The sequence below is a fragment of the Vulpes vulpes genome, chromosome 15 (assembly GCF_048418805.1).
Source record: "Vulpes vulpes isolate BD-2025 chromosome 15, VulVul3, whole genome shotgun sequence".
In the NCBI taxonomy this organism is placed as follows: Eukaryota; Metazoa; Chordata; class Mammalia; order Carnivora; family Canidae; genus Vulpes; species Vulpes vulpes.
Window position 1 is genome coordinate 86,924,352 of NC_132794.1, and position 1,116,715 is coordinate 88,041,066.

At 42.2% G+C, this 1,116,715-nt stretch overlaps 11 protein-coding genes, 3 long non-coding RNA genes, 2 other non-coding genes and 5 pseudogenes across 31 annotated transcripts; 8 read left to right on the forward strand and 13 right to left on the reverse strand.

The window, feature by feature from the left end:
• Positions 1-5,387: 5,387 nt before the first annotated feature.
• LOC140595701 (uncharacterized) lies at positions 5,388-25,306 on the reverse strand. Its single transcript, XR_011997520.1, has 3 exons — positions 24,681-25,306; positions 23,464-23,521; positions 5,388-7,015 (listed from the first exon to the last, which is right to left on the reverse strand). It is a non-coding gene; the product is annotated as an uncharacterized lncRNA (long non-coding RNA).
• Positions 25,307-26,227: 921 nt separating this feature from the next.
• Positions 26,228-26,315, reverse strand: LOC112918194 (small nucleolar RNA SNORD88). The gene has a single exon (XR_003234630.1). It is a non-coding gene; the product is annotated as a small nucleolar RNA SNORD88 (small nucleolar RNA).
• Positions 26,316-60,744: 34,429 nt separating this feature from the next.
• Positions 60,745-249,542, forward strand: DNTT (DNA nucleotidylexotransferase). 2 transcript variants are annotated; one of them, XM_072739647.1, is made up of 15 exons: positions 60,745-60,804; positions 63,290-63,375; positions 159,954-159,993; positions 202,886-202,977; positions 221,582-221,944; positions 231,264-231,435; positions 232,192-232,320; positions 233,350-233,520; positions 234,490-234,561; positions 235,801-235,924; positions 238,230-238,362; positions 239,633-239,741; positions 244,470-244,715; positions 247,083-247,163; positions 249,117-249,542. In XM_072739647.1, the coding sequence occupies exons 5-15, from the start codon at positions 221,742-221,744 to the stop codon at positions 249,201-249,203; spliced, it is 1,527 nt and encodes a 508-aa protein (XP_072595748.1). In that variant the 5' UTR covers positions 60,745-60,804; positions 63,290-63,375; positions 159,954-159,993; positions 202,886-202,977; positions 221,582-221,741; the 3' UTR covers positions 249,204-249,542. The 2 variants fall into 2 exon arrangements, with proteins under 2 accessions (XP_072595748.1, XP_072595747.1); XM_072739646.1 differs by lacking the exons at positions 60,745-60,804; positions 63,290-63,375 and adding an exon at positions 159,438-159,870 and having other exon boundaries at positions 247,080-247,163.
• Positions 60,757-87,240, forward strand: ZNF518A (zinc finger protein 518A). Of its 2 annotated transcripts, XM_025991230.2 has the most exons (6): positions 60,757-60,804; positions 63,290-63,375; positions 76,533-76,683; positions 79,757-79,806; positions 80,370-80,491; positions 80,636-87,240. In XM_025991230.2, the coding sequence occupies exon 6, from the start codon at positions 80,758-80,760 to the stop codon at positions 85,231-85,233; it is 4,476 nt and encodes a 1,491-aa protein (XP_025847015.2). In that variant the 5' UTR covers positions 60,757-60,804; positions 63,290-63,375; positions 76,533-76,683; positions 79,757-79,806; positions 80,370-80,491; positions 80,636-80,757; the 3' UTR covers positions 85,234-87,240. The 2 variants fall into 2 exon arrangements, with proteins under 2 accessions (XP_025847015.2, XP_072595746.1); XM_072739645.1 differs by lacking the exon at positions 76,533-76,683 and having other exon boundaries at positions 60,766-60,804.
• Positions 78,634-78,730, forward strand: LOC112918448 (U6 spliceosomal RNA; annotated as a pseudogene).
• Positions 110,494-192,290, reverse strand: BLNK (B cell linker). Of its 2 annotated transcripts, XM_072739649.1 has the most exons (18): positions 191,650-191,941; positions 164,930-164,995; positions 161,052-161,101; positions 158,350-158,433; positions 152,575-152,615; positions 148,166-148,322; positions 146,671-146,837; positions 142,360-142,441; positions 141,119-141,190; positions 128,844-128,910; positions 126,869-126,896; positions 126,049-126,091; positions 123,764-123,848; positions 123,183-123,214; positions 119,287-119,354; positions 118,357-118,440; positions 115,777-115,932; positions 110,494-110,878 (listed from the first exon to the last, which is right to left on the reverse strand). In XM_072739649.1, exons 1-18 carry the CDS (start codon positions 191,694-191,696, stop codon positions 110,759-110,761), a joined length of 1,449 nt encoding a protein of 482 aa, XP_072595750.1. In that variant the 5' UTR covers positions 191,697-191,941; the 3' UTR covers positions 110,494-110,758. The 2 variants fall into 2 exon arrangements, with proteins under 2 accessions (XP_072595750.1, XP_072595751.1); XM_072739650.1 differs by lacking the exon at positions 158,350-158,433 and having other exon boundaries at positions 191,650-192,290.
• Positions 204,765-204,864, reverse strand: LOC112918389 (U6 spliceosomal RNA; annotated as a pseudogene).
• Positions 249,543-250,938: 1,396 nt separating the features above from the next.
• Positions 250,939-263,133, reverse strand: OPALIN (oligodendrocytic myelin paranodal and inner loop protein). Its single transcript, XM_025991255.2, has 6 exons — positions 262,687-263,133; positions 260,201-260,236; positions 256,391-256,426; positions 255,255-255,374; positions 253,631-253,687; positions 250,939-251,474 (listed from the first exon to the last, which is right to left on the reverse strand). Exons 1-6 carry the CDS (start codon positions 262,828-262,830, stop codon positions 251,298-251,300), a joined length of 570 nt encoding a protein of 189 aa, XP_025847040.2. The 5' UTR covers positions 262,831-263,133; the 3' UTR covers positions 250,939-251,297.
• Positions 254,214-254,404, reverse strand: LOC112918216 (U2 spliceosomal RNA). Its single transcript, XR_003234642.2, has one exon. It is a non-coding gene; the product is annotated as a U2 spliceosomal RNA (small nuclear RNA).
• Positions 263,134-266,834: 3,701 nt separating the features above from the next.
• Positions 266,835-388,186, reverse strand: TLL2 (tolloid like 2). The gene is made up of 21 exons (XM_072739652.1): positions 387,777-388,186; positions 363,572-363,682; positions 338,033-338,113; positions 323,212-323,367; positions 320,438-320,555; positions 316,074-316,252; positions 314,981-315,086; positions 308,556-308,680; positions 306,136-306,251; positions 300,822-300,924; positions 292,595-292,711; positions 291,438-291,583; positions 290,765-290,960; positions 282,608-282,733; positions 281,722-281,882; positions 280,931-281,111; positions 279,239-279,364; positions 277,166-277,293; positions 274,023-274,236; positions 271,525-271,775; positions 266,835-269,983 (listed from the first exon to the last, which is right to left on the reverse strand). The coding sequence occupies exons 1-21, from the start codon at positions 387,973-387,975 to the stop codon at positions 269,849-269,851; spliced, it is 3,075 nt and encodes a 1,024-aa protein (XP_072595753.1). The 5' UTR covers positions 387,976-388,186; the 3' UTR covers positions 266,835-269,848.
• A 4,536-nt stretch (positions 388,187-392,722) lies between these two features.
• TM9SF3 (transmembrane 9 superfamily member 3) lies at positions 392,723-460,456 on the reverse strand. Of its 2 annotated transcripts, XM_072739658.1 has the most exons (16): positions 460,217-460,337; positions 454,786-454,888; positions 450,346-450,541; positions 439,940-440,062; positions 436,408-436,568; positions 435,299-435,376; positions 428,796-428,927; positions 427,088-427,254; positions 424,164-424,258; positions 420,400-420,530; positions 409,711-409,850; positions 406,484-406,552; positions 403,639-403,785; positions 402,811-402,894; positions 402,400-402,476; positions 392,723-396,874 (listed from the first exon to the last, which is right to left on the reverse strand). In XM_072739658.1, the coding sequence occupies exons 3-16, from the start codon at positions 450,509-450,511 to the stop codon at positions 396,807-396,809; spliced, it is 1,638 nt and encodes a 545-aa protein (XP_072595759.1). In that variant the 5' UTR covers positions 450,512-450,541; positions 454,786-454,888; positions 460,217-460,337; the 3' UTR covers positions 392,723-396,806. The 2 variants fall into 2 exon arrangements, with proteins under 2 accessions (XP_072595759.1, XP_072595758.1); XM_072739657.1 differs by lacking the exon at positions 454,786-454,888 and having other exon boundaries at positions 460,217-460,456.
• A 1,025-nt stretch (positions 460,457-461,481) lies between these two features.
• On the forward strand, positions 461,482-470,478 carry LOC140595702 (uncharacterized). The gene is made up of 3 exons (XR_011997522.1): positions 461,482-461,569; positions 464,271-464,427; positions 470,211-470,478. It is a non-coding gene; the product is annotated as an uncharacterized lncRNA (long non-coding RNA).
• On the reverse strand, positions 466,347-582,455 carry PIK3AP1 (phosphoinositide-3-kinase adaptor protein 1). 4 transcript variants are annotated; one of them, XM_072739654.1, is made up of 17 exons: positions 582,133-582,455; positions 572,798-573,214; positions 525,973-526,109; positions 522,836-522,980; positions 521,023-521,165; positions 520,784-520,916; positions 518,059-518,255; positions 515,328-515,517; positions 501,031-501,126; positions 498,449-498,646; positions 495,087-495,155; positions 492,851-493,056; positions 488,991-489,063; positions 481,579-481,734; positions 476,927-476,997; positions 475,230-475,348; positions 466,347-468,360 (listed from the first exon to the last, which is right to left on the reverse strand). In XM_072739654.1, the coding sequence occupies exons 1-17, from the start codon at positions 582,143-582,145 to the stop codon at positions 468,303-468,305; spliced, it is 2,421 nt and encodes an 806-aa protein (XP_072595755.1). In that variant the 5' UTR covers positions 582,146-582,455; the 3' UTR covers positions 466,347-468,302. The 4 variants fall into 4 exon arrangements, with proteins under 4 accessions (XP_072595755.1, XP_072595754.1, XP_072595757.1 ...); XM_072739653.1 differs by lacking the exon at positions 582,133-582,455 and adding an exon at positions 574,640-574,769; XM_072739656.1 differs by lacking the exons at positions 572,798-573,214; positions 582,133-582,455 and adding exons at positions 536,044-536,126; positions 540,592-540,657.
• Positions 582,456-679,039: 96,584 nt separating this feature from the next.
• LCOR (ligand dependent nuclear receptor corepressor) lies at positions 679,040-821,862 on the forward strand. Of its 8 annotated transcripts, none has more exons than XM_025991278.2 (8): positions 679,040-679,199; positions 680,243-680,316; positions 751,259-751,324; positions 751,664-751,743; positions 779,199-779,331; positions 784,838-785,125; positions 788,238-788,331; positions 812,495-821,862. In XM_025991278.2, exons 6-8 carry the CDS (start codon positions 784,888-784,890, stop codon positions 816,819-816,821), a joined length of 4,659 nt encoding a protein of 1,552 aa, XP_025847063.2. In that variant the 5' UTR covers positions 679,040-679,199; positions 680,243-680,316; positions 751,259-751,324; positions 751,664-751,743; positions 779,199-779,331; positions 784,838-784,887; the 3' UTR covers positions 816,822-821,862. The 8 variants fall into 8 exon arrangements, with proteins under 8 accessions (XP_025847063.2, XP_025847093.1, XP_072595762.1 ...); XM_025991308.2 differs by lacking the exon at positions 812,495-821,862 and adding an exon at positions 790,844-797,329 and having other exon boundaries at positions 679,048-679,199; XM_072739660.1 differs by lacking the exon at positions 812,495-821,862 and adding an exon at positions 790,844-797,329 and having other exon boundaries at positions 679,056-679,195.
• Positions 709,252-712,909, reverse strand: LOC140595703 (eukaryotic translation initiation factor 4E pseudogene; annotated as a pseudogene).
• On the reverse strand, positions 744,852-747,673 carry LOC112906870 (large ribosomal subunit protein eL30 pseudogene; annotated as a pseudogene).
• On the forward strand, positions 777,251-777,351 carry LOC112918334 (U6 spliceosomal RNA; annotated as a pseudogene).
• A 10,717-nt stretch (positions 821,863-832,579) lies between the features above and the next one.
• Positions 832,580-1,000,053, reverse strand: SLIT1 (slit guidance ligand 1). Of its 2 annotated transcripts, none has more exons than XM_025983279.2 (37): positions 999,987-1,000,053; positions 977,162-977,233; positions 974,806-974,877; positions 969,634-969,705; positions 886,693-886,764; positions 885,527-885,598; positions 884,820-884,891; positions 884,119-884,282; positions 882,626-882,773; positions 882,073-882,144; positions 881,512-881,583; positions 879,074-879,145; positions 878,205-878,348; positions 872,798-872,961; positions 872,061-872,084; positions 871,779-871,923; positions 871,446-871,520; positions 871,132-871,275; positions 868,585-868,728; positions 868,132-868,298; positions 865,519-865,651; positions 862,805-862,873; positions 860,009-860,080; positions 857,356-857,427; positions 856,484-856,555; positions 847,743-847,906; positions 846,092-846,216; positions 845,709-845,806; positions 842,622-842,761; positions 842,374-842,467; positions 839,669-839,806; positions 838,094-838,331; positions 836,495-836,625; positions 835,749-835,903; positions 834,392-834,680; positions 833,850-834,061; positions 832,580-833,065 (listed from the first exon to the last, which is right to left on the reverse strand). In XM_025983279.2, the coding sequence occupies exons 1-37, from the start codon at positions 1,000,019-1,000,021 to the stop codon at positions 832,827-832,829; spliced, it is 4,443 nt and encodes a 1,480-aa protein (XP_025839064.1). In that variant the 5' UTR covers positions 1,000,022-1,000,053; the 3' UTR covers positions 832,580-832,826. The 2 variants fall into 2 exon arrangements, with proteins under 2 accessions (XP_025839064.1, XP_072595764.1); XM_072739663.1 differs by lacking the exon at positions 999,987-1,000,053 and adding an exon at positions 999,477-999,961.
• Positions 833,060-838,144, forward strand: LOC140595704 (uncharacterized). Its single transcript, XR_011997523.1, has 3 exons — positions 833,060-833,307; positions 837,655-837,871; positions 838,012-838,144. It is a non-coding gene; the product is annotated as an uncharacterized lncRNA (long non-coding RNA).
• A 35,118-nt stretch (positions 1,000,054-1,035,171) lies between the features above and the next one.
• On the reverse strand, positions 1,035,172-1,098,663 carry ARHGAP19 (Rho GTPase activating protein 19). The gene is made up of 12 exons (XM_025991331.2): positions 1,098,566-1,098,663; positions 1,072,191-1,072,456; positions 1,070,820-1,070,900; positions 1,068,762-1,068,971; positions 1,066,360-1,066,586; positions 1,063,620-1,063,706; positions 1,053,936-1,054,001; positions 1,052,148-1,052,339; positions 1,047,369-1,047,467; positions 1,043,671-1,043,781; positions 1,042,945-1,043,023; positions 1,035,172-1,039,051 (listed from the first exon to the last, which is right to left on the reverse strand). The coding sequence occupies exons 1-12, from the start codon at positions 1,098,619-1,098,621 to the stop codon at positions 1,039,041-1,039,043; spliced, it is 1,485 nt and encodes a 494-aa protein (XP_025847116.1). The 5' UTR covers positions 1,098,622-1,098,663; the 3' UTR covers positions 1,035,172-1,039,040.
• Positions 1,098,664-1,112,993: 14,330 nt separating this feature from the next.
• Positions 1,112,994-1,115,518, forward strand: LOC112908489 (FRAT regulator of WNT signaling pathway 1). Its single transcript, XM_025984298.2, has one exon. The coding sequence runs from the start codon at positions 1,113,100-1,113,102 to the stop codon at positions 1,113,943-1,113,945; it is 846 nt and encodes a 281-aa protein (XP_025840083.2). The 5' UTR covers positions 1,112,994-1,113,099; the 3' UTR covers positions 1,113,946-1,115,518.
• Positions 1,115,519-1,116,715: the final 1,197 nt, after the last annotated feature.

Below are 1,116,715 nucleotides of genomic sequence, written 5' to 3' on the forward strand. Positions count from 1 at the left end.
TGGATGATCATGGTCTGGTCACTAAGTATGGGTATCATTTGCCACCTACACTTAAAACTCAGCAGATGGAAGTTGCTTTGAAGAGTAAGAGTTGTACTTTGAAGAGTAAAATTTTCACAGGTTTGTATGTGTGCATCAACAATTCTCCCAAAAAGCATTTTTAAAAATAGTTCTCTCTACTGTCGCTTGCTGTGGCACAGTGCCACCATTTAGCAACAGACCTCGAGTGTCCATTAATAGACAATATTCTTGAAGGCTGAATTTAAGAAAACAACAAGCATTCCAAACCAGGGCAGGCAGCTTTACATGGCAGTTCTGAACCCCATGTAACAAGTTTATATTCATCAACTGTCCTCAAGCAGCTCATATTTAGCTTGATAGGACTATCACATTGTATCCAGCCTGGAACTCAAGTTTAAAATTCCTTAGAGGGCAGCCCAGGTGGCTCAGCGGTTTAGTGCTGCCTTCAGCCCAAAGCCTGATCCTGGAGACCTGGGATCGAGTCCCATGTCGGGCTCCCTGAATGGAGCCTACTTCTCCCTCTGCCTGTGTCTGCCTCTCTCTCTCTCTCTCTCTCTCTCTCTCTCTCTCTGTCTCTCATAAATAAATAATAAAATCTTTTAAAAAAATAAAATCCCTTAGATTTGAAAAAAATATATATAGTAGGTCAAAAACATGGAGACCAAGCTCCAGCTTTCCTATGGGAAAGTAAGGGTAGACTGCTATCCTATCCATACCCCACTGCCATTCTTTATTTATTAAAAGACTTTTTAAGACAAAATTGAGAGGAAAGTACAGATTTCCCATGTACCCACTACCCATACGTGCACATTCTCCCCCATTATCAACATCCTGCCCCAGAGTGGTACATTTGTTACAACTGATGAATCTACACTGACCCATAATCACTCAAAGTCCATAGTTTACGTTATGGTTTACTATTGGAGGTGGACATTCTGTGGGCTTAGACAAAAGTATAATGGCGTGTATCTGTGATCACGGTATCATATGTATTTTTACTGCTAAAAATCCTCTGTAATCCTCTCATTCATCCCTCCCCATGCTGTCCCTTTCCCTCACCCCCAACCTCTGGCCACCACTAAACTTTTTATTGTCTCCATAGTTTCTCCTTTTTCAGAATGTCATATAGTTGGGACCAGACAGTACACATAGCCATTTCAGATCGGCTTCTTTCCAATTAGGGGAATGTATAAATTTCCATCATGTCTTTTCATAGCTTGTAAGCTCTTTTTAGTCCTGAATAATATTTCATTGTCTGGGTAGATCACAGTTTGTTTAGCCATTCACCTGCTGAAGGACATCTTTGCGGCTTCCAAGTTTCAATAGTTATGAATAAAACTGCTATTAACATGTATGCAACTTTTACTGTAGACCTAAATTTCAGCTCTTGGGGGTAAGTACCAAAAAAGTGAGATTGCTGGGTTGTATGGTTAGGAGTATGTTTAATTTTGTAAGAAACTGCAAACTGTCTTTCATCATTTGCATTCCCATCAGCAGTGAATGAGAGTTCCTGTTACTCCAAATCCTCATCAGCATTTGGTGGTGTCAAGTGTTTAGGATTTTGGCCATTCTATAGGTGTGTGTAGTATCTTACTGTTTTGATGCGCATTTCTCTGATGATAAATGATGTGGAGCAACTTTTCATATGTTTGTCATCTGTATATCTGAGGAGGTATCTGTTAAGGTCTTTAGCCCAATTTTTAATCAGGTTCTTTTTTTTTTTTTAAGTTTTATTCACTCATTTTAGAGTGTGCATGCAAGTGAAGGGGAGGGGCAGTGAGAGGGAGAATCTCCAGGAGACTCCGTGCTGAGCACAGAGCCCAATGCGGGGCTCAATCTCATGACCCTGAGCTCTTGACCTGAGCCAAAATCAAGTCTCAGATGCCCAACTGACTGACCACCCAGGCGCCCCTCAGGTTATTTTCTTATTGTTTAAGAGTTCTTTGTATATTTTGGGTATTCCTTTTTTTTTTTTTTAAGTAATCTGTATGACCAATGTGAGGCTCAAACTCATGACCCTGAGATTAAGAGTTGCATGCTCTATGAACTAAGCCAGCCAGGAACCCCTCTTTTTATATTTTGGGTAACAATCTGTTTTTAGATGTGTCTTTGCCAGTCTGTGGCTTGTCTCCTCATTCTCCTGACATTGTCTTTCATAGAGCATAAGTTTTTTTTTATCTTAATGAAATCCAGCTGATCATTTGTCATTACTTAGGGAATTACAAATACTGAAAGTGTGGCTGAACAAATACAGAATTGAGGTTATTATACAATCAGGAACAACAATATAAACCTTCCTAATTATCAAAAGAAATACAGAAAACAGGGCACCTGGGTGGCTCAGTGGTTGAGCACCTGCTTTCAGCCCAGGGTGTGATCCTGGAGTCCAGGATCAAGTCCCACATGGGGCTCCCTGCAGGGAGCCTTCTTCTCCCTCTGCCTGTGTCTCTGCCTCTCTCTCTCTCTGTCTCTCATGAATAAATACATAAAATCTAAAAAAGAAAAAAAAAAGCAGGCAGTCTATATAGTGAAATATTTTTAGAAGGTATAAATACAGAAAGTGTAACAATAGGACAGAACTAAGACCAAACATACAAATTAATATTATATAAAAGAGCTAAACTCAATTCTTAAGAGAAAAAGAATTTCAGGCTGAATCACAAGGTAAAACTCAAATCTATGCTATATAACAGACCTACAACAAAAATAAAATGATTCTGAAGGGTTGTAGACAGAATGAGTAAAGAGATTCTAAAAAAAGCCCCTCAGTAACAGACAAGGCTGACTTCAGGCCCAAATGTATTAAAAACAGGGCACTATACAATGCTAAAGGTTATAATTCACAGTAAAGATGAACAATAATAAATATCTATGAATCAAAGAATCTTACAATATTATGTGAAGGCAACAGAGGATGTGAGGAGACAAGAAAAACATGGGTAGTAGGAAACTATAATTCATCTCTTTGGTCCATGGCAGATAAAGATATCGAAGATCTAACATTATGGGTGATCTAACTGACATATATGGAGAGATTCTTAGAAGGGGGATGGTATAGACTTGGTGGACAAGATCACAGAGCACACTCACAGTGTCACCCATGCCAATAGCATGCCAATAGCATGGGTGACAGCCTCCTCAAGTTTTTAACGACTGGAATTGCTTTCTTTGCTGAGCCAGCTAGGTGCCTATGATCACAATGCCTTGACTGGCCTCTTTGCTAGCTGCCAGCTAATCTGCAGCTCAGCCAAAGAAAAGAAAACCCATGGTTTTCAAACTGCAAAAATATTCCCATTTTTGCCTTCATTAGATGAAATTAAACCGCTACTAGTTTCTTTCATGCACAAGAGCATGCTAATAATTACTGTATTTAAGCTTTTTTTGGTAAGATTAAGCTCTAATGTGAACTTTCATAAAATGTGACTATATATTAATCCACAAAGAAGCAATCAATTCCAAAATATAGAATTAATATTGTACAGTCACTGTAGAAAATGTACTTCCATGAAAATGCAATGAAAAAACTATAATAGGAACACAAACAAAAAAGCCAAAACACCAACAAGAACAAGTAAACCGAGCAAAAAAAAAAAGCAGAAATTAGGGATGCCTGGGTGGCTCAGGGGTTGAGAGCATCTGCCTTCGGCTCAGATTGTGATCCAGGGGTCCAGGGATCCAGTCCCGCATTGGGCGCCCCACAGGGAGCCTGCCTCTTCCTCTGCCTATGTCTCTGCCTCTCTCTGTCTCTCAAGAATATATAAATTCTTAAAAATAAAAAAAGAAATTAATTAGAAAAAAAACCTGATACATGTCTGCAGTGCAGCTAAAGAAAACAGTTTAAAAGTCGAAAAGGAGGAGGTAAAATTGCCACTATTTGCAGATATGATTGTACACCTGGTAACTCCAAGATAACCAACTGAAAAACTACTATAGACAGTAAGTGAATTCAGTAAATTGAGTACATAATTAAAATAGCTTTCATATACACAAACAGCCACCAGTTAGATTTAATGAAATATATTCAATTGTAATGGCCACCAAAAGATAAAATGCCTAGCAATAAATAAAAGAAATGTGCAAGATCAATATGAAGAAAATGTTAAATAATTGTGAGTGACACAAAATAATACTTGAACAAGTCACGCCATATTTTTTTTAAGATTTTACTTATTTATTAGAGAGAGAGCAAGTGAGCACACAAGCGGGGTCCAGGATGGGGTGGGACAGGGGTTGAAGGAGAAGCAGACTCCCCAATGAGCAGGGAGCCCAATGTGGGGTTCAGGCTCAATCTCAGGACCTTGGATCATGACATGAGCCAAAGGCAGATGGTTAACTGACTGAGCCATAGTCATGTGGTGCCCCAGTCACGCCATATTTTTAGAGGAAGCATCAACATAAAGATGACAATTCTTATATTAATCTATAAACAATCTCACAAGCCAATTTTTAAAAAATGAACTAAACAAGAATAACTAGGAAAATTCTGAAAAAGGATAATGAGAGGAGATAAGCCCTGACATACTATATTATAAACCTGCAATAAATGTCACTGCACTATTCGCAAATGAGTTGATAGCTAATGAAACAGATATTCCAAAAACAAACATAAACATACATAGAATTCAATATGTGATAAAGGTAGCATGCCAAGTCAGTGGCAAAAAGTATGGATTATTCAATAAATTGAATTTAGTCAACTGGGGTAGCCATCTGGAAAAATAAAATTGATCCCCATCTCAAAAATTTTATTTTTTTAAAGGTTTCATTTATTTATTTGTGAGAGACACACAGAGAGAGGCAGAGACATAGGCAGAGGGAGAAGCCGGCTCCCCGGGGGGAGCCTGATGTGGGACTTGATCCTAAGACCCTGGGATCACAACCTGAGGCAAAGGCAGATGCTCAACCACTGAGCCACCAGGTGCCCCTCAAAAATTTAAATTTTGATCAAAGAGAAATGACGGAAGAATTATTTTATAACCTCAAGGAAGGGATTACCTTTCTAAGTATATATAAGAAATCTAGAAGCAACAAAATTAAACTATATAAATTAAAAATTTTTTCTATGACAAAAATCACCATAATCATAGTTAAAAGATGTAACAACATGGGTCAAGTATTTGCAATTAATCTCTAGGCAAGAGCAAATTTTCTTAACATATAAACATGGAATGATATAAATAGGCAGTTCCCAGAAAAAGAAATACTGATGTCTTTGAAGAAAAGATGCCTAACCTCATTTTTAAGTTTGATAATGGTGTTGGTGAAGTAGTAGGCCTTATCCTACTTTACTTATGGGAGTGTCTGATAAAGCAAATTCTATGAAGGTCAATTTGGCAATAAATATCACAATTACAAATGCAAAAATATTTATTTTTTAAAAAAGATTTTATTTATTTATTTATTCATGAAAGACACACACAGAGAGAGAGGCAGAGACACAGGTGCTAAACCGCTGAGGTACCCAGGCTGCCCAATCAACAATATTTTTCATGAAATTAAAATACATCCAAATTAAAGTATTCCAAATATATGTTAGAAGGGTTTTTAGTATTAAGTTATATGAATACAATATATTTTAACCATTTTCCAATGTTTTGAAAGGATTAAAATATGCTCTAGTAACATGTATTTTATTACTTTCCCATTAATGACCAGGGGATGTTGGTTATGAGACTTAAAAATATATCTCAGAGGAGCCTCGGGGTGGTTCATCTGTTAAGCATCTGACTCTTGGTTTCAGCTCAAGTTATAGTCTTGGGGTCATGAGACAGAGCCCCATGTCTGGCTCTGTGCTCAATGGGGAGTCTGCTCAAGATTCTCTCCCTCTTCTCTCTCTAAAATAAATAAATCCTAAAAAAAAGAAGAAAGAAAGAAAGAGAGAGAGAGAGAGAGAGAAAGAAAGGAAGGAAGGAAGGAAGGAAGGAAGGAAGGAAGGAAGGAAGGAAGGAAGGAAGGAAGAAAGAAAGAAAGAAAGAAAGAAAGAAAGAAAGAAAGAAAAGAAAAGAAAAAAGAAAAGAAAAGAAAAGAAAAGAAAAGAAAAGAAAAGAAAAGAAAAGAAAAGAGAAAAGAAACATATCTCAGAGACCAAAGATCTAAATTGCTCTCCCAGGAGTGTTTTTTAGGACAAATTCTTTTGTATGAAGGCAACTAAGATAAAAATGTAAGAGCAAGAATCAAGTATTTGCATCAACATTCACATGATTTCTGCAGTACCCTTCCCTCTAAAGCCCATCCTCCAGGAATCAAGGAGAGTGTAAATTTTGATCAGAAAGTAACAGCAGGGATCCCTGGGTAGTGCAGTGGTTTAGTGCCTGCCTTTGGCCCAGGGCGCGATCCTGGAGACCCAGGATCGAATCCCACGTCGGGCTCCCGGTGCATGGAGCCTGCTTCTCCCTCTGCCTATGTCTCTGCCTCTCTCTCTCTCTCTCTCTCTCGCTGTGTGTCTATCATAAATAAAAATTAAACAAAAAAAAGTAACAGCAGGTGTTACGAGAGAGGTGTCCCAATGTCCAAATGTTTTCAAGTACAATTAACGTAAAGGTGTATTATTACATTAATTGCATTACATGGATGTATTACAATTAATGTCATATCCATGTATGCTTTTAGAGTTCACAGAGCTTCCTCATAGTTTTAATCTCATTTAAGAGATTTTATTTACTTGAGAGTTTGCATACACACAAGTGGGGTGAGGAGGGAGGACAAACAGACTCCTCGCCGAGTGTGCAACCCAATATGGGGCTCGATCCCATGACACTGAGATCATGACCTGAGCTGAAATCAAGAGTCAGACACCTAAATGACTAAGCCACCCAGGCACCCCTCTCATTTGAGAATTTTTAAGAAATGTAAAGAGGAATATTAGCTTCACGTTATAGAGAATGAAAACCGAAGCCCAAAGATTTTGATTGTTCAAAGTTGCAAGACAGTAAAGGCCAGGTATGTCATCTGTTGTGCTTCTATGAATTTTGACAATCTTCGTATTGGCTGCAGTCTGAAAAGAGAGAAAAATTAAGATGAAATTATTTTCTGTGTGCTGTTCAATTCTTCGTAGCTGTAAAATATTTCATGTTGAAACATTAAGTCATTGAATCTGATTTTTTAATTCAGCATTAGTGGGACATGAAATCAACTCAGTGGATCAGTCAGTAAACTGAATAGAAAAGAATGGAAAAGAATATATGAATGCACTGGCCCAGTAGGAATAAGTATTGTTTTATTAAACATTTCTAACTCTAGGTCACAGTCAAAAAAAGCTTGGCATTAGAGGAATACAAAGATGACTGCCCTGGAAGTCTTCATAGTCAGCTACTACCACTACCCTATCCCAACAAACAGAAAGCAAGAAAGTGGCTCGGCAAATATTTTGCCTTTGTTTTTTGCAGCAGTCCCTCATGGATTTCAGATACCAGGGAAGTGGCTTGTTATAATCTGAGATGATGAGACTATATCCTCCAACTGCACACCTTTCCTTCCTTCTTTCACACAGCCAAAAGAAATACTGTTCCTGTCTTTAAGGAAATATAACCTATACTGGTCCTATTATCAAAGCATCACAAATATGTCATCCTAGAAACCATGTTCTCCAAAAGGTCTTGAGAAATACAAAATGAAACGATTGTTTGGGTATGTGCTACAGTACTAGCAATTAGTCCATTTAGGAAGACTCATGTTTTACAGATACTCTTCCCAGGGAGGTGCTAAGTGAAAGCAGTCTTTGGATTTTAGAGAGGTTCAAAGCCCTACCTTACTCACAAATCACTTTAAGATAGGCCACTGGGTATGTCTAACTGGTTCAAAGACAACTAACTTAATTTGATCATCTCAAAGGCTGTTTGTCAAAGGGTTTAACATAGTTATTGTTGGGTAGTAGCTCTGTGGATGATTTTAATTTTTTCCTTGTAACTTTGTGTTTTTTTTCTACAATAAATATGGATTACTTTTACAATTGGGAAAAATACATCTTATCTTTTTACAGATAACAACAATCTTTTTTTTTTTTTGATAACAACAATCTTCTCAGATCAAGTAGATTGACTTCTTCACCATCCTTCAAAGAGGTTCTAGGTTTTTAAGATTTTATTTATTTATTTATTTATTTATTTATTTATTTATTCATGAGAGACACACACAGAGAGAGAAAGGCAGAGACACAGGCAGAGGGAGAAGCAGGCTCCATGCAGGGAGCCTGACTCATGCAGGTTTCTTTTTATTTATTTATTTAAAGATTTTATCTATTTATTCCTGAGACACACACACACACACACACACACACACGGAGGCAGAGACACAGGCAGAGGGAGAAGCAGGCTCCATGTAGGGAGCCTGATGCAGGACTTGATCCCGGGACTTCAGGATCACTCCCTGAGCTAAACGCAGGTGCCAAACCGCTGAGCCACCCAGGGATTCCCTGCAGGTTTCTTTTTAATAGGATGCCATTCTCAATGCCCAAAGATATTGTATTACTTAGCAGCAAAAAAATAAAAACCAGCAGGCTTTAGAGAATAGTCACTTATTGATTGATTCAAAACCTGCAATACATCAACTTCACAATAAATCAATTTGGGGTGCCTGGGTGGCTCAGATGGTTAAGCATCTGCCTTCAGCTCAAGTCATTATCCCAAGGTCCTCAGGATTGAGTCCCGCATTGGGCTCCCTGCTTAGTGGAGAGTCTGCTTCTCCCTCCTCCCCTCTCTCCCTCCCCCCTGCTCATGCATGTTCTCTCCCTCAAAATCTTTTTAAAAAATCAATTCACTCGATAACTACAGACACTCTAGGTGACCCCAAACACATTAAAACCCAGAGGTCTCTGGCTAACATAACAATAACACCCTCAAATAAAGCCCCTGAGAAGATGGTCATGTTTTTACAGCATAAAGTGAATATATTTTGGAGAATATATTTTCAGCATAAAGTGGCTTTGGAGGTGGGGACTCCAAGAGACAAACATGTGCTCACACTGTTTCCACAAAAGCAAAGCAGTTTTGCCAACTGTTAGAAACATGATAAAATCATAGCACATAAATTATAAACAAAACATGTTTTTCTAAGCCAAATAGAAAGGCTTAACCACCTAAATCCAAATAATATAAGGCCCCCATTTCCACCCTAGTATTTTTTATATGGTATGCCTAAACTTTTGGGATGCCCTCTTCTGTGGGCCTTTGAAGAGGAGTGTGCACTGTGGAAGCCATTCCTGCATGACTCTATGACTTTGGAAGAGTTTCCCGTGTATCTTACTAAGTACTATCTGAATAATAGGCAGTCTGACATCTTGAATAAGATTAGGTCTATCATGAAATCCTCTAGATATGGTCAACCAAGGCTCCCTCCACTCAAATGTTACCACTATTATTTTTTTAAAAAGCTCCTGCTGTAGCAGGAAACAAGCATTTAGGGAGAAAAAACCAAGTAAAATATTTAAAATAATCATACCTACTAATTTTGAATTTTTACCGAATAGCAGGGTACAAAAAGTCCATGCTGACATTTTGTTCACTAATGCATTGCCATCACCAGAAATAGAAGAAACCTCAGAATCTGGTCGAGAACTTTGGGAGAAAATAGAACATCACAGAAGAGATCTGAAATGGTAACACTCTAAGGATTTTGGGGATGACATTTTTGTCAATACCAATAGTTTTCATTGATTGTACTGAGCGTCGCTAGACTTGAAAATCTGTTTTTGTTTTTTTGTTTTTTTCTCATCATAACTTAACAGACATCCTTGCTCCACAGGGCAACTCCCAAACAGGTAGCTGTGACTGAAGGGAGTGTCTAATTTAATTCAGGAGCCGATTCTAGGGCTCAGGGAATATCTGGATAAGGCTGTGGACAAGGAGTGTATGGAACAGGCTGCATGACTTACCCCCAGACCCATTCAGTCTCTGTAACAGAACCCAAAATTTAGCTGGGCACATGGGTCATGTAGCTAAAATGACTTTCCCAGCCTCTCTTTCAGTTAGGCATGGCCACGTGACTAAACAGAAGTGGAAGCACTGTTCAGGACTTCCAGGAAGTCTCCTTTAAAAGAGAGGGGGAGAGGGATCCCTGTGTGGCTCGGTGGTTTGGCGCCTGCCTTTGGCCCAGGGCATAATCCTGGAGACCCCAGGTCAAGTCCCACGTCGGGCTCCCTGCGTGGAGTCTGCTTCTCCCTCTGCCTCTATCTCTGTGTCTCTCATGAATAAATAAAATCTTTAAAAAAATAAAATAAAATAAAATAAATAAAAGAGAGGGGGAGAGAGATGCCCAAGGACACACAACCAGTAAGTGGGTAAGGTGGACTCAAACTCCTCTGCTGTGTGACTTTATCGCATGCTAAGGACATGCTGAAATCTTATGAACCATCCAGAGCAGAGTTTGGAGCTTAGGTCTGCAAGCTAAGAATAATTTTCACCTTTTTAAATGGCTGGAAAACAGTCTAAAGAATGTCTTGTGGCAATTTCAGGGTCTCTAGGTAAAAGGTTCACAGCCACATTCACTCACGTGTTGCCTCTGGCTGCTTTTACAATGACAGAGCTGAATAGTTGTGACAAAACTGCCACGACCTACATAGCCTAAAATATTATCGGGCCCTTCACAAAATTTAGGTGTATTGATCCCTGACCTAGAGAAAGATAGGAGGTATGGCACCAAGAGGGTGAATGGCTGGGTAGGGATAATGCAACTCTGATAGCCATTCTAGAAGTTCAAGTGGGCCAGGAGATGAAGGGTCACACTGCCTAGTAAAATCAGTTGCTCATAAATATTTGTTCACTTGACAAAAGATTAAGTATGGCCAATAAGCATATAAAAAATCCTCAGCACCAGGAGTCATCAAAGAAATGCAAATTAAAATCACAGTGAGCTACTACTACACATCCACTACAATGGCTATAATTGAAATGACTACATATTGGTGAGAATGTGGAGTAACAGGAACTCTAAGATATTGCTGGTGGAAGTATAAAATGACATAATCACTCTGGGAAAATAGTTTGGCAGTTTACTATAAATTTAAGGATCCACTTAACCACATGACCTAGCCATTCCATTCTTAGGTATTTATCCACAACAAATGAAAACATATGTTCAAACAAAAGCTAGTCCCAAACTGGAAACAATCCAAATGCCCATCAATGAATGAATGGAAAGACAAATTGTGGCATATCCACCCAGTGGAATAATACTCAGCAATAAAAAGAGACAACAGGTACATAAACAACATGGATGAACCTCTAAAACATAATGCTGAATGAAAGAAGCCAGACCCAAAGAGGAACACATTGTATACATGGTCCCCACTTTTTGAAAGTTTGTGTTACACTTTGCTTTTAGGAAAGACCTACAGGAGTACCTGTTTTCACTAACCAAAAGAAATCCAGAGAGGATATTTACTTTGATGGAAAAGGTGAAAAACAAAAATAGCATTGTTGTTTTGCAGCAAACCACGATAGGGCAGATCGTACCCCAAGTACTGAGAGCAGCCCCGCCAAGTTCCCTCACTGGGAACTACACTCAGTATCTCAGCATCAAGTTGCCAAAACTTTTTTTTTTAATAATTTATTTTTTATTGGTGTTCAATTTGCCAACATACAGAATAACACCCAGTGCTCATCCCATCAAGTGCCCCCCTCAGTGCCCGCCACCCAGTCACCCCACCCCCTGCCCTCCTCCCCTTCCACCACCCCTAGTTCATTTCCCAGAGTTAGGAGTCTTCCATGTTCTGTCTCCCTTTCTGGTATTTCCCACTTATTTTTTCTCCTTTCCCCTTTATTCCCTTTCACTATTATTTATATTCCCCAAATGAATGAGACCATATGATGTTTGTCCTTCTCCAATTGACTTATTTCACTCAGCAAAATACCCTCCAGTTCCATCCATGTCGAAGCAAAATGGTGGGTATTTGTCGTTTCTAATGGTTGAGTAATATTCCATTGTATACATAAACCACATCTTCTTTATCCATTCATCTTTCGATGGACACCGAGGCTCCTTCCACAGTTTGGCTATTGTGGCCATTGCTGCTAGAAACATCGGGGTGTAGGTGTCCCGGCGTTTCATTGCATCTGTATCTTTGGGGTAAATCCCCAGCAGTGCAATTGCTGGGTCGTAGGGCAGGTCTATTTTTAACTCTTTGAGTTGTGTCTGTGAGCATGTTCTTTATCCTGACTTATTTCATGCATCCTTTAGAAAAACACATCCTTTTTGAGTCTGGGAGCACTCAATCTTCCATATAATTTAATGGTAAATGCTACTTTGCTTTACACCATTTTGGCTTATGAAAGTTTCATAGGAATGCTTTCAGATAGTGGGGGAAATCTGTAACTGTATTTGTTTGAAACTCTAGGAAAGAGGTCTTTCTAGACCTAGATTGGGTTTCCATCCCAAGGGCTGCTTGGGTGGGAGAGGATTTAGTGGGGAAGAGAACATGGAAACCTTTTAGGCTAAGGCTAACGTTCTATATTCTGATTGTGGTGGTGGTTCCACAATGTATTTGTGCATTTTGTTGTAAGTTTTATTTCAAAAAAGGGAGACCACATCTTCAGGACCCAATAACAGCGAGGAGCACTGATGCTGAGTATCACTATGAATCCATGCAGCCAGCTGCAAGAAATCCACATGGAAGAGAAGAGATGAAAAGCTTACTTCCAGACAGAAATTCTTCTGATCCTACAAGGAAGTGGCCTTAAACAAAAAGTCCTCTTTGGGGGATCCCTGGGTGGCTCAGCGGTTTAGCGCCTGCCTTTGACCCAGGGCGCGATCCTGAGTTCCTGGGATCGAGTCCCACGTTGGGCTCCCGGCATGGAGCCTGCTTCTCCCTCTGCCTGTGTCTCTGCCTCTCTCTGTCTATCATGAATAAATAAATAAAATCTTAAAAAAAAAAAAAAAGTCCTCTTTGTAGGCTCCTTGCCATGGGGCATCTTTGAGCCAGGACAGGTCCAACTTTTGTCCTATATCAAGGGTTGCAAAATTCCTAGAAGTGAGGCCTTTAATACTTGGACCTCTAGATTTCCTTAATTGAATAAAAACTATGCATACTCTCTTATTCATTTCCTCTGAAGGTACCAATTAGCAAGTTGCCTACTTGGACTCTTCAACTGGCAAAAGAAACACATTTATTAGCAGCAAAAATGACGTCAGTTGGTTTGATCTAAGTCTCTGCGGGAAACCTGATCCACCAAGGTAACTGGACCTAATCAGTTGGAAGTTCAGAATGTAGTTGTTGGCAATTAAGTCTGCTTCAGTCTGCTAAGTCAAAGTGGTCACCCTTCCTCATAAGAAACATAGTTGCCTAGAGTTGAAAGAGTAACAATCCAGCCAATCTGAGGCATAGGGACAAAGTTCAATCAAGTTAGAATCTGAATTCTCCTTTTAGATAAAATATGGATGATGGGGAGGTTGTGTCTTTGCCACTGGAGTTATGTAGACATGGAGGCAGAATGGTTTTATTTGGGGATGGCCATATAGAGTGGACAGTTCTTAAGGAATAACAGAAAAATTTCTCTGAGGCTCTTTCCACAGGAAGCCTGAAGCAATACTCAGGAGGTGAGGATTGTTTAAGAAGCCAAAGCGATCTGTATTTGCAAACTTTACCAGAGTAGAGACAAAGAAGGCCACTTAATTTTGCCTCTCGATTGAGTCAGAACTTTAAAAACAATTTTTTTTTAAATACCAGTTTTAAATAACCAAGATAAACCCCTAAGACAAATCACAATAGACTATAAGGACTTTAGTCCTAGGATAATGAGACAGGTAAGGAGAACATCTTCAAAGAAAGGTACTTGGGAAAATGGAAACAATAGAGAAATTTATGTTTGATCTAGGTTCTTTGAACCCTTGTGCAAGTTCAGGATAAAGGGTGGGACCCTTATCAGTGATCTGTAGTGGGTGGTAGTAAAGAGAAAAAGGGGCTTAATGTAAGGCCTCTCAGGAGACACACAACTGCAGAAGAGAATAGAATTTATAAAGCTATACATTAAATCTATCCACTCCAGAATTCTGCTGGTGAGGGTTCCAGGTTCTGGAGCAAGTCCTTAAAAGTAGCTAACAAGAAATAAAGAATTAGTTCATGATCAAAAGAGGCTATGAAGACCACTGGCAGTATGCAGTGGGCAGTGCCAGAGCAGGAACCTCAAAAGCAGTGTCAGAGATCATTTCAAAGGAGAAAGTGCAAAGCTTGTAAGAAACCAGATAAATTTGCAGAATGTTGCAAATTATGGAAGAAGCAGTGGTATAGCTCTGGATGTGATGTGATGTTGGAATCATAATTATATACTTTCTCCCACAATGCAACACAAAAGATAGCAGAAAAAGCTGGAAAGTCTATGTTATTGATGACATCACTGTGCCCATGAACAACGGCAACCAACCCTGAAGCCTGCCCTGAAGTTGGAATTGAAACAAAATAAAAATTCAGCTAGTTATACCAACCCATCTGGTGCTGTCATCTATGAATGTCCTATACCAATTAATATGAAGCAACTGTACATCTTACAAACTCAGTGAGATATATAGACATAGTTAGCGTCCCTGTTATTCAAAGCTTGCTGGTTGCCCTCAGTGAGAAATACAACAAACCTTCACTATCACAGAAAATATGCTAGGGAAGATAAACAACCTATTCTTGCAATTTTACCACAGGTATTTTATCTTTTAGAAATCATGTCTAAACTTGCATTTAAATTAAGCACACTAAGTTACAGATGAGTTATAGAAGGTGTGGGGGTAAAAGAACCACTTAAAATATTAACAGAAGAATATTCCATTCGGCCATCCAAACAAGCTAAAAAATCTCAAACTTGGTTATAAAAATTAGTTTTACTCTTGGGGTGCCTGGGTGTCTTACTTGGTTGAGCAACCAACTCTTGATTTTGCCTCAGGTCTGGATCTCAGGGTCATGAGATCGAGTCCAAGTTACTACTATGCTCAGCAAGGAATCTGCTTCCTCCTTCTCCATCTCCCTCAGGACCCCCACCTGCTCTGCTCACACTCTCTCCTGCTCCGAAAGAAGAAAAGAAAAGAAAAGAAAAGAAAAGAAAAGAAAAGAAAAGAAAAGAAAAGAAAGAAAAGAAAAGAAAGAAAAGAAAAGAAAAAAAAGAAAAGAAAGAAAAGAAAAGAGAAAGAGAAAGAGAAAGAAAGAAAGTTTTACTCTTAAAATTTTACTGTAGAAGTACTTTTTAATTTAGAGGTTGAATCTCAAAGGTCCGTGATTTAGTTTTCTCCAATTTGAGGCTTTAGTTGTTCATATTCAGTGTATATAATAAGCTTCAAGGAGGGTCTAACCTGTGTCCCAGTACGATCTTCCATAACTTTTTAAACCAGTTAATTCTTATTTCACTGCCAAAAGGAATAATCAAAATTTGCTTATTAGCAAATTTTATATCCAATCTAATCCAGTGTTCATACTCAAGATCAATTACCAAATACAATCAACTTCTTCCCTTGTTTCCATCCCTACCACCCATCATTGCACACCTTGGTGACCGGTCTTCTCACCTGAACTCTACCCTGCTCTTGGCCTTTCTTCAACTTCAGTCAAGGAGATTCTCTCAAAACTCAAGTCTGACCTCAAGCTTCATCTCCTCACTCTCTACCCTGTAGCCACCCAGCTTTTCTTCTCATACCTCTTTCCTGAATGTTCTCTCCTCTCAGAAGTTCTTGCACATTCTAGCCCTTTTATTTGGGGAACTCTATCCTTCCTTCTTCACCTAGATAATATTTAGTTAGTCTTTAACCTGATCATCATCTTAAGACTTCCCTAACATAGTCAAATTCTCTTGTTATATAGACTCATATAACCTTGTACTTTTTCCTACTACCTGTTAAATTTGCATTTTTTTGTATTTCTGTATGGTTATCTGGTTACTGGTAATGTGTTACACTAAACTATAAGCTTTATGAACAGGTGTTTTATGTTTTTAGTCATCATTACATGCCCAAGAGTTGAGCACAGCAGTGGATGCTCAATATATATGCTGGATGAAAAAAATTTGGGGCAACATTTTATCTCATATACAATAGTCCCAAAAAGAAACTTGAATCTTGCCATTTGTTTGCTTTTTTCCTGGTTGTTTCCAGTGATCAAAGGAACTCAACATGGAATCCATGGCTAAAAGATTCTTACTTTAAAAACATGTAATAAGAGGACAGAGCTGGATCTTCTCAGACCCACACACTTTGGAGGCTACTGGAAAGACTATGGATGGCATAGAAAGATAGTGCCCAGAATGCAAATGTCCTATTACTTGTGACCACAAGATATCAACACCAGGACCATTTCCTTCTCTTGTCCCCAGAAATAGCCTCATCAAGTGAGGAATTACTCAGCCTCCTGCTTGCCCCCTTCTCTGAAGCTGACATCCTATGCATCATTTGAACCCTAGTAGAAGCTAGAATCCTATTCAATCTAATTTCAAAGTAATGATACCAGCTCTATTAATTACTTCACTTTCCCCATTTTAAGGATGAGTTAGAACTCTCCTGAATATTCTTGTGACACCAATCAAGGCATACAGGAGTGGGGGTTGGAGGGTAGGGAAACAGTATCTTGACCACAAATGTTAGGCTGGAGGAACTGGTTTAATGTTAACATCTTAGAGGAAGTATCCAATGGCTACAAAATTTGTCTTTTGGGAAAAACTATTTTTTTCCAAGTTATTTATTTTATTTATTTATTTATTCATTCATTCATTCATTCATTCATTCATTCATTCATGAGAGACACAGAGAAAGAGAGAGAGAGAGAGAGAGGCAGAGAGACATAGGCAGAGGGAGAAGCAGGCTCCATGCAGGGAGCCTGACGTGGGACTTGATTTCAGGTCTCCAGGATCATGCCCTGGGCTGAAGGCAGCGCTAAACGGCTGGGCCACCAGGGTTGCCAAAAAAATTGCTTTCATTTTCATTTTGGGCACCCTTCACCCCCTTTCTTTTTTTAAAAAAATTAAGCAGCTGGTTTTGTATTGTTTTTTAATGTTTTTGTAAAAGCTTCTACTAAGGAAATTGCAAGTTCCAAGGCAAGGTCTCTTAGTCTACAGTGATAAACAAGTATTTAGTGATCATGAAACCCTTGAAAACATATGCTAAATTTTGTGTGTATGTTTGGGAGTGCGTTTTTCTGGAGAAAGACTCCAGGTTTTATGTCAGATTCTGTCGCCAGCACCTAGTACAGTGCCTGGGAGTAAATATATGAGTAAAAGAATGAGAAAAATGAATGAATGAGATGCCCTTAAAGACACTGAGAAGGAATGGTTGGAGAACTAAATTATCTGATACCAGGGAAACAATGGTGTCAGAGAAGCCGAAGAGAAGATTTCAAGAAAAGAGAGTAGTCCAACTGTCACTTGTTGAAGAAAGGTCAAGTCATATAAGGTCTGAAAAGTACACAGGGATATAAAAATAGAGTGGTAGTTAGAGACCTTTATAACTGATAGTTTCAGTTGGGGTAAACTATTACAGTTGGCTGGAAAATAAATAGGAATACAAAGTAAGGAATAATAAATAGAGACAACTCTTTCATAAACCATGTCTGTGAAGAAATAAGAAACAAAATGGAGAATGATTAGTTCCTATTGGAAGGTTTCATTTTTTTTTTTTTTTTTAAGCTAGAGAAGACTTGAAAATACTTAAATACGAAGGAGCCACAGATAGGTAAAGGACAAAGGTACTAAAAAGCAGGGCTGGGAAGGAATCCAGAGCCTTGTATCAGAAGAGAGTTACCTTTTCCATTGTGAAAGGAGGGAAGGACAAAGAATGGATACCAATTAAGTAAGTTTGAAGGTTTGGTGGTACTAATTTGAAAGAGATTCCATCTTATGGTTTCTATTTTCTCTGAGAAAATGAGAGATAAAATAATCTGCTGAGAATGAAGGGGTATAGTGGTTGGTGGACACAGGTGGAAGGTCTTAGGTGAGCAGAAATTTAAATATCTTCTGTGGAGAATGGGAAACAGTGAAGAATTGCCAGGCAGAGTCATGAACATAAATTTGTTGTGCTACTAATGTTTTCTGATGTGTGATTTTTCTCTAGGAAGTTTTTTAAGCAGAAAGGGGTTTTTAGGGAAAATCCCTACTTCACTAGGGGCCACCTTCTCTCTTGAAATTGAGTAACTAAAATTCAGGTTCAGAATTGTGGTGAAGATATTATTTCTGTATTACATACAGAATTTGTGATGAATTTGATAATAAAGAGGTCATGTATTTTAAGTACATAGAAATAAAGATTCACCTTTCAAGTACCTAAGAATGGCAGCAGGTAAGGCTTTTTGTACAGGGAACCAAAATCACTGTCAAAATCAAAGCCCTAAAATAACTACTTAGAGGGCTACACAGGTAGGCCCTTTAACTGGAGCCATCAGCTCTCAAAAGCCTTATCCTGTCACTTAAAGTGATAATGTCTGGGTCATCAAATCCATGACAAAAAGAGGTATATCTAGAGAAAAAAAATCCAGAGGAAAAACTGGTGAGAGTGACTATTCTCAAAACAGAGGACTCTATCCTGTCTACTCCACTGCAGATAAAGCCAAGTTAAGTCTCTCAAGTTTAGTAGTTACCTGGTCATCAAGCAGAGGTGACCTATCATGTCCAGCTCCCAAACTGATGCATATTCTCTGTAATTTTCCTCTCTCCAGCTACAGACACCCAAAAGGAGCTGAGGGCATTAAATACCTTATCACTATTACTTCCCTCTATGCTTCCAGCTTTGGCTTGTAACTTACCGTCAGAGGTAGTTACTGAACCAAAGGCTAAGGTGAGTACTTTTGACACTCTATCTAGCCAAACCCACTCTATCCCTAAAACAGCTCAGCAGTCATGCATGGAAGCACAGAAGACAGCTAGTTTGGAAGGTAGTCTAAGTGGTCATGAAGAGCATGATTTCTAAGGGGCAAACTGCTTGGATTCATATTCTGGAGATACTACTCAGTAGATAGAAACTGTGTTTTAGTTTGTCCCATAGGGCTGATGTGAAGGTTAAAGAAGACAATCCAGGTCAACTTAGAAAAAAGTGCTTGGAATACAATAAACACACAGTATGTATTAGCTACTATTATCATTTCTGATCTATGGTTGAGTTTTCTTGAGTAGGTTTAACAGAAGGATACAAAAGTGCAGTGGCTGAAATCATGGGAAGTGAAAAGAAGAAACTGATAGGGAAGAGTAGCAAAGTCAAGGGCCTGGAGTTCCTGAAGTTGAAGTATAGATGCACTGGAAGTCATTCAGTTAGGAAGCTGGGACAATGGACAAAAAAGAAGAAGAGTTTATTTTAAGCTTTTAAGGGTGAAGTTGACATAAGTGATGACAAGGTCCAGGGAGTGGGTGGTTTTATAGAAAAGGTAAAGGTCATTGAATTTGAGAAGGTCAAGCAATCAAGAGACCAGAGTATCACCTGGGATTTTATGTAACCTGGCTTAAAGGTGGGACTTGGGGAAGGGAGAGAAACTGTAAGTCAGGTACCAAAGCCTTTGGAGAATGCAAGGAAGGAATGAGAATGACACAGATGGACAGAAAGTATCTGAAAGCGATGCGGTCTATGTGAGCATATGCATTAACATCGGTACTGAGGAGCACAGAAGCCAGCTGCTTCTCATGATGCCAACTGAGGCTAGTTGGTGGGAAAAGACCAGAGAGCCGAGAATACTAAATATTTTACATGGCTTAGGGGAGTCCAGTACAGTAAAAAACTGTTCTATCCTATGTTAACACTGCCCCGTTAAGACACAACAGCCACCAAATTATTTAGAGTGCTTCCTCAAAGGAGCCTGGCTGTCCAAGGTATCACAGTTCTAGGAAGCTCCTCTTCCACCTTTTAACATGCTCTCCAGACATCAGGATCACCTGTGTCTCTCTCTACCCGGCACATTCATCACAGTATAGTACAGGTCATCCTTCATAGTACTTACACATTTAAATTGTTGCTCTCATGTAGGTACTTCCAGGGTTGTGGCAAGGTGTAGTGATCTTTTTACGTTTGCCTCTCAACCCTGTGTAGGCATTCATAAATGTCATTTATTGAACAAGAGACCTCTCACAGTCACCAAGTTAAGAGGCAGAGCATAAAAAGAATTTTCTGCCTATGAAAATTGGTCATCAAACCTTTAAGTTCTGACTATAAAGAATGATTTTTCTGGGATGCCTGGCTAGCTCAGCTGGTGGAGCATCTGACTCTTGATCTTGGAGACATGAGTTCAGGCCCTACAGTGAGTATAGAGATTACTTTTAAAAAATGATTTTCTAATAAAGATTAGAAAGAAATGCAATAATTTCTTCACCAACTTGCAGCATAACATTTCTAAATACCTTCTATTAAAAGAAGTCATGGTTGAGATCTCAAAGGGAAAAAAAAATCAGAATTTTAAAACTAAAGCTAAGTAAACTTGTAAAATCCTTTATCTTTATTATACCATACTAAAAACAATAATTAGCAACATTCCATTTGTATTCCTTTTCTAAAAACCTTTGAGAGATTTACTTGCCCTAAAATTTAAATGTGATACTTGTAAATTCACTTTTGTAAGTGAATAATCAGAGAAGGTTTTAAATTTTTGTTTCTGGTTTACTTTCAAGTGTCTCATTGCCTTTCTGATTTCATTATTTTGATTTATATTTATTTTATCCAAATGACAGATTGACAAATCATATATATTGGGCATAAATCCTTGAACACGTGGAGAAAGTATACAAAACAAAATGAATGTATCATAGGATTTTATTCAAGATGAAATCATATGAAGTCATAGCTGGAGGGGAGTGGAGACAGTTGGCAGCCCAGGAAGGGGGAAAAAGGTTTACTGTGATTTATTTTAGGAAACAAAATGAAGAAAAAAAGATGTGACTATAGGAGTTTTAAAGAAACAATTTTTTGAGGTAGTATAGAGCACTACCATTAGGCACTTTAAAAAATTCTTTAGTTATTGAACTCGATGACTGTATTTGTTCCAAATTTAATGATAAATATCACTCCTCCTTCACTTCTCCAAAACTGTAGAGGAATAAGCCTTTAATAAATACACATAAACTTATGTAAAGACCTCATAAAATGAATTATTTCATTTGAACTATAATGTCTTGTGGGCTCTTGGCCTTATTCTCCTTTGAGTTTGGGGATTTGCGAAAGGATACATTTACCCAGCCTGTACAAGAGTGTACATACTAAGAGAAGTGAACATTACTCCCTCATTATTGTAGAGGCTTTGACTTATAAAAGAATAAAAACTATGTTTTTCCATAAAAAGGTGTCCTAAAAAAAGCAAACTGATAGTAGAAATTTATAGAGAAGGTCACTACTAGCTAATGTTCATCCAGTAATAACATGTTGTAATGTAGCGTTTATTTTAGTGGCAGAAATTTTAGTAGCTATGTAAATTTTACTAACTTTATGTATGTTAGTCTTTAAAAGTTGGGTATGTAGGCATATAGGTTTTCCAGAATTATATGAGGAAAACTGTATCTACAGTCATATTTAAGAATTAAAAGGATTTTGAACATCTAGATCTACCCATCATGAATATAAAGTAACTACTTATACCTTTATGTTTAGGTAGACCATTGTGCTGTTTCAGGGTAAGATATTTTTTGTTGATTTTCCCAAATCCTTTTTTTTTTTTTTTAAAGATTTTATTTATTTATTTGATGGAGAGAGAGAGAGAAAAAACACAAGCAAGGGGAGCAGCAGGTGAAGAAGGCTCCCTGTTGAGCAGGGAGCTCGGACGCAGGGCTCAATCCCAGGATCCTGGGATCATGACCTGAACTGAAGGCAGACACTCACCCAAGTGAGCCACCCAGGCACTCCCCCAAATCTTTTTTGGTGATATTTCACATGTTGTTGGCTTTTCTGGCCACAGCAGAACACTTGGCTGAATATCACCAGAGAATAGTCTATACTCTATAATTACTGTGTCCCCTCCCTGGTTCTAACTGAAATAACAGACCTCATCAGAACTACTATAAATATAGTTGGGATAATCTCTTTAGTTACCTTATCTTACACTTAGCTACCCCAAAATTTGAACACTTTTCTGCCCGTTCAGTTTCAAAATATCTTTCAATTATAGTTTATTTTCATCATTCATAACTCAGAAATATTCAATATTATTTGTATATTTGGAAGAATGGTATGTTTAATCACATCCAGAAAATTCATAAAAATTTAATAAAGACATCAAATTATTTTTCCAACTTTCATTAAAATGAAAATCTACATATTAATCAGTGTTCCTATACTTTTGCTGGTTTAAAAAAAGTCTGATGCCTTGTTAAAAAGTTTATGCCAGCATTTCGATTTTTACCATACCCCTTCAAGGAACAAAACGTACCACACACTTGACAACACACAGAAAACATGTTTGGAAACAAAGACTGCTGTTTTATGGCAGTACGCTCCTGAATGCAAAAAATGTTAGTTAAGTATTTTTGCACTATTAATACTATTCTGTTTTATGTCAAATTCAAGTCACTATTTTTTAAGAAGTTGTATTTGTGATATAAAATGAAAATTTGCTTATTTCATTCAGCAAATGTTTACTGAACATTTACTACTGCATTGTTCTGGGTATTGAAAATTCAGGTAAGAAAAAGACAAGAATGGTTCCTACTTTTCCACTACCAAGAAGATAAAATAAGCTTGTTTTATCTTGAATCATTCATATTAAAAAATGTATAAACCAACAATAAAATGTTAGATAGTCACCAATGTCATAGAATTGGGGTTGAAAGGAGCTCAGAGATCATCTACTACGTGTTATCAATTCCAAGCCACATCTTACAATGTGGTCAGACCAGGCTATACTCAAGGAGATTTGTCACTGCCTGCACATGTGCATCAGAACTCAAGGAAGTGTCAGAGGCATGGAAGAAAATATCGGAGACAATGGTGAAGGCACTCTTAAGGATTCTTGATGATTCAACATCAATAAAATGTAATAGTTGGAAGTGTTTATTGCTTATAGGAGAGAAAAATGAAATTCAGAGAGCTTAAATGACTTGCCCTACTTTACAAAGCAGAGTAGGTAGTACTAGAGTCCAGGTTCTAAGTTCCATTCTTTTCTTCTACCTAAGTCTTCAGAAAAATGAAAAGAAAGGTTCTAGAATATAGCTCTAGTTTTGGGACCAGGGACAAGGAACTTAATCCCTCTTTGCCTCAGCTTCTCCATTTGTAAAAAAAAAAAAAAAAAGGGGGTTTAACAGACCTAACTCATAAAACTGTATTAATGAGTATTAAGATAATGTATGTGTAAGTAAGAAAGATAATGTATATATAGGACTTAACACAGTTTGGCATCTAGTAAGCGCTCTGTAAAACCTAACTATTTGAAATCAAACTTTTCATTTGGTGGGAAATTTAAAATGACCAATTACCCTACAAATATTGCTCACTATATGAAGCCTACATCTAGTTATTTGACTAAAATACTGGAAAATAAATAGACTGGCAAAAGTTTGAACTGATTAATACAATAAAAATTTCCACCTTAACAATGCTTTGTCCAGGTCCATATGGTACTATGCCAAGAACCCAGTAGACCTACCTGAAAAAAAAAACATACAAAAAGTAAGAATTGACACACCAACTAGGATTATCAAGTTACATAGAACTCTAATGTACACTCTAATGTGTACAAATGCATTTGTAAATACAATCTGAAACAACATATAAACAAGAAAAAATATTCAAAATGTATAAACAGTTAATTTATTTTTGCTTTCCATAACACAGAATCATAACCATGTATATTAATACTTGTACAAGAACCACAAGTTCTGGAGTTTAAAATGTACCATAAGGAGACATGAATTGGTCAGAAGAGTGAGAGTACTAACTGTTCATGATTATTATATTACTTTATACCTTGTAAAGGCACTTTCTCATCTGTTATCAACTCAGTGCCTTGCATATAGTATATAAATAACTAAAAATAAATCCCAGATGCTTTCCAATGTCATTTTGTTTTCTGCTCAAATAACCGCATGTTTAGAGAAAGGATAAACGTCTACATGTCTTTTTTAAGCCTTTCTGGTCAGCTCTTCTAATTTTGGGAGCTTAAGTGAAAAATTGAAATTACAACACACTGTGTTTTTGTAGAGTCAACTTGCTTTAAGTCCTAGTTTCTATATTTTTGTTATAAAATAACATTCTATATGTATACTTTACATTATGAGTTCATTACATATTTCAGACAAATAAAAATGGTTTCAACTGAGATTCTGGATGCAATAGACAGTTAAGCACTTAAAAAGTAATTTTACCTAGTAGGAAATCAACTCACATTTGTTCCTGTTTCACCTGAAGACAACACCTATAGACCACTCTTCAGAAAGAACTAACTTAATAAGTTTATATTTAGAATTACTCTATTTGCAGAAGCCTCTCGCAAAGTCTTATAAGGTACAATTCTGATGTCTTCGTATTTCATCATGACAATTGCACAGTAACAAAGTGCAACAATTTTCTGAATATTTTACATATTAGCCTATTTTCTCATACCAGTTATTTTAAAAATGCTTTTGTTAAAAAAAAAATCTCACAAGCACTAACATGGTATCCAAATTTAAACCTTACAGAAAACCAACCCAATACTCAACATGTAAAGCTTCCCTATGAATTCTGAAGCTTAAAATTAACATTATTAGTCTGCTTATGTTTGGGATTTAAAAAAAAAAAACAAAAAACAAAAACCAATCGCATACTTCACTATACACATCTTGGATGTTATTCGAGGATCAAAGTCTAATGCTGGGGCAGGGTTAGGGCGGCACAGAAGAGCCCTGTGGCCAATTATGGAGCCCCACGGCAAGGTGCAAGTCGCCAAGAAGGCCGGGAGCCAGACTCCGATGGGGGCCGAGCTCGAGGCCCCTGCACTCGGCGGAGGTGGGGCGCCCCAAACCTCTGCCGCCGCAAATTTCCCACCGCTCCCACCTCGGCGTTAGCCTCGGCCCCTCCCCTTCCTCCCCGGCCAGCGCCCGCACGGCCCGCGCCCACATCGCCCGCGCCAGTCCAGGGCTAAGCGAGGTGACGGAAACCAAAACCCGGAACAAAAGGAAGGCCTACGTAAGAAGTGAGGCCCCACCCGTCACAGAGGAGCGACTCCTCTAGAAAGACTTGGCGGCAAGTTAGCTTCAGGAAGCGCGCAGGCGCAGTTCCTAGGACGTCTGGGGCAGCCTGTCGCCCAGTAATCTCATCTTTTGCCCTTTGACAGGCTTCCTTGAAGCTCCATATCTGGGCACTTTCCGGGTAACTCTTGACTCGGTCTCCATTGCGGTACCTTACTGATGGCAGCCATGATAGTTGCATCCGGGTACTTCGAGGCCTCGTGACCAGAGCCTCCCGGAAGTGACGCGAGCGCGGAGGGATTCGCGTTCGGCTGAGGTGAAGGGGCCCCGGAAGCGGGTTGGGTAGAGAGGCTGGCGGTGGCGCGGCGAGGTGCTGGGGTCTTATTTATCATCCTCCTCCTGTAGCGCGGCTTACGTGTCCTGTGTTGTGCCCAATAGCAGCACTGCCGCGCCGTTTAAATCCTCTTTTCACAACAGGCCCAGGGGCAAGAAATGATGCCGTTTCCATTATGGGGAAATCAAGACCAGGACAGGGCAAGTGGTTTGTCAAAAATAGTAACAGCTCGTGTGGGAGTCTGTCTAAGCCCGATCCCCTCAGTTTGCCTCTGCTTTGGATTTCTTCCGTAATGCATCCATGTAGAACACCCCAACGCCGGGCGCATCCTGGCCGGCCACGTCGCCCATGGAGTAGGCCCAGCCACCGCCATCGTGGTCTTTGCGGTGGATGCAAGGCCGAACCGTGTGCTTCGCTCACCTCCACTGCCAGCGTGTTGGGATTTCGCTTGGTCTCCTACGCCTTGACTCTGCACATAGAGGGTTCTTGCCGCCCTCGGCCGGTTAACCGAGGGAGCCGGCACCCACTGCTGGGTGCTGGCAAACTGACTCCCGTCAGGAACTTGTAAAGTCAGGACTGGCGGCCGGAGGTCTGTCATCATTGGCCAACAGTCTCTGACCATAATAAAGGACTGACGACTATTATCTTGGACTTTCCTCCAAACCAGTTGCTTCTCCTGGTTTCCATTCCTTTAGAATATGACTGAGAACCAGTAATTCAATCTTATGTCAGCATTAACTATAACCAGCCCTCTATCAAGGGTGAATAGCCACTCGGGTCTCTATTTTTTTAAAACACGGAGGCTGTCAGGTAAGGAAATAGCCACACACCCCAGCATCTGCCCAGAACGGGACCTCTCCGACTCCTGGGTGTCAGAGGTCCCAGGGGCACCGTGTCCTCAGGGGAGGTCAGAGCCCAGCAAAACATCATGGGGAAAGTAATATTTTTATAAAAACAAATTATGCATAGAAAAAGCACTAAATAAATACAAAGGAATTAAGAATGATCATATTTGAAGAATAGCTGTTTCTTTTATTTTCTTCTGTCTGCTCTTTATTTTTTAGTTTTTTTTTTTTTTTTTTTTTTTAAGATTTTACTTATTTATTCGTGAGAGAAAGAGAGAGAGGCAGAGACAGGCAGAAGGAGAAGCAGGCTCCATGCAGGGAGCCGGATGTGGGACTCAATTCCGAGGCTCTAGGATCATGCCCTGGGCTGAAGGCGGCGCTAAACCGCTGAGCCACCCGGGCTGCCCCATCTCTCTGCTCTTTATATTCCATATCTGCTACAATTCTTTTTAATATAGGGAAATAAACAAATTGACTAGGGTAGGGGCACCTGGATGGCTGGGTGGTTGAGCGTCTGCCATTGGCTCAGGTCGTGATCCCAGGACCCTGGGATTGAGTCTCTCTGCAGGGAGCCTGCTTCTCCCTCTGCCTGTAACTCTGCTCCCTCTGTCTCTCTCATGAATAAATAAGTAAAATCTTAAATTAAAAAAAAATTGACCACAGTAAACCTTTCTTACTTGCCTGCTATTATAATGAAGACAAAGGCATGTTGTCACATTTTGACAAATAACAGTCTTGAGTACAAATTACAGAGAGGATTTCTTTTGCTTGGAGAAGCATTGTTTTTTGGTCAGAATATCAAAATACAGTTTTGGTATTGATGTCTTTCACACACGTTTATATAAAAACATTTCCATTGGAAGTTTTCTAAAAAAAGAGAAGGATTTGGGACACTTGAAATTCTGGGAACAAGTATAAAAAGCTACTTTTATTCTTCCTTCTTTGGAGTACAGCTTTAAGCAATTTACTAGGTTCAGATAAAAGCAAAATAAAGCCTCCTCAATTATATATCTGTACTTTATAGCATTGCCTTTTGGCGACCTCTCAAGCGGTGGCACTACAAGAAATACAGCAAAAAGAAAGAAGAGAAAAATGAGAAGGGATTAGGGAGGAAGAAAATGTAAAGGAATAAAGGAAAATGCTGATATTGGGGTTGAGGTTGGTTTGAAATTCCAAGGTAGAGTGCAACAGCGCTTTCATCCAAGTCCTGGCACAGGACCAGTTGCCCACTCAAACATATTTGCATATACAATGTTCCCACTCACACATTGAGCACCCACTATGATACCTTACCAAAAATTTCAGCTTTATACTCATACAACTTGACATATATTTTGACAAAACCTGGAGTGGATTGAACAACAAGAAATGAAAAGTAAAATCCTATAGTTTTCCCTCTTACCACATCATTCATCTTATGATTAGTAGCATAAGTGGATATTGAACTGGAAGTGTTGCCTGCTGCATTAGAATACAACTATGAAACACCAAGTGAAGTCCTGACGAGGCATTATTTTCAAAGGAAATATCTTTGTGTGAGTCTGGGCCCTCTAAAAACCAGCTATTAAGATGACATTAAATGTGCAAGAATTTTATTAGAGGAAACACGTGTAGGAGAGAATGGGGAGGGAGTTGGGGAAGGCTGGGAGAGGCATCAGACTGATGGAAGTCAAACGCAGGGAGGGAGGTGGGGGGAGGTTGGTGGAGGAGTCCTAAACTGCTGCAGAGTCTAAGATTTGGCAAGACTGCTGAGAATGCTCAAGCCAAAACTGCCACCAGAAGGGTCCTCCTAGGAAGGAGCTTGCCTTATTATCTGTGCTGCATGCACTCAGACACTGGCTGGAACAGCCCATGGAAAGCTTGGTCCTTGGTGCAAGTGTGGCAGATTTCAGAGTTCAGCATCTGGGCCCTTGGGCAATTTTGATCCCTATATTTGGTAACCACAGTCCAAAAACTGGCTTTTCAATTATTGGAGCTTTTCACCAGTTTCAAAGATTAGAAGAAGATTATAAAAGAGGTGATTTCATGAGGAAGATTTTTGGAGAAAGCCATTGTTACGCTTCCTCACACCTCTTTAGGTCTACTGAGTGGGGCTTCAATGGCACTACTCAGGATGCTTAATGTGTGTCCCTTGGGTTTTGAGAACTACAATAGTGCCTGATTCACATCTGAGAAATCCCAGGGTAGGAGAAGTGGGCCAGTAAGAGGTTGAAGCAGAGGAGTAAAGGAGAATTGCTGTATTGGGATCAGCCCTGACTCCCATAGTTTGTCAGGACAAATGATATTGGTGTTTCTCTTGCACCAGATGTGTACCACATGAGAGAAACAGACAGCTGGCATAGTGCTCTTTTGATCTTGTCCAAGAGGGCTTCTCTGAAAGGGAAATGGGACTCCAACCGAGAGAGTCTAAGTGGTGTGGATTATGGGAAAATTTGGAGCTGTAGAAGGAGCAGTAACTGGAGAAATGGAATGTGTTGCCCATCTATGATGACCAACTTGTCCGAGTTTGCTGGGAGCTCTCCCTGCTCTAGCACAAAAACTAAGTCTCGGGAATCCCTCAATCCCAGGCAACTCAGGATGGTTGGTCATTCTACATGTCACAGGAGTGACATTTCATGGCAAATGGTCAGACTTGGCAACTGCCAAGTCATCCATGAGAATGAGTCAAGTTGAAATATCAAGTCTGGTTCATACCATCCTTTTGGAGTGTGTATAGTATGCTCTGGCTGCTTAACAAAATACCACAGACTGAGTAGTTTGAACTACAAAACTTCATTTTCTTACAAGTCCAAGATCAAGCGTCTAGCCACTTCAATTTCTGATGAGAACTCTTCCTCCCTTCAGGTGGTCATCTTCTTGCTGTATCCTCACATGACCTTTCCTCAGTCCCTGTGTGAGGAGAAAGGAGGGGGTCAGAGGTATCTTTGTTGTTTCTTCTTATAAAGGCACTAATTTTATGGGATCAGGGCCCCACCCTTGTGACCGTATTTAACATTACATTTTCAGAGGCCTTGTCTCCAAATATAGCATTTGGGAGTGAAGGCTTCAACATAGGAATTTTAAGGGGCAAAAACATTCAATATATACCAGTGTAACTCTGGAATACAGAAATACTTTTCTCAGGGTGGGGATCATGAAAATATTAGGTCTATTTCATGCCTCACACCCTTATAGAGAAGATATGCTGTCACGACTCAGCAGCCCTATATCTTTTTATGTACAAAAGTAAACATTATTTTGTATTTAGAGATCATTTGTGACACTTTTAGAGCTCTTCAGACATTATCTTAATCATGTCAAGGTAAAGCTGAGCCCCATCAGAGGCCTGTGGTGGTGGTGGTGGTGGTGGTGGTGTGTGTGTGTGTGTTCCTCTGTAGAGAGGAAGAAATGACAAGCTAATGTTCACATTACTGGACTCATAGAGAAATCCACAATAGACTGTGTACACAGTAATCAGGACTTGGGTGAAACAGGGATTTAATAAACAATGGAACTGTTCTAAATGGTCCTACCTGTATTTATGATACTTGACATTTTTTAAAAAGTCACAAAGGAGGGGGTCTGGGTGTCTCAGTCGGTTGGGCGTCTGCCTTTGGCTCAGGTCATGATCCCAGCGTCTTGAGATCGAGTCCCATGGTTGGGAATCCCTGCTCAGTGGGGGAGTCTTCTCCCTCTCCCTCTGCCCCTTCCTCTGCTTGTGCTCTCTCTTGCTCTCTCTCTCTCTCTCTCACTCACTCTCAAACAAATAAAATCTTAAAATAGTTACAAAGGATTGGCTTATCAAAGAATTGTCTTGCTGTATCTTTCTTACAGATATGAACCCAAGTAATTGCAAGACACTAGATCAAAAGGCCAGTAAAATCAGAATGAAGTGCTATAATCAATTCTTGGCCTTTAGGCTAAGAGCAAATGTAGGAATAAAATGCTGTATAAAAAAACACACATAGGGGTCGCTCAGCGATTGAGTGTCTGCCTTTGGCTGAGGGTGTGATCCTGGGATCCGGGATTGAGTGCCTCATTGGGCTCCCTGCATGGAGCCTGCTTCTCCCTCTGCCTATGTCTCTGCCTCTCTCTGTGTCTCTCATGAATAAATAACTAAAATCTTTAAAACACACACACACACACACACACACACACACACACACACACACACATACGCACACACAATTGGATATTGGATGTCTCTAGTATCTATTTGAATCCCTTTGGGAAGCAGAGTTGGTTTATTATTCCTTGAGTCTTTTATAGTAGGAAATAGGTTTAACTGTGAGCACAGAGTAACAGGAAGCACCAAAATAAAAGTCATTTATTATGTTTTTTTATATGACATAAATTTATTTTTTTTCTTTTAAGAAATCTGGTGATATTAGCTTGAGGTTAGAATAGTGATTCATGGGGTGCAGATTCCAGGCTTCTGCTACCTTGTTGCCCCACTGTGTGTGTGATTTCCATTTTCCAAAGTTATTTCCTGGCCCAAGATGGCTGCTAGAGCTCTAGGCTTCTAGTGAAAAGGAAGGATGGAGATATATAAAGAGTAGTACACTTTTTCCGTTTAAGGACAATTTCTGAAAGTTGTACACAAGCTTCTACAAGAGATGCTGGGATAGGTAATACTTTTTACCTCACTAAAAGTTATGGGATTTTATTACTCTAGAACAGTGATCAGCAAACTATGGCTCATGGGCCAGCCACCTATTTTTATAAATAAAATTTTATTGAAATATAGCTCTGCCAATTTTACCTATTGTTTGTGGATACATGTTTTTTTGTTGTTGTTGTTTAAACACTCTATTAAAATGTTTAAATTTTAATTCCAGGATAGTTAACATACAGTATTGTATTAGTTTCAGGTGTACAATATAGTGATTCAAAAATTCAGTATATTACTTAGTGCTCATCAAAATAAGTGTATTCTTAATCTCTTTCACCTTTCACCCATTCCCCCCACCAACCTTCCTTCTGGTAACCATCAGTTTGTTCTCTATACTTAAGAGTCTGTTCCTTGGTTTGCCTCTTTTTTCCCCCTGTGATCTTTTTTGTTTCTTGAATTTCACATATGAGTGAAATCACATGGTATTTGTCTTTCTCTGACTGATTTAATTTCACTTAGTGATATGCTTTCTAGCTCTGTCCATGTCATTGTAAATGGCAAGATTCCATTCTTTTTTACGGCTAAGTAATATTTCATTGGATATATATATACCACATCTTCTTTATCCATTCATCAATCAATGGACACTTGAGCTGCTTCCACATGTTGGCTCTTGCAAATAATGCTGCTATAAAAATAGGGATGCGTTTATCTTTTTGAATTAGCATTTTTGTATTCTTTGGATAGATACCCAGTAGTGCAATTGCTGGATCATAGGGCAGTTCTATTTTTAACTTTTTGGGGAACCTCTGTACTGCTTTCCACAGTGGCTGCACAAGTTTGCATTCCCACCAACAGTGCATGAGGGTTTCTTCTTCTCCACACCCTCAACAACATTTTGTTTCCTGTGTTGTTGATTTTAGCCATTCTGATAGGTGTGAGGTGATCTCATTGTAGTTTTGATTAGCATTTCCATGATGATGATTGATGTTGAACATCTTTTAATGTGTCTGTCGGCTATCTGTATTTCTTCTTTGGATAAATGTCTGTTCATGTCTTCTGCCCATTCTTTAGTTGGATTATTTGTTTTTTGGGGTGTTGGGTTTTATAAGTTCTTTATATATGTTGTATGGATACATTTTTATTTTTATTTTTTTTTTGGATACATTTTTAAAACGGGTTTATTGATATATAATTCACATACTATAAAATTCAGTCATTTAAAGTACAATTTTTTGGCTTTCAGTGTCTTCACAGAATCATGCATCTAGCACCCAAATCAATTTAGAACATTTTTATTATGAAAAGAAATCCATAGCACTTAGCTGTTGTCCTTGAATTCCCCATTTATGCCCCCCCCAACCAAGACATAGGAAACTAGTAATTACTTTCTGTCTTTCTAGATTTACCTAGTCTAGACTTTTCACATCAATGGAATCATAATATGTGGTCCTTTGTGCCTGGCTTCTTTCACTTCACATAATGTTTTTAAGGTTCATTTTAGTTGTAGCTTGTATTAGTACTTCATTCATTTTTATGGTCAAATAATATTCCATTGTATGGATATGTCCCATGTTGTTTATCCATTCATCAGTTGATTGACATTTGAATTGCTTTGAGAAAGCAATAATTCTTTATTCTCTTAAGACACTGAAATAAAACAAACCAGCAGGTAGTCTATTCTAATACATCAACAGTTTTGAAACATTACCTTATGGATTTTGATGGGACTGACTGATCTGGGCAAAAACATTTTGTAAAAATGTCAATGATCTAAATAAATGTTATTAAGATTTAACCAAGATTTATAAGAAATGATATAGTACTGCAGCTATTGGTAGTCCCTATTGAGAGTTACATAGCTCCCAAATTGTTTGTGGAAAGCTTCTCAACAATGCTAAAGGATGAGCCTACAGAGTACATGAACATAAAGACATGGGTGATCTAGAAGACAGAGTCAGTTACCCTAATGGCGGGGTAAAAGTTCTCACCATGTATGTCTAACACTGGAATCTTGCATCATTTGCATATTCTTAATGTATTTTGTGGAAGCAAGAGAAGTCAGAGCACCAGTTTGAGTTTGACAATCTATCTCTCTTACTACTTCCTCTTTCGCCTAGGACAAACTGCAGGTAAATGCACAGGTTCTATGATGGTTCGAAGACATCTTTCATAAAGCTGAAGGGGGGCAGCTTTCTCTAGTGCTTAGCCACCATCCCCAGCTTGAGACTCAGGCAGCAGAAGCATAGCAGTGAGATGGTGTGAAGCTGACATGTATAGAGAAGGAAGAGACTGTTGGAAAGAGATCTGAAAAATTTTACATCCCTGTTTCTGAGAGTTTCTGAGACCCTATCATTTCTGTCCTTTCAGTAGTTGTGTGTCCAACTATTCCTTTCATTACAAAGGATTTCAAACCTTAATGTTTTTCTAATCTATTTTTTTCAGAGAGTTAATTTGTTTGTTTGAAACCAAAAGAAAGATTTAATGCATGCATGATTATTGCACTAATTAAGTAAAAAGTGGGAGGTTTCTCTTTCTACCTTAGAATTCCCATTATACTGAGTTAATTATTTTGAACAATTTGTTTAATATCTTCCCATATCATTTCTAGGCATTTTATATATATGAAATATCCTCTTATATTTACTTTTATTTACATTTGACTGTTTTACTTAGCAGGGTTGTAGAATTCTTTTCATGGTAAGATATAGAAAATGTACCCCATCTTTTTAATAGGTACATAATATTCTATTGTATGGTATGCTCCAGTTTATTTAACTAACTTCCTATTGATGCATATTCAAAGGATGGTCCCAATTTCGTAAGTATTACAAGACAAAGATAAAATTCTTTCATTTGTTTTGCAAATATTATTGCACCCATTTCACGAGCCGGGCACTTTTCCAGGCAAAGTAATTTCTGCAGTTTCTTTTTGTGTGGAGGAGAACTAAGCAAGAAAACAAATATGTGTGAACTAAATAGTTTCACCCAGTAGTAAGTTCTGTGAAGAAAATAAAACATGGATATTTGCTAAAGAATAGTAAGTGTGGGTGTGGAACTTCTTTAGATGGGGATCCCAGCTGTTTCTACAAGATGACATTTGACCTAAATCCTGAGTGATACAAAGGAACCAGCCCTGAGAGATCAGGGTAGAAAGAATACTAAGAGCAAAGGTCCTATTATGGGAAAAGAAATGAAGCCAGTGTATCAGTTACAGTTCTTAGTTACACTCAGTAAAAACAAACGTAACAGTTTAAAGAGGAAAGGAATTCACAGAAAAATACTGGGCAACTCACACAATCTCTTGGATGCCCAGAGAAGCTATCTTGGGAGACTGACAAGGTAAACTCTCAAAATCCCACCAAAGAACTGGTCTAGAAGGCCTTTGCTTCTGTGACTGCTGATTGGAGACACCATGGCTTGCACTAGTGACAATATTAACCACTGCTGGCTCTGAAACTTAAACTTAAACCTACCTGCCCCCATCCCCCAATCCTTATTTGCAGTACCTGTGTCTAATTTAAAGCCTGTAGAAGTGACTCACTAATGTAGACCTTATAGGTATACCTTTGCATATTTGTATGGATATTTCTCTAACTAAACTCCTAAAAGTGTTGGGTTTGAACAGAAGTGCATCTAATTTTTTTAATAAATTGTATTCCCTGAAATGTGATCGTGATTTACACTCCCACAACACAGTGTATGAGTAGCCAATTTCTTTGAAGCCTCATCAATTCCATATTTGTGTTTTAGAGTAGTTTTGTAAAGCTGGATACACCTGGACTTGACTCTGGCTCCATGTAATTGTGTGTCATCCGGCAAATTAATCCATTCCCTGGGTGTCATTTATCTTGTATATACAGTATGGAAGTGATAGCCATTTTGCTGAGACTGCTAGTTGTCCCCTAATATCCATTCTCTTATTCTATATCCATAAGACCCCAATTTTTAATTAGACCCCTAGCTATCCAGAATCAGTACTAAGCTACTAGCTTCTCTTAGTCATAGTCAGCATCAACTCTGCAGAATGGGTGTGTTGGCTGTTTTTAAGAAAATACCAGAGATAATAGTGAGGTACTTTTTTTTTTTTAAGTGGGTGCCACACCTGGGCAAGTAAAACTCACAACCCTGAGATCAAGACCTGAGCTGTTTTTAAGAAAATACCAGAGATAATAGTGAGGTACTTTTTTTTTAAGTGGGTGCCACACCTGGGCAAGTAAAACTCACAACCCTGAGATCAAGACCTGAGCTGAAATCAAGAGTCATTTAACCAACTGAGCCACCCAGGCACCCCAAGTAGTGAGGCACTTTTTAAAGAAATGCAATGCCACAAGCATTCTTTATGCGACAGAGGATAATACTGTATAGAAAAATTCGGATATTTATGCTTCTGAGTTAAGGGAATTGTGAAAAGTCAGACTCTGAATGTGAAGGAAAAATTTTAATATCTTAAATGATTTATTTTGCTTACATATCCTTTTTAATTTGTGGATAGAAGTGATATATAATTAAGTTTGTGTCTAAATTAATCAAAAAGTTATATTTCAATAAATACACAATAAAATTCTAAGGAATAAGAAAGTATTGTCACAATTTAATTGGAAGTGTTTTTTTGTATCTTAGATTCATTTAAAATATAAACAGTAATGGTATCAAATCGTCATTCTTACCTTCTTCTATAGTAATAGAACTCTCAAATTTAGTAGGGCACAGGACTGCCAAAAATAAAGATTCAGCCTCCCTTGCAATTCGATCATGTGACTTGGTTTTGGCCAATGGGACAATAGCATAAGAGATGTGTGCAGAATTCGAGTCATGCCTTTAAAAGGAAAAGCTGTGCCCTTTCCTTCTCCCTCTCCCATCTTTACTGATTAGAATCAAGATAGAGTGATGAGTCATGTTAGTATATAAACCAAGGGTAGGGGGATCCCTGGGTGGCGCAGCGGTTTGGCGCCTGCCTTTGGCCCAGGGCGTGATCCTGGAGACCCGGAATCGAATCCCACGTCAGGCTCCCGGTGCATGGAGCCTGCTTCTCCCTCTGCCTGTGTCTCTGCCTCTCTCTCTCTCTCTCTGTGACTATCATAATAAAAAAAAAAAAAACCAAGGGTAGCAAACTCAAAATGACTGAGCAATGAGACAGAAGGAGTTTAGTTCCCTGACACTATAAGTTACCATGCCAATCCTTGCTTAAATCTATGTTGTTACATAAGGGAGATATAAGTTCCTATTACTTATAGGCTACTGTATCCTGGGTCTTTATAACAGAAGCTGAACTTATACCCTAATGAATACAATTCACTTCACTGAATTGTGAATATTATTAATTAGATAATGTATAAAAAATACTTAGTAGAGGAATATAGTAAATGTGTGCTACAGTAACTTGCCTTAAAGTCTCAAAACAAGCCATGGCAGGTTTTAAAATTTAATCAAATTTCTGTTTTTCCTTTCTTTGTGCATTTAATAAACACTAACTGAGCATTTACTATGTGCCAACTACTGTGTTTGACCTTGGGTACAGAATGGGCAATAGATATAATAATATAGAATAATAAAATACAATGAAAAGCCAAATGCTTCAGAACAGGTGTTTACTCTCCAGGAGCAGGCTTTGAGATGAAGGAACATGTCTGATGTTATTGGGTAAGAGTGAGGAGCAACATAGGGAACTCAGATACCAAAACTGGCAGCCCATCTTCACCCCATGGCCTTTTGGATAACACAGACAATAACTCTGAGCAACTTGCTTTCATCTCTCCTACTGAGAAGGCTGCACTGAAGATGAGCAGGAAATCATAACTGCAAGGATGAGTTCATTTACATGAGTAAATGCTCAGTTAGTGTTTATTAAGTATCTAGATTATCACTAGATACTTAAGGACTGTAAACTCTAAGAGAAAAACCAAATTGGAAAGCTCACACTCAGTGTAACAACTAATAACTAATAAATAAAATTAATCTTCTCAGAGAAGAGGGTATTTGATACATAAAGCAACAAATGACTTTTCAAAAAATATTTAAAGATTTTTAGAAATGAAAAATACAATTGCTGAAATAAAAGCTCAGTACATGGGCTGAACGGTAGAATAGACATAGCTGAAGATTGGTGTAGTGAGTTGGTCAATTGAGCAGCAAGAGGGAATGATAATAAGGTAAGAATAGCTTACTATATATAAGGCTCACTATTTTCAAAGCATTGTTCCAAGCTATTTACAGATCTAAAACTCATATAATTCTCATAACAAGCCTGTCAGGAATGCACTAGGATTATTCCCATTGTACTGATGAGAAACATATGGCACAGAAAGGATTATAACTCACCCAAGGTCACACATCTAGTAAATAGGAGAGCCAAACTTCGAATCCAGAGTCTGGTTCCAGAATTTTTTAAAAACTAGGCTATACTGGGATGAAGGAATGTTTAAATGAAAAATCAAGACACAAAAAGGATCAATCCAAAAGCATTAACATCCATGAATTCCAGGAGGAGAGAATACAGGGAATAGAGGGGAAGAAATAACAAATAAAAGGAAACCTTAAATTAAAAGCATCCTTCCTAGTACAATAAATGATAGACATTGAACATAGTATGGTGAAACTTGAACAAATTGTAGTGATATTTTATAGGATCAAGAATGAAAAACAACTCTAAGAGAGTAGATCTTAATTATATTTGCAAAAAAAAAAAAAAAGTAACCATTAGGGACATCTGGGTGGCTCAGTGGTTGAGCATCTGCCTTTGGCTTGGGGCGTGATCCCAGTCCCGGGATTGAGTCCCACATCAGGGTCCCTGTGAAGAGTCTGCTTCTCCCTCTGTCTGTGTCTCTGCCTCTCTCTCTCTCTCTGTCTCTCATGAATAAAAAAATAAAATCTTTTAAAAAAGGTAACCATTATTTGAGGTGATAGAAATGTTAAGTAACTTCTTTGTTGCAAACAATTCACAATATATACATATATCAAAACATCATGTTGTACATCTTAACAATATGCGATTTGATTTGTCAATCATACCTCAGTAAAGCTTAGAAAAGAAGAGGCAGTCCAAAAAGTTATCAGAGATAACCTACAAAAGGGATACACATCATTGAAGTCTGATTTTCAGCAGCAATACTGAAATTAAAAAAAAATCTTCAAACTGTTAAGAAAAAGAATTTTGATCCAGAGTTCTATAGTTATCCAAAACATCTTCCAAATTCAGTGGTGAAAAAAAGAATATTTTAAGACATCGCAACGACTCAAAAATTTATCACCCACATATTTTCTCTGAGCAAACTGCCAAAGGAGCACTTCTACAAAGAAAAGGCAGTGAAATACAAGAAAAAAAGGTGGACATAAAATTAGCGAAATTTATTTGTAAGTCAATATTATTAATAAAATGCTTCTTAGTAGCACTCTGGCATCTATACTTTAAATGATATTGATGTCAGATTGTATTTTCCAGAAACGGACATAGGAATTCTTTCAGTTCCACATGCTTTTCCAGAAGCTTGTCACTCTACATCAAGAGGTGTAATTTATTTCCCCTCCCTTTGAAGAGTGGGAAGGTTAGTGACTGCTCTGATCAGAGTGTATGGAAGTAATGCTACGTGACTTCCAAGAGTAGGTTATAAGGATAGAACTTTATCCTAGTTCTCTCTTTTTGGGAAATTTGCTTTGGCAAAACCAGCCACCGTGCAGTGAGGAAGCCCAAACTAGTTTACAAAGAGAGGTTGTATGGAGAAGCCTATGTGGAAATGCACCCTCCAGCCAGCACCACTACCAGACTTCTGAGCGCATTAACCATCAGATGATTCTAGTGTCCAGCCTTTGAGTCTTCCAACCAAGACACAAACATTATAGATCAGAGGCAAGCCATCTGCTTTGTGTCCTGTCTGAATTTCTGAACCACAAAATTCATAAAGATTGCTTTTTTTTTATAACATGTTCTGGGGTGAGTTTTTCACAGTTATGGCAACTGAAACAGATATCAGTGCAGTAGATAGTATATACAGGAAAGGATGTGAGGGAAGTAAAAGCATGATATGTTTTTTGTCATTTTAAGGGAATTAAATAAATATTGATGAACTCTAGATATGATAGAAAAAGGAATAAGTTTAATAAAGTGATAATTAAGGATAGTTATTAAGTGAAAAGATGCAGATTTAATTTTTTAAAATCAGCTTTATTTATAAGAGACATCTGGAAAAAAATGTCATATGAAAGTTTAAATGTGAAGAAATAGTAATAAATATACCAGAGCCTAGCAAAGATAATATCAGACAGAATGGAGTTTAATGTGAAATTATTAACAATAAAAGAAATTATTTCTTAATGATAAAAGTAATAAGCCATCATCAAAATTGTGACCTTTGCTTTGTACAACTTTATAACTCCACATACATGTAGAAAAACTGATGTAATTAAGGGGAAGAATAGTCAAGTTCAAACCATGGATAAAGATTTAACATACTCTGTTTCAGAAACTGATTACTCAACCAGAAAAAAAAGGTTATAAAAATGCTTATCTAAATTTATATGTAAATTTAAATAAATATATGTAATACTTTGAATCCAACATAGAAAATATATTCTTTTCAAGGATGCACAAAATATTTACAAAAATTGTATATTGAGACACAGCACAATCTTCAACAAACACTTTAAAAACTGATAATATGGAATCAATGTTCTCTGACTAACATAAAGTGAAATTAGAAATCAATGCAAAAAAAATAGTTTAAAAATTAATTTGGAAAACAAAACCCTCACTTCTAAACAACTCAGTCCAAATAAGAAATCAAAATGGAAATTATGAAATTTTTGGAAATGAAAGGCAATGAAATCATTACTTACAAATAAATAGTGAGATGCAGCTAGTTAAAGAGAAGCTTAGAGGGAAATTTATAGTCTTTACATATTAGAACACAAGAAATATAAGAAGTAAATATGGTGAACACTTAATCACAAAGCTAAAAATTATATAGAGTAAACCCAGAAGATATAGAAGAAAATAATAAAAATGAAGGTAGAATTTAATTATTTAACAAACAAAATGAGAAAAAAATACTATGAGGAAGTATTTAAAAATAATAAATAGATCAATATAAAAAGGTAGAGAAAGAGAGATGGCAAACCAAGGATCAAATAAAAAAAATAGCTATAATGGAGTTAAAAGTCCTAGAAGAGTAAATTGAATTGGCTATATTCAATAAATTTGTAAAAGCTACATGAAATACATTATTTTCTAGGAAAATATAATAAGCTTTAAAAATCTGGTCAAATAATCATTCAAAAGTCATAATTAGTATTAACATTTCTATACAATAAAGATGCCATTTCTAGATAGGTTTAAAGTAGTTCTAGCAAACTTTCAAGGAACAACTAATCACTATCTTCTATAAACTGTTGAAAACATTACTTTAAAAAAAGGAGGAAACTATTCAATGAGACCATACAAAGTAAATGAAAAGTATTATAGCCAACTTTAACTTTGGAGCATGGACGTAAACAAGCTATATCATACTATGTCACACTATATCAACAAATTGAATCAAACAATGTACTAAAAAAATATATATCCAGACCAAATTTACATCAGACATTCAAAAATGGTTCAACAATGAAAAATTCTATCAATGTAACTCACTGTATTAACAAATCAAATTGAAAATATGACCATTGAAATAGTCAAAGAATGAAGGAAATTGATGATATTCAAAATCTATTCATGATTTTATAAAATAACCCTTTAGCATAGTAGAATAAAGAGGTAACTTTTAATGTTGTAACTGATGTCAATGCAAAACTCCCCAAAACATATTCATGATTATATTTAGAAGTATTTGCATCAAAATTAAGACATGGTATGGATTTGTTGTTGTTGTTGTTGCTATTGTTTTATCACCACTACTACTTATGATTAATGGAGACATTAACCATTTTCAGAATACCTTCACATATATTTAAGATTCTTTTAGGTCTTTCTGGCTTCCTATCTCATTTATTTTTATTGCTGAATAACATTCTACTGCATGAATGTCCTATGGTTTGTTCATCAGCTCCTTCACCTTTTCAAAGACATCTTGTTTGTTTCCAGTCTTGAGCAATTATAAATAAGGCAGCTGTGAATGTTCATGTTTAGACTTTGTGTGAATGTAACTCTTCAGCCCATTTGGGTAAATACCTAGGATGGCAATTCCTGGATCATATTATAAAACTATGTTTAGCTTTGTACAAAACTGCCAAATGGGCTATTTGCATTCCCATCAACAATAAATGAGAGTTCCTGTTGCTTGACATCCTCCCCAGTTTTGCTATTGTCAGTGTTTTGGATTTGAGCCATTCTAATAAGCATGTAGTGGTATCTTATTGTTTTATTTTGCATTTCCAACATATGATGTTGAAAATCTTCTGTTCTTATTTGCCAATTGTATGTCTGCTCTGGTGAGGTATTTGTTCAGATTTTAGTTCATTTTTTTATTTGACTTGTTTTCTTATTCTTCAGCTTTAAGACTTCTTTGTATATTTTAATAAAAGTTTCCTATCAGACTTTTTAAAAATTTTATTTATTTCTTTATCTCATGAATACATGAGAATACACAGAGAGGAGAGAGAGAAGCAGAGACACAGGCAGAGGGAGACGCAGGCTCCATGCAGGGAGCCTGATGTAGGACTCGATCCTGGGTCTCCAGGATCACACCCTGGGCTGAAGGCGGCACTAAACTGCTGAGCCACCGGGGCTGCCCTCCTATCAGACTTTTACAAAAATTTTTTGGCAAATATTTTACAAATATTTTCTTTCAGATTTTGGATGTGTTTTTTTTTTTCATTCTTTTAACAGCGCATTTCACAGAGTAGACTTTTAAAATTTAATGATGTCCAACTTATCAATTTTTTCTTTCATGGATCATGCTTTTGGTGTTGTACCTAAAATGTCATTGCCAAACCCATTGTTACCTAGATTTTCTCCTGGGTCATCTTCTAGAATTTTTATACTTTCAAATTTTATATTTAGATCTACTATCCATTTTGAGTTGTAAGTTGTGAAATGTATAAGCATCTTTGAGACTAAAGAGCTGAACAGAGATTCAGCAGCTGCAGGGTACTAGAGAGACAGGATGGAGTTAGAGACTGTGAAGAATGTGGAGAAACTAAATACAATGAACTTTTAGAAGAAACCACAGGAAAGCCATATTCAAGGAGTAAGGAAATAGAGTAAATCGTCTTTAGCTAAAACCAAGCCTAGACAATTAAGATGATCTACTTGAACTATATCTTGTCTGCTAGAAGAAAACTGGCTCAAGAAAGAGGTAGGATCAAAACGTTTACATTTTTAATACACAATGTCTGGCATCCATTAAAAATTATGAGACATGTTATAAAAGTGTCCACATAACCACAATGCAGATTAAAAACAGATGGTAGAAATATATCCACAGATGATTCATATATTGGAGTTATCAGACAGAGAACTTAAAATAACAGTAATTAATATAGTCAAGAAAATGGTGAAAAATATGGAGAATTTCAAATGACACTTAAAGCTTTTTGAAAAGGTCAATTGATGATCTGGCACTGAAATTATAACTAATACTAAGAAATAAATGGATGGGTTTAATAAGAGATTAAACATCAAAATAGGTTAACTAGGAACGCCTAGGTGGCTCAGTGATTGAGCATCTGCTTTTGCCTCAGGTCATGATCCCAGCGTCTTGGGATCGAGTCCCCATCAGGCTCCCTGCGAGGAGCCTGCTTCTCCCTCTGCCTGTGTCTCTGCCTCTATCTGTGTGTATCTCATGAATAAATAAATAAATATCTTTTTTTAAAAACCTGGTTAACTGGAAGACATGTAAGTAGAAAGTATCCAGGTAAAGGTATAAAGAGAAAAGAATGAAAAATATAGAACAAGGATAAGACTACATAGAACACGGTGAAGGGTTCTAACTTGGGTGTAAATCTCAGAAGAGGAGAGAATAGAATAGTAGCAATATTTCAGAACATATTGGCTAAGATCTTTCCAAAATTGATATAAGGTATTAAATCACAAATTTGAGAAGCTCCAAGAATCTTAGGTACGATAATTACAAAGAATATAATACCTGGGATCATCATAGTCAAAGGCTCCCGCCTTTGAGAATTCAAAAAGAATTCCAAAAGCAAAATTCCAAAAGCAACCTGAGCAAAATAAAATGTTATTTTCAAAGGAGCAGCAAATGATTTCTCAATGGAATCGATGGAAGTCAGCAAGTTGTTGAAAGAAACTATCTATAAAGCTAGAATTCTATAACCAGCAAAAACATCCTTCAAAAGTCAAGCAAAGTAACAAAATTAAACCAAAGTAAAGACATTTCCAACCCTTCCCCACCAAAGCTGAGAGAATGTATTGCAGGCAGACTTTCACCAAAAGAAATACTGAAGGAAGTTTTTAGAGAGAAGAAAAATGACCCACATGGGACAACAGAAATGCAGAAATAGTTCTGAGAAGGATAAATATGTGGCTATCTAAAAGTGAATGTTGACTTTATAAAATGATAATAATAATTCTTTGGGTTTAAAATATATAAGGGGCGCCTGAGTGGCTCAGTTGGTTGAGTGTTGGACTCTTGATCTCAGCTCAGGTCTTGATCTCATGGTTGTGAGTTTGAGCCCTGCATCAGGCTCCGTGCTGGACATGGAGCCTACTTAAAAAAAAAATTCTTTTTAGGGGCAGTCCAGGTGGCTCAGCGGTTTAGCACTGCCTTCAGCCAGGGGTGTGATCCTATAGACCCGGGATCAAGTCCCACATTGGGCTCCCTGCTTGGAGCCTGCTTCTCCCTCTGTCTGTGTCTCTGTCTCTTTCTCTTTCTGTCTCTTGTGAATAAATAAATAAAATCTTAAAAATTTTTTTAAAATTAATGTATACAGAGAAAAAAAAAACTATCACAACAAAAGGACACACTGGGAGAGTAAATGGATTTAAAATGTGTGAAGTGCTTTCGTTTTTTGTACAGAGGTAAAATCACTAATATTGGAGAGATTCTAATCAGTCCAGAGGGCATAATGTAATCTGTGGTAAACACTACATGACTGATTAAAAGCTGTATGATCAGGAAGGTAATAAGAAAAAAAAAATAATAAAAACACTTGAGTCATTTGAAAGAAGAAAAGAATTAGTAAATGAGTTAGTAAACTATGAGGAAAGAATGAGATACAGAGGGTGCCTGGCTGGTTCAGTCGGTGGAGCATGCAACTCTTGATCTTGAGGTTGTATGTTTGAGCCCCATGTTGAGTGTAGTGATTACTTAAAAATAAAATATTTTTAAAAAGGATGAGGTAGAGAGAGGCAAAAGGGTGCAGGTGTCTATAAGAGTATAAGAGACATAGTAAATAAAATGGAAAGGTATTACATATTGTCTAATATAAGTGTAATTGTAGCTGTAATTCCAGGAAGAAGGGCAAGAGAGAATAGAGCAACAATGGTGGGTGGAGAGATCACGGTTGAGATTTTTCCAAGGTGAAAGGTGGTCCCCAGCCTCAGAGCAATCTCCACTGATTTCCACCTTCTCATATTCTCCTCCCATGTGTAGTTTCCTCTCTCGTTGTTGAGGGCTGATCTGTATAACCAATAAGATTATGGAAATGATGGAGTGGGACTTCCAAGCAAGGCCATAAAAGACATGGCTTTCTCCCTTGCTCTCTCAGATCACTTTCTCAGAGAAACTACCATGTTACAAAGACATTCAAGCAGCCCTATGGTGAGACCCATGTGGCAAGGGCCTGTGGTCCACACTGGTACACACTGGTATGGTATGCACTTGGTAGACATAAGTAAGCTACATTGGCAGCAGATCTTTCGGGCCTTGTTAAACTTTCAAATAACTACATTCCTGGCTGACATGTTTTTTTTTTTTTAAGATTTATTTATTTATTTATTTATTTATTTATTTATTTATTAATGAGAGACACAGAGAGAGAGAGAGGCAGAGACACAGGTGAGGGAGAAGCAGGCTCCCTGAGGGGATGCAAGACTCGATATCTTGACTCCAGGATCACACCCTGAGCTGAAGGCAGATGCTCCACTGCTGAGCCACCCAGGTGTCCCCCTGGATGACATCTTATATTTAACGAGACCCTGAGTTAAAACCATTAAGCCAGGGGTGCCTGGGTGGCTCAGTGGTTGAGCGTCTGCTTTTGGCTCAGGGAGTGATCCCAGGGTCCTGGGATTGAGACTCATATCGGGTTCCCCGCAGGGAGCTGCTTCTGTCTCTGCCACTCTTTCTCTGCCTCTCAAGAATAAATAAATAAAATCTTTAAAAAGAAAAAAACCATTAAGCTAGGCCACTTCCAGACTTCTCAACCACACAAGATCACAAATGTTGATTGAATTATGCCACTAAGTTTGGGGTAACTTGCTATACAGAGACAGACAACAAATACAGATTGCTGAAGCCTGGAAGTGTAGTTTTGCTGTAACAAATACATAAAATATGGAGTGGCTTTGGAACTAGGCAGTCAGTGATACCTGGGTTGGGGAAAGCAGAAAGAGGCTTTATGTGTCTGTTACTAGAAGCCTGATGGCCTTCAAGGAGAGAGCAGATGCAGACAAATGAAAGTGAGCTAAAGTCTACTGAATGTTGAAAAAAAGTCGATCCTAGTGTAGAAACAAACTCTAGCAAACAGTTGCTTATAGTAACATGGAAGTTAGAAAACATACCAGATGAGCTGGGTGATCTGGCTATGAAGAAGTTTTAGGCAAAGTATTGAGAGTGCCTTATTTCTTTTTTTTTCTTATAGTAAAGTATAAAAGGAGAGACATAAGCCAGAGATAAACTGTTTTAAAAAGTGGGGGAGGAAAGCCAGAAATCATTGACAAGACTTGTGGTGTGTCCTTTATCAATGGAGTAAACTCAGCATCCATAGCATATCCACAAAATTAGAAAGATATTTGTATTAGCAGAAACACCACTGACTTGGACTTAAAGAATTAGAGACAGTAACAAGGAAGAGGCTTTGGATTCTGAAAGTTCTTTTTTTTTTTTTTTTTTTTTAATTTTTATTTTTTTTTATTTTACGATAGTCACAGAGAGAGAGAGAGAGAGGCAGAGACATAGGCAGAGGGAGAAGCAGGCTCCATGCACCGGGAGCCCGATGTGGGATTCGATCCTGGGTCTCCAGGATCGCGCCCTGGGCCAAAGGCAGGCGCCAAACCGCTGCGCCACCCAGGGATCCCATGGATTCTGAAAGTTCTATAAGCAAAAAGCTAGCTGAGAAAATCATGCAACCAAAAACAGTGGTATGTTTAATAAAAAAGAAAGGATAACAAATAGAAGAACTAGAAGCCCAGATGGGGAGCCATGATATATGGAGAATAATTTCTTTTTTTTTTTTTTTTTTTTTTTTAGGATTTTATTTATTTATGAGAGACAGAGAGAGAGAGAGGGAGAGACACAGGCAGAGGGAGAAGCAGGCTCCATGCAGGGAGCCTGACGTGGGACTTGATCCTGGGTCTCCAGGATCACGCCCTGGGCTGAAGGCGGCGCTAAACTGCTGAGCCACCCAGGCTGTCCTGGAGAATCATTTCTCTGCAGGAGTAGAAATGAGTTCTAATCAGAGAACTTCTAAACTTTGCTCAGTCAGAAGTCAGAATTGCTGTGGACCATGCATTGTGCCCATAAATCCTTTCTGAACAAGAGCATTGATAGCAGTTATCCTCTGCTGTCCAAGTATTCTATGTTTGACATGGAAAGGGCAGATAACTTGTCTCTTTAGCTCACATAAGTTTGGATTAAAAGGAATAGTACTCAAGGGGATCTTATTAAGGACCTATTCTCAAGGAGACTCATACACACTTGGAGTTGATCCATGTATATAATTTTTTACTTTGAACTCATGCTGTAATGGAATAAATCTTTTGGGGGTGAGTATGTTTTACATGAGAGGGAGAGAGGGTACAATGTGGTAGCCAGCCACCAAGATGGCTTCCAGTGATTCTTGTCTCTCAACACACTTGTATAATTCCCTCCTACATTGAATATAGTTGAAGATATAACCAACAGGATTTTGTAGAAATGAGAGAGTGACTTCTGAGACTGTCATGAAACACAACGTGCCTTCTATCTTCTGTTCTCTTGGATCATTTGCTTTAGTAGAAGCCAGCTGCCATTCCAGGAAGGGCACTTAACTAGCCCATGGACAGGTCCGTGTGACATCGCATTGAGATCACCTGCTAATAATTAACATTATTTACTTAACAAACACTTGAGTAAGACACCCTGGGAATAGATCCTTAACCCTAGTCAAGCCTTCAAATGACTGTGGTACTGGCAAGCATCCTGATTGCTACCTCATGTAGACTCTATGCCAGAAGCATCTAGCTAAACTACTCCAGGGTTCTTCATCTATACAAGCTGTATGAGATAATAAATGTGCATTGGTTTTGTCTACTAAGCTTTGGGTAATTTCTTGCATTTATAAATAGCTAATACATGAAAAATTCCCAAAACTGAGGGTTTTTTCCATATTAAAAAAACACAAGCAGGAGAAATATAAGAAAATCATACTAAACACATAAGAATTAAACTACTGAAGTCTAAGACAAAGGGAAAATTTTTTCCAAGCAAAATTATTTTCTTTCAAAGATTTTTAAGACATGTTTTCTTCAATGGAACAAAAATTGGATAGATACTGTGACTTTGCAATAGCAACAATAGTGGCCAGAGATCACATAAAGGTAATTTCAACATAGCTCAGGAGAGTAATGGCCAACCTAGAATTTCATACTAAGCAAAAAAAAAAAAAAAAAAAGTGAAATAAATATATATTCAGAAAAAAGAAACCCTGAAAAAATTTCATCATCAGAAAATCCACTTAACAGACATAATAAAGGGTATTTCTTTTAGGCAGAAAGAAAGGATCCCACATGAAAACTTGAAGTTGTAGGACATTAGAAAGCAAGAAATTTGAATCAATTATAAGACAGTAATGACAATGTATTTTGGGATTTAAAATATAAGGAGAATTGGGGACACCTGTGTGGCTCAGCAGTTGGGTGTCTGCCTTCGGCTCAGGGTGAGATCGCGTGGTCCAGGATTGAGTCCCACATTGGGCTCTCTGTGAGGAGCCTGTTTCTCCCTCTGCCTATGTCTCTGCCTCTTTCTGTGTGTCTCTCATGAATAAATAAAATATTTAAAATATATAAATATAAGGAGAATTAAAATACATGGACAAAAATAGCACATAAGTCAGGAGAGATGGGATTCAATTGAGATAAAGTGTTCTCTATTTATTGTCCAGAAAAAAGATAAAGTACTAATACACAGTAGACATTGATAAGTCAAGGGTGAATAAAATAAGCTATAGGTAAAGCACTTAAATAGTAGTAAAGAATAAATAAATACATGCCAAGCTGATAAAAAATAGGAACAATAATCAATTCAAAAGAAGAAAAATAAAGGAGGAAAGGGAACCCAGAAAAGATAGGACAAACAAAAACAAATACATGGTACATTTAAATTCATAAAGGACTATGAGAATCCACAAGAATTTGTAAGAATAAGAAGGGAAAGGTGGGAAGAATTTCTCATCATATATCAAGACTGATGTAAAGTTATGGTAGGGGCACCTGGATGGATCAGTGGTTGAGCATCTGCCTTTGGCTCAGGTCGTGATCCTGGGGTCCTGGGATCAAGTCCCGTATCAGGCTCCCTGCAGGGAGTATGCTTCTCCCTCTGCCTGTGTCTCTGCCTCTCTCTGTATCTCTCCTGAATAAATAAAATCTTTTTTAAAAAAAAAGTTACGGGGGATCCCTGGGTGGCGCAGCGGTTTGGCGCCTGCCTTTGGCCCAGGGCGCGATCCTGGAGACCCGGGATCGAATCCCACATCGGGCTCCCGGTGCATGGAGCCTGCTTCTCCCTCTGCCTATGTCTCTGCCTCTCTCTCTCTCTCTCTCTCTCTCTCTCGCTGTGTGACTATCATAAATAAATAAAAAAAAATTAAAAAAAAAAGTTACGGTAATGAAGACAGGGTTTAGAGTATCTGAATGGCTCAGCTGGTTAAGCGTCTGACTCTTAATCTCAGCTCAGGTCTTGATCTCAGGGTGATGAGTTCAAGCTCTGTTGGGCTCCACACTGTGGAGCCAACTTAAGAAAAAAAAAAAGACCGTGTTCTATTGATGTAAGTATAGAGAAATAGAATAATTGGCCAGAAAATAGTCTGAAAATAGGCCGCATTCATGAGGACACTTGATTTATGAAAAAAATAGTTCTGTAGAACAGTAATGAAAGGTCTTTTCAATAATGTTAGGCAAATTGGATATCTCAATGGCAAAAGAATGAAGGAACTTCTACTTCTAAATGTGAAAGTAGGCAATAACACATCTAGAAGGTAATATGTGACAAACATTTTCTTTCTTGGGGTGGGAACACAATTCTTTTTTAAAAAATTGAGATATAATTGACATATAATGCTGTGTTAGTTTCATGTGTACAACATAATGATTTGATATATGTATATATTGTAAAATGACTGCCACAATAAGTCTAATTAACACTTATTACTATACATAGTTACAATTTTTTTCTTTTGGTGAAAACCTTTAAGATCTACCCTCAGAAACTTTCAAATATACAATACAGTCACTGTACTCTATTTTATATCCCCACGGTTTATTTGTCTTTTAACTATAAGTTTGTACCCTTTGACCACTTTCACCTATTTCATCTAACTCCCAACACCATCTCTGACAATCACAATACATTGTATGTATCTATGAGTTTGATGGATATTTTTTCTTAATTCTACATGTAAGTGAGATCATACAGTATTTGTCTTTCTCTGTCTAACTTACTTCACTTAGTATAAGGCCCTCAACATTCATCCATGTTGTCACAAATGGCAAGATTCTTTTTAATGGCTGAGTAATATTCCATTGTACATGTATACCACATTTTCTTTATCCATTCATCCATTAGCAGACACTTAGGTTGTTCCTGTGTCTTGGCTATTGTAAATAATGCTTCAGTGAACATGAGGGTGAAGATATCTTTTAGAGTTAATGTTTTCATTTCTTTCAGATAAATACTCAGAAGAGTAATTGCTGGATCATATGGTAGTTCTATATTTCATTTTTTGGGGAAACTCCATAATGTTTTCCACAATGGCGGCAGCAATTTACATTCCCAAAAACAGTGCACAAGTGTTCCCCTTTCTCCACATCCTCATATTATTCTTAAACAACACAATAAAGACCCTAACTCTAAAGAAAATATCAGTAAGTTGGACTACATTAAAATTTAAAAGTTCTATTAATCAAAAGATACCAAAGGAAATCCTACCATTTGTAACAACATGAATGAACCTGAAAGACATTATGCTAAGTGAATTAAATCAGTTACAAAAGGACAAATACTGTGTGGTTTCTCTTACATGAGACTTCTGAAATAGTCAATCATATAGAATTCAACAGTAGAGTGATGATTACCATGGGATGAGGGGAGTTGTTCAATGAATATAAAATTACAGTTTTACAAGTTCCAGAGATCTGCTGTACAATATAGTGCCTATAGCTAACAATATGGTTTTAAAAATTTGTTGATGGGCAGCCTGGGTGGCTCAGTGGTTTAGCGCTTCCCTTCAGCCCAGGGTGTGATCCCGGAGACTCAGGATCTAGTCCCACATCAGGCTCCTTGCATGCAGCCTACTTCTCCCTCTGTCTGTGTCTCTGCCTCTGTCTCTCTCTCTGTCTCTCTCTCTCTCTGTCTCTCATGAATAAATAAAATCTTTTAAAAACATTTTAAAAATAAAAAGATAAAAATAAATAAGTAAAAATTTGTTGGGAGTAGACATTATGTTAAATGTTCTTACAATTAAACAAAACAAACCACTAAAGAATATGAGAAAACCTTTGAAGGTAATGGGTATGTTTACTACTTTGATTGTGGTGATGGCAATATGAGTGTATACAGATGTCCAAATTCACCAAATTGTATTCATTAGTTGTGTGCATTTTTTGTATTCAGTTATACTTCATAAAGCTGTGGGAAAAGGGAGATTGAGAATAATCTATGAAGGACGAGAATATATTTATAACACATTTAATCTACAAAGAATTCATATCCAAAATACTATATCTAAAGAACTCCCATAAATCAGTAAGACCTACAACCATATAAAAAAATGGGCAAAGACTTAGACACCTCACAGAAGAGAATCCAGCTGGCCAATAAATATATATAAAGATGCTCAATATGAGTGAAATCATATGGTATTTGTCTTTCTTTCTCTGACTCAATGGTTTTCTTTTAATAGTTTTTGCTTTATAAATTCTAATCTTATGTTGTTATGTACAAGTTTAGGATTGTGAGACCTTGGTTGGTTGTTTCTTTTACTATTTATATGCAGTCACTTTTACATTTCTATTATAGCTCTGTCTTTAAATTCTATTTTGGGCTCATTTTAAACCTATCTTCCTTTAATATTTTCCTGATGTATCTTTCTATCCCCTTACTTTCAAACTTTCTATATGGTTTTAAGTTTCTCTTGTAAGCAGTACAGAGAAGGAATTTATTTTTGTGATGTATTCTGAAGATCAGTCTTCTGGTATCTTAATCTATTAAAATGATTATTTATATATTTGGACTTATTTTGATTTACCATAGTAATTGCATTTTCTATTTATCAACTTTTACTATTGTGTATCTCTCTTTTTTATGTTGGATTGAAAAAATTTACTGCCTTTTGATTCCTTTCTTGGTTTGAAAACTAGAGCATATATGCATAGTCTTTTAGTAGTAGCCTTCATTTTTAAAGTAGATACATACGTATAAAATTTTCTGACAATGTCTGTAATTACTCAGTATTTCTATTTTCTTTTTTTTAAGTTTAATTTTTTAAAAGATTTTATTTATTTATTCTTGAGAGACAGAGAGAGAGAGAGAGGCAGAGACACAGGCAGAGGGAGGAGCAGGCTCCATGCAGGGAGCCCGACATGGGACTTGATCTCGGGACTCCAGGATCCCACCCTGGGCTGAAGGCAGGTGCTAAACCGCTGAGCAACCTGGACTGCCCAGTATTTCTATTTTCTGAATACAATATGACCTTATTCATTGAACCACCAAACCCAACTCCAAACCCTGTAATTGTATAAATTTTCAGCTTCAACTTTTTCCAAAGAAAATGTTTTTTTGAAGAGTTCATTAATTTCCAGACCTATTTTGTAAGTTTCAGAACTCATTATTTTTGTTACATCTCATACCTTCTCTCTAGATTTACTTACCTTCTGGCTAAAGTTCATTCTTTGAATAGTACTTTTAGGGAGGATATATGGGGAATAAATTAACTTAATCGACATATGATGGCATTTATCTTTATTTTGCCTTATTATAATAGTTTACCTACTTATGAAGCCCTAGGTTGATAGTCAATCTCTCTCTCTCTCTCTCTCTTCTTTTTTTTTTTGATAGTCAATGTCTCTCTTATGGCATCTACCATAGTATTGAAAAATTGGGGGGCGCCTGGGTGACTCAGGTGGTTAAGCCTCTGTCTTCCACTCAAGTCATGATCTCAGGGTCCTGGGATCAAGTCTCACATTGGGCTCCCTGCTCAGTGGGGAGCCTGCTTCTCCCTCTATCCCTCCCCCTCTGTTTGTGCTCTGTCTCTCACTTTCTCTTTCCCAAATAAAATCTTTTTCAAAAAGTTTGTTTTTAGTCTGTCATTCATTTACATTTAATCTGTCTTTTGTAGTTGAAAATTTTAAACAATTTTCTCTGTACTTTTGACATTCTTAAATTTCACTAAGGTGTGCCCAGGTGTGTTTTTATTTATCCTACTAAGTGCTTGTAGTCTATTTTAAAAGGAAGGACTCTTCTATTTCTTCAATTCAAAAAAAAAAAAAGTCAGCTTTTATCTGTTTAAATGCTACTTTTCCACTATTAACACATTTGCATACTTCTGGTTCTTTTCTAATAGGTATGTTGGAGACAATATATCTCCATGTGTGTTAGCTGCTCTTTCATGTATTTTAATGTATTTAACTCCCTTTGCTGCATTTTGGGAAAATTCCTCAGGGCTATCTTCATATTTATTCTCTTTCCTGTTGTAGCCACTGTAGACTTTATCCATGTTGTAACATATTATTTTAATTATTTCAGTGGTTGTTCCAAGATGTTCTCATTGTAATTTTTAAAAAATGTTTATTTATTTGTTTGACACAGTGAGTGTGTGAGCACGAGTGGGGGGAAGGGCAGAGGCAGACTGAGAGAGAATCTCAAGCCAACTGCCCGCTGAGCACGGACCCTGAGGCAGGGCTCCATCCCAGAATCCTTGAGAGTATGACCTGAGCTGAAGTAAGAGACTTAAACAATTGAGCCACCCAAGCTCCCTGCCTGTTCTTTTTAATAACATCATTTCTTTGTTTACCTTTGTGAGACAGTTCATTTCCTTCCAGAGTGAATTTAGGTTCTGATTTTATAAATTGCTGTCAAAGAATTTGATTACTTTATGGAATCTAGAATTTAGTTTAAATCAGTGGGAAGTTTATCTTTTGTTAATCCCCTCTTCTCTCCTCTTTTCCTCTCTCCCTTGTATAGTTATTTTGAAGCTGTCTTTCTGAGCCTATCCCAGCCTATGTGGGTGAACAAGATTTTATATTGCAGTTCATATGTCTTCTACTTCAGAGTATTGAGGCTATCACAGTTCCCCATAGAGCCAATGGATGATTTTATTTTGCTCCTGGGACTTCCTGGATTTTTCTCCTGACTTACATTTCCTATTTCCTAGTTTCTGTGTCTTCCTCTTTCTTGTGAGGAAGCAGTATTTTAGTGAAGCATTACTTTTTTGGTAAAGAGTACAAGAGAGGTAGATTTGGGAGAATTTGCCTTTCTGAAAATGTCTTGATTCCACTCTTATTTTTAATTGATAATAGAACCTTGTTGGAAACATTTTTTTTTAAAAGGTACTTAAAATTTGAAGGTACTACTCCATGGTGGACTAGCTATTTGTGTAATTGTTGAGAAATATGATTTTATTTTTATTCACAGTCTTTTGCATGTGATTTGCTTTTTCTCTTGGAAAGATTTTAGGCTTTTTATATCCTGAATTTTATAGTGATATATCTTTGTATGTCCTTGTGGCAGATATTCAGTGAGTAAATTCAGGATAGAAATTCATGTTCTTCAGTTCTGGGACATTTTCTTGTGCTATTTATTTAATAATTCTCTTTGTTTTCATTTTCTAGAGCTCCTATTACTTGAATGTCAGATTTTAACTTTTTATGTTTTCTATTTTTTAATTCTGAATTTTATTCTATTTTGGGGAGACATTTTTTACTACTTTATTTTCAAAACTGTTTATTGACTATTTCACAGCATCCTTTAAATTTTCAAGATCTCTTTCTTAGCCTCAGGATATCCCCTTTTCACAGTATTTCTGTTCTTCTTTCACAGATGCAATATCTTTTCTTATACATTTGGGGCTATTATAGTTGCTTTTGTTTTGCTTTGCTTTCTTCTGCTTGCTGCACCAACTTTCTTCAGAGTTACTTTCTTGTTTGTTTTTTTACAAAAAAAAAGTCTAATTTTTCAGAGCCTTTTCTTGCATTTTTGGTTATCTTTGCCCCCTGGAAGTTTATATTGAAAAGTGAGGCAATTAATTAAACATTGATTGGATTGGTTATTAACTGATGGCCTTTATTGTGGAGTCCTACAGTTTTGTTGGCAGACTCCTGCATGTCAATCTCTGTTGAGTATTTTTCTTGAATACTTTCATTTCGCCAGAGAGGAAAAAGGCAGTGATTTAATTTCACATGAGAATCTTTTTCAAGGACACCTGGGTGGCTCAGTGGTTGAACATCTGCCTTCAGCTCAAAGCCTGATCCCGGGGTTCTGGGATCGAATTCTGTTCTCACTCTGCCTGTGTCTCTGCCTCTCTCTGTGTCTCTCATGAATAAATAAATAAAATCTTAAAAAAAAAAAAAGAATCTTTTGGATCTTTGCCTTTTGTCTTGAGAGCCAATTTGCATATTCTTGGTTTCTTGGGTTTGAGGAACATTGGCCATCTTGGTAATAGGATTAGTTAAAGTGAAGACCTATGCTCGATGGATACATTTCTTACCCTCAGTTGACTTACATGGTAAACGCAAAATTATCAAGATAATGTTTCCCTTTTCTGTTCTGGTCCAGTTTTCCCTCCAGCTTTCCTCATCTGTTAGGAAATCTATGAAATAAAAAATGGCTGGTGATGGGGTCTCCTGTAGCTTCCCTCACTCCACTTTATGCTGATTTAAAAAAATACTTAACTCTGGAAAATGTAGAAATATAATGCTACAACCACTTTTAAGTAAATAAGTATTGTAAGTATTAAACTTATAGAATTCCACTGTTTTTCTCAGGTGGCAATTTATCCAATCTCAGAGTATAAATCATGATTGGTTTAAATCAGTCACAACTGATTATCCTTTTTTCCTTTGTCATTCCCTTTGCTCTAAAGGAGAATATGTGTCTCAGTCTTGACCAATGAAATATAAGAAGTTTATTGGAAGAGATTCTCCTTCCTGACAAGATAGATTTTTTTTTGCTTCTGTCTTCTAATATTTCTACATTTCTTCGATGATTTATTGTTCTTGCTTTATATACAAACTTCCCTCATATCTTTAAATATAGTTAGCATGTTTATTTTAAAATCTTTTAATTATTCTTTTTCAGATGGTGTATGTTCTTTGGTTTGAAACCTTTCTTTCTGTTAATTTTTCTTCTTACGAGTCTTCAGAATTTGCGTTTCTCTTTCAGGTGAAGTGTATTCAGGTCAGACTGAAAACCCTCAGTTGACTTACATGGTAAACGCCACAGTGCCTTGGTGGCCTTGTGTCCACTAGTGAGTGTCTGTTGGTATGTGAATTAAGGTGAGAGAAAAGGAAGAACTCCAGATCTGAGAAGCCAGGTGCCCAACCCACTCAACCCATTATATCATGAATAGCTATTTTCTTTTTGCTGATTAGCCTTAAGTTCACTGCAATAATTTTTGCTGCTGCCTTTCTTTCTTACTATTTATGAATTGTTTAGTTTCTCTGAGCAAGAGCAAGGCAGGTCAAACATGTCTCAGATTATTTGCCCTTAACAGATAAGATTTCTATCAGTTTTCCTTTATCATTACTGTGATCATGCAACTATCATGCACATTGAGATACTCTTGACTGAAAAAGTAAGAGCTAGGGACAACTGGTATAAATCAGGCCTTTTTGGGGGCAAACTAAGTTGAAGTGTCCCTGTATTCAACATTGATAAACCTCATATCTGAGAACAGTATTTGTATCCTCTAGCACTTAGAAGACATTCCAAAATGTTTATTGAACTCTTGGTCACTCTTGTAATTTATTTTGTGATAGTATCATCTGTCTCCTCCATCTGTCTGAGTCATTTTGAAATCTATTCTCATATCAATCCTAGCTGTGTTTTGTGTACCTTTATATTCATTCACATGCTCTCCTCTGTGTTTTCAGCTTCCACCTGAAACCTTTCTATATATATCTATAAAGTTTTAGAATAGAGCTTTTTCCTTCTTCCTTGCATTTAATATTTTCCTCTTGGACAAATTGTGCCCTTCCTATCACTGTAGTATTACTCTTAATTCCTAGTCTATCCTAGCACTCTAGGATTGCCTCACTGCCTTGAAGTATCCTAATGTCAACAGGAACAAGGCTCATAAAACTAAATGAAATGAGTTGTTGGTTCTTTTCTGTTTCATAATTGTTTGTCATTTACTCCATCAGGCATTCTAGGATATACAATGGAGACCTGTGTATCCCCTTACCTCCCACTGCCCCAACAAATATTAAGAAAATGTGAATGTCAACACTAATATAACTTTAGGAACTCTGAGATACTATATATAACAGTATTAAGGAATATGATTATTTAAAACAAGAAAATCTAGGTTTTTGGTTTTGTTGGAAGGGAGAAGTTAGAAAAATTTGCAGGTGGATGCAACTTATCTACTCTTATAAGTTCTTAAGTGTAATTTATTGATATTAACATGGTCCATTGTCATTGGTCTCACAGAAATTAGAGTTACCCTTTAAAATTTAAAAAAAATTTTTTTAGGATCAAATTAATTTAGGTAGCATTTAATCTCTATCAAATAGCACATGTGCATGTACACACACACACAAAAGTCTTATACTTTTTTATTCTTTTAAAATATCAAATAATGAAATGTATTACACATATGAAAGAGTATACAAAAAAGTATGTATAACATATATATGTAGCAGATTCGTTCTTAAAAGAAATATAATTGACAAGGATTACATTTCCTCTTTTTCTTCTTTTTTAAAAAATGATTTTATTGATTTGAGAGAGATTAGAGAGTGAGCACAAGAAGGGGGAGGGGCAGAAGGAGAAGGAGAAGCAGACTCCCCACCGAGCACTGAGCCTTAAGTGGAGCCTTAAGTAGGGCTCAATCCCAGGACCCCAGGATCATGACCTGAACTGAAGGCAGACACACCTCTCTCTTTTTGTTCTTCTAAGGGCTTGAATTATTTGTGTCACCTGTTCTCTTGCCCTCAGGATACAGGGATTCTTATAAAGAATTTGATGTGACTGGGGAGAGGGAGAGATACCCTAAAATATTTAGGTAAGGCCAATATAGTTCATATAGTTTAATGTTCTTCATAGTTGAATTTGGTGTCCACTGAAAGAACTAAGAGAAAATGACTATATCTTTAATAACAACTTAATAAAAATAGGATATTTAAAGTCTTAATCATCTAGGAAGTTTGAGTTGAGAGGAAACTGGCACAAATACCTGCCCTTAAAAGATCTTTCTCATCTCCCGTTACAGTGTCTGAAATCCCATTTTTGGAATTGCTCTGTTGAATCATGAAATCTTTTAGATATTAAGAATCTCCTTTTATGGGCAACCCGGGTGGCTCAGAGGTTTAGTGTCGCCTTCAGCCCAGGGTGTGATCCTGGAGACCCGGGATCGAGTCCCATGTCAGGCTCCCTGCATGGAGCCTGCTTCTCCCTCTACCTGTGTCTCTGCCTCTCTCTGTGTCTCTTATGAATAAATAAATAAAATCTTAAAAAAAAAAAAGAATCTCCTTTTGAACTAGTCACTCCTTGAGGGCTCACATCTTACTTATTATTAGCAAAGTTTCTGGCACATAGTAGGTGTTCAAGAATGTGTCTGCCAAAAGAATGTTAAATAGCATCCATGCAGAAGACATTGGGAGGGATAGTACTTGAAGTTCTTATTCAACTAACACTTGTTTGAAAGCTTAAAGAGAGTAATCAACCTATGGCATTCTTGACCAAGAAGTGGGACCATTTTAAGCTAGATTACCAGGCTCTTGGTATCTTTATTTTTCCAATTCCAGTTGTACTTGATTATATTATTGGAAGTAGGGAGTCTGGACTTGAGAAATCAGTAAAAAGGAGAGAGCCATCTTTCAGTCTCTTATCAAATTAATATAATTTAATTCTTTAATTATAACAGTTATCATCTCTGTAATATCAAATAATACTTAAGATATACCAAGCTAGCTATCTATGATTAAAAGTATGCTGTTTTTGTAAATATATATATTTATATAAATATATAATAAATATTACAAATATTATATATGTAAGTTTGTTGTAATTTTATTATGATATGGTGTTACCTATGATTCAGAGGTATGAATCCCTAGAGGGTGTAATTCCCACTTCTATATTATTTTTGGGAGAAGATTTCACTGTCTTGAAGTGATCTGCTTCATGATACAATGACCATGAATTATAATATTGAAAAGGAGGGGCGCCTGGGTGGCTCAGCGGTTAAGCACCTGCCTTGGCCTGGGGCGTGATCCTGGGATCCCAGGATGGAGTCCCATATCAGGCTCCCTGCATGGAGCCTGCTTCTCCCTCTGCCTGTGTCTCTGCCTGTGTCTCTCTTTCTGTGCCTCTCATGAATAAATAAGATCTTTAAAAAAAAAAAAAAGGAGAAAGGCTTATAATCAAGATGGAAACTTTATGACTATCAGCATCATCACCACTTCTACCATCTACACTGTGGGTACAGCGGGGTTGATTACTTTCTACAATCTATCAACTGTTAGTTAAATATTGCATGATTCAGTGACGCTCAGAGATTAAGTGCCCTCAGCTAGTAAATAGTAGATTCAGGTGTGCAGATGAATCAATTATTTACAGCATTAAATTAGGTGCCCTATCCCCACTAACTATCCTTCTCAAGTACAAAATATTTTCTTAAGCTATGATTCCACTTTCTCTCCTTTGTATTCTTTCTTTCTCTTTTAAAATCTTCTTTCCCTTTCTCTTTCACTCCCTTCTTCTGTGCTAACCTAATGTTCAAAATCCAAAAAGGGAAGAAAGTGGGTGGAGGTTGTGTGATATGGATGTAGGAATAAAACGGGGAAAAGAGAAATTTGTGAAGGAATAATAGCTTATTTCCTTAAAAAAAAAAAAAAAACCCACACTCCAATTCTGCCATATCATATATGCAGATTTGTAATGTTTTTAGGTGAACATATATGTGTAAGTAAAAATGAAGTTATAATGTGAATACTGTGGAGGAGAGGGATGCAAATCTTAATCTCAAAAACAAAAACCAAAACTCACATCAAAACACAAACATAACGACTGTCCACATTCCCAACTATCATCTTCTTTTTTGCTATTAAAAAACAACAAAACCCCTTTCCTATCCTCTCTTTACTCTATGGCGTGTGCGTGCGTGCGGGTTGCATGTAAAGGAAGACCAGAGAGAGGGGGGGGATGATGCTTGAAGCAAAATAAAATCCATTTTGTAAACATGCTTTTTATTTGATAATGGCCTCTCTTTTGGTATTTACAGGAGATTTCTCCTTGTGTATTTTACACAGGCATAGGAATACAAGATACAGAAGTATATCTAATGTGGACTACGGCTCATTTGCCTTTTCCAGAAGGCACTGTGTAGACCAGTAGACACAGAGATAAGAAAGCTCCCCAAGGACAGTGAGGATTTCTGTGTGCTTTTTATTAAAGGACGCAGAAAATCTTGTGCCTGGCTACCGGTTGACATTTTCAAAAGCATACTCTTAAGACAATAAAAAATGTTTATGGTAAACATTAATTTTTTTTTCCAATTATAAATACCATGCGTATTTCTAAGAAAAGAAACGTAATGAAAACTGGAGACGACAACCGCAGTTCCGTTTTTAATAATTTGATGTACCTCTGCCCCAGTCAGGTGTTCTCACAGTTTTCACCGTACATACATATACATGACATATATGTGTGTATGTATATGTCTAACATACATAAAAAGTGAGATTAATAGGTTGGCTTCCAGAAACCCTCTACAAGAGAGAAGGGGCGCCATGCCGGCCTTCGGACTTCTGAGGCCAGCCCAGTTGTGGGACGTTGCGGAAGGATTCCTTTGGTGCGGATGGAATCCTCTCTTGTTGTAAGGACAGTTTTCGGATCAATGAGTAAATATGTACACGTTTGGAGTTCAGCAGGTCTTCCCGAGGGACTTGGCACAGCCTCCTTCGTTGAGGTGGGCTCCAATGGCTGCTAAAACCTGGGAGTCAAAAGCAACAGGGAGGGGGGGGGGACGCCATTCGCAAAGCCGGAAATGATTAAAATCTCAGGGTTGAGACCATTCCCAGCCAGTGAGGGCTTGCCAAGACCACAGTTCCTGCCTCTGGTGTCTACTCTGAAGAGCATTGAGTAGAGGTCTGTCTACCATAATGCTGGCAGTAGGAGCGCTGCGGCTGCTGAAGAGCGCAGGGGAAGGGTGAGTCAGTGGCGTGGCGGGCATCGGGCAGGCGCGCCAACTTGAGAGGTCAGCGGCGAGTCCAGCTCAGGGGCCTAGTCTCGCCAGGCTGAGGCGCGGACCCTGCCGGCCTCCGTCCTCTTCCGCCCGCCTCAGGTACAGCCCGGCGGATCCCTCCGCCGCAGCGTGCGCTCCCGGTAGCGCGGCGGTCGGCTTTTCGGCAATACCCGGATGGAAGCGTAATGGCCGCCATCAGGGACTCGCAGGCAATGGGCACCACGACAGGTACTCCCTATGTGCGCGGCTGCCCAGAGCTGTTAGGATGCCGGGACTTCTAGACGGCCAGTCAGGGGGCAAGATGCGAGTTTGTGGGGGCGACCGGGTCCCCTGAACCGACTCCGGGATCCGCCTCTGGTGATAGGAAGCGCCTGCTAAATAGTCCCGGCTATTCAGTGCTTCCGCCTAACTTGCCGCAAAGTTTTTCTAGAGAAGTCGGCGCTTTTACTCGGCGGTCCCGCAGGCTGCTAGAGCTAACCTTCCGCCTCTTACGTGGGTTTGCACCACGCTCGGCCTCTTTGGACTCGACATTCCCCCACAGCCTAGGGGCTGGCGCGGGAGCGCGGCCACAGTGTGCCTCCGCGCGCCCGAGGGGAGCCGAGCCCCGGAGGAAGGGGCGGATCGGGCGCGGTGTTTGGGACGGAGCGGGGCGCGCGGCGCTCGAAGCACCCGCGCGGCGCGTTCCGGGGCCGGTGGAGACAGCATGGGTACTGCTGCGACCGCACCCCTCGGGCTGTAGACTCGCATTCCCACGGCAGCCCGACTCGACGGCGTCCCCATTGTGGGTCCAGCCTCTCTGGCCATTGGAGTCTCTTCTTGCAGATACGCTCAGCTCTCTGGCGCGCGCCCCCTCCTCCAGAGTTGGCCAGGGGCGCCCTTCTTGCAGACCCCAACCACACCCAGTGGCAGATGGATTTTTCTTTGTAACTTGGCTTTCTCACTTGTAGGGTCCATTTTGAGTCTGTTCTTAACATGGTGTTCTCATTGTCAAATAGACAGTCTCTTCCTCGGTGGATCTGGTAATGGAAAAGATGATAGGGTGAACGTAAGGTAAAATGTTGTAACTCTTGAAGTAGGCCAACAGAACGGATAGGGTAGCTTTAAGGTGCAGAATCTGAAAGTTGAGGTTCAGTTTTCTTTCTAGGTTTAAATTGGGGGGCGCTTAGTGTTTGTGAGCTGTTTTAGCCAGAAACATTCATTGAGCATGTTTGGATATCAAAAGTCTAAAAAAGCACCGGAAAAAATAAGTCAGTATTTAAGGAATTCATAAGAATGCCGAACTTTGTGTGGTTGTGACAATGGTGAAACAAGACACCAAACTGTACATCAGGGTAGGGATTTTCAGTAACTTGAGTGACTGTGTGTTAGGCCTAGTTTACTGTGGGTTTTTTTTTTTTTTTTTTTTTTTTTTTTTAAGGCAGCAAGCAAGGGATCTGATCTGAGTGTGACTAAAAGTTAGTATTCTCAGGTTGAACAGATAGAAGCCATTTAAATTGGTTCAGTGAAATACCCTGACATTTCTCAAAGTTTTAACTGCAAATCCGTGGAAATGGATTATCTTTTAGCAAAGCTGTGTTTGGTATAATGAAAGACGATTGCGTTGTGTTAACATTTTCAGGGCGTCAGCGTTTCATGAAGGTGTTAAGCATAGTAGACCACGTTGATTTTTGTTAAAGTTCTCGAATAAGATGAGCCCCCGTATTAGAAAATTGTTAGAAAAGGAGAGGTAGGGATAAAATGCAGGTAACTGACTTGTTTTGCACATCCAAATTTTTCCTTATTAGAAAGTAAGGATAAGTAACTATTCAAGAGGTTATATTTGGATTTATGGAAGAGTAAAAGGAAAACAACTACAATGAATACCTACTATGTGCATTGATAATGTATGAGCTTTTAAGTGGTTGAGGGTTTTTTTTTTTTTTTTTATATATTGTTATCACACTTCAAATCCTGTCCTGTTCTTTCATAATTTCATGATAGTATGTGTGGTCCCAAGTTTTTGTATCTTGAAGCATTCCAGAGGATATATTTTAGCGTAAATACACAATTTGACTTTAGAATATACTTTAGCCATCTCCTTTAAGGTACTTAAAGTATTGTTTACTTTTCTGTTTGGAATTGTTCTTATTGAAGCATTGTTTGCTTTAGATCATTTAATCCAATTTTTGGGGGGGAGGAGGATGATAAAAGACTTAAATCTTGCTCAGTTTTCTTCAGGGACTTTACCAAAAGTTTTGTGGTAAAGCACTATAAGCAGAAGAATTGTGATGAAGTTGAAATTTTTATTGATTATCTGATCCCAGGTGTGTAGACTATGAATGTTTCAGTTCTGTATGGGGTATTGGCTTTACATGGTGAGCAATTTTCATGGGATGTTAGAAAGTATAAGAGGTAGTATTGTGGTAGTAGGATGTCTGGGTTGGAATCGGAACTAGATTGTTCTAGGTTTGTGATTTTGGCAAGATCCATTTTTCTGGTCTTGTAATAAAAAAGTGAATTGGATTGAGTCTAAAAGCTTTGAGTTTTGGGATTTTTATAAATTTATGACATGGAGTACAATGATGGGTTATTTGCCTAAGTGAAGAGAGGTTTTCTTTTTCCTGTTAAATTTATACACATAAGTTGAATATGAAGCATATTTAAATCAAGTATAAAAAAACATTTTACTAACAGGTTTTGTAGTCAGTTTTAAAATTTTGGTCTTCATTTCCAGATATCGTCTCTTCTTTTGATCGCTGTTCCTGATTGTGGCTTTGTCTAAGCATTAAATCACGTGCCTTTTGTTCCTTGAAGAAGGAGGTATGGTAAAGATTGAAGTATTATAGCATGTAGTCTATTAAGCAGTAAATTAATATGTTTTGATATGGGACAAAATAAAGTAGAATAGTTATACATACATAAGTTTTCATAAGTTATAGTGTTATTTGTGGCCTAAATAAAATATTTACAGGTTTTCTTGTAATGTGAGCAAAAAAGGTAGTTTTGGTTTCATAACTTATTATTTAATATTTAGCAATTTATTTTTTTCCTTTTTTTTTTTCTTCTTTTTTTAATAATAAATTTATTTTTTATTGGTGTTCAATTTGCCAACATACAGAATAACACCCAGTGCTCATCCCGTCAAGTGAACATTTAGCGATTTAAAGATAATTTTAACTATATTCTTCTAAACATAAAGACAGCATTAAGGACTTCTGGGTAATGAACGATGGAATTACATATGGTGGGGATGTGTTTTGAAGTTGTATATAAATGACCAGAAGAGTGTTTGTGTTTTGCTCTAGAAAGTGCAAAGTAATGCAGCTAAAGAAAAACATACATATTTATATCATGATTAATGGCATCTACATTATGAGTCAGAAAAGGTACTTGAGAATCATTGTGGCATTATGATTGGTTTCCTGAAGACAATCATCTGAGTATCTTAGTGTGAACAAAAAGAGGGAAAAAAAATCTGCCATCAAATCCATGGTATTATAAGGAAAGCTTTGCAAATCCAGTGGAAAATACTATACCCTTGTACAAAAACATGGTTTATCTACCCTTGAAACACAAGTATCTCTTACTATTTGTTTTGGATAGGTACTGGGATACCACAGTATTATATAATTCCTCTCACCGATTACAATGAGTATTCTCATTAATATAACCCTAAATTAGAAATAAGATTATATATAGTACTACTAAAATAGTTTAAGTAGACTATACCGACTTAAATTATTACTTTAGAAATCATAAATGGTTATAATTTTGCCATGAGTTTTACTGGTAGATGGCCTTCTTTTCAGGGCCATTTTACACAAAGGCAGGAATATTTTTATTTTATTAGAAGTTAATGTCTAACAACTACAATGAGTAGAGAGCAACAAGGCTTAGATACTGGGTAATTATTTATGTTCATTTATATGTGTAATTTCTCCCTTTATAACATTTGTTTGCCCTCTTACTGAGTTAGGTTCACATGGGTACTGTGTTGTTTCTGAATAAAGTAAATGCTGAATACTAAGAATGCTCTTTACTGTGTTTGATCCAAAATTCTCAGAAAAAGTAGTATGATGAAGAATGAAAATTTCAAATGTAATGAAGTAGACAAGAGGCTGCTATATGATGACTGACTAAAATGATTTGGATTATTCCATCTTGAAAAATTGTGAGCAAAGTCTGACTAAATTTTAAGATCATGATAGGTATGACTGCATGAAACAGGTATCAGACTATCAGAATGAAGTTGCATGACTTGAAGCTTAGGATAATTAAGTAGATCTCATGTGGGTTTTATTTCAAGAAATGGTAATAGCTGAAAAATATAGGCTTCATGGAAAGTCAGATAATTTCAGTATGTGGTAGAATCATCATCAATTCCTAATTAAAATTGCGTTGTTAAAAGAGCTGATAGAAAAAAATATATATGTATTTGTTGACTTTGAACAATGCAGGGGTTAGGGACACTGACCCCCCACACAATTGAAAATCTGCATCTATTCTTTTGACTCTCCTAAAACTTAACTACCATAAACCTGTTGAGTGGAAGCCTCACTGATAGCATGAATAGTTGATTAACGTATTTTGTATGTTATATGTGTTAGATACTGTATTCTTAAAACTAATGATAATAAAGTAATTTAGGAGAAAATGTTATTAAAATCATAAAGAGGAAAAAATACATTTACAGTACTGTATCAAAAAAAATCAATGTATAAGATGACGTTCATGTTTTTGTTTTTGTTTTTAAAGATTTTATTTATTTATTCATGAGAGAACCGGAGTGGGGGGGTGGGCGGAGAAACAGGCAGAGGGAGAAGCAGGCTCCATGCAGGGAGCCCAATGTGGGACTCAGTCCTGGGACTCCGGGATCATGCCCTGAGCCAAAGGCAAACGCCTAACTGCTAGCCACCCAGGTGTCCCAACCTGCATGTTTCAAAGCTGGGTTGTTCAAGGGTCAGCTGTATGTTAATTTTGTCAACTCAATGTCTCTTCGTTTGGGGAGCCATCTCTCCCCTATTGTGAATGGTTAGTAGGCCAATCATATAGTCTTATAACCCCCGTCTAGTTATCCCTATTGCAACAGTGATTGCCTGTTAATCAAGCAGAGCCCTTTAGAATCCTTTTTTGAAATTGATGTATGAATGCTAGGGATGGATGCTCCCTTTTCTCAAAAGTTATTAATCCGGTAGGGTGTTAGTGACATTCTTTCCCACATGTATGAGAACCTCATCTGTAGAAGGAGAAAGTGAAGCCATATAGAAATGGGAGATCGGTGGAGATAGCATTTCAGTTTCAGTTACAGGGACCATGGTAAGAGGTATCTATTGTTTTCTTTTGATTTTATATGCTACCGTGATGTCCTTCCCAGCCCCATGGGCCAAAAGTTTGTATATAAATTAATTTGAATTAGATTGCCGCAGAAAATGTTCTGGTGGATATTTGGCCCTTATGAATTTAAGATCTGTAACTCCAAGTTGATAAAAACAGTCAGAAATTAATGTTTGATTACTTGCATATTTGTTTTGAGCTATAGACAGTAGGAATGATGGTATAGGTTAATCTTTCATTGAATGTTATTGTTTACTTAACCTCCTTTCTTCAATAACCAGTTAGCTGATCCTCAACTCAAGAGAATGAAACTTAATTTACCAAAAAAGGGCAACAGGCTACATTTGACCCACAGGCTGTTGGCTATGGACCACCTTATCATAGACTTAATGAGGCATTTCATTCCACAGCTTCTCATCTTCCCATTATCCTCCTCTCTAATAACTATAGTTTAATTATCTTTATTATTTTCTAAGTTCACCTCTTCTACTTGTTAACTAGGTCCCACCCCTTCTCACCTAGTGAAAGGCATTGCTGCTGTTATCTCTTTGTTTTTTTCTCCCTCATCATCAATTTTTCCATTTTTGTGTGCAATCACACTGTAATTTCCCCCAGTTTAAGAAAGCAAACAAAACAAGAAAATAACTCTAATTCCTTTCTTGGTCTTTTGTAGTAAAATTCCTTAAAGAAGTTGTCTGTACTACATCTCTGCTTCTCTTCCCATTTCCACCTAAATCCATGCTAGTCAGCCCTTCTGCTGTATAACCCCACTGAAACTGTTCTAATCAGTGTCACTGGTGGTATTGACATTAAGTCCATGGTCAGTTCTCAGTCCTCATCTTGCTTGGCACAGTTGATCAGTCCCTGATCCTGGGAACCTTTTCTTTGCTTTCAGGACACCACTCTCCTAACTTACCTCACTAGACATTCCTTTGATTCTTACTAGCTTGTTTTTTCTCTTCTTTTTACTCTAAATATTGTAGTATCTCAAGGCTTAGGCCTTGGACATTTCTCTTTGTGTACTTACCCCTTGGTGATTTCAGTTTTGTGTACGTAAATACATATACACACACCATACACCAATGACTTCCAGAATTTTACCTTTCACCTAGATCTCTGTATTCTATATTCATCTACACATTCACATGTCAACTAGATATCTCAAATTGTGTATGGCAAAAACTGAACTCATGATGTACTTTCTATACTTACTGTTACCACAGACTCTTTCTATATTAATAAATAGCAAATCATTTCTTCAGTTGCTTAGGTTAGAACTTTTAGAGTTAATCCTTGACATACTCTTTCTCTTCACAGACCAAACCTCGTCTGCCAGCACATCCTTTGGCTCTGTTGTCACAACATAGTCATGGTCTAACCATGCTTCATTGTCTCCACCATTGTTTCACGTCTCCATCATCTCACACCTGGCAGTCATAGTGTAATTATCTCCAGACTTTTAACTCCTTCCCAGGTAGTCTGTTCTTAACATTGCAGCCAAAGTGATCTCTAAAATATAATCCAGTTTATGTTACTTCTCTACTCCAAATGCTGCAGTTGCTTCCCATCTCCTTTAGAGTAAAACCAAAATCCTTTTGGTGTCCCTCAGGCCTTGTTTCAGTTCCATTACTTCTTTGACCTCATCTCCTGCTACTTTCCCTATGGGGTTTGCTGTTGCAGTCATATTGACCTTCTTCTTGCTATTCTCTGAACATGTTAGGCACACTCCACACTCAGGGTGTTAGCACTTAACTATTTGTTTTCTTGGAATGCTTTCTGCCTCCACTTCTTAAGATCTTGGCTCAAATAAGACTTTCAAATGAGGTCTACCTGACTTCACATTTAAAATTGCAACTCTCCTAGTTCTGCCTATTTTTCTCTGCTTTATTTTTCTCCCCAGCACTTGTGACATTGGAGTATATTAAATAATTGACTTACTTTGTTATCTAAATAGCTGCCAGAGTGTTATGTCCATGAAGGGAGGGAATTTTGTCTGTTTTATTCATTGCTGTATTCTCAATGCTTAGAACAAAGACTGGCACAGATTTGGTGCTACCTTCATCCCCAGCACTATGCCAGATGCTGGTGATATAGCAAAAGACAAGACAGATGTGTTCCTTATGTTTATGCAGCTTTTATTCCAGTGGTAGAGACAGAAAATAAATTGGCAAATACATAAAATATGGCTAAAGTGTTAGAGAAAAGACATACAAGGGGTTTAGGTAAAGAATACTTTTTTCTGTTTGAGAAGTGATGCTTTATAGGTTGGGGAAGGCTTTTCTGAGGTGATATTTGAGCTGAGACCTAGAAGATGAGAAAGATCTAGCTATTTGAAGAATAGGAGAAAGAACAGTTCAAGCAGGGAACAGCAGGAGCAAAGGCCTGAGATAAGAAAGGTGTATTTGAGGAACTGAGAAACCATCTATGGTACCTTGCTAGAGTATATTTACAGATGAGAATGGTATGAGGTGAAGTTTAAGAAAGAGGTACAGTACCAGATGTCACTGCTCCTTATAAGCTTTGGTAGAGAATAAATTTTATTTTAAATGCTTTGGGAAGCTACTGCAGATTTTAAAGCAGGGGGCATTGTGGTCTATTTTATATTAAGATCACATTTGCTCCTGTGGAGAATGGATTCAGAGGAAGGCGGTGAGCAAGAGAGAAGCATGAATACCAGTTAGAAAGTTATTTTAACCCAAATTATAGATGACAGTGGACTGAGATGATGACAGTGGATATGGAGAGAAGAATTAAAGATGTATTTTGGAGATAAAATTGACAGGTCTTGCTTATGGATTAGCATGGGAGTAAGGGAAAGAGGATGCAGGATGATTCCTTGATTTCTGGGATGAGTAACTGGATGGATTGTGGTGCTATATTACTAAGGTGAGGAATCCTGGGAAATAGAATTTGTTTCTGTCATAGAAACAGGTGCTTTATAGAGACAGAGAAGAATTGAATAGTTTATATTATTTTGGAAAGCTGGGGGTAAATGGGTTACATGTTGATGCATGTTACCCCAATTAAGCAGCCATAAATCCTTTGATCCCCCCCACACCATGTGTTCCAAAATTTTAAGTAAAATCTGCCTAATCTCCTACATCACTGCCACAGCAGAATGACAAAAGAAGAAAGGCATGAGAAAGGGGCACTTGGGTAGCTCAGCCAGTTAATGCATCTGCCTTTGGTCTAGGTCATGATCCCAGGGTCCTGGGATTGAGCCCTCCATTGGGTTCTGCTCAGTGGGAAGCCTGCTTCTCCCTCTCCCACTCCCCCTGCTTGTGCTCACTCTCTCTCCCTCTCTGTCTCTCTGTGTCAAATAAATTAAAAAAAAATTTTTTTTTTTTTAAAGAAAGGGACAAGATGAAATAATCTTTCTCCTTCCCATACTAAATTCAGTGGTCTTGGTTTCACTTTGGATAGATTACTTCTGATTTTTCTCCCAATTTCTGCACATTGAAAATGTCACTTCTGACCATGTGAAAGAGCATGTGTGTGCGCACACATGTCTTTAAGTCAAATTCCATTGCAGCAAAAAAGTTTACATGATTGGTAGCATTTGCTATAAAGTAATTTAAAATCACAAGAAGTCAGATATTTGGGTTGCAAATAAATGAATCAAGAGTGTGTTAGGACCCTGTGTACCAAATCATTTTGATTTTTTTGAGGGATAAATATAAAATAGAACTTACGTTTAAGAAGATTATGAATTACCCTGGGAGGTAAAACTTAAAAATAAATGATGTAACTATAAAGCCATGTAATGAAGCAGTGAACAATGGCTCTACTTTAAATGGATATTTAGAGAAGGGAGAGATTAGTGTATATTACGGAAGGTTTCATGTCCCTATAGGAGATAGAATTGGAAAGGAAGTTTGACCAGTACTGAATGAAGATAGAAGGGGATGACAAGCCTGGTGAAAGGAAACAAGGTGAACAAAGATAAATAAAGATATATGTGTAGGGGAGCAGAAAACATCTTAGATTTGGGGCGCTGTACATTATATATGCAGTCACTGTGTCATAATAAGAAAGATTAACCTGAACCAAAACTGTTGCTATGTTTTAACTTTTCATTTTGGACTCCCTCATAATTGTATACCAGTGTCACTAGCCTACCTGAGTGTAATTAGTTTGAACCTTTCTAGATCTGTACTTAATTGCATTAGCAAATTTAACTCTTTATTTCTCCTTTCTGTGTTTTAAGTGCTTATGAGACCACGATTTGGAGGGAGCTGCCTTTTATTATATATGTTATATATATATTTTTATTCTATAAATTCTACAAAGTTATTCTTCACTTACTTAAAATGTGATAGGTATTAGCCCTACAGGTAAATTTTTTGAAAACTTAAAACAGCTACAAAAAAAGTAAGCCCAGAATATGTGTTTCAAGTCATGAAAAGATTATTATTTTGAAGGCACTATAGGGTTCTGCTTTTAAAATAAGTTTTAAGTTTTTTTGTACTTTTCTTCTAGATCCCTTTTAGACAGAGCCTTACATTTTTTCCCCAGTAAGTTCTTCTTGCAAGCTTCTTTTGTTTTATTTCTAGTTATATATTCATTTGACTATTTTGTTTTTTTCAAAAAAAATTTTTTTTTTAAATTTTATTTTATTTATTTATGATAGGCACACAGTGAGAGAGAGAGGCAGAGACTCAGGCTGAGGGAGAAGCAGGCTCCATGCACCGGGAGCCTGACGTGGGATTCGATCCCGGGTCTCCAGGATCGCGCCCTGGGCCAAAGGCAGGCGCCAAACCGCTGCGCCACCCAGGGATCCCTCATTTGACTATTTTGAATTCAGTTATCTATGTAGAAAAGAATTCAGTAACTCAAGGAATGAAATAGTATACAAAATAATGACTAATTATACGTTTTTGTATCTGTGTAATGTGACAGGTTAGGTTACAGAGCTACATGCTGTGTTACAAATGAAGCTAAAATCAGAGTTTTTAGTTCTTTGTTTAATGTTAAAGCAACTAGAATGTAATAAAGAGCATATAGATTCTTTTTATGTCATTTCAGTAAAGCTAAAACTATAGAATGCCTTTGCTTTTTTAATCTGTTGTAGAAAGCAAATAAAACTCTATTGGTGCTTTTTTTTTTTTTTTAAAGATTTTATTTATTTTAGAAAGTGAGTGAGAGAGAGAGAGAGAGAGAGAGAATGAGCACACACAAGCAAGGGGAGGGGCAGATGGAGACGCAGACTCCCTACTGAGCAGGGATCCCAATGTTGGGCTCTGCGAGGCTCAATCCCAGGACTATAGGATCATGACCTGAGCTGAAGGCAGCTGCTTAATGGATTGAGCTACCCAGGCAGCCCTAGGAATAGTGCTTTTTGATTTACTCTATTCAGATGTTCCTTATCCTCAACGTTTTACTTTGGGAATCATCTTTTTAAAATTTCTGTATATAATTCCAAACCTATGCTAACATTGCCAGTTCTCTGGTTCCTCACTTTTTATTTGGATTGTCACTTAGTCCCCTAATTTTCTGACTTCTATTTTTATACTCTGCAATATATCTTGCTTTCTAATACCATTCTAATAATATTTCTAAAATACTGCTTTTATAACTTCTCTCTGCTCATGAACTAGCCATGGCTTTTGGTTACCTTTCAATTCAAGTTCAAATCTGTCCTCTGTAGTCTGTTCTCACTTAACCTCTCCATTATACATTTTCCCTGTGATCTAGATTTCACAGTGCCATGGGAGAAAAATGCTTTTCTTCCAGTGTTACTCCTTTTTTCTGGTCTAGATAGCCTTTGCTCCTCTTTTGCAAGTTTAAGTCTACTCCTCTTTAAAAGATCATCACAAAACCTACCTTTCTGTGAATTAAATGCACAGCATTGACCTATCAACTTAAAGTCTTAAGGGTCTTTGGTGACAAGTAATAGAACTAGCTTAAACTAGTTTAAGTCAGGGTAAGCTGAAAAGGAGGAATTATTTTAAGGATATAAGATTTCCTAGAATTCAAGAGCAGGAATAGATACAAGCCTCAGTAAAGACTTGTGGTAGTAACATTGCCCTCTGCTTCATTCACAGTAGTACTCAGGAGAGTTGAGGATTCTCTCCCCGCCTTTTGGGTACATCTATCTTTTGCTCCACCATGCTATCATTTCCTAAGAAAATTAACCTGGTGTCTGTAGTTTGTGAGGTATCTTTCTGTAGATTTGTCTAGCTTATACAAATATACCCTCAAAGTATTTTTGCTCCTGACATGAAAATGAGGTTTTCCCTCCTAATTTAAAAATGTACTGGGGCAGCCCGAGTGGCTCAGCGGTTTAGTGCCCCCTCAGCCCAGGGTGTGGTCCTGGAAACCCGGGATCGAGTCCCACGTCAGGCTCCCTGCATGGAATGGGGCCTGCTTCTCCCTCTGCCTGTGCCTGTCTCTCTCTCTCTCTCTCTCTCTCTCTCTCTCTGTATCTCTCATGAATAAATAACATCTTTTAAAAAAAATGTATTACGTGCCTTCATCTGTAACTTCTCTTTTTAAAAACGAAAAAAAATCCACAATGAAATCTGAGTCAAATTCATACATAAGCCTTTTTATTTATAATATTTTCATGTGGATGGATGTTCTATAATTTACTTAATCATTCTTCTACTCATAGACATTTAAGTGACAGATACATATGTTGTGCATTTATTTCTGTAGGATAGATTGTTAAAAGTGAGGTCTATGGGAATATTCTTAGACGATGTGAAGGCAATTGGTTATTTTCAGGGAAAATATAAATTGCGAAAAGTGACTCAAGCAGTAGAAACCCCTAAGAGCCAAAAAACTGCAGAAGAGCTTGCAAAGATTTGTAAGGCCTAAAATCCAAAGAGGTCTCAGGCATATAGGGTAATTTTGGTGCAGTCATGTAATTTTAAGGAGTAGGCAATTCTCATGTTTACTGAACTCTTCCAGAGGAGGTGAAATGGTAAAAATTACTCCAATTCATTTTATATATTCTCCATAATGCCAATGTAAAAACTATTAAAGATAGCATCAAAAAAGAAAATTCTCAATAAAATTTTGTCAGATGAAAACTAACACTTTATTGAAGAATAATATGCTTAACTGATGTAAAAATAGTTCAGCATTATCCTTGCTGTTCATTTCTTTGTATAATATAAAGCTTTACCCCACTGTCAGAAAACAGAACATTCTTATGAAACCTTTTCTAAGTTGATAACAAAGCAAAGAAGCAGTTACCATTAATTTATGTGGAAAAATTTTGAGTGTTCTCAGACACCCCAAAATAAGTTTATTCTTAGGGTTTTTTGATTTCCTAGGGGCACATCTTGCTGATAGAGGCATAAAATAATTGAGATAAATCACAGATACCCATAGACACTGTCCAAAGCTATGGCCTCTTGATGCTGACATATCTGAATTGTATTTTCTGGGAGAGGAGCTTGGCAATGCTGCTCTCAAGGCTTGGACTGCGTGCTGTCTCTATAACAGCAATGCAAAACAAGGGCTGAACATTGTTTTTACTCTTCAGTTTTTTTTTCTAAAAACAAATCCTCTTTGGGTTTCTTTTAGTTAGCAAAACTAATGTAGGTCTTGTAAGTGAAGTGGTATAGTGTGAACTTTTGAAAAATGAACTTTCATAAAGCAGGGTTACTTGTATAGAAAAAGGATAGTCAAATTTAGATCAGTGTTACACTTTTTACTCTAGTTTTTAAAGTTTTAGTTTTTTTTTAAAATTTTTTTCTTTTAAGGATGTACCAAGATTAGGAGGCATATTAGTTGAATGCCATTTGTTTTCTATATAAAATACATACAGCTTTGTCTTTGTGTAATAACACTGCATGCATAACTGTTACTCTGCTGGTGCCAACTTCCTTTACTTACTTCTTAAGTAACCTCATGGCTCACAAATAAACTGTTAACTAAGCAAAAAAATTACTTCTCAGTATCATGAATTTATATACCATGAGTGACATAGGTAATTTTTTATTCTCTGAGTATTATGTTTGACAATAATCTTATGGCTGTTGTATAGTCTTTTCTCTAGAGGTGTGGTTGGTATCTGTACTGATGTGAATAGTACAATGTTGAATGATACCTATTTTGTTTTGATTTCCTCTTTAGCATTAACCATTCCTCAACTTTGTGCTGGCATCAGTTTTACTATTTTAAGTTTGTTCAGAAAAAACTCAGTTGGTTTACCATAGAATTCACTTGCTTTGTTTGAGAATTTCAAAATTTTCATGGCTTCATGCCATTTTTTGATAAAGTATTGTAACTGAGGTCTAGAGTCAAAGAGGTCATTTTTGTTACATCCAAATGTAAGCTATTTACTGTGCTGTGATAAGGAAGTTTGCCAACGTGAAGGCCGTAATGGTCCAAGGACATTTTAAGAAACATTGACCTTAGGATGACCAGTAATCACTATAAACATTTTTATATGTATATTCTTGACTTTTTACTATGAGTTTGTATGGGTCCATGTGTTTGTTTGCTTACCCATCTATTCTTGATACACCTATCAATATTTGATATTTTTTTCATTGAATGCATCTTGGGTATCTTCCTATTAATAAATGTAGGCTTACAATAAAGGCATACAAAATACAAGTCCACATTTTTATGTTAGAGTCAACAGATAGAAACTTAACTCTGTAAAGTTGCAGTAGTAGTTTGTGAATGCTTACTCTCAGTTTTCATGTATATGTTGTCGTGGACTGGTGACAAATGTTTCATGGACCGTCGGCAGAACATATTTTTAGTACCACTATTTTAGCCTAGGAGCCAGTGTAGAAAGGGGAAAAGGGAGCCTGGTTTGGAGTTTGTGTCTCATCCATATATGGTCATTTAATCCTCTTGCTTTGGATATGGTACCCACTCTCAACTGTGTCTGGTATCCCCTGTTTAAGAGACTCTGTGTACATTCTGCAGAGAATAAACCTGTAGGCATCTGCTGTGGTGGGGAAATTGCAGTAACGTAGCATGTGGAGTGGGGAAGAGAATCCTAGAATCTAACCAGAGCTCAAGCAGATTTCTCCAAATTTCTCTTTGTTTTAGCTTTCTCCTCCCTTCTTTCCATTTCATAGTTAGTTGGTGCTGCCAGTTCCTAAGCCTTTCGAAGATTCAGAGTGTAAAATAGGTTAGTTCTTAGCTTTCCCTGCTGTCTGGGATTACATTTTCTTGGCTCTGCAAGGTCGTTCACTCATTTATCTGCTTTCCAGCATCTAGAAATTTGTTGCTATTGCCATGTCTCCTGTTGCCTGTTGTTAATTTTTCTTTAAAGACCTCTTACATATTTGTTGTGTTGTGTCTTCCTTTCCAGTCTTTTCTGCTTTTTAAAAAGCTGTATTAACAAAATATTTGCTTTTATTTCTATTTCATAGATTTTATTGACAGATTTCTTCTATTATATATTTCCTTTGTTAAATTCTTTTTTTCTGACTGAAATTTGATTTTGCTGACATATTTACTTGAAACTTTATTCCAGAAAGAGTATATATGTAGTGTATTTTCTAAATCTTTGCATATCTAAAATTCTGTTTTTTTCTTCACATATGAATTTTTTTTGTGTTTAGAATTCTTAGGTTAATCCATTTTCCTCAGCACTCTATAAACATTATTCCATTGTCTTCTAGCATTTAGATTTGTAAGTAAAATGTCTGATTAATATGATTTGTAAGTAGAATGTCTGATTAATACTGATTTCTAAAAAAGAAAATACTGATTTCTGATTAAAGTTGGCAGTGCTGATGAAAAATCAAATACCTTATTAGGTAACTCTCCCTCTACCTTTTTTGGTAGCATTTCATTTTTCTTTTTTATTTTTATTTATTTATTTATTTATTTTCATTTTTCTTTTTTAAACACAAAAATTGGGACGCCTGGGTGACTCAGTGGTTGAGCATCTGCCTTCGACTCAGGGCATGATCCTGGAGTCACGGGATCAAGTCCCACATCAGGCTCCTTGCATGGAGCCTGCTTCTCCCTCTGCCTGTGTCTCTATCTTTCTTTCTCTCTGTCATGAATAAATAAATAAATCTTTAAAAAACAAATAAACTCAAAAATTTAACTAGGATAAGTTGTAAACATTGAGTCTTATATTCTCTTCTCACTAATCTTGCCTGGCATTTGAGGAGCCTTTGATTTTGAAAATTCAGGTCTTTAAAAAAAACCCAAAACTCAAATGTTATTTTTTTTCTTCTTTTCAAAATTATTATTTCTCTCCCATCTACTTTGTTCTCTCTTTCATGGCAGTATGTTCTTAGTTCTTACAGAAATTGCCAATTACTACTTGATTTTTTTTACCTCCTAGGCTTGCCTCTTTTTCCGGTAGTAGTAACTTTTACGTAGTCACTATTTTTCATTGCTGGCTGGGGAATGAAGAGGGGTTTCTCTTAGTGTTCAGTTTATTTTCTCTTTGTTGAGCTACTGCAGCTCGTGATGTTTCTGCCTACTAACTTCTGATAGCATTGGTGGTTGAGGTGAATTCTTAAAGAATGAACCAAGATTTTTTTCAATTTTTTAGTTAAAAGGAGGGGAGACGTTAATATTTTTTCCTGACAGCTTACAGATAATTTACTTATGTGGATAAAGGACAGAACTGTTAAACACAAAATAGGCATGGATATAGGACGACTTACCTCTCTTCAGAAAAAATTTCCTCTTTATATCTTTCCCAACAGCTGGTGCTAACAACTCCCAGTTCGACCCCTGGACTCAGCTCAAAACTCTGGATTCATTCTCCTCTGTCCCATACCTCAGCTTGATCTTTTTATCACCCCAAAGGGTACTACATGATCTTCCTCTCAAGTCCTCACTTTTTCGAATCCCAAGGTATGTTCAGGGAGGGAGTGGGCAATTTATGTTCTTTACTTTCTTACTTAGGGCATGGAGATGCTGATTAAATATTAGTTAAATGAATGTTCTCTAGTGAAATTCCTCTTTAAAAGTGGTGCTTGATACTGGCTTACCATCTATTTTCATTCTTCTCTCTCTGGACTGTTTCTTACCTAATACCCCGCAGTATGTGTATGGAATGTTTTTCTGGTTTCTAGTCATTTTGTAGAACTTTATTACATATTTTGGCTTGTGTTTTATTGGGCAGTTGGAAGAAGAGGGAAATCAAATGCGTAAGTTGCCACCTTGATGCAGGCAATTCACCAGGTTACTTGAAAGGGCTAGGCATACTTTTTGCAAATAGTATTCTTTCAAGGCTTGATGAGATGTTAGTCAAGTCTTAGAGGGTAATAATATGTAGAGAGAGGGCACTAGTTTAAATGGGAGATTTAAAATCAGTAATCCTTGTTGGTGGTAAAGATTGAACTGTAGTGAAAAGAGCATTAGCTAGTAGGTTGGAAGATTAAAATTATAGTAAAATTTCTTTCCTTTTTTTAAAGATTTTATTTCTTTATTCATGAGAGACACACGGGGGCGGGGTGGGGGGCAGAGACACAGGCAGAGGGAGAAGCAGGCTCCATGAAGGGAGCCTGACGTGGGACTCAATCCTGGGTCTCCAGGATCACACCCTGGGCTGAAGGCGGCACTAAATCCCTGAGCCACCCAGCTGCCCCTCTCTTTCCTTTTTTTATGTTATCTGAGAAATTCACAACACACAATACATTTTTTGCCCATAGGTGGCAACCCTAAGTATAATTTGCTACCAACCCTAATATAATTTGCTTTCACATACTATAGGTTGAACATAGTTGAAGACAAAATAGATTCTCCAAATTTAAAATTTGAGGGTAAATAACAAACCCTAAACTACCTAAAATACACAAACTTCCCTAATACTGTATTGTACATGACATACATTAAATGTAAAAAATACTGATAGTATTAATTATTTAGGAGTTACCAAACCTAAGTAAAAGCTAAATGGATTTCTTAATAAGATCCCTTTCATTAACATTGGTTTGCCTGTGTTGAAAGGACATACACTTTAATGAGTGTATTTTGTGACATCTGTTTTGGCTGCCATGCATCCTACTTAATTATTTTCTATTCTTGATGTCCTGGAAGGGTGAGGTTGCTGAATGGTCAACTCTCAAACAATATATTAATGTATATGTCCTGCCTCTTCCTTCAGATTGTAAGCTGCAGTAGGGTGGGGAACCATGTTTCTGATTCTTTCCACAGCATGCATCAAAATGCCTCACATTCGTAGTAGGCATTTATTAGTGTTATTTGATTGAGTTGTTTCAAATCCCACTTTTACACTGGTTGTCAGACTCTGGGGTATGTGTTATAAGAAAAATTTTAAATTGTGTAGATATTTTGAAATGGAGTTAATGATATTTAGAAATATTATCAATCTATTTTAGTATCATGCATATATTTTTGGACACGTGTAATATTACTGCAAGAAGCAATTTCCCTTTTGCAATAAAACCCATGATACAGACTCTTATGTGTATAATAAAAAGGCTTGAATATGGATAATCCAGATTGACCACAATATGGTATTCAGCCAAATGGAGAACCATTATAGGTGTGCTTAGAAGTTTCACATGTTTGAACCTCACTCGCAGATTCTGATATGGTGAAATCTCACTCAGTAATTATGATGCTTGTCACTGTTGAGAATGTAGCACCCTGTAGGCAATCTTCTCAGTTGGTGTGGAGTATCCACCAGATGTCATTGAACTTTCTTCTAGACATTTATTAGTTTTTCTTACTTTTGAAGAAAAAGTTTTTACATTTTGCTTTAAATAATACAGTAAAACATTTTAAGTAAAAGTTTTAATATTTTACTGAATTACAAATAGTATGTAAAACCAGTTTGTGCTTTGGCAGCACATATACTGAAGTTGGAACAATACAGAGAAGATGGCCTCTTGCAAAGGATGACATGCAAATATGTGAAGCATTCCATATTTTGTACAGTTCCTGAGCATCCTACTCCCCTTGGCAGATTAACTCCGAGGAAGTGATATGAGTCAGAGCACAATGTGTGGCAGTGAATAATGAAATTGTGATTTTTCACGACTAAAAAAAAAATCAGTAAACTGGTACCCTGCTAATGAATTCATTATCAGTTTAGTGTATATATATATATACACATATTTAAAGACTATTAAAGAATGTGTTTTTTAGATCCAATCAAAATTACTAAAAAAAGTGAACAATATATATAGTCTTTAAATATATACATATTTAAAGACTATTAAAGAATGTGTTTTTTAGATCCAATCAAAATTACTTAAAAAAGTGAACAAAATACAGGCTAAATCTGAAGACCAGAGCCATCTTGTTCAAGAGCATTTAAATGAGAAATATTAAAAGGGTTTCTTAATATGTAAAGTAATTTAGCTTTTAATTATGTTCCCTTAATAAAGGATTTCTGAAACAAAGTTTCTAGTTACTTAGATTCATTGAAAAATTTTTTTCAAGTTTTTATTTAAGTAATCTCTGCCCAGTGTGGGTCTTGAACTCACAACCCTGAGATCAAGATTTTATATATTTAAGATGAGAAAAGTAAGAAAATCTAATTCCCCTAGTATACATTTTGATATCTTACTGAAGCTTTAGTATGCAGATTCCATTCTTAGCAATGTATTATCACATCTTATTACTTTACTATTTTTTATTCTTTTGCAGTTTAACTCCTAATGTGTCATTCCATAGTAATCACATACAGTAATGATAGCTACCATTTATGTAGCACTTTACGGGATACTGTTCATATGTTTTCTCATTTAATCTTTACAACAACCCTGTGATACTCCAATACTTAACAAGTTTTTTTATATCTTTTATGTATATGGTTGATCAACATTCCTATTTTGTGTCAAAATGAACTTTATGAAATTTACTGAATACTTACGAAAATTCAGTGTTTGATTTTAGGTGAGTTAATGTGGGAAAAATTCTGGGAAAGTATTAAATTTTTTTTTTCATTTTATAGATGAAGAAACGAAGACAAAGATTGAGACTTATCTAGAGTAACACAAACCAGTAAGTGTCGGAATTAATGGAGGTAGATAGTAATGAGTGCAATCTCATATGCCAAGAGCTTTTCTTGCTGCCTTCTGCCTGAGTTCTAGGGACAGGAGCCAAAAAGCCCAAATGGTTGGGAACCAAAAAGGTAGTACGTAGGCTTTGATAGTACCCCAGCAAACTGTGCTATTCCTTTTCATTTCTTTTATTCCTTTTCTTTTCTTTCCTTTTCTTTTTAATCAGTTAGTAATGATAACTTGAAAGAGCAGATAATGTCTTCTGTTGTTGTTAGATAAATGAAACTTATTTTAAACATATATATCTCTGAAGCACTAAGGACATAGAAAATCTGGAGAGAAGCCTGTTGAATTTCTCACAAGATAATAGCCATAGGGTCAGCTAAGGAAATGAGGAAGTTAATAAATAGTACATGGGTGTAATTGGTGACATGTGTGTAATTGGAACTTAAATTTTTATGGTTATCATTAAGATTTTTAAAATCCTGTTTAAATATTGTAATATCAATTTAATATAAAAACCTTAGAGCTTAAAGGTGCTTATCCAATTATGGTTTTCTTTAGATGACAAAACAGGTTCAGAGAAGTTGGAGCTTGCCCAGTGTCACAGATCAGAGACGGAAGTAAAACTTGTATTTCCTGACTTCCAGATTAGTGTTATTTCTACTTCAAATTATTACTTCTTGGTAAGCTGTTCTTAAAATACTTAAGTTTTTTTTATATCTTTTATGTATATGTTTGATCAACATGCCTATTTTGTGTCAAAATGAACTTTAAAATATGAAATTTACTGACTACTTATGAAAATTCAATTCTTTGTTTGATTTTAGGTGAGTTAATGTGGGAAAAATTCTGGTATTTTGAAGATGTCTTGGCACAGTATTTTTTCCTGTTTAAGTTGCAAGTAACCAGTTTTTAGAGAAAAAAGAAATTGGGATTTTTTGGTTAAATCATGCCATCTGAACAGAAACAGTTATTTTTTGATGAAAAACAAACTACTTTTAAAAAAGATTATGATGTGAAAAATGAAATAGTGGATTCCTTCAGATCACTACCTAGGCCAAAAATTTCACAAAGTAGTTTTCATTATGAACTAAAAAATGTGAAAATTGATTTGCCGAAGATAAATATTCCAAATGAAGTCGTTCTGAAACATGAAGTTGACAAATACAGAAAATTATTTCAGCGTCAACCACAGACTGCAAGAAAATCTATCAGTGTAAGGACTGTAAGCTGTGTAGAGGAGTGTATGTTGCTCCATAAGTCTGAGAGAGTTGAAGAAGAGGGTTTAAAAATGTCTGCAAAAATACTCAATTTCAACTGTTTAAAATGCCGAGATAGCACTCGATATAGCCCAAATGATTTGCAGAAACACTTTCAAATGTGGCACCGTGGTGAATTACCTTCATATCCTTGTGAAATGTGCAGTTTCTCAGCAAATGACTTCCAGATATTTAAACAACACAGACGGACACATAGAAGCACTTTAGTAAAATGTGACATTTGTAACAATGAGAGTGTATATACTTTATTAGACTTGACAAAGCATTTTGCATCCACACATTGTGTAAATGGTAGTTTTCAATGTGAAAAGTGCAGATTCTCCACCCAGGATGTTGGCACATTTGTTCAGCACATTCATAGACATAATGAGATCCATTATAAATGTGGTAAGTGCCATCATGTATGTTTTACCAAAGGAGAGCTTCAGAAGCACCTTCATGTTCATTCTGGTACATTTCCCTTCACTTGTCAATATTGTAGCTATGGTGCCACTAGGAGAGAGCACTTGGTAAGACATGTTATAACTTTGCACAAAGAACACTTATATGCAAAAGAAAAACTGGAAAAAGACAAATATGAAAAGAGGATGGCAAAGACTTCAGCAGGACTTAAGCTGATACTGAAAAGATACAGAATAGATGCATCAAGGAAGACGTTCTGGAAACGCAAGAAGATCAACAATGGAAGTGACAGAAGTATAGAGAAAAACACTCAAGTGCTTAAAAAAGTGAACAAAACACAGGCTAAATCTGAAGACCAGAGCCATCTTGTTCAAGAGCATTTAAATGAAGGAAAGGATGAAAGACCACACTGTGAGAATAATGATAAACCTGCTGAGTCAGAATCAGAAAAGCCAGCTCTTCTGTCCACTGGGCAATGTAATAGAGCTGAAGAGGGATCAAATTCTACTCTAGGTTTCTTGAAAACTGCTGTACAAGGACCTACAGTGTTAATGGTGAAAAATAATAGAATAACCATTCCTGCTAACTACAGTGCTGATTTTATGGGCTTTAAGATGGTGGATGGAAAACAACATATCGTAATAAAATTGTTACCTACCAATAAACAGAATTTATATTCACCAGGTTCACAGTCAGATGCTGCAAAGGACAGTACTGCCAATTTGCAGCCCCAGACTTTGGACACTACTGGATTTTTAGCAGGAGTAACAGCTGAATTAAGTGACACAGTTTACATGAAAGCAACTACTCCATTTTCATGTTCATCTCCTATACTTTCAGGGAAAGTAACGTCAGAAAAAGAAATGGCTTTGCTATCTCAAATGAGTAATATGCTCCAAACAATGGATGATGAAAAAAATGTGTCATCTTTGTCAGCATCAGAATTGGTTACAGCATCAGTAAATTTGACCACAAAAGTTGAAACAAAGGATAATATTGACCTATGGGGAAGTTATGTTACTCAGAGTCACTCTGAGATATCAGGTACTACCATTAAAAGTCCAGATAAAGTCACCTCTACTACCAAGCAAAATGCATACAACAGTGGAGATATGCATAACTATTGCATTAATTATGCCAACTCTGAATTACCTGTTGAATCTTCCAGCCAAGGATCATTACCCTTTCATAATTACTCAAAAGTAAATAATTCTAATAAACGTCGTAGGTTTTCAGGAACAGGAATGTGTGAAAACCCTCAAAAAGAACCTTCATCAAGCAAGACAGTTGTTCAGCAGCCAATAAGTGAATCAGTTTTATCACTGGTGAGGAAAGAGAGTTCAAATCCAGATAGCATGTTAGCATCTATTAGCCTTTTAAGTACTAAAGATGGAACTTTAAAAATGCAAGCTGAAATCGAAGAACAGTCTGTTTTAGCAAAAGGACAGAACATTGATGGACAGAATTTATACACTAATGAAAATCAAAATTTAGACAGTGTGACTGAAAAATCTAAGTGGGATGGCATTTCTAATGTTGAGTCACCTATGATGCCTAGAATCACATCTGTTTTCTCCCTCCAGAGTCAACAGGCATCAGAATTTTTGCCACCTGAAGTAAACCAGTTACTTCAGGATGGATTAAGAGCAAAATCTGATGTAAAACAAGACTGTAGTATTAGTAACACTCCAGATAAAGGCCTGCTACTTCATTGTGACCAGTCATTTCAGAAACTTGAGGGAGAAGGCAAAATAGTTGAATCTTCAAAAGACTTTAAAGTACAAGGTATCTTCCCAATTCCATCTGGTAGTTTAGGGATTAATGTGCCTACAAATGATCTGAATTTAAAATGTAGTGGAAAAGAAAAACAAAATCTGTCAGTATCACAAGATGTGAGAGATTCAGAAAAGACACCTAGAATTTCAGGTATTGGCACATTACTTAAGACTCAGTCAGATGCAATAATAACACAACAGCTGGTTAAAGATAAATTACGTGCCACTACACAAAATTTAGGTTCTTTATATAGACAGAGTCCACTTCTGAATTCAGAACCAAAAAAGGCTATATTTGTTCAAACTCCAAAAGGCTTTTTTGTACCATTGCACATTACTAACAAACCTGGATTACATATTGTTTCAGGAAGACCACTTCCATTGGTCAGTACACAAGGTGTACCTACTTCTCTTCTTTTAAACAAGAAACCTGGGATGATTTTAACATTTAATAATGGGAAACTTGAAGGTGTTTCTACTGTCAAAACTGAGAGTGCTCAAGCTTGTGGAACTCCAACTAAGGAGCCTTGCAGAACACCTTTTTTGAAAGTAGAACCAAACAGTAATTGTCTGACACCTGCACTTTGTTCCAGCATTGGCAGTTGTTTGAGCATGAAAAGTAGCTCAGAAAATACTTTGTCATTAAAAGGCCCTTACATCATTAAAACATCAGCAAGTTCTTCAGTAAAAGCTGTTCCTACTCCTAATACAGTATCTGAGCATCAGAGCACCAAGTTGAATATCTTGGACTCAGTAAAACAGCAGAATGAGATTTTTCCAAAACCACCTCTTTATACCCTCTTGCCTGATGGCAAACAAGCTGTTTTTTTAAAGTGTGTGATGCCAAATAAGACTGAGCTGCTTAAGCCTAAATTAGTCCAAAATAGTACGTATTATCAAAACATACAGCCAAAGAAACCTGAAGGAACACCACAAAAAATACTGCTGAAAATTTTTAACCCTGTTTTAAATGTGACTGCTGCTAACAATCTGTCTGTAAGTACCTCTGCATCCTCAGTGCAGAAAGACAAGGTACCATCTAATCAAACTATAGGAGAGCAGAGAGAGCCAGAATCTTCTAGAGATGCCTTACCCTTCTTACTAGATGATATGATGCCAGCAAATGAAATTGTGATAACTTCTACTGCAACATGCCCAGAATCTTCTGAGGATCCAATGTGTTTCACTGACCATTCAGACACCAGAGTATTAAGGTGTAAAACAAATTGTACAATTGAGAGAAACTTCAATAGAGAAAAGACTTCGAAAAAAAAATTTTCAAGAATAAAAACTCACGTAAGAAGTAAAGATTCTGAAACTGCCTTTGTATCTAGGAACAGAAACTGTAAACGAAAGTGCAGAGATAGTTACCAGGAACCTCCAAGAAAAAAAGCAACATTACATAGAAAGTGTAAAGAAAAGTCTAAACCTGAAGATGCCCGTGAATCATTTGGATTTAACAGACCGAGGCTTTCAAAAGATTCAGTCAGAACTTTGCGGCTTTTCCCTTTTAGTTCCAAACAGCTTGTGAAATGTCCTAGGAGAAACCAACCAGTTGTAGTTTTGAATCATCCTGATGCAGATGCACCAGAAGTAGTAAGTGTAATGAAAACTATTGCTAAATTTAATGGACGTGTACTTAAGGTTTCATTGTCAAAAAGAACTATCAGTGCTTTACTGAAGCCAGTTTGTGATAACTCTTCAAAAAGAATTTATGATGATTTTTCCAAAAGACATAAAACATTGAAACCTGTTAGTTCTGTGAAAGAAAGATTTGTGCTAAAATTAACACTCAAAAAGACAAGCAAAAACAATTATCAGATTGTGAAAACTACCTCTGAAAATGTTCTGAAAGCTAAATTTAACTGTTGGTTTTGTGGTAGAGTATTTGACAATCAGGATGCTTGGGCTGGTCATGGGCAGAGACATTTAATGGAAGCCACTCGTGATTGGAATATATTAGAATAATTTACTGTAGTTACCAAGGAAAAGAAAAGTAAAATTATCTTAGAAGAAAATAGTGGGTTGAGTTACCTTAAGGCAGACATTTTCTACTTCAATATAGTACCTAAAATTGAGCATCTGAAAGTTGGCTGTATTTCCATGGGAGACTAAAAAAGTTTTATGTGTGATATTTGAAAATGCTATCACTGCACACATAAGTTTTACAAGAAACTAATTGCAGCACAGATGTACCTTGATTTAATTTTTAAAAAATGTGTTCTTGGGAAGTTAGGGCTAAAGAAAATTTTGATAAAACAGTTTTCCCAACTTAGTTATATAGTGACTCTTAGTAGAGGGTAATGGCTGACAGCCCCATTCCCTCTCTTCTTCCACCAGCCTTATGAATCTGATAAGTGTAGCTCCTTTGAAGATGGAGAGCTCTTTCACCATGGAACTGAAGGAGTTTCTCCTCATTTGTGAAGATACACTAAGAGAGCTTGAATAAAGAACTTAATTTTACATCTGCTAAATAAATATAGTTCTTTTGAAGGATATTAGGCTTCTTTGAGAGTACATTTAACTAACTACAGATACACCTCATGATGCTTGAAAAGAGTTTTTGATGAGTAAATATTTTTCTCTTTTATGCTGTGTCCCATATCAGGGATTGGAATACCCTCCCAAGGTGATTTTCTTTTTCTAAATGGCTATGTCAAGCATTGCAGTAGATGGGCAGCTTCAAAAGAAGAATTAAACTCTCTTGGTCCAGTTAAAGAACTTGAACATTTTTCTGAATTTGATGATAATCTCCAGTGATTCTCTTGCACAGAACTATGCTTACTTGATTTAAATTGTTTGTCCCCCATAAACCAAATGGCCAATTTTTATCTTAGTTGCCATCCATTTAAAAAGTGGAACATAGAAGCACTTCCAAGTGAATGGCTTTTCTTGAAAATTAAGAATTACTCTACAGGAACAATATTTTGAAGCAGGATTAGCAAAGCAAATCAGATTTTTGCTGTTTAATTACTGATGCGTGTCTGAACATGTACACATTGGGACAAACCATTTTTGTTAGCACCTTTTCAGTCTCACGACCCAAAGCAGATTATTTACTGATTGTTGGCAGTTGAAATGAAGAAGCATTAATAGTGGACTCAGTGGCAGGACATAAAACTTCAGGACAGATTCCTAGGGGATATACCCAGCAGATAGAGTTTTAAAATGGATATTTTCATGACGACAACAGAATCATCGACTAAAACTTGACCGTGTAAGTTTGGATCAAATTTTGTTGGATTATTGGATAATGGAGTTCTTGTATTACAAATTACTGTATAATTTTTGTTACATTGTTACTACAAGTGTTAAAACATTTTCATTGATTGAAAATTTCAGGGCTTCTTTTCTGTATATAAGAAAGAATTTAAACCTGTACATATTTTTGTACCTTTCAGTTTGTTATGTAAATTTTGCACAGAAAATTTTTTGACATAAAAAGTTTATTTTCCTTCAATTTAGTTCTGTGCATGCACTAATAAACTGGTTGTTTAATTTAAAAGAAATATGTAAGACTTTACCCATGTTATTTTCTTGGGTTTTATTTTACATGTAGAAATCTTTTTTTTTTTGGGTAAATTAATTTTTCAGGGATTGAACACTATTGTTAGCAAGTGCCTAAAAGATGTGAAACAGTTTACATATGTCAACTGTAACAGTAGGTCCCAAATGGGCCCGGTCCCCCAAAAGTTTTATTTTAAAGAAAGCCATACATAGATGCTTCAAGCTATCTTGCTATGCACATTATACATGTACTTTTTTTGTGCAGTTTGTCTACTTTACTAGTGAAGTATTTTTTGTATAAAACCTGTTAAAATTGTGTTTCTTAAATTGAGCCTAAGAATGGAGTTGATTGGAAATATATAGTATATATTAATAATGTATATGGTGTTTAAAGAATGGTAAGCATTGTTAATTTCTGTAATGAACATTTTCTTCAATTAAATTTATCTTAAGTTTGTGTTTACACAATATTTTTTTTTTTTACTGTATTAAAATCAAGTGGGAATTTTATTCTAATGGGAAATATTTATATTTCAAGTAAGGGAACTATGTAAAATAAAGTGTGGGTCCCCCCCATCATAGGTGAAATTTTGAGATTTTGTTTGAGAAGGTTAACATTTACCATAAAATTATAGTAGTTATGCTGATAAGGAAAGTCATAGAGAGGGTTATGCGCTTTAGTACCTTAACAGCAATAAAATTAAAATGCTCTGCTGTTATGGGTAAGTTTATTATAATCCCTTGCCTTCCGTGAATAGAGAAGAGAGAAGCAGCGATCTTGCCAATGTTTGCAGCATTATAAAAATACATTTCAGAATAGCCATGCCAGTAAAAATATATTTAATGTTGTGATATATACTTTTTGCCTTAAAGCTTTAAAAGCCATTTAAAAAGCTTCATGCCACAGGTACTCTAGTTAGTACCTTTTCTGATTTGTTAGGTTATTCTAAAGAAGGCGAACCTGCTTGGAGCCTTAGATTGCCAGAGTGGAAGATCCAGAATCAAAACTGTCCATCCTTTTTATTTTCCTCCTGGCTGAAACTGAACTAGAGATGGTTCTCTAAAATATGAATATCCAGTAGTTTGGGATTGTTAATACATTTCTTGGTTAGAAATGTGTTTCATTATATTTCCCTATTTGTCCGTCTCCATTGAAAATGGGCCTATTTGGCATTCAATTAAAAAAATAGTTGAATTTTTAAAAAGTTTACCTTTCTATCTTACTAAGCACTTAATAGATTGAAATATAATATATATTTTTTAAGTGAAAGATTATGATTTTGTTAAGGGGTCAGGGAAGTTTATTAATAAAGGGTAAGTTAAGATAGTAAATAATTTAGACCTTGTAGGCCATTTATTTAGTCTCTTGTCATAACTACTTTTTTTTTTTTTTTCAAGATTTTGTTTATTTATTCGAGAGAGACAGAGACATAGGCAGACTCCCCATAGGGAGCCTGATGCAGGACTCACAACCTGCGCCAGAGGCAGACACTCCACCACTGTCATAATGCAGAAGCAGCCCTAGACAATATGTAAATCAATGAGTATGCCTATGTTTTAATAAAACTTCATTTAAGGAAATGAGCCATGGGCTGAGTTTGGCCCACCAAAGTTTTTTTTACTACCCCTTGCTTTTAGTTCTCTCAACAATCTGCTCTTAGAATGGAATTTTTTAAATTAAAACCAAGTTTGATACAGTTTTTTTGTGATGTATACCAGCTGTATAAAAGTTACAAAATATAAAAAATATGCATATAAGTTACCAATGTAAATGTATTTAAAAGTGAAGAGAATGTAAGTAATGAAAGTGATTAGTGGGTAAAGTAGATGGGTCATTTGTGTGCAAAGGGTAATGCATCTTACAGAGGAATTAACAGTAAAACAGGTGCTGTGGGAATTTCTGTCCAGGTTAGGTGAGAAATAGATACTAGTTATTTAAGTGATTTGAAATAGCCCTTAAGAAAAGTAATTAGAGTTCTTGGGATGGAGGAGAATGGAGGTGAGGTGAAAACAATATTTACGGATTTTTTTCATTGATTTTTTCCCCCCACTACTGACATCTGCTTATTTAACTTGGAATATGTCCCATTTAATCGGGGTATTGGCACTGTTTATTCCTTATTTTAGCAATTTGTTAGGATTCTTATTTTCAGCAAAGTGCCTTGACTCCATTGAAGATCTTATCCAGTGAAACTTGCTGGAGAAATTTCTAGGACATTATTTGTTGCTAGTTGAGAAGGTAGCATTAGCAGAAAAATTTTCCTATAATGCAGTTGAAATAGGATCAGTTTGGTTGATTTGGGTGTTCATTGGTTTAAATATGTTCTTAATTGGATAATTGAGAAGTAGTCAATATCTTGGAACAGGTATTTTACCTCTTCAAAGTCTTCTTTGAATTTTTTTTTTAAAGTTCTGTCTTTTGAGCTTCTGTTAATAAGTGCCCCAAATTTAAAAATCATCTTTCTTGGGATCCCTGGGTGGTGCAGCGGTTTGGCGCCTGCCTTTGGCCCAGGGCGCGATCCTGGAGATCCGGGATCGAATCCCACGTCGGGCTCCCGGTGCATGGAGCCTGCTTCTCCCTCTGCCTGTGTCTCTGCCTCTCTCTCTCTCTCTCTGTGACTATCATAAATAAATAAGAAAATTAAAAAAAAATAAAAAATCATTTTTCTTTAAAAAGTACATACCATTATTATGATAGTGTAAATGTTTGAGTAAAGAGTGTAGGAAGAATGTTAATATTAAGTACATCAATTTAAAAAAATCATGATTTTAGTCAATGTCTAGAATGTACTTACTAAAAAATAAAAAATACTCATTTCTAGTTAAGTCATTTTTAATATGTTAGAAAAATTCTTCCTTGATGTGAAGGTAATGTTCAGGTTGCAAGTGAAATTGCTTCTTTTGGTTAAGATGCCTGCTCTCATCAATTATTTCCTAAGTTATTGCTAATGTAAAAAGATAGGAAAACAAAATGAAAAACTTGGATAGAGAACAAAATACTATTTGCAAATTATTTGATTGCAATATTTTGAAAATCCAAAGAATTACACCAAAAATTAGCTTTCCTTTTTTTTTCTTTTAAGATTTATTATTTATTTATTCATAAGAGACACAGAGAAAGAGAGAGAGAGGCAGAGACTCAGGCAGAGGGAGAAGCAGGCTCCATGCAGGGAGCCCGATGTGGGACTTGATCCCGGATCTCCAGGATCACTCCCTGGGCTGAAGGTGGCGCTAAACTGCTGAGCCACCCAGGCTGCTCCGAAAATTAGCTTTCCTAAACAATAATAATCAATTGGCAAATTATAAGAGAAGACCCATTTATAGTAAGATCCACAAAATAAAGTTATGTGGCGCTGCCAAAGGAAAAAAACCACAAAACTTAAGTGGGAGATACAGTGTCTCTGGGTATAAGATTAAATACATCCCCATTTGATAGGTTCCATTTTCCACACAGATGTTCCACAGAAAGCTTGTATCAAGTGGGAGGTGGCAGCTGGTTAGTGGTGCCCATTGTACCATTCCCAAATCCTGTAGTGTAAGGAGAATCAGGGCAGGACAGCTACTCTTATTGTACAAGTACCTTTCCAACACAACCGTGTTATAAGAGACCTGCCCTGGTGAGCTTGCATCCAGATGACAGCTTATATCTCTCAAAGCTTTCTGGGGACAGAAAAGCTATTCTGTGTACATTCAGCAGCTGGTGAACATTATTTTTTTAATTATTTTATTTTGAGATTTTTTATTTATTCATGAGAAACACAGAGAGAGGTAGAGACACAGGCAGAGGAAGAAACAGGCTCCATGCAGGGAGCCCGATGCAGGCTTGATCCTGGAACTCTGGGATCACGCCCTGAGCCAAAGGCAGATGCTTAACCGCTGAGCCACCCAGGCATCCCGCTAGTGAGCATTAGAGCAGATTCCATCCTCCCTGATTCCGGGCTATAGAAGATCCATACTGGGAGGTGATAGAAGATTCTCCCCCATGTTGTCCTCTAACCCCTGACACAACTGCTCTGCAGGGAGGATCTGGGAGACATTCAGCAAAGAGCCAGGTTTCCCATACCCTCACTCCTACGCCCTACCAAACATGCTCCATAGTACAAAGGCAAAGAAAGGGGTTCACTTTAGGGGAAGGGTTGAGTGAGCTTGACAGCACACTTCCCATACACTAGGGGCCTAACTTTACCTGGAACAGACTGGAGCAGTTTGTACCCTCCAAAATTGTTGAAAACTATAGGACAATCAGCTACCAATTAAATAGAGGCTAGCAGTTACTGGTAATACCAATAGATACCAGCCAGAAAGCTTAAAGACCGAATCGGGGAGACAGACAAAGACTGGGTAAAACTACAGACATCCCTTGTGATTAATATGTGTGATTCAGGGCTAGAGCCACATGAGAACAACCAGAGTTACAAGTCCCTAACAGAATGTAGGACAAAACTTGTAAACTCCCTAAACGGTGAAAGATGCCACACCCCACATAGTGGTGAAGGGTGTAAATCTCCCTGATTCAGGGGGCTTAAACACAACCTCTTATTAATTAATGGCTGATCATTAATGATGCTGACTCAGAAGCAACCCTTAGGAAGTCATCCTTAAAGATAAAAATGAGAGAGACAACTTGAGCAGGAACATCAGATGTGTCCCTGCACATTGTGAGGGACACAGACTTCACGAATTAGTTCAGCCATGCCACTAAATAAAAAATAAGCTCAGAGTAGACTGGAGAACCACCATGGAGACATCCTACAATATGTTACCTAAAACCTGTTTTCAACACAAAATTAGACATTCAAAGAAACAAAGTGTGACACATGGACAAAAGCAGGCAACAGAAATTTCTTTTGACAGACAGCAGATACAGGATGTGTTATGAAACAATTGTAAATCTGTTCAAACACCTAAAGAAAACCAAGTTTAAAGAATTAAAGTATGCTGACTGACTCATCAAATGTAAAGAAAAACAACTAAATGAAAATTTTGGAGTTGAAAATTTGGAACTTTTGCTAGGGAGGCTCAATAGTACATTTAAGCTGGCAGAAGAATCAGCAAACCTGAAGTTGGATGGAGAGAAATTACAAAATCTGAAGCACAGATGGGAAAAGGAATGGAAAAAAAAAAAAAAAAAAAGCCTTCCTCACACTACATGCACAAGTCAACTCAAAATGGATCATAAACCAAAATATAAGCAAAAACCATAAAACTCATGAAAATATTGTGACCTCTTTAAGTAGTCGTCTTAGATATGACACCAAAATCACCAATGAAAAAAGAAATAGATAATTTAAAATGCATAGTTTTTATTAGATTATGAGTTGACCTATTTCATCTAATTCAATAATTTCAATAATAAAAACTTTGCTCTACATATCTTCATTCCTCTAGCAATGGGAGACAATTAAGACATCTGGGAATGTCTTAATTTTTTTCTTCCTTTTTGAAGGATAATTTTGTTGACTATAGAATTGATTGGCAGTTTTTTCTGTTCAGCACCTTGAGTACATCATCTCACTGCTTCTGGCCTCCATGGTTTCTGTAGAGAAGTCAGCTGTTAATCTTATTGAGGATCCCTTGTATTGATGAGTCCCTTTCTTGCTGTTTCAAGAGCTGTTTCTGATCCCTTGTATTGATGAGTCCCTTTCTTGCTGTTTCAAGAGCAATTGTCTCTTGCTTTTGTTTTTAATAGTTTGATTATAATATGTTTGGGTATACATATCTTTGAGAACTTGGGAGTTCCTGGAGTTTCATGGATTTGTAGGTTAATATTTATCATCAGATTTGGGAAGTTTTTTTCAAATATTCTTTTCGATGCTTTTTTCCCTTTTCTTCTGAGACTCACATTATATATATGCTGTTATACTTGTTGGCTCTATTCTCTTAGGCTCTGTTCATTTTCTTCATTTTTTTCCTGTTCCTCAAACTGTACAATGTCAAGTTGATCTATCTTTAAGTTTATATATGCATCTGCTTGCTCAAATCTGTTGCTGAGGCACTCAAGTGAAATTTTCATTTCAATTATTATACTTTTCAACTCTGTAATTGAAAGTTATAGATTTAAAAGTTCTTTTCATTACTTCTATTTATAGTCTTCATTTGGTTGAAACATCCTTTCATTTCATTCTTTAGACATGGCTTCATTAAAATCTTTGCTTAGAAAATCCGGTGTCTGGGCTTTCTCAGGATGTCTATTGATTGCTTTTCCTCCTGTGTATGAGCCATATTTTCCTCTCTTTGCATGCCTTGTAATTCTTAGTTGAAAACAGAACATTTAAATTATTATAATGTGGCAACACTGAAAATCAGATTCTCCACTCCCTCTTCCATCCTAGGGTTTGTTGTTGCTGCTTGTTGTAGTTGTTGTTTGTCTAGTAACTTTTCTGAACTAATTTTGTAAAGTGTGTATTCTTTGTCATGTGTGGCCACTGAAGTATCTGTTGTTAACTTAATGGCCAGCTAATGATTGGACAGAGATTTCCTTAAACATCCAGAATGAAAAAATCTCCCACTGTTTGCCGTGGATTCTGTGTGTTTTTGTGGTGCACATCCAACACTCAGCCAGGTAGTTTACAATTGTGCCTTAACCTCAGCTTTCTACTTAGGAGAACCTCCAGGTCAGTCAGAGATGACAGCTTGGGGCCTTCTCAGGGCTTTCCTTAGAATACACACAGCACTGACCATGCATGTAGCCTTCTAGATTCCCAGGAATATGTTATAACTTTACAAAGCCCTAATGGACATCATTCATTCCCTAGCCTGTCCTTCCTAGCTTTTGGATCTGTTGCTTCAAATGTTATCTATTACCCCAGGCAACAGTAACCAAAATATTTGCCTGTTAATGTTTTAGCATTGCCCCCAGGTAGCAGCTTTAGCTCCAGGCAAACTTCAGGTGGACAAAAGTCAGTTTCCAAGAAGCTACCAGATTAGTCAAATGATTACAATTCTTTGTGACTTTTACACTAAAACTACAAATCATTGTTGAAAAAGATTAAGAAGACCTAAATGAATGTAAAGACATCCATGTTCATGGATTAGAAGACAACCCACAGAATGGAAGAAATATTTTCAAATAATATATCTAATATGGGAATTGTACCCAAAATATATTAAAATGATTATAACAACAATAAAAAGACAATCCCATTAAGAAATGGTCAAAGAATTTGAGTAGATATTTCCTCAAAGAAGATATATAAGTAGCTAATAACCATATGAGAATATGCTTAATTAACCTCTGTAGTCATTAGGGAAATACAAATCAAAACCACAATGAGATAATACTTCACACCCTTTAAAATGGAAATAATCAAAAACAAAGACAATAACAAGTGCTGTTATGTGGCAAAACTGAAACTCTCATACATTGTTGGTCAGAATGTAAAATGGTGCTTTGGCAAATAGTTGGGCATAACTATTAAACATGGTTATCATATGACATAGCAGTTCCATTTCGAGATCTATACCCCAAAGCAAAAAATATACTCACCTAAAAACTTGTACACAAGTGATTAGAATGTTATTATACATAGTCGTCAAAAAGTGGATGCATCTCAAATGTTCATCAACCAATGAATGAAAAATGTGGTATATCTGTATTATATACTATTTAGAGAAAGAGAAATGGAGTATTGGTACATGCTGTAACATAGATGAACCTTGAAAATATGCTATAAGAAAGAAGCTAGTCACAGAGGACCACATATTGTATGATTGATTCCATTCATATGAAATGTCAAGAATATTAAGTTTATAGAGACATGATAGATTAGAAGTAAACTGTGATGGGGACTGATGGAGAATAGAGAGTGTCTGCTTATGAGTATGGGGTTTCTTTTTGAGGTAAGAATGTTCTAAGCAGATTGTAGTAAAACCCACTGGATCATACAGTTCTAAGTGGGTGAATTTTATAGTATGTGAATCATATCTCAATGATGCCATTAAAATTATCACCTAGTAAAAGTTAGCCATTAGAACAGGGAAATTGGATGCTAAGGAGCACAGAAATGGCAAATGTAGGACTCACTATTATTTTTTAGGAGTAAAAACGAATAAATAGGAAGAAACTAAGTACTTAGAGTAGGGCTCCCCAATCTCTAGTCTGAGATTCAGATCTTGTTAAAGAGATTTTTAAAAGATTTTATTTATTTATTCATGAGAGAGGCAGAGACCTAGGCAGAGGGAGAAGCAGGCGCCTGATGTGGGGCTTAATCCTGGAACTCCGGGATCACATCCTGAGCTGAATGCAGATGCTCAACTGCTGAGCCACCCAAGCATCCCCTTAAGAGATTGTAGCTGCCACAGGTACATTTAGTTGGTTGACAGTAAAGAAATTTGTCAGATGGTACAGACCTTAGTTGGTCTGTAGGAGTAGTCAGTTCAGTAGCTGTGGAACTCATTGGAGGGTGCTGGTTAGTTAGAGCCTCTCAGGTTGTAAACAGCCTGTTGAGTGTTCTAGAAACTCACTGGAAGGCAATGGCAGCCTTAGGCTGGTCCCCAGGTAGTTGCCCCACTGACTGGTAGAGAAACTCTCTGGAGAGTGTGGCCAAGCTGGAGCCCACTAGGTGGCTGAGAGAAATCTGCTCTGAGCACTGGTGAGCTAGAGCCAGTTAGCAGAAATTGGCCTGTAGGCAGCTCAGTGAATGAGCTGGGCCTGCTAGGTAGCTGAAGACTGATTGTCACTGGGCATCCCTAATCCACTCATGGGAAAAACCATACTGGAACCAGGAAGGGACCACCAGTGAACTTAGTGATGCTTACCAGTGCATTTCTGAAGGCCTTGGTGAACACACTGGAACATAAATTTCTGGTGGGTCTTTTTCCCTCACAATACATCCACTCTAGCACGCTTATTTCTCTGAGTCTTAAATTTTTTCCTCCACTGTCTTCCACAGCAATTCAGACATTTCAGCCTCAATTAGTGAAAATCATCACTTTCTCTAGTTTTGCAGGAGCCACCCAGTGAATTTGTACCATTTCCTAGGGATCTTGCCAGGGTGTTAAATTCTGTATCCTGAGAAGTTCCCTTAAGTTAATAAATTATTTTTTATTGGGTCATATTCTGGCTCTTTTGTTCAAGCATTCTCAAAATCTAGTCCTATGATACTCCCTCAGCTCCTGCCAGATACATAGTGCCTAATTCTTTAATCTTTCATAATTTATTCTTTTCTTTTTTCAGCAGGACTAGCACACCCATGGCTGTTATTTAACTTTAGTTACTGGTCTAGCAGCCAAGACAAGATGGGGCATATTCTAAAGGAAATTTCTGTTGTCTTGCAGGGGAGAGGCTTCTGCAGTGTCTTCCTACACAGAGTCATATTTTTTAATGAAATGGACACCTCTGTCCTTTCTGTAGATTTTGAAGGTTTAAAGGAGTCTGGGAAACTAAATAATTGGTGGCATTCACCACCACCAAGTTCACTACCATTCATCACCAGATACACTCATCCCACTTGTCATGGTCTAAGGTTTTCTTGATTGGGACTCTGACGCTAGTATAACAGACCTGTCTTGGGTTAGAATTAAATTATCTTTACAACTCAGCAACTCTTAAATCCTGAGTTTGGTCTTCAGCTTTTTCCTCTCTCATGGTAGGAGATGATTAATTGGGTTGCCACTTTATACCAGAGATGGTCTATGCATCAAATACCTACCCCCAGGATGAGGTCCCCACTACCATCTTGGTGGTTAGCAATCTTGTCCAAAGACCTATCTTAGTACCTACTTTCTTGGACTATTCCTGGTACTAACCTTGTCAGTTGGGTTTCCTGAGGAGAAGAAGATGCTGAGTTTGGAGTGCAAGAGTAGTAATGCCTGGGAAAAATTAAAGGGAAGGGAACAGGATTGAGTAAGAAAAGCTTTGAAACATAGTACAGACCCTGGTGAAGGAAAAGGACTTGTGAGTAGAAGCAGGTTTGGGTATAAAAAGCCTCAGTATGTTGTGCATTGCTGATGAAGTCAGCCAATCCAATGAATGTATTAGGTCAAAGACTTCCCATTAGAGGAGTTCCATGTTGAGCAGAAATGGCCAGGAAGAGCTTGGACTTGGCTCAAAACCCAAGGTAGATTGTAAAGGCCCTGGCAGCTGAAGGCTGTCAGCTAATTGCATTCCTCACAATTAAATGCCAAGTGTTTTCTTGATGGGAAATCCAAGCAGTACACCTCTATGGCTGCCACACTGTGGGGTAATGTCAAGTAGTGTGACATCTGTGTCCCTGGAATCTCAGAGGGGAGAAGGACAGGCAAAATGTTTGAAGGAGTAATGATTGAATTTTTTTCTAAATTTGATGAAAACTATAAATCCCAAGATCTAAGAAGCAGCATGAAGCTCAAGCAGGAAAAGAACAAAGAGCACCATATAAAGACATACCATAATCACATTCTTATAATCACAAGTGATAAAGAGAAAATGCTGAGTGGTCAGAGAAGAAAAAGCACACATTATGTACAAAGAATCAAAGAGAAGAATTACTGCATACTTGTCATCAGAAACAACACAAGCCAGAAAACAGTGGAATGATATCTATAAAATACTGAAGGGAAAAAGTGAATTCTTAAGCAAAATTATTCTTCAAAAATGAAGATAAAGACAATTTCACACAAGAGAAATCTAAGTCCTCACCAGCAAAATTGCACTATCTTAAATATTAAGAGAAATGCTTCAAGTGACAGTAAAATACACTCAGATGCCAGATGGATATTTGATCTATACAAAGGAATTAAGAGCACTGGAAATGATGAGTAAATGAATAAATATTTAAAAACTTTCCCTGCTTTGTTTAGGTTCTTTTAAGGAGAATTCAACATTTAAGGCAAAAAATAACATCATGGTATTTATAACATTTAAAAGTAAAATGTATAACAATAGTGCAAAGGCAGGGAAGGAGGAATGGAGATACACTATTGTATTTGAAAATAAATTGTGATAAGTAAAAGATGTATATTGTAAACCCTAAAACCATTAAAAAGAGATATAGATAGAAACATTAAAAAGAGATATAGCTAATTAAGTCAATAGTGAAGACAGAGTAGATTTTAAAATGTCAAACCCATCAAGACAGGGAAGAGGGGGAGGAAAAACAGGTGAGATTATATAGAAAACAAATAGAGATAGTAGATTTAAACCCAATCATCAGTAACTGCATTAAATGTAAATGGTGCCAACACTCCCATTAAAAGTCAGAAATTGTTAGGATAAAAATACACAGACTTCAGAGCAAAAGATAATACTAGGGATAAAAAGAAAGACAGATAAAAAGAAAGAAAAGAAGATAAAAAGAGATAAAAAGAAAGATAAAGAGATCTATTCATTAGGAAGATAAACAATTCGGAGTTGAGGCAGGATGGTGGAAGAGTGGGGTCCTCATTTCATCTTTCTAAATTTCCCCAAAATTTAGCTAGATAATTTTCAAACCAACCTGAACACCTATGAATTCAACCTGAGATATAAAGAAAGAATGGCAGGCACTCTACAAATAGAAAAGTGACCACTTCTTTCAAGAGAGGCATGGCCTCCAGGAACAAAGACCTCACATGGCAAACTGCTTATACTGAGCCCAGCCACCTGACAGTGCAACTCCACCCAAAAACAGACACCTGAGAATCAGTGGAGCAAGCCTCTCCCCCAGAAGACCCAACAGGAAGAAGAGGGGAATAGCAAGTTTACTGACCAAACAGGACTGAAAAACTCCAGGACTAGGGGAGTATATAGAACTTGAGGGTTTTTTTTTTTTTTTCTTATGATTCATTTACATTTCAGGTTAAAATTTTCCAATAGTCTTTCTTTTTTTCTCTCTTAACTATAATATTTATTAACTCTTCATTTTTAAGTTTTTTCTTTTTTAACTTTCATATTTTATAATTATTATATGTTATAAAAATGTTCTTCATTTTTGGCTTCCTTTCACCATATTGAATTTTATTTTTGTGTATATATGTTTTGTTTTTTTAAAAATAATTTTGGAATTTAGTACCTTCTAATATATAGACCAAAATATACTCAGAAACAAGTGGATCACCATTTTGGTATGCTGTGAGATTATATTCTCTCTCCCCCCACCATTTCACTTTCCTTTTTCCTCTTTTTTCTTTCTTTTGCTTCCTTCCTTCCGTCCTTCCTTCCTTCCTTCCTTCCTTCCCTCCTTCCTCCCTTCCTTCTTTCTTTCCTGTTGTTTTTTCTCTATTTAAGTTTTGCTTTTTTAAAAAAATAATTTTGGAATTTAGTACCTTCTAACATACAGACCAAAATACACTCAGAACCAAATGGATCACCGTGTTGGTTCACTCTGAGATTATATTCTCTGTCCTGCCCCATTCCCCCCCCCTTTTTTTGTTGTTACTGTTTCTCTATATAAGTTTTGCTTTCTTTTATAATTTCAGAATTTAGTGCCTTCTAACATATAGACCAAAATACACTGAGAATGAAGTGGACCACCATTTTGGTCCACTCTGTGAGATTATACTCTCTCTCCCCCACCCATTTCCCACCCCCCCTTTTAATTTGTTTGTCTTTATCTTTTTTCTTTTTTTTTTCTGGTCCCTGACCTCTTCAGAATTGTCTAGTATATATTTTGCTTGGGTCATGGTTGATATTTTTGATTCTACTGAATTGTACAGCCATTCTGCACTGGAAAAAATGACTAGGAGGAAGAATTCACCACAAAAGAAAGAATCAGAGGTAATAATCTCTGCCACGGATCTAATGGATATGGATTTAAGTAAAATGTTGGAGATAAAATTCAGGATTAGAATTATAAAGTTTCTAGTTGGACTTGAAAAAAGCATAAAAGACTCTAGAGAAACTTACTACAGAAATGAGGCTGGAATTAAAAATACTCTGGATGCTCTAACAATTGGACAAATGAGGCAGAAGAAAAAGTGACATAGAAGACAAGTTGAAGGAATGAAAGGAAGCTGAAGAAAAGAGAAAAACAACTAAGCCCAGGAGGAGAGGAGAGGGCTCTGAGAAATAAATGGTAGTTTGAAAAAAAATCCATATTATTGGGATTCCAGAGGGCATGGAGAGAGAGAGAGAGAGGACCAGAAGGTATGTTTGAACAAATAATAGTTGAGAACTTCCTTAATCTGGGGAAGGAAACAGGCATTCATGTCCAAGAGATAGAGAAGATTCCTCCCAAAATCAACAAAAACTGATCAAGACCCTGACATATAATAATGAAGCTTGCAAATTTCAGAGATAAAGAAAAAATCCTAAAAGCAGCTCAAGTCAAGAGATTCCTAACATACAGGGGGAGAAATATAAGATTAATAGCATATCTATCCACAGAGACCTGGCAGGCCAGAAATGGCTGGCATGATATATTCAGGGTACTAAACAAGAAAAACATGCAGCCAAGAATACTTTATGACCAGCAAGGCTGTCATTCAGAATGGAAGGAGAGATAAAGAGTTTTCAGGACAGATAGAAACTGAAAGAATATGTGACCACCAAACCAGTCCTGCAAGAAGTATTAAGGGCATCCTGTAAGTGAAGAGGGAGACCAAAGAAACAGAGACAATCTGCAGAAATAGTGACTGTACAGGTAATACAATGACACTAAATTCATATCTTTCGGTAGTTACTCTGAATGAGAATGGTCTAGTCAAAAGACATAGGGTATCAAACTGGATAAAAAAGCAAGACCTATCTATATGCTGTCTACAAAAGACTCATTTTAGACCTAAGACTGAAAATGAGGGGGTGGAGAACCATTTACCATGCAAATGGACCTCAAAAGAAAGCTGGGGTAGCAATCCTTATATCAGATAAATTTGATTTTAAACCAAAGTCTGTAGTAAGAGATGAAGAGGGACACTCTCATATTTAAAGGGTCTGTCCAACAAGAAGACCTAACAATTATGAATATCTATGCCCCTAATGTGGGAGCAGCCAATTATATCAACCAATTAATAACCAAAATAAATGCATAGATAATAATACATTAATAGTAGGAGATTTCAACATTCCACTCTCGGCAAAGGACAGATCTGCTAAGCAGAAGATCAATAAAGAAATAAGGGCTTTGAATGACACACTGGACCAGATGGACCTCACAGATATGTACAGAAAATTCCATCCTAATGCAACAGAATACACATTCTTCTCAATTGTACATGGAACTTTCTCCAGAATAGACCACATACTGGGTCACAAATCAGGTCTCAACCAATATCAAAAGATTGGGATTATTCCCTGCATATTTTCAGACCACAATGCTTTGAAACTAGCACTCAATCACAAGAAGAAATTTGGAAGGAACTCAAACACTTGGAGGTTAAAGAGCACCCTACTAAAAAATGAATGGGTCAACCAGGAAATTAGAGAAGAATTAAAAAGATTCATGGAAGCTAATGAAAATGAAAGCATGAAAGCACAACTGTTCAAAATCTTTGGGATACAGCAAAGGTGGTCCTAAGAGGGAAGTACATTTCACTACATGCCTCTTTCAAAAAGATTGCAAAAATCTCAAATACATAAGCTAACCTTATCCCTAATGGAACTGGAGAAAGAACAGCAAATAAAGCCTAAGCAAAGCAGGAGAAAAGAAATAATAAAGATTAGAGCAGAACTCAATGAAATAGAAACCAGAAGAATAGTAGAACAGATCAACAAAACTAAGAGCTTTTTTTTTTTTAAAGAATAAAGATAGGTAACCACCTAGACAGACTTATTAAAAAGAAAAAAAGACTCAAATTAGTAAAATCATGAATGAAAAAGGAGAGATCACAACCAACACGAAGGAAATACAAATGATTTTAAGAACGTATTATCAACATTTATATGCCAACAAGTTAGGCAATTTAGAAGAAATGGATGCATTCGTGGAAACCTATAAATTCCTGAAACTGAAACAGAGAGATGGAAAACCCAAACAGACCAATAACCAGCAAAGGAATTGAAGCAATCATCAAAAACCTCCCAAGAAACAAAAGTCCAGGGCCAGATGGCTCCCCAGGGGAATTCTATCAACCATTTAAAGAAGAAATAATATCTATTTTACTGAAGCTGTTTCAAAAGATAGAAATGGAACTAAAACTTCCAAACTCATTCTATGAGGCCAGCATTACTTTGATTCCGAAACCAGACAAAGACCCCATCAAAAAGAATTACAGACCAATATCCCTGATGAAAATGGTTGCCAAAGTACTCACCAAGATACTAGCCAAAAAGATCCAACAGTACGTTACAAGGATTATTCACTATGACCAAGTGGGATTTATCCCTGGGATGTAAAGGTGGTTCAACATATGTAAATCAATCAATGTGATAGATCACATTCCTAAAAGACAAGAACCATATGATCCTCTCAGTTGATGCAGAGAAAGCATTTGACAAAATATAGCATCCTTTCCTGATTAAAACTCTTCAAAGTGTAGGTATAGAGGGAACATACCTCAATATCATAAAAGCCATCTATGAAAAACCTACAGTGAATATCATTCTCATTGGGGAAAAACTGAGAGCTTTTCCCTGAAGGTCAGGAACATGACAGGGATGCTCACTCTCACCACTGTTGTTCAACATAGTACTAGAAGTCCTAGCCTTGGCAATCAGACAACAAAAAGAGATAAAAGGCATTCAAATTGCAAAGAAGTCAAACTCTCACTCATCACAGTTGACATGATAGTATATATGAAGAACCCATGTATATGAAGAACCCAAAAGACTCCACCCCAAAATTGCTAGAACTCACAGCAGTTCAGCAGTGTGGCAGGATACAAAATCAATGCACAGAAATCAGTTACATTTCTATATACTAACAGTAAGACTGAAGAAAGATAAATTATGGAATCGATTCCACTTACAATTGCACCAAAGACCATGAGATACTTAGGAATAAACCTACCGAAGAGGTAAAGGATCTGTACTCTAATAACTACAGAACACTTACAAAAGAAATTAAGGAAGATTAAGGAAGACACAAAGAGATGGGAAAACATTCCATGATCTTGGATTGGAAGAATAAATATTGTGAAAATGTCTATGCTACCCAGGGCCATTTACACCATTCAGAGCAGTCCTTATCAAAATACCAAAGACTTTCTTCACAGAGTTGGAAAAAATAATCCTAAGATTTGTATGGAACCAGAAGAGACCCTGAATAACCAGAGGAATGTTGAAGAAAGAAACCAAAGCTGGGGGCATCACAATGCCTGACTTTAAGCTGTGTTACAAAGCTGTGATCATCAAGACAGTATGGTACTGGCACAAAAACAGACCCATAAATCAATGAAGAATAGAGAACCGGAAATGGGTCCTCAATTGTATGGTCAATTAATCTTTGACAAAGTAGGAAAGAATATCCAATCAGGAAAAAAAAAAAACCAGTGTCTTCAATAAATGGTGTTGGAAAAATTGGATAGTCACATGCAAAAGAATGAAACTGGACCACTTTCTTATACTATACACAGAGATAAACTCAAAATAGATGAGAGATCTAAATGTGAGACAGGAATCCATCAAAATTCTAGAGGAGAACACAGGCAGCAACCTTTTTTTACCTCTGCTGCAGTAACTTCTTGCAAGGTACATCTATAAAGGCAAGGGAAACGAAAGCAATAATGAACTATTGGGACTTCATCAAAATAAAAAGCTTCTGCACAGCAAAGGAAACAGTCAACAAAACTAAAAGGCAACCTACAGAATGAGAGAAGATATTGCAAGTGACATATCAGATAAAGGGCTAATATGAAAGATCTATAAAGAACTTATAGACCACCCAAAAAACAACATACAAGAAATAAAGAATCCAGTCAAGATATGGACAGAAGACATGAACAGACATTTCTCCAAAGAAGGCCTACATATGGCCAACAAACACATGAAAAAAATGCTCCACATCACTTGCCATCAGGGAAATACAAGTCAAAACCACAATAAGATACCACTTTACACCAGTGAGAATGGATAAAATTAACATGACAGGAAACTGCAAATGTCAGCAAGGATATGGAGAAAGGGGAACCCTCTTGCACTGTTCGTGAGAATGCAAGCTGGTGCAGCCATCTGGAAAACAGTGTGAAGGTTCCTCAAGAAGTTAAAAATAGAGCTATCCTATGACTTAGCAATCGGACTACTGGGTATTTACCCCAAAGATACAGATACAGTGAAACACCTGCACCACAGTGTTCATAACAGTAATGTCCACAATAGCCAAACTGTGGAAGGAGCTGAGGTGTCCTTCAACAGATGAATGGATAAAGAAGATGTGAGATATATATGTGTACACACATACACACTGGAATATTACTCAGCCATCAGAAAGGATGAATACCTACCACTTACATTGATGTGGATAGACCTGGAGGGTATTATGCTGAGTGAAATAAGTCAGTCGGAAAAAGACAATTATTATATAGTTTCACTCATATATGGAATATAAGAAGTAATGCAGGGGGCCATAAGTGAAGGGGGGAAAGTGAATGGGTAAACATTAGAGAGGAAGACAAAATGAGAGAATCCTAACTCTGGGAAACAGACAAAGGTCACAGAAGGGGAGCTGGGTAAGGGGATAGAGTAACTGAGTGATGGTCATTAAGAAGGGCACATGATGTGATGAGTACTGAGTGTTATACTATATGTTGGCAAATTGAATTTAAATAAAATTGTAAAAAAGATAAAACAATTCTAAAGATCTCTGCACATAATTCCAAAGCTTTAAAATATATGAAGCAAAACTGACAGAATTACAAAGAGAGATCCACAGGTATAGTTAGCGTTTTCAACGCTCTCTGTAGAGTAAGTAGGCAAAAAAATCAGATCAGTAAGGACATAAAAGATTTGAGCAACACTACCAATCCACTTGAGCTACATGAAATTTTATAACACTCCATACTTCTTTGTAAATATACATGGGACATCCACTAGATCATTCCAATTTTCAATAAATAAATTGAAATAAATTTAAAATAATTGAATTCATACAGACTGTATTTTCTGTCTATAATAGAAATCAACCTCAGAAAAAGATTTGGAAACCTGTCAGATATTAGAAATTAAATAGCACTTTTCTGATCAACCAATGGTTTAAATTAAAAAAAAAAACCCACAAAATTTGAAAATGTTTTGAAGTGAATAAAATTGAGAAAACTATATTAAAATTTGTGGGATGTTCTAAAGCTGTGCTTGGAGGGAAACTTTCAGTTTTAAAAAGTTATATTAGAAAACAATAAAGGTTTAAACTCATTTATGTAAGCTTCCATTTTAAGAAAGCACATAAAGAAGAGCAAATTAAACCCAAAATAAGAAGAAGGAAGAAATAATAAAGGCATCTATGAAAATTAATGAATAGAAAACAGACAACAGAGAAAATTAGTGAAACCAAAATTTGGTTCTTTGGAAAAAATCATAAAAATGATATTTAGCTGGACTGAAGAAAATAAGAAGATAAATATTGCCAACATCAGGACTGAAAGAGGGGATACTATTACAGACCCCACACACCTTAAAAGGATTATATGAGAATATTAGTATCAACTTTATGTAAATTTGACATTCTATTTGAATTAGACAAATTATGTGGAAGATATAAACAAAATACAGAGAAAAAATAGAAAGTCTTAATAGCCTGTATCTGTTAAAGGAATTGAATTCATAGTTTAAAACCTTCACACAAAGAAAACATCAGCCCAGATGAATTTGTTGGTGAATTCTATCAAACATTTTAGGAAGCAATAATATCAGTGCTATACAAATTCTTTCAGAAAGTAGAAAAGAGAACATTTTTCATGTCATTTTATCAGTTCATCAGTCACCTGATACTAAAACTTGAAGACATTATACAAATACTACAGACCAACATCCTTTATGAATGTATGCAAAAATCCTTAACACTGTATTAACAAATCTAATTAGCAATATATAAAATGGATGCTATATCACGACCAAGTAGGGTTTACTCCAGGGAAGTAAAATAATATGTTTACAATACATATATTCATCAAGGGACTTGTATCCAGACTATATAATATATTCTTATAACTTAATAAAAAGACAACCCAATTTTTTAAATGGGTAAAAGATTTGAAGTGACATTTCAAAAAAAGAAGATATGTACATATGAAAATATGTTCAATATCATTAGTCATCAAGAAAACACAAATTAAAGCCACAGTGAAATACTACAACACACCTACTGGAATGATTAAAATTAAAATACTGATAATATAAAAAATAATAATAATAAAATAAATAAAATTAAAAAAATAAAATACTGATAATATTAAGTGCTGATTAGAGTATGGAGCAACAGAACTCTCACATATTGCTGAATGTCACTGTAAAATGGGACATCTACTTTGGAAACATTTTGGCAGTTTCTTACAAAGTTAAATATGTACTTTCCATGTGACGCAGGATTACCACTCTTAGGTATTTACCTAAGAGGAATGAAAACAGATGTTCACATAAAGACTTCCACATAGATGTTCATAGCAACTTCCATCATTTTAAAACCAGAAACAAATTCCATCAATGGGTGAATAGAAAAACAAATGGATGTATATCCATATACTAACATACTACTTAGCAATAAAAAGAAACAACTAATGATACACATAACAATGCAGATGAATCTCAAACGCATTTTGCTGACTTCCAAGTCCTGGAGTGTCCTTTTCTGGATTCTCCTCCATTCCCCTACTTGCTCCCATCATACTAATCTGGAGCCTCAGCACTTCAGGCCTTAGTTAATGCAGTGGCCACTCTGCCTCCAGCCTTTCAATTTTCAACTGCACTTTGACAGAACAGTCTTCATAAATGCTACTTCCTTATATCATCGCGAAAACTAAACAAAAATGTAAAATAGTTAATATTGTGTTAACATTTAATGCAATTCTTCTAATGCCCCAGCTTCCAGAACTCTAAGATTTCTTGCCAGATCAATACAATAAATTTTCCTGTTACTGAGACTATACATAAGTCTTCTAACTTGTTCTGATATTCTATTCAATGAACTGCATTTGAGACTCTTACCTTAGAACTGTATGGTCAAGGATGTAATACAAATCAGCTCTCCGTCCAGACTTTTTTCTCAGTCAGAGGCAGTTCCAGTCTTCCAGTTATCCAGGCTTGAATCAATGGAGTTAGTGTGGACTCATATTTCACCCTATTCCCCATATATGATTAGTTAACATTCCCTATAAGTCCTTAGACATTTCCCTTATATCTCTTTCTTTCTATTAAAAAGATTTTATTTATTTATTTATTTGAGAGAGACAGAGAGAACAAGTGGCAGATCAGCAGGGGGAGAGAGAGGGAGAATCAGGCTCCCTGCAGAGCAAAGAGCTAGATGTGAGGCTGCATCTCAGGAGCCTTAGATCATGATTTGAGCTGAAGGCACACACTTAACTGACTGAGCCATCAGGCACCCCTGTTTCTTTATGGAGCCCTGGTCAGTACCACATCTTACAACAGCCTGCTTGCAATAATCTTCAAATTGTGTCTTTTGCTTCTAGACTTACATGTGAGATATTTGAGACTTCAACTATGGGGATAGCATTTTCAGAGACCTACATTGCCATAAGTATTTGTATATATTATTCTCATAAAAACCCTGCAAGGGAAATAAGAAAAATAAGTGCACTGAGTACTTTGTTCAAGGTGATACAGCTAGTGAAGGACAGAGCCAGCAGGATTAAGACCTAGGCCCAAATGGCCCATTTATAAGTAAAAAGAGATAACAGATAAAATTTAAAAGTTCTACATTTGTCTAGGGTTAAAAAGGGAGGAGACTTGCACTTGAGATAATAGACAAGTGCTTTTAAGTAGGGACTTTTATTCCACGTATTTTCCTTTAAGGGTTATTCTAATTCTCAGCCATTATTTTAAGTGCAGTTACCATCCTGAATAAAAGTTCTGTTTGACATTCTCATAAAGTGATGACTCTGATTTTAAAGATATTTGAGTGGCTATTTGGTTATCTTCAAGGTCTTGAGATTATTTGTGCATTTCATTTGCCTGACATACATACCAACAGACGTACTCAGTAAATGTTGGGTGGTTGAATGAAAGAATTATAAATAACACTTTCAAGTTTTACAATATTTAATGCACTCATTTAAGAACCCCATAAGGTTGGTTGCATTATCATCTCCATTTTACAAATGAGGAAACCAAGACACTCATGGCCAAGTTCATATGATTATTGGCAGACCATGGTTTATAAACAGAGATTGAGGCAACTAACTCATAATCCCTTACACTAAACCACAATAGTATCTTGCTTCTTGGCTCATGGAAGAATTATCTTGGTGGTCATTCAGATTGTTAGTAGAATTAATATATGCATCTTGATGCTTCACATTTTAAGATGTAGGCCAAGGGTTCTTAGCCTTGGATCTTTGGATCTGTGGTCCATGGACAGGTCCTATGGGACCATGTATCTCATGAAATTTGATTAGAGTTTGTATGTGTGCATAAACACATTTTTCCCTCGGGGCAGAGACCTACAGCTCTCATCAGATTCTTAAAGAATTTTGTAATAACCAGAAGATTAGTTATTATATAATAATGGACATGGAGAAATATTTGGGATTTTCCTGAGACAAAATTAAAGTTATTAAATGTTCAAAAATACTTATAGGTCAGTTTATTTGAAGGAATGTCCACAGACTACATTTTATCTCTGCAAAGGATACTTTGGTTAGGGGACTAGAAATTAATATTTATTAGGCACAACTAAATGTCAGGTATTTAACATATCTAAGCTTATCTTAATTCTTGTATCACTACCAGAAAGATATCATTTTACAATTGTATAAAGTGAGGCTTAGAATGGTAAGAACATGGCAGATAATGTACTGTAGGACTAGGGTACCCAGACCTAACTCTGAAGCTGGTACCACCTCACCTTGTGGTTAGACACAGTTGCTAAATGCCAAGGCATTCAATGTAACCAGCCTTGCTGAGAGGCAGCTTTTCGTGGTTTCCTTACAATACTACCTAGAAATAGAGGCTGAGTTATATGGCACCTTCGGGCCATTTTGAAGAACAGGAATTCAGTTTGGCTTTAAGATCATATCCCATTCACATCTCTACATTCTGTTCTTTGGGACTCCCTTTTAGACAAGTCTGTCACAGCTGCAGTGGGATTGGTTTAGCTCCCAGACTGTAGGGTATCTGAACCATTGGTCTGGCTGACTCATTATAGCACACTTTAGGCCTCTGGTGCCCACAGGCCTCCTTTTCCCATTTCCGTTGTCCATTTGAAAAAAGGAACAGTCCTCCTCCTCCTGCAGCTGCAATGGAGTTAGCAACATCCTTGAAACACAAAACAGGAACTGTAGTCAATTGCTTCTTTGAGCTGCTATGCAATGTACTTCTTCTTGACTAGCGACTTTTATTCTACCTGCTAGCTTGCATGAAAATCTCCCTATGCAAAACCATTTGTTTGTCAAGCACTGCAAATCACGGACAGGGCCTTTGAGATCTCTTAAAAGCTTCTCTAGTTTCACAGAGTAGCCTATACCACCTGCACAAGAAAGTTTTAGAGAAGTAGATAGGCCATCCTCTTGTAACAGATAGGGGGAAGAGACTGCTCTCTTGGATAGGGTGTTTCTCCAGCTTTGGGGAGAAGTGGATCCCTTAGCAGAGACTGGCTTATCTCCCATAAATTCTCCCAGCCTCTGCTCCAAGAAATGTACCCTAGCAGTGCTGAGTATCATTTGACTGGATTAATATTATCTCATGGCTATTCTCCTCCACCTAGCTTCACTAGGCTACCTGGGGGGAGGATAGTGGGGATGGATTCAAAGAGGTTGTTATGGGGCCAGGATTATTTTGGTAGCAGAATAAATTAGTGAGAATTTACTCAAATAGAAAATAATTCCACACAGCACTGAGGAAAACTGAAACAGAAACCTCATACTCCATACTACTAATGGATGCTTTGCTTTACAAAAGAGAAACCCAGTTTATCTGAGTTTCCTAGAGCTACCATAACAAAGTATTATAAATTGAATGACCTTAAAAAGAAAACCCAGAAATTCATTGTCTCCCAGTTCTAGTGGCTAAAAGTACAATGATCTTTACAAGTGGGTCTGTGTGTTACTCTGAAATACTGCCTTCAAAATCTTTTCAGATTTTGCTCTTACTCAGTGATCAATTATTAGATTTATCTTAATTAGCTCCTTTACCATTTAAGTACACAGTAAAATAAAAAGCTTTGATATGACAAAGTATATTACATTTCTGGGATGATCTAAGACTTTGTATGTGCCTGCTGATAATGGTATCTCTTTTATTCCTTAGTGTTCATCAATGTCTGCTTTTCTGCTCTTGTTCTGTGGGATGTTTCCCTATTTTTGCCTTCATCCCCCTTTGAATTTTATATCAAGCTTAGGGTCCATTTAATAGACATGCAGATCAAAGAAGTATAATTATTTTTAATAAACAAAGCTAACAACATAATTGTGGACAAGGACTTCTAGAAAGTTCCTATTCACATACATCTCCCATGGCTTAGTTGCAGTTTCCCACTCACAAAACAGACATCCCCCTTAATCTGTACTTATAAATATTGTACATTATCTATATTTTATTTTCTACACATTGCAATTTCAACCAAGACAATTGTCAAGCATTGGCAGTAGACATTACATTAGTGTACCAGTGACCATTGTGGTGGCTCAAATTTTCAGTAGCTTTGTTTTAATCCAAGAGTATTTTTTTCTTATTTTGAAAACAGAGGGTTATTTTCTTACATGACTAAAAAGACTTTACACCTATTTCTTTTAAATAAAGGCATTTATTTGAAGAATATTAGTAGCATGATTACTCAACCTCACCAAATATTCACAGTTCATCAGGTCAGGCAATAGAACAAGTCCATGTGAGCTTCTTATAAAGAAATGGATGACCACTTCAGTAGGTGCCTCCATCTTCTATTACTGGAGGATTCAGAATCCAAAATATGAAGTTTGGGGACTTTTTCTCAAAAGCAGAAATAAAGAAAATGTCTGAAGCGATGATGTTGACCTTTTTCAAAAAAATCTATGAAACTGTAACTGCATATTTCAGTCTTGTTGAATCTTTTGTATTATTCTGACTGTCAATGAGAACCAGAGGGCTATATTGATGATTCTTGATAATTTCAGCAACACTTCCAAAGTACTACAGCAAGAAAACATAAATGAATTAAACGTTGGAATTTAACTTTGAGCTCTGCTCCTCCAATCTGCTCCCACTTTCTCAAGTTAGTCAAAGTTACTAGGTCTCAGCTGACATTCTACCCAAAAAAGTCTAATTTAACAAAGGCTGTAATCCTCAAAGTGGCAGATTCTGGCCTTGCCTGTAGTCGGTAACAGTAAAAACACTGGCAGCCTCAATTAGTGTAACCACTTAGAGAAATTATTTCATTGAATTATGATGTAATATTTTCATGGATTTTTATTTAGTAACAAGTGTAAAACTGTCATACACTGAGTTTCTCTACATTCTCTATAAAATATAGCTTATCTGTTATGTTGCACTAGTCTTAAATGCAAGGACTGATGGAATAAATTAAGTGTTTTAGTGTCAAAAGAGAGTTATTTCCCAGATTACTTCATGCTAGTTTTGTTTTTGTTTTTCATTTTGAATAAAGAAAGCTTTCTTAAATTCTCATATTTCCATTTTTTTCTCTAGCTCCCAGAGCTACTTAATAATTAGTTTAGAGTTAATCAATAAGGAATCCATGCTAAGCTCTTACCATACATACTTATTTTCCTGTGTGCTAACTCCTATAGTCTATGGATTTTAATTTAAGGTTATGACAAATATTTTCCTTAAAATTTATCAAAATTTTAAATGAAAGATAAAATAAATATAATATACAGCAGGAAATGAAATACATTGATTATACAAAAGTATAATTATGAACTTGTAATAAGTTCATAATCATAAATAAATGCATTTAGAGTCATTTTCAAAAAAGCAGTAATTGTTTTGCAACACTGCCAAAAATTTAGCAATTATCACTAACTGATTTTATTGTCTTTTCATTTCTTTTTTTTTTTTTTTAATTTTTTTTTTAATGTATTTATGATAGTCACACAGAGAGAGAGAGAGAGTGGCAGAGACACAGGCAGAGGGAGAAGCAGGCTCCATGCACCGGGAGCCTGATGTGGGATTCGATCCCGGGTCTCCAGGATTGCGCCCTGGGCCAAAGGCAGGCGCCAAACCGCTGCGCCACTCAGGGATCCCTGTCTTTTCATTTCTTATATAAAGACAAACAAAATAAAAAAAATTTAAGCCTTTATTATTTGGATAGCTTCCAAATATCTATATACTGAACAAAATACTCAGAATACTGGTCAACTTTTTCACATAAAATGCCAGTTGTCTTTTAAATAATTGGCTATTTGAATATTAGGTCAAGGAGGAGAGATGAGAGACAGGGGCCTTCAACTATCTTCACTATTTCTTAACTTGCTCTTCAATCATACAGCCCTTTTGCAATTGCCAATGAAATTCTTTTATAATATTCATAAAGACATTCATTTTGTTTGCTTGGCATAGCATGTTGTTAAACTGAATACAGTTGGAAGTTAAATTGATGGACTAAAGAACTAGGAAATGAAATAGCATGGCCTCTTTGAAGTGGATTCCAAGGGAAAAAGTATTTTCTGAACACAGGAAACACAGGAGAGAGTTGCTATACTTACACAAATAGACATCCAGTCCCTGAGTATTTTTGAGTATTTCTTTGTTGGAGTGTTTGGGGCTTGAAATGTTTGAAATAGGGAGTTGAGGTGAGTTGAAATGCGTGAAGTAGGGAGCAGAGTTGAGGTGTATTGAATGTAAAATTGAGCATAACTTAGTTGCAGTTTCCCCTCAGTGCTTTTAAAAAAAAATGGCTACAGTAATTCATTGTATTTGAGATATTCATACATGAACAGAAAAACAACTTGTTTAATAACTCAAAATCTCATGGTCCATAAAATAAAGCAAACATATCAAAGCTACAAAATTACTGAATGCCATATCTACTAATGCCAAAACAACTTCATAAAATAAACAGTCAGTTGGTTTCTTTTTCTACTCATTTACACTCAAACACAAATACAGGCAAACAAACTTTTCACAATATCCACATATCATGTAACCAGAGTTTTCATTTTCCATTCAGATATTCAGTATATGGGAGAAATAACCTTTTAATTATAGATAAGTAAGAGTTTTAATGGACTCTGTCAGCACTTTTAGATACCACTTAATAATATGCTATTTGTTTTGCTATCTATAGGCTGGATGTGGGGGGAGTGAGGTGAAGTTCTGATCTATATTCATCCTGTAGTAGGGATGAAGACTCTTTAGGCCAAGAGGAATCCCTGCTTACCAGAGTTTCCTTAGCAGGACAAGAGTCCAGAGCCGCTCTGGGAGCTCAAAATTTATGATAATTTCAGGACCTCTAAACAGGATAGCTACCTCACCCACCCTTAAGCCTCTTTTAGAAGGACTGGACCCCTGCCTGGGAAGGCTTAGAATGAAGCCATCATCCAAAGTCACTCTGCCCTACTAGGATCACCACCATCTGCTACCACTGATTGCTACTGAAGAGCATTTATTTTTAAAAGGTTTGTCAGATAAAGGTTTCAGTGAGAATGAAGGTTTTTGTGAGTAGGGAAAAGCAGACAGTTCTGTTAAAGTTTAACTGGTATTAAATAATAATGCAATCTATATTTTAAAACCTAAGTTTGGTCTTGATCTATAGTTTGTGTTTTCATATTCAAGAGTTTTGCATTTCCAATTATCTTAGAATTTACTAAAAGCAAAATAAAATGCAAAACTATAAAACTCCTAAAAGAAAAAGGGGGAAAATCTTCATGAGATTGTATTTGGCAATGATTTCTTGGGTATGACACCAAAAGCATAACAAAAACAAAAATAGACAAATAGGACTAAATTAAATTTTAAAACTTCTGTTCTGTTCATCAAAGGTCATAATCAGTAGAATGAAAAGGCAGCCTATGGAATGGGGGAAAATATTTTGCAAATCATATATCCCATAATGGGTTTATATTTAGAATATATAAAGAACTCCAACAACACAAAACCAAAAAATCAAATAACCCAATTTAAAAATGGGCAAAGGACTTGAATAGACATTTCTCCAGCAATGATATACAAATGGCCAACAAACATGAAGAAATGCTCAAAATCACTAATTATCAGAGAAATGCAAATCAAATCAGAGAAATGCAATGAGGTATCACCTCTTACCCATTAGGATAGCTACTATTTAAAAATTCCAGGAAAGAACGGGTGTTGGTGGGCATGTGGCAAAGTTGGAACACTTGTGCACTGTTGGTAGGATTGTAAAATGAGGAAATCATGAAAAACAATACTTCAGTTCCTCAGAAGTTTTAAAATAGAACTACCATATATGATCCAGCAATCCCTCTTCTGGATATATACCCAGAAGAACTGAAAGCAAGGGTCTCAAAGAGATATTTGCACATCCATGTTCATAGAAGCACTATTTACAATAGCCATCAACAATAGCCAGATGTTCATCAACAAATGAATGGATAAACAGAATGTGGTGTATAATACAATGGAATACTTTGAAGCCTCAAAAAGGAAAGAAATTGTCACATGGTGTACAACACATGGATGAGCCTTGAGGACATAATGCTGCATGGAATAAGCCAGTCAAAAAAAGGACAAACATGGTATGATCCCACTTATGTTAGGTATCTAAAGTAGTCAAATTCATAGAAATAGAAAGTAGAATGTAGAAAGTAGAAAAGTGATTGCCAGGGACTGGGGGAGAGTGGAAAAGGGGAGTTGTTTTCAATGAACATAGATAGATATGCAAGATGAAAAGTTCTGGAGATCTGTTTTATAACATTGTAAGTATATTTAACACTACTAAACTATGCACTTAAAATGATTAATATAGTAAATTTTAAGATATTAGAGGTTTTTTACCACATTTTTTAAAAAGCAAAATAAAGAATACACTCATTGATAGAAGGCCTTATCAGTTTGTTTTATAAATGCTAGTCTCCTGTCTGTGATCACTCAGTCACCAAGTAAATTCATTCATTTAATAAGTACTAATCAAGTATCCACTGAAGATAGCTATGCTATGGTTCTGGAAATACAGAGATGAGTAAGACCTAGTGGAAAAGACAAACACTTCAGCAATTATGACACTTTCTAACAATTCAATTCAAACATTTTCTAACAAGTGCTGGGTTTGAAATGAGTATAGGTCTTTTTGAAGTAGTATTAAAAATATTTCTTAACTTAGATTTTTAAAATGCTATCTTCTCTGCTTAGATTGTTCTTTCCACTTTTCTCCTTATCTTTAACTTTCATTCTCCCTACTAAACTTAATCCATCATTCAAGTTCAGAACAAGTTTCACTCCCTTTCTGATCATTTATGATCAGAAATAATCAGATCATTATTCCAGCCCATATATCAGGGCTTTCTTATAAAAACAAGCTGACTAAACAGATGTATGGTAAGCATTGAGTTTGGTCCAGATTAAAGAGGAGTTGTACTTCATATTTGGTTAGTATTCAAGACCTACTGGAATGCTCTTCTCTTGCTACAGGCCCAAAAGCTCATTCTGGTCCTAGGGCTACAGTATAATGTTTCAACACAAGTTTCTGCATCTCCTCTGATCTTTCCCTGGTCATCTGCTTTGGTACTTGAGTTGAGATCCTAGTTCTTGACTTAGGAGCTTTGGACACTGACCTTGATTCTACTGACACTTCAACTTTGATTTCTATGTTTTCCTGAACCAAAATACTGAATCAGACTGAGTGCACTAAATAGCAGGGTAAAGGGACTAAGATGCAGCCTTTACATCATACAAGTCTTTCTTCCTTTCTGATTTCTCATAGGATATGCTGCCTGAACACAGTATTTTATCTTGTACTCTTTTTATGACATGCATGTGAGCTTTGCACCAAATACTCTTGAATCTTTTCTCCTCTTCTCTAGCATCTAATACACTATGATGCCATTGTGCTCAATACATAGTTATAGAGTTAGATTAAAAGAGAAGTTACTGACCTCTTCTCCATTTTTCTTTCTGCCCAAAGCATACTGCTTTGTTGCTTCAATAAATCGCACAGGGATATTATATACTCGCTTATTAAAGAATACAACTAGTGTATATGGCTGTTTGGAATCATGGCCAGAGCTTTTCCGAATAAGAAATGATCCATCCTGTTTATTAAAAGGAAAACATAACTGTGGTGAGTATTACTTATGTTTTCACAGGTTATAAATCATTTTATACCTATATTATATTCAAAAGGTAATTATTGAGCTATGTGATTTTTATTATTGGTTACAATTTGTTTTATTATTTTCCAAAAAAATACTTCAGTAAATATATACTTATAGAAAATCCTGAGTAAAGTCAATGCTAGATTTCTTTTTTAAAGATTTTATTTATTTATTCATGAGAGACACAGAGGAGAAAGGCAGAGACACAGGCAGAGGGAGAGGCAGGCTCCATGCAGGGAGCCCGATGTGGGACTCGACCCTGGGACCCCAGGATCACACCCTGGGCCAAAGGCAGGCACTCAACCACTGAGCCACCCAGGCGTCCCAATGCTAGCTTTTTGATGCATGAAATAAGATGTTATGTTTATACACTTAGAAATGTGTGAAAGGACACATTAAGATTAAATATATAGGGCACTCGAACTAGAAATCATGTCTACAAGTTATGTATGAACAACAAAATATGAAACAAATTCCATTCAAAAGTACTATGAGGAAAAAAGCTGAAATTGGGAACCAAATCATTTTAGCTGATGAAAATTCTCTTCCCTAAAACTTATATTGAAGCAGAAAGGAACTGTAACACAACATACTAATTTAATTCTTTTCTAAAATGTTCAAAGGGTGCCTGGCTTAGTCAGAAATGCATGTGACTCTTGATCTAGAGGTCATGAGTTCGAGCCTCATATTGGGTGTAGAGATTGCTTAAAACGAATAAATGAATTAAAAATCTTTAAAAAAATAAATGTTCTAGAATCATAAATCCAAAAATTATGAACAAAAAATAGACAAAAAGCAAAAAAGAAGAAATGCAACAAGAATTGATCAAACTCAGGAAGGAAATCAAAGAGAAAGGCAAACCTATCTCAGTAATGAAGAAGTTACAAGATGCCCAAGGGACAATATCTTTAAAAAGAGATATGATAAATGACTGAAGGAAGGCATGGAAGCAACCCAGACAATTTTTTAAAATTATTTTTTAAAGATTTTTTATGTATTTATTCATGAGAGAGAGAGAGAGAGAGAGGCAGAGACACAGGCAGAGGGAGAAGCAGGCTCCATGCAGGGAGCCTGACGTGGGACTCGATCCTGGGTCTCCAGGATCAGGTCCTGGGCTGAAGGCGGTGCTAAACCGCTGAGCCACCCAGGCTGCCCGAAAAGGAGATTTTAAAAAAAGGAAATACAATAGGGTCAGAGTGGCTGGAATGAAAGAAAGACAAAAAGGTCCAAAATGCATGTAATTTGAGATCTTGAAGAAAAATAGAATAAAGCAGAACTGCTTTTTAAGACTGGAGTTTAAGAAAATGTATTGGAAATAAGAGAAAACTTAAATCTACATATTAAAAGGAGTTCCATCTATCTGAAAAAATTGACCTGGAAGTCAACTCAGAGACATATTCTGGAAAGCTATTAGACTTTAAAAACAAAAGGTCTGCAGAGCCTTCAGACTAAAATATGATATTATTTATAAGGGCAAGAAAATAACATTAGTTTCAAACTTTTCAAAAGCATCCTATAAAACAAGGCTATCCAGTGGAGCAACACTTTTAAAAACTCAAGACAAGGATATTATAACCAGCCAAGATATCCTCCAGGTTATCAACTTATGAATAGCTTTGAATGTGCAAGAACTCAGGGAATAATAATGTAAATATAGTCCTTCCTGAGAATTTACTACAAGGTGAGCTTGGTGAAACAAAAAGAGATAACTGGTGAAGCCAGCAAAGGGATTGATGGAAAGCATTTAACATATTTAATTACAGAGCTAGGACTAAAGCAAAGGTAACAAAAACCAATATCTAAATATTATATATTCCAATAAAGTAGGGTGCAAGTGAAGAAAAATGGAAGAAAGAAAGAGAAAGCAAGGGAGAAGTGGCACTTTAACTTTGGATTTTCCAAACCGCTCCTAGTGATCCTATATGATTGGGCTTAGACTCTCCAAAAATTTACTTCCAGGTACTTTTTGCCATCTTGACCTCCATCTTTTAACCCATGCATTGATTCAAAATAGCCTGTTACTTTTCACTCTTGAATGGCTCTCATGTAGCGCCAAGCCTTACAGAGGTCTCACCCTGGAGCCTTATTCTCTCCCATTGTTTGGAGAACAGTGGAGCCTATAGATCCTTGCAAAGAAAGGACAAGTAGAAATGAGATGGAAGAACAAAGAGGGAGAAACTTGAAAGAGAGAGAGAGAGAGAGAGAGAGAAAAGGAGGAGGGGATGGCAATTGTTCTCAAATAAATAAAAAAAGATCCCTGAATCCATAATTGTTGCAATTATTTAGTCAACGGATTATTGGGATGACAACTGTGCCTATTGTAGGCCTAGAGCAGAATATGGGACCTAAAAATGGTCAAACCTTGTTTGATCTGTATAAAGCCTCTTCAGCAGACTTCCGATCACAGGCACCAGCGTACCAAGGCTTGCAGTGAATGTCTGCTTCCTGTGAAATGGAGACCATTACTAAGCATGAGATGGTCTTTCAATAATACGGCACCTTCTGTGCACTGAAAACATAGTCCCATTTTGCATTACCAAACTATAGGTAGTTTGCATTACCTAACTATATTTGAACCAACAATTTGAAAATGAGTTATCTGCTTCTTTGATCAATCACAGGATTATATAATTAATTTTTTTTTGGCCTTAGCTGTTCAATGTACTTGAACATTATTATCAATCAATCCTGCAAGATTCCCAAGCCATTTATTCCTTTCTCCTAAAAAGTTATAAGCTCCCTATCACGATATTATTGTTGTTGCTTTGTGGAGTGCTTTCTAATTTCCAAAGTGTTTTTACCAAGTATTCTTACTGGATTCTTTTAACTACTTTGAAGGCAAGAAGGATACATGCTATCATTCTTCTTTTACATTTGAGAAAGCTTAGAGAGACTTGCCCAAGGGCACAGAGAGTTCTTTCTCTTTTTAAAAAACTGCTGCTTTATGGGTTTTAATATCATATTGCCTCCACAGATCTATTCTGCGAAAATTACACAGTTTAAATAGAATATTTGTGAAAGGAAGAACAATAAAAATAGCACACTTCTTTGCTAGTTTTGAAGAAACACAAATTATTGCTTAGGGCATCCAGAATACAAATTGGAATACGTGGAGCAGGGTCTTAATCCCTGAAAACAAAATGCATTCTGTACCTATTAGCAAATGACAACTCTCAAGCTGACTTAAAAGATAGTCTGTCCTCAAGCTTCACCCTAAACTCCTTATAAGAAGACATTAGAAGACATTCCCTTTCCTGCAGTTTAATGGTAATAATAAGAGTTCATTCATACCTGTTCTGACAAATGAGGGTTAGATGAAAATAGGCCATCCACAGTTGGGCTTCCTCCTTCTGGAAATCCTGGAAAGGATTTGAAAAATCAACAGGTCTTCATTGTATCTTGAGCAATTAAGTGTGCCTATACTCTAACACTGTGCTAGATGTTGCGGGGGACACACACACTGAAAAATCACACACACACACCAAAAAATCCTTAATAGCGGTGGTTCTCAAAGCATGGTCTGAGGACATCAGGAATCCCCAGGATTGTTTCAGGGAGGTTGTGAGGTCTTTTCTAAACCCATATCTCTGTGAAGCGCCATTTTCTTAGTAAAGTTCAGCCAGAAAAACACTGCAACAGCTTGAATACAGAAGCAGATGTGAGAATCCAACTGTCTCTGTTATTCTAGGCATTAAAGAGATTCTTAAAATATAAAACGATGCTACTCTTCCCACTAAATTGTTTTTGTTTGGAAGATTTTTCATAAAAACATGTTATTTATGTTAACAGGTAATGTATTTTTGAGTTTAATATTTTTAAATGAAAAATATAAGTTTTAATTAAAATAGATTAATAAATCTACTAATTAAGATTTTATTTTAATTGTCCACTTTTAATTAATACATTAAATACCAATGGAAAGAGACATGTGAACTAAAGTTCTTTGGGTTTGCAATGATTTTAAGAGTGTTAATGTGGTCCTGAGACCAAAACATTTGAGAATTGCTGTCTTATGACATGAAATTCCTCGAGTTTATAATCTAAATATGGGACACACAAAATAGGGAAAATACTTCATTCATTCATTCATTCATTCATCATTCTGTGCCTGCCATGGATCAAAACCTTGGGGATAGATGTATAGATATATCAAACATACAGCAAAATGCCCTGCCCTTAAGTTTTAATGGAGCTTAAGTTTTAATGGAGTGAGTGAGATAGACAATAAAGACATAAGCAAATGTATACACAATATCACAGAGTCATAAGTATATGGAGAAGTACAGGGAAGGGGGTTGGGGACTAGCCTTGGACACGCAGTATGTTTAAATAGGCTAGTCAGGAAGGCTTCATGAAGAGACACTCAGGTAAGATCTGCAGGAAGAGAGGGTAGGGGAGGAAGCATGTGGCTGTCTCAGGAAAGAATGTACCAGGTAGGAGTGATAACAGCACACTAGGGCCTAGCATATTTGAGGGATAGACAGGGAACCACTGTGCCTGGAGTGTGGAAGGAAAAGGAGAGACCAAGGGATGGAAGACAGCAGGTAAGGAAGGGAACAGATGTGTAGGACCTGGTGGAGCTGTTAGCATGACTTCAGCTTTAACAAAGGTGGTATGGGAAACTTTTGGAGGGTTTTGAACAGAGTAGGAATGTGATCTGTCTGTCTTTCAACAAGGTCCCCTGGCTACAGGGTTGGAAATAGATCCAAGAGAGCAAGGGAAGAAGAGAAGACATCAGTTTGGTGTTCTTGCAAGCCTAAGCAGGACATGATGGTGGCCCAGGACAGATGGCATCAGTGGATGGTTGGACATCAATTATATTTTGAAAGAATAGCTGGAAGGTGTGTGAAGAAAGCAAGCAAGCAGTCCTAGAGGGACTCTAAGGTTTTTGTTTGTTTGTTTTTTAATTAGAGCAGAGTAGAGCAACTAGAATTGTCCTTTATTAGGAAGGGAAGTGTGTAGGAGAAACAGGCTTGGGTGAAAGTGTCCTGGATGTTTAAAAGTGAGAGCCACCATTGTAACAGGAGTGGGCAGTGATGGCTTGGTGGGCTCAGCCAGGTGAGCGTGAAGGAAGGGCTCATTTTAAGGTAGGGATGGTACTCCTGGGTGGGAACAGCAAAAGAGAGTGGGTGGTCAGGCTCTCCCAAGGCACACAGGTACAGTATAAGTTGTGGTTGGTGGTTTCTGCAGGTTAAGTAGTTGGGGGTGTTCAAGGCTGATGTTTGCTGAGCCTTGAATTAGTACCAGTCCTGTTCTGTTTTCCACTTCCCAGCTCATTTTGTCCTCATGTTGGCCCATTGTGGGAGGAGCTATTAGACCCCATTTTACAAACAAGGCCTTCCCTGACTGCCCATCCAGAACAGCAGACTTCATTTCCTTCCTTACTCTTTGTGTCCCTACTCCCTGCCATCTTCATTTCTTTATCTTTATAGCACTTTAGCATTTGCCTGAAATTATATGATTTATCTAGTTATTTATATTTTTGTTTATCTCCCCAAGTAGAATAGAAGCTCCATAAGGGCAAGGATTTATTTGTTTTATTCAAAGCTGTATATACCCTGTGTCTAGAACAGTGCCTGGCATGTGACAGATGGTTAATAAGTATTTGTTCATTGAAAGAATGACTTAGGCTGAAAAACAATAAAAAGTATAATAAAGCTTTACATAGTGAAAAATAAGATTTCTATAGCCAAACCATTTGCAGTTGATGTTCAGAATTTAAAAAGATATATACATATATTTAGTTTAAGTTTCATTTATTTTTAAATTTTTAAAAAAGATTTATTTATTTATTTATTTATTTATTTATTTATTTATTTATTTATTTATTTTAGGGGTACCTGGTTGACTCAGTCAGTTAAGTGTCTGCCTTCAGCTCAGATCATGATCTCAGGGTCCTGGGATAGAGTCCTAGAGTAAGGTTCCCTACTCAGTGGGGAGCCCCCTCTCCCTCTGCCCATCTTCCTGTTCCTACTCTATCTTTTTATCTCTCTCTCAAATAAATAAATAAAATCTTACAAAAAATAAAATAAAGATTTATTTATTTAGTTAGTTATTTAGAAGAGCATGAGTCAGGGGAGGGACAGAGAGAGTGGGGGAGAGAGAACCCTCAAGCAAACTCTCCACTGAGCATGGAACCCAGCATAGGACTTAATATCAGGACCCTGAGATCATGACCTGAGCTGAAATCAAGAGCTGGATGCTAAACCAACTGAGCCATTTAGGTGCTCTTCAAGTTTCATTTGTTGAAGATAAATTTAAAAATCTAATTGAAACCTAAAAATATGATTAATGTTTAATATAAGTGCACATAAATTGTTTATTTATAACAATTACTCTCTTTATTTAAATGTACCACATCCTGCTTATTTTGGAATATTTTCCTAATTACCCATGCAAGGTAGGGTTTTGTTTTGTTTTGTTTTGTTTTGTTTTTTTCATTTTTCCTCCATTGAGTAGAAGGCAAATCAAAGTTTGGGCAGTTATGTTCTACAAGACTGACTTCATATATTTTTAGGGTGAGGTACTATTTGCTTTGGGAAAATTATCCAGATTATTTGTCAAATCTTTTTTTTTTAGGTTTTTTTTTTTTTTTTTTTTTTTTTTTTTTTTTTTTTTAGGGAAAGAGAGAGCATGAGCACTGAGGAGGGGGCAGAGGAGAGGGAGAAACAGATGCCCTGCTTAGCCTGATGTGGGGCTTAATCCCAGGACACTGAGATTATGACCTAAGCCAAAGGCAGACATGTAACTGACCCATCCAGTGCCCCCCAAATCTTTTGGGAGTAGCTTTTAGGGATATATTTTATAAGCATCAGAATGTATTTTAGATTTAATTTAAATATATCATTTACTGAAGACCTTCTATATTCAAAGCACTATACCAGGTACTTAATCTCCTTATTTTGAAAAAAGTTGTACTGTTTTTATTTAAAAATTAAGTGTAAAAGATGACCAATATGATCAGTAAAATATTCAATCAATATTAAAAAAAATAGAAAGTAAAAATCACCCCAAATTTATTTACTTTTGAAATAGCTCTATGAAATAAATACTCTTGGCTCCACTTAACAGGAAAGGAAACAAACAAGAGAAGAACTAACATCCTCCAGCTGGAAATGTTGCTCAGAGAGGAATATCCAGCCTTACCCACTATCTGAATATGCTTTATGCGACTTCATTGTACTTACTTGGCAGAGGTATGGGTTTGTGATGGATTTGTCTGAAAGGAAGAATTTTCAGATTCATTAAAGGGCAAAGCACAAGATGAGTAAGTTCAACATTTTACTTGCACTGAAGATACTCTGAGCAGAGCCACAACAAAGGAATTAACACAAAGACCAATAAAACATATCTAAAGATATGGAAAGGCACCAAAGTCTTCAAAGTAAGTGACACTGTCCCCTTCAGTTTTTAAAAAGGAAGAGACTTGACTAAAGTGTTAGATTTTCGTTGAGACCAATACTTAACCCAAATATTAAGTCTTTGTGATTCCCAGCAGTTCTTTTAAAATTTTCACCTGCTCAACACCTTTTAAAATTTAATGAGCACTGGGTATTATATATAACTGATGAATCATTGAACTCTACCTCTGAACTAGTAATACACTATATATTAATTGAATGTAAATAAAATAAAATTAAAATTAAAAAATTTGATTGCAATGCAATGAAATGTCAGATTTTTATACCAAGCACTATAAGCCAGTGTCACTATGTAGTCTAACAATAAAAGTGTTAGGAAACTTATTTTTAAAGGAAAGGTTTCTTACTTCTGGGTAGGAGGAAACATTGATGATTGCATATTTTCTTGTCTGTGACTAGATGTTCGGTGGCGTTCAGCAGGTATAGGTTTTTCTGTATTAAGAAAATTCTCATATTAGGCTAAAATGAAATGTCTATCTCCATGTCCAAACCCAGCAACACCAATTGAGGAGACCAGGATTTGGTTTGATGTCTTCCCATGAACATGTCTTTCACCGGGACACTATCTGTTTATGCATCTGGTGGTCTGGTGATGTGTTTGTACTGTTAGGACCAGGACTCCTCCCCAGAGGCATTACAGGCACATCTTTTTTTTTCACCATTCTGTGGCAATATATGTGGGGACTGAGCCTGTGGGGTGGACCTTTAAGTGTGTGAGTACAGGTGGCAACCTGAAACGAACAAGTTTGAACCACACCGGTATCCCCTACACAAATGTTATAACACCCTGGAGTATCTTCATTAGTCATAAGAGGTGGTATAAGTAATTTTTACTGATAAGAGGTACATATCAGAGTTTGCAAATAATCTACTCTTTTAAAAAAGTTAATTGAACAAATTCAAGGTCATCCTTATAATAATGCTAATCTCACTTGCGTTTCATTTGTTTTTCTGAGTGGAAGACGAAAGGGTGGAGTTATAACCAGTATATAGGGAAATGGGTATAACCTGAAATGTAAGAAATTTATATTGAACGCAGTGAACTTTACTGCTGAACCACTGATAATCTGATTATAAATCACTTTGATGCTTATTCTACCTCAAATTTGGTTTGGAGTTTGTCAAATCTGGATATGTCTATGGGTATGTGTCCCACATGGAAGAAAGGTGAACTCTTGGTCTTCCATTACAGGAACTCAAAAGGAATAAAAGTAGTGCAAACTCAAAGATTCAAATAAATGGTAAGATAGACTTTGGAGTTTCTTGTATTGCAGCAAAATTCAGAAGCCTTGAATCCCTTAAAAATGTTTTAAGTCTGTGGCAAGTTACTTTGAACAGCCGTGTGAGATGTTTTGTTCATGACTTTACAGCTTGGAATTTCAGAAGGCAGAAATAGTAAATACACTTGATTCCTACAGCTGCTGAGCTTTGCCTCTGCATCTTGGAGGCTTCTTTCCTAGGTAAGAAGAGGCTGCTTACACACATTGGGTTTGGGTGATGGTTGCCTCTGTTCTTAAAACAAGTCACAAAACAGATGAAATGCCAAGCTCTTGCACTAGGAGCCCTTTGGCAGTGTGGACACCCAAGCTGCGTGGGGGCATTCACAAGCTCTTTCTCTGCTGGTTTTCAAAGTCCCCTGAAGCCAATGGAATCTGCACAAGGTTGAGCTTATTTCCTGCAGAGGCTTACCCTAAGGCTCCACTATTATTTGAGCTCACTGTTGAACAAGCATGGAAAACTGTAAGGAATGGAAGGACAGCAAGACAAAAGCATCAAAGGACAAGCGGACAAAAGCAAGACACCAGAAAGGCAATGATACCTCTGAAATAACCTGGAGGAGAAAAGATTTGGGAAATAGATGTAAAAAATCCCCAGTGGAGCAATTAAAGCAGACAGGCAAGTTGTAGAACACATTCAGAAAATGTCCACCAACCATCACCAGAGAAACCAGGACATTTTATGTATATGTGCCCATGTTAACTCAGGAAATGGTGAGAACACTCACTCAGCTTTAACATTGGGTAGCTTCAATTGTGAATTAGACGGGTTCAGGACTTTAACTTCCGTATAGTGCTTTAAGTGTTGAGATTATGGATAATTCTTACTTCTTTCTCTTTTTTTTTCTCTGATATTTTTCAAATATGAGTAATTTTTAAATGGGAAAATTTGAATTAAAAGAATATATATTAGATTTTTAGGATATGATAAGATGAAGGAAAACATTTGGAGATGTATTAAAACAGACATATGAATTCAGAAAAAAAATTTTGAAAACAGCATAAGAAGTTTTTCAAATAAGCAGATTTTTAAAAATTTCATTACCTTAACTAAGCTATTAGTTCTAAGAAATGTGAATAGCTCTGAATAAGGCCTCATATCTATGTGAAGTGATAGTACTGTTTCTGGCAAGTCATATGTCTACAAACAGGCAGGTTTGGGGCATATAGACTATAGCCTTGCCCCAAAGACACTGGACTGAAAGCTCAGGTCCTTACTACTCATTGCAAAGTGAGGGCCATTTTGTTATTGCCTTACAAACAGTGAAAGCAATTTAGAAATACACTTATGTACAAATCCTTAATTAAAATAACTGTAAGAGGATATATTCAGCCTTCAGAATAATATAGTTTACCTTCACAAATGCTTGAGGCATTCTGTGTAGAGGCAACTGGAGTCTATTTAAAAAAAAAGGCAAGGATATTCAATACAGTAGAATGTGGAAATACATGTTAAAGAGATATAATTAAAATAAATATTTAGGGAGAACATTTCTTTGATCATAGCTATTCTTTCAATCACAACAATAAAAAAACACAGATTCCAGACCAACCTTTCCAATAAGCGACAATGGACTAGGGACTTCCTGGCTCTGTCAACAGGGTTGATGGATACTGTGGTCCCCAGTAGCTGCTGGCCAGTAGGTCTTGCATAGTGGGAAAGTGTCACCTGGCTTTGGTCTTAGAACTCCACCTCAGTGTTTGCTAAATGACTGTAAATATCAGGTTACAGAGCAGGTACTAGGTCCAGGTGGGCTTCCTCAAATAGTGGGCTGGCCCAGGTTCCCCGAAAATTCTGGCCAGAATCTGAGTTTAGTCAGGCCAATGTGTGCCTGATACACCATTAGCTCCCAGACCAGCAGATGGAAAGCAGACACAGGGGCTCCCTGTGGGGAAGACAGATGTCAGGGGAGGCAGGGAGCCTGGCTTCTACCTTGGATCTGCGCTCACACTCAGTGAAGCCACCCTGGGTCAAGTGAGGATGAGCTCCTCCCACGCAGCATCTTCCCTGGCTAACCAAGAACACTGAATTTCTCTTGGGTAGTCTGGGCAGCAATTTCAGTTGCTAAGATTGCTGCGTTCACCTTATCTGGAAGCATTGTCAATTTTAAATAAGAGAACAAGAATAAGCATTGCAAGAGATATGAAACACATTTAAATGCAAAATTAACTTACTGTCTTCAGTGGAGTAGCTGGTTTTTTCCTGAGGGATAAAAAGATTGGGCTTTGTTAAAACATAACAAAGATAAAGTAGAGCTGACTACTTATCATTTTACTCTCAAATTTAAACTAGAATAATAAACATGATATGAGTGTGTTGAAAGACTGTCCTTGAAGGCCAAGGGGGATGGAAACAGGATTTAGCCGTGATCCTCCTAGCTTCAGATAGGGTCCATGGACAGATGGCAAAGAGTTAATTGGGGATAAATAGGAACGCCAGTTGTCAGGGAGTCAGGAAAACAATTCTCGTTCCAGTTCTGCGGCTGATTACTCTGTGACCTCAGGCCTCTTTCTCTTACCTGTAAGGCTGGTTGGAGCTTTAGTTTCCTCATCTATAAAATGAGGACTAGCATCAGTATTTTCAAGACATGTATGCAGAGCCCTCCCATCCTCCAACAGCACCCTCAGGCTATAGCCCAGGGCCTCAGGTGGAGATAGGCAGTCAGCCTGGCAGGTGAGGCTACCGCAGGCACCTCCCCTGCCAACTGCTGCCCTGCCTCTAGTGACATTTTCTACTTGACATCTGCCTAGGATTTCATCCCGAACAGAGAAATCCAAGACCAACATAAATGTGAAAACCTTTGTGATCTCTGGTCCTGAAGGGGCTTTTTGAGCTAATGTTCTGGTTTATTTTGGTAGAGACTGTAATCTCATACTGTAATCATACTGTAATCTCTTCTGTGTTTATTTTAAAGACACTCTCACCTTTTCTCTCTCTCACTTTGTTTTTGGCTGAGAGCTGGAAGACTGGGGGAAGAACACTAACAATTCTTAAGTGCCTGGCACTGGGTTAAGGCTTTTCATATGTTATTTAAACCTCACAGTGACCTCTAAAAATGGCTCTTATTGTTACATTTTAGAGATTGGGAAACTGTGGCTCAGAGAGTTTAAGTAACTTGCCCAAAATGATAAAGCTGAGCCAAGCGAGAAGTTTTGGTTAAACCCTTGAACTTAAGAATGTCATTGCTTTGGGGTGCCTGGGTGGCTCAGGAGATTAAGCTTCCTGACTCTAGGTCTGACTCTTGGTTTAGGTGGTGATCTCAGAGTGATGAGATTAAGCCCTGTGTTGGGCTCCAAGCTCAGCATGGAGTCTGCTCAAGATTTTCTCTTCCCCTGCCCCTCTATACCCCCCTATCTCCCGCATGTGCTCTCTCTCTCTCTCAAATAAATAAATAAATCTTAAAAAATAAAAAATGTCTTTTTTTAAAATAATGTCTTTAAGTAGAATTAAGTTTATAATCATGCAGGCCAGCTTTGCACATATTTAAGCATACTTTTAAACTAACCTATTGAATCAATATAAAATTATGGGGTCCCTTTGTGATATTAACATATTATATCTCCTAACAGTTTACAAAGCTCTTTTAAATCCAATAAGAAAGAATGACTCTCTTGTATCACCTTTGAAAGGAATCTTGGCAGTGTGGCCTTGATTGAACAACCCAGTGTATGCTGTTGGGTATATATGTGTTTGTTTATAGCTCACTAACTACTTGAAAGAGAAGTGGAGGAATCGAAAGTAAAGATGAAACTTGCTTATGGGTCTCAAAACTATTCAGATGCTGGAGCTTCTGTCTTATGGAACACAAGTCAATTTAACTAAAAATTTAGGAAAGGAAAGACTGTTAGTCTTAATTTCAGCAGGGGACCCCTAGTCCGACTTGAAGCATGCCATAGGGGTAGAGAAGAACAGGGCAGTGGGGTTTCATTTCTACATCTTTTAGGAACACACCTATTGTAATGTGAGGTACACCCATATCTGTGCTTGGGCAGGTATGCTCTTCTGGATGGAAATAGCAGAAAAGCACCCACTTCCCCCCAGGTTTGCAGGCTGGACCCCTTTGTGGATTCCAGGTAGGTCCGCCTACAACAGTGGTGGAGACCATCCACTCACATCTCACAGAGCTGTTCTTGCACAGCAGGTACTCACCCAGCCCTGGGCAGTGGGGATGGTGCAGCAGGAGATGACTTAGCATCCCAGGCTCCACTGTTACGACCTACACAAACATACACACAGGTCAGTCTCCAACTCCTGAATCTGAGGCTGATAGTGACAGTGAGGCTGGCCTTCCTGATAGGCTCAGAAATACTGGCACATTTTTGGGTTTCTTTCAGTTAAGCATGAATAGGTGGTTATATGGATGCTATTGGGGAAAATCTGTAGACAAAGGTGATATATATATATATATATATATATATATATATATATATATAGTCAATTTATAAGCTTGGAACCAGAATGTGAATTAGGGACTCCATCTTTACATTTCTAAACAGCTTTCTCTTTTCTCCCATGGGGCAAGTGCAGAGTCCCCTGATTCTGCAGGTTCAGTGAAAGGCCCACAAGATTCCTACAGGAAAGAGCCAAGAACACACATGTGCATCTATATACACTGCACAGCTGTGCACCTCAGTGGTGCCTAGGGATGGAGAGACACAGACCCACCACTCCTGCTACATGCCTATAGGCATTGCTTTTCATGATCACACTGACATACTATACACATAGTAACCTCACATCCAGAGGCTGTTCATTCACCTCTGAATTTTCAGGGCCTTTGCCCATTGCACTGATAGAAAGATTGAGACCAATGACAAGCTACTGCCCAAATTGCATCTTCCAAAGCCACAGAAGAGACCCAGAGCACCTTGTCCACTGTATCTCATTTCCCCTCTGGCTACCTAAGACAGAAAGCAGACAGACAATCACAAGGGAAGAACCGAGAGGTGGGCAGAGCTTCACCACCAGACAGAGCAGGCCTGGAGGGGGAGAGCCAGATGCTAAGCCTGCTTCTCTCAGTGTCTCTTGCCTGCCTCCTCTCATGCTGATGCTCACCTGCCTGGACACTATGGCTCTTTATTGAATATATTGAACCGAATATATATTTTATTAAGAACCTACTACAGGAGGAGGGGCAAGATGCGGAAGAGTAGGGTCCCCAAGTCACCTGTCCCCACCAAATTACCTAGATAACCTTCAAATCATCCTGAAAATCTACGAATTCAGCCTGAGATTTAAAGAGAGAACAGCTGAAACGCTACAGTGAGAAGAGTTAGTGCTTCTATCAAGGTAGGAAGACGGGGGGAAAAAAGAATTAAAGAAACAAAAGGCCTCCAAGGGGGAGGGGCCCCGCGAGGAGCCGGGCTGAGGCCGGGGCGAGTGTCCCCAGGACAGGAGAGCCCCGACCCGGAGAAGCAGGAGCTGCACCAACCTTCCCGGGCAGAAAGGGGCTCGCAGGGAGTTGGAGCAGGACCCAGGAGGGCGGGGATGCCCTCGGGCTCCCTGGGACACTAACAGACACCTGCGCCCCGGGGAGAGTGCGCCGAGCTCCCTAAGGGCTGCAGCGCGCACGGTGGGACCCGGAGCAGCTCAGAGGGGCTCGGGCGGCGGCTCCGCGGAGGGGGCTGCGGGGCGGGAGTGCGAGTCCAACAGCGCAGGCTCCGGAGCACAGAGCGCCGGGACACAGCCCAGGATCCGTCCTCCCCCGGGACAGGCAGAGGCCGGGAGGGCCCAGGACAGCAAGGCCGCTCCTGCCGCGAGCTGAGCAGATCAGCGGCCCCGCCCCAGAGCCTCCAGGCCCTGCAGACCGAGAGCCCCCGGAGTTACTGCGGGGGCTGACTCCAGGGCTGCAGAGCTGGCCCCGCCACTGCGGTTGTTCCTCCTGGGGCCTCATGGGGTAAACACCCCCCACTGAGCCCTGCACCAGGCAGGGGGCAGAGCAGCTCCCCCAAGTGCTAACACCTGAAAATCAGCACAACAGGCCCCTCCCCCAGAAGACCAGCTGGACGGACCAGTTCCAGGGGAAGTCAAGGGACTTAAAGTATACAGAATCAGAAGATACTCCCGTGGTTTTTGCTTTTCTTTTCTTTTTTCTTCTTTTTGATTTCTCATTGCTTCCCCCACCCTTTTTTTTCACCTTTCTTTCTTTTTCTTTCTCTTTTTCTTCTCTTTTTTCCTTTTTTTCTTCTTTTTCTTTTTTCTTTTTCTCTTTTCTTTCCTTCTCTCTCTCTCTTTTTCTCCTTTTCCCCAAACAACTTGTTTTTGGCCACTCTGCACTGAGCAAAATGACTAGAAGGAAAACCTCACCTCAAAAGAAAGAATCAGAAACAGTCCTCTCGCCCACAGAGTTACAAAATCTGGATTTAAACCAATTAATAACCAAAGTGAAGAAATACTTAGATAATAATACACTTATACTTGGTGACTTCAATCTAGCTCTTTCTACCCTCGATAGGTCTTCTAAGCACAACATCTTCAAAGAAACGAGAGCTTTAAATGATACACTGGACCAGATGGATTTCACAGATATCTACAGAACTTTACATCCAAACTCAACTGAATACACATTCTTCTCAAGTGCACCTGGAACTTTCTCCAGAATAGACCACATACTGGGTCACAAATCGGGTCTGACCCGATACCAAAAGATTGGGATCGTCCCCTGCATATTCTCAGACCATAATGCCTTGAAATTAGAACTAAATCACAACAAGAAGTTTGGAAGGACCTCAAACACGTGGAGGTTAAGGACCATCCTGCTAAAAGATGAAAGGGTCAACCAGGAAATTAAGGAAGAATTTAAAAGATTCATGGAAACTAATGAAAATGAAGATACAACTGTTCAAAATCTTTGGGATGCAGCAAAAGCAGTCCTGAGGGGGAGATACATCGCAATACAAGCATCCATTCAAAAACTGGAAAGAACTCAAATACAAAAGCTAACCTTACACATAAAGGAGCTAGAGAAAAAACAGCAGATGGACCCTACGCCCAGCAGAAGAAGAGAGTTAATTAAAATTCGAGCAGAACTCAACGAAATCGAGACCAGAAGAACTGTGGAACAGATCAACAGAACCAGGAGTTGGTTCTTTGAAAGAATTAATAAGATAGATAAACCATTATCCAACCTTATTAAAAAGAAGAGAGAGAAGACTCAAATTAATAAAATCATGAATGAGAAAGGAGAGGTCACTACCAACACAAAGGAAATACAAACGATTTTAAAAACATACTATGAACAGCTGTACGCCAACAATAAATTAGGCAATCTAGAAGAAATGGACGCATTCCTGGAAAGCCACAAACTACCAAAACTGGAACAGGAAGAAATAGAAAACCTGAACAGGCCAATAACCAGGGAGGAAATTGAAGCAGTCATCAAAAACCTCCCAAGACACAAGAGTCCAGGGCCAGATGGCTTCCCAGGGGAATATCAAACGTTTAAAGAAGAAATCATACCTATTCTGCTAAAGCTGTTTGGAAAGATAGAAAGAGTTGGAGTACTTCCAAATTCGTTCTATGAGGCCAGCGTCACCTTAATTCCAAAACCAGACAAAGACCCCACCAAAAAGGAGAATTACAGACCAATATCCCTGATGAACATGGATGCAAAAATTCTCAACAAGACACTAGCCAATAGGATCCAACAACACATTAAGAAAATTATTCACCATGACCAAGTAGGATTTATCCCCGGGACACAAGGCTGGTTCAACACTCGTAAAACCATCAATGTGATTCATCATATCAGCAAGAGAAAAAACAAGAACCATATGATCCTCTCATTAGATGCAGAGAAAGCATTTGACAAAATACAGCACCCATTCCTGATCAAAACTCTTCAGAGTGTAGGGATAGAGGGAGCTTTCCTCGACATCTTAAGAGCCATCTACGAAAAGCCCACAGCAAATATCATTCTCAATGGGGAAGCACTGGGAGCCTTTCCCCTACAATCAGGAACAAGACAGGGATGTCCACTCTCACCACTGCTACTCAACATAGTACTGGAAGTCCTAGCCTCAGCAATCAGACAACAAAAAGACATTAAAGGCATTCAAATTGGCAAAGAAGAAGTCAAACTCTCCCTCTTCGCCGATGACATGACATTCTACATAGAAAACCCAAAAGCCTCCACCCCAAGGTTTCTAGAACTCATACAGCAATTTGGTAGCGTGGCAGGATACAAAATCAATGCCCAGAAATCAATGGCATTTCTATACACTAACAATGAGACTGAAGAAAGAGAAATTAAGGAGTCAATCCCATTTACAATTGCACCCAAAAGCATAAGATACCTAGGAATAAACCTAACCAAAGAGGTAAAGGATCTATACCCTAAAAACTATAGAACACTTCTGAAAGAAATTGAGGAAGACACAAAGAGATGGAAAAATATTCCATGCTCATGGATTGGCAGAATTGATATTGTGAAAATGTCAATGTTACCCAGGGCAATTTACACATTAAATGAAATCCCTATCAAAATAACATGGACTTTCTTCAGAGAGTTAGAACAAATTATTTTAAGATTTGTGTGGAATCAGAAAAGACCCCGAATAGCCAGGGGAATTTTAAAAAAGAAAACCATATCTGGGGGCATCACAATGCAGATTTCATGTTGTACTACAAAGCTGTGGTCATCAAGACAGTGTGGTACTGGCACAAAAACAGACACATAGGTCAATGGAACAGAATAGAGAACCCAGAAGTGGACCCTGAATTTTATGGGCAACTAATATTCGATAAAGCAGGAAAGACTATCCATTGGAAGAAAGACAGTCTCTTCAATAAATGGTGCTGGGAAAATTGGACATCCACATGCAGAAGAATGAAACTGGACCACTCTCTTTCACCATACACAAAGATAAACTCAAAATGGATGAAAGATCTAAATGTGAGACAAGATTCCATCAAAATCCTAGAGGAGAACACAGGCAACACCCTTTTTGAACTTGGCCACAGTAACTTCTTGCAAGATACATCCACAAAGGCAAAAGAAACAAAAGCAAAAATGAACTATTGGGACTTCATCAAGATAAGAAGCTTTTGCACAGCAAAGGATACAGTCAACAAAACTAAAAGACAACCTACAGAATGGGAGAAGATATTTGCAATGACGTATCCGATAAAGGGCTAGTTTCCAAAATCTATAAAGAATTTCTTAAACTCAACACCAAAGAAACAAACAATCCAATCATGATATGGGCAAAAGACATGAAGAGAAATCTCACAGAGGAAGACATAGACATGGCCAACATGCACATGAGAAAATGCTCTGCATCACTTGCCATCAGGGAAATACAAATCAAAACCACAATGAGATACCACCTCACACCAGTGAGAATGGGGAAAATTAACAAGGCAGGAAACAACAAATGTTGGAGAAGATGGGGAGAAAAGGGAAGCCTCTTACACTGTTGGTGGGAATGTGAACTGGTGCAGCCACTCTGGAAAACTGTGTGGAGGTTTCTCAAAGAGTTAAAAATAGACCTGCCCTACGACCCAGCAATTGCACTGTTGGGGATTTACCCCAGAGATTCAGATGCAATGAAACGCCAGGACACCTGCACCCCGATGTTTCTAGCAGCAATGTCCACAATAGCCAAACTGTGGAAGGAGCCTCGGTGTCCATCGAAAGATGAATGGATAAAGAAGATGTAGTTTATGTATACAATGGAATATTACTCAGCCATTAGAAACGACAAATACCCACCATTTCCTTCAATGTGGATGGAACTGGAGGGTATTATGCTGAGTGAAGTAAGTCAATCGGAGAAGGACAAACAGTGTATGTTCTCATTCATTTGGGGAATATAAATAATAGTGAAAGGGAATATAAGGGAAAGGAGAAGAAATGTGTGGGAAATATCAGAAAGGGAGACAGAACATAAAGACTCCTAACTCTGGGAAATGAACTAGGGGTGGTGGAAGGGGAGGAGGGCGGGGGGTGGGGGTGAATGGGTGATGGGCACTGAGGGGGACACTTGACGGGATGAGCACTGGTTGTTATTCTGTAAGTTCGCAAATTGAACACCAATGAAAAATTAATTTATTAAAAAAAAAAGAACCTACTACATTTCTAAGTCCACAACTCCTATTGGACCTACAGAGGATAATCTGTAAATATAGGTTGGACGTGTCCTCAGGATGCATTATTTTAGTTTGCAAGATAAAGCACATATAGCTGAGCACTGAGGAAATAGTCATTTACTAAGAATTATTGAGAGCCAGGTAGGTGAAGAACACTGTGTTAGGGGTTGTCAAAGAGGTAGAGAAGCAGAACTAGGCCTCTGTCCCCCCAGAACTTATACTGTGAGGACATTCACACACCATGCCACCTCATCTGACAGAACCACCCATCCCAAACACAAGAGCTTCAAGAACTATTACAAATAGAGGTCATAAAACTCATTCTCATGTATTTTACTAGAGAGAGAGGCCTTCAGGCTTTCACTCAGTGCCCATCCACTCCTCTTCTACATATGGTTCTCACACAGGGCTAATTTCCATGAATGCTTATAAATGAAAAGAACAGTCAAGAGTGCATTGTGTTGACTCTCTAGCACTCCATGAGGAAATGGCCGCTCTATGTGACTCTCACTAAGGTGCTACCCGACCTTGATGTGACTTTTGAAAATATTTAGAAAAAGAGACTACATTTGGAATTTTTAATATTTCATGTGACAATAAACTGAAATGTCATCTGGACTATGAATCCAACTGTGTTTCATTGGCTAGGGTACCAAATGGATGCTGTTCTTCAAATTCTTAACACCTGATTAACCCTATTAAAATATCCTTGGCTACTCATAGATTTTGATGGAAGATTTCAGGGAAGGGGAAAAAAAAAACCTTGTCTGAAAAATGAGGAAGTAGAAAGAAGACCTAAGTCAGAATTTCCTCCCAGGGGTTTTCCCTCTTTTTCACTGCCAAGGGCTCCTTTGGCTTGAGTACATTGTTGTCATATTTACTGCCTAGTTTCTCTACTAAGCTTTCCTTCCCTTCATATCTTCAAACAGTCTGCAAACATGTTCCTTCCCCCTTCCTTCCTCATAAATCACTTCTGCAATAAGAGAGGGAGAAGCATGCCGCTTTCCTCTGTGGTGGTAGTATGAGTGCTGGTAGAAAACCGATGGTGTCTCATCAGGAAGACAGGGTTCTAGTTATTTCTTGGCCACCAAACCGGCTAGGTGTCCCTTTACAAACTGACTGGGTGGCCACTGGTGCTCCAGTGTCCCCCTCTGTGAAATGGGGACACAACCAGCTACCTTACCTAACTCAGAGTTATTGTTGTAAGGCAATGGGAGAACTTTGAAATTGTAAAGAATCAGCCAAATAAAAACTAATATTGCTGGAAAGGAACTGAAAGTATATGAGGTTAAAAACATTATGCTAAAGTGAAGAGAGTCAGACGGGGAAGACTTTATACTATAAGACTCCATCTATATGAGATGTCCAGAAAAGGCATATCTATAGCAACAGGAAGCAGATCCGTGGTTACCTGGGGCTGGCAGTGGGAAGAACATTCACCAAAAATAGGCATAAAGGATCTTTTGGAGTTGGGGTGGGCATCGAAATTTTCTAAAACTGGATTGTTGTGATGGTGGAAAAGCTCTGTAGATGTAATGATTTATAAAAATGCCACATTATACATGTAAAATGAGTTGAGTTTTATGATGTGTATGTTATAACTCATTAGGATCTCAGTAAATGTGATTATTGCTATTTTTGTTTTAGCATCTTGTTATCAACCACCACAGTGTCTCTGGGTGCTGGGCACTATGCCGGGTACTTTAAATGTGCCATCTCTAAGCCTCCCATAACATCATGTAGAGCAAACAGAGGCTCAGAGAGGTTAAGTGGCAGGGCTGGGGTTGAACAGCGAGGCTAGCTGAGTTTAAAGCCAGGTGGACATGTTCCTCTCCAACCAATGCCTATTAATATTACTCTGGGCTGCAATTTGGTAGCTCAGATTCACCTGCTCTTTCTACCTTATGTGGGAAAGATTAGTGAAACAGAGCGGTGTTTTTGTGAATGCCCATGGGAAGATGAAAATTGACTTTCTTATTTCATAGGCCAGTCACCTTCTCTGCTGCTCCGGGCCTGAAGTCAGACCCAGGGGCATAGCTGGGGTAGGACAACCTGGTCCCTTCTGTGACCAGGGTTCTTGCTTTCTGGGAAAGCCAAATTCTTGGCTGTGACACTCCAAAGAAGAAACTGGGAATTTGATAAACGGAGATGTGTCCAAAAGTATAATAAAAGAGAAAATCAGCTTTGTTTTCATTGTATTGAGCAAAAAATGATGTTAATATTTGCACAGCTGGTGCTTACCAAAGTTTCTCAACTGGGAAAATGACCTACTCGTAGTTTTTCCTTCTACCGCATCATCCTCTCTTCACTCTTGCATGCGATGGTGGCAAGTTTCCTTACCCATAACAGTCTCAATGCTGGAATAGTAAGCCCTTGGGATTTTACTCTCTTCTAGATGTTCTAGAAACCCTATTATTATTAGTGGGGCTTGTGCACCAGCTGGAGTGTCCCTTACTCTCAGGCCCTGCATGAGCGCTGCCAAGTAAAGAGATCTAATTTAATAGCTTCAGAACAATTTGGCTTATAGGTAAAATTCAACTTGCATATTGGCAGGGAACTGTAAATTCCCAAACTCCCCCCACCCACCCACCCATTTTAGGAAACGAGGAGAGAGAACACTTTTTAAATGCTAGACTTAGCAGGAAGTTCAGAAATGCATGCCCTGTCTACCCACTTCTGACAAAAGCTACAAATAAATTAGGGCCTCCACAACTTTCTTCCAAATCACATTTAGAGATAAATCACTAAAACACTTCAGTCTTTCCGTTTGTTTAAACCAGTGCTTCTCAACTAGGAGTATTTGGTACCCGACCCCTCCGTGGGGAGGGTGGGGTACCTTTGGCAATGTCTGGACACATCTCTGTTTAGCGCTACTGGGGAGGGGATGGTATTGGTACTTAGTGGGCAGAGACAGCCAAGGATGCTGCTAAACATCTCACAGTACACTGGACAGCCAGGACAACAAAGAATTATCTAGCCCCAAATGCCAGCTGTGCAGAGGTCAAGATACCCTCAGTTACATTAAAACTCTATGCGGAAAGGAAGAAACAGCTGTCTCCTGGGATGGGTCCAGGGCACTCCTCCAGACTGGTCATGAATCAAGGCATGTGAAACAAAGGATTCCAAAAACTGGCAAACAGAGCTATCAGTTTAGGAGTGGGATTCATATATGTTTACTCAACTTAACCTGCCCTGCCCCTTCCCCTGCTGCACGACTTAGGCACAGGTGCCATTTCCTTCTTCAGAGGAGGAGACTAAGAAACAGAGATTGATCAGCTTGTTTGAAGTCTGGCACCTAGTGTGTGTCAGAGCCAAGATCATAGTCCTTTGGCCTTGGAGTCTGTGTGGTCCTGAAACAGCGCTTCTCCATGTGGAACATGGAGCAGAAGCAGACTGCCACTGCACCTAATCCTCTGTGTAATCCTTGGCAAGCGCTTTATGAGCCATCAAAGAGCCAAAAGCAACATCCATTAATCAGAGGCCAGTGTTGTGGTGTGCTGCTCTGACAGAAATGCAGATCTGAAGCCTTAGCACTTTCATGATGCCTATCTAGCACTGCCTGAAGTCTTTAAAGGCTAGTGGAAGGTTATGGAAAGACACAGGCAAGTAGTCTGGTTATTCCTTTTGTAAAACCCATCTCTGAAGACTATTTGCATATTCAGAAAATCATTCTAACTAGGTTTGTCCCTCCCAAATTATCTCACTTCCTTCCTCCTCCTGTACTTCTCATGCATATCCAGCAACCATATAACCAGGAAATTATTTTTTTGTTCAGATTTGGTTTCTTCTGATGCCTCTAGTATTAAAATATAGTGATACTAGATTAATGTAAAATTAACGAATAATAAATTCAACGGGTTAATGCCCTGATGATGGCACCATGTAATTCTTCAAATACAGCCAGTACTGGGGGACACATTCACTCTCAACCAAATGACTAAACCACCATTTCAGCACCTATTCTGATTCAGGTCCTGTATAACCCCTGGAAGCACATCTATGAGCAAGACATGGGGCTGAGGGTCTTATAGAAAAGACAGGCAGAGATCTCTGGGGAGATTAGAGATAAAGGGGCAGGGCACTATAGGGGTGAATACCAAAGGGATCTACCTTCTTTGTGAGGTCAGGAAAGGCCTCCTGAACATGTGAGATGTAAGGCAATATCTTTAAGGAGCTTGTAATGTACTTTTTAAAAAGATTTTTTATTTATTTTTTCATAGAGACACACACACAGAGAGAGGCAGAGACACAGGCAGAGGGAGAAGCAGGCTCCATGCAGAGAGCCTGACGTGGGACTTGATCCAGGGTCTCCAGGATCACATCCTGGGTTGCAGGTGGCGCTAAACCGCTGCACCACTGGGGTACTTAAGGAGGTTAGACTGAGACCCAGCGTAATTAGAGAATAGGAATGGGCTGAGTGTAGATGGGATGAGATTTAAAACAAAGGAGAGCTCTCTGTGGGCTGCAGAAACCACAGGTTTCCTAGTGGAGAGACCTCAGGCTGGGCCTTAGGTAAGATTTGGTATCATAAAAGTGAGAACATAAACAAAGGCCAAAAGGTACAGGCTGTTTGGAGTACCGGGTGTGTTTTAGGAAGAAGAGGTCTTTGCAAAGTAAGAAGAACATTTTAAGATGCAGACACCAGAGATGACTAAATTGTCATTGTAAAGGAGGTCCTAGGCCTTCATTTACATTTTAGGGAAAGGTTTTCTGTTCTGGTAATAACCCTTCTTCCAAGTTATCAGGAGTCAGGTGTCACCACTTCATCTGGGACCAAAGTGACCTTGCCATGACATTTTAGTTTGCTGCATTGACATTTGTTCCCAGAAGTTAAGATGAGCTGGATATGGTGGCTCTGATCTCTTCTCCCTACACATAAAGAGCCTGTAGGTTATGAGAGAGAGAATAAATAAGACAAGAATTTGTGAAGATGGTGAACAATTGCTCAAGAAATGAGTCTGTGGTCTATAAAAAAAAATAACCTCCTTTCATTTTCCTTCCAAGAGCACATCCCTAGAAGCAGAGCTCAGTCTCCTAGTATCTGTGTTCAGCCTTCAGTGCTGGGAGGGAAGGGAGTGTGTGTGTGTGTGTGTGTGTGTGTGTGTGTGTGTGTGATAGATATGGGTGGAGTTGTGAAAAAGGGAAGGCTGGAGAGGAAGCTCCTGTGCTTCTGTGCTGGAACAGGGTGGGGTGTGGGTGCCACTCAGCATTACAGGCCTTGGCCTTGGGGCTGCCAATCTGTACAGCAGACAACTAGGAACCACTGGGTGTTCATGGTTTGGGTACAGGTGACATGGCAAAAACTAACTTTGAAATGGAATAAAACTGGCAACATTGGAGGCACTCAGAAATTCATCTTAATGACTGAGGAGAAAGCCTACAGGCAAGGGTAGAGATTGGCTAGAGCACTCTTGAAGATGGGACATAGGACATGTGAAGTGACAATGTAAAGGAAGCCTAGACTACAGTGGTGTCAACTAAAATGGAAGAGCAAACTCAAGAAAAAGACATAGCAGGCTCTGGAAAGAACACAGGTCCTTGGACATGTGGCCTATGGGCTGACAGGCACAGAGGAATAGGCCTGCCCTATGGGTAGGGAGGTGATGAATGCATTGAGCTTGAGGCTGTGAGAATGTCAAGTTGTTCAGAAGAGAAATCAGGTCAAAGTTAGCCACCAGAGAGTTATTGGCTTAGACAAGAGAGGTGAAACCAGAAGAATAGATGAACCCCAAAGACATGAAAGATAATATTCTTTCTTGAGCACCTGCTGTGCCATGTACTGCATTGAAGCTTTCCCATGCACAATTCCAGAATTCTCCTGTCACAGGTCAGGGACTCTTATCTCCATTTGCAGAGGAAAAGATCTGAAGAGTGGAGATCCAAAGGATAGACCCAAAGTGGTATAGCCGGCAACTGGGCGCACTAGGATTCCAATCCAGCTCCATCTCGTCCAAACTCAAGGTCTTAGCTACCACACTTCTGGAAGAAGAGTAGAGGGCTGAGGACCCAACAGTGCAAACACCCTCAGTCAGTGCTGGGGAGGAGGAGAAGCCAGTGAAATGCCCAATGAGGTTGGAGGAAAGCCAGGACTTGTCTAACAGAGGCCTGAAAGCATGGGGCAGGGTCCCTTTGACACAAGTGCCACCAGACAATGCATGAAGATGAGGACAAGGCCTTCTGTCACAATATATTAAGAAATTTGGAAATACAAGTGACTATTTCTTAATATTTGATCTGAGTTGTTTATCTTATTTGGAATAGACTGGAAAACCAAACCCCCAAACAATCACTTCACACACAAAAACCCGAAACACCAAATCATGCATATACTTTACCTGAAGCTGTCCCTGGAGGAGAGGCTGGCTTTGAGGAGTTACTTGGCTTGGTGGATCTATTCACCATGGGAGCTTAAACACACAAATATATATATACATATAACAATCATAGATACAGTCTATTGTGGGAGATTCACACTTAATGGAAAAATGCATTGTGGAAATAGTGGGGCAGATCAGGGAATTTGTAAAGAATGGGCAACCCACCTGTTAAATACATAAGTCATGAAAGAAGCCTGAAGAAATTTCTTCAGAATAAATATACTAATGATAAAAGGGATAATCAAATTATTTTATTATAGGGATTTTGTTAAAATGAACTCTGGCTTGGAATTTCATTTGCCAAACTGGTGGTCTAGGAGATGAGAGAGTTTTGTTTTCTTCATCGAGAGAAGTGTATCAAACCAAGAGTGAAGGGAACAAATTCTCACCTCCCCTGCCACATGCAACACAGACCATTTCTCTGGGATTTTATGGGGTTTGGGGGTGGGGAGCAATTTCTGGTTTCATGGTGATGAGTGGCTCAGGAATTCAAATGGGTCTTGAAGCTGTTGGTGATGTTCAGAGAGGCCAGGAGAGGGTTGCTACAGAAGGGTAGAGTAAAAACTGATTCTGACAACTTGAGAGTTGAGTTTGTTAGATGAGTAGGCATCGTTTCTACAGGATCCTATCCTCCGCAGCGACTAGATCCACAGTGAACATGTTATGCTGCACTCCTGGCCTGAGGGTAGATGGCACTGTCTTTTAAAGAGAATTTGTCTTCACACGTGTTATTCCATGAAGGGCTTACAACCAAAACAGTTCCCATCACCTAGATAGCACTACATTTCAAGAGTCAGGACAAAGAGAGGATTTCGCTTTCTCATTTCTTCTGTCCTCCGTGGACATTGTTCTGGTGCAATACTTTTGAGGCCAACACTGTGGCCTGTGGCTCTGCGAGGATTGAGTTCTATGAGAAATCCATTCTAAGTGAGGACAGTCAGTTAACTAAGAACCTAGATGTTTTCCTAATTTGAGCTGGGAGGATTAAAGCACCAAAGTGGATGGAGGCAGAAGGGTATGACAGAGATGGGTCTCTCGCAGATGCTCTGCTCCACCCAGGGAGGCAGATGCCGCCACCATGGAGGATAGAGGCCTGGGCCCCACGCATTGTGCACCCCTTGCTGCTTGCTACCAGATAATCTCAGACACCCCCCCTCAACCACTAAACATTTCAAGTGCTTAAAACTACAAACTCTTGCCTTTTTCTGCCGGGAGCGAACTGCCTTCTGTGGGGTGAATGTAGTTCTCATCTCCATCCTCCACAGGGACCACATAATCCACCTGGAAGAAGTACAGAGGTGAATGAGGAGGGAGCTGTCCACTCTGGCCAGGTTTATTATCTGGGAAGGAGTTTGTTTTTTTTTTAATACCTTTATTGAGATCTAATTCATATACCATTAAATTCTTCTCCGTGTAGTGTAGAACTTGGTGGGTTTAGTGTATTTGAAGAGTGTGCAAGCATCACCACAATTTAATTTTAGAACACTTTCATTGCCCCCAAAAGGAGCCCTGTCACCTCTCACCTACCACTTCCCCAACCTAGTCAACTACTAATCTACTTTCTATCACTAAGATTTTCCCATTCTTGGCATCACATTAGAAATGGAATCACATAATGTGTAGTGACTTCTTTCATATAGTGTACTAATTTCAAGGTTCAACCATGTCGCATGTTAGTACTTCATTAACTTGTGTGGCCAAATAATATTCTGTTATATAAATATACTGCATATTGTTTATCCATCTGGTGGGGGACATTTGGGTTGTTTTCACTTTGGGGGCTATTATGAATCATGATGCTAAGGACATTCATGTACATGTTTTTGTGTAAATGTGCATTTCTCTTGGGAATATACTGAGTGGTGGAATTGCTGGGTCATATGGTAGCTCTCTGTTTAAGTTTGAGGAACTGCCAAACTGTTTTTCCAAAGTTTTCCATTCCATTTGCACTCTTTTCCATTCCTACCAGCAGTGTAAGAGGGCTCCAGTTTCTCCACGTCCTCACTGACACTTGTTATTGTCTATCTTTGAATATCGCTATCCTGAGACATGCAGTGGTATCTAATTAGTTTTGATTTGCATTTATGATGGTTAATGATGTGGAGCATCTTTTTTTTTTTAAGATTTCATTTAATTTTCATGAGAGATACAAAGGGAGAGGCAGAGACACAGGCAGAGGGAAAAGCAGACTCCCTGCAGGGCGCCCGATGCAGGACTCCATCCCAGGACGTTGGGATCATGATCTGAGCTAAAGGCAGACCCTCAAACACTGAGGTGGTGCCCCCCTTTTTATACCTCCTTTAGATAAAAGCCTCTACGACTTCTTTGCCTATTTTTTAGTTAGGTTATTTGTCTTTTTTTTTTTTTTGTCTTTTTTATTATTAGGTTGGAAGAGTTCTTTAAATGCTCTAAATAGAAGCCTCTTATCAGGTATACAATTTGCAAAAATTTTCTCCCATTCTGTAGGTTATCTTCTTACTTTCTTGGTGGTGTCACCTGCAGCACCAACGTTTGACATTGTGAATCCCACTTTATCTATTTTCTCTATTGTTGCTCGTGCTTTTGGTGCTATATGTAAGACACTCCTGTCTAATGCAAGGTTGTAGAGATTTATGTCCTTGTTGTCTTTTAAGAATGTTATAGTTTTAGCTCTTACATTTACATCTAGGATCTATTTTTGGTGATTTTTTTCTATGGCAGGACATGGGTCCACTCTCACATTTTTGCATGTGGATATATAGTTATCCTGGCACAATTTGTTTAAAAATGATTCTTTCCCCACTGACTGGTCTTGGCAACTTTGTCAATAATCAGTTGACCATAAATTAGGGGAGGAAGTGATTTTATATTGATAGGAAGCCAAGGAGATAATCAGATCCCAAATGTGGTTTTTTGCAACCCATCTTGGTGGGTAGCCCAGATGGATTCTAGAGAAACAAAATCCAAACATTTATTGAGCACTTATTAGCAAGTGCTCATCTGAGTACTTTACATGTGTTATTTCACTCAATCCTTACAACAACCCAATAAGGTAGGTGCTACTGTCAGCTCCACCTCATGAAGAAGAAACTCGAAGAACCCAAGGCATAGAGCAGTTGAGTAGCTTTCTCATGTCCTAATAGTTAAAAAGTAGTAGGGATTCAAGAATCAGTTCAAGGATCCAGTGCCCATACTCTTATCCACTACATTCTAGGACCTTCTCTTTCTCCCCAATTTCTACCCTCTCTTCATTTAATTGCTATTGCTCATCTATTTCTTTATCTCCAAATCTGACTTCTGTGACGTTGGGCAAGTTTTTCAACCCCTTTGCACCTCATCTGTTCCAATTTATTATCTATAAAATGGGGATGATAGTACCCATTTCATGGGGTTCTTGGGAAGGCTTGATGGGACAAATATAAAGCCCTCAGAACACCAGTTGATTTCTAGCACTCACTAAGTGCCAGCTACTCTTGTCCTTATAGCACAAATGCTTCTTCCTCCTACGTTTTGTTCCCTTCAACTCTCCAGTTAGCCTGTACCCCCATACTTTTCCTGTAATTTGTACAGCAGAGCTAAATATTTTTAGTTATTTATGCGTGCTTGACTTCTTCTTTTCCTATCTGATGGTTCAGGCAGATCTTAATGTTGGCCTATTTTTTCTTTTTTAACCTCTTTCTTATCTTGACTGTCCATCTGCCCATTCCAGAACGCAGCCTCCTCCATACTTCTCCTTTTCCCACTGGTTCAGACGTGCCCCAGCCACCTCCACAAGGCTGGTATTAGCAAAACTTTGCGTCTCCCCACAGGGGTCCACTGTCAGCTGTTCACGGAAATGGAGAGCCTTATATAACGTACCACCGTATTCATCCATATTCTGTGTCTGAATTTATATCTTCATATGGATTTGCCAAATGCTGAAAGAATTTACAGTGAGCCCCTAACAGCAGGTCTCTGCATCCTGTCTCCTGCTCAGCTTCTTCCTGCCAGCCTCTTCTCACCCCAAAAAGTCAGCATTGCCTCTCAGACAGACAGACTGAGGGCTGGCAACCCATCCTTTCTCTCTCTGTCAGCTGCCTCTCTGACTTAAATGAGCCCTAGCATAGAAGTCAGAAACTAAACCACTTCCAGAGGCAGGCAGGAGACAGTTATGGGGACGGGTGTGGAGGAAGGATGCGTGCACGCCTTATATGAGGGGTGGGAATTATGACCAGTGGAAACAGGGGTCAGGGATTGCCATGAGGCTCAGCTGCTTTGAGGCCACGACTGGCCCAGTGTTGCCAGGTTTTCAGTTTTCAGGAGAAGCTAGAAAATTGGATTTTGTAAAGAATCTAGAACATGCTTAGAAAGGAATATATGACACATGGAGTGCTTCCACGTATGAGGCACTGTATTTAGTGCTGTATATATGTTCTCTTACTAAATCCTTAAAGCAACCTAAAGAGATTAAAAACTGAGGCTCAGAGAGGTTATCCAGCTTGCCCAATGTCACACAGCTAGTAAGGGTCAAAGCAGCAGTGGGTCTAAACACTGCCTCTATCTTATTTAAAAGTTTCTCTTTTCCAATTCCTGCTGGGCTACAAATCATATTAAGGTGCAAATGTAGGTTGTTGTACAACATGTTTATACATTATAGGTTTTGTCACCTACAGGCATTTAGAAACAAGTTATTTCTTCAAAAGCTGTAGTAAAATTATGTCCAGGCATATTTAAGAGTTGCCTTTATTGTTATTTTGCTTCTGAGGCTGTTCAACTTGTAGGGTTGTCCTAATGGCTAAGTTTGGGGGCTTGCCTTTGTCCTTATTTAAAACGCAAGGACCTCTGGAGCCACAACAGATTTAAGCCTTATCAGTCATTCCCACCACAGTCTGAATGAGTTTATTGGTTCCTTTTCAAACGGAAGCTATTCCATAGGGAGGAAGACTCATAAAACCTGGATGCTGACAGAAGAGAGATAATGAGCTAAACCCAGGATGGAGTCCTGGACAATCTGCAAAGGTGGGTCCCTGGATAGTAGTAGTGTCTGAGGTGCCGGCTCCTCCATAGGTTGGGCAGGGCCTCCCTAGGACAAGCGGTCTCCATCATTTGCCCACATACCTGTGTATCTTATAGGAGAAACGTGGAGAAGCAGAGAGAAAAGAAGATAGAGGAAAGAAAGCAAGGCAGACAGGGCAGAGAAGCAAAGGACAATAACAATAGGGAAATCTCTTATGAAGGAAGAAGATTGGCAGGAAACCAAGGAGAGAGGGGGGAGGCTAGTAAGAAGGGCACAGATCCAGTACTGGTATTACCCATGGAGCATGGGAGTGAAAATCCTTAAAATAAGGCCACATATGCCCTTTTTAGGGAGAAAAAACCCCTATTGGTTTACCAGTGGAAAGTGGGACGGGTGGCAAGTGCTGGCAGGAGAGCGGGGAACACGGAGGAGGAAGGCATGCCAGAGGCCAGACCATCCAGGCCCTTTCCCCCTCCCCCTGCATCCACTTTCCACTTCGCTTCGCAGTGAAGCCTGGGGGACAGATTTATGTTACCTCATCCTCAAGTTCCCTGGGTTTGGGTGGGACTTGAGGTTTCTGAAGAGAAGTCAGAGCCGGCAGAGTGGAGGTCAGCCTGGCTTTTGCTTTTGGCGGAGGCCAGTCAGGCTTACTGGGAAGTGTCATGCTGATGGGCGGAGACTGCCTCTGGCTTGACCGATTGTCTTGAAAGGAACAACAACAAAGTAGAAGATGAAAGGGGCTCTGGATCATTCCCTGGGCCAAAGAATAAAACCACCACCAGCATCTATGTAGTCACAAATGATTAATCAGGGCATCCCTTAAAAGTGTAAAATGGCATTTAGGCAAAAAATGTCAACTCCCTGTTGACTTATGTTATAAAAACCAACAGAATGTCCTCATCAAAAACATCCTCCCAGGGGAGTGATGGAGACCCACCAACTCAGGAGACCCAACCGCCTAGCACTCTGCCAAACACAGTGGATGGATGACCTTGGCAGGGAAGCCTAAGAGGAGTGTGCTCCTCAAAGGTTCACTTTGCTCCATGAACACTTATGGGCAGTGATCCTCAATCTTCCTTACACACAAGAACCACCTGGGGAACGTTAAGAAAATGCCAAGGCTCAGGCCCCACCCCAGACACACTAATTTGAACTTGAGGGGAGGGTCCTGGCATTATAGGTTTCAAAAGTTTTCTAGCTTTTTCTAAGTTGTATTCAGGGTTGCAACTACCCATCTGAGTGAACCTACACGTTTTTCCCCTCAATATTTCCCTCAAATCATGGCGTGCCCCTGAGTTACCCCTCACTGGGGACTGTGTCCTAGGCATGCGTCAGGGAAGGAGCACAGGATCCAAAGCCAAATGGCCTTGAGTTGGGTCCCCTGCTCTGCCTCTCACTGTCTGGGCTCGTTTGGGCTATTTATTATTCAACCTCTCCAGGACTCACATTTCTCATTTTTAAAGTGAGGATCCTAATAGCCATCTTAGAAGGGTTTTTGTAGGGATTAGGAAGAAAGCAGTGGAAACAGTGTGTCTGGCAGAGTGGAGGCCTAACAAACAGGACTAAGACACCAACAGGACCCAGTGGAGGAGTGAGGCAATGGAGTCTGTACAGTGGAATCTAAGCATGGATTCAGACTGATACATCACAGGAAAGTCTTATCATAGGACTTGCCTAGAGTCCTCACCCTGGGAACAGCCCAGGCACTCACACTGTGTCTGCCCGGTGCTTGCTGGGCTTCTTGCAACTGCCCCACCTGCTCTCCCCGTGGTGCCTGCTCCTGCCTCGTTGAAGGGTATAGTTCACTGCATCATGTTTTATCCTTTACCTGTTTTCAACATTCATGATTTAGGAAAGATACCTTTCCTCCTTGGACGGGCAAGCTTTCTGTCTGGGGGTTCCATGGCTTATTGTGAGCAGCTGACTTGTGTGGAGGTGGTGAGAGTGAGAGGCGCCCACCATCTCGCCACCCCAGCTTGCCCCCCTTCCCTTGTGGTAGGCTGAGTGTCCATGGTGTGGGGCTGCCTCACCTACATACTCGCCCCTGGTGAAGGGCAGGGCTGGGTGAATGGTTCTTGTCTCCTGCTCCGCAGGTGGCGGCTCGTAACTGTCGTCCCCAGTCTCCTCAGCAGGTAGCACGTACATCTCTGAGTCCGAGTGCTCATCTGGGTGTTCATAGTCGCTGTCCTGCAAGTGCAGACCCCATGCTCAGTGCCCCATCTATGTTCAGTCATCAGAACAGCTCTGGCTTTACGAGGTGGGAACTGCTCCCCCAGTGTAGGGACCAGAGAGCAAGGCTTGGAAGGGTTGGCTAAGCAAGGTTGGGCAGCCATCAGAAGCAAAGCTGGGGTTGAGGCCAAGCCTTTCTGCCTCCAGAATTTATCACCTGAACCACTATCCTGGGGGAGCATGTGGGCCATTTAACAGGAAGGGTGGCTGAAACTCTGTGTGTCTGCAAAGAAGAACAGTCGGAGATAAAATACATTTTTAAAAAAACAGAAAAGGACCCAATAAAATAGAAATAACCAATAGGTTTCATTTATCATGAATGCTGACAGTCGAGGAAAAAAATTAGTAAGGAGAGGGTAAAGGGCTACACAGAATACACAGATACCTCTGAGGAGATGAGGTTTGTTTGTTTTTCAACGGAGCTGGTAAGCTGTGGGGGCTAAACTTTCTATCTGACCCAGAATCCATTGTCTTCCTTTTTTGTTTTCCTTGTTTTTAATATAAATTTTATTTAAGTCTATATTAAAATGATTGAATATTGGATATTCAATGTATATTGAAAATATATCAACACAGTTCAAAAGGATGTAAATCAAGTCTCTCTCCCTGCCTCTCAGTTCCTCCCCCAGGGCACAGTTCCTAGCTTCTTGTGCATTTTGTTCAGGGATAACTTAGCTAATACTTCACATGTACATATATTCATGTGCAGGAAATATTTGATCCAGGACTTAAGAGGTCCTTGGCCCACACTGCCTGACACACTGTGAGATGCTCACATGATTCGCCAATGAACACGCAGGGCAGGAGCACAGTATGGCAGCAGTGAATGCTGAGTAAGGGAGTGAGGGCTGCTCTTCTCCTCAGTCTGGGGGTGGGGGTCGGGGGGTGGGGTTGGTGAGAGGGGAGGAGTGGAGTGAATAGGAGAGGGACGGAGAAAGGCTGAAGAGAGAGCTTTCCCCAAGCTCCCTTACCAGCAGGTAGGGAGACTCAATAATCTATCCTGACCAGGAATATGAAATTAGGCTAAATAGAATACTGGTAATGGTAATTATTACTGTAACTGACATTTCTATGCACTGCATACCTCAGGTGCCCCTTACCACGATTGTAGGAGAGCTTTTTTTTTTAAGTCCTCAGAGAAAGTGAGGCATGATGAGTTGAGTAATTTAAGTCTGCGATCTGTGTTCTGGAGAAGCCATAGCTGTTCTCAGACCACCTGGGAGGTGGAGTGGAAGCAGGAGGGTGGCTGGGGATAAGAGCCTGGCTTGACAAGGCTCCTCCCACCCAGCCTGAGGCTGTTGGGACCCCCCTCATCCTGGCCTATGCAAGGACATGGTCGCTGTTGTTGCAGCATCCTAGGGAGACGTCGTAACGTGCTGAGAAACGGTTGCTCTAATAACCATCTGGAAAGTGAAAAAAGCAGACACACGGTCCTGGGTGGGAGCTGGTTTGGGTGTCCCACTTTGTCTCAATTGTCGTGGAGCAGGCACCGGGCTTCCTAGACTTGATCACCTGGAGGCTGGGGAGCCATGTGCATCCTGGGGGGCGGGCACAGGGGTCCTACAGCCCCTTGGGCAGACTGAGATGACCAGGCTGGCCGAAGGGGCAGAGAAGGTAGAGGTAGAGCGACTTCACATCAGCTGCTCCTGGCTGACAGCCCAACGCTGACACTGGGCCACCTCCCAGACCATAAGCCCCATGAGGACTATTGGGCTGAGACAGTGTGTCCAGGCCCCAGCATGCAGTGAATGAATGAGCTGAGCTGCACCCCGGGCTCTGAAGGCAACTGAGGAGGAGGACGTGGGTGCTCGGAAGTGCTGAGCTGCCCCTTCATTTGGAAGGTCTTTTCTGTGGGAGGCTACTTTGAGGCCCTTCCTATTTCCAGCATAGTGAAATGATTGCCTTTTAATCAAGAGAATTAGAGGGGAGTCTCTTCAAACTTCTGAAGGAACAGTTTAAAAGAAACCTCCCCTCAAATTATTCTATATTCTGACAAACAAGACTCATTCTTTCATTCATTCAGTTAATACTTGAGCAAGTGGAATATGTTGGACAGTGGGATGGAAACTTTGAAGAAGGGAATGTGTATTCAGGCAAAAGCCTTGTCAAATTATCCATTCATTCATTCGTTCATTCAGTTAATCAGTCAATATTTAGTGAGCACCTATTGTGTGCCAGCCATCGTGCTTGACTCTGAGCACAGTCCCTGCCCTCACAGGACTTATATTTTAGCAGGGGAAAACAATGATAAATAAATAGTGACTAAGAGATAATAAGTAGAAAACCAAACATAAAACAGCTATCACTAGTGGTAGATGCCCTTGAGGGAATGTTCAGGGTCCTGAGTCAGAGCAATGGGGTGCGGGATTCTACATCAGGTGCAGCAAAGTCCTTCCTGAGAAAAAGTGAAGCCAAGCCTGAAGGACAAGAAAGAGCAGAGCAAATGAGGAAGGATGGTGACGCTCTTTGCTTCCCCCTCTCTTGCCTTCTTCCTCTGCCTGCCAGAGGTCCACGAGTCTGAAATCACTGAGCAGGCATGACCCTGGCCTGTCCTACAGCTGGGGGCAGATGTGTGCACCGGGCCGTGGTACACAAGGCCCTGCTGAGGCTGGACAGGTCCGCAGGGGCTGGATCTCATCTGTCTTGGAGGCCCCAGGCCTGGATTTCATTCTCTGTACAATGGGAACCCAATAAGGTCAAAATAATTGTGAGTGAATGTTTACTCAATCCTTATGGCAGCTGGTACCTTAATTTTAGTTATTTGGCTTTGGGACACAAATTATCCCCTCCTCTCCAGGATGATTTTATTTGTGTGTTCTAAGTCCCCACATTGTGCTCTTTTTATTCAGCCAGGGAGCTCCATTTTCTGGACTTCCCTGTGGATGCAGACCAGCTCTCAACTTTGCTTCCGCTGTGTCTGGCAGCGTGCAGCCAGCAGGGGGCGCAACCACAGTGCTTCTGAAGGATCAGTGGCTGCGCAGGCCTGGAAGGAACTCCACACCCAAGTGACCTGCAGAGAGGCCTTCTTATCCCCTCTTTTTTACAGATCATTTCTCTGCAATTGAGAAAGGAGATACTCCTGTCTCATAACACTCTGAATAAACTCCAGCTGGTGTACACAGTGTGGAGCTGGGCTCAGGCTCAGTGGACAGGAGTCCTAGGCTCTAATTCCAACTGGGCCATTGAGTAACAGAGTGGCTGTTGGGCAAGTCCTTTTCACTTTCTTAGCCTTGGTTTCCTTATCTGTAAAATGGGGTGGGCGGCTGTGTGGAGGCCCTCTTGGATCCTGTCCCGATAAAACACACAAAGAGTGCAGCCAGCTAACATTCTGGCTGAGTTTGATATAAATGAGAAATAATGGTTGTGTAAAAGTTTTTAGGATGTATTGTCCCAACAAGACTGCACCCCAGAGAGAAATGACCACTGGGGCCGTGTGGGCTGCACCTTGAAGAGATTGACAGTTATCTCTGACATATCACCCTCCAGTGTCATTGTGGTCACGTCCCTTGCTCGCTCTGTGGTCCCCAGCATCTGCTACTGTCCTCTTGGTTACAGCAAGCATGTTGGAGTTTAAAAGCCTGATTTTGAGATCTGAGGGCCTGGGTTTGAATTTTGAAACTGCAAGTTACTTAAACTTGCTGTGCCTTGGTTTCTTTACCAGTAAAATGAGCAGGGCTGATATTCAAAATGTTTGACATAACCAGCATGGCCCAGGTCCTGACTTGGCCCTAAAGGGTGTCCCAGAGGCCCCCTGATGTGCCAGGCATTCACTCTTTGGTGTGGGTTTGTTTAGGGCTCTTAGATAAGGCCCAGGCAGTGATGGAGTGCTGAGGAATTCTGGGCAGAGGCATTTGTCAACTGATACAGAGATATTCAAAAACATTTCATGTTTGTTTTGGCTGTGCTGGTGAGTACTCTGAATAGCAGCACCAAAGATGAGGATAAGAATGCCTAGACATAGGGCTGTGGGGAAGACTGCATGAGGCAATGTGGATAAGGCACTTAGCCTGGCACATGGTGGCACTAGGTCAAGTTGGCCGTTAGGAGGTTCTCGCTGCCTTGTCTATGGGTGGCCTTTCCAGCCCAGTCATGGCTCTACTGTGGTGTACCCCTGGCCACCAGCATATCGTTCAGAAACAGGCTCTTGCAAAGGCCTCCCACAGACCCTGGTGGAAACCACAACTGTCTCCTCCCAGGAGCAAATACTTACAAAGTCATCTGACCACTGCTCCTCTTCGTCAACAGGGTTCTCTGCAATGGCATGTGGGAAGCAGAAGGCACAAACATGAATCTCAGCTGGCCAGCTCCACCCTGTCCACCAGTACCCCACGCCTGCCTTCTTTGTCCTGGGGCTCCCTGGTTCTGTTCACTTATCTCATCTTCATCCACTTTCAACCCCTCTTTTTCAAAGAAATCAATTCTCAAAGCATACAGGGAAGTCTCACTGAAGAGAAATGGTACATCTGAACCATGTCTGTCTTTGTTAAGAAGACTTTCAAATAACCCAGGGGGCACCTGCAATTCATACCATGTTGCTTCTAAGGATTTCTATGAATCATATGTGGATGGTATAGTAGGAAGAGCACTGGACAGAGAGTCCCATTGACCAAAATTCCCATGCAGGCTCTGCTCCTAACTAGTCGGAAAGTGGACAAGACAGCTAACATCTCTGGGCCTCAGTTTCAAGATCTACAAGATGACGAGATCACTTCTGTGATTCTCTGTAGCTCTAACTTTGACTTTCTTATTAAGAAGCATTTACCCAGTGCTTTGCTACATGCCAAGCAATATTATCAGAGTTTTGCACTCACATAGCTCTCTCAAAAACCTTATGAGGAAACTGAAGCCTAGCAAAAATAAGTCATTTGCCCAAGGTCAGATAGCAAATAGTAGAGCCAGGAATTGAGCCCTGCAGGCTGACTTGTAAGTGCATGCTTTGGACTCCAGTGCCACGCTGCCTCACTGCCTTTGAATGCCAGGGTATAGGCTCCACAGGCAGGATAAAAATGAATATGACAGGTCTCAGGGAGCTTAGGATCTTGAAGAATAAACTAGATCTGAATTATGACAGCCAAAGAGACTATCTGACTCCCTTTCTTCAAAACACATTTAGAGTATGAGAAGCTTAGCATCCATCCCATCACATAAACTGACATTAGAGGTTAAATACAATTCGCTCAGCTATGTGGGCAATCAACCAGGCACAGGGTTGGCTGTGGCACAGCCACATAGCAGAGTGGCTCCAGCGACTGTGCCAGAGAGGCTCTGAGCTCTCCTCCCATCCCACTGATCAGCCCAGTGGATAGTCCCAGACGCCTCTAGAGCCTCAAGAGAAACTTTTCTTGCTATTTCCAGTCCCTGCGATGGCAGACCCTTGAGTCCAGCTCCAGTGGACTTCAAAGAGGCACAAGGAAAGGAATTGCCAAGCAAAAATAGGGGCCTGAAGGAGGTGTTCAGATCAGAGTGGCCAGATTTTAAATAAACTATGGCAGCAACAGTGCCTTCTCTTGGGAAAAACATGATAGGTACTAAGAAGGAGTTTTCTTCTTCTTTGTTTAAAGATTTTTATTTCTTTATTCGTGAGACATACACAGAGAGAGGCAGAGACATAGTCAGAGGGAGAAGCAGGCTCCCTGTGTGGAGCCCAATGTGGAACTTGATCCCAGGATCCTTGGGATCACTGCCTGACCAAAGACAGACGCTCAACCACTGGGCCACCCAGGTGCCCTGAAGGAGCTTTATTCTGTGAGCCAAATAATGGGTCAGACTTTGACATTAACAGAAGATAATTCTTATTAAATTATGATTTGGGCTAGCTTATACCGAATTAGAGTGCACTGCGACCACTGGGGTTTTCCAAGAAACTCAAGAAGACTAGGTAAATGGTAAATGAGTCCTCCTTCCAATATGTCAATACCTGACACAGAGGTGGAATACATTTCTAAAACTTTAAGGTATAATTGGGATACCTTAATTGGGGATAATTGAAGGTCAGCACTTAAGGTGCAAGACGTATTTGTTTCAACATTTAAGTAGGAATCATTATAAATATCTTTATGAAACACACTTCTCTGCCTTGGTGAACTGGTGTTCAGCCTTTTCTCAGAGAGCCAGGGCCCGCTTTATGGTCAGTCACTACTGAAAATACTTGGAGAAGCTATCTATTTTTCTGCTCCCCATTATCTTTCCTCTCCAACACATACTTTGTACTGCTTCTAGTTATTTTCTTAAAATAAAGTTTGGATCATGCTGCTTCTTTCCTCAAGAATCATCAGTGGCTCCCTATGGAGTAAAGTCAAGGCCCTGTGTTGACCTGTCCAAATGCCTCCACGCTCTCACAGTGAAACTGGGCAGCATATTCTTCCCAGCCTGAGCTTTTGATAGTTCTCTGCCCGGGCTATTCCCCCCATCTTCCTTCTTTGCGTGGAAATCCCTGTTATACCTCTGCCACATGGTTTTCCCCAGTCCCTCAGGTTATAACCCATGACTCCTTCCTCTAGGCCCTCGTAGGTGCTGTGGGTACCTTGATGACACATGTGCTTTATTCTGCGCCTGTGCTATGATCATTTGTGTGTCTCTGTGTACTGAAAAACAAGGCCTATTTAATTTATCTTTGTGTCTGAATGACATTTGGCATTTGTAATCCATGCGGTAATAAAAGTATGAACAAACAAATGAGTTGAAAGAATGAAAATTAGAATAATAATAATAGTTTCCATTTATTAAACACATCCTATGTGCTCAGTGCTAGGGTAAGTGTATATTCTCCATTATCCTCAAATAGTGCTTTGTGGTAGGTGCTATCATGTTTCAATTTTATAGTCGCAAAAAACAAGAAACTGGAGCTAAGAGATGTTGCAAAACCTGCCTGAGGCTGCATGGCCCCTGCAGCTGGAATTTCATGTAAAGTGTCTGACCCTCTACTGAGCCTTTGGATAAAATCTACGAGAGGGACACCTGGGTGGCTCAGTGGTTGAGCATCTGCTTTGGCTCAGGGTGCGATCCTGGAGCCCCGGGATTGAGTCCCACATTGGGCTTCCTGCATGGAGCCTGCTTCTCCCTCTGCCTGTGTCTCTGCCTCTCTCTGTGTGTCCCTCATGAATAAATAGACAAAATCTTAAAAAACAAAAAATCTCGGAAAAACAAGGATGGCCCAATCCAGCATTGGGGAGCATTGAGGCAGAAAAGAGAGATAAGCATCACCGTGTGGGAGCGATTGCCTCATGGTACCCCTCCCTCTCCCAGCTACACCCATCTTCTGCTCCTAGGGGCAGCTCACAATATCCTACTCTTTAAGTCACAGCCTGTGGGTCATTTCCCAAACTAAAAAGCATGATGGTCCAAAGTACTAGATCCAGAGTACTGGGTGGTGGTCCAGCATCTCGGGGAGCCTCCTAAAGTGAGTGGCTTGTGGTTTTATAATCAGGCCCCCAGGTTCAAATCCTGGCTCTGCTCTTTACTACCTGCTGGGCAGTGAACCAGGACTTTCGTTGTTTAAAGCTCAATTTCTCGCCTGTGAAACAAGGGTAAGAATAGTACTTGCCTCATGTTTTTTATGAGACTCAAGTAATACAATGCATGTAAAGTGCTTCACAAAGCCTGGCACATGATAAATGCTGTATTAATGTTACTTATTGTTGTTTTGGGTATTGGTATGTCTTAATAAACCCTCAAAACAATATCAATTCTATTTCACTGTAATCGCAACCACACAACTTGGCTACCATAGAGAAATAGACCCAAGGAAGCCTTTAGTGCAGAGGGTGACACTTTCAGGAGGTTAAGTTCAAGTTTAGTATGGATGGGCCAGGTGGTTTAACTTGGGATGTAAGGTTGCACGTCTCTGGGAGGGAGCTGAAAGGCTGGTTGGGCTTCCTTATTAGGGAAAGCCTTTCCCATTGTGTCGTGTACCTGGTTTGGGGTTGATGTTCTATTTACAGTGACACAATCCCATGCCACATAATAGAGGGACTCCTCCTCTTGCCTGGCGCAGGCTTTGTGATTCACATGCCTCCCCAAGCCTGTGGGTACAGCACCTGGCACTATGAGACACGGCACTATGCCATGTCCTCTCCAGGGCTTCGAGCTTCGGCTCTGGGGTTAGGCTGCCTTGATCAAAATCCTGATTTTGCTGCTTGCTAGCAGCATGAACAGGTAAATTGCTTAACCTCTGCACATCTGTTTTCTCACCACTGAAATGGACATGAAAAGTTGTTCCTGTGTCATGGGGTTTTGGGAGAACAAAAAGAAATAGCCAGGGAAAGTGCATATAAGGGTGCCTGACAGGAGTAAGAGTGTAACGGATGCTGCTTGTTGTTATTAATCTACTTTAATGCTCATAATAGCCTGAAGGATAGATCAGCATTCTCATCTCCAAGCAAGAATCTGAGGCTCAGGGAAGTAATAAAACTTTTCTAGGTTCACAATGTTATAGGGCCAAAGCCAGAATTCTGACCCAGGGCTAAAGGATCCCAAAGTCCAAGATCTTCTCACCCAGCCTTGGAGGTAATAGAGCTAGAGTCTAGAAGAACAGTCATGTATCATACTGAGGACAATCCAGGGCAGTGTAAGCTCTCCTGACCAACGTCTCAACAGCTAGAATCATGGCCAGGTGCTGGGAAAGTTCTGTGAAGGGTGTGCTCAGCAAAAGTTGAGGGGCTGTATGAGGTTGTGTTGTGAAGGTGGGATTGACCTGGGCCTTGGAGGACAGGCAGGACTTGAACGAGAGGATGAAGATGAGGGAGAGCATCCTCCTTCTACCGCCTAAGGCTGAGGCCTGAGTGTCATCCACAGAAGCAGGGTTTAGCTGACAGCTAGAAGAAGCATCTGTAAGGCATAGATGTTCCTGGAATGAGCAAGCTGTACTGAAGAGTCAGGGGAGAAAACAAAGCCAGATTTGTTGCCAGCCAAAGGGTTGTTCAAGCCACAGAGGCTACTGTAGGTCCCAATGACAAGCTGGAGGCAGGGAGGCTGATGAGGATGGTGTGTGAGTAATTCAGGCATAAAGACAGAGGCTGAACCACACTGGGGGTCTTGGGAATGGGAAGGGATGGCTGCAAAGATAGTAAAGGACTCTGTGATGAGAGCTTGAGCAAAGGGGTGAAGCCAAGAGTGTGAATTGAGCCTTTCTGTTCTGGGTCATGAGCAGCGCCAGCGACTCCGGGCATTGAGGGGTGCGCTCCAAGCTGTGTGCCTGACATGCATTCAGTTGTGGCCCTGATTCAGCTCTAGAGGCCATACTCTGGGCCACTGGGCTTGCCAGCTTCTCCTCTTATGGAACTGGTGGTGGTATGTGGGGAACCAGTGGGAATACCACAGTGGGATGCAGGAAGGAAAGAAGGAAGGAGCCCGGGCTAGATGTGGTGGTGGAGGCAGTCTCAGGGAAGGAACAGAAAGAAGAACTACAGAAGCTGTGGGGGAGGCAGCCAGGCAACAGTCCCACTGGGTACATCCCAAAAGGAGAAAGGGATGTGACTATGTGGGGAGCGGATCTGAGCTGGCTAGGAATGGTGATTTGCATCTAAATACTTAGCATCTTTTTTTTAAAAGAAGATTTTATTTATTTATTCACGAGTCACACACACACACACACACACACACACACAGAGAGACAGAGAGACAGAGAGACAGAGAGAGAGGCAGAGGGAGAAGCAGGCTCCATGCAGGGAGCCCAATGTGGGACTCAATCCCAGGACTCCAGGATCATGCCATGAGCCAAAGGCAGAGGCTCAACCAGTGAGCCACCCAGGAGTCCTCTAAATACTTAACATCTTTAAAAAGTCCCTTTGCTGCATGTCCCTTCATCCCTTCTCAGAGCCCTGTTAATAGCAGGTGGGTGTGCAGAAATGGAGGAATTAGTCCTGGCTTGGCCATCATCCAGCTGGATGACCATGGGCAGCCACTTGGCCTGTCTGGTTTCCAAGTATCCCTAACACGAGAAGCTAGGGTTGAGTGGTCTTTCAGGACTTCCCAGGCTTTCAAATACCTTCGAGTCCAAGTTTCATTCCTCTAGTCTTAGTTCCATGAGGCAGGGCTGATGGTGAGTGCAGCTCTCCCCGTGTCAGGCTTGCTGGTACCACCAGTCAGAGTGGAGACAGGGAGACAAAAAAATCAAGTGAATGCTGGCTTCAGTAAGGACATCATGGCATGGGAAAAGTGGTGTTATAGCTCACTGCTTTAGTGGACAGAAGGTTGTTAGGAATTCTCTGTGTTTCTGTGGTGGGCATTCACCCAAGAATCTCTCTGAGTACCTTCCTTTGTCCTGAGGTCTCTCCCTCTTTTTTTTTTTTTTTAAAGATTTTATTCATTTATTCATGAGAGACAGAGAGAGAGAGAGAGAGAGAGAGAATGAAGCAGAGACACAGGCAGAGGGAGTAGCAGGCCCCATGCAAAGAGCCTGATGTGGGACTCAATCCCCGGACTCCAGGATTATACCCTGGGCCGAAGGCAGGCACTAAATCCCCGAGCCACCCAGGGATTCCCTCTCCCTCTTTATAACTGCTCTGATCTCCCTGAATGCTGTCAGTGGTGGGAAGAGAATTATTACAACAGCCCCTGGGTATTAGGGGAGAGAGGCCTCATTCAATTCTTACCACTCAGGGGTTTGTGGAACGGCCAGTGGAGCTTCCCTCCACCAACTGTGTGACCTTCAGCAAATAATGACCTGTTGGCTTTCTCAGTTATTATTGGACTCCCCACTAGTCATTAAGTGCTTGAAAGTCAGGGGTTACATTTTGTCCCCCCACTCCCCACATCTAGTAGAGCGAGTATAACACAGAACATAGTTGTGTCATATTTGTCGAATGAGCCAAAGAACATGTGAAACAGCAGGAGCACCTGAAGATATTGATACTAGAGAAGGAACCATTCAAACACCCTAATTTCTTAATTTTATCCTTGAAGGTGCATAGCACAACTCTATTTCTGTTTTCTTGAATGTTTAAAGACTTGTGCTGTGTGGCCATGAAAACAGACTTAGGAGGCCACAAGGAAATGGACCGCATCTCTGTCCTGCCGGAGCTATCTGTCCTTGACAGGACAGATATGCTTGGAAGGTCATTACAGGAAATGTCCAAACAGAAAGTGAGCCTCATTTGTGGTGCATGTGGTGGGGTGGCTGTAAGCACTGGGTTGGATGTTAGTCTGAGGTCCTGACCTCTGAGGTCCTTTTTAACCTGGGATTCCATGATTCTATAATTTTCCTATCAAAACTTGGGCAGATGTAGTCTGCTTTGTTTTGCTTTCTTTTCTTTTTTTAGAACTTGGGAGAGAAGGATGAATTTGTTCTTATTTGTTAACTAAGCAGCTCCTTGACTTTTTCCCCTTGGCTTTTTTTTTTTTAAAGATTTTATTTATTAATTCATGAAAGACCCAGAAAGAAAGAGGCAGAGACACAGGCAGAGGGAGAAGCAGGCTCCCCACAGGGAGCCCCATGTAGGACTCGATCCCAGGACCCCAGGATCACGCCCTGAGCCAGAGGCAGACGCTCAGCCACTGAGCCACCCAGGTGCCCCTCCCCTTGGCCTTTGATCAGGTATATTTTAAAGATCAGGACAGGGTCTATATTTATTTTTATTTTTATTTTTTCAGTGCAAAGGAATCTCCTGGTTAACTGTTGAGACTTGGCAAGGTAAGTCATAAGTATTCTGTAACCTAGGGAGATGGGGAAAGTGGTCCAGCAAGTCAGTCACCAGGCTTGATATGTTGGTTGGCATTTCTTAGTGTGATAAGATTTAATTAGTGCCTAAGAGGAACTCAGCTGTCTGATTTATTGCTATCTTGATCAGTGACAGAAAAAAAGAATAGTAAGCATCCCTTAAAGTTGTGATTTGGTTTTAGCTGTTGCCCTGCAGAGGAAGAGACTTCATTGATGTCTGTAGCCCTGTGGCTTTTTTTAAGGGCTATATAGATCTGTCCATGTCCAGGAAATCTTTAAATTTAAGCCAGCAGAAAGAGATTTTAGACCTATTTTCCCAAGTCTTCTAGAAATGGGAAGTACATCGGATAATTTAGTTTGCTCACCACTGCCATAAACAATACCAATCTGAAGATTAACTACTCTCCCCTGACAAAAATGATCCTAGTTGGTATGAGTAGACGGTAGCAGGGCTAAAGTCAGAGAGGACTGAGTGAACCATGTGCCATCAGTACTTCATCCTCTCCCTTCCCCTCCTCACCACCCTCCCCCATCCCTCAAGTATCCATTTTAACAGTTCTGTATGCAGGAAGCCTTCCCTTGCCCGCTTCCTCCACACCCTCTACCTCATATTAGATTAGACCTTGCTGTATGGACTTGCATCAAACTTTGTGCTTCCCCATCACCCTGAACTCTAATTGCTTTTACATAATATATCTTCTTTTCTTCACTGTAAATACTGAGTGGGGAGACTATAATACTGTCTTGTTTAGCACTGTATCTCTACCTAGAACCTTGTTTGTGCCTGGAACATGGAAGATAATAAATTTTCGATAACCAGATGAGTGGATGGATGGATGGATAGATGGATGGATGATGGATGGGTGGGATACTATGACTCCACTATAGTTAAATACCTGATAGAATTGGACATTCTTAAAATTAAGATGGGGACTCTTGATTTCAAATGAGTAGAACATAGTTCCGTTTTCAAGAAGTAAATATGAACATGAGATTAGTCAAGAGTCCAAGTATTTTAGAAATATTCTTACCTGAGGCATAATCCCTTTGAGGAACACTTGGAGGTGCTTTGACTTTCAGCCTATAGATAACAACCATTAAACAAATGGTGAGTGAGTAGGACAACTATTGTCAAGGCACATAATATAAGCGGATATAGCAATAACAGACAGATAACTAATAGAATAAAGGCTTCTTTTGGACACACCACATTGAAAAACTAAATGTATTATAAATGTAGTGAAGTCATTAATCAGAGGTCTTCTATCTCCCTCATCTCCCCAGTGTGTAACAGGGCTATGACTTGGCAAAGGTGAAGTCAAGTGGTGGAAGGGTTTTGAGAGTTCAGAATCCTAGCAAGCACAGAATTCAGAGGTTCAAGGAAAAGAAATGTTGATTGGTTGATAGGACAGTAAGGGAAGATGAACTCTATTTTAATAAATAACAACAAATGTTTTAAATAACAAGAAAAATATTAGCTATAATGAGCACTTTGGTTTTGGTTGGACTGAGATTATTTTGGCACTATTTAAAAAATGCTAAATAAGTGAGCAGTGAACATCTCCAGGTTAGGGATCGTGATATTTAGCTTATTTAGAAGTTGAATTGTTTCAGGAACTCTCAAAACTACTTTAGCATCTTTATGCATATATAAAATGTTTGAATATTCACAATCCTTCCCTCCTCATTTAAAGAAGAAAATTAAACTTACATTTTAAAAAGGATTTTATTTATTTATTTGCCATAATGAAAGAGAGCACATGCAGAGGGGTAGCAGGCAGAGGGAGAGGGAGAAGCAGGCTTTCCGCAGAGCAGGACTGTGGGATCTTGACCTGAGCCAAAGGTAGATGCTTAACTGACTGAGCCACCCAAGCACCCCTAAAATTACATTTTAAAAATGGATCCCCCCCCCAAAAAAAAAACAAAAAATGGATCCCAATTTTTAGGTTTATCACAAGTTCTAACAACACTTTCCATTCTATTATTTGAAATGGGTAGGTTTTCTAGTAAATTATTGTTCTTCATAATAGTTGCCCATTTTATTTAAGGATACATTGCTTAATTAAATTTAAAGTATATATAAACAAAACCTATATCCAGAAGCCTTTATTTACTGAAACATCATATCCTTTCTTAGAGGCAAGGTATAAGGTAACCATTACATGCAAAACATTTCATTTCTTTTGGGGAAAAAAAAAACACAGTACAGAAATTCATGTCTGATTACAAAAAATAAGCCTGACAAACCAGAGCTGTAATGTTGCAAAAATAACAATATTTATATTTGCATAGAAATTCTGCTTTTTGTTTCACCAAAGGTTCTCAGATTGATTATTTCATTCAATTCTCATAGCAAGCTAGCGTGTGCTGGGGAGATATTATCATTAGACTTATAATGAGTTCCAGAGAGAAAGATTAGCCATAGTGTTATAGGGGGAGAAAAAGCACGAAACAAACAAGGAAAGATGCCGAATCTGTTCTTGGACTGGTAAAATTTTGAAAAACACAAACCAACCACTACCCATTATTGCCATCATTTCATAAGAGAAAAGAAAGAGTATGTTAATACCCCACAATGTATGAAGGTTATCATCTCAGGACATAGGACAGACTCAGGAAGGGTCTGGTGGTCACTGAACACCGACCAGGAATAAAATCTGTGGTTTGGGCTTCACTTAGCAGCTGGCAGCTGCATGCCAACCCCCAACGCTTCAAGGTCCTTATTTTCTCATTTGGCCATGGACCAATGACAATTCTGTCATGGTCGTGTGTTAGGAAACCAGTGTGTTCAACTGTGCTTCCTCCTTTCAAGGTAGCACCTGTTGCCTGGCAACAAGCAAGAGTGCAAGAGCAGGTCACTCAGAACCAAAGGGCCACCGACTCACCTAGGGTAATGACTTTGGCAGCCATATTTTCCAAGCTGAGAGGAAACATGGTGTGTTAAGTGAAAATGTATTTTGGGGGAACAAAGGGCATAATAAAATAGAAACTGTCTGGAAAATGTTGAGCTCTGTGGATGCTGTACGTATGCCTGACCATGGAATAGAGAGACGTTTTACACAGAGGCTTAATATTATTGAGAAAACTGGTGTACTGTAAAACTGCAACAGTGGAATAATTAATCCAGAAGTGCTAATGATTAAACAATGACTAGCAGGGTTCTTCGTTTCAATGAGATTCTTCATGTGTCAGAAATATTTTTTTTAATTTTTATTTATTTATGATAGTCACACACAGAGAGAGAGAGAGAGAGAGAGAGAGAGGCAGAGACACAGGCAGAGGGAGAAGCAGGCTCTATGCACCGAGAGCCCGACCTGGGATTCGATCCCGGGTCTCCAGGATTGTGCCCTGGGCCAAAGGCAGGCACCAAACCGCTGTGCCACCCAGGGATCCCTGTGTCAGAAATATTAAATGAGAATAACACGCCTCTCCCTACCAGAGAACATGAGGACAAATTCTTCTCTAGGAGATGCTCCACAAGTAGAACACCATTTTAACTATTTTATGATGATCACTTTTGCATATTGAGGCTCATTTGCATTTTATAGTCTAAAAACACTGTTAGACATGATTTCTTGCTTTCAAGTTTAACAAAGACCAAATAGAATGAAGGTACTACTTTGTTCTGAAGGCATAGGGAAATGAACTTTTATACACTATGAGTGGTATAAAATTTTTGGAAAGCAATTTGGTAATATCAATAAAAATTTCAAGGGCATAAATTCTTCCAGCTAGAAATTTCATTTAGGAATTAAGCTTTCTGGTATCCTCAAAATCTCTAAGAATTATTTATTGAAATGTTATTTATGACAGTTAAATTGAAAGAAATGGCCACAAAATTTTTATGATCTTATCAAATTGCCCTCCAAGAATATGCCAGTTTAAACTCCTGCATTGCCTTCCCTATAAAAAGTGTCCACCAATACACAGCTGGTTAAATGAATGATAATGCATTTATAGCAGATTGTTCAAAATGGAATATGGCTTATCTTTACATGCCAACAAACAAAGACGTCCCTAATATAGCATTAAGGAAAACCACTACACAAAGTTGGTAGAATGGTTTATGAAGTACGACTCCATTCATGATGAAAATGTGTGTATATGTATACACTATATCACATACATATAGATATATATACCATACTCACTCATGAGACTGTCTATTTCCCTGGAATGGGTTGAGGTGGGGGTATGGAGAAGTGGGAGATTTTGACTTTATGCAATTCTGAACTCTGATCTTTTTTCTTGGCTAATCTCTACTACTTTCATTTGCTGAATAAAAGAACTTAAGCAAAAACTTAATGGGATACTATTTCCTCTTTCCTCTTAACTTAGATCTTGAGTGGCAAATACAGGTACATAGTTTTTATTATCTTTTTTTTAAAAAAAGAAAGCTTCAAAGTTTTTGATGTGTAGGAAGATTTGAAATTCTAGCTGTCTCTCACCAAGTGCCAATTGAAAACATTATTTTAAGGCTATAATTGAAAAAGCAAAAATTGAAATATGGAAAACCGGTATGGCATCCTCAAAATGACAGAGTTGTGTTCTTATAGCTTCTCTTTTGGATTCCTCCAAGTGCGGCCTCGTGGACTTTAACTAAATAGTTATAGAAGCTGATTGTCCTGTTCTATAAACATTTTTGTTGACATTTGCTGACACCTTGAGTGGTACAGCTCACTTTTACTGCAGTGAGAGGGAAAAGCAAAGTGCCCTGAGTATCACCCGTTCATTTGCCATGTTTCCTAAATATGTTATCTTACTACCATGGATTCTAGGCACGACTAAGAAAGGGTTATACTCCTCACTTGGTAACAGAGAACTTTGTTCTCTTTCACTGAGCACAGGCTGGAATGATGTGTTATTTATATAAATGAGTGCTTATATAGTGCTATGGAGTTTAACTTACTTTTTTATTTTGTTCATTATTCCACCTTCATTGTTCTTGATATCATGGACCATCTTTTGAAGTTGCCTACAAGAAACAAAATTAAACATAAAATATCAATAACTAGGTTGACTTTTTTTTATTTTTATTTTTTAAATTTATTTATGATAGTCACACAGAGAGAGAGAGAGAGAGAGAGGCAGAGACACAGGCAGAGGAAGAAGCAGGTTCCATGCACTGGGAGTCCGACATGGGATTTGATCCCAGGTCTCCAGGATGGCGCCCTGGGCCAAAGGCAGGCGCCAAACCGCTGCGCCACCCAGGGATCCCTGACTTTCTTTAAAAAAGTATCTGTCCTTCTTGAATACAAAAAGAGAAAAAAGACCTACAATAAAACCCCCAAACAGTGTGAATCGTATTATATTTAATTAAGTTGACCATCTGCTACTTGCGTAAAGGGAAAGTGTGACTGATTCTGCAAGGAACATAGTCATTGGGCCATGTCCCTGTCCAAGTCCATTGGATGTCTGGGCCAGGCTCAGGCTCTGAAGAGAAATTGTGGTTTCCAGATCTGTCCATTCTGAGGACACATGTGAGGTAAAAGCCCACTGATAAACCTCACTCTTCACCACTGATTGTCCTTGGGGCATTCACATTGCAAGATGGAGCTCCCTTGAAGGACACATGGGCTGAAATCAGGTCCAAGATTCTTTTTGGTGAACTTTACTGGGTAGAATCTGGAAAAACTGTCACCAAAGAATCGTACATACACAGAAGCCATAACGAAAATGATTAATGAATCTGACTGCATACACATTTGGAAATTCTGTAGAACAAAAAGTAGTATGCACAAGATCAAAAGATAAATGATGTGCTGGAAGAAATATTTGCAACACAATAATAACAAGGACTATGTGTTTTTTAAAAAATATTTTATTTATTTATTCATGAGAGACACAGAGGCAGAGGGAGAAGCAGGCTCCCCGCGGGGACTCCATGCGGGACTTGATCCCAGGCCCCGGGGATCATGACCTGAGCTGAAGGCGGATACCCAACCACTGAGCCATCCAGATACCCTAGGGCTACATGTTTTTTGGGGGGGGGGGGTGCTACATGTTTTGATTGACAAATCTTATGACTCAGCAAAAATATTATTAGTAATTCAATAGGAAATGGGAAAAAATGTGAACACATAGCTAACAGAAAAGGACAAGTGGATAACAGACTAATGAAAAGATATTTATCATGGCTCATGTTTAAAGGAATCCAAATTGAAACAACAGTGAAGTATGTTCTGCTTATCAGACTGGCAAAACTTAATGTGATAATAACCTGGGTATATGGGGGTACAAGAATACAGATATTCTTGGGAATGCACATCGTTACAATCAATAACTGTCAAATTTAAAAACCTCTATGCCTCTGACCCAGAAATGTTACTGCTAGGAATTTGCCATTATAAACATGGTTATAAAACTATATACCATTATGTACATACACGCATTTTGTTTAATAACCCTAATCCTTCCTGCTTCCCTCCCTTAAAAAACCTGGAAACAACCTAAATGCCCATGAATCATTAAAAGGGAACTAGTCACATAAACTCTGATAAAGCTGTGCAATACCACAGACCCTTAAAAAAAAAAAAAGGAAAAAAAAAGAGACACACACCTGTATTGCTAACACATAAAAATCCCCAACACATATTGAGTTAAACAAAAATAGTGAAGAAAAAAAGAAAAAAAGGAAGGAAAGTTCAAAATAATGTGTAGCACATATTTTTTGTGTGGGATGAGAAAGGACATGTAGTTCATATGTGTCAGTATGTGTATAGCTTTTTAGAAGGATATGTAAACAATTATTAAAGGATTGTTTTCAAAAGCAAGAGAGTTTTTCATACAAATTAGGAAAAGGTACCCCTTTTTTTCTGGGTGGACATCTCCTCGGTGGCCTGGTGCACAGCTTGGCAAACAGACAAGGAATAGATTTCAGCCTCTCCTTGTCCTCATAGCTGGGCGCCATTGTATCAACTATAGAATGAAGGCTGGAGGCTCTAGTGGGGATGGGGGCTTCCACTTTATAAAAAGGAGACTTTCTCTTTACAATGAAGATTTTTCTATATTATTTGAATGTTCATAGCTTGTGCATATATCATTTCTATTATGTATATAAAATAAATACTTTATATACATATATAGAGAAAAATGTTAACAAGGTTGTTAATGAATATAAGGCCATAGTTTTTTCTTCATAACAATTTTCTGACTTCAAAGAATATATAAATACATTACTTATATTTACATATATACTTTAATATATTGAAAATATTTATATCTTATATATTATTTATATCATGTATTATATATGTACACATATAATGTGCATACATGTACAAAATATACATGCTTACATTTTATGTTTTATATAAATAATGTATACAAATACATTAAAATATACAATATGTATTGTTTACATTTATATATAAACATAAATTATATTTATAAAATTTCACATGGTTTTGTCCTCAACGAGTAAGATGTTTCAATTCACTTTTCAAGCAAGCCTTTCCTTTGTTCTGAGGAAACCATTTGATTGGGCCCTATAGTTAACAAAGTGTAAATCTTGTACACAGCCACCATTCTTGGAGAAGATTGTGATTTCCTATAAACCTGATTGCAGATTTCTCTGGCTCTGGGAGCTAGGCCTTCCATTAGGTAATATGAATAGTGGTGCACAATTAAGCTTGGCAGAGGTCTATAAATCCCTGTTGACTAGGGGAATGAGGCCTATGAATCCCTGTTGAATAGGGGGAATCTGGAGGAATATTCTCTGGCTCTGCATGGATTTAGGACGCATATGTTGCAAAGCTCTTCAGTGTGGGTGGAGCAGTTTAGAGCACGAGAGGAAGCTTGCTAGAGGAGCTGTGCCTGGCCTGGTCTGTTGGCATTCACTGCTAAGTCTTAATTTAAGCCTAATTAACCCATCTCGGCTGATGTTCTGCTGTGGTTGTTTACTGAGGACCATTGGGCACCAAGGCGTGGGGTGAGATTTACTGAGTAGGGATAGACCCTCCTACCCTTTACCATTTGGGGAAAAGGAAGATTCTCAAAGAATGGGAACTTGCACTGGGGATTTTAGGGAGCTCTCTCCCCTCCCAGGTCTAATGACTGTTAGGAGCTAATTCTGAAGAGCACAGACAAACCTAAGGGATAGTCATTGGTGGGCAGGTGGGGAGGGATCTGAGAGTGGCATGTTGACTGAAACCTAAGACTGGGTCTGGGCTCCAGACTTACTGGCACATAGCTACCCATTTGCAACAAGAAAACTACTCTCCATTGCTCCTGAATGTTCAGTGGTATCCTGTAGGTAGTTGCATCTCAGCCTCAGTCTCAGCCAGGCTGCAGGAAGTGTGTGATTCATTGGCTTAGAGGAGCGAAGGACAGAAGGAAAACAGGCTGAAGGGTGGAGTAGAAGGACAAGAGAAACAGGACAATTTTTAGGCTGCATTTTGGGAAATTGTCTACAAAACTGGGGTACCCACTGAGGGATCCATGTTGGGATATGGGGGGAGGTCAGTGCCAAGTGGTAAATGGGATAACAAAGGAAATGAGATCACATTTTATATCTGCAGTTAGGGAGGCTGAGCTCACTGATTCCATTCATATGAAAACTCAGCAAAGCCCTAGCCTTGGCAGCAGAGAGGAAAGATGCATCAGGGAGATGGGGGACTACCTGCCCATCCAAGACAGAGTGTCCCTAGAGCTGGACCTTTGAGTTGCTTCAGAACACCATAGGATTCTAGAGTTTGTTCACATGTATCCTGCGCCAAACCCCCATCTCCTTTTCCGGCAGCACTATAGGGAATCTCTGACACAGAGGAAGGAGGGAAAATCAAACATAAGAGGTCTGGGCATGGAGAAAAGGAGAGATTGAGAGAGAGAGAAGTTAGAATGGTTTGATTGGGAGGCAATTGAATAATTTCCAGTGCAGAAAGGAAGGCAACTCGGGCTGTAAACTGACAGTAATTGAACAGAACGCTTTTAGGCTAAATTAATCCTTAACCAGATTCAAGGACAAAATGAGCCAGAGTAAAGGATGCTCTCTGAAGTTTGTGAAGATGGATGCAGACAGAGTTAAGAGGGAGCTGGGGGCTGATTTGTATAAGCAACTTTGTTGCAGGTTTAGATAAACAGATGTAAACTGTTGCAAAAGAGTGTGATGTCATTTTGTCATTTGCTCAACTTGGTATCTGATGCTTCTTGGCCTGTCTTAATTTCTTTTCATTATAGATTATTAAAGTAATTATAATTATATAATTATAGCACATTGTTGAATTGTTTCATAAACCATACATTTTGTGTGCAAAACTCTTCTTCTCCCTCTGTCTCTAGTTCACACAACTGCCCACAGACTGCTCAGTTACAGACACCGAGCTTCTCTTACCTGGAAAAGCACAGTGTCCCCCAAACCAAGAAGATGTGATGATACTCTCAGCTCATTTTATCAACTATTCACACACTATGTGATGCTCAGCTTTCCTGCTCTCTGGCAACATCTGTTCCACTTGGAGTACTTTTTTTCTCTACTACAACATAAAGCATATGCAAGAGGAATGTACTGCTGGACTGTTCCCAGATTTAAATACCAGCTGTCTCAGTGTGATAAGTCAAGTGTAGGTAAAAATTGGCATAAAACAGCTTCTCTTTGATTAGTCCTTTCAGAGAAATCCTTCCATAGATGGCAGAAGGATAATAGGATCACAATTTAGTTTTTTAAAATTGTGAAGACACAGCCATATTCATGTAACAAAATAAAATGAAGAACAAAATTCATCTAATATATGTTTTAAAAAGATGTTAATATGGCAGTCCCTACCAAAATAACATCAGCATTTTTCACAGAACTAGAACAATTCCAAAATTTGTATGGAATCAGAAAAGACTCCAAATAGCCAAAGTAATGTTGAAAAAGAAAAGAAAAGCAGAAATCATCATAATTCTGTACTTCAAGGTGTATTACAAAGCTGTAATCATCAAGACAGTATATAGTATTGGCACAAAAATAGACACATAGATCAATAGAAGAAAATAGAGAACCCAGAAATAGACCCATAACTATATGGACAACTAATCTTCAATAAAGCAGGAAAGAATATCCAATGGAAAAAAGATAGTTCTTCAAATGGTGTTGAGAAAATTGGACAGCAATATGCAGAATGGAACTGGACCACTTTCTTACACCATACATAAATATAAATTCAAAATGGATGAAAGACCTAAATATGAGACAGGAATCCATCAAAATCTTGGAGGAGAACCCAGCAGCAACCTTTGACCTTGGCCACAGCAACTTCTTTTTAGACATGTCTCCGAAGGAAAGAGAAACAAAAGCAAAAATGAACTAATGGGACTTCATCAAGAAAAAAAGTTCTTGCACAACAAAGGAAACAATCAACAAAATGAAAGGTACCCACAGAATGGGAGAAGATATTTGCAAATGACATATCAGAAAAGGGCTCGTATCTAAAAACCTATAAAGAATTCATCAAACTCAACACCCAAAAAATAAACAATCCGTGCCAGAAATGGGCAGAAATATGAACAGACATTTCTCCAAAGAAGAAATAACAGACATATGAAAAAGTCCTTAATGGCACTCATCATCAGAGAAATACAAATCAAAACCACTATGAGATACCACCTCATAGTGATAAGAATGGCTAAAATTAATAACTCAGGAAACATTAGATATTGGTGAGGATGCAGAGAAAGGGGAACCCTCTCACACTGTTAGTGGGAATGTAAGCTGGTGCAACCACTCTGGAAAACAGTATGGAGGTTCCTCAGAAAGTTGAAAATAGAGCTGCTACCCTATGACTTAGCAATTGCACTACTAGGTAGTGCAAAGGATACAAACATAGTGATTCAAAGGAACACATGCACCCCATTAAATATATAGGGATATTACTCAGTCATCAAAAAGAATAAAATCTTGCCACTTGCAATGACATGGATGGAGCTAAAATGTATTATGCGAAGTGAAGTAAGTCAGAGAAAGATGAATACCACATGATTTCACTCGTATCTGGAATTTAAGAAACAACAAGTGAACATAGGGGAAGGGAAGGAAAAATAAAATAAGATAAAGACAGAGAGGGAGGCAAACCATAAGAGACTTTTAGCTATAGGGAACAAACTGAGAGTTGCTGGAGAGGAGGTGGGGGGGAGGGAATGGGGTAACTGGGTGATGGGCATTAAGGAGGGGGCATGATAGAATGAACACTGGATGTTATATGCAACTTATGAATGACTAAATTTTACCCCTGAAACTAGAACTAACTTGAATTCAAATAAAATCTTGAAAAAAGAAAAAAATAAAAGATGTTAGTACATATTTTTAAAGCAGCATGGCATTTCAGCATTTTCAAATGGTGAGCAGATTATAGAAATAATTATAATTATTACTCATATAAACCAAATCAAATTATACATTCTCTCTTTTGTCATTGATTTAAACATTTTTTAAGCTTTTGAATTAATGTCAACAAATTTAGTTTTTAACAACACCCTGAAGTAGTGTGACCCAGGCTAAGCCTGAATCTCAAAAGATTTAAATCCCACATGTACTGAGTTGGGCAAATCATAGTTTGAAAGTTACCAGCAGTTTTTGTCTTCAAAGTGGCTTCTCACCTTAAACTGCCCCCTGAATCACACAGAGGGCTATTGGAAGGCAGAAGGTGGCCCCGCCCCCAGAGCTTCTGATTGGATGGGTTCCTAGAAGGTTGGATAATTTGTATTTCTAACAATTTCCTGGATGCTGATTGCACTGGTCAGAAGACCACCCTCGGAACACCCCTTTGTGCCGTGGGACTTCCAGTAGTGCTTAAGTTAAGCAAATTGATGCTTGGGGGACAGCTCAAGTCCTCATGACTCCCAGCGCGAAATTTCAGACAATTCATCCTCATTGGGCCATGGGTTTTAGTAGTCGTCCCTCCTTTCTGTGACTCTGCTTTTCTCTGTATGGATTTAGATTACCCACTGCCTGTATATTTTAATTTATTTTAGAGTCGTGTGCTTTCCTCTTGAGGAAAGCCAAAGTGGCAGAATCGTGATGAAGAGGGTGCAGGATGAACATGCCTCTCGCATTTGCAACAATGGAAAAAAGGGACAGGATCTGCTTGGCGTCTAGCCACACGGTCAGGACCATTTGGTGACTTTGGGACTAAAGACATGACCATATCCCTGTCTGTGGGAAACAGGCTATCTTCGCTGCACTCAGCCTGCAGACTCTCATCCAGAATGGGAAGTGAGGAAGATGGGGATGTGGTGGGCGGGACTTGGGCTTTGCTCTGCTTTGCTCTCCTATCTTCCTGGGGCCTCCTGGTTGTTGGTGTTTCCACAGGTTGACTTCTATGAGGATTTCTACAGTGCAGAGGTGAGCTGACACTTGAAATGATCTATGGCTGGGAGCAAAGCAGGGAAGACCTGAAGAGAGATCCAGGACACTGAGCGAAGCCTTGTCTAGTAGCAAATATAAATCATTTTCTGTCTTGTGCTTCCCTTCTGTTAGTCCCCAAATTCCAGCAGAGTCTTACTATGTGTTTATAAGACTATTAGGTTGTGTGGAAATGAGGAAAAGGTCTATGGCCAAAGGTGGAAAGAGCCCAAGAAATCCATTGGAGCCTGGAGGATGCCATCTGCGCCACAGTGTGGGTGGGTAGGGGAGTGTAGGGGTATAGGGAATGGCTCCAAGAAGACCTGCTCATGGATCTGGAGACAAGCAGGAGCCAATATGGAGCAGTGTGGAATGTGTGAGCAGCCCTGGGACTCCCAGAATGCCAGCGGCAGGAAATCTGGTAAAAGTGGGATAGGGGTACTGTATTTTGAATGGCAAAAAGTAATGTAAACGTTTTTCCTTTGGAGTCCCACGTGAGTAGTGGCTGGTCACATAGGTCGTACAGTTTTTAATTTTGTAACTTTATTTCCGATAAAAAATGTAATACATGCTAAGTGAATCAATCCTGAAAGCTTGAAAAGGCTACATACTGAATGATTCCAACTGGAATCTGGAAAAGGCAAAACTATGGATACAGTAGAAAAAGATCACTGGTTGTCATGAGTTCGGGAGGAGGTGAAATATACATTTCACAAAAATAGTAAAACTATTTTTGTATAATGCTATAATGGCCACATGTAACAGTTGCTAATTGTATCAAAATTTGGAAATAATACTTGAAGCATCACTCTTAATTCCAACCTCCACTATTTTTTTAAAAGATTTTATTTATTTGACAGGGAGAGAGTGCACACAAGCAGGGGGAGGAGCAGAGGGAGAGGAGAAGCAGGCTCTCTGCTGAGCAGGGAGCCTGATGTGGGACTGGATCACAAGACCCTGGGATCCCGACCCAAGCCGAAGGCAGACGCTCAACTGACTGAGCCACTCAGATGCACTCCAACCTCCACTATTAAGATTTAATTAAACAGCCTATACACATGTATAGTATGTACAGATTTTACATAATTAAGATCATACTTGACATTTTGTAACATACATTTTCCACTTATATCTCAAACATTTTCAAGTGAGCATGATCCATAGGTTTTGTCTGCTTAGCCAGACAGTGTTTATCTGTATCTTTCCTCCGCCTGCAAACAAAGGGGCTTTTAATTAGCTGAAACTCCAATCTGGACGGATGTAACCAGGAACAGTGAAATGTCAGGACCCCTATACTTGAAGGAAGGGAAAGAAGAGAGCAGACCCGGCCTGAGCAGACGAGGAACAAGAGTTGTTGAGAAGTGCTGGAGGCCTTGTTCCTGGGGTCCTTGATCAGGGGGTTGGGCCTGAGGGGCAGGAGAGAGTCAATCTCAGGTTCTCTACTGTTCCTTCAAACCCAGACCACTCTCTGAAACAGTGTTTTCTAGATTATGGTCTGAAGACTACCTAATGCTAGCAATTGTAAAATGAAGATATCTACCTCGCAGGCTTGCTGTGAAGATAATAGATAATGGATATAAAGTGCCTGCCCACACAGGCACTGTCAGTTCATCATAGCCGCTCTTCTTGCAGAAGACCCTGGAGACTGGTTTAGATTCATAGTAGTGACAAGCGCTAGAGATGGGAATGGGGAACGTTCTCACTTGGGTTGCTCTCCTCCAGGCCAGGAGGTGCTCCAGAATTGGGTTTGGTTCTGGGTGTGTTTATCATTGTTGTTGTTTCATTAGTGTTTTTTGGGGGGAAGGGTGATGGGTGGTGGCAGGGTGGGTTGGCTGAGAACACTCCCCAACCTGGCATAGCTGATTGATACTAATATGTGGGAATCACCTACTAACCACTGTCCTGCATAAAACTGGGGATTTATGTGCCCTGACACGAGTGGCATTTTGATCATTAGCCTACAGTAATACTTTTGCAAAAAGATTAATTATTTTGGGTTCTTAGGGTGCCTTTAGTACTAATGAGTGCTTCCATACAGTCAGCCGTATTCAAGTGTAAGAAGAGAACATTTTAACCAACAGTAAGTTTACTGCAAGTAAAAATGATGTGCTTGCCAAAAAATTAAATTTAAAACAAAAATTCAGATTGCTGGTCCCTCAACTGTCCCAATGGAATAAAAATCCCAGGTGGGGATTTGAACAAGCTTCTTGGGACTGGTGATTCTTATGCACACAGAAGGCTGAGAACCTTTATTAAAAGAAACAAGGTGGGTTTTTCTGTTTCTAGGCCAGGCTTAATCCCAAAGAGCACAAGAGAAGCCCGCCCCCCGCCCCCCATCTCTATTTTCCCACTTGCCTTTATTGCCTGAAATATCTTTAACAGCAAATCTTTACTGCATAATGGGATGCTGAAGGCTTACCCAGATACTTTCTCTCCCCAGGAAACTAACATACTGGCAAATAGGAGTTTTAGCCAATGGTGTGATGTCTGCTCTCAACAGGGGGAAAGAGCAGAAAGAACCAGCTGTGAGTGCTGACCACCCCGCTTTTACCTTCATGACCAGGCTTTTACCTTCACATATGCTCAGATCAATACAAATTTGATACAGAGATACTTTTCCTCTGCCTGCCTGCCTGCTGTTCCCTAACAACCTGGCACCAGAGCAGGAACTCTAGCTCCAGAGGCTAAACACAAACAGCCCAACCTTGTTCAATGGGTGTTTTTGAATTGAAGATAAAGAGATTACGTCAATAGGCAGTCTCTATACATCGTCTTCTTGGAGGAGGAGGTCTTGATTTTGGCTACACATTAGAGTCACTTAGGGTGCTTTTAATAATCCTCATACCCAGACCATTGGCTCTCAGGAGATTTTGATGCATGGCCAAGACTGAGAACCACTGGCAGTGTTACCATTTGTAGATTCCCCAAGAAAGAGCCACTGGCTAAGAGAGCACAAGGAGAGGAATCCATAGATGCTGACTGCCCTTCAGAAAGGAGTCTGCAGGATGAGAGCAGCCCTGGTATGTAGAGGAACAGAACAGATCCAGGAAGGGTGGGTTGGTGGATGCAAGGCTCTATCAGGGACAAAAGAGTGCTGGGAACATAACTGCATCTGGATATTTTGGCCAGATCACCAAAAACTAGCCTAAGAAAATTCATAGTCTACAAAATACCTTTCCAATAATTTTTATTAAATACAGGAGATGACTTAAAAGATGGTATTATCCACAAGAAGTATATTTTTTGAAATTTAGTAGAAAAAATAAAAGGGGATCCCTGGGTGGCGCAGCGGTTTGGCGCCTGCCTTTGGCCCAGGGCGCGATCCTGGAGACCCGGGATCGAATCCCACGTCGGGCTCCCGGTGCATGGAGCCTGCTTCTCCCTCTGCCTGTGTCTCTGCCTCTCTCTCTCTCTCTCACTCTCTCTCATAAATAAATAAATAAATAATAAAAAATTAAAAAAAATAAAAGAAAAAATAAAAGGATCAGAAAACATCTTGCTTTTCTTTTAGCTCCTTAATGCATTCACAGAGGACCATGAAAGGCAGGTTTTAGAGGGGTTTTGCACTTTGATCTTTCCAAGAAAGGTGGAATGCAAAACAGTGTTAATCAGAAAAAAATCTGTGTTTAATCTGGATTTAGGAATGGATTCAAAAGGGTCTCAGACGTAAGAGAATCTTTGCAAACAAAAAGAACAGGTAAATCCTTCCTTCTCCTTCCAAATCTTAACAGCAGCCAGGGGCTGGAGTTTTATCTTTTCAGAATCTGTGGGGCTGGTCCTCTGTGTGTGTTGAGGTCCCTTCTCAGCTCCTGGTTCTAAATCCCAGTTTACACCAGCCACACCCTCCCCAAGAGCCTCTATGCGGTCTCTTGAATAATCCTGACTTTTCCTCTTGGTTCAGAGTTATTTACTCTTACTCTCAGCTCCTGGAACCCCTGCTGATGGCCGGCTCTTTCTTGTGAATTCTCTACATCTACTTGGTTAGGTACTTAAGAAAATCTGTGCTCTCCTTACATCTGGCTAAGATGTTCCTAAGATCATTCTAGGGTAGCAATCTCTCTAACATTTTTCTTAGTATATATATATATACACACACATATATATGTATACATACATATATGTACATATATATACATATGTATATATATACACATATACATATATATGTGTGTGTGTGTGTATATATATATATATGTATATATATATATACAGAAGCAAAGAAGACATCCATTCTCCGAACTACTTTATACGATGAGTGAGTTTTCAAAAACATAATGATCATCGCGGGGTCTACAGATCTCTTATCCGACTTTCTCCTCTTAGGTTTTTAAATAATCTCCTATTACTGACTCTGGATTTTTAAGATGTTACTCATCATTTTTATAGTATATTTTATTTTTGCTGTTAAAATTTCAATACCAGCATTTTATAGAAAGTTGAAGACTTCTGATTAGAAAGAGAATAAGAAGACTACAAAATTTATAATGTGGAACCTTTGGATCCTCAGGCTTGAAACCTCTGGGGGTTTTTTCTTCCCCTTTCTTTCTTCTGACTCTTCCTCTCCCATCACCAGTTCTGTCCTTTCACCTCTAGATGATCTTACCTGTCTCTGTTTCCTTGTGCCCACCCCTGCAGCCTCAGCCACTGTGATCCCATGGGCAATGGTTGATGCCAGTGGCCCCTCCTCTGGCCTCCCTACTTCCATCTCTCCCCTCCCCCAAATGCATTTTCTTACATTGCCCCTTTTCATCATAACACCCCACACATGGTCTCCCTGTTTCTCGCACAATAGAGTACAAACTCATTTGCTTGGCATTCAAAGGCCTTCACGATTCAGACCCAACCAGACATTTTAGACATAATTAACCCACTGTTGTGAATCCACAATTGTTCTCATTCCATTCTTTCTGCCCAAGGCCCCTCTTAAGTGGCTCCTTCCCCCTTCCAGATAATTTCTCGGGCACAGGAAAGAGGTCACATAGGGAAAGAGCACTGGAGTCCAGAGAGGTAGATTCTACTTTCATCTCTGCTGCTTCCTGGCTGTGCCCATCTGAGCAATTCTTGTCATCACTCAGTGCCTCATTTTTTCTTGTAAAATGAGAAGACTAGATTTCATGGACGCACAGGTCTTTTGCAGCTCTAAATTTTAACTTCTATGAATCTTGGATTTCTAGCACTTCAGGCAGCACTACGGACTGGTCATTTATTCTCCAGTGCTAATAGCAGCTTCTGAAGTGTCATCTGGCTCACAGGACACCTTTTGTGTGCTGTATCTTAATTTCCTAAGCACAAAGTAGTTTTGTTTCTTCAGTTTACGAAAGCAATACACGCTGATCTCTAAACATTCATATGACACAGATGTGTAAAAGTGGAAACTACTCTTTGCTGGGCACGGGGTGGGTCAGAGGCCATGAGGACCCTGAGAAGGATGTGGCTGACTTGAGGTTTTAAGATGAAGTGCCCTGGGAGCTGGGTTCTGCTGGGAAAATAGAAATCCACCAAGCAGAAGAGTGAGGAACAGCAGCTGGATGCAGGAACAGCAAGAGTAAGGCTGAGAGATGAAATTGGCTGGGATGTTTGGAGTCTGGTGAGAAGCTGCGAGTAGCAGGATGTGGGGTGTAGAGGGAGGGCGTAGTTAAAGATGAGGCTGGATGGTGGGGACAGGGAGTCAAGGGCCTTATTAGTCTGGCCAAGGAGATGGGTTATAGGCAGCAGGAAGCCCCTGAAAACCCTTCCTCAGAGATGTGGCCTGATTAGGGTGGCAGAATGGAGGAGGGCCTCCGCATGGGGACACTGGCGGTTGGGAGGCCAGTATGACAGCCACCGTCTCCGGCCCCCAGGCCCCCCACAGTAGGGGATGCTGGAGGGACACCATCAAGATGCCCTTTAAGGCCTCAGCTGGGCAAGAGGGGAAAACTAATGGCTGCAAGGTGGACCATCCTCAGGTCTGAGGCAAAATAAATCGGCAATATCGGTCCTGTCTTCATTTTTTTTTTTTCTGTCTTCATTTTTTAAAATGTCACTATTTTTGTTCATCATGAACTATTTTTTCTGGTACTTAATTTCGATTTTTAAAATATTATCTTAAAATACTGTTTATCTTAATTTACTGATGGGGAGGGTCTCCCTTAAAGTTTAATGTCATTTTTTTTATACGAGACCTGTATTTGTCTTCTTCAGTCCACAAATACTTAGTGAACACATACTGAGAAGGGCACATGTGGGACACACAGCTAATGCAGCCGAACATAAATCCTTCCCTCTGGGAATGCAGGAAAGAGGTCCCTTCTGCCTCCTAATCGCATGACAAGAACCGTCTGACTTTTGTGAAACCAGAGGACAGACACAGAGAATGGGGGTGGGGGCTGTTGGGGGGATTCTCTGATTCACACAAAATATCTTCCTTTTGGGTAATTTGTCTCAAAGCTGAAGTCGCTGTTTTTAAGCCGTCAGCTTGAAACAGCATGCTACTTTTTAGTGACTGATCTGCTATTTGCATGCAGCAGAGCCTGTCCTGTCTGGGCTCCCCTCCTCTGCCTTTCCATACCCTCTTCCAAGTCCTGGCCCTTCTTCCTCATGCTCCTCCTTCCTGTAGCATCACTGGCCTATGTTTAGATTTGCAACTCAGCAGCCGAGGGGGCTTCCTCCTCCTAGAAAGTGAGTCATGCTGAAGATGGCCTGGAAGTTTTGACAGCCCCTTCCATGGTGGAAGAAGCCTCCCAAGTCTGAGTTAGTACCTCCACCCCATTTCACAGATGCAGATCCCAAGGCCCGGAGAATTCATGACACTTGTTTCAAACCACACAGCTGGGATCCCTGACTCCTAGGTTTGCCTGTCGTTAACAGTCACAGATATTTGGCAGTGAGAGAGACTGTAGGAATATCCTAGGTCTATCCCCTCTTGTTGTAAGGGAGGAAACAAAGCTATAGAGAAAGGTTGCCAGTGCCCCAGGACTGTATTCAATCTGAAGATTCCCCAGGTCTCTCCATCACACCCATTTCTTTCCCTTTCCATACACGACTGGAGTCTCCTGCCAGAGGCTCAGCTTTTCCATGGCAGAGACTGTCTTCTACCTTCTTGTACCGAAGCCCTGGCTCCACAAGCCCAGAAAGCCATGGCGGTGGTCAAACTGGGATAATCGACAGCAACAACAGCAGAAGCTAACGCTCAGTGAGCGTGTATTGTGTGCCAGGTACTTGGCATGCATGACCTCATTTAACCTTCACAACCCTGTGAGGTAGGTCCTATTATTATCCTCATTTTTTATTGTGATTGAAAAATAACCACATGATATAAAATTTGTCATCTTAATTACTTCTAAATGTCTAGATCTGTAATGTATTCACATATACATTGTAAATTCACATTGTTGTGATTATCTCAGTTTTTACAGATGAGAAAATATTTGTCCAGAGTAGTTAAATAATTTGCCCCAGATCCTCTACTTAGTAAATGACAGCTGGGATTCAAAACCAGGGCTTTTGACCCCAGAGCCCATGCTCCCAACCACCCCTGGATAACCTGTGCTGGCTTGTTTCAGCCCGACCCTTCACCTGGGCAGGTGGTGGGCTTCATCACATGCCTCTTTGGATTCTGTCTCTCTGTCCAAGAAGTTTTTACCGGGGACACATGTGCCCCCATTACTGTCCTGCTGCTGGTCTCCAGAGCTGACCTGTTGCCAGAGGGGAGCATGGTCTCCTAGGGGTCTTTTTCTGTCTTTAGAGAGGGGCAAAGAACAAAGAAGAAGGGACAGATGGTAGGAGAAGGGGAGAGAGTAGTGCAAGCAGATGAGGGGAGGGTGGGAATGTGGTCAGGGACTCTTTGGGGTCTGGGACATGCTGAGGAGCAGAGTGGCTAGACTCCTGGAGAGAGACTGGAGTATCATGTCCCCATGCATCCTTTCTCAGCACCCTTGTCAGACCACTTAGAAGCCCTGGAGTGGAGGAATGTGTGCCCCTTACCTGGGATCATCTCACTGTCATGGTTCTGTGGGACCCAGGAAATCTAACAAAAATTCCCTACCCCTGGACAAGCAGAGCAGGACTAACTCCATTTTGTGCTACACCCGCCATCTCATATAAAACCCCCCACATGACCTGCCTGTTGTTTAAGGCACTCCCTCACCCTACTTTAGCTATTAAGCACACCCTTATCAGAAACTAGCACACATAGGAATGTGGGACCTCTGACCTTTAACCGCCAAGGAATGAAAACCCCTCTTTTGCCCGCCAAACCTGCGCCCCAATTCTAACCAGAATAATAGGCTAGTTCAAATGGTCACTATAAGGTGAATCGTAATTCACCTGCATGTGGACCAACATGACTGTGCGACTTTCTACGTATGTTACAATCTCATTGGCCACTGGCCCCTATAACACTGCTGTGCTTCTTAGTCTCTGGGTCCAAGTCCCTGCTCTGCTGTATGGAGTATACTTGGACCCAAGCTCGAGCTTGTAAATAAACCCTCAGGTACTTGCATCGGCGTCGGCTCCTTGGTGGTTTCTCATATTTGCAATCTTGGGCACAACAGTTCTTAACCACCCATTAACCAGAGAAGGTAACTTGTAAGTTTCTCCAAACACACTATCATTTCTTTCTCTCTTTTTTCCTACCGAGATCTGCAAATATTCTGTGGTCATCTTTGGCATGTCTGAACTGCTGATCTGGATTATAAGTAGACAGAAACTGGGCTGACTTGGCACAAGCAGGAGTAGGGATGATCCTGCTAATACCCTAAGTCCTTTTTTAAAAAAAATCCTGGCATGCTTTACCCTATCAGAGACAGTTAGGCGTGGGACTTGGCATCCTGAGACTGATGAGATGGCCAAGAAAATATGCTAAACTAGTTTTAAAAAGTTTTTAGAAGATTTGCCACTTGGTGTGACAGTAGAATCTGTCACAGCTTTTCCTCCTCTCTGATTTGTGGGGCCTACAGAGATGAAGCCCCTTCCTTCCTCTGGGCACTGCAGCAAACTTGCTGGTCCCTGTGCTCAGCCAGTCATGTGGCAGGGAAGGGCTTGGGTAAAGGGAATCTCTTCCCAAAAATAATACACAAGCAGGTAGCAAAATCCAAAAAAGTTCCCTGTATCCACAGATGACAGACTGTTGGTTTGGAAGAGTCCCCAAAGGTCGTGTTATTTAATCCTATCACCATACTCCACTTTGGAATGCTCTTTGTACTGACACAGTATACACGGCTGAAATTTTGCTATGTTTACAGTCTCTCCTCCACCAGCACAATTACCATGCACTACTGATGATTCCCAAGCAATAAATTTGTAAGACAGTGTGATATGTAATTCTAATCACATTTTGGAAAATGCCAAAAGCATAACCCTATGTGATTCTAGAGAAGGAATGTGTTTTTAAGAATTTGAGCATGTTCCTTTAAGGATTAACCTTGATGGAAAAAAAAATGAGTCTTGCCTATGTCTATGTGGTATAATGTAATATTGTTACCTACTTGTCTGGGTATCCATTTCTTTCTCTTTTTTTTTTCTAAGATTTTATGTATTTATTTGACAGAGAGAAAGAGAGCATAAGCAGGGGGAGTGGGAGAGAGAGAAGCAGCCTCCCCACTGAGCAGGGAGCCTGTTGAAGGCTCCATCCAGCATCCTGGGATCATGAGCTGAAGACAGATGCTTAACTGACTGAGCCACCTAGGCACCCCAGGACATCCATTTCAGTAGCTAACAGTGAAGATATTTTCAGGGAGTAAAGAGTGATTTTGAGGAACAGTATTTTCAATAACCTGTAAAAATTCAACTCAGTTAAGTTCATTTCATTAAGATCTGAGTTAAAAGAGATTTGGGGGAATCTCAGGTATAGGGATCAAAATGGAAAGTAGCAAGGCAATTCTTAAAAACCATCCAAAAATGCTTATTAATAATACTATATTAAAAAACACTTTGAAACAATATCTAATTGGTCAAACAAATATATGATCATGGGTCGCCAAGATATGATATCTTATGGACAGTATGGAAAATAATTTCATTATCAATTTTTTAATTGTGGTAAGATACACATAATGTAAAATTCACAATTTCAACCATTTCAAAGCGTACAAGTCAGCAGCATTCAGGAAATTCATAATGCTGTGTAACCACCAACACTGTCGAGTTGCAGAAGGTTTGCATCACACCAAAAGGAAACCTCATACCCATAAAGTGATTATTAGCAATTTCAAAGCAGATTTTTTTTCCCCATTTCATTTGGAGGTATTTATACAAATTCTTTTTGTTTTAATCGTGTCCAAGAGGTTGTTTTTAGCATTCATCAGGTTTATTAGGCCCACTCATCTGTGACTGACTGGTTTGCAAATGTGCTTGCTTTTAAATGTGGAGATGATAGGAAATGAAAAGACCATCTATTGTAAAAAAAAAAAAAAAAAAAAAAAAAAAGGACTTTGACCCTGAAAAGGCTGTAAAGATAGTATAAAAGGCAAAATAGTCAAATAGTCACATATATATCAAGGTTCCAGTTTTCCAAGAATTTGGTATTACATTTGGCATTCTCTTTTTGAAAGTATACTTCTCATGTTTGTGTTTTATTCTACCATAGTTGTTTTCTCTAGAATAAAATGACTCCTTCCTTGTCGGGGATTGACTGTGGACATTACTATGTTTCACGTGGTTAGGAGATTATCATCTGACCTGTGACCTTTTACACTTTGAACCCAGTAAAGTTAAAAGTTAAAAGTAAACAACAACAAATCAGTTGGGAAGGACCCTTCTTTCCATCTTTGAGCGCCAGTCTCTACTCTCCAGGGATCACTCTTAGCCACAGCTCCCCACCCCCAACTCTCTTTGCTTAGGTATGATCTCCCTCCTCTGACCTTTCCATTCTTATCACCAGTTCTTTCCTGAACAGTGTTGCATTCTCTCAGCTAACAATTGTTGATTGAGCCACCTCTGTGTGGGAGAGAAGAGCCAAGGGATCCACCCTCCAGCTGCAGGAGTGTCAGGGACAGATAATGCCTTAATGCGGCATTATCTATTGCCCTTAGTGAGGTTTAATTTTGAACCAGGACTCTGAGACACTTCCTTATCCCACATGGATGCCTGTCTCATGACACAATTTGGTGGGTAGCCCCAGCCGGGAGGGATTTGGGGGGAAGGAAGCATCCATTGAGCTGTTCCTCTCTAACATACTCACTGTTACAAACACCCTTATTATGTTCTATATTATTTTAACAATATAGGATATTACTTTCCAGAGGGAAAAACTGAGGCAAAGAGGGATTAAGTGACCTTGAGCTAGTAAGTAGAGAGAAGTGTTCAAACCCAGGCCTGCCTGATTTCAAAGATCATCTTCTTTTCAGTACAGCAAAAACACCTTTATGAGCACTTCTGAAATTATACCACACTGGTTCTCTATGCTCTGTCTATGTGTAAGGCAACTCTTTATAATTACAACTCACTCTTAGATTAAATAAACTATTGTGGGAGAATTCTTTGAAAAAATATGTATCTGTACATAAATGCCAGACATGTCTGGGTCAGTACGGAATTCAAGTCTGGACCAGGAAACACGTTAAAGCCTGAAATCCTGATGGGCATGGTTCTGTAGGGCTTCACTGGGGTTTCTCACAGTGAATTAGTTACCTTTTAGGAAAAAAAAAAAAAAAAAAGCCTAGGGAAAATATAGAACACAGACTAAGTTAGACTAAGCTTTATTGGCCAGTAAATGACACAGGATTAAAGAGGGGTTGGGAGAGAGGTGGCTACTCTCCCCATCTCCCCACAGGCAAACAGAGAGATGTGGTTCTAGAGCAGGATCTGCTGGTGTGAGCTTGGATTGTAACTTCTCCTCTCTGGGCCTTAGCTTTCTTGCCTCCAAAATAAAGGAGCTGAAGAGGTGACCTCTCAGGTCCTTGCCAGGAAACCTGTGTGCTCTGGGTAGGAGCTTCTCCATTGGTGTCTGTATCCGTACATAGAGCAGGGGGGAGCAGGCTTAGCTGACGTGGCTCAAGGAGCCTATGGCCAGCACTATAATTTCTGGGGCCCAGGGTAAAACGAAAATGTAGGACCCCTTGTTCAAAATCATTAAGAATTGTAGGGCTGCAAAAGCAGGGCATTAAACCAAGTATGGGTCCTGTGTGGCTTCATGGCCACACGTCTCAGAAGCTCAGGGCTGCCCGCTGCATGTTCCCTCCGTGGTGAGAAGGGATAAAATCTGGAGGGAGCTAGCTTGCTGGAAGACCCCCCAGGCTAATGCGATCCTTTCTCAGGAAAGTGGCCAACAGAGAAGTGTGGTGGTGTGTCAAGGAGAAGCAACATGCCCTTTAAAGCTGTTTTCTTGTCTTGCTTTTGAAGTGAGGGCTGAAACAGCCGTGCTGGACTGGGAAAATGGCCTGTGTGGGGGCCTAGACCACAATGTTCCTAAATGGTTGTAAGCGTATCAAGTTGAAAATCAGCCTGCAGGCGGAGCTGCCCACGGACACCCTTCCAAAAGGGAGGTGAGGCAGGACAGGTAGGAGGATGTGGTCAAGGCAAGAGGACAGGGGCTTGCAGGAGGAGCTTTTAGGGAGCAGCCAGCCCTCAGCTGTAGAACAAAGTACAGGAAGGGAAGGAAAACTAGCCTGTTCATGGATGTGTGTAGAACTGGAGATGAGAACACACGAGCCAATAAGGAGGCTCCCACACGATAGAAGGTATGGACCTGAGGCATGCTCCCTGAGAGAGGGTCTGCGCTGCAGGCCAGGCAGCGTGTGCTTCAGCATCAGAGGCTGGCACAAAACCCACTCCCCTACCAGGTGCTGGGAGCCTTGAGGCCATGGGACCTGGAAGACTGCAAGCCATGGTCACACTTCAGGATTCACCACTCCCTTGATCTGCAGGTGAGACACTGCGGCTAGCACTCTACCCAATCAGAAGGTGAGCCCCATTTCTGGAGCACAGGTGTGCCATTCTCTTAACCTCTAATCATGTGCTGGTGCCTGGGGGCCCAGGAATCCCAGAAAGTGTGTGCAATGAGAAAACTAAATCTGTCCCCAAGGCTTGAACAGTCCTGAGCTTGTAAAGAGGCACAGGATCACTTTAAAGAAGCAGAATGGTCCCAGATCTGTGAGATTTAAGTGGGGCTGACCCATGGAAATCACAAAGCAAGAGACATAATGTGTCTGACAGGGAGACAGTGACCCCTCTGACCAGTATCCTACAGAGAATCCAGTTAAGTGGACACAAAAGGTTTGTTTCCTTGGCAAGGTCTTATCTACAGGGGCAAGAACATTGTTGCCCTTTAGCTTGGAAGCGGGATCTAGTGTCATCCATGAGCCTTGAGGAACTGATATTACACCAGCCTCCCACCATCCTGGACCCCTCACATACATATCTTCCCACCGTTCCCAATAGTGTAAGAGAATCAAGAAACTGCTCTCCTCTGGATAAGATTGACATCAACTTAAAGAGTCGTGGGAGGCTGGATACAGGATTGTTTTATAATAGAGCTGGCATAAACTCTTTTTTAAAAAGTTGCCTCCTTGGGGATCCCTGGGTGGCTCAGCAGTTTAGCACCTGCCTTCAGCCCCGGGCATGATTCTGGAGTCCCAGGATCGAGTCCTATGTTGGGCTCCCTATATGGAGCCTGCTTCTCCCTCTGCCTGTGTCTCTGCCTCTCTCTCTCTCTCTCTCTCTGTCTGTCTGTCTATCATGAATAAATAAATAAAATCTTAAATAAAAATAAAGAATTAAAAAGTTGCCTCCTTAAAACCCAGCCATCAGTTTCACAAAATATACACCAGTGCCATAAGGAGAGAGTAGGCAAGAAAAGGTGAATACTGCAGCAGAAACTATCCCAGGTGATGGCAGAGTTATTCTGATCCTCGCCACACAGACACAGCTGCAGGATCTTCATATGGGACTGAGAAGATGTTAAAGGGTTGACAGACACCCTTCACCCCTTGATCTGTCCTTTATCCTGTAACACTCTACCCATGGACTTTAGGGCAACACATTCTGCTCGAGGACAAGCATGGCATATCTACCTCATCAGAGTTTGGCCATAAATATCAGATCCATAAGCCCTTGGGCTTCTTAATATCTGTCTTATCAGTTAATTTGCTCTTTATCCCAACTCTAAGGATTTCCACTCATAGTTTATACATTCTACTTACAGAGAAAACAGAGACTATTCCAAGATGATCTTACAACTGGAGAGCTTTCCTGCTCTCATTTCTCAACCCAGGAGAGAACAATATGCTCCAACGGTTCATATAGTTTGTGGAATCTAGTTTTGTCTGACACTAACATTTTAAAACAACAACAACAACAACAACAACAACAACTCATTGAAATATAGGCCCAAGCACCTCTAGCCCTTCTCCTTGGCAACTCCTCACCCAAACCATCCCAGATAGAGGAAAATCAGCCCAGTGAGCAGAGGTCCATCAGTTGCAAAGAAATATATATTCTAAACGATAAATATATACCACGACCATAAGAACATACAAATGAAGAAGTGCTTCCAGTTCTGGACAGAATTCATTTACTTGGTCTAAATCAGTTTCTCGACAGCAGCACTAGTGAAATTTTGGGCCAGGTAATCCATTGCTGTGAGTACTGCTCTGTAAACATAGGATGGTTTAGCAGCGCCTCTGGCATCTACATACTTGGTGTCAATAGCACCCCCCTTTCCAGTTGTGACAATCAAATGTCCCTTGGAGGGCAAAAATGCCCCTGGTGGAGAAACACTGATCTAAATGATGCTGCAGCCATGTCTTTGGGGGATGGGGCGGGGGGGCACAGATGGATGCTTCTATAGGGTTACTAAAAAGCCAAAGAAAGTTCTCAGTTTCCCTGCAGCAAGCTGCCATTCAATCTTTCTTATTCATATTCTTTAACAAGCCTAGATTCCTTGATGCCACTGCATGAAGGCAATGGTAAGATCCTCTTTGAAAATGAACCAAACAGTAAATTCTCTACTGAACAGACAAGGTTAGTCATCTGTGGGGGAAAATGAAGATACTCTAAATGTGTGCCTTAAGCATCTGGTACCAGCCCAGTCTCCTCAAATCCAGTGATGTAGAAGGCCTGGCTGGAATGTAACTGTGGTTCAGTTCTTCAAAACCTAATTAAGTGTATCACAGCCCACTGGGAAAGTAGTTGTATGAAAAGAAGGGAGTTGTTCAGCTACAGCACACAGGCAACCTCTGGATCCAGGAGACAGGGTGCCTTGGATGTGTGGAATCTGGTTTAGAGTTTTCCTGACAAAACCTGAGTTTTGTTAGCTGATGATCCTGAAAGCTATAAAAACTAAGCAAATTCTAGTAATGGCTCCAGTGCAGCTTGCCTACAAGAAGAAAGAAGACTTGTCTGGGATTCCATCCGTTTGTGTGACACAGGATGTCCCAGTTGAGCCAATACTCAGCTGACATAATGCAGGTGGGCAGTGTGAAGAGAAATACTTCCTGGGAAATTTATCTCATCTCTACCAGTAGATGCTGTGCCTTCTTTTTTCCCTCCCATATCAGCACTGGTCTCTGCCCAAGCTTATAAAGAACGAGAAGAGAAATGCTCCCAGACACATATATATTCAAAAGTTTCTCTACCCACCATGAGCCCCTGCTCTGTTGCCACTCTAGTTAAAGGGGTTGGATCCATTACCATGAGTAGGAAGAAAGACAGCAAATGGTCACTCATGAAGTGTGGGTTGAAGTATTGGTCATTGTGTTTACTTTTTATTTACTTGTTATACTGACCATGAGGCAAAATATCATTCTGGGCACTTCAGCCCATGTTGTTCTTACTTAGTCACAATAAGCCTGTGAGGAAGGCATCTCTAGTTTTATTTGACAATTGAGGAAACAAGCTTTATAGAAGTTGAGTGACTTCCTCAGGACCCATAGATAATAATTGGCAATTGAAATTCAACCCTTTGGGGCTCCAACTGCATTGTCCTTCTAAATACATCATAGCAACCTTCTAGATGACCTCCTTGGATGCTGTCTGGTTGTATTCTCTGACCCTACTGTTTACGGATAGGCATCTGTCAAAGACAGATGATTCAATCAGGAAATATTTCCTGAGGGCTTTGGGATAAAACCTTTGAAAGCTGCCCAAGAGTGGGGTCAGAGAATGGTCTCCATGCTTAAGGGATCACATAGCATTAGAGCTGAGAGAGACTTTGGAAATTGTCTGTTTCCAAACTCTTCATTTTATAGATAGGGGACACAGGGGAGATGAGGATCTATCCAGGGTGATGTGATAGAAAAGCCGTATGTAGAATATATGGAAGTATCACAAAATAAAGACTACAGGGTGTGGTAGTAAATGGCGGTGCAGAGAGGAATGAATCAGAGTTAGGGTTGATGACAGTACTATTGACAGAAACAGAGTATCAGAGATGGAGCTAGTGGCAGGAAGGTGAAAAGAAGGTGAATTTCTTTCTTTCTTTCTTTTTTTTTTTTAATTTCTACAGCCAAACATTGGGCTCAAACTCATGACCCTGAGTTCAAGAGTTGCATGCTTTACCAAGTGAGCCAGCCAGACACCCCAGTGGATTTGTTTCTGAAGAATCGAACTTGAAAAATCAAGTAACTGGAAATTCCAATTAAGGATTCCAAGACTCGAGAAGAGAAGCCATGTCCCAAAACCTGTGAAATTAGATCTCCAAGTAAGAGTCCTAGCAGTGAGACCCAGACACCCAAGAAGGGCTCTGTGTGTTCAACAATTTTATTAGCCACTTAGGTTAAGGCAGAGGAGGGGTGTTTGTTGTGTCTCCAGTCCTTGCAAAGCTAAATGCCATAGGAGTTACAACCAACAGGTAAAATAACCAAAATAACCGAATAACCAAAATAGATAAAAAGAAGAACTGAAATAAACATAAACTTTATCAAGGATCAATGTAAAGTCCTATGTTTCTATTCAGGATTTCAATTACACACCTATGGAATTAATAAGAAAGAATAATAATGATATTAATATCATTTTTAATCTAATAATTATTATGGGCCAGGATCACTATGTGCCCTTGATGGACACTAATTATCTCTCTACTTTTGTGGCTAAAAATTTAAGCAAATTCTCATCTAAATTTTGATAAACCTAAGAATATAAACACAGCTCTTCACTTATACTGTCACCTGGTGCCAAATAATTGCAGTTAGACAACCGTCTGATTTGGTATTAACGAGTCAGGACAGAGGACACAGACCACAGGGATCAATTACTTCATTTCCCTACTCCTTGCCATCCTATCTAACTACAGAAAATATTTAAGATGGTGCTTCAAGTCCATCGTGTTTACAATTTCTTTTTTTTTTTTTTCATTTTTTTTAAAGTTCCACGTCAGCAGTGCACATTTTACCAAAACAGGCCAATTCTGTAAAGACAACTGAGTGACCAAGTGGAGAAAAAAGTTACTTCTGCCTAAGCAGATGAATGTAGTGTATGATTATCCACAGTAGAGTTTTGGTTTTCTACCCTATAATCTATGGTTGCATATTGCCTATCAACCACTCTGTTATTAAGCTGGTCTTTGTCCCAAAGGATGGGGGGTGGCAGGTGGAGATCATACAGTGATTCAGGTTCTAGTGCTTTCCTTTACTTAAATTCTGATCTGGATTTCCTAAAAGGGGTTCTAAGGCTTGGTATAGCTCTAGGTTATGGAATGTTTAGAAAGGACTTTTTAAAACCCTCTTGCTCATTTGAGAGAAGCACTAATATCCATGCCTTGTTAGTTTCTTTGGCATGTCTTTCTTACCTCTTCTTTCCTTTCCCTTCTCACTGCTGTGCCCCATGTCCAGGCCCCTAACACTAGAAGCCATCATTCCTCAACTACCACCATTACAGAATATCCCTGTCCCCAGCTTCCTCCCCCTGTAGTCCATTCTGTCACCCATTAGTAAGCCTGCTGGCATGGCATCTCTAACCCTGTAAACCATTCTCTAATCCCCGACAGTTAGAGCCTCACTGTCCTCTGTGAGCTGGCCACACTCGACACATTCTCCCTTATGACTACCCTCTGGTACCATATACCCTATTCCATAGTCTCTGTTGGACAGAACACTCTCCTCGTCATCCCACCAATGCACTGAGTCAAGGCCAGCCTCAAGTGTCAGCTTCTCTATTTCCTTCCTCCTGGCTCATTGCTTTTCCTCCAATTCTCACACTACTTTTGCCTTAAGCCACCTCTCAAACCTAGCTCCTGAAGCATCTTCTCCATGAAACCTTTCCTGGCTATCCCAAATCCTTTTCTATACTCATTCAGTCACTTACTACTTTCATTGATTCACCTGCCCCCCTCCCATGAGAGTGTAGCAACTTGAAACCAAGGCAAAGGCTGAGGCACCTTCTTGTCCCCTGTCAGTGCAGGTCATACCGCAGCCCTCACCAACACACCCTTGAAATGTCTGACCACATTGATGGAGCCTACTGGTCCCAGATCAGCAGTTCATTTCAAATCACTATTTACCAAGCACCAACCAGATGTAAGATGCATACTCTCACTGTAAAGGGCCATCCCTCTGCCAATTCCAGGCTAATTTCTCATAAATTTTGTCTCAAAAGCTCTAATTCTCTAGCTCCTTATTATTTGTGGAAACTTACTTGCTACACGTGTCTTATCACCCTCTAAAAACTGAAGTTCAAATGGTAGTTGGAATATAAAACATTCATTGTGTATTTAAAAGCTTCAGTCTCTAAAAACATGATGCTGTTACAATGAGACAAAAAGAATTTCCAAATGAGAATTTGAGACATTGTCTTTTCCATAACTCAGAGGAGTTTTTTGATTCTTGCTCCTTGCGCCACTTCTGTTTTTTTTTTTTTTTTTCCAAGTGGCTTTTTTATAGATAATTGTTATACTGACATAAGAACACTGGAAAAACAGATCTCATGTCCCCAAGCACTTGTGATATACACCCACAAAATAAATAAGAGATAGTACAACTACAATGAATACAAATGATTACAATGATCCTTAACATTAAATATTAAATAGTAATCCACAATGAAATAGTTAAGTGTTTAGCAAAGGTTAAACAAGGGTTAGACAAACCCTTTCTTAGACTAGTTTGTTGTATTCAGACTCGGAAAGCTGAACTTTAGTAGAATCTAAGCCAGAATTCTCCAGAATTTTCTACCTTAATCTTTCAATAGCAAAAGCCAGCAGGAATAAGCCCACTTGTTCCTACATATCTCTTTAAAAACTCAGTCTACTTCCCTATAGCAACTGCCACCCACTGCCTTACAACTAGCAAAGTATTCCAGGATTTCAATATTTCTCAGATGCAGTAGGAGCATTAAAAAAAAGAAGAAGCAGAAGAAGCAGAGGAAGGAGAAGTATTAGATAAGGAAAATCTTACCTCAACTTCTGACTGGCAGGGACAGTTATTTTATTAAGCTTGTCCATTCTTTTTGTTAATTATAAGAGCCACGAATAACCATCAGCAGTAATGTCAGCAGGCCCTGGCCCTCTTAGGGAGAAGCATGGTAAGCCTTTGATCTCAAGGGTCCCAGTCACTTGAGTCTGATTTCCGAGAGTGCAGGCTGCTGGCAAACACCCTACAGTAGGGAGAAGTAAAACTTGCTCGAGCACATAGTCAAGTTTCATGTTTCTACATAATCATGTGATCTGGGTAGCCAGCCGGCTTGGCTGATTACTCCACGTCGTGTAAACTTTAATAGTGAAACCTATTGGACATGCAAATTTCTTTCCAGCTGCTTTCTTTTATAACCAGATTTGTAATCAGGTCAGGACTGGCTTCTGGCTGGTCACTACTTCCTGTTGTCCCAAACACACATAGCCCTGTTTTTAGCAGGTGTCATTCTGTCCCCAGTTGCTTCCTGGGCTCAAGGAAAAGCAGAATAATCAATTCCATCAGGTCTCTTTGGGACTTTCTGCTCATTTGCATAAATTCATGGATAAATTTTTCCACTTAAAGAACCATGATATGAAAACGGCATTTCTGTACCGTCATTTAGAGAGCAGAAGGCAGTTTAAGTCAGGGAGGAGGAAAATGAGAGGGACAGTTCCTTTTATGTCTGGGCACACTTCCCTGCACCCAGCAAGAAATTCCTGCTCACCTTTGTGAAGAAGGTGCATATTTAGCACATTTATTCAGTGACTAATCCTCTCCTGGGTCTGAAGAATATATAAGAAGGACATAGCAGAGGCTCCAAGTTACCTCTCCTGTTACAGACCCCAGGTCTGGCTGAAGATAGAGGGGGAGATGGGAGGAAGAGCCAAAAGGAGAGACCTGAATGAGGTGGGGTAGGAAGAGTGGGGAGGGAGGAGGAGGAGGAAGAGGGGAGGGAGAGGCAGCCTCTCTGGCAGAGTACAAGTGGTAGATGGATTTCTTCCCTTCTGTATCTATTCTTTGTACAAACAGAGGTTCTATATTTCTCTAGGTAAATCTTGATTGTTCACATTCATGTTCTGCCTCTGAATTTCTAGTTCGACCAGATGTTCAGCAGCAGAATCCTCAAAGCTATTAAAGGGTGGGGCCCTTCTGCTTGGCCAAGCCACTGAATTGGCCAGGCCAGCAAGGGAGCAGACACTCTTTCATGAGAAAAATTCAAGCACTTGCCTCTTCCAATTGTTTATTTTCCCCAAACAAGAAACTCAGTTTCCTTGCAGTGTATCCCGAAGGAGTCCTAGAGCCTCACCCATCCTCTCTCCATAGTTCTTAACTGAAAAACAAAAACAAAAACAAAACAAAACTAGTAGATGGGAACAGGGAAAGCTATTACAATGTCACCAAGGATCAAGAAAATCAAGCTTCACTGAGTGGGATGATGATAGCCAGCCTGCTTCTTCTAAATTACTGTAAAGTGCACCCCATCAGCCACTTGACTTTTCTCTCAACTAACAAATCTGTTTAGCACCTGGACTGGCAACTTCTTATTTCCCCAGAGAAAAAAAAAGCAGCGGCAAGAGTTACACTTCTGCTTTTTCTTTTTACAGCCACTTGTCTTTCTTCTTTCTTACTGTATTAGTCTGACATAATAAAAATGAGAGTCTGCTTTTCCAGACTGGACATTTTGCCCCATGTGGTGTGTAGCATGACTACCATAATGTTCCAAGCTGCCACAACTGCTCTGCAGCTGTAACCAGCTTTCCAAGAAGATCAATGCAAGCCTGGAGATCAAGGGTACCAAGTCTTAGCTAATGACTCGTAAAAAGAATGAGGCCACATGGCATGGTTTCCACAACACATGGAGAACAACGTACTGTAATAAACAGTCACAATTTACATGGCACAGTGCACATGAAAATTAATCTCTAGATGAACAGATGACAAATGGACAATCCCAACCTTAGAGAAAATTTGGAACTCTATGCACTGTTGACAAAAATTCAAGTAGGTACAACCACTCTGGAAACACTTTGTTATTACCAAAGTAATTTGGGTCATAGACATGAGAAAGCAGTACGCATATACCATGTACACCAAGGCCATGTGCAAGAATTGTTATGGAAGAACCATTTCTAATAGAAAATTTAAAAACACTGGAAATAATCCAATTGCTCATCAACCAGAGAATGAATACATTAATTGTGGCATATGAATGCAATGGAGTCCTATTCAACAGTGACAATGAGTGAAGTATAGTCACATTAGTATGGATAAATAATAAAAATAATTTATTGCAATAAAGGGAAATTAAAGAAGATCATGTATCATGATTCCTGTTCTATTAAGGCTAAAGACATGTAAAACTAACTAATATATAATTTATGACACACACGCTTATGTGGTCAAACAGATAGAGGGAATGATAGATGTAAAATTCAGGTGAATGGTCATCAAGGAAGGGGGTTGGAGTAAAGGGGAACACAGGGCTTCAAAGACAATGGTGATGTCCTACTTCTCAAGTTGAGTTGCAGGTATATAGATACCTACTGTAGGTATTAAATATTTAACAAAAAATAAATAAAAGAAGATATGTTCTAGAATTATGGGGCAAAGCCAGGACAGCCTGACTGAGTCTCAGCTCTGTGAGATGTTGAGACTTGAGAACAAAAAGATACACTATACTGGAACTCGGGGATGAGACCCAACCAACTCTGGTTTCTCTTGGGTCTTTCCTTGTATCTACTAGTGACGACAAACAACAACATGCTACTGAATGCTTTCCATGTTTCCATATGATGACACCCACTTCACATGTGAAAAAATTGATTTGTAGAGAGGTTAGGTAACTGGCTGAGAGTTCCGCCAATCATTCGTGGAAGAGCTGGGACTCAAACCCAAGTCTGTTTCTGTACTCTAAGCTGAGAATTACAAAGCTTTGCCATCACAACAATGGGCCATATTCAGGAGGGGGCCCTGCTCTGACATAGAGGCACCAACTTATCCCTGACCTTGGGTGAATCACTTAGTCTCCCTGACCTCAACTTCTCATCTTTAGAGAACAAAAAGGAGATTCAAGGAGAGCTCAGGCTCCTGTCCAGGCATCTAGACATTGGCCCGTGTATACAGAAATTGAATTCCACCAGTGGAAACACCCTCACGGTTTCCAGAAGAGAAGCTTGTGATGGTCTTTACTAGATTGCTTCCCAATGAGGGATTAAGTGGTTGTGGCAATTTACAGAGCCTTGGAAGTAGTCCAAGTCTTCACTGGAACTGAAAGTTCAGCCACTCTGCCCTGCCACCCACCTGCTGATGGCTTTTCTCCTGCTAGGGCTGGTTTAGACACACCACCAAAGTCGGCAAGTGGTGATGTTGGTACTATGCGGAATTGTTCTGTGGTTCTTTTGTTTTGTTTTGTCTTTAAGATTTATTTATTTATTTTAGAGGGAGAGTGTGCATATGAGTGAAGGGAGGGGCAGAGGGAGAGAGAATCTCAAGCTGACTTCCGGCTAAGTATGGAGCCCGACACAGGGTCAGATCTTACCACCCTGAGATCATGATCTGAGCCGAAACCAAGAGTTAGATGCTTAACTAACCGAGCCAGCCAGGCGTTCCAGGTCTGTGGCTCTAACCATAACCTACTCCCACGATGGTCAGCCTCACAGCAACTACGAGGGGCTATTGTTATCATTCGCACTCATGATGTGAAGTCTGAGCCTCAGAGAGGTGACATAACTTACCTAAGGCCACCTAGTCATCTTGCTCCCTAAGCCAGGCCCCTTAAGTCTTGAACCATTGAGTCTTACTTCCTCTCTTGTGCTGGCCCTCTTTCTTAGGGTGGAGTGGGGTGGGTGTCTATAGAAACAGTGGTCCTGGCAGCTTCCTGATACTACAGGCCAAAGTAGCTGTTGGTCAGGCCTATGCCTGGTTAACCAGGCAGTACTAGTTAAGGGCCGAGATGGAGGAAGGTTTGAGAGGAAGCTAAGGGAGGAAGCCTGTCACCCAGAGAGCAAGTGGAGAAAAATAGCAGAAGAGGCCAGAAAAGGCAGAGAGAGAGAGAAAAGGAAGTGCAGCAGATGCTGACAGTCTTGTTTTCCTCCTTCGTGGGGATTGGGGTCCAGAAGGAAGAAAGAAGGAAAAAGAGAACAGAAGAGATCTATGACTTGGGCAGATGGACAAAGGTTCTTTGCAGCTCAAGTCTCCACTTTTTGTGAGACAAATCCACTCCCCATTTTACCTATTCAGGAAACTTGATATTCTGTAGGTCAAATTGCTTGGAGTGCAACGTGTTTCTCTAGGCGAATAACCTGGTTGGTAACAGCCTTTATTCTTGTATCAGTCCAAGTCCCTGGTTGGCAAGGACATTACAGTAGTCCCTTGTCAGGATGGACCACTCCTGGCCCACGTGCCATCACATCCTCCCTTGCCTCCAGCCCTCAGAGTCAATCTGCCGACAAGATTCTCCTTTGTAGTATATGCTCTGTCACCCTGCTCTCATGCCAGCCTTGGCCCTCACCTGGGTCACCAATCGCTCAGCCTCCTAATACTCCTGGGTAGCCAGATCAACTCTCATTCTCGTTCCCAGCCCACATTCCCAGCTGATGACTCTTCTTAAGGATTTCAGAGGCTTTTCTTCTAGAACAAGTATGAATGTCATTCATGCCCCTCTATGATTGAGTCTCATCTTAGGATTCATCTTATTCCTTACTCCTTCCCAGCAGGTGAGCATCTCTTTGGGGGTTTTCAAACTCTCTTTTCTCCTCCTCAGTCGCACAGCCCCGCCACCAGCCAGGAATACAATGGGAGGCAGATATGAGGGGCCTGAGGCAATTAGGAGGCCAGGTTATTCCCATCAGTCAGGGCCATGATGAAGCCAGAGAACAGGCAAGGGTGGGGTTGCAGTGTGCTCTGTCCAAGGAATGGGAGCACGGAGATGTGGAGAGCCAAGGTAAGACTCACAGCCTCCAGGGGTTGAGCTCCCAGAGGCTAGAAGTTCTTGGTAGCAGATGCTCTGATTGATTATATATTTCTATCATCTTTTATAGAGTGAAGCTTGACTAATTCCTAGTCTTCCTATCCAAACAGTCCACTTGGATTTAAAGGGCTGCAAAACAAAAGCAGACTTGAGCAAATGAGGAGACATCTTATGTTCTTGGGTAGAATGACTCAATATCATGAAGGTGTCCATTATCTCCAATTAATATATAAATTCAATATGATGCCAAAAGATAAAACCAGATTCAAACCTCAAACCATTTACAAAAACAACTACCAGTATATCAGAGAGCTAAGTGTAAGAATAAAGAAAACACAGTAAAATTTGAAAACCTTCTCTCTGGCTTAAAATTCAGAGGCAATAAAAACATTTAACTAGAGAAATGTCAGAAATTTTTCATGACATAAAAAACATCATAAGCAGCATCAAAAGACAAAGGACAAATTGGGAATAAAATGCTACATTAGGCATCACAGACAAATATAGAGATGTCTAGAGATAATACTAATATTAATACTATGTACAGAAATAATAGAGATATGTATCCCTAATAGATAAAGAGCTCCTAAGAATTGAGATGGAAAAAAGAAAAACCAAGACAAAAGGCAGCCAAAAACCATGACCATGAACAGCAAGAGGTCTTTAAACAGGTGAAAAGATGCTCAATCACACTCCTATTAAAAGAAAAACTATCACCATTTGAAGGAATAGGATTGACAAAAATCCATAAGTCTGATGATAGAGTGCTCTGAGGACACAGGCACCCTTCACTTACAGCACATTACAGTCCGCATGGAGGGGCACTGGCTATACCTAACAAAACTGCATGAATGTACCTTCTGACTCAGCCATCTCACTTTTAGGATCTTACTCTGCAGATACACATGCATGCACACACACACGCAACATCTGCACATAGTTATTACAGTTTTATTTGCAATAGCAGAAGATTGAAAAACCTAAATGGCTATCAGTGGGATCTGGCTGAATAAATTTTGGTCCATCTTTATAGCAGAGTTCAGTGTAGCCATCCAAATCCTGCATTCTAGGATTTGGTAGTAGAATACACAAGGTTTGTACAGTGCCAGCTACTTTTTTTTAACAAGAAGATAGAGGAAGTTTATAGATACACATGTACTGCAAAAATAAACAAAAACATAGGAAGGAAAAACCAGCCATTAATGACAATAGCCACCAACAGGAAACAAAGGGAGCTGGAAACAGAGCAGAAGTGATAAGGATGGATATAGATTCTCTGAATCTTTTTATGGAGTCTCAACTTGTAAACTAGGTTCAACAGAAACAAATGAATGTAAATGGTAATAATATATATACCATAAAAGAGGATGATCTTGACTCTTGAACACAGTCCTCTGTACATCCTCTGTAAAATATACCCTAAGAATGAAAATGGCTGCAAAGAAATCTCAAAATCCTCTCACTACATTTCCTTTTAGTAGTAAAATATGTATTAGGATTTTTGAAGTGATGTCAATCTATGAAAAGACATGGTAGGACCTGAAATGTAACTTAAGCCCATTTGAGAAGGCTACAAACTGTATGATTCCAACTAGATGACATTCTCGAAAAGGCAAAAATGATGGAGAGAATAAAAAGGTAGCAGTTGTCAGTTCTACAGTCTCTTTCATATTGTTGCTCTGCTCCCGGTTGCATGTCCTATCTATGTGCACACAGAGCCCTGACCCCCCGATGCCTAACCAATATTTCCTTTCCTGCTCTCTCTGGGAAGTTTCCTCTGGACAATGGTATCCCCACTGCAGTGCAGGACCAGATTACCCAGACTGCAGAGTGCCTTGAGACTGGGTTACATTTCATGGACTTACATTCGATCATAATTTGTCAGGTCTGGAGTAGGCCTTAGACAGTGAGTTACCAGATTCGGCAAATAAAAACATGATGCCAGAAAAATTCTAGATAAGCAACAGATACTTTTTTAGTAAGAGCATGTCCCCAATACTGCATCATGTCCTCTATTTTCACTAGCAACCCCAAGATGAAGAAATGAAGGCCCAGAGGGTGAACTGATTTGCAAAAGTCCATTTTGGAGAAAGGCCTAAACCAGAAAAAAAAAAAGCAATATAGCAGAAAGAACAAAGATCTCCTTACTCCCAACCAACCGATGTCTGCTTTGCGAACACAACCATGTCTGTGGTCAAGACATGTTGAATCAGAGCAAGGAATCAGATCACTTATGAAGAAATCTGTGTGCTTTTCCAGTTATTTTATTCTATTTATAATTATTTAACCTAATAATTTTGTTCCCAAAGTGAAAGGCTTAAATGGGTCTTCACATCTCCAACCTCAGGTTACCTGAATGGAAGAATTCAAATTCCCTTTTAAGAAATGGCATATCAAGGATCGACAGACCAGAAACATCCAAGCACGCGCGTGCCAGCCTTAGAGTTGCAATGACAAAATACAAAGGATCGCTCTCATCCTCCCAGAGCATGACTTCCTGTCTTATGTGATTTCAACATTTTGCTCCTCTGTAAGTTAGAGGAACTCTCATGTAAAATGTAGCAAATATTTATAGAAAGCCACGTTATATAAAGAAATCTTCATAAATGTTCTAAAACATTACTATCTAAAGAGATCTTTCAAATCAATGAGTAAATGGCTAATCCCCCAATAGAAAAGTGAGCAGAGAGCACAAAGGTTAACTCACAAAAGAAGAGGAACAAATGGCCAATAAGGAAGCTCACAATCTCACAAAGGCAAAGAAACAAATTAAAACAAGTGTTAAGTACCATTTTTTTAACCTATCAAATTGGTTCAGCTTTTAAAAAGTGATCAGCTTCGAGTTTGTCAAAGGCCTTGGTAAATGGGTACTCTTGTTGCTGACAGGGCTACAGATTGAAAGAAACTTCCTGGAAGGCAATTTGGTCATGTGCAGCAGGATTCTTAAAATGTTAATATGCTCAAAAGAACAAAATAAAATTTTAGGAATTTTTCCTGAGTGTAGAGTTATTTATAATAGAGCAGAATTAGGAATTATATAGTCATCTAACATAATGTAGTAACATTATAAATTACGATATATCCATAAAATCAAATGTTCTGCAGCCACTGAAAGCACTATTTTCAAGTAAGTTACAATGCTATGAGAAAATCTTCATAATGTATTGGCAAAAAATAATAAAATAAAATAAAATAAAATAAAATAAAATAAAATAAAATAAAATAAAAGTATGACCTGAAACTGTCTATATAGCATAATTCAGGTTTTATAATTACACACATCCAAGAGAGCAGACTAGCATATTGAGAGTCATTATCTTTGGGTAATCATCACATCCACTTTAAAAACTTCCCTAAACTCTACAATGGATCTTTTGTTCAACCTAAAATTAGGGTAAAGATGGAAAAGATGCTTGTTGAACAGGCAAAATATTAGTACCTTGCATTAGTGTCCTACAGCCAAATTATCACACATTTGTTATCTTTCAAACAACCGAAATTTATTCTCTCAAGTTCTGGAGACCAAAGTCCAAAATCAAGGTGTAAGCAGGAGCAGGCGCCCTACAGACTCTAGGGACATATCCTTCTTTGCTTTTTCCAGCTCCTTGGGGCTCCAGGCATTCTTTGGCTTGTGGTTGCATAACTCAAATCTCTGCCTCTATCTTCACATGGCCTTCTTTCTTCTCTCTGGGTCTGTCTCATCTCTGTATATCTCTTATAAGAACACTTGTCATTGGATTAGGGCCTACCAAGTTAATCCAAGATGATCTCATGTCAAGATCTTTAACTTAATTTCATCTGCAACCGTTTTGGGAAAAGGTTCATGGTTCAAGGGTTAGGGCATAGACACATATATATTTCTGCTACTATTCAACCCACTACATATTGTAAGTCAGTCTCATTTGAATCAGAAATGTGAAGTACATAAATATAAAAAATATTTATATCTCACTTGGGACTATTTCAATTACAAGTAGCAGAAAACCCAACTCAGGCTGAATTAATAAGAAAGGAAACTTTTGGTTTATCCAACTGTCCTGGGCTAAGCAGACTACAGTATTCAAGGCCCAAACATTATGATTAGGACTGGTTGTCACACCCTCTGACCCTCCTGCCTAATTCCTTTCTTCAAGGGAACCAGGTAGCTCTGGTTCAGTGGGTTGTTCGATGGAGCCCATATCAGCTCTTGGAAGACAATTAAATTTTCAGAAATGCTGTGAACCTATTGTTAATATAGCCATTATTTGAAAAATAAATTAAATAAGCCTATAATTAAATCAGTTATATTTAAAACAAAGGTAATAGATATTCAAAACTCATCTCTTTCTGGTTATTTTAATACATGTAGCTAATATCTATGCTCTTGAGATTATTCACACCTATGGTATCTCTCTTGAAGGTGGGAAAATGACATAGCAGTTTGCCACTGTGAATCTCTTCCCAACTCCACTTTTAGTGACGCTGTTAGAGCTTGAAAACAGCCATGGTGAAAATATTTACCCTACAGGAGTTGGCAGACACTGCAAATCAGGGCTGTTTGGGCTTTTGTTTGAAAGCTAATTATTAAACATTCACTAACATACCATCACTCTGGCCACTCCAACCTCAGGTTCAAGTACAATGGGATGGTGACAGCACCCTCAAAAGTGAGAGATCCACTGTGAGTGGATATTTTGGCCACATCTCCAACCCTAGAGCCAACACCAAGGCCAGGGGGAAATTGATGCCTGTCCTTCACCTTGGAGCTATGTCTGAGGTCCACCCATGACCCCTACATGAAAGTCAGGGGCTGTCATTGGAGGAAAGGAGAATGGCTACCCGACAATCCTCAAAATATAGCCACTGTAGTTTGTAAAGTAGTAGCTATGTCCCCTAACCCACCTCAAGGTCTCCTTCTTCCATTCGTCATGGACAAGAGGCAAGTGGTTCTGGACTAGTGAAGCTCTTGGTAAGTGGGGAGAGATGGGTAGGTTCTGATCCAAGGCATCTTCCCAAGATTGGTGGTCTCCAATCTTCCCCTGTGGTGGGATGATGTTCCCACTATATTTCCCTAGTCCCATTTTTTACTGCTCACAGTTTGCTTCCAACATAGACAAAGGAGACATACATTCTTGTATAGGTTCCTGAGATTTTTAAAAATGAATTTGAATTATTTTTTCTTTAAAGGATTCCTAATCAAGTGGGAGAGACATACAGACAAATACTTATAAAGGATGTGAAGTGTGATTTCATAGATATAGATATAGATATAGATATAGATATAGATATAGATATAGATATAGATATAGATCTGCTACAGTGAGAGCTAGTTAGGAAAGTGGGGACAGCTCCCCAGAGAAGAGGACCTGTGGGCTGGAGTTTTCCAAACAAATAGGAAGCTTATGAAGAGGAGCTCAGAGGGACTTTCTCTTCCAAGGGAACAACATGAGCTATGGCATCACAAGGTCACCCAACTTTATTTGCTCTTTTTTCAAAACTCCAGATGCCTAAGAAAAGTTCGCCTCCTCTCTTGCTCTCTTTTCCATTCTGAGCCACAAATAGAATGCACACATGGGAGTCACACCAAAGTGCTGTGTGGCACACCCTTCCAGGGGGATGAAGAGCACCTGGGCTTTCAAGGGGATCTACAAAGAGTCTGGGGCACTGACATGACCCCCAGGCACCTCAGAAGCCTCTGGCTGCCTCCACACCTCTTTAGAAACGAAATCCATCCCTCTTCCAGGGAAGCACTCGAAGGAAACAAGCTTTACTTCTCTAGCTTTTCTCTTTGGCTCAATTATTGTATCTCCATACAGTCGTTTTCTGTTTTCATTGCCACAGCAGACATTTCTGCAACAGTCTTTCGAGCCTGGGGACCAAAGCCCCATTTATAGCTTCATTTCTATGGGGAAAAAGTGCTTTCAAGTTCCAAACAACCAACTTACAAATAAATGATTGAACTCAATGAGCTTCCTGTGATGTTTTGCACACTTCAGTGAAGGCTGGTAAGTGTGTGTGTGTGTGTGTGTGTGTGTGTGTGTGTGTCTTCACATTTCTAAATATGGGCGCCAGGTGCTACATTTTCAGATCAACCAAGTGTGACATTTTTTCCCCTCTTAAAGCAACAGAATCACTTCTTGGGTGAACACATATCTGTTTAAGAGAAAACTTGGTGCAAGGAATGGCTGGGACCAAACATAATAAAGCAATGCTGAGAATTTAGGGAGAGAGGTATGTATTTGCAGAGTGTAAGAAAAGAGGCTAACTCATTTTTTAACTTTATTGTTACAGGTTCAGGCCAAACAGTAAGCCACCTGCAAGCACAGAGAGAGAAGCTCAAAGCCACTGAACAGCTGTTTTACTCTGAGTCCAGAGATTGCCAAGTAGGTCCCTACTCCACTGCAAAGCAAATCCAGACACACTAAAACTTCTAAACCACACAGTGAAGAGAGCACACAGTCTGACTCCCTGAGAAGTCGATAGCATCAGATAATGCACACACATCAGAGGGGGTGACCATGCAAATTGCTTTTTTGCATCTAAAGAAGACTTGGACTCAACACTTGATTCATTTCACTCTCCCACCCTCGCTTCCGTTCTTTGCTACAACCTTGGCCTTCTCTGTTCAGCCTCTTTATTTTTCTCTCACTTCCTCTAAATAGAGGGGATGACATGGTTGGAATTAATGCTCCTGAACCAAAGACATTATTTCAACTATATATATTTTTTCCTTTCCCAACCATTTATTTATTGCTGTTTATTCAAAATTCATATCTTTGTCTGTACATTGGCACGATGAAGTATTTTCCCCCTATAAACACTCCCGTGTAAATTTTGGGATACCTGAATGGTAGGTGTTTTTTTCTTAAATTAACATATACTGTATTATTAGATTCAGGGGTAGAATTTAGTGATTCGTCAGTTGCATATAACACCCAGTGCTCATTCCATCAAGTGCCCTCATTAACGCCCATTATCCAGTTACCCCATCACCCCACCCACCTCTCCTCCAGCAACCCTCAGTTTGTTCCCTACAGTTAAGAGTCTCTTAACTGATTTGTCCCCACCCTGTTTGTCTTATTTGATTCTTCCTTCCCTTCCCCTATGTTCATCTGTTTTGTTTCTTCAATTCCACATATGAGCGAAATCCATATGGTACTTGTCTTTCTCTGACTGACTTATTTCGCTTAGCATAGTACCTTCTAGTTCCAATCACATTGTTGCAAACGGCAAGATTTCATTCTTTTTGATGGCTGAGTAATACTCTATTGTATATATCTCAAATCTTCTTTATCTATTCACCTGCCAATGGACATCTGGGCTCTTTCCATATTTTGGCTATTGTGGACATTGCCACTATAAACATTGGGGTGCATGTGCCTCTTCGAATCACTATGTCTATATCCTTTGAATAAATACTTAGTAGTGCAATTTCTAGGTCATAGAGTAGTTTTATTTTTAACTTTTTGAAGAACCTCCATAGAGTTTTCCAGAGTGGCTGCACCAGTTTGCATTCCCACCAACAGTGTAAGAGGGTTCCCCTTTCTCTAAAAGTAGGCATTAAAAAAAAATATTGATAACTATCTAATTAAATGTTTAAAAAAACTTATCGTTTTGGACAAAGTCCAATATTTCATAGTGTGCAGGACTGAGTATATATTTTGTGGGATCCAGTGCAAAATGAAAATGTGAGGCTCCTTGTTCAAAAATTATTAAGAATTTCAAGGCAGTGGCAGCAGAACACTGAATCATGCATAGGGCTTTTCTGGGGGTGGGGCTCTGGATGACTGCACAGGCCACACACATGCCCATGGAGCTGGCCCTGATGGAGGGTTTTTATTAATGAAAGTGTACACACATAGACATAGGCACAATTCTCTGGGCTATTATAGAATTAACCAGAAATTCATGGTGAAAATTTAATTATGTGACCTCACCAAAAAGTGCAAACATCCTGTGGTGGTTTCCAATATACTTCCTGAGAATTCGCTTATTTATAATGAGTGATACAGAGAAAATATTATAATTTGTTATTGCACCTGGGCCAACTGATGAATGGGATGTTTTGGGTGATCTGTTTTCAAATTTTTAGAACTTAACAAAATACACTTAAAATGTGCTAAACATGGGAGGAATTTTGCATTTGTAGACTTGAAGCATTTGTTTTCTGAAAAATATGGAATACTTCACAAATTTGGGTGTCATCCTTGTGCAGGGGCCTTACTAATCTTTTTATCATTCCAATTTTAGTATACATACTGCCAAAGTGTGCACATGGAAGGAATTTTGAAGTTGCCTTTCCCCTAGGGCTGGAAACATTTGTAATAAGGCATGTGGAAGAGCTCTGCATGCTGGGAACTGTGATTCCTGTTAGCCACCTCATAACTAATCAACAAAAGAGAGGGTAAAGCCAGGTTTACAGCTGAGTGCATTCTGAAGAACAGGTTTCTCTGGTTCCAACAACTTAAATCACAGTCACATTTTTCTTCATTACATGCCCCACACCTGGTACCCAAATGGTAGTTTCATTCCCTCCTGGTCCTTCTGCTGGTTTCATGGACACCACCCTCCAAACCCCTTCCAGGTCCCCATCCAGTGTCCCCACCTTCTCCCTCCTGGGCAGTCTCTCTTCCCCTTGTGATAATGGAGTCATCATCCCATGTCCTTTCTTGCAAACTTTGCAGGAGTTTGCAAGAGTTTGCAAAGTCCTCCACTGCCTGGACTTCTGCTGGCTTCAAACTAGGGAGGGCATTTCTCCCGGGGAATGGGGAAGAGTCATTGCTGGGACTCCAGGCTCACCTGTCTCCGGCAGGATTGGTTGCAGATGATGTAGACTGCATTCTCTGGGGACAAACACAAGCCACCATCATATATTTATACTTTTTACTCAATTGCCTACTCTGGTCTTCAATCTAGTTTCACGTGAGCATGAGGACTGCATTTATGAGTGTCGCTGCTTTAGAGATGAGGAAGTTGGGTATACTAAGAAGACAAGGGACTCTGCCCAATCACTATACTGCCTGCTGCTCAGCCTTTATTCTACACTGCCCACAAAACTTTGCTGCAAATTAAATTATAAAGCAACGAGTTTTAACATTTTCTAGGAAATAATTATATTTATGAGACTGGAAATAAACTCATTCACTCTCCCTCTGGTTTTCCCTCCCTCTACCAAGTCCCTCTCCTCCCCCCATTGCTGATTCACCTCCTTCTCCCTCAAAACCCAATGGATGATCTAATTTCCTACTCTTCCTTCCTCCACTCAGATACTGTCAGAAAACAAACTAATAAGCAAAAATGCAGCAAACCCACAATACTCACCATCAAGAAGAAAGAAGATAACTATCTCCAAATAAGTTGGAAGGATTTCCAGAAAGTTAATAAATGTAAAAATCTAGAATTGTGTTGCCTAAGTCAATCAGCATTGCCATACCAACTTGTAAAACTTCAAATAACTAATGTGCTCACAGACCATTATAATTTATAAAGCTCTTTCACATATATCAATGCACTTGAACTTTACAATACAGTATGACATATATGCTATTATTAGACCCATTTTATGGAGGAGAAAACTGAGGCACACAGCAGTTAAGTGACTAGCCCATGATTACTCAACAGGAGAAGTGAAGTCAGGTTTTTCTGACCTGGGAGTCTGTGTTCTTTCCACTCTCCCACACAGTTGGTTGTTGAACTACATTTTCAGAACAATGCACCTGTATTTCTTCTTTTTCCAAATGACAAGAGGCACAACTCAGAAAGAGCTACAAGCCTCATCTAAAGTTTTGCAGCTTGGACATCCTCCTGCTGCCAAATTTAGAAGTCTCTGACCTTCTTTCAAAACTTAAGTAGGTTTCAAATCAGTGGAGAAAATATGGATTATTTAATAAAAGAATCTAGGACAACTAGGAAGCTACTTGGGGGAAAGAAACTTGGATCCAATACCCCACTCTGTACACAAAAATAAACTCCAGGAAGATTAAAGATGTAACCATGAAAATAAAACCATAAAAAAAAACTAAAGGAGAACATGGATTTTGTTTTCACTTCAGAGTCTAAGAGTGGGAAAGGGCTTTCCAAGTCTGACAGAAGATTTAGAAGTCATAAAAGAGAAGGTCAATATATTGGCTACACACAAAAAAAAAATCTGTATGTTTAAAAAACACCACCATTAACCAAATCAAAAATTGGAGGACAAATATAAGCAAGTATGTGCAACCTATATGCAGGAAAAGGCTAATTTTGAAATAGGTGACTAAATCCCACAAATCAATTAAAAAAAAAAAAACACCCGCAGTGGAAAGTGGGCACAAGATATAAATGGATGGTTTGCAGAAATAGAGCCCTGAAAGAGATGGAAAAGGTACATGAACTCACTCATGTTAAGGGAAATGCAAATAAAAACTCCACTGAGATGGCTGTTTTCACATGACTGATCAGCAAAGATCTCAAAGTCTGATAATATACTAGGTGTTAAGAGGATGAGGAAATGGGTCCATTCCCACCTCTCTGTTGTATAATTTAAGTGTAAACTAGTACCTCTTCCATGGAGAACAATTTGCAGATGGGCAAAATCTATAAAAATTTAACAAAGCACCGGAGCTGGAGGAGGCCCTGCCAGAGCAACCCCTGCCTATGCATTAAACAGACATTCATTTAGTACTGGTGAGTACAAGTAACACTTAACTTTCAGGGTAAACTGGAAGAAATTGTATAATATGTATGTTTTATGTATGAGGTGACTGTGGCTCAGAGAAGTTAAGTTTCTTGCCCAAGGCCACACAGCTGCTAAGTGGCGAAGCCAGGCTCAAAGCCAGAACCCGTCTCTTTTCCCTACAGAACTGCGGCCTCCAGAAGCTTCCTCTGGCCCTTTATGCTGCCATCCACAATCCCAAAAGCTCCGTAATAGGAGGGACCTGTGTACATTGCTGATCCTTAAAATTTGTTGATCCAATGAATGAATGGGGTAATCCTTATGCTGGCCTTTGCCGATGAAGAAGATGCTGCCCTTTCTCTGCACAGAGGGAAAAAAAATGACAATGCAGGAAATGAAGAAGTGAATTTTAGGAAAATACAAACATTCAGTCCATAACAATGGACAAAAAAACCAAAACCAAAAACACTGTTTGCTTGCTACACATACATTGCTACATAGCTCTTTGGTCTCTACTGAGAACTGTGGTTCATATCCCTGGCTACACAGAATAGCTACCTGAATTTTTAAAATATTAGGGACCAGGCTCCATCCCAGGCAAAGGGAGGCTGAGTCTCAGAGGCTGGTGGTGGAGCTAAGCATCCGGGTTTTCACCAAGCACTACAGTCACCTTCCTGTGCTGCTAAGGTTGGGAAACCATGGGAAGAATATTAAACTTTTTTCTTTTTTAAGTAAAGTAATTTATTCACAACCAAATGCTCCAGACTTTCTTCAACAGGTATTTCGCTTTGTACCTAGAGACCTTTTAAGATAGAAAATACTGACACCAAGTGGAGACAACTAGAACTTCCATGCGTAGGGCAACAGCCCTGGAAAATGTAGCTCTGCTGTGTCTGGACAGCTCATTATACAACTGTGGGAGCTCCCAGGCAAACTGGCTTGTTAACAGCACCACTGATAGTTTTGTTTTGTTTTTTAATAATAAAACACTATTTTATTGGGAAAAAAGTGGTACTTCACAGTAGTACCTGCAAACACTCAGCTGTGGCAGTTTTCTCACTACTTTTCAATGTGATTTTGAATTGAGAAAAATAACCTGTTAAAACTTCAGATGAACCAACTGAAGTAGTCATATATTCAAATATGCTAAATATGAACATATTGATCTTTCATAGTGATCTTTCCATAGAGTCAAAATTTACTGCTGCATCATTTTTCTGAGTGTAAACGGCTAAGACCCCAGTTAGAAGGAGAAATACTAAAGGCAACCAAGTGGGGTCCTGCCAGAATGACAGAACCATGTTGAAAGTTCATACATTGAAAGTTTTAGCCCGCAGGACCCCTGAATAGCTGGATCTTTTCTCACTAGGTAAAGACAAGGAAAGATAATATGAAAGGAACCAGAAGTAAGTTCAGCCTGGGTTGAGGGAAAACAATTTCTGAATCTCAAAAGACTGTAATAAAATTCAGTTATTATATGTTTTAAGCTTTACTTTCAAAACTTTGTTGAAACAAATGCAGTTAATCCCTTTTTTACTCCATATGCATTAAGCGCCTGCTATTTACTCAGAATATGTGTAAAGCGTTTTGCTACATTAATGTAAGTTTCTAAGTCTACGGATTAAAGAAATAACATTTTAAGTCTTAAGTTGTGTGTTTAGATATAGGACTGAACAAAATGCCTATTTAGAAAAAACTGATAGGTTTTATTTTGTAGCTTTTGCAAATCAGGATTTGCCTCCAAGAAGCTGGTGTTTCTTCTCTGATGCTAGAATCCCAGACCATACCACGTGCTGCCCACTGCTGGCCTGTTCTAGGATCTCATTTATACTGCCTTACCTTACATGTGTGGATGTGGATGTGTGTGTGTGTGTGTGTGTGTGTGTGTGTGTGTGTGTGTACATTTATAAGCTTATGTAGGATGCAACATCACTTACCTTATGTGTACAGAGAAAATGTGAACTTTGTTATTTTATCTATAGAAGAGCTGATTTTCTTTCTTCTTGCTGGATGGGGGGAAAGAACTAAAGTTTAGACCCATCTGGTCATTTCAGTCCAATCTAAATTGCCCCATTAAGTAACTCTCTTTATGCTTAGATAACTCCAGAAAATGTGCTACTCTCAAGATGGCACCTGGGTATATGGGAGAAGCATGGGGCCATGTGTCCTTGTGGCATTAGGGAGTACTGTCTCCTATAGTTGTGACAAAGTAGAGCTATTACTTAAAGGATGGCAATGCCTTCTCCCAAAGCCCTGCTTGATGCCACGTGGTAAGTGCTGGGTGGAGTAAGTTTGAGTTGTCCAGAATGTAAGGAAAACATACAAATTAAAAGTAGTGATTTCATTTAACAAGTACAAATATCAAAAGGGAGTAAGACAGGAGTCTATGTCCCATATCTTTTTAGCTTTCTATGAAGGAGGACAAAGTAGAGTCGGCAATGGCAGCCATCCACAATCAAATTCTAAACTCTCAGTTGCATCAGCCTTGGCAGTGCAGGAAAGTAACTGTGGCACTTGAGGAAACCACAGATGCTCAGCCCCACTACCACCCTCTGAGATTCAGCCTTCATTTTCCTGGCATGGAGCCTGGTCCCTGTTATTTTAAAAACTCATGTAGTTCAGGGCAGGCACCTGGGTAGCGCAGTAGGTTAAGCATTCGACTCTGGATTTCGGCTCAGGTCATGACCTCAGGGTTGTGAGATCGAGCCCCACACCACGCTCCTCATGGAGTCTACTTAAAGACTCTCTCTCCCTGGGGCACCCAGGTGGCTCAGTGGTTGAGCATCTGGCTTCGGCTCAAGTCATGATCCCAGGGTCCTGGGATTGAGTCAAGCTCCCTGCAGGGAGCCTGCTTCTCCCTCTGCCTATGTCTCTGCTTCTCTCTCTCTGCCTCTCTCTCTATGTCTCTCATGAATAAATAAATAAAATCCTTTAAAAAAAAGGCTCTCTCTCCCTCTGCCCTCCCCCACTAAAAAAAGAGTAAATCTTTAAAAGAAAAACAAAACAAAACAAAACAAAAACCTCAGGTAATTCTACCCTGTAGGCAGGGATGTGAATCAAAGTTCTCAGGAGAGAACAAATATTATGTAGCAACGTTTGCATGTAACAAGTAAATGGTGTTTTTTGGTTTTACTTTTTACCCATTGATGTGGGTCAAATGTTTGTGTCTTCCCCAAATTCACAGGCTAAAGCCCTAATGCCCAATGTAGTCATTTGGAGGTGAGGCTTTCGGGAGACCATTAGATCATGTAGGTGGAGCCCTCATGAAGGAGAGTAGTGCTCTTGTAAGAAGAGACAGTAGAGACCAGCTCTCTGCCATGTGAAGATACAGTGAGGAGGTGGTCATCTGCAAGCCAGGAAGTGGGTTTTCACCAGGAAACATTGTACAGCACCTTGATCTTGGACTTCGTAGCCTCCAGAACTGTGAGAAATTAATTTCTGTTTTTGAAGTTGCCCAATCTATGGTATTTTTATTATAAGCATCGCAAATTGACTAAGACACTCACTACGATCCAGTATCCCGGGAGACTCTAACATCTAGAATTTAGTGAGTTTTCCTTTCAGAGCTGCCAGGCTCTTTTTGGATTTTTCTGGAACACTCCCTGTTCTCTCCCAAAGTCCTCCTCCCGAGTCGTCTGAAGCAAACTCCAGCTGTAGTTCTCTATGCTGGACCCTCTTCTGCCTTACTTTAATAGAGTTCAGACAGACATAGGTTTATTTCCCCTGAGACTAAGTAACCTGCTACCTCAGAAAACTTTTGAAAGAAACCAGGCTCTTTTGCACCACAATAGCATAAAGTTTATACAAGTTAAAGCACTTTGGTTAAATAAAATAGCATCACTTAGCACATAAACCAGAAGCTACATGATAGCCTCCATAATTTTAAAACATTGAATATAAAATTTTCTATTATTTTTAGAAAGTAAGCAATTAAGGCTTAATTGTAAGAAAGTAAGGCATAAGGCTCACAAACCTTTATGAAAAAAAAGATTAACATGTCTAAAGTGAGTGCCTGCTTCCCTTCTCCTAAATTATTCTTTGAGAAACACACATTTAGCATACATTTCTCAAAGTTGTTGCATCCAGAACCGAGTTTCATACCATATTCACCAAACGTGAGATTGTTTCTACTAAGCCTGAGCGGTTGAACTCCTTTTTCCTCCCAGGTGGTGATAAAAGACTTTCACTTCCTGGCAGGGAATAAAAGGGTTTTGGCTGCATCTCCAGCAAAACCAGCTTTAGAGAAATGGTTTTGGCACAGACACTTGCGAGCTTCAGCTCTTCTCTTCTGTGCACCAGGGGTGTGTCCTCCTCAAAAGTCTCACTGGCCTCTCTGGAGGGAAGCAGAAAACTTCTTAAGCCTGTAAATTAGGGATGGTCACCTACATACAAGGACGAGCTCTGGGCCTCGAGGGAATACAGAGGTCAAAGATGGTCTCCCGATTGTCTAGAAGGTTAGACCTTCCTACCTGGGTAGAAAGACAATCATGTCTTGTCTTTAAGAAAGGAAGTTAGAAGACAATAAAATAGGTTAAGTGTCAAAGCTGTGTTCTTAGAACGAGTTTATGGGAAGCTGATCCTGAAATGGGGATTTGTGTGCAGGAAGCCTGTCGGGGATGCCTGTGGGATCAACATCTATTGGGGGTGAAGGAGGTAAACCAAGGAGAGGGAACATGTTCCACAGTGCAGACACAACACAGGCCTCAAGCCAATCTCTAGAAGGCTCTGGAGCTGGGGGGCTTTATAGGGGGTGACTTCAGAGTTGTCACCCTTTGAAACAAGATGGTCTGTCCTTCATAACCCACCCCCCACCCCACCACCAGTTACTGGATGTGGCTGTCCCTGGGGAGGGTTCTGCCCTTAGGCCAGGTGGCTGCCTTTGGCAGTGAGCCATCAGCTCACTCCCTGCAGGGGAGGAAATGTGTGCCTCAGTTCCGACAGTAGCCATGACAGACATCTGCCACCGACCATGGTACTGTTTATAGCAGGAAAGAGCAACAGTCCATTCCTAAGGGACGAGGAGCATCAGAGAATTTGAAGCATATTACTAACATCAGCCTCTGCTGTTCCTTTCACTCTGACCTGAGACCATCTCAAACCCTCAGAGTTACAAATGCTGCTATAGCATAGAATTGCCCCCATAAAATCTGGTACAGAATAAACTGAACTGACTCTTTTCAAACCAGAAAGGCCAAACACATTTCAAATTTGGTGTAATTCTATCTATTTACAGTTTTGGTCATGCTCCTGTTGTTCCCCAACTCACTGTCTCAATGACTACCGGATGTTTTCTTCCCAAAGTTGTTTCTTCATGATTTGCCTCCTGGTTCTGTCTTTACCCCCATTCTCCATCTCCACTGCTAGTAACTTCTTTCAGGCCTTTGCCCAAATGTCACCTCCTCAGTGAGGCCTTCTGATTGTCCTAGTGAAAACTAGGACACCCCAACCGCCCCCCCAATCCTTTTGATTTTTTCTAAAGAACTTGCTACCAACTGGCCTACTCTAGTCCAGTATTGATTGTATTTATTGTCTGTTTCTCTTTAATTAATGTACATTCTGTAGAGCAGGGATGGTCTGACTTACTCACTCTGTTTTCTTATTGAGCAGAAGAATGCCCAGAACAGAGAAACCATACAATAAATATGGTGAATGAATGAATGAATGAATGAATGAATGAGTGGCCCCAGTTTTGGTTTTTGTCAGCTCTCTACTGGCTGCTTGGAATGGTCTCCCAGCTGGAGTCAGGGCTTTGGATCGCCACATGTGGGAGGAGTCCCCTCTCTGATGCTCTACACCACACTGCTAGGCTGACTTGTTCTTGCCACTGTCCTGCTCAGAAGCTCTCCTGGCTTCATGCTGCCAACTCAGGCATTTCAGTGCTCTCCAAGATCTGGCCCATCTCTCCTCACCCTGGAACAGAGGGCTCCCTCCTCCATGAACAGCATTCCTGTCCCTCCCCTCTCTTTCTCAAATTCTGCCAGCAGGAGATCGGAGATGGGAAGAGGGACAGGTTGAATGTCCTCCAGGTGCTCTGAAGAGTGAGCGTGAGGAGACCTGTTGAAGCACTTCATAAAGCTTGACACCTTTACAGAGGACGGTGATTGCTACTCCATCATCATAATGTGATGATATCATGAAACTTCTCAATTAAATTATAGGTGTCTTGAAGGTAGGAAGTATAGAATCAAGCCATGTTCTTCTGTTTACTAGAAATGAAGTGCATCTAATGATTTAGGTCGCGTGGTATGGTGGAGCCAGCCAGTGTCTGCTGACAAAAGTCAAAGCCTAAATGTTCTGGAACTTTGCTAGCCGGTTGTCTAACATTCACATGCTCCCAGGCTATCACATGCTCCCAGTGCTTGTTGCTGGTGTGTCATCCAGAGGGGACAGAGACACTACTGATTATCTCAGAAACACCATCAAGTGACAAGGAGAGAACTAAAAGTATCTCGGGAAGAGATGAAAGAGGAGTTTCGGGAGTGTGGGCTTGTAGTTTTAGGCATTTTGAGTAAGACTCATAAGAGAAACCTGGATGGGCCCATCCAGTGGCCAAAGGCACAGTCATCAGCTCCTGTGGCTCTGTCCTTTAGGCTCTGTCCAGGCTTCCTTTGGCTACCCTAGTTCAGTCTTTGATCACCTCACACCTAGATTATCACCATGTCTCCTCATTTATTCCCTTCCATTCATCCAGTCATTACTGACTGATTAGTCTTCCTAAGGCACCATTTTGTCACATTCCACCTTTGCTCACTCAGCTCCCAGTTCTTTGCAAATAAAATCCCAACCCTCTTTTCAAACTCTCCACTGAGGTAAGTGTCTGTGCTTTCTCCCTTCCACACCTGATACCCCTGCTTTCGCCCACCATTTTGTGCACAGCTGGAGTTTAATAAATATTTTTGAATAAATACTAACACAAATAAGCTGCTGTTCCCATCAATTTCCTTGTTCTTACCATCCTTTCTCACCTTGTGGACAAAGGTGAAACCCTACATTGCAACTGAAATACAGAGTTTTCTGTATGTATTAGCATGAAGGATCTATGGCTACAGGTTGCTTCTGAGTGGCAAGAAGCAAATTTTCTAAGATTTTTGTCATTCAAGAAACTCTGTAAGTTTTTCCAAGGGGGTACATCAAGGCTCCAGAAAACATTTGTTGCCAAAAACCAAGCACAGCTGTTCAGGCAGCAGAGGAAGCTGGTGCTCGGTAAAAAACCAAACCAAAACAAAACCCTGCCGCACATTTGGGGATGGCAGAGTTCCCAGATCTACAGCTTGAAATGAGTAGATGATAGAAGATATTTCATATATAAAAGAAAATAAAACTACCGGATGCAGAAGTTTTCTCTCTCAAACTGACTTCTTCTAAAGCACAAAAACAGAGCAACAGGACTGCTAGGGATAAAAATAATGTTGTTGATGACAAGAGGCCCACTTCTCCACCAAACCAGCATAAACCTGCAACCCTCTCCCTTCTTTCCTGCCCCATATGCTCACACTCATAAAGGTCTCTAAGAATGATGGTAAGGATACCAAGTATTACCCAAAATGGAAGAACAAGTTAACATTAAGCTAAGAAGGGCAGCAGTTGCATAAGAGTGTGACAATGGCAGTCAACGACGACCAGCTATGCTCCTTTGGGGAGGGTGGAGGGGTGGTGGTGGCACAGCCTACCCAAGCCAGGAGCACCCATCATGTCTGCCAGCATCTGAGAGAGGCAGGGTGAAGGCAAAAGTAGAATAGGGACAGGCACCCCAGTGGGCCAGGGGAGTATGTTTATGTTCTCTTATTCCTCACTTCCAGTGCGATGAAGTTGGTGCTGTAATTGTCATTTTACAAATCAGAAGCTGAGAATCCCATGGGTTAAGGGACTTGCCCAACATCATATACTTGGTGAGCGACAGGTGGTTACCAGGCCTTATTCCAGGCCCCCAGGCTTAGTGCATATGTAACCATCAGCACTTGTGTTCAACAAGATGCTACAACTGTTCTAGAGAACAAACAAACAAAAATAAAAGCAAGTTGGGAATACATTGGGCTAAACAAATTTAAAGCCTTCTCAAAAATGTCAATGTTCTAACACAAGTTGTATAAAGTTTGCCAGGATTTCCTAAACTTAATTCACTACAGAATTTTTTGTTTTGCCCGGAACACTTCATGAGACTAGTGTTCCTCAGAACCCATGTTGGGAATTATTGCAGGCATTCCTTTAGTCTCTCTGAGATCCTGAGTCTGTTCTTGAGTGGACTTGATGCCACTCTGAGAAGAGTCTAGGAAAGTCAAAAGGCCAGTGATGAAATACCTCTCAAGTATATGGGAATACAAATGGAGGACAGGGACGGACAGAAGAGGGAACAAGAAGAATGTGCTAGTTATAGTAATAGTGAACACTACAGTACTCTTTGAAGTGTTTCTTTAGTCCTCATAACCATCTGTAAGATAGAAATCATTATAACCCCCATTGCACAGACGAGGGAATTGAGACTTAGAGAGGTTTGGTAACTTGCACAAGGTCACACAGCTCATAAATATCTGGGTGTTGAATTCAGGTAGTCTGGCCCCCTAACAACTGTATTACACTTGTTCATTTTGAAGAGACATTTAGCTGGGAACATGTAGGGTGGAGAAGAGAGGTTGTCCAGAAGATTCATATCATAGTTACCCAAACAGAATAGAAGCTTAATAATAATAATATCAACTTACATTTGATTTCTAGCTTCTTCCACTTTACCTGGTGTCTACTGTACAAGATGCTGTATCAGGTGTTGGGGATTCAGATGTGAATATGACCTACATGAGTTCTTCCCCAACAGGACGTTTGGTCCAGTAGGAGGTACACACAGGGGATTAGAGCATTGCAATACAGAGTGACACATGCTCTTGTAGGCAAGTAGGCACATAAGACCATGTGAGCAGGGACGGCACCTGACTCAAATTTAGGATAGACTTTGACACTTTATAAAGGACTTTCTCCTCTATTTACTCCTTGAAAGGAGGAACAGTTGGTATGGAGGTATTTCAGAAAGAGCAGACCTTCTTGTCCCCAGGACCACACCAAGAGCCTGGAATTCTAGGAAGGTCCTAGAAAGGCCTGATTACTGTATAGTGTGGTCCTTCTCTTGAGCTTCTCCTCTAGGAAGTGCAGGGCCCTGGTCCTCTCTAATCTCTGCCATGGCTTTAGTGTAGATGCAGTAACATCCCATTGACTAGGCATCTCCAGAACCATCAATGAGCCCTTAGCTTGATCCTGGGCATAGCAGGAACAAGAATCCTCCCCCAAAATCCAAATTCCCAGTGCTCCCCTGCAATTCCAAACCCTGTATTTAAGTAGGACCATGTGACTTGCTCTGACCAATGGGCTATGACCAGCAGTCATGTGTATCATTTTTGAGACAAAGCATTTAATTGCTGACACAAGGCTCTCCCCTCTCCACCCCCGCAGTGTCCTCTTCTCTGCCACAGTGATCAAGACAACCTTATGGTCCAGGCGGTACAGGTACAAACATATGAAGCCTCCATCAACCTGAGTCTTGAGTGAAGAAGAAGTCTCTACCAAAAAGTAGCATAAGAGAAAATAAACTTTTGTTGTGTTAAGCCACTGAGATTTGGGGCTGATCAACCCATATAGTGGATGAAGGGTGTGCTCAACCCCTGATGCAAATAGCTCCAGAAGATAATGGTTTGGTAAGAGGAAATTAATTAATTCCTGCCATTAGCAGCAGTGCCAATGAGAATAACAAGAGCAATCGACCTTTGTACAATAGTGATTCATGATTTTTCAGGCACTTTCATGGGCATGATTCAGTTTAGTTCTTGAAGTAACAATGAGACTTTGGTATACTCAGGCCTGTTTTAAGGTGAAGCTAGAGGGTTCTACATCTCCCTTCCTCAAACCATGACAATGGTTTCAGCTCTCATAACTGTCATCCTGGCACAGGCCACATGATACCACTGAAAAACACCCTCAGAGGCAGGAAAAAGGACATAGAAGCCACAGAGTCCCTCTCGAGAATCAGCTCCAATAAGTTATATAAATCAGGCAGGGTTATACAGCCCCTCCCATTCCTCAGTAAAGTCTTGCCAGGCAGTGAGATAGGGCTTTCACACAAAATATAAAAGTATCTCTCAGCCCTGTGCTGTGATTATCAGAAAACATGTTCACCCGCTACTTAGCTTACCCCAGCAACCTCACTATCTTTGAACCATAGTTTTCACTAAAGCCATGGTGTCAACCTAACGTAATTTTTGAAGTCATTTGTTTTTGTGGTGGCAAATATGATTCATGTTTATTACAGCAATTTTTTTTATGATAGTCACACAGAGAGAGAGAGAGAGAGGCAGAGACACAGGCAGAGGGAGAAGCAGGCTCCATGCACCGGGAGCCCGACGTGGGATTCGATCCCGGGTCTCCAGGATCGCGCCCTGGGCCGAAGGCAGGCGCCAAACCGCTGTGCCACCCAGGGATCCCTATTACAGCAAATTTTTAAATACTTCTAGCACAAAGACAAGAAATAGAAATCATGCATAAACTGACAACCAGTGATATCTACTATTATATCAGGCTTCCCATATATTTTTCTAGTCTTCTCTGTCAAAATTGATGCCATACAGTAACTACTATTTTGTACACTGATTTTATAATTATTAGATTGTGACCATTTACCCATGTTTTAAACCTTTTTTTTTAAGGTTTTATTTATTTATTCATGAGAGACACACACAGAGAGAGGCAAAGACACAGGCAGAGGGAGAAGCAGGCTCCATGCAGGGAGCCCAATGTAGGACTCGATCCTGGAACTCCGGGACTATGCCCTGAGCTGAAGGCAGACACCTAGCCACTGAGCCACTCAGGTGTCCCCATTTACCCATGTTTTAAAATATTTTCTCATGATACGATTTTTAGTGGCGGCATAGTGTCCTATTATTCTTTATCTATCACACTGCTCCCCCCACCCCCATTATTAGACATTCATGTTGTTTCAAGTCTTCTCTGCAAGATATTGCAATGAACATCTTAGTGCATTCGTATTTGTCTCTCTTTCCTAAAAAAATAGAAAAGCTTGTTCAGGGGATTTGGATGTCTCAAAGTTTTTTTTGTCAAAGTTCCTTTTAGAAAAAAGTACGCTGCTGAAGTGTAGGTGGGTTCTCATTTCCTATGCCTTGCTTTAATTGGACAGTGTATCAGTCAGGGCCCAGTTAAAGAAAAAGGAAAACACACAAGGTATTTCAACAGAAAGAATTTTCTATCAGAGATTGGTTTATCAGGTATTGGAGGACTGAAAAGCAGAAGAAGACCAAGATAACTCAGAAAGAGTAACTGCAGGAAGCATGGCTCACCCCTAGGGCTGTGGGGACAAAGGGACCCAGCTGGGATTGCTGAGCCTGCACACGTGGAGCAGGCAGTCTCCGTGGAGCTGGAACACAGATCTCTGAGGAAGGGGCACTGCCTGTAGCTCAGAGTCAGACTCAGACCCCTGAAACGGACATGTTCCTGACTGGTGTTGGTATCTCTGAAGGGCATGATGAAGCTACATCGGGTTGTGGGAAAAGAAAAAAAAAATCTGAGTCGCTCAATGGGTTAAGTATAGGCCTGGATTTCAGCTCAGGTCATGATCTCATGGGTTGTGGAATGGAGCCCCGTGTCAGGCTCCCTGCCCAGTGAGGAGTCTGTTTCTCCCTCTCCCACTACACCTCCCCCTGCTCATGTATTCTCTCTCTCTCAAAATAAATAAATAAAATCTTTTTTTAAATGCTGCGGAATGGAACCAGCTGCTGCAGCCAGAGTGAAAAACCATTACTAAGAAGACCCTCAGTATATCAGCAAGCCAACCCAAAGGATCAACACCTTCCCCTCTGTCCAGTTTTGCAGTGCCCCTCTAGTGCCCCCTACTGGTAGAGTCTAGCATGGAGTCAGCTGTCGGGGAGAAATGGCGATTGCACCATCCCAGCCCCAACCTCATAGAGCCCATCACAGAAAGGTAGATTGGGGGCCGAGAGACAACAGCCTGATGATCGGACAACCATCATCACATTTTAAATTTGTGTTGATAATCTTCTCAATACCAGTGACTCAAAGCAGATTAAGTAAGACATTGGTTAACATCTTGGTAACATGTTCCCATCGGTAACATTGGGTAACATTAACATCATCTTTTGATGATTTAGTAGTTTTATGAAACATAAAGATCTGATTTCAGATAAAACTGGCTCTCCTCTAAACGCAAAACACCAAATTACTACCAACTGATATTTATTTGAAGTGTGTCCTCTGTGCCAATCACTCTGCTCAGCAGGTTGTAAGGGTTATCTCAGTCCTCGGTTTACAGAGAGGGAAATCTGAGGCTTTGGGACGAAAGCACCGTGCTTAAGGTCACAGCTCAAAAACGTGGAGTGGGGATTTTTGGCAGCAGCCAGCTGTCAGTGCCAAGCTCTCAGCCGTGTCTCTGTGCTGGTTCCCAACCCCTTTGCCATGTAGGTGACACACCTGTTCTTCCTCTGGCCTTGTCACAGGGATAAGCACAACAACCCCAGACTCTTGCAAGAGTCTTTTGCTTCCCCATACTGTGGGGCATTCAGTAGTTAAGACTGTGTTCTCACGCGGAGCACTCAGTACTTCAGTAACCAAACGCCTGATGGTGAGGTCCAGAATGGGCTCGAGGCACCAGATTTTTGTCTTATCAAACAATCACAGAATACTGGAATTGCATTAAAGATGCTTACCAGATGTTTGAGTCCCTCTGTAACATCTCAGTGAACAACTGTTTGGATTCCATTTGCACACTTCGCATAACCTGTAATATCCCACTGTACCACGCAGTCGCCCTGTATTTTTAGATAGCTCTAGTTAATAAAAAGTTCTTATTTGTAAAGAGTTAAAATCTATTACTCTATAAGTTCCACCTAAAATTTCTGATCTTGCTCTCTTGGACAATACAATTTTGCAAGTGCCTGAAGGCAACTGTCACGTCACTCTTCCCTAGTGTTGTGGTGAGGAGCTCATGTGCCTTTGGAGGTAGCAAGAGTCTCAAATAATATAGCCAATAGGGGAGCAGAACTTTGATTTTTATTAGAGAATACATGCACAGAAGAAGGTTTCTTGTAGTAAGAGTACAGGTTTTTAAAGCAGACAGATCTGAGTTCAAGTCCTAACTCGATCATTTCCTACCTATAACCACTTACTAGCTCTGCGACCTTGCATAAGGTGTTTACCTCAGCAGGGATGCTGGTACCTACCAGATAGTGGCATTATGAGGACTTAATCAGCTAAGGCTTGTAGGTGCTTGCCTTGACCACATAGTAGATGCTCAAGAAATGAGATCTATAAAGTACACTGATGAGAGACACTAGTTTTATTTTGAACATAAGTTGTGAAAATATCTTTTTATGGCAGTAACTCTTATCTAAATATCATCCCATTCCATCTCAAAAGATCAATTTTAGAGTTACATGATAGACTTTTGTCCAGGCAACCTTAGTCCACTAAAAAACTGAGCTATATAACATTTGGAGTCTGGAAACCTGAGTTTAAGACCTGGTTCTGCCTCTTACTCTGTGATCTTGAGTAAATTGCCTGAGCCTTGGTTTCCTCACTTACAAAATGTACCAACATAGCTAAAATGTCCATCATGAACTACTGTGGAAAAATTAGAGATAACAGTTTAGAACAGAGAGCAATATGGGGAGGTCAGAAAACATAGTTTTGAGTGAAAAAGTGATCAGCGAAATGAGAAATGTAACAATGCCATTTATGTAAAATTAAAACAACACACAATGTATAACACCCATGGAAACTATAGAAATCCAATGTATTATAATGATTGGCTGAAAGGAAGAGAATGCAAGCAAGTTGGAATGTTAAAAAGGAATCAGGGCAGCCCGGGTGGCTCCACGGTTTAGCGCTGACTTTGGTCCAGGGTGTGATCCTGGAGACTCGAGATCGAGTCCCATGTCGGGCTCCCTGCATGGCGCCTGCTTCTCTGTCTCTGCCTCTGCATGGCGCCTGCTTCTCTGCCTCTGCTTCTGCGTGTGTCTCTGCCTCTCTCTCTCTGTGTCTCTGATGAGTAAATAAATAAAATCTTTAAAACAAAAAAGGAATCAAAAATAAAGACAAGAGGGGTCTTAATAATGAATGAACGAATGAATGAACGAAAGAATAATGAATGGATAGATAGATGCTAACATGGGAGTAATGATGCTTCCCTACCTTCCTCACCAGGTTATTTTGAGGATCTGGTAAGAATATGCACAGGAAAGCAAAGTTAATTTACTGTTTCCATTATGATTTCCACATTGAACAAATAAGCTGAACAGAGATAAATATTCTCCATTGCTCTTCAGCAGGAAGCTGTCACCATGGCAGAGCCCAGGAAACCTTGCCCTGGTAGGAGAATCTACTAGTAAGATGACATCAGAACTCTTCATGAAGAAGGGCAGGCTCTCCCTCATTTCTGGAGACACCACTTGATGGCACAGATAGAAGCATCAGAAGTCTCTTCCCATGGATCCTTTGCAAATGGCCCACTCAGGCCCTCGGAAGAAGAGGCCCAGGCAAATGGGTGCCCCGATGGTTTCTCCACCTCATAACATCAAGTTTCAGGATTTGGTCCTCTATATTTTGGAGAAGAAAATGGGAACCACCCGCAGAGCCTTCCTCATGGAGCTGGCACGAAGGAAAGGATTCAGGGTTGATAATGAGCTCAGGTAGGACATCACTGATTTCACTTTGTGAATAAGCAGGGCTTTTGTGAACAGCTTCTTTGGAACCCAAGGAACCTATGTTTTCTTCCACATACAGAAGAGGTGATGTTCCCACTGGGAAAGTAGGTTTGAAATCAAAGAACACATTCGAGCCAACTAGTTTGGGGAAATAAAATGAGTGAGTGGTACAATTATATTGAAACTAGTTGGCACCAAAAGATAAGGTTATTTCAGTTGTGGATTGGTGTTTTTTTGTTTTTGTTTTTGCCTCTCACCATTATGAGATGTGGTATCCAGGGATCATAACAGAAACCTAATTGGAAAATTTAATGCTGATAGCACTCAATTTTATTCCTGACTAAATTGAACAAACCCCACTGAGTTCAATCAAAAAATGTCAGCTACTCTGAGACAGAAAGAATGGTTTGATTCCTTGGCAATTAAGCGAAATACCTGGCTGTGCTGAGGTGACCAGTGTCTGTGGTGGGCTAGGAGGAGTGACTGTAGCTGGCTCTCCATCGGCACTCAAAAGTGGCCTTGATAATGCTTTTCCAAAGATTGGTCCCAGTGGGGTTTACAGAGGAATGCTGGTTAGATTCAAGGACAGCTCTGTCCAGGGCTGGTAGACATGCTGCTGAGACTGATACGGTCAGACAAAAGTTTGCCAGACAAAAAGACAACTGAAGCCACCTCTTAGGCCACCCAGACTCATTCACTCACAACCCCACTCATCCCAGCAATTAGACGTGTTGTTTTTCTAACTGTTTGTCTATCAGCTGTTCATTGGTCTCCACTGGCTGGAAGAGAAGACAACACAAAATCCAGAAATAAATGGTATTAAAACCTTGACATAAGTAATTCCAAATGGAATGGCTAGGGGCTTGCAGTGGATAAAGGATAATCAATGCAAGTGGCTGGCATTAATTGTCCAAGAAATAGATTGACCACAACTTTCTCAGGAAAAATTGTGAGAATTATATATGAAAATAAATTTGTATTTGAAAATACTTTTAAATATTTAAATAAATATTTAATACTAAATATTATATATTTAATATGTTAAAATATTAAAAAATAAATTGGATAGGCATTTCCTGTTGAAGAAATGCCAACTTCAAATTGCTAGAGAAACACATGTAAGAAGTCAATAATAAGATATTATAATTTTCAAAATACTCATAATTCATTTGAAGAGTCAATGTCACAGAAACATTTTATTTTCTTTACTAAAATGCCCTATTCAGAAATTCCTGAATCTCCCGTGGTCTCTCTCCCATGTGATTTTTGTGTGTTCTCCTTTATCCCTCTCTGCCTCTTGTTTATGTTTTAACCCCCTATCTCATTTGGGATGTTAGGCCCCAAATCTCCACATCCCTTCCATGGAATTATAGATTTAATCTATCTGTTAAATCTATCTAATCTTATGACTGACATAGTATGTTGGAATTAGGTGAAGAAAAGATGATACAGGTAAGAGGCCAAAACCCAGAAATTTTTAAAAAAGGAAATTAAAAAAGAAGAAATGAAAAGCTTCAGCAAATATGGAACTGCTTTTTGTGATAAAGAAATTTGACAAGGGCAAGGCAGGAAAGCAACAGCCAGAAGGTCAAAGTACCACTTACATAGAAAGCTCGTGGTTGAAACGTCCACACTTGCAGCAAGGACTGACTAGTTACAGCACAGCTACGAATACAGACATGGGGGCTGAGGCAGGTACATGGAGAGACACGGGAGGCAAGTTTCTTCTTTTGGCAACAGAGCCAGAGAGGAAGTTCCGAGCGTCCGATGCCTGCTGCCAAGGACCAAGCCCAGCTGGTCAGGCTCTGGAGGAAACCGGTGCATGGTAAGCAAACTGCTGCTCTGTGTGTGATGGTGGCAAAGCTCCCAGGCTGGCAGCCCAGAAGACACATTAAATACAAATGTGTTCTATAGCACAAAAATAAACCACAGGAAGTAGAAGTCCTAGCTCTCAAACGGAATTTCTGTGCATAGATACGTAGCCTTTAATCGGAAAGGGCAATAGAAATTGTTGTAGGGGGAAATCTCTAGGTAAGAAATTTAGAGACCTCCAATTCTGGCTCTGACCCTTCCCAGCCATGTAGTGTGGGACAAGACATCCTCCCCACTCTCTGACCTTAGTTTCCTGAAAAATAGTTTGTTCTATCTGAGCTAATCACCAAATGTAATGATGGATGTCAATGTGCTCTGGTAAATTAAAAACTGATATAAGGATGTAAAGTGTGATTGTGTTCTTGTTAATAAGCTGGATCCACTGACCATTATAGCAAAACCCAAATGGGACGATTCTGTCTCCATTATATGAACTAGGTCAAATGATAAAAACAAACAGAACAAAGACAGGAAGGAAACCCATCAAAATGTTGCAAGTGGTTATTTTGTGAGGAAGGGGTTAATAGGAAGGGATATGGTTGCTTTTATTCTGTGTTTTCCAAATTTTTTTACAATAAGGTATATATTTTAAATAAAAATAAAGAAAGTTGATTTCTAAAAGAAAAGATACTTCTTAATAGTGAAGACTATACCTTCCCTTTCTGGTATATAAAAACCAAAGGAAGAGGAGCTTAAAATATGTATATATAATTTAAATATATATATTATATTTTATATATTTAAACTATAAACTATATATATAACTATATATATATATTCACACACTCTGGATATAGGCAGCAATCTCCATAGTTTCTACACCTTTGGCTACCATGAGGATTACAGTTGAGGAAAAATCTCTTACTTTACCTGTATCTGAACCCATAGCTTAGAAATGATGTACCTAAATCCATTGAACTATTCTGGAGTTATTTCTTATCCCAGCATATGTGCACTGTATCCTTATATTTGGAATGGGTTTCACTTTCATGTTATATTTATATTATGTTATATGTTATATTTATCGGACATTGACATGCTATTCAATGTCTGATAGAAAGCTGGGTCTTAAAATAAAATTCAGGGGAGACGCCTGGGTGGCTCAGAGGTTGAGCACCTGCCTTCGGCCCAGGGTGTGATCTTGGGGCCCAGGGATAGAGTCCCACATCGGGGTCCCTGCATGGAGCCTGCTTCTCCGTCTGCCTATGTTTCTGCCTCTCTCTGTGTGTCTCTCATGAATAAATAAATGAAATCTTTTTTAAAATAAAATAAAATAGAAATTAGAGGAGATGTCAAGTCATTCGAGGCCTTTTGCACATTCATGAAAAAGATAACGAATTTTATTCCATGGCCAACATTCTAAATTTTAGAGAACTTCGAAATCTTCAAATTATCTGGGACAAGCCAGAGAAGGATGAGAATCTCTAGCACTTGTCATGTTCTTATTTCATCCCTAGTTCTAGTTCTTTGAGCTATTTTAAAACTCTGTCATCAACTTTCCTCCGTGAACACAACAGTGAAGCTCATTATGCCTTGACCTAAACTGCTGATGTCGAAGAAGAAAGAGCTGTGGCTAGAACCAGTCATATCTACTGCTGGAACAGTAGAAACCCACCGGATGATACATTTGTCCTGCTCAGACTCCCTTAATTCTTCCACAAGGGTACCTTTGAAACATACTGTCTGATGAAAGCAAGATGTACCACAACCTTAAATCCTTTCTCCCTGCCCCTTTCTGCATCTAAGACCTATGACCTCCAGAAACCCTGCTAGAGGACAGAACTTCCTCTCCAATACGTGGATGTAATTAATCTATGGCATAGGGCTGGCCCCAGCTTGGCCACTTGGATTTACTTCTAACCTCCTCCAACTACTCATCTCTGGTTCCACAAAGTCAAGGGCATCAGGGGGGCCATCCTGTAGACAACCCACTGAGACTGTTGACATTTTTCTTACACATAGTAGCTTCAGGAAATATGTGCTCAAAGAATGATTCATCTAGTGAATATAAAACCAACCAAAGGAACTTGTGTCTACCAACATTAATTTTTAAAAAGATTTTATTTATTTATTTTGAGAGAGAGAGAGAGAGAGCAAAAGCAGAGGGAGGGAGAAGCAAACTCCCTGCTGAGTGGGGAGCCTGCCGAGGAGCTTGATCCCAGGATCACAGGGTAGGATCACCAGGATCACCACCTGAGGCAAAGGTAGATACTTAACTGCCTGAGCCACCCAGGCACCCCAACTGTTGTAATTAATTTTTTTCTATGATGCACCAGGAATACTTTTGTAATCAGCAAAATAATGAAGACTTTAAATTCAAGAACATGCATTGTAAGCTCTAGTCCCTCTCTGGTCCAAATTAAGTCATGTTTCAGAATCTGTGGACTTTAAGTTACTGTTCATAATCTCATATAAAGTGGGAACAGGGGATCCCTGGGTGGCTCAGCGGTTTAGCACCTGCCTTCTGCCCTGGGCATGATCCTGGAGTTCCAGGATCGAGTCCCAGGATTGAGTCCCAGGATCGAGTCCCACATCGGGCTCCCTGCATGGAGCCTGCTTCTCCCTCTGCCTATGCCTGTGCCTCTCTCTCGCTCTCTCTCTCTCTTCTCTCTGTCTCCCGTGAATAAATAAATAAAATCTTTTAAAAAATAAAATAAAAAAATAAAGTGGGAGCAAAAAAAAAAAATCAAAGCAAGACCCTCTCAGTCTTAAGTATATCAGAGCTGGAAATAGAAACCTATCTACTGGTGCTAGTAAAAGTGAGATAAAACCAAATAAAACTGCTTCGATTTTTTTATTTCAGGGATTCTGAACCAGATCAGTTGCTAAGAGAAATTGGCAGGAGGGTTTTCAAACAGCTCAATTTAACTGTAAATTACTATTTAAAATCATTGTTTACAAGATAAGTCCTACATTAGATGGGAAGAATTGGGAATGACCTCTCTGCAAAAAGAAAACAATTTTAAAGACAAAAATAAAAGCAGGTGACCATCTGGGAAGGCTGAGGAAATCAGATTGGGGGATCAGTCTGTCTCCAGGCAAAGAAGGGTGGTGCTTCTTGCTTCATGAAAAATTTTTCTAAGTACACTATTAGGCAGGACCAACTGGGAAAAGAAAAACAGCTATAGTGAGGATACAAGTATCAGAAAAAAAATAAGAACCAAACTTTGTGAGTTAATTCTATAACTCAGGGCTTTCTGAACATCTGAGTGCCGCATTCATGATTGTTATAATATTTTTTCCACATGCGTTATTATAGACTTAATGTATTTCCTTCAATTGTCTCTAAGATAAATTATTACAGATAATTTAGCCTTGTCCTAAGGAGTAATATAAAACCGTGATACCCATAAAAACCATGGGTCTGATATGCCTAATTTTAAAATGTAGATATAAAATGTAGATATAAAGAAGATATAGATATAAAATAAAATGTAGTCATAAAAATATATGTATTTTTCATGCCCAGTTGTGTACCTGCTAAACTGATCTCATGTACCTACGGAGAATTAAGTACCACATTGCAGACGTGGCTGTCATTGAACGCAACGTCCAGTGTGGGGGAAGTTAAAGAGAGATTTTTCTCTCCAGCAGCATTTCTCAAAGTATAGTTCTTGGGCTGTCGAGTGGTTTTGAAATATGGTCACTCTCAAGGAGAGGCAAGGACTATTGGCCTTGCATCTGGGAGAGCTTGTGACTCTTTCAACCAATAGAGTGACACTGACTTTTGATGCTGGGTCACAGAGGTCCCTGAGACTTCTACTGCTCCCTGGATCTCACACCCTCATGAAGGAAGTTTGAGTCCCTTCTGAGAGAGGTCACGTGAAGTTGCCTAGGTTGATAGATACGTCTGAACCCAGCCCCACTGCCATACTCACCAAAGTGCCAGACATGCCGAGCCCTATGGAGCATCACACCTCCATTTTCACCGTGCCCAACAGCTGCCTGAATTCTTGATCCACAAAATTGTGAGATATAATAAAGTTGTTGCTTTTTTAAGTCATTACATTTTGAGAGAGTTGATTATGCACCAGTGAATAGCTAGAACTGGCTACATCAGAATTACCAAGGGAGCATATTCCTGGGCTCTAGGTAAGATTTACTGGATCTGAATCTCTACTAATTGGGTCCAGGCTTCTTGGGTGTCTCTGGTAGACACTAGAATTTAGTTCCTTTAGAGCTATTGATTAATTAATTCATATAATCATCCCACAAAGATCTATCTATTCCCTGTTGCTATGAACGTGGCCATGTGTTGGGCATCAGGCATAATTATCCCCCAGATGATAAGCAGGCAGATAATAATATGGTTCCTGCCCTCAGGGACACCAAGGAGCAAGCCAAGCACATTTCAGTTGAACACTTGTTGGAGGAGAAGACCTTGCACCTTTTTCCCTGTGAGAAGTTGAGGGACAAATCCTAGTTCAGAATTGTTATAATTGGCTCCAGCCCTCCCAAACCTAGTCCAAGGCATCGTAATTGGCCCTGACTAAGAAACTAGATGTACTTAAAGAACTGAACTCACTGATATTTCTGGAACAGCCATTTCAGCAGCACCTTGGTGTCTTTGGAAGAGGTTTGGGGCTGCTGCCTGGTGCTTCTGTTGCCTTTTAGTATAAGAAGAAAGCCCAAACCTGGGACTGGTGCCAAGACAGATACCACCTCAGCCCCAGCCCCAGGTTTTGATTTTGAAAATGACATTCATGTGTATTTTTCCTCCAAGGTAGAAAGTAGTGATAGTTGGTTCATGACAGAAAATGGGAAAATATAGAAAGAAACTTAAACACCACCTCCCTCCGAGGTCTAACCACAGTTTAGTAGAACGTTAAAGAGATTGCTTGAGTCATGCACAGCTGGCTTTGTCCTGGCTTCACGGAACCTCCACAAGCCTTGGTTTTCTTTTCTGAAATCATATTGCCCACCTCGTAAGACTTGAGAGGACTGAGTAAGAATATGTGTGTGTGTGTGTGTGTGTGTGTGTGTGTGTGTGTGTGTATTTTTTCTAACAGTCTGAAGTATTCTGGAGTCTTCTCTGGTCTTTTCTTTTGAGTATGCCTGTTTGTTATATTGTTTGTGGATCCTTATACAGCAGCCCCATCATGTCCCCAGGCATTCGGGCTATCTCTGTTAGAGGCAGGGCGGTGTCCAGAGACATCCCCCATGAAGAGGTAGTGGTGGTGGAGCAGGGGTGAGAGTGGATGGTGAGAGGCCTGAATTGCAAAGATGAGCCCCAGGGCTCCCCCTCAACACATTTGCCTCTCTGTAAGGTTTAGGTAAAATTTAGATCTCAGAGAGCATGAAGGTCTCCCTGTGGCTTCTGCATCTTGGTGTGTAGCTATAGCAACTGTTCTTTCAGATTTGGGGGGACAGTCTACATGTCTTGCAGTCTTATGGAGGTCCACATGCTATTGGACATAAGATACCAAACACAAATTCTATGTGGCAGCGGCAGGGACAGTGTGGCTAACAGGAAGTGTTACCATATCTCTGTTTCTGCCCTTTGAAGGGAATCAGAGTTTTTTTTATTATGATAATACCCTTCCAGATGTTGTTCCTTCTACAAAAAAGAGCAGCACTCTCCACAGCCATGGAATAAACACAAAGCCACAGAGGGGTAGCTCAGGTTAGCCCAGCACACAGGCTTTGGAATAAAATAGAATGAAGATTGAATCTCTGCTCCACCAACTATTGGCTGGGTGAATTTGTGATGTTTCCAAAGTCTCTTTTCTCATTTTTATAATGATAAGGGTGATAACCCCTATCTCATAGCATTATTTACAGTTAAATGAGAGAATGCATGAAATGTGCCTACCATAGGATCTGGCACATAGTAATATTTCAATATTATTAATATTTCCAATATTGGTGTCCTCAGAGCAGAGAGAAAATTACTCTAGCAGCAAATAGACAAAGAGTTGCCACAACACAGCACTAAGAAATTGTCAGCAGAACACATGGGAGGCAGCAGCTCTCCTTAGCAGCTGCTGCTAAGGGTTCAGAACTGAAAGTGAGCAAATGAACAGAGACATTAATGGTCTGCAAAGGGGGTATGACAAGCCTGATGCAAGAAGCACATTGTCATCCAGACCCAGGTGGCCAGGAGGAGCCCATCAGCTGAACCCAGGCAATGTGAGAAGACAGGGAATGGAGATTGGGCTAGAGCAGAGATTATTCTCTAGACAGTGTTTTCTTAAATTATTTGTGGTGAAGGACCAGTTTTCAAAAAATTCATTACAGATCAATGCTTTTATCAATTAAAATAGGGAGGAGAAAGAAGTCATGGAAAAGACGTAGAAAAGAGGCAAGAATTCTATTTTTCTCTTGGATGCCTAAATATGCATCTTACTACCTCCCAGATTCATAGATTATTTGAACTGAAAAAGCATTAAAAATATTGGTTCCAAGCAGCCCGGGTGCCTCAGTGGCTGGCGCCTGCCTTCGGCCCAGGGCGTGATCCTGGAGTCCTGGGATCGAGTCCCAGGTCGGGCTCCCTGCGTGGAGCCTGCTTCTCCCTATGCCCGTGTCTCTGCCTATCTCTGTGTCTCTCATGAATAAATAAATTAAAATCTTAAAAAAATATATTGGTTCCAATGATATGATGCTGACTGTGAAGACTTATTAAAAAACAGAAATAACATACTTGACCCAGAAAGAGAGGATCAAAAACGATAAATATTTACTAGCTGTGTGAACTTCAGAGTATCACTTAAACTCTGTTGTTCAGTTTCCCTATTTTTGAAGTGTGAATAAAATAACACTTGAGGAGCTTACTTGAGGAGCTTTGGGAGTATTAAATGAGATGATGGATGGAAGGTACCTGGATAGTGCTGAAACAGGTATGGGCTCAGTGGTTATTAGACTCTCCACCTATCCTCCATCACTAGACTGTGCTTTGAAAAACATGTAAAGCAATATTTCCCCAAAGCTGGTCACCATCTATTAATGGGTTGTGAAATCAATGTAATGGAATGTTAGATGCATATCTACATGTATCTCTTTCTATTTTAGGTCATGATACAAAATGTATTTCTAACTGTGGGTCAGAACCAGACAGTTTGTGAAAGGCACTGGACTAAAGCTCTCTACAAATAAAATGAAATGATACACCAAAGCCACATGTAGAGTGCTCAGTGCTACTTTAAGAACAATTTCATCTTCTATCTTCTCTGTACTTTGGTTTTCCAATGACACCACAATCTTGTTAATGTTTTTTTTTTAATTTTTCTTGTGTTTTACATGTAACATAGACCACTGTGGCTATATTAATTAATACAGAATTCACTTCCATGGAGGCATAAGTTCTCTGTGCCTATGGTCAGGTCTGGTATGCATTTTTCTTCATGAGACAGAATGTTCTGAACATCTCAAGGAAAGAGGAGCACTTCTCATTTGAAATTCCCCTCAGCTGGTAACGTTGTCTTGAATTCTGCAGTGATTCCATCACGCACATTGTGGCAGAAAACAACTCTGGTTCAGATGTCCTGGAGTGGCTGCAGGTACAAAATATAAAAGCCAGCTCACAGCTAGAACTCCTTGATATCTCCTGGCTGATAGAATCCATGGGAGCAGGAAAACCAGTGGAGATGACAGGGAAACACCAGCTTGTAAGTGTTATGATTGTGATTTTCTTTTTTTTTTTTTCTTTTTTTGATTGTGATTTTCTTTGCCCTTTACTTGATGATTAGAAACATGGGCTGTAGAATTAACAGACCTGAATTGGGACCCCAGGTTTTCTGCTTACTCCCTGTGTGACCTCAGGCAAGTCACTTAGCTTTTCTGAACTTCCATTTCCTCCTCTACAATATAAGATAGCAATAGGACCTACCTGACAAGATGGTTATGAGAATTAGAGTAACATGTGTAAAGCGCTCACCACAGAGCCTGGTCTATAGCACCTAATAAATGGTAGCTAGTTTTATGAACAAGACTATAGACAAATATTTCAAAATATGGAAGTCTTGATGTTCTGGTAGCCCAAAAAGTGGAAGGTTCCTATTTTTTTTCTTACCGTGATCATTCATAAAGAAAAAATAAAGAAATTTAAACTCTTAATTCCAAGTCCTTCACTATTAATGCTAGAACCATCAGGAAGATTCAGACCATGATCACATAAGTTCATGGAAAAGGAAAATGGTACTTAATTGATCATTCTATTTCATGTTTATTTTTCTTGTTGCAAAAATATTATGTTAACTGTAGCAAATCCTAATATTAGAGACACAACATAAACTTTAACTCTCCTATAATTTTATCCTCTCTCCAGAGACAATTGCCATCAAATGCTGCCATTTTTTCCTTGTAATATCTATTATTATTACTATCAATTGTTATTTAAAATGGATGCTTATGCATTTGTTTAGATGAGAAGAGACTATACAGCTAGCCCCAACCCAGAACTCCAGAAGACTCTGCCAGTTGCTGTAAAAAAGATCTCTCAATATGCATGTCAGAGGAGAACCACTTTAAACAACTATAACAACGTCTTCACGGTAAGGGGTTTTACAATATTACCCAGAGCAAATGAAGGGCTTGCAGCTTCTTTCCATGGGTCTACAAATTCAATTATGAAATTTCCTGAATAATCTAGGAATGTTTTCCTCACACTCACTCACCCTCCTTGCCTGATCTTTGGTTCTTCTTTCTGTCAAGATCTACTTCTGTCATAAAAATGGACAAATACATTTGGAAATATATGTATATTCTTTAGAAATGGTAAATTACTATTTATTGAGAGTTCACACTTTGGGGCACAACAGTTGTCAAAGGCAAGTATTTAGGTAAACCAAATACTGTAATTAGTCCAAAACATAATAAGAGCTAATTATAAAGAAGCAATAATGCATAAACAGCCTTTGCTGGGTAACCAAGTGATTGAGAAACAGCAGATTCTGGATTCTCACCTTTCTGATCTTAACCAGCTTAGGCAAGATAGTTCCTTTCTTTTTTAAAAAAGATTTTATTTATTTATTCATGAGAAACAGAGAGAGATTGAGAGAGAAAGAACGAGAGAGAGGCAGGAGGAGAAGCAGGCTCCATGCAGGGAGCCTACCGAAATGCATATGCACCCTACCTTAAAGTGCCTGCCTTGGGTCTGTGTCGTTATGATCACACTCGTTTCATTCAGCAAGCCTGTTTTACATACAAGCTAGAAATGAAAGTGCCCAGTGATCAAGGCAGAATCCTGGCCACAGCCTGGTAGGGTAAATCTGCAAGCAAAGAGGGCCTGGTAGGGTAAGTCTTGCTGAGTAATGACTAGTACGATGCAGTGAGCATGAGATCAGGCTTTGGTGAAATTGTTCCCGAATACCTAACGGCAGCGAACTCAAAGTTTCCTTACAAAGTGCTCTGTGACCTGTCTTTTCAATTCAACTTCTCTCATAACAAGCAAAGATACAGGAGACCCCAATCCCACCTTCAGGAGGTATTTCAACACTCAAGAGCAAGAGGCGTTTGCAGGTGACTGCTAGCTAAGGGGCTGGGAACAGACCATGTTTTGCTTAACTGGTTTCACTCTTCAGGACGCCTTTGAGGTACTGGCTGAAAACTATGAATTTAGAGAAAATGAAGTCTTCTCTCTGACATTTATGAGAGCAGCTTCTGTACTTAAATCTCTGCCATTCACAATCATCAGTATGAAGGACACAGAAGGAATTCCCTGTCTGGGGGACCAAGTGAAGTGTATCATAGAGGTAAGGGTGAAATGTTGATTTGTCCTACTTCCTAATAGGTATAGAGGAGGGGGGGAAGTAAATGCAGTTGATTTTCCTGTCAACTATGTAGCTGTGGGATAGATAGATGATAGATAGATAGATAGATAGATAGATGATAGAATCCATACCCATTATCACAGAATCCATCAATCCATTATCACAGCTGGGGCTATGTGGGACAATCTAATGGAAACAGAACTCTCCCATATTATTAATCACAGTAAAGGCTCAAGTGACCTAAAAGCTCAACAGCAATGGGGTGGTCTGACTTCAAACACAGACTATGTGAAGGACCTCAGTTCCTCTTAGGGAACGTTGCCCTCCAGAATGGTGGTGGGAGTGACCAGGCAGTGAAACTGATTCTGCATCTCTACCTGTGTGTTCCAAGGAAAAAGTCAGGAATGGGTATTTATTTATGTAATAATGTTTAAGGATTCCCCAGCAAAGTGGACTGTTCATCCAAGAGTAAGTTTCAAGTATAGTTAAGTGCAAAGTAAAGTAGTCAAGGAAAATAATCTCAACTCTATTTAGAGCTAGACGTCGTAAGAGCTTGAACTTGAATTGGTTTTTTCAGTGGTCCCCAAATTAACCTGCTCAGATGAGAAGTCCCTTTGTCTCAGCTGACTCGTATCCATCAAAAAGAAAACTATCACAAATATTTAGACATACTATTGTCAGTGAATATTTTGGTTTGATGTTCTGTGGAGTTAGACCCTGGTCATTCTGTGCCTTTGTCCCTGAGGACTCTAAAGGGGTACTCAGAATAAGCTGGGATTTCTAAGATTATAGGAAATGTTTTGTTTTGTCCAGATTGTCTAGGGAAACAGTCTGCAGGCAACAGGTGTACATTTCCTGAACAATCAAGCTACTTGGTCTGGGAATTTGATAGCTCTAGACTGTGATTGTTTAATGTCACTAGCATAAAATATTTTTTAACTCTCCATGCAGGAAATTATTGAAGATGGAGAAAGTTCTGAAGTTAAAGCTGTGTTAAATGATGAACGGTATCAGTCCTTCAAAGTAAGTAATTTTACATGTTATTTATTGAAAATGGTTTTTCAGTTACTCCTAGTACTTATTCTAAGTGGTCGTATCAGCTCACGCTGCTGTAACAAAATGCCACAAACTGGGTGGATTAAACAACAAATATTTATTTTCTTATAGTTCTGGAGCCTGGAAGCCTGAGACCAGGGTGCCAGTATGGTCAGGTTCTGGTTGGGGCTCTCTTCCTGGCTTGCAAATGGCCACCTTCTCAATGTGCCCTCACATGGCACACAAAGAGAGAGGAAGTCCCGTGGGTCCTCTTCTTGTTAAGGCACTAATCCCATTATGAGGGCCCTACCATCAAGACCTCATCTAAAACTAATTACCTCCCAAAGACCTCATCTCCAAATACCATTGCCGTGGGGTTTAGGGCCTCAACATACGAATGGAGGCAGGCACAGTCAGTCCAAAATAGTGGTCAAGGAAGCAGATACCAAAATAAAAAAGGGTGCATGAGTTCATTACTATGCTATGATGAGGTACAAATTACCTTATTTTCTAGGATCTGTCACACATGGGTGCAAATATCATGGGGACACTAGGACCATGGGGAAAAAACAAGGCTGTTCTTAAAGAGCAAACCTGTGTTGGAAGCTCTCCTCTGCATCCTGCTCTACTTTGAAGCACGGCTTGTTACCTCCCAATGTTCCCCCACCTTGGAGTTGCAGCTGGCAGGGATTCCTGCCCATCCCTTCGGTTCTGGAGTGATACACAGGCCTAAAAAGGGGCTGTGGGCAGGAGCCTAGGTTTGGAGTACGGACAGCCTCGATTTGAGTTTGGGCTCTGCCATGTATCAGCTGAGTGATGGTAGAGAATTCACACAACCTACATGAGCATCCCTCTTAAAATATGCAGAGCATGAGCGCATGTAAGGGACTCTGGGTAGGAGGAGTGCCCAACAGGGAAAGCTGTTGTCACACATGAACAGCACAGGCCGCCAACCATCAGAATCCACAGAAGCCTCTGCAGATGCCAGAGCCCACCTCTTCACTTTCTTTCCATTTTGTAATACCACATGTCAGGAGAGGCCCCTCCTGAAACAAAAAGCTCTGTCAAAAGTTTACCATCACTCCCCAGCCCACTTGTCACATTCAGGAGGAACTGGGTCAGAAATTTCCTTACGCTTTTTCCTAATCCCTTGACCTTAAAAAGTATGACTTCATTGTCATAATGGTCATTTTAGAGACTAAAGGCATGCCTTTCCCTCTGTTTCAGCTCTTTACCTCTGTGTTTGGAGTGGGACTGAAGACATCTGAGAAATGGTTCCGGATGGGTTTCAGAACTTTGAGCAAAATAAAGTCGGACAAAAGCCTGAAATTCACACCAATGCAGAAAGCAGGTAAGTTGTCTCTCCTACAGATCTCTTGCTGTTGGCAGGGGCTGGCCAGGCTGTGGTAGAGCTCTGAGCCCGCTGAACTTCAAGTCTGGTCTGGGCAAGCTGGGTCATTTGTTCTCTTTTTTTATATACTATGGTTAAAAGCACAAGCATTTGGAATCAGACAGACCTGGTTCAAATCCTGACTCCAATACACTGTGGTTGCATGATCTTGAGCAAGCTTGTTTAAGTCGTTGAGCCTAAGCTACCTCATCAATAAAGGACAAGGGAGGGGGAGGGGCAACATTGCTAGTTCATGAGAAATAAATCAGATAATGCAAGCAAAGTCCTTAGCACTGTGCCTGGCATAGGGGAAAGACGCTCTGCATGGTGGCTGCTGTCACTTCTGCACCCAGATGTCACACTGGGTTTTGCTGCTGATCTGGTTCTTACTGAACTGGCTCTAGATGTTTGGTCCTGGCTATCCCTCTTGGGGTGAGAGGCTAAGGAATGCTGGGCAGAAAATGGCCATGAAGATTAAGGAGTAAAAAATATTTGAACAAACCAGAGTCACTGCTGGCACAAATGCAGATCTGCTTTAGAAACAGCAATACACCAGGAAACAGAAGGGAAAGTATGCAAATCTAGACAGAGGGTTGATCTACCTGTTCAGGACCCGCCAGCCTAAGAAGAGAAGACTATGTTGAGGCAGCTGAAGCCTTGCAGGACCTCCCACAGATTGAAGGTGATGGCTTGAGTGCTTCCATTTATGGAGGGCTCTGGTAAACGTTTTTTAACGAAGAAATGCAAATAAAGGGTCAAAAAATTATAAGTGTTTTAAATATTTACTTTTAACTTGCAATAGAAATACAATATAATTGTGATGCGAAAGAGCAGACCACATTCAGCAGTGTTGACTATAGCCATCCCAAGGTACATTACATTCCGGGGACTTACTTATCTTCTAACTGGGAGTTGGTACTTCTTTTGATCACCTTCCTCTAATTCCCCCTCCACCCTCCCTCGCCTCTGATAACCACACACTTTTTTTACTCCTCTGATTTTTCTTCTATGAGTTTTTGTTTTTAGGTTTCACACATAAGTGAGGTCATATGGTATTTGTCTTTCTCTTGACTTATTTCACCTAACATTATGCCCCCAAGGCCCATCCATGTTGCTGCAAATGGCAGGCTTTCCTCATTTTAGTGGATGAATAATATTCATTCATACACACACACACACACACACACCACAACTTCTTAATCCATCTGCTTTTGGACATTTAGGTTGTTCCCATGTCTTGGCTATTGTGAACATGACGGTGCGTGTATCTCTTTGACATAGTGTTTTCATTTCCTTCAGATACATTCCCAGAAGCAGGATTTCTGGATCACATAGTACTTCTCTTTTTAATTTTTGGAGGAGGCTTCCTCCATGAGTCTTTGGGAATAACCGAGTCATTATAACAACTGTATCTGAACTTTCATCCACCACTTTCTAACTCTGAATCTTCCCATCCTAAATCTTCATGCATTATCTTTAAAATATTACAGGGCACAGTTTATTGATCAAGAAGGTGGGCTATTCTTTGAGTGTTCATTACCATTGGTTTTAATATAAAATTTAATTGTAAGTTTCAGATGATTTAATTTTTAAAAATATTTTATTTAAATTCAATTTGCCAAAATAAATAAATAAATAAAAAAATTCAATTTGCCAACATATAGTATAACACCCAGTGCTCATCTCATCATGTACCCTCCTCAGTGCCCATCACCCAGTTACCCCATTCCCCCAACCCACCTCCCCTTCTGCAACCCTTTGTTTCCCAGAGTCTCTCATGGTTGTCTTCCTCTCTAATTTTTCCCCATTCAGTTTCCCTCTTTTTCCTTATAGTCCCTTTCACTACTTCTTATATTCTACATATGAGTGAAATCATATAATAATTGTCTTTCTCTGATTGACTTATTTCACTCAGCATAATACCCTCCAGGTCCATCCATGTCAAGTAAATGGTAGGTATTCATCCAAGAAGCTTGATTCTTCAATAAGAACTCATATTCGAACAGCTTGCTTTCTGGAGGAATAGGAAATAGTCTCTTTCTTAGGCAGGAAATTGTAAGACACTTTCTTACAAGTCAGAAAGTAAAGAGTTATTATTACCATGAAAAATTTACAGCCAAGAGAATAGAGAATACACTTGCCTCTGGGAAAACAGTTTGGTGATACCTGTGTCATGTTTGCTCTATCTGGGCGCAGAATCCCTTCCCACAGAGGGCTAGTCATTTCACGTGTCACTCTCTCCGTTGACCTGTTCAATGGCCCCTAGGTTTCCTCTATTATGAAGACCTCGTCAGTTGTGTGACCAGGGCAGAAGCAGAAGCAGTTGGAGTGCTGGTTAAAGAGGCCGTCAGGGCATTTCTGCCGGATGCCTTCGTCACCATGACAGGAGGATTCCGGAGGTAGATAATGAGAGCTGCGTTTGCCTCTCCTGCTCTAACACCTTCGGTGGCTCCCCATATTCAGAAGTTCAGGCTTCTGGGCATGATGCAAAGGCCTTTGGTGATCTGATACCAGCCTGTCTCTGTGGCCTTGTCTCCTGTTCCTCACCTTTCCACCCCAGCAACCCCAAATGCCTTGCCTTTGCACACATGGAGCTGTTTCACACCTCTGTGACTTGCTCCGTCAGACGCTTCTGCTTGGATTGGCTTTCCTCAAATTGCCACCTGACTGACTTCTCCTCTTTTAAGACCCAATTCAGACACCACCTCCTCCTCCATGCTTAGCCAGGCAGCCCTCTTCAGAGGTACCTGCCAAGCAATTTGTTTGTATGCACAATTTCCCCACAAAGTTTGCAGATGTTAGTGCTCTGTGAGAATCTGGTGCCGGGCACAAAACAGGTACTCAAGAAATATTAGCTAAGTCAATGAAGAGAATGAACAAACTCTTCACAGAGATGTGTGCAGTTGCTGGGTATTGAGGCCTCCTATTCAGAAAGAGATTTCTACCCTCCACTCCTCCAGCTCTCCCTGTGGCCCTCTTACCTGTTAGCCGTTCATTGGCCATCCTGGCAAGCCAAGTTTTTTTTTTTTAAGTATTTTATTTTTTTTTTAAATTTTTATTTATTTATGATAGTCACACAGAGAGAGAGAGGCAGAGACACAGACAGAGGGAGAAGCAGGCTCCATGCACCAGAAGCCTGACGTGGGATTCGATCCCGGATCTCCAGGATCACGCCCTGGGCCAAAGGCAGGCGCCAAACCGCTGCGCCACCCAGGGATCCCCTGGCAAGCCAAGTTTGAAGTGAGGGAACAAGCAGGAGAGGAAAATCAAATCTAAGAAAATACCTCGGTCAATGCCATAATTCTGAGAGCCCTCGCTCATATCATGTGCATATAGTATGTGGTTTGCTTGTCGCTATGCTTGTCTCTGTATGGACAAGTGGGGGTGAGTGTGCACATGTGCATGTGCAAAAGAAATCACTTCCTTTGTTATTTTTTTTACCCATAGTTATATAATCACATATGTACTATGTGTGATTTTTTTCTTTCATAAATTTATTTTGCAAGAGTAGAGTTATACAACCAAGGACATCTAAAAAATATATAATCATGAACATTTTATGCTGCAAACCTTGAGCATAGGGCACAGAAATAAAGGTGACTTTGAAAAATTGAGAGCTAAAAATATAATTCATTTCCATTTTATACTTTTTTTTTTTTTTTTGGTCAGGGGTAAGAAGATTGGGCATGATGTAGATTTTTTAATTACCAGCCCTGGGTCAACAGACGAAGATGAGGAACAACTTTTACCTAAAGTGATAAACTTATGGGAACGGAAGGTAAGAAGGATCAAAAGTAGATGTTTGGACACTCAAGCATTACATTAATACAGTTGAATTTTGCATACTATTTACCTCATAATTGTGTGATGACCATCTGATTGATTCTCAATGATTTGCAACAGCTTATATGATGCCACATGACACACAATGAGACTTATCTGCTTGGAGTCCTAGAGTCCATGATGTGAATATCTATCTTGTTTATACACACTTGTTCTGTTTCCAAAGACATACCACTGAGGGCGGTATGTCTCAGTGTCAGATGTGCAGGAGCACTACATCCCCTAAACAAATGGAGAGCATGCGCCATAAAGACCTGGAAGGTGTGAGAGGGGCAGCCGCAGGCTTAGGGGTGGAGCAGGACCACTGGGACTGAGATAGAATTAGCCAGCAGTCGTTGCTGGTGCCTTGAACTCTGCTGGTCAACAACCACCTTGACTTTGTGCTGAGATGGGAAGAAGGGAACTAGCCAGGACAGGCTGGGCTCAGAACCCTCCACCCACTGAGGAGATCAGACTTACCCTAGGCTACCTATTGCCAGGCAGAGGAAGTGAAGGATGAGCAGCAGCCAGAGCCACCTACAGGGCCCTGACTCGTGCCCCACTCCAGTGAAAGCTCCATTTCCCAAAGAGACTAGTGGGCTCGACTCCAGAGGCCTAAAGCCTGGTGGGCTGAGGAAGCTGAGGCTGGTGTTTTTCTGGCACAACTTCATCCTTCCTGAGTGATCTATATGGCAGAGAGAGAGAAACCTCAGATGAAGTGAAATAAAAGCCAGGAGCACCAGAAGGGAGGACCCAACATTAGAACTAGATCCAAATTCATCTGTGAGGCCATCCCAAGTCCCCTCATCCCTCTCAGGAGAGAGGACACAGGGTGGCCAGGGAACCTGAGAGTGAACCTTATAGGCCAAACCAGGGGAAGGAAGGATGAGGAAGAGTCAGTCCCACCTGCATGGGCCCCTCTGCTCTGCTCAAGCAGGGAAGTTGAAAATTTCTCATGGAGAGACAGCACAATTCATGGACTTCCTGATCAAGGCCCGTGGGACTGCAAGGCCTGGGGTCCCTGTGAAGGAGGGCCTATTTAGTCTGGGTTTTTAGGCACTACACTTCTCATGCCCTGAGACTGTTCTGGACTAAGACCTGGTGATAAAGAGCCTTTCTCCTTTTGTCTTCTCTCAGTTTGAGGCAGTCATACCTCTAACCTCCAAGCAAAGAGATGGGCAGGCACAGGTGGAGGTGTGGGCATTTGGGACATTCAGGGTGTGGGCATTTGGGACATTCAAAGCACAACCCTGCCGTTTACTGGCCTTATCACCTAGGATACTTTGCTTAATCTTTCCTCATCTATGAAACAGAGATAGCAAGGCTCTCTCACTTCATTAATGCGCAGGGGGATTAACTGATAATTATTAGATAAAGCCCTTGACATAGGGCCTGATAATGCCTAACAAACACTGGCTGTAAGCATGATTCACTCATGCATCACTCATGCACAATTATCCCTGAGTTCTGCCGGAGAGCCAGGCCCGCTGCCAGCTGAGGGCCCCAGGAGCAGCAGGTGCAGCTGCTCCTCCTCACTTGGGGACAAACAGGACCTTGAGGAGGAGACACTGAGGGGCAGTCGGGTGTCCCAGCTCTGCCTGCACCCCTGTGGCCTTGCGCCTGCCCCTACCACCTTGGTTGTAAAATCTTCTACTTCACTTCTCAGCCCTGACGTTCTTACCAAGACTTCCGTTTTCCAAATTGCACGATGATATCCCACGCAGGTATGTGCATGCGCATACTCAGCATGCACAGGGTATGTGAGCATCATGAGCAGCCAGTAGGCATCGGTTTGAGCCGCCCATCAGCTGAATCTAAATGTGAGCCTTAGGGTGCCTGGGTGGTTCAGTAGGTTAAGCATCTGCCTATGGCTGGGGTCGTGATCCTGGGGTCCTGGGATGGAGCCCTGTGGCGGCTCCCTGCTCCCTGGGGAGCCTGCTTCTTCCCTTGCTTATGTGCTCTTGCTCTCTCTCCTCAAATAAATAAATAAAATCTCTAAATTTTTTTTTTTTTTTTTTTTTTTAGTAAATGTGAGCCTTATAGAAGACCCCTTAGTCAGTGGGAAAAAAGGGAGGAAAAAGAGCTTGGAGCACTGTTGTGCAGTGGAGGTCCCCAGGCCTACGGCTCCTCCAGCCTGCATTCTCCTAACCCAAAGAGGGGAGGGCTAACTGAGCATGGTGGGGTTCACCCCTGTGGGTAGGACCCTGGTCGGGGCCACTCACTGTTCTACTGGGCTACATCCCTAGTTCCTGGAAGGCTGAGAGAGTGAAAGTATTTACACTCTTTAGAGTAAAGAACATATTCACTCCTGCTGAGAAACAGAGTTGACTTTGAAAAAACAGAAACAGAAGAATAATGGATCCTGGCTATCAAATAGGGGGGGGGGGGGGGGCTGTGTCATTAGCCTGCCAGTGGGCTGCTCAGTCCCCTGGGGAGGGAGGGAGGAACATGGAAGGCATCTCTCCTTGTCAGGAGACCCTTAGTTTCCAGTAGGAAGAAAAAAACATGCTGATAGGAAATGTAGTCACCCTGTGGCTGTGGCTGGGTAGCCAGAGCCAGAAACTTCAAAGGGATTTTCAAAGAAGGAAAGAAGTTACCAAAGAATAAATGGCGAGCAACAAAGAAAGGGTAGAACACAGAGATGCCCCAAGACAGCCCAAGCCAGAGAGCAGGAAGCCACATCAGGGGCTGTGTGTGTGTGTGTGTGTGTGTGTGTGTGTGTTTGATACTTGTGCCCTACTGCAGAACAAGTGCCTGAACATACAGACAGGAGCATTTTCAAGGCACGTATTCTCAAACACCTTGCAAAATTCAGAGCAAACCCTTACCCAGGGTGGCCCCTTGTCTACAAACAGCCAAAGTGACTGTCGTGCAAACACAGCTCATAATTATTAGGAAGCCAGTGTTGTGGATTTTGGGGGGGAGGTGGGTGTTATTCCAAATAGGACTTCAAAGAAAGACTGGGTAATATTTTAATAGCTCACTTTTCAAATGTACATAATTCAAATTTACAAGAAAGGCTGCTATACTCTATTCATTTTCATAAAGTTTCATTAACAAGCAGAATTGTGTTTCCTTGAGCTGGTTATTAGATTGTTTTATGGCAACATTTGCCACTGCCCCCAAAGGGTCTTCCTGACACCAGTGCTTCCCTCCTAGCCCCCTTCAAACAATGTGTTTTTTTTTTGTTTGTTTGTTTTTAAATATTTTTTAATTTTATTTATGATAGTCACACACACAGAGAGAGAGAGAGAGAGAGAGAGAGAGAGGCAGAGACACAGGCAGAGGGAGAAGCAGGCTCCATGTACCGGGAGCCCGACGTGGGATTCGATCCTGGGTCTCCAGGATCGCGCCCTGGGCCAAAGGCAGGCGCCAAACCGCTGCGCCACCAGGGATCCCGAAACAATGTGTTCTTCTTAATACCTTTCCTGAGGAATGTACTGGAGAGCTAGAGTCCTTTTCTGAGGTCAGGAAAAATGTCCCTTCAGAGTTTGGTGGAACTAAAACAATGTCTCTTGGAGGGCTGCAGAAGAAATGCAAAGCATTCCTTATAACAAAATAAATGAAACCAGGGGCACCTGGGTGGTTCAGTTGGTTAAGCATCTGCCTTCCGCTTAGGTCATGATCCTGGTGTCCTGGGATCAAGCCCCATGGCCGGCTCCGGGCTCAGTGGGGAGTCTGCTTGTCCCTCTGCCTCTGCTTGTGCCCACATGCTCTCTCTCTAATAAATAAATAAAATCTTTAAATAAAATAAATAAACAGAACCAATGATGCTTAAAGTGTGGTGCCTGGACCAGTAGCATCAGCATCACCTGGGAACTTGTTAGAGATGCAAATTCTCACTTTCCCTCCACTGAATCACTGGGGGGAGGGGGGTGAAAGGAGAGCCCTACAAACTGTACTGTGACAAACTTTCCAAATGCTTCTGATGATAAAATTGGAGAACATCTGATCTAAGGAATGCATAATAACATAGCTACGATGGAATTATTTTGAGGTTATTTGCCTTTTTAGTTGACACTCAGATTTAGCATTGATTATCACTGCCTCTCCCTGCCCCACATCTGCCCTGTGCTGTGAGAAATTGCCACAGAGCAGACAAATTGGAGGATCTCTGGACACATCTTCTCCCTCTGACTCGGCAACATTAGGTAGGATAACCATCACTAACTTTATCCCACTCTCCAAGGCGAACAGAGTGACAATCTTAAAATGCTACCTAGAAGTAGTGAGTCGTCCTACGCCAAAGTGGGGCTGAGCCTCCAGCCACAACCCTTTGGGCCAAGGAAACTGGGTCATCAGTATAATATAGAGGGACACTCAAAGCAACTGCCTAAAAAGCGGCGGGGCTTTTGTTCATGGTTGGTTTGTACTCAAAGGTGTAGGGCAAGTTCCTGAGCACAGAATTGTAATTCAGAAGTAAGAAGAGGGATTCTCCGGTGGCTTTGCCAGAGGTGGGCTTGGCCTCTCTAACCACTAAATTTCTCTGCAGCAGAGAGAGGATAATGCACCCACCTCCTGTCTTCCTCTCCCAGTGCCAGGTGGGCTCACAAAAGGGAAAAGAATGGCCACACACTGCTCAAACCTGTGAGGCTTCTGTTGAGAGCATTCAGTAAGAGCCAGTATAAAATTGCAGACCCCGTCCACTGGGGACCCTTCCTGATATCTTTCTGTTTGTTTTCAGGGATTACTTTTATACTGTGACCTCGTGGAGTCGACATTTGAAAAGTTAAAGTTGCCTAGCAGGAAGGTGGATGCTTTAGATCATTTTCAAAAATGTTTTCTGATTTTAAAATTGCACCATCAGAGAGTGGATGGTGGCAAGTGCAGCCAGCAGGAGGGGAAGACCTGGAAGGCCATCCGTGTGGACCTGGTCATGTGCCCCTATGAGCGCCGTGCCTTTGCCCTGCTGGGCTGGACTGGCTCGAGGGTAAGTGCTATATGGATTCAAAAGATGGGGGATTCAAAAGATGGGTCTATTGAGGCCCAGGAAAGAGACAATGGCAGCGGAGGGAGGCACTGCACCTGCACGTGGTCAAGTGAGACTGATTAATTTAGAACAGTGTGGGCTTAGGCCGGCAGCAGTTCACCTGGGCACTGGTTAGACATGTAAATCCTCCCCCTCATCCCCACTCCTGATCTCTTGAATCAGAAACTCTGGGGATGGATGGAGCCCAGAAATCTGTATTTGAAAAAAGCCCTGCTCATGTTTCAGATGCAGCTAGAATGCAGCTTGTCTGACAGACCTGAGTCTTTGGGAACGCAGAATCTGTTGAGGAAGGGGAGAGTTCTAAAAAGAAGTCCAATTTTATACAAGGTCAGACCAGTTAGGAATCACTGGCAGAAATGGTTGGCTTTTGTTCATTTTGTTTGAAGACAGGCATGTTTCCAGCACATTCTATAGTCTCTTGTCTCGGAGTTCTTGGAAATTACTGCTATTGGTTCTGCAGGTGCTGATAGGACACTAAGCTTTCTACTCTTCGACTTTAAGTGGTTTAGCCTCTATAAGCTCCAGTTGTGCCATCTCTCTTGTGGGTAACCTCCTAATGTTGCCATTTGGATTAAACAAGAGGCTACATGGGTTTAAATGTGGTACCTGTTCAGTATATGGTAGCTACTTGTGTTATAATCTTTATGCCCTACTTATGCAGCCACTGAATGTGGTGTGTTTTGTCTCCAGGTTGATACCTGTTGGTGGGTGACCAGAATTAGTTCTAGTCTAAAATTCTTTTTTTAAAGATTATTTTTTATTCATGAGAGACGGGGGGGGGGGAGGCAGAGACATAGGCAGAGGGAGAAGCAGGCTCCATGCAGGGAGCCTGATGTGGGACTCAATCCTGGGACTCTAGGATCACCCCCTTGGCCGAAGGCAGATGCCTCAACCACTGAGCCACCGAGGTACCCCTAGTCTAAAATTCTGCAGGTGAGAAACTCAGTTTCACCTTTTTACCCAAAGATTTCAGGGCCTGGGAATTGTCCTCAACATAACATAGTGTGAGCAGCCTTTGCTCTAAATGCTGGAGAGGGGAGCATGAAGACAGTGTCCCAGGGCTGAGAGGAAGCACAGTGCCCAGTAATACCTCCACCTTTTCACAGACCATTAGCTACTTCACTCAGAATCTGCTTCACCCTGATTTGTTCACAACCCTGGCTCCCCCTCTGCCACATTATAAAGGACTTCTGTTTGGAAAATCTGTCTTCTTACACACCAGGTGGTGGTGGGGAAGTGGTCCCAGCCTCAACCAGCTTTCCTAAAAGAGGAGATGGCTCATCGCCACTAGAGGGCGCGATTACCCCATGCTTCCCTCCCTATCTCTCAGGGAAACATCAATGTTTCGAGATCTACGCTTCTCCCAGGAAAATCAACCTGGGTGGCAACTATCCTCAATCTTAGGATTCAGCTTTCACTGAAGCCCCAGAGCCCATCCTTGACCACGGAACAGGATATTCTGGGATAGGCGGCTCAAACCATCAGTTTTACAGAATCTCCTCTGAGACTGTTAGAGCCAGAGGGGACCTTACTCACACATGTCCTTCATCCTCCTGTTCAACCAATCAAGAGTCAGAGAAGCTGGGTGACTTGCCAAAAGATGCACAGCCATATAGGGACAAAATCCAGGCTGGAATTTGGGTCTCCTGACTCCTAATCCTCTCTATAATAGTGATATTAATAATAATAATAATAATACCTACTATTTAGGGCTGATATTGCTAATAATAATAATAATAATACCTATTATTTAGGGCTGCCCGGGTGGCTCAGCGGTTTAGCGCCGCCTTCATCCCCGGGCGTGATCCTGGAGACCCAGGATCGAGTCCCACGCAGGCTCCCTGCATGGAGCCTACTTCTCCCTCTGCCTGTGTCTCTGCCTCTCTCTCTCCTCTATGTGTATTCTCATGAATAAATAAATAAAATCTTTTTTTTAAAAAACCTACTATTTATCCAGCATTTACCTAGGGTCAGGTGTTATCCTGGACACAGTCCTTGCAACATTTATTTATTCACTCAACAAACATTTGCTGTACATCTTCTAGGTGCTGGGCACTGTTAGAGAAGGGAGTATGGTCATTAACAAGCCGGGCTCCTGTTTTCAAGTAGCCTACATTCTAGAGTGCACGAGGAAGCGCAGACCTCTGTCATCACGGACCTTTGCCCTCAGGGAGAAAACTGCTTTGAGAATGTTTAGTGGAGATAAATAAATATTTCATTATAGGGATTTAGATATCTCTAAACACATAATACTGAAGACATTCTAGACTTGATAGTAATTTATTTTAATTATATCTTGTCCAGCAGTTCGAGAGAGACCTCCGGCGTTATGCCTCTCATGAGCGGAAGATGATCCTGGATAACCATGCATTATATGACAAGACCAAGGTAGAGTTGTCTACCAACATGGGCTACTTCAATCCTCATCCCAATGGCGGGCTCCTTGAGCACTTTTCCTGACCTGATTTTAGTGCTCAGGTTCAGTTTCTTTTCCCTAAGTGTCCTGCTCCCACAGATCACAGTTAAGAGCAACTAGAAAGATTCTGATGGGAGCATGATTCCCACCTGGCCCAGAATGTACCTTAAGAGCTTTGGGCTCGATGATGATGAGCTTGCTGGGCCCTCAGAACCAGTACAGCAGTGAACATTAATTGAGTTTGGTCTACATTTGGTATTTTTAGTGAATAATTCCAAAGGAAACCAAGGATTTCCCCAAATCATAAATACCACTCAAGTACCCCTTAAATGTAATGAGCAGTAACATTTTAAGTGACCATGTAAGTCATTAATGAGAGTGTAGTGCAAGAGACAGAGCAAAAGAGATGTCCTGAAATGTAGATGGGCAATCAACTAGGCTCACTCTCCAGCTATATAACTCGGTATGCTAGCCTTACACTGGCCATGATCCAAATTCATGCCTCAGCAAAATGATAAATTACTGTATGAATTATGAAGAGTTAAATATTCATCTGTTAAATCTACAAGTTTACTCTTCCAAGTGGTCAAGGTCTACTGTTCTTACAGTGGTCAAGGACACTAAACTAAGCTCTGAGGGGAATAAGACACAAAATAACTAGAAGTAATGATCTTTATGCTCTAGGAACTTACAGTCTAACTGAGCTGTATTCAATTAGAGCTACCTCAGTTACAAGTCAGAAACCCAAACCAAGATGGCATGGCAAAAAAGGGGTCGTTGGCTTATATACTGCAGCATCTAGGGGTAATACCAACTTCAGGTGTGGCTGTATCCAGCTGCTAATGCAGATTTCCCTCAGTGTTGGTTTCATTCTCAGGCATGGTTTTCCTATGATTCTCATCCTTCAAGCTTGACATAGAAGAACCTCTTTCTTAATAGTTCTGACAAGAGTCCTAGGTGACATTCATTGGCCAGGCCTGGGCCATGTGCCCATCCCTGAACCCTTTACTGTGGCTCTGTTTGGTCTGGCTTGGATCATGTGGTAGCCCTCTTTGAAGATGGAATTAGGCCCACCTGATCCTCATGGACTGAGAGTAGGGAAAGGTGGTTTCCCAAAGAAAAAATCAAGGTGCTGCTGTCAGATGAGAGGGCTGTAGATGTTGGCAGGAAAGCCTCAAGCATGTGAGTGGAGGCAGATTCACATAACACAATTTAGGAATACTTACAAACTAACACATACTAAATAGTTTAACAACTGAGTACATCTTACATGCCCAACGCTGTGGGCATGTAAGGCAAGAAGGGATGAAAAAAGTGATGGTTGGTCTATAAGACATCATAGGGTGGGAGCCTGGGGGAGGTTGGGGTGGGGACAGAGGAAGGCCTGAAGGAGGACCCAACATATACAAGTATCCTATAATTGCTTCTCCTCATTACCTGGAGCAGCAGTGCATAATTCTGGCTGCACATGAGAGTTATCCAGAGCCTTTTTTTTAAAATCCAGAGCCTTTAAATAGATTGGTGGTAGAACCTCTCCTGAGATTCTAATTTCACTGGATTGGGGTGTAGCTCAGGCTTCAATGTTTTTTTAAAAGTTCCTTCAGGTGGTTCTAATGAATGACTGTGGTTACAGATCCACAGGAAAAATACCAAATGCCTGTAGGTAAATATGTAAGGCTGTTGTAATTTTACTTTAATCCATAAAATACCATATTTTTGGGTGGGAAAATGTAAAAATTACAGAAGTCAGTTAAGATAAAAAAAAAAAGAAGTCAGTTAAGACAGCTTTTTATACTCAGAAGCAGGGAATTATGTTTTGGTAATAGTTCATTCCGCCAAGACAATTTACCAGTAAAACTTTCACTATGTCAGCATTGAGATGTTTAAAAATATCTGAATGCACATATTTCTTTCTATACTTTCAGAAAATATTCCTCAAAGCAGAAAGTGAAGAAGAAATTTTTGCACATCTGGGATTGGATTACATTGAACCATGGGAAAGAAATGCCTAGAAAAAATTGTCAACTTTTTTTCAGCTTTTTTTTTAGGTTAAATAAATTATGCTTCATATTATAGGAAAGATGCCTTAGGAAAATATGAGATTCTTTAAGCCTTATTGAAATGCAGATTGCTTTCAGAAATAGTTTTGGAAACATGATAAGACACCACCTGGTAATGGATTATGCTCTAATAGGCCATTTGTATGACTGTTGCTTAGAATTCACAATGCATTTTTCCATAGAATTGATGTTGAAATTGGTGGCTTGTTTCCAGGGAGGCTCATCAAAGCCCACTTTTCCCACAGCGTAGCTGAAATACTGTATATCTGCAATAAAAATAGAAGGAAACAAGATGGTGGAGTCTTCTTTTTCACTCAATACTATAAAATATTCTAAATAAAAGTGTGACAAAATGAAAAAAAAGTGAAGAGTTTAAGATTTATCTTGAGGAGAGAAACAGGTTTAACGAGAAGATCAGAGATTCTAAGGGCATTGTGGGTGCCTTCTGGAGCTTTTGGAGGATGGAGTAACTCCTGATCCACTCTGCTCAGGTCATAGTCAGCTTCTTCTGTGTCCATGGAGCTGTTTCTCTGGGTGTCCCAGCACAAGGCCACACATGGATGTGTTCCCACTGCTTTCACTCAGTAATATAATTTCCTAAACTGGGCGCCTGGGTGGCTCAGTGGTTGAGCATCTGCCTTTGTCTCAGGTCATGATCCTGGGGTGCTGGGATAGAGTACCACACTGAGATCCCCCTAGGGAGCCTGCTTCTCCTTTTATATCTTTGCCTCTCTCTGTCTCTCATGAATAAAGAAACAAATAATCTTAAAAAAAAAAAAAAAAAAGACTTTGCCCCAGCCAAAGGAATATCTCCCCTGTTTTCTATCTCTGAGTCTCTCTCTGGATCTTAGTGGCCCTTTCTCTCTCAGGGAGGTGCTCTCTCTTGGTCTTTTCATCTTATGATACCCAAGGTAAGGGAGGCAGCTTTGAAAGTATGTGTTGGTAGGTGGCAGTAATTGATTGGGTTTGTAGAACCTGTTCTTAGGTATTTGAAGAAGAGGGGACATGTTGCTGAGCAATCAGAGGCCTTGTGTGAGAAAGAAATGCCTCCACAACATATCAAAGCAGAGTTGGTGGATGGATCCTGAGGTGCTATGGTCCCAGGTTCTCCCACTAGGAGACCCTGCTTGTTCAACAACAATGGCCCTCCGTGCATGAAGGAACCAGGACTCCTGGAAGCCTCCTCACAGAAGCAATGGTGAAGGTATGACCTGAGCCAGCTGGTGATGTCCACAGGCTTTCCCCAGATGGCAAGTAAATTGCTACTCAGCCTACCCTTCTGGTCCTGTGTTCATCTACTCAGTCCTCTTGCTCTCTCTTTCTAGAGAGTAGATTGGAGGCCTTTCTCTCTACTCATCAAGAGTATAGCCCTCATTTCTAATAATCTCCTGGAACTACCTTTGCCTTCATGCCACTCTATTTACCCTCAATACACACACACACACAGTCTATTTTAGAATTGCCTTCCTTAAATACTCTCTGATCACAGACACACATGGGAACAATGAATGACCCAGCTCTGTGCTATCCCAGTGCTCAGGGAACACATGACTCCCCATGATTTCTACTCTGAGATGTTCTGAAATAAGAAATTACTTCTCCTCATACATCCCCTTTAAGTTTTGTTTATATCCCAACTTGTACCACGCTGGCTCTGGCCAACCCTTCCCATGGAAACCAGGTATGATGGGGTTTTTGTTTGTTTGTTTTATTTTTTCTGAGAAAAGAGATATGGAAAAAGATAAAAAGACAAGACATGCAGCAATCAAGCCCCTTTCCCCAAATCATAAAGAAAAGCATAGGTCGAGAAGAGGATCGAAGGGCTCCTTCTGGATCTCACTTGGTGCTTCACTGCTTATTAAACAACAAGATCTGAGTGTTGGGATGAATCTTTAGCTCTGTCACCTACAGAGACAAATCAACCCAAAAGTTTTCCAGATCTGCAAATGAAATTTGGATTGGTTAAAAAGCAGCTTAGCATCTCTTCTCGCTCTGAGCGCGAATCCCTGGATTTTAGCTCCAGATCTGCTCCTTGACTGAACTGCATCATTCCAGGCTCAATCTGGGCATAAGCCACCACAATCCCCTCCTTCTCTCCATTTCGATGGTAGGACGGTAAGTGTCATGCATGGGCTCCTCGCTTCCTGCTACAGTCTTCACATATACATGGGCTCCTTCTGCTCCCATCAGATTCTTCTCATGTGTGGGTGATCTCCTAGGATTCTTGAGAAAACAAACAGGTTTTTCAAAAATAGAGCAAAGACTCCTGCTTCTGGCCAAACTGGAACAACAGCAACCAGATTTACCCTCCCACCTAAAACAACCAATAGTCAGAAAGAAAAAAAAAAAAAAAAACATTTAAAACAATAGTTTTTGGGCAGCCCCGGTGGCTCAGTGGTTTAGTGCTGCCTTCAGCCCAGAGCCTGATCCTGGAGACCTAGGATCGAGTCCCATGTCGGGCTCCCTGCATGGAGCCTGCTTCTCCCTCTATGTCTCTCTCTCTCTCTCTCTTTCTGTATCTCTCATGAGGAAATAAATAAAATCTTTTTAAAAAAATAAATAAAAAATAAAACAATAGTTTTCAAGACACTGGACATCAGGCAAGGAAGGATGCAATCCTTGAGAGAAAACAAATGAGGAAAGGCCTACAATTGCCAAGTTTAACACCTTGGCAGATCTTTTCTGCTACTCAGCTCTCTTTTGTTTAAATGTTAGCATGGTATTTCTTTTTCATTCCTTTTATCTTTAATCTATTAGTGTCTCTATATTTAACGTGAGTTTTTGCAGACAGTGTATAGCTGGATCTTGTTTTTATAGGCAAACTGATTTAAAATTTTGATTTTCATATCTCTGCCTTTTAGTTGGGATATTTAGATCACTTATGTGTAGTAAAGTCCTGATATGGTTGGGTTTCAATGTATCATTTTCCTATTTGTTTTCTATTTGTTCTGTCTGTTGCTACTTTTTAAGGGTTTTTTTTTTTTCTACCTTCTTCCACATAGATTTTTAGGAGCATCTTATTGGGTTCCATGGGAAAAAATATATTGGAATTTATACTGGAATTACATTTATCATATAGATTGATTTGAGGGTTTTTGACATCTTTATGCTCTTGAGACTTCCTATCCTGGAGCTTGGTATGTAACTCTCATTATTTAGGTCTTATTTAATATCTTTTACTAAAATTTTATTATTCTCCATAAGGAGATTACAGTTTTTATTAGACTTATTCCTTTGCATTTGACATATTTTTATTACCACTACAAAATGGTATTTTTTAAAATTACTTTTTCTAAGTGATTGTTATTACTTTTTAGAAGTGCACATTACTTTTGTATATTGATTTTATATCTAGGAAACTTCTTAAAATCTCTCAATTCTAATACTTTATCTGTAGATAATTAGCTTTTCTATGTAGATAATCATAACATCTGCAAATAATGAAGTTTTGTTTCTTCTTTCCCAGTCTTGTATTTCCACTTCTTTTTCTTCTCATTCTAGTCTTTACTGAGGTGTAATTGACAAAATTATAAGATGTTTAAAGAGTATGATGTGATTATTTGACATATATATACATTGTGAAAGGACTCCCCCTATAGAGTTAATTTCTACTTCTCTTTCTAATACTACTGCATTGACTAGAACCTAAAGCACAATATTGAATTACATTTAATATCGAATAGTATTGTATTCAATATTGAATATAGCGTTCTTGTTTTGTTTCTGATCTTAAAGAGAATTCACTAATATTTTACCTTTAGGTATGATGTTTGCTATAACTTTTTTTAAAAAGATGTCTTATTTCATGTTTCTACTCTGTTTTTGATTTGCTAAGAGTTCAAATCACAAATGGCCCTTCAATTTTTTTGGACTCTTTTCTCCTAATTGAGATGGTCACACAATTTTTCTCTTTTAATTTTTCAGTGAACTAAATAATGTTAAATGGATTTTCTAATATTAAATCAACCTTGAATTTCTATCCAGCCAATAAAAATATAGTGAGAACTTCCTTTATGCCTGAGCTTCATTGGGTTGCCTCTTTTCCACAGGTGTTCGCACTGTACTTCTCCTATACACAGAAGGCTTAAAAATCCTCAGCTTGCATGTATCAATGATATATAGTTATTTTCAAAAAAAATATTTATTTGAGAGAGACAGAGAGGGGTGAGAAGCAAAGGGGAGGAAGAGAGAGAGAGAGAAAGAAAAAGAGAGAGAGAGAAACTCAAGTAGACTCCTTGCTGAGCTCAGAACCTGATGCAGGGTTCAATCTCACCACCTTGAGATCATGACCTGAGCCAGAATCAAGAATCAGAGGCTTAACTGACTGAGCCACCCAGGGGCCCCCTTGATATACAGTGATTTTAACCCAGAGTTCTTACCTCAGCAATCTTGGGATTGTCAAAGATTTCTGAAATTTCACATGGCCTCTCACTTTCCTAAGTTGGTAAAAATAAATAAGAAAGGAAGAAAAGATGAAAGGTCACAGCATTTGCCCATGCTCATGATTAAAATCAGTGATTCTTAAACCTGCATGCACATCAGAATCACCAGAAAGCATTAAAAACAAACAAAACAAAGTAAGCAAACAGATAATAACTACCCCAAAAAAAAATCCATAAATGAGAAATACCATTGTATGTTACTTCAAAAATAGCCCAGGATTGATAGCAGGGAGAAGTGGGTGGGAGTAGAGATCAAGGAAGATTGGCCACATTTTGATAATTGGATTCATTATACTCTCTAGTATATATTTAAAATTTTCCACGCCACAGCTCTATTTTCCAGAGATACTAACTTAATTCATTTTGGTGATTGATATTTTTTGTAATAAAAATCTAGATGATTTTTAAAGTGCACTGAAGGTTAAGAAACTATGTCTTAAATAACACTACCAACAACCACAATACACCTTAATATGTTTAAAGTTTACAACTTGTCAACACATCTTTTTTTTTTTTTTTTTTTTTGTGCACCGTTCCTGGAGGTACTGCAATACCAGGTCGATGCGCGGAGTGGACGGAGCAAGCTCCTATTCCATCTCCCTGCTCCAAAAATCCATTTAATATATTGTCCTCGGATAGAGGACGTATCAGATATTAAACTGATAAGAACAGATACTACACTTGATCTTAGCCAAAAGGCCGAGAAGCAATCAACACATCTTTATAACCATGATCTCAGTCCATCCTCAGAACTTTGCCTACCTCCTAAAATAGGGAAGGTAGTTTTTATGACTCCTATTTTGGAGTAGAACTAACCAAGGCACAGAAAATGTGAAGTCACTTGCTTAGGATCACATAAATCATAAAGTGGCAGAGCCAGGGGTAAGAGCCTATTGTGTCTATCTCTCGTTGGTGCTTATCAATATGAGAACAATCAGGATCATTCATAAATACAGGATGGAATTAGAGCCCAGTGTCCACACAACACAGTTGTATTACAACCATGGAAATTTCTTGGACAATGTCTGGGTGGCCTTTGAATTCTCAGCATGGTCTCCAGAGCAATCCAGCATTTGAAGGGTTGGGGTTGGCAGATTCCCTTGTGACTGATGTGCGTTCAGATGTAGAGAAAGTGCAAAGATAAACAGAGCCACATACCTGTGGGCGTATCCCTACCATAGACACCTCAGTACCTGTTAGTCTCCTACCTTTCCTGAGATTGTCTCCACTCCCTTTATGAAGCTTAGGCCCTTTTTCCTTGACTTTAGAAAACACACCCACAGATGCGCATTTGCCATGATAATACATGTCCCTCTCCACTGCTACTTTTTGCCACCCCAAATACTATCCTTGTTGCCACAGATTTCCTAAAATGAAGGATGTGTGATAGATTGGCTCTGCTGGCATCTGAGATGAGTCTGAGATGGAAATTGAGGGGCAGGATGTCCACCATCATCTCCCTAGGAAACAGATTCAAATCCTGACACTCTCAGTCCAAGGCCAGTTCACTGAAATACTGATTCCTGCCAATACAGCCAAACCCAAAGAAGCTGCTCATCACCTCGGTGGATTCATTGCTGCTTCTTCTTCGGTGGATCAGCATAAATAGTAAAGCCACCAACAGGGCTGTGGCCACCAGGGACGGGATGCCTGCTGCTAATCCAAGAGAGGGCCCACAGTCCTGGCACACAGAGAAGGGCAGAGTCAGGTTTTCCAAGAATAAAGGAATAATTCAGTCGATTAAAAATAAGACAAAACAAAAACGTACACAACCTCTGAGTGTCATATACAAAATCAAAAGGTTAATAAGATACTGTGGAAAAAAATGTTTGCGGGATCCCTGGGTGGCGCAGCGGTTTGGCGCCTGCCTTTGGCTCAGGGCGTGATCCTGGAGACCCGGGATCGAATCCCACATCGGGCTCCCGGTGCATGGAGCCTGCTTCTCCCTCTGCCTGTGTGTCTGCCTCTCTCTCTCTCTCTCTCTCTCTCTCTCTCTGTGACTATCATAAATAAATTAAAAAAAAATTAAAAAAGAAAAAAATGTTTGCAATTTATATATGACAAATGACTCATGTCATAGGACTTAATCTACATAGTTTAAATCAATGGGAGAAGAGTGATAATCCAGTAGGAAAATGGGCAAATGATATGAACAGGCTCTTCCTAGGAACAGAAATACAGATGTCTCATCAACATAGCAAAAGCTGAGAAATAATTCAAGGCAAAGATTAGATACTATTTTAACCAGTTTGACAAAAAGTAAAAAGTTATATCCCACATCATTTTGATGCGGATCTTTACATTTATTTACACTATATCCATTAAGCAATCAATTTTAAAACTTCCACTTTGTTTTGATCTGAGTGGAAATAGCCACACTTGTCTACACCTAAATTTTCAGATTTGTATATTGTATGGAAATATCAAAGATAATCTGCAGAATCCCTATAACCACCCCAGGATCATGCCCTAAGCCAAAGGTAGATCCTCAACTGTTGAGCCCCCCAGGTGCCCCTCTCCCTCATTTTGAGGGCTAAATTGGTCAGAAGAGTAATTGTTAAGCCAGATTCTGGGCTTGGCAACAGTTCACGTATCGAACTCTAATCCTTAAAACATGAGTAGGAAATGGCTGGAGCATTGTTATTCCCATTTTATAAGTAACCAAACCAAGGTTCCATAATGTAGTGATATACTTACTGCTTCTTTCCCACCTGTAGCAGCTGGGGAGGAAGTCTGTGTGGAAAAAGAACATACATCTTAAAAAGCTCAAATCTACACAGTGCACATTATACAAGAGAGCCCATCAAAGGTTAAGCTATAATGACTAAAGCTCACCCTTTTGCTCAAGTTTCTTTTGAAAACAGATGACAACTGCCAAATAGAACCTTACTCGATTGCTTTCCAGTAAGAAGGAATGAAATCTGGCTATAAAGAGAGAATTCAGAAATTCAAATGATGTCTTTGTTACTCTACCTCTGGATTTACCATAAAACACTTTACAACTCAGAAAGGCTTTCATCTGTCCCTAGTCCCTATACCCTTTCCAGCATCCTTTGGGCCACTTGTCCACGTTGCTAGAAAGAAAACAAATATAAGAATTGGTGGAAGCAAGTTTCTTCAAGGGAGTCTTCCTTGTTTTCAAATACACGATGAAGCAAGTGGCTTCGGGGTTATCTGAAGTTGTGAATATCCATGAATACATGTGTCCAGTCCATATCTCCACTCAAGGGAGAGGGAATCAGATTTCACCCATTTATGAGATATTTCAGGTGAGAGTCTTCCATAGATCACTAAATCTCAAGGGACAAAGTTCTACATTCACCACTAGCCAGTATAAGCTACAGTAGGTGGGGTAAGAGCATGGGTCCCTGGCTCACATTTGCCTGGAACAAAATGGTAATTTCTCAACTCAAGCAAAGGAAGGGACGGCACCACTTCATCTGTAAAATCAGGATGTTAGTACCTACCTCTAGGGTGGTTAGGAGGATCCAGTGAGCATCAGAAGTATACGCTTCTGTTTTTCCCTTAAACTTGGCAAAGTTCTGGTCAGACCTGCTATTTACTTAATCTTCTCAACCTCAGGGAGCACATTGGAGTGCCCAGGGCCTGGGCTTTTACTTGTTGTATCTATCTTACAAAAAATGGAATAGATCTTAGACAACTTATTGGTCTTTTCCTAGGTTCCAGGGGTAACTATAAATCTAACATAAACTTGGGTGTTTGAATTCCAAGCCTAGGTCTCTTTCCCAAAGAACGCCCATCAGAGGAGGGATTTGTACTTAACTGATTACACTGTTGCCTAAATACAGACACACACACACACGCACACACACACACACACACTGCCCCCACCCACTCCAGGGGCACTTCAGGGCTGCCATCTGCCTAAAGTGTGCTATTCCTCAGGGTAGTGGGAAGAGTGGATATTGTTTCAGGTAAGACATTCTTGTCTGTAGAGTTCACTTGGGCTGGGTTTGGCAAGAAAAAAGAAAAGAAAGAAGAGAAAGAAAGGAAAGAAGGAAAGAAGGAAGGAAGAAGAGGAGCTAACTTTAAAGCTGCAGGGTGCCATGGGGAGCCCAAGTCCAGAGGGAATCTGGGTTCTCCAGGGATTGGAGCCATACCTCTTGGGACCTCTCTATCTCTCCTGAGCATCATAACCTTTCATGCGTGCTCTTCTCTGCCCATTTGCCCTTCTTTCTCTCTCCAGATGGATGTTTCTGCCCTGCTAACTGTACCAGCTAACAATTACAGAGAACTTACTAAGTACCAGGCTCTTCAAGTACTTTCCCTGTATTGGCTCATTTGTTCTTCGCAACAGCTAGTGAAGAAAAACAATAATGACCCCCATTTTACAGAGAAGAGAGAAGCACAGAGAAGTGAAGCAACGTGTGTGAGGTCACACAGCCCTAAGTGGTAAGTGCCCTAAGTGGTAGATCCAGGGTCTATGTTCTTAACCAGGTGCTAGCTACATTGCGTTCCAAGACCAAATGTAGCACACCAACCCAGTTTTTGTACTTGATGGTTCAGTATGGCTCAACAGAAACCGATTTACACATGCTCCCCTGTTCCAAACCCCCTGCAGACAGGCTCTGATGGGCCAGGTATTCACCTCTCCCTTATTTCCCGGGGCACTGGCATCTCTGGTCATTCAGGGGCACCAAAAGGAAGGGTTATTTATTTATTTTTCTAAGTTTCATTTATTTATTTTAGAGAGAGAGAGAGCAGGGGGAGGGGCAGAGGGAGAGAGAGAATCCTGAAGCAGCGTCCCCGCTGAGTGTGAAGCCTGACCCAGGGTGCAATCTCAGGACGCTGAGATTACGACCAAAGCTCATATCAAGAGCAGGCTGCTCAGGTGCCCCCAAAACAGAAGGGTTATGCAGTCAAATGTAACTGCCAGATAGGGTACTTGCCCAGGATATAGGACATGCAATGCTAAGACCAGGCAGTCCCAGACAAACTGGAATGGTTGGTTGCCTTACATAGGTTCAAAGGGAAGAAGGGACAGTGCCCAGAGAAATGGGCTATTAATAAAGGAGGCATTACACAAAGTGATGACTAGCATCACGAAGAGTTTCCCTCTCACCCCCACTCACCTCCACAGCCCTGAGCAATGCCTTCTTGTGAGTTACCCTCATAGGATAGGCCAAAAACCAGGATAAGACGAAACTGGGATCTCTACAGACCTACTCAATTAAGCAGGAACCATATGAGAAGGTCTTGATAGGTACAGAGAGGGATAGGGGAATTTGTATGAGGACAACAGTCAGAGGCTGAAGCAGAGAGCAGAGAGAGTAGGACAGGGTGATTCCAAAGGCAGGGCCCTTGCGGGATGGCAGAGTGGGTGCCAAGGGAGTCGAGGGACAGAGATCCAGGGTGGCCAGGAGTGGGTGCCAGAAGGCAGCAATGAGTCCAGGTTGCCCCTTTCCGTGCTCTCCAGGATGATGCCCCCATGTTCCAGTAAAAATGAACACTGGTGTATACATCCTCCAAATCAGGTAAATTCAATTTATTCTCTTTGAACAACAATGTAACTTATCAGAAAAATTTGGCAGAGCCAAACCCACTAAGAAACTGGGCCAGGAAAATGTCTGGCTCAATCATAACACCACTTCTGGGCAGAAAACCCCCCCTGGCTATGTTATCGCTATGCACAGAAGACAGAGAGCAGAAGACAGATCAGCTGTGGACTGGAACTACATGCCGTCAGCAACTACAATCTCCATCTGACTTGTAACTAAACACCATAGTCTAGAGCCATAAACTGTCGACCCAACAACACCCCTTCTAGAACATAAAGAAATCCTCTTAAATGAAGACAAGGATTTAGCTTTTTATTACAAAATTATTCCTAATTGTGGATAATCAATTAAAGAAATAATTCACTTAAAGGAATATCATGTAACATCCCCCAGTTATAGTTGTAAAGGCTGATAGAAAATATTTATCATAAAATCTATATTAAATAATATGTAGAGTAAGAACATAATAGCACAGAGACAACAAATGTCGAAATGTATGCAAAGTCAAACAGGACTAGAAGAAGAGACACCAATGTTTTCTGCTGATCAGAATTTAGGTGTGTTGATCTTTTTTCTCTAGTTTACTTTCAAAATGTTTATTTATAGCTTTTATAATTGAACAAAATTTGTCTCAGCACCTTCCCCCCAACTATTCAGAAGTGCCTTTGAAAATCTGCAATTCGGGGCATCTGGGTGGCTCAGTGGTTGAGGGGCTACCTTCGGCTCAGGTCATGATCCCTGGGTCTTGGGATCGAGCCCCACATTGGGCTCCCTGCTCAACACGAGCCTGCTTCTCCCTCTCCCTCTGCCTGCCGCTCTACCTACTTGTGCTTTCTCTGTCAAATAAACAAATTAAAAAATCTTAAAAAAAGAAAACCAGCAATTCATCCCTCAGCATGAGGCCCACGTGAAGGTGGGTGCTCCTCCTGCCCCTCCTCACCCCTAGGCAAGCATGCACCTGCCTGGAGACTAAGCCTGCAGAACTTACCGTGTTGGCTGGCAGTGTGAAGTTCAGTGAGAAACCCTGGAGGGGAGAAGCAAACATAAGCACTCTGGGAATGATCAGTCAGGCTCCTGACCCCTCTACCGACTGTCATGTACCCACGGGGGTCACAGGGAAATTCACTGATTCCACAGGCTCAGTCAGCCCCCAACCTCTGCTTCCAATCTTGGCCCCCAAAGAGGGAAGGAGCAGAGGAGGCTAGGGTCTTGAGTCCTTCCCCATATTAAGTCAGTCTTGCCTCTTCCCCCCCCAACCCCCACCCCCACCCAGATCCCCAGCCAGGGCCAGATAAAGGGGCCAGCCAGTGATTGCCTGGTGGGGTTCCAACCCATGGGCAGCAAAGACAGTATTAGAAATTCAGCAAAGGGCTGAAAGTTGTTTTTCCCCAGAACTCCTTTTAGGAAGGGAATTGTGGGAGTTAGAAGCTCTGGGTACTTTCTGCTTGAGGTAGGAAGTAAGACCCACGAGGGGCATGCTCCAGCAAGAACACCTGCTCCTAACCCCCTCCCCAGGAGAGAGAGCCTGAGAAGGACAAGGCTTCTGTGGGCGCTGAGTGTAAGGCACAGTTGCCAGGCTGGAGCAGAGCTGCTCGGGACAAGAGAAGAAAAAGTAACCCTCTGCACCCTCCCCTCAATCAGCACCCAGCCTCGCCTCTCCCCCAAATATGGAGGCAATATTGAAAGATCGTGAGCTCCATGGGGCACCAAATTGTTAGCCTGCCCAATCCTCCTGTGGCTCCTTCCTGCTCCCTGTGCTCATCTTCTGTCACTGCAGTTTGGGCTTGCCCATGCCAGTCTTTCCAGGCTGCTCTTTACTGAGACCAAGACCACCTTCTAGGACAATGTTAGAGCAAGAGGACTATCTGGGCCACCTTAGGCCTGTGTCTGCTTGCTCCAGGGACCTAACCACTGCCCATCCTGCTAGTATCAACCAAGCCCACAAATGCTGCAAGGACACTTGGTGGCCACTGTATTGAACACAGCTGCCCAGAGCCTTATCTCATCAGTGAATACTGAGTACTGATGTCAGCAGGCCCAAGACAAAGCTTCCTTTGGGGGGACAGCAGAAGAGGGGGGGCAGCAACAAGTGGGCCATTGCATGTGCTGTTTACCAATATCTGGATGACGAAGATTTTGGCCGATTTCAGAAAGACATTCCTATTTTGTAGAAATATGCTACAGTGCTCTCATGGAGAGAAAAACATCACATCAGTTTGGGTGGGGAGAATCTGCGGCAGTGTCCTTTAGAGAGGCAGCTGCGTGGGGTGGGGCAACACTGGGCTCGCAGTCACCTGATCTGGATTACCAGTCCAGACTCAGTCACTTAGTAACTGTGTGGCCTTGGAAAAGTGACTCTAAGTCTCTGGTCTCCATTTCCTCTCAGCAAATCTATTTTCCTGGGCTTAAAATAGGGATAATGTTAACTCACCCTGCCCATCTCATAGAAGAAGCCCAAAGGGAATAACATCTGTGATCGCCCCCTCCGAACTGTAAAATATTCCAGGTGTGTGGGGGAGTATGTGGTGGGGGAGTCACACCATGTCATGCTCCTCGTGGCTTGGTCAGCTCTGAGCAAGGCATAAGGAAACCACTTGGGAAGTTCTTATTGGATGGAGTTGCATGCATAGATTAGCAACATTCCAAGTACTGGAATTTGTTACAACACACTTATTGCTGGTCTAAGCACCATGCAATATCGACATAACTGTTCTGATGGCACATTAAGATCTCAGCGGCCAAGTGTCCTTTATTACAAACTTGCCATTTGTGAGGGGAGGAGGGAGAGACAGGTAGTTACTCACTGTTAAGGGGACACTGTGTGTCAGACACCGCATGCATAACCTCCCTGTAAAAGGAACATCCCTACATCGCGGGTGTGGGGACTCAGCAAGACAGGTTGCTAGTAAGTGGTCTGGGTCTGGTTAGATCACAGATCTTCCTAACTCCAAAGCCAGAATTCAACTCCTTTTCATAATCTATTTAATAAAGGAACCCCAGAAGCCTCTTTTAACTTAGCAAACTTCATTTGATTGAGTCGCACCCAAATATGTGTCTCAAGTCAGTAAGAAAATTGAAAAGTTCCGATGTAACTTGTGAGTATCTACGTGGCTGATGGCGTAATGGAAGGTGGACTGAGCAAATGAGGATAAAGGTGCATCACACCCACTGCTTCGACTGGGAAGTGAATTTAGCTGAAACATCTACTTTGTACCCTTGTTGTATGTGGAGTTTTAAAAACAAAACTTTAATGTTAAAATAAAAGATGAGATCGGCAAATAGTAGATGAGAATTGTTTTTAATGATTAGTATTTTGCAAATAGGAAAATAATAAAAAAAAACAAGCTCCTTGAAATCATAATACTGAGGGTACAGTCATATTCGTATTAGGAGATGTGAGCTTTAAACGCCTGGGGGTTATTTTTTATAGCGATAACAGAAGGGTAGGGTAAGAAAAGATGCTAGCCTACTCACCATTTCTGACAGCCTCCCAAGAACCTTCACCAAACACCACCCTCGGCGACCTCCTTTCTTGCTGGAGTTGTTGGCTTGTGTCTCAACATTTGTAGGAGCATCCAGCTGGGAGAGCAAGCGTGACAGGGCAAGGGGCGGCTCCATGAGAGCTCTGGCCAAGCCATTTATGGTCAGGGGAGTAGCCAAGTCATCTGCCCATCCTTCAGGGAGATGCTGTCCTGCTTCACAGCCACTATGGATGGCCTGGATCACCCATCCTCTTTGGGGGTTTTTTCTCTCCTTGCTTTCCAGGCTCCTTCCTCAGCTACATCTCCATTTCAGCAAAGAACCCATAGCTGGCTAGAGAACGTAGTGGTTTCTGTGGTGAGCAGCACTTTAGAAACAATGGGATCCACAGGCAGAGGCTGGCCGCACCCTCCCCCTCTGCAAGCTTCCCTGGTGACCACTGTCCCAGCAGCTGTGGGGGTCAGCACACCAACAGCATCAACACAGAGGATGCCTAGTGATGGCTGTTGGAGCCTGCTCTGTGTTTGAGGCAGGGCTGTAGCTGCCCTAGGGAACACATTCCCTGGTCAATGAGCTCCCTAGTGGGGATTTGGCCTCACCCCCCTTTCTGTTCTCACATTTTGAGAGGAGATCCTCCTAGAGTTGGAGGAAGACACGGACATGGATGCTTTATGTTTTTTATGAGGTCTTTGTTAGGAATTTGCCTCTTTGAAACAGTGAGGGAGCTGGAGTCCCATGCCAACAAACAACAGAATTATGACCAATAAATCTGATGACTTATATGAATGCACTCATCATGATTCAACAAATCTCTCTGACACTTTCTATATGTCAGGTGTTTTTCTGGGCATGGTTCTGGGCCTTGGTGATGAAGACAAATGAGACCCCAACTCTTGGGGAGTGTATGTTCCAACGAGGGCCGATAGACCCCAATCAGAATAAGTGAGACCCGCTACGAGAGGAGCAAAAGGAGTGATTGGAGTGACTGGGAAACAGTTGCTTTGAATGTCCCTGAGAGATGACACTTCAGATGTGTGTGAAAGAGAAGAGGTCCCAGGCAGAGGGAACAGCATATGCAAAGCTCCAGGGCTGAAGCAGACACAGACTGGAAGGAGGTCCATGTTCCTGAAGCAACATAAACTGGTGGTCACCAGAGGGGAAGAGGGGGATGGGTGAAACAGGTGAGGGGATTAAGAGGACACTTACTGTGATGACCACTGAGTCATGTACAGAATTGTTGAATGGCTTTATCCTACTCCTCAGACTAATATAATGCCATATGTTAACTGCACTGGAAAATAATTATTAATTTAAAAATGTCTTAACAACAACAAAAGGCAGAGTGAGTTAAAGCAGGAGCAGAGCAGGAGCTAATTGTTGTTGACAAAGATCACCTGGCTTCCCCGTGAAGCCTGGATCACAAGGGAAGGGTGTCAGCCCAGAGCCTGGCTGGCAGGGCAAAGGTGGTGGCTGCCCTGGGATTGGGAACAGTGGAAATGGAGAGTAGTGGATGGGCATGTGACTTACTGTGGAGGTTGAGGCAGTGAGTTTTGGCAGTGGAGTAAAATGTGCACAGGGAAGCTGACTCCTGGGTTTGGGGCTTGCTCACAGAGGGCACGGTGGCACCGTGTGTTTGGGCAGGTGACACTGGAAAAAATGGACTTGGGGCCCAGGGATCCAGGCACTAGGGTACTGTCTTGAGCGAGACCTAATTGGCCTGTGCTTCATGGGGCTTCCAGTTCCCAAAACTCCACAGTGATGCTGATGCCTACACTGATGTCCTAGTGTCTGGACATCACAGACACGGCTAAGTTCAGACAGGCCTGTGTGTAACGCCTTAGCTGCAATCATGGAAGCTGAGTGGTCTTAGGCAAGTAAAATAACGTCTTCTAGCCTCAGTCTCTATCAAATGGGGTTGATCAGGTTTACAGTGACTAGACTAGTGAAATCAGTACAAGTGGTACAACTTGTGCCTCTAACTTTGCTTGGTGGGCACAGACTCATACCTGGACCAGAGAGCTGGACCAAGGGACTCTAGTTCATGGCCCCCGCTCCCTCTGGATAAGGCTGTCTATGATGGGTAAGGCCAGTGAGGTCCTTTTTGACTCTGTTTGCTATACATCCACTGACCACCGCCCCTCCCTCCAACTGACAGGGTATTCCTTTAGGAGAATACTAGTGGTGCACTGGCCAAGTGTCTGGGCCCATTGTGGTTCTCTGGTCACAGGCGTGAAAATGGACTGTGATTAATTTAAGAAGGAGGAGAGAGACTCGATTGGCTTTGTATAGGAGATCTCACGGAAAGAAGAGAGGGCTAGGAAACTAAGTTCTGGGAAGGCAGGACGAGGTTGCTCCTGAGGCTTCAGTGGCAGAGACTCTTCCACATCTTCTCAGGATATCCTCCCTGGGGAAAATCTCAGCCCTTTTGCCCCTTGATCAAGACTTCAATTCCAGGAAGAGGAGCTAATCAGTCTGGCTCGGGTCATGTGCCCCAGGTGACCACGATTGGAACATAGGTGTTCTGCAAATGGAACATGGCACCATCACTCAAAGAAAAGGGAATGGGTGAAATAAGTGGTCCCTCTTCCTCTGGGAATTATCTTCTTAGAAACTATAGAAGGAATGCCCTTTAGTGGGTGAAGAGATGGAGGGCACCAACTCTGAGATTCTCTCATCATTTGTATCTTACCACCATTTAAATTGCCACACTTATGGTTTGCCAGGCAATAACTGGTCAGTTTAAAAACCTGGACCATTCTAAATGATAAATGGCCTTATTCTTGTTTTTGTTTTTTAAATCTCTATCTAAAATGCCAGTAGGGAAATAGTGATGAAGTAAAATGTTAAAACAAACAGAAAGATTCTGGTCATTTCCCTATCTATGAATGTCACGTGTGAGAGCCATTAGTGGGGTCTACCGGATATTTCTAGTTCATCTCATTCTTAGTCTGAAGTTAAGAGCAGCCATACAAGTTCCTTTGGCCAACGACATGGGAGTAGAAGTCATATAGCACTCTCGGGCAGTTGTAAGAGACAGTGTGTGATTTGTCATTCTTTCACTCTGCCATAGAAATCAGCAACGCTCCAGGTAGGAGCTGCTCCTTCATCCTAGTCCTGGTCACAGCTAATGTGGAAGAGCTCGCAGACACCAGAAATAAACATGCAGTATGAACAAGAAATAAGCCTTTCCTATGTAATTTTGCATATGTGGGGGTTGTTTTTTGATGCAGCATAAACCCCTTTACCCTGACTGACCCATCAAGCATTCATACCCTTGTCCCATTGGGGTCCATCCTTTAGGTACTGGTAAAGGCAAAAAGAAAAGTCCTAAAACCTTGACACTCCCCATGCAGCACAACACAGTTGCATAAACCGTTCTGCATTTAGAGCGCTTTGCATTGAGACCGAACTGAGTGCTTAAAACAAAAAACATGATTCCTTACTACCCTTCCCTGAGATAGCCACAAAATTCTAAACATCCTCCAAAGTCTCCCTAACTGTCCTTGATTAGATGGAACCTCGGTCCTCGGGTTAAAAATGACCCTGTATCAAGGAAATAAGTGAGATACTCAATTTGCTATATTTGAAGAGGGCTTATTCAAAGGACTATTTATAACAGTCCTCCTTGGGGGATAACGTAGTGCCCCAGGATTACACCAGCTGAGTGTCATTACCACCCCTAGGCCTGAAGGGGGGAGCAGGAGTGGCTGGCAGTGCCCAGAGAAAGAGGGCCACCTTAGAGGAGCTGTGATCATCAGTTTTAGATGCCAGCTGAGGTCCTCAGCACACAAACAGGTGGAAACGAATACAGAGAGGTGCTGAGGGACAAACGAATGGTGTCCACCACACTAGCACTGTCACCACGGCAACCAGTTCCACAACAAGTATGTGCTCGGATTTCCAGCCTGTTTGGATTCAAGAAAGGGGACAGCTTTGAAGTCATCTTTAGCTTTGCTCCTGACCTTCTGGGTCCCATAGGGAGCTCTGTTCTGGACCAGGTACTCACCAGAGACTAGAAAGCCACTGAGAAGATCCCCCTTTCTGTGTCCTCAAGTCTTGTGGCATTAGCTCATTGGAAATTATCGAAATCATCACCAAGAGGACCACTCTCATCTGAACTAGTAACACAAACCCCGGACACATCCAGAAATCCACATTCTTTAATGAAACAATTCTTTCTAGACAGACATGTTAGCCCCTCTCCACTTTCTCTTGGAAACTAACATTTCATGAAATGTAAAATTACACAAAATAAAAAGTACAATATATTTGTTGATAGCACTCGAAACAGTTTTTCTTTTTTAAAAAGAAACCTTTTAGGCATTGGGGATTATTTTTCAGAAGTTCGGTCTACCAAGGAAACTTGTAAAACAAGGGAGCTGAAGCCAAGGGAACATTTGTTCTCAAACTGAACAACAGCACCACGAATTATTTGAGATTCATCCCAATGGACCATATCGACAGCAAATCCCAGCATGAATTCGCTAGTTAATAGGGATTTACAAACGATTGAAACAGGCGGAGCTAAACAGGTTTAAGTTACTTCCAGACCCTCACCCTGCCCTGGGATTCAGGCTCTAGCTTCTGACAGACCAAATCACATGAGGATGGGACCAGGCCGACGACCCAGACTCCAAATACTTCATCAGGTCATCAAGGTAATTCTGTGAACCTAACTGGTCTTGGAGCTCTGTGACACCTCCAAAGCCCAGCAGCCAGTGAACGGACAGAGCAGGCTAGAGCGAGGTCTCCCCTGGGAGGAGCTTCGGCAGGGGACCTGGGTCTTCCCTCCAAGTGGACCATATCTTCCGAAGCCAGAGCATCGATCCCCCCCTCGAGTGAGCTTCTAGGGGAGCAGTCTGGCCAGACCCAGCTGAATCAGGGCTTGTCTTGCCTGGAGTGCGTCACTCACACCAGGCCTAGATACAGGTTTTCAAAGGCGTCCCATTGTTTCAAGTTGGCCAAGTTGTGTGTTTTTGAGAATAATCATACAAAAGAGATAAAAAAATAAGTACCATTGTTTCATGAGGGTGGCCAGTGTTGAGTCTGTTTCTGACTCTCTCCCGCATTTCCATGGAATTTGTTGATTTTATTCAGGCTTTTTAAAGGTCGAAACTATAGAATTTTCGTCTCATAGCCACCTCATGTATTCTGGTTTCAGTTTCAACATTGACAGATATGATTAAACAAAGTAAAACCTGAGAAAATACAAAAATCTAAGAGATGGGATTCACCTTAGCAGGCCGGGTGAACCACAGACAAGGTGCTCCAGTAGCTGAGTCTAAACGCCCCTGGGGCAGGGACTGGGATGTGTCACAATACGAGAATGCAAGCCAAATCTCCATCCAGGGCCAAGAGAGGACTTGGCAAAGGAGACATGTAAAATGCAGGGCTGGTCCAGGAGGGCCTGCTCAATAAAGCTACGGTCAGTGGGTTGGCATTTGTCACACTGCATTGATTAAGGCTCTGACAGCTGATCCTTTACATACGTACATATATACAGACATATATTATTATTAACAATAATACTTTGAATTCTCTTTTGTTTTAAGGAAAAAAATATTTCCATGCATTTCTTCTACCTTTCTTTGTATTATCCTTTGTTTTATTCCCAGCAATCATTTTAATTAGACATAGTCCTTTGAGGGCATATTCTGATCTTTAAAAAATATAACTTTTAAGCTTTTACAAATGCTTTGTTTAAAATGATGTTGCTTTATCCCAAAGGAATTCTGGTGCTTGGGAGCTATCTTGGGTCTCACGGAAAACACTCTCGTGTGCTGTCCTGTACTCAATACCAACCAAACAGGACTTACAGTTATGTAAACATTATTTAAAAATTATTCCAACATAAATACTCTTTTAAAGCTAACATACCACAGCTTTTAGCTCATAATGCCCATAGATGCCTTAATGAAATGCCATTCAAAACTACCTCACTGTTTAAAGTACACCTGGAGATTCTAAAATTATGTAAACAACATCCTCTACACTTCTCTAGAACAAGTGCCAAGTGTGGTAAATTCTGATTGCAAGTTGGTGATTGAATACTAATTAGCCTGAACGAAGTTACCAACGCACTCTTTGACCTGATTGGTGACAGGAAGTTAGTCACAGGTTGACTTATGCCACAGAGGATGATTCTTACATGACGTATAATTAACCAGTTTTCAACAATGTTCACCCTGTGAGGGACCCGAACTGGTCCTTCATAGGCTGTCTTTGCACATCTTGCAAATGCAGTTTGAATCAGTTGTCAAGAAGTCAAGGTCAACCACAGCAAGTGCCTCTAAACCTGGAGGACAAAATGGTTTCCTAAGCCCATGGAATCCCACGCATAGGTGGAGTCTTCTAAAGTCAGCCAGGAAAGGAGTATGAGGAGGAGCCAGGATGTTTTCTTCTCGGCAAACTGGGGACTCTCATGAGCGAATGTGTTGCTGGAATTCATAGTGGATGTCTCCGCCTCCTAATGCAATGAGGTATGGGGGAAGCCCAACGTGGCAAGGAGAGCCAATGACACAGAGAGAGGGCTTGATGTCTACTAGCCTGGTGATAATGATGATGCTGAGGCTCCAGCTCTCTCTCTGTACACTGCTTCCTGCAAGTCCTTTTTCAGTTCTGACATCCATATTCTCAGGTTTCCTGATTGACATGTCCCTGGCACACAGAAAGCAAAAGTCTCCAGCCACAGCTGTGAGTAACAAATCAGCCATGGCCAAGCTTCTATCCTCACCGCTCAATGTAGACAGAAGACAGCCCAAGTCTCTGGGACACCATCACGTTGCCTGGCACCTACAGAAGTACATCCCGAAATAGAGGAATGACCAACCCAAGGACTGGCCTTTTGCCCCATAGGAGCAAGGGACAAGGAGAATGAGGATGACCAGGCATAGCATTAGTGGTTAAGTGACTTCAAAACTTCAATCTTCTTTAAAAGTCCGTGACTGATAACATTGTAGCCAGAATCAAAGAAACATCTTTCCACCTCCGGGGTGGCCAAACTTCACACCAGATACGAGTTCCTTCAAGACCAGATTTTGAGTTTGTGTTTGAGAAAAATACTCTACACTGGTTTAGGCAGATTCACAAGGTGCTATTGTCATAAACAAACAAACAAACAAACATTCTCAGTTCCAGTCTTTCACCAACATCGATGTTACTTCTTCATGTGCAGGGCATCCTGGAACTTGGTGCTGGTGTATCGGGCGTGAAAGCCTTTCTTGTTGATGGTGTCATCCGTGTGGAATTGAATCATTAGAGAATCTCCTGCAGAGTAGATCTCTTCCAGTGGCTGAGGAAAGGGCAAAAGAAAACCAGGGGGACATTAGGTCATTTGGCTGTGGTTGGAGTTTTAAATACAGAGGATGAGACAAAAGTTACATGAGAACGCAAGCAGGAAGCAGGCCGGCGTGGCCATGAGGTGTCCCTGGCACCAGAGACCGAAGTGCATCAACTCTTTCCTTTTCACACGAAAACATTGCCAGTTCTGCTCCAGAGAGCTCCCCGGCCCTACTTTTTCAGAGACAATTCTAGACACACAGCTCATATAGAATCTATTGGTTATGCAGGTGGACTAGCACTGCTCTGAGCACTTTCAGATCTTACCTCATGCAAGCTTTATAAGGTGGATGCTATCTCCATTTAATACTTAAGGAAACTGACACTCAAATTGACACAATTAGGAAGGTCCTTCTGGCTGTAAAGTCTGTGTCGCCCATTACCTAGCTCCAGGGTCACCCTCGGGATATATCTCCCAGTGGACCAAACACCGAAGCCCATGCTTTCAGCCTATGTCCTGTCCAGGGGCAAAACATGGTGCAGAGCCTCTATGTTTATCACAAAGTTTTTGCCAAGGGGTTAATGAAGGGGAGCCAGGTTCTGAGGCTGCTGTCTTCCAGGGCTCAGGGGGACCTAACCGGGCTTCCCACACACCCCATTGCTCTGGACTTTCCAAGGTTTTCCTCTGCACATGGGCCCCACCGTCCAAAAGATTTTATCAAAGGTGTGGTATTGGTTATGTCACACTTTGTCATCCTTTCTTCTTCGGGAGAGTGAGTAAAGATGATGGGAAATCATTCAGAGACCTATATAAATGCATTTTGAGGTTCTGATCATCACGAGGAGCACTAGTGACTGCAAAATGAGCTTATGTGAATTCATCCAACAGCAAAGAAGCTTGTGCCATCAGTCCCAGAGGCAGAAACAGGAGAGGACAGGGGCCCAGTGGGAGCAATGCCCAGCATGGTGCAGCCAAAGAGTGTGACCAGGAGCCTGGACTGGCTGGTCCACACACTTGCACTGGGTGCCAGCTGTGTGCCAGGTTCTAGGTCAGGTGTTGTGGAAATAGTGAAAAAACAGGCCTGTCCTATCCGGGGTAGGTGACTGACGAGAGAGGAGACAATGAGAAAAAAAGGACAAAAACCTGGAGCATAACTCTGTGTTTACAGTAAGATTTGTAATTTCTGTAAGTAATTGGAGTTGCCTGGGGAGAGAACTGTGAATATATGGGATAGACAAAAGCATGATTTAAAACAATTTTTCAAGCCTCAAACCAAATAAAAATGACCTTGGAGGCGGCGGGCAGGGAGCCCTTTGCAAAAATAGGAAAATCCTCAGGGAAAGCCTCGTACACAGCCCACATCAGTAGGGAGCCCTCCGGATCTGGTCCCAGGCCGCCTCCCCACCTCCTCAGCAGAGCTCCAGCAGCTGGGGACGCCGCCGGCCGCTGCGAACCAGTGGCAGGGGCAGCTGGATGCACACCTGCCCAGGTGTGTCACGCTCTGCAGCTCGCGCTTCGCCCCGCGCCCCCCGCGCCCCCCGCGCCCCCCTCACCCCGGAGCCGCAGAAGCGGCCGAGCCTGGGCGCTGTGCTGTCGTAGCCGTCGTACGCCTCCATGTAGTCGTAGCCGCAGTCCGCCTCCTCCTCCACCTCGAAGATGCGGAATATCAGCTCCACGCCGTAGCCGTCCTCCGCCACGATCACCCAGGCACAGCGGGCCTGGCTCGGGTAGTTGTTGTCTCCAAACTGGGCGTGCGAGTACAGCTCCTTGGTCTGCACCTCGGCCTTCAGCCGGCCCCCGCACTCTGGAGCGGGGAGAGCGCCGCCGTGTCCCGGGGCACGCAGACCCGTGCGCCGCCCCCGCCCCGGCCCCGGCCTCCCGGCCCCCGCCTCCCGGCCCCCGCCTCCCGTCCGCACGCGCTCCTGCCGGCCAGCTTCCGCCGCGAGCCCCGCGCGCCCGCAGGAGAGTCTGGCAGGTTGCATCATCCCATTTTACAGAGGAGTCAACAGAGGCCGGTAGGTCTGAGTTTCAGGGCTTGCCAGCCAAGGTTCTGTGGTCCTGGATTGGGTCACGCGAGGCCTCTGGGGAGTACCTGAGCAGGCTAGGAGGGAAGCTGGCGGGCTGGATCTTTGCCGCTTAATTCCCTGGAAGCGCTGGAAGCACCAGAGACGGGCGCAGCCGCGCGAGCCCTTCGTACTCACTGTAATTTGGGACTGTTGCCAGCAGAGGGCACCAAAAGCCCATCAGAGCTGCGGGTAGACTCGCAAACCTGGAAACCAGGTTACAGACCCACTCGCTCCTACATCTGACAATGCTGACTTTGAGGCTCCTGGGGGTGTCGCAAGTGAGCCGAGCCTCATACTTGGGGCTTGGATACTGGAGCGCTGACTTCTGAGTTTGGGACTAAGACTGTAATTCCGGTTGGCCTGAGTCCCACACTATCTTGTCTAGGCCACTAGAGTCCACAGCCTGTCCTCAATGTGCTCCACGCCCCCCAGGGGCTGAGCTCCCCAGGCTGTGGCTTCTGTGTTGTCCACTAACACTCTCAGGCCCAGCTGGCCCCAGTCCTGCCCACTGCCAGCTTTTTACCCCCATGTGCTCTTGCTTAGAATTTCTTCCAGGTCTGAGCTGTCTTTGGGGAATTTCAAGTCCCTGAGACTTGACGTGGGTGGTAATGAAATGGGTACAGAGCAGGGCAGGATGCTTTCTATTCACCTTGCCAGATCCCCTCTCCATTCTTCCCCACCTGCTTTGGGGCCCCGGGAGGCTGACCTCTAGCTGCACATGCGCAAGACCCCTGGCCCTCTGCCTTCTAGTTTGGGTTCAGCCATGGGAAACACCAGCAGATCCAAGAGGGAGGAGACCGGTTGGGGTAGTTAGTTCCAAGCTCCCTCCCTGCCTGGTCACCACAGGTTGTGTTGGTGGTCGCAGCTCTAATGGTGGGCAGGAGGCCTCTGCCTGCAAGGCTTTGCAGACCAACTCCTTGCTCTGGCATCCAGGCCTGAGGGTAGCACTTGCTGCAGTTCCTAGTCCAGGCCTGCCCCCTATGGTGTCCCCACACCCTGTCTGCCCCTTTGTAAACTGTCACTTTTGAAATTCTCCTCAAATAAAGACTCTATCTGAGTGTACCTTCATTTCCTGCTGGGACCCTGACCAACTCTGTCTGTAGCAACAAGAGGGAGAGTCACTGGTCAATGGCTTGAACCTTCCCTAGGGGAAGCTAGAACTTCTCCAGGAGCTTGAGAGGGTCCTGCAGGCACTAGAGGTGTCTTCTAGGTTTGGGAAGCTAAACCACCTAAGGGTGCTGGATGCCATTCTGTTTTATGTGATTCCTATTTTTTGGCTCTGAACATAAACTGGGCGGGGTAGGGGGGCTGTTAAAGGGATCAGAAAAGCTCACAGGCTCCCATGATCATGATCTCAGACTCCGAGTGGGCCACGGAAAGCCACTGCTTTGCCAAAGGGCCACAACCTAACACCATGATCAGAGAGGCAGAGTTGCTTCCGTGAGTAATATTTTAATGGCTAAAGCGCAGGGCCAATATTCTTACTTATATTCTCCTATTAACAAAGTGGTGTGTTAGTTATAAGCCTATACATTTTCCTCCAAAGGACCAAATAAAGCTATTTACATTTTAAGTGGGGAAAAAGAACAGGTCATAGAAACATTGTCCATTTTCCAAACTGGCCCATAGGGGGCGACAAGGGCTGCTCAACACTCCTCAGCTCCCACACTTTCAGATTTCACGGACCAGCCAGATGACAAATAAGTTTCGGAAAGCGGATGGGAGGGAGGGCGGGCAGGAGGAAAGAAACGTGGCACCCACAAAAGGGGCCACCCACTTTAAATGCTGTCGATTAAAATGTTGACATTAAAAGAAAACAACCATTCCCCCTATGGTTGCTCACGTTTCATTTGTAAAGAGATGTTTGATCGCACACCTCCCACCCCCAGTGTCAGCAGGAAAGGCAGTTCTTTTCCTGCGTCCACCCCCGTCTATCTCTAGCCCACGTGGGCGTCAGCGGGCTGCTGGGCATCCCCAATCCCTACCTGTGCTGTGCACCGCCTGGAAGCCTTTCCTCTGTACAGAGGCATCTGAATAAAACCTGAGAAACAGGCTGCTGCCTGAAGCCACCACGGGGTCTGGTTTCTTGCTGCCACAGAAACGGCCAAGGATGGGGGCCAGGCTGTCGGGCCCGTCGTACAGCTCCAGGTGGTCGTAGGCACATTCTTGGTGCTGCTCGATCTCAAACTCATTAAATGTCTGGAGAGTGAAGAGCAGAAAGTGAGGCAGGGGCTTGGTGCTCAGCCGGGGTGAGGGCCGCCTCTCTGGGGGCTGGGAGAGGATGGGGTGTGTGGGACACTCTCCTTTGGTCCCCAAACAGCCCTCCAAGGTAGTGACATGAGCGACTGCTGCCAAGAGCACTTTTACAGGTTAGTGAGATGGCCGGCTTCCGAGAGCACAGATGCTTGTGGTCATCCTTGCTCCTTCTGTCACATCACAAAGCTCCTTCTCACTTAATGATGACAGCAGCAGTGGCCAAGTACTCACCCTGGGCCAGAAGCTGTTTTGTGCACTTTACCAATATAACCTCATATACTCCTCCCACCTCTGTGCTATGTCTACCACTATAATCTTTACAGATGAGGAAAATGAGGCACAGGGCAGTCAGGTGACTTGACCAAGTTTTGCCCACTGGTAAAGCTGGGCCATGATCAGGATGTCTGGCTGCAGAGCCCCTGCCCTCAACCTCTGCGCTATCCCATGCCATCCCTGAGTACAAATGATAGGATGAGGCTGTGTGAAGCGCATGCTGCTCCTCGTCTACATCCTCATAGTGGCTGACATTTGAAGAGTGTTTTTTCCATGCAGAGTCCTGTGCCAAATGTTCATGGACATTCTCTCACTTAATTCTGATGATGCTGTGAGAGAGGAGCTAGTACTCAGAAGGGGAAACTGAGACTTAGGGAAGTGTCTTGCCCAAGCTGAATCCTCCAAGCTAGAGGAGGCTGGAGCTGGACTTGATCCCCAGCCAACCTGACTCCAGCCCACACTCCTAACCATCATCAGGAGATACTGCCCACCTCCTCCCTGCCCCCTAAAGACTGTACCCCAAAGCTGGCCAGGGGAGCCCCTCAATTCCAGGCCATGTACCCCCAAGTTTCACAATCCCAAATGTAGGGCTTCTTAGGGACAGGGCAGCTGAGTGATAGATGGCCTGCCCACAGTTGCCAGGGAGATGGGACAAGGTGAGAAGGGACAGTGTTAAATGAAAGCTTGGACCAAATGACAGAGCAGGAAGAGAGGACATGACTGGAGAGCGAGGGGAGTCTAAATTCAAAAGAGTGTTCCTGGAGAGACAGGGCAAGGATGGAGGTGGAGAGGGGTCATTGGCAGTGCGGGCTTCCACAGGAATGATAAGCAGTAGAAACGGGCAAAGCTCTTCATACCTTATAGAAGGGGAGCTGGGTTTGGGGGCAGTATAGAGGTAGTGGGCAAGAGCAGGAGAGGAGACACCAGCAGCATTAGGGTGGGTGATGCACCGGGAGGGACACCCATAGGACATCCTGTTGCTGTATTCCCCATACAGTATTTCCAAGAATACAGCTTCTTGGGAAGTATTCAACTCACATTTTTCTGGTAGCAAAAAGATAGAGCATGATCAAGACGTCCACTATGCGCGTCCCAAGGAAGTTTTTTTAACAACTAGCACGCACACATATGAACAGCCTCAAATTTATATGAGATCTGGTCTAACTCTGGCCACTGTGACCAGTTGCTTTAGTTCCTTGGCACTGTAAAGAAGGGGAAAATCTCAGGAAACTACTAAAATCTTGAGGCCCTGGGACAGAAGAGGGGCTTCCAGTTGTGCAGGCTGCGGGTTCCCATCCCCAGGGGCCGCCGTTCCCCCCGCCTCCAGGGCCCCGGACCTTCTCCAGCAGAGGGCAGGGCTGGGGGGTGGGGTGCAGGGAGTGCCTTTCCCTAACACCCTCTAGCTCACCCTCACCCAGATTCAGGGCTGTTCTGACACCCAGGAAAGCCGCCACAGCGTTTCCCACATGGGCAGCCATGCATGTTAGGTGCCCCCTGTGAGCACCCTGTGGCCATGGGCTCTGCCTTCGCCACCCCTCGCTGCCCAGGGCCTGGCACACACACACCAGCACCTGCACTCTGTCCTGGGCACCCATTCACCCACCTGTCCTCATCACTCTCACCCACCAGTAAAAGCCCTGGCAAGTCCCCAGGCCATCGTCTGCTTATCATCATGTTCTCCTTTGTTCTCTTACATTCTCCCTGCATTTTTGGCCTCTACTTCAGAGGAACATCCATATGCTTCCTGGAGAGCTTACAAATCTCCAGAGTTAGAACGACCCATTTCAAAAAACGTCTGTCTGGAGTATACCTTCTCCAGCTGGCAAAGAGGGTTTGTTTTACACTCCAGGATCTGGGAGCCTCTGGGGGCTGAGATACCAGAATTGTACCAGAGACTCAGTTCTCCTCTGAAATAACTGAGCACAGTGTGTACACTTACAATCATATGCCTGGGAGACTTGAACTTTTTAATTAAGAGAGAATTAGCATAAGCAATCTATTGTTAATTTTTAAAAGATGAATAATAAGAGTCCATTTGAGAAGTTTGGGCAAGGAAAAAGATACATATTTTTTCTGATGCATGTATATATACTATTGGATATGCAAAGGAAATTTCTGGTAGGATTTATCAAAAAAGTTCAGAAAGGTCATTTCTGAAGTGGGCATGGAAGATCTAGAAGGTTTGACTTCCACATTCCAGCCCTCTGTACTGGTTGTTTTTTCTTTTTTCTTTTTTTAACCTTGAATATGTATTGTTTTGTCAAAAATTACAACTGGAAACAACTGAATGTCAGCTCTATGGATCTGTGCAGTGAATGCCACCTCTTACCGGGACCACTGTGAACAAATGCCTTTTAGAGAGCTTTTCTCACCACCACCCTGTGACGAGGGCTTTGTGTGTGTCCTCGGAATTCTGCACAGCGGCCCCACGACGGAGGCTTCATTAGCATCCCCATTTTCCAGACAATGAAACTGAGTTCTGGAAATGTTGAATAACTTTCTCAAGGTTCAGAGCTGGGAAGTGGCAAAGCAGAGACTCAAACCCATGTCTGTCTGAAACCAAAGTCCATGTTGTCCATGAACTAGGAAAAGGACTCACGAGTTTCACCCTGTGGCCCGCGGTTGAAGAGATGTTCCAGGTGCACTCCCTCCGACTGGGGTATTTGTCAGGCCAGTTGGGACTCGCCAGGGTCCCCTCTGCACTGCTGATCTTGTGTGCACAGCCGGCTGGCGGAGGAGGGGGGACACATGCAGAGAGAAGTCATTGGCTTGTGGGCAGCACTGGAGGCCCTCTGGGTGAGTCTCTCTCTCTCTCATATTTATTTGTCATATGGTCATTATCAAATTTGGGGCAGTGGGGAGTCTGAGTCAAGTGTCTCCTGGCTAGAGATATGCTGATTTATCTGGTTTTGCTGCCTTCCTGGTGGTGGCTCAGGGGCTCCTCATTCTCCCCATTGCTATTCACATCATGCTTATCATTGGAAAGATGGTAGTTAGTGGTTGAGACCACAGGCACTGGAGTCAAATGGACTTCGGTCCTGCTGCCTGCCATCCGTGGGACTATGGGCACTTATCTAAGCCTTGGTGTCTTTATTTGTAAAAGGGGTGCCAACTTCCTAGGGGGACATGTGGATTAAATGAGATAATACATGTAAAAGGTTTAGCAAGTGCCAATTAAGGTCTTCATCACTATGCCTTTCATCTCTTTCTTTAAGAATTTCAATGCAGTTTCATTTGGAGGCTATAGATGTCGCCCTGGTTATGGTGCTATTCACAAAAGGTTATGGGACTTGCTCAGTGTGAGGCATTTTGGTCGACAGGTAGAATGTGTGCTGGGCACTATGCTAAGCATTTTGAATGCATTCTCTCATCTGATCCTTCTCACTTTCCAAATGAAAAAATAACTAGAGAGGGTGAGTGACTCACTAGTAAGGGGCAGGGCCAGGACTTGAACTCAGGCCTGCCTTTGGTGTAAAAGATTAGGAAACAGAGGGAGCTGAAGGTATACACCGCATCACTCCCATTGCTCATTGCTGCCTCCACTCTGCAGCCACACAGAGGACAAATGCCAATAGGTTGCAGGGCCTCAGCATCTGGGACATTTGTTACCACAGCTCAGCCCCACACCCTGGGGGAGCCCATAGGAAGGCAGCCACTATTCAGCTGGGGTTAGACCTTAGTGGGGTTAAATCCCTCCTGGCCTCCCCCACACCATAGGAAGCAAGGCTTGTTCAGGCCCAGGCCCACCCTACAGGAGTCTGACAAAGACTTCCAAGTTCTTCCAACCTGCTTCCCAACCAACCCACAACCGCCTGTGTCTGTATCAAAGGGCTGGGCTTGGAGGGTGGTCTGCACCCTGCTTCTGAGGCTGTCTTACTCACCCTGTAACATTCCAGGTAGGCCTGATCAGACTCTGCACACCTCAGTCAAATCTGCTAATTTTGCGATGTTTATCCCAGAGAGGGGGCATGGGGTCTTCACACCTTCCCTCCCCCTGACTTCCTCTGCAGGGCCCTATGCTGAGGTCAAGGCCTAGAGCCTGTGTGCTTATCAGAGATGCTCAAGCTCCCTTCACAGGGCAAGGTGAGAACAGAGAAAGGCTCCTTCAGAATGACTGGACATTCAAAGGCACCTGGCCCTGAACTTCCAGTAGTAAATAGAGCAGGGAGCAATCTTTTTCAAATTCTATTTTACTATTAGACCTGCATATGATAATATCATGACACAGATGGTTGATATTTATTGATATGTCAAGTGTTTAATAGATAGATTGTCTGAAATACTTTCTAGGCATGCTTTAATTTACTTCTCATACACCTTTAAGAAGGGGGTATGTTTTGTCCCTTTTAAACAGAAGAAACAGAAGCTCAGAGGGGTTAAGTAACTTGCCCAAGGTCACACAGCTGGTAAGTAGCAGAGTCAGGATTTAAACCTCAGTAGTCTGATTCTGGAGCCTGGGGGTGTAACTGTGTTGCAGTAGTAATTCCAGGAGGATACCTGAGGGCCCCTACAAGCTGCCCAAATGAGGGAGCTGCCCTGTGGAAAACCTTTGGGCAGGAGGGCAGAAGGAGGGAAGGCATACCAGAAGGGCCCCCCCTGGCTGTCACTGTTACACATGTGCACACTCTGGAGGCCAGGTTAGCCTGGCCTCCCAGCCGCAGTCTAGCCTCACCTTCCTTACAGTCGTGCCCATTGTCATGGAGCCGGTACCCGGTTCTGCACCGGCACAGATAGCTGCCAGATGTGTTGACGCACTCATGCTGGCACCTGCCATTGTCCTCGGCGCACTCGTCCTTGTCTGGGGAGATCAACAAGCTGTCATGGGAAATACCACCTACAGAATTCCCTCACACCTCAGAACACCACACAGAAGTAGCCTCCACCAGGAAGCCTCCCTGAGTGCCCTGATTTGGGGGGTCCCCTTCCTAGGGTGGGTGGGGCGGCATCTGTTGGATGGCACCTGGTCCTGAGGTATACAGAATTCCCCATGCTCCTAAAACACTTTAGTAAACATATATGTCCTTTACCCTTGCTTCCTGCCAAAACAAAATAGGCTTATGTTGTCCATAAAAGATAGGCTAATATTAATAATAATAGTAACCATAATAAAAGTAACTGCCGGGGTGCTGGGATGACTCAGTCAGTTGCGTGTGTTCCTTCAGCTGGGGTCATGATCTCAGGGTCCTGGGATAGAGCCCTCCATCGGGTTCCCTCTCAGTGAGGGTCTGCTTTTCCCTCTCCCTTCCCCTCCCCCTGTTCATGCTCTCTCTCTCTCTCAAATAAATAAATAAATAAAATCTTAAAAAAGAAAAGTAACCTCCATGTATTGAATATTTATGTGATAGGCACTTCCCACAGCACTTTCTATATAGCATTTATACCACCTTAAGAGCCAGGTGCCTATGCCCCCATTTTACAGGTAAGGAAACTGAGGCTGAGGACACTAACATGCCCAGGGTTACTCTGTGAGCAAGCAGCTTGTGTGACCCAGAGACCTGGGCTCCTCCTCCCTGACCCCAGGCCACCTCCTGCCTGTGGAGGAGGTAAGTGTGCTGGCCACAGGCCAGACCACCAGGCACCAACCCTGCTCCACCACGCCTAGCCGTTGTGCCTTCGGGCAGACCATGACTTTTGTGCCTCAGGTGCCTCACCTGTAAAGTGGAGCCAGCACTGGTGTACTCATCTTATAGGGTTGTTGGGAGGAGGAAATGAATTAGTACAGGGAAAGCACTTAGAGCAGCATCCCGCCCAGAGGAAGTGTTGGCTTGTATTTGTTATTATGTCTGAACTCAAGTCCTCACTATTGTCACAGTGATTGTGTTAGCTCAAGCCAGTGCAGCACGCACTCCCCCCAAGCCAACTTCTTCCTGTAATAATAGAGGACAGCCTCCCTCCGGGGGCCTGAGGGGTCAGCGGAGTCTCCCCACCCTCGCCACACCCTGTCCTAACACACTTTGTGTTTTAGTTTCCTGAGGACAACAAAGAATCGTTAAAGGATAAAGAGATGAAGCCCATCTGACACTTAAGCGAGGGAACCGTGAGCTAGTGAGAGGCCGGGAAGGATTCTCCCAAAGCCTTTAGAGGGAGCACAGCCCTGCCCTCGCCTTGACTGCAGATTGCCGGCCTCCACGACTGAGAATACATTTCTGTTGTTTCAAAGTGAGGCCACTCACTTTGTGGCCATGTGTTATGGCAGCCCTGCAAAAATATAGCCGCCAATAAAAAAACAAAACAAAACCCAGATCTAGGCATCACCTCCAAGGCAAAGGGAGGGGCAGGGGGCAGAGAGCAGTGGGCAGGTGCCCAGAGAGTCTGCACAGCCATGTCACCCACAGCCCTTGACCTCGCCTGCAAACTCACACACCTGAGAAGAAGTGGGCTCTGAAGCCGCGTTTGGAGACCGTGTTATCTGACTTGAACTCCACACGCATGTTGTTGCTCTGGGAGGTGATGACCTCGGGCATCTCAGAGCCGCAGAACTTGCCGTGCAGCCTGGCATCGGGCGACAGGCCACTGCGCACCTCCACGAAGTCATACTTACAGACCTGCAAGGGAGGGCCATGGGGAGCCACCCGGTACTCCCAGGGCTCCACCCCAGACTCACTGCAGGGCCCCCTGCCTAGCAGCTGCACCCTGCCACAGGGTGGGCCAGACCGGCTCAGCCAGGTCCAGCGGGAGGGCCCTCTTAACTCTTACTGGGATCCCTCTGGTCCACGGTGTCAACGTGAGGCACTCGTGGCTAGCACTCTGGCTGGAGGGCTCTCCCTAGGCCTTGGCTGACTTGGTCACCCCACGACCACGGCCCCATGGAGGGGGCAGGCAATTCATACTATCCTGGCCCCAGCTGTATCTCACCCCCTCCGTTCCCCTCAGCTGAACACTAACCCTCAGACTCCTACCCCAGGGGACATACTTGTCTCAACCACCTGCCACCCCCAAGACCTGCCTTCTCTGCTCTGGGATTTATCAGTGACAAGAGGATCAAAGCATTGTGTCTGCAGAGGGTAGGCAGCTAAAACCTCTACACCAAACACTCCCCAGGTTCTGCCCTGCAAAGATTCCATGACTGTGGGAAGCTGCCTCCTGCCTACTGAGCCCCTCGCTGGTTTGCAGCCCTGAGCCACATCCCAACACAATTAGAGTGCAGAAGCATACATCATTGCCTTCCAGTTCAAACACTTCAAACTGAAGGGAGATCCGGTACTGAGCAGGGGCCACCACCTGCCAGACGCAGTTTTTGTTTGTAGGATACTCCTTCGGCCACCCAGGGCTGGTGATGGTTCCATTCAGCTTGGTAATAAAACCGCCACAGGCCACTGCGCAGGAGAAACAGAAGCAAAATTCATTTGGTTTTAGTTCCAAGCGACTGCGATTTCCCCCCAAGCAGCAATAAGCCTGCTGTTGTTTAATAAAAAAAAAAAAAAAAAAAAGTTTGATAATCTAAACTGATGAACCCAGCATCCTTCTAGTCTGCTTCAACTGAGGATTTGGAGGGAGGATAAGTCTTTACCACTTTTTAAGATGATAACATGCACTTATGCTTACCTGTCACTCGGTGGCATAGTTGGGGACTCCATATGACTTGGATCAAAGGAGACTTAGGAATGTTTACAGCAAGCTATGCACCTTACCTGGCTTACATGAACAAGCAGATTCAGGCAGGTGGGCAAGGAAAATCGAACACCAGCCCAGTAGAAATGGAACGAATGAATGAAATGAGCTATTAGTTGAGTCACATGGAAGTGCTCATACTTTTTCTTTGCTTTTAGTTTTTATCTGAATAATCATTTGAATTTTTCACGGCCACAGAAGAAAATTAACCATGGTTCCAGTTGAGGTGTCTGGGATGAAGTTCTTACAATCTGGGCAGCCCTCTCACATCTGTGACTTGTTGGAGTTGTTTTTCCTTCTAAGAGCCAGGGGCATCATCCACCACAGATCACATCACCTCACAGCCAGCCAACTGCCCCATTTCTTCCCCACTTCTCCTAAGATTGTCCCTTATCCCCTCTTATTCTAGCTTGGCAGGTCCAACACCAACCTTCACATGTCTTCTTATCGGCAGCCAGCTCGTAGCCCGGATCACATGCACACTTATAGCTGCCCAGAGTGTTCACACAGCGCTGCTCACACCCTCCATGATCCGGCCAGGAACACTCATCCACCTCTGTTGGAGAGGAAGGGGACTCCGGCTAAATCACCACATAGCTGCCTGGTCTCTTCCTTATCCCATTCCACATCCCAGGTTCCCCAGCAAATGTCCTCTAAGAACAAGAATGGTTCCTTGGTGACCCCCTCCCAGGGAGGCTCTTGTCCATGTCTCAGACACTGGCAGCAACTATAACCAAGGGGGATGTCTTGAGAACATAAGTGTAACTTGTTAGCCAGGAGCAAGGCTCCTCTGGAGGAGATCAGGCCTGGATGATTTTATTCTTTGAAGGGTTCAGTCAGGGTAAACAGTGTGATTTAAAAAAAAAAAAAAACAAACTCAGTTTCCACACCAATGACTTAATCAGTTTTAATGCCATGGAATTGAGGTTCTCCCCAAATAGGGAACTTCTCAGGGACATTAAGCAAAAGGTAAGAGCAAGGGGACACATTTCTAGATGAAGATGTAAAAGCATTTTCTAGAGATAGAACCACAATTTATGATTTCATAGTTTATAAATAATCTGAAGAGGTGTGCCCAGGAAGATCTTCAAGGTTACAGAAAACACTGAGCTCTTAGGTTAGCCAATACTCCCAGGAGGAACTGCAGGAAGAGGTCACGGTGAGACAGAGTTAGCAGAGGACGTGGATGGGATTCAGCACTGACAAGTGTCTAGTGATATGTTTGGGGCAGTTAAATAACAGTAAGTATGATGCCAGCAGAGCTGTCCCGAGGAAGAACACGGGAGTCACTGGAGAATCTGCCAGAAATGTCAGCCCACGCATCACTGGAGAAAAGAAAAACCCAGGCAATGGGCATCTCCAAGATGATCAGAAATAAAAGGAAAGACTCATCATTTTCTGTTGCCAAGCTCTGGGGCATCAATCCCTGAGAGGGGGCGCTGTGACCTAACCAAGCCAGAGAGCCAAGCGACGGAACAACAAACACTGAGGCATCTTCAAAACCAAGACAAAACCCATAACAGCTCAATCTAGGAGGAAGAAAGGGTGGGGGTGGTATTGGTTCATAACACTATGGGAAGTAGTAATGGAGCAAACACAGAGTTGACCACAAAATCTTTGAAGCCCGCATGACACATAAAACGAGAGAAATCAGGACATCTTACAGTTGGTAATGACATGGAAAGAACCCAGTCCTGCCTTCACACAGCAATCCTTTTAATAACATTTCTTATGGAGGCTTTGCAGACCCTGCTCAAAATCACCCAGAGATGGGACTCTCGCTGCGTTTCAAAAGTATTTCTTCTCCTTTGAAATTTGAATTGTCAAAATTCTGGCCCCTTGCAACTTTCAACCCACTGGTCCTGCGGAACAAGCAAACCCTTCGACTAGGGCCAGCTCCCTCTGCGCGGCCCCTTTTCCACTCAGACAGACCCATTTCCTTTCAGCCTTCCTTGTCTCCAGTGCACAACATACTCATCTATCTGCTTGCTCTTCACTGGGTAAAGAATGGTGTGTGAATAGCCCATCATTTCACATAGTGGGCAATAAACTTAGGTAATTATTAAGAGTGATGTGCTGTTGGGGCTCAGCCAAAACTTAAATAGGTTGGCCTGTAGGGGGAGTGAGTGTAGGAGACATGCTCTAGGCAGGGGGTTGAAGCTGTCCATGGCCTCAAATAAATGTCTTTTTAAAGATTTTATTTATTAAGTATGCTAAAATAGTAACAACCTTGCAATAACTTATTGTTTTACGATAAACAAAGTACTTTATTCAGCATTTGCTAGAAAGTATAAAAGGGGGGTAGTATATCCTTATTAATAATAAGGAGAAATGGAAAGAATCTAGGCTTCTAGAGTGAACCAGACGACCTCAGTTGGATCCATACTGGATCTCTCCCCGACAATTTGGGTCTTTTAGCCTTTCTGAGCCTCCCTCCTGCTTTAAGATGAGAATTGCACCTGCTTTTAGGGTTGTGGAGGTTGGAAATGATGCGTGTGAAGTCCCTAGCATATAGATATCCAGTACACAATAGTTCTCACTACAGACAACTGCAGAGTTGCTTTCAAAATCCCAGTGGGTTTTTGAAAAAAAAAAAAAAAATCCCAGGGGGTAGACAGTCACAATGATGATGGCAGTGAAAAGGATAAGGTTACCTGGGTGTACCTGAATCAGGTGAGAGCTGAGTAGTACAGGTCTGAGGAGGGGAGAGGGACAAGGCTGAAATAGAAAGGACAACAGTCAAAGTTGGACCAGTGAAGGAAGAAGAGAAAGGCAGGTAGGTGGCCCAGCAGAGTCAAGAAACTGGCAGGTAGATGCACGGGGAGGGCAGAAAAGAATGGTGGAAAAAAGCCCATCGAAATAGGCCAAGATAAACATGGGACCAATTGGGAGATGGCAAAGGGGAGACTCTGATGCCAGAGATGACATGGCTATGGGAAGGACACGCATTTGTCCTAGACAAGAAAAGGAAGACCATAGATGAACAAGTCTCCAGGTGCCATCTTAGCCATGTGGTGGGAGAGAGGATGGTAGATTGGATTTGGGCCTAAAGCGAAGGGAATATAGTTCCTCCAGTGACTAGAAGGTAGGATGTTTGTTTGGCTCAGGAAGGTGGGTAAAAGATATAGTTATTTTTCTTAAAAGGATTTTATTTATTTATGAGAGACACAGAGAGACAGAGGCAGAGACACAGGCAGAGGGAGAATCAGGTTCCATTCAGGAAGCCCAATGTAGGACTCGATCCCAGGACCCTGGGGATCATGTCCTGAGCCAAAGGCAGACACTCAACCGCTGAGCCACCCAGGCATCCCACAGATACAGAGTTATATCTGCATTTGCTCCAGCAAGAGCAGTGGGATGCTTGGCCATTTTCAACCTTACTCCAACTTGGATGGATGGTGTGGAACTGTAGCAGAGGCTCTACTCTCAGTGTAGCCTAGGCATCCTTGGAATCACCTCCACACTGTGACGAAGTAGCATCTGCTCCAAGCCCACAGATTCATGCTTGCTCTGGGTTATGGTGGTCAAGGCCAAGCCTCCTAGAAAAATCTGGGAGAGTGTGAGGGGTAGGAGGAAAAGCTGAACGAGGCAGGGCTCTGGTTTGCACAGCGGTAGCTCTGTCTTCTTTGCCTTCTTCAAGTGGTATTAGTAAAAGAAGGAGTCATTCTGTGCTTAGATAACGAGATGGCTCGGGTAAGATGCCAGCAATTGTTTCAGAGAGAGTTAAGGAATGAGAAGTCAGAGCATATCCCTGAGCTTTTGAAGAGGTACCTGAAGGAAGCCAGTCCCCCTCATCAGCACCCCACGGTGGTCCATTGGCACTGGGACAGAGGAGCATAGGGATCAAGGTGGGAATGATATTATGTGAGAAGTGTGGCCCTGCCAACCCTCAAATGCTGCCATCTCCTGAAGTAAGCAGAGATGAGCTCTGCCTGCTGCCAGGCCAGCGGGCTCTGAGAAGGACTGCCATCTGGCACCAGGAGAGGCATGCAGAGGCCAACTGGCACCCTGGTCAGTGACATGTGCCAGCTGGGCTCTGGGCAGAGCCTCCTACCAACTGGCACCAAGGCAAGAGTTTCTTTCGCTTGGTCCAACTCTTCTGCATGGACTTAGTAGTTAATCTTCCGGTTTCTTTCACCGGAGAAGTCCTGACACACGCATTGGGCACTTGTGTGTTCCCAGGACATCCTACAGATGGCTTTTCTGGAAACAGGCTGGGCAGAGGAAGCTGGCTGTGTCCAGTCTCGAGAGCTGCACTGACCAGTGTGGTCGCCATCATCTTGTTTGGCTATCAAACACTTGAAATGTAGCTACTTTGAATTCAGGTGTGCGGTGAATGTAAAAAGACACTGGATTTCCAAGATTTAGTATGAAAAAACCTCCACAAAATATGTCATTAATATTGTGTATCTTTTTTTAATATTGTGTATCTTAATGACAAATTAAAGTGATAGTACTGCATGTGATAGTAAATGATTGTAAAATTGATATATTGGATTAAATAAGATATATTCAAATCATTCCATCTGTTTCTTTTTGGGGAAGGGAATAAGGTGGCTGCTAGACCGTTTAAAATTACATATGTGGCTCACCTTTGTGACTTGCCTCCTATTTCTGTCGGACAGCACTGCTCTAGACTGTGGTCTCGCCTCATTCTTTCTCCTGGGAATCCCGAAAAGTAAGCAGAGAAAGCAGCAGGAAGCCCAACCCACAAATGAGGAACCTGAGCCTCATTTGCTCTTTCATCTATTCATTCCCTGCCCAGTAAATACTTACTGAGCCCAGCGTGGGCCAGGCACGGGGATACAGTGGAGAACAAAGCAGGTATGATCCAGTCCCCAAAAGGAAAATTGACCTGCCTGAGAGCAGACACCTGTGAGGGATGAAGGCAGGACAAAAATCCAAATCTTGGATGCTAAATCCAAGACCCCTTTCCCCATATTTCCATGGTATCAGGAAGGGCAGAAAGGCGACACGTGTCAGAATCAAATCACAAAAACGAATGAAAAATTCAAACCCCCTCTGTTGACTTGCCTGTGACTTCAGGCCTCTCTAGTGGGAAGAATGCACTGGGGACTCTGCAGAATCCAGGGTCTGTTCTGGCTCTGCCACCTCAGAACTTCCGCCTCCTCGTTTATAAAATGGGGGTCATACTAACGCCTACCACGGGCTTGTTCTGAAGATAAAGTGAGATTGCTCACGTGGTTTCTGGCACACTCCGTGGAGTCTTTTCTCTCCCCTCTAAGAGGTCCCCCGAGGTTTCCACCAGTCTTGGTTTCTCTTTTAGGATTCAGGGTCAAGCTCACTGACATAAAGGAGACATCAAGCCGGGCCTGTGCATTAAGTTAGTATAGGTGGGCCCTGGTTAACATCTTCATGGGCATCTAAAGAGATGTCTGCAAGCTGAGAACTGAAATGCCCTTGAAGTGTGAGACTGCGCAATGTGGTCCCCCACCCAGGCTGAGGGCCTCCGAGGTCCACACGTCCACGGCTGGGTCCCTCCCCATTTGCCTGCAGCTCTCTTCCACCACCTTGAGCTCTTGAGGACAATGGCTGTGCTTTCCCCAGTGTCCCCAGCCCCTAGCAATGCACCTGACACATGGCCTGATGACTGCTGAATGGGTGCTAACTGTGGAAGAAGGAGAAGATGGTATCTTCCAAGCAGCAAACACAGATGGTTATGATGGGTACTCAGAGCAAGCCAGCTCAGTGCCTTACAAGCCAGTGTAGTATCGCAGGAGGCACTACTTTCCCCTGCATTGACTGGCATCTCCAGTAGTGCTGCCATAAAAAACTCAGGAGGCCTGACTAGATTTGAATTTAAGATGAACACTTCTGGGGCTCCTGGGTGGCCCAGTCGGTTAAGCGTCTGACATTTGGTTTCGGCTCAGGTCATGATCTCAGGGTCGTGGGATCAAGCCCCATGTTGGGCTCTGCACTCAGTGTGGAGTCTGCTTGAGATTTTCTCTCTCTGCCCCTCCCCCTGCTTGCTCACTCTCTCTCTCTCAAAATAAATAAATAAAAGCTTTAAAACAAGATGAACATTTATCATTTCTTAGCAAGGTATGCAATATTTGGGACATGCTTATACTAAAAGATTATCCTTCATCTTAAATTCAAATTTAACTGGGCATCCTTTTTTTTTTTTTTTTTTTTTTTTTGTAAATCTGGTAACCCTAATCTCCAGCTTTAGCTGGTCCTCTCAAAAACATGCATCACCAATTAGCAGCAGCACCAAGAATGAGGTGTGGGTGGGTCAGTACCAGCGGGTTACCAACTACCCAACACCTAATTTACAGAGCTGAGGGTGGAAGGCAGGGGAGGAGAAGGACAGAATTAGAATAAATCCTCATAATCATTGGTGACATGTGGTAAGCAAAATAAGGCCTCCTGAAGCCGTCCACGTTCTAGTCCCTGGAACCTGTAAATCTGTTACCTTACTTGTCAAAAAGGACTTTTGCAAATGCGATTAAATTAAGGATCTTGAAATAGGAGATTATCCTGGGTTATCTGAGTAGGCCCAATGTAACCACATGGGTCCTTATAACTGAAAGAGGGAGGACAGTCAGGGTCAGAAAAAGAGATGTGGCAGTGGAAGCAGAGGTGTGTGATGCAGCACAAGAAAGACTCCCCTGGCCAGTCCTGGCTTGAAGATAAAGGGGTTCTCGAGCTAAGAAATGCAGAGGTCTCCTCTAGAAGCTGGAAAATGCAAGGAAATCTGGCCTCCAGAATTGTAAGATGACAAATTTGTGTTGTTTTAAGCCACTGTGTTTGTGGTAATTTGTTACTGCAGCCACAAGAAACTGATACATGACAATAGCAAGAAGAAATTTGCACTTCATTTTTTCCAGAAATAAAAATAACCACTTCAAAAGCTCCTTCTCTAGTAAAGACGGTTCATGGGACTAAACATTATACAATGTGCCTTTGGTTACACGCTTTCATCTTCTCCTGACAGCTCTGCAATAGCCTCATATGCCATTTCCAGAAATGGACAATTTGGGGTTCAGAGAGTAACTTGCTTAAGTTACTGTAACCTGCTACTGTAACCTGCTTAAGGCCACCTAGTGAGCATCGCTGCTACTGAGTCACATGCAGTCTGGGCCAGGTGGGGCACAGACTGTGAATTTCCAGGCATTGCAACCACAAGCTGACCTGCATTTGAAATACACTTGCTACTGCCTGCCTTTTTTTGCTTGGGAAAGAATTGATGAAATATTTTCTCCGATTATTCAAAGTATCATGATTCCTGTTCTGCTTCTGTTTGTGCTTCCAGATGCCTCAAGATAAGAGAAGAATAACCATATATATTTGTGTGGCACTTTTCGGCTTATAAAGTGTCTCCACAGCCATCATTTTGGTGGGGCTTCACAACTGGTTAGGTACAATGGGCAGATTTCTTCCCCTTGTTTTGCAGAGAGAAACCGAAGTCTCATGAAGGAAAAGGGCTGCCTGCTCGGGTCATAAGGCTTGAAATGAGTTCTTCTCACACACATGCACTTATGTAGAACCCGGGAGAAAGGGCTAAGAGGGGACAGATGGGGAGAGCAGGAATAAGATAGGGACCGGGATGTCTGTACTGGCACAGCCTGGAGTCCTTGGAGAGGAAGGAAGCAGGGGAAAGCAGCTTCCTTCTTCCTGGATGTGAGTGGTGCCACTGACCAAGAGACCTCAGATGCGGACTGCATAATACCATTCAGTGGCTGCTGGCAGGCTACTGGGTGCCTGACCACAATGTGCTGGGGAATATCCAGGCTTCCCTTTTACAGTGTAGTCTGAGGGGCTTCCAGGGCCCTGGGAACAGAGAAAGAACACCTGCCTCAAGTGCTGAGAAGCCCATTCTGCTGGGGCCAGGAATGCTGCCCTTTCCATGCCATTCTGGGTCTGCTTTCATCTCTGCAACATGGCAGGTCCCTGAGACAACATGGGAGTTGGCTCCCTGAGAACCCTCTCACTCTCCTCTCCACCCCCACCCACTTGAGAGGAGACTGGCAGACTGGGGACTGATGTGTCAGCAGCTGAAGACAGAGGCTGCCTTTCTGGCCCACATCAGGAAGTGCAAGGCTGTGCTGTTGAAAGAGTTTGGCCTTAGGAGTCAGATGGCACTTGGATTCTTGATCTGCACTTAACTATCTGGGTGACCCTCAAGCAACCCTTCTCAACCCTAATCAAATGTGATCTGAACCCAACTTGAAGGGTTATTTTGGGAATTAAAGGACATCATGTCAGCCAAGTACCTTGCAAAGTTCCTGATACCCAGTAGGTGCTCAATTAATGAGAGTGATTACATGAATATTTATTATCAAGGCTCAATTTCCCTGAGGTTTGCTAGGTTGACCTGATAAACTTATTAAATATAGTTTCCAAGTGCAGTGGCAGGACTTTCTGCCATGGAGCAGCTCAGGCCGCACCTGTTCCTGAGTCAGTGGTGAACTCCGTTAGAGGCAGCTCTAAAATGGGTCACTGCCTTCTCCCAACAGGGAGCCTTGTTGGATGCTAAGCTTCCATATGGGTTTTGTGATTCTTAAGCCAGGGGGGCAATACCTCTTCCTGTGACTAAAAATGGAAACAAACTGCTAATTCATACCCTTGAAAAAATTGGCTGCAAAGCCCGCTTTATTGATAGAGCCATCGGACACAAACTTCATCCACATTCTGTTGGAGCTCGATTTCACATCTTCTGGCTTCTCATAGCCACAAAAATGGCCAATCAGGGCACTCTCTTCTGTGGGGCCATCGCGGATTTCCAGGTAGTCGTATGCACAGCTGTCGTGCCTTTCAATCTAAATAAAGAAACAGAGGCAGCATGGAAGATGACGGTTGGTCTGGTATTAAAGGTATTTCTACATAAGAAGGGAACCTACTACATAACACTCTCAAAAATCTAACCAAGAGGCCAAAGGACCCAAGTGTGTCCTGGGCTCTCTAAGCTATCCTCTATTTGAGAAAGCCCAGACTAAGCTGTGCAGACTAAGAAATGACACATAGGGCAGGACGGTTCTACACAACTTCCTGGGATCCCATTCTAGACTTTCACATCCCCTGGGTAGCCGTCAGAAAGGAGGTGGATACCATTTCAAAGCCTGCAAAGATTTGGATGCCAAATGTCTGGGTACAATGCACCGTGAGCTTGAGATGGTCTCTTAGGTTCCTCTTTTCAACCAAAAAAAAAATGGAAGCCCATCTTTATACAGCAGAGATTGTCTAGCAGAAGTTGACATGTACTTCATCCTCAGGAAGAAAAACCGAGCAGTACTTACCTCAAAAGCTTGGAAGGTAAGCCCCACATGAAACCCTTCTGAAACCGTAATCCTCCAAACACATTCCTTGGAAGGTCTGTAGTCATCCGGGTAGTTAGGAGACTGAATTTGACCAGCATCTTTGTTAATGTCTCCCCCACATGTAGCTTTAGAAAGAGAGCCAGGAGAGGAGGAATGAGGTCCCTGGTCAGATCTTAGGAAGGAAATTAGTGGCCACACTTATACCACTAGGTGGCTCCATGTGGCAAGATTTTCATTTCTATCCAACCAAGACTGCCTCTAGAAAGGCACAATTTCATTTGTTTGCAACTCTGGATTTTCTTCATATAAAGAAAATAACCACGGTTCTCCACCTTTGCTGTGCATCATGATCACCTGGGGAATGATTCGAGCTGTAGAAGCAGGGGTCACATCCCTAGAAGTTCTGATGCTAGTGGGTCTGGGGGAGCTCCATGTAGCAATAATGTCTGAGTTCCCCAAGTGATTCTAACGTAGAGGGCTGGTACAGAGGGCTATACACATGCATGTGTGCATACACACACGCGCGCGTTATTTCTTTTATAAAAACAAAATCTTGGCCTCTCCAAAATTACAATTTATCCAATATGTGGAACGAATTTTAGCAGAAATGCCCTGGTGGCAGCTGCCCAGAGCCCAGACCTATTTGTTTACTCAACTCAACCACCATGGTGGCCTCAGAGGCCCTTTCAAGAAATGTAGTTGTAAATACCCTGACATTGTCCAAAGTCTTTTTTTCATAAATGAAACAAACAGAGGCTCAGAGAGGTTAGGTCCTTTGCTCGGGCTCACACAGCTATTCAGAGGCTGCTTTCATGTCCTCAGGGTTCTATACCCCAGACAGTCTCCCCAGCTGCAGTGGAATGGAGATCAGTGTGTGTGGGGGGGGGGGAGGGGTGACAGGTAGACGACACCTGTCCAGAAGTAAGCACAGATGGCCTCTCTGCTTCCAGAGTGGGGAGGAAGGGGACAGGATTGAGGAGGGGACTCCTCAGCCCAGCCCCTGTGGTGGCTGCTCCAACCTTCACAGCTCCAGCAGCTGCCACACCTGCCTGGGTGCAAGGGGGACAGTGGGCGGCATGCGAAGGCCAGAGGCACATCAAGTGCTACCCAGGGGGCTTATCTCGTCGTGAACAAACCTTCGTACACTGCGAAGAAACCCTTGCCCAAGAGGCTGCTGCTGCTCCGGAACTCCACCCAGAGCCGGCTGTCTGTGGACGTGAGGGGCTCCGGGACTTTATCGCCACAAAACCTACCTGGGAAGTGGAAAAGATTGGTCAGGTTGCCAACAGACAGCAAGAAGAAACTCATTAGAGACAGAGTGAGCAGTGTTTCTTCAATGTGGCTCAAGGTGAGCAGTAATCTTAGCTATGGCCATTCAGCCTGTAGCTCAGACAGGAATAAAAGATGGAAGGAGGCAGTCACACAGCCCATGTGTCTCCTCCAGGATGACTTCAAGAGGATTCCAGACTCCAATCAATCAAAGTACCCAGAGTATAGCTCAGGCACAAGTGAGTCTGGTACAGGTGCTGAAGGTGTGGTGAGCAACGATCTGAGGCAGTGACGGATGTTTCTTCCCTCGGTATTTCCTACTACATATATGCCCTTCTTTTAGGGGTGGCATGCCTTGGGGAAGACATTCTGCTTTCCTTGCCTCAGACAAGGGATGTCAGACAACATAGACAAAAAAAAAAAAAAAATCACACCTTCTTGGCTTATGAATTTCACAAGCTTTTGTCACAGTTATAAAGATTTGGAAGAACTCTCAATGAGTAAGAGCACATTTTTCCATTTCCACCCTTGGAGTCTTAGAAAGATTCCTAGGACAGACAAATGAGGGAATGAGGGAGAGAGGATTGGAGAGGGCACCATGGACCATCTAGAAGGGCCCCATAGCCTGTCCCACTTTAAGCTAATGACCTTGATGGAAAAGGATTATGGAGACCCCCAGTGGGTTTAAGGATCTAGTAGAAAGACACAAAAGCAAAAATAAACAATTGGGGCTTTATCAAGATAAAAAGCTTCTGTGCAGCAAAGGAAACAGTCAACAAAATTAAAACAGAACCTATGGAATGGGAGAAGATATTTGCAAATGACATATCAGATAAAAGGTTATTATCCGAAATCTATAAAGAACTTATCAAACTCAACACCCAAAAACAAAAAATTCAGTCAAGAAATGAGCAGAAGACATGAACAGGCATTTCTCCAAAGAAGACATACACATGGCCAACAGACACATGAAAAAAAAAGCTCAACATCACTCATCATCAGGGAAATAGAAATCAAAGCCACAACGAGATACCACCTCACAGTGGTCAGAATGGCTAAAATGAACAATTCAGGAAACAACAGATGTTGATAGGGATGTGGAGAAAGGGGAACTGTCTTACACTGCTGGTGGGAATGCAAACTAGTGCAGCCACTCTGGAAAACAGCGTGGAGGCTCCTTAGAAAGTTTGAAATAGAACTGCCCTACAACCCAGCAATTGTACTACTATTTATCCAAGGGATACAAAAATAGTGCTCTGAAGGGGCACCCACACCCCAGTGTTTATAGTGGCAATGTCCACAATAGCCAAATATGGAAACAGCCCAGATGTCCATCAACTGATGAATAGATACACAATGGAATATTACTCAGCCATAAAAAATAATGAAATTTTATCTTTGCAACAATGTGGATGGAACTGGAGTGTATTATGCTAAGTGAAGTAAGTCAGTCAGAGAAAGACAATACCATGATTTCGAGTACTCATATGCGGAATTTAAGAAACAAAACAGATGAACATAGGGGAAGGGAAGGAAAAATAAAATAAGATTAAAAACAAAGAGGGAGGCAAACCATAAGAGACTCTTAACTATATATAGAGAACAAACTGAGGGTTTCTGGAGGGGAGGTGGGTGGGGGGATGGGCTAACTGGGTGATGGGCATTAAGGAGGGTACATGATGTAACGAGCACTGTTATATGCAACTGATGAATCACTAGATTCTACTCCTGAAACTAATAACACACTATAGATTAACTAAATTACATTTAAATAATTTATTTAAAAATAATAAAAATACGAAAGGATCTGGGACAAGGACAGAACTGTGCCTCCAATCCCGAGGCAGAGCCTGCAGGGGTAATAAGACTCTAGATCCCCATGTCCCACCTGGGGTCAGAATAGGAATATAGAGATGGTTCATCCAGACATTAGTCCAGGAGACAGGCATGTAGAGTTCTTCAGGCAAAGGGGAATGGAGGTGACTTTTCCACAGTCCAGAGGACGTGGGGAGCCATAGGACATCACCCACTGAATGTCTTCTAGGGAGATGTGGACTTTGGCACCAATCTGAATTAGACTAGAATTGAAACAAGAAGGAAGCACAGCAGCCTCTTATGATTCTTCGCTCAGAGGACTGGAAACCAGAATTGAGGTCATCCAGTAATGCCAGCTGGCATGGCAATATGGATGCCTCACTGGCCACCATGCCTTGGCACCAAGTATATCCCTTATCAGCACTCCCATCTCGGGGAGAAGAAAACCCAAATTGACTGAAGTTAACTTCCCACTACCTGATGAGGTGGGATATGAGCTGAGTTGTGCTGAACAGTTCACAACACAGACTAGTGAAGGACTGGAAGACTATTTGGACTGGAAGTCATGGTTCTCTCAAGCACTGATTGTGTGACACACTCAAAAACCCATTTAATATTGGGGACATGGGAAGTGACTGTCAACGAGTTTGGGCTTTCTTTTGGGGTGATGAAGATGCTCTAAAATTAATTATGGTGATGGTTAGTCACACAATTCCATGAGCATACTAAAAATCATTGACTTGTACACCTTAAATGGTGAGTTGTATTATATGTGAATTATATCTTAATATTTTTTTCTTGATATCTTTTCATGTCTATTCAATAGGTATTTAGTGGGCACTCCCTATTGCCAATACCCATGTTGAGCACTGGATCAATCACTTGAAGTTATAATTCTGCTTTGCCCTCTGAGAAATAGGGGAATGAGGTTCAGGGAGGAATAAAGGCCATCATGGACATTTCCTGATGGCCAACTGTGGATACATTCTTTGGGGAGACCTAGGGTAGAAGCTGCTAACCTCCTGCTTCCTTCTGATTCTGGCCACCTGCAGCTTTTTGGATTTGGTGAGCTTAACATTAAGTGAGATGAGCTGAAACTTCTGCCAAGAATTTGGGAAGGAAAAATCCATCAGAAGCCCATAAATTTTCAGTAATGGTTACTCTGGCATGGCCAATTAGTGTCAATTAATTCTTGGAAAACAACACATAAGCATGGGGAAGTATTGCTTACCAGTGAGGAGACAGGGCTGCTGAACAGCAGTTCAACAACATGGGATCACAAAAGGAATTCTTTCTTAGCCAAACCAAGTTTCAAGTCCAAATTTCTCCTTTGAAAACCCCAGCTGTCACAGCCACTGGAGACTGTTTCCAAAAAGGAGAGAGACTTCCCATGCCTGCCCTGCTGTCTAAAAACCCAACAGGATGAGATGAACCACCCACCACTGGGCCACAGGACAACCCGGTCTGCTCACTACCCTAGAGGAGGGAGGAATTAGTGCCTTGGCAAAGCCAGACTTGGTAGGATAAATTACAAATTATTTCTAAAGAACTTCTATCCCCCCAAATCACCTTGAAATTCTTAACAAAAACCCTCTACGCTGTCCCCTGACTGTTTTCTCAACACTCTCTTCTCCACCATAATGGTTCTAACGAAAGCCCTTTGTTATTGAGCATGACACTATCCCAAGCACCTTACGTGGATTATCTAACTGCAACCTGCTACCCCTTGAATTAGGTATTATTATGAATCTAGTTTATGAGAAAACTGAGGATTTGAAGAATTTGAGTTGAGTTACACTTATTTTGAGTTACACTCATGTTGCAAGTGAAACGGGATTTGAACTTTGGCAGCCTGAGATCTTGACCTTCATCATCAACTTTGCCTTCTACTTAGTCACCACTGCCATCAGAAGCAATTTCTCTGTTCAAGGGGCGACTCTGAACACAGTTCACTTTTGGATGAATAGATGTGAAATCTGCTCTCTGGGAATGTACACATCGTTCCCAGTTTGGACACGGACACTTGGAAACAAAGATCAAAGCCTCCAGCCATGCTTGTGGCAATGCCAGGCTTGGCTGTGTGACTCCCGTTATCATTTCTGTTCACTTGGGAGGTGCCCCCACCCCGGGAGCCCCAGTAGTGGGGCCACACGACACTGACTGGCTGGCCTGGCCTCTCTGAACTTCCCTCCCCACTTCGTGGGAAGGGGGGGAGAGGGGCTTTTGTGTGCACTGCCGTGGTACAGAATGCTCAAAGACAGTTCTACATACAAAAGTGCATTGTTAGAGCAAGTCCTCCAGCAGAAATGAGGGAGGAGAATCCAATGAACAGGACAGTACTTAAGATTACTGGTAAATGCTCTCTGTAGCCCCTTCCTCCCCACTTCAGGTGCAGTCTCATGAAGTGAGCCCTGAAACTGAAAAGCCAATTTGATACCTTTTACCAGCTGTGAAACATCCTCATTCTACTTACATTTCTCTTTAATCACGTTGTGAAAAAAGGTGTCCCAAGCAGTCCCCTTCCAAGAAAACTAACAGGCTGGGCAGAAACTGGACCAGAGAAAAGGTGGCAAATTCCTAAACTGAATCGTGTTCCTGGCTTTGGAGGAGGAGTTTAATAAGGATATCAAGAAGAGGAAATGCAGATGAGGACACTACAAGTGGGCTTCATGGGGAGTCATAAAGGGTTCATTCATAAAAAGTTATGCATCCATTATGCCTGGATTTTCACACACTGCCCTGGGAAAATATGCAATGCACAGTTTTTCAGAGCAAGATGCATACTTTCACAATCCGCCCTAATCCGCTCTCCCTCCTGCCAAAGGGGCATTGACCTGCCTCCTCCCAGCAGATTTCATGGCACTGACCCCTCCCAGGGACCAGCTCAGCCCACACAATACACTTGTTCCAAACACAAAAGTGCACTAACAACTGCATTTGGAAACATCAGAGCAGGCCAAATAGTTGGCAAAGGAGGATTCCCGCAAATGAAGAATGATGGTTACAGGCACTGGGCCATGCCTTGGCTGTGGTACACTCAACACACACACACACACACACACACACACACACACACACACACACTGCAAAAGTGTGTAAAATATGAGCCAAAAAAACCCACCCCAAACAAAACCCAACAAAACAAACTCTCACCGACAACAACAAATGGCAAAGGCCCCATCTCATCAATGAAAGCGTAGCCAGAGACATCAGGATAATGCAGTGAGAAAATTCTTGTTTCAAGTTCAAGAACAGGGAATTGCTGGAAATGCCTCTGGCTGTGCCCACTCTCGGGAGCGTGTCTCAGCCCTCTCTGGGGGAACTTCAGTAACAGAGAGCTTCCTTCCCCTGAGCCCTTTGAGTCTACCACATTACTCTGGGGGAGTTTAGGGTTGCCAGATTTTGTAAACAAAAATACAGGAAGGCTAGTTAAATTTGAATTTCAGATAAACAGTGAATCATGCATTTTATCTGACAGTCCTACAGGGATACCCTTCTCAAGATTCAGTAGCACGCCACATGACCCAGGCATTTGAGTTCTGGTCTGATCTCAGCCACTAGCTGCCTGTGTGGATTTACTGAGTTGGTCCACACTCAAGGAGCGTGGTTTCCTGGTGAAGGTGTAGGATAAGTGACTCTAAGATCCCTGCCAGGCTGAGGAGGTCTATGATTCCATGTTGTCATTGAAATTCCTCCCACAGAGCCCTTTCTATTAGTTCAATTATAAAATACTGCCTGAAAGCATTCTTGTAAAAGATGGAGAACAATCCAGAAGTATACAAACCAAACCACCAAGCTGCTTCCATCTGTGCTTCCTTTCTCAGAGGTAACCAGCTTCAATTGTTTGATAAGCACCCCTGATGTGCCCTTTCTATGTATGTGGTGCTGAACAAGCACACATGTACATACATTTACAGGTAAGCGGGATCATTCCCTGACCCAACTCATGGGGATTCTGGTTCAGTAGTCTTCCAGGGATCTATATTCATAGAAATCTTCCCAGCAGATATTGACGTCCAGCCAGGCTAGGAACCTCTGCTACCCAGAATGCAGCTCTCCATCTTCCTGACACACTCAATCATTACTACCTAGAAAGCCATGCCTCCTTCTGGCTGCTAGCATGCACTGTGTCTGCTCACATTAGGCAGGAAGCAGAAATCCAGGGCAGGCAGCCTCCACCTTGCCATCTGGTAACAAAACCCATTTGTCCTACAGCATATACACTCCTGGCCATGCTTGGTTTGTCTACCTAGACTGCAAACCAGCTGACTGATAATGGTGGTAACCTGGTACCCCTGCTCAGAGCCTACCCTGGCTGCTTTCTTGAGCACACGGGGACATTCCTATCTGTTTGTACCTCTAGGAACTTAAATTCATGGTCCTGGGTGGCTCAGTGATTGAGTGTCTGCCTTTGGTTCAGGTCGTGATCCTGGTGTTCTAGGATAGAGTCCCACATTGGGCTCCCTGCAGGGATACTGCTTCTCCCTCTGTCTATGTCTCTGCCTCTCTCTCTGTGTCTCTCATAAGTAAATAAAATCTTAAAAAAAATTAAAAAAAATAAACTCATGGTCCTCTGGACAGAAGGAGCTTATGTGTTATTCCCAGCTATGACCTGGCTGAGACCCTGTGGCCACACAGAGATTTCTATCTGCCAGGCTCCCTTGGGTCCAGCCAGACCCTCTGTCCCTATCTCTTCTGAGCTACCTGGACTCTGACTTGAAGTCAAGCTCCATCTGACCACAGAACTCCCCAGTTTAACTCTCCCGCTTTCCTCCTGTTTCCATTTTTAGCCTGTTGTCCCAACAGCAGCATTTCCAGGCCAGCAATTCACAGCACAACCAGTGTGGCTTTTCTGCCCATGTGAGGACACAGCAGGGACAAAGATCTCACTGAGGGCTTAGACTTGTCAACCCAGAAGCCTACCCTACTACTGCTCTAAAAATGAGGACAACCCACTATCAGCCAAAACCCTTCCATCTGGTTTCTTGTAAATCTGCATCTCTCTCTGGCTGCATCATGGTTGCTATTCCTGACCCAAATGAGTCCCTAGGTCCATTCCCAGGACACCGTGCCATTGGATCTCTATACATTCATCTTTTTGGGTCACCCATGGAAGATGGTTCTTCCGGTGACCAATCCTGAATGAACTGACCTTTTCTCCTTATGCAATCTACCCACTACCTCTCACTAAAAAGTTCAAGCTGTCTTTTCACATGAGCTCATGCACTATGCATCTCCCAGAAAGGGTACACGCTTATTGTAGAAAATTTAGAAAATATAGCTAAACCAGGAAAACTAGAATAAGATTTTTTTAAGAAAGAGCATGGAGGGTGTATGTGGGGGGGAGGAAAGGTACAGAGGGAGGGAAGAAGCCTGGTGCAGATTCCATGCCCAGTGCAGAGCCCAATGCTTGATCTCACGACCCCAAGATCATGACCTAAGCCAAAATAAAGGCACCTAACTGACTGAACCACCCAGGCATCCCTAGAATAAATTAAAAAAAAAATACTCCATCATCCTGAAATAACCACTATGTGTCATTTATTTACTTATTTATGCTGATAATTCTACTTGATATTTGTTACTATAGATCACAAGGTGGTTTCTTCCAGTTGAATCCAACCTATACATGTTTTAAGTAATTTTGTTTTGAATAATTCTGGTCAGGATATTCACTGTTCACTTTGCCACACTCCCTACCACTCCTTCATTTATTATGCCAACCCCATCTTCCTCCTGTATGCCTATTTTCTGAGGGCATCTGAGTTTGCAAAGCCTGCAAAATATACATACAAATGTATGTTTATTAAAATGGAATTCAATTGCTTATTCTATTTTGTAACACCTGTTTGTGTAACAATGTACAGGAACATGTCTCTGTATCAATAAGTTGTCACCTCCAACTTTATTTGTGGTGGCTGGATACTTTTCCACTGGAAAGATGTATCCCAATTTTTTCAGCTAATCTCTACTGTTGAATATTTAAATTGTTTTCCATTTTTCCTGCTCCGGTGAACATCCCCATGGCTAGAACTTTGCACACTTCCTTAATTGGTTCCTTAGGATACATTCCAAGAGGCCAAATTGCTGGGTTGAAGGGCAGTCTCAGTCTAAAAGCTTTTAACATGTGTTGCCAAATGGAGTGTTCAGAGTTTTACAATGACACAGACCCTTGAGAGCTTCCTGTGACTGCTGTTAGGACGGGCCCTTCCACACATTAACAGCGTCACAGAGAAAAGCCCATCACCCCTCTCCCAGGGCTTTCTAAAGTCAACTCACCCAACAGGGGGGCTTTTCTCCAGTAACCATCTCGGACCTCCACATAGTCATACCAGCACAGGCGGCTCTTAAACAAATCCATGGATGTGAAGTTCAGGACGATCTGTAAAGAGTTACTGAAAAGTGAGTTTTGGCAGCAGAGCCTGAGGAGGCTTGAAGATACATCTTGCATGCCCGTGTTCTCACATTACCTTTTAGCATACAGAGTGCTCAGACCACAGTAGGAGCGTCCTTGCAAAGACACGCTCACAGGAAACCTCATGACATTAAATAATAAACCTTAAGCAGGATGGGGAGTAAACAGAGGAGATGGGTCCTCTGGTTCTGTCTGGGGAATAACTTGAGCTTTTGAAGTCACTAGGTGGTTTATAGAAAACAGGATGCATTAAAAAGATGAACCAGGATGCACTGAGACTGGGGATTTAGAAGGAGGTAAGGGGTCAGTGAAGTTCAGAGATACGAGAAGATCTTATAACATCATCAATCATTCCAAGGGACCTGGGGTTAGCTGGAGTGCATCTGAGCACCACCGTGATCAATATCTCCTCGGCCATGACCTCACTCTTCTGAGATGCAGTATATCCAAGAGCCTTCCTATCTTTGGTCTGTTCATTCGTTCAATCACGCATTCATTCTTTCATTTATTCATCTCATCATTGTTAGTTGACCACCTACTATGTGCTCGTCTGTGTTGGCCAATTGAGATAGAAAGATTAGCAAGATAGGGTTCTTGCCTTTAGAGAGCTCAGGGAACATAGAAGCATCAGGTGAGTTGGAACACTCTTAAATAAATGCTGAAAAGGGAGGGATGGACAGAAAGGGAATCCTGAAGCCCCAAGGAAGGAGAAATCAGTGCTGCCCAGAAATACTGATGAAGGCTTCTCAGGCATTTAACCTAAGGGAAATAGGGGCTCAGGGGGGCAGAGGCACAGGGCAAGAAGGTGTTTTGGTGAGAGGGACTCAGGGAAGGAGAGTTCGGGGAACTGTTTTGTCATACCAGTGCAGGTCATGCTGTGTGTCTGGAATGGGGAGGCAGGGGCCTGTAGAGGAGTGAAGGCTGGAGAGCTGGGGGTTCAGCTGCACTAGGTTTCAGTTCTTCTGGACAGCCTGAGGCCATTCAGTGGATGCTCCTTTCCACAAACAGTGGAGCAGGCTGGGTGGCCCTGTGGACTTGGCACACAGCTACTGTTCCCACCAACCTGCTACCCTTCCAGAGCAGAGTTCGGGCATTAGTTCACCCCTATCAAGCCCCACAATGTAAGGTGCCCACGTGGTGTATGCATGCCCACCATGTCCCTGCTCCATTATTTCTCTGTTCTCTTCACTCACCAGGTCCCACTGAAGGCAGCCCTGCCTGGCCACTGCAGCCCTAACCCTGTCTGTGCCTTATCCCATTTGGGGTCCCTGCCCTGTACCAGTTCTTCTCTCTTCCCTGTCCTCTAGCCACTTTCTTTCATATTCAGACAGCCCCAGGTCCCTCTGTCTCTAGGCAAAGGCCCAGGCTGGAAGGCTGCGGGTCAAAGTTTCCGGTACCTTCCCAGCCAAATTGAAAGGACTGTTACTGTTACTCATTCTCCATGGCCCCTCTGCTTTGAACCTCCTCTCTCTGGGTTTCAGCACATCTGTTCTCTCTCTGCTGCTCTCTGGCCTCGACTGACTCCTGTCCTCCCTGCTCCCTGGTGACTGCGAGGGCACCTCAATGCAACTTTTCCCTTCCAGCTTCCTGTGCACAGGTGACCCCAGTTCCCGGGTACAACCCTTTGCTGTCATCTCTACTTCGCCCCTATTATTTATCCTCGATGCTGATAGACTTCCTTCCTGTAAGATGACTGCATCCCCTGCTGCAAGCCAGTCTGGTCACCCCTTCAAGAGCCCTGTCTGCATCGTTCTTGCCAAGAGGATTCCTGAACTCCTCCCTGCCATGCCCTGGCCCCCTCTGCGCACTAAGGCTTCTAGATCAATTTTGCACTTACATCTCATGTTTACCAAACGCCTTCTATGTTCAGAAAACTTCAGTGGTTCCCCATGCCCCCATCTCATAAACTCTCTGCTTACCTTTCAGAGCCTCCAGCATCCATCTGATATGACCTTATTACTTAGCAAGCCCTGAGGTATCCATGCTAATGGAACCTTCCCCAAGCCCAGCTCCAGTGCCCTTTGCTCCTCCCTGAATCCTTCTCTGACTGCCCAAATGGACACGGCCTTTCCCTTCTGGGGGCTCCCCGCCTCCCTTTTATAGTGACTATAAATAATATAGCAGGTATTTTTAGAGTCAGGCAGATCTGGATTTCTCAGCTTTACCACTTACTAGCTCTCAGATCTTACTACCACTTACTTGCCACTTGGATCTTTAGTTCTCTTATCTTCAAAACAACATGCATACTTTTGAGTTATTGAAGGGACTGCATAAGAAACTGTATAGTGAGTGTGTAATGCTAGGTCTGACACATGATAGGCACTCAATAAATGCAGTTTAAAAAAAAAAGGGATCCCTGGGTGGCGCAGCGGTTTGGCGCCTGCCTTTGGCCCAGGGCGCGATCCTGGGGACCTGGGATCGAGTCCCACGTCGGGCTCCCGGTGCATGGAGCCTGCTTCTCCCTCTGCCTGTGTCTCTGCCTCTCTCTCTCTCTCTGTGTGACTATCATAAATAAAAAACAAAAAAATCAAGCCTCGCTGAGTGTAAACTTAGGTGAACCACAAACAGGACCCACTAAGCGCTCTTCATAGGCTGCCTGTCTTAATTAGCATTGAAGTGTCCACCCCTTCATTTGGGTTGATCACACCCGATGTTCAGGTCTCAGGACAAGGAGGACCTTCTTCCACAAAGTCCTCTCTGATCTCCTACAAAATGAAGAGGCAGGACCAGAAAATAATAGGCCAGTTCACCTCCTATATTGTACAGTGTGTGTGTGTGTGTGTGTGTGTGTGTGTGTGTTTCACTCTTCTTTCGAGCCATACCAGTGGTTCTCAACCCTGCCTGTGGATTAGTACCAACTCAAAACTGTAAAAAGTAATACTGGGCAAAGCAAATGCCCCTCCTTCAATGAAATCAGACTCCTTAGAGGTAAGGGGAGGACCTTAACTAAACTCTAAATCTCTTGAAGACAGGGATTTTAAATTAGATTTCTTTTGTATCTCCCACAGTGCTTGCATTCGGGCAAAAGGGCTCAGTAATATTTCCTGGCTGGTTGCAATAGAATTCTTAAGCTTTTCAAATTTTAGAAAGAAAATGTTATTACAACTTCTTTGGTAACACATTCATGATTGAAATGAATGGGATACTTATTCAGCTTAATTATTTTAAATATGTTAGGGAACCATAAAGACCATAGAGGAATAGGTGATAAACAAGAGGTGATCCTTGAATCAATCAAGTTTGCTAATTATAGCAGCTCTGCGGAAGGCTGGGTGAAGCAGAAATTGAAATAATTCCTATACAGGAATTTCAATGATAAATATTCTCTCTGCCCCTCAGCAATAATAATTAAAGCTTGATGAATCTTATGCAGTTCAAACATATCACACAGCCTCTACTATTTAAGGCAATTCAACAACTTGGGGATTTCTAGATCACCTCCTCTTCTGCCTCCTTTTTCTTGCCTCTCTCTCACTCATGCCTCCAGCAGGCACAGGGATAGCAGCACGTGCACCCAAGGAAGACAAGCCTGGAGTCTCTCAGGCTCAAGATGTCAACCACACTGTCATAAATGCTTAGAGTCAGAAGAAGAGTTGCATGTGGGTGTTGTGTGTGAGCACATGTATATGTGAGCATGTGTGTGAATGAATGTTCAAATGTTCATTAGCCTGATGACCTCTTTGTGAAATAATATAGGATGATGGCTAAGCATCCAGGTTCTCACCTGGGTTCAGATCCCAACTTTGCAACAAACTGAGTAGCCTTAAGCAAATGCATTTCCTTATCTGAAAAAATGTGCTAATAGCACCTATCACATGAAGTTCTGAGGACTAAGAGATAATCCACATAATATGCTGAGAATAGTACTCAGGTCATAGAAAACATTTAAATGGACATTTTTAACAGTTATGAATTAGGAATACCTGAAGACTGGCTACAGGCACCCAAAAATCCATCACCTCCATGGCATCCCAGCTGTAGGTTTTTCCTTCGCCACTCATCCATTCACATGCCCATTCAACAAATACTTTTTGTGTGACTATGTGCCATGGCTGTGTTGGGTGCTGGAGACCTAGGGGTGAGTAGTCTCTGTCCTCAATGAGTTTAAGGTCTAAAAGGCAGACAACCAAATAAACCAGCAATCATGATATTCTGAGACAAGCTATGGCAGCTATAACTGTAGAGACTCTGACCCAAGGGATAGAGAGGGCATCTCAAAGACAGAAGCATCTGGAAGAACCCTTGGATTTGTAGGGAAGTGTGAAAAAAAAAAAAAACAAGTTTTAGGAGTGCAGAAGTCCCACATCCCAGTTCTATATTTTACTGTGAATTTGGGCAATTTTTTAAATGTCTAAGCCTCAAATTCTTACCCATATAATGGACATGAAGAAATATATCTTGCAGTAGGGTTGAGAACATACCACACTTGGACCAGGACAAAAGAAGCTATTGCCCTGGCTCAGCTCCAGAGGGAATCTGGAGGGAATCATGGTATCTTCAGACCCAAAGGATTGTGCCTCACTCAGAGTTTGCATAGCTCCTACCTTACTTCAGTTGCCCAGGACCCTGGAGTTCCTGTCCAAATGGCCCTGAGCCCACTTCCAGAGAATGCAGAGGTCTCTGCCCTGAATCCACCCTCCTGAGCATAGAGAGCACATATAATCAGTCCACTTCTACTGGAGAGACAGCCAAGCTATAGCTGTTTGCAAGGTAGGAATGCAGAGTGTTTTGGAGCATGGCTGGAGTATCACCATGGGTGCTCCTGAGATGAAACAGGGGGCTGAAAAGAGGAGGGGCCAGTTGTGGATTGAGGGGAGCTTTCCCTGCATCGCTTCCTTCCAGAGCAATACTCTGAGGTGTCAAGGAATTCTAAATTGGATCCTCACCTCCCAAGGCATTCTGATGGTGTATTTAACAAAGAAGAAGGATAGAGTCTGTTCTGTTTTAAAAACTGTGAGCCTAATTTATAATTCATGTGGACATCTTGCTTATTGGCCTCCATTTGTATGGGTGATGCTGGTTGAAGTCCAGAAATAAATAATGTTAAACAAGCTAGCACCTAGCACATAGTGGGTGCTCAAAGCTAATAGCTGTTTTTACTATTGTTAATAATAATACAATCCCCAACTTGCCCAACTCAAAGAAAACTGTCATTTCCTGAGGTGGTTTCACACCTACCTTTTCCCCCGGAGTGACCGATATCCTCCAGACACAGTGGGAATAAGAAGGGTAGCCGTTTGGGAAACCAGGTGCAGAAAAGTTTCCTGCTGTGTCCTGCAGGGTCTCCCCACATGCTGCAGAAGCAAAACAACGACAATGGTTCCGGTATACACACTCCTCACCTAAGCACCTCCCTGCACCAGTCTGCTTAGCAGATGACACCCCTTGATCAGCCAAAGCCCTCGGAACGCATTGGCAAGAAGCGTGTCAGGTAGACTGACAATTGTTTTCTGGCTAATAAAAGTGAAAATAGGGTCTAGGCACCAAAATGTAATACCCAAGGGTTTCTTCTGAGGCTCTTAAAATGGCCTCGGGTATGGTGAACGAGTTTCCCAGCCTTGCTGGGCCTTAGTTTTCTTGCCTGTAAAATGGGCAGGAGCTGCCTGAAGGGTTAATGAAATGGATCCGCTCAGTGCTTGGCACACAGTGAGTGCTCCACACATAGCACTCATTATAATTATGACTAATAACATTAGTGGCAGAGAGCATATAAAAGTACAAGTAGATGAAGCAATGAGACAAAGAAAATACTTTGAAACTCACTTCATTAGAAACTCAATGGTTTGAAATCTTGCCTCTTCTTTCTCTGCAACCTACCTCTGAATGAGCTACCAAATAAAGTCAAGAAAACACAAAAATGACCAGAGGTGTGGGAAGCTGGAATACTCTACAGTAGGCTATTCTGCCCTTGAATGTTTGAGGGTTGCCTGGTCATAAGTCTAGGGTCCTTACGTATGTGACAAATATTTTCACTAATTTGTCCTTAAAGAAAAAAAAAAAAGTAGCCGTATGAGTAAGCTTGGGAGGTGCAGGTTCCTTACTTCCTGATGCCCAGGGACTCGGACCCCAAAGACAAAGACACTGGTTTGCTGAATGCCCTTCCTCCCAGGGGGGGGCGTCACCCACAAAGTGTGGGAAACAAGCATCCTTACCCATATCTCCCTACATGCAATTCAACCTCCACTCAGCAACTACTCTGCTTTCAGTTACTGCTTGAAATTACTGGAAGCTGCAGTCTCGGAACTGCAGGAAAGGAATAGCTGGAGAGTGGTCCGTCATCAGCCTCAGGAAATCCTGGATGCTAGGGCTTCAATATCATGTTACTGAACAACTGCCAGGCATCATGAGGATTATGCCCGGCAGTCAACACCCCCAAGGGTTCCACGGAAATTATTTTAGAATAATCATCAACATTCTGCAAGAATAGATACATTACTATATGGCTCCATGGTATTTACCAGCTGCCTCCAATCCTTTTGGGAAGAGGCATATACATTATAACTAAATAAATACTGGCATTTCCCTGAGAATGCTATAAGGTTTCTCTTTCAATTCAGCAAGGTTATATGATATGTGTGTCCTGCATTTCAGCCCTAATACGCCCCCACATGACTAATAGCTGGATGGACATACTGCTCAGAGTTTTGTGATGAACCAAACCCCATCTGGTCCTTTGCGTGCCCTGTGATCCCACTAAGAAGGCCCCTATTTTAAATATACTGTCTCATGATCAAACTGTGTGTCTGGTCTGGGGTTTGGAAAACATTACTGGACCTGTGGGCAATGAATTTCCTTCTTCCTTCCCAAACCACTGAATTGCATTCTCTCTCATCAGTGGTAAACTCTGGCTGCTGTAACCAATGCTTTGCTCTGAAGCTCAACAGCTTACAGGGGCCAATGTGAGCTCACTCCCACGGCAGCAGGTTGCAGGGGAGGTGATGCTGAAGCCAAGGGGATGGAAGGCAAAGAGGGCACATTCAAGGGGAAGAGGCTTGTGGGTGGGCAGAGAAGCAGACATCTCCTCAGACCCCAGTGTACTGTCCGGTCTTCAATGGCTGATTTCTAGCCAATGACCAGCATCTTGGATGGCTAGGAAAGCCCCAAGACTATAGAAACAACCTCATTTACACACTGAGGATTGCTGACTCCCACCCTTCTACAAACACTCTCCTTCATTCACCGTCTTTCTGCAAAACCCTTGGGTTTTGTTTTGCCAAACCCACATCTCCTACTCCCATAAGAAGGGGAGGTGCTTTTACAGTTACAAGGTACACACTGCATCAGGCCCCTGTTCACTGTTGTCCCACTATGCCTTCTTCTTCTTCAGAATATCAGGGCTTTGCCAGAAAATTCTGAAGATTCCCACAAATTAAGCTGTGAGCTCCAAGACCTATTCTTCATGTCACTACTGGCAATTACCTCACCATTTGGGCCTCCTACACTGTCTAAAGCCTCCTTAGAGCCGCACGCCAGAAATTTCAGCAGCCTCTCCAGGTTCCCCAACCTGCCTTCCCAGCAAAAGGGAAAGTCTGCAAAGGGTGGCTGAGTCACACTCTGTGGGTGCTCCAGAGGCCCCAGGACTCCCCAGGGTCAGTTACCTGGGCATTTGTACAGCTTCCTGGCTTGAGCTATGTCTCCCTGACTGAGCCGCACACGCTGGCCAATGGTTGGCCTGATGCCATTGTCGTCTCGACGGGGGAGGATGGTGTCTAAGAAAACTCCTCTACAGGAAGAAAAGAGAGAGAGAAAGGAGAAAGAAAAGTCAAGGCCATCTGGTTGGCCGCGCTGGGATTTACAGTCTTCATTTCCTTGCACGTAATCCCATCCATATCCCTAGCCCCTGTCGCTCCGCAGACCCGTGTGACAGAAGAGACTTGCTTTACTTGTCCTGGCATCTGGGCATTCCACTTCATGAGCTGCCTCCTCACTTCCAAGGGGGAAAATGACTCTTGTGAGTTTGCCAATCTGCCCTTACCTGCTGGCCTGGCGGCTCCTTGCTGCTGTGCATGGAGCATTTCCACAAAGCCCCTGACAAGTCCAGGTCCCCGGGCCCGCCACACCGGGCAACTGTGGGAAGCACCATTCAGAGAGACTAAGGTGTACGTGGAGGCCCCTGGAGTTGTGCAATGGGCACTACTGAGCAAGGGTATGCCTTGGAGAGGCTCCAGAGAGGCCTGGGAGGCAGCATAGTGTGAGGCTCTCAAGGGCTGGTGAGTAAGTGCTGGTGGATGGGTTGTCAAATAGTGGGAATCGGGGTTTGGGGGGGCCTTTCTGGCAATGGGGATGATCAGATGGAAAGTGAGAAGACTGCAGAGAACAAAAGGTGGCTGAGAGAGCCCTGGTCTAGAGATTTCTATGAATAGCCTGGTTCTGCCACCTGGGTGAGCTCAGACAAGCCCCTTTTTCTCTCTGAGCCTCAGTTTACTTATCTAACAATAAGAGAGTGGCCTAGACAGGCATTGCAGTCTCTGATCATCACCTGGATCCCCAGGCCTCTAGCTCACTGGCTTCTGGCTTCCTCTCCAGCCACTTCTGACACCTCCACCCCAGTTGGTATCTTAAGCAACACAGAACTTCTGCTAGCCCTAACCATGCCCTTACAGGCCGTCCTCTGCTGAGGCTCCCTCAGCATCTTCTTGTCCACTAGCAAACTCCTGTTCATTCTCCCAAATCCCATCAGATGGTTTCCCCTCTTAAAAGTTTTCTTGAGCCCTTTTTACCCCTCCCATCTTGAGTTATTCATTCCCTTCTCTGGGCTACCTCTGGGCCTTATTTGTCTAGTCTCTTCTTCTCACACTCCATTGTCTTTTTTGAAGAATGAAGGTATTTGTCTTCTCTGCTAAATAGTAAGTTCCTCAAGCAGAGAGATTGAGACCTTCATCTCTATGCCTTCAGACACTGGAGCATAACAGGTCAAGAAATGCTTTTTGAATTAAATTATGCAACCAAGGTAGGGGAGTATCTTCAAAATATCTTGGAAAGTAACGTATACTCAAAGGAAATGTGAAAATGCATGTTACCTGTGTATTAGCTGTACCATCCTTTCTCCTCTTTCTCTCTCTAACTTTTCCTTTCCCCTAAATTCTATAATACCTTGGAAAACATATTATCCTTATTTCTTGCTGGTTACATGTTTTATTATCTTTCTGGTTTTGCATATACTTTTTCCAAATCAGACTTCAAGCTCACTTTTGTTCCAACATAAGCGTGCAGCAGCCTAGATCACCTGCCAATTTCCTTTGAAGCATCTCTATTCTCAAACTTTAGCCACCTGGCCTGACTTCCTCTAATTCCTATTGCCTCATTTCTGGGTCCAGAGGTGGAAACTTTAGTGGAATCCTTGACTTCCCTGCTAACTTTGGCAAGTTTTAAACTACAAGTAATGACTCTCCATAAAATTCTAAATTCAATCACCTACTAAATCTAAAAAGAAACACCTCTGCCCTAACATAAAATGTGTCCATTTGTAATTATTTTGATTCCCCCAAGGAAAGAAATTTTGCTGCACAAAATGTAAAGCTCACCACAATCTCTTAGCAACCCAGGCCTGCTGACCCTGCTGAAGACCACAGCATACAGGTGTCTCTGCCAAGGGCATGCCACGTGGAGAACGTGTGCCCCCACTGAGTGTTCTCAGGACCTTCCTGTGTGCCAGGCCCAGGCCTGGGCACTTCACATGCACCATCTCATTTAGTCCTTGTAACACCCTAGGCCAGTGCCATTCTTATTAGGGTTTCCTCCCCGCAGGCCAGAAAAAGCCTGCAGAGCTTAAGTGACTTTCCCAGAGTACAGAGCTAATAATAGAGTGTCAGCCCTGGAATCTAGGCAGCCCATCTCCCGCATCCTCCTTCCAGGCAGTGTTTTCCACTGCCCAAGAAACAGTTGCCTTTGATGTGTGCTAGATAAATGACAGAGTCAGGAACGTGGGAGACTTCAAAAACTGAAACAGCAGGAACAACATTAGTCCACACTCGGACTGTGTTTTGAGGCTGGAACTCCCTCTCCAACCTGTCCCTGAGCTCCCAGCAAGGCGGTGGGCTCTGGAAGATGTTTATTACAAGAGGCGTCCCTTGCGTGAACTGCTGCAGTGACATCCCTCTTCTGTAGGACAACTTTTAGCCCTGACATTCTGCTAACCTAAGAAAGAGTTTGGCAGATGCTTTAGGGAATAAAGCTGTCAGCTCTGAGCTCTCCAAGCAGAGATGCCCCTGTACCACAGAACTGTCTCCTCAGCTCCTGGACCCTTGCCCAATGGAACCTGCAAAGACATCACTCCCCAACAGCCCAGGTCGAACCAAGGGGGAGGAGGGAAGGACTACAATAAACTAGAAAATGAAGTTGGAAGGAGACAGACCAATTGTAAACACACAGGAAGATTGGGTTTCCCATCAGCAGGAAGAGCATTTGCCTCCAGATGAGCAAATGTTTGTTCTATAGGTCATTTTCTGCTCTTTTACAGACTCAAAGATAATGTGCAGGCTAGCTCCAGGGGATATGTGGCCAGGAGTAATGACATGGAGTTAGGCAGTGCAAAACTTGACAAAAAGTGGGCCAGGAAAGACCATCAGTAAGGATGGCATTGGCAAATGTCCCACTGAACAAAGTAGTTTCCTGAAAATCCATACAGAAAACTGGCAGGAAGGACAATGAAGGCAAATCTACTTGCCACAAAATAGATTTGCCAAAATCGTTCCAAAATCTGGGGCAAGGGCAGGTAAGTAGCCATGGCAAGATTTTAAATGATGAATTGCGCCTCCTACTGTCCATATTCTTGTCCTTGCACCTTGCTCTGGCCAATGGAATGTGGCGCAAGCAATGTCCTGCAAGTTCCAGAGACTGGGTCTTCAGAGTCTTGTAGCCTCTCAGCTTGTCCTGTAAGGACTCTGAGTCCCAATGTAGTGAAGAGTCCAGTCTAGCCCACAGGAGGCTGAGAAGCCCCAGGGAAGAGAACCGAGGGGCCCCAGTGGACAGGTAGCACGACAATCAGACGTGGCACTGGCCATCCCGGACTTCTCAGCCCAGGCATGGTGCCAAATGACTAATGCTGTGGAAATGATCCCAGGCAAAACCAGAAAATAAGCCAGAATGACCTACAGTGTCACACACAAAAAAAACAAGTTTTCGTTGGGAGCCATTAGTTTTGGGGTAGACTGTTGTGTAGCACTAATGACATCATGGTGGCAGAAGAAGTCCACCTCCCTTCAAGGCCTTCAGATGAGCTGCTGTGCTCCTACCTGGCTGCCCATCACACTCATTTGCTGCCCCCTTGCCAATCTCCCTCTGAGGGATTTGGGGTACTCTTGATGAGGAGCTATTGTTTCAGGGAAGCCCATGAACCAAAACTCTAAAACAAAAAGTAAAATCTTGGGGCACCTGGGTGGCTCAGTTAAGTGTCTGACCCTTGAGCTCAGCTCAGGCCTTGATCTTGGGGTTGTGAGTTCAAGTTCCATGCTGGGTTCCACTTAAAAAACAAACAAACAAAAACAAGAAAAGAAATGCTGGTGTCCGAAGACACTGTCTGCACTCCTGCCCTGGCCTCTGTTTTCAGAGCTTTTCAGAGTAGTTGGCACATGGCAGGCACCAGGGAGGCAGTGCAGTTCCTTCAGCCCATTGGAAGTAATGTATCCCCAACACTCCTGCACAGGAGACACCTGTAGATTCTCCTTATAAAGTGACCACCGCATATGTGGGTATGTGGACAGAAATGCAATGAGGATAATGGAAATTTCTTCCCTCACTTAGCCCCCCGCATTGCAGATTTCCCTGTCTCCTCTGATTCATTCATTGATTTATCCATTAAAGAAACATTTATTGGACACCTACTCTGTGCCCTGAGGCACCATGGTAGGTGCTAGAGACTAGAAGAGGATGCCCTCAGAGATCTGAGGCTGGGAGAGGGAGATGTAACAGAAAAATAGGAGTAGATGAATTTATAATAATAATTAACAGATAATTATAAAGCAATATGAAGAGTCATGACAGCTATGGAAATAAGACCCAAGGTACAACTTTCTCACTTGGGGCAACTTGACAGTGGTTCTCTACAAAATCAATATTATGTCTCTACTTTGCAGCCTGCAACCCCGGGGCTGAGATGGTGTGACTACATATTTCCTACACCATTTCCCAAACCCACAAGTCAGCCCAGGCCCCACACCCAAGCATCTGGCTCTGACCTCGGCAGGGTAGGCTCTCATCCTGGCCCCCCTTGTTTCTTGAGACCCCCAGAATAGGTCCTTCAAAGTTCTGTTTCCCACTATGGAAGAAGCCTCGAATGTCCACATGGCAATGAAGGTGACCCTGTCAGTGCCTCACCCATCCGCACCAGATCAAGAAATTACAACAGGAAATGTTCAAGCTGGAAGGGGCTCAGAGAACATCTAGTCCAACCTCTCATCAGGAAACTGATGCCCAGGGAGGTGGAGATTTGACCCAGCACAAAGCTATCCCTGACTACTGTCTATACTTCCCTCAAAAGCACAGTGTGCCAGTGTTAGGACTGGATCCCAGTCTTGGGAATTGACTCTCAATTCAGTGGTCTCTTCATTACATGGTGCCCCTTGTATTCTCTGATAAAGAGCCAGAAGAAGAGTAATGAGAACAGGGTCAGTCAGTCTCATGCCAGTCGTTCAAAGATACTGACTTTGACAAAACTCCACACATTAGAGCTCTAGAGAGATCCCACCTGGGTGCATGCAGGATGGAGATCACAGCTCAGTCATCTGTGCAGCCAGAGGGACAGTACCCCACTCCCCCCGAAACTGAAAATTTGGGATGTTGAGGTCTGGAGATCTCTCCCACAGTTCTGTGACCTCATCAACAGCATGCTTCCAGCAGCCCTACCCAAGAGCCAATGAGCCCTGGGCACACAGATCCCCATTCACTCCCAAGAGCTGTGTGTTTCCTGAAAGAATGGTTTCCTTTGATCTTTATGAACAGAGAGACCCATGAAATGGATTGCTTTCCTCTTTGCTATAACTGCTAAGAAGCACACAGCAGGATTTACTGCCAATCCCACCAAAGCATACATGACTTTATGGCATGTATTCTGAGTAGTCAGTTGGTTCCAAGCTTCAACATAGCTCTCTACCCTTACTCTCCCCTCTCCCATCCTTAAGCTCCCTCATTTGTTTCCTATTTGTCCTGTGTATATACTAGGAACCACTTCAAACCTTTTTTTGAATGATTAAATAGATAAAAAGCCAACAAACTAGTTTTAAGAGGAAACTGAGAGAAAGGAGCCAAGGGAGAAAATATTTACCCTGTGTCTCCTTTAACTCCAGGGTGGAAAGACCTACACAACTGGGACTAGGGGGAGAAAACTTCTTGAAACAAAACATTCATCTGGTCTAGAAGGGCTATATTGGAAATACTTAAAACCCAGTCCAGCATAGCAATAACTCATCAAAACAGGTCCTGACGAGGCCGGCTGTAAATCACCAGTCTGACCAGACTCAGGTGCACCAGCTACCATCGAGCATGACCAGCAGGCAAGGAAACCTGGATCATTGTTCTCACTCCAACCCCAGCTACCTGTGTGCCCTCGAGCTGGCTACAGCCTCATTTTCTTCACCTCGAAAATAAACCCATGATTTATAAGCCTCCCAGCCCTCATATGGTCTAGCTTCCAATAAACCATACCTCTTCAAGAGAACTGGTAAGTGCCACTAGGCTCACATCAAGGACGTGCTTTAGAAGACTCCCCCACCCACTGGAAATTTTACACAGAGCCCCTAAGTTATTATCCTGGCCAACCTCTCGATAATTTCCCCTTTCCAGTTTGTTGCTTGTGACATTAGGGTGTGATGGAACACCGGCTTCACAATGGGATTCAATCTCATTAGCGGGAGCCTGATTAGATTATATTTCACTGCAGCCCAGAGGCCACTGTTATTTCAAGGACAGACAGGCCAACTGTGCGAGGAGCGTGCAGAGACCCACTCTCCGCAGACCTCCAGGAATCTGACCCAAGCCTGCGGCAGGCACAGTGACACACACATGAGGCAGAAGCATAGATTCCAACCTGGAGAAAGTGTTCCGGGCGTAGTGCATGATGCTGTCGAAGTCGTAGATCTCTCCCAGAGAGCTCACTTCCCCAGCTTCCATTTTTAAGAAATTATACTCCTGACCTGTGACACAACACTCTGTTAAGGCCTTTGAATACCAAGGCAGGTACCTGAAAGGAGGCAGAGGGGGAGAAGGAGGGGCCCATAGCAACTTGAGAGCTTGGTCAGCCCAATCAAATAACAGGGCATTGTGGGCATTCTCATTGTTTCCAGCAGACTGGAAATTCGAAACTTCCAACAGCCCTACATTCTCCCAACCCCACCATTTGACCCTTCCCCAAGTGCCACTCGAAACTCTTGTACTAAGTTTGTAGACAGGTTCGTTTTTGATCCGACTGCTCAGAGACTTAAAAAAAAATCAGTAAATAAACCTCTGATCTGGCTACTGAAAGAGTAAAAGAAAAATCAAACAGTTAAGTTCAATCCCAAAGAGTTCACAATTCAGAACCTCGAAAATATTTTAAGGCAACCATATTATTCAACCAGCTACTTTCATGTTCAATATGAACTGCTATATAAAATCATTTAACATGGGAAGGTTTGTTTTTTTTAATCTAGACACTCTATCTGCCTTGGGCCAGAACGTTTCTAGGCAGAAATACTGCTCTGACATGTACTCGTGTCCTAACTGTATTTCAGTTTCAAAAAAGATGTGCTACTGAAAAGTCAGCAAAAGTGACTCTTATAAAGCAACCAAGAGAACTCTTTTTTTTTTTTTTTTTTTTGGCTTCTCAGCTTTGATGCTGCAACAGTGTTCTGGTCCATTCTGTTCCTGTTAGGAAATAGAGTTGGGTTTCATTGTCCTTTACAACATAAAACGTCATTTAGTTTCTGCCATAACCTACAAGCTATAGCAAGAAGACTTCCCAGGAAAGACCACAGATGACAGTGACAGTGCTGGTGACAAATGCATGCACAATAGGGTCGCTGCCTCCCTACTTAACAAATGAGCATGGTCGGCTCCCCGAAACCCCTCTCCTTCACACCTGCCTGACCCAGGAATGCCATCTTGCGGGCCAGTAGCTTCCAGACTCCATACTGGCTCCTTACCTGGTTGGATGTTTTCTCTGATGATGGTGACATGCTGGTCTCTGTCTGGCCGGGTGTGTTCATGCCAGAACCCAACTACATGGCCCAATTCATGTGCCACAATGCCAAACTTGTCACAGTTTTTCCCAATGGATATGGCCTGTGGGCCTCCTCCTCGGCGCCCAACATAGGAACAACAGCTGGATGGTTGCAGAAATACCCAGATCAGCAGGTCAGAGAATAGGGAGAGTCTAATACCCTCCCCAATATATGTGTGCATGCATGTACATACATACATGTATATACACATGTACACACACACACATGTGTACATCTAAAAGAAACACAGACTTTCAGAGCTAAAAGCACTTTCCTTGTCCAAATTCCCTCCCAATACAGAAATTCCCTCCAAAAATGGTTCACCTTTCTGGTGGTCATGGATCCACTTGAGAACCTAAAGAAAGATAAGGGCTAGAGTCCTGGAATAAAGCCCATACCCTTCATGACCTCTGCACCCCCAAGTCTCTGTTGGATCATCTCTGATGACAAGGAAAAAAGATAATGAAAGGAGTCAGCTGAGTAAAGCATGAGGCTTGGTTCCCTTATTGGAGGAGGTTTAGAAATGATTCCCCTTCTGGGCACAATTATTTTTTCGAATAACATTTATTCCTAACATATTATTCTATATTCCTAATAGAGAAAGGTAAAAGAAAGGATATTAAAATGGCCCACAATCCCACCACCTCCAACACCCAGATAACCTCTATCAAACATTTAAAAACATACATGATCAAGGGTGCCTGGGTGGCTCAGTTGGTTAAGTGTCCAACTCTTGGCTGTGGCTCAGGTCGTGATCTCAGGGTCATGAGATCCAGCCCTGAGTTGGACTCTGCACTCAGTATGGAGTCTGCTTGAGATTTTCTCTCTCCCTCTGCCCATCCCCTCCTTCAAATAAATAAATAAGTCTTTTTAAAAATACATGTTCAAATATTGAATATTAAGTCTTTCATCCCTTTTAATCTCTTCATCCAAAGACAACCATTGTTAAGTGTCTTGAGCATCCTTCAGAAAAATTAGATATACATATTTTTAAATTACAAAATGCACTATATACCTTGTCCTTCATTTTTATCTTTCTACTTCCTTAATTTAGAGATCTTTTTATAACAGCACTTATAGACCTCCTTCGTTCTTTCCAAAGTAACATAGTACTAAATTTTAATTAATCAGCCTTTTATTAGTGTACATTTATGCTAATTCTAATTTTTACTATTTAAACAAAGCCTCATGGGAGAGGAAGAGAAATAACAAGAAAAACAAAGAAATGGTTGGATTCTTGTTCATGGCAGGGTAAATACATAGCATTGGGATTGATAGATAAAAGGGTATATGCATTTGAGCTTTCCATAGGTGCTACCACATTTGCTCCCCAAATGTGTCTACTTTTATGCCCACTAATAATATATTAAAAAGCCCTATTTCCCCACAACCTGGCCAACACTGGTTTTATCAAGTTCTTTTTGTTAACTGGATAGGTGAAAAATGGTATTTCACTGTATTGAGGTTGGATAGTTTTCCATGTTTTATATGACATTTGTATTTTTCTTTCTTATGAACTATGTGACCACATCTTCTCTCTATATTCTTTTGGCTTGTCTAACTTTTTACTATTGATATGTAAGAACTCTGTGAATTAAGAAAATGAGTATTTCTGACTATCAAATATATTGAAAATATTTTTTACACGTTAGTTCTCATTTGTTTTTTTTTTTTGTTTAAGTGTTGTTTAAGTTTTGTTTTCACCAGATAGAACTTTAAAATTTCAAGGTATGTAATGTCTTCATTTTCTTATATCCTGCTCAGAAAGGCCATCTCTATGACAAGATTATAAGTAAAATCTATAATTTGACTTTCACTCTAATATTTTTTAAATTTCTTTTTTCTTTTCTTTTCTTTCTCCTTTTAAAAATGTTTACATCTTTGATCCAGCTACAATCATTTGGATGTAAGAAATGAGGAAGGAGCCCAGCTTTATGTTTTTCACAACAAGCCATCTATCCCAGGATTAAAATATCCCAAATGACTAATCCAGCTTTCTCTCACTCATTTAAAATGCTAGCTAAATTTGTGTATAGCCATATTCATTTTTAAACTCTTTTGTTCTGCTCCAAATGGTCTTAATTATTATCATCTTCACTTGCATTTTAAACCCTAGATGTTTGAAAAGACCATCCGACCTCTTCCCAAAATCCCCACCCTACTTCTGTCCCTCTATCCCTGTGCTCTCTGTCTCTGTCTCTCTTTTTCTCTCTCTCTCTACCTCTGTCTCTCTCTCTCTCTCTCTCTCTCTCCTTCTCTCTTGTTTTTTTCTATATGGTCATTTCTCCAGATAAACTCTAGTAGCATTTGTTTAAGTTCTAAAAACACAAACACATATACTCACATATACATAAACATAGATGTTTGAATCAGAATGGCATGCATTTATAGGGTATTTTAGGGAGTTCTGACATCTTTACTATGTTCAGTATCTCCATACCAGGAAAGTGGTATGCATTTCCATTCTTACTTTCTTTTCTTCAAGTTTCCTTAGAATTTTAGCATTTTCTTCCTAGAGGTCTGGCATATATTTGTATTTTTCTTAGGTTTATTCTCAGATATATTATTTATTATGTTTCTAATAAAGTAATATTTTTCCCATTATAAAAGTGAATCAAAGTATTTCATCATAAGGAAAAGTAATTGTTTATTACATTTATAATCCGTCACCTTAACAGGGTCTCCTTTTGTTTCTATTAGTTTCTCAATTGCTTTTCCAAGTTTTTAGACACGTGTCACATTAACTTCAAACAATGCAAACATTGCCTTGTTCCTGCCAATACTTACCGTGTGTGTTTCCTTCTCTTATCTAATTATATTAGCTAGCATTTCCCAAAACATGTAAAATTATTATGGTGATCATGAACATCTTCAACTTGTTCCTAAGTCTAACAGGAATGTTTCTAGAATTATCATTATTGAATCTGATGTGGGCTGTTGGGATACACACACAAACACACACACACACACACACACACACACAGCTTTAGCTATATATCTCTTTAACTTAAAATTGTGGGGCTTTTATTGCCTACATCTTGTAATATTAATCCAGATTTCTTTATGACCTAATAGTTGTACAAACAAAAAATGGAGCTTTTAACTTACTAGGTAATGCAGGGTGTTTATTCTACTTTTTGTTATGATGTCCAGTCTCATTTGCGATCTCTTTGCAATCAGAGAATATGTTGTTAATGTTATTTCTGCCTTTGAGAATCCGTTGAGGTGTTCGTCATGCTTAACAGATGGACAATTCTATAAATGTTCAATACACACTTAAAAGCTGTGTTATCATATTGCAGAATAGGATCCAGAGGATCAACTCTATTAATTATATTTTTTCAATCCTCTACAAATCTCTACTTATTTTTTGGCCAATTTGCCATTGCTTTACTTAGGCTGACAGAAATGAAATAAAGACGATTGCTGCTGATGTTTCTGTCGATTTCCCCTTGAATTCCCTGGGGCTGGTTTTATGACTACGCCGTTTGGTGCATAAAGATTTATGAGGGTCATATTCTCACTGTAGCTTGTACTTTTTCTCATTATAAAGCATCTCACCTTTTTAAAAACTCTTTCTGACTTTAAAAACAAAACAATACAGGAACGAAACTAAAAATGCCTTGTCCATAGCTAAAATTATGATCCCAACATTCTTTTTGTTAGCATTTGCCTATGTGCCTTCTTTCCTTTTACATGAAACCTTCGTGGGTCATATCCTTCAGTAGTCATTTCATGCACACACCATGTAGCTGGGGTGAAGTATCTGAACCAGTATGGGAAACTTTTTCTTTCAGTATGAGAGTACATCACACTTACATTTACTGGCATAACAGGTAAGTTTAGTCACAATCCAGGCATCTTATGCTTTGTTATGTTTTCTGGAGGAAGTCTGTAAGCCCATGAAATCCATAAAATTACATGCAGAATTTTGCATAAATGTTTATCTGTCATGAGGAAGCCCAGAGCTTTGTCAGATTCTCAGTAGGATTGCTGACCTCCAATTGGTTCAGAACCACTTCTCCATATGAAACACCCTCAATTCCTTCAATCACTCTCATGACAGAAGACTCAGACCCGTTGTCTTCCTAGAGTCTTCTTTCTGACCCACCTACTTCATCCTTGGATTATGAGTTTATTGAGGGCAAGGGGAGTTTCTGACAACCCCTAGGCTGCTATTTATGACCGCTCCTTGGAAATATTTCGTTTTCCAGAGAAAATTCAACACTCATGAGCCATCAGATGGCTCTGATTCTGCTGAGATGACCTTGCTTTTGCTTACTTACCCACAAGTCCTATAACTGAACACAATAAAGCTCTCTTCATCAGTCCTTTCTATGAAGGTCACACAGGTGTGTTTCTCCCAATGTCTCATGGCCTGCTTAAAAATGGCCCTCTGGCTTCCTGAAATGACAGAGTAAGTCTCATCACTGCACTGATAGATCCATGCCTCCTTCAGAGGCCGTAAGGCATGGTGACTTACAACAACGCTTGTTCCAATGAGCAAAAGAGCTTTTTGGATGACCCAGAATAGAAATGCACTAGGAATAAGAATTTCCCTTGCTAAGAATATAACTTTCCTGAATTACTAAAACTCAGAGAGTAAGAGTTTATGAATGGAAAAGAGGGTAAAAATAGATTTTCAGGATATCCCAGGCTCTCCAGTGTTTCCTTTGAATGGAAAGTGCTTTTCTAAACTTAAAAAAAAAAATCTTACCCAGATTATTCAATTTGAAAATTTGAGGTTTTTGAAGTAGCTCACCAGCACTGCATTCTGCAGCCTCATTTTATTTTATATCTATAGGAACATGTGCCCATATGCTCTAAAAAGGTTTATTTTCATGTACATTCATGCTACTTTTGCATGGGGGTGCAGTATTTTCTGGTGGATCCTTGAGCCTTATTTTCTACAAAGCCATTGAAAACAGATGAATTTCATACTTTCTCTGAAAGTGTCTTCATATTTCCTTGGCTGGAAATGTATTGAAAAATAGACAGTAAGTAAACTGTCTGGGAGCAAGAACAGAGTAGTTGTAAACTCTGGATGATAGTCAGTAAGTATTCTTTAAAAAAAATCTATCAATCTGAGATAAAGAAGACTATTTTGATTTGCCAGAAACAATGAGAAGGATCTAGAAAAATAGTTGTTTGTGGAGTACAAAGGATGGCTGGGGGTGTCATCTGAGTTCTGCAGTGACCAGGTTGCCAAACACAAACAAAGCAATGGGGAGGCTCCCATCATTGTCTGGAAGACATAGGTGTGGTGTCATATTGTTGTCCCTAAAAATGTAACTACAGAACAAAGAGTAATCTAGCTGTCCTTTTTTCTTTTTTTACATCTTAATATTCTTAGTTCAGATCGTTTGTAGCTCAATCACTCACCAAAATAGCAATCCTATTAATTACAGAATAACAAAAACCACCACGTAAAGAGAGTACTCTATATAAAATTAGTTAACTTTGATGAAGGTTATATAAATCTTTGGTCAGGAAAGCACATCAGATTTGAAAGAGCATAGTTAAGTGCCAGAGAACAAAGGTGAGTAGCTGGTTAAAATTTCAACATTTCACTTCTTTAGGCACACTGCTTTCTCTCCAAATGATGCAGTTCCTTGAGGGCAGGTGAAGTCTTGGTCATTTTTTTATCGCCAGCTTCTAATTAAGTATCCAGCACGAGAAAGCCCTGGGTTAATGGCACGGGAGTGATACTGCAGGGAGAGAGAAGAACGGGTGGGCTGGGGACGCTCCATGCTCTCCGCCAGCTGCTAGGTCCCTGTCATGTACGTCTTCACAGTGCCTTTACTTACTGGTGATGTTCAGTGGCTTCGGGACATCCACCTCATCAACCACCTCTCCCAGAAGTCACAGACCCGCAGAGAGGAGGCAGACTTGCATGGGCTGTCAGAATTGGGAGCCCAGAAGAGGCCACTCTGTGTGGCTTTCTCCCACCCCCCGGGCATTCAACTAACACCGGCCACAGGCCTGCTGTGGGCACAACCGTTGACCATCCACTACTCGGCCCTGTTCTGTTCTCAGTGTTGGAGAATGAAACCAAGATGTTCATTGGTACATTGAACACTGGAATGTTCTCAGTGTAGGAATGAAAACAAGACAGATAAAAGATCCCTGTGCCCATAGCAATTGGGCTGGAGACAAAAACAGGCAGAACAAAAATAAAAGTCGAATCATTTCAGGTAACGGGAAGTATCATAGAGACTAGAAAATGGGGTCCTGGGGATCCCTGGGTGGCTCAGCTGTTTGGTGCCTGCCTTTGACCTGGGGCGTGATCCTGGAGTCCCAGGATCGATTCCCGCATCGGGCTCCCGGCATGGAGCCTGCTTCTCCCTCCTCCTGTGTCTCTGCCTCTCTCTCTCTCTCTCTCTCTCTCTCTTTCTCTCTCTCTCTATCATAAATAAATAAGTAAATCTTTAAGAAAAAAATGGGGTCCTGAAAGCAAGTGGGGGAATCAGGGGTATTGGGGAGGAAAAGAAGGCCTTTCTGGGGACATGTCATCTGATCTGAGATGTCAGCGATAAGAATTAACCATGAGAAGGCCTAGAGAAATAATGTGCTAGGCATGGGGAGGTTAAGTAGCTTGCCCCAGGGTAGACTGCTGGCAAGTGCTGCAGCCAGGACTGGCCAACATCTAATGGCCCACTCCGGCTACCTTGTATAGTTCTGTGGGGGTGGCGGGTGGTGCAGGGTGCCCCACCCCTGCAACGGGGAGAGAAGACAGGTAAGCCAGCACATGTGACTACTCACAGCTTCCTTCTGCCTGGAGGGCTTTGCTCACATACCCACTGTGCAAACCCTGTCTATATTTCAAGACCAGGGTCAAATGTCACCCCCTGCATGAAGCCTTGCGGCCTAGGTGGCCACCTCTGAGGACACAGCCCCAGCAGAAACTGCAATTTCACTAGGCTTAGTGCATGAGCCCTGAAGGCATAATGGAGTATTAGCAGGTAGGACCGCTGGGGCCCAGCATCTGCTCCACCCTACCTGAGTCTTCCTGAGAGACAAAGCACGATGCCCCAGAGGAGGAGGGACTGGGGCTACTGACCAGTGAAGTTCCCACCAATGACGTAGGGGATGACTCCTCCAGGCCATATTCTCTCTGTCCTTGAGGTTGTGGCTCTCCGGACGCGGGGAGAAAAGGTCTTAGCTCTGGCATCTGAGGTCCTGGGGCTGTGCGGAAGCATAACATTCTCCTCACCATCTGCAAGAGAGACACACTACCATTTATTCTGCCTTTAATTCCTTTTTTTTATTTTTAAGATTTTATTTATTTATTCATGAGAGACACAGAAAGAGAGGCAGAGACATAGGCAGAGGGAGAAGCAGGCTCCTCACAGGGAACCCGATATAGGACTCAATCCCAGGACCCCGGGATCATGACCTGAGCCAAAGGCAGACGTTCAACCACTGAGCCACCCAGGTATCCTTGCCTTTAATTCCTTCTGTACATTATGGTTAAGACTATATTATCCATGAATCCACAAAAAGGGGTGCTAAGAACCTATGTTCTAAAGAGGGCATTTGGTCTGCTCAAGGTTTTGAACCTCCTGGTGTTGGTAATGTTGCTGGGCCTATGATGATGGAAGCCTGGAACAAGGCGCTGTGGGCTCCAAGGCAGCCTGAGATGCTCAAAATCAAGTGGGGCCCAATGAGGCATCCTTGGGGACAGAGCTGAGTCAGGGATGTACTCTCTTCTCAGCGCTGGGAACATGTAATGGAACTCACCAAGCCAATCCCATGCCCTGACCAAATGCCCACCAATATTGCAAATGTTGAAAATCATTTAGCCAGTTTGACAAATAAAGTGAACCAGTCTGTGATGCTGGAAAAATAAACCCTGGAAAAAGCAGAGCTTCATAAACTCCCCCAGCTCTTCCAGGCTCTCGGCCCAGCTGGACCTTGAGGAGAGAGATGTGGGAAAGGAAGGGAGGCTCTGTTAAGGTTCTGAGTCCAAGGTGTGCCCTGGAAATAGCAGAGACAGACAAGGTGGTGTAGAATCGTTTCAACCTATGGCACCCAGATAACCAAATCCACACTCATTTTATTCATCATTCAGACAATGGAAGGTTTTGTTTTTAGCCTACCTGCTCAGATTCCCTCATTACTCTCATTTGGAGCATTTTCTCTTTAGTTTCTCTATCTTCTCTCTAAAAATCAGCTTTTGATTTTGTTGATCTTACTCATTTTTCATTATTTCATTAATTTTATTTTATTACTTCCTTCCATTTTCACTTATTTTATTGATGTCCTTTCCGTCTTCTCTTTTTTTAAAAAAGAAAAACTACAGATACAATTCGCACACCATCATAGACATGCTTTTAAAGCATATGGTTTAGTGATTTTTAGTATATTCACAAAGATGTGCAACCATCACCACTATAGAACTCCACGACATTTTCATCACCCCAAAAGAAACCTAGTAGCAGTCATACCCCATTTCTACCCCCAGCCCCAGTCCTTGGCCACCAGTAATCCACTTTCTGTTTCTATGGATTTGCCTATTCTAAACATTTTCATATCAATGGAATCATGCAATACGTGGCACTTTGTGTCTGGTTTCTTTTACCTAGCATGCTTTCAAGGTTCATCCATGTTGTAGCATGTATTAGTACTCTGTTACATTTTATGGCTGAATAATATTCCATTGCATGGATATATCACATTTTGTTTATCCATTTCTCAGCTGATGGACATTTTTGGCTTTTTGGCTATCACGAATAATACTATTATGAACATTAATGTACACATTTTTGTGCGGACACATGTTTTCAGTTCTCTTGGGTATATGCCATAGACTGGAATTGTTGGATCATACAGTAATTCTATATTTAATTTTTTGAAGAACTAGCAGACTGTTTTCCAAAGCAGCTGCACCATTTTACATTCCCATCAGCAACGTATCAGGGTTCCCATGTTCCACATACTTGTCAACACTCTGTTATTGTCAAGCCTGTTGATTGTAGCCATCCTAATGGGTGTGAGGTAGCATCTCTTTGTGGTTTTGATTTGCATTTCCCTAATGAACCAAACATCTCTTCATGTTATTAGTCATTTGCATATCCTCTTTGGAGAAATGTCTATTCAAATCCTTTGTCTATTCCTTAATTGGGTTGTCTTTTTACTGTTATAATTACTCTTTATATATTCTGCATACTAGACCCTTATCAGACATATGATTTACAAATATTTTCTTATTCTATAGGTTGTTTTCTCATTTTTACAATAGTATCCCTTGAAGCATAAAAGTTCTAAATTTTGATGAAGTCCAATTTTCCAATTTATCCACATTTTCTTTTGTTTCTTATGCTTTTTGTACCATACTTCAGTAATTACAGCCTAATCCAACCTCACAATGATTTATATCTATGTTTCTATCTATAGTTCTATAGTTTTGGTGCTTATATTTAAGTCTTTAATCATTTTGAATTAATTTTTGTATATAGTGTGAGGTAGGGGTCTAGTTTTATTCTATTGCTGTGGATATCTAGTTTTTCTAGCACCATTTGTTGAAAAGCTAAGTTTTTCCCCTATAGAATTGTCTTGGTACTCTTGTAACAAATTAGTTAGCCATCCTCTTATGGCTTCTTGAGTTGAATGTTTGGTACATAATTTTCAATTTTTCTTATATCCTATTAACATGCTAAGACTACAATTTCTCGGAGTTCTTCTTTATCAGCATTCCATCATGTGACATGTACATTTCAATGTTAGTCAGTGATACATCCTATTAGCTCCACTTAAGTTTTCTTCTTTGAACTTTGAATTATTTAGAGACGTGATTTTTAATTTCTAAGTATTTGTTTTTCTGTGCGTGTTACTGATTCCTAACATTGTTTTATGTCCCAAGGACCCATTCTCCAAGGCAGGGGTCAGCAAACTTTTCCTGTAAAAGGGCAATCGATAGTAAATATTTTAAGTTTTGTGGTTAATATGTTCTCTGTTGCAACCAAACAGTTCTGCCACTATAGTGCGATGGCAGCCATTGACAATATGTAAATGAATGGATATGGCTGTGTTCCAATAACAGTTTATTTGCAAAAACAGATGGCAGGCTGGATTTGGCCTCCTGGCCATAGATGACTAGCCCATGCTCCCAGGTATCAATTCTTTGGTATTCTGAATCTTCCTTTGCAGCCCAGTACGTGATTTAGTTTTTATAAATGTTCCATATGTCTTTGGGATAATGTGCATCCATTTCCGTAATTGATGGTTAAAGGGTGCTACATATGTTATTCACATATTCTATCTTACAACTATTTTAGGTCTTTGGTGTATCAGTTACTGAGAAAAGTGCTTTAAACAACCCTGACAATTAAGATTTTGGATTGTCATTTTCTCCTTTATTCTTAATTTCTGCTTTGTATTGTTCAAAGCTATGTTGTTTAAGTAATACATGCAAAGGACTGTTAAATGCTCCCACTGAATTATTTCTTTCACCATTAATGGCCTTCTTTTATATCTAATAATGTTCATCCATAATAAAGATTATTTTGATATTAATATTACTATTATCAGTTTTATTTTGATTAATGTTTGCCACATAGAGCTTTTTTTCCACTCATTTTTTAAAAGATTTTACTTATTAAAGAGAAAGCAAATGAGAGAGAGAGAGAGAGAGAGAGAGAGCATGAGCGGAGGGGAGGGGCAGAGGGAGAGGGAGAAGCAGACTCCTTGTTAAGCAGGGAGCCCAACTCGGGGCTTGATCTCAGGGCTCAGGGTTCATGACCTGAGCCAAAGGCAGACGCTTAACCAACTGAGCTACCCAGGCGCCACCCACTCCTCCCTGTGTGTGTGTGTGTGTGTGTGTGTGTGTGTGTGTGTGTGTAGTTCTATGGGATTTTATCACCTGTATATGTTTGTGTATCCACCACCACATTCAAGATACTGAACAGCTGCATTACCATAAGGATCCTTTATGTTGGCCTTTTATAATCATATCCACATCCCTGCCCCTCTCCTCTCGTCCATCCTTAAACTCTCAAGGATCTGTTCTTCATTTAGATAATTTTGTCTTTTGAAGAACATTATGTAAATGGAATTTTATAGCATATCACCTTTGGGAATTAGCTTTTCTTACTTGCACAATTCCTTAGAGATTCATCTGAGTTGTTTTATGAATCAATAGTTTCCTTTTATTGCTGAGTAGTATTCCATGGTATGCATGTGCCACCATTTGTTTAACCATTCACCTAGGAAAAGATATCTGGGTTGTTTCCTGATATTACAAATAAAGCTGTTACAAGCACTGATACACAAGTGTTTGTGCGAAGATAAGCTTTCATTTCTCTGAGATGAATACCCAAGAGTGGAATTACTGGGTTGTATGGTACATGAGTTGATTTCTGGGTTCTCTATTTTGTTCCATTGATCTATGTGTTTCTCCCTCTGCTAATATGACATTGACTTGATTACCATAATTACATAGTAAGCTTTAGTATCTGGGAGAGTGATTACTGCCAGGTTATACTCTTTTTCCATGATTGTCTTAGTTATGTTTCCATGTAAATTTTATGTCTGTTCATATAGATTTTAGAATAAGGTTGTCTACACTTACAAGAAAAAGAGATGCTGGGATTTTTATAGGAATTACATTAAATCTGTAGATCAATTTGGAGATAACCGGCATCTTTACCATATTCAGTCTTCCAATCCCTAGACATAGTATATCTCTCCATTTATGTGGGTCTTTATTGATTTCTTTCATCAGTCTTGTATAATTTTTAGTATACAAATATTGTACATGTTTTTTTAAGTGTATAGGTATTTCATTTTCTTTGAGCGCTTATAAATGGTATCGTGTTTTAAATTTTTATTTCTGCACGATTATTGTAAGTATATAGAAATGTAGGCATTTGGGGGTTTTGGCCTTGTATCTGCCATCTTGCTAAGTTCACTTATTAGTTCTAGGATTCTTTTTTAATTTCTTGGGATCTTCTAAATAAACAAGTCATTTGGAAATAGAAACAGTTTTATTTTTTCCTTTCCAATGTTTATGCCTTTAATTTCTTCTTCTTGCCTCATTGCAGTATCTATAACTTCCAGAACTATATGGAATAAGAGCATGAAAGCAGACATCCTTGTCTTGTTCCTGGTTTGGGGGAAGTAATTAGTCTTTCACTATTAAGATGTAAACTGTAGGGGATCCCTGGGTGGCGCAGCAGTTTGGTGCCTGCCTTTGGCCCAGGGCGCGATCCTGGAGACCCGGGATCGAACCCCACGTCGGGCTCCCGGTGCATGGAGCCTGCTTCTCCCTCTGCCTGTGTGTCTGCCTCTCTCTCTCTGACTATCATAAATAAATTAAAAAAAAAAAAAAAAACAAGATGTAAACTGTAGGTTTTTGGCAGATGCTCATTATCAAGTTAAGATATATTCTCTCTATTCCTAAATTCTGTGTTTTTACTGTAAATGTTAGCTTTTGTTAGATGCTTTTTATGCATCAGTTGATGTGACCATGGGATTTTTCCTTTTTAACTTGTTGTTAAGGTAAGGTTATATTGATTGATTTTCAAATGTTGAACCAGCCTTTCATACCTGGAATAAATTCCACTTGATTATGGTGTATAATTATTTTTTATACATTGATAGTTTTGATTTGCTAATATTTTCTGGGGGATTTCTGCATATAATCATAATTAGATTTTAGGTATATCTGTTATAAACATCAAATACCTACATTTTTTCCCTTATTGTTCAATCTGAGAATCTAACAGATGAATTATGCTTATTTTATAACTGACATACCTGGGCTTATCTCCTCCTTTGTGTGTATGTGTGTATTATTTGCTATTTTTCTCTTTGCTTTTTTATCCTCCTTTACTGCTTTCTGTAGGATTAAGATATTTTTCTATATTTACTTTTTATTTCCATTATCTCCTTTCTATTCTTTAGTATTGATTTTAATTTTTAACATTCGTACTGGGCTTAACAAGTACAGAGAATTAGCAAATTACAAGATGGCTCTGAAGAAATCAGTACCTCCATTCTCATTCTGAGAATACAAGGATCTTAAAGTATTTTAATTTATAAACAGACCTGATTTTTCATGTAATTGTTTACTTGCTTTTAAGACCCCAAATTAGTCACTATTATCAATGATCTGTTTGTTTGCAATACAGATTTATATCTACCTTCACATTACCATTTCCTTGCTTACTGCCATTTCTTGCACCCCAAATCTCCCTCTTGGAAATGTATCTTTTATTATTCTTTCATGATGACAATAAACTCTCAGTTTATTTTATCCTCACTCTCTTTCATCTTCGCTCAATTTATTTTATCCACACTGTGAAAACTAAGTTTAGCTAGGAATGTACAGAATTCTAAGTTGACAGATATTTTTCCCTCAGCACTTCAAAGATAGTATTTCAGTGTCTTTTGGTCTTCATTGTTACCAATAGAAGGTATCCTTATAGTTTAATGGTATATTCCTTCACCTGTTATCTGTCTTATCTTTTGTTCTGTTCTCCTTCTTTTGTTCTTTGTCTTTAGTATTCCTCAGCATCTTTATAATTGTCTACAGGTGGATTTGTATGAATTCTCTGCTTGGGACAGTATAATTCTTCAACTGTGGAAAATCCTACTTCCTCACCTGTTTGACCACTGCATTCTCTTTCCCAGTTTCTCTATGAAAGTTCTCTCATCTTCAAGAATTTCTATTGATTACACACTTAACAGTGTCTTTTTATCTATTTTGTCCCTTTACCTTCTTCCATGTTTTCTTTATCTCTCAGTGGAGAAATAGGTGTGTTTTCCTCAGATCTATTTTCTACTTCACTAATCCTCTCTTCAGTTATGTTCAATATGCTATTTATCCCATTCCGGTTTCAATAATATAGTTATCATTTCTAAAAGCCCTAGCTAGTGGCTTCTAAATCTGTTATTGTTTTTTCTTCCCTACTATAGTTTCAAATTCTTCCATTGGCTCTTTTGTTATACATACTTATTTTATCTCCTTCAGATCATTCTATTATTCCTGTATCTTTGGGTACTAAATCTCCAATTTATTGTTTCTGCTGACTCTCCTCTATGGATTAACTTTTTGCATTTCTAATGTTTCTATTTAAAGCTTATTTTTAGGGATTATCACTCCTTTCTAAAGGAGCCCCAAATGCCATCAATTATGAGTGTGACCCTATTTTTTGTTTTTGGGGGGCTCTTGGGATTCTAGGGTCTTAGATCAATTTTTATGTTAATTTCTAAGTTTAGAGTTTCCATATTTAGGAAATGTAATTGGAGAACTTATACCTATATGGGGGACAGGCTTTCAGATTCAGTTTCTTATATATATATATATATATATATATATATATTTTTTTTTTTTTTTTTTTTTTTTTTTTTACATACATGTAGATTAAAACCCAGGGAAGATAGCCAAGATTTCTTGCTACTCCTCTTAGCCACTAGGTAGAGTTTTTCCTCTCTCTCTCTCTCTCTCTCTCTCTCTCTTTAATGAGTATGAAGCCCTTTGAGGGTGTTCCTTTTACGCAAGATCTCAGCATTCACTTCTTGCTTCACATGGGACCAAAGCCCTATCTCCTGTATTTATAGGCATGAAGACATCAGCCTCCTGTCCCTTAAATCCCAGCCCAATTTTAATGCCCTCTGCACATTCTTGCCACCACCTGAAGCTTAATTCTATGAATTTGTATTCCCTATTCTCTCTTGATTATGGAAGTCTCCCTGTCTATCCTTTGATCTTAACTCTGTATCTTTTATTTGGGATGGTGGGAAGGTTATATATTATTTTCAGCAGTTCTGTTTTTGTATAGGGGTTCCTACTAATGCAGTTGGTCATATAAATAAGAAGGCTGTCATGTAATACATTTTTAAACATGAAAATAATTGTTTTACTGGCAGAATTTCTAGATCAGAAGTCATACACCTGCAATTCTTGGGATAAGCCCAACCCACAGATGTGCTTTGCTTGGCCTGGACGCTTTTGGCTCACACTGTGTTTTTTGTTGTTGTTGTGTTTTAATACCACTTTAGAAGCCAACTTTTAAAAATCATGGGATTTCACATAAGAATCCAGATTTTCTAGTTTTTCTTTAAAGACAGAAAGATGTGGCAACATTGGGCCCATCTTCCATCATTTCCAACCCACTAAGAGTTCAGTAGTACCTGCTGGCCATAGCCAAGGTACATGTTTTCCTGATTGTTGGAATCCTCTACTTCCCATTGTCTTATCTAGCCCACTTCACCCATTGACATTAGCTGCTGGGCTCTCCAGATATTCTAATTGGCCATCCCAACCCTAGGCTACAAATTGCCTCCAAGTGCATTCAAATGTGAGTTGCCCCCATGGGTAGGGAACTCCCTGGGAGCAGCAACTGTGGCTGGCCTGTTCATCCTTCTAGTCATGCCCAGCACAGTGCCTGGTTGGTGGTAAGCATTCACTGCTTTTGTATTTTGAATGAATTAATTAAAGAATGGATGAGTTATTCTAAAAATAAACAGCCCAACAGTCCAAACAATTTTGTGGCAGAAACCCTCCAAAATATTGGCAGCCCTAACACCTTTAATGTTTAAATCCTGAGAATCCTCACATCTTAAGTAATCACAGGCAGCGATGTAGCAAGTGGAAGTTTGTTATTCATTTCCCATAGGGTTTTCAACAAGTCTCTTAATTTTCTTCTGCCGCCAACTTTCCTTTGGAGAATGGGCAGAAATAGTTCTCTATTCAAGGGACCAACACTAAGATACTGTGTGTTTTTCAGACAAGCTGTGCTATATATACATGTGACCCAGTATTGCTAGGGCCAGTATGCAGCCGAGTCAGCATGGGAAAATCTTAAGTGCACCTGGAAAGAGACTAGGGTGTAATTTTCCAGAGATGCGTTATTGAATGACAGCTTCCCCCTCGGTCCAGTGAGAAATTTAATTTGCCGAGGACTCAACACAGGAAGCATTTGCCGATTAAAAATATGTCTAAACAGATGTTCTGCTTAGCCTGGAAGAAGGATCTTAATGCAACTGTCATTATTGGATTTTCTTGGATTACTACTATCTGGAATCAGAGTCCACATAGAAGGATGTATTTATTTATTATGGCCAAGAGTCCTACATTTGAAGAGGAGCTCAGGGGCATTTGAAAGGATTTAACACACTGGCGGGGGGGCGGGGGGTGCAGGCTGGGGGATGAAGTCCATTTCCATTCTCTGACTCTGGGAGCAGACCCTATCCTCAGTGAAAAAGCAGAGCAGCCATAGCTATTCAAGGTCTCATCTCCAGCTGAAGGCACAAGCGTGTCCTCAATAGAACCAGGCCTACCCCAGCCTTCTCAAGTGAGGAACTGGGAATTTTCCATGATTCAATTGGTCACTCCCACACTGGAAGCAAACATTCTGACAGTCTAGCCATCTGCATTACCCCCACCCCAGGGTGGTGGGCAAAATCGCAGCTTGCCTGTGAACCTTGAAAGACTAAAGAATAGCCCCTCCATGAAAGCGGAGGCTGGATTATTCTATGTGATGGTTTTCAAACCCAGCTGCACATGTGAATCAGCTGGGGAGCTTTTTAAAAATTCTGGTGTCCGCCCCCTGCCCTGAAATTGCAACTCAATCAAACGTGAGTAGAGTCCAGGCATGTGAGTTTTTAAAGCTCTCAGGTAGTTTAAAAGCACAGGGACATTTGAGAACCACTGTTATTGCCCAAAGGTTAACAGCAGGGGGTTTAAGATCCGGAGACTTAGGCTCAAGATAAACGCTGCCATTTGCTTACTTGTGTGGCCTGGGATAAGCTATTCTTCTTGCCTTCTGAATCTTCCTTCCTGCTGCATGCTCGTGTTGGAGACACTGAACCAGATAATGATTGTCAAACACCTGCCATGGTAAGGGCTCCATGTGAGCTCCAGTAATTGCTAGCAAGTCCACATATGAGGACAGCCTGGAAAGAATGCCTAAAGTTAGGTCCAGTGGTTCCACCCAGATACACCGACATTGGTGACGTTCGAGGATTCAGGTGCTGAGTAGCTCTGTTTGTACCCAAGTTTGCGGTCTCTGGTAAAACAAGATTCCATTGTGATTCCTACAGCACAAAGCCCTTAGGAACTGTTACTGGGAGTGAAAGGTCCATTCTCTCCTATGCATATGGTTCTGGAAGTCGGGCTCTATCGAACAGTCACAGCTTCATTGGAGGAGCGGTTACACACTCCATTTCATTAATCCTATTAGCAGCCCTGAAATGCATGCTGAGCGCTCATCTCCAGGGGAGGGAGACTCTTCAGACCAAATGGTCTGCCAGGGCAATGCTGAGCGAGCAATTCTATGAGCTCCCCAGCCTTTCCCAAAGCTGGGAGCACAAATCCCTCTGGTCAGGGCTGAGGGGAGCCACATAAAGCCAGGAAATAAAACCGCTGCTGAAGCCAAGGGGCCAGAGTGGAGGGGCTTCCCTCAGATCCTTTCTCCTGCTTGGGCGGTCTCTTTTTCTAGGGGTGGTGGGAGGGGGTCAGGTCATGATTAAAAGGGAATCTGAGATTGACACAATTTGTCTTATCTTTAATTTAAACAAAAACAAGAGGCACCCATGCTGGCGCCTGACAAGGCCCTGGAGAGGTGAATCAGATCGAGGGAAGGCTGGAGGGATGGACTAGAACAGCCTGCCCTCGGCTCACCTCTGAGGATGCCAAGGGTCTCCTTCGTCATCAGGCTTGCCCAGGATGCTTAAGGCCCTGCCCATCTGCTGCTACAATATGGAGTGGAGAGACTGGCTTCGCCTTAACATTATCCTCTTCCAAAAAACCAGGGTCGGGGGCAGCCCAGGTGGCTCAGCGGTTTGGCGCCTGCCTTCGGCCCAGGGCGTGATCCTGGAGACCCGGATCGAGTCCCACGTTGGGCTCCCTGCATGGAGCCTGCTTCTCCCTCTGCCTGCGTCTCTGCCTCCCCCTCTCTCTGTGTTTCTCATGAGTAAATAAATAAATAAATATTAAAAAAAAAACAAAAAAAACAGGGACATTGGAGGGTCTGCAGACTACAGATTTAGACCCTGTTAGGGATATGAGGCATGGTGGCTGGGGGCGTGCATTCACTGTCCTCCTTAAAAAGTCCCCCAAAAATCTCTTGTTGCAGTGTGGGTATCATGCACAAGCCAACATACCCGAGGCAGAATGTTAATGAGCTGCAGCCCCCTTATTTCTTCCGGTCTCCCTTAATTGTGTTTCTGTGCAGCTGTTGAACAGCTGTGGAATCCCAGTCCAGAGGTGGATGATACACTTCCAATGCTGGATAATATTGTTCTTGGAGGTGGAGGTAGAGAGGAAAAAGTGGAGTAGCTACATTCGTCCAGCACCTCTTAAATTCCAGACACTTGGCTGTGCACTTTGCATAAATATTATTTCTAATTCTCTCCAAACCTCATATGAACACTTATATGAGGTCCTAGCTACTAAGTGACTAAGCTGGGGTGCAAACCCAAGTGTGTCTGACTGTCTAGGTTTTTTCAGTTGAATCATTTTATACCAACAGATTAGTAAATACTAAGAACCCTGACATGTCTATTGCTGGTTGGCAGGTAAGATGCAGAGAAAAGGCAGGATCTGGTCTCTAAATACAGCCACAGCTCTTATCCTTGTGAGCTCATGCTGTTTTTCACATTAAGGAGTGGAATCTATTTTCTTCTTGCAGTTGGGCAGGACTTTTGGCTTGTTTGACCAATAGAATGTGGCGGAAGTAGCATTCTGGGTACTCTGAGTTCAAGCCTTAAGTGGACTGGTGGCTTCTGCTTCTTCCCTCTGAGAAGCCAGCTGCCATACTGTAAAAAAAATCTCGGTTTAGACAGCTAAATGGAAATCCATGTGGAGAGAAGAGCCACATGGAGGCACATGTGATTAGAACTTTTTTTGGACCACCCAGGGCCACCCAGGCCAGTCAAGTGAGTGACCCAGCTGATGTCAGCCAAAGAAACACCCCACAGAGCCCAGTCAACCCACAGAATCATGAAAGATAAGAAATCACTGTAGTCATTAGGTTCGGGAGAGGTCTTATGCAACAATAAATCACTTAGGAACAAAAAAAAAAATCAGGCGTGGCATCTATATCACTGCAGTGATAGCAAACCCCTCTAGTTTCATCCTCACACCCACCCTATGCTCCATTGTTAGCACTAAGTGCTGGTCATCTGTGGCCAAAATGAAGTGCCACTGAGATGACCAGTTGTCTGGGGAGTCTAAGAAAGCACAAGCCAAAATACTTTGAAAAAGCAAAGCAGGAAACCACAGATTTTAAAGGAAGCCCTGCACATGGTCCCAGCAACATGCTATGAGATAGAGAAATGAATGCACATTTATCAAAAGCAGGGGGGAGGAGGTGGGTGCATGGGAGCTAATGAATTTGCCCTTCTCTAAAAGAGGCCAAATTGATAAGAGGGGGATCAGCAACCCAACAGAAAAATAAGCAAAAGATAGGAAGAGGCAAATTACAGAAGTATACCCCTAAATCACTGGCAAAGGCAGGAAAAGATGCTCAAAGTCATCAGCAGTCAGGGAAATCCAAATTAAGTAATAATACACTACTGTTTACATTATTAAAAACACTAATAGCACCTCGTGCTAGAGAGGATATGGTGAAAGGGGCACATTCATAAGTTGCTATGGAAATGTGAATGGCTTTGCCCTTTGAAGCCCATTTTAGCAACACCTGTTAAAAACATCCCAAGCGTGTGAGGATCTACGTTCAGGAATGTCTACTGTAGCATTGCTCGTGATGACAAAAACTTGAAATGAGGTGAATGTTAATTGATAAGGGAATCATTGGATCAATTATGGTCCATCCATGCCAGGAATATTTTGCAAAATATTCAAAAGAATAAATTGAAGTTGGGACGCCTGGGTGGCTCAGTGGTTGAGCATCTGCCTTTGGCTCAGGTCATGATCCTGGGGTCCTGGGATCGAGTCCCACATTGGGCTCCCCGTGGGGAGCCTACTTCTCCCTCTGCCTATGTCTCTGCCTTTCTCTGTGTCTCTCATGAATAAATAAATTAAATCTTAAAAAAAGGAATAAATTGAAGTTATCACAAGTGCATTAAAGGGGTTTCCCATGATGTACTGCTGAAGGAGAAAAGTATGATTCATAAAAAATACATATTGAATATGATCCCACTTTTTAAAATGATGAAACTTGTATTTGTATACATGTTTATATCCCTGTGTAAGTGTCTATATAAATACATGTGCATGAGAAAAATATGGAAGATGCACACAAAGTCATCAGCTTTACCTGGGGAAGGGTAGAAGAGCAGTATGTAGAAAGAAGAAGGGAGGGAGGTAGCCAAATAAAAGGGAAAAGAATTTATTTATTTATTTATTTTAAAAGATTTATTTATTTATTCATGATAGACACACACACACACACACAGAGAGAGAGAGAGAGAGAGAGAGAGAGAGAGCAGAAACATAGGCAGAGGGAGAAGCAGGCTCCATGCAGGGAGCCCGACGTGGAACTCGATCCGGGGACTCCAGGATCAAGCCCTGGGCCAAAGGCAGGTGCCAAACCGCTGAGCCACCCAGGGATCCCCCAGGAAAAGAATTTAAAAAAAAAACATTTAAAAGGGATATGATGACATCATTACATTTATGCATTTGTGTGAAATTATATATATGCATATTTATGTGGCAAATATAAAACAGCATTAAAGTGAAAACATGGCAAATGATTTCTATTTTATTCCTACATGGCCATCCTTGAAAAAAGGATTCTGGCATTTAAAAATTATTCCTTTTGACAGGGTCAGTGAGGCAATGGATAATGCATCTGACTACAGATTAGAAGAGACTAAAAAATATTCCTTTTGACACTGTCAACTATACTTCAATTAAAATAAATTATTCCCTTTGCTCTGCATTTATTTTATGTACAAGAAATGCCATTGCCGGCAGTGATGCTTCCATGGAGACACCTCCATCCATAATCTCCAGGCTAGAACCGGGACAGGACAGCACCCATGTGTAAGCATCAGTGTGCAGATAGCAGACAACACTTCCAGGCAGGCACCTGCTGACAGGTGGCCCTGCCCACAGCAGGCCACAGCCTCACCTGATCCTCCCCCTGCAGCCCTCAAGGTCTCTGGGCTACGCCCTCCTCCCCAGCCTCCATCCCAGCTTTATTTTCTCTCCTTGCCTCCCATGCCCACTTGTTCTGTCAGACTCCTAGTTTCCAAGGACTCATGATCCCTCCTGTCTGCTCTTGGGGGCTGCAACTCACAAGCCAAGCACTGGTGAGAGGAGTCATGAGCCTCAATGGCAGAGTTTAGCTGAAGACCATATAGTCCCTGAGCAACCAAACGCCACCCGTCTAGGGCTTTCTTTGGTAGCCAGTCTATCCTCAACAAAAGGACACGCTCCCTCATTCCCACAGACTTCGGTGCTCCTAGTCCACTAAGATAGAAAGTAAAAAGTAAAAAGTGGAATAAGAGGTTTCCAAAGCTGGGGCACCTGGGGTGGCTCAATGGTTAAGCGTCTGCCTTCCTCTCAGGTCATGATCTCAGGGTCCTGGGATGGAGGCCCACGGAAAGCTCCCTGCTCAGCGAGGAGCTGGCTTCTCCCTCTGCCTCTGCACCTCCCCGAGCTCAAGCTCTCTCTCTCTTGCTCACTCTCTCTCTCGCTCACTCTCTCTCGCTCACTCTCTCTCAAATAAATAAATAAAATCTAAAAAAAAAAAAAGAGGTATCAAAGGGGGAATGACTGCTTCGTGGGTGTGGGATCTCCTTTGGGGTGATGCTGGAACAAGACAGCGGGATGGTTGTACAACATTGTGAATGTACTTAATGTCACTAAGTTACACACATTAAAATGGTTGAAATGGAAATTTTATGTTATGTGGAATTTAACACAGAAAAAAAAAAAGGCCCAAAGACCTGGTAGGGCCCCACATTACCCTTTCCAGCTTCCTCGCTGCTGCTGGCGTTCGCGGCTGCAGCACTCTGCCAGCTTTCACGCGGCCGCTCCTCGAGCCCACCTGAAGGAACCAGGAAGAACAGAAGCGTGAGGACACGTCAGCCTCCCTTGTCGGAACACCAAGAGATAAAGGAGAAAACCTGGTGGCCTGGGGGCTGACCAGGATCCCTGGCAGATGGGTAAGGATTCGATAACAGAGTTGGCTGAGTGCCTACCGCGTGCTGGGCTCTGTTCTAGATGCTAGGGCAGAAAAGAACCTACTTTCTCATAATCATGCACATAATTCACAAGTTAGAAATATCTGACTCTCCCCCGCCCGTCAGTTCCAGGGTACATGCAGTGAAATACACAGAGTTCAGAGGCAAATCCCGGAGTCAAGCCGAAGCCAGCTTCCTCACCCTCACCCCCATTAGGAAGCCCAAATGTAAACAGGACACTCCCTTCCGGGGTCCCCTGGTGTGGAATGCAGGCCTACGCTGTTGTCAGTGCTGCTCTTAAATATGTGATGTGGCCCACACGGAGGGACTGAGGGACAAGGGGGAACCAGGCAGAGAGGGAGGCGGGATCCACAGGGATTTCAGGAATATAGTTGCAGGCAGGGAAGCAGGGAGGCTGATGGATTAGATACAAGGGATTGAGAGGGGTCCCCAAGGATTCCCACCTTTGGGGTTTGAACAACTGGGTGGGCTGTGACACGGGGGAGCAGATCTGAGGGCAAAGCCTATGCCCAGGAGAGACTATTGCACATACGAAACCACATCAAAGCAACTACTAGACAATCTGCTTATACAAAATCATTTCTTGCATTTGTTTAGAAATTTGCAGCCTGCAAAGCTGTCTCTCCGTATCTCCTTTGACCCTCATCGGAACATTCTGTGGCAGACACAACCCCATTTTACAGAGGAGAACGCTAAGACACAGAACGGTTAGCCTCAGGTTGTCAGCCCATATGGAAAGCTCGGGGCTCAGGACGGGATCCCCCAGCCTGATGATCTTTCCTGGGCCACACAGCTCATAGACGACCTGCAATGACTCGGTGGGATCCCAAACACGCGACCCAGTGACCTGGCTCCAGACAACTGAGGGAGATGGCCCTGCAGCCCCGCAGCCCAACCTATGACACTGGCGGGAGACCAGGCGTGCGCTGACATTTTTGTGAGCCTCCATCCCGCCCGGTCCACTGCCTTTCTGCCAACTCGGAATCCGCTCACACTCCCTGCAGCTGCTGGGGCGTTGGCGGCCAGCTCCCAGCCTCTGGGTATTCTTCCAGCTGTGATATCATTTCCTCTCGGGCTAAAGGTCCGGGGAAATCCTGATGGTATGAAAATTGCTGGCCAACAGAGGAATGTGGCATGTGTGGAGTGACGGGGAGCCCGAAGCCCAGGCTCCGGGACTAGCTGTGTCTTTGCTGTGTAACTGTGGCTCAGACCTTGGGCATTTGCAGTTTTTCATCTGTCAAATGGGCTGTTTGTTTTGAAGACAAAATGAGGCAATGGGTTTGTTTAGGCACTAACTCATTCAACAAATATTTATCCAACACCTGCTACACGCCAGATGCTGTTTCTGCTGCTCAGGATACAACACAGAACAAACACTACCCTGACCTCATGGAAATTATATCCTGATGGAGGGTAGGGGGAGAAAACAATAAGCAAATAGTCAACTAAATATTCAAGTCAGTTGCCAAAAAGCACCATAAAGAAAATAAATAAGGGTGAGGGGAACAGTGAATGCTAGGGATAAGGGCTTGCTGTCTCGTGGGAGATAGAGAAGCACAAGCCTGAAGAGAGTGAAGGAGAGACTCTACAGAAGACTAGGGCAGGACTTTTCAAACTAAGGAACACAACAAGTGCAAAGGCCCTGCGGTGGGAGTGTGCTTGGTGGTAGGGAGGTGGTAGGTGAAATGGAATGGGTGAGCAACAGGGTAGTAGGCAATGAGGCCAGAGAGCAGTGGAGGGTCTGGAGGGTTAGCTCATCTGGTGCCATTTTCAGGATTTGGCTTTTATTCCAAGGGATCTAGACGAGAGCCAGAGGACATGAGAGGGCTTTGTAACTGTGCCAGCTTTGAATATGACCAGGTTTATTAGTAGTGGACAGGAGGGGGACTCAGGGGCTGGCATTTGAAAGGAGATTCCACATAGCATTAGCCCAGCATGAAGGGTTGGTAAATTTAGATGTGCTTGGCTCCTGCGAAAGGGGTGGGGGGAGGCAAAAATATTAAACCTGTAAGGATACGTGAGCACAGCCCGGGTTCAAGGTTAGCTGTAGGCTGCAGTTGAGGGTGCAAAAGCAGCAGAGACTGATACTCACTCAGCTGTGCAGCAGGCAGAGGAGGGCAGGAGTGGACAACTTCTGATCCACCTGGCCCCGGAACTTGGAGTTACAACAGGAGCTAAAGCCCTGGAGTTGAGGGGAAAAGAAGGTGCTCCCTAGTAGGTGGGAGGGTGAAGCGGGGGCGAAGAATCAGCATTTACTAAATGCCAGTTATGGAGCTGAACATGTGCTAAGAACAGTGCTAAATGTTCTTCTCATATTGAGTTTCATAATTCTAGCCTCCTAAAGACATAATGACAAAAGTGCCATAAACATCCCCATTTTCCAGGAAGGAAACAAGACTCCAAGAGGTGAAGTGACTTGCCTGTCAGGACCAAAAAGACCAAGAATAGGTAGGGTACCTGGGAGAGGTTGGTTATTCCCAAGGGACCCATGGCATTTTTTTCCCCCCCAGGAGGCCTGTGAGAGCCTGGGGGCCTGGTGAGCTAAGAACACAAATCCTTCCACTAACATCCTTACCAGCAGGAGACTACAGACTTTTTTTCTTAGAAGGGCAGCAAATCTCATGCTTCCAGTACAGCCGAGCCCGGGATCTACCTGGATTTAATGTGGTTTGCCAATTCTCCCGGAGGAAACTCTACCTGAGGCTCCCCACTGCCCTTGGGATGAGTTCTCATCCCTTGAGGCCTCCTCCACCTGGTGCCTTGGGGCTTCCTGCTACTTCTCCTACTCCCACTCACCCACCCCACTCAGCTACCTATAGCACCTTGATTTCTATTTTCCTCAGCCACATCCACCTCTTTACCTGGCCAAATCCTCCTTATGCTTCAAGTTTCAGGTGGGACCCTACTTTCCCTGGGACACTGCCTTGCTGCTCCTCCCAGGTAAGAAGCACTCTGCTCTGTGCACTTTGCAGTGGCTGGGCTAATTCACATCTCTGATCACAAGGTATCGGTATCTCCTGTCCATTCAGTTGATCCTTGAGTCTGGTTTCTAGTTTTTCAGCATCTTGATGGAAGGGACCTTGTCTTGTCCAACGATGAACAGCCAGCACTGTGCCTGGCACATAGCAGACACTCAATAAATTACGGGATGGATGGATAAATGGAATGATGGATGGATGGCTGAATCGGGTAGATGGTGCTTAAAAAGATAACTCAGTCTTTTCTAACTTGGCCTAATGGATGGGAAAATCTGTCTTCATCAGGTTTTATGGAAACAGGGGAAGCAGATATTCTTGGAACAATGGTTCTTAACCTATCTTGCGATTTGCGATCACCTAGGAAGCTTTTTAGACAAACACTGATGCCGGGTCCCATTCCACATAGGTTCATATTTAATCAGTCTGGGCCTGGGCTGGGCCTCGGGATTTTCCAAAGCTCCTCAGGTGATTCTAAGGTGCAGCCAAGGTTGAGATTCACTACTCATGGAACCCGTAAGAGGAAGGCTTAGCTCAAGATATTTTCTTACAACCAAACTCTTCCTTCCCAAGCTCACAGAGCATGAAAGATGTGGGACTGGAAAAAGACATCAAACACGAAAAAAGTCATTTCTCACATCTACATCAATGGAAAATGTTGCTCTCTTCCAGTAAAAGCTAGCAAATGAGTAAGACAGGTGTGACTGTGGCTGGAACTGGGGCCGTGGGCGCCAGAGAACCAGGAAGAGAAATACAGCCTACCGCAGACAGGGGGACAGTGGGGTAAGAGCATGGTGGTGGTGGGGGTGATATATTTTTCCGTATAATTGCAAGACAAAAAATATTTGGAAAAAAACCCGTATATATGCCCGTATTTGATCTTTGGTTAATTACCTCTTCAGTGAGAGGATATGCAAAGACCTTGTAGATTTCATTAGTCACAGGGGCTTATTCAAACGTCTCCTTTGCATAAGAAACCCAGGCTTACAGCTGGTCTCTGGGAAAGAATGCCCTCCAGGCCTTGAAAAGAGAGCTACAGGCCTGTTCACGCTCTCACTGAAACACAGCGGAGGTCAACGGCCCGTGATGCATGGGGCCAGGATGAAATGTTTCTATCCAGCATTTGCAATTCAATCCCACAGTTTCCTTTATGGAACAATTCACTAAATTCAGAGTTGTTCTTTTTTCTAATTCACCATATAATTCACCTCCCAAGTTCAATTAAGAAGCAATCTGTTAGCAACTTTGGGAGCAAGCTGCTTTTCTTTGGGAAAGCCCAATTTTCTTCCGCTCCCAACAAAAAGTAGCTTAATTATATGCATCATATGAGACATTGATGTATACACAACACTCCTCCACCATAATTAATGAAATATTAGCTATATACATTGAAAGACATCTAGGCAGAAAGAGATGGGCTTTTCTAAAGCCCAAGAGGACAGAGCCTTGTTCCACAGATCAAGATTGCTTATTCAAATATATGCTCATGCATAGTGACTATGAATTAATATTCATTACTGTGGTATTATACCCAAAACTTGATATCATTTATTCTTTCCATCCCTCATTTGTAGAGCCTAACATTATTTTGTTCTTGGTTTTCTTAAACACAAAAGTAATTACCATTTTTAAAGTGTTTATTGTTTGCAGGTACTATGTTAATCTATTTAATCCTCAAGCCAACCCCCACCCCAGGTGCTATCATTCCCATTTTACATGCAGGGTAACTGAGGCTTAGAGCAATTAAGTGAGGACTGGAGACCCACAGCCTTGGGTGGGAAGGTTGAGATTCTCTCCAGAAGTCTGGTGTCAAATCCTTTAATATACATCATATGCTAAAGTAATCCTGCCAGGACAACCTACGCTCTCCATTTACTCACTTTGAATACCCTCTAACCTACCAGAGGTAAGTTTCTACCACGAAACTCTAATAATAATTTTTTTAAAAATCTCTAGCACAAGGTGATCCTAAAAATCACTTTATTACTAGTCCATTCATTCAATAAATATTGGTTGAGAGTCTGCTTTGGCAGCACTGGGCCGGGTTCCTGAAGCGAGGACAGCCAGGGCTTACCTTCATGGTGCCTTCATGGCTCTTGTGCAGGGGATAAAAATCAACAATACACAATAAGATCATTCCAAGAAGGGATTAAGCACTTTGAAGAAATTAAAACAGTTTTATGAAAGAGCAATGGGAGATGAGAGCCCAGGGAAGGCATCTCTGAGTAGATGGCATTTGAGCTGAGACCTAAATGATGAAAGAGGGACCTCCATCTGGGGAGAGCATTCTAGCAAAACAAAAACAAAAACAAAAACAAAACAAGCAAGCAAACAAAAACTCAGTAAGTAAAAACGTCCCAAGGAAGGAAAATGAGTCCCGTGTGGCTAGAGCCAGGGCTGAGGGCAGCGTGGCAAGAGCTGATGCCTGAGGAATGCACAGCCAGCCTGTGCAGAGCTTTTGAGTCTTATCCTCACAACCATGTCTTAAGCAGTCTTAATTTGCCATGCCCTTCGGTCATATGTAATATGCACAGCAATCCCATGAATAAGTAATATTCTTCCTCTTTTACAGAAGAGAAAACGGAGGGTCAGGGGTAACTTGTTGGAGGTCACCAGCTGGTAGTGACCAAGTCTGCATTCCAAGCCTAGCCCATCTGACTCCAGAACCTGTGCTCACAACTGTTGTCCCCTACCCTAAACCTGTGTAAGTGTGGTCCAAGTGAGCATCTCAGGCCAGGCCAATGGATGAAATATCTGCCCACCTCTTTCAGTGCAAGAAACACCTGCTCACCACTATGGTAATCAATGTGTAATCCTAAGCAATTCAGTGCCAAGTAATTTTTATATCTATGCCAAATTTCAAATGCTACAGAAGGGAAAGGGAAAATGAGTTAAAAGATCATTGCCAGCTTTTGTTAATGAAATGATTTAATATCAGCAAGTGTGTAATAAAAAGGGAATTCTTTATACACTGCTGGTGGAGGAGGAATATAAATTGGTAACATTTATGAGGTAATTTAGCAAGATGTAACAAAATAGGCAGTAAAATGACTTTGACCCAAGAATATGACTTCTAGATATTGGCACTAAGAAACTGATTGATGATAAAGACAAAGATTGTTTTATCTCCATATTTTTATAATAAAGACTGTAATAACCACACCCCCAATAGGGAGGTGGTAAAATGAATTACTATGTAATGGAACACCATGTAACCCTCATAAACTGTTTTAGAAGAGAGTTTACTAAGTGGGAAAAATGTTCATATTGTGAGTCAAAAAACAGATAAAGAAATAATGCCCAGGGTGATTCCAATAGAACCGGCTATGATCCCATTCTTTTTGAAAAAGCACACGCAAAAAAGATGAGGGGTGGGAGCCTGGCGGAAATACCCACAATACTCATCATCATGATCTCTGGCTGGTGATTTTTGGGTGAATTTCATTTTCTTATATATTTTTTGTAATTTCTAAATTGTGATCACTTTTATAATCAGGAAATAAAGGGATTTTCTAAAAGACGACCTATAGTATAGCACACAAATGCCTATGAACATGTGCTCTGCACTTTGTCGTGCACATGTGCACCCACGTATGTACACATATGCACACCCACACACAAGCAGCTGCCAGGAAAACCTTTCCCCACTGGGAAAGCAAGAAACATAGTCATGTTTCTGCAGAGGGAGAAGTTGTGGTCTAGTTGTTTTTTCTGCTTTTCTGTTCTGACCATGGAAAGAAAAAGTAATGAGTCCACATCTCAGCAAGATGGAAGGTGGGAAAAAAAAAAAAAAAAAAGATGGAAGGTGGGAAAACTCATGGCTGAGAAGTGAGAGGGCCCATCAGAATCATCTCTCAGACAGTTTGGGGTAGGTGATTCCCAGGTCCAGCCCTCTCTTCTCCAGCCAGTTACCTGGCTCCCACCTATGTCCAGCCATTGACTGATGAGTCTTCAGAATTTGCTCCCACTCCAGGAGGAAGCTCATGGGAGGCTTCTTTTTTTTTTAATATTGTATTTATTTATTCATGAGAGGCACTGAGAGAGGTAGAGACATAGCAGAGTGAGAAGCAGGCTCCCTGTGAAGAGCCCGATATGGGACTTTATCCCGGGGCCCCAGGATCACACCCTGAGCCAAAGCTGAGCCACCCAGGAGTCCCGGGGAGGCTTCTTAACCATGACGATTTGAGCGCTCTCTTTCCAGAGCCTCCAGCCAGACATCCATTTTGCTTGGTGTTGGACCCTCCACCTATCCTGAATGCCTGCACCTGCATTTTTCCTGGTCCCTGATTGTTGTTACAACTATGCCAGACCTTTTGCTTAGGTGTGATCTTTTTTATTTTTATTTTTATTTTTTTTAAAGATTTTATTTATTTATTCATGAGAGACACAGAGAGAGGCAGAGAGAGAGGCAGAGACACAGGCAGAGGGAGAAGCAGGCTCCATGCAGGGAGCCTGACGTGGGACTCGATCCTGGGTCTCCGGGATCATGCCCTGGACTGAAGGTGGCGCTAAACCGCTGAACCACCCAGGCTGCCCCTTAGGTGTGATCTTGAAGTAATACCTACCTTTTGCTCACCTGGCTTCAAGCCTCTCCTGAGCCTGGACTCTAGGTACTTTCATACACATGGCTCATATCTTTCACACCCACCTGACCTTGGCTGTTTCCATCACTTATTGCTGCATAGCAAATTATCCCTCTCCACAGAGTGGTTTAAAATAACCATTTTATTCCTGCTTCTGATTCTGTGGGCCAGGAAGTGGGGCACAGAACAAATGGCACTGGCTTGTGCTCCACAGTGTCTGAGGCCTTAGCTGGGATAGCTCAAATGGCTGAGGGATGACCATAGTGGCTCACGTGGAGCCCTATGTCTGGGGCGTTGGCTGTCTTCCATGTGGCCCCTCTTGGGCTTCCTAACAGCATGGCTCTGTTGGGCTTCCTATCAGCAGATGCTTCCAAGAGGCAGCATTCCAAAATGATGAGTCCCAAAGTGCCAGTGGTTTGTAAAAGCTTCTGCTTACACCATGCTCTCTAGTCTTCTACTGGCCAAAGCAAATCACACACCCAAGGCTAGAGTCACTGAGGCAGAGAGAGGATGGTACTAGGGAATGACTGTGCCAGGTGAGGTCTGTCAGGGAGCATGAATATAACAGCCTACCTACCACCTACCTGATCTCTGTTTACCCAGGTTCAGCCAAATCAGGTGGTTTGCAAGGTGGACCTACAGCGCAGGCTCCAGGGTCAGAGTGCTTAGGATTTAGCCTTTACTTCACCACTTACTAGCTGTGTGAAATTAAACAAGTCACTTAACCTCTTTCTCTTTCAGATTCCTCATCCATAAAATGAGGAGAAGAGGATTCACCTCATGGGTCATTATGAAGATTAAGAGAAATAATACATGCAAGGCATAGAACAATACCTCGCCCCAAACCAGCACTCAGTTAGCTATTACTATGATTACTACTATCTCTATTGACTCTAAATAACTCACCCTCAGTCACAAAGCTAGTAAGAGGCAAAACCCAGAGGCAATGCCAGGCCCCTTTGCCTCCACTGACAGCCTTTATAATATGGGGCAATTTGGGGCTTCTCCCACACATAGGTTTCTAGAAGCTTCTGAAGAGGTCTGTTTCTAAAGCAGGCAGTGGTCAGGTGTGGGAGCACTAGAGAGGCATGGGGGTAGAAATTTAGAACCACAGTATTCACAGCTGACGGTGGGGCAGCAAGAACCAAGGAGCACGATGGAACACCAATTAAATCCTCCCCTCAGATGTGGAGGGCCAAAATTTGGACTTATAATCTGAATGCATAAAAGGAAGATTTTGGAAGAAACTTCTCAGTCCCCATTTGTTCCCTTCAGGGTTCAGTGAGCATTATCAGCAATGATCTTGTTTATTATGTGCTTGCATGTTAACTGCCTGCCTCCATGACACCCTCTAAAACACAAACTCCATCTTCTTAGATGATGTGTCCCCAGGTGTGGGATGGGCCTGGCAAGCAGGAAAGGAGGGAGGCAAGGGAACCCAGTGGACATTGAGGTTGGACTCCAATCAAGAAGTGATGACATCGTGAAGTGGGTAGACCATTGTGATGGAGAGGAGGGTGCTCTTTAGATGATGGCACACCTAAAGCTGGTGTGTTCAGTGTGCAGCTGGCAAGAGGAGGGGGTGGAGGAAAGCCCAAGTCTGCCCTGATAGGTGATAAAAGCACTCCCTTTCACAGTCATCATGCTGAAATATGCCAGTGGAAAGGAATGTTTCAGACAACCCATTAGAATGGTCAACATAAGAAACTTGGGGTAACTTTAACAGGAAATGTGTATAACTGCACTGGGAGATTTATACATTTTATTGCAATTTGTAAAGATAACAGTAAGTGAAGAAGAAACATTCCATGTTCCTGGATGGAATGAGTAAAAAATGCAACTGTGTCAGTTTCTCCAAAGGAAGTTACAGTTTTAACATATCCATGATCCAAATTGGAAGAAGATTCTATTGGGATTCTCTTAGATTTTTGTAGAAAAGTGATCCATAGACTCACCTAGAAGAATGAACTAGTGAGATTATTGAAAATATTTCTAAAAAACCCAGAGCACGGGTGATGAGGAAGGATACAGCCCGCCAAATATTAAACACATGAAGAAACTGACATGACAAGACACACAGGTGCAAATACTAACAGTATGTGATAAAAACACACACTACATGATAAAGGACACATCACCAAACCATCAGAAAGAATATGCAGTAGACAGTGTTGAGATTACTATTCAGAAATTAGGGGGAGGGGTATCAACCTACCCTCAAAAATACCCAAATGGATTGAAAGAGTGTAAACAAACAAACCATAGGAAAACATTAGAGAAAACAGGTTATTTCTCAAAGCTACAGTAGGAAAAATGTTACAAGTTCAGTAGCATAAGAAAATTTGGTTTGACACACTCAACTTCAAAAACTTTAGAACATTTGTGTATCAGAAAGACAATCCCCCAAACTGGAAACAAATCACCCAGATGGGGAAATGTCTGCATTGAAGGTAACCATGAGTACTATCTATATTATCCAAATAGCTCATGCAAATCATTGAGAAAAACTCTGTATCCCATAGGCATTGGATAAAGAAAGTTGGTGAACACGTCATAGAAGAAAAAAATCTAACTGGTAGGTAACTTTATAGAAGCTTACCCCTGAGAAATTAAAATAAAAGCAAAATGAGGTATCATTTTCCAACTATTTAAGTCGAAAAATAATGAGATTAATGGTAACATGCTGAGTCTGGGGGAAATAGAATTTTGCCTTTGTGAAGAGTTGTTTACTCAGCAACTTTGGTGAACATCACAGGAACCTGGGCACTGGCAGCATACAGACAGATAATAGTTCACAGAGCTCACTGCCCAGCCTGGGAGAAAAGGAAGAGCTATGGGTGTGTGGGGGCTTCCCAGAGAAGGGGTGGCAGTTTGAGGGAAAGGCAGATGGTGAGGGGTAAAGACTTTGTGGGCCCTGGGGTGGGGAAGAGGTCATCCTACGGGGGGAGAGCCCTAGGGCCTCACCCCAAGTCCCACCAGAATGCGATCCCAATGCATCCTTCCATCTTCTCTCCCCCACCTGCCATGTTCCACCCCCTGCCAGGCACCCTGAACCGCTTGGTTCTCAATGCCAACCTCCCTCTCCGTGACTGCATTCAAGCTCTGCCTTCCACCTGCAATGCACAACCCTTCCAGCTACAACCCTAGTCAAAATCCTTCAAGGCCTAGCTCTACTTCCTCCATGAAGGCAAAGGCAACCCCCTCTTCTGTGCTTCATTTACACCTCACTCATGGCTCATTCATTCATTTGTTCCCTCATTCAACAAGCTCTTATGGGGCATCTCTCTGTGCCAGGCATTATACCAGGGGCCAGAGATAGAAAACCAGACCATATCCAGTCCTTCCTCTCAAGGAGCTCCTGGACCCCATCATACCATGCCCACAGTATAACTATTTGTGAACCAAGTCCATTATCCCTAACAAGACACTTAACTCCTTGGGTAGAGACAGTACCCTGTATATTTCCCCTGTGCAGTGTTCGGGACACACACTTAACAAATACACTCATCTGAGTTAGACTGAACGGGAAAGGCTAATGTTTGCATATATTATTCCAGCCAATATTCACTGCACCTGTGTAGGGTGAGGTATGGTTATTGTGTCCCCATTTTACAGATGAGGAAACCAAGGTTTGATGAGGCAAAGCACTTGATTTGCAGTCACCAGCTGGTACACAGTAGAGCTGGGAGGGTCTAGCCCCCAGCACTCGGTCTTTGCCTTGTGGCTCTGTCCTATATGATGTGACAAGAACAGAGTAGGAAGTGAAAACTGAAGAAAGGGTTACCAAAGAAACGGTTACCTAAGCCTCGAGGGGTAGGATTCTCACTCCGCAGTAGAAAGTTCTTCAGAAGAGGCACCCGTCTGTCCTCATAGAAAATCTTATAATGGGTTTATCATATGACCTTTGTACAGATGACCAAATGACCAATAAAGATTTTCAGATGTCTCAAAGGGTGAGGCCCATGGATTGGGTCACAGAAAGAGTAGCAGGGAACTCAGGAAATCAAAGAAGGAAAGACCAACCCAAGCTCTCTTGAGGGAACGGGAGGAGAGAAGCAGAAAGGACCACAGAGTTCCATGGCCTGTCTTTGTCTGACCTTTCTGGGTAGAAAGGCCTGGTTCAAGGAGAACTACAAAGCAATGGCTCCACCTTTAAGAGACAACATAGGTAAAGAGAGGTAACATAGGTAAGGTGATTAGGGTTTTTCTGGGTGGTAGTAAATGTCAGTGAAGTATATGGCCCCTTTTGTTTCAAAGAGGTTCATATCTACCAATGGTCCCATCCCACTGATTCACAAGGGCACAAAGAACCTGTTCTGTCTGATGCCAGTGCATTTGCTGAGCCATAAAATGCCCCCTCTAAGACACTGAGCATGTTCCATCTGCCTTTTTCTGTATTTTCCCCAGTGCCAAGCAGAGCCCCAGACATAGCATGCTGTATTGCCAGGAGGTGCCAAACACTGAACGTTCAAAAAAAGAGCCTCCAGAAGAGGGATCTTCTTTCATATTTCTAGGCAACAGTTGAAGCTCTGGAACCCTCCTTGATGGAGAAGAGAGAAGAGGTGTGGCCAGTGCCATGGGACCAGATGTAGGGCCCAAGGATGGTATCCTTTACCCCCTGGCCCAGTGCGCAAACTCAGACACCAGAGCTGGTGGGCCAGGCAAGTAATACATCAGAGTGCAAGAGGCTGGCTGAGAGACGATTAGGGGGAGCGGGGCCTGTGACAAACCGTAGAGCGCGTGCTCCGGAGTTTGACCCATCCTTATGCAACTGCATGGATTGTTGCCACATGGAAATGCTGGACCGACCGGCATGGCCAGATCCCCCAACTTTCCAAGAGGAGCCAGAGTTCCGGATTTTTATTGGAAATCTGATTTTTTCAAATGTTGGCAGCGAGTTTAAAAATGTGAGCACTACAAAACAAACAAAACACATCTGCAGACCAGATTTGGCTGGTGGGCTGACCGCTTAGGACCTCTGGGTAGCAGATTAAATGGGAAAGCCATGCCTTTAGTGGGTGCCAATGTCAGAGAAGACAAGAGCTCCTTCCCCTGGACCATGGCAGCTCAGGTCTTGGGGTACAGGAGGGTAGCAGAAAACCTGGGAGGCAGAAAGCAAGAAGTAGCAGAAGGGAGTTAGAGGCTCAGTGCCAAGGTCAGCTGGGGCCTTTCTCTCATTGTCTGTGGGCAAACAACCTCATTAAAGGACACTGAAGAGAAATAAGATGACCAGAACACAGGAGGAGATTCTACTGGCAACTCTTCATCACCTCCTCTCTCTGAGCCTCCTTGGAAACCAAGGAAATAATGATCTGCAGACCTCTATGGAAACAGCCCCCAGAAGAAATGTGACTTTGCTCTGGCCATCCTGTACATCAGTCACAGGTTAGCACGATGGAAGAAGGGTCTGATCTCAAACACAGAGGCAGGACCACCTGCTGCCCCTCAAGCTGCTTCTCCAGCTCTCTAGCTCCAGCCCGTTTGTCACTGGTGCTCAGTGGCTTTGCTGTGGGAGGCAGTCTCAGCTCTCTTAACTTTCTCCTGCCCATTGTTGTTTGTTGTTGTTTTCTAAGACAGAACAAAAAGAGGCCACAGCCAGATTCCTGCCAACACCTATGGGAGCCCAATGGAGGGTCTCAGGTTAGATAAATTTGAGCAGAACACTCTGAAGTCCCATGAGTTATCAAATGAAGGAAGAGCCAAAGATACTGTGGTTCTCTAATTAGCTGTGCATGCAGCAGAAACTACATGTTTAGTCTCCATACATTTCTGGATTATTGTTGACAAAAGAACCAGGAGAATCACTCTTGGCCCTCAGGAAGCATAGAGCTCAACCTCTCATTTTTTGATAAGAAAAGTGAAGTTCTATGAAGTGATGGCCAAGCTGTCATGCATTGGCTAACTGTGAAGGGCTGTGGCACTGGTTTTGTCCAAAAACAACTGAGTTCGTTATCATGTTCAAGAAGAAAATACTTGAGTAGAAAATGCATTTGTGACAGAGGTCAGTTTCCAGCTATAACAAAATATACATATATCTAGAAGAGGCCAAGAAATACAAAAGCAAAGAGGCATAATTTTAAGAAAACGAAAAATACTAAGCTTAAAATATTTAGGGGGTACTTACTGGATAAAAGCATCCTTTCTTAAAAAAATTTTTAAAAAATTAAAGCATCCTTTCTTTTGTCAAAAAGGATTCACCATAGGGTTCTCTTAAGTCAAGGTGAGAAATTTTTTTTTTATATCTAGGTCACTGATACTAGAACATTTGATTGGCATAAGTAAGCAAGTCTTAAGTATGACTTACATCATTTCATTCTGCTTTAGAGAACTATTCTTTTTTTTAAGATTTATTTATTTATTCATGATAGAGAGAGAAGGAGAGAGAGAGAGAGAGAGAGAGAGAGAGAGGCAGAGACACAGGCAGAGGGAGAAGCAGGCTCCAAGCCGGGAGCCCGATGTGGGACTCGATCCCGGGACCCCAGGATCATGCCCTGGGCCAAAGGCAGGCGCTGAACTGCTGAACCACCCAGGAGTCCCCTAGAGAACTATTCTTTAAGTTAAAAACAGGTAACACAGAATTTCATTCAATAAATACAAACAAAAATATACACAGTTAAAGGGCAGTGAAAAATGATCGAGATTAAGAAAAACCAAAGAATGATGTCCGGGGAGGTAAGACACAACCTTTCTGTTAGCCAAAACCAAGGGGCAATTATTGGGTCCTCAACGATAGAAGGGGCCCCTAGCTCTCGTGAGGCTGTGTTCCCAAATTCCATGAGTTAAGATGCTGACGGGAACTCATAAAATATTTTCCTATGGAAATAACAGAAATGGCAAAGTGGGTGTAAGGTTATCAGGCTTGGCCCCAAGACCAAGTTAACCCAAAAGAGACCACCATTCACTATTCTCTGGAGCCACAGTCACAGACCCACCTCCTTCCATCGTAACTTTGTTTCCTCCATCTACTCCCTGGGACTCTGTTGTCAACCCTCTGGTTAGCTCACTTGATACTCTCAGATTCCTTCCGCTCTTAGGACTTCCACAGTACCCTACATAGGGAGGTGCTGTAGGCATCAAGTGGAGTCATTCCAGTTGAAGATCATGATGGGAACTCAGGCATGGTGGCCACAATGGGTCATATGCAAGAAGAAGCAAAAGCAAAAATGAGGCACTTTATGGTCCTCTGAGAAGAGACGCCCGCTTTGCTCCTTTCTCCTAGTCCAATCCCCAAAAGACGGCTCTTCTCTTCTGCCTGTCGGTGGCCCTGAATATATTCTTAAGTGAATTCTTTACTTGAGCTATCTTGAGTGGGATTCTGGAAGTTGAAACAGAATTTTGTCTACAATGCCAGGTACTAAATCTTATTTGTCCTCCTTCTCAAGCTAAATCTCCCTATTTTTACTCAGTCTCCCAGATTTGAGGTCTATGAGGTGCCCAGAATTGCGGCTCCCTGGATGAATGCCTGAGGGTGGTCATCACTCGCCATTACCCAGCTCTGCACCCCATTGTGGCTCCAAGTGGACTTCCTGCCCAGTGTCCCCAAATTCTGGGAAAGACAGTCATAACAAAAATCAACCTAAAGGTGAATTTACTTTTCCCAACACTTCAAGTTCACAGCGAACTCTGGCTTTAATCCAACGTATAAATCAGCCTCTGAATGAGGCCCCAGGGAAAGAGATGATAGAATCCTTATGTTGTATTGTTTTTTTTCTTTCCCAAAGAACAGATGTGCATTTTATCAGATGCCTCTTTATCATCTCAAATCACTTACTAAATTGAAGACTTTATGGGCAGATTGGCTGCCAGGCCTTGCCCAATTTCTGCCCCACTGTCCCCCTCTCCTCTCTGCTGCCAGCGGCGGTCTATGGGCTCAGCCTGCCCTGACACTGGCCAGCCATGTCAAGGGGGATATAGGCAGTTTAGGCTCAAATGGGAGGGTCACAGCAGCACTTCACCTTTAACCTGATTTGGATCTGTGTGCTCCTGCCTAATTTCTGACCCTTGTCTTCATTTTATTCTTTCAGGCCAAATCTCCAGCTTATTGTCCTCCCTACTACCCATACCCCCAGAAGGAATAGGGGTCTTTGCCTTGTTCTCCCAAGCTTGCAGCTCAAAACTGCAACTTCCCGTGAGTTCTACTAAAGGTCCTTCTGATGCTATTTGCCTAAGTCTCAGCTCTTGTCCTCCTGGTGGCCCTTCTCTGCCCCCTGGCAGTGCCCCAGGCTAGATCCCCAACACCAACTCCTGTTTGGATGACAGCTGTCACCTGAGGCCCTCCCTCTGAGTGTGAGTTCTGCCTGCTGGAGCATGCCTCCTCTAGGAGGCTGGGGGCTACCCCACACCAGCAGGGGCTTTTGATCCCAGGTTGCACCATTCCTCCCATATCCCAAAATATGACCATAACCATATCCATCATTAAAATTCCATCTCTCCAATAGCAGAAGAGAAAGTGGGTATCCTTGGTGCTGAGCACAGACGAGGTCCCCCATTAGCGCCTGATACTTGGAGGAAGGAGGGAGGGAGGGAAGGTTGGTGTCAGGGGGTCAGCAGAGCTGTGAAGCAGATATATATCAGAGTAGGAGTTCAGCAAGTAAAGATCAAGTTCTACACCACGGGAGCCAAGGAGAATTATCACAGGAGGGCAGGGATGATTGGAGTAGTCAGCTGGGGGAGAGGGCTGCAGGTCTGAGGGGAGAAGGGATGAAAGGAACCCTGGAGAAGTGAGCAGGAATGCTGGTACTCCTTCTCTGGCATGGAAATGACATAAGGACCACATTTTCCATCTGGGAATCTAAGGGCCCAGTAGAGATTAGCTATTGGCCACTTGGCTTAAGGATGCCCTTTTCAGACACTTCCTGCAAGGTGACTGGGCCTGAAGGCACCACCCTCTAAGCAATTCTTTCATTGCTGGCACCCACATTCAAATGCATCCCACATTCAAGCAAACAAACCTAACCTCAACTGACCTCTTGGGGGAGCAGAGAGAGCAGGGAAGCAGGGAGGCCACCAAGCACTCTTGAGGCTCATAGCCCCGTCCACAGACCACAGCATTTGTCTAGCATCTTTCACATGCCTAGCCTGATGCTGGAACAAAAGAGGACAAGCCAAGACCAAAGACGAGTCACAGCTAGGACAGGCTGGGGGATGCAGCAGGGCACACTCTGAATGTGACCTGAGACAACAGAGGGCATGATGAGGTGAAGCCCCAATAGCACAGGGAACTCTTCCTCATCTTTTCCCATCACCCCTCAAGAGTGCTGATGGGGAGACCAAGTTTCCCTGGCTCAAAGGGACAGCATCAGTGGTGATGCCAGCAGCTATTTCTAGAAGCAATGGAGTGTAGAGGCTCAAAGTAGGGTCTTTGACATGACAGGTAAGTCCTCATCTTGGCTCTACCAGTAATTCGTTGTATTAGAGTTAGTCACATGCCTCTCTGAACATTTGCCTTTGTGTCTATACCAACCACATAGAACCATCGAGTGAGGTTTGAATGTGATCATGTGTTAGAGTCTGTAAGACACACAGAATACAGCAAATGCTGGTTAGTATTATGCTTTTTGTTGTTGCTATCAGAGAAGAACCAGCATCTAAGCCATTTTCAGATCTCTCTCTGGCCAATTTTGTGATTCTAGAGTTTGACTCAGGAGGACCAGGGAAGGCTAGGGAATTGGCAGAGATGTCCCATGGGTGGATGGGGTTTGCACTCAACGATCTGCATAGATCACAGTGCTGTCAGCCCAGCTCCAGAGACCCCGGGAAGGTGTTGCTGAGTACATACAGTGATGTAAAAGAATTCTAGGGCATATGGGGTATATGGAGTCTGAGACACAGAGGTGGGCCAGAGAGAAGAGAAGACAGAGGAAGAGCCAGCATAGGGGCAGCCATGGTAGCAATTACTTATCAGGCATCTATCAGGTGTCAGACCCTGGCATGAGTGCTTTACCTGTCACACTTTTCAGTCCCCCCGCAAGATAGGCATTAATATCTCATTTTACAGATAAGGATCGAGTCACCCTAAGACCCCAGCTAATCAACACAGAGCCAGAGAAGCAACCCGGCCCACCTGACTCCACCATCCAAGGCTTTCTACACTGCAGTCTATAAGGCCAGGGATGTCCACACAAGAAGAGCACCTCCAACAGAGTTTCATAACTTGGGATTCATGAAGTAGTTAAATCTCTTGAAATTCCAAGCAAAATTGTGTGTGTGTGTTTGTACTTTTTTCCCAGAGAAGTGCTCATAACATTCATCAAACTCTCAAAGGGGTCTATGAACCTGAAATGTCAAAGTACAATGTACTTAGAGAAAGGAAGTCACCAAGACCTTATTCTCCAGGCACCTGCTCCTCCAAAGCCCTTGAGGGGATGGTGGAAAGGTTGAGAAAGATTGATTGCTCCCTGACAGTGTCTTGCTCCTCTCCAGCTTTCTAAATCAGTAGCTCCAGCAGCAGAGGCCACCAGATTTTACTAAAATGGCATGTGGCATTGTGTGATGCTAGAGGACAGACTTGAATCCAACCAATCCGGCATTCATTCATAACTCAGGACATTGTCCCTTCTACAAAATGTCACAGGGAGCTACCACAGCCCTACTTCTTATCTGGACACTCCCACCTCCACTGAAGAAAATTGATGAATTAGTAAAGCCATGTCCCCAAAGTTTAGGAAATGTCTCCACAGGAATGGAGACTGAAAATCACAGCCTGTCAATGGGGCTGCTTAAAACAACCCCACCCACAAACACTCTCAAGAGTCTCTAAAGCTAAATATGTGTTGGAAGCAGAGACATGTTGGGTCTCCTTTTATTTATCTATCTATTTATTTGTTTGTTTGTTTGTTTGTTTATTTTTGGGGGGGTCTCCTTTTAGAGCTTCAAACCTTGGATGGTAAAAGCCCAGAAACCCTCATAGTACCTGTGGGTCCCTCATGGGCATGTGTTAGCCTTGTATGCCTAAATTTTGTCCCTCAATGCTCAATGACCGTTGAGTCTCCTATTTTCTCAAGCCTGAAACACTGGAGTTCAAATCCAGAGCTCTAACTGGCTTGAAAAAAATGAGGATGTGGATATTCAATGAGAACAGGAGGTGACAATTACATGTGTTCCATGTAAGAAAAGGAACTCTAGGAGCTGACGAGTCTACCAAGTGGAAGGACCCTCATGATTCTGAGAGGAGGCCCAGAGAGGGGAGGCAAGGTATCCAAACCTACGTCTCTCACTCCTGCTATTTCATTCTTTTGAATGCAGGGGCCCAAACCACTGGGCTTATGCAGACACTCACATAGATGGCAGGAGTTAAGGAACTGAGGATTCAGAGGAAGGTTGGTTTCTTAAATAGAGCTGGATGTGACCCAGTGGCTCAGAATAGACAAGGCAAGGCCGTCAGCTTCCATCAGAGCCAGTAAATCATCACAACCATTTCCTCTTTCCAAGCCCTCATTACAAAGCCCAAGAAATCAGATCCATTATCCGGATGGAGGTAACTGCAAGGCGAGACTTCCTCTCGAGGTTTCCAGACATTTGCAAAGATGAGAATGTGCAACACTGGCTTCCTGGACTCTTCAGGGGAGGTACTAATAAACAAAAGTCCCAAGCATCAGGCACATTGCCCTCCACCTTGTGTGTCAGCAGGAGTGGTGTCTCGGAACTCAGAAACAGGGCTATGAGGCTCTGCACCATCTCATCGAAGAAGATGCAAGACGGTCGGAGAGTGTGTGTGCCTGCGTGTGTGTCTGTGTGTGTGTCCCGCTAAGTACTTCCTTCACTACACAGCTAATCCGATTAGCAGCTTTAGGAAACTCTGCAATGTTAATTCAAGGGTCCCATTCATAGAACAGCTTGGCCCATGGCTGCTCAGAGCTCCCATTCTTCTCTCTGCAAATAAAATGCACACAGAAGGACTTTCTCTCCCTGAAGAATGCACTCTTGCCTCCTTGCCCCGCACATATCCAAAATGCTGCTGCCACTTCCTCTGGCAGCTCCCATGGCAGGGGCATAGACCAGTCTGAAAATGGGGAGAAAATAGAGCTCTTTCTACCCCATGCACAACAAGAGGCTAATTTTCACAGGGCTGTCGACACAGGTGCCTTCCAAGCTGGCAGCCGTGCTAAGTAAGTTGTCTCATGAAAGCACACCTGTTGTAGGGCCCTGGAGGAGTCACTGGCTTTCCCTGGGCTTTCACTTCTTTCTCTGCAGAATAAGGACTTAGAGCAAAGGGTGTAGCTGGAACAGAAGGCTGAAAGGAGGGAAACTCAGGGCTTGTACAGACACAATGTCATTATGTTTGGCTGGAGGACAAGGAGAGGGAAGGAGACTGGATATGCAGGTTGTAGACAGAGTGTGCACAGTTCAGACCAAGGTCAGACTCAGGAATGTTTCTGCCAAGTGACAGGGAGCCACGGAAGGTTTTAAGGAAAATAGCTGTCTTGTCAGTCTCCCCAGACCGCTGTAACAAACTCCCACAAAGTGGGTGGCTTGAAGCAACTGAAATTCATTCTCTCCCAGTTCTGGGGGCTAGCGGTTGGAAATCAAGGTGTTGGCAGAGCCATGCTCCCTCCGAAGGCTCTAGATAAGGAGCCTTCCTCATCCCTTGCTAACCATGAGTGGCTCAGGCAAACCTGGGCATTTCCAGGCTCTTAGATGTTTCACTCCAGTCTCTGCCGCCCTCCTCACGCAGCCTCTGTGTCTGCGTGCCCTCCTTTTAAAGTCCATTACTGGACTGAGGTCTCATTTCAAGATCCTTAACTAATTACATCTGCAAATCCTCTATTTCCAAATAAGGTCACATTCTGAAGTCCCGGTAGAAATGAGTCTGGGGGGACATTATGCAACCCACTACAGTGGCTGCAAGGTCAGGGCCAGGAAGATGACCTGGAAGCGGGATGGGGAAGGAGGACTAGAGGCAGGGAGACTGATTCCTCTAAGTGAACGGCAAGGGTGCTCCCTGCTGGGGGTCTCAGCAGCTTTTTTCTGTGGCCAATGCAGCACCCTGAGTGGGCACATAAAGCAACCCAGGCACAAGGTCTCTGCTCATCATTTGGCCCAGAGAGGCACCTTCCAGGTGATGGCAAAGGAACGATTACACGCACCTCTGCTGTACTCTGTTTCTTCTAACTGGCAACATGGCGGACAGGCTGGTCCAGGGGAGGACACGTGGCCTGGGAGCTGGGACACCTGGTTCTAGTCTTGGTTCTGCCGCTCACTGAATTTAACACATTGGGAACACCTATGGAAGGAAGCCACCTTGGTTACCTCGAGGGCAATGATATTGTGTCATTCTGCAGCCAAGAAAGCAGCTCCAAACTCACAGGACAAACCAGGGAAAGAAGGCTTCTGGGGCTACACTGCAGGGTTCCCCCTATAAGCCCTCCCTCCCAGGGATTTAGCAGCCCCTCCCCTTGAACCTCCTTCCCTCCCCTAAAACACAGGGGCACTAACCAAAGCTTAGAAATAAAAACCTAGAGCAGCCCCTGTGGCTCAGTGGTTTAGCGCCGCCTTTGGCCCAGGGCCTGATCCTCCCTGCATGGAGCCTGCTTCTCCCTCTGCCTGTGTCTCTGCCTCTCTCTCTCTGTGTGTGTGTGTCTCTCATGAATAAATAAATTAAATTTAAAAAAGGAAATGAAAACCTAAATTTAAAAATACATCTTTTTTTTTTTTTTAAATCAAAGCAAATGTTTAAGGATCGATGCACAAAGTTGCTCACAACACCATTGTTTCTAACTGGGAAGAATTACAGGAAGAAAAGGGAAACACTCTTCATGCCCATCTGTATGGGATTGGTTTGACGAATTATGGCAGAGTTGTACATTAGATGTGCTAGCCCATAATGTACTGCATGAAAAGATGTCTATGCAGTGGTATTAACTGAAATGCAGGTTGCACAAGAGGGTGTTAAGCAAAATCCCTTCTATGTTTTAATAATCTCTGTGTGCACACAGCCTGAGCCCAGTGAGGCTGGAAGGAATCCAGCAAACAGATAATGACACGGAACCCTGGGGCTGGGAGAACTAGAGATTTTTACTTTCTACAATTTTGAGCTATTGGACTTTAAAAACAAAAAACAAAAACTGGCAGTATTAGTTTAATCAGCAAAAACAATTTTAAAAATTCCCATTCTGAAAATAAAATAACTATGCTAGATAGTTGTGAAGTACTACTGGCCCACAGAGAAAAGTGATCAGGATAAAAATCACTTTGCCATAAGAGCATACCAAAGGAAAAAAAAAATTCCAAGCTTCAGAAGGAGGAAACACCAGTTAGGTACGTGTTTCAAAGGCCTCAGATGCAAGCTGCCAATGTTCCCTCCAGCACATAGCAAATCTCCCCCACTCTCCACTTTAGCCTAAACCTTCCCAGGCCACTGTGCTTTCTGCAAATACTGCTACTACTCCTAATGAGGAGGTGTCAGAGTTGCTATTTATTGAGCAGTTTTTATTAGCCAGGCACTGTGGTAAGCACTTTATATATATTCTTTCTGTCCTTAAAACACTACTGTTCCCATTTGATAGATGAAGAAACTGAGGCCCAGATCAGGGATCCAAACCCAGACAGTCTGATCCTAAAGCCCATGACAACAACCAGTGCTTTCACCATCCTTCTAGAAGCAAATCCCTGTTGGAGCTCTTGATCTCTTAGGCCCATAGGAGATGGTTCCAGGGTCTTCCAGTCTCTGCCAACCCCTTCCTTCTTCTTCTCTATACATGTTGGCCAATGCCTTGTAGGTATAAAGGACTGGGCCACCTCCAAAGGATCCAAAGACAAATATGATGTGGACTCAGCCCTCTCTGAGTTCACAGTGAAGAAGAAAAGAGACTACTCAAGTTCTTAGACCAGAGGCTGACCATGTTGGTCTTAGGGAAGTGCCGTGAGGGAGGCGCAGGCAGGGCTGCTGGGCTTCCCTTTGCTGCAGCATCCTGAGGCAATCTTCTGGGCAGACAGCTCTCCAGGAGCTGGCCAACTGCTGGCATGGTGGCCGGCCACTCCCAGCCTCTCTCTGGAGTCTCCCACTCACATTTTCTAAGGCTGGGCCTCCATGCCGTGGCATGGAAGCACCCCAGGGACAACACAAGGATCACTGATAGGGGTGACCCTGAACATTTGTGTTGGTGGATTAGTGCCAACTAACTGCTGTGCTAGCCTAGAATATGTGAGAAGGGTCCCCAAGTCAGGAAGGCCAAGCCTCAGAAGTCCTCATTGGATCTTGCATGGTCACTGCTCCTGCCTTCCAAATCGCTATGCACCCACATGGAATGTAAACCTGTACAACCACTTTGGAAAACAGTAACTACTAAGGCTGACCTTATGTAGCCTATGACCCATCAATCCCAGTTCTAATTGCCCAGTGGAAACGAGTGCTTGTGTTCACCAAAAGACATGTATAAGAATGTCAGCAGCAGCTTGATTAATCATAGCCCAAGACCGTGAACTCAATAGAAGGATGACTACATGAGCATTCAGTCACACAAGAGAATACCACACAATGAGAGAGAACGAAGTACTTCCCTTAACAAGGTCAAAAGGCTGAGTGAAATCAGGCAAACAAGACATGCTGTGTGATTCTGTTTATGCAGGTAGAACGAGTCTGTGACAGCGGCCAGACTAGTGGCGGCTGTGGGATGGGAACTGATTGGGCGGGGCCATGCGGGAGTGTTTATGGTTCTGGAAATGTTTCACACCTTGGTCTGGGTGGTATATATGTGGACATATGTAAAAGTTCTATAATCTTGTATATTTAAGATATGCGAAGCTTACAATGTTTAAGTAATATTGCAAAAAAGAAAAGTTTTAAAAATTTAACCACATAGAGATTACAATCAGGTTAACTTCTCCAGGCCTCTAGGTAAGAACTGGTTACATGGCACAGTAGAACTATGAAGAGATGCTTCCTTTTGTTAGAGCTCAATTAAGGTCATATATATTGGTGTGAAAAATAACTTGGTTTGTAAAAATCCATTTAGAATTCGAACAGACAATTCAAACCATACATGAGAGGCCTCAAAACTCCTAAGAACTTAATAGTTATAGAACCAGACACCAAAAAGAAGCTCTAAAATGCTAAATTGTTCCTCCTTCTTCCCAACTCCTGACAGCAAGGTCCCTCTGACCTCCTGACAACCTTTGTTCCTTTGCTCTCCCCTCATCCCCCAGCATCTGGGGGAGCTTGGACTTGGCCTGGTCCCTGGAGCTACTCATATTCCTCATGAGCCATGGGAGTTGCCCCTTACTCTGGGCACATTCCCACCCACCCCTCCAACAGGCACCCTCACCATCTACCCCTGCCAACCTCTACAGATGCATCTCTACCACAGCCTACCCCAAGGAGCCACCCTCCAGTGATGTGCACCTTACTGCTATTCCCCCAAGTAAAGACAGGCCCTGTCACTCTCCCCATGTGGCTTCCCCACTGCCTGAAATGTCTTTTCTCAATTCTTTGACTTCAAGAACTCATACTCATCCTCAAGACACAATGCAAGAGTGCCCATTCCCACAATGCCTTTCTTGGCTTCTTCCCCTCATTCTTCTCTCTACCCACTTCTCTTGGTCATTACAGCACTTGCCCTGGGAATTGCGGTTTATCTATTCACCTGTCAGTCTCATTCCACTAGACTGGGAGTACCTCAGCGATAATATCTGCCATTACCTGAGAACTTGCTATGTGCCAGGCACCAGGCTAGCCTATTATCCTGGGACTTGATCCTCCCAACCCCCTGTGGAGTGAGTGATGGCTTCATCTCCATTTTGCAGATAGGAAAACTGAACCTTAGAGATGTCAGAGAGATTGTCCAGGTCTAACCCTTGTCTGCCTGGTATGAATGGTCTCCCTGAAGGCAGAGGTCCCATCTTACTCCTCTTTTTCCAGCACTGCACTTGGCCATGACAGGTGGCCAAAAAAATGGTACAAAGCTTCAGTTATATGAGATGAACAAGTTCTGGAGATCTGCTATACCACACTGAGCCCATAATTTATAATACTATTTGTGTACTTAAAAAATTTGTTGAGAGTAAATCTCTTGTATTCTTACTAGAATATGTTTTTAAAAGTCTCAAAAGAAAGAGAAGAGGGTGGGAGGAGAGGCTGCAGGTAGCACAGACAGTGTAGCATCAGGCACACATGAGCCCTGGTCACCAAATAGCGGGCCATGGTGAGCTACACCAGCCCATCAGCCTCATGGTGCAGCCCCCCTGTGTTTCTAAGAAGGGGGATTCCCCAGAGCTGAGGCATGGGCAGGTGAGAACTCAAGAGACTAGTCCCACTACTATCCTCCCACCCCCCAGGTGGAGGCAAAGGAGGAAGAAGAGTAATCAAAGTCTGAAGCCCCATCATGTTGCCTGGTTCATCTGCAAAACAAGTGCACAGAACACCACAGGCAAACATTCCTCCCAGTGCTAAGCATTATTAGCATCATCAACAGACATGCCCTAACGGGCCCAGTCCGGGAAGTGCTGGACCCACCCCAAGGCCAAAGTCCTGAGAACCCACACTGAGCTTGATCAAGTCTGAACCCTCTTGAGCTGGAGCCTGAGCCTTCAGATAAAGAAGCAAATGGAGATTTTCTTACAAAGATCAGTAAATCTGGAGGCTCCAGCTCCACAACCTGCCATGCAGAAAGAGTGACCACTCTGGTTTTCAACAGACAGGTGGGCATGGGACTGACAGGTCATATACTGATGTCTGTTCACATATACCCTTGTCAGAGCCCCTGACCCTTCTCCCCAGAGAAAGGAAAATAGGGGACACATTACTTACCTGTGCTATGTTCCCCTTCCTCTACTGACTGCTTGATCCAGTCTCTGGCTTTGTCAATGTGAAATAACTTCAGGTCCTCTTCATCTAAGGCAATATCTCCCCAAAAGACAGCTGGAGATAAGAAAAAAATGGATTTATTAATGCCCCCAGAGGATATTAGATGTTGGGTAGCAAACTCTAGAAATGACAGTCCATCCAATCAAATCTCTCCCTGAATCTAACACATAGGGCTGGTTGAGACAGAAGAATGGCATATAATAATTCTGTGTATCAGGTGGGAGCCAATCACCATGAAGTTCAAAGGCCTAGGTCTGTAAGGTATTTTGAAAGGGCACCCTGTCTTACTCTAGCTGTGAGTGGCTCTGGGCAAAACCACCACATAGAGACAGCTGTTTCTTTCTTCTCCAGGGTCCTCAGGATATAAAAGAAAAGCATAATGTGATAAATGATACTGTTGTGCACAATCTTTGTTGCCCTTCCCTGTAGGAATATTATATTTCTTTGCCCCATAAATATGTCAGGATTGGCCACTTCACCTGCTCTGATAAAAAAAATGTGAGAGAAAGCTTTAAAAGTTACTGCATGAGTTACTGCAAGTCACAGTCCTCTTCTCCCTTTCCCAAAGACAAGCAATGTTCCAGATAGGGGTGACTCTATCAACCTGAGTTCTAGGGTAAATATGATGTGGAGTAGAGGTATTGTTGGTCAGGATGGATATGTAGTATGAATGGGAAGAATAAAAACTTCAATTTTTACAGGTATCTGAGATTTGGGTCTATTCATTACTAGAACACAACCTTTTTATCCTAATGAATACAGAAACTGCTATCAGAAGTAGCGTGCTACTATAACAAAAATCCATTGTGTTTGGGAAAGGCAGTGGATGTCCAGGAAACTGTTACTAAAGCCTGGAAGGAGGTGATATATGTTATGCAGTAATGAGGTACCTGGTAAAAAGATTGGCCTGCATTCACTAGGAAGGCAGATGATAAGCTGAACTGAGCTATGGGTTTAAGTGAAAAGATTGAGAGTCAGAATATTAATGGCATGCCTTGGTTGCTATTAGCTGTGTTTGATAAGGTACTACAAGAAAGAAGAGGGGGGCTCCTGGGGGGCTCAGTGGTTGAGCATCTGCCTTTGGCCCAAGTCGTGATCCTGGGGTCCTGGGATCAAGTCCTGCATCAGGATCTCCGGAGGGAGCCTGCTTCTCCCTCTGCCTATGTCTCTGCCTCTCTCTCTGTGTCTCTCATGAATAAATAAATAAAATCTTTTTTTTAAAAGAAAGAAAGAAAGAAAGGGTTTTATAGAGAATTGGACAATTTATAGTGGGAATGAAAAGGAATAGAGAGAGAGTCCAGAAATTCAAGAAGAGCCAACATATTTCATCACTAAGCAATAAAAAAAAAACTGAAAGGGCCTTTGAGTAACAAAGACTAACTAAAACTTAGCTTTGCAGTGTGGAGAAATGGGAAACTTCATCCATTGCTACTTGGAAGATAAGATGGTATATTATATATGGAAAATCATTTGGCAGTTTCCTAAAAACTTAAACATAATCTTATCATAAGACCCAGCAATTTCACTCCTAGGGAATCTTCCCAAGAGAAATGAAAACATATGTCCACACAAAGACATAAACGCAAATGTTTAGAGCAACCTTATTCATAATAGCCCCAAACTTGAAAACAACATAAATGCCTATCAGCTGTTGAACACATAAACAAAATGTGGTATATCTATAAAATGGTAAACTATTTAGCAATTAAAAAGAACAAATTACTGACACATGCTATAACACGTATGAAGCTCAAAAACATGCTAAGTGAAAGAAGCTAGATGCAAAAGACTACATATTACATAATTCCATTTATATTAAATGTCTAAAAAAGGGTAATTTATAGAGCTAGGAAGATTAATGAATCCTAGAATTGGGGGCAAGACTGAGATTTGACTATAAAGGAGCATGAGGGAACTTCTCCAGGTGGTGGAAATGATCTGTAACTTAATTGTGGCAATGGCTGCACAACTATGAATCTACTAAAATCAAATTGTACACTTACAATGGGTGAATAATACAATATGTAAATTATACCTCAAGAACTCTGTGTAAGGGGGGAAAAAAACCCTCAATTTTATGGCAAGAACCAATCAAGATGGTGCCCAGTACATTCTTTCAGTGGGAGAGGAATGGGGAAGGACAAGAAACCAAAAGTGTGGTTCCCTTACAGAGGCCTAGCAAGTGCCAGATGCCAGCAATTAAATCCTGAGAGGCATGTCTAGAAAACAATCCTGGTGTGGCCATGGCAAATATAGCTGAATCAAACAGGAAGACGACTAACATTTTAGAAAAGTATTGTGTGGGAAGAGCCACTAGCATGGCCTGCAGGAGACTGCAACTGTTTGAGACTTAAAATGACCCCAAATTATCCTTGGGCCTCCAACCTTCTGTGGGGAAGGAAGTGAGCCGAAAAAGATGTCCTCTTCAGAGATGCCAATAAGAATAATGGAAAAGACAAGACAGACCTCCCTGAATGGAGCCATGGAGGGCCACGGAGAAAAGATGATTGGAAAAGTACTCAGAGGAGATGGAATCAGAGCCCTCCCCGGGACAGAACACATGGGGAAGACACCTCGTGACCTGCCACTGCATCCTATTCTGTCTCAGGAGCCAGAGAAGAGCAGGGAACTAAGAGGTAAGTTTTGAAAACAGCAATGGTTCAAGGAACATCAAAAAGTGCTGTGATCAATTAGCGATGTCTGCTATGGGCAAGCTTGATAGGAGCATCCCTCAGGGAGTGTGTTTGCCATTCGCCCCTCCTTTCTTTAGGAAGAGAATCAGAGTAATACCACGGCAGAAAAGAAACCACAAGTCTGGTATAAACCAACTGCTTTTCCTAGAAACCTAAAAGAAAAAATTGAAAAGTATTCCCAAATAAAATAAGATACTATAACAACACATAAGAAAAAATGAGTGATCGACAATACCTCTCCGTGTAAGTCTCTTGTGCAAGAGAACTTTCTGCAATGGTGGTAGAGCTCCTCAATATGGTACCCAATACCTATATGTGGTTACTGAAGACTTGAAATGTGGCTGGTGTAACTGAGGAACTGAACTTTATGTTTTATATTTATGGTTTAATTAACTTAAATTTAAATTTCTACATGTGCCTAATGGCTGTAATATGAAAACAATATAAATAGTATAAAATAAAACTGTATATAATACAAATAATATGATATAATATAAAATAAAATAATAAATTATATTTAAAATAGCAGCTAAAAGCAACACATATCTAGGAATACACTTGATACAAAAAAATGTGATACTATGTCAAGAACATAAATTCTACTAAAAGCTATAAAAAGTGACTGACATCAAAAGAAAGACATATTACATTCTGAAATGTTCATTCTTTTGAATGAACAATGTATATTCAATGAAATGAATAATGTGTAGGCTTAACATACTTCAATGAAAATCCCAATAATGCTTTTATTATTGACAAAGTGATATTAAAGTTCATCTGCATAATTAGGTGGTAACAGTCAAGAAAGATTATTAAAGGTGGACTGGCTTCATTGGATATTAAAATATGTTATAAAGCTATGACATAGAATAGTCTGGAAGCAATCCCTAGGCTATATAAGAAAATTCATATATGAAGAGGTCTCACAAATTTGTGGAAAGAGGAGTAATCAATGAATTATGTTGAGACAAATGGATTGGCTATTTGAGAAAAAATCAAGTTGGCTTTGAGCCTTACACTACACCTAAATAAACTCCAAATAAGTAAAAAAAAAAAGTTAAAATTTAAAAATCAACAAATTGGATGAATATATTTAGAATAAAATGAGCTAAGTCTATGCATTCAAGACACACAGCTATTGAATTCTTACCAAAAGGCAAAACATGGTCCATGGCAATCTCCTAAGAGAAGTTCTGGGAGGATTCCTATCACCGGGGTAAATTTTCTCTTTCCCATACCAACCCTGGCTGCTCAAAGTATAATCCACAAACGAGCAGCAGCACCGTTGTCTCAGAGCTCCATAGAAATACAAGATCGCAAGGCCCATGCCAGACCTGTTGAATCAGAAGCTGCATGTGAACAAGATTCCCAGGGAGAGCATGTGCATACTAACATCTGAGAAGCACCGACCAAAGGCACCAGAGATTTTGCCTCAATCAACCATGCCCCTGGAGGCACAGGCTCCCCTGCACCTCTGTTACACCTGTCATGGCTGTAATGAAGTCAAGCAGGGCAATTCTTCACAGAACTCTAGAATTTGAAAGGATAGGCCAGAGGAAGCATCTAAAATGTACATCAGTGAAAATGCCATCTGCTCCAGTCTTGGCTGACCCCACTGAACTCCAACCTGCAATTTAGGGGGTTGTCACAAGGTGGTGGTGTTCTGTTAGGAAGCTCTGGCTAGGAACTGTGTTAGGAATAGATTATGACATACAGGAGGGAAAATGCTTTTCAGAAATCAAAAATAGAAATCTTTAAAGTAGTCAGATACAATTTTAAAACTATTATATAAGAAATTTACAAATATAAAAGGAGACTAATTTTAAAGAAATACTTTCTAATGATATCTAATAAGTGATGTGCTGATAATTAACAATTGGCTAGGGGGCTAGGGGAGAAGACAGCCCTGATTTGTAGCATTTGGCCGATTGTCCTGGTGTAAACACTCCCACCGTGGCTGATTTCAAGGTCACAGAACGTGGTGTTGGAAAAAGGAGCATAGGCTTGTAGGTGAGAGCCACCTCCAGCACACTACTGTAGTAACAGTGATGCGTACGTGTAAAGTTCTTTTGTGTTCCCCAACAGATCCCATGTGTATGCATAACCCTCAAGGCTGCGAAAGATGACCATGAGGCAGTGAGGCAGCCTTGCAGGGAAAGTCTCCCAACCCAGGATCTTTCCCTGCTTGTGTTTTCCCATCTACAGCAGATGGGAATACAGCATATAGCATATAGTCCTCTATCTCGGGTACCAGGCCAAATGCATTCTATACATCAACCTCAAATAAAGGCCTAGAGCAGAGGTAAGACTTGGCCAAGGTCATGCAATCAGGAAGAGGCTTCACAGAGGCCTCCCAGATTCCCAAGCCAGAATGCTCCCTGATCAAGCCACTCTTCCCAAAGTCCCACATTCTAATAAGAAATGTTGCATTAAATAGCTTTCCTTTACTGCAGGACTTCTCAGAGCCTTTACAACCCTGACAAATATCATGAGTCTCCAAGAGAAAGAGAATGCAGCCTTTCCCAATGTGGTTTGCCCTGGAATCTTTTTTCACTGAATCCTGTCCTAAGGAACACCTTTTGGAGAGTGTTGCACTGCTCAGCAATTGACCAGGAATTACAGATTCTGAGGCCTAGAAGGGGCCCTGCTGGTCCTCGGGCCCAACCCATCAACTGATGCCTGAATGGCCTCTTCTCACACACATCCAGTGTCACAGAGCTCATGCCCTTCTAACACGTCCCCCTTTATCTTGGATCAGCATTCCTTTTCCCCAAATCTGATGTTTTAGTACCAACCAGGCCACTTCTTCTCAGAAGCAAGACACTGAAGAGAAAGGGATTGGTCATTCTTGAGTGCCAGCCAGATGACAAGCTTTTATGCTCCTCTGACCCTGCCAAAGGCAACTCCATGCAATACATATCACACTGGTTTTTCAGATGAAAAAAAGCAGGCTCAGGCGATTAGGCAATTTGCTCTGAGCCACCTCTCAAGTCCTCTCTCAATTGCCATCCATCGTTGTCCTGAAAGGATCCATGCTGCTAAGAGAGGGAGGGAAGCCTACAGAGGAGGGACTAGTTTAGACTTGGGGGTAGAATCAGGAAAGGCCTCACAGAGGGAGTGACACTTGTGTGGGAAGATGACTTGTGAGCAGAAGCTTGTCAAGTGGACAACAGGAGGAAAGGGCATGCTGGCCAAAGGAGCAGCATGAGCAAAGGCCCTGTGGTGAGAAGCAGCAAGGCAGTGTCAGTACAGAAGCAGAGGAAATCTGATGAGGGGAGCCTGGTTCCACATTCATGTGGCATACCAATGACAACAAGAACAAGGCAGGATGTGAGGCCACAGGAACTGAGGGGCTGGGTAGGGGTGGGGGTGGAAAGGCCCAGACACCAGGAACAAAATCTGGAGCTATTAGAGCACCCACGGTGGAGCTGGTCACAAGGAGCCCCTCACTTTTGGTACAGCCCTTCACAGCTTCCTGCACATGCGCTCCTCCCCACCACTCACCCAGCCCCAAGCTTGAGCCTGCCATGTTCTGGGCCTTCAGAAGGTGCTCATGAGTGAGCAAGTGAGTGCATGTATGCTCTGTTGAAGTCACAGGGAAAGGCAGAGCAAGATCGTTAGCTCCATTTATTGGGGAAAGTAAGGCTTAGGGAGTTAACAACTAGCCCGCAGTGTTTACAACCTGTGAGAAGTGGGTGGGGCTTGAAATCAGACCTTTTGGCTCTAAACTTGGAGCTGTGTTCACAGTCTCACACGGGACCCCATTTCTCGAAGTGGGACTCCAGGCGGGGGCTGACCTCATGGTCAGCAGTAAGAGCCCTGCTTCCAGATGAGCTGCTGGTCTGACAGAGGCTGCACAGCCCAGCAAGGGTGCTGAGAGGGGACAGAGTGCAGGACGGGTTGCCGGGGGTCTCCTGAACACCCCTTCCCATCTGAGATCCTGAAAGTCCGGTGGGGGGATCCTGGGGCTGTTATGTGGTCCTTGGCTTGGGGCCTGCAGAGCTGGGAAGCCCAGGAGCCAAGCAGAAGCCCAGCCCATCAGAAGGAGACCCCTTGACTCTGCCATCACCCTCTGTCACCCATCACACCCTCCTCAAGACTCAGTTTCCTAGGGAGGGCTGACACAGCCTAAGGATACATCTGACCTTCCAGTCTACCCTGGTTGCAGGCCCTGCTCCACCCTGGGGCTCACCCCAAAACCCACAGAGACCTGGATCTATTACCTCATGGGAGTGACTTCCAGCAGGTGAGCTTACCTTACCTCCCCTTCCCTCTACCAACCAGGCCACTTCCTGGCCCTCAGACCTACACTTACAACTTGGGCCTGAGCTAAGGGGTAGTTTATATCTCAGTCAGCTTCCCTCATACGGACCTCATCACTAATGTTCCACCGTAGAGCTGCATCTCAGGACACGACAGCCCAAGTTAAAGCAGAGTGGGGCCACAGGCAGCATCTATATTGAGGAAGAGGGAGCTTGGATGCTGTGTGTGACATTGAACAAATAACTTGTCCCAAAGTGCCTTTGGTGGCACTTTCTTCACGCATACAAGGAGACAACTGAACCAGCTCCGTGCTTCCCAAGTCATGGTCCACAAACCACCTGGTTTGAAATGTCTGAGGAGAGTGTTGATGTGACAATCCCCAGGTCCCCAGCCCACACCTATGAAAATCAGAATCTCTGGGGATAGGACCCAGGAATATGCATTTTAAACTCATGCCCCTGCCCCCCACCCCAGGTGACTCCTGCTTCACTCAAGTCTGGAGACCAGTGGAGTCCACCCTCTGAGGTCCCGCCAGCACTAATGTTTGATTTCTCTACAATTTCTATTAGAGAAGTATACGCATCCACCTACTCAGGGCCTGCCCTTTGTCATCCCCATGACAAACCATGCAGGAAGGATGGAACTAAGGCTCCGTTTACGAATCTCCCAGAGAGAAGCCAAGATTATCAGAGGAACTAAATACGGTGCATTCCGATATGGGAATTCCTCCCAGCAAACAGGCTGAGGTAGGGCGCAAGGGCCTAAGGCAGGACGGTTACAGGGGAATCCTACCCAGGGATACATTTAGTTCACTTCAAGTTTCCAACAGAGGGATTTAACAGGTTTAAAGCAGTTTTCTATGAATCTTTGTCTAGGGAGTATATGTACAAACAAACAGGGAGGGGTTTTTTTGGTTTTTTTTTTTTTTTTTTTAGTAAAAAGTTAATCGGCTTAAAGTGTGCAACTAAATAAGCAAAGCTTACATTAAAGTGACCCACAGAGAAAGGACCCCATGGAAAGAAAGTTCTAAGAAATACAATATGGCCTCTATGTTCTTTTGTAGTTTCACGCTATAAATATTCATGGGGCAGTGTTAATGGGGTCCACAGCTCTATGCAACCACAATAGTTTTTTTGTTTATTCTCAGGACCATGAACTTTGAAACCATGAACCTAAATTTCAGGACTCTGCATTCAGGCGCATTTGCAGAGCATGAGGGGAGAGGTTCGGGCTCTCGGAGGACAGAGGAGAGGAAACGGGGCGAGATGTGAATCACGCCTCCTGGATCTTTTGGTTGAGATTAAAGAGTAGGGTCTGTTTAGTATGGGAGGCCTCTTGTCTCAGGGTGTCCAGCTGCTCCAGCTTGGGGAAATGGCCCTCACGAGGGACAGACAGCTTAGTTACTCAAGCATATGGCACAGAGGAGTGGGGAGTTGGAAATATTTTAATTGGATCAGATTTGTTGCAAGTTTCACATTCTTTAAAAAGCTAGTCTGAATCATGGACTTTCTAAGATGGAGAGAGCTGAAAAGCCATCTAAGCAACGTCCTTGTTTTCCACGTGAAGAAATAGGTCCAGGAAGGTCAGATGAGGTGCTCAAAATATCACATCCTAAAGCTATGTCTGCTGACGCTCACCCAGTTCTCTGTCCCTACACCAGGGATGGCAAATATGAGACAAACATGTGCTCATAGAATATCCCTAATATCTCAGGGCGGATATCCCTACTCATGGCCCTCCTGTCCATGGAACCTGGATGCTGTCTCCAAGCCCATCCCAACACAGGACCAACACAAATTGATAGAAATGGCTCATGAGCTGGGACCTCTTTGCTACCTACACCCCATGCCATGCTGATAACATTCATAACCTATTATCCATTGGTTCCAGCTAAGGGGTTTCTACTCAAAGCCACTTCCAGCCTGAACTCAGCAGTCTGAGAGTGTGCAGCAGAAACCCAGCCGGGCCTTCGAATCCACAGGGCTCTCCACGTTAACGGTCGGTCAGGACCTAGGAGAGCACCGCGTACAGACGGCTCTGACAGCAACTGAGCTCTGAAAGCTGGTTCCACCTCAAGCGAACACCCAGCCCTGCCTTCTGCCTCGGTTGGCGGCATCCTATTGTACAGATACGCCAGGGGAGTCTGGCTGGTGTCCGAGCTGGTGGCCACCTGGCTCGAGGCAGATAGGGCCGCCTGCCTCGCCCCTGCATCTACATCCTGATATGGCTGCACCAGCGCATTTCAGAGCCAGGACTTCACTTTCCACGCAGGACTCACTTGGCCTGAGAAATACCTGCTCAGCTATTTCCCAGAAAAAAAGGATTATCCACTAGATTGGCAAGAGCAGGAAGGTAGGCCATATTCGCAAGGTTATTTAAATTTTAGAGCTCAAAATAGGTTTCATCTCATGCACCAAGCCTGCTCAACTGGTAATGTTTCTTTGAGCCATGTGAGGTGATTTCTCGGGTCCATAGAAAAGAGCACCATGGTCAAGTAGCCATATCTGCCTTTGACATGGGGGAGAAGTGGCATCCCAGGTGCCACACATTGACCATTTACAAATATGTGTTTGAAAGATACTAAAAATCTTTCCACCCATGTAAAAGAGTATTTGCAGCAATCCTGAGGTGTGATGAAAGTTCCGATACTTACTCTCCACCCTCTCTGCCCTGCTCTGTGCCCAGGAAGGCTGATCCTGTGGACTGCATCCTCCACGACCGCGCCCCCCCCCCCCGGGCTTCTGGTGGCATTCAGGCAGGAGGAGAGCCTGGCAGATGAGATGGAAGAAGAGGGAGAGACATGGGCATTTCTTCCCTTCTTTCCCCCCTGTTTTGGTGCTGTGTCTCTCAGAGCAGGTGCATCCTTCAGCCACTTGCCCTCCAGCTCTGTTCCAGCTCCTATAACGCTGGCCCCTCCCCATCCCTTCAGCCACAGAGGTGGCTTGCTGGCCTTCTTCGTCCCCTAACCCTGCCTCTGTAAGTAGTCTCTTCATGAAGGTCTCTTCAGTTGAAACATCTGGGGTAAAGTCTGTTTCCTGCTGAGACCCTGGCTCCCTTTGTTCTAAGAAAATCCTTCCATTATTTCCACAGCTATATAGAAATGATGACATTCACACTGGCAAGGTGATTGGCTACTTTGGCCTAGGAGAACACTTTCACAGCTTAATTCCAGCAGAATGTGACTTAGTGCTATCTCATACTTGCTGTGTTTCAACAGCCTGAGCTCACAGGAATCCACTCAGTATTGGAGAGAAGGGTACAGTTTAGGTCCTAAGAGCCAGAAGCTTCTTGGGCTATAATTTTGCATCTTACGTGCCTGATTCCAGGACCAGGCATATCTCATAAGCCCTAATAACTCCACTGTGGAATGATCTTGTATAGAGCCACATGTTATCAGCGCAATAATGCAGGACTCATTCTGAAGACAAAGGTCCACTGGAGACTCTAAGTAGTGCAGAACGTGAAAAGATATGCCAGGCAGAGGGTAAAGGAGACCTGGGGTCCACCTCTAGGCCATAGCTACCAATAGCCGTCTCTGTGACCTTGGACAAGTTACTGCCCCCTTCTCCCTGGCCCTCAGGGATCTCACAGGAAATGTGAAAAACTTAGAATAAATAATCCTAGTAGTTTCTTCTAGCTCTAACATTCTACAGGATTTTACTCTAAGATCGTATCTGGTATATCTGGCTAATATTCACTAATAGTAATGAGCTTATCCTCATTTTGACTAAATTTTCTTCATAAAGGTCCAGCAACTTTAGTCTACTATGGCAGAGATTGCTTATTATCCACGGATACCTTTTCTCCCTTCTTCCATAATAATAGAACCTCTGATTTTCAGTTCCAGGTCTTCCAGAAGAAACATTCCCCAGACTCCCCATATAGCTATCTGTGGCCACATGACCAATGAGATAAAAGCCAAAGTAGCAAATGGCATCTCCTACAAACCTTCTCATACATTCTTTGTCCCTTTTACTTTTCCATGTCTCCCATGTTTAGATGGTGTTTGTGATGGTTTGAGCTCTGGCTACCATCTCAGGCTATGAGGATAAAGGCCTTAATCTTAGGAGAATGGAGGGGCAAGCTGTAAGGAGATTGTATCCTGGGGAATTGCCTGGAGCAGAAGCCATATTGGACTGGCATTGCAGAACCTCCAGACTTTGATGTGAGAAAGAAACTTCTAACTTGTTTAATCAATGTTTCAGCTACCAATGTATTGTTTCTCAGCTCTAAACCTACCTTTTTTAAAAAAAAAAAAAAAAAGATTTTTATTTTATTTATTCATGAGAGACACACAGAGAGAGGCAGAGACACAGGCAGAGGGAGAAGCAGGCTCCCTGTGGGAAACCTAACATGGGACTCAATCCCAGGACCCTGAGATCACACCCTGGGCAGAAGGCAGATGCTCAATCACTAAGCCACCCAGACACCCCTAAATCTACCCTTTTTCTGTCATACTTTGTGATGCTGGAGCTGGGCCCTTGAAACATTATTCCTTTGCCACCTGCATGACATTAGGCTTTATCAGTAGAGGGCACTAGAGGGATAGTGCAAGAGGAAGTGATTTTTCTTCCTAGTTCAGGTGGTCTCATCTTTCTCATTCCTATGGAGTGGTTGCCAGCAGTGTCCAGGAGCCCTGCTGCTGTCCACCCTTCAGAGTGTTGCCCAGACTCCAATGGACGATGCCTCATTCATCAGTCTTTTCCTGAAGCATCTCAGTGAACTCCTCCAACTTCCAGTAGACCACAGGCACACCCTCTCCTATGACGTTAGAAGGTAGGGTGGGGTGGGGTGGGGTGGCCTCTCTCAAGTTTACTCCTTAATCCCTAGTAATTTCTCTCCACATCTTGTTGTTTCTGTTTTCCTTAGAGTTCTCCAGTAGCCACTTACCTTTTGCTAGTTTATAATCCTTTATATTAAATGTTTGAATTAGTTCTCAAATTACTGGTGAAATTTCAGTCTCCCAACTGGACCTCGATGGCCATAGCCAATTAATGTGGGTCCATTACTAGCAAACCCTAAATCTTAACTGACACAGCCCTGCCATCATCACCATGAAAGAAGTGAATGATATGGTACAGAATAAACTTTCTGCTTTTTAAAAATCTTCTCTTCAAAAGTTTTTGTGACAAACATGACAGATAAAAGGTTGAAGTTCCTAAATTTAAGTTTCTACAAAATGTTAAGCATTCTACTAAATGCTCATCCAATGAGAAAAGTGAGCACGATGGGGATCCCTGGGTGGCTCAGCAGTTTAGCGCCTGTCTTCAGCCCAGGGCGTGATCCTGGAGTCCCGGGATCGAGTCCCACATCAGGCTCCCTGCATGGAGCCTGCTTCTCCCTCTGCCTGTGTCTCTGCCTCTATCTCTCTCTCTCCCTGCGTCTCTCATGAATAAATAAATTAAAAATCTTTTGAAAAAAAAAGAAAAGAAAAGTGAGCATGAATAGAGGATAAAAAAGCTTATAAATAAGAAGGAAACAACAGGAGCACAAACAGGAAGTGCACATAGCAAAAGAAATACAAGTGATCAAAATAAATTGTTAAAGGTTCAAAATCATTTGAAAAGGACATACAATTATAATATAAATGCAAACTGAAGAAATAGCAAAATTATTCTTCTCTTATCAAATCAGCAAAAAATGTTTAAATTAGAATACAGAGGGACATCTGGGTAGCTCAGTGGTTGAGCGTCTGCCTCCACCTTAGGGCATGATCTCGGGGTTCAGGGATCAAATTCCACATTGGGCTTCCTGCGAGGAGCCTGCTTCTTCCTCTGCCTATGTCTCTGCCTTTCTCTCTGTGACTCTCATAATAAATAAATAAAATCTTTAAAAAAATACAGAATGTTAATAGAGATTCAAAGGAATGAAAAAATTTGAAGGGCAATTTGAAAAGAATCAGAAGCCCTAAAAGCATCTACACTTCCACCTCAGCAATTCTACATGTAGGGATTTTTTCCTAAAGAAATAATGTTAAATGCACATAAAAACCCAGCAACAAGGATGACTCAAGCATCATTGTGTGTAAAAGCAAAAGAAAAGATTGGGGAAAATCTCTATGTCCAACAATAGGGGATCTATTAAACAAATTATGGAGCATCTACACAATGATGTACAAAACAACTTAAGTCGACATTACAGAAGTACATCTATTACATAAATAGCTTTACTATCATGGAAAGAGGGTCATGATACTCAAGTGAAAATGAAACACCAGCAGGTTCAAAGCAGTATGTACAGCACTTAAAGAAAAAATATAAGCACGTCTAAGAATTTTTTGGAGTAATACACAACAAAATGTCAACAATTACTTCTAGGCCATGGAATTACCAGAAATTTTTGCTCTTGCTTGCTCTTTATATTTTCTAAATGTTCTCCAGTGGATGCGTATTAGCTGTGTAATTAAGAAAACTGTTTTATGTTAAAAAATAACATCCCCATGTCAAGGACACCTCAATACTTATTGAGCATGCCTTGATGAACTCATTCATGTTTCCACTCTGATCTTGAGATGCATCTCATCTTGGTGCCTCTACCACACACATCAGACACACTCTGATGATCTGCCTCCCATCTTCTTTTCCTTTCCATTCCCAAGGCCATAGCCCAAGTCTGGTCCTCATGCTCTCAGACCTAGACCTCCTGGTAGTCCTCCTATTTCCTGCTTCTACAGATCCTAAGCATTATATGTCTTCATTATAATAGTCCTCTGCTCAAGAAACATCAATAGCTCCCCATTTCTTAAAAGACATGTTTCAAATGTGTCAGCTTGGCATCCACTATTCCAAGGTAGGCCAAGATCAGGGCTTACCACCCCAGCTTACCAGGAAGGCTTCCTTGATTTTCTTATGGTGATTGCTACCTTTTCCAAATCCCTCTGGTATCTCATTCACTCAGTTTTTCATTTGGTAAATACCACTTGAGCACCCACCATATGCCAGGCACTGTGCCGATGACCGGGAAACCAAGTGAGTCTTGTTTCTATGCCTGGAGCTCATTGTCTCATATGGAGACAGACACTGAGCAAATAATCATACCAATAGCTATACCCAGTAATGGACTGTAAAAATGCCATGCAGAGAAACAAAGATGATGAGAGATTTAAAACATCAGGGCCTAGGAAGGCCTCAGAGGGCCAGGGATAGGGAAAAGGATATGTATGCTGAGGGTCCTCAGCAGATCTGATTTTGTAAACAGGATCAAGCATGAGTTTCAAAAGGACCACTCAAGCGACAACGTGGAAAAGAGACTGCAGGAAGCAAGTGGGGCAGCAGGAAGATGTGCTCAGGCATGGTCGCCATTAGCCCAGCTGGGCGCCCACTTTAGACTAAACGATGGCAGTGGAGGTGGAGGGAAGGGGACTGGCAGCATTTGGGCTGGACTGCATGAGAGGGGAAGGAAGAGACAGGTATCCAGGGTGGCGTGGGGATTCTGGTTGAAGCACTTGGGTGGACTCTGGTACCATGTAGTACCTGCCACCACAGAGCCCAGTCCTCAGGGAGCCAGGCTGACTCTGAGACGGGGTGAGAGGATGGGAAACCAGTGCCAGCTCAGTGCGGGGGAGAACTGACCCAGGAACTTGAGAAAGAGCTACTGTAGAAGGTAGCCTGCTCCTGTGGGAAACTGGCTCAGGCACGACTCACATCAACTCAAGGCCAGTAACCCAGGTGGGAGGAAGGGGAGGAGGCTGGGTGCAAATTGCAGGATGAGCGGGGAGATAAGTGGCCCAGCTGGCGGAGCAGGCAAAGACTCGGGGCTGAACATCAACACTCAAGTGCTCGTGCAGGCGAGCCTGAGAATATTTATTGGTAATTGACAGAAGTGGTTAGAGGGTGGTGTGATCATAGATAGGTCTGTAACCAATCAGCAGGAAAGCTCGGTTCCTGTTGCTATGTTTGCATCCAGGCAGAACTGTATTATGAACAGGCTAAGAGGATACCATGAGAAACCTGCTTATATGCATTTGGTTTATCTGTCATCCTCCCTCTGCTTCATGGATGAGAGCAAGTGAGCTGTGGAGCAATAAATTATCACTCGCCACATGCTATGGATCCCAAGAGAACTCTTTGCAGCCCTGAGAGGGAGAGATAAGCATACAGAGGCCACAGAGAGATTGTCACTTAGAGAGAAATTCTTAAATAGGGAGCAATAACGGGAGTAATAGTAACCACAGCAAGGAGAGGAGCCAACGATTATTAACTGCTTGCTGAACACTTTTATCCACTGCCTAACTTAACCCTCCAACAAACCTATTGGATGGGTTTTCGTATCATTCCCATTTTCCAAATGAGAAGACAGGCTCAGAGAGGTAAAGAAATTTCGTGAAAACCACACAAGCAGTGAGGACAGAGGCAAGGTTTCATGCCACGGGCTGCCTGAGCCCCAAAAAGTCTCTTAAAATGACATTTCACTGATCTGCTCTGTCACCCAGATGGCCCATTCACCCAGAGTATCCTTGGGGAAACATGCGCCACCTAAGTCCTCTACCTCCAGGGTGAAGAGAGTGACCGGTCCCGTCATCCTCAACCAACCTGACACCATGGAGTGCCGTGAACCGAGAGCCTTCAGGGACAGATGCCTTTCAACACTTTGTATCATTTTCTTCTAGGCTCTGGGACAGAGAGCACTTTGAAGGCCAGAATTGTCTCATCCTCATTGGAGTCCTGGCCCCGGATAGAGAAAAAGGTAGGGAGAAGGCGGCAGGCTATGGTGCTCTGGGGAGCAAGCACACCAATGACCTTCATTGGGCAGCACAGAGGCGCTGGTTGACGGTGTGGAGAGATCCGGGAGAAGGGAAGTGGCTCCAGGTTTGGAGAGGCCATATGCTTAGGGAAGACAACAAGGGTTGGAGGATCCTGTCCCATTATGGATGAGTTCAGTGTCCCATGCAGGCCCCAGCCCAGCTTCTCCCCTGTGTAGCACCTGGACATCTCCCAGTGCCCACAGATCATAAGAGCCCAGAGCATCTCCCGCGAGTGCTCAGATCATCTCCTGGCTATTTGAGAGACCAGTGGAGAGAGGAGAAGGAAAAGAACTTTGAAAACCATCAGGCATGGCCCAAAGCTCTAAGGCAATGCTGTAATCACTGCAAAGGTTAATAGCTTAGTTCTTCTTTTGAAAAGCACGGTGAGGGGTAAGAAGGCAAAGGTTTGGGGAATCAATGAAGTTACATCCTCCATGCAGATTGCTTGACTATGGGTCCATAGCAGAAGGACTGTGCCACCATCAAATGTGATGTGGCTCCAAATCCTGCTTGCACCTCAGCTATCTGCAACATGAAAGAATGAATGCTTTTATTTTTTAAGTTTTTTTTAAAAAGATTTTAGTTAATTATTTGAGAGAGAGAGCATGAGCAGGGGGACAAAGGGAGAAGGAAAAGCAGACTCCCCGCTAAGCAGGGAATATAATGTGGGGCTTGATCCCAGAACCCTGGGATCATGACCTGAGCCGAGGGCAGGTGGTTACCAACTGAGACACTCAGGTGCCCTGAGGAATGAATGCTTTTAGAAAGAGGATTGGCTGGGGAAGAAGAGGGGAGGGGGAGCCATTGGCTGAATGGAGGCTTGAGCCCAATGCCATTCACACATCTCCAAATAGTCGGGGGTTGGCTTCTCAGTGGATCCTAGACACCCAGTTGGCTTGCAGGGCACGGAACCACCCCCCTCACCCCCACCCCTGATCCAGCAGAGCATCAAGGAAGCCAGACATTCATGGCAGATTGTTTTCAGGCCAAGGTCTTTAAGTATAGAGGATTGGTGCAGCATTGGTGTTGTCAGGAAACATAAAGCTCTGGTAACATTATCTGGCTTTGGTTGTTCAGATACTCAGTTTCTTGCCACTTGGAAACCTTGTCGAATTTCGGTGGGATGATAGTAATAAAAACAATAATATTTACTGAATATTTGCCATGTTCCAGGCACTATGCAAAGGCTTTGTCTATTTTAACTCCTGTAATCTTCATAATAACTCTATGTTGTAGATATTAGTATCCATATTTTATGGTTGAGGAAACTGAGATTCAGAGGGCTTAAGCAAGTTGCTTAGGGTCCCAGAGGCATTAACTGGTATAGTCAGAATCTGAACTTGGGCACTCTGTCTGTAGAGTCTACCCACTTAGCCCCTGGGCTCTCTCAGCACAGAAGGTGGTGCTGCTCATGGGACTCAATTTATCCACACACTTTTTGGACATGACAGGTTCTCCAAGGGCCACAAGATGACTGCAATATTTCATATTTATTGAATGATTCCATTTGTGAAGCACAGTATCAAGTGCCTTTCTTATAACAAGCTTGCAAAATAGGAGTTTCTATTAACCTTATATAGACAAGGAAGCTGAGGCTTGAAAGGCTTTGAGACTTGCCCAAGGTCTCACAGCTCTAAGTTACAGAGCCGAGAAGGAGAACCTAAGTCAACCTGTCTCCAAAGCTTGGGTCCAGAACCAGCAAGCTGGCTAGGAGCCTGCCCAGTTAGTGTCCCGAGAATGGCTGGAGAATCAGTGAGAAGCGGAGGTCCTGAACCGACTGCAGGAGGTACTGCCACATGGGACAACCTGCTGACCTGTCTACACCTGGCTTCTCTCAGCAGTCTCTTCTTGCTGAGGAGGCCATGCCTAGCCCTGAGCTGGACACTTCCAAGGACAGGAGTAGGTCCAATTGGCACTTAGGTGCCCCTCCTCCCTTGTCCCATTGGACAGAGGATTAAAGAATATGCTCCCAACATACATGCCACTCCCAGAAGAGGGTGTGAGACACGGATCACTGGAGGATTGGCAAAGAGAGAGAAGAGGACATAGGTTCCACTGATGTCAGAGTTGGGGATCCATGTTGGATGATGCCATTGAGGACTTTGTCTTCAGAACTTGAGCTCTGTCTACAAACACAACATCAGGAGTCACAGGACTATCAATGTCAAGCAGAAGGTCTGGGCAAGAAGCTCAGTTTCACAATGCGCAAAATGGGAACTGACACAGTTGCCGGTTTACTCCTGGGGCTGGCTAAAGATCGACGGGGTGGTATTCTTGCTATCACTCAGCTTTTGGACCATTCTCACCCAAAGGGGGCCAGTGTGTTCCCCTTCCTGGCCTCCCCTCTACCAGACACTGTTTGCCCCAATGTGAGTGTTGGCCACTGTTGGGACCTCTGGGTTCCATTGGGTATCTAATGGCCATGCTCTCTCTGCTTGCTGGAGTTGCTGTGTCTCTGTATGATCATTACTCAGGAGCCGAGCACTTCATTTCCTCCCCCAACTCAGCCCTAGCCAGTCCTCACCTTCACTTACTTTAAAAAAAATCTTTATTGAGCTATAACTCACATGTCATAACACTCACCCTTCAAAGCATTTAGGAGACACTGTTTACCAATAATTATCAGGTCTGATTGAAGAATCCATAACTACACTACATGAAATCAATTGTTTATTTATTACAAGAATTCAAATTCCTCTATAGCATGTCAACAAAAGAGCTCAAGAAGGAGTTGTATCTTCTCTGTGCTCTAATGATGTACACGCCAATCACTGAACACCTGCCTGTGCCAGAAGCAGTGCTAAGCACTTGACAAATATTGAATCATTTAACTGTTTCAGCAACCTCAAATAGTGAATATTAACAGTTCTTTCCAAGTGAGGAAATGGAGGCTCAGAGAGGTTAAGTACCTTACTCAAGGTCACAAAGCCCTGCATAGGCAGCAGATTTTGAATCCAAGTCTGTCAGGTGTCAAAACCTGTGCTCTCACCCACCACAGGCCCTGCCCCAGGGCACATCAGGGGGTGATATATTAGAAAGAGAGATGAACTAGATGCTGTTCCTGCCTGGAGAAGTGGGAAAATAAACTTTCATTTCCATACAGCCCTGAAATATTTTGACTCCACCAGATCAGCACCTGCCCATCAGCAAGGACACCACGACAACTAGAAATGACAACAAAGTTGTAAAATGCCAGCTGCCGTCCCCTGAGTGTGGCCCACAGGGGAGTGTGGGAGTCTGACAGGAGAGAGTAGGGGTGCCAGGGAGATGGGAACAGGCTATGTTGGGAAGACAGGCCTCTAGGAGGCATCATGGAAAACTCAAAACTGTGCTTACGAAACCAAGGCATCTGCTCCTGCCACGAGGGATGGAAACTCCAGGGGTGGGGGCTAAGCACTTCCCAGGACCCCATGATCTCTCAACTCGGAGCCCACTAGGTCAGGTCTGCCTCACTACTTTCGAGGCTAACAGTGAGCTCGGAGGTCCCTTCAGCTACAGACCCAATCCACATGGGGTCAAAATCATCATTCCCTCATTCGGCAAATATTAATAAGTATCCCACAATGTGCTAGGCACCATTCGAGGCACTGAGCTTAGAGCAGCGGCCAAAACAGACAAAAATCTCTGACCTCACAGAGTAGGACATTCCAGCCTTGCATCAGTAATGTGAGGGCTGCTGGCAAAAGCTGTCTCAGAGAGTACTGTCCTCAAGGTCCCTGCGTGGCTCTGAAAATCAAGGCCTGATTGGTAAAGTCAGGTGCCTGGGAGAGCATGACAAGGTAGAATAAGGCCCCACTTTCCAGACAGAAGTAAGGTCTGAAAGTGTGGGAGGGATGCGAGCTTCCTCATGAGGAAAGAGTAGCTCCCAGACCAACCACTGGCTCCTAAGCTATAAGCCACCAGAGACTATATTTATTTATGTAGCAATAGATTTTTTTTTATCATATATGAACATGGAGTAGTGAGGAAGGCCCTGGTATTTATCAAGCCGCCAGCTGAAAAGAAATCTGGCTGTCGGCCAGTTTCCTTGGGTTTAATAAATCCAAAAGGCCATACAGTATTTTACAGTTTACAAAGCACTTTTTCATCATTTGAGTTTCATGTAGACAATTTTGGTGACCTATGTCACACATCCTCAGCTTAACTCTGGGCAATTCCATGTATCACTGCATATCTCCCCACATTTCTATTTAAGAGCTTTTTTTGAATCTGTAGTGACCATGGTGCCTGCACACAGACGCAGGCTGGATATACTGGAAAGTTAATGCCTGGAGGAGCATGGCAGGTCCTATTTTCCCAAACTGGCTGAGACAACACCCCCTATTCCACATGCTCTTTTAACAATATGACTTTGATACTCTTCCCATGGAGAGCTGGGTCTATATCCCTTCCTCTGCAATCTGCAAAGGCTTGTGACTATGGTGGAAATGAGAATACGCAGCTCCTGAAGCAAGGTCACATAAGGCAATATAGCTTCCATCTGGTTCTCTTGGGACGTGTGGACTTAGAATCAAGCAGCCATGCTGTGAGGAAGCCCAACTAGCCCACGTGGAGAGACCACATAGAGGAGCCACTTGTAGGTGTTCTGGCCAATAGTCCAACTGAGCTCTGGGCAACAGCCAGCCTCAAACCACCAGATCATCTGGGGGCTCCAGATGATTCCAGCCCCCCTCTCCCGTCACCACCACCTGTAAATCTTCCCAGCAGAGGGTCAGACATTGCAGAGCAGAGACAAATCACCTCTGTGGTGCCCCTTCTAAATTCCTGATCTGGAGAATCACCAAAACAATAAAATGGCTGTTGTTCTATGACACTGAGTTTGGGTGGGTTTTTTGTTTTGTTTTGTTTTTTGTTTTTTGTTTTTTACATTGGAAACAAAAGAAGGAAGAGCAGACAATGAAAGATAGCAGCCTTTGGAGAAACGCTCCAGCCTCTCATTGTATGGGCAAGGAATTCTACAAGACTTTCTAGAAGCTGTGCAGGGGTCCTGGTGGGTGTAAGACTCCATCAACAAAAGCACCTACTTCAGTTCACTTCCTTCATTGGATTTCCTCCTCCCTTGTTTTGCTCTTCCCGCTTCATTGGGATCACCTTCCAAATGAACTATCTACACACAAGTCCTTGTCTGAGGAATCCAGCTATAACTAGCTGCAGGTCACCCTGCAAGGCAAGTAGTTTATTCCCATCCCCATTTTGCAGATGAGAAGATTAAGACATAGAGAGGCGAAATGACTTGCTCAAGGCCACAGAGGGAGTAAAAGGGATAAGGACCCAGGCCTTCTGGTGCTGAATCCAGCTAAAGAATCGTGGGTAAGAGCAAATGGGCAGGAGAAGCCCTCAGAAGCTTTGCAAAGGTTTCTTTCAAAAGCATGGTGGTTGCGAGGATGTCTTATAATTCACTGTCAATTGAACCCTTGGCCACACTTAGAGTATCAGATGAAAACCACACAGCAGAGCTGGCTGTGTACTGCTAGGCAGAGACCGTGCCCAGAAAGCCCAGTGTACCTTACCAGCCCCAGGCCAGGAGGACTGCACACATTCACTCCCAGTCCCCCAGCATCTGATTTGAAAAGCATCCCTTCTCACAGCATTAGGTAGATTGTTTATTAGTAAATTTAAATGTTATAGTTTAAAACTTGCTTCAAAGGTCCACATGGAGATGTCCTTTCACCAAGTTTCTAGAAAACCTGTATGTAAAGAACCTAAATATATAGCCAGGCACTGTTTAAAGCACTTTACTAGGAATCATCCTCATTTATAAACAAGGACATTATGGCACAGAGAAATTAAGTATCTTGCCCAAGATCACACAGAATGTAAATGCAGAGGAAATGGTGAAATTCATAAGTGGTAAAATGGTGAAAAATGGTTTTAAAAATGGTAAGAGTGGTGAAATGGTAAATAGTAAAATAGTAAATGGAGAAACACTTACTAATTTGGTCAGCCTCTGAGAGACCGAGTTGGAAGCACAGTTCACAGAATCACAGAACACAAAGTAGAAAGGATCCAGGAGCACAAATTCAAATGCCCTCCTGGTGTGAAGTGGGCACAAGGCAAGACCCCCAACGTGGGCCAAGAGAACCAGCTCCTTGGGCCTGTCAGTTTGCAACCCCAGCAAGTCTAATGACCTCATCCTGGAGATGAGAAACTGAGGCCCAAAGAGGAAGGGACTTGTCCAAGGTAACACAGCTCCAAGAGGCCAGGACCAGATCCCAAACTCTGCTCTCTAAACTGTGTCTGCAGCATAATGGAGGCTCCCACTCAAGAAGGGACAGGTGGTGGTGGTGGGGGGGGATGTTTTAGATTCAAAGCCCCGGAAGCCCTCCTTCTTGGCAGAGGAGTCAGGAAGTTAGGACTTGACTGGGATCGGATGAGAGGCTGCCCCTAAACATTTGGTTTAAATGTGGAACCAAGCAATGCAGTGTTCCCCCTGAGCTGAGTAAAGGCATATCCTTCCTCAGTGCCTGGTGAACTGCTTTTTTTTTTTTTCTTTTAGGAAAGAAAGCTTTTCCTAATTCAGGGAATTTCCAGAAGCACGGACAGACTGAGATGTGACCTTTTCCCCAGGTCTCCCTTGCCATCGCCCTCTTCTGGCCAATCTTAGAATGAGCACAGCTTGAGGAGAGGCCAAGGCTACTGGAAGACCAAGGATGGCTGTGGAGCACGGAGGGGGCTGAAACCAATCTCCCGAGATTCTCTGCTCTCCAGCCCTCCCCACCCATCCCATCCTGTCTGCAGACTCACAGAACACGTGGGCCCTGGTTATCCGCATTTTCTACAAAATTATTGGAGAGAAATGAGGCCCCAAGGGGCAAGCCTGCCTTAGGGTTATTCCATAAGGCTGCCACTGGGAGGTGGGGGCCTCTCTCAGACAGACTCATGCCTCTTTCACCCAGATTTCCAGCATGCACACCAGCACCCAGCATACCAGAGGTGCTCAGTACATTCTTGAACAAGCTGATGATGGCTTCTTGAGTCCAGACCCCCGATGCCCACATTAGATCCCAGAGGCCCCAACACACATCCAGTAGCGTCCAGGATCTGACAGTTTCAGGCGATAGTTGATTCACCTCCTTACCCCCCCCCCCCCTCCCCATTTTCACAGCCTCAGCTTCTGTGTTTTCCGGGCAAGGCCGCCACCATTCCAACAGTGCTCTGGAGACCCTTCTCCCTGGTCATGAGCTGGGTCCCATGAGGAATTGAGATACCTCAGTCGGGACATGCTACCTGCTGATGTTTTCTCAAATGACCCAGGAACCAACACTTCTGCCCACCTTCCTAACTCAGAAGCCCCACCAGGTACAGCAATAGGTGAGTACTCTGCAGGACGATTCCCGCAAGGGAAAAGCAGGCCCCTCAAGTCTGGTTTGAGCTTCAGCCTTCACAAGATTCTCGGGTCTCACGGCCTCTGGGGCCTCCGGCCTCCTAGTGACCTGGTCTTCCGCGGACTCGGCCCAGTTCTGGTCTGTGGGACCTCCAGCCTAGCCCACAGCCGCTGCTGTAACAATACAGGTGGTTACGGGACCATCTCGTTACTCCATTTGCAGAGGATTTCCCCACGCACCATGAGACCTCCTAGAATGACTGTCCCCAATTTAGAGACGAGGGGACGGAGGCTGCTAGAGGTCTCCAGGGGGTGAAGAAGTGGGGCCACGGGAGGGCGGCCCACCGCGGTCTGGGAGAGCAGGGGCCCGCGCTCCCCGCTCCCGGGGCTCAGGCCCGCCGCCCGCCTCCCGGGAGCGCGGCGACCGCTCGCACCTCCGGGGCTCCGCGCCCGGCCCGGGGGCGCTGCCGCCGCGAGCGCTCGGGCTGGAGGCCACGCCCCTCGGGACGCGCGAGCCGCTGGTGGCTCCGGGAACCGAGCGGCGGCGCCGGGGCCGAGAGCGCCGCTTCCTGAGGGATTACAGCACCTGCCGGCTTCCATCTCCGCGACCCCAGGCCCGGGCCGCGCCGAGGGGGCCACGGGGAAGTCTGCGGCCCCTCGGGGCACGCGCGTTCTCCCTCGGCTCCCACTTTCCCCGTCCCCGCCGTGCAGCTCTTCGGGTTTCGTTCTTCTCTTCCCTGGAGCACGCACGAGACCTCGGGAAACTTTGCGCACAACTTGCAAACGCCCGGAACGCGCGCGGGCCCGGGGCTCCGTGGAGCCGGGGAGGGGCGCGCCCAGTCCCGCACCTGGACGTCGGGCGGCCCGGCGCCCCGGCTCCTCGGCTGTGGGCGCGCTCCCGACGCCGCCCCCGGGGCGCTCCGCAGGCCTGCGCCCGGGACGTCCCAGCCGGAGCGGCATTGTCTTCCCGGGGAGCCGGGGGACCTCGGGGGAGGGCAGGGGAGGGGAGGGGAGGGGGGGGCGGCCCGGCCCGCAGACGGCCGCGCGGGCTAGCCCACCGCTCATTTGCATTTCAAAGGCAAACTTCTGCCGGACTTCCCCGGCCGCCGCGGCGGCGGCACCTACCGGCTTTGCACGGGTCGTGGTAGCGCTCCAGCTGCGGCTCCGCGCCGTCCTCGCCTTCCAGCGCCGAGGAGTCCCGGGCGGCCTCCGAGCGCTCCGCGAGCCCCCCCGCGCCGCGGGGCAGCGGCGGCGGCGGCAGCAGCAGCAGCAGCAGCGACAGCAGCAGAGGCCCCGGGGCCCCGAGAGCAGCTGCCCCGGGCATGGTTGCGAGGCGCCGACGGAGACCGCGGGAGTCGCGCGCGCGGAGAGCTCGGCTCGGGCCAGGGGCCGTGCGCCCGGGAGGTCGGCGGCGGCGGGGCGCAGCGATCAGACACGGCTGCCCGGCATGGCTCGGGCTCGGGCGCGGAGCGAGCAGGGCCGGCGGCCGGGGCCGCGTCGGGGCGCCCGGGGAGCCGCCGCTCGGAGCTCCTTGCCCGGCGGCCGAGGCTGCGGCGGCTGCGACTGTGGCGGTGGTGGCGGTGGTGGGAGCAGCGGCCGCCCCGCCCCTCCGCCGGGCTGGACCACACAGGCCTCGCCAGGGGCCCGGGGCAGCCAATCACTCGGGCGCCCGAGGCGAGGCCCCTCCTCTTCCCGGCACCTCCGCAACTTCGGAGGAAGCGGAGCGAGGTGAAGATGCTGTAGGCAAGGACCCGGGCCCCCGGCCCCCCGGCCCCGCGGCCCCCCGGCCCCCCCCGGCCCCCGAGACGCTGCTCCTGAAGACCAAGGCCGGACTTCCCGCCTAGTTTCACTCGCGTAAGTCACTTTACAACTCCGGGACGCACACGTGGCGGCTGCGAGCTCAGGGCCAGGAGCCCCCTGGGAGCGGTCGGCGTCGTCACCCACTGGCTCTGCTCTCGGACAGTCATTTCTCCGTAGGAACGAAGTTAATCTCGCTGGTAGCTTTCAACTCGTAAAAACCAAAGATGACGATTCTCCCAGCTTTCTCAACACCCCTCGTCCAGCCATGAAGGACGCTGGCTGCAGCACCCACCTCACCAAACGTAGTGGCTGCTGATATGGGTGCCTTAGGGGAAGAATTATTTAAAATGACAGATTTCCCCTCTCGGTGACCCTACCCTTCAGCAAAACTGTTTAAGATGCTTCGTACCGGCAAAAAAAGATTGACAAATGAACAGCTGTACGTGCTATTTGTGTTAAACTACAGGCATGTTTTTATTAAATAAGCCACTTACCATTAACTTGATGGAATAAAAATGACCAATTTCTGAAGCCTGGTTATTTTTTTGCCAATTAAAAACATATGCCCAAATAATTTAGAATAATCAAGAGATATTTGAAACCCACTCCCACGTTGTACCTTGAATGTAAAAATTGTCATAACTGAGCCATTTTGACTTAGAGACATAAAAAGTACTATTACCATGAGGCATTTCAAAGACCTTTTTATGCAAGCAAAATTGCCCTAATCAAGAAGTAAACCATACCAATGTGTGGAGATTTTTCAGCATCACACCCAGTAGAATCTCTTTTTCATTTAAACTGCAAGCAAAAAATGAACTAAACTTCCTTTTGGGTTTCCACATGATTTCACAGCCACTAATGACAAAATAGCTGACAGAGAGCCCAGAGCTGGGCTTTATATGCAGGAGTCAAATTTCTTGCATTAGGATAGTCCATCTTATTATGATAATCTGCCTTACCTATTAACTAGGTAACAAGTCCTTCAAACCAGTAAAGACTTACAACTTAACCACTGAAGGTGACTATTGGGTATTTTGTCTTTAAGAAATCCAAGTTGACCCTGTTTCATCATCAAATGGGCACATACAGAATGGAGACAGGTTGGAAAAGATCTGATTTGGAACTCGTGAGAGGAAGAAATTTGGGCGGGATAGATACCACCAAATGGCAGGGAAGAGGCCAAGTGGCTGTTAAACAGGCATGAGGTGTGGGAAGGGGTTGAACGCCATTTCTGCCTGAATGCTGGAAGGAGTCAAACCCAACGCCAGAGTTCCCTGCATTCAATCCAGTGAAGGTCACCACCTGTCAGTAGACAAGTCCACAAAGTCAACATCTAAAAAAGCCTAACAAACTTCTGTGACACTTCCAGGTCTCCAGATGGCACTAGGCAAACAGCCAACTGGCTTCCTCATTAGCAGGGAATTCCTCTGGAAAGTAGGACAATTATTACAGGAGACTTCTTATACAAGCCTTGAGGTTGTGAGCTTTTATTGCCTCTAATCCCCACCTGGTGAGTAGCTGCCAGGTCTTCTCACCAACACTCTTTGTCCAAGTATTTTGAAGACAGTGGTGCTCCTGAGTGAGCAAGCTGCACAGTTTTATGTCAGAAGTATTGTTTTGATGCTACTTGGGCTATCAACCAACAAATACCAACAAAACATTTGGATCACAGTATTGAGAGGTTAGATAGGAACTGAAAAGGGATGGTTAATCATTTTTATGTTTTTTTTAAAGATTTTATTTATTCATGAGAGACGCAGAGAGAGAGGCAGAGGCATAGACAGAGAGAGAAGCAGGCTTCCTGTGGGGGAGCCCGATATGGGACTTGATCCCAGGATCCCGGGATCACATCCTGAGCTGAAGGCAGATGCTCAACCACTGAGCCACCCATGCGTCCCATCACTTTTTATCAGTTCTATAGTTCCATAGTTCCTGATTTCACACTTTTATATATTAAACTCTATTCTGCGTTTACATAATTTTTAAAATACATGTATTTTAAATTTAAGTCCCATGGGAAAACTAGAGGTAGATTTAGAATCAGTCTTTATGCTTGCAAGCTGCTCAGCTTAGTTCCATTGCATTCGTAATTATTCATAATTTTTGTAGGTTTCCTCCCCCATAGCTCATGGTCCTGTGGAAAATCTGCAAGTGGATACAACCTTTGCCCCCTGTTTAGTCAGATATCTATCGTCCACCTAACTCATTCCATCACTTTCCATATACCCAGAGCAGCCCGGTTCTCTTGCAGCAGCTTTCGAACCCCTCCACTACCCCTAGTTTTCTCAACTACACCACACATGGCACTTTCTCATTCTGCCATTCCAGGGCACTACACATCATCACCCTCTCCTCTGAGGTAGGGAGAAGAACCTCTGGAATAGAGCAGGAACTCTCATCTGCTGGTTCATTCCTTTGTTTACAATATTGACCACTGAGAAGGCACTTTGAGTTCTTTGGAAGTTCTTAAAAATAACTTAAATTACAATTTTTAACAGCTATTTAAAACTCCTTGTAGCTCTTCTTCTCCAAAACTTTTATCCAAGCTCCTCAGACACACCGGACCTTACCATCCACCTTTCATACTTCCAGCCCCAGCTCCTTCCACCTCTGTCTGTGCTCTACTCTTGTTGCATTAAAGACTTGCAATTGCCCTAATAGAGACTTGCTGCTTCAAACCTGCGGGTGTCTGCTGGGGACAACTTGATAACCATACAGCCTGCATCCTCATGCCAACACCTATTATAATAGCTTACCACACTTTGGACACTTACCTATATATATGTCTGTCCTACCCTACTGGTCTATAATCAACTCCAACTTGGAACCACCTTCCATATTTCATTCTAGACCCTCCCTTCCCGTTAAAGACCTTCAAGATTAAGTCCCATAATCTTAGCGGCTTAGACTGAGCCACTAAGAATAACCATGACATTGGCTCGTTAAAATAACTTCCATCAACTTCTCCCTACAACCATCTCCTTCCACTTTGTAAATTTGAAACTTTTATCAAAGTTTTTTGCATGTTTTATTTAAACATGCAAAGCTTTGAAAATAATTTATTTGTAGAGTATATTACCAACGACTCCACATGTCCCACTGGGGGCACATTCCCCCTTTTACTAATGTTAAACTGTAGATGAACAGTTTAATAAAATAGTTCTCATTTTGAAATCCAGAAACTGGCTGTATAAGAGTCTTTTCCAACCACACAAAAAGTGTTCATTAGAGATCAAAAGTAATCCAAATTTCTACTAACTTAAAACTACTTGACCAAAAGGAATTGTCAAGTATAGGTATGGAGGCAGCTAATAAAATCAGGGGAAGAAAAGAACTAAAAAACGTTGACAAGGATTTAAATAACTAGTTAAAACTGGAAATGAAAAACAGAAGTACCATTAGACCTGAAGCAATTAACTACTGATTTTGATGTACAATAAAAATAACCCTTTCATTGGTATAGAACACTCATTTTCAATGTGATCTTTACCTGTATTATCTGCTCCCCAGGCTGGAGAGGTGATATCCCCATTTTACAGTGACAATGGTCAAGAGGACTCTAATCTACTCAATACTTCTGGCCTAACATAGTACTCTTTGGCTGCTGTAGTTCTTTTCTCTAATACCTACTGATCTACATTATCAGCTTCACAGAATGGTTGTGAATACTGCTTATATAATACTGCTTTGACTACACAACATATTGTCAATCAGAATGACAGGCATGGGAGGTAGTGGGGTTTGAGCATAGAAGTCAAAAGAAGTGATAAGTCAATAGAAGTCAAAAGAATCATAATAAAAGAGAAAAATAATTTTGTAAAGACAAACCTTATTATACCATTCTTGCACCTGTGTGTGTGTGTGTGTGTGTGTGTGTGTGTGTGTGTGTATATATATATATTTTTTTTTTTTTTCCAAAATAAGAAATAGGGGGGTAAAAGTAAAATCTTAGATTTTAAAGCCTTCATTTCAGGGGTCAGCAAACTGTAGCCCATTGGCTGTTTTTGTTGTCATATTGGAAAGTAGCCATGCTCACTGGTTTATGTACTATCTACTATGGCTGTTGTGCTACAGCGGTAGAGTAATTGTATCTGGCTCTCAAAGCCTCAAATATTTCCTATCTACCCTTTACAGCAAGTTTGCGGATTCCTGTTTTACTGTGGAAGGCTATTGGTAATCTCTTCATATGCATACCAATAATAATGGGTTATCCCTTATGCCTGGTTCACTTGTTTCAAAAAGGAAAGAAATAAAGCATCCAAGGAAAGTACATTTAACTTTTTATTATTTTAAAAATCCAATTTCGGTTAGATTAACAGACTAGATTAGAACCTCAAATGTATTTGATACAGTATACACTGGATATCTATTACTAAAAAGCCAGTTGGAACATGACCTACACAAACCAAAGGTGCGTACAAAATGGAATTATCAAGCAGTAACTGTTTTCTTCCAACTGATACCGACTGCCTGGGCTCTGTGGGGACTTAAAGGTTCAAATTTGACACTGATGAAAAGCCCGACTGGGACTGCTTTTCCATGTATACTCTCTTGTCCTTCCAAACACAATTCCATGTTATTTGTTCCTTGCCTTCAGATCTTACTTGTAACATTTCTAATGTTCAAATGACCTAAAGTGAGGAACTGGGGTAAACACACAAAGTTCTGCCTTGTCCATCAATCATCTGCACACCTAGTTCACTAATACTCACATGTGAGCAGCTTTCACACCAGTTTGTTTCCATTTCCTGATACAGCAAAATAACTTAATTTTTGCTTTTTTCTCTGCACGATTCCACCTACAGCTCCAATAAGAATGTCAACTCAGACGGCTTTCAGAAAAGGCTCATAAGAGAGAAATAGTTATTCCTCATACTGAATTTAAGTCTTATAAATTTCTGCAGTTTTATGTTCACTTTTTGATCTACCCTACCTCTAAATCTAGTCTCTTTCTGTACACACTTCCAAACAATCTTTATAAATTTTCACTGCTCTGATCTCTTTAACATCTTGATTGCTAAAATACAGCTTCATAACCATGGAATTTTTATGAAGGTATAAAACATTAATGAATACTTGCATTTTCATACGTCACTGCTATTACATGTTCCAGTAAATCAATAGACTGAAGCCCTAAGACACACTGAAATCTAAACTTAAAACCCAGATGGAACTGCAGTGTATAGGTTACAAATAGGCTTTTCTTTCTCAGAATTTATATACAGAAGCCCTTCAGTATGTAGCTTTTCCTGAACAAATTACATTAATACATTTATTTTCTTTTTTACATTTGTAAAAATTCAAGGAAATCTTAAAGGAAGATTATTTGCAAGACATAGGGCATAAGGTGGTCTGTAAACATTTCGGAAACAAAAGCTTTAACAAACGGAATACAATCTGTGGATAAACCCTAAATAAGTGGATTTTGGAAGAACTGGAATTTGCAGCAACCGCCTTTATAAAGAGATCCGTCCACTGTCAATGGAAAACACCCAATCATATCATTCACCAGGTTCAGATATCACCACAGTACAATGAATTCTAAGAGGATGGGGCTTGATTTGTGGTCAAACTCAGCACAAATCAGGAGCCCAACATGATATACCAAAGCTTTACCATACTTCCAGCCGTTCCATTTCCACTTTATCCTACCCTTGTACTAGGACACATGAATAATTATGTCAATTAGTAGTATAGATAAATTTCAGGAGAAGCATGCTTACAGATGCAAGGAGAAAGTTTATCTTTAGTTTTAGATAGTGTTCAAAGCATCAGTTGATAAGTTGAGCAAATAATGTTAACATATGAAAAGACAGATAAACAGCATTAATGGAGTGGAAGAACCTCACCCTTTGGTTAACTTAAGTCATATTTTATTTTATTACTCTATAACCCAGAGCTAGGGAGCTAAACTGTTTATGGATTACATCTTCTTCAAAGACACAGACATAGCCAGCACCTACATAAAGGTAGAAACCAATACGTATTTTCCAAAGGACTTTCAAGGCAATTTATATTCATTTTAATGATACTTAATATATCTGGAAATTAGAACGCTTTTTTTTTTTACCTGAAGATTCCCAAGGACTTGAAATCTATTTATTAAAAAGAACTGGTTGACCTGAAAGTAGCTAAAGCAGTCATTTTTTAAAACCCTACATCTTACCTGCAAGATTCATGAGAAATAGATGTCATTTTACTAAGATAAAAGCTTGTTGTCCAATTTATACTCCATCAGATAGACGATATGGTGTTGTAAGTACTTTACATGTGGTTAAAGAGTTATATTACATAAACCATTAAATATTGGCATTCAGTTTCCTTTCTTGTAAGATCTTAAAGCCAGGTGAGAAGAGAAAATGGAAGAGCCAGTAGACTGCATTTAATATAACATTTTGGCTTGAGAAAGGATTTACTACAGCTTCTGATCAAACTCCTGTTTGTTTATGTCAGCCATATTTAAGTGGTAAGAAACCAAACTTTTCACTCTTTATAGTCCTTACATATCACATTATAGGATGCAGAGTCAATTTATAGAAACATTTTGTAATGAAAACATGTTATGAACTATAAATGGCATGAGTTTCACATTGAAGTTTAAATACAGCGGTTTTGAGTCTTTCTAAAAATACCAATATACAGTATTGTTTTAGGTGGTCATTTGCATAGCAAACTATTAAACTAGAAACTCAATGGTTCTAGGAAAACTTCACATTATGGATAGTTCCAGAAAGATGTATTCAAAATTAAATCACTTCTCTTAGAAAACTGTAACCTTTATTTGCTCATCCATTAGTAAATAAGCTAGCCGCTTTTACCCCATCCCCCCTTTACATGGTACACCAAACTGAAGAGATTTTGTGCCACAATCTAATTCGAAGGGCTTACCATTTACTTTGTGACTATACTGGATAATCTAGATGTAAGGAAGTTTGGGGATTTTAAAGTGTGGGTCTCCTGTATTAGAAAAGCATAGTTTACAGTATATTTTAAAAACTGCATTCAGTAATAATTGCCTTTTGAAAAGATTATCTTCAAATTGCAAACACATCTATTTTCACAAAACAATTTGGTCAGGAAAGTTTATTTTAACATTCTAAAGCAGTAATGCTTTAGATGTTACTTAAGTGCCCCAGACAGGATTAACAAAATTAAATGTTTCTAAATTACAAATTTAGCTCCTGTAGGAGCCTCAGAAATTAAACAGAAGAAAACAATCCCCCCTCCCAAAGGAAGTATGACACACACATTTTGAAGAAATCCCAATGTTTCATGCAGTGGTAGGCAAGATGTAAAAAGCCACCCAAATTCACACATTTCTACACCAATCATCATCAGAAAAAAGTCCTCCGTAGTCAATCTGTACATCCAAATGCATTTGAGAATCTACACCTACGTTACATTATTTAATGTTATGTACATTTATTACCCACCCCCCTTGTTTTTAATAATTTCTTATGTAAAACCTTCATTCAAACCCAAAAAAGATGTAAGACTAACCTGGGGGAAGGAAAAAGATAATCACTTTAGACATTCAGTTAAAATGTAGTTTATCTAAATCTCAAAATGTTTAATAAAAACAAATATCTTCTCCATTTAACACTTTGCTTTCTAACTGTACAGTAAATTGCATTGTAGAGAGTACACCTCTATCTTCAGACTGTATCTTCTTTGGATGGAATTAAGATAGAACTGAATAGTTTTAAGATAAATAAATGGGAAGCTGGTCCAACTAAGATGACAGCAGATATATTACATGCAGGATTTAATATTTTTTAATTCTCTCTTCAAAAAAAAAAAAAAAGGATGCAGTTCGATTGGGGGGGAAAAAAGTCAAAAAGAACCCAGATTCAATATATAAAAATGTCCCATAATAGGTTGACGATGGCAGTAAAAATAAGAGAAAAGAGTAATCTTTCTGGAACATCATTTTTCAATAACGTAGAAACACTAAGTGCCAGGAAGATTCTATTCATGTAATTTTAGCATCCAAGTTTCCCTCTATTTATTTTATTGGAACAAATGCTTTAAATAAACTATTTGTCCTCTTCACTGAAGAGAGCTGGTCTATTTCATCTTTAATAAGCTAGTTTTGGGGAAGATTAGCCATGTACTGTAGTAATGCCTACTGCATAAAATCCAAGCATTTGCTGTGAACAGTTGGAGAAAGCAGTCAGTAAGAACCTAGGATCAGTGGAAATAGATGTTACTTTAAGCCATCCAGGAAAGAGAGACCCACAGAGTACCCGTGTGAAAGCCCAAATCTCTTCTTGCGCTTTTTTTTTCTTTGCTGTGCAAGTTCCACCCCTATGAAAGAGAAACTGATCCGAAGTTCCAGGTTTTCTTGGGTCTCTAGTCAATTTTCACATTAGTATAGATTTTTCGGACAAAGGCACTTGTTCCCATGTAACCAATTGCTCCTGCAAAGATAAAATAAGATGTTGTGAAACAAATACATACAGGGTAGTATCCCATTTACAAACACTAAATGCTCTCTGCTCTGGAAAGCTATTCTTTTTTTCAAGATAGCATCTTTTTTGTTAGCATTTGCTCTGAACTTATTAGAATCGTATCATTTGTTATGCAAATCACCTATTATTATCATAATATGATTATTATTATATCACAGATGTGATATTTTTAGAATTAAATATCAGTTATTACATGTATAACTATATGAATTAAAATACATCGCTTACAAAGCAAGAATAATTTGATAATGACAAAAATGTGCTAAATGAAAAAAACATGTCTTTTTAAAACTTAAATATAAATTTTTCTAGGTCATTTAAACCATTTTAACATGTTCCCGAAATCATCTGATACCTAATGGAAGTAAGAAGTGATGGGATTCTCTCAGAAAAAGACTGAGAACCATGGCCCAATAGCATTTGAAGCTCTAAAGAGGTATTTTCTGATGGCGTTTTTATCTTAAAATTATAGAAGCTCTGTGGTTGGTAAAAAGAAATATATATTTGAAGAAGTAGATGAGAGAGACAGGTAAGTAGTGAAATGTTTTTTAATATTAGCTTCAAATGAGGCTCAAAACACCAGAAAGCAAAGGATTTGTCTGTTTTGTTAGTTATCTACCTCCTATACCTTAAAAGAGTACACGGCACATGATAAGGTACTCAATAAATATTTATTGAATGAATGAATGGGATAGCTCTTTACTGCAAACTATACTTAGGTATCCTCAGAACAAGACAGCTAGTCAATCAAATCAGAGAGAAGATTCTCCACTGCAATTAGAAATTTACCATCCAAGCCTTCCTTAAGTTAATAATGATACACACACAAACACATACATACACATAGACCCCTAATTAGTCACCTTTGAACTAACTTCTTTTCACCCACTGGTGACTATATGGAAAGAAAGAAGTCTATTTTGCGTTTCCTATATATAAACTGTACCTCAAGGTAACTACATAGATGATGAAAAGAATTTTCTTCTTATAGAAGAGCCCCAGCTAATAAATATAAAAGGAACAACAAAATTAGAATAACCAACAATGTGTTATATGATCTAGGCAGTAATTATCAATGGCTGCTAACTTCACAGTTAGAACCAGTGCCTCCCGATAAGTTTACAAACCCTTATTTAAGTACTGTTGAACAAGTATTCCTGAATATGATCAGGCCTATAGCTCTAACTACCCCTTTACAGGAACTACGGGGAGAAATACATGGAGAAACACTAAATGATACCTCAGCAAAATTCAGAGCGTGGAGAACTCTATAGAAATTAAACAAAAACTCAAGTTTCTTAAATACATTGCAAGAGAAAAGAGAGAACATCAGTAGATTAAAAAAACCCTAAGAAACATTTTAACCAGAGGGCTGGGTGGCTCAGTGGGTTAAGCATCCGGCTCTTAATCTCAACTCAGGTCTTGATCTCAGGATTCTGAGTTCAAGCCCCATGTTGGACTCCACAGTGGGTATGGAGCCTACTTAAAACAAACATTTTAACCAAGCAATGCATGGACCTTAGCTAGATACTGATGCAAACAAACTGTATTTTAAAAAAGGCATGGAGATGGGTGGGATAAATGTGAATACTAACAAAATATTTGAGCATATGAAGGAATTATATATGTATATATACTAAAATTATATAATATTATAAAACTACATATTATATAACTAAGTATATACTTATAGTTATTATATGTACACACACATATATATGTACTAAAATATTTACAGTTAAAAATGACATGAAGTCCGAGATTCAGATCAGAATAAAAAGGGGGATAAGGTGGCATTATGAGTAAGACAAGATTGGCCAAGAGTTGATAATTTCTGACTCAGAGACTCAATATACACACATATTTTTCATTATACATACACACACATAAAAATAATAAAAATAATTCTTTTCATATATATTTGAAAATTTCCCATAAATACAGAAAGTATTCTTAAAACCCACCAAGCAACAAAGCAAACCTATTTCCAATTATTTTTCCAATTAACAGATATTTATTATAATATGAGGTATTATATTACAAGTATACTTGGAAATAGTGATAATTCATTCTGAAATAATTATAAAAGTCCTTACAAAGTAAGGAAAAAAACCACTCAATTTGTAAATATAAACCTGAATTTTTAAAACATAAAAAAAGAAAAAAATCTATGAAATTTTAACTAGAATCAAAAATTTAACTGGCCTAATATCACACCAGTCTAATAACCAAATCTAATATCTAATATTCTAGACTTATAAACCGTTGTTCCCCTCTGAGCAGAGACACGCTTAAAAGCAAAACAGTGTTGACCTAGAGAATCATTTTTCCTAATCTTATGAGTATCTCAAGAATAAGCATATAAAAATATGACTTTATAAAAAGTCATAAATACGCTCTCTAGAAATGTAAATGTCTTGAGAATAATACAGATACACTTTCAAACTTAATTTCCTTACTACTAAAATGCTATGATCAGAATGTGAAAGCTATAACAATCTAATTATTTTCACCTTAACACACTTCTTTTTCCTACATTAAAAAAACAGTAATTTTTTCTTTCAATTGTGGACTTTAAAAAAGCATTTTAGCAATATAACCTGATTAGCATGTACAATTTTTGTATTATGATGACATTTTAATCAGTTCATCTGAACTGTTTCCTCTCCCTCAGCCCCGCCAAAATAGATTAGCTCCAAAGGCACATACACCCATTAAAGAATAAATGCTGGGACACTGCCAGAACAGCAGGGAACTGTAGATGTGCCAAGATTTTCAGGCAGCAAGATGAAATTTCAACAGGAAAAGCACTAAAAAAACTAGCTAAATTCATTCCATTTTCTTTGTAAATGTCAAGATATTATGTCTCTAGGTCTTCCTAAGATCACATATTGAGTCAAGAAAAAAAAATTTAACCCTCTGCATAATCCCATGATTCTACACATCGCTGAATGCTGGTGATAATCAAGAAAGACCTCAGATTAAATAAAGAGGAGTTCAAGGAGCAACATTCTGAAGGAAGGCAGGCTAATAATAATACTAAAGGAAACTTCTGATTGCCTAGAGATACACAAGGATGTTCCTGTGTAATACAAATCTAGTTTTAACCTGCAGATCCTAGTCCTCTTTTCCTCAAAGTTCGTTAACAAATTAAGTATTGCAGGGAAAGGCTATCACAGTAGCTATAAATAAAATATGCAGTCATAATACAGAGAACTGTCTCTCCTTATAGCTTGTGGAATTAATTTTATTACTTTACAGTCAATGTCATCTGTGTGTGTATGTGCACACATGATCATGTACACGGTATATATAAATGGAACAGATTTGAACTGACATAAAGCACTTACTTTATTTTAAGGTGTACAACATAATGATTTGATATGGGTACATATTGTGAAATGACCACCATAATAAATTTACTTAACATCCATCACTTTCATACAGTTATGGTTTTCTTTTCTTGTGATGAGAACTTTTCAGATCTAATCTCTTAGCAACTTTCAAATATACAATATTGTTAACTATAAAAAAAAAACCAATATTGTTAACTATAGTTACTGAGCATGCCTAGAACTTAAATCATCTGATAATTGGAAGTTTGTAACTTTTGACCACCTTCACTCATTTTGTCCACACTCCTAATCTCCCCTCCTCTGGTAACCATTAATCTATGGAACAGATATGCTCTTCTGATGGAGGGAAAAAGCAATTGTGGTACCTCAGAGGTCCACAAGTGCCATACCAGAACCTAGCTAAATTTTAACAAGATTATCATATCTTCCTTATTCTACTGCCTACCCTATAGCTAAAGATAGAATTACCAAAAAAACAAAAAGTCAATGGCAAATAACAGGAGAAGGGGCTGAATTATAAAGTATCTGGAAATGTTTCCATAGTATTAGTCCTTAAGCCTTGCATCATTCTTATAGGGTAACTAAAATTAGCCTCATTTATCAAGTGAAAACCATTCTGAACCCGAAGAAAAGTTAGTTACTGGTATGCATTTCCTTTAAGGTACCTCTGCTTAAACTCAGTGTCATGAGGTTGTTCTGAAGTGAAAACACAGGTAAAGAAACCTAAACAAATTACAGACACAGACACACAATCCCAGAACAGAAGGAAGCACCAGGACTGTTAGCCCTCACCAGTACAGAAACAGTAACAGCCATCTCATTGAGCATCCACATCTACCTGTTTACCCACATCCAATCACTGAATCCACAACACAACCCTGTGAGGTGGGTGTTACTTCTGTTTGGCAAATGTGAATGTTGAGGAAGAAAGGTTAAATAATTTGGCCAGAGTAACATGGCTATTAAGTAGAGGCACCAGAATTTGCACATAGGACTGACTGACCCCAAAAGCTTCAGCTCTTCCCATTCCCCACCATGTCTCCCACAAAACTGGGTCTCTCTTAACACTTGATAACATAGCTGCATTATACTTGTGCTATACATGCGATACTATGACAAATAACTACTCTGAAAGATATGCTCATTTTACAGATGAGAAAAACGAGATTTAGAGACTTCAATATGACTTCCCAGAGCCACAAAAAAGCAGCATAGAGATTTAACCTGGGTCTCTTAGGCTCTCAAGTCCATGCCCTTTCCCTTTATCAGGCTTATTTCCAAAAGTTCTTTATTTTCTAGGTATTTTACACATGCCAGAGACTCTATCGTATGGTAACTATTACTTCTTCTATTTAATGGAAGATTGTGATAGACCCAAAACACAGTGGTAGTATTATCCTCAATTTTTTTTTTTTTTGTACTTTTCCTCATTTTACACAGTTTGGAAAGCTTGGAAAACTGGATCAAGGTACAGAACATACATGTGGCATGGACAGAACTTAAACCCAGTCTGCAGACATCCAAGTGTGTACTTATAACCTGGACATTGCCTCTTGGACATGGCTATCTCTATGAATAGCCTTAGAAATCTCCAAAAAAGGAATCACTCAGCCAGTATCATAACCTGTTTACATCATTATCTTTCCCAAAGAAACTAAGCTTAAAAAAAAAAAAAAAAAAAAAAAAAGGAAAGAAAAGAAGGGCAGCCTGGGTGGCTCAGCGGTTTAGTGCCGCCTTCAACCCAGGGCATGATCCTGGAGTCCCGGGATCGAGTCCTGCGTTGGGCTCCCTGCATGGAGCCTGCTTCTCCCTCTGTCTCTCTTATGAATAAATAAATAGAATATTTTAAAAAATAAAAAGAACAAGAAAAAAGCCAAATTTCAACATGAAAAAGAAACTAATTGTGGTACAGAAAACAGGGCAATACAAAATTATTAGGAATGTTAAAAAAAGAACATGATGAATTTTTGAGGAATAGTCTAAAGAACTATAATCAGACTCGAGTTTATTTTGTTGTTCCTGATCAAGCCACAGAATGTAATTTCCAATTACTACATTTTTCGGATTCTACAAATCTCAAAGATGAACTCAAGATATTCCAAAAATTTCAGAACTTACCACACATTATCCCCAAGGCTGTGCTAAATACCGCCATATAACCAAAGTAAAATGATGTCTGAAATAAGCCATACATCCTGAAATAAGACAAAAAACATATATAGTATATCTATTTTTACTTTCAACATAGGGCCTTAAATTCTACTATTTATTTATTTTTTAATGGAAGTATAGTCAGTTGACACGTTACGTTAGTCACAGGTGTACACAAAGCAAGTGGACAAATCTGACCAGACAAATTTATACATTATGCTATGCTCACCACAAGTGTAGCTACCATCCATCACCATACAGTGCCATGACCATACCACCGACTATATTCCCTATGCTCTGCCTTTTATTCTTAAATTCTGTTATTTAAATGACAACTTTTGTTTCCTAAATACAAAATGAGAAAATGTCTCCACTTACTTTGTTTTGAAAAAATAGTAGTAAAAGGAATACATGTAAACATAGATCGCAGTTGATGCAGCAGAGAGAAAACTTGTCCATTGCCTGAAAAAAAAAAGTAACTTTTGAGTGAATGGCACTGAAACAGATTTTAAACCAAAGAACATTATAAAAACATTCTTGAAAATGGATGTAGGGGCACCTAGGTAGCTCAGATGGTTAAGCATCCAACTCTTGATTTTGGCTCAGGTCATGATCTCAGGGTCATCAGGCTCCATGGTGGGTGTGGAGCGTGCTTAAGATTCTCTCTCTCCCTCTTCCTTTGTCCCACCTCCCCATCCTCCACCGTGCTCTCTCTCGCTCTTTCTCGCTTTGTAAAATAAATCTTTTTTAAAAATCCACATAGATGGCATTTAAATATATCAACAAGGAGAAATCCTAAGAATTGGAAGGAGAGACCCTGAATTTTGTCAGATGCCCTATTATAAGTGGCAGACTATTTAAGTGACCTTAAGTAAACCACTTCATCAGAACCATCTCCTTTTGTTCAAAATGGAGCAATGCTTCCTCATAAAGTTCTTATCACATCAAGCACTTTGTAAAAATATATAACACAGTGACCATTGTAAGTACAAAAACTTTTTTGTAAAAACAAAAACAAAAACTTTTTTTATGGCTGATATTACTTTTCCTCTAAAATCTTCATCATTTTTATAACTAAAAAAAAGTTCCTATACTATCTTAAGGAGCAAAATTTCTAAACAGATCTTTTACTCTACTTGATACACTTCAAATGGCATCTTACTTGAAAATAGAGTTCCAAGGTTCCTCCCTGATATAAGTACTTACCACCTATAATCCTCTGCATTTAGTAGAAAGTATGTGCACACAATGGTCACACAGACGGTCACAATGCACAGGATGACCAGCACCAGCATCATGAAGCCATAGACATAGTAGATCTTATATGCCCAGAAAGATGTGAAGATGAAATACCTTAATAAAATGCAATAAAGACAGTTTCTAATCTTTATTCTTGAAGCTCACCCTTTTGCTAAATCTCGTATCTTCGTTCTCACTTTCATCATACTTAAATCTCAATTATTTTCTTTCAAGTAACTTCCAACAGTTTCTTTTACCCTTTTTTATCTATTAAGTCCTCCAAAAATCTCTCAAAAATATTTTCTTGGATAATCTTTCAAGAACAGATTTTTTAGTAGGGCATTCATCTCTAAGAGAACTGAATAAATTAGAAGCTTAAAGGAGTAAAATGTGGCAAAGAAAAATGAAAATAGCTAAAAATTCTTATCTGTAAAATAAAAGCAATTCCCTCATTCTTGCATTTTTTTCTAGATACAACACTATTCAGCAATGTATTTTATATTTTATAAAACACCTTAGTAAATTTTAAAAAGTATGTTTGATAGAGTAATAATGTATAAAACTTGGAAAATAAAAATAATTAGAAAAAAAAAAGCCTAAAGAAGCTTCCTGCTGTTTTTGGAAGATAGTAAGAGATAACAGTAACATTTTACACAAAGAACAAGACCCTCAAGGTAATTCCATTCCCCAAGTCATCATCAGAAAAGGATCTTTTTGTCTTTTTTTTTTTCTTATTCTGTTTAGCTCACTTACTTGTCACTGATTCTTTCAACAGATATTTAGAGGCCCTGCCACATGACAGAGAAGCAGTGAGAACAGAACTGTGAAGATGACAAAGTCTCTACTCCACTCTCAAGGACATGATGCTCTGTAATATGTGCTTTACCAATGCACCTAAGAGGGGCAACTTACCAGTTTGGTTAGGGGAGAAGTGGTAGTGAGAAGAATCAAATAAGGCATGTGGGGATAAGGGGAGCCAGAAGAATGGTCCACGAACAGCAAAGGCAAAACTTACAAATATGTGGAAAAAGTCAAAGTAACTGAGTATGGCTACAACTTCAAATGAAGGAGTGAGAGCTAAGAGATGTGGCTGGAGAAGCAAATGAGGCCAGATCCTATAGTATGAAAGTCCTTACTGACTATGTTATAGGGTTGGGACCTTACCTCAATGAAAATGAAGAAAAATCTTTAGCAAAGAAGTGACATGATCAGATAAATACCTTAAAAAGATCACTGTGGCTACCAAGAGGAGAATAGACTCAAGGGTGGTCAAAACAGAAGAGAATTTAAGGATATAGCAGAGACACTATTCAATGGAACAGAGTACCCGAGAAAGCAGGAAGAGATGTGATCCAGAAGGTACTGGGAAGAGGGGTAGGATAGAAAAATAGAGGTTAAGTCAGGGTGACGATACAAAGCAGTATATGAGCCTAGAAGTACCAAAGAGGTTCCTGAATTGGCTTTATTAAGCCACAAGCTAGCATGACATACACTCCAGTCCCTCTATGGTATTGACTAGTATCCATGGCACACTCACAGCTGGTAGGTGACCCAAATCTATGTCAATTGTGCTTGGTGGTGTAATTACATAATTTAATTGACTATTACACACACCAATAAACATGAGAACAAAAGGATGCCTGATATCTATGAACATTATACTGAGTGTTTTGGAGAAATGAAATAAGGTGAGTCACTTAAAAAACAACATAAAATTAGGTGTGGGTGAGAGAACTATGAAAGTCTTGGGGCAAGATGTATAAATCTAGAAGGATTCTGCACTTAGAATACTTGAGACAGGTCTTGATGTTCTCGTTCCACCTTAAAAATGCTGGAAATACAGAGGATACACTGTGAATGCCAAAGGGAAAATGACAGAAACATTGACAAGATATAAATCGAAGACTCTGGCTCTGTATTTAAAAAAAAAAAAAGTGAAAGATATGCTTTTAGTTGTTTTAAGTTAAAATACAATGTTATATATGAACTTTTTTTATAATTGAGCCAGCTTTTAATTAACCAATTACCAGATCTAATCATGTCTGTTAAGGAGGTGTCCACTGTAAGAAAGAATCAGCAGTGGGGCATCTGGAAATGTGTAAGGGAATTCTGAGTAGTCGCAATGACTGGCATTTCATGGGCAAGAACCAGAAGTATATGACTGTTCTTGAGAAAGTCCTATATAAAAAAATGTCTTGCCTAAAATGCCAGAGCATTCCCATCAAGGAACATTGGGATACAAACTGAGGAAAGAAAGACATATTTTGTAGCGGTGACTAAGGATGCCAAGTATCAAGCACAGCACTTGGGCACAAGGTGGCATACTTTCCACACCCCAAACTCCTACACATTTCTCAGCACTCCTGTAGACCTCAATGGAAGGAGACTAGAAATATATGTATCTGAAGACGCCAAGATCTAGATTGACTGGTTGGTAGGTAATGCTTTACCTAGTTCCCTGGACCTCAGAAATACTTTAAAAATATAATAAAAACCAGTCATTCCTTCTATCATGCATGTGATCAAAGACTGGTCTAGTACTCTCTAGCATGCATTCTTTGATTTGTAAGATTTCCTGTTAGGTGAGAAGAGTCTAGAACATAATACAAAACATCTAATTTCACCTGAATGTTTGAGACCAGAGTAGAAAACTGCTTTTAGGTAGATTATGTTAGATCACTTTCTGGGAGCGATGAAATAACAGACTAACTCTGCTAGGTGCCTTCCCTCTGATGGTTCAAAACCTACCATAACTCCTAAATTCTCATTACAATTACATCCCTCAAAACATAAATGCATTGCCACAACTTACATTTCAATAAAGATTGAGCCAAAAGGTAAAATTCCTCCCAGGCAGACAATAACTGCAGGCTCCATGAACCTGGAAAATATTAAAATCAGCAATAAACTTCTAGTATGATTTTCACATTACAATATATAAATCCAGATAACAGGAAGCAGATGCTGGGTACTTAAAAAATAATCTAAGGCACAGGAACAAGCCAGTAAAAAGAAAAACAAAAATTCAAAGAGGTACAGTATAGAGGTAGGACCTCAAATTAGCCATAGGTTATAGTAAAAATTCTGGCATAAAAGGCCGAGATAAGAATTTGGGGAATATAAATTCCTGCCACCGGGATCCCTGGGTGGCACAGCGGTTTGGCGCCTGCCTTTGGCCCGGAGTGTGATCCTGGAGACCCGGGATCGAGTCCCACGTCAGGCTCCCCATACATGCAGCCTGCTTCTCCCTCTGCCTGTCTCTGCCCCTCTCTCTCTCTCTGTGTTACTATCATAAAAAATTTAAAAAAAATAAAAATAAATAAAAAAAATAAAAAATAAAATAAATTCCTGCCACCAACAGAACTCATGAAAAATTCTAAGTATTTGCTTCTGTTCTACATCTCTCAATAACTTCTAAAAACTTTACAGGCATTTATTTATAGAAAGCCACAGGAAAAGAAAAGTCTTGAGAGCCCTAATTGTGGCCTTGCCATCATCTTTTCCTTGCCATCGCTTTCCTTGGTTCAGAAATTTGTTTTCCTATGAATTATACAATGAAGGTATTATGAGTTCTGACTTACAATGGAACCAGAGTGAATAAAAAATAAAATTCAAACTTCATTCACTCAACAGACATATACTGATGCAATTGGTAATTCTCCACCTGGAATGCCTTTTCTTGTCATTTTTCTCCTGTAAGCATGGGCTCAAGTGTTCTCCCCATGAAGTCCTTCCCAAGTTTCCCAGAAAAAGGTGGGCCCTTCCCCCATGCTTGCACTGCCTCCTGAACATAACTCTGTGGCAGCACTTACTACACTATCCTGAGCTGTCTAATTGCATACATATCATACCTCACTAGACTATAAACTCTGGCAGGCTGAAGCTCCTCATCCAGTTATTCCCAGTGCCCCGTGGCACATAAAAGATACTAACATACTATCTCTGGGATAAACAAATTAAAAAACCGAGAGGAGGGGCACACTTGGGTGGCTCAGCCAGTTAAGCATCTGACATGACTCTTGGTTTCAGTTCAGATCATGATTCAGGGTCGGGAGATTGAGTCCCAAGTCAGGCCCCACACTGGGCAGAGAGCCTACTTAAGATTCTCTTATCTCCCTCTCCCTCTGCCCATCCCCCCACCACATGTGGACATGCATACATACACTCTCTAAAAAAAAAAAAAGAGAGAGAGAAGAAATGAAAGTTTGGAAGCTGGGAAAATAAAACAAAACAAAACCTTAAAGGCCATTTAATCTAGTCTTATTTCCTTCTTTTATAGGAATCTAAGACCCACAGAGGTTAAAAATGATCTTCCCAAGATAACATAATCCATGAGAGCCAGATCTAGTATTCAGATTTTAGATCCCATGTAATTATATGATTATGGAAAATATACACATAAGCCTTCCTCCAACTAACTGTGACCCATGGTTTGCAAGGTCATATATCTAATCTTGATTTCAAAGAGAAAATGTACTTTTAAAAGGAACATGGACAATTCTAAAACTAGAACAGATCACCTTCCTTTAAACTAGAAGTGCTGTTTTTATTCAGCCTCCATTTCTATAAATGACCTCCGAGTCTACAAAAGACTATATATGTAAGTACCTAAATATAAATTATAGGGAAGCCCGGGTGGCTCAGCGGTTTAGCGCCACCTTCAGCCCAGGGAGTGATCCTGGAGACCCCATATCGAGTCCCACATCAGGCTCCCTGTATGGAACCTGCTGCTCCCTCTGCCTGTGTTTCTGCCTCTCTTTCTCTCGTGTGTCTCATGAAAAAATAAATAAAACCTTTTTTAAAAAATGAATATAAATTATGTCTATTAAGAAGGTAAAATATCTAGGAACAGAGGCTTTTGTGTGTGTGTGTGTGTGTGTGTGTGTATCCCTTTTTTTTTTTTTTTTTTGTGTGTGTGTGTATCCCTTATTATGAATATGTAGAGTCTAATGTGCAGTTATTCTTATGGATGGAGAATATAATAAATGTATATATTGTAGATTGTTCTATTTTTGTCCACTAGTAAGAATCAGGAAAATGAAGAATGCAGAATAGCATAAATCAGCACCAAAATATTTAATTTACTAATTTTAAAGGGCAATATATTTTGAGTTTAGTTTGTTCAAATTTGAATTACAAAGATTAGAAATATAACATTAATGACATCCCATTTTATGTCTGAATTTTAAAAAATACAAATTGTCCAGTTAAAAATCTACCAAGAATACTTTCAAAGTGGATTGATTAAAAAAAAATCCTGTAAACTATATGTATACTTGTGCCACTCAAGACTCTCTCTTCAGCTATTTAACAGAAATACTCATCATCCTTTGTCAGGATTCATCTTGAATTCCGGGAGGTCCTCAAGAACACATATTTGGATAAAATGTGACAGAATGTATTTGGGAGATTCTAGATTATCCCAAAAGACACAGGACATTAGGTCAGGAAATTGGAAATGATCTTAGTCCTAATTCATCTCTCAACCAGCACAACATATGTGGTTATAAATGTGTGTCAATATTATTAGAATAATAAAATATCTGGAAAGGAATTAATAAGCTAAGGGTTGGCAAACTTTCTCTGTAAGGTTCAGATAGTAAATATAGTAAATATTTTAGGTTTTGAAGGCAATATGGTCTCTGTCTCTGATGCCACAGTGTAAAAGTAGTCATAGATAATATGTGAATGAAAAGGCATAGATATGTTCCAAGAGAACTTCTTCAAAAACAGGCAGCAGGTCAATTTTGTCCTGTAATAAAACTAATACAACTGTTGCAGCTTTAGTTCGCACTCACCTCTATGCACTAATGTACTTATCAAAGTGTTTAATTTATCTGTAAATGGCACCAATATTCAGAAAGTGAAATAAGGATATAATTGATTACTACTACTAACAATATAGGTTGAAGGAAAAAGTAAAAAGATAAATTCTTAAGTTCAAACTTAAGACATTCTAATAAATACAGGCCAATTCTAAAATATATATATAGCATTAAGAGTTTTTCTATTATGACATAAATTTAGCATTCTCTTTACCATTTTTTCTCCGGTATGGGACGAGGCACAGCATTGACACGACACGGAAAGTTGGGCTGACCTGACAGATTTCGGCCAAGTATTGTACCAACAAGATTTAGAGGAAGAATAACAAAAAAACAGATGCAACAAACGGCCACCTGTAAATTAAATTAAGATGTTTATGATTACTCAGAATAACATTAATAAAAATAAAGAGGACACTTGAAATTTAAACACAATTTGATCACAAAATAAAATGTTTAAGTTCAATATAGGTTAAAATTGTGTAAGATATACACTAATGAAAAGAAGTAAACAATGTGCCTTAAAATATTGGAATTGAACTAAATACAAATAGAACTGCTCCCCACCCACTGCAGTTGCTCCCATTCTCTGTTCTCCTATACGCTCTCTGCTGTGGTCCTTTTTTCTCTCCTCATGTCACTTTTTAGTTGTCATGCTTCTAACATATCATTTATCTTTTCTCATGATAAACAACTTATTTACTTGGCTGCACTTTATTGAGCTCAGGGAGCTTTGCATGTTATTTCCCTATTTTATAGAGGAAGAAAATGAGACTTGGAGAGGCAAAGTAACCTCTCATGCCCACAACAGCTAAGAAGCGGCTAGACGAAAAACCTCAGTTCTGACCTCTCCCATCTCAGAGACTGTGCTAGTTTCTATTCCACACTGCCTTAGTATCTTAACATCACAGGCGTATCTCTATTTATGCAGAGATGGGCCATACTAAAATGGTAGGAGTATTTTTCTGCCCATCATCAGTTCAAAGTCTAACATTACAGGGAAGACCATATACAGTCTAGAACCAAAGCAGTCAGTTAGGAAAATAATTATTTCTGTGATTTTTGTCTTCATATAAATCTGGGTACTCAAGGATACAGAAGCTCTTTTCCAACTGGCATCTGGTTAAGACCACTTCACTTTCAACTCCTATAAAATGGGCAGACTGAATTGCTCCTATGATCACTTTCAGTTCTACATTTTAGGGCTCTAATAAAAAGCAAAAGTGAGACAAAGTTGAAAGAAAATTGTGAAGAAACTGAGAGAAATGAAGAGTTGTGGAGTAGAAAATCCACAGTTATTACATGAAGAGAATCTACTTTGAAGCAACATTAGTGGAAGTCACATCTTCATTATATCCTTTTGTGTGTGTTTTAAATAAGCCAGAGGGTATCATCATTCTTTTAGATAAAACTTGTATAAATATATGAGAGTTAAGAGAGTCCTGGAATTCCATTTTAAAGATCAGGCTTAGGAACTCAAATTATTGGTATCTCAGTTTAGACCTACTAAGTATTTATGCTCATAAAATAAGTGAAATATGAAAAATAAGCTGTTAAGATATATTAATCAACAGAAAATATTGCAAATTATACATTGTCTCATACACAACCAGGGGATGAATTCTGTCTTGATTTTTGCTGTTGACTGCTTTCTTAATTACTGAGATGTGCTTTCATTAAGTATACAAGACCCATAAATGTTAACACACTGTAATAAGCCTATGTATTTCCCTCTTAATTTACCAGAACTTTAATTTCAAATAAGAAATGAAGAGAAGCTGAAAAGAAAATTCCTATGAAGAATGACATGGTCCGGGAGAGTGGTTTTCAAATTGTTCCACAGAAGCCTCAGGTCCTGCTGAAAAGCTTCCAGAATTCCACAAGCATTTAATTTTAATATCCTTTGGAAAAGTGTTTTTAAAAAATATTTTGAAGTGTGATTTAAAAAAATATAGATTCAAAGGAGTTCTGTACTGAATAATAATACACTGAAGCTACCATAACGAGGTTAACTCATTTTCATACAGATCTGAGAAGAGTTTCTCCTGCTAACTCTGTGTATCTATTTGGACTTCTCATAAATGTATCATTGATTAGGAAGGTCTGTAATGCTACCCGTTGTCTTTTGTTCTCTCTCCTCTCCCACCAATCCAATTCAGCCTGCACACATTTGTTCACCAAAAGTTGTACAAGCAAATGCACTCTAGCACATGTGTGTGACAGGGAAGTGATATGAAGGCATATATTGCTGGTGTGCTCATTCAAAGGCTAACAATAATTGATAAAGAAAAGTATAACAGTCTCATCAAGACATTGTCAACTGTACTTGTCTTATTTTTCCCCTTTTCTTGTCTGTTTTTTTAATACATGATAAAGAATGTGAGCAGTTTGTTAGAAACTGTTAGTGACTCAACTGTGAAACCAATTTTCTATACCTTTATGTTCAAGTTCTGGATGAGTTTACTTGAAGAATTACTCTGAGATTTTAAGGCAAGCTGTTAAAAAACAAGTCACATGAACTAAAAATCATCCGTGATGTTGGGATTTTTCTCAATACCGATATTTGACCAAATAAATTGGTTACTGAAGAAGATATGACTGAGCTCTTATTCATACCCCTGTATATTAGATCTGTATTCATCACAACTACATTGCTTCACATTAAATTGAGAATGTTAAATTATTGAATTTGCAAAATTTATTTATACTAAAAGATTCATGCTTCTATCCATTTTCCATATTGGACTTCCACAAGTTCATTTTAAAATGAAATCTAAATAAATAAATAAATAAATGAATAAATAAATAAATAAATAAATAAATCTAGCCACTGAGAGTTCAAAACAACAACAACAACAACCACCTAAGTCTATTACACTGTGAAAACTCTGGAACTCAAACCAATATAAGGCCCTCCCCAGCCTCTGAGCCACTGTTCACAGACTAACAGCAAACAGGGGCAGTAGGGGGAGGACAGACTTACTCCGGGTTAAGGCCTCCTCTATCTACAATAAAAGCAAGTCAGAAACAAGGACTGCCTCTCAGCACTTAATACCCCAAAATACGAAATGCTAAACTCTTCTCAGTCTCAGTCACAAACCAAGAACTCGGCGAATACTTATTCTAGCTCTGCTTCCAGACCGGCCTTCTATGAAATCCATGATGTGAATGGAATAGAAAGGGAAAGTGCATCCCAAGATAGGCTCTTTTGAAATGCTAAGGAATATAAATTTTACTTATGGTGACAGACAGTAATCGCTTTTAGGTAAGGTGATTCTCAGGAAATATACTGTCTTATCAAGTCATTATGTTTATGCATTTCTTCAACACCTGCTCAGACTAGACCATTTTTATCACTCCTTTTCTACCTCATACATTTTATGCCTTTAGGTCTACATAAACATTATTGAGCTTCAGTTTAAGCATTTTGACAATAGGACCTAGTAATCAGGGCACTGCCAACTCAAACAAATGCCTGTAGGATATCTAGCTATTTTACGAGATTATTCTCAATATGCTAATAAGTAACTTCCCATTCTGCTTTTTGGACTTCATTACCCCAACAGAAACGCTGAATGTGAAGTTAAAAACATATCTGATGAATCTAGCATCATCTTGATATCAAAACCAGAAAAAAATAAAATTACAGACCAGTATCTTTCATAATACAGACGCAAAAGCTAACAAATCTTAGCAAATGGAATCCAGCGACATATAAAATAAATACATCATAACAAATTGAGATTTATCAAAGAAATGAAAATTGGTTTAAGATTCAAAAATCAATCAATACAATTGATCAGACTAAAAGATGAAAATCATGGAATATCTCAAGAGAGACAGAAAAGGCCACTGCAAAATCCAATCTCCATTCAAAAAACAGAACAAAAAACTGTCAGCAAACTAGGAGCAGAAGGGCTTCACCAACTTGATGGAGGGCATCTACAAAAAAAATGCAGGTAACACTTTACTTGATGGCACACGACTGGATTATTTTCCTCTAAGAAGGGGAACAAGGCAAGAAAGTCTGCTCCCATTGCTTCTGTTCAACACTGCACTGGAGGTTCTAGCCAGTGCAATGTGGCAAGAAAAAAAAAAAGGTATACAGATTAAAAAGGTAGAAATGCAAGTGTCTTTACTCATAGATAACATGATAATCTATATAAAAAAACCCTGTAAGACTGTACAAAAAAAAAGAAAATAGAACTAATAAAGTTGCAGGATGCAAAGCCAATATACAAAAATCAATTAACTGTTTTATAATATACTCTCAACAAACCATCCAAATTTGAAATTTTAAAATATACCACTTACAAATAGCATGAAAAACAGAATATACTTAGGGTTAAATTCAATAAAAGGTGTACAAAATTTAAACACTAAAATCTACAAAACACTGCAGAGAAAAATTAAAGATATTTAAGTATGTCAAGAGCTATACTGTGTTCTATAATTAAAAGACTCCACATTAAGATGTCATTTCTTCCCAAATTGATCTATAAATTCAACACAATCTCAATCAAAATCTCAGTATTTTTGTAGAAACTGACAAGGTCACTCTAAATTTTATATAGAAATGCAAAGAACCTAAAAGTACCAAGACAATGTTGAAAAAGAACTGATTTCAAAACTTATTGTAAAGCTATGGTAATCAAAACAGTGTGACACTAGCATAAAAACATGACAAATTAATCAATGAAAGAGAACAGAAAGTCCAAAAATAGATCCACATTTATATAGCCAGTTGATGACCAACAAAAATACTATGGCAATTCAGTAGAGAAAGCATAACTTTTTCAACAAATGGCGTTAAAACTACTAAATAGCCATAAGCAAAACAAAACAAAACCCCTGACCCTTGGCTCATACGATATACAAAATTAAGCAAAAATGAATCATTGACCTTAAATGGATCATATTTAAGAGCCAAAACTAAAAATTTCTAGCAGAAAACACAGAAGAAAAGCTTACTGATCTTTGCTTTGGCAAAAGGACAGAAAAGCACAAACTATAAAGAAAAAAAAATCAATAAATTAGACTTACTTTTGCTCTTCCAAAGATACTCCTAAGTGAATGAAAAGATAAGCCACAAAATGGGAGACTATACTTCCAAAATAAGTATAGGGCAAAGGACTAGCACCTATAATACACAAAGAACTCTTCCACGCAACAAGATAACAATCTATGAAAAACAGGCCAAAGATTAGAACAGTCATTAAAAAAATATAGGGATGGCAAATAAGCACACAAAAAAATCAACATGATTAGTTATTAGGGAAATGCAAATTAAAATGAGACAACAGGGGACACCTGGGTGGCTCAGTGGTCGAGTGTCTGCCTTTGGCTCAGGGTGTGATCCTGGAGCCCCTAGGATCTGGTCCGCATCAGGCTCCCTGTGGGGAGCCTGCTTCTCCCTCTGCCTGTGTCTCTGCTGCTGTCTCACATGAATAAATAAATAAATAATTTTTAAAAAGACACCAATATATATATATACACACTAAAATGGATAAAATTAAAAAGACTGACCACATCAAGTGCTGGAGATGATGTGGAGCAACTAGAACTCTTATATAATACTAGTGGGAATATAAAATTACAAAACTACCGTGGAAAAGTTTAGTGGTTTCTTCTTTTTTTTTACTAGAGTCAACACACGATGTTACAGTTTAGCAGTTTCTTGAAATATTTAATTATTATATGACTCAGTCATTCCACTGTAGTTATTTATCCAAGACCATTGAAAATATATCCAACACAAAGAGTTGTATATGAATACTCATAACAGCTTATTTGTAAGCGAAAAACTGGAAATAACCCAAATGTGCATTATTCGATAAATGAATAAACAACTGTGGTATATCCATGGAATATATGGAATACTATTGAGCAATACAAAGAAACAAGCTATTAATACATACAACATCAATAAATCTTAAAATAATTTTCTGAGTAGAAAAGGACAAAAAAGAACATATTGTATGATTCTATTTAGATGAAACTGTAGGTAACACAAATTAATCTATGATGACAAAGAGTGGACTGGTGGTTACCTGAGAAGGAGGGAGGGACGGAAAAAGGAGGATAAAAGGGGTGAATTACAAAGGTACACATCAAAACTTCTGGACTTTACAAATACCTTCTTTTTTTTATTGTGGTGATGGTTTCCCAAAAATGTACATATATCAAAACTTATCAAATTGTACTCTTTAAATACATATTAATTATATCTCATTAGGGTTGTAAAAATAGACCCAAGAAAGGCATAAACATTCTATATTCACCACTCTCAGAATAAATCTAGAATTCCTCTTGGCAGAAGAGGAGGAAAGAAAATAAACAAAAATCATCACTGCGGCCAGCAGCACCACACCAAACAAAATGTGATTTGAGTCAATTACGCTGCACCTGCATGAGGGCGGAGTTTCTGCTCTGTAAAACAGGAATAATGCATTATCACTAGCTCTGCCTATCTCCTTGGGTTCTTCTGACCAGGTAAGATAAGGGGTATGAAAAAGCTTTGTAAACTGAAAATGCTACACAAATATATCTGTCCTTATTCATCTTGTCAAATATGGCACCTCATTTCAGTCAGGTGAGATTATTTTAGATTCTGTCTTCATCATTTAATATTACTAGTTTCCTCCTTGATTTCACATCCTTTTTCAATTTAATCATCAAATCACTATGCCTTTATACAAATCATTAACAATTATTTGAATTGGCCCAACTCAAGAGTCTACTGACAGTATGTGACACGTTATTAGTAATATCATCCCAATTCTTCAATTCTATAATTACTTAATTACACATCTACCTGACTGTACTATTCTACCTATATTTTTCTATCTTGTCTAACAAGATCAATATTTTATATTCCTTTATTCTGTCTACTATAACCTACCAAAAAGGGGAAATGAAGTTGTTCTAGTATCTTTGTTTTAATAAATCCATAATAGCTCCTAAGGTTTATTATTTTTGTCATTTAAAAAATTAATTTTAATAACATTCTAAAATCTTGTGCTTTATCAAATTCACATTTGTAAGGTAGAATCCACTTTCTTCCTTCCCTTTCTGGAAAAGTAAATCTGCTTATGTCCAGTTTTATAAAGTTTCTGTTCTCTTATACAGTTATTCAAACATTACTTATCAGCATGATTTCTCAGTATGTCTAAAAGGTCACTTACATAAGCAGCAAACTTACAACCAAGGTAGTTGGGTACTCCTGTACCACCAATCCCCTCACCTATCTTGGGCTTCATTTCCCCCTTATTAGGGATTATTCTCCTCTTATTTCTTCTTGTATAAAGGTTATTTTATTTAATGAATAAAAAGAGGAAGAGTGAGTTATAATCATTCTTCTTTCACTCTGTCACGTCACTGATCCCATGTAATGAGCCTGTGGTCTTGCTACAAAAATATCTTTACAAATTCTTACTTGCCTTAGCATTTGTCAAAAGTTCAGGTTAGTTAACGGAGTTTTTCTAACACTATAGATCTTTATTATTCCTTTACACTTAGGTTTACTGTATTCTTCTCACAACCTTTGAGAGATCATAAACTGGTACCTCTCCCATTAATCTTGGTCTCCATTTTTTCCTCACTGTGGTAATTTCTGATCATATATCATGAACTTCGTTTTTGAGAGCCATCGATTGTTAAGCCATTTTCCAAGTTACAGTCCAAGACTTGGATTATGAGAGAGCATTTCCCTAACTATTTGTAAGATTTGATTTCCTAAAACCTCGGGCATATTTCTGATAATATTCAAGATGTCCCTCCAAATTAAAACAGACTTGAAGATGACAAATACAATATAGCTCACTCATAACTCATTTCTTCTCTGCCAACTATTCTACCCACTAAGAGACAAAACAATAAAGTATAATAAGTCAAGGATTTATCAAGTGCATGCTGAGCTTAGTATTAGACTAGAGAGGTTATTAGTTCCTATGCTACCTTGAACCTTGAGCTTTAAAACCCTGCAACTGGTTCTTTCTCCCTTGAAAGCCCTCAATAAATAACATCAAGTCTAGGATCTGAGATTTACAGCCCACAGAAGACTTCATGCCTAAAACTTATTTTCAAAACATCCTGAGAAACCCTTCTCATTCCCAAGAAACTCTCACAGGACCAAACACTCTAGGTACAACACTCTAAGTCACTCTTGAACAAATTCCCAAAAGAAAAAGGTTTTATCTTCCCAGAAACAATCTGATTTCAAGTGTACTCTCTTTCTTTCCCTGTAGCCAGAACAGATCTCTGGCCAGAACACTCCAACTTCAGGATCAGGTATGTTCATCTCTGGATAGTCCATGACCCCAAATTTTATTTAAATGCTCTCTTTACTCTTCTTGTAACTCTTGACTTTAGGCACCATCCCTTAAACCTAGGACACTAGATATCAGCTCAGATTTTTACTACTACCCTCTACTTATGTTTATCTTCATTAAGCTAAGAAGATTGATAATTGTTCAACAAGCTTAATCTGACACGGATTTAATGGTTTTTACGTGTAATTAGGTACATTTGAGCAGAGAAGCTGGAGTCCAAAGACAAACCTTTCAACCTTATCTTGGGCTAGTACTGGTGCCAACAGCAGTATTCTGACAAAATTCCAGAACCTCAGTGGGCAAAATTCCTATTACTCAGGTGCGTTGATAGGGCAAGACAGAAGCCTGAAGTCACTTTTACCAAAGTTGGCTTTAAACCCTCAATTGTGAAATATCTGAGAAAAGAGAGTACTAAAAACAAGATCACCCAGAGGAAGGGCTCAATGTCCAAGAGATCAAAGGAATGGGGGACAGAAACAGCTAAGACCTACAGAAGAGCAAATAGGAGTATCTGAAGACTCAGATTTTCAAATGAGGGTGTTCAGTTAAGTAGTGGCATCCAACTTCTAAGAAACATATGCTCTGGGAGCCTTTCAGCTGACAGATCCATCTCCAGATGCTGGGAACTAGAATCAGGTAAACACCAGTGATTGGATTTAAAGCAAAATAGATTAATTGGCTTAGTATGAAGCCATGAACACTGAAGTTATTCAAATTCCCAAGGATTCTAATATGTACTCAGGGTTGAGAACCATGGAGTTTATGAGACTATTTTCTCATAACATCAAGCCAAATAACTAAAAATACAAATATCAGTAGTTAAAATATTTAATGAACAGCTAGGTCAAACATTCACTCAAGTTCTTAAATTTCAGGTTCTAAACAAATTTTGAGACCTTTAAAAGAAAAAAAATGTTAGACCACACATCTGATTAAAACTTAAGGGCAACGAGGGACGCCTGGGTGGCTCAGCGGTTAACATCTGCCTTCGGACTCAGGGCGTGATCCCGGGATCCGGGATCAAGTCCCGCACTGGGCTCCTTGCACGGAACCTGCTTCTCCCTCTGCCTGTGTCTCTGCCTCTCTCTCTGTCTCTCATGAATACATAAATAAAATCTTTAAAAAAAAACAAAACAAAAAAAACTTGAGGGCAACAAAATGTCTTTCACTCAGCATTCCTTCATTCCAAATTAGAATGCAAATTAAGAACATGACAGGTGCCTGCTGTGTACCAACAGCCAGTCTTTTATACACCAAAGATCAATTTTATAGACCTGCTCTGGCTCAGTATAGAGTCTGAAATGTAATATAGTAGTAATTAATTATTAAATTATCTAAAGGCAAATTACACTGAATATTAACAACTAAAACCCCATTTACAAGTGGTAAAATTTATAATTTTAGTGAAACAAATTAACTTTAAAATATAATTTTCACCACATCAATTCAAAACTTTTTGAGGAAAACTACAGTGAATCTGAATTTTCAATTTTAAAGCACAATGAAAATAATTAATTCAGGAGATCATCTTTAAGAAGTCCTTGACTCAAAAAAAAAAAAAGAAGTCCTTGACTCCCTATGGATACTTTCTGATGGCCTGGAACTACCAGAAAGCAAATTCTTTTCCAGTTCTAAATATAATTAATTACTTTACCTTTTCCTATTATCACTTGCTTTAGCCTATAAAAAAACAAAAACAAAAAACAAAACCTTCAATTTTGAAGCAATTTTTAAAAATATTCCTAACTAAAAAGTATCACCAAAAGAAGATTAAAATTCAGAAAGAGATCTGGGTCCATTTATAGTTCTGTCACAATCTGCATGACCATGGCCAAGTCACACAGCCTCTGTGAAAAGCAGCAACCATCCTGTACCTTATATATACGTGTATACGTGTGTGCACGTTTGCACAAGCATACATTAAGACTAAAGTCTACTCCAGGCCTAAAATTCTATTTCTGATAAAAAGGTAAAATAGGAAAAATTTGGAAACTGTGGGTTACCTCTGTAAAGTACTGGTATATAGCTATGTTTAGTTTTAATGTAGTTTTAAAAATCCAAAATACTTCAATGTCTGTGATCATAGCAGGTAAGATATGATATGATTTTAATGTCTTTAGTAACATATTATCAATATATATGTTTAATGAGATTCTAAAAATAAGTACACTGCTACTGAAAAAAGAAAATGTGTTCTGGAGAAGCTTTACTACCTACCACAACCAATGCACCCACCTATCAAATTAAAACACCCTCATTTCTTTTTTTTTTTTCTTTTTTTAAACACCCTCATTTCTTTATTTTTCTTCTACAATATAGTCACCAGATTCTTCTATCTCTGACAAAAAAAAAAAAAAAGTAAAGTATTCTTTTGTCATTCTTGTAAGTCTGACTTTCACTTCACCGGCTCAATGAACCAAGACAAAATTTTTTTCACTTAACTTTCTAGGACTGGACAGGGACTGACTGCAAATACCAAACCTCTTACTAAGAGGTACTTCAGAGAGATAGCAGGCCTCAGATTAGAAAGCTTATTATTTTTCCAGTTTCAAAGTAAGATTCAATCAACTTACCATTGTCCCAAAAGGAATGGCTCTTGAAGCATGGTAATAAATGGCTATAAAATTGATGAAGAAGGCAGTGCCACACACCATAGCTGGGATAAGAAATGCCCCAATAAACATCTGCTTTATCCATCTCCTTCCTGAAAGAGAAAGGAAACAATGAAAATCAGAGCAGGGTGGGGCATATATATTAATGTTCATAAGGTACCAAACTGTTATTTATTTATTTAGTACCAAATTATTTATTTAAAATTCTAATGTAAAGATCTCAAAATGTGACATTGTAATAATTGTTTCAGGACAATACCTGATAAAGACCGTCCAGTATGTCTAGTGAAAACATAGCTTTTGAAGTGGGTATACTGGAAAAGAGCAATGGACTATAATAAAATATTCCAATGTTCTATCCTGATTCTGCACTTTGAACTTTGGTTCTGCCTCCGTGAACTTTGGTAAGTCACTCAACCTTTCCAGGCTGCAAGTTGGCCTAGATAGGTGTTTTCAAGCTATTACTTGGAGTTTGGGACATTCCTAGAAGTGCCCATGAAGTCAATTGTGAAGGAAGAGCCCCAAGCCCTGCTTCAACCAGAACAACTCCATTTTCAACAGTTTTACACACTGGAGTTTCACGAAAGCTTTAAAAAAAAAAAAAAAAAGGTATAGAACCCCTGGTGTAAGTTGTCCCTAAATTTACTTTTAGCTGTAATTATGATTATAAACATATATTTAAATCTATTTGTTTCAAAAGAGAAAATAACAGAGTGTACCTCATGAGCTCTCTCTCATCAATTAGAACTACAGACTTAAAAGTTTCACTATTTCATTTTCTTCCTTTCCTTTTTTTTTTTACCTTTCTTTTTTTTAAAAAATCTGGGTCTTGAATTCACAACCCTGAGATCAAGACTTGAGCTGAGACCAAGTGTCAACTGACAAAATCACTCAGGCACCCCAGTTTCACTATCTTTGTATCTCTCTGTATTGCCAAAATTCTGTACAGTGATCATCTGTTATTTAAATAATCAAAGGAAACTGTAAATTTTAAACTATGTAATCAAAAATTCTAAATCAGGGGATCCCTGGGTGGCGCAGCGGTTTGGCGCCTGCCTTTGGCCCAGGGCGCGATCCTGGAGACCCGGGATCGAGTCCCACGTCGGGCTTCTGGTGCATGGAGCCTGCTTCTCCCTCTGCCTGTGTATCTGCCTCTCTCTCTCTCTCTCTCACTGTGTGCCTATCATAAATAAATAAAATTTAAAAAAAAATTCTAAATCATGTTCATACTGATCAGGAGAGCAACAAAGAGCTATTTTCTAATACTGCAGAGTATATAAGCAAGAGCAGTACCAAGGAAACATCTACATACTGCTCAGACACAAAATATAAAGATTTCAAACTGGATCACTATTAAAATTCAACCCCACAACCAGAAGAGAGACCTAAACAGGAAGTGCAATAGGCAAAAGGAGCAATACCCTAACTTCTGTTTTGTTCTATGTAAGGTGCTTTTTAAACATGGATCTCATAAAATTACTATCCGAAATCTTGACATTTCTACAGAAAGACTCCTTGATTTGCAACTTTCACCTCTATTTTATTTCTTTCTCAGTTCAAAGTTTTTTTTGCCACAAAAAAAGGTGGCAACTGTAATATTATTTTTCCTATTTAATTCTATTTCCTACCACTCTCTTTTCCTATGCTTTTTATTATCTTCTCAGATTCAGACATGTATTCATAAATTCTGGTTTCAATTCTATTTACTCCTTTTCCCTCCAACAGTCAAAAAGAATCACACATTCCACTGGGTACAATTAGTAGTGCAAGCTCTGCATTGTGCCTCCTGCTGCTCACCATAACCTTGGAGATTTTGGTTAAGTTCCAGGCTACCCCTAACTTCAAATTAGATCTGGAGGATTACCCATAACCTGAAGACAATGTGCAGGCCTTGAGCTTCATTGTAGTTCAAATCCTGAGGTAACTCTGAAAAATTCTTGATTTTCTGGTTGACCTCTTACATTACCCTGGCTTTTAGGGATTGCTCAGACAAAATATCAGGACATGAGCAGACTTTCCCAAGGCACTGTCAATCAGAAAATAATCTTTAAGGGCACCTGGGTGGCTCAGTCAGTTAAGTGTCTAACTCTTAATTTCAGCTTAGGTCATGATCTCAAAGCCCCACTTTGCAATGGGCCTGAAGCCTGAATAAGATTCTTTCTCTCTCCTCCCCCGGCCCCTCCTCCCAACATCTCCCCCGACCTGTGAGCTCTTTCTCTCAAAAAAAAAAAAAAAAAAAAGAGTTAAGTATAGTAAAGTTTGGCTGGGTATTCTTAACTTGCAATCAAACTAAAAGCAAATTTATGTCCAAGTATAAATAAATTTCCTGTTTTAAATAATTTGTTTCTGGGATCCCTGGATGGCTCAGCAGTTTAGCGCCTGCCTTCAGCCTGGGCCGTGGTCCTGGCATCCCAGGATCGAATCCCGCATTGGGCTCCCTGCATGGAACCTGCTTTTCCCTCTGCCTATGTCTCTCTGCCTCTCTCTCTCTCTCTCTCTTTCTGTGTCTCTCATGAATAAATAAATAAAATCTTTAAAAATAGATAAAAAAAATAGTTTCTGCGGTGGAGACTTTTCTAGAGGTCATAGCCTAACTAGTTTCCAGGTTAAATTCAAAGCAGAAGTTAACTTAGGCATTCTAATTTCCTAAGGATGGTGGCCCTGTAGAAGACTTGTTTCCCATAATACTGAAGGTAAAATATAGACACTGAACAAATAACTAAAATAATTAGGAATCCATAATAATATTCCTTCAGGCAATCCAAAGAATTGTTTATACTGAAGGTACAGAGGACCTTCAGTCTAGTAGGACCAATATAAAAAGCAATAGTAAACCAGGATGTCCTGGAGGAATCCTAATGATCCTATGTATGTTCTGAGTGCCAATAATCTGTAAGTCTAGTTGACTAAAAGACAGGATTCCTTAACACTGACATTGCTTAGGATGAGTTGGGAAAAATCACATGAGAAAGTCTGTATTTTCAGAATATAATTTTAGGGTCTTTCAACAACCCTTGATTCATAAACTGAAATATGAAATATTCATATTCATTAACTGAAATATTTAGTACTTTTCTGACCCCATTACAGGGAAAACAAAAAAACTTAAAGACCCTCCAATGCCATAAAAAAACACCAAGGAGCAGTACCTTTGTATCATCTATGTATCCCCCATCATTTCAGATCACAATAGTAAAGAAGCAAGGGGGTATTTAAGATGAAGTGCTCTTAGCAAAAGATTGTGACACAGAGTAACAGAAATCTCTGAGCAAGGTACTTTGACAAATATTTAAGAATCAATAGAAATAAATAGCTCTCCTTCCTATTCTCTTTCCAGTACAGACACTTTATCCATAAGCCATAAAACTTTTTATTCAGCTCTAATGCCTCTGTGTGGAGGCCTCCCGTGGAGCACATCTAAGGAGTAAGGTACCTCAAAGCAAAGTAATATTAATAACTTAAATATACTTTCCTGTATGTTCCTCAGGGCTAACTTTACAATGGACAATGGAGATAATCCATTAATTATTCATAATTTTCAGAAATAAAATGCAAGGATTACATAAAAGCAAGATAGACCACATACAGGTCTGGTGGAGATTATGTGAAATAGAATAACCAAGTATTTTACAATGGCTGTACTGTCCATTTTAAACTCCAAATACCTCATAGTAAAATATTAGAATCTATAATTAAAAATATGAAGTCATAACTTATTAAGTTACCTCCTTGTCTGGCATACAGACTTCCTCCAAAATAACCATTCACTGGAGATGTAGCAGCATAGACAAATATGGCTGTACTGAGCATTGATCCCCTCCTAAAAAGGCGAAACATATGTGATAAGTTAAAGCCAACAATTTAAAGAAAATATCGTAGAGTCTATCACATTAACATTAGTTGAATTTCAAAGATAAATTTAACAAGAACACAAAAAATATCATCCTGGACTATAAAGGCTCTCAAGACACTACATGGTGAATAAATTTCTAGTTAAAACTGTATAGGCTGATACTAATTTTTTTAATCTGCAGTTAAATTTCATAATATATTCTAAATAAATATTTCACATTTCTTTGGCAAAAATATTAGAAGCTGGCACTCAAATTGTTTTGCAACCCTGTAACCGATCACATCATATGGATAAGGATATTCATCTGTTAAGAAAAATAATTAGAATATTCCTCTTTATAATTTAATTGCTTAAGTTCTTGGCCACTGATAGAAATAAAAAATAAAATGGAAGTAATATAATCTATATTAGAGCTATTACTTTAAATGGTATAACACTGAAACTTTTCCTATTTCGTTTTCCTTATACTATTACAAAAATTATTTTTTAAAAATCCATAAAGTATCATTTTTGTAATGAGTTATGTGGGTTTGAGTTTTGTTGATTTGTCCACAAATCAACATTAACCTGAATTAACAATTTTTCTTCTTTTTTTATTTTTAAGAGAGGAAGAGAGAAGGGAGGGGAGGGGCAGAGGGAGAGAGAAAATTATAAGCAGGCTCCATACCCAGGACAAAGCTGGATGTGGGGCTCCATCTCATGACCCTGAGATCATGACCTGAGCTGAAATCAAAAGTTAGACGTATAACCGACTGAGCCACACAAGCACCCAACAGATCAACAATTTCTAATCTCTTCTTTCACTAATAATATCTAGAGAATTCAGACCAGCTCTCCTGTTGAATAAAGCTGAACAAAATATATTTTTTTAAGATTTTATTTATTTATTCATGAGAGACACACAGAGAGAGAGGCAGAGACATAGGCAGAGGGAGAAGCAGGCTCCATGCAGGGAGCCCGATGTGGGACTCGATCCCGAGCTCCAGGATCACGCCCTGAACCAAAGGCAGACACCCAACCACTGAGCCACCCAGATGTCGCTGAACAAAATATTTTAAATGCCTAGTTGCAAAGAGAAATATTAAGATGATAAAAGATACTATCTTTTGCCGTAATATAGAAATGTACTTAAACCGCTAACAATATACACTATTTTGAAATTTACCATAACTAGGAAGGTAAAATAAAGTCTGTATAGAACACATAACCTTCTCTGTTTGAGTTAAGAAATATTCACTTCAAGAGAATTTATAAGAATATCACACTAATGTGTGTACTAGGGAGATATGCAATTTTCATAAATTAACCACCTTCCAGGTAATTATTATATTTCACTGTACACATATGTAGAATCAAAGATATCATATAGTCTTAAATATGTAGCACTCCTCTGCCTAAGCACCTATGTTCAACTTCTTAAAGTAGATGAAATGAATAAAAATTACAGTATTCAATTTCCATCAATACATAGCTAAATATAAATGTGGTAGTAATAAACATGTCATTCCCAAGTTTCAAAGATAGTGGGTCTCAGGGCAATTAGCTGACTCAGTCACTAGAACAGGGGACTCTGGATCTGAGGGTCATGAGTTTGAGCCCCACACTGGTTAGAGCTTACTTTAAAAAAAAAAAAAATTTAAAGGATTGTGGGTCTCAAAGTTTTTTAAATCAAAATTTGTTTTTTCAACAACTCAATTAAACACTCCAAGTACTAACTTCTCCCTTTAAGATTATCATTAAAAAATCTGATCATTCTCTGTAACTGGGTTATGTGAAGATTGACACATGCCTACCTGTGCTGAAAACTGAAAGGCTGCTTTAGTCTAACACCAGTCTATTACCAGTCAGAAGCTTCTAAGTAGAGAGGGTTCAAAAGGATTGCTCACATGACTGAGAGTCCAAAATGCCTACCAGGGATTTAAGCTTGCAATTCTCAGAGGCATTACGTTAAATGAAGTATCAGTCACAGTTTTAAAAATCAGATATACCCTTCATCTGTTTGTTCATAAATATTCTATGGACATTTCCCACCCAAAACACACCATCTTCAACTACACTGAAAGATCTGCTAACATAGGGAACTGGCCTCCTGGTTCATTTCTCTGAAACTCGAGGTGACAGACATTTAAGGAGTTGCTTATATTTATCAACTCATCACTGTCCGCCCAAAGTTACAGAGCAGCAGTATTTTTCCAGACTTACCTACAGCTTCTCTCATACTATGCCTTCTCAGGAGTTAATATCTCACTCACAGGCATCCACACTGATACTGATTCTCTAAATATTTTTTCTTTACTGATTGCTATGGTCATCACCAACACAAAATAATGTTCATGTGTTACATTACTTGCCTTTTATGTTTTATAATCATTCCGACTATGGAGCGGGTCTTAAAAATGTCATGTACAGGGTTTTTCATTTTCTCACTACGTATTTTTATTATCTCTATTTTCATTTCCATAGCAGAGCAAATTATAAAGATGTAACTGGATCTTCAACTTTCAAAAATTCCTATTCATTTTGTCAAACAGCACTTATAAGTAAGTAACTCTGCTCATACCTCTAATGGAACATAAACTTTGTAGCCAACCAAAATGTTCAGTAAGGCTAGTAAGTTTTAGCATGTAACAGAAAAATATACTTCTAGCTAAGGATTACTGTCCATTATTTAATTTACCTGCAATAATAACATTTATGTTATTTAAATTCTAAGGCAAGTGAAATAAGCAAATTGAATTATGATTGACTTAAAATGTTTAAGAACAAGTAAAAACAAAGTTAAATACATGTACTTACTCTGTATATAAATCTTCTATCATTGCCACAATAATAACTATAAGAGACACAGCAAATATCTGACATCCAGAACCAATGAGAGAAGAAAATATCAGTGGGTGACTTGATGGTCTAAATACATCTCCATGCACCTGCTTCCATCCATACTCATCTCCTAGGTCTCTATCCTATATACATATAATTAGAGAGAAAAGAAAATCATACGGAATGAAATTAAAATACATAAAGTAGGTGAAAAATTACAATTCCAGTTGCAAGTTCTCTCCCTCCAAACTTGTAGCTACTTAAAAGGGGTTCAAAATATCTAGAAGACATTTCAAATTTAAAATAATCACTACCTTAATAATTTATAATGTTAGGGATGCCTGAATGGCTCAGTGGTTGAGCATCTGCCTTTGGCTCAGGTCATGATCCCAGGATCCTGGGATCGAGTTCTGCACTGGGCTCCCGCAGGGAGCCTACTTCTCCCTCTGCCTTTGTCCCTGCCTCTCTCTCTGTGTCTCTCATGAATAAATAAAACCTTTAAAAATATTTATAATGCTAAAGTTACAATATAAACGGCATTTACTAAGGTTCAGGAAGGTGGCTCCCAGTTAATGCTGAGAATACCAACGAATGGAAAAATAAAAGAAATGGTCAAAATGAGAGAAGAGCACACTGACTCTCTGAACATTGCTATTCTTGCCATTTACATCACACCTGTGGCGCATAGATAATGAGGGGCCGGGTGAGGAACAAGAGAGAAAAAAGATCAAAACCAGTCCTAGATGCCTTAAAATGCAGAAATGTCCTTTACAGCTTAGAATATAAGAAAATATATAAGGAAAATATCAAATGGTTAAATGCTATTTATTAAATATTATTTAACTGTCTATACCAATTTTTAAAAAGGATGCAATTTTTCCTTTTCAACCTGAGTAACAAGTATCTAAAACAGTAGTTCTTAAGAAATATCAGTCCCTTAAGATAATCTGGCTTTTTAGGGGTTGGGGGTGATCCTGGTCAGATGTGTTTGAGAAGCACCAAATATTTTATCTAATCTGTGATACTTCACAATGCACATTAGCATATTAAATTTTAATCTGTTTAACTCTTTTCCAAACTTACTTAATGATGGAGTATATCTATAGAGAATAGCCATTAATATTCTATAGAACACACTTTTGCTCATTAACAACATTGTTGCTTAATACAGTAAAAGAATTTAGAAAACAAACGTCCCCTCTGAACCAACTAAACTAAATTAAACCTTTTTTTATGCAGTATTTAACAGTATTAGAAAAATGTCAATACAGGTCTAGAACTTCGTTGCTGAAGATCTAGAATCAAAAGCTCTGAAAACTGAAAGTTTGTTTTGGAAGTCTGACACATTCTTATTTGGTGGCAAAACTTAAGCGTGAAGAAGAGGCTATTTGTACTGTTTATCTCATTTAAGGTGAACATTCATATGTTTTGCTGAAAAAAACATTAATACACCTGATTATGGAGCAGGTAATCAGAGCATGTAAAAACACTAATGTATTAGATTATGGGGCATGTAATCACAGCAGGTAAAAACATTAATATATTTGAGTAGAGACCCCTCAGGGACTTTTACACCTTTCTAAAACCATAAAATTCTGAATTCTGAAACTCATGTGACCTACATTCCAACATTCAAAATAACACCGAGTTAAATCATTCTTATAAACATAAAATGTTTGCTTACCATATCATCCATTTCTTCTTCTTTACTGTACCGGGCATAATCTTTTCTTAGAGTTCTCATTAAGATCATTGAAACCAAGCCCACCAAGAAGATAACCATCATGAAAGAATTGAAAATTGAAAACCAATGAATCTAAAATAACAGAAAATAAAATATTACCAATATTAAGTATCAGTCACAAAATTCACAGGTTTCATGATGACAACAGCATGGTAGTGCAAAAAAAAAAAAGTTTTCTTAAAACTTTTACATAAAAATCCAAACTTGAGACACACTGGGGTGAGTATTCACTATGCAAAGAGACTGGCTTTCTTCACGGTAAACTTCAGACACATTAAAAACATGATACTGTATATGTAGATTTTCATAATCAATTTTATTGTACAAATAAAAAGTACAGCTTTGGCATTACACAGAAAAAACACGGGATCTGGAGTCAAACACGCCTGGGTTTTAACCCAAAATCTATCAAATTCTAGCTATGCGACCCCAGCTTTCTTATAACAAAAAGGAAGGTAATAATACTATCCTGATCTGTATGACTTAAGAACATGTATAAAAAGTATGATACCATGTCTGGCACAGAGCAGCAAATATTCAATAAATGTTAGTTCCCTTCCCTCTAACTGAGCAACAACCTGAAATCCTCCTTAAAATACAAAAGACTGAACCATCATGGTTGACTGTCATGGATGTAGGCTACCCTCTGAAATGATATGCTTCACTTGCTTCCAGTTCATCCTCTCCATCCTGCCAACATCCTTATTCACTCCCTTCTAAATGAGTTATCTATGGTACAAAGAACAATGAGGTACCCCACTGTGTCCCAATGTTCCCAAGGCTTTTGACTTTGATTTCACTCACACATATGTCACAGAATTATGTCCAGATTCTGATTTATAATCACAAAGTAAGCACACTGTATCTCTGAGGGCAGAACTCAGTGCATCGGACTTCAAATTTCTTTATATTTTAATTCCCAAACGTTCCTGAAGGGTAGTTCCAAAATTTCTCTTCTCTAACCAAGGCCCCAATTTCATTTATTTTTCTGCATTTTCTTCCTAGCCTTTCATTCTTTCTGTCAATCTCCTAGAAGTTATTCCCCTCTTTTTTTTTTTTTTAAGATTTTATTTATTTATTCATGAGAGACAAAGAAAGAGAGGCAGAGACATAGGCAGAGGCAGAAGCAGACTCACTGCAGGGAGCCTGATGCGGGACTCAACGCTGGGACCCCGGAATCATGATCTGAGCCGAAGGCAGACGCTCAACCAATGAGCCACCCAGGCATCCTAGTTGTTCCCCTTTTAAATCAATCTTTCAACTAGGGTCTACATCTCTTTCATTCCATTCCTTGAGGTGCTTTCCCCCTCTCACTCTGCACCCCTAAATTTGTACCTTTCTTCGGCATCAGCTATCAACAAAAGGCCCCATCTACAACACTATCTGCTCCCTGGGGTAGTTATATAGCTCAAATAAGGTAATAAATGTAAAGCATATGGCTTAGTGCCTAGCTCATGGTAAAATGCTAAAAAAAACTTATAAGTCATTTTTATTAATATCTTTTAAAGTGTTTGCATGATCTTTTATCCCCTTATTCTTCCTATTTTCTTCTTATCTCCCTCCTTTCAATGCCAATACTTTTCAAATGAGGAAACAATACCTTCTACTTCTTCCCCTACTTACTCCTAAAAATGATACAATCTCACTTTGCCCCACACATTTTCTCTCAAAGGCCTGCAATGAACTTTTAAACTGATTCAGCAGTCAATTATCTGCCCATCGTCCTGTCCTTGCTCTCCTGCCATATCTGACCTCTACCGCCACTACACCATCCTCTGTGACAGGCTGTTGCTTCTCTTTCATCTTCAATGCCTTCCCCTCCAACCCTGTGTGAACTTTTCCAAAAGTGCCAATCTTGGTGCTCTATGGTGACTTCTTCAGACTCAGAACTTCTAACTAGTGTTCCACTGATGATGAAACATCTTCTACACACTCAACCCCCAACCCCTGTCCTGCTCCAAATCTCTAGCCCTCTTGCTCATTCATGTTTCACACTTGTGCTAAGTATGATTGTTTCCACTTGAATGTCTTTCTGGAATTTCAGACTTAGACCGCTCTAAAGTAAACTCATCATCTTCTGCCTCACATATAACACTTTCCTGATTTCTAATTGCTGCTAATGGTACTAACATTTGGCTTTGAAAATTCAGAATTCTCTCTGGCTCTTCCTTCTCCTTAATCCTTCCTATCTAATAATTACTAAGCTTTTTTTTTCCTTCAATAGGTTTCTATCAATCCCATCCCCTCCACTCCCACATCATCACCTCACACCCTGAGGCAGCCTTAACGGCCTTCTTTATTTTCAGTCCCTGTCCTTCCTTCCTATCTAGCTTATATAAAAGTTACCCACAAATCTTTCTGAAACATGTTCACTATTTTCCCTAATATTCTGTACCCTCTGTGATATGGCTACTTCACCTTATCTAGCCAACCTTTCTTTCCACTGTTGCCTATATTCCAGTAGGGCTTTCCTTCTTCAGTGGAAGCACACCCATTTCTACCAGCATCCTTCTCATAATTTCTTTCACATGGGATCTACTATCTTCCTCTATAAATTCCATCTACTATTTAAAGCCCAAATCAAAAACCTTCTCTCTCCTCCATAAAACCTCTCATTTATGTATTCCATTATTCACAGATGCACTCCTGCTCTGAACTTCTACAGCTTCATACTTCTTCTACAGCTACATACATGAAGGATGTACTGTCTTGTAGAATTAGGACAGATTTTAACCTGGGCTAATGTGCTAGGTATGTCCACTACTAGGATGAGGCGCAGTCCTGGCTGTTACCCACACTGAGGCTTCAGGCAAGGGACAAACTCTGTGGCTCTCCCTGAAAAACAATTGCCTCTACATCTTCATAAAATCGTTTTTTCCCTTCATTTCATAATTTATTTATTGAATACCTACTGAAATTACAAAGAAAATAATGAATGCATTTTGAAATATTTGCAAAAGGGTTATAGAAGATTTAAGTCTACCATTGAAGTATCATTCAAGATTCATAAAAGCAGTCTATAATTATAAACACAGACTTTTCCAAAGATTTGATTTTGTTCCCACCCTGAGAAATGACCCAAAAAAGGACAAGAGAAAAAATATGTATGTTTCATAACTTCTGTTGATTTATCAAATTTTTGAAGAGAAAAGAAGTTTTACATAGTTACTATTTAGTAGGAAGAAAGATCCACCTAAAATGCAAAACTTTCTATCAAAGCTCCCTGCTATTTTCTAAGATATAAACTTTAAACCCATATCCATTATAATGCACTACCATTAACCTGACATTTTATAATATCCTTTTATTTCCAAAAATCACAAAATGCTGTTATAATTTTGAAATTATTATAGCAAAGGAAATATTTCTTAAAAATAATAAAGAACCAGATGTCACAAAGGGGTTACTAATCCTATGAACTGCTGACTCGAGCACCCCCTAGTGTTGCTAACCGTAAAGCAGCACTGCAGGCTCATCACAAATTTTAGAACCCTGGAGAGAAATTTACAACCGAGGGGTGCCACTTACTAAGCACCTCTATGTGTCAAACACTGACCTAAGTGCTTTATAGAGCACTATCAAATGGACTGTCACAACACTGCACAGTATTACAATCCCTGCTTCACTACTGAAGAGACAGAAGCTAAGGAGCTGAGTAATGTGACCACAGTTATGGTTGGTGGCAGAGACAGAGTAACATGTCCAGCTCAAGTTCTTAAACCTGGTTTTAGAATCACTGTATTAGAAATAAACCCTATTGTTATACAGTAGACCCTACCTGCCTATTTAAGGAACATGCTGCAGTATTTCTCTTCCCTCTTTGCTACACTGTCAGTTTTGCACTTGCTGTTGAACCCGTCCACATATAAACATCTTTCTTACATCTCAAAATAAAAATCTGACTCCATTCTTCCTACTGAATACACCATTTCTTTCTCCGTTAAGCTGCCAAACTCGCAGCCTCCGATTCCTCTCCTCCATGCTCTTATGCCAACTCTGTTCAGACTCTGCCCCACCACTACGCCAAAACTTCTCTTGTTAAGTTTATCAATGACTCCAAATGAATCCAACACTTTCACCTGCCTGACCCAGCAGCAACAATCCACAATTAAGCTCTCTCCTCCGTGATACACTTTCTTTGTTTGGCTTCGAGAATACCACACAAGCATTTCCTCCCTACCTTACTGGTATCTCCTCAGAACCTTAAAGCTGGTTTCTCCTACTCCCCCTAATCTTTTCTTACTGCCCCCCAGGTCTCAGTCCTTGGTCCTCTTCTATTTTTACATACTCTTCCTTGGTAATTGCATCGAATTACATACCATCTATATGCCAAAAGCTGCAAAATCTGTATCTCTAGCCCAGACTTTTCTCCTGAACCCCAGACTGATATACTGAACTAGATGGTTAAGTATCTCCATTCAGATGTCTTATGACACTTCAAAACCAACAGGTTCCAAACTGTACTCTAATCTTCCCCTCCACACCTCCAAATACACTTTCTGTCCCAGCAATGGCAGCTTCATCCAACAGTTGCTTAGGCTGAAAACCATAGAGTTCTTGTCAATCTTTCTTTATCTTCCCATTCATCAGGATATCCAACTGGCTCTCTCCTTCACAATATGCTCACAATCTGACACCTTCTCACCAGCTGCCCCCCTACACCTTGGTCTGAGCCATCTTCAAATTCTCACTGCATTGCTGCAATACCCTCTTGTCTCCCTGCTTCTCCCCTTCCCCCACATGGCCTCTTTTCAACAGAATAACTTGAATGATCCTTTTAAAACAGAAGTCAGATTTGTCATTACCCCATGAAAACACTATCATACCCCTTCTTTGCAATTCAAAGTCTCCACAGCAGCCATGGGTGATCTGGCTCCTGCTACTTTCTGACTTCATCTACTCCTCCTCCCCTTATTCTGCACCAGCCACCTGGCCTCCTGGCTATTCCTCAAGCACAGTGAACACATTCCCACCAAACAGGCTTTTCAGAAGTGTTGCCCCTGACTGGAATACTCTTCCTCACCCCGCCCCCCATATATCCATATTCCTTATTTCCATCAATTCCTTCAAGTTTTTACCCAAAAGTCCATCTCAGAGACTTATCCTGAGCACCATATTCAAATTGCAATTAGCCTCGCCTGTGGCACTCTTGCTCCACTGCTTTTTCTTCTTGGATGTATCTTTGAACACACCATACCCTTAACTTACTATGTCTATTACATGTCTCCCCTTACCAGAAGGGTAAGCTCCAACAGGGCACAGATCTTTGACTTTTGCTTGACACCTAGCAGGTGCTCAACTAGTAACAGCTGAAAGGAGAAATATGGTACATTGCTCTACTAGTGAAATGCCAAATAGCAGCCTTTCCCCAAGTTATCAATACCCAATGGCACGAGAAACAAGGCAGGCTCAGGTGTTCCACTAGGAAGTGTCAGCTGACACTTGTATTTTCGAATATTCTCTAAGTTATTTGTGCCTATCCCTCAACCATGTAAAAGACTGCGTGAACACTACATCTAAAAAGAATACACTGAGTGTAGGGAAAGTAGAGGCTGGGGAGGAAATTTTGGTTCCAGAGTAATATGACCCAGAGAAGATCAAAAGTAGTGACAGGTTCTGGTGAAGTCTGGCAGCAATGATACAAATTTTAGACCACAAAAACTTAGATTACCAATAAACTTCAGAATTCCAGTCTAAAAGATAAGATCAAAAGACAGAAGAGACCAGGAAGAAAGTCAGATGAATATATACATCCTTTATGCCCTGTTGTCCTTTCAACTCCATCCTTGAAGGAGGGAAACATAAAAATAACACCTATTTTTTCCTATGAAAAAACAAAGCTATCACCTGTACAAAATCAGCAACAATGCTCTATCTTGTATTTGCTGAGCTCTATCTTGTATCTGCTGGTGGGGAGTGGGGACATTTCTTCCCAGTCTTGGTGTTCCACCAGTAAGTTTCTGATCTCACTCCATTCTCATCCCTTCCTAGCTAAAGGATGTACACATTCTGCTCTGTTTCTCCACACGTTAAGTTTCCCAAGGGCAAGTACTCATACACAGAGGCTTGAAATACTCCAGCACTGAGTGCAAGAAGTCAGTCTAATTCTGAGTTTCAATATTAAGGAGCCCACCTGTCCACAGATACATCACATTTTTCAATATTAGCCTCATTAATAATAAAAATGATATTCTGCCTTTTGGTTTGTTTATCTTTCCTCGTGTCACTCAAAATCAGTTTAAAGCACTGGCATGACAAAGGGGGCTTTTGACTGCTCCTCTAAAACTTTCTATGACCCTAGGACTCTAAGGCTTATATGTGAAATCACCACTAGCCCAATTTTTTAACTCCCCAACCTTCACACAGTGCCCTGCATATGGTAGATGTTGTTTTTTAACTGACTGAGCAGATAATGAATGTCTTCAAATACACAATTTACCTACCCTGTGTTGAAAAAAGGATGGATCAAGATATTTGTCAAATCGATCTTCAAATTTCACATCTGATTTTTTCCATTTCACCTAAAAAAAAAATTTTTTTTCACTTAAAAATAAAGGCCAGTAAACTAATTAATAAGCTGATAACAAAACTCTGAGCGAAATTAGGAAAGATTTACACACTTAGAATGAGAAGCTAGAGAAATGGTGATAAGTTATTGCCAATTTGAGAAGCTGAAACACATATGATAAAAATGTAACCAATTTTCCTCTCTGTATATTAACAAAACTTTCAAATTTACTTAGAGGAATCATTTCAGTTTTCAAGGACTATTAACTATTCCTGACATATACTCTTACCTGATAACTGTGGAAAGAACTGAATTACCCTAGGCGAATTAGAGTAAGAACCCGTCCATCTTTGACTTTAGATTATATTAGTTTTATTACAATAATCAAACTTTGTTTTAAGTTCAGTTAAGTAAATATCATTTGCACTAGATATATATGCATAAGCTTAAAAAAAAACTTTCAAAAACTGGCTACTAGCAATGGACTCATTTTGTTTATCAGGGAAAAAACTGACAAAGAGAGAGGCTACCTACAGATTTTTCTTCTTTCCACTATTTTTAATCCTAATGGAACAGAATTAACTTGACAGTTTCAAAGAGCTCTGACAAGCTCTTAACTCTGCAAGAGTATCTTATTCCAACTGATAAAAAGCAAAACATGGTAATAATAAACTATACCCATCCAGCAATTTTCAATACAGCATCATCTCTATCTGCAACAGTAAAAAGGAAAGAGAAGCAACAAGGTATACTGCAATCTAAAAATGAAACCATGAAAATACATGGTTGGCTTAGCTCTAATTGCTCAGTTATAATGGTAAACTTTGCTGTAGCCAATGGTAAGTCTTGCAAATGCATAACTGTATCTAATACAGACCTGAAGCAAATCTCCCTGCTTTTAGGAGGTTTACTTACATTAAGGAAATACAGTTTTAATAATATTCTGTTGCACCCTATTTTCATTTAATAAAAAAAAAAAAAACTTAATTTTTGCTATTAGGTCACAAATACTTCTTCCTATACACAATTATTTTAAATACTTACTGAATATGACATCTGGATTTTAGTATTGGGAACGAGTTTCACCTTTCCTTCACTAGTTAGATTAACATCAACAATTCGATTTCCATTAAAACCTATTTCGAGTTTTTTATAGGTCCAAAGATAGTAATCTTCTCCATTTTCATCGGCTTCACCAACAATACCTAAAAACAAGTAACACTTTATACAAGGTAATATCACTTCATGTTCAAAATATGGTAGAAGCTAAAAGCCCATTAAAAAGTTTTTATACAAAGGATAGTGGAAGGGGAGGTGGGTGGGGAGAGGGGGTGAATGGGTGATGGGCACTGAGGGGGGCACTTGACGGGATGAGCACTGGGTGTTACACTATATGTTGGCAAATCTAACTCCAATAAAAAAATATACAAAAAAATAAAAATAAATAAATTTATAAACAAGCAATATTATTATTATTATTCATGGTTAGAAAAGAGCAAAAGTATAGGCTGGACTCTTTAACTACTTGGCAAACATAAACCATGCTCACACCATGAACAGCTCAGCATAATCTATCGCTAATTTGATCCTCAAAGTTCATGTTTTCTCATGAGTTTCACCTTCATTGTAATAATTATCACCTTATGTGTGTATTCTTCCTAATACCTGAAAATTTCAGGGAAGTATGGTCACCATCTGGCACAGTCATTCAGTTAGTACTGGTCAAACTAAAATCAAAACCCAAAGTCTCCAGAGGCCCAGTCCAATACTTTCTCTAATAACCTAAGATCTACACATTCCTAAGCAAGCTGCACATATGTGTACCGGTACCAGAACTTAAAATGCCTGTTCCTTATGATTCAAGTACTGGACCTATCCTTTGGAAAACATCAAAACGAAAGGAATATTGAAAATAAATGTTAATGAGGCACTAGTTTAAAATGATCATTTTATTTTGGGTTTTTTCTTAAGATTTTTAATTATTCATATGAGAGCGAGTGAGCATGGAGGGGTTGGTGAGAGGGAGGAGCAGGGAGTCTAATACAGGGCTTAGGTGGGATCCTGGGATCATAACCTGAGCACAGGCAGACACTTAATCAACTGAGCCACCCACGTACCCTAAGATGATCATTTTGTTCCCAATCTGAGGCATTTAAAGAAGACCCAAACAGTGTCAGGACAACAGGTGGTACCTGAGGATCTACTCTTATGCCCTCATACTGACAGCTACTTATCTGATGCTCCCTACCCAAACCTATACACTTCCCAAGAGCCTTTATACTAAAAGTGACTTTTTAGGGCCTTCCCTCTATGGTCAATGCATCTCATTAAAGTATTGGAGGAAAAAAAAAGATCATTTCTTATTAAGGATTATTTGCTTATTAACCAAAGTTCTCTCAAACTGATAACAAATTCAAGGAATACAGTTTCATTGTGTTTGGGATTGCAGAGAGATAATGAAATTCTTCTGATAACTAATTTCATCAAGGTTTATTTACCTATCTACAATGAAAATTCTGGGGGTAAAGACACAATTACACCAAATAAGCTATTTTCTAATGGGCTTTTAAAAGATACGGAAACATTTACCTCAAAAAACGTCAAATAAGAATTTTTTTCTGACGAGAATTCCCATAGTTCAGACATTCTTGGACATCCAAATGTACTGTCCTAAACATGGTAGACCCTAGAATCCTCCGGCTATAAAAGATTTATTTTAGGGCAGGAAAGCACAGTTGCCATGTTGACCCACAGAAATGACTGAAAAAAGACTAATAAGGTTCCAGACAAGAAACCCAAAAGCAATGGAAAAGAACATGAGAGAAACCTGCTTTCTCACCAAAAAAAGAAGAAACCTTAACTAATGGGTTCTCCTGAACTACAGGTTCAGAAATCTTGAGTGAATATTCAGCACATCTTCTTGTTACCCTCAGAGCTGATCACAAAAATGTCTGTGTTAATGTAATACTAATTATAGTCATTTATATGAAATGCCTACTATTTACACCTAATTAACATGCAACAGAGTAGCAGTGATGCATACAATTATATCTTGAGATTGACTTTCTTAAAAATTTCATCTTAGTACTACATTAAACTCTGGTCTGATATGTTCAGTATTTCGGTTTGCTGCTCACAAATATAGTAGTCTGCTAACAATTTTAAGAATTAGAATATTCATTATATATAAGAACAGGTGTCCAAAGGGAGGGGGGGAAAAAAAAAAACTAAGAGAATAATATGATCAAACATGCTGGCAATGATAGTTGGCTGTGCTTTGCATTTAAAATAATTTAATCAGATTCTTAACAAGTTCACCATCTTCATGCAGCCAAACCAGCTATGGGACTCTCCCTACCCAGTCATTAGTACACATCTGGCAGAGCTCTGTGCCTTGCAAGCTGTTACCCATATGAGATACAAAAGGACAAAGAGCAGCTGTGGTCCCAAATGCCCTGCCAGTTGCAATAAATACACAACTACTCAGGTTTCTTCCCTCCCTTTAGAATATTCACTTATTTTATACTGATGTGCTATACACTAACTCACTTCAACAGTATATAGATGTGAATTCCTTTATGTAATATTGTGCTCCTGCAAGCTACATGTAAATATATCCTTTAAAAAAAACAACTAAAATAATTTAATCAAGTCCACACAAAGTTTGGATTTTTTTTAAGATTCTGTTTATATTAAAAAAATTTTTTAAATAAAGATTTTATTTATTTATTCATGAGAGGCACAGAGAGAGGCAGAGACATAAACAGAGGGAGAAGCAGGCTCCATGCAGGAAGCCTGATGTGGGACTTGATCCTGGAACTCCAGGATCATGCCCTGGGCCAAAGGCAGATACTCAACCACTGAACCACCCAGGCGCCCCAAATTTGGATTCTGCATAGGTTTGTATTGGCTATGCCATAGCTCTTCTCCATTAATAGAGACAAGAGCTAAAACATTAAAAAATTTTAGGGATGCCTGAATGACTCAGTCAGTAGAGCACATGACTCTAGATGCTGGGGTTGTTAAGTCTGACCCCTTGCTGGATGTAGAAATTATTTAAAAATAAAAATCTTAAAAAAATTTTTTTAAACATATGCTGTAAAAAAAAAAAAACAAAAACATATGCTGTTTTGGAAAATAACATAGGAACAAGTGAAACAAGTATTTCAAGAGGCTGTGTTATCTAAAAACCATACTATGAGTTCCACATGAAAGAAAGCCAAAATAAAACACCAAAATCCTATTTAGTTCCTTTGATTGTATTTGATAGAATAACCCAAAATAAGAATGAGAAAAATGGGGACAGGGAGGATATTCCAAATTATTCAAAATACCTTTTAATTCTTTGAATCTGAAGTTATACTATATAAAAGTTATATTTTAGGGAGTTTCATATAAGGTTTGCAACGTTAAAACTGCTTCAAGTAACAGGGGACCATAAAATTGGTATTAAAATCATTCTGTGGAAAACATACTAACCGATTCAGTGTACAATCAATCACCTTAAAAGTCATTACATAAGTCATGCTTATTATGCAAATATTCCCAAACTTTAAATATAACATACAATACCTACCCCATATTGGTAAGTCATCTATGTACATCTGGTACCAGTAGTGATTTTTGATAGCATACACAAATGCATCTCTCTTCTCTTTATCTAAGTCAATTTCACAGTAAGTGGCTGGCATCACATCCTCTGCATAAGATAAAAATGGCAAATTAGCACACTGGTTTATAAAATAGTTATAGGAAAAATAATAAAAGAAAAAGCCAACATTTCCTGAAGTTAAAGTCTGTATTCATAATAGTTGAATCTGGGTGATAAGTATATGAGAGTTCAGTATATAATTCTTTCCTTTTTTATGTATGTTTTAAGATTTTATTCAAAATAAAAGAATTTAACTATCATTTTCAATGATTATCACATTACACGAAGAAATTATCCTTTTTGTAAAGAAAATTATTAAGAACATTTACAAAATAATCTTTAAATGAATAATTTGGTTTAAAAAACAAAAATTAAAAAAGCTTAAAACACGTAAGAAAGTTTTCATTGAACATATACAAAACTTAAAAATATGATCCTCAAGAGAGCAACTTCTAGCTAAAAGACCTCTGAGATAAACATTCATTTTAACATTCTTGGAAAATACAAGTCACTAGAGGCCAGAGATTCTCTGAGGAATCCCAGTGACTATTCATAATTAGGAAGATTAAAATACAAACCTCTATCTAGCAGGTGTCACTGTTCATAAATTACCCAAAGGCCCCCTAGAGATGAGTCATTTTTACTCTTGACTGCTTTCAAAAATACTGCTACCACAATATTGTTCAGATGGTCTCTGACATATAAACCTTTCAAAAATGTGCTTTCAAATTGTGCTTATAAATAAGTACTAGGGATGCAATGTATAACATGATGACTATAGCTAACACTACTACATGATATATAGGAACGTCTTTAAGAGTAAATCCTAAGAATTCTCATCACAAGGAAGAACTTCTTGTCTTCCTTCTTTCTTCTTTTTTTTTTTGGTTTTATTTATTTATTTGACAGAGAATGAGAGACAGAGATTACCAGCAGGCAAAGCAGCAGGGAGAGGGGAGGAGGAGAGGTAAGGGGTGGGGACGGGAAGGAGGAGGAGGAGGAAAGGGAGAAGGCTCCCCACGGAGCAGAGCCCATTGTGGAGCCAGATCCCAGGACCCTGGGATCATGACCTGAGCTGAAGGCAGATGTTTAACCATGTGAGCCACCCAGGCATCCCCCTTCTTTTCTTTCTACCTATTTGTGGTAATCACAAATTTTCACAATATGTGAAATCAAACCATCATGCTGCTGTATGCCTTAAGCTGATACAGTGATATATATATGTCATTATTTCTCAACAAAACTGGGGGAAAAAGTGCTTATGGTCATTGGTTTCCAAATAAAACAAAACCCAAAAAACCTACAAACACTCTAGATGTCCACTGAAATTATTAAATTGTTTTTGAATATTACTTAGGCAACTAGAATAAAAGAGATATCTTTAGGGCAGCCCCAGTGGCTCAGCGGTTTAGCGCCGCCTTTGGCCCAGGGCCTGATCCTGGAGACCCAGGATCGAGTCCCACGTCAGGCTCCCTGCATGGAGCCTGCTTCTCCCTCTGCCTGTGTCTCTGCCTCTCTCTCTCTCTCTGTGTGTCTCCCATTAGTGAATAAATAAAATCTTAAAAAAATAAAATAAAATAAAAAATAAATAAATAAAAATAAAGAGATATCTTTATAACAACAAAAAAAGCACAAAAAAAGTTTAAGTTCTCCTGTACTGTATTATTGGTTTTTTAGAATTTGAAATACAATTCCCCCAAGAAACAATATTAAATTTCTTAAATGTTAATTAAAACTTCTCAAACATAAATTGCAGCTGAACCATAATTATTGGCCAGCTACAATATTATGGTTTCCAGGAGAAATAGCAATCTGAGTTAGAACTCCAGACACTAGCAACATGTCTCCCCCATCCTCAACAAAAGAGAAGAGCTTCCCCTTATTGTAAGTCAGCTCAGAGTGGGTACCCCAAAACCACAACACTCAAGATGGCAGGAAAACACGGAAGTCCCATAAAGGAGGGATAGAGAAATACTCTCAAAATAGAAGAAAACTGCTTTCTTGTCTCCAACAACAATGGCTCCCATAGAGATTTCCTTTCTATCAAGGCCCTTTTGGGGAGTGAGGAATTTAGGATTTTCAAAATGGCAAAAACTGAGGCTAAGCAGAGAAGGGAGGGACAGTGAGGCCATGTAATGGCTATAAAGGGTTCCTCCAACAGAAGCTAGATCTCGTAGCAAGAGGTCCCCATATGGGATTTCCACAGAGTGTGATAATGCACAAAGGGCAGCAGGCAACTACAGCAACCATGGGATAAAGAGAACCACAGAAACATCCAGGCTTGGGTAGTAGCAACAAAGGGCTATGGGAGACCTCATAGCAAAACACTGCAAAGCCACCAAACTTCTTGCCGTTAAAATCAGACATTCACTGACAATCACCATTAACAGTGTGGTAGTTAAATGTATGAAATTCTGAGATATACAATATGGCATTGACCTGCACAAAGCTTTTAAGATTCCTCACAGTATGTACTATAGTTCAGCTCTCTTGCCCATCCATCATCCTCTCTCCCTTTACTCAAGTCAAATTCAATTACCTGCAGTTCCCACACATCTCGGCCTCTGAGCTTTTTCTGCCTATGCTGGAAAGTCCACCACAAATGTCCATCCTAAAACATTTCCCATTCCACTACCCTCTCCTCCACAGAGTAATCCTTGATTCTGCACCCCTCAACACCTCTCAAATCCCACAGCCTCTCCCTTTCTCTGAAAGTCTATGGCTTTCTCTACATACCTCCCTATGGTACCTAGGTCTATACCACTTAAACCTCATAACCTCATACCAGTATCTTAGCTCCTCAAAAAGACCATCAGACCTTGAGACCTAGTCTATATAGATTACATCCTTTTTACCCCCAGTTATGCCTATTTCAGTACCCTACACAGAACAGGCACTAAACAAATAAAAAAATTTAGCAAATTTTAAGAGCATGATTTCCCATTTATTTGGCAAAGGGAAACACAAAGTATATTATAGTATGCACATATACAAGCATCTGTGTATGATTAGGGGACATGCATGCATGTATGCATGTGTGTGTATGAGAAAATGCCAATATAAACAAATGAAATTCTTCAGCAGAGTTATCTCAGAATGATTCACAAAGAGGTCTTGAAGAATATCTTTCACTGATGTAAAATCTAGTAAAGAAACATGGTCAGGGCAGCCTGGGTGGCTCAGCGGTTTAGCGCCGCCTTCAGCCCAGGGCCTGATCCTGGGGACCCGGGGTCGAGTCCCACGTCGGGCTCCCTGCGTGGAGCCTGCTCCTCCCTCTGCCGGTGTCTCTCTCTGCCTCTCTCTCTCTGTCTCTGTCTCTGTGTCTCTCATGAATAAATAAAATCTTCAACAAAAAAAAAAGAAACATGGTCAAAGGGAAAACCTATCTTTATGGCAGGCTGTAAAAAGGACCTTGGTTGATCATATTTTAATGAAATTCCTCTTGCAGGCATGTGGGCAAATACAAACATCACAAATAATTGAAGAGTATGGTTGTTCAACTAAAATAGCACTTCTCTCAGGAGTGAGCCGCCCTAAAGGTAACTAATGTAATGTGCCTGAATATACCAATTCATTATTCAGCATTCTATAGAACTGGAAAATGATCTGAAAAAAACACCGTAAATCACTGCTTTAAAATTATAAAAGGGTGTATCTTTCTTTCTCAGATGAAATACACACCTATGAATTCTAAAGAGGATACAATTAAGATTTCACCAATGTAAATACATTACCTGGGGGGAAAAAACAAAACCAAAGGTATATAACGACAACTGTTAATACTGATTTTCAACCAGAAAGCGAGAGTAGATCCTGGAAACTACCTACCAATAACTCACCAATCCACAACAATACTCCAGACTAATAACTGGATAGTGAAAACAATGAAAAAAAAAAACAAGTGAAATTATAGTGGTAATAATTTGAGTTCTCTAAGAACATACCATGCCTAGCGTTTTTAGCCTTCTCTTTTGATAGCATTACCAAGCTGGAAATCACAAATGGTCTACTTCACTTCAAAAGTAGTTGGCAGTTCTTCATAAAGTCACTATACAAAAATTTATAAAGAAATAGGCAGAAACCTGAGTTTTAGTTTGGGTTCTACTATTTATTAGCTATGTGAATAAAAGCAAGTCATTTAACCTCTATGAGCCTCAGATCCCTCAGCTTTATTTTTTTTTTTTTTGATCCCTCAGCTTTAAAACAGAGATAATATCTATGCTATCTCCTTCCAAGAGTTGTCTTAAGGATTAAAAGGGTCAATATATTCACAGACAGTATTAAGTTGCCTTGGGCTATACATCCCTTTAAGAATCCAAAGAAAGTAACATCTCCTTTGCCCCTCAAAAAATGCACATCCACACAAAACTAAGTGTATAATTTCAGAGAACCCATGGACCCCTGAAGCCAGAACTTCTGGTTCAACTTTATACATCCAGAGCCTACCATGGTGCTGGAAAGCAGTACACACTCAAAAACTGCTGAATGAAAAAAAATGGACTGGAAAATCTGATACAGTGATTTTAATCAAGCAATATAAACCAACCTATCTGCAATTTAAGCTGTACAACTTTTTTTAGATGACTAGAAACATGTATCTAGGCAACATGTATCAAAAACTGCCTTAAAAAGGTTTACATCTTTTGATTCAATAATTCCATTTCCAAAAATTTATACTAATAAAAGACTCAGACACATTAAAATATATATGTGCTAGGATAGCCAAACATGTTATTTTCAATAGGAAAAAAAGGCAAGGAAGGAAGGGAGGAAAAAAGGAAGGAAGGAAAATAATCAGAATATCTTATAATTAGGAAACGGGGAAAATTACAATATTCAGGTTATACAATATTATATAAACATATTTTTTTATTTTATAAACAAATTTTTTTAATTAACAATATGAAGACAGGCTCATAAGATGTTTTAAAAAGAGTAAAAACTAATTTATACATAACTTATTATAAGAGTAAGTACTAAACACTATATGTTACATAAATTTTTTGAAATCACATATATAACATGAACCCAATTTTTAAAAACTCTAAATTATGTGGATGAATGTAAAGAAAGAAGGACGGAAGACAATGTTAGTAGTAATCACAACCAGGTGACTTTTATTTTCTTTACATTTCTCTGTAGTTTCCAAATTTTTTACACTGATCCTACATCATCACATCAAAATCAGAAAAATATTTATATACATATACATCCTTTTGGGGAAAAAAAGGTATCAATCTGGAAGTAGAACAATGTTATCAATGGCTTGGATAAGAATTTCTAAAAAGCCATGCTATTCAACTTTGCAGTTAGCACAAGGTTTAAGGAACTGCAAACATCAAGACTTCAAAATACCCAGACTGAAGATTCAATACCAGATTCAAATTATTTGATCCAGCTAAAACACTTTGGTTGAAACTAGGAGGACAAAATATGGCACTGAGTTCCCAGACTTCCAATTAAACAAGGCAGATTAACCACAAGTATGTGGTCTTTCCCCTCCTGAAACTCCATTAAAATGTCTATAATAAAGGAATAAAAAGGATGTAGTACACAAGGACAAAAAGACAGTAAGAAAAGGTTTCAACATATTTTTAGAAAATTGAAAATGGAGAAAAGATGGCAAATGACCAACAAAGCAGAGGAAACCAAAACAGAAGGGGGTTGATGTCACAGAACATAAGAGATACTTGAGTCACTCAGGAAGGCATCACACACATCAAAAAGTAGGGGACAAATCTAGGGCTGAACACATCGGGGAACTGTGTAAAAAAAAATACGTTTATGCGGGCAGCCCCGGTGGCACAGCGGTTTAGCGCTGCCTGCAGCCCAGGGTGTGATCCTGGAGGCCCCGGACCGAGTCCCACGTCGGGCTCCCTGCATGGAGCCTACTTCTCCCCCTGCCTGTGTCTCTGTCTCTCTCTCTCTGAATAAATAAATAAATAAATCTTAAAAAAAAAAAAAAGTTTATGGACGGCTTGGATGTCCAAGTTCCCTTCTCTACCCCCCACAAAGCTAGATGAATAACCTCAATTCCCTCCTCCACTAGACCAGAGGCACCTTCTCCTATAGAACTCCACCATAGAAGCTGCAGAATTAGGAGAAGCAGGGAGAGCTGAAAACAGGGAGGGGAAATAAACTTAAGCAAAAAATCTTTAGGCTAAATGAAAGGACCCGTCACTTCCCCAGCCTTTTCCCCACCTTTGGCAATCAGGCCTTTACCACCAGTGGTTAAAAGCTCAAACTCTAGGACTGTGCTCCCTAGGTTCAAATCCTTACTGTCACCTTCCATTTGTCAACCCTTGGACAAGTTACTTAACCTATGGGCCCCAACTTCTCACCTGAAAAATAAGGATAATACACCTCATAATGTTGAGGATGAAAAATCGTCAATAATGAGAATCACTGAATTTGAAATATTTAAGACTCTAAGCAGCCCTTGGCATTTCTCTCTACCTGCAGTACTCTCAACTTAGCACTTCACTCCAGAGAAGAAGAAATACTTAAGAAATAATTTCATTAAAAAAAAAAAGAAATAATTTCATCCGTTAAGTTGGGATATAAGAGGAAAAAAAAAAATTCAAAAGAGGATCAACAGAATAAATGGGAGAAATGAATCCTTTAAGAGTTATCAGTTTTTCAAAAATATTTTTCATTATACCGCAAGAATTTTCAAATGAAGGGAAATGGGAGTGGACAGTGACCTCCCCCGGTTAGGAACTACTATTCCAGATCATCTAAAAATCATAGTAAACCAGTTATCTAAAAAGCAGTTAGGCACAAACTGCCCAGATGCTACACAATTTATTAAGAGCTTATAATGTCTTAAAAGCTAAAGATGCAAGAGAGTAAGCAAGAATGCCACTATCCCCGCCCTAGAAGAATGAACTAAAGTACCCAGTGGTCTAGTGCAACAGCTTGAGGATAAATCAAATCCTAATTTAACATTTCATAATTGCTAATGCCAAATTAAGCTGGAACTAGAGACCCACATTATGTGCTATTAGTATCCATATCAATGACCATTTTTAAAATGTAAACTATGTATCAGAAATTTTGATAAATGATCCACATAAATTACCTTATTTACATCAAATAACAATTCTATCAAATAGATATTATTTCCCTCATTTCAGATGAGGAAAATGAGATCAAAGAGGTAGAATAATTTGCCCATAACTACACGGGATGGCAGAGCTGGCACTGAGACACATCAAGTCTCTTGCTGTGCTTTTTTCCACAACAGTAAGGTTCCAAGAGGTACCCTCTAAAATCACATGATAATGAATTCAGGCCTGGTTCAAAGATATCCCATTTAATTCTGTCCTTCTTTTTTATTTTCCCTAAATGTTCTCAACTTAGTATTTTGTCTAGTGGTAGTATATAACATTGGGGGAAAAAACGTTGTATGTAAAATCTCAAGTAAGAGGCATCCTACATTAGACTTAAGACTATTACTCTAAAAAATTAAAATAAAAAATAAAAAAATAAAAAAATAAAAAAAAAAATAAATAATAAAATAATAAAAAAATAATTTTAAAATAAAAATAAATAAAAAATTTTTTAAAAAACTATTACTAGTTCCGGTGATCCCTGGGTGGCTCAGCGGTTTGGTGCCTGCCTTTAGCCCAGGGCGCAATCCTGGAGTCCCGGGATCGAGTCCCGCATCAGGCTCCCGGCATGGAGCCTGCTTCTCCCTCTGCCTGTGTCTCTGCCTCTCTCTCTCTCTCTCTCTCTGTGTCTATCATAAATAAATAAATAAATAAATAAATACATACATACATACATACATACTATTATTAGTTCCCTAAAAATATATTTAGTGACCTTCATTTCATGAAATATCAATCCATTTAGCCTGACAGAACCTACTAAATTTTTAAAAAGGTGTGTGTGTATATCTATGTGCACATGTGTGTATGTATGTGTGTGTATATATTTATTTTTCTAGTTTAAAAATATTTCCAAAATGTTGCTTTCTTATGCCTTAAGAACCTTTAAAAATTAAATACATGAGAGATTAAAAGATTAATAATATAAATATTTCTATAATTCACACAGGGACAGAAGATTATAGTTTCCATGGCATTAACAGTATGCTGTGATATGCCTTGGGCAAATCATTTCATCTCTGGGCCTCACTAAGGGGAAGTCAAATGACACAATATCTAAGGTGCATCCAACCTTTAAAATTCTATGATAGTATAAATAACCAGAAAACCTCATAAAACATTTTTCAAAGCATGACCAACTATGCCTCTGAACAGGGCAAGCAAGGGACTACAGCAGAAAGAGAAATATAATCAGCATTTACTTTTTCATCTGGACCACTTAATTTAGCAGCTCCCTTAGCAGCATATCTGCGTTGGATGTATAGCACTAACAAGACTCCGAAGAACCGCCAACTCTTGGGGAATAACACCTGGCCAGCTCTTGTTCTTTTCATCTAATGTTGCTCAGTCAGAAAGTAAAATAAACCCCACTTTTATAGTCTATGAAAACTCTTTCCCTCTATCTAAACAATCTTTCTATTTCAGCCTCAAGTAACTAATAAAAAAAAAGGTGAAGACAGCTGAATGATTACTCTTCTTTAGTAAACAGGGCGAGGATTTCAAAAAGTGATGAAATCTGTCCATAGTAGGACTCAGAGTTTTTGCCTATTCGCTCTCTCTGGTTCCTCTTTAGTAAACTAGAAATGTGTACCAAACATGAAAAAGGAGAAAGTTATGTGAATAAACATAGAACTGAGGTTCTCAAAGATCCCACACACTAGTCTAAGCTTTCCTCTTACTTGCAATTAAATATTTAGGTTACCTGATTAAATTAAAACACAAGCCTCAGGGCATGTTTATAATAATTTATAAAGTTACAGGCCAGGCCACTGTGGTTTAAAGTCACAACTTAATTTTATAATTAAGCCTCAAAGAATATAGTGGTGAAGCAGAGCAGGGGAGAAGAATGCAAAAATATATATTGATTTTCCATAATAGTAACAAAAAATACTATAAAAACAAGAATAAAATTTAACCAAGCAAAATCAAGCATTATCTTTAATATATTATTTTAAAATATCTCAATTCAGGGTGTCTGGTTGGCTCAGTCAGTTATATACATGTCTGCCTTTGGCTCAGGTCATGGTCCTGAGGTCTTAGGATCAAGTCTCATGTCCGGCTCTCTGCTCAGTAGAAAGTCTGCTTCTCCCTCTCCCTCAGGCCCTATCCCCGCTCATGCTCTCTCTCTGGATGGCATGTTCTCTCTCAAATAAATAAATAAAATCTTTTTAAAAAAAAATAAATAAAATATCTCAATTCACATCCTCCTCTCAAAAGCACAAAAATACCAGAAGTCAGTTACTATTCATTTTACGCTTATAGACAATGAAGTCAAAATTAGAGTAAAGAACTTCAGTAAAATCAATACAGTAAAAGAAACAGGATTAAAATTCAAAGCTCCTGATTACAAGATCCAAGTTCTATTCAAAAATCAAGATGCCTAATCAAAGATCCTGTAAAAATTCAATTACTCAGGCTTCTGCTCACTGAGTTAAAAATGTCTATGCAGGAAATACACTCTCTGGCAAACTTCACAGAGGAAAATTAAAAGTTTAAACACAGTTACAGGGCCTGATAAAATACATACCAACATAATAAATTGATCAGGATTTTTTCCAATTTTAACAAGTCTTTGACTTAAAAAAATTTAAAACCAAAAAAAAAAAAACCACACTATCTTATAGGAATTGAGAGAGTAAATTAATGCACACTGATTAATATATTCCAAGCCAGTGTACAAGTGTGGATCTGAGGCTTTACACAAAATTTTTAAGTATCTATGCATATACTATCTATCCACCTGCATCTCCAGAATTTATGAATCTATGCAGGTCTTCCCCAACCACATATATCCAATCATAGAAGGTTTACTAGAAATGACTTTTCAGAAAGAAATAGGTTAGGGGAAGTAGAGTTTTATTAACAATTATTTATTTTATTATTTCACAAATATTCAAAGTAATTCTTTATTACTAACATACTTTTCTAAATACAATTCACTTAAGTTGTAGATTAAAACTTTTTTTTTTTTTTTTCATCTAGAGCCATGATTCCCTAGGACCAATCAGCAATGTCTGAAGATAGTTTTGGTTTTAACAACTGGAGGGTGCTACTGGCATCTACTGGGTGGAGGCCATAAACTCTGCTAAATATCCTACAATGTACAGCATGGCCTCCCACAAAGAAGAATCATATGGTCCCAATGTCGATAGTGCCAAGCTTGAGAAACCCTGATCTACAATCTAACTTGTATCATATGGACTATTAAGGTTTACTTACCTTTGAATTTAATATCCAGGCCACTAAATTCCAATTCAACTCCTTGAAGTGCTTCTCCCAGAGTTTCATGGTAATGACTGATACTTTTTTTTGACCCCACACAGAATGGAAGTGAAAAGTACTTATATGTTTCTTGGCGATTATGGTAGGGCCCAACAGTATTCATCCACAAGACAACTTCTTCTTTATCTTGATACTGAGACAGAAAAGCAAATCATAATATGTTTTTTTAAAAACTTACTTCAAATTAAGGAAATATTTGTTATTTGTGCTAAACAATAGTGTATTGTCTGAGAAACTATAAAATAAAATACTGGAAATCTATTTTAATCCGATGATCAATGTCCACATCTTAAAAAAGACACTCGGTGATTTTTATGTTTATAGGCAATGAAGTCAAAATTAGAAATCAAGACCCTGAGATCAACAGTCAGACACACAGCAGGCACCCCAACACTTGGTGAATTTTAAAATTGTATCTTCTGATTGTGGTCTCAAACAGATCCACCTTTTCTTAAGCTTAATTTACCAAAGGTATTGTTTAAACAAAGTCCAATAGCACATCAAATAATGATGAACCCAGAACCAACATTATTCACCATGCTAATATGGAAATGGAAGGAGGAAAGAAAATCAATAGCTTATCTAGAACCTCATGGTAATCATTAAAAACTAAAAAATCTAGTGTTGCCAGCAAGGGCAAAAAAAAGTTCATCTCCTGTCTAATCTTTTCCATGGCCATTGGTCAAAGGACTAGACAGGAGAGAAATGACTAAACAAGAGAAAGCCATACTATGAAATCTTCACAGTCCATTCAAGCCATCATTCTATCTTCCCCCCTTTTATTAGCCTGAAAGACATGCACTGTATACATATTTCTTTGAAAAAATAACTGGCTCTCCCCTTCAGTAAATACTGTATGTAGCTAAATCTGGAGTGTGGTCCAATGACTTTGGTTAGGTGACTTCACCTTTCCAGCATGCCAAAGATTTCTAAGATCTCAAGTTTAAAATTCCAATGATTCTATGAAAAGTAATTACCCAAATAATTTTAAAACTAGTAATCCTAATTAGCAACATAAATTGAAGAGACCATTGGATACAATTTAAGTCAACTACTAGTGCAGAAATTAAATCACTGAACAATTATTTACGGAGTGCCTGCCATATGCCAATAATTATGTTTGTAACTGAGGATACAAACATGTTCCCTTCCCTATTGGAGCTCAGAGCCTAAAGGGAAAGATGGATATGAACTAACAATTATAATAAAGTAAGGTGCTATGGAGCATATAACAAAGGAAGCTATCCAACTAACCAAAACTACCAAATTCCTACCTTCAGTCCTCCATCTAAAACTAATATACAAACACTTATCAAAATCCAACCTCTCTGGGCAGCCCAGGTGGCTCAGTGGTTTAGCGCCACCTTCCGCCCAGGGCGTGATCCTGGAGACACAGGATCGAGTCCCACGTCAGGCTTCCTGCATGGAGCCTGCTTCTCCCTCTGCCTGTGTCTCTGCCTCTCTCTCTCTCTCTCTCTCTCTCTCTCTCTCTGTCTCTCAAGAATAAATAAATAAAATCTTAAAAAAAAAAAAACCCAACCTCTCCAAAAACATTACTCATCCCACCCAAATCTAGCCTTTCATCTTTGTTTTTCTAATGGTACCACCATTCTCTCAGGAGACTCAAACCCCAAGTCCCTCTGTATTCCCAAAAACTTTGACTTGTCTACTTCTACCCAAAGCATCTACCTCTTCCTATTGATTCACACCACTGGCACCCTAAGAGCACTACCTCATCTTCAAATAAGATAAATGTCTCACTGCTCAAATAAGACATCACCCAGGTCATTAAGAAAATAACAAACTATCTTACTTTTTGAATATATGAGACAAATACCAAGCACAATGTTAGGTGTTAAGGATACACAGGTGACCCTTGAACAATGCAGGGTTAGGGTTACCAACCCACCCTGCAGTCAAAAATCAATATGTAACTTTTGACTCTCCAAAAACTTTACTAATAGCCTACTGTTGACCAGAAGCCTTATCGGCAACATAAACAGTTGATTAACATATTTTGTATGTTATATATATTATATGCTATATTCTTACAATAAAGTACGTTAGAGAAAATGTTAAGAAAATGTTAAGGAAAATACATTTTATCATACTGTACTGTACTTATGGGGGAAAAAATTCTGCATGTAAGTGGACCTATGCAGTTCAAACTCATGTTGTTCAAGGGTCAATGCACAGATAATTAAAATGCTGTCTTTTCCCTTAAGAAGTTCACAATCCATAATGGAGCCAGGCAAGTAAATGATTAATGATGAAAAAATAAGTGTTAAAATTAAGGTAATAAAGGGCTACTGTAGCAACAGTAAAGCAACGATTAGTTCTGCCTTGGCAGAGAAGAGTCAGAATGAATAACAATATAGGAAATCATAAGCTGTTTCAAGTGCATTCAGAAAAACAGCTGATAATCTTCATGTATGAAGGAATTAATCAAAGGTCTGAATATATCTATACATCTCTATTCAGCTGACAGAAAGCTATATATGCCACCACTCTTCCATTCAATGTTCATGGTCACATAGCACTAATTAATCAAGGTACCCCTTTCTGCTAAATATACAGAGATGGATATACCATAAGAACTCTCAAAGCAGTGAGCTAAACCAATTAAGTATCAACTGACGAACGTTGGTATTAGAAATGAAACCTGCCTGTTAGGCAGAAAACTCCCTGTACACAAAAAGTCATTAATAAATATGATGGGAAAACACCGGAAAATGCTGACATGTAAAGTTCATTAGGAACTTACTAAAAAAGAAAAAGCTTGAGGTATGTGTACTGACTAATATGTGCACTGATTGCAATAGTAGCCTTTGAGAGAAAAAAGGGGAGGTAACAAAATACATGCACTTAAGATGAGAATGCTGACCAAGAGGATCTATCAATGAGGACCTTGTCATTAATCGTGCTAAGTCTGCAGCAATGTTTAAATGTTACTTGTAAAAATAAGCACAAAAACACTTTCTATAAATTCCAATACTCATAATTACTTTAAAAATAGACAAAAACTTGAACATAAATACTTGTTAAAATAGGGCATTCATTTATTTCATACAAACAAACAAGGCTAAAATAACCGAAGGGTCACAGTTTACATTAAACTACACATTCTGAAGTCACTTATTTTAACCATTCATGAAACCTGAACAGAGCAATCGGTTTGTGATGATACGATGGAAAGTGCAGTCACAAAACCTACACCATTCTGTAGCCCCAGAGTCCTGGAAAGAGGACTGAAATAATAATCAGAAATATGCATATGTAATATACACACACCTTCATACATATAACTACACATACACATATGGAGGGTGTAATTAGGGTGAATATTAAGGTAAAAATGCTTCTTTTACATCACTCCCTTATGCAAACCATGGTCAATATAATGAACCTAAAATGTTACTTTTCATTGCAGTTCTTGATTATCCCTTAGAGTAAGTGCTCCCAAGAGTTCTTTTTCAAGAGAGAAAATGTGTCTTAAAAATGTCTTGAAATTGGGGATCCCTGGGTGGCTCAGCGGTTTGGTGTCTGCCTTTGGCCCAGGGCGCGATCCTGGAGTCCCGGGATCGAGTCCTGTGTCAGGCTCCCGGCATGGGCCTGCTTCTCCCTCCTCCTGTGCCTCTGCTCTCTCTCTCTCTCTCTCTCTCTCTCATAAATAAATAAATCTTAAAAAAAAAAAATGTCTTGAAATTAGGGCAGCCTTGGTGGCCCAGCGGTTTAGCACCACCTTCCGCCCAGGGCATAATCCTAGAGACCCAGGATAGAGTCCCACGTCAGGCTCCCAGCATGGAGCCTGCTTCTCCCTCTGCCTGTGTCTCTGCCTCTCTCTCTCTCTCTCTCTCTGTGTCCCTCGTGAATAAATAAAATATTAAAAAAAAAAGTTTTGAAATTAGAAAATATCAAAAGAAAGACTTCACACAACTTTTTAAAGAGAAAAAAACCTTTCCTTTCCCTAAAGCTGTAGAGAAAGTCTCTGACCTCCACCAGTCTGCTGGAAGAGGGCAACAGGTAAGGCTCCTCTCTCTACCTATGGCTAAAAAGCTATACATCACGTTCAAAACATTCCATGAAGTCCTAGCAAGCTCTTTTTAAATCATTTCCTTGGAGGGACAGCTGGGTGACTCAGTGGTTGAGCGTCTGGTCTTTGGCTCAGGGCGTGGTCCCGGGGTCCTGGGATCAAGTCCCGTATCAGGCTCCCTGCATGGAGCAGGGTTCTCCCTCTGCCTAAGTTTCTGCTTCTGTGTGTCTCTCATAAATATATAAATAAATTAAAACTTTATAAAATAAATAAATAAACCCTTTCCTTGGAAAAACTCTTGAGTTGGCCAATGACACTGAGAAAGATGAAGTTTTATAACCTACCTGTAGAGTATAACCAGAAGAAGGGGAGGAAAAAAGTAAAGGAAGCACATCAGTGGATCAGGGGATCCCTGAGCATGGCTGTAGCTCCTTCCATGAAGTCTTTCTGCAAAGTAGCCAAATGAAAGGAGGTAAAGACCTCACCATTCTACTCATTTTCCAGTTCTCAGAAGAGTTTCACTGTTACCCTGAATTTCTGGGCTGTCCACTCCAGTCAAAATGGCCTTATAGTACCTTCCCTTCCTTTCCTTTAGCACCTTGTTTCTCATACCATCCCTCAAATCTATAATGCCCTCCTCACCACTTAGCTAATCCTTTAAAGCTACTCAAATCCTCCTTTCTCAAACCCTCCAGTCCTCAGGCAAAACCATAACAGACCAATCCCTAACATGATCTCACCATCTTTTCCAACAGCATTATTAGCTAACAATAAGCACACACTACGTGCTAGGCATAGTTCTATGGACTTTGCATGAATATTTAATCCTTTCAAATTTTTATTAGATAGGTCTTATTATTTCCCCATTTTACACATTAAAATAAACAAACTAAAGAACAGAGATGTTAAATAACTTGTCCAAGATCATACAACTAATTAGTATCAAGCTTACAAACTCAGGACTAAACTTTTGCTAATGGCTAGTTGGCTTCATTAAAGAGCAAAAATTAAATGAAGAAAATATGGAAAAAGGACAGTTGTACAAAGCAACTGACAACAGTACTGGATACTGAACAACTTTTCCATTTGAACCTTTAATCTACCCTAAAGAAAAATCCTTCCTAAGAAGCTGCTTGTGTTCTAATTTCTAAAAGCATGACCTTTATTCTCAGGATGTCACCAATGTTAGGCCTCTCTTACTTAAATACTGTTTATATGCTGAGAAAAGGGAGACACAGAAATTTCCCTCCTTGATAGAGATCATGAATTGCTTTTTCTCAGGAAGAATACTTTAGGACTGTTGTACTCATGTAAAATCTGAATAAAGAAATGAGAATTTATATTCACAGGCAAAGGACTAAGGGCTCAGAATAAGCATCCAAATGCTACCACCTTCATGTGATGAGGTAAAAGACACATGTTTGTTTTAAAATACATATCTGAGAGAGTAAAATCTAGTCCTGAAAGTGTTTCAGAAATCATCATTTCAATCTTTTATTTAAAACAACATAATTTTAATACAAATTACAAAATATAGAAGTATATTTTTGGATAGTCTATTGAGATAGCCATGCTCTCTTTCCCCCTCTCTCCCTCTCTCAAAATAGCCTTGTACCTAAATAAACTTTTAGTCTACCATAGAGTACAGCTGAAAATAGGACAACGAATTATAGCATTTCCTAAAACTGATCTATATTAAAGTACTCACAAATTCACCTGTAGTAAAGAGTTTATTCTCTTTATAAATCTTCAAGTAAGTTTTAAGAGTTCCTATACTCCCAACAGAGACAAAGACAAAAGCTGCTATTTGCCAAAGGAAAGCAAACAAACTATTCCTGAAATCACTCAATGGTATAACTGTCTATAGTAGAGACTGAGTGCAGGCTACTCCAGGCACAGATCAGGTCCTTCTGACATTACCTAGCAGAGGTACAATGAGCCACAAAGAAATGGGATTTAGCCTAATTAGGGCCCTAAATCACAATAGGCATCCCAAAGACTCTGTATCTTAAGTGAACAATGGTCTGGATTTGTTTACTGTGCTTTAAGCATTAGGGTTTCACACTTCTAACACTGCATATTCTTGTCCCTAGTAGCTCCCTAATTACTCAAATCACTCAACAAGCACTGATTAAATACCACTGTGCTAAGCACCTAACGTAGGCATGTAAGAGACAAAAAAAAAATTGACTTTGTGATCCTGAGGAAACAGAACCCATAAAACTTCAAGGCTACAGTACAAACCATAAAATGCATTAAGATTCTGGTGCCCTTCATTATTGGTTTTTGGTGCTGACATCTTTACATAGTATTACTATGGAAATTATACCTACAAGACAGTAGGGGAAAAAAAGGACTTGAGAGTCACTAGTCCTCTTCAGGCTATTAGGAAAATGAATGTGTTGGATTAAATGATCTCAAGTCTTCCCAGTTCTAAAATTCTGATTCTCAATTTGAAATCTTTCTAACAGTCCTTTGGAATATTGGGAGACATGGCAATCTAACTATAGATGTTTGCAAGTTCTCTGAGTTTCAGAAAACCAAATAAGCATAAACCACACCTTCACTCACCCTAAAAAAGTCCTTTTTATGACCCTTAATCACATATTAAGGTCTTGTCTTTTCATGAAAGTGTTCATTATTTTTTTATTCCAAATGGCATATCCTGCAATCTATGTATGATTTAACTTTAGAAAAGCGGAAGGATACATCTTTATATATGCTAGATGTGTATATATTCCAGAAGTCAACAGCATGTTTCCTTCTCATTATCCTTATGAAAATATTAAAAGTTCTGCATAAATAAGTGCATACAAAATACCATGTCAAATGGTCAGCTGAATCCTAATTCAGTAGGTAAAATAAGAGAAATAAGGGGCTTTGTGAAACTAGATGAACTAGTTATCCCTTTTTAAGACCAGGTACACAATTTGTGGGACCCAGTGCAAAATAAAAATGCAGGTCTCCTTGTTCAAATTTTATTAAGGGGTGCCTGGTGGTTCAGTCAGTGGAGTATGCGACTTGATCTCAGGGTCCTAAGACTGAGCCTCACAATGGATGTAGAGATTACTTTAAAGTATATATATATATATATATATATATATATATATATATATATTGAAAATTTCTAGCTGGTGACAGCAGAGCAACAAAGCAAGCATAGTATCCACATGCCTGCTCATATTATGTGACTGCACAGGTCCCTAGTAGTCACCTTAAAAGTGTGACTGCACTATTAAGTGGGCCCTATCCGTCTTTACTGCTAACCCAAACATCTCTGTAGCAACCCATTATGGAGTTAAGGCTTCCCCCAAAATTTCTTTAAGCACTTAAAAATAGTATCAATACAAAATACTATTAATAATATCAATACAAAATAATATCAATACAATTTAATACCAAGTATTTTACTGTCCTATTTTTAGGATAAAGGGCTGCATTAATTCAGACTGAGCTCAAATCCCACCTGCATTCCCACTGGCCATGTGGCCTTAGACAAATAACCCCTCTAGCGTTGGTTTCCTCATCTATAAAAAGGGTATAATATTATTTCCCTCACAAGGTTATTTACATCTAAAACAAGAGTTAATATATATGTAAAGTTTTTGAACAGTGTCTAGCACAGGCGGCCAACAAAAATCCTATTAGTTATTATTTCTAGCTGGAAACTGCCTTCACAGAAAGTAAATCTAAAGGGCAAACTAACTTCTGAAAATTGCTCTTTAATTAATAATTCAATCCCACAAGTTTTTATTGCACACCTACTCAACAACCTTTCCTTGGCAATTTTTCTCCTTCTTCAGTCTCATTCTCTCTTCACTAGCTACTTCTGCCCTCTTGATGGGAAAAAAATTCACTTGACGATAACTTTTTCAATACCTTTATCTGGCTAAGGTGAATGCCCAGTTTTCAAGAAATATTTTCAAGAAACTTGGGAAAAGTAAAAATTCTGACTAATAGCCAAAAAAAAGACATTTACTTAAATTTTATACTTATAGCTTAATGTTATTCTTCCTAGAACTTTTTTTGCTTTTTAGATAATGTATATTAATAACAGGTAACCATGTGAGACCAGTTCAGGAATAAAGTGAAGTGGATTCTAAATCTCTGTGCCCAGCAATTATCTTACACATACTATACGCTCTCAAAAAGCTTTTCTCGTGTATTTTAAATTCAATTACTGGTATAAAAACCTGAAACGTTCCCAGCAATAAAATTGCAGTGAAATCTATATTTACATTATAAATCTATAAATTAAACTCAGGCCTTTTTATATACCTCCAATTTGTGAAATAGTAATTAATAGTTTTCCCTATTCGTAGCAGTTTATATAAAGCACAAGATCAAAAAGGAGAACACTAATCTTAAATTTGTATGCCTGTATAGTGGGAGTTTTAGGTAAGAGAAAGTTGTGATGAGCTTTATTTGGTAACTTTCCTGAAGTGTTCAAAAAACTGCAAAAAATACTAGTGACAATACAATTGACTAAAGGGATTGAACAGTTCTTACACTCTGAGATTCTACCTGACAGAGAAAACAATACGAAACCTTTTTTTAATTAAACCGTTTCCACTGTGAACAAAATCATCTTAAGGTGAAGTCACAGATACAGCATAAAAACACATCACTGATTTCAGATTCGTGTCTCAAAAAGAAGTTTCTGGCTGTGACCAAAGGTAAAATAGTCAAAAGCTTAGAGCGTTCATTAGCTAAACTAAAAGCCCAGCCAACCCAAGGAACTAGAGAAAAGAGGTCTGATTAGCTACAAATTAAATCTAAAGTAGGGTCCACTGAGTAAATGAGGATGATCACTTCACTTCCTCACTTATCAGGAATGACACAAGACTCCCCCGAATTTTTCAGATCTAGTACATACACCATCTCTCACGCAAAATCATGTGGTTAATGAGTTACAGTATTAACACACACACACACACACACACACACACACACACACACACACACAACTACTCGATAAGCAACATCTCAATTTACAAGACTTCCCTGCCTGGCTCACTCACACCCACCACTCCGAAAACCGTGAGTTACAGCCCCAAGTGAAAGTCACCTGAAGAGTCGTTAACATCCACACTTTGATGTGAAAATGCCAATTAAACAAGCAGCCAATCTATTTTAAGCCAAACGCAAAATGAACTGTCCCTGGCCTACAGGAAGACTGGGAAGCTCGGGGCCCCTGCGGCCAGAAGGGCCGGGAGACCCGGGATGGGAGCCTCACTCGGGGCTCCAGAGGGTGTGCACGGAGTTACAAGGCAGGCCCAGGGCCGAGTGCGTGCGTGGACACGTGTAACCCGCTCTTCACCCCAAGTCCGTCAGTGCCGCTCCCACGCCAGGGTTTTGATCCGGTTTGGGCAGGAGGAAAAATAAAGGCCGGTGAGGACCCAGAAGTGGCGGATATTTCCTGGTCAGTGTGCGACGGGTAATCGTGGTGCATCCATCTTCCGCTGTGGCGTAGCCCCCGCTCCCTTCCCCGGGGCCAGCCCCTCGCCCCGCTCCCCCTCGGGCCGCCTCGCCCCCGGAGCGTGGCGCCATTTCGGCGCGGGTCGGGCCGGGAGGCCCAGGCGCTCGGGAGCGGAGTCCGGCCCGGGCAGCGCACACAGACGCCTCCTCCCAGCTCCCGGGGTTCCTGCTCCGCCAGGCCCAACCGGAAGGCGCTCTCGGCGGCCGCGGGGACCCTGCAGGCCGCGCCGAGCCGCACCGGGCGGCGGGCCGGGCTGCGGGCCGGGGGCTGCCGCGCCGGCCGGGGGCGCCTCTCACCGTGTGCTCGTGCTCGTCCGCCCGGGCCCGGGGCAGCACCAGCAGCAACAGCGCGGCGGCCGCCGCCACGCCGGGAGCGCCCGGCAGCGGCCTCATCCTCCGCGCTCCCACCGGCCCGGCGCCGGCCCACCGCCTCCGCCTCCGCCTCCGCCGCCTCCGCCGCCGCCGCGGCCGATTCGCATCCACGGGGCGCGGACAGACGCACGGGGCCCGGGCCCAGCCGCTGGCTCGTCCGCGCCGCCGCCGTCACCGCCCGCTCCCAAGCCTCCCCCGCCCCCCGGCGCCTCAGCCTCTTCCTCTGACTCAGCCACGTCATCCGGCCACCCCGGCACACGCCGGAAGTGCCTCGCGACGCCGGGCCGCAACCGCCGCCGGCGCCCCGCCCGGGAGGGCGCCCCGCGGCCGCCCAGGGCCCCGCTGCGGCCGCCCCGCGCGCCGCCGGCCCGGCCGCCCTGCCCGCCCGCCCGGCCGCCCTGCCCGCTGGGGCCTTCGGGCCAGCCCACCCCGGGCCTCGGGAGCGGCGGCCGTGCGCGCCCGCGGCCTCGGCCTGGAGCCCCCGCGGGGGCCTGAGCCGGCTCTGCGGGCCGCGGCCCGGGGCCGCCAGCTGTGTGACCTTGGCCAAAACGTTTACGTTTTCCTGGCCTCGCTTTCCCCAGCTGTGAAGGCGGTGTGACCTGCGGCTTCGGGGCCTAAGGGATCGGGTCCCATATCCCTCTGCAGGCTCTGGCCTACCGCCGTGGCTGAATCACGCGCTCCTCTCGCTCCTCTCATCGTCACGGGAGATGCCGGATCCCTGCAGAGGTGGATGAGCGTCGCAGTCACTTCACTCCTTATCGGGCCCCTACTGCTCCGTCTTGCTGAAGTTCTCATCCGTGTATCTCTCCGTTCGCTTGCATTGTTGGCGTCCTGTGCGCAGACACCAACACCTCCTGGCATCAGCTCCTGTCCCAAGCAGAGATCCTGTGACTGCCATTATTTCCTGTGCCTCGAGCAGTGCCAGGCCCATAGTAGGACCTTGAAAAAATGCTTGTCGTGTCAATACGGCACCACCATCTACACAGTCCTGCAAGCCAAAAAGTTGGACCTTCTGGTTGAACGGTCGGCTTCAACAGTCTGCAATCAACAAGTGGTAGCATTTGGTCTCCTAGAAATGTCTCAGATTTTTATTTTTCCTCTCCTCTGCCAATAACAGCCAATCGCCGTCCCACTGCATACTGCAACAGTCTTGACAGGATCCCTGTCACCAATCTTCCCTCCCAACAGATGCCAGAGTGATCTTTCTTGAAGGAAACCTGATTATATCACCTTCTGGCTTAAAACACTCCCTAAGGGGTGGCTGGGTGGTTCAGTTGGGTAAGCATCCTACTGTTCATTTCAGCCGAGGTCATGATCTCAAGGTGGTAGGATCAAATCTGCCTCTAGCTCCTCACCGGGGTGAGAGTACAGCTGGAGATTCTCTCCCCCTCCCCCTGCTGGTGCTCTCTCTCTCTCTAAAATAAATAAATCTTTAAAAAATATTTTTTTTTAATGCTCCTTGAATTTTGTTTAAATAAATCATGGAATCAGAGCTAAGATTTTCATCTGACAAGCACTATTCTGAGCCCTTTACATCTGACTCATTTAATGCTCACAAAAACCTTATGCAACAGGTCCTATCCGTATGTTCATTTTACAGGTATGATAACTGAAGCACAGAGAGGTTAAGTGGCTTGCTAAAAGAACAGTCCCAAGCAGTCTGGTTCCAAAATCAATGTTTCTTACTACTGATGGACCTCCATCTGTACAACCATTTTTAAAAATGAAATAGACCTGCATATACTGGCATGCAATGATATTAAGAAACTTACACTTTTTAAAAAAAGATATATTGATTTGAGAGTGAGAGTGCGCACACACAAGCAGGAGGGCCAGAGGGAGAGAGAATCTGAAGCAGATTCTGTGCTAAGCATGGAGCCCAGTGTGGGGCAGGATCTCAGGACCTTCACATCAGGACCTGATCCAAAACCAAGAGTCAGACACTGAACTGTCCACTGGCACATCCCAAGAGATACTTTTAAATGAAAAAAAGTTGACAAAAATAGAATATAGTCCCATTTTATTTTTTAAAAGATTTTTATTTTGAGAGCAAGTGAGCATGAGTGGGGGGAGGGGCGGAGGGAGAGAATCTGAAGCAAACTCTGTGCTGAGCATGCAGCCAGATGCAGAACTTGATCTCAAGACCCCGAGACATGACCTGAGCTGAAATCAAAAGTCAGATGCTTAACTGACTGGGCCACCAGGTGCCTGGAATATAATCCCATTTTAAATATCATTTTAGTCTGCCCATAGAAAACAATCTGAAAAATTATGATGCAAACCATTAACACCAAGTAAATTTCTTCTTTGTACATGCCTGTAAGTATTTGGATATATTTGAATGACCATGTGCTACTTATGTAACCAGGGGGGAAAGTTTCTTGCTGAAGGACAGCCCAATCAGACTCTGACTTTACCTCTCACCAATCTCTATGTCCTGGCTTCATCATCACTATATTTCCCAAATATACCATGTTTTTTTTATACTTGTGTGCCTTTGCCTAGAATGCAAGAAAGTGGATGACCATTAGATACTCTCCTTCCAGGCCTAATTGAATTATCACCTCTTCAGTGAAACCTTGCATGACCCCCTCAGGAAGCTGAGTATCCCTTCTTTGGGATTTCAAAAGCATTCAGTATGTTATGTCACAGTTACCACCCTTCACCTCCTCTTCTATACTATACTCTGACCTTTTATGATGGCAAGGACTATCATTTTTTCATCTTTGTATCTGTCCCAGCTGCTGGAATAGCGTCCATCACATCATAGACAAACTATTTGCTGAATGAACAAAGGAAGACATTAATAAGTGGAAAGTCAAACTGCATAGGATTTACACAATACTTTTTAGCCAGTCTAAGAGACATCACAAGGCAGTACATGATTAATTGCTGAATGAATTGTACACCAGTAATTGCTACAGAAATCAGGAGGTGTCTTATACATCTTTGTATATCCCCTAGAGCACCTAGCAAAGTGACTTGCTCAGAGAGAAAGCTCAGTAAATGCTCCATGAATGAATAATCACTGCTTTTGAATCAAGTGATGATGTGCAATTGAAGAACAAGCAGTGCAAGTGCTGAATTAAGATGGATGAGTAGTTTCTCGCTTAAATATCCATCACCAGCCTCCACAGATTTGAAGCAGCAAGCATTTGCTAGGTGTTGTGGGGAGCACTGGGATGGCAATTACTCAAAGGTGTGGAGGACACAAGAAAATTTTAAAGCATCCATTTGGGGAGCATAGACTCAAAACCGGGAAATTACACACAAGACAGAGAACAGGCAGGACAATGTACAAAAAAAAGAACTGCACAAAATGGGAACAACTGTGCAAATTCAAGAGGCAATAAGAGCAATGGGCTTGTAGAAAAGAGGAACCCCTATTTTGGTGGAGTATTTGGAAAATTTTAATGGTGGGAAGAGCATATAGGGTCATTAACTATTTATCAAGCTCTACTATGTGCCAGGAATTCCAATAGGTACTAGGAAATGATGATGCTAAATGGCTTTAGGTGATAAAAGTCTGGTAACAGTAGGTTTGGAAAGAAGGAATAGGGATGAAATAACTGGCTAGAGGAAAATGAGTGTGGCTTCAAATATCTTTGGAAACTGATAACTTTACACTAAAAAGTAGAACTCAGGAGGACCAAAATCAGGGCTGTTCTGCCAGACGAAGGAGTGAAAAACGTTGATATATGTCATTTCACCAGTTTCTTCATCTAGATTAATGACTTCATTCCCTGACATCAAAAGGGATGAGAGAAAACATTCTAGTGAAAGGAAACACATCTCCCCTCCAATGGCTATACAGCCTTTTTTTATGGTAGTTCTAATAAGACTCAATTGGTTACAGGGCTTATGACCAGTAAATGATCCAGAAACCCACAATTTCATTTTTTTTTTTATTCTTGACAAACATGATCTTCAAAAATCTTGGTCTGTAAGTAACAACGTATCTTTTGATTTCCAATCTCAGGTACTGTTGGAGAAGGTAACTGAGAGAACATGACCATCAGTTGACCTTCGAGCTGGACTCTGGCAATTGGAGGATCCTCACCCACTTCCCTGTCTTTGGAATATATACTCTGCTCACCATTTCCAAACTGGGAGCTGTTCCAAGAACATAGCCCTGAGTGAGTAAGGTGTTGTTGAGACCATCTGGATGGTATAACTGAACCCAGTTGAGGCCTCTATTCTATATGAACTTTTAAGACTCTGGTAGGCAGGTGAGATCTACTTGCCTTATGGTCACCCAAGACAGGCCTGGTATCAAGGCTAGTTTCAGATCACATTTTCTTTGAAATTCTATTTCTTCTTTCTACTTTATTATTTTTTTTTTTATTTTAAAAAAAATTTTTTTTTAATTTTATTTATTTATGATAGGCACACAGTGAGAGAGAGAGAAGCAGAGACACAGGCAGAGGGAGAAGCAGGCTCCATGCACCGGGAGCCCGACATGGGATTCGATCCTGGGTCTCCAGGATCGCGCCCCGGGCCAAAGGCAGGCGCCAAACCGCTGCGCCACCCAGGGATCCCTTCTTTCTACTTTATTATGTTTGTCTTTCTGGTTATTTACCTCTGGGATTGGGTAGTCCTTCTATTGCTTTTTTTTCTTTTTCTTTTTTTTTTTTAGATTTTATGATTTCATGAGGACACATACACAGAGAGAGAGAGAGAGAGAGAGAGAGAGAGAGAAGCAGAGACACAGGCAGAGGGAGAAGCAGGCTCCATTCAGGAAGCCCGATGTGGGACTCGATCCCGGGCCTCCAGGATCACACCCTGGACTGAAAGCAGTGCCAAACCGCTGAGCCACCCGGGCTGCCCCAGTCCTTCTATTGCTTTTTATCACTTTGCACCTATCTTTTCTGTTCTAGCTGAAATGTTCTAGACACAGAAAAACTTTATAATTGTTCTAAGCTCTTTCTTTAGGAAGCAGTCATTTAAAACAGTTGATTCTCAGACTGATATAAGTCTGTTATTAATGCTTCCTCAGCTGGCCAGCTGCAAAACCACACACTATTCTTTGAAAGAAGAGCACATTTTATTACTTTATTTAAGGTAAAACCATTTTATTTCCTGGTGCATGTGGGAGAGGTATCTAAAAATCCCCACTACTGAAGTGACAGAGGACAGGCTAGAACCTCCCTTTTTTTTAGTAACAAAGCAAGAAAAATGGAGGGGAGAATAGGAACTTAGCTTGACTTGTAAAACTACTCACTGGAGTAATTTACATACTATCACTTTGTCTAATTATGGCAAAGGATTAGGGATTATTCACATCATTAAATATGTCAAGTTAAATTATTTGATTGCAACACCAACCTCTTGCTCATAATCTCTCAGTCTTCATGCTTTGTTGCTTATATTGTTGGATTATCTGCTCACAAGTCTTAATATAAGATGAAGGTAGAATGCTGGTTTAGGAATTAGAGGACAATGTGCCTCATACAGTTAGAAGTAAAGGCAAGGGCCATGAATATGATTAAAAGCTTCACTTTCTATTAAATCAGCTCATTGGGACACCTGGGTGGCTCAGAGGTTGAGCATCTGCCTTTGGCTCAGGGCTTGATCCTAGAGTCCTGGGATCAAATCCCACATCGGGCTCCCTGCATGGAGCCTGTTTCTCCCTCTGCCTGTGTCTCTGCCTCTCTCTGTGTCTCTAATGAATAAATAAAATCTTTAAGAAAAAAAAAAAAAAAACCAGCTCGTTAAATCTTGGGGAAAGATGGTGGCAGCTGAATTGTCTCCCAAAGCATCATACAGAGAAATTTTTTGAGTTTCTTTGGATACCTACTTACAATTTAGTCTCTGATCTTCATTGTATTGAAATCTATGGTTTTGTTACATAATAATGTTCCTAAAAATGTGTACAGAAGTTGAGTATGTGGAAGTTGAATTTATGTTATAATGGGTTGTTCTGTTTCTAGAAAATGAGGAATTTCACTTCATCATTAGAGACATTCTTAGACAACATGGAGCAGTTTGGATGTGCAATGAACTGACCATTTCCATCCACCCATGTCTCAAGTGTGTCACATTTATCAGACTCAAGTTTCTAAACAACACTTTTAATTTTATATTTTCCACTTACTTTCACAGAAGAATAAAAATGTAATAAAATATTCCAATATTGCACAAACAGTGATGTGCACACAAAGATGCTAACATCATTAGCTGGCAGTAGGTTTTGCCATGTTATTCATCTAAATGCTTATTAATTAGAGAATGTACAAAAATCTAAACTTGACATCTAAGAGGGAGCTTAGAGATACTGAATATTTTTTAAAAAGGGTAGCTTTTATCAAAATCAAATGTGCTTAAGAGATCATGTATAAATAAGAGGAAGGACAATCATACCAACATTATAATTTCTTGTTCTCTATCCCACATTACCCTCTTTTTCCCAAATAAGTGACAAGGAGAGTAAAGGAACCACTGTAGAATGGCTACTGTGTGCCAAGCATTGTGGTAGGGAATTTGAACAAACACTCTGTTAATGGCCACAGCCAATAGTGTATTTCATGTCAGAAAAAAGACCCATGACCCAGAAGCTATTCATTTCAGTAAGAGTCCTTGTTTGCTAGACCAATGAATGAAGTTGGAAAAAAAAAACAAAAAACAAAAACAAACCAAAACAAAACAACCCTGAATCATTAGAAAAGGACACAATAAAACTATATTTAAATAGACTGTTAATAGTGTGCCTTACATATATCTGCATGGGATAGAGAATACATTTCATAAAAAATTACCAGATTTCTGATAGTTTTTAAAGGAATGTGTCTGATGCTAACTTTATGTTTAAGTATCAAATTAAGGATCTGAAAAAAAACAAAACAAAAAAAAACAAATTAAGGATCTGTGCTTTGAAGGCAGATTTCTGTGCCAGTGACTCAAAATTAATGATAGATTAGTGACATACAATAATTATGACACGTTAATGGCTCTCTCTGCACAGATATCCCAAGTCTAGCGGTAATAATAAGGAAATAGATAACTGTTTCTATTTTACATTCTTTTTTCTCTTTTGACCTCTTGGCAGAGAAAGAATCAAGGGTCCTTCTGTCTTCTTATGGCCAGAACTAGTAAGCCCTATAAAAAGGCTGCAGAACAATAAATGGGGTCACTGGTATCCCAAGCTTCTGGTTCCCAGCCATTTATAGATGTTCCTTGCCAACAATCCTGTTTTGAAAGCATACTGAAGTATAAATGCCCAAACTGAAAAAAATACTTGATAGTGCCATGCCTGGGAGATATAGAAGAAGGACATTTCTGGAAGGTTAATAATCTACATATGGCATTTCTTGAGGGAGCAATTGACTATCTAGATATTTAAAGTGTGGTGACCTGGAATTAAGAGACCCAGATTCTAGACACATATCTTCTTCTAACCAATTGTATACTCTTGGTTTTTATGGAATCTCAGATTTGTCTTCCATATAAAAGGAGTTAGGACTAATCCCTCTCTAAAGTCTTTTTCAGTTTGTCCTATGTGAACAGCCCAGGCATTTAAACACCCTCCTGAATCTATAGAAAAGTTGAAGACCCATTTAAAAATCAGGACGTATCTCCTTACCTGAATACTGTAAGTCTTAAATCATAACCACTTCTAGAAGTTAGTCTGGACTAGCAAATAAGTAAGGCCTAATATAAGTGCATTTCAGTAAAATCACTTGTAAATTACATTTCTGATCAATCTTTTCAGGCTTCTGACATGCCAAATTAGAGGTGAATATTCCAATTAAGTCAGTCTTTATGCTTTTGGCAAACAAGGATATGGATCAATATACTTGGTGATGGTGAATAAAGTCCTTAGTTTTCACTCTTCATGCCTCAAAAATATCTTCTTCAAGGAAAGCCCAAACCAGCAGGGCCACAACAGCATCAGCCATGAAAGTAGATCTTAAGGTCAGCAGTCATACTTTAAAACTCAACATGAAGACATTATTAACAGGCTGAAACTGCAAGTCTCAAAGTCCTGATGTTCAGCAAGTTTCAGGAGGTGGAATCAGCGACCTCTGGGCGGAACAGGTGGAGGAGGATGGAAGGTCTCTCTGGCTGGAGGTCTGAAATAAAAGATAAAGTAACTATTTTTAAATGAATCTAATTAACTAGTTCTTAGGCATCCAAGGTTTGTTGCGAACTTGGTAAACTATGCAAAGAACATGCTCCTTAATTAATGAAACCTTACAGACCCCTGAAAGGCACACCTGCTGGCTGTGGATCACAACCTTAGCTGCACATTAGAATTACCCATGGACCTTTAAAAAATACCAATTCCCAGGCTCTCTCCTAAACCCATTCCCTCCTAACCTCTGGAAGATAGGGTCATGCATCACAACTTTTTAACAGTGTCCCTACACAATGAGTTATATTACTATATTACCCATGTCTTCTATTTTCTGATGTTTTGATACCTGGAGTCTCACTAATCCCAGAGGGACTGCCCCTCCCAAGGCAAACTGATTCCTACAGATAGCAACTTGCTGATGAGCACACCTTTCATATGCAAACTAACCAGTCCCAGCCTATACCCCAACTACTTCCTTTATGGGTTCTCACATTTGGGCCGCTATCCATCTGCCCTAATCACTCCAGGGCCAGGTGCTAGACAACTAGGGACCTTTGCCCCGGAGTCCACTGAAATTATTCAAACTAGCCAATCCTAAATCTGCTTACCCTACCTTACTTGTACTCTCCTGCAGAAACCACAATAAAAGCTCTTATCCATGTTCCTCTAGTCTGCTGCTTTTCTCTTGAGTAACCCAGTGCTTCCCCAGTGGGACCCCATGGCATAACATGCCCCTTCCTCTTGGGATCTATGAATACAACAAACTATCATCTCAAAAGCAGTTGTCTCTTCATCTGCTGACCTTACCATACCTAAATAATAATAAAGCCTATATTTTAAAACACCAGTGATTCAAATATGCAGCCAGGCAGAAGACATACTATAGTAGGGGGTCTTTTGAGAAAAGAATTAACATTTTTTTTTAAAGATTTTATTTATTTACTCATGAGAGACACACAGAGAGAGGCAGAGACACAGGGAATGGGAGAAGCAGGCTCCCTGTGGGGAGCCTGATGTGGGACTGGATCCCAGGACTGGGATCACCACCTGAGCCAAAGGCAGACGCTCAACCAGAGCCAGCCAGGTGCTCCAAGAATTTAGAATTTCTGAACTCTGCTTCTCACAACGATTTCCTCTTGGGGTCACTAAGTGTGCTATCCCAACTCCAGATTTGCTTTCCTAGAAGCCCCCCTCCATTTTATTGGTTTTTAAACAGTCCTAAATGCGATTCTAGACAGACCTGGGTGAGTCTATTTACAGAGAAGTTCAACAATTGTGGATGGTATTTCCACATGTGTGCTGTAAAACCAATATTTGATTCTCTTGGAAGCAAGTCAATAAGTCAAGAAAGAGAGCTTTGTCAGGTGTTGAAATTGAACTGTGCTATCCTGGACTTGCATAGTTGAGGACTGAATGAATCAATGATTAAATATTTACTAAATGTCTCTTGAATGCAAGTTTTACGTAGGTCAAGGAAATGACAAAAGAGTTGAAGAAAGGGGCTGTCTCAGGAATAAGGCAGAGAAGCAGGAGTAGAAAGAAACAGCCACAATCATGCTCAGGAGGCCCTACTGTGGCTTCCAGAAGTCAGACAGTTTTGTGTCGTTGCCTCTTTATCCGGAAAAAACTAATTGACAGTCTCTTCCCACCTCTCCAACCCACCCTATGAACTATGGCTTATAGGAGAAGGCTGAAAGGACAGTTAAGTAATACTTGTTACATGAATAAGCTTAGGCTTCTTGGCTTCCTGGATTGCTTGCTCACTCTGTTCCTTCCTTCTTACCTTCCTCCTTTCCCACCCTCCCTCACCCTCAAAATGTGTCTACTCCTGGGCATGGGATACAGCAGCAAGTATGATGAACATGGATCCGTCCTCATGGTGCTAAGAAATTAATGGATAAAACAGACAATAGGAACAATCAGAAAACTGCACTGTTTTGATAAAGTTCAGAACCTATGGGAAGACATAGCAAAGGTAATCATGCACTCATCCAAAGGCCAAGTTCAACTTCTCTGAATATGTTTCTCACCTGCCAAACAGAAGTACCCACAGATACCTACATCTGCGTGTTGTGTGAGGTTTGGAGATGACAGTTGGAAACCAGACACTCCAGAAGTAAAGCTAATAATTTTCTTATTATGAATAAAGATCTGTTCTTAGATTTCTTTCCCATGTGTGCTCCATGAGCCTTATGATTTATCCTCCACCATAAAGACAGTCATGATTTCCCCTGGCCCCTCTTCCTCTCTCTGCTGCCCCATGCTGCAGCTGGGGTGGGCCTACAAGCAAACCATTTCTGTATTTTATTCTGATGAACAATCCCAACCTAGGACTGGAAGTCCTATCTCAAGGAAATGGATTTGTGATCATAGACCTATCGGAACCATGGACGTACAGAGTGTAAAAACAGAATCAAAGGGTGGTCTGTGGGGGACACCCTCTCCAGGACACTGGGAAGCTGTAGCTGGAAACTCAAGTGCCCAGAGATGCCTGAGAGCTGGCTGCTTTCTCCTCCTTGTCGAGGGGGAAGCTCTTGCTGCCAATGAGTTTGGTTCAAGAGCCCAGCAATCTCAATGTTGGTTAACGTTCTTTTAAAGCAGGACTGTTACTTAGCTGGTATGCTTTTTTATGATCATAACATTGTTGACAATATTTTTCAACTTCCCTATTAATAAATAGCTTCAGTCCCAAGTACCCTTACTCACTGACCATTCCAGCCCCTCCTAGAGACTCCACAGACCTCTTATAAGTCTGCATCTAACATGTTAACTTTGAGTGCTGCAGGAGGCCTCCAGAAGTATGTTCTGATTACACAGGACCTTGGCTATGTATGCCTTAAAGAGGAATGCACAGGTTGTTAGTGACTGACTAACGAATGGCAAAATACTTAAACAAAACAGTGATGGCTCAGTAAGATTTTGGGCTTTGTTTTGGGGATTTGGGAGGGGTTTTGTTTATTTGGTCAAGTGGCAGGACTTCACCCAAGAAGGGCGTGATAGTCCTAGACACCTCCCCACTCTCTAAGGACTAATGCCCTACAAGGGAAATGCCATGCAAAGATGCATGCATCTGGGCAGCCCTGGTGGCGCAGCGGTTTAGCACCGCCTGCGGCCCGGGATGTGATCTTGGAGACCTGGGATCGAGTCCTGCATCAGGCTTCCTGCATGGAGGCTGCTTCTCCCTCTGCCTGTGTCTCTGCCCCCCCCCCCCCCCGCTCTCTCTCTGAATAAATAAATAAATAAATCTTTTAAAAAAAAATCCTTGCATTAAAAAAAAAAAAAGATGCATGCATCTGCTCCTGTTCTTGTCACCATCCACCTTCCCTGACTTTGAAAAACATTGGGAACTTAAAGGTGGGAGTGTGAAGCCTCTCTCCACCCATCTATAACCCACCTGCTTTGTGGGAGATGACCTGATGGCTAACTTTTAAAGATATGGGTAGTCTAACACAAACAGTCCCAATCTCTCCATCCATCCATTAATTCACTTACATGATAAATACTAAGTTCCTACTATGTTCTAGTTACTGTGCTAACTACTGGGACTGCAGATAGTAGAAAAACTGTTTTAATCAAAAGCAGTTTCTTTCAAGGCTCACCAGACACTTGAGGAAACAAATATGTAAACAAGGGCCATGATGTGAATGAAGTATAATAGAGGTATGTGGGGAACCATAAGAAGGCTCATTCTGCATAGGAACATCAGGGGAGGCTTCATAGAGGAGGTGATGACTAGACTGAATCCAAAAGGATGTGCAGGAATTTTCTAAGCAGATATCAGAAGGGAGGAGGGAGACAGATTTCCAGGCAAAGGCACAGATTGGGCAAAGACACAGTTCCAAATGGCACAGCTCACTGGGAATGCAGGGGTAGGGGGTGGAACACCAGCGAATATAGGAGAAGGTGGGACTTGAGGCTAGACAGGGCCAGAGCATGCTAAAAAATACGGCATTAAATGTGCAGGCTTTTATGCCAGGAAGCGACATCATCAGCAATTTCTGATCTAGAAAGTGCACTCTGGCAGCAACGTGGAGGAGGGAGGTAAGTGTGGGTCTACAAGCATGCACGTGGGCACTGGCAGATGGAGAGGGGGTGGATCCGAGAGCTGAAAGGGCAGCAGACTGGACAGAGTTTGGAGACACACTCTGTGGGAGCTCCCAGGGAGGCAGGGTTGGAGGAGAACGTCTGGTTTTGGTGCTTGGGGAAGTGAAAGAACTGTGCCATTATCCCAGGCTGGGAACTCACCAGAAGAAGACAGTTTGGGACAGAGAATGTCAGGTGGGATGAATTCAGGTTTGCACAGGCTGTGTTGGAGATACCTGTAGGGCATCTAGGTCGAGGTCACCAGTAGAGAGGAGCAAACAGAGGGCTGAGATAGAGGTGGAGGCTCGGAGTCCTCGCTGGCAGCTCAAGTTCTGGGGACAGCACACGGGATGAGCAGGTGGAATGGACCAGGACTGGGAGGAAGGGGTGATAAGCACTGCACCTCCAGTGCTGTTTGAGAGCAGGGGTGCTCAGGTGACATGGGCAAAGAACAGTTATGGATTCCCAGATCTGGAAGTGGAGAGGAGACCCCCAAGGTCAGCCTCCCCTCTGAAGAGGGGAGGTCAGTCTGTCAGTGGGTCAAGCATGGAAGCCATTTGATGACTTTATTATTTTGTTTAAACAGTTCCTCACTTTATTATGCGAATGTATAGATACTTACAAAACAATCGCATATTTGCAAATCTTTCTTCACACCAAAAAGGAACCCAAATGCTAAGCTCTATCAATTACAGATTTCTTTGCAAACACCATATCTTTAGTAAAAAGCATTTTTCCTCCTTTTTGCTCCCATTTTTATCACAACATACTTCCAGACTCCCCCAAAAATTCATCAGCCATCTCTGTTTACACATTTAAATGCATCCCGTTTTCTATCCTTTAATTTCTGGAACTTGTTTCCCTGGTTGTTCTCTTTTTCTCTCCTATTAACAAAGTCCCACAGAGTCTTGAAGTTATAGTTTCAATCTTGACAACTCTTTTCATCTTGGTGCAATTAGTTAACCGCCTCCAAACTCTTCAATCTTCAGGAATGGAAGGTCTTAGGTCTTGGATCTCCTCCTATTGATACCTTGATCCTCTCGGACAGGTGTCACAAAATGACTGAAACCCTGGAGCCTCCGATCAGGCACACCCAGGTTTGCCACACAGAGCAAGTCTCAATCCAATCCAAGCCCCAGTGTCTACATCTGCAAAATGGGGTAATCCTAACATATATCTCTGAGAGCTGTGGAAGGAATTAAGTGAGATCATACATTTGGTGTGTTGAACATAATACCTAGTACATAGTACACACCCAATACAGATTAGCATTTATTACTATAATCATTCTCCATAAATACCCCTCCCCCAACTATATAATAATTTTCAAGAAACAGCACATTATGCCAATTCAGTGGAATGGACCAGATTATCGCTACAGTGGGTCCTCCCAGGACTAACATTCTGCTATCTGACCTGGTCTACACCAGGGAAACATGCTGGTAAGTGGGACACCACTGGCTATTGCGGAGGATCTGTGTAACAAGTGTCAGTATATTAACTGTTACTGGGAGCACATGCAAGAGTGGTGAACAACAAAGGGAGAAATGGACAGATGCCTAGGACAGAATCAGCTTCTCTTGCCAGAAAACCAGAAAAGCCTCCTTGTTGCACTTTCTTGACAAATAGCACTGATGAGATTCACTTAAGTTTCAACATAAAAAAAAAAAAGAAAAAAAAGAAAAGCTTCTACCTTTTAATCATTTTTCTCCCACATTATCTTTTAGATATCAAAGAAATAAATGCCTGGGACAAACCCAGGCTTTCATTCCCAAGGCCCCTTTCTGCATGGGCAGACATACAAGCTAGCTTTGACCACATTTCCTGTTACTCCACGAGGCCCTGAACAGGTTCCTACCAGAGGCCCGAGTACCATTATAAACAAAGACAGACGTCAGGGCCCAGTAAACACTCCAAACTCATCTGTCTAATGCCCATCTCCAAATCTCCATATGCTCATTCTTCTGGATAAGAAAACTCACTCATTCTGTTGAGTTTTTACTCTGGGCCAAAAGTTGTAAAACTCTTTTGGCCAAGAGTTGTAAATCACTAAGGATGTTCTACTATTCTCCCCATTTTACAAACAAAGAAATTGAGTTACATGGAAGGGAAGTAATTCATCCAAGTTCACAAGTGACTTCTGGACACTGTCCCCACATAGTGTGGCATTAGAGCCATGCTCCCCACCATGCCGAGCTGCCCCCCACCGTTATTTTCATCCCCAATTCCTTCTTATCTCTTGGTCCCCAAAAGGCACTGTCCCCCACAATACGGCCAAGGCAATTAGTTATTAGGGAGCTGAATTTCAAGTAAACATACAAATTACTGGAAAAGCTGATGTTTACCAATGCACTTTATTGATGAAATAACTGCACTTGCTATTTAAAGTATCTGCACTTGGGCAGCCCGGGTGGCTCAGCAGTTTAGCACCACCTTCAGCCCAGGGTGTGATCCTGGAGACCCGGGATCGAGTCCTGCATCAGGCTCCCTGCATGGAGCCTGCTTCTCCCTCTGCCTGTGTCTGCCTCCCTCTCTCTCTCTGTGTCTCTCATGAATAAATAAATTAAAAATCTTTAAAAAATAAAAAAATAAGAAAATAAAGTATCTGCACTTGAAAAAAACATCTGATTAATGAAGAGTCCACACTGAAATGCATCAAAAGTAGGAATTACAGTTAGATCTGCACTCATTCTTAGATCGTTTTAGATACCCCCAAATCCTACTCTCACCCAATGGAATTCAGAGAGTGAGGAAAACATTTATCATCAGCATCAATGTTACCTTTGTGAGGCAGCTCTTGGAGGTACCCTGGGGGGCCTCTCAAGGGGAACAGCGGGTGTTCCTTCCACTTGTGGGGGTCCTGGGCTACGACTTCTGGTAACCTCAGGGACTTCATTATCCTATAGCAAAAAAAAAAAAAAAAAAAAAAAAGATGAGAAAGAAAAGGGAACGTGTTAAGTAATGAGCGTAATCAGACACCCTTATCCCAAAAGCCTCTCAGTCCTCCTCAGGCTTTGGCTAAAGGTTATTCAAAAATTGAGAATGAGCCCAGCAACACCAGGGCAGTTTTCTACTGAGCCTACCATCACTGAGGAGACAATGGTGCCCAAATTATCCTTAATGGTCCTTGTTACTCAGAGTGGCCCTCTGTGGGCCATCAGATTAGCATCACCAGAGAGCTTGGGAGAAATGCTGGATCTCAAGCTCCTCCTCAGGCCTACTAGATCAGAATCTGCATAGTAACAAGATCTTAGGTAATTCTTAAGCATATTAAGGTTTGAGAAGCTTGCTCCATGTAACCAGATAGAGTTGGAGAAATTTTATTTTTAAACCAAAGTCCCTCTTTGGGACAGCATAACCATGAGTGGTTCGCAGTCATGGAGTAATTAATATAAGCTGTTCCCTGGAGGAGTGGCCCACCCCAAGGACCCTATAGAGTCTCCTCCTGGTTTGGCAGGGACCTAAGTGACTCCTCCTGCTTGCCCCAGCCAGTGATCACAGGATCAAAAAAAACACCCTGACCCAAACTGTGCTCAGTCTTAAGGCAGCAGCTCACCCTCTCCTCAGAGGCCTTATGGCTCTCAGGGGACTATACATGTGGAGGCACAGAAAAGGCCAGTGTGCAGTGAAAGAAAGCAGATATGCACAGGGAAGAAAAGACAAAAGAGCTCATGGCCCTGGGAATACATGGAGCAGTGGCCTTGGCTCTGGCATTTCTCTCTGCTCCTGATCGAGGGCTCCAAATGTGATCTCAATCCTCTAGATTCCCTGAGAGTCATCCAGCTCCTTCTTACAGATGCTCTCTTTGGCTTAACCAGTCAGGGGATTAACCTCTCCCTCCTTGCCTCCCTTCCCTCATTTCCTTCCTTCCTTCCTTCCTTCCTTCCTTCCTTCCTTCCTACCTTCCTTCCCTCCTTCCTTCTACCCTCCCTTCCTTTTTATTGAGGTAAAACTCACATACATAATTCACCATTTTAAAGTGAAAAATTCAGTGGCACTTAGGACATTTGCAATATTGTGTAACCACCACCTCTATCTAGTCCCAAAACATTTTCATCACCCCAAAAGGAAACAGTGTTCTCCTCATTTCCCTCCTCCCAGCCTCTGGTAACCACCAAATCTGTATTCTGTCTCTTATTTTTTTTTTTTTTGAAGATTTCATTTATTGATTCATGAGAAACACCAAGAGAGAGACAGAGGCAGAAGGAGAGGCAGAAGCAGGCTCCCTGTGGGGATTTGATGTAGGACTTGATCCCAGGACCCCAGGATCATGACCTGAGTCAAAGGCAGATGCTCAACCACTGAGCCCCCCAGGTGCCCCTGTCTCTCTGATTCTATCTCTTCCTGATATTTCACATAAATGGAATCCTAAAATATGTGACCTCTCATGTCTGGCTTCTTTCACCTGGATTTCTATTTCTTGCAGTGGAATAACCACTAGGACAAGAAAAAATGGGGTTGGAGTCCCCACCTCTCACCTCATTGTCCCCCTCCATCCCGCTGCTCACACTGAGGAGGCTCCGGGTGCTGGATCGGTTACTTGTACTGCCTAAAGGGTACAAACAAAATTAGCTGGACTATGGATTCTCTCAGGCTAAAATAAAATGCAGAACTCTATCCCTTACTTATTACTACTGATAGAAACAATATATAAGCTGTGAATATGGGATCTTCAAAATGCTGCCATCTTATTAGTTTTACTTTTTTTTCAGCATAAAATGAAACGGTTCACCTTTTTATTACAATTTTTTTTTTTTTGCTTTATAGCTATTATTTACTGAGAGCTTATCACACATTACATGCTTTAAAAACATGACTGCACTTAATCCGTGTGAAAATCCTATCTGATATTAGTGCTCTGGTTTGACAGACAAGGAAGCAGAGATGCTCAATTTCTTGCTTGTTCAGTGGTATTTCTAAAATCTGCAAACATCTTGTTGAAATTTTTTACTTATTTAGAAATTATAGCAAGCATGTAATCACACACATATATATATACACCTTCCAATAAGAAGTCAGTTTGATACAGACAAAGCACAAACTCCAAACTCCAAAGCATAATTTATGCTCACGGTAGGAACCGTGATTGGATGAGTTTAGGTCTTTTGAACTGGGAATCTATCACCTTCCTATCTTGTTAGAACAGCCCTATCCAATAGAACTGTCTAGAAATGTCCTATAGTATACCAATATGGTAGCTAGAGCATACCAAGAACTGAGGAACTAAATTTAAATTTTATTTAGTTTGATTAACATATGGCTAGTGGCTACCATATGGGACAACACAGATTTAGAACAAGCTGAAATAGGTGATGATCCAGGAGCCACAAAAAAAACCAAAAAGTCCATCAACTAAAACAAAGTAAATTGACTTTAATTTACCACTATTGCCACTAGTAGTACTGCCAGATCTTAGGTTTACTGAATTGTCACTTAACACAGCTCATCATATTAGTTTATAAGTAAATATTCTTAGTTTCAATTTCATTACGGTATCAACTTTGGCCTAATTAATTTAGATGTGAGCTTAAATCGAGCAGGTTAAGATTATAATTTTGGCTTATTTTTGGGGAGTAGATTTTTAAATTTAAAAGAATATGTCAAAATACTTATGTAAGCCAGGGGATTCAGAGTTTGCTTATTAAGGAGCATGTGATCCTTTTCCTTTCCATTCAGTTATCCATACATAACAACTTCCACTTGGCCAGAATGTCCCCATCCCACCCTTATCTACAAGGCTAAAACCTCAGGTGCCAATGCTCAGGAATTTCCAGAATCCCCTAGTGGAAGTAACTCCTCCAGCCCATGGATCCCAGGCCTATGAAGTTAAGCCTCCTGTCATTTACCATTCTTCATCCTACTCCCTCCTAATGAACCAGCCTCCTTCCAAAGGTTATCCGCTGGGAGAGACCAAAAAGCTGCCCAGGCACTGGCCCCAGAACCTTGGAAATGCATACTCATTGGCTCCCATTGTGACTTCCCTGGGTGTTCCTGAATCTTTAGCCCCCAGTGTTTGTCTTTGAACCTTGGTTCCCTGGTTCATCTGCCCTGGCCCTCTCTCCTCTCCAGGACTTATTACCCACATCACCACTAGACTGCATGGCTGGTAGGAGGCTCTGACCCCCATCATCACTTTTGCCAGTGGGGAGGAGGGCAGTGCCTACCTCTTCCAGGCCTCTGTCACCAGGAAGAAAGATCAAGCATCTAATTCATGCTAGTTTTGTATTTTCTCTACTCCATTACAAGTCCCCCAAAGATGGGCTCCATTTCTTTTTCGTCTTTATGTCTCTAGTGTATAGTCTCACTCATAATGCACAGAGCAGTCCTCAAATATTTGGTGGATAAATGAATAAGGGAAAGAAGTGACCAAATATAATATGACCCTCAAGAAACATGGACTCGACAGTCTACAAAAAGGTTAAAAGTCTTTCTGAAATGAAATTTGTGTTCTGTTAAATATAACATTAATATTCTTAACTAAAATTTAAGTATAACCAGATTTAACCTGCAACTGTTTTTCTGTGGTTCCCAAGAGATGACAGCTGCACCATAATAAAAATAGTGTTGTTTTCAGAGTGATCCTGGTGGGTAAAGGACAGTTGGTAGATCAGAGCTAGGCCATCTTCACTCTATCTCCCAGCCCTGAGGACTTATATATATTTGGAAGGCAGTATATGCCAATGGTTACATGCACAGAAAGATCTGGATGTGAAACCCAGACTTTCGGCCTACTTGCCCAGCAACCAGGGACTAACCTCCCTAAATGTCCATTTCATGGTCTAGAACTCCCAGTATTGTTGCACAGAATGGATTAGGTCACATGGACACATGCTTGGCACAGGGCCTCGGCCTCCAAGAGGAAGTATCTGATTGATGGCAGCAGCTACCATCACTTCATCAATCTCAAGATCCATTAGTGACCCCCAGACCTTCACCTTCCAGTACCCATGCCTCTGAATAGCCCCTTCCTTCTTTCCTTCCAGGCTTAGCCACGTGGCTTGCTCTGATTAATACGACATTAGTGAGTATGATGCAAGACAAAGCATGATAGGCACTTGCACATTGGGGCCTATCCTCCTGGAATTTCCCTTTCTGGATTTTGTTACCATATAAGAAGTTCAGGCTACTGATTTAGAGGCCACATACAGAGAGGCCCCCAAAAATGAGAGACCATCTAGGATGTTCCCACCCATGATGAGCTTACAGCTGAGGACAATGCACAGGAATGACCCCCAGCTAACCCATGTGGAGGGCAGATGAAGCATCTCCACTGAGTCTTCCCCAAGTTTAGAATCCGGTATAAATAAATAGTTGTTTCAAGCCACTGTGTTTGGGGTGGTTTGTTATACAGCAATAGATAATTAAAACTGTAGAGAAGGGACTGGATTCAGGCAACAGCCACAGAGTAAAAACCATTGGTCTGTCATTTAATACCCTTCTCTAGACAGATGACCCAGCCACTCCTAAACAATAAACCACCGTATAAAGTAAGAAGCACAGTTTATGTTTTCCGTTCTGTTTTCACCTCCAAGTAAAACATACACATAAAATCATTTAAATTAACCTGAGCCTGAAACAAGTACTTTACATCTGTCTTGTTAAATTTCCCCTCCTCCCCACCCCAGAATGCCCTGCCCTCACCCTGAGAGGATCTATACCGCTTTCTTCCTCAACCACGCATCTGAGAGACGGGCCACCTGCCTCATGCTTTGTCAGCCACCTAGGATCACTGGGAAAATCTCTCCCATTTTCGAACTTGTCAGAATTCTCTAAATTGCCTCAAGGGTTTCGGCTACACATTACCACCCTCATTACATTAGAAATTTTCTCCTCTGCCCCATCTAGGCTTCCCTGTGGCCACATAATGGGCTTTGGGTCTGTTTCAACAGATAGTAGTAGTAGGAATGTTAACCTGAGAGAAGAGCTGTGTCAGCTTCCACCTTTGCTTCATTAGCTGTGTGACCTTGCACACAACTCTTTCCTTCTTAGGATTATAAATACCCCATCTATAAAGTTAGAAGGGAGACTAATGCAGGGGTTCTTGATCTAAGCCCACAGATGGGTAATACTGTGTGTATATGTATGGACACATATCCATGCAATTTTCTGGGAAGCATATCCAGAGCACAGATCAGATTCTCAAAAGGGGTTTGTGACGCAGAAAATATTAAGAACCCCCAGGGTTCAATGACCTTCCTGTCCAAATATCCATTTGGGGGTTCTGTGCCTGACATTTAATGAGCCACGAGTCCTCAAATTCAGTCCTGAGTCTCTTACTCTTCCATTGTTCTCCTAGCTGTTTTGATAACACAAAGCTGTTTCAAAAAAGGGAAACCCAATCTATGCTGTTGGTGAGGCCCATGTGTCTGAAGTCAGCTGACACCAACCTGGATACAGAAACAAAGCCCCTGCCTCCCGTGTGGCCATCAGCAGGTGTTGTCTGTTGCAGACTCTATCAAGCTTTCAAGCCAAAATGTCTTCCACATTTCCTAACTGGATCCTCAACTCATCCATAAAGTTGAAATTCTCAAATGTGAGTCCCTTGTTTTCTAATGTTTCTGACTTTGTGCCCTTTCCTTCCCCTTATCAGGTTGAGGAAGCAGAAAGGAGAGTGGTTGAGAGTCTGGGCCCTGGATCTGGGCTGCCTGAGTTCAAATGCTGACACCACTGCTTACTAGTTGTTTAACATAGGGCGAGGCACCAACACTCCAGTTTCCTCCTCCATACTGGGGATACTGCCTATCAGACAGACTTAGTGTCAGACTAAGACTGAGACTCTATAGAAAAGGCTTAGCATAGAGTAAAAATCAGAGACTCTATAGAAAAGGCTTAGCATAGAGTAAACGCTCAACAAATGTTAATTGGTATCATTACTAGGTTTTTCTGTCTACAGAAGGAATGGTGAAATCAATTATTATGCAATCCGGCTTCAGGGGATATTGACGTAAAGGATCTCTGGCCCTCTGAAGAAAGGCAAACTCAGGCTAAACGTCCCCCATTTCTTACACCCCCTTAAATACAGATCAGGCTCCAATGGAGGATCTGCTGGGCTCTCAGTACGAAATTGTTGGCAAAGCCCACAGGCGCCAGCTGGAATGCAGATGTAGAGGCACGCTCCTCCCCTGCTCACTTGCTGTGCTGGAGGTACTATCGCTTTTCCAGTCTCCTCGCCTCAACTCTGTCCTTGGGGGGAAGACGCTTTTCCTGGGGCCGCTTTCATAGACTCCAAACTCCACCTTCCCGGGCAGGTGCTGTGAGTGCCGAATTGGGACTGTGATCTCCAAATCTGGAATTAGAGGAAAGAGAGATAAACGTCAAGGAACCAGACTGCCCAGCTGCTCCATCTCCACCTGCCTCCCTGGGCTGAATCTGGAGGGTGCCTGGCAGGGAGGGGAGGGGAGGGGAGGGGAGGGGAGGGGAGGGGAGGGGAGAGGAGGGTGGGGAGAGGGTGGGGGTCCTGCCCAATTCACACTGAAACTCCACAGACTCCTGTGTGGCCATCGCTGTGTGAGAGAGGAGGGAGGTCGAGGCATGTGAGAAAGCCAGACAAATGCTTCCATTCCAGGCGGAGCCCACAATTAGGGAAAGGTCTGGGGCCACAGCTCTGCCACTCCACAGCTATGGGACATGAATTACTTCCCTTCCAGAGTGGTACTCAGGAGCACTGTTGATCTGAATAACTGCTCATCCTGTATACCAGGCAGAGTTCTGTGAGCTTCCCCACACCCATGAAATAAATACCATTATCATCATTCCCAAGAGAAACTTGTTACGGAGAAGTAGCACACAGCTGGTAGGTGGAAGAGCTGGGATTTGAACCCAGGCTCCAGAGGCCAGGCTCCTAACCACTATTTATACTACCTCTGCATCCCTCAACAAATGTGGTCTGGGGGCATGGTCTGCAACCAGCAGCAACAACCCAGAAACTAATGAAAGGAGGTCCATCAGCCCCATAAAATATTTTGAGACTTGCAAGGCTGCTCAGTGGCTTTGGACCTGGCAGACTTAGAAACAAATTATTTCTTTGTTTTGCACAGCATTAAACTGGTCTCTTTACTGACTTAGTCCTGCCCACTAGTTGGTCTTTCATCCTCCCCAGATCTCCACCCCTGGGTTCTCTGAGCAGAAAACAATTCTTGCTGATGAACAGAACAAAGTATCTGTGGGTGCCCATGCCCACTCTCTCCCAGAGGGAAGTGTGAACACCAGGTGGGCTCGTGTCACGGGGTTCCCTTGGTGCCCTGAACATGCCCAAGCCCTGGGGGCAGGGCCTTTGGGAGAGGTGCAAGCTCCGTGTACTTTTGGGTGACATGTTCTTATCTTAATGGTACTACTTCCTCCTCCGCCTCTCCTCTTCTGTGGGATGGGTATGGCCAGAAGTTCAGGGAGTCCAGGAGCAGAGGTAGCTCTGCTGGCCAAGCCAGAGGTGAAGGCAAATGGGTGAATAGCTATAGGAGAGAGGAAGTTTGAGAACAAGGTGGACAGAGCCTATGGGAAATACTCCACACAGAGGAGGTTACAGAGGTGGACTGTGGTTTACATGGACCTCACACGTACCTCACCCTGGAGGCAGGTTCCAAGAGCAGTGTTTGGTCCTAGGATTAAACCAGCTTTCTAGGTCTCTGTGTGACATGGATCTCTCTCACATTCTCACGCTCTCCTTGATTCAACCGAGCAGTGCAATCGCCACCTGAGCCTAGAACTACTTGGGCAGAGACCAGCCAGCCATACCTGCATGTGGGTACAGGCCCAGAGTATCTTAGAGCCCAAGCAGGTGGCTTCCTTTTCCCCCCCTCAGTTTTGACCTCATATATATATATATTTTTAACAACACTCTATTAAAGGGAGGTTCCTATCTGCTTAATTCACTTTAATGTGGCAATTTTCTACCCTCAACCAGTTCTACGAGGAAGGAAAGTAAAATACATAGGAAAAAAATTTGAGAGTCAGAAGTTCAAAAAAATCAAGTAGAGCCAGTCTAAATGTCTACAAAATCCTGATATTCCTGGAAGAAAGAAACAATGCCAGGAATGGTGATCAGCATTATATTCCATGGTACTTTTCCCAGAGCGTGTCCCCATGGGTCATCATACCTCCTCTGAACTTCACTTCTTCCCCAAGCAGTTGGTAAATCAGGTGTAACCATGGATGAGGAAACTGAGGCACAGAGTGGTTAAGGGGACTGTCCTGGACCGTAATGTGACTCTGATTGGATTGGAGGGATTGGAGCCCAGGCTGCCTGGGACCCAGCCTGCTCCTCCCTGTCCTGCCCCAGACGAGCCCCAGACATGCCCCAGACACACTCAGAACACAAATATGGACTGTCTTCCTTGGGGGTGTCTAACAAGTTACGGGCCATGACAGGCCCTCTGATGTCCTTCAGAACCATTAGTGTTCTGTACCAGCAGGACAAAATAATTCCCCAAGACTGAAGAAAGACTAGCAAGTTATTATGAACAGAATCTTACTTATTACTTATCCTTGGTGTTCTAACCCAAATTAAAGAAAAATAGTCATCAGTTTTCTTTTCTAACACAAATGAGCTTTCTAAATAAACAGAGTCAGCCCTTACGTTTAGAATGGGCTCTGTTCCTAGAAAAGGTCCTCTAAGCAGAAATGCCGTTTGTCAACCCTAATGTTCCTACAGATTAATGTTACCTTGTGTCAATGGTTTCTAAATGCTTTTCTTTTCTGTTTTTTGTTTGTTTGTTTGTTTGTTTTTTGTTTTTGTGGGGCTGAGGGGGAAGCAGAGTTCTTTCCTCTGGTAAAAACAGAAGTTCACTGTGGAAAATATATTTTTCTTCTTTTTTTTTTTTTTTAAGGAGCTGCAATGATCAAAGCAGAGTAGGTTGCCTTAAACTCTGACACAATCCTAATCTCTTCCCCTGCTCTCCCCTACCCCACGCCCAGTGCCTACTCTTTACTCCCCATAAGCACACAGAAGCACCACTGAAGCTTACTCAGTGTGAAACAGGCAATCACACATTAGTATGTCACTAAATATACAACTGAGTGAGGCCCAATGATAAATTGTATGTTATTGTATTTTACCACAATAAATAACAAAAATGAGGGGCGTCTGGGTGGCACAGTCAGTTAAGCATTCGACTCTTGGTTTCAGCTCAGGTCTGACCTTAGGGTTGTGAGATTGAGCCCTGTATCAGGCTTCGTGTTGACCACAGAGTCTGCTTGGGGCTCTTTCTACCTCTCCCTGTGCCTCTTGCCCCTGCATTCTCTCTCTCTAAAATAAATAAATAAATCTTTTTTTCTTTCTTTTTTTTTTTTTTTTTATGAAAATGAAAGGAAACTCTTGGGGCTGATGGGTGGATTGCCTGTTGTCCCCTTGTTTAGTGTCAAATTAGATATGGCTGGGGCAGCCCCGGTGGCTCAGCGGTTTAGCGCCACCTTCAGCCCAGGGCCTGATCCTGGGGACCTGGGATCGAGTCCCACATCGGGCTCCCTGCATGGAACCTGCTTCTCCCTCTGCCTATGTCTCTGCCTCTCTCTCTCTACCTCTCTGTATCTCTCATGAATAAATAAATAAAATCTCAAAAAAATTAGATATGGCTTAATCATCTAATAGTTATGACATTAATTAAGACCCCTAATGTAAAAAGTAAAAATACTTAACACCTCCCCCATAAAATTCCTAGTCAGAGGGTCTTCTTGAAGAGGAGAGGGGAAGGGAATCAAGGGCATTTAACCAATGTTCCTTTGAAAAAATGTAGACATGACCATTGTCATGTAGAGTACAGATACGGGTGAGCATCACTTATTCAGAGCCTGACTAGCTTTGGGTGAACTCTGTATATTGTTACAAAATCCAGCATTCTAGGGCTAGACCTGGGATGGAAAGTTCCAGCCCAGTGCCCGCACCCTGGGAAGCCTTGCCTGAGAGGACACCAGCTTCTGTACAGGTGGTTTTAGAGGGCTTCCATGTGCCAGGCACTGCGCAAGGCCCCAGGTATACCCTAACTTGTTCAGTCCTCATAGAAACCCTAATGACGTAGGTACTTTTATTTGTGCCCCTTTGCAAATGAGGACTGTGGTTGGGGGATTTATCTTGTCCACGGTTCCTCACTAGTTAGGAGTGAGCAGTGGCTAGGAACTTGACCCCAACCCCGATGGCCCCGGACCCATGCCTATTCCCCTTTACTCCTTGGCCTGTGTGTGTGTGCCTTGCTTCAACATCTGATTGGGTGGTAAAGGTGTGATGACACCCAGTGGGCTCAGTTCTGGAGTGCCAGCTGCCCAGAACTCATGATTCCAACATTATAACACTCTGGACCTCAAACACCTCACGCACCAACAAATCACAGCTTTTTCGAGGCTGCCTGTGTGTAAAAGCATGAAATGTTTCATTTAGTCAAGGCTTCCATCTTTGGGTTCATGTGTTCTAATTTTTAAAAGCACCTCATCCCTTTTCTCACCTAGAACCTATTGTCTAACCCTAAGATCACTACTTAGATCTTGAACCAGATTTTCTGCCTTCTCTTGTTTCTCCTCTCTTCAGCAAGGAGGGCAAACAAGTGTGAGCTTGAGTAGTGGAAGCATACATTTAAAAACTAGTAACTCAAGCAGACATCTTAGAATGACCTTTCTGACCTTATGCCATGGTTATAACCTCTGTACGCCTCTTTTCCCAAAAGGTCAAAATCATTGACATTCACCAGGCTAGTACCATCTGCAAAATACTGTGCTAGGCATTGTGGAGCAGACTCTAGCCGGGAAAATTCAGACCTACACAAATAAAAGATTAACTCAGGGATCCCTGGGTGGCGCAGCGGTTTGGCGCCTGCCTTTGGCCCAGGGCACGATCCTGGAGACCCGGGATCGAATCCCACATCAGGCTCCCGGTGCATGGAGCCTGCTTCTCCCTCTGCCTGTGTCTCTGCCTCTCTCTTTCTCTCTCTGTGACTATCATAAATAAATTTAAAAAAAAAAAAAAGATTAACTCATAAACTACCCAGTGGTGAAGATCATGTCTTATGGGTCTCTATCCCTGACAGAGAGTCTGATACTCAGTTAAGTGTTTATAGAATGAATGAATGGTGTTACCAAACATTTTATTCCAATAGAGATTTCTTGAGCCCAATCAATGTACTGTCCTACATGCTGGGGATTCAGCAGAACCCAGAACAGACAAGCTCTGCCCTCATGGAGCTTATGGCAGTGACAGTGAGGGAATGGGCCAGAAGATAATCGTGAGAACAGGCACATGAGATGCTTCCAGTCTGTGATATGTGAAAAGAGGGTGAGCAAAGGCACAGTGAGTGCTGGAGGGCTGCTCTGGAGAGAATGTAGAGAAGGCCTCTCTGAGGAGAACTTAGAGCCAAACTCTGAAAAAGAGCCAGTCAGTGAAGATGTGGGAAAAGTGGAGGGTGGACAAGTGCAAAGGCCCTGGGGAGGGCTGCTCTTGACTTGTTAGAGCAACAAAAAAGGAGTCCTTTGGAACTAGAGCATGGGGTTAAAGGGGAAAGTAGAAGTGGGCTCAGGGGTGAGATCACATAGGACTCTCAGGCCACAGTGGAGAGTGTGACTTTACTCTGGGTGGAACAAGAGCGCCTGGAGGGTTTTGAGCAAGGGACTAGCAGGATCTGATTTTTTATTTTTAAATTTTTTTTTAAGATTTATTTATTTATTTATTTATTTATTCATTCATTCATTCATTCATTCATTCATTCATAGAGACACAGAGAGAGAAAGAGAGAGAGGCAGAGACACAGGCAGAGGGAGAAGCAGGCTCCATGCAGGGAGTCTGACTTGGGACTCGATCCCGGGTCTCCAGGATCACACCCCAGGCTACAGGTGGTGCTAAACCGCTGCACCACAGGGGCTGCCCCTGATTTTTTAAAGGTCATTGGCTAGAGTTTGGAGGATTTTTTTAATTTTTATTTTTATTTTTATTTATGATAGTCACACACAGAGAGAGAGAAAGAGAGAGAGAGAGAGAGAGAGGCAGAGACATAGGCAGAGGGAGAAGCAGGCTCCATGCACCGGGAGCCCAACGTGGGATTCGATCCCGGGTCTCCAGGATCGCGCCCTGGGCCAAAGGCAGGTGCCAAACTGCTGTGCCACCCAGGGATCCCCAGTTTGGAGGATTAACTGTAGAAAAGTGAGAGTGAATACAGGGAAATGACTGAAGAGGCTCTTCATTCATCCAGGAAGAGATGATGGCAGCTTACCTGCAGCTGTGGCATGAAGAGAGTCAGAAACGATCATATTTAAAATGCATTTTGGAGGCAGAACCTCTGGGAATTGGGAATTTCTGATGGTTTGAATACAGGATTGAAATGATAGCAATCAGAGGTAGCAAAAGAGAAGTGCCAGATGAAGGGAAGGGAGAGTAGGTCTTATAAATGCTCAAGTGGGGAAAGGGTACAGTGGCCTAGAGTGACCCAGGATGGCCTCACCAAGCAGGGGCTACAAAGCTGGGTTTTGCAGCCCAGGAGTTTTCATATAGGTGAGAAAGAAAAGGTATGAGCAAGGGGCCTGTGGCAGGAATATGTCATTTTCAAAGACTGGGGTGTCTTTGCCTGCCTGGCCAGGGTCATGAGAAGTCAAGTTATTGATAGCAGCTGGAGATAGACTGTGGAAGTTATACACATTCTTAGTCCTTTATTTAATAGGGCTCCACTCAAGCTCTGAGAGCTTCTGAAAGCCTTTTATTGCCAGCTCTACTTGGTATAGACTAGCCAAAATAAATCACAGAGACTCACCATTCCAGAGGCTCTCAGTAAGAATATGCAATATAGGCAAATGCCCATCACTGCTCAGGGGTAGTGGTGTCGAGAAGCCTGGTCTTCAGTGTACACAATCAGAATGCATGGCCCTGCTACTGGACCCCTACTACACATGGCAAGGGCCCTGCTACACCTGAGGCCTGCCTTCTGAGGCACTGTATGATGTGGACAGCAATGATGCAATTCCCTGCTTCAATCAGAAACAGATACTATGTGAATGAGGGTTTTTTTTCCTTTCTCTCTTCAAAAAACATGTCTTCCTAAATGCCAAGGGAAGGGTCAGGTACCTGGGGGAAAAGTTTTGTCATTCTCTGTGCGTGAGAGGATGGGGGGAATGCAGAAATCAATCCATTTATTCATTTGTTGGCATGTCTTATGTGGCAGGTACTGGAGACACAGAATAAACAAGACAAGGGCACCTGGGTGGCTCAGTTGGTTAAGCATCTGACTCTTGGTTTCAGCTCAGGTCATGATCTCTTAGTTGTAAGATCAAGCTCCCCACCGGGCTCTGCATTAAGCATGGAGCCTGCTTAGAATTGTCTCTCCCTCTCCCTCTTGGGCCCCCCACCTCCTGCATATGCTGTCTCTCTCTCTCTCAAAAAAAAAAAAAAAAAAAAAAAGACAAGACAAAGCCATTGCCCAAAAGAACATCATAGTACCGTGGGGTACTCAGATCTGTAAACAGGGTGACAGGCACCAGGCAAGCACTCTGCCCACTCAGGCCACTGCAGAAAGAAGAGTTAGGGACAACAAATCATGGCAGTCCCCCACAATGCAGCACCCCCAAGAAGCTACATACCTGCCTGCTTTCCTGATTTTTGCTTCTCTCTCTGTCTTCGGGTAATGCTGTCTCTTAGCCGTTTAAGATTTTCCTGGAAAAAAACTTAGTTAATTTTAAAAGTATATACCAGAAATATACCCTCTGGGCAATAGAGTTTCTTCCTGATTTTATGCTGTTTGCAAGATACATGTCATTGTAATAACATCTCCAACACGCAAATGAGGCTGAATGCATTCACAATCAGTCCCCAGAGACATTCAAGTACTCTTTGAAGTTGTACCTGAAGAGAAGACACCCTTTCTACAACAAAGAGTCTCCCCTCCTCTCTGGCTCCTAGCTCCACGCTCTTCCCAGCCTTGGCACCACCACCCTCCTCCTTGTAGACTCCTTTAGCCAAGCCAGTCCCTTCCATGCTCACACACTCCATGGACAGATCTGCATCTGAGACTGTGTTTTCATACCATTCTTCCAACCGTGAAAGGCAACGATTCCTCTCCATGAGTCTGTTCCAGGTCTGGGTCCAGATCCAACTTCCATCTTAAACCTCTCCAGCCTGCTCCAGTCCTTAGTGACTACACCTGCCATCTGGCATGAGCTATGTGGCCTTGCCCAGTGCATCTGTGCAGCTGTGTGGCTTTGGGTGTATGTGTCTTGTCTCTTCAGAGAGACTGTGCACTCTCAAGAGGCAACACAGCAGGCCTTCTACTTTTCTGAAACCGTGCAGTTGGGCCTATTACAGTCATTCAACAAATGTTGAAATTTGTTGCTATTTTAGTCAGTAACAACTACCTCAAAGTATTTGAACATCCTAGAGAGAATGTCCCAGGGACTAAGGTCTAGACAACCAGAAGGGTCCCATGAGAGAGCCATGGGAGGCCAGACTGGGAGGGGTGTCTGAGCCGTGACTAGAGCTGAGGCTGAGCTGGGTCCAGGACGAAGCAGGGAAACACTGGAAGGCGTGGGCCAGGCATAGCTTTCAAGTCTGACAGTGTGGAGGCGACAGGAGCTGGCAGCAAAGAGATCTACCTAGACACTTTGTGGGAGGCCAGATGAGAGGCACAGAAGTTGGCATTGGGGCAATGGAAAGGAAGGAGCAGATGCAAGAGGAAGAGTGTCACAGACCAGGACCAGGCAAGACAGGCAGCTGACTGGATACAGGGGTGTGAAGGAGAAGAGCCCAAGCGAGGTAAAGTCTGAACCTTGGTGTCCAGAAGATAACAGTGTATAGAAATAGGGAGCCGGGAAAGGGAAGTAGCCTCTAGATATGGATTGTTGCTGAACTAGCTGGGGGTCGTGGGCACCTTAGCAGGACACACCTAGCTGGTGGCTGCAAAGGTGGAATGGGAAAGGGAACATGGACTCAAGAGTCACCTGCACCCTTGGGTGCCTGGGTGGCTCAGTCTGTTAAGCATCTGCCTTTGGTTCAGGGTCCTGGGATTGAGCCCCATGTGGGGCTCCCTATTCAGTGGGGAGTCTGCTTCTCCCTCTACCTCTACCTGCCACTCCCCCTGCTTGTTCTCTCTCTCTCTCTGTGTCAAATAAATAAATAAAATCTTAAAAAAAAAAAAGTCACCTGCCCAGAGGACCTGAAGGGAGCCTGGGTGGTGCCCATTCACAGGAGGGGAGGTAAAAGAGGCAGGGAAGTGGACAGAGGCATGGAGCAAAGGGAAGATAGGGCAGCCCAGGGAACGGTCTTCACACCCACCGGTCTCTGGGTGGGGGATGCTCTAGAAATGCCAAGAGGCTCTCTGGGCACATAGTAGCATCAGCTCTCCTAGGCTGGGATTCTCTACCCTGTCAAATATGAACCCCATTTGTCTGCCATACCCAAGAGTTCTGGACAGGAGAAGCCTCTTGGATACAGACAGAGACGGACAGCTGACATTTGTTATGCATTTACCAGGTGCCAGGCATGCCAAGTCCTTTACAGGTTGACACTGTCCAGTGTTCTCCCTTCACACTTGAGATGGGACACAGACAGACAGGGAGGCCCAGGTCATCCAGCCCCAAGTGACAGAAGAAGGATGTAACCCGGGCTGCCTGCCCCGGAGCCCTGGCTCTCTTCACTACCATGCTACGTGGGCGTGTGACCTGGCCAGGAGAAACAAAACTGTTGTTTGCCCAGAACCAGGCTGTCCCAGCAGGACTGCAGCTTCCCTGCATCTCCTGAATGAGGAGGATCCTACAGAGTGCCATCCCACCCATCAGAGGATCCCCAGGAGGGAGGAGGCGGGCTGGCAGAGTGGGGGACCATTTTAGAAAGCACTAAGAAGGCAGAAAGGGTCGTGAAGGGAGCACAGGCTCTGGCGTGAGAAAGGGCTCATCTGAATCCTGACTCTGACTCTCTACCTCTCTCCAAGCCTCATTATTCTGTAAAATGGGAACAAGGGTACTTGTCTTGCATGCCTGCTGTGAGCAGCAGAAGAGATCAGGACCATTCAACACAGGGCATTGTCAGTAGACTGTGGGCCCAGCTGGACAAATGGTGCCTGATGACTCACTTCCCCACTTGTCACACCTATTCCCACTCTAGGGAGACAAGATTCCCATCTCAGTGGTAGGTAAGTGCTGCTCCCGCTGCCTCTACCCTCAACAGCAGGTATGCCAGGTCCTCTGAGAGCAGAGGTTAGAATACATACCTTCTAGGAAATACCATGGGGAAGTAGAGAGAAAAAAGCAACCATTCTGGTCCTGCCTTTCTTTCCACTTACTAGATAAGTGGTCTTAGACACATCTCCTAATACCCTAGGCAAAACTTCTTTCTAATATAAAGAAGTTGAACCAGGAATACACTTCCTAAGGTCAAGTTTGAGTTCTTTGGGTTGCTTTAAATTATACATGGACTACACGTATGGAGTTATAGATTCTTACAAAAATAACAGGGGTCTTGAGTGCTCAGGTGGTTCAGTCAGTTAAGTGTCTGCCTTCAGCTCAGGTCGTGGTCCCATGGTCCTGGGATGGAGCCTCATGTCAGGCTCCTGCTCAGTGGAGCCTGCTTCTCCCTCTGCCTTTGTCCCTCCCCCAGGTCATGCTCTCTCTCTCTCTCTCTCTCAAATAAATAAAAAACTTTAAAACAAAACAAAGGATGCCTGGGTGACTCAGTGTTTGACTGTCTGTCTTTGGCTCAAGGCGTGATCCCAGGGTCCTGGGATCGAGTCCTGCATTAGGCTCCCCACAGGGAGCCTGCTTCTCCCTCTGCCCATGTCTCTACCTCTCTTTGTGTGTCTCTCATGAATAAATAAATAAAATCTTAAAACAATACAAAACAAGAGTCTCCTCTAGGAGTACCATCTGCCCATGCCAGTCTTCTGAGTGGCCACCCTTGGGATGGCCATGAGGCGGCCTCTCCTGACCTTTGCCTCTGTGTCTGTATTCATGCCTATAGAAATGCAGTTTGTGTGAGAGTTATGCTCTAACTTGGGTGGTTTTATGTCTGTGACTTGTTCTGCTGTCTTAATCATATTTCTTGGGAACAGTCCAAGTCCTGTGAGTTCAAAGGTGTGATAGTTCTGTGGGAGTGTTGGCACTAGGATTAGAGAGAATGGCTCTGAAAAGAAAAAAGCTGGGAAGCAAAAGTATAGGGCCACATGCGGAGGGAAGTGGCAGTGGAAAAATCAGGGTTGACAGTTGAGTCTTTGTTCCTGATCTCTAGCCTCACAACAGCCAGCATAGCCATCCTGCTCTCAGCCAGGGTCTGTATGGTTGGTTACAGACTACAGGTGACAGACACACACATTGGCTCACAATGACACTCAAAACCCAGTCACAGGCTGGCCATATGCACTCAGCTACAGCAGCACACAAGCTAGCACGGACCCAGCCCTCCACTCTGGCCAGTGCAGAAATGGACATGAAACAAACCATACAGAGCTGGTTACCTGCTGGAAGCGAAAGGACTCAGACCGCTTCTTCTGGTTGAGCTGCCACTCTTTGAAGTGGAGCACAGCCTCGTCTACGTTGACGATGCCCAACTTCACCTGCTCCTGGAGGGTAATCAGCTGCCGCTGGCCAGGAGTTTTCATTCCAGCGAAAGGGTCATATATACTCGACTGGGGCCTGTCCCTCCAAGGTCTGACGAGAGGCTCTGGAAAGGACAGCAAAACTCAGTGTGACAGCACCCCAACTGGGGAGGGCAGGCAGACAAGTGGGGTTAATGAGGCTGGTCATGGATTCAAGAGAACATGCCTCAAAAGAACAATTACATGCAGAACTGAGAATGGGGACGTATGACATCAAATCAGAGAGGGAAGCAGCGAATCATTTCAAAGCCTGTTACATTAAAGTAGACAAGGCCGCAACATTTTAGGAGGCATGAACGGCATCCACTGAACAAGTTAACAGAATCCCCCAAACCTGAATTATTGAGAAGCCATGAGACTAGCATTTCTCAACTTAGACACTATTGACACCTTGGACTGGAGAGTTCTCTGTTGTTGGAGGGCTATCTTGTATACTGTAGGATGTGTCGCCTCATCCCTGGCCTCTACCCACTAGATGCCAACAGCATCCCCTACCTCAGCTGCAACATCCAAAAACATCCCAGACGTTGCCAAGTATCCTCTGGGAGGCAATGAAGGGAGAGGAGAAATCACCTCCAACTAAGAACTACTGCTTTAGATTAAGATCTACTCCCAGGAAAGAATATACAGGAAATTCTAGGTAGGATGCTTTTCCCAACATACTCCAGCCCTCACTATCCTCCCTGCCTCCGAGCAGCATGGGCACAATGACTATGGACCCATGGACATGAAATGCTTGAGAAGACTGGGATGTCAATGGAACCATGATCTATCTCCAACGTCACCAGGTATAAATTAGGTGCTATGTCCCAGGTAGCTCTCTTTGGGTTGTTCCTCTGCCAACCTTTCCTCCACACTACAAATTCATGGTTCTCTGCTTTGGAGATTCTAAGGAAATATGAAAGCAACCCCTCTTTCTCCAGGCTGTGACTCCACTAGGTTCTGTGAAGAATGAGCTACTTGCAGATGTGATGGGGCCACCAGGGCTTATTAGGACAACTCAACATTTTATTGCTCATTTCATTTAGGACTATCTTTAACTCTAAATTTCTCTAGCAGGACCCCATCTGGACATTGTGATTCAGGGGGAGAGCAAGAAGGAAAAAGAGAGATGACTTCAAAGAAGTTCATCTGTCATTCTTCCCAACCACTCACTCATCTGTCTATACACACCCACAAACCTTTCTCCCAGGTTTGCCCTCCTCAAGGCTGTCTTTAATTGTGCTGGAAGATGGGGTGTGGGGAGAAAACAAAATGCATTAAGCCAATCAATTCCACTCTTACAACCTAAGTCCTTCAAAAAGCTTAGATGGTGTCATTTCTCCTTTTCAAAAGAATCAACAGAATAATACTGAATGCCTCTGTTTAATACAAGGAAGTTGACCAAGAAAAAAGGAGTACTTATCGTCTCATACTTCCTCAAAAAGTCTTTTGAGAAGGAAAAAAAAAGAAGAAAAATGCAAGCAAAATATCTCTTAAATAAAAGCTAAATGAAAGTGTAGTTTAGCTGGTACAGATAGGGTAGGTAAATAGCAAGATAGGGCTGTATCCTTAGGTAAAGCCTTGGTGCCAGGCTGCCCACTTTCATCCTGTTGGCACCAATCTCACTATTTACACTGTGCTTTTGTGTGTTCTCACAGACACATTCTAGTGTGTTCACATTCTCAGTATAATTAATTTGTACACTATTCTAGGGCACCCCAATCTCTTCTCCTCCGCCTTTACCATCATTACAGCACCACCTATGGTATCCCCTGGATCTCTCTGTATTTCAACGCTAAAGGGTTGTTACACCGGAAAATCACTGAAGCAGGGGCGCCTGGATGGCTCAGTTGGTTAAGCGTCTGCCTTTGGCTCAGGTCATGATCCTGAAGTCTCAGGGTTGAGTCCCACAGCTGGCTCCCTGTTCTGTAGGGAGTCTGCTTCTCCCCCTGCCCAACCCCTGATTCATGCATGCACTGTCTCTGTCTCTCAAATAAATAAATAAAATATTTAAAAAGATAGAAAGAAAATCATGAAAATCACTGAAGCATGAACACTTCTACCACCCAGAAGTTCAGGTCAAACAAAAGAAAGCTGAGGATGTGTGGCTTACCTTTTTTCCTGATGCTCTCTGAGGAAACATAAAAATTCCCAGGCCGCTCTTGACTTTTTTCTGCAAAAACTATGAGATAAAGAATATTATAGGTAAAAGCCAAATCAGATTTCTTTCTAAAGGGCTTTATAATGTTTTATATATTTACTGAAAAAATTGCCAAAATTGTATATAAAAATGGAAATGATGGATCACATTTTGGACCACCATATTCAGGTCTGTAAATCAAAACTCCAGTAGGAGGCAACTAAGGTGCCAAAGCTAGAGGGATCATGGAAGAAAAACAGCCCAAACAGACTAGGTCTCAAAGCCAGAAAGCCAAAGCCAGCCAGAGGACATGATGAATCATTAAAGAAAAGAGTAATGTGAACGAGGATGCGAGCTGGACCCTGGAATACCCAAAACTGGCTATGGAACACCCCGAAGCTTGAGAATAAAAGGAAGTGCCACTTAACATGTCAACAAGACAAAACACGGAGCAGTGGAGCAGATAGAATGAGTGCACGGCTCTATAGGGACTTAGATGAAGTCAGTCAGTGAGCAACAGACCCACAAAAGCTAAAAAGAAAAATGGAGACATGACCAATGCTCCCTTGGTGGTAGGAAAGCATAGTGATTAAGGCTCCCTGGATTCATATCCTGGCTTTGCCACTTAGGCACCATGTGATCTTGGATAAGAGGCTTGGCCTGTCTTTGTCTCCATTTTCTAATCTATAGAATGGTGATGATAACAGCACCTTCCTCAATGGTTGTTGTGATGATTACATGAGTTAATATGTGGAAAGTGTTTGGAATAGTATCTGGCACAAACAAGCTCTCAATGTTAGCCAAACCTTGAGATGGATGCCAATAGCACAGTAGTACTTTGGCATGCTAGTTAACATGAGCAATACCTGCGTGGTGCTCTACAGTTTATAAATGTATCCTCCCATCTGATCCTCACAATCAGGCTCTGACCGAGTATATTAGGTAGGATTATGATAGATGCATAAATGTCTACATGTATCACTATTGTACCCATTTTACAGATGAGGAAAGGAAAGCTAAAGAGTACGAAATGACTGACCTCATGTCCCAGGCTGTACGGCTGGGAAATACAAAGGCTGGGGCACAAACCCAGGGGTTCTGGCCTCCAACCACTGCCTCTCTTTCCTTTGCTTCCCTAGCTGCCTAGTCAAGTCCTTCAGGGAGCATTAAGAATCACCTGTGCCCCTGTCCCAGCTCCCACAATGAGCCATGCCAGTAACACTCTCTCCTCCCCTCATACCGTTTAGGAATTATCAATACATATTCACATGCTTCTTCTTTTGGGTTCACTTAGAAGCAGACCTGAGGACAAGGATCCAGGTGCAAAGAGTCGATGTGGGGAGTGATGGAGGTGAGACAGGGAAGTGGATAAAACAATACAGGGTGGGTATCCAGTAAGTTACCAGGGTGGGCAAGCTAGGGAACTCTGGAAAGCAATGTAGAACAAACACCTCAGAGTTCTCCCAGCAGAAGGGCAAGGATGCTGGGGTACTCAGCCACCAATCTATCAGTCACTAGATTCCAGGGCTCAGGGGTGTTAATCCCCTCAACTCTTCCAGCCTGACTTGCTAAGGCAGATGGGGCTCCAGCTACCAGAGAAAGCAGTCAGACTAAGACACATGTGTCCTGATAGGCATAATCCAACCAGGAGGCACAGAAATATAAAGAGCTAGGGGGATGTGGGGAGAGCACCAATAGTGTCTGCTGCACATGCCAAAGGAGATGTTACCCAAGAGAATGGCAAACTGCAATCACGGAGAACACCTGGCTACAAAATGTCCCTCAACTATATTTCTACCCAGTTTAGGGTTGCCAGGTTTAACAAACCAAAACCAAAATTGTAAAAAAATAAAAATAAAAAAATAAAAAAAAATGCAGGGATCCCTGGGCGGCTCAGCGATTTGGTGCCTGCCTTTGGTCCAGGGCGTGATCCTGGAGTTCCAGGATTAAGTCCCACATCGGGCTCCCTGCAAGGAGCCTGCTTCTCCCTCTGCCTGTGGCTCTGCCTCTCTCTCTCTGTATGTCCCTCATGGATAAATAAAATCTTTTTTTAAAATGCGGTATTTGGAACAGAAATTACTTGCCATTGTTCTGAAATTCATATTTAACTGGTCGCCCTGTACCTGGGATTCTGGTTGAGGGCTACCTTCCCCAATTTGTGATTTCCTTTTATCATACTTTCCACACCTTCTTATACTATTAAAAATGGTATGGAGGGATCCCTGGGTAGCGCAGCGGTTTGGCGCCTGCCTTTGGCCCAGGGCGTGATCCTGGAGACCCGGGATCAAATCCCACGTCGGGCTCCTGGTACATGGAGCCTGCTTCTCCCTCTGCCTATGTCTCTGCCTCTGTGTGTGTGTGTGTGTGTGTGTGTGTGTGTGTGTGTGTGACTATCATAAATAAATAAAAAATTTTTTAAAAATGGAATGGAGGTCAGATGCACAGATCTGGCAATTCTTAGCTCTTACAGTACTTGGAATCCTATTAATACAATCAAGTCCTAAAAGAGCGAAACTGACAATGCATCAGTATCTACTTGATTTTCCAGGGATCACTGTGAAGAAGTCAAACCCAACTCTCACCAATTTTTTTTTTTTTAATTTATGATAGTCACAGAGAGAGAGAGAGAGAGGCAGAGACACAGGCAGATGGAGAAGCAGGCTCCATGCACCGGGAGCCCAACGTGGGATTCAATCCTGGGTCTCCAGGATCGCACCCTGGGCCAAAGGCAGGCACTAAACCGCTGCACCACCCAGGGATCCCCTACCAATTTGTATTAGTGTAGGTAGGCAGACATCCTAACATAGTGGTAGAAAGCTGGGACTGTGGAGTTGGGCACCCTGAGTTCAAATCCTGACTCTGCTACGTGGTAATAGTGACCTCTGTAAGTCTCGGTTTTCTTCATCTGTACATTGGGGAGGATAACAGCCCTTACCTAAAACATTAATGTAAATATTAAATGACACGTTCCAAATAGAGTACTCTTGGTAGATTTCAATAAATGTTAGCTATCAAAAAATCAATAATAACAATAGTTTAAGGAGATAAAAATTTATGAGGGTTTTTGCCATTTGGAGTAGAGGTAAACCTTGTTTACCTCCCTGTCTTCAGAATGCGCATGAAAGCATCCAGGAAAGCCAGAACTGAATTCTGATCATGGCCTGTGAGCCAGCTCCAAAATCTGCCCTGAGCTCTAACACCATCTCCTGAGGCTAGTTAGAGACCATTCAGAAGGCGATAGTCTCTGAGCAATGGTTCAGAAGTTAAGAGAATCCAGGGACTTCTGGCTGAGAAGCCTGAAGACCTCGCTGAGCATCACTCCCTGCCATACTTGCCTTTAGAAATGTATGGTTCATTGTCAGACAGGTGATGAGTACCAGAAGCATTGGCCTCTGGCCTGGGCACCGGGACGGGGGGCCTGTTGGCCAGGTCCACAGGAAAGGCCTCATCATCATCCACCGTGTGATACACATCTTCCTCCTGACCACTGTGGTGCAGCTCCCTCTCCAAACTGGCCATTCCCATGCTGTTACCTAGAAACACAGAGACAGGTGCCTGAAAGCAGTGGCTAAACAAACTCGGTGACTGGCAGTCATAAGAGCAGAGAGAGTGGACCATAACTTATTTGTACAGTACTGTCTTTTGGCAAAGATCTTCTCCTATATTGTCCCCTGTATGGTCTACTAAGAACCCCATGCGAAGCAACTGAGAAAACACTGATGCAACCTTCATTTGCCTGCCCATCAATGCAGCAAAAGGGAATGAGCACTAGGCTCATCTTAGTTGTATTTATTGCTAGGATTCAGTTATTCATCCCAGTGGAACTATAGAAAAGAGAGCATAGCCCCCAAAGAAAAAGGACACTTGGAACCACCCCCAGGTTCCCAGGCAGCAGCGTGAGGGTGGCCACAGACCTCACCACCAAAGGTTCCAGCATCCTCATCTTCAGCATCAAAATGACTTTGTTGCAAGTGCTATTCCAAGCATATTACCTGAGTTACCTCCTTTGATTATATAATGACATTGTGGAATAACTACAATCATTATTCTCATTTTGCAAATGAAGAAACTGGGCCCTTTGGGATTTAAATAACTTGCCCAAAGTTACTTAGAGCCAGACTGGCATCCAGGAAAGCTGACTCCAGAATTTGTGCTATTAACCTCCATGCTCTACTACTCTTTTGCAACCTTTGCCCACACTCTGCTCTCCATCAACGAGAAAGATTTAGGACAGAAGCAAGGAACTCCTCGTCTGTCCTTGGGGTCCCACAGCCATAAGGTTTTCACTGCCTCCTTCCTGGTGGAAGGCTGCAATATTCTGTGCCAGGACCTGAATGTTGTATCCCCTTGGCTTTGAGAATCTCAGCAGACCTGACTTTGTATGCCATTGCTCCTCATACACGTGAACTGTGGTGATCCTGAGCATATTATATAACCTCTCTGAGCCTGATTTCCCTCTGAGACCTATTCACAGGAGTATTGTGAAGACAAAATGAGATGGTAAAGGAAATGCAGCCAGTGCCTACACATAGTAGGTGTTCTCCTCTAACTTCTTTCTTCTCCCCAGCAGTCAACAAATCTTTATTAAATACCTGTTTGAGATACAGGAATGAATAATGCTTGGGCCTTCTTCCTATGGGATTTCCAATCCAGTGATTTATTGGAAGATTTTTAGTTGCATCTTTTCTGAGCTGCAGGGAGACTGCTCTTGGCTTCTCTGTATCCTGAGTCCAGAGGACTGACCAACCAGGGGGCCCCAACTCATCCCAGGGCTCTAAGTTCTGAGGCTCTGCCTTCGGGAAAGTTTCCAACTAGTGAAGAAGCTCCCACCTGTTTGCCTTTGAACATCTTGTACAAGGGCATGAGTAGTTCTGGAGAAGCTTGTCTTATGTCAACAAAATGAGGTGTCCTGGGTAAACAGCTGGCTACCCTACCAGTGACAGTGATTTCCAAGGTGCCTACCCCCATGCACACAAGAACTTAATTCTGCTTTTACAGTGTGGAAGCAGCCATAGACAATACTAAATGAATGGATACAAAATGTTCCAAGAAAACTTCATTTACAAAAACAGGCAGCTAGCTAGGCTATGGTTTATCTACCACTACTTAGAACTTTTCTTTCCTCTTCACTGTCAGAACTACTTTTTCCATCCTGAAATCCATCCTCTTAGCACCTGCTTTCTATGCCTACTTCATCAACAGACCCTGCCCCCATTAATTATAAATGATTGGACGGAGTTAAGGAATTAGCCACACAATTTAACACCCTCCTTCTCTGACCTTCAATGATAATAATAATGAGAAGAATGAAAACAATCATAAGCCTTCATTGCTTGCTCTATGCCCAGCCCTGCTCTGAGGCCCAATGGACAATAATTCATTTAATTCTCACAACATTCACCTGAGGACACTGAGGCCCAGAGGAGTTAAGAATTTGTCCAAGGTTTTCCAGCCAACTGAAGGGGGAACTACAGATCAGTGTTTGTGTTCTTAACCATGACACAGCACAGGCTCAATTTAACAATGTTTGTGTATATTCCCCCTATGTTCTCCACCTTCACCAGGGCCCTGATCACATCTTATTTTCCTCTGTGTCCTTCAGCCCAACATCCAGAGTAGCACTTTGCTTAGTCAATACTCAATAAATTTTAGTCAAAAGAAACATATGCATTTTAAAACAGGTCTTGTTGAAGGCAGCTTGTTATCCAGATGAGTGGCTCCAGTGGTGGGAATTCCTGGCCTACTGTTACAGGCCAATGGGGAAGCTCACGGGGATGGAGTGTCTTCAATCATGCTATCTGCCAGGTATGTGGCAGTCCATTCCTTTAATGGAGTAACCATCATATGGAAACAGGCAATGTCTTACATTTGTTTCTCTTTCCCTCTTTTTGCCTTCCTGTTCACAGTTGCAAATTACCTTCTAAAAACTTGCGAATCATGGAGTCCTTACTGGTCCGAGAGAAACCATCTCCAGGGATTGGATTAGATGCACTGGCCTGAAGCATTTCGACATCTAGAAGAAAAGGAGACTAAGAGTTTATATGTTGTTATTCCACATAGGCAAGGAGATTATACAGATGGATATACAAGGTTTGACAAATCAAAAGGACCAAGAAATTCAATAATTAATTAATCTATCCATCTTCCTTTGCATTCATCCATCCATCCAACCAACAACTATCTATCTACTTAATAAGGACTCCCTGTAAGTGTGAGGTATAAAGAAGAGTAACATTCATGACCCTCAGGCCCTTTCCTAGACCACAGGTCTCAAAGGTAGATATGCTCATCTGCATTTGAAACAATGGGCTTAATTTTTAAGTGTATAACTATAGCATTGTTTATAACAACCAAAAAACAACTGGAAGCAAAAATAACAAAGAATAGGTATACTGCGGCTTACTCAAACAATGGAACAGTATGCAACAGTTAAAAAGAACATGTTGGAGCCACTTCAATCAATATAGTGCCATCTCAACCAACATAGCAACAAGAACTCTATTTCTAGGTCACCCATGGACTTGATTATTTATAAGGAGGAAGCATATTGACTTGGTTTTCACTATTAAACATAAACCCACAAAGACCCAAACCATGTGTGAAAACCATTCGGTTAGCACAGTACCTTCTACTCCAACCTGAGTAACCAACAGTACCCTATTACTTTATGATTCTGAAGTATGCTTTTTGGGAGCAAAATTTCAACCCTGCATTAAAAGTAGACCTTTGATAGTATCAAAGATTGCATTCTCTATGTCATATCACATAATTACTGAGGATTTATTTGCTTAGGCAAAATAGTTTGAAGTTGAATAGTATACTTTGGGAAAAAATGGTTTGAATGTAATCAATATACATAGATTTGCCATTTCCTAATCACTTTGATCTTTGGGAACCAGCTAAATAAAATCTGGTGGATTTGTATGAAGATTTCTCTGTAACTATGTCACATTTCCCAAGAATAGTCACTGAAAAGAGGTCATGGTCATGAAGTAGTATTAAGGATAATAAACTTCATGTGACATAATCCTAGTTTTGAAACAAAATATTTCTATATACATAGAAAAAACTAGAGAGAAATATGTCAAAATGCATATAGTAGCTATTTCTGAAGTAGGACAGAATATGGACATTTTATTTTCTATTTTATATATTTCTTTGTCTTCCATATTACCCACAGTGGCTTCTTTGGCTTTCATAAATGAAAAAAACCTTATTAACACTTTTCTTAAATATCCAGGTAATTATGATCAAATATGTACAATTAGATTTCCAAAGCAAAAATAATTTCAGGATATTAAAAAAATAAATTGTGGCTCACTTGTCAATTATCAGGTTAATTGATTTTTTTAATTATAAAAAAATGACTGATTTTAAACTTCCCAGGGACCAGATATTACATTATTACAAAGCAGAGCTCTTACTGGACCTTGTTTCAAACTTCCATATTCCTGTGATAATTAAAATACAAATTTTATGACCATAAAATAAAAATCATTGAATGAAGAATATTGAATGAAAAAGTTACAGACTGATGTTTTTCAGTATGATATGGTTTATATAAAGTTTTAAGGCTTATAAAATATTACAAGCTGGGAGGGATAAATGTTGAATTCATGGTAATGGTTGCCTCTGGAGAGGGAAAGGGGGACAACTGGATTCCAGAGGGGATTCATAGGGGGCTATAATACGTACTTTAAAAAAAAACCCCCAAGATAATAACAATGAAAGGAAAAAGAAATACATATTCTTGATTAATCAGAATCTTTAACAAATATATTTTAGAAAAATCAATATAGTACCTATTGCCCCCAAGAAGGGGAGAATAAGATTCTATATTTGTATTTGATTATATATACAAAAAGAAGCCCTGGAAGTAGATGTAAGAAATTAAGATCAGCGGTTTCCTAGCACGAAAAAGATGAGGGACAAGGACTAGAGAAAGACTTTTCACCATTCACCTTTTTATACTTTAGCTTTTTAATCTACTGAAAAAAATATATAAAGAAATACAGGGCTCAGATCATGTTTGTGTTACCTGAAGTATCACCTGAAAAAGAAGAAAAATCCATTCCTTTTTTCTACCTTTTCAGTTTATTGTGGAGACATTACATTGACTATAGTCAAGAGTCCAAAGCTTGATACTCTCTAGTCCAAAGCTCTGTGATTCCAAATGAGGAACCTCTTCTGTCACCACTGAATTCTATAATGTAAACTGTAGAGAGATAAAGGAACTGATTCTGAAACATACCCAGAGTTGTTTTCATTTTAAAAAATAAATCAGGATCCCTTGATACAACACACTGAGGAGATCACAGCACCATTTCTACAGTATTCTTGCCAAAAATTCACAACCTCGGTCCAACCACAGAAAACATATAACAAACACAAATTGAGGGGCATTCTAGAAAATAGGTGATCAACACTCAAGACAAGGAACGACTGGGGGACTTTTACAAGTTGGAGGAGAAATAACCACATGCGCTGTGGAGTCCTCTGTAGGCTCAGTATCTAAGATCCCATCAGTATCTAGCATCCCACCTGCAGAGGTAGGGATAACTAGGGCATCAGGAGCAAGGCCTAGAGGTCAGGTGTTGGTACTACACCAATGTTAATTCGGCTTTACTAATTATGCTGTGGTTGTAGAAGACGCTAGTACCAGGGAAACCTGGATGAACAGTATACAGGAACACTAGCATTTCTGCAACTTTCCTCTCATCTAAAAGCAGTTCAAAATAAAGGTTTTTTTTCTTTTTGAAAAAGGAGGGGGGAACTGGAGGAGGTGGGGAGATTTGAAAAGCAGAGAAGAAAATGCAATGGGAAAACTAAAGAAGCACAATCCCCAGGGATGACCTACCTCCCCTGTCCACCTATGTACCAAGTCACCTTCCAGTGACACTTGTGAGCCATGCACATTGGGTACTATGACCAAGGTGGGGCAAAATGACCTACCTGTGACAAACAGATCTTTCTATATTGTAATCACACCTTAACTGGATCTGCTAAATATTAGTCCTGGGACCTTAGTAGAGTTATTTCTCCTCCTTGAGCTTGGAAGGATGAAGAGAGGCTCGGGACTAGGATCAATTTTGATTCTTCCACTCCTAGCTGGAGGATCTCAACACCCATCAGTCTGACACCAAGCAGACTGTATTAGATCCACCTGATCATGCAGGCTCACAAGATGACTGAGGGCACCAGTCTACTCAGGAGGACGCAGGACACAGGCCAGCAGGACAGGGCCCAGGAGCATTCCTCCTTGAGGGCAGTCTTTGTGCCAAGTCCAGCAGCTCACATGCAGGGAGATGAGATCTGTGTCAGGCAGGTGGAGGGAGCCACTCTAGTGAAAAGGCCATCCTCATGGCCCACAAGAGTAGCACTTCTCATGGCAACTCCTCAGGCACACTTCCAGGGTCCTCTAAGCATGACAGTCACTGTTCTCAGGAAAGCCCAAAGTGTGCTGTCCCTTTCAGGTATTTAGAGTCCACATATAGCTCCTCCCAGTTCCAGATGCAATTTACCAACCAATTAGGGGTCATTTTTATCATAGGCAATGTTGCCTAGAAACATAGTTGACATTCGGACTCTTATCAGGTTACCAGGGTAACAGAGCTGGAAAGGCAACCGAAGGTCAAATTCTCAAGCAGAAGGGGAAATGATAGCTGTTACATTTAACTCTTTGCCCATGATTATCTTGGGTCAAGTTGTTTAAATCCTCTCAGCTTCTCTTTTCCTGTCTGTAAAACGGTGATAAGAGTAGTATATATATCTCAGAGGTTTGCCATGCGTATTAAATGAGAAGCTGGCCACATGCCTAGCACGGTGCCTAGCCCAGAGAAAGTGCTAAAAATGCTAGCTGCTACTACTATTATTCCTATTGTCTTTATTATTAAATAATATACCTAAGCTAATGTCCTAAGCAGAGAACAGTTTTTTTTTTTAAAAAAAGGACTCAATTCATACTTAATCATTTTTTTCTTTTAAGATATATTTCTTTATTTTAGAGAGAGTGGAGGAACAGAGGGAGAGGAAGACAAAGTCTTAATCAGACTCCCCACTGAGCAGAGTCCCAATGCAGGGCTTAATCTCATAACCCTGGGATCATGACCTGAGTCAAAACCAAGGGTTGGATGCTTAACTGTGCCAACCAGATGGCCCCTACCTATTCTTTTTTTTTTTTTTTTTTTTAAGATTGTACTTATTCAAGAGAGACAGAGACAGAGATAGTGAGAGAGAACACAAGCAAGCAGGGGAGGAAAGAGAGAAGCAGGCTCCCCGCTGAGCAGGGAGCAGAGTGCATGGCTTGATACCAGGACTCTGGGATCATGACCTGAGCCAAAAGGCAGACACCCAAGTGACTGAGCCACCCAGGTGCCCCGCCTTTATTTATTCTTTTTTTTTTTTTCCGCCTTTACTTATTCTTAACAATAACTTTGTTTGAAGTCAAATCTCCTTCAGAGTAACAAATGCTTATGAGTTCATTCTAATATCTGAATTTTGACACATATTCTCAAATATCACACATACTACATTTCCTAGTAAAAAACTACACCCATTTAACATTTTTATATTTAAATATACTTGAAGCATAGGAGAATTCTTTTTTTTTAAAAGATTTTATTTATTTATTCATGAGAGACACACACACAGAGAGAGAGAGAGAGAGAGAGAGGCACAGGCAGAGGGAGAAGCAGGCTCCATGCAGGAAGCCCGACATGGGACTAGATCCTGGGTCTTCAGGATCACGCTCTGGGCTGAAGGTGGCGCTAAACTGCCGAGCCGCCAGGGCTGCTCCACATAGGAGAATTCTTAAGATAACAAATGCCAATGCTTTATAATAGAATTATGTGTGGAAATCTGACTCACAGACAAGGTTTGCCAGGCATTTTCTGGATCATGGCTCTTGAACACCAAGTCCCAGACAGACAGAGCTGCAGGCTTCTCTCCTCCTTTGCCAAGGCTCTACTGATGCAGTCCAGACCTGAGTTGGAGGCCCCATGCCTGTTTACCCTGTGCTTTTCTGAGGTCTATCACGTTCTTTATTTGTGGGCTCAGCAATGAACACCGAAGGGAAATTCTAGCAGCTCTTCAATGCCTTCTGGCCCCATCCTGTGCTGCCAGGATTATAGGTAGAGGCTAACCTTAAAGACAGAGGCTAAATCCAGAACATGTGAGGCATGGCTGGAAGAGCATGATGTGCACAGGGTGCAGAAAAGGGAAGGAAGGTGGTCTGCAGACACAGGAGAAAGCCTAGGGATCAGCAGTAAAGACTCTAACAAGGGCCAGAGCCAAGTGAATCCTCTGCATTCAGGGGGAAATCAAGTTAGAGAAAGGCAGCAACTGAAGCCAGGTGAGCAATAGAGATGAAGACACTGGCCACTGACTGAATGACTAGTGCAGGTCAACATCAGGGCCAGAAGTAGGGGGTACCTGCATGGACTCTGGCATCCTGGAGAACTGGGCTCAAACCCCGGCTCTGACTCTTACTAGCTCTATGTCCTTGGGCAAGATATTTGATATCACTCAGCTTGTGTATCTCCATCTGTTAAGTGGGGATAAATAGTACCTACCACATAGGAAAATGGTAGGGGCCAATGGAGACAATGCTTGTAAAATATTTAGCAACAGTGTGAGGCACTAAATATTAATGGATACCATTATTATATTGAGGCAACCTAGATAGTGTATTAGTTTTCTGCTGTTGCCGTAAAAAAAATTACCGCAAGCATAGTGGCTGAAAACAACATAAGTTTATTACCTTACCATTCTGTAGTTCACAACTCTAAAATGAGTCTCACTGGGCCGAAATCAAAGTTTTGAGAGGACTGCCTTCCTTTCTGGGAGCTCTAGGGGAAAATAGATCTCCTTGCCCCTTCCAGCTTCTAGAGGCCACCTGTACTCCTTGGCACCAGGAGCTCTTCCTCCCTCTTTCAGACCAGCAATGCCAGGCACCAAACTTAGCTGGACTGAGTCCTTCTCACAGTCATCTCTGGTCTGTTTTCCGATTCCTTCTTTCACTTCTAAGGACCTTTGTGATTATACCTGTATTATATATAGGGTCTATCCCTGTAATCCAGGACATTTCCCCTTAACTTAAGGCCAGGGGAGTAGCTACTTGAATTCCATCTGCAACTCTCCTTCTCCTTTGCCAGGTCATCTAGCCCATTCACAGATTAAGGGGCTCTACTCTGCCTACCACAGATGGAAACAAGTACCAGTACAGTTAGCCTGCCACAAATTTCCTTCCTACACGGGGCTGGCAAGGGCAATATGACACAGGGATTAAGGCACACTCAACTCAAGTAAGTCCATCGTGGCCACACATGGCCTCAGCAGCCCTGGCCTGATGTAGGCATTGCACACTGCCTTAAATGAAGTTACCTAAAAATGACTTTCTTTCCACTTATATTTTAAATAAAATGACTCTTTTCATACTGAATTGAACATAAATATCTTTGAGTTAGACCAATGACAGCAAATATATACATTGACCTCTGAGTCTCTATTCTGTATACTCAAGGCAGACACTCACCAGGCATAGCATTCTTTCTGGACTCAGAATCTTTAGCACAGCTCCTCAGGCTCTCAATACCAACTAACCGGGGATCCCTGGGTGGCGCAGCAGTTTAGTGCTTGCCTTTGGCCCAGGGCGCGATCCTGGAGACCCAGGATCGAATCCCACATCAGGCTCCCGGTGCATGGAGCCTGCTTCTCCCTCTGCCTATGTCTCTGCCTCTCTCTCTCTCTCTCTCTCTCTCTCTCTCTGTGTGACTATCATAAATAGTAAATTTAAAAAAAAATACCAACTAACCTACCCTGGCACATGAAATTATTTTTCAAACACCATTTGCCATATCTATGGTAGGTAGTAAGTCCTAGGAATAACAGACACTACCTTTATAATAATAAATGAAGAGTCAGGTTTTTTAGAGTCATGCATAATAAGACTCTCTCAAATTCTAAATGCGATAACCCCATGCGCACATACAAATCAGGCACATAGTGAGTATCATCTCAGTGAACTGTAATACACAGGAAATTCTGGAGGTGAAGGCAGCCTGCTTCCAGACAAGGACATTTTGTAAAGGAAAACAGAACAACAAATCCCTACATTCCTGGATGCTCAGGGTTTATACTTCAGATTCCAAGCACTTAACCTTCCCCACTTGTCAGTTAACAATAAACTCAAAAGCCCAGAAACCTGCTGGTCTAGGAGAAAGTGCAAAGTTCTTTCACTTCAGTAGACCATAGAAAGAAGAAAATATGTAATAAGGAGACCCAGGTGCCACGGCCTTCAGGAAAGAGCCAGCTACAGAGTTACACTGTACTTCATTTAGGGAGTCAATCAGAAAGAACCCATCCCTGGAATGAAAGAAGCTTGAACAGATGAGAGAAAGCCTAGGCAGGCACTTAATTAAGGAATGAGTCAAGAGCAATAATGAATTTTCAAAGAAACCCATATGATACTCCTCAGGGGACATAAATCTAGATCACTTAGCTGCAGTGGAAACTCAATCCAGATTATGTGTTGTTAATTTAATATAAAACCTAATCTGAGTATCTAATACAGTAAAATGTCAGATGCTGAGAGGCTATTCTGGAAAGGCTCTCAAACTCTGAAAGCAGGCCAAAAGATTTTTCTTTTTAGCAAGGATTTTTGTAGCCAAAAAAAAAGAGTCTTAGAGCAAAGAACAGCATGGGAAAGCATTTGACAATGACCTGAAACCTGACTGGGGCCATATGCACTCAGGTGGAATACAGTGCTTTCATCGCCCATGTCGGCAAGGTAGTCCACCCTCCCCACATCCTAACGGAGAAGTGATGAGAGGGAGAGAGGCAGAGAGAGGGAGTGATGGTCACACACTGGGGAGAGACACAGAAACAGAGACAAAGAGAAGGGAAACAGCAATCTGAAATTACAAGGGGTAAGGGGCGCTGAGCAATGAAGCAGGAAAGGCTAAGAATGAACAGGCTAGGAGAAGCAACAAGTCTCAGGGATCTCATGCCTCAATACAGCACCCCTGGCAAGCACACAGACTCTATGCTGGGCAGGACTCCATCCACAAAATTGAGTTCGAAGTGGGGTGCAGGGGACACCATGACTTGCTAAGTCGCACACCCTCTTCCCCTCATTCTCCACGTCCACAGCTGTCCCCTTGGTGCACAGTGTCCTCTTCCTTCACAGCACTGTCACAGTTTGTAGTTCTCTATTTAGTTATGTGTTATTTCTATTTAATATCCAGCTCTCCTGCCAGAAGGAGAGCTCTGGGAGGCAGGGATCTGCCCTCTTATCTACTGACTCCCTGTCGCCTGACACAGTGATTGAAACACACGAGAGGTTGGATCAATACTGCTGAATGAATGAATGAATGTTTGAATGGACAAATTAGCGAGGAATAAACACATGAATATGGACATGGAAGTGTCTGGGTTTTGTGAAGGATTCTGAGCATTTTCCAAGATGAGAAAAGAGGCAATCCAGGCAGCAGGAACAGCATGGGCAAATTAGAGGAGACAGGAAAGGAAAGGCAGCCAGGAGCACTGGAAGGGCCATTACTCCCCCACCTCACCCCAAGAAATCCCGTGCTCAGGGCCATCTATCAGATGACTCACCACCACCTATCAGGAAAGTCCTTGCGCTGGAATGTCAACGAACTATTCCACCCCACAAAATCCAGGACAACTTTCTATTTTCTGGTACTTTCAAATTCAAAAAATAGTTGAGCACCTGTTGTACCTATCGTGGATGATCCAGGCTTCATGAGATGGGGTGTGTAACCAGAGAAACATATACATAACCAGAGTGCAAAGTGATTTGCTTGCAGGGCCCCCAGGACAGCCTGACCCATGACTATACAGGTATAGAGGGGAGCATGGTCACTGCTGGTGGTGGGGATTTTATCTTATTAGCTTTTAAAACACTTAATTTAGGGGCACCTGGCTGGCTCAGTAGGTTAAGCATCTGCCTTCAGCTCAGGTCATAATCCCTGGGTCCTGAGATCAAGCCCCATGTCAGGCTCCCTGCTCAGTGGACAGTCTGCTTCTCTCTCTCCCCCTGCCTCACTCCTTTCCCCCACTCATTCTTTTTTTTTTCTCTCTCTCTAAAATGAAATTTTTAAAAATCTTTTAAAAATAAATAAAACACTTAATCCAGCATGCTTTCAATAAGTGCCTACATCTCCCACACAGGTCCTGTACACCTGGGGAAACATGGAGCAATGGGAGTCAGGAAGTGCCTTGAGCCTCCCTTTGCCCCACTGGGTCAGTTTCAACCCTGGACGGCCTGAATTTCTATTTAGTGTTTGCATAAACTTATCCTTAATAAAGATATTTATTTATTTATTTATTTTAAGATTTTATTTATTTATTCACGAGAGACAGAGAGAGAGAGGCAGAGGGAGAAGCAGGCTCCATGTAGGGAGCCCGACATGGGACTTGATCCTGGGACTCCAGGATCACGCCTCGGCCGAAGGCAGGCGCCAAACCCCTGAGCCACCCAGGGATCCCAAGATATTTATTTCTTAATATATAGTAAAGTTAGGAAATTGATGGTTTAAATCTGTCTTTAACAAAAAATTCTCAAGAGAATGGGGAACAGAGTTGAAGGTCTAATAACAAAGGCATGTAGTTACCACCTGGTGGCAGCATAGCTAAACTAAAGACCATGAGTGTGAGGGGTGTGAGTGACTGTGTGCAGGTACGTGTGTGTACACCTACGCAAGTTCAGGGAAGGAGAGCCCAGAGTGGAATGATAACATCTCAGGGTCAGAAGCCAACATCACTCCCCTGCCAACTTTACTCATCATGGGCAGTTTCCCCCATAACCTTCCTACCTAATGGCTGTTTGGATTCCCTTTGGAGAAGGAGACCTTACTACTCTTCCTTTTCCAAAATTCAAGTCAGAAACAGGCAGATTTGTCGCAATACATTTGAGTGACCCCCAAAGAAGTAGTAAAGAGCTGGTCTAAAGCCTACACTCCATAATGCTCATCCTGTGAACAAATGTAGGAATAAACATAACTTGCTTTCCTTAATACATTTACTTTCAGCCTCGAGGACTGAATGGTAACAAAGGTAGAGCACTGAGAAACCTGGCTCTTGAGACATCTGGAAAGAGCTCCTATCTAAGTGTCCATCCCAAGGTTGGCAAATGCAGATCCTAGAAGGACAGGCCAGGAGAGTCCTCTGTCCCAGTGGTACAGCAGACAGACTTGCCTCTGGGAATATGCAGACCCAGATTCCTGACCCAGTTCTCCCTCATTGGGACTCAAATAAGCTAGTAAAATCTGAGCCTTAGTGTTCTCCCCTGTGAAATGGAGATAATTCTATCCACCTAGCCCAAGGATGATAGGACAAAATAACAGATGAGATCAAAGTGGTCCACTTACTTGAAAGGGCTGGTGGACACTGCACGTTATTACTGTGCTGGTTGGTGTTGCAAATACATATCTTAGATTTATCAGTTTTTCCTGCTTATTTATGAACTAAACTGTTTCTCTCCTAGAGAATCACTGGTGATAAAATGAATAGTTCCTCCCCAGGTACAAGTTGCTGCTCCTTCTGGGCCAGTAAGATAGTCCTTCTTAAGATTAAACCACAGAGACAGAAACACAAAACAAATCATATCTAGAATCAGAAAATGCAGTTTATATGATCCGGCAAATGAAAAATGCAGTGAGTTTCCTTTCTCTATCCACAGAGCAGTCAAATTCTTACAGCATATCTATTAGTGGCCTCCTTCTAGCTCCAGGGCAACCAGAATCCCCCTGACCCCATATAACTCTACAAGTCACCAACAGCCACAAACTAGGCCTGCTCCATAGCACTCCACTGCCTTGGGAAGTGCTGGAAAAGTTCATTGTTCCTCCTGTGACTGCCTTTAGCATAACCTGCAGCTTTCCACTGGTATGACGAGGAGATTTCTTGTGTTGGAGCATCCAGGTGTGTGAAGGCACTCTGTCAATACAGAACAGCTAGGGAAGCAGGGGATTCTTTAACCGTTCAACTACCCTGTAGTTAGGACACAAGACAGAAATGTGGATACACAGTCTCTGACTTTCCAAGTAGGTACCAGTTATCCTCCAAATGTTCTTTCGTGAATGGGTCTCTTCCAGATTGGAAAGGACTGTGTATTGGCCCCTCCTGTCTCCCCAACACCCAGAAGAGGCAAGCAGCTAAAACACATTAGATGTTCCAGAAACACTTGTTGGGTCCATAGAGAGATAAATGGAAGTGCAAGTGCAGAGGGTGCCAGGGGCTTCTTGGTGAGCTAACATTGGGGCCGTGGCTGTAGCTGCTAGATGGCTTCTTTAGAAGAAACTACAACTAAAACTTATAGCAGTAGCTGGAGGTTTCTGGCAGGAAATAAGGAATACGGTCCTAGAGACAGAGACCTCAAATGTGAGCTCTATCACTTATTAGCTAGGAGACTTTGAGAAAGTTGTTCAACTTCAGTTTTCTCAAGTATAAAGTGCAGGTTAATCAAAGCATCTTTATGTGGCTTGAAGGATTCAGTGAGATAGAGGATGTGGATGCAGGGATGATGCCTTCTCTCCTCACCCCCCTGCTAGGTCATGGCTCATTCGAGAAGAGCTTCTTCCAGCACTTCTAGTTCTCCATGTCAGGTGCAGGAAGGTAGCATCTACTGAACTTTCCCTCATTCTCCCCGCTTCCCAAGAGGGGCAGCCACTTTATCTAGCAAACACCTACCAATGACTGGACCACAGCTTCCAGGTGCTGGGGTTGCCATGTCAAAGGCCCTGCTGGTGTCAGAGTCTGCCTTCGGCCCCTGAGCTGTCCACACCCTCTACTCCAAGGTGCCTTCTTGGTGCCTGCTTTTCCCTTCCTGGGTGGGAGACTCAAGCTTACCCCCCTGCCTCGTGTGCCCAAAGCCCCTCTGTCTTCTTCTTAGCCTGAAGGTTGGCAATACTCAATCTTGCCCATTCCAGAAAGCCCTCTGTCAATAAAGCTGATGTGTTGATGGGTATTTGTCTTGCCTTTCTTGAATCTATTGAATAGTCCAGAGGGAAGAAAGGCTAAATTTTAGGAAGTGTTTCAGAGTGCTTAGCATTTCATAGCAATTGGTAGTGACATATTTAGAAGGCTGTTTGAGGGCCTGTGGTAGGTCCTCCTGCTCCAACTGTGCATCGAAGTCCAACATTATTTAGACCAGTGGTTCTTAAAGGCAGCAGTACTGCCCTCTAGGGGAAGCTTTGAAAATCTAAGAGGGGGGAGACAGAACATAAAGACTCCTAACTCTGGGAAACGAACTAGGGGTGGTGGAAGGGGAGGAGGGCGGGGGGTGGGGGGGAATGGGTGACGGGCTCTGAGGGGGACACTTGACAGGATGAGCACTGGTTGTTTTTCTGTATGTTGGTAAATTGAACACCAATAAAAATTAATTTATTAAAAAAATAAAAATAAATAAAATAAATAAAAAAAAAGAAAATCTAAGAGGGGGGTTTTAGGTTGTCACCAGGATGGAGGGAAATGACAGTAATTCCCCTTATCCTTGGGGGACATATGCCAAGACCCCTAGTGGATGCCTGAAACCACAGATAGTACCAAAACCTAAATATACTATATTTTTCCCTGTATAAACATACCTATGATAAAGTTCCATTTATAAATTAGGCACAGTAGAAAATTAACAATAATAACTAATAATAAAAGAGAACAACTGAACCGATATACTGTAACAAAAGTTATGTGAACATGGTTTATTTCGTTCTCAAATATTTTACTGTACTTACCCTTCTTGTGATGACAGATGATAAAACACTTACGTGATGAGATAAATGATGTAGGCATTGTGATGTAGCATTGGGCTACCACTGACCTTCTAAAGATAGGTCAGAGGGAGTATCCACTGCTTCTGGGCCATAGCTAACCACAGGAAAGTGAGACCTCAGATAAGGGGTCTCGAGACTACTGCAGTGGTATTTAGCAGGGAAAGATATAGATACCCTGCAATGTGCAGGGCTATCCTGGATAATGAAGTGTTTTATGCCCTTCATGATTTCTAAATATTTCATTAGTCATATATATAGGTTAAGAAAACTGTTTATGATATATATTTGCACTTATATATGCATATGTACATTTCTATGCATATGAACATGTGTATAATTCTTAATATCAACAGGCACAAAGAAAAATATGGACAAATACCCCACCAAACTATTAGGAGTGCCTCATTGCTTGGTTTTGGGTAGAGTCATACAGACTTTTAGTAACTCAGTTATGCATTTCTATTTTGTTTCAAGTTTTTATAAGAATGTATTACTTTCACTATTGAAAAAAACAATTAAGTTAACCACCAAAAAAATGGGCAAAATTTGTTAAACAATTTACAAGAAAAATGCTGTCCTAAAGATATGATATTTTAGAAATAAGTTTATTATATATTAATCCATTAAAGTTAGGCTACCCAAAAAAAAATCTGTCTATAAATTTCTAAGCCTAAAAACTAAACAGCTTCATATATAAATACAATTTGTATTTCTGCATGGTTTTAAAATGCATGGAATCTTTAGGGATTCAGTTAGTATGAACATGGAAAGGAGACTGTGAAGAAATATTTACCACTCAGGAAAATCCAGGCCCTGATACCAATATTGCTGATGGTAGTCGAGTCACTGATACAACAGACATACATTGGTTGTTCAGCATTTGAGGCGTGATGTCAGGGATTCTGAGTGAAGATGCCTGTAGCTGACTTTCTCATTATGTCCTCATGCAGAGCCATACTGAATCCTTCCTCTCCTTTAACGTCTCTATTTCAATCAGGGCATATATGTGATTTCTAAATTTTCACACATAGGTAGTCTATATTATATACAAATGGCATGTCAGGGTACAAAAGGCATTATGAAATGTTTGCTACAGAAAGGGCCTATTAGGACTGACAAGGCTGAGAGCCACAGATTTGGCCCCTCAGATCACAAAGCAATGCCTCCCTCAACTCTGACCTCCAGGCTTTTGCCTACACTTTCCAGTCACTCAGCAGTCACAGCAGAGGAAGTTTGGAGAAGGATTATGCTTGTCACAGCACATGATGACAGCTCTAACTCTGTGTAAAACAGGATCTTCGTCTCTCTGGGGTGGGGCAGTGGTAAGCCAGGGACTTCCCCCCACCCTCCACAACTGCACACAAGAATGAAGAAAGCCATGTGTCAGCAATGGATGGAAGTGGAATTGGGCTGTGCTACTTACAGAGATCTTCGGTGGCAGCTGGGACAAAGGCAGCCATGGACTCATACAGCTCTTCATCACAGCCGGGGTTGAGGGAGCACTTCATGAGCAGGTCTGTGGAGAGGTGGGCCATGGACTCATACACGGCGTCAGCCTCCTCCCCTTGCATCAGTTCCTCTTTGATGTGACTCTTCAGCATGTCCACAGTTTCCTGAAAGAGAAGATAGGACTCACAGGCACTTGGAGACACTCTGGCCTTCTAGGTAGAGTGAGGCCTTCAGTGGGCTTGGGACAGGCAAAGTAAAGGTTCATACAGGTCACCATTCAGCTGTCCCACCAGCCTGAAAGCTCCCAAAGGCTAGGTTCCACGTCTTTCTCTGATTGTTTTGTCTTTTTTTTAAATCTTTGTATCTTCTCCCAACACTAAGCACGCAGTCATGCACACAAGAGATGATCATTAAATGTCAGATGACCAGAGAATATAAATTAAAAACTTTTTAATAAGCACCTATTGTGGGTGCTTGTGGGTCACGCACATATATCACCTTATGTCATCCTTTCCAAAGCTGCTCAAGAAAGTTGCAATATTCCCTAAAACACAACTCAGAAAAACCTAGTGCCTTATTCAAGGGCGTGCAGTCCTGCCTTCTGACCTTTCTACTGTACCCTGGTTCCTCCACAAGAAACAAATGACACTCACGACTGTAACCCTTACTGACCAACCAGATGGAAATCCAAATGGGCTAAACAGGGCTGCAGCTAAAATGTTCTTGCACTGATGTGTAGGCAGATGTCCCTCAGAAGCACACTGCCCAGTCCCTGTTCCTTCTAGGAGGCTGCTCTGAAGTGTTTGGTTTGATACACTGTGTGCCCAGAGGAGAGACAGTCTTGGCTGAAGCACCCTGCAGTCAGACAGGCTGCCCTCTATCCTTCTGCCTCCCTGTGGAGGTGAAGACAGAAAGTTGGCTTCTCTGAAACCTCTGTACAACTTTTCCTGGTAAGAAACTTCAGTGTTTCACAATCCTTATTTCAGCACCAACCCACAAAAATCCTCATTTTCATCATCACTACCCCAAAAGAGCTAATCTGCTATTCACACAATGTGTTGGTTTCCTGATGAGACCTAAGGACTGGCCCAGGTGACAGCTGTGAAGTACTGGGAGACTCAAGGTCTGGCATTTGGTTTCAATGTGGTGGATAGAGGAAATGGGACAGTTCTTAGAGGTCATAAAAACATGCAGGGACCTTCTGGAAGCAATGCTAAAGATGATTATGGTTGGAGAGCAAAGAAGATATGAGAAATGTGAACCGGATTAATTTTGGTGCCAACTGAAAAGGCATTGTTAAACTTCCCTGTTCCCTACAGTAGAATAACAAGCCTCAGCACCGGCATCAAATTAGGTTTGCATCCTATCTCCACCCTTGCTGGCACAATTATTCTGCCTTTCTAAGCCCTTCTCCTTGTTTGTTACACAGATAACAATACCGTCAACTTCCAAGGATTGTGGTGAGCATGAAGTGAAACACGGCATTTGCCAATCAAATAAATTCAATAAATACTGATCATGACTGTGAACACACAGTATGTCCCCAAGAAAAACTATTGGCGTGGAAATGATATGCTGCATTTTATACATTTCTGACTTCAAAGTAAAGCTGAGTAAATACTCCTAGGCTGTGAGCACCTTTTAGCCTCATTTATGTCAATGATGCCCAAAACAGGCACTCATGCTATTGCACTGTTTGACACAATCACTCCCAAACTGTGAGGGGCCCCCTTCCATGCTTCAGTGAATTGCTGCCTTGCAGACTGTCAAATACAGAGTACAGAGTTAAGTTTCTGGGGAGGTGTAGGCTCATTCCCATATGGAGATAGAGAGCAAGACTAGACTCTTTATTGTTCCTTTTGAGGTGTCAGCCCGTCCATGAGAGGCTGAGAGTCTTCACTGTGACTCGTGACGGTGAAGGAAAATCAGGAAAGAATGGAGTCGGAAAAGACAGGTCTCCAAGACAAGAGAAGCGACATTGGGGCATGGAATAAAGCCCAGGCACGGGATGAGATGACACTCAAAGAAATTCTCAGAAGTCAATGATCAAGGAGGACCTGGGGGTCCAAAATCAGATGAGCAAATAAATTGGGCGTATCTCTCATAAGATAGGCAGAGACTCAGGAAGAGAGATAGGCCATTAGCATAAGGGGGAGCCTCACAGTTGGCCTCCTGAAGCAGAGCTTTGCTGTGCAGAGCTCTCCTGCAGTCTCTGCTAAGGACAGAACCAATCCTAACAGTTCACCCAGATATGAGAATGGGCGAGGCAGCTGGGAGCATCCCACCAAAGTACCTTGGAGATGGTATTCGGGTGGGGAAGAGGGACCCACATCAACGTTCAGCAGATTTACTCTTTTTTCTTTCAGGGTGGACCTCAGTGCTTTATATACATTATTTCCTTTTATCCTGAAAACAATCTTATGAGCAGAACTAGCATTACCCTCCTTCTGTACATCAGGAAACTAAAAGAGAACAGGTACCTGATTTGTCCAAGTCACATGGCTGACAAGTTTTGGCACAGGAATGTGGACCCATGTGACTCCAGGGCTCAACTCTTAAGCCCACACATACTTGCCCTGCCAGAGATGAGGCACATGAGCACATGCTAGATAGAGATGAAATCTAACCATGTCTCTAGTGAAAAGGTAGCCCTAGGACCACATAGTACATCTCCATTCCTAGGGCCTCTCCCACCTTGACCTTACCACATACTCATCGATGAACTGCCGCAGGTCCCTGAAGCCATGTTTCTCAGCAATTGTGTTGGGATAGTGGCCATGCTTGTTGGCCACACTATATGCCTGCAGGGCTCCTGGGCAGGTGAGCAACAAGGCAGTGAGGTTCTTCAGTCCGTATTTCGCAGCAAAATGCAACAGGGTGGGCAACTCTTCATTCCTTTGATCTGAAAAAGTGTTAAGGAAAACAATGGACAAAAAAAAATGAAGGCACAGGCACCCTTGTTCATGGAGACAAAGCTGGCAAGCCTACCACGGCAGCCAGCAGGCACTCGATTATTACTTCTTGGTTGACTGACCTAATATCTGACAGCTTCCTTTGAGGCACAACTGAAGATTATGCCCTCAGATGACAGAAGAAATGATATGCTCATTAATTAGCAAATCTAATAATTAATATCCTACATTCTTTCTCTAAAAGTATCAAAGAGAGGATCCCTGGGTGGCTCAGCGGTTGAGTGTCTGCCTTCAGCCCAGGGTGTGATCCTGGAGTCTGGGGATCGAATCCCACTTCAGGCTCCCTGCATGGAGCCTGCTTCTCCCTCTGCCTGTGTCTCTGTGTCTCTCATGAATAAATAAATCTTTAAAAAAGAATAAATAAATAAAAGTATCAAAGAATCCTGAAAAATGATACTAATTCAAAATATGCTGATTTTCTGAAGGCTTAAGTAGCAGCCACAAAGTATAACAGGAGTCATGTTTTGACCTTCTCTGCATATTTTGTAACACTTTAACAATTGCTTTGTGCTGATTAAAAAAAAAGAAGTCCAACTTCTTAGCTCTTATTCCAAATTTCATAAAGTATGCCAAATAATCCTAGGTATGTTAATTAGCCTTTCCGTGGCCCTCAGTTTTGAACTAGAAGATATTTCCAAACTATCTCAAAAGGGCTGGGAGGATTAATAAGATGGTATTCAGTGAGTTCTTTGTTTAAGGTTTTGAATGTTGGTATTAATACACCTGAACTGCAGCATGTCCATTAACCCTCTAATTCATGGGAAACAAAGTGTTCCCATGGCTTAGGGTCCTTGGATCCCTGTAACCCCTTCTATCTACTAATATCTGGATACAGCAAGCCTATCAAGAAAATAGACATGTATGTGTTGTAGAGTTGGGGACAAATCTTTCTTTTGTTTGTTTTCATAAAAATTGATTTCTAAACTCAACAGCGATAGAGACATATACTTTTATGTACACACACATATACACATACAGATTTTTTTTAAAGATTTTATTTATTCATGAGAGACACAGAGCGAGGGCTGGGGGCAGAGACACAGGCAGAGGGAGAAGCAGGCTCCATGCAGGGAGCCCAACGTAGGACTCGATCCCGGGTCTCCAGGACCACAACCTGGGCCGAAGGTGGCGCTAAACCACTGAGCCACCCGGCTGCCCCCCCACCTTTTTTTTAATAAAACAAACCAAGCTTCCTATTCATCTGGGGATTAAGGGTCTGAAATAGTCCCTAGGACCCCACATTGGCAGGCTATGAGATACTCCTTCCTGAGCCCCAAGTTTAAGAACAGAGAATACTAACACTGCTGAAAGTAATGCAAGAATATTCCACAGTAGAAAAATGGGGAGAGGTAACAAGAGAATGCCCCTGGGAGAAAGACTTGAGAGTAATATAACCCCATCCTTCTGGCTCTCTTGGCTATGAAAGGACGGGACATAGGCAGAGGGCAACCAGGTTTCATGCAATGTGAAGGAGGAATGATATCCACAAAAGCACCCTAACAGGCATTCTGTCCAGCCCACCAGGCACCATCCTCACATAAGACGTTATCCCAGCTCCCAGCATGTCACATGTACACACAAGACTGCTTGTCCCTCATTGAACAAATGTTTGTTTTGAGCCTGCATTTAGCCACCTGAGCTGGTAGCCTAGCAGAGCAGACAGACAAGCTGAGGAGAACTAGCACAGAGGGCACCTGGCATGCTAGAAGAGCCCACAGCACATAGACAGAACCTAGAACCTACCAGAGGTTCAGAAAGGTCTTCCTGAGGAAGTGCTACCTAAGCCACTGTAGGGAGGTGGAGAGCAGTTAGCCAGGTGCATAGCAACCAAGAAGGACAGGAAGAAACTGCATTCCCATGAGTTCAGGTAGCAAGAGGCAGGCAGAATTTTCATCAGGTGAAAGAAGTTAATACTTCCTGTAGAGCAGAGCCCAGGGATAGAGGGGAGAGAGAGAGAGATGAGGGCAGAAATCCAGCAGAAACCCCTTCCCAACCCCTTGGGAAGGGCTTGGACACATGTTATGAGTTTGGACTTTATCTAGAAGGCAAATGGGAACCACAAAGGATGTTTATGTTTAGCATGAGGTCGAGGTATGCAGATTTCCAACTGAGAAGACTCTCTAGCTAGCCAGGAAGGAATTGTTCTCCAAGAATAAGCTACAGGGCAGGAATGAGCAAAGTACAAACACAGGGTGACTGGACACTGAAGCCAACAAACTACAATCAACCCATGGCTGCTTTCCTGCACTTTGGCTTTTTTTTTTTTTAAGATTTTATTTATTTATTCATGAGAGACACAGAGAGAGGCAGAGCATAGGCAGAGGGAGAAGCAGGCTCCCTGTGGGGAGCCTGATGCGGGGACTCTATCCCCAGGCCCCGGGATCATGACCTGAGCCAAAGGCAGATGCTCAACCACTCAGCCACCCAGGTACCCCCTGAGCTTTGACTTTTGACTTACTTGTCATCATATCCTCTTCTTCCAGCTGGTTAATTCCAAAGAGGTGTAGTCCACTCGCAGGGATGTTGTTCTTCAGAGACTCCGTCAGCAGTTTATCGAGGGTCTCTGTGTTGTAGGGCACAATTTTAAAGGCCTAAATACAAAAGTGAAGAATTTTCAATCCAGCAGATTCAAGGCTGAAAAATCATGAGCAGAAACTACATGTCCAGAAAATTGAGCTTTCCTTTCACCATCCCTACCTGACACATGAACTCCACAGGATTGGCAGCATTGGACAATAAATTCCCAATTTCTTCCATGTCAGTATAATAGCTGATAACAGTTTCACACACCACTAAATCCCCGGAATAGATCTTCAAGGAAACATTCCCAGATGAAAAGCCTAAACAGAAGAAAAAAAAAAATACCATGAATGTGCCCAGGAAAAACAAGGGTCCAGGAGAAAGTGTTCACAGATTCACCTTAATGGTTAAGAAATTAACCAGAGGATGGAAGGAAGATTTGGGAGGTAGGTAAGGGATAGAGAAGTGAGGGGAAGGGTAAAAGTGACAAGTGAGCCAACTAGCACAGTAGAGGCCTCTGAGTCTGAGGAATTGTCCTCACCAGGTCCACAATTTAATATTTGGAAGATTTTCATCAGCTTTGTTCACTAGAGTAGGCCCAGGACCATGATAAACAGGAAGAAGAGTTGAGTTTAAAGCACAAGGACAGCAGTTGCCACAAGGTGGGGAAAGATCCTGGCAGGTGGAACACAGTGCTTCCACAACATGGGACTTGGGAGAATTGATTCACTGGCTCTGTTGCTGTCATTATTATGTGCTCTTTCTCTTTTCTATCACAGGAAGGGGTTTTGAGGGGGAAAGAAAAAATTAAAAATACACCAACCACAAAGATTCGATTCACAAAAGAGGAAATGCAACAAGTAGAGAACATGGAAAAATATTCAGCCTTGCTAGTAATCAAAGAAATGCAAATTAAAACAATGGGCTACTCTTTAAAAAGACATCAAATTAGCAAAGATAACTTTAAATGACAATGCCTAGAGTTGGTAATGACACAGCAAACTTGATAGGAGTAATATTTCAGGAAGCAAGTAAGCCTTGCTTATTTTCCAGGATCCTTAAAAATGTCTATCGGCTCAGGGATTCCATCTTGAAGAAATGCTCCTAAATACATGCATGCATAAAGATGCTTGATATATTATAACTTAAAATAAGACAGTAAGAAATCAAAATCATATAAATACATAACAATGAGATGAAAAATTAAAAGATGATACTTCTTTTCAATGGAATATAATGCAGCTTTAAACAATATGATTTATAGAAGATACAAGTCCAACACAAGGAACTGGTTTTATAAATTATGATACAATGGATTACCTTGCAACCATTAAGCATTATGTTGTAAAAGAATATTTATTAACATGGGAAAATACTCATAGGTATCTTCTAGATAATGAAAGTGGCCTATAAGACTATACAAAGCTATGTACATAAGATGCAAAAAAATACAGAAATCACTGATTTCCTTTGAGGCATATGGGCAATTTTCTATTCACTTTTCTTTACCTTGGCTGTATTCTTCAACTTTTCAGTATTAAGCACATATACTTTTATAATAGAAAAAATATGTTATAAAATGGAAAGTTACAAAGTCCATGGGGTAAAGGGACTCTGTCTGAGAGAATAAATATAAGATTATATCAAGAAAAACAGAATATTGAGAACTCTGTTTTTAAAATTGTGAACAAAGGTCAAAAGACAGAGTAGTAGCCTGGTGACTCTATTTCTACTTTCCTCTAATTTCAAAAAATTTTAATATGTTAATTTCATAAGGATAAAAATTTTACTATATCCATTTTTTCCCCCATCACACAGGTATGTTTCTGCAACTTCCTTTTCCCTTAAATAGAACATGACAACCAAATCCAAATCTTGGCTGTCACTTTTCTCAGTTGCTGAATAAAGACAGGACAAGTAAAAGAAAGCAAGACTGGGCCTCTTTCTAAACAGGATTGCCTGATTTCTGGAGGTAAATGGGGCTACTCACTGGGGGCCTTCACGGAAACGGTGTATTCATTCTCCAGCTTGGCTTCCACCCTTACTGAGGGAGAATCCTCAGGAGAAAATTCTGCTTCTGTTGACACCCTCTCATCCAACTTACATCTCACGATGACGTAGACTGTGGTTTCCGCCTGGAATGGGAAAGCAGTAAGTGTCCCCTCTCCCTCCTGGGTGCCCTATCAGGGTGCTGGGTAGAGGGTCTCCCAGCTCCCTGAGCCCCAGCTCTATCTAGTGAAGCTATCCAGAGAAGGGTGGGGTTTGCTGTCCAACACTGGGCACAACTGCCATGGGTCCCAAAGAAACAAGTTACAAAGACCAAGAGTGAACATTTACAAACCTGTACAGCAATTTGAAGGAAGCAATTTTATGTCTGTTGAATCTAATATAATAATTTAAAATCCTTGGGCTTGTATTTCATATACCTTTTTAATCTCATTTTTATAGCATTTCTTTTTTATTGCATTTGATTAAAGCATTGGTCCATGACATACTGGAAAATTTGACAAACAAAATAAAAGAGGTCTTCACAGATGGTTTGAGAAGCACTATTCTGACAGTAGCCTGGCTACTCAACATGAAGCCAACGGACAGCACTGGAAGCTGATTTGAAATGCAAAATCTCAGGCCGTGCCTGGACCCACTGCACCATCAGAGTCTTTATTTTACCAAGATCCCCAGGTGACTCACATGCACCTTACCATGTAGGAGGAACCAGCCTAGAGAGGCCAACTTGGGTTCTGCTTCCCATGCTGTTTTAGAATGGGCAAAATACCTTATTGGAGGACTGATTTTGCCCAGGCATGAATAATCTGAATAGCTATTTCACCTGGCTTTAAGATTTTTTGCCAGGTCTGCCACATACAATTATTTTATTGTGCTGGTTAAGTAGATGAGCCTCTTAAGACTTGAACAGGTAATGACAGGCTGTCCAAAGAGCAGCACTTCTGGTGCTAATCCCCAAACGTTCATCCTATAATTCTTTTATAAAGACCTCATAGGAGGCCTTCATGACCAGGGCCACCATTTCACAACAGGTGAGGAAGATGTTAAATGTGAATGTGTATTTGGTTGACCTGACTCTGGCTGCAGGCCTGGGCCTGTCGCACCTGCTCCTTCTCCCAGGCAGCATGGGGAGTCAGAGAGAATGAATGTGTCCTCTCTATTGACAATAGGACCCAACCCCAGTCTGGCTGCTCCAGGATCCAGAGACCTAGAGAAGGCCACAGGGAGAATCTGGAAGCCAGGACAGGAGAAAGAATGAAAGTCTGGAGAATCAGAAAGGCATGTTAAGAGTACTATTCTTTGTTTCCAAACGCCCTTACCCACCGGTGCCCACCAGTCTGGTCTTAGGATGAGAGGAATGTGGGGAAGACAGGAAGGCATATGGAGAGACTGGAAACTAAAATGCCCACAAAGGCCTAACCAATGAAGAGAGGGCATGAAGTGGGCTGAAAATAAGAACAGGGAGTGATGGGAGCAATGAACTAGGGAATTCATGCCCCATCTAATGGGTTGCTAGGCCCAGCCACTCACCTCAGGCCTGGTATTATCAGATTCTGATTCAAGGGAAACTGGGATGGGACCCCTGGGTGGTTCAGCGGCTTAGCGCCTGCCTTCAGCCCAGGGCATGATCCTGGAGTCCTGGGATCAAGTCCCACAACAGGCTCCCTGCATGGAGCCTACTTCTCCCTCTGCCTGTTTCTCTACCTCTGTGTGTGTGTGTGTGTGTGTGTGTGTGTGTGTGTGTGTGTCTCATGAATAAACAAACACAATTTTTAAAAAAACAAAAACAAAGCTGGGAATAGATTTTCATGCCTAATTTTTAAAACACTGTACAGGGCAGCCCCAGTGGCGCAGTGGTTTAGCGCTGCCTGCAGCCTGGGGGCGTGATCCTGGAGACCCTGGATCGAGTCCCATGTCGGGCTCTCTGCATGGTGCCTGCTTCTCTCTCTGACTGTGTCTGCACCTCTCTCTCTCTCTCTCTCTCTCTGTCTGTCTCTATGAATAAATAAATAAAGTCTTTAAAAAATAAATAAATAAAACACTGTATAATCTAAACCAACCATATCTATGAGCTCGATCTATCCCAAAGCAACTGTCTGCAATCCCCATGGAGGGAGTCCTTGCCCAATGCCTGTGGCCTCAGGCTGCATGTGAAACCACGCACAGGTACAAGGTAGCTAGTACTTCCCATTGCCAAGACTCCCATACCCCTTGTCTCACAGACACCATAGGGGCAAACTTAGCATAGGGCTTGTATCTACAGGGAAGGGTTTTGCTGTTCTGAACTAGTATCACACATTTTTTTCATCAGGAAAGGAAAGATAATGAAAATCTATGGTAGGATTTAAATGACGGTGGCCCATCAATTGGGCCATCACATTTAAGTCACCTATTAACATAGGTCTCATCCTGAAAATGTTAGTCACATTATGCTTTGGCTTTTAACTTTAAAATTATCTAAAATTAACAACCAATATTGGTGAGTTTCAGCCAGCAAACTTCAAAGCATTCATTTGAGGTACAGCAGTGGTCAATTGATGGAGAAGCAAGCTCTCAAAATGCCCCTCTATCTACTTCCTCTCAGCACTAGGCTGGCAGGAACAGACCCAGGCCTCTACCTCCAGGGTTGGTAATGCTCATGTTTGCCACATGCTCTGTTTCTGATCTATGAACTTAAAATCTTAGATAGGGGGCACCTGGGTGGCTCAGTTGGTTAAGCATATGCCTTAAGCTCAGGTCATAATCTCAGGGTCCTGGAATCAAGCCCCATGTTGGGCTCTCCACTCAGTAAGGGGTCTGCTTTTCCCTCTCCATCTGCCCCTCCTACCCTACCCGTGTTCTCACTCACTCTACTCTCTCTCTTTCTCTCTCTCTCATAAATAAATTAATAATCTTTAAAAAACAAAGATGAAGTCTTAAATGGATGACACATACTTTCCTGAGCTCTCTTCTCTCTTACCTAAAGGAGTGAGGTGTGCTCAAGGCTCAGGTACTGGGATTCCCAGAGCAGCTAATCGACAATGAAATCCCCAAGGGAAGGCTGAGATAACACCCCTTTACTGCAACAAATGCATCTATTGAAAAGGCTGACACTGATCCACCAGCCCCAGGAGTGCCTACCCCACAGCGAATGCGGTCTGGCTGCACCACCATCAGGTTCCCAGGTGAAGTCTGCAGTGGCAGGCTCTGCTGCTTCAAGCAGGAAGGGACCTTCTCGTCCTCGGTCTCTGTGTCAGTGACTGAGTCACAGCCAGAATCTATGGGACAAAGGACATCACTGAATAAAAACACAAGGAAGGAGAACTGATGGGCATGTTCCACCCCATGAAAGCCCCAAACATTACCAAATAGGAAATGGCTCTGAATGTCAAATAAATAGAAGCTGAAGAGAGTGACTCAGGAAATCATGAAACACGACCTGCCGGGAAAAAGTCAATTACCCGGTAGGCAGCAAGGGTAGGATGCCAACAAGAGGACTGTGGAGAAGAAGAACAAAAAGTCTGAGACAGGATGTTGCCCAAGGCTGGGAAGTCTACTCTTAACCAGTAGATTTCTGGAAGATTTGCCTCCAGACTTCCTGCACTGCTGGCTTTGGTGGCTGCGAGGAAAGGAGGCCCCCTCTCCTCAGGTGGGGTCAAGCATGGGCTGTCCACTTAATGGTCATCTTTTGAACCCCAAGTAAGACATGTGCTATCCAGGAAGCCATTAATCCTCAGGGTCATGGCTATCCAATGGAAACACTCTGGAACAACAATGAAAAGCAATCATTTCAAACAAATCTTGGATCAATATAACTAGGTCCCAGATCGGTACCATAGCTAATACCTATACTGTGCACAAGCTCAGAGCAGGTGAGGAGGAGTGTGCAAATGTGTGAGGCATGGCATGGAATGAGATGATGCTGAGATGGTGTAAGTAGAACCTACCAGACCTCTAAGGCAGAGGCTCTTAACTAGGGCCCATCAATTGATACCTTGTGTGCAAGATTCTGTCTGTGTGTTTGTGTGTGTGTATGTGTGCGTACTTGCCTATACTTCTCTAGAGATAGTACAAAGCTTTCATCAGATCCTCAAAGAGGAACAAAATGGCTAAGAATGGTTAAGAGATGGAAGGTTCATCCAGTTCCTTTCTTGGGCTTGCTCTTCTTTACCTCTAAACCACTTACAGAGCCAGGCAAACATGTCAGGCACTTGACATGAAAATTAATGAGACATCAATCCTGTCTTCGGAGAGCCCACAGTCTAAAAGGGCAGGTCCCGTGAGAGGTAAGACTTATCTTGGCTCATTCCTGCAGCCTGGCCTCCTGGGGAAGGAGGTGGCCTCTGGCAGAGCTCAGAACAGTAAGCCCTAGAAGAATGCTGGGGTGGTGCACTGAGCCACTGATGTATCCCACAGAGAGCTGCACCCATAGGCTTGGCCATTAGACCTCAGGTCACACCAGGGGAACAGGCTGTGCTCCCATGACCATGAAGGCTGAGGTTGGGGAGCTGGTCTAGGGGGCAAGGCACCATCACGTCCTACTGCTGTAGCTGTGAGACAAGGATCTCCAGGATATGCTCAGGCTGGGGAAAGGGCTGAGGATTCCCAGATATGCAGCTTAAAAACTCTGCAGCCTCAGACAGTGGTCTTATCCTATAGCCTATGTCTGCACTGCCAGATGCCTCTGCACAGCCCCCAGACTGTGATGGGCAATGAGACATACTCCTGTTGTTCTTCCCCTCTCTGGGATTTCCCCCAAGACTCACTATTCCACAAGGCCTGGCAGAGCCAGCCAGGTCTCTGATCCTGCTTGCACAATAGGAATCCCAGCAGAATTTAGTGTTAAGAGACAAGGCAAAGGGTCCTGGAAGTTCCAAGGAGGGTTGATACTGGTTTTCACTAGCCATCAGAGGCATCAATCTCTTATAGCTCTCCTTTCTTTTCCAATCCTAACTCCTTTAACAATGCCAGTTATCCCCCTCAAAGGCTAAGTGCAATAGCCTCCCTGGCTCCCTGCTTTCCAGCCACACCAATGGAGGCTGCCACTTTCTCTGCTGGATCTGTCCTTCCCTGCTACCTTCTCTTCTTGATGGATTACTTCTATAACAGTCAGGATGGTTACCTCTACAGACAGAGCCGTACACACCACACAAGCCGTACACACCACAAGCTCCCACCCACCAAGGGAGCCTGTTTAGGAAAGAGCCAAAAAGATCAGGGATAATTAATATTTTCTCTTCTGAATAATTATATAGTATCGTATCAAGCTTTAATATTTTATTATTTGATGCCTAGACTATCCCATTTTTTCCATTTCTGAGGTTCTTCCTGAATAAGAAAAAAAATCTCATTGACTTAAACACCTAATCAGTTACTTAAAACTGCAAGAACTTCCCCAGAATTCCTCCAGATTTGTTTAGACACTACCCTGAGCAGCCCAGTGCCAGGCACCAACTCTTGCCAATTCCTTGTTCTAAGTGATTTTACAGGTATAAGCTCCCTGGGACAGACCCAATGTATAGTCTACCATTGCTTCAAAAAAGAAAAACTCAGGATCCCTGGGTGGCGCAGTGGTTTGGCGCTTGCCTTTGGCCCAGGGCGCGATCCTGGAGACCCGGGATCGAATCCCACGTCAGGCTCCCAGTGCATGGAGCCTGCTTCTCCCTCTGCCTATGTCTCTGCCTCTCTCTCTCTCTGTGTGACTATCATAAATAAATAAAAATTAAAAAAAAAATAGTATCTGCTTGTTGGATAGGATCTTAAAAAAAAAAAAAAAAGAAAGAAAAACTCTTCATTTCTCCCAAATTACATATCTGTAATTAGTCAGCTGGCCAAAGAGTCAAAGCTCTAGTAAATATATTAAGGAAAGAACAGAGAAAATATAAGTAAGCCATTGAGAAAGACAGGATAATGACAGATATGGAAAAGAATTTTAGAAACATACTGATGTGAAAACACTACACTAAGAATTTTTTAAATTTCAACACAATTTTATAGAAAAATATTAATTACCATAATTGTCTCAGAACAAGTAGAAAATCTGACAAAATCAATACTCATGGGAAAAAATTCCTTTTTTCAAATAAAATTCAGAGTACAAGTCATATAACCCCTCTTCTTGCATTGAATTTTTTTTTTAATTTTTTTTTAATTTTTTATTTTATGTGTAGAGTATCAACTATATGAAGAGACATGCATTTAAAAGGTCGGAAGAAAAAAAAAATAAAATAAAAGGTCGGAACAAAATCTGGGCTTGGCTTGTGCATGGCCCTTCTTCCCTCCCTCCCTCTTCTTTCCTTTCTACCTTCCAATCTTTCCTGTGTTTTCTGAGTTTACACAATGAGAAAGCACTTGGATAGGGGGTTGGGTAAAGAGAAAGCAGCCGCTGAATCCTTTGGTGAATTGTGTCACTAGCTTGGCACAAACGAGATTGACCCTTAGTACTGTAGCACTTGGCAGATAATCCCCAGCATTCAGATGGGCCATGTCCACAGTTCCTTCCAGTCACTCGAAATGAATTCACTCATGGCAGCAGTGACAGCTAATTCACTTCAGGAAGTCAGGCAGGATGCCATTCATCCTGAGGCTGATTCTGGAGGCCCTAACATCACCACCACTTAGGTTTCTTCCAGCCATAGCTACCTCTTCCAGGGCATGCTACAGACTGGGCCGGGGCCCGCTTGCCTCAGCCAACCCAAGGTTTCCTTGAAGGAAATGCCCACCCAGATGGAAGCACCACTGAAACCCACCTGACAGAATGAGCCAGTGCCAAGCTTTGCCACCTATGTATGCGATCCCTCATGACCCTCCCCACCTTGAAGATAAGGCGCTGCCCTGAGACTCACATACATAATAAATGTCTGAGTGAGGGCACCTGAAAACCCTGAGGACACTCCCCCACCATGTAAATTATCATTAGGATACCAATAGTATCCTCACTGCTTTAAAACTGAACAATATTCTCTCAGCTTTTATGAGGTCCACAGGAACTCGAGAAATTATACACAAAGACTTCCTGGGTCATCTGGCTCACCAGAGTCTCTTGTATAAAGGATCCATGTGGCAAATACTCCTTGGATTCAGAGGCAGGAAAATCTTGTCTCTTCAGAGAACTTGCCTGTTTTCTCCTATTAGACAATAAGAACAGGCTAATGTGGTGCGTTTCACTTTTTGCCCTTGCTGCCAGATAATTCAGTGACAGTTTGGTCACTTGTAACTGCTGTTACACTCTCATCCAGGGCCATGGTCTTGTCTATTTGTCTTTTCTCACATTTTGTTTAATTTTGGGGGCTGTTCCAAATACTTTGGGGATTTAGGCCAGATGTGACACCATGTTTCTCAAACTGGCAGCTACCAAAGGCCTCAGATATACAGTCCTTATGGGAATATGTGCTTGGCCTTTTCATTTAGATGATAGTGCCTCTAAAATGAAATGCAAAGTCATTCCAGATGATCTGTATGACCATGTTATAATTGGGTCCTGCCATAGGTTTGTGATGTCTGTGTGTACGTGTGTGTGAGTGTGTTTGCAACCATTTTGCAGCTGGATCGTGCTACACTGGATGTCAGGGACCAGTGAAGAAAGAAGAGAGGAGGCAGTGCAATATGTAAAGGAGGTGTTTGGGATCCCTGGGTGGCGCAGCGGTTTGGCGCCTGCCTTTGGCCCAGGGCGCGATCCTGGAGACCTGGGATCGAATCCCACGTCGGGCTCCCGGTGCATGGAGCCTGCTTCTCCCTCTGCCTGTGTCTCTGCCTCTCTCTCTCTCTCTCTCTCTCTCTCTCTGTGACTATCATAAATAAATAAATAATTTTAAAAAAATTAAAAAAAAAAACAGTAAAGGAGGTGTTTGTGTCACATGAACACCAGAAGGTTACCCTGTATACTACTTTATATAGAAAAATGAGGTGGGAGATCTAAGTCCCAGAATAACACAGGGGAGTGGCAGCAAGCCCCCCTCAATGGAATGGACGAGCACCACAGCCTCGTGCCATGTTCATGATGCTGCTTCAATAAAGCATCATCTGGCAAAATGAATACATTCCTTAGCCTTTTATTTATTTCATACCTATATTGGTATCTTTCTTGCTCATATTGATATGTTTTGCTTTCAGATTTGGGAAAGAACATCAAACATAAGGAGTTGAATGTGTTTATAGATATTTAAAAACATCAGAATAATTTGCCAACACTAAAGATTCCTAATTTTTTTTCCCTTATGAGGGAGTCTCTACATTATTTGGGTGTATAAATTCTATGAATTTTGATTGAAATGTGTGTATGTATGCAACTGTATCCCCAACGACACCACACGGAGCAGCTCCTGCTAGGTAGGGTTGGTGACAGACTCCTTCCTACCAAAAATAATAGAAGTTACTCTTTATTGAATATTACAGTGACTGCTTAACAGTCTTAATCTCATTTAATACAGGACAATGCTGGGAGAGAGAAATCAATATCCTATTCTCAGTTTATAGATAGAAACCCTGTGCCTGAAAGATGGAAGTAAGCAAGCAAGTGGGAGTTTGCCCTCCAGGGGTCTGTGCCTTGCCTGGTTTGTGGATGGGTCCAGGGCAGGAAGCAGCTGTCACTTGCTATTCTGTTATGGGGTTGTGGCTGCAGCTCAGAAGACAGGATGTAATCTTTTTGCTCACCAGTGCCTAGTGGTGCTGCCCTGTTTTGAGCCATGATACCTTGGGTTAGATATGCTGCGACCTGCCACCAGGGCCAACAGGCACATCCCCAAGGATGGCATTTAATCAAGAGACACTGAATGCCAATGAAACCAGCCAGAATCCAGCAAGCTCAAGGGGCCCCTGACCCAAGGCTGCACTCTCTTACTTTACAAATAAGTTTTCAGACTAACAAATTTGCTGTCTTTTCCCTGCACATTATCTGGCACTCAGTCAGGACTACAGCTTTTTGATAGCTTGCATGAGGGCCAGAGAATGGTGTTTGCAGATCTTGGAGAGTTTTTTCAGAATCCACAAGCTAACTTCTCTTGAAAAGTAATGCTAAGCTTTGAGAACGTTATAAACAAGGATCATTCATTAGAACAACCACGTTTGGGACACCTGGGCGGCTCAGTGATTGAGCATCTATCTGCCTTTGGCTAAGGGTGTGATCCTGGGGTCCTGGGATTAAGTCCCGTATCGGGCTCCCTGCAAGGAGCCTGCTTCTCCCTCTGCCTGTGTCTTTGCCTCTCTCTGTCTCTCATAAATAAATAAATCTTAAAAATTAAAAAAAAAAAAAAAAACACGTTTGTTGAGCATTTACTATATGCCAAAAACCAGGTAAAACCCTTAACATATATGATTCCATTTTATCACAACTAAGGGATTGATATGATTCTGCCCATTTCACAGATGAGAAAACTACGGCACAGAAATTTAAGTAAGTTGTCCAAATCACATAAGTACTTACTGTATGAAAATTTAACCCCCAAGTCCATGCTCTCATGAACTCTGATAGTGTATTTCACATTGTGAACCATGTAACCTGTTGAATAGATGATTCCAAAGTGTACAGCAAATATTCAGTGATACTAAACCACATGGTAGAAAGCAATCCTCTTTCAATTCTTCCAATACCATTTATATTAAGAAGAAGGCTTGGTAAGCTAAGAGGATGCCTTGAGTACCCCTCTCACATGCTTTTCTTTTTCTCCCTTTGTACAATGGTGAGAACAAGGCCTTAGGCCCACAGGCTTCTTTCTGTAGGCATGAGTATCCAGTAGAACTTAATACCACTGTTTGATTATTATTGTCTTTATTTTTGAAGTTACTTTCTTTTCATATTAAGAGATACTGGTTTTTCCATTATACTGGGAAAGTTTCCTTTTAAACAAAATTTACTTAGGGACGCCGGGGTGGCTTAGTGTTTGAGTCTCTGCCTTCAGCTCAGGGCATTATCCCAGGTCCTGGGATCAAGTCCCCCATCAAGTTCCTTGCGAGGACCCTCCTTCTCCCTCTGTCTATGTCTCTGCCTCTCTCTCTCTTTGTCTCTAATGAATAAATAAAATATTTTTTTAATTAAAATAAATTTACCTAAGTAAAAAACCATGAAATGACTCAAAGAAAATATTGTTGCTAGTACAATGGACATAGACTGTGGCAATGGCTACATGACGCTGTGAATGTAATTAATGTCACTGAATTGTATAGCTATAATTGGTTAAAATTACAAATATTGTTATATATATTTTGCCACATTTTAAAAATTGGTTATGTAATATACCAAAAAAATGAATTTTATACTTTAAATGGGAGAATTGCATGGCATATGAATTATATCTCAATAAAACTGTTAAAAAAGGAAAAATATAAATAAATAAATAAATAAATCTGTTGTTTTTTTTAAGATAAACCAAAATCCACGTTGATGATTCTCAAATGACCAAAGTTTCAGAAAAGCTGAATTATATTATACTGTTTCTCTTATGTTAAACTAAGTGTATTAGTGATTCTTAAAATAAAAGTGAAGGGAGGAAGGGAGAAAGAAGGTCTGTAGCATAAACATGTTGAATTATTTTCCCCAAGTTTTAGATGAAAAGGAAAAGAAAGCAAAGAAAGAAAGAAACTAAGGAGAGACATTTCTGTAGAGAATGAAGGCTTTTCACCAACCTAGCCCCAAATGGAATGAAACAGAAATGATCATTAGGGCCAGTGAAATTGAGGTCATTGGGGAATGCGTGTCCATGGGCTGGAATAAAATAGGAGATGATTATCAATTGTGTCCAAGATTTCTAGTGCAGTTGATCAAGGAAAGAGTGAAGAAAAGTCAAAGATTTATTGGAAGAATACAGAAATGAATAGCCACACAGTGTAGGTGGCAGTGTCCATGAAAGAAAGGGGCCGTGTTCCCTCTTCATTTGCATCCTGGGTCAGGGACCCAAATTTAACCATCACACAGATGAGGCTGGAACACAGAGAACTGCCTGAAGTCTGAAGAAACGTCCAGTGGCTTTCCCACTCAAGATGAAACTTCTCAACTATTACAATTCTCACCCATCCTTCCCAAGCCACCATGATGAAACTGTAAAACAAAACGATGTCTGAAAGCCCGACATAAAATGTTCTGAAGCCTGAGCTTCCATATCACCTAGCAGATATCTACTGATTGTGTCTGACATGGGACCCACCGGGGAGTACCAAAAGTGTGTCCTCTGTAGTCTGGGCCTTAAGAAGTTTACAGCTAAAATGGAAAGAGGAGGCTCCATGTGGAAAACCTGAGAGAACTATGGAAGCCCTTACCAGCAAGCACCAGCCTGTGTGGTGAGACTGTAGCTACAACTAAATCAAGTTAAGTTTCTAAGTGTTTAAAAAGTGCTGGCACAGGAAAAATTGAACAGAAGTCCAGAGAGTTGAGACAAACTTCCTGAAAGATGAAGGAAACAAGCTGACACTTTAACAGAGTCAAATAGCATCTGGATGCTAAGATTACCCTTTGGTGAAAAAGGTACATTTCCATTTAAATTAATAAAATAATTCATAATTCATTCCTTTATTCCTTCAATATACATTCATTGCTTATCGATGAATAACAAATATTCAAGGCCTATCCTAAGACCCCTCCAAGTAATGTAGGGGTGAGAATACTTCTGTCCTCCTTTACAATGGAGAGACCACACAGGCGAGAAACACAGGACAGTGTCTTTCAACTTCCAGAGACAAATGAGAACAAGAATAATTTCAAAAAAAGCAATTATGAGGGATAAGTAGGAATTTATAAATAAAACACAGTTTATGCCCCCCAGAGGATCAAAGTAGGAAGGACATCCCCAAAGAAATGACAAGTAAGGCCTTGAAAGGCACAGAAAATGCTGACATGGGGGTCAGAACGACTTTCCTGGCAGAGGTAAAGGCATGATTAAGGGCACAATGGCTTGACAGCAAATGTGTCTGAACTACAGGAAGCAATGCGGGGGCACTTTCTATATGGGATGAGAGGGGAAAGGTAACCTAAGGGTCAGAGAGAACCCTGAATGCTGCCATTCAAGGACTTTGGTTGTATATCAAAGACCTGTCAGCAAACACTATTCATGAGTAAAAAAAAGCCTATAAAACAGAGATTGAAAATAGAGCTTTATTTTTCTAAAAGTGGAAGAACTTTGCTTGTTTTTTTTTTTTTTTTTTTAATAATTCCAGGGACACAAGCAGAATATGTCAGTTCTTTTGTCAATCTTGGTCAGAATCGAGAAGGGGCGTGGCTGACCACTCATCACACCCTGAGCAGCAGTGCCTCCAAATGTATAAAATAACATAAACTAGTGGCTAACAAGCTGTTACCAAGCCAACATCCTGCTCTATCCGCTCTCATGAGCAAATGAGATGCTATAATTAACCTTATGTCTGAAAGTATATCACAAGCATGGTTCACAAAATGCTTAGAAAAATGATTTGTAAGTAGACTAAACATTTCTCCTACCATGTATCTTGTTTCTAAGCTATTAGCTTAGAAAATCAGTGTCAAAGTTATTATCATGTCCTTAGAAAGCACAAAGGAGACCTCAAGACTGGCTTCATCCTGAAATTCCGAAGGTGTGGATCCAAATGAAGGAGCTTTTGCTCCCTGCAAGAGCATATGGGTTCTGGGGTGAGGTGAGAGGCCTGTAATGGTGGGACTCAGGTTTTGAGTTTCAATAACCTCCCCCTAGCTTCCTGGCAAACATCAAGACTGCTTATTCATTTTAGTTATCACCCACGGGTCTTTCTTCCCCCTTGTTCATCCACCTTGGTTATGGGTATTGAATTTCCTGTCCAATGAACCCCTCTCACTTAAAAAAACTCCCAACACAATGACAAGTATACCCAACCTGAAGGTTACCAACTCCTGGCAAAGTCACATAGTCATCAGTCATAATAATGGTAGCAGAGTCAGAGGAATGACTTAGCCACTACATATCTTACTGGCATTAAAGTCAGAGGTGGGGGGAGGTAATGATTATTTAGTGATATTTAGTGTGAGTTCATTGTCCCTGTCACCTTCATCATCCTCCCCCTCTTCCTCGTGATGCCAAAAAGGTAAGGAGGGCAGAGTCCTATCAGCATAGCCCTAACTCAGACTTTAAAGAAACCCATGGCGGCCACTCTGCCTCCCTGGAAACAAGGAGAAAGGAACAGAAAGGAGGAGCAAGAATCAGTCCTCTCCTCCCACAAGCCCATGCTGACTTCCTGAGCATCCCAACACTTGCCAGCTCACCTGTCACAACCAACCTGCTTTGCCATCCAGATGTTCTGTGTCAGTTGCAGATTCCTGAGGCTGACCGGTTTCATTACACATCAGTGGATCTGCTGCACTAGATAGAGGGTTCTGGATCAGGACTCTACTTGTACATCAATGCCAGTCTTTTCCAGCTCACATAGACAAGGAATCCTTTATCCTTCCTTCACCAGATAATTCCCCTGGTCCTCCTCAAGGTTATGAGCTAGGCAGGAGGAAGGGAGACCTCAGGTCTCTCAGATCTCTATCCAGCTCTAAGTGAACTATTTCACTAGTGGCTCTAAGTGAACTATTCAAAGTGTTAGTTTTGTTTTGCTTTAAAGCAAAAGATGACTGGCTCTTCCCTTCCCCTCCCCAACAGCACCCTACCTGCTCTTCAGCTTGAATAAAAATAGCCCCATAGCTGAAGCTGCCATGACAACCAGAGAGACCTTGACAACAGCACTCCTGCCCCCCAGCCTTACTGGGCCTCTCCAACCCTCTTCCAAGCTCAACCTTCAGGAAACTTCCCTGAGTACTCAAGCCAAACTACTCCATTCTCATCTGAGAAGCCAGGGGTTATCTGGAGTTCTCATACCACTCCGAGCCTCAGAAGTTTTAATGTGTTCTCACTTTGTCCTTTCAGTGTCCTCAGGAAGCTGTGAAAGAGGTCAGTATCTCCCACTTTGCAGCTGGAAAATGGAGTGCACAAGGACGTGAACTGACTTGTCCTAGGTCATCAGCAGCAGGTTTAATGGTAGAACGACATTTGAAAACTCAAAGATTCACATCTCCTAACCAGCTCCCTGTCTGAAGGAATGGTTGATCTCAAGAAAGTTAACCCCAGTGGAGAAATAATTCCTCCAGGGAGCTGCTTCTGGCCACAGACAGAAGTCCTCTCAACCAGTCTCTGAGATAAATCTGGAAGAGTTACAGAAAGCCACCTCTACCATGGATCTGGCATCTCTGGGGATGGCCCAACCACAGCTTTCATGGGCCAAGTTTATCAAGATCCTTAAAAGCCCTGTTCATACCGGCATTCCAAAAGCTATCACTGGGGAGAAGGGTCTCCACCAGGACTCTCAGAGCAGGAGGCTTGAAGGCCCCTGTTTCATCGTTCAGGAAACCCCAGTGTTGCTAACCAAGCACGAGGTACCACAGCCCCCATGAAGGTTTCCTCTTTCTTCATCTCTTTCCGATACTTATAAATGTGCTTCCTCTCTCTATGTAAATTTCGTTCAAATGGCAGGACACAGGCTTGTAAGGAGGCCATTAATAACCACCCTTTAAACAGCCTCTTCTGAGTTTCCTGGTTCAGGAATCAATTCTAATCTAAACAGACATTGATGTCTGGATTTACTGGTGTGAGGACAGACAGATGGGCTTTGTCTGGGGCAGGCCACAAAAATGCAATTTATTTTCACCCAGCCAAGAACTGAGAGGCGAGAAGCAACTCTTTTTTTTTTTTCTTAAGATTTTATTTATTTGAGATAAAGAAAAAAAGAGAGAGAGAGAGCATGTACCAGTGAGGGGGAAGGGCAAAAGGAGAAGCAGACTGCTGAGCAGGGAGCCTGATGTGGTGTGTGATCCCAGGACCCTGAGGTCCTGACCTGAGCCAAAGGTAGACACTTAACCAACTGAGCCACCCAGGCATCCCTTGATAATAGACATGAGCTTAGGAAATTGTGAAGAAAACTTCCTTCGTTTTTCTTCTCTACCACCCCACTTGTCACACTTATAGGAAAGGCTGAGGTGAGGTTGACTTGTTCCCACTGTTGCTGACCACTAACATTCTACCCAGCTAGAACTAGGAAATTGGACTGGTCAGTTTCACTTTCCATTTTCAGGAGGGGTAACTTTCCTTCCTCACCCTGAAACACTGCATCTGGACTCACAGTAGGGTCATGCTTCTCCTCAGCAATCGCCTTTAAGAAAGTACAAAACAACAAGACAGTACTCCAAATTCTGCTTAAATAATTATGGGCCAAAATAGAAACTCCTTTAACCCAGAGTCTGCTGACTGCCTCCCACCCTAGTAATTAAAACCTGTGCCATTTCCTAGCAACATAAATGTAGCTGCTGGTGGGGTTCTGGAAGAGCACAGTCAGCAAAACCGTAGGGGCCTAGATTCAAGTCCCTCCACAACCATGGACTGGGTAATCATGACTTTTCTAAGCTTCAAAATTTCCTCTCCTTTAAAATGAGAATATTTATACTCCTGGCCTGCCACACAGGCTTGTTGGGATTAAGCGACAAAAGCAGAAGCCTTCGAAAAGCCAAAAAGAACCAAAGTTAAGTATTTGTTATTTTTGTTATTACTCATTTACTGAATGAGAGTTCTGCAAGATGAGTGCCCACGTAGAAATGGGCGGGCGCATACTTCTGCACCTGTCCAGAGCCGGCCCCGGGACGTGAGTGTTAGCCGGCCCAGGGATGCTCCGGGTAGCCAAAGAGACATGAAACAACAGAGAGCCCGCTACTCCCAGGCACTCCACGGCAAAAGAGGCGTGCTGGGCCCACCAGCTCATCCAGTGAGGTCGTTCTCACTGGCAGCCGATGGGATTTTTTGTCAGCATGGAAGCCTGCATCCCCAGGCACGGTTAGACTCTGTGAGAACAGGCAGCGCGGTCGGGGCAGGGTGGCGGCACAGTACGTGTAAGGGCCCCGCCAGCATTCAGACCCCAACTCTGTCACTTCCCATCTGCCGCTTCGCTCTCTGCCTCAGCTGCCCCACGTGCACACGGAAACAGTCACACCACCTATCTCACACAATAGTTGTAAATGTATAATGAGCTGATTCACACAAAACGCCTCAAGAATACCTGACAGAGAGTAAGCGCTGAAGAGTTATTAGCAATTAGTATTGTTTATCTGTTGACCAAATTGTTCTTCCACTGGACCGTGATTCCTTTGAGGGCAGATTCCCTGACATTCATCTTTTAATCCCCAGAGCCTAGAACATAGTGAAAATCAATAAATGTTTCCTACGTGAAAGGATGAGTCAGTGAATAAGGAAGGCAAGACTGATCACCTAAGGAACTACCAGGGGGTAAATACAACAGGGAGGACCAACACTGGGCTCTGTGCCATAGGGCTTTTAGTGTGGGGCCTGGAGAGAAAGAGGAAATTGTCTGACACCCCCTCTCCCTCCCAGTTTATGCCAGCAGGCTGAGCCAAGCTGCCCTGGAAATTCCACATGGTACACGCACTGTGTTAGTCCAGGTCTTCTGAAAAGCAAACACTGAAATGGAGTTAAACATGCAAGGATCATATCAGTGAGAGTACCTGTGGCAGAAAAAGGGGAGGAAAGGTGGAAACCCATAACATGGTCTGAGCCCAGATAAAGAAGAGGGGGAAGGAAGGATGGGTATAGGTGTCCTAGACCACTGAGCAGTCTAAGGAAACTTCTGCAACCTCTCGAAGAGTTCTCAAGCTGAAGGAGGCCACTGGAGGAGTCCCATGTCTGGGGGGGTGGGGGGGGCGGGGGGTAGGCTACCTGTTACAGTATCCCTGCTGGCTGGGTTGCTGGCTGGGCGGGGAGCAGGGGGAGGAGGAGAGTGCTGCCAGAGCCTTGGGCAAATACCGGTTTGGGTTCAGAGCATAGCCCTGGGGCGTCTGGTCAATTCTACTCAGGGGGAGGTCTGCCAGGTGCATTCTCACCATAGTCCTTAAGAGCATTGGATTTAGGGTCCAGACAAGCTATGTTGAATCCCAGCTCTTGCCAGCTGGTTACCTTAGGCAAGTTATTCAACCTCTCAAAGCCTCACTTTCCTTATTTGCCAAATGGAAATTACAATTCTAACTTCTCAGGATTGTTACTGTTGTACACGGGGCCTGACATACAGTAGGTGCTTAATAAGAGGCAGCTGCCATTTCTCTATATTTACTACTAATAATGAAGTACTTCTATTAGCATTTTAGGACATGAAAACAGCCCCCATTGTTGCATACTTATATTTGAGTCTTGTGAGTCTACTATAGGGACAAGGGTCATAAGCCTAGAACCATGGTTAGTACAAATTTAAACAACCAAACCAGTTTGTCTACAAATGAAAGGTCACAGGGACTTCCCTATTTGGTTATTTCCTGGAGGGGAGGCCAAGGTGGGTCATAGAGTGCCAGAAGCCACCTAGAGCCATTCATACCTCCTCTTCTCTGTCTGCCTCCCAAGGAAAGTGTGGTCAGCACACCTTTCTCCTCCAAGAACAGGACCATCTCTGAGCTCTAGAGACAGGGCTCTGTAGTGCCACAAACATTCTTAGCATCTGTTTGGGGACTCTTTGCTTGCCTTTGACCTTAATTGTTTTCCTAAAACCTTGGCCAACTTTCTGGCCATGTCATCGCTTGGCTACCGCTGGCTTCTGGCCCCTACATCTGACTGGGGTCACGGAATGTCTGCTTGTGGGCCGGCGGTGACCCGAAGCACTTAACAGCTCTTTCAGTGCCCAGTCAGCCACCTTGAGGCTCTCCTAGCTTTGCTGACCCTCATGCCTCAGTGGCAGTAACAACTAAGAGCCAATAAGGAAGAGAGCCCCCAGACAAACAGGAAAACACACTCTTACCTCTTCCACTGCCATTTCAGTGGCCTTTTTGCCAGCCTCCATTTCCCAGATGGTCACCAAAAACACACACTGGGATTTTGGTGGGGGAGCATGTCTTTAAAGGCATGACCTTCAGTTTTTCTCACTGAGAAGACTCAAAATTAAACTAAAAATATTGATTTTGTTTAATAATTAACAGCTTGACAGAACTGCTCACACAGTATCTCCCAGAATGATAAGTTTCCATTATACCGGGACTTTTTCAGGAAATTTTAACTTTCCTATTGGAGCTGGACTCTGACACAAACTGCCTTGTTTCAGGCAGAGGCTGGAAAGCCAAGAGCTTAAAATAAAGGAACTGGCTGAACCTTCCCAGTGGAGCCGAACTGGGCCTTCCCACCTGAGGAAGGGGAAGGTCACTCTTTGGAGGGGAAGCAAAGAAAGCCACCCAGCAGCGAACGGACTGGCCTCTTGCTCACGTGGCCTCTAATGTGAACACAGCCCAGCCTTGAATGCAGCTTCTTTCTCTCCTCTGGTTCCCCAGCCACAGCTAGGAAAGCGCGAGGCCAGCTTGACACGAGAGCCCATGTCCAGGACAGAGGATTCCTGTCACCAGGGAGAAATGCTGGCTGGGCCATCTTCTGCCCCCAGTACACACACAAATATTTACAAGCTTAGTAATTAGCTCCTCCACATCATCTTTGTCTCTTGCATTGCATCAATTGCCTTTGCATTGATCCCTCTCATCAACTGAAAAATCAATCAGATTTGGTTTTCTTGCAAATCGAAATCCTTGAAAAATGATATCCTGAAGTAAAACCTGGGCATTCTCACACTTTGACTCTCAGGTCAACAACGATCCATTTAACCACCTGGCCCTGGTGAGTCATGTTCCCACTCCCAGTTGTCCTCCTCGGTGTTAAGACAAAGTGGACAACACGACTTGATTTCAGGGGCCTGGTCCATCCCCAACACTCAGTGATGTCCCACCTGCCATGTGACCCTCTGAACTTCTGGGAACATTTCTCCCCAACAAGCCCAGTCTGGGCTAAGTGCAGGACAAGATACATAGCAGGAGAGCACACTTTCTGGTTCAGAATCACAGGTATGAGACCAACCTCCAGTTTTCACTGGTATTTTATATTTAATTATAGGAACCATCAGAAATTTAATCAACATTGGGATCAGAATCAAGAGTATAGGGATCCCTGGGTGGCTCAGCGGTTTGACCCCTGCCTTTGGTCCAGGGCGCGATCCTGGAGTCCCGGGATCAAGTCCCGCGTCGGGCTCCCGGCATGGAACCTGTTTCTCCTTCCTCCTGTGTCTCTGCCTCTCTCTTTTTCTCTGTGTCTATCATAAATAAAAATAAATAAATCTTAAAAAGAAAAAAAGTATACCCAAGTGACTCACATCTGGGGGGGGGAAACAGGAGTATTTGCAAATATCCTGCCAGGATGATAAATTCAAACGGAGAGATTGTGTGGCTTTTAAAGCACAGTCAACATTTTATTACAATTTTATATTTTAAAATAATACAACATTTTTAAAATGCTTTTAGAAAATTTTTAGAAAAAATTTGAGTAATTTTAGAAAAATTATTTTTAGAATATGAACTATGGAAGGTGGACATCAAAAGGGGTTACAAAGATAGAAAAATGCCTCCCTGTAATCCACACACCCCTGTGTCCACCACTTGGCCTTGCCCCTGGGCCTCTAGGCCCCTCCCTCTGGCAGCTCTCAGACCACAGCCTCTGCTCTTTTTCACTTTTCCTCTCCATGCTGTAGGCCCTCTATATGTTGTGCTTTGCAAATCCAGCAGTCACAATATGATTTATTTCCCCTTTGGTCAGGGTTCAACAATCTTCCAAAAGTGGGGGTGGCAGACACAGACCCCTGGAGGAGAAGAGAAGAATGCTCACTCATTTGAAGTGGGCAAGGAGCACCTGGAAGGTTGTCATGCATAAAAATCTCCCCCACCTCCACATTCTACTAATAAAATCCTCATCTGAGTTATCATGGTGGGGATAATGCAAATGTCCTGAGGAAAGGTTCAGCTTCATGGTCACTCACACCTTAGTGAGAATTATTTTTGGATCTTAGATCATCCACGTTTGAACCATGCTAAAGAATCATTTAGACCAAAATTCTACCCAATATAGGATTTTTTAAAAATCAGAGTCGACCTCTCTTTGAATACTGACAGTGACAAAGGCTCCATTCTTGTCTGCTTCACTAATGGATATTTCAGATTACCTGGGAAAGCTCATCCTTACCTTCAGCCCAATCCTGCACAGTCTGTTAGGATGGTTTGTGGCAAAGTAAAGGAAATCCCAACTCAAAAGCTTTAAACAGGTAAGGACATTTATCTCTGAGTAGAAAACCCAACAGTGAGGGCAGATTTGAGTGTTGACTGCCACAAGGGTTCAGCGACATCATCAAGACCCCAGCTTCTTCCTATTTCTCTATCCTAACATCCTTCAGCATGAGACTCATCCTCAGGTGGGTGGCAGGACAGCTATGGTATGCAGGTTCACTTCAGCGACAGCAAGGTCGAGGGAAAAGAGAGAAAGATTCCCCCAGCCATGGACTCTACACTCTTCATTCACTCTGACCTTTCCGACCGCTGTCACATGCATAAGGACTGTCACCGGAGGAATGTCATCCACTCATGGGCTCCACCAATCATCCAGGGGGGAAAGAATGTCAGAAATTCCACCATAACGCCCATTGTTCCTGCCAGCCAGGAACTTCCACCTTGAACAGAGATCTCCCTTGCCTGCAACTCAGAACACAGCTGCAACTTTCCTCACAAAATGGCTCATCCAGGGTTCCAAATTCCAGGCTTGTCCTTCACTGAACACACTCTAGTTGGCCAGTTTCCCCCTAAAAGGGTGGCACCCAGAGTGAAACACCATTCTTGGTAGAATATAGTGAAATTATAATATCCTAAGACTAGGGAATGGTATGAGTGTAGCTTAATATTGTAACAGCTTTTAGTGGCAACATCACACTGTTGCTTCCTCATCAATCAAGTCGTCAACTGTAACCAGCAGTTTATTTTCACAAGTTATTGCCACGCTGGATTTCTGTCATGCTGCACTACTAGTTGAATTGCCTTTATGGGCTTAACAGCAGAACTTAGGAACATCCCTATTGAACTAGACCAAGATAATTTTGAATAATGCCTTTGCCGCTCAGTGTAATAACTACCCAGACATCTATACATGTTATCTGTGTATAAATCTATATTAGTTGGTGTTTTGTGCTCATCTCAGCCTATCTATAGTAATTCTATCAGCTAGAAATGTCTGGGGGCACTCACCTGGGCCAGGAGAGCTTCCCACAGACCTCTCCATTTCCAAACCAGTGTTACAACTGGATGAACCCTTGTGGTTCTTATTATGATTGCAAGATGCCCTTCAGCAATGGCCATCAGAAAACTTTGAAAAAATAAACATGTATTACTTACAAGACCTGGAAATTACATAGCACACCTGTGGCCACACAGTGAGGTCACGGAAGAGAAAGAAAGAGAGAGAGAGACGGCACAGGTCTGGGGTTCTGCTTTTACAGGGTTGAGGGCAGGGCCCTGGCATTTTGCAAGCTTACCCTTTAATGGTGAAGTTAAAACCTAAGAATGGTAATTCAAAGCAAGAAAAGACAAGTAGCCCAAATGGTTAATTATCAAAATCAACAAAGGTCCTTAAAACAAAGGAGCCTCAGTGTGGGGAGGTGGCTATTTATCTAGTCTTGTGACTGACAATGTGTTTATTCCATAGAGCCATCCTTGAAGCGGATGCCTCTTTGAAATGAATGCCTCTGCAGTCAAAGCTTAAATCAGGCACTTAAAAAACTGTCTACACCTTGCTAGGGCTGCCATAACAAAACACCACAGACCAAGGGGCTTAAACAACAGAAATCTATTTCCTCATAGTTTAAGATCAAGGTTAGAAGTTTAAGATCAAGAGGTCAGCAGGTCTGGCTTCTTCTGAGGTCTCTCTCCTTGGCTTGCAGATGGCCACCTTCTCGCTGTGTCCTCTCATGGTCTTTATTCTGTGCATGCACACATCTGCATCCTAATCTCCTCTTCTTATATGACACTGGTCATACTGGATTAGAACTCATCCTAATGGCTTACCTCCTAAAAGACCCTATCTCCAAACACAATCATATTCTGAGATACTAGAGGTTAGGATTTCAACAAATGAACTTGGAGGGGGGAAGGAGAAATAACTGAGCCCCTCATAAATTTGATGTCTGTATATGCTCTAGGTCAGAGAAAAATTAGACAGGAAATCTAAAACCAGAAGCTCTGAAAATCTGCTAGCCACTCCTCCAATGATGAACATTAAAGACTGGGGGCAGGGTGGCTCAGCAGTTTAGCGCAGCCTTCAGCCCAGGGTGTGATCCTGGCGACCCAGGATCGAGTCCTGCGTCAGGCTCCCTGCATGGAGCCTGCTTCTCCCTCTGCCAGTGTCTCTGCCCCTCTCTCTCTCTCTCTCTCTTTAAAATATATATTTTAAAATATAAAATTGTAACTCTGTGTGTGTGTGTGTCTCTCTCATGAATAGGTGAATAAAATCTTAAAAAAAAATAAAGACTAACCATTAATTCAGTTACCTTCTCATTTTGAAGAGACAACTTTGACAAGATTTAAAAGAATGTTGAAGAGAAAGAATGTTGAAGGGATCCCTGGGTGGCGCAGCGGTTTGGCGCCTGCCTTTGACCCAGGGCGCGATCCTGGAGACCCAGGATCGAATCCCATGTCAGGCTCCCGGTGCATGGAGCCTGTTTCTCCCTCTGCCTGTGTCTCTGCCTCTCTCTCTCTCTCTCTGTGACTATCATAAATAAATAAAAAAAAAATTAAAAAAAAAAAAAAAAAGAATGTTGAAGAATGTTGCTCTGAAAATGGAAGCATTTCTAGTTGAGCAAAAAGACAGATCTTCAGGGTATTTCCATGTCAGAATGGGTCACTCTGGATAAAAGGGGCTGCTGAGCAGAGTAATAATGGAGCAGGTCGAAGGAAAAAGAGCCAGAAGGTTATCAAAAGGCAAATTTGGTTATTTCCCAACTTTACTTAGGACATGCACAGCAGCAACTGCAATCAGTACACTGAAAATTATCCTGAATGACCATAGCATAGATCAACTATGTCTGTCTTCATTATTTTGGTCTGCAATTAGTCAGGTGTGCAATGATAACTTGGCATTTTGCCCAGAGACTTGAAGACCCTGTTGCTATAGATGTGATGAATGGAAAACAACTGTATGCTTTCTCAATCTTATCCTCCTTAAAAAATATACACACAGGGGATCCCTGGGTGGCGCAGCGGTTTGGCGCCTGCCTTTGGCCCAGGGCGCGATCCTGGAGACCAGGGATCGAATCCCACGTCGGGCTCCCGGTGCATGGAGCCTGTTTCTCCCTCTGCCTGTGTCTCTGCCTCTCTCTCTCTCTCTCTCTCTCTCTCTCTGTGATGACTATCATAAATAAATAAAAACTAAAAAGAAATCTTAAAAAAAATACACACACAATTATAAATAATAAATAAATATATGGAGGGGGTACTCTTAGAGAAACTACACATAAATACTAAAGAGTTAGGAGGTAGCACTAAAGAGTAAGAGAGAAACAAATGCTAGTTGATCAGCTTGGTTACTCACTGATCCATAACTATTCCTTCTTAGATTAAATTGCTTAATTTAAGAGGCAAAAAAGCCTGCTTTCCAGGTGGATTTACAATTCTTATGCCTGAAAGCTTTAAGGTAACATGATATGATTAACCTTTCTGTTTTGTTTTGTTTTGTTTTTTTCCTGCCTTCTTGCTCCTATGTACAAGTACTCAAACATTGGAAATTGGTCTACCTTAGTAGACCTTCTAGCCTAGATCCTATCTGGTGTTTGAACCACCTTTCCCACAATCAAATACCTATTTAGGGGATCTCTGAGTGGCTCAACGGTTTAGTGCCTGCCTTCTGCCCAGGGCATGATTTTGGAGTCCTGGGATGGAGTCCTGGGATTGAGTCCCACATTGGGCTCCCTGCATGGGGCCCGCTTCTCCCTCTGCCTGTGTCTCTGCCTCTCTGCCTCTCTGCCTCTCTCTCTCTCTCTCTCTCGAATAAATAAATAAAATATTTTTTTTAAAAAATCAAATACCTATTTAAAACCAGTGAAACCGGCACACAGAAGTACAACTTTACAAGAGCTGCCTCCGCTCCAAGGAAAGCTCTCCTCTGAGGAAGAAATTGTCAAGGGAGAAGAAAAGCATCATTTTTTGTTCCATGCTCCAATTTGTACTGCCTTAGTCACTATTATGAGATTAGTCTGTGATGACATGATACCTGGGTGGGGAAAGAGCTGTGTGATCCCATCTTTCCCTCCCCGCATTCATTAATGGATGCTTTTTAGCCACTTCACCAACTGACACCAAGCCTCACCTCAGGTCTCCAATCAAAACCTTAGCAGGGTTTTACATAAACTGAAATTTACATTCAATCATCACCATAGCAACCATCACACAGCATTAGATGCAACTTTCCCCCTTCTGATATAATCTTTTTTTTAAGAGCTGCTTTTCAGTTGCAAATTCAAGCTATTCAGAAAATAAACATTAAAAATCTATTTTGAAAAAGTATGTTTAAACAGACTGCAACAAGGTTCAAAGAACAGGCATTTGAAATGGTCTCTAGATACGAAGCACCATATGCTTTCTACCTCAACTGATGGCTACATATTGAAGTCTCAAAGATTCAGCCATAAGCGGAGAATTGTTAAAATCAAAACAAGGCTTCACTCATGTAGCAACCATTCCTTGAAAGATTTCCCAAGATAACAACCATGAACTTCAGCAGAAAATTCTGCTAATTTCCAAAGGTATGTGTGCATCATGTTTAAATAAAATGTTTGACTATTCAATGTGCAATTGGCAAATCTGAAATCTTTAGGATTCACATGTTGACTAAAGAAGAGAATGAACTTTTTTTCTTTTTAACTTTTTTTTATATTAGTAATAAATGCAGTGGAAACAAAAAAAAAAAAAAAGAGGAGGCTTCTCAACTGGGGATGTGGTTCAAGGACACTTGAGAGCATGCAAAGGTACTAGAGAGTAAGCTAGAGATAACAAGATTTGTTCCCACCAAAGAGGCCTATTTTTTTCTTATTCTAGAGTACAATGCCACCAGTGGCCCTGAATATTTGCAGATGTCAGATATATCTTTCACATTAGAAAATGCAAGATAAGAGACCTTTTTGAAATTTTACTAAGACAAAAAAAAAAAAAGTCTATTTACCACACTAGTCCCACTAACAAATTAGTGAACATCCACCCACCAGTGCGATCCATCTTATTCTCTTACTACTTAAAGTCCCAGAAAGTGGGCAAATTGGATGTACTGATAAAATTGAGACAATAAAATTAAGTCATTTTCCAAAAACCAAATACTCTGATCTTGTTTATTTAAAGCCAAACCATAATGTATGATACTCCAATCATTCACTGATTCATTCATCAAATATTTATTGAGCACTAAATGCGACCATATGCTGAGAGCTGCATCTCAAAGATGAGTGAGACTTTGTCTAAGACCTCAGGATCTTTACTTTTCTAATTCTTTTGTATGGCAGATGTTTTAAGCCAAAATGTCAAGGAAATCGTAACACATTTTCTGAAAATGAACATTCACGTCTGTATCTGTATATAGGAGGTGATGTCCATCCCATGGCTGTGCTACTCATTTTAATGACACCAGTCTGGATACCAGAAACTAGGCTAATGAATAATCATTGATTTTTTTTTTATTATTACTAAGACATAGAACTTATCAAAGGACATTCATTTTAAGATTTCTGAAAATTCTGTGACTTTTATTGAATCTAGAAATGACGCAACTTTGACACTTAGGAGATATAGCTGAATTCTACCCCAAGTGATAAAGAAGACTCCCCCAAATGCTCCTAACAGTCAGGTGTGAGAGTCAAGGAAAGGTAGGTCTTAAAGATTCTGTCATTCTTTCTCATGAAAGGCCAATGGCATAGCTAGTTAGGCAAAAGGGAGAAAGGGAGTTAATTTTCAAATAGTTGTTAAAATATTTTATATGCCTAGAAGTAAGAAATATTACATATTAAGTAAGATACAGTGTATGAGAAAAGTGCTAGAGCAGGAATGCGATGCTGGTTTCATCTCAAGTGTCAACTCCAGTGGAATGAGGATAGATGCCTAGAACCCTGATTAAGGCCAATGCCGAGTCCAATCCCAGCTCAGTGAGAAAAATCACCTTGATCCATTAATAGTCTGATCTGGGATCAGGCAGTCTGCGTGGTCTGATACGTCCTGCTATAGAGGGAGCCTAGGCCATGCTGGAGAGGGAGTAAGGAGATATAATGTCACTGAGTTACCTGGGAAAATATATAGAAATAATAATCATTTAAAAATCCCAATGCCTTCAAAAGCCAACAAACCTGTGTCAGCAATCTTTTTAAAAACTTTTTTTTTAAAGATTTGATTTATTTATTCATGAGAGACACAGAGAGAGAGAGGCAGAGACACAGGTAGAGGGAGAAGCAGGCTCCATGCAGCAAGCCTGATGTGGGACTCTATCCCAGGTCTCCAGGATCACACCCTGGGCTGAAGGAGGCACTAAACCGCTCAGCCACCCAGGCTGCCCCTCTTTTTAAAAACTTTGATGCACAACTGGCATAATTTAAGACAGAAGGATACCTTCCAAATGGCTGGCAAAGAGCCAACCAAATATATGCCATATTTTTTTTTAAAAAGGTGCCAAGGAACATAAAAAAGGAAAACCTGGGCAGCCGGGTGGCTCAGCAGTTTAGCACCACCTTCAGCCCAGGGCGTGATCCGTAATCCTTCCACACAGGGAGCCTGCTTCTCCCTCTGCCTGTGTCTCTGCCTCTCTCTGTGTGTGTCTCTCATGAATAAATAAATAAAATCTTAAAAAAAAAAAAAAAAGGAAAACCTAAATATGATTACAGAAATCAGAGATCAGAGCATTTGGGGTGACACCCTGTGATACACCTGCCATGTTGCCAAGTAACAAGACAAGCTGAATGAGGTAAAAATCCTTTAGTGAGAGTTAAAGAACTTAACCAATATATGCACTGCAACCAACACCGGAGTTCTTGGCTTTTCATTTGTTTTTGCTTTTCTGAAAGATCAGTAGGAAGATCACAATCTCCTCAACACAATCTCCTGGTAATGACGTCGACATGTGGCTTCTGTGGTCAAAGGAAGCAAAGAATGTCATTTCAAGTATCTTAGAGCTATAGACTTACCTTTTGAAAAGTATAAATAAATATTCCACAAAAGCCACAAATTCAGCTTGTAAGTTATTTATGTCTTGATTTTTTTTTAGAGTTTCTTAGATGACCAGCATCGAATCTAAAATGATCCTAATGTGGTTATCGAGTGGTCATTCAATGGTCATCAAACTCAAGATGCACAAATAGATAGATAGATGCACAAATCTATCACTGGTATAAATTAAGCAAAGAGAGGATAGCCCCAATATTCCTCATTCTGTTCGGGTCCTTGCAACTTGGAGGAGCAGAGGCTGCCAGGTTGTAGTTCAGCAAGAAACAATGCTGACCGTCCTCACCTGCACACATACCCTGGTGCCACTTCCCAAGCTAGACTGATGGCAAACGACAGGCCTCATATCCCCTGCAATGGAAATAACTACATCTCCTCCTTGCTCCAACTGCAAATGGAATTGTCACACCCAACATGCATTCTAGGGATAAAAAACTTATTGAGCATTCAGCGCCAGGTACTGAACTACATAGAGGAGACTATCTACCTGGATACATTTTGTTTTGCAGCTTGCTTTCTATCTTTGCTCATAAACACACTAGCATCTACTTGGTCTGCCTGTTTCAAAGACTTCACAGTCTTTGGATCAGGGAGATGTAAACATAATAACAACTCCAGAACAAAGAAAAAAGGTCAGCAATAGGAGAATACTATGTTCACCATGGAAAGGGACAGAAAAGCAACAAAACTGGCTCTCCAGGGACACCTGGGTGGCTCAGCAGTTTGGCACCTGCCTTTGGCCCAGGGCATGATCCTGGAATCCCAGGATCGAGTCCCGCATCAGGCTCCCTGCAAGGAGCCTGCTTCTCTCTCTGCCCATGTCTCTGCCTCTTTCTCTGTATCTCTCATGAATAAATAAAATCTTTAAAAAAACAAAAACAAAAAAAAATTGGCTCTCCAGATTTCCGTGTCTGAAGAAGCGGATCTTTGAGTGGAATCATTCAAAACATGTAAACAAAGAAGAGTTAATAAGTGTACGAAATTCATTTCCCCTAGGAAAGAAAGTTAACAAAAAACTTCCAATAGTTTTGTTTTAAGTATTGGGTTGCAGGCTCATAGTACGTAAAGTGAAATTAAGAACGTCTGCATACATCTCTGACTTTTTAAGGCTGATATCTCAAGAAATACCAACATGCCTTGAGATAGAATGTGGAGCAGGATAGAGAACAGGGCTTAAGGGACAGGGAACAGTGTCTGAGCAAGCTGGGATGTAGCCATATGGGTATACATCAACCCCAAGAGCCCCCCGTTTACCTGTTTAATACACTGAGGGTATACACAGGACTTTCCCAAAGGACAGAAAGCTTCTGACACTAACAACAGCAAAAATTGAAAAAATACTCCAATAAAACTGTAAATCAGCTGGGGATAGATGGTAGAGAACTTTGAACTGTCATATTAAGAAGTGGGGACTTCATCTTATTGTCAAAGTTTCCCCCATTTAGATTTTTTAAAAAACCATTCTGGCATCTTGGTGGAGAGGTATAGATGGAAACAAGAAGCCCAATTAGAAGACAGCTGTCTATAAATGAGCTAGGATAAGAGGCTAGCTGCAAAATAAAATGTACCCAAGAATCTATAAAAAAATTTCCATGAATGTATATGTTGTAAGTTCACAGAAAAGGATCAATTGATTGAAAAATCAGTTGGAGAAAAATACGTATACAATTCCACTTATAATTTTAAAAAGGCCTGTTTTATAAGTTTATAAAAATGTTCTAAAAAGATACATTACCGGGATCCCTGGGTGGCGCAGCGGTTTAGCGCCTGCCTTTGGCCCAGGGCACGATCCTGGGGACCTGGGATCGAATCCCGCATCGGGCTCCCGGTGCATGGAACCTGCTTCTCCCTCTGCCTGTGTCTCTGCCTCTCTCTCTCTCTCTGTGACTATCATACATAAATAAATAAAAAAATTAAAAAAAAAAAAAGATACATTACCAAGCTTCTTATGGCAGTTACCTATAGAAGTAAATGAAGTTTTGGGGAAGTAGACAGAAATTTTTGCTTTTTCCTCTGTAGACCTCTGTTACAAAAATGTTTTATAACAAGCATGTATGATCTTTATAATTTTTAAAAGATTTCTGAAACTTAAAAAATAAAAGATTACCATAAAATAAAAGAGAGAGTTTCTGTGACAAGAAATGATCAGGACTTAAGACACCTGGGTGGCTCAGTGGTTGAGTGTCTGCCTTTGGCTCAGGGAGTGATCCTGGGGTCCTGCTTCTCCCTCTGCCTATGTCTCTGCCTCTCTCTGTGTCTTTCATGAATAAATAAATAAAATATTTTTTAAAAAGAAAAAAAAAAAGAAATGATCAGGACTTAAAACCAAAGCAGTAGCCATGAGAATAGAAAGCAAGGAACAAACCTGGCAGACAGATGCTGAGAGCACAGCAGACATGAGCCTCGGTGAGGCAGGGTGGGGACTGGGGGCAGATGAGGCCAAGTGTTTCCATTCATCCTCAGTTACATTTCCTGAAAGTCCCATGAGTTGGGCATTTCCACCACATTTTACAAGTAACGAAACAGAGCCTCCAAGAGCCCAGAGAAACTGGAACTCCCATCCCCTAATGCTAACATGGATTTCCTTCATATCCACAGCCCTCTTAACCTCCTTTTCTGAATGCAAGTCCTGATCTGATGCAGCAGTATGGCACTAGGGAGCGAGTTCTGACGACACAGGGTAGGTCATGAAGAGACTGGCAAGGCTGAACTGTGCACCTATTCCTGTTGAATAGTAAGTCCCAGGCATACTTGGGTGGCTCTGTCAGAAAAGCAAGTGACTCTTGATCTCAGGGTCATGAGTTCAGGCCCCACAATGGATGTGGAGCCTACTTTAAAAAAAAAAATAAAAAGGAATAGTAAGTCCCAGACACCTAAATTGACCTTTAACAGATGAATGCCCACTGGCCACCTTAGCTCAAGAGGATTCTTGAGAACAGCACCTATGTTTTCTACAGATTCTGTAATGCCTCTCCAGCACAAGCCTTCACAAAATTCATTGAGTGTTAAATAAATATATATTGATGAAAGGGCAGCAGGATCACCTAAAGCAAATGTGAAACTGCATTTGAGTCCTTATTTAGATCATGAGTGCTCTGAAAGCATTTTTTCCCTCAACAATTCAGGATGTAGGCAGTCAAGCACATTTGTGACAACTAATAATTGTGACCCTAGTAAGAGAGTAATTAATCACTGTCATAAAGCTCCATCAGCTATAAAGAGACTATAATATCTGTTCTCCAAGATTTCAACCAAACAACCAACCAAGAAAATAGTACTTACTGAGATCTCTGTGTGCCCACAGGGTGCTAGGCACAATGGAAAGTCCCATGGAATGACAGTCATGGGCCTAACTCCTAAGGAATTTACACACTAGCTGCAGAAGCAAACTGAAATTCAAGAAGTGATTAGATACATAGCATTACTTATGGATGTCCAGCAAATGAGTTCCATAGGAGTCCAGAGAAAGGGGAAACCATGGATACTGGAATCTAAGGAAGAGGGACTTGTGCCAGAGGCAAAGAACAGAGATGAAAAAGACAGGGCTTCCCTCCAGCTTCCTAGGAACGGAATGGCATTCCACAGTATCCATTAGCGTACCCATAGCTTTCAAGCTATTCACTCCCCAGAATGAAGTGGCTGCTGGCCTGGACTATTTCATACCCTGATCACCTCTCTGTATGTTTGTGTGACAGGGAGGAATTGCAAATTTAGAAACAGCCCCATCCCACCCCACACCCCTTATTTGTTTAATAGCCAACACTGTACATATGGGTCTTTGCTCATTCCAGCCAGCCATCATTCCCACCCACACCAGAGATGAGGCCTTTTATAAACATACCACCTATGATCTCCAGGTGATATAACTACCTATAGTAAAGGGGGGTTGGTAGTAAGAATCAAAGGACAAGATAAACTGTCAGAGGAAATTAGCGCTTGACTCCATCTCAATACAATACTCATAGAGCCTATGGAAATGTACTAATATTTCATCAGAAAATCAGGTTGTAATAGGGATTCTGTTTCTCCTTTAAGTAGTATCTATTTACATTGAGCTGTACATCCAACTGACATGGGAAAAGGCTGCCTCAGAACCAGGGTTGGCTCTTAATGAAGGAATAAGCAAACAAAAAGCAGAAACAGACCTATAATAAATACAAAGCAAACTGAAGGTTGCCAGAGGGAAGGGGGTAGGAGGAAGGGCAAAATGTGTGAAGGGGAGTGCCTTCCAATTATGGAATGAGTAAGTCACAGGGATGAAAAGTGCATTATTGGGGCAGCCTGGGTGGCTCAGCGGTTCAGTGCCGCCTTCAGCCCAGGGCCAGATCCTGGAGACCCAGGATTGAGTCCCGCATCGGGCTCCCTGCATGGAGCCTGCTTCTCCCTCTGCCTGTGTCTCTGCCTCTCTTTCCCTCTCTGTGTGTCTGTCATGAATAAATAAATAAAATCTTTAAAAAAAAGAAAAGAAAAGAAAAGTGCATTATTGGAAGTAACATCAGTGGTACTCTAACAGCACGGTATGGTGACAGATGGGAGTTACCCTTGTGGTGAGCTCAGCATAACATACAGACTTGTCCAATCACTATGCTGTACAACAACCAATGCTACATGGTGTGTCAATTGTACTTTAATTAAAAACAAAATACTAGGGTCAGTCCTTTAGTTGGGCTGAACAACCTCTCCGAATATCATTTTTTTCATATTGCTGCCCCAAGAACAAAGAGCCCTCTGAGACAAAGGGGCAAGACTATATTGATGTCAAAACGCCTTATTGCACTGACTCAGGTTGATCTTTTTTTTTTTTTTTTAAGATTTTACTTATTTATTTGAGACAGAGCATAAGTGAGAGAGAGCATGAGGGGGAGGAGAGGCAGAGAGAGAGAGAGAGAGAGAAACAGGCTCCCTACTGAGTAGGGAGCCCGATGTGGGACCTGATCCTAGGACTCCAGGATCATAACCTGAGCCAAAGTCAGACGCTTAACTGAGCCACCCAGGCGCCCCTCAGGTTGGTCTTTATAATAATCCTTTTCCCCACTGTCCCTCCCCAGCTACTTCTTAGCCCAAATTCAAACACATCCTGTGTTTTTGTACCCCTCTGCCTCACACATAGAGTTCCCTCATCCTGGGACTAATTCCCTCCTGTTCTCACAAATTCCTCCTAAAATCCAACCATCTATTTCAGTTCCATCTCTTCCATAAGGTTTTCAACTAATCACCTCCTAAAAGAGCTTTCTGACTTTGGAAAGTGTACACACAGGCCTCCCTCATTCCCATGTACTGAATTCACATACCAGGCTACTTCCTCTACTTCTGCCCCACAATCAAACACCATGTCCTTCTGGATCTGCCTGCTTTCCACCCCTCCCGATTGCCATTTCCTCTCCATTCCCACTGCCTCTACTCAGGTTAGGCCCACATCACCTCTCCCTTGGAAGATGCACTCACCTGCTGCCGAGTCTCCAGCCTCCAGCCCTGACTATGCAGCCACCAGACTGAACTCTCTAAAGATGAATTCCGATCATGTCAGACCCCAGCATTCAGCTCTTCATTGTCTCCCCATGGCCTTCAAAGCAACGTCTCAGCTGCTTAGATATGAGAGTTTTCAACATCTGATCTCCCCTCCAGCCTTCCCCTGAAAGCTCTTGACCAGTGGTTCTTAAACATTAGTACCCACCAGAATCATTTTGTTCCTACATATCTCCCAGTCCGTTCCACACAGATATTCTGGTTCATTGGGTAACAGGGAGGGCTGAGGTATGTGAATATTTACAGATCACGTGGGATTCAAATATATGGGAAACATGAAAATTTGTAAAAATACAAAGTTCAAAATATTTGGTTCTGGGCAGCCTGGGTGGCTCAGCAGTTTAGCTCTGCCTTGAGCGCAGGGCGTGATCCTGGAGACCCGGAATCAAGTCGCATGTTGGGCTCCCTGCATGGAGCCTGCTTCTCCCTCTGCCTGTGCCTCTGCCCCCCTCCCTTCATGAACAAATAAATAAAATCTTTTAAAAATTTTTGGTTCTGCATCAAAACCAAGAACATATGGTTCTGATGCAGGATTTTGAGGCTTACACTTTAAGACCATCTGAAAGAGACATTGTGAAAACAGCACTGAAGACAAATAGTTTTTGAGAAGCCACTAAATGCAGTGGTCAAGACTAGAAGTTGGGGAGCAAACCTGAAGTTCCCATGGGTTGCTAGAAAAATAACAGGGCTTCCGGGGCTCATCTGCAGAATGACATATCAGGATCTCTCTTACGGGTGACAATTAAATGAGCCGATCACTGCAAAATGGTTGGCACAGCATTCAGCACTGTAAACATTCTATAACTGGTGGACGCTGGAGGATAACAGTAAAAAGCAGCATAGTCCAGGGCCCAGTTTATAGTGCCTCTGGTTTGGAATGGACTTTAGAGATTCCTTCTTCAGCATCCTTGGCAGATATATTCCAGCTTTAACCCAAAGGCTTCCAATGACAGGCCTCTGTCCACCACCTCCTGGGGCAGCATGCTCCATTAAGCCAGTGTTAACCTACCTCCTGAAACCTAGCAGAATCCTGCTTGTCAGTCACTACTGTCCATGAATCCTGAACTGCCTTTGGAGCATCATCAGACACCTTCTTATTTCCACATAACAGTCTCTCAGATGTTTGAAGGTAGTTATCATGGCTTGGTGTTTTCTTCTAAGACAATAAAGCACTGTGAGTTCAGTGCTACAGGCCTAGGCTTTCATCTCCAACTGGCTGGGTATCCTTGGGCAAGTTCTTTGACAGTGCTGGGCCTCAGGGCCACTCTCCCCCACCAACTCTGTGATTCTGTCACTATACATCCCCTGCTCACTCCTACTCCTCAGGCACAGGCACGTTTCCAGCTGCCTCTGTGCTCCACAAGAACAGAGCAGCATTCCCCTTTTGCAAGAATTCTTGACCTGTTCACTCTCACCCAGTGGTCTGAATGGAAGCTGCTAAGCTTTTAGGAACCCCACACCCCAGGCAATCCATATGGGCTATTCACGGTCCCTCCAATCCCCTGGCCACAGTTAACTGGCTTAGAGTTAGACACCTGACCCAAATTCAACTAATTAGACCCTACTGTGGGATTTTTAAGTTTTGGACTGGAAAGAACAAGTTATCAGTTCCTTTCTAGGAGGTGGGATTGGAAGGAGTGAGAAAGGACAGCTGCTAGGGGTTGGCATTCTCCTTGGAAAGGACTTATCAGAAAACAATACCCTTGGGGCACCTGGGTGGCTCAGTAGGCAAAGTGTCTAACTCTTGATTTCCACTTGGGTCCTGATCTCAGGATTGTCAGACTGAGTCCTGCATCAGGCTCCATGCTGGGAGTGGAACCTGCTGATGATTTTCTCTAGCCTCCCACTCCATGCACCCAAACTCTTTTTCTGGGAAAAAAAAGAAAGAAAAGAAAATGCTAACTATATGCAGAGTGACATGGGAAGGAGAGGTGAAAAGGTAATGTGGAGTTCAAGTCCTTGGTTCTAGGTTATCTCAGGACCAACTGCACTCCTGCCCTTCCTGTTTGCTAATTCCTCTTTTGTCCAAGTTGGGGTTCTTTCCTTATGAACAAACAAGTCCAGAGTAACATCACCTTTCTAAGTAGGCCTTAAATGAAGATGGCTCTCGGTTATCTGTTCTCCCTATACACACCTCCCCCTGCAACTAACTTTCTACTCCCCTACCCTCTGCCAACAGTTACTCCAGATGTGTAACGAGAGTCTGTGTATAATACAAGAAGAGCTGTCACTTCTTCCAGTCTGGCCACTGTTCAAAAGGGCAGTTCAAGACTGCATCTTTTTTCTTTTTATTTTTTAAGATTTTATTTATTCATGAGAGACACACAGAGAGAGGCAAGGACATAGGCAGAGGGAGAAAGCAGGCTCCCCACAGGGACTAAGCAGTCACGCTGATGCAGAACTCGATCCCAGGACCCCGGGATCATGACCTGAGTCAAAGGCAGATTGTTCAACCACTGAGACTGGTGCCCCAAGACTGACTGTTTTTTTTCTTTTATTTTTTTTAATATTTTATTTATTCATTCATGAGAGACACACACAGAGAGAGAGAGAGAGAGAGAGAGGCAGAGACACAGGCAGAGGGAGAAGCAAGCTCCATGCAGGGAGCCTGATGCGGGACTTGATCCCTGGTCTCCAGGATCACACCCTGGGCTAAAGGTGGCGCTAAACTGCTGAGCCACCGGGGACTGCCCAAGACTGAATCATAAAGCAGTCAGACGCGACACCTTACTGACTCACAAAGAGCATATTGTCACCACAGACCCCCAGCTCTTTTTCATGTAAACCAAGGAAGTCAGGACTTTTCCTCTGCCAAGCTCCAACTGAATAATTCAGTTTGTTTTATTATAGGAGTAGGGGGAATGGGGAGAGATGAGGTTTGGGACCTAATTGCAAATAAACACTTAGCCTCCCTAAATGTCACACGTTGGCTTGGGACCAGCATTCAGGCCAGTGGAGACTGTTGTGACTCAAGGTTCCATTGTCAATAGCAAAGCTCTCAACTAGTCTACCATATGGAATGGTTTACAAATGTGCCAGAATATCCATTCCCCCAGTTATCTGCTTGGTGGAACAAAGCTTAAGGCTCTGAACCTACCTTAGTGGCTTCCAACTCTGAAAGCCATATCATCTTCTGAGTACCCCTATTTCAAGTCTCCATAGTTATGGTAATATAGGAAATTAAACTTTCATAACAAAGAAGTATTTACTAACACAATGATCATTTACAAAATTGGTCTCCACTTAAACATCTCTGCTTACTTAATCATGCTATATAAGTCATTAAGTCATGTTTTCATTCATTAAGTCATGTTTTTATTGCTTGTTCTCATCCACATTTAGGATTTCTCTATAACAAACAATAAATGTGGGGCACCTGGGTGGTCTGTGGTTGGGCATCTGCCTTCAACTCGGCACGATTCCAGGAGTCCGGGATTGAGTCCTGCATCCGGCTCCCTGTGAGGAGCCTGCTTCTCTCTCTGCCTGTGTCTCTGCCTCTCTCTGTGTGTCTCTCATGAATAAATAATTAAAATCTTAAAACAAAACAAAACAAAACAAAAAACCATAAATGCAATGTGATTTGGTTACATTTGGGTTATTCTAGATTTTGCAAAAGATGCAGAAATTTTTGAGGTTGATGAAAGTAACGTTGGAAAACCAAACCACAAGTAAAGCCACTGTCCACTGGCCAGGGTACCAACTGAACAGGAGAAAGTCCAGAGAAATACTGCCTAATAATCAAAAGTGAATCATAAGAACCCATAATGATTGAGAGGAGGCTTTGAAAACTCTAAAAATCAATGATATTTCAACACAACTGTTTTTAAAAAGTCAAATGTGAACTAAGGAATGTTATCTTGTGCTAGCATAAAACTGTCAGAAAAATATATTTAACCCCTACTGCATAAAACCCAGCAACAGTTGATTCAGTTTCTGTGTGGCTTAAGAATTAGCATATCGCTGAAATTATATTCAAAACTGTGTGATATGATCAAACTAACTTTCTTAATGTTTAGTTTTGCTTTTCAAAATACCCCCCCCCCTTTTTTTAGTATTTACTATGCAATTTTGACCCCTGCTTAAGAATATCCACTTTGCCTGACCTTTTCCCAGGATCTCCTGTTTTTGAATTATGAACTAAACTTGTGTCATTGCCATCACTGCAACTTTCAGCTGTGGCTTCTTGCCTACTCCACCACAGAAACAGAAAAGTTTCACCCCTCTGCCTTCCCATGTGACAGGCCTTCAAAACTCAGAAGACAGTTTCCAGGGCTCCAGTGAAACTTCTTTTCTCCACAAACTTATCTTCTTTAAATGTTTATTATCTGACAATTTAAAATTCTCTCATTCACTCCATTCAGTCATTCAACAATTTCCTGAGAGCCTGCTATGTGAGAAACACTGCTGGAAGCACTGTATTTTATAGCAGCGAACAGAATCCCCACTCTCCCAGGGCTTACATTCTACTGAAGGGACAGTAAACAAAATGAGTGGATGGGTGGATGGATGGATGGAAGGATGGATGAATATCTCTACATGCCTCCCATTAAAAAAATTAACACTTCTCCAGGTAAGCTGACTAATGCAGGATAGAAGAGGACCCTCTTCTCTGACACCAATACTTCTGTTCATAAACCTTCAAGTGGCATTTATTGTTTTATCAAAGGTGATGGTGCTCATTGACCATGTTTAGCTTGCCTCCAACTAAAACTACTAGAGCTTCTTAAAATATTATCTTCTTACTAGATCTTCTTAAAATATTTATTCTATTCCTTCACTCTGTTTCATACAACTGTTCGGTTATTTTCTGAGACCCCGTACTGAATTTTATATTGATCCTTATTAACTTCCAACTTATCTTTAGCCTACCTTTCTAATGAACACACATTTAGAGGAAGTAGACTGTGAAACTTTCAAATTGTGGGAACATGTTAATATATAAACCTAACATCACTGCTGTCTTTGAATTTAAGAAGCAAAATGTTCATTTTAAAATGGAGTGCTTGAATAAAGCTACTCTAAGATTTTAGACTGTCCTAAATACTACTCTGAGAAAAATGGCTAACCTGCCTAAAAGCCATGGTTAAATGGACTCTGTGATACTATTAGGTAACCATATGCATAACTTTTTTTCTTTTTAGAGATGGGGTGGAGGTGGTGGGGGAGGAAGGGGTGGGTAGAAACAGAGAGAGGAAGAAATGATCTTAAGCAGGCCCCACACCCAGCACAGAGCCAGATGTGAGGCTCAATCTCAAGACCCTGAGATCGTGACCTGAGCTGAAATCAAAAATGCTTAACTGACTGAGCCACCCAAGTGTCCCACCATATGCATAACTTCTGCTATCACTAGAAGCCAAGGTGGATGCTCAAGAAGCTCATTCTTTCCTTAATGGATGCTATGAGGAACTATCAAAGGGGCCCTCAGGACATCTCAGGTCCTCTTATTATTAAAAGGGAGTTCTCAGACTTCTGCCTCATAACACTGGACATACCTGGCATTAAGTAATTAATGGGACAAATGGTGGTTTAATGGCCCTCTCCTTCTAGGACACATAAACTTTGCAAAGGTAGGAATTATGTTCACTTTTTCATCAAGTCTTCTCAGGACCTTGCAGAGTGCACCCCTGTGACAGGCACTCCATAAGCTCAATAAATATTTGTTGAGTATAAACATAAACTAAGTCTCATCTCTAAAAAAAAGTCTCATCTCTGCCACTAACTCTGTAACATTGGTAAGTCCTCTAATTCTTCTGGGTCTCACTTTATTCATTTTAAAGTAAAGAGGTTGGGCCAGATAATCCCAAAGTTTTATTTTCTGATGTTAATATTCTGTGTTTCCATCCTGTGGACTCAATGGCTCCCTGTCTCTATTCTCCCATCAGAGACTCTAGGTTGTTTCCAGAATATGCACAAGTTGTAACACATGAACACACTGGACCATGGAAGGGATTGGGGTGAAACAACGCTGAATGAAGGGTTTCTACAAGCACTGAGACTCTGATTTCCAAGTGAATACAAAATAAAAATAAACATTTAGGCAGCCAAATGAGTGTATAACTCTTCCTTTGTTAACATTTTTCCTGAAAAATTTCTAACACAAAAATGCTTCACAATTACAGCCAGAGACCTCTGGCTACAAACCAAGGCCTTGAGAAGTGATATTCAGAAAAGTTCTAGAAAATGAAAGGAGGAATCTGCTTCAGAACAAATACGTTGACTCTGCAAGGAATGCTAAATCCGTATCCTGCAACAGATATGCTTCCCCACATTTTATATGCTCAAAAAAATGAGTTTAAAAAAATGAGTTAGCAGTTAACACTAATATTCGTCTATCTGCTAGCTTTGATGGGTGTCTATCTTTCTGCAAGCCTTAACTACAACTATAGCCTCAAACATTAATGTACTTGTAAAAGGAAACTTATTTAGCCCAATTTTAAAATTAGAGCACTTTCATTTCATCATCAGCCTCCCCTCTACTTCCTGTGTTATCAGATGTTCAAGAGAGAGCCAACAGTCTGTGAAACTGGCAACCTGGCAGACAAAATATGTATGTTCAACCAGCATTCTTTTAAATAAGAACCTAGTATGTATCTAGCCTTGTAAGAGTGGTAGGGAAGATATACATATGCAGAAGACATAAACCCAGAAGAAAAAGTACCAAGGAATTTCCAAAATGACTAAGCCAATTTTAGAGGTCTTTCTTGAACTCTATAGATGTCTTCACTTTAATGATCTCCTTTAAAGAGACACACCCAATTTAATCTCTGCTACAAATAGACCCACACATACCATACACCCCATACAGCGAACAATTCCAAATTGTTAGTTTCTAAAACAGCTTAGTGATTCTCCCCTACCCTGTGGGGCAGGATGTCATACCTGGTGGTTTTCTTTTTTTTTTTTTTTTAAGATTTTATTTATTTTTTTTTTCATGATAGACATAGAGAGAGAGCAGGGCAGAGACACAGGCAGAGGGAGAAGCAGGCTTCATGCCAGGAACCCGATGCGGGACTCCATCCCAGGACTCCGGGATCACGCCCTGGGTCAAAGGCAGGCGCCAAACCGCTGAGCCACCCCGGGATCCCCTACCTGGTGGTTTTTAAGTATGGACACAGTATAAAAAAGATGCACTCTATCAACCTTGTCTTGCTTTCAATTAGCTTAAAGTTTGTCTTTAGATACATCCTGACTACATGACACAAGACAAACCTGCTCCTTGGAAATGGTTGATGATCCAAATGACCAGCAGCACATGCCCCGAAGAAGGATACTCAGGAGAGGGATATCTTTCTCTCAAACAGAAGCACTCAAAATGGGACCAAGAGTAGGGAAAATGGGTAAGAATCCATGAATGCACCCACACATCCAGACATCCATCTAACCACCGTCTATTGGGCACATTGTAAGAGGGACAGGGAATTTGTATTCTTTTGTCATGCATAAAACATCATCAGTTAAGAACAGCATTTTCTTAAAAAACATAAATACAGTGAAAATAAAATAGCTTCCATGTGTTTCTTCCCCATGGAAAAGGCAATTTTATCAATTATTGATTTTGCTCACTTCTCAGTGTCTTGGAAAACCAATCAACCACTATTTACCTAGATTTTACCAAAATGGCTAATTTAGGAAGTCTTCCTCTCAAAAGTCTATATGACAAGCGTACTGTGGTTTCTCCAATGGGCAGATAAAGAGTAATGTACAGAATAAATCATCCTATTTCCTTGGCTGTCTCAGACACATTCTCAGTCATGTGAATGGCAGTGGAAACTAAATTGAAAAGCTGTCAAAACATCCTGTAATAATAGGGAAATTAACAGATCTATTTTGTCATGCATATTTGCCCCTATTTCCCCTATCTCATTATCTTCCTATAGACCTACATTCATAAATCTACACACAGACCATAATAAACTATATGTGTAAAATGTTAAACATGTGCATTCTTTCATTCCCACCCATATAATGGCCTCATGTTATATTCTCCTAAGACTGAATTTAGGGTAATGTCTATAAACAGAAAGTTGTTATTATGTCATTCAAGGTCCTGTTTAAAATTCTATTGTGGGGGATCCCTGGGTGGCGCAGCGGTTTAGCGCCTGCCTTTGGCCCAGGGCGCGATCCTGGAGATCCGGGATCGAGTCCCACGTCGGGCTCCCGGTGCATGGAGCCTGCTTCTCCCTCTGCCTATGTCTCTGCCTCTCTCTCTCTCTCTCTCTGTGTGACTATAATAAATAAATTTTAAAAAATTAAAAAAAAATTCTATTGTGAAGGAGAACTTGTTAGCTGAAATAAAACTCTATATACCTTGATGGAATTTTGAAAATTATCAGATTAAGACCCAGCAATGCAACGGAAGCCATGTAAAACCACTTGGAATTTCATGGCTGTAAAGTCTCAGATGTCAACTTGTATTCCTCCCAGCTTTTTAAAAAGGACAAGAACAGATACAGGGTGACTTGCCCAAGTGACTTGCCCAAGGGCGGCAAAAGCAGTGAAAAAGTCTGTGAAATATACACCCATATTCTCTTACTTCTTGTCACAAAGATTGTAGTACCCTAAGAAGACATGATCCAAATTTGATTTGACAAGAGTAAAAATATGACTCAATGATAAGTAGCCAGCATTAGCCCATACAGAGTGAGGTGCAGACATCACAGCAATAAACAAACCAATACCATATCACCCCGCCTTACCCAGAAGATCAGTCCCATGAAGCTGAGAAAAAGGCCAAGGAGTTTATATAAAGGAATTGAACCTGAATTCAACCTACTCGGATTAGTTGGGTACAAGCCCAACTCCTTCCTCTAGATCCTTGAAATCTCCATGACTCCATCATTTTTCTCTTTTAAAATTCCTAACTGGAAGTAAAATATGAACACAGTAGAAAAATGGAAACATCAGAGAAATGCCTAAGACAAGAAGTCCTCCACCCACCCAAAAGCAACTACTATCAAAAATTTCTTGTCTATCCTTCCAGGTAAAAAAGCTCTCTGTGCATATATTGGTATAAACATAATTTTTTAAATTATATATCTACAATTATCCTGGTTTGTCTTCACTTAGGTTGCCAGGAGCTCAGTCTCAATGGTCCAGATGATAACCTGGTCATTTCAAGGACAGAAATCCTGTTGTTAATCAAAGCTAATTTTAACTGACACTGAACTTCTAGAGCCTGGGAATACAGCAAAACAGCTAACAAAATATAGAAAGGGAAAAAGGAAATAAAAAGATAAACAGGTATCATATACAGCCCAGCACCTGGCAGACAGATGCTCACTTAATACTTTCTGAATGACTGACTGACCAAACAAATGAATTAATGGAGAAACCAGGTGAGCCATATTGTTAACACATACAATATTCAACATATTAAAATATTAAGTGATAGTACACCAATTCTCCAAAAAGTAAGTACCCTTCTTGATCTACACTGTCCAATATGGTGGCTACTGGCCACAGGCAGCTATTGAATATTTGCAATGTGTAAAATACATACCAGACTTTAAAGACCTGGTATTTTAAAAAGATGTAAAACATCTCACTGATGATATGTATATTGATCATATGTTACAATAAAAATATTTTAGATATACTGGCTTAAGAAGACCAAATTATTAAAATTAACTCATTTGTTTCTTTTCTTTTCTTTTTTTCTGCAGCTACAAGAAAACCTTAAATTCCACATGTGGCTCACAGTAGACATTTTCTGGATAGCACTGCTCTAGAACATAGGCACCATTACAGTACTGACTGTGTCTGTCCTTCCCTGCTCTATCCTAGCACAGGGCATTGGAAATAGTAGATGCCCAATGAATATGTACCAGATGAAAAGCTGGTTGTGGTATGTAGATAAGGCCATGAGTAGGCAGGCCTTGGATTGCATAGCAGGAGGCCCTTGCCCTGATCCTTTTATGGACAAGCAGCTGTGTGACCTTGGGCAAGTCACTGAACCCGCCTAGGCCTTGTTTTCCTCATCTTTAAAATGGGCATAATAAAAATAAATAAATAAATAAATAAATAAATAAATAAATAAATAAATAAATAAATAAAATGGACATAACGATAACATCTTCCTCACAGGAAAATTACATGGACCAAATGAAATCATGTCTATAAAAAAGGGTAAAACATATGCCAGGTTCCTTCTGAGTTCTAGTATTCTCTATGACCACAGTCCCAAAAGTAAGAGGCAAAAAATACTGAAAGAACAGGGTAAACAACTAACCAAGGAAATTCCTGTATCTAGTATTTCCATCCCAGCGCAGGATAGAAAATCGAGACAAAGACAGGTACAAACGAGATTCTCCCGGGAGTGGAAACTTGAACGTTCATCACTCCCTCTTCACTGCATCTCACCAACCAACCACAGTTGACAGAGCGACGTTCAGATACCTTCCTCCAGGGGCCACACAAAAGCTAGTGAACTAAGAGGAGGTGGCCATCTCGGTGGCTGACGAAGCAGCAGGGGTAGCCAATTATACCAAGCCACCTGCGGCTCATAGCTCTGTGGGAAAATTCATAACCCTGGGGGCCTCAGAGGCCTGGGGGCGGGAGGGGGGTGCTAGTTCCACAGGCCCCAATATCTTCCTTAATTGTTTCAGGCACAGCTAGGAGGGTGAACTTACCTTGTTCTACAAGGCAGTTTGGGCACCTAGCAAGGAAATCCAAAGGACCCTGGGACAGGCCATGGCTTTCTAATGAACACCAGGGTGGATTTTAGCTATCCCAGTTGGACACCTTCTTCCCTAAATTAAAGATTACTACAAAAAGTAAGAAGAGCTTAAGGAAGAAAGCCTCCATCAGCAGGGGGCATTTAAGGAACCTAGAGGAGCCAACTGCACAGTGCTTAACCCACAGCAGAGAAAGAGCAGATCCAAATACCCATGGCCTTGAGGAAGAAGAGCAGCAGAACAAAAATAGTCCATCTCAAGAGGCCAAAGGTCATATTCACCCCTCAGCTCTGCAAGGAACCACAGGAGCCCCAGAAGTGAATGACTTACCATCAGTATGGCCACTGCACCAAGGAGAACAAGGAGGGCGCAGTGACTTCCCCTTTGTTAGGAGGGTCTGACTCTCCTCCCTTCTCTGCGGGCTGCTCCCTGTGACGTGGAAACAAGTCAGGCTGTGGCCGAGCTCCAAACCCCTGGGACCTCTGCCCCGTGACCTGTCTCATCACAGCCCATGGGGCCTGCAGCTGCCTGCTCCCCTAACCACAAAACCAAGGGACAGGGCACCAGGCAAGAAGCAGAGCCTCCAGCACACAGCTGTGGGGCAGAACCAATAGCAGGGATTGTTGAGATTTCCATTCCTGGGACTCACCCCTCTGAGCTTCTGGTTCAACAGGCCTGGGGTGGGAGCCCAGCACTTTTGCTGGCAACGGTGTGATCTAGTGAACTCAGCAAAGCTTCCCTATCCCTGATCCTGTTTCTTCCATGAACTCTTGTCATCCCTGTTGTCTCCATGCAGAAAACAAGGGCAGTGAGATGAGACTCTGGGGAGAGCAAGGCAATGTGGAGAACATTCTAGAGTCTGAAGTTCCCTCAGTTCCAAAGAGAGCTGCTCCCATCTTTGTGCAAATCACCTACACTCTCTGAACCTTAGTTTTCTCATCTGGGGAATGGTAATAAAACCATCTACCTACTCAGGATCATTGGGGGAAATAAATTACATAAAGTATCCACTGTATTACTCTTAATAACTCTCAAAAAAAGCCTTTATGTTATTATTAGCGCTTTCTGTGAGGGGAAGGAAGGGTGCAGGGCAGTTCTCCACATGAGTATCTCTGCAAGAAAGACTGTGCATGTAAATAAGTGACTTAATCAGCCATAAAGGGAAAGAAAAAAATTAAATTACAACAACAAAAAACTGTAGTAAGAGGCGCCATGGATTCAGGTTATAGGGAGACTGCAAGAAGATACACAGAGTAGTCATGCCACCCTATTTCCAGGAGCCCTAAAGAGATAAGATTGGGAAATGGACAGATTCACAAAGATTTAGGCACAAAGTTGCAGGAAGCTATATTGCAACATTATTTTTTTTGGCAACATTATTTATAAAAAAGGGAAGATTGGCAATAACCTACAGGTATTTTTTTAAAATATTATGATAAACATATGTTACTTCGTTTCAGAAAAAAATGTTCCTTTTTATTATTTTTTTTAAAGATTTTATTTATTCATAGAGACACAGAGAAAGAGAGAGAGAGAGGCAGAGAGAGAAGCAGGCTCCATGCAGAGAGCCCGACGTGGGACTCGATCCAGGGTCCCAGGATCACACCCCGGGCTGCAGGCGGCGCTAAACCACTGTGCCACCGGGGCTGCCCAAAAATGTTCCTTTTTAAATTTAGGAAAATATTTTGGAATCCATTTAATGAGCTGAAACCATTTTTAAACATCTAATTATCTTTCTTTTAAACTCTTTTAAACTCCAGTATGATATTCAGAATAAGACATTCCTATCAACAAAGGAAGACCAGATGTGGGCATATCCCTCCAAATGTTCCCCATGAGAACAAAGGGCAAAATATATTATAATTTTGGGTATCACCAGAACTTCTGACATACAAGGCACATGAAGAGGGATAGGGCGAGGCAAAGAGAAAACAATGCATATAAAGAAGCAGGTAAGGTCTCCAATATCATACTGAATAATATTAGAAGAATTAGGTTTAGTGCTTGCCTTCCTCCTGCACACACACACACACACACACACACACACACACAGATGAGAACTCAGGAAATAAAACTCAGTATCACCTAGCAGCAAGTCCTTTTCCACACACACTAACAATCTATTTTTGTATTCCAGGGAGATTTGCAGCAAAGAATAGAGCGCCAGTAAAAAGAGGAAATAATTTCTATGCTGTACCTGGGTTTTTCTCACTTCCTTATTTTAAAATAATCACCCAATTTAAAAAAAAATCCAGAACAATAGTACAGTGTTCTATGCACTGGGTACATATCACAGCAGATATTTTGGAACTAAACAGAATCAATTCAAGTGTTCTGAGTAATTTACCATCTTCTTAGAAAACTTATAATGATACATTACAGTGCTGGGGGCTGGAAGAAACCTTCCAAATCATGTAGTACAACCCCATCATTTTACAGATGAAGATCTTGGGAAACAAACTGCCTGCTCTAACACATGAAAGACTCTAATTAAAACAACTGCTCAATTTGAAGGTAGCTGACAAATTTGGAGAGGGGGTGAGAAACAAAATAAAACCTCCAAAACACTTTTTAGTGGAATAGTAATTATGATCAGGGGGTCTATTAAATGAATAAACAGTAAGGATCGCAATGGAAGTATAACCTTACTCCAATGTCAGGACCACTTACATCTGGAAAACTGAGATTAAAAGTTGCCAGAGCTCAACTTTGAATCTGTGAGCAGGAGCAGAGGAAGAGATCCCAAGAACTCAGCCTTGAAGTCTATTGGCCTAAGTACCAAACACTGGCCTAAGTTCACACCTACACTGACAGGTACCCCTGAGTCACTCTGATGTGACGAAGGTGCCTCTACCTTCTGAAAAGTGGAGATTGGAGAAAATGGTCCATGCACCAAAGAGGGACATGACCACTGACCTGGCAAAGGAAAAGTGGCTTAGACCCTTGCTCACATACTCAGTAGACCCTTGACCAGCAGCATCAGCATCACCTGGGAACTTGTTAGAAATACCAAAGCTTGGGGATCCTTGGGTGGCGCAGCGGTTTGGCGCCTGCCTTTGGCCCAGGGCGCGATCCTGGAGACCCGGGATCGAGTCCCACATCGGGGCTCCCGGTGCATGGAGCTGTTTCTCCCTCTGCCTATGTCTCTGCCTCTCTCTCTCTCTCTCTCTCTCTCTCTCTCTGACTCTCATAAATAAAAAAAAAATTTAAAAAAAAAAGAAAGAAAGAAAGAAATACCAAAGCTTGAGCCCCACCCAGACCTACAGAGTCAGAATGTACATACTGACCAGATCCCCAGGGTCTTCCTGAACACATTAAAAGTTTGAGAATCACTTATTTAGATAACATAGCAGCAAAAGAAATATAATTGACTAACTATAACCCCATTTACTCTACGATTCTGGAATAATTATCTTATTACCAGCTCTGCTCTCTAAAGCTCTTGATCTTTAAGCTTTAAGTTTTAAATGGTCTAACATTTCGCCTAAATTTCAAATGCTCTCAGTGAATATCTCATCAAGTAGTCACTTTTTTTTCAAAAGGTACCTCAATGTTAAGAAAATATATATATATGCATATATGCTGGGAGCTTCACCGTTTTTAAAGATTACATAGATTATAACTTGAGGTCTTTTTTTCCTGCTATTTTCTGCTGAGGTCAATGTAGGAACATGACCAAAATTTTCTCAGGGAAAGTTAGAAACCCCTGGGAGACTTGGGCAAAGGAGGAAGAAATGTGTTCACAACAGAAATGTGTTCCCAGAGCACCTGGGTGGCTCAGTCCATTAAGTGTTCGACTCTTGATTTCAGTTTAGGTCATGATATCAGGATATGGAGCCCTGTGTTGGGCTCTGCACTCAGCTGGGAGTCCGCTTGGGATTTTCTCACTCCTTCTCTCTCTGCCCCTCCCCACTCTTCAAATAAATAAATAAATAAATAAAATCTTTAAAAAGCAAGAGGAGGGGGAGGAGGAGGGGGAGGAGGGGGGGGAGGAGGGGGAGGAGGAGGAGGAGGAGGAGGAGGAGGAGGAGGAGAAATGAGAAATGTATTCCTGGTGAAAATGAGGAATATCATGTAAAGGAATTTTATAGTCAAGAGGCTATGAAGGTCATATGGTCCAGCCATAGCTCCAAAGCTGAATCCCTTTAGGCCACATCTACAGTCTCCACTCACATATTCCCAATGTTGTAAAACTCATCACCTCCAAAACCAATCCATTCCATCTTTGCAATTTCTAATTGTTAGAAAGGTTTCCTGAAATTTGTCTCCCTATAGCTTTTAACAACCCTACAATCAGGAACACCATAATTATTGTCCCTAGCATTAATTCACCCCCATTATCAATTTTCCATTACATTTCCCACTGAGATTTTCTTTCTTAACACAGAAAGTCAAAGATACAAGTTTCATGTGTTTATTTCTTTGAGAGTAGGGAATCTTATAGTAGTGGGGTGTACAAAATTTTTCTTTTTTGCTTTTATTTTGAGACACCTTGGGAAAATCTCATATGTACAAGAGAAATATTAAAATAAACTATCACAAGCTATAGAGAATATGACTAAGGGCATAATTACATCAGCAACCTAGTTTGGGATAGTGCTGTTCTTAAATATAGTTTTAACTCTAAGCTTCCTGGAAGTCAAAGCAGGTGTGAAATGGGATAAGAAGGTGATGCTTCAGAAATGTTTGAGACTCTCTGGCCTTGGGGAATCACAGATGATCAATCCTGGAAAGTGTCTTAGTTCAAGTTTTATTCTGCCTCTTACAGAGAAGGAGAGTGACACCCAAAGACAGTAAGTGACTTGCCCAATATTGGGCACCAAGTTAGCGCCATGGAGTGTCCCTATCTCTGGTCAATGCTCTGTTTGGCATACAGTCAGATTCTGAGTCTTGAGTTTGTTAAGGATGCTTGCCTAGCATTAAAAGCAGAGATATAGCATCACATTACTGGGCTGACCAAGGGCAATGGCTATTAGTACCTAAAAAACAAACCCAAGCCATCCTAGCATACACAGACTCCTCAAATCCCAAAGTCCACAAGTCTAACACCGGATAAGAAAGTTATATTGGAACCACAAGCCATCTTTCTTCCTTCTCCTTCCTAGAACTCCTTTTGTCCCTACCTATCCATTGATTCTGAACTGCAGTTTCCACTAAGAAGCTTATTTTAATCTCCCATTAAAATAATCTCTTTCTGATGACAGGTTATTTGTTCTCAGAACAGAAACACCACAAAGAAACACTTTGTACTTTCAGAAATACTTAAAGCTAAAGTCTCATACCATACTGAGCCAGAGTCATTAATAAAAAGTAAATGATTATAGGCGATCAATTTATCCAGGCATCTAAACATTGGACACATTGAAACAATATTAAAAGAATCCTTCTCAACATTTTTTAAAAATAGCACCACTGGAATATTTTAAAGAACAATCTGTTAGATCATGCAGTGTGAGGTGCCAATACAGTGACAATACATCCATGGAGCCGTCAATGACTGGCTGGTGGGTAACAGTGGCCTGCCCACGAGATCATAATGGACCACAGCAGTGACATAAGCACATCCGCAGAAATAACTACTTGTGTTTCAGTTCTTTGTAAGTGTAGGCAGATCAAAACTCCCTCAAAGCAATGAAGTGTAATCATGCAAGATTGAATTATGTGCTTTTTCTCTCATTGTGCTCTTCTGAAATAAAGGAAAGCAAACCCTAGAAGAATTTTTTATCCAAGTCCCAGGCATTTTAGGTGAGACATCTTTTATATTAACCCTAGTCATTTATATTACAATTAGCCAGAGTCTCCATATGTTTAAGAGATCTGGTCATATTTACTGGTGTAGAGCAGACTATTCCCAGATAAAAGTATCGAAGAGGTCATATAAGCTTCGTAAGTTCACCAAGAATTAGTGAATTCTTGATTCAGTTAATCAGATGAGATGGGATGAATGAGACACATTAATGCCCAAGTCACAGCAGGGATAATTGAGCATAGCTAAATCAACCCATAATTGTCCAGGCTTCTTTGCTGGCATCGGATATAAGATATCAAAGGGCAAGAGAACAGAGATAAACACATAGCCCACTCAGAGCCCACAGTGAGGCAAAAATAGAAAGCAAAAGAGGAAGAAGAGCTGTGACATGCCTCCATCCCAGAACGCGTCTTCCGCTACCGTTAATCAGACTGTATGTGACATTTCCTGGGGCCACTGAAGTCATTAGCCCTGGCAGAGAGGACCAGAATTTTCCCACTTTAAAAGGAGAAACAGGGCAAAAGACAGAAGCTAGGCTAGTGGGAAATAGAGAAGAAGGGTATTTCTCTGTAAACATGTTATCCAAAGTGATACATTTTCCACAAAAATCTTAAGGTCAATGATGATATAATGGAAGGGGTTCAAAAGCAAGGAAAGCTGTCTCACCTGAAATGCCTGGGGCCTGGATGACTCTTATTTTTTTTTTTTAAGGGCTTGTTTATCTTTTTTTTTTTTTAAGATTTTTATTTATTTAAAAAAACAAGATTTTTATTTATTTATTCATGAGAGACACAGAGAAAGGCAGATAGAGAGAAGCCGGCTCCCTGCAGGGAGCCCAATGTGGGACTCCAAACCAGGACCCCAGGATCATGACCCAAGCCAAAGGCAGACGCTCAACCACTGAGCCTCTCAGGTGTCCCAAGGGGTCACTATCTTTCCTTGAGAAGACACCCTTACCTTCTGAAATGGCCTTCTTCACAGCTGCCACATAGGTCTCAGGCTCATCGTCACAGGTGAGCTCCTGCCAGTGCACCCAATCTGGAAAGTAGTCCAAGAACTCCTCACTGTCCGGCACCCCACAGAGCAGCCGCACCACGCGACGTGGAGGATGGAAGGCTCTCTGCAGCAGGGGCAGGAGGGCCGGCTGGTAGAAGCACTGCACCAGCTCCGCAGACAGCAGCACTACGACGCAGCGTGAGCTGAGGAAGAAGTTCAGGTCCTTGGCTGAGAAGGAGGCCTCAGGGCTCAGCCTGTAAGTCAGCGTCTTCTGGCTACGGATCTGCCGACTGGACAGAAAGAGGTCCTGGAGGTACTGGCACCATTCCTCAGCATCTGTGCCGTAGACGATGAGGATGTCGCATCTTCCAACCACCCCTGAACAAGAATGAGGCACAGAAGCATGTTAACATACCTGCTCTCTCTAGGGCACCTGTGACCTGCAAGATAAACCATACAGACAGGGGTCCTGGCACCCACAGTCTTTCACATTCTGCCCCAAGGATAGCTGTCAAACCTCTTTCCCTACTTACAGTCTGCATTCCAGCCATACCAGTCTCCCTGTCTCCCTGTCTCTGCCTGAAGATACTATGCCATTTTAGAGCTTTACATCACTGTCACTTCTGCTGGCATGCTCTTCCACCCACAGCTGGCACAATATAAAATGATAATGATGGCAATAAATTGACGACAATGATGATGACAGCAAGAGCAAGCACTTTATGGAGAGCTTACTATGTTGCAGATGCTTTTCTACACACATTGCCTGGTAAACTCATTTATTCATCACAGTAACCTTATAAGGTACAGAATACTATTAGACCCATTTTAAAGGTGAGAAAATTGAGAGGTGGCAGGTTACATAAAACCCATGGTGACAGGGGCAGCCTGGGTGGCTCAGCAGTTTAGTGCCTGTCTTGAGCCCAGGATGTGATCCTTGGAGACACAGGATAGAGTCCCACGTCGGGTTCCCTGCATGGAGCCTGCTTCTCCCTCTACCTGCCTCTACCTGTGTCTCTGCCTCTCTCTTCTCTCTCTCTCTGTCTCTCTGTCTCTCACAAATAAATAAATAAAATCTTTAAAAAAAAATCCATGGTGACAGAGTCAGAATTTGAACTCAGACAGTTTGGCCCCAGAACCCAGCTCTTTCCCAAATACAGTGGGTATAAGCATAGGTATGGAATCAAGTAGCTAGAGTTAGCATCTTAGCTCTGAGTTATCAGCTGTGTAACCTTGGCAAGCTACTTAAACATTCTGAACATCAGTTTACTCATTGGTAAATGGATTTATAATGGCAATACTTATCAGTGTTTTGTGAGAATTAAATGAGATTATTTCATATAAAGTGCTAAGCATAGTGCCTAGCTTGTGGTAAACCCTCATTAATTGGTAGCTGCTGTTATCATCTCACATTAATAGAAACAATGCATGAATGTAAACAATAATTGCAGTTGAATTAATGCTTTGATCTACACAATACCATCAGTAAAGTGTCCCTCACCACACCTGGGCTGTGACATAGGCTTTCTTCTTCCTCTCCTAAAGCATAAATGCCAGAAACAGAGTCCAAAGCCTCAGAGAAGCAATGAGTTTAAAAGAGCTTTGCTGGATCAGTTAGCCCAAATTCCTCATTTACAGATAAAAGAGACATTTCATCTGGGAAGATGAAGGGACTCGCTTAAATGCACACTAAGCAAACTAGTCACTAAGCCAGGACTGAACCTCTGGCTGTTCTGGTTCCCTGTCCAGTCTTCTCACGTCTCACCTGTTGCCTCCCATCAGGGATTCGGTCAAGATTCTTACCAGTAAGGGCACCTGGGTGGTTCAGTCGGTTAAGCATCCGCCTTCGGCTCAGGTCATGGTCCCAGGATCTTAGAATCAAGCCCTAAGTCAGGCTCCCTGCTCATCTAGGAGCCTGCTTCTCCCTCTGCCCTTGCACCTCCCCCTGCTTGTCCTTCCTCTCTCTCCCTCCCTCTCTCTGTCTCTTTCTGTCAAATGAATAAGTCAAATCTTTTTTTAAAAAAAAATTTTTTTTAATTTTTTAAAGCCCAGTTAAAGAATCTTACAAGTCATAAAGCATATCTTCCAATTAACAAAGTTCAAAGAAGTTTGGCTCTTAACATACTGTTAGAGGAGGTCTCATCTTCCACTAACTGTTCTCTGTGACTTGGAAGGGGTGAGCACAGAGGAGTCTCCACTCACTGGAACAATACAACAGGGATCCTTCCTCCCCATTCTGAGAAGGAAGGTGCTCAAGTCCAGTGAAGCTTCAGAATTACCTAAGTTGTGGATTATCACAATTAAATATCAGCCCTGGACCATTTTTCATTGAGTGGTTCCTGGCAAAAAGGTCAAAGGCAGACCTGGGGCAAGACATGAGGCTGTAAAGTCTGAAAACATCATGGGAGCACTCCCCCTTCCTATCCCATTTTCCACCATATTCAAAGTATAAACAATGACATATTACATGTAAACCCAACACAGTTCTGACATCCCCAGGGATAATATTACCAAATTGTTAAAAATAGCAAGTAAGGAAAAAGTTTGGGGATTCTTTTTGGAGTCTCTGCTTTGCTGGAGCCCTAATCCAGTGCTAATATAAAATCCAACAGGCTCTCAGTAGGAGTACATTGGGAGTACTTTTGTTTTTTTTTTGTTTGTTTGTTTGTTTTGTTTTTTTTAATTTTTTTTTTTTTTTTTTTTTTTTTTTTTTTTTTTTTTTTTTTTATGATAGTCACAGAGAGAGAGAGAGAGAGGCAGAGACACAGGCGGAGGAAGAAGCAGGCTCCATGCACCGGGAGCCCGATGTGGGATTCGATCCAGGGTCTCCAGGATCGCGCCCTGGGCCAAAGGCAGGCGCCAAACCGCTGCGCCACCCAGGGATCCCTGGGAGTACTTTTGAAGGGGAGTTGTGCAAATTTTAAAAGAAGTCTGTTTAAGAAGGCAATATGGTGGGGGGGGAGGGGTAGGAGGCAGTCAGCAATTCTGACAACACCATTGACCTTTGTGGCTCTGCAGAAAATTCAATTCTGAGTGTGGTCTAGTTTCTCAACCGTGAATTAAACAATCCATTTTAGGAATGCTTACACTGGTCCCAAAGTTTAAGCAGATTAAAGGCAAGATTTTAATATATGGAAGCCAGTGCTGCAGCCTTCTATAAAATAAAATCTTTGCTGATCACTTTTTTCTCCCCTGTGAATCACAGTTCTTTGTACTTTAATGGAGAAATAATTTCAGAACCATGGAAGGAATAAAATTGGCAAAGCAACATAACTATGGAGCTCATACTGAGAAAAGTAGAGTAAAGGCATCAGAATACTTTTACCTTCTTTCTGCCCCTCTTTCCTACGTGGTTGGTTTATCCTCAGAAGTAAATGTTGTTCTGAATGTAAAGTGTTAATACATATGGGTGTGCATGTGCATGGTCCACCATGTGTAACACTTTGCATTGCATTATAATAGTAAGGGTGCAATGTAAGCAATCTGTGCTCAGAATTCAGTGAAAAGTGCAATGTAAAAAGCAGTAGCCACCAACACCCCCCACCTATACAGATAAATATATTAGCAAATGTCATGTCAACAATTTTTACAAATGGGCTAGAAGGAGAATAAGATCTCCGGGAGGGCCTTATACGTTAGTGACAAAGCCATTGGTGATGTCTTCAATAGATGGTAAAGAAATAAGGAAGAGAGAAAAGTATTTCTAAGAGTATATATAATAAGTACTCTTAAGAAGGCAATTCAGATTTACAACAATAACTGACTTAGCAGAAAGTCAGCAACTTTAGAGGCTTCTGGGTGGCCTCTAAAGGCAGTGGTTAAGCATCTGCCTTCCGCCCAGGTCGGGATCCCGGGGTCCTCAGATGGAGTCCCACATCAGGTTCCCCCTGTGTAACACAGTTACAGGGGGAACCTGCTTCTCCCTCTACCTATGTCTCTGTCTCTGTCTCTGTCTCTGTCTCTCTCTCTCTCTCTCAGTCTCTCACGAATAAACAAACTATTTTAAAAAGAAAAGAAAAGAAAAGAAAGAAAATTAGCAACTTTAGATTGCCTTGACCACATGGCCATGAGCAACGTACCCCACTTTTATGAGGAGACAGTGACCCTAAGCAAACCAATAATTTCAAATGACAAGTTCTGGGGTCATTGAGGGAGGGAGTATTCATTTCACCCTGGATCCTGCCTCAACACGGCCTGCTTCTCTGTTAACAGCACAAGGCAATGTCTACTGGGTGTTAAAAGACCTCTAGTCATCAAAAAAAGTGCAAATATTAATAACGAGGGAAACTGGGTGTGGAAGATATGAGAACTCTAACATCTTCACAGTTTTTCAAGAAATCTAAAACTTCTAAAATAAAAATTTTAAAATACAATTTAAATTAAAAAACACTTCAGGGGTTAGCCTCTTCTGAATGGACAACATATTGAAAACATCTCATTCCTGGGGTTCTGTAGCAAAATTTGACACCCACCCATTCCCAACTCCCTTCAGCAAAAGTAACAAGAATGAAGTGGTTCGTGCCTCAGCCTCGTTAACTTCACAACCCACTTGGTCACCCACCTGCGGTGTGACTGGGGGCCAGTGAACTAAGTCTAAGCAAATTTTGCCTCAGTGTAAATGAGGACAATGAAATCTACCACCTTCTTGAATTTTGCTCCTCTGCTGAAACTGAAAGCTGGGGAAATTCTAAAAAAAGTTCCAAAGTGGAAGTTAAAGTTCCTCCGTGATGTGCTGGATAACAACACAAGACCTAACGCTTCGTCAGCAGCTCTTTCTTGCAAAGGGGACACCCCTTTTGTCAAGGATAATTCCCTGCCTGTAACTTTAGGTCATTTCCTCATATGTGCCAAATCAATTCTGTTTTGTTTGCTTATTAAGAAAAATGAAATCCACGGGAGCCTCTGAGCGGCTCAGTCCCATCCGTTAAGTGTCTGCCTTCAGCTCAGTCATGTTCTCTGCTGTGGGGGAAGACCTGCTCTCCCTCCCTCATTCCCATTCCTCCTCTTTGTGCGTGTGCTCTCTCTCTCAAATTAAAAAACTCTTAAAAAAAAAAAAAAGAAAAGAAAAATGAAATCCCATGAACCAACAGAAGTCCATAAATCCTAAACAGAAATGAGGATGGGCCCTCATCCTTGTAGAGCTTGAACAGGTTTGGCTATAGGAGAAAGCCATGGGTAACAGCAGAGGTATCGATTGCTGGTGGCAACAGGGAATGACAGTAGTGGTCAGAAAGACAGTGACTAAAAAAAAAAAAAAAAAGAAAGACAGTGACTGAAAGAGAGCTTCCTTAAAAAGATTCAGAATCCACCTAAGAAAAGAACAGGGAAGTGCCAGGCAGCTTTTCAAACTACCCAGCCCAGACCGTTTCTTTAAATCTGTAGGTGACTCTGGCTCCCCATTCATCAGTCCTGAGCACCATACCAAAGAAGGATGTGCGCTATCAAAGGTGACCAGGATCCGGAAGGGTCTGGTGATGACTCACATGAAGAGCTACAGGACTCTAAAGGTTTCAAGTTTAGAGACCTGACCAGAGTATTGAGGGACCTCAAGAATCAGTTCAGAGTTAAGATCACAAAAAATTAAAGGTACCTTCAAACCCTATTATCCTATAAGTCTAGGGATGGTAGAAAAACCTGAAGATAGGGGATCCCTGGGTGGCGCAACGGTTTGGCGCCTGCCTTTGGCCCAGGGCGCGATCCTGGAGACCCGGGATCGAATCCCACATCGGGCTCCTGGTGCATGGAGCCTGCTTCTCCCTCTGCCTGTGTCTCTGCCTCTCTCTCTCTCTCTGTGACTATCATAAATAAATAAAAATTAAAAAAAAAAAAAAAAAGAAAAACCTGAAGATAAGAGAAGCCTTGGAGAAAAAGGATAGGAATAGGTATGCAAGCTTTCTTCAAAGATCTGAAGGCTGACATATGGAGGAAAAGATTCTGCTCTTCACCCAGCTACAGACTTGATCACTTGGGGAAGTCACTTAGGGCCCCTTTGTTCTCTCTCTCTCTCTCTCTCTCTCTGTCTCGTATGTAAATGCAAGAGATGCCATCAGGAGCCTAGAGAACATTCCAGGGTAGGTTGATTCCATTTCATTTAATCCTGCTCCCCAAGCTCTTTCAAAAACAGGGAGCCAAGATTCTTCTTGATTTCGATAAGCAAAGATGTCTTTCAAAAAAATAAAATACTGGAAAAATAAAATAAAATAAAATAAAATAAAATAAAATAAAAATAAAATAAAATAAAATAAAATAAAATAAAATAAAATAAAATAAAATACTGGGACACTTGAGTGGCTCAGTGGTTGAGCGTCTGCCTTTGGCTCAGGGCATGATCCCGGAGTCCTGGGATCGAGTCCCACATCGGGCTTCCTGCATGGAGCCTGCTTCTTCCTGTGCCTATGTTTCTGCCTCTCTCTCTCTCTGTCTCTCATGAATAAATAAATAAAATATTTTTAAAAATAAAAATTAAGGGAACCCTGGGTGGTGCAGCGGTTTAGCACCTGCCTTTGGCCCAGGGCACAATCCTGGAGACCCGGAATCGAATCCCACGTCGGGCTCCCGGTGCATGGAGCCTGCTTCTCCCTCTGCCTCTCTCTCTCTCTCTCTCTCTGTGTGACTATCATAAATAAATAAAAATTTAAAAATTATTTTAAAAATTAAAATTAAAAAAATTAAAATTAAAATAACATAAAATACAAATGGTTACCCTTCAGCAGAAGGAAATTTTAAAAGACTACACAGTTAGGCCTTAGAAAGGAATGTGACTCGTGCTACCACTTGGGTGAACCCTAAAAAACACTATGTTATGTGAAAGAAAACACAGAAGACTACATACATATGATCCCATTCATATGGAAGTCCTGAGCAGGGAAATCCGGAGACACACACATAAAACTTAGGGCCAGGCAGGAGGAAGGAATAAGAGGGCAAGAGCCAAAGCATACAGTTTCTTTCTCTTTTTTTAAAAAAAAATTATATTTAATAAATTTATACCCCTTCACTCATTTCTCAAAATGAGTTTCTTTTTGAGGTGAGAAAAATGTTCTAAAATTGACCATGGTGATGTTTGTACATATCTGTGAAGATACTAAAAAGCCACTGAATTGTATACTTTTTTGTTTTTGTTTTTTTATTGTATACTTTAAATGGGCAAATTGTATGGTATGTGAACTACATCTGAATAGAACTGTTTAAAATTTTAAAAAAGGGGGGGTGAACGGAAGAGGGAGGAGGAAGACGAGAAGCAGAAGATCACATGAAGAGTGGCCTAGATGACTCTAGACCCTGTAATATATTGTCAAGAGGCACTCTCACTGCCACCATGGGTCTTTGAACCTGCATACCTCAAAGAGCCCCAGAGACCTCAGAGGCCCAACTCCCAACTTGCAGGACCTGAAGCAATGTCTCACCACGGCGTATACTGATAGCAGGAGGGTTTGACAGCCCTAACCATTACAGGTGAAGGCAGAAGCCACACTACAGAGCCCATAAATAGCCCCAGAGTCAGCCACTGTGCTAGAGTCCCCATCTGAATGGGAGCACACTCTTCTAGTAGGGCCTTGGGCCAGGCCCTACTGGAGTCCTGCACATAGGACTCTAAACAACGGTGGTTTCCTCTATCTCCTCTGTGTAGTTTCTCCCAGTTTGCTGTTTCTTGCACTTAACAGCCCAGGGCCTGTTCTCCGCCATGGAAAGAGGTAGGAGCTTCACCGACCTCATCTCCTACTTTCTGTCCAATCACACACCTACTCCACCACCTGCTCCCTGTTCCTTAAATACACCATATACCCCCATTTACTGTTCCTCTGAATGGAGCACTGTTCCCCCACATGACCTTTCAGATCTTTGCTCAAATGTTCCTTTCTCCATGAGGCCTAATCTGGCTACCTTCTTTAAAATTACAAATCCAACCCCCTTTACCTCCTCTACTGTTTTCCCACTGCACTTATGTACTTTCCTCACCAAGCGCATTGTCTGCCTTCCCCCATGTCCTGTAAGCTCTACAGGAAAGTGACTTATGCCTGTTTTAATCACTAAATATACACCTGACACCTAGAACAGTGCCGAGGAACAGTAGGCATGAAATAAATATTTGCTGAATGAATGAATGACTTTCCTCTAGACAACTCTGCTTCAGCTTTCGAACAGAACATGTGGACTATGAGCCTACTGTTACCACAATACAGCTTCTTCTAACCTCCAGAGCCCCACTTGAGAGCCATAAGGCTAAAGCTATCTAACTTTCCCATTTCCTTTAAAGAATAAGCCTGCATTACTAAATCTAATAGAACTGTTACCATTGGCGTTCTTCACCACCACCACCCCACTCCTGCTTCCAAAGCACCATTAGGAGGCTAGACCTCAGGGGATACGGGGACAGCTGGGTGAAGACATCCTAGCATCTGCCCACATCCTTCAAGAACAGTATCTTCTCCTGGCTGACTAGATTTTAGTTTTCAAGAGGCGTTTACATCCTGGTTATACATGTTACTTCTACTAAATCATAAAATGAGTGAGGAAAATGCAAGTAAACCCACTTGCAGATACAGTAACTAATTTCATCTACTGATTCCCTGTTTCCTACCAAGACTGTAAACTCCCCGAGAGCAGAGACCAGGCTGTCACTGAGAACACAGGCAGATGCACAAGAACTATTATAGTGCATAATAAGTGCTTCTTAATTGTCTCTATTATCATCACCATTTCGTGGTCCATCCTGGATCTCAGACAGTGAGTAACTTTGGCAAATGTCCACACCCGTGACCAGAGAAGAACCCAAGACTCAAAAAAGACTCCTGGCACCTTTTGATGGGTAGGTTACCCAGGGGCCTTCACTTTTCTCCACTCCCCAAAGTTCTGCAAAGGACATAAGAAAACTAAAGCTAACGGAACGGTGTTCTTAGATTCTTATCGAAATTCTACATGAAAAAAAAAAAAGAAGAAAGCATAGGAAGGGCAGAGGAAGCAGGCTCGGGAAGGTGGCGCAAGGGCCTCCCGCGATCCCCGGGCGCCCACCTGGGACTACCTGAGCGCCCCCTATGGGTCCGGGCCGGCTCGCCGCCTGGTCTCACGGAGCTGGAGGAACCGGAGCAACGAGCCTCGGGAGCACCCAGGCCCAGTCGGAGACAGAGGCGGAGATTTAAAAGTCGGGGCAGGGGAGGCGCAAGCGGGGCAGAAGAGAGCCGCGCGGCGGGCTGCGAAGGGCGCGTGGGAAGGGCGGGCGGCAGGTCCCGGGAGCGGCGGCGGCGGCGGCGGCGGCGGCGGGGAGGCTGGGGCGCGGGCCGGGCCCGCCTACGCACCTGAGGCTGCCATGGCGCGGGCGCAGCTCACCTGCCCGCGGGCTGCTGCGCGGCGCCGGCCGGCGGGTCCCGGGGCGCGGCGCGGCGGGGGCACCGGGCTCCGCGCGGCAGCGGCGGCGGCTCTGGCGCTTCCTCCCGCCGGGCGCCGAGCACCGGCCGCGGGGGCGTGTCCACAGGACCCGGCCCGCCCCGCACGGGGCACGGCCCGCCGCACCTGCGCCCGCGGCCGTTGGGGAGGGGAAGTGAGAGCCCCCCGGCCGGCGGGGCCCGGGCCCGCTCCCCGCACGGCCCCCGCGGCGCTGTCGCCGGGGACTCCAGGAGAGACCCGCCGACTGGCCACCCGAGGGCAGCCCTAGGCGGGGCGGGGCGGGGGCAGAGCGCGAGGGAAGCGGGCGCTGGCCGACCTCGGCGACCGCGGCGGGGGTGTATCTGCGCTGCCCAAACCACCTCCCGTCCCCGGGGCTTTCTCCCAGAGCCGCCACCCCCACCCCGGGCAGGAAAGGGGAGGAGGCAGGAAGGGGAAGAAGCCCCTTCCCTGGCACCTGGCCCTGGCTGCTTGGCGTCGCCCTTGACTACCCTCCAGTGACTTTTCTGTGATTCCTTGGACCTGGTCTCCTGATGGCACATAAGCCTTGAGGATGATCTCCTGTGATAAAGGCATGATACAGTTGCTTGCCTTTTATGCTTTTGAGGTGGCATCTCTCCTATCTTGGTGTTTGAGCCAAACGCCTCGCTGGGGTGCCCACAGGGAGTAGATAAATGCTCTCTGGGGTTAACAGCAGGCCTGAGTCCAGAGCTAGAGCTCTCCATTGACCCTTACACTCACTCGCCTGCTTTTTGCTCTCTACCTTCGTCTGCTCTTACAACTGATCTGAATGAAAACAGCCTTGTGCCCTTGAAGGCCCCAAAAATGCAAGGTCCAGAAGATGGATTCAGAGAGCAGAGATGAAAAGATAGGGTTCAAGCCTAGGTGAAAATAAATGAAGTGGATTTAGGAATGGAAATATCAGGGCTCAGGCCTATAATTATAATTTTCTATAGCTGCCATAACAAATTATCACAAATTTTGTGGCTTAAAATAACACAAATTTGGGATGCCAAATTTGCCATTTGGGATGGCAAATTTGGGTGGCTCAGCGGTTGAGCATCTGACTTTGGCTCAGGTCATGATGCTGGGGTCCTGGGATTGAGTCCTGCATCAGGCTCCCCGAGAAGAGCCTGCTTCTCCCTCTGCCTCTCTGTGTCTCTCTTGGATAAATAAATTAAATCTTTAAACACACACACACGCACACACACACACACACACACACAAATTTATTCTCTTACTCTTTTGGATCTCAGAAGTCCAACAGGAGTCACATTGGGCTAAAATCAAGGGGTCGGCATGGCTGGGTTCCTTTCTAGAGGTTCTAGAAGAGAATCCATTTCCTTGCCTTTTTCAGCTTCTGGAGACTACCCACATTCCTTAGTCTATGCCCCCCTTCCTCCATCCTCAAAGCCAGCAATGCAACATCTCTGACCCAGCTTAGGATATCACATCTCTCTCTGACTCTTACTTCCTCCCTTTTCTACTTTAAGGACATTGATCCCACACAGATAATCCAGGAAAATCTCCCTTTTTTAAGGGAGACTAACAACCCTAATGCCATCTACAATCTTAATCTCCTTTGCCATGTAACATACCCGTGGGTTCTGGAGGTAAGGATGTGTACATCTTTGATGAGCCATTATTCAGCCTACTACAGGCCTAGAATTCTGAAAGAGGAGATGAGCTAGATCCTGCTATACCATTCCCCACGTTCAGGACTTCTCTGGCCTTCAGATCAGGTTAGCCACGCCTCATCCCCCACCCCTACCCCCATCACGCACTGTGACAGCCCTGTACTGTTTTGTTTTTTAAGATTTTATTTATTTATTCATGAGAGACACAGAAAAAGATAGGCAAAGACACAGGCAGAAAGAGAAGTAGGCTCCATGCAGGGAACCCAATATGGGACTGGATCCCGGTACTCCAGGATCATTCCCTGAGCCAAAGGCAGACACTTAACCGCTGAGCCACCCAGGCGTCCTATGTACTGTTCTTTAGTAGAAATTATATAGCTATTTTTCTGCAATTATTTATGCTAATTTGTGTCCCCTCCACACAGCTATAAGCTCCTCAGAGGCAGGATCCAGGCTTGCCATTTTCACCATGGAACCTCTAGCACTTGGAGCCAACTCTGGCCCAGAGAATATTAATATGCTCAGAAAGTGTTTGAGTGAGTGAATTAATGAATATGGCCTGAAAAGCCTTAGATTTGAGACTGAAGGATAGGGAATTTCCAGGCACTGAAAATCACTGAACTTGCAGGAAGGAGATATAAGATGTCAGAAATAGGCAGTGCATGATAAAAGCTATCAGAGTAAGGAAAATGGTTAGCCCACGTTTGGAAATGTTGAGTTTCCTAGGGCTTCTGTCCTTGCAGGAGAGAGGAAGGCCTAGGACTGGCCAGGATGTCACCCTTGGAGTTGAAGCTACATGAGTGGATGGGAGAAAGGGGATAGAGAGCAGGAGCCTTGGCCTCAAGGGTAGAAGCTGGGGGAAGGACCATGCTCAGGTGCCAGAAGAGACTAGAGTAACCAGAGAGGCAGGCCAGAGTAAGCAGAAAGCCAACGAAGAGAATTTGGGGGAGAAGGTTGTCAATAACGTGGATCTCTGTGAGGGGTCTGGGAGGATGAGTTCTAATATAAAGGACTCCAAAAGTCCTCCATTTTCTCCTGTGCACAATGAGGGCATTCCAGCTCAGAAAATGCTCAGAGCTCACACATGCTCTGTTGAATACTCTCTTTAGAGAACTTTGCTGGAACACTGTCTACCTCTCCTGAACTTTCTCTTCACAAGCCTAAGGACCTGGCTAGTCTGTATTCCTCTTCAGAGTCATTACTCAGAGGATACTCATCTGAGGTCATTTTCCCTTACACCCCTACTATCCAAATGCATGGTTCTCCTTCCACCCCTGGATGTTAAGGAGTGAAGGCCCTTTCCTGCCTCTTAACCAAGAGAATCTGGACAACTTTGAACTGAAGGAATATTTCCATATTTCTTACACCTCTTAGAGGGCATCCATCGGTTGTGGGCAAGGTCTCTGGTGTTGGGTCAGTAGTCCAAATTCTGAACACTCCTACTGCTCCACAGCACTGACCTCTGGAATTGGACTAGGAAGTGGACTCAGAAGCCAACATTCCCTTGGTAAGATGCCAGCCCAGTCCCTGATACTGGCAATTCCACCCAGTTTCATTGTAGAGCAAGTGGGGTTGAGTTGAGGGAAGTGTAATCTGTTTTTACATTTCCATTTGACAGTTTTTGCAGAATGTGGAGGACAGGGTGGCTGCCACTCTGAAAGGCCCTCTCTACCCCTGCACATCGGCTTAGGGGCAAGCTCTGCAATCAATGCTCCCAGCACCCAATGGTGGCCCACAGGTGGGTTCCAGGCAGAATGGAGAACCTGAGTATGACTGCCGCTGTGCCCTCTTTTTGGCTTGGGAAACAGGAAAGGCCAGAAAGATGAATATGTGTCATCTAAAGAATGGGGGGATGAAGGGTGGGGAAGAAATCCCTGTTTCTTACATCTTCCAGATGTTCTTTCCTAATCTCTCAGGCGTAAGGAGCAGAGCCTTTTTCCTTGGTTGCCAAGACCTCACTTACTAGGACAAAAGATGAAGATGGAAGGGTATGCTGTAGCAGATAGTCTTAATTCATCTTAATTTTCTTAACTATCCTACAAGGAAGGTGCAAATTGTATACACATTTTATAGATAACAAAGTTAAATACCTTTATCCAAGGGCACACAGCTAGTACACTGGAGACCTGAGTATTGAACCCAAACAGCCTGGCTCTGGACTCTGTGCTTCTGCCCACTAGATTATATGGTAAATGCTGGACACAGGCCCTGCTGTGGTCTGAAGGGCCACGCAAGTCCCTGGCCTGGACTGCATCACCTCCCGTCCTAGGTGAGTAGGGCAGTAGCTCTGCTCCCTGAGAGTTCCCCCTGGCTCTGCCAGGAGTACCTTATGCTCATGAACCACAAGCATTAGGAAAGGGCCTTAGCTTGCCCCACCTCCCTGCTCACCTCCCTCTGTGTCCCATCAGACCTTCAGCCCCTTGGGGGCAGGCAATGTCTCTGACTCCACTGCATCCCCAGTACCTAGCACAGGCTCCAGCACACAGCAGATGTTCAACAAGCATTGTTTGTTTTTAAAACATCGAGGCCAACCCACTCATTTTACAGAGAAAGACTAATCACGTAACCTGCCCAAGGCCCCACAGCCTTCATCTGAAGGACTCATTCCTTACTTTATTCAAGAGTTCAGAGAGAGGGCGCCCTGGGTGGTCCAGTCGGTTAAGCATCTGCCTTCAGCCCAGGGCATGATCCCAGGGTCCTGGGATTGAGTCCTGTGTTGGGCTCCCTGCTCAGTGGGAAGTCACCTTCTTCCTCTCTGCCCCTCCCCCCGCTCATGAATGTGCTCTCACACATGCACGCTCTCTCTCACTCTCTCTCAAATAAATAAGATCTTAACAAAAAAGAAAAAGAGTTCAGAGAGACTCCACACATTCATACACACAGGATGCGAAGACCAAATTATATGGGACAGGCCAGTAGGCCATCACATGTAGGAGCAGGGAGAAAGAGTTCCAGGATACCAGGGACCTGGTTTAGCCTCATCAACACCCTGGATTTATAAAAACTGCTTTCCTTTCTACCTGCTCAAACAGTTTCAGCCCAACCCAATGGACTCAGTGCAGAGTATCTGGGGACATTTGTAGCTTTTTAGGAACAAGTAGTTTTATAAACAAAACCTAGAAGCCTACTCTCTTGCAAGAGGGAGGCCTCCTTCCCTAGTCACCAAAATGGCCACTCCCTATGCCATAACCCAAGGGCTCTTCATTGGGCCATTTTTAGCAATGGCCTTGAATATCAAGTTCTTAGAAACAAAATTTTCTTGGGAATCTGCTCTGTGGCCAAATCTGCTCAGAGTGCTGTCCTTGACTCAGCTTTCATGAATCTTTACCTCAAACCAGTAAGGTAGCCATATTATTGTGAGCCCATTTTACAGGTAGAGAAACTGAGGCTCTAATAAAGTAATTCACCTGACCCATGGTCACTTGGTTAATAAGTGTCAAAACTAGATTTTGAATTCAAATCCATTGGTTAGCAAAAGCTGCCTCCCTTGCCATTGTGTTATGATTTAAAGGCCATGCCAGCTATTCTGTGCTGGTTCCATGATCCCCAACTCAAAATCAAACTCAGTAACAAGAAAAAGGAGTGTTGCAAAGATTGCTGGTTGCCCCCCTAGTATCTATTCTTTCTGTGTTTCTTAGTAACAGAATCCCAGTTGCATTGGAGCAACAGGATTCCATTCCCCAGACCCTCTTAGAGCCTAGAAGAATCCAATAAGCTATAAATGGAAGTCATTGACTGTCCAGAGAAGTTCTTTAAAGGATGCTTAATTCTGTCACCCTCTCTTTTTAGTTTTCCCTTTTGCTTTTCTTCCTCTCTTTTAGTTCCTGCCAGGAAAATGAATGGGATGACTGGAGATCCAACAGCCCTCTTAGATTCTGAGGTGACTGAATGAACAGAAGCCACACACTAAGGACAGTCGAGCAGAAAGATGAGCAGAGTCTGGTTCCCTACTGACCATGGAGAACCCAAACAAGCCCCAGGTGTCCCCCCTCTAAACTCTTTTACATGAAAGAGAAACACATATATCTCTGTCTTATTTGAGATGTGGTTATTTACATGTCCTGCCACATGTAGCCAAACCTAATTTTTACTGATATTGAATGGAAGCTAGCATTTACTGAGCACTGACCATAATCCACAGACTTCCTAATGCTCTTGCAATTAATTCTCACAATAATTCTGCATCACATGTATTACATCCACTTTGCAGACGAAGAAACTAAGATTCAGAGATGATCATTTTTCCAGGATCAGTTAGCAGCTCAGTCTGAGTTCAAATTCCATGGTCTTTCCATAGCACCATGATATACTGGATGCTTGCAGAGAGTTAATTAAAAGTACCTCCTGAGGACACTTGGGTGCTTTCAAGGTCACCCTTGAACCCTCAGCACTTTAAGTAAGCCACGTGCAGATGGTGCCTTCATCTGTGCATGAAAGCATATCTTGCACATTTTCTACTTCTGCCTTCAGAGGTGCTGAAGCAGAAAGTCTAGGCAGCTGTGATTAAAATTTTAGGACTTGGCCTCATAGACTCTCAGAGTGTTACAGTTGGGAAAGACCCTAGGTCATTATTGGACACACGTATAAACCAAAGCCAAGATAGGCAAAGCAATCTTTCTAACATTATACATTGAGTTGAACGTAATACCAGAACTAGAATGCAAGTCTTAATTCCTGGTCTGGTGGGGTTTTGTTTTTGGGGGGTTTTCTTAAAGCTTTATCTGACCACTTATGTTTTTAACCACCAGTAAAAAAATGTCTTTAAAATGTAGAAATTCTTTCCTTGACCTGATGCTTTGTAGTTCTTTCCCTTAAATCTACCACAAGCTCCTAAAAGGTTAAACCAATCTTGAATGCCTAGGATAAGTCCTCATTAGATCATGATGTATCATCCTTTTTATATGTTGCCAATTTACTAATATTTTATTAAGGATTTTTGCATCTGTGTTAAAGGTAGGTATTGATCTGTAATTTTATTTTTGTAATATCTTTTGTTAGTTATCGATATCAGGGTTAATCTGGCTTCCTATAACACATTTGGGAGTATTTTATTTTTTATTTTCTAATAAAGAAAGATTGGTATTATTTTTTTCTTAAGTATTTGGTAGAATTAACCCATTAAAATATCCGGGCCTAAATTTTTCTTTGTGAGAAGGTTTTGCATATCAATTTCCTCAAAAGATATAGGGCTATTTAGATTTGGTACTCTATCTGTGCCAGTATTGGTAAGGTGCACTTTTCAAGGAATTTGTCCACTTAATCTAAGTTTTAAAATTTTACTGATATGAGGTAATTCTTAACATTTTCTTATTATCCTTTTAAAGTCTAGAGGATATGGAATGATAGTCCCTCTTTTATTCTTGATACTGTAAATTTGTGTCTTCTCTCTCTTTCTCTCTCAGATAGATGTTTGTTAAATTTCATTGATTTTTCCAAGGAAACAGCTTTTGGTTAATTTTCCTATTGTTTGTTTTTTTACTTTTTTGCTTTCTGCTCAATATTATTTCCTTCCTTCTGCTTACTTTGGGTTCACTTTGCTCTTATCTAGCTTCCTAAGGTTGAAACTTTGGTGATTAATTTTATTCCTTTTATCTTTTCTAATATAAACATTTAAAGCTATGAATTTCCCCCAATTCAATGCTATAGTTGCATCTTCCAAATTTTGATGTTTTATTTTCATTATAATTTAGCTCAAAATATTTTCTAATGTCCCTTGTGGTTTTTTGTTTGAGCCATGGGTTATTTAAAGTGAGTCAATATCCAAATATTTGGAGATATAAAAATATATATCTTATTGTTATCAATTTCTAGTTTAATTCCATTATAGTCAGAAAGCAGACTCTGTATGACTTCAACTTTTTTAATTTATTGAGATTCATTTTATGACCCAGCTTATAATATATCATGGTGAGTGTACAAGATGCATTTAAAAGAATATGTATTCTGCAGTTGTTGGCTATATTGTCAATTAACTCAAGATGACTGATAATATTATTCTGATCTTCTACATCTTTAATTTTTGTCTAGTTCTATCAATTGCAGAGAGACGTATGTTCAAATGTCCAACCGTGGCTAAGAAATTTTCTAATTCTGGGACGCCTGGGTGGCTCAGCAGTTTAGCGCCTGCCTTCAGCCCAGGGAGTGGTCTTGGAGTCATGGGATCAAGTCCCACATCGGGGTCCCTGCATGGAGCCTGCTTCTCTCTCTCTGCCTGTGTCTCTGCCTCTCCGTGTGTGTCTCTCATGAATAAATAAAATCTTAAAAAAAAAAAAAGAAATTTTCTAATTCTTCTCTAATTCTGTCAATTTTTCTTTCATGTTCCCGAACCTCCATTTTTAGGCATGATTAAGCACATATACTTTAAACTGTTACAACTTTCTGATGAATCATGCCTTTTATCTCTAGTAAATAGTCTTTAAATACTTTTTTTTAAGACTTTATTTGTTTGAAAAAGAGAGAGAGAGAGAGAAAACATGAGCAAAATAGCAGGGGGAAGGGCAGAAGGAGAGGAAGAAGCAGACTCCCCACTGAACAGGGAGTCTGACACACCCCGATCCCAGGATCCCAGGATCACGACTGAGCCAAAGGCAGATACCCAACTGACTGAGCCACCTATGTGCCCCTTAATACTTTTTTTTTAAAAAGTAGTCTCCGTGCCCAGTATGGAGCACAATGTAGGGCCTGAATTCATGGCTTGAGATTGAGACCTGAGCTGAGATCTAGAGTCAGTTGCTTAACAGACTGAGCCACACAAGTAACCCGATACTCTGTAAATACTTTCATCTACTTATGGTACTTCTCTCTGCTTGACATCTACTTTATCTGATGCTAATATAGCCATCTTATAATTCTTGTGCTCACTGTTTACTTAGCATAATTTCCCATCCATTTACTTTCTCTCTCTCTTTTTTTAAAGATTTTTATTTATTTATTCATGAGAGACACAGACAGGCACAGACAGAAGCAGGCCTCCCGCAGAGAGCCCGATGCAGGACTCAATCCTAGGACCCTGGGATCACACCCTGAGCCAAAGGCAAATGCTCAACCACTGAGCCACCCAGGCATCTCATCCATTTACTTTCAGCCTACTCACATCTTGATACTTCACTTATATCTCCGAGGTAAACCGCACATGGTTAGATTTTTCTTTTTCTTTGATTCTGGCCATCTCTGCCTTTAAATTGGAATATTTTGTCTATTTACACTTAATGTAATAATTAACATGGACAGGTTTAGGTCTAATATTTTACTATTTATTTGTTGTTTGTTCCCTCCATAGTTTGGTCTTCTATACCTCCTTTCCTGTCTATTTTCATTAATTGGATATACTTAAGGATTCCATATTTGTTTATTTATTGTATTTAGCCATACCTTTTTAAGGTCATTGTAGGAATTAAAATATACATTCTTAATTTTTTACAGTCTACTTAGAGTTAATGTTTTACTGCTTCTTCTAGAATGTAAGAAATTTACCATTTTATTCTCCTCTCAACTGACCCTTACTTTATGCTATAGTCGTTAAATATATAATATCTACATGTTCATGATATGAACATTCACAAGACAATGTTATAATTTTTGTACCAAACATTATATTTTTTAAAGATTTTATTTATTTGAGAGAAAGAGAGAGAGAGAGCAGGAGCAGGAGGAGGGGCAGAAGGAGAAGCAGACTCCCTGCTGAGCGTGGAGCCCAACATGGGGCTCAATCCCAGGACCCCAGATGTGACGGCGATCTGGCTGCGACATCTGTCACCCCATTGATCGCCAGGGTTGATTCGGCTGATCTGGCTGGCTAGGCGGGTGTCCCCTTCCTCCCTCACTGCTCCATGTGCATCCCTCCTGAAGCTGCACGCTGGTCGATGAGGACGACCATCCCCGATACAGGAGGACCGTTCTTCGGTCAAGGGTATAGGAGTAGCTGCGCTCCCCTGCTAGAACCTCCAAACTAGCTATCAATCCCAGGACCCCGAGATCATGACCTGAGCCAAAGTCAAATGCTCAACTGACTGAGCCACCCAGGTGCCCCACATCAAATATTATCTTAGCGAATATTATTTTTTTATTTATTTTTATTTTTTTATTTTTTATTTTTTTTAGTATTATTTTTTTAAAGATTTTATTTATTTATTCATGGGAGACACAGAGAGAGAGAGAGAGGCAGAGACACAGGCAGAGGGAGAAGCAGGCTCCATGCAGGGAGCCTGACGTGGGACTTGATCCCAGGTCTCCAGGATCAGGCCCTGGGCTGAAGGCGGCACTAAACCGCTGAGCCACCCGGGCTGCCCGGTAAATATTATTTTAAAGAAATTAAAAGGGAAAATAATATTATATTTACATATATTTTTCCATTTCTAGTGCTCTTTTTTCCTTCCTGAAGGATTGAGTTCTAATTTAATACCAGTTCTCTTTAGCTTGATGAACTTCCCTTAATATTGCTTGTAGTGCATTTTGGCTGGCAATAAATGTAAGTTTTTGCTTAATTAGAATATCTTTGTTTAACTTTCACTCTTAAAGGATGCTTTTGCTGGATATAGAAATCTAAGTTGACTTTATTTTTTGTACAGAACTTTAATATTCTTCTATTGATTCTGGCCTCCATTTCTTTTCTGATGGTCAGTGGGCATTCAAACTATCATATTCTTGTATGTAATATATCATTTTTTTCTGACTGCTTGCAATATTTGCTCTTTATCTTTGGCTCCAACAGTATAAGTACAGATGTGGTTTTATTTGTATTTATTCTGCTTGAAGTCAGTTAATCTTCCTAAGTCTGTAATTTTATGTCTTAAACCAAATTTGCAGGAATTCTGGCCATTATTTCTTTAAATATTTTTTTTCTGCACTACAGTCCTCCTCTCTTCTAGGATGCTCTTAACACATATGCTATACTTTTTGGTATTATCCCTCACATCCTTGAATCTCTGTTCATTTTTTGGAGGGAGGGTCTTTTTTTTTCTGTGCTTCAGAGTAGATCATTTTTTTTAAAAGATTTTATTTATTTATTCATGAGAGACACAGAGAGAGAGAGGTAGAGACATAGGCAGAGGGAGAAGCAGGCTCCTTGCAGGGAGCCCAATGTGGGACTCGATCCTGGAACTCCAAGATCACACCCTGGGCCAAAGGCAGATGCTCAATTGCTGAGCCACCCAGGTGTCCCTGGAGTAGATCATTTCTATTGATCTATAGTCAAGTTCCCTGACTCTTTCTGCTGTCATCTACAAAATACTTTCAACCCCAACCAGGAAATTTTTCAGTTCTAGAATTTCCATTTGGTTCTTTATTAATATTTCTATTTCTCTGCATATAGTTATTATTTTTTGTTTACTTTGAGTGTATCTTCTGTTACATCCTTGAGTAGTTATAATAGCTGTTTTAAAATGCTTAACTGCTCATTTCCAACATGTGGTAAATCTTGGGCATTAGTCTTCACTAGAATGCCTTTTCTCTTCATATGGGTCCCATTTTCCCATTCCCTCATATGCCTCATAATACTGGGCTGTACCCTAGACATTGTAAATGATACTTGTAGAGATTATGAATTCTATGTCTCTGAGAAATGTTTTTCTAAAGCAGGCAATTATTTTGGCTGGACTCAGACTGCAGCCTCTGTCATCCCCATTGTGGTAGGCAGCAGCAAAATTCTGGGCTGGCTGGAGTCTCCCTGCACAGGTATAGTTCAAGAGTTAGCAGAGGTTTGGGCACAGTTTGAAGCTTCCCTCTCCTTCCTTTCTGAGATAACCCCTCTCACTTCCCACCTACTGTATCCTTGGATTCTTCAAGACAGTTGGACTCTATATGATCTATCTGAGTTTTAGCTGCCTCACACGGCAAAAGGGGGCCTGCCCTCTGGCAAAAAGTTAGAAAACTGAGGGGGAAAAAAAAGAAAACTGAGAAACTCAGAGCTGTTCCTGTCTAAATGTTGACTCTGCTCCATTATCTGCCTGCTTTTTGTTGCTCCCTCATGCCTTTAGGTACTTGTTGTTTCTGTTTGTTATATCCAGAGCTTATTGTGCTACCTGCGGGAAGGTTGGTCCCATAGGAGCTACTTCTCTATTGTTGGAAGCTAAATCCACGAGCATCTTGAACCTGATGAAAACATAGATCAGCTGGACAGTTCCTTGAAGTGTCAGTCTGTAAGAAAACATCACAGGAATAAATCAGAAATATGGTGTCAATTAGCTCATTTTTCCGTGGGTTGCTTCTTATATGAGATAAAATACAAATTGTTTCCTCTGTTGCTTAGGTAAACACAGTCCTCAAGTGGACATTTAAGAAATAAAAAAGTCCATTAGTACAGTTATGTGTCTAGGAATATATATATATACACATATACATATATATGTACATACACATATGTGTGCATATATATGTATATGTATAGGTGGGTATATACATATACATATATATGAATTAAATTGAAAAAATGAAATTGTATTGAAAAATGAATATATATAAAATTCATTTTTCTTAAGTTGTATAATATCACATAGCACCTACTATATCAACTCTCCTCTACTGATGGAGGCTCACATTAAATTCTTCAGGTTAGGTGCATTTTTTTGCCCCTACAAAGTCATGCTACAATAAATTTTCTTGAATATATTTCTTTATGTAGTGGTATTATTTTTTCTGTAGAATACATTACAGAAAGTAGTATCTCTGGATTGAGGAATATGTGCATTTTAATACATATTGAAATAATACTTTCCAGAGATGCTATAGAAATTCACATTCCATATCCATATGGGTAATCTCACCAATATTTTTTATTTTTGCTAATCTAATGGATCAAAATGCTATGCTTTTATTGTGCTAATTTGTATTTACTTGAATACCAGTGAAGTTAAGAATCTTTTCATACCACTGATGATTTACACCTTTTTTCTGGAAGTACCTATTAATATGCTTTGTAAAATTTTCATTGGATTGTCTTTTTTTCTTTTTTTGGTTTGTAGGAGTTAAGGTACATTAGCAACATTCATCCTTTGTCATGTACATTTGAAGTATTTAGTCTTTTGACTATGCTTATCATTTCTTTTTGCTATATGAAAACATATTCATTTTTAAGAGGTGATATATGACAGGGTACCTGGGTGGCTCGGTAGGTAAAGCATCCAACTCTTGATTTCCACTCAGGTCATGATCTTGGGGTTGTGAGATCAAACCTGCATCAGGCTCTGCACTGGATGTGGAGCCTGTTTAAGATTCTCTCTCTCTCTCTCTCCTTCTTAGGAGGTGACCCTTAGGGTTTCTAAGTTTTATCTTTTGCATCAGAAAGTTTTCTTTACTTGATGATCTTAAAAATAATTCCTTACATTTGTATCTAATATTTTTATTTTTCACATTTAGACTCTCAGTCCATCTGGAGTTTATTTTTGCATATGATGTGGGATAGAAGTATCATCATATTTTCTTCCAGATGGATAGTCAATTCTGCCAACATCATATATTAAGTAAGCCATCCTTCTCTCTCTAAATGAAATGTTATCATTATGTTAAGTCCTTGTTTGAATTTGTTTCTGGACTCTTTATTATTATTACTTTACTTGTATTGCTTATTCCTATGCTATATATATGGTTTTATCATAATAGCATTACAATAATGTATCTATCTGGCATACCAGGTAAAAATTGCTGGTAGAAATTGTCATTTAGCTAGTAACATGGATAGCAAATACAAGCTTAAACAAGAAATAAGTTTATTTCTAATATTAAAAGAAGTCTAGTATAATAAGGCCAGTGTTAGCATAGTGGCACCATGCTCATTCTTCCATTATTCTGCTCAGCCATCCTCAACCTCAGGATCTTCTTGTGCTCCAGAATAGCTGCTGAAGCTCCAGCTTACATCCCTTTTTTCCAGGAAACAAACAGAGTGGGCAGGGCCAGAATGGTACATGCCAGCTGTCTGATTTCGTTTTTAAGGATTTTTCTGGAAGTCCCAACTAAAAAGTTTATACCTCTATCTGTAAGGGAAGCAGAGATATGAAGTCTTTTAGTTGCTGGATATCAGGTATGAACTTAGTCTCAGCCACATCTAGGAAGGTAAACCCTCCCTTCCCCTATATTTTTTAAATTTGTTTTTGTTACTCTCAGACATTTATGTTTTTTAATTAATAGACTATTTTTTACTACAGTTTATTTTGATTTATAGAAAACTTGAGTGGATAGTACAGAGTATTTGCATATACCTCCTTCCTATATTCATTCCTACACAGTTTCCTCTTTCATCAACCTCTTCTATTAGTGTGGCGCATTTATCACAATTAGTTGACCACAGTGATATGTTACTATTAACTGAAGTCTGTAGTTTACATTAAGGTTCTCTGTATTGTCATTTCTATGGGTTTTGACAAATACATAATGTCATGTGTCCACCATCACAGTATCATACAGAATCATTTTACCACACTAAAAATTCAGTTTCACTTATTCAACCCTCCCTCAATATCCCTGAACTTCTGACAACCACTATTCTTACTACCATCTCCACAGTTTGCTCTTTCCCAAATGTCATAGAGTACATAGCCTTTTCACACTAGAAAAGCTTTGTAAGAAACTGCCAAACTGTCTTCAAAGTGGCTGTACCATTTACTCTCAGCAATGAATGGGAGTTCCTGTTACTCTGTATCCTGACAGATATTGGTGTTATCAGTGTTTTAGATTTTAGGCATTCTCATAGTTTTGGAGCAGTGTTTCATTTTTCCTTTAATTTGTAGTTCCCGGGATCCCTGGGTGGCACAGCGGTTTGGCGCCTGCCTTTGGCCCGGGGGCGCGATCCTGGAGACCTGGGATCGAATCCCACGTCGGGCTCCCGGTGCATGGAGCCTGCTTCTCCCTCTGCCTATGTCTCTGCTTCTCTCTCTCTCACTGTGTGCCTATCATAAATAAAATAAAATAATTAAAAAAAAATAATTTGTAGTTCCCTAGTGATAAATGATGTTGAATATCTATTCATACATTTATTTGACATCTGTATATCTTCTTTGGTGAGATTTCTGTTAAGATATTTTACCCACTTTTTAATTGGATTGCTTCTTTTTTTATTGTTGGTTTTAAGAGTTCTTTGTATATTTTATATTCAAGGCCTTTATCAGACACGTGCTTTGCAAATATTTTCTCCTATTCTATGGCTTGTATTTTCATTCTCTGAACATTATCTTTCACAGAAATGAAATTTCTTATTTTAATAAGGCCAATTGATCAATTTTTTTCTTTCATGGATTGTGTTTCTGGTGTGGTGTCTATAAAGTAAGAGCCAAACCCACAGTGACCTAGATTTTCTCCTATATTATCTTCTAGAAATTTTATAGTTTTGTGTTTTACAGTTAGGTCTATGACTCATTTAGAGTTAATTTCTGTGAAAGCTATAATTTCTGTGTCTAAATTCTTTTCTTTTTTCTTTCTTTTGTTTTTCATATGGATGTCCAACTTTCCAGCACCATTCTTTCTCCAACTTTTCATATGGATGTCCAACTTTCCAGCACCATTCCTTCTCCATTGACTTGCCTTTTCTCCTTTGTCAGAAAGATCAGTTAACTATATTTGTATGGATTTATGCCTGAGATCTCTATTCTGTTTCATTGATCTATTGGTCTATGTTTTATCGATACCACACTGTCTTGATTACTGTAGCTTTAGAGTAAGTCTTAAATTTGTGTAATGTCAGACCTCCAACTTAGTTCTTCAGCATTGAGTTGGCTGTTTGGAGTCATTTGCCTTTCTATATAAACTTCAGGATTGGGCAGCCCTGGGTGGCTCAGCGGTTTAGCGCCGCCTTCAGCCCCCAGAGCATGATCCTGGAGACCCAGCATCAAGTCCTACATCAGGCTCCCTGCATGGAGCCTGCTTCTCCCTCGGCCTGTGTCTCTGCCTCTCTCTCTCATGAATAAATAAATAAAATCTTAAAAAAAAAAAGAAAATTTTAGGATTAGTTTATTGATATATACAAAATAACCTCCTGGGATTTTGATTGGGATTAAACAATTCTTAGATCAAGTTGGGAAGAATTGACATTTAACAATATTGAGTCTTCCTATCTATGAATATGGAATATTCTTCCATTCATTTAGATCTTTGATTTCTTTCATTAGAGTTTTATAGTTTTCCTCATATAGATTCTGTGTATATTATGTTAAAAATACCTAAGTATTTCTTTTTTTCTAACCTAACATAAATGGTATTATTTTTTAATTTCAAATTCCAATTGTTCATTGCTGCTACTTGGGAAAGTGATTGACTTTTGTATGTTAACCTTGTTATCTTGCAATCTTGCCATGATGATTTACTATTCCCAGGAAGGTTTGTTCATTTATTTGCTTTATCAATTCCTTGGCATTTTCTACATAGACAATCCAGTCATCTGTGAGCAAAGACAGTTTGAGTTCTTTTTTTTTTTTTAAGATTTTATTTATTCATGAAAGACACAGAGAGAAAGAGGCGGAGACATAGGCAGAGGGAGAAGCAGGCTCCTCACAGGGAGGCTGATGCAGGACTCAATCCCTGGACCCTAGGATCATGTCCTGAGGCAAAGGCAGATGCTCAACTGCTGAGCCACCCAGGCATCCTGACAGTTTGATTTCTTCCTTGCCAATTCATATATTTTTTATTTCATTTTCTTGTCTTTTTATATTAGCTAGGACTTCTGGTACAATTTTGGGCTTTTTTTTTAAAAGGTTTTATTTTTAAGTATTCTCTACACCAGCCATGGGGCTTTAATTCACAACCCCAACATCAAGAGTTTCATGCTCTACCAGCTGAGCCAGCCAGCTGCCCCTCCAGCACAATTTTGAATTGTAGCAGTGGTTAGAGTGGACATCCTTGCCTTGTTCCCAATTTTAGAGGGAAAGCATCTGTTTTCTCACATTAAGAATGATTCTAACCTTATGTTTCTATAGGTGTTCTTTATCAAGCTGATGAAGCTCCCCTCCAATCTTGGTTTGCTGAGAATTTTTATAGTGAATGGGTATTGGATTTTGTCAAATTCTCTTTCTGCATCTATTGATATGATCATATGGTTTTTCTTCTTTAGCCTGTTGATGAGATGGATTACATTAATTGATTTTTGAATATTGATATAGCCTTATCTGAAATAAATCCCATTTGGTTGTGGTATATAATTCATTTTATATATTGTTGGATTTGTTTTGCTAATATTTTGTTAAGGATTTTTGCATCTATAATTATGAGAGATGATCATTTCTGGGTTTTCCATTCTTGTAACGTATTTATCTGGTCTTGGTATTAGGGTAAAGCTGGCCTCACAGAATGAGTTAAGAAGTGTTTCTCCTGATTCTATTTTCTGGAAGAGATTTTAGAGAATTGATATCATTTCTTCTTGAAATGTTTGATAGAATTCATCAGTAAGCCCATCTGGGCCTGGTACTTTCTGTTTTGGAAAGTTACTGATTATCAATTCAATATCATTGCTAGACAGAGGCCTCTGTTTCTCCTTTCGTGGGTTCCAGTAGTTTGTATTGCAAGAAATTAATCTGTTTCATCTAAATTATCAATTTTGTGGGCATAGAGTTCATAATACTTTTTTATTATCATTTTAATGTTCAGTAAAGATGACTCTTCTTTCATTACTGATATTAGTTATTTGTGTCTTTTCTCCTTTTTTCTCAGTTAACCTGGCAAGAGGTTTATCATTCTTACTGATTTTTTTTTCTAAGAACCAGCTTTTGGTTTCATTGACTTTTCTTTATTGTTTTCCTGTTTTCAATTTCATTTATTTCTGCACCGATTATTATTTATTTCCTTCTGCTTGATTTAAGCTTATATTCCTCTTCTTTCTTTAGTTTCCTAAAGTAGTAGCTTATATTAATGATTTTATATCTTTCTTTTCTAAAATACATACAATGCTATATATTTCACTCTAAGCACTATTTCACTGCATCCCACAAATTTTGATAAATTCTACCTTTATTTTCATTTAATTCAAAGTATTTTTTTTAATTTCTCTTGAGACTTCTTTTTTGACCCCTGTATTATTTAGAAGTGTGTTATTTAATCCCCAATTATTTTGGAATTTCCAACTGTCTTTCTGTTTTGGGTTCTAGTTTATTTCCATTGTGGTCTGACAGCATACATTATATGACTTCTACCCTTTTAAATTTGCTGAGATATGTTTGTTTTCTTTCAGTCATGGAGTGGAGCTCCTGGATAGCACAGTTTCTTTTTTGAACACTTTGAAATATTCATATATTAAGTAAATGTATAGTTTATACACAGATATACTAAATCAACATATAGGTTGAAACAAATCAGATCTTTTCTTTTATTTGATTCTAGGGTAAACAAATGGCGACAGGGACCAAAAAATTATGAAAAGTTATGAGACAAAAAATTTATGTTGAATAAATTCTTTTATGTGATGTGGGAAATACAATATAATATTTAATGAAAAAATTTAACAGAAATCCATTTAAAATACAGTGTATGTATTGTCTAAAAACGTAAGCTCCATAGTCAGATCTAGGTTTGAATTCCAGTCCCCTACTTACTACTGTGTGACTTTGGACAAATTCTTTACCTCTCTGTTCCTCAGTTTCTTTTATTATTAAGTAGAAACAATAATGTTTCTACCTCATAGGATTGTTATAAAATTGCTTCAATATCTGAAAAGGGTTAAAAACTGTGCTTGTCTTGGTAGGTATTCAAAATATATTAATTAAATTATTAATTAATAATGATAGTTAACTATCATTATTCATAAATATATCTAAAAGATATTTTTAGTAGGGGCACTTGGCTGGCAAGTATGAAACTCTTGATCTCGAGGTCATGAGCTCTATGCCCAATTTTGGGCATAGAGCTCATCAAATATTTATATTTATATATACATGATTGATCAATATATCACAAAAAAGAGCCTGAAAGGAAATATATATAAATATGTGGAGGTAAGATTATGAATACTTCTCTTCTTTTAATTCTCCTGATAAAAAATGTATTAGTTTTATCATAGGAAATAAACATTATTTTTTAAAAGGGAGCTTATTCTATCTACCAGTGAAGAAAAAACTTCTGATGTAGCCATAAATCACCTCGGCCGGGGTTCCACGTGGCCTAGTTTAAGACCCACTGCCCTATCACATGTCACACACATACTCAACAGCCCTCTTTGAGGGGCTGCTCCCATCTTCTTTTCTCACTCTTCCTCTCAAGGGGTCCGAGGCTTCGAAGAGGCTGGCTATGTAGGCGGGCCCAGATTCCCATGTGGGCCATGCTAATCTTGGTAAATGGGTAAGAAATCTGAGCTTCCACTCTTGGGTAGTCTGCTGACTGTGTTGGGAGGGGTGCCTGTGGGGGAATTCTCTACAAGTTATGAGGGGGCTGTTGCCTCCTGGAATCTTCTCTGGAGGGAGGATCTTTTCCCTCTTAGCCTCTCACTCTTCTGCCTCCCTCCACCAGCAGTTGGACTTGGGTCCTGAGTGCAGAACTCAGGTCACATAGCTTGGGGCTATTCATTTCGTGGGAACATAATCTCCTCCTCGTCTGACACTGTCTACCTTTCAGTGTCCTTTAAGTCCACACTATGACTCACTTCATCAAAAACTCCATTTATATTTAGGTTTTCTGCAAGTTCCTACCACCCCTCTTCTTCTGTGACTTCCATTGGCTTAGGGCCACTTTCCTTTCCAAGTCTGGCCAAGCGGCAGACGTCCCTCAACTATCAATCAATCCAATATTATATCATATTTATAATAGAGAGAAAGAATATATATATTTTAAAATCTTATGTATGTATATCCTTTTAATAGTCTTGGTTATTTATTTATTTATTTATTTATTTTTAAAGATTTTATTTATTTATTCATGAGAGACACACACACACACAGAGGCAGAGACACAGGCAAACCACTGAAGCACCCAGGGATCCCCTGTTTTTTATCATTCTAAGAAGTTCTCAGGGCATCTGGGTGGCTCAGTGGTTGAGCGTCATGCTTCCGGGGTCCTGGGATCGAGTCCCACGTCGGGCTCCCTGCATGGAGCCTGCTTCTCCCTCTGCCTGTATCTCTGCCACTTTCTCTCTCTGTCTCTCATGAATAAATAAATAAAATCTTTAAAAGCTAAAAAAAAAAAAAGGAATTCTCAGTCACTAAAAACCACACATACATACATTGAGCTTGGCTCCCGAAATTGTAACTGTCCTCCTCAAAGTTGTTCAAGCCCCCGAGGAACTGAACGGAACAGGGCCCCTAGTTTCACTGCCTGTGGAGCTCAGCAGGGTGTCCACAGACCTTCTGACAGGGACACTTCCCCTTTGGGGCCTGCACCTCCCCTGGGCTGCAAAGTCGGCCTCCGGCAGCTGCCTCTCCCGCCTTCACTTGACCACAGCTTTGCTCAACTACTTCTCCTTCCTAGTTCTTGAAACAGTTCGCTCTTCTCTGCTTCTTACTGGCTGTCCCTCTACCTGCTTCTTTTCTCCCATAACCTCCCCCTACCACTGCCTTCATCACCAGGCAGGCCCCAGGTTAGAAAAGTCTGCCCTTTCTGCCTTTCCTTTCTCCTCCCTTCCATTGACACTGTCCATGCAGACTTCCCTCACTTGTCCCCACAGCCTCACTATTTCCTTTCTAGCATGTTGTTGTTGTTATTTTACCTTTTCACATCAAACTAATACATACATATGAGGAAAGAGCAGGTAGGTAAACCCCAGTTAAGGTTCTAGGTAGGGGGCTTGATCTTCCTGGGTATCGACTGTCTGGGCTGGCTTAAAGACACAGGAAGAAGACCTGAAAACTCCACTCTAGCTCTTTAATTGTTCCTGTCTCCCCAGAGAAATATGTATTTCTGTTTTGTTTAGATTTTATTTATTTATTCATGAGAGACACAGAAAGAGAGAGAGGCAGAGACACAGGCAGAGGGAGAAGCAGGCTCCATGCAGGGAGCCCGACGTGGGACTCGATCCCAAGACCCTGGGATCACAACCTGAGCCAAAGGCAGACACTCAACCACTGAGCCACCCAGGCATCCAAGGAAATATGTTCTTAGGGCAAAAAATGAAACTTATGAATTTGATGCTAAGAACATTTTGAGGTCCAAGGAGCAATGTAATATTCCCTCACATTAAATTTATCTGGATAGATTAAAATTCAGGAAACTCTCAGAAAAAAAAAAAGGAATGAATAGTCACTGCAGAAAAATTAAAATATAAAGAAGTCAAAAGGCAAAGATAAAAACAAGCTGCAGTCTCCTCAGTCCACAATAGCATTATAGGAATGCAATGCTTGCAGGGTTTCCTGATGCCCATATGGAACACAGGGCCCTGGACCCTCATCTACAATTCCAGAAAGTGAAAACCTCTGGAAACACAAGGTTGTTGTATTTTGTTTTTGTTTTCTAAGTTGCAACAGATTTATTTGGCTACACAACCTGATCCAAACTGATGTGACATTATTTAGAGTCTTTATCCCACTTAGAGTGAATATTCATGCTTCACTGCAGCAATTTTAGTGGGTTTGATTGTAAGATGCTGCCTCAGACACATTGAGGGTATTCTATAATTGTTCACCTTTGTAAAATTGGAGAAATTCTGAATTGCGAAAGGTATCTGACCCTCAAGGATCAGGATGGTGGGCCTGAAGACTTAAAAGAAGTGATAACAACAACAACAACAACTGCCACTTGGCATCTACTCCTTCCAGTACTGCTCAGCACTTTGTATATATTAGCTAATTAAATCCTTATACATCTCCACAAAGTAGGTACTATTATCTTCATTTCTATTTTATACACGAGCAAAGAAATTACATTGTGCTTACTGTGTTATTGCTTGCTTTTTGCACTTAATAATATGTCTTAAACATCTTTCATTTCAGTGAATATTAACCTACAGCCTTATCACTAGTGATTGCTTTATTGTCCTATTGTGTGACTGTGTTTTTAGCCAGTTTCCTATTGTTGGGCAGAGGTTGTGTTCACACTCTCCTTTTTGATACATTTCTCTCAGAGATCTTTGAGTAGAGGCCTGTCAGTTGTCCCTCTCAAACTTTTGATTCTGAGAGGCCAGTATATCCCAGTCCTTGCTTACTGGCTCTTTATAGGAAAACTCATCCTGCTTCTTGACCATCTCCTTTTATATTTTTTATTTTTTTATTTTTTTCCTTTTATATTTTTTAATTTTTTGTTATTCTAATATAAATGTTCTCATCTCTATATCTGTATCTAATTCCCTGGCATTTGAGAAATCCAATCTTTTTTTTTTTTTAAGATTTTATTTATTCATGAGAGACAGAGAGAGAGAGAGAGAGGCAGAGACACAGGCAGAGGGAGAAGCAGGCTCCCTGCAGGGAGCCCGATGTGGGACTCGATCCCAGGACTCTGGGATCACACCCTGAGCTGAAGGCAGATATTCAACCACTGAGCCACCCAGGCATCCCTTGAGGAATCCATTCTGCCATTTTGGGGGCAGGATCTGAAATGGCAGATATCTCTCACTTCATCAGCATGGCCTCTTTTGCTTCCTGCCCTTACCTGACCTACTTCCCTCTCTGTTTCAAAAGGCTAGCATATCATCTTTGTGATGACATTTCTTAAGTCTATATTCCTATGGCCTGATTGCTAAAAATGTAGTCAACTGGATCCTTTTTTTATGTCATTTAATCTTGATTCTATTCCCACAATTGTCCCTAAAATTCTCTTATGGCACCTGTATTGGTTTCCTGTGGCTGCTGTGACAAATGACCACAAACTGGTGGCTTAAAACAAAAGGAATTATTCTTCACGGTTCAGAGGGCCAAGAGTAAAAATCAAGGTGCACGCAGAGTCAAAAATCAAGTTTTGGCAGAGCCACACTCCCTCTGACCGCCTAGTGGAAAATCATCCCTTCCCACTCTAGCATCTGGTGATGGCAGGTGTTAACTTGATGGCTGGGTAACCCAAGTTGCAGTCTTAATCTTGGATTTCTCTTCTTCTCCTCTGTGTTTTATGAGGTCACTTGTCATTGGATTTAGGGTCCACCCAGATAATCCAGGATTATTTCCTCTTGACATTACATCTGTGAAGACCCTTTCTCCAAATCTGGTCACATTCACAAGTTCTAGGGGTCAACACATGGACAAACCTTTCAGGAAGCCACTACTGAATCCACCACAGCATCACTCTTCCCAAGTCTAGGAATTGATTCTTTTCTTTTCACACTTTCCAAGGAGGTTTTCTTATTTTCCCAGTTCCCACCCAGGAGAGTCCATACACCTTGGGGATCTTTCAGTCATGTGGAGCTCACAGGAGTAAACAATGGTCATGAGGAAAATGATTCTTTTCTTCTGCTGATCCATAAAAGAATCCCAAATCAGTCCTTTAACATACATTAAATATATCTTCTTTAGCAAATTGAGTGTTTTTACTTATGCTAAAATGAGGTACAGCTTTCTTTATCTCAAGGACCAGGTTAAATCTCAAGAAGAAAGGAATGACTTCTTGAGTGCCCAGAATATAGTAAGTGCTGTTCTATTATGTCACTTAACTTTCATAACACCTCTGAGTCTTAAAGTCCATTTTCTTTACTATAAAGAATAGAAAATTGAGGCTCAGAGAGGTTAAGTAACTTGTTAAAAATCACACAGTACCTAGCAGGACCCAGTTCTGTCAAACCCAACGGACTTTAGATCTTGCCTCTACACCAAAATGACTTTTGGATTTTTAAAAGCAAGTGTGGCACACGAATAATAAATAACTCAAAGGTCACTAATAATAGCAACAAGACCAAAAGCTTGGTCTCAACTGCCAGTTCATTGCTCTTTCCCCCACAGCACACTCTCCATTCAAACAGACGGCATCATTTGAACTGAGAGAAAGACACACACCCTGACTGAGCTCAGAAATAGCCTGAACGTTGGAGTTGGAGTCTGAGTCTATCCCAGCTTCACTGATTGGTGTCAGTTGCTTCTGGACCAATCACTTAGCACCTCTGAAGTTCAACTCCCTTATCTGTAAAATGGATAATTGACACCTACATCTTTGCATTGTTGTGAGCTAATGTACATGGTATGAAGGTGTTACCCAAATGGTAGCTATGACAACTATATATGATGCAATCTGATGTTTCTTTAAAATTAGACATCATTTTTTATTATAAAAAACAAAGTAATTCATACTTATGGTAAAGAATACAAAGTAACAACTCTCTGCTCCCAAAAGAACCCAGTCCTACTTCCTGGGGTAGCTGTCGTCAGCAGTCTCTTCTGTAAGATTCCACAAATATTCCATGCGTTTGAAAGTCTATACCCATTTATTACACAAATAGGCTTGTACAAGTTCACTGTTTCCTTTTTACTAAATCATTGTCCCAGGTGACTTCTGCAGGAAGCAGACTCTGAGATGGACGTCAGTGTGCAGAATGCTTACTCGGTGGTAGAACTAACCCCTGTGGAAAGGAGGGAAGGAGCAGGAGTGGGCAGGAGAGGTCAAGGTCTCAGACAGCCTCAGCCAGCCCCAGAGAGTTCGGGAGTTACACTCCCCACCCCCACCCCCACTCCACTCCCAAAGAGCCAGCCAGGGAAGGCAGCTCTCTGCAATTGAGTCAATCTCTGAAAGGCATGACACCAGAGGGTTGTCTACCAACAGCACCCCCTGCCTCTGGATGGCAAGTCCTGCGGAAGGAGGCTCCAACAGCACTTAGCGTCCACCTTGATCATGTCTGGATGACTTAGTAAGACTGGAGACCTCTGATGGGATAAGGGTGTCCAACTGCCTGGCCCTCTTTCTCACAGCTGGAAGACCCAAACCCTGTAGACCCAGTGAGTCTGGATGCATGGGGCTGTGTTAACTTTCAGCTTGTTTACGAGTTTTTACTGTCCAGGGACCGTCACCATCACTTTGTCTTCCTCTTCTGACAGCAGAGCTTCTGGCTTCTCTCTGGCTAGGGTATATGGCAAGGGGCTGGGGGAGGAAGCAATTAAGTTTCAACACACATTTCTCTGACAAATAATGAAAACAGAAAGTAGTTGAGGATTCCCATCTTATAGAAGACAAGCACAAAGGGTCATTCACACATGTGACAACGGCCCTTCCTATCTGCTTCCTTTTCAATGTACTTTACGTGTTTTCCTGTGTTCAGAACTTGCTGAATCAACTCCCAAGGTAAGAATTTGGGGCCACTGCCCCATGGTCTGGAAGACAGGTGCCATTTGTCTCACTGAGGCTATGCCCCCAAGGGGGGCTGCTGTGCAACTCAGCATATTTCATGGTGGCCCCACACTTTCCCTGCCCTTCCCTCCCACCTTCTTCCTAAAATTTAGCCAACCACTCCTTCATAAGGAAGCAAAGATTAGGAAGGGGTAGACCAGTCCCCATTAATATTAATAATAATTCTTTTAAGTAAACAAGTTATGAATCTATAAAGCACACATAAATGAACCTTTTAATCTATAAGCAACCAGATATCTCTTAACTCCTTCAGATATGGTTTAGCAGGCTCTGATGGGGGACACATGTCCCAACACTCAAGAGTTTTCCCTGACTCCCAATCCTTGCATTGCATTCTTTTGGAGACCCCTGTCATCATCCCTACTGGGATTGCTCCATGAATTCTTTCTCCTTCCTTAAACTTTGTGCTTCTCACAAATTTACCACTCATGACATGGGCAAGACCTTTCTGAAATAAACGCTTCAAGCCTCTTATTTGACTCTTGCCACAAATTCCCCGTCCTTTTATAAAACAAGGTATACATTGTTTTTTATTTTAAAGATTTCATTTATTTATTTGTTTACTTACTTACTTACTTACTTATGAGAGACACACAGAGAGAGGCAGAGACAAAGGCAGAGGGAGAAGCAGGCTCCATGCAGGGAGCTTGATGTGGAACTCAATCCTGGGACTCCAGAATCACGCCCTGAGCCAAAGGCTGATGCTCAACCTCTGAACCACTCAGGCATTCCCTGTTTTGTTTTTAAAGTGATGCTGTAAGTTAGCCAAAAAGCAAAAAATAATTTAATTATGATATTTAATGCTAGTATACTGGTACAATCTTTTGCCACTAATACAAGACCATCAAATTGTGCATTCTTTTTGATTCTATGAATGTGTGCATGTGGTGGGTGGGGTTGCAGATATTCATTACAGTGACATTTATGGTGGAAAAAAATTGTGCTTTCTAAATGTACAGCAACAGGGAAAGAGTTAAGTTATGAGCATGCCCTCTTGCAAAGACTAATGGAAAAAAAAAGATTAATTGGAATAAGGATAGACTTATCCTGACTTAGACTGACACTATCCATTAGTTGGCCAGTGGCTGGCCTGGCAAAAAAAAAAAAAAAAGGATAAACTTAGCCTACTAGAGTCTTTCTCTCTTAAATTAAGCAATACCTATTGCCAATTGAGAGGGGATTAGAGCTGGAACATCATCTAGAGCAGTGGTTCTCCAATTTTAATGTTCATGAGGATCACCTCAAGAGCTTGTTAAAATAGATTGTTGGGCCTGCAGAGTTTCTCATTCAGTAGTCTGGGTTTGGTCCAGACTGTTGCATTTCTAACAAGCTCCCAGTTGATTTTGATGCTGCTGGCCCAGGGGCCACACTTGGAGAACCACTGATCTCGCCATTACCAAAGTGCAGTTGTTTCTAGACCATAGGCTTACAGACATGTGCAGAAGGGGAAGGACAGAGAAGCTCACAGGAGGAACTAAAGACCAACTGTGGCTCCTGACTACTTTCCATTTTTCATGAGCCCAGTGATACTTGGGTTCCTGATTTGAGATTCTATGTGACCTCTCTGTGTCCTTATGGTAAACTCCTCTCCGTTTCACTTAACTTGAATGAGTCTCTTTGCAACATAAAAAGCCCATCTAGAACAGAGTTGAAAGAATATTATGGGGACATAGTGCATTACCCCAATTCCATTCCAACCCACTCCCTGTGTAACCAAGGTAATGATTTGGTACATATCTTTCCACATATTTTTCTAAGCTCCATATAAACATATATGCTAGAGTTTTACTATGTCTGCTAAGAAAATTAAATTGTTTTGAGTTAGCATTCAGATTCTGCTATAGACTGACACATATGTTTCTTAGACAAGCTGAAGTTTCCTTCTCTTTTGCATAATGATCCCAAGGTGGGTGGCCCAAAACTAGCAAGGTGGTTCTGTCCTCTGAGGTCATCTTAGAATCCAGTCTCTTCCCATCTTGCAGGTCCCCCATTCTTTTTTTTTTTTTAATATTTTATTTATTTATTCATGAGAGACACATACAGAGAAAGGCAGAGACATAGACAGAGGGAGAAGCAGGCTCCCTGTGGGGAGCCTGATGTGGGGCTTGATCCCAGAACCCCAGGATCATGACCTGAGTCAAACAAAGGCAGATGCTCAACCACTGAGCCACCTTAAACTTTTTTTAAAGATTTATTTATTGGGGCACCTGGGCGGTTCAGTCCATTAAGCACCTGCCTTCAGCTCAGATCATAATCCCAGGGTCCTGGGATGGAGCCCCAAGTCTGGCTCCCTACTCAGAAGGGAGTCTGCTTCTCCCTCTCCCTCTGCCACTCTTGTTCTCTCTCTCTTTTTCTCAAATAAAGAGTAAATAAAAATCTTTTTAAGAAAAGGTTTATTTATCTATTTGAGAGAAAGCAGACTCTGTGCTGAGCACAGAGCCCTACTCGGGGCCCAATCTCATGACCCTGAAATCACCACCTGAGCTGAAACCAAGTTAAACACTTAACTGATTGTGCCACCCAGGCACCCCCATTTTTACTTGAATTTGAATTTCTCTGAGTGCAAGTGAAGTTAAAGGTATTATCATATCTTTATTGATGATTTGCATTTCCTTTTCTGAGTATTGCTAGTTCATATCCTTATCTATTAGGATCCCAGCAGGAAAGAGAATTCACCCCAGATGGTTCAAATAAAAAGACTGTGATGAAGGCACTACTCACAGATCTGCAGGCAGGACTAATAGGGAAAATACAAGATGAATAGCTAGCGAGTCACCCAGAGATGAAACAGCCGGAAGTTATTACTGCTTCCGAGGGCTGAAGAGACAAGACAGGGAACTAGAGGGAGCACTGAACCATGGAGGAAAATCTCTCCTCTAAGACCTGTGGAGATGGAAGCACTTAGCTTCTGCCAGACAAATATCATCAGAAGGGGAAAATATCACAACTTTTCTCTCCTTCAGCCCTCCAGTCTCCCACTGGTTCTTCCTTTGGCCAAATCAATAGGCAAGGCAGCCTGCAAGGATTCCAAATGACTAGTCCCCAGGGCAACCTCCCAAGGAACAGATGCAAGCAAACACGGTGGAGAATAGATACGCAGAACAAGCAGAATTAAAACAGCATAGTATCTTTTGTGCCCTTTTTCTATGGACTGTGTGTCTTTTCCCTATCAATTGGTGAGAACTTTTCAAACATTAGGGCTATTAATCCTTTGTCTCTAAAATATATGCAAATGATTTCCACAGTCCATCACTATCGATTGACTCTTAGTATAATTTATTTTTCCATGTAAATCATTTTAATGGCCTTGGATTCTACCTTGTATAAGACAGTCTCCGCCTTGACCTTGAAGTTTCACAAATCATCTCCTACATTCTTTTTCAAAAAGTTTTCTTTTTTTAACTTTTGCACCTTTGATCCCTATTGATTTACTTTTGCACAGGGCATGAAGTGTCTAGCTATTTTCTTCCAGATGAAAGAGCCAGTCATGCCAGCCATGGTAACCATAATTTCTCCATTTATTTTTTTTTTTTAAGATTTTATTTATTTATTCATGAGTGACAGGGAGAAAGAGGCAGGCAGAGGGAGAAGCAGGCTCCATGCCGGGAGCCTGATGTGGGACTCGATCCTGGGACCGTGGGATCATGCCCTGAGCGCCAGATGCTTAACCGCTGAGCCATCCAGGTATCCCTACTTTCTCCATTTAGATAAAATCACAACTTTGTCATATAAGTTTAGAATATATATACTTAGATTTATTTCTGAGCTTGCTGTAACATCCTTTCACTGCCTTCAGTGAATAGTGTGCTGGGGAGTACTGGATAAAAGCATTTAAAAATCTGCAAGGAAGAATTAAAGTCTGGAAAATGAGTGAATGGCTAAGAAATTCATGTGAAAAAATTTTTTCAGTAGCCTTGATATATTACATGCTAAAAATTTCTATAATGTTGACTAATTGTTCAAAAAAGTGTGGGGGGGATCCCTGGGTGGCTCAGCGGTTTAGTGCCTGCCTTTGTCCCAGGGCATGATCCTGGAGACCCAGGAGTCCCACATTGGGCTCCCTGCATGGAGCCTGCTTCTCCCTCTGCCTGCGTCTCTGCCTCTCTGTCTCTCATGAATAAATAAATAAAATCTTAAAAAAAAAAAAAAAGTGTGGGGGTTCCTGGGTGGTTGAGCACCCAACTCTTGGTTTCGGCTTGGGTCATGCATAATCTCAGGGTTATGAGATTGAGCCTCACATTGGGCTCTCTGCTCAGCACAGACTCTGTTTGGGTCTCTCTCTCTTTCTCTCTCTCTCTCTCTCTCTCTCTCCCCCCTCTGCCCCACCCCCTGGGCTCTCTCTCTCTCTCTCTAAAAGAAATAAATCTTTTTTAAAAATGTATATTATCCTTAGAACAGATAAACACAAATTAAATTTGAAAACATAGTTATGTTCTACTACTCTAAAATAATATCTATTTTTAGTATTTTATCTTATCTTTTATCCTTTATCTGTATAACCTAAAGATCATCCCCCTAATTATCATAAATTCATTGGTTCACTGAGAACATTTCAATTTGCTTTGTTTTTTGCCTTTACTTAACTCCCTCACCCCTGCACTTCTGCCTCACGGTTGTTCCTAGAACACTCTCACCAGCCATTTCTTCTCCAGAAGCCTCCGGCCTCCCGCCCCTTGCCTACCTTTCTCACTCTGACCTCATTGCTCATCTCCACCAGTTTCTGCCCTTTGCTCTCTCTTCCCCCTTCACTTGCCCTACACAATTAAAACTTCATCTTTCTTTATTGGAAGAGCAATGCTGTATTACTCATCTCACTCCAATCCGGGCCCTGAGCTCTAGATTGCTACACCACCAGCGTCTAGAAAGTGCCTGGCAAAGCAAGCTCACTTTCTGAGGATTTCTGCCTCCAGCTTTTTTTTTTTTTTTTAATTTATTCATGGGAGGCACACAGAGAGAGGCAGAGATATAGGCAGAGGGAGAAGCAGGTTCCCTGCCAGGAGCCTGATGTGGAACTCGATCCCAGGACCCTGGGATGCAGACCTCAGCCAAAGGCAGACACTCAACCACTGAACCACCCAGGTGCCCCTTCCTCCAGCTTTTTAAAGCAACAACCTTCTCTCCCTCCTCCCTGGGTATAGTTCTTAGAGTTGTGATCACAGCTTACATATATACCAATTTGCATTCTACTTTCATTTGATGTTAGTTCATCAAATGTACACACATATCACTTAGATGTTTTGTAAGCTGTTTTCTCATCATGAGTTTTATCTTTAAAAACTATAATTCCATCATGTAGAGATGACATAATTGGCAATAATTTCTCTAGCTTCGAACCCATAAGACATTTCTACATTTTTTTTGTTGGGGAAAATTTGTTATATTTTTATTTTTTTTTTAAGATTTTTATTTATTCCTAAGAGACACAGAGAGGCAGAGACATAGGCAGAGGGAGAGGCAGGATCCCCATGGAACTCGATCCCAGCACCCCGGGATAATGACTCAAGCAAAGGCAGACACTCAACCACTGAGCCACCCAGGCGTTCTGATTTGTTACATTTTTAAACAATTAAATCTGTCTTTCTGTCAAATTATTTTCTAGCAGTTTACATTTAAAATTTTTTGTTAAGTAGGCTCAATGCTCAATGTTGGGCTGAAACTCATGACCCTGAGGTCAAGAGTTGTGTACTATACCAACTAAGCCAGCTGGGTGACCCTCTATTGATTTATTTTCTGAAAGTAATCCCTGGGAATATGCAAAATATTGAAAGAAGAGTTAACTTTTAAATTATTTTTATTTTATTTTTATTACCCTTGATAGGTATTGTTAAACTTTATACAATTCTACAAATTTATAATGCTATCTGTAATGAATATTTCTCTATAGTCTCATTTCTGGTGGGTTTTGTGTTTTCAAAGTTCCACATTTATAGATGCAAATTACACTCTGTTTTTATTCCCATTTCATGTCCTTGATTGCCAGGACTATTGAAAAGTTTGTCGTTTATTTGAAATTTGTATTTTCTTTTCAACCACTGTGGACTGGGAAGCCAGTGGGCAGTATGCACTATGTTTTCTTGTTGCTCCTTAACCAGTGTTAGGCAGTGAATCTTGAATCTTCTGTGCCTCTGGGTTTCCATCAATTGCACTAAATTTTGACCTATTGGTCTGACTGGTGTCAGATGAACTTCTTGGTCCTATTTTTTAACAATCTTGGGCTTCACCAGAGGTCCGAAGACAGCCATGATATGGAGGAGGTGACAGCTGCCACCTTCACAGGCAGGGCCAAGGAAGAGAGTTGATTGACTTCTTGATACTCTTATTCACACTTCAGAGAGGGCAGATGTTGATCCTTGTTTGATCACATCTGTTATAACTATTTACTCCAATCTCTTCTTTATAGATTTTATATGTAGATATTTGTAAGTTTCACTATGTTCCAGCAGTCCAATTGTTCCTTTATTACTTACTGATTTATGTTAGAACATAGTAGAAGATAGTTAGGACTTTAAGAATTGGAATTCCAAAAAAAAAAAAAAAAAAAAAGAATTGGAATTCCAGGGATCCCTGGGTGGCGCAGCGGTTTGGTGCCTGGCTTTGGCCCAGGGCGCAATCCTGGAGACCTGGGATCGAGTCCCACGTCAGGCTCCCAGTGCATGGAGCCTGCTTCTCCCTCTGCCTGTGTCTCTGCCTCTCTCTCTCTGACTATCATAAATAAATAAAAATTAAAAAAAAAAGAATTGGAATTCCACCATTCTTAGTCCTGTTATGTCACTGGGTGACTGAGCAGTTCTCACGGTCCCTTGAGCCCTCTTCCCTCTGCAAGGGCTTGACATCACGGGCAATGGCACAGAGCACACAGGGTCTGAGGAGGGTTAAATGACATAAGGCATAAAATACCCTGAACCCCACAGGTGCAGTGAAATGGCCAATATTTAGCCTGGATACACCATAATGGCCATACAGGGAGACACTGAAACACATTCATTCTGTAAGAATGTGCATTTCTGCAAGGGAATCAATCGTTGCAGGAGGAAAATCATAACCATCAACAGGAAAACAAGAAACCCTCAGTTCAACTGCTATACTGGCTGCATGAGCCCTTTTAGCTATAGTTTAGGAAAATTGAAAATGAGCACCCATACCCGGGGAGGCCTTTCCCTAGCTCCAGGTCAGATTGCACTGCCTCCTGGACCCACTGAACAGCCCTCAGAGCCCGCTGCCCTCTGTACTGTTCCTGCACCTGCCAGCCCAGCTCTAAGTAAAGCCCTGCCAGCATTTTCCCACCCTTTCATGTTGTACATTCGAAATATCCGCTGTTGGGAAACCTGGGTGGCTCAGCAGTTGAGCGTCTGCCTTTGTCTCAGGGTGTGATCCTGGATGGAGTCCCGCATCAGGCTCCCTGCATGGAGCCTGCTTCTCCCTCTGCCTGTGTCTCTGCCCCTCTCTCTCTGTGTCTCTCATGAATAAATAAATAAAATCTTTAAAAAAAAAAATATCCACTGTGATGGCCTCCAGCCTTGCTGAGATACCTTGGTGGTCCAAGTTCTCTCCTGATGTGCAAACTACCGCTTGCATTAGCATTCTGGATACAGATTTACATAGATGGGGAGTGATCTGCCTCTAACCCTATCCCCCCCACAGCCCTTTTACTTGTAATGCTTCATTTTGCAGAAAAAAGGTTGATCAGGAATGTGTAGGTGTTGGGTGCTAGTATCTACAGCCTCACACCCTCTTGTTCATACCTTCAATCCCGACTTTGTTTGGGGGCACAATTCCACACAGGCTTCTGCCTGTCTCCTGTGGTCATGCTTTACCCCCTGAACCCCATGGGGCTCCTCTAATCTCATGTGGAGTGGCTGCAGGAGTGTGCTCAGTACTGGCTCTTGTGCAACATAGAGGTACAGGGTGTTACGACCCCTTGGGGCAACCCTCTGCCAAGGCTAGATGGGAGTCAATGGATGAAGACTTAGAAATGCTTCTCCCTTTCATCCCTCAGACAGTCACTTTGAGGCATATTCTGTATGGTTCCTCAGAAATACCATTGGCATCAGAGCCCAGTTGCCCACAGCAGGGACCAACACAAGTGGCTTGGCTTGCCCTCCCTCCCTGGCCAAACTCCCCAGCTCCTCACTTCCCCAGGAAAGCACCTACACCCATGTCCTTGTGTTAGGCTTTTCTTTCTGGGGAAATTAAGGTACTATGTGCTGCATGAATTTATAATACACAAACCATGGTTTTACAATCTTCTCTTTCTATCATTTGCCATAAGGCTTAACGAAGTCTTCAACGTTATTCTGGAAATCTTCTTTGTTTCGCAAATGTGTTCTGTGGCTTTAATATACAATGGATAACCACAATTCAAAAGGACAGCAAATAATTTATTTAATCCCCAAACAGCATGCTTAAATGTTCCAGTGGAAGTCCAGCCAATACTGGCAATTGAATGTTTTCTTGATAAATTTAGATATATTTCACCCATTTTGGCGATGTTGGGGGGCCAGATCCTGGTCAAACATTCACGCTACACTGTACTATATTGTGCACAGTGGGAACTGTAGTTTCAAACTGGAAATGTCCCCCTGGTAGTTACCCTCATCAAGGGTTACAGTTAGTTGGATCAGGAAAATGCACTTGACATGTATAAGGTAAATTGGTTTCGAGTTCTGTAACCTCTTTAACAAGCAGCTTGTCTCACACAGAAATCCTGAATGAAGTCAGACTGACATCTGGGACCCTTGGGGAGAACCATCTGCCCACTTTTGAGTGGTAACCAGAATTAACATTACTGCAGCCTTTATCCTGAGCACCAGGGACAGGTGAGGTGGGCCTGGTGACCAACACCATGGAGGACCTGACAAGACATGTGGCCTCTCACAGTGGCATCAAAGTTGTCTTTTTGTTTTGTTTTTTTTTTTAAGATTTTATTTACTTATCTGAGAGAGACAGAGAGCGAGCACAAGCAGGGAGAGGGGCAGGAGGGGAAGGAGCAGCAGACTGCCTGCTGAGCAGGGACCCCAATGCCGGGCTCATTCCCAGGACCCAAGCCTAAGGTAGACGCTTAACTGGCTGAGCCACCAAGGCGCCCCATCACAGCGGTATTGAAGTCATTTGATCAGCCTTCCTCTCCCTTTTTCTTTCTTGCCTAAAGTAGTCTGGCTTATTCTGCTTGGTAAATGAGCAAATAATAGCATAGGTAATAGAAAACAGGTAAAAAGGACATCACTGAACTTGAAAATTTGTGCTTAGCTTTAATTCACGTGGGGATCGTCTTACTGCCTTAACACAATGACCACTTTGTACAACAAGTGTACTGTGTAAAATTAGAGCAAACCAGTCCCCCAAATTACAAGTCCTTTCTCAGTTTAAGGAAGGTGACTCTGAAGGCTTTTTCGAATTCTTTGAGTTTTTAAGAATAGAATGCTCTGGGCAGCCCAGGTGGCTCAGCAGTTTAACCCCTGCCTTGGGCCCAGGGTGTGATCCCGGAGTCCCGGGATTGAGTCCCACATCAGGCTCCCTGCAGGGAGCCTGCTTCTCCCTCTGCCTGGGCCTCTGCCTCTCTCTCTCTCTCTCTCTCTCTCTGTGTGTGTGTGTGTGTGTCGCATGAATAAATAAATTTTTAAAATCTTAAAAAAAAAAAAAAAGAAGAGGACACTCTTTTAAGGAGAACAGGCAAGGTGGCGGAAGAGTAGGGTCCTCAACTCACCTGTCCCCACCAACTTACCCAGATAACTTTCTTTTTTTTCTTAAGATTTTATTTATTTATTCATGAGAGACACACACACACACACACACACACACACACACACACACACAGAGGCAGAGACACAGGCAGAGGGAGAAGCAGGCTCCATGCAGAGAGCCCGACGTGGGACTCGATCCCGGGTCTCCAGGATCAGACCCGGGCTGCAGGCGACACTAAACCGCTGTGCCACCAGGGCTGCCCCCCAGATAACTTTCAAATCATCCTGAACACCGACGAATTTGACCTGAGACTTAAAGAGAGAACAGCTGGAATGCTACAGAAGAAGGGTTTTCGCTTCTAGCAAGGTAGGAAGGTGGAAAAAATAAAAATAAGAAAGAACCAAGGGGGGGGGGGGCCCGCGAGGAGCCGGGCTAACAGGTCAGAGCCTCCAGGACAGGAAAGCCCAGCCCTGGAGAAGCGGGAACTTTAAAACTCCGCCTGGATTCTTCCCAGACAGAAAAGTGCTCAGCAGGGAAACCCGACAGAACCGCAGGAGGGGCAGTGGGGCCTCCAGGGTCCCGGGGTCACGAACAGGAGGGGCGCCTGGGGAGAGCGCCCCACACACCCGGGCCCATCTCGGTAAAGGGCTGGAGCGCCCGGCAGGGCCTCGGGGAGAAGCCAGGGGGCAGGCGGGGGCTCCCAGGGAGGGGGCTGCGTCCTGCTGCTTTCGGGAGCCTGGCCCCGGAGTGCGATCCCAGCGGCACAGGCCCCGGAGCCCAGCGCACGAGGCACACAGCCCAGGATCCTGCGCTCCCCCCGGGACAGGCGGAGGCGGGGAGGGCCCAGGACAACGAGGGCGCTCCTGCCCCGGGAGCCCCCGAGCTGCGCAGGTCAGCGCCCCCCGCCCCAGAGCATCCAGGCCCCTGCGGACTGGGAGCTGCAGGAGTTACTGTGGGAGCTGACTCCAGGGCTGGAGGGCTGGCCGCCACCAGTGGTGGTGTTCCTCCTTGTTGCACCCTGTGCCTGGGAGAGGTGGGGCTGGCAGGGAACAGAGGCCTCCTGGGGTCAACAGCTCCCACAGAGCCTGGCACCCAGCAGGGGGTGGGACAGCTCTCCCAGGTACACACACCTGAGAGTCAGCACAGCGGGCCCCTCCCCTAGAAGACCAGCTGCAAGGACAGGGGAAGAGCAAGTTGTTGACCAAGCAGTACTGGAAAGCTTCAGGACCAAGGGATAATCGAGGAAATATGGTATATAGAACTAGAGGGTTCCCCCCCTTTTAAATTCTTTTTTCCTTTTTCCATTACAACTCTTTTTTATATCAGACTAAATATTTCCAATATTTTTTCTTTTTTCCCACCTTAACTACGATATTGTACTACCTCTTCATTTTTAAGATTCTTCCTTTTTGACTTCATATTTCTACAATTATCAGTCCTAGATATATTTTTCACTTCCAGATTCCCTTCAACATACTCAACTTAATTTTGGGAGATATACAAGATATGTTTATTTTGTTTTGTGTTTTTTGTTTTCTCTGCCTCATTTTGTTCTACAATGGTGGAAGTTAATACCTTCTAAAACATGACCAGTATACACCCAGAAACAAGTGGTATATATACCATGCTGGTTCATTTAGTGAGATTCCTCATTCCCATTCTCCTCCTCTCTTCTATCTCATCTATGTTTTGGTGGTCAATGTTGGGGCTTTCTATAAGTGTTACTGGTTTATATAAATTTGGGACTCAGCATCTTCTAACATACAGAACTTAATATACTCAGAAACAAGAGGATCACCCTCTAGAACCCCTCAGATAGACTACATTCTCCCTCCACTACAACTTCGTCACCACCACCACCTCCCAGTTCCCCCCCCCTTTTTTCTTTTTCTTTTATTTTTTTTTCTCTTCTTCTTTAGGAGAAGGCCAATTCTTGGCCTTTTATTTTTTACTACTTTGTTTTAAAATTTGTTTTTCACTTTAGTGGTCCTTTTACCTTATTTCGTTCTGATCTTTGTTTTCAATTTCTGGTCTCTGATGTCAGCAGAATCATCTAGGGTAAAATTTACTTAGGTTGTGGTTGATATTCTTGACACAGCCCACTTATACAACCACTCTGCATTGAGCAAAATGACTAGAAAGAAGAACTCGCCACAAAAGAAAGAATCAGAAACAGTGCTCTCTGCCACAGAGTTACAGAATTTGGATTACAATTCGATGTCAGAAAGCCAATTCAGAAGCACAATTATAAAGCTACTGGTGGCTCTGGAAAAAAGCATAAAGGAATCAAGAGACTTCATGACTGCAGAATTTAGATCTAATCAGGCCGAAATTAAAAATCAATTAAATGAGATGCAATCCAAACTGGAGGTCCTAACGATGAGGGTTAATGAGGTAGAAGAAAGAGTGAGTGACATAGAAGACAAGTTGATGGCAAGGAAGGAGGCTGAGGAAGAAAGAGAAAAACAATGAAAATACCATGAGGAAAGGTTAAGGGAAATAAATGACAGCCTCAGAAGGAAAAAATCTACCTTTAATTGGGGTTCTAGAGGATGCCGAGAGGGGCAGAGGGCCAGAAACCATATTTGAACAAATTATAGCTGAGAACTTCCCTAACTTGGGGAGGGAAACAGGCATTCAGATCCAGGAGATAGAGAGGTCCCCCCCTAAAATCAATAAAAACTGTTCAACACCTCGACATTTAATAGTTAGGCTTGCAAATTCCAAAGATAAAGAGAAGATCCTTAAAGCAGCAAGAGACAAGAAATCCCTGACTTTTATGGGGAGGAGTATTAGGGTAACAGCAGACCTCTCCACAGAGACCTGGCAGGCCAGAAAGGGCTGGCAGGATATATTCAGGGTCCTAAATGAAAAGAACATGCAGCCAAGAACACTTTATCCAGCAAGGCTCTCATTCAGAATAGAAGGGGAGATAAAGAGCTTCCAAGATAGGCATAAACTGAAAGAATATGTGACCACCAAACCAGGTCTGCAAGAAATATTAAGGGGGACTCTGTAAAAGAAAGAGGAAGCCCAAAGATATAATTCACAAAAACAGGGACTGAACAGGTATTACAATGACACTAAATTCATATCTTTCAGTAGTTACTCTGAACATAAATGAGCTAAATGATCCCATCAAAAGACACAGGGTTTCAGACTGTATATAAAAGCAAGACCCATCTATTTGCTGTCTACAAGAGACTCATTTTAGACCTAAGGACACCTACAGCCTGAAAATGAAAGGTTGGAGAACAATTTACCATTCAAATGGTCCTCAAAAGAAAGCTGGGGTAGCAATCCTCATATCAGATAAATTAAAGTTTATCCCAAAGACTGTAGTAAGAGATGAAGAGGGACACTGTATCATACTTAAAGGATCTATCCAATAAGGGAATCTAACAATCATAAATATTTATGCCCCTAATGTGGGAGCTGCCAAGTATATCAATCAATTAATAACCAAAGTAAAGACATACTTAGATAATAATACACTAATACTGGGAGACTTCAACATGGCACTTTCTGCAAATGACAGATATTCTAAGCACAACATCTCCAAAGAAACATGAGCTTTAAATGATACATGGGACCAGATGGATTTCACAGATATTTACAGAACTTTCCATCCGAATACAACTGAATACACATTCTTCTCAAGTGCACATGGAACTTTCTCCAGAATAGACCACATACTGGGTCACAAATCAGATCTCAACCGATACCAAAAGATTAGGATTGTCCCCTGCATATTTTCAGACCATAATGCTTTGAAACTTGAACTCAATCACAAGAAGAAATTTGGAAGAAACTCAAACATGTGGAGGTTAAAGAGCATCCTGCTAAAAGATGAAAGGGTCAACCAGGAAATTAGAGAAGAATTAAAAAGATTCATGGAAACTAATGAAAATGAAGGTACAACCATTCAAAATCTTTGGGATACAGCAAAAGCAGTCCTAAGAAGGAAATACATCGCAATACAAGCATCCCTCAAAAAATTGGAAAAAACTCAAATACACAAGCTAACCTTGCACCCAAAGGAACTGGAGAAAGGACAACAAATAAAACTGACACCAAGCAGAAGAAGAGAGTTAATAAAGATTCGAGCAGAACTCAATGAAATAGAGACCAGAAGAACTGTTGAACAGATCAACAAAACCAGGAGTTGGTTCTTTGAAAGAATTAATAAGATAGATAAACCATTAGCCAGCCTTATTAAAAACAAAAGAGAAAAGATTCAAATTAATAAAATCATGAATGAAAAAGGAGAGATCACAACCAATACTAAGGAAATACAACCGATTTTAAAAACATATTATTATGAGTAGTTATATGCCAATAAATTAGGCAATCTAGAAGAAATGGACACATTTCTGGAAAACCTGAACTACCAAAACTGGAACAGGAAGAAATAGAAAACCTGAACAGGCCAATAACCACGGAGGAAATTAAAGTAGTCATCAAAAAACCTCCCAAGACACAAAAGTCGGGCCAGATGGCTTCCCAGGGGAATTCTATCAAACGTTTAAAGAAAAAAACAAAGGGTAGCCTGGGTGGCTCAGCGGTTTAGCGCCACCTTCGGCCCAGGGCCTGATCTTGGAGACCTGGCATCGAGTCCCACATCGGGCTCCCTGCATGGAGCCTGCTTCTCCCTCTGTCTGCGTCTCTGCCTTTCTCTCTCTCTGTCTCTCTCTCCCTCTCTCTGTCATAAATAAATAAATAAATAAATAAATAAATAAATAAATATCTTTAAAAAATTAAAGAAGAAACAATACCCATTCTACTAAAGCTGTTCTGAAAGATAGAAAGGGATGGAATACTTCCAAACTCGTTTTATGATGCCAGCATCACATTAATTCCAAAACCAAAGACCCCACCAAAAAGGAGAATTATAGACCAATCTCCCTGATGAACACAGATGCAAAAATTCTCTACAAGATACTAGCCAATAGGATCCAACAGTACATTAGAAGATTATTCACCATGACCAAGTGGGATTTATCCCTGGGATACAAGAGTGGTTCAACACTCATAAAGCAATCAATGTGATTGATCATATCAACAAGAGAAAAAACAAGAACCATATGATCCTCTCAATAGATGCAGAGAAAGCATTTGACAAAATACAGCATCCATTCCTGTTCAAACCTCTTCAGAGTGCGGGGATAGAAGGAACATTCCTCAGCATCTTAAAATCCATCTATGAAAAGCCCACAGCAAATGTCATTCTCAATATGGAAACACTGGGAGCTCCTCTAAGATCAGGAACACGACAAGGATGTCCACTCTCACCACTGCTATTCAACATAGTCCTAGAAGTCCTAGCCTCAGCAATCAGACAACAAAAAGAAATAAAAGGCATTCAAATTGGCAAAGAAGAAGTCAAACTCTCCCTCTTTGCAGATGACATCATACTGTACATAGAAAACCCAAAAGACTCCACCCCAAGATTGCTAGAACTCATACAACAATTCGGCAATGTGGCAGGATACAAAATCAATGCCCAGAAATCAGTGGCATTTCTATACACTAACAATGAGACTGAAGAAAGAGAAATTAAGGAGCCAATCCCATTTACAATTGCACTGAAAAGCATAGGATACCTAGGAATAAACCTAACCAAAGAGGTAAAGGATCTGTACCCTAAAAACTACAGAACACTTCTGAAAGAAATTGAGGAAGACACAAAGAGATGGGAAAATATTCCATGCTCATGGATTGGAAGAATTAATATTGTGAAAATGTCAGTGCTACCCAGGGTAATTTACACATTTAATGCAATCACTATCAATCACTATGGACTTTCTTCAGAGAGTTGGAACAAATAATCTTAAGATTTGTGTGGAATCAGCAAAGACCCCGAATAGCCAGGGGAATATTGAAAAAGAAAACCAGAGCCGGGGGCATCACGATGCCGGATTTCAAGTTGTACTACAAAGCTGTGGTCATCAAGACAGTGTGGTACTGGCACAAAAACAGACACATAGATCAATGGAACAGAATAGAGAACCCAGATATGGGCCTCAACATTATGGTCAACTAATATTCGACAAAGCAGGAAAGACTATCCACTGGAAAAAGGACAGACTCTTCAACAAATGGTGCTGGGAAAATTGGAAAATTCCATGTGCAGAAGAATGAAACTAGACCATTCTCTCACACCATACACAAAGATAAATGCAAAATGGATGAAAGATCTAAATGTGAGACAAGAATCCATCAAAACCCTAGAGGCGGGGCAGCCCCAGTGGCTCAGCGGTTTAGTGCTGCCTTCGGCTTGGGGTGTGATCCTAGGGACCCAGGATCTAGTCCCATGTCGGGCTCCCTGCATGGAGCCTACTTCTCCCTCTGCCTGTGTCTCTCCCTCTCTCTGTCTGTCATGAATAAATAAATAAAATCTTTTAAAAAATCCTAGAGGAAACACAGACAACACCCTTTTTGAACTTGGCACAGCAACTTCTTGCAAGATACATCCATGAAGGCAAGGGAAACGAAAGCAAAAATGAATTGTTGGGACTTAATAAAGATAAAAAGCTTCTGCACAGCAAGAGAAACAGTCAACAAAACTAAAAGACAAACTACAGAATGGGAGAACATATTTGCAAGTGACGTATCAGATAAAGGGCTAGTTTCCAAGATCTGTAAAGAACTTATGAAACTCAACACCCAAGAAACAAACAATCCAGTCATGAAATGGGCAAAAGACATGAACAGAAGTTTCACAGAGGAAGACAGAGACATGGCCAACAAGCACATGAGAAAATGCTCCGCATCACTGGCCATCAGGGAAATACAAATCAAAACCACAATGAGATACCACCTCACACCAGTGAGAATGGTGAAAATTAACAAGACAGGAAACAACAAATGTTGGAAGGATGTGGAGAAAGGGGAAGCCTCTTGCACTGTTGGTGGGAATGTGAACTGGTATAGCCACTCTGGAAAACAGTGTGGAGTTCCTCAAAGAGTTAAAAATAGAGCTACCCTACGAGTTTAACTGCTGGGGATTTACCCCAAAGATACAGATGCAGTGAAACGGCAGGACACCTGCACCCCAATGTTTATAGCAGCAACGTCCACAATAGCCAAACTGTGGAAGGAGCCTCGCTGTCCATCGAAAGATGAATGGATAAAGAAGATGTGGTTTATGTATACAATGGAGTATTACTCAGCCATTAGAAACGACGAATACCCACCATTTGCTTCGACGTGGGTGGAACTGGAGAGTATTAGGCTGAGTGAAGTAAGTCAATCGGAGAAGGACAAACATTATATGGTCTCATTCATTTGGGGAATATAAAAAATAGTGAAAGGGAATAAAGGGAAAGGAGAGAAAGTGAGTGAAAATATCAGTGAGGGTGACAAAACATGAGAGACACCTAACTCTGGGAAACGAATAAGGGAGTGGAAGGGGAGGTGAGCAGGGGGTTGGGGTGACTGGGTGACGGGCACTGAGGGGGGCACTTGAAGGGATGAGCACCGGATGTTATACTATATGTTGGCAAATCTAACTCCAATTAAAAAATATACAGAAACAAAAAAATAAAAATAAAAAATAATCCCCCAAATGACATTACACAATACTAAAGTCGCTTCCCAAATTCCAAAGGCAAAATTTAACGCCAGATGTTCCTGATAACTCGTAACCCATTCCATAGGTAGAATAGAAATGTAACTCGATCTTGTTGCAAACTAAAAAATATCTTTGAAAATGTTTCCAGGAAAGGCCATCACTTAAAAGCTATTTCATTTACCACTAACTAGTCAACCAGCAGTCAGTGTATAGAATTTAACTGTATATGTTATAGCAGTGGTCCTCAAACTTTATTCTGCATCAGAATCACCTAGAAAGATCATTAAGCCACACAGTGGGGATCCCTGGGTGGCGCAGCGGTTTGGCGCCTGCCTTTGGCCCAGGGCCCGATCCTGGAGACCCGGGATCGAATCCCACATCAGGCTCCCGGTGCATGGAGCCTGCTTCTCCCTCCGCCTGTGTCTCTGCCTCTCTCTCTCTCTGTGACTATCATAAATAAATAAAAAATAAAAATTAAAAAAAAAAAAAAAGCCACACAGTGATGGCCCTAGTCCCAGAGTTGTTAACTCATAGGTCTAGGATGGTATATGAGAATCAGCATTTCTAACAAGTCTCCAGTTGATGCTGAGACTGTGGGGGAGCTGCACACTGTGTTACAGATGTAGGAACACTGGCTATTATACCTATAAAATAGACATAAGTTCTCTTTTATCCAAGGACAAAAGGGGCTCAAAATTTAACTCTGGCCTGGAAACCAAACCAGGGTTATTTATAGAGTTTTTCTTTGGGGCTTGTGGTTGTCAAGGGTGCTAGGGGTGGGGGTAGAGTCCAACAGAAGTTGAAAGGATGTGCATGTCATATTTAAGTGAAACTAGGTTGCTGGAACCACCAGTTTATGAGTATGGTGGGTGTCACAGGCATTGAAATCTCACCTCATTCTATCACCGTATCCTGACTTCTCTGCAACTCCCTCCCCCCATTAAAGAATGAAAAAATGAAAAAGGAATTATCTTCATTTTGATCTAACCTCTCAAGGCTTAAGGTGTGAACCAGGTCATCTGGTGGTGAAACTTACAAAACCTTTACACGTGATTTGCCATTAGTAGAGTACAAAGAACATTCGTATATATTATTATCTTCAATCCCCAAACCCTTCCTAGAGGGTAGATCTCACTACCTCTTTATGCCAATGAGAGAATTGAGTCACACAAAAGATGATTGACTGGCTCAGCATTAGAACTAGGAAGGAGCAGTGCCAGCACTCACATCGAGGCTTTGAAAGACTAATAACTAAAAGTTTAAGTTGTTCAGGGCACCTGGGTTGATGAAGCAGCCAACCTCTTTTTTAAAAAAGATTTTATTTATTCATGAGAGACACACAGAGAGAGGCAGAGACATAGGCAGAGAGAGAAGTAGGCTCCCTTCAGGAGCCGGATATAGGACCCGATCCTGGACCCCAGGATCCAAAGGCAGACGCCCAACCACTGAGCCACCCAGGCATCCCAAGCAGTCAACTCTTCATCTCAGCTCAGGTATTGATCTCAGAATCATGAGTTCAAGGCCCACGTTGGGTTCCACACTGAGTGTAAAGCATACTAACTAAGTATTTAAACTGTTAGATAAATAAATAAAAGTTAAAAAAAAAAAAAAAGTTTAAGGGACGCCTGGGAGGCTCATTGGTTTAGTGCCGCCTTCAGTCCGGGGTGCGATCCTGGAGTCCGGGGATCAAGTCCTACATCAGCTCCCTGCATGGAAGCTGCTTCTCCCTCTGCCTGTGTCTCTGCCTCTCTCTCTGTGTGTGTGTGTCTCTCATGAATGAATAAATAAAATCTTAAAAAATAAAAAATAAATGTTTTAAAGTTTAAATTGTTCAGAGATGTAAATTTTCAGAAATACTGAAACTAAGAAGTTTGTTGTCCTTTTTGATACTATTTCTCAAACATATTAGAAATAATGAGTAGTGGTTTTTTTTAAAGATTTATTTATTTATTCATGAGAGGCAGAGAGAGAGGCAGAGACAGGCAGAGGGAGAAGCAGGCTCCATGCAGGGAGCCCAATGTGGGACACCATCCCGGGACTCCAGGATCACGCCCTGGGCTAAAGGCAGGTGCTAAACTGCTGAGCCACCCAGGCTGCCCATGAGTAGTGTTTAAATACATATTATACATGTTTTATAAGGACTTAGTAAAAAAGTATAAAGAATGCATCCCACCCATTTAAAGAAATAACTCAAAAAAACAAATAATAAAATAAAGAAATGACTCTATTTAAAGGAAATAGTTTGACAAGTTTTGCCATATAGCTATACCTGTGAAATCATCACCACAACCAAGATAATGAACATATTCATCACCCTGAGTTTCTTTTAGCCCTTTTGTACTCTATCCCTCCAAGCACAAAACCCACCGCAGTCTTGAAGCAACTATTGATCTGCTTCCTGTTGCTATGCATTAGTTTGCATTTCCCACAATGTTATATAAATTATACAGCATGTACTTCTTTTTGTCTGGATTCCTTCACTCAGCATAATTGTTTTGAGCTTCATTCATGTTATAGCATGTATTAATTGTTCATTTCTTTTTATTGCTGAATAGTATTCCATTATGTATATATGTGCCCCAGTTTCTTTATCAATTTACCTACTGACAGATACTTGAGTTGTTTCCAAATTTTGACTATTACAAATAAAACTGTGTAAACAATCATGTATAAGTCTTTAGGTGGATTTGTGCTCTTATTTGCCTGGGTAAATACCTAACATCTACTAACAGTGTAAGGGAGTTCTCGTTGCTCAACATCCTCATCAACATTTGGTCTGGTCAACTTTTTAAATTTTGACCATTCTAATGGGAATGTGATAGTATCTTGCAATTGTAATTTGCATTCTTCTAATGATTAATGATATTGCTCATCCTTTCAGGAGTTTGTCATTTGTATAACTTCTTTTGTGAAGTATCTTATACTCTTTAAAAAAAAGTAGTTGTTTGTTTTCTTAAGTTTTGAGGGTTCCTTTTTTGTTTTTGTTTTTAAAGATTTTATTTATTTGGGAAAGAAGGAGAGGGGCACGTAGGTGGCTCAGTGATTGAGTATCTGCCTTTGGCTCGGGTTGTGATCCTGGGGTCCTGGAATCAAGTCCTGCATCAGGCTCCCCTCAGGGAACCTGCTTCTCCCTCTGCCCAAGTCTCTGCCTCTCTCTGTGTCTCTCATGAATAAATAAATAAAATCTTTTAAAAAGAGAGAGAGAAAGAGAAAGAGAGAGCACAAGCAAGGGGGAGGAGCACAGAGGGAAGGAGAAGCAGGCTCCCTGCTGAGCAGGGGGCCTGATGGGGGGCTCCATCCCAGGATCCTGAGATCATTACCTGAACTGAAGGCAGACACTTAACTGACTCAGCCACAAGATGCCCCAAAAAAGAACTTAATATTTATCTTCAAACATTTTATATTTCAAACCTAACAATTTTTCCCCAGCTGAAAAAAAAAAAAAAACAGACAAATCAACCAGGGTTATACTAAGGATAATAAAAATGTAAACTAGTCGTTCCCCATTCTGCATAATTCCCAGGGGTTTACTTATAGAAAGTAATTGACAGAGAAAGATTTAATTATTTAAAAGTATTTTATGACAAATTTTCCCCCATTAAAAGTGTGGAAATGTCTTAAATGTTTAAAGCTAGAGAAATTATTGCCAATTATGCCGTCTCTACATGATGGAATTATACAGTTTTTAAAGATAAGACTCATGATGAGAAAACAGCTTACAAAACATCTAAGTGATATGTGTGTACATTTGATGAACTAACATCAAATGAAAGTAGAATGCAAATTGGTATGTACATAAGCTGTGATCACAACTCTAAGAACTACGCCCAGGGAGGAGGGAGAGAAAGTTGTTGCTTTAAAAAAGCTGGAGGAAGGGGCACCTGGGTCGCTCAGTGGTTGAGTGTCTGCCTTTGGCTGAGGTCTGCATCCAGGGTCCTGGGATCAAGTTCCACATCAGGCTCCCGGCGGGGAACCTGCTTCTCCCTCTGCCTATATCTCTGCCTCTCTCTGTGTGCCTCCCATGAATAAATTAAAAAAAAAAAAAAAAAGCTGGAGGCAGAAATCCTCAGAAAGTGAGCTTGCTTTGCCACGCACTTTCTAGACGCTGGTGGTGTAGCAATCTAGAGCTCAGGGCCCGGATTGGAGTGAGATGAGTAATACAGCATTGCTCTTCCAATAAAGAAAAATGAAGTTTTAATTGTGCAGGGCAAGTGAAGGGGGAAGAGAGAGCAAAGGGCAGAAACTGGTGGAGATGAGCAATGAGGTCAGAGTGAGAAAGGTAGGCAAGGGGCTGGAGGCCGGAGGCTTCTGGAGAAGAAATGGCTGGTGAGAGTGTTCTAGGAACAGCCGTGAGGCAGAAGTGCAGGAGGAGGCTGGGAAAAGACAGAGAATGAAAACAAGTAAATTTGGGATTTACTTGTGCCTGGAAAACTGGTAAATTTGGGATTTTCAAGAGGCCGACTTTTGTGTTAGATAAAAAGATAAGGGGCGCCTGGGTGGCTCAGTGTTAACTCTTGGTTTCAGTTCAGATCATGATCTCGTTCTGGGCTCCATGCTCAGTGCAGAGTCTGCTGGAGATTCTTTCTCCCTCCTTCTTTATTCTCCCTCCATTTGTGTGTGCTCGCTCTCTGTCTCTCTCAGAAAAATTTTTTAAAAAAAATTTTTTTTCAGTAGAAGATAAAATTGCTGTTAGAGGGATGGAACCTGACTGAAGAAAGTTTTCAAATTCAATTTGTATCTATTTAATTTATTCCTTTTGATTACAAAAGCTTTATAGAAATTTTTAGTATCTAGTATATCTCTACTCACAATTTTTTTTCCATGAATTTCTTGGCCTTTCTCTGATTTTTCAGACTTTGTTTCTTCCATACAGATTCCTGGATGATTTAGTCTAGCTCCCCCTAGCGTATCCCCCCAAATCAATAAATGGCATAGCAACCTAAAAAACAAATCTAAGCATCTATCCCAAACTTAATAACAAAGCTGGTATTTTAATTCAGTATAGAAAATATAATTACCATGGCTGGTATATTGACTCTCCATATGAAAGAAAACAAAACTAGACTCCTTACTTTGTGCTCTGTACAGAAATAAATTCCTAATGTACCAAAGATGCAAAGGTATTTTGGTTTTTTTCTTTAATCTGGTAGAAGAAAATTCAGGAGACTGTTTGTATAACTTTGGAGTAATGATGGAAATTGTCCTAAATAAGGAAAAAAATCCAAGAACCATCAAAATATTCATGTCTCTGTAAATTTTAAATTTTTTTTTAAATTTTAAATTTTTAATGGAAAAATAAACCGTAGAGAAAGAAATAGATACTTTTTAAAAATTACAATGAGTTGGAAGAACATGGAACTCTTGATTCTAGAGTCATGCATTTGAGCCTCACATTGGGTATAGAGATTACTTAAATAAATAAAAATTTTTTAAAAATTAACAAAAGAAATATAAAACTTTACTCTGCAAACACAAAACATCTCTGAAAGAAATTAGAGATATAAATAAATGGAAAGGCACCTCATGTTAATAGATCAGAAACTTAATGTTGTAAAGATGGCAATAATCTCCAAATTGATCTGTAGATCCAATGCATTCTCTACCCAAGTCCCAACTGGTTTCTTTGCAGAAATTGACAAGATGATTCTAAAATCCACATGAAATTTCAAGAGCCTCCCACTGTTTATTTTCAATCTTGAAGAAAAAAAAAAAAGAACAAATTGGAAGGACTCATACTTTCTGATTTCAAACTTTACTACAAAGCTACAATAAGCAAGACAATGTGGTACAAGCATAGGACAGACATATAAATCAAGGTAATACAATTGAAAGTTCAGAAAAAGAACTCACATCTATGGACAATTAATTTTCAACAAGGGTACCAGGACCGTACATTGAGGAAAGAATAGACTTTTCAACAAATGGTGCTGAGACAACTGGACATCCACCTATAAAAGGATGCAGCTGGACCCCTACTTCATACAGTATATAAAATTTAATTCACAATAGAGCAAGGATATAAAGTTACAAAACTCTCAGAAATAGGAATGTAAACTTTGATGACTTTGGATTAGGCAATGATTTCTTAGATATGATACCAAAAGCATGAGCAAAAAAAAATAATTGGCATCACCAAAATTAGAAACATTTGTGGATCAAAGGACACCATCATGAAAGTAAAAACACTACTCACAGAATGGGAGAAGATATTTGCAAATCATATAACTGATAAGAGTCCAGTGTCTGGGGCAGCCTGGGTGGCTCAGTGGTTTAGCCCTTGCCTTCGGCCCCGGGGTATGATCTTGGAGTCCCAAGATGGAGTCCCACATGGGGCTCCCCACAGGGAGCCTGCTTTTCCTTCTGTCTCTGTCTCTCTCTGTGTCACTCATGAATAAATAAATAAAATCTTTAAAAAAAAAAAAGAGTCCAGGGTCTGGAATATATATATAAATATATTTGTGTGAACATATATATACAGTTATATATTATACAGCTATATATATATAAATTTTGTAAACATATAGAATATAGTTATAACTGCCTTAATGTCCTTCCTAACATCTGTATCAGTTTAAGTTAGTTTCAATTGGTTGATTTATCTACTCCTTCCTTATAGGTTGTACGTTCCAGGTTTTCTGCATGCCTGGCAACTTTTTTGGATGCCAGGCATTATGTACTTTACCTTTTTAGGGCTGAATATTTTTGTATTACTATAAATATTCTTGAGATTTGTTTCTGAGGCTTACCTTAGAAATACTTGGAAATACTTAGTCGCTTGGAAATACTTCAGTCCTTTCAGATTTGGCTTTTAAGATTTGTTAGGTAACTCTGGAACAATGCTCAGTCTAGAGCTAAGTATTCCCACTAGGAGGCAAGATTCTTCTATGTACACTACCCAAGGCCCTGTGAATCTTGAGGTTTTCTAGTCTGGCTGCTGGAACATACACTATTCTCGGCCTGTGTGAGCAGCAGGCACTCTTACCTCTAATCAGTTCAGGTGGTCCTTTTCCTGCCTCCGTGGGGAGTTAGTTTCCTCATCTGTATGCACTGATCAGTGTTTTCTATGAAGTCATTTGGGTGGGTGTGTGTGTGTGTGTGTGTGCGCACACGCAGCACATTTGTGAATGATTGTCTCATTTCTGGGAAGATACGAAAAGCAGTGAAGAATGGTGATTCCTAAGAAACAGGAAATAAACAAGGTGAGACTTTCAAAGGCCCTGCTTATAGCTATGTAAATATACACTTAAATATATTTATTTCAGCTTTGATTTTAATCATTTGTAATTGAATAGTGAATTATTATGAGCAGGAGTTCTGAAGATGCTCCTTGGGTTCAAATCCTGGCTTTATCACTCCATAATTGTGTGACCTTAGGCCAGTTACTTGTCTGTGCCTTGGTTTTCTCTTCCATAAAAGGGAGATATTAATAGTACCTACTTCTAAGGCTGTTGAGAGATTTAAGTAATACAATGAAAGTAAAGCACTTAGCACAGTGCACAGTATATAGTAAGGATTCAATAAATAGAGGCTATTATTACCATCATGTATTTTTACACATGTAGATACCCTCACAAATGTATAAAGCTATGTGAGCAATTCCTTGAATTAGAAATGTTGGATGAAAGGGTTTGTGCATTTAAATGTTGTAATAACACCAAATAACCCTCCAACATATTGAACTAATTTACACATTTCTACCTACAGTGTGTGAGATTGCTTATTTCTCTATATTTTGATAGCTGACATTAGCAAACTTTTTAATAGCTATTAATCTTATTGATGGAAAAGTGGTGTTTCATTATGAACACATTTCTTTCAGTATGAATGAAGCTGACCATTTTGTCATATATGTAAAGTTGGTATTTATGAATGTGATTGATCTGCTCATGTGATTTGCCCATCCTGCAATTCGGTTCTTCATCTTTCAATTACTGGCTTTTTAAGAAATCTTTCGATAGTAAGGAGATTAGCTCTTTACCTGCAAATATTTTCTCATCGCTGTGTAGCTTTTTACTTCAATAATAATATTTTGTTCAATAGAAACATTTTTAATGGGTAAAATTTACCAATTATTTAATTTGTGCCTGTTGGATCTTATGTTTTGCTTCAAATGGCTTCCAATTCCTTGATAATCAAAACAATGAACACCCATTATTTTCTGACTCAACTCTTTTTTTAACAATTAAAACTGATCTGTATGAAATATGCTGATAAAGAGTGAAGAAGGAACCCAATTTTTTATCATCCTTAGTTTCCAATTTCCCATTACTATTTACTGATTAATCAATCTTTTCCTGACTTTTTTAGAATGTCACAGCTACCATCAATGAGTCATCTCTTTTTTAAAATCACCTTTTCTATCTAGCATTTTGTATACCTATGAGAGTCATTTCTGAGTTATCAGGCACTTACAACATCTTTAATAAAGCTGGGCAGCCCTGGTGGCTCAGCGGTTTAAGCGCCACCTTCAGTCCAGGGCGTGATCCTGGAGACCCAGGATCAAGTCCCACATCAGGCTCCCTGCATGGAGCCTGCTTCTCCCTCTGCCTGTGTCTCTGCCTCTCTCTCTCTCTCTCTCTCTCTCTCTGTCTCTCATGAATAAATAAATAAAATCTTAAAAAAAATAATAAAGCTTTCCTAGGTGACAAAATCATAGAATTCTAGAAAGATGTTCAAAAGGATCTAGTCCAACCCCCAGTCTAATTTAAAATTTCCTCTACAGCACACATGACAGAATGTCACCTAGCCTCAGCTTGAAAATCTCTAGCAATGGAAAACTCAAACTCTGTGTGACAGATGCTCCAATTTTTAGACACTTCTATCACTTCTCGGCCTTTTGGCTTAGATCGAGTGCAATTTTTGGACACTTCTAGTGATTAGAAATGTTTATTATGTTTTACTAAAATCAGCCTCCTGAAATTCCTGTCCACCTTTTGTAGTTCTACTCTGACAGTGTACACACCTGTTCCTCCTCAAACCTATCAACCTCCCAGTGCACAGAGACCTCTCTCCTCTCTCCCTTTGGCTTTCCCCAAAAGAAAACATGGGCAATGATCCCTCTACTCCCCCCCACAGGCTCAACATGTTCTCTACTCTTTGGATAACTAACCAATTAGCAACGTGATTTTTTTTTTACTAGATTTGTTGTATTTCAAAAAACACATCCATAAAATAAAATTCATCAACCTCATCCCCTACCTTCTGACCTTCCAATTCTCTCTCCTCAAGGAAGCCAGTGATAACTTTATGATGCATTTTCTTCTATGGGTTTTTTTATGTACACATATAAAAAGTGCTTTAAAGATGATGTGACTTGCTTTTTGCATATAACGATATGTCATGTACTTCATGTATTTCTAAGTCAATACACATAGAGATCTAAAGTATTCTTTAAAATAATTCCAGGAGCACCTGGCTGGCTCTGTTGGTAGAGCATGGAACTCCTAATCTCGGTGTCATGAGTTCAAATCCCACATAAAACAAAAAGAAAGAAAGAAAGAAAGAAAGAAAGAAAGAAAGAAAGAGAACCTCAGAACATTTCATAGTATGCATTTCCCATAATTTATTCTAACACTTCCCCTATACATTCACGGTGACTCTATTTTTTAGCCATTGTAAAAGAAATGATACAATATATATCCTTACATATAGATTGTTATACACTACTGCTTTTATTTCTAAAAAATACATTTCTAGAATATTGTTGGATCAAAGGATATGTTCATTTTATTTATTTGTTTATTTATTTTTAATTTTATTACTTAGGAACACTTATCATGAGATCTATCCTCTTAACATATTTTTAAGTGTACAATATGGTACTGTGGAATATAGGTACAATGATATACAGTAGATCTCCAGAACTTATTCATCTTGCTTAACTGAAACTTTATGCCTCTTATCTAGTAACATTCTATTTTCCCTACCCCAGACCCTGACAACCACCACTCTATTTTTTTGTTTCTATGATTTGATTATTTTAGATTCCTCATATAAGTGAAATTATGCAATATTTGTCTTTCTGGGACTGTCTTATTTCATTTAGTACATTGTCCTGAACATTCATCAGTGTTTTTGCATGTAGCAGGATTTCCTTCTTTCTTAAGGCTGAATAATATTCTTTTGTACGTGTGTACCACATTTTCCTTATCCATTCATCCAATGATGGATATAATTTTTAGACTGTTTCTAATCTTGGCTATTATGAATAGTGCTGCAATGGACATGAGCTCTTCAAGATCCTGATTTTAATTCTTTTGTATAAATACCCAATAGTGGGGTTTTGGATCATATGATATTTTTAGTTTTAATTGTTTAAGGAATCTCCATACTGTTTTCCATAGCAGCTATACCATTTTGTATTTCAAACAACAGTGTAAAAGTGTTTCGATTTCTCTACATCCTCACCAACACTTGTTGTCTTTGGGAGTTTTTTATTTGTTTAGGGTTTTGTTTTGGTTTTTTTTTTCTTTTTATAAGAGGCATCCTAACAAGTGTGAGGTGATCTCTCATTGTAGGTTGTTTTTTTGGCTTTTTTTTTTTTTTTTTTGCATTTCCCTGATGATCAGTGACAGTGAACATTTCCTCACGTACCCGTTGGCCATTTGTATTCCTTCTTTTGAGAAATGTCTATGCAGGTCCTTAGCCCATTTTTTTTACTTGAGTTATTAGGGTTTTTTGTTGTTGTTAGTGAGTTGTGGTAGTTCCTATATTTTGGAGATTATTCCCTTATCAGATGTACGGCTTACAAATATTTACTCCCATTCCATCGTTTCCTTTGCTGTGCAGAAGCTTTTTAGTATGATGTTGTCTTTTTTGCTTCTGTTGCCTGTGCTTTTGGTGTCACATCCATGAAATCATTGCCAGAACTGAATTCATGACGTTTTTATCCTATGTTTTCTTCCAGGATATTTGCAGCTTCGGGTCTTACACTTAATTTAGAATTGATGTCTGTGTCTAGTATAAGGGTTTAATTTTATTCTTTTTCATATGGACATCCAGCTTTCCCAATACCATTTGCTGAAGAGACTATCTTTTCCCCATTGTGTACTCTTGCCATCCTTGTCAAAGATCAATTGATGTATATGCATTGATTTATTTCTGGGCTTCCAATTCTATTCCATTGGTCTGTATGTCTATATTTATGCCAGTACCATATTGTCTTGATTCTTGCAGATTCATAATGTATTTTGCATCAGAAAATGTGAAGCCTCCAATTTTGTTCTTCTTTCTCAACATTGATTTAGCTATTTGTTGTCTTTTGTGATTGGATGCCTTTTCTTTGCCTAATCGCTCTACTAGAACTCTCAGTATTATGATAAAAAGAGGTGGCAAGACTGGGCATCCTTGCTTTGTTCTTAATTTTTTTTAAGATTTTATTTATTTATTAGAGACAGAGAGAGAGAGAGAGAGAAATAGGCAGAGACACAGGCAGAGAGAGGGAGAAGCAGGCTCCATGCAGGGAGCCCGATGTAGACTTGATCCCAGGTCTCCAGGATCACGCCCTGGGCTGAAGGGGGCGCTAAACCGCTGAGCCACCCGGGCTGCCCTTGTTCTTGATCTTAAAGGAAAAGCCTTCAGCTTTTTTTTTTTTTATTTTTTTATTTATGATAGTCACAGAGAGAGAGAGAGAGGCAGAGACACAGGCAGAGGGAGAAGCAGGCTCCATGCACCGGGAGCCCGAGGTGGGATTCGATCCCGGGTCTCCAGGATCGCGCCCTGGGCCAAAGGCAGGCGCCAAACCGCTGCGCCACCCAGGGATCCCAAGCCTTCAGCTTTTAATGGTCAAGTATGATGTTAACTGTGAAATTTTCATATATGACCTTTATTATTATGTTAAAGCACTTTCCTTCCATTCCTATGTTGAGAGTTCTTATCATGAAAGGATGTTGAATTTTGTCAAGTACTTTTTCTGCATCTATTGAGATGATCATATGCTTTTTAACCCTTATCTTATTAATGTGATTCATCACTCTAATTGATTTTCGTATGTTAAATCATCCTTGCATTTCAAGGATAAATTTCACTTGGTCATGATATATGATCCTTTTAATGTGCTATTAGATTCAGTTTGCTAGTATTTTGTTGGGGATTTTTACATTTACATTTATCAGTGATACTGGCCTATAGTTTTCTTTTCTTGTGGTGTCTTTGGCTTTGGTGTCAGGATAGGCTAGCCTCATAGAATGAGTTTGAAAATGTGTCTTCCTTTTCAATTTTTCAGAGGAGTTTGAAAGTTGGCATTAATCCTTCTTTAAATGTTTGGTAGAATTCACCAGTGAAGCCATCTGGTACTGAGCTTTCTTTGTTTGGAGGGTTTTTTTATTACTGATTCACTCTTTACAGTAGTTATAGCTCTGTTCAGACTCTATTTCTTCATGCTTCAGTCTTGGTGGCTTGTATGTTTCCAGGAATTTATCCATTGCTTCTAGGCTATCCACTTTGTTGTATATTTGCTTTATAATTATTCACAAACCTCAAGAAAATTTTTTCTTTAAAAAAATGTAATTTAGTTATTTATTTGAGAAAGAGCATAGGCAGGGCAGGGGGAGGGGAGGGAGAAGGGGTGGAGAGCAGGAGAGGGTCAAGCAGACTGGGGCACAGAGCCCAGCACAAGGCTTGACCCCATGACCCTGTGATCAAAACTGAGGCTGAAATCTAGAGTCAGATGCTTAACCAACTGAGTATCCCAGGTACCCCTCTTATGATTCCTTTTATTTCTGTAGCATCTGTTGTAATATCTCTTCTTTCATTTGTTGTTTTTTTTTTTTTTTTTTTGAGGCTTCTCTCTTTCTTTGTCTAGCTAAGTATGTTGATATGTCTACTTTTTCAAAAAAAAATCAACTCTTAGTTTCATTGATTTTTTTTTCTAAAAGGGTATGTGCATTTTAAATTTAAATAGCTGTGACCGATTACTTGCCAAAAAGGTTATGGTAATTTACACACTCTCAAAAATGTGAAGGATGGAGTGGCTCCTGAAGAAAATAAAGTTATAACTTTAGAACAAGTTAGAACCTTGTCTTATACTATAAACAACAATAAATTTCACAGAGATTAATACACAACTACAAAAAATAGAACTATTTCCTATTAAAATAGGAAAAAATAAAAGATAACATTGGCTTAGTCTCAAGATAAGTTTGGCCCTTGTAAAAAAGACTGGAAACAGAAGCCATAAAGACAAAACTGAAGTATTCGGGATCCCTGGGTGGCGCAGCGGTTTGGCGCCTGCCTTTGGCCCAGAGCGCGATCCTGGAGACCCGGGATCGAATCCCACATCAGGCTCCCGGTGCATAGAGCCTGCTTCTTCCTCTGCCTGTGTCTCTGCCTCTCTCTCTCTCTGTGACTATCATAAATAAATAAAAATTAAAACAAAAATGGATAAAATTAAAAAAATAATAAAAAAATAAAAATAAAATAAAAGTAAAATCTTAAAAAAAAAAGCTAGTAGAAAAATGGGCAAAAAATAGCAACAAAAATTGGTAGAGAACTATAAACAGCCAATTAACTTATGTTCATTCTCAGAGGTAGTACAAAAGACACAAGCTTAACCAACATTAGTTATTCCTCATGAGATGGCAAAAATGGAAAATATTGCTAATATCTCAGACTGTTGGGCAATGAGCACTCTTGGTCACTCTGACAAAGGAACCATTTTAAATAATCAATTAGTCCATTGCACTTTAACACCTTACTTTTTTTTGCTTCATTGACTGCATTTCCAAGCAAATGATATTTTGTCATCAGCTGCAAAAAGTAACACCTAAATGAGGTGTGAAACAACACGAATCAGAAGCTGTAGCACGTGGAAGCCCACTCACAGTGCTGGGTGACAGGAGCAATGATCCTCCTTCCCCTTTCCAAATGTTCTATAATGTAGTCTTCACAATTTAAGGGGGAAAATTAGCAGGAAAAAAAAAATAACATTCTCATATCTTTCCTGAGCATGCTGCTTTAGAACCTCATTATGCAGTCCTTATGCAACTTACGCTTCTGCCAAATGAATCTTATACCTAAGTACCATGCAACAGCATGAATTCACTAAGAACAGAATTCTCACTTCAAAATAAAGTCTTTGTTTTATTTTCTTCTTTAGTTACAAGCAGAGAAAGCGGAAGCGTCCAGGGAAGCTTCAGGAGGGGATTTTGATTCACATAAAGAAACACTGTCCAGAAAGGGAAATTCAAGTTCACCTGATTGTCCTTATCATACAAAAGAGGAAACCCTAAGCTAAGAGAAGCAAGACCTCAGAAGACAGACAGGTTGCAAATGTGTGCGGGGCCCCCTGGACTTTGTTATCGATCATTCCTAAGGGGTTCTTACCCACCCTGTCCAGCCCCTTCTCTGCGGTCACAGGCTTGCAGAAGACAGAGCCTTCTGGCGCAGTGTAACCACTAGGTGGCACTGTGCACTGCCAGGCTAATTCTGGTAAAGCGGCCCCCTGTCCTGTTCTAGTGTTTCCGGCCCTTTTCGCGCCTGCTAAATCGCAATTACAAAATTTATAAACTCAGCCAATTTTAAGAACCATTTCATTTTTCTTAGAAAGTATAGAATTTTGGTTCATGGATTGGGAGGGACTCTCACTTTAAATATTTTCTGGAATTCGTCCATTCCTATCGTTACTGTAAAACTCATGCAGCCCCTAGGGGCTTCCCAGAGCATCCAGTGCCAAATGAGCTATGAGTTTCGCAGCTGAAGGACTAGTGTGTTGAGTATAGAGTGCATGGAAATGCTTTGTGAAACCCAAGAAAAAATGAAAACCTCCCGAACAAATCATGTTGAGCACTTTGGTTTGCCCTCCAAACGGTGTTTTAAATAAGCTTTTCAGGTGATTCTGAGGCAAAAGTTTTGAAACACTGTTTTACAAGATGCATAATTAAAGGACAGTTTTCTGGGTGCCTGGGTGGCTCAGTGGTTGAGCATTGGCCTTTGGCTCAGGTGGTGGTCTTGAGGGGCATTCTGGGTGGCGCAGCGGTTTGGCGCCTGCCTTTGGCCCAGGGCGCGATCCTGGAGACCCGGGATCGAATCCCATGTCTGGCTCCCGGTGCATGGAGCCTGCTTCTCCCTCTGCCTGTGTCTCTGCCTCTTTCTCTCTGTATCTCTCATGAATAAATAAATAAAATATTAAAAAAAAAAAAAAAAAAGAAGGTGGTGGTCTTGGGGTTCTGGAATTGAGTCCCACATCAGGTTCCCCAAGGGGAGCCTGCTTCTCCCTCTACCTATGTCTCTGCCTCTCCCTCCCTCTCTCTCTCTTTCTCTCTCTCGCATGCGCACGGTCTCTCATGAATAAATAAATCTTTACAAAAATAAAATAAAAGTTTCCTTTCTGACCCACCATCTTGGTGGCTATTTGTCTAGATTCAACAAGCCTTTGGGGGTGATGATTAACAGCATTCCCAGGGCAGCCTGTGGTTTAGCGCCACCTTCAGCCCAGGGCATGATCCTGGAGACCCGGGATCTAGTCCCACATCAGGCTCCCTGTATGGAGCCTGCTTCTCCCTCTGCCTGTCTCTGCCTCTCTCTCTGTGTTTCTCATGAATGAATAAATAAATAAAATCTTAAAAAAAAAAAAAAAAGCATTCCCAGTGTCTGGTTCTAGATTTTCCTATGTAGAGAATGCCATCCATGCTGGGCATCAGAAAGAGCACACAATTAGCGGCAGCCACTGTTCAAGATTGTTGTCATAAAGCCCAGCACACAACAAATTTTCAGGGAATATCTGTTGTCAGCAATAAAATAAAACGTTTCATATACATTGAACGTCTATACATAATAGTGAATAAATGAAGCCAAACACAAAAGTTCATATACTCTGATTTCATTAGATGAATACCAAGGAAGAGCAAGATTAAAAAGGACAGAAGTCAGAAAAGTGGTTGCCTTTGTTTGTTTGTTTAAGATTGTATTTATTTATTTATTCACGAGAGAGGCAGGGACATAGGCAGAGGGAGAAGCAGGCTCCCTGCAAGGAGCCCGATGTGGGACTCCATCCCAGGACCCCCAGATCATGACCTGAGCCAAAGACACATGCTCACCACTGAGCCACCCAGGTGCCCCAAGCGGTTGGCTTTGAAGGGGGATTTACTGGTGGGAGGAAGCATTGGCTAACACAGGAAGGAAGGAGTGTCCAGGATGTGGAACAGGATCTTGGTGATGGCTCCACATGCAGAGATGTAAAAAAGTCATTAGATGCTGTACTTAAGGAAAAAAAGAACGAAAAGAAAAGCCTGGCTGGAAAGGAAGACAGGAAAACAAATATGAAAATGAAAGAACATAAAGAAGAAAAAAAGGAGAAGTTTAGAAATATAAGAAAAACAAAGAACTATAATTTATATAATTAGAGTCCTTGAAGAAGAAAACAAAGCAGTGGAACAGAACATTTAAAACTATAATCCAGGGGCAGCCTGGGTGGCTCAGTGGTTTAGCACCGCCTTCAGCCCAGGGTGTGATCCTGGAGACCTGGGATCGAGTCCCATGTCGGGCTCCCTGCATGGAGCTTGCTTCTCCCTCTGCCTCTCATGAATAAATAAATAAAATCTTTAAAAGATAAAAATAAAAATAAAACTATAATCCAGGTATGTCTGGGTGGCTCAGTGGTTAAGAACCTGCCTTCAACCCAGGGCTGATTCTGGAGTCCTGGGATTGAGTCCCACATTGGGCTTCCTGCATGGCGCCTGCTTCTCCCTCTGCCTGTATCTCTGCCTCTCTCTCTCTGTGTCTCTCATGAATAAATAAATAAAATCTTTTTTTAAAAAAACTATAATCCAAAAAACATTTTCAGAAATAACAAAGACCTGAATCTACATATTGAAAAGATCTGCCAACTACCTGAGAAAATTAACCTAAAATGATGAACTCTGGGACGTATCTTGGCAAAACTATCAGATTGTAAAGATAAAGAAAAACATTCTGAAAGCCTCCAGAAAAAAAAAAAAAAAGATGTAATTTGAAAATGCAAATGAATGAAATGAACACCAGACTTCTCAAAAGCAGCATATGAAGTAAGGCAAAAATGGAGCAGCATTTTCTAGAAACTGAATGAAAAAAGTGTGATCTGTGGTAGCCAAACTGTTTTTCAAGTATCAAGACAAATTTTTTTCAAGAATTTAGGACCTCTTTTGTGGAATCTTTTAGAGGTTAAGCTTCATCCAACCAAGAGATAATGTGGAAAATTTTAACAAAGAGCTGATGGTGGAGTTCCTGGCTGGCTTGGTAAAGCATGTGACTCTTGATCTAGAGGTCTTGAGTTTAAGCCCCACACTGGCTGCAGAGATTACATACATATGTACATATATACATAAACATAAAAACCAAGGGGTGATGGGGAATATTTTAATAAAGATCATTGCAGATCAAAGACTAAAACAAAGGTGGAAATGAGGGTAAAAGACCACTGTACAAGTGTAATACACTGTGACAAAGTAGAAATAATGTAACCAAAAGATGAGAAAAGAAAGAAAAAAGGAATGGGAAAATGAAAAAGTTGACTGTCTCAGAGGCAGCAGGTAGATTTTTAAATAGGCTATTAAAACTGATGATCTTTTAGATATATGTCAAAAAAATTCTTGAAAATGTATCATTTATTAGGTCATGAGAAAAACTTCAGTAAGTTCTATCAGGTGGACATTTTACAGACAACACCCTCTGATCACAATACTAGAAGATATTAAGTAAAAAAATGGTAAGGATCCTTGAATTTTTAAATTTATAAAAGTTTTTTTTAAATTTATAAAAGGTTTAAATTGTATATTAAATAAATATCAGTTTTAGAGGAAATGAAGCAAGAAAAAAATTTTTTTAATTTTATTTGGAAAAAAAAAAAGATTTTATTTGGGCAGCCTGGGTGGCTCAGTGCTGCCTTCAGCCCAGGGCGTGATCCTGGAGTCCCAGGATTGAGTCCCATATCGGGCTCCCTGCATGGAGCCTGCTTCTCCCTCTGCCTGTGTCTCTGCCTCTCTTTCTCTCTCTGTGTGTGTCTCTCATGAATAAATAAAATCTTTTAAAAAAAATTAAGATTTTATTTATTTATTCATGAGAGACACACACACAGAGAGAAAGAGAAGCAGAGACACAGGCAGAGGGAGAAGCAGGCTCCATGCAGGAAGCCCAATGTGGGACTTGATTCCAGGACTCTGGGATCACACCCTGAGCTGAAGGCAGATGCTCAACCATTGAGCCACCCAGGCCTCCCAAGAAACAAATTTTTTGTAACTCTGTGTGGTGATGAATGTTAATTAAATGTATTTTTTTTTTAATATTTTATTTATGTATTCATGAGAGACACACAGAGAGAGGCAGAGACACAGGCAGAGGGAGAAGCAGGCTCCATGCAGGAGCCCGATGTGGGACTCGATCCTGGGTCCTCGGGATCACGCCCTGGGCTGAAGGCAAGCGCTAAACCGCTGAGCCACCCAGGGATCCCCAATTAAATGTATTTTGTAAACATTTATGTGAGCTAAATTTTTGTGGGGATATATATAATCATTATGTTTATGCCTAAAACTAATACAGTGTTATATGCCAATTATATCTTAATTTTTTATGAGGAAATGCAAACTTTATTTTTTTTTTTTGCAAACTTTAATTATGGAATTTCTAAAGCATGATGATTAATTAAAATACTACATATCAGAATCTACGGGAAACATTAAAACAATGATCAAAGGTAAGTTCACAGCACAAAACACTTTCATCAGTTAAAAACAAAAGATTGAAAATAAATTAATTAAATTCTTAGCTCAAGAAACTAGAGGAAAAAATAAGAAAAGAACAACAAAGCAAACCAAAAGAAAGCCCAGATTAGGAAATAATAAAGTAAGAATAGAAAACTAAAGAGGGGATCCCTGGGTGGCGCAGCGGTTTGGCGCCTGCCTTTGGCCCAGGGCGCGATCCTGGAGATCCGGGATCGAATCCCACATCGGGCTCCCGGTGCATGAAGCCTGCTTCTCCCTCTGCCTGTGTCTCTGCCTCTCTCTCTCTCTCTCTATGTCTATCATAAATAAATAAATAAATCTTTAAAAAAAAAAAAAAAAGAAAACTAAAGAGGCAAGGAATAGAAAACCAGAAAATCTAATTAATAAATCAAAATCCTGTTTCCTGAATAATTTAACAAAATAGACAAACTATTCTATAACTTACTCAAAGAACAAGGGAGAAAGCACAGATGTACAAAATAAAAAATGACAAGAGACACAGCATGGAAACAAGAAGTTTTAAAAATCATAAGAGATTAATTTGCAAAGCTCTATGAAAATACATTTGAAAACCTAGATAAAATGTATAGTTTCCTTAGGAAAAATATAGAGACGTAAGAATTAGTGAAGAAAAAGTAAAAATATCTATATTACAGATGACACGATAGTATACCTGGTAAACCCTTGAGAATCAAGAATAAAACTAACTCAAACGGTAGAATTCTGAAAGATAACAAGATATAAGATTAACTCACACAAATCAAGAGACTTCATATGCGTTAATAATAACCACTTAGAGGATATAATAGCAAAGAAAACCCTACTGACAGTAGCAAAAGATTACATATGTAGAGGTAAATTTAACAAGAAATGCAAAATAAAACTTTACAATATTTCTGAAAGATCCAAAAATAGACTGGATCGATCGATAAGACATTTTCTATGTTTAGATACAACAACACAGTATAAAGGTATAAATCTTTCCTAAGTTATTTTATACCAACAGTTGATAATAAAATTCATATAGAAAACAGACATGAAAGAATAGCCAAGAAACAGTGAGAAAGAAGTACAGTGAAGACCTAATCCTACCAAACATTAAAACGGGCAATAAAGCCTCTATAATTAAAGTAATTGGTACTGATGCATAAATAGACTGACAGTGAAATTGAATAGAAATCCCAGAAATAAACCCTAGTAGATAAGGATATTTGTATACAACAAAAGTGGCATCTGAAATCAGTGGGGTAAATAAAAGAGGCAAATGAGACTTTGGAAAAAGATAAAATTATATCCATACCTTATTCCATGCACAAGAATAAACTCCAGGGATCCCTGGGTGGCTCAGCGGTTTAACGCCTACCTTTGGCCCAGGGCCTGATCCTGGAGTCCCAGGATCCAGTCCCACATCAGGCTTCCTACATGGAGCCTGCTTCTCCCTTTGCCTGTGTCCCTGCCTCTCTCTCTCTCTCTCTCTCTCTCTCTCTCTCTGTCTCAAATGAATAAATAAATAAAATCTTAAAAAAAAAAAAAAAAGAATAAACTCCAAACTGATCAGAGATCTAAATGGGGGAGGGGGCAGAGAAAGAAAGAAAAGAAATCACATAAATTATTGGAAGAAAATATGGGTAAATTCTCTTTTAATCTGAGTACAGATTTCCCCCATTCCTGAAAGTAGAATGTTCCTATGAAACCTTTTGTAAACCAAAGTAGCATAAATCAAAGGAACTCTTTTTTTTTTTTTAGGTTTTTATTTATTTCTTCATGAGAGATACACAGAGAGAGAGAGAGAGAGAGAGAGAGAGAGGCAGAGACACAGGCCGAGGAAGAAGCAGGCTCCATGCAGGGAGCCTGATGTGGGATTTGATCCCGGGTCTCCAGGATCACGCCCTGGCCTAAAGGCGGGCACTAAACCTCTAAGCCACCCAGGGATTCCCCAAATCAAAGAAACTCTTATCATTATATGGAAAAAAAATTGAGCATTCCCAGACCCAAAAAATAACCTCTCTAGGGTTTTTCAATATCTTAGGGAACATCTTGGTAACAGATGCACAAAATAGATGGAGGTAAAGCACAGATGCTCACAAACACAAAGCTCCTGCAGCTTGATGCTGAGATACTGAGTGCTGTGCCCAGGAGGGAGGGTGCCTGGGCCACTTTCACTGCTTGGGGTGCAAACTGCCTCCAGGAGGGCTCACTGCAAAACAAACACCAACTGATGTTTTTGCTTTTTGCCTTTCTTCATAGAAGCAAAAATCCTCTTTAGATCTCTTTCGCTTAACAAAACACAAGTACTAACATAGCGCTGTTGTCAAAGTGAAGTGGCATAATGCCAACTTTTGAAAAATATGGAAAAGCTCTCAAACTCAAGATCCAGGAGTAATAAAAGATTGATCAATCTGACTACATAAAAATAACTTTTGAAGGGCTAAAACAATACCACAAAGTAAAAAGGTAACTGATAAACTAGGAGAAAATATTTGCAACATATATGATGGATAAAGGGCCATTATCACCAGTTTATTTTTAAACTCTGAAACTGAAGAATTCTAAAAGAAAAAAAACTCTACAGAAAAAATGGAGAGAAAAGATATGAACAGACAATTCATACAAAGGTATAAAAATGATCTCTATATAAAGATGTTCAATCTCACTCATAATTAGAGAAATGAGAATTGAAATTATGCTATTATACCACTTCTCATCAGATTGGCAAAAATTGGGGGGAGAAACACGACAGTAGGGATCCCGGGGTGGCGCAGCGGTTTGGCGCCTGTCTTTGGCCCAGGGCGCGATCCTGGAGATCAGGGATCGAATCCCACATCGGGCTTCCGGTGCATGGAGCCTGCTTCTCCCTCTGCCTGTGTCTCTGCCTCTCTCTCTCTCTCTCTCTGTGACTATCATAAATAAAAAAAAAAAAAAAAAAAAAAATTAAAAAAAAAAACACGACAGTACATTCTGTTGGTAAGGCTGTGGGAAAACAGGTACTGTCTATCGTACATTGCTGGTAGAAATAAAAATCTGACAAAGTCCTTATGCAATTATCTTTTGGTCCAGCAACGTCACTCTGGAAGTCTACCCTGAATATATACCTCTACCAGGATGAACCAACATGTGGACAGTTGTCCATTGCAGTATCTTTAGTAATTTCAAGATATGGCAACAGCCTAAACTCCCATACACAAGATAATACTTCAATAAACCACGATGCAGCTACAAAATGAAATACTTTACGAAGATCTCAATGAACTGATATGAAGTGATTTCCAAGATACATCGTTAAATGAAAAAAGCAAAGTGCAAAAGAGCATTTATTGAGAGACACTTCTAGAATGATGGCATGAAGAGCTCTGAGGACCCATCCTCCAGCTAAACAATCTTTTTTTTTTTTTAATTTTTTTTTTTTTTTTTTTTTTAATGATAGTCATACAGAGAGAGAGAGAGAGGCAGAGACACAGGCAGAGGGAGAAGCAGGCTCCATACACCGGGAGCCCGACGTGGGATTCGATCCCGGGTCTCCAGGATCGCGCCCTGGGCCAAAGGCAGGCGCCAAACCGCTGCGCCACCCAGGGATCCCCCCAGCTAAACAATCTTAACTGGTGGATGTTAAGAGAAAAAAAAAAAGCATTTAAACTCTCTGAAAATTGTCCTCAGGACAGACAGCAAATAAAGAAACATTTATCTAAGAACATCTACTAAATATTGATAAGATCAGCTAAAGTCTGTGACTCTTGATCCACCACACACTCCTTACCCCACTAGCTCAGTGCATAGAAGCTCCACTCTGGTGGGTGCAGCTCCTCTTCCCTCCCCACGCCCCAGCTCCCAGGCCAAGACTGCAGTATCTCCCCAGGAAGGGCAGGCCATCAGCCTTTCTTATCCTTCCCAGCTCTTTGTTGCAGAGGATAAACTCCAGGCCCCAGTGGACAAAAACTTGGAGCTCCCTTTTTGCATTGAGCCCCAAGCTCACCTGGTGGAGGTGCTACCTCAGGGCAGCAAGACAAGAGGGATACTAGGACCCTGATCACCCTCACGCCAGCTGCTGGTAGGGTGCAGCTTCTACAAGAGTCCAAAAGACCAGAGGATATTTCCTCCGCCCAGTGCCCTGTAGTAGAACAGAGCTGTCACTCTGAGGAAGCAGGCTGCTGTCCTCACTGCTAGCACTGCAGTTATGTATATTTTATGACAATTTTTAAAAAGTAATACTTATGTTTACCACTGGATTTAGGATTAAAAGACTAAATTACTCTCACATCTCAAATAAAATAATGTATCATAATGAAGTAGGTGCTTTATAGACCTAACTCGTAACGTCATAGATCAAATAATCCATTCTTAACAGTAACTTTTATATTGGTATTTTAAGGTTATTTATAATAACTATTCTTCTTGGGTGAAAAACAAATAGGAACATTGCAAATATCCAGAGAATGAACTTCTGATACATACAACAAATGGAAGATGTGTGCTGAAGCCAAACAAAAAAAGGTACACACTGGGTGATTCCATCTATATTAAGTTCTACAAAAGGCAAAATTAATTTATAGTGAAAAAAATGTAAGTGGTTCTCTATATGGAATTGTTGAATCACTATATGGTACAACTGAATAAAAAACAGTACTGTTTGTTAACTATATTGGAATTAAAATTTAAAAAATAAAGTGATTCTCTAAGGATGAGAATTCATGTGGGAATTGAAAGGGGGCACAATGGAACTTTCTGGGTGGATGGAAATGTTTTATAAATTGATTGTAGTGCTGGTTACACTTATATATACATTTGTTAAAACTCATCAAACTGGGCAGCCCTGGTGGCTCAGCGGTTTAGCGCCACCTAAAGCCCGGGGCGTGATCCTGGAGACCCCGGATTGAGTCCCGTGTGGGGCTCCCTGCATGGAGCCTGCTTCTCTCTCTGTTTCTCCCTCTGCTTCTCTCTCTGCCTCTCTGCCTCTGTGTGTGTGTGTGTGTGTGTGTGTCTCTAATAAATAAATGAAATCTTAAAAAAATAAATAAAATAAAACTCATCTAACTATACACAGTATAGGTTCATTTTATTTTATTCAAATTATATATCAAAGTTGATTAAAACAAAAAGGGCAAAAAACAAAAAAACAAAACCCTGGTGTTTTCCCTGTCTGCTCATATCTAAGAGGACCAAAAGAAATTTATTGGAAGTCCTATAAGTGAGGAGGCTTTCTTTTTTTTTTTTTTTTTTTAAGATTTTACTTATTTATTCATCTCTCTCACACACACACACACACACACACACACACACACACGCACGCACACAGGCAGAGACAAAGGCAGCAGGGGAAGCAGGCTCCCTATGGGGAGCCAGATTCCAGGACCCAGGGATCATGACCTGAGCCAAAGATACTCAAACACTTAGCCACCCTGGAGCCCTAGTGAGGAGGCTTTTCAGTAAGGGGTTTCATTGTAGAGCAATCTGGGTGGGCTATTTTGTGGGAAAATCTTGATGTCAGTATTTTTAGGTCTTTTCTCTAAAAAAGAGGCAGTAAGGTAATTGAGGCCAGACTACTTAGGTTCAAATACAAGGTCTATCACTCATTTGCTAAATTTCTAAATTCTCTGGGCCTCAGTTTCTTTATCTATAAAATGGGCATAATAGGGATCCCTGGGTGGCGCAGCAGTTTGGCGCCTGCCTTTGGCCCAGGGCGCGATCCTGGAGACCTGGGATCGAATCCCACATCGGGCTCCCGGTGCATGGAGCCTGCTTCTCCCTCTGCCTGTGTCTCTGCCTCTCTCTCTCTCTCTCTCTCTCTCTCTCTCTCTGTGACTATCATAAATAAATAAAAATTTAAAAAAAAAATTAAAAAAATAAAATGGGCATAATAATAGTGTGCACCTCAGAGTTAAGGTAAGGATTTAATGAGTTAATGTATATAAAACAATATCTGACACATAATAAGCGCAAAAAGGGCAGCCCCCTTGGCACAGCAGATTAGCTCCGCCTGCAGCCCAGGGTGTGATCCTGGAGACCCTGGATGGAGTCCCACCTCGGGCTCTCTGCCTGGAGCCTACTTCTCTCTCTCCTTCTCTGCGTCTCTATGAATAAATAAAATCTTCTAAAAAAAAAAAAAGCACTAAATATACATTAGCTGTTATTGTTATCATTATTATTTAGGCAAGACACTTCCAATCTTCTGCCTTGAAAGCTGAATCCTGGCTGTCACTACCTTAGGAGGGACAAAGAAAGAGAAATAGCTGGATTGGAGAAGGGGCCTCGTCCATTCTCTTTGCCCTTTTCCTGGGGGTGGGGGGGAGGTTATGCCCTTATTTTCCCTTTATTGTCTTTTGGTGGGGTGTGGGGGAGGAGCAGAAGTTATATATGGATTCATCCTACCAGTTTCTGGGAAGGATTTCTCAGGCAAAATAGCAGTGGAAAGTCTTGTTACTAAGGAGCTGAAGACATCCGATTAAGTAAAAATTTAAATCACATATGTTAAAAGCATCATAAACAAAATCACAACACCATAAAAAAAGATAAACAACCAAGTGTGGAAAAAAAATTGCAACAAACGTAGTGTGGAAATAAAGACCTAGTCAAATAAGAACTCAGAGCTTCCTGAGGAAGGGAATCACCACAGCACATGCTTTTGGACAGAGATGGAAAGTCTGCAGGGGAGCGAAAGCCTTGTGGCAGCTGGGTGTGGGGGGGGGGGGCGGGGGAGAGGTGGGTTTCAGATGTGCTTTGATTGGAGATTTGGGCACAAAGAATGTGGATGCAGGTTAACTAGACACAGAGCATCTTATGTGATTAGTTTGGGAGGGATATTTGGCTTTCTCTAGCTGATCCTGAGTTGGAAATTGAGAGGAGGAGGAAGAGAAAAAAAATGGGGAAAGTGACAATCATTGACCAAGTCCTGATGTTGTGGGCAGGTTACTATAGAGGTTGCGGTTTGGGGGCCTGTACTGGCTGCTGCAGGAGGTCGTGGGACAGAATTCTATGGTCACAAGTGATCTGACCGTTGTCTGTAGTTATACACAGTCTCTCAGTAAGTTAAGGCATATACTATGTGAAGCTTATATAAAAGGGATAAGAAAAACTTAGATGTCTCCAATAGATTAAATGGTCAAAAGATACAAAGTACGATTTCTATATTTGGATTTAGAAGTAGCTAATTCAGTAGATTCAAATTACAGTTAAGATTGGTTTATGCAGGGCAGTCCCGGTGGCACAGCGGTTTAGCGCCGCCTGCAGCCCAGGGCGTGATCTGGAGACGGGGGATAGAGTCCCACGTCAGGCTCTCTGCATGGAGCTGCTTCTCCCTCTGCCTGTCTCTCTCTCTCTGCATCTCTATTAATAAATAAATAAAACCTTAAAAAAAAAAAAGATTGGTTTATGCATATCCAGTTGCAAATGCTCAAGAAAAAAGAGAGAAAGATTATTCAACTCTTATTTCCCACAATGAGTGCATGTCACAGGCAGTGCAGACTTGGCATGCAGACTTCTTGTTTTCAAGAAACAAATTGTAGAATTAATAATGGTGCACAGAGAAACACGGATAGGTATAGGGTAAGAGGAACTGATAATATCAGCTGCAGAAGATACTATTAACATTTTATGTATGATTTAAGACAGTGTTTTCAAACTATGGGTTTTGAACCATTAGTGGGTTGTGAGATCAATTTACAGGCCAATCAGTATTTTTTTTTTTAATTTTTATTTATTTATGATAGTCACAGAGAGAGAGAGAGGCAGAGACATAGGCAGAGGGAGAAGCAGGCTCCATGCACCGGGAGCCCGACGTGGAATTCGATCCCGGGTCTCCAGGATCGCGCCCTGAGCCAAAGGCAGGCGCTAAACCGCTGCGCCACCCAGGGATCCCCCAATCAGTATTTTTTAAATGGTAGACTGGTATAGAATAGAACAAAATATTGTCTTTTTGCTTTATCAGTTAACTTTTAGAACCCAACATTGAGGGCAGCCCCGGTGGCACAGCGGTTTAGTGCCGCCTGCAGCCCAGGGCATGATCCTGGGGACCACGGATCGAGTCCCATGCCTGCTTCTCCCTCTGCCTGTGTCTCTGCCTCTCTCTCTTTCTCTCTGTCTCTATGAATGAATAAATAAAATCTTTAAGGGGGGGGGAAAGAACCCAACATTGGGTAAAATGTGTCAACACTGAAATATTTCAACCTCATAGAAGTATATAGGATAAAACAAGATACGATTTCTCTGAAGAGAACTACATCAAACTTAAAAACTTCTGTGCATCAAGGATACAAGGATACAGTCAACAGAGTTGAAAAGGCAACCTAGAGATTAGGAGAAAATATTTGCAAATCATATATCTGGTAAAATATTAATATCTAGCATATAAAAAGAACTCCCACAACTCAACAGAAAAAAAATAACTCAATTTAAAACTGGGTGAAAGGGGCACCTGGGTGGCTCAGTTGGTTAAAGCATCTGCCTGTGGTTCAGGTCATGGTCTCAGGATCCTGGGAAAGAGTCCTACATCAGGCTCCCTGCTCAGCGGAGAGCCTGCTTTCCCCTCTCCCTCCGCTGCTCCTGCTGCTTGTTCTCTTTCTCTTTCTCTCTCTCTCTCTCATTTCAAATAAATAAATAAAATCTTAAAAAAAAAAAAAACTGGGCAAAGGACTTAAATAGACATTTCTCCAATGATATCCAAATGGTCAACAAGCATATGAAAAGATGCCCAATAGCACATATCATTAAAGAAATGCAAATCAAAACCACAACAAGATACCCCCTCACACTCATTAAGATGGCTACAAAAAAAAAAAAAGTTGACAGGGAAATGAAGAAATTGGCTCCGTTATGAAACGTTGGGGGTATTGAAAAACGATGCAGCCGTTATGAAAAATGGTACAGCAGTTCCTCAAAAAATTAAAAATGGAAATACCACATCGTCCAGCACCCCCACTCATGGGTATATATCCAAAAGAATTGCTAGTAGGGTCTCAAAAAGATATTTGTACACCCATGTTCAATAACAACATTATTCACAATAGCTAAGATGTGGAAGCAACCCAAGTATATTTTGATAGATGAATGGAAAACAAACTGTGGTACATACAAACAATAGAATAGTGTTTAGTATTAAAAAGGAAGGAAATCCTGTCATGCTACAACATGGATTAACCTTGAAGACGTTATGCTAAGTGAACTAACTCAGGAACATAAAGACAGATACTGAATGATTCCATCTACATGAGATATCTAAAGTAGTCAAGTCCACAGAAATAGAAAATAGAGTAGTGGTTACCAGGGGGTAAAGGGAGAGGAAATGGGTTCAATGGGTATAGAGTTAGATATTTGGCAAGATAAAAGGTTCTGGAGAACTTTGTACTCTCTCATTTAATAAATTTTACTATCACTCAATAAACTTTGCTTTGCTTTCTACCACCCTTCATCTGGTCTACCTCTTCATTCTTCAAAGCAGTGTGACAAAGAACTATGGGCACCAAAGAAGAAATCCTACAACAATAATAACCTTGAATTAAGATGCTGATTTTTTTTTAAGATGCTAAATTTTGGGGATCCCTGGGTGGCGCAGCGGTTTGGCGCCTGCCTTTGGCCCAGGGCGTGATCCTGGAGACCCGGGATCGAATCCCACATCGGGCTCCCAGTGCATGGAGCCTGCTTCTCCCTCTGCCTGTGTCTCTGCCTCTCTCTCTCTCTCTCTCTCTCTCTCTGTGACTATCATAAATAAATAAAAATTAAAAAAAAAGAAAAAGATGCTAAATTTTGTTTTTTTTTACCACAATTAAAAATAAAAATCTTAACATAATAATCTCTACACCCAAAGTGGGACTCAAATTTACAACCCTGAGATCAAAAGTCACATGCTCTACTGAGGAGCCAGCCAGAGGCCTCTAAAGATTATTTTATTTTATTTTATTTTTTAAGATTTTATTTATTTATTTATTTATTCATGAGAGACGCAGTGACAGAGAGAGAGATAGAGAGGCAGAGACACAGTCAGAGGGAGAAGCAGGCCCCATGCAGGGAGCCTGATGTGGGACTTTGATCCCAGGTCCCCAGGATCAGGCCCTGGGCTAAAGGCAGCGCTAAACCACTGAGCCCCCAGGGCTGCCCTAAAGATTATTTTAAACTAAAACAAGATACCATCTGTTACTAACTTCCCAAAGCTTTTTTTCCCCCCCAAAGCTTTTTTTTTGTTTTAAAGATTTTATTTATTCATGAGAGACACAGAAAGTGAGAGACAAAGACAGAGACAGAGACAGAGACAGAGACAGAGACAGAGACAGAGACAGAAGCAGGCTCCATCCATGCAGGGAACCTGATGTGGGACTTGATCCCAGATCTCCAGGATCATGCTCTGGGCTGAAGGCAGTGCTAAACTGCTGAGCACCCAGGCAGTCTTCCCAAAGCTTTTTAATTATAATGTTAAGTTGGATGAGAGTTTAATGAGTAGTCTTACGTTCCTGGTAGAAGCATCTCTTACAAGAAAGCAGTTTGGCAATATCTTTCAAGAGACGTTAAAGTATTATTAACACCCTTCAGCTCACTATTCCTAGCAATCTATCCCAAGGAAAAAAATTTTAAATGCGGACAAGGATTTGGGCACAAAGAAGTTCATTACATTCTTTTATTTTTTAAGGGAAAAATTGTAAACAGTGTTAAGTATTGAACACGTGGGAACAGTAAAGAACATTTTTTGGACATTAGAAAGTGAATGAAGAAAATGCCTTTAAATTCACTATGATGGCATGTCATAGAGTCATGAAAACACCTATTCATGAATAATTGTTAATGGAGAAATGTGTATGATACAAAATTGTGTTAGGATAATCTTTTTAAAGAGATAAATCATGACTCACATAAATATAAAGACAACATTCATTAAAGAATTTCACTCATTAATTAACGAGGGAAACAGTAAGGTATTAAAACCAGTTCAAACAAGAATTCAAAGAATCCTACAGAAATAGGTCAATTAGGAATACTTTAATGAATTTACAAATAGATACAAAACTGACTTTACCTATTTAGGGATTTGGAAATCTTATCCTTCTACCCACAGAAGAAATTTGCATGTCTATGGGCCAGAGTAATTTGCATCACTACCTCTCAGTGGAAATGTGTAGTAAACAGGACACTAAGGGATCTTTTTATTTTTTTTTCTTTTCTTGCCTCCCTTTCAAAATCTTTTACAACTTTTCCTACAGTTGAAATCATCAGAATATAAAATTAAACATATAACATTGTCTCAATTAAGAAAAACAAAAGAAAGAGAAAACACTTTAAATATTAAGCATGTTTTTTTTTCCTTAATGGTGGAGTTAGTGGTTAACTTGCTTCCTTAATCTTTTCTCTTCCCAGCACTTTCCACAAAAAAAAACATCGCCCTTTTACAATAAAAAAGTTTTAAAAATTACAATCATAAGATAGTACCCCTAAAATTCAGTAATACTCAGGAAAATTTATATCTAAACCTAAATAAATCTATATACAATCTAAAATTAAGAGAGTCAATTTGAAATGCCTACGATTAGTTACTTGTGGAAATACTCCCCCCAAACAATCTTCCTCTGAACAAATTTGATGATAAATGTTTTTGAGGAGGGATCCCTGGGTGGCGCAGCGGTTTAGCGCCTGCTTTTGGCCCAGGGCCGATCCTGGAGATCCGGGATCGAATGCCACGTCGGGCTCCCAGTGCATGGAGCCTGCTTCTCCCTCTGCCTATGTCTCTGCCTCTCTCTCTCTCTCTCTGTGACTATCATAAATAAATTAAAAAAAATTTTTTTTTGAGGAGACAAAGCATGCTTTCAAATTCCTTAGGAAAATCACAACCTAAGGCTAAGAGGAAAATAATCAAAGATGAGGGTTTTTTTTTTTTTATTCTAACATGAATTATACTAGGGATGAGATTTGGTAAAGGTAGATTTTGGTCTGCCTGGAGTAACAGGGAAAGATCTAAACATAAATGATCTACCAGTGTTTCCTTAGTTGCTCTCAGAGGAAAGAATATACTGATTTGAGATGGCTAGTTAAGTACTTCAGTAGAAATATATTTTTTTAGAATAGAGAAGGACAATTCACCTGTTTTCCATACTATGGTTTAAGAAAAGTACTTCTAAAAGAACATCCAACTCCTTTTGTTCTCCAAAGGTAAATACAAAATGGAGACCAAACCTGAGAATTCCTTGAGCCAAGTAAGCAAAACAAAATCTAGCTTATTTGGGGATCCCTGGGTGGCGCAGTGGTTTGGTGCCTGCCTTTGGCCCAGGGCGCGATCCTGGAGACCCGGGATTGAATCCCACGTTGGGCTCCCGGTGCATGGAGCCTGCTTCTCCCTCTGCCTGTGTCTCTGGCTCTGTCTCTGGCTCTGTCTCTCCTTCTCTCTCTCAAGAATAAATAAATAAAATCTTAAAAAAAGTATTCTTTAAAAAAAAAAAAAATCTAGCTTATTCATGTACAAAAGTGAAACTTATGTTATTTCTTATATATGTGCCTGATAATCATAATAGAAACTCAGATCAGTTTCCTAAAAATGGCATAAAATAGTCACTTCTCACCAATCCCCAACTATTTGGAAACTCCAGTTGTAATAACCAATCATTGTCAAAGTTAAACAACTTCCTCATTTTCACTCTATAAGACATTCCTATAACCTCATGCCTCTGAGTTTCATATCAGGTTTATATTTGAAAGCTCCCAGTTTGCAAACTGTTCATATATGCACCATAAGCTCTTACTAAATAGCATTTCACTGATCTGGTGCTTGTAATTTCACTATTTCTGGATTTTTTTTTTTTTCTGGATTTTTGAGAGTAATTTGCATCACTACCTCTCAGTGGAAATGTGATATTAACCTATCTTTACCTGTTCAGTTTGATCTCATGTAATCATAGCCACTAGAATAAGTCTTATACACTTATAATCCTCTAATACATACTAACAATGAACCCCAGGTATATGGGTCAGTAGAGTCCACTTAGAAAGTTATCCTGGGCCTGTGGTGTCCTTAGAAAGAGGTTCAATCCATTTTGGCAGCACCTACAACAATGAGATTCTGGGAGGCACCTGAGGGCATAATTGGTTCTGTAGGGGAGAATTGCTTTCTTCCTTATATCAGGTAGCCAAGCTTCCCTGAAGGTAGCAATCTCTACCAGGTCCCAGAAATATGTCTTGGGCAAATTAACCAGGAAAGGAAAACAGAGATAAAGGATAAACATCAGGGAATCAGAGGCAAATGTCTATTTCTGAAGACATGTTGGTCATTTTCATCTATGACTAGACTTTTTTTTAAAGATTTTATTTATTTATTCATGAGAGACAGAGAGAGGCAGAGACACAGGCAGAGGGAGAAACAGGCTCCACGCAGGGAGCCCACCGTGGGACTTGACCCTGGGTCTCCAAGGGTCACACCCTGGGCCAAAGGCAGTGCTAAACCGCTGAGCCACCCGGGCTGCCCTAAGACTAGACTTTAATTGATCTATCACCAGACAAATGGGCACTGTAAAATAATTTATTTCTTTGTGTTTATGCTATTATGCTGTTGTTGGCATTACATAGTGAACATTTTTTTCGAAATACTCTTGCCTTGGAAATGATAGAAGGAAAAGAGTTTCTCTGACCTCCCCAAATCTTTTTTTTTTCTTCTTTTTTAAAAAATATTTTATTCATTCAGGAGAGACACAGAGAAAGAGGCAGAGGCGTAGGCAGAGAGAGAAGCAGGCGCCATCCAGGAAGCCTGGGATTCCAGGATCACGCCCTGGGCCAAAGGCGGCGCTAAACTGCTGAGCCACCCAGGCGTCCCACCCAAATCTTTTTCAAGATAAAGAAGGACCGGGTGTTCCTCTAGGACAATAGTTCTTAGACTCAATGAGATTAAGGATGATAGAGAATATCCAAAATGAAGAACTACCTCTCCCAACCCTTGATATTCTGATCTTTTAAAATCTCCCATGTAATCTTACTGTATAGCCAGAATGAAAGAACATATGGCTTTCACAGGCCTTCCTTAAAAGTGTTTTGAATGACCCTCTCCCTAACTTCAAGCAATTAAGAATATGCAGTATATCTTAGTCCAGCCAATTAAATGCTCAGCCTGGAACACTGACTCGAGAGAATAACTGCAATGTCTCAGGGCCAATTAGAAATTATTAATGAAATTGTGGTAGCATGAGAGTCAAGGACAGCAATACCTGGTGATGCCCTAAGCAGACTTTGCCTATGTGTACACTAGCCTTCCCAGTGGGTCTCTGAACTATCCAATTCTTTCTAATAAATTCCTTTTCTGGTTAAATTAACTAAAAGTAGTGTCTGTCCTTTGCTATCCAGAACCATGGCTGGTTCAGTCAAGTAGGTCTTATATTGTTACCATTTTGCAGATGAAGAAATCAAGTTTCAGAGAGATTAGGTTACTTATCAGAGATGGCTTGATAAGTAACAAAGCCAGGATTCAAATCAAGATCTTTGCTCATTGCTCTAACCATCACAGTATGGGCTGGGGGAAACCACAGAGCAGCTGTAATACACCTTTCCAACCAACAAAACAGTATCAGTGTTTCTCAGCCTAGGATGCACATTGGCACCACTGACAGCGTGACCAACTTGAATTGCCCGGGGCTGTCCTGTTTTTTGCCCAGGAAGTCTCATTTTCAAGGAAATCCTGTAGCCTTGGGGAAACTGAGACAATTGGTCACTCTACCTAAGGGGGACTTAAAAACAACAATAACAAATGCTGAGGTCCTCCTCCAGAGATTCTGATTTAGATGTTTTGTGTGGGACCTAGATATTGGCATTGCTTAAAGTATCAGTATGAGCAGCTAGGGTTGAGAGTTATTGGTCGATATGAAATCTCTCAGAGTCTATCAGACTCCTAATCAGTCTGTCATATTTGTCCACCTAAGCCTAGCTCTATTACTGTGGTTAATATCTACACAAGCAAGCATTTGATAAGGACACTGAAGTAATACTATCAAAAGGCACACCAAACAGTGTCCAGAGCCAAAGGGCTAGTTTCAATGGCTGCCTCCCTGACTCCTTCCACAAAGAGCAAATAGGGGGGCATATGGTGTGTCTCAGTGGTTGAGCGTCTGCCTGTGGCTCAGGTCATGATCCTGGGGTCCTGGGATCGAGTCCCGCATCAGGTTCCCTGCAGGGAGACTGCTTCTCCCTCTACCTATGTCTCTGCCTATCTGCATGTGTCTCTCATGAATAAATAAATACAATCTTTAAAAAAAAAAAAAGCAAGAGCAAATAGGGAAGTATCAGGTGATTTGAATGGCCCTGCAGGTAATAATGACAGCTTCTGGGGAGGATAATGAGCTCTGCAATAGTGATAAGTAGTGCTGTATGTGGGAAAAAGAAGAATGGCAAAGGCTGTATGGGTAAATGAGGTTGGGTTATAAACTGGTGATGACACAAACTTCTCAGGTCATTTGGTGACTGGGGTCTGATTGTACTACAGAAACTGGAAAGTTCTGCAGCTTTGGCTATAATCTTGCCATTTTACTTTATTACTAGGAGCCAAGGAGAAATTCAGAGAACCAGGTCATTCCTTTAGTCATCTGTGGTCCTGCTGGCCCTTAAAGAAAAGCCTAGAGCCTTAGCATTCTAGAGTTCTGTTTCTCTCAGAAGTTCATATGTACATTTAGGATACAACACCAAGGAAAACTAACAGGGTTTTGTTCTCACGTGGTGTCATGGGGGGAGATTGATGCATCACCAAGCCACTCAGTATAGTGTGATCAGTCCTGAGACAGAGAAGTACTGAGCAAAGAAGAAATCTGTAGATGAGGTCCAGGAAGATTTCCCAGAGGAAGTGTCACCTAGGCTGGGGCTGAAGGGGAATCTGGGTTTAGCCAGGCCAAGGGAAAACGTCTCTCAGGGAGAGAAATCAACAAATCTTAAGACCCCACTGGGCTGTGTGAAACACTGTTGTAGGTGGGGTAATGGCCCCCAAAGATCACATCCTGATATGTGAATATGGAACCTTACCAGACAAAAGGGGTTTTGCAGATGTGATCTAATTAAGGATATTGAGGTGGAGAGGTTATCCTGGACTATCTAGGTGGCCCATGGAATCAGAGTCCTTTTTTTGAAACAGGGTGGTCATAGATCAAAGTCAGAGAGAAATTTTAAAATGCTACAGTGCTGGCTATGCAAATGGAGAAGGAATCTGTAGACTAAGGAAGGCAGGCAGTCTCTAGAAGCCGAACAAGGCAAGGGAACTTTTCTAGGGGTTCTCCCGGAGATCATCCAGAAGTAACACAGTCCTGCTAACACACTTGGATTTTAGTCCCAGAAAAACAATTTTGAACTTCTGGCCTCCAGAACTATAAGATAATTTTTCTTAAAAGATTTTATTTATATTTATTTGTGAGAGACAGAGAAGCAGAGACACAGGCAGAGGGAGAAGCAGGCTCCTCACAGGGAGCCCAATGTGGGACTCAATCCTGGAACCCCAAGATCATACCCTGAGTCAAAGGCAGATAGATACTCAACCACTGAACCACCCAGGTGACCCTAAGATAATATTTTTATGTTCTTTTAAGCTATGAAGTTTGTGGTAATTTGTTATAAGAACAATAAGAAACTAATACAGGAACCTACAAAACAATAGTGTAGGTTGGCCAGACAATAGAGCAAAGGTGCAAATCTATTGGAAAGGTAAGCACAATTGGAATCTCATAGGGCTTGGTAAGGGGAAGGCTAAACTCGGCTTCTTCCCTGTGACATCCTGAAGGACTTTGTTCTTTTTTAAGATTTTTATTTATTTATTTGACAGACAGAGAGAGAGCACAAGCAGGGGAATGGCAGGGGGAGAGGGAGAAGCAGGACCCTCTGAGCAGAGCCTTGATGAGCTGCTCCATCCCAGGACCTTGGGATCATGACCTGAGCCGAAGCAGACACTTAGGCAACTGAGGCCCTCAGGGGACCCGGGAAATCATATTTGATCTAACCCAGGGGTCAGCAACCTTTTCTGGTAAAGAATCAGATAAAAAATACTTTATGCTTCATGCATCATATAGCTTTTGTTGGGTATTCACTATTGTTTTGTTTTTTTTTAACAGCCCCTTGAAAACATAAAACCTGTTCTTAGCTCAAGGGCCATATAGAAACAGTCCTCAGCTCTGAACCATCCTGTTTACCATTTTTGTGGTCGCCCTTGCAGCTAGGTGAGGTGATGGGAGTCAGGAACCCAATTCTGGTTAAAGCAACCTAAGGGAATATCTCCCAAAGAATTCTGGGAAAACTTTGGCTGTACTTATGAAAAGTTTGGACTCTGCCTTTCTGCTTTCTCTCTCCCCTTGAACACTGATGTGATGCCTTATCTCATGAGATAAACCTGAGGAAAAAAGCCAAAATTAATAGCGATGACAGCCCTGACAGACAGACTGAGGCAAAGCCACAAGCATCTATTTCTAGAGTTCTTATAATACAGGGGAAATCAGCCCCATTTTAAAATCTGTTTTAAGTATGGTATTCTGTTACTTGCACCTGAAGGAATTCCTAGTGAACAGACTAGATGCTGCACTGCTAGGTGAGGGGTGATGGTCACCCAAACTAGGGCTGTGGTAGTGAGGATGGAGGGAAGTGCATGAACCTGAGACACTTAGGAGGCAGTATCAATAGGATACAGAGATTGTATGTGAAGAGAGATGGGAAAAGGGAACAAATGATGTCAAGGATTACTCCCGGCTCACTGATGATGGCAGTAGTGCACAACGACGGTACTAACTTAGCAGGAGACTGGCACCTCTTAGCTTGTGTGGTTCAGCCAGAGCCACTCTGGGGTAAGGGAGAAGGGAGCAAAGAGGAAAGTGAAAGATGCTTTTCAATACCTTATTTTGTAAGTTGGATATGACATTTTGGACTGTCTCAACTCTTCCAATTCCTGAAGATATAAATATCTTTTCCCTGAAATGCAGAACTGTAGTAAATTTAATTATAAGTTCTTGGGCTAATTGCTCAGCCACACAAAGTTTGAATTCCTTATATATAAAAGTCCTAGCAATACTTACTCCATAGTCTGTTGAGAGCATCAAGTGAGAATCTGTATATGAAAGTCCTTTGTGAACTGTAAAAAAAAATTGACATTAAGATTAGCTGGGTGTTTATTTACATGTCTTTTGTATACTCAGACTTCATAAGACTAAACGGTTTTATATGATCTTTGTGGAATGGGTGGGAGTTCAATTGGTAGAGAGAAGAGATGAATTGCTATGTAGGAAAAATGGTACAATATGATAAAGAACAGTTCATCAAAACCAAATAAAAGTAAAGGGGAAACATGAGAGGCGCTCTTTTCAAAATAATGATCATAATGGTAATGATGATGACTGTTATTATTAATCATCATCTACTGTTTAGCAAATTCTTCTCCATGCAGTAAGATATAAAATAGAAATAAGAGGAATTAATACCAAAAGGAAGAAAGAAAAATCATTACTTGGAGATGATACAGTTTTAGTACTAGAAAACTAAAAAGAACTGGTTAAAAGCATTGAAATTAATAAGTGGTTTGGCTAAATAGCTAGAAACAAATTAATATAGAAAGAAGCAACAGCATTTCTTTAACCAGTTGGAGGAGACAGTGAAATCTTTTCTACATATGATTCTGAATACACTTACCACTTACTTCCTGGTCAAGTGCATTGTCCAAACCAGGTCTTCTCATTGTCCTTCCCCTTCCTTCCTACCACGTTGACACTACCCTGAGAACATTCACATATATTACATATATTTATGTTAATTAGTATTAATGAGAATAAATTTTTTTTAAGATTTTATTTATTTATTCATCAGAGACACAGAGAGAAGGCAGAAACATAGGCAGAGGGAGAAGCAGGCTCCACCAGAGGAACCCAATGTGGGACTCAATCTCAGAACTCCAGATCACACCCTGAGCAGAAGGCAGACGCTCAACCGCTGAGCCACCCAGGTGTCCCAATGAGAAGAAATTTTATCTTGAAGATTCTGTATTAACATTTTAGGTCGACCAGGATTCTCCAAGAAAAGCATTTAAGAGAGGACTCTCATAAAATATTTTTGTTGTTTCTATTGCTTATCTCCATTTCTGTTCCATTTAAGTCTTGTTTTCCTTCTGTCTGCAGTAACTGTTATGAAATATAATAACTTATAGACTTTTGTGATAAGCCTGTAATAAATGCAGAGTGTCTATCTGCACATGGAAGTAAGTGGTTACTTCACTCTCTTCTCCACCCATTTATCACCTAGACACAGGGTTTGGGGAAGGTTAGCCAAGTTACAGAACCATAGCCTCTCTCAGCCAGAACTTTCCTCCCTCCAGTCTACCCACCTTGTCCACCGACACGCACTGACGATTTTATGGCCCAATCTGACTACAGCTCTCCAATCAGGTAGGAGCATGCTCTGGTCCTTGGTCAAGAAAATTTTACCTTCTCTGGCCCCAAGGGGACTTTGGCCTTAAATTTAATTTGAGGCTGAAGAATGTAGGGGCTAGGCTGTGAAGGAGAGGGCTGAGTAACCGGATTGGAAAATCCTCCCCTTTTACCAGGCCAAATTTGGAACTAACAAAAGCACATGGAAGTGCCTAAGCAAAGGTGTCCTGAGTGAATGTGATTCCTCTAGAGTTTCCTCTTGGGATTGCTCCTGAGTTTAGTTTAGCCTTTGTCCTTTCATGCTGAGCAGCACAAGACCAGGTAAAGGAGTAGGAAATGTTACCAAGCTTAGTAGCTTTGCCTACTAGACCCCATAGCTCCATGCACAGCCTGCTGGCACAGCTCCTAGTTTCCTTTATTGTGAACATCTTATATTACATAGTACATTGTCAAAACTAAGAAACCAACCTTAGCACATTGTTGTTAACAAAACTCTAGACTATATGTCGCTAGTTTTAACTAGTACTAACTAAACTCCAGATTTGATTTCAATAGGTTTTTCCAGCTAATGCCTTTTTGAGTTCCAGGATCCAATCCAGGATACCACATTGCATTTATTTTTTTTTTTTTAATTTTTTTTTTAACTTTTTATTTATTTATTTATGATAGTCACAGAGAGAGAGAGAGAGAGAGGCAGAGACACAGAGGGAGAAGCAGGCTCCATGCACCGGGAGCCTGACGTGGGATTCGATCCTGGGTCTCCAGGATTGCACCCTGGGCCAAAGGCAGGCGCTAAACCGCTGCGCCACCCAGGGATCCCCCCACATTGCATTTAGTAGCGAATATGCTTTTAACCATTCTATAAATCTCCTTTAACACCCATTGCCAGTCCCATCCCTGAATTGTCTTTTTAGACTTAACATCAAACATAGGGGAGGAGAAGGAGCCAAGATCCTAAGGTCAGATCCAAAAGCCACCTCAGCATTTCTCATCAGCATTTCCCGAAATGAAATCTCCAGATAAGGAGTTCAACAAGATACTCTGTTATTTTCAAGAAGAGATTCTATAGTCAAATGAATTAAAGGAATGCTTGATGTCAAATCCCTTCTTAAAGAGGCAAAATGTTCCTCTTTAAGAGGAACATCTCTCTCTCTCTCTCTCTTTTTAAGATTTTATTTATTCATGAGAAACAGAGGGGGGGGCGCAGAGACACAGGCAGAGGGAGACGCAGGCTCCATGCAGGGAGCCCAATGATCCCGGGATCATGCCCTGAGCTGAAGGCAGATGCTCAACTGCTGAGCCACCCGGATGTCCCAAGAAAATATATTCTAAAGAGCACTTGATATCACTACTATCAATGGAAAATTAAGATCATTTGCCAAAAATAATTAGAATGGAAAAAAATGTTAATTTCAACCCAGAACTTCTGAAAGTCATCTCATCTATCACCAGTGGTTCACATTTGATAGATTGAGAGATATTGGTTAAGCAGAACCCCTTTTTCCCCCATAATACCTGTTAAAATCCTGGGGAGATGCTTTGGGAAAGGCCTAGAAGATCAGAAAATGTACACAAAGAGCTAGTGATAAAAACTCAAATAAAACTGAAGCCCCTGGGATCCCTGGGTGGCGCAGCGGTTTGGCGCCTGCCTTTGGCCCAGGGCGCGATCCTGGAGACCCGGGATCGAATCCCACATCAGGCTCCCAGTGCATGGAGACTGCTTCTCCCTCCGCCTGTGTCTCTGCCTCTCTCTCTCTCTCTGTGACTATCATAAAAAATTAAAAAAAAAACAAAACAAAAAAAAAAACTGAAGCCCCTACCTGCCTCTCTAGTGCCCTCCTCACAATCCTACTCTGCTTCTGAATTTCAGACATCTCTTGGGCATGTCCAAAGGAGATTCCATGAGGATGAGTGTTTGTAACACAAAAAGTTCAGATTCCATGTGATCAGGTTTGGGATTTTAAACAGATGCCCATACCTAGCTCTGAAGGCTCCCTATCTTCCTCCACTCTAGGGGCAGAACCTGGATCTGAGTCCTTGTCAAAGTAAAAGTGTACGAAGTATTTTCTGATTCCCAACTATCATTGCTACCTATACCCCACTGATTCCCACCTATTGACCACTGACCAAGTACTTGCACTTTGTCCAGTTCTTCCTAAAGTCATTATTTTAAAATTTAATTGTGTTTGAGCAAGAGGGTGTGGTGAGAGGGGTGCCTAATGTTAATCAGTAACAGAGAGCAGCAGGTAAACAAGGTGCTTCCAGCTGGGCTGGGCACATTTGGTCCTCATATCTCCCTGAAGTAGCTTCAGAAACTTGAGTCCTCGATCCGATTTGCAGGCCAGACTACAGGTGTCACTTACTCCTTCTTCATTTGGTCCATTGCTTGATGCCTTGAGTGGACTTGACAGCATAATGCTCACTAATCCTACCCCAGCTGGTTTCTAACATTCAGACCAGACTTGAGTGCCACTGAGCTTGATAATAGCCTCTGGAGTTATTCATTCCTTTCTTCATTCAAAATATGGAACAATCTAGAATAAGCCAGCCTGTGCTATACTATATGTAATAACAGATAATGTTTACAGAGCTCTTATTCATGAGTTAGATACTCTTTGTATGTTATTTTATGTAATCCTGGGACAACTCTAGGAAGAAGATACTCTTTTTTCCCATTTTAAGGTTAAGTAACCAGGGCTCAAACTTAAATACCTTTCCAAATTTTACATAATTATCAAATGTCAGATCTGAGATTTGAACCCAGGCATATACTTAATGCCGAAGTCTATACTCTTAGCCTTCAGTCTGCACTGCCTCTTTGGAAGAAGGCATGGTTTATACCTTCCAGGAGTTCACATATTTATAATAGCTATTTTGAGCCCCAGTTTTATTTATTTATTTATTTTTAAGATTTTATTTATTTATTTGACAAAGAGAGTGAGAGAGAAGAGAGAGAGCACAAGCACGGGGAGCAGCAGAGGGAGAAGCAGGCTTTCTGCTGAGCAGGGAGCCTGACATGGGGCTCCATCCGAGGACTCTGGGATTATGACGTGAGCTGAAGGCACATGCTTAAACAGCTGAGCCACCCATTGAGCCATCCGCTGAGCAGGGAGCCTCCTGTGAGGCCCAATCCCAGAATCCTGGGATTATGACCTGAGTCTAAGGCAACCACTTAACCAACTGAGCCATGCAGGTGCCCCTATTTTGAGGTCCTTTAAAAATCTCTGCCATCTCTGATCATAAATAAATAAAAATTAAAAAAAAAAAAAAAAGGATCCCTGGGTGGCGCAGCGGTTTGGCACCTGCCTTTGGCCCAGGGTGTGATCCTGGAGACCCGGGATCGAATCCCACGTCGGGCTCCGGTGCATGGAGCCTGCTTCTCCCTCTGCCTGTGTCTCTGCCTCTCTCTCTCTCTCTCTCTCTGTGACTATCATAAATAAATAAAAATTAAAAAAAAAATCTCTACCATCTCTGGATATATTTCTATTTTTTGTCTCCTCCCTGGTGATTTATCACATTCTCTTCCTTCTCACATGTAGTAAATTTTATTGAATGTTGTGCATTGTGGACTCTATGTTATTATTTTTTTTAAAAACTTTGTTTGTTTATTCATGAGAGACACACAGAGGCAGAGACATAGGCAGAGGGAGAAGCAGGCTCCATGTAGGGAGCTGGATGTGGGACTCGATCCTGGTACTCCGGTATCACACCCTGAGCTGAAGGCAGGCGCTCAACTATTGAGCCACCCAGGCATCCTGTGTGGACACTATATTATAGAGCAGCTAGATTTTGTTGTCTTCCTTTATTATTTTTTTAAGATTTTAATTCTTTATTTGAGAGAGCATGAGAGAGAGAGAGAGAGCGCGGGAGCATGAGCAGGGGGAGGGGTAGAGAGAGAAGCAGACTCCCAGTTGAGCAGGGAGCCTGACTCAAGGCTCCATCCCAGGACCCTGAGATCATGACCTGAGCTGAAGGCAGATGCTTAAGCAAATGAGCCACACAGGTGCCCCAAGTACACTCTGTTTCAAAAATTCCCAGTCACTTTTGATAATCTCTTATTGCCTTGGTCATTTTTGTAATTCAGTTTTAAAATTTCATACAGTTATTTTATATTTTGACTTTGTAATTCCAACATCTAAAGACCATGGAAGGGCAGCCTGGGTGGCTCAGCGGTTTAGTGCCGCCTTCCGGCCAGGGCATGATCCTGGAGACTGGGGATTGAGGCCCACGTCAGGCTCCCTGCATGGAGCCTGCTTCTCCCTCTGCCTGTGTGTCTCTGCCTCTCTCTCTCTCTCTCTTTCTCTCTCTCTCCCATTCTCTCTCTCTGTGTCTGCCATGAATGAATAAATGAAATCTTTAAAACAAAAAAAAAGACCATAGAAGTCTAAATCTGTCATTTGTTTTTCTGGCTGTAGGTCATAGTGGCTTATTTTCTCATGTTTGCCAATCTCTTATAGTAAGATAATATGTATTTATCTTTGGGGAGCCAGCCTATGGGTCTAAACTGGGGATTTTTTTAGGCTTCTGCTAGGAGCCAATAGGAACTACCATCTTGGGACTACTTTCGATTTATTTCAAAGGTCTTTCTTTATTTAAGAATCTCAGGTTCAAGAAGTCTATTTGGAACTAGCCCAAGGTTTGGTCTCTGATCCATTGATATACTGATATATATACATTTACCCTCAGGGTAGTACAACCTCCAAACTTCTGCTATTCACACTCCCATCCTGATTTTAGCATACTTTTTATTATGGACCACTTGAAGATTTTCTTTATTTATTGCAATCCCAAGTGATATATTAAAAACTAGCCTCTTCCAGAATCTCCTTGCTTTGGAGTAATGAGATGTTTTATGGTGCCTATCCTCCCATATTGACAGAAGTCAAAGTCCTGAAAGCTGCTGCTGCTGCTTCTGTTTTTTTTTTTTTTTCTTAAGTTGGGCTCTTTGCCCAACTTGGGGCTCAGACTCGACCCTGAGATTGAGAGCCACATGCTGTACCAACTGAGCTAGCTAGATGCCCCTCTTTTTTCTTTTGTTTGAAAAGTGATTCGTGGGCCACGTGGGATATTAAGAGTAAATAAAGTAAAATATGCATTTGAAAGTTGATTCAGAGATATATTTCCCCAAACAGTGAAACCACAGTAAACAAGGCAAAGTATACATTTGACTAAAGTTTCAGATATGAATTTGAAAAGAAAGCATAACACAGTATCTACTAGTGGGAGACTGAACCAAAATAGGTAACAGTTGATGGCCTTGAAGGAGTACTGAATGACACTGAGGATCTATAGATATGTTCGCCCTGAGGACATTTGCTGACTATAGTTGGAGGCTAAGAGTCCAGGATTGGCCCTGGGGCAGAAGATCCCAGTGCAGGGAACAGCAAAAGATTTTGGTATATATATATGGGATTGTAGGAAGACATTGGATATTTCAGGGGTCAAATGAAGACTTATTAAGACTAGAAGTCTGTAAGGTATGTACCAAATTTTGAGTTTTGCTTTTATCAAGAGGTAAGCATAAATTTCCTACATGTACTATCTCCTTCCTAGAAAACTCCTAATGTCTTAAACTCTGAATGCAAAGCACATATATGAAGAACAAATATCAGTTACTATAATATTAATTATATCAAATTAGGATGTGTGGATTTATCCAAAGTTGAGTCTACTGATTTTACATAATTCTATGGTGTGTACCACAAAATTTTGTGATTCTTTTTTATATACTGTAGTATTCTATTAAAATCTATAAATGTAAAATGTTTGAAACTTTCAAGCATGTAACATTGATGAATTCTGTTAACTTAAGGCAACTCAAGCTCTAAGGAAAGTTGGGAATACTTAGTCCAACTCTCTCAAAGAAGTAGAAAATGAGGGCCAGAAAAATCAGTGATTTGTTGAAGGTCATAAAGCATTATCAAAGATGTCCAACAAACTTCAAAAGTATAATGACGATGGTCCTAATGTTTCTAAAAGGTGTGATAGCTCCAAGAACTGGCCAATAGTGTTTGCCAGAATCCAAAGTATCACACAATAAGAAAGAACATTTCATCACTACCTGTTTGGAATACCTGGAGTTTATTGGCATCATTAACACTGCATCGCAGAGCATCTGTCAAGAATCTGACTGAAAGAATAAAAGCTTTCAGAGAGATGTTACAGAGTAATTTTCAAGAAGAATTATAATGGGGACTTTATGCTAAGGTAACATCAGCTGCAAGCAACTAGTGGAGATTATATTTTCTTTTTTTTTTTTTTAAGTGAATGTGTGGAAAAGATCAAGATGTCATTCATCACTTGAGTATACTTACTCTCTTTCTCTGAATGTGAAATGTCATCCATTCTACAAATAGTCCTTGAACGGTTCCTTGAACATGTCCTTTGTTTTATGGGTACCAGTTTATTTCAAGTCTTCTACAGTGTTTGTTTGGAATTTGTTACTTCTGCATTTCAATTGATTTGGAAAGAACTGTTATTAGATCAATAAGACAACACTTGAGAAGAAATTACAGGCCTGGTGCTGCAGGCAAAATAATAAGTCAGAAGCATATGTAATTGTATAATACATTCAGCATAACATGGCTTTCGTGACAAATGACAGCGCTTGAACTTATGAGAAATCACAAATAAAAGAATATTAGCAAGATTTTTTTTTAAAAGAGTGTGGATTGGTTAGTGGAATTATTAAATATATGCTAATGCTCTTATTGTCTCTCAAGAATAACTGTATAAGTCAGCCCAGGATCCTTTATGCTCTGAAGAAACAACAATCCCAATTAAATGCTGTAGGACTACAAAGACTTAGTGGGTAAGCATTTGCTAAATATCAATAACATGATGTTTAAGTTGATATAGAAAAAATAAAAAGGAAACTTGGCTTTTAATTACATACAAAGACATAGTAGCATTTACCCTCATCTGTGAGACACTACAGTGAAAAAAATAAAAACCAAATTACTAGACTCTCTTGAGTTCAAATTTTTCCATCTACCTGCTGTATGAATTTGAGTAAGATATTTAAACTCTGTGCATTTTATTTTTCCCATCTCTGAAAGAAGATTTAAAAATAGTACCTATTTTGGGATCCCTGGGTGGCGCAGCGGTTTGGCGCCTGCCTTTGGCCCAGGGCGCGATCCTGGAGACCCGGGATCGAATCCCACATCGGGCTCCCGGTGCATGGAGCCTGCTTCTCCCTCTGCCTGTGTCTCTGCCTCTCTCTCTCTCTGTGACTATCATAAATAAATAAAAATTAAAAAAAAATAGTACCTATTTTGTAGAATTGTTTTAAGTATGAAATAAAATAAGGTAGGTAAAGTGCTCAGCTCAAGACTAGGAGTCCTCACTCAATAAATAGTGTCATTATTCCACAAATTCATACAAGTTACTCTGTTTTTTTTTCCCCTAAAATGATAGGTATTTAAGAAATTTAGGGGCACCTGGGTGGCTCAGTCAGTAAAGCAGTTGCCTTCTGCTCGGGTCATGATCCCAGGGTCCTGGAATTAAGCCCCACATCCATTCCTGCTCAGCAGGGAGCTTGCTTCTCCCTCCTCTGCCCACCATTCCCCCTGCTTGTGCTCTCTTCTCTCTCTGTCAAATAAATAAATAAAAATCTAAAAAAAAAAGAAAAGAAATCTGTATTGTGGCTTTTTTTTTGTAGTAATAATTACTGTATTATCTGCCAGGAATAATTGAGATTCATCTACATGATGAAACTATTTCTTATAACAACCTAGTGTTAGAAGTGTTATCATGTATCATATCTATTACTCTTGGAGGCCAATATTGAAAAACCATTGTATAAGGACTGAGTAGATCTGAATTCTATACCTGGCTCTGTCTGTTCTGCTTCCATCCTTGAAGATCATTTAAATCTCTAATGACTGTGCACCTGCATCTCCAGACCCATGAAAATAACCTGGCCTGGAAGTCAAGTGTCTCACTTCTGCTCACAATTAGTTCATTGACCAGAACAAGTCATCCAGTCATTTGGGTAGCTGGTACATAGCAGGCTCTGTATAACCAATCTTTCAAAGATGACACGACACAGATTAGAGTGGCTGCTCAGTAATGAGGGAACGTCTTTGTTAGATGGGAAGAGTGTCATATACAAATTTTGAAATGTACATTTTGCCAAAGCTCAGCAAGAATATTTAGGTACTTTCTGTGATTTTACCAAGCTTTCTTTTTCTTAATTAAACTTTTCTTTGAAGGCTTCTTTAGCTTTAAACACTTTCATTTTGCTAACTCAGATGCATTTTATACCTTTTCAGGCTTAAAAATTGAAACAAATTTTCCATGGAAACAACCTTCATTTGCTATCTAGTTATAAATAACTCCTTTCTGCTTATACTTTTTTTCCCCCTAGAGTCACCTAACAAAGATAGTGGTGAACTGTTTGTTTTTTCCTGAAATCCAGATGAACAAAATACCATGTGTTCAGGTAAAAAGATCAGCATAAAGATTAAAATAGTATATGATTCTGATGGCTTATAGAAAAAAAGGCTCACTTACTCCTTAAAGAAAATAAAAAATAATGCTAAAGATATTTAAGTTTTATCCCTACAACCTCTGAGAACTGTATCTTAGTTACTTAATTCCACCATCATTTAGGAAAATTTTCTCATAAACTTAAAATTTTTCTTAACATTAGTGGCCACAAAGATACTATTTTCTATCATCTCCCTTTTCCTATGCTAGCACCATAGTAATTTTATTATTGTGGCCTTATAATATCTAGTAAAGTGAATCTCTCCTTGTTATGTGTCAAATTCCCTGGAGCAGAATTGGAGGTGGATTCTGGGATGCAAAAGGTTTAATAGGGATTAGCATTTGTAAAAGGGAATTGGGGGTGTGGAGTAGAATTGGGCAGATAAAGTAATCAAACTAGTGCAGCTCGACAAAGCCTCAGCCAACCCAGCGAAATACTTTGGAACAAATGTTAGCTGTCACAGTGTCCAGCATCAGGCAGAAATGACCAGGCTCTAGCCTGCTAGCCCTTAGTCACCATATCTTGGCAGCCCCAGAAAGATGTGACCTTGGGCAAGATAGCTCCCAGCAGCTGAGGCTAACCCTGAAGCAGCTGACAGCTGGAGGCTATGTAGTGATCACACTCCCTACAAGTCAGATTGAGTTCTTTGAAGGAGGATCTAGGCTGCACATTTCCATGTCTAACAAATTCTTCTTTGCTGTTCTTTTTCTTTTTAAAAAAGGTTTGTTGATGCTGTTAGAGAAAACACACACTTGTGGGGAGGAGACAGGGGCAGAGGGAGATTTTTTTTTAAAGATTTTATTAATTTATTTGACAGAGCACAAGCAAGGGGAGCAGCAGCCAGAGGGAGGGGAAGAAGCAGGCTCCCCACTGAGCAGAGAGCTCCACGTGGGGCTCCATCCCAGGACCCTGGGATCATGACCTGAGCCAAAGGCTGAGGCTTAACTGACTGAGCCACCCAGGTGCCTGGAAAGAGAGAATCTTAAGAAGAATCCACGTCCAATGCAGAACCCCGTGTGAGGGTTAATCTCTGACCCTGAGATCATGACCTGAGTGGAAATCAAGTTAGACACTTAATCGACTGAGCCCCTGTTCTTTTTTTTTCAAAACTGACATCATAATTATTCATGGATCTTTATTTTTCTTTATAAATTTTGGAAAGTTTTTTGAGGTCCTTTTGGAATTTTGGTTGGAATGGCACAGAATGTATCACATTCAACGTGGAGAGAATTGACATCCCTGGATGGTGGTGTGCCATGTAGATGACATTTGGGTAGCTGGAAGATGAAACTCTTGAGAAAGGTTCCTGGAGGTTGCAGGCCAAAGAGGCAGCCAGTGTGGTCAGGAGATTGTTAAATACAGTAGGAATCAAGCAAATAAGTATACTGAAGTCAATATAAAAAAATAGGGGAATCTGATTTCTCACTATCAAAAGGGGATTTATAGATGTATAGCAGGGAAAGGCTTGCAAGTATTCAGAGATGCTGGATTGGAATCAAATGCATCAGTGTAACTCATGATGTTTAAGTATATTTAGAGATAGATATAGAAAGAGAAATAAATATATGCATATGTGTATATATACATTATGTATATGCATACATATATTTCCTAGCTTTGACTGCTGAGATCTAGTAGCCTGTGACACTCCAGTAGGAATGCACATACTGAGCCCAAATCTTGATTTCTAAATACTATCCTTCACCCAAAGTAGCCATTATGAGCTCTGAGCTTTGGCTTATTCTAGAGCTGAGGCATGAAAAATACAGGATGAGCCTAGAACATTTAGCTGTACCAGAAAGTAAGGAAATTGTTTGTAGAATGATGGAGGTATGCGAACAGGATAAAAAAAGTCAGCTTGAAGTGACTCCCACTGGCCAAATCTAGGACAATGAAAATAACTACAGCAATACATTACAACCCACTGAATGAAGGAAATGATGAGTCCATAACAAATCATTTATTAATGAATAAATGAGTAAAATGGGGAAGTTGAAAAATTCTTTCTTATATTAGAATGTAAATTAGTAAATCCAGAAGAAATGATGAAGTAAGAAAATCACCTTTTGACCATCATCATTCTGGTAAGTGATTCAGGTAATGTTTCACGGATGTTAAGGCTGGTGGGTAGAGCAGGACATTGGCATAATCTCAAAATATCTCCCTACAAAATATTTATCAAGTACAAAGGAAACAATGGTGATTTTACGGTGGAGAAAACCACTTGACCAGATGAGCAAAATTCTCATCATATTTGTGTGAAAAGTTGGCATCATGAGCCCTTGATGAGATGCATAGAGAACTCGGCTTCATTTCTGTGGTTTTCTTGTCAAAATGTACAGCCTGAGTCTAGTCATGAGGAACACCGCATAGACCCAGTTGAGGATCATCCTATAGAATGAGAGGCCTGTTCTTTTTAGATTTGTCATGGTTAAAAACAAGAGCAACAACAACAACAATAACAAGGGAAGCCTGAGGAATTGTATCCAAATCAAAGAGACTGAGAATACAGGCAATTAAATTCAGTGTAACTTCCTGAATGGGATTCTGGACCAGAAAAGGAAAAGAGACATCGTTGTTAAGAGAGAGTGAAATTCATAGATCAATGGAACAGAATAGAGAACCCAGAAGTGGACCCTGAAATGTATGGTCATCTAATATTCGATAAAGGAGGAAAGACTATCCATCGGAAGAAAGACAGTCTCTTCAATAAATGGTGTTGGGAAAATTGGACATCCACATGCAGAAGAATGAAACTGGACCACTCTCTCTCACCATACACAAAGATAAACTCAAAATGGATGAGAGATCTAAATGTGAGACAAGAGTCCATCAAAATCCTAGAGGAGAACACAGGCAACACCCTTTTTGAACTCGGCCACAGTAACTTCTTGCAAGATACATCCACAAAGGCAAAAGAAACAAAAGCAAAAATGAACTATTGGGACTTCATCAAGATAAGAAGCTTTTGCACAGCAAAGGATACAGTCAACAAAACTAAAAGACAAACTACAGAATGGGAGAAGATATTTGCAAACGACATATCAGATAAAGGGCTAGTTTCCAAAATCTATAAAGAACTTATTAAACTCAACACCAAAGAAACAAACAATCCAATCATGAAATGGGCAAAAGACATGAAGAGAAATCTCACAGAGGAAGACATAGACATGGCCAACATGCACATGAGAAAATGCTCTGCATCACTTGCCATCAGGGAAATACAAATCAAAACCACAATGAGATACCACCTCACACCAGTGAGAATGGGGAAAATTAACAAGGCAGGAAACAACAAATGTTGGAGAGGATGCAGAGAAAAGGGAACCCTCTTACACTGTTGGTGGGAATGTGAACTGGTGCAGCCACTCTGGAAAACTGTGTGGAGGTTCCTCAAAGAGTTAAAAATAGACCTGCCCTACGACCCAGCAATTGCACTGTTGGGGATTTACCCCAAAGATTCAGATGCAATGAAACGTCGGGACACCTGCACCCCGATGCTTCTATCAGCAATGGCCACAATAGCCAAACTGCGGAAGGAGCCTCGGTATCCATCGAAAGATGAATGGATAAAGAAGATGTGGTTTATGTATACAATGGAATATTACTCAGCAATTAGAAACGACAAATACCCACCATTTGCTTCAACGTGGATGGAACTGGAGGGTATTATGCTGAGTGAAATAAGTCAATCGGAGAAGGACAAACAGTGTATGTTCTCATTCATTTGGGGAATATAAATAATAGTGAAAGGGAATATAAAGGAAGGGAAAAGAAATGTTGGGAAATATCAGGAAGGGAGACAGAACATAAAGACTCCTAACTCGGGGAAATGAACTAGGGGTGGTGGAAGGGGAGGAGGGCGGGTGTTGGAGGGGAATGGGTGACGGGCACTGAGGTGGACACTTGACGGGATGAGCACTGGGTGTTTTTCTGTATGTTGGTAAATTGAACACCAATAAAAATTAATTAAAAAAAAAAAAGAACAAGTTAGAGTATAATAACTTTATAGCCCTAAGTAATTTAGCACCTATTTTGAAATATTTTTTCTTTTTCCTGTTAAAAAAAAATTTTGAGAGAGAAAATAAACTATTTTCTGTACATGTTTGTATAACTCAAAAAAAAAAAAAAAAAGAGAGAGTGAAATTTTAATGGGGTCTGTATGTATCAATGTGGATCTCCTGATGTGATGGAGGGTTATATGATGGTTATGAAGGAGAGTGTCTCTACTTTATGGACATTCACAGTGGTTATTTAGGGGTGACAGGAGCCAAGTCTGTAGGCTTCTATCAGACTGTTCATAAAAAGACTCAACAAGAACAAAACCATATATGTAGATACATAGCAAAAGCAGGTGTGGTAAGATGTTAACAATTGAGGAATCTGTGAGAAGGGAATATAGGAGTTCTTGCAACTTTTCTATAATTTGAAACTATTTCAAAATAGGATACATATGCATATTTGTATTTAAAATAAGCATGAAAACATATGTTCACACAAAAATGTGTTTACAGGAACCCCTGGGTGGCTCAGCGGTTGAGCGTCTGTCTTTGGCTCAGGGCATGATCCCAGAGCCCGCAGATCGAGTCCCACATTGGGCTCCTCGCATGGAAACTGCTTCTCCCTCTGCCTGTGTCTCTGCCTCTCTCTGTGTGTCTCTCATGAATAAATAAATAAAATTTTTTTCTTAAAGATTTATTTATTTATTTATGATAGACATAGAGAGGAGAGAGAGGGAGGCAGAGACACAGTAGGAGGGAGAAGCAGGCTCCATGCCAGGAGCCCGACCTGGGACTCGATCCTGGGACTCCAGGATCGCGCCCTGGGCCGAAGGCAGGCACTAAACCGCTGAGCCACCCTGGGATCCCAATAAATAAAATCTTAAAAAAAAAAAAGTTGTGGGATAGTTGTGGGAAAGTGTTATGGGAATTCATGAGAAGTTGACCGTGTTTTTTAACAAGTCTCTCATTAGGAGACTTGTTTCTTAAAAAGGTTGCAATCCATTTCATTCTCCCATTTCTCTGATGTCCTTTCCCATATTACATGCCACCTCTAATCAGACCAGACGCAAGCTTAATATAATGCTGACCAACCAGTCCTATGGTTCACAGAGGCTACCCCTACTCTCTGATAGTCATTTTCTGTGTTCCATTTTCCCCTATCATCTACTCATTGCAAGAACTATAGAATATGACTCAGGGACCATTGTTTTCAAAGGCCAAGGTCATTGTTACTATTTCTTCATGCTGTTACATATTCACCCCAAACTGTACAAACATCTTGGTTTCTTGTCACCCTGCAGACTGGATGAGCAGACAGAAGCCAAATCATGGGAATTGATAGTCATTTCGTGCTAACAATGTGCCAGCCACTGTGCTTGATTGTTTCATTTCATCTTCACACAACCTCCATCTTGTACACTATTATCTATCCTCTTTGTCACATGAGGAAACTGATGACCAGAGAAGTTAATCTGTCAAGACCACACAGGTTCTAAGGGATGGAACGAAGATTCTAATCAATCTTTCTGCATCTTCAGATTCTACTCTCTTACCACTGTGTGGTATTGCTTGATGCTCCCCAGAATGGGAAAGAACTTGCCACTAAGATTCTATTCCAGGGTAGGTAAAAGAGTTAAGGGTTAGAAATTATGTCTTAGATATCTAGGTGTCCTAAGTGCCTAGGACACTGCCTGATACATGATGGGAGCTCGACAATTTTGTCAAACTGCTTAGCTGTGCAATGGAATATAACCTCTCACATGGAATTAAATGAATCCTCTGCATGCAGAGTCCTGCTTCTACTTGCACGACAATTAGAGGGTTTTGGAGTCAGAGAGATCTTAGAATTCTGGTTTTGGCATTTGGTAACTTTGTGACTTTGGACTTAACTCCTCTGAATCTTGAATCTCTAATCTGGAAAATATAAAAAGTAGGTAAAAACAATACCTCCTTTTTGGCAGTCATTCCGATGGAATGAAATAAAATTGCAGTGTTAGATATACAGTAGATACTCAATAAATGATAGTTATTACTATTGTCCCCTCATCCTTTCTTCCAAATAAGCCTTTGTGAGAGGTCAACTATATATTGGTTCATAACTTAAAATAAGTGAAGCAACAATCACAATTCAAAGTGGAGTAATAAAAATAGCATTGAACTGGGAATTGGGAAATCTGTCTTCTGGCTTTTGTTGCCTTCCTTCTACCTAGCAGCTATGCAACCTTGGTCAAGTCACTTTACTTGTCTGGGCTTGTAATTCCATACCTCAAATTAGAGTCAATTTCTGAAGTCTCTAGGATCCTCTTAATCTACATGTCTGAGACTCTTTAAGAAATTATGTTGAGGAAGAATTACGCTTGGCTTGGTCATTTCAAGCAGATTATATGAGTAACTGGAAAATACATTCATTAATTCATTGTATATAGTTACATGTTGTTCATTTATTTGAAACTTCATGAAGCATACTTTCTCCAAAAAACCGTATCAACTTGGTTAAAAGCTACAAGACTCAAACCTACCACCTAGTGGTAAAGGAAAGAAAATACAGATTGAAGACAGAAGATGTCCCGCCATCAATGTGCAGGGTGGGTGTCCTCAGCAATCTTTCATTTCATGTTTTCCTTTTCCTTCACTACTCAGGATAGTTTTGTGTACACAGAAATTCAATACTTCCTTACTTAATAGTTTGTTCATTTGACAGTTCTCTTTGGCAGGTGAAACATTGTGGACTTCTGAGAATTGTGGAAGGATCCTTGGTGTTAGATTTGGGGAGCAGAGGTGCCTTTGTCTACATACATTGCAAACCAGTTCCACCCAAGAGCCCACCTACTCTCTTTATGGATAGACAGGGCATTCCACAAGTGCCTAGTTGAGATCAGGACCGCTATGTCGAAAAGACAGAAATCAATACACCAATGTGATTCTTGCCTGCAAGTATTTACTGATTTTGTTTTGCCTATTACAGTAATTAAAATTAAGTCTTCACATTAAATTTATATATCTAAAAGCAGGAATACACCGTCTTTAAGAGGTAAAAAAAAAATCCTGGGTACTGGGTTTATTGGTAAAGAGGGACCTATTCCCCCCCGCTTTTTTTTGCTTTTGTATTCTGTCCCTGCACCCCCCATTCCCCCGCTTTCTCCTTTTGTTCCATTTTCTCTTTCTGTCCCAAATAACAGGTCATTCAGATGAGAATAATGTTTAAACGGAACAGGTAGTGCTCTACGCAGGGTGATTTAATTATCCCAAGGTTTTCACCTGAAAATCCCTTTCATCCTTGAAAATATTCGAGTGTCTCCAGAAATATGGAATTATGCCACTTTCCAGCACTCCGCTTTAAGTATTGCTAATTTAACCTTCTTTTTGAAATACCATCCTCATTTTGGCACAATTTTCTTAAACCTCTTTCTACACACACAGGAGAGGTTTCGAATGTGCCACCTGGAGTATCTCGCCTATGCTCAGCCTTGCTAGTAGAAACCTCTCAGTTTTCTGTGTAAAACGCCTGATTCAGTTTTTGCTGGGTGTGCACACATTGGCCAGGTCTTTCGATGACTTAATAGATGAGATCCGCTTCAGTTTTTAATAAAAACTCTGGGGCTCAGTGCCTCCACGGGCATCCGGGCATTTATCCCTTTTTTTAAGATTTTATTTATTTATGAGACACAGAGAAGGAGGCAGAGGAGAGACCTAGGCGGAGGGAGCAGCAGGCCCCGCGCAGGGAGCCCGATGTGCGGCCCGACTCCGGATCCCGGGATCGCGGCCTGAGCCGCCCCGGCGCCCCCGGGCATCTACTCTGAACTCGGCTTCTCAAACGGGTTCCCCCCCGAGAGGAGCCGTTGAGGCCGAGAAGTTCAGAGAAGCAGTTACCGCGGAACTCGCAACAGTTGGTGTCGGGCGATAGGCAGGTTAGAAGTGACAAACGGGGCTCGTTTGAGAGACAAAAAGTTCCGGGAAGGGAGGGGAAGGGCAGCGGCGGCCGTGGGGCGCGCCGGGGGCGGCGCGAGCGGCTGCTGCGGGCAGGAGCCTCCCGGGGCGGCGGGGCGGCGGGGCGGCGGGGCGGCGGGGCGGCGGGGCGGCGGGGGCCCGGGCGCACAGGCGCCGACACCGCACGCCGGGCGGCCGCGCAGCCCGCCGAGCTCGCCGCCGGCGCACGCCCGAGCGCCCCGCCGACCGCGCAGGGGCCACGGCGAGGTGAGGCCGGCCCTGCCCCCGCGCCGCCCCCGGCGGGAGGCGCGACGCCCAGGCCTCGGGTGCGTGCGCGGCCCCGGGCGACGCGGCTGGGCGTGCGCGGGGCCGCGGCGGAGGCAGGGCCGGGCGGGCGGCAGAAGATGGCGAGGGTGTGTAGGCGGCAGCAATGCTCCGTTGAGAGACGCGGCTTTCGGCAGGAACTGGACTCGTGGCGCCACAAGCTCATTCACTGTGTAGGTGAGACCCTCCCCCGGCCGCCTCCGGCCCTTGGGCCGCCCCGCCACCGGCTGCCCCGGACGAGGGAGGGAGCCGGGGCACGGGCAATCGCCGCCCCGGGCCGCCCGCCCGCCCTCTTTGGCTCGGGCGTCCCCTCCCCCACCCCCCGGAGCGCGGGCGCGCGCGACCTCCGGGCGGGCTCTCCCCGGCCCCTCCCCTCCCCTCCCCTCCCCTCCGCGCGCCTTCCCCGGGGCGGGCTCTCGGGCGGGAGCGCGTGCCCCTTCCCTCCCCTGTCCCCCCCTCCTCCCCGCCCGGCGGCCCGGCGCCGCCGCCGGCTTATTGTGGAAGCTCGCCCCGCGGCGCTGCCACTAGGCCGGGGGCGCCGCCTCGGGCGCTGCGGAGCCGGGCACCGGGGCCGGGGGTGGTGGGGGGCGCGCTCGGCCGCCGCCTGCGCTCGGCGGGCGCCTCCCCTCCCCTCCCCTCCCCCACGCGCGGCGGCGGCGCGCGCCCGGGTCCCCGCGTGCACGCGCGGCGGCGGCGGCGGCGGCGGCGGCGGCGGCGGGCGGGCGGGCGCCCGGCGCTCGGGCGTGTGCGAGGCGTGAGGTGGAGATGGGGGCGGAGGGAGCCGGAGCTGTCACAGGCCCCGGGTCCGCCTGACCGAGCCAAGTAGGGTGTCATGGCCGCGGGGGGCAGCGGCTGCACTTCCTCTGCGGGCGGCGGCGGCGGCGGCGGCGGCGGCGGCCGGGGAGTTAATCCTCGACGCTCGGGTCGGTGTGTGTGTGTATTTGTGTTCGGTGTGTGCGCGGCGGGGAGGAAGGGGGTGGAACCGGGTCCGACCGAGAAGCCGGAGCGGGGGTCGCTCTTGTCCCCTCCCGAGGGATTTGCTGGAGCCGCCGCCTCGCCGAGAGCCTCGCCGCCCACCGCCCGAGTCCCCCAGCTCCCGGGCCCCGGCTGGCCCTGACCCCACGGGCAGGAGGGAGTGTGGACGGGGGCGCCCCGGGAGGGGCCGGGCGGCTGAGCTGCGCCTCTCACACTGTGTGTTTTGTCTGTTTTTCTCTCCCAAGGTCCCGTTTCCCTCTGTGCGGCGGCCGGCGGGACCATAAGGGCTTAACTCATATATTTAACCCCCCTCCAAAAAGTAAGTGGCCCGTGTGGTGTCTCCGCTCCGCCCGCCGCCCCCTAGCCCCAGTCCATCCTTGTGTCTGACTCTCCTGTCCCCCAGCATTGTTATTTCCCCATCTTTGGTGCGGTGCTGCTGCTGCTGCTGCTGCGTGGGGAGATGCTTCTCGTGCTCCTCCGTCCCGCAGGCCCGGTCTTCGGGGAGGCGCAGAATTCCAGCCCCTTTTCCCCTTCTCCCCCCGTGGGGAATATTCTTGGGAACCAGGTCTTCCCCAGCAGAATCTAGGAGATTCTATCCGTACGCTTGGGCCCCTCATCCCCTCCTTCCCGAAAGGGTTTCGTTGGAAGGAATTATGCAAATCCTGCTTTCTGGTGTCCATTCAGCGGCAATTTCATGCGGTGAGAAGTTCTCTTTGTTGTGCGAGGGGGAGAACAGACACTGATTTAATAGACATATCTGTTGGGGGGAAGGGTGGAGGGGGTGTGGAGAGGCTCAGTTTGGAAGAATTACAGCACTTGGTTAGCTCGGTGTCTTTGTGTTTGAGCTTTCTGGCTTGACAGGAGGGTATGCCCTTTACAATGTCCCACAAGAGATGTTTTCTGTAATAGATTAAAAAGCAAAACTGAAACTTTAAGTGAAACATAAGGTAACCTTTACCTAGAGAATATAAGCCTTTCCATTTCTGAAGTGTTTCATTATGAAGATCTATGTGAATTTTGTTAAACGTTTAAGCTGTAACATCAAAATTAAAATATGCAGCAACCCTTTAAGGTATCTGATATCACTTGGGTTGTCCACAGGTTAAAAGTACATTTGTAAAATATGCTTATGTAAGTAATAAAGGCACGAATCAATTTTTTTTTATATAAGCTGACTTGTGGATGTATTTTAAATTTTCCCTCCTGCCAATCCAAGCCCAGCTCTGCTCTCCAAAAAGCCTTTTGGTTATCGGTTATCATTTACTGTGTCTCTGCTTGTATTTTTTTCAAATCTGTAGTATATTTGCTAAAATGTTACATCAGATTAAGCTCATTTTGAATTACTTATTATAATCATCATATGAGTTTATGAAGGCATGTAGGTTTTGAGAAGAGTGAAATTAGTGAGTTTTCAGAATTATGAATATAAAATCGTGAAATTAGTTTGAAGAATTTTTAGTTCTTGTATTTATTTCTCTTTTTTCATGATTGGTTTTTTCAGTAGGGCTTTTTAGATTTTAAAAGATTTTGAAATTGACTTAGCCCTGTAGATTCCTTAAGTTACTGTTACTCTAGTTTAGATGGTTTTAACGTGTTGTTGGTCTTATTCTGTTTGCTTTGAATACCTTGCCTTCTGCCTCAGGCCCCCTTTTTATCGGTCATTGCTAGTGTTAGTGGTTACTTATTGCTGCTTGACAAGGTTGTATTTTATTTTTTCTTTTCTCTTAATGACAACAAAATTGTGTAAATATATGAATATCAAATTTTGATTGGTTTTTAATCTAGTCCTCAGTTTTCTTAAAGCATACTTTTAACTCCAAATTTCCACTTTGAAGGTGGTAAAGTTCAGGAGATATTTAAAGTCCAGAGGGCAGAGGAGTAATACAGAGTTGATAGTCTCACAGCTAAAATCAATTGGGTTTCATATTTTCTCTTTTATTATATGTAATTTCTTTAAGAAGGGTTCTAAGTAAATCAATAGTAGTGTTAACTTTCTTTACTTACAAAGGTTAGCAGTGATTCTCATATAAGGAAAAGGCAGCTATGTGGTTAGTCACTAGCAGACGAAATAATTCCTCGTTTTATTTTAATGAGATTGGTTCTGAACAGTTAACCTTCTATTTGATTCTGTTGACTGATTATCTTTGTACTTGAGGGTCATTTGGTTTCTAAATGATACTTAATTTACAGCAGTCTTTGGATTTAAAATGAATTCATTTTTAATTCTCATTTATTCCCAAAATCTAATTCTTTTATTTTGGGGGGTTTGCATTGGGTGCATCAGGATTGTGGAGGTGTCTGTGTTTCCATTATTACATTTTAGTTGAATTGGAGTCAGCAGTTTCAGACAGTGATTATGATCAATCAAGATAGATATTTGGTAACCAGGTGATTATTAAGGTGTCCTCTGAGACTATGGCAGTCCATATTTCAAGAAGATTGAGGTTCTCTATGTTGCTTGGTGTGATGTAACCTTTTGCTTGGCTGCTCCTCATCCTTGCTGTATTCTTAAAAAGCTCTTCTCAATGTAGGGAAAGTTTTGCTGATTTCACCTTAGCTCTAGCTTGGCTGAAAAGGATAGCAGAGTTAAGTCTCTTTGACTTAACTATGTTATTTCATATTGCCCTGATTCCCTCAGATGTGCTGGTAACCAGAACAATTCTAGGAAATCTCTGAATAATGCCTTTTTTCTTCCTTTCTTTTTTTTTTATTTTTTTTTATTTAGCCTTATGGGCTATACTGGATGGCCTGTAATTTTTTTCAGAGTGAGAATTAGGTGTTCAGTGTCTGTGGGGACTTGCCGTCTCTGAGCACCCACATAATTACTTAGCTACTTATATTAGTGCTGTTTTTAGGAATCATAGGCGGTTTAGGTAAGGACTTCATTTAATTTTGAATCTGCTGTGGGGAGATGAGAGTATTGGGAAATCTACCCTAATCTTCAGGAACTTTTAGTACTTAGAGAAAATATAGTGTGTTCAATAATAGTACAAGGCAAAATGTGCCATACTGTGGTGCAAGCAAGTCCTAGGGGTGTTTAGAAGTGAAAGAAATCTCTCGAAATGATGTAGGAAGGCTTCATGAAGAAGGTGGCAGATTTTAGCGTTATTTGATGAATACAGAAGAGTCACTTCTGTCCAGAGAAAACAAATAAGCAAAAGTGGCAAAGAAGAATGAGATGAGACCGTGATTCATGTAGGGGATGTATAGATGATAGGTTTGCAAAGGTAGCTTGTAGGATTTTCTAATGCAGGTTAAAAAGTGGGGTCTCTTTGTTACGCACCTTGGGGTTTACATTGCATTTCACTCCTTAGCTCAGGAGATGAATGTTTCCTTTATTTGAAGATTTCATTTTGGAACTCAACAATGACACATAATTGTTTTTTAAATCACCTTCACGGGAATGATGGTTTTTTTTTTTTTTTTTTTAAAGATTTTATTTATTTATTCTTGAGAGATAGAAGGAGAGACAGAGCCAGAGACACAGGCAGAGACATAGCCAGAGACACAGGCAGAGGGAGAAGCAGGCTCCATGCACTGGGAGCCCGACGTGGGACTCGATCCCGGGTCCTCAGGATCGCGCCCTGGGCCAAAGGCAGGCACCAAACCGCTGCGCCACCCAGGGATCCCACGGGAATGATGTTATACAAAACTGTCTCTTCTCATTTGGAGGCTGTACTGTATTACATTGCACAAAACCTATTTTTGCAGTTGTCTAAAATCAGTGGTATATGTATTCTTGAAACATCTCTTGTATTGCCAAATATTCATCCTTAAAGATTGCATTTGGTATTTGCAAACATAGTCCAAAAGCATTTTTCGTGGCAAATACAGGTATATGTTAAACAATGAGATTGATTTTCTTTGCTGATTTGCAAGCTGGCTGTGAAGCTCAGCAAAGGGGTTTGATTTGTTTTGATATGCCTCAGAACTTCTCTTTTGATTCTTGATTTCTTTATGTCTACCCATCTGTTGTATGGAATCTGGATATTGGCTAGATGTTAATAAACAAAGCTGTTGTTTTGTAACTTCAGGTTAAAACCTTACCATCACTACTCTCCGAATTATCATCTTCTCTATTTGCGAGTATTTTAAAAAGTCCTTTTACTGTTCCTTACAATGGCACATTGTTTTGGGGATAATCCCAGTGTGAATTATTAGCTGATTTTAAGTCTCTTGTATGCAGGAAATATTCCAATACGGTGGTTTGTACCCTGAAGTTTTTCTTTTTTTCAATTGAGGTATAATTTACATACTTTAAGATTCACCCTTTTACAATATACAATTCAGTAATTTTAGTTTATTCACTACATTGTTTAAACATCACTATATAGGGGATCCCTGGGTGGCTCAGCGGTTTAGCGCGCCTGCCTTTGGCTCAGGGCGCGATCCTGGAGTCCGGGGATTGAGTCTCGCGTGGGGCTCCCGGCATGGAGCCTGCTTCTCCCTCTGCCTGTGTCTCTTCCTCTCTTTCTCTCTCCCCCTATGTCTGTCACGAATAAATAAATAAATAAATATTAAAAAAAATCACTATATAATTTCAGAACAGTTTCATTACCCAAAAAAGAAACCCCATGCCCATTAGCAGTCATTTACCATTCCATCTGTGACCCCAGCCATTGGCATCCCCAATCTGCTTTCTGTCAGTCTTCTATATATCATATAAATGTAATCATACAATGTATATGGCCTTTTGTGTCTGGCTTCTTAGCATGTTTTTAAGATTTATCCATGTTGTAGCATGTATCAGCACTTAGTGCTTTCTATGGCTAAGTAATATTGCAATTGTATGGACATACTATGTTTTAGCATTCATCAGTTGGTGGGCAATGGTATTGTTTCCCCTTTTTGCCTGTTGTGAATTATATTTCTGTGAACATTTGTTTTCACTTTTCTTGAGTGTGTATTTAAGAGTTAAATTGCTGGGTCATATAACTTAATGTTTGAGGAACTGCCAAACTTCTTTAGTTTTTTAAAAAATATTCTATTAATTTACCTGAGAGAGCAAGAGCGAGAGCACAGAGGCAGAAGCAGACTCCTTGCTCAGCAGGGCTAAGTCTCTCAGGACCCAGAGATCATGACCTTAGCTGAAGGCAGCTGCTTAACTGACTGAGCCACCCAAGGGCTTTATTTATTTTTTATTCATTCATTCGTTCCAAACTGTTTTCTAAACCAGCTGCAGTCCCTGTTTTACATTCCTACCAGCAATGTATGAGGATTCCAGTTTCTCCACCACCTTGCTGACACTTGTTATTGTCTTTTTTTTTTATTAAGATTTTATTTATTTATTCATAAGAGACACGGGGGGGCGGGGGCAGACACACAGGCAGAGGGAGAAGCAGGCTCCATGCAGGGAGCCTGACGTGGGACTCGATCCCAGGTCTCCAGGATCAGGAGACAGCACTAAACTGCTGTCCCTTCACTAAGGCAGCGCTAAACTGCTGAGCCACTCGGGATGCCCGATATTTATTTATTTATTTGTTTGTTTGTTTTTAGATTTCACTTTTATTTTATTTATTTTTATTATTTATTTATTTATTTATTTATTTATTTATTTATTTATTTATTTATATTTATGATAGTCACACAGAGAGAGAGAGAGAGAGAGAGAGGCAGAGACACAGGCAGAGGGAGAAGCAGGCTCCACCGGGAGCCCGACGTGGGATTTGATCTCGGGTCTCCAGGATCGCGCCCTGGGCCAAAGGCAGGCGCCAAACCGCTGCGCCACCCAGGAATCCCAGATTTCATTTTTATTTTATTTTATTTTATTTTATTTATTTATTTATTTTTTAATTTTATTTATTTATGATAGGCACACAGTGAGAGAGAGAGAGAGGCAGAGACACAGGCAGAGGGAGAAGCAGGCTCCATGCACCGGGAGCCCGACGTGGGATTCGATCCCGGGTCTCCAGGATCGCGCCCTGGGCCAAAGGCAGGCGCCAAACCGCTGCGCCACCCAGGGATCCCCCAGATTTCATTTTTATTTATTCATGACGGAGAGAGAGAGAGAGAGAGGGGCAGGCAGAGACACAGGTAGAGGGAGAAGCAGGCTCCGTGTAGGGAGCCCAACGTGGGACTCTATCCCAGGTCTCCAGCATCACATCCCAGGCTGAAGGCAGCGCGAATCCCCTGGGCCACCGGGTCTGCCCAGATTTTATTTATTTTAGAGAGAGTACAAGCAAGGGGAGGGCTAGAAAGGGGAGAGGGAAAGGGAGAGACTCTCAAGCAAACACTGTATTGAGCACAGAGGTCCACTTGGAGCTAGATCTCATAATCCTGAGATCATGATCTGAGCCAAAACCAAGAGTCTGAAGCTTAACTGACTGAGTCACCCATGTGCCCCCATGTTGCTTTTTTAAGTAATCTCTACACCCAACGTGGGGTTTGAACTCAACGATCCCAACCAAGATCAAGAGTTGCGTGCTCTACTGACTGAGCCAGCCAGGGACCCCAAAATTGCTGGTTTTTGATGGAGTTGTGTCACAGCACAGGTATACTTTGCTATCCAAGTCTTCGAAATTCCTGCCTTTCCCTGGTGAGGGTTTATATATCAAGTTCAGAAAATGTGGTAAACCACATTGTTTAAATCTGTTCCATGCTTGAGTTTTGAGTACTAATAACAAAAGTTTGGCTACAGATGGATACCTTTTTTTTTTTTTTTGGATACCTTTTTTAAAAAAAAAGATTTATTTATTCATGAGAGACAGACAGGGACACAGGCAGAGACAGAAGCAGGCTCCATGCAGGGAGCCTGATGTGGGACTTGATCCCGGGACTCCAGGATCACGCCCTGGACCAAAGGCAGGTGCTAAACCGCTGAGCCACCCAGGGATCCCTGATAGATACCTTTATATAGATATTTTGTCTGAATCTATTCTGAGTTTGAGTAGTGAGAGGAATCTGTACAATACTAGTTTCTAAATATTTATTTATTTATTTATTTATTTATTTATTTATTTATTTATTTGATAGAGCACAGCTGGGAGAGCAGCAGAGGGAGAAGGAGAAGCAGGCTCTGCTGAGCAGGGAGCCTGATTCAGGGTTTGATCCCAGAACCCTTGCACAAGCTGGGAGAGCAGCAGAGGGAGAAGGAGAAGCAGGCTCTGCTGAGCAGGGAGCCTGATTCAGGGTTTGATCCCAGAACCCCTGGATCCTGATCTGAGCTGAAGGCCAATTCTTAACCAGCTGAAGTATCCAGGCGGCCCAATAGCAGTATTTTTGAAATTTAAAATTGTACTTTTTGGTTGCATTTTATGAAACTCAGATATTTGGTAGGTTGTATTTATTGCAAGTTACTGTATGACTTTATTTTCTGGCACTAAACTATACCGCTTATTTATTTATTTATTTATTTATTTATTTATTTATTTATTATTATTTTTAATGATAAATTTATTTTTTATTGGTGTTCAATTTGCCAACTTACAGAATAACACCCAGTGCTCATCCCGTCAAGTGCCCACCTCAGTGCCCGTCACCCATTCACCCCCACCCCCTGCCCTCCTCCCCTTCCAACACCCCTAGTTCGTTCCCAGAGTTAGGAGTCTTTATGTTCTGTCTCCCTTTCTGATATTTCACACACACTTCTTCTCCCTTCCCTTATATTCCCTTTCACTATTATTTATATTCCCCAAATGAATGAGAACATACAATGTTTGTCCCTCTCCGATTGACTTACTTCCCTCAGCTGTTTTATTTATTTTTTAAAAAATATTTTATTTATTTATTCACGAGAGACAGAGAGGCAGAGAAGCAGGCTCCATGCTGGGAGCCCAATGTGGGACTTTATCCCAGGACTCCAAGATCACACCCTGAGCCGAAGGCAGACGCTCAACTGCTGAGCCACCCTAAACTATAGTGTTTTAAAAGACTTTTGAATTTTGTGGTTAGTTAGTTTCTCAGATTTTTGAATTGGTTAGATTTGGTGTCACAAAGTGTCTGGTGTAATGATGTCTTAAAAAAAAGTTGAGAATCTTAGGATGTAAGTGGGAGAATTAGTCTGAGAATCCTTGATTTAATGGATTGTGAGGGGTATGTTAGAAAGGCTGTATGGTTAATACCTTGTAATAATTTTTTGTCTTCCTTTTTCCTTTTGCTCCACATGTTTGTTTTTTGTTAAAGAGAAATGGATTGGATTCTTTTGGTTATGGGTTATGGATTCTTTTGATTTATCACATAATCAGTTTTCTGCGTGTTATGCAGTCTAAGAAAGTTATATGTATAAAGCCAGTTTTTGTTGAGTGACCTTATAATAATCAAGTTCTTAAAATTCAGTTTTGGGTAATGTGTACTTTTGAATTGTAAGTGCAGGATAAGTCAAAGGGAATGGCTACAAGAAAAAAATGGATGTAACAGTAATTTATAGACTTATGTTTGAGGTTTTGGTATTTGGAAACAAATTATGTTTGAAATATTTTATACTAGTAAGAAAATTTACTCAATTGTATCTTAGAGTTTTATTCAAAACTGTAATTGTACTTTACCATTTGAAGTAAGGGAGTATTTCTTATAACTTCTAAATCATTAAAAGTCTATCACAGTTGTTTTACAAAGTTTGAACCGGATCATATAGAAGCAAAGTTATTTCACAAGATTTTAAACTCTCCAACACTTGACATATAGAAGGCTTTAGAAAAATATTTTAATGGTGTCACCCGCATCAACATAGCACCCACCTATATCTACATAGCATGTTTTATACTTAAAAAGCTCTTCTTTATAAAATAAAAAGAAAAAAAAAGCCCTTCTTTTACATACATATTCTTACTGCCTTTATTTAGGAATGTAGGAAGATAAAGATGGGTATTAAAAAATAATTGGTCAGTTGGGAAACACTGAGTAATAACTCTTGTTGAAGCAATCAGGGGATTTCCTTTACCATAAATGCTTCCTTTTATCCACAGAAAAATTGTATGATATTTTAACGTTTGAAATATTTACCTAACTTACCAGGTAAAACACAGAATGGAACTCTCTCAGAAGCAAACTTTTTATTTAACTTGCTGCAAATGCTATATGAAGTTACATAGTAGTTTTCTACCTCTGTTAAATATGCTAACACCTCAAGACTTATGTTTCTCATTAGTAATACTAGATAGTCTGGAACCATTATTTGATCTATTGGCTTACTTTTCATAAAGTCTGAATCATTTTTTACCATCATTATCATCAATAAATGATTACTGTGTTTCTCTTACTAGTTGGCTTTTTAGAGGTTTGTTTTCAAAGAGTAATGGCCTGTTCTCTCTCTCCTAGATGCATAATGTGAAGGGGAAGAAAACTAATTTTAAAAGAATCTATAGGGTGTATATTGCTTAGTAAAAGGAAATCCCACATGTGAAAATGTGAATTTTCCACAATGAAATTTATTTTATTTTATAGCAGAACTCACATCTAATTTAACATAAGCAGTATGCTCTACTAATATGTTTAGAATTACTGGTTTAGGGGTGCCTGGCTGGCTTAGTTGGAGTAGCATGCAACTCTTGATGTTGGGCTCCTGAATTTGAGCCCCATGTTGGGTGTAGAGATTACTTAGATAAATTAACTGGTTAATACTTAAGTAATACTGGTTAAATACTTAAATACTGTTTAATACTTAAATAATACTTAAATACTGGTTTATACAAATTTAAAAAAGAAGTGTACGAAGTATGTAGAAGAGAGAATTATTGACTTTGTTAAACTGATATGTTTATATTCAGTTTGATGTGCTCTTGTTTTTCATATTTTTTAATTATCTCCATTGTCTGGGTATTTGTCTAGGCTCCTGCCCGAATACTCCCCTTCACAATCAGTGGAAGCATGTTTTCTAGGTCATTTGTAGATATTTGCCTCTATACTTCTATTTTCCTCTTTTTTTTTTCTATCTTTTAGATTTATGATTTGTCAAAGATAGAAAGGATGCTAGAACTTTATTTTTCAACCATATTGGTTGAAGAAAAATTTTAAAAAATCTTTTATTTTGGAAAACTTCAAACATGTAGAAAAGTATTTTGAAAGAATAAGACAACAAACACCCTGGCTACCTCAACTTTAGGCCAATGTTTTATTCCCACTGGATTATTTTGAAGCAAATCTCAGGTTTCATATTTACTATTGAATCTTTCTTGCAGCCTTTTGTATAGTACAGTCTTGCTCATTCTGCTTCCCATCCCCAACATAAATTTAAAGAAATAATATATCTGAGTATAAAGAAAACAAATTTTTGTTTTACTAATTTTTTGAAAAGCTAACAGATACTGAGCTTTTCCTATATGCCAAACAAGAACCCTTTGATGTTAGTATCTGTTATACAGGTGGAGAAACAGATTTAGAAAGATTAAGGATTTCATTCATGATCACTTAGCTAATGATTGGTGGTAGACCCACAATTGGAATTCAAAAGCCTGTGCTCTTTTCTTGAACCTTAAACATTCAAGCATATGCTCTCCTTTTTGACTTTCCTATTTGGTTCCACCAAGTTGCCCCTTCTTTGTTTGCAACTTTTTTTTTTTTTTTAAGATTATTTATTTATTCATGAAAGCCACAGAGAGAGAGAGGCAGAGACAGGCTGATGGAGAAGCAGGCTCCATGCAGGGAGCCCGATGTGGGACTCGATCCCGGGACTCCAGGATCATGCTCTGGGCTGAAGGCATAAACCACTAAGCCACCCAGGGATTCCCTGTTTGCAACTTCTAATTGCATATTTGATTTATATTACATTAAGGAATTCTGGTTTCTCTGTCCATAATCTTACCATAAATGGTAACAAAACTATTCTTTCAATTCTCTGTCTTGAAATGCCTTGCCCCTTTCTCTTTTGCGTTATCATACTGTTTGGCTTTGCTTCTTCTTGGTGTTTTAGTTTTCTTGGTGATATTCAGAGCTAAGGAGGTTTCTGAGCTGAACGTTTTGCTTCATATGTTGCTAGACTGGCCTTTCTTCACCATTGGCTGAGATTTGAGCATAGGCTGACTAGAGGATTGGCAGCAAAGGCTATCTGAGTGATAGTGATTCTGGGCCTTAAGCTTGATGAGCCTTCCATTTGGACTGACCTTGTTCAAAGCACTTTGAAGTTTGTAACAAAAGCCTTCTAGTGACTGTGTAGGTGCCTGGCTTTTTCTTCTATTCATATCCTTCCTAGAGAATTCAAGGGTTGGGGGGGAAGAGGGGAGGGGCAAACAGGGTTGAAGCAGATTGGGGTCAGGATTTAGGATTCCTGGACTTTAGCCAAATGCCTTCTCAGTTTTAACCTTCTGTGGCTTAGATTTGGTGCAGTTGGCAATAAATATTTCATTTTATTTATTTTTTGGCAATAAATATTTTAAAATGTGTGTTAAAAGGGGAAGTTGCTGAGTTGTGTATAATTACTGATAAAGAGAAGGAGTGATTTGGCAATTTTAAAAATAATACTCAGTTTTGGGGGCACCTGGCTGGCTCATTTGGAAGAGCATGCGACTCTTGATATTGAGGTTGTAGGTTTGAGCCCCACGTTGGGTATAGAGATTACTTACTAAAAAATAAAATCTTTTAAAAAATATGCTGTTTTGGTAATTCAAACATCACTGGTTTTAGATAAAATGCTTTAGTAGTAGGTATAGAAAGAATGTGACAAAGGTGATGGAGAAATTCCCATCAAAATAAAATGGGAAACTCCTCGCCTCTACTGAGAATAAAAAGAGGAACATAAATGTTTGTGATAATGTCTCTGTGTTGAAAGGAGGCTTTTTAATTAAATGATTAATAATATAAGTACTAATCTCATAAGTGTTAGATTTTCTTTCAGTTGGTGAGGAAGTAGAAAAAGTTTGTATGAATGAGCATTGATTTAACTTATCCTGATCACAATACAATAATATTTTAATTATGGATAGGCTGAAGAAGTCCATAAATCTTTGAGAATTATTGTTAAAAAAAAAAAAACTTTGAGCTGGTCATTTTTTTATGAGCGTTTAATACGACTGATATATTTTTTCAAAATGATTTCGGTTAACACTGGGTGGCTCAGTGGTTGAGCCTGTGCCTTTGGCTTGGAGCGTGATCCAGAATCTGGATCCGGCTCCTCGTGGGGAGTCTGCTTCTCCCTCTGCCTATGTCTCTGCCTCTCTCTGTGTCTCGTAAATAAATAAAATCTTTAAAAAAATAAAAATAGGGGATCCCTGGGTGGCTCGGCGGTTTAGTGCCTGCCTTCCGTCCAGGGTGTGATCCTGGAGTCCCGGGATCAGGTCCCACATCGGGTTCCTGCAAGGAGCATGCTTCTCCCTCTGCCTGTGTCTCTGCCTCTCTCTCTCAGTCTGTGTCTCTCATGAGTAAATAAATAAAATATTTTTTAAAAAATGATTTAATATATCACCTATGTTCAATAGTGTACTAAAATTTTATTTATCGGAAAATTTTTTTTGGCGATAATATTATGATACTATGTTAGCCGCTCTGGTTTCTGTTCAAGAAAAAGAATACATCAAAAAAAAAAAAAAAAGAATTTACAGGACGAAAATAAATTATATGGGTTATTTTCTAACAGTTTTTTAAGAGGTAGTAGAATTTTGCTTTATTGATTTTTTTTTTTTGAGAACAAGTATGATTAGAGTGATAAAGCTATTTTCCATGTGAGACTTGTACAACTAATTTTTGTGTGTATGTTGCTATATATATAGTTTCTTGTATTTATTAAAATAGATTTTGGCATGTTAAAATAAATAGACATATGCAGAGAGTCAGAAATCCACATGTATATCTGCCGAAAGCAGTTTCAAGACCCATTGCTATGGCTACCAACATATAATCTTATCTAAAAGATAACATTCCTTTAGGCCCCTTTCTCCTTAGGCAAAGAACTTCTGTTTAATCTTAAATAAAATATCTGTATCAAAGATTAGTACATTTTGTTGATGAAAAGCAAGAGCACATTTATAAATGGGTGAAAGAGAAGAGAAACTAGAATTTCCCATATTAGGGGAGACGACTAGTTAGGAGTTGTCAGGAGCAATAAAACTGTGGGACTTAATTTTTCTAAAAAAAACAATAGGCCATAGTTTACAGTCCAACCTTGAATGAGTTGTGTTGGTCAAGACTGTTAAACTCTCAAGAAGATTAAATTATCCACAGATTTAGATCTTTTAAAAGCAAGAAAATGTAAATTAATGAAGAAGAGTTATTCTAATGTAGTTATATCGATTAAAAGAAAATACAAAAATTGACATTGCCAAAGACAGGGGACCAGAGATGTTGATGACCCATACAACTTTTACCCTTTTTCTTCTTTTTTTTAAGGATTTAAACTTTACTTTGGAAAAAGTGGAAAGTTTGTTCTCGTTAAATGATTAACAAATGTTTATGTATTACCTGTCAGACATTAAAAAATTGTTTCTTGAAACCGTATAAGGATGTTTAGGTAAGAATATCTTTAGTAATTGTAACCCATATTTTGTCAGATACAAGTAATCCAGATGATATCAGCTCTTCTGAGGAATATGAATATATATCCATTTGCAGGTAGAAAAGGTAAAGAGTAAGGGCTGTATTAAGCAGGAAGGATCTGTTGTCAAATCATGTTGCTATCAACATCTGGTTTTTGTGACTCATCAGAAGTATAAGCATTAATAGTAATGATACTGTTGCTATTATATTTGAATGGAGTATGAAATAAGTAGCATACTTTAAAGCTTGATGCTTAAAAAAGTAAATAAAACTTGATGCTTAAAGGATGTTTGCTCTCAGATGGGAGAATATACAGGATCTTCAGATGTTTGGTCCAATAATGCAGCCTAGGATTCTGCCAAGAACGTACTTTTAGGAATGAGTAACGTGCTTTTTCATGGTATGGTTGTCATTCATCTTTCTTATCTGTACAGCTCCATTTTTTCTTTTATGTTTCTTCTTCTTTTTGTGTGTATAAGATATATGTTTGGAAATGCATCAAATTAAGTAAACTGAATTAACTTTTTTTTTTTGAATTAACTTTTAAAATAAATATGCATATGGAGGTTCCCCTCTCTTATCTGAAAGTAGAGCATCAATCACTGTGAAACCTTTTGTAAGCTGAAATGGCATAGAGCAAAGAGCAATTATCAATTTTTTATACGGAAAAAATTTTATACATTCCCACACCCAAGAAATAAGCTCTCCTGGGTTTTTCTGATACCCTAGGATGCATCTTGTTAATCGATGCAAGAAATAAATTGAGATAAATACAGATACACAGTTCAAATTATGGTGGCTTGACACTGAGTGTAGTTCAGCGGAAGGAGCTTGGTAGTGCCACTCTAGCTGCTCAGGGTGCACACTGCCTCTGTAACAGCTTGCTGTGAAACAAATGCTGACCACTGTTTCACTTTTTGCCATTTTTCATAAAAGTGGGATGGTGTAATGCAAACTTTTGAAAAGTGGGAGGGGGTTGCCTGTATTTTAGTCTAGGGGGAAACAGATCTTCAGAGGCTCATAGAGATGAGAATGACTTTAGAAGTGGAAACAATGGTGGTTATAGTTAAGAGAATGATATGAACTTAGACTGTTCAGTAATGAAACATATTCAATGAAGTCTTTTTCTTTTTTAGTGAATGCTTTTTGCTCTGTTTGCATGATTGTTTATATTAAGTTCATAAAACAATTTTATTTTGATACAATGCAGATAGTTTTGTTTCTCCTGCTTTTGTCCATTTATGAATTTTAAGAAACTTAAAAGTTGCCATCTCTCTTGAAGTTAACCATTGAGTCTTCCTTTTCTTTTTCTTTTTTTAAAGATTTTATTTATTCATGAGAGACACAGAGGCAGAGGGAGAAACAGGCTCCCTGTGGGGAACCTGATGTGGAAATGTGATGCAGGACTCGATCCCAGGACCCTGGGATCATGACTCTGAGCTGAAGCAGATATTCAACCACTGAGCCACCCAGGTGCCCCTCCTTTTTTTTTTCTCAAAGATTTTATTTATTTATTCATGAGAGACACAGAGAGAGAGAGGCAGAGGGAGAAGCAGACTCTATGCAGGAAGCTGGACGTGGGACTTGATCCCGGGTCTCCAGGATCAGGCCCTGGGCTGAAGGTGGCGCTAAACCGCTGAGGCACCCGGGTTGCCCTCCTTTTTTCATGTAACACCCAAGTTACATGAAGAACATTTGTATTTCTAGAGAAAATACATAATGTACAAAAATAATTTTAGACATGAATTTACATGCTTTTCAAATATTAACCATGTGTAGTTAACCCTTTAAAAATTGTATCTTGATAGGTTGGAAGAGGTTGTTAAGTGTATTTTGCATTTACAAGTTTAATTTCTTTCATTGTTTCTCCCAATTGTTTATCACATTCCAAGGCCCATTCTGGAAGCACTTGTGTGTAACAACAGCAAAATGTGGCTTTGGTTCAGGCAGACCTGGGTATAAATTTTATCTTCACGCTTTACCAACTATGGGATATAGAGAGAACTAATTTTAGTTCATTGTTATATGAAATAGTATTAATAGTAAATACTGCGTAGGAGGGTTGTGAGAATTGACTAAGAGGCAAAGACTTTCATTTTTTGCTTAATAAATAATAGATCATTTGAAAGAAATCTGTTGAAGCTGATTCACAAAATATGCTTTTTAGATACAATCTTAACATCATAACAGTTTCTTTTAAATATTTTTGTAATAAAGAACAATGATTCTTCTCTCTGGAATTTAAGTTGTATTGTGTTTGGTCTATTCAAAACTTCTAAATATTTACAGCTTCTCTGTAATGGTTTGGATGATGGCAATTTACACATCATTACCACATTTATTGCTACATTCTATAGAATAGGGTGGCAAAAATACTGTTTGTATGCTTTTTGCCAATTGATAGAACTACTCCATACTTTTTCTTTGTAAAAAATAGTTCCATTTTAGGCAGTGGTATGGAGTGGGGGAAAACCCTGGGGGTGGAGCACTAGGTTCTGGTTATGACTATAGCTGTGTGGTTTTGAGTAAACATACTTAATCTCTCTGGACCTTGGTTTCCTTATCTGTAAAATAAAGTCTTGGAGAGCCTTCTAATAATATTTTAAGGAAAATTGTGTTGATTTTCATTGTTGAATAGACCCATGCATTTCATGACAAAAGTTGTCATGATATTAGGAAATATTTTACATATTGGGGCACGAGAACTAAACTAAATAATGCACTGAAAGATGGTTGCCTTGTAAAAAGTGTTCATGAGAATAAAGACTATTTATTAATCTTTAAGGACAAAGCAGGATGTTAAGGAATGGGCAATAGTTTCCCAAGGTCATGCAAAAATATGTAACTAATTTTTCTAAGAATATGTAGCTGTATACTCACAAGGTGGGAGAAGATTTGCCTCATTTGGCTAATGATAATTTTATCTTTGTATTTCATATAATGTAAATGTGGTTTCTTTTTTTTCCCTAATGCTGTTTTCCATAGTGGCTGCATCAGTTTACAGTGCACAGAAGTTCTCTTTTCTCCACATCCTTGCCAACACTTAATATTTCTAGTCTTAATGGGTGTTCTAACAGGTATGAGGTGATAGCTCATTGTAGTTTTGATTTGCATTTCCCTGATGATTCATGATGTAGAGCATCTTTTTTATGTATAGCCATCTATATATCTTCTTTGGAAAAATGTATATCTAGATTTTCTGACCATTTCCTAATTGGATTTTTTTTTAAGCTTGTTTGCTTGCTTGTTTGTTTGTTTATTTATTTATTTATGATAGACACATAGAGAGAGAGGCAGAGACACAGGCAGAGGGAGAAGCAGGCTCCCTTTCGGGAGCCCGATGCGGGACTCGATCCCGGGACTCCAGGATCGCGCCTTAGGCCAAAGGCAGGCAGGCGCCAAACCGCTGAGCCACCCAGGGAATCCCCTGTTTGGGGTTTTTATTTTTACTTTTGATTTATGGATTCTTTTTTTTTGGATTTATAGTTTCTTTATACATTTTGAATATTAACCGCTTTTCAGACACATCATTTGCAAATATTTTCTCCCACTCAGTAAGTTGCCTTTTCACTTTGTTGATGGTTTCCTTTGCTGTCTAGAGGCTTTTTTGGTTTAATGTAGTCCAACTTGTTGCTTTTATTGCTTTTGTTGTTGGTGTCAGATTCAAAAAATCATTTGCCAAGACTGATGTCAAGGAGCTTATTGCCTTTGTTTAGTTTTAGGAGTTTTATGGTTCAGATCTTATGTTCAAGTCTTTAATCCATTTTGAGTTGATTTTTGTGTATGGTGTGGGAGTTTCATTTTATACATTGGCTGTCTAGTTTTTCTAGCACTATTTATTGAAGAAAATGTCCTCTCCCCATTGTATATTCTTGGCTCCTTTGCCATGAATTAATTGATCATATATGCATGGGTTTATTTCTGGGCTGTTTTGTTCCTCTGATCTTTGTGTCTGTTTATATGCTGATACAATACTGTTTTAATCCCTAATAGCTTTGTAGTACAGTTTGAAATCAAGGAGCATGATGTCTCCAGCTGTGTTCTTTCTCAAAATTGTTTTGGCTCTTCAGGGTCTTTTATAGTTCCATACAAATTTTAGCATTCTTCCGTTTCTGTAAAAAATGCATTGGAATATTGGTAAGGATTGCTTTGGATCTGTATGTTGACTTGGGTAGTGTGGACATTTTAACAATAGTATTTTTTCCAGTCAGGAGCACAGACTTTCTATTTGTGTCTTCTTCAGTTTCTTTCATTAATGTCTTGTTTTCTTCAATATTTCATCATCTTGGTTAAATTTATTGCTAAGTATTTTATTCTTTCTGGTGCAGTTGGAAATGGGATTGTTTTCTTCATTTCTTTTTGGTAGTTTATTAGTTATGTATACAAATGAAACAGATTTTGTGTATTTGTATCCTGCAGATTCATTTATTCTAATAGGTTTTTGTGTAACAGATTTTGTGTATTTGTATCCTGCAGATTCATTTATTCTAATAGGTTTTTGATGGAATCTTTAGGAGTCTCTGTGTAATATCATGGTATCTGCAAATAGTGGTAATTTTATTTCTTCTTTTCTGATTTGAATGCCCTTTATTTCTTTTTCTTGCTTAATTGCTCTGACTGGGATTTCTAATACTATGTTGAATAAAAGTGGTAATGGTGGCCATCTTTATCTTTTTCTTCATCTTAGAAGAAAAGCTTTTAGCTTTTCACCATTGAATATGAAATTAGTAAGTGGCTTCTCATATAGGGCTTTTATTATGGTGAGGTATATTTCCGGTTTACCTGCTTTGTTGAGAGTTTTTATCATAAATTGATGCCGAATTTTGTCAAATGCTGCATCTGTAGAGATGATCATATAATTTTTAACCTTCATTTTGTTACTGTAGTGTATTACATTGATTGATTTGTAGATGTTGAGCCACCCTTGCAAACCTGAAATAAGTCCCACTGGATCATGGTAAATGATTTTTTTTTTTTTTTTTTTACTACATTATTGAATTTGGTTTGCTACTATTTTGAGGATTTTTCAATCTATGTTCATCAGGGAGATTAGCTTGTAATTTTCTACAAGAAAACTACAAGAGAGAAAGGAAGAAACACAGGCAGAGGGGTAAGCAGGCTCCATGCAGAGAGTCCCACGTGGGACTCGATCCCAGGACTCCAGGATCATGCCGTGAGCCAAAGGCAGATGCTCAACCACTGAGCCACCCAGGCATCCCAGCTTGTAGTTTTCTTGTGGTATCCTTGCCTGGTTTTGGTTATTAGGGTAGTGCTGATCTCCTAAAATGAGTTTGGAAGAGTTCCCTCTTTTTCTATCTTTTGGAGGGAGTTTGAGAATTGGTGTTCTTTTTTGCATGTTTAGTAGAATTTGCCAGTGAAGCTCTGTGGTCTTGCACTTTGTTCATTGAGGTAATTGATTACTGATTCCATCTCCTTACCTAGTAGCCAGTCTGTTCATATATTTTATTTCATCATGATACAATATTAGTAGGTTGTATGTTTATCAAAATTTATCCATTGCTTCCTTCCAGTAACTGTGGGCTTTGTTCTTCTTTATCTAGTTCCTTGAGTGTATAATAGATTGTTTGATACTTGTTTCTTGAGGTAGGCATTTGTCACGATGAACTTCCCTCTCAGAATTTCTTTTACTGCATCCCATAACTTTTGGTTACTTATATTTTAATTTTATCTCCATATATTTTTAAATTTCTCTCTTGATTTCTTTGACCCATTTGTTGCTCTGGCATGTTGTTTAATTTCCACGTATTTGTGAATTTTCCAGTTTTCTTTCTGTAGTTTCTATTTCTAGTATCATACCATGTGATTGGGAAAGATGCCTGATATGATTTCAGTCCTCCTAAATTTATTAAGAATTGTTTCGTGGTCTGTTTTGGGAAATGATCTGTCAAATGATCTACCTTGGATCTATGTGCACTTGAAAAGAATGTATATTTTGTTGCTTTTGGATGGCATGTCCTCTAAATATCTGTTAAACTATCTGGTCTGGGGCAGCCCTGGTGGCGCAGCGGTTTAGCGCTGCCTGCAGCCCAGGGCGTGATCCTGGAGACCCTGAATCGAGTCCCACGTCGGGCTCTCTGCATGGAGCCTGCTTCTCCCTCTGCCTGTGTCTCTGCCTCTCATTCTCTCTCTGTGTCTCTATGAATAAATACATTAAAAAGTCTTAAAAAAAAAAAAAACAACAAACTATCTGGTCTGATGTTTGCTCAGTACTAGTGTTTCCTTATTGATTTTGTGTGGATAACCTATCCATTGATGTAAGTGGGTTATTAAAGTTCCCTATCATTATTGTATTGCTGTTAATTTTTCCTTTAGGTGTGTTACTATTTGTTTTATATATTTAGGTGTTTCTATTTTGAGCGTATAAGTGTTTTTTAAAAAGATTTTATTTATTTTAGAGATAGCGTGTGCATGTACATGAATGGAGGGAGGAGTAGAGAGAGAAGGCGAGAGTCTCAAACACATTCTGTGCTGAGTATGGAGCCCCATGCGGGGCTCAGTCTCAGGACCCTGAGATCATGACCTTAGCTAAAACCAAGAGTGGGACACTACACTGAGCCACTCAAGACACCCTGAGATCATAAATACTTAAAGATGTTTTATTTTCCTGTTGGATTGACCCTTTTATCATTCTGTAACACTTTTCTTTGTCTCTTATCACAGTCTTTAAAGTGTTTTGTCTGGTATAAGTATAGTTATTCCACTCTCTTAGTTTCCGTTTGTGTAGAGTATCTTATTCCATCCCTTCATTTTCAGTGTGTGTGTCTGAAGTCTTCCATACACAGCATATAGTCTTCTAACTTCTCCCCTCCCCATTCATAATAATGGCTACTTTTGTAGTTTCTATCTTCTTTTTTTCTTCTCTTGCTCTCTTGTTTTGTGGTTTCATGGCTGTCTTTAGTGATATGTTTATGTTCGTTTTCTGTGTATTTTATGTGTTTACTATAAGTTTTTGCTTTGTGGTTACCATGAGGTTTACATATAGTAAGTTATAACAGTATTTTAAGTTGGTAACTTAAGTTTGATCTCATTTTAAAGCTCAACCTTATTTCTCTCCAACATTTTGTTTTGATGTCATATTTTATATTTTTTGTTTATCCCTTAACCAGTTATTGTAATCCTAGTTTTTTTTTGACTGGTTTTGCCTTTTAATATTTATATTAGTTTTAAAAATGATTAATCTACTACCTTTATTATATATTTACTTTTCCAGTGAGATTTATCCTTTCATATGTTTTCTTGTTGCTCATTGGCACTCTTTCTTTTCAGTTTAATTTTTTTTTTTTTTAATTTTTATTTATTTATGATAGTCACAGAGAGAGAGAGAGAGAGGCAGAGACACAGGCGGAGGGAGAAGCAGGCTCCATGCACCGGGAGCCTGACGTGGGATTCGATCCTGGGTCTCCAGGATCGCGCCCTGGGCCAAAGGCAGACGCCAAACCGCTGCGCCACCCAGGGATCCCTTTCTTTTCAGTTTAAAGAAATTTCTTTAGCAATTCCTGTAAGGCTGGTTGAGTAGTGAACTCCTTTAGCTTTGTCTTAAAAACTCTTAATCTTTCCTTCACTTTTTTGAAAAAAGATTCTATTGGGGGGGGGGGGACATAAGCCAGGGGAGTGGCAGGCAGAGGAGAGGGAGAAGCAGCCCCCCCCCCCCCCCAGCAGGGAAGCCTGATGTGGGGCTCTATCCCAGGATCCTGGGATCATGACCTGAGCCAAAGGCAGACACTTAACTGATTGAGCCACCCAGGCTCCCTTCTCCTTCACTTCTGAATGATTACTTTGCTGGGCACAGTATTCTTGGTTGGAAGTTTTGTTTTCTTTTTTCTCAGCACTTTGAATATATCGCGTCACTTTCTCTTGGTTTGCAAAGTTTCTGCTGAAAAATCTGTTGGGTGTTTCCTTGTACATAATGAGTTGTTTCTCTTGTTGTTTTTAATAGTTTCTCTTTTTTTTGCCTTTAACTCTTGACATTTTAATGATAACACATCTTGGTGTGGGTCTCTTTCAGTTTCTCTTATTTGGAACTCTCTGGGTTTCCTGGATCTGAATGTCTATTTCCTCCCTAGGTTTAGGAAGTTTATAGCTATAATTTCTTCTATTAAAATTTCTGCCCCTTTCTTTTTCTGGGAGCTCTATGATGCTAATATTAGTCTGTTTGATTTGTTCCCTAAGTTACTTCTTTCTTTTTTAATTTTTCTTTCTTTTTGCTGCTCTGGTAAGTTCAACTGCCTTGTCTTTTTTTTTGACTTTTTTTTTTTACTTTTCCATTTCTTTGCTTCATTTAGTTTGTTGTTGAGTCTTTCCAGTTTGTTTTTTACTTCAATTGTGTGTATTCTTTAGCTCTGTAACTTCTATCTGGTACATCTCTTCTCTTTGTTGAAGTTCTTGCTGAACTTCAGTGAGTATCTTTATGACTATTACTTTGAAGCCTTTATCAGGTAAATTAGTTATCTCTGTTTTAAGGTTTTTTCCTGAGTTTTTACCTGTTCTTTTGTTTGGAATATATTCCTCCTTTGTGTCTTCATTTTTCTTGACTCTGTTGTTTTGTTTTTACTTTTTAAAAATGATGTTATTTATTTGAGAGAGAGAAAGTGAGAGACCGTGTAAATAGGGGCAGGAAGGGGCAGAGGGAGAAGCAGATTCCCTGTGGGCAGGAAACCCAGGATCCTGAGCTCATGACCTGACCCAGTGGTAGACATTTAACCACTTGAGCCACCCAAGCACCCCTCTGTGTTAGTTTTTTTTTTTTAAGATTTATTTATTTATTCATGAGAAACACACACACAGAGGCAGAGACACAGGCAGAGGGAGAAGCAGGCTCCATGCAAGGAGCCCGATGTGGGACTCGATTCCAGGTCTCCAGGATCACACCCTGGGCTGCAGGCGGCGCTAAACCACTGCGCCACCGGGGCTGCCCTCTGTGTGTTTTTATACATTTGATGAAACAACCACATTTCCTCGTCTTGAAGGAGCCCTGTGCCGGAGATGAACCCTGTTGTTCAATCCTGCCTCAGTTCTTGGTTGTCTCCCAAATGTTTATGCTTATCCAAGCAGCCTATCAAATTTTTCTTCCATTACAACAGTTTAAAAGTATGCTTGGATAGTAAATTTGTAATGATAATAGGAATAAATTTTAGTTAATATAATCAAATCACTTTCTAACAACATAAAGCGTAAACATTACTCTTTTAATGGACCTACCACCATAAGATGATGTTTCAGTTATTTATTGAGTTCAGCTATATGGGCTGGCTTCCTGATGTAGTCAGCTGTGAATGAGGTAGGCAAGCTCTGCTAATCTCTTGGCTGGACTTGGCTCCATGTCTTAGACTTGGGATAAACTGGGTGATAGAGATTGATGTAAGCTGGGATGACTATGGTGGTTAGATTCTTCCACTTTTCTCAACCTTTAGCCAAGGTACTTTAAGGCTGTTACTATGGCATGGTAGAAGTGCACAACTGCATAAAGCAAATAGAAGTGAGGAAGCACTTTTTCAAGCCATTGCTTATATAATGTCTGCTAATATCTCGTTGGCTAAAGCAAGTTACACAATTCAGCCCCAGAGTCATGGTGGGAGAAGATTATTAAGTTACCTGACAAAGGGACTGTATATAGTGAGAGATGAAGAATCGGGGCCAAAATAGAAAGCATCGATTTTTTTTTTTAAGATTTTATTTATTCATGAGAGAGAGAGAGGGAGAGAGGCAGAGACACAGGAGAGGGAGAAGCAGGCTCCATGCAGGGAGCCCTCACGTGGGACTGGATCCCTGGTCTCCAGGATCTGGCCCCAGGCTGAAGGCGGTGCTAAACCGCTAAGCTACCGGGGCTGCCCGAAAGCATCAATTTTTACTTTTTCATGTGAATATTTGTGGCAATAGGCACTTCTCAAGTGCACAGTATGTGCCTAACAACTATTTTTCTCATTTTAATTTTTTAGTCAACCTGCAAAGAGTTGTGGTCTTTTTTTTTCCATACTAAGAAGAAATAATTAGAATGATTAATGATTAAATAACTTACAAATGTGACAGAATAGGTAGTTTGAATTTGAGACTGACTCCAGAGTCTGTATGCTTTCACATGGCCATAACATGTAAGTTATGGGACACCTGGGTGGCTCAGTGGTTGAGCGTCTGCCTTTGGCTCAGGGTGTGATTCCGGGATGGAGTCCCACATCAGGCTCCTCACAGGGAGCTTATGTCTCTGCCTCTCTCTCTGTTTCTCAATTTATTAAGTTATGTTTTTAATTTCCCCCATAAGTTTTTTCTCCCTTAATTTTGGGAAGAACTGTGTTTCTGTTTTATTATGGCTTCTGTGCAACAATCTTGTTTTTGCTCTCCCAGAACCTTTTCTCACTTTTGGTACTGGCATCTTGATTTTCCTTTAGGGAGCCAACTTTGCTAACTTACTTACATATTTCTTTCTTTTCTTTCTTTTCTTTCTTTCTTTCTTTCTTTCTTTCTTTCTTTCTTTCTTTCTTTCTTTCCTCCCTCCCTCCCTCCCTCCCTCCCTCCCTCCCTCCCTCCTTCCTTCCTTCCTTCCTTCCTTCCTTCCTTCCTTCCTTCCTTCCTTCCTTCCTTCCTTCCTTGTTTTTTCATGAGACGCAGAGAGAGAGAGGCAGAGACACAGAGGGTGAAGCAGGCTCCCCATAGGGAGCCTGATGCAGGACTGTATCCCTGGACTCCTCCCCCCCCCCCCCCCCCCCCAAGGATCATGCCCTGAGCCAAAGGCAGACACTCAACCACTGAGCACCCAGGCATCCCATTGCTAACATTCTTGAGTTCTGTATGTTTTGGATGAGTCTGATTTACTCATGTAACTCATGTCTGCCCATTTATCATAGTGAGTGAATGCTTCAGGGATCCGTCTTGAAACTGGCTGGTGGAGTTCTTGGGAAAGAGATCTCTTTTCTGTGGGGGTAGTAGCTAAGCTAATAGCTTACAAGCAAGAAGCAGCCACCATGTGTGGGGAGCTTGCCTGTGAGTGAAGCAGTGAGCCTTTGAGACAAGCAAAGTGATGCATGAAGAGAGAAGTACTGCTATGCACGTGGATCCAACTGCATGAGGGGAACTCTGAAAAGCCTACTTGATCCAATAATTACCCTTTTTTGCTAAGGTCCCTTTAGGTTGAATTTTTACCAGAAGTCCTAACACTGTATTTAAGTTCTAGGTAGATTATATCTCTGAAAGGAGAACAGACCATGTATAGCTTAGTATATAGGTAGAAAATGTAAAAAATCTCTGGTTTTATGGAAATGGAGGGGGAGGATGATTTAACTGGAGTAATATTGTACCAGAAAGGAACATAGGGTACAGCATGGGGATGAACTACTGAGTTGTAAATTGAGAAAATGGACTCAACACTGTGAGGCATTTTCTTCTTTCATTCTTTCTTAGTGAATTTTTCAATCACCATTTTGAGTACCAAGTATGATATTAATATATATTGCACATCTGGGTGTTTATTTATCTTATATATATTTTTGATTATTTCTATTTCATGCAATGTTTTAAACTAAGAAAGTATTATAATCATTGTTTATGATACCAAGTCAACATACAAGCAGGATTTAAGTAGATTGAAGAGTTTAAATAGTGTATTCTTGAAATAAAGAGACATCCATTTCCAACAACATTCCCTGTATCGTTTTATTACTTGAAAACATTGAAATCTTGAATTTTAATGTGCCATTATCCCTTTGTTTTACGTCTGTTATTACATGTAATTTGATTCTCAGAATAATCATACTAAGTGGGTATTATTTTAATTTTAGAGATGGATAAACATCTGTGTAGGTTGATGCTACTACAGCTTTACAGTGTCCAGCCTCAGCTAGACTCTCACTCAGCACTGGGATTTTGTGTGTGGGCATTCTTGGTCAGTTCCTGCAGTTTATTACAGTGGCTCTCTTTTAGCCCCTTTGCCCTCATACTTTCCTCTCAGCTGATCTCGTCACCTATAGAACAGTGAAAATCGATGTCATCGAAAGTGAACAGTCCTCCATCATTTTCCTTCTTACCCCAAGGAGTCCTTGGAAAACTGGAGAAATTGAGGATCCCTGGGTGGCTCAGTGGTTTAGTGCCTGCCTTCAGCCCAGGGTGTGATCCTGGAGTCCCAGGATCGAGTCCCATGTCCGGCTCCCTGCATGGAGCCTGCTTCTCCCTCTGTCTTTGTCTCTGCCCCCCCCCCTCTGTGTCTCATGAATAAATAAATAAAATCTTAAAAAAAAGAAAAGAAAAGAAAACTGGAGAAAAATACTTAAGGCATTGTTTGAAAGCATTGACCAAAACCACAGACCTATTTGTAAAAATGTAAAATTTGAAGTCCTACTCCAGATCTGCTGATTCCAAATCTTAGGGATGGCATGGAAATCTGTATTTCTAACATACCTCAAATGATTCTTGGAAATACTGAAGTTTGAAAACCACAGACATGTAGGATAAGGTTACTTGAACCAGCACATAAGACACTCCCAGATATCTGATCCAGCCTGCTACTTTAGTCTCAGTTCTCTACATTCTGCTCAGTCTCTACTCTAATCCCTGAAGTCTTCTTATCCCAAAATACAAGTCACTCTTTCTAGTGTGCAAGTATTACTATATTATTTTATCTCCTTCCCTTTCTGCAACTCTATCTCTTCTAATTTGAGAGACCCTTGTATTCAGCCACCATGTCATATTTTTCTTTATATTTTGAGTACTTGGCAGAGTGACTGGCACATAGTGGATGCTCAGTAAAGATTTGTGGGAAGGTAGAAAACAGTACTTTGACATATTACAAACTAAATAAGTGACTGAAATTGAGTAAGAGACAGTTTTATTTTTAGTAACTCACGTTACTTAAGGAAAAAATTAGTATGAGAAAGAGGGAGTGTAGATATTTTCGACACAATGTGTAGTACTGTAATGGCTTGAACAGTGATTTTTAAAGGAGATTGGGTGGGAGAAGTGAGAACCACTGTATTAAGGACTAGTTTTCTATACTCATGAATTGTGTGGAGACACTAGTTAAACCTGGCTTTTAACAAGTCAAACATATATATATATTTTTTTTGTTGTTGTTTTTTTTTTTCAAACATATATATATTTTTAAAAGATTTTATTTATTTATTAGAGACAGAGAGATGCAGAGATACAGGCAGAGAGAGAAGCAGGCTCCATGCAGGGAGCCCAACACGGGACTCGATCCTGGGTCTCTAGGATCACGCCCCGGACTGCAGGCGGCGCTAAACCGCTGCGCCACCAGGGCTGCCCGTGAAACATATTTTTAAATTTTGTCTTGTATCACTTCAAAATGTAATTTTTCCCTTTTGTTAATGTGTATATTACTTTGAAATTTCTGAAGTACTAGTGAAAGGGATAGGAGTTTCTAAGAGATAAATGGGTAAAAGTTGGAGGTGGGTGTATGTGAAGAAAGAGTATTTAGATTATATATGAGAATAAGATGTTGATGGTTTTTCCAGTAGTCTGGAGACATATTAACATATTATGTGTATGACACAGTTTGCTTGAGATAGAAACGAATAAAACGTGGACAAAACCAATTTAAAGGGCAAGACTGTTGTGAATGTTCTCACAGTGGTGATGTGGAGAAGATAATTTCAGTATTACTTTCTCATCACTGGTTGATCTAGGACTGTCATTGCTTTAGGGATGGTAGTGATGTGGAATGTCATTAAGGAGGCAAAGATTTTATTAGTGCTTTGTTTTTAGATAATGGTGCTTAGATTTTTATAATTCTGAGATATATGTAATTTTTTATATTTATGTTTTGCTATAAGGAGCTCACAGATTCATACCTTAACAAGCATGAATGAATTTGTTTGTAACTTTTAGATTCTAAAACCTATCTTGGGAGGTGCCCTGATAGATTGGGAAAGAAAAATGGATACAAACTACTTTTTTTTTTTCTACTGGCTCTTCCTATCTCTTTGCCAAGTTTGAGAAAATAACCTGAAAAAAAGTGAGGCCCTGTTTTCAATCATATGGCACTTTGCAGTGTTCTACCTATATCTATCAGGACTCTTTCTATTGTAAGTTCAGAAAGCCAATTGAAATTATAAGTCAAAAGGTCATTTTGTAGGTTTATGAACTGGGAGGTTCATAGGGTAAAGTTATAGGTAGGATCTTCTGTAACTGGAATCAGAAGTTTGATTGATGGTATCAGGAATGTCCCTTTCTAAGCATTCTTTATCAATTTTGGTTTCCTTGAGGTATGATGGTAAAGGTGATTAGTAGCAGCTCTAGACTTACATAATTTTTTTAAAAGATTTTTTTTTATTTGACAGAGAGTGAGCAACAGAGCACAAGTAAGGAGAGAGGGGGCGGGAGAAGCAAATTACCTGCTGAGCAGGACCCCCCCCCCCCCCCCCATGGCGCTCAATCCCAGGATTCTGGAATCACAACCTGAGCTGAAGGCAGTCATTTATCTGACTGAGCTACCCAGGCAACCCTAGACTTACATAATTCTTAAAGTCCACATATGTTTTTCTGTATAGCAACAAATTGATGGAGGGAAGACCAAGCTTGGGTCATGTGGCCTACCTCTGGACCGGTCACCATAAGGCTAGAAGAGTATGATCCTCTGACCTGACCAAGGACAAGTGCCCGGTTTTCGAGAGAGGCTTAAGATTGGCCCTCTCTTAAGGCTTGAGGGAGGGACCGATTGATTCTTCAAAAGAAAATCAGATGCTATTCCCTAAGAAAGGGAAATGAGTAGTAGGTTAGGCAAAATCTGTAAATATTCCGTATATAAATCCAGATCTACTTTCGAAAAAATGGACTGATTTGGGCCATGTTGAATTGAATTGTGTTTTGCAAAAAGTGGAAGTCTGAACACCCAGTATCTTCGAATGTGACTTTGCTTGGAAATAGGGTCTTTATAGTTACAAACAAGTTAAGATGAGGTCATACTAGATTGGGACCTAATCCAATAACTGATGTTTTTTTACAGAAAGTGGGAAAATTGGATACAGGCAGAAATTGGAGTTATGTGGCCATAAGCCAAAGAATGCCAAGCATTGCTGGCAACTACCAGAACCTGCAAAGAAGAAAAGGATTCTTCTTCAGACTGTTTGGAGGGAGAATAGCCCTACCAACACCTTGATTTCTGCTGCCTTGTCAGTCTCCAGAACTGGGAGAGAATATATTTCTGTTGTTTTAAGCCACCTAGTTTGTTCAGCAACCAGAAAACTAATATAGACCATATTTGGTACCTATAAAATTTTTTAATTCAGCCCCCCCCTTTTTTTGCACAAAATTAATGTTTATTCCACCTTTGTGTCATATTCCTGGATCCTTCACCAATGTTACATGAGGAAAAAAACAAGCAAAACAAATTAAAAACTGAAATCAGAATCACTAATGTTATCAAGTAGGGAAACAAATAAATTAAAATCTAGCAGCCATCAGCAAGAGTACAGCAAAGACAATGCTGTAAAAAGAAACAAAGAAAATTGCTAGAAAACTGTATGCATCATACTCTTTCAAACCAGCAAAATATGCTCCTGCATACAATGGAACATAAACAGAATTTTTTTCCTGTAAGGTATAGAAATGGAAGTTCTTTTTTGAATATTGTGGATGGGCAAAATGTGTTTATATGGTAATTCTACTAAGCTATTACACAGTGGGCCAGGAACACATTTATGGATTCTGGGGATGATGTGTACTGTAATTCTTTGATTGGGATAGTGGACACTCTAGCCAAAATTAAAAAAAAAAATGAACACAGAAGTACAAGACAAAGGTGAATGAGACTTCTCTTATATCTTAGCAACATTTAGATGGAAATCAAATTTAAATACAGTCCACTCTGCTTTTGAAGAGGCTTTGGTTCAGCTCCCAAATCTTGATTGCTTGATGCAGTCTCCTATGAGAATACTCAGAAGGTGTCTTCTTAAACAACAAACCTATTTTTAGTAGTGGAGCTGCTCTTTGTAGCTGTGTCTGCATGGGACTGATAACCAGTCACTATCTTTGGAGGTAGTCCTAACCTTTCCTTGTATACTCTCCCTATATGTGTAACAGCCTCTCTGTTTTCACATTTAGTAGTCCATATTGCTATCTTATCACCTTTAGCTCTAACATCAACGACAGCTCCACATACATCATCACTGTAGTCATCAAAAGATTCTCCAATAAGGCACAGCAGTGTCTCTAGCCAAAAGCGATCCAGGTCACTACGTCTCTGCTGCTTGTTCAATGTAATTAGCCATCGTCCTCCTCGTTTGTTGTTCTCATCTTCCCACATAGGCTCAATACCATCCTTAAAAAGTGAGTAGTCACAGCCCCGCATTAAATTACTAGACAACTGGATGTGGTTGTACAGAGCCCAGAAGTCTTCAACAGTATCAAACTTAGAGATCAGCCGAAGGTTTGCTTGCCAAGTTTAGCTTTTATCATTTTTAAAAAACCAGAGTGCCCATCTGTTCTGTAAAGGATGTTTAATATAGTGTTCTGGGTTAGCTACCTCCTGATTAGATTCTGTTTTCTCTTCTTCTGTAGGCGGGGGATTAGGAGTAGGGGTGGTTTCCAGTTCCATAGTCGCCATCTTAGATCGATCTCCCATCCCTTTTTTTAAAGTTTTATTTAAGTAATCTCAATACCCAACATGGGGCTCGAACTCATGACCCTGAGATCGAGTTGTATGCTCTTCTGATTGAACCAGCCAGATGCCCCTCAGCTCTTCTTCCTCCTCCTCCTCCTCCTCTTCTTCTTTTTTTTTTTTTTTAATTTTACTTATTCATGAGAGACACAGAGAGAGGCAGGCTCCCTGCAGGAGGCCTGATGTGGGACTCGATCTCAGGACCCTGGGATCACACCCTGAGCTGAAGGCATATGTTCAACTGCTGAGCCACCCAGGCGTCCCTCAGCCCATCTTCTTAAAATGCTGACCATTAGTTTTTCCAGTGAATACCTTTTACATTCTAAATGGATTTTATGGGGCTTTGGGATGCCTTTGGAATTATATGGGTTTGACATTTAAAAATATATTTTGTTAAAATTTTATCGTATCCATAATAATGTGAGATGGTACTTTGTAATTGATAATGTTTATTGACTTCTATATTCTACAGAGTCTGTAATTGTAGTTTAGCTGAAGCCATTGTTGTTATTAATGTACAACTAAACAGTATTTCTTAACATGTTTGACTTCCAAATAGTGCAGTGCCATGTGAGAATCAGGAGTAGAAATAATTAAAGTGAAGCACCTAGAGTAAATATGTTCCAGTAGCTTGAAGATGAAAGAAAGAATATGTCTTAGGGAAACTGGCTATCAAGATGGAAACAATTAGTATTTTGGTGAGACTAACCAAAAACCTAAGAGTAGCTTGAACGGCATTTCTGAACTCTTGTTCATTTTTTGCAAACTGAGAGAGTCAGATAATACCTCCACAGTCTGATTAGACTTTGAAAAAAAATAAGATCTTATGAACATCCTTCTAGTTTCTAATTTGTAGTAAGTGGATATTTTCTGTAGGTACTGGAATTCTCATTCAGAACCTTTGTATAAAGATTCATTATTTTAAGGAACTTAAGATTATTGGAAAAATAGTTTGGGGGACTTATCCAGGCACTATAAATATTTGTCACCCTCTTATATTCACTAAAATGAAATAGGAACAATAAGCAAATGGGAAGAAAATGTCCTATCTTAAACTAGTAATGATGAATGTAGTAAATTTTTAAAAATAATTATTTCTCTATTTATTTAAAGTAAGCTGTATGCCACTCAATGTGGATTTTAAACTCATGACTCTGAGATCAAGAATATCCAGGCACCCCATAATTTTCATTGTAGATATTTTTAAGATTTTTTAAAATTTATTTTTATTTATGATAGTCACACAGAGAGAGAGAGAGAGAGAGAGAGAGAGAGGCAGAGACATAGGCAGAGGGAGAAGCAGGCTCTATGCACCGGGAGCCTGACGTGGGATTCAATCCCGGGTCTCCAGGATTGTGCCCTGGGCCAAAGGCAGGTGCTAAACCGCTGCGCCACTCAGGGATCCCTCATTGTAGATATTTTTGACAGTGGTATCTTACTTTAAGTTTAGAAATATTTTCTCAGTCAGAACTCATTAAGTATGCAGTGACAAATATTGCTTCCACCATGCCTCATCTACTCCAGTTTTACTTGCTTCTCTAACCGTTTTTATTATGTATTCTTTCAGTGTTTCTTTATAAAAATAAAAGCAGATGTTAATATTTTCTTTTTTCTCACATACAACAATGAATAGACAATACATAGAAAATACTTTGTTCTGTATTTTTTTTTCTTTATGTATTTTAGCTATGTTTCTGTATCAGTATATAGAAAGCATCCTCATTCTTTTTCACAACTGCATTGGATTCCATTGTGTGGATATGCTGTAATATATTTAGATGGTTATCAAACATAAGTTTTCACTTTTCACTTGTCATTAACCATGCTCCAGTGAATGATACTGTACGTAAGATATTTTGTATGTGTGCTGGTATCTGTAGGATACATTCCCAGAAGTGATATTGCTGAGTTAAAGGGTAAAATATATTTGTAATTTTGCTAGATATAGCTAAATTGCCTTTCTATATGGGTGATACAATTTTGTAGTCCCTTCATCATTGTAGGAGAGCATCCATTAGGAGAGTGTATCCCCACATCCTTACCAATATAGTATTGTGTCTGATTTGTGGATTTTTGCAAATTTGGTATGTAAAAAATACTCTCAGTATAGACTTAGTTATTAGCATTTCCTGTATGAGTGAGGTTGAGGTTGAGCCTCTTATTTTTGAGGAAATTTCTATTTACTTTTGATCTTTAGTTAATATCTTGCAATGATTATGATACATTGTCAATGGTGAAAGTAATAATAATGTTTCAGTAGGGGAGGAAGGGAGGAGATGATTGTTATTAAATGAAAGACTTCTGGGTCCTTTTTCTCCAACTCAGGAATTTTCACATGCTCAGAATTGGTTCTTACAGAATTGATTCTGAAAGTTCAGTTGCTGTGTTACTGCTTTAGGAGGCCTGCAGTGTGTAATTGGCACAGCATAACCATCTGGGTTTTTCTGAGTGTGACTTCTTCACTCTTTTCAAGAAAGCATACATTGGTATGCAGTTTCTTTAAACTGCTTCAAAGGATTGTAGAAAAGTAAATTTTGCCCAAAGGCGTTCTTTTGTATTTCCCATGGGCATTTGCTAAAGTACAGTACTTATCTAGTTGGCATAAGTTGATTTCTATAAACGTTTTTCCTTCTATTTAATGTATTCTACAAAATACTATTTGCCTTCTTTCATGATGCTGTTTTTCATCTCCAACTTGCTTATTGTTACTTTTTTTTTTTTTTTGGCACTTCTTTCTGTGTCAGCATTCTTTTACTTGAATGTTCGAAGAAGTTTTTTTTTTTTTTTTGTATATATTTTTTTATTCAAGTTCGATATGCCAACATATAGCATAAACACCCAGGGCTCATCCTGTCAAGTTCCCCCGTCAGTGCCCATTACCCAGTCACCCCAACCCCTCGCCCACCTCCCCACCCACCACCCCTTGTTCATTTCCCAGAGTTAGGTGTCTCTCATGTTCTGTCACTCTCACTGATATTTCCCACTCATTGTCTCTCCTTTCCCCTTTATTCCCTTTCACTATTTTTTATATTCCCCAAATGAATGAGACTATATAATGTTTGTCCTTCTCCGATTGACTTACTTCACTCAGCATAATACCCTCCAGTTCCATCCGTGGTGAAGCAAATGGTGGGTATTTGTCATTTCTAATGGCTGATGGAAGAACTGTTTTGAGCTTTTGGGTGGTAATGTCACTTTGTTTGCATTCTGAACTGAAGCCCCCATCCCTAAGCAGTTTTGTGTCTACAGCTATTATTACTGTTAAATATTATCTTGTTAGTAGTTTATAAACGTTGTTTAATGTCTTAAAATTTGGTATCTTAGTAACTACAGGAGAAACATATAGTAAAACACACAACAGAAATTAAAGTTAAGAATACATATGCCTAATTAAGGGATCAACAGGCAAAATAAGCATAGAAACCAATGACTCAGAAGAATCCCTATATTCTGAGAGCCAGGTTGACAAGGAAGTAGATATTCAGTGACTCATGGATACTGATACAAAATAAATGTCCCTGTCAAATAAATGTATATTGACTTATAATGGATTTCTCAAGTAAGGACGGCCTCTTTGTTTTGGGGACAATCTCTTAGATCATTTAGATGACCTTTAGATGGTTTGGTTGAATTACTTTTTTTTTTTTTTTTTTGATAGTCACAGAGAGACAGAGAGAAAGGCAGAGACATAGGCAGAGGGAGAAGCAGGCTCCATGCACCGGGAGCCTGATGTGGGATTCGATCCCAGGTCTCCAGGATCGCGCCCTGGGCCAAAGGCAAGCGCCAAACCACTGCGCCACCCAGGGATCCCCTGGTTGAATTACTTTTTAAACTTATTTTAGTAGACTATTCCTGTTCACATGGCACTTAGACTCCAATAAGAGAAATAGGGACATAAATCATACGTAGAACCTATAACTACACAAGATAAGAGCTCTGAAAAGAGATGTGGTTGTGTGTGTGTGTGTGTGTGTGTGTTTGTAGAGGTGGGGAGTTTGGAATAACAAAATCAGAAGAATTTCTAAGAAAATAAATTTTCATTTGAGAGGTGAAGGTGGAATATGAGTTAACTAGGGGAAAGAAAAAAAAAGGTGGTAGGTGGAGAGGATTCTTTTAGACAGGGTATCAATATGTTTTCAGAAGACAGAAAAAGACCTTGGTTTTCCTCTTAGGATCTGGTTTATGTAAATATATTTCTTTTTCAACACTTGGTGGCACTTATACATGCTTTAACAAGGCTCAGTTTTGGCCTTGTTTGGAATATTCTGTGAGTATTTTTTAAAAATTAGGGAAACTGATATGTGAAAATTGGGGCATGGAGCACTGGATGAGGTTGTTATTAAAATGTTATGGGAAGAAAACACAGTATACTCAGGCCTCGGATATTTCTGCAAACAGACATTTGTACAATCCATTCCTACTGGGGAAGGATTAAGGCATTCTTCCTCAGGTACTCTTAGTTTTTTAGCTTCTTTCCAAGTTCAAATAGGAGAGTTTTGTTTTTTGTTTTTTTAATAAAATTTACAACTCTTAAATTTTGACAATTCCCCTGGATCTCCATCCAAAACAAGATATAGAACATTTCCAGCCTCCTAGAAAGTTTACTTATGTTCTCTTCCAGCCAGTTGCCCATCACTGCAATACCTGATTTCTGTTACCATAAATTAGTTTTGCCTGCATCTGGATTTCATATAAAAGGAATCATACAATATGTATTTTTTTTTTTTTTTGGTCTGGCTTCTTTTGCTTACATGTAACATTTGTGAGTGTTGATAGTTGATTCCCTTTTTTAAGTGTATTTATTGAGATATAGTTCACATAGCAAACAATACACCCACTTAAAGTGTGCAGTTCGGTGAATTTTACATTCACAGAGTTGTGCAGCCATTAACATTATCAGGTTTTAGAACATTTTCCTCACCCCAGTGAGTATCAGTATAGATGAGAACCCATGCCAATTAGCAATCACTCCTTATCTTGTCCCCCTCTCTTTCCATTCCCTAACAATGGACAATGACTAATTTACTTTGTTTGTAGAGATTTGCTTATTCTGGACATAAATTCATTACTTTTTATTGCTGAGTAGCATTCCATTGTATGGGTACACTACAATTTGTTCGTTGCTGATGAACATTTGTGTTGTTTCCAGTTTGGGGTTATAATAAATAAGGCTATTCCATAAACATTTTTATATCAGTCTATTTTCATTTCCCTTGGGTAAATACCTAGGAATGGAGTTTCCAGGTTATAGGGTAGAGATATATGTTTATACGTCCTAAGAAACTGTCAAAGAGCTCTTCAAAGAGGTTATATCTCCACTTTACATTCCTCTCCAACAGTGTATGGAGGGATCAGTTACTGTGCATCCTCACCAGTATTTGGTTTTTGTCATTTTTTTCTATTTTGACCATTCTAGCATTTGTGAAGTGGTATCTCATTGATTTGTTGTGGTATTTTAATTTCCCTGATGACTAAAGATAGCTTTTCATGTGCCTATTGGACTTTCATATATGTTCTGTTTTGAAGAGTTTATTAAGTCTTTTGCCCCCCCCCCCAAAAAATTGAGTTAGTCTTTTTATTGTTGATTTGTGAGAACTTTTTATGTAAATAATGTATAGTTATATAATTGATATTTGCTCTTCAATAAATGTAAAGATAGATATCTGTGGAGGATTTATTGTAACATGGAGTTTTTTTAGTCTCAAATTTTCCTAAAGAATCAGAATAGAAAAAGGTCACTTTATTTAGACTTTTTCTAAGGAGATTGCTATAGTAGTTGGTTTCTTTCTGAACCATGAAATGATTCCTTGCAAGAACAACAACAGCTTTGAGGAGGTATACCTTATAAAAAACAACAAACCAATTTAGTAATTTTCAGAAGTCACAATCCCTGCTGTTCCATAGAGTTCATGGTAAAACCATGGTTGTCAACTCATCTTCTCTGCAGGAAGTTTTGTCACTTTGGGTACAGTCTCCAATGGACCCAAGTAGTCCATGCCACAAAAGCAATCCTTCTGACCTCTAAAACACTTAAGATGGGAACTGCTAGTAAACTGGCTCTGTATTTTGCTCTCCAGAAGTTGTCCTACATTCTATGTAACTAACTCATATCTCATATCTGTTAGTCCATATAGCTGGAGTTAGGTGTGTACTCTCTTGTTAGGGCTCAAAAAACATGAGGCTCATAAAATTACTGTAGTGTCAGTAAAAAGTATTACTGAGCCCCCAAAAATTTAAAGAAGCTGGGTCAGGGTACCATCAGCAGCAACAGCTGTAATTTAGCTTTTGTTACATCATGGAGTCTTTAGAAAACCAGCCTTCTGGGAGACATTCATGAGCTTTCATCAGTTTCTCTTGCTTGTGAAAAAGAGAACATAGGGCATTTCATTACCTTGAAATCATTTTGTTGAAAATTATTTACTTTTACTGGAGGTGTCTTTACTGAAATGTAAAGAAAGCATTACAGGCAGTCCAGGAATATTTACTATTAAGTGTATATATATCTCTATACATCTTATTAGATACCTGTTATCTTTTAGTAAAAATCAGTATGCTGACCTCTTAGGTTTTGCAAGAAGTTTGCAGATTTCCCTCTCTTTATAGTATAAAGTGGTTTTTATTTATCTATCATCTATCTATCTATCTATCTATCTATCTATCTATCATCTTTATTTAAACAGGGCAGGGGTTGGCAGATTTCCCTCTCTTTATAGTATAAAGTGGTTTTTATTTATCTATCTATCTATCTATCTATCTATCTATCTATCTATCTATCATCTATTTATTTAAACAGGGCAGGGGTTGGGGATCCCTGGGTGGCTCAGTGGTTTAGCGCCTGTCTTCAGCCCAGGGCGTGATCCTGGAGTCCCGGGATCAAGTCCCGCGTCGGGCTCCCTGCGTGGAGCCTGCTTCTCCCTCTGCCTGTGTCCCTGCCTCTCTCTCCCTCTCTCTCTGTATCTCATGAATAAAAATAAATAAATAAATAAACAGGGCAGGGGCAAAGGGAGGGAGAGAATCTTTTTAAAATTTAAATTCAATTAATTAACATGTAATGTATTACTGGGTTCAGAGGTAGAGATCAGTGACTCCTCAGTCTTCTCTAATACTCAGGGCTTATTACATCACATGCCCTTTTTAATGTCTGTCACTCAGTTACTCCATTCCCTCACCTTCCTCCCCTCCAGTAATCCTCAGTTAGTTTACTATGATTAAGAGTCTCCAATGGTTTGTCTCCCTCTCTGATTTCATATTGTTTTATTTTTTCCTCTAAGATCCTGTTTTGCTTCTTAAATTCCATATACAAGGGAGATCATATGATAATTGTTTTTCTCTGATGGATTTATTTCACTTAGCATAATATCCTCTAGTTTCATTCACAATGTTGCAAATGGCAAGATTTCATTTTTGGTGGCTGAATAGTATTCCGTTATAAAGTATACCACATTATCTTTACCAATTCATCTGTCGGTGGCACATCTGGGCTCTTTCCATAGTTTGGCTGTTGTGGACTTTGCTGCTAACCATTGGGGTGCAGGTACCGCTTTGGATCACTACATTTGTATTTTTGGGTAAATACCCAGTAGGGCAATTGCTGGGTTGTAGGATAACTCTATTTTCAACTTTTTGAGGAGCCAGGGAGAGAATCTTAAGCAAGCTCCATGCCCAGTCTGTAGCCTGATGTGGGGCTCAATCCCACAACCCTGACATCATGCCAAAATCAAGAGTTGGACATTTAACCAAGCCACCCAGGCCCCTAAAAGTTTTTTTTTAATCACTTCTGCATTCTCCATCATTAATTCTTTTTATAATTTTTGCTTGTCTGTATTCCACCCAGTCTTTAACACTGCCAGTGTAGTTTTTATGGCACTTGCCATTTTCCTGTCAGAAGTCTTTCAGTGGCTCCCATTGCTTCAGGGTAAAATTTAAACTTTAATTGACTTTCCAGGGACATCTTACCTATATCTTAATGATTTTACCTAATTTATTTGCATTTTCCAGTAATCAGCATAATAGCAAATGTTTGTTTATATAGTACTTACCCTGTATGCAAAGCACTGACCTAGGCAGTCATAATAAACTTCTTGTAAGTTTTTTTGATTGATATTTTTTATTTAAAAATTTTTTTTCTAGAGAGAGTGTGGGGGTGGACCGGTAGAGGGAGATAAAGAATCCCGAGCAGGCTCCATGTTAGAGCCCAATGCAGGGCTTGATCTCACAACCTTGAGATCCTGACCTGAGCTGAAATTAAGTCAGACGCTTAACTGATTGAACCACCCAGGGGCCCCTAAACTTCTTGTAATTATGCAAATAAATCATGTACCCTGACCTTCATACTTTTGCACATCCTCTACTCCATGACTGAAATACTTTCAGTCTCTTTATTTAATACCTATTTGTTCTTTGAGATTCCATTTAGATGTTACTTCTTGGAAGCTGAATTTCTACATTCACTTTTTCTATCTCACCTCACTCCTCACTCTTAAAATTGTAGTGAGATGTCAGAGCACTGCATTTGTAATCTCGAATAAAGCAGAACACAATTTTTCTCTCCATTCTAACTTTTCTCCTGCAGTAAGGACAGTTCATAGATAGACAGACTTATAAGCAGCTGATTATATCTTACTGGGTCAGAGATGTAAATACTAAAGAAAAAGAGAGGTGGGAAGGAGAAAGGGAGAAAGGATTTTTTTTTTTTAAGATTTTATTTATTTATTCATGAGAGATACACAGAGAGAGAGGTAGAGACATAAGGAGAGGGAGAAGCAGGCTCCACACAGGGAGCCGGATGTGGGACTCAATCCTGGGACTCCAGGATCATGCCCTGAGCTGAAGGCAAGCACTTAACCGCTGAGCCACCCGGGTGTCCTGGGAGGAAGGATTAGAAGGAGGTTAGGCAGTTGTTTTTTTTTTTTTTTTTTTCAGTTGTATTGAACATATTGAAGTGGAAAGTCCTTTAAATATATAACAGAGAGGTATAAATGAAATGATTGTTTTTTTTAAAAATTAAACATTTTAGGTGACAAAAACCATAAAATACAAAAGCATATAGGGAAAAAAGATTACAGCTTTTAGTACATAAACTCTGCCATATTTTAAAATGAACTCTTAAAATTCAGAAAGCAAAAGGGAATAGCCCACTAGAAACATGGATAAGAAAATGAATAGGGAGGGGTGCCTGGTGGCTCAGTAGGTTGCATCTGCCAGGGTCCTGGGATCATCAGCCAGTGTCTCCTGGGATGGAGCCTGCCCAGTAGGAAGCCTGCTTCTCCCTCTCTCTCTCTGCCATTCTCCTCCTCCTTATGCTCTCTCACACATGCGTGCGCTCTCAAATAAATGAATAAAATCTTTTTTTTTTAAGAAAATGAATAGGAAACTCAGAGATCAATAAACATGAAAATTGTTTAATCTTAATTATAATGGAGGAATTGCAAATTTAAGCTGCACATTAAAATCTTTGCCTATTAGGTTGGCTAAGATAAATTGAAGTGTCAAAGTTCACAGTGGCCATCTAGAGTATTTACACTGGCCTAAGATGGAAAATTTGAATATAAAAAAATAATTAATAGATTGAACTATATCAAAATTAAAATCCAGGAGCTTATAATGATACTTTTTAAAAAAGATTTTTATTTATTTATTTTTAAAGATTTATTTATTTATTTATTCAGAGAGAGAGAGAGAGAGACAGGTAGAAGGAGAAGCAGGCCCATGCAGGGAGCCCGATGTGGGACTCGATCCTGGGTCTCCAGGATCACACCCCGGACTGCAGGCGGCGCTAAACCACTGCACCACGGGGCTGCCCCTATAATGATACTTTAAAAAACGAAATCACTATTGATCACCTTTGGAGGTTTCAGATTGTCAGCTCATTGTTCTGAAAATTTATACATGGAGAGAAGGAGGCACTTATACTGCATTTCATTGTGAAATGTGTGTATGTGTCTTTTTTTTAAAGATATTATTCATCGGGATCCCTGGGTGGCGCAGTGGTTTAGCGCCTGCCTTTGGCCCGGGGCGCGATCCTGGAGACCTGGGATCGAATCCCACGTTGGGCTCCCGGTGCATGGAGCCTGCTTCTCCCTCTGCCTGTGTCTCTGCCTCTCTCTCTCTCACTGTGTGCCTATCATAAATAAATAAAAATTAAAAAAAATATTATTCATCTATTCATGAGAGACACAGAGTGGCAGAGACACAGGCAGAGGGAGGAGAAGCCGGCTTCCATGCAGGAGCCTGATGTAGGACTCGATCCCGGAACTCTGGAGGCAGAGGCAGATGCTCAACCGCTGAGCTACCAAGGCGTCCCATGAAATGTGTTTTAACAAAACCAAGTAGTTGATGGTGGAAAGGTTTTCTTTCCTGAAGAATTCCAGTTAATAAATGAAAAATGAAAGTATTAGAAAAATCACCGTTTTGTGCCCATGACACAATGATAGATCTAGACAGATTCTTTATATGCTAAAATTATTAGGTGAAGATGATTGTTGACCATAATGATGGGATCAAGTTAATACCATGAATTCACTGATTAATGTTAGCATCATTAAAAGTTGAAAAGGCAGGGACACCTGGGTAGCTCAGCGGTTGAGCGACTGACTGCCTTTGGCTCCGGGCATGATCCTGGAGACCCAGGATCAGATGAGTCCCACATCGGGCTCCCTGCAGGGAGCCTGCTTTTCCCTATGCCTGTGTTTCTGCCTCTCTCTCTCTGTCTCATGAATAAATAAAATCTTTAAAAAAAAAGTTGAAAAGGCAGACCTACGTCTTTTTGATGAAATAGGAAGGACCCAGGACTATGGTATTCTGCCCTAAAAGAGTCAGAATCAATCTAAGAAAAGGAACAGCAGATCACATATAAAGTGTGTAGGCCATTATGGGATTTTGCTTTGTGTGCATGTGTATGTATGTATGAGGTGTTGGGTATGTTGTCTCTAATGTCTGTTTTCCTCTCTAGTATACTTTGAGGAAAGCTCAGCTGCTTTTGACAGTTTTAATGAGGGAAAGTTAGGCTTTACTGATTAAATTAAGGAGTGTTATAGGCTTTTGAGCAGGAGAGTGACGTGATGATCTGGCTTAGTTTAACACAGTAACTGGCTGCTATTGTCAGGAATGGGCCAGGAGCAGGAGGAGCAGGATTTGCACGAATGCCAAGTTTGAAGCTACTGCATTAGTCCATGTGAGAGGTGAAGGTTGCTTGTACTAGGTGCTATAGAGGAAGGGAGAAGTGGTTAGGACTGTGAATATATTAGACTGGTAGAAGATTGGTAGATCAACATAATTTCCTCATGGATTAATGTAGGGAGTAAGAGAAAGAAGATAAGGAGGATTTTTAAAGTTTTTGGTTCAGGCAACTCAAGCAGAGTTGTCTTTAACCAAGGTGTAGGACGCTGTGGGTGGAACAGGTTTAGAACATAGTAGGTACATTCATTGTCAGTCTCATGTTCATTAACTGTGTGAGTTCATATCAGCTTAATGTTGTTTCTGTATTGTGTATCTGTTTTGTTTTTCCATGTAAGATGTGTATATAGGAACTACTTTATGCTAGGTACAGTTCTATCTAATTTTTCAAATATTAACTTACCTAACCCTCATAAAAACCATATGAAGTAAGACTTATTAACATGCCTGTTATACCGAAGAGGCAGTGAGAAATTAAGGAACTTACCTAAGGTCACATAGCTAGAAAAGGGAGAATTAATTAAGACTCCTACTCACATAGTTTGGTTCCAGAGTGTTCTAAACCACTGTAGAATACTGCTTTCCTTTTTATTATCCCCCATGCTGATTGATTGATTGATTTAATTGAAGTGTAGTTGATAAACAATCTTACATTAGTTTCAGGTCCCCATGATTTTATTGTAGTTATGAATGGAGAGAGAGGATTTAAGCAAAGGCCCAAAAGCTTATTTGAAGTCATGTACACAGAGGTTGTGGTTAATGGGTATTTCCATAGCTTTAAAAATTACAGTTATTTTCATAATATAAAGTGAACCTGTGAGACTGCAAGGGTTGATCACAGAAGCCCTAGAATTATATCTTAAGGTACTCTTAACCTGTGCTGGTTTTTATATGAGACTTTTTGGAGTGTAATAGTTACTTACGATGGGAAGTATCTGTCAGTATTGCATCTTTATGATTGTGTTTACATCTCTGATGCGTTGCAAGAGGTATTGATTTGGAATTGTGGACTGTTGGTATTCCAGGGGCTCCATATATTTTGTTTGACAAATGTTGCCTCAGTTGCTTGAATGTTAATGTTGAAAATCCTTAAGGTGTTGACTTTTTTGCATTCAGGTATTGGTTATGCTCTGTTTGGCTCAATTGTCATTGCCCCAAAAGGAGTGTAGCTTTTAAGTTCAGATTCCTCTTTAATATTCTCGGTAATCGGGATCCCTGGGTGGCGCAGCGGTTTGGCGCCTGCCTTTGGCCCAGGGCGCGATCCTGGAGACCCGGGATCAAATCCCACGTCGGGCTCCCGGTGCATGGAGCCTGCTTCTTCCTCTGCCTGTGTCTCTGCCCCTCTCTCTCTCTCTCTCTCTGTGACTATCATAAATAAAATTTAAAAATTAAAAAAATTAAAAAAAATATTCTCGGTAATCTTTATAAGTGTCAGTTTAAAATAATGTAACTTTGCAAAGTGTTTTATATCATTTGTTTTACCTTGAGGATATAACCAGACTCTACAAGGTGGTGATATTGGTAGCTGACCTTCAAGCAGTGAGAAAATATATTTAAAGGCCATCTTTTTTAGGTTATTAGTGGTTTTTTTTAAGATTTTATTTATTCATGAGAGACACACAGAGGCAGAGACACACACAGAGAGAAGCAGGCTCCATGCAGGGGGCCCGATGTGGGACTTGATCTTGGGACTCCAGGATCATGCCCTGGGCTGAAGGCAGGCGCTCAACCGCTGAGCCACCCAGGTGTCCCAGTTATTAGTATTCTTAATGAGGACCATACATAAAGGTAGATCAACACTGTAGGATTTAGTTCTGCTTCTCTTTGTTAGCATTAGTGAGCTATCAAATACAATTTTTGAAAAATTTCCTTATTTTTCCAGATGGAGAAAATGCAACAGTTGGTATTTGTTTTTTGTATTGAATGCAAGTGGACCAGTTGAATGCTAGTGGACCACTGAGCACAATTATTTGAGTAACTGTCTAAATTCTCTTGATTCTCCTGAAGATTGTATTAAGGAATGAATCCCATTCTAAGTGCATAGGAGAGAAGCAAATTTATTACATACAAGGATGCTATAGGGCATTTGGGCTTAATTCTTTCAAGGGGACCTGGTTGAGAAAGGCTAATCTGGGCTGTGGTCTGTTTTTATAAGGCCTAAGAACTAAGGATGATTTTTAAAAAACTGGTTTAAAAAAAAAAAGAGATTGGAGATGGTATATGGTCTGCAGCAACTAAAATATTTACTATCTGGCCTTTCTAACTGTCCTTTAACAGAGTAATACTTAAATTTGAATCCCAGCTTCTCTTTTTTTTAGCTTTTTGTTCTCAGTATCTGACTATGTAAATGAGGTATAGTAATAGTACTTACCTCAGAGTTGTGAAAATATATTACTTTATGTAAAAATAATGTCAAGTTTTAGAATACAGCTTAATGAATGTTAGTTGCTATTTAACATATAAAATAACATTTATGTTTATTAATATGATACATAGCAAATATCAAGTCCATTATTTTTTTTAAATAGATTTTGTTTATTTATTCATGAGACACAGACAGAGGCAGAGACACAGGCAGAGGAAGAAGTAGGCTCCCTGCAGGGAGCCCAGTGTGGGACTGGATTCTGGATCCCAGGATCACGCCCTGAGCCAAAGGCAGACCCTCAACTGCTGAGCCACCCAGGCGTCCCTCAAGCCCATTCTTATATTGTGATATGAAGCAATAGTATTTCAGTTGAGAATATTAACCAGTATTTGTGGTGCCATGATACTTTACAGATTCTTACATAGGAATAACCTCTTAAAAGCCATCTAATCTGTTACCCATGAAATGTTACCACATTTTGGTGTTTGATAATTCAGTGTTTCTCAAGGTAGCCTACTCTTTGGCTAGCACTAATTTAATCATTTTTGTTTTGTATGTTGACTTTTCCTGTTATTGAGTTTTGATGCCTTAGAAAAGCAGTTTTCAAGCTTTCTGGTCTTGAGACTCCTTAAAACTTAGCTTTTTAAAGAGCTATTATATTAATAATTTGTTTGAAAATAACCATAAACAGTCTGTTACATGTTAGGCAACATTTTAGTGAATCATTGTTTTCCAAAACAAAAACATTATGAGAAAAGGGGCATTGTTTTTACATTTTACAAATTTTTTAACATCTGGGTTAAAAGAGGATAGCTGCCTCATTATATTTACTTTTTCGTCCACCTGTTGCATAATGTTATTTTGGTTGACGTGTATGAAGAAAATCCAGCTTCATATATAGAAAGATTGTTGGAAAAGGGAAAAACTTTTTTTTTTTTTTTGAAAAACTTTTTTTTAAAAGGATTTTATTTATTTATTTACGAGAGACACGGAGAAAGAGGCAGAGACATAGGCAGAGGGAGAAGCAGGCTCCATGCAGGAAGCTTGATGCAGGATTCAATCCTGGGACTCGAGGATCATTCCCTGAGCCAAAGGCAGAGAGGCTCAACCACTGAGCCACCCAGGCATCCTGGGAAAAACATTTTAATAGTGTTTCAAATAATTGCAGACATTTTTCTTGGATTAACACCAAAACTTGGTAACTAGTGTGTGTGTGTGTGTGTGTGTGCAATTAATGAGCTTTATTTTTAAGAGTAGTTCTAGGTTCACCAAAATTGAGTGGGGAAAATGCAGAGTTCCCATATAAGCATAACCTCCATATTATCTGAACCTGGCACCTCAGTGGTACCTTTGTTACAATGGATAAACCTACATTGACCTATTACTATCAAAGTCCATAGTTTACATCCTGGTTCACTGTTAGCTTTGTACATTCTATGGGTTTGATACATGTCTCCACCATTGTAGTGTCATGCAGAATAGTTTCACTACCCTAATAATCCTCTGTGCTCTGCCTATTCATTCCTCCACCCCTTTCCCCAGTCCCTGGCTGTACATTTTGCATTCCTGTCAGCAATGAATGAGTTCCATAGCTTCCACAGCATTCTGTGTTAGTGTTCCTGATTTGGGTCCTTTTAATAGGTATATAGCAGTTATATGTATATTATATATGTAATGTATATAAAACTATATATATAATATACATATATATATATATATATATATAACAACGTTGTTCTAATTTGTGGTTCCCTAATGACATTGTGATGTTGAACATCTTTTCATATGCATTCTTGCTGTCTTTTCTCATATCCTTACTTGCCATCCATATTCTTTGGTCAGGTATCCAGGTCTTTTGCCCATTTTTAAAATCAGGTTGTTCATTTTCTTATTGTTGTGTTTTAAGAATTCTTTGCATACTTTGCATAAGTCCTTTATCAGATGTGTCTTTTGCAAATATTTTCTCTGATTCTGTGGCTTGTCCTCTTATTCTTTTGAGTGGTAGTTTCTTAATTGCTATGTGGAATTTTAAAACACTGGTATACATAGTTCATATAAGATTGTATTTTTTATATATGCATATACATGTGTATATATACTGTGATTTTAATATATACCACATATAACATTTAAGTGTTTACATATGCTGTATTTTCATTAAAATATTATAACTTATTTCATTTCAAATAACTTTTTTTTTTTTCATTTCAAATAACTTTTAAAAATATAATAACATTTTAAGTTCCTGTGGCTTTAATCCTTCTGTTTACTGTCTGCTTATTCTCGCTTTTGATAAATTGTTTTCTCTGGATTTTATAGTTTTTTTTTCATTGTGAGTGGGCTCATGTTTGACATGGCTTATTTATTTATTTATTTTTCTGTAGGAATCTTATGTGGGCAGATCATGAGAACTTCTCTCTAGGGAAGATCTGCCTTTGCTTCTGCTTGCTGCCTCCCCTCTGCGCCACCCACACCCCTTTCGGAAACCCAGAGAAACTTAATTTTTATAGTTAGGGGATTCCTAGATGATTCAGTGGTTCACAAAGTGTGGTCCAGAGACTCCTGGGGGTCTTGGAGGTCAGACTATTTTCATAATAAGATTCAGATGTTATTTGCCTTTTCATTCTTCATTAGTGAAGCACTAGTGGAGTTTTCCAGGGGTTATCAGATATGATATCATTACTCTGATAGAGTGTGAGTCTTGTGTGTGTTGTTTAAATTTTTGTTTTAATTTATTTTTTTAAAGATTTTATTTATGTATTTGACAGCACAAGCAGGGGGAGCAGCAGGGAGAGGGAGAAGCAGACTCCCCACTGAACAGGAGCAAGCCTGACTTTGGGGCTTGATCCTAGGACTCCGTGATCATGACCAGAGTCATAGGCAGATGCTTAACCGACTGAGCCACCCAGGCACCCCCAATTTGTTTTTATTTTATTTTTAAGTAAACTTATTCTTAATGTGGGCTTGAACTCATGACCCTGAGATCAAGAGTTCTAAGTCCTCAGTAATTTTTAAGACTATAGAGTGATCCTGGAACTAAAATGTTTGAAAACTGTTGAAGTAGTATATATTTGAATTCCAAACCAATGTAAGTCACAAGCATGGGATTCAGTTTCTTCAGGGAGATTAGATTCCCTTATAGTCTCTCTACCTAGGAGGAGAAAAACAAAGATTGCTGAGTTCCATTTATAGAGATTCTGATTCAGTAGGTCTGGGTTGGGAACTAAGAAATTTTATTTCTAGGGAACAAATTGCCAGATGTTGATGTGGCAGGTCAGTGGCCCACACTTTTGAGTAGCATTGCTTTAGAGTCCTCAGTTTAACATCCTTAATTAAGGGCTCTCTTTTGTCCCTGCATCAGTGTTAAAAATCCAAATTACTAGGTTACCTATACTTAATCATCATCCATTCAGTGTATCAGCACACTCTTAGCTCTGTCTTCCAGCTTTTTTTTTTTTTTTTAAGGATTTTATTTATTTATTCATGAGAGACACAGACAGAGAGAGGCAGAGACACGGGCAGAAGGAGAAAGCAGGCTAGGGAGCCTGATGTGGGACTCTATCCCGGGACTCCAGGATCACACCCTGGGCCGAAGGCAGGCGCTAAACCACTGAGCCACTCAGGGATCCGTCTTCCAGATTATCTTTCATTTTTAGCACTTGAGGACTTTCCTGCCAACCTTTTGAGCTTAGCTATGCATTGAGAGAGAATGTGACTGTTTTTGAGATCAGGAGAAAGACAAGAGTATATATAGCCTTTACACAAATTTTATTCATTATAAATAAAATATCTACATTTTAAAAAAATATTTTTTAAGTTTTTAAAATCTCAACACCCCGGCACCCCCGGTGGCACAGGGCACCCCTAGTGGCGCAGCGGTTTAGCGCCGCCTGCAGCCCGGGGTCTGATCCTGGAGACCTAGGATCGAGTCCCGCGTCGGGCTCCCTGCATGGAGCCCGCTTCTCCCTCTGCCTGTGTCTCTTCCTCTCAGTCTCTCTCTCGCTCTGAATAAATAAATTTAAAAAAAAATGTTTAAAAAAAAAAAATCTCAACACCCAACATTGGTCTTGTTCACAGCCCTGAGATCAAGAGTCACACACTTCACTGAATAAGCCAGCCCAGGCACTAAAATATCATGTATTTTATCTAGAAATTTATAATAACAGGACTTTTAAGTTCTCTTGACATTTTTCTCTGATTAGTTTTGTCCCATCTATAAATCTATCACTGAGCAACTAGAAGTTTCCTATAAGTTTTTATAGGCCTTTTGGGATAACTTTCTTAAATAATACCTTGTTCGAGTAAGTGCAGTGCTTTATAGTTATTTAGAATATGATTTTTTATTTGAATATCCATATAGTTGTGTAAAGCTTTCAGAATTGGACTGTTTTGAGCTTAGTGTATAACAATAAATCTAAAATTACATTTTTAATAGTTTATTGACTTGTCATTTCTCTTTTAGCATTAGAATGTTAAGTATTTCTTAAGGCATTCATAAACTTGTACTGTGTGGTATTTTAAAGTGTATTCTACATTTTGTCAAAAGGAATGCTTTGTTAAAATATTTCTTGATATTATGTGTTCCTCTTAACAGTTTTGAAGATTGTCATATATTATTCTAGTCCTTTGTATTTGCTGTTCTTGAGCTACATACATAATTTTAAGAATCAATTGATCAGTATGTAGTAAGGATACTATTTAATACAGAAACTTTTCCCATTGGTATCCAGGAGTCTTGGTGTTCTCTTTTAAAAACAGTTATTTTTAGTAATTGTAGGTTCAGAGATTATACAGTGATATCTAGTACTCACTGATTATTCAGCGTCAGTTATTGTGTAAATAAATACACTTTGGTTTTTTTTCTTCTAAATGTATTAATTGTACTTATTCACTCAGAGTATTAGTTTCTCTTCTCTTCTGCACAGCCTTAAGAGATTTTACTGGAATGTTTATCTAGTCCTGTGTACCATTTGTAAACTTTATACTCTGCATCTCTCTGAACATTTGTAATAATTAGACTAAATGCTTAATTATGCTACCACTTACACTTCTCTAGTCAAGAGTACCCATTTGTTTCCTATTTTTTAAACCAGTCTTCTGGCCGTATCACCTTATATAGTCTTCAGTATAGTGAGAACTAAAAAATGCTACAGTATTCTGGAAATGTAACTATAATAAATAAGGCAAGAAAACTGACAAAGATGGATTGATTTGATCATTCTGATTCTCAAAGTGTGATATATCCTTTTTCCCTGTTCCTAAACTTTCTGGGATCTACAAGGTCAAAACTATTTGCATACTTACAGTAAGATATTATTTGCCCTTTGCACTGTGTTTGTGTTGACGTTTGTACTTCTGTTGTAAGAGTGTGGTGGCTAAAACTGCTGGTGCACAAATCAAGGCAGTGGCACCAAACTTTTGTCTTTCTAGTCTTTCACTGTCACACACACAGTTTAAAAAAAACAAAAAACAAAAAACAGTTTCACATAAGAATGCCCTTGATGAGACAGTGAGAAATGTTGCTTTTACAAAATCTGGACCACAAGTACATGTTGTGCTAATATTCTGTATGATGAAATGGAAAGTATGCATAAAGCACTTATGTGACTGTTTTGAGTTGTGAGCTAAACTAGGTACTTTTCTCATGGAACACTACTTTACTTGGAAGACTGTCTGACAGACTGGTTTTTCAGACTTAAGTATTTGGCCGACATTTTCTCAAAAATGATTGAAGTGAGCCTGTCACATCAAGGAAAAAAAAGTATGACCATTTTGGTGCCAGTGATAACATTCCAGCTTTCGGGAGAAAATTCAGAATACTAGAAAATATATTATCTTCCACTGTGAGTGTGACAACTTCAGTTAAAAACCTTTCTGTTTGTTTCTCCCTCTGTCTGTGTCTCTGCCTCTCTCTCTCTGTGTCTCTCATGAATAAATAAATAAAATCTTAAAAAATAAAAAAAGGGGGATCCCTGGGTGGCGCAGCGGTTTGGCGCCTGCCTTTGGCCCAGGGCGCGATCCTGGAAACCCGGGATCGAATCCCACATCGGGCTCCCAGTGCATGGAGCCTGCTTCTCCCTCTGCCTGTGTCTCTGCCTCTCTCTCTCTCTCTCTCTCTGTGTGACTATCATAAATAAATAAAAATTAAAAAAAAAAATAAAAAAATAAAAAAAGGGCAGCCTGGGTGGCTCAACAGTTTAGCGCTGCCTTCAGTCTAGGATGTGATCCTGGAGACCCGGGATCAAGTCCCACATCGGGCTCCCTGCATGGAGCCTGTTTCTCTCTCTGTCTGTGTCTCTCATGAATAAATAAAATCTTAAAAAAAAAAAAAAAAAACCTTTCTGTTGAAATTGGTGGTGATATTAACAAACTTTTTTTTGTGTATGTGAGATACTGTACAATGAAATATGTTTGGAGATCTACATAACTCAATGAATTAGCACTTTCCAAATGGCCAATACCTGATGTTTACAAATCAGGCATTAGTTAAAGATCCTTTCTAAGTGCAAAATGGACTAGTGGATTTTTTGTAATACATTTTTTTTTCAAATTAACATGCAGAAAAATCGGCATTTTTAAAAAAGATTTATTTGATAGAGAGCACAAGCAGAGGGAAGGAATAGGGGGAGAGGGAGAAGCTGACTCCCCACTGAGCAGGGGATCATGACTTGAGCCAAAGGCATGATGCTTAACCAGCTGAGCCACCGAGGCACCCCACATTTTGGGTTTCTGTGTATGGTATTAGATAAGAGTTCAACTTCATTCTTTTGCACGTGGTTGTCCAGTAGTCCCTGCATTGTTTGTTGAAAAGGCAATTCTTTCGCCCACTGAATAGTCCTAACATCCTTGGCAAAAATCAATTGAGCATTGATATGTGCTTTATATCTGGACACTGACTTCTATTCTCTTGGTCTATATGTTTATCTTTTGACAACACTATGGCTTTGTAATAATTTTTGTAATCAGGATGTGTGAATCCTCCAATTTTGTTTTGTTTTTTCAACTTTCTTCTAAACAAGGTTGTTTTGGCTGTTCGGGCTTCCTTGCAATTCCATTTGAATTTTAGGATCAGCCTGTCAGTTTCTGTAAAAAAACATAATTGAGATTTTGATAGGGATTACATTCAATCTATAGATTAGTTTTGCCAGGTATGTCAGGGGGTGTATTACCATCCTAACAATGTTAGGTTTTCTAATCTAAAAACATGGGATATCTTTCCATTTACTTAGGTTTTTAGTTTCTTCCAACATTACATGTGTAGTTTTTTTTTTTACATGTGTAGTTTTTAGTGTGCAAGTCTTTTACCTCCTTGATTAAATTTATTCCTAAGCATTTTATTTTTTTATACTATTATGGATGGAATTGTTTCCTTAATTTCAGATTGTTCATTTAGTGTATTTAGAAATACAACTGATATTTGGATGTTTCCTGTGTATCCTCCAACTTGGCTGAACTTGTTTTTTTTATTTATTTATTTATTTATTTATTTATTTATTTATTTATTTATTTATTTATTTATTTATTTATTTATGTTAGTCACAGAGAGAGAGAGAGAGGCAGAGACACAGGCAGAGGGAGAAGCAGGCTCCATGCACCGGGAGCCTGATGTGGGATTCGATCCCGGGTCTCCAGGATCGCGCCCTGGGCCAAAGGCAGGCGCCAAACCGCTGCGCCACCCAGGGATCCCCTGAACTTGTTTATTAAGTTCTTTTTTGTTTGTTTGTTTATTAAGTTCTAAAGTTTTTATGTGGATTCTTTAGAATTTTCTATATGTAAGAACATATCTGTGAAAAGAGGTAGTATTACTTTTTCCTTTGCGATTTGGATGCCTTTTAATTACCTAATAGCCCTGGCTAGAACTTCTGGCAATGTTGAATGAACATCTTGTCTTGTTCTTTATTTTAATGGAAGCTTTTTAGTCTTTTACCATTGAGTGTGTTAGTCATGAGTTTTTCATAGATGCCCTTTATCAGGTTGTGAAAGCTCCTTTCTATTCCTAGATTATTGAGTGTTAGCATGAAAGAGTGTTGGAATTTGTCAAATGTTTTTTCTGTGTCAATTGAGATGATCATGTTATTTTTCCCTCCTTCATTCTATTAATATGGTGATTGATTTTTTTTTTTAGTTGATTGAGCCACCTGTGCATTCTGGGGATAAATCCATGGTGTATAGTCTTCTTAATACACTGTTGAATTTGGTTTGGTAGTGTTTTGTTGAGGATTTTTTCATCTATATTCATGAGAGATCTTGGTCTGTGGTTTTCTGGTGAAGCCTTTGTCTTATGGTATTAAGATAATAACCAACTTTATGGTATGAATTAGGAAGTATTCTTTCCTCTTCTATTTTTTGGAAGAATTTTGAAGAGCATTGTATTATTCTTTAAATGTTTGGGAGAGTTTATCACTGAAGCCATGTGGGTCTTGATCTCTTGTTATAAATCAGATTTTTTATTACTTCTTGAGTCATCTTTTGGTAGTTTGTAGGATTTGTCCATTTTATCTGTGTTATCTATTTGTTGGTCTACAGTTGTTCATAGTATTTTCTTCCAATCTTTTATATTTCTGTAAAGTCAGTAGTGAGGTCCCTGCTTTTGTTCCTGGTTTTAGTGAATGGAGTCTTCTCTCTTCTGCTTCTTGGTCACTCTAGCTAACGGTTTGTTAATGTATAACATTGCATTTTTTTCAAAGAAGGTTTGTTTTTACTGATTTTTTTCTTTTTTAAAATCTTTGCCCTTTATTATTGCCTTTTTTGTTTGCTTTTTTACATTTCGTTTCTTCACCTTTTTCTAGTTCTTTGAGGTATAAAGTTATTGATTTGTGGTATTATTTTTTTTTAAGATTTTATTTATTTATTCCTGAGAGACGCAGAGAGAGAGAGAGAGAGAGGCAGAGACACAGGCAGAGGAAGAAGCAGGCTCCATGCAGGGAGCCGGACATGGGACTCCGTCCAGGGTCTCCAGAATCACGCCCTGGGTTGAAGGTGGCGCTAAACCGCTGAGCCACTCTGGCTGCCCTGTGATACTCTTTTTTTTTTAAAGATTTTATTTATTTATGAGAGACACAGAGGCAGAGGGATGGGCAGGCTCCCTGCGGGAAGCCCGTTGTGGGACTTGATCCCGGGACTTCCAGGATCACTTCCTGGGCTAAAGGCAGGCGCTCAACTGCTGAGCCACCCAGGGAGCCCATGATAGTCTTTTTTAATGAAGGTGTTCAGAGTTGTAGATTTTCCTCTGAGCGTTGCTTTTGCTGCATCCCAGATGTTTTGGCATGTTGTGGCTATTTTTAATTCTTCTTACTGTATTTTCTAATTTTCATTTTGGTTACCTTTTTTGACTCATTGGTTAAGAATGTGTTGTTTAATTTCCACATATTTGTGAATTTTCCAATTCCCCAATTCTTGATTCTAATCTCATTGCGTTACTGTTGGAGAAGATATTTCCTGTGATTTCCAGATTTTTAAATTTATTGAGGTTTTGTTTTTTGTTTTTTGTTTTTTTGTGTGTGACCTAACATGGTCTGCTGTGGAGAATGTTTCACGTGCACTGGAGACAAATGTATATTCTGCTTTTGTTGGGTGCTGTGTTCTTTGTATGTCTTTTAGGTTGATTTATGATGGTGTTCAAGTCCTCTTTCCCTTGTATCTTTTACCTGTTTTCATCCATTGCAAGTGAGATGCTGAAGTCTATAATTATCGTTGAGCTGTTTCTCTCTTCAGTTTTATCATTTTTTTTGTTTAATAGGTTTTGGGGCTCTGTTGTTAGGTGCATTTATGTTTTTAATCGTTAAATCTTCTTAATAGATTGACTCTTTTATCATATATCTTTGTAATGAGTTTTAACATATATTTTCTGTGATATCAGTGTATGCAGTCCATTTCTCTTTCTTGCTATTTTCATGTAGTGTCTTCTTTCACTTTCAAAGTCTTGGTGTCTTTGGATCTAAAGTGAGTCTCATGTTGACAGCATATAGTTGGATTGTGTTTCTTTTATCCATTCTACCCATCTCTGCCTTTTAATTGGAGAGCTTAATCTGTCCATTTATATTTAATGTAATTACTGTTAAGGATCTTTGTCATTTTGCTGGTTTTTACATGTCTTCTATCAGTTTGTTCTCAAAACCCTCCATTACGGCTTTCTTTTGCATTATATACTTTCTAGTATACCTTTTTTAACCCCCCCCCTTTTTTTACTGTTTTTTTTTTTTTTTTTTTTTGGTGTGTGTTTTTAAAAATATTTTATTCATTTATGAGAGAGAGAGAGCGCGAGCCAGAGACATAGGCAGAAGGAGAAGCAGGCTCCGCTCCGTGCAGGGAACCCAATGTGGGATTTAATCCCAGGACCCCAGGATCATGACCTGAGCTGAAGGCTGACATTCAGCCATTGAGCCACCCAGGCATCCTTTAAGGTTTTATGGTTTTTTTCTTAGTGCTTACCCTGGGGATATATAATTAACATCTTAATTTATAAAATTCTATTCCAAATTAATAACAACTTAGTTACAATAGTATACAAAATACTTGGCTCCTATGTAATTCTGTCCCCTTATTTTATGCTGTTATTGTCACAGATTACATCTTTATGCGTTATATGCCCAGCAACATAAGTTAATTTTTTTCTTTCTCTTTCTTTCTGGTGCAAAAATTATGGTTTTATTAAAGCATAGGGACAGGACCTGTGGGCAAAAAAAGAGCTGTTGCCTTTGTTGGTGCTTGCTGTCTCTAAGTTAATTTTTTTCAAATGAAAAAGATTTAATATAAAGATTCAGGATTCACATCACAACAAATCATAAAATTGAATACCCTTCACTTAATAAAAGTTCAACTTTAGCATTCTTTTTCTACTTGTCCTGCCATCTTTTTTCCTGTGCTTTGCTGTAAGTTTCACCCCACCTCTTCCTGACTATGGTTACATTGACAGATTCCTTCCCTCTCCCCAGCAGTTTAGAAAGTCTACTCCTACATAAGCTATGATGATTAGCATTAATTTTAATATGCTCTTTAACTTTACCAACATCTAGGTAGTATCTGTAGTCTTCCTTTCCCCTATTTCCCAAGTACACTGTTAGCTAGCTGCCCGTTCTCCTAGGTAGAAATGTGGCATTGTGTTTTCCAGTTTTCCTTGTTGATTTTCACACCCGTCAACATAAACTTATAGTTGCATGTAGCTGTCTTTTAAATCCTAAGGGGAAAAAAAAGAGGAGTCACTAAAATACAACCTCCTTCCTTTCTTTCCTTCCTCGAACACTCCTTCCTTTCCTTATATTATTTGTAATATAGTGCTTCTACTACAGTTTCAGATAGTCTTCCAGTTTGAAAATATTTGATTATCCTAATTGTTTTTTTTAGGTTAAAACTATTTTATAGCCAAGAAATGTGAAGAATAAATAAGACAACTTACCTAAGGCCACAGAACTGTTAAAAGGCAGTTAGAAATTTGAACCTAGGTTATCTGGCTCCAGAACCACTAGTCTTTTACTTTCTGAGTATAAGTGTTGATTCTATTAACATTATAACATTGAGTGTAGAATTCAGTAGGATACTTAAAACATATGCATTCATGTTGAAAATTCAGGACGGATAACGTGAGGGACATTGGGAGTCAATTGAAAGGAAAGATAACAATTGGGAGGGGCTTTTGATCTGTTGCCCTGAAGACAAAGCAGGATAAAGACTACTGAGATTTGAGAGAAGGCTTTTTAGACAGAAGGAACAGGATGAGAAGAGGGATTAAGACAAGCAACAGCAAGTTGTATTCAAGAAACAGAATAGTTGAGTGTGCTTGAAGGAAACTAGGAGAGACAGTGTTAAAAAGGTTCATTTCTGGAATGATTTAAAAGTCAAACTTCATAGTTTGGATTTTATTCTGCAGGGTGTATGTAGTCATTGTACGTTTTTGAGCAGAAGAAGACTATGAAGAATTTACTTTATATGGGGACGCCTGGGTGGCTCAGCGGTTTGGCGCCTGCCTTCAGCCTAGGGCGTGATCCTGGAGACACAGGATGGAGTCCCATGAGTCCCATTTTGGGTTCCCTACATGGAGCCTGCTTCTCTCTCTCTGCCTGTGTCTCCACCTCTCTCTCTGTATCTCTCATGAATAAATAAATAAAACATTAAAAAATATATAAAAAAGAAAAAGAATTTGCCTTATATGTAAATATGTATATAAATATGAAGGCTAATTCAGACTTTGGTGTTATTTAAAATTTTGGAAAATATGGAAGCTTATTTAAGTGGGAACCAGATTAAAGTTTGCTCTTTTGTACTGCCATATATGAAGGTATGTTAGAGATATGTTAAAAAGTAGTGATTTTTAAAAAAATGCATATTAGAAATATTTAAGGAAATATATTTGATTATATTGAAAGGCATGTGCTTCCTTTTAAGATCATCTCTTGTATGAGAGGTGGAGTGCTTCTACTACAGTTTCAAATAGTCTGGTATGATATGCGTTTATATTAATTCCATGTCATATGCTAGTTTAGATCAGCTGTAATATTTTTTGAATGTTTACAACTAAGTTGTTTGCCAGACACTGGAAATATAACCATAAATGAGACTTGGCCATATTTTCATTCTCTGTTTCTTCCTAATTGGTATACATTGGAATACTCCAGTATTCAGTCCTTTCCCTCTTTTCATTTTATCTGCCCATATTAACTGAATGTGATCTCCTCTAGTTCTATGGCTCTAAATTCTATCTCTACTTGGAGATTTCCAGTTTTATATCCTAATCCTAGTGTATCCTTTTAACTTCATACACACCTATCCAGGTGCCTCCTTCACATATCCACTTTGATTTCTAAGACACATGTTACATTTAATGTGTCCAAAATAAATGAGATTTCTCTCTGCCAAACTTGTTTCTCCTTTAATCCTCTCTGTCTTAGGAAGTTACATTACTATTCACCCAGTTTTCAAACCAAAAGCCTAAGTACTGTTTTTAACACCTTTCCTTCCCATTCCATAACTAGTGCATCATCAGAGCAAGTTGGTTTTATCTTCAAAATGTGTTCTGTATCCAGCCATTGCTCTCTACCTTCATGACTTCCATACTTGTTCTAGCCACCATTTATCTTGTGCCAAAGCTATAGTAATAATAGTCCTTTAATGTTGTTTTCCTCATAATCCGTTATCTGTGCACCCACCTGGTGATCTTAAACAATATAAATATGCTTGTGTTACACCTCCATCAGTACCCAAATGTAAAGCTAGATGACTTGTTAAATTCAAAATCCTAACTATGGCCTACAGGATCTTACCTCTAGATTTCTGACTTCATCTTCTACTTTCTACCTTACTCACTTTGCTAAGACCATTCCAGCTTTTTTGCTTTCCCAAATATACCATAGCTCATACTATATGCTGCTTCAGCACTGTTCCCTGTCTAGAATATTCCTACCTTGGGTATTCCTCACTTCATTCAGTACTCAAAAATGTTGCTTCTTAAAGTCTTTTCCTGACCTCTCTAAGGAATCTCTTCTTAAGTCCCTGCCTAACATTTCCCGGTGTTCCATATCCATTAGGGTTTATCAAGACTTAGTTGTTATCCTGTTACTGTGCTTTTTTTTTCTTCAACCATTACTATTTCTACTTCTCCTTATCATACATTTATCATCATGATCATCATCATTTATATCATTTGTCTTCCTTGCCAGAATTACGAAGTTCCATAATAGGAACTATTGTCTGTACTGTTCACAGCTGCATCCCTAATGTCTGACTCATAGTAGACACTCGATATCTATATGGTTCTGGTTCGCCAAGAAAAGGAGGCACAGAAATAATTGAAAACCTTTTTTACTTTATTTAACCTAAAAAAACAAGAGAGCAAAAGAAATTGCCAGTCTCCCACCTTGTATTACATTTTTTGTATGTTTGAGAAAATATGTAATGACAACGGCTATTATGAATTCAGTAATGCTTTTTAAGGAAATATGTATTTTGTTCATGGCATAATGGCGTTTGGAGAAATAGTGGCTGTATATACAAGCACATTTTTATTTAATTTACAGACAGTGCTCATATGGATTTACTGACCTTGTAATGACGGAGTTCCTCTAAGGAATTGTGGCCCACAGATTGTGAACTCCTGGTGTAATTGACTCATTCCTAATCAACTTCAGATTTGCATTTAAATGGCTTCTTTTTAGCATAATTACCCTACCCAAGACAGTTTGATATAACAGAAAAAATGAACCCAAACTGCCCTTGGATTTCCAAAGAATTAAATTCATCTGACCTAGCTACTTACTACCTTTGTGCTTTTGGTTACTGAACATCTTGAAATCTCATTTATGGCATTATATATGTAAATATAATTATATGAAATTATTTTGGTAATGTTCCAGCTACTCAATACATATTCCTTTTCCCTTCTTAATGTAGTAATACCGCTGTTTTTCAGGACCTCATCTTTCTCAATTTATTTGTCTTTACTGTGATTACAGCTTTGTACAGAAAAACGTGTTCTGTCATCTCTGTTCATGGACCAGTAAAACAAGCCATTAATTATGTTCTGGTTTTAGTTCATAGATACAGGGAACTTAGTTGAGTTGGAACAGAAAATCATCCCTTTTTTTTTATCAGATACCAATTACGCTTCTGTTTTATTTACTTTATTTAACTATTTCTTTGGGTCTTTAACATGCCAGACAAAAAATGGAGTCATTCTTTTTTTAAAAAAAATATTTTATTTATTCATGAGAGAGAGGCAGAGACACAGGCAGAGGGAGAAGCAGGCTCCATGCAGGGAGCCCGGTGTGGGACTCGATCCATAACTCCGGGATCAGGCCCTGAGCCAAAGGCAGAGGCTCAACAGCTGAGCCACCCAGGCATCCCAAAATGGAGTCATTCTAAATAGAATATCTCAAACCACTCAGGTAAATAAAAGAGTATAGGAATTAGGAAGTGTATGTTTATATTCATTCAACAAACATTTATTGACTATAGGTTAAGGAATAGACTGATATAAGAGAAAGATAAATAAACTCCAGTTCTTTGCTCAAAATCTAGTGGAAAAAATGCCAAAAATAGGGATCCCTGGGTGGCTCAGTGGTTTGGCCCTGCCTTTGGCCCAGGGCGCGATCCTGGAGACCCAGGGTCAAGTCCCACGTTGGGCTCCCTGCATGGAGCCTGCTTGTCTCTCTCTCTCTCTCTCTCTCTCTCTCTCTCTCATGAATAAATAAATAAATAAAATCTTTTTAAAAAATTGCCAAAAATAATTACAGTATAGTTTATAATAGTGCAAGTAGCACCGATGAGGATGTTCCTAACTTTGGGGCTTGAGGGATGAGATAAAGGGTGCCTCAGAATGAACTAGATTGAGAGTTGTAGGAGAACCTCTAGGCAGAGGACATGCTATGCTTAAAAGGCATGGAAGCATTGACATGTATGTAGTAATTGATAAATCAGTCTGACTAGAGCATAGTGTATGTAGATAGAAAAGGTGTCAAGGGAGATGGAAGAGGTAGTTTGAGACTAGACAGTCAGTGATCTTGGATGTCATCCAGGAATTTGAAGTCCTCACTAGTATTAAAAACCATTGAAGGTTCTTAAAACTGAGAAAAGATGGAAGAAGTTTGGCAGCAGTGTGAAGAATGGATTCTGTTGAAAATTGGTGGTATAGAGGATGCTGGAATAGTAAAATTAATGAAAAGTTAGGTTATTAATAGGTAGTGGGTGACTTGAAAAGAGCCTGGGTTGTAGAATCACAGTCCTGGTTTTAAACCTTGGCTTTGCCTCTTTGTAGTTGTAATGAAAAAAATTAGCTTCTTTGATTTTCCACTTTCTTATCTGTATGAGGTTGTAATAATACTTCACAGCGTTCCTCTGGAGATTTTGTTAGTTACAGTGTGTATGAAGTACCTGATAGAGTGCTTGCTTGATGCCAGCTAAGGACTCAATGATATTCTGAACTACATACACTGTAATCATTAAGGTAAAAAAATGGTGAAGGCCTCAATTTAGGGGTGGAAGGGAGAATAGATTTGGATAGATCTTTCTGAATTAGAATGAATAGGACTCACTGACTGGAAGACTTGATGACTCATTTAGGGAAAGAATGGAATCAGACAGATTTGTAATCTGAATAATTTGGGATGAAGGGTTTAGGGATGTCATTTTTCTGGCAAGAAATACAGGAGGAATCACTGGTTGAGCTGAGGTAAAAGAAGTGAAATGATTTTGATTTGGACTTTCTGAGGTATTTGGGATATCTTGGTGATGATGTGAATGAAGCAGGCAGTTAGCAATAAGGTCTGGGGCAAGAGATAAGAGATTGGAGAGTTATCAGTATATGCATGGCAGCAGAAATGTGTGTAAATCTTAATGGCAGGGCATATATTTTAAATACATTCTCTATTCCCACACTACTGAGCTCTGTAATAATACTTGATTGGTTCTTGTTATTAAATGTGTGAGATTTAAAAAATAGTATCTTTTAGGGTGGCTTTGTATAAAAAAAGATAATGCATAGTCACTTTGACTTCTAATTTAAGGTTCACTTTACCTAGTCATAAATTTAGAACCTAGTTCTCCTAAAATACAGATCTTGCTCTAATTTTAAACTTGTAATAAATATTTTAACTTTTTAAAAAAGATTTTATTTATTTATTCATGAGAGATGGGGGCAGGGCAGAAATACAGGCAGAGGGAGAAGCAGGCTCCATGCAGGGAGCCTGATGTGGGACTTGATCCCGGGACTCCAGGATCATGCCCTGGGCCAAAGGCAGGCACTAAACCGCTGAGCCACCCAGGGATCCCTAGTTTAACTTTTTAAAACATTTTAATCTGTAACTGTGAATTAAAATTTTTATATTTAAGATTTTTTTAAAATTCATTTGAGAGAGAGCGAGCACAAGCAGGAGGGAGAGTCAGACAGAGAGGGAGAGGATGACTCTTCACCCAGCAAGGAGCCTGATGCAGGGCTTTATTCTAGGACTCTGGGACCATGACCTGAACTGAAGGCAAATGCTTAACCAACTGAGCCACCCAGGCACCCCAAAACATTACAGATATTTATCAATCAAGATTACTTATTATAATTATTATTTTTAAAGATTTTATTTATTTATTCATGATAGACACAGAGAGAGAGAGAGAGAGGCAGAGACACAGGCAGAGGGAGAAGCAGGCTCCATGCAGGGAGCCCCAAGCGGGATTTGATCCCGGGACTCCAGGATTACGCCCCGGGCCAAAGGCAGGCACTAAACCGCTCAGCCACCCATGGATCCCAAGATTACTTATTATTAACAGCTTTATTGAGATATAATTTACACACCTTATAATTCACCCATTTTTTTTAAACTTTTTTTTTTAAATTTTTATTCATTTATGATAGTCACACACACACACACAGAGAGAGAGAGAGAGAGAGAGAGAGAGGCGCAGAGACACAGGCAGAGGGAGAAGCAAGGCTCCATGCACCGGGAGCCGGACGTGGGACTCGATCCTGGGTCTCCAGGATCGTGCCCTGGGCCAAAGGCAGGAGCTAAACCGCTGCGCCACCCAGGGATCCCCTAATTCACCCATTTTAAGTGATTTTTATTATATTCACAGACTTGTGTAACAATTACCAAAATAAAATTTTAGAATGTATCTATCACTTCAAAAAGAAATAAGGTGTCCATTTGTAGTCATTCCCATTTTCACTCCTAGCTGTAGGAAACCACTAACCTACTTTCCATAGATTTGTCTTTTCTGGACATTTAAAATAAATGGAATCTCATATAGTATTGTCTTTTATTTCTGGCTGTTTTCACTTAGCATAGGCTTTGAAATCCATCCATACTGTAATAACATTCCATTTGTATTATGCTGAATTACTTCTTAATACAAAATAATTAAAGGATTAGTTCCCTTAAATCATTCTTATACTTAATGTTTTCTTTAGAGCAAAAATAGGAAAACCTGAGAATAAGTGAATTAAGCTTCTGTCGTAAGTTAGAAAAAAAACAACAGAATAAACCCAAAGACAAAGAAAGATAATAAAACTTAGAGTGAAAATGGATGAACCAGGGGCACCTGGGTGGCTCAGTCGGTTAAGCACCAGCCTTTGGCTTAGGTCATGATCCCAGGGTCCTGGGATTGACCCCAGTGTCGGGCTCTCAGCTCAGAGGTAAGTGTGCTTCTCCCTCTCCTTCTGCCTTTTCCCCTGACTTGTGTTCTTTCTCTCTCACTCAAATAAACAAAATCTTAAGGAAAAAAAAGAAAATTAACCAGGAAACAAAGAAAGGATAGAGAAGATAAAAAATTCAAAGGTGAGTTGGGGGTGGGTAGTGGGGAATAAGAAAATACTGTGACAAGATTGATCAAGGAATAAAAGACAAAAATACTGTTACAAAAATTGAAGGCTAAGGAGATAAAGTAGGAGATTTAAAAGATAAGAGATTTATAGCATTACGTATAATAGCCAAAAGGTGGAGGCAACCCAAATGTCCATAGATAAGATGAATAGATTACGAAAATATAATCTATGTATTAATGGCATGTTATTCAGCCTTAAAAAGGAAGGGAATCCTGTCACATGTTGCAGCATCCATGAACCTTGAAGACATTATGCTAAGGTAGAATAAACCAGTCACAAAATGACAAATACTGTGAGATTCTACTTAAGAGGTAGGTAGAGTAGCCACATGCATAGAGACAAAAAAATAGAATGGTGGTTGGCAGAGCTGGGTTAGGGGGACTAGGGAGTAATTGTTTAATAGTGTTTCAGTTTTCCAGATGAAAAAAGTTCTGCAGATGGATGATGTAAAAACAAATATATTTAATGATATACTTAATGTCTAAAATGGTAAATTTTATATTATGTATATTTTACAAGTACAAAAAAGAATGAAAATACTACCAACACTCATGCCAATATTTTGAAATTAAAGAAAACTATAACTTGCCAAAAGCTGACTCAAGAAGAAATACAAAGCTCGAATGGTTCTATAACTATTAAATAAGTTTAATAGTTCCAGCTCTTCTCTCAAAGAAAATACCCCAGTTGGTTTTACATGTGGGTTCATCTTTTTTTTTTTTTAAGATATTATTTATTTATTCGTGAGAGACCCACAGAGAGAGGCAGAGACGTAGGCAGAGGGAGCCTGCTGCGGGACTCCATCCCTAGACCCCAGGGATCACGCACGCCCTGAGCCAAAGGGAGACACTCAAACCACTGAGCCACCCAGGTGGTCCCTCATGTGGGTTTATCTTAACTTTTAAGGAAGAGAGTAGAGTTATTTCTATGAAGTCAGATACTAAACCCAAACAGAGAGACATTATGAGAAAAAAGTTACAGGTCTGTTTTACTCATGAAACAGATTACCCATTTAGTAAAAGAAACAATTCTTTATTATTTTGTTTTATGCCTTTATCTTTGAATTCTTCTGATAGTGTTATTGCCACCTAGTTTATTGCTTTCTTTCTTGTTTTCTCATATCTTTGCCTCTTCAGTTTCAACATATGTGTCACTTTAAGCTCATTATAAACTGCATATTGCTGTACCCTATGTGACAACCTTTCACTCAATCCAGTCAGTTAATATTTACTGGAGGTAACGTGTACCTCTTTGATATTCTTCCTGAAATTGTTTTTTGTGTTTCTTATTTAGTATGCTTGCTTTTTGTTTAATTTTTACTTTTGTAGTTGACCTTTTTTTTGGTTACTGTTCTTTATTTCTTCTGGTGATTTGGAATTCTTCATCTTTACTCATTTTAAGAAAACTTATCTTAAGCTTACATTTCCTTAACATCAAAGATGAGTGACTATTACACATTGATCCCTCATCTCACATACACACTTGATCTTAACACACTTTATTACTTAAGCATATCTTATTCTTACTTCTTTACCTAAGATTTCATTGTAATAATTTGGGATGTTATTCCTAAATCATTCATTTAAAAATTATATTGTGTTCACCAATTAAAGAATCTTTTAAATTAAACCAAATCCCTGTATTAGTAAAATTTCTTACACTTAACTATATACTGGTATGTTGCTTACCATTTTTTATATAAACAAATTTTTTTAAGATTTTATTTTTTTTCTTTGAAAGAGCGAGCAGGGGCAGAGGGGAGTGGGAGAAGCACACTCTCCATTGGTCAGGGAGCCCAGTGTGGGCTTGATCCCAGGATTCCGGGATTGTGACCTGAGCTGAAGGCAGATGCTTATTAACCATCTGAGCCACCCAGGTGCCCCTAAACAGTGTTTTCTTAGGAAGTCTTTGTTCTGAATCATTTTTTATTAGCTAAACTACTTTAAGTAACTTACCCCAGTGTGAATGCTGTCCTGCTTTTCAAATCAGAACATATCCAGTAATTTCTTTCTTTTACCTATGCCTTTTTGAAAATAGACTGGCTAAAAAAAAAAGTATGTTGTTTTCTTTTTGTTTTGTTTTACACTCAGAATTTTGTGAACATATTTCCATTGGCTTTTAGCATTTACTTTTACTGATGTAATGACTGACAGTCTAAATCCCTTTTCTCTTAAGGAAAAAGGAAAATCTTCCCTTATTTGGAGCTTTTAAACTTCTATTCTTGAAATTGAGATATTTTACCAGGAAAGTACTATGTATACATGCTTTTCCTCCTTGAGTATTCTGCACTAATATTTCTCAGAGCCCACTTTTTTAAAAGATTTTATTTATTTACTCATGAGACACAGAGAGAGAGAGAGAGAGAGAGAGAGAGAGAGGCAGGCAGAGACACCGGCAGAGGGAGAAGCAGGCTCCATGCAGGGAGCCCGACGTGGGACTTGATCCCAGGACTCCAGAATCATGACCTGGGCCGAGGGCATTGCTAAACTGCTGAGCCACTGGGGCTGCCCTCAGAGCCCACTTGATATGAAGACTCAAGATAGTATTTAGCATTAGGGAGTTTTCTTCTTCTCTACTTTCCTTTTCAAAAAATTTTTAAAAAATTTATATTCTTTGCTTTTTCTTGTTCTGAAAATCCTGTATTATTTTTTTTTTAAGATTTTATCTATTTATTCATGAGAGACAGAGAGAGAGAGAGAGAGAGAGAGAGAGAATGGCAGATACATAGGCAGAGGGAGAAGCAGGCTCCATGCAGGGAGCCTGATGTGAGACTGGATCCCGGACTCCAGGATCACACCCCGGGCTGAAGGCGGCACTAAACTGCTAAGCCACCAGGGCTGCCCATCACGTTTTACATTATTGAATGTCCTGGCCACCTCATGATTTCTGGGTCTTTAGATTCACTATATATTATTAGGATATTTCTTAAGTTAGTTTTCTTTTCCTTTTTTTTTTTTTTTTTTAAAAAAAAAAAAAAACAAGCTATGGCCAGTTTTATTAAAGAAAAATTTTGCATGATTTACTTTTCACCAGTATGTTCTGGCATGCTTCTAATGATATCAGAATCACCTGGATCAATGATAGCCAGTGTACATACTCTGTAGTATTTACCACATGCTGTGCCCAATTCAATATTATTGCCGCTGTAGTGATGGACACCGGTTTTGGCCAACATGGCGTAGTATTCTATTTCAGATTTCCTCAAAGCCGGGCAGTTGTTTGCCAGGATGACCGATTTCGCTTTGCCGTGTCTGATCATTTTCAGGGTCTGCTTGTACCCCAGCACATACTTTCCACTTTTCACAACCAATTGGAGCCTAGAGTTGATCAACTCCAGTGACTTTTTCGTCCTTTGCGGCCACCATCTTCCTGCCTTAGATGCAGGATGGCCCCCACCAACAGCAGCTGCCTTAAGTTAGTTTTCTAAATCAGTAATTTATTATATATATTTTTTCTACATAATACCTCTATTTGGTTATTTGGACAGTTTTTTCTTTTTTCCTTCTCTCCCAAGCACATATTCTCTACTTTTTTCAAAGTGGTATGGTCTTTTTAAAGTGCTGTTCTTGGGTGCCTGGGTGGCTCAGTTGGTTAAGTGTCTGTCTTCAGTTCAGGTCATGATCCCAGGGTCCTGGGATCAAGTCCCACGTTGGTCTCCCTACTCAGTGGGGAGTCTGTCCTGCTATTTCTTCCACTCCCTCTATTTGTGCTCACTCTCTCGCTCTCTGTCAGATAAATAATCTTTAAAAAAATAAGGAAAAAATAAGATATTCTTCCCTGGTCCCAGTAGAAATACTATTTATACTTTTTCTTCTAGTATTTTTTTTCTTCATTAATTCTGTTTCAGTTTGGGCCATTAGTTGTAATTGGATTATTGTTTCTCTTCATTGTATCAAGTCAGGTTTTTACTTTTTTCATTAGTTCATGTGCTTGGTAATTTGGAGAGTGAAAAGTGTGCCATAAATGGGCTCTTCAGAAAGCATGGGCTAAGAGCAGATGCTCAGGGAGAGAGGAAGAATTCTTGGTGAACATAGTTGTCCAGCACTGGTGGGGGAGGAGGTGGATTGCCTTAAGTAATGAGAAGAGGAGCCTGGCTTTTCTTTATTACCTATAGAAGTCCATTCACATTTCTTTGGTTATACAGTACACTGGGAAAGCTGGAAACATCTGTAGAAAGGGGTTCTTTGCCTTATATTACCTTGGATAAAATAGAAATGATTATACAATCTAGTGCTTTTCAGTTGTTTTGGGGTTCCCTTATAATGGAGTTCAGTCTGGTGATGGCAAGTTATATACCTGAATTTTAAGCAAAGAACTCCAGATACTGTCAGTCCCCTCTTTACCAGGGTATTAGTTGATGATTGTTACCAGCAAGTACCGCCAAACTAGTATTATATAAAATGATACTGTTAGAGATTGAACTCTTTTACACCAAGCATCAAGTTTTACAAGATACCAAGGACCTTGATGTAAAAATTGCTAGTTTTCTGTTGTGTTCCTAGTTTTCTTTGAGTGCCTTTTTGTTTCTCAAACTGCTAATCTCTATACTCTTACCTCAGAGAAAAGGTTCCCAAGACTCGTGAGCCATTTTTTCATTCCATCCATAATATTTTCTTTATTTCAGAAGTACAGGCTATATTGCTTATTGAAGTTGATTATGATTTGATACGGTGTTGTCCTGTTAATTTTTCATAACTTGCATTTCCTTTATTGGTTACAAATAAAGAGGGTAACGAGTATGATTTTGGTTGAAGAGGGAATATATGAAAATTTTTAATCTTTTGTTTTTGAGAGCTATATGATTAAATTAGAAGCTAAAAACCAGACATGTAGAGTCCTAGGATAAGAGAAAAAAAAAATGTGGGAAACAGGAAGACCTGTCTAGCCTTCCTAGAGTGTTAAATCTCCTTGAGGAGATAAGACATAAATGTATGAAAAGAAAAGAAAAAAAAAAGGTTTAGATAGCCTATGGCAAATTTTATTTTACAGAATACTTGCATTAGACAGCACTTCACATGTGATGGAAAACAAAACATAAACAATTGACATTTATTTAAAAGATAAGAGTGATAAGTGAATTCTGAGGGTAAGAAAACTGGAAACCCAAGCTTCATGAGGGCAGGTACCATGTCTGTTCACCATTGCCTAAGTGCCTACCACTGTCCCTGATAGGTAGTAGGCTGTCAGTTAATGTATAATGAATAAAACTTATGTATTTATTGAACAAATTGAAGAGTACCTTGAAGAAGATGCAAAGGCTTGAGAAAATATTAGGAATTAGAAGTGATGACCAGCTACATCAGAATACTAATGTGAATGGATCTGTGAGAATTGAGAACAAAGTTCTGAGAAATAAGGCTTCTAATGGTAGTTCAGAGCCAAATTATAAGAAGCTTTGGTTGTTGGGCTTAAGAATTTTGGATTTGTTTTTTAAGTAAAGTAGAATTTCTCTGAACAGATTGTCAAAAAGCAGTGTTTTAGGAATAGTCTGAAACCACAGTGGTTGCTGTGAGGAAGAGACTGGAGACCAACTTTGAGATCATTTGTAATGTTGGACAGGAATTCTTTGGACACTAGTTATGTCCAAAAAGTATTAATATTTCCTTGTATGTAACATATAACATAAAGATGCTTTATAAGCCCTAGTGACTGAACATAATGACATAGCTGTCTTTTTCAGTATTTATTTAATTTTCCATGGCATTTTGTTATTGATCTCATGGCTTTTCTGTGAGATCATGTTATAAATTTTGAATACATTTATTCTTCCTTTACTTACCTTTTGTTAATGTCAAGTATAGCACATGAGCCATTTCTTGTTGCTATGCAACTACTAAATTCAATATTTAATAGTAATAAAACTGAGTAGCATTAAATTCAGTTAATAAAGAGTAGCAAAATATAGCTTTATAGTTTGTAATCGGCAATATTTGTAAGGTTTAACGTATGTTACAGATATGAGCAATATAAGAGTGACCTATTTACAGTTGCTTTTCTGATTAGAATTAATTATGATTAAAATACTAGTTTTTTTCCTGTTTGATTCCCTTTGGTCTTTCCCTTTCAGGGTTGGTTGGTTGGTTTGTTTGTTTCTTTCTTTCTTTCTGAGATTTTATTTATTTATTTATTCATTCATTCATTCATGAGAGACCCAGAGAGAGAGAGGGAGGCAGAGACACAGGCAGAGAGAGAAGCAGGCTCCATTCAGGGAGCCCGACGTGGGACTCGATTCTGGGTCTCTAGGATCCCGCCCTGGGCTGAAGGCTAACGCTAAGCTAAACCACGACGCTAAACCTCTGAGCCCCCCCCCCGGGCTGCCCCCTTTCAGGGTTTTTTGATACGTGATTCAGTTTTTGTTAGTGTCTTTGTGTTATTGATGGAGTTTTTATTCTTTTTTCTTATTCCAAATTCTGTTATCTTTTATAATTTTTATAATTGTCTCTCTCAAAGCTTTTATTTGCTTTTTTTTTTTTTTTTTGGTTCCGAGTATTTCTTGCTACATTTACATTTTGCCTTTTCAAGAATTTATACTTACTCTAAAATTTCAATCTTTCTTGTTATTTATTTATTTAAAGATTTTATTTATTTATTCATGAGAGATAGAGAGAAAGAGAGAGAAAGAGGCAGAAACACAGGCAGAGGGAAAAGCAAGCTCCATGCAGGGAGCTTGATGTGGGACTCAATCCTGGGTCTCCAGGATCACACCCCGGGCTGAAGGCGATGCTAAACCACTAAGCCACCTGGGCTGCCCGTGTTTTTTATTTTTTTTAAAGAGATTATTTCTAGGTAATCTTTATAACCAACATGGGCCTCAGACCTACAGCCCTGAGATCAAATCAAGGTCCACTCACTGAATTGGCCAGGTGCCCCTGCATTATTATTCTTATAATGAGATAAAATACGGTTTCTAAGGACCATCTTTTCTACTCCTTTATCTCCCAGATTGGTGATTGTATTTGTGGTAAGGAAATGCTGACTGTGTATGGATCTCACCTGGCTGTATTTTAAATTAGTGGTTCTCCCTCCCCTTGAGCATAAGAGTAAAAATTTTTTTTAAAATTTAAATTTTACTCAGTTAACATAGAGTCCAATATTGTTTTCTGGAGTAGAATTCAGTGATTCATCACTTACATAAAACATCCAGTGCTCATCAAAGAGAGTGCCCTATCCTTTTTTTTTTTTTTTGAGAGTGCCCTATCCTTAATACCTTCAATCATCTATCTCATCTCCTGCACACATCCCTCCATCAACCCTCAGTTCTCTATTATTAACTACTATTTTTTTTTTTTTAAAGATTTTATTTATCCATGAGAGACACAGAGAGAGAGAGAGGCAGAGACACAGGCAGGGGGAGAAGCAGGTTCCATGCAGGGAGCCTGATGTGGGACTGGATCCCGGGTCTCCAGGATCATGCCCTGGGCTGAAAGCAGATGCTTAACCACTAAGCCACCCAGGCGTCCCACATGAAGATTCTCTCTCTCTTTTTTTTTTTTTTTTCTTTTTTTACATGAAGATTCTTTTATGTTTTATTTCCCTGTCTCCCTTCCCCCTCCTTCCCATATGTTGATTTGTTTTTTTCTTCAATTCCACATGTGAGTGAAATCATAAGGTATTTGTCTTCTTCTGACTTATTTCACTTAGTATAATACACTCTAGCTCCATCCATGTCACTGCAAATAGCAAGATTTCATTCTTCTTGCTGGCTGAGTGATACTCCATTATGGCCTTTTAAAAAAAAAATTATAAACCTGTAAGTCATAGTAGACTATTTGACAAAATACATAGTGCTCCAAAATACATAGTACATACTAGAAATTCAGTAACATTTTTGTATTTTTTTTTTAAAGATTTTATTTATTTTTTTGACAGAGCACAAGTAGGGGGAATAGTGGAGGGAGAGGGAGAAGCAGGCTCTCCCCTGAGCAGGCAGCCTGATGAGGTGCTTGATCCCAGGACTCTGGGATCATAACCAGAGCCAAAGGCAGATACTTAACCAACTGAGCCACCCAGGCACTCCTGTATTTTCTTAATTACAATAAAATTTTTATGCATTTGAAAAGTACTATGTACACTGAATGCACAAGGCATATTCTTTTTGAGGCTCATGCTTTAAGTACATATGGATCCCTTGTAACTTGAGCTTCCAGTGAGGTCCATAGTTTAGGAACCACTGCTTTTAATCCATTATTGCTGTGATATAAAGATAATTCCTTTCTTCTTTTCCCTCCTTTTTCTTTTCATGAACCATAGGAAAAAGCAAGATGGCCAAGATTTTTAAATTGTTTTTCATTGAGTTGTTCAGCAATGTTTGAAGTAATAGATCAGAAAAAAAAATTTTTTTAAAGATTTTATTATTTATTTATTCAGAGAGAGAGAGAAGCAGACTCCATGCAGGGAGCCCGACATAGGACTCAATCCCTGGTCTCTAGGATCACACTCCAGGCTGCAGGCGGCGCTAAACCGCTGTGCCACCGGGGCTGCCCAGAAAAGTTTTTTTTTTTTTTTAAATACTGATAGATTATAATATTTTAAATATTTAGGTTTAGGTATTTTTGGATTTTTTTGTGTGTGTATAATTAGTGAGTTGTACCTTCATTAAAGAACCAGCAAGTAGTTAATATGGCAACGTGAAATAATTACAAAGGTCTTTTTCTTTTAAAATGCTACGTTATGGGATCCCTGGATGGCGCAGCGGTTTGGCGCCTGCCTTTGGCCCAGGGCGCAATCCTGGAGACCCGGGATCGAATCCCACGTCGGGCTCCCGGTGCATGGAGCCTGCTTCTCCCTCTGCCTGTGTCTCTGCCTCTCTTTCTCTCTCTCTCTGTGTGACTATCATAAATAAATAAAATTTAAAAAAAAATAAAAAAAAAATAAAATGCTACGTTATGACCTTTTTTGTGTATGATAGAGGGGTTCTTGGTGAGGTTTTTTCTTCTTTAAAAACTACTAGCTTGAAAAACTTAAAATCTCAGTTGATACTCAAACATGCTATTTAGATTAATGTAGAATGTTGTGGAAAATTTGAATGATTTGACTCTGGGAAAGTCACCATTTTAAAAATAGAGTTTGGGCATTTATGTAAGGTATTTGGGATTTTGTAAATGATATCCTATTTGTAAAATAAAATTTTTGTATTTTGTAAAATGAATTTCCATTCTTTCATTGATTACAGGGATGTCTGTTTTGTATTGTTCTTGAAAGTGCTCTGAATTTGTTAATCATGGACAAAAATGCAAATGCTTCTTTTAGATTTGTCATTGACATTCTTTCCTCAGCATTCCCTTCCCTGGGGATCCTTGAGAACTGGAAAAATACACTATCGTTTTTCTAGCAACAGATTGATATTACAGTACTGTAGGGAGTATTATTGTAATACGGATTTTTTTTCATCCTTTCAGGGTTTGAAAGTATTCTTGAAGGGCTGTTTGGACCTGCATTATTAAAAGATCTCAGTTTATTTAAAGGTATACAGTTTTTTTGGGGGGGGGGGGATATTCAAATTCTTCCTAGTGACATATATATACTTTTGTGATTTAAGCCTCCCATCTCCTTCTCTTTTTTATTCAACTTTATGTGAGTTAAATCTGTATCCCTGTAAGCATCTTTTTGTTAGTTGATAATGTAAATATATATATATTAATAAGATATAGTAACTAGTGAGCAGTTATTAAGAATTTTAAGACAAATAACCTGTCAACTACTTACAGGTTTTTCGTTGTTGTTAAGTATTTTTGAATTCTCATTTGTTTCTTGAAAAATTCCCTTTCATGACTGTTAATTTAGTATTCCAACTATTTTTGCAGACTGTGAACCTGAAAGCATTTCTGATTGGACTTTTGATGAAAATTGCCTATTCTGTTGCTTGAGAAGAGATAAAGTAAAGGTAACCAAAAAACTTGTGTAACTTACCTAGTATGGTATTTTATAGTTTTTATTTTTTCAAAATTTGATTACTTTGTTGGAGGATTTATAGGAAAAAGAAGACATGATTCCATACTTATAAAAGATTTGATAGTAACTCAGTTTTGCTATTTAGGTTGTTGGTAGTACGTTGATTAGCCTATTGAGAAATCTGTATCCCAACATACATTGCTTTATTTATGTAGTTCACCAAGCAGAATAATTTCTAGATCTCAAACTGTTGAATGTGTTTTAAATATGAAATATATGATAATTCAAATGATGGAAGTCATTTGTACAAAAAGAAGAGTAATAACATGGATCTGGATCAAGTAGTTACTAATTTATGTAGATTTATGACAAACTGTGGTTTATGCTGTAGTATAAGATGTTTCTTCATAATATTTGAACATGAGTGCTCTTTATATTCAATTGTAGAAGTCGGCCGTACCTTTAGGTTTCTATTTTTATTGCTTTGTGTTAAACAGAAATGGAGTTTTGGTTTACAACATTTCAGTTGTTGGAAACATTTATTAATAATGGTTTCCTATGGTATGTTTCTTTTTCTAGTACTTCTATTTCCTGGTGTTTTCTTTTCTTTTCTTTTCTTTTTTTTCTTTTTTTTTTTAAGGAGGCACCATGCCTAGCGTGGATCCCAATGTGGGGCTTGAACTCATGACCCTGAGATCAAGACCTGAGCTAAATTCAAGAGTTGGATGCTTAACCAGCTAAGCTACCCAGGCGCCCCTGCTTCCTGTTTTAAAGCTTTGGAAATGTTTTTAATTCCTTCCTCCCCCTTGCACACTTCTAACAGGATCATTGACCGGTCCTAGAAGTTCTTCCCTCATATGGAGTTTCATTCTTTTTTCTTTCCACAGTCATTACCCTAGTGCATACTTAGCATTATTTCTAGATTATTGAAATAACATGATTAGTCTCTCTCAGTTTTCTTCATTCTTTTATTTATTTATTTAAGATTTATTTATTTACTCATGAGAGACACAGAGGGAGTCAGAGACATAGGCAGAGGGAGAAGCAGACTCCCCATAGGGCACCCGAGGCGGGACTCAATCCTGGAACTCCAGGATCACGACGTGAGCTAGAGGGCAGACACACTCAACCTCTGAACCACCCAGGAGTCCCTTCTTCAGTCTTTTAAACACTGCTACAAGTTTAAACTCCGCCCCCAACCTTCATCCTTCACATAGTGTGGAAACATTATTCCACACTCAGTCTCCAGTGACTTTTTAATTGTATTCTGGATTCATTAGCCTAATGTTCTGTGCCTCAGTACTCTCTACAGTTCCGTCCATTTCTCTTTGTAATGCTGCCCAACAAGTCTCCTATACAGTTTTCTTTCAGCTAAACTGGTGCAATCATTTGTAGTAAACAACATGCTTTTACTATTTAGACTACAGCATTGCATACTGATTGTTCTCTATAGCTTGAAATTCTCCTGCCCTTACTCTTAGCTTAAGCTTTCACCCTCCTGTCAGTATCAGTAGTGTATCTCTGCTCTTATTGCTGTTTCAACCTTTCACACTGTTGTAGTATTTATAACAATTATTTGTCAATTAATAGTCTCCCTTATTTTGTTCCTGGCTTTCTGTTTATGTCTTGTGTTCTTGACTACATTGTCAACCTCTGAAGACTGTGAACCATGTTATATACTTCTATGTTACCCTAGCTTTTATAACCAGTGTACGTTATTCACCATTGTTCGCAAGTTGCTTTAAAATCCGAAAGCCAGTTTAAGAGCTTTTCAGTGTTCTTTGTGGCATCCTTTTCTTACTACATGAAAAAGTTGTTATTGTGACTATTCAGGATGGTCTCGTCATTGAATTAATGTGGAGAGTGTTCTGAAATTTAATGTGGTTTGAGAAAAACCAGAAATTAAGCAAGTATCAGTGAAGTTGAAGTTGACCATTTAAAACTGTGTGTGTGTGCACACGCATGCATGTTGTGACTGTTGAGCAAGTCATTTAATAGGCATTTTGGTAAAATAGAAGGAGCAAATATTAATTACCTTTTTTAGGGGTAAGATTGGGAGGAAAGCCCTTCTATGTTCAATAATTGAGTATAGTATATTCTTGTAATATGATTGAGTTTTCTATTGTATGAGGGTAAAATATTACATGAATATTTTTAGAAGATAAGGCAAGGCATGGAACCATGTGGCATTTAACACAGCTGTTATTGTTTTAGTCCCTCAACTTCTAGTTGTTTTCCTAATTAGAAGGAATATTTCCAATTTAGCTAGTTCTGGCAAAGCTGGTATTTTCCATTAGACACTTAACTACATAACTTTGTCATTTATTTTTTTCAGAGACAGCCATAACACCTATAGTGGAAAATAGGGAAAGAGAGAGCTTATTAGAAAATATAAATAGTCAAATATGTATCTCTAATGGTGTTAGATTTAAAGAGATTGAACTGAAACTCTTTGCAGGCACTTGGAATATCTCATCTGAGAAGGACTAGAATGTGGAAATAAATAGATCCACTGGTTTGAAGCTTGCACTTTTTAAAGACTGGCTTTAAGATTCCACAAAAAGAGGAAAAGGAGGAAATCTTTGTGGCGTGTGGTAATAGCTAATAGGTGGCGGCATAGAACAAGATAGGGTGGCAAGGTGAGATATTCAGATATTTGGGAAAGCTGTTAGAAATATTGGCCTCATAATTAGGAAAGAAATGGAGGTTATGCATATTTTTTCATTTTGGATTTTCAGTGGATACTGAAACTGTTAAAATGGATAAAAGTAAATGCTTATCGATTTATCTATATTTACTTTATAAAATATATAGGTAAAAAATCCAAAGTAAGCTCTTTGGAAAATAGAACAGGGGTTCACCTTTAAATTAGTACAGCAATTGTTGACCTATCCTTCAAGATCCTATAGTGGTTAGAAAATACAGTTTTTAAGGGATAGGAAATAACATTTTTTTGAGCATCTACTATGTGCCAGTTACTTTTATTTGTTCCCATTTAAATCCTCACAACAATAGTATAAAGTTGGTTAAAGGCATCCCAGTTTTGAAAATAAGAAATTGGAAGGGTCGCAGAGACTGTTACAGGTAATATCACATGGCTAGAATTTGATACATGTTTTTAGAATATGTGCATTTTGATAACATAACTAGGAACAGGATCACAGAAAGTGGAGAGCAGGAATTAAAGTAGAACTTGGAATCATTCAGTTCGAAAGAGAGAATAACAGTGTAGATGGACATGAGTTTATTTGAAATAACCAACCTCAGCTATGCCTAGGAATCTGTTAGTACCTGCCTCACGAGCTGGCTTCTTTCTTTTCTGTTTGTTTGGCACATAGTAGGCACTATGTAAAATATTTACTAAATGAGTAACTTTACTAAATAAGGCTGGGAGAATTATATTAATAGCTAATTTTTGAGTGCTTACATTTGACAAGCAGATATACACAGTTGTCCATGTTTATTCACTCATGAGGCTTTTATACTTTTTTTAAGCTTCTTTTCTGAAATAATTTTAGTCTTATAAAACAATTGCAAAAACAATAGAAAGAGTTCCTGTATAACCTTTACGCCGACTCTCCAAATGTTAACATGTTATGTAACCATAGTACAATTCTAAAAATCAGGAAATTGATGTTGGAGCTTATATTATTTAATCTGTAAACTTTTCACAGTTAGCCAGTAATCTCAGTAATGTTATGTTTCTGGTCCAGGATCCAGTCAAGGATCACACTTTGTATTTAGTTGTTATGTATTCTTAGTCTAGAATAGTATTTTTTGCTTTGCCTTTCATAAATTTTGAAGAATACTGACAAATTGATTTGTAGAATGTTCCCTCGATTTAGATTCGTCTGATGATTTCCTCATGATTGAATTTAGGTTATGCATTTTTGGCAAGAATTCCAGAGTGGTATTGTATCATCGTTAGTGCACCCTATCAGGAAGCATATAATGAAGTTTACTTTCATCAGTCAGTTAAGGTGACCAGTTTTCTCTATTGTAAGGTTTCTATTTTTTTCCATTTAATACTTAGTATACCTTGTGGAGAGGTGCTTTGAGATTTTGTAAATATCTTTCTCATCATACTAGTTTCTCATCATATTACTAATTTTAGCATGCGTTGATGAATGTTGCTTGAAAAATTACTACCTAGTTTTTACCGAATGTTGATTTTCTATTATTTCTTCTGCGTCTATTAGTTGGAATTCTACTCTAAGGAAGAGTTTTCCCTTCTTTTTTGTATGTATGTATTTATTTGTTTATCAATATGGAATCATGGATTCTTATTCTATGGATCATAATTCATTACAATCATTTTTTTTATTTTGTGGTTCAAATTGTCCTAGATTTGGCCATTGAGAGCTCTTTCAAGTTGGTTCCTCATCTTTTTTGATATGTTTTCTTTCTTTCTTCTTTTTTGAATAGCACTTTTCTTTTTGGCACCAAAAAATATCCTAGACTTATCTTTGCTTTCTCTGTCTCAACTCTGGATCTCTCCAAGGAACCTTAGTTTCTTTTCTTTCCTTTTTTTTTTTTTTTAAGATTTTATTTATTCATTCATGAGAGACAGAGAGAGAGGCAGAGACACAGGCAGAGGGAGAAGCAGGCTCCATGCAGGGAGCCCAACGTGGGACTTGATCCCAGGTCTCCAGGATCACACCCTGGGCTGAAGGCTAAACTCCTGAGCCACCGGGCTGCCCAGTTTCTTTTATTTTAGAGAATTGTAGAAGAAAGCAGGGTATAGGCACTGGGTGTCTTCATTGGTATTAGAGTATTGTTACCTTGGGTCTTCTCAGTTGTCTGAGTGAGGAAATGTTTACTTAAATATATGTACGTACGCACCTATATTCTTTTCTTTTTTTTTTTTTAATTTTTTTTTTATTATTATTTATGATAGTCACAGAGAGAGAGAGAGAGGCAGAGACACAGGCAGAGGGAGAAGCAGGCTCCATGCACCAGGAGCCCGATGTGGGATTCGATCCCGGGTCTCCAGGATCGCGCCCTGGGCCAAAGGCAGGCGCCAAACCGCTGCGCCACTCAGGGATCCCTATATTCTTTTCTATATCTACTAAAAACCATTTTGTGAGGCTTTTATTAATTGTGTTGATAGTATGAAGAGTTGATCCAGTATTAGTGAAAGGGTGTTGGAGAGATAGGAAGAATAAAAAATTGCTTTCAGTATTTATTGTCCCTAAAAATGGGCTACTTCTAAATAATAAAAAAATCTATCATATGTCAGTGCTTGTCTGGCTGAGATAGAATGAGATAACTCTTGTAGAATAAAGAGCATAGATATTTTACTCACTAGGGATGATGGGAGATACGATGTTACACCAAAATATAAAATAATTGTGTTAGTAGAAAGTTTGTTATAAGACTCTTAGTAATTTAGTATTTGACTAGCATTTTAGGGCAGTGTTTTAAGAACATAGGACTTGAGCTGAATTTTTGAAGAATACTTAAGCAGAGATGAGAGGGGTATATCCTAGGTGGAACAGAACTTTTATTTTTGGATATAACCAGAGATAAGATTGGGGCCAGATCATATAGATACCCTTAATTTATTAAATGTCTGGATCTTTGGTAGACCAGAGAGTGTATCAAAGAAGTAAAACACTGATTTCTCCTTATGGGTTGTTTGTGAGACCACCGGTGGCTAAGGGATCAAATTAGAGAGAGTTAAATTATCCATCGGACATGCTCAGAACCAGAGCTCTGATGTAGGTAGGAAATGTTGAGAGTAAAATCCCCTCCTTCATTCTAGTATAAAATATTTGAAGAGATAGTGGATGATACAAGAAAATTTAGGTACTATTGCACTTAAGAGGGGGAGTGGATGATGCTTAATCAAGGAGATAGAACTCATCCTGAACCTTAAAAAGGCTCTATGTTTTAGAGTGATTGATTTGGTAGTCATTTTTAAGTTATAATGCAGAGGAATTTATAGTGATAAAATTATAGAAAGCTCTTGTAGTAATCCAGAAAATGAGCCTGAATTAGGGTCATTGCTGCGGAGATATATAAGGAAGGTATGTATGTAAGGGATCTAGAATAAAGGAAGTGTCGAAATAGTGATTACATGAGTATATGAGTAAGGAAAAGGGAAATGATACTGACGTTAAGTTTTCCAAGCTAGGATGACTTAGCATGGCAAATTCATAGAAGTCGAGAAATGAGAAGAAGAAAGGTATGGTGGCCAGTTTTTATAGTGATGATAATGAGATTATTTAGCTGAAAGTAGTTTGTGGTGAAAGTAAACATTTAATTTTAAGTGTCCAATAGAGTTGTGGAAGTGTGGTTGAAATAAGATAGCTGAATACATATTTGTAGGGTTTCTAAATACAGGTAGTGATTGGAATACTTGAGCAGATGAATCTTTTGGTAAGGGATAAAGTGCAAAATAGTAAGAGCTGAAGACCTTCATTTAGGAAGTAAGAAGAATCAGGTTGAAAGGAAGATAGAAACGTAGAATAAGTGAGTTGCCCATCTTAGATCAGCTATCTCCCTGGCCCCATACTGTGTGATGAACATGTAGATGAGTTGTATTTGTTGTACTAACATGGACTCCTATGCTGTTTCCCCAGATAGGCCCTAAATGGATTGACAGGTACTCCTGAACATACTATAGGGGACTTTAAGAAAATAGCTTCTCAAGAATATTGATTGTGGGAGCCATAGTTATAAGTCTGACAGGGTTAATGAATAAGTGGATGTTGTGGGAGTTAAGAAATGGATATAGTCTACTAGTTTGAAAAGTTGTCAGAGAGCTTTGACCAGAGAACGAATGGGCAGTGGGTTTAAGTAAAGGTTTTGGGGGAGGAGGAGAAAACTTAAGTAATGTTTATACCCTTGGAAGAAAAGCTGGAAGAAAGGAAGACATTAAAGTTATTAAAAGGTGGGAACAGTTGAAGAAGGCAAGATTATAAGAAAATAAGAATTTAGTTACTGAGTGGTATGGGGACATTCCTGTTGAAATTAGATACATTGAGTATAATTGTAGGAGTTAATAGTTAGCAAGGAATAAACAAGGCAAGAATACCCAAGTATAAGAATCCTGGCTAACTGACTTGCTCACACTAAGGGCAAAGAAAAGTGAGGAATTTTCAGATATGATAGTGATGTTTAAAAAAATATTAAGGGAGAAATAGGCTATAGTAACTGTACTTTTCTCACTTGAATTGCTGCTTACAGTTTTCTAGTTATACTAGCAAAAAAAAAAAAAAGATACTTTCAAGAAAATAAGATTACCTTTTCTGACAGTGCTTTATTTTTTTTTACCATTTTTCTTTTTTTTTAAACTGAGATATAATTGACATATAGCATTAGTTTCACGTATATAATAATGATTCAGTATTTGTATATATTGCAAAATGATTACCATACATAATTAACATCTATCACCACAAATAGTGATAGTTTTTTTTCTTGTGAGAACTTTTAAGATTTGCTCTCTTGGCAACATTCAAATATGTAATACAGTATTATTCATTATAGTCACCATGCTGTACGGTACCTCCCCAGGACTTATACATGTAATTGGAATTTTGTGCCTTTTCCATTGTGTGTAGATAGATAGATCACATTTTCTTTTCTTTCTTTTTTTTTTTTTTAGATTTTAAATTTTATTTTTATTTATTTTTAAAGATTTTGTTTATTTATTCATGAGAGACACACACAGAAAGGCAGAGACATAGGCAGAGGGAGAAGCAGACTTCATGCAGGGAGCCCAATGTGGGACTCGATCCCAGAATCCCGGGATCACGCCCTGAGTCGAAGGCAGACGCCCAACCACCGAGCCACCCAGGCATCCCTATGTACGTATGTATGTATGTATGTATTTGAGAGATGTGAGCACGTTGGGGAGGGGGAGAGGGAGAGGGAGAAAGAGAGAAAATAACCAGATTCTGCTCTGAGCACAGAGCCCGACATGGGGCTTAATTCCACAACACCAAGATCACAGCCTGAGCCAAAACCAAGAGTCAGATGCCTAACCAAATATACCACCCAGGCACCCCTAGACCACATTTTTATCCATTTTATGTGTCAGTGACACATAGGTTGCTCCCTTATCTTGGCTGTTGTAAATAATGTTGTAATGAACATAGGGGTGCATATATCTTTTCAAATTAGTTTTTTTTGTTTTCTTTTGGATAAATACCCAGAAGTGGTATTGCTAAATCATATAGCAGTTCTATTTTTAATTTTGGGGGTCACCTCATACTGTTTTCCATAGTGGTTGTAATATGCAGTTTACATTCTCACCAAAAGTGCACAAGGGTTCCCTTTTTCCACATCCTCACCAATACTTATTTCTTGCCTTTTTCATAATAATCATTCTATGTGAAGTGAATACCTCATTACAGTTTTGATTTGCATTTGCCTCATGGTTCATGATGTTCAGCACCTTCATGTACCTCTTTGCCTTCTGTGTATGTCTTCTTTTTTTTTTTTTAAAGATTTTATTTATTAATTCATGAGAGACACAGAGAGAGGCAGAGACATGGGCAGAGGGAGAAGCAGACTCCCTGTGGGGAGCCCGATGTGGGACTCTATCCCAGGACCCTGGGATCATACCCTGAGCCAAAGGCAGAAACTCAACTACTGAGCCACACAGGTGCCCATCTGTGTATGTCTTTGGAGAGATGTCTATTCAGATCCTCTGCCCATTTTTTAATCCATTTCTTTGGATGTTAATCCCTTATCACATTGTGATTTGCAGATATTTTCTCCCATTCAGCCAGTTGCCTTTTCACTTAGTTGATAGTTTCCTTTTTGAGCAGAAGCTTTATAGTTTGATGTAGCCTATTTGATATAGTTTCTTTTTGCTTTGTTGCCTTTGCTCAAGACTGATGTCAAGGGGCTTTACTGCCTATATTTTCTTCTGGGAGTTTTCTAGTTTCAAGACTTATGTACAAGTCTTTAATCCATTTTGAGTTTTGTGTTTATGGTGTAAGACAGTGATCTAGTTTCATTTATTTGTAATGTGGGCTATTCAGTTTGCACCGCACCATTTATTGTAAAAACTGCTCTTTCCCCATTGTACATTCTTGGCTCCATGCTGTTTCGATTACTATGGCTTTATAATATCCTTTGAAATCAGGAAGTGTGAGGCTTCCAGCTTTGTTCTCTTTTCTCAGTGATGCATTTTTAAGTAGGAAGAAATTAATAAATGAAGTCTAGGTTTAAAAAAAAAACACCTTATTTTTGTCAGTGTCGTTTGTATTTGAATATTTTTGAGCTACTTTCCAACTCTACAATTTTATGAATCTCTGAAAAATATGTTTTTGAAATCTTGTTGAGGTTTGTTTTGTTTTGTTTTGTTTTTGTCTTTGTTTTATTGAGGAGAAGATTCTTAAAATTAAAGCCTGAACAAGTTTAGAATATTAGTGGTTCTACAAAAATTTAGGTTAGAAAGGTTCATATTAGAGCTCCCCTCAGTGTTTCATTTGAATGTCGTGTGTTGAGTGAGTCTTTCGTTTCTTTCTGGCCACGAGTATAGGTCTCACTTCTTTTTTCTTTCATTTCTTATGAACTAGTATTTGCATATTAGGCTGTCGTCCACCCCACCCCCACCCCCCTTAGAGCATAATTGTTCTGCTTCTCTTTCTTCCCTTATTCTTTTTTTTTTTTTTTTTAAGATTTTATTTATTTGAGAGAGAACATGGGAGCATGATGGTGGGGGGTGGTGTGGAGAAGAGAAGGAAGAGAGAGTAATCTAGAGCCGACTGTGTGCTCAGTGTGGAGCTTGGTGTGCTTCTCCTATCTATTAAATTTCTGTCCTTTTTGAAGTTGTTTGCATTTAGATTATGCCTTTTATATTTCTTTTTTGTGTGTGTTGTGCTAAAATATAGCAGTGTTAAGTATATTCACAATTTTTTTTGCAAGCAATCTCCAGAATTCGTTTCATTTTACAAAATTGCAGCTATATTCATTAAATAACTCACAATTCCCCCTTCTCCCAGCCCCTGCAATCACAATTCTACTTTTTGTGTCTGAGTTTGACTGTTGTGGGTACCTCATATAAGTAGAATCATGCAGTATTTGTCATTCTGTGACTGGCTTATTTATTTTACTTACTATAACATTTTCAAGGTTTGCTGTGTTATAACTTATGTCAGAAAGCCCTTCTTTTTAAAGGCAGACTAATATCCTGTTGTGTGTTTGTACCACATTTTACTTCTCTATTCATCCAACAATGGACATTTAGGTTTGTTCCACCAATAGTAGACACTTGGGTTTCTTCCACCTTTTGGAAATAATGCTGTTATGAACATTGATGTATAAATACTTCTTCAAGACCGTGCTTTCAGTTTTTTTGGGTTTATACCCAAAAGTGGGATTGCTGGATCAACAATGGAATTAATGTTTTGAGGGACCACCAGACTCTTTCCACATTGGCTGCACCATCTTATATTCTTAACAGCAGTGCTTAAAAATTCTAATTTATCCACATCCTATCCAACATTAGTTATTTTCTGTTTATTTGCGGGTTTTTTGTAGTAGCCATTCTAATGGGTGTAAAGTGGTAACCTCATTGTGGTTTCCCTTATGATTATTGATGTTGAGCATCTCTTCATGTGCTTGTTGGCCATTTTGGAGAAATGTCTATCAAGTCATTTTTTTGCCCATTTTTAAATCAAGTGCGGTTTTGTTTTTGTTGTTGAGTTTGTAGGAGTTCTTTCTAAATATTAAGCCCTCATTAGATATTTATTTCCAAGTATTTTTTCCCCATTTTGTAGGTTACCTTTTTACACTCTTGGTTATGTCCTTTGATGCATGGAAGCTTTTAAAATTTTGATGTCCAGTTTATTTTTATCTTTGTTGCCGGTTCTTTGGTATGTCATACTTTCAAAAATTCACTATGAAATCCAGTATTATAAAATCTTTTCCCCCTATATTTTCTTCTAAGTATTTATCGTTTTAAGTCTTTGGTCAATTTTGAGTTATTTTTTGTGTATACTAGAAGGTAAGAATCCAGTTTCATGCTTTTGCATGTGGTTATCCATTTCCCACACACCATTTGAACAGAGCGTCTTTTTCTCCCATTAAGTGGTCTTGGCACTCCTGTCAAAAGTCATTTGATCATATATATGGGGGTTTATATCTGGGCGTTTTTCTCTCTCTCTCTCTCTCTTTCTCTCTTTTATCTGAGAGAGAGAGAGAGAGAGTGCGCTCAATCCCAGGACCCTGAGATCATGACCTGAGCCGAAGACAGATGCTTAACCAATTGAGCCACCCAGGCACCCCTGGGCTCTTTATTTTATTCTATTGTGTCTGTCTTTACGCCGGTATGATATTGTTTTGATTACGGTAGCTTTCTAATATGGTTTGAAATTAGGAAGTGTGCTACATCCAACTTTCTTCTTTTTCAGTGTTGTTTTGGCTCTTTTGGGGTCCCTTGAGTTTCCATAGGAATTTTAGGGTAGATTTTTGTATTTCTGCAAAAAATGCCATTGAGATTTTGGTAAGGGTTATGTTTTATTTTTTATTTATTTATTTTTTAAAAACATTTTATTTATTTATTCATGAGACAGAGACACAAGCAGACTCCACACAGGGAGCCCGACATGGGACTCGATCCCGGGTCTCCAGGATCAGGCTCTGGGCTGAAGGCGGTGTTAAACCACTAAGCCACCAGGGCTGCCCAAGGGTTATGTTTTATTTTTATTTCTTTTATTTTTTTTTTTATGTTTTAAATTTGTATATAGTTTTTGGGTAATTGACATCTAAACAATATTGTCTTTGCCTTTTTTCCTTTCTTTCAAAAAATTTTGTCCGTTCCATATTTCTGAAGTTAAAATCAATAGCTACGTACTTTGCTTTTACTATGTCAAAAGTACCAGCCACTGTGGTTGAAATAAAGGTACTGTGAATGATTAAAGAGTAGTTTTAGCCACAGATGCTATTTTCAAGAAATTTATAGTCTAGTGGAGGAGGTACGAAATACACATACATGTATACATACAAATAATTATAATATTTATAAATAGTTATAAAACTAGTACTGTCAGAGTAGTATAGATAACATGCTATAAGACTTTGGAAAAAGGCAAGATTACATTTAGCTAGGCTTTTATATTATTGTTACTTCAAACATGCAGTTCGATATCCTTCTGTTTATAATGTTCTTGGGTTTCTAGGGACATGGATAGTCATTATGGACAGCAGATTGAAATTCAGAAGTTTTCTAATGGAGAATAGGTTGTGGATGAGAATGAGAATAGTATAAACTTTTAATTTCCAACCAGTGGAAGGATATGAGAAACTCTTGCTCTTGACTATGGAGGAGGTTTGCATTTGTCTTTTAATATTTTTAATAACTGTACATGTATAAGGGAAGGAAGGCTATAACTGCAAATTCTGACTATAGATACTGGCTAATTAAGTGTAGTGATAGTAACAGCCATTTGCCACTTATATTTTAGGCTTAATTTCCATGGAAAGTAATAACAATAAGGTACCCTGATCAAAGTCATTCATGGTAATTTGTTGTATATTTTTTTTTTTTAATTTTTTTTTTATTTATGATAGTCACAGAGAGAGAGAGGCAGAGACACAGGCGGAGGGAGAAGCAGGCTCCATGCACCGGGAGCCTGATGTGGGATTCGATCCCGGGTTTCCAGGATCGCGCCCCGGGCCAAAGGCAGGCACCAAACGGCTGCGCCACCCAGGGATCCCTTGTTGTATATTTTGAATACCATATTTAGTTCCTGGTATGTAGTCAAACCTCAAATTTTGTTTTTTCCTATTCTTTAGCTTGATGGTTTAACAAAATTGACATATGGTAAGAATTGTATTAAGCACAATTTTTATTTTGTTAGTGTAAAAAGCAACAATTACATGAAGTAAGGTTTCTTTTTAGATAACTGACCTTAAAGAGTATGAGCCTTTAAAATGGTGGAGCCAATTTCCCTAAGACTTGCTGGCATTTAAAATAATAAGATGCAGGAGAGTGGCATTTAAATCAGTGAGTTGCATCTTGTCAGCTCTTTTTAGTTCATTGCTTGAAATGTCAGTAAGCCATGGGTAGTGAATATGGCTTTAGCTACAGGCCCATGATCCACTGGGGTAGGTAGGCTTGCTAACATAATTATTACAAAACTTGCATGCATGCACATGCTTCTAATCCCCAGGTTTTCTATACCGTATTGTATGAATGTTTTTTTTTTAAGTCAGTTAAGTTGGATAACACATGTACAAAGTGAGGAATGGCCTTGAATTTAGTTAGGGATGTGGGCCTAATATGTTACCCACTCTGTTTTGTATCACACTCTTGAAATTTAGGCCATCCTACTTTTCCTAAGTGAAATTTGTCATTATTTCTTCCATTTTCTTTCCTGAAGTGTTGTCTCTCATAAAGAAAATCAGCAATATGTAAGTGTCCTTCCTCATTCTTAACCCTCCAAAACTCGTAAGGTAACAAATGTTAAAGTTACAAAAGAAACCTGAGGAAATGTTAATCTTTCTATTTTGTTTAAAGTTTAATTTTATTAACTATTGCCCCAAGAGCAGACTTCCATGCTGACATATTTTGTTACTTTATTTATTTAGTACTATCCTTGCTATTTCAGGGACCAGTGGAACTACTTTTGTTACAGTTCCTGGAGAAATCTAATATTTCTGTCAGGGGTCAGCAAACTATGGCCTGTCTCCAGGTCCAGCTCAGAGCCTGTTCTTGTAATGCCTATGGGCTAAAGATAAAGAGTTGTTTTTAAAAAAGGAGATGAGGGATGCACTCACTGGAGACTGTATATATACTTCAAATACTAAAATATTTACCATCTGGCCCTTAACAGAAAATGTCTTCCTCTCTTTTGGATATCTTCATCAGGTTGTTATATTAAGAGAAGTCGAAAGTTGTTAACTTCTGTATCTTACTTATTATTCTTTTTGCTTTTCTATCAGAGCAACTTCTAACACAAACAGATACAATTTAATGTCAAGAGAGGTGGGGTTATGAAGGAGAAGATGGAAGAGTGACAAGGGAGATCTTGGCTTGTGGGAGGAAAGTATGGCTTAGCATTTGTCCATCCTACCTTTTTTTACCTTTTTCCTTTGAAATAATTTCACTTTTTTATTTTTATGTTTTAAGTAGGCACTTTTTTATTTTTATTTTTTAAAGTAGTACCCAATGTAGAGCCCAGTGTGGGGCTTGAACTCATTACCTTAAGATCATGACCTGAGCTGAAATGAAATGAAATGAAATGAAATGAAATGAAGAGTCAGATGCTTAACTGACTGAGCCACCCAGGTGCCCCGGGAATAATTTCACATTTATAGAAAAGTTCTAAAAACAGTAAAAAAAACCCCAACTTTTTAAATACCCTTCACCTAGATTTACCAATTAACATTTTGCCACGTTTGCCTTACTATTTATTCTCATTCTTTCTTAGAGATGTTACATATAACATACACAGATTTGCCTAAAGCATATCAGAAGTTACAGACATCATACCCCTTATACCTCTCTATTCCTCAATATTTCTAAGATTGTATATTTCCCTATTTGCTAAGAATAAGATTATCCACTTAGTATATAGTACATTTACCAAAAACCAGGCAAGTTAACTTCAATACGGTATTTAATCTGTGACCCACTTGTCTCAATGACCTTATAGGGTTGGTTTTTTGTTTTGTTTTGTTTTTGTTTTTTTACCCTTTCCTTTAGTTCAAAATTCAATTTAGGATCACTCATTGAATTTGATTTTCTACTCTTTAGTCTCCTTTAATCTAGAATGGCTCTTCAAACTCATTTATTTATTTTAATTTTTAGTTTAAATTCAATTTTGTTAACATATACTATATTATTAGTTTTAGGGGTAGAATTTAATGATTCATCGGTTGCATATAATAATACCCAGTGCTCATTACAATAAGTGTCCGCCTTAATGCCCATCACCCAATCACTCTATCCCCCCACCCACCTCCCCTCCAGCAACCCTCAGTTTGTTTCCTACAGTTACAGATCTCTTATGGTTTGCCTTCCTCTCTGTTTTCATTTTATATTATTTTTCCAAATTTAATTTTTACACTGACTTAACATTGACATTTTGGAAGAGTATAGGCCATTTGTTTTGTAAAGTGTCTTTCAATTTAGGTTTTGTGATGTTTCTTCATGATAAAATTCATGTCATAATCTTTTAGCAGGAGTATTAAATAAATGATGTCGTATCCTTGTCAGTGCATCACATCATGAAGTACACAAAGTTAGTTTAGTAGATGATGTTTACTTTGATCACTTGACAAGGTTGATGTTCACTAGATTTTTCTGCTGAAATGGTACTTTTTTTCCTCCTTGTAATTAATAATTTGTGAAGAGATACTTTGAGACTATGTAAATTTCTCTTCTTTACTAAACCCTTACCCACTTTAGTTTTGGTATTGGTGGTAATTTCTTTCTGAAATCAGGTATTTTTCTGATGGCTTGAAAATTGTTATTTTTCTATTATTCCTCTACATTTTTCAGTTCACTTTATACTGTGAAGAAGCGCATTCCCATTCCCTCTGTCATTTTGGGAAACAAAATTCTTATTCTGTTCAGATATATCATCCGATGTCCCAGATTTGGTTAGCCCCTTCAAGGCACCTGCTGTGTCCTTTTGACATGCCCCCATCATTTTTTGAGCACTTTAATACTTCTGGTACAACAAAATATCCTACATTTCCCTTCTCTAGTACTGGATTCCATTTTTTTAAGGGATTCTTGTTCCTTTGGTGATGCACGCACCCCCATTTTTTGCCAGTCTGCATACAGCTTCATTAACAAAGACCAGATTTTGGGTAAGACTTAGCTTCCTTATCTTGATTTATATCTAAAGATATAGCAAAAATAGTGAAAGGCCAACAATTCATGGTGACAGTATATCCAGAATACTATGCAAAAAGTAGATGGCAAGTAAAAAATACTGTTCTGAACCAAAAAAGTATGCTTTTTGAGGAGGATATTTATTAATTAATTAATTAATTCATTCATTCATTTATTTATAGAGACACAGAGAGAGAGAGAGAGAGAGGCAGAGACACAGGCAGAGGGAGAAGAGAGAGAGAGAGAGAGAGAGAGAGAGAGAGGCAGAGACACAGGCAGAGAGGCAGAGGGAGAAGCAGGCTCCATCCAGGGAGCCTGACGTGGGACTCCATCCCAGGTCTCCAGGATCAGACCCTGGGCTGAAGGCGGCGCTAAACCGCTGAGCCATCCGGGCTGCCCTGAGGAGGGCATTTATATGAAGTTTTGAAAATAAGTGTCACATTACTTCATGACTCAGAAAATGTTAGTAAGGATCATTTGTTTGATTTCAGATTCAAGAGCCAAAAATCAATGATATGTTCAGTATCTAGTATCTTTTATACCTTGGACCTATTTTTAATGATTTTTATGAGGTAATATTTATATACAATAAAATTAATCCATTTAAGAGTTCAAATTAATAGATTTTAGTAAATGTATACTGTTGTATAACTACCAGTCAGGTAGTTCAGGACAATACCCTCACCCTAAAAAGCTTTCTCATGTCACTTTCCTGGACCTTCTAACTCAGGCAATCACTGTGGTTTTACCTTTTCTAGAATTTTATATAATAGAAGTCATACAGTATGTAGTCCTTTATATTGGACCTCTTTCATTTAGTAGTTTTTTGATATTTATTATTTTTGTATATACTCATGTTCCTTTTTATTGCAGAGTAGATCTCCATAGCATATATCTGCAATTCTTTGTTTATCCTTTCACTTTTTTATGGAGTTCTGAATTGTTTCCAGATGTTGGCTATTAGACTTATTCACATATAAGCCTTTGGACATATATTTTCATCTCCCTGGGATGAATATCTACAATTGGGTTTACTTAGGTAGTATTATAATTGTATATTTAACCTTATACTACCATATGGCTCACCAAATTGAATTAACCATTTTGTGATTCCATCAGCAGTGTATGGGAGTTCTAGTGTTACCCATTTTGCCAACACTGGATATGTTAGTCCTTTTTAACTTGATACATTCTAGTGGGTCTGTAGAGGTATCTCACTGTGATTTTAATTTTTATTTCCTTGTTAATTAGTGATGTTGAATATCTTTATTCATATCTTATGTGAAACATTTGTTTGAATCTTTTCTTCATTTTTAAAAACTTATAAAGTGGTAATAGTTCTTTATATGTTCTATGTATTTATGTCTGAAAATCAAGTAGTACTAGTTCTCCAAGTTTTTGTTTTTCAGACTCGGTCTGCTAATCTAGGTTCTTGACCTTTCTACATAAATTTTAAAATCAATATATTGATTTTTCAAAATCTTTTTAGAATTTTGGTTAGGGTTGCATTGAATCTGTAGATCAATTTTGATAGAAGTACCATATTAGCAACATAAAGTCTTCCAGTTTATGATCATGGCTAATATTATCTTTACATCTTCTTTAATTTGCCTCAGAACTGTTGTGTAGTATTGCTTTCCTTCAGCCTGAAGAATTTCTTTTAAACATTCCTAGTAGTACAGAGATATAGCAACTCTTACGTTTTAGGGAAAAGTATAAACTTTCTGACTTGAAAACATCTTTTGGATATTTGTTTGATTGCCATTCCCAAAAAGGTAGTAAAGGATGATTTTAAAAAGTATATTGCATGGATTTTGTAGGTAAAAATAATCAAAAGCTTAATAAAGAACTTGAGAGGTCTTTTCTGTTGAAGATCCCAACCCTTTGGGTATTAAGACTCCTTTCCTGCTTTGGGTGATGGATCATAATACCACACAGTGTTGGTGGCTTCTGTAGCTCTCTGTTCCTCTACTTCTCCTTATCACCTTCACAACTCCCTTAAAAGAAATATCAATAAAAGGATATTAGAAAATTGACACAAACTTGTGGGGCTACCGGAAAACATAGCAATTGAAGATAGATGACCTACACTTTCTCTGAAAGCTGTGCACAAAATTAACTTTTACACACACACACACACACACACACATTTTTCTTCATTTATGCCAGCACTAACAATTAGAAAATAAACATATTTTTCATAATGACAATAAAAATGTAAAGTAATAAATATGTGGGAACTATATGAATAAACAACAAAATTTTAATTAAGATCCATTAAAGCCCACTTGGATAAATGTAAAGCAGCTCCTCAAAGAGAAGACTGAATATTTTTAAGGGTGACATTCTCCCTGAAATACTTTCTAAATATAATGCTATTAAGATCGAAACCATAGTGTCTTTTTTGGGGAGCTGGTGGTGGTGGGAAAATAGTTGACTATATTATTTTAAATATAATCTGAAAGAATAAAGCTAAAATGACCAAGACATTTTAGAAAATATGAATAATGAGTGGGGATTTGCCTTCCCAAATATTTATTATAAATACATAATAATTTTTAAAGTATGATAATTAATGATGCTTTTTTCAGTTCTTTATTAAGGAGAGAACTTTAAAAAAAAATAAAAAGATTTTATTTATTCATGAGAGACACAGGCAGAGGGAGAAGCAGGCTCCTCCATGTGGGGAGCCCAACGAGGGACTTGATCCTGGGTCTCCAGGATCACATCCTAGGCTGAAGGTGGCATTAAACCCCCGAGCCACCCAGGCTGCCCAAGGAGAGAGCTTTTAAAAAATGTGACTACTTCCTACCCCAGAGCTATAGAATCTAAGGCTTTGACAGTATGCTCTAGGCATCTTTTAAGAAGCTCATAGTAGGGGGATGGGGGGGCGGGGGGAGAAAGCAAGCAGTAGCAGTCTATTGCTGTAGATTGTAATGTGATAGTACGAACAAACCAGTCAAAGGGGACCAATTCCTGAATTTTGAAGGAAGCAATTCCTAGGGGATAGAAGTTCCAGTTCGTATCTCCAGCTTTATTCTTACTATGTTCTGAGCCAACAACTGTTCTTTAATAAGTAGGGATAATAACTGTAAAGAAGAATAGTGATTTTTTTAATTTACAGAAGAGTATGTCATATCATTTTGTTAATTTTTTTGTCATATCGTACATAATGACTCTTTAAAATTCAGATATGGGTGAGGGGAAATGACATGAATTTACTCTTCATATTTCCCAGCTGTTGTATTAACTTTATTAGCTCTGTGTCATATGAACTTTTTTTGTTCTTGTTGGTTCATTTAATTTTGGTATATAGTACATATAGTGAGGGAGAATGACCTATATTTTGTACATCATTTCTATAAATGTTTTAAAAATATTTTATTTATTTGAGAGAGAGAGAGTGAGATAGAGCACATGGGGGGAAGAGCAGAGGGAGAGGGAAAGGGAAAGAATCTGAAGCAGTCTCTGCCCTGAGCACGGAGCCTGATGGAGGCTCAATATCATGACCTGAGCTGAAACCAAGAGTTGGACACTTAACCACTGAGCCATCCAGGAGCTCCACATCACTGCTATAAAATTTTAACTTGGTGGCCATATGTAGTTGGAAAAAATATGTGGTTTTTTGTGTTAATATTTTTCATCTTTGGTTATTCTGGATAAAAATAAATAAACATTTGGCAAAAAATTATTTTAAAACAACCATTTAAACTCTGCTGTATGCCTTGTTAGTTATTTCCAAACAGAATCAGTTCAAAAAACTCTACTAAATCTCAATAAGAGCAGTGGGACCCATGACCCACTCCCACCTACTTCACTGAGCTCGGCTTGAGGGAAGCGCAATTCTGAACAGGAGGAGCAGGACTGTAGGCTTTGCTCATACCTTCTGGCTTCTTGTTGCAGATGCTTTCTTCCAGGCAGCTGAGGTCAAAAAGCATAGTGCTCTCTTAATTCACTCATCCTTTACTCAGAGTGCAAGTCTACTCCAGGCATAGCTGATTGAGAATACTGAGCTTTGGGCTAGGTGTCATTCATAAGGCAGAAAGTTCTGTGCCAGGAGAGGCAAGTCATCCAGCACCCCCCTCTCATAAAGCACAGAAGTGGGTCATTGTCCCAGCCCCTAGTTTCTGTGCATGGCACAAAGGTTCTTTGAAAGGGAAAGGCAGGTCTTGAGAACAGAGAACTCTGTAGATCTCTTAAGGTGACTGGCTTTATTTGAAACAGCTTACAAAAAGTTGTTGAAAATGATGAAGATCTTTGTGATGAACAATTAAGAGGAGGCTAGCAGCTCCATGATACTAGTAGCAACAAGTGAAATGGCAGACCAGTTAGAATTTTTACAGAGAGAACCAGAAGAAAAGATAGCACTAAGAAGAGCCCTCTTGGGAGTGGAATAAGCCTCAAAGACTGGCCAAGAAACCCTGCCCCTGCAGAGATCCCACTTTTATTGGAACAATGGTACAATTTATGCACCATGGTGTGACAGAAAACACACGAATGAAACAAATTAGTAGAAACAACTGGATGTGTGATACTGCTACAGGCAGATCAGCAAGAAACTTCTAAAGGGAAGATCTGAGTAAGAAACTGCCAGAGTTGGGACACCTGGGTGGCTCAGCGATTGAGCACCTTCCTTTGGCTCAGGGCGTGGTCCCAGATTCCCAGGATCAAGTCCCACATCGGACATCTTGCATGAAGCCTGCTTCTCCTCCCTCTGCCTGTGTCTCTACCTCTCTTTCTGTGTCTCTCATGAATAAATAAATAAAATCTTTAAAAAAAATATAAAAGACGCTGCCAGAGTCCCTAATCAAACCTTCACGTAGTCATTCCTGGTGGACAGGGAGACTGCATGCTCAAGACAGCATCTCCTGAGAAGTGATATCAGGGGCTGCGCAATGCTGGGGAAATGGACTTCAATGAACCTAGAGATAAAGAGGGACAGTTTTAATGATAAAAGGGACAATTTATCAGGAAGACATAATTATATCCTTACCGAACAACAGAGCCCCAGAAAGCAGAATGTGACAGAAGTGAAGAGAGAAATAGACAATTTGACAATAGTTGGATATGTTGATAATCCACTTTCAGTAACGGATAGAGCATCTAGGCAGAAGATCAACAAAGATGGAAGACTAGGACAATACTGTGAATCAACTAGACCTAACAGGATGTTTTTATAGAACACTCTACCCAAAAAGAACAAAATACTCATTCTTCTCAACTGCACATGGAACATTCTCCGGGAAAGACTTTTTACTGGGCCATAAAAAAATTAAAGGAGTGTAATCATATAAAATATGTGTTCTTATTACAAAGGAATGATATTGGAAATTACAGAGGAAATATGAGGAATTCACCAACATGTGGAAATTAAATAACACTTCCAAATAATTAGATCAAAGAAGAAATCATAAAGGAAATTAGAAAATATTTTGAGATGAATTAAAACAAAGCCAAAATATACCAAAACTTATGTAGCCAACAGCACCTAGACCAGAACTTGTAAAATGTGTGTATTTTAAAAGCGCTCAGTTCAATTCAATACCCTCTCTTCCTTTAAAAGACTAGAAGAGTATAGTAAATCTAAAGCAGAAAGAAGGAGATAATAATGATAAGAGCAAAAATAAATGAAATAATATAGAAAAATAGAGAAATCAACAAAATCAAAGGTTGGCTCTTTGAAAAAATCCAACAAAATTGGTAAATATTTTATGTAGGGCTAATCAAGAGAAAGACTCAAATTTATTAAATCACAAGGCAGCCCCGGTGGCTCAGCGGTTTAGCGCCGCCTTCTGCCCAGGGCGTGATCCTGGAGACCTGGGATTGAGTCCCGCATTAGGCTCCCTGCATGGAGCCTGCTTCTTTGCCTGCCTGTGTCTCTGCCTCTCTCTTCCTGTGTCTCTCATGAATAAATAAAATCTTTTTTAAAAACTTATTAAATCGCAAATGATATAGGAAGTTTACGACTGATCTTACAGAAATAAAAAGAGTTTAAGGGACATACTGTGAGCAATATATATATTAGCAGATTAGACAATTTAGATGAAATGAGCAAATGCCTAGAAAGACACATACTACTGAAACTGATATAAGGAGGAAAAGATCTAAACTGAACTATGTTGTGGATTGAAATACCTCCCCCACCCCCAAAAAGGATATATTGAAGTTCTAATTCCTGGTACTTATGAACATGAAGTATTATTGGAAATAGGGTTTTCTCAAATTAATCAAGTTAATTAAAGTTACACTGGACTAGAGTGGGTCCTAAATCCAATGACTGGTATCTTTATAAGAAGAGAGAGTTGGAGACTGAGACACACAAGGAAGAAAGCCATGTAAAGATGGAAGGACAAATTGGAGTTATGCTGTCACAGTCAAGAAATGCCAAAGATTGTTGGAAACCAACAGAAGCTAGGAGAAAGCAGAGAAGGATTCTTTCATAGAGCCTTCAGAAGGAGCATGGCTCTGTTGACACGTTGATTGCAGATTTCTAGATTCCAGAATTATGAGAGAATAAATTTCTGCTGTTTTAAGCCACTCCGTTTGTGATAATACATTACGATAGCCCTAGGAAAATAATGCAACCTAGAATAAGAGATTGAATTTGGAGTTTTAAAACTTCCATCAGGGAAAAACCTATGGCCAGATATCTTCACTGGTGATTTCTACCAGATATTTTTTAAATAATTAATACCAATTCTTCATAAACTTACCTAAAATTTAGAGAAAGACTTCCTAACTTTGTGAGGCCAATATTACTTGAATACCAATACCAGACACAGAAATCACAAGAATGGAAAACTTCAGACCAGTATCATTTATTTATACCAATAATAATAATAAAATTCTCAACAAAATATTAGCAAACCAAATCAAGCAAAGTATGAAAACTGTTACATACCCTTACCATGAGATTTATCTCGGGAATGCAAGCTTGGTTTTACATCACAAAATCAATTAATGTAATACAGTGCGTTAGTGGAATAAGTGATAGGAAGGAACCACATGATCATCACAATGGATGTCCTCCAAAAAAAATGTTTGACCAAATCCAACACTTTTTCATGATAAAAACACACAACTGGGATGCCTGGGTGGCTCAGCATTTGAGTGTCTACCTTTGGCTCAGGGCTTGATCCTGGAGTCCTGGGATCGAGTCCCATATTGGGCTTCCTGCATGGAGCCTGCTTCTCTCTCTGCCCCCCCCCCCCATAAATAAATAAAATCTAAAAGACAAAACAAAAAAACACCCAACAGACTAGAAATAGAAGAGAAATTCCTCAGCCTGACTTACAAAAGTACATAGCTATGGTGGAAAACTGAACATTTCCCCTCCTGAAATTAGGAACAAGACAAGGTTATCCATTCTCACTACTTTTATGCAGTGTTGTACTTGAGGCTCTAACCTTGGCAATTAGGCAGTAAAAAATAAACTAAAGTTATCCAGATTACAAAAGAAATAAAAATGTCTATTTGTAGATGCCATGTTGTATATGGAAAATCCTAAGGAATCTGCAGAACACTATTAGAGTTAATAAGTTCAGCAAGGTTATAGACTACAGCATTTTTTAAAAAATGGTTGTATTTATGTACAAATAGTGAACAGTCTGAGGATGAAAATTAAGAAAACAGTTCCATTTACTAGTTCCAAAAGAATAAAATATTTAGGAATAATTTTAACGTGTTTAAGACTTGTACACTGTAAATTTTAAAAATTGTTGAAATACGGGACGCCTGGGTGGCTAAGTGGTAAGTGGTTGAGCATTCTGCCTTCGGCTAAGGGCGTGATCCCAGAGTCCCAGGATCGATCCCACATCGGGCTTCCTGCATGGAGCCTGCTTCTCTGCCTGTGTCTCTGCTTCTGTGTGTGTGTGTGTCTCTCGTGAATAAATAAGTGAAATCTTTAAAAAAACAAAAATTTGTTGAAATAAAGAAGATCTAAATAAACAGAAAAATATCTCATGTTAATGGATTGGTACATTTAATATTATAAAGATGGCATTGCTCCCCAAAATGGCCTTCGGATTCAGTGCATTTTCTGTTAAGACTTCTGTAGGCTTCTTTGCAGAAATTGAAAAACTGATCTTAAAATTCATATGAAAATTCAAGGGATGCATGAATAGCCAAACAGTCTAATAAGAGAGGACTCACACTTCCCAATTTCAAAACTTAGTACAGAAATACAGTGAGCAACATATTGTGTTACTGGCTTACAGGTGGGATATGTAGATCAGTGGAATAGAATTGGGTGTCCAGAAGTAAAATTTATGGCTAGTGATTCTTGACAAAGGAAGTTGGACTCCTTCCTTACACCATACACAAAGGTTTACTTGAAATGTATCATATAACTAAAAGTAAGTTCTAAAATTTAAAACATTTAGAAGAAAACATAGGAGTAAATCTTCATGAGCTTGGGTTAGCTACTAGTTTTTTAGATATAATACCAAAAGCACAAATGACCCCCCCCCCCAAAAAAAGAGATGAATTGAAATTCATTACAATTAAAAACTTTTATACTGCTAACAGAAGTAGCATCAATGAAGTGATAAGAAAGTTCACTGATGGGAGCAAATATTTGCAAATCTTAGATCTGATAATGGACTTGTATCCAGAATACATCAAGAATTCTTACAACTCATCATTAAAAAGGTAGATAGCCCAATTAAAAATTGGGCAAAGCATATGAATAGCCATTCTCCAAAGAATGTATTTAAATGACGAGTGAGATGTTCAACATCATTAGTCGTTGGGGAAATACAAATCTGAACCATGAGGCACCACTTCTTGTGTATTAGAATGGATATGATAAAAAAGATACAAGTGTTCATGAGTATGTGGAACCCTCATTGCTGTTGAGAATATAAAATGGTACACCTGCTTTGGAAGATGGTTTAGTACTTCCTCAGAATGGTAAACAATTAACACATGATCCAGAAATTCTGCTCCTAAGTATATATCCAAGAGAAATGAAAATATACATCCACACAAAAACTTGCACACGAAAATTAAAGGCAGCATTATTTGTATCATAGTAGCCAAAAAGTAGAAAACCAAATGGTTATCAACTGATGATTGGATAAAATGTGCTATATCCATATAATGGAGTATTATTTGGCACTAAAAAGGAAGGAAGTACTGATGCATGCTACAACGTGGTGAACCTTGAAAACTATTCCAGGAGGAAGTAGTCTCACACACACATACATGAATATTGCACAGTTCCATTTGTATGAACTATCCAGAATAAGCAAGTCAGTAGATACAAAAAGTAATAGAATGGTTGCCTAGGTTGGGGGCAAATGGGAGAATGGGGAGTGACTGGTAGTGGGTACAGTTTGCTTTTGGTGTACAGAAAGGTTTTAAAATGTATCATAGTGAGTGGTGAACCCCCCCCCCCAAAAAAAAAGAATTTTATACTTTAAGTGGGTGAATTGTATGGTATGTGTATTATATCTCAATAAAACTTTAAAAACAAAACAAATAGGTACAACTATAATTAATATGAGCCAGCTGAAAGTTTTCTGTATGTTTTAGAGTCCAGATTGATAACATTGGTTAGAATTGTTTAGTTCAAGAAAAAACAGGTAGCACCTTCCTGAGTGCTGTTTTAGTTGCTATGAGTTGATTTATGATTTAGATAAGGAAGTAGCCTGAATGCAACATGAAACAGGGTTGAAATATAGATATTCTTTGCTTGCTTCAGCAGCACATGTACTAAAATTGGAACAATACAGAAAAGATTAGCATGGCCCCTGCACAAGGATGACATAAATTTGTGAAGTCTTCCATATTTTTGTGATGAGCCCTGGGTGTTGTATATAAGTGTTGAATCACTAAATTCTACAGCTGAAACTAGTATTACGCTGGATATTGACCAGCAGGAATTTAAGTAAGAACTTGGAAAGAAAAAAAAGATACATGTATTTATAAACATACATGTAGAATCAAATGGGAAAAGCTGTATGCTTAACTCACTGAAACTACACTGTATACAATGCATTCTGCAACGAACATCATCTCTCACTAAGATATAAGTATTCCTAAACATGAAAAATAGATATTTTGCTCAAAGTCTGACTGAACTGACTGAATGTAGGAGTGAACAGTACAGTTCATGCCATTTAATAATGTCGAATTTTAAAAATCAACATGACATTAAAATGAAATGGCATTAAAAGTATAATACAGTTGAGGATTTTATTGGACTCTAGTTAATACTTATTCCTAATACCTTTTAAATGTTAAGTCTGTATCAGAATTACATTATTTTTTGATTCATTTAAAAAAGATAGTTAATAATTTCTGTAGGCCACAAGAGAGAATGTTGGCGAATACAACTATAATAAAGATTTTTGTAATGATTTATCACAATATTTTCTTTATGTGGCAGACTTATGTGTAATATGGAAATTTATGGGCTGATTGTTTTAGTTTGATTATGCAAGAGAGTTCTTCCTTTAAACTATTTATTTGTAATATGTAATTGATGCTAAATGTGTCTTTGCAAAATACTATTTTGGTTGTGCTGTCAACACAGTTTGGATGATGGAAATTATAAAAAGCTGGTTGCAAATATCATGGAGTATATTTGAAATCTTTAAGGAAATTGTGGACTATAACATTCCTTCAGTGTCTTTATTATTTCCTTTTCGTGGTTATCAAGTATGTCCCCATTTTCTTATTTAGAGTACTTTAAAGTTTCCCATAACATAAGGAAATGCACATGATGATACATTGCAGTGATTTGAAGTAAATTATATGCACTGGAACATAAAGAACATTTAAAACATGGACTTTGATTTTCTTTATACTTTTATTTTTTATTATCATAGTTTTCTGTTATTAGCTACCTGATTTGGAAGTAAGTGCAAAGCATTATTAACCTAGTCTGCTGCTCCTGCTGTCTGAGAACAGATTCTGGGAGTCTTTAGGATGAGTCTAGGCAACATTTTGAAACTTTATGATCAGGACTTAAATTTCTATATTGTAAACATTTTTAACTGTACTTAGAAATATTTACCTTTAGAATATGCGATACATGGTTTTAAAGTTCTTTTTTTCTAGAACCAGTTTTAACCTATTAATTTCACAACTCTAAACATTTGAAAGCTATAGTTTATGAAATAGTATTCTAGGGACAGCATTATGAATTCAGGTAACATTCTTTTTGAGTTTTCCCTTCTTATGGCCCTTTTAAAAAATGTTCATCTTGTGTCTGGAAAAAACATCTTGAGGTAGGAGTGCAAACATGATTCTCAAATAATATTTAGGGTTTATATCTTTTTGTCTAAGTTGAATTGCCTGTGAACTATTGCTATATAGTATAATAAGAACCAATATACTTGAATGCTCAGGAATATTTTTTCTTTTGTAGTGTTAGTTTAATTAGGATCTGTCTGCAAATTTTAAACATAATTCATAAGATAAATAAAAACCGCCCAAAGTATATTTTTACATTCACTTTGCTTTTATATTTTGTGGAGATAAAATTTTATTCTGATTTGAAGTTTTAAAATATTTTAATTGTATTAAACTTATTTGTCTTATTTGTTACTAATATTTGTCTTTGATTTTGCATCTGTACTATTGATAATGAATGGGGAAGGATTTTTGTGCAAATATTTCACCAAATATTTTTACAGGGACACTTAGTCGGTCTGGATGAACCAGCTTCGGGAGCTGGGCAAGAAGCTCTGCTTAAACAAGAGCAAGCAAAAATCATTCGATTCGAGAGACAAGCAGAAGAGTTCCTCAATGCAGTCTTTTATAGAAAAGGTTGGTTCTAGTGAAGAATGGCATTTAGCATCTGCTTGTCTTATACTGATTTCCTTAATTTTAATGTCATTTTTAAAAAGTTATTTTAAAATATTTTTCTTTATTGATAATATACTTTATATTCCTTTGGTCAAGTTAAATTTGGAATAGGGTAAGACAAACCTCTCCCTCCTTTTCATTCTGAAGGTATGGTGAAATGTAACTTTTATTAAATAGTTCCTGAAAGTATTATGAACATCTGAAAATTCTAAGGTATCAGCAGTATGGTATTTTCTCAGACAAATATTCTTACATAAGTAGTTGCGGTTTTAATTACAGATAACCATAAAACCAACTGTATAAAATTTTAGAAATTCTTCCCTGAAATTCATTTGGAAAATAGATGAAGGTTATATCTTAAAATTAGATTTGCAAGCATTTTTTTCTTTGTTTTTCAAGATTATTTTATATAATATTTCTTCACTAAAATTTCATTAAATTATTAAAATTGGAGAAAGAAATTCATTTATATAATAAAACTTACCCATATATTGGGTATTTAATAGCTCCACCGCTTATATTTTTCAATTTATCTTTCTCCTCGAAACTTGTGTAAACATGTTTTTCATTTCTTTTCTCTGCCATCAACCAAGACCTTCAGAAAGCTTCCCTCCAAGATTCATTCTAGTGAAGTCTTTACTTTTAAGAAATTCTTTCTGAATGGATTTGTATTCCATGGTTATGTCTTCCCTCTAGATCCAAGACAGAGGTTCTAAAAATGTTTCCTACAAATGCCTCATAATCCTGAATATTTCTTAATCTTCAGAAGACTCAGTGATTCTGCTTTCTTAAATATTTCTTTATATGTCTGGTTTACACCTCTCATTCTTTTAGGAATTCCCTCCTTCCCTCCAAAGTCTGAAGGGTGATTTTTGCCTGTACACTGGTTGAAAGTCTGATCAGTGCATTCTAATTGGTTGGTTACAGTTGGAGACCAGCTGATGTTCTGCTTAATGTGGTCAGTATTTTCAAAATGGAGTATGAAGTTAAGCACTATATAAAATTAAAGAGTGAAGATTATTGTTTTCAGTGGCACTTTTTTTCCTTCCATCAGATCCCGATGCAAAATTAAATCTTTTAGTACATCCTCACTTCTCTTTTAATACCCTCTAGCATCTCTGACCTAAAGCTCCCAACTAAGCTCCCATGTTCACTTCATCTTCTCCTGAAGGTACTCTGAATTCTAAAATTATGTTAGAATAATAATTGACTTTGTTAGTTTTATAAACATTTGATTGTTTTATTAAAATAATTCACATTTAAAGTATAAATGATCAGTTCTGTCAGTTTATTAAAAAAATAAAACATCTTTACAGCCCCTCTGCTATTCCTCTCCTTTAGGATGTGTACTGAGTCATGAGGTCTAATGCTGCCGCAAACCTCATGATCTAAAAAGAGAAACTCTTCTCCCTAATATACACGGAGAAATCACTTGTCATCTACTCTTTGCTTACAGGGAGTTAACAAAGTCAATCATAAGCATATTCCTAAAGAGAATTCTAGCCGCCTTCTCTGCTAATCCTGTCCCTTTGTCATGGAGGAACAACTTAAGTTCCTACCAGTTTTCTTAGTTAAACATTAAACTTTTTGGCACATGAGGGAATTTTAATCTTGAAATCAGTCTTAGGGTAGACTTCAAGAGATGAGAATCCTTTTTGAGTTTGTATATTTGTATACTAGCATATGTTCACAAAAAGAGCTATTGCTTTGGTATTGGAAGTTCTTTCCTCGTTTTATGTATTAATATTTGTTATTTTTAGATATATTAATCTTCATGAAAATGTCTTAGAGATTAGTGCTCTTCAGGTTATATCAGAAATGTCATGCAGAGATATGACAGGCAGTTTAGTCTGAAGGGGAAGTTTTTTTTTTCAAATAAATAGTTTAGAAATTGGATTTAGTTCTTTGTTTCTAAGTATTACAAATTATATATGTTTTGTTATAGAGAGAGGGTGGAGGGGGGCAGAGGGAGAGAGAGATTCTTAAGCAGGCTTCATGCCCGTAAATTAGTGAGATCAAGAGCTAAAATTAAGAGTCGGGCACTTAACTGACAGAGCCACCCAGGAGCCCTGCAAATTGTGTGTTTTAAATAATTGCATATGAAAAGGTTCTATAAACTAAGTAGGAACATAGTTGCAATAAAAGTAGGCTTTGTGGTATGGACTCTATAATGAATTTCAGCTTAGGAACAGTATACCTTCTACAACTGTGTCATTATTATACTTTTTAAGCTTGACTATTCACTTGTGTTAGAAGATTTGACCCTTTTCTGAAAGTTAGATTTGCATATTTATTTTATTTTATTAAGATTTTATTTTATTTGAAAGAGAATGCGTGAGAGTGGGGAGGGTGGGGAAGGGGGCACTCGGAGAGAGAAAAGGAGGAGAGAATCCCAAGCCGACTCAACGCTGAGCATGGAGCCTCACACAAGGCTCAATCCCATGACCCTGAGATCACAGCCTGAGCTGAAACCGAGTCAGATAATCAGATGATTGAGGCACCCAGGAGCCCCAGATTTGCATTTTTAAAACACCCAAGTGGCTGGTGATGTACCATTTACATGTTTTCCTGTAGTTTTAATTTTGATTGGATTTTTTGTTTTTATTTGACTCTATTGTGAATGTTCCCCAAGGCATGGTTTATAGAAGTTATGTTTTAAGTAAGTGAAAGAATGAAATGTGTTCAGGAAACCTTTCAAAAGATGCAGAAATTTAAAAGGCACAGATGTCATTAATATATGAATGAATATGAATTGTTTTATGATTATGTTCTTTATTCAAAAAAGAGGCAAGATAGACTGCAGGCATTTAAAGCTCAGAGGTAGCAATTTATAGTCTTTATCCTAAAATCTCTGGCTCTTCACAAATCCCTTTAATTATATTTAGGAATCTAATTAAACACAGATCTCATAAATTCATTTCACTTCCTGTTTGGAAACTTGTATCTTTATGTGTTGCTGTGGATAAGAAGATACACTGATACATTAAAACTTGAAATTATATAGTCTCTCATTTGGAGGATGGATCTTTCTTTTTTCTTTCTTTCTTTCTTTCTTTATTTTTTTTTAAAGAGCCAGTTGCTCCTTTTTTTTTATTTATTATTTATGATAGTCACAGAGAGAGAGAGAGAGGCAGAGACATAGGCAGAAGGAGAAGCAGGCTCCATGCACCGGCAGCCCGACGTGGGATTTGATCCTGGGTCTCCAGGATCACGCCCTGGGCCAAAGGCAGGCGTTAAACCGCTGCGCCACCCAGGGATCCCTGGAGGATGGATCTTAAGTGGAAAGTTAAATGAATATTAATAAGAATATTCAGTGGGTAGAGAGACTTAAAAAAAGCAGTGTGGCTGAAATGTTTATTAAAACATTTGAGGAACTTGTCAGTGATTGCAATAATTTCTGAACCTTACCTAATTAAACACCTTAATTCTTTTAACCATCTAGCATACTCTTTATAGAGAAGAAATGGGAGGTTAGAAATACTTTTTAGTAGAACAGAAATATAACAATCGATAGAGCAAAACTTATTAAACTTCAAAGAATTAAATATTCTGACTTTAGACTATCTTCTAGTATTGAATGTTGTCTTTCAGGGAAAAAAAATATTCTTAGGGGTCCCATGAGGTGTTGATGATGATGATGATGATGATGATGATGATGATGTGTGTGTGTTGTGGAGATTTTAGATTTTGTGTAATGACTCAGTTTTTCTCTAAATTTATAAATCAACCTAATTCCCTTCCAGCTCCAACTGTATTAAGGATAAAGTAATTTACCTTCTATAGTTAATCTTTAAAAAACCAAGGAAACTCAGGTTTCTGAGAACTGTCTTCTAAAACCTCTGAAGTATTGTGGGAAGTAAAGGTCACCGGTGAAACATTAAGATCAGGGGGAGAGTTTTTTTTTTTTTTTTTTTTAAAGATTTATTTATTCATTCATTCAGAGAGAGCGAAGAGAGAGGCAGAGACACAGGCGGAGAGAGAAGCAGGCTCCATGCAGGGAGCCCCATGTGGGACTCGATCCCCTGTCTCCAGGACCACACCCCAGGCTGCAGGGGGCGCTAAACCGCTGCGCCACCAGGGCTGCCCAGGGGGAGAGTTTTAATCAGGGATCTATACAGATTTGAAGAGGCCACTTATATTCTTTTTTTTTTTTTTTAAGATTTTATTTATCTATTCATTAGAGACACACAGAGAGGCAGAGACACAAGCAGAGGGAGAAGCAGGCTCCATGCAGGGAGCCCAATGTGGGACTCGATCCCAGGACTCCAGGATCACGCTCCAGGCTGAAGGCAGGCACTAGACCACTGAGCCACCCGGGTGTCCCGAGGCCACTTATTCTTTAGATACATTAAGCTCATTTGTCTAAAGAAAAACAACTATTTGAAGATGATTAATTGATTTAACTGACCCATTTATTAGTCAACTAATATGAATGAATACTTTATACCAAGCAAGATTAGGTGCTGAGTGTACAGAGGTAAACGAACATAATCTTTGCTCTTGAGAAACTTAGTCTCCCAGAGAGTATGGTAACAGTAGAGATGTGATGATATATTTATACCAAACATTTTCCCCATTTGACCTTCAAGATCCCTTCCAGTGCTGAAAGTTCTATGAGTTAATGAATTCATATGTTTTAAAATTAACAATGATTCAAAATTGATAAGTGTTCATTACTTCCCTAGCTGTTTAATGATTGGTAGAGTGTATTTAAAGAACTCATGGAAAATACATGGACTTAAGCTTTTGATTTTTGGCATTTAAACTCCTAGCCTAGGGGTTCTAAAATTGTGCCTTGTCCAGTTCCATCTAGAAACTTAATAGAAATGATAGTCCTTGAACTCACCCTAAAACTGCTGAATGAGTGACTCTGGGTTTGGGACACAGCAATCTGTTTTTACAAGCCCTCAAAGTAATTCTAATGAGCCTGAAAATGGGAGGCTATTGCCTCAGTCTATCATGGATCTTATATTAAATATCTTTTATAATTTTGATATGCTTTCAGCCTTTAACAGAAGGTAAATTAAGCACTCATGAACTAAGTAATCCATCCTTCAACAATTTAGGAAGAGATAAATGAGGAAAGGTCTAGGAGAAACCAGATATGATCTATAAGTGGTAAACAGAGGAGTAATTATTTCATAAAAGAAGGGTTTTATGTATTCTGTATCAGGTAAGTGATTCTTGCCCATAAGATATACTATTTGTTATCCCTTTATTTAATTCCATAATATTGAGGGGGGTGGTATTTATAAATGATTTCATGAAAAAAAATTTTTTTTAAACTTCAACTCAGGCTTAGAGATTAAAAATGTAATTCTGAGATGGAATACTACTTTTAGGATATTGCATTGTAAGGAAAAAAATAAAATGAAATTTTATGTTTGCTTGAAAGCTGTCTTTTTTTTTTTTTTTTTTTTTTTAGTACATTGTCCCAATTTAAAAGTAAATAAATCTTTGTTTACAGACAGTCCCCGGGTCTCCGACCCCAATATTCCCCTAGTGGCCCGTGAGATCATGCAGCGAATGATCCAACAATTTGCTGCTGAATATACCTCAAAAAATAGCTCTACTCAGGACCCCAGCCAGCCCAATAGCACAAAGAACCAAAGCCTGCCGAAAGCATCTCCAGTCACCACCTCTCCCACGGCTGCAACTACTCAGAACCCTGTGCTCAGCAAACTTCTCATGGCTGACCAAGACTCACCTCTGGACCTTACTGTCAGAAAGTCTCAGTCAGAACCTAGCGAACAAGGTATGGTTTGATGTTAAGGTCTCCTCTGTCCAATCAGAATAATTTGGAGAAAAAAAATTATTGGCAAATAGGGCACCAGTAACAATAATAGGATAAAGACTAATGTGATTCTTAAATTATTCCTGACTCTGCAGTGATAGAGAAGTACAGATGAAATGGCTACCTTATGTATCAATAGTTCATAGTCACCATTAGATTAATTTACCACCCAGGAAAGTTAGGTGGTTATAGTTGTTACTGATCTTTAAGTTACTTGATATTTATATAAGTATTTTATACTTTACAAAGCTTTGCTATATTCATTGTTTTTAAAACCCCTTTGAAAAAGTTTTCCCCCTATCCATCAGTGTTCCAGGATTAGCACCTGAGAAATAAAAATGTCTTATTAGATAGAAGTTATACTCTACAAATGAAATTATAAGTCAAGAAAGAATTTGTATTGTTTGTATCTTTAAAAAAGAAACTCCTAGGATTAGATATAATGAGGAAGACATTAGACCATTGGTGGTTCAGTATATTCAGTATTTTATTAATACACAAACACATCCACACATGTATGTGCTGTATTATAAACTAACCTTAGAATAGCTTCAAAAGGTAATTTTAATTTGTTGGTGAGGATCCTAATTAAGGGAAAATGTTAGGAGGTTGTTAGTTATGCTTAGCACATATTTCTTGAATTTATGAAGAGTTGACTCAGATTAAATATTTTTGTTGCTTTGTGATCTCATTTTACCTTTAATTTCACAAAGATGAAGTGAGCATTCAATCCTGCCATTGTTTGACCCAATACAGATTGTAAATTGGAGATGTTTATTCTACTGAGAGTTCCTTGTCATAGAGAGCTCATAAGAGGAGCAGAAAGCTGTGAGATGTGTAGATTTATTGGTGAGAAATACATGTTCATTTTGCAAAAAGTTAAATTCGTAAAAGAACCTCTTTCAAAGGACTTTCTTTTGCTTATTTTAACTAATTTAAGAGGGATTTACAGTTAGACTGGCTTTTAGTTTATTAAAAATGTAGTTTTGAATAGTAATTCTTGCTTTTTTCCTGTTTCTGGTAATGAATAGTCTCAATCTCAGAATTCTGAGAGGTTTCCTAATATATGCTCACATTGATCAGTGTACTTTTACTTTTGGTTACCCAAAACAAAATTGTGCTTTTCTGTGCTTTTTCTTTTTATTGAGGATTATCTCTACCAAAGATTGGTATCTTTCCTTAATCTCTTTGCTCTAAATACTGTATTAAAAACTTCAGGTTTGCAGTAGGAGAATGACAGCATAGAGGTTGTTTTTAAAGTATTAATAATGGAGATTAGCATATAAAGATACCGTGTAGTCTAATATGACTTCTAGTTGGTGCTGTGCTTAAGAAATATGTTGTACTGATGGTATGTTTTTGTTAAGAGAACTTTGAGCTAGATGATGGGATTATAGTGTATAGGCTTTAAGTGAAACAATTTTTAAAATGATATTTCCCAAATGAATTTTCAGGTATTTTCAGTGAATCACTGTATATTTAGTATATTTAAGTAGACTTAAAATATATTGCCTGTTTGATTAGACAGACTTGGAATCTTTAAATAATAGTGTCTCTGGTTGGAAATATTTTAAGCAGTGTATTTGCTTGTTAGATATCTAATTGGGTTAAGGTGTCTAATAGGACACTTGGTTCTATATGATTACAGTTATATTTTTAGAAATATTAGTGACTCAAGGACAGCACTTATTCTGCATGAGTGTGGGATTTTCATTTATAAACTCAATCACATATTTATTTCTAACAGCCTGAAACCAGGAGTGACAATGTCTTCAGAGAAAAGTCCACAAGTCCTATGTAGGTTCTGGATTGGGGATAACTAGATAGAAAAATCCTGTCTGTTGACCAACTGAAAACCAGAGGCATTGCATATCAGCTTGCTCTGTTAAGTTTGAACAGAATGACAGCTTTAAAAATTGTCCAGATGATCAGTTTGCATTTCTAGATATGTCTATGAGGGGAAAAAAGTCTTTGTGGGAAAAGAAGGTCTTCTAATTTTATGTTCTAATAGAACAAATTTGTTATTTGGTCCAGCTTCAGTAAAAAATAAATAAATTAATTAATTAATTAATTAATTAATTAATTAATTAATTTAAAAAATGGCTAAACGTCTAGGCTGTCTTCAGTATCAAGACTGTTTCATTCTTCTTTCTTTCCTTAAACATTGCTGACCAGTTTGTAATAGCTTATTAATTTTTAAAAATATTTATTTATTCATGAGAGACACAGAGAGAGAGAGGCAGAGACACAGGCAGAGGGAGGAGCAGGCTCCCTATGGGGAGCCTGATGCAGGACTCGATCCTGGGACTGCAGGATCACGCCCTGAGCTGAAGGCAGACACTCAACCGCTGAGCCATCCAGGAGTCCCTATAATAGCTTAATTGAAAAACCCTGCCTTTATAGATACCATGAAGGGAATTTTGAAACTTTGCAGATTTATTTCTAAAAGACTGAATCCAAATACACAGTTTTTTGCAGATGTGTCTGAGGAGTACTTAGGACATATGAAAATTATAAATAGCATCTGATTCATCTTACAGACTATCTTTTATATACATGTAATTTAACCATATAAACATATTTAAAAATGATTTGTTATATAAATTTCCTAAATCCAACTTTTGTGTACTTTGAATGTTTCAGGTAGACTTAGCTCTTGAGGAATTTGGTTTTAAATTTGTATGATGTGGCATTAAAAACTCACATGCTTTGATAAAGATAAATTTGGAAAATGGAGTCTGTAGTTCTATTGCAAAACTTCATACTGTGTAAACTGCAACTTCTAATATCTCACTATATCCTAACATCTTCAGTGATATGCCATACCTTTTCTTTTGCCCTATTAATAAAATACTTAACTCTTGGAGATAATAGCTATAACAAGCTTTGGTAAGTGTATATCACTTTAGGAAGGAAAATAATCCTGATTCTATTAACAAATTGACTTCATAACTCATATATGGCTGGTGAATCTGCTTGGTTGATTAGGCCTATATTGCTTTGTCATTTTTAGTCTATTCAGTTCACATTTGTTCCTAGTTTTTAATATTTTCAGGTGTTTGTGTCTCTACAGACGGTGTACTTGATCTCTCCACTAAGAAAAGTCCATGTGCTGGCAGCACTTCCCTGAGCCATTCTCCAGGTTGCTCCAGTACTCAAGGGAACGGGTAAGGGAAAATATTTGTAGCCTTCCACAGTTTTATAGGGGACAGTTCATCAAAGATTGGTGCAGTCTCCTTTATATGTTTTAAAAATTAAGTCTTCAGAGTAACTGTCTTATAAGTGGGCCTTTAGTAAATTACTTAGTCCACCACTCCAGTAAAAGCACAATCTGTGAACTCCAGAATTGACTAGTGTAGATAAGTTTTGCCAGTTTAGTACATACAGTGAATGAATGAAAATACGGCAAGAATGTCTTTGGACTTTTTGTTGTTGAGTGTTTGGGAGTGGGAAACCCAACCTAAATAATTCCAGAGTTCAGATGTAAAAGCAGTATTATGTGTGATGAAGTTGTTGAATGAAAGTTGGGCTCCAGTACTTAACTTGGTATTTCTAATGGAGTGTGCTGGTATGTGGGGGCTGTTCATTTTTTTCTTGTTTGTTTTTGGTTTTGTTTCATTTGTTGATTTGAACTGCAGTTTTAACTCTGTGTGGCAGTTCAGAAAATGTAATTGTATGTATTTTTTGTTTTTTAAGTGGTTAAGACTGTAGATGTTGGGATAACCATCTTATGCTACCAAGACATTATTACATGTTCAGCTTTGATAACTCTTAGCAGATTAAAATGAATTTTCTGACCACCTAATTTTATAGTGTTAAGAATTGTCTTAATTCTCCCTCTACATGTACATAGAAACAATTTAGAAAAGTCAGGTATCAATAAAGACATTTAAATACCGTATTTGGGAAGAATTTCCATAAAATTGTGTTGTAACCAAAAATCAGCTTCATATATGAAAAGTAACTTTGGCAAGTTAAATTAGTTAATATGTAGGTTTATTTAACTTTTAGAATACCAACAGAAGGAAGTTGTTTAGATGTTAAAGGAATAAGTACACACTAAATGGACTAACCTTTTTCAACTTTTAGTTTCCTTCAGATTGAAAGATTCCTTTACTGACTTCTAAAATGCTGCCTTTATTTTCTCTAAAATTCCATCATTTTCCTTTTTCTCTCCTTTATTCAGTCTAAAAGTAACATTGATTTAATGCAGTTTGCATAATTTACTAATCTTTTTCCTTAAGCCCCTTTTCACTATAGTTTATATTAGATACAAGTTACTGTGGTCCCAAGTCATTGGGTCCCATTTATATATCAGAAAACTTGAATTGTGTAATTTAAGGACACATGTAGGAGAAGCCTAAGTGTGGTTTGCATAAATGAGTCCCTTGCTTACAATTTCCTTTAAACTTGGCCACCAAGTCCATGTATGATATGGTTGAAGTTGCTGTGTTTATCCCTCTGAATGGAAAGAAAGTGTTTTTTATGTGGTATCATTTTCTGGACGACAAAAGCACCGACAAGCCTGCCCATCTTTTAGTTGAATATTATTCGTTATATTTATTATGTTTTTTACTGATAACAGCACAGAGTAGACTTTTGGAGAACATAGTTGGTTTATCATTATTTCTTCAGAGTTTCATTTTGTGCCTACTAAATGTAATTATTCCCCTGGCATGCTTTCCCAGTTGCCAGTTTTATCTTTGATAATCTTTATTGTGAAAATGGAAACCTTACGAATTAGCTTTGTGTTAGTAGTTGACTTTTTAAACATTATTTGAAAGCTATCCACTTAAAATTTCAAAATTGACGTTTGATACTTTAAGAAGAGACACTTCTAACTAAAGAACTACTACAAATTGTTTATATACCTTTGACAGTATTTTGAGTAGAATTTAAGAAACAAAGTTTGGGGAAAATAAAGGGCAGTTTCTTTAAAGATTGAATTATTTCAAATGGAAAATTAGTGGTACTCATGTGTCTGCAGCTAATAGTTTTTAAAATGAAGAAGTGGTAAGTTATAATGCAATGGGTGTTTTGGTTTGGGTTCCCACCCTTGGGGCTGGTAGCCATCTTTTTTTCCCAAGCAAAATAAGAAATGTTATTTGAACTTGTTTGGTTTTTGATAATGAACATCAGCTTGTTTGTGGGATAAATGAGCAATTATCTATGGGTTCCACCACTGTAAATGGTTCCAGTTTTATAGCTGGTTGTCATGAATGTTGAATATGTTGCATTAAAATAAATAATTTGGCTTACTCTTTTATTACTGTACTTGTTTAGTGGTAACGTCACATTGGTAACACAATTCTGTGTAGATCTATGGAGACTTGATGATTACTTTGTAATTAATAATTTAAGGTGCTATTTTCAGACAGTTGCGCGAAACTTTTTCTCCGAAAATTTGTGAACCCAACCAGAGACCAGCTGACAGGTTTAATTTTTCTTTGCCCAAAAAGCTACTGTTTTTTTTTTCTTTTTTCCTTTTTCTTTTTTTGTGAACAAGTTTTAAAACTAACTGCCGAGACCATTTTTTTTTTTTAATTTTAGAGAAAAATAAATAAATAACACAAAGTGATGTTACCCAAGCAAGGCCTTCTAATAAAGGAGTGGTCCCCTCACCCATCCCTCCCTACCTGTGCAAGTCCTGCTCACATCAGTTTCCTTCCATCCAATTAGGCGACCTGGGAGACCCAGCCAGTACCGCCCAGACGGACTTCGGAGTGGTGATGGGGTACCTCCAAGAAGCTTACAGGATGGAACCAGGGAAGGTTTTGGACACTCCACATCACTCAAAGTTCCATTGGCTCGATCCCTGCAGATTAGTGAAGAGCTACTGAGCAGAAACCAATTGTCCACAGCTGCCAGCCTTGGGCCATCTGGATTACAGAATCATGGACAACACTTAATATTATCCAGGGAAGCCTCTTGGGCAAAACCACATTATGAGTTCAACCTCAGCCGTATGAAGTTCAGGGGAAATGGTGCACTCAGCAACATCAGTGACCTTCCTTTTCTTGCAGAAAACTCTGCCTTTCCAAAAATGGCACTTCAAGCAAAACAAGATGGAAAAAAGGATGGGAGCCATGCATCTCCTGTAGATTTAAAGATACCACAAGTTCGAGGAATGGATCTTTCTTGGGAGTCTCGCACTGGTGATCAGTACAGCTATAGCTCTTTGGTAATGGGTTCACAAACGGAGAGCGCGCTTAGTAAAAAGTTAAGGGCTATTCTTCCAAAACAAAATAGAAAAAGCATGTTAGATGCTGGACCCGATTCTTGGGGCTCAGATGCTGAGCAGTCTACCTCTGGACAGCCATATCCCACATCGGATCAAGAAGGAGACCCTGGCTCCAAGCAGCCTCGGAAGAAAAGAGGGCGTTACAGACAGTACAACAGTGAGATACTGGAGGAAGCAATCTCAGTGGTTATGAGTGGAAAAATGAGTGTTTCCAAAGCTCAGAGTATTTATGGGATTCCCCACAGTACACTGGAGTACAAAGTAAAGGAGAGGCTGGGCACTTTGAAAAACCCTCCAAAGAAAAAGATGAAATTAATGAGGTCGGAGGGGCCAGATGTTTCTGTAAAGATTGAATTAGATCCCCAGGGAGAGGCAGCACAAAGTGCAAATGAATCAAAAAATGAGTAGGAATACTGTAGAGTGCCAATTACTGTACAAACTGGGTGAGCACTACTGCATTGTTCAGCTATCATTGCTTGCACCTGACTTCATTTACTGTGACACTTGTTTCTTTGCAGATTTTGCATTGACTTGTGTGTACAGAGGTGAAAGGTGCATTCTGAATGTTGCATATTTTAAAATTTTCATGTGCAGTATGGCTCGGGATATTGTTTGGCCTTTTTGCATGTTTCTCTACAAAAGAGAATTGAGTTACCTCACAGAGAACAGATACATGGAAGTGGACTCCTTGCCTGTAGAGCCTGCATGCTTTTCTTTTTTTCTTTCTTTCTTTCTTTCTTTCTTTCTTTCTTTCTTTCTTTCTTTTCTTTTCTTTTCTTTTCTTTTCTTTTCTTTTCTTTTCTTTTCTTTTCTTTTCTTTTCTCTTTTCTTTTCTTTTCTTTTCTTTTCTTTTCTTTTCTTTTCTTTCTTTTTTTTTCCTCTTAAGTTCTATTTGCCTTTATTTAAAAAAAAAAAAGATAAAAAAGCCCCCTTTTAGAAACCACCTCTGTCAAACTGGGAGCTTTATCATTACAAATTAGAAAGCCATCTTATAAAATCATTCATGTTTCTCTTCTGCATTTCAACTAATTGAAAGATTAAAGAAAAATATCCTAAGAACAATGAACCTTCGAATTTTAGAAATTTGGTTATTCAATGTAATTATTTAGGTCAATTTACATTTTATGATTTTGTTCTCACTATTAAATTTACTTAACAAATCAGCAATCTGTTTAGTGCTCACCCAGAGGGAAAGGAGGTGGAAAATGTGCACACACTACCTTCAGAAATGCTTCGGTTAATTCCTTTGTAACACTACCTTTGCTGTAATTTTCTTTGGGATTTTCTAAGGGTAGAATTTGGTCTCACCAACAAGTGAGGATATAGCCTTATCTCATGGAGGACGAGCTCCGTTCTTACTCAGGAGCAGTCAGGGTACATTACATAAAACAATAGAGGATGCCTCATTTTAACAGTTTCTTTGTATTCTTAAAACCTTTTACAGATTGATCATGTGCTAACTAACAACTGGATGTCATTGCAGCAACTAGTTTAATATATTCAAAATCTGTTTATTGGGGAAAGGGAGAAGTGAGGAAAGTGTGTTTAAGTAATTACAATACTGCAAAAGTGGTATCTAGATTTTACAGCCTCAGTAGTCTGCCCAAATATCCACATGAATGAAGGATCCATGTTTGTGGTGAGAAAAAAAAAAAAAAAAAACCCAAGGCAACCTAATATGATTTAGGTTGCATTTGACATCTAATGATAATCCAATCAGCAATCAAGCTCAGAATTTCTTTTTTAACTAATCCAGGTACTAGTACAAGGGGAGAGGGGTTGTATTTTAGTTTTTATTTAATTTGTTGCTTTCAATTCTTCTTCTTCTCCTTCTCCTTCTCCTTCTCCTTCTCCGGCATCCTGCATTCTATCCCCTTTTTAACTTTTCCTGATATTTCGCTGATTTTCATGGTTGTTTAGCACACAATTCAGGACTTTTCAGATCATGTTTATATAAGCACTCCTTGAAGAGCATCTAAGCTTTTTTTTGAGATGGGCTTTTCAAATTATAGTAGTGAAATTCATAGTATTTATTTCCTACAATTTTTTTGCAAGAATAACTGATAAATAAAGCCCATAAAATTTAATTTTGACTTTTGACCAAATTAAAGTTACTCTCGGTGTAAAAACAAAATCCATGCCACACACACCCATCTAATCTAATCTGCTGAGAAAGGTGGTCAGGCCCTTCTAAATGCTTAACCAAAAATAAGCAAAAAGTCATTGGAATTTTTGTATAAAATAAAGTAAAACTTGGAGCATTAAATTGAGGCCAATGATTTCAGATGGATACTAAGAGTTGAAGAGAAGTAGGTCCAGATATTCCCAAAGCATAAATTTTTGCCTGGCAACTTTGGAGCAGTTAATTAGGTTAAGGATAGTTTTTCCTCAGCAACCTATTTCTTCAAAGGTTAGGCACACCATTGCTGTTATTAAAATACATGCACTGCTCATTCTTGACATAGCCTGGGCTTGGGTTTCTCTTTTGGTTTGGTTATTTTGTGTAGCAGTTTAATCTGTGGATGACTGAGCCTGTTTCCTCTTAGCTTTCTGGTCTTCTCAACAGAAAAAGCAGCTTGGGTTCAGAGCAGTATGTGACTCTGCAATATTTTCTAGCCTAGCTAGAAGTTGCAATAAAAATATTTTATGAAATATATGGTTTTCATCTGCAGTTGAAGGAAGTTGTAGAAAGTTTGCTGAAAGCAAAGGGCTAAGCTTGTGAAGGAATGCCTCCTTTGTTCCACACTCAGTAATTTGTTACACACAATTAATTGCAGCCATGGTACCTTTTTGCCTGATGTTTGGGGGTATTCGGTAGCCCGAATTCCTGCAAAAGGGTCCTTTGAGCAATTAATTTGTGCTTGCTTTTATCCCCTCTCAGAAAGGCATCATTAAAGGCCCATTTAAAAATCTGGCCCTAAAAGTTCAACTTTTGTAGTTTTACTGTTCAGAGAGGTTTAATCCTGTGTGGTAGTCTATAAAGTGATGTATGAGTTGAGTTATGTAAATTTTGTCATTGTAGTGTACATGGAGTGATCATTTTACTAACATAAATATTTTCTATGTGTGTTTCAGTGGATGACAATCGAGCAGCAGAAGAATGGTGTGCCTACCCTTTAATGCTGCAGTTTAAATAAGAGAACTTGTATTGTGTCATTTCAGATTGTAGGCTGAGACTTGTAAATAGTGAAAATTTGAGTACTTCTATTATTTGTTTTGGTTAGAAAGTGAATTTAAAAACAAACCAAACTCTAAACTTTCTCAGATTAAAAGTCCTGAGACCTGAAGATTGTAATATTCATGTCTGTGAAGCTTTTAAACATTACACGTGAGATCAGTCATGACTTGATATTCAGGTAAATTTTCTTTTCCAAGAAGCTTTTGAATAAGCATATTTCCTCCAAAGGTCGGTCGGTCTCTCTCTCTCTCTCTCTCTCTCTCTCTCTCTCTCTTTTTTTCCTTTTTGAGTGTAGATTATTTTAAAGCACTAATTGCATTACATTGGTAACTGCAATATAAAATAGCCATTATTGTTTTGTGAAGCATGGTTGAAATTAGATAGTGGTCCCTTTTAAATTTCATGAGCCTCTCAGAAAAAAATAAAAATCTTAAAAAAAAATACAGAAAGCTGCTGAATATTTCAAAAGATATATATTTTACCTTATTGTAGGTTTTGTAAAGTTAGTTGGTAATATTCAGGTGCACTTTTAATGTTAAATTTTGTGTTCAGATTTCCATTATACCATGTATTTCTCGGAGGTGGCTCATCACATGGCTGGCTGTCAGTCTTGGTGCCGCAGTGATCTTTTAATATTTGATTTCTCTCTTGATTTGCCACTGTTCTGTATTGGCACTTTCAGTGTAGATATTCTAGTTTGGGGACGTCCTCATCAATGTGTAATAGAGATTGGTCTATTCGCATGCTTAATTTCTGCTGATCAGAGTTTTGCATGGCCCAAACAACAGTTGACCATTTTTATGGTATGGGAAAGTATAGTTCACAGTGGTCTTTGTCACAAAAGCCTTTTCTCCTATCATTTTCCAGTAGGCAGATGATGACATTACTCAAACTAATGTTAGGAGATAATGTATTGAAAATTCAATTCTTGAGTTTTTTATGAGAGAACATTGGTATTGTAGAGTAGATATACTATGGCACTATAAAATCAAAAATACTAAATAATCCTGTGGAAGGATATCTAGTTGGTATTTTTATCATTAGCTTTCTCATGTCTCAGATAGTAGAGTCATGAAGCTTGACAGAAATGTAATATATTACTTTGTTCAGTAGGCTTTCAAGTGACTCTTGAACTATGTTTGTGATGAGCTATACACTTTTTTCTGCTCCCCAAATACCATGAAGGACAAGGTCTCTCTTTCAAGAAACATAATTTATATTTGTGTATAATACTTTTTAATATTAAGTTTGTTGTTACTCTGAAGTTTAGGTGTTGCTTGATAAACCTTTGCTGCAGCAGATCATGAATATGAGTAAGGCTTTGTGTGATGATAATAGGGGTCCTTATGTGAAGTAAATTACTGTTCAGTTCTGGTGAGCAAGCTCAACAAGTGTGAAGTGTGTATTAGCTTTACTTGGTACACTTTTACTTTACAATATTGAAGTGCTTTTAGAACTCTGGTTATCTTATATAAACCATTACCTCAACCAATTGGCATTTTCATTCCCCAACATTTTACCTGAGCTATAATATGAGCTATATGGGATCAGATAATAAAACAATAAGGCACAATGAGATGTTTAGTTCCCAATTTTCTGGAGAGAACTCTAAATTAGACTAAAAATGACTACCTGCAAAGGCCCATATCTTAACTATCTTCTGTCATTAGGCAGTACTTAGCAACCTTTGAGCTGCTAGTGAGCTATGTGTTCTCCCCCTGCTCAAATAAGCACATGGTGCAAGGCCTGGTTCGCCTTTGTGATTCTCTTACATTTCATTGACCCATATTAGTAAAGCTTGGATTCAGTTGGTTATTTTTATAAAAAAATTAATGATTCTGTCCAATGTCAGAACCTGAAATTATTTTGAAGGGTTTTAGCAGATAAATGGTCAGTGTCATTTTCTTTAACAGCTGTTGTCCCCATAGATTTAATTTTGAGACAGACCACGTATTTTTGCTTTTGTAATAATTCTTTCTTTAAATGCTAGTTATATGAGCCACCCTTTTTCTATATATTCAGGTTGCTGTCATTGGTGATAGAATATGGCAATAGACTGAATTGCTCCACTTAATCTTTTATGGAAAACATTGAAAGTTATAGGTTGAATTTTGACCTTCATTGAAGATATCAAAGATTGTTTTCCTTGTTACCTTTACCTTTCTGTTGTAATTAGGTCTTTATTACTGTGGTCAGGCCAGTGCTATTAGAAACTTAATGGCTTTAGCCAAATGGCCCATTTAGGAGACTATTAAGCTATATAGGGGCTTAAAAAAAGTGATGGCTTTCAAACTCTACTGAAAAGGAAAGAAGTATAATTCTGGTACAAGGAATGCAGACCTCCAAAGTCTTCTTAGTTTTCTTTCTGTCCTTGAGACTTACAGGATTTGTGACATGGTGACTGAAGGGAAAATAGAGGAAATTCTCTGCCCATCCTCTGTCTCTCGTTCCCAGATAAACTCACAGTTGCCTTTTGAAAAAGCAGACATTAGCCCTGTAGCTGTGTGCCCTAAATGTTATGAAGGAGATTGGGGGAGGGGGCAAGGAGTAGGATGGGAAAGTATGTAGACTTGAGAAGAAGCTAAAGATTCTCTTCTACAGTACTAACAATGAGTCGCAGGATAGATAATGTAAAGTTGGGCCACCTTCATTTCATGATAGAGAAATCTTTTAGATGATTTGAAAATGAGAATCAAGACTAATTAATGTTGATTTGACAATAAAACATGAGTTAATTCTGCAACTATTTGGGGGGTAATTTTAAGGTTTCCAGTTCATTTAGAGCTGTGTCGATAAGCGCTGAAAAACAAGCACTTTTAGTTAATCATCGATTTATTGGATGTAGCAAATATTATAATCATAATATTTAATCTTTATAGTTTGAATATGGAAATGAACTCTTTACCCCATCTTGAACTGTCTTTGAACAGACTCAAGGTGATCTTTTCAACACTGGAAATGACCCTACACACATACCAAAAAAATCTAAAGCAGTAAGACGTATTTGAAGATCCATACCTCTTAGACTTTTTAGATTTGTCTTGGGAAAGAATTTATGAACCTATAACCAGTATTAGTGCAGTCTTGGGTTCCTTGTTCTGCATAATTGCACCCTTTCTCAGGTATGTCCTGAAAACATAAATTTTAAAATAATCTCTTTAGAGATTAGATTCTCAGTGGATAGTGTGTAAGGGGACTGGGGGAGGGGGGTGGGGGGTTGGCCACAGGACACTGACACAGTAGAGCAGGGATTTTTAACATTCAATAGCCAAATAGAATTTCAATCTAGAATATTTTTACCCCCTCAGAGTAAGTGAAACATCTATTATTTGGTAAATACCCGGTGCTACACTCCTAAAAGTCTTTTCTTTCATCCAGGTTAACTTTTTTTTCCTGCTTGGTAGAAGGGTATATAGTAAACTTTACTGTCACTAGGAAAGCACTTGTCCGAAATGTTTGAAGTACTAGAAAAGGGATAATTCAGCACTTTTTCTGTTACAACACTAAAGTCTTAATTTATCTTCAGAGTCTTAGGTACTGTAAGTTTTAGCTTGATTATTTAAAAATATAAAGCATAACTACATAATACGGGGTCAGATCACATTTATATAAATACTTCTTATTAAAAAAAAAAAGACAACAACATTCTGTACCTTTCAAGCAATTCCAAATGATTGCCTCACATTTCTGGTTTCATTAAGCATTTCAGGCTTAAGAATTTGGAATTTGAGAGGAGGTGAGGGGAAGATTCCCCAAAATGAAAAATTGTGTCAGACCATTTTAGAAAAATCACTAGGAAAATGGGTAGGGATTCTCTCTCCCTTTAAGTCTTCAGGGAATGAGCAGTATTTAGAATCTTTGGCTGAAATTCAAGCCTTTTTACTGTGTAAATTTTTAATATTAATTCACTGACATGCTTTTTACATCAGAGGACTGAAAATGGATCTTAATGTTTTTAAGTTGTGGAAGGGTATATTTCTAAAATGAGGGGGGGATAATTAACTAGGTTAGTATACCAGCATTAGTAAGTTTAAGGAATTTTAGTATGTAATAGCAAAGTGTTTGATTAAAAGTCTAATCCTATATTGCTAGTCGAAATTAGTTACATTCTGATCTAGGAAAGATAATAGTCATTGGATATTGATATGCTGTGCTGTCAGAAAACCAGACGAAGATAGAAACCTTTATCTGACTCCCACATGTTGCTTGTTCTGATGGGATATATACTTTACAGCAGCTTATTGCTGCTGCTTTGAGAAGAAATGTATAAACTATACATTTGGAGTGTTTTGCATATAATTCTTTATAACCTCCACTTTGAACTGTCAGACATTGGTATTTTATCAGTCCACATTGTTAAATAAAACTAATGTTCTTAGGAATCCAACTTGTACACACTGTTTAAAAACCCTCAGGGACAGTTTACACACTATTCTCACTCAATTCAGGTACTTTGATGCTATTCTTAAACCTAACAGTGACTTGTATTTTTCTGTTTTGCTTTTATTTCGACGTGCTGGTAGCACATCCTTGATGAATGTCAACTTAAAAACTCAGTTCAGGTATCCAGGTATAACTCAGCCAAACAGATTTTAAAGCTGCATATAACTCTCCAGCACACGGTGCCTCACACTCTTATAGTGGCATTCTATATATTCAGTTATTACTACTGAGCAGATAATATGGGGGTTCCTGTTAACAGTGTATTTAAAACAACAAAATGTGCATAAATGTATAGCCAGCACATGTGTAACACACACACAAACTATATTTTTAAATGCCACTAATAGCCAGCACAATTAAATGACATTCCTTGCTGCTTCTGTAAACTATAACAGATGCAGTTCCTCCTCGATGTGGCTCTTGCTTCTTCACCACACTACTACTAAATTCAAGCACTGGTCCTTGGGTGTCTGACCTCTACATTCTAGTTTATGCAATGTCTTTAGAGAATTCTGTGCACTGGCCACTGTGATGGAACCGTTGGGCCAGTAGTGCTCTGAGTTTATTAGTAGTGACTCTGCCAAAGTTGGTGTTGTAACATGAGTATGTAAATGTCAAAAAAATTAGCAGAGGTCTAGGTCTGGATATCAACAGACAATTTTGTCAGTATATTTTGTAGCCTTGAAGTCCTCAGTGACAAGTTTCTAATGATGTGAAGTTCTAATTCCAGTGTTTTAGTACTTTGCATCTTTAATGTTAAGACTTGTCTACTAGAGATCTTTATTCTTTAAGACTCCTTTTGTTTTCTACAGTACTATCTGTGGTTAACAAAATAGATTATTCCTCTGCTTTAATATTTGATATCTTACATTTAAAAGGAACTCTCCATATATAAAACCCATAGCCTTTGAAGATACGGAAAATGGCATCAGATTTCTAGAAGTTCAAGTGTCATGTAACAAAACAGGAACCCCCTTTACTCTTATGGACCTCATTTCAATATACTGTTTACAGTTTGACGGAATTGTATAATTTAATATTTCTCTTGTACTGTAGTTTATATTTATTTACAGATTTTTTTTTTGTACTGTGTGATTTGAACTTTTTGTTCCTTGCTATGATCAATGTTTATGTAGTAGAGCACTTATGATCACAAATTAAGTTTTTTGGTTTGATTGCACTACATTAAATTTTTTAATGCAGTTCTGATTTTTGACTGGACTAAAATAAGCTGTGTCTTAATGTATGTGATGAGTACTTAAAACTTTAATCCATGTGGTCCCCTTTTTTTTGCATTGTATGTCAGAAGCGCTAGTTCTTTCGTGCATGTGTAAGATTTAATGGTTCCATTGTATTATTTGACCATGACATTTTGGAGAAACATTCCCAGCTGTAATGTTGTGTATGGTAGTTCTCACTGGATGCTAGACTTTTCAAAACCACTATTCTTCTAATAAATTTTGTTGTGAAAAGCTGTTTTAAACGCTTGGTTTCTACTTCTTAAGGTTTTAATATTTTTTTAAAAATCCACAGAAGGGGTAAGATTTCCAAGTGTTCTGTAAATGTACTTGGTAAGAAGTTGGTAATTTTTTTTTTTAGAAGTTGGTAATTTTTTAATGGTAAATTCTTTCCAGATGATCTCTTAGATGACTAGAAGTTACTGTTTCAAAATTGTGCTTCAGTATTTGGGTGCCACACTGCCTAATAACTCTATGCCTTTATAGTTTGATACTCCCCTACCTCACAGGGATTATTCACTTGAAAAATTTGTTTCAGCTAGACAAGATACATATTTATATTTTTCATAATACCTGCTTGCTGGGCTTATGTAATTATTTTCTCAAAATCATAGTTTTGTCAGAGTAAACCATTATGCTGGAATTGCTTGCTAAAATGATGATTTACTAAGTATTGTTTGCTCTTTTCTTGAAGTACAAGTATGAAAGCAACATAGTCAGTTGAAGTTCTTATAGTATTCTGTATTCTACAGTATAGTTTTCTGATTCTTGGGAAGATGCTGGCATTTCCTTTTACCTGGACAAAAAAGAACAATATATGTGTTGCTTACTTGTTTTTTTGAGAAACGAGGTGTATAAAGAAGTATTATAAAATGATTCCTGTTGTATTGAGGGGAACATCTGAATTAGGGTGATAAAGATTAGAAATGGTATAGCAAAGTATTGGAGAAAGCTTTTTCAAGCTCATGAAATATGTGTAATTAATGTAGGTTGAAGGGGTTTCTGATCATTTCTAACAGCATTTTATACTAAAAAATGATGCTATTGTTGGTAGTTGCTCCAGATTATCTTTTAGTTAGTATTTTTGTCTTACTTCTTTGGCTGTCTCTCTGCTTTTTGGTCCGATGTTTATAAATTTGGAAATTTTGTTGGTACTGAAGGTTTGTCCGTTGGCTTCATTTGTTCCCTTTACTCAGTCATGCCACATTATTTATAGAACATTTTTCTGGAAACCTAATTACTACTTATTTATAAATTTGAAAGCTTATAACTGCTTGTTTCTTGCCATTATCCATTCTAAACTGGTGACCAGATCAATATGGTAGGATTATAATCTGACATCTCATAAATGAATTCATTTTAGTGATTTTGTTTATGAATTGATACTTAATTCTCCAGTTATTATAACTTTGTTTTTAAAAAGGACTTACTCCTTCTAATCCAGAATTTTCTTCTCTGATTCTGTTGATACTTTGGAATTAATTCAAGGACTCTGATGTCTTATCAAGGTGTTGCAATCAGGGAAATTGCATATGGGAAATGGAGTGGGAAAAATGGAAAATGGGATAGCTTTCTGCCACTTCCCGAGTTGTATAGTCATTTTTCCTCAAAAACTTTCTCTCACCAGATACTTTTATCGAAATGTAAATACATTGTACGTCATATGGTGCTAAATCTCATTGCCGAAAAGAGTGCAAAATCTTTTAACAGAATTTACTGAGTAATGCAGTAGATAGCTGTTCTCTTGTATTCTGAGTGTACACTTTGTCATTAGCTGCTTCCAATGGTGAGCATTTAGCAGAGGGTTGTATTAATCTTGTTCAGCTTACAAGTTTTTGGACTTTTGCTATGTTTGGAGGAAATGGTAATGTATCAAGCATCACTTACAATTGGAGTAGAAAAGCTTTTTTTCAGAGGTTAGTAGAAAAATGTTTTCAAAAGAAAACATTTCAAAAGGTTGATCAGGGCAGCTCAGTAGTGAGCGTCTGCTTTTGACTCGGTGTGATCCTGGAGTCCTTGGGATTGAGTCCCACATCAGTCTCCCCAGGGGGAGCCTGCTTCTTGCTCTATGTCTCTGCCTCTCTCAAGAATAAATAAATAATTTTTTAAAACCTAAAAAGAAAAAATAAATAATAAAACGTTGATCAATGTGTATATAGTTAATAGTTTAAGCCATCATTTGGTTAGAGTGCAACTTGGGAAGTAACCTGGGAAGTAAGCAAAAATACCTAAAAACTCATAAGTATTAAATCTGGAGTCTGAGGCTTTTTATAGTCATGTACAGATACTATTGTTTATTGACTAGTAGTTTTCAGATGGTAATGGTACTTTCACCAACCTTATTTGACCACCAATACAGAGTGATAAGGGATTATTTGGTACTTTAAATTTCTGTCAACTTGGTATTCTAACTAGAACACTCACTCATGTTTTCATCTGGGAAGTCATAGTGGTCACCTGAATGCTGTTGAGTAATAGACCTCTGAGTCTATTAAAAGTACAATCTTATATTAAATGTGAGACAAACACACTAATATTTATCTGTTCTAACATTGGGAAATATATAGCAACCCTTTATTGAATAATAAAGTATTATAAACCTTAGGGTCTCCCCTTTGCATTGTAGCATTTTCTAAAGGAAAAACAAATAGATCTGGATTTCATTTTAGATACCTTTTATTTAAAACAATTCTTTTAAAGTTTTTATTATGAACTGTGTGAATGTGATACTTTTGCAAAAATTATAAGATATGTTAATTTTAAAGTATGTTATTTATAATGTCTATTTCCATTGTGTGCAGGCTAGTTCTGTCTTGAATATTTGAGCACAAAGAGTTCAGAGAATCATTGGATATACTCAGTCTCAATTAGAATCAGTCTTTAAGAATGCAGATGCCTGGGTCCTACACCAGATCCATTCAATCGGTTTATTAGTGTGAGGCCTGAACATGTTCTTTATTTTCAAAATGTAGCACAGGAGGTTTTTTCGCTTGGGTTTTTTTTTTTTTTTTCTTTTTGTATTAAAGTTTATTCATTAGGTCTTTTCTTGTGGCAGAGACACAATGTAAAATTTACCATCTCAACCATTTTTTAAGTATACGGTTCAGCAGTGTTAAGTATATTCATATTATAGGAAGTTTTGATTGGTCCACTGATTACTGTTTGTTCCATTCTAATCTTTTATTATTATTATTTTTTAATGAAAAACGTGGAATGTGGGGGAGCTTAAGGGACTTGTCCTCCTCACATAATGGGTTGCCCTTGATACACATGATTCCAAACCATATACCACTTTGGCACTCATAATTCAACCTTAGAATTAGAATAAGGGTTTTAATCTGCTAATAATTTTCTTTTAGGTTTACTTTTAACTTAATTAAATCTCAAATATTAATTTAGTTTCACTCTTGCTGAGATGTACATTGCTTTTTAGGAAGAGAATGAAATTCATATATGAAATTACCAGTTAAGAAATTACATCAGAAATCTATAAACTTCATTGTTAAATAGAACCATTGTTGACTCAATGCTAGAGGAGATGGATCTTGAAGAGTAGGTAAGGCATAGAGAGGAGAGGAGAGATATCTACTCCAAGTTTAAGAGACAGAATTTAATGGGCCTGTTTTAAAATCTCAGCTCTTCTAGTTTCTCCGTACATGGTTTTGAACAAGTTATTGAAACTTTCTGAACCTTGGGTTTGTTAATATTTTATTTAAATTCAATTTGCCGACTTACAGTATAACAGTGCTCATCCCATCAAGTGCCCTCCTTAGTGCCCGTCACCCAGTTACCCTATCCTCTGATCCACCTCCCCTTCTGCAGCCCTTTGTTTCCTGAGCCTTGGTTCCTTATCTTTTAAATGAATCTTCTACCATCTGCCTCAGAGATTTGCTATGAGGCTCAAATGAAATTCTGTATATAAGATACTTAGTACTATGCTGGGCTCTTTGCAAATCTGGCAAGAGTTAATTTAGTGAGGGATAGAGAAAGTGAGAAAATCAGATTGAAAATTGTAGAGGAAGTCGTTTGTATTGATTAGAACTTTGAAAGAGGGGCGGGTGAATTTGTATTAGACAGGGATACTGGGTGGCCAGTCTTTTCACTGCAGTCAAAGACATAAAAATGTTGAAACAATGATTAAAACCTGGAATGCTACTTTTCTACATTTCTTGGTCCTGTTCATGGGCATGTTATCAGACTATTAGTCATTCTTCATTTCTTTTCAAAGACTAGACTAAAAGTTGTTTGGAAAGTAGAAGGTGTTTAAGATTAAAAATTACAAAGTTGAGTAGAATTTATCTGCATTTCCATTGTACACTGAGTATTTTGTATAGTCAAGGTTGAAATGTTACATGCTTTGAAGATTTTTCTTTCTACGTGGTGGTAGTTTGAATAACAAAATGTAAGACCTAAGCATGGGAGTATGGATAAGTGTGTGCATATGTGTTTAATCGTCAAACCATCAGTTTTCCAATGAAAGAAGTTAGGGAATCTTCTGCCAAATATTTAACGATTTTAGTTAAACTCTTATTAAATGGGAGTTCTGAGCATTTCAAACAGGCAGATCATAGCTAGCACCAGTTTAGAGGTGTTCATTCTATTTACATTCTATTTACATCTATTAAATCAACTAGAAACATTTTTGCCAGGAAAACCTGGCAGTATAGCATTAGCTAGATAAAGATGAATTAAGAAGAAAATAACCAGGATAGCATATTTTTATGAGGTGCTAGGAATTGGTTAAGTCTGTAGAAGAGTTTTTTAAACTGGATCAACCAGTTGCAACCTTAGTCAGTTGTAAGATGAGTTTAGTGGGTCCTAACATTTTATTTTATTTTTTTTATTTTATTTTATTTATTTTATTTTTTTGGGGGGGTCCTAACGTTTTAAAAAGAAATCAAGAAAAAGAGAGCACGTATCATATAATAAGGATAAAACTGTTTCATTGAAATGTGTGTCATCATAGATACGTAAAGTGAGATATGTGTACTATATCACTTTTTTTTTTTTGTACTATATCACTTTGTAAAAAGTGTTTCTTGTTCTGGTTTGCAGTCAAAAAACTCTCATGGCTTTGAAAGCCATTATGTAAACCATGCCTTTCATCCCAGTAATTCTGGTATCTTGGAGAGCATGTTAGCAGCCTACTGTGTGCTTATAGTTAGGAACCTACACCTTTTACTGTCTTATCTTCAAAATTCCCTCTTTCCTTTCCCTGCCTTGTTGTAATTTGACAGTCTGGTTAAATTGAAAAGAAATAGATACAAACCTTAAAAGACTTCTATCATATTTAGAATTATTCTGAATAATTCTTTTATCAAAGATGTTAAGCCCCAAGATGCAGAAAAACTAGCAAACTTGGCTTTAGTAAGCACCCCCTGAAGCACCTCTTCTGTCCCCCAATTGAGATTATTCATAATTTTTGGAAGCTGTGTTTTGCTCTGCTTCTACTAAACTTGGCTAGGAACACAGTAAACTTAGAGAAGTGTTACAAAGGGATTACATGTCTTGTTTTAGATCAGTAATTCTTGACTTTTTCTACTTCATACCTGAACAAGATGCCTTTTGTCATCAGCAATCACCATGGGTTTGAAAATACACACACACACACACACACACACACACATATACACACACACCCTCTTCAAGATTCTGATCTATGGGGGGAATGATCATTCTCCTTAATCCCAGTTTTGAGAATTGCTTTTTCTACCTAAGTTTATCTAAATTCTGTGTCACAGAATTTGGATTTCGGCCACCTGGAAGTCAGATATTAAACTGCCTGACTTTAAGAGGTCACTTTTTGTTCTGTGATCTTATGATCTTAGTTCTCACATTTCTTTGTTATCTTTATCTACTGTACCTTTTTATGTTTTCTCCTCATGAAGTTCTGTGGAAGGAAAACTTGGTTCTTCAGTAATTTACAGGTTCAGCTAAACTATACATGGCTTTTGGAAAATCTCCATACCCCTTGCTGTCCACCTTCTCCCCTACTCCACACACACACATACACACTAGTAGATGTCATAGCCCTTGGAATAGTCCCATATCCAAGTATGGAAAATCCACAGGGTAGATAAATTTCCCAGTGCAGAACAAAGACTTGTCAACAGACTTATCCAGGCCCTTGAAACACATTTTCTGTGTTTAAAGGACCAGAAATAAGGAATTAGGGAACATAACTTCAGATTATTGTCTAGCAAAAAAATATAGCTCTTCTTGCCTTGAGGGGAAATGATGATGCATTTTTATGTTTTCTTGTATTTAAATAGAAGAACCAAGCCAAATTAATGTATATTTCTTAATTATTTGGTCTACTCTGTCAAGTATTTTCTCTAGCTTTCTTTCCCCTTCTGTTTTCCTGGGACTACCCTTTTCTACTGCTAGGATCAGCTCCCATCCAAACATCATGCAGTGTCTTTATTGCTCTTTTGTATTTTGGTCATCACTGATGTTGCACTTGCCATCAAGAGTTTTGTTGGTAGTTAGCAAATACTGAAGGAGACTACCTGAATCCATCAATCCCAGATTCTCGACTCCTTTCAGCTCTCTACCCACATCTCTTCTCATTTTTATTCTTTTTCCTAAAGTAACATAAGCATTGACGATCCACCATTTACATTAACCACAGGGATACTTTACTACGGATTTAAGTATTGCAGTATTGGCAAAGTAGGCAAGTTCAACTATGTTTAACCTCTGATCTAGAAAAACATCATTGAGTAAATCATTACAGATAGGGTTGTGAAACAACACAACACTCTTAAACTGTGCCTTTCAAAGTTGTTAAGAATATTATCTTATCCTTTGACCACACCCTTAAGAATTAGGCTTTGAGCTGGGGATAGAAGGACAAAGTGGTCAAGGTCATGCAGGCTATTTCTCTCCTAAGGAGAGCCAGTCAGAAATAATCAATTGGAATTGGATTTGGAAGTCAAGTTTCCCTCTTCTGTAGCCCTACCTACCATTTATCAGTCCCTGGGACCTTACAGCTCTTTAGTGGTGCTGAAGTATTTCTGATTGATAAATAATTCACTTAACTATTACAGACTCTTGTTGAACAGAAAGAACATGAAATCAAACAAGTGATTTTGAAACCTGTGATGTATTATTGTTCTTGTAAAGATCTTACATAGTGTGATGTGAGGGACATACCATCATACCAGCTGTAATCCCTGAACTAAAAAATAGTGCTTCCCCTTCAGTCGAGTTGAGTGAATGGGCTGAAGGACAGAAGCCTCTCATTGGTTACTTTCTTAGTGTCTAAGAGTATTCTAAATCAGGGCAAATGCATAATTAGGCTTTCTCAAAGGCCTAAGACTATAGGGAAAAAAAATGGAATAATTGGAAGCAAAGGTAAAGACTGTTTAAAACTCAGGCAAAAGTAGCCTTTTTTTTTTTCTTTAAACTGCACCTATTTTTTAAAAAACATGAAATAGTCACAGAATTAAATTTCAGGAGGTTGAGGTTAATTTGTAAGATTAAATATTCAAATAATCTGAAATTAAAAATCATCTAAACTTAAGATTGTATTGAGAAAATTTCTAGAGAAAAACACGGTAGGAAGCTTGATAAGTTAGAGGCACAAAACTGATTTTATTACTGTAGTTATAAAGTTAGCTATTATAAAAGGGCCATTTAATGACACTTGGACAAAGGTTAGTATTAATGTGAATGTTCTCCAATCCAAATGAAGCTCCTGGTTCAGACGTTTCAGAATCTTATGAATACTTCAATTCAGTGTACAGAAAGGAACCCATCAGACACATACATACCTCAATGAAATCACTAGCCCCCAGCTTCATTCCCCATGTTCCTATCTCAGTAAATGATGCTGCCCAGGAAGCCTCCTTTTTTTTTTTTCTTTCTAAAGATTTTATTTATTTGAGAGTGAGAGAGCATGAGCCGGTTGAGGGGCAGAGGGAGAAGCAGACTCCCCACTGAGCAGGGAGCCCAATGCAGAGCTCAGTTCTCAGGACTCTGGGATCATGACACTTTACCAAAGGCAAAGGCAGACACTTAACCAGCTGAGCCACCCAGGTGCTCCCAGGAAGCATCCTTGATACTCTTTTTCTCTCTCCTTTTTTGCTAAAAAAAACCCTTAAGAGTACGAAATGTGATCCTTACCTAGTTTACATCTCAAGTTGCTCAAGTAGCTTATATATTTGCTTGGAAAGCTAAGACAAAGGCAAGTCAGTAAAAGAGATAAGATACAAGATGTATAGGATAAAATATACACAATTCCTTATGATTGCCAATGTACTTTACAAACCTTTATGGTTTAGGATTTCATAAAAGATACAGTCACTCCAGGTGGGGATAGTTCTGAAGTGGCCCAGGATGTAACTGATAAAGAGTGTCCCACTTCTTGCTCCAGTGACCTGTGGTTCACCGGTACTTTCTGCCTCTTCCTTTTTACTAGTAAAAGACACATACAAATGAGCCTTTGTTGATGTCTCTTTCTTTCAAGCAAGGATGCCATTTGCAGCTTTAATCTTTCCATCTCTTGAACTTGCCCAAAAAACTGCTGTAAATATATGCCTCTTCAGGTTAGTATAGCCTGTAAGTCCCTCTCTGATGCTGTTTTCAGAACCCAAATGCTAGACTGCTGTTCCAGGTTAGTGTTCAGTGGATACTGATGTTTCCGCAGTATGTATGCCTTGTTGTGAAGACCCCACTTCCCTTTGCGTAGTGCTACCTACCTCTAGTTGTTATTCTTTTGGAACTAACTAAGCCATATTGTCACAGCCATTGCTTCAGGGTTGGTTTCATGGCCCTTTGGAAAACCTAACATTAGTTGAGGCTAATTAAAATACTGAAGCACTATTAAATTATTGAAACATGGGACAACAACAAAAAAAAAAAAAAAAAAAAAAGAAACATGGGACAACAGCAGATGTCTCATCATAAAAGAGGTTAAATCTCACCTGTGGATTAATTATTACTCAGTTTTTTATTCTGTGTGAATATCACTTAAGAAAAAGTGCTTTCTCAGTTTCTTTTAGAGTACTCTGTCATCTTATTGGGTACACATCCTGATTTCATTAACCTGTAAGCATATTGTTAACCCCAAATACTTAAAGCCTGCTTCCAGAGCACAGCCATAGGCATGGAGCAGTGTCCAGAAGATTTTCACACTTTGGTGATGATTGTGCTTCTTGAGTTGGGAGAACCCTTTATCTCATTTTTTTTTCTGCAGTAAGATGCCATGATATTTCTTCATCTTTTTCATAAATTTTGATCAGTTTTACATTTTTCATGTATTGCTAAAATGCACATTTTTGATGCATTGAGAAGGCAGTGATATCCCACTTATTTATAGTCACCTCTCTCAGAAATGTCAGAAACATCCAAAAACCAAAACCAGAAATAAAGGCCACTGAACAGTTGAAATTGTTAGAAAATCCATGTGCTTTACTCATAAAATATTCCTGAAACCTTCATTCAGAGTCTGTTTATTTTTAAAGTACCACTCTCATGCTCAAAGTAGAGCTCCTAAACAGAGCTGTTATTTGGAAGCCAATAATAAAGATTTTAATAACAAACAGACTGCCAGCATGACATTTTGTATTAAGGCAGTCAAATGTACTTAATCGAGCAGCCCCCAAAGCTATCAATCTATTTTAGTTCAGGGACGCCTGGGTGGCTTGGCAGTTTAGCGCCTGCCTTCAGCCCAGGACATGATCCTGGGGACCCGGGATTGAGTCCCGCATTGGGTTCCCTGCATGGAGCCTGCTTCTCCCTCTGCCTGTGTCTCTGCCTCTCTCTCTCTCTCTCTCTCTCTCTCTCTCATAAATAAATAAATAAATAAATAAATAAATAAATAAATAAATAAATAAATATTTTTTAAAAATCTATTTTAGTTCAGTATAATAAAACTTACACCTGTGGGGCACCTCGGTGACTCAGTAGGTTAAGTACCCAACTCTTGATTTCGGCTCAGGTCATGATCTCAGGGTCTTGAGATTGAGCCCTGCATCGGGTTCTACACTGGGTGTGGAGCCTGCTTAAGATTCTCTCCCTCCCTCTGCCCTTCCTCCGCCCCACTCACATGCTTTCTCTCTGTCTCTCAAAAAATAATACTAACAGCTAAACTTTAATACTAGTGAACATGGTAACAATCCTGAATCATATTTGGAGCAGGATATCAATTTTTAAAAGACTTCTATCAAAAATATTTAAAAATTTTTAAATATTCAGTACTTGAAGTATAAACTTTATATAGAAAATTCACTTTAGGAAAAAAAAGAAAATTCACTTTAGGTTATAAGAAAGCATTAGTGCACATTTTTTTTTTAAGTATGTTTTTTATTGAAGTATGTTTAATGTGACTGGCTGACAATAATGGTAACTGATAATTTCGTAGATTTTCCTTTGCACTAATCCTAAGTGGAAGAGAGGGCACATGCTCTGTTAAGACCGACAATGGTTAAGTGTTCTGGCCAAGGTTATACAACTAGTAAGTAGAAGAATACTCACTACTGTCTCACAGTACTATATCTCATTACATACTAACACTGTTGGTACCGACTGACAGACATAGTGACAAGAAGGGTAAGGAAGGTAGGAGGCCAGTGTAGGTCGTCTAGGGCAAGCCTTCCTGGAAAGGCACCTCATGGCTGGGACATAAAGTCAGAGATTGAAGGAAAGAAGAATCAGCTAGAAGATACTGTCAAATAATATCTGTTCAATACATTAAGCTGCCCTCAGTGCTCTGCCAGTTTCGTGGTCAGATAATAGTCTCCTGAGGAATTACAGTCCAGAGAGAAAGAAATTGTGAAGCTCTATAAAACTCTAGAAAATTGGATGGAGCATCTGGGTGGCTCAGTTAGTTAAGCATCTGCCTTGGTTTAGGTCATGATCCCAGGTCCTGGGATTAAGTCCCATATCTGGCTGCCTGCTCAGTGGGGAGTCTGCTGCTCCCTCTCCCTCTGCTGCTCCCCCTGCTTGTGTGTTTCCCTCCCTCCCTCTCTCTCTCTCTTTCCCTTTCCCTCTCCCTCTCCCTCAAATTAATAAATAAAATAAAAAAGACAGCAACTCTAGGAAATTGGAGTACTCCAACTGCTTGTGTTTATTAGTGAAATCCAGAAACACAGCAGCTCTTGAAAACACTCAGCTGTCTGGGTAGGAATTGCTTTTAGCTTATCTTGAATCTAGTATCATCCTTGCCTGCCACCTCACACTGTGCAGGTTAAATTTCAGAGTTGTCCTGGATAACTTACAGAAGTGGTTGTCTGATGTAGAATGACTCCTTGTGAACTACCGTTAAATACTTATTGAAGGTCTAGGAAAATGTAGCAGACAGGCCTAGACTGAGAAGACATCATGTTGCCTCCTTGCAGTGACAGAACCTTGCAGCTTGCAGTGGGATCCCCGATTTCCTTGCTTAGAGCCTAGGAATCAGCAATTGCTAATTGCTTGTAATTTCATCTTTCATTGTATCTGAAATTACCAATTCTATTTCTTATTGCCCCGGGAGGGGGCAGAAGGATTCCTGCATTACTCTTTGCAGAATTGTAAGCCCAGCCAATTAGTCATGCTGAGAAACCATGATAAAACTGTAATTTCTCTAAGTATTTCTAAGCCAAAGTTGTAATATACAGTATCTGAATTTTTGTGAGTGTTGTGGACTTATAAATCAATGGCTATTTAACAGGAATATCCAGGCCTAGGGCAGCGTGGGTGGCTCAGGGTTTGGTGCCGCCTTCAGCCCAGGACCTGATGCTGGAGACCTGGGGTCGAGTCCCACATCAGGCTCCCTGCATGGAGCCTGCTTCTCCCTCTGCCTGTGTCTCTGCCTCTCTCTCTGTGTGTGTTTCTCATGAATAAATAAATAAAATCTTAAAAAAAAAAAAAAAAGTAAAAAGGAATATCCAGGCCTAAAGCAAAAGCATATATTGACTAACTGGAGTTAATAATGTGTCCAAAATTTTATTTTCTGAAAAATTCTCAATGATATTTCTTCTCTATAAGATAAAAATTATTGTGAATGATCACAAGTAAGAAGGATGTTACTAAAATTTGAGAATCTAACAGGGCTGGCCCTGTATTTTAATTAGGTAAATACTCCTCATTTATTAAATCAAATTTATATGGGCGCTTAGAAGCAGTTTGAGAGTGTCTCTTCATTCTCTTTATAGCATGAGTAACATCTGGTGAGTTTCATAATGTAAAAATATGTTCTTTGGAAAATGACCATACTAATTTCTCCTTTCTCTTTGTCTGTCTAGTGAGAACTCAACAGAGGCTATAGCAGTAGATTCTAACAATCCGTCGAAGTCCCCACTGGAGAAGTTTATGGTCAAACTGTGCACTCATCATCAGAAGCAGTTCATCCGTGTCCTGAACGATCTGTACACTGAATCCCAGCCAGACACTGAGGACTTGCAACCTGATTCTGGAGCAATGGATACATCCACCTGCAATGCTGGCTGTGCCCAGCTAGGAACAAAACATAAGGAAAAGGATGCTGCGTGTCTCAATATGAAGTCTCCTACTTCTGTAGATTTGTTTGTAGACTCATCAGGCTCACACAGCCCTCTACATTTGACAGAACAGGCCCTCAAGGAGCCTCCTCCTGAAACAAACTCTGTAGATGGAAGAGAGAATGCCTTGACTGTTATCCAGAAAGATTCCTCTGAACTTCCAACCACTAAACCTAATTCTGGTAGTTCAATGGATAGTTCCACTCTGGGATACCTCACTGCATCTAATTCTTCCTCATTAAGCTTCCACCACAACTCTAAGAGCTTGGAGGGGCAAACCACTGGACAGGAGCAAGACACGAATATGAAAATATGTGAGGATGGGAAAGACCATATGCAGAGCTCAGCTTTAGTAGAAAGTCTAATTGCAGTGAAAGTGGCCACTGAGAATAGTGAGGAGAGCAACAGCTGTATTGTTTCTCAAAGAAATTCATTCAAAGCTTTATCAGAAGAGGCTTGGGACTCAGGGTTTATGGGGAATTCACCTAGAACTGCTGACAAAGAGAATGCTTTACTTTGTAGCTCAAAAACACCTATGCGCCAGGAGTTAGAGTCCAGTGAACAAGATTCGAGGCCAAAGCAAGAGAACCATCTTCACTCACTAGGAAGAAATAAGGTGAGTTATCATTTACATCCCAGTGATAAGGGTCAGTTTGATCATTCCAAAGATGGTTGGTTAGCTCCCAGCCCAATGCCAGCTGTACACAAAGCATCCAATGGACATTCACGAACCAAGATGATATCAGCCTCCATTAAGACAGCTCGGAAAAGTAAAAGGGCATCAGGGTTGAGGATAAACGATTATGATAACCAGTGTGATGTCGTTTATATCAGTCAGCCAATAACAGAATGCCACTTTGAGAATCAAAGATCAATATTATCTTCACGGAAAACAGCCAGGAAGAGTACTCGAGGATACTTTTTCAATGGTGATTGTTGTGAGCTGCCAACTGTTCGCACACTGGCCAGAAATTTACACTCCCAAGAGAAAGCGGGCTGTTCAACAGTGGAGCCAGAGACAGTGGTCACTCCCAAGCAGACCCTTACACTTTCAGCACCTGCACCTGTAGTGGATATGCAGGATCCCAGAGAAGACAACCAGGAAGAACCTAGTAAAGAAACAACCTCCCTCAAGGAAGGAGAAAGAGAAGCTTCCTCTGACAAGGAATCTCAAGAGCCTGAGGTTTGCCCCATGACAAATAAACCAAGTCCAAGCAGCTCTCCTAAGTCAGAGGAAATGACAGCCCCCAGCCTGGTGTCTGCTCTACCTGCTCACCTTCCTGAAGAGGACAGGCCAGAAGGCAGCTCCACGGTCTCAATTCCCACTGCAAGTGGGATAGCTTCTCCTGAACAAGACCAACAACAAGTCGAGCTGCTGGGTATCAAGGATGTCAAGGAGGAGACTCTTATCCAAGATGGTCACCTGGTTTCCTCTACTGAGAACATTTCTGAGGGAGGCAGTGAAGATGTTTCTAGGCCTCATTCTTCTCCTGAAGAAACCAATAGAGAGGAAGATCCTCCATGCTCAGAAAGTCCCCCAGTGGGCTCAGAGCCTCCTCTGAGCCTGGGGAAAGCTGAAGACAACCAAAGCATCAGTACTGAGGCCACAACTAAAGACACTCAGGAGCTAGATACTGACCCACTCTTGAAGGAAAGCAGCACTTTTACTAATGAAAACCCCAGTGAAATTGAGGACAGTGAGGCAGCAGGTGGTACAGGAAAATTAGAGGGACAGGGCAGTGACATAAAACATTCTTCAGAAAAAGATGTATGTGATCAAAACATTGACTCACCTGAAGAGAATGTGGACAAGAAGAAAAAAGGTAAAAAAACTCCTGAAGCCTCTGACAGGTGCCTAAGGAGTCAGCTTTCAGATCCCTCCTCTGTCGATAGGTGTCTAAGAAGTCAAAGTTCAGATTCTTCCTCTGCTTGTCCTGAGATCAAGGTTTCCAAAAATCCTGGTACGAAACGTTCTAAAAGAGAAGGGTGCCCTGGTGAGATGGCACCTGAGAGCCTTCTGGCTGACAGTTTCCATACAAAAGGTCTGGAGGATACTGAAAACCCAGATGTCAATGAAAATCCTTGTGAGAAAGATGCTGAGCAGGAGGGTGAAGGAGGTGGGATCATCACCAGGCAGACTTTTAAGAACATGCTAGCAAAACAAGTGAAGGGGGAAGAAGGAGATATTTTTCCTAGCAGTGATCCTATATCCACAGTTGGCCAGCCCCTGCCTGGAGAGAGACTGGAAATTTATGTTCAGTCTAAGTTAGGTGAGAAAAATGCTCATGACCCCTCAGAAAGTATTCCTTATACCTTCCCAGAACAATCAAAAGAGAAGCCAGAACCAATTCCTGCACAAGATACGGAGGAGGTTGTGAATGAGGTAGGCACTGCAAACACCCAGGATAAAGATGATGATAGTGACGCACCATCCAGTGCACTTGGGTTGTCAAGCAGTGGAAGTGGTGATACTGCTGGGCCCCCCAGATGGGTACCAAGGCTTACAAGACTGACCTCTTCGACCTATAACCTAAGACGTGCTCATTCTCTGGACTCCTTGGATACTGCAAAAGTGACTTCAGAAAAGGAAGCAGCACAAGGAAACCCAATGCCAAAGGAAAATGAAGCTTCAGAGAGTGGAGATCCCTTAGATGATGATGATGTGGACACGGTGGTAGATGACCAGCCAAAGTTTGTGGAATGGTGTGCAGAGGAGGAGAACCAAGAGCTTATTGCCAACTTCAATGCCCAGTACATGAGAGTTCAGAAAGGCTGGATTCAGTTGGAAAAAGAAGCACAGCCAACACCAAGATCAAGGAACAAGTCAGATAAACTGAAGGAGATTTGGAAAAGCAAGAAAAGGTCACGGAAATGTAGGGGTTCGTTGGAGGTTCAAAAGTTTTCTCCTGTTCAGATGCTGTTTATGACACACTTTAAGTTATCTAATATTTGCAAATGGTTCTTAGAAACAACTGAAACCCGGTCTCTGGTGATCGTGAAGAAGCTCAATACTCGTCTTCCAGGAGACATCCCCCCTGTCAAGCATTCTCTTCAGAAGTACTCTCCTTCCAGCCTGTATCCCAGTTCACTACAGGCTGAGCGCTTGAAAAAACACTTGAAGAAATTTCCTGGAGCTACTCCTGCTAGGAACAATTGGAAAACACAGAAGCTCTGGGCTAAATTTCGAGAAAATCCTGATCAAGTGGAGCCAGAGGATGGCAGTGATGTCAGCCTCAGCCTCAATTCTGAAGACAGCATAGAGGAAGTCAAGGAAGGTCGAAATAGCCATCCTCCTACAAACTCGCCTACTCCAGCAAGTACCCGGATCCTCAGAAAATATTCCAATATTCGAGGAAAGCTCAGAGCCCAGCAATGCTTAATCAAAAACGAGAAAATGGAAAGCCCATTTGGACAGGCTGTGGAAAGTAAACAGAGCTGTAAGAGTGTATGCATCAATCCTTTGATGTCCCCCAAGCTTGCCCTGCAAGTGGATGCAGATGGGTTTCCCATTAAGCCCAAGAGTACTGATGGAATGAAGGGAAAGAAAGGGAAGCATGTGTCAGAAATCTTACCCAAAGCAGAAGTGCAGAATAAACGCAAGAGGACAGAGAGCAGCACTCAGGACAGGAAGGACAAGGGCCCTGTGGTGAAAGCCAGCAAAGAAAAGCATCCTGATGGATCCACCAAAACCCCTGCAGCCAAGAAGCCAGCTGCAAGGGATAGAGTCAGCCAACTGCCCAAAAAGACATCCTTGAAAGAGAATAAAGTGAAGATTCCTAAAAAGTCTCCTGGGAAGAACTGCCCTCCCTCCAGGAGGGAAAAAGAGAATACAAACAAAAGACCCACCCAGCCCGCTGCCTCGGAGACAGGGACAAAACCTGCAAAGCAAAAGGGGGTAGGTGAATCCTCTTCCAGGCCACAAAAAGCCACAAACAGGAGGCAGAGCAGTGGAAAGACTCGGGCCAGACCCTTGACAAAAACCCCTGAGAACAGTGCAGCCCAGAGAAAGCGAAAGCTGAAGGCAAAGCTGGACTCTTCTCATGGCAAACGGAGACGGCTAGATGCAAAGTGATCACAAGGCTGGCAGCCACGAGTTAAACTGTCCTACAGAAGTAACCCTTCATTTTGCATTAATTAAATCTGCTTTTATAAGCTTATCCAGCCTTTCAAATCTGCAGTTAATGAAGAACACCACAGTTGAAGATGTCAGAAAATGCACCTCAGATGGAGAAGGGAACTTGCAGAGTCTTTCTCTGAGGCTGAGTAAGGGAAGTTATATATTATATTCTGGTTGTTCCTTGGGTTTTAAACTTGGAACCAAGCAGTTTTAGTTTTTAAAAGTACAGTGCCTTATTTATCCTTTTTGTTTTTAAATTTACAAAAGCTAAAAAGCTGATCTATGTGATTAAAGGCTTGTATTTTATACTTGATGCACAAGCACTTGTACTGTAGCCGAGAAGACCACCATCATGCACATAAAAGTAGCTTTTCAGCAGCCACCCTGCAGTGTCTGTACATGAACAGATGCTCATCTTTGCAAACCCTAGCAGTGAACTTCCCTCTCTATCTTGTTTGTTTAAAAGATATTCGAAAGCTAAACCAAATCATTTTTATGGTATGTGGAGAATGCAGAGGGAATTTATGATTATTATGAAAGATGAATATTTCTGTTACCCTTTTAAAAAAATCATATTCATTATTGGTCACTCCTCTCACTTTTGATCCTTTGTCATTTAGAAAATGTATTCTAAATTACATGCCCATGGGACAAAAGATGTGTCACAAGATGTTAATATTGGGTTATGATCTCTAAAAATTATTTACACCCCCTCAGGTGATTTGCATTACTGACTCTTACCATCCTTTTCATTTTTGGCCTTGCTAGCATTCTAACGAGGTTTTCACCTGACTTTAGGGGGAAAAAAAATACAGGATTTTTTTTTTCATCTTGTGACTGTAACTTGACATTTAGGATGAGAGTGACTGTTCTAATATTCTTTCTTACCCTGAAAACTTCCATATTCAAAGAAAGCCAAGTTATTTCCAGTAATAGAAAAGTTTAAGAGTTTGTGTGTACATGTGCATTTGGGTGCATTTGCCTGTGGTTATTAGCCACAGATGTCTGCCAGCCCCAGTTCTACAGTAAAATTCTTTCTTCCCCATGCAGTGAGCTGGGTAATTAGCACAGGTCAGATGGTTTAAATGTGGCCCAGGGTCTCTATGAGTATCCCCAAAACCAGTTGGGCACCAGGCTCAGAAAGGTCTAAACAGCACAGTTATGTTAAGGTCAGAGCAGCCTTGCGGTGGAGGAAACAGCTCCAGCGTCTCCTCGTGGGCCCACACCCATCCTCTCACCTGGAGCTCATGTTCTGTTGGCATATCCCAATGTGAATGTACATGCTTAAAGTGAGTATTAGCATTCTGATTGATTAGCACCATACTGATAGTTAATGCTTGTAGTAGCACTCCTGCCTCTGTCATGTCAGGTTCTGTTCCATGGCTCAAAAGTGAGAGCTGCAGTGTTTGTAACTAATGTTTGCCTTTCCTGAGTGACACCTGAGGTGGTTGCATTGGTTTTACCTTGGTGCCTATAACATTGCTCCATTATAACATAGTGTGTACTCAATATTTCCACTGGGCCACTCTACACAAAAGGCTTGGTTGTTAATGCTTCAACCAACTTCTCTAATGTGCTCTGTCACAGAAGTAGGCTTGTATGGACAGGTGCTACTCTGTCCTTTTATTTAAAATTTTCCATTTAGATTGTTCAGATCTGTTTAGGTAAACCCAGATGAACTTTTTTCATGCATAGTTTGATCAAGTCATGATAAAAACAGGCCTTCTTCCCATTTTGTTAAAGGTTTGCTATATATAATGAGAACTTCTGCTGACTGGATAGGACTGGAGAGAAACATTTGATTCATGGGAAATTGAGAAGTGTTGAATTTCATAGACAGTGAAGCTGTCTTCAATGAAGCCTTCACTCCCCCCCCCCCCCCCCCCCCGCCATGTCTCCTCTATCCCATGAGTCTCTTTTTTTTGTTTGAATATCTTTGACTTTGGCCGTTCAGGAGCTACCTATATTAATGAGACTGCTGAGTGTGTATGCTGGGCAGCCCCCTTTCTCAGCATTAAGTTGCACAGAAGCATTAGTATGTTTTAGTAGGTTCAGTTAATCTTTGAAAAGCGGTTTTGAAGTTTTAAAAAAAAATATTTTCATAGAGTCGTCACTGGATACTGTTTTTGTGGTGACTTCAACAGCAGAGGTTTGCCGATGTCACATGTGCTGACTCCTGCACATATGTTGCAGGCACCCCCCTTAGCTGCATGTAGACTACCTTATAGTGGTGCTTGGATTAGGTCAGGGAGAGGTGTGAGGCAGTGAACAGGTGGAGCCCATCCAGTTCCAGGTCTATAACTCATCCCATTAATTTTCTAAGTTCTTTTTCATTTTAAAGAGCTTACTTCAAGATTATAGCCTTTCTCCCATTTTAGGCAGTATTTAAGAAAAGGTAGTAATGTGTATGCATTTTTTTTTTATACATCTTTAAAATCAACTTACATTTTATTGTAGTAACAACACTCCCATAGACTGGGGTTCTACATAATTAGAACACTTACAAGTTTAGAAGTATTTTTATACTTGTTAAATCTCATTTTTGCTGATTCAGTTAATTTTGCTAATAGAAGGAAGAAAAAAATATGAACTTGAGGGCTAGCTCTGGAATGCCCTTTTACACTTAGAGCCAGTGCTGGCAAACCTGTCTCCTAGACGCCTCCACGCCAGACTCGCAACTGACTTGTTTTCCGTTGTTTTACCTGTCTTGCAAAGACCTCCTTTTTATAGCCATCTTCACAGTATGGCTGGCCACCATATGCAAAGGCAGTCTGTCCCACATTCCAGATTCCAAATAATAAAAAAAATTATGCTCCTGGGCCCATCCTCAGTGCAGTGACTGTCCCAGCATTGGAGCTGAAGTTGCTGATCAGAGAACACTGGTATTACCTCTGAGCTTCTGGGAGAGCTGCAGGATGCCTGGGAAGCAATCACCGAAGCTCTACCATAGCTCTGCAGAGCTGGACCCTCTTTAGGAGACCCAACTTCTGGCTTCCATTTTCTAGCCCCTGAGGCTCCCTGGGTTTGGGAGGATGACACGGAGACTGCTTCCTGGTCAGGACCCAGAGCCTCACCCACAGCACTCCCTCAGACCCTTAGCAATCTGTAGCACAGCAGGAAGGCCATGAACCTTTATTCTGCTCTTAAAGCTTCCTGCATAGCAATGTCATTGGTGTCTGTTAATCTGCAGTTGCCAGTCTCTTGGATCCCTTAGGTAGGCCAATTCTGTTGTATCTGTATTTCATGAAAGATTTCTACACAAGCCTTATCTAAAAAACAATACTCTTAGGCCGTGGGTTTTGTTCTTGTAGTAGTATGGATTGGAGAGGTACAGTTCACCATCCCTTCACAGGCGTGTTACTCCTGACGGGCTCCTCTGTGCATTACTCACCATTCAGATAGGACATCAGTAAAACACATCACTTCAAGACAGTTGCTTTGAACTGAAGTTTGGTTTCTTTCCTGTCTTATGGTGGATTCTGTGGTGAGGACTAAAGCTGTTGCTTTCCTCTAAGGACAGCAGCCTGCTGATTGAAGGACCTAAGAGCTAATTAGGAAAGGACAGCATACAACACGATGCAGGTGTCACCAACAGCACATCTGGTGGTTGGTTTGTCACTGCACCTGAGACTGTATTGGAATTTCCCAAGGTGCTGGGCTTGGGAGCCACACTCGTTCCTGTTGGTTTCCTATCAACCCACACAAGCTATCTTTTTAACAGACACCCTATCAAGGGTCTGCAGACTATGGGCTGGTCACTCTTTTGTAAATAAAAGTTTATTGGAACATAGCCATGCCCATTTGTTTATGTATTTTCCATGGCTGCTTTCTAACAGGGTGGGGTATCTATGACAGAGACCATATGGCCTACAAAGCCTGAAAGATTTACTGACTGGACTTTTCAGAAAAAGTTTGTTGACCCTCCTTGCTTAAGAAAATAATTCTTTTTCAGGAACAAATTTTGCCTTCCCTCCCTTGTCCTCTTCTTTTCTTCTTTTTCCGCCTTATCTTTCCTCAGTTTTGTTCTTTTACATTTCTTTATTTCTCCTTGCTATGGAAGAGACACCTGAGCTACCGTAGCCTCACATCTTCCTTCTTGGAGCCTCCCATCACTGTGGCCACAGTGGGGCTGTCTTTAGCCTGAGGAGTTAGACCCCACAGCCAGATACAGCTTCAGATTTCTCAGGATGGCCTGGGCCTCTCAATTCACTCCGTCCTTATCTTAGACCTGACTCTGGCTTCACATCTTGTGTGTTACTGAAGCAAGCCAAGATTTGTTTTTTGTTTTTGTTTGTTTGTTTGTTTGTTTGTTTTGTTTTTTCAAAATTAGCTGAGAATACTTTAGTTAGAGGTTCAGTTTTCTGAGCCATATGTTTAGATACGGAAAAAGCCTTTTCACGGAAGGGAAACAGAGTCTAGTCACTAACCCAAAGGAAATATTATGTAATGTTTTGGGGCAGCTTCTAGGAAAATAAAAATGTATCAGCACTGATTTTTTTTTCAGTCACATACTCTCCTTTCAAAATAACTTTATTAAAAGCAAGCCAACAAATAAAAAATAAGGGCTTGCTTTGAACATGCTTTTAGAAAAGAATAGGAAATTGGAGCATATCAGAACCTGAGTGTGACTGAGAAGTTGTAGATTGTACCTTTGGATCAAATCCAGTCAACCTCCAAGCTGTTGGTCTTTCCTCACCCCCACAACTCAAGTATAAGCTTCTATACTGTGTCACATCAGTGAAAAAATTTATTTCAGTGGCCCCAGAACAGTGATAGTTTCAGTTCTTTTGAAACAGATAATTATCATTTTGACTTCTCAGCTGTTAGTTTTTGTCCTCTTATGGCTTGATATCTACTGAAGTACTGGAAACTCTTTCTACAAGTATGAAATCATGTCTCTGTATATCACATTGACAAGGCAGTCCTCATAGCCCAGCAGAAGTATTCTTCCCCAGGCTTGCTCCCAAATTCTTTTTCAGGGAAAAAAAATTAAAAAGATTATTGTATTTAAAACAAGCAGAATTGTGGAAAGCCTTTTGAGGCAACCTTCAATATAGTCCATCCCTTGAAATGTCAAAACAGACTGTTTGTTCTACAGTGGATGGATTGGAAGACTTGAAGGTCTGATCTCTTTCCTTTAAAGATATTAAGTCATACTCAGGCAGAAACCCAGAGCTCTCTGATGCTGCTTCTGACTTAGGGCTTTGCTATGTTGTGCTTGGGGTTCCAGAGGACCACCTGGGGCACTTCTGCAGAAGGTTTGCTTGCTCATGCTTTTGCTCTGGGAACTGCTCACTCAGTTACTTCCATTACCTCCTGTCTGTCTGATCTTCCTTTTCCCAGAGTGCTGGTGGTGTACGCTCAGTGCTCAGGAGACCTCCTTTGCTTCATTGTTTAGAGGAGCAATTGTGTAGTTCCACCCACCTGGCGAGCACAGTGATACACAGAGTCTTTCTCCCCTGCCTGAGACCAGTCCACGTAACACAAGGTGCTTAGCAGTATGCAAGGAACATGAGAGTACATATTGCCCATAAGACAGCAACAACAGCAACAAAAAACAGGTGTTTGTGGTTTTATAATATGCCAGAGGTTAGAGGAATGCATTTTACCTTTTTTTAAAGGGTTATATTTTTTTTAAATGAAAGTAACAGAGACCATATGTAGCTGATCACAGCCTAAAATCTAAAATATCCACAACCTGGCTATTTATAAAAATGGTTTACCGACCCTTTCAGTATGTCATTCAAGATCAGTTATGTGGACAGTGAGGCACAAACATTGTTCACATAATCCAACCTTGCACCATTTTCTATCCTTTTAGATTTGAGGGTGTCTTGCCTGTTCATCTTGGCACACAAGCTGCTGTTGCACATTATTTCTGAGTATGCTTATGAACTAAAGAAAAAGTATCCCCTTTTGTTGATCTTATCTACTAGGATAAGTAGTTAAAACTAGAATTGCAAAGCCTTTTAAGTCTTCCTCTGTGGCAAACAGATTTAGTAATAAACCTAAAGCCTAGATAGTGCCTCTCCTTGTCAGCACAGGCAGGCTCGTTTTACCCCCTAGAGCCCTCTTTTCTTTTTTGTGTATGGTATATTTGAAGGCTCACTCCTCAAGTTTTGGTCACTACTTGTGAGCATAAATGGTTGGCCTGTACCTGTTTGAACCCTGAATCCAGCCTGGCCATTCTCAGCTCTCTTAAAAACACCAGCATGTTGATGGCACCTTGGTGGCACACCAGCAGCTGTAGACTGAAGAAGCTCAGAGCTCTCTGGCCTGGCTCACCTCAGTCTGAAGAGCCATTCTTGACACCTCACCTCTTTCCTCTTCTGCTTAGGCCACCCAGCCCCCTTTAGGTATCTTCTTTGGGACAGTCTCCCATCTCCCAAGCATGTCACTGGCCATAGCCGTGTCATACTAGAAGCCTCTTTCTCTCCATAACTTTAACTTTCCTTCTGGAATGTAGCCATTGGGTCCAAATGCTCTTCAGTTTATCAGCTTTTTCAACCCACTTGTTTTCTGTAATCTGCACCTCGTGCTGTCTTGCAGCTGAAGCTGTAGTATTTGAGAGGTAGTTTGTGAGAAAGATGCTATATAAACAAGATCTGCATAATTTTATGTATTTATACCACAGATAGGGATTCGTTTTAGAGCCACTGTAGTTTAAGGGTATTCATTTCACAGTGTTCTAGGAGACTGTGTTGTTGACTGTGGTTTCAAATACATTGTATAATACATAGTTATACACACCACTGTGGGATTTATTTCACTGTGTAAATAGTGATATTTTCCTGTTCAAATGCTTCTATACAAAGTATTTATTTTAACAACAAAAAAAAAACTGTCAAAAGGGCTTTCCAATAAAGTGTTCTTTCTAGCCATCCATCCTCCTCAATTACCATGCTCATCCATTGTACCCCCTCCCCCAAACAACATAGTGAAAGCAGAAGATGCAGGCTTGAAACCCTCACTCTGTTTGGGCATATGCAATGTGGTTTGGGAACCTGAGTGCTTCCCCCGCTGTCATCCCATCACAAAACAAAGTTGGTCTCCCATAACGGGTATGGCTGTGCCAGGCATGGCATCAGGGCTTGCTTCAAGCAGCCCACCTTTGCATACACAGTTAATACGTTCCAGCTATCCAACAACCTGTGCAGGGAAATGAGCCTTAGTTGTAACCCCAAGGAAATCCAAACCCAAACCTGTGGGATATGGAGAAACCACTGGTTGCCTAAAGTAAGCATTAAGATATATTTTAGTCTTTCTCATGTTTATGAAAGACACGCACCTGTTCATAGTCATTAACCATGGGAGAGAGAAGCGTGTTTCCTTCTGCACCTTGACAATACTCACGAGCGCCTCAGCTCTCTCTTCTTCTCCCCTTTCCTCCTCATCCTCCCCCTTTTCCCTGTCTCAGCAAGCATCTGTGCAGATGTGGGCCAGTCCCACCTGTAACCCATGGTTACAGAATGAGACCATCTGTTCTAAGATGTGTGCAGCTTTACTTCTCAGGAGTCTTGGTCTGCAGTTCAGAGCACCCCTCGATGTGATGGAACTGATGGCTCTATGATCACGATCATCTCCCCTGTGCCGCATTCCCGGGCACCTCTGAGTCATATTTCTCATTCCGCCCAGCTGGCTGGCCTGAGAACTGCGGCTCCAGGGCTGCAGAGGGCTTGGGACTGGACACACAGGGGGTTTTGTCCTCCATCTGAACCATAATTTGCATATTTTCTTATGGCCTCCCTTTGTCTTTTCTAACAAATGAGGAGGAAACTTGAACAGTAATGCTGGAGAATGTTTTTTTCTAAGATACTATTTGTAAGCAAATTTGATTTTAAGATGAAATGTGAATGGGTAACTAGGTGCCAGGGAATTTAGCACTGAATTAGACAGTCAACACTTTTTTAACCTTTGCAGGAGGAAATAGATTTTGCTCTCATCTAATGTTCACAAGAAGTAGTGTTGTAAATAGTTTTTTAAAAATATTTATTATGTGTGCTGTATACAGATTCATGTTCTGAGTGGTGTTGGTCTGCATTGTAGTATTGTAGAAGGATATATTTTGAGCAGTGGACTTACTTTCATAACACAGTTCACACATGGAGAAAGAACAGAAACTAGGTTGAGAGCTGTTTGGGGCATTTGATCTGTAATGCTACATCAATCCAAGCTTTAACTGCCCCCTCTTCTCATCTGGTTATGTTATATATTATATATATTATATATATGAATATATATAATATATGATAAACTGGTCAGTTCCAGATCTGCAGAGCAGATTTCCAGGTGTTCTTTCTGATGTGTTGCCCATAAGCAATAAGATCCTAGGAAATAACATTTATTCTGGGCTCTGAGTTAGCCCTTGTCTCAGAGGATAGGGTGGGGGTAGAACAGCTCTTGCTAAGACCTCTTGCCTTTGCTGGAGAGGTGGCTGTACTTGAATTTTTGCTTCTGTTTGTCTGCACGCTTCTTTATGTCACACAACTCTAGCAATGGATGAGAAATCTGCCAGCACCAGACACATCAAAAATTGGGCATGGAGATTGAAAAATGATTATTTTTTTTCCCATGAATCTGTAGGGCTTCCAGAATCTAGTTGAGGCAAAGCTCATTTGGCTGTAAACATAAGAATTTTTTCTACTAGAAATTTAAATTGCTAAAAAGTTCTTTGAGTCTGTCTACTCTGCCTTTGAAAGCTAAGCCCATGTCCTGTGATCTTCCTCTGTGCCTGAGTTTGAAATGTCTGGGGTCATAACGTTTAGATCCAAGCAAGGCAGGCAGTCCCTCTTCCGCGGCTCCTAGCGTGTCCAGTTCCACAGCTTTCTAAGCTGTTGAGCAGCCTCTCCTGTGACCATCCTAAACTTTATGAAAAATACCCCACACCCAAATAACCATGAATAGAATAATGTAGTTTTTTAGCTTTTGGAATTTGTCTTCTCTTTTGTATTTATGATGGTGTTTGGAATTTTTCACTAGTGTTTTTTTAGATTGAAGTGGGTGCATTAGGATAAAGCTTTCCATTGCTGAGCCTGAAAGCCAGCAAGGGGAAAAGTACTGACCTATATTGTGTCATTGGGAAGGTGACTACTTGTGGTGGTGGGAGGGAGGGGAGGGGGCGTTGTAGATTATGTGGGAGTAAAATAGAACTCTGGCCTGAGGCTCCCCGAGTGTTATTACCTTGTAATAAATAATCCCCTTATTAGCCTCACTTAATCTCAATAGAAGCCTGCTGTTTACCCTCAGGGAACAAGTAGTTTTCAAAATTGAGCTCCTCCAAGGTCACTGGCCAGTGCCTATGTGCAGGCCTTGGTTGTCTTTGTGAACTCATGGCATTATTTCCCCATATGCATTATGATACTAAGAAATTCAACCCCAACCTGTATGAAAAGCACAGCCCAGGGTCCTGCTTTAGGCTAGAGTTAATGCCTTTCAGGGGCCAGGGGGGCATAGGAGGCCCATGCAATTTAACTGAAGCTCAGGTGCCGTGTTGGGTTTTTATTCTTTTTTAGGCCACAACCCTTCAGAATGAGATTAGGGCAGGGGCTGCTGATCCGGCTGTGGATCCAGGGAGCTCTAAGATGAATCTCTACCGTTCCTTTAAGGTCTTTCTGGTTCCTCCCAGTGTTGTCATTGCCGAGGTCAATCTTGTAGTTGTTCAGATGTGCTCCTTTTTGCTGTCTTGTGAGTCTTAGCCAGTGATCCAGATGCCCAAGGAGAGAGTCTCCAGAGGGCCTAGCCCCTTCCCAGTACCAAGTGTGTGCTCCCAACCTGTGCGAAGGTGGTCTTTCCAAAAGCAGTGAATTGATAAATTCTGCAAATGGTAATCTGGATGATTGGTGTGTATCTCTTGGGCCTGGATTTCCATTATGTTAGTGAGTGTAGGAAAATACTGTGTCTTTAATGGATGAAAAATTCAATGTATGCTGTGAATTTGTTGGTTTGAAACATTGAAAAATTTTCATTAGACAATGTTTACATACCTCACCTGAAGAACCTTTGAGAGTGTATATATGAAATTTAAAAATATATTAAGTTGCTTTAAAACAATATGTATAGCTATAAAAGTTGGAGTTATTTTAACTTTGAATATGTACCGAGTCTCTTAAATATTGAAATCTGTGGACTTTTTGTGCTTCTGTGTTTTACTTTCCTATTAGGCCATGTAGGAAACTGTGTTCTTGTTATTGGTAAAGGGGCCCTCACTGAAATCCAAGCTTGGAAGGATTTCTTTTGTTGTTTCAGATTTTCTTGTTTGGTTTTGAGGGATTGGGGTATGGAGCTAGAGGATGTGTGGGAGGGATTTCTCTAACATTGACATCTATTACATGAGCTTTTTCTAGGCGCTTATTTTATTGCAGCGTATTAAACTTCTTTGATATTAAAGTGTGTTTGTGTAGTTACTGGTCAGGGAACAATGCATGGAAGCCCACTATTCCACTTGTAGCCTATGGCAAAGTTGAGAAGTTGCCAGAAGGAACCAAAAAGCAATACTTCTTAATCCTTCTGCCTCAGCCACAGAGTTGGGACTCAGAGGAACTTTGTTTGATAGATCTGTGGCCATTTTGTGGGGTATGCGTAACTTCAGGGAAAAGAAAACACTGTGGATGAATCCTTGGGGATTTCTACCTTGGAGTTGGAAAGGTGCCAGTGCTTCATCTTGAGAGGCAGAGAGCAACTGAATCAGGTAAGCCACTGTTGAATTCTGGGAGTGGTATACAGAGCCACCAGGGAAGGCTGCTCCAGCTCTCCAGAGCCCGTCTTGGGGCACAGCAGAATGTTGACAGGAAAATCTTTTATTTCCTAGCCTCGTGGCCTGTTTCACTGTATTCTTTCACTTCTGCTGGAGAGGGTCTCTGTAAGCGTCCAGTGGGCCAGTGATTTCATTAATAAATTCTATGACAGCAGCCATCAACATGCGGAACTATAGCTAGTAAAAATAACCCTGCAGCTGACAGTTGGGCTGCCTCTCCTAATTTATATTTGGAGAATCATCTTGTTCCAGATTAGGACTTTCCATTGTTAAATTTCTTTTCCACCCATATTCATCCTATGGTAGAATAACGAAAATATGTCTAAGAGGTGCAGACTAGACTGGCTAGAGGTGAGGGGACATCTCTAACTCTGAGAGTGCAGAGCAGTGGGATGATAGAGATGTGTTAGCACCAATCTCAGGAAAACTTGGCAACTCCAATTGGAAGCCTGGTCATTCTTTCTGTTGCTTCTACTCCCCAGCCAAGCCCTGCTATGTCCATTTCCTTTCCTGGGGATTTCCTTTTACCTGTAAAATTTGCCACTTATTTCTCTTTAACTCAGAGATTATAAACTGGTGGCTCACAGATGTATTTCATTTAGCTTAGTGTTTTAAAAATTATGAGTATTTACATAAAATTTGGTTTCTGGCTTCTCTTTTAAGACATGACAATCTGATAAAGTGAGTAACATGGTAAGAATCAGCTGGAGGTCAGTAGATTGGAAAATGTCCCTTTAAGGTCACCATAGTCTCTGTCAGCTACCATTCGTCCCTTTTTTCTTTAACAGTAGGGAAATAAGTCTCTTACCTTTATTAGAAGTGGTGATACAAATGATGGGCCAGAAGGGCATGGGCCCACTTGACTTATTTAGGTAACCTAATGGCCAGTTGAGCTTACATCCCTATTTTATTTATTTTTTATCTTATTTTTTGAATTATTTATTTATTTATTCATGAGAGACACACAGAGAGGCAGAGACACAGGCAGAGGGAGAAGCAGGCTCCATGCAGAAGCCTGATGCGGGACTCAATCCCAGGACCCTGGCTGGGATCATGCCCTGGACCGAAGGCAGATAGATGCTCAACCACTGAGCCACCCAGGTGTCCCACATCCCTATTTTATTTATTTGTTTTTATTTTTTATTTATTTTTTAAAAGATTTTATTTATTTATTCATGAGAGGCAGTGACACAGGCAGAGGGAGAAGCAGGCTCCATGCAAGGAGCCCAATGTGGGACTCGACCCCAGGCCTCCAGGATCACGCCCTGGGCTGAAGGCAGCACTAAACCGCTGAGCCACCTGGGCTGCCCCACAATCCCTATTTTAAAACCATTTTCTCCCCTGCACTGGTTCATTACATTTCCTACTAAATCCCTAATTGCTGGCATTGCAGTTACCATCACTGCCCCCCTTTTCAAGGTGACCATGTACTGTTAAGGTATGACCTAGGCAAACATCATCATGATCTAGTGGGAAATCAGTCTGTAGTACTGGCATCAGAGGAGGGCCAGGTGGGTCCCGTTGGTAGTAGTGACCTTGCTCAGCCTGACTGTCAGGGCCTGGCCTCATCTCACATAGATGCTCAGGTCCTGCATCCTGGAAGACTCCCAAGAGCAATTTTGCAGTCTGAAATTGTAGCAGAACTACTCTAGAAGTATATTTGCCTTCTTTCTCCACTGATCCCTATGAACCAACTGTACTGGGGACAGGTTAACCTTACAGGACAGTTTGAGAAGCCCCACTGCTTTCTGGTCTGTTGCCCTGATGAACTGAAACCTCAGAGCCAGGTTAAATGTGGTTGCGGCTCTATCTACAAACACAAAATTTGGGTATAGCTGCAGACACTTGAAGGGAAATGAAGCTAAGCAGCCTCCCCAGATCTCCATGTGTGCTATGCCATGTCAGGGTCTGCCCCTGCCCTGACATCCCCAGGGAGTTATGACCAAGCTATATCCCCCGAGACTTCCCCTTCCTCCAGGAGGAACCCACCTCCTCTGCCACTTCAGAAGGATCAGAGCGTTCCAAGGGAAGATGTTCTACATGTGCTGCCTCTAAGAGCCATCCCTGAATTGTGGCCAGAGTGTGGACAGCTCAGAAACCCTCAAACCCTGGGAGGGGGGGCATGTCAGCAGCCATGGGTTCATCCTTGGTGCAGAAAAAGAGATCCACAAGGCAGAACCTGAGCAAAACAATGTCATGTTCACGTGGAGAACAACAGACAATATCCAACACGTTCTAGAACAATTCTAGGGAAAGGGCAGGTGTGGCTCCCTCACGGGCCTGTTCTAAACCAGTCTCTCTAAAAGAGTGATCCAGACAAGACTACAGAAACCCCTAAACAAAATGCCATAACCACACCACATCTGAAAAGCAAAATGAGACACCGGATATTGACTTTAACATATAAAAATACTATAACAAAATGAAATACAAATATATATTAGAATCTGTTAAGTATTCTGTATAAAGAGATACTTTCACGGTTAGGCTAATAGCAGGCAAAAAGGAGACGAGTCTGGCCTTTTCCATTTCCTGACACCTTCACAGGGAGCCCGGGGCTGTGGTTGCCAGCAGTGGCAGCAGCAGCCTCCTGACTTGCCCTGCTTGTGTCTCTTCAGTGCATGTTCGATGGAGAGAGCCAGTGGAGACATCAAAGCGAAGGAAGGTCTTTACTGAAGGGGTGACAAGATACGGAGATGATTTATCAGAGATGAGTTCACCCGAGCCTTCTCCTGGGCCTAAATGTGAACAGGCAAGATGAGTGGTGATCCAGTTCCTTAGCAGCTTGCAGGTTGGTGGTTAACTTGAGGCAGTGTTGATCCTGGGACACATAGCCCCTTGCTGCCCTTACTCTTGTGGTGAATCCCAATCTTCCGGCTTGACCAAGGGTGAGCATGGGGCAGGCTGGGATGTGGGACATTGTGGAGGGGTCAGTGGGGGCAGTGGCCAGCTCAGAGGGTACTCCCTGTGTACAAACACCCCGTACTCTGCCCTCCCAACCCCATGGCACTGGGAGTACAGGACTCCTGGCAGCCATCACCCAATCTGCTGCTGCCTGTCAGTGCCCCTCAAGCTCAGGGAGCCACTTCTATTCCAGGGCAGTGGGGAAAAGTGATGGCCAAAGGAAGGTAAGTGTCTCAAGGCTGGTGGTCCCAGAATACCTCTCTTCTGTGGAAGGGGTGAGCCAGCTATGCTTGAGCTTTCCTCAGTAGTTCAGCACCTGCCTAGCAGAAATAGTGCTAGAGCTAGTGCTAGAGCTGCTCTCCAGGGTCCCCCAGTGGCCTGCAAACTGTAGGTAAGAGAGGGATGCTATGCAGCCCTATGAGAAGCCTCTCAAGGCCCAGGCTGCTGTCCATGGAGGGGACAGGCACTGTGGCCTTGCTCAGAACTACAGTAGAGCCTAATCCCTGGTGAAGAACAGATCCAGCCATGAAAACACCTCTGCAGTTGGGCAGGGCAAGATCACCTTCACATTACAGGAGTTCCAGGACTCAAACTCACTGGCCCAAGTCCCAGTGTAGTGGAACATGCCAGGCTTACTCAGTTGTAAGAGGCTCCAGCCCTCTACTGCTCAGCATCAAGAGGTCCCTCCTCCCAGTGTCCATAGTGGCTGAGGATATAGGCACAATACCACCTCAGTCACACCACAGCCTGCTCCCCCAACCCTGTCTTCTGTTTGGAGATAGAAAGGGCCAGGAAAGAGATATGCTCACTCCTCTTACCCACTGGGATCCCCTAGGGGCACACACTTTTGGGGAGACATCTGGGCAGGAGAGCATGACCGTCTAGCCAGTTCGCTACTTAAGCTCAAATATAAGCTTTCCATGTTTTCATTCTGCATGGAAAAAGAAGCATTTGTAGTCACATGGCCACATACTCAGTGACTCTTCAGACAGAGTCCTTCCTTGCAAATGCCTAGGGTGAGCAGGTCTAGCCTGGACCAGTGTCTGTGGTTGGAGCCCTCGGCTCATCTCTTCCCAGGCATCCTGGCTACTCCTGTGATGCTCTACGATTAGTTCATGTCTGTCCACATGAGCAGAACACCCACAGTACCCAGCCCGGTTAGGCACATAAATACTTGTTGATGTGATTAATGAAAATGGATCCTCTAACTCCTCCAGCCTCCCTTCTGGAGCCACAGTAGGAGGGTCTGCATTGCTTCTACATATGTTCAGTCAAGCCACTTCACATTTGATAGCTGAGGAGACTGAGGCCGGTGGGGAAGAAGTTTGCCCAGAGTGCCAGAGGCAGCAGAGGTTTCCTGGTACCTGGATGGCTGCTCCCTACTGGTCTATGCCGTGAAAGGATCTGAACCCAGTCTCCCTGGGAGGAGACCCCTCCCTGGGTAAGCAGCCTAGTTCAAACCCCCTTGATCTTGTACCCCTGCCAACGGCTTGCCAGTATCTTGTGGCCGGGTATGAGCTGGGATAGCCAAGGACAAATGCCCCTTTGGTGATTATTCAGCTGGAATCAAGAACCAACCTCCCCCCTCCCATCCCACACCATCCTCTCTGGTTTGTTCACCACCCCAAATAGACCCAGTGGGCATTTCCTCCACCTGAGAGCCCCCTCCTTGAAGCGACAATGGTCAACCCATAACTTCAGGATTCAGAGGTCTGGTCCTAAGACTCACCTCTCTCTCCAGCCTCATTCCCCATCAAGCAGTGGCTGCTGTGCTGTTCAGCCCAGGGGGTAAGGGTCAGCCCCTTCCTGGCCAGCAGGAGGGGCCCGTCCCCTCAGCAGCCTGGCCTACTGCTAGCAGATGCTACAGCAGCATACAGAGCAGAGTCAGGCTGGCTGCCCCAGGGGAGGCTTCAAGATCAACTGCAGGGGGATAAGGAGCTTCTGCAGCCAGGGAAAAGCTGGTTTGGGAAGGGGCCAGTCCCTCCTTCAGACCCAAGTAGTAGGCAAGCAGGGGGTGTCACCATTCTGCACTTCTTGGCCTGACCTCAAGCACACATTCATTCAACAAATATTTATTAAGCGCCTATTTGTGCAAGGCACTTCGGGAGGGAGAGCGGCCTGCAGCCCGGGCCCCGCCCCGCCCCCAGCGCCGGCGCTCCGGGAGGTCGGCCCACCCCTCCCACCGCACGCCGCGGGCGCCCAGGAGCAGCTACGCCGGCCCGCACCGACCGGGCTGCAGGCCCCGGGGCTCCGCCGCAGCCGTGCCCCCTTGCCCGCCTCACCCCTCCCCGTCCAGCCAGGCGCTAGGCGCAGACGGCGCAGCCACACTTGGTGGGCTTCTCCACCTCCTCGGCAAAAGAGGTCCCGTCGCTGCACTCAAAGGTGAACTTCCTCCGCTTCAGCCGCAGGCCCTGGCAGCAGCCCTGACCTGGGCAGGAGCCCCGGCACTCCACCCACGACAGCGGGCGCGTGGTCTGGCAGATGGCATAGCCCCTCTGGACCTGGTGAAAGTCCCGGACAGGGTCCCCCCGGCACTCGGACTCTGGATAGGACAGACACCAAGAGAAGGCCTCAGAGCACACCCGTGGGCCAGCGCTGGCCCAGGGGGAAGGCAGGAGGAGGAGAGGCAGCATCCAAGGACCAGGGCCTCTAGTGCTCAGACTCCACCTCCGTCCCCCACCAGACATGCACATGCACAGGCTTCCTCCTGGGCCCATGGTCCAATGAGTATGAAGGAAGAACTTTCTAGCTGCCGGGACCCTCCAGGACAGATGGAGCTGCCAGGTAAGTGGGCTCCAAGCAGAGGAGGCTGGGAAGGCAAACACAATAGAGAAGGAATGTGTGCCAGGAGCGTGGGGGGGGGGGGGTTGCGCCTAGGGGACCCAGAAGGCTTGAGTTTTGGACTTCAGCTTCCCTCTGCCTAGCCTCACTAGTCTCCAGCCCAGCAGAAGCATCTTGGTCACATGGGCCTGGAAAAGAGTTCCGTAACCCTCAGACTTCCTGCTGCTCCCGGTGTCCCAAGGTAATGGGGCCAAGAGGTGGAGGTTCAGGCAAGAGCTGTTACCCTGGGCAGTCCCTTCTGTAAGGGGAGACCCCAGCCAGGAGGCAGCACTTAACCCAGATAAGGGGGCTTCAGGGCAAGCTGGGCCATTTGTATGGAAGTGGGGTGCAAAGTCCAGAGGGTAGGGGGGGGGTACCACAGCCCAACAGCAGTCCAGGGTACAGGAGAGGGGAGGGGGCACAGAGGGGTTGCCAAGCTTGGAGGAGGAAAATCAAGTCACTACTGCAGGTTGTGGAGAGGGCATGTCAGGAGGGGGGCCCCTGACCTTGCTCACACAGCTCGCCCGAAAAACCGGGGTCACACACACAGTGTGCCCCCTTGGTGGCCAAGACCTGGCAGTGGCCATGTAGGCACTGCAGGCCCCCACAAGGATCTGCAGGTGCCCTCGCCTGGTTGCACAAAGCCCCCGAGTACCCATCCTGGCACTGGCAGCTGTAGGAAAGAGCGTCGAGGGGCACACATTTCCCGTGGACACACCTGGAGGGGACAGAGAAAAGGTACTGTGAGAATAGGCTGGAGCCAGTCCAATCCTACACAATCCCAGCCTTGGCACCATGGGATGCTGCTCTGTTCCGAAGAGCAAAAGGGAGCAAAATGTGACACTGTTCCCTAGGGACATCCTCCTGTTAATAAAAACTGAAAACTAGAAAAAAAAAAAGTAAAACCCTGTTGTGGGCCACATGTTCTAGTTTGGGGATTTAAAAATACAATCCATGCAGCAGCCTGGGGATAGGAGCTTATAGGGAAAGGTAAGGAACCTACAGGTGGACAGGGGATGAGGGCTCCTTGAACCCAGTCCATGCTCACTTGTGGCCATGGCAGGGGCCATCGGCTGGCTGGTCACAGTGTAGGCCCCCCCAGCCGGCCTCACAATGGCACACAGGCCCCGGGGTGGCATTGGGCTGGCAGATGCCATGCAGGCAGTAGAGCTTTCGGCAGGGCTCACAGCCTGGCACCACGCCTGGCTTCATCCGCGTCTTAGTGAAGTCCTGCAGCTCATTGTTGATGTATAGGTTTCGGATGCAACCGTGGAAGCTGGTGCCGTTGAGGATCTGCCACAGGCGGAAGGCGGCTGAGTTCACGTCCACTGGCATCCCTGGGGTGGGCAGGATGGGGCAGAGCTGGGCCGGGTCAGGCTCAGACCATGCCTGGCACTCACCGCTGAGGTCCACTGGGCAACTGCACAGGATTTCCTCCCACCCTCAGCCTCTGTTCTGTCTCTGCAACCCTGAGCCAAGGTCCTTTGCCACCTTGGAGGGTCCAAATTCCTTTCCCAGAAGAAATAGAAAAGCAGCCCCCTCTATGACCACAGCCCAGGGGAGCCAGGCCTAGCAGCCACCAGCTGACAAAGGAAGCCCTGGGTACCTAAGGTCTGGCTGCCCTCACCCAAGGCTCCTTCCTGCCCTGTGGGACACCAGCACTTACCTCCTTACTTCAAAAGCAGAAAAGGCCTAAAACTAATGTGTATGCCACTTTGTCACCTGCTTTTGTGGTCATCACAGCAACCCTCTGAGGTCAGGTTGGCTAAACCCCATCTGGTGCTCAGCGACTTGCCCAAAGTTGTACAACTAATAAACCACAGATCTGGGATTAGAACCAACAGTTCTCTCCACACCTGCCCAAAGTCTCACCATGGTGCACTGCGGCACGGAGAAAGCCCCACTATTGCAGAAACCTGACTTGTCTGGACCTGGAAATGTTTGCAGGTGGTAGACAAGGTCATTTAGCTTGCAAAGCATGTAAAGCCAGCTGGGAGGTCCCCAGCTGATGCAGGGACTCCATGTCTGGGCCTCTTACAGCAGGCTCTGAGAGCTCCAGGACTAGGAACAGACCCTGAATACTTGGCAAGGCCCTTCTGGCCCAAAGCCAAGAGGAAAGGTGTCCACTTTGGAAGACAGCTGGGAAAGCTCCAGGTTCCTCTCAAGACCAGGCCACAGACAACCCAGGTACGCATCCTTCTTGGTCAGCTTGGGCTCCAGGCTGGGTAGGACAATCCACCCGTGGCTTAGAATACCCCCTCAATCCAGTGGCTGGGGCACTAGCCCTCCTGGCAAGCCTTAGGCTGGAGAGCAACAGATGCCCCACCTGAAACGGCTGTCTCCGTCACTTGATGGGGAGGCCTGGGGAGAGCCAGCCACAGCCTTTATCTGGGCCAGGTCCTTACCTCCCACGTAGAGGGGAGCTTCGCTGTTTAGTGTGTAGTGTTTGCCAAAATTGTCCATGGTCATGGGACTGCCTCCATCGATGGAGAGATTCACCATCTGGTCAAAGGTGACCAGCTCAACGGTGTGGAACTGTCCATCATTGATCGTCTCGGCACTGGAAGAAGATGGGGTGTCCCCACCCCAGGGAATGGGCTTCAATTCGGCCCATCTCTGCCTGGTCCCTTCCCTAGAAAGGCCACTGATGCAGCAGCTGCTTCCCAGGAAATAACATCTCTAAGGAAGGAGGGTGTGTCAACTCTGTGGCGTAGGGCCTGGTACCTCCTGCTTCCCTTCTTGGGACTCCTTGGGGAAAGCTGAGCAGTTTGGGGCAAGGGCTGCCATCTTACCATCTCTCCCTTCCCACTGTGAGGAGGAGGTAGGATAGGGAAGGGTGAGCCCACCGCTCAGGCCTCAGCCCCAAGCTGGGGCCTCACTAGATGGTTGAAATGCCCTTCCTATGAACAAGGGGTAGTGGAAGGGGAGGTGGGTGGGCGGATGGGATGACTGAGGGGGGCACTTGACGGGATGAGCACTCAGTGTTATGCTATATGGTGGCAAACTGAACTCCAATAAAAAAATATACCAAAAAAGAAAAAGAAATGCCCTTCCTCCCGCTTGGGCAGCCCAGGTGCCAGTGGTCCCAATAACCACCTGCTTTTGCCCTGGGAGACCCTGAGCGAGGGTGGTGGGCATGAGGAAGCCTTACCTGTAGATGGCCGAGCTGGGGTAGCTGCCCGGGTCATAGCTGACACGCACGTGACCCTGGTACAGCTCCACTGCCATGTGGTCATTGTCTCCATTGTACAGCAAGATCCCGTTGTCCTCTGCCGTGGAGACCTGATGGGCAAGGACACATTTTCTCCCACCACACTCCACCCCACCTAGCGATGGCACAGGTAGGTGGGGGACCCACATTTGGAAGAGGAATGCTGTGTGCAGAGCTGTCCTCCCCTGGCTATGTAGCCTGCCCAGGGGACATATCCTCCAGGGGATGCTGACAGAGGCTAGTAGCCCCTGGTTCACATGCCATCCACTGCGAGGTTGGCTGGGGCTGCAGAGAGAAGGCAGATGGACGAGCCCAGTCCTGGTAACCACTTGCTAGGAGGAGCAGGTAAGAGACCTTAGGGCGACCTGCTCAGAAAGTCCAATGGGTGTGGGGTAGCCTGTTCTGCGGGCCTCTGGAGCCACTGAGAGGACAAGTTAAGAAGGCTCTCTAACAGCCGTGACCACCCAAACCTGAAAAGAGCCACTCAGGAGGTAGTGCCTGTCTCTGGAGCTGTGCAAGCAAAAGCTGGAGCTACCTTAGGAGGGAGATCACTCTACAATGCTGTAGGAACCATGATCCTTCCTTGTCCCTCTTCTGTTTCTTCTGGTAAAGAACCTGACTCCCTGGTCTCCTAGGACTGGCACATGGCCCAGGGAGGACGCATCATAGCACCCCATCTAGCTGGACTCAGTGGCTGGGCCAGGGATGGGCACGTGGCTGAAGGGAGGCCAATCCAAGATCTTCCCTGAAGTTGTGATTGCTGTCCAACCAGCTGGCAGGGCAGAGCCTGTGACAGGGACAGTGGGGCTGACCTCACCTCTTTAAGGAGGTGCCTGAGGCAGTGGCTGGGAGGGTTTGGGTGAATGTTACTTTGTTGAACAGTTAGGCTAGCTGTATTCTTGCAGTGTAGATAGTGTGCATGGGCAAGATGAAGTGGGGGGGGCATAGTAAGCATGTTGGGAGGCTGAGGGGCTCTGTGAGAGAAGGAGGAGAAAGATGCGACTGCTGGGGTAGGGAATGCAGTTGGAGGAAGAGAGCCAAAGAGGAGATGCAGACTTTGATCATTTTCCATGTGATGTGCACCACCCCCATCCCTCCAGGTAAACATTGCCATCCAAGTGCGATGTGCCTTTGCCCTCAACAAACCAATGCTCTGAGACGAAATTTAAGACATGAAATGGCAAAATAAGGGCCCCAAAATAAGGGCCAGGAGGCTAAAGATACAAGGCCAGAGCTGAAGCCCAGAGCCAAATCCGGCCATGTCCCAGGCCATAGAGAAGTGTGTGTGCAGCACTGGAGGCTGGAGCTGAGGAGCAGGTGAGACGGGATGGCGGGAGAGGATCCGGTCACCTATCCACCCTTTTCATCCTACCCTGGTTTCAGATAACCTTTCATGTGCTTGACCCACATCCAAAGAGTTTTGATTAACACAGGTTCCTCCCTGTCCTCCTGGGCAGGGACTCCCCTCAGTGCTCTGACCCGAGGCCACACCCCCTGGCGCCCCACTCGCCTCTGTGACTGGCCACCCTGGGCACGCACCTGCAGCGTGATGTTGGCCCGGGGCCAATTCTGCAGGTCAGTGAACTGCAGGTAGGTGTCCCGATCCACAAAGTTGACACTGAGCAACTTCTCACACTCAGGGCCGCCGAAGCCTGGGAGGCACTGGCACACAGGCCCACCGCCCTGGTCCACACAGTTGGCCCCATTCTGGCACTCGGTCCCCTCGCAGGGGCTTCTGGGGGCAGGAGGGCGGGGAGGGGCCTCACAGAACTGCCCGCTGAGAGGGAAAAGATACAGGTCAGAGAAGGCTGGGCGAAGGAGCAAGGGGACATCTTTCTGTCCCACAGTCCTGGAGAGAAATTTGCTGAACATCTTGGGAAACCAGATCCTTAAAGCAATAGAAGATGCTCCTAATGAACACTTTTTCCCCCAAGAGAACTATGAGCCAGAAGGACACTGAAAACAAGGTGAGAAGCAAGTGTGGTCCCTGGAACAGCACCATCGCTTTCACCTGGGCATTTGTCAGAAATGGAAAACCTGAATCTACTTCTTACCAAGATCATGTGCACATTATAGTTTGAGAAGCACTCGAGGCTCGGGGCAGTCAAGTCTGCTAGCAAACTCACTATTGTCCATTTTACAGAAAACAGACACAAACAAGAAAGAGAAGACTCAAATGACTAAAGAAATAAAAGAGGGGACATTACTACCAGCAGGGAGTTCTGACACAGCCACACCCATAGCACCAGTCTTCACAGCAGCCAAGAGTGGAAACAGCTCAAATGTCTCTCAGTGGATGGATACACAGATGTGGTCCATACGATGGAATAATATTCAGCCACAAAAAAGAATGAAGTTCTGATGTATGCTGCCACATGGATGAACCCCAAAAACATGATTGTAAGATCATATGACTCCATTTATATGAAATATCCAAGATAAACAACTCTATTATAGACACAAGTATTAGATTATTGGTTGCCTTGAGCTGAGATGGGAGGGGGTAGGGCGACAGATAATAGGTATGGAGTTTCCTTCTGGAGTAATGAAAATGTTCTCAAATTATTATGGTTAATGTATGTACAATTCTGGTAATATACTATAAGCCACTTAATCCTATATTGAAACTGGGTGAATCTCAGGGCATGCGAATTATAGCTCAATTAAAGTGTTTAAAAAAAAAAAAAGACCCAAGCAGAGCATGGGAGGTAGGTGGCCAGGAAGGCAGCCCTTCTTCCCCAACCCCAACCCTGGCCAAAAACCTTTCAGAAGTCAGGCTGTGAAGATAAGTGACCTTTATGCCAGGATGTGTCTTCAGAGGTCTGCTGGGCAGGTATGTGGTGGGCACTGGCCAGTAATCTGTACCCACCTCCCACTCCCTCCACCAAACAGTTTAGGGACCTTGTGCTTATGCCCTGAGTGATTAGGTAGCTTTCCCACAGCCACACAGCTGGGGTTGGCATCGCCATGGTCAAAACCCAAGGATCCAACTTCCAAGCTCTGACCCTAACTCCCTCCCACCCGCTGTGCTTGGGGGCTCCTGCCAGCTCCAGGGCTGGAGGCCAGGAGGCCTCGGTCACTCATGTTCACTCGTGCTCCCCCAGGGCCACTCACCTGTAGCCCTCAGCACAGAGGCAGGAGTAGCTGTTGACTTCATCCACACACTGGGCCCCATGCTGGCAGCGGTGATCCCTGCAGTCATCCTGGTTCTCACTGCAGTTGTCACCCACGTAACCTGGTGCACACTCACACCTGGCATACATGCAGGGATGGGGGGCAGTCAGTCCCTCACTCAGTCGGAAGCCCATGGGGTCTGGGGGATGTGTGACTATGGGACACCCAAGAGGTCAAACAGAGCCCAGGAGAAAAAGCTGCCTCCCAGCACATCCTGGGACCCTTTCCTGATACAAGAAGGGAGCTTGCGTGGGCCTCTGGGTGGGGGCAGGTTCTGGGCCGGGAGCATGAGAACAGATCTTGTCATGGAAGACCTACCTTGACCACTGACAGCACATCCGAGGCCAAACTCAGGGCCTTTCCACAGCACAAGGCCCTGAATCCTAGGGCTCAACTAGCTGTTTTCTCCAGCCTTCCCAACTCCACTGGACTGGCCTCCTAGCCCTCCCCCTTCAAAGGTCATGCCCCCACTCAAGTGACACGAGACCAGCCCCCAGCCCTCACTGGGCTGCACTGGTTGCCTGGAGATCAACCATTTGCCTATCAAGGAGTATACTCCTCCACCTACTTTTCAGTCACAGCCTTGTGAGATGCCCCCTGTCCTGCTTCCCCCTGCCCCCACCATCAGGGCCCACCCTGTGGTTGGACCTGTCTCTACTGGCAGCAACCTGCACCTCACCAGCACTTCCCAGCTGCCACCACCTACTGATTCTGGAACATCCTCTTCTCTCTCCCTGCCTCTGTCACTCTGGTCAATACCACACCTCCTCCAGGAATCATCCTCCCAGCTATCATCAAGTGATCCCTGTTGGAAACTTCCAAACTGAACTGCAAACTCCACAGTTCAACCACACAACCTGGCAGGCAGGTGCTCCTGCCTGGATGTTTGCATTCATTCTCAGTTTTTTAAGCTGTAAGAAATACTTTTCTACCCAAGTGAAAATACATACACCTATGGGCACACACACCCTAAAGCCAGCTTAATGACACAATACTCCTTACTACATAAAATGCCATGATGCTCTGACAGTTCTTCTATTTTAGGTTAAGATTTTATTTATTTAGGAGAAAGTGTGAGCGAGCCAGGGGAGGAGCAGAGGGGGAAGGACAAGCAGACTGTGCACTGAGCCCAACCCGGGGCTTGATCTCAGGACCCCAAGATCATGACCTGAACCAGACACTTAACCAACTAAGCCATGCTTATACGCCTCTGTTTTAGTTTTTTGAGTTAATCGACCCACCCTATGGTCATAATCCACTACTGAGTCTTGAGCTGCAGTCTGAAAAATGTTGCAAGTAGCTGACCCTCCACCTACTCCACCCATTCACACTCACTCCTTCCCTCACTCAGCCAATGTACCAAAAACCTGCTGAGTTCCAAGCACAGCTGAGTCCTTACATCTTCCCTCCAAGGCGGAAGCTGAGAGAACCGGCGCTACACAGCTGCTGTCTGTGCACTTTTGGTGCTATCAGGGACTCCTCCTGGCGCAGTGTGAGGGATGAGGGGCAGTCCTGCTTTTTCCCACCACCTGAGGTCCAGCCCCTCTGAGCAGCGGGCTACCTCTTGATCTGCCACTGCTCCTTGGTCGGCTGTGCCAACTCCACCCCAGCAGCTCACCCACAAGCATGGCAGCTGTGCAGCTTTTGGATGGAGACTTCCATGCACCTCTCGATCTCAGTAACCCCTGTCTCTTGCTTCCTGCCATTGTCCTTGGGTGGCCCCTGCTGGACCGTGGGCTCCCTGAGAGGCTCCACTCCCCACTCTGGCCTGAGTGGCTGGGGTTGGGTCCCTCAGCCTCAGGCCTCAACCCTGACCACCTGTCCTGACCAGTGGAACAAGGGTCCCAGAAATGTTTACAAAGCTGCAGATGGAAACATTTAAAAAACCCATGACCTTCATGTAGTTTTCAGGTGACAGTGCACTTCTATATATTCTAACAATGATGGTGACAATAGTCAATGACCCCTTATCCAAACCTCCTGGGGCTAGATAGGTTTTGAAATTCAGAAGATTTTGGATTTTGGAAAGGCTATTTATAACAATGTCTAAAGCATTATGTAACACATCAATGGGATCTGGGGCAGCCCCTTAATTAAACATGTTCACATTTCTGCAGCAAAATCTATACACGTTCACACTACATGGCAAGAATAGTGACTTATACATAACCTCATATCGGTGGGGGTCAGGTTTTATTACCAAATACGTTCAAGTCAAACCAGGTTTTGCTACCAAATGGGCTTCTGGTTTTCAGAGTTTTGTGCATTTTGTAACTGGGGAGGAGAAACTGTGGATCTGGAAAGATAACAGCCCCTTTATGGAGCACTTATCAGATGTCAGACTTGGAGCAAAGTACATTTGTTCATCTGACCCTTACACCTACCCCAGGAGGGAGCTATGGGATGCCCACTTTGCAGATGAGAAGACAGGCTCAGAGGGGTCAAGGCATCCACTCAGGGTCATACTGTAAACCCAGGTCTAGCTGACCAAAGCTATACCCACTACCGCCCTATCCCCACCCAGACTTGCAGGAACCTGCATAGCCAAGACCAAACCCACTTTTGACAAGTAAGGAAATAGGAGGGGAGGGGACTGACTTCAAGGCCCATGCCCTTGTCTGGCCCTGAAAACAGGCAACACTGACCTGGGCCCATCTGGAGTACCCACACACTGGGCCTCGTGCTGACACGGGTTCAAATCTGAGGAGCAGAAGTCCACCAGCTGCTCACAGCCCCTTCCTGGGGAAAGAATGAGGAAGGAGAGAAGCTGCCCCCAGACTCTGCCAGGTAGCTGGGCTAGCAGAAACCCCTGCAGACGCTGAGTGGGGGCCTCAGCCCTTCTGCCCACAAGACAGGGCTCAGGGCCTGTGCACCCCCGCCCCACCCCACTTACCCGTGTACTGTAGGGGGCACTGGCAGGTGTAGTTGCCCACACCATCCACACAGATACCCCCATTGGCGCATGTGTGCTCCACACAGTCGTCCGTATTCACCTCACAGGTTGGGCCTTCAAAGCCGGGGGGACAGGAACACCTGAGGGGAGGAGGGAGGGTGGGTGGGCCCAGGGCCAGGGCAGCAGCCTTCCTGAGGCACTGATGGAAACCTGTGTCTGCAGGTGACTATTGTCATCCCAGAACTTTGGCCCCTACCCTAGGCCAGGCCAGGCCCTTGCTAGCTGCTGGGGTCACACTAAATAAGACCATCCTGCACCGTGGGGACTCACAGTCTAGCTGTGAGGCCACCAGAGGAAAGTTGGTAGGTACCAGGATGGTGCCACACTGAGGCCAGGTGGACAGAGGCAGGGGACACTTGGCTCATACATTGGGGGTAGGGGATAAACAGGAGCCAACTTGTAGAGGGTCCTGGGAATCCATATCTTCCAGCCAGTGTACACCTTCCCCCAGGGGTCACCTGGGGTCTTCCAAGCCATATGTGGGTCAGAGAGGTCTGAAAAATTAATTTCCAGCCAGATCTTCAAGTTCAGCACTCTGAACAGACCTACCCAGAGCTTTAGAAAGGCACATACACCTCTCCCAATCTGAGTGCAAGGTGGGACGTGCCTGGAGCCTAGAACCCTAGCGCCAAATAAAGGGACTATTAGGAATATAGAGGTTTCCAAAGTAACTGGACAAATGCTTTTGCAAGAGGTTCTAGTTCTGTGCATCAAAAATCATTAAAGGTGTAAGAAACAGCACAGATCACAGGATAAGGGAGGGAAAGCTGAATGGGAAGTCATCCAAGGAGAAAAACCATGAGAGACTCTTTATAGGAAACTGAGGGCTGATGGAGGGGAGGTAGGTGGGGGGATGGGGTAATTGAGTGACAAGCATTAAGGAGGGCACATGATGTGATGAGCACTGGGTGTTATATACAACTGATAAATCATTGCACACTACATCTGAAACTAAGTATGGACTTTATGTTGGCTAACTGAATTTTTAAAAATTTTTAAATAAATCGTTAAAGGGAGACATAGTGGAATTGTCAGCCGATAGAGCATTAAAAATACTTTTTGATGACGGATTACTCTGGGGTTTTTGGCATATAAACTCGGAAGGGTTTCAAATAATTGAGTGACATGCTGCAATAAAAATTCTAATCCCAATGGCTTATCTGCACAAACTTTCTCAAATTTCTTTCACAAATGCTATATATACAGCATTTCTAGCTGTATACATAGATTTTTAAAAAGGAATATATTGGATGCTGAGCCTGCTCTAATGCTGTCACATTCACCCTGTGTGTTTAGAAGAACACACACAAAAAAGCCCCACCTATCTCTCTAGGAGTCTAATAAACTTTTACTTTCATGGGTGGTAATTATCAATAAAATTTTATAGTAGAGTTATTTCTGATATATATATATTATTAATATTTGTAATGACAACTCTGCAAAAGAAACCTCTAATTTTGGTGACAAGAAAAAAATTCTACAAACTTACACCCCCACGTTGGTGGCAGAGAAGTATGGCTGCAGGCTTGATAGTGGACCCCAGCACAGAACATAGACACAGGAAGAGAAATGGAGGTGGGGGTGGGGAGTAAAATGGAAATACTAGTACGAGGAGAAAAAAGGAGGTAAAATGTTTCAGCTGTTAAACAGGAGCTTGTTGATGTGATTTTTTAAAGTGATATCAAATTGCTGTGCTATTCAGATTCCACTGGAAAATGATAAAAATGAACTAGAAAATGAGTTATTTTTAAATGTTAATATTTACAATATCCTGGAAACTATCTCCTTTGCAATGAGAAGTTCAACTGACCTGAAAAATTCTAGCTAACACTCTAAGAATGTGTGAGAGGGGATGTAGTTGAAAACATCTGTTTGGTGGTGGTATGTGAGCAAAAAGGTATGAAGCACACAATTCTGGGGTCCACCCTCCAGCTGGGAGGGGGCTACCCAGATGCACCCACCCTCCACCTAGCAGGCTCTTCTGAGGGGTCCTCTCAACCCTCCAAGCTCCACAGACCGCCCCGTCCAGGAGTCTAGCGTGGGGCAGGGCAGGGGAGGGGAGGGTGGTTGCGGGAAGTGGGGGGCTGGATGGAGTGGCTTCCAAAATCCAGACAATGACAGAGCCTATTTTAAGGATGCCGTTTCCAAGGTGATGACCTGTAAGCAGTTGTTTAGTGTTTTTTTTTTTTTTTTTTTACCTCTGGCAGTTTGGGTTTGCAGAGAGACGTTTGGCCATTCCCGCCAAGTAGATTCAACAGCATTTTTCAAAGAGTAAATTTGTTTGGCTGGCAGTTTATTTTCAGCGACTAAGTACTATATACTCCTCTGAAAAATCTCTGGGCCCAGGAGAACTCTGAGAAAGTGGGGGGGGGTGCTCATTGAGGGGTCTTGGGGGAAAGCAGGGTGAATGGGAGGTGGGGACTTACATGGTGAGGTCAGACAGCAGCCGGGAGGGCTGGCCCTTCACGGAGTCCAAGGTGAGGGGAGAAACAGCTGCTCAGCTGTGACCAGTATGACCCATGAGACCATGAGGGCAGGCCCCGGGGGGCGCAAGTGGGCCTCACTCCCACCTCTGGGAAGGTCTCCCCACTTGTCTCAGGGGCTGCTTGATACCAAGGCACTGGCTAGGGGCCCTGCCTCCACGCAGCACTGGCACAGCAAGCGGATGTTTGACTTCCAATTGGAGGCCTTGGGGGACAGTGGAGATTATAGGGGTTTAAACCACCCCTGAACTACCCCTTAGCACTGCCACTGCATATGCCCTTGGCCACGAATTGCCAGGCCATCAGAAGGCCCTCTGGCACCCAGCATGAGCAGGGAGATGCCTGGAGCAGGAGTGAGCAATGCAGCCCCAGGCCCCAGCCTTCTCTCTGGGCAACAGGGGCCTGGCCTGGGTAGGCATGGAGGGCGCTCTAGGGAGTGCCTGCCCCTCCTCAGCACAGGGAGACCTGGGCCATCCCACTTGGGGCAGGAGGCACCCAGGCTTGCACTCCTACCCACCAGGTTCCAGCCCTGCAGGCAACTCACGTGAACCCGGCGTCCCCGCCCTCCTGTGGGCGGCAGGTCCCTCCATTTCCACAGGGGCTGCTGGAACAGCCATCCAGGGATACTTCGCAGTCTCGGCCCTGGGGAACAAAGTGAGTGAGCAGGACATCAGAGACACCCAGGGATTGGTGTGAGTCAACAGCCAGCCCGCCCCCTCAGCAGTGTGCCTCCTTGTCCCCAGAGTTACCTGCTCAGTCATTCATCCATTCATTCATTCGCTCATTCACAAGCTACATCATTGATTAAACATTCCCTCAAGCGCTGGCCCTGGGCACCCTGCAGCCCTGGGCACCCTGCGCAAGCGTGAACGCTGCAGCCCAACCCATCTTACCTGGAAAGAGCAGCCCGCCCCCGCCTCCACTCACCTTATAGCCACTGGAGCAGACACACCTGTACACCTCCAGGGGGTCGTTATGGCAGGTGCCCTGGTTCCGGCACGGGCTGGATAAGCAGGGATCGCACTTGGCCTGGACAGCCAGGGTGGGGGGACCTGAAGCGGGGGAGGGGGCAGGACAGTCCTCGGGTCGGGGGGTGGGGTGGAAGCCCTCTCCCCAAGATCCAGGCCCTCCCTGTATTTCCCCCGGGTCACTTTCCCACCCTCCTTCCTCAGCCTGCCTCCCGGCCTATAAAAGGAGTTTAGTAACAGCAGCTGCCTCAAAGGCCTTAGGGATTAAATAAGCTAATTGAAAAGCCTTAACGGATGGGCGCTGGACGCGGTGGTCAGGGCCGAGCCGGCAGTGTGAGGGCACCACGGTTGCTGTGACCAAGGTCGGCCTCTGGCTCCCCGCCCTGCCCTGTCACAAGGAGCAGGAGGGGACGCGGCTCTGTGAGGAAAAAGTCCATCTGCCTTCAAGCTGTTTCTCTCCAAGGCTGATGGGGGAGGATCCTTCCTGTCACCACAGGCAAGACCTCCTGCAGCCCCTCGGGGAGGTGAGGAGCCGGCAGCCAGGCCGCCTGGGGCATGGCACCTGCGTGCACGAGGACCCCACAAGAACAAAAGCCATCGGGTAAACTCAGGTTCCCACTTAGGACTCCTTCTAGAAATGGAGAAATATGGGTCCCGCAGAAGAGGCGTGAGCATTCCAAGAAACACTCTGCAGTAACAACTGGAAGGAAGCACGCGAGGGCTTCCCGGGATTGCCCTCGCGCGGTCTGGAGTTCTGCGAGCCACGGTGTACCTTGCTGGTACGCGTGCTCTGGGTCAAGAAAACCTTTTAACTTGCCAACACCAGCCCTACCCCTTAAATAAATACTGAGCCAATGTTTTGCTCCCAACAGCCAAGCCACAGCCACGCCCTTCTGAACCGTTACCCCCGAGACAGCATCCTTCACGCAGGTGGCCCGTCACCTATGGTGGGCACTTCCGTTTCCATGGAGGCCCGTGAGCCCGCGGAGGGCAGGGGCTGGGCCCCAGCACACGCAGCTGGCCCTGGGGCAACCCTCAGCCACCTCCCTCGGCTCAGCTGGGCTCCTGGGCCCAGGCAGTCAGTCAAGCTCTGGTGAGGAGGATGTACAGACGCGCCGGTGAGGCAGCTTCAGAGCAAAGCGTGCAGGAGTCTCCATCACGCTCAAGCCCTGGAGTTCCGCCAGTGTCAGGAGAGGGGCAGCTGGGGCAGGCTCGGGCGTAGGCTCATTGCTGCGCACAGTCCCGACCGGCGGGAGGCCCGAGCACTCGCCACTGAGAGGCTGGGAGCTTCCAGAAGTGCTGCTGTTTTGATTTGCCTTAGGTCACCCCTGGGAGGGATTAAGGCCCTCACAGCCTGAGGTTCTGCCCAGCTTTCCTGGTTCGCTGTACGTCAGGACTAGAAGGTAGCTGCACTAACAAGCAGCAGGTGCTTCACTCCTGCCACCTGACCCCCCACTCAGGCGGTCACCGCAGGGACACAGGAGCCCCTGGAAGGCCCTGGCAGGATTAGGCAGGTCCTGTGGGCCCCCAGCAGCAGGTGGGGGGAATGCAACCCTGTGCTTACCACCCCCTCCCCACACACCGCCCTCCTCTCGTGCTCCTGGGCTCACCTTGGCATTCAAACTTCTTGGCAGGTGTGGTGAGGAGCAGCTTGCCCTCCATGTCTGGGGGCCCCACACAGCGGGCAATGCCTGGCTCCTTATAGCCTGTCTTCACCCAGCTGGACAGCCAGCGGAGATGGCAGTCACAGTACAGAGGGTTGGCGCCAATGGCCCTGCATCAGAGAGCAGAGAGAGGCAGTCACCCTAATGGGGTCCTTCACCCACTAGGCACTGAGTTGCTGGGCACTCAGCGAGGGGCTGGCAAAAATCCTAACAGCCCCCATAACACGAGGCTTTACTGTGCAGCCAGTGCTGCCCTAAGCACTTCCTGTGTGTGATTTTTTTTTTGTAAGATTTTATGTATTTGACAGAGCGAGCAAGCACAAGCAGGGGGAGGGGCAGAAGGAGGGGGAGAAGCAGGCTCTCCACTGAGCAGAGAGAGCCCGATGCGGACCCTGAGATCATGACTTGAGCTGAAGGCAGATGCTTACCACAGTAAACCACCCAGGCGCCCCTATGTGTCATCTTCCTAGCCACCCCCCCACACACCTCACTCTCCCAATTGCACATGTTGAAACAGGCTCAAGAAGGTTGAACACTTGCCTAAGATTGCACAGAGAAAGGGGGGAGGTGGGATTTGAACTGGAGCTGTTGAGCATGGACCTATCAGTGCACTGCCTCCAGAGTGCATGGGGTGGGGTGCGGGGAGCCACCGTTTACCACTGGGATGAACCAGCTGCTTTCCCACGGCCCTGCATCGAATCTTCTCATTAGCCCCACGGTGTAAGCTTTCTTCTCCATCTCAAACAGTGGGAACGGAGCCTCACGTGGAATAAGTAATTTCCCTGGAGCCCCTGGATCCAGACCTAGAGCTGTCTGACTCTGAAGCCCATACTCTTTAATTTTTCTTTTCATTTTTAATTAAGGAGCATATGAATGCATTATCATTGTAAACCCACTTTTAAATACTGCAAACAAAATTCTCCACCTCAACATGATGAACATACTAAATGACACTGAACTGTACACATTAAAACGGTTAATTTTATCTTATAGGAATATCACCTTAATTTTTTTCAAAAAGGTCCATTCCTGTAACTCTGACAGAGGGGAGTTTTGTGCTATCAAATCACACATGCAGTGGCTTTTTGACCTAGTGATTCTGTTTCTGGAAGTTTACCTCACAGATACACCTGCACAGTTGTGTAAAGACACCTGTGCAGTGGTATTGATTGCAGCATTGTTTGTAATAGAAATAAACTACAATACGTCCATGTTACAAAGAAAAGCTGCACCCGGTGTCGCTACCAACCACAGAAGGACCTGTAGTCACATGGTCACCACACTCCAGGCCTATAGCCTTCCAGTCCTCTCCCAAATTTACACCTAGGGTTCTTCTTCACAAATTATATCCACCTACTGCAGATCATTACCGAGCAACTTCTTGTCACTAAGTGACATGTCTCTCCAGGTCAGCATAAATGGATCCACCTCATTTGGTCAGAGTGCTCCGTAGCATCCCAAAGAATGGATATCTCGTAGCTTACTGAGCAATTTCCCTGTTGCCAGATATTCTGGTTGTTTCTAACAGCAGTGAACACTCTTATAGTGTGAGCATTTCTCTACAGGTGCCTAGAAGTAGGCTTCAGGTCGCAGAGGAAGAACATGCAGGATGTTTACAGCTGCCCTCCAAAAAAGGTTGTATCAGCTCATGGGCAGCATGAGGCCAGGCCTGCTTCCTCGCATCCCCACCTACCCCTGCAGAGCCAACACACTTGACATCTTCCTGACTTACAGTGGGGGACTGAGAGATGGACGAGATCCCTTTTGGGGGGGGGGGGTATGAAGGAGCCAGAGCTCCTCGGTACAGCAAAGAGAAAAACAAGAGCCTGGGGCCTTGCAGTTCATTTCTCTCAACACTATTTTGCAAATAAAAGGCTGTGTGATGATAATGAGAACAGGCACATTTATTAAGTAACAAATGGCTGCATTGCCCCTTTCCACCTGTTTCTGGGCAAGAGAGAGGAAGTGGCTCCCCCGAGGTGTGTTTGGTCTGATGAAAGCAGCAGCAATTCTGAGCAGGAATCACCCCAAATAGCCCAGCTGTTGACTGCACAGTCTTATAAGGCGGCTGAGCAAGACTTGGCCTCGGGCCCCAGCGCAGCTGCTCCCTGCCCGCTGACCTTGCGCAGCCGCGTCACATCTCTGGGGCTCACTTTATAACTTGATAAAGAGCCTGCGATCTGGAGAGGGGCAGAAAGACAAGCACAAATAACCTAAAATGGGCACCAAGGGAATAATGCAGTGTGGAAAGGGCCAGTTCAACCTCGACGTGTATTTCATTTCTTCTGTCCTGATTTGCTGACAGCATCCATCCTGACTAATGGGACAAGGGAGATACGTTCCTCTCTCCACACTGAACAGCGCCCGGGCTGCTTAGACATAAAGGAAGCTCAGATGCTTTCAGTTTTTTGAAGCTGCAGTGTGTGTGTGTGTGTGTGTGTGTGTGTGTGTGTGTGTGTTTTAAAGACCTTTTTAAAATAATAGGAATTCAAAAATTATGCTATGTTTACATTAACCAGATATTTGATAGTTTTAACCTAAAAAGTACAAGGTAATGTGATTATGTTATTCAAAATATAAATACAGAATTTATTTTAAAATATTTTTTTGGAGTGTACTGCAGGAGTGAGCCATGAATTTACAGTTTATTATGAATAATTTCTTTCGGTCCCGAAGCTCATTTAGAGAAAATGCCCCCAGACAGAGGCCATTGGAATGTGGAAACCTTGACAGATCAGGACTGTCACAATTCCAATTCTCTGAAAGTCCCCCCATAAATGGCAGCAAAAGTGCATCTCAAATCATTTTTTTAAAGATTTTAAAATTATTTTTAGGTAATCTCTACAGCCAAAGTGGGGCTCAAACCTAGAACCCCAAGATCATGAGTCACAATCTCCAGCAACTAAGCCAGCCAGGCACCCTGTATGCACCTCCAATCTCAGTGTCCCTTTCTGACTCTCTACATTACACAAAAATAATAATAAAGAATAATATAAAACTTCCAAACTCAACGCTATTCAAAAGTAAATTCTGGGTTGACCAACATGTTTTCCTTGTTTCTGTATAGAGCAGCCTCTGAGCCACACCTGATTTTAACCGTTCACACTTTCATTTACCCAAAGACTGGGTTTCTGAGACTACTGTAGTAGTTTTGGGTTCACTTTCACCTGGGGACCATTTTTCCCACCGAAAATGACTGTGAGTGGAGAGTCCCAGGCCCAGCTGAGGCACTGGGGTAGAGACAACAGCCAGGCTGCTTCTCCATCCAAAAGGGCTGTGGATTCAGGTTGACACCCTAGCAAGAGCTTATATAAATAATCCTGTGTTGTTGTTGATCTTTGGTGTAACTTGGAAATAGCTGAAACAGGAGATACTCTGTGTGTTCATGCCAAGGCCCTGCTGGGCTTCTATTAATGTAACCAGGACTAAAATAGCTTTCCCATGGCTGTTTCACAGAACTGCCAACTATAGAGTTTAGCACATACTAAAACTTCAAAATCCCCTTCACCTGAGCTATACCTCCTCTGCCCATTCTCCTCTCAGGCAATTTATTTGTGTACATCACTGTCTCCTTCTACTGCACTGAAGTTTCCTGAGAGGAGGAACTACGGTCCCCTGCTGTGCCTGATACCAGCAGGCAGCCCATGAATGTTTCTAAAAGCATGAGGAATGCACAAAGCTCAGTGGGAAAGCAAAGGAAATTCAAAAAGAAAATAATCCTCCAGCATCCCATAAATGTAACTAATTTTTCTGTATTCCCTTCCAGTTCTTGTGTTCACACATGCACATCAGTGAAACCAGAGTTCATGGTCTTCTTTATCCTATGTTTTCATCAAATAGTAAACTACAGGGATCCCTGGGTGGCACAGTGATTTGGCGCCTGCCTTTGGCCCAGGGCGTGATCCTGGAGACCCGGGATCGAATCCCACGTCGGGCTCCCAGTGCATGGAGCCTGCTTCTCCCTCTGCCTGTGTCTCTGCCTCTCTCTCTCTCTCTCTCTCTGTGTGTGTGACTATCATAAATAAATAAAAATTAAAAAAAAACAAATAGTAAACTACAGTACTATAATTCTCTAACCACTTGCTATTCTGTCCTATGGGCATACTGTGATCTACTTAATCATTCCATATTTACTTTTCACACTGAATTTTTAAAAAAGATTTTATTTATTTATTCATGGGACACACAGAGAGAGAGAGAGAGAGGTGTGTGTGTGTGTGTGTGTTTTAAAGACCTTTTTAAAATAATAGGAATTCAAAAATTATGCTATGTTTACATTAACACAGGCAGAGACACAGGCAGAGGGAGAAACAGGCTCCATGCAGGGAGCCCGACGTGGGAATCGATCCCAGGACCCCAGGATCACGGCCTGGGCTGAAGGTGGCGCTTAACCGCTGAGCCACCTGGGCTGCCCTTCACACTGAATTCTTAATGAATTCGTAATCTAGCCCTCCCCCCCCCCCCCCCCCCCCGCCGGCACACAGTAAATCAGAGGCAACAAAATGCCAGATTATAGAAATGAAGAATGATGTTGGGGAACTTTAGCACAGGATTTGGCAGACAGTAAATATTTTCTGGGGAAGAGATGGATGGATGGATGGATGGATGGACAGACAAAAGGAGGACGATGAACTAACTGCAAAGTAAATATGGAAGTTAATAGCAGTAGAGAAGTGTGCAGGGTACTGGAGCCCACAATGGCATGTGGGCCATAGTGGACCTTAGAAATAACCTTTGTACGGCTGAGGAGAAAGGCCCGAAGGAATGAATGAATTGTCTGAGATCCCACTGCAAGTTGATGGCAGAATAAGGACCTAACCCCACACATCCTGATTTCTCGAGTTCAAGGGATTCAAATATGGTGGATGGTGGACCTCAGCCTCCACCACACCCTCTGCCCACCGCCCCCTCCCGCATACCACTAGCAAAGAAGAGACGCCCAGGCCAGAGTCACATTAGGAGCAAAGGGCACTCCAGGAGCCAGGGACACTGGATGCTAACTCCTAGGCAACCTCTGACTTGTTACAGAGCCATGGGTGCCTCCCGCCCTTCAGACTGCACCTCTGTGAAGCCCAGAGTGAATGTAGTGAGTCTACATGGTCCTTTTATCATTCCTTGACTCCTTGCAGGTGCTCAAGAATTCTTTATAAAACAGTTACAGTTCTTATGAGCAGAGCAGATGGTGGATACATGGGAGCGCACTCACACACTTAAATCTAAGCATGTGCACAATTCCCAGGCTACTGCCTAGTTCCACTTGAAACCCCGGGTATAAAGGGCAGAGTTTATTCACGGGGTTGCTTCATTATAATGGAAGGTTTCTTTCACGTAGATGCTGTCTCAGAGAGAGACGGGCTTAGATGCAATGAGCAAACACATCTGATCGGTAATGCTGAGACCTTGTTCTACAATTACTGCTTAAAGGAGCTTTATTGACTGGTTTATTTCTTACAAACTGGATCTGGCTTTTGGCTTGACGTCACTGTTCTCTTAAAAAAAAAGTCTGAATCTAAAAAAGAGAAGTCTGAATCTATAGATCAGTGTGGTTCAACAATTGTTTCTGCAGCTTTGTTTTTTTTTTTTTGTTTCTAAAAAACATGTTGTTTGTTCACTTCCCACTTGAAAAACAAAGCCTCTAGATTTTGAGCTGGAGACAAAATCAGAATGTGCTTGGGTATCATTCAGTTTTCATCAGGAAGGAGGAAGAGTATTCCACCATGCATTGAAACCCCACGTATAAGAGATACATGAAGGGGGAATCCAAAGGCAGGAAAGGTGGGCCGGAGGCTTGAAAAGGTCCCGCCTGGTGGGGTGGAGAGCTGGAGCGGACACTTGTCAGGGACAAGCAAAGGAGGTGCCTGGGCCCAGAGCAGCCACAGACCCTGGTTCCCACAGGGACAGCACAGATGCTCTCTGGAGAGAAGTATATTTCATTTAGGCCCTTAGAATTCAAAACAGCAGCAAAAAAAAAAAAAAAAAGAGTTCAGAACTATTAACCACCAGACACAGATGGAAACAAGGCCCTGTTGAACAAGAGTCAAGAGCAATTAAAAAAAAAAAAAAAAAAAGAGTCAAGAGCAATAACCAACGCGTCCCCTGCCTGGCCTTTGTCTAGAGCCACCATCTCCAGCCAGGCTCCCTCCAGCCTTGTCCCATGCCAGCCAGCCTCCACATGTCATCATGGTTTTCCAGGAGTTTTCTACGACTTCGTTCTTGCACAATTCCCTTATATCTGTCAAATAAAATCTATACTCTTTAGCATGGCACAAAGGGCCCCTCACAATGGAATTCCAATACCCCTTCCAGAGCCATCTCCTCCCACCCTACACTCCTTACCCAAGCAACCCCCTATAGCCTATGTTGGACAACATCCCTGAATGTGTTTACTCTCTTGCCATCTTGCCTTTGCACATGCTGTTCCCTCCTCCTAGAATGTCTTTCCCTATCTTCTCCCATGGCAAACCCCTAGCTAGTCCCTTTCCAATGGCAGCATCAACATCACCTCCTCTGTGAAGCTCCTCAGATTTCCCCAAAGTTAGTCACTGCTGCCTTAATTTGCTTTATAATATCCAGATGGTCCCAGAAGGCAGAAACCCAGTGGTAGTAAATTCTTCACCACTTGACTCACTGTGGTTATTCAGGATGTATTATTGAGGCAATATAGAATAAATAAATAGCTCTGGAATCAGATACACCTAAGTTCCAGTCCTGTCTCTGTCATTTCCTGGTCTTAGGACCTAGGGGAGCTGCTTCATTTTTCAGAGCCTGGGCCTGAATGGAAAATGTGAATAGTAAGTGTAAATAAATACAAATAATAAATGTCAATGCATAAATGCAAATAAATAAAAAATGGAAAAATAAATCCTACCCCCTTAGACAAGAGCCCTTTTCCATTTCACTCCCATGGCAGACATCACTAATCAATCATTGCACACTCTCCACTGAGTCCAGGCCAGCACTGGAATCTTCATTGTGGGTTCAAGGCAGTCCCTGTCAAATTTGGGGAACTGGAAGAGAGCACCATACCTACTTCTCACTTTAGTCTCAGAGTAAATGAATCACCACAGATAAAGTATTCACAGACTGCAAAGTATTTGTCCCAGACACACCCTCAATAAATAGTACGTATTACTACTTATTTCCTCAAGTCTAAGATTATTAATGCACTACTGATTTAACGTGCCTTGGGAGGCGTGAAGAAATATCACCATATTAAATATTATAGATCATTTGTAAGCTACACTATGATTTCTGAGACTAACATTTAGAAAAGGTGAGTCTTCCAACTGAGAAAATCCAGTGAGATTATTGGATGAACCTCAGGTGGTGCCACTGGGGGCTCCAAAAGGCCCTGGGTTGGAACGTGCCTGCCCACTCGGGCCCTGTGCACTCAGTGTGGGCAGAGAGAAGAAGGCTGCAGAACACCCAGGGTCCCAGCTGCAGTCCAGCTGTCCCAATTGTTGCCTGGGCCCAAAGTTGGGATGCAGGGAGAGAATGCTCTGCCCCCAGCCCCCTCCAGAAGTAGGATGGTCCTGTCCTGGCCCACTGCTTTTTATTTCTTTTCTTCAATTGTGGTAAAGATGTACATAACATAAAATTTGCCATTTTGGCCATGTTAGGTGTACAGTTCAGTGGCATCAACTAGCACAATGTTGTGCAACTATCACTGCTCTCTGGTTCTAAAACTTCATCACCCCAAACAGAAGCTCTGTACCCACTAAACAGAAGTTCCCCATTTCCTCCCACTCCCGGTACCTGGTAGCCACCTTTCTCCTGTAGCTATGGAGTTGACTATTCTGTACCTCATGTCCGCGGAACCATATAGTATTGCCCCTTAATGTCTGGCTTATTTATTTCACTCAGCACGTTTCCAAGGCTCATCCATGTTTGTGGCAGGTGCCAGAGTTTCCTTCCCACTTACAGCTGAAAAAGATCCCATTGTATGTAGACACCACATTTTGTCCAACAACTTGAGCTATTTCTGCTTTTTGACTACTGTGTGAACGATGCTGCTATGCACAAGGGTGTACAAGTGTCTGTTTTGAGTATCTGCTTTCAATTATTTGGGGTACACAGGAGTGGAATCGCTGGGTCACAGGGTCATTCCACATTTAGCCTTTTAAGGAATTGATCATACTGCTTTTTAAAAAATCCACATGGTACTGCCAGCTAAATGGTTTTGGAAGCAATTCTACATCAAATAATACCACTTCTTGGGGGTAATAAATTTCCAGAGTTTATCCCCCGCCCTGTGAAGTCAGAGGTACAGGAGTAGGGTCATGCTTAAGAACATGGGCTTTCGAGACAGAAGACTCCAGCCTCTACCAGCTATGCAGCTTTGGGCAAGCTTCTCACATTTTCTAGACCTGTTTCCTCATATGTAAAATGGAATAATTGTGCCTATGCTGTAGGATTGCTGTGAGGATTAAATCAGCTGATGCAGTCAGTAAGGGTCATTACTACTTTTATGGTTGCTTATGAAGAACTGTCTTCAAATCCCATTGTTGTGACTGATGAAACATTGAATGTGTCAGAATCTGAGATGGGGAGTATGTGAAGTTCACAAGCTCAGTTTGTTTCAGAGCCAAAAGCCACAAACTTTGCCAGTCTCAGCAGGTTGGTGGGAGGGTCTTTCCCAGAATCCAAGTTCTGTTTAAATCCAAAGAGGTTGGGCCAAAGTTACTTACAGGTGAGACAGGGAGGTCACGTCTGTGAAGATGCCCTCTCGGAGGGTGGAGATGTCATTGCCATGCAGGGACCTGGGGAGAAAAGAGGCCATCGGTGCCTCAGAGAACTGATGGAGGAGTGTGTCATGTATGTCAATGTCAGAGGGAGACAACTCCCAGTTCAAAAACCCTGCCCTGCTGGCCATTGGCAAGGGAGAGGGAGCCCCTTATAATCCAAGTTCCAAGTACACAATCCTGTACCCCAGCCCTTCTGGAGGACTTGTGTTTCCCATCACAAATAACTCAAAGCACCATTCCTGTTTACACAACAAATGGAACATGTGTGCCCTCCCTCCCTTGGCCAGCAAGCCTGAGGCCGAGGCTCCCTCTCGGTAAAAAAGTTACTATGGCAAGCCATAGGATGAGGATAAAGAATGTCCCCATGCCCCAGGCAGGGCTGCTGGAGGATTCCCACGCATGGATACCCAAGAGGCCGTTGCAACAGGCGTGACAGCGGGCTTTGATCACAGGGCAAAAACCTCCCAGTGGGACTTCTTAGAAGAAGTTCACAAATCCCTTTCAAACATTCTTCACCTGAAGCGGAAACTCACATGCAAACAAGGGGCTACCTTATGTTGGATGCCATCCGCCCCCCACACACTGCTTCCCCAAACACAACGTGGGGCAGATAGCAACCCCCATTTCTCAGAGTTTCCTATTCATTCTTCAGCCTCCAATAGGGGCTCAAATGAGAATGGACCAGCCTCCCATCTTTGGTCACTATTGGCCCTGCAGGGGTCACAGATGCGGAGACATTTCTGCCCGCCAGGTGGGCTGCAGGACCCTTCTTGGTGTGCATTTTCCTGGAGGAATGAAGAGCAGGGGAGACTTACAGCAGACGCAGGGAACGCAGCCCCTGGAAGGCCAGAGGAGGGATACACTGGAGGGCATTGTAGCTGAGGATCCTGTGGGAAGAGAGGGAGGACAAGTGCAGGGAGGGGAGGAAGGGGAAAGGGAGAAGGGGGAAGGGAAGGAGGGAGTGGAGACCAGGATGAGGAGGAGGCAGGCACCAAGTTAGGGACCAGACCCCTGCTGCCTGGCTCAGGGTGCAGGGGCCTTTTGCTCAGCAGCAAACCGAGGGAAGCCTGAGCATGGAAGAGGGTAGGGGCCAAGCCCCTGGACTAGTGAGCCTACGGACGCAGCATGTCCCCCAACCCTTTCATGCCTCATGCTGCGCTCCTTCAGCTGCAGGGCAGGGCCAAAAACAATAACAACTTGACAGGGCTTTTCTGCAGGTAAGGGGAGGTGGCCCAGGAGAAGCCCTCAGCAAGGAGGCCGGGTGCACTTCCTGTGGAGGCTGCCCCAGTGAGGGCCAGAGGTGGAGTCCCTGTGAAGTTGACACCTGGCCAGGACCTGCCTCACGCCTGGGCTGGACAGGTGAAATCTGGGCCTGCCTAGTAATTGACCAGTAGGAAGCTGTGGTGTTGTTGGGAAGACGCTGTGACTGTGTCCACCCCCGTTGTAAAGATGGAGACCAAGGCCCTCCCTGCAGGGGGACAGAAGGTCCCCATGGTGGCATAGTTAAGTCCTCAGCTTCTCAGTTTCCTGGCTCCACAGGCTAAACCACTCTCCCCCAGTGCCTCCAAATCAATGAATCCATCAAGGGCAGGTAGGCAGGTCGACAATAAAGGAAACGATACGCATAATAGTCCCAAATGTCTGTCAGCTGACAGATGGATAAATAGCCATAGAGTGGAACGCCACTACTGACTGACCCGCAGGAACTAGCAACCCTTGCGGTGACATGGCGGGATTTCAAAATCACTATGCTGGCTGAAAGAAGCCAAATAAAAAAGAGTAGTGTCGTAGGATTCCATTTACATAGAACTCTAGGCGATGCTAACTCAGTCATAGAAAGCCCACAGCTGGCAGCCTGGGATGGGGTATGGGGAGGGGACACGGAAGAAGGGTTGTCACAGGCCGGGAGGGGACTTCTGGGGGTGATGGAAGTGGTCACTGTGTTGACTGTAGTGATGGTTTCGTGGATGGGAATGGAAGTCAGGATGTATCCAATTGTATGCTTTAGTACGTACAGTTTACTGTATGTTCACTGTACCTCAACAGAGCTGTTGTTAAAATAAGGAGAGCAAAGGGGTGCTCCTGTCACAGGAATGGGCCCTGGTTCTCCTTGCAGCTGCCAGAATCACTGAGACCAGGACTTCCCAGCCCCAGCACTGTTGATAATTCTTTGTTAGGTGTTTAGCAGCCACCCTGGCCTCTGTCCATGGGGTGCCTGCCCTCCTGCAGCCTTGACCACCAACAATGTTTCAGACATTGTCAAATGTCCCCCAGAGTTGATGGCAGCTTCACACATAGGCTTACAAAGACCTTGAAATGGGACCCAGTTGATGAGTAGGCCCTGGAGCAAATAAGCACAGGTGTGTAACCTAGAAGAGCATTTCATGGCCTCGGGCCCATATTCTGCTCCTGGGGGTCTGGCTGAGTCACGACCTAGTCTAGTCGTTTTTTGGGAAGTACTAGCTCTACTGTTTGACCACAGTAGAGCCTAAGGGGAAGTTCTTCAGTTCTTGGCACATTATCTGTAAAATGAGGTGTTAAGAAGGTGAGTGAGATACCTGCCTTCAGCCGCAGGCCAGTACAAAGGGATGCCTGCTATACTTTCCAACCAACTTCTTGGAATGTAATTAAAGCAATTATTAAAATAGCTCAGACTGGGGGCACATGGGTAGTGGTTGAGCATCTGCCTTCAGCTCAGGTTGTGATCCCGAGTCCTGGGATCGAGTCCCACATCCGGGTCCCTGCAGGAAGCCCATTTCTCCCTCTGCCTATGTCTCTGCCTGTGTTTCTCGTGAATAAATAAATAAAAATCTTTAAAAAAATAGAATAGCTCAGACTATAAGCACAAAAATGTTCAGAGGGCCACTGTTTACAACGGTCCAACAATAAATTGGATAAGGAAAGTATGGCATAGTCCTGCAAAGGAATACTAGACAGCTCCACACAGGAGTGCATCTCAGGAACATAATGGTAAATAAAAGAAGCCAGAGACAAAAAAAAATACCCTGTATGATTCAATTTATATAAGGTTCAAAAATGGGCAAAATGAAACTTCACTGCATAGAAGTGCATCATATAGAAATGGCAGCACTATAAAGAAAATCAAAGAAACTGATCACCATAACGGTCAGGGTAGGCACTGCCTGGAGATGGGAGAGAGGGGGAATGAGCGGGAAGGGATGGGGGACTTTTGGGGTGCTATGTTCTGGTTTTTGCCTTAGGTATTTATGCATGTGCTAGCATCATGACTATTTGTTATATGATATGATACATATATTTTTCGCATTTTTCTGTATGAATGCATGGTCACAATAAAAAATTCAGGTTTTTTCTTTTCGACTGGCAGGCCCTGGCAGGCCCTGGCATACTCCCTGGTGGCGATACCACGAGTGACCCACAGGGCTTGGGGAGGTCTCCGTGGCCAGAGCGCGCGTGCCCTCCCTCCACCTCCCCACCCCTGGGACTCACAGAGTGGTCAGCTGGCTCATGTTGGTGAAGGAGGAATTGCTTAAGGAGCTGATCTTGTTGTTACTCAAGTCCCTGGAAGAGACAAAAGCATCCTTGCTGAGAGGGAAAGAACAACCCTGGCTCTCTGCAAGGGGCTCCTCCCCTCCCCTGCTGCCCTCCCTCAGGTGGCAGCTGGGGGGGGGGGCAGGGAGGGAGGGGCCCTCCGCGCTGCTCCCCGAGCTCCGAGCTCCGCCTGCATCCCCAGGCTGCCTGTCTCCGCCCCCCCCCCCTCAGGCAGAGAGGGCCTGGCTTCTGCCCACTTGCACAATGGGAATGCTCCCACCAGGGAGAGGGGCTGCCTCCAGACTTCCAGACCCAGCGGCTCCTCTGTGCTTCCTCTCCCTCTGGCACGTTCCACAGGCTCCTTCCGTAGCCCTCCTACAACCCAACGGGCGAGGAGATGGTGGCCACCTTCTTTCAAACTAAGGCGCAAGGTCTCAGAGATGAAGTAACCCACCCAAGGTCACAACTGATACCCCTCTTCTCAAATCTCTTGCCTCTCTGTCTTTCCTTCCTCAGGTCCCTGATTGGCACCCACACTCCCCCTACCTCCTTGGCTGTGCCTCTCAGTCCCTTGGCGAAGCTTCTTTTCCAGCCAACCCCACCTCACTGACCCTCTTGCTTCAGTCCACTCTGGGCGCCTCGGGGACGCTCCTGGCTCTCCTCCCCATGGCAGGCGACAGGGCCCTCCCCGTGGGCCCAGCAGCCCGCGCCTATGACTCCCCTCCAGGGACACTCCAGCTCCAACTCCAGTCCACGTCCTGTGCTCCCTGCCCCCACCCCCACAGCCCTGACAGCCCAGAGACTCACCCCTCTCTCAGCTTCCTCCTCCCCCCTTTCTGCTCGCTCAAGCCGCCTCTCTCCCAGCTTCTGGCTCAGGCTCAACCTCATCTCTCACCTACAGCTTTGCCCCCCTTCGATCCATCTTCCACGCGGGTGGGCACCACTGTAATCTTTCTAAGACACAAATTTGACTATGTCACTTCCCTGCCAAATCCCACAGTGGTTTCCATGTGCCTAAAATATTAACCCAGCCACCTGCTGGGGGCGGGGGGAGGGGGGTGCTCCAAGTGCCCGCCTCTCCTTCACTGCCTCCTCCACACCCGCTGAGGATTTGCTGCTCTTCCTAAAACCCTCTCACTGCCTAAAACCCTTCCCTCTGCCCACTGGGGAGCTCTGCCTCTGCCCCAGCCTCCCACACTGGGCTCATCACCCTTAATGTGCATTTACCCCTGTTGGAACACTCATCACTTCCATGACTGTATATGCCCCAAGTCTCTCTCCCGAATGCCCCTCGGACCACCACCTTCGCGGGGAGGGCCCTGACTTAGGGGCCCTCATATCCCCTTGCTTCATACAGCTCTTCACTCAGGAAATATTCATAACATGAAACCATATGGGGCGCCTGGGTGGCTCAGTCAGTCAAGTGTCTGCCTTCGGCTCAGGTCATGATCCCAGGGTGCTGAGCAGGGAGTCTGCTTCTCCCTCTGCTCCTCCCCCCACTCATGTTTGCCTTCCCCTCTGAAATAAATAAATAAAATCTTTTTTAAAAAAAGAAAGAAACCATATGCCTTGCCTTTATCTTCTCTTTGTAAACATTCCTCTAACTAATCTCATTCAAGACTGATCCACTGTTCTTAGGACACACTGAGGTTCTTCACTGAGCACTCAGCACACTGGGTGTGTAATGGGCAAGGACGGGCCCCACGTCGGTCCTCTCTCCCTCCTTGCCTCCCAAAGGTATCCAAGCCACCAGTGCAGCTGCCCCAAATTAGACCAGCTGTCTATGTCTTCACTACCCTGTCACCGGCCACCAAATCCCTGCCCTCCCTACCCCTTACCATGGGAACAATCAAAATACATCTGCTAGGTCTTTAGGATCAGAGCTTCAAGATCCTGTAATCCAGTGTCACTCAGAGAAGCCAGTCCCTGAACTGATGTCCTACAACCAGGAGTTTATGCCAAAGTGCAATCACCTATGACACTAAACACACAACTTAGTTTAGCTAACATTCTTTTCGTAATTACACTTTCTCAGTGAAAGAAGCAAGACATTGATTTACATTCTGGTGCAAGTTTCTTATCTAATTGAGGACCCATTACAAACAGTTCTCTAGTGGCCACTGGTCCACAGACCACACCTGAAGAGCACCGCTGCAAGCCAAACTAAGATGGAATGTTATCTGGACTTCTTTTAGGGAGAAACTGGCCAACGAACAGACCAAGACAAGTGAGGTGAGGTGTTAATTAGGCTGGGTTAGGAGGAACTAAGGTTATTTGGAGGCTTATTTCATATACGTTCATGGAGTGGAAAGGGTCAATGGTGGAAATAACAGAAAAAGATGTTAACCTAAAGAGAAACTTAGTTACAGACGTGTCTTCCTAGCTGCCAAATTTGTTTGCTTTGGGAGCCAAGGTTGGACTGAGAGGTTTTCCAACAGCCTCTACTTCTGCTCTGGCTCCTTCCTTTGCCTGGATGACCCTCATTAATGATCATTGTCAGCCCAGAGGTAGGCTTGGGGTGATGTGCTGGGCAGAAGCCCACAGGGTCCAACCCAAGGGAGCCTGGAACATGCCATTCTCAAGCATGACCACTAGGTGGCAACACAGCTCTATGCACAGGAGTTCCAGGAGGGAAGGGGCAAAATTAAAAACCCATAGGCCAGAAGTGGAGTGGTAGGGAATTCCAGGAAAACTGGAGCCTGATGGTTAGATACCAGTGCCACCCTGGGGTCCTCAAGAGGCCTGCATACTCACACAAGCTGCAGGTACTTGAAGGTGGACAGCTGTCCCGGAACCAGTGTGAACTGGTTCCCGTCCAAGTAGCTACAGGAGAGAACACAAAAGTTAGTGTGTAGGCAGTGGCAGCAAGCACTGGAGAAGCCTCCCCTACAGCCTGGGCCTTCCTGGCTCGGCTTGGCTCCTCTCCTCTCCTCTCCTCTCCTCTCCTCTCCTCTCCTCTTCTCCACGCAGACCACACAATTAGCCCAGAATCACTAACCGGAGGAGAAAATATGCAACCTTGTAAGCATTTGGGTAGGTGCCAGCCTAAGAACTTGGTAAAAGCCCTGAGACACAAAGTCTGCCTTGGCTTCCTTCCTGCCCCCTGCCTCACCCGCTCAGCCTCCTCCCTGTTAGCAGGCATGACCCTGGCTCAGTCCTGGGCTCCTCGCCCTCCCCTCTCTGCCTTGAGGTTATCCTGGCCAGACAGGTGTGATCTGCACATTAGTCCCTCCCAGGCCCACCTGTCAGGCCCGTGCCAGCTAGCAGGGCCCCCCTCCACCTGCTGGCAAGGTGCATGAAGCTGGTCTCCCCATGGAAGCCCCAGATTCAAACAGGCCCAAACAACATGGAGCTCGGTGCTTTTACACCCAAAGTGGCTTCCCCTGACTACATCAGCATCACACTCACACCCTAACCACCCAGGCGCAGGACCTTAATGACGACTCTGCCCTCTCCACAGCACCGTGGATTCTCCTGTCTACTGGTTGCTACTCATTCGCTGTGTTCCAGTCTCACATCTCCCCCGAATGCACACCGTCACCCAGGCCTGGGCTCCTGTAGCTGCCTCCATCTGTCTCTCCACCTTGGCCTCTCTTCTGGGACCCACTATATACACTGCCACCCAAGTTGTCCTCAAGCCAAGCCCACCAGAAATCCTCCTAATGCTCTCTAAGGTTCCACATGTCTGCAGGGTAGTGCTTGGGATTCAAGATGCTGTGAAGATCCCCTACGCCCCCCATGCCATCCTTGCTAAGCAGTGACCCAAGGACCAGAAGCTGAAGCCCCGGATGGGTTCTATGCCTAGGACCTCCACCGACTACAGCCCTCAGGATGGCTCGCCCCCACCCTCCAAAGATTCAGAGAACAGCAAAATCAGGCCTGTATTACTCACCCTGACTCATCACTGTGTCATACAAAGTGACTTCCCACCCATCTCACGTGACCCTCTCAACGGCTCTGACCAATACACCCAGTGGCCCCATTTTACAGCTGGGAAAATGAAGGCTTAGAGTAGTGATCTTCCCAGCCTCTGAACTTCAGCAACCTCGGTCAAAGACAGCAGGCTGTCCCACCTGTCATTAAGTTCAGGGTGGCTATGAGGCACCAAGGAGAAAACATCAAAAACTAGGCAAGGGAAGGGTGGGCAGGTCACAGGACAAGGACTGCAGTGGCTGATGCGCTTGTGAGGAAATAGCCTGCCTCTGGTAATGAAAGACACACAAACAAAAACCTCATGCACTCCCCACAGGGAAAGGAAACCCCAGCTATGGAGACCTAGAGGGATCAATTCCAGGGGATATGAGGAGTAAGGGACTGACCACAGCCTCTTATTCGGAGGTGTCTGCTGAAGAAGCCCAGCTCTCTGTCTCTGTCATACACACTGACATCCACACCCCCACATAAGTTCAGATCCCACATCCGAATCAACAAAGATTTTAGCACCATGATGTCCAGTATTGCTGGGGCTGGGTGGGGAGGGATGGTGGGAGGGAAGGCCACTTCCACACCTGGCCAGTAGGGGTGCAAAGGCAATGACTTTTCTTTTCTTTCTTTTTTTAAGATTTATTTATTCATTCATGAGAGACACAGATAGAGAGGGGGGGGGCAGAGACACAGGCAGAGGGAGAAGCAGGCTCCATGCAGGGAGCCTGACACGGGACTTGATCCCAGGACTCCAGGATCAGGCCCTGGGCTGAAGGAGGCGCTAAACCGCTGAGCCACCCGGGCTGCCCGGCAATGACTTTTCTGGAAGGCCATCATGCCAAAGGCAGCAAGAGTCCTAACAATGCACCGCTCTTTGACCAGCAGCTTCACTGAAGGGATCTTCACCTCAGCACTATTTATAATAATAATACAATTTAGTAAAAAATTGGAAAACAATTATACAACCAACAGGGATTTGTTATATAGACCACAGTAGATTCATATGGTGGAATAGTATGCGGCCAGCAAAATAAACTTCTGTGAGAGTTTTCATGACAGAAGGGGATGTTCATGAGATGATGTGAAGTGAAATTCATAACGTTACTTCTTAAAGCAGACATTAGCAGGGTGCCTGGGTGGCTCAGTCGGTTAAGCATCTGCCTTTTGCTGAGGTCATGATCCCAGGGTCCTCGGATCTGGCCCCATATGGGGCTCCCTGCTCAACAGGGGGTCTGCTTCTCCCTCTCCCTCTGCCTCTCCCCCAGCTCATGCCTTCTCTCACTCTCACTCTCTATTCTGTCTCTCAAATAAATAAAATATTTTTTAAAATGTAAAGAAAAAAAAAAGCAGGCATTAGCTTAAAGTGAGGAAGCACTCGCTGTGGGTGACTGTGCCATCCAATGACTGCAGAGTGGGGGTCAAACAGAAGCTCAACACCTTCTTGGAACCAGCATCTCCTGCAACGCCCTAACTCCAAGCCCTAGTCAGCTACTATCTGTTTCGAGTTACCGTGTCCTTCTGACGCCAGGCCTGAGGCTACTCACAGTTCTGTGACATTCTTGGGGATGCCCTTGGGCAGGACCTGGAGGTGCTTGTTGCTGCATCGGACCACGGTGTCCAGGCAGGCACATTCCTGGGGGCACTGTGGGCGGGGCAGGCAGCTCCCCTCTTCCTGGCCTGGGAGGAAGGCATGAAGCCACATCAGTGAGGGGCAGGCCTTCTTAGGGCCTCTCGCAGCCATGGTGCCTCAGAAGACTTTCTCTGATACCATCCCAGGCACCAGTAAGTCTCCTGGCTTCACCCCTTCCCCACCAGGAACAAAGCCCCTTGGACCTGTTTTGAGGTTAAGATGGGTCTTAGGTCAATCTCTTCTGCCTCAGATCCAAGGTGGGCCTAGGCACAGCACAGGAAGAGGATGGCAACCATATCATTTCTTGAGCACCTACTGTGTACCAGACACTATATCGAACATCATCTCTCTAACAATGCAGTAAGAGAGGGGGCACTGGCACCCCTAGAATGCAAGCACCAAAAGAACAGAGACTTGTTTCTTCTTCTTTGCTTGCAGAAGGAGCCCAGCACATAGAGCAGAGCCTGGCACACAGTAGCCCTCAAAATAGATCAGTTGAATGAATAAATGAATGAATTTGTGCTTTACTGAGATCTGGAGGGGTTACATAACTTGCTAAGCTCAGAAGGCTGGTCCGAGGCAACAGAGGACCTCTACCCACATGAAGCTGACACAGAATCTGACCTCCTATCACACCTCCTTCATTTATTCATTCATTTATTCAGTAAATAGTGCTGAGAGATCTCAGTCTGCCTTCCTTTCTTCTGACTAGGTGTAGGAGGAACAATAAGGATCCCGTGGTAGGAGTTGCTGAGGGCCCTAGGAAGCAGGTGACAATGACTGTCGGTTATGGAGGGTGGCTGTAGGCAGGCACTGTGTGATAGAGCTGAACTTCCTGAACCCTCAAAACGTCTCTCTGGCAGGTGTGCTCTCAGCACACTGATGGGGACACTGAGGGCTGAGTGGTTAAGTGACGTGCCCAAGGTCCCCCAGCCTGGAAGAGGTGGCACAGGACTGGAAGCCAGCTGGCGCCAGAGCCTGCCCTCTCCACCACTGGTCCCACTGCCTCCTGGCAACAATGTCTCAAAAGTGTCCACATCCTTTCATCTCAAGGAAGTTATGCAAGGGGGAAAGTTGAAGAGAACTGACTACCAGGATGTTCCTGGCAGCGTGGGGCATAATAGCAGAACTTTGGAAGTGTCTGAACACCACGCAGCCAGGCTGGTTCAGTCAATCATGACACTCTCCAGACAATGTCTATCATGTCAAAAATGTCTGCACAGGCGGTACTACAAGATCCTATGTGTGTCACACATGTGCACACAAACACACACAAAGCTCGGGAAGGTCACACAGTGGAATATTAACAGGAGTTATTCAGGGCTGGGGAGCAGGAGCAAGGGACACACTCGCGATCTTTTTACTCTGTTGGATTGTCTCTTGTGGCTGTTTTTTTTGGAGAAATGATAATGCCTCACTTTATAATAAAAATAAAAAGAAACTGTTTCTTGGGGAAAAAATAGTGTTTTCAAGGGATACTTAATAACATAAGAAAATGCCCCAAATATACAGTCAGGTGTAGAAAGAAACAGAATTTTTGGGTGGAGGATGGGTAAAATAGGCAATGGGGATTAAGGAGGGCACTTATCGTGATGGGCACTGGGTGATGTATCAAACACCTGGAACTAAAATAATGCTGTATGTGAAGTATACTGGAATTTAAAATTTAATTAAATATTTTAAAAAACAGAATTTTTTAAAAGGCCAGCAAGTTATTATATAAAACTATATAAAATATTTATGTGAGTAGTATGGAATTAAAAAAAATAAGACGTAATATTGCTTTAGAAAAATCCATTGATTTTGTTTAGAAAAATACCCTGGCCAGCTTTCTTGGTGTGAAAGTTGAAGCTCCTCACCCAGTACCACCCTGGCCTGGATGGGCCAGTCTGGGAGTGGAGGTACTGCCTGGAAGCGGGCTGGAGCAGGCGGGCCAGGCGGGCTGGATGCCCACGGCAGGGGCAGGGCCCAAGAACAGGGATGGCTGGGCTGAACCGCAGCCTGCTCTGTCACGCTGGGTGAGTCTGCCCCCAACAGCTGCCGGTGTGCGGGGAGCTCCGTGGGTGAATCAAGGGATGGCTGCATCCCACTCGTGTAGGGAAAGGAGGGGGGACAGCCAGAGAGAGACTGCAGGTCTGGAGGACCCAGGACAGGGGCATGAGAAGCAACCAGGTTTCCCACATGCGGGCCCAGGAAGGCCACGCTGCCCCTCACGGACAGTGTTACAGGGTTGACCTATAAGCCCGGAGCACTGAGGCACAGCCAGGAGGCAGATCCCTGCATTACACATACCTACAGACAGAGCAGACACTAAGAAGTTAACTGTGCTTTTCTCTAAGTGACAGAGTAGTAGGTAACATTTATTTCCTTCTTGTATCCATACTTTCCCACTTTTTAAACAGTAAGCATGTTATTGCTCTTCAAGTCACACAAAGCTGCTGCCAGGCAGGGGTAGGTACGAGGCCAAGAGTGGGTCTCGGCCCTGGCCCGGGGCCTCCCCTCCTGCCCAGGGCCCCACACGACTTACCTTCCTCACACCTGAAGTCAGGGAAGGCCACGTCCTGCAGGGGGATCTGCCTCAAGAAATCTGGGTTCTGGCACCGTGGGTTCCCTGTCACGATCTTCCTCCTCCGCAGCCAGTCGCCAAGCCAGGCCAGCTGGCAGTTGCAGTTGAAAGGGTTGGCCAGGAGGTTTCTGCAAGAGGCGGCTGTGTAACCACCAACATACCCTGCCAGCCTCGGTTTCCCTGCAAATCCCCTTCAGGCTGCCACATACTGGCCACGCGGCCACCCAGCACTCTTTACCAGATGACCAGCAGTGATGAAGACGTGCCATTCTGATGCAGTGGGAACCCAGAGACCACTCACCCCAGTGAGTCAGAGTAACTACCCTTGGGGGGGGCGGGGTGCCGCCGGGGTTCAGACATTGGTGCCAGAGCCCCAGGTCTTCCCACTCACTCGCCCCCCAGGCCCAGACTTACAGCGTGGACAGGGCCTGCAGGGTGTCGAAGGCCCCGGGGGAGATGGTGGCGATCTGGTTGTCATAGAGCGAGAGGAGGCGGACGTTGCGCAGTCCTGTGAAGCTGTCGTTGTGGATGCAGCTAATACGATTGTTCCTCAGCATCCTGAGGGGGCGGGAAGGGGCAGCTGTGCTGTGCCCTGTGGCCATCTACCTGCCTGGGCTTTGCCCACCACAACTCCCCCCTCCACATTCTCCTCTCCAGGCAAGGAACGAAGGTTGAGAACCACAGCACCAGGACTCCCCGCACCCATGCTCCCCTCGAGAGCCCCCCTCCTAGACACTCTCCTGTTGTCCCTCCTGCCTGCAGAGTGCCCACCTTTGTTCCTTGGGTGCCCACGGCACCCTCTAGCCATGCTCCATATCAACCCCTGGAGACACTTGCTTAAAATCTACACCCAGTCATGTTCCTGTCCAACCTGAAGCCCCAGGGGCCCCCAAACTACCTGCAGAATAATGTGCAGGTTTACACACTTTACTGTGACCTGCAGGAATCTGTCTAATGGAGCCCCAGACCAGCACCTTCCCACCTCCCTAGAGAGCCACATACCCTTGCCTCTTCTGTCTGCGGGCATGCTGCAAGGGCCTGCATCACCAGGTCTTCCCTGGCTACAGTTTCCTTCTAGAATGACCCCTTTCCTCATTTATATCTGAGAAAGTCTCTGTTCACCCTCAAAACCCTGGCTCAAATCCCCTCCCCAACTAAAACAAAACCAAGCTGGACACAGAATAGGCAATTCACAAAAGAAATTAAAATGGCTTATGAACACTGATAAAAAAAAAAGTCTAAACTTACTAGTAATCAAGGACAGGTTAAAAAAAAAAAGGACATGTAAGCATATTGAATCTTTGCCTGACAAATTGCAAAATAACTAAAAATATAATGTATGAATGGGCACTTAGGCCAGCAGGAGAGTGACCTGCAGCCTCCTTGGCAGTGAGAGGCATGGAAGACCCTAAAATGGCTTCAGGCTTTCATCCAGTCAGGCTTCTTTTAGGAATTTGTCAAAAGGGAATAATCCTGGATGGGCACAGAATTTCATGATAAAGATATTAACCAAGACATCACTTACCACAATTAAAATAGCCTAAATTTCCAATGATTAGGTAATACGGAGTCCTTCAAAATGATGTTGTAGAAGAATTTTTTTTATTTTATAATAAATTTATTTTTTATTGGTGTTCAATTTACCAACATACAGAATAATACCCAGTGCTCATCCCATCAAGTGCCCCCCTCAGTGCCCGTCACCCATTCACCCCCACCCCCCGCCCTCCTCCCCTTCCACCACCCCTAGTTCATTTCCCAGAGTTAGGAGTCTTTATGTTCTGTCTCCCTTTCTGATATTTCCCACACATTTCTTCTCCATTGTAGAAGAAATTTTAATATGTAAAGGTGCTCATGTTGCATTTAAGGGCAAAGCAGGTCACTAAATAAAATGGATTATAGGATTCTGTTCAGAAATACCTACATGTAAGCATCCGCGTGTCTGGGTGCACATGTGCATGAGTATGCATGTGGATGCACAAGACTGGAAAGTGCTGATATCAACAATGAACAGCGGTCATTTGTGTGTGGTGGCGGAGTTATGGCATTTCTTCTCCCGTGCCTGTGCTGTCGCTCGTGTGTGCTTGCTGGCCCTGCCCCAGCATCTGCCCTGTCCCTCTCCTCTGGCCCCCTCCAAGCCTTCCTCAGAGGGAACCCAAGCGCCTGGCTGAAGAGCCCACCTGGCAAGGATATAGAATGAGGCAGCCCTACATGAACAGCCCAGGAAAACAGCCACACTAGATTCACATGTGCAAAACGCAACTGGCAAAACACAGCACAAAGACAATCTCCTTTTTTGTAAAACAAACAAACAAAACACAAAAACCCACAGGGAACCCCTTCATATTCATTTCCTTTACACAAATCCCATGATATGTGCTCAGAAAACAGATCAAGAGCCCTACAGCAGGGCTGGGACTTAAACCCAGCCAGGTGGCATCTGGAGCTGTGCTGCCGCACATGGTAGCCGTTAGCCATGCGTAGCTGTTTAGATTCAAATTAATTCAAATGAAATGAAATTCAAAATTTTGTGCCTCAGTAGTGCTGGCCACATGTCAAGAACTCCATAGCCACGTGTGGCTACTGACTAAACAGTGCAGACGTGGGACACTTCTGTCCTTTAGGAAGTCCGACTGGACAGCACTGCTACTATCCCCTCTCCAGGTCCGTGTGGTCACCTGAAGAGCTAGCGCTGCCTGGGTGGGGAGAGGGGGCTCCCTGCAGCAGCCACGGAGGTCAGATGACTGGTGAGCTCTGGCTGGGCTCCAGGCCATGGGATCCTAGAATCCCAGAGACAACGGGCGTCCCTGCTCCCCAGTCTGCACTGGCTGAGTCACCTCGGCAATATCCCTGCCTGGGGGCCATCCAGCCCTCCTGCCTGCAGCCCTGCGGGCCACTCCTGGACTAAACATACGTGGGTGCTCCTGCAGCCTGATCACCGGGCACGGCCCGCACACTCACAGGGTCCTCAAGCCGTCCAGACCTCGGAACATGCCGCTCCGGATGGACTCCAGCTGGTTGGCCGTCAGGTGCAGCTCGCTCACAGAGGCGGCGCCCTCGAAGGCCCCATCTTCGATTTCCGACACCTTGTTGTTGCTCAGATTGCTGGATGGGGGGCGGCAGAAGAATTATAGAGCTGAGGACCCTCCCTCACTTTCCTGCCCCCTGCCCCCCTGCACGGGAGCCCTGCCTCCCCATGGGAGCTCCCCCACACCCAGTATCTTCCTCCCCAGCTAGAGTCCTGACTACAACCTCCCCGCCAATGGGTAACTCACATCTTCTTCAGATGAGTGAGTTTTTTAAATATCCCAGTGGCCTCCAGGATGGAAATCTCATTGTTGTTTAATCGTCTGTAAGAGGCAATGAAGAGCATTTACACATTCATCAATGACAGATGTTAGAGTATCTTCCAAATTGAGAATATTTGGGACTCAAAGGGGCTCCCAGAAGAATTTATCTGGCAAGGCAAACTGATCCTATTTCAAAGGAAGGTTGGGGTCTCCAGTGGTCCCAAACAGAGCTGGACCAGAAGAAAACCCAGAGTGGATCCGGGAAGGCTGGTGGGGCTGGGGGCGAGTGAGGGACACGGAGGGGCTGGGGGCCCTCACAGCTCAGCCGTGGACTGGGGGATGCGCTCTGGGATCTTGGTGAGCTTCAGGCTGGAGCACTCAGCCAGGCTGGCCTCACAGCGGCACTTGTGGGGACAGACCGCGTCGCTGTTGCACTCGCTGTTCAGCTGGTAGTCCTCTGTGCCTGCATTGACAGGGCAGGGGCGGGAGGCTGAGGGGCCCAGGGCAGGGCCTCCCCGGCCCCCCTCAGCCTGCTGCCCCTGCCCACCCACTGCCACCGCCCAACCCAGGCTGCCCTCAGTCCACCCCCTGCTCTCCTACCTGGAATGAAGTACTGCTCCTTGGCTGGGGAGAGAAGCAGAAACACCATGAAGCTAGAATCCTCTAGGACTTGCAGGAAGAGCCCAGGCCCCAACCCCACTGCGCAGATGAAGGCATCCCAGGAACAATACTGGGGCCCCAAATTTGGGCCCCAGAGCCCACCTGCCCAGCCCCCAGGTGGAGAAGGCCTGCTATGGAGATGTTCCTTGGCCAGGCTGATGCTGGGGGCAGGAGCACCCCCAACTGAACCTCTCAGGGAGCACCAAAAACATGTGTAATGGCCCAAGATGGAGATGGAGCAGAGAGGCATCAGGTCCCTGACCTGGATACAGGCTCAGAAGCTGACTCACACTGTTCCCAGCCAGTTTCTGCTGCCTGGGAGCCTGGAGGAGGCAGCTTTCTCACTGGGGAGAGTTCCCAGGCTTCTCGAGTCTGAAAAGCAGTGGCATGAAAGTGCACTGATCTGGCAGTAGAGGGACCCGGGTCCTTGTCTGGGCAGGCCTCCTGCAAGGACCATCAGCTGGCCCTACTCTTCCCTAAGCCTCAGTACAATGAGGGCTGGGGCTGGCCAACCATTCAGATCCAAGTCTACAATTTGGGAACTACACCCTCTGGTGAGGGTCTAGAGTGGTTTAGGACACACTGTTGGAGCCATCCAGAAACATCATTCGTCCCTGGGCTGACTGAAGACAGGCAGGCAGGTGGACAGACAGACAGGTGGCCAAGTGTGCAGCTACCTGAGCACCGGAACTTCTTGCTCTTGATCTGCCCGATGCGCTTGTTGGCAAGGCGTCGAGGGCTGGCGCAGCGGGCCCCGCTCGTCTCGATGGGGTTGGTGCGCAGGAAGTCCGCCAGCCACTTGAGGTTACAGTCACAGATGAAAGGGTTCTGGGCCAGATGCCTGTCCGGAGGGGGCAGAGTGGGGATCAGAGACAGGGTTGCAAACCTGTGCTGACCTCTGCCTGGATGAGGCCTTGCTGCTCGCTGGTGGCTGGTCTGCTGCCTGGGTACACCTACCGACGGAGAAGTCTTGCCGGAACATCTCAGCAGGGAAGGCTCTCTGCAGGCTCTGGAGCTTCCAGCTGGCCCTGCTCCACTCTCTCCTTCAAGCCTCACTCTGTCCCCTGTCCATCTACTCACCTGTACCCATACCCTTCACACTGCACCCTGGGACATTTCACAAACACGAGTGGAGGCAAGAGTGAGCTGGAGACCAGCCAGACCACCCCAGCCTTCCATGGGTGAGGGGACAGAATAGGTACTAGGACCCAGGCCTGTCAGGGCCCAGAGGCCTTTGTCAGGGGCTGGCCTCTCCCTGTGGCCTCGGGCAACAGCAGCTTCTCTCCATAGCCTTTGTCAGGAAGGGGTCTGGGCCAGAGGCGGCAAGGCTGCTCCTGCAGCCGGGCTGAGCGTGTCTCAACGTGCCTGCTGCAGCCCCTCACTTACGGGAATCTCCATTCCCACCCCAGGCCGTGAGGGCTGCCTCCCCCTGCCCATTTTACTCCGTCTTTTGTCTCAAGGGGAATTCAGAAAACATGGCTGAAAGCTACTTATTGGGAGACCATTCATATCCTCTTGCCAGGCAGCCCTTGTGACCAGCAGGATAAATGTGGGGAGGGGACAGCTCACAGGTAATGCTGACTGTAGGAACCTCTATTAGCAACCACCCGGGGGGTTTTGCCATTCGTGGCGCCTCCCCACCCCAACAGGCTCAGGCCAGCCGCATCCGAACCACTCCAGCAGCCAGCTTGCCTGCCAGCCTGTGTCTTGGTCATCACAGCATCGGACGTGCCCTGCTTTCCAAACTGAGACAGCCGGGGAAGAATTCTCTAGCACCTGTACCTGAAAGTCAATGCTTCTGCGTGGAAGTACAGGAAGACACAGCAGGGGCTAGCTCAGAGGATGTGCCACCGATGGCCACTTCATCTAATGCCATCAGTTCCGGCCATCTACTTATTGGCCTCAGCCCAGTGCCCTGACGGGGCTCCAGGGCTGTGCAAGCAGAGGCATGAGCCCTGCCAGGGTCTGCACCCAGCTCAGCTCTGACCTTAGCCACCCTCTCTCCTATTTGTCAACTCCTAGGCTCTGGTTCCTGTTTGGGATACTTAGTTGGAGATTTCTCTGCCCAGATGTCCCTGCCTCCCTGGGCAGCACACTCACTTTCCTGTCTCAGTTCTGGCTCCTGTCAGCATCATCCAGTGGGCCAGGCCCCTCCCACCCCTTCTGCATCTGGTTGGACATTTGTCTCCCTTTTTAAACTGTCAATTTGCACAGAGAAGATGTGTTTGCTGACACTCCACGGCAGACAGAGTCCATTGATGGTTGAAAATACATTAGGATTTGGGGCTTGCTCTGAGATCCACCCAGCCACCCAGCCACATCTGCCTATGTCTCACTGCCTGGCCTCTGCCTGAACTAATTGCTTCCTTTTATCACAATCTTGGTAGAAAATTCTGCTCAAAATCAATTCAAGTATATTATTTAGGCATGTATTTAATGTTCAATGGGTGTGGGATAGGATATATCCTTTTTAAGAACAGGTTATTTGTGTCAATGCCAATTTATTAAAAAAAAAAAACTTGAACCACCACAGAGACAAGTGGCTTAAGTATTTGACACAAATTGGAATTTTTAATAATTGCAAAGAGCAGAGAGCTGAGAAGGTAAATGCTCAGGAAGAAGGAAAAAAATATCTGCTTGGGAAAAATATGTGAAAGGCACACCCAGAAATGAGCTGCATGTGTGGCCATGCCACTCCCTCCATGGACATTTGTGATAGTAGAAGGCAGAAGGGAAGACTGTATTCTCACTGTCCTTCTTGGAATATGTATGAAGAAGTCACAACTAGAAATCTTTGGGGGCAGGTGCTCAGCATCATTAGTCAAGTTAAACCCACAATGAGGGGCGCTTGGGTGGCTCAGTGGTTGAGCGTCTGCTTTTGGCTCAGGTCGTGATTCCAGGGTTCTGGGATCAAGTTCCACGGGAAGCCTGGTCGTCTCTCTGCCTATGTCTCTTTCTGTGTCTCTAATAAATAAATTCTTTAAAAAAATAAACCCACAATGAGATGCCACTTCACACCCCCTAGAGTAGCTATAATCAAAAAGACAAGTGATACAAGTACTGGCAAGGATGCAGAGAAACTGGAACCTTGCTAACACGATGCTGGTAGGAATATAAAATGGGATTTACAACCATTTTGGAAAACTGACAATTTCTTAAAAAGTTAACATAAATTTCCTATGTGACCAGAACGCCCGAGAGAAATGAAAACATTTGTCCACATAAAGATTTATAAGCAAATATTCACAGTGGCGTTATTCATAATGATCCCAAAGTGGAAATCCAATGTCCATCAACCAGGAAGGATAAACACAATGTGGTCCATCCATTCAGTGGGAAATTACTTGGTGATAAAAAGGAACCAAGTACTGTCACATACTATAATGTGAATGGACCTCAAAAACATGAAAGAAGTTAGTCACAAAGGATGATATACCATGATTATTCCATTTTTTAAAGAGGGGGTGCAGGGGCACCTGGGTGGCTCAGTGGTTGAGCATCTGCCTTCAGCTCAGATCATGATCCTGGGGTCCTGGGATCCAGTCCCGCATCAGGCTCCCCCCGCAGGGAGCCTGCTTCTCCCACTGCCCACGTCTCTGCCTCTCTCTGTGTGTCTCATGAATAAATAAATAAAATCTTAAAAAAAAAATAGAGGCACACAAGTGAGCAGGGGTGAGGTTGGGGAGGGGAAGGGCAGAAGGATAGAGTCTCAAGCAGCCTCCACACCCAGTGCAGAGCCTGACGCAGGGCTCCACCTCACAACCCAGAGATCACGACTTGAGCTAAAGCCAAGAGTCAGACACCTAACCGACTGAACCACAAGGCACCCCATGATGATTCCATTTTTATGAAATGTTCAGTAAAAGCAAACTATAAAGACAGAAATTAGATTAATGGTTACCTGAGGGTCAGCCAGAAATAGGGACTGTAAAATGGACACAAGGGATTTGGGGAAGGTGATGGAAAAGTTCTAAAACTTGATTGTGGTGAGAGCTGAACAACTGTAATATACTGAAAATCATTGAGTCATACACCTAGAAGAGGTAGATTTTATAGTATATAAGTTATACCTCATTAAAGCTGGGTTTATTTTAAGATTTTATTTATTTACTTGACAGAGGGAGAGCACAAGCAGGGGGAGCATCAGAGGGAGAAGCAGGCTTTCTGCTGAGCAGGGAGCCTGACATGGGGCTTGATCCCAGGACTCCAGGATTATGACGTAAGCCAAACGCACATGCTTAAATAGCTGAGCCACCCGTTGAGCCACTGTTAAATCTGCTTTTAAAAAAACTTTTAAGGGCACCTGGATGGCTCAGCGCTTAAGTGTCTGCCTTCAGCTCAGCTCACGATCCTGGAGTTCCAGGATCGAGTCCCACGTCAGGCTCCCTGCATGGAGCCTGCTTCTCCCCCTGCCTGTGTCTCTGCCTCTCTCTCTTCCTGTGTCTCTCATGAATAAATAAATAAAATCTTATAAAAGAGAGAGAGAGAGAGAGAACTTTTAAAAATCTCTTGGAGCGAGAAAAATTGCCGCAAAATCAGTATCCTAGCCCAGGCACTTGGCTGCAGATCTTGGAGCTATGGACAAATCAAGCAGGATGCGGTGAGTTTCAATCTGCTCAGGCCTGATCCACGACTCTGTCAAGTGGTTTAACATCCAAACCTATACTGAGAATATCGGATTATTCCTGGATCTGTGCTTCTTTTACTCTTGTTCCAAGCTGTACTCTGGTTGTTAATATATAATTGTTTATGAAAGTCCAGTTCTGCTTTCCCGCCTTAAGTAATGAGGTCTATTCTCACGGAAAAAGCACAACTGTGGAGAAAGCTAACTAACTTCTTGGTGACAGTGAAGAGATGCCTGAGACCAAATCCCTGCTCTACTAGATGTTGTATGACCTTGAGTGAGTCCCATGACCTCCCGCCTCAGTGTCCTCATCAGTGCAGTTGGGATGACAGACTATACTACCCCCGGCCACTTAAAGTGTTCAGTAAGATAACACATGGGACGAGCCAGGGCCTGGCACTGGGTCAGGGCTCGATGAACAGCAGTGGCTGCTTGGTTCTCAGTGTCCCACCATTCCTGCCTTGCCTGTGGGAAGACTTCCTGTTTAGACATTCTGCTCCAAGTTTGTCCTCCACTTGTGCCCTTGCCAGCAGTGACCAAGACCTTAGGTCTCTGTCTAGTGGGCAGAAGCACTCTCTGAAATCCAGCCAGGTAAATGGACACAAAGACAGGAGCCACCCCCAGGAAGGGCAATCCACTGGATGTGTTCACTCTCCTTTGCCCTGGGAGGGAGACAAGCTCCTCATATGAGACCCTCAGTCCTGACCCCTATCCCCAAGGCTCTCCTGTGTGTGGGACCTGGGAATCTCCTTCATGCCTTTCTCTCAGACTTCCCGCTGGCTGTGTAAAATAATCTACCTTGCCCGTGTCTCCCTATAACTTCTGATTTCACATACTTGGCAAGATTTCCCAGTAGCGCCCCAGCTTCCTCTCCCTGGCTGTAAGTAAATTAATTAGCAGGAGAGGGCTGTAGGTGGGCTCATGGGCTTTAACCAGTTTGTCTCCGTGGCTACTGTCCTTGTTGAGCAGGAGTTGTGCCTTTTTGCCTTTTGTTTGACCTGTTTCACACCTATGCAGCCCCCCACCATGCAGATATTATCTGAAGGAGAGCACTGTCCAGCAGATAAACAAAGGTCATGAAAAAATTAATAATAAATGCCCCCCCAAAAATATAAATGCCCATTAAGCATGCAAGAAGCATTTACAATGAACTTAGCTCTGTACAAACATCCCCTTTTATCTCATAACAACCCTATGAAGAAAACCAAATCCTCATTTTACAAATGAGTGAACTGAGGCCCAGAGAAGCTAATTAACTTGACCAGGATCATACAGCCAATAAGAGGTATAGTTGGGATTTGAACCCAGGACATTCCAACCCAAAGTCTGTGCTCTATATGAGGCCACTCCTGGTGAGCCAAAGGCACAGGACAAAACAGCTGCCTGTCCCCGGGGGCTGTCACTTCTCCCTAGGTCCTCCTGCTGGGACTGAGGACAGGAGGGCAAGAGGGCCCACTCACAGGGTTTGGATAGCCCTCAGGGAGGTGAAGGTGCCCTTGGCAAGGCTCTGGATCTTGTTGTCATACAGGGAGAGAAGTGAGAGGTTCTGCAGATCCTGGAAGGCATCGGGCCGGACACAGTTGATCTTGTTGGCGTTCAAGAGCCTGTGGGCAGACCAGAGCCAGGTGGTGAGGGGAGAGGCATAGAATCGGCCACATCAACACGCCCTGGGCACCTCCCTGGCACCAAGCAGGTATTGTCTTGGGGAGAAGCGCACAGAAGCAGGGGAAGGGAGTCCAGCCCTTTGGATGTCCACTCCATACAGGAAGCAAGAACTGCGACTGCCCTCTCTGTGCAGGGGACCGTCTTGCTCCACCTGCACCTTTCCCTTTCAAGGAACTGCTACAGGGGCTCACAGGGCTCTTGGGAAGCAGAGAGCACAGTGGTCAGGCCACCTCCCAAAGGCATTCTGGAATCTCTTCTCCTTTCCAGAGACTGCTGGGTTTCCAGGCATCTAAGACGGAGCATTTGGGCTCTGTGCTCTTGGATCCTGGGAGAGAACCCCTACCTGAAAGCTCATGCTTCAAGGAGGCTGAGCTGGGTCTGGGTGTCCCCCTGTAGGAGACAACTCTGTCCCTTGCCATGCTGACCTCCTTGGGAGCACAGGCCTCTCAGCTCAGGCATCCTGTGATCAGCTCTGAATCTGACCCCCCTCCCTCCCTGGCCTCAACAGAGCCCCAGAGTCCATCATGGCATCCCCAGCTCTGCCATCATCCTAGGTCCTTGCGTCCTGTACCTGAAGGAGGCTAGCAAGGCTTGTCTGAGAGGCCAGAGGAATATAAGCCCCCTCCCTGGACACCACCCAGGACACCTGCAGATGGGTCCTTACAGGAGCTGTAGGGTGTACAAGCCTCCAAACACACCCCGGGGGAGGTCTGTGATCTTGTTCCCATACAGGACCCTGGAGACAAAAGGCAGCAGAAAGAGAGAGTAAGAAGACAGCCAAGCGGGTGGGACATTACTTTGTAAGTAGCAGCCACACAGTGGCACCACCCCTATACCATTCACAGGGCACAGCACAGTGGTGTAGGTTTGTTGCAACAAGTGGCCAGCAGGTGGCAGTAAAGTGTGTTGAGGTACTCTATGGGCGAGAGGCAGCCGTGAACCCCACTACTGAAGGAGCAGCCCCCCAATACCCATTCTCTGCCTCATGCACGGAACCCACAGAAGCAGAGGAGCCCTTTGGGGAACCTCATGGGAAATTAACCTGGCCCTGGATGTAAAAGGAGGCTGTTCAAAGAGGAGAAAATCTCATGGGCCAGATAATTAACATATTTTCAGAGAATTACAGGGAAAAAACCACGAATAACAGACGGCACGCATGGAATGAGCTCTGACATCAAGCAACAGATAACACCAGAAAGAAACAGATCAAAGTTTAGCTGTGTGGAGGCCCAGGCGGTAGGCCTAGGCCAATGGGTTTCTTCACCTTAGTTCTCTGCGTTGACCAAGAATTCCATGTATGATCAGGAAAAAAGGAAAGGTTCCAAAAAGCCATGCAGGCAGGAATGGGATCTGGAGAGGGGACGTAACAATGGGGCTTGGGGACAATATTGCAAGCAGCCCCCAAAAGCCACCTTGGAAACCATTCAGCCTGTGTAAAAACAATCAAGATCCTTTCTGGAGGAGGGCACAGCAGAAGCAAAGGCCTTGCCGTGGATCCAGGTTGGCCCGTGGTGAACTCAGTGTGGCTTAGAGGAGACAAAAGGAATAATAGCTTGGATTTTACCCAGAGAGCACAAGGAAGCCTCTGAGACAGGATCAGATTTGCATTTGGAAATCTGCAAATGAGGTGAGGAGAGCAGAGTGGAGGGAGCAGGGGCTGAAGCAGGGAGACTAGATCAGAGTCTGCCAAGGTGGACACTGCCCATGAAGGCTATTAGCATGACATCAGCACAAATGGGAATATGGGGGCAGCCCAGGTGGCCCGGCGGTTTAGCATCACCTTCAGCCCAGGGCCTGATCCTGGAGACCTGGGATCCAGTCCCACATCAGACTCCCCGCATGGAGCCTGCTGCTCCCTCTGCCTATGTCTCTGCCTCATTCTCTCTCTCTCTCTCCCCTCTCTCTCTCTCTCTCTGTCTCTCATGAATAAATAAATAAAAATCTAAAAACAAAACAAAACAAAAACAAATGAGAATATGGTGGGAGACAGCTTGGCCACGTATCCATGAGTAACAGGAACCCACGTGAATGGGTTATTGTCATGTTCCAATTTAGAAAGAGTTTCATTCACTTCTTAGATGAAGAGCCCTGCATTTTGCCAGGCCACCTCCAGAATCTGATGGTAGAGACTCCCCACCAGGCTGCCAGGTACAGCTGTGTAGGTTATACACTGCACAACCTAAGGGATGCCATTCAGGATTGGCCCCTCTCAGTACATCAGACTCCACTCCAAGAGAAGAGGGTGCACACAGAGGCACTGAACTGGCAGCCTCCTACATTGGAGGAGGTTACTCCTACATCCTACATCCTCCTCCGCTGGAACTTCCCAACAGAGTTCCATCCTATTTCACTTCCCAGGTCCCTAGTCTATGCAAGGCATACGTCCAGTACTGCCAAGGATAAGCAGAAACACTCACTCCTCAGAGTAACAAATGGCCCCTGCCAAGAGGGGCTTGCCCAACCACAGGGTGCCCTGAGTGTACTCAGTATAGACAAAATGCTTGGGACCTCACAGAGCCCTTGGCGAGGGTTGCAAGCAAGGGCTCTGGGGAAAAGAGAGATGAGGTAACATTTCCAAGATGAACTTTTGATGCTGCATGGCATTTTGTAGATTGATGCACACACCCCACCCCACCCCACCCCCGCCAATAAACTCTCCACGGAAGGGAAATGGGGAGAGGTAGAGGAAAACACTTTCTTCCCACCCCACCACATCTTGGGAGCACAAGGTGTAGCAGATGTCACGACTGGAGCTGGGAGTGGCTGTGCTTATGACTGAGCTGGGGAAGGTTCAGGAGCATAGAATGCTGGGCTCCAGTGGGGAGGCGGGGCCAGCATGGAGGCGGGGCCAAGTCAGGGGACAGCCGCAAAGAATGTTGCGAAAACCCCCTTGGTGGCAGAAAGAGCATCAGAGTTGCCAAGGGCAACAGCTCTGCCTGGCTTTTCCAGGCACTCAGCCCTGAATTCCCTCCACCCATTCCCAGTTGCAGAGCATCCACCAGCAAGGAAGGGGGAGCTGAGCACAGCATCCCCCTGCTGAGGGGCCCTGGCACAGGGGCAGGGGGCTCCCTGGACCCTGGCAGACTCAGCACTGCTACTCACAGCGAGTTCAGGGAGCGGAGGCCCTGGAAGGCATCGGGCGCGATTTCTGCAATCTGGTTGTTGCTCAAGTCTCTACAAGGTGAGCAGGAGGGAAGACTGCTGAATCCCCCAGCCGCCACGGAGCCATGCTTGGACCCTCCTCCCAGATGCCTTGGAAGGGCAAGCATTTCTCTGACATTAGAAAAATGAGGGGCCATTTCTCCCATCCACCTGAAAAGCCCCCAGCCACTATTTCTGAGGGCCATGCTAGGGCTGGGCAGTCCAGCCTTGGTCCGTTCTTGAGGATGCTCCACCCCACATCCCAGAGGTTCCCTACACCCCACCTCACATCCACAATTGCTCCTAGGAGTGCCCTGGCTGAAATGGGAGGATGACGGTCAGCTCTGGTCATGGGCCAGACTTGGGCTCAACACCCACTGAGGCCTCACGATAACACCATGAGGAGGTCACACTGCCACCATCAACCTGGCAGTCAAGACCTGCCCCGTGGCTGTGGCATGCCCACTCCAGGCCCTTCCCCCTGCCCCATGCTGACTCTCAGGAAGCACGGGAGACACTCACATCCTCCGAAGCTTTCTGTAGGGAGAGAAGGCTCCTGGGGGGATGGACTTGATCCCATTGAGCTCCAGGCGGCTGCAGAGAGAGAACACAGAGGAAGCCCGGGGTCCAATTACCCTAGTCCTGCCCATTGCATACTGGGCTCACGTGCCCAGACCAGGCCCTTTGCCCCTGCTCCCATCCTCCATCTGGAGCACACAGGCTGGCACAGGCAGAGGAAAGGAGCTGCTATATTTGAGCCCATTACCCCAGATTTTTGTGGCTGAAAGAGGCCCACAAATCAAGCTGATACTAAGAAACCGATTTCAACAGACTCAACCAGCTGGGCTGGAAAAACAGATCACGAGACACCCCCTCCCCAACTCTCTAGAGCTACCCAGCTTTGGGTAGAGGGCTCCAACTAGTCGAGGCCAGCTGTCTCTCCTCCATTTGTACTGAGGGGCCTCGGAAGGGTCTGGGGCAGGGGTGCCTCAGTAGAGCCTGCCCAGCTCCTCACTGGACCACCAGAGTCTGGCCCAGGCTGAGGGCCTGTGTCCCAGCACCCAGCTGTACTCACATCTCCGTCATGGTCTCAGGCAGGTTGGCGGGGATGGCGGTGAGGCCTTTGCCGCGACAGTCCACAATGCCGTTGCTGCAGGAGCACATGGCCGGGCAGGAGCCAGAGGAAAGGGTGCAGGAAGGCACTCGCCCTGCCTCCCCTTGGCCTGAGTAAACAGTGGGCTGTGACCTGGGGTGTCCCATGTCAGCACCTCCTACCCCAGATACAGCATCACAGGTGGGGACAGGGCATCTAGTGTCTCTCTGAATGTGGATGAACCTGAGGAGATCACCAGGGACTACCGTGTAACTCTGTGGGTACCTAGCACATAGCACGTGCCTGCTAGATGTTTGCTGAACCTGAATCTGAACCTAGCCACGCTGCAGAACAGCGTGATTCACACACTAGGGAATCCTAGCCTAAATTCTGAAGCTCCAGGTCTAGTCAATGTCATTCAACACTTTTGAGCCTGAGTCTCCTAATGGTCACCAGAGAATGACAAGGACTATGTTTATCAAGCACTCACTCTGTGCCACATGCTGTGGGAAATGTGATACGTGTGTTATCTCATTTAATCCTGCTGCTCAGCCCATTATGGGTGTGATATCCTTGGGGCCATTTTACAGCTGAGAACACTGAGTCCTTGATATTAATTAGTTTGTGTAAAATCACACAGCTAATAGGTGGTAAAACCCAGATTAAGCCTAATGGCTGATATAAAATTTTTAGATTGAAATATAACATATCAAATATAACATATAATATAACATATGCACCATCTTAAGCACATAGCTGGCTGACTTGCTACTATGGGTACACCACAGAACCTTCCCCAGACAGAGAATCTTTCTATCAGTCAAGAAGGCTCCGTTGTGCCCATCCTCCAAGGCAAACACTATTCTGAGACCTGTCACCAAAGATCCGTTCTGCTTATTTGTGGATTTCACATAAATGAAATCAGACAGCAGGTCCTCTTACATCTGGCTTCTTTCACTCAATACAAAATCTTGAGCTTCGCCCATGTAGTTGTGCGTATCAGTAGCCTGTTCTTTGTCACTGCTGAGCAGTATTCTATTATACGGGTATATCATAATTAGTTTATCCATCCTTTTGCTGGTGAACATTTGGGTTGTCTCCAATCTGGGCTATTATGGAAAAAAGCTGTCTTGAATATTCTTGAACATTTTTTTTTTTTTTTTGCGATGGGTGAGAATAGGAAATAATGGATGGAGTGGGTGAAGGAGATGGGAAGGGACAGGAGGTGATGAGTAAGGCAGGAGGTGATGGATGAGAACTGGAGATGTGGGTGGTCCAGAGGGTGGTGGATAAGGATGGTAGATGATGAGCAGAAAGTGATGGGCGAAGAGAGGAGGTCATGGGTTGGCCAGATGTTAGCACATGGTCACAGGAGGTAATGGGAGGGAACCAGATGTGGGGAGTGGGGCTGGGGGTGGGGTGTGGCAGAAGGCAGGTGATAGGCAGTTGAGAGCCCCAGCAGGACCTGCACCCACCTGAGCAGCTGAACTCACTCTTCTGGACCTCAGCCACGTTGAGGCCACGCAGGCTGGCGGGGCCCGAGCACTGGGTGAAGAGCCCGATGGTTGGCCGCTGCCTCAGCCACTGTGAGAGCCAGGCCAGGTGGCAGTCGCAGAACAGGTGGTTGGAGTGCAGGCGGCTGTGGGGGGCAGGGAGATAGAACAGCTCACAACCCACCTACCTGGGCCCCCAGGCCCAGCCCAACAGTGGGAACCCCCTACCAGGGAGTGGGTCAAGCCTCCAGTGCTATACTCCACCCCAGCAGTCAGAGCTCAGGCCAACTCGGGAATCACCTGCAGCAGCAGGACACTTCCCTCCCGGCTCATTCGGGGCAGCTGCTGGCTGGAGCATGACCAGCAAATGATTCATCCCACTGAGCTCACACAGACCCACTGCCCGAAATCACACTTTTATACACACACACACAAAAAAAACAAATTGTTTTCCAAGGAAAAATCAAATACAAATGACACTCAACATCCTTCCATTTTAGGTCACTTCCCTCCCCCTTGGAGTCCTGACCCCTCCCCCTGCCCCTCACCCCCGGGATGAGCACTGAGAATGCAAAGAAGGAGCTCTTTCTCCTGCCTATGGAAGCCTTCAGCCTCCTCCCACCACCCCTGGCACCGCCCCACACTTGGCCACTGTGCTCCTGGTTGCCCCTGGGCTGACTCACAAGGTCCGCAGCTTGGGCATGTGGTTGAAGCTGGACACAGGGATGGTGGTGATGTTGTTGTTGTTCAGGGTCCTGCTCGAGGGAAACCAGAGTCATTCAGCGTCTGTGCAGTAGGAACTGACATTGGAAGGAGGGACGGGGCTTCTCTCTGAGAAGCACTCAGACTCTTGCACCCTGATCCACCTTCCAAGGGAGCCAGGACTGGGCTGGATTCTGGAGAGTACACCCGCTGAAGAGCCTGAGGCACAGAGCCACCCCCAGAGAAACCCCTGGGCTGGGACAGTGGTTATCATGCAGCTGCCACAGTCCAAGTCGGGATAGGGCAGTAGAGCAAGAAGAGGGAAAGGCTGCCTGCAGGCTTGAGCTGGTTTGGGAGTTAAGTGTGGGCTTTCACAGAGGGAGACAGGGAGGCATTCCTGCCTCATGGGTCAGAAAGTCCTGGAAGACTCAGACCCTGGCCTGGGCTTCATTGTGAGCAGGGTAAGCCTGGGTCATGTGCTGTGGGTACAACCCCATGAGCCTGTGTCCCCCCATCCTGAGTGGCAAGTCCAGGAAAGCAGAGAGCATGGCCTCTGCCCTGGGCCAACCATCACCTCCCAAGTCTCCCGCTTCCCGTGCTGCTCCCAGCCCCATTCCAGCTTCCTGGGCCTAGCTCCCAAGTTACTCGGCTCTCCAGCTTCTGCTGCCTCTCCCCATGTTCTACTTACAGCACCTCCAGCCCCCGCAGAGCCCGGAAGGCTCCTTCCTCGATGCAGCTAATCTGGTTCTTGTCCAGCTGTCTGTGAAACAAAAGAAAGCTGTACAGGAAGGCATGTTGCCTAGAGCAGGGGTGTCCAACGCTGTGATCAAACACTCCATTAGTTTAAAGCAAAGAGGCCTGGCCCCAATCATTTGTTCAGTATATATGTGTTAATCCAAATAGTAACTAATAAAAGCTTATGTTCCTTCTTATTTAGTTAAAACAATAAATATAAATAAAAGTTATATTATAGTTCTCCATCTAACTTGGCATATCCTTTGGGGGAGCAGGCACCTGTGCCCTCGGCCCCACTTTGGAGACCACCAGGAGGGTGGTGGCAGCTGGAAAAGGAGACAGCCTCTCCCGAAGGCAGCAGCTGCCAGAGCTGGCACACAGATTTCACCCCGAGCGCCAAGCGAGACTGACTAGCTGTGGCCACCTGGAATGCTGCTTTGGCAATAAACTGAAGCTATGATTTGGGTCCCTTGGGAAGGAAGGCAGTGCTCAATTGTCTACTACAGACATGGGGTCAGGGAGTGACAAGCATGTCGGGCATTCACTTGCCATCCCTGCCACAGTCAGAACTCAGGGAGGTGATAAGCCCAGACCAGAATAAATTTGAATAGTAGGGATAAACCATTACATTTAAATAACACTTGATAAAGTGTATTTATTTCCATGTCTCATGCAAACTTCAGAACAAGCCTATGAGATAAATACGATGGTCCCATTTTACAGAACAATATCTTGAAACTCGGTGAAGTTAAGCAATTTGCAGCCACTTCTACAGTATGCACCTGCAAAAGAAGATTCAAACCCAGCTCTCCCAATCTACTCAAGGGCAAGAGCATGGACACTGTGCCATTAAATGGACCATGAGCCTGGGTCCTAGGACCTAGGTACCTGGAACCATAAGCAGCCAGTTCATGATACTCCCTTCTCTGCCCAGTCCCCAGAGGCTGTCTCCTTTGATCCCAGACTGTTCTAGAAGACCATGCTGGCACCAGCCATCTCATACCAGCTGTTTGGCTCCCTGGACCGCAGGGCTCGGGAGATGCACAAGGACACTGCAAGGGTGGCCCTCCACCCCCTGCACCCTTCTAACCTCTTCCTTCCCCCCAGACCTGTACTTACAAATTTTTGAGGTCTGTAGCTCCACGAAAAGCTTTTCTGGGGATGGCCTGGATTGTGTTCTCACTCAGGTCCCTGAGAGGATAAAGCCAGAGGGAGAAAAACACTGATCAGAAGAGATTTCTCCGGAGTGCCCTGATGAGTCAGGGAGGGCAGGATGGCCAGACAATGCTCTAGCTCCTTGGGTAGTGCCTGGCACACACAGGCCTGCCTGGTAAGCATCTGTTGAATGAATAAATGAAGGAATGAATGGTGGGGCTGGAGGGAGGTACCCTGCCCTGGAAGGAGATCTGTCCCTAAACATCTGGCCTCTCTGCTCAGAGGAGGTTGCAGCTGGAGGGACAAGCCCAGGGCAGCTGTGAACAACCCTGCGAGACCGCCACCCTGCCCATAGACCTACAGAGGTCAGCTCAGCCCCCGAGGCATCATCCGGGGCTGCAAAGGAACAAGCAAAGGAGGCGCTTCTTGATGAGCCCACAGCCACTCTGGGACCCATGGCGAGTACACCCATGATTCACTCTCACCAAGGACCTCCCTGTCTCATCATTGGTAATGTCCTGATGTGAGGGAGGAGGAGTTGCAGGGACACTGCGAATTCCTGGCCTCCACAAGCCCCAGACCAACTTCTGGACACATCCTCTGGCTCTGCTGGCAGATAGAGACTCTGGCACCTGCACACCAGCCTCTCCCTTCCTCTCTCCACATCCTTACTACAGATTTTTATAAATGCCCCCTTTCTGGGGCAGGTTTGTAACTTTTTTTTTTTAAAGATTTATTTATTCATGAGAGAGACACACACACAGAGAGAGAGAGAGAGAGAGAGAGGCAGAGACATAGGCAGAGGGAGAAGCAGGCTCCATGCAGGGAGCCCGATGTGGGACTTGATCCCGGGACCGCAGGATCACACCCTGGGCTGAAGGCAGGTGTTAAACCGCTGAGCCACCCAGGGATCCTCCCCTACTGAGATTTAGTAGGTTTTATGGAATAAATCTATTTTTTTTTTCTTCATTAAGTGTTGACCTGAGGACAATTTCCAGAGACTTGAAGTCATTTTTAAAATATTTTATTTATTTACTCATGAGAGACACACAGAGAGAGGCAGAGACACAGGCAGAGGGAGAAGCAGGCTCCCCTCAATGCAAGACTTGATCCCAGGACCCTAGGATCACAACCTGAGCTAAAGGCAGATGCTCAACCACTCAGCTATCCAGGGGTCCCCTGGGGCAGCTTTTCCTTGCCACAGTGGTGGCATCAACTGCCACTGTGTTCCAAGCATGTCCCCGAGGCCAGCACTGCCTAGCATGTCACATACATGAACTCACTGGACCCTTGCACTAACCATGGGGCTAATACTATTAGCATCCCTCTTTTCCAAAGGATCAAAGGGAGGCTCAGAGAAATTCAAGGGAAAGCTGGTGAGTGGTAGCTCCAGAATCTGAGCCCAGGCAGTCAAAGTCCCAGAGCCACCCCTCAGAACAGCTGCCCTAGGACCAGAAACTAGAAGTGGGGGAATGGATGTCCTCCCTTGTTCTGCAGAGAAGGGAACTGAGCTCCAAGAAGTGAAGCAATCTGCCCAAGGTTAAACCAGGATGGGGACCCAGGCAGTTTACAAGAGAGCCCTACATCAGATGTGCCCTCAGCGTCCTTAAGCTGGACAGCCAGGGGCTGACTATCCTGATGTAGGATCCCATGCTGGGCAGTCCCACAGACACCCAGCCCCTCTGGGCTAGGCCCACAGGGCATTGACCATGTCCTCCCGTTCAGCCATTCACTCCATAGGCCTCAGGGTTCATCGGCAGCCCCACTAGCATGGCCCACAGGGCTTCCCAGCACACAGTCCCTGGGCTATGAGGGCCACTACCCCTCTATCCAGGTTTTCCTGCTGAGACAGAGAAACAGAAGCAGTGTAGCAGCATGCACAGGCCCCGGGCTCTGAAATACTGTTCTGATCCTGGCTCCCCCGCCTCCCGGCTGTGCATCTGTGGGTCAGCCCCTTTCCCGCCTGAGCCACAGCATCCTCATGTACAAAGTGCAGATACAAGCCTGGCAAAGACTGTCCTCCAGTTCCCCTCCACCCTGTCCCTCTGCATAGAGCATGAGCTCCTTCCCCCAAACCCCAGCCTCTCCTGGCCCCCAGCCCCCTAACTGGCTCCAGGCACCTGTGGTCTGACGGCTACTTCATCATCAACACCCTGTTCCATGCTTTTTCTCTCTCTCTCTCCTTGAAGGAAGGCATCTCAAGTCTGTGACCTAGACATTCTCTCCTCCAAACCTCTACTATTTTCCATGACAGCTTGTGCCCTGTTTCACTACAACCAGCTGCTTCTGTCCCTTAATGCAACCATTGCTTTGCCCCTTCTACCTCCCGACAGGTGGCAGTGGGTTTTGGGAGACACTTGTGTCCACCTTCCTCTCCTTCCCCCACCCCACATACCAGTCATCACACTCTTCCCTGGGGTCTTTGATCTCAGTTATCTGTGTGTATCTCAGGCACCCATTTGGTCTGTCCCTATTCCCGGAGACATTCTCTACATCCCACTGACAGGCTGTTCCCAGAACTGCCCCCAACACCCCTACCCACTCCCTGCTACCTGCCAAGCCACCCCCAGCACCCCTACCTACTCTATGCTACCTGCTGAGCCACCCCCAGCACCCCCACCTGCTCCACACTACCTGCTGAGCCACCACCAGCACCCCCAACTGCTCCATGCCACCTGCCAAGCTGCTTTCCCCTTTCTCTACAATTCCCACCAGCCCCTCCATCTTAAGAGGACAGGAGACCACTTCACCCTTTACCTATCTGCCTAATCCTGTCATCACCTCCTCCTTGCCTGGAGAGAGCACCTTGGTGGCTATGTCACCTGCCCAGTTTCTGTCACATGGACAATTGCTACTGTGACGGTACACCCTGTATGGCCCTATTGTCCCCTTGGTCTGTGATCTTGATCCCTCCCTCTTCTCAAGTCGACTCAGGCATTCAGCAGGGTGGTCTGACAGGCCAACTACTGAATTTGGAGCCAGGGCTGTGCAGGCCCCACAAGTAAACCAGAGACTGCCGGCACACAGGGGCTCACAGAGACCTCAGTTCTCTCTTAGCACCATCGCTGGGAGAAGCCAGCCACCATGTCAAGGACACTCTGACAGCTCTCTGAAGGGACCCACATGGAGAGAAACTGCAGCTTCCTGCCAACGGCCAGCACCGGCTTCCAGCAATGTCAGTCAGTCATCAAGAAAACACATTCTCGGGCAGATCCGGCGGCGCAGCGGTTTAGCGCCGCCTGCAGCCCGGGGTGTGATCCTGGAGACCGGGGATCGAGTCCCATGTCGGGCTCCCTGCATGGAGCCTGCTTCTCCCTCTGCCTGTGTCTCTGCTTCTCTCTCTCTCTCTCTCTCCGTGTGTGTGTCTCTATGAATAGATAAAGAAAACACATTCTCCAGCTCCAGCCAAGCTTCCAGACTCTGCAGCCAGCTATGGTCTGCATGCGGATGTGCCCCCAAAATTCAGATACTGAGATCCTGATGGCTGGTGACAATGTTAGGAAGTGAGGGCCTTGGAGAGCTCTTAGCTTAGGACAGTGGGGCCCTCCTGGATGGGATGAATGGCCTCACAGAAAAGGTCTGCGAGAGCTCCTTCATCCCCGCCACCGTGGGAGGACACAGCCATGAGCCAGGATGTGGGACCTCACCAAATACCAGTCTGCCGGCACCATGATCCTGGATTTCCCAACCTCCAGAACTGTGAGAAACAAGTAGTTTTTGTTTATAAACTACCCAACTTATGGTATTTCTGCTATTGTAACCCAAACAGCCTAAGACACAGCCCCAGTCAATGTCTTGACTGTAATCTTGTCCAAGACCCCACACCAGAACCACCCTGCCACCTAAGGAACTGTGAGACAATAAATGTTTGCTGTCCTTTTCGGCCACTGCATTTCAAGGTAATTGGCTACTCAACAGTCAATGACTGACTAAAACAGAGCTGCTTTGGGAGAATGGTCTCAGAGAGAGGCTTGGAAGCCATGCTAGAGTGCGTGGTCTGCCTCTGAGGGCATGAGGGCCCCTGAGAGCCACTGAGGAAGGTAAGGTCATGCTCAGACTTGACAAGAATGAGCTGAAATAGGTTCACGATGCGGCCCCATTGCTTCACACTTAGGGCCTCAATTTCCTCATTTGTCAAATGCACGGTCTGAACCAGATGATCTCCTACTGTCTTCCCGCCCAATACAGTCCCACCACATGCTGACTACTCCAAGACAGAGCAAGACACCGCAAGCCACATTACTCCAACACACAGCAAGCTTGGTTCCTAGGGCATCTGAGATCCCAGGGGCTGGTGACGGACTGGGAGCCCATTGCTGACAGCACACTTTCTGAGAGAGGACAGACACAGCCATTTGCCTTCTCCTCCCCACGGGGATCTGAGGAGAACAAAGCATGGATGGTGAGGGCAGGACAAAGGCAGGGAGGGGCAGCAGCCTGGAGACTTCCACAGAGTCAGGAAGACGGAGGGCACACAGGAGGTGGGGACCTCCAGCAGGACAGTTGTCTCGGCCCCAGCTGGCAGTTCTCCCTTCACCAAGCCTGGGAGGGAACTCTGGGCTGGCAACTCACATCCATTATTCTGTTTAATCCCCACCACAACCCTGCAAGGAAGGTTTTTTATTTGTATCGATTAGTTTATTGATTCAAGCCAACCTTGTTCCACAAAGGCTTTAAGGTGGCTTATAGGGATTTACAAAACAGCGAGAGAGCAAGAGTGAAAAGTGGGGCAAAGAAAAGAAAAATCAATGGTAGATATCAAGAATGCAGCACAATGTCACCCGTAGGCCTGCCAGGTACCAGGCAGAGCACGGGCTCTAGGCTTCCTGAGAGCCGATGGGAAAGGGGGAAACTGGTCCCTTAACGGTGTCCCCAACATATGTATATATTTAAAAGGACCAGTTTCTCAGGAGTATAGCTGTTTGGGGTACTAAGATGACACAAGAATTCTCCAGGGATCCTTATAAAAAATGACAGTGTGGCCTAATCAATAATACTAGACTCCTATAATAAATGAGTTTTTTTTTCCCATAAGATTTATTTATTCATGAGAGACACACACAGAGAGGCAGAGACAGGCAGAGGGAGAAGGAAGCAGTCTCCTCGCAGGGAGTCCGATGCAGGACTTGAACCGGATCTGGGGATCACGCCTTGAACCAAAGGCAGACGCTCAACTGCTGAGCCACCCAAATGTTCCAATAAATGGGTTTCAAGTATCTTCTTATAATAGCATTGCAGCAAAGTACAATTCAGGAAATGCAATTCTTTAAAAAAAAAAACTTTTTAAAGATTGTATTTATTTATTCATGAGAGACAGAGAGAGAGAGAAGCAGAGACACAGGCAGAGGGAGAAGCAGGCTCCCTGTGGGGACCCCAGGATCACGCCCTGAGCCAAGGGCAGATGCTCAATCACTGAGCTACCCAGGTGTCCCAGGAAATGCAATTCTATAAGGACTCACACCAGGAGCTAAGTGGGGAAGAAAGGGACAGAAATAGTCTGTGCAAAGGCAGGACCCAGGAGTAGTTAGATTTGCCTGGAACAGAAAGTGCCAGGAATGTGCCTGCAGGAAAAAGTCTTTGGAGGCCAGGGAAGGTGATAGGTTAGACCAGAGAGGTGTTTGAGCCCATCCTGGTAGAGCCGTCAGGGCGGGGAACCAAAGCCTACAGAGGAAAGATGCTGCCCCCAGGGCAGGCAGGAGATGTGACATGAAGAGCCCATCCAGGAGGTGGGGGTCCAGGGGTGGGTGTGGAGCCGCCCACAGGAGCCAGTCGCTCACATGGTTAAAATGAGGAAAGAAAACGGAACTTAAGACCCTGGAAGAAGCCGGCCCCTAGACCAGAGGAAAATGGGTGAGCCTCGAAAGCCTGAGGATAAGGCAGTACGCTGGCAGCCTTAGAGGTGCTGGGAAGAGTTCTGAACGATGTGAGAGAAGGATCTGGGTTCAAAGCCTGCTGCCATCACTTACCAGCCAGGGCCCTGGAAGGTAAGCATCTGAGCGCTTCAGTGTCACTGCTTGTAAAATGGAGATAAAAATAGCAACCACACGACTTTGGAGAAGATAAGTTCTTGGTGTTTGAGAGCTTCTGTCCTAGCCCCTCTGTGGCAATATTTCAGAAAGCGGCTTCTGGCCCTCCTCAAACACAAACACAGCGGGCCAGTCCCTTTCCTGAGGGCCAGACTGTTGTCTCCAGTATGCTCACTAGGGGGCACCAGAAGCCTTCCCTGGGTTCTGAGGCCCTCTCTGCCACCTCACAAACCCAAAGCAGAATTTTTTTTTCCCCCCCCAGCTGACCTCCTCTCAGGTCAACAATTGTCTTGTCTTTCTCAAACCTCTTTGATGTAATGACTCTCCTCTCCACTTTCACCAGGTTGGCATGGGATCCCAAAAGGTACCACCTACCTCTTACATTTTTGTTCTATCCTCATCCCATGGTGACCTTGTCACAGGCCCTGAAGTGAGCGTGGCCTGACATCAGGGCAGAATGAAATAACATTGGGACAGGGAGGGTGCTGGAGCTGGAAAGACAAACCCACACTGGGAGCAGCTGGTGGCCTGCCCCGGGCCAGGGGCCAGCAGAGGGCGCAAATAGGGGTGCAGAAGGAAGTCCCAGGCAGGACAGTGACAAACAGATTCCCAGAGCAAGGATGCAGCAGCCAGACAAGAGACAGACTTGGGAGATAAATACAAGCCTGGGGACAGATTCGAAGGGTGAGGATGAGGTCTTAGACTTTGACAAGCTCCCAGGTGATGTGGATGCTGCTGGCCCAGGGAGCACACATTGAGAGGCCAAGGTGTGGAGGAGAAAGCCCACAGCAGAATGTCACAATAAAGATGGGTTCAACAAGCCCTGACTTACCCACTTAAATCACGTGGTCTTGGCTGAGTTACTTAAACTCTCTTGCTTCAGTTTTCTCATCTGCAAAACGGGGTGAGGTGAGAAGTGGCACCTACTTTGCAGGATCTGATGTGACAGATTACTCCACTATTACTCCACTTATGCTGTCATTCCTTCAGTTCCTCAAATCCCTCCTGCCACAGGACCTTTGCTCTTGCCATTCCCTCTGCCTAGAATACTCTTCCTCTATTCTTCACCCAGTAAAGTGGTGAGGCTGAGAGGGGAAGCCAGGAGCTTGGAGCTGGACAGGCTGGTTCTGCATCATCTTTGTGAGAGACCAAGCCTCCTTTCTCATGCACCAGGTATCCTTGTATCTCCTCTGCCTAATGGCAGTGGCAGCAGACCTAGCAGGGGCTCTGAAAGGGAAGGGAGGAGCTGGAGAAGCACTTGTTGCTCTTGTTTTATAATCAACCTACCCTTCCCATCACACATACTTATGGAACCTTAGTAACCGAACCCCCCTGGTAGTTCTGAGGTGGTGCCAGCACATGAGCAGGGAGGTTTGGACAGCATTGGAGGAGAATGACTCTCCTGGGACCCCACAGAGAAGAGAGGGAGCTGGAGCCCCTAGGAGTCCATGGGGCAGGAGGGGGCTCCAGTTAAGAGTCTGGAGGCCAAGATCCTCATGGTCTGGACCCCACCACCCAAGATCAAGGGCCCTGAGAGGCAAGCTGCTGAAAACTGCAGCACCCCCTAGCTCTGGGAACACCCCTAGAGACCCCAGCCAGACCCCTTCTCTATGAAGAGAAGGGGCAGCCAGGCCTACACCCTGACTTGGGCTTTATCCCAGGGGCCCCCTCCGCCTGCACACTCTGCCAATCCCTCTAGCTTTTGCCAGGGCTGGGGAAGCATGGCCTGGGAAGTCGAGGTCGGGACCCCATGTTCTTGCTGCTAATCCCCCTTCACGCTCTAACCAGATTGGGCCCTGCTGGCAGACTGGCCTCTGAGTTGATCAGCAGGGGGCCCAGCCATGGCTGCTGGGTACCAGCCAAGGCCAGACTCAGCCCTGGGTTCCTGCCGCCAGCTTGTCAACCCCATTGCAGAACTCGGGGCCTGCTCAGTCTGCCTCTCAAGCCACAAGGAAGCTCTGGGCAGCCTGGCCTGTCCCCTTGCCCCTGTAGCCTGACTGGTTACCAGAAACCCACCCAGTAAGGGGCCTAGTGGGGAGGGAACCAGGGTGCCTGTTACAGGTCACTTCACCCGTGTCTTCCTGGTTGTGAGACTGTCAGATGAGGACTTGGGCCCCAGAGCAGACAAAGGTGGTCATGTACCCACTGCACAAGTTTCCTGACACCTGGAGGCTCCTTGTCTGGGAAGCGGGAATAATCGTGGGCTTGTGGTTTTCCCTGAGGCTGCGGGCAGTGCTCTCTGAGGGCCTATCTGCAGGCCAGCACAGGCAGCTGCCACTGCCTGCATTTATCATTGTCTTTACGAGGCCCTGGAGGGAGGGGTGGGACTGGAGGGGGTCTGGGTTAGAACATGCAGGACTGGGAATCAAGAGGCTGAAACTCGAGGCCAGCTCTGCCACTAGCCCACCTGGGCTAGTGACCTGCAGTTGGTTCTCAGCCCCTCAGGCTCACCTTCCAACAACACTGCCCTCCCTGCAAGGTCTGGAGGTCATCAAGAGGGTTGGATTACACACAGTGTGTGGCGGCCCAGCATGAGAGATGGGATGGCTCACACTACAGCTGCTGTGAGTACCCTGCCCCCCACCCGACCCCAGACAGGGACTCAGCACCCACATCCCTCTGGCACCTAGGCAGCAATAGTAGCAGAGCCACCTGGGAGTTTGTTAGAGCCCCACCTGCTGAATCAAAATCTGCATTTCAGCAAGACACCCAGGCGATTCATAAGCATATTATAGTTTGAGAAGCCCTTCATCAGACAGAAGGAAGTTTAAAATGTTCTTTAGGAGCCCCTGGGTGGCTCAGTCGGTTAAGCAATTAAGCATTTGTCTTCAGCTCAGGTCAGGATCCAAGGGTCCTGGGCTTGAGCCCCAAATCGGGCTCTTTGTAGGAAGTCTGCTTTTCCCTCTCTCTCTGCCTGCCCCTCCCCTTGCTTGTGGGCGCACTCTGTCAAATGAATCAGTAAAATCTACAAAATAAATAATAAAATAAAATAAAATAAAATAAAATAAAATAAAATAAAATAAAATAAAATAATAAAATAAAATAAAATAAAATAAAATATTCTCCAGTCGCCAGCTAGGGCTGAAGTAAACGGGTTGTAGTTTCTGCTCCCAGCCAACATTTCAAAGCAAGAGTCAGAGGCACCTGCTCCTATTCTTTGGGGGTGGGTGACATGGTCACTGCCTGTCCACAATGAGTGGAGAGAGGGAGGAGCAGCAGCCTCTGACCTGTCACCTGCAGCATGCCACTACCCAACTGCATGGGGAAAAGAGGAGGCACACGTGGGATGGAGAGAGAAATGGCCACATTCACCCCACTGCCTTACTGTTTTCTAGATGGGGTTTGAGGACAGAGGGACACTGCCTGAGGACTTTGGTGCCGTCGTAGTCAGCACATAAGAGTGCCAGGGGGTCAAGAGTCACTGCTCCTGGGAGACAGAGCCCCCAGGGCTACTCTGCACCGTCAGGGAAGAGGGTGGCAGTGCCTCCTGGGTGGGACACAGGATGCACACCCTCCTGAGGTGCTCACCCCTCCCTTGACTCTGCCTGTTCTTCAAGGCTGCCCTCAAATTCTATCCCTCCCCCTCAGGAGGGAAATCAACTCTGTAATCATCCCTCTCTGCTTGCTCTCCCAAGCCCAGGTGATGGCATTCAGATGCCCCAGATTTACCTTGTGGGGGGACTACATATGTGTGCATCTGTCTCCAGGTGACCTTCAAGGTGGGCCTTTTGGAGAATTTGGTGGCAGGACTTGAACCATGCTGCCTCAGGCTCTGACCTCAATATAGGGACCTTGTCTGCTTATAAATCTCACATACTCCCAGGGGATGCAAACTGTGTTTATCAGGGCTCATCTTGGTGTGAATGAATTTGTTTCATTGTCTCCGCAAGTCAAGTGTGAAGAGGAGGAAAGAGAACAGTGCAGAAGTGATCAGGGAGTAATGCCAAAGGGCACAGAGAATCAGTTTCCTCTGGCCTCAGCCAAGTCCCCCTGCTATTGTCGAAACAAAGGAAAAACTGAGGGAGCTGCCTTTGCCTGCTTCTTGTGTCCTGCCTGTCCTCTTAAGTGGCCAGTTCCCCTTGCTAATCCTTGCGTGCCCTCATGAGCCCCCTTCCTCTGCTCTCCCAGCCATTAGCAGCAAGCCAGCAAATGGCAGGACCAACAGGTAAACCAGTATCCCCAAAGGGGGCTTCAGTGATGGTGAGGAGCTGACCAGCCAGTAGTCACTCTGAGAGGAGAGCCAGGTGACCTGGGTTCAAAAGCAGGCCTCGTTGTGCCTCAATTTCCTCATCTGTAACATAAGCTTGTTCAAAGGGTAAATAAACAAAAGTATGTGGAAGTATCTGGAGGAATGTCTGTTGCACAGTAGGTGACAATCAATGGTACTGTTACTAAAGCTTCAGACTACCCCTGGTAATTATTGTTGGGCAATTCCATGTGTCTCCTCTCCTTCCCCTCCTCTCCCTCTCCTAAGCTAGTTTTTAAAAATTATTTATTTATTTATTTGAGAGACAGAGCACAGGCATGGGTTCCCTCAGGAGAGGGGCAGAGAAGGAAGGAAAGGAAAAGGGAAAGAATTTAACTAGGATCCACGCCTAGTGTAGCCCAATGCAGGCTGGATCCCAAGACCCTTGAGATCACAACCTGAGCTGAAACCAAGAGTTGGATGCTCAACTGACTATGCCACCCCATTCCCCTCCTAGGCTGGTTTTAAGATTCATAGAATTAAAGCTCACACATGCTCTGTGAGATCTTGATATTTTAACAAGTGTTGACTACCCAGGTTCTTCCCAAGGAACCCCTGATATCCAAACTCCTATAGGTAGTTTTAAAGGTTGACATCATTGATGGTGGAGTTTGAGCTTTGCAGGAGAAATGGGCTGGTCTGAAGAGTACATGCCAGATGCTGTCATCTGGAGAGATGTCCTCCCTCCTCTGCCCACCATACTTCCCCGAAGCTATGCACCCTCCTATGGCTGCCCAGCCCCCTTCCCTCCAGCCCTGAAAAGTTAATGTTGCAGAAACCTCATTAGGTTTCATTAGAAGAGACATTATACAGCCCTGGATGGCTGCACCATAAAACCAGCCTGGGTAACATTTCCTCCAACAGGGTTGTTTGTTATGCAGCTACTGAGCATCACTGTAATCAATTCCCACAATAGAGATATTGGATGAGATGCACTCCACACACACACACACACAAAGCAACCTCAGAGCCCTGCCAAGGAAAAATTGCTCAGAGGCTGGGGTCCCATTCAGGAGTATGTAGCTCAGGGACAAACAGAAAAAAAACAGAATTAGCAGGCATGGATCCCAGCTACCATGGCAAGAACACAGTAATGGCAAGAGGATAGCTAAAGAAGGCAGGGGGAGGGAAGGCCCCTCTTGATCTGAGTGCCAGGGCAAGGCTTGCCCTGTAATCAACCACTACACACTGAGCCCCACGGAAGTGCCAGGCATTCTACTGATCCCAAGCAAGGATGCACAGGGGGAAACAAAGCTCTTGTCCTGGTGACCTGTGGGTTGTTGGAACCAATAACTTCCAGCACTCCCAAACCTGACAGACAGTGGTGGTTGGGGGGAGTGGTGCAGCAGGAGCAAGAATCAAGATATAGAAGAAAAACAGGAGCTTTGGAGCCAGACAACTCTAGGCTTGACTCCAGGCTCCACCACTGTTTACTGCCTGTGTGCTCCTAGGCAAGTTACTCAACCTATCTGAGTCTGGTTGCTCATGTGTACAGGGGGGTTAATCACAGCTCCCTTTCACTGAGTTAATGAGGATTGCAAACCACACATGCCTTTTATATAAAACTCAAGACAGGGATGCCTGGGTGGCTCAGTGGTTGAGCGTCTGCCTTTGGCTCGGGTCGTGATCCCGGGGTGCCCAGATCAAGTCCCACATCAGGCTTCTTGCAGGGAGCCTGCTTCTCCCTCTACCTATATCTCTGCCTCTCTCTGTGTGTCTCTCATGAAAAAATAAATAAAATCTTAAACATATATATATATATACACATATGTATGTATATATATATGTGTATATATGTGTATATATATACATTTATATATATAGCACAAAAAAGGCAGAACTAATCAATGCTGTTAGAAGTCAGGATTATGTTGTTACCCTTGATGGGGGTGGGAGAATTAATGACCAGAAGGATGTACAGGAAGCTTCTGGGTGGGTACTCATGATGTTTTATTTCTTGACCTGGTGCTGGGTAAATGGGTATATTTGCTTTGTGAAAATTCAGTGAGTTATATATATGAAAACACATAACATATATACAGATAGTTGCAGTTTTCTGTATGTATGTTACACTTCAGTGACAAGTTTTTTTCAAACAACACATGAAGCACTGCTTCCAGTACCTGGTACTTTGTAGGCATGCAACCAATGCCAGTGCCCTGCCTCCCTGATCCCTCACTGGAGGAGGCAAAAGGGGAAGAGAATCTTCCAATGTGACAGGTTCCAGAAGAATTGGGGCTCATGATCCTAAGCAGTAGGGAAATATGAGGACTAGGGGGAGAGTGTGGCAGGAAGAATGCCCACTCCAAAGTGAAGAGCAACTAGAGACCAACCTCAGACACCAAGGTGGGGAAGTAGACTCCACGGGCACATGAGAATTTTTTGCTGGGCAAAGATGCTGCATCTCCCAGGGAAGCATGGCATCTGTCTCTAATGTAGCAGTGCATATTTGGGTTTCATATCTTCCTGAAGAGAGGGGTCTGTTCTCTGCTCCAGGACCAGACCTCAGGATCAAGTGGGTAAGCTAAGATGCTGGTGCTGGAGGGGTGAAGATCTTGAGGAATGCAAGGCAGTAGTGGTGGAAAAATGGACCAATGGAACAGCCTTCAGAACAGGTCTGGATTCTTGTTCTGTCTTGTTCCAAGAAGGAATTAAGGCAGTTTTAATGATATATTATTAAATGGAGTCAGGTAACAGAAACCAGAAGAGGTTAAAAAAAAAAAAAAGAAATGGGTAGAAATATAAAACAAGAAAGAGAAACACACTCTGCAAAAGCCTTTGCATCTGCTTACACATGTGCCCTGGCTTCTCCCAACCTAAGGGAATGTGGAGACCAATGTGCTAGGCACCTTGCGAAGTCTGCAGATGAACACAAGCTTGGGAAATGCATGGCCTTTCCTTGTTCTAAAACCAAGCATGCAGGCCTCACACCAGTCCCCATGAAGAGGTGGCCAAAGGATGGAAAAGCAAGACCCTCATCAGTATCTCCAAAGGAGGCCCAAGTATGCTAGGTCACTTGTTTCTCAGTCATTTTTCAGCCAAGTCACAGATCAGCCAATTCTCCAAAGGGTCAATTTGCTAAATTTTATTGTTTTCCTTACCAATTTGGTTTTAGTTGGGTGGTTCCCCATTTGTCTTCACAATGGCCTTTTAGAATTGGTTGGATTTTCCCTACCCCAGCTCCCCGCTCTGCAGCCACAGGAAGTTTCCCCACAGTTTAAACACCAGGAGCAGGGGCAGAGACAAATGGAACAGTCCTTCAAATACTCTAATAAAGACAAAATGCAAACCAGTCAACTCACACCAAATAGTTAAAGGAAGTAAGTCAATGTGATGAATCAGTCATTTGACAAATTGGCCATTCAGTGAATTGACTTTTGGCAAATTGGCTTTTAGCAAAATGACATTTGGTTTAAATTGGTCTGCTTCTGACATAGCAATGTGTTTCACAGGGCAATTACTTACACTCAGGGTCTGGTACTAGAGCTCAGGAGCTATTTTGCAGACAGATCCACCCCACATTATTAATACACTGCTCTTCCCTAGACTGGCCTAACACAAGGTGGAGTTAGAATATTTTGAGAGATACACACATTGCATAACATGCAGGCCATCCTTCCTCTGTATCACTTTCCTCAGGTAAGCTTACCAAAAATCTGAGGGGCAGATTCCCTTGGGTTCTCCCTGATAAGGACCTGGGAGTGGGATGGGCAGGATTCGGTGTGGTTTGGGGAGAACCAAGAGAAGGGCAACAAGGCTGGGCAAGTTGAGTTCAGGTATATGGAGGAAGGGGGCTCTACTCAGTGCCAGTGACCAAGTTGCCCGGGAGCTTCCCCAGGGAGAAGATGGGGGCCCTGGCCAATGTGACAGGGCAGCTGATGCCAGAACAGATATCTCATTGTATGACTGAAGCCTGTGGCAGGAGAGGTGCAGCAAGGAAGCCAACAGAGGATCACTGAGTCCCTAGGGCATTACCCATCCTCTATTTCTTGACCTTTTTTTTTTTTTTTAACCAAAGACAACACCTGTTGTCTCTCCACGTCTTGAAGGGCACTCCAGGCACTGTAAATCTTGGTCTCTGGAATTGCTCAGAAGAAAAGGGGAACTTGAGGGGTTGGAATGGCAAAAGAGAGGTCAGCCTCCCCAGCACATCTGCAGCCCCTTAGGTTCCCTCCACATAGACACACAGGGGTGCCCAAAAGGTATAAGACCCCTAACCACTTCCCAGGCAGGCAGAAAAACGGCTCTGCCAAGTTATAGGGCAAGTCTCTAGTGGCTGAGTGTGATCCACAAGTGGCCACAGAAGGAAAGCTCAGGAGCTAAAAGGAGCCGCTGCCTGGAGGAGCTGTCCATGGTTCTGAAACTTCTTGGCAGCTCTTCTTGTGGTCTCAGCTAAAGACACATTTTGGATCCCATCCAACTTCAACCTTACCCATCTGGCCCACATACCAGACGTTGCCTATTGAGCTTGAGCTTCTTTCCCCAAAAAGCCAACAGGGAGTTCAAATCATAGCATACACAGAGAGGGTCAGGTGAGCACCATTGTGAATCGCAAGGGATCCATTCTAAGACTTAAGAGAGGCATGCACTGAGCACAATCCATCCCACTAAGCTACTTCTAGATAAGGAGTGAAGTCTGATCCTGTCTCACTTCTCCAGAAGTCAGACCTCCTATTGCCTAGACATAGACCCAAGCACAGAGAGGTGCTGAAAATGCCCTGCCCCAAATACCTTACCCCAGATCTTCCCACCAAAGCTACTCACTTTAATCCTTAGGACCTTAAGGGTCATCTTGGACTCTTGTATAACACACAATTATAATTAATGATGATGATGATAACTACATATAATGAGCATATTTATTATGTGCCTGGCACTGAGCCAGGTATTTTATATATTTTATATACAGTATTTTACTTAATCCTTAAAACAACCTTCTAAGATAAATACTGCCACTACTCTGCTGTGCTGGATGTTGACAGTGAAGGGGGCTGGCCATGTGTAGAGGGTAGGGAGTATATGGGAACTCTGCTTTCCATTCAACTTTGCCATAAATCTAAAACTGCTCTAAAAAAATAAAGCCAACTAGAAAAATTCTCACCATACCTATTTTCCAGACAATGTAACTGAGGCATAGTAACTTTCCCAGGCTTTCTGACTGCAGAGCCCACAGCTAGCCCACTACACTACAATGGCTCAGCACATGTTAGAATCGTCAAAGAGATGGGCAGATAGGCGGGGAGGCATCTAAAAGCATATATATGTCAGCAGTGACATTTATGAACTTGGGAGAAGGAGGTGAAAACCTTAAAAGCAGAGTATGATAATGAACATTCATAATGTTGACATTGAGTCATCAAAAAAGGTCAAATTTCGTTCAGGGCCCGCTGTTTAAGAACTGAGATGACTGTACAGGAAATTTTATACAAAGCTCATAAAAAATGGCATGAGGTTTCAGTATTTTCCCTGAGTATTCATGGCATGGGTAGAGAGTGTCAGCACCTGCCTGGGATGAGCATTGTTCAGGGACTTCTTGCACCTGGATTCCTACAAGTATCTCAGAAATTGTCACTCCTTCCAAGCCCCTTTATGTTTGAATGAAAAAAGAGGTGAGTTTTGGAATCCCGTGGTGAGGGGCTTCAGTCCAAGTCAGGACAGATAGGAGTGTCTCTGGGGCTCTCACTATGCCCCTGTTCCACTCTCCTCACCACCTACCCACTCCTCTGTGTCTCACAAAACCCTCTGCTATTCCCATGACCATACCTGTCACATTGCATGTCTGTGAGTCTCTGGCCTCCTGACAATCAGGACAGCACAGCTGTTGGGAAGGATACATCTGCCCTCTGCCTGTCTTCTGGAGAAAGGCATGCGAACATGAGGAGATATACCAGCACTTGGGCCACATCTACAAGTAGGCACAGACACACCACCATGGATGCCAGGCACACAAATGCACGCCTGTTTAAGCTTGCTAATCACAGCTTTCAGTTCCTGTGCTGAGCATCTAGCCAGGAGACAGTAACATCCTGGATTTGACTCCAGCTCACAGAGCCCGGGGCCTCCAACCTAACCTTGTGCTCCAACCCAGGCCTGCCAGAGCTCTGCACTGGAGGGATTGTGTGGATCAGCATAGTCAATATTCCCCATTTTCCATCTGTCATTGTTTGAGAACAAAGCCAGGTTGGAAAATAAGCAGTAAAAACTACAGCCTTACAACTTACTATGTGATCAGAGATGCACAGTATTGGCATTGGTAGAAATGCTGAACCTCAGATCCATCCCAGACCTTTGCCCTTTGCTAGGGAACAGGCCCCTCAGAGGAAGAGAATCAGAATCTGCATTTAATAAGGTGATTTGTATGTACATTTAAGTTGTGAAGCATGGGATAGAGGGCTAGTTCTCAAACCTGGCTGCAGATTAGACTCAGGGGAGCTTTACAAAATCCTCATGCCTGGACCCCACCTCCTCAGAGATTCTGATTTCATTGGTTGGGGTAGAGCCTGGGCACTAGGACTTTTCAAAGCCCACTTTAGCTATTCCAATGTATAGCCAGACTGGAGAATCCTTATTTTACATATGTGATTTTTAACCCTGCAATCTTTGCCCCCTCCCACCCCTTGTCTTATCCTTCCACACCCAATGTTCCTCCCCTTAGAGTGCGATTTGTTTCTCCAACCCTTTCATCTTCAGGATTTCCAATCCCCCAGGATTACTAATACCAATCAAGAATTGAGGAAAGTAGTTCACACTAGATGGTAAGTGACTGGCAGCCATGACGTCCGTGAAGTATGTGCATTTTTAGAAGAGGATTCCTGACTCAACTTTCATCATTAGTGACATCTGAGCAGACTGAGGAATATGAAGGAGACACTTTAAGTAGAGTCGGTTTTCCTGGTCTCCATGAATTTACCTTTTCTATTCAGCTAAACTTATTATATATATACTTTATAGCATGGGTAGAAGTTTACTACTAAATGCTGATGGCTGAGCAAAGACACCTGCCTGTTTACCTGTGTTTATGTGCCACTTTCTGTCTCCTACTGATGAGGGACTGTCCCAAGATATTCTGAGAGGAAGAAAGAAAGGGGAGAGAGTAAGAGGGTACTTTCAGAAGTCAGGAGCAGAGGCTAGGGGCTAACATCATGGGTGGCAGGATCAGGAGGTGACCACATCTATCATACTTTGTGGTGACTCTGGTGCACACAAATGTCTCTGCACAAATACACTCTCCTCAGACTCATGAGCTGCCACGGGGAGGGTCCAGAGACCAAGGGAAGGGAGAGGCCAAACCAAGCTTATTTATCAGATGAGCAGCAGAGGCTTGAACAGAAGCCAGAATCCCAGGCAACATGGTCTGAGCCCACCAGAACACCCTTGGGAGGTACCCAGATGAAGAACCTGCAGGGAAGCAATGGGCTGTAGACTCACAGGGGCAGCGCCCAACTCCCAGGCTCAAGGGACATGGCAAAGCTACCTGGTGGAAAAGCAAGGAACTCAGAGATAGAAAGAGAGATAAAGACGAGAGACCAACAAAGAGAAATGGGCAAAAAGAGAATGAGAGAGAAGCGAGATAGGAGAAAAAAGACAAAGAAAGGCAGACAGAAAAAGAAAGAGGGCCCAAGATCCCTGATTGAAGATGAGGCTCTGAGGCAGGGACTTGGCTTTTCACAGCAGCCAGAGGCAAGTCTGTGTCACACTGACAGCCAGCTGAGGTGCAAATGAAAAGAACCAGCGTGTGAGCCTATGGGGGCCCTGGGTTCTGGGCACTGGGCTCTAACATCCCCTGGCCTCTTTCCTTTGCAAGCTCGGTGGCTGTGGGATAATTTGCCTGTGGCTGGAGGTGTCAGGCTCTGATGATGAGTGTGAAGCCTGCAGGTGACCTGCCCTCAGGGACACATCCTGTGTGACTAATCACCCAGCAGAGGTGGGAATGGAGTTCCGGCTACTGCAGCTTCTTCCCAGCAGAATCAAACCCTGTGTGTGTGTGTGTGTGTGTGTGTGTGTGTGTGTGTGTGTGTGTGTGTTGGGAGGGTGCTGTCCTCACCATGGCTGGAGAGGGAAAGCTTTTGCAGTGAGAAGGACAGCAAGGGGACAGAGACAGTAGGGACAGGCGATTGTCATAGACGGGTGGGGGGCACTAGGAAATGGCAGTGTGCTGGGTGCGTACCATTCATGTTTTCTCTTGTACAAGTCCAACAAATACTTTACATGTAGGTTAAGAACAGAGACTCTGGAGCCAGGCCATCTGGGTTTGAATCCTGGCTCTGCCCCTTACTAGCTGGGTAACTCTGAGCTTGTGGCCTAAACTTTCTGTACCTCACTTTTCTTGTTCCATAGAGTGGGAATAAGAAATAATAATTACATCTAGCCCATAGGCTGTTTTGAGGATTCAATGAACGAATATGTAAAAAGTGTTCAGATTAGTCCCTATGGGCACAAGGTAGATGGTTTGTGTGTAAGCTATCATCCTTCTTGCTACTCAGCAAGTTATTCAGCCCCTGTAAGTGCTGGGTGCTGGGCTGGGGGTCCTGTCAGAGCAGCAACTAAGACAGATGAAGTCCATGCTTCCATGGCTTTCCATTCAGGTTGGGGAGAGAGAGATACTAAATAGCACAACCAAAGACCATCAGGTTGATTTCCAAGGCAGATGAGTGCCATGAGGAAACTAGAACAAGGTACCATACTGAAGAGTTACTGTGTGGGACAAGGCTTCAGTGGCCAGCGTGGTCAGGGAAGGCTGCCCTGTTGCTCCAAGGGGAAGCCAAATGGTGAGAAGGAGGGACCTGGGCGGAGTCCTGGGGAAGAGTGTTCTTGGCAAAGGAAGCAGCAAGGGAGAGAAAATGAGGCAGGAATGAAGTGTCGGGGAGTAGAAAGGAGGCCTGCATGGCCAGCGTGCCACGAGCAAGGAAGGAGATGTGGCTAGGAATAGAGGCAGGGACCTCATGAGCATGGCCAGGACACAACCTGGACTCTACATGAGTTAGAGGGTGTTCAGTAGGAGAGAGACAGGATCCTTTGACATTTTCAAGGAGAACTGGCTGCTGGGATGTGAATGAATTATGAAGGGGGGAAGGAGGCGGCAGTGGAAGCAAGAACTGAGCCCTCTGAACAACCAGGGAGGGAGGGTTTTTAGGATGAGGAAGCTGAGGCTTGGATGGAGGCCGCAGGATAAGAGGAGTACAGGGCCCACAGCACTACCATTTATAGAGTGCTTACATCTCCCAGGACTTGGTACCTTCACTGTCATTACTTAGAGAACAGGTTCAGTTGGGAACCCAGAGTCACCCAGCTGGTCCAGAGTATGGTTAGGCCCCAAGTCTGGCTGGCTCCAAAGCCCACACGCCTGCCCCCCTCACCCGAGTCTGGCCCTCTACTGGTGCTGAGGGAGGGGAGAAGATCCCTGGGGGCCCTGGATCTGAACACGAGCTCTCTCCTGCTCCAATCCTCGCACACCTGCCCACATCACAGATGGAAACAACCCGCTGGGATGGGAGAAAAGCCATTCCATGTCAGGGGTGGTGCGAGGGGCAAAAAAGCCCTTTCTGATGCATTTGAGGTCATTTACCTAAGTCAAGAAGACACCTACTTACCTACCAAATTTCGGTCCCACCAGAAGTGTACTCTGGTTCAGTGAGATTCTATCACCCTCTCCCCAGAACTCAGAATCTGTCTCTTGCAGAAGGCAAATGCTATAAATTCAAAGTACGAATTTATTTTGATTTTTTTCTCCATTTAACATTAACTTCACAGCTGCATCAGAAAACCCATCAGCATGGGCCTGTTCAGACACATTCCCTGCATCATTTCCACCATCCTCTCCCTGGAAAGGAGCTTCTCCTGATGTCTCCAGGAAGCTCGCCAGGCTCCCTAGGGAACTTAACCTTTGTTCATCTCACTATTACCAATTAGGGCCTGTACTCTGTGAAGTTACATGCAAACTTGGAGACTTTTGTGTGGTAGAGTAGCAAATTATTACTGCCTGGCAGCAAAGATAATCTCCAGGGTTAGTTATTGCCCTGTAGGACACTAACCAGCTTTGTGTCTAACTTTGTAATTTTATTTCATTGCTTATAAGCTCTCAGTGCCTCAAACTCTCCTTAACTTTACCATCCCGCTGGCTTTCTCATTAACGATGTAAATAAACCTTTGGCACACAACCACTTTGTATTTGTATAAGAGTCGTGTTTCTCTTTTGCAGTTATACTTGGGGAGTCCTTTATCTTCATCTTGCAGATGAGACAAGTGGGGCTAAAAGAAGCTGGTGAACTAGTGAAGTTACACACAGCCAGCAGATACTCAGGCAGGATTCAGACACCCCACAGTCTGATGCCAGAGTCTAACTGCCCCTGCAGGCCTCAGGGGTCACCTCAGTGGACAGGGTATCTCAAAATGACCTGACCAAACTCCTCATGTTACAGAGGCAGGCTCTGAGACCAAGGGGAGTGGGAAGCCTTGCGCACAATTGCATGCTGGTAAAGGACAAGGGACAACTGCCTCTGAAGAGATGTTTCTTTATTAACGACTGCCTCATCTTCTGACATTTAGCTCAGGTCTTTGCTCAGTCAAGGCCACCCACAAGGAGCAAAAAAGAATGCCAGCCACACAATGAGATATCATCTGCTTGCTAGAGAGGTAAGGCATCTCCAGCAGAGAGTCACTTCTTAGAGTGTCCACAGGACTCTGACACTGACCCAGAGACCATGGAGACCCTAGGGGACCAAAGAGGGACTGCCCAAAGTCTGTGCATCTCCTGGAACTATGTGCAAATTTTGTCTTATGTGCATGGTGCCTCAGATTCTCAAAGGGATCTAACTCCAAAAAATTAGCATCCTGCCTTGTCTGCAGAAGGCCCCTATTAGAAGCAAATGAGTTGCCTGAGAAGGAAAACACATTAATCTCCAAGCACTTGCATAGGTCAGCCTGCCCACATGGGTCCATTTGTGACTATGGGAACGAAGCAACTGAAAAGTCATTTTTTTAAATTGGGTCATTTCATTGGTCAAGTACCTGAAAGGCTCAGAATCTAAGACTGCCTGTGAGAGGTTCAGCCTAGAGACATATATACTCACTCAGATGCCACTTTTGGTGGCACAAGAGTAGCCAAGGGCCATAGGACCTCACCCAGTAAAATAGAAATCAGCTCCTTGAGGTAGGGACTCTTGTGTGCTTTGTCAGTCGATTACCCTAGGATCCATCCTAGATGCTCCATAAATAATTGCTGACTGAATGAGAATTGCTCAGGAGGAAAGAGACATGTTACTTACTGACTGATGAAACCTACAAAAGACATGCCAAGGACAAGACCCAAAAATAAGACTATATTAGATTAATAGCAACTAACATGTGTCTAAGGTCACATAGCTGGGGAGCCAAATCGACAACTTGGACCAGGTCTGTCTTAGTCCAGATCTTAACGACACAACAGTGCCTTCCTGGATTCATGGAGGAAGTGGCAGAGGAGAGAGCCACAGCAGGGAGAAAGGAACCACTAAGTGGAGTGAGGAGAGGGCAGTGCAACAGTCCAGAAGACATGATCTGTATTGTAAAACTCTGCTGGGACAGTACAACCAAAGAATGACTTTGCATATCTATCTGGTCTTCTATTTTATATGAGATGACTGGAGCTCCAGCAGCCATCTTGAGCCATGAGGTTAAAACAAAAGATAGACAGACCTTGGGACCGTGACTCCCAAGTTTGGAACTGCCATACTTTGATGTGAGAGAGAAACTCCCATACTTAGTTTAAGCCACCTTTTAAATATTTAAAAAAAATTTTTTTTTAGTTTTCTTTATATAGACCCAAACTCAATCCTCCCATTTGGCATAGAAATCACCTCTGGGGAAAAGACCAGCAGAGCTGTGCAGCATCCAGCACTTTATCTGCAAAAACATCAGATAGAGGATCTGCAGTCTTTGACATTGGGCTTGATGACTGCAGACAAAGTCCTGAGATGAGGGGTATATGCTTCCTTCATACCCCAGACTCTCTTAAGGCAGGTAACAATGGAGGATGGGAAGACACAAGCAATGATGTTAAAGAGAGAGTGAATGCCACGGAAGCTGATGACTTCAAAGATGAAGATTTTCAGAAGGTTCAAAAAGCATGTTAATCTGTGGGAATAACCATAGCAGCAAGTTCCAGGGCTAATTCTGGAGTCAGAACCTTCAGGACCACAGCCAACCCATAGGGGACCTTTGTGGGAATTGGAGAAAGGTGCCCCTTGTTTAAAACACTTGTATTTACTTGGAAACCATCAAAATAAAATACAAATCTACATCTATGATGTGAATGGTATCCCTTAGAGATGGCGCCCTTGGACAGTGCACAGCCTGTGCAACCACAGAGTGACTTTGCATATCTACCTGGTCCCACCACACCTGCAACTGCATGGCTTCAAAACTGCCTGAATGCTATGTTCCTAAGGATGTCTCAACCTTATTAAGTGATGATTACATAAAGCCATGCGGACCGTGATTAAAAAGGCAGGAGATATTTCCACCATAAAAAAAGATACAATGTCAAGTTTGAGCATGTGGTTAAACGTCATTCATAAGTAAAAAGCAGCTATGTGGAATAGGTAACATCTACACTAAAATCAAAAGTTACTGTATCCCTTCTCCATGAGGCAACAAAGACCAAGCACAAGGCCTAAGTAGAAATCACAGTCTAATAATTTGTGGGCTTCAACAATGCATGATAAATGAATTTTATTATAATTAATGAAAGCTTCTTTATGTCATTTTATTGGTCTATTTTTTTCCTTAGAGGGAGGGAAGCACTTTTACAATTCATAGAACTATTTTAAATAAATAAAAGCAAATGATAGATCTCAATAAATAAATTATTCCAACCTTAATTCTCTGCCCCTGCCCCAACTACCAAAAAAGCCCCCAAAACTAAAACCAAACCAAACCAAACCAAACCAGAATGAATTAAACTGCATCTATGCTTTCCAGCCAGGTTCTAGCTGCTGACCTCTCCACACCTTGATGCTCTTCTTGCAGACCAAACACCTTTCCTGGGGACAGTCACTTCACTTGTGGCTCCCCAGGCCCACCACACCCCTGTTACCCTTCACACCTTCCATGTCAACTCTGGACAAGAGAGGAGAAATTAGCAGGTCTCAGATAAAGGACGGGGTGGGACTGAATCAAGTGCCAGGGAGATTCTTAATGAGAAGAGCTGCGGTTCACCTATCAATGCCAAACAGTTCCTGAAACTAGTCCCCAGGGCAGAGACAAGCCTTCTCACTGCAGCAGGAAGAGAAATGACAACCATACTTGTTGAACTTGCCATTATGCCAGGCGCTATAATGGATGTTATGCTGTTGTGAAGCTGACAGGGAAAAATGCTCTGGCCCCTGACTTATTTATTTATTTTTTAAACCTTTTATTTTTTTTTTTAAGGATTTTATTTATTTATTCATGAGAGACACAGAGAAAGAGTGAGGCAGAGACACAGGCAGAGGGAGAAGCAGGCTCCATGCAGGGAGCCCGATTCAGGACTTGATCCCGGGACTCCAGGATCACACCCTGAGCAGAAGGCAGGCACTAAACCGCTGAGCCCCCCGGGCTGCCTTGGCCCCTGATTTAGCAGCTTTGTTTCTTACGCTAACTGTATGACTGTGGGCAAGTCCCTCTGGGCCTCAGTATCCCCATCTACGAAATGAAGGCCCTAACTATATTTAAGGCAGTGCTTCTTGAGCTGTAGAATGCACACAGGTCCTCTGGGGTCTTGTTCACATCCTAAGGTGGCCTGAAAGTCTGCATTTCTGACAAGACTGGTCCTCTGCCTCATTCTCATTCTCTGGTCTCTCAGCGACCAAGCAGAGAAGGAAAGCCTCTGCCTGAGTGAGCCTGGCAGCTGGCCCCTCTCCTGCCTCTACAATTTCAGCCCAGCAGACAAAACAGCCAGCTGCGGACAGAGCTCAGGGACCTAGCCAGCTGCCTTCTGCTTTTCCCTTTCCAAACAAAATTTGAGATGTCACTTCTTTTTTTTTTTTTAATCACAGAACAGCTGAGAAAAGAAAACAAGTATTTCCTCCACCTCCTCCTCTGCTTCCCACCCCTACTTACCACTTGCCAAACTAGCCTTGCTATCTTTCTGTCCTTTTTCCCAGCCCCTGCACCAGCAGCCTTGTCTGACAGGGTCCTCCCAACTCCTCAGGCCCTCCCCTCCGCTCTCTGAGCTCACCTCTAGCAGAGGCTTGCCAGGCTTATTTTTAACAGCTCTGATTGAAGCTAGGATCCCGCTGACATTTACACTCCCTCATCATTATCAGCTCGAAGCTTCCAGCAGCCAAGCTAAAAAGGCTTCACAGAGCAGGAGGGGCCAGGAATGAAATGTCAGCAGCTCCACACTCCTGTGTCTTGTGGAGCTGTCCCACCACCTCACCGCGGTGCGGCACAGGCCACCAGCCCCCCACCAGCCCAGCTCCTCACGGCCAGTGGGTTCTTGTTCCCCTCACCACATTTCCTCTCCCAAGAATTAGGACACGTGGTATGTTTAGAAACGCACAGATGTGAAAAGACTCATAGAAGCAGAAAAATTAAATCCCATTTAGTCGTGTATTCAATGAGAGCCACCAACAAGCCCCTCCTGGGCAGCTTTATCCTCATTTAAACATTAGACAAATGTAAACCACCCTTCCACTGCTCTGCTGAACTTACAGACTTCTTGCTTCTCTCTTGAGTTCTGGGATACCTGAAGCTCCGTTTCTTCCTCTCTAAAAGGGGAATGTCATCCCCACTCATAGGGCTACTGGGACAGTGAAATGAGAAGAGGCAGGTGTCTGGGGTCAGGCTCCGTCAGTGCCCCGCCTTCCCCAGCCGCCCTCTGCCTTAGGGGCCTCCCTCATCTTACACATCAGACATCAAATGCTACAATCACATCTGATCCCTCAAGCTGCTGAACTGTTGAGCCTCAGAAAGAAGAGACACAAGAGCAAGGAGCGCCTTGACACTTGACTGTCTCTGAAGAAAGTCAGGGTCGTGTTTTATGTCTGCTCAGCAAGGTCAGGGTTCATGGGAATGCATCTGACTCACCGCTAAATAATTTACTCCTGGGTCACAGAGGTAATCATTTTTACAGAGAAAGCATTTCCAACCCAATGCTCTAAAATGTCAGTTCATTAGGGTGGTGGGGGTGGGGTGGGGTTTAGAGGTGAGAATTAGGATCTCGGCGATTCTTCTGTTGGGAGGAGAAATGAGCTGTTAAAAGCAGAGAGGAGGGCACCTGGGTGGCTCAGTAGTTGAGCGTCTGCCTTTGGCTCAGGGCATGATCCCGGGGTCCTGGGATCGAGTCCTGCATCGGGCTCCCCACAGGGAGCCTGCTTCTTCCTCTGCCTGTGTCTCTGCCTCCGTCCATGTCTCTCATGAATAAATAAATAAATATTTTTTTAAAAATTGTTTTGACGTTATCATTTCAAGTGAATCAGGAAGCCCCATTTATATAGTTCAGTTTGAAAATTCTGATTGCACTGCCAGCTATCAAATGCCTGGCAAAACCAATCGCCTTGAACTGTCATAGCTAGAACAACTATTCCCAGAGTGCCTTCCACATAAAACACAGTGGCTGGATTGTGTAAGGGATACAAACGGACACGCAGGCACAGTCCTTGTCCTCGTGGAGTTCACCAACAAAACTAACAGTGATGAATGACCCTGATAGCTAAGAGCTCTGGAGCCCTCACTCTGCACTACACACCACCACGTCTCATCTTCACAAAAGCCCAACAGTTCAGTGCTATTACTACCCCCAGTTCAGGTGTGGGGAAACGAGGCTCACTTCAGATGTGGTGACCCAGAGAGCCACACTCACTGCTGGCAGCCCAGGCTGGCTTTTCAACCCCGATATTCCTGCTCCAGAACCAAAGTATTAACCGTGACGCTAATTCTACCACCATAGACCCAGAGAGAGAGAGAGAGAGAGAGAGAGAGAGAGAGAGAGAGAGAGGAACTGGAGAGAGAGATAGGAACCTGAGAGACAGAGAGAGAAGACCCTGAGAGAGAGAGAGACAGGACCCTGACACGGGGGGGGGGGGGGGGACCCTGATAGAGAGAGAGACAGGACTCTCAGTGAGAGAGAGACAGGACTCTGAGTGAGAAGGACAAGTGTGTAACAGCCACCCAGCTCTCACAGACAGGGCTACACAAAGGACCTAACTATGGAAGGAAGTCATAGAGAAGCAAGCCCCAGGCCTGGAGAGGCCCGGGGGGGTGTCTGGACGTGAGGTAAGTGTCAAGGGGAAAGTGAGGATTCAGAAAGGAGAGGGTGGCCCGCATCCATGGTGCTGAGCGTGAGCTGGGACAGAGCGGAAGATCGGGTCTGCTGGAACAAATGGGGAGAAGCAAGCCTGGAAAGGGCCCGGTGCCAGGGGACCCTTGAAAACCAGCAAAAGAAAGGTGAACCCCAGCCAAGATGACAAAAAGATCACTGTAGTTTCGAAAACAAAATTGAACAGATTGGAACACCGCATGGAAGATCACGCGATGCCTGGCACCCTGGAGGGATGGCTGGGGTTGGGGAGGGCCAGGGAGGGATTGGGGCCACTCGGAAAGCCACATCGGTCCTCGCGGCACTAGTGACGGGGCTCCCAACCTGGAGGACCAGCATCTCCCAGAGGTGAAAACATCTAGGGCAGCACTTCGACGTGGCCGTGAGCACGAGCACTAGAGCTCGCCCAGCTGGGCGGCTCTGGGCAAGACCCCGAGCCCCTTTGGTCACGTATTTCCTGAGCGGTGAGACAGGGATAACTGTAGCCGCTCGCACGGGGCCGCGTGTGTGAAGCGCTTAGCCCAGCACCCGGCCGGCCGTTGGAGCTAAGGTCAGTGGAAGCACAGGCCGGCGGGAGGTCCTGGGAGATGCCCTGGCGCTCCTCCAGCAGGCGTCTGGGAGCGGGAGCGGGGCCTAAGGACCGCAGGCAGGGTGAGGGGTCTTGATTTGCAGGTCACCACAAGAAGGGAAAGGCTGAAGCCACAGGAGGGCGGGAGGGTGTCAGATCTCTCAGTCACACAGGGGCCACCCGGAGCAGCAGGTTAAACAACAGCTGGAGCGGCCCCTGCCACCTGTGAGGTTCCAAAAGCAAAAATGCCACAAAGGTCATGAGACTCTCCAGTGGTCAAGGTCAAAAGTGCATCTGGTTAGGTGTCTGTTTGCCCCCAGCTACCGCTGGCTCATTCCCATTGCCACCTCTGCCCGTGGCTGGGCCCTGGCCCTCTGTCTGCACATACATGTTAGGTATTCAGGGAGGTAGCGTTTCCAGTCTTTTCTTCTGCTTGTCCTTTTTTTTAGCAAATCCAGTTTGATGGCCCTTGAGCAGCTGCCCTGACCCAGAAGGGAGAAAGGCAGTCCCAGAAGGAGAAGGAAACTCTGGCAACCTCTTGCCTGGGGGAAGCAGCACACCCCAGGCAGTGGCCCTGTAGTGGCTGGTTGCCATGAAATGGAATTTATACATGAAAATCAGGAGAGAAGCGGCCCCGGGCATCCCAGGCTTGGCTCTGACAGAACTGACAGCTAATTAGAAAGCTCTATTTGAGCCTCACGTTGAGAAGCCATTTAATAATTAAATGTCTTATCTGTATTTAAATTCCTCTGACAATATATACTTAGAGTGTGGCCAGAGAACAAATTTTCTCACTTCCATCACCCTATAAGACACAATATTTGAATCCAAGAATCTCCCTCACTGACAATAAGTGACATTATGTCACATGATTTCTATTGAGTGTTCCAGAGGCAGGGGGACTCTTCCTCCCAGGTCTTGGATCGATGTGGCACAGAGAGACTCAGACTCAGAAACAGGCTTGCCATGATATGTTCCTTCACAAGTCACTGAGCTGGGAGGCAGGGGAACAGGTAAGGACCTGCAGCCCTCATGCAGTATGAGGAGGGGCTGAGGGATCAGCTGGCCTGAGTGTAGCCAAAAGAGGTGCATTGTCTGTAAAGAATAAAAATTTTTAAATGATAAATAAAATATTTTAATAATAATAATGATGATGATGAACGTTGGTCTCATTTCCATTACCACCATCCACAGGAAATTCTAAAGAATATCAGTGATAAAATATTACTCCCTACTTAGAAGGAGGCTCCCACAGCCACCCCCTTGGGACACCATCGCCTCAGCCTTAGTAACCACAAGCACAAATGGCCTGGAAGCCGCAGGGCTCCCTGGCCTCCCCAGGGAGGAGAAGGAGACCACAGAGGAGAAATCATTTCAGAGGGAGGAAAGGACAGGTGCTCTGCATGTGTACAGGGATTGGATGGATACGGGCTGGGTTTGGCCCCATCAATATGCTCTGCTCCCCTGTGGAAGCAGGAAACAGTAAGGGAAGTGATCTCTGCATGGGCCTCTAAAGCTGCACTCCATCCGGCTGGCAGCAGGGGCCATAATATCACCAGCATCCCCAGGTGCTCCAGGTGGGTGGTGAGGGCCGTTCAGAGCTGCGAGGGGAGGGTAAACCCCAAAGAGACACACAGAAGCCTCTGCAAGGAAACTAAATTCAGGTGGGAGGGATTCCTGGATGGTCCCAGTTGGGGCACAGGTGGAGCCTCTGTAAATATAACAGGGAGGAAGGCCTCCCACATCCTCCTCCTGTTGGGTCAGAGCTCTCTTCCTGGGACGACCCAAAACACTGCTTCCCCCTTCGCTCCAGGACAGACTCTTAGCACAAGGCTGCTCCTCTGTCTCCCCTTCTAGAACTTTCTCTTGCCATCCAAAAGAGCCATGATGGAACACCCCTAGCAGAGAGCACACATTCAAAGAATAAGACCTAGAAGGGAATTTATTTTTTATTTTTTTTCCTAGAAGGGAATTTAACATGACAGAGAGAGTTCAGCTCTCTCTTCTGACCAATATAAAAAAACCCAGAGAGGTCAAGTGGCTTCTCCCAAGTCACCCAACTGGTTAGCTAATGCTCTTTCCACCACTAATACCACCACCGCCCCCCCGCCTGCCATGCTGCTGGGAAGCATCATGATATCATAGGGCCTTTGCAGTCAGCAGATTCAGGGCCAGATCCCACTCTCATCTTACAGCCGTGTGATGTGGACTACACCACCAGTGCTGCACGGCCTCAGGGAGCAGCCTGGACTAGCGGTGGGACTGACTGTTAGAGCAGCTGTGCAGTGCCCTGGGCCCAGACAGCACAGCCCTGCTCCGGGGGTGGGAAACTGCATATCGGGGATGCTTGAGTCACAGACACTAAAACCAAGTATCTACCTTCAATACATGCTGCCTGATAACTGTTGGAACCAGCTTGGACTATCATTAAATTCAGGACTATCAAGAGTCTTGGAAAACACTAACTGTGCTGGACACAGCTGTGATCCTGCCCTTAGAGTACTTTCCAGGCTCTTGGGTTCAACTGTTGATTTACTTTGGGTTCAACTGCCGCCTCTCAACATGCAATCCTTGGGCCAGGAGCATCCAATCACCTAGGAAAGCTAGATGGAAAGGCAGGGCAGCAAGCCCCTCCGGGACCTGCTGGATCAACATCTGCATAGACACAAACTCCCAGGTGACTTGGATGTGCCTTAGAGCTTGGAAGGCCCTGGTTTAGGACACCATGGGGAAACTCAAAGATGATGACCCTAGAGACAGGCCAGCACCCTGCACACCATCAGAGACCATCACAGAGAATGTGTGACATGGTGCCACTGTCCCTCTCCTCTTGAACAGGAGGATGGGAGAGGTCCATCACGGCAAGAGCTCAGGTGCAGAGGTTCTGAGTCTCTGAGGAGACATGCTCCAGTGTGAGTAGTCGGAGTGCAGCCAGCCACAAGTCAGGAAACCTCCTTTACACAGCATCTGTGTAAGGAATATAGGTTCTGGGCTCCCAGAGCTGGATCTGCCCACCTATTCTTTATCCCTCAGCACCAGGACAGCTGCAAGTCCACTGAAGTCTCTAGGTCTCATTTCCACATCTCCGTGGTGACATAAGGATGCCAGGAGAGCCTGGAGGTAAAAAGCTGGCCCCAGCCTGGTTCCTGATGTGTGCTTAAGCAGTGACAGCTATGACTGTGATCTGGGGTAGGGAGACAGACTGTTTCTGCAAATATCCTCAGGGGGCAGATCTGGGACGGTAAGCACTGGGTCCCAGGACAGCAGTTCAGGCTTCACGCATGGGAAAAGCATGAGCTGTGAGCTCTCCAACGACAAATGGCCAGCAGGGGCTGGTGCATGGCACATGCTAGAGTTCAGGAGAGGGAGATGGAGAGTGACATTCTTTCATCTCCGCATCTCCGCTGCTCTAAGGGAGGGCACAGCTTCCCCCAACATGCCAACAGGCATCTCCCACGGCCTCTCTGCCTGCAGCACAACAGGGAAGGACGGAGCTGCACCAGAGCAGACACGGCAAACCTGCCAAAAGCCCCCAAAGCTCTTTCACTGGCAGCAGCTGACAAGCAGCTCTCACCACGGAACCAGGAACCAAAAACGAAGGCGCCACAGGCCTCCTTAGTGACCACTTCCCAGGCCCCTTGGTAGTGATTTTAACAAGCTTCCAGCTCTCCCTGCAAGCTGCTTAATTTTTACAACCATACTCTTGTTTTCCTCTCCTCGAAATGTTCATTTTAGCACAGCTAAACAGAACGCAATGGGAATTCAAGCCAAGTTAGCAATTTCTTCACAGACTGCCATGCCCTGGATTAATGAACCCTCCAGGAACAAAGTTCCTTCTAACAAAGACACCATAAAACACAGACTCCCCAAAACCTCACACTGCCCTAAATGTTTGCCACCTGGTCACAACCAACGGACAAGAGGGTGTGACCAGTGCGGGTGATGTGGACAGCTCAGGTGCAGGCAGGCCCAGCCATTCCTGGCTGCTGAAAGAAGGGAGAGGGAAAGATATGTGGGTATCTGGAAGAAAGAATATTCTTGGCAGGGGGAATGGCCAATGCAAAAGTCCTGAGGCACGAGTATAGTGTTCGAGGAAAAGCAAGAGTGTCAGGGAGGCTGGGGTAAGAAAGGGGAAGAGTAGTGGCAGGTTAAGGATTTTGGATATCACACAGAAGGAAGCAGGAAGCCATCAGAGGGTTCTGAACAGAAGAGCAACTTGTTTCATAAGATGACATACTTAAGTCATTAAGAACAGTACCTGGCAGAGAGTAAGTGTTCAATTAATATTAGCTATTGTCAGACTTTACCCCTTAAGCTTCCACGTATGAATTCCACACATGCAAATGCATGTAACACTCGGGACACTTCAGTAATGCTGCTCCACCTTCTGAGGGGTCCCGGGTCCTTCAATCTGGGCTTCAAGCCCTCTATCATAAGGCCCAATGCCACCTCCAGCTACCAGCTACAGACTGGCTCTCCCTACATCTGCATATGCCTCCTCTCTTCTCTGCTTTCCCCTACACAATTCCCTTCCTCCTGAAGGCCCTTGCTTGCCCAATGTCACATCCATCTCAAAGACCACCTCCTCCATGAAGTCTTCTCTCAGGCAACCCCAGATGGATTTGAAGTCTCCACCATTAGCCAAGCATGCTATGCCACTCATGGATCTTCTTATCTTTGGTGCTGGTTTCATCCCCCACCAAACCTTGCCTCCAGCCCCTGCCACCATCCATGAAGAAGCTACCTAGCACGCTCCTCTGCAGGGCTTAGACAAAGCACTAGATAAGCCTGTTTGACAATCAGCAGAATAACACAATAAATGCACAGCCCCTGTTTACCCCACCCACTTGACAAAGCTCAAGTGGCCAAGGCTCAGCGAAGCAGTGAAGGAGGCAGCCTGCTCTCCCAGGCTGTCCAACAGGCCAGTTAATTATAAATAAAAAAGGTGGGAGGGGGCATTTCTCTTCCTTCAAATATAAAAACTCAACAGGGAAAAATAAATTCAACAATTGCTCAGATCCATTTCTTTTTTATAGATTCTATTTATTTATTCATAAGAGACACAGAGGCAGAAGCAGGCTCCACGCAGGAAGCCCGACATGGGACTCAATCCCGGGTCTCTAGGATCAGGCCCTGGGCTGAAGGTGGCACCAAACCACTGAGCCACCCAGGCTGCCCAGATTGGAGCTATTCTCATCACCCCTTAAGCCTAAAGGCGCCGGCCCCCACCTGTGATCACAGATGCAGGTATTTCCCAAGATAAAAAACAGCCACGATAAAGAGGAGGAGGAGGTTCCAAACACACACACACGCACATGCACACACACACGCAGACACATGCACAGGCCAAGCTCTTGCCTCTGGAGAAAAGACCTCTTCACACATCCAGGAAGTCCCGAAGCTGCCACCAGGCATGAACCAGATGAAAAGGAAGTGGGGCCATCCTTGCAAAGTCAGTGATGAGCAGCATTTCATCTATATCACAGAGGCCTCCAGTGACCACAGGGTAATGAGGAGAGGGAACACAACTCACCACCTGTCTTTACAGAAGACGTATTAAAGAGCTCTGAACTCCCACATGGTTTTCTGAAGCAGGCAGAAGAGATGGTAGATCAAACAGGGGTCAGAATCTTCAAGAGGATTGCTTAACCAGATGCAGATAAATCACAGGACCATAGAGCAACCTCCAGAGGGTCTGAATTAAGGAGCTCAAGGTGAAAATGGGGCCAGGACTCATGAACTCTTGTTACTCAGGCCTCTCAGGGAGGCTCCAGCTCCTCTCTCTCAAGCGATTTTGCCAGGTTAGCCCCTGCCCAGGGCCAAGAACCCAACAGACAAAGCAACCGGCCAGACAAGTAACTGGTACCCAGAATATGATCAAAAGGCCCTACCAAAGGACAATCAGTTAGATCCCTGGTCCCATAAATGGCACCTATAATGGACATCCTGTGGGGTTTGTTCTGTTTGTTTTTATCTGCGGCATCTGCTCACTCTACTTCCCAGTGATAATCCCAATTTTTTTCTTCGGGAATCTATCCCTACCATGCTCTGCTCTCATGGTCAGGTAGAAATGAGTCAACTCCAGGCCCGCCCCATCATGTCCCTGGCCATGGGGGCTGGTTCGAGATGGCCACAGAATCCATCAAAGTCAATATAATGGTGTGAGACTTCTGGGACAGAGGCTAACATTCTTTCCTGGTGGACTTGGAGCTAGAGGCTGGAGCTTCTGTAGCCACCTTAGAGCATGAATGGAGAAAGTGCTGAGGATTGGACCAGTGTGGAAGAGATTAGGAGAGGAGGGACAGAGACAGAGAGAATAAATGGATGGATGGATAGGTGAATGAATGAATGAATCATTACTTGAACGAAACACCCTGGTATCATCATTTGAGCCCCTGATCAGGCCTCATCTGATTTAAATTCAGGTCTACCCGATTCTAAAGGAGGGAAGGAAGTTAATGGGTATTGAGTATTTATTGTTGGACATGGTATAAATGTCACTGCATTTAGTCTTCACAATAACTCTGTGAGACAGGCTTCTTTTCCCCCTTTTTTTAATTTGCAAACAAGGAAACTGAAGTTAAAAAGGTTTTTTTAAACACTCCCAGGTCAGCCGATTCACTATAGGTGAAACCACAACCAACGGTCATCTCCAAGGCTATGATCTTTATGCTGTGTGACTCTACCCTTGGGCCGATAGGCCAGAGCTCTGGTGAGCATCCTCAGAGGGCTGTGGACCCAGGGGAGTTCACATTTTGATAACTGAGCCCGAGGAGGGCTGCCAGTGAAACATCTGCGTGAGGGACTAACAGGCATAATGTTCTTTAGGAGACAAATGCCACATATGTTGGAATATGCTTCAGAAAGATCTCTCTGGGCTACAGAAGCCTGCAGAAGAGCCACTGACAAGTGAGAATGCACACAGTCCTCTGGTACAGAGTAGGCAATAAGCTAAACTTTTTGAACAGCAGTGACTCAGAGCCATCAGTTATAATGCAAGAGGGAGCTCTCAGTGTCTTCCAGGGAGATTGCCAAGGATACAGGCCAAAGCCAGAAAAGTCACAAAGCAGTAAACAGCAACAGGAAGGTGTCAGAAACAAAAGACAAAGCATGTTACATGGGGGAGGAAAATACCCTGTTGCTACTGAAGATGTGCCTCCTGGCCCCATCAGCTGTGGGGGAGAAGGAAATGCCACTGGCAGTGTGTTCCAACAACCACATGTGTTTGTAAAATGTGAGGCAGTGGCATTTTAACTCTATGCTTGGTTTGTGAAGACTCAACCTCTTTGTTAAAATGATACTGCAGTCTTTCCCTGGGGAGGGCAGGGGCAGCTTGCCAAGGAGGCTACCTCTATTCCCTGGGTCTCCCTTGTCTCTGTCTCTGGGTACCTCACACCTAACTATATCACCAAGCTCCCAAAGGGTTGCTGATTCCCCTTGACATTCAAGCCCATTTGGTCTTGGGCCAGTTCTTATTCTCTAAAATGGAGCTCTTTACTGCCCAAAGAGGAATAATCAAGAACTGCAGGAAAGACTGAAAAACAAAACAAAACAAAACAAACAAACAAACAAAAAAACAAAGGAAAGAGCAAGGACACACAGAAGCCACGTCTTCCAGGGTGTGGCTAGGAAAGTTTGGCCACCCACCCTGCTGATGGCACCCCCTACCCCCACCCAAAACTGGAAGGCCCTGCCCCATCCCTTGTGTTGCCATCCCAGCTAAGAGTGGGGCGAGCCAGGGAGGACAGGGAGCCCACTAGTAGGGCCAGTCCTCAGTATAAAGCAGAAGCCGGGCTGGGGGCAGAGAGGTCCCAGCCCCCTGCAGAGGGGGCCTCAAGCACCCCACCCACATTTCACCCACAGGAGAAATGTACAGAATTGCTAACAAGAGGGCAGAGCCAGAGACTGATGTGTGAAGAGAAACTGAAGGCAGAAATTGGGAGAAAACCAAATCCTAAGTGAGGCACAGTTGTGTGTGGGTCTTTCCTGCCCTGGGGCACTGCCCTCCTCCCCCATCTGCCCAGGAGATCCTTCCTTCCACCCTCCTCATCTCTCTACCCAGCCCCTCCGCACGTTCCCTCTACCAGGGCTACATCAGCACCTGGTAGTACCTATGTGAAGCACTTTCTGGAAGGTAAGAAGCAGAAGAAGTAGGAAGGTGGGCTCTCCTCGGCTACCTGGGCCACACTACAGCTCTGCCACTTCATCATCTTAACCAAGCCACTTACCCTCCTTGTACCTCACAGTCCTCATCTGTAAAATGGGGAGAATGGCGCTGAGGCATGAATGAAATCATTCAGGGGAGGCATCTGGCCCAGCGCCCAGTTTATGCAATAAACGTGAGTTTTTGTATCTCTAACTTGTCCTTTTCCTCCACAGAATGGAGAGCTCCTCAGGGGCGTAGGCTGTGTGTCACCCACACCCGTGTCTCCAGTCCAGAGCCAAATCCACTTCCCCAGTAGCAACCTGGAACAACCGACCACTCCACAGGGCCATCAAGAAAGGTCAGAAGTGGAGTTAGGGATACAAGTGATAACTAAGAGCCACACAGTGGACTCCACAGTCCTGCTCCGAATGGGTCTGGGTTCAGGTGCTGTGACAAGAGCAGGTCTCTGAGCCTCAGTGGACTCATCTCTAAACCCGAGATAAAAGTGACAACCTCACAGGGTTACTGCAGGAGTGAATGAAAGGATGTTTCTAAAGAACTTAGCACAGTACCTAGCCCACAGTAAGTCTCTCTTTTTTTTTTTTAAAGATTTTATTTATTTATTCATGAGAATACACAGAGAGGAGAGAGGGAAGCAGAGACACAGGCAGAGGGAGAAGCAGTCTCCATGCAGGGAGCCTGATGTGGGACTCGATCCCGGGACTCCAGGATCACACCCTGGGCTGCAGGCAGCGCTAAACCGCTGAGCCACCGGGGCTGCCCCTCACAGTAAGTCTCAATACATGTAATGGGTTCTGTTATTTTTAGTACTAATAATGCGGGGTTACTATCAATAATGAACACTAACTACCCTGAAGTCATTTGCAGCTACGGCTACTCTCTCAAGAGGAACTTAAAGGAAAAAAAGCAGAACCGAAGGACTGCCTCTGAGATGCTAAGAGAGGAGACTCGCTTACACAGGGTCCAGATCAGGACCCTTTCCAGTGAGAAGCTGTGGGCCCCTGCAGCTCCCTGCACCTCTTCCGCTAACTCTGCTGTCTTCCCTCCTTACACTGTTAGCCTGGTCACGCAGAGAGGAAGGCGTGAAAGGTTGGAGTCTGGAAATGATCATTTCAAAGTCAATGTTGGCTGAGTGCTGCCTCCTGCTTCCGCTCAGAGGGGCAAGAGTGGCAAGAGCGGGAGCCCCAGCACAGAGGAGGGTTGTGGGGCGGAGCCGGCATGTGTGGTCCCCACAGCTTTTGTGCCTGGTCAGTCATCTCTCATTTTCTAGCCGCAGCACATGAAAGAGAGACATCCCTGACAAACCTGCCCCAGCCTAGATGAGCCAGCATTCAAATGCAGCTCTGTCTTCTCTCTCAGGAAGAGATGCAGACAGCTTTGGCCTCTCCTCCTGCAGACCTCTGTCAAACTGGACGGGCCAGGGTTTGGGAGGAAGAGAACAGTGTTCACTCAGCCCAGTCTGCTCATCAGGTCAGATAGCTACTGACCTCCCAGGGGCACAGAAAAGCATCAATCGCTTGATCATTGATCCACTGGCCATTCAACAACCATGGCAATTAGATTTTACCTATAAAAATATTTGTTGGCTCTATCCTCTGCCCCTCTGAGAATCACGCCTGGGGAGAAGGTACAGAGGCAATTCTATGGCCTGAAACCATACAAAGTTATCCCTCGGCCCCTCACTCAAGGTGCAGTCAAAACAGTCACAGTGACAGAGGATCCCCTGAGAACCCTGAGAATGACAAAGGGTGAAAGTGGACAAACTGATATAACCATTTTGTAAAACAATTTGCTAAGAGCCAGTAAAGTTGACAATGCTCATGCCCATGTCCTAGCAACCCCACTCCCAGGAATTCACCTAAGAAACTCTCTCCAAGGTGCACCGGGAAGCACACATGAGGATGTTCTCGGCAGCACAGTTTGCAGCCAAAAAACCTGGAGACAAGCCAAATATACACTGGCAAGAAAATGGATACATGGTAGAAATTCATACAGTGGTGAAAATGCATGAGCCACACCACAGCCACCCACATCATCATGGGTGAATTTCAGAGACATAATGCTAAGGTTTTTTTAAAGATTTTATTTATTCATGAGAGACACAGAGAGAGGCAGAGACACAGAGAGAGAAGCAGGCTCCATGCAGGGAGCCCGATGTGGGACTCGATCCAGGGACTCAATCCAGGGACCCCGGGATCACGCCCTGAGCCAAAGGCAGACACTCAACTGCTGAGCCACGCAGGCGTCCCTATAATGCTAAGTTTAAAAAAAACAAAAACCTTATTGTAGAAGAGTATACATTGTTTGGTTCCTTTTATAAAAACTTAAAGAGCAAGCAAAACTTAAAATAACACGTTTACATATACATGTAGTAGGGGCACCTGGGTGGCTCAGTCGGTTAAGTGCCTGCCTTCAGCTCAAGCCATGATCCCGGGGTCCTGGGATCAAGCCCCACATTGGACTCCCTGCTTAGCGGGGAGTCTGCATCTCCCTCTGACCTTCACCCTGCTCATTCTCTCTCTCTCTCTCTCTCTCTCTCTCTAAGTAAATTTAAAAAATATATATACATGTAGTAATAATACAAAGAAAATGAAGAAAATTACAAACACAAAAATCAGCGTGTGGTTCCCCCTCTGCTCCTGGGAGACTAGGGTGAGCATGGATGGGATGGGGAAGGTAGGGGGACCTTCCAATGGCACCATATGCTCTTTTGCTTAAATAAGTCAGTGAATTCATGGATACTTGTTTTACTATTATCCTTTGCCATTAACATATACACTATTTATAACACATTATAAATATTCTTTTGTATTATGAAAAATTCACTTAAAAATCATTTTCAAAAAGAGGGCTGGCAATGATACTGGTAGGGACATATGCAGGCAAAAAGGGACTGAAGCTCCAAGGAACCCTGAAGCCAAACCAGATGATCACTAACATCCAGCCTGCTGAGAGTTCAGGTTATAAAAACCATAGAGACAAATGAGCAATCATAAAAGCTGCTTTTATTGGTGCCCACCATGTCATTGGACATGCTAGTCTCTTTTACAGAGATTATTCTAATTCCCATTTGTGGAAGATAGGTACCATTCTCGCCATGGAAAATATGGCTCTGAGAGGTGAAGTGACAAGGCCAGGGTCATCAGACTGGTCCTGCCGCTGAGTGAGAAAGCAAATGCTCCCCATCTGTCCGTGCCTGCAAAGACCGCATCTTTCCATGATGCCAAGCAGCCTCTCAAATATTTATAGACATAAATGGTGAATGAACCAAAGCGCAATTCAATCCAACACATATTTATAAATATTTATAACCAAATGTTTTGCTTTGATAAGGCCTATTCTCTGAAGTGCCTGGCGTCAGACAAACGGGGCTTTTTCTGTGGGAGCAGGCTGTGGCTCACCTGGGAACATTAACTCATTTCCATGAATGCACACTTACGTCTGTGCTCACATCCTACACAGATGGCCCTCTGCCCCGTTACTCATCATCATCAATTTAACACACCATGAAAATAAGACTCGGGTGCTCAGCGACCACAGGATGCCGTGTTTGTGAGGGAATTCATGCCTCTCTGCTGCCTAAAATCTGCCAAAGGCTCCCCACTGCTTTCAGAATGAAATCCAAACCCCTTAGCAGAATGACACGTCCTGGCTGAACTCACATCTTCCTGCCCACGGCTCACATCCACACCCTGAACGGAAGGCTGGGCTCCAGGGGCAGGTTCTCAAATGCATTGTGCTCCCTCTCGCCACCTGTCTTTGCACGGCCGTTCCCTCCGCCCTCTCCACTTCACTTCTCTCCTGGGCTAGTCAATACCCACTGCATGCTCAGAGCCCAGCAGTGATGCCTCCTCCAGGAGGGAGCTTTGCTGAGCCTCACTGCTGAGCTCTCACCCCTCTTACACAAACTGCCCCCCTGGTACTCATTCCTCTGTACCAGCTCTGCTTTCTGGTCCATCCTTCTCCACAGACCCTGAGCTCCTCTTTCTGCATCTCCAGCCTCTAGGCTGGGCAGATATGAATTCAGAGCTCACTATAAAGAAATGCACCTTGTCACCTGAGCCTCCTGCCCCAGGGCCACAGAAGATAACAGTGGGTAGGGACAGGTAATCCATGTCAATGTGCTGAGCCTTGCTTGACAGCATTATCTGACTTAATCCTCATAACCACACCGTGAGGCAAAGCCATCCCCACTTCACCAACGAGGAGATGAGCTTTCGAAGAGTCTAGTGACGGAAACAAAATCATGCAGCCAACCACCCACACCTATCAGACTCCAAAGCCTATGATCTGTGATTAATTTTTGGAATAAACAATTGAATGCCCTCAGAATCTGGAAGTCAGAGGATGTAAGCCCTGAAAAGCACATTGGGAAGCAGTTACAAATTTTCATGGTCATTTTTGTACCCCTGAGAGGTTTTGTTTTTTTTTTTTTTTAATCATCTACAAAGATGCACTAATGACAACACCTTAGAGATTTTGTACTGAACCTTGTAATTTCAAAGGATTTTCTATCTAAATCAGCTTTTCTGAAAATTTGCCTTTGAGGACTTTTAAGGTAGGTTTTATAGGTTGTCCCAAGGGTGGCACAAGCCAATGCAAAGACCTGCCCACAGACACATGAAGATTCTCATTATCCCTCCAGGTGAGACAGAGGATGGCAGTGAGGCCTGGTGGGGGCTGGATGGTGGCCTCACCCGCCCCATCCAGCTTTCTGGGCCTTCTATGCCTGAGGCCACTCCCACCCCTCCTGGGCCTTCAGGACACCAGGGACCTTCCCAGCAAGGCAGGAGATGAGGATGAGTGATTCAGAAGAGGAGCACCATCTGCCTGATTCTTGACCACTTCACAGTATGACTGTCCATGGCAGCAGCAGCATAAGCCAAGGACCCATGGGACAGGTAGGCAGAGCAATTCACCACAATCCTTGGGGTCAACGTGGGGGTGGCCAGGGCCCCAAGTCCCTTGCAGAATGAATGTGGCTGGACACAGGATGCATTAGGGCCAAGGCAATGGTGGTATGTCCACCTGAGAAGCACCAACTCTGGGGCCTGGCCAAGGGCCCACCTAGAGGGGGCCCAAGTGAGCTCAGACGCAGAGACAGAATCACTATTGTACAGTCCCAAATCTTCCAGTAAGGACAGCAAAGGCCCGGGAGAACTATGGCCAGACACCTGGAGTCATGCCTTAGCTCAGAAAGAGTCCCAAGGAGGCTCACCTTCCCAGCCTCCTTTATCCCTGGCTACTGTGAGACTGGGTTTTCTCTTCTATAAAATGCAGATAATAACAAACAAGTCCAACCTCATAGGCTTTTGAGAAGATTAAATGAGACAAGGCATATAAACCCCTTAGCACATGGGGGACCCCTAACAAAGAGTGTCTCCTACTGTTTGAAAGTTCTGCTGTTACAGGCAAGATTCTTAGCTGTACGCTGCATGAGAATGGGGACCTTGTCACTATCGAATGCCTGCTCACAGACTAGGTGCTCAGCAAATAGCAAATGACTGAACCATCAGGCCACCAGAGGCCATTCAGCCTGGGAGGAAATACATGGATCACAGAGTGTGGGGGCTAGCCTGACCCAGGAGCCCCTTCCTGGCTTTCCTGGGAGGTGGCTTATGGGCTACCCACCCAGGCTCTGCATGCACGTGCCCAGGGCCAGAGGTCTCGCTATTGCAGGAGGCCCGGGACCCTCTCTCAGGTTGCTCTTCCTCGGACTTGACCTCAGCTCACCTGCTAGTGCTGATCCTACTTCTGGAGAACATGAAATAAGCCATGCCCTCCTGTGCCTGGCACCCACTCCTTCAAACGCTCTCAGCAGCCCTGGGGACCACCCCCTCACCTTCTAGTCATTGGATGATGACTAGAGATGTCAATCTCTCCAATTTTTTCACTGACCCCTCACAGGTTGATGCTGGGTGCCTGTGCGTTTGGCAAACTTCCCAGGAGAGAGTATGGAGCCTGGTAACACATGCTAGGGAAGGAGGTTTCCTTGGCAGCCCTCAGCTCCCCACCAGCCTCCCTGACCCCTGTCCCAGGCCGGGAATACCCTTACAAACTCTGTTCCCTGAGTATCTCCCATCCTTCTGTGGGTACAGGGGTCTTCTGTCACTCATGGTCATGTCGATGTCAATGTCATGTCAATGACTCAGGTCATTGATGGGGGGACAACCAATAAGCGACACCCATTACTGGACACCCAGGTGTGCTGGGACCTTTCTCCTAGAAATCTAATCCCCATCTATGAACCATCCCAATCTCCCATAGCACTGTGGAAATAGTATTTTTCTGCCCTTCCTTCTAAGGAGCCAAGGCTCAGAGAAGAAGCCTGTGTCAAATTCCAAGTTTTTGACAACTAAAGTAACATATACTTCTTTCAAAGGACTACAGGGCAGCTAGGGAAGGCTTCAGGGGCTCTGTCCTTGTCAGTAGAGTGTGAGTGTCATGGGTGAGTGGACCTAGCATAGACTCTGGAGTCAAACTTGCATTCAAGCCTTGGCTGTGTCAGCTCCTTGCTGTATGACCTTGGGCAAGTCGCCTGACTTCTCTGAGCCTTAATGTGAAAGGAGACTCAACAAAATGTACTTCACAGGGCTGTTGTAGGAATATAATGTATGGAGAGTCATTGGCTGGCCCAGGTTAGGACTGGCACTGAATAACAGTCTCCAGTGTGATGGTGATAAAGAACCAGAAGGAGAAGGAAAAGAAATAATCATTCATCTCCACATCACACCACCCCACCCCCACTGGAGAGGATTGCTTCCTGAACTGCTGGAAGCCCACTGCAAACATTCCAGGTTCCTCCCCACAATGAGCTGTCCTGAAGCCTGGGATCAAAATTCCTACCCCACTTTACAGATGCTGGAAGAGTGGAGACCACTGACAAGCAGGCACTCACTCCCCACAGGCCAAGCCTGGCCTCCTGGACCCTCTCCCCAATGTTGCTGACCAGGAAGGAGCCTGTCCTGGCTCCCTTACTTGTGGTGGCAATGAGGTTCTCTCCCTGGCTAGCTCATTTCTGGAGACAGTGGGACCAGGGGCTGGGCACCCTGCCAAATTAACACTCTCAAGAATGCCAGTGGAGCAGCTGAGGTGGCAGTTGGATTCCCCAGGGAGGGGGACAGCTATAGGCCCATTTTGCTAATGGAGAAACTGAGGCTCAAAGAACCATCAGGTGTTCCTGCCTCCTCTCAGGTACAGGCTAGGGGGGTCCCATGCGCTGCCAAGGAGTGGAGGAGGCAGGATGGCTTGCCTTCCACAGGGCTGCCACTAGGCCTAGGCTCCACCCCAGGGCATCTGGGCTTCCTCTATAAGGGTAGGGGAGCATCTGGCAACCACATCCCTTCTGTGACATGCACACCATGGAGACAAGACACTGGGTGGCCTCTGGAAAGAGTAGACCTGGGATTCACTGCTGGTCCCAGCTTATCACCTGTAAAATGACAGCACGCTCTGCCCCATGTTGTCATAAAGTAACATGAAGACACATGGCTTGGAACTTGGTCCACAGTCAGTACCCAGTGACATGCTAGTTTCCTCTCTCCCCTTCTCATCCCTATTTAGAGTTGGTGGCAGAAACATGCCAGTACCTTGCTTTGCAGAGAGAGAAGCACACACAGAAAAGCAACTTTATCTCTGCTTCTGAGAGACCAGCTTGAAAGGAAAACACTTGGCATAAAAAAAAAAGTAAAAGAGGCTCTGATACCAAGAAATCTACCCTGGCAAGTCTGAGAATAAAACCACGAATGGAGTGTGCAAAAAATTACTTAGGCAAAAAATGGAACCCGGGGAGCCTGGATGTCTCAGACAGTTAAGCAGCTGCCTTCAGCTCAGGTCATGATTCTGGGGTCCTGGGATCGAGTCCCACATTGGCTCCCTGCTCAGTGAAGAAAAGTCTGCTTCTCCCTCTCTTTCTGCCTGCTGCTCCCCCTGCTTGTACTCTCTCTCTCAGTCTATGTCAAATAAATAAAATAAAATTAATTTTTTTAAAAAAGGAACTAAATACAGGGAGAAGACTGGGAACATCTAATAAAAAATCATACCGAAAGACAGCTTCTTGCCTCTAATAATTTACTTGCTTATAAACATACTCTCCATTTCAATATTTGATTGATGTTTGCTTGCATTTTGCAAGTTTAATAAAGCTATTTATCTTTGTGTTTAACAATAACAGAAAAAACCGCAATGTGACTATTTCCAGTATTTTAACCCTTGAGAGCCTAGAGCACACTACTGCCACCTCGTGGCAGTGTACCTAAATTGGAGGGACAGAATTTGAGAAGTATATCTGAAAAAAGCCATGAGGCTTTTGTCATATCACCTACATGCAGGTCACACCTCAGTTACCAGCAACAATTTTGAAAAATCAGCAAACTGAGGATCCTGGGTGGCTGACTCTTGATTTCAGCTCAGGTCATGATCTCAGGGTTGTGAGATCGGGCCCCACACTGGGCTCTGTGCATTGGGGTCTGCTTGGGATTCTCTCTCTCCCTCTTTCTATGCCCCTCCCCTCTCACTCTCTAAATAAATAAATAAATAAAATCTAAAAAAAAAAAAATTCCACAAACAAAGGTCCATTCTCAGGGACCTTTGAAGGCAACTTATTTCTGAGTTACAACCCACCCTTTTCTTTGTCTATAAAATAAAGATCTTAAAGATCTTTGCTGGCTCTGACATTTGGAAGTCATATGAATGTATTTCAGAACCTCTAAGAGTGTCTGTTAAAATGCAGATTTCTGGTTCCAGCCTCAGATTCTAAATTATAATATCTGAGGAAAGGCTCCAATATCCACATTTTTAACAAGCAGGTTCTTATCTCTTTAATGTTTGAGAATGGCTACCCCAAGTCTTCATATGTAATATTTAAGACGCTCCTTTATTAAATCTAGAAATTTTGAGATGTCTGGGCATATCATGACACCCTAACATTTCCTGAGGGCCTGAATATTACACAATACTCAATGCAGCTTCATAAGGACTCTATAGTGTAAGACAGCTAGAGGCTCATTTTGCTAATGGAGAAACTGAGGCTCAAAGAGCCATCATGAATGGCCCAAGAGCACAAGCTGAGGGAGCTGGGTCTGAAATCATTTTTTGAATATACATCAACTTGCCAAGGAACCCAAAGCCTTCTTGACTCTATCCTCCATTTCTCAGTGTGGTGTGGCTGGGGTTCCCAGCAAGCACTGGGTTCAGGGCCTGCTCCCAGCTCTCAAGAGCTTTCATCAGCTCTATAGGACATACTTCAGACTCCAGCCCAAGCCAACAGAACATCAGCAACTCATGTCATCCTTCAAAGCACTCCTCTAGCTCCAAAGTGGTCACTGTGGGTTTTGACATTGAACTGAGAAAGGCAAGGGTATAACCAAAACCTGTGCTCATCTCATCTGTCCAGGAGAACACACATTACTTGAGGAAGAAAACGTGGCTAGTCTTTCCTACAATAGCTATCTATACTTCACAGATAGACGCAATGTGCTTAGTGATTCAAACTCCAGCTCTGTTGCACACTGGCTATGTGACCTTGGGCAACTTTCTCTCTCTGAGCCAGAGTTTCCTCATTGGAAAAAAATGTGAATTAAGAAATCTGATTTCACAGGGTTGTCGTAAGAATTTAATGAGATGGCACCTGGGTAGCTCAATCAGTGAAGCATCTGCCTTCAGCTCAGGTCATGATCCCAGCGTCCTGGGATCGAACCCCATGGATCCCCACTGAGTGGGGAGCCTGCTTCTCCCTGCCTTTCTCCCCATTAATGCTCCCTGTCTCTCCAATAAATAAAAATCTTTTTAAAAAATTTCAATGAGATAATATACATAAGGTGTTACCATGATAACTAGGATATAGTAAGTACTCAATAAATGGTAGCTTAAAAAAAATATTCACACACATTCACAACATGTGGCTTAGACAGAAATGTAAATAAATCCCTGCTCTGACCTGTCCATTTTACCCAGACATACACAGAGTCCCCCAGAAGCTGGAAGGATGCACACACCCAACAACGATGCTTGCTGAGCAGACACTGTGTTAGTTACGGGCAGGCACTGTGCTAGATTCACATCTGTCTGCTAGAGGGCCAGTTTCATAGCCTGGGAAAAGGTTTCCTGGCTAAAGTTAACATTAGAAAGAGTTCCCCTTTCCCACTGCCCCTGTCACCTTCTTGTAAACCCACAGGAAACTTCTCCAGGGAACCCGACCTTCAATGTGAAGGTCAGGGCATCAGCTCTTCACCATCTTTATTATTACACGAGATGGCAGGCAAATCCCCTTTCCACGATCCTCTCAGGGATTGGGGGAGGGGGGGTCTATTTATCTTTTAATTGAAACGGGAGGGAGAAAGTAAGCTGCTCCTGGCCAACCTAACTACTGCCTCCGTGTTCTTCAATTACTGGTACAAAATGATTTGATGAGAGGAACCAAGCCGACATCTGGGTTTCAGTTAGCATCTGACATGGGGCCTCGCTAATTAATCTGGAAACATGAATTGACAAAGGCTCAAATCCAAGCGCAGTCAGGGAGAAAGCCGGCTGACGGGCCGTGAACAGAAGGTAGTGTGTGGCAGGCGGGTGCAGAGGTCACTGGGAGTGTCCAGAAGGGCTCTGAGATGGCGCCTGGCTTTGTCATCTGACCCTCAGAGGACAGGCAGGAGGTGGCCCAGCAGCAGCTGGGAGGGGCCCAGCTGACGCCCGCCTGCTCTGTGTTGGCAGCCAAAGAGGCAGACAAAGAGACCCAAACATTTCAGCCCCATCAGCCAGAGCAGTCGTTTTGTTCCCACCTGGCCTGATGCCGGCACATTGTTACATCTTCCTCACTTCTAATTCTTCCTCACATAGCCTTAAAAGTTAAAACAAGAAAATCATATATATACACAAGTACTTAGCTATTTAACAATCATTTATCAGTAAGTCGCTTTCATAGTTGATCCTTACTAGGCACCAGGCACAGAGCTAAGAGCTTTACATACATTACAACATTTAATCCTTATAACCAACATAATGAAGTCTTATTTCCGTTTTATAGTTGAGCCAAGTGAGGCCCAGAGGGGTTAAGCTAGTTGTGAGGGTTGCACAGCTAACAAGTGCAGAGCCAGATTTCAGCCCAGGATCAGGCAAAAGAGGGCAATGTACCAAGCTCCTGTTAACACACGTAGCTCCCTACAACCATTTCCTTGTGACTGCCTGCGGTGGGGATGCTCGAGTCACCAATGAGAGCTGAGGATACCCCAGAGATCAGCAGTGACCATCCAACTATAATCCACATAGCTTCGGAGGTAGGCCTGAGGCCGAGGGGCACCAAAGGAGTGGACCAGGCCCCTGCCCTCCCCACAATGTCTGTTTTATCTTACAAGTTTCCCTGTGAGATTTATTTTTGAACAAACAGGCTGCCACCTATAAAATTTGTGCCCTGCTGATTCAAATCTACTACTCACATTTTATAGTGAAAGATACAAAAATATGGGAGAGTGCAATGACTTGTCTCGGAAGACAGGAACAAAAACCCATGTTTCCAATCCTTTGTGCTTCACACCATGTCCAGGGGAAGCTCTGAAGAGAGGTGCAGGCCTTCCCTGACATTACATTTTCATGGGCTGTGCCTCCTACTTGGGTCGTTTGTCGTTCTGAGTGGACAACACCTATGGAAGTGCTCAGTGGAGTGCTTGGCACACAGCAAGTGCTCTGGAAATAGTACCTATTATCACTGTTTTGTTTCATTGTCCCGTGGTGCTCAAATAAAGGCTGCCATCAGCCCCGACTCTGGCCCGACCCTCTGACCTCCCGTCCCTACCCAGCAGGAGAAGCTGCCTATCTGAAACAAAGCTGGTCCAGATAAAATGCTCCACACAGTCCCTGGCTTATAGAAGGGCCCAGGCAAGGTTGGCTGCTATTGTCAGAACTACATTACCTGCAAGCCTTCTCCCTCCACCTTCCTCTGTGTCTATAAGACATCAAGATCTGTCTCACCGGCCTGAAAGTGCCAGCATCTCACACCTTTCTCCCAACTGACAGTTGGCACTACTCTACATTCTCTCCTTCTGTAGACCTATTCATCGCTCGCCCATTTCCTTTGGCTTTTGAAAATTAATTATCAGTGATTTGTTAAGTTCATTAGCTCTGCCTCTCAACAGCATGGAAGGCCTGCCATCTGGACCAGTATTTTCATTTTCATGCAAGTTGCTCCCTAATTACACAATAAGTGGTGTCACCCTGCGAAGCCATGCTGAATGCATTCGGCTCACCCTGCCTTTCTTCAGACTTACATGATCTCTTACCAGGACAAGTATATTGGTCCACCCTGCTCTGGGAGCCCCTGCCATCTTGGTCCTCTTAAACATTTACTCAGCCCATCCTGGTGCCAGATCCAGTGTAGATGCTACTTATACATGCTTGTGTATGTGTGCCTATAGTTCTATGAGGTTGCTATCATCAATGCCTAGATTATCTCATTTAATCCACACAACATTCTTATAAGGCAGGTGACCATGGGCATTATCATACCCATTTGACAACAAGGTGAGATGAAGCCCTGGCCTTGGTCATCCAGTAATAGCCTATGGAACAAAGATTTGAACCCAAGCACTCTGACTCCAGTCTATTAAGCCATCCTCCCTCACAAGGAAAGAACCAACTATACTTCTGAGAGGCTGCTACACACATAAGGACCCTGATCAATAAGGAAGATGGGTCTAAGCATGTCACGAAGTGAGTGCAGACAGACTCCCACAACTCCATTATGGGCACATGAATCTCTGTTATCAAGTGAACAATAATTGATAGGGAAGATTTCTAGAGCATTCCTTCAACAAACATCTACTGAATATCCATTAGAGAGCAAGGACTACACTGGGTGTTCAGAACACTGAGGACAATAGATGTGCATTCCATCCTTCAGGGGCCACAGACTCTGGACAGATCATTACAAATGTCCAAGGCCTAAGGATGCCTGGATGGTTCAGCAGCTGAGCCTCTGTCTTCAGTTCAGGTCGTGATCCGGATCGAGTCCTGTATCAGGCTCCCCACAGGGAGCCTATTTCTCTCTCTGCCTATGTCTCTGCCTCTTTCTATGTGTCTTTCATGAATAAATAAATAAAATCTTTGAAAAAACAAAACAAGTGTCCAAGGCCTGATGCACCCTATAAAAAGGTGAAGTCAAGAGTACTGAGGGAACACATGTGAAGGTCAGGGCATCCCTGACCCTAGGGGGGTCCCTAGGGGGATCCCACCTAGCCCACAAGGTGATGAGAGAAGGCTTCACTGAGTAAGCAGTGACTCAGGTGAGACCTAGAGGATGACAGAACCTGTCCAGATGATGTGTGTGAGTATGTGAGTGTGTGAATTTTTCTGTGTATCTGTGAGAGTATATAGTGCATCTCTCCAGGGAACTGCATATTCCAGGCCAAGAGAATAGCATAAGCAAGCCTTGAGAAGGATGGCACCTCTGAGGAACCCAAGGAGGCTGCTCCCACCTTGCAGCAGCAGGAGAGCCTGTTCATTCATCCAACAAATGTATACTGAGTGTCACATCGAGTGTCAAAAATGCTCCCTGGGATTTTCTTGTCTGACTGCTGCTTTGCTAGGTGGCAAACTTGGTCTGGCTCTGAAAGGCAGTCCAGAGTTGCCTTACTTTCTGGGCTCCTCAAACAGTCTCTGAGTCTGTGCCTCACCCACTCACAGGTCTCCCTGAAGTCTATTTTCTCTGTCTCTGTCTCCAGAGTCATCCCTTCCAACACCTCCTAGAACCTCAATGCTGGTCCTTGTCAACAGATGCCACAGCCCCTTAACCCAGGAATGGAGCCAAGCTAATAATGTTCATTAAAGCCAGACCTGCACCAGGGCCTTCTAACACCCTCCACTGAACCCACACAATGCCCCTATGAGGCCTGTTATCTCAATTTACGGAAACTGAGGCTCAGGGAACTGGGTGACGTTTCCACCACATCACAGAGCTGGTCATGCTCTTCCCAGCATTCCTTGTTCCATCTTTCCCAAAGAAATGATCTGCAGAAGCCAATGTCCTGTCCTCCTTGAAGGGACCGCAGAAAAGTCACAGACATTAACCAGCTTCTCCCTAAAAACCTGACATCACTTATCAGCATGTCACATTTTAACAAAACAAATGGATTCCTTCAAAAGTTCTGTGGAATGTAAAAGGGTGAACCACTCAGCAAAGCAGAAGGGATGTGACCTCCCTTCATCTGACAAACACCATAACGCACAGGAAGACTAGACAATTAGACTTCTCTGGAACATCTGGACTAAGTCTGGACAATCCAGAACAGACACCTACTACGTGCAAAGCCCAGTTCCGGGCACAGTGGGAGACAGAGGAGAAACCTAGCACAGGAGCCCTGTTCATTAGGAGTTAACCACTGGCAACTAAAATACGAGAAATACTTACACATCGAAGCAAAGCCCTAAAGCCTCATTCTCAGAGGTCCACCAACCTTGAGGCAGCATAGGACACACTCCAAGGAGTCCTGAATCCTTCCATCAAACAGTGTCACCTGAATAAACAGTACGCCTTCCACACATACACAGACTCAGGGGGTTGAGTAAAAAACAAACTCCCTTAAAAGCCTTTCCTCAAAAAAAAAAATAAAAAATAAAAAATAAAAATAAATAAAAAAATAATAATAAAAAAAAAGCCTTTCCTCAATGGAAGCCTCAGGGATGAGACCACACAGGATTTCACTTTCTATATGGTACGGTTCTGGGATCTCTAAATTTTTTAAATGAGTATGTATGACCATAAATTTTTAAATAATCTAAATAAAAATGGTATTAAATTCATGGTAGCTTTGTTCCTGCATTTTCTGAAATGATACATGCTCCAAGTCCACTTATGACCAGACAGGACAGCGAAAAGAAGGTCTGTGAAGTCTCTTTACATTGAGAACAGACCCCTGGCCTTGGGAAGGTTGGACCCAGACAGGGGGCTTTTCAGCCCTGTGCTCCTCCTCAGCACAGCGGCTGTCCCCCCTCAAGCCCTGCTATTCCAAGGCTGAGGCCATTTCATGCCTTATCAATAATTCACGGGTACAAACAATAGTGCCAGCTGGATATTCTCTTTGGGTGGGGGAGGGGCCTCTGAGGAGGCTGGCAGGATAAACCTTTAACCACTAGAAGCAAACAACCACACATGTGCCCACTCTGCCTACCAGAGAGGGATAGGACCTAAAAGCACTTTAAGAGTCAAGGTCCAGCCTGAGAAGGCTTAACTTTGGAAACACTCTTAAAGACCCCTACATTCTTCTCAGGGCCAAAGGTATTCATTCCTGAGAATGCCCAGCATGAGATCTATCCCCATCCCAGGAACACAAGGTATGGTTAGTCCAGCTCTCGGACAGAAAGGCAGCCTGGGAACTAGAAGAACCACTAGATCAGAAATCAGAAGAGTGAATTCAGGTCCCAGCTCTGCCATGTGCCTGCTGTGTGCCCTAAGATAACTAGATTAACCTCTCTGAGCTTCAGTGTACTATACAAAATACAGATGGAATAGAAAAATGGGCAAAGGACTCAAACGGGAAGTTTAACAAAAAACGAACACAACCAGCCTTAAAAACATGAAAAAGGATGTCCAAGCACACTCAAAATTAAAGAAATATAAATTGAAACAAGATTTTTTTTTTAGCCCATCAAGTTGGCCAAAATGAAAAACATTAATGATGCCCAAAGGGTGTGGAAAAACAGCTTTTCATATACGGTGGAGACAGTACAGCCTTTCTGGACAGTAATTTGGCAACAGCCACCATAAAATAAAATGCATTGTGACTTAGCACTCCACTGTTAAGAGTCTATCCTGTAGACTTATTGATATAAGGGCGACAGACAGACAAGGATATTCTTTTTGTTTTGTTTATAAAAGCAAAAAGACTAAAAACAGTTTAGTGACCCTCGATGAATATACAATGAGAGTTCACAATGCCAAGGAAAAGAACAGCAGCTCTAAATGCGCTGATGTGAAGCAACCCGGAGCTCTGCTGCAATGAAAAGAACAGGGCAGAAAAAGAGAAGTGGGAGAGGAGTACATCTGTTTTTACATGCACAGAATATTTCTGGAAGTCTCTACATGAGGTTGTTTCAGTAGCTGCATCTGGGAAGGCGACCAGGAGATCCAGAGTGGGACAGATTTCTTTTCATTTTATATGCTTTTTGTCCTAATTCATGTTTTAAACCAGGTATTGAATTTTCAATAACTTAAAGACAGGAGGGTTTTGTTCTGCTTAGACAGGGAACATCTTGCCTGTGTGAAAATTAAGTGCAGCTGATATGAGAGTTGTTTCATAAACTGTAAAGGACCACGTACAGGCAGAGTGCTATTCATTTGCACACACACATCAATTCCCACATGCAACATGGGCATTTCTTAAGGAAGAAAACCACTTGAGCATCTAGGAGACCAATGAATTCGGATGGACTGCTCAATGCTTCCTGGAGCTCACACCTCATTCATCCCCAGTGGTGTTTCAGGAGCCACTGAAAATGAAAGGGTCTGCACTGTCCCTTACCAGGTTCCAGTAGGGATGGAGAGGCATATATTTCATCTGATGGACCCACTTGCAGGCTAGAGGCTGGCTCCCAAAGCGCAGGGTGCAGGGATGCCTGAGGGTTTTGTCTTGCCGGCTGACGGACGCCGACACCAGGCTGCCTGTGTGTGCCACCTTACGGCCGGTGCAGGAATTCTTCCCCAGCTCCCGACAGCCGGCTCGGTGCCAGGCGCAGGCACCCACCCAGCAAATATCTGTAGAACGGATGAATGAGTGCCCGTGAGTGGGCAACCTGCCTAGGAGCTCACAAACAATCGGATCTGGAAGGCCTTTCTGGAAGCCCCTGAGCCCCATGCGCTTGTGTGACTTGCTCAAGACCAGTAGTAAAACGAGAGAGAGGCAAGGCTGAAGCCCATGATCTGCAACCCTCCTCGAAGCTTCCTACCCTGCCTGCTCCCCGAGTGTCCACAGAAATCATGTTGCTCCAGATCCAACGTGAGGCAACATGCTCCCTCCACCCACCACATCCTCAGACTTTAGAGGGTTTTGTTTTGTTTTGTTTTGTTTTGTTTTAAAGATTTCATTTACTTATACATGAGAGACACACAGAGAGGCAGAGAGGCAGAGACACAGGCAGAGGGAGAAGCAGGCTCCTTGTAGGGAGCCCAAAGTGGGACTCAGGACTCGACTCCAGGTCTCCAGGATCATGCCTGGGGCTAAAGGCAGCACTAAACCGCTGAGCCATGCAGGCTGCCTGGCTTTAGAGGTTTTTAAGTTGGTCTCCAGTCAGAGATTTTTGTAAAGCATCCAGACCCACCAGAGTCATCGACCTGGGCTTATTTAAAAAGGCAAAGGCTAGGGAAATCCTATGGCCATCCCACACAGTGCATTCACTAGACCGTGTCTTCCCAGGCCCCGCAAGATACCAAGGGTGTGCAGCTCACTGTCTCTGTAAGGGGTGGACTCAAGGTCTCTCCCCAACAGGGTCAGATCACCTGAAGGTATAGAAACAACCCTGTAAGGGCCCCATCAGAAACCATGTCCTCTGGGTACAAAGATGAGCCCAGCAGGCTCTACTGGCTCACTTTTATGTATGCGTGGAAATGTGGGTCTGGGGTATAGCTCCCAGCTCTGCTCCCATTACACAAGGAGACTCTAGGTAAGTCACATCACATCTCTGGGCCTCTGTTTCTGCATCTGTAATGTTGGGATACGGATTAGAACCTCTCTCAAGTTCTTTCCAGTTCATATAAGACTAAAGCAGCGATTCCTCAACAATGAGATAGACACCCCAAGGGCAAAGATTTACACTGAACTGACGAGCTATGGTCCTGGACAGATCCAGCCCCACACCAGCCTCGTAAACAATGCAAAGAAGCCCCTGGGAACTGACTGTGGAGCATCAGGAAGAGTCCACCCATCAGGAGGCCAGGCCCTCTGCCTTACTACCTCCCCCAAGTGAAGCCAGCCTCAGTCCTGGCCCTGTTCTTGGTCCTCCGTCTACACTGCCCTCTCTCAGCAGACCTCTCCAGTCCCAGGGCCCCGGCCCTCCACACAGAGCCTGAGCCAGAGTCCCAAGGGGCTCTTCACTGCATTTAAGAAACAAGCCTTTTGAACAGACATGTGTAATTGTAAAGATGGGCCCAGCAGGAGAACCAGGAGTGTTTGCCTCTCTCACCTGGCACAATGCCTGCCTCAGGCAGCCCAGGCTGCCCTGGCTCCAAACACACACTTGCACACACACACAGCTCCAGTCCTGCTCCTCCTCAGCAAAGAGCTGGGAGTGGGTGCCCATCAGCTCACCTCCCCCAAAGCTCTTCGTCCTAACTTCCCAGCAGGCCCTCCCCTCCCCACTCTAACTCCAAGAGGGAGCCCACAACCTGCATTGTGTGTGTAGAATCCACAGAAAGTATTAGAGCAAAGAAAGGCACGCCTGGAGCCTGGAGCCCAAAGCCCAGGGCTGATGGTGGTTGCTAAGAGACAGAGGATGCCCAGCTGGAATCGTGACTGAGGTTTCTTGTTTGTGTAAGAGCAAGATGAAGAGGAAAGGAGAGGACGTGTTCGCTGTGATGAATTTCAGCCTCCACCAGATCCTGCCAAAGGAAGAAAAGATCTCACTTGGAATTATACCCAATGATGTTCCATCTTTCTAGCCTTCTGGCAGCAGAAAAAGCTATAAGCCCCATTCTTTCCCTATCCCTCAAATATATGCCCCCCAAAACTAAGCCCCTTTGCCTCACCCCCAAAAAATCCTAGGAGGGGATAGAAGCTAGTCATTCTATTTGGCAAGGTGCAGTGCTGCAGAGAAGTAGCTTCAAGTCCAATCCATGGGCTTGGATGGTCTCCATTCAACCCTAGCTTCTCTGCTTACTGCTGTGTGTTTTTTAGAAAACTGCTTAACCCATCTTGTGCCTCAATTTTCACTTACATAAAATGGAGCAAATATAAGTGTTGTGAGGATTAAATCCAGTAACCCATGTAAAGTACTTAGCACAGCCCCTGGTTCTCAGTTAAGACCAACAGATGTTCACTTTTACTAAACATGGATTGTCAGAGCTGGATCTTCTAGGGCTCCTTATTCTGAGCTGAAGAATCTGAGCTTAAAAATGGTCCAAACCAGGAGTGCTGTGACTGATGCAAACCAGGCTAGGGAAGGGAGGGCTGCTTCCATGCCACTCCACCATGCCACCATACCACTCCACCTTCTTTCCCCTTTCCTGGGAGAGGCAGCAGCCCATCTCCCCAGCCTGTCAAGAAGGTAACCCCAAGCCACTACCACCAGAGCCTGATCTCCTCACTTCATTTTTTCATCTCTGCCCAGCTGACACCACATCTGGCCCTGGGCACGGCATGGGAAGAATGGGACACAGCTCTGATCCCTACCCACAAGCTTACCACTGATGAACCCTGCACGTGTTCCTTTACAGTTAGATGCAGCCCAGCTACTACCAGTCCCCCAACCAGACCCTCAGCCAAGACTAAGGGCACATCTGGAGCCAATACACACACCTGCCTGGCCCTGGCATGGTCCCTAGATCCCAAAAGCAGTGAAGGCAAGAAGAAGAGGGAAATTGGAAGGACACACACTCCTGTCAGGGCCATCTCTTGGCTACCAGGGCAAGGACACAGCTCCAAGAAAAAGGGAGAGGTTTTGGACAGCACCCAAGTAGTCCAGGTAAGTGAAGCTTCTAAATCCTTAATCAGGCATGTTCTCTGATGCATGTTTTTTTGTGTGTGTAAAAAGCCTGGCAGTGTGGCAGTTCCTCAAAAAAATTAAACATAGAATTACCATTTGATCCACCAATTCCATGTCTGGGCATAGACACAGAAGATCTGAAAGCAGGGACTCACACAGATTTGTACACCATGTTCATGGCAGCATGATTCACAACAGCCAGGTGGAAATAACCCAAGGACCCGTCAACAGAAGAATGGATAAGCAAAATGTGGTGAATACATGCAGTGGAATATTCTCCAGCCTTAAAGGGAAGGAAATCCTGTCACATGCTACAACACAAATGAACCTTGAAGACATTATGCTGGTCACACAAACACAAATACTGTGTGATTCCACTTCTTACTTAGGTACCTGGAGTAGTCACATTCATGGAGATAAAAAGTAGAATAGGGTGGCCCAGAGCTGGGGAGTACGGGGGCAATGGGGAGTCAGTGTTGAATGAGTACAGATGTCAACCAGGGAAGATGAAAGAAGTCCTGCAGATGGATGGTAGTGACAGCCACACCAATGCAAATATACTTCCTGTCACTGAACCGTACACTTGACGTGGTTAGAATGGTCAATATTATGTTATATCCATTTTACCATACATGCAAAAACAGTCTGGCAAAGGTTCCCAACCAGATTACGTACCTTTCTTGAAAAGACTCAAATGACAGGCCATTTGGGAATAGCACAGAAAATACAAGAGGGTCATTTTGCACCTGTGAAATGGAAACTTCCAGAAAACGTCCCTCGAATAAAGCTCACAGAGTGCCCAACTCCTAAGTCCCACATCCTCCAGAGTAGCTAGAAGCAGGAAACAAGTGTCCTTGGCCACTGACGGTAAGAAAAGGGAGCAAGAGGGAGATCAGAGAGTCCTTGCTAAGCAAGCAGCCCAGGTACCAGGGCATGAGTGCCCTCCAGGAAATCCGGCACAGACAGAGCTCCAAAAGTCCCGCACAAAGAGCCCAGGCTGGGGCTCACAGGCCACCCAGCTGGGTGACCGCAGAGGCCAGTTACTCTGTGGGCTTACTGTTCTCATTTGAAAACCAGGGAATATGATCCCAACTCTAGAGAAGTGTTAAGAAAATTAAAGAAATAATGAGAGATGTAATGGGAAACAGCATGAATCCTGGAGCCAGACTAGACTGCCTGGGTTCAAATCCTGGCTCTTCTACTTTCTAGCTGTATGACCCAGGGCAAGTTACTTAACCACTCTGGTCCCCAGCTTCACCACCTATAAAACAAGGATAACTGCACTTACTTTGGAGGGCAATGGGAGGATTAAATGAGTTGATGTATATCAAGCATTTAGAACATGAAGGACATGGAAACACCACACCAGCACTGTTCCTGTGATTGGTGGTGACAGTCATTCTACCCAGAGTCTGGATAGGGCATTTCTATCTTCCTTCCTTCTCCCCTGGATTTGCTCAGAGCACCCATCCTGTGGTGCGGACCCCCAAGGAGCCCATGTTCCCTGAGTGGGCCAGCCCTTAGCCACAAGGACAAACTCAGTCCTGGCCATCAGACTGTGGGTGGCCAGGATGTTGGGTGGAGTCCGGGGAGCCCAAGCAGACCATGTCAGGTGAGGGTCAAAGTACAGAGCAGGTTAAGTGAGGGGATCGTGGACAATTGTAACCTTCCCTATCAGCACCATACAGGACACTTCCTTCTGTCCCAACGGGCTACTCAGCCAGAAAAAGCCTTTCACTGTGTGTACAGCTGTCCCTCCAGGGCTGATGGGGCACCTCCTAACGCCCCTGTCAAATTCTGCCAACATCTTTCACCACACACTTTGCTCCCAAGCAGGCCCACTCAAGCGGCTCATCTCCACAGATACCACCTGGGTGCTGACTGCCTCTGGTGGCCAGGAAAAGGCAAAAATGAGGCCTCTTCAGGCCACCCACCCAGCCCTGAATGGGGCAGGAGGGCTGAGCAGCAGCCCTGGGCACACAGGCCCCGGCTCTGCCAGTCATGCGGGACATGGGCCGATGGCACATTCATCATAGGCAACGAGCATCTGCGGCAACCCCACTCAGAGCCAGGCACCGGAGAGCCCCTGCCAACACGCCCTCTGGAGCCTGGGGTATTTCTCAGATGGCTCCACCAAAATGCCCTCAAGGCCAAGGACAGCCACCCCAAGTACAGAACTTCTTGGAGGTCTTGTGTTTTATCTCACACATTCTAGCCCATTTTGCACTCTCCTCCATGTCCCAGTTGGTTTTACCAATAGTCCTACCACTAACCACCACTATCCATGGAGAACCGGCTTTGTTCAGGTGCTATTCTGACCTCTGCATGGGTATCACTTCATTTGCTGTAAGAAGACTGTGAGACAGGCACTATTAGCACCCTCATGGTACAGATAGGGGCGCCAAGGCAAACAGGTCAAGCAACATGCCCGGGTTACATACCTTGCAAAAGGCAGAGCAGGGATGGGGAACCCAGCCTGGCCCCCAAGGGCACTTCTTTCACCACTATCTAAATGTAATATGCAAAACTGTGTTTAATTACTAAATGCCCACCCACCCCCAAATTTTTAAGTAAAACTGAAGCTCCAGGATAATTGCCCCATTTAGCCCTATGACTGACTGCATACCCAGACTGGCTCCCTGACTTGGCCCCAGGACATCCAAACTCTTCAAAGTTCAGGTTCTAAGCATGGTGAACCGAGGTTCTGACTTCCCTGCCTTCTCCAGACTCCAGGCTGGCCCCTGAGTTTGCAACTCAGGGAAACCCAATTCCCAGACAGCCGACTCGGGGTACCCCTACAGCCTCAGCCCCTTCCCTCTCCACCATGGCAAAATAAAAAGATAAAATGTAGTATACCCATACAATGGCATATTTTCCCACCTTTTTTAAGATTCTGACACATGCTACAACACAGGTAAACCTTAAGGACATTTGCTAAGTGAAATAAGCCAATCACAAAAAGAATTGTAGCATGCTTGCCCTCTTAGGGGTCCCAAAGCTGACCCCTTCATTTCCCAGGGTGCCACATCCCAGCCTGGACCCCTAAGAGTAGGTTTCCTTAGCCTCGGGCCACCTTCAAAGCTGCCACCATATAACAGATGCCTGTGCCACTGTCCCACGGCCAAGACCTTGTACTTGAACTCTTCATGTGAGCTCCACCTTGCCTCTCACCCTTGGCCACCAGTCCAATAACCAGCCCATCCTCCTCGCCCCTGTTCCTTTCTTTAAACTCCAAACTATCACTGGTCAAAACCATAAAAAAACAAAAGCCCCCCCGTCACTGTATCTCCAAGGGACATACACCCCAACTGTTTATTGTGTATTCCTCTACCTAAAGGGGGCTCAGCTATTACCAGGCTCCTTGGCACCTGCCAGACATGCTAGGGAGTCCTGTGCCTGAAATGCAGTGCCTTGTCTACCTGCCAACATCCCCAGTTGGCTGAGCCAGCACTCCACCTCCTAGCCCACCCCCCTTCCCTTCCTGAATTAAGACAGAAAAGTTGTCAAGCAGAAGGAAACAGCCAAAGATGAGCATCTTTGGTCGGCAAGAAAGGAATTACTGATGGGCCTGCTTTCAGGAAGGCTTGAGTGTTTGGATAAGGAATAAGGAAAATAGTCACCTGCTCATGTCCCTAGGTCATAAAGGAAGTCAGAGTGAGCCTTGAAATCAGGGAGAGGCACGTTCATAGCAAGTTCATAACAGCCAAAAGATGGAAGCAACCCATGAACAGATGAATGGATAAATAAAATGTAGTAAATGTAGTATACCCATACAATGGCATATTTTCCCACCTTTTTTAAGGTGGAAATTCTGACACATGCTGCAACACGGGTGAACCTTAAGGACATTTGCTAAGTGAAATAAGCCAGTCACAAAAAGACAAATGCTCTAAATTCCCTTTTGAGGATGTATCTCAAGTAGTCAAATTCTCAGTGACAGTAAGTAGAATGGCACTGCCAGAGGCTGGGGGCAGAGAAAATGGGGAGTTGTTTAATGGGGACAGAGTGTCCGTTTTAAGATAAAAAAGCTCTGGAGACTGGTTGCATAGCAATGGGAATGCACTTGCCCCTGCCGAACTGTACTCTTTTAAATGGCTAAGATAGTACGCTTTATGTTATGTATATTTTGACACAATTAAAAATCTAGACAAATACAATAAAATCAAAGTGGGGAGAGGGCTATTTTGCAAGGTGATCACACATACCCTACCTCTTCTCTGTGCCCTCTAAATCACATTTATGAGAAGCTATGCATGAGGGTTGGCGGAGGATCTAGGTATGCCGTGCACCTGCTATAATGCGATGGCTCTGTACTACTGCAGCTTTCCCACGGCCCCTGCCCACTGTTGGGTCTCTGATTCGCTATCATTTTTGTACAGCCTAGTGGCTTTGGACAGTGTCTTGTGGAGCTGTGCCCTTGGGCTATCTGGCCGGGGAGCAGAGGTCCCATTCAGTGGTTGAGCATTTCCTGGAGCATCATTAGGCCTGAGGTCTGGCGAGCCCCCAGCTCCCAGCAGGCAGTCCTGGACCTTCGTCAGACCCCTCACAGGCCTCCTGAAGTCCTCAGAGGCTGGGGTGGCCTCACTTCCTCTTCTCAAAGGGGTGTGTTTGCTCTCTCTGGGGGGAGATCATTAGCCTGCCCCATCTCGTGCCCCTCGCCCCATCCAGCCCCCACCCACCTCCTCCCCCAAACCCCCGTGTCTCCACTGTCGTTGGGAACCGCAATTGCGTGACAAATGACTGAGGAGGTCCCGGGGACGCCACTTCATTCTGTAGGCGTTATTGTGCCTGACCTAAACCCAAATACCCAGGCCCCAGTCTCCCGGGTGACACCTGAAGGCCCCAGTTTCCTGGCAACTGGGAACAATGGCCCCTGGGAAAAGCACACACAGTTTGGGAAAGGGCAGCCTTTTTTCTCTGCGCCCCTGGGTAAGACAGGGAACTCCCCACTTCTGCAGGCAAAGTCTGGAGGGAAAGTCAGGCCATGAGAGTATTGGGGCCTCCCGTGCCCACCTCCCTACCCGAACCCCAAGCAGCAGGAAGTCTCCCAGGCCAGCCCGAGCTCACCCACCTGGGGCTGCCTCTTAATGGGACAAAAGCCCCTTTGAGGAGACTCACTGCCCCTCCTTTCCCCAGGGCAGCCCTCCCTGCCAGGCCCCAGTTGTACTTGGTTCCCGGAGCTGACTCAAAGCATTCAGACTTCTGTTCTGGTGACTCCCAGTGTCACCTTTTGCCTGCAGAAGCCACATTCTCTTATCCCCTTAAATATCCTCAAAGAGTGTTAAGAGGATTAACAACTCAGGTGCACAGCAGGTGCTCAGTACAGACCAGCTGTTGTCAAGACCTTTCTGGTTTCTGGAGTAACAACTGTCTCCCAGTGGAAGCAGAGAACCAGTGCCCTGAAAGAGACTGAGGAGCCTGCCCTCTCTCCACTGACCTCTGCCTTTCACCATCTGCCCTTCAATGTGCAGACATCTGGGGCGGGGCTGAACTTCCTGGGTGCAGAATCACAGCCGACAGGCTCCCCATAGAGGCAAGAGGCTCTGAGGAGGGTCTCAGAAATCTCCTTTCAAAACCAGGAACTTTTGGGGAGTCTGGGTGGTTCAGTCAGTGTCTGCCATCAGCTCAGGTCATGACCCCAGAGTCCTGGGATTGAGCCCTTCATCAGGCTCCCTGCTCAGCTGGGAGTCTACTTCTCCCTCTCCCTTTGCCCCTCCTCCCTGCTTTTGCTCTCTTGCTCTCTCTCTCAAATAAATAAAATCTTAAAAAACAAAATAAAACAGGAATTTTAATGAATTCTAATGTGCCATAAAGGCTGCTATTTGTGAAATAACTCTTGCCTACATGCTAGGAAAAGATGACACTTTTTTTTTTTTTAATTCACTCAAGTCCTGTTCATCTAAAAACTTCCTTCTGACTGAAACCCACTAGGCAGTTTCTGCAACATCAAGTAACTGAACTTTGAGTAATGTCTTTTCTCTCTAGCCATCATTTTGTTTTAGCTTTTGGGACTGGATGTTGCCACCCATCCCCAAGAGGGCAAGGAGGGAGTATCAGCGTGGCTCCTATTTTACACATGGGATACTGGAGTACAGGACCCTCAAGGCCAGCAGCATCTCAGCTGGGTAATGTCACAGCTGGGACCAGGCAGCAGCCATGCACACATGGATCCATCATCCTGTTGGCAGACAGTGCCAGGAGCAGAGACAGGAGCCCAGAGCACAGGTTAGAGTGGGAGACAGCAGCAGCCTGGACCAGAGGAGCAAGCCTACCCCCAAATCACAGACACAGCAACAAGCAGCAAAAGCGCTATAGTCAGAAGATGCCAAGACCAAGGATGTAGTGAAGCAGGATGGCTCTGGGCGTCTTGAAGTGCTGGTGAAGGTGGGACAAGACCTCAGGTGTCACAGATCTGACCTCCCAAGGCAGGATGCACAGGCAACAGAGTCAGAAAGAGCAGCTCGAATGAACAGGAAGACAGAGGGCTGGACCTCAACATTGTGGCCCATCCTCAGCTCCAGCATCCCTGCCTTAGCTCCTGCCTTCATCCTGCAGTCCCTGCCTTCATCACCCTCACTGTTGCACCATTACTGTTTAAAGTGCCAGACGAATGGCAGTCTCGGCCCTTCGTGACACAGTCCCATACAACCAGCCAACTGAAGTTTTTGTTTTCTTTTGTTTTAAAGATTTTATTTATTCATTCATGAGAAACACAGAGAGAGAGGCAGAGACACAGGCAGAGGGAGAAGCAGGCTCCCTGCAGGGAGCCCGATATGGGACTGGATCCCAGGATCCCCGATCACGATGTAAGCCAAAGGCAAACGCTCAAGCACTGAGCCACCCAGGTGCCCCCTGTTTTCATTTGATGGTAACTAGTCAACCAGCTAACATGCTGTTCCATGTATGTTCCAGCATACAGAGGCCCCACAGCCATCCACCATATGACCCCATCAGCTTTTCCTTGGGAGAATATAGAAGAGACCAACCCATTCCAGCCTCTTCCCTAGGAGGGAAGCCCCTTACAGACCACAGTGGACCTGAAGGGTTGGGGCTACAGAACAGCCACAGCTAATAATACTAGAGCTGGCATTGACAGACACCCAGGCAGTACCCCCCAAATCCTCACTTCGCCCTAGGATGGAAGTCTGTTATTATCCCCCCCTCACAGATGAGGATATAGGCTGGGGGATTACACTGCTACAGTGAATTGGCAGCCAGGGAACTTGACTCCAAAGCCCTCTCTGGCAACCCCCACACCCTGGGCCCCAGTGTAGGATTCCCTTAGGAGGCAGAGAGTGAGAAGCAGAGATCCCACGACAAACTGGAATCAACAAGGATGAGGGAATGAGTTTGACACCTTGGAAACTAGAGCAAAAGTGACAATGCCCAGTCGGTGGTGGGCAGCACTGAGGTTCTGGGTGGCAATGGCCAAATCTAAAACCTGAGCAGAGATAAACCCAGGAGGAGTGCGGGAGGTACCTTAGCTGAGGAACGCCTTCAGTCTCTGCAGATCTCACTGGACCCTGTGCTCCAAAGTGCATCTAAACTCCACCAATGGGAGTTTTTCCAAAAATGGCAATGACTGGGGCTGGTTGGGGGTGGGAAATGCTTCCTTTCAACAATCCTATTTTGCCTGCCCTTCAGAAAAACGCCTCATGAACTGACACAGCATGCCCTGGCTGGGTTTCAAGCAGAGATAGTGGCTGGACAGACACTCCAGACCCCTGAATGGACTCCTGAATTTCTGGGGTCCCTGGGGTGCACATGTTGGAAAGGACTCTAGGGCTCGCTAGCCTGAGGCTTCAGCATCTGCACTTGGCATTGCGGATGAAGAACAGGGATACACTAATAAAACCATACTCAGAAAACAACCCATCTCCCTAGATGAAAATACAAACCAACCATCTCTGCTGGGCTTTTCCCAGAGTGCTGAGGGGCATGATTTGCTCCCCATGAAGGGATGCCAAGGCTGCAAAGTGAGCCGAAAGGAATGATGTTCCCATGTTAACAGAGCCCCTAATTTCAAGATTTGGAGGCACATTCTTGATGTAGAAGAGGCAACACCGTGTCATCAGGGCATGATGTGACATCCCTGGAGGCAGTGGCCTCCATCACACAGGAGGAACGTCACCCCAGTGCCTCCTGGGCGCAAGCTGATGTTCACAATGGGGACAGGGACTGGAACACACCGAACGAGGCCAAGTCCTCCCTGTTAGAGTCAAACATAACTGTCAAGGCCTATACCTCAACTACGCATGATGCTCTCAGAGTTCAGTGAGCTATAAAGATCAGCATCCTTTAACCTAGGCCAAGTGGATGCCTTGTGAAGTCACATTAGAAAAAAAGAACTGTTTTGCTGGTTAAGCTCCAGGTCCCATGGCCAGCATAAAAAACCACCACATTTTTATTTCTTTAAAAATGTGGTTTTCTCTTCCTAAATAATAAAGAGAATTCTTTTTACCATGCCGCTCAGTCAGGAAACATTAGGTATTAACAGAACCACTTTGGAGAGAGGCATTGTCTTTATGGCTCACTTCCCTCTTGCTTGAAAGACTCCAACATGTTTACCATCCAGAATGAATTTCCATAATTTCAGCCCCCTTTGGCTGCCCAATTATCTTCGTTTGAAAAAAAAAAATCAAATTACAAATCAGCAAAAAAAATGCCTTTGGGAAATTTTGCTCTGACAAATTCTAGGTATAGAATGATACTAAGATGCTGATTACCAGGTAATATAGATGTAACTTTTCTTTTGTTTCCTGCATTTCCTACTGCTCCAGGAACTAGGGCTTAACTATCCAGGAAAGAACAAGCTCAGTGTTTCTTGATGGTTCACCGCACACAGAACGTGGGCCAGAGTCCCAGCCCCCATCCCTGGAATCATCTTATTTAATTTGTGCTCAGCGATTTGAGATGTCTTTATTACGCTCTTTTCCCATATAAGCAAACAGCGTCCATGCAAGATTAAACCATAGGCCCAGTTCAATTAGGTAGCCACAGCGGAGCTGTGCGATTCCAGAGTCCAAACTCTTAACTTCCATGTTATGCCTGCTCCATCAACTCTGGGTATTTTAGCAGCCCAGAGGATCCACAGAAGTCCAAAGGGAAGTTGCACAAGGCCACGCAAGGGCCTTGAGGTCACCCGTGTGCACCCCTGCCGTCAACAGATGGCGCTCACCGGCCAGGCCTGCACTCCTGCAGGGAGCCCCGGGGGACAGAGCCCTTTGCAGCCTGTGGTCAATGTTCAAATGACCACAGCTCTCCCCCAGAGACAATGGAGGTCTCGTGCCAGGTCCAGCTGGCTGTGAAAGAGGCTATTAAAAGTCAGTGATAAATGAGTTCCAGCCTCTGCTTACACAGTTTACTGTATGGACCTTTCAACAATGATTTCTTATCCTTTGTTTCCTATTAGTGGAGTTGATGACTGTAGGAAACGGTTTTGGTTTTCTTCCAGTTGCCTTTAGAGGAATGAGACCTTCAAATGCCCAGGTGTGGTGACATTTCAATACATCCGAGACAGAAGACGAACAGTGTGGGGAATTTTATGTTTGAATAGCAGTATAATGGATATATGTCCATTTGTCTCCATGAAATATGATTTTTCACTTCTATTAGTTTTCTTTCACATTTCCTTTTTTTCTTTCTTTTCCATTTCGTGGGCACAGAGAGGGGAAAAGCCAGGCTTTTTCCGGCCATTAAATTCTCACAGCTCATGCACACCAGCCTCTTGAGGAATCAGCAATCACAGAACCACCAGTCAAGCTCCAGCCAAGCCCTAGACCATAGCTAATTCACTCTGATATTCCTTGAGCCCAACAAATCACTGCACACAGCAGGCTTGTAATAAGTTTGTTGGGTGAATTCATCCATCCATCCATCCATCAGGAGAAGCTAAGCCCAGAGTCCCCACTGCCATGCTGGGAAAAGTGACATGCAGAAGGAGGGCTGCCTCTCAGCCAGGCAGCAAGGCTTGGGGATGTCTCCAGAACTCCTGTTTCCTTCAGGAAGGACACCCACCATAAGAACTTGCAAGTACTCAGGAGCCTATGCTGCTTTCAAATATCAACCAGAAATTGCATTAAGGATTCCCACCCACAGCAGAGCACCAAGGAGGAGAGGATCCCAATGTGATGCCCCTTTAGTAATGCTCCAGACCTGCACCTGGGGCAGATATGCCCCCATCCTGGGTCTTCTCTTCTTTCTTATATGTTTCCTAAATGTTCTGAAGAGCAGTGCTGTCACACACCCAAATAAAAAATAAGTTGGTTTACTGTTTTGTTTTCTAACAAAAGAATACTACATGATCAAAAAATGGTTGCTCTATGACAGACAAAGAACTAAAACCTCCATCAGTGAGCCACTATTCGGGACTCCAGGATGCCCCTGGTTTGTTTGGGGAATCTCATGGAAGCCATAAAAGTCTCCATAGCACCTGCTAAACGGCTTCCTCCAAAAGTCCCCAGGAAATGAGTACTGTTCCCTTGAGAGTTGACATGGCCAAAAGATTCTTGTAGAAATGGCCACAGAGTTATGGGGGTGGTGAATAGGAACCTGGTGTCTTAGGTCCTCCTCCATGACAGTGCTGGGCCTGGGACATGGGCCTCTGGCTCCTCCTGGCCAAATGGGGACTCCTGAGGGTTGGCCTGGGTGCGAACCATCACAGTGGGTGTCCGCAGTGGCACCAGCACAGACTGGGGCATCTGCAGGGCCGCATCAGCCCTTTACCACGCTCGGAGGGGCAGCAGCGTGGACCACTCTTCCTTGCACTCAGCCCAGGGCTCTGGCTTCTGCAGAGAACACTCTCCCCTTCCTATCCATCCTTCCCCGGGGCTCTGCAGGCCCTGAAACTCCAGTGGGCTCTTCCCCTTCCAGTCATCCCTCACCCTGGCCTCATCCCTGGGAGCGGGAACATCTCTGGTGTTGGCACCGGGAGGGGAAAGAGTGGGCCCTGTCTCCCTGCCAAGGGGGATGTCACGCCACCAGAATTTATGTGCCAGCTCTCCTTGTACCAGCTTTTCCCAGGTTCCTCCCCACCCATTACTACCCCATTACTTGCCCTGTGTTTCCCCCTGACTGTCACCAGCCCACACTGCCTCTTTGTTAGCCCAGGCTCTCAGGCTGGCCCTCCCCAGTCAGGGGCTGAGCTGAAACCCACACTGGGAAATATTTCCTCCCTCGCTCCAGGGCCCCATCCCCACCCCCTCCACCCCAGAGCCTTGAGTAAAACAAACCCACCGAAGGGCATTCTTGCTCTGTTTGCACAGCACGAGTGGGCCTCTGAGTTGCCTGGCACCCCTCATCCTCCATGAACACACTTCCCTTCCTTATTGGTATTCAGTCAATACCTTCCTTTTCTGACCCTTCCCTGCTTGGCCCCTGAGATCTGCTGACAGAAGGGCCTTTGTTGAAGGAGCAGAGGGTGCAAACAGCAGGGCTCTGAAGACAACATATTGACTTCAAAGGGGGAAATGAGTCACTGCTCATCAAGCTGGGGTGGAGGGGAGACAATGGGGAGAGCCACCCCTCGGATCACCTCTAGGACCAGACTCTTCCTGAGGACAAACCTTCTGTGTCTCCTCACAGAGCAACACCCTTTTCAGAGCTATCTGTTGATTTTTACAGTTCCAAAACTGACTACAAAACATGGGCCAGAATCCGAGGTCTGGTAAATATTTTGTTACAGAATTCGCTGGAAGCACTTTGCTGTAAAGGGGTAGCTTCCAGCACAGAGGCTCAGGCAAAGGGCCTTCCAGGCTCCCACTGTCTGCCAGTGGCATGTGTCTGCAAGCAGATTACCCATCGGAACGCCATTCAGAGCAAGCCTCTCACCTGCTCACTGGCCATCCACATGAACCTGGTCCCGTGGCACTACATCTACAAGCACCTGAGGCTATCACATCCAGTCTCCCGGGCATCTTGGGCACAGAGTCCTAGCAGATGCCAACTCAGCTCTGCCTTGAACTCTTCCAGGGATGAGGGAACAAGCAGAGCAACCCACCCTTCTGCAGCCAGCTCTTCAGGAAACCTGCCTCGTACAGAACAAAATCCACTTCCCCACCTTCTACCCACTATACTCAGTTCTGCTTCTGTAACAAATCAGCTCCCTTGTTCTCATGACGGCCCTTCACATAGATTAAAAAATTGCTCTCAGAGTTCCTCTACATTTCTTTTCTTCACACCAAACAGCCCCAGGCCCCTTGACTACATCTCATATGAAATGTTTTCCAGATGGTGTTAGCCACCTTCCTCAGCCATCCATAACAAAACACAGATTCGGGTACCGAACGCTGTTCTCTGTATGTACTCAAGTCAGCACAGACTAGAACAGGTCTATCCCCTCCCCTAGAGAAGACACCTTGCCCCCATTAATTCAGCTTGTGACTACATTCCCTCTTTTAGCCACCTTACCACACTCAACTCATCCCCATCTTAAAGTTACAGGCCCTTTTTCTAAGAAGTGCTCCCAAACCAGGTCTCCCTCATTCACGTTTTTCAAGTTGTCTTCATGTTTATCAGTATTTACTTTCACCCTATTGATTCCAGCTTAGTTCATGGAGTTCTTTTTCAATCCTCTGTCACCTTGGGTACAATGACCATCCCTTTGCAGTTTTGTGCCACCTGCAAATCTGCTGAGTATCCCTTACATATGCTCATTCAATTCATTAATAAAATGATAAACACAGCAGTGTCCAAAGATGCTAATGACTTGTCCAAGGTGTCACAGCCAGATGGGGACAGAGCCAGGTCTATAGCACAAGTGTCCTGGCTCTCAATCCAATGCTCATTTCTGTCACATTCTGCCAAAAAGTCCCCAGGACTTCTCAGACTGTTCTCTCTCCAGCCCTCTACCACCCCACCTCCTTACTGGTCTATCCCAAGAGACCTTGATTATAGACAGGAAGGTCTTGTAAGGACTGGCTTCCTGAGAGGAAGATGGGGAAATTACCCCCTACCTAAAGGATCCTAGTTTGTTAAATTATGCCCGCTTCCTGCAGCTATGGCTCTATGCTATTAAGGGAGCCTCAGCAGCCCACCCAACAGACTAATCCAAACAGGACTGGGAAAGTAAAGAGGTCCTGGGATGAAAGCTGCCTGAGATGAATGGGTTAGAATAGGAGGCCTACAAAGATTCTGAGGCTAGCTCTGAACTTTAGAAAGAATCTATATAATGGACAGTCACTTAAAGATAGCTTCAGCCTTATAGCCTCTTATAAACAAGTCTTGCATGGTCCCTTGATGATAACGATAAGTTAAAGGATTGACCTTAGGCATACCTCTTTGCTTTGAGTATAATTCAAGAGAGAAACATCAAGATTGCAGGGTGAACATGCCAGGAAAACAGGTCAAGGTTAGTATGAGAATTCCTAATGATCAGAGCTTGTCACCACAAGACCAGCTGCCTTGTGAGCTCCCCATCAGCAAAGCATTTAAGTGGAAGTTGGAGCAAATGACTTTTGTCTCACTTGAATCCAAGGTTCTAAATTTCTGTAGCCTCTTTTCTGCTGTGACAGATCCCTTGTGCTTCCAAGTAAAAAGCCATCACTGGACTCCAAATAGCCAAAATGATTTTGAAAAAGAACAAAGCTGACAGACTCATACTTCTTGACTTCAAAACATATAATGCCATAGTAATCAAAACAGTGTGGTATTAACATAAAGACAGACAAATAGACCAAAGGAACGGAATGAGAGCCCAAAAATAAACCCTCTCCTGTAGAGTCAAGTGATCTTCAACAAGAATACCAAGACCATCCAATGGTGAAAGGACAGTCTCTTCATCAAATAGCATTCAGAAAACTGGATAGCCACATGCAAAAAAAATGAAGTCAGACACTTATCTTTCACCATATATAAAAATTCATTCAAAATGGATTAAAGACTGGGGTGCCTGGGTGGCTCAGTTGATTAAGTGTCTGCCTTCAACTCAGGTCATGATTCCAAGGTACTGGAATCAAGCCCCACATTGGGCTCCCTGCTCAGCAGGGAGTCTGCTTCTCCCTCTCTCCCTGCCTCTCCCCTACCTGTACTCTCTCTTGCATACTCTCTCTCTCAAATAAATAAAGTATTTTTAAAAACAGATCAAAGACTTAAACGTGAGATCTAAAGCTATAAAACAGAAAAAAAAAACAGGAGAAAAGCTTCACCAAATTATACATGGCAATGATTTCTTCAACATGACACCAAATGCACTGGCAACAAAAGCAAAAACAGACAAACAGAACTACATCAAACTTAAAAACTTCTGTGCATGTAAGGACATAATCAATAGAGCGAAAAGAGAACCTATCGAATGGGAAAAAATATTTGCCAACCATACATCTGACAAAAAGTTAAATATCTAGAACATATAAAGATATTTCTCCAACAATGACATACAAATGGCCAGTGAGCATATGGAAAAATACTCAAAATCATTAATCATCAGAGAAATGCAAATCTAACCCACAATGATATATCCTCTCACACCTATTAGAATGGCAACTACCCCCCCCCAAAAAAAAAAAAACAGAAAATAACAAGTGTTGGGAAGCTGGTATAAGTATGATAGAAAACAGCATTGGCAGTTCCTCAAAAAATTAAAAATAGAAGTACCATATGATCCAACAATCCCACGTCTGGGATACACTCAAAAGAATGGAAAGTGGGGTCTTAAAGAGATATCTGTGCACTGATGTTCAGAGCAGCACTAGTCCAAGTGTCCATCAACACATGAGTGAATAAACAAGATGTGGTCTCTATATGTGATGGAACATTATTTAGCCTTAAAAAGTTACAAATGCTATCACACACTGCAACATGGATGGATCTTGACGACATCATGCTGAGTGAAAGAAGACCCTTGCAGAAAGGCAAACACTGTATGAGTCTATTTCAGTGAGGTTCTGAGAGTAGTTGCCTTCATAGAGACAGAAAGCAGAATGGTGGTTACAAGGGGCCAGTGAAGGGAGCCACGAGGAGGGGTTTAATGGGTACAGATTTGCAAGATGAAAAAGTTCTGGAGCTCTGTCTCACGAAAATATAAACATACTTAACACTGCTGGACTGTAGATGTAAAAATGGTTAAGATAGTAAACTTTATGTTACATGTTTTGAGTCACAACTTTTTTTTGAAAAAGCTCTATCTGACACACTAGAACTGAGAAGGGCAAATGAGAGCCTAGATTTTAATGAAGCAGAACCAAGTTACAGATACATCCGTGAAAGCCGGGGAGTCTTTTGAAATATCAATACCAATCCTTTATTCACATGAGACAACCTTTACTGTCCCTGTGGACTTGTGGTGCCATGATGACCTCAAGTCCCAAAGTAATAAAACCATGTGTGTGTTCTAGGAAAAACTCCTGATGCTAAGAGGCTCAACATTATTAAAGTTAAGATTAGATTAAGCAGAGATTGCTACCTATCAAGAATTAAAGAAAAAGGTAATGCACAAGATCCAGTGATAATTTCCTTAAATCTTGTGCTATTACAGATCAAAAATTAAAATGTAATGAGTTCTCAATCATGTTAATAGTCACATCAAGTTAATCTATTAAAAAGCTCTACATTATAGTCAACTCCTGGGGAATGCATTCAGAGAAAGAGGCTATAGAAATAATTCCTCCATATGGATGAAGTCATCATCTCATTTTCTGTCTACAAAAACCAAGAAAAGAAGAGACTGCATGAGTAAAACTCTCAGGCAACAGGCTAAGCTGCCTGCCAAATCCAGAGTGAGCTGCAGCAAGCTGCAAAGGGAGGTGAAGAACTCTGTCCACAGAGAAGACAGGTGCTGGGATTGAGAGCTGGCCCTGCTCTGAGCCAAGGAGACAAGCAAAAAGGCAATCAGGAGCCTCACATCAGGCCTACCCTGAACTTCCCACTGAGGCCATGAGGAAAGGGGAGCCAGAGAAGCCCACCAGCCTGGGGCAACCCATGAAGACTTCTAGAATGGCAGATGGTCCTCTACATCCAAGTAATGTGGCTGGTTGGTGGTTGGGGCATGCCTGCCCACTCCCTCCATTGCTTTCAGAATAATGGTTTGGGTGATGATAGCATTCACAGCACTTGAACAGGGTGGTCTGTACAAATCACCCCTAATTCTCACAACATCCCCCTCCCATTTTACAGATGATGAAATAGATGCAGAGAGGTTAAGTAACTCACCCAGAGTCACAGCTCATCAGTACCAATGATCATTGGAGGGAAAGAAAGGACTCAATGCCAGTGAGCCTACCTACAACCTGGAAGAGCCAGGAATGCTGCCCAGAGGTGCACTTCTTTGGTGGGCTTCTGGAACTATGATGGTGTGTGCCCATAATTCCATAACCCCGGGCAGGGGAAGGAGCTACACTACGCTTCTGGTCATTGAGAGTTACTGTCCTCCAAAGGGAAGCCACAATGCAGTATACAGAATAATGTCCCCAGAAGATGTCTTTGTCCTTATCCCCTGAGACCCATGAATGTTACCTTACATGGCAAAATGGGTTTTACAGACGTGCCTATGTTATAAATCTTGCGACAGGGAGGTTATCCTGGATTTTCCTGGTAGGCCAAACGTAATCACAAGGAGCCTTATGAGGGAAAGAAGGCAGCTAAAGTAGGTGGAGAGAATGATGCAGCCAAGAAATGTGCTTGACCTGTAGAAGCCAGAAAAGAAAAGGAACAAATTCTCCCCTGGGCCTCCAGAAGAAAACACAACTCTACCAACACCTTGACTTGAGCCTCATGTTGAGAACCATTTCAGATTTCTGAACTTCAGTGCTTTATGATAACACATTTGTGTTGTTTTAAGCCACTCAGTTTGTGACAATCCGTCACAGCAGCAACAGGAAACAAACCTAGACAAAAGGGCAGAGCTGCCTGTAGCTGTGCCCACATCCCACCACCACCCCCTCCCTCCGCCCTGGCCAAGTGAGGAAAATCCAGCAAGTCAACGTCCTTAAAGGCCAAAGTGGCTCCAGGTTCATTAAACTGACAAGGCAGTATGAGGAGATGGTGTACGTGTTCTTTATCCACTCAGCAGAGTTAGCAAGCTTTAGCCAATCTCAAGTTGCCTCATTAAGATGTGAAAAAATATACCATATACCAACTCCAAGTTTTGCTAAGAAGTATTTTTGCAAAGTGTTAAGTGGTCTAAAAATATACAATGTTAATTTTATGATGCCCATTTTTCATAAGAGACCAGCATTTCCTTTCAGGTTAGTGCCCACCTTTAAAGTCTCTGGTCAGGACCAGTTCTGATCCAAGAAGCCCAACCCCTCCCTCCCTGGCCAGAATCCACTCTTTCACCCACAGTCTACATAAGGGTCTGCTCAGTGCCAACAACTGGCCAGGTAGAAGGCTGCATCTCTTCAGGAAATTCTGGACCCCACAGAATTATGAGAGAAAGAGCCAGAGATTTAGGAAGGACTTGGAATGGGTTTATCAGCTCCTTACTTCTCTACCCACCCCACTCCAAGGCTCCCCACAAAAGAGCAGGAGACCCAGAGCTGTCCTGGGACAAAGACAGAGCCTCTGCCAGAAGCTCCACATTAACACTGGGGCCAAAGCCAGACTAACCATGGAGAAGAACAATCAAGGGCTCCCAGCCCTCCAGCATGGGGATGGGGGTGGGGTGCAGGAACAGGTCCAAATGTGTAGGTCAATGATTCCCAACCACTTCACCGAAAGGATGCCTTTTGATGCCTCCCCATCACACCCTCCAAACATTTGAAATGTCTGGACCATTAAAATATCTTTATTAATAATATATCTTTCTGTATTTTTATTATTACTCAAGACCCACTAATCCACTGCCAGTCAGGGCTTCTCTTTAGCAAAAAGACAGCCAGTGTTACACCAGATATATGACTCCAGTCAAAAATCAAAGGAAATCTATTTGAGTTAGCTCATTTGGCCTGATTGCACCTATCACAAAGAGCTTAAGGAACCCCATGGTTTCTTCTTTGAGCTTCTCAAGCCCTGTGGACACCCAGCCAGAATCCCAAGTAGTAAACAGAACCACCAAAGCCACAGTGTTCAGTGTAGGGGAGGGTCTCACCAGGACATGCAGGGTCCTGGCCCATCCTAATAAAAAATGGAGTCAGTCAAACCCTGCCATGTGTCACTTGGGTGCAGCTTCTTGCCAACTCATGTCCATCTCCACCAGCCAAAAGGTCCATGTTCCCCCCTTAATGCCCTCCTCCTCCCTTAAGTTCTGATTCATTCATTTTGAAAGGTCAAAGTTCACATAAACAGCATATGAACACTATCTTAAATATTGTATTTTATTCTCAACATTTTTCTTAATACATTTTCCCAGTTTAGTTTAAAATAAATATGTGTTTACACATACATATATATACACATACACATACACATACACATATATACACATACATTCATATACACACATACGTATACATATACACATTTACGCTCATGTTCATATATTTCTTGAGGAGTTAAACACCCTTTCCTGAAATTTTCTTGGGTACTTTTTCCTCCCAGGAAGTAGGGGCTCCCTATAACTACCCTCCACATCCCATTTCAAGCAGAGGGCTACCCCCGCCTGCTTCTCCAGAGACTCCACCCAGCCGACGCTCCGTAGATTTTACTTCTCTTACAAACCATCATTAAGCCCTTGAACAACTGGCTTCAAATTTCCAGGCCACAGGTCAAGGTAAAACACAGGTCAAGGAGAACAGGGATCAGCTGGCAGGTACTGAGTCATTCAAATCCAGGAAGCGGCGGCACAACACACAAGCACAGAGCCCTGAGAAGGGAGGGAGGAAGTCCTGCGCCCCGTATGATGAGCAGAAGATGTTCACTCTCCTCCCACCGCCTTCAGGACAGTGTCTGCCACCAGAAAGACACGGCTTGCCAGCCCTGCTAAACCCACTTGTGCTGTGGAAATAAGGACGGGCGGGCCTTCATCCCTGCCTCGTCTGATAGAGGAAGCAGGACACAGGGGTCATGAGGAACATGGCAAGGGGTGCTCAGACAAGTGCGAGCAATTGTACCTGGTGGAAACCAAATACAGTAGGGCCCCACCTGGGGATAACTCAGTGGTAAAAAGGAGTGAGACTGACACACACTACAACATGGATGGGCCTTGAAAACGCCATGCTGAGTGAAATAAGCCAGGCCCAGGATCAAATATTGTCTGCTTCCACATGGATGACGTACTTAGGATAGGTAAATTCATAGAGATGGAAAGTCAGAGAGAGACCACCAGGGCTGGCGGAGAGGCAGGAATGGGGAGTTTAGCGGGCGCAGAGTTTCTACTGGGGGTGAAGAGGCAGTTGGGCCACAGACACCGATGGCCACCCTACATGTGAGTGTAGTTAATGCCAATGAACTGCACACTTACACATGGTTAAAATGGTAAGTATTAGGTTATGTTTATTTTGCCACCAAAAAAAAGTTATAAAGGAAAACATAGAAAGCTCTGAAGAGGGAATAGTCAGTTCTGCCTGGGGAGGGGGTAACTGAGGATCTGTGACTCGGAAGTGGCACTTCAGGCCAGCCTAGGGAGAGACGGAGGCACATCTGTCCCTCACCTCTCAGGCACAGAAACTGGGAGGGGAAAGAGGAGGAGGAGAGGCCCTCGTTGAAGGAGTGGGATTTTGAGGAAAGATGACATTTACCCTCTGTTCAGTCACTCTGCTCATAAGAATCCTCTGTGTCCCCTTCTGCCTAGCACCCATTCCAAACTCTTCACTCTAGAAAATAGAGACCGTCTATACCTCTTTCTGGGCCAAGGTCCATATAACACTCCAGAATTGGGGATCCCTGGGTGGCGCGGCAGTTTGGCGCCTGCCTTTGGCCCAGGGCGCGATCCTGGAGACCCAGGATCGAATCCCACATCGGGCTCCCGGTGCATGGAGCCTGCTTCTCCTCCTACCTATGTCTCTGCCTCTCTCTCTCTCTGTGACTATCATAAATAAATAAAAATTTAAAAATAAATAAAATAAAATAAAACACTCCAGAATTGTGGGGCCCCTGCACATAGGGCAACTGCATCCTCTCCATCCATCCATATCTCCCACCTCCTTCAACACCTGACTCAAAAGTTATCTCCCCAGAAGACTCTGGGGAATCTCTTTCCTCCTCCCATTTCTCTATTTCCTATCACAATAGGAAGGTTAGAGGGTGGAGGGTTAGAGCATGCCCTACATTCAAAGCCTGGATCTGCCAACAAATAGCTATGCGACCAATTACTTCATCCCTCTATGCATCAATTCTCCCCACTGTAAAACAGAATAATAATTGCATAGGACTGTGACAATTAAAATGAGAAAATCCACAGAAAATGTTTGGTGCATAAGGGCTTAACAAATGCTAAATACTATTTCTATGGCAATTACATGTTGCTTTGGTATTAAACTTTTTTTAAGGTTTTATTTATTTATTTGAGAGAAAGAGCATGAAAGAGAGCACAAGCAAGAGGGAGGGGAAGAGGGAGAGAGAGAGAGAAGCAGGCTCCCCACTGAGCAGGGAGCCCCACGTGGGGTTCTTCTCCAGGACTGTAAAATCATGACCTTAGCCGAAGGCAGACTCTTAAACAACTGAGCCACCCAGGCCCCCCTTAAACTTTACTTTTAAAAAATATTTGAATGGCAGCTCAAGCATTTGTAAATGCTTTATTTAATGTTTTTAAAGCCTTATCTTTCTGCATGGCAAAATTATTTATAAAATTTCTGAAACGGCTTTAAAAAACCCTCACTCCCCTAAAAGTTATTCACAACAGCCCCCTTCTGTGTGCACTCTTCTCTGTTCAGAATCTTCTCAATGCTTATGAATTCAGTTTGTTCCATGCTGATTTTTGTAATGGTGTAGGAGAGGACTTTTCATTCCTTTGAGTCTCTGTAAAACGCCCCCAGCAGAGCACTCTCCATTCTCCCAGGGGGTGACCCATCCACTGCTCTTCCCCACAGCCCTCCTCCAGGCCTTGGCTGTCTTCATTTGTGAAGGCCTGTGTGGTTCTGAAGCAGCGGGGTCAGACCCAGGGGCCAGTACTGTGTTTAGGACATTAAACCATGCTGGGCGCATCAGCCCTCTCTGGCACTCAGGATGTCAATCTTGGGCTGGCTGCCCTCTTCTGCAGAGGCTCCCGGCCAGCCCAGTGGGACGCTTGCCTTTTTCACTTGAGCCTTGACAGCAGGCACAGATTTAATGATTGGAAAGCACTCTGAATTCTCAGAGTGCTCCATAATTGCTAACTCATAATCCCCAAATTGTTCTCTGTGTGGCTGCGGGAGGTAAAGTGTCTGCCCTTGGGAGGGTCTTTGTTAGTGTGGCTCTCACACCAGAACCAGGCCGGGCAGAGGCTAAGCATGGCTCTAATCGTACAAGAGTACCTACCTAAGACTCATCCAAGTGTGCCGAGAGCAAGGTCTCTCAAAGTATGAACCAGATAAAGAGGGGCTTGATTATAATGCAGATTCTTGGGCCCTTCTACATCTACTAACTCAGCATCTCTGATGATAAACTGCATTTTAATCAACTCCCCTAGACAACTCTTATTCACTAATTAGAGTACTAACAGTTAGAGGTAGATGCATGGGTTTGAGGTCAGAAGGACCTGAGTTTGAGTCAGCCCTGACCCCTATCGTCAGAACTCAGCAAGTTCCTGACACTAGACCCATAAGATCTAGTTTGAGCATTGCAACACCCTACATGTCCCCCAGGACAAGTGCTTTAAAGGGCACATAGCTGATTAGAGGGGCTGAATAGTCCCTCTACAAAGAACCCTGTTTGACCCACTACTTCCCAAACTGTCGAACCAAGGAAGTTTCTTTCCATTGTTAATACCAGAAACATCTCACAGACTTAATATCTCATGAGAAAAGCTTTCAAAGGTCGTCCTTCCTGGGAAAAAATGAAGCCTAGGGACTAAGGGACAGTATCTTAAGGCAATGGTTCTGGGAGGAAGGAGGCCCCAGTCAGCCAGGGGCAGCCTCAGGAGCCCCATTCCTTATGCACGAGGGTCCTCAGCAGTAAGCTGGTTCAGTTCCAAAGATCTGCTGCCGAGAGTGGACGTGTCACAATAGCGAGGTCACCTTCCTGCTTCGGGTAATTTCCCTTGGAGGCAAGACAGATCCATTTTTAACAGCTCTTCATTTCAGCAGAGAATGCCCTCTCGCCTCTGATGGGGGCTGGGGACCAAGACTGGAAGGGAGGCTTTGTTCTTCTGACCAGTGCTGACAGTTTAATTAAACCCAGCTCCAGACGGGGTCAGCAGGGTCAGGCATTCTTCAACAGGACTCCTGCAGAATATCACATCCACGCCTCTCCAGCCACCAGGGCCCTGTTAATGAGCTATCCTGGTCCTTACAGCAGGGATATAAATAAGGGGAAATAAATGCCCTTTGCTGCCCTTAATCACCCATCCTTACCCCTTCCAGGTCCAGCAGATACACAAAAGGTTGATCTTGTCCGGACGCATATTGGTTTCAAGGCTAAAAAGAAGCCCAGTTCCTCTGGGTTTGGGCTTCCAGAAGTGGCTTCTGGATGAGGAAGGGAATGCCACCATGAGAGGTGGGATCGCAGGGCAGCAGCACAGACCCCTCCCCAGATCGGGGAGGACAGAGGCACAGAGGGTGCCACTCACTGTGCTCCAACATCCAAACACACATGGAGACTGGGTTTTACTATGTAAGAGAAGCTGTCAGGTTCAAATATGTCTGACCCCTGTGTGCCTCCACGAAACATCTCCACACTCTCTCTTGTGATTGACTGTCAGGTGATAAAGTTCAGCCCAAATCCAAGTAACCTGCCACCAGGATATAACCACCCTGGCAGGAGACAGGGGTCCAGCCAGGGAAGAATCTTCTCCCACCCACTCCATCCTGCTGTTGGTCAGAGACTAGCAGATAGCTCTCAAAAAGCACTGGTGATAAACTCTCCCCTCCTGCAGAGACAGTGCCTACCCATCTGTTTTACACAGCCCAGTCCAAGTGTTCTCAGCACCGAGAACAGCACCTCACCCATATGAGGCCGTGGGTAACTGTTAGATGAATGGGTGGGCAGGTGGATGCATAGGTGTATAGGTAGATTGGTACATGGGTAGGGAGAAGTTGGATGGGTGGGGAGTTGGATAGGGGGAGGAGGTTGAAGGGTTAATGAGTGGAAGAATGGATGGGTAGGCAGATGGATTAGGTGGGTGGGAGTGTGTTTGATGGGAGGATGGGTGGGAGGAGATGGGAGGATGGAGGAATGGTACAGGTATAGAGATGGGCAGATGGGTGGGTTTACCCGTGAGCTGGTAGATAGGTAAGCAGGAGTGCAGCTGAGTGGGGTGTGGGTATGTGACAGATTGATGGGGTTGGGAGGATTGGTAGGTAGATGGGTAAATAAGTAGGTAAAGGAATGCAGGAGGTGGATGGATGGTGAGTAGAGGCTGGATAGGTGAAGGAGGATGGATGAAAGCTATGGAAGGATGAGCTTTAGCATCAGAGAGACCAGGGTTCAAATTTGGCTTAGCACCTTAGGCATATCACAAACCCTCTGAGCTGGCATGTCTTCATCTGTAAAATGGGGAAAATGCTGACCTCAGAGAGGTCTGATGATGAAATCAGATAATGTTTGTAGGTTGTCTCTCATGAGCCTGGCACAGAATGACCTTCCACTTGTTCTAATCATTACTGTAACTGTGGTTCCTAAGACCTTTCGTGGCAGTCCTGGGAGACCCAGGCAGTAAGAGGACATCACAGGATAGGCACAGTTCTGCAAGGGCCCTGACTCCCTCCACCTGCAGACAAGAGGTGGGCAGGCGCTCTCTTCTACAGAGGTGATGGAGTGAGGGTGCTGATCAGGAACTCGGGGCTCACCCTCAATGGAGGCATCTCCAAGGAAGCAAGGAACACACAGGTAACTCCAGGGCCCTAAGAAGTATTTCTGAGGTGACTTCATCTACTTGCTCCATGCTTGCCCAGGAAAGTACCCACGAGTACAAAAGGCAGATTAACTCCCGAGCCTGTGCAATGACTGTCCCAGGCCACATTTAAGTGGCTATCTGCAGGCTAGTGAGCACACTAGCCTCCCTCGATAGCCCTTAGGGTACCTCTGCAAGGTGCACCTCATGAGAAACAGCGTCTCGTGAAAAGAAAAAGTTTAAACCTGTTGCGGGAGGTCCTTGCCAATCAAGGGGGTGGTTCTACATTAAGACAGACTTGAATGGGGCACTGAGTGGCTCAGTCAGTAAAGCACCTACCTTTAGCTCAAGTCATGATCCCGGGGTCCTGGAATCAAACCCTGCATCGGGCTCCTTGGTCAGTGGGGAGCCTGCTTCTCCCTCTGCCCCTGCCCCACTCATGCTTATGCTCGCTCTCTTTAGCTCTCTCGAAAAATAAATTAAAATCTTAAAAAAAATAAAAGACAGGTACAGATGAACCACCAGCAGTGGACAAAATGCTCCAGTACAGGGTCAGCTTGGAGGCTGTAGTGCCGCCTCCAAAGCAATTCTCATGTGGATTCACCTAACATTTCCTGAGCATCTACTACAGGCCACAGAGTCTACACCTGCGAGGGGAGTGGGTTACAACTTCCTCAAATCCCTGCAACAGCCTGTGAGGTAGCCAAAATTTTCTTTATCTGATAGAAGAGCAAAATAGGGCTCCATGGGGCTAGAGGAAGGCCTCCAACGTCACCTAGCTAGCACTTACTGTAACCCCAACCACAGAGGCTTTCCAGCACTTGTAAAAGCTGGGAGGTCTCCTACCATAAAAATCACACATGCTTTTTACAGAACATCTGGGAAACACAGAAAAGAAAAAAGTCACCCAGAGACAACCCCCGTTGGCATTTCACAGTCTTTTCCATGCCTTCTTTAGAGTGATTTATTTAGTGATTATATTGTCAGTACAATTTTGCATCCTATCCTGGCTTTTGATAACACAAACATTTATCTGCATTACTTTACATCTTCCATAAAGACCACACATTTGATGATGATATAAGTATTTAATCAAGCAGATATACCATAATTTACTTAACTGTTCCCCTAAAGCTGGACATATATTTCTATAATCAATATTCTATATTTCAATATAGGCATATTCTATATATCAAAATAGGAATATTTTATATTTCAAACATCTAAATAATGCTGCAGTGAACATGTTTGTGCTTGCGTTTTATTATTCCCTTAGGCTAGATCCCCAAATGTGAGATTTCAGGACTCTGGAAGGCCTGGTATCTAATTCCAACCCTATCACCAAACTGCTCTGTGGTCCAAGGCAAGTCACTTCTCTAGGCCTCAGGTACCACAAGGAGAATGAAATGGACAGATAAACCCAACATGTATTTCTGCAGAAATACAACTGTAGAATGGCCAGTAACAGGATTTTAACATCTGGCAGCCACACACACAAAGTCAGCCTAAATATGGACTGCACCACCTGACACATTCTGTGACCATACCTTACCGACGCATTTGGTCTCTGTCAAACCTGTTTCATGCTGATTTAGCATAACGGTCTCTGCTGAAAGTCCATGATTTGCTCCAGGTGGAAAGGATTAGCAACGGATTCCCTCAAAGCAGAGAGGAGGTCAACAGGTGAGAGACCAGAAGCACCAGGCCCTGTCTCCCCTCTTACCCTGCCTCCAAAGCAAATGTAGTCCCCCTCTAGTTCCTGGAGGAGGAGTGGGGTCCCTATTAAGTTTGCACCAGGCAGTCCCACAAACCCCCAACACAGCCCAGGAATGACTGCATGACCAAAGATGAACCAATCAGGTTCTTTCCTCAGAAATCTGGGGTTGAGACCTGAGACATGGGGATTAACTCTAAGGTCACAGGAAGGAGGAGGGGAGTATGCATTTAGGCTAACCAAAATCATGGCGGAAATGAGATGTTGCCCATAAGCCCAGGACACTGGTCTGCAGGGAGCAGCAGGACAATAATTAGATATTCAGAAAGAACTGCAAACACCCTTCACGTCTCAGTCTGGTCCCAGCAATATTTCACTTCCTGTCCTAAGAAACCTATAAGTCTTCTAGTTGTTCCCTTACAATACCTGATCACCCTTAACATCACCAGCCTGCAGGGGTTTTTGCTTCTGGAACTGGAAGTGCCCAAGTGTTCCCCAGCCAGACCAAGTGGACTGGGAGAGTTAACAGAGATGCCTGGCAATGCCAGATGCTCAAGTCAATAGATTGAGGGTGGAGGTAAGACAAAGAATATTAGCAAATAAATCTTTAAGCACTTGCTCCTCCATCCTTGCCTATAACAATGACAAAGGTAAAAACAAAAACAAAACAAAACAAAAAAACTCAGTGAGCCAGACACCAGGGACAAATAACTAGATCAGTAAAAGGGTTTGTGTAACCATTTCCCCCAGGATGTGCTCTTTTGAGATGGCCTGCACTGGAGGGGTGCCAGGTTGCCCTGAACCAGGTTGGGCCCAGTCATGAATTCAAGTCCCAGCCTGACGTAAGCAGGGACACTGCACAGGAGTCCTCCCCAAAGTCCTACTGGCTGGCACACTGGTACTTACAGATGAGCTTAAGACATATTAAGCAGAGCTAAGGAAAATAGTTTCCCTCCACCAGGTCCGGCTATGCTCCTAGATAAGAAACATCTCCTGCCAAGAGTTAGGGACCAATTGCCTAAAAGAGAAAAAACAATAGGCACAGGGGAAAGGTTCTGGCTCTAGAGCCTGGAAATATGCCCCAAAGAACCACTAAGCCTTCTATCAGGCAGGCCTTTATCCTGGAAGTCCCTCTGTTCAGTGGTGACTGGCCCCCTCCCCAAGACAACCCCAGGCCGCAGGGGTGAGGACATCCAGTGGTTCTAAAGGCCACTGCCTCCCCTGGTTCCCAGCCCAGGAGTCAAGCCGACTTCTGTCCTCTTCAATGGCTTTTCCACTCTTTGAATGGAGTTCCTTGTGCCACGCTTTAGATATAAAATCCAGTTATCTAATATTTGTTAAAGCATAGAACCACTTTTCTCCAGTAAAATATGAAGCCATGAAGAGCACTGGTGGGGAGTCCAACAGGGGCTTTACTACTGACCCCGAGGAGGTCACTTCACCTCTCCAGCCTTGACTTTTGTCTTGACTTTCTTCAGCAGTAAAACCATGTCCCGGCGTGGAGTCTGCTTGGGATTCTCTCTCCCTCTCCCACTGCCCCTCCCCCCACTTGTGTGCTCACTCTCTCTGGAATAAATAAATCAATCTTTTTTTTTTTAATCTAACAAGAGTACATAGTTGTTCTAGATATTTACAGAAGGCAAAGCTAAAAAAACATAAATTGTTGAGAAACAGATTTAGGGCTCAAATCTAATTAGAAAATGTTTCTAATATGCAAATCTGTCCAATAATGCAACTGACTGTCTGGGGAGGTAATGAACTCCCTCCCTATCATTAGAAGTAGCCAAGCAAAGACTGAAGGACCACAGGCTAAGGAACTGCAGAGGAGATTCCTTAGATAATCTCTGAGATCCTGTCCAGCCCAAGATCCCACAAAATGAAATAGATGATAAAACAATTATAGCCACATTTAGCAAATCATAGAGCAGCAGAATTAGCCACTACCCTTTAAGTTTGAAAGAAGTATGCTGACAGCAAATAAAAGTATGAATTTATGCTATGGTGGGTAAGCTTCCAGACTTCATTACTCCAATCTGAAAACAGAAATAGGTCCAAGAAGGGTTTCACTGAATGAATAAATATTCAACCCTGGAAAGCCTGGCATCATGGCTGACAAGAATGCCTCCCCCTGCCCCTGCCCCAGAACATTCTCACACCCGCACTGTCAGGGGCAACACACAGCACTGAATGAGTTGTGGATTCTGGCAGGTGCAACCACAGAGAAACACACTGCACAGCACCTTCCAGAGAAAGGGCCTGGCTTTTGATGCCTGGCACGATTCCTGATGGGTGAGGAGCAGGAGGTCATGGGCACTCTGACCAGACACTGCCCCTCCCACAGGGTGAGGGACAAGACCACACACAGAGCCTTGGCCACAGTGTCACTCACAGTCTCGAAAGAGCCTGGTTATTCTGGAACAGCAGTTCTGGCAACGTGTGGAGCTGGTTCCGGTTCAGTCGTCTAAAAAAGAAAGAAGAAAGGAAGAGTTGGAAGGTGCCTCAGTGTCCAGGAAATCAAAAAACTTTTCAGAACTCCTTGGGTTTGGAGCAATAGGGGCACAGGGTTCAAATCCTAAAAAGGTCATTGTGTAACCCCAGGGAAATGACCTTCTCTGGGGTTCAGTTTCTATAAAGTGGGAGTTCACCATCCAACACTTGGGGAGGACAAGCACAGATTACTTGTGGAAGCCCTGGCCAAGAAGCTGATGGGCAGTAAACGCCTTAAATGGTCTCCTCCTAATGCTTATCGCCATCATCATGTTACATTTGCAAGACCCACTGTGATTCATAAGGCACTGATTGAAATATTATCTTGGCTTATGGGTTGCACACCTGACTATATTTGAAATATGAGATACACCCTAATGGGTAAGACCAGCCCCCTGGTTCTGATTCCTCACTGCTTTCATCCACATTTGACTCAGTGGCAACTTAGTTCTCTTTTATTATTTTCTTTAGGTCTTTTTTCAAAATGAAAATAACTTTATTGATTTTTTTATTATCTATGAAAACACATACTTAATTCCTTAAAAACCTTAAATAACAAAAGAAAAAGTATTGGGCCACCTGCATTTTCCTTACTCAACAATTTGTGGATGTCTCCTCATGCTAAACAATAGAGAATAACTCCTTTACTTTTAGTGACTGACTAGTATGTCCATCATTTCTAATTGCTCTACTGGTGGACAGAACAACTTTTCAGTTTTATAAACACAGGCAGGAGTAGTAAGTCTGGTTCTGGATGTGGCCCAGACAAGAAGATATAATTTATAAAGAACCCAGATGTGTCCTAGGAAAGCCATGACACCTAACCAGACTCATTTTGCCACCATCAGCAACTACTTCTCTGTCACTGCAGTACAGGACTCCAGCCCATCCAGGGTGTGACACCTACAAGTATGGAACCTTGGTACTCATGCTGTTGTCCATTTGAATCTGCAAGTGCTTCACCTGGGAGTTGATAAGAGCCACAATATCCCAGCCTCTACCTCAGATCTGTTGACTCATATTTTGCATTTCAGCAAGATCCCCAAGTGCATGTCAAGGCTAGAGAAGCAACAGTAAAATCCAACCCCCTGCCCTCCAGACTACAGCACAGTTTGGATCTCATACAACCATCTCCTTTAACAGTGCCAGATGATGATAAACCAACTCAGCAAAAGCTTTCTGTTGCTGGGTAAGTGCGAGGGGGTGGGGGGGAGGAAGTAATGAAGTTGTCTGTGGCCAATAGTAACTGGTCTATGGTTACCTCCTAGGAGGTCACCCTTCATCTGATACGTGAGAAAGGTACCATTTTCCAGCATGGCACAGACAAGTAGACCAGCTGGAATAAGTTCACTCAAAAGGGCAGACTCCTAGGGAAACACATCACTGCCTTGGGAAAAAAGGGACCACCAATATAATCCTTAAAGCAACAGGAGTGGACATCAGATCACCCCAAGTTCCTTAACCTTGTCCAATAAATTAATCCTGTATTTACACTGCCAGGTAATCACTGGTTTTTGTTTTGTTTTGTTTTCCCCCAAGACTTTCTCATTTTTCCAGCTTCAATTTCTGAAAACACTGAAGAGGAAAAAAAAATTCAACAGCCAGTTTAAAGGAGAAAACCAAAGGACACTGAAGGAGGGCCCAGCATGGTGAAGGAGCATGGTAGCTAGAACAGTGACAGTGGTAGTGGTCACCAGTCCCCATTGGCCCTCCCCATGTGTCAGGCACTGGGACAAGTGTTTTGGAGACATTATCTTACCATCAGAGGGAAAGCAGAATGCACAGGTGCAGTTTTGTTTTGTTTTGTTTTTTGAGTATGACAACAACGGCTTCCATTCATGCACAGACCCTCCTGTCTCTTCCTTGCAATAACACTGAGGGCAAGTTTTACTGCTACCATCTTGCCACATGGCTTGGCTCTTATATGTGCTCTGAATGTTCATGGACTCTATTGAGCTGTCTCTGTGACAGCTGAAGGAACTGGGATGTCAAGAGGTGAGTGACTCACCCTCATGACCGCCAAGTACTAGAGCCAGGTTCTGGAGACAGCTTCTCCCCCACATTACACACCAACCGCCCCACAGCTGGCATAGGGTGGCTGAGCATCCCACACTCCCTCTGTGCCCAGGACACACTGACCCTCATGGCCAGAGGGCTTGCACACTTCCACTTCTGTACTTGAGTCTGCAGTAACCACTTACAAGAGCCAGGTACGTCTGGTTCCCAAACCTCTCTACACCAGAGGTGCTTATGGTTATGTGAAGAGGCCATCTCTGTGAAAATTAAATTGGACTCTTTGGAGAAAGTCAATAAACCAAAAGCTGTTCATTGGAGAGCTGTTGAATTAAATAAAAAACTGGGTCAGGGGCAGGAGGAGGGTCACAAAGAAACTCAGGGGTTGCCCAGGTGGCTCAGTCAGTTAAGCATCTGCCATTGGCTCAGGTAACAATCTTGGGGTCCTGGAATCGAGCCCCAAGTCAGGCTCTCTGCTTAGCAGAGAGTCTGCTTCTCCCTCTCACTGCCCCTCTGTGCTCTCTCACTCTCTCTCTCTCTCTCTCAAATAAATAAAATATTTTTAAAAATAAATAAAATCTCAAAAAAGAGAAGCAACTCAGAATTCTTCACCCAAATTGCTTCTAAGAGCCTTTTTTTTTTAAGATTTTATTTATTTATTCATGAGCAACAGAGAAAGGCAGAGACATAGGCAGAGGGAGAAGCAGGCTCTCTGCAGGAGCCTGATTTGGGACTCGATCCTGAACCCTGGGATCATGCCCTGAGCCAAAGGCAGATGCTCAACAGCTGAGCCACCCAGGTGCCCCTCTAAGGGCCTTTTAAACACCTCACTTCACCTTAAAGAAACCAAAACCAAAATCACAAGCAAGTAATTTGTATGAAGTGGAGGCAAGGAAAACAATATAGAACTCCAGTCTCATACTAAGAAGAAATGACTTGGCAAAAAAAGGTGGGGGAAGAGGGTCAATAAATGCACACTTACATGTTTGAGCTTAAAATGGAATGTTTCTAGAGTATGTGTGGTTTTTATGACTGCCTGCTTTACCCAACTTTTACGATTAACAGATCTACCACTGGAGAGGGTGTCAGCCATCCACAGTAAGCACTTGACAGCCTCAGGGACATGGCAGTCACAAACCCCAAGAAGAACCACCTGCTATGAACTTGCTGGGGAGAAAACCTGCCCCAGAAGAAAGGAACTAAAAGGACCAACTCTACAGGGGCAAGTCAGAACTCAACAAGGAAGGCCCCGCCCACTCCTACTCCTCCTGCAGGGCATGGCAGCACCAAGGCTAGAGCTGCAGGGGGGATTCAGTCCCAATCAGGCCCTCACAGCCAGGTCAGGAATATGTACTTTGTTCGGAGCCTTTGAAAGAAAACAAACACAGCACTAATCATCTGTTCTAGCTGCAGGCTCCTTATCACTCACTTTTAGGCCTGGATGAAGAACTCAAAAGAAAGACCACTTGATTTTCTTCCAGGCTGCAGGAAGGCAAGGAGATACCCATATTCTCCTCCCTTTATTTTATATCTTACTTCCTTTGAAGTAAAAGACAATAGTGAGGTATTAGGTCATAGTCATCAAGATCTCAGGCTTTGGAGGCAAAATGATCTGGGTTCTAATTCCCTCTTCTGTACTTAATCACTTAATAACACAAGTGCCTTAATTTCCAAGCACTTCAGTTTCTCATCTGTAAGATACCACTGAACAGTGTTTTTCAGGATTAAACGAGATATTGGGGATCCCTGGGTGGCGCAGCGGTTTGGTGCCGGCCTTTGGCCCAGGGCGCGATCCTGGAGACCCCGGATCGAATCCCACATCGGGCTCCCGGTGCATGGAGCCTGCCTTCTCCCTCTGGCTGTGTCTCTGCCTCTCTCTCTCTCTGTGTGACTATCATGAATAAATAAATAAAATCTTTAAAAAAAAAAAAAAAAACGAGATATTGTGGGGCAAAGAGCTTATCTTGGTGCCTGGCACAGAGTAAGGCAATCAGTTGTAGCTATAATCATACTTATAAACTCACTGTAAAAAACCCATAAAAAACATGAGCCCAAAGAATAAAATTAAAGTTACCTGATATCCCACCACTCAATGTAATGAAAATTAATCTTCCCAATTATTTCTCTCCTCCTGTATTCTATATACATGTAAGTTGATGTGATTTAAATATGTCATTTCCTGCCCTTTCCGTGTAATATTATATTGTGAGAACATTCTAATGGCCTTAAATATTCTTCAAAAATGTGACTTGATATCCTGTGTCTCCACAAGAATGGCTTTCTCCATTTTTTTGGTTGTTGTATTTAAATAATGTGCATAGAAAATCCTGACATATTAATTTTTAGCCACATCTCTGATTCCTTCCTTAAAGTAAAATGGACTTTCTGGTTCAAAGCATACAAACTCAAGGACTCTTGGCACCTTTTGACAGCCAAACCAAAGCAAAACAGTGAAACCAGTGACCCCTGTGAATGTGTGACCCCTCACCTCACTCATACCACATTCCCCCTTTTTTTTTTTTCATTATTGCCAATCTGAAATGCAAAACTTGATCAAGACCCATTTTCAAATGCAAAAGCCCTGTATGGAGCAAATCATGTAAATCAAAAACATCTCCACCTTCTAGCTTCTGTACTGTAGCACTGAACACCCAAGACACAGCTTCACAGGTGGCCACTGGGTCTTCCCTGACAGTCCCCTTGGCACACAAATTCTTCCTTCCTGCCACACAAACAGTAGTGTGGACAGTGGTCACACCCAGCATATAAGATTATAGGAAGGAATTTCACTTCCTCTGTACTGCATGGATTTTTTGCCATAATGTATTATCAGACAAAAACAACAAAGAGAGTTGCATTTAGTTGCACTGTCCTCGCCGTCACCTTGTGATGATGCTGTGACCACTTCCACGGCTGTGGCTGCCCCTGGCTCCCAGCAGCAGGTGGGAGGCAGGTGGGGCATGCGGTTCCCTCCCTGCACATTGCCCTTGCTGCCAGGCTCAACTGTTGCATCCCTTCAGCACGGCCCCTCCACCCTGAGCCCGCACCCACAGATACTCACAGCCGCTCCAGCTCCTTCATGTCGTCAAAAGCCCCCCGTTCCACCACTCCAATCTGGTTCTCCATCAGCTGCCTGAGGAAGCAGAGACAAAGACAGCTCCAGGACGCTGGACAAGGACTATCAGCAACATCTGGTGCAAGGCAGTGAAGCCGGAGCAAGGCCCGAGACATGCACAGACCCGGGTCTTGGCCTGAGCTGACAAAACTGCCCCACAAACCCAACAGATATCCTCAGCATACCCAGCCCTGACGGCAAGATGTACTTCCAGCCCCTGAGCCCATGCAGACCTCTCTGCAGCCACCGTGGCCACAGCACACCAGAATACCAGGCCACCGCTCCATGTTCCAGGAACTGGGACCCAGGGAGCAGGGGCCAACTCCAGGCTGCTGGCACCCGTGCCCTCCTTCCGCCCATGTCCGAGGGGCAAAGCAGGGGGATGGGTCAGTAACAGGGGGAGGGGAGTCTGTGCCAACTGGGCAAAGCCCACACATGAAGCAAACACACTTTGCAGTTGGCAGACAACACCCCCTCTGCCTGCACCCCTACACCGCCTGGCCCCATCTGCTGCCAACTCAATCACCTGGCTCCATGAAACTGTACCTCCTCACCACCAACGCTCCCTACAACCCAGAACATCCGGCTGGCAAGCAGTTTGCTTGTTGTGTGGTAATTTTTGAGATGGTCAAGTGTATTTTTCTCCCCTCATTCTCCCCTGTCCATTCTTAAGCAGGTGGCTTAAGGTCCCACGTGGACCTCAGAGGATGAGGTCTGGGGTAGTGCAGGGGGCAGAAACTTCAACCACACACTTTTCTTCTTCCACCTTGTTTCCAAAAGCCTGAGCTGTTAAGGAACTCATGTTGGAGGATAGGGTGGGTGAGAGATGCCAGGGGGGAGGGAGGGTTTTCCCAGATTCAGAAGAGATTCCTGGAGCCTGGGAAGGAGTTAAAGGTCAGTGGGTTCTAGAGCAGCAGAGACCCCTACCTAGTGACTGACAGCTATGACCCCAGAGAAGATAGAGAGTCCCCAGCCCCACCAAAGATTCTCAAAGCAGCAAAGTAGTTCTGAAAAACTACAGCCCAAGGACGCTTGCACTACTCTGGAAGTAAGGAGTGAAGACCCTATGATTGTCTGATGTTGAATGTGTCAGAATGTATGCATGTGTCTGAGGGCCACAGACCAGGAAGAGATGAAGGGATCCATTCCTTCCCCTCCTCACTCTTCACCCCTGCCCAGTTTGACAAGGGAAATGCTGCAGGTGGCTCCTTTGGTGCCTAGTGGTCAACCCCAAAAGAGCCCACACCTGCCACCTCCAATATCTGCTACTGTCAGGCACCTGAGGACAGCCACCTCTATCCTCAACTGTCCCCATTCACCTATGGGTGAGTCAGGGGTAGTTGTGGCCTCGCTGGGGAGTCTTTCTGAGGCACAGCATCCAAAGAACTATGGAGACTGTTATAGACTGAAATGCATCCCCTCAAAATTCACACACTGAAGCCCTAACCCCCAATGTGATTTGGAGACAGAGCCTGTAGGGAGGTAATCAAAATTTAATGAGGTCAAAAGGGTAGGGCCCTAATCTGATAGGACTGGTATCCTTATAAGAATAGGAAAAGAGGGCAGCCCCGGTGGCGCAGTGGTTTAGTGCTGCAGGGTGTGATCCTGGAGACCCCGGATCGAGTCCCACGTTGAGCTCCTTGCATGGAGCCTGCTTCTCCCTCTGCCTGTGTCTCTGCCTCTCTCTCTGTGTGTGTCTCTCATGAATAAATAAATAAAATCTTTATAAAAAAAAAAAAAGAAGAGGAAAAGACATAGAGACTTCTTTCTATACATACACAGAGGAAAGGACATGTGAAGACACAGCAAGAAGGTGGCCAAGAAGAAAGGCCTCACTGGGAACAACCCTAATGACACCTTGATCACAGACTTCTAGCATCAAGAACTGTGAGATAATAAGTTTCTGTGTTTAAGCCACTCAGTCTGTGGTCTTGTGCTGGTGGCCCCAGCAGACTAAGCCAGAGACCTAAAGCTTCCTCATGGTCGACCAGTCTTCCCTCATTCCAGGACAAGACTCCCTATCTGTCCAGGCCAGGTCCTGCTAGGCAGCAGCCACTGGTGCCTATGCCACGCCCAATTTTTCAGCCATGTACGAGGTCATGGCTGCTCGGGCTCAGGACTCACCATGACTTCCATTCCACCTCCCTCAGGGCCTCCGAAGGTTGACTCCACAGGGAGGGGCCCATGGTGGCCTATGACTCTACAACCCACAGCTATGGCTCTGCCTCAGATGCACAGGGCCATGGTCAAGGGGGGAGGGGGCAGGAGGGAGGTAACGAGTGGGGCTACAGCCCATACTCACAGCACTCGCAGCTGCTTGAGCCCCACGAAGTCATTTTTGTGGATCCGAGTGATGTTGTTGCCATTGAGTTCCCTGGTGGAGGAAAGAAAATGAAATAGTGAGATAGTAGTGAGATGCCCAGGGCAGGCCACCAAGCCAGGGCTCAGCTCCACATTCCCTCTCCACCAGACTCCAGCCTGTCATCTCACCAACAGGGCTGGGTGCTTCCCAGCCAAGCCCTGGGGCCCTCAAGTCTATGTCAAGGCCCAAAAAGCTGAGGCCCATCTTTGCAGCAGACGTCCAGCCAGGGAAATGCACAAGGCACAGGCTTGCTGCTGGGAGAGCTGTGGGAGCCGAAGTCATGGCTTTTGCCCAGAAAGAGCTCAGGCTAATTGGACAGCCAAGACATTCATGCAAGGAGGAATTTGGAAACTAGCCAACTGGAGGCTATTCAAGAGGATCCCCCCATCTATAAGGTGAGGATAAAAACTGTGACTATCTCACTGGGTAGCATGGGGCCTAAACCAGTAAAGAGCATGGCCTGTGCTGGGAAAGGGCCCCCTACAGACACCAATGCTGTCATCTCGTGGCACAGGCTCCTTGGAGCTGTACAGATTCTGAGCAGAAGAGAGCCTGGTGGGTCTGGTGGGTCATTTTAAGGAGACTGAGGATGTGGGACTCAAGCTAAGGCCTACAACACTAGGCAGATGTGCCTAGTGAGAGGGATGGGGTGGATGTTCCAGGAAAGAACACCCCAGAGTATCTGGGGGCTGAGGGACGAGACAGGCTGGGCATCGGGAACTGGGGGAAGCAGGGTTGGGGGAATGAGAGTCCAGATCACAGGGGCCTGTGAAAGCAAGTAGAGGAGCCAGGGAGCCAGGGAGGTCTGCAGGCAGGAGCCCACCACAAAGTCAGGGAAGGAGGGCAAGGTCAAGGAGGGGAGGGGGCCCATTGTCTGGATCCCAAGGCCAGCCCTGAACTGCAGGGGCTCCTCCCCCCACACCACCCTGGCCTCTGGCCCATCCCCCTTTCCAAGGCTACACATGTTCCTCCTTGGCCCTATCAAACCATGACCTGGGCACTTTGGACAGGGACCCCACCTTTAAGGCCATCTGGCCCCTGCTGAGCCTCCCAGGGAAGCTCACTTGCCTCTGCCAGGCTACTTCTCTTCACAGGGAGCTAGTGCAGCCTTGGAAAAGCAGGTGCTCCCAGGAGGCAGCTACTACACTCCCCAGAAAGTTCTTCTACTAGGCCACACACAGCAAATCTCAATCAGGCCTGCCCCACACCCAGCTGTCACCTCCGCATTTCATCGGTCTCCCTGTGGCAGCTCCGTGTTCACATCCACGCCACCTCCTCCACTTTCTCACCACGTCACAGTCACTTATGTGCTTGGCAACAACGTAACTACCCCCATCCCAGCGCACACATGCACACAAGGGCACAAGCACACGCGCGCACGCGCACACACACACACACACACACACACACAATGTTCCCCTGCAGCCCAGCTTCCTCACTTACCAACATGGGTCAACCCAAATCCCAGCTACTTTGAAAAACAGCAAGGTCTCTCTCCTGTAAGCATGTAGGAAGTGTGTTTGGCCTAGACAATGATCTAGAGTTGCATCTACTACAAACAAACCACATATTTTAGTTTTCACATACTCCAGAAACCAGGCTCTGTGTTCCAGCCTCATAAGGGGCTGGAAAGTAATTACAGCACCCACCTTACAGATGAGGAAATTGTGCCTCAGAGAGGTGAGGTGTCTTCCAGAGGTCACCAGCTGGTCAAAGACAGAGCAGAGTTCTGGACATGCCGTCTGATCCTAGGGCCCGGGCTATTTCCAGCAGGCCAGCCTGGTAACAAGCTGATAACTCATTCAACCCATCAGTCTCGCTGCCCTTCCCCTGAGTCTGGCTCCTGATCCTGAGGAGCACCTGGAAAAACTCATTCCCTGCTCATCTCTTTTCTAACAGGATTTCTCAGAGGGGCTTGAGGCCTCTCTAAGGAAACGGAGCCACTGAGGAGTACCCCAGACCAAGCTGTTTCCCACCCTAGATGCTGTGAGGAGGCCCTCTCCACCTGAGACAGGTTCTTTTCAACCTGAGGGTCTTTTTTCTTGAACCAAACATTCTTTCCTGAAATAGCCACCCTTCGGCCTCACCTGCACTGCACCCCAACCCACCCCTTCAGCACACAGTCGTGCCTCAAGCATCGAGAACTTCCTCAACAAGCCCTCAAACTGGTTCCCTCTGCAAGCAGAGCTGGTTTCCTGCCAAAACTTTCATCCCCAAACCCAAAACCAGAAGGAATTTTTGAATGTTTTAATTTTTTGATTATAAAGATCCATCAGCACTGATCACAAGAGCAAAAATGTTAAACTTAAATGGATGTCAACAGGAATGCCTGGGTGGCTCAGCGGTTGAACGTGTCTGCCTTCAGCTCAGGGCATGATCCTAGAGTCCCGGGATCGAGTCCCACATCAGACTCCCCACAGGGAGCCTGCTTCTGCCTCTGCCTGTGTCTCTGCCTCTCTCTGTGTGTCTTTCATGATTAAATAGATAAAATCTTAAAAAAAAAAAAAGTCTACATAGTATTTGGTTTCACAGATGTGCTGGAAGGTCAACCGAGTGTTGCTCTGATGTCTATTAATTTTTTTATTTTAAAGATTTTATTTATTTATTCATGAGAGACACAGAGAGAGAGAGGCAGAGACACAGGCAGAGGCAGAAGCAGGCTCCATGCAGGGAGCCCAATGTGGGACTCAATCCTGGGTCTCCAGGATCAGGCCCTGGGCTGAAGGCGGCGCTAAACCGCTGAGCCACCCGGGCTGCCCACTACGTAGACTTTAAAAGAGTACAAATCAGTTTGTACTGACAGGGAAAGATGTCCATGATACAGTTTGTGGTAAAATGATCACAAGAGAGCTTGTATTCTATGAGCTCATTCATGCAAAATCCCACGCATGTCCATCCTGTTATGTGCATAGAGCGAGGTCCCTGGCGGCTATTTACCACATATTCATGCCTATAACTGCTAAATGGTGACTTTAGTTTCTTTTGTACACTTTTCTGCACTGTTTGAATTTTTAAATTATATCTATATTTTATAAGCAACGTAATATTCAAGTTATTGCATTTAAAAAGAGTAATATGGGGTCCCTGGGTGGCACAGCGGTTTAGCGCCTGCCTTTGGCCCAGGGTCCGATCCTGGAGACCCGGGATCGAATCCCACGTCGGGCTCCTGGTGCATGGAGCCTGCTTCTCCCTCTGCCTATGTCTCTGCCTCTATCTGTCTCTCTCTGTGACTATCATAAATAAATAACATTTTAAAAAAAATAAATAAATAAAATAATAAAAATAAAAAGAGTAATATGGGGTGCCTGGGTGGCTCAGTTGGTTGGGCAACTGGCTCTTGATTTCCACTCAGGTCAAGATCTCAGGGTCCTGGGATCAGGCCCCACATTGGGCTCTATGCTAGGTGTGGAGCCTGCTTGGCGTTCTCTCTCCCTCTATTCCTCGCCCACCTATGCACACTCTCTCTCAAAGAAAAAAAATAAAATAAAGAGTAATACGTGTACATTGTTGAATTGTTTCAATTTTCTGAAGAATAAAAAAAAAATCACACATAAATTCATCACCTAGAATTAACCCCTGTTAACATTTTGGAATAGTTTCTTCCAACCCTGTTTTCTTTGGACACAATTTTTAAATGGTTGAAATAATTTAATAAATACTTATTGAAGACTTACTGTTTGTAAAGCATTTTGCAAGGTCCTGAAGATATGAGGATGACTGAGATACACATGGTATGTACTCCTTCCACAAGGTTCTACCCTGTTCATTCCCCACTGATGATTTTTGACTGGTCATCAATTATCCCTGGATTTAGATCTATCAAGTTACTGGGGCATTCCCTGATCCCTGGTTACTGGACACCTGAGTTGTTTTGATATCGTTCAATTATAAACACCACCACACAAAGTATGGTGGAAAGAATACATTCCTAGAAATGGAATTACTCAGTCACAAGTCATGAGGACCTGACAATTGGCTCATTCCTCCTCATGGCAACCACATATAAGGCAATTGACTTCAATAATTGTTCACTTCAGAGACAACAAAACTGAGGCAAAGAGAAACTTTAAGATTTGTCTGAACAAGGCAAGGCCCAACATGGAAGTCAGGAAGGAATCCCTGAGGATGGAATTCCCTGAGGTGGGTCTGGGTGGGATGGAGGGCTCACAGGGACTTCTGGTGTCATGTCACAGTCACATGCCTCTCTTCTCACCCTTTTGTGCCAGCCCCACTGCTCAGACTCTGGACCCCTCCCTTAGCCCACCCTCTTCCCCACCCCTCCTCACCTCCTCACTTCCTACACCCCACTCCACCCCTATGCAAGAAAAGACGTGGGATAGACAGGCAAACAATGAGGCAAATACAGCCTCTCTCTCAGGAGGCCCTGCTGCTTCCAGACAAGAATGTCCACGGACACCTAAGCCCACAGGCCCCTGCCCACCCCATCCCATCAGCCTTGCTCTCTAACCCAGGAGCCAAGTGCCTCCTCTCAGGGGAGAGCACTCTGGAGGCAGACCAGGAGGCAGAGGCAACTCCCATCAGGCACCAGGGCAGAGGGCTGCTGCTAAAAAGGCATTGTCACCACTTGGGCCCAAGAAATGACCTCCCCTGGGCAGCCCACCCTCACTCGGTCTGCAGAGCAGCCCATCTGGACCGAGTTTCCAACGTGGGCCGACCACTTCCCCTCAAAACCTCAGCAGAGGCTGCGGGAATGAGGCAAGGAGGTCACTTTTCTCCAGGGCCTGATTCCTCCAACAGGTGGTCCTTGAGTGTTGCCATGGAGACTCCCTCCCCAGCGAGCTGCCTGGGGAAAAAAGAAGCTGGGAGAAGCTGCTATGACCTTAAGACCTTTGCAGCCAGACCAGCCAAATGGGGTGGGCCTCCAGTGCAGTTCCAGGCCTGGTTTCCAGGAAGAACCCTGACCAAGAGCTACCCAGGCTCCCTGAGGTTCTCGCCACCAGAGTCTACATCCACCTCTCCTCACCCCTGGACACCCACTATGTGCAGGTTCTGAGCCTAATTCCACACACCCTTCATCTCACTCCATCCTCACCTTCACAGTGAGGTGAGTCGTGTTCTCTCCACTTTGCTAAGGAGAAAACTGAGGCACAGACCTGGTGAAGCGATTGCCCAGGGCAACTTAGCTAACTAGGGGTAGGGCTGCGATCAAACCCCGGCGGATGTGATTCCATGTTCTTTCCCCCCAATCATGATGCCTCCTGCCAACTCTGTCAAGCCCACCCCTCACCCCAAATGCTCATGAGAAACAACTTGGAGGCTTTGGGTAGGAAACACTGGGGCTCTGTACAAAGACCATGTGCTCTGCCTAACCGGCAACATCAGGGGGTCCTCAGCCAGCTGAGCCATGTGTGTTCCTAGTGGCTAAGAGCTTAGCCTTTGTGCCTAAACTGTCCAGCTTCAAATTCCTGCCCTAGCTGTGTAACCTTGGGTGTGTTGCTTAAATGCTCTATGCCTCAGTTTCCCCATTTGCACAATGAGGATAATGACAGTAACTACTTCTTAGAAGTATGGTGAGATGTAAATAACGTAATATTTCTTTCTTTTAAGATTTATTTATTTATTTATTTATTTATTTATTTATTTTAGAGAGGGGCAGACAGAGGGAAAGGGAGAATCTCAAGCAGAATCCACACTGAGCCTGGAGCCCAACACAGGGCTTGATCTCAGGACCCCAAGATCACAACCTGAACCAAAACCAAGAGTCGTCCACTTAACCAACTGAGCCACCCAGGTGCCTCAATGACAATATTTCTAAAACACGGAGAGCAATGCCTGGCACACACAAGGGCTCTTTGCATCAGTATTATGTGCTGTGATTAATTCACTGCTACTACTGTTGCGGAGGTTTCCCTCAAGGGCTATGGCTCCACCAGGAGGACAGTGCCCCAGGCTCCGCTCAGGCTGGTGCAGGACAGGCAGCCCACTGAGCCGGGGGTAGCCAGCAGCTGCCCATGCCCTGCAGGTGCCAGGACGGTAAGGCCCAGGGAAGATGGCCTAAGACAGTTCTCTCTCTTCCAAAAGTGAGGGGTGTGCATCCATCCTTCTCCCCCAGAAGGAAATACACTCCAGTGGCAAATGGCCCTGATATCCATCAGCTCCTGTGTGGTCTTACCCTGAAAGAAAAGCCTCAGTGGTAAAAGGTTTTGGAGAAAATCCTCTGAGGCGAAGTTACCAAGATAAAAACAAAAACACACAAGGATTTCTTAAATCCTTTCAGGAAACAAAACTCTGATCCCCAGCACCTGGGTGTTTGGTGATAAACGGAAAGAACCCCTTCGGATTTCTGAACGCTGCAGGAATAAACAGCCTGGGTCCCTCCTGGCGTGTCCTGGGGGTCCCACATGCCTTGCGAGCATTTCTTGCTCTTAGAGCTCCGCCACTTCCAGCACCAGTTCCCTAAGGGACCAGAACCTTTCCATGGTGCCCCAAGCCTGTGTGGCCATGGTGAGGCTGAGGCCCAGGGATGCTCCGAACCCCTCCCTGCTGGATCTCCAAAAAATAAACATGCAGCTCTGGCTGGAGCTGAGACAGGTGTCTGGGCTGGGGAACTGTACACCTCGGCTCTGTCCTTTGAAATCTTAACCTGGCCAAATCCGGGGCAGTGAGAGCCTGCAGTCAGAAGAGAGAACGGAGGGGGTCCTACCCAGCGAGGGCCCCCTGAATGACAGGCTGAACACCCCAACCTGCAGGCCGCCCAGCTGCACACCCATGCCACTGCTCATGGAGTGCCTGGAGCCCCCACAGAGCCAACTAACTGGGCGCCCCACATCCCCTCTGGCTCCCCTCCAATCTGTTCTCCTAGCCACAGCCAGAGGCATCCTTTCAAGATGCAGATCTGATCGTGTCACTCCCACTTAAGCCCTTCAATGAATCCCCATTGCTCTTGGAATTGATACAAAAAAATCTCCTTACCAAGAACTACAAGGCCCACGTGGCCTGCCCCACACGCTGCCGCCCCCCTGCCCCCCCTCCCGTTCTGATTCGCTCCCTCCTGTGGCAGGGCCTTTGAACTGCCATCCCCTCTGCCTAGAATAGTCCTTCCTCTTTGCCTGATTCCAACTTTTTCCTTCCAGCTGATCAAACTCCCTATAACAGGCCTGCAGAACACCCCCAAGCCCCTCCTCTGCAACACCAAACAGATTTGGATTTGGGAGCTTCCTTGACTGCTATCTCAGCCCCTACATGAATTTATAAGCTACTTGAGGACATGGATTGTGGTTTCTTTTTTCTTTTCTTTTCTTTTCTTTTCTTTTCTTTTCTTTCTTTCTTTCCTTTCTTTCTTTTCTTTCTTCCTTCCTTCCTTCCTTCCTTCCTTCCTTCCTTCCTTCCTTTCTTTCTTTCTTTCTTAAGATTCTAGTTATTTATTTGACAGAGAGAGAGAGCACAAGCAGGGAGAGTGGCCAGCAGAGGGAGAGGGAGAAGCAGACTCCCCACGGAGCAGGGAGTCCAATGTGACTTGAGGATCCAGGACCCTGGAATCATGACCTGAGCTGGAGGCAGACCATAACTGACTGAACCACCCAGGTGCGCCCTGTTGGTTTTTTCTCAGTATTGTATCCTTAGGGCCTAACACTGTTAAGTGGCACCTCACAGATGCTGCAAGAAGTAGTTCTTGAATGCATGAACAGATTTGCATTAAAATGGACATATTCCAAACAGGATGTGCTGTGGGGGTTTTACATTTCCCTGCCCCCCAACACAAAGAAAAAAAAACTACACTAAGAAATGTTCTTCCTTGGAGCACCTGGGTGGCCCCAGTTGGTTAAGTGTCCAACTCTTGATCTCAGCTCAGGTCTTGATCTCAGAGTCATGAGTTCAAGCCCCATGTTGAGTTCCACGCTGGGAACTATTTAAAAAAGAAAAGAAAAGGAAAAGGAAAAGAAATGTTCTCCTTTATCAAATCATTATGTTGTACACCTGAAACTAATCTACCACTGTATGTCAATTATTTGACTTAAAAATAAATAAATTGGCGGGGGGGGGGGGGGGGGGCACCTGGCTGGCTCAGTTGGTAGAGCATGCAGGTCTTGATCTCAGGATTGTGAGTTTGAGCCCCATACTGGGTGTAGAGATTACCTAAAAATATTTTTTAAATAATAAATTTTTAAATAAAAAAATAAAAGTTAAAAAGAAATGCTCTCCCCAAATGGATATCCACCAAGAAAAGCTCCACACACAGAAGATGCTGCTGTGTTACCAATGACTTCCCACAGAGCCCACAGGTTAAAAGACTGCTTTTTCCTCAGCAGCTCTCAGAGGAAAATACCAGCCTTCAGGACTTGAGCTGCTCTGCTCCTCTGCTTCCTTCAACACACCAGCATTCCTGTCTCAGCTGGAGCCTTTGCCCACGTTGCTCTCTCAGCCCAGAACTGCCCAGAACAGTCCTGCCCACCAACACATACACCTGACTGATCCCTAACGCCCTTCAGGGCTTCAGTTGAAACACCTGTTCTTTTTTTTTTTTTTTTTTTTAGAGAGAGAGAGAGAGAGAGAGAGGCAGAGACACAGACAGAGGGAGAAGCAGGCTCCATGCAGGGAGCCCAAAGTGGGACTCAATCCCAGGTCTCCAGGATCACGCCCCAGGATGAAGGTGGCGCTACACCACTGAGCCACCTGGGCTGCCCTGAGACACTTGTTCTAGACCAGCCTCCCGGGTGTGTTCACTCGGCTCCTCCGCCAGAACTAGGATTGGAATCTGGAGCTGTGTGCAACATGCAGTCCTTTGTGAAGGCCAGTCTCTCCTGCCAGGCTCACAGGGGCAGATGCCACATCTGGTTTGCTCCCTGTGTAAGCCCAGCACCCTCAACACAGTAAATGTTCACTGAACAGAGAGAAAATAGGCTGAAGGAGCGACCCTGCCCACAAGCCCAGCTGCTGCTGGCATATCTCAGCCGAAGTGCAGCACACACTCCCATCAGCTGGCTGAGCCTTGCCCACAATCCTCAGGCACCGGCAGGTCAGGGTCAGGAGCCCCCCAAGCCCCTCACACCCCCCACACCCAGCAGAGCCCACAGGCCCGGAATCAACCCCAGCCCTGGGACTGGCCTCCAGCACACCACTGGTCAAGAAGCCCCAGGGATGAGTACCAGGGGCCCCACGCAGGGGGCAGAGCTGCTACAGTCCCACTCTGCCCTGGGCTCCTGAGGACCTGTCTTGTCACTTTGGCTTGAATACCAGCAATATGTGTACTATCACAACCAAGCTAATCTAAGCTTCAGGACAGCACCTGGCTCAAAGGTTTATTATCAGTTCTGACTCCCGTTATGAAGAGACTGAGGCATAAAGCATTTAAGTAACTCGTTCAAGATCAGCTAGCTGGTAAGGAGGTTGAGGAGTCAAGCCCAAGCATGTCTCTCACTCCAGGGCCCAGATTCTTCTTTTTTTTTTTTCTTTTAATTCCAATAAAATATAGATAACAAAATTTACCACTTTAACTAGTTTAGGTGTGCAGTTCAGTAGTGTTAAGCATATTCACATTGTCGTGCAACAGATCTCCAGAGATTTTTCATCCTGAAAAACCAAAACTCTGTTCCCATTAAACAATAACTCTTCATTTCTCCCTCCCTTTGACCCTGGCAACCACCATTCTGCTTCTCTGTCTCTACAAATTTGACTATTTTTTTAAAAGATTTTATTTATTTGAGAGAGAGATACAGAGAGCGTGAGAGAGAGAGAACACAACCAGGGTAGAAGGGCAGAGGGAGAGGGAGAAGGAGAAGCAGGCTCCCCATTGAGCAGGGTCCTGAGATCATTACCTGAGCCAAAGGCAGACACTTAACCGACAGGGTCACCCGGGTGCCCTGTGAATTTGACTATTTTAGATACTTCATATAAGTGGAATCACACAGTACTTGTCTTTCTATGACTGGCTTATTTCACTCAGCATTAATGTCCTCTTTGCAGCATATGATGGGATCTCCTTCCTTTTTTAGGGCTGAAGAATATTCCACTATCTGTGTGTCTATATCATATTATGTTTATCCATTCATCTGTAGATGGACACGTGGGCTGCTTCCACCCTCTGGTGGCTTTTATGAATAATGCTGCGATGAACATGGGTGTACAAATATCCCTGAGACCCTGTTTCAAATCTTTTGGGTGTATATCCAGAAGTGGACTTGCTGGATCATATGGTAATTCTATTTAATTTGGGGGAGATCATCAGAGTATTTTCCAGAGGGGCTGCATATTTTACATTCCCCGAAATAGTACACTGGGGTTCCAATGTCCCCACATCCTCAACACCAATTGTTATTTCCTGTTTTTTGATAGCAGCCATCCTGATGGGTATAAGGTGGTCAGGGACCAGGTGTTAACCCCAGTTCTGTGGTGTGTTCTATTCTGAGGTTCAAACTGCACCCCAGTCTCTTCATTACCAAGGCCTGCCCTTACTTTTGCCAATCCCCTTTCCAGGTCTGGGGCCCACCCCTAAAGCACAGCCTACAGCCAGTGCCCCACTGTCAGCCACCAGCCTCTGTGTCCATTGCCTGCCAGCCCTCTCTCCACTCACCGCCTACCCCAGGCCCCTAACTCCCTGACACTGACCTCCACCTGTAACACCACTGCCCCCAACTCTGCTCACCAGCCCTACCCTGAAGCTGGACACCCCTCCCTATGCCAGCCTACACTTGGGTCCACCCTGTAAACATGTATAGGTTGGGCTCAATCATGGCCAATTTGCCTTTATGCTCCTGTGCTAAGCCCTATAGGGGTTTTATAGGTGCTGAATGAATGTTTGATAAATGAATGAATGAAAGAAGCCAGGCCTTATTCAGATACGTGGTGCAGTAGTCAGATTTAAAAACTAAACATGTACACGTCTCAGAGCCTCAAGGCTCGGGGACCCTAGGCACCCCACTCACCAGCCTGTGCCACCGAGCAGATGATGTGCCTCCCCAACCTTCTCCTCAGCAGCAGAGTGCTGATATACCTTCCTCCCGGGACTGTTGTGAGCAGGGAAAGGGCAGTGGAGGGTAAAGCATCACTCTGGGCCTGGCCCGGGTGGGGGGCTCTCTGGGGTGATTGCTGACACCACCACAATCCCTCACTGCCATGCTCCTCCTCTGACCCATATCCTCCACCCCCAATTGTCTGGCTCCTCCTTTCCAAATCGCCCCCCTCCCCTGCATGCTCTGGCCCACCTGCCCCTACACTGCCAGCTACTGGCTCTGAAGCCCGCTCCCCCTCAGAGCTCCTGGTGTTCTGTCCTCCCACAGATTTCCTCACCACCCACTCGCTCCCCAACCATCTGCCTTCGCCTCCCACTTCTCCCAGGAAACCGGCTGCCCAGCTTGGCTGGTGACCCCCACCACAGGTCCAGAAGCCGTCCTCAGCCCTCGTCCTCAGACAGCCTGGCTGCTCTCCCAGGCTAAGCCTCCCCACCTCCAAACTCCTCTGGCCTGGGCAGCAACTACCGAGCCAGGTCCAGACCCACAAACGGCCAGGAGCTCCTCCAGCCTCTCCACCTTCTTCTTGTTGCCTGCCCTCTTTTTTTTTTTTTTTTCTTAATTGAGGTATACAACTGACATACAACATTATATTAGTTTCAGGCATATAACATTTTGATCAGATATCTGTATATATTGCAAAATGATCAGCGCAGTAAGTCTACTTAACATCTGTCACTTCACATAGTTACAATATTTTTTTTTCTTGCGATGAGGACTTTTAAGATCTACTCTCTTAACTTTTTTTTTTTAAGATTTTATTTATTTTTTCATGAGAGACACACTTACACAGAGAGAGGCAGAGACACAGGCAGAGGGAGAAGCAGGCCCCCTGACATGGGACTTGATCCCAGGTCTCCAGGATCACATCCTAGGCTGAAGGCGGCGCTAAACGCTAAGCCACCTGGGCTGCCCTTAACAACTTTTAAATATACAATACAGTATTATTAACTGCAGTCTCCATGCTATACATTACCTCGCAGGACTTTACTGACTTTATAACTGGAAGTCAGTACCTTTTGCCCACCTTCAGCCATTTCACCTCCTACCACTTTAATGTGGGCAAAAACTAAAGGTAATTTCATGCATCAACCAAGGATGTACTTTCCTCACCAGGAAACCCCCAGAAATAAGCAGTGTTTCTCAGATTGTGTTCTGGGCACCTCCTGCCTCTGAATCACCTGAACTGCCTTCGCCCAAAATCTGCTGAATCAACATCTCTGGGATGAGTCTCAGAATCTATATTTCATACCAGCTTCCCAGGAAATTCTTTTATTTTTTTTAAGATTTTATCTTTGTAAGTAATTTCTACACCCAACATGGGGCCCAAATTCACAACCTGGAGATCAAGAGTTGCATGCTCTCCCAACTGAGCCAGTTGGGTGCCCCCCCCCCCCACAGTAAATTCTTATTCCCATTGAAGTTTCTGTTCCAACTCCTCCCCAGGAGGCCCTGCCAAACTGTCTCTCTAGTCCACATACTCTACAGAGTAACCAACCCCTACATCTTTTTCACGTAGCTGATTACTGGCAATTCAAACAAAAGAGGTAGATGCCAGCTTTGTGGCTTCCCCTCCAGGATCAGCCACCTTCCCTACATTTACTCCATTCACAAGATCATTCTCCCAGGCTGGAGCCTTGAGGCCCCACAACCCTCCTATTTTCTCTCTCTGCATTTCTACCTTGGTCCAGATCTGCTTCCTCCTGCGGCTCGGCCTCTGTGGCCTAACTCCATGAGGGCTGTGGCCATAGCCTACTGCTGCTGTAACAAATTACTACCCGCTTTGGGGTTTAAACCAACGCGAATGTATTATCCTACAGCTCTAGAGGCCTCTTTTGGCTTGTGGTCCCTCCGGTCACCACTCCCACCTCTTGCTTCCGTTTCTCCAGGGTTAATCCTCCTGCCTCTCTCTTATAGGGCCCCTGGGATGACGGGCCTACCTTAATCATGCAAGGTCATCTCTCATCTCAAGATCCTTGACTGCATCTGCAAAGCCCCTTGTGCCATGTGAGGCAACATATGCATGGGTTCCAGGGATTGGAACACAGACATCTCTGGGGACCATGATTCAACCCACAATAACTTTATTTTCTAAAGCAAAGATCAGAAATACAAAATGTCTTAGCAAGTGTTTAAAAAAAAACTCATTGAACACACATTTTTTAAGCACCTACCATGTACCAGGCAATAGGAATACAAAGGTACATGAGACACCGCCTCTGCCCTCAGGAAAATCAAAACCCCAGGTACCCATCAAACAAATCAGCTTCTTAAAAAGCAATAAAGTGCTCTCCCCTACAGAAGAATTCCAATTAATAAATGTAGAAGGAATGAGGGAAATAGAAAATCAAAATTGGATAATAATGGTTGCAGGCAAGATCCGTTAATGGGTGCTAAAATTAGAGGGTGAGAATATGAGGACAAAAAAGGCCATGGCAGTCTCAACATATCTCCCCCAGATATTTAGTAACTTCAGATGCAAACTCAGGGAAGAAAACTGGCTGCACCCCATCTTCACCAAGAGACTAAAGTTAACACCACCAGCAATGAGATGTATCAGTGTCATCCCAATAGGATGCCCTGAGGACACCATCCTTACGTCCTTCCCGTCCAAAATCCATAATCTCAATCCAGTCCGGAAGAAACACCAAACAAAGTCAAACTGAAGAGCATTCTACAAAATAATTTACCAGTACTTGTCAAAAGTGGTCATGTCATGAAAAGCAAGAAAAGATTAAGAAATTCTCACAGACTAAAAGGAGAATAAGGGGAAATGACAACTAAACACCATGTGGAATCCTGGACTGGATCCTGGAACAGAAAGAGGACATTTAGTGGAGAAGCTGGTAAAATGCACATAAAGTCTGTAGCTTAGTTAATAGTCTTGTACTAATATTAATTCCTTAGTTTTAATCATTGTGCTCTAGATAAGAAAGATGTGAACACTAGGGGAAGCTGGGTGAAGGGTACATGGCAACTCTCTTTGCACTATTTTTGAAACTTCTCTGCAAGTCTAAAATTATTTTTAAATACAAGTCTTCAATTTTTTTTAAAGAATAAAAATACAGCAATGGCAGCTAAACCACTGTCATAGACAAGCCAGAAATCATAGTCACCATCACCATAACCAACTGGTCTCCCCACTGCCAGCTGGTCTCCTGCTCCGTTTATTCTCCACACCAAAGCCAGACAACAGAATGTCTTAAAACACTATTTTGCACTTGTCCCCTTCATTCAAAACCCCTGGGGGTACGTGCTCAAAGGATCTTTTCAAAAGGACACACAGGCAGCTTGAAGGGGCTTCCACCAGCCAAACATCAAAATAAAAATAACTCAAAGAATAAAATAATAATTCATGAGTCCATAATGTTATAAACAGAAAAACAGATGGAGGAGAAGGAAAAGTTCTTTCTTACAGTAGAATGCCAACTAATAAACAGAGAAGAAATGAGAAAATTAGAAATGTCTCAGCAATGGGTGTTAACGCTAGTGAGAGTTTGATGAAGAACAGGATATTTACATCACCTCAAAGTACCTCCCCACAAATGACTTATTAACAATAAAGGGGAAAATAGTCACTTTTTGGCAGAGAAGCCTGGCAGACACCCACATACCAAGTGATCAAAATGAAAATCACCAGTGTTGGACAAATTGACATCATGTATCTTGTGACATGACCCGTTGAGAAGGGCAGGACATCACTAACTTAGCACGCCTGCCAAAAGGACATAACCTCAGTGTAATGATAGGACAAAGCAGACAAAGCCAAACTGAGTGACCTTCTATGAAATAAATGGCCTGTATTCTTCAAAAGCATAAAGGTCAAGAAAAACAAAGAAAGGCCAAGTAATTAGTCCAAATTAAAGGAGACTAAAGGGCTGTGACAAGTAAATGTCACGTGTGATCCCACACACACCTTCTGATCACCCCAGAAGGCACTGTTGAGACAACTGATGTAATGCAAACATCAACAATGAAGAAGATAACGGTACTGTATCAGTGTTAAATTCTGGGATGTTGATAGCAGAGGGAGACCATCTCAGCAGACTCTCCACTGAGCACAGAGCCTGATGCAGGGTTCCATCCATGATCCATGAGATCATGACCTGAGCTGAAACCAAAAGTCGGATATTTAACCAACTGAGCCACCCAGGCACTCCTAATCTTTTTTTTTCATGTTTTTTTTAAGTAAACTCTATGCCCAACACCCAATATGGGGCTTGAACTCACAAGCTCGAGATCAAGAGTCACATGTTCTACTGACCAAGTGAGCCAGGTGCCCCCCAACCTAATCTTAAATAGTTCTGAAAAAATTGTGCATGTGCATAATACATGATAAAGCAAATGGGGAAAAATATAAACAATTGAATCTGGACAACAGATATATAGGAGTTCCTAATACTTTTGTTGCAACTTTTCTACAAATTTGAAATTTTAGCAAAGTAAAAAGTTACAACAAGCACAAAGGATTCTTTGGAGTAATAAAAAAAATTCTAAAACTGGATTGTGAGGGGATCCCTGGGTGGCTCAGAGGTTTAGCACCTGCCTTCGGCCCAGGGTGTGATCCTGGAGTCCCGGGATCGAGAACCACATCAGGTCCCTGCATAGAGCCTGCTTCTCCCTCTGCCTGTGTCTCTGCCTCTCTCTCTGTCTCTCATGAATAAATAAATAAAATCTTTAAAAAAATAAAACTGGATTGTGGTGATGTTTGCACAACTCTGGAGATTTTTTTAAATCCCTGAATTTAAAAAAAGCATTTTTATAAAAATTGTATATACACACATACTCCCTCTGATGGCTCCCTATTTCCCAGCCCCATGACCTGATTGCTCACCCATTACTTTAATCTCCTCTCTCAGAACTCACCAATACTAATGTGCACCCCACCGGCTGGATCCGCTCCTTACTCTCCTCCTCAAATGTATGGCACACACCTTCTGATGCCCCAGATTCCCCCACCCTCGCTTTAGCTCTGTCTGTCCCTGGGTCTTGCCCAGCCTCAAGCCCTATCAGTGCAGGGGTTCAGCCCTTCCTTCCCACCCCCAAGCCCATCTCCTCATCTCTAACACTGACAGAGTACTTTCTACATGCCAACATTATTCTAACCACTCTACACGGAGGTTTTTTTTTTTTTTTTTTTAAGATTTATTAATTTATTCACAAGAGACACAGCGGCAGAGACATAGGCAGAGGGAAAAGCAGTCTCCCTGCAGGGAGCCTGATGCAGGACTCCATCCCAGGACCCCAGGATCACAACCTGAGCCAAAGGCAGATACTCAACCACTGAACCACCCACATGCCCCTGCATAGAGTATTTTGTTCAAACTCACAGCCCTGCAAGCTAAGTGCTATCATTGGCTCCACTTTACCAATGAAGACACTGAGTCACTAGTGAGCCAGCTGGGATCTCTCAGGTGGTAGTCGCTGGAGCCAGGATTCAAAGTAGGCCATTCTCACACCAAAGCCTGTGCTGGTAGCCACTGTGCTCTGCGTCCCTACAGACATCTTTACACATTTGTTCTTCTGCAGACAGACCTTTCTCGCCCACCAGCCTGCAAGCTCCCTGGGGAGCGGGTCCACACTCTGGACCTCTCTCAACACTATGCACACGGCAGGTGCCCAACAGCTGTTTGTCCGCCACAGGCTGGGTTCCAGAAAGAAGAGGAGGGGGGTCGTAAACTCCATCAAAAAGAGGAGCCAGTTCTCCACCCCCAAGCACAGCCCAGCTCCCTGGCTACTGCCCAAGGCCCGGCCGTCATCTGCTCTGGGTAATAAGTATTTGTATGGCGATAATTACAGCATTTGGGGAGAAAATCCCATTAAGCAAGAGCCCTGCCGAGCTGCTAATGCCGGCACAGAACTGGAGGCAGCAAGTCCGCCAAGCTCCCGTCTGCTTCCAATAAAGCAGGAGCTGCCTGTCCCCGCCGCCCTTCACGTGGCCCCAAAGGGCTCGGCCACCCCTGCTGGCAGCCTCTGGCAGCCAGGGCCACCAAGCACCAGCCCCTTGCCTCAAAGACCACACCTCGGAGGCAGGGGCGGGGTTCGCAGGGGATCTGGAGCACCAGTGGCTGCAGAGTGAGGGAAGAGGGAACAGGGCCATGCTGGGATCCAGCCCTGAGTGGCACCCCAGTTCCTTTCCTGTCCCTGCAATCCTGTCACCTTAATAACAATAATAATACTACCATTTACAGGGCACTTGCTGTGTGCCAGGCCCATTGCAAAGCACTGCTTCCAGCACTGCTGTGGTTAATCCTCACAATGAGCCTGGCAAGCAGGTCCTGTCATTGTCTCCACGTTAAAGGCAAGGAAACATGAGTGCTGAGAAGTCACACTTTCCTCCAGAGCACTTACCCCAGTTTGCAAAATGTGTTTATTCTCACATTGTGCCATTCATCATTTCCTCCCTTGCTGGACTAAAATTCAGAGAGAGACAGGCGGTTTGGGTTTCTGTGCGGCACTATTCACTTGGTGCCATGCAGACATTCGATAGACAGCTATCTGTTGAATGAATTAATTAAGCTCCATAACTTGTCCAAGGTCCCCCCAGCTGCTGAGTGGCAGAGTGGGGCTAACGACCCACACAGTCTGGCTCCAGAGCCATGCCATCACACCATCTACCCTGCAGAGAATCCCTGCATGCTACCACCCTGCTCCTTCTTCCAAACTGCAGGAGCCAGAGACAAAGATGCCCAGGGACAAGGAACAAGCACTCTGCGCAGCCAGACTCCAGGATAGCGGCTTGCAGCATGGCCAATTCACATACTTACCTCCCAAACTCTCTCCTGCCCCACCAAATCCTCAAACCTTTGCTTGAGCTTCTTAAGTAATAAAAATAATAATAACATCATCTAGTTAAACCACAAAGCATAGGGATCCCTGGGTGGCTCAGCGGTTTAGGGCTTGCCTTCGGCCCAGGGTGTGATCCTGGAGTCCCAGGATCGAGTCCCACATCAGGCTCCCTACATGGAGCCTGCTTCTCCCTCTGCCTCTGTCTCTGTCTCTGCCTGTCTCTCTGTGTGTGTGTCTCTTATGAATAAACAAAATTTTTAAAATAAATAAATAAATCACAAAGCATTTTCACACACCAGCCCTGTGCCAAGCACGCCACCAGGCCCTCTACAATGCCTTTGCTCACTTAACCCTCATCAACCCACAACACAGTCATCATTCCCTTTTACAGATGGGGAAACAGAGTCTCATAGCAGATGGAGTAACAGCACCAGGGGCCTGCCACCAGTCATGCAGAACCCAGCAATGAGCCCAGAGCACCTGCTACTGGAGACACAAGTCCCACCTAGATGCAGCCACCCCTGCACAGCACAGATCTCCACCACAGAACACCACAGTGTAGACATGGCTTCCGTCCAGCCCCCTGATCCCTCTCCATGACCACCACCCAATCATTATTTGGCATTCCAAACAGGCTCCCAAACAATCAGTCCAGGGAAGTCTTCCTTGGGCATGACCACCAAGCCCCATCTAATGGGGCTTCCAGTTTTAGGGGACCGAGCCAGGAAAAGGCAAGGACCCTCCATGCCCCTGCAGCAGGCAGGGAGCTAGGGCAGTGGACAAACTGGCCGGGATGCAAGAGAGCGGGCCCCAGAAATTGACAAACAGCAGACAATACTGGGCTGGGGGTGCAAATGGAAGCCAGTAAATCTTCCCCAGGGCCCGTCCTGGCCTGACCATCCTCAGGCCTCTCTCCTCTCTGCACCCTGTACCTACAAGGGGAATCTGTAGTAAGCCTAGAATACAAGTGCCTGGGGGTGGAAGGGAGATGGGGTGTCCCCCCCCCCCATACTACACTCTCTTACCACACACTCCTGGATGCTCTAGTCTGAAAGGCTTTTTTAATTAAAAAAAATTTTTTTTCAACTGAAAGTCAAAGTCCTTGAGTGGAAGAAAAGACAATTAATAGTGGCCATGGCTAGGTCCCTCTGGGCCTGAATTCTACAAAGAGATGAAGCGATCAGGCCTCCTCCACCACACCCCTAACCCTCACTCTGTATTTTAATTGTTCCATCACAGTGAATTATTCAGCATCCCTTCGTCTTCCAGCCCACCAGCCCCACAGCCCCTCTGGCTGAGCCAATTTCCTCAACAGCTCTGGGGCCTGCACAGTCTCTTCCCAGAAGTCTCCGCAGCACACCAATTTCTTCCCACTTGGGGTGATAGGCCTGGACCCAGAGTTATGGGATACAGGACCATAAAGTTGTGGGGCCTCGCAGGCCGTCATAGACACTGCCCAGAAGACAAAAGGCGAATGCACAGCTGCAGTCTCTCCAAATTTCACAGCCTCAGACTTGCTGTTTCGGCCCCCAGAACTGCAAGACACCCATATCGATTAGAGAGAGCATTTGCTACAGTTATTTTAAGTCTGCCTGGGCTCTCACCCTCTCTTTGGGTGTTCCTTTCTTCCTCAAATGGCTCTTTCAAGGCCTGCCTGCTGCAAAGGCAGGCTCCCTCTGCTTTCTATATCCTTTCCCCACCCAAGAAGTTTTGCAAATAGCAAAGACCAGACACCCCTGGCTCTTCTACAATAATGCACCATGGATTCCATCTCTGAAGTCCCCAAAGGGAAAATCCAGGGAAGGCTTCCTGACTCTTCCCAACCTTCCCAGCCTCAAGCCTCATCACTTTCCAACTAGACACAGCATGCTGCAGCCCAGGGCCAAAGCTAGTCTGTTCACCCATCAGGCTGGCAGAGGCACATCTGCAGGCCTTTTGCTCATGCATCCCCTCAGCTTGGGCTGCCTGCCTTCTCTGCTTAGCAGGCTCCCGCCAACCACTATTGGGTCCCACCAAGTGCTGATAAAATGGCCCATCCTCTGAGAAGCACCTTCCCCTCAAGAAAAGTGCTTCCCACCCCAGTGCTCCCCATCACACTGCCAGCCTGACCCTCTCCCAAAAGCTTTCAGTTTGGTGTCCCCTGCCCAGGTCTCTTGACTGTACACCCCTTGAAGGCAGGGACATGTTCACTCCCTGCTGGAGCCTCAGAGCTGAGGGCAGTTCCTGGTTCTGTGAACATTTGCTGAATTAAATAATGAGACTCTTCTCCTGATCCTATCATAATAATGCCTCTCACTCAGTGAGCATCATCATGAACCAGGCACTTTCCACATATTATCTTCAGTCCTCACCAGAGGACTGAACCAGAGACTTTAGTATCAGCAGCCCCATTTTCTGGATAGAAAATAACTAAGCTCAGAGAAGTTAAGCCACTTGCCCAAGGTCACACAGAAACCTAGCAGTTGGAGCCCCGACTCTTTCTTTTGTTTTTTTTTTTTTAAAGATTTTATTTATTTATTCATAGAGACAGAGAGAGAGAGGCAGAGGAGAAGCAGGCATCATACAGAGAGAGCCTGATGTGGGACTCGATCCAGGGTATCCAGGATCACACCCCGGGCCACAGACGGCGCTAAACCACTGCGCCACCAGGGCTGCCCCGACTCTTTCTTTTGCACTAGGAAACTTCACTTCCATTCCACTTTGATTATAAGAGAGCCCAAGAGTTCCTGAACATCAAAACAGATACTGTCCTCAAAACTAAGGATGGAGAGATAGAGCAAGGAATGAGATAATTTCAAGATTCAGATCCAGAAGCAAAGGCAAGGGGCTACTGTGTGTCAGACCTAGGCTGCTACCAGGGTAACAACTGAAGGAGAAATGCCCTGTGGATGAGGCAAAGCAACAGAGAACAGGTCCACAGTGAACAGGTGTGGAGGGTAACCCTGCAACCTCAAGGCTCCTCTGGGTAGATTTCTGCCCCTCAGTCCCTCTCCACCGCCACAGAGCATAATGCACAGGCTGCCCCGTGGCCACATAGGATAATGCACAGGAAACTTGATTTGGTCCAACCTCTCTCCACACAGCATCTCTCCCCAGCCCCACAACACACACTGGCCTCACACTCTCTCTCTTTCTCTCTTTCTCTCTCTCTCTCTCTCTCTCTCTCTCACACACACACACACACACACACACCAATTCCCATCTAGATTGCATCTAGATTGCAAATTCTCTGAAACCTCCACGGGCATTTTTCAGACTCAGCCAAGAAGAGTCTGGGGCAAATGTGTGCTCACTAATTGCTGACCTTGGTAGAGAGTTTGATCCAGGAGACAGCTCTCCCCAGGGTCAAATTTCTGCTCTGGCCAGCTAGAAGCTATGAAAATGTACTCAAGTTATCGAAATATGTATGCCTTTCCTGAGAGCCACTGCCATCGCCCAGGAGTGTGGGCAGGAGTATGCAGGTTTCAAAGGAGCCAGCAGCCTTCTCCAAAGTCCGGTTCAAAAATCTCTTGAGGCAGTCACCTCTGCAGGCAGCACAAAGGCTCTGCATGTGACCAAAAATCCACACGCATGGCCCACGTACAGGGACTCTTACAACCTCCCGTTACTGAGGTGACACTACAGATACTAGGAATTCACACATCACACATTCTGCAGGAGAATCTCGGAAAGCAAATTATATAGGTCCATAAACACACACACACACACACACACACACACACACCCTACAAAGCTCTCTGGGTCTAGAAAGGGCTGAGTTTCCTCAAGAATTTAGAAGTAAGAGACAGGGGAAGAGAAATGGGGTTTTTTTAAATGACTTTTCATGGTCAGTGTCTCCACTGCAGGCTCCTGATCTCCCGGCATGATTCACAGGGCTCCCAGACCAACTCACACCTACCCCTTTCCGGGTGTCGATGTCACAAACCCCAGACCCCAAGCCCAAACCCCTCAGGTCCCATTGTCTGTCTGGGTTGGGGCTGGCTGGATGTGAGGTGGGGGACCAGTGCCTGACACCTGCAAGAGAAGAATTCTTAAGGCTCTGGGGCAAACAATGGCGAGGACGGGGAAGGCTGGAAACTTCAACTCCATCCCATCTTGCTGCCCATCCCCTGCCTGCTAGCCCTCCGCGCCGGGCCGCGCTGGATGCTCCGAACACAGCCCAAGCCCCACGTGCCCGAAAGGAGATGCGGCGCCCGGCAGCGTGAGGAGCTCCCCCCGGGGGCCAGGAAGGCTCCCTGGCACCAATCCCCGGGCACCCCGGGGAATAAAGTGCTGGCGCGGCGGGGAGGGCCCGCCCGAGCCGAGCACAGGGTGCAGGTGTGAGGGTGCAGCTGGCAGCCCCGCCGGGGCCCTCTGAATCCCGGGGACGGGAAAGAGCGACGCGCCGGCCCGGTCGGGAAGGGCCCCGCAGGCACCGGCCCGGGCCGCCCCCGCCCCAGCCCCGCGGCGTCGGGGGGAGCGCCACGGCGCGGCGGCTGCGCGGCTGGGGCCGTACTCACAGGCGCTCGGTGCTCCGCGGGATGTTCTTCGGGACGGCCTGCAGCCCCGCGCCGTGGCAGTCCACCGTGGCGCCCGTGCAGGTGCAGAGCGCGGGGCACGCCGCGGCACCCAGGCGCCACGCGGCCGCCCACAGCAGCAGCCAGAGCTCGGGCCGGACGAGCCGCGCCGGGGGCCCCCTCCGGGCCGTCAGCGCCATGGTGCCCTCGCCGCGTCCGCTCGTGCGCCGGCCGGCGGCAGCCGCTTACCATCCCCGCCCGGGGGCCTCCAGGTGCAGCCCGGGCCGCGCCGCCCTCAGCGGCCGGAGGCACCCTGCTCTCCAGGCGACGGCGCCCTGTGCGGACCGCGCGAGGGCGCCTTGGCGGAGGGCGCTCGGCTCCTCCTCGGCTTCTCGCCGGCGGCGTCTCCCGCTCTCCCTCCCTCCAGCTCCCCACCGACTGCTGCGAGGAGGAAAATGGGCAGGCCCCGCGCGCGCACGCACCCCGCGCACACACGCACAACCACACACTCACCCCCGCACGCTCGCTCTCGCCCAGCAGTCATCCATCAATCGGAAGGCGCACGCCAGGGCCAGACTCCTCCCCGCCCTCCCCCGACACCCCGCCCCCGCCTCCCGACGACCGCCGGCGGCTGCGGCGAGCAGCGTACGGTTTCAGAGGTGGAACCTTCGGGGCGCCGCGGGCCGTCGAGGGGCTGCGGGGGAGGGGGCGGGGATGAGAGGAAGGCCCCCGCCGGACCTGCTCAGGGCCGTTGGCCCTGGCCAGCTGCAGGCGCGCACACGCACACGCACACACACACGCACACACACCCCGCGAGTGTGTGCACACCTAGACGCACGCACCCAGCACGCGCAGCCTGGGCGGCTGGGCCAGAGTGCGGAGGGAGAGCTTATCCGGCCGCCCGCAGCCCGTCCCGGGGCCATAGATAAGCTTTCCCCGACGGCAGAAATGCTTGCCAGGCCTCCCAGACTTTACCCCTTGCCCTGGGTCTCTAAGCCACCTACCTTACTTAGCCTGGGACTTGGAGGGACGGAGCCTGGCGGTGGGGGGAGGGAATGCACAAAAGCGCTAAGCCAAGTACTGTCTTCTCGCCCCCCTCCACCAAGATGACAGCAGCCCCACTTGTCCGATGAGAAGACCGAAGCTAGCTGCACCCAGATGAAAATGACTCTGATTTGGACGCTGGCACCCCGGGGAGATGTTATTTCTGCGCATTGGGCTACCCTGGCTTCCCAGGTGGGAGGGTGGGGGTTGCAGAGTATCAAGGGGCGGGGAGGGGGGGGGGGATGTTCGGAAATCCAGCAAATATCTTCTTCCTCTCACAGCAGCATTCTTCCGTTTCTGGCAGATGAAAACGAGTATTCAGTCCTGCCATCAGGGACTGCAGGAGGGCTGGAAGAAGGCTGGGTGGCCTGCTTGGGGGAGAAGCTCCACGGGACACCATTGTCAGACTCCAAACTTTTAGCCTCCTTCAGGCAGTGACTTTTCTTACTCTAAGGCAGGTGTAGATATGTGTGTGAACAGGACATCGATAGGGAGAGAACGAGCCTCCAGCCCAGAAAAGATGAAGGACCTCCCCAAAACCAAGAACAGCCATGGTTCGCTTGTGCCGTCTAGGACCCAGACATCCTCTGTCCATCTGTCCCCCTGATTCCAGGCCACCCACAGGAAGGCTGACAAGAAAAAATGGCTGAGCAGCTCAAGAAAGCTCAAGAAGCACCTCCCTTCCCAGGAGTTGGCTCCCTGGGTTTCCCCTTGGGAGGAACCAGAAAGAGAGGTAACTGGTCCAAGAGATGCCAGGGATCGGCACAGCAGGGATACAGCTGTCAGAGGGCGCTGGTGGGACGCGGAGAATCGCCACAAGATTAAAGCCTTATCTACCAGGTATCCAAGATGCAGGGGTTTTCTTTGTTTTCCTTTTCCATCGTGATGATTTTACAGTATTTCTACTGCCGTACATAGTACAGACAGAACTGTGGCCAGCATGTCACAACAAATATGGCTGGTGTTATGGGCTTTTGACAGTTCTTTTACAAGTTTTTACACACTCCTGTCCTGACCTCCATCCAAGGCCATGGGTTCTTCAGCATCAATTCAATGACAACTCAGGGGGACGGGGGCCTTCTCACGGATCCCCAGGGGGTGTGATCTTAGAGAAGCTTCCCAGGAACAAGCCAGAGCTCCTCAGCCTCTGAGGGCCTCCTCACTCCTTTCCCTCACAAATTTCTCCTGCTTCTTGGTGGGGTACTCAGCCACCCTCTCCTCAAGGGCCTCCCCAGCTGCCTGAGGCAGAGTTAAATCCTCATTTCTCTGAGCCTGCTGCTTTGTTTATCCCCTCTTGGCTGGAGCTGTTTACACATGTGGCTCCTTCCCTGACACTCCTCTGGGGGGCAGAGCCTGCCTCTTCCCCCGGGGCTTACTCATTCCCTCACTCTGGCACTTACCCCAGCACCTGGCACTTAGTAGGCCCATCACAGGCTGCACTCAGAGTGCCGAAGATGCCCAGTTTCCAGCCTTCGGCTCCAGCGGTGCCTCCTCAGACCTCAGAGGGCTCCTCGGAAGCCAGGACCCATGTGGGGAAGAGGGAGAGTGTTGATTAACCGGGCTACATGCCCTGGGGCTTCAGAATGTTCTGGTGAAGTGGTGGAAGGAGGGATAGGAGAGGGCAGGGGGCTGCAAGATCAGCCCTGCCTGTGTCTCCCAAGAGCCAGCCAGTGCCCTGGAAGCTTCTAGACTAGCCTGGACAGTGAATCCCAAATTATCACCCCCCTGGCAAAGCCTGCCCTTTCCTATAAAGGAGAAGAGAGGAAGGAAGGACCCCTCAGACCCAGGACAAAGACTCCCCCCCCAACAGCCTAGTCATGGGAGGCCCTGCCCCAGCAGCCAGGCAGCTCCCCAACTTGGCTCCTATCCCCAGTTCCTCCACCCCAGAACCTGGCTGGCTCCCCAATTTGGGAGGCAGCTAGCCATGAATGAACGCAGCTCATTAGCGTTCCTAGCACATTTACTCCTGAAACAACCGCCTGGCCAGCAGCTCACCCTCCACCCCCACACTGTCTTGCTGGTTCAGTTTCCTCTCCCAGGCCCCTCCCTCTGTTGGATCTCCCTACCCCCTCCCAACAGCAGGGCCACCTGCTCCCTCTGCAGGGGTGGGGAGGAGGCAGCCCTGTCACATTGCTTCTGCCAGGAATGCTCTGTCAAAGCCCACTGGCCACCATCAGGGCAACATGCTGGGGCGGGGGGGGGGGGGGTGGGGGTCGCGGAGGGCTCCACTTGGAACTGGGTGTCCCCATCCCAGTGGTGTGAATTTTCTCCAGTCCCTCAGCCTGCTCAGGAGTTGAGGACCACCTCCTGCCTGGGACTAGGGGAGGCTTTGGGGAGTGCCTTCTTCCAGCTTTCTGCTCAGCGCCCTCTGCTCCACCTCCAGCTGCCCACCGAGAAGCAGAGAGCCTGGGGGAAGTTGTGGAGCACTGTGCTTTGGATTTCTGGCCTGCAAAAGGCAAGAATGAGACAAAGAAGTGCCTGGGCATTTGCCTGGGCATTTGTTAAACACCACTTCTGAAGTATCTGTGGACAGGGAACTGGGACTTGGCAATCCAACAGGGAATAAGAACTGCCCTGGCCTGCACTGAGCTCACAGTCCAAGGGGAGCAGAAAGACGAAAGCCCACGCTGCATGATGAGTCTAGTAACAGGGAGTGTGGAACTTCAGAGAACCCAGAATGTGGGGCTCAGGGTAGCAGAAAGCTCCCTAGAAGAGGAAGCACTTGCGCTGAATCTTGAAGGATAAATAGGCATTGGCTGGGCAGTAGAAGAGGAAGAAAAGCTTTCCTGGGCAAAGAGAAGTGCAGAGGTAAGGCCCACAGTGGGTATTCTCAGTGGCTGAGCTGATCCAAGTTCAGCAAAGCTGGAATGTGGCAGGGGTTCAAGTAGGAAGTGCAGGCAGAGGTCAGAGAGTTGGGTTAGGGGGAGAGGAAGCATCCCAGATGCCCTCCTGCAGCTATTCTGGCTTTACTGGGCTTGTAGAATTCCCTCATCTGTCGCTGTGCTAAAACACAAGCCCATATATGTATGTACCTGCAATACATTATCCCTGGAACCGGTGACAGTGGTCATTCCCAGGGAAGGGCCTGGATAATGGCAGGGGGACAGTCTCAGCATATGCTTCCATTGTTAGGATTTTTTTTAATATTTTATTTTTTATTTATTCATGACAGACACAGAGAGGGAGAGAGAGAGAGGCAGAGACACAGGCAGAGGGAGAAGCAGGCTCCATGCAGGGAGCCCGACGTGAGACTCGATCTTGGGTCTCCAGGATACACCCTAGGCTGAAGGCAGCACTAAACCGCTGAGCCACCTGGGCTACCCAGGATTTTTTTAAAACCTGTATAGTATGCCTTAACCTCTCCATCACCACCAATGCATTTTTTTTTTACCACCAATACATTTTTTTTTAAGATTTTATTTATTTATTCATGACAGAGAGAGAGAGAGGCAGAGACAGAGGCAGAGGGAGAAGCAGGCTCCACGCAGGGAGCCCGATACAGGACTCGATCCTGGGTCTGAAGGCGGCGCTAAACCACTGGGCCACTGGGGCTGCCCGCACCAATACATTTTTAAATCCCCTTGGATGCTTATTATAAATGCCAATTCCCAGGACCCACCTAGACCTTCTTAATCAGAATCTTCACTGTTGGGACGCCTGGGTGGCTCAGTAGTTGAGTGTCTGCCTTCAGCTCAAGTGGTGATCTTGGGGTCCAGGGATGGTCCCGCATCAGGCTTCCCGCAGGGTATCTGTTTCCCCCTCTGCCTGTGTTTCTGCCTGTCTGTTGTGAATAAATAAAATCTTTTTAAAAAGAAAAAGAAAAAAAGAAAGAATCTTCACTATAAGCACTATTAGCACACTGGGGAGTGAGGCAGTATGATTCTGACAAATGTGGCTCCAGAGATCATGCTCTAGAATGGAGGCCTGGTGTGCCTCATTCAGGGTTAATGAGTTTGAACTTGGATCTAAAAACTCTGGGAACCACTCAAGGAAAGGGACCAGCAAGGACAAAGGGTCTGAGGCCTGTCTGCTCCTCCTCTCCAGTTTCCACACACTCTTAGCAAGGATGAGACACATCAAAGAAAAAGCCACAGGGGACTGGAGGGGAGGGGACAGAGCCATGTGACACTGGTGCATCGAAGCTTCTATCACAAGATGTCAGAGCTGGAAGGGGATAAAGAAATTCTCAAATCCAATCACCATGTACAGTTGTGTACAGTTGGCAGCCCAGGGAAGTAAAGCAAGCAGCCTAATCTCACATAGCAAAGGAATTGCAGAGGTGAGCCATGAATGAGGTGGATCTTGCTCTGCTGGGCCATACACCTGGAGGGAACACAGCAATCGGTCCACACTGGGCACTCCTCCTGCCCCTGCAACCCCCACAGGGACTGAAAAACCAGAGGTCCTGGGGAAGTAGTGTCAGCTGGGCTCAGGATATTTTAGCTTTAATCTCTAAACCCCTTAATGTACTCAAATTCGAAGGAGGCTGGCTGGACTGCTGTGGCTTTCAATGACAAAGCCTAAAGCAGAAACAAGCTCCCAGACTTAAGATCAGTGGCTTTTGTAGAGGCTACCATATGCATGCAGGATGACTCTGACAGATAAGAAGCAAGAGAGAAGCAAAGAGGGGAGAGGAGAAAGGAAAGGAAACAAAGGGAGAAAGCAAGAGGGAGAGTCTGTGTAGGCAGCAATTTGTTCATTTATTCATCAAACATTGATTGCATGCTGACTATTGGAATATAAGAGATATTTTGCTCGGGGTTCATTGGGCTTCTTGTATTTTGCTCATGGTTTTCATCAGATGTGATGCTTTCAATCATTATTTCTTCAAACTTTTTTTTAATCCCTTCCTCTCTATCCTCTCCCCTGGGGACCCCACTTACACATATCTTGAAGTTGTTCCAAAGCTTATTGATGTTTTCTTTTTCTTTTTTTTTTTTTTTTTTAGTCTTCTTTGTGTGTTTCATCTTGGTGCGTTTCTACTGTGTTTTCACATTCATTATCTTTTCTTCTGCAGTGACTAATCTGCTGTTAAGCCCATCCAGCACAGTTCTATCTGAGACATCATGGTCTTCATCTCTAGAAGGTCTATTTGGGTGTTTTTTTTTCTCTTCCATCTATCTTCTTTATGTGTTTATGTTTCCTTGCCTTCTCACGCATATGGAATATAATTGTAATAACTATGTCTGTGAATTCTATTATCTGCATCATTTCTGGGTCAGTTTTTATTGTTTTCTTCTTTTCTTCATTTTGGGTCACATTTTCCTACTACTTTGTATCCTGTTAGTTGTAGATTGGATGCCGGATGTTGTGGATTTTATCTTATTGTGTCCTGGATATTCTCGTATTTTAAAAAATAATCTTGGGTCTAGAACAGAGTCAAGTTATTGGGAAATATTTGATCCTTTCAAGGCTTACTTTTAAGCTTTCTTAAGACCAGAGGAACCTTTAGTCTCTGACCAATTTCCCACTACTGAGGATATACCCTTCTGAATATTCTACCTAATGCCTATGAATTCAGAAGCTTCCACTCTAGCCAGTGCAGACACTGACTCTGTAGGAGCTCCAAGAATTGTTTTGCCCATTCCATTTGGTTGGAACTTTCCCCAGCTACAGATAGTTTACAGCATGCTAGCATGCTGTAATTGGTGCTCAGCTGAAGACTGGGAGTGGGATGGATCACAGGGAGGAACCATCTGCAAATCCCTGTCTGCTCTCTCTCTGCAGCAATTTCCTCTCCCATCTCCCTGAGAACTCTAGCCACCTTGGCCTCCTGAACTCTCAGCTTCAACTCCACAACTCAGCTTCATGCTGGGTTATCATTGGGTGCCCCTCTTGCTCTTTGGCCTGTAAACTCTCTCTCTAGCTTATAAGCCAGGGCAATTATTACATTCACCATACTTATTTTCCCTCTCAGAGGAGTTATCATCCCACATTACCCGTTGTCCAATTTCTGAAAATAGTTGTTTCATTTTTTTGTTTGTTTTTTTCAGTTGTTTAAGGCGGAAGGGTAAATTTGGCCCATTACTCCATCCTGCACAGAAACAGAAGTTTGTAAAAGATTTTTAGCAACACTCTGTACCCTTTAAACATTCCCAGCATGCTAGGAAGGTACAGCAAAGCAAACAGTCACTTGACTCTGACAAGTACCATGAAGTTGGCCAGAGAGGAAAGAGTCTCAGCCACACAGGGCTTCTCTCAGTTCATAAAGCACCTCACGCTCCATGCTCAGGACAGTCCCTATGCCAGCATGCTATTTCTGCCATTCTCAACCTGGCTTAGTCATCCTCATCCTAAAGAGCCCCTACTCAGGGAAGCCTTCCCTGACCCTGGGTTGAGTCTGCCCCCTCCACAGTCATGCAATCTCCTGGCTCCCTGTGCCCCCTTCAGAGCACTGATACTGTCTTTGATAATGACTTGTTATATATAAGAGATAGAGAGAATGTTTATTCTCCCTCCTAGGCTGGAGCTCACAAGGGCAGGTTCCCATCAATCTTGTTCCCTAATGCCTGGTTTAGGGCCTGGAACATAGAAAATGCTGAATAAATATTTTTTACTGAAACACGGGGGCTCATTCAGCAGAGATGCATCTTGAGAATAAAGATGCAAAAAAGGCAGGTCTCCTGTCAAATTCAGGGCAATGAAGAGTCACGTTTGGCTAGAAAGAGAATTCCCCAGAGAGCAGTGAGTCAGGCTGCTGGGGAGAGAGCTGAATGCTGTGGGACCTGGAAGCCAGGCTGAGACCCTTGGATGTCATTCTGGAGGCATTCACGAGCCACTGGATGGATGGGAACAGTCACCATAGGACATAGGTTGGGTTCTCTGGGAAGAGCCTCTGGGATGAAGAAGAGCCTACAGAGCATTTATTAGGGATACTGTCGAGATAAAGGTTGATGGAGGAACAGGGCAAGACTGCACAGAGGCAATGCTGATCGCAATACCATTTCAGTGGATCGTAAAACTCCACAGAGAATTCTGAAGAGAGGATACTTTGTCACTGTCCCAACTTGTGGCAAGAATGCTAGGCCTTTATCCCATGGCATTGACCAGTCACTGGACCAAGGCTGCTCCTAAAGGGAGGTGTCACCTTGTGTGAGGCAGTTTTTCACATAAGGGCAACCCTCAGACAGGGCTGACAGCTGAGGGCTGTCCTAAGGCTACTTTGCCAGCAGCTGGGTTAAGTCCTTCATTCCTGAAGGTAGATCTGGGCCTTGCAGCAGAGCATCCACCATATCACATATGTAAGTACCATTTACAGAGTAGCATGGGGCCAGGGGAGCCCACAGGATGGGCAGCTAGGCCATAGAACCAGGGAAGGCTTCCAGGAATGAGTATAAGCTAAGACCTGAAGGGTGATTAGGAATTAGTCGATTGAGCAAAAATGAGAGAAGAGTGTTCCAGACAGAGGGAACAGGGTAAGATAAGATCCAGAGGCAAAAATAGGCACAGGGCCTTTGGCAGAACTGGAAGTAGCTTTCCAGGTTGGAGATGAGACTGGAGTGGTGGTCCAGGAGGGGCAGATCTTGAAAGGCTGTTGAGGAGTTAGGCCAGATCCCAAGGGGAATGGGAAGCCATCTGGGGGGTTTAAGCTGAGAAGTGAGACATGATCCATTTCTCTGTTCTACTCATCCTCTGATTCAGATCTTCTGCCTCCTGTGGCATATGGGAGAGCAAAGGCCCTGCTTGGAAGCACATCCTGCACCCAAATCAAGACATGAAAAGGGGGAGGTAGTCTCTAACTATTCTCTGCAAAATCCAAGAAGATGAAAGAAATTGTCATCAGGGAGCTCATTATTACCTCCCAAGTTTCAGAGGTGTCATTTGTTAACAGCTAACCAAAAACTTCCATTGTGCCTATACATTCTACTATTCCAAGAGTTTTACATAATAAATCATTTAGTCTTCCCAAAAACTTATAAGGTAGGTACTTTTTACAGACCAGAAGGTGGAAGCACAGACAGGTTTGGGAACTTGCCGAAGGTCACACAACATTTGAGTGGCAGAGGCAAGATGTAACATGGGGATAAGATCTACCTCCTGGAATGGGAGTGGAACTGAATGAAAAGTATGAATGAAAGCACCTATGCTGTGCTGACCCGTGGGAAGTGTGTTCATTTTTTTTTAAGCCAAACTGGTAATAATGACAGCTTAGAGAAAAGTCTATCTAGAGAACATTTCTTTTGATAAATAATTTTGGAGGATTCCCTCCTCTCCTTTTTCCTTAGCTCTTACAAATGAATGCCCTCTGAGTCTGCTTGGCGAATGACCCATACAAAGACCCGATATCCTCAAAAATTTATTTGCCATTGGAAGGTACAAGGATCTCCTAACCTCAAATGTGAGAGTTCTTCTAAACCAGCAAAATACCCAAGTTCAGCAGGTTATAGCTTGGAAACATCAAATGAATTTAATGTAAATCTAATTTTTTTAGCCTTTAAATTTATTTTTATTTTTTTTAAGATTTTATTTACTTATTCATGAGAGACACAGAGAGAGGCAGAGACACAGGCAGAGAGAGAAGCAGGCTCCCAGGAGGGAGCCCAATGCAGAACTCAATCCCAGGACCCAGGATCATGCCTTGAGCCGAAGGCAGATGTTCAACTGCTGAGCCCCCCAGGTGTCCCTTGAGCCTTTTTTAAATTGAAATATAGTTGACATAATATCATTTTAGTTTCAGATGTACAGCTGAGTGATTTGACAATTATAAACATTACTATATGTGCTGCCGAAGCGAGCACAATTATAAACATTACTAAATGATCACCATGATAAGTGTAGTTGCCTATCACCATACAAAGTCATGGTGATATTATTGACTATATTTTGGTAGTATTGGTAATTATGGTATAATTGGTATATATGGTAATATTATTGACTATATTCCCCATACTGCACTTTTCATCCTCATGATTTGTCTTATTTTTTTAAGATTTTATTTATTTATTCATGAGAGACACACAGAGAGAGGAAGAGACATAAGCAGAGGGAGAAGCAGGCTCCCCTGATGTGGGACTCAATCCCAGGACCCCAGGATCATGACCTGAGCCAAAGGCAGACACTCAACCACTAAGCCACCCAGGTATCCCTGTTTTATAACTAGAAGTTTGTACCTCTTAATTCCCTTCACTTATTTCACCCATTCCCCTCTGGCAACCACCAGTTTGTTCTCTGTATTTATGAATCTGTTTCTGTTTATCTGTTCATTTGTTTTGTTTTTTAGATTCCACATATAAGTGAAATCATATGGTATTTGTCTTTCTCTGTCTGATTTATTTCATTTAGCATAATACCCTCTTGGTCCATCCATCTTGCCACAAACAGCAAGATTTCATTTGCTTTTGTGGCCGAATAATACTCCATTCCATATATGTACATATATACAAACATATGTATAGATGGCATCTTCTTTACTCATCTACTGATGGACACTTGGATTGCTTCCATACCTTGGTTATTATAAATAATGCTGCAATAAACATAGGGATGAATATATCTTTTTGAATTTGTTTTTTTGTTTGTTTGCTTTCTTTGGTAAATACTCAGAAGTGGAATTACTGGACAGTGTGGTATTTCTAGCTTTAATTTTTTGAGGAAATGCCATCCTGTTTTTCACAGTAATTGCACTAGTTTCCATTCCTACCAACAGTGCATATGGGTTCTTTTTTCTCCACATCATCACCAACACTTATTGTTTTCTTTTTGGTACTAGCCATTCTGACTGGTGTGAGGGGATAGCTCACTGTGGTTTTGATTTGCATTTTCCTGATGATTAGTAATATTGGGTATGTTTTCATGTATCTGTAGGAAATCTGTATGTCTTCTTTGGGAAAATGTCTATTGAGGTCCTCTGCCCATTTTTTAAATCAGATCACTTACTCTTTTGGTGTTGAGTTATATGATTTCTTTATATTCTTTGGATATCAACCCCTTATCAGATACCATTTGCAAATATCTTCTCCCATTCAGTAGGTTGCCATTTCATTTTGCTGATATTTTCCTTTGTTACGCAAAAAGCTTTTCAGGGGATCCCTGGGTGGCGCAGCAGTTTGGCGCCTGCCTTTGGCCCAGGGCGTGATCCTGGAGACCCGGGATCGAATCCCACATAGGGCTCCTGGTGCATGGAGCCTGCTTCTTCCTCTGCATGTGTCTCTGCCTCTCTCTCTCTCTCTCTGTGACTATCATAAATAAATTAAAAAAAAAAAAAAAAAAAAAAAGCTTTTCAGTTTGATGTAATCTCAACTATTTAGTTTTGCTTTTGCTTCCCTTGTCTGGGGGAGACAGATCCAGAAAGATATTGCTAAGGCTGATGTCTGAGTTTACTGCTTATGTTTTTCTTTAGTTTTATACAGGTCTTTAATCCATTTTGAACTTTATTTACTTATTTATTTACTTATTTATTTGAGAGAGGGAGCAAGCAGGTAGAAGGGAGGGGGAGAGGGAAAGGGAGAGAGAGGAATCCTAAACAGATTTCTCACTCAGTGTGGAGCCTGACTTAGGGCTCCATCTCACAACCCTGAGATCATGACCTAAGCCAAAATCATGAATTGGATGCTTAACCAACTAAGCCACTCAAGTGCCCCCATTTTCCGTTTATTTTTGTATATAGTGTTAAAAACTGGTCCAGTTTCATTCTTTTGCATGTAGCTGTCCAGCTTTCCCCGGAACCACTTTTTGAAGAGATTATCTTTTTCCCATTGCATATTCTTGTCCCCCTTTCTTTTTTTTTAAAGATTTTATTTATTTATTCATGATAGTCACAGAGAGAGAGAGAGAGAGGCAGAGACACAGGCAGAGGGAGAAGCAGGCTCCATGCAGGGAGCCCGACATGGGACATGGGACATGGGACATGGGATTCGATCCCGGGTCTCCAGGATCACGCCCTGGGCCAAAGGCAGGCGCCAAACCGCTGCGCCACCCAGGGATCCCTATTCTTGTCCCCTTTGTCACAGGTTGATTGACCATATCAATGTGAGTTTATATCTCAGCTTTCTATTCTGTTCTGTTGGTCTGTCTATTTTTGTACTAGTACCTACTGTTTTTATTACTATACTTTTGTAGTTTATCTTGAAATCTGAGATTGTGATACCTCCAGCTTGGTTCTTTCTGAAGATTGGTTTGACTATTCAGAGAGTTTTATTCCATATAAGTTTTAGGATTATGTGTTCTAGTTCTGTGAAAAATACTGGTATTTTGAAAGATTCCATTGAATCCATAAATTGCTTTGGGTAGTATGGATATTTTAATAATATTAATTCTTCCAATCCATAGATATGGTATATCTTTCCATTTACTTGCATCATCTTCAATTTCTTTTCTTTCATTAATGTCTTACAGTTTACAGAGTACAGATTTTTCACCTCCTTGGTTAAATTTATTCATAGGTATTTTATTGTCTTTGATGCATTGTAAATGATTTCTTTTTATTTTATTTATTTATTCATGAGAGACCCCGAGTGAGGCAGAGACATAGGCAAAGGGAGAAGCAGGCTCCCCCGATATGGGACTCGATCCCAGGACTCTTGGATCACGCCCTGAGCCAAAGGCAGACGCTCAACCGCTGAGCCACCCAGGTGCCCCAAGATTTTTTTCTTAATTTCTCTTTCTGCTAGTTCATTGTTAGTGTATAAAAGAAATTCACAGATTTCTGTATATTGATTTTGTAGCCTGCAAATTTACTGAATTCATTTATCAGTTCTAATAGTTTTTGGTGGAGTCTTTAGGGTTTTCTATACATAGTATCATGTCATCTGCAAATAGAGTATTACTTCTTCCTTACCAATTTGGATGCCTTTTATTTCTTTCTTGTTTGATTGTTGTGACTAGGACTTCCAGTACTATGTTAAGTAATTGGAAATCTGTTTTTTAAAAAAACATACTAAATATTAACATTACTGGGATAGCCTCTTCTTTTGTACTCGTCTGTATTTTCCATATTTTCTGCAATAAACAGGCTATAACAAGAAAAAACATTATTTTAGAAATAAAGATGTAATTTTAAATCTATAGATATTGCCTGAATAAAATTACCATTAAACTTAACATTTCAAATTTATTTATTTTATGAGCAAATGAAATAATAAATCATATATTTTACATTTTTGGATTGAAGAGCTGTTATAAATCTGCAAAGGATGCCTTAAAAATAAGCGATGGCTTGTATGAAATATCAAAAATAGGCAAACTCAAAGAGAAAGAACAGATTAGAAGTCACCAGGGGCCAGAGGGAGGGAGGAATGAGAATGGGGAGTTATTGCTTAATGGGCACAGTTAGGGATGACGTTGCACATCACTGCGAAAGTAATTAATGGCACTGAATTGTACACTTAAAAATAGTTACTATGGAGCTAGTTGATAGATTGATGGATAGATAGATACCACAATAAGTGATGGCTCAGTGAAGGGAGAGGCTGTGTTACAGAATGCCTGTCCAATCACTGGTTTGTCACCAGCTGCCCAGGATGGACTCAATACATGATGAAAACAGCAGTTATCACTAACAATAAGCGACTGCTGCCCAGAGGTAAATAAGCTGCTCACCCTCACTCACCTTCCGGGACAGGGGATTGAACCCAGGCAATGTGACTCCAGATGTCACACCTTTAACCGTGTTATTGACTCCACAAGGCAGAACTGTCTGCTGTGGATTTCATGTGACACGAATAGTCTGTAGGTAACCTTGCAAGGAAGTGCTGCTCTGTTTACAGACAGAAATCTGAGGCTCAGAGCGAGCTGCTTGCCGAGTTATCCAGCTTTGGGGGGGGATGGGGGGGAGTTTCATTCTTAGACCCAGGCCGCAGCCTGCAAAGGCCTAACTACGGTGTGGGTGAGTGATGCAGATCAGAACAACCGACGCAGTATTCAAATTGAGTTGGGGACTGGAGGGGGAGGGGGCGGGACTGGAGGGGGAGGGGGGAGACTGGAAGAAGGGAGGGGGTGGGACTGGAAGGGGCTTGGAGGGTTTCCAGCCCAGGCAGAAAGAGTTTCTAAAATCAACTATGAGATTGCTTTGGGTTTCTGCTCAGCCAGGTTGAGTCCTTGGAGGGTGTGTCCCCTGGCCCTGGGCTGCCCGGGTTCTGAGTGGGTTCGCAGACACTCGCTCCCCTCTAGCTCCACCCGGGAGGACACGGATGGGGTGCTGCTGCGGGTGCTGGGGTTCCCGGGAGGGAGAGAGACTGGTCCTGGCCGCGCGGATGCGGAGGGGCTAGGTGGGGCCATCTGGACCTGCCCCCTGGGGGTGGGGGGAGTCCCCCGAGGGGGGCTCCCCACAAACCGGAAAGCGTGCACTTTTGTTGGATCAATCGGGACAGCGCCTCTGGACGAATGGGGATGGGCGCGGCGGCCCTCGGGGAGGTTTCAGGCACCATCCGCGAGGAGCCGGAGCGGAGGTGCAGATTGTACCCAGGGAAGCGCCGAATTGGTCCAGCTCTGTGACCAGTCCAGTGACTCCAGCCACCCTGTCCTCTTTCCCTCTGTGAGGACAGATGCATAGTATCAGCTGAATGCAATCCCCCCACTTTAGCCCCATTTTACAGATAAGGAAATAGATTCTCTAGAGGAGAAATCACTAGCCCAGGGTCCCAGAGCTTATAGACTATCAGCTTGCCTACTGTTCAGGTTTGCTGTCTAGCACCTTGTCCACTATCTGGGACCTAGTAGATGCTCAATAAATGTTTGTGAAGCCAAAATGAACTGGAATGGGAGCTGAAAACTCAGGTCCTCAATCCTGGAGGAAAGATGGAAGTTAGGAATCCAGGTATAATAACAGTAAGAGCCAGAGCAGCTGGTGGTGGATAAATGTGCCCAACCACCAACCCTGGACTGCTGCCCAGGCAGCTCCACTCCATCCCGCTGTGAAAACTAGTTACTTAGCTCTTCCTCCAGCTGCCAACTCCACGGACTTAGGGTGAGGAAATCACCCAAGGACTTTACCTGAAAACCTTAGAGCTGGAAGGAAGCTTCCACAGCCTCTAGTTACAGTTCTATGTAATGTTTTCTTAAATGATTTTCATTAATTTATTCAATAAATATTTATTGTCCATCCACCATGAACAAGGGTCTGTATTGCTGAAACAAGAAGTGTAATCTTTGTTAAAATTAGACGCAAGTTTATAACTCAGGAATGTTCTACAACCAGAAGTATTTAGTGAGCAAACGTATTAAACGTTCAATGTAAATCGTACATACAGAAGCTATTATTTCAAAAAGCAAAGAGTTAAGGTTAAAAGGGGTCATTTTTTAGAGAAAGTATTGCCTCCTGGATAGAAAAAAAATGATAATTTCCAGGTATAGAGAGCTGATTAGTGGACTGGGGAAGTATCCCAAGCCTTTTTCCAGAAAATACAGGAAAGATCTGCACCAGGACAACTGAAGAGAGCTGAAGATTTGACATCTGGCAAAACAAACCTAGACAAGCCCCCTCAAAAGTCAAGAGAGAGGTAGAGGGAATTCAAGATTTATTCAAGCCTGCAGAAAACCAAAGTTCAATTACATAATTGAAAATATGAAATATTATAAAACTATTAAAATAGTGAAAGGTCAGAGAACAAGCTGCCTGGTTGTATAAGGGTTTGCTTTTAAGTTTTGTGCTAATTTGATGCCTTGTCTCAGAGTCAGAGATCAACAGCTACATGTAGACTGGGAGCCCAGCACCATGTTTGATATGCAGTCTCTGTTCACATTTGATGCAATTTGGTGCTTTGAGTAGAAATCCACCTAAACATTCACCTAATTTGTGAACCAGCTAGTTCTCTTCTAGGTAGAACTATAGATCTAGAAAGAACTACAGATATAGATATGGATAGAGATAAAGTATTGTCTTACAATAACATATCACAGACTGGATAGAGTGGGTGGCTTGAACAACACACACTTATTTTTCATAGTTTTGGAGGTTGAGAAGTCCAAGATCAACGTGCCTGCACACTCAGATCCCTTTTCCTGGCCGGCAGACAGCTGCCTTCTTGCTGTATCCTCACACAGTAAAGAGAGGAACATCTGGAGTTTCTTCCTCTTCTTATAGAGACACTAATCCTATCATGGGGGCTGCCCTCTTTGTCCCCATCTTAACTTAATCACCTCCAAAAGGCTCCACCTCCTAATACCATCACATTAGGGTTTAGTGGTCCAGTATATGAGTATATGAGTATATGGGGATATAAACATTCAGTCCATAACAATACCCAACAGAAACAGAGGGGTTTAGTCCACCAAAAGACATGTACATGAAAAAAAAAAAAGACATGTACATGAATAGTTATAGCAGCCTCACTCATAATAGCCCAAACTTGGAAAGGATTCCAGTGCTCATCAGTAGGGAAATAGATAAACAAATTGTGGTGTATCCATACAATGGAATAATGAGCAAGAACAGGAATAAATCACACAGGCATTATGCCAGGTGAAAGAAGCTTGACACTAGAGCGCCTCTTGTTTAATTCAATTTATATGAAGTAAAACACAAGCAAAACTAATTTATGGTGATAGAGGTAAAAAAAATGGTTGTGTCTGAAAGAGGAGTGACTCAAATTCTTCTGGGCTTCCGGAAATACTCTGTATTTTTCTAGATGGTAGTAATGTGTGTGTGAGTGTAAAAAGACACCAAATAGCACACTTAACTTTAATGTACTTTATGACGGTTATGCCCCAAGAAAAAAAGAAAAGAACATTTCTGTGGGGGATGACGAGTTCATGGTGGGTGGGGTGCCTTATCCCCTCCCTCATCCATCAGTACTGATTAACCACCATACTCCACTGAACTCAGCTTTATATTTTTTTAGATGTTTGTTTGTTTATTTATTTATTTATTTATTTATTTATTTATTTATTTATTTATTCATGAGATACGGGGGGGGGGGGCAGAGACACAGGCAGAGGAGGAAGCAGGCTCCATGCAGGGAGCCCGATGTGGGACTTGATCCTGGGTCTCCAGGATCATGCTCTGGGCTGAAGGCGGCGCTGAACCGCAGAGCCACCCTGAACTCAGCTTTAGAACTGCTCTCAATCCAGCACTCCAGCCAGGTTGACCTGAATCAGAAACGATTAGCATCTTCTCATGTATACACAAGTACCTTAATTAAGATATGCCATGATCTTCGATGTTTGGCCATGCTTTGGGGAGGACTGGCTTCAGCTAGCTAGCTGGTGGCAAGTTCCCGGACTTCCAGGTGCAGTTCCCAGGAGGAGATGGCTTCGGGGCGACAGGCTGGGAAGCTGGAGAATGAGAGCATGAGGGGTACGAAACTATCCAGAGTAAGGTGATTAACTCAGCACCCCAGCTAACACTGGGGCCCAGCAAAGGCTATAGTTAGACAGGGGCCCGCGTTCTACAATGTAGAACAAACTGGCTTTTCTCTAGCAGCAGGGAAAGGAGAAGAGCAGGATGGAAGCACAGTCTGGACTGCAGGAAATGACTGCCTCTTCATTTGTGCAAAGTCCTCTAGCAGCTGGAAAGATAGTCTCCCGTCAGGTCTTTTCAGTGATGCGGACTTCCTGTGGGTTCACTCTTCGCAGCTTACAAAATCCCCCTCCATCCTTCATCACACAACCATGTGATCTGGACAGACTGGGAATACCCACTCCCATTTTAAGTAAGAAAACCAAGGTTCAGAGATCAGAGATGTTGTATGACCCACAAACCTGGGGGTTTGTGGTTTAAAGACCCTGTTAACTAAGTAAAGGATTAAGAATTCACACCCAGCTCTGCCTTCCTAAACCCATGCTCCTTTGTCTTTTCCTTTGTAGTTTTTTCCTTTTTTTTTTTTAACATCAAAGCTATATGTGCATAAGAATGGTCAAATCATTCTGTAAGATTAGTTATGAAAATGGCAGTCATCCCCTACCCCACCCCCACTCCCACCATCATTTCCCCTCCAGAGAGCTACCAACTTTCACCTCTTAACAACTGGTCATTTTGGAATTTATCTCCACAATGTATGAAAATAGATCCATGCCTCGTTAAGCCACTGTGGAATTTCAGCATACTGAGAACACAAAGAAGATCCTACAGGCTTCCAGAAACAGTAAAAATAACATTACCTACAGAGAGCTAAGGATTAGAATGGTCTCAGCTCTCTCCTCAGCAACAACACTGGAGCACAGAAGGCACTGCAACAACACCTTCAAAATTGTGAAGGAAAAGGATTCCCAACTTAGAATTCTACACACAGCCAAACTATCAATCAAATGTGAAGGTAAGATAAAGACATTTTCATATAGTAAATGTCTCAAAATATTGACTTTTCGCATACCTTTTTCTCAGGAAGCTCTCGGAGAATGCCAAATCCTTTATAACAGATTCACAATTATGTCACTGTTATCCCTCTTCTCTTTTCTGTCTCTACAGATCTTGCACCTTCAAAATATCATTTTTCTGTCAATTTAGTAGAATTTTAAGAGGGTGAAAATGAATATATTCAGTCAATTATCACTATCCAGAATTTCTCTGCTTTTTTATTCATTATTTTTAAAGCAACGGATCCTGTCTTCAAACAAAATCTTAATGTAAAAAACAAATATCTAAAACACACCGTTGGTTGTGGTATGGTTTCTCTCCATTGATCAACTGTTAAGAAAGTTGCTGCAGCTAATTAATGAAAACGGAATGGACAAATTAGAACAACACCATTTTGTACCCATAAATTAATTAATGGATCTAGGTACTGAGTATCAGCTGCTGTTAGCATCACCCCTTGCATGCACACAAAATGACAACACGACATTGTGTGCATCTTTCGATGAAAGAACACACCACCACCTATAGTTGCCAAAATACCACAACCTGAATTGATCAATCCTCTGTGTCCAACAACCCAATTACTGGAAATACCAATGCTGAACTGTATGCATCACCAGTAGGCTGTCAGCAAAATCCGAACTGGGGAAGGTCTACTGGTCCAATGCCCTGGAATCTTCAATATATAATTAAAAGAGGGGGCAAAAGGGATGGAGGGAGAATCTTTGGGTTAAAAGAGACTTTAAAGATGCATCAAGGGCAGCCCAGGTGGCTCAGCGGTTTAGCACCACCTTCAGCCCATGGTGTGTGATCCTGGACTCCCCAGATCAAGTCCCGCATCAGGCTTCCTACAAGGAGCCTGCTTCTCCCTCTGCCTGTGTCTCTGCCTCTGTGTGTGTGTGCGTGTGTGTGTGTCTCATGAATAAATAAATAAAATCTTAAAAAAAAAAGATGTATCAAATTAAAAAGTAGGTAAGTACACACCCATGTTCATTGCAGCATCATTCACAATAGCCAAGATGTAGAAGCAACTCAAGTATCCATCCACAGATGAGTGAACAAAAAAAATGTGGTCTATACATACAATGGAATATAAGTCAGCCTTAAAATGTAAGGAAATCCTGTCACATGCAGCAATGTGGATGAACCTTAAGGACGTGAATGCTGAGTAGAAAAAGGCAGTCATAAAAAGACAAATACTATGTGATTTCACTTATATATGGTGCCCAGAGTCATCAAATTCATAGAGACAGAAAGTAGAATGGAGGTTACCAGGGGTAGGGGAAGAAGGACCGGGGGGAGTTGTCACATAGATAATAGAGTTCTGGTATGGCAAGATGAAAAATTCTGGAGGTAGGTGGTGGTGATGGTTACACAACAATGTGAATGTACTTAACACCACTGTACTGTACACCTGGACATTTGAAATGCTTAATATGGTGACTTTTATGCTGTGTGTTTTTTATTACAGTTTAAAATTATTTTAAATCTTTTTTTAAATTTTTATTTATTTATGATAGTCACACACAGAGAGAGAGAGAGAGAGGCAGAGACACAGGCAGAGGGAGAAGCAGGCTCCATGCACCGGGAGCCCGACGTGGGATTCAATCCCGGGTCTCCAGGATCGCGCCCTGGGCCAAAGGCAGGCGCCAAACCGCTGCGCCACCCAGGGATCCCCAGTTTAAAATTTTTATTTAATTTTTAAAAGTGAGTAAGACTAAATGGTCGAGATGAAGTAGGTGCTCTTGGGTAGTAAAGTTACAAAGAAATGTGAGGAAGTGATTACCATAAATGTTGGGGTGGGGAGCTACATTGTGGGGAAAGGAAAGGAGGTGTCTTTGGGACAGGGCACAGAGAGGCTGCTCTAGCTCTACTGCTTGATCCAGGTGCTGATTTTTTTTAAAGATTTTATTTATTTATTTATTTATTTATTTATTTATTTATTTATTTATTTAACAGAGAGAGAGAGAGACAGAGAACAAGCATAAGCATGGGAGCAGCAGAGGCAGAGGGAGAAGCAGATGCCTTACTAAGCAGGGAGCCCAATGTGGGGCTAGATCCCAAGACCTTGAAATCATGACCTAAGCTGAAGGTAGACACTTAACTGACTGAGCCACCCAGGCACCCAATCCAGGTGCTGATTTACCAGAGTAGTCACCTTATAAAAATTCACTATGCTACGCATTTGCCATCTGTGGTTTTTTTCTGTTTCAAGTATAATTCAAACGTAAGCAGGGAGAAAACCTGAGAAGAAAGAAAGCTGCTACAATCCTGTCAGGCCAACATATTCGGGTAAAACAACCACTTCATCTGAATGAAAAGAGAATTTGGGAGCAAGGCAGCCTGAAGCTGGGCCCACCAGCTCTTCCACACCTCTCCCTTGCTGAATACTCATGCAAAGCCCTGTCTGTACCGGGTCTCCTCCCTGCATTCGAACCCCAGGTCCTGTGCTCAGCCCGCCCCTACCCCTGGGGACTTTTTCACAGAGCCCAAACATTTGAGCTCTGCCAAGGGGTCACAGGAAAACAGTACTCAGCAGCAGGACAACCCAGGGTCTCAGCCACGAGTACACAAAGTTAAGACTCAACGCCTTTGTCGTCAGCTGTCCAATTTCATTTTCTGGTTCCCAAATTCGCTAATGTGAATTCTGCTAAAATCTTTGTGTCACCATAATGTACCATCACAGGGTCAGGATTGGAACAGCTTTTTATCAACCTGTGGTGACAAGTGTCCCAGCACAAAGTCCCTAATGCTCACACAAACACAGCCCCCAGCATGCATATGAGGATGCTGGGGAGCAGTGGATAAGAATGCAGACTTGTTCAGACTGCCTGGGTCCAGACCTGGGCTCTGCCCCCTGACCTCACACCACAAGCTCCCTACAATCCCTGGACTTGTTTTCCCATATGTAAAGTGGGGGGTTGTAACAGTATTTATTCTATAGGGTTGTTATAGGGCCTCATCATGCTGACATATGTCTCTTTTTTAAAAGGTTTTATTTATTTATTATATTTATTATTATATTAGATGGATAGATTCCTCTCTTCCCTGTTTTTCTGGCCTGGCCATTGTGAGCCTGGGGCTGTGCCCTTATGTGAAATAAGGACAGGCACTGAGCACTTACCCTGAGCCAGGCTCTCTTTTTAAAGACATTTCAGGGGTACCTGGGTGGCTCAGTGGTTGAGCATCTGCCTTCGGCTCAGGTCATGATCTCCGAATCCTGGGATTGAGTCCCACATCGGGCTCCTTGCAGGGAGCCTGCTTCTCCCTCTGCCTGCTTCTCCCCACCTGCTATGGCCAGGTGCCATGGGAGACAGGGCACTTCAGTGGACAAATGTGTCTCATAGATGCTGATTTAACAAAGGCCATATGACAATTTTAGCTGACAAAGCTTGAGGGCAAGTCTGCTGGGGAGCTACTAGGGATGTTTTCCTCACTCTTACAAGGCAAGACAAATAAGGAACACCTCCTTCTCAGGCCTACATTGGGTCATGCCTGCAGCAGGGGCAGCCATCTCACCACCTTGACACTCTGAGAATGACAGGCTGAAAGACAGGAAGAGCCTAGATCCTTGACAACGCTGTTGGCTTTGGAATCCACCACCCTGGAACCACCCTGGCCCAGATCTCCTCGTGGCACGTGGCACGAGGTGCTAAAAGCCTTCATTGTTTAAGCTGTCCTCTGATGAGTTTTCTGTCCTTTGTAGCCAAAGGCCTCCTACAGAGGCAGCCCAGGCAGCCAACACCTCCTGAGCAGTTGCAGGATACCAGGCTCTGAGTACAACTCTCTCAGTATTCCTCTCTCAGCACCTCCCACTTCTCCCTGAGAGCTGGAGTGATCGTGCCCATTTTGCAGCTGAGGAAGCTGAGACCCAGAGGTGGAGGAGAACTTGCTTTGTCATGTACTGACTGCCGGTGGACTTGAAACTAAAACCCAGGTTGTCTACTCTCCTTCGGCCACACTAGCCCAGAGAAGATGGGTTTGGTCACCATGTTGGTCAGAACTCTCCACTACAAGTATAAGGGGCGGAAGCCAGGCTGGCCTGAGCTTAAAAGGCATGTACTGACTCCATTCCCAAGAGCAGTCAGGGCAAAGGGATGACTGTCTCCAGGAACTCAGAAACACTTTCTCCCTTATCTTTGCTCCTCTCTGACACCATTCCCTCAGACCAGCTCCCTAGTAGGCTGGAATCATGACCACCAGCAGCCTTGGTCTCACATCCCAAAGGCTACGGGCCAAAAAGGACAGGGGTCTCACTTTCCCCAGTTTGAGTTTTATCAGCCAAATGCAGGTCCCCACATCTTCACTATAAGTCTGGATCCTGAGTGCCACCTTTGGGTTCTGTGGCTTGGCCACTCCAACCTCTCTATGCCTCAGTTTGCCTGTCCTGAAATAAGCAGAGTAACAGCACCGGCTTTGCTGGGCTATGGGGAGGGTCATTCATATGTCCAGCAAACACATTGTGCACACCAGCTACATGTCAGGCAGTGTAGTAGGTGCTGGGGTGACAGTAAAGGATAATGAGACCCAATCCCTGCCCTCATGGAGTTTACAGTCTAGCAGGAAAGACAGATATTAACTACACAAATACATGAATGAATATCTGTTACAACTCTGCTAAGTGTTCTAAAGAATAAATACAGAACACAGTGGGAGAGAAAGAAAGGAACCTAGCTCAGATTGAATGCATAGCATTAAAAAGCCTGACTCCAGGTGTGGAGTAAGCATCCAGTCTATGCTATTATATAAGTTTTCCCTTGGCATCCTCCCAGTCACCTCATGCCCACAGTGCCTTAGTAAGAGAAGAGCTAGGTGAACCAGTGGCTCTGCTCTCCATCTCTGCAACCAATTACAAGCCTCCTAGGAGATGGAGAGAAAGTGTGACGCATGTGTTGGGACAGCAAAGTACAGCAGGTCCCAGGGTAGCCTGTTCCTGGTGGATGGCACACACCCAGCTCTCAGCAGCCCCTTCTTGGCTCCAGCTGAGGCTCCAGGGGCTTCTTGGGCTCCAGGGTCTCTCAGGTTCCTTCAGCTGGCTCTGTGTCAAACCCTAAATGAAGAAGTGCTGGAGAGAGATTTATTGCGTTAACAAGCCAACTTTCCATTCACCATTGCCAGGTTCTGCTGTCCCCACAGCTTCTGGCCTAGGGATGAGGGCCCTGCCCCTGCCTCTGCCTCTGTCCCCAGCCTCTGGGCTTCTAATCATGTCCTGGTGACCACCTCTGGAGGGACCATTTGCGAAAATCTCTTTGTGATCAACGGATGTGTCTGTAGAACACACTCAGGCCCCTGTGGGATTCCACTCCCATCTCTCATATACAGACATACTGGTTTTTCAGGGAAGAGGAGCCAAGAGCTGCTAAGCTAGATTAATTGCCACAAATGCTGACTCCATTTCTATATGCCATCATCATTGCCATGAGCCCAACTCAAGCCCTTGGGACCCTAATCAGGACTGTGGTGCCAGCCCAGCTCATCTCCTGGCCCCTTTGCCACCATAGAGACAGTCAAAGGGGCTACCTGGCATACACATCACTCCTCCATTTGCACCTCCTATGGTTCTCTGGATCTGAACAACTCCAATCTGTCCCCTTAATGTGGCCAACAAGACCCCTGTGATATGCCCCCCCCTAACATTTCTGACCACGTATTCTCAGGAAACCATGCAGGATTTTCCCAGGACATCATACACTTTTTTCATCCAAGACTATTCCAACACATGCCCTCCTCTTATATTAACTTGTCCACTAAATAATGAATGCCTACTATGTGCCAGTGTCTGTGCTGGCTCTGGGATGCAACAGTAAATCACACAGACACAGTTCTTGCCCTCAGGGAGCCCATGGTCTAGTAGAGGAGGCAGACATCAGTGAAAAACAAAGAATCCCCAGAGTTTATAATTACCAAAAGTAGTGAGAGCTATGAAGGAATCATGTAGGATGCTGGGAGCCCAAGAAGGCTTCCGTGAGCTGACGTCCAGCTTGCCATGGGATGAAGAGTAGGTGCAGTTCTGGGGGTGGGGGAGCTTCCAGACGAAGGCCTGAGGCCAGAGGGCATCTGCAAGCTCTGGGATCTGAAAGCCTGGGTAGCAAGTGGGCAGAGAAAGTAGAGATGGGCTAGAGGAGGAAGTGGGAATAGCCCAACAGATCATGTTAGAAGACCGTCCTTGATACAGAAGACCTGTGAGCACGGAGCTCTTATTCAAGGGACTCAAACAGGGCATGAGCCCTCTGGACTGGGAGAGGGTAAGAATGACAACAGGGAAGATTAGTGAGATATGATGGGGACTGGACTGACATCACCACAATTGAAATGTTGGGTTAAAGAGGACTTTATTTTTTAACTTCATATTATGTACATGGATTTTCTATTGTGTGTGTGTAGGAGGGTTAGCACCCCTAGCTCCCACATTGTTCAAGGATCAACTGTACCCAGAGGTACCCCAAAGTTGCAGATATAGCTCTTCTGTTCCCACTTTGTAACAGCAATCCAGTTTCCCTTTGGTTCAGAGGCACAAAGAGCCCAGCATGGTTGGATGGCTGTCTCAATTCAATAGACTCATTGTCGTGTCCCCTAATGAAAGCATACCTCCAGGCGGACCCCTGGGTGGCTCAGTGGTTTAGCGCTTGCCTTCAGTCCTGGAGTTCCGGGATCGAGTCCCACATCAGGCTCCCTGCTTGGAGCCTGCTTCTCCCTCTGTCTGTGTCTCTGCCTCTCTCTTTCTCTGTGTCTCTCATGAATAAATAAATAAAATCTTAAAAAAAAGAAAGAAAGCATACCTCCATCAGAACTGGGGCATTCAAGGGATGAGCACTGGGTGTTATTCTATATGTTGGCAAATTGAACACCAATAAAAAATAAATTTATAAAAAAAAAAAAAAAAAGAACTGAGGCATTCAAAAAAGCTAAGCTCAAGTTTCTGCAGGTAAGTTAAAGGACTGAGAAGGGCCCTTCCATTTCCATGGGAGACAGGCACAAACTCAGAGCATACAATGTGCATCCTATAAGACAGAGCTCAACCTTTCCAGGCTACTGGTACCATAACCAACCCTTTAGAGGGCCATCACATGTTCCATCAGTAACAACTGCTTCTGGGTTATAAGGGCATGTGGGTAAGAGCCCACAAATCTGTTGCTACACTTACACTGCTCTGAAATGAGATCCCTGGTCAGAGGCAACGTTATGTAGAATACCATAATGGTAAATGAGGGATTCTGTGAGCACACAGATGGTTGGGCGGACAGAAGTATTCAGGAAAGAGCGGAAATCCACATCTAGAATAAGTGTTCATTCCAGTGATGACCAAACTGATGCCCTCCACAATGGAAGGGATCCAACATAATCAATCTGCCACCAGATGGCTAACTGATGCCCTCCCCCCCTCAGGAGTGGTAAGCTTCTAAATTGTATGGAGGGCATTTCTTTCCTTCCTTTCCTCATTCTACAATAATTTTCTGAGTGTCCCCCGGGGTCCAGGCACAGCCCTATGCTTATTCTATAAATGGCACAGCAGGGGCTGAGCTCTTGGCCATGACATCAGGCTGGGTTGGGCGGGTAGATTGTGGTACACAGAGACAGGAATACAAGATGGCTGCAGCTGCCACCACTTCTCAAACAGAGTGATGTGATGGGGAGAGCACGGGACAGGTAGTTGGAGCACCTGACTTCTAGCTCTAGACCAGCCTTCAGCATTCCTGTCATGTGAATAGAGGCACATTGCTAGCCTCAGTCTCCCCATTCTTAAAACAGAGTGAGAGGCACCTGAGTGGCTCAGTCGGTAACATGTCCATCTCTCTATTTCGGCTCAGTCATGATCTCAGGGTCCATGCTCAGCAAGGAGTCTGCTTGAGATTCTCTCTCTCTCTCCCTCTGCCCCCCCCCCCCCCAAATAAATAAATAAATCTTGAAACAAACAGAGGGAAAGCCCCAGGATAGAAGGTACCAGCAGTACCAAAGTTGGGGTGATCAGATTGGTTCCCCTTAGGTGCAGGCAACCAGGGAGTCAGTTGTTTATGGATAGTTTTTATTTTTATTTTTTTAAATAATGTACTAGCAGTTGGTCTGCTAGTTACATTTTTATTGTCACCATGTACTTGCAACTCTAAAGAGTATCAGTGAAAGAATACTCCTCACCCATAAGAAACTTTTTGTATGCCTAGGTTCTAAACAATCACTACCATTACTATTAAATTATAGTAATTTATTTATAAGCTCTAAATAAGCAAACTTTTACTATCTTTTAAATAAACATTGCATTTTACATGATTGTCAACTTGGAGCAAACCCAGCTTATACAACTGGCCCCAGACACACACAGATCCGGCTGTATGTGTTTATTTCTATAGTACGTTTATTTCTATAGTACGTTTGCAATCTTTCAAGCTCACTTCTGAGTAAAATTTAAACAAGTAAATTGAAAAAGACACGGAGATTTGAGTGGTTGGTCCCTGCCCACCCAACCGCTAAGGCCTGATGCATTAACTGCGGGAAGGTCACCTGCGCCATCTACTGGTAGAGGTGATGATTACAGGCACGCATACTTAATATGAGAAAAAGAACGTAAAATGGATTGCATGTGTTGAAATGATAATATTGCGGGGTGGGGGGGCGGGTGGTGGTGCCTGGGAAACAACCAGGAGATTTAATTGGTCAGCCTCAGGGCCGACTGTAACAAGCTGTGCCTAAATAACAGTGAGAAAGTTCTTTAACTTCTCAGGGCCTTAGTTTCCTCATTCTTAAAATGGATTAATGATACCTGTAACATGGAATTGTGATTAAATGTGATAAGGCATATATAATTCCTCAGACACAGTGGGTGCTCAGAAGCTGGTTCTCTTTCTCTCAGAGCTGATCAAAATGGGAGAAAAACTAGAGCAAGCAGTCTCCCCAGGCACCAGCAGAGGATTTTCTTGATTTACTTGCCTTTTCCTGTTATTGCTAAGCTGCGGGTGCCATGGCTGGGTATTAGTTTCCCCAACTGCAAAGGACCAGCTCCAGCTCCAGCTGCAGCCCTCCTGGGGACCCCACTCGGTGCTGACTGGGTGCCCACACCAGCACCAGCTCGCTCCACATTCTGCCTATGTGTCACCAGGCCCATACACCTGCTCCTCCCCTTGCTACAGGGAGCTGCCCCTCCAGCCCCCGTATTCCATACCCACGACAGGTCACAAACTGTTCACCCACTGTCACCTCTACATCAGCAGTTCTTAGGGTGGTCCTTGGACCAACAATATCAGCATCACCCGGTAACCTGTTAAAATGCAACTTCATGGGACACCTGGGTGGCTCAGTGCTTAAGTGCCTTCAGCTCAGGGAGTGATCCCAGGGTCCTGGGATCAAGTCCAGCATCAGGCTCACTGCATGGAGCCTGCTTCTCCCTCTGCCTATGTATCTCTCCCTGTGTCTCTGCCTCTTTCTCTTTCTCTCACAAATAAAATAAGATCTAGAAAGGAAAGAAAAAGGGAAGAAAAAGAAAGAAAGAAAGAAAGAAAGAAAGAAAGAAAGAAAGAAAGAAAGAAAGAAAGAAAGAAAGAAAGAAAGAGAAAGAAAGAGAGAGAGAAAGAAGAAAGAAAGAAAGAAAGAAAGAAAGAAAGAAAGAAAGAAGAAAGAAAGAAAGAAAGAAAGAAAGAAAGAAAGAAAGAAAGAAAAAAGAAAGAAAGAAGAAAGAAAGAAAGAAAGAAAGAAAGAAAGAAAGAAAGAAAGAAAGAAAGAAAGAAAGAAAGAAAGAAAAATTAAACTTCCTGAGCCTCAGATCAACTAACTGTGGTGAGCATACTTCCATTGGGTCCCGGCACCTAAACCCCATCATATCTCACTAATCTTCCCTGTTGTCATTCTTACCCTCTCCCAGTCCAGAGGGCTCATGCCCTGTTTGAGTCCCTTGAATAAGAGCTCCGTGCTCACAGGTCTTCTGTATCAAGGACGGTCTTCTAACATGATCTGCTGGGCTATTCCCACTTCCTCCTCTAGCCCATCTCTACTTTCTCTGCCCACTTGCTACCCAGGCTTTCAGATCCCAGAGCTTGCAGATGCCCTCTGGCCTCAGGCCTTCGTCTGGAAGCTCCCTCCCCCTCCAGGGGTAGGGCCTAGCAATGTTGCCACTTGTTGTCCAGGTGACTCTGACACATGAAATTAGAGAACTGCTGCTCTACAAAGCCCCCCCACTCCACCAGGCCTATTCCTCTTAGATTCCTGGGTCCCACTTTCAGGTCCTACCTTCCCTGCCACCCCCTCCATCCAGTGACCCCCCATTTTATTATGGAGAAACTCTCCCGGCACCTAAAACCATCCCACACTCTTCCCCTTGCCCACTCCACCTACAGTAATGCTGAGCAACCCTATCATTAGCAAACCTTCAATATATGTTCTCAGTCATATTGTTACATGTAATTGTAAATCATTTGTTCTCACTGCTGTGTAGTAGTCCACTGTATGAATGTGCCGTGTGTTCATTTCTCATTCCTGCTGTAACAAACTACCCCAAATGTAGTGGCATAAAACAATACATATTTATTATCTTCCAGTTCTGGAGGTCAGAGGTCAGAAATGGGTCTCACTGGCCTAAAATCCAGGTATCAGCAGGGCTGCATTCCTTCCCAAGGCTCTAGGGAAAAAATGATTCCTTACCTCTTCCAGCTTCCCGCAGCCACCCGCCTCCTGGGCTCGTGGCCTCTTCCATCTCCAAAGCCGGCAATGACCAGTTGAGTCTTTCTAACACTGCTGCCTCCAGTTCTGACTCTTCTGTCTCCCTCTTCCTCATTTAAGGAACCGTGTGATACATTTGGCCCACCCTAATAATACAGGATAATCTCTTTATTTTAAGGTCAGCTGATAGACCTGTTATTCCCATTTGCTACCCAATCCTCCCTTGCTAAGTAACACAACACATCCATAGCACAGCCTTGTTCTGCCTCCCACATCCACTGCGCGGTATCCATGGCACTGCTGCTGGGCATCTGGGTGGTTCCCGTACAAGTCTGTGGTGAGCATACTTCCATTGGGTTTAAACATATCCAGGGGGACAGCCAGGTTATAGCCTAGATGTTCCACTTTAGTAGATGCTGCCAATTTTTCCAAAGTGATTGAACCCATGTAACACTCCCACCAGCCACATTCGAATTCCAGTTGTGCTCAATGTTGCAACACTTGGCGTTTCCCCCCAGCTCTTGTTGACACCAGGGACCTCCTTACCACTCTGCCTGCCTTCATGTCTACAGGGCCCAGCAATGTTTCACCCTGACCATCCATTCATTTCCATTTCTGTTCCCAGGATGGAAGACTGCTGTTGGAGAAAATGGCCATTTTCAGGGCATTTTCTGACCCGAACCTCAAATCTATATGGATATTTGTGGGCACTGGTGGCCATTCAGGTAAACCTATTACGTACAATATCTTAGGATGACAGCAATTTTAGGGACCATGTGTATTCCATCTTCCCACTCAGAGCAATTATGTCACAGGTACCATGGTCTCTCAAGCTGTTGCGCCTTTATTAGACTGTATTTCCAGCACCAAAATCCCTTTCCGAAGGCTACTTCGCACTGCCCTTCATGGCATGTGCCCTCCAGAAAAGCTTCCCCAAATCTCTCAGTTGGACTCTATGCCCCTCCCCTCTGCTTCCACAGCACAAGGCACTACCTAGAACCTACCGCACCATATTAGAACCCATCATCTCTTCCACTGCCCTGCACCACCAGGGTCAAACCAAGATGATTGGACATAGCTCTTGCCCTTACATCTATCATTCAAGGTCAGAAAGCTCAAACTCACCTGTGTTCACTGGTGATGGGCACCACTGCTACCAACACATTTTCATCCAGGAAGGCTGACGAGTATTCCATTATTGGACAGATCTGATTCAGTTCAGTACATTTACTAAGAGCATCCTATGTGCCAGGTGCTATCTTAAGTATGGCAGAAACAGAAATAAGGAACAGCTCCTACCTTCAAGGAACCTGAGCTTCCACAAGCTAGAGCCACTCTTTCTGCCATTGGCCTCAGACACAGAAACATTTAACATTTTCTCCTCCACATGGGAACACTCAGATATTTAAAGTCAGCCAGGCAGGGTGCCTGCATGACTGTTGGTTAAATGTCTTGATCCTTAAGCTCAGATCATGATCCTGGTCCTGGGATGGAATCCTACATTGGGCTCTCTGCTCAGCAGGGAGTCTGCTTCTCCCTCTTCCTCTACCCTGTCCTAACTACCCCTGCACTCCCCTTCATGCTTGCTTTGTCTCTCTCCCAAATAAATAAGATATTAAAAAAAAAAAAAAAAAAAGTCAGGGGTTGCCTGAGTGGCTCAGTTGGTTGGGTGTCTGCCTTCGGTTCAGGTCATGATCCCAGGATCCTGGGATCAAGCCCCACTTCAGGCTCCCTACTCAGCAGGGAGTCTGCTTCTCCCTCTGCTCCTTCCCCAGCTCATGCATGTACTCTCTCGCTCTCTCTCTCTCTCTCTCTCTCTCTCTCTCTCTCGCTCTAGCTCTTGCCCACTCTCTCTTGCTCACTCTCTCTCAAATAAATAAAATCTTTGAGAAAAAAAAGTCATCCAGGCAGTGAAAGGATATAGTCAACACTCCAAATGCAAATCAGGCAATAGGATTAAAGACAAAAATAATCTCCATGATAGAAATGAGAATGGTAGCCTAGGGCAGGCACATGGCGGATTGACTATAAAGTGGCATGAGAGAACTCTCTGGAATGATGGAAATGTACATGTTAATTGGGGTGGTGGTTACAGGATGTACACATCTTATCAAACCGTATGCTTAGACTTGCTTTAAAAGGAAAGATGGGAATAAAGGGGAAAGAAGAAAAAATAAGCGGGAAATATCAGAAAGGGAGACAGAACATGAAGGACTCCTAACTCTGGGAAACGAACTAGGGGTGGTGGAAAGGGAGGTGGGCAGGGGGTGGGGGTGAATGGGTGACGGGCACTGAGGGGGGCACTTGACGGGATGAGCGCTGGGTGTTATTCTGATGTTGACAAATTGAACACCAATAAAAAATAAATTAAAAAAAAAAAAGGGAAGATGGGTTGTCCATATGCATGCACTCACCGCCACTCATGAGATGTGTCACCACCTCGGGCCTAAGTCGCGATTTTTCAAAATCTCCATTTCTATTTGTAAAACATCTTTTGTGAGCTAATTCTATGACTTTCAGGCCCTGTATTTAAGTAAATTCTTACCGTAAACCAGAGACAAAGGAGCTAGCTTCCTGGCTGAAGTGGCCACGGGCAATCTGATGGTGTCCTTCCAACCTCTTCTCCTCCTCATAGTGAGAGGGCGCCATTGTCTCTAAGTCCCAACTAGCTCTGATAGGCACTGCTTCTGTCTCTGCTGAGGATTTGCCTCAGACTAAATATATCCTTTTCCTCCATACCATATGATTTCTAGATTCCTCTGGAAAGAACAGGCTTCTGTGCTCCCATAGAAGAGGGAAGCAGAGACAAGGAAGAGGGCCATGCCTCTCCTCTCCATTCTCCTCCTCTTCCTGATTCATTCCACATAATACCCACCGTGCGTGTTCGAGAAGTGGCTGCAACACGAAACCTCTCATTAATGGTCAATTCCAGTTACATTAAAGTATTTACTAAAGCCTGGATTACTGGGTCATTAGGTTTCCAGTAAATCCTAGTGCCTTTTCATCAGGGAAAGGCAGGAGGCCCTGGCCCCAGGCCTTTAAGATGAAGAGAAGAATTAATGGGTCTTTATGCCCATGATAGTTGGTCATGGGGAGGGAGGTCACACTTTTAATGTTTCCTCTTCTGCTCTGACCAGCCTAACTTGTGGTCATCTTGCTTTTAGAGAATTTATCACTAGTTCCCTGCATCTGGGAATATGAAGACCCTTCTTAACACCCACAAATTTTAGTTTCTACCCTTTACAGCTGCATTTTTATCCATATAGAAACTATAGTGTGTACGCGCATGCGCGCACACACACACATGCTATTATGATTTCATTAACTTAAAAATATTTTGATAGATCACAACACAAACACTGAAGGACAGCATTGCCTCTAGAAGAGGCAGGCAGTGCACACCCTGACTTGAAGTCCCCTTGTAGTGCTGTGTACTCCCAGGAGCTATGTGAAGTCCCCACGGCTGTGTACTCCCAGGAGCTAGAGCACACTGAGGCATTCCCGTAGCCAGTCATGGCAGGCACAAGCCAATTCCAGAGAAGCTGGTGGATAAACCTTTTACCACCTTTCTCGCAACCTTCCCTCCCCTCTCCAGGGTGGTCTCATGACTCAAGGAAAAGAGAAGATGTGGCCACAAGTGCCAGTGGAATTGAGGAGTAGGTTCTGGAGGAGAAGACAGCCTAGGATTAGAGCCCCAGTGGATCTGGAACATAGCAATATAACATGAGCCATTTATGTAATTCAATATTTTCCAGCATCCATGTTAAAAAGGTAAAAAGAAATAAGCAAAATTACTTTTAATAATTTATTAGCCTGATATATCCAAAAAATCATTTCAACATGCAATATTTATAAAAAATGAGACATTTTTACATTCTTTTCTTTTTATATTAACATGTTTCACACTAGCTTTTCATTAAAAAAACTTTTTTTTTAAACTAACATGTATTTCACATGGAGAGCACATCTCAGTTCAGATTGCCACATTTCAAGTAATCAATATTCACATGTCTAGAGGCTACCATATTGGACAGTGCATATGAGAGAGCAAAGAAATGAGGATAGACTCTTCCTAAGCCGTTCCCAGAGTTGGGGGCGGGGGGTGGAGTGCAGTGGTTATGTGGACACCATCGTCCTGCAGCTCAACATCATTCCCGGCAGGCACAGAGACTGCTGTCTCCCAGAGACAACCCTGGGCAGCTCAGGAGAATGTCCTGCGCAGATCCAGAGCCCAGCCAGAAGATGCACCACACAGTGTCCTATACAGAGGATGCCAAGTGGAGCTCATGGGCCAAATCCAGGCCATGGAGGAGTTGTGTTTGGCTCCCACAGTGTTTTCAATCTCTTGGAGTAATTGTTGTTTTCATAGCTTTATATTTCCTTCCTGGCTCTTATAGACATTGGATGTGTAATATTAAATTACACACACAGTTCTTGAAGTCAGGTAGTCCTGGATGTTAATCTCGACTCTACCATTTTTTAGCTGACATTGGATACACAATTCTTCATATGTCTTCTACTATAAAACTGGAGATCACAATACTTCACAGAGATGTTTAACTTGAGTGAGATAAGGAATTAACTGGCTAGCACAAAGCTTGGTACATAGTAAGTACCCAGTAAATTGTGGGTATTAGTTTTCATTCACAGGAGGCATGAATTCCTTAGAGCCCTTACCATGGTCCTATTTCAATATGGGAAATTTAAGAAGTACATGCGTAGCAGCAGCTCTCAAAAACAACCTTCATTTATTTGCAAACATAGATGTTGAGGAATGGGTTCTACACTCACAATTTTTAGACAACCTGTTTCCTTTCTGCTGCCCACAGGTATGGTTCAACTGAATTAAGCAGTCTTCAGTACCAAGGCACTAACAATTTTAAATGGCTTATATCTGGGAATGAAAGGGCAAAGCTAGCAATGACACCAGTGGCCTCTCCTGTTAACCTCCATTCTGGTTCCAAAGTGGAAGATTCTTTGAATCTGGGCACTGGATGCTGCTAGTAAAAGAAATTAATGACCAATTTGGACCAAGACTTGGCTATTGCTCAACCCCAATTTTTATTTTTTTTTTTTTCATTTTTTATGGGGAAATTAAAAGGCTGACTTTAAAATATCTAAACAGTCATGATGAATGCTATACTACAACCCTCTAACCTGGGCTTCAGCCTTCCTTACTATTCATTCCCACCCCCATAGACTTTAAATTCAGAAATGTAGGTAGGACAAAGAAAAAAAAAAAAAGCCACAGGGGACAGAGGCCCCAGAACTGGCTCAGGAGAAAAGGAAACTAAGGAAAACTCTTCCCGGGGAAACTCCTGTTTTTCCATCTTTCCTTCCTACTGTTTAATGCAGATCTGCTTCTTCATTCCTTTCTACAATTCACATATTATGTGCTCAGCACTGTACTAGGCATTTTGATCGCCCTATTTTTTCAAAGTAACTCTTATCTCCTCCATCCCGTTTTTCTTTTCTTTTGCATTACTCAGTTTCCCGTGTGCTATCTGTAAGAGTCCCTCTGTTTCCTGCTCAAGAACAAGACATGACTCCTTTCTTTACAGTATATAATAAGCTGGTCCTTGGGGGATTAGGAAAGGGACAGATAGTTCTGAGCAGCACCTAGAGAGCCAACATGGCAAAAAAGGACCGCATGGGTAGGTAATGGAGTAAAGACAACCGCAGGGTTTTTATTTGTGCTCCAGATTTAAGTAACTCCTTTGTTATCAAAAATAACTACGTCAGCATCAATAACCTGCTGATTATAAAATATATTCTGGCAGAGAGAGAGAATTAACATCTAATGAATACTTGCCATCTGCCGGGCACTGTGCAAGGCTAGTGGCTCTCAGTATTTTAGTGGTCAAGGACTCCTCTGGGCTTCCTATGGAAGCTATAAAGTCTCTCCCTTAGGAAAATTCACATGTACACAAAATTTTACATAGACTCACAAGGGCAAACTGTGTTCCAAAGCACAATCACAGACTCCAGATTAAAACTTTTTGTGCTAAGCCCTTATATCTAAGAGCACGTCATTACTGAGACAAGATACCATTATCCCCACCTTACAGATGAGAGGACATCCCCAAGGTCACATACATAATAAGTGGCAGAAACATTTCAACCAGGGTTGTCTAAACACTACTTGCTGCCCTAGATGAAAATGTCATTTGGTTTCTACTGTTATTATAACTGTCACTACTTATTTTCATTCATTTTTTAAAAAGATTTTTTATTTATTTATTTATTTATTTATTTATTTATTTATTTATTCAGAGAGAGAGAGAGAGAGAGAGAGAGAGAGAGAGGCAGAGACACAGGCAGAGGGAGAAGCAGGCTCCATGCAGGGAGCCGGACGTGGGACTTGACCCCGGGTCTCCAGGATCACACCCTAGGCTGCAGGTGGCACTAAACCGCTGTGCCACCGGGGCTGCCCCCTCACTCCTTATTTTTAAACAAGGAAATAAGATTATGTGAGAAACTGAAATCTGTGCAAAACACTCTAGACTCAGCCACAGGACATGAGAAAGGTTAGAATTCCCAGAGGTTCCAGTCTCATTTCCTATCAGCCAAAGGCCCATTCCCCCTGAACTCACCTGCTCAGATGAAAAACAAGGCAGAGGTACTTTTCTTAGACAGTGGCATATTCCTCAGAACAAGAAGCAACCTGTTAATAATATCTCAATAAAACCGGGGGGGGGGGGTATTTTTAAAGAAGCAACCTCTCCTTAAGATAACCTATCAGTCAAAACAGGAATTAAGAGACCAGTCAGAGTCTATGGATATGAAACAAAAGAAATTTAATTTCAGAATATTACATGAATAACAAAGAAAGACAATGCATATGGTTGTTTCTTTATACTTACATATATATATATATATATCTGATATATAGTCAAATAAGAATGAAATACAAAAAAATGGTGAAACAGTTAAGGAACCTTGCTTCTCTTGTTGAGCAAGATCAGGGAGAGCCAAGGGCGACCCCTACTATGGAGGGCTCCGGGTGGGAGTGTTTTTCCCAACAGGCTCTGCCAGTTTCCAAGCATTTGAGGGAGTGCTCAATGGCTCTTCAGCCCCCCGGCTGTGGCCTCGCACACTCCAGTTTCCATGGCAACCCAAGCACTCAGGCTATTATGTACTCACCTCACTAGCCCCTACACTGATTCTCCACTAGTGGAAAGATGTCAGTACTGGCTGTCTAGGAAAGCTAGCTTTTCCAGGGGAGTTTTAGATTGGTTTTGAAAAGCTTGTGCATCTTAGGAACCCAAATTTTCCCCAAATTCTAGAGCAATCTTGCCAAATGCCAATATCCAGGTTTAGAACAAGGTCCCATCTTCAGTACAAAAGCTTCAGGGTGAAGGGGACAGGGATGAGGCTCTCTCTAGGAAAAGAAGTTCTATTTAGAAAAGACCTTCCAGCATGTGTGTGAGGCCCTGTACGATATAAGGAAGCAGCAAGTGTCTAGAGAAGTCTGTTCCCAAAGACGGCTTCCCCAGTTATGCATGGACCACACAGCTGGTCACTGTAGGGCACAGGAACAATGATCATAGGTTCTCCTAGAAGGCAGTATTTTAAACCATATCCTAACAGTCTCCTGTGAGGGAAACTACACAAAAACACTGTATCTGGGAGGAAAGGCTCTGCTCTGACACTCTGGGATCTGCTGGCTTCCTTACAGGTCAAGAAAACGGCCACCTCTAGATCTCCCAGTGGTCACCACAGTCAACAGCCCTGCACTACTCCATTTCCCAAGGGTGCTCCCTAGAAGGATATTCAGGGTGAAGAGTTGGTGGAGGACCAGCTGTGGTTTCAGTTATAACCAATTAAGTACCAGCTCCTTTAACATGTTTTGGCACTCAGGTACAATCAGGATCTTTTAATCTTTCACTGTGGCAGTGGAATCTTTCAAACCAGATTTCCTGGTCTCAGTGCAAAAGTCTATCATAAAAAGTTAGAAATTCCAGTGTCTGTGGTTTTCACTGATCCAACTAGTGTAGCTCACCCTGGACCTGAATCGAGGAGGTGCTCTGTGTCTTCACATTTATGCCCACTGGCACAAGTCTACTGTCCTGTACTAACATCACATCAGAATCCATCACAACTGACCCCAGAAAGAAATGAAATGTTAAAAGCCATAAAAGGAAGCATTTCCAAAGAGACTGTTCCAACATGAAAAATAAACATAGCAGATTAAAACAACAACAACAACAACATCTTATAGATTAAAAAAAAACAAAACTGTTAAATACTGGCTCAAAAATACACCCCTCACCAAGTCAGAAAGGAGACAGTATCCTGCTGTGGCAAATGATAAAGAGCTTTTGTCTTTGAGTTCTCCAAAAGATTCCACAGGATTAGAACACTCACATATTACAAGGCAGAAGGTTATGCTGTTTATTTCTCAAATTTGGATTCCAACTGGATCACAACTTCTATTTAAAAATGACCTATCCCACCCTTTAAGCAAGGGAAAGTATATTTAATAAATAACTTAAATGAAACATGCATACCCAAATTCACATATAAAGTGCCCAAGCGGGCAAGCTGTACAAAAGCATGTGCATGTGGTAAGCATCTCTCTCACCACCCTAGCCCTGGCACAACACCTAGGTTACCAATTCCATTCAACCAAAGTCTTCTAAATCTCAGCTACCTCTCCCTCAAATAGAACCCCAGAACAAAGCCGAAGACAGGAAGATATCAGGTCACTGCACTGCTCTCTCCACCTGATGCCAGGCATGTTTAACAGACCATACCACTATGGGATGAAACACTTAGACAAATAAAGAAAGGAAGTATCAGGTTAAGGGAGAATACTATTCCAGTCTGGTCGAATCAAAAGCAGTCTCTCTGTGCATTCACTGGTAGTTGGTCCTTATTTTCTCAATAATAAAAAAGCCAAATAGAAACCTACACAAATATATTTGCTAATAAGTATTTTTAAGAATGATATAAAACTGCTCTAGAGAAAGGGGCTTTTAAGCAGGCTTATATACCCCACCATCTATTGTTCACAATCCAAGTTGGAAGGCCAAATTTTACATTTCTCTTCACTACTGCTATTAAGCAGCAAATGAAACAGGAAAGTATGGAAGAGAGGATAGCTGGCCACCAAACCAAACTGTGAACCCCCAGAGTCATCTTTCATTTCGGCAGAAACACAGCTCTTTCAAGAGTTTCAAGATAGTCAGCAAGTCATACTTTGCTGGGCACTGCTTCCTCACAGAGCCTGACTGAGCTCCTGCACAGAGTTTGAGCCATTACTTAAGAAAGCAGGCCCATTCCAAATGCTCTCGCCTGCCACATGCTGCTCTCTAGGCAGTGAGTATATACAACAGATCAAAGCCATGCCACTGCTTGCTTACCTCAAACACACGTGAACATCCCCAACCCAGTCAAAGCCCCAGCCCCACCTCCAAACTACTCCTGCGCCCATCCTGACAAGGAGGGGGGCGGTGCGGCAACCCTCCTCAAACACTGATGATGAGCCACAACAGCTTCCAAGGGAGAATATGCTCTTTGAAATCCTCTCAGCCCTGCAGAGAGTGATGCTCACTTCCCCCCGTGACTCCTGCTCTCAGGAGACCGTCTAGCCTCACACCCAATCCCTTAGAAGGTGAAAGATCATCCCAACCACAAGGTGTCACCCTGGACATAAAGCCAGCTGGCCCCAACCTAGTCACACTCCAGAGTTTCCAGTACATTCAGATATTTCAGTAAATCTCTCTCAAGCCATTGGTGACTTTCCTTGAGTCACAGTGATCTGGCACAGAAATACTGGCACCAGAGATGTTTTAGGTGAGGAGAGACTGAATGAAGGAGACAAGTTCCACAACCACACAATTACTTTGTCATCACTGAGGAGAGGGAAAGAAAGAGAAGGGGGAGAGAGGAAAGGAGGGAGGAAGGGACAAAGTTAAAAACTGACATTTGTTAAAATATGGTATCATTCTGAATTCTCCTTTTTCAATAACTCAGGTCCAAGAAATAATTTTTCTATTTCTAGGAAAGCTGTAAGTTCTTTGAACACAAATGGTATTGAGGAATATAGCCTCATGAGATAAAAAGCTTTCCCAAAGCTTAAGGTGAAAAAGAAGGGAAAGACATCTGTCTTAGATGTAATTTAGATGACATAAATAAAAAATGGCTTCAAAAAAAAAAAACCAACAACAAATAAACAAGAAACAACCAAAATACCCCCCCATACCATCAAAACAGAGAAAAACCTCAAGTATCAGTTGAAAATAATATTAATCCACTAGGACTGACAGTACTTAAAAAAAAATCACTGGTAGTTGAATACAACTTTCATATTTTAAAAAATAATATCAAACAAATACATGGAATGAGCACTGTAGCCCACCTGGTTCTGCCCATTTACTGTGCTATGTGAGCTGGTTGGCTGGTTAGTGGTTTCTCCACAATATTTTCAAAAAGAGAGAGAGATGCTAGCACCCATTCAGTAGACAGAGTTTGCAGACATCCAGTGAGTGGGGTTAGAGGTATCAGTCAGCTCATAGGATTAGTTGACTTTCACAATGCAAAATGCAGCATGCAAGCTGCAAGTCCAAGCTTCTCTGTGAGCAGTAATGATGCCTGGTCCACTAATGAGAAAATTCTGGATGGACAACAGGAGAATTCTGGATCCTTCAGAGGAATCCTAGGTTGAAAGAGAAACAAAAACATTAAGCATATTTATAAATCTCTTTTTGCAAACATCTCACATAAGAGCTAGAGAATCTATACTTAACTTCTACAAACTGAGGGTTAAAGAGCTTAATTGAGAATTTTTGACTTTCTATCAAGTAAGTATCTCTTTGTCCATGTACCCTAATCTCAGTTCATTAAAACTTAATGGCAATAACAGCTACCAATGTACTAAGTGCATATTTTGCACCAGACTCCACTCTGAACTCCTTATGTACATTATCTTATTTATCTTCACAACAATCTGTGCATGAGGTAATGCTCTTGCCATTTTACAAGTGAAAAATCTGAAGCCTACACAAGTTAACTTGCTCCAAGATTAACAGATATTAAGCAGCAAAGCTGGGAATTGAACCAAAGTATAACTGAATGCAGAGCTCAAAGCCTTACCACAACTATGCCTCTTACCAGCAAATGTTTATTAAATGCCTACAAGGCACTGTCAGTACTGGGAGGAAGAGAACAGAAGACAGGAGGCCACAAATATATTCTCAGGTCTGGCCTTTGTCTTCCAGAAGAGAAACTAGCTACAGATACCAGACAACACATGTGAAGTAAATAACCACAATAAATCATACTAAATATGTCAACATTTTAATAGCGTCAGTACGAGTTCAAAGGAAAACATTCATCTGGCTGGGTTAGCCAAAGGTTTCAAAGAGGAGATGTGGTTTAGGTTGGGCTTTGAAGGAAGTAAGATTCTCACTACTGAAAATAATGCCCAATAATAAGAAGGTGACAAATCAGCAGTCCTCATCTGAGGGTGAGTTTGCCACCTCCTTCCCAGGGGATACTTGGCAATGTTTGGAGGCATTTTGGGTTGTCAAAACCGGGGAAGGGTGCTACCAAGGGAAGCTACTAACTATGACACAATGTACAAGGCAGCTCCCCATGGCAGAGAATTATCTGACCCCAAATGTCTACAGTGCCATGTTGAGAAACCCTATGCTAAATAAATGTCTTTTTGGAGCGTGCTCTTGATGATAATAAAATTGCATTATTTCCCTCAAATAATATTCCTTTTATAAAATCACCATCTGGAGATGCCACGTTTAGGAGCAGTTATTCAACTGAGAGAATAAAGCTGTGGGTTAGCCCAGGCTGCTGAGAGGTAAAAAGCAAGAGCAGAGATAAGCAGAGAAACTCAGGATAGAGCACTTAAAACACAAAGAGAAGGGCACCTAGGTGGTTCAGTTGGTTGAGCATCTGACTCTTGGTATCACTCAGGTTGTAATCTTGGGGTTGTGAGAGCAAGCCCTGCATTGGGCCCCATGCTTGGCATGGAGTCGGCTTGTCTCTCTCCCTCTGTTCCTCCTTACCCCACTCATGCACGTGTCCTCTCTCTCAAATAAATAAAATCTTAAAAAAAAAAAAAGAAGAAGAGGGAAGAAGAAGAAGAAAGAAGAAAGAAGAAGAAGGAAGAAGAAGAAGAAAGAAGAAAGAAGAAGGAAGAAAGAAGAAGGAAGAAGGAAAAGAAGAAGAAAGAAGAAAGAAGAAGAAAGAAGAGAGGTGGGCCAGCAACAGGAAAGCTACCAGAGAGATGGAAAAGAATTCAGAAGGAAGAACAAGAATAGGGCAGCATTATGACAGCCAAGGCAGGCCTTTCAGAATACAGGAAGTGACCAAGGAGAAAGCAGTATGAACATGCCACTGCCTAATCCAATCAAAGGTGTTCATTATGTGTGGGCCCCCAATTTTCTGAATCACTTTTTTATTTTTAAGTAGGCTCCACATCCAACATGGGGCTTGAACTCATGACCCTAAAATCAAGTCACATGCTCTGCTGACCAAGACAGCTGGGACACCTGATTCATTAATTTGAGAATCTAATAAAACTATATGTTCTGTCCTTCAGAAAAATGTACATAGGCACCAACACATAAAATGACATCAACAATACCAAGAACTTGATTAAAGCCCTTAGGAGGTCCATACATAACAGCTCAAGAATCCCTGCTCTAAATCTTCTTGGTAAAATATGAACTTGGCTTATTTCTTTAATGCATTTCTCCCTTCTGAAAGTAGAATTGTCAGTATAAAAAGACTTACTATTTCTTGATTCTTTTCTTTTCTTTTAAAGATTTTTTTAGGGATGCCATCAGCTATTTATTAGCGGCTAAGCGTCTGCCTTCGGCTCAGGGCGTGATCCCGGGGTCCCAGGATTGAGTCCCACATTGGGCTCCCTGCCATGGAGCCTGCTTCTCTCTCTGCCTGTTTCTCTGCCTCTCTCTCTCTCTCTCTCTCTCCCTCTATCTCTATCTCCATGAATAAATAAAATCTTTAAAAAATAATAATAAAAAAATAAAGATTTTTTTTTTTATTCATTTGAGAGAGAGTAAGAGTAAATAAAAGAGATCACAGAGGGAGAGGGAGAAACAGTCTCTCCACTGAGCAGAGAGCCCAATGCAGAGCTTAATCTCAGGACCCTGGGATCATAACCTGAGCTGAAGGCACACAACCTACTGAGCCACATGGGTGCCCCTCTTGATTATTTTCAAAAACGAGAGCCACAAAAGGTATAATTTATATAAAACAATGTATCCTACAAAAATAACTTATGCTTAGTTTTGATTTACAGATATATACGTAGAAATATTTAGACACACATAACTCAAACACTCAACTTGTCTAAAGACAGCTCTGCTTTGACAGCCCAGTCAGAAGCAAGATGGAAACAAAGAGCATTCAGATAATTCATTCAAGAATAAGGAACAAGACCACACTGAAATCTAATCTTCTAGAAAAGAAAAAAGATTCATCCGTAAGGGCTGGACTTTTGTTCTCTTTCTATTGCTGATGTCTCAAATCGTAATTAGCTCATGTCTCAGTAGTAAAATGCACACATCAAGCCAGAGATCGCTTCATCTGCCACGTGAGCCTTACAAAACAGACAAGTCTCTGCCAGTCCTCTCTAGTCATAACTATCACTACTTGTTAATGCTTCTAAGACATTATTTCAATTAAGCCTCATAAGAAATCTGTGAACTAGATATAACTATTATCTTTATTTTCAGAGGAGGAGATGAATGGTTTTTCTTGGTTAGAAAAATGAAGTCTCAAATCAGGTCTAACAGCAAATCCCCTGGTTCTCCCAGTGGACCACATGGCTTCCTCAGAAAAAAGCACAGCAGCGGCTGCCTTTTACCAGAACAGCCTGCTGCAACCAGCAGTCCCAGCACCAAATAATCTTTTTTGTCCTAAAAATATGTTGTATGATATGATTTCCAGGGTCCAGCAGCTATTTATTTTTTAATTTTTTTTTAATTTTTATTTATTTATGATAGTCACAGAGAGATAGAGAGAGAGGCAGAGACACAGGCAGAGGGAGAAGCAGGCTCCATGCACCGGGAGCCCGACGTGGGATTCGATCCCGGGTCTCCAGGATTGCGCCCTGGGCCAAAGGCAGGCGCCAAACCGCTGCGCCACCCAGGGATCCCCCTCCAGCAGCTATTTATTAGCTGGAAGCCTCACTGAATAAACAAGGCCAAAGTCTACACAGAAAAAGAACATAACTATTCTATGTTTATTGAGCATATTCTTAGCATTTCTGTACTTGGTCTTTCAAATTAGTTTACACTTGCTTTTAATTTACTCAACAAGTATTCTTAAGATTTTTTTCATATGTGTCCCATCTGCCCAAAAACGCAGGGGCCATGTGTGTCCATCTTCACAGCTCTACCCCTCAGCACCTGGGACAGTGCTGGGTAGATGATCAGTAATCATCTGCTGACCAGCCTTGCAATTTTACATTGCTTTTGACAGTGGGAATTCAAAAACTGCTACTGATGGACTAGAGGCAGAAAGGACTTACATTCAGTAAGAACATGGGATAAGTACAATCAATACCTTTTTTCCCCTCTTTCTTTCCCTCAGACCATTTCAATCTTGTTGGTGTCATCGTGACAGCTGGAGAGCCAGAAAATAACTGTAACAAGAAAATTTTATAGTGGCTTAAATGTGCTAATTAATGTCATTCCTACAGACAGACTTTATTAACAGAATTATTTGCTTGTTCAATTTCAATGTGAAGCATTTTACTGAGGCTGATTGTATTTACATCATTAGTTTTAACTGATTTTATTGCTGACTTAATGAAGCAGCATATCTGGGATAACTAGAAGTGCCACCCAACATATAATGCAGTGCCAAGAAGGCCCAGCTCAAATGTTACCTGCCAGTAAGAACTATCCCTCCAGCACTTTGTGGAGCGTTTTCACTCTATTTGTCATCTCTGCATATGACATATATAACTATTATCCTTATTTCCAGAGGAGGAGACGGGCTCAGAGAGAATGAATGGTTTCCCTTGGCCTCAAATCAGGTCTAACGGCAAATCCCCTGGTCCTCCCAGGGGACCACATGGCTTCTTCAGAGGAAGAGCTGTACCATACTAGCTATAGCTTCCTGGAACTCCACATGTGTTTGTTTTTGACTGTCAACATAAATTAAAGGATTAAAGAAAAGGCACAGTTGAATGACCTAGAGAAACACAGTATAACAGAGGACGGTATATCAATATTTCTCCTTTCTACCAATGTCCACAAAGATGAAGTCCAAAGAACAATATCTTACTAAGTTCATATTTTCTTTGCTGGTTCTCTTCAATTCACCAATGGCTACAGATTCCGGAGTAGGGTACTTGTTTTTCTTTTCTGACATCATCTGATTTCCCAGGACCTTCCGCTGATTTAGGAAGAGAAAATATGTGATTTATAAAGATCTACTATTTACAGCTCTACTGGTCTTTAAATCTATAGTTCCTTAGTTTAAAAAAATTTCAGCTTTTTGGTAAATTCTCCAAGGCCATCTTATAAAGAGATGCCAAAGCATGTTACCAAAAACTATGAAGTTATTGCCTTTCTTTAGGTGATCACTTTTCCTCTATATTTAAAATAGCTGAAATAAAAAAAAAAAAGCTGAAATATAAGAAGCAGGTTTATAGTTGATTTAAACTAGCAAAGCAGGCCAATTACAGTGTGTTTCTGAAGTCAAAAAAAAAAAAAAAAAAACACAACCACCACCAGTTATTTACCAGTATAATTTTTTCCCCAAATATGTGTTGTCTCTGGCAGCTGTTAAGAGTCCCCTCTCTAATAAAAATTAAAAAAAAAATTTAAAAAAAAAAAAAAAAAACCCCGGATCGAGTCCCGCGTCGGGCTCCCGGTGCATGGAGCCTGCTTCTCCCTCTGCCTGTGTCTCTGCCTCTCTCTCTATCTCTCTGAGACTATCGTAAATAAATAAAAATTAAAAAAAAAATTTAAAAAAAAAAAAAAAAAGAGTCCCCTCTCTACTCAGGGAAACTTCTTCTGGGTCCACCTTAAGGCTGCTTCCCTGTCATGTCCTTGTATGGGATTAGAAAATTTGAAGAAAGTCTTTAAGAGTTTCTAATATAGCCACAAGAGTGTACAGGCCTTCTTAAGAGGTTCACATGACTATACTGTCATTCAGAGCAGGATTAAAAGACCTTTCACCTGAACAGCTTAGAAGCTGACATAACCTACTATAACAGCTGATAGTGACAATTCTACCATCTTTGGGGAATTCTTATCTTTTTCTTCTTAGAGGATAGTTTAAATCCCAAAAAATGTAACAAAACTAGAACATTAAACTCTACAATATGAATCAGCAACAATATTAAGAATATTTCAATGTCAAATAAGAGAAATTTTGGAGGAAAAAGTCTAGCCCACGAAAGAAATCAAAGCAGAATATAAATAAAATAGCTAAAATGCAGGAATGCTGGAAAAATGAGACTACTACATCTTCCTTTCAGAAATCAGCTGTCACCTCAGAGTTAAGCTGAAAGGGGGATGCTAGGAGCCAAAAGACTGGCTATAAAGCTTCCAAAGAACTTTTTTTTTTTCAGATTTTATTTATTTATTTGAGAGAGAGAGAGAGCGAGAAGAGCACAAGCGGGGAAGAAAGGGAGAAGCAGGCAGGAGATGGAGAAGAAGCTTCCCCACTGAGAGAGAGAGAGAGAGAGAGTGAGAGGCAGAGACACAGGCAGAGGGAGAAGCAGGCTCCATGCAGGGAGCCTGACATGGGACTCGATCCTGGGTCTCCAGGATCACACCCTGGGCTGAAGGCAGTGCTAAACTGAGCCACCAGGGCTGCCCCCATATTTACATTTCAAATCAACATTTAGCAATACATCTAAAGCCACTGCAGAAGAACTTACTAGGCAGAGAAAACTACACCCATCTAGCTCCAGTTAAAGAAATATTTTTTTGACACATAGAGAAACCTTTATTTGACTAATAACTTTTCTTGTTATCAATCATCTCAATGACAGGAAGTCAGAGAGAATGAAAGACTTCCAAGTAAAATGAACCAACAATGAACTATACCCAAGGAGGTGAATGTACTGCAGGGGTTCTAGCAAAATAAATTACCTTTTAATTATAGTAAAATATACATAACACAAAATTTATCATTTTAACTATATTAAGTATATAGTTCAGCATCATTAATTCCATTCATATTGTTGAGCACCATCACCATCATCCATCTCCAGAACCTTTTTAATTCCCCAAATTGTGTACATACTAGACAATAATTCCCAATTCCCCCAAACCGTTAGACCCTAACAACCACCAATCTACTTCTTTCTCTATGAGTTTGACAATTCTAGGTATCTCACATAAGTGGAATCATATAGTACTTGTTCTTTGTGACTGGTTTATTTCATTTAACATAATGTCCTCAAGCTCATCCATCTTGTAGCATATGTTAGAATTCCCTTCCTTTTTAAAGGCTAAATAATATTCCATTGCATATGTATGTGTGTATATGTGTGTGTATATATATACACACAATATTTTGTTTATCCATTCATCTGTCAATAGATATTTGAATGGCTTCCACCTTTTGGTTACTGTGAATAATAGTGCTATAAACATGGGTGTACAAATATGTGTTCATATCCTTGCTTTCAATTCCTTGGGGTACATATCCAGAAGCCGAATTGCTGAATTCTGTAGTAATCTTACTTAATTCTTTGAGGAACTGCCATGATGTTATCCATGGCAGGTGCACCATTTTATATTCCCACCAGCAGCCCATGAGGGTTTCACTCTTTCCATGTTCCCACCCACACTTGTTATTTTGTTTTATTTGTTTTTAAATAATAGTCATCCTACTGTTATTTTCTATCTTACTGTGGTTTCGATTTGCATTTTCCTAAAGATAAGAGATATTGCGCATCTTTTCATTTGTTTATCTTCTCTAGAGAAATATCTACGTCCTTTGCCCATTTTTTAATTTTTTTCCCATTTTTGTAGGAGTTCATTATATATTCTGGACATTAACTCCTTACTAGATATATATTTTACAATATTTTGTTCCATTCTGAGTTGTTTTTTCATTCTGTTGATCACAAAGGACATTTTGATGTCAAGCAAGACTAATGTCTCACAGACTAATGGCCCCCACAGGCTAACAACTGCAGGCTAACAACTGCAGCTTAAAGAAAAAATATATATTACATGGTATTTATTTTTATTTTCCATTTTAATCAGACCTCCTTACTGTTGTTGTATTTATAGATTTTAAATTTATAGATGTTAAAATAATTTTAAAAGAAACACAGCAGAACACAGAACTGTGCTTAATCTCTCTCCAAGTTAACCAGAACCTTGCCTTAGTTTTATGCCTGAAAATTCTAATCCCATTATTACGTTATCTACTGCCACCTGATGGCAACATGCCTTAACTACAAGTTCATATAATCCGCGAGGACGTGTGAACTGAATCCACAAGTATAGTGATGACAGCAACAGACCAGTAGATATTGTACTTGTTTTTAAAACAAGGTTTTTAAGTAATTTGCTGCAAAGGAAGAGAATATACAACTGATTAAAATATTAAGCTTACAAAAAATTTAAGTCACCTAAAATTTGCTAGGCTCAGAAAATCCATTTCCTAACCATTTCCATAAGTCTGTCAACTCCATTTCTTCATAGCTTTTGCAAATTGTGCAGTGGGGTTTGTAGCACAAAGTAAAGAACTCTCCACATTGGGGACTCTGTCCTCAGGCCCAAAGAGAAGGAAGGACCTTTCTTTTACTCTCTAATCATAAGCTCCTTCTCCAATTCGAAACACAGCAAAATGCTATAAAAACACAAAGTTTTGCCAAATTCTATCCTTATCCTCTTACAAATAAACCCTTTATAGGATCCCAAAGAAGAGAATAAAACTGTTTATGCATTGAAAAGTCAGACTGTTAAATTTTCTCTAAGTCAATGCTAAAAATGAGAACACAGCATACCTACCTTAATAAGGCCACTGAAGGAACGTGAACGGGCTCTTTTCTGTACCCGAGGAGTAGAAGATTCTCGCCCTGGTGTTTGGGTCACAGATTGCTTATTAAACTAAGAGAAAACATAAACATTTTACTATTATTTACTCTACCAGGAGATAGGATTCTGTGATAATCAACAGCTAAGTGTAAATATGCAGAAAAGTCCAGGAATAAGTGAGTCTGTACACATATGGATTAGTAGGTTACTAAGCAAATTTCAAAAGCAGAAATGATGTTGCCAAAAAAATTCAAATTTATTAAATTACTATAAGGAGACTGTACTTCATTTTCCTTTTTCTTATGTACTGTAAGTTTGGTAGCATCACCTCTATTTTATAAACAAGGAAACCAAGACCCAGAGAGTTATGCAAATTGCCCAAGATCTCCAGCTGGTAATCAATATTTTTTGCAGAAAATATCTTGGACATGAAGAGTGACCAGCACAACCTAAAACAATCCTTAATTTAACATTAATTGCATACAGAATAAAAAAGTTACTAAAGCTCTTTAAATGGACATTTATTATGAGTGCTTGTCAGCACTATTAATGGAAGAAATATATCAAAATAAAAAGTGGTCAATTTCATCAATATCAACTCTTTGTTTGATGGTATCTAACATGGAAAAACAGAAAACCTAAAACACTGTATAGTCTTATTTATAATGCTTTGATTAGCAATTTATCTCCTCAGTTAAAAAATATAATACTTGGGAAGTATTATACTTGGATGGGTCAGCAGTTGAACATCTGTCTTTGGCTCAGGGCGTGACCGGGATCCAGGATGGAGTCCCTCGCTTCTCCCTCTCCCTCTTTCTCTCTCTCTGTGTCTCTCATGAATAAATAAATAAAATCTTAAAAAAAATAATAAAAATAATACTTAAAACTCTTCTACTTGTCTGCCTTTTCTAACTGTAGTTTCTAAATATGTGAATTGTAATTTTGCAAATTTTTACCAGTTCAAGTTCAGTTCTGGAGGTTTAAAAAAAAAAAATGACACTCTTCATACATATTATACAGGTACCAAAAAGTTCTCAAAGTTAATTACCAGAAAATTTAGTCACTTCTAAAGAGTTTACAAAGCAAGCATCCCTCCAATATATCATTCCTGATAATGTTGGCCAGATGCAATAGGGGGGCTGTCTTGTACCTAGCTGGTGGGAGCATTAATAATTTTCTGGGAAGCTATTTAGCAATGTTTGCCCAGTCTTTTCAAAATGCATACAGTAGTCCCCCTCTATTCGTGGCTTTGCTTTCTGTGGCTTCAGTACCCTGTTATCAACCACAGTCCAAAAGCAGATGATTCTCCTAGCCTAGTAGTAGTAGCCTAACGTTATGTCACAATATATATATCTACATCAATATATATATCTACATCATTCACCTCACTTTATCTCATCATACAAGCATTTTATCATCTCACATCATCACAGGAAGAGTGAGTACAATATAGTAAGATATTTTAAGAGATATTTATTTTATTTCACAGAACTTTCACCACAGTATACTATTATAATAGAACAACTATAACATACTTCTATTTTCTTAGTAACTATTGTGGTTAATCTTTCACTGTGCCTAATTTATAAATTAAACATTTATTATAAATATATATATATATATTTTTTAAAAACAGTATATATAGCGTTCAATACTATCCATGGTTTTCAGGCATCCACTAGCGGTCTTGGAATGCACCCTCCACAGATAAAGGGCAGGAACTACTGTATTAAAAAAATACACACTATCTATGAAGTTCTTACCAAAAAGAAAAAAAAATCTAATGTATTCAGATCAAGCTTCTAGAATTAGATCTAACTACAAATTTATCATAAATACAGAGGATTGAGGTATGTGTTAACACCACAAGGGTGACACTAGCAAAACTAGACTGTGGAAAACAAACTATATGGTTTCTTTCACAAATAAAGTGCAGGGAGAGAGAGAATGTACGGATGTGTATGTTTAAATGCAGTGTGATAACCTGGATTAGACACTGGCACAGAAAAAGGATATTAGCAAAAAACTGCTAAAATCTGAATCAAATCTCTCACATTAATAGTAAGACATCAATGCTAATTTCTTAGTTTTAACAATATTACTATTAGGAATGAAAAGTATATGAGAATTCTCTGTACTATCTTTGCAATTTTTCTCTAAATCTAAATTATGTCAAATTTAAGTTGATTCAAACAAAGTTTGCCAATTTTTTTTGGCAATTTTTTTTTTAAATAGACTTTATTTATACATGACAGACACAGAGAGGCAGAGACACAAGCAGAGAGAAGCAGGCTCCATGCAGGGAGCCCGATGTGGGCCGCGATCCCGGGACTCCTTCCCTGGATCACTCCCTGGGCCAAAGGCAGGGGCTTAACCACTGAGCCACCTAGGTGTCCCAGTTTGGCAATTTTTTAGGGGAAAAGAAAAAGAGGAGAGAGAAGGAGGAACCTATACATTAAAAAGGACCAAACAGCAGTATCCACAAAAAAAAAAAAAAAAAAAAAAAGCACACTCTTTGGTCATGTCACTTCTAGGAAAAAATCTGCAATGAAAATACCTATAAACAAAAATTTATAAGATAAAAAATAACCTAATTCCCAAATATGTCCAGTTGCTGTTAAAAATGTTCACAGCCCCCTCTTTTTTTTAAAGATTTTATTTATTCATGAGACACACAGAGAGAGAGGCAGAGACAAAGGCAAAGGGAGAAGTAGGCTCCCTGTGGGTAGCCCAATGCGAGACTCAATCCCAGGACCCTAGGATCTCAACCTGAGCCAAAGATGGACACTCAACCACTGACCCACCCAGGCATCCCTGTTCACAGCCTTTTAACAATACAGAAAATGATCATGATATAATATTAAATGAAAAGAATAGGAATATTAAAAACTGAACATATATTATGATCTCAAGCAAAAGAAAAAAATGTCAAATACATATTCATGGAAAGTAACACTAGAAGAAAATACTCCAAAACTTTTATCAGTGGTTATCTCAGGATGATTTCAGGTGATTTTTCTTCTTTATACTCTACTGGAAGTTGTGCTGCTTCTACAGTGAATATTTATTATTTTTATAATCACTAAGAGAAAAATCAGGAAATAGTAAAATTAATAGTTTCTTCAAAACAAAAGGGCAATATTTTATTTTTTTTGTATATTTTTTTATTGGAGTTCGATTTGCCAACATATAGTATAACACCCAGTGCTCATCCAGTCAAATGCCCCCAAAAGGGCAGTATTTTAAATGTATGCAAGAATTTATAAGCATGCATGAGAAAATAAAAGAAAGTATGTGGTATGGTCCGAACTATGCAGAAATTTATCGCTATGAAAAAGCCTGAAAGAAACACCCAAAATGTAAACACTGGTGGGATGAATGATTTATTTTCTTCTTAACCTTTTCTATAATTTCCTATTTTTCTAAAAAGAGCAAAAATGTTAGTTTTTCCTTGTAATGTCTTTAACATTCTATTCTTGATAACAGAAGTCATGACACTTGTCCTACCTGAATTGCTCTTAGTTTCTATCAAGAATTAAATCACTACACTGCTTTGAATCTACAATAATACTAGGCCAACATCTTTGAAAATTCGAGTCCTAACACAATTTGCTAGATCTCAAAGTAACTTCAAAGCACCTAACAGAAAACTTCTCTTGAAGGACTGTCAATTTTTTTTTTAGATTTTATTTATTTATTCATGATAGACATAGAGAGAGAGAGAGAGAGAGAGAGAGAGAAAGGCAGAGACACAGGCAGAGGGAGAAGCAGGCTCCATGCCAGAAGCCCGATGTGGGACTCGATCCCGGGACTCCAGGATCACGCCCTGGGCCAAAGGCAGGCGCTGAACTCCTGAGCAAACCCAGGGATCCCCCAGGACTGTCAATTGTTAAGAACAGCTCAGTTCAACGTTTTTCTGAGCACATGGTTATGTCTGACCCTACACTTCAGATTAAGTATAAAAAAAATAAATAAAAAGAGACTTCCCTCAAGAAGGTCCCAGTTGACTAAGAAGTCAAGAGGCTGACCTGTGTGTTCAGCTCAAATTCAAGAGGGATTGAGACAAAATAAATTTCCCAAGAAAGAAACTAACCAAGTCACTGGGATTTACTCAAACTACACTTTGAGTCTCAAAATGGCAAATGGAGACCTAATTTTACTTCCATAACCCCAAAATAAACAAACTTAGCTACCAGAATTCCTACTTTCTAACACCAACTTAGGCCCCTGAATTTATAGTGTTTTCTAACTGCAAACAACTCATTAGTAAAAGCTACCACTTTTGCTCTGCTACACCAGCCACTTTACATATTCCTTCTAATCTTTATATAGTCATGAAGCATAGACATTTCAATTACCTCTTTAAAAAAACCAAGGAAATTGAAATGTAGAAAGATTAAATTATTTGCTAAGAAAATCTGAAGGATTTAAACTTTGGAACAATATATCTCAACTGCTGGTTCTCTCTCAGCATGCTTGGTACATGACCAAAATCCGAGAAACTCTAACCATACTTAGATCTTTCTGTTTAATTCTAGAAATCCTAGATCTCCACTCCTTTCTGTAGTGGGGTAGGAGGACAGAGACTGCCATTGAGGTTCCATTGACTAGTTTGCTTTCTTGACTGAGCCAAGCTGGGGCCAATAAGAGAATCTTATTCTCTAAATGAGATGCTTAACAACATTCCCTAGGGATTCTACAACCTCAATCATATTGCTAAAGCCCTGACACTGTTTCCCTGCCTTCAGGTACCTGTCTAATAAGTTGTTTCTTCTTTGCTGACTCTGGCATATTGTGAACATGTTGGAACAGTTCTCTCAATGCCTCTTCCGTACGCTGCTGGGTCTCCTCCTGGTGAGAGCAGGAATCCACCCAGTTCCGTTTCTGAGATTTTGCCAGTTGGAAGGACTTAGTAGAACATGAAGCTATCAGATCAAGATCATCCTAGAGAAAATTTTAAAGAAAAGCAAATTAATATATCCTGCCAGCTTTGTTTTCAGGTTCCTGCAACCCTGAAAAAAAAGAGGAAGAAGTGGGGAGCATGGTATACTCCTATACCTAGGAATAAGAAAAATCTAAATATAATTATCACATGAAGAAAAATCTGTAATTATAGACTATATAAATAGCCTACTCCCAAGACAGCCTAGAGAACCTAAATTCATTTAGAATATTACCACCAAAAATTATATTTATAAAGAGTTCAATTTTCAAAGCATCTTTTAATTGCACATAACTCTCACTGCTATCCTATGAAGTAAGCAGAGAAAGTATCATCATTCCCATTTGATAGAAGAAAAAATTGAAGTTAAACTCTAAGTTTAAAGTCGTTTGGATACTAAAGTGACAGACTCATCCTGGAGACCAAGTGCACAGACTCTTGGCCAGTGCTCTTTCCTACACACAGGAACATAATGGGATAACTACACAACAGTGGTTGAGGAACAGAAACAACTCTCTAAGAGAAGCTACACTCCAGTTGAAACAAGTTGAAATCATATATTGTTGTCCTGGTCACACCAAATATTTACTGAATGAGAGGCAGAAACAAACAACAGAAACAACTGCGTAAGACAACAGCTTAAGTTTCTTTTTTTCTTTTTTTTTTTTTAATTTATTTATGATAGTCAAAGAGAGAGAGAGAGAGAGAGGCAGAGACACAGGCAGAGGGAGAAGCAGGCTCCATGCACCGGGAGCCCGATGTGGGATTCGATCCCGGGTCTCCAGGATCGCGCCCTGGGCCAAAGGCAGGCGCCAAACCACTGCGCCACCCAGGGATCCCCAACAGCTTAAGTTTCTAACCAAGACAGACTAAATAAGAGATCATCAAAAAGTACTTGTGAAGTTCTTTAGACTTCTCAGTTTTAAAGCTTAATAATTATATATAATCTTATTAATAAGCATCACACATTTGCTTTCCAAGCTCACATGGTCTCAAGTCTTTGAAATGTTTGACAGTGTTACCACTGAACCTGAAACAAGAATGTATTATAGAAAACTATGATTTCCCAGGAAAGGCCGATGGAGCCCCCCCGCCGAGCGCTGCCTGCAGGACAGATGTTCCTTCCCACTTGTCTTCTTTCCTGGACAAGTTGTATAGCTGCAAGTTAAGAATGTGGTACAACATTTGGCAGTCACTTATTTTAATAAATTAAACAATATTTAAAAAAAAAAAAAAGAAAACTGTGATTTACTGCTGTAAAATATTTAATACATTTGCTATTTACAGACTGTTATATCATATGCTTAAGAATGCACAGGGGCTTTATGAAAATCTTTAAACATGCAATCTATGCCATCACTCATATGTAGAGGATCCCATCTACCAGTGGAGCACCTCTGAAAGGAAACAAGACTATGCAGAGGCACTTTTATTTCAACATGTAATGTTCCTCTCAGTCTTTTTCCTCATCTCAAACTGACTAGATAATTTTGAACTATAACACATTTTATTTTCCATGGCTTTACTTTGATTTCACACTTTAACTCCATTAATCTTAATTAACTCTTTCCTTGTTGGGGCTAAAAGCCATTTCTTACCTTTGATGCTTGAGTTCTGGAGCCCAAATAGTGCAGCCTGGCACATTCCCGAATATAAACAGGAGCCTGGGCAGAATATAAAAGAAAACCAAGAACAAGTAGTTAGCAGTATCTAAAATTATTTCAGACCACAAGAACAGTGATTCTCTCTCTTTTTTTTTTTTTAAGATTTTATTTATTCATTTGAGATAGAGCACAAGCAGGGCAGAGGGAGAAGCAGACTCCCTGCTGAGCAGGGAGCCCAATGCAGAACTCGATCCCAGAACCCTGGGATCATGACCCAAGCCAAAGGCAGATACCAACTAACTGAGCCACCCAGGCATCCCAGAACAGTGATTCTCAAAATAATCTGCTGGCAGATTATTTCAGAAAAATAAAGGATCCTCAAAATGTCCTATTTTAGCTTCCTTTCTCTTGCCACCAAAATGATATTTCAACAAATCTGACAGGAAAACTGTTTTTGAGAAGACACTACTGTAATTTTTTTTTAAGATTTTGTTTATTGATTCATGAGAGACACAGAGAGAGAGGCAGAGACATAGGCAGAGGGAAAAGCAGACTCCATGCAGGGAGCCCGATGTGGGACTCAATCCGGGAACTCCAGGATCATGCCCTGGGCCAAAGGCAGACGCTCAACTGCTGAGCCACCCAGGCATCCCGACACTACTGTAATTTTAAAAATCAGGTATGGCATGTATATACTCAAATGAACCAGAAACAAAAATATAGACATTCGTAGTAATGTTTATCTTTGGCAAAAACTACCCCAAAAGAGGCACCTGGGTAGCTCAGTCAGTTAAGCAGCCAGCTCTTTTTTTTTTTTTAAGATTTATTTATTTATTCATGAGAGATACAGAGAGAGAGAGAGAGAGAGGCAGAGACAAGCAGAGGGAGAAGCAGGCTCTTCGCAAGAGCCCCACGTGGGACTCGATCCCAAATCCCAGGATCACGACCTGAGCCGAAGGCAGACGCTCAACCTCTGAGCCACACAGGTGTCCCAGTAGCCAGCTGTTGATTTCAGCTCAGGTCACAATCTCAGGGTCCTGGGATTGAGCCTCATGTGGGGCTCTGTTCTCAGTGGGGAGTCTGCTTGAGTTTCTCTCCCTCTGCCCCTCCCCACACATACATGCAAGCTAACATGTAAGTTAAAAAAAAATAGGGTCCCTGGGTGGATCAGTCGGTTGAGCATCTGCCTTCGGCTCAGGTCATGATCCCAGGATCCTGAGATCAAGTCCTGCATTGGGCTCCTTGCTCAGCAGGGAGCCTGCTTCTCCCTCTGCCTCTTCCCCTCCCCTGCTTATGCTCTCTGTCTCTCTCTGACAGATATAAATAAATAAAATCTTTAAAAAATAAAAATAAAAACCACCCCCCAAATCCTTACAAATTACAAGTAGTCCCTAAGTCACATTTTAAAATCACTACAGAGCCGGGATCCCTGGGTGGCGCAGCGGTTTGGCGCCTGCCTTTGGCCCAGGGCGCGATCCTGGAGACTCGGGATCGAATCCCACATCGGGTTCCTGGTGCATGGAGCCTGCTTCTCCCTCTGCCTGTGTCTCTGCCTCTCTCTCTCTCTCTCTGACTATAATACATAAATAATAAATAAAAATTAAAATCACTACAGAGAAAAATACCATTTAGAATTACTATGGGGTAACAAGAGACAAGAAAGAATTTAGCTTACTGATATATTGCCCAGAATCCTATGACACATACCCTGATACATTCCTAACAGAAATGTCAAATAATACAATCACTGTGGGAGAGAATTCAGTAACATCTAAGAAAATTACATTTGTATTTACCCTTTAACCCAGAAATGTCACTTCTAGAAAACTATCCTGATTATCCAACTCCAGAAATCAAAAAATAATGGGATGAGATTAAGCAGAAGATTAAACATAACCTGTCTATTAATAGAAGAATGAGTTGAATTTTTACACATTCATACAACACAGAACTAGATAGTCATTAAAAATGAAAGAAGGGAGGGAGAAAAGGAAAGGAGGAAGAAATGCTTTATGATCTTATAGGAGTGATTTCCAGTATCTACTGTTGAGTGAGAAAATTATGGAATGGTATATAAAGTACCTGTGTAAGAGAGAAGGAACACACACACACACACATACACACACACACACTTATTTGATTTTATAAAAAGAAACACAAAAAGAAGCAGGATAGGGCAGCCCAGGTGGCTCAGCGATTTAGCACTGCCTTCAGCCCACGGGTGACCCTGGAGACCTGGGATCGAGTCCCACTTCAGGCTCCCTGTGAGAAGCCTGCTTCTCCCTCTGCCTGTGTCTCTGCCTCTCTCTCTTTCTGTGTCTCTCATGAATAAATTTTTTAAAATCTTAAAAAAAAAAAAAAAAAAACAGAAGGAGGATAAACCAGAAAATAATAAAAATGGTTACGACAATGACTGAGTTTTCTGTAAGTATATCTTTTTGTGTAGTTTTGACTTTTGAACCATGTAAATATTCTACAGATTCAAAAAATACAATTAAATCCAAAAGGAGGGGATCCCTGGGTGGCTCAGCGGTTTAGCGCCTGCCTTTGGCCCAGGGCACGATCCTGGAGTCCCGGGATTGAGTCCCATGTCGGGCTCCCGGCATGGAGCCTGCTTCTCCCTCTTCCTGTGTCTCTGCCTCTCTCTCTCTCTCTTTCTCTCTCTGTATATCATAAATAAATAAATCTTAAAAATAAATAAATAAATAAATCCAAAAGGAAAAAAAGCAAACCCTAAAACTGAAAACAAACAGGAAAAAAAATGAATATATCTATATATATAACACGTGTAGATGATAATATCTGTGTATATGATAAACACATAAAAAGAATTATTCCACCTAACTTTTGAAAATTATATTCTGACTATATATCCTTAGTGAAATATATTCAAGGGAAAAGGAACTGTAAGCAAATCTTAAATTGTGAACTTCAATCAGCAGGTTTATATAGGCTTACTTTTAAAACTAATTTTTTAAAGTTTTTTTTTTAATTCTTTTGTTTATTTGAGAGAGAATACCCAAAGGTGGGGTAGAAGGAGAAAGAGAAGCAGGCTCCCAGCTGACAAGGAGCCTGATGTGGAGCTCAATCCCAGGACCCTGAGATCATGACCTGAGCCAAAGGCAGACGTTTAACTGACTGAGCCACCCAGATGTCCCAAAACTAATTTTTCATATATTGATATTTTATATATTGCAAGATAATGCAAATAACATATAAATGCTATTAAAATCTGGAATTTGCAATGTGCAAAACAGATACAAATATAAAGTAAAAGAAGTCGGGCAGCCCGGGTGGCTCAGTGGTCTAGTGCCGCCTTCCGCCCAGGGCGTGATCCTGGAGACCCGGGATCGAGTCACACGTCAGACTCCCTGTGTAGAGCCTGCTTCTCCCTCTGCCTGTGTCTCTGCCTCTCTTTCTCTCATGAATAAATAGATAAATCTTTAAAAATAAATAAATAAAAATAAAGTAAAAGAAGTCAAGAAAAAGCTCTGGGATGTTAAATCTGAATTGGAAATATTAATATGAACTAATGATTTCTTTTTTAAAAATATTTTAGTCGACTTTTTTGCCCTCAAAGAGCCTAAGAGCAATGATACCCCAGAAAAAATGGGTAAATCTCGTGTCACACAAAGAAACCAGGGCTCCTTGAAGAAAATAATTGATTTCAGGCCCAGGGCAGAGCAAAAGCAAAGTGAGCTGAGGACATTTTATGCCAGGAAGGAAACATTCAGACTAATGGAGTCCTGTCAAAAAGACACAGCAGGAAGAGCTTGCAAGGGCTCTCACTGGCCAAATTTGAGATAATTTGAAAATTAAAATTAACAACTACAATTGACTAACACGTTGAATAACTACAAACCTATGAGTCTATAGAGATATTAATAAAAAAAGAATGAAACAGAGGAAAGGAAAGCTCTATTCAAAAGAAAAAAGTCAAAAAAAACAAAAGAAAAGAAAAAAGTCAGCTAATAGAGATTAAACAATAGAATTAGAAAATGCTACTTTGTAACACTCAATATAATCATAGATTCCAGCAGGATTACCAATGAATGCTAAAATCATTACATTAGGCAATCACCCTGCAGGTTACTTACTAATTGCAAAAGGGAAAATGTACGTTTATAACTGAGAGATGTGGCAGTTAGCAAAATTAGCATCACTGAGAGTGAGACAATCTGACATTCTGTGCTTCCTAATGTGATGCAATATGATGCAATATGATGTACACAAACATCACCTATGAATCATTGCCAAAAATGTTTAACATGAATCTAATCAAGCCTCTAGACCTAACTTACAATTTACAGGAACTACAAAGAAAAGGACAGAGGAACAAGCCTTGAGAAAATAAGACAAATTTAAAGTATGGAAAATTCTATAACCCAAATTGGCCTGAATGCTTCAATAAATCAATAACATGAAGAAAAAGCATAGGGGCTGTTCCAGATTAAAAGTGACATAATAATCAAAAGCAATACATAAACCTCGATTAGCTTTCATAATTAAAAACAGGAGCTATGAAATACACTCTTAAGACAACTGGGGGAATTTGAATCTGTATTGAATATTAGCTAATATGAAATTCTTAATAATTTTCTTAGACATGATAATGGTACTCTAACCATTATAAGAATGTTCTTATTCTTAGGAAATATATGCTTAAGTACTTAGATGTAAAGTTCCATGATATCTACAATTTACATCAGGGGTTCAACCAAAAACAAAAACAAAAGCATGAATATATGGAGTAAGATAAAGCAAATATGGCCAATAGTAACATATGTTAAATCTTAGAGTTGTATGAGTATTCACTGTTTTTCAACTTTTATCTATATTTGAAAAACTTCATAATAAAGTTTTAAAAAGAGTCTTGAGACAAAAACTTTATGACATCTACAGTTTAATTTTTACCTTCGTAAACTATAAGGTAGAGCTCAAAAACCAAAGGATTAAAGATTTTATCTATTTATTCATGAGAGACACAGAAAGAGAGGCAGAGACATAGGCAGAGGGAGAAGTAGCCTCCTCACAGGGAGCCTGATGCAGGACTCAATCCCAGGACCCCGGGATCACAACCTGAGCTGAAGGCAGACGCTCAACCACTGAGCCACCCAGGTGCCCCAGCAGATGGGCTTAAATGAAAACCTGGAGGTGGGGATCCCTGGGTGGCTAAGCAGTTTAACCCCTGCCTTCGGCCCAGGGCATGATGCTGGGGACCCGGGATCGAGTCCCACATTGGGCTCCCTGCATGGAGCCTGCTTCTCCCTCTGCCTGTGTCTCTGCCTCTGTGTGTCTCTCATGATAAGTAAACAAAATCTTTAAAAAAAAAAAAAAAAGAAAGAAAGAAAAGAAAACCTGGAGGTGTTAAGTATTTTACTGTTCAGGGAGAATCAACAAAAGGCCTTCCCACATAAAATGGGAATTAGCCTTAAATGTAGATGGTTATAAGTCCCTAAGAAAAGATACTGTGACTTGGGTTGGGGAGACAAAACCAGACTGGGTCAGGGGCATCTGGGTGGTTCAATCAGTTGGGCCTCCAACTCTTGGTTTCAGCTCAAGTCATGATCTCATGGGTTGTGGGATCAAGCATCAAGCCCCAAGTCCGGCACTGTGTCCAGTTCTGCACTCAGTGGGGAATCGGCTTGAGAATCTCTTTCCTGCCCCCCCTTGAAAGCATGGGATGGGGGAAGGGGACTCTTTATCAAATAAATAAATAAATCTTAAAAAAAAACAACTAAAAACTAAACTTCAAACTGCTGGTCACAAGGACTGATAATAGCAGAGGCTAGAACTATAAATAGGAAGAATTTTAAGGGAAAAAAAATACAAAGAACACAGAATGAGGCAACACAGAATCTGAGGATTAGGAGGTAAAAAGTCCATCCAAAGAAGCCTGAGAACAAGAAGACACAACAAAGCACAAGAACAACAAACCTGGGATAAAACAGGACCTCAGAAAAAGTGATAGAGCATAGAGAACAATCAATCATTTTTCATCCAAAGGAAAAGCTCAGGGAAGAACCTAATCAGACAAAGTAGTGAGGCAGGGGCCCATAAGGACAACAGGTCTGATGGGAATATCAAAGAGGAGAGACCTAAGACCAAAATAAACCTCAAAAGAAATGTTCTTTCTCTCCTTCAGAGATCAACAGAGGCTCATAGAGTCCTCATGCTAGTCTGGAAACAAAGATAAAATAGCAAACAAGAACCAAAGCCCAAAAGATGAGGGGCTGAAACAGGGATCTTAGAAAAGGAAAAAAAAAAAGAGTAAAAAACAGAATGTTTGAAAGGGTCTAATAATTAGAACTATACCAAGCTGAATTACATCTAGAAGACCATACTCTTGTTTTATTTCTAAGATTTGTATGATTTCTATTCTAAAAACCCTTCACAGTGATATATTATATGGTAAAAGGGATTTTGTTGGTGTGGTTAAGTTAAGAACCTTGTGGGATACCTGGGTAGCTCAGCAGTTGAGCGTCTGCCTTCGGCTCAGGGCATGATCCCAAGGTCTGGGGATCAAGTCCTGCATCGTGCTCCCTGCAAGGAGTCTGCTTCTCCTTCTGCCTATGTCTCTGCCTCTCTGTGGCTCTCATGGATAAATAAATAAAATCTTTAAAAAAAAATTTTTTTTAAGATAAGAACTGTGCAATGGGGAGATTACCTAGATTATCCACATGGGTCCTTAAAAGCCGAGAAACATTCCCAGCTGTAGTTAGAAATAACAGATAGACACAATATTGCTAGCCTTGAAGACAAAGGAAGGGAACCATGAGCCAAGGAATGTAGGTAACCTCTAGAAGTTGGGAGAAGGCAAGTAAACAAATGCTCTCCTAGAACATCCAGAAATGAATGCAGCCCTGCCAAACCTGATTTTAGCCCAGTGAGACTCCTATAGACTTATGACCTACAGAACTGTTAGGATAACAAATTTGTGTTAAGTCACTTAAAATCCTTCATAGTTAAGTACAACTCCATTGTATACTTGAATTATGTACACTAGACAATGGACAAGGGAGAAAGGACTCCACAGGTAGAGAGATCCAAAGGTGGAAGGCTAGAAACCCTGGGGTACAGTGAGATCTCAGAGATCCCACCTCTTTTTTAACTTATGAGTGGTAGACTATGAAAAGTTAACCTATAGCAATAGTAAGAAGAGAATTTGATGAAGGAGAGTTCTATTAGGTACTAGAAATTCCCCATTTTGATTCACAACTACTGTCAGGTAACTGCCTTCCTCTCCATAATCACATGCTTTAGAACAGGTTGTTCCCCTCAATAGGAAGTATATAAAGAACAGGTTTGAAAGATCTTTGTTCATCATTAAAAATCATTCACTCAGGGCATGTGGGTGGCTCATCAGCTGAACGTCCAACTCTTGATTTTGGTCATGAGATCATGTCCCATATCAGGCTCCATGCCCAACACAGAATGTGTTTGGGATTCTTTCTCTCCCTCTCCCCTTGCCTCTGCCCACCCCCACTGCGTGCTCATGCTCTCTCTCTCTCAAAAAAACAAAAACAAATAACCAAAAAAAAAAATCTCTGTCCTGTTGTCCTTTGTCTACTATTCTAATTTACGTATCTATCTAGATCTTGACCTCTAACTGATGATAATCTTTGACCTCAGCACTCAAGCCCCTGATGTGGCCCTGACCCTTTATTTTCCAGCCTACTAAGATTCTGATCTTTCATTTCTAAACTCTGGACCCTGGATCACTCCCCATTCTAGAATTGATAAATCCTAGGGTGGCCTCCATGTTCATACCCTACATTACTATAAAGCTACAGTCATCAAAATACTGTGGTACTGGTATAAAGACAAATACACAGACTAACTGATTAAACTAAGTCCAGAAATAAACCTTCACATATACAGTCAAATGATTTTCAATAAGTGTGCCATGACTACTCAATGGACAAAGGACAGGTTTTCAACAAATGGTGCTAGAAAAACTAGATACAGCATTAGAATAAGGTTGGACACTTACCTAACACCATAAAGAAAAACTAACTTAAAATAGATTCATAACCTAAATATAAGACCTAAAACTATAACATTCTTTTTAAAAAGCATAGGACAAAAGCTTCTGGATTTGGCAATGATTCCTTGCATATGACACCAAAGGCACAGGCAACAAAAGGAAAAAAATAAACAAATGGGGAATTCACAAAGTTTTTCAATTGTGTATAGCAAGACTCTATCAACTGAGTAAAAAGGCAACCCACAGAATGGGAGAAAATATTTGCACATCATATATCTATCCAGATATATAAAGAATTCCTACAACTCAACAATAAAAGAACCCAATTCAAAAATGGGGAAAGGCCATGAATAGACATTTCTCCAAAGAAGACATATAGATAGGCAATAAGCATGTGAAAAGATGTTTAAAACCTCTCTAATCATTAAGGAAATGCAAACCAAAACTACAACATACCACTTCATCGCTATTATCAAAAAAGAAAAAAAAACACAAAATAACAGAATAAGTATTGGTGAGGATGTGAAGAAATGGGAAACCTTGTACATCACTGGCAGGAATGTAAAATGATACAGCTGCTATATTAAACAGTATGGCAGTTCCAATAGAATTACTATATGACCCAGTAATTCTACTTCTGGGTATATACCCCAAAGAATTAAAAGCAGTGTCTCAAAAAAGCTATCTGTACACCCATGTTCATAGCAGCATTATCCACAAGAGTTAAAACATGGGAGCAATCCAAGTGTCCTTAACAAATGATAAATGTGGTGCATAGAATGAAAGGAATATTACTCATCCTTAAAAAAAAAAAAGAGGAAATTCTGACAAATGGTACAACATGGATGAACTGTGCTAAATGATGAAAGCATGCTAAATGAAATAAGCCAATCACAAAAAATTGATTCTACTTATTGAAGTACTTAGTGAAATGCTCTCTTAATTCTCAATCTTTCCAGATGGCAAGATGTTAAAATTAAGAAATTCATTATAAGAAAGTGTGCTATAAAGAAAAGGCCAAGGATATGACTATACAATTTTTTGTTTGAATCTTATAAACATCAAAAGGTCACAACTTTCAGTCATACAAAGGAACTTTTCAAGAGAATAAAGATCCTCTCAATCAAACCAGAGGACCTCTAAGAAGGTGAAAGGTATTGTCCCTCAACTTCAGCCTGTCTCTCTGCAAGAGACCGTGGTGGAAAAGGGTTTGTCTTCAAAAGATCTGTATATGTAGCTTTTGTCTAATGGAGTGAATCCCTCTGAAATCGACAGAACCAGACAGCTGAGAAAACTATGTGGGCAGAAACACTGATAAGTTTGGACTAAAAGGGACAAAGGGTACAAAATGAAAGGAGACAATGTACACTTGTCAGACCACTAGTACAGACCCTCAAAATTCTACTGGTAGCAAGTAACCAGGATAAACTCACTCAACTGCCAATACACACCCACTTTCATAAAAAAGAAGGATGACTCAGGGTAGAACCAATTATCCTACTCAGCCTCCAGGTACCTTCCTATTCTTCCCCACCTTGGTTATTTTCTCTGGGTTTTGCCACTGTCCAATCTGGTTTCATGTCCCAGTCAAGACCTTTCTTATTAGTCATCCTTCTAGTGCTGCTGACGATCCCACCATGCTTCAACCTCCTTGTCTTATTACCAACAAAATCCCATCACACTTAACCTACCTTAAAAAGTTTCTGTGAGTGTTTAATCATAAAAGCCATCCCATTGTTCAACTTTGTGATATTCTCTTGGAGGTCATTTGCTGTGACCTATTCAGAGGAAAAGAAACCAAAAGAGGGGGATTAAGAGCTGGGAGGTAGAAGAGATACTCCATTTACTTACCAATAAGTCTTTAAGAGGTATAGTGGTTTCCTTCTCTAACAAAGGTGCCTCTAAAATAATAATTCTGGAAAGGCTTTTTGGTTCAGCAGGTTTCTACTGAATATAACATAAACTAGGAGAAACCATATATCCCTGAAATCACCAAGAAATCTCAAGAAATCCTTGAGAACCAATCTTTGTTTCCTAATTCTGCTTGAGAATACATGCAAGCAGAGTTGGTAAAGAAAATCTAGTCTGGGATTCAAAATGGGCAGGAAGTTGGGACGCCTGGGTGGCTCAGTGGTTAAGTGTCTGCCTTTGGCTCAGGGTGTGGTCCTGGAGTCCCAGGATCGAGTCCCACATCGGGCTCCCCTCGAGGAGTCTGCTTCTCCCTCTGCCTGCATCTCTGCCTTTTGCTGTCTCTCACAAATAAATAAATTTAAATTTCTTTTTATTTTTATTTATTTATTTTTAAAGATTTTATTTATTTATTCATGATAGACACACAGAGAGAGACAGGCAGAGACACAGGCAGAGGGAGAAGCAGGCTCCATGCAGGAGCCTGAAGTGGGACTTGATCCCAGGACTCCAGCATCATGCCCTGGGCCAAAGGCAGGCGTTAAATCGCTGAGCCACCCAGGGATTCCCCCCCAAATATTTGTTTTAATTTTTTTTATTTATTTATGATAGTCACAGAGAGAGAGAGAGAGAGAGAGAGAATGAGAGGCAGAGACACAGGCAGAGGGAGAAGCAGGCTCCATGCACCGGAAGCCCGATGTGGGACTCCAACCCCGGTCTCCAGGATCGCGCCCTGGGCCAAAGGCAGGCGCCAAACCGCTGCGCCACCCAGGGATCCCCCAAATATTTTTTTTAATGGGCAGGGAGAACAGAATCTATACCAACCACCAAGGACACTGCATCTTTGGAGAAACTGGAATTTCTCCAAGGGTTTTAGAGAATTGTCACTACTAATTGATACCAAACGTGACATCTGTTTCTTAAAAACACAAATGGTCAATCATTTTCTTTTTGTTTCTCCTGCCTCTTTTTTAAAAGTATTTGAGCATCTCTATTGTCCCAAAGCCCTCACTCTCAACATCCATCTTTATTACTTAATCTGTTTGCTTTTACCAAGATCTCTTAATATTTCTTTGTATAGGCACAGATTACTCACTCTTTTTTCAAAATTTCAGTTGGCTGGCTCTAAAATTCTTTCATTAGGAGGTTTGATCTCCTTAACATGAATAAATGTTGATGTGTCCTTTTCTTCTTACCCCACCCCACCTCCGTCTGGGAAGAGGTTCTTCCCGCCTAGAACATGACATTTTTTCACATTACATTTTTTCACTAGTTAATTGTTAGGTAAAGTGTTCCACACAACTGTCCTCCTTTTTTTTTTTTTTTTTTTTTAATAAAGTAAATTCTCAAAACTCAACGTGAGGCTAGAACTCACGACCCCCAAGATCAAGAGCCACATGTTCTACCAACTGAGCCAATCAGGCACCCCACAACTAGTCTCCTTAATCTTCTTTTTCTCATCTCTTATAATCCCAAAAATCTTTTATAAATTACTATATCCTATCTATTTCTATTATATTCTAACAACTTTATAAGTGTTAAAGTGCTAATTTATGCCCAGATTACAGAGGAAGAGCCTAAGCATAAAAAGGGTAAAGGATGCAACTTCCAACGCAAATATTCTGGCTCCCGATTCCATTACACAGTAAAGCCTATATTATGAATGGGCAGGAACATAAAGCTATGTCCCTCCAGGTTAAAAATTAGTTTAAAAGACTTCTAATTTTAAAAATAAATAAATAGGGATCCCTGGGTGGTGCAGCGGTTTGGCGCCTGCCTTTGGCCCAGGGCGCGATCCTGGAGACCCGGGATCGAATCCCACGTCGGGCTCCCGGTGCATGGAGCCTGCTTCTCCCTCTGTCTATGTCTCTGCCTCTCTCTCTCTCTCTCTGTGACTATCATAAATAAATAAAAATTTAATAAATAAATAAATAAATAAATAAATAAATAAATAAATATAAATAAATAAATAAATGACTTCTAATCATTTATTTCTCACATAAGTCAGTGAGAAAGCCATGTTCTCAGATATAAAAAAAAAAAAAAAAAATTCAGCTTTATCCAAGGAGAGCATATCTACAGGAAATAGAAAAGTTAGGATAAGGCAGGATTGCTCTATATCACCTTACCTAAAAGCTTAGTAACATTAACCTGTAAAACTGTACGGCTCTAGTCTAAATTTATACCATGCAATCTTCAGAAATCAATTTGTTCCTATCAAGAAGGAATATATAGTGACCAGCCAAAATGAGTCCTCTAGTTTAGTTAGTAGCTATAATTTTCCACTAAGAGCTTCCACTAATAAACTGTATTTCAGGTTTATGAGATTGATTTATACATGAGGTTACAAGAACTGGCCCCTTCCAGTTGATGACTCCTAAATGAGCCAATAAAGTATGTTTCTAACCTTGTAAAGCTGAAGAGTAGACCTTGGACCCTTGATAACCTCACCAAGGTATAGCCAGAGAATGAGGCCCAGCCCAAGAAAACCAAGCAGTATTTGCTCTTCCCCTCAACACTCACATTTTTTGGCCACAGGACATGGGGTGCAAACATAAGGGCAAGGTTATAGGCAGACATCTTATTCTTGTCTTGTTTCTTTGCTGTCTGGTACAGGAGATCAAGCAATAACTTCAGCAAGTTACGATTGGGTGGAGGAAGAATGAGGAAGAGCAACTGGAGAGCCTCAATTTGCCTCTCCTTATCTGGTACATTGGTCTTGTTTCCTTTATCATCAAACTGCATCAAATCTTGAGAACAAAAGAAATTATTGCAAAGGAGGATAAAAATACAAGTAAGAAAAATCAACATGTCCACTATTATCCTCCCCTCAACTCCAATCAAAAAAAGAAGAAAAAAGAATCAGGCATAAACAGAGATTACTGCAAAATATAATAACAAAGTATAATGTCAATGCAATCCAATAATAAAAAGACCAAAAAAATTTTTAAATAGGCAAAAGACCTGAATAGACATTCCTATAAATAAGATATACAAATGGCCAATAAGCATTTGTTTACTCTGTATCATTACTTATCAGGGAAAAGTATATTAAAACCATAATGAGCTACTATTTCATATCCACTAGTACGGCTATTACCAAAAAAAATCTGAAAATAAAAAGTGTTGTCAAGAATGTTGAGAAAATTAAGCCCTCCTACATTACTGGTGAGAATGTAAAATGGTGCACTTTGGAAAACAGTTTGGCAGTTCCTCAGAAAGCTAAAAGTAGTGTTACCATATGACGCTGCAATTCCATTCTTAGGTGGATATATTCTTAGGTATATAGAGAAATGAAAACATGTCCACACAGATCTTTGATTATGCCACCCCCTTCACTTTTCCTCACCCAGATATTTTACAGCTAAAAGAAGTATAACAGTGAATAATGTACTGATAATGGGGATGATCCACACAGCTCCTCAAGGAATCAGAATCACTGTTTCTCCCCTAAGAGGCTATACAGGTTATCAATAAAAAACAGTCCCCTGAATAATCGGAACTTCAAAGAACACAAATAATAATGATTTGGATATAATTCATGTAGACCTGAAAATGATTATAGTGTGTTGTTTAAACTATTTAAATTCAATAATAATTCCAATGTTAGGAAAGGTAGGTAATATTTCTAGAAACTATTCCCTGTTGACATGAAATTGAAAACAAAATTCCCTCCCAGTTATCACCAAGGCATAGCAAATGTTACAACTGTGCCACACCTCAATATGATTACAAAGAACACTGAGTCATGGGGTGGTGGAGCAGAGGATTTCAAACATTGTACTAAAGTAATCAGAATAAACATTCTTCGTGTTAACACTTATCAAAAACATATCAGTATTTTCCATATCTTTTCAAGATCCAACTTTTTTCACTCCAAAATAATTATGAAGTTATATAACATTCTAATAACATGTATTCATTTATATAATCCAGATTGTCACTGAGAGTGCTAAAAAAAAATCCAATCTCATTAGATTTTAGAAATTAAAGCTAGTTAAGTAATAAAAATTACTCAACATAAAAAAAAAAAAAACTTCTATTTTCCTTAAAATTAGAAGAGGAAAATGCCCATGGGCACAAAACCAAGTAAATGCAGTATAGATTTTGATGCTGTGTGCACTTAGAGCCTATAGCAGCCTAAGAGCTATGCAATTTAAGAATGAATTCCCTACCACACAGACATAAAAGAGAATGAGGAAAATATGAGCTGAAAATGGAACATCCTCCAAGACATAAGTGAACAAAGCAAACCACAGAACCATGTATCTAATACCCTCTTATCGCATAAAAAGAGGGAAAAAGAATATATGTAAGTACTTGTTTGTAAATGTATAAAATACCTGTGGAAGGATACATTAGAAATCAATAGTATTGGTTGCCTCTGGGAAGAAAAACTGGGTAATTGGGGAACAGAGGTGGGAGACAGGCTTTTCATTGTATACTCTTTTGAATCTTTTGAATTTTGAGCCATGTGAGTGTATTGCCTATTTAGAAAACAAAGTTATTTTCAAAAACCGAGTTTCCAAGATTAGAAATTATCTCAATTAAGGCATAGTAATACTTAGCAAAAGCCCCAAACTAAGGCAAATATAGCAAATCTGTAACCATCTCGAGTATGTGAATCAATCCAATGAAAAGTACTCATTTATTGAGCAACTAAAATGTTCAAAGCACAACGCTAGGATCCACCAGGGACACAAGAATAAATAAAACCCAGAATTTATCATCAAAGAAATTGATTTAGCAAGAAAAACACTTGATTAAATCAAACTTCATTGGCCAGTACTATCCAGAGAGCCCAAAATATCATGAAGTCTTAACCAATTTTAGAAGTACTGCTGTACAAACAACAGAAAATTCCAAACAACTTTACTCAGTCAAAAGATATTTATTTACATCTTCTTCTCATCTCCCATACTCACCAGCAATTTTGAGGTGCGCATGGAAATGTTTATGAGTCAGCAAGGGCTCAGGTAACTCTCCCAGAAACATCTTCAGCAAGGTAGCAACGTCATTTGAATGAAACTCCCCTGATTCCAAGTCAATATCAGTTCCATTATTGAGAGCATCTCTTAAAATCTGCTGTCGGACACTATTCCCTGGTACTCTAAACAAACCCTCTACTCTCAAGTCTGTTTAGCATGGAAAAAACAGAGGACATGCAAAAAGGAAGCAAAAAGAAATTAAAATTAAGTCATCTAAGAGACTACTTTATATTTGAAAGACCCTTTATAAAGATCTTGAAGGAGGCTTTTTTCCCCTTTTCCCAGAAAAATTTTGAACCTACTAGCCCCCAAGACTTATCTGAACATCCCTGAGTACCTGAAAATGGTCTGCCCAGGACCAGGCACATCTGGAGACTGAATGACTGGATGAGCTTGAAAAATAAGTTGGAAGAAAGCCAAATCTCCTAGAAGGCCCCTTCCCCTCTGGTCATCTCAGACTTTGGAGGGGATGAATTCATCTGTGGAAGTTTGCTCCTCCTCTAAATGGTTTCCCAGTCCAAAATGAATTGAGAGCCTCTGCACTGCCCCAGAAATTAGAACTCTAACCTACCAGATCTCCTTTTGGTCTGAGATTTCCAGAAGCTTAGGATCATTCCAACCAAACTGTTCTTCCCTTCCAACTAGGTTCTAAGCTAATATAAGAGGATAAAAAAAGATGGGAATGATAGTTTTGGTTCAATCTGTGAAAACCATGAGAGTTCATGTTTTCAGCTTAGGCATGTATTTATTTTTACATAGCCCCCTAATTCAGGGGTTCAAGTTCAAATGCCCAGAGGGCCAGACAGGTAATAGTAAATGAATGAAAGGGAATCAAAACAAACTAGAGAGCACATACTTGTGCTCTAGCTGACTGTGTCCAAGTGGGGGCCCCCAGGTACTAGATCTTCCTATCATCCAAAGAATTCAAAAACCTGGACTTTCCTTATTCCTCACTGATAACTGATTTTTAATTTAATCCTTTGCCAACCTAACAAAACATGAACACAGAGGACTCAAGTCCTTACACTATCAGTTTACAACTTCTGCTCTAGCTCCAACCACAGTGCCCCACATAAAATGTCATAAATAAACATTTGTATTGAATTTATCAAAGCATCACATATACTACACATTTCACATACATTCAACTGTACCAAGCACCTAGAGCAATGGCATAACCAGCAGGACTACCACAAAATGAATAGGAATTAAGCAAAGAGTGTATTTGAATTATAGAATTACAGAAATGAAAAGTATCTTTGGTGATAAATCATGTTCCCTTGAGTAAAGAATTGATTCTTAGGAACAATGTATTTTTCCAGGAAAAAAAAAAAACCTGAGTCAAGGGGAAAATATGATTTCATAGATACTATCAAATTTATCTACATCTTTGAGAGTATAAAACAAATCAATATATGAGATGAAAAAAATTTCTAAGGATTTTATTTATTTACTCATAAGAAACACAGAGAGAGAGAGAGAGAGAAAGAGAGAGAGAGAGAATGAAAGAGAGAGGCAAAGACACAGGCAAAGGGAGAAGCAGGCTCCATGCAGGGAGCCTGACGTGGGACTTGATCCCAGGTCTCCAGGATCAGGCCCTGGACTGAAGGCGGCACTAAACTGCTGAGCCACCTGGGCTGCCCATGAGATGAAATTTAAAAGGAAATATATTGAGGGTCCCTGGGTGGCTCAGCAGTTTGGCACCTGCCTTCGGCCCGGGGTGTGATCTTGGGAGTCCCAGGATCGAGTCCCACATCAGGCTCCCTAGGTGGAGCCTGCTTTTCTCTCTGCCTGTGTCTGTCTCTCATGAATAAATAAATAAAATCTTTTAAAAATTAATTAAATAAAAGGAAATATATTTAGAAACATGCCACTTAAAAATTATCATTGGTTAGTGTCTTTTGTTCATTGCCACCTACTAACTCAAGGAAGTTAGCTTTCAACAAAACTAACAACTCTTCATTAACAAAGAACAAAAATCTTGAGTAGTCTTACTTTTGTGTAGATACTCAATCAGTTGGTATATCTGGGCAATGCCTTCCTCTGTCAACGGGGATCCAAATACCACTCCTTTTTCTAAAAAAAAAATCATATGACAGAACAGGGCTATATTTTCCACAAATAGCACAAAAATCATCATTCTTAAAGCCACTCAAGCATCCTATGTTACAGTTCAGCAAATACTTTCACAAGTTTAGTAAAGAAAAACCTTAAAGCTGGAAGTACATCCAAAAATTTAACAACTTTCAATCAATTCTCTGCAAGTTTAATATTAGACTATAGGTTCCTTAAAGGCAAAGACCATCTTCTTATTTAAGTAGCAATGTTGATGCTTGTTGATGTTTAACTTTAAAGTGAAAACCAGGGAGGTGCCTGGGTGGCTCAGGAAGTTGAGCATCTGACTCTTGATTTCAGCTCAGGTCATAATCTCAGGGGCCTGAGATCAAATCCTGCATTAAGCTCTGCACTCGTGCAGAGTCCACACGAGATTCTCTTTTTTCCTCTCTCTCTGCCCCTCCCCCAGCTCATAGCCATACTCTTTAAGAATCATAAATAAAACCATTAAAATAGATAGATAAATAAATAAACAAAGAAACAAATAGAATTTAGAGCCACAATTGTCAAAGTATTACAAATTATCCACTAGCATTGGTATAGGGCCTGATGTATTGCTAATTTTTTTTTCTACTTTAAAATTTTTTCTTGGGATCCCTGGGTGGCGCAGCGGTTTAGCGCCTGCCTTTGGCCCAGGGCACGATCCTGGAGACCCGGGATCGAATGCCACGTCCGGCTCCCGGTGCATGGAGCCTGCTTCTCCCTCTGCCTGTGTCTCTGCCTCTCTCTCTCTGTGACTATCATAAATAAATAAAAATAAATCTTTAAAAAAAATAAAAATAAAAAATAAAATTTTTTCTTATGCTTAATAAGATAGTACCTCTTTAATATCTTATCAAAAGCAGTGCTATAATTAATTTTCTAGGAAGGCTTATATTTTGGGTGACTCATAGGTATTTGCCTTATCAAAGCATTCTATGGAATGAAAACATTTGAGAACTGCAATAAAAAAATGTTCAAACTTTCTTTACTGTACCCTCCAGCTATGTCATAGGGCATAAAAATCAAGGTGTCCCTGATAACTACCTAAACTAAATCATGTCATCTCTCTCAGGAACTGATATACTCACTTCAATTTATCTACTTTTTAAATTTTTTATTGCTAATTTAAGATTTTACTACTTATGAAAATGAGAAAAATGACCAAAAAAATACTGTACATAATAGCAACTCAGTGAATGTGCAAATGTTAGGAGATTAAGTCCAGGGAGCAGCTGAGACCTGTTCACCCTTCACAGACACATCCCCTACCCTTTCGCTTAAGAGACATTAGAGACCGGAAGAATCCAGATGCTGGGCCGGCCCCACCAGGCAATTTAAGGTCCACTTCCCCCATCAGCTGAGCCAACTCGGTTCCAGGTAAGTCAATGAGCCTTGTAATATTGCTGACCACCAACTCGGTGAACTCCTCAGGTTTCTCATGTCGGAGTTTCTCCACAAAAAAGTCAGGATTGAATATAATGGGTTGCCCTCGAAGGGAGGAGTCATTGCAGATAACAAAATTACAGATGGCATCACTGGAAAAATTAAACAGAAGACACTTTAGGAGGATCGTTTTTGCAAGTTTCTCCCGCTCTCTAAGCCATACAATTATTCACTCTTTCTGTGGGTTAATCTATATATTGGTCTTTTGAAAAACCTAATCCTTAATCTAGTGACTGTCAAAAGAAGACAATTTAAGCTTGTTGCTATTTAGGTTATACTCATCTAGATACTTAGGAAGTTCATTTAATGAAAAGACCAAATAACCTCTGAATAAGACCAGACTCCCTGCTCAGTGTGGAGTCAACCTCTCCTCTCCCTCTGCCCCTCCCCACTGCTCATGCATGCTCGTATACACATGCTCTCTCTTTCTCTCTAATAAAATCTTTAAAAATAAATTAATTAATAAATATGACCCAATTTTTCCCCTTAATTCAGGCATATGCCATAAAAAGATATAGATTCTTACAGCCTCCCAAGTCTAACAGTATATTAAATTTGGTAGTCATATAGATCATATTTCCTTATTAAAACAGTCAAAGCCTGAATTATTACTGTTAAATACTTGTAAGACACTAGACCTACAGCTGTTCCCCCTAACACAACAATGGGTAATATCAAATTAAAGCCTTCTTGGGAATACAGCCAGTACTACACAGTATTTCCCATGTAGTGTCCCAACTGCTGACAGTACCATATTTAGGCCAGTCTCAAATGCCACAGAAACCACATGACAATAGTATGAGCTTATATAACAGCTAAAACTACATCTAAACAGTGCAGTAGACCTTTTGAAGACATTTACTCTACCCATAAGGTTCTTTAGTTCCTGGGTCCCTAAACAGAAAAAAAATTTTTTAAGATTTTATTTATTTATTTTGCAGCAGGAGGAAGAGAGCACCAGTTGGAGGGGCGAGGGGGGACGAGCAGAGGGAGAGGAAGAAGCAGACCCTCCTTCCAACCAGGGAGCATACATAGGCATATTCTAGTATCAGCCGGTTTTAATTAAGCCAGCTGCCCTTGGATTCTGTTTCTCATAATTGAAAAGCCTTCACCAGAATGGAAGGCATTTATAGTTATATAAAATAGATATTGGGGCATCTGGGTAGCTCAGTTGGTTAAGGGTCTTCCTTCAGCTCAGGATATGATCCCAGGGTCCTGGGATCCAGCCCCATGTCAGGCTTCCTGCTCAGCAAGGAGTCTGCTTCTCCCTCTCCTTCTGCTCTGCTTATGCTTTCTCTCTCTCTCTCTCTCTCTCTCAAATAAATAAATAATCTTTTTCAAAAACTGTTTAAAAATAATACAATAAAATAGAATAAATAGATATTAATTCTACCTTAACCAGGTCCAGAAATTGGTTTTATTTTAAAATCCTTCAACGCTTGATGCCTCTGTCCATCATTTAAGTCCAACCTTTGTTCAGACACATTCTTCTCTCTAGGGCACTCTATCTTGCTCCTAATTTCACTTTTCTGTCATTGAATAATACTAAGCAGATATGTTCTGTTGGCCCCTGATCTTAGCTGGTTTTCTCCTACATTACTCAGGCTATATTCCTAGCAAAACTCCCTTGATTCTCAAGAAATATTTTCTTCCCTATTCATTGTTTTCCAATGCCTAACTGCTATACTCCTTTGTACTTTTAACATGTTACATATAAGAATTATATTATTCCATCTCTGGTAGCAGATAAAACACCACTTGTTTGTATCCATTATCAATTATCTCTAACGGCTTGTTCTAATCCTTATTATATAAACAGTCACCTATTATATAACCAATGAGTGGACAGAACACAAGCCAAAAAGGACAAGTCATCACATCTGTCAGGCAAAGTTGAAATTCACCTGACAGTACAAACATTCCAATAAATAAATAAATTAAATAAATAAATAAATAAATAAATAAATAAATAAATATCACAACTTAAAAGTCTTCCACAACATCACAGGTACCAAAACATTGTTCTAGGAAAAAATTACATTCTAAATATTAAATATCAGTAACCTAAATCTCCTTTGTCAGCACTACATGAAAAATTTTTAGTAAGGGGGAACCCTGGGTGGCTCAGTGGTTTAACACCTGCCTTCAGCCCAGGGCGTGATCCTGGAATGCGAGGATCGAGTTCCACATCAGGCTCCCTGTATGGACCCTGCTTCTCCCTCTGCCTTGTGTCTCTGCCTCTCTCTCTCTCTCTCTCTCTCTCTCTCAGTGTCTCTCATGAATAAACAAAACCTTAAAAAGAAATTTAATAATGGTATAATGAAAACAAAGCACAGGAAAGCTTCAAAGTTTGTCACTACTTCCTTGAAAAATTATTACATAATTTTAATCAACAGTCCAAATCTTCAATTGGTGGCTACTAAATTCCTTTTCTCTGAAATGATAATATAAGAATTCACATAAAAATTTTAAATTATGAATATGTATTCTCAAACCAAAAAATCATTAAAGAAAGACCTTAAACTGCTTATTGACTTGACCTTTTTACACACAAGGAAAGATTATTTTCCCTATAAAGGTGCCAATGATTATAAAGCAATTAAAATCAAAAGCAACTGTATCCTAAGCCATTGACAAAACCTCTTTTTTAGTGTCAGCTGATTTAAGAAACATGTTTTAAGAAACATGAGTCAATATAAAACTACTGTTTATAATCACTGCCAATGAGAAATCACTACTCTGAGAGCCAAAAAAATCATGAAATGTGTTAGCACTGAAAAGAGTCTTATAATTTACTGAGTCTAAACTATCATTTTATGGGGCACCTGGGTGGCTCAGTGGTTGAGCGTCTGCCTTTGGGTCAGGTTGTGATCCCGAGTTCTGGGATCAAGTTCCACATCGGGCTCCCTGCATGGAGGCTCCCTCTGCCTGTGTCTCTGCCTCTCTCTGTGTGTCTCTCATGAATAAATAAGTAAAATCTTTTTTAAAAAATAAACTATCATTTTATGGACTTCAAATCCCTTTTAATTCTGAAAAACAGATTTCAGATCAAATTAGTTCTAACACATAAATATACATGAATAGCATCCATTATATTCCTGAAGTAGAAACACATATAGACATATAACCTTCAGACCTTTATTTTATTAATATCTGGAGCAATATTCAGTTAAGATTCTAAAACTTCCATCACAGATGACCTTTCAGCACTAAACCGGATCAAATACAAAAATAAGAAAGGAGCTAGATGCACAAAGCAATAACTAATAGTTTCTCAATACAGTCCTTCCTAGCTAGCCATCACCCCCAAGCCCGCCCTCTCCTAAACAGGTAAAACAGGTAGAAGAATAAGTAAGTTCAAGGCTCCCCTCTCTGTTCACAAATACCAGAAAAAGTTCCCCTGGAGTGCTAACCCACAGGTAACAAGCAATCTGTTTCTTTTCTCCTTCAGCTTTTCTCTTTCCTTCCTGTGATCATTCACTCTTGTTTTGCCCCTTGCCCCATTTCAATGTCTTTAACCCAGTGTTTTATTTCCCCTTCTTCACTTTTTCTGAGTGAAGGATCTAGTAAGCCAGGATGTAACACAGAGAAATAGTTTAAAAAGAAGTAAAATGGAAGATGGGAGATGGAAAAGACTGATACACTGGGTTACATTTTTTAATTACCTCCATACCACACAGCCTGTTAATCCTGTTCCACAGATTATACAATATCACAACATAAAGCTGAGAATACCAAGGAACATGATTAAGAATTTAAGAGACTTCTAGGACAAAGAAAAGAACCCTATATTTAAGCAAGAACAACTTCCTACTCTATAGTATCTTATTTTAAAACAAAGTCTAAGTTTGCTTAAGTTCAAGAAAAAAAATTAATTTCTTACATAAGTGCTGAAAGCTTCTGATGAGGCATTGGTAAATCGAAGAGACAGGAAAAAAGCTTTCTCCTTGTTTGTTGTGACAAAGGAACCTCCTTGCCCTGCCCCATCACAGCCTACAGAAATTCCAGACATGTTAGAGGACACAAGGACACATTATGGGGCCTGAAAGGCAGTACTTATCAGAACTCTAGGCAGTCATCTGCAAGTAGGAACAAAACAGAAGTAAAAAACTGGACCAGTTCATTGTATTTGCCAACGCGTAGATGAAGCTCAATAGTAGTCTCCCATCATGCTAAAACTTGTATTAGACAAAACAATCACATAATGTAAGAGAATAAGGACAAGTACTCTTACAGTATGGAAGGAAGGATTATCCCTACCTCACATCACATACAAAAGATAGAATAAAGATCTAAATATTTTTGAAAAGCCAAACTTTGGGCAGCCCCAGTGGCGCAGCGGTTTGGCGCTGCCTGCAGCCTGGGGTGTGATTCTGGAGACCTGGGATCCTGTCCCACATCAGGTTCCCTGCGTGGAGCCTGCTTCTCCCTCTGCCTGTGTCTCTGCCTCTCTCTCTGTGTCTATGAATAAATAAATAATAAAAATCTTTAAAAAAAAAGAAAAGAAAAGAAAAGAAAAGCCAAACTTTAAAAAGTTTAGACAAGAGCAAAGAAGAATAAATGAGGCAGCGGAAATGTGTCTTAAGGCATAAAAAGCACAATCCACAAAGAAAAGATTGATACATTTAATTATATTAAAATTTTAAATGTGTGTAAAACAAATGACATTATGAACAAAGGTCTTTAAAAATGAAGTCAAAATGCCTCTGGAGAGAGGAACTGGATGAAAAAAACAGGAGTGGGAGAAAAATTTCTCATTGTATGTTCTTTTGTATTTTCTGGATTATTTTTTTAAGATTTTATTTATTTATTCATGAGAGAGAGAAAGAGAGAGAGAGGAGTCACAGGCAGAGGGAGAAACAGGCTCCCTGCAGGGAGCCCGATGTGGGACTCCAGGATCACACCCTGAGCCAAAGGCAGGCGCTAAACCACTGAACCACCCAGGGATCCCCCTGTATTTTCTGGATTTTTGATTCATATGAACATACTACCCATTCATAATAAATAAATAGATTTAAAACATTAAAATAAAAAAGGCATAAACTGGGGGAAAAAATGTTATGCATATAAAAGGATTAGTAGGGAATCCCTGGGTGGCGCAGTGGTTTGGCGCCTGCCTTTGGCCTAGGGCGTGATCCTGGAGACCCGGGATCGAATCCCACATCAGGCTCCCGGTGCATGGAGCCTGCTTCTCCCTCTGCCTATGTCTCTGCCTCTCTCTCTCTCTGTGACTATCATAAATAAATAAAAATTTTTAAAAAATCTTTAAAAAAAAAAAAGGATTAGTATTCAGAGTTTATCAGTCTAAAATTTATAAGAAAAATACACTCAGGGATGCCTGGGTGGCTCAGCAGTTGAGCGTCTGCCTTCAGCTCAGGGCGCGTACCCAGAGTCCCAGGGGCCTGCTTCTCCCCCTGCCTGTGTCTCTGCCTCTCTGTGTGTGTGTCTCTCATGAATAAATAAAATCTTAAAAAAAAAAATACACTCAAAGAAAATTAGACAAAAGATATGATCAAATAATTCACAGAAGAGGAGCCCTAAGTGACTAACAAACATGAAAGGAATCTCAACTTTAAAAGTTACAAGGGAAAATAATAAAATAAAAGTTACAAGGGTAGGGGGGCACTTGGGTGGCTCAGTGCCCGAGTCCAGGGATCAAGTCCCACCTACATCAGGCTCCCTGCAGGGAACCTGCTTCTCCTTCTGCCTATGTCTCTGCCTCTCTCTGTATGTCTCTCATGAATAAATAAATAAAATATTTTAAAAGATAAAAAAAAAATTTAAATAAAACTTACAAGGGTAGGGGTACCTGGGTGGCTCAGTTGGTTAAGCCTCTGACTCCTGATTTCGTCTCAGGTCATGATCTCAGGATTGTGAGATTGAGCCCGAGCCAGACCCTGTGCTGTGTGGTGAAGCCTGCTTAAGATTCTCTCTCTCTGGGGCACCTGGGTGGCTCAGTCTGTTAAGTATCTACCTTTGGCTTAGGTCATGATCCTGGGGCCTCAGGCTCCCTGCTCAGCAGGGAGTCTGCTTCTGCTTCTCCCTCTGCCCCTACTCCCTCACTCACATGAGTGCACACAATCTCTCAAAAACAAAAAAAAAAAAAAAAAAAAAAAAAAACCAAGGATTAGCAAATTGAAGGATGGTATCTTTCCCTGTCCATCATTTTGGGAAAAACTATCAGATTCAGGCAATATCTTTTTATTCCTAGTTTGCTAAGGGTTATTTATTTATTATCATGAGTCAGTGCTTAATTTTATCAATTTGTTGTGCATCTATTGAGGATATGATTTTTCTCCTTTATTTTGTTAATGTGGTGAATGACACTGATTAATGTTAAACCAATCTTGCACTTCTAGAATACTGAATGTTGTTATATTATCATTTTTATATATTGCTGAATTTGGTTTACTAATAGTTTGGGTTTTTCCATATACATTCATAAGTGAGACTGTCATGGAATTGCTTTCTGAAAGTAGAGTTCCTGTGAAATCTTTTATAAGCCAAAATGGCATAAAGTGAAAAAGTAATTACCATTAACTTATATGGAAAATTTAGCATCCCCATACCCCAAAAATAACCCTCTTAGCCTTTTCTGATCCCTTAAGACCTATTTTGCTAGTGGATGCACAAAATAAATCAAGATAAAGCACAGATGCCCACACAGTTCAAATTACCGTAGCTTGCTGCTGAGATGCTGAGTATGCTGAGCATAGTTCTTGGGGAAGGGGCTTGGTGGAGCCACTCTCCTTGATCAGAGTCTGAGCTGCCTCTATAATGGCTCATTGGTAAACAAATGCTAAATGCTATTTTCACTTTTTGTCTTATTTCAAAAAGTGGAAATCCTCTTTGGATTTCTTTAGGTTAGTGAAACCAGATACAAATGTAGGTCCTTCCTAAAAGCAAAGTTGCCTAGGGGCACCTGGGTGTCTCAGTGGTTGAGGTCTGGGATTGGCTCAGGTCCTAATCCCAGGGTCCTGGGATTGAGTGCTGCATCAGGCTCTCCTGGGGAGCCTGCTTCTCACTCTACCTATGTCTCTGCCTCTCTCTGTGTGTCTCTCATGAATAAATAAATAAAATCTTAAAAAAAAATAAAAAATAGGGATCCCTGGGTGGCGCAGCGGTTTAGCGCCTTGCTTTGGCCCAGGGCGCGATCCTGGAGACCCGGGATCAAGTCCCACGTCGGGCTCCCGGTGCATGGAGCCTGCTTCTCCCTCTGCCTGTGTCTCTGCCTCTCTCTCTATCTCTCTGTGACTATCATAAATAAATTAAAAAAAATTTTTTTAAAAATAAAAATAAAAAAATAAACTATATCATAGCTATGTATGTGTAGGAAAAAAGTATATATGGGCTTCAGTACTATCCACAGGTTCATACATCCACAGAGGATAGAGGGAGACTACTATATTATCTTCATTAGGTTTTATACCAAGGTTGTGCTGGCCTTATAAAATTAGTTGGGGAATATGTCTTATTTTTCTATTTTCTGAAAAAGTTTAAGATGAGATTGGTGTTACTTCTTCAAATGCTTGCTCAAGGGACACCTGGGTGGCTCAGTGACTGAGCATCTGCCTTTGGCTCAGGGTGTGATCCCAGGGTTCCGGGATTGAGTCCTGTATCTGGCTCCCTGTAGGGAGCCTGCTTCTCCCTCTGCCTATGTCTCTGCCTCTCTCTGTCTCTCTCATGAATAAATAAACAAAATATTTTTTAAATAAATAAATAAATGCTTGCTCAAGGAACACCTGGACAGCTCAGTGGTTGAGGGTCTGCCTTTGGCTCCGGTCGTGATTCCAGAGTCCTGGGATCAAGTCCCACATCAGGCTCCCTGTGGGGAGCTTGTTTCTCCCTCTGCTTCTCTCTCTCTCTCTCTCTGTCACTCATAAATAAATAAATAAAATCTTTAAAAAAAAATGCTTGTTCAAATTGGCTGATGAAGCCATCTGAACCTAGAATTCTCTTTATGAGTTTTTTACATATACATTCAATTTATGTTATAGGACTATTCAAATTTTCTATTTCTGGGACGCCTGGGTGGCTCCGCGGTTGAACATCTGCCTTGGGCTCAGGTCGTGATCTCGGGGTCCAGGATTGAGTCCCACATTGGGCTCCCTGCATGGAGCTGCTTCTCTCTCTGCCTATGTCTCTGCCTCTCTCTCTGTATCTCTCATGAATAAATAAATAAAATCTTTTTAAATTTTTTTCTATTTCTTCTTATATTAATTTTGGTAAGTTGGACATTTCTAGGAATTTGTGTATTTCATATAAATTTTCAAACTTAAAAAAAATACTTTATTTATTCATGAGAGACAGAGAGAGAGAGAGAGACATAGGAAGAGGGAGAAGCAGGCTCCCCACAGGGCCTGATGTGGGACTTGATCCCAAGTCTCCAGGATCACACCCTGAGCCAAAGGCAGGCACTCAAAGCTGAGCCACCCAGGCATCCCAAGAATTCCTATTAATTGGGATGCCTGGGTGGATCAGTGGTTGAGCATCTGCCTTCGGCTCAGGGCGTGATCCCAGGATCCATGATAGAGTCCTACACTGGGCTCCTTGCGAGGAGCCTGCTCCCTCTGTCTGTGTCTCTGTCTCTGTGTGTGTGTCATGAATAAATAAATAAATGTTTTTAAAAAAGAATTCCTACTAATCAATAAGAAAAAAACAAACTACCCAATAGAAAAACAGGCATGAAATTTCAATAAAAATCTCATTAAAAAAGAGTAGCATAAAAAAAAATATAAAAAAAAATAAAAAATAAAAAAAGAGTAGCATAGGGGCACATGGGTGGTTCAGTCAGTTAAGCACCAAACTCTTGATTTTGGCTCAGGTCATGATCTCAGGGTCAGCGCAGAGTCTGCTTGAGATTCTCTCTCTCCCTCTACCCTTCTTCCCCGAATCACTCGCACATACACTCTCTCTCAAATAAATAAACAAAATCTTCAAAAAAAGAGTAGCTAAATGGCTGATATATTGATAAAGGAAAAAACCTGCTCAATATCATTAGATATCGGGATGCCTGGGTGGTGCAGTCAGTTGAGCACCCAACTCTTGGGTTCAGCTTGGGAGGTGATTGCATGGTCACGGGATTGATCTCATGTCGGGCTCTGCACTCAGTGTGGAGTCTGCTTGAGATTTTCTTTCCTTCTCCCTCTGTCCCTCCCACTCATGCTCTCTCTCTCCCTCGAAAATAAATAAATCTTTTAAAAATATATATAGATATCAAGGAATTGCAAATTTTAAAACAATAACATACAATTATCCAACAGAAGGACTAAAATTTAAGAGAATGACAATACCAAGGTTTAGAGAAACGAATGGTTAACTCTTTTATACTGATAGTGGGGCTATAAATCGGTACAATCATTTTGAAAAACTGCTTGGTCTTATCTACTAAAGTTGAACAAAACTGTCCTATGACCCCATGAATTCTAAAACATGCTTAACATGTGCAGCCACAGTGCACCAAGAATTACAAACAAAAATCTTCACTGAAACATTAATTTCTAAACAGCCAAAACATCCAGCAGAATGATTTTTTAAATAGTGGCATATATAATGGTGTATTTTACAGCAACAAAAATGGACAAATCCAGTCATATGCACCATCATGGATGAATCATATATAATGATGAGCAAAAACGTCTCACACACGCTCACCCACCCACCCACCCACACACTACTTACTGAGTATGCAATGACATTTACATCAAATTTTAAGAATAGACAAAAGCATGTTCTTTAGCAATACTTGCTTAAGTGGTAAAATTGCAAAGAAAACGAAAGATATATTTATCATAAAATTCAGGATAATGGCTATTTTGGGGGGATAGTGATTAAGAGGAGGCAAGAGGGCATGAGGGGAATATCTAGGGTGCTAGCAATATTCTTGTAATAAATCATGGAGCTGCGGGAAAAGGGAGATTAATTTGAAGTAAATATGGCAAATGTTAAGGTTTATTAAAGCTGGGAAAATATTGATTATATTATTCTACATACTTGTATGTAGAATCAAGTCTTTCAAGAAAATTTCAAAAAAAAAAAAAAGTACCTTTAACCTAAATCTTGTTACAACTTGATGAAAGTATCACAGAAAATCCAAGTTAATAGTAAAGGTTAATTTCCTCATCATAAAAGTTTTTGCATAGATGACCAGAACCAGGAGAATTAGTAGTTAGGTATGTAGGTAGGCATAAAGAGAGAGCAAGGGCTTGTATTTAAATGCATATACTGGGATCCCTGGGTGGCGCAGCGGTTTGGCGCCTGCCTTTGGCCCAGGGCGCGATCCTGGAGACCCGGGATCGAATCCCACATCAGGCTCCCGGTGCATGGAGCCTGCTTCTCCCTCTGCCTGTGTCTCTGCCTCTCTCTCTTTCTCTCTGTATGACTATCATAAATAAAAAAAATAAATAAATAAATAAATAAATAAATAAATAAATAAAATAAATGCATATACTAGGCAACCATCCCAAAGAAGGTTAAGAGGCAAAGCTTATCAAAAAGGATAATTTGGGGGCACCTGGCTGGCTCAGTCAGTAGAGCACGCAACTCTTGATCTCAGGATCCTGAGTTTAAGCTTCAAGTTCAGCGTAGAACTCATATAGAAAGAAAGAAAAGGAAGAAAAGAAAGAAGAAAGGAAGGGAGGGAGGGAGGAAGAAGGGAAGGAAGGAAAAGAAAAGAAAAAAAAAAGAATAGGATAATTTGTATAACCTACCTATCATCTGCTATGATTACTCTTACCACTAGATGGAACTCTACATGTAAGGTGATCTGCTTAGTGAAAGGACTACAAACAGAATCCGCAGCTGAAAAATCAATTATAGAATAATGAAATGCAAGTGCTTTTGAGGCATATTGAACCCATGAATCTGCAAAATTCAAGGCAGTGGGGGGAAAAAACGTATCCTGCAGATGTATTTTTTGGCTGACTGCTACCAAAACTGCATACCCACAAAACTAAATGTTTCCTCCCTAGTGAATTGCTTAACTTGATTTGTTCTCCAAGAACCACAACCTTGGCAACATCTATCAAAATACGAGCTATATTTAATGTTGTCTAAATCTGACTTACCACCCTAAGAGAAGTATGCACTCTCTTACTACTTTTTCAACCCTCTGGCTCTGAAACATGGCTTTCATTGTGTCACTTTCTGGGAGAGCTGTTAGACAGGAATACATATAAGTATTAAACAAGAAGCTATTATTTTTTCTTTTCCTATATATCAAATTTAAACTGGTGTACTGGTGTCATGAAAGTTTATATATAGAGAAAGGATAAAACAGGTCCCATGTGCCCAAGCTGGCAGGATTTTTAAACAGAAACCGTTCAAAGTTGGTAAGTAGTACCACAATATTCAAGGAATTATATTCAATTTCTTAGACAAAAATTGTGAAACATTTACATTCTAAGGTCTGCCCTTAGAGTAGCTGTCCAAGGTTTTTAAATTAGAACCTCTTCCCTTGTGGATCCCTGGGTGGCTCCGCAGTTTGGCTCCTGCCTTCTTGGCACCTGCCTTCCGCCCAGGGTGTGATCCTGGAGTCCCAGGATCAAGTCCCGAATCGGGCTCCCAGCATGGAGTCTGCTTCTCCCTCTGCCATTGTCTCTGCCTGCCTCTCTCTCTGTGTGTGTCTCGAATGAATGAATGAATGAATGAGTAAATAAATAAAATATTTTTAAAAAAGAACCTCTTCCCTCTAATTAAGACTCCAAAAGTCTCCAAAAGTGTATTTGACGCCTATATGTGATTCCAAACTAATTTCGAAGTACTAGAGAAACAATCTGAATTAAACTATTTAGAAATTAAAGAATTCCTGATCTTCCTCACCTCAACATTTTTTGGAAACCTGACTTAAGATTTTGCCCTATGGAATGACACACAATCTTTTCTCACTCAAGAAAATAATTACACTTCCTCCAAGTACCAATAACACCTGGGGTAGCCTGGGTGGCTCAGGGCTTTAGCGTCGCCTTCAGCCCAGGGTATGATCCTGGAGACCTAGGATCGAGTCCCACTTCAGGCTCCCTGCACGGAGCCTGATTCTCCCTCTGCCTGTGTGTCTCTCTCTATTTCTCTGTTTCTCATGGATAAATAAATAAAATCCTTAAAAAAAAAAAAAAAAAAAAAGTACCGGGAACCCCGGGTGGCTCAGCGGTTTAGCACCGCCTTCAGCCCAGGGCCTGATCCTGGAGACCCGGGATTGAGTCCCACGTCGGGCTCCCTGCATGGAGCCTGCTTCTCCCTCTGCCTGTGTCTGTGCCTCTCTCTCCTCTGTGTCTCTCATGAATAAATAAAATCTTTAAAAATAAATTTAAAAAAATAAAAAAAATACCAATAACACAAATATATATATATATATGTATTAGCCTGTGAAGCAGCACTATTTTAAAGAGATCTTTGGGTAACTGCTAAAAATCCTTTGAAATGGGAAGCAATTATGAGATTTTTTTCACTGTAGTTAGTCTTAAGCAACCCCCACTTTGGGGAAACACAATATACTTTTCCCATTCAGTCTGAATGACACCAACTGTTGAGATGATGTAATGTTGAAAAGATAGCATTCTAATATATGAGACTTTATGGTGCATCAAGTATATAATATTTTGAAAATTTTGGGGTGGCTCAGCGGTTTAGCGCCAACTTCAGCCAAGGGCCTGATCCTGGAGACCAGGGATCAAGTCCCACGTCAGGCTCCCTGCATGGAGCCTGCTTCTCCCTCTGCCTGTGTCTCTGCCTCTCTCTGTCTCTCTGTGTGTCTCTCATGAATAAACAAAAATCTTTAAAAAAGAAAGAAAGAAAGAAAGAAAGAAAGAAAGAAAGAAAGAAAGAAAGAAAGAAAGAAAGAAAGGAAGAAAGAAAGGAAGAAAGGAAGAAAGAAAATTTTGAAGTATCTGAAAAAATACTTTTTAAAAATTTAAATATTCTAATGTCTTTTCAAAACTTTTATTTCTCAACACCTAAAAAGAATCTATTGTATCAGTTAAAATATTTATGCTTTAATAAAATTTAGGCTTTATCCTCTGTACAATCTTAATATAATGATGTAATGATGTAAGTATACGTTTCACATCAGTGGACTTCGATTGAGAGAGCTTGGTCACAAGGACAGCTCCCACAAAATGACCTTACCCAAAGAAAAAAAATAAAGTAGGCCTTGGTACTTCAGTGAAGAAACTATTATTGCAACCAATGGAAGGATTGTAAAAATTTGATGGAAAAATTTGTTAAAATGATAGATGGACTTACATATACAAAAACTAGCCATACTTCAACGCACAGCTTATAGTGCATGTAGTGCTCTCCAATTAAAGTCTAAAGGAGGGGATCCCTGGGTGGCTCAGTGGTCTAGCACCTGCCTTTGGCCCAGGGCACGATCCTCAAGACCCGGGATCGAGTCCCACATCAGGCTCCTGGCATGGAGCCTGCTTCTCCCTCTGCCTGTGTCTCTGCCTCTCTCTCTCTATGTCTACGATGAATAAATAAAATCTTTAAAAAAAATAAAGTCTAAAGGAAAGTATCTGATGATAATATCAAGTATAATATTACTAAATTGTATCACTGTGTACTCTCTCAGTTTCTGATCTTCCCCTAATTCTTAAGTTTCCTGTTATTTGGTGAGTTATTCTTCAGTTTCACTGTTATTACTTACATGGTTTAATTTTGCAATTATATTCAGCATGAAAACAAAACAAATGAAGAACTTTTTAATTATATTATCCCAGTACCTTTAGGTTAATTGCTAAATTAATGAGTTTCTCCCCTCTCAAAGGTATAATTAAAATACATTTAGCAAACATAGCTCTCATTATTGTGGCATACAATTAAAAATTTAATATTTAAAAATAAATAAATAAATAAATAAATAAATAAATAAAAATTTAATATTTACAACTATGTGATTTCTATACTCATGAATTTTTTTTATATTGATAGAATCCAACTAAGATGACCTTATCTCTAATCAGATGACCTATTATCTTAAAGCTGTCAAATAATGTTTTACTTCTTTATTATAACACATCGTAGAAACTTGGACAAAGATCAACAACCAAGCCATTTTAATTTTCTAGGGGAAAAAATAAGAAGAACAAAAAAAGAAAACTGAAATCATATAATCAGGAATATGTCTGAAGTGGATATAGCTTTATGTGACCTCTTGGATCTTTTCTGTTTAATTGGGGGAGGTTTATTTGTTATAGATTGGCTCAGATTATTATCGTAGTTTTTTTAAAGATTTATTTATTTATTTATTTATTTATTTATTTATTTATTTATTTATTTATTAAAAAAGAGAGAGCATGAGCAGGGGGAGGGGTAGACAGAAAGAATCTCAAGCAGACTCCCCACTGCCTGGGGAGCCTGACATGGGGCTCAATCTCACAACCCCAAGATGATGACCTGAGCCAAAATCAAGGGTTAGACCATCAACCAACTGAGCCACCCAGGAGCCCCTATTACTGTGTTTCCGTAATCCTACTGAGTCTCAAGAAATTAGTTTGATACTATGTAATTACTCTGGTCAGGAAGCAAGAGAAATAAAACCCAAACTTGATTAAATTTATTTGAAACTGATCTATGTTGCCTTTAAAGGAAACATTTCATTTCCATACTTGTGTATACAGGCAATGTTTTAGTTATGTATTAATTTTTCAAAAGCCAAAGGATTAATAGTTCAGCACAACTAAATTTAGCAGGCAAGTGACTGAATTTTTCTGTGGTTCTATTTCTTTCTTGGAGTAACCAAAAACTGTGTCTAGCTTTCAGGTAATAATTCATCTTGACAAATAACCTGTATTTAAGCTGGCAACTGATACTGTTATTTATTATGTTTTCATCCAATTATCTTAAAGCTATGGCTTTGTATAGTGTTATAATTATCCTAAAAGCTATGCTTTATATAGTGTTACAGTTATGAATTGACACTAATACATTTCCCAATATAAAAATTCTATCATTAACCCACTTCATACTTGAATAATTACTTATGATAGATCATAAAACTTGTGAGCATCTGACAAAATTGTTTTCCCCTCACTTACATCATTGTAGTTTTATACTTAATTACAGAAAAGAATGATAGTTTTCCTACAAGATGTTAAGTAATAGCTAAAGACCACAGCACAAAAGATAATAAAGATCATTAACTGCCAAATCCATAGTAGAAACAATAAACGATGTACAAATTCAGGAGGAGAAGAGAAACTTTCACCCTTATACAGGAGTTGAGATTTGAGGTAGGTCTTAAAGATGAAAAGGGTTTGTTTAGTGGAAAAAATAAATACTTAAATAAGGGGCCTTTTTGTTTGATTTTTTTGTTTGTTTGGTTGGTTTTTTAAGGAAGATAAAACGTGTTCTCCACATATTAGTGGCAAGCCCTTTGCAAAACATAATCTTAAATAAAGGAGGGTGTACAGAGAGGTTACTAACATAGTACAGTGGACATGTTATTTTTGCATACCCAACATCTATCTTCCCCTTCCTCTGGTAACAGCACCCTTATTTTCCTTTGGGCAATAACCTCGTCCCATCTTTCAGTATATGTGTTTTGGTGGGTTGACCCTACTCCCTAATAGCAAGTGTGAGCACAGGCTTACCTAATCGAAACATTCTGTATTCCTCATTGATTGAGGCAAAGGCCCACAAAGTCAAATCAGGAAGAAAAAAAAGACCCAATTCCAAGACTCTTGCTGGATACTAAGATTGCTAAACCTGTGGAATGCCACCAATGGTGGTCCATTACTGCCATCTTTAGTGAAGAACCTGCATTTTCCAAAAGCAAATACAGAGAAAATCAGATCTAAGAAAGCAAGAAGCAGATGCCTAGTGACATTAAGATTTGAGAATTTCAATACAGATTAAGCCATTCCTGATCTACCCTTAGGATGTTTCAGTTTCTTGAGCCAATCAATGTCATCTCTTTGCTTAAGCTAGCTTAAGTTTCTGTCACATAGGGACGCCTGGGTGGCTCAGTGATTGAGCATCTGCCTTTGACTCAGGGTGTGATCCTGGGGTCCCAGGATTGAGTCCCACATTGGACTCCCTGCAGGGAGCCTGTGTCTCTGCCTTTCTCTGTATCTCTCATGAATAAATAAATAAAATCTTAAAGTTTATATATAAATATATATATACAAATATTTAAAATGTCCCACTATATAAATAAGTCCCAGTCCCTTTTAGTCATTTTGATTATTCTACTTCCTTACCTCCTACTTAGGAAATCTCTATTCTCCAAGATCACTTCTTGCTGGGCTCATTATCACCACTGCCTCCAAAGCCTACCCCTGTGGCTGTGGCTGGCAGCCTCTACTCAAAAGTCACCTCCTCTTCTCCATATTCTCCTTTTTAAATTTTGTCTTATCTCTTATGCTTCTCTTTTCTGTACCAATTTCCCAATGCTTCTCAGTTTTTCACAAACCAATCTTGGTTTTCCTTACAGATGTGAACTTTTGTTCAGCCAAATACACCAATCACAGCATGTAACTTTTGGTTCTTCAGCTCAATTCATTTCAGCAATTTTCATTGTTCCACATTATTCAAAGGTTCTTTTAAAAAACAGCAAAACTCTGGGGGTGCCTAGGTGGCTCGTCCGTTAAGCATCTGCCTTCGTCTCAGGTTATGATCCTAGGGTCCTGGGCTCCCTGCTCAATGAGGAATCAGTTTCTCTCTCTCTCCCTTTGCCCCTCCCTGCTCAGGCCCTCTCTCTCAAATAAATAAGTAAAATCTTTTTTAAAAAGTAGCAAAATTTGGGATCCCTGGGTGGCGCAGCGGTTTAGCGCCTGCCTTTGGCCCAGGGCGTGATCCTGGAGACCCGGGATCGAATCCCACATCAGGCTCCCTATATGGAGCCTGCTTCTCCCTCTGCCTATGTCTCTGCCTCTCTCTCTCTCTGTGTGTGTGACTATCATGAAAAAATAAATAAAATTTTAAAAAAAAAAGGTAGCAAAATTTTCTAGCTTAATGCTGTGTTATGCCAAATAACTGATGTTGATGTTAAATGTAAATTCAGGATAAAAGAGTATTACTCTAGTAATTATAACTAAAAACTACACTTGTTCAAAAGATCCAGGTGCAGGGCGCCTGGGTGGCTCAGTTGGTTGGGCGTCTGCCTTCATCTCGGGGCATGGTACAGGAGTCCCTGATCCACTCCAGTTGGGCTCCCTGCTCAGCAGGGAGTCTGCTTCTTCCACTCCCTCTGCCCCTCTCCTGGCTTGTGCTCTCTCTCACTCTCTGTCTCTCAAGTAAATAAAGAAGATCTTTTAAAAATATATTTTTTAATAAAGATTCAGGTGCAATTACTGTACATTAGACCTTGGAAGAAATGCATTAACTCTTTTAAAATTATATATATTTCAAGATCATTACAAACCACCAATTTCTAAAACTTCATATAACTACCTACCAGAAGCTCTAGGTAAAAAGACAGAGAAATGTAAAAGTAGCTTGCTCAAAAACACACACGGCTTTAGTTGAGAGAAAGGTATCAATAAACACCCCCTCCGAGATATTTAAAAGTTTGAAACTGACAAGATCAATAAGGTATTACTAATACTTTAAACACCAGCATGCCTCAAAAAATAAAATTCAGACAAACGATAGTTATTAGGTTAAATACAACTTGTTCCAGATTCTTTAATCCAGGAAACAGTTATTCTATTTGGAAAGCATATAGACTTTTACAAGCCTACATGCAGGGATCCCTGGGTGGTGCAGCGGTTTGGCGCCTGCCTTTGGCCCAGGGCGCGATCCTGGAGACTCGGGATCGAATCCCACATCAGGCTCCCGGTGCATGGAGCCTGCTTCTCCCTCTGCCTATGTCTCTGCCTCTCTCTCTCTCTCACTGTGTGCCTATCATTAAAAAAAAAAAAAAAAAAAAAAAAAACAAGCCTACATGCAAATAAGTCTATCAATACAAATTTAACCACCAATCACTTTCTTGTCCTCTCTGACTTGTTTCGGTCCCTCTTCATTCATTCAGATCCTACACACTATCTCATACTCACTCCTCTAGAAAAGTCTTAGGAAGTGCTGCAGCAAGGGAAGCACAGAACTGGAGGGAGATGATTCTCCACATATGCCAGTTATGGATTTAATGCCTCTTACCCATCTTTGGCCACTCTGCAAAAATGGAGCTGGAGCCTTTATATTTCCTTCAGCTAGCACAATATTGAGCATTATTAATAAAGAACATTGGAGAGACACTGCAGGAAGAAGACCCTTCCCTTTCTAGTTCCAGGGCACTCGGCTAGGTAAGCTCCTAAATATGCACAGCTTCTCCAGCTCCCAGCTCTCACAGCAAGGGCAGCTTCTCCAATGATAGCTTCCTGCTCCTGCAATCCTCAGCACTCAGCAGCATCCATAAACCAGTAGCTTCCCTCCAAGACACCTCCCTATGAACAGCTTTCCCCAGTACCCTAAAGGGTGGATTTCTTTTTTTCTTTTTTTTAGATTTTTATTTATTTATTCATTAGAGACACAGAGAGTCAGAGACATAGGCAGAGGGAGAAGCAGGCTCCCTGTGTGGAACCTGATGTGGGACTTGATCCCAAGTCTCCAGGATCATGCCTTGAGCTAAAGGCAGACACGCAACCACTGAGTCACCCAGGCGTCCCCTAAAGAGTGGATGAAGTTCTATGAGGTGAATTTCCAACAAATTCTACCACAGCAACTTTTCTGCCATTCTATGTGAGCCACAGCCAAGCCTTAAACAAGGTCTGGACCTCTTCCTGGTACATTCTACTCAGCCCTAAAAATTATACTGGATTCTTTTTTTGTTTGTTTAATCAAGGTATAATTGACAAATAAAACTGCAAGATATTTAAAATGTACAACAGAATGAGTTTGATATATAAAAGCTGTTTCTGATATTTACTATATAATATAGTATAATCTTTAGAAATCTCTTTTAGGGGATCCCTGGGTGGCGCAGCGGTTTAGCGCCTGCCTTTGGCCCAGGGCCCGATCCTGGAGACCCGGGATCGGATCCCACGTTGGGCTCCCGGTGCGTGGAGCCTGCTTCTCCCTCTGCCTATGTCTCTGCCTCTCTCTCACTCTCTCTCTCTCTCTCTCTCTGTGACTATCATAAATAAATTAAAATTAAATAGTTAATAATTCTTTATTTTTTAATAATTCTTTATTTTAAACAACCTTTGGAGATGCCTGGGTGGCTCAGCGGTTGAGCTTCTGCCTTTGGTTCAGGGCGTAGTCCCGGGGTCCCGGGATCGAGTTCCACATCAGGCTCCCTGCATGGAGCCTGCTTCTCCCTCTGCCTGTGTCTCTGCCTCTCTCTCTCTCTCTCTCTCATGAATGAATAAATAAAATCTTTAAAAAAAAAAATCCTTTGTTCAAATTACTATATTAGTTTCTGTGTCTTAGTTGAACTCTGACTGATACATCAAGTAACACTAGAAAACCATCAGCACAAAATAGATGGGCACTGGCATTTCTAGAAATAACCATCCTAAAAGATGGCTAATAAAAAATGTAGTTAAGGAGGTCCAGGGGAGCCTGGGTGGGTCAGTCAGTTAAGTGTCTGCCTTCGGCTCAGGTCATGATCCCAGGGTCCTGGGATAGAGCCCCACATCAGGGTCCCTGCTCCATGGGAGCCTGCTTTTTCCTCTCCTGCTCCCCCTGCTTGTGTTCTCTCTCTTTCTATCAAATAAATAAATAAATAAAATCTTAAAAGAAAAAAGAAGAAGAAGAAGGTTCAGGCAAGATAACCAGAGGTATCTTGAAAATGATCATTGCTGATTAAAAAAAGAAAAAGAGGGGATCCCTGGGTGGCGCAGCGGTTTGGCGCCTGCCTTTGGCCTAGGGCGCGATCCTGGAGACCCGGGATCTAATCCCACGTCGGGCTCCCGGTGCATGGAGCCTGCTTCTCCCTCTGCCTATGTCTCTGCCTCTCTCTCTCTCTCTCTCTGTGACTATCATAAATAAAATAAAAATTTAAAAAATAAAAAATAAAAATAAAAAAAGAAAAAGAAAAAGCAATAATCTAATCAACTGTGTGCCCCAAAGATAAAATGAGACAAGCTGAGGGTGGCTTAGTAGGTTAACGGTCTGCCTCAGTTCAGGTCATGATCCAGCAGCTTTGAGCTTCCCGCTCAATGGGGAGTCTGCTTCTCCCTCTCCCTCTACCCCCCTCCCCCCCAGCTCCCATTCCCTATCTCGCTGTCAAATTAATTAATTAATTAATTTTAAAATCTTTCTTTTTAATGAGACCAGCTGATATACCTACTTTGTATATTTGGTAATTTGCATTTATCAATTGGCTTCTTGTGAGCCTGAATGGAGTGAGTCTCCTCAAACCCATTTTTTTTTTTTTTAAGATTTTATTTATTTACTCATGAGAGACACAGAGAGAGGCAGAGACACAGGCAAAGGGAGAAGCAGGCTCCATGCAGGGAGCCAGATGCCGACTCAATCCCAGGACCCCAGGATCATGCCCTGGGCCAAAAGGAGCTGCTCAACCATTGAACCACGCAGGCATCCCTCCTCAAACCCATCCAATGGATAAAATAGTGTCTTGGACTTGTAGTAACAACAAAAACAGACTGCCACTCTCTGATGACCTTACACACAACCAACCAGCAACCTCCATCTTTAATCACTTGTTAATTTCACAAATTCTACCAAAGATTAAAGGCAAAGAAAAGTAAGCTACTTACCAGTTTATGTGGATTAATTTTAAAATTATATTTCTTCTTCCCCTCTCTTTCTAGCAAGGCTGGCCCTATCTACAAGTATAATGATCAAACACTCTAGGTCAGGTAATTGATAAAAATAAATAAATAAATAAATAAATAAATAAATAAATAAATAAAACTATTCAGGTTCAAGAAAGACTACTGAATAATCTATTTGTCATTACCCTTCAGGTAAGATTTGACAGCACAAATACAAAACCAGATTCAGATTTTTTTTTAAGATTTTTATTTATTTATTCATGAGAGGCAGAGAGAGAGAGAGAGGCAGAGACACAGGCAGAGGGAGAAGTAGGCTCCACGCAGAGAGCCCGACGCGGGACTTGATTCTGGGTCTTCAGGATCACACCCCGGACCGCAGGCGGCGGTCAACCGCTGCACCACCGCGGCTGCCTCCAGATTCAGATATTTTAAATCATGTTCTCCCACTTGTGCATATGAGAACAGGGAAGTCTTCCTAGGATCAGTAAAGGTTCCATCTATCACTTTTCTTGAAGGCCACACTACTTTTTAGAGAAAGAACAATATAACAAAAAGTCTTCAGGAGGGACCCCTGGGTGGCTCAGCAAATAGGCATCTGCCTTTGGCTCAGGGCGTGATCCTGGAGTTCCGGATGGAGTCCCACATCGGGCTCCCTGCATGGAGCCTGCTTCTCCTCCCTCTGCCTATGTCTCTACCACTCTCTGTGTACCTCTTGTGAATAAATAGATAAAATCTTAAAAAAAAAAAAGAAGAAGAAGAAGTCTTCAGGAAATTATGTGTTTAGTAACCCTATTCCATACTCTACAGTGTATGTAAATTAGAAGAATGCAGGACCCTTTCCCCACAGATCTAAAGGCACCTTCTTTATCCTCCAAAAACACTTTCAAAATGGCATGCAAGCATCCAGCAGTCTGTTCCTAAGCTTCCTGCTGTTCCTAAATTCTAGGAGCAGGCTTGAGCCCCAAAACTTGGACACTGCTGTCACCAACTTATGACAAATATTATCACTACAACGGCTTGCTTTGCTTCTTCCCTCCAACCCTGTATATACTCCTGTTTGCTTTTCCTGGTTCACAGCAGGTTTCTTTTTTTCCCTGTGAATATTGAGGTTAAAAAGCCTGTGACTCTTTGTCATCAATTTCCCCTCCTCATCTAATAATAGTTAGCACTTTAATTTTTATATATCTTTTCAATCCAAAAGTACTGAGCTGTATTTCTCTACTGCCAATTATGTGGGGAGGTGGCTCTAATTCCTTTCCTGCTTTAGCTTTTTCTCTCTTTGGCCTCAGAGAGTCTTAACTATTTTTATATTGCTATTGGTAGAGAGGATAGCTTCTATTTGTGGATTCCTCTTTAGAACTATTCACTTAAAAGTAACCTGAAGGTATAACTAAAGTTAGTTAAATTTTAAAGCATTATTCCACCTGATGAAGACCAGAAAGAGGGGCAAAGCTGTTTACCATCAACAGGTCAAAATAGAATTCTTTACAGGCCGAGCAATTTTTTTTTTTTTTTTAAGATTTATTTATTTGAGAGAAAGCACACAAGCGGGAGGATCAGGGAAAGAGAGACAGAATCCACACTGAGCATGGAGTAGGAAGCAGGGCTTGATGTCACCACCCTGAAATCATGACCTGAGCCAAAACCAAGAGTCAATATTTAACTGACTGAGCCACCCAGGCACCCCCAGAGCAACTTTTTCTTATTTCTTTGACTAAAACAATTAAAAGTATTGCTAATTACTAGGAGCAGGCTTAAAATAATGATGAAGAAATAGAAAACTAGTTCTTAATGGACAAGCATAGAATTCTCCATTCAACGTGCAAATAAAAACTGATCTGTGCAAATCAGACCATTCTTTCCTCTTCTTTATGGAATGAATACAAAGGGCCACACCACCAACAGAACATTAGAAAGATTAATATCTGCAGGGAAAAAAAATACTTTGTGTGGTATTTATCACCACAAGGAATATTTTACATATTACAAAAGACTATTATTTATTCAGTATTGACCATCTACACAAAGCTAAGCTTTGGGAATATATAATAATATATATGTCCTGCCCTCAAAAAAGGCTTACATAAACCCAAATTCTCTTTTACAACATGAAATTAATAAAACAGTTTCAAATTCAGATGAGATTCTGTGAATATGTGTTGATCATGTAACTAATACTAGCACTGAAAATTTAAAGATGGATTTATTTATTTATTTATTTATTTATTTATTTATTTATGATGCACATAGAGGGAGGGAGAGAGAGAGAGGCAGAGACACAGGCAGAGGGAAAAGCAGGCTCCATGCAGGGAGCCCGATGTGGGAATCGATCCTGGGACTCCAGGATCACGCCCTGGGCCAAAGGCAGGCGCCAAACCGCTGAGCCACCCAGGGATCCCCAGCACTTAAAATTTAAATTCAGGGCAGCCCCAGCGGCCCAGCAGTTTAGCACCGCCTTCAGCCCTGGGTGTGATCCTGGAGACCCAGGACTGAGTCCCAGGTCCCTGCATGGAGCCTGCTTCTCCCTCTGCCTCTCTCTCTCTCTCATGAATAAATAAATAAAATCTTTTTAAAAATTTTAAATTCAGTTGGCAAATGCAAACTCCACCTGCTACAGAATAATGTTTTGTCTTCAGGTTCTCATCACAATTCAAGATTTTAGAGCAGGATGAGAGATGAGGTGATTGAATTTATCAATCCTCTCTACAATTTCCAGGCAAAAAATGATAGACCATTTTATAGGCACCTCCAGTGGTGAAAAATTCTGCCTTATAAGATATTAACACATTCAATCAAACACGTCCATCTCAGCTAGGGAAGGAATCCAATCTCCACTCATAAACCTAGCTTCCCAAGACCTGGAATCTCCTATTCAATACAAATGGCACCAAATGACATCAAACCAAAGGGTTTACACTTTACACTGAGACAATGAAAATAAGCTCACTCTATTATAAATTCTAATATAGAGATGCCTGGGTGGCTCAGAGGTTGAGCTTCTGCCTTCAGCTCAGGGTGTGGTTCTGGATCCTGGGATCGAGTCCCACATAGGGCTCCCTGCAGGGAGCCTGCCTCTTCCTCTGCCTATCTCTCTGCCTCTCTGTGTGTCTCTCATGAATAAGTAAATAAAATATTTTAAAAATAGGGACACCTGGGTGGCTCAACCGTTAAGCATCTGCCTTTGTTCGGCTCAGGTCATGATCCTGGAGTCCCAGGATTGAGTCCCACATCAGGCTCCCTGCATGGAGCCTGCTTCTCCTTCTGCCTGGGTCTCAGCCATTCTCTCTCTCTCTCTCTCCCTCCGGGTCTCTAATGAATAAATGGATAGAATCTTTAAAAAAAAAAAAAACTTTTAAAAAATAAACAAATAAATTCTAATATGTATTTAATCAGTTAAGACAACTAAGGTCTCAAGGCTGTAACAAGACTACCTGGAAATTCTTTCTAGGAAAAGGTACATTTTGGTATGCCTGTAGAAATTATGATTTTTCTAAACTGCAGATCCCTTTGATCTGTTCTTTAGTTCTACCAGGAAAAAGAAAATCTATCACGTACTGAATGTTATTACCTGCTAGGCTCAGGGCTAGCACTTCAAAAAGGACTCTCTAATTTAATATTAACATTCTCTGGAGTAGACATCATTATAGGTTGAGAAAGTGAAGCTGAGGGAGGTTTAAAAATTGGCCTGAGTATTTTATTCTTTTTGGTGCTATTGTAAATGGGATTGTTTTCCTAATTTCCTTTTTAGATAGCTCATTGCAAATATATAGAAATGCAACTGATTTTTGTATGTTGACTTTGTATGTTGCAACTTTACTAAATTTATTAGTTCTGTCTGTTCGTCTTTTCTTTATGTAAGATCATGTCTGCAAACAGGAACAATTCTAGTTCTTCCTTTCCAATTTTGTAGCCTTTTTAACCCATTTTCTTGCCTAACTGCTCTGGCTGGGACTATTTGCTTTGCTCCTTATCACAGTGGGTCATCACCTCACACCTGTCAGGATGGCTATTATCAAAAACAAAAAACAAAAACAAGACAACCAAAGTGTAGAGAAATTGGAACCTCTGTATATCGTTGATGGGAATGCAAAATAGTGCAGCTGATATGTAAAACAGTATGAAGGTTCCTCAAAAACTTATAAATAGAATAACTATTTATAGTTATCCTGCTTCTGCACATTTACCCAAAAGTACTGAAATCAGGATCTCAAACAATTTACCAGCACTCTCGTGTTCACTGAGGCACAATTAACAATCACCAAGATATGGGAACAACTTATTTTTTTTAAGATTGATTTATTCATGAGAGACACACAGAGAGAGAGGCAGAGAAACAGGCAGAGGGAGAAGCAGGATCCTCGCAAGGAGCCCGAAGCGGGACTGGATCCCAGGACCCCAGGATCATGCCCTGGGCCCAAGGCAGGCACTCAGGGATCCTGGAAACAATTTAAATGGCAATGGGCAGATGAATGGAAGAGCAAAATGTGGTATATACATAGAATGGAATATTACAGCTTTTAAAAAAGAAAATTCTGTGGGCTGCCTGGGTGGCTCAGTCAGTTAACCGTCTGCCTTTGGCTCAGGTCATGATCTCCGGGTCCTGGGATGAGCCCTGCAAGGAGCTCCCTGCTCGAGGGAGTCCCCTTCTCCTCCTTCAGCTCCTCCCCCTGCTTATGCTCTCTTGTTCCTTCGCTCTCTCAAATATTTTTTTATTTGAAAAAGAAGAAAACTCTGCAATAGGGGACAACATGGATGAACCTTACGAACATTACGCTAAGTAAAATAAGCCAGTTACAGGAAGGCAAATGATTCCACTTATATATATGTGGTATCCACTGATAGGAGATTATTTACAATAGTCGAATTCATTGAATGAGAGAGTGGAATGCTGGTTGCCAGGGGCCAGGAGAGAGAAAATGGGGACTTCCTACTTAAGAGGCATAAAGGAACCGTTAAGCAAGACTAAGCTCTTGAGATAGGCTGTACAACACTGCACCTGTAGTCAATACTGTCAGGCACACTAAAAATTTCCTAAGAGGGTAGAACTCATGGTAAGCATTCGAAACCACAATACAAAATTTTTAAAATTTTGTTTTAATTGGCCCAAGAACTCAGACCCATTTCCAACGGACAGTCCAACCCTTGATCCGACTTCAAGACGTACTGCCTCGAAGCAGATGAGAAAGTGTAACAGAGCTGTCTCCCAGCCCTGTGTGACGTTAGGGAGTCCGCTTAACAGCTCTGGACGTGAGTCTCCTCACCACCAAGCAGGGTCTCAGCGCAGCGGCACCGGGAGGGTCCGCCGCCACCACACGGGCGGCCCTCGGTCCAGCATCAGCGGGACCACGCCGAGGCCAGGCTGGATCTCAGTTCCTGGGCCAGAGAGCGGGCGTAAGGAGGCGAAACGCCGGAGGAGGAAGGAACAAAGCCCGGCCCCACTGGGTCACCAGGACCCAAAGGAAAAGCGTCAGTACGACCAGCCCACGGCCTCGTTTCCTAGGCAGCTGGACCAAGAACTCGGCTCACCTCGGGCGAGAATCGCGGGCTGGCACCTCCCCTTCACTTTGCGCCTCAGTCGCCATCTTAGTCAGCAAACTTCTTTCACGGCCCCCATCTCCGGCCCCGCCCCCTCGCCTTTGGATTGGCTAAGGTGTTTCCCTCTTCTTCCATGCGATTGGATGGCTAAACAGTTCCATGGTATCATTGGTCTATTCAAATAACTAACGGTTATTGGTCACCCCCAGCCGGGGCGGAAGAGGGTCAGGGAGGAGACGCTGCCCCCGAGGCCTGCTGGGAGTTGTAGTGTCTTGTTTTAATTCCACCCATGAAGATCTGGTCACAAATCCCTAGACTACGCTCAGATTATGTCTGGATATGAAATATCAGAATTACACAACTGTCTAAATTGAACAACTCTCTAAAATGCTAGATTCGTGTTCTGTCTTGACACAGATGCCAAGAAGAGTAGGTATAACACTGCCACCAAGAAGTACTGTATATTTTTTTATTGGACTTCGATTTCCCAACATATAACACCCAGTGCTCATCCCGTCAAGTGCCCCCCCCCCCCCGGTGCCCGTCACCCGGTCACCCCATCCCCCCGCCCACCTCCCCTTCCACTACCCCTAGTTCGTTTCCCAGAATTAGGAGTCCTTCATGTTCTGTCATGATATTTCCCACTCATTTTCTCTCCTTTCACCTATAATCCCTTCCACAGCCTGCTTTTTTTCAGATAGCCACACAGCAGAGTAGGGGTTGTCACTTCTGCTTCTTTCTACACGCTCCCTTCTGGCTACCCAGAGAACCCACAGGCTTTGCCTTGTCTGAAACAAGGATACAAAAGCTGCATAGCTTTGTCCCTGGCTGAGCTTTAATGTTTAGTAATAGAAATAATCACAATTATGCTTGCTTTCCCTGATTCATAGGCTTCTGGTGAGAATTAACGGAAGCAACAGATGTGAGAACATTGTAAACTTAAAGCATTAAGTTTTTTTCTGTACTGTTTTACCATGCTGGATTTTTCTAGGGATATATTTCCTGGAATTCCTTCTGACTTGCTTTCACCTGAGGTTTTCCCAGGATTCTCCTCCTTCACTAAGCTCTACCCACCTGTGTTTTAGTGTCTGAACAAACTTCCCTGTAAAGTTCCTTGTGTGCCTACTTATTTCACGTGATGGTTCCCAACTAGCCTTCCTATCACACATGGGCAAGGCCTGCATCTATTTTGCTTCCCATGGTTTCTGGTACATAGTCACCTTTCATAGATAGTTTCTAAACAAATGAATAAACAAGTCCTCAGATTATATGATCCAAAATAAAAATTGAATCACATGTTCCAATAGATTATTTCAATTGATGAATTCATATTAAAAGTTTGATGAAAGTGTCAAAATAAAATTGCTTTATTTTATGTTTATTCTGCATTTTATGTTTAACAGATTCTTTTTTTAAGATCTTATTTATTTATTCATGAAAGATACAGAGAGAGAGGCAAAGGGAGAAGCAGGCTCCATTCAGGGAGCCCAATGTGGGACTCGATCCCCGGACTCCAGGATCATGCCCTAGGCCAAAGGCAGGCACTAAACCACTGAGCCACCCAGGCATCCCTGCATTTTAGGTTTAACAGATTATCTTTATTGAGCAAATACATGAAAAGAAACACAAAATTCAACAAACATGTATCAGTGAAATTATTCATTGAACCCGAGACAGCCTTGAAAAATCCAGTCTGCATATTTGGTGATATACAAAGCAAGGAATACAAGGCTCAAATTCTGCAAAGGATTTCTCCAAAGTATGAACAAGTTTTTGTCCTCACACCCTGATACCCAGCATCAGTTGACTGACTGGACTAAAATGATGCTTTCACACAGAAGAAATGTTCAAAATTTTAAAGTATTACTGCTATAACACCGGGTAGAACACCACACAGCTCTATTTCTGGTTTATCTGTTTGGATGACATTTTATACAAAGTCCTTCATGTTTGAAGGAATGCAGCACATAGTTAAGAGCCTGGGTTCTGGAGTCGGTAAGCCTGCTTTCAAATCCTAGTTCCATTACTTCTGTGTGACCAGAAATTTACTTAAGTTTCTGATTCCTTTTCCTCCTCTGTAAAATGAGGATAATAATAATTCTCAGAGCAGTATTGTAAAAATTTAGGTGAGATAATTTCTGAAAAGCTGCTTAGTAGCACCGTGTCTGGCACATACTAAGACTAGATATATGTTCAAGGTAATGTGATGAATGTTAAGAATGCTAAACTCCCTTCTCAGATAACACTTCTATCTCCATTGCTGTGTGATAAGGACCATACATTACACTTATAGTTACAGTTTAATCAGTTACCCTGGAGAGGAGACTGTTTCTCCTCTAAACCAACTATTCTGCTGTGACTTCTGATTAAAAACAAGTATTGTTGCCGAGTACTGTAAGTACTCCCCAGCCAACAAGACTGACCTGTTCCTGCAAGGGTGTCATGGCTCCTCTGAAATCATCCTTATTCTATCTAAGTACTGATTGCCAGCCTGGTGATAAGCATGGCTGTACAGCAGGTATTCATGAAAAGTTCAGGAAGTCATCTTGTTTCCAACAGTCTAGCTGAACAAAAAGGTCACAGAAGAGTGGCCCCAGCCCTCCAGGAGTTACAGACTCGAGGAGATAAAATGAACACACACATAAGTTGCATACAACAGAAGGCAGGTTAGAGGACTAAATATTAAAGCAGAAAAAGACCCTGAGGAATTCAGAAGTATGGAGAAAGGAAGAAGGCCAGGGCTCCAAAGGAAGGTATAAGACCCAGGGCATGGATTTGAGTCTGCCACAAATGTCATCACACATCCATCTATCTATCCCGCAACGAACTTCAAACATCTTTTTATATTGTTTAATTACACAAATAATACATGAAGACATTTCCCTTGTAAAAAAAAAAAAAAAGAAAGAAAAAAGAAAAAAGAAATAACACAGATAAAATCTCCCTTGTCAACCATCCCTACATTATAGTCCATCCTCTAAGAAAACACCATTTTCAGTTTAATATGTGTCTTTCCAGATCTTTTCCTGTATAGTACATTAATTCAAAAAATATTTGTTGAATGCCTACTATGTGCTAGGCACTGTTATAGGCCTGGAAATATAGGTGTGAACAAAACAAAGTCCTTCTCTTGAGGCATTTCTTTCCTTTTTTTTTTTTCCAAGTTAATCTTTTTCAGTAATCTATATACCCAACATGGGGCTTGAATTCATGACGGCAAGATCAAGAGTCATGCTCTACCAAATGAGCCAGCCAGGCACCCCTTAATTTTTAGATAAATTGTGATATATTTAACTTTACAGGTGCATCTCAGAGATCTATGGCAGTACATAGAGACCTGTCATTACCCTTTTGAACCGCTGTGGAGTATCCTACTTCGTTTTTTTTTTTTTTTTTTTTTTTTAAGATTTTATTTATTTATTCATGAGAGACACAGAGTGAGAGAGACAGAGGGAGAAGCAGGCTCCATGCAGGGAGGCTGATGTGGGACTCAATCCTGGGTCTCCAAGATCACAACATGGGCTGAAGGTGGCACTAAACCACTGAGCCACCTGGGCTGCCCCAGTATCCTACTTCACAGATGCTCCCCAAATTATTTAAACCACCTCCTCCAGACATAAAATAGGTTTATGTCAGTCTGGATTGCAAGCACTGGAAACTTACTTTGGCTCACAGAATGGAAACTGGATTTGTTGGAAGGGTACTAGGTTGAAGAGCTGGCAGGAAAGAAGGGGGCTAGGGAGCCAGAAACCCAGCCAAGTTCACACCATTCAGTGCCATTTGACTCAGCCTAGTCACCCCTCTACTGTTTTCCCATCCGTCCTTGGGTCTCCGCATCACTTCTTGGAGAGAAAGAGTCATGGGTGAGAACATCTGATTGGCTGGACCACAGTCACCTGCCTCTACCTTTCTGCCAGAAAAAGAGCCCTTTTCCCACCAAAGTTCTTCCAGTGGGGAATTACCCACAAAAGGGGGAAAATTTTATTTTATTTTTTTATTTTATTTTTTTTAAGGGGGAAAATTTTAAAAGACAAATGTGTGCTACAAATCATTCCCAATTTCTTGCTTCCTGGTACACCTGTTTATTGTGGACTGAGGCAAAGCTTAACCATTCAGTCTCCTTCAGACACACCATAGACTAATACCTATATTATTCCATATGCATAAAAGAGAAAGAAAAGAAAAATAAAACTATCTTCAGCTTTGCTGCAGAATTCTCTTCAAGACTGGCCACAGGGTGAGTGGTGGAGGGAACTCAATGAGGTGGAAAGAAGAGGAACCAATTCTGTGCAGCCAAAAATGACCTAGGTGAGGGCTGGAACCCCAGGAGGAAAACTCTGGGGGTCGTTTGCCCCAGCCAGGATAACAAGCTGGGAAACAGATCACTGGCAAAAGCCTGGCAGAGAGAAAACACTGGAAGTACATGCAGTCACAGAGCATTTGTGATTGTGATTCACCATCTGTCAGGCACTGAACTCAGTGTTGAACATTGAGCCAGGAATCCTACCTCAGGCTGTAGCTGGGGGGTAAGAGGGCCCTGCTGCCTGTGCCTCAAGAGAGGCAAGAAACAAACTCAGAGCAGCATTATGAAAGTACCGCAAGCAGCCAGGCTCAGTGCAGGGGCTGGATCTGAGGGAAACTTGGGGTGGTCCTGAGTCTTGCAGGGTGAGTTGAAAGTTCTGAAAACTGACCAAATCATTTTGAATTGTTATCTTTCTGGCCCTCTAATCAAAAACATCCAGACCTCAGGTCAGGAGGCCCCAGTGTTGGTAAGTTTCAAAGCAGTAACATATATGTGATGTTCAGGAACAGGCAGGTACATTATGAACTCCCTGCTTTGGGTGTTATCTCCACAGTCATGTGAGCTGAGGCCCAGAGGGATCCTTTTTGCTGCCATTATAACCCATTCTCAGGGGGATTGTTTTGGTCCGGAGAGAAACTTTGCACATAAAGTCTATACCTATCAGGAAGCAGAGTGAAGGTCAGAAAAGGCCCCAAGGCTTTTCCTACCTATTTGTTCTCTAGGCAGGAGGCTTCAGAGTCAGCTTCCAAGATTCCCCCATTCAAAATCAGAATGTAAAGGAAACTGTCCTTCAGCCTCCTGTAGGCCTGTACAATCATCCCCAATGATATGATCCATCTTCTTTCAAGGATGTAGGAAGACAGAACTGCCTTGCTTATTCATTCGGTCATTTATTCACACTTCACTGTGAATTAAATCCAAGGGTACTTCTTTTGGAACATGTGAATGTAAAGGACCACTTCTAATTGTGAAATAAAAAGGCTTATTTGCTCAGTTAATACAACTTCACATAGCCATTTGGATTAGGAAACATGAAAACCTTCTGGCAGACTCAGTTGTGTCTCAGATTACCATCACTGCATTTCTAAATTTGTTTATAGATTTTTTTTTATTAGTTTTGGCTTACCCCACTAGACTGTAAGCTCTGTGAGTTAAGGACTATATTTGGTTTTGTTTATCCAATTATTTGTTGAATGAATAAAGAAACAAAATGAATTAATTAAATCAAAGAAGTAATAAATGAAACAATGAGGTTACTCAGGCCTTGTGGAAAAATCACGTCCTGCCAATACTGGATGTAGGTTTTGTTTTGATGTACCCAGAATCTTTTAAAGGGTCCTCTGCTTCCCTATCTCAGTACGAGTTTTTGGATCTGGCTATAGAGGTAGGCAAACAACTCAGCCCTAGCCAATCAGAAGACTCTAACCTCCAGGCTCAAGGGTCTTCTAGTTGAGACCAGCCCAAGTAACTATTGAAATGAAGAATGTTATAAGAGCACCATTAAGGGAACTGAATGGGATAGGAGAGTGGAGGGTGGAGGAACCACCACCCACTTGGGAGAATAGAGACAGCTTCATGAAGGAGCTTCATGGCCTGAGCAAGACTTAGATGGCTGGAGATTTGGGAGAAGGCATTCTCTGTACAAAGAACAGGCCCAAACATGGGAGACAGGAACATATTAGGTGTGTTTGAAAGTTGACAAGGGCCCAGTCTGACTGTAGCAATGAATTTCTGTGTGTGTGTGGGGGGGGGGGGGGGGAGACAAGAGAAGGTTGGAAGAGTAGATCAGGGGCAGGTCTCTGAGAGTCCTGGATACTGTGCTAAAGAGCTGAGGGTTTTACTCAGGAGCCAATGTGGACATATTCAGAGTGGCAGCATTGGGCATTAGAAAGTTGATCTACCAGAAGAGTGGATTAAAGGATACGAGGCTAGGGTCCAGACACAAGTTGCATGAGCCCTGTCAAGGAAACACGAAGGACATCAGCGAAAGGACCAGAAATAGGGCATGACTACTGACAGAGGCACCAAAGGCCTGGAGGAATAAAAACTGACAGAGTCAAAAGACCAGGTTGCAGGACCTGGGTAACAGCATGTGGGTAGTGGTTTGAGAAGGGCTGGTTTTGGCATCATCCAAAACTGAGTTTGAATCTTGGTTTTGGCATGGGAAGTCTGTGTGATTGTGGGCAAGTTTTCTTATCTGTAGGTCTTGGTTTTCCTAGCCATAAAGAGGATAAAACCAAACTCAGAGGTTATTGGAAGACTAAAGGAAATAATATCTGTAAAGCACTTTTTGGTGTAGTTAGTAGGTACAAAGTTTCTTTTGGGGGTGATCCAAATGTTCTTAAGTTACGTTATGGTGATGGCTGCACAACTCCAGAAATATACTAAAAGCCATTGAGCTGTACAATTTAAATGGGTGGATTTTATGGTATGTAAATTATATCTCAATAAAACTGTTAAAAAGAATAATCAGTATGTGGTAGCTACTATCATGATCTGCTTTAGCTCCTGATCTGAGTACTTCTCATAGGCCTGCCTGGCGGGCACTGCTCCCAAAGCACCTTTGAAGATTTCCTTGTTGTTGTTATTTTAAAGATTTTATTTATTTATTCATGAGAGACACAAAGAGAGAAGAAGAGACATAGGCAGAGGGAGAAGCAAGCTCCCTGCAGGGAGCCCAATGTGGGACTCGATCCCAGGATCCCAGGATCCCATGATCATGCCCTAAGCCGAAGGAGACATTCAACCATTGAGCCATCCAGGTATCCCTCCTTGTTGTTGTTTTTTAGAGAGAGATTGAGAGAGAGAAAGAGAGAGCAGGTGGTTAGGGGGTAGAGAGAGAATCTTAAGCAAGCTCCACTGCTGGCATGGAGCCCGAAGCAGGGCTCAATCGCACATCCCCGAGATCATGACCTGAGCCAAAATCAAGAGCTTGATGCTTAAATGAACTACCCAGGGATCCGTGCAGATTTTCTGATTATGCTAGCATTATTGTTAAAAAGTTTCCAGTTGGGATGCCTGGGTGGCTCAGTAATTGAGCGTCTGCCTTCAGCTCAGGTCATGATCCTGGAATCCCAGGATCGAGTCCCACATCTGGGTCTCTGCGGGGAGCCTGCTTCTCCCTCTGCCTGTGCCTCTGCCTCTCTCTGTGTCTCTCATGAATAAATAAATAAAATATTTTTTTTTAAAAAGTTTCTGAGGGATCCCTGGGTGGCTCAACGGTTTGGCGCCTACCTTCCACCCAGGGTGTAATCCTGGAGTCCTGGGATCGAGTCCCACATCGGGCTCCCTACGTGGAGCCTGCTTCTCACTCTGCCTGTATCTCTGCCTCTCTCTCTCTGTCACTCATGAATAAATAAATAAAATCTTTAAAAAAAAAAGTTTCTGGTTGGCATCAACAAGGGAGAATATGATATGATCACTTTTTACCTATGATGAACACACAATAAGAGTTTATTGCCCCCTTGTCTTTTATTTCTTTAGTCTTTATTCCTGTTCCAATGGTAGATGTCGCTGGGTCCAGCATAACCCAACAGCTAGCACAGAGGCCCTCAGCCCTTTACTTTTCCACTGATTCTCAGAACTCCCCAGAAGCTTCAATAAATTTCTCCATGGGGGATCCCTGGGTGGCGCAGCGGTTTAGCGCCTGCCTTTGGCCCAGGGCGCGATCCTGGAGACCCAGGATCGAATCCCACGTCGGGCTCCCGGTGCATGGAGCCTGCTTCTCCCTCTGCCTATGTCTCTGCCTCTCTCTCTCTCTCTCTCTCTCTCTGTGCCTATCATAAATAATAAAATAAAAAAATTAAAAAAAAAATAAAAATAAATTTCTCCATGGCTTATACATTGTACAGTTTCTTAAAATTCCTCTCTTTAGTTCCCTATGACTGCTGTAATAAATTTCCAGAAACCTGGTGCCTTAAAACAATAGAAATTGATTCTCTCACAGTTTTGGAGGCCAAAAGTTGAATATCAAGGTGTCAGGTAGTAGAGTTGGTTCCTTCTTAGGGACTCCGTGGGAGAGGCTGCTCCGTGCTCTCTGTACGCTTCTGGCGATTGCTGGCAATCCTTAATGTTCCCAGGCTGGTGGCAGCATCTCTCTAAATTCTGCCTCTATAGACACAATGGTATTCTCCCTGTGTTGTTTCTGTGTCCAAATTTCCCTCTTTTATAAGGATACTAGCCACTGCATTAAAGCCCATCCAATCCACTCTGACCTCACCTCAACTTAATTACATCTGCAGAGATCTTTTCAAATAAGGTCCCAGTTCCAGGTTCCCATCAGACAGGAATTTGGAGGGAACCCCGTCCTACTCAGTGTACTACTCAAGCCTCCACCTGCTCTGTGTCTCTCTCAACCTCATCCTGTCTTGAGTCCTTTCTACTTTTACAAATGGCAAAATATTTCACACTGCTACATCAATGTGAGCTCAAAGCTGTGTATCCGTTGTGACTACCAAGTTACAGACCCCACTGGTCCCAGCACCCTGTTTAACCAGGGGCCAGTTATCTTTCCCTTCCTATCAGCAGCCTCAAGACATTTTCAAGTTTCTTTTTTTTTTTCCCTCATAGAGATGCAGAGAGAGAGAGAGAGAGAGATGCAGAGAGAGAGAGATGCAGAGAGAGAGAGAGAGAGAGAGGCAGAGACACAGGCAGAGGGAGAAGCAGGCTCCATGCAGAGAGCCTGACATGGGACTCGATCCAGGGTCTCCAGGATCACGCCCTGGGCTGCAGGTGGCGCTAAACCGCTCCGCCACCAGGGCTGCCCACATTTTCAAGTTCTGATTTCTGTTTGCAGTTTCCTCAGGTGCTACTCTACTGTGAGGTGTTTAATATCTCATTAGTACCTCTTTGCATCACAGTGTGAATCCCCTAATCTCTTAAAATCTCTGTGCAAATCCCTTCTCCCCAACCAGCTCAGCTCCTAGAGCCTCTTGCTCTGGGCGCAGGGCAGCGAGGAAGGGACTGGGAAAGAGGTCTGCCTTGATGCTGCAGAGGCCCATGGCTCAGCACTCAGGGATGCTGCTGGCCTCTGAAAACAGTGTCAAGCCCCATTCTTGCCACCTACTTTGAAATCCTCCATAGTGGGGGCAAGAACTTAATCAACCTGCAGCATCATCCTCTCTGCCCTGGAAAATGAGTCTACACAGTTCCCCTGCTGGGCGACAGGCAACGTGACAGGCAGCCGGGTGTCTCCCCGCTCCCTTCCTTCCCAGTGGTTAGCCCTAAGCCCCTCCAGGCACTGGGCAGAGCTAAAGTCATAAAATTAATCAGCTCTTATGGGTGGCTTATTTTTTGCTAGCATTTGATTCTAAAAATTTTCAGTCAACAGAATTGAAAGACTTTGACCATGAACTTTGACCAATTACCCAGCACTTAGATTCTACCATTAATATTTCTTAGTATTTAAATAATTGACATAGGGGCACCAGGGTGACTCAGTGGTGGAGCATCTGTCTTTGGTTCAGATCGTGATCCCGGGGTCCTGGGATCGAGTCCCACATCGGGCTCTCCACAGGGAGCTTTCTTCTCCCTCTGCCTATGTCTCTGCCTCTCTCTGTCTCTCATGAATGAATAAAATCTAAAAAGAAAAAAAATGACATATATGCTTTTGAAGCGTACACTTGTAGCTTTTAATATATTTGCTGCATTATACATACATCATCACCAATTCCAAAATGTTTTCATCACGCCAGAAGAAACCCCTTACCCATTAGCACTTAGCCCTAATTCCCTCTTCCCATCCCCTGTCAACCATTAATCTACTGTCTCTACGGGTTTGTCTTTTCTGCAAATTTCATAGAAGTAGAGTCATACCGTATGAGGCCTTTTGTGTTTCATTTCTTTCATTTAGCATTAGTCTTCTTCAAGTTTCACTCATGTTGTAGCATATAACAGTACTTCGTTCCCTCTCAATGGTGAATAATAGTATATTATATAAACAGACAATATTTCATTCTTCCATTCAGTAGCTAATAAACATTTGGGTTGTTCTTTTTGGCTCTTCCAAATATTGCCATGAATGTTTCTGTGCAATTTTTTTGTGTGGACATATGTTTCCAATTCTCTCAGGTACATATCTAAGGAGTGGAATTGCTGGGTCATATGTAACATTAACATTTCACTATTCATGCTTTCCCATATATCTATTGTCTTCTCTCTTAAGCATCCTTCTAACAGCACAGTACTCCATCTCAATTTGTGTACACTTGAGAACAAATTGCAAACATCAGTACACCTCACCTCTAAACTCACTAGTATGTCTATTGACTAGAATTCCAGTATTTATTTAGTTTTTTCTTTTCAGGTAAAATATACATACTATGAATTCTAAAGTACAATTCAATGAGTTTTTTTTAAAAAACATTTTATTTATTTATTCATGGGAGACAGAGAGAGAGACAGAGACACAGGCAGAGGGAGCCTGATGTGGGACTCAATCCCAGGTCTCCAGGATCAGGCCCTGGGCTGAAGGCGGCGCTAAACCGCTGAACCACCCAGGCTGCCCTGATTCAATGAGTTTTAACACAGTGAAACCCAACCACCAGGCCTCTATCAGATCAGTCTTTGCCCCCACCCCACCCTCTCCAAAGGCAATCTATCTTCTGATTTTTTCACCAAAAATTAATTTTGCCTTCGTATAAACAGAATCATACAGTATGTGCTCCTTCTTTTCACTCAGCATACTGGTTTTAGTTTTTTTTTAAGATTTTATTTATTTATCCATGAGAGACAGAGAGAGAGAGAGGCAGAGACATAGCCAGAGGGAGAAACAGGCTCCTGGCAGGGAGCCTGGTGTGGGACTCAATTCTGGGTCTCCAGGATCAGGCCCTGGGCTGAAGGCGGTGCTAAATCGCTGAGCCACCCGGGCTGCCCCAGCATACTGTTTCTGAGATTCATTCATGTTACCACATGTAGCAATACTCCAGTCCTTTTGGTTGCTGAAGAGTTTTCCGCCACCATGATCATGTGGCTGTACCATTGTTTATCCATTCTCCTGCTGATAAACACCGGAGCTGCTGTTTTTATGCTGTTTCCAGCTTTTATGAACAAAGCTGCTATGCTCATCATTGGCCATAGGCCAGGATATGAACTTATGCTTTTATTTCTCTTAGGTAAATGCCTAGGATTGAAATTCTGTTAGAGGATAAGTGTATGTTGAGCTTTGTAAGAAACTGCCAGGCCTCTTCCCAAAGTGGCTGTACTATTTTTCATATCCAAAACGATGATGAGGCTTACAAATTTTGAACCAAAAAATAAAAGCACAGATTGTAAGCTGCTACTAATTATTTCTATAACTATCTTAAATGTTTAAATAATTAGGCTAAATAAATAGGCTCAGAATACTGTAGCTAATAAATGTCTGTCTTGACCATACTTTCAAATGAATAATGATTTAAAATGAGAGGATGGCTCTTTCACAATGAAAAAAAAATTATCAGTGAACCAGGAATAGAAGGGAATGTCATCAACCTGATGAAGCCAATCTTTTTAGGAAAACCCACAGCCAACATTATACTTGATGATAAAAGACTGAATGCTTTCCCCTGTGATCAGGAACAAGACATGGATATCTGCCCTCACCATTTCTACTCCTTGTTGTTCTAGGGGTTCTAGCTCTGCAACTAGGAAGGAAAGATAAAAGGCATCCAGACTAGAAAGAAAGAAGTAAAACTATCTTTATGTGTAGATGTTACGATCATATACATAGAGAAAATCCTACAGCATCTACTAAAAAGAGGTAATGAATTTTATGACAGTCTGTAGAAGTCCAGATTTCCAAGATTTAAAAATTCACTGGCTTTCTTCAAACTGCCTCTTCCTGGGATCCCTGGGTGACGCAGTGGTTTGGCGCCTGCCTTTGGCCCAGGGCGCGATCCTGGAGACCCGGGATCGAATCCCACGTCGGGCTCCCGGTGCATGGAGCCTGTTTCTCCCTCTGCCTATGTCTCTGCCTCTCTCTCTCTCTCTGTGTGTGTGTGACTATCATAAATAAATAAAAATTATTTAAAAAAAAAACAAACTGCCTCTTCCTTTATTTCTACATTCTTCTCCTCACTTGGCAAGAATACCCCAATTCTTTTTATTTTTTTTTTTAAGATTTTATTTATTTATTCATGAGAGACACAGAGAGAGGCAGAGAGAGAGGGAGAGACAGGAGAAGCAGGCTCCATGCAAGGAGCCGGATATGGATCACGCCCTGAGCCTAAGGCAGACAGGCTCAACCGCTCAACCACCCAGGGGTCCCTATTCCAACTCTTTATAAACCACTACCCAACTATTGCCTCCATCCCATCTCTCCCTAAAGGTTTGCTCCTGTAATAACCCATCTTGAAACTGCCCACCAAGACCCCTGTTTCTCTTTATCTGGACCCCAGGCTCCAGTCTCTTCCTCTGCACTCCCTTTATCAATTTGACTCCTCTCTTGCTGGGTGTTCTAAAGTAGCTCCCGGGGCAGCCCCGGCGGCTCAGAGGTTTAGCGCCACCTTCGGCCCAAGGTGTGTGTGATCCTGGAGACCCTGAATCGAGTCCCACATCAGGCTCCCTGCGTGGAAGCCTGCCTCTCCCTCTGCCTGGGTCTCTGCCTCTCTCTCCATGTGTCTCTCATGAATAAATAAAATCCAAAAAAAAAAAATAAATAAATAAAGTAGCTCCCTACAGCCTGGTTTATGTATTTGTGTGTATACACATCCCATCGTGGCTAATTTTAAAAACAGCTTTATGGACATATAATTTATATATGAAATTCACTCATTTTAAGAGAACATTCAATGATTTTCAGTAAATTTACTAAGTTATTCAATCATCACCATAATCCGGTTTTGAATATATTTATCCTGCTAATAATGTATCTCCCCTGGTTGGCTCTTAAAGACTGGGCCACCAAAAGTCCATCTACAAGTGTAGAGTTTGAAAGTGAGGTCTGATTGGAGATTTTTAAAGATTTTATTTATTCATTCATGAGAGACACAGAGAGGTAGGCAGAGGGAGAAGCAAGCAGGCTCCCTGAAGGGAGCAAGATGTGGGATTCCATCTGGGAATTCCGGGATCACACCCTGAGCTGAAGGGAGACGCTCAACCACCGAGCCACTCAGGCGTCACTGATTTGGGATTTTTGAATAAGTCTAATACCTCCAGGCAACAAGACAGTAAAGGATCATTTTTCCATCCCTCTTCCTTTAAAAAAAAAAAAAATGAAGTCTTGGTTAATCATTAAGCCAACCATGATATCTTGAAGAGTTAAACGGATCCATATCTCCATTACCATCCAAACAACTCGTTTTCCTCTCCTGCTTCCCCTTCAGAGAAGACACTCCCCAGCTGCGGAGGCATTCTTAAAAGAACTTTCTAGCTCAGCTCACACCCCGCCCAAGACCAACGACCTCCTCCTCTCCAGGAAGGCCAGCCCCAGTCCAGGCCCGCATAGACCCATGCTCCGGGTCAAGAAGCATTCATCGGGCCTTTCTCTGCCAATTCTAACGCTGCCACCGCTTCCCCACGCCCCGACCCCCATCCAACTACGAGGTCCGGTCTTCCTTTCCGTCCCTGTCAGCCTTGTTTCCCTAATCTCCACACCGATCCCTAGCCTCAGGTCTCCGTCCGCGCCTCGCTCGCCGGGTCAGCCCTTCCCAGACGCTGGCACCCGGACCTCCAAAGTGCAAATGCCAAAACCAGACGAGTTGACGCGCCTAGACAAGGAGAGTGTGTGGGTGTAAGTGTCTGTGCTGGTGTGTGGAAGAAACCAACCGAGTCCACGCGGGTGTTCATTTTCGGGAAATGCCAACCACGCCCGGCTGACAGAGCGACGAGCCGCACCCCAGCGCCCCCGTGCACGCAGCACTCCGGGTGGGGCAGCTCCGAAGCTGCTGGGCTTCACCCTGCGCCCCGGCCCGGCGGGCGCCCCGCCCCCCAGCCGTACCCCGCCCCCCCGGCCCCGCGCGGTGGTAGGGCCCGGCCGCGACGTCACCCATTGTTTACAAATCAACCCGAGCCGGTAGGATTCCGGCTCCCGCTGCTGCAGGCGCGCGGCGCGAGTGCCTGGCGGGCTCCGGCTTCCGCGTCCGCCCCGGCCCGGCCCGGCCCGGCCCGGCCCCGGCCCCGGCCTCGCCCCCGCGTCGGCCCCCGCCCCGCGCCCCGCGCCCCGCTCCGCCGCGGCCCTCCGAGCCCCGCCGGCCGCCGAGCCGCCAGCGCCGGCCGCACAGCGCCGGGTGCCCGGGCGGGGGCCATGCCGTGCCGGAGGGAGGAGGAAGAGGAAGCCGGCGAGGAAGCGGAGGGGGAGGCGGAGGAGGAGGAGGAGGACAGCTTCCTCCTGCTGGAGCAGTCGGTGACGCTGGGCGGCTCGGGCGAGGTGGACCTGCTGGTGGCCCAGATCGGCGAGACGCTGCAGCTGGACGCGGCGCAGGACAGCCCGGCCTCCCCGTGCGCGCCCCCGGGGCCGCCGCTGCAGCCCCCGCGGCCCCCGGCGGCCGTGCGGGCGGACAAGGCCCGGCCCCCCGCGCTGCCGCCGCTCCTGCCGCCCGCGCCGGCCGAGGCGGTGGGCCCGGCGCCCCCGGGGGCCCTGCGCTGCGCCCTCGGGGACCGCGGCCGCGTGCGGGGTCGGGCTGCGCCCTACTTCGTGGCCGAGCTCGCCGCGGGCCCCAGCGCGTCGTCGCCGCTGGCCCCTCAGCCCGGCCTTGACGGGCCCTCGGGAGCGGACAAGCGGGCCGCCCCGCAGCCGCTGTCGGGCCCGTGCCGGCGAGGGTGGCTGCGGGGCGCCGCCGCCTCCCGCCGCCTCCAGCAGCGACGCGGGCCCCAGCCCGAATCCCGCACCGGCGACGACGACCCGCACCGGCTCCTGCAGCAGCTGGTGCTCTCGGGGAACCTCATCAAGGAGGCGGTGCGGAGGCTTCATTCGCGACGGCTGCAGATACACGCAAAGCTTCCCCAGCGCCCGCTCTCCGGGCCGCTGTCGGCCCCGGTGCATGAGCCCCCTTCTCCCCGCAGCCCCCGGGCGGCCTGCAGCTACTCCGGCGCGTCCGGGAGGAGGGCGCAGCCCCGAACTGGCGACGGCGTTCCTGTCCCTGGCAGCTAACACCCCGGGAGTGGCCACAGCGCCAGCCTCTGCCTGGAGGGCCGGGGAGCCCCCTGAGGGCTACATCCCTACTCGCACTGGTGAACTCGCGTTTTGGAAGCGGGAAAATAAGCTAATGCAGACGAGGAATGGAAAAACCGCGAATGTTTTCGCGGGGAACTAACGGAGGGCCCCCGATGCGTTTGAAAAACAGAAGAACTTGGGTGCCCTATTTGAGGCAGATTACAGAGCGCACCCCGAGCTCACATCCAGTGGTACTCCCGGTTCGGCGTGGCCAGCCCCAGCGGTGCAGCGAGCAGAGCCACGCAGCCGAGCCAGTGGGACCCTCCAGCCCAGCGACCATGTGGCCACGTTCCACGCGTCTCTGGATCGCCGCGCGCCCGGAGGACGAGGATGGCCCCAGTTACTTGCTTTACCTTTTCGGGGCTGGTTCCTGATCCACTTTGGGGGAGGGGAACATGAGTCAGACCATCATTTCAGGGAGAACCTCAAACTGCCAGACTTGAAAAATTTACGACTCTTTAAAAAACCCATCTTGTGTCTTGTGGGTGCTGGTTCTTAACGCAACACACGCGGTGCCATCAAAGGACCTTTTTTGGGAGTTGAATGGGAGTAAGGTTCGCGCTGCCTCCGCTGTGCGAGCGGGGGGCGGGGGGGGGCTGCGCGCCGGCGAGGGGAGGCGGGGGCGCGGTGCCGCGGCCCGGGGAAGTGGGAGTCGGCGAAGTCTTCCTCTCTGGGAGATTTTCACTGCCGTCCCCCTCCTCGGGTTCAAGGTCAGGGTTCCCCCAGCGCCCGCGGGGGTGCGGGGCTCCAGGAGAGCGGAAGAGTTGCCGGGTTCCGCCTGTCCCCGGGAGAAGCGCCCGGTGCTGTGCAAGTGCTGGAGTCTCCTAAGGACGCGCGCCCCGCGGCCGCCGCGGCTGCGGGCCGAAGGGGACGAGCCGGGCCGGTGCCCACCGCGGCCCGCCGCGCCCCGGGCTTTCAGAAAGTGCCCGGAGCCTCAGCCTCGGTCGGGCAGCCCCCCACCCCCCCCCCCACCTCCCCGCCTCGGCTCGGCTCGGCGGTCCCACTCCAAGCGGGTGGCGCTGGCGCTCCTGGGGGCCCGGGCTGGGGGCTGGGGAGACGCCACGTGACGGGCACTCCGGGGACACAGGCTCGCACAGCAGCTTATAATGGACTCTCCGGGGCCATTTGCAATAACAGCTGCAATTCCCTGGATACACGGAGTTGGTTTCCTCCCTCCGCCCCTCCCCCAGCCATGCCAGCTCGCCTTTGTAAGTGAAGGAAACCGAGTAGAAAATGTGACCCTCCAAACGGAGAAGCTGCAGGCTTTGCCATTGTGAGCCGTGGTGAAGTGCGTTTAGCATACTTTTCACTTACTCTTGAGGGATCTAAATCCGTTTTGTTGGTGTTTAAGTTTTAAAAGATTCAATGGCTTGTTCATCATCCAGATGTGGCTATTGAGGTATCTACACTTCGCACCGGAGTGTCTGGAATTGTGGCTATCCTGATTATAGGATTTTAACTTAACTGAAATACTTGTTTTTAATAAATGCATTGGGTTTTTTGGTTGGGGTTTTTTGTTTGGTTTTATCTTATTCTTGGCTTTCGGTGGGAAAGGTGCACAGAGCACAATTCTCTAATCCATAAACCTAAAAACACTTGAAATCCTTGTCAGCCTGGCTTGTGGATGGTAATTAGAGCGCCTTTGTGTCTGAGCAGCTCACTAGTTAAGCAGGGTCTGCGTGGCTGGGTGTGTATTGGTGCTGGCATGAAATTAAATGAAAGTGAGGTCAGGTTTTGGACCAATCCCATTCACTAAAACCTTAGAGCCCCTTGGATTACCAGTGATGGAGATGTTTTATGAAGCTGCCTCTGACTGTATTAGCAAAGGACATCAGATCAGCTGGTCACTGCAAACTGGGACTTTTTTTCTTTCTCTTGACTGTGGTCATTAAGTGGACTTGTTTCACATGCGGTCCTTAAGGCTAGGACAGCTCTTGGTTAGAGGCTGATCAGGATACAAACCCACAGTGGGAAAGCTGGCTGGCAGTGTCTGAAAGGACTCCTCTCTCTGCCCTTGGCATGTTTGTTGCCATGCTCTCCCTAAGCGGTGACCTAACAGCCCATCTCTGTCCCTCCCTGAGTTACTTCAGTCTGTTCTCTCCAGAAAGGAGCCACACTAGGCAACAGATGATCCAGGATTCAAGGCCACTTATTAAATGGGGTCCTTGGACAAGTTGCTCAACCCCTGTGAGCTTTGGTTTCTTCATCCGTACAATAGACAAGAAATGGGATGAGGAAGAGGTTTATGGTGACTGGCACATACTGAAGATGAACAGTCTCTAGTCTCTCCTCCTTCCTTCCCAGGACTGCCTTTTGGTAGGCAGACCACTAGGTCCTCAGTTTATCACAAAAGAAGACCATGCCATGATCCCAAAAATGCTTTCTAGATTGACTACTGTATGTTACAGTCCTGATTTTCTAACACCCTTTTGGGCTCCATGCTTATTGTCTGTATCTCCCCATTCAAATATACACAGCCCCTGATGGTCTATAAGGAGTACCTCCAGAGCACACCCAGCTGTTTCCCACAACCTATGCAGGAAGTGTGGGAGGCTTGTCCAGTGCCACTCAGCAAGGGAAGGGTGATTATGGAGACTCTAACATAACTGAGGAAGATGGGGTTTGTGTGTGTGTGGGGGGGTGTCCAACAGTGCAGGTAGCTGTCACCTCTGGGCACTGAGCAAAAGTGGAAAAAAAAAGTGGAAAG

What these genes read in the sequence shown, in the direction of transcription:
- ZNF518A (XM_025991230.2), top strand. Translation starts at nt 80,758, where the DNA reads ATGCCATCTGAACAGAAACAGTTATTTTTTGATGAAAAACAAACTACT.
- BLNK (XM_072739649.1), bottom strand. Translation starts at nt 191,696, where the DNA reads ATGGACAAGCTTAATAAAATAACTGTCCCTGCCAGTCAGAAGTTGAG. An exon ending in CCAGGGAACTTGAGGATGAG is followed by an intron (nt 142,442 to 146,670) that starts GTAACATAAATC and finishes TACTTCTTCCAG; the next exon opens with GTGGATTATGTGGTCCCTGT. An exon ending in CAGCTACTCCACTGAAGACA is followed by an intron (nt 126,092 to 126,868) that starts GTAAGTTAATTT and finishes TTTTTTAAATAG; the next exon opens with ACTCCAGTTGCCTCTACACA.
- DNTT (XM_072739646.1), top strand. Translation starts at nt 221,742, where the DNA reads ATGGATCCTTTGCAAATGGCCCACTCAGGCCCTCGGAAGAAGAGGCCC. An exon ending in ACTATAACAACGTCTTCACG is followed by an intron (nt 232,321 to 233,349) that starts GTAAGGGGTTTT and finishes TTCACTCTTCAG; the next exon opens with GACGCCTTTGAGGTACTGGC. An exon ending in CACACCAATGCAGAAAGCAG is followed by an intron (nt 235,925 to 238,229) that starts GTAAGTTGTCTC and finishes AATGGCCCCTAG; the next exon opens with GTTTCCTCTATTATGAAGAC.
- OPALIN (XM_025991255.2), bottom strand. Translation starts at nt 262,830, where the DNA reads ATGGAGCCGCCCCTTGCCCTGTCACGCTTGCTCTCCCAGCTGGATGCT. An exon ending in TTGGGAGGCTGTCAGAAATG is followed by an intron (nt 260,237 to 262,686) that starts GTGAGTAGGCTA and finishes TCTCCCCTCCAG; the next exon opens with GGTTTCTCACTGAACTTCAC. An exon ending in ACAATCCCAAGATTGCTGAG is followed by an intron (nt 251,475 to 253,630) that starts GTAAGAACTCTG and finishes TGTTTTCTCAAG; the next exon opens with AATCCTAGGAGATCACCCAC.
- TLL2 (XM_072739652.1), bottom strand. Translation starts at nt 387,975, where the DNA reads ATGCCCGGGGCAGCTGCTCTCGGGGCCCCGGGGCCTCTGCTGCTGTCG. An exon ending in CAGAGAAAACATCCAACCAG is followed by an intron (nt 315,087 to 316,073) that starts GTAAGGAGCCAG and finishes GTTGTGTCACAG; the next exon opens with GTCAGGAGTATAATTTCTTA. An exon ending in TTTCTTCGCAGTGTACGAAG is followed by an intron (nt 291,584 to 292,594) that starts GTTTGTTCACGA and finishes CTCTTTCTAAAG; the next exon opens with CTACATGTGGGGGAGACATT.
- TM9SF3 (XM_072739657.1), bottom strand. Translation starts at nt 460,312, where the DNA reads ATGAGGCCGCTGCCGGGCGCTCCCGGCGTGGCGGCGGCCGCCGCGCTG. An exon ending in CATCCTTTTTTCAACACAGG is followed by an intron (nt 428,928 to 435,298) that starts GTAGGTAAATTG and finishes CTGTTATTTTAG; the next exon opens with ATTCATTGGTTTTCAATTTT. An exon ending in GGCTCAATCTTTATTGAAAT is followed by an intron (nt 403,786 to 406,483) that starts GTAAGTTGTGGC and finishes CATTTTATTAAG; the next exon opens with GTATTTCATCTTCACATCTT.
- PIK3AP1 (XM_072739653.1), bottom strand. Translation starts at nt 574,676, where the DNA reads ATGCTTAACCGACTGAACCACCCAGGTGCCCTTACTG. An exon ending in GAAGAAGGCCATTTCAGAAG is followed by an intron (nt 526,110 to 572,797) that starts GTAAGGGTGTCT and finishes TTTGTCCCATAG; the next exon opens with ATTCTGGCTGTGACTCAGTC. An exon ending in AGAGAGCATCAGGAAAAAAG is followed by an intron (nt 493,057 to 495,086) that starts GTAAGCCACACA and finishes TGTCCTTTCCAG; the next exon opens with AGCCTCTCGTCAGACCTTGG.
- LCOR (XM_025991278.2), top strand. Translation starts at nt 784,888, where the DNA reads ATGCAGCGAATGATCCAACAATTTGCTGCTGAATATACCTCAAAAAAT. An exon ending in GTCAGAACCTAGCGAACAAG is followed by an intron (nt 785,126 to 788,237) that starts GTATGGTTTGAT and finishes GTGTCTCTACAG; the next exon opens with ACGGTGTACTTGATCTCTCC. An exon ending in TCCAGTACTCAAGGGAACGG is followed by an intron (nt 788,332 to 812,494) that starts GTAAGGGAAAAT and finishes TTGTCTGTCTAG; the next exon opens with TGAGAACTCAACAGAGGCTA.
- SLIT1 (XM_072739663.1), bottom strand. Translation starts at nt 999,673, where the DNA reads ATGGCGCTGACGGCCCGGAGGGGGCCCCCGGCGCGGCTCGTCCGGCCC. An exon ending in CTCAAGCAGCTGCGAGTGCT is followed by an intron (nt 974,878 to 977,161) that starts GTGAGTATGGGC and finishes CTGCTTCCTCAG; the next exon opens with GCAGCTGATGGAGAACCAGA. An exon ending in GGGCGAGCTGTGTGAGCAAG is followed by an intron (nt 833,066 to 833,849) that starts GTCAGGGGCCCC and finishes TGTCCTATCCAG; the next exon opens with AGTCCGAGTGCCGGGGGGAC.
- ARHGAP19 (XM_025991331.2), bottom strand. Translation starts at nt 1,098,621, where the DNA reads ATGGCGACTGAGGCGCAAAGTGAAGGGGAGGTGCCAGCCCGCGATTCT. An exon ending in CCTTCAGTGGCCTTATTAAG is followed by an intron (nt 1,043,782 to 1,047,368) that starts GTAGGTATGCTG and finishes TTCCTAAATCAG; the next exon opens with CGGAAGGTCCTGGGAAATCA. An exon ending in GCAAAGAAAATATGAACTTA is followed by an intron (nt 1,043,024 to 1,043,670) that starts GTAAGATATTGT and finishes TTCTTGTTACAG; the next exon opens with TTATTTTCTGGCTCTCCAGC.
- LOC112908489 (XM_025984298.2), top strand. Translation starts at nt 1,113,100, where the DNA reads ATGCCGTGCCGGAGGGAGGAGGAAGAGGAAGCCGGCGAGGAAGCGGAG.